Source organism: Galleria mellonella, unplaced genomic scaffold (assembly GCF_026898425.1).
Source record: "Galleria mellonella isolate WM207_F2 unplaced genomic scaffold, CSIRO_AGI_GalMel_v1 utg103, whole genome shotgun sequence".
Taxonomy (NCBI): domain Eukaryota; kingdom Metazoa; phylum Arthropoda; class Insecta; order Lepidoptera; family Pyralidae; genus Galleria; species Galleria mellonella.
In genome coordinates, this window is record NW_026441966.1 from 2,669,501 (window position 1) to 3,814,871 (window position 1,145,371).

Here is a 1,145,371-nt window from a genome sequence, read left to right on the forward strand (position 1 = left end):
GTAATATTTTTAACTACTGCTGAATCGTTGCATATTAGCAAAGTATTATATGATCAGTGGTACTAGCTTTTTTTTCTTTTTTTTAATGGGTGATAATGTAATGGTAACCCCGCCTGCGCTATCGGGATACGCTGGCGGAGCACCAGTGAAGGATGATAGGTGCAGATGAAACAGGTCAGTTGGCCCATCGTGACGAATTCAACAAGAATTGTTCACGATGGTTTCCAGGGGGAACCACGTGGAGGTCGACCTAATAGGGAATATTGTTAGCAATGGGGCAGTCAAACTCCATTGTTAACAATCCCTTCCCCCAGTGGTACTAGCTTAAGGGTTTAATATCATTCATATCATATCCTGATATGAAAATTGATTGTTTTTTTTTTTAATTAAAAACATTAGCTGTCGATAAATGGTGTTTTATTTGTTGCTGCCACTTACTTACTTACACTTACTTAATTTTATCTTATTGAGATAAAAATATAAGTAAAGATATAATATTAACGAAAGTTAAACTTAAAGAAAGTTCCAGCAAACATACATTTACAAAATTTCGTTAATATTTGGTGAGAGGTTTCGGATATTAATGCGAACGAACATACGTGACATGGAATATTTATTTAATTATTTATTTTCCACTTTATTTTATTGTACCAGTTACAAAAATAATAAATACAGTAAATTATAATAATTAAATATTTAGATATGAAAATTTTTGTCCCTAAATGGGATAAAAGTTCGAGAAATTTCTGATTCGAAATTACTCGGTTTTTTTTTCTATACCACTGAGGTGGCAAACAAGCATACGGCCCACCTGATGGTAAGTGGTTACCGTAGCCTATGAACACCTGCAATACCAGAGGTATTACGCGCGCGTTGCCGACCCTGAAGAAACCTCTTTTTACTTTTAAAGAACCCCTGTAGTCTTTAAAGAACCCTATGTTCGTGGGAGAAAACATCTACCATCTCTGTAGGATATGAGGATTATTATATTATTATTGAGACTAGTGTTTGAGTTCGCGTGTAACACTTCAGACCTCTTGGAGATTAAGGTCAAATACGCTCAAATTTAATACATAATATTACCAATCCGACTCGGCATTGCACGGGTAAATTGAATTATCTAAAATAATATATAGCTTATGTTACTCGCTGATAATATATGAGTAGTTTTCTATGGGAGAAAGAATTTTTAAAATCGCTTTAATACCTTTCGAGTTTATGTATTACAAATAAACAGAAATTTCTTTTTTATGATGTATATATATTTTTTTTATACAACTTAGTTGACGGCCCTGATGGAAATACCGTCCCTCCATCTGTTGTCATTCCTGAGGACGCAGGTGTTATTCCTCTGTACCCAGTAAATTCATGTCATATCCCACCCTTTAAACCGAAACACAGCCATGCAAACACAACTGCTTCACGGTTGAAACACGAATGGGACAGAGGTACCCGAGCAATTAACTTTTGTACAAAGTCTCCCTCTGGTAAATTAATGGTATTTATTATATATATATAGTTTATGATATATATCATTTTGAATAGTTGTTTGCAAATTTACTGCCTATGCTACAACGGCCTTGGTCTGAAGATAAAAGATATATGCTCACGACTGTAATCTTAGACGGGTTGTTATGGATGAAGATGGAGTGGCGCATCTGACTATGATAATAGTATAAAATGCTGGAGCACTGGTGCAGGATGCATTTTTAAGATTATTTTGGGTTTTATATCTAAAAGATCATATGACTATGAAAGAAAGAAAGAAATATTTTTATTTAAGTAAACTAAAATTGAAGTATTTTTGAGTACTCATTTGGAACTCAATTTTAGCCAAGGAGAACGGGCAACTCAGCTTCTTTTTTTAAAATAGATGAATAATTTTGTATTATGTATTTGTATGAATACAAACTACTGAATAGTAATCATAAAATTTGAGATATTAGCGGATACTTGTAATTAGAATAAATAAAATAAACCATATGCAGCGACAAAGCAAATTTGCCTCTTCAGTCAACGCTCATTCACGAGTATGACGAATGAACCAACAATTATTTCTTTATTGCATTTGTAATTTACATATAATGTAATGCATTTATAAATGTTGCGAGTACGTGTTAGAGTGAGTGTTAGACTGGATTCTACTATTAATGATTTCTACTATTATTAGACAAATTTCTAAATACTTTTTTGTAAATTCATTCAAATAGACGTATCATGAATACAAATATTTGTATTGTGCGGGTATCAAACCTGTGACTATCTAAAACTAAATCATTTTGTTAAATCTCTACGTCACTACAGATACTGTATTTGCTAATCATCATCATCATTCTATTAGTCTTTTTTTCTAATGGATGATAATGGAATGGTAACCACCCTGCGCGAACGGTATACGCTGGTGAGGTACCAGTGTGGGATAATAGGTAAGAATGAAAAGGTAGGTCAGTTAGCCCATCGTGATAAATTCACTTGGAATTAGAACACCATGGTTTCCAGGGGGAACCGCGAGGAGGTCGAGCTGACAAGGTATATTGCTAGCAAGGGGGATAGTAATCTCTATTATTAATAATCCCTTTTCCTCCTTATATTAGTCGTTATTTGTCCACTATTGAACCTCCCCCATAGACTGTCATAAGAAACGGCCTCGTTCCTTATAGCAGTTTACCATTGGGTGATTTTGCCAATAGTTGCCACGCCTGGCAGGCGGATTGGCAACCGCAGTTAGGCTTTTGGTGATGTTTTACCAATTGTTTGATCAATCTGTAAGTATAGTATATAGTGGACTGTACTAGACGCTTGCTGGTTGGTATAGCAATGACAAAAAGATCGTGGTGTGAAGTGAATAAGTATTTTATTGCGAGCAACTCTCGTTACATAACGGTAACATCAATTTAATACTGGGTCAATCTGGTATTCGCAATGCAAAACGGCTATATCTGTCGGTAAAGGTGTCCCTGACGGACTGACAGATTGACTTTCAGACAATCCCTATGAGGCTGGCACAGTCACTCAGGTGTACTAAAGCCTCGACAAAAAAATTATTAAAAAAAAAAACTCGTTGCAAGAAGCGGTTACAATATTCAATATAGAGCGTTGCTATTTTTGTTGCCATGTACAAAATTACATTGGTACGAACCAATATTTGCCATATATGAAAATAAAAAAACGACAATAATAACAAAGTATTTAAATAGCAAGCTCTTATTATGGCAGTGTGTTTATAATATGCGTAAGCTGCTAATTGATCAAGTACCTAAAATTGACGGGTATACTCGCGGGCAAAAGTTAGTATTACAATAAAACAACAAATTGTGCATCATATCGAAAAATGATAAGATATACGTAGGAATACGTAGATGTTACGGACTTGGCCACAGATAACGGCAACTAATCCCCATATCTTTAAATACTTACGTACTTATCGATTCCTGGAAATCAAACCTTTTATCAGTTTGAGTAGGTACATCTCCTTTTACGTTGAAAATATATAACTAGAGCTATAACTCATGGTTTGGGGGAAAGGGATTATTAGTAATGGGGTCTAATTCACCCATTTCTAGCAATAGATGATAGGGTATCAGGTCGACCTCCACGCGGTTCCCCCTGGAAACTGTCGTGGTTAATTCTAGTAGGATTCATCACGATGGACTAACTGACCTGCTTTCATTCTCACCTGTCGTCGCTCACTGGTGCCCTGCCAGCGTATTCCGATAGCGTAGGCGGAGCTACCACTCCATTATCACTCATTAAAAAAAAAAACTCATGGTTTTGGCCGTGTCATTTAGGTAAAAAGAAGAAGGTGCTCAATTCGGTTATATTTTTTTTTGTAATAAAACGATTTGGATTTTTTTTTATCTGAAAGGAATTTTTTATAAAACTTAGAATGACAAATTCAAGTTCTATAAAAAAAAAAAAAAAAAATATTTTTTTTGTAATAAAACGATTTGGATTTTTTTTTATCTGAAAGGAATTTTTTATAAAACTTAGAATGACAAACAAGCTGACGGTCCGCCTGCTGTAAAGTGGTAAAGTGGTATCCGTCGCCTATAGACATGAACAGTACCATGGACATAACACAGTATACTGTTTCGTCCATGATACTCCCCATGCGTTGCCATTCCTGAGAACTAAGATGTTATATCTCTGTACCTTGCAATTTCACTACTACATCCCACCTTTCAAACCGAAACGTAGTTATATAAGCAGTTATGCGTACATGACTATGTGTGACAGAAACACGAATAGAGCGAAGGTGACAAAGCAAAAGACTTTTGTACAAAGTCTCCTTTTTGTTGCGAAGCAAAAACTAATATGTTTACAAGACATAATATAAGACATTACTAGTACCGCATTCGAGTATTCTGACACTTGCCTATGGTTGACTGGGAGAGAATGCTTTTAGCATTAAGTCCACCATGTACACATATCGTCATAGTCGTAGAATACTGACGGATCTATATATGTAATATTTGACAGATCTGTCAGTATTCTACGACTATGACGATATTTTTACTAATGAATAAATAAATAAATAATAAGACGAGCGATTCTTCGTTCTAAATTTAAATATTTTTAATATACTTACTTAATGTATTTATGAAATTGTTATTATGAATTAAAATTAAAATTTTAAATCATTTTTATTTAAATAGATCTGTTTACAAGCGCTTTTAAACCGTTATATATTTTTTTAATATACTGCAGCGTTCGGAAAGTTGTTATCTGTTTAGATGAGCCTGCAAGAAACTCAACAATTACTCTCTTTAACAATTATGCGTATTTATTTAAATGTACTATGTCTAAAATTACATGATCCGTGCATGATCAACTAACGTCATGTCATTATACGTTGATGAATGAAATTTTTTATTAATTTTAAAATTAATTTAATCTCGATTATCATGTATATATATATATATATATATATATATATATATATATATATATATATATATATATATATATATATATATATATGTGTGTGTGTGTGTGTTTTTTTATTATAATTTGTGTGCTGTACGTCATGTAAATGAATTATCTATCTATCTATCACGCGGATGAGTTTGAGTTTACGCATTCAGCTTTTGTTGTTTATTAAGTATTTATTTATTATTAGGTATCTACTATATTAGACACTTAATGTTACTTCACATATTAAAAGTCCAGTAAATAGCTGCTTATCTAGAAATGCATATCTTCGGAACTGTTTTTAAAATACGTTTGTCAGGGAAATGAGGTGTGGCGGCTTGCTCACGGAAAATTTATTTTTTTGATTTTGATAAGGAATATTCACACACTTGACACATTTAGGTACTTAGGTATTCGATAGGCACCAAAGTGGAATCAACCATTGCAGGTATATTGAAAACATTACAGATTACCGACTATATGTTTGTTTTTTTTTTTTGTTGATTCACCATTTTTTGTATCAATCAATTAATAATTTTTGTTGATATTTTATTTTTACGAACTAACTATTACATTAACGCAGTGAATAATAGAAAGACAAAATAAATAATAGTTTAGACAATATTATAAAAAACTTTGCATCTTTGTACTTTTTTCAAAAACGTTTTTGCCATAAAATATAAAACTTTTCGTTTTCATTAACAAGAATATTATGCATGATATATATATATATATATATATATATATATAAAAAATTACATATTTTTTTTTAATTGACAATCAATTGCGACGTTGCTATACTTCGACAAGCGAAAGTTATGAATACTTTTAAATGAGTCAAGTACAACACAAACTTCTGCGTTCTACAGTATAGAGACCCTGTAAGGACAAATGTAGTGTAGGACGATCCCTCCAGCCCCACTAGATGGAGTGACGACCTGAAATTATTACAGGGAGTCAGTGGATGCAGGTGGCTCAGGACCGTTCCTTATGGCAGTCTATGAGGGAGGCCTGTCTTCAGCAGTGGACAGATAATGGCTGAGATGATGATGATGATGATGATGACATTATTAATATTAACAAAATATCTTAAAAAAACAGCAAAGTACATTGTACACTCAGTAGCAACTTAATGGTAAATCTTATGAAAAGTGGTGAACGTCGTGTAAAAATATAGCAAAATATATAGAAAATACATCAGTACCCACGTGAGGGGGAAAGGGATTGTTAGTAATTAAGACTGAGAATCCCATTGCTAGCAATATACCCGACCAGGTCGACCTTTTAACGGTTCCCCCTGGAAACTATCATGGTTAATTCCTGATGAATTCATCATTATGGGCTAACTGGCCTGTTTTCATTCTCATCTATCACCCTTCACTGGTGCTCCGCCAGCGTATCCCGTTAGCGCAGGCGGGGTTACCATACCATTTTCACCCATCAAATAAAAAGTTGCCACGTGATTAAAACAATATACATAGAATATTGTTAGCTACTTGTAAGCTACTAGTACAGCTATTTACTATTTTGAGTCATATAAAAAAATAAAAAAAACATTTTAAAAGTGATAAAAAATAGTCGCCAATTTATTTGTTAAATTTATCATTCTTATCTTTACAGATAATGATAAAGATGTAGGAACTATTGTTCACGTAGTAAACAACTAGGGGCGGGTAATATTTACGAGTAGTACCTAATATTTATATATTTTAGTTACAATATCTATATACTCTTCCAATAACGGAAAAAAAAGTTAAAAGTCCGTTATCCAAATAATAACATTGGATAACAATCTTGTGACATATTTGAAAATAGATATCCGACCGATATCGAAATGGGATGATCTTTTTTGTAAGAGAAATCTATATATAAATATTAATTTTATCCCGTAACTTTCGTTCACTATATTAATTTTATTCACCAGTTTTGGTTGTTGACATAAGTACAGATGAAATATTTACTCTATGTATCTATCTATCCTATTTAAGATCTGCGTTCTTGTCGGTGGAGCTTTTGCCACTCACTACGATTTACAGCGAGTCTTTTCACCTCTTGATACGACACGACACCAACTCCTTCCTTGATTTGCCTTGGTCTCCCTCTTCCCCTCCTTCCTTCCATCTTACCTTGTATTATAATGAAATGAATTTATTTTGCAAAAATGTAGGTAATACAGTCTACACTGCTCCGTGCAGTGCCACAAATCGAGGGTTACATGATTCAAGTTTGTTTGATCAAAATATTGTAGTTTACTGTACAGTGTTCAATAACAATAATAAAAAAGATAAAGTACATATTTTTTTTAATATCCTAAAGACTCGACTTAGTTATTATATAATATTATATTATTATATAGTGTTCATAAGTTCGTCGTGTCGTATCAAGTGTCCCAACATTTTTTCTCTTTATTTACAAATATTTACAAAAAGAATAAAAAAAAAATTATACTTTAATTATGAATTATAAATAATAATTCTGCAACGTTTACAGCAAATCGGACAACGCAATAAATAGTTTCGTATAACAATTACCCGTTGTAAGTTTTTAGCAAGAAAAAGTGGCCTATAACCATCTCCAGGAACACATTTATCTGTACACCTAAATTCATCATAATCGATTCAGCGATTTAGGCGTTAAAGTATAACAAACAAACTCACTTTCGCATTTATAATATTAGGCAGGATTCGTGTATTAAATTTCATTCCATTCAAATCCATTCAGCAGTTTTTACGTGAAATAGTAACAAATACATACACTCATACATCCCTCCTTATAAACTCTCGCAATGTCTATATACATATGTAATGGAAAATTAACAAACTCCCGTTACATATGTACATCGAATAAAAAAGATTGAAAATACAAAAAAAAATTAACATAAGTTTTAAAAACGACTCTCGCAGTATGTCAAATGGATGGTGCCCATAAAATAGATTATTGTTATGTGCACTCGTTTCGTTAAGCTTCTAAGGAGGACCCTACTTCTCCTCCCGTATATCTACACACATGGCGATCGTATTTTTAACGCGAGTACCGTATCAACATGGGTTTGAGATTAACACAGATAAGAACTTTAGTTTATAATGTTTATACCAGATAGTGTTTATTTATAGCTTCATAGATTTCAATTGAACGTAAGGTTGGCGATTGATGGCTTTTTTCTAAAAAAAAGTTTTTTTTTTTTTATACCGCAAAGGTGGCAAATAAGCATACTGCCCGTTTGATGGTAACCGGTCACTGTAGCCTATGGAACTCTGCAACACTAGGGGTGCCACGTGCGCGTTGCCGACCTTAAAGAAATTTAAATATTTCCTTTTCGAATAATTTCATATTGTAGTCAAGGGACTAATTACAAGAAATAATCATACTGAGAAAACAATTGGCGACCTTATCGCTAAAAGCGATCTCTTCCAGGCAACAGAAGAATTTCTTTAGACAACAGTGAATCAGTAAGAATTATCAATGATTCGACGCACGTTGTTCAGTTTACATTTCAAATTATTATTTTTCCCAATAACTGACTATTAAATAAAAACTGGAATGTCGGTCCACGCATTCTCAATTGTACCTCAATGTGTGCTAACCAACATACATCATTTAATTTTAATTTATTATTATATTATTTAAACCGATAGAGTATTTCTAGACATTCTAAAGATTGACTGGTAAAACTGCCTAAAACATTAAGTTCGCTATTTATACCAAATTTTATTAGTCAATATAGTTTAAATAAATAAATAATCTTATTTGTATCTATTATTATATTTTTATACGTATGAATTCCCTCAGTGAATACTTACCTTTGGAAGAATTTAAACAAATATCTACTTTAAAAGTATGTTACTGTTGACAACCCTGACATAATCTGGTGTAGTTGATGGTGTCCAGTCTAAAATTTAAAAGTGATACTGTCAGAAAAATATTTCAGTATTTTTTTGGACACAACCTAGTTCTATCGTGGTAAGCGGTCTATTTTTTTTTATTTTAATGTTAGACGAAATAATAATATGTATTTTCATGTTATGAGGGGTGCGCACGTTTTAAAACACTTTTTTTTATTTCAATTAGGAACCCAGTTTTTGGATCTCCCGTCATCTGAGAAGATATATTTTTTAATCTGATTATACGATATTATACTTTGCGATGAATTATTTGCATGTAAGTAAGCAGAATGACAGAATCACGGATACCGTCTCTCTCTGTTCTCTCGTAGCTCTCTCTGTTCTCTCGTAGCTCTCTCTGTTCTCTCGTAGCTCTCTCTGTTCTCTCGTAGCTCTCTCTGTTCTCTCGTAGCTCTCTCTGTTCTCTCGTAGCTCTCTCTGTTCTCTCGTAGCTCTCTCTGTTCTCTCGTAGCTCTCTCTGTTCTCTCGTAGCTCTCTCTGTTCTCTCGTAGCTCTCTCTGTTCTCTCGTAGCTCTCTCTGTTCTCTCGTAGCTCTCTCTGTTCTCTCGTAGCTCTCTCTGTTCTGTCGTAGCTCTCTCTGTTCTCTCGTAGCTCTCTCTGTTCTCTCGTAGCTCTCTCTGTTCTCTCGTAGCTCTCTCTGTTCTCTCGTAGCTCTCTCTGTTCTCTTTCTAGTTTTTTTTTGTTTATAATTAAAATTATAACTTACTTTAGGGTAGCGTCGCAATATCTACGAACGGAATAATATATTAGTTTTTGTATATTGTAACATAATTATTCAAATAGGAGTTATATATAAATATTACAATAACTATTTAAGGAATTGCGATTCTGAAACGACTTTCTTTAAATATAATCTCATATTTAATTTAACCTACTTCCTATCTCATACTTAATTTGATATTAAAATCGAGTAATCGAACTTATTTTTATTCGAATATTGTGGTTGTCGTTGTTAAGTACATCAGTTTTCGCGCCATTGTGGTCATTGCACCTATGGAATTGTACGGATATTTTTTTTTTATTAACGGCAGTGTTGCCACTCCCGCTATGTATTTAGTAGCTAAACTGTCCCCCAAAAGTGGTTACATTGCAAGATTTGAATGCTAAAAATGAATAATAAAAAGACGCACTTTTAAAAGGATGAAAACAGGTCCTCTCCTAATGATAATCCACCTATTTTATTTTAAAATGCTATGTATGCTAGAAATGGATCTTGTTAGGGTTCAAAAGTAATTTGAAGCAATAGGTCGGTAGCTAAATTAGGTAATTTATCTACCAATTATATTATGAATATATTTGTGGCAATTATCAGTTGTCTTAAAAATGGCTGAAGTGGCAGCAGGGACTCGCATCATACTTTACATAACCGATCAAACGAAGTATAACCTACCCGACTGTCGAAGAAAGAACGGTAATGCTTTACGGGAGCACTTTAGTCTATGGGCTTGTTCGATTTTTATAATATGGAATAGGTATTTTTATTTATTGTTTAATGTTATATTTTCTTATTTGTTCCAGATCTTTAAACCTACAATAAAACTACAATGTCTCTTGACCAGGTAATATCATGAATTCAGTTGTAACTTTAACGCTCATATAGGGTCGTTGACCCGTCGTATCAAAGGCTTGGTTAAATAAGTATTCTATACGATTTGATATTTAGCATTGTTAAAAAATTATAGACTTCTTTAAAATTATGGAATCTCTTTTTAATAAAGCATAACGGAAAGCAAAGATTTCAAAATATTATAGAACGGAGACATTCTGAGGAATTGTTTGGATTGATATCGATATAAAATTCAAATTTTTTCCTTTCCTTGACTTCTTTATTTCTAAACGGCCAGAAACGTTTAAGGAAATTTAGGTGATGCGATAATACTTATGGGCGGAGCCCCGGGAATGAGAATGAAAAGGTAGGTCAATTAGTCCATCGTGATGAATGTAAGTACCTGAAACCATCGTACTGTGAATGGAATTCAGCACGATGGCTTCCGGGGTGGGGGGGGGGACCACGGGTAGGTTGACCTGACTGAGTACATTGCTAGCAATGCGACTGGTAGTTTGCATTACTAACAGTCCTCCCCCCCCCCCCCCGTAGGTGATTGTAGGGGTCAAAACAACGTTTGCCATGTCATATAATTGTATTTTCTAACTAACTTTAAGAAAAAAATTGTCTCGGTAGCATTCATTGCCGTCATATTTGCGTCATCATTGTTGTACAGAGTAAAAAAGATTTTTATCTAAAAAAAAATAACAGCATTATGCATATTGAATGAGATAGGTTATTATGTAAATTGCGTTAACGTGAACAAACAATGGATGTAGGTATATATATTTACCTAGGATCTGTACATTATTAAATGTTATGTCACTGAAGGTACATATTATATTAGTGTCATATTTAACATGTGAGTATCGAGGGGAAGGGATTGTTAGTAATGGAGAGATTAGTCCCCATTGCTATCAATAGACCAGGTGGACCTCCACGCGGTTCCCCCTGGAAAAAATATATAAAAAGGATACCATAACAACTTTGTAAATAACAATTTTTTTTAATAGATGATGTATCCCCGTCCGTACTAACGATATACGTTGGCGGGGCACCAGTGAAGGATTTCTTTTATACAACTTAGAGTGGCAAATAACCTGATGGCCCACCTGATGGAAAGTGGTAACCGTCGCCTATAGACATGAGCAGTACCATGGACATAACAGACTATACTGTTTCGCCCATGATACCCCCAATGCGTTGCCATTCCTGAGGACTCGGATGTTATTCCTCTGTACCCTGTAAATTTACGCCATATCCCACCCTTTAAACCGAAACACAGCCATGCAAACACAACTGCTTCACGGTTGAAACACATGTAAATGTAATTAACTGACTTTTTTTAACTAACCACTGAAATACAGGCTCGGCCTAGTTCGGTGGCTAGTAGATGTAACTAGGTGTAATTTGTTATTCAATAAAGACTATTATTATTAAAAAAAGAATCATTCAAACTACTACTACATCTATTAAAGTATTTTTTAATAAATCAAAAATTTTGAAAATAATTAAATTGTATTCGATAATTAACAAATAACTGCGACGTTATGATACTTCATCTAGTTAAAGTTATTAGAGGAAGCTAGTTAAAGTTATGAACGTTCTTAATTGCCATTATAAGTTAACAGCACGGCCGTAGCTGGAGAACAGAGTATTAAGGGGGAATGCCCTACCTTTAAATGAAAGGCCCAAGAAAATTAGACAAATTCGCTGTTTCGAAGTCACTTAATTATGGCTTTTGCGCTACCAAAAAGTTCTTTTGCCCTACCTTAAATTTGGATCTAGTTAAAAGTATAGTGCATTATTTAAATTTTCTTAATAAATTTTCCAGGAATTCCAGCAGGTGTCCGAGTCGGTGAGGAACTGGAAGCCGAAGCCATCGGACAGCGAGAACCTCGCTCTCTACTCGCTGTACAAGCAGGCGACCGTCGGTGACGTCAACATTCGTATGTATCCGTAGTTTGAATGATTCTTTTTTTCATAGTCTTTATTGAATAACCATTTACACCTAGTTACATCTACTAGCTACCGAACTAGGCCGAGCCTGTATCTCAGTGGTTAGTTAAAAAAAGTTAGTTAATTACATCTACATGTGTTTCAATCGTGAAGCAGCTATGTTTGCATGGTTGTGTTTCGGTTTGAAGGGTGGGATATGGCGTGAATTTACAGGGTACAGAGGAATAACACCTGAGTCCTCAGGAATGGCAACGCATGGGGAGTATCATGGGCGAAACAGTATACTCTGTTATGTCCATGGTACTGCTCATGTTTATAGGCGACGGTTACCACTTTCCATCAGGTGGGCCGTCAGCTTGTTTGCCATTCTAAGTTGTATAAAAAAAGTATGGAAAACTGAAAATTATTTAGAATTTTGGATTCATAAAATTTCTGTCTTAATATCTTCTATAGCATAAATAGATTCTCGGCATTCATCATTTTAGTCATCATCCGGATTCTTGGTATTCCGTACTAAAAATTTTGAATTTACCCTATATAATATTTACTCCACTTTCAGCCGCGCCCAGCGGTCTCGTGGAAGGTGCGAAGTTCAAGGCGTGGACAGGACGCAAGGGTATCTCACAAGAGGATGCCAAGAAGCAATATATTGATTTGGCCAAGCAGCTACAGTCTAAATACGGCTGAGTTACTTTTGTTTAATTTAATTTTAGTGTTATCTATAGTGCACTCTCGTTTTGATCAATATTAGGTATTAATAATTAAGTATGTATAGTTTTTATGAATTTGTTTTTTATTTTTTGGTTCATTAAATATAAAATAAAATCTTTTTATTTAATTAAAATATTTTTTTTTAGTTTTTATACTTTTAATTAAGTTGTTTTTTTTTCAACTGAATGGATTTTAAAAAATCTTTCATCTATAAAAATTCATTGTCATGGATTAATACGGGCTGTATTTTATAAAAAAAAAAAAAATAAATAAATAAAGGTGTACAATGATGGGGCATCAATGCAGTAAAGTGATGAGGATGAAATCAGGTCACGTTATCATCACACCACGGGGAAACTCGTCCTCAGACGCTTAAATCTAAATCGTAACGTACAGTGCGGTTCCAAAGGAATTTTCTCTTACGAACGCTCAGGCTGTGGAATGAGCTCCCTGCTAAGGTTTCCTCTAGAGACTGCAAGTTAGGGTTCTTCAAAAAGGGTATATTAAGATTTATTCAGGGTTAGCAATGCGCACATGATACCCTTAGTGTTACAGGCGTCAATAGACTACAGTGACCATTTACCGCCAGACTGGCCGATTGCTGTTTGTCACCTTTGTGGTATAAAAAAAATCAGATGGTTAGTTCAATGATGATGGTTTCCGAGAGGGAGGGACCCTGTGGAGGTCTACATTACCATTGATGACAAAATATAACATCCATTACAAAGAATCTCTTTTGTCTTGGTAATGTACTCGTAACTCATATTTGGGTCGATTCTAAGTAGTCATTTTTCTAAACTTAGCATTAAAATTAAAATTTCAATTTGATATAATAGGAAAGTCTTTATTATAAGGATCAATGTGAATTAAATTTGTAATAGATAATACAAAATTATTATAAATTTAGTTTATTATGGTCTATAAAACAACATTTTCTTGGAACTATCGATTTAAAATAATAAAGTATGAAACAGGTTGATGATCATCGTCTTACTGACCGACTCGACCCACTTAAACTGTGTAAAGATGTTATCTTGTGCATCTTCTACCGAATTTATCACGGGGAGAGCTCTAAGGAATTGTTCGGATTGATACCTGCTGCTGATTTTCACCACCGTACAACCCGCCACAAACTAAAGTTTCATCCCAATCATCTGGACGAGTGGCGGTCTTCCACCGTGCGTTTTTCAAGGCGCTTTCTTCCACGCACAACTACTCTTTGGAATCAACTTGCAGCAGCAATATTTCTGAAACGATACGACATCATAACCTTAAAGAAAAGAGCATATTTATTTTTTAAAAGTCGGCGGCATACCTGCTATGCCTTTGGTATTATGGGTGATCATGAGCGGCGGTGGTCACTTACCATCAAGTGAGTCGCATGCCCGTTTGCCTTCTGTGTTATATATATATATATATATATATATATATATAAAAATTAAAAGGCTTAAATAAAATAAGACTAACATTTTCAGTGTTTGTCGTCTATTTTCTTATAGAAAACTACTGTTTGCTTATAAAAGTATAATAATGGTATATATTATGTACAATAATTTATTACTTATAAAACACCTGATTCAACGTACTTTTGTATCTACAAACAATGCAATGTAGTAACAGACTTTAAAAGTAGAAAGAAAGGTATTGTTAGTTCATGACCCCGATGTCACACAATGGTGACGTCACACTGACGTGAAACAGTAAAAAACATTCTGCAGCATTTATCTTTACCTACGTTCATTATTTTATGAATCCCTCTATGTACCTTGTACCATCATCATCATATCATTACCAGAGGGAGACTGTACAAAAGTTGATTGCTTGGGTGCCTCTGTCCCATTCGTGTTTCAACCGTGAAGCAGTTGTGGTTGCATGGCTGTGTTTTGGTTTGAAGGGTGGGATATGGCGTGTATTTACAGGGTACAGATGAATAACATCTGAGTCCTTAGGAATGGCAACGCATGGGGGTATCATGGGCGAAACAGTTTACTCTGTTATGTCCATGGTACTGCTCATGTCTATATGCGACGGTTACCACTTTCCATCAGGTGGGCCGTCAGCTTGTTTGCCATTCTAAGTTGTATAAAAAAAATATCAAATGTATAGATGAACTTGCATTTTTATTATGTGATCAATAAGATTGATAATTTTAATTCATTATAAGTATGCATAATGTTATCTTATCGTGTTTAATGCAATTGGGGTCAAGAATTGAGGATTTAATTATTTAACGCGTTAATAGATACCGACTGGGGGGGGGGGGGGGAAGGGATTGTTAGTAACGGAGACTTAGAATCCCATTGCTAGCAATATATCCAACGAAGTCGACCTTCTCGCGGTTACTACGCGGTTACACTTGCCTAGAGTCGGTATCAATTTTTGTTATTGGATTAAAATGGAGTGGTAATCCCGCCTGCGCTGATGGGATACGCTGACGGGGCACCAGTGAAGGGTGATCGATGAGGATGAAAACAGGCCATTTAGCCCATCATGATGAATTTATCAGGAATTAACCATGGTAGTCTCCAGGGAGAATCGCGTGGAGGTCGACCTGGTTGGGTTCATTGCTAGCAATAGGATTCTCAGTCTCCATTACTAACAATCCCTTTCCCGCAATGGGGCAGTTAAACCCCATTATTAATGACCCCATTGCTCTAACCCTCCAGTTTAGATACCAATTACTATTCGTGTTAGGGTGACGTCCTCTGGGATCAAGCGTTACTAGGCCACCTTCGTTATATACCAAAGTCTCTGACGTTACACAACTGAGTGGATTGGTTTTACTTCTTTTTTATGGGTGAAATTGGAATAGTAAACACCAGTGAGGATATAGGATAGGGGAGGATGAAACAGGTCAATTAGCCCATCGTGATGAATTTAACAAGAATTAACCATGGAATATATATTGAATTTGAAATTTTTTAAGTTTAGGCTGGGATTTGATATTTGGGCCCTCGGATCACAATTTAAACGTTGTCCAATTGTACTGTCATTGTTATTTCTAAGAAATCTAGGTTTCATCGTTTAACACCAATTATTCATGACCACGTAGTATTTACGTGTATCCCGTCATTACAGTCAGCCAGTGATGACTCACAGGCTAATAGCATGATGAAAATTAATAGATTTACTCAGACAGTAAAAGCGTGGTTTTCAGCTATTGGTTGAAAAAGTATTGAGTCATCGTTATTTTTATTGTTGGCTGAAAGAATAGATAATAGATAGGTACCTAAATAAATGTGTAATAAGTAAATATGTGTAATGTGTAATAAGTAAATGAAGCAACTTTTAGCCGACTGCTAAAGAAAATAGGGTAAGGTTTTCAACATTGGTGTTGCCATGATTATTTTCACTAGAATTATCAAATTTTGACAATAAAATTGGTACCTTTTATGACCTATACATGTAATAAGAAAGGATTTCATGAAAATCGACTTTTTACGGTGTAAATGTAAGGATGAAGGTTTGTACAAAATAATTTTTTTTTTACTGATAAGTACTAAAAATTTGTTATAAATGTTACATAAAAATAATTAAACTTTATTTCAGTATTCTTTATGATTCAACCACTAAGCGTGTTAAAAAAGAAATTATATAAAGAGAAATGTGTTGACAGATTCATCAACGCATAGTCAAAATTAATATAATACCAGGTGATATTTTCCAGGGGGAACCGCGTGAAAGTCGACCTGATTAGGTATATAGCTAGCAATGGGATTCTCAGTTTCCATCACTAACAATTCCTTCCCAAGGAAGGGATTGTTAGTAATGGGGAGGTTAGACCCCATTTCTATCAATGTACCCTATGGGATACGCTGACGGGGCACCAGTGGGCTAACTAACCTGCTTTTATCCTCACCTATCATCCCTCACTGCTGCCCCGCCAGTGTATACCGTTAGCGCAGGCGGGGTTACCATTCCATCATTTATTAAAAAAAGAAAAAAACTGCTATTGCCAACCCGTCTGTCAAATGTGGCAACTACTGTCAAAACCTTTCCAAGGAAAGGCCTATGTTCAATAGTGGACAGTTAACGGCTGATGTCATCATCGGTACTTAATCAGAATAGTAAATATTGTGTCATGCATGTCAGAAAGACGTTTATCTGCTTGATTATATACTTATCAAGTGACTTTATAATAAAATTATTATAGTGATAATGCATTTTTTAGGCTTAAGATTATGTACAATCCAAGCATTTGCCAAACTGGGGGAAATGGATAGTTAGTAATGTTTTTTTTTTTTTAAGTATATAAATAATATTTTTTCAATAATGAATAAAGAATGATACTCCATGTTGGGGCACTAGCAGCGGATGATAGATAAGGACGAAATCAGGTTAGTTGGCCAAGTAACGAATTAACCAAACAGAGTATATTTCTAGCGACGGGGTCTGCTTACCTATTATTGAAAATCTCTTTGGGGAATTGTCAGTAATTATGGTGTATTGACTAAACTGACATATACTGATAGTGCAGATGGGTTTACCATTCCATTTTTATCCTTTAAAAATACCTATCTCGTTGACCTTCATGCAGTCTTCTCTAACCCTTCTAGAAGATATCGTGTTTTATTTTCCAAAAAAAAATTATGATTACATATTAACTGATCTTATTTAAACCTAATTTATCATTTTTCACTGATGACCTGTCAGTGTATACAGATAGAGCAAGCTGGGTGAACATACCATATTTATTCCATATACAAAATCCCTTCCACCTTCATGGTGAAATCATCACTATGGGCCAACTGAACCAACTTCACCCTGTTGTAGATGTTCTGTGATATGACTCAGTCTTCATTTGGTATTACCATTACCAGAAAGTTAGTAAATATTGTTGCTATAGTTTGTCTGACGTTCATTTCTCACGTCAACTGTCTAACCTGAGTTGACCTGATGTTTGTAGTGCAGGAGTTCACGACAGACTTCCAGTGTTGTTCTAAGTGTTTGGTACATATTTTCATATGTATAAAATATGAAAATAAATACTAAGGAGGGGGTAAGGGATCTTTAGTAATGGGGCCTTAATGCCCCATTGCTAGCAATATAACTAATCAGGTCGACGTCCACGCGATTACCCCAGAAAACCATCGTTAATACTTTTTAAATTCGTCATGACGGGCCAACTGACCTGCTTTTGTCTTCACCTGGTTATCATCTCTCGCTGGTGCTCCGCTAGTGTATGCTGATAGCGCTGGTGGGGCAACCAATGCATTTTCACATATTAAAAAAAATTCTAGACAGAATGAATGAATGAATTCATTCTTCATTTTCATTCATTCATTCAGATAACAATATTTCTTTAACTGATTTCACCTATTCATAAAATAACAGATTAGTGGAGATGGTAAGAGCTGTTGAGGTTTTATTCTCTTATTAGATCCTCCTTAAATTATAAAATTTACATAATAGTTAATTAAGCATAATACGGGGTTTGTCGGGCCGAAAGCTGAAAAATATAACTTAGTCCTCAGGAATGGCAATGTCTGGAGGTTATCATGGACAAAATAATATACTCCGATGTGCGCATGGTACTGTTAATGTCTATAGGCGACGGTTACCACTTTGTAAGTGTCTTATAGTGGGCCATCAAATTGTTTGCCGTTCTAAGTAGCATAAAAAATAGATGAAATTTATATACCGTATTTTATTAGATTATTAGCTAGAGTGTCTAAAAATAAGTCTAAAACAAGTATCATGTAGTATCAAATTTTGTATGTAGATAATGCTAATAAAATCTTTATTTATTTCATAATAGACTTCATAATTTAATAGTTGTGATAGAAGAATGCATTTTTACCAATACTCTCCGTAAAAAGAGGATAGGTGGTATTAGCTATTTTTAAGATGGCTTCATATTATTATGAATGTCAAATAAGTACCTTGGTGTCAACTGTCAAGTTAAATGTCATAATTGGTTCGACACCATCAGAGTTGCCAAAGGTAATAATTCCATACAATAACTGTGTAATTACGACATTCTCAGTATTCTTTTCGTACAGAATTTACATATATTTGTTATATATAAATTCTGTATTTATATATATTTAGGATATGTATTTTATTACTGCAGAAGAGGAGATTTATATAAGTTAATGTTTTTTTTTTTTTTTTTACAACACAGGGGGCAAACGAGCATGCGGCTCACCTGATGGTAAGTGACTACCGCCGCCCATGATCACCCACAACACCAGCGGCATTGCAGGTGTGCTGCCGGCCTTTTAAAAAGGAATATACTATTTTTCTTGAAGGTTATGTTGTCGTATCGGTTCGGAAATACTCTGCTGGAAGTTGATTCCAAAGAATGGTTGTGCGTGGAAGAAAGTGCCTTGAAAAACGCTTTGGAAGACCGCCACTCGTCCAGATGATTGGGATGAAACTTTAGTTTGTGGCGGGTTGTACGGTGGTGAAAATCAGCAGCAGGTATCAATCCGAACAATTCCACAGAACACTCCCCATGATAAATTCGGTAGAAGATGCACAGAGATGCAACATCTCTGCGCAGTTTCAATGGGTCAAGTCGGACAGTAAGGCGTTGACTATCGATAATTCGAGCCGCCCGACTTTGAATCTAAAAAAAAAGTTGGTACTGTGGCGCTCCTGCCCACAGGTGAGAACAGTATTCCATATGCGGCCTGACTTGGGCTTTATATAATTTCAGGCGGTGTTCTGGCATGAAATATCGTCTCACCCTATTGAGCACTCCTAACTTTTTGGAAGCTATCTTAGCCTTCTCCTCCAGATGACCGCAAAACTGGACGTCGCAAGATATATCAACGCCCAGAATTTAGACTGACTTTTTATCTTAGGGAAGTGCCCTGAAAGTGAGGAGATACGACAAACGGTTATTTTAGTAAATGCAGACTTTTCTTTTTGGGGTTAAATTGGACAAGATTTTGTTACAGATCGAAACTTGAAACTGAAGTTTCGATTTCAGACAATGGTCTATTATCGGTATGTTTTTTTTGCATGAAGTATATAATGTATTTTTTCGTCCGCATAGCAATGAATATACTTATCTGTCATATCATTGATATGCAGAAGAAACAGAGTCGGAGATAGTACACAGCCTTGCGGGACACCAGCATTCAAAGGTTTTAAATCAGAGCATGCACCGTCGACTACGACCTTAATGCTACGTTCCTTGAGAAAACTGGCGACCCAAATTTTCAGCAACCCAAATGAAGTGTATTGAAAACTGACATATATGCCACACCCGATGCAGATGGGTTTCGCAATATCCAGACTAACTTTAAGGCCTACCTACTCTCGTTGCCACATGCCCATCGGTGTGTTAACCCTTCTAAAAGATCACCGGCCGAACGTCCTGTTTTACTTTTCCAGAAAGCCGGTGCTCTTCTATACCGGAGCATGATTAATGATCTTATTCCATAACCTTCGAGAATAAGGAAGTGATATCTATGGGCCTATAGTTAGCTTGATCTGAGCGATCTCCCTTTTTAGGGATCGGATGCACCAGAGCAGTCTTCCAAAACTTTGGGACATGCCCGATATTTAAGCCGAAATATATAAAATACCTTCCACCTTCATGGTGCGCACGTCAGCACAATTGGAGGAATACCATCAGGCCCACTCGACTTATGGATTTCGAGGGAGAAAAGTGCTCTACGCACTGAGCTATGCGTGAATTTAATGTCAGGCATAGAGCTCCTACAATGTCGAGTTTGACGCAAAGATGGATCCAAGAAGATCGGCCTTTTCTTTAGCGTTCTGGGCCAACGAGTCATTTCTCCTGTCAAAGGTGGAAAAGATGACTTACAGATTCCCTTGTGCAGCTTTGGCATGAGACCAGATAGCTCTAGTCCCAGAGGGCAAACTAGCCAATCTCTTGCCAATTCTACTAATATGCTCTGACTTCGCTGTGGCTATAACTCTTTTGAAGGACCTAGGCAGAGTTATACTTCTTTTTAAGAGCACTGGTGTTAGGGATCTTTAGTAACCTTTAGCCCAGGTTAGGAAGCACTCCTGTTTCAGACGAATGCTGTTCTACAGGAGGCGACGTCCATACCAGGGCTATTTCCCGCCGACAACAGAGTTAGAAATAAATAATTCCATTCCCTGAAGCACCACATCAGCAATGGAATCGGCAATGGCGTCGGGATCATCCAGTGTGAAGCAAACCTGCCTCCATGGGTAAGATGCGAAAAAAATCCGCATCTCATCCCAATCTGCCGACCTGTAGTACCAAATGCGACGTCTACCCGTAGAACGAGGTGGAGTCGGACTCGTAAGAGGCACTTCGCTCCGCACCAAACAGTGATCCGACGATAACAAGCGGGGCTTCGACGGAGATCACATAGTTGTCTATTGGGTGGTCAGCAGAAGGTCCAGCAGTGAAGGTGAATGGTCCAACACATCAGGGATCGCGTAAGAGCTGTGTCAGACCATAAGCCAAAGCAAAGTTTGAACAGATCTTCCCGCATAGTCGGTTGTACTTAGATTATAAAGCCATTTACATAATGGGTTAAATTCGCCAACAATCACGACTTGACGGAAGGAAAGCTCAAGCAAATATAACCATTTGGACGTGCTCAATAAGTTGGGTCGGTTTCATGTTACAAAATAATATACGCATAGATGTGGGATGGTCATTGCAATCTACGCGCAGCCATAGAATGGACGATTAGCCTTTGTAACTCCCAAGGTCTCGTGGGCCATCAACCTCTCTGACATACGCACATAACCGGCACGCGAAACAAAAAATGTGAAATTTATATACCGTATTTTATTTGATTCGTTAGCTAGAGGGTCTAAAAATGAGTCTAAACCAATGCCGGCCGCGCCGTATCATGTGGTATCAAATTTTGTATGTAGATAATGCTAATAAAATCTTTATTTATTTCATTGGTTCATAATTTAATAGTTGTGATAGAAGAATGCATTTTTACCAATTCTCTCCAGCAACATGGCTGCTGGATAGGTGGTATTAGCTTTTTTTAAGATTCCACTGCCATATTATTGAATGTGAAATAAGTACCTTGGTGTCAACTGTCAAGTTAAATGTCATAATTGGTTCGACACCATCAGAGTTGCCAAAGGTAATAATTTTCGACATTCTCAGTATTCTTTTCGTACAGAATTTATATATATTTGTTATATATAAATTCTGTATTTATATATATTTAGGATATGTATTTTATTACCGCAGAACAGGAGATTTATATAAGTAATGTACTTAAATTCATAGCAAAAAACTGAAATATCCTTCTTGAACAAAATATTCATTCAAGTTATGTGAGCCAATTTCAGATAGGTAGCGATTACATGTTACTGGACAATTTTGTATCTATATGTTCAGGAGTTTACCGGCATAAATAGATCATTACTACTGGCAACCCTGTTTACTGTAGTAAAATTAGGTAGTATTATTAGAAGCATTGTTATTTTGTATTATTTTTATTTATTTCAACCGTATATGTATAATAATTGTTAATTTGGTAGTGATCTCAGTGTGCGTGAAAATCGAAAGATTATTCACACCTTGATTAATCATTTCTGTCGTTATAACTACGTCAGTCAGGTTTCGGGTGAGATTAGTCGTCAACAAGTACTCGCGAAGTACACTAGTGATCACTATTCTTTTTTTAAAGTAAGTGCCGGCGTATTAAAAAAACGAAACTTTTAAAATATTTCTGTCTTGTTGTCTTAGCTTGTTGCATAAAGTGCATTTGTTGAGTTTCATAGTTTAGCTCATCAGGTTTTTCGAGCATTCTCAAGTTAACTTGAAACTTCTTGGATATATTGTGATAGACTCCTACGTCAAATAGTAAGCTCAAGTTGTAATTTTAATTTTAAACAATTGTATTTTTGTGTTCTAGGTTCCTTAATCCACAATACACAACATGTCTCTACAGGAGGTGAGTTATAAAATTATTATACTTAAGGAAGATTTTACTCTTAAGATTTTAAGTCCAAAGTTCATAAATATATTTTTTTAACCCATGAGGTTGGCATAGTCGTTCAAATAAACGTTATCATTTTTTTTTTTTAGTACGTTTGTTCCGTTTGGAACAGGCTAAGGTCGGAGACCATGCTGCCTAGTCTTCAAAAAGATAAACGAATTTTATTTTTCTAATCAATTATTGTCATAATCTTCAATATTTCATTTGTCAAATTTACATTTTCAAAATATCTTTTCTTGAGTTTTTTAAACCAGATAAACGTTATCAATTTTTTAAAAAAATATGTTTTAGAAACAATTTTTTAATTGTAAATTCTTAGATCACTGATAAGTATTATTTTGTTAATTGGTTTGGTTACTTAAATTTTATTGAAAAATTATGGTATAAGCTATAATAAACAACATCTTCAGATGAAGTATTGAAGAAGCCAGATATTTAGACAAAATTATTATTTCCTTATGAGCATTTTCTTATCAAACTTCAGAGTTCAGTTTTTAGTCTAGTATATCTTTAGGCACATAATTCTGATATTTTGTCTTGTGCTTTATGAAAAAGTTAATTCCAAAAAAAATATATATACTTTTAATGTAAAGTAACATTATAACTTGATGACTAGGCAGTTTATGCATTTAAGATCTTTGACTCAAAATGATTGGCAAAAAAACATCTTCACACTGAGTCACATTACTTACATGTTTACTAAAGATATCTAGATTAGTAAGATAATGAAGATTACTCTTGTTTATATATATATGTAGAATAACATATATTTTATTTATTATTCTATGAGTATTAGGAAATAGATCTATCTAGACAATATATAAATTTGTTTTTAAATAATTACAATTTACACATAAAAAATTAACACAATTATATATAATTAATATTAAAATATATGATAATAAAAACAGTGTTATAAAGATAATATATTTTAATAGATTTATTATACTGTTAATTATTATAACCTTAATAAAAAAATCCTATCACAATAATCACTTATGCTAATCCATAAAACTCCTCAACCATTTTTAATAAAATATTGTAAATATGTATTGTTTTCTCCACTCAACGAGATACAATATCAGTGTTGTATATTTTTTTTGTTGTCAGTGAGTTGTGGCCATTTTGTGTCAGTGTGGTACACATTTTTATATTTTTTTTCCATGATATTGTTGTGGAAATTTGATTTATTTTTAAGATTTTATATGTGTGTGACTGGAGCTAACAAATAAACATTATTTATTATTATCATTAATATTTTTTAAATAAGAAAATATAATCCAATAGGTAGTTGTAGAGGGTAAAACAATGTTTGCTCCTTAGCTAGTTATGCATGTATTTTATATTACAAATGATTTTGGAATGATAATTTATGGTATAATTTTTTTTATGCAACTAAGAATAAACAAATAAATTATCACATTTATAATGTTAGTTATCCTTTAATACTAAGCAACTGTTATATATTTTCTTGCGTTCTCAATAGTGTTTCAATTCAAAATTACAAAGAACTTGAGTGCTTAATCACGATCATTTATTCAGTCAACTTATGTGGAATACAAAAGTGTGAGACAAGAGATGTTATAAAAAAAATGTCAAAAATTACAATACTTGAGATCTTTTACGAAACATATGAACATTCGTAAACAATTCTTTCCTAAATTACTTATAATTTACGACAGCAGCCATTTCATTTTCATCAAATATCATAATATTTTATGAACTATATATACTAGTTGACGATATCTTGTATTAATAAAATACTAATTATAGGATTCATATGGAAGACATATTGGACTTATTAGTCATTAACTGTTCACTCTTACTCAACTGCTCACACATAAGCTTCTTTCATAAGGGAAGTGTTGCCAGTACTTGCCATGCTTGGCAGGTAGGTTAGCAACTGAGGTTAGGCTTTAGTGGTGTTTTAAGAGGGACATTACTGTCTATCCTTTAACAAATAACTTCCCTTATTCAAGTTTTACGACACCCATGAGAGAGGAAGGGGTGGTCCATTCTATGCCAGGATAATATGGCACAAGGAAGACATAGGCTGCTTTTTATTCTGATCAATCAATATATTACCCCAATTATGAGGACAATGTAGAATTAACCTTATTAATATGATCAAAGCGAAAGTTTATAATGATGGAAAGATGTTTCTTTCATGAAAAAATTACTGAACAGAATTTAATGAAATTTGGTAATGGGTCGGTTATATTCAAATTTAGCCCAAAGGATACTTTAACACATGGGACACAGCTAGTATTTCATAAAACCAAGGCTGCTTAATATATTGTGTACATAACCCAATGAGAGCTACAAAGGTGTGAATTGTCTCTTAACACACACAGGCTGCCTGTCCATGACCTTTGGACTTGTATGTGAATTCAGAATGAAGTGTATTTATAAAAACATTTTCTACATGGAACGAATCTCAGCATAATAAATTTATTAAGTAGATTATTTTATTAAAACAAATGTACATTTCTGTCTGATATTCTTAAGGTCTTATGGCCGTGTGATCCCGGCACAGAATAGGCCACCCCCTTTCATTAACGTAGGTGTCGTAAAAGACGACTAAGGAACGGCGAGGGAAGGGCAGCAGCGTCTCTCTTAAAACATCTCTAAAACCTGACAGCGGTTACCAATCCGTCTGCCAAGCGTGGTAACTAATCGCAAAACCCCCCAAAGGGGAGACTTATGTTCAGCAGTGGACGGTTAAGGGCTGATATGATGATGATGATGATTCTTAAGGCGTCTTTAATAAATAACGAATTTAATCCAAAAATAAAATGAGATAAATAAGAACTGGTCGTAATCAGTAGGTATCAGGACAAACAAAAAAGAAAAATTGAGTTCGATTTTCAAACTTTTTATTTATTTTTTGCGTCAATCAACTAATAGTGTAAGGTGTTATTTAAATTGTGCCAATAGTAATAATAGTTTTTTTTTTAATATAAAAAAAGTCCGTGTTATGATGTTCGTTCATGCTACAGTCGGTCATTTGATTTTAATAAATTTTTGTATATATATGTGTATTGTTTGTTCCAACTCGAGAGATAGTATAGGTATGACGACGATAGGTCCTCTAATCCTCCTGATTAGGGGGTAAGGGGGGGCCTCGGGGCGGACCCCTTTACCCCGTCTTCAACTCCGGGGGCACTACCCCCGGCTCACGGGAACAATGCTTCTTAACGCAGAACGTGAAGCGTGATCTTCTATTTATATTAGTTATGATTTCGATGAAAAAAAATTGATCCAGTAGATGGCGCTACGGGCCAAAATAGCGTTTGATGGGTCAACTAGTTTATTTATAATAATTTTCCTATCAATTATTACTTTTAAAACTTTTAAAATGAACAGCTAATGAAGTTGATTTTTTTTTCGTGTACAAAAGTCGATTGCTTGGGTACCTATGGAATTCCTAAATTTCCTAGGAATTCGTGTTTCTACCGTGAAGCAGTTATGTTTGCATGGCTGTGTTTCGGTTTAAACGGTGGGATATGGCGTGAATTTACAGGATACAGAGGAAATCACCTGAATCCTTAGGAATGGCAACGCATCAACGTATCATGGGCGAAACAGTATGCTCTGTTATGTCCATGGTATTGGTACTGCTCATGTCTATAGGCGACGGTTACCACTTTCCATCAGGTGGGCCGTCAGCTTGTTTGCCATTCTAAGTTGTATAAAAAAAAATTGTTCTCGTGTTTTCTAATCTCAAATATTATCTATTTACTATAGAAAATAGCGCTAGCGACAATGCCGCCAATTACCGATAACACAACAGGCCTGGCATTGAAAATGTGGGTAAACATGCCGATAATTACTGCTTAGCATGTGTAATTATAGAGCTATATTTAGAAATTACGTGAAAGTCAGAATACTTGTAAAGCACTGGAAGCGGACTACAAAAGTCGTCTGCTCGGGCACCTCTGTCTCACACGTGTTTTCCTATCGTATTTGTGTTTTTTTATAATAGGTGCGATTGGAATGTTAACCCTGCCTGAGCTATTGGTATACGCTGGATCCTGTCAAACTTTGTGTACATACATACATGGTTATGTTTTGGATTGAAAGAAAAGCAGCCAGCTTCATTGTCGTGAAGATAGTGAATTACAGGGTCCCAAACCCTGTAACTTCACTGTCTTAAAAAATCCGTCTTGGCCTGGGAGGAAAGGGATTGTTAGTAATATAAAATATAAAAAAAAAAGACATAAAAAAGTAACCGAATAAATGCATATTATTCGAAATATCATATCATATAACCTAATATTCTCGAAAATGTTTATCTACTAGGCTATGTTATTATGTAGGTATGTCGCATTTCAGCTTTTTATATAATATTACTCATATGAACAATACAATTTTCAATTTAACTTTGTACAACATTGAACTAAGAATTTACATTTTTACATGTCATTCGAAATTGACAAACAACGTTGTGTCATGCCATGTCTCAAAAACTTCAGGTCACGACTCGAATAGTTTACAGAAATCCTAACTCCCCTTATTCATAAAAATGTTAAACTTTTCATATACCTATTTTAACTATTGAACTGTTTTATATCATTCTTTTGTGCTGAATTTTAAAACCTGAATGTTTTTATTTTTAATTTAAAAAATAAATAGTAATAGGAATCAAGTGTTGTTTTTAATAACAAAACTTTTTTTTTTAAGATGTCAATTCAGTAACAGACAAGTCAATAAAAAAACTAACTACAAAGAAGGGAACTACGTGGAGGTCGACCTAATAAGGTATATTGCTAGCAATGGGGCTGTCAAACTCCATTTCCTTTTTCATCCTTTTCCCCCTCCAAACCGCCTGTTAAATGTGGCAACTACTGGCAAAATCCTCCAAAGGGGAGGCTTATGTTCAGCAGTGGACAGTTAAAGGCTGATATGATGATACTAAGAAGAATGATGATGAATCATGATGCTCGCTTATTAAGACTATCTTACGTGATAATTTAGGACATGAGGCAAAAGAATATAAAGATGGCATTGTTTTTTTGATTAGCAATTTTTGAACTTAGCGACCGCTTGTACAGCATACAACATTTTAAACCCAGTAGTAGAATCATAAAGAACGATAGTTTGAAGTAACTTGTATACAAGTCTATTTTATTATTTGAATAAAAGTGATTTTTAGTTTTATGTATGTTTTATCAATTTAATAGAAATATTAGGAATATATTTTTTTATGCAAACCAATAATAGTTAATAATCATAACACAGTCGAAGCCGAGTTGTTTTTGTTCCAAATTCTATTGTATATATATATATATATATATATATATATATATATATATATATATAATTTTAAACTCGAAAATATTACTATAAAGTAGCAATAAAATAATTCAACAGCCACAATACTAGCTTTTACGTGCGACTTTGTCCGCGTGACAGCGATATGTTTACTGACCAATACCAAATTTCATAGTGGTTAGTTTAAGCCGTTAAAACGCTCTCAGGTAACAAACAAACTCACTTTAACATTTATAATATTAGTAAAGATTCAGCACACCGGTAAAATGCTGCAATTATCTTAACCAAGAGAAATTTCTGAACGAGATTTCTGTTTAACGTTTATTGCCCTTTCTTGCTCGCTCGATAGTCGACTATATCGTAACGGGTTAGAGAAAAAAGTGGCGTAAACTATGGAAAAATCCAGTTCCGCATATAAACAACCGCTTTCACATACCGAAAACGGTAACAATTGTAAACATACAAATTTACATTTATTTCATAACGTTTAAAATATTCCGCCACTAGTTTGATGGTTTTTTTTTATACAATTTAGAATGGCAAACGAGCTGACGGCCCACCTGATGGAAAGTGGTAACCGTCGCTTATAGACATAAGCAGTACCATGGACATAACAGAGTATACTGTTTCGGCCATGATACCCCCATGCGTTGCCATTCCTGAGGACTCAGGTGTTATTCCTCTGTACCCTGTAAATTCACGCAATATCCCACCCTTCAAACCGAAACACAGCCATGCAAACACAACTGCATCACGGTAGAAACACGAATGGTATGATGAGGGACAATCTTTGGTGTACTTTTTTGTCCGTTAGGTGGTATCACGTATAGTTTTCTTTTGATATATGCTCTATTAAAAATATGCGTCTGATCTTTTTTTTTTACTCTATATAATCTGTTTTTTTTTTCACGTATAATATTACGATTTTATTTTTTTTCAATTTGCGCAGAGGTATCACACCTTAGTTATGCTACCTTCAGAAATTACCGTAACCTTGAGGTATGGCAACGCATGAAGTGTTTCATGGGCGACACAGTTGACTCTGTTATGTCCATGAATGTCCAATACAGTTCGTTAACATTTACAAGCTTTTATTTGCTGTAGTTTCAGTTTTTCTTATTAAAATTTGCTATCTATTCATCTGATGATTTTGATGGCATGCTGACGCCTTAGATGGCCATAGGAACTCGTCAACTATACATGATAGGGGGAAAGGGATTGTTAGCAATGGAGTTTGACAGCCCCATTGCTAGCAATATACCTTATTAGGTCGACCTCCACGGGGTTCCCCCTGGAAACCATCGTGAACAATTCTTGTTGAATTCGTCACGATGGGCTAACTGACCTACTTCATCCTCACCTATCATCCTTCACTGGTGCCTCGCCGGTGTATACCGATAGCACGGGTGGGGTTATCATTCCGTTATCATCCATTAAAAAAAACTATATATGATAAATGGGTCGTGTTTGGGCTCGTTTGATTTGTCTTGACAAAAATTTTATTGTAACTTTACGTGCTGTTCAGAGTTGATAATGAAGAGTAAAAGCTTGTTTTTTAAAAATAATTTTCTAAATAGACTTGTTCACCTTATAGGTGTAGGTATATAAAAAAAATTCTAAGAAATATTTTTGTTTGTATTTTTATTAAAATTAGTGTAAATTTATTGGTTAACTGAGATAAAATGGGTTATAATTTTTATTTTATTTTTTATGCAACTCAGAATGGCAAACAAGCTGACGGTCCACCTGATGGTGGGCCATCAGACACCAGGAAAGTGATGATGTAGGTAACTTTTTATTAATTGCAGTTATCTATACTTCTACTAATCTGTCTGATTATAAGGGGAAAAGGGATTGTTGGTAATGGAGATTGAGAATCCCATTGCTAGCAATATACCCAACCAGGTCGACCTCCTCGCGGTTCCCCCTGGAAACTATCATGGTTAATTCCTGATGAATTCATCATGATAAATTCATCATGATAGGTTAACTGGCCTGTTTTCATTCTCACCTATCACCCTTCACTGGTGCACCGCCAGCGTATCCTGTTAGCGCAGGCGGGGTTACCATACCATTTTTACCCATCAAAAAAAATCTGTCTGATTATAGGTACATAGGAATGATTTGATTTTTTAAATAAACTAAAAAGATACTTAACAAACTTTAAAATGTATGCGAGTAACATGGTATTTTACTTAAAAAAAAAACCAAGCGGAGCCGGGGCGGGTCGCTAGTCTGTATATAATTATGTATTTGTTTATTTCCAAATTTTATCACGGGCGAGTACTATTTTTTGCTAAATAACAGAAATACGTAAACCTGCTTCCTCGAGCACTTTTAAATATTTACTGCTCAAACTCAAATAAAAGGAAAAAAACATTTTTTTTGTTTAAAATACGTTATATTTATCTGTTTAATTGATAAGTGACTCATTATTTAAATCATCTGGTCATGGTTTTTAATGACGTTAAACTAGCTTTTACCCGCGACTTCGTTCGTGTTACTTAGATATGGTTATTGATCGGTACAAGTAATCTATGTCTTTCTCCATCCCGTATGGTATCTGTATACTGGATTTCATAGCGTTTGATTAAACCCTTAAGGTGCTATGAGATAAAAAACTAAACAAACAAACTCTCACATTTTTAATATTAGTGAGGATTTCTAAACAACTTTAAATTATTTTGAATTATCGAGGTTTTTTTTATACAACTTAGAATGGCAAACAAGCTGACGGCCCACCTGATGTAAAGTGGCAACCGTCGCCTATAGACATGAGCAGTACCATGGACATAACAGAGTATACTGTTTCGCCCATGATACCCCCATGCGTTGCCATTCCTGAGGACTCTGATGTTATTCCTCTGTACCCTGTAAATTCACGCCATATCCCCTTCAAACCGAAACGCAGCCATGCAAACACAACTGCTTCACGGTTGAAACACGAATGGGAGAGACGTACCCAAGCAATCGACTTTTGTACAGTCTCCCCCTGGTACTTTTAACTGTTATTTTAGTATATTTGTATTATTGACCAAAGCATACGATCAGAAGTAGTTTTGACTGATTTTGCTAGTCGATAGTACTTTTGATTGGTTAAGATGCAACAGATGCATAATACGTGTACTATCTAATGGAAGTTACAAAGCATGAGAGTACTATGGGAATGGAAATTAATGTAGGGCTTTTTATTGGTTTTCCAGCAATTCGACCAAGCTGCCGCTAACGTTAAGAAGCTGAAGTCCCTCCCCAGCGATAAGGATCTCCTGGAGTTGTATGCCTTGTTCAAACAGGCCACAGTGGGAGATGCGGACCCAGCCAGTGAGTTGTTTGTCTTGTCTAAATCTTATTAATTCTATATATTAAAAACTAGGGACCAAATGAAACGGAGATAATACTTTTAATATGCAATGAGAGGATTTTAGAATGGAAAACTACAGAAAAAATGAGGAGACAGCCATTAGCAAAATATATTTTTAAACAATATGTAAAAACAATATGTCAAAAAAATATATAAATTTCGAATGACAATAAGAATATAAAAATGTAGCAAAGAGTTCGCTACAATGTGTAACCTGTATGTAAAGGTAGAATACAATCTATGTACTAAATTTCATTCAAATCCGTTTAGTAGTTTTTGCGTGAAAGAGTAACAAATGTCATTCTATTCATTCATCGTTAAAAATTTATGCGACCTTATCGCTAAAAGCGATCTCTTCCGGGCAACCTTTGGATGGAGAGGAGTAAGTATAAACAGTTTGATCGGAGGCACGATGAAAATTCTATCATTTCTAAATATGAAGATGTATGAATGTAAATATATATCCCTACTCATTATTATATATTTATACTAGCTGTTCCCCGCGACTTCGTCCGCGTTTCTGTCATTTTTCGTAAAATAAGTAGCCTATCTCCTTCCTCACGGTTCAGTGGTTTTGATATAACAGACACATTTCCCTTCACTGCTCTGCTCTTATTGATCGTAGCGTGATGAAAAGTATACTATAACCTGCCCAAGAGTATGAAGAATAATTGTACCAAGTTTCGTTAAAATCCGTCGAGTAGTTTTTGTTTCTATAACGAACATACAGACAGAGAGACAAAAATTTTACTGATTGCATTTTTGGCATCAGTATCCATCACTAATCACTACCTGATAGTTACTTTGGAAATATATTTCATGTACAGAATTGACCTCTCTACAGATTTATTATAAGTATAGATAGATAGAAGATATATACACATGCATACATACATATCCACATATACATTCATATGTTTCTTTATATCGAGGTTCTCATTTCGGTTGTATATTTTTATATTTCTTACCTGTCAGTTAATAACCAATATGGATATACTTACAGATTGGTCCAATAGAAATTTTATCAAAATCATTTTAGGTTTTAACCCCTTCTTTGCATGATTTTTTTATTGATGAAATCAAAGTTCTACAATCAAAGTGATATAATTTATGTTTAAAATTAAAGGAAAAATGGTTAAAATAATAAATTTGACAGCTATGTTTTTTTTTCTGCAAAGGACATTAAAAAGTTATCCAGACACAATCAACTTCAAGTGAACTTGGTCTTTTATATAAGTTTTAGGCATTCAATGTTATGATGGAAATTTCCACCAGTATGCAAAGAAGGCTTCATTCATTTTCATTTAAGAGTTTCCTCTTGTCGGTGCAACTAATTCATGCATCTTCCTCCAGCCAGCTCTATCCCAGGCCATATCCTTTATCTCCCTATACTAAAAGATATAAAGAAATAAGAAATATATAAAGAAGGGTTAAATCAACATAAACTGGTTTTATCACAATTGAAGTCAATTTGTTTTGTGAGACAATGTTTAGTTTTAGTTATATTAGTAAGATTTCCCAGTATTCCGTAAACGAAAAGTCGCGCTTATATAAATCTTTATATCGACAGTGATAACGCCAAGTATTAATCATTATCAAATAGAGTAAACTATTTTTGTATGAAACAATATTAAAAACATTCCACTATTAATCGTGTTTGTTTATTATTATCTTCGATACGGACGTATTTTTATCTTTTATCTGTCGATATCTTAAGGTTCAGTTGTGATATTTATTTATAGTAATTTTATCTATAACTTTAGATATATAATAGATATGTTATTAGAATCACAACTTGGGCTTCTTTTTTACTATATGTTTTTGCCCCAGTTACACCTCTGTTTGGTAGAAAATCTTTGGTTGTCTGATCAATGCCTGGTCACAAAGTGGAAAGATTACCATTAATGCGGATTCTAGTTTCCATATCTAGGAATATACTCTCTTAGGTCGATGGTCCTGGGATGCGCAGCAGTGTCCTTTTTAAAATGTCATCAAAGCCAAACTGCGGTTGTGATACTCCCCAACAAATTGTCATTGGATATTTTTGTTTTTGGTGCAATAAAGAGTTAAATAAATAAATAAATGTTTCTAAATTAGCGAACAAAATTTTTTTTCTTTTATGTCAACATTATAACAGCAAGATATATTTATAAATTCTAAAGTGTATTTGGTTTCCTTCAATTGTAAGGATTAATACTTCGGTTTCTTACTTAAGTCAAGATTGAAGTCGGTTTTTTGTGCAACAAAATCTTTATTCGTTCAAGTTTCAATGCGCATATATTTCTTTGCGCATACGGGTTACCAGTCAACCGTGTACGAGTGTATTAGCCACTTATTTTTAGTGGAATACTCGATACGCCCGACATACTATTTCGTTCTATTGAACATCGCATACCGGTATAAAGACATTTAGTTCAATTTACTTATTTGTATTAAAAACTAGGTGACCCGCCAGATGTCATTCCGTCAAAAAACGTATTTTATGTCATTATTTGTTGTCGTTTCTAAATTGATTTAATTTGGACAGGCAAAGAGCATGGCTCATACAGCCGTTGGCTCATAAGTTACTATTACTTCTTTATAAATGGGGACACAATTGTTTCATCCGTAATTTATACAGATCTGCGTAGGAGTTTGAAAAATTTAAATTGGTAGTTAGGAACACTTTGTATGTGAAAAATATGTGATTTTTACGTTTTTGTAATTTCTTTTTTGCATAGATTTTCTCGGAGTTTAAAGAATAATTGAACAATAATCTCTCAGTCCGTCAGTCTCAGTGAGATAGTCCTCAATGGCAACACATGGGGGGTATTATGGGCAAAATAGTATACTCTGTTATGTCCATGGTACTGCTCATATCTATAGGCGAGGGTTACCACTTTCCATCAGGTGGGCCGTCAGCTTGTTTGACATTCTAAGCTGTATAAAAAAAAATCTCTATTACGTCAATATTAGTAGTAGACCATTCACTAGTTTTACACTTGGCAATATATTTAAAGATTTATTTTTGTTTATACCTACACCTATTATGACAAAAAAAAAAGAATTAATCGCGGGCTCGCGTGGAGGTTGATTTAACTATAATTCTAGCAATGAGGCAATTGTTAGTCCTTATTATTAACAATCCCTTGCATTTACAATTTACATATGTCCTATATAGGTAAATTTAGGGGACATTTTTTAGTTTTTGTTTACTACTTCATTATATATTTTTTCCTTTTTCCAGACAAACCCGGAATGTTAGATCTCAAGGGCAAAGCGAAGTTCGAGGCGTGGACCTCGAAGAAGGGCACATCAAAGGAGGACGCACAGAAGGCCTACATCGCCAAAGTGGAGAGCCTCGTCTCCTCAATCGGCCTCCAGTAAATAGATCTAAGTTCATCGCATAATTGTCCGACAAAGCAAACGTGAAATTACCAACAACTAATTTACAACCTTAATATCTGATCAACAAAGACAAAAATTCACTGTGCTTGTCGATGATTATATAAATTTATTTTTTTAATGAGCGGAACGCAGGGTGTTTCAGATACAATTGTCTTTGGTTGTGCTGCGTATTTGTCATATGAGAGATAGTAATTCACGATATTTGACTTTCAAATGTGAGGTTGTGTTATCTATGGCCTAGTTTGATTCTGGAATAGTCGAATGTATTCAAATGAATAACCGTCCGACTCATTAAAAATTGTCTATTTATTTATGGTATTAGGATATATTAGTTATTATTAAGTAAAAATCATCACAATTATAATGTAAGCATAACTTTTGCTATATCGTTTTTGAACACAACTTTTGGTGCTCTTACATATTTTTATTTAATATTTTGCATTTGTTTTTGTTATCAAGTTTTTTATACAATTACATGAAATAAATCTGTTGGGAAATGAAATGAGTTTATTTGTATCTATAAGTACCTAATCGCCGTGTGGTCCCGGCATAGAATAGGCCACCCCTTCGTTTCCCATGGGTGTCGTAAGAGGCGACCAAGGGAGGACGAGGAGTGGGCAGCACCGTCCCGCTTAAAATATCTTCAAAGCCTAACTGCGGTTGCCAATCCGCCTGTCAAGCGTGGCAACTACTGGCAAAACCACCCAAGGGGTAAGCTTTTGTTCAGCAGTGGAAAGTTAAAGGCCGATATGTATCAAAGCACTCCAAAAGTACAAACGATAAAAGTATTATAGTAACTTATTACAATACTATTATCAAATCGCATATTATTGGAACCTCTTTTTGGAAATTCTTTGGAAATTCTCACTAACCTGAACCCTTATATTGGGTAGGTCTGAGAATCGGCCGACATCTATTATTCATACCCCTCAATGATAAGGGTGATCCTAATTATTTATACCTAATTTTTTTTTGACAAAATTTTTTATTTCTGTTTTATTATGATTAAGCATTTAAAAATACCAAACGACTTCAAATTTTCACGCTCTTACGATCAACCCCTGTTTTTTAATCGCGATTTTTATATTCAGCAATAGGGTTTCAAGATGGCAATGGAATATAATAATTGTAGTATGAGAAATTTTCATGTACAGTTTATAATTTTTCCTTTTTTTTATCAATTTAAATTAATCGTCAAACCTCACCAGTCGGTAATTGATCAACTACCAATTGATCAGTTATATCACGGAGTAAGGATAATTTTTTTTAATTTATTATTTTATTTTTAAAGTAGTTTGCCGTTTGCTCTCGGTATACGGTATAATGGGCCACGCCTTTCCATGGATGTTGTAAGAGGCGACTAATGGAAATTAAGTCGAAGGATGGGTAGTAGCGTCCTTCAATGCTGTCCTTCAGTCCTGCTATTGCCAACTTGCCTGCCAAACGTGGCAACTTTTGGCGAAACCCTCTTATGGGGGTGGCCTTTTTTTTTATTGGATGAAAATGGTATGGTAACTCCGCCTGCGCTAACGGGATACGCTGGCGGAGCACCAGTGAAGGGTGATAGATGAAAATGACAACAGGCCAGTTAGCCCGTCATGATGATATCATTAGGAATTATTCATGATAATTTCCAGGGAGAACCGCGAGGAGGTCGACCTGGTTGGGTCGATTGCTAGCAATGGGATTCTCAGTCTCCATTATTAACAATCCCTTTTCCCCCTCTAGTGGGGGTTGTCCTACACTACGTTTGCCCGTATAGTGTCGCCACTCAAGAACCTTTCTCCCCCATCGGTTGCCGGTCCTTCGAGCTATGTGACTATCCAATTGTAACTTTGGTTATCCTTCGGGTTATGTCGGTGACTGGTTTTTTTGCGAATATCCTCCATTTATCATTCGTTAACTGTCCACTGCTGTACTGCTTCCACATAAAGGGGATATTGCCAGTAGTTGCCACGCTTAGCAAGCAGGTCTGTAACCTCAGTTGGGTTTTTGGTTGTGTTTTAAGAGAGTCACTGCTGTCCCTCCCTCAGTCATTAATTTCCCTTAGTTACCTATGGGGAAAGAAGGATTGACCTATTATATGTCGAAACCACATGGAAACTGCACTAGGTTTTCTAAATCAAGAATATTAGGGGGGAAAGTGATTGTTAGTAATGGAGATTAAGAATCCCATTGCTAGCAATATACCCAACCAGGTTGACCTCCTCGCGGTTCCCCCTGGAACCTATCATGGTTAATTTCTGATGAATTCATCATGATGGCTTGTTTTCATCCTCATCGATCACCCTTCACTGGTGCCCCGCCACTGTATCCCGTTAGCGCAGGCGGGGATACTATTAAATTTTCTACCAATAAAAATCAAGAATATTAAAATATTTTATTTATATCTATGCATATCTAGAATTTATCATTAGACTACCGAAAATGGTAAACATGGTGATTCCTACCTGAAGGAAAGTGCTTGATGACCGCCGCTTACAGGTTTCAACATAATTATGTGACAGATTTATGGTACCACCCAAGGCACCTGTATTATCTAATTAATAAACTAAAAATAAAATAAATTTAAAAATAAAATAACTCGGAGTCATTATAATTAATATAGTAGTAATTGTTAGTTTTCAATAGTAGGGAGATTGTTAGGTATGTCCTGTTAATCCCCTGTCAGATTGCTCTCGGGGTCATTTTGGAATTTATCGTGGTTGATTCCTGATGAATTTATTGCTGTCGTAGTTAATTAATTCCTGATGAACGTATTGTCATGTACTTGTCTTCATTCTCACCTGTTATCCTTCATTTGTATTTTGCTAATGTATACGGATGGCGTAGACGGGGTTATCAATTATTATTAATGGAATAGTGATGGTATCACTAATTCTAATCTTCTAAAAAAAGATTCCTGATAATGGTGGCACAAATAGTGTAGTAGGAAATCACGATCATTGAAAACCGATTATAGTATTATATATAAAATCCTTTCTTACGCAACGAAACATGTGACTTAGTGGTGGTATTTTTTTTTATGGGTGATAATGAAATTGTAACCCCACCCGCGCTATCGGTGTACACCGGCGGGGCACTAGTGAAGGATGATAGATGAGGATGAAACAGATCAGTTAGCCCATCGTGACGAATTCCACAAGAATTGTTCACGATGGTTTCCAGGGGGAACCACGTGGAGGTCGACCTAATAGGGCATATTGTTAGCAATGGGGCTGTCAAACTTCATTGCTAACAATCCCTTTCCCCCCACTTAGTGGTGGTAGCTTGTGAACGGGCCTTTTGCGAGTGGAGAATCCTTCTCAGTTTCCTTTTCTCCATCGTCTAAGTTGGTGTGCTGGATTACATTTAGTGTGATCCTATTCAGGCTTTTAAATTGGACGACGGATGTATTTGTTTACTCCTAAGAGAGACAAAAGAATAATTTTTTTAATCGAGGTAAAAATTCATGTTTAAATATGCCAATTGTCACGACACACGACGACGTATATTATAATAGGAAATACGCCGATAAATGTTCACAACAATAGTACCGGATAAATACTTATGAATATCCCAAAAGAGATTGCTCCTGAACATCATCATCATCTTCCTATCGTTATCCCAAGTTTTTTTTATATACAACTGTGTTTCGGTTTGAAGCAAGATATGACGGTCCATTGACGGAAAAGGTAACCGTCGCCTATAGACATTGAGCAGTACCATGGACATAACGTTATGTTATGGTACTGTTCATTCAAACCGAAACACAGCTTTTCATGCAAACACAACTGCTTCACGGTTGAATACAAAAATGGGACATAAATAAATAAGAGATTACAGTACAGTCATCCTCTGGTTTTTTATTATGTATGGTTTTATATTATTATTTGGGGTCGGCGTAATATGTATTTTATCCATATTGCAAAAAAGATTTGGCTTATTGTTTTACGCCTGTCTGACGTCAACTCTCTTTGGGAATGCATTTGTTTGGTTTTCGCCACTTACGGAATTAGGTATTGAGGGGAAAAAAGGAAAGGAACGTTGGAAATGCGTAAAGGAAATTGGTAAATAAGAGGAATAAGGGACCTATGTGGGGAAAAAGGGGGGACAATGCAGTTGCGGAAAGGACTGGGACACTGCAGCGGTTTGGGAGTCCGGGGTCGCATATCCGTATGCCCTTATTCTAGAATCGGATAGATTTCTAGAGAAATACATTCCTGATGCTTGACAGTCCTGAACACATTTATTTCTATTAGTCTTATTTTTTACAAATAGTAATATTCATTTTAAGGCAATAGGGTATAGGGTGAGAGCATTTTTTGTAAGTACTTAAGGAAATTAGCAGTCCCATTGCTAGCAATGAATCTTGTAAAGTCTACCTATAGCAGTTCTACTGGTAATCAACGTGATTAATTCCCAATAAATTTGCTACCTACTGGTAGCTCATCAGCGTCAATAGCGCAAACAGGTTTATCGTGTTCATACATTAATGACAAATGTAACTATTAGCTTGATTCGACTGCAATTTCGTTCACGCACGCAAAACTTGCGAACATAGTATGGCAGGTTGTGGAATTTCTGGTAGCCAAATTTCGCCAAGCCAAGTGGTGGCCAAATTTCGAGTGTTGACAGTCACATACATATTAATGGTAACGGGGATTAGAAGAATAATTCTACTTAACCAGGGATATGGACTTCAGCAAGATGACAGTTCAGTAAAACATTTTAAATTATATAATTTTCAGCAAACGCGACGTCGAGTCCACCGAAAAGCCGATGCTCCCGAAATATATATCTTTATCTTTTATAAAATTTCTGGAGACATTGATGTTTTTGAAAACTCGAAACCAAAAAGGTTCACTAAAATTAGACAGAAATGTTGCTGAAAATCATTTAAATACAAGATGATATATAATAATGGCGATCAGAAACCTTTGAAAATATATCACTCAGGTTTTGCTAGTTAGGCGTCTCGTTAGTTGACCGAATATTAAATATCGAGATTTGACGTAGAGCGAAGGTCGAAGTTAAATACATTGTTTATTGAACTAGAAAGTGGAAGGCGAGACTTTACTAGGAAAGAAGACGACAGGCCTTGTGAAAGGATAATGGGAATTAAGGGCCAGAGAACAGTTGGCAGATTATTGATACAATATTCGGATGGCATAAAATGTACTTCGAGGAAGTGGAGATTAACACAGAACTGTGATAAGTAGAGCGACCAAGCCAGGATCAAAGAGATATCGGCCAATTGTGAAACAACACAGAGCACAATAATAAGGAACCCTGTGTCCAGTTGAGGATGAATGAGCTGATAAGATATATAGAAGTATTTTGGGACTGTCACGTCCACTTGTTATTTTACGTACTTAGTTACCAATAATTACTACTTTGATAGAATCTAATCAGTGTAAGTGGACAATTAGGAGATAATTAACATTTGATTAATCGTTTCCAATCATTATAACTACGTTAGTAAAGTTTCGATTTATGTTATTACCTTCCAAGTACTCGTGTAGTGCGCTTGTGACCATTTTTCTAGTCTAAAGTAAGTGTCAGTTTATCAATCATTATCATAATTTCTGTTTTTAATTGTCCATTGTGAACTATGTTCAACAATTTATTAATAAAATTATGTAGACCTTACCTGTAGATTATTATGAGGAACAGTCTAGACTCATGTCCATACACATATTTGAGGACGTTGATCCATCTAGTGCAGATTGTCTTGCATTATGCTTGTATGGGGTTGCCATTCTGGAAGTTTATTAACTATCTGTCGTCGGTTCTTCGAATTATAAAGCCGTCCGGTTGACACTAGCTTCTTTATTCTTTGGGGTTTTTTTATGGGTGAAAATGGTATGGTAACCCCGCTTGCGCTAACGGGATACGCTGGCGGAGCACCAGTGAAGGGTGATAGATGAGAATGAAAACAGGCCAGTTAGCCCATCATGATGAATTCATCAGGATATTCTTTGGGGTTATATCGGTCACTTTGGTTCTTATATGTTCTTACACGGAACATATCTTGTATATGATTATATTGCGTAGGTTGTAATTATTAATATATTTTTTTTTCAGGTATCTTAGTCCGAATTACACAACATGTCTGTCCAGGCAGTAAGTTATAATTTGTTATATTAAATTTATTTTAACATTTTACTTATGAATAATAGTGTGTCTATGAATATAACAATGAAATATGAATATTCTGTAAGTAATAAAGATGTTGTGAGGCCCATGGTATCACTCATGCGTTGCCATTTGCCTTTTTTGCAGACTAAAGTAATATATCTAAGGTAAAATGTGGTACGGAACCATGTAATTTCACTGCCATACGCCCAGGGCTGGGTAGTATTCGAATTATTTGTAGTTAATTAAAATACGTAATTGCAACAAATACATATTTGGTATTACAATTACTTCCTAAAAATATAAGCAGTAATTCATATTTCAAATACTTGATGCTGAGATATTTTGTTGTAGGTATATTGTTCAAAATATATTTTAACATAAATACATGTAGCCTTCATTTAGGGATCTTATTATTGGATGCGTTATGCAGAAAATTATGCTCGATAGACTTAGGAAGCAAAATATCATATTCTTCTTTTTATTTTAAATTTTAAATAAAAATTTAAAATCAAAAGAAAAAATTAAAAAATAAAATTAAAATATCGTATCCTTTTTTTATACCATTGAGGTGGTAAACAAGCATACAGCCTATTTGATGATATATGGCGAGCCGTAGCCTATGAACGCCTGAAATATAATACCATGGTAAATTTTAACGCACTATAGTATTTTGCGTTGCCGATCCGTCGTGAGAAACGTCAACTGTTTTATCGACAGACCATTTTGAAGAATCGCATTCCATGCTGTAGTCTCTCGACAAGATGGGATAATCTCGACAGAGAGCTTTACAGTTCATTCCACAACCTAAAGTGTTCATTTTCTATGGAGTAATGAAACAGGCGCGTTGTACGCGACTATTTAGGCTGTAAGGTATGAATGTGAACTCCTTGTCGATGGCGAGCCGTACGAAGGTAGAAAGTGGCCGTGGGTATCATATTAAACAATTCCTCTAACACAATCCATTGTACAAACAGTAGAACACGCAAAGTGCTATATTTTATATTTGAAATATATGATTTAAAATTTTACATTGTAAATTTTAAATTTCACATTTTAAATACACACGCTATAGTATTTTGTAATTTGTATTTAAATAAAAGCTAAGTATGTATTATGCCCAGCTCTGTATATGCCACCATGGCAGTAGCTAGGATTCATCTAGGTTTAGCAGAAAGGTCAGAAACGTGCACGTGACTTATAGTCCACAGGGTACGGTAACTGTTTACAACCAGTCTGACCACATGCCTGTAAACAATCGCCGTGGAAAAGCATTCTTAATTTAAATAAATAATTTCCCGGTGATCCCAAAAGAAAGAAATTAAAGCAGAGTTTCTTCGATTTCCAGCAATTCGACCAAGCCGCCACTAACGTCAAGAAGCTGAAGTCCCTCCCCAGCGATAAGGATCTCCTGGAGTTGTACGCCCTGTACAAACAGGCCACAGTGGGAGATGCCGATCCAAGCAGTAAGTTGTTATGTTACCAGTATCTACCTATATCTACTCATATATCCAAGAGATAAATTTTTGTTTATTTTTTTATACTGCTCCACCATTTATATAAATTTCCAGAGGGGTTATAAACCCTATTGTATATGAATTATAGTAGGATTTTCTTCGCTACCCTATTTTCTTAACCCACCAAATAAAATGTACCAGTCCGTTAATGTTAAGTCTTTAACGTAAGAGGCCTGCTAAAGTAGATTGGTTATGCAAAGCAAATTATTAATTAATAAATTACTAGCCTGTTACTTCGTATCCGTGGATGTCATAAGAAAATCAGTTAAATAGGCTGATAGATTTTTATTTAGACCTTCAGGAACATATCAGGGAAAATCATATTTATTTTGTGCAGTACTTTCTGCGTGATGTTGGAATAAACATCGTCTAGTTATTTTTAACGCATAATAATGGAATGGAACCCCGCTTGCGCTAATGGTATACACTGGCGGGGTACCAGTAAGGGACGATAGGTGAGAATGACCTGCCTGGTCAGTTAGCCCATCGTTATGAATAGTACACTTGGAATTCAGCACGATGGTTTCCAAGTGGGGACCATATGGATGTCAACCTGACAGGGTATATTGACAGCAATGGGATTGATAGTCCGCATTATTAATAATCCCTTTCCCCCAACATTGTCTAGTTACAATTTTATTATATTAGTAAGATATTATTGTACTTTGTTACCTTCAAAAGGAAGGTATCAATATACTAAAGCAACAGAAGGGAAACTCGAAGGTAAACTTTATATTAAGCTTCTCATGGAATCGTACCCACGATTGGGATGTTAATAGATTGTAACGATTATGGGAAACTCAGTTATGTGTGGAGGATTTAAGAACGTGTTTTATTTGTGTGTCGAATTTCATACAAATTCGATTAGCCATTTAAAGTTGATAGAGTAATAAATATTTAAGTATCTAAACATCTTTACGAACTTTCACAATTAATATAATATTAGTTGGATATTTTTAGTGTACTTTAAATAAGAAATCGCTTATCATTATTATTTTTTAATCCTTATATCGACAAAGATAACGTCCAATTTGCAATCAATCACTGTCAAACTGAATGATTACCGTATATGTGAGTACATAGATAATTATTTAGTTTATTGAAAACATTCCATTACAAATTGGTTATCTGTGATAGGGATAGCGTACGTTTATTTACTGATATTAATGTGTAGATAGTATATAAGTTCTAGTAGGTGTATATGTGTGTGTACATAAGGATGAATTTGGAATTATTGGCATCCTTTTACGAGAGTATTATCACTCGTATTAACTATTAATATTGTGTGAATATATAGTAATATATGGTGTGAATTTACTGGGTACAGAGGAATAACACCTGAGTCCTCAGGAATGGCAACGCATGGGGGGTATCATGGGCGAAACAGTATACTCTGTTATGTCCATGGTACTGTTCATGTCTATAGGCGGCGGTTACCACTTTCCTTCAGGTGGGCCGTCAGCTTGTTTGCCATTCTAAGTTGTATAAAAAAAAAGTATTATCACCAATAAAATTAATTAATTTCTTTTAAACTTAAATGGTTTCAAAACTACAATAAGTTTAGGGCAACTTCTGCCAAATCTCCAGTTATGGAGAAGGCTTATGTTCAACAGTGGACTATCAAAGGTTGATATGATGTTAATATTAATACTAAATATTTTTATAAACGGAAATAGGTTCGAAGTGAAAAAAAAATGTCGAGTCTCTCATAGGTAGATATGTACTAATTTGACAGCGCCAAGTTTGTGTTTAAAAAAATCAAAACTTCCGCTGTTTTTGATATCTTTTTTTTCAGTCCAAGTATTTAACAATGGTTTGTTTGTTATTTTTTGACCCTCTAACAATTTAACCAATCGTAACGAATTTTAGTATATATGTATTTCTATCTTTTATCCGTGACTTCATTTGAATGACCCGGATATGTTCACTGACCAGTATAAAACTTAACCTATTCTAACCTTTTCCATCCAGTACATACCTATCCTATATATTAAATTACATAGTAATTGGTTAAGCCGTGCTTACAGAGTGATGATTCGATATTTAAATATGACGGATAAATTAGAGCAAGGCATGATGCTTACTCTAGTTTTGCTATAATTTAAATGCCTTAATTTCATAGTTTTTTTTTTTTCATTTTCTAGACAAACCCGGAATGTTAGATCTCAAGGGCAAAGCGAAGTTCGAGGCGTGGACCTCGAAGAAGGGCACATCAAAGGAGGACGCACAGAAGGCCTACATCGCCAAAGTGGAGAGCCTTATCGCCTCAATCGGCCTCCAATAAATAGATCTAAGTTCGCCGCATAATTGTTCGACAAAGCAAATGTGAAATTACCGACAACTAATTTACGATCTTAATATCTGAACAACAAAGATACAAATTCACTTTACTTGTCGATGATTATGTTCTACTCATTAAAAATTCGCTATTTATTTTTAAGTAAAGATCGTCATAATTATAAGTAAGCATTCTGTATTTGTTTTTTTATAAACTTTTATACATTATGCAATAAATCTATTGAGAAATTAAATTTGTTTGTATATGTAGTTGAGTGCTCCAAAATTGTACAACTTTATAGACAACTGATATAATTCTTGTGATTTATCATCAAATAAAGGTAACGTCCTAACCCTTCTAAACCCAAAACCACACTTTCGACGTGTTTTTGCATGAATTCATCTCGTGCATTGATAGATAACAGTTCCAGTAACAGCACACACATGGATTCTTAGAATACACACGCCCACGGTAGGTATCTCTCACACAATGGCATTTATACCAACATAATAAAAAAAATACAATCAGACTTGGCTAACTCGTGAAATTTAAAAATTCTCTTTATTTTCTGAATACACCTCGTGTGTTTTACAATTGGTAATACAAATGATTAACAACAAAACAATATTAAAAAATATGTTTTATTAGTATAAAATGATAACTGTATTAAAATGGACGTGTAATACAAAAAAATTAATTTAAATATCCAATCACGCCGCAAGCAACAGCCGGGCCCGAAGTGCCTGTCAGGGCGCTATCCTCTGTACTTGCACGGCCATAATCATCCTCGCCTTTTGATATTGCCAGAGACCTGCCAACAACAGAGCGCGGTCCCGCCAAAGATATAAGGTGATCAACAATTTTCACGTTGACGGTGGCGCCCTCCTCAGCTTTGATGTTACCAAGGTCGCCAACATGGCGGATGTGGTCGCGCGGTCCGCCGTGACGTCCCTGCATTGTTTGTAATTTATTAATTTAATGCTGATTAATTAATTAATGATGGTTGAACAGTGATTAACTTTTTTATTTATAATTATAATTTGTATTAATAATTCATATAATACTTGATTTTTGGGGAATTTTATAACTATTTAATTTGTTAAATTTTGAATCACTTCACCAATTGCAAAGTTTTTAAATTAGTACGTATTTTGTATCAATAGAAAAAAGAACTAGAGATAGGATTTAAAAAAAATATCCCCATAACAATTAAAAAAAAAAATCAGAGTCTGAGGTATCAGTTCCTTTTGGAAACGGGGTTTCTTGTCTAAAATAGTTTAGGAATCTATTTTATAATAGACAACTTAGTTATTACAGCGAATTTTTTAGGCTTCAATAAATATGTATTAGACTTGAAAATATACAATTAACAATAATATAGGTGTAATAATATAGCTGTATTAAAAGTATTTTAATCAATAATAATGGCCATGTGGTCCCGACAGAATAGATCACCCCTTTTTTTCTAGTGGGTGTTACAAGAAGCTAGAACCTCCAACGCTCAACTGCTGTTGCTAACCCGCTTGCTAAACGTGGTAACTCTTGGCAAAATCCTTCAATAGAATGAGGCCTATATTTAGTAGTGGATACTTAACGGCTATTTTGGTATGGTATAGTAAAGAAATAATAGGAGATTGACAATCTCTGTGCAACACAGGTAGACATGATGTTGCTATTCGTAAATGAGGTCTCTCGTTTGATTCTCGGTTAGAGTAATTTAGAAAATATATTTATCTAAACTTTTTTGTGTATATTTGTGTATATTTTTTTTATACAACTTAGAATGGCAAACAAGCTGACGGCCCACCTGATGGAAAGTGGTAACCGTCGCCTATAGACATGAGCAGTACCATGGACATAACAGAGTAAACTGTTTCGCCTATGATACTCCCCATGCATTGCCATTCTTGAGGACTCAGGTGTTATTCCTCTGTACCCAGTAAATTCACGCCATATCCCACTCTTCAAACCGAAACACAGCCATGCAAACACAACTGCTTCACGGTAGAAACACGAATGGGACACGGGTACCCATGCAATCGACTTTTGTACAAAGTCTCGCTCTGGTGAATATTTGTGTATGTGTAATATGTTCATATTTTTTTAATGAATTGGAAATATCAAATAAAGTGGCGACCCACTGTTCTTGTTCTCTCCTCTTATATTTTTACAATAGCAACACAGAAAATTAGTTTGATTGTACGTTACTTAGCACTATTAATGCGGCTGTTGCAAAAACCTTATTTTCGCGTAATTTTTCTAACTTACGTAATAAGCAATGAAGTGGGGCCCGATATCCTTACAGTTTTCCTTCACAGCTCCTACTTGGTGGACGTGTATACCATGAAGTCCAGCATCTAGGCCAGTGACATTGCCTTCGATGGTCACAGGACCATTTGGCACAATTTGGGTGAACACCAACTCCCCGGTCACGCCTGATCCCTCATCAGCTTGGAGGTGGACAATGGCTTGAAGGCCTGGTGCTGATCTTGGAGCCTGTGGAATAAAATCAATAATAAGTTTATAAGTTACTTATACTAGCGCCATCTATCGGATCTATTTTTCTTATCTTAAAAGTTGTCTTTCAAATTGAAACAAAAAATATACATTTCCAAAATTCCATTAAAAACTGGTTGAGCGGTTTCGGAGATATGCGTCAATGAAGATTATGACACAATATGAATGTTTGTATTGGCAGCTAGTTAGAATAGCTTGAATAGGAAAAAGAAAAATGGAGTTTTTATTTATTTCAGGTTACTATATTACCGGGGAAAAATGTTGGTACTCTTGATACGACACGACGAACTTATGAACATTATAATAGAAGGAAGGAGTTGGTGTCGTGTCGTATCAAGAGGTGAAGAGACTCGCTGTAAATCGTAGTGAGTGGCAAGAGCTCCACCGACAAGAGCGTAGCTCTTAAATAGGATAGATAGACTATATTACCATGGTTATTCATCTATTCAAATAATCAGAAAAATATATTTTTATCTACTATTTTATTATATCAATTTACAAGGTACAGAGGAATAACACCTGACTCTTCAGGAATGGCAACGCATGGGGGGTATCATGGGCGAAACAGTATACTCTGTTATGTCCATGGTACTGCTCATGTATATAGACGTCGGTTACCACTTTCCATCAGGTGGGCCGTCAGCTTGTTTGCCATTTTAACTTGTATAAAAATAAATTATTAAGTATTTAGTAGTATCTTCGACACAGACAGTTCAAGAAGTCGAAATGTTGATAGCAACGTTCTCTTTATCGCCTTAACAGACATTAAAACATTTTGGGAATAAAAAAGCAATTAACAGCCACAGTTGAAGCCGTTATTTTTTATATGGTCAGAGGATCTACCATGAAATATTTTCCGAAATTTCGGAGCCGAACAAAACAGAAATTTGATTTTAAAATTACTTATTATATACCGTTTAAAATTATTAAAAATGTTAAAATATAATTCCTTTGGACTACGATGGTAGGATTTATGACGAACGAAATGTTAAACTTCATTTACTGGGCCGATTTTGATACAAACATAAACTCGAAATTGAGCCTGAAAATTTGGAATTTAATTTCATGGTAGAACCCCAGAATGACTCTGGGGTTTGGTTTTGGGGCCCAGTTTTTTTTTTTTTTTTTACATCAAACCTTTATATTTATTCTCAAATATGACTAGTTTTTTTTAATTATAAACGGATCAGTATCAGAAGCCGAATATATATAATATTAGATCAATTTACGAGGTTATATTAATGCATTTTTAATATATTTTTTTATGATATTTAATATCATTTTTATTAGAATGTCGGCCTACCTGATGGAAAGTGGTAACCGTCGCCTATAGACATGAATAGCACCACAAACATAACAGAGTATAGTGTGTCGATACATATAAAATTGTTAATAAACTTTTACTTTTTCTAAAAACAAACCGAACAATCCAATTATATAAAAAAAAAAAAACATAAAACGCTCAAGCCGTTCTCTAGTTTATGATTTTTTTTTAACGGATGATAATGGAATGGTAACCCCACCCGCGCTATCGGTATACACCGGCGGGGCTCCAGTGAAGGATGATAGGTGAGGATGAAGTAGGTCAGTTAGCTCATCGTGACGAATTCAACAAGAATTGTTCACGATGGTTTCCAGGGGGAACCACGTGGAGGTCGACCTAATAAGGCATATTGCTAGCAATGTGGCTATCAAACTCCATTGCTAACAATCCCTTTCCCCCCTCTAGTTTATGATTTGATTTAGGTATGTTACTACATATTTCACGCTTACCTACGAACAGTACTCAATTTTTATTTAACATATATTATATAAGTAGGATAGTGTAAAAAGCCTCTTAAATAAAAAAAAAATGAAACCTGTTTGCGGCTCTTATCGAAACCTATCATTTTATAACTTAAGGAAGTAATGTATGAACGATATAAACGGAGTTAGTGGTAAAAAATACATACTAAAAAATAACGGCATGGTCGTTTACCATCAATGTTCGTGTATGTAAGTACGTACGTGCTAATTGGTATTAGTCATTTGACAGTTATTTAAGCTATTTATTCGTTAAACTACCTATAATTAGCAATCATTTTATAATAATGACTAGTTATTGCCCGCACTTCCTATGTATAGATTTTAAACTAATAAAATAGATACTTGTTCGGGTGCTGCGGCAGTAACAGCGGAAGCAATAAAGAGTTTTCTGCCATTTGCTGTAGAGACGATGGGCCCGTGGGGCCCAGATGCAAAGAATTTTTATCGGACGATCGCAGCGCGCCTCATCGAGGTTACTGGTGACCCAAGAGCTGGTAGCTACCTTGCCCAAAAGATAAGTTTGGCAATCCAATGAGGTAATGCTGCCAGTATCTTGGGTACGCTGACTCGGTGTGGTGCGTTGGGGGATTACTTATAATTAGTATTAGTATTTAAGGAATTTTATATTAACTTAATTTATTGTTGTATTGCTTTTATATAATAAGAGCTATTAACTTACAACAATGAAAAAACGTGTTTTGGTTTAAAAACATATACGTCAAAATTCTTTCTTCAAAAAAAAAATAGATACTTCTAGATGGTGTACCAAATTAAATTACTCATAAGATTTTAAGTTTATTATATTGCCAGAGGGTGACTTTGTACAAAAGTCGATTGCTTGGTTACCTCTGTCCCATTCGTGTTTCAACCGTGAAGCAGTTGTGTTTGCATGGCTGTGTTTCGGTTTGAAGGGTGGGATATAGCGTGAATTTACAGGGTACAGAGGAATAACATCTGTGTCCTCAGGAATGAAACCGCATGGGGGTATCAGGGGCGAAACAGTATACTCTGTTATGTCCATGGTACTGATCATGTCTATAGGCGATGGTTACCACTTTCCATTAGCTCAGCTTGTTTGCCATTATAAGTTGTATAAAAAAAGTGAAAATGAAATAGTAACCCCATCTGCGTTATCTGTATACACTGACGGGGTACCAGTGAAAGGTCAGTTAGCCCATCGTGACGAATTCAACGATAAATTAGTCACGATAGTTTTCCAGGAGGAACCGCGTGGAGGTCAACCTGATAGGGTATATTTATAGCAATGGGGACTAATCTCCCTTCCACCCCAGAGGGAGGCTACTGCCTATCCCTCGACGATTAAGTTATCTTAGTCGCCTCTTACGACACCCAAGGGAAAAGAAGGGATAGCCCATTCCAAGTCGGGACAACATGGCAAATAATATAATATTTTACCATAATTTATAATATACAATTCCTGTCAACGGTTGACTGGTAGATAACACCATATGACGTCCGCCATTTACACTTTTTAGGTGTTTTAAAGTTTAATAAATAAAAAAAAAAATACTTGTATATTTGTAAGTAATATTAGTATTGCTACTAGTATAGTATTATATTATCTGTGGTATTGCATAATTACTTGTCGTATTGATGACGATGTCGTATTAAAAAGAATTACGATATTTGCGGGTTCAATCACCTCCCAATACATTAATATTCATGAGTATGTCCATTCGTATTAATCTAGACATCTCATAACTGAAGTTAGTATTTTTTTTTAATTTCATAGAAAAGATAAAATCTCTGCGGCCAGGCCTAGGTCATAAAAAAGCCGAACAGCTAAATTAGTGTTCAAAATTCTCTGCCAAACCGGTATACGATACCGTTTAAATGTAAAGAAATTTTGAATGACAGATTAGATAATCTTATACCTTAAGAACAAGGAATTACATAGAAGGAGTGATAAAATTGTCAATTCATAGCAGGCTAGTGTATAGAAAATGTTATACGGCCGTATAATCCTACCAAATTCAGATACAACCTGCTTGCATACTTTCTGTATGAACTGTGTCGAATATATAATCTAGTAATGTAAAATTTGTTATTGACAAATAATTGACATATCAGTGGCGTGAATTTACTGGGTACAGAGGAATAACACCTGAGTCCTCAGGAACGGTGACGCATGGGGGGTATCATTGGCGAAACAGTATACTGTGTTATGTCCATGGTACTGCTCATGTCTATAGGCGACGGTTACCACTTTCCATCAGGTGGGCCGTCAGCTTGTTTGCCATTCTAAGTTGTATAAAAAAAAATCAAACATTTTCTATACACTAACCTACTATGAATTGAGAAAAATAGCAACTGATGGTGTATCTTTAGTCCTCTTTTTACTAATTATACATATTTGCATAAGAAGAAAGGAGACAACCATATGATTCACAGTTTTTATTTTATCATTCCTTCTATGTAATTCCTTGTTCGTAGCTTGTACCTGGCCATATGTCAATCTTTAATTGACATGACACCAGTTATCACTGGTCCTTGGCATCTTAACCATTCGCGTAATTACAAACCTTTACAAACACGCGAGCTTGGTAAATTGTTGGCATATGGCATTGATGACAAACGATGGCACGGTGTTTACTGTGATTGTTTCGCTAGACAAATTAAATTATGGTGTAAACATTTTAAATAAAAATTTTTAAATAACGAACTTAATATTTTTTTCCAGTATCTTCCGAAAGAAGCAGGTGCTTAATTCGTCTTAATTTTTATTTTCTACAAGTAAAAATTAGACGTACATAACATATTATTTAACTTATAACATAGCTATGTTATGCGATTATATTACTAATATACTCGTATATATTCTTTATTGCACTTGTAAGTTACAGTGGACTTATCTCTGACAGAGATCTCTTCCAGTCAACCCAGTACAGTAAGAAAGCATTTCGTTAGCGGGCAGCTGAAGTGCTACAACTATTAATACATAAACAAATATACAGTTAAATAAAATATTAAAATATATAATAAAATATTACATAAATATATACACTATAAATATATACAATACCTACCTACTTATATAATATATGTTAAAATAAATTAATATACTACTTACATTAGAAATTTCGTTTAATGATTTTAAGATTTGAGAGTTCAATTAGAAAAATACATAAAAAAAAATATGACTCAAGGGAAAGAAAATGTGATTTCAACCTCTTCTTGAAAGAGGTAATAGAGGGACTTTCTTGTATGTGGGAAGGGAGTTTGTTCCATAACTGGACAGTTCTATTTACAGTCGACAAAACTTAAAAGTGCGGTTGCCAATCCGCCTGCCAAGCGTGGCATCTACTGGCAAAACTTCCCAAGAGGAGGTCTATGTTAAGCAGCAAACAATTAACGGCTGAGATAATTATGTCAGTTAAATATTAATGTCACCATACCGCATGACGAGAACCTCGTGAAAGCCGAAACTGAGAAAAAGAGAAAATATCTCGACCTGGCTCACGAGGTGACCAAAATGTGGGGGGTGACGTCCACCGAAATCATTCCAATCGTTTTGTCAGTGAACGGTCTTATCCCAACCAGTCTGGAACAACATCTCAGACGGTTGGAATTCCGAGGCGGCTCACTTTAGGGAAAAGATGCAGAAAACGGTGCTCTTAGATTCTGCCCGCATTGTACGCCGGTTTCTCTCCCTGGGGCCCTGAACCCCGGCCGACTGTGCTTCTGCCGGGGGTTAGTTTGCTATCTCCTCTCCTTAAGATAAGATGTGAATTTTTTAAAATCTAAACAATAATTATAACATTGACAATAATTAAGATATTGTCAATGTAATATGTCTATAAAATATTTAGTCGTTTATGCCTGTGTATATTTGTGTTTACAATTGAAATTGTTTTTTTTTAAACAAAATATACGTGCTGTATACAGAGACAAATTATACTGCTATATTGTCTTCCTTATTCGAAGCAAGCTCACTTATACACATCACGATTCGATGATTTCTCACACCACATGACAAGTACATTCATTGATGTGATGTCATAGACCAACCCTGGCTTAGATTAACAGCTATTAATTCTAGAGGAAGCCTATTTATTTAGTCGTGACGCTCAAGCATGCTTTATCTATGATACTGCGCGGATATATTTAATTTTACGGTAAGATACGCATATAATCTATGGTAACGCCTATCTTCAGGGTCACAAGTTTAGTGAAGATATGATTGAACTGCGAACTCTATCGGTTTGTTTATAGTTACTTTTTTTTTAATATTGCAAGTTACAGGTGATTATAAAACAGTAACCTCTGACCCTGGGCAATTAATTTAAAATGATAAAAAAAAATGTTTAATTAATTTTTAAGATTTTATGAATATATTTAGGGTTCCGAATCTAATAATTACTTGAAGGTACTTTATAAATTGTACACCAGAGAGAGATTTTGTACAAAAGTCGTTTGTTTGGGTACCTCTGCCTAATTCGTGTTTCTGCCGTGCAGCAGTTGTGTTTACATGGCTGTGTTTTAGTTTAAAGAGTGGGATATGATATTGAATTTACAGGATATAGATGCATAACACCTTAGTCCCCAGGAATGGCAATACATGAGGGGTATCGTGGGCGACACAGTATAGTATGTTTTTTCCACTACTGTTGCTACTGCTTGCTACTGTTTATGTCTACAGGCGATGATTACTACTTTCCATCAGGTGGGCCGTCAGCTTGTTTGCCAGTCTAAGTTGCATAAAAAAGATTATAATTTTTTTACAACCCAGGGGGCGAACGAGCATGCGGCTCACATGATGCTAAGTGACTACCGCCGCCCATGATCATTCACAACACCAAAGGCATTGCGGATGTGCTGTCGGTCTTTTAAAAAGGAATATGCTCTTTTCTTGAAGGTTTTTTTTTTATACTACTAAGGTGGCAAGTAAGTATACGACCTATTGATGGTAAGTGGTTATCGTAGCCTATGAACACCTGCAATACCAGAGGCATTACGTGCGCATTGCCGACCCTGAAGAAACCTCTTTACCCCCCTTTTGAAGAACCCCATGCTGTAGACTCTTAGGAAAACCTCAGTTATGATGAACTGTTTGAACAAATACACCTCTAACAAAAAAAAAAAAAACGTTTAGAGCAATAAGGATAATTAAAAATGAAGCATGTACTTACAATGGCCAAATCGATTTGTTTTTCAGCACGATTACCCGACAGAGGATAAACCGGTCGGCTCAGGTCCTGAAACGTAACAATATTACAGATTACACCAAATATTCAGAGAACAAACTTTTTTTAAATACGACATAGAATAAATCAAACCCATCTGTGAAAATGGCACACTATCATGGACCTCACGTGACGCCATAGCATCTATCCTCATTATGGGAAAGGATTAGTAATGGGGTTTAAAAGTTCCACTGCCAGCAATATATCCTATCAGGTTGGTCTCAACACTGTTGCCCTTGGAAACTATCTTGGTTAATTCTTGTGAAATTCGTCACGATGGGATCACTGACCTTTTTTTTTTTTTTTTTTTTTTTTTTTTTTTTTTTTTTTTTTTTTTTTTTTTTTTTTATAGAACTTAGAATCTCAACAATCATGACCCTCACTGATGTGGTTTTTTTTAAATGGATGATAATGGTAATGTTTCGCCCACCCGCGTTGCCATTCCTGAGGACTCGGTTATTCCTCTGTACCCGTAAATTCGGGGCACCAGTGAAGCAAACACAACTGCTTCACGGTGAGGATGAAGAGGTACCCAAGCAATCGACTTTTGTACAAAGTCCCATCGTGACGAATTCAACAAGAATTATTCACGATGGTTTTTTTTTTAAATGGATGATAACGGAGGTAACCCCATAAGCGTATATTGCTAGCAATGGGGCACCAGTCAAGAATGATAGGTGAGGATGGACAGTCAGTTAGCCCATCGTGAATGATTCACGTTATGGTTATGAATAACCACGACGGGGTCGACCATTCCATTAACATCTATTAAAAAACACTCATATAGTGTCATTCCTGAGGACTACAGTTGTATGCCTCTGTACCTTGGAATTTAACTGCTATATCCCACCCTTCAAACAGAAATAGCCTCGTAGGTACAACTGCTTAGCGACAGAAACATGAGTAGAACGGAAGTACACTACTGCGGGTCTATCATGATATGAAATTTCGAATTTTCGGCCTCAATTTCGTGTCTTTGTTCGTACTGAAATCGATCTAGTGAATAAATCCTACCATAATAATCCAAAGGACTACTATACTTTAATATTTTTAAACGGTATATTTTATGTAATTTTAATATCAATTTTGTGTTTCGTTCGTCCCCGAAAGTCCCAAAAAAGATTTCATGGTAGACGGTCTGTGTAGACAACTTCTGTACAATCTTTGTTAATTAGATGGCCATGTTTATGAAAATGCCCCCTAGATGGTGTTAGTATCAAACGATTGATAATGTTATATTTTTACAAATGAATTCCATAAAAATCATCTACAGTATCTCTTCTAGAGTTCAAAGACCGAGACATGGGTTGCAAAAAGTAAATGGCCGTTCACGAAAGTTGATATTTTGTTGGAAACAGACACGGCCGGTGCACAAGTTCAACAAACCGCCGTTGCTTCGGCAAAAAGCTGCGGTTTTTTCACCATTTTACACAAATATGGTGGCTTTTATTGAAAATTCGGTTCGCGTAAACTTTCTTTGTTAATTTATTTCATAAAGTACTAACAAAATATCAATCCAAGAAGTCTAATTTATTAAAGTACTAAGTTTCTCTACAAACAATTCAATTCAATTCAATTCAATTTATTCTATAACAATATTACATTGTGTCGAATATTATAGGATTTTTATACTGTACAACTGCAAAATCACAAACATGCTACAATTTTACATATAAACAACGTCACATACAAATAATGAATTAATAATAAAATGTCAATTGATCCAGGAAGTGATTTTTAATTTATTAAGGTTTCACTAGACGTTTAATCTTGGACAATAATTGAACAATTCACTAGTTTCTTGGTATATGGAATAGAAGAAAATTTTTTACACATACAGAATGAAATCAGAAATAATTAAAAGACTGTCTGGAATGGATTGCTTAGCAATAAGACTGCTTTTTCTACTACTCTATACTTATTGAATATCCTTCAAGAATTGATGCAATAAAGTGTTAAATAAATAATTTGTATCACATATTAATTGGTGTTGATACTATAAGAGACTCAAAATATTGTACAGTTTTCAGTTGTTTTTCTTTGGAAAAAATGTTTAGAGCTACTGGTAAAAACTTTTTCATATAAGACGTTAATGATTTCATGTTTTTAATTTTTTGACCAATCAGTGAGGGATGATAGGTGAGGGCGACATTCACTAAGAATTAACTGCGGTGGTTTTTTTTGGTGGATGAAAATGGTATGGTAACCCCGCCTGCGCTAACGGGGTACGCTTGCGGAGCACCAGTGAAGGGCGATAGATGAGAATAAAAACAGGCCAGTTAGCTCATCATGATAAATTCATCAGGAATTAACCATGATAGTTTCCAGGGGGAACCCCGAGGAGGTCGACAAGGTTGGGTATATTGCTAGCAATGGGAATTTAGTCTCCATTACTAACAATCCCTTTCCCCCCTAACTACGGTGGTTACCAGGAGGAATTACGTAGAAGTCGACCTAATATTACTAACAACTCCTTCTTTCCTTGATCATCATAACGGAAATAGTGATATTCTGACTCCGACTCCTCATTACTTATAAATATATTATGTCATTGATCTGATATTGATTTTTGAGTTTATACATTATTAACAATTAAATCTTTTGTATTTATAATATTAGTATAGACTAGTATTATTAGCCCGGTATTGCATAGGGAGGTAGAATTTTCGAAAATAATACTTGGCTTATGTCATTCATTGATAATGTAGCTAGTGAAAGAATTTTATATTATCGGTTTGGTTTCCGAGTTTATTCTTAATGAACAAACAAAAAAAAAATATATATATATATATATATATATATATATATATATATATATATATATATATATATATATATATATATATATATATATATATATATATATATATATATATATATATATATCCTACAATAGAGTAATAACTATATATTCTGGGTGTGTCTATTCACGCATACATAAATAAAAAGACCGATCTGTTTTTGCAAAGCGTTTGCATGAAGACACTTATTTTATAATCAAAGCTGTGAGCGTATTTGACCTGTGTTAGTAAATTAAAAAAACAATTACGTAAGTACCTTCATACTCGTACTATATTCTTTACCTAATTATTCATTCATACGTTCAACATGCGACATTGTAAATGTTTGCAGAACCCTGTGTTAAAGAGTACAATAAAGTTTAAATACTGAGATCAATTATGGTGTATTCACGGGAATTATTATGGTATGGTATGTTTTTATACGCCATCTAGAACTAGTTGATCAGTTTTTTTATTTTGAAATCCACACGTTCTAAGTAGCGGGCAAAAAGCGAATAGAAATCAAAGTTATAGGACAAACAGTAAACGTTCTTAGCATATGTTTATGTAAAAATAAAGCTCTTTTTTTTCTGAAATAAATAAATGGATGATAGTTTATAATATTCCATTTATTGTTTTTATTGTTTGTTTTTTATTTTTTATTTTTTTTATTACGTTGTATATTAAGGGATGACGTAGAAACTATACTCATTTATTTATTTATTTAAAGGAACACCAACAGCATATTGCATTATAACATATATAACAAACATTGAATACAATACAATATTAATGCACATGCCTATTATAGGTATTTACAGCATTTACTTTAACATAGTTATACAATGCGAGAAAATGAAGTAACAATTATTATGTAACAATTATATATACTCAGTAAAATAGGGTACGTAGATATTATTCTACATAAAATGAGCGTCGATGCCCAGTGCTATATTATTTGGACCTTAAAAGTGGTGAATTCGAATCTCGCAGATAATAAAAACTGTGCGTCAATTTAATTTTCTGGCTCTTCTTTTACATCGACAATAAAAACGGCGGTAGGTTTACACACCCTACACTTTGGGCACTTTGGATTCTAATATGCTCGGCGAAATTTGGACATGTCGAATATTGTGGTGAACATGTATCACAACGGCTATAGTCGACAACTGCCCTTGATTATCTCGTCAGGGATTATAGTCGTTTGCATATATTTTTTTTTTTATTTAGTTAAAGATTAAAATTATTTTTTACTTACATATAAATAAGGTTCCATATAGACTTCGTACACGTTGCTTTGGTAATCCTCTATGGCTGGTAAAGTTTTTATAATGAGGTTCCTTCCGTATCCTGGGACTCCTTGCAAGGTCTTGCCATTCAAAACCGCTATTAGCCACAGCAACTGGCCGAAAAACACGTGAATTCGAAGGTTCATTTTTAAAAATAATTAAAGTATGTTTTTTTTTAATTAAGCAAAGGAACGCTCGTGTGCGTGTTTAGTGTACAACTCGTTGGGAATCAATGATTACAATACGGAATCTGTTCTGCTGGTGATTTTTTTTATTAATAGCTAGTGAGGCGACCACACGTTACGGTGGCTTGTCATTACTTAGTCCCGAGATGGCCAAGGCTCTGTAATTGAGACGAATGATGTAATGATAACTTAGACACGGCATTGTTTAAGTTATTGAGTGGAAGTCGATGTAGGAAGCAGGCTTATGTCTTGTGTCCACCACAGTGTAGCCTTCAATGTTATGGCTAACTGTTCATTATGAAATTTTATACGTCGTGATGGTGCATAAACTACTCAGACATAGTTACGTATGAATAAATATCCATAAAATATTTACGTGATTTTGTACCTTATTTTATCTTTTATTCGCGTATGGGGTCAGTTAAGTGGTTGCACGTCGACCCATCGGGATCTTTTGTGTTTCCCCCCTGCCTTATACCATAATTTTATAGATCCTTTGTGTATACCTTAACGTATTTAAGATAGCTGTAGCTCCCTGGTTCTGGATAAGCCGTTCTCACTAAATTCATACGTACACTTGCCAACGAATCGCAGTTGCACATCAAGAATTTAATGGATTCCTATTCCTCACTGCACAGTCTGCACAGTGTCCGAGGATAGACCCATCTTGTATAATATATGTCTTACTGGCATATGTCCAGTTTTTTTAATCTGTAAATCATATAATGTTGATATTGAAATATACTCACTCATCATAAATGGGATCAATACTATCACATGAGATTGGGGCTGTTATGGGTGAAACAGTACACTCTGTTATGTCCATGGTACTGTTCATGTCTATAGGCGACGGTTACCACTTTTCATCAGGTGGCCCGTCAGCTTGTTTGCCAGTCTAAATTGGATAAAAAACACATCAAAATTAATATTTTTAAATTATTTATTCCAAACTTATAATTTAATGTGCAAAATAAAGAAGAGAATAGAGGAAGGAGAGGAAAACAGACTATTAGTAGATTTCGTGCGTGTTTTAGTGAATTCATCCTGGTTACTGGCAGCATGAAATAACTAAAAACGAGCAGAAAGTTTGCTAACGGCTGCTGTACGAAAGGTTTGTAAATGACCTATCCCATGGGGCGAATCAAGTATCCTTACATGTTGAGAGCCTGCCATTTATACATTATCGTCATCATTCTCTCAGCCGTTAACTGTCCAGTACTGAACACAGGCCTTTCCCATGAGGGGGGATTTTTTTAATGGGTGATAATGGTATGATAACCCCGTCTGCGCTATTGGTATACACTGGCAGGGCACCAGTGAGGGATGACAGATGAAGATGAAAGTAGGTCAGTTAGCCCATCCAGGGAGAACCACGTGGAGGTCGACCTGACAGGGTATATTGCTAGTAATAGGGCTATTTGACCCCTTTACTAACAATCCCTCCCCCCCCCCCCCCCGTGAGGGGGTTTTTGCTAGTAGTTGCCACGCTTGGCAGGCAGGTTCGCAACCGAAGTTAGCATTTTGGTGATGCTTTACACATAGGACTTATAATTATTCAATGAAATTTATGAAATGTATATTTTTTTTTAATGTATCACGAGTCCGGTCCAACATTGTGTTCAGCCTTCGACAATTGATGCTTATGTACGTCTTGCTATCGAACTAACCAAGAAAGAGTTGGTCAAAATAAAATGTTTTAAATAAAACTCACGGGAAAATAGTAACGTTTATAAACCATCGTGGTTATTATATATCAGATAAAACAGTTTCCAATTTAAATAAATAAAAAAAGAAACCTGATAGACAGAATTTTTAAACCAATTAAACAATAACATTGGAAAATGGCGCGCTTTGCTTTGTTTTTTTTTTAATATGCCTAAATTCAATATACTAAATTTATGTTGGCTGAATAAATTATGAACATTTTTGTTTTTTTTTTAGTACGTTTGTTCCGTTGTGGAACAGGCTAAGGTCGGAGACCATGCTGCCTAGTCTTCAATATGATAATTTGTCTGGAATACTTTTTTGGTTCTGTTTTCCCTTAGGTTTTCTCAAAGTGTTTTCCTTGTCAATAGAGAAGGCAAAAGGACTAAGTATATACAGCCATTGACTTCAGTTAATTTCTGGTAAATTTAATCTGTTTTTGACAATTAATGCTCTATCTATATAGGTCATTTAAACTGAGCAACTTTTTTATTCTCCCATGTGGGGTTAATTAAAGGTTTTGTTAATTAAAAATATATAATATTATGTTGCTAAAGGTTTTGTTAATTAAAAATATATAATATTATGTTGCCACGTCTATCTGGTTTGTAGTTATTGATGTTAAAAAAGTCTCTAGTCAGTTGACTGAATTATTATGTTAGTGTTATTTTTTACTCGAATAAATTGCTCGCTCCTGGTTCATTATTTAATAACTATTTAAATGCAATGCACGTTATACGCTGAAGTTTTATAGTCTGCGAACCGATTTATGGTATTAAATTTTTTTACTGCTAATGTTTTTTGTTTGTTTTTCTTTGACACACAGGTACATACTTTAGATTTTTGTGGACACACCTACATCGCATAATCAATGTCTAATGACGATCGTAATTTTGTTTATTGTATTACATTATTTTTTATTGTAGTAATTGTATTACATTTTAATTATTCAATATGTATTTCTTTATCGAGATATTGAAGCTAGCTTTATTTATATCAAGAAATAATTACTACTGACATGTTACTAAAATAGTTATGAATGGAATATAAAATATAAAATATATATATAAAATATATATATATATATATATATATATATACATATATATAATGTATAATATATTTTATTTACCTATGTAATCATAATGAAATCGAAATAATTAGCATTTTTTGCTCTTATTGTATTAAATATTTTTAGCTTTGTACTACATTTTGGTGTGTTCACAACACACATATTATTAGATATTATTATATATTATATTATTATATATTATATTATTATATGATATATTATATATATTAGATTATATAGTCAAATTCTTTGTCGTGTTATACTAATTCTTGACTGAGCGCCAATTCTAAACAAATGAGAAATAAATATAATTTATAAAATACCACAGACCAAATGTAAACCTCATTTATATTTTTCTGTGAATGCTGGCCGGTAATAAAAAATTAGAGTAGAAATATTTTGACAAGTCTTGTCAAATTAGTCTAGTGTTGGTTAAGAATAGTCGTATAATTAATCGATTGTGTTGAACATAATACATTACAATTTAAATCGATTATATCTATTCAATATGAAATAACTGTTAAACTAACATAATTGAAATTGAATTGTTTACATCAATGCGGTATGAAATAATTTAATGTATTAATCGAAAGTTCCAAACAGCACTATACATTGACTATCTTTTTTAATGATGAATTAATAACATGATTGTCAAAAGAATATTGTTATATGTTTAGTAACATCTTATTTAGATGTCAAATTTCCTAAAAGTAAGTAGCTAAATAAATAAGTGGATAGTATGTATTGCATTATCCACTTGCTAGTGATAACTAATTTCAATAATTATTATTTCAGCCCTTAACCTTAAGCCTTCTCCATAAGGGTAATTTTGCCAGTAGTTGCCTCTCTTGGCCGGCAGATTGGCAACCGCAGTTAGGCTTTTACAAATGTTTTAAGAGGGACGCTGCTGTCAATCCCTTGCCATTCTTTAATCGTCTCTTACGACACCTACAGGAATGGAAGGGGTGGCCCATTCTATGTCAGGACCGACACGGCGATGTCAATAATGTCAATAATAATCTTAATTATTTTTAGACGATCTATAATATCGTTTGTAATTAATTAAGTAGATAGTATTATTGGCAATGTAACAATCGATCAATAATCGATTCCCAATAATTATGTAGTTTTACTAGCAACACTAATTCAGACTCGTCCCACTAGAATACTCACAATGATTCTATGATGACGAAATTAGGGAAGATATCTAGATAATGAATCGAGAATTTGTATACAATCATCAAGGAACACAACCTAGTACATGGTCCAGAATTACACGTATCCTAAACAGGTGGATATGGGGGATGTTGTGTTGTGGTATACCCGGTGTGCCGTGCTATTTCTGTACTTGCTGCCAGAGAATGGACGACGTTGCGTTGCAGCGTGATCGGTCGAGAATTAACCGTATGTTTCCTAAATTATTTAAAAATTAGTAGCCATTTAAACTGCCCAAGTAGAATATAATAAACAAGTTGAATATAAATTATATTTGTAGATATGCGAAGTTTTTGATAGGCATATAGGATATTGCTTTTGTAGGAAGGTGTCATGGATTGTAGATTCGCTATTGGTTTCGGTGAATAAAACAAAGAGACATAGTTTAGATGAATTCACATTTATTTTAAAGAAGAAAAGCAGAAAATGTTACTATTATAAAAATATCAAAAATTTTAGTGTTATTAACCAACAGCATATATGAAATGATATAAATGTCTATTAAAAATTTAAAGATAGGTATCCAAATATATGTTTATTAATAACTCCTACATTGAGGCTAGATAATTTAGTGTTTAACTATTTTCACTAAAGACAAAAATCAAAATGATATGTAATATTATTATTTTGAATTTTGATTTTTGAGCTGAAATCTGCAGTGTAGCTTGCATAAACTTCTATAAAGTTATTAGCAAAAGATTGCACTTTAGTAATTTTGCTAACAGCTGCCTGTCAGGCGTTATTCATAATATTTATTCTTATAACGTCTGTCGTTATGTCATTGATGGGTGCTAGAACAGAATTCTATTGAAAATCGAAACCTTACTCGATAAAGTTTTAGTTTTGTGTAAACACAATATTATCCAACCCTAAGGTTGAATTGGATTAATAGAAGACAAATCTCCACGTTCCTTTTATAAAAGTTTGTCTTATTTCCTATCAGTTTCAAAACACTCCCTTTGATATTGAGCCTGGAGATTTTTGTCGTTGATATTTCCAGTAACGTCCAGGTTTATGGTTATTTGGGGGAAAAGGCTAAGATGGAAAAGGATAAAATATAAGGAGTGTTCAGTAGAGTGAGATGGTATTTTACACGGGTAGATCGCTTGCAATTGTATTAAGCTCAAGCACAGCCACATATGGTATATCGATCTCACCTCTGGGCTGTAGCGCCACAGTACCAGCTTTTCCCATTGGACAAATTTCGACTTCGGATGGTTCGAACTATTGATGATCAGCGGTTTTATTTTTTTTAAACCTTTTTTTTCAAGAATAAAACATATTCCTTTTTAAAAGACCGACAGCACTCATGTAATTCCTCTGGTGTTGCGGATACTCATGGGCGGTATTAGTCACTTAGTAACAGGCAAGCCGCATGCTCGTTTGCCCTCTGTATTATAAAAAAAAACTCATGATATCAAACTTTATTCTGCCAAATAATTCAGACAAGGTAATAGTCCCATTTTCGTGAATAAAAAAACCGATTTGGATGCTTCTTTTTTTAGACGATTACTTATACTTTCGAGTTAAATACAAATAAAGTTTTTGTTTCTTTAAATCTTAAATTGTTATTAGAGTCGACAGCGACAGCAGATCGTATGTCGCGACCTCATCGACCGCACGCGCCGCGAAGTCGCAAGTCCACGCCTGAGATGCTGTCCGCGGTCAGGTGCGCCCTCTCACAGCTGCAAGGGGAGCCAGCGCCGCCTGTCACCAGGGCTGATGATCTACAGACCCCGGAGCCTGGTTGAGTGACCGGCCCATTCTGGTGAAGCATAATGTATTGGCGTAACTGACGACTGTATAATTTTTTATAAAAAAAATACAAATATGCCCGCGACCACATTCCCAAATGGGGTATTTAGAAGCATTTGTCGGCTGCAGCAGTTTTTATAATTGTATAGACTTCTATTATTGAACATTTTTATAACAGAAATATATTTTTATTACGAAACAGAACGATTTATTTGATAGAAACCACTTATTAGTACTTTTTCAGTTATTTATTTATTTAACTCTATTGCAAAAATAAAAATATACAATGACATTTTTTTTTATGGGTGAAAGTGGTATGGTAACCCCGCCTGCGCTAACGGTATACGCTTGCGGAGCACCAGTGAAGGGTGATAGATGAGAATGAAAACAGGCCAGTTAGCCCATCATGATGAATTCATCAGGAATTAACCATGATAGTTTCCAGGGAGAACCGCGAGGAGGTCGACCTGGTTGGGTATATAACAATCCCTTTCCTCCAGGTGTACTTGTCACGATGGGCTAACTGACCTACCTTTTTATCCTCACCTTTTCTACCTTACTGGTGCCACGCTAGTGTATTTTGTTAGCATAGGCGTTAGTTACCATTATTATTTAGGATATTCCAAATTCCTTTATCATTCATAAAAAAATTGTAAATACTCTTAAATGTGATTTTGATCAACCTACTTGTTGAGTTACCGACTAATGTAGATTCCTTGAAATATTAATTGTATTATATTAAATTTATCTCTTAAATTCACCATGTTACAATCTGTTGTGTATTTTGCGGTAAAAACAATGTATTGTTTGTGTCATCGTATCTTAATATGCACGAATAAGTGATTGCAAAAAATTTCAACAATGTAGCTTCAGTGTGTATTTTCCTGTATGAGTTTACCCTAGATACATTATTATCGCATGATGCAGTATGCCATTGTGTGTCATAGAAAAATATTGGACAAAGACCCCACCACTGTGTCGTTATAATATTTATTTACTAGCCGTATCTCGCGGTTTTGTCCGCTTAAATCGGTACACAAAGAATTCTATGTGCTGAGTTAGACTATAAACTTGTGTACTAAATTTTATTCAAATTTGTATGGTAGATTTAACGTGAGAGAGTGACAAACATGGATCCACCAATCCTTGCAAACATTCGCATTTAAAATACTAGTTGTATCTCGTAGCTTTTCTTGCTTGTTTGTACATAAAGTATGTTAAGTTATAAGTATAGTAAGTTGAGACTTTGTACAAAAGTCGATTGCTTGGGTACCTCTGTCTCATTCGTGTTTCAACCGTAAAGCAACTGTGTTTGCATGGCTGTGTTTTGGTTTGAAGGGTGGGTATGGCGTGAATTTACTGGGTACAGAGAAATAACACCTGAGTCCTCAGGAATGGCAACGCATGGGCGAGACAGTATACTCTGTTATGTCCATGGTACTGGTCATGTCTATAGGCGACGTTTACCACTTTCCATCAGGTGGACCGTCGGCTTGTTTGCCATTCTAAGTTGTATAAAAAAAAAAGTATCCTTAGTGCTAAGTTAGGATATAATGTACTCGTGTACTCGTGTACCAAATTTTGTTAGTCTGTTTAGTAGTTTTTGCATGAAAGAGTAACATTCGTCCATCCGTCTATCGTTATAACCTTTCGCATTTATTATATTAATAGGATCATTCACTTGAGATTATCACCCTTTGGTGTGTACAGTGAATGTGTGGGTGTACAGTTTTTTTCAATGGATGATAATGGAATAGTATACCCACCCGCGCTATCGTTATACACCGGCGGGGCACCAGTGAAGGATGATAGGTGAGGATGAAGCAGGCCAGTTAGCCCATCGTAACGAATTCAACAAGAATTGTTCACGATGATTTCCAGGGGAACCACGTGGAGGTTGACCTAATAAGGTATATTGCTAGCAATGGGGCTGATAAATTCCATTACTAACAATCCTTCCCCCCCCCTGGGTGTTCAGTTAGCCACGTCATATGTTTTCGCTTCTGACGTGGCTTACTACGCGAATGCTTGCTTTACTTACCCTTCGAAGCACAAAGCAAGCGACTATATTTGAATGATTTAAACATGCGATCGACTTTGGGACTCCTAGACCGCAGTTAAACGTTTTCAGAATTGCAATTGTTTATGTCTTTACTCACGTTTTAAAATTGGGTATGCAGAACTAGTTGCGAACTCAATAGGAGATTTTATTCATGAGGGCGGTTCACAGCTGTATCGCGAGCTGCACTACGCGACCAGCGCGCTCTTGTTGTCTGAGTTGTCAGTTAGCAGATAAATAATGAAAATTATCTAACTGACCCGGTTTAAATTTTCTATTAAGTCCTCAGTCATGGAAAATACTGTAAACAGATTTAATCAATCCGAGTAACGGTGACATGCTCGTCCCATATCACGTCGGATTCAAATCATCATCATCACCTATTTTCTGTCCACTATTGAACATAGAGAAACTTTGAGCATAGCCCTCTCTATAGCTCGCTGAGCAATTTGAACCTTTTGTATTCAGACAACTGTGTAGGAGCACTCTTTTCAGCACATAATCAAGAACAAAAACTGTACTAATCCATTCAAAACACATTTGGTAAATATAATAGATAGCCTAAAGGCATTTAATAACACGTAATAATAAACTTATACAAACTATATTTATATATATTTCCCCGGATATATTATTATATAAGTATAATAGACTTAAATACATATATATTTATATATATTTAACTATCACACAGTGCTTCTTATAAAATGTGCTTAAACTATATGCGTTAAAATACGAAATACATCTCTATATGCGAAATACAAGGGGAAAACCCCTGTACCCTGTAATTTCATTGCCATATCTCATCCTTTAAACCGAAACATAGCCATGCAAACAACTGCTTCACGACAGAAACACAAATGGGACGGAGGTATCCAAGCAAACGACTTTTGTATAGCTCCATTTGATATTATAGTAGCTTCACGACAGAAACACAAATGGGACGGAGGTATCCAAGCAAACAACTTTTGTATAATCGCCCTTTTATATTATAGTAGTTTTTTAAAGGAGTAAAACTAATGTTTTATTTTTAAATATTTTTTTTATAAAAATAAAATTACAACCAAACGATATATACGTATGTAGTAAAAAAGGTTATACGATATAAATATTTAATATAGTTTGTACATAATTATTTCAGATAAAAATATTATCTTGTTTCACACGTTTAAGTCGGGTTTTAGTTTTAAAATTTATTTTGAAATGGTTTTTAAAATTGCAATTCCTATCAACTTGTTTACTTTGTTTTTTTTTTTTGCACGAAGCAAATTACTGCAATAGACATAACGGCATTTTTTATTAATCGCATCCTCACAGGAAAATGAATCCGCACTGATACTATTTAAGCAATTCATCTTCTCATATATATGCAGACACTAGCCTTCTTCTACAGTTGGATACACGTGCAGGAAGTTAAAATTGTGATTAGATATTTTCCGGGAAAAAATGTAAGTACTATTTACTTTTTAGTTTAAATAAAAAAGGTAGTTTTCCACTTTATTCGTATGCACGTGTATGGTATAAGTATACTAAGCAAGTAATTACTATGTTTTATGTATGTGAGATGTAATAGGTAATTTCCTATATTGTTTTTACCTGATGCCATATTGGAAGTGTAAAATATTATGGGCCTTGTTGAGGTTTTATTAATGTTACTTTTAAAAATGGAATTTATTTATTTTCTTTATCTGTTAATTAATATTTTGTTATTAGAGAACGTCATTTTTAAATATCACTATTATTGTACTGGGAAACATATAATACATCTTTATTAAGTATTTTCTATTTTATTGTTCTATACAACGAACCCTTCATAGGCTTATAAGATTTTTAAATAAATTTTTTAATTAGGAAAAATAAAATATAAGGAAAAAAAGATTAAATTTTTTTTATCAATGCTAATATTTTAAAGAGGTAAGATCTGATTGTTTGTAATGGATAGACTTAAAAACTACTCAATCGATTTTAAAAACTCTTTCAACTATAGGAATCGGCGAGGAAGGCCGATAATATATATAGATTTATATTATTATTTTCGAAAATAATAATATAAATCGTGCGATTTTGGGCCTGTTAATAGTCTATGATATGAAAGCTATTGTATAAAGACTTGTCAATATAGAATAGTACTTACGCTTGCTAATCAGGATACAAATACAGTGAACGCTCTATATAAGCAACCTCTCTATAAGCAACATTCTTTATATTTTATTTATTCTACTCAGCTTAGTTAGTAAAAGAAATAAGTAAAAATATTTTTCCAGACGGTAAGTATTTTTATACTCCTTTTTTTCCTTTAAGCAACTTTTCCCAATAAGAAACTTTTTTTATTGAAATTTGTTCAATTGAGTTGCTTATAAATAAAATGAAATATTTATTTGCTTTAAACATACATTTGACATTATAAGGGTCATGTGACAAAACTTTTTGGCATCTGTTTAATTGCCTTAATATTGTAGGCATGCAAATCTAATTTATTGCTTAATGAAGGATACAAATTTAACTTAGTGATAATTAAGATTATAGAATAATAAAAAAAGAAAAAACAATTCTCAAACAATTATCAAGTCAAATCAATAAATGTGTGTATGTACATATTAATAATAATAAATAATATGGTCAAATAAAATTAACAATTACATTATTATTATTACATTATTATTTATATAGAGCGTTCACTGTGTAATCAACTAAAAAGAACGGTTTATAAAAATTTAGTTTGCTACCTACTAATTCTTCTTCTGTTTAACGGTTCTACGTAACAGCTGAACTAATGAGAACTTAGTACTGTGGTAACTACTACATACTACTACAGTATATACACATATTACTACAGTAGGGGTTTATTACTAAACAGCTGACTCCGTGTACAGTTTCGAGATACGTTCAGACCGGCCGCGCGACTTGAACGATTCATTTTTCAAAGTTGAATTTCTTTTAAACTTCTAGCCCGATTGCCAAGTTATAAAGTGCATAGTTTTCAGTGAGATTGGGTGAGTTTTTAATAAAAAAATTTATAATAGTCATAGATTTAACGGTTTCTCTTATAAAAAATTTAAAAATAATATTTTGTGCTACATGAAATAAATATTGCATGTAACTTTAGGTTATATACATAGAGTATCGAGTCTCAAATATGGGTAAATTTTTTGTCAGCTAATTTCCAAATTGGCTGACTCGTTTTTTTAATAATGTTTTATATAATTACACATACAATGTATCTAGACGTATCTATACTTAATTATTTAATAAATAAAATAAATTTTTGCGAATTAAAAAGCTGCAGAATTTATAAGACAAAATAAATATAGAAGTTACAAAGGAATCATTCATGTTTCTTTATCACTTTTTCACGCATTGGTGACTAAATCAATTTTCATTAAATATTGTATAAAAATAGTATACAGTCCAGAGATGAACATACGTTAATTTTTAATTTGGAAAATCAAGAACAAATAATTCTTTCATAATTTATTATTTCATTAAAAAAAAAGATATCTACTTCTTTATAAAATTTGTATAAATTTAATATGGGTATTATATTTTCGATGGAACAAAATTAGGTCATACCTAATTGACGAAGATGTCGCGAGAATATTATTTACAAAAATGATTTGAGTTTAAATTTGCAAAATAATAAATTTCGTTTTAAATTAAATTATTTAAAAACAACGGTATTAACGTTGAAACCACTATATCTCTCTCTCTCTCTATATATATATATATATATATATATATATATATATATATATATATATATATATATATATATAAACTAAAGAACAAGTTTTTATGCGATATACTAATTCGAATTCAACTACGTATTTTTATATGATGTAATACAAAGTTATTATTTGTTATATGTAATTATAATTATTAATATAATGATATAGGAAGAAGATTATTTCTAGAAATTTCCTTGCCCTATTATTAGATTGTACAAGAGGATAATAAAGTGATACATATCAACTCTCTTACAGACGAAAGAGATAAGGATTTTTTTAATAGGTTAAAATAAAATGGTAATTCTTCCTGCGCTATCGGTATACGTTGGCATTGGTGAGACACAATAGGTAAGGATGATAAAGGGTCAGTTGGCCCATCGTAACGTATTCCACAAGAATTAACCATGATAGTTTCCAGAGGGAATCGCGTGGTCTTTGTGGATGATAATGAAATGGTAACCCCATCTGCGCTATCGGTTTGCACTGGCGGGGCACAATTGAATGATTCTATGTGATGATGAAACCAAGTCAATTAGTCCATTGTGACGGATTCAGCAAGAATTAATCACGATTGTTTCCAACAAGAACCGCGTGGAGGTCGACCTGATATATACCCTATATTACTAGAAAAGGAACTGTTTTTTTTTATTGGTGAAAATGGTATGGTAACCCTGCCTGCGCTAACGGGATACGCTGGCGGAGCACCAGTGAAGGGTGATAGATGAGAATGAAAACAGGCCAATTAGCCCATCATGATGAATTCATCAGGAATTAACCATGATAGTTTCCAGGGAGAACCGCGAGGAGGTCGACCTGGTCGGGTATATTACTAGCAATGGGATTCTCAGTCTCTATTACTAACAATCCCTTTCCCCCCGAAATGGGGCTGTTAGACCCAATTACTAACAACCTTTTCCCGAAATTAGATTTGTTTGATAGAATGTTAGCAATGTATTTAATTGCAAAATTGTGCATTGAAAACTAAGTTGCCTGCGGCTTTATTTGTAGGTACATATAGTACCTACAAATAAAGCCGCAGGCATAGCTTGTTTACTTATAAAACTATGTCAAGTTGAACACGTCAGTTGATTGATTAAACAACGTACCGTCGATTATTCAGCTTAAAGTGTTGCGACATAAGATTCAATATCGAATCTACTATCTACATATTTACTACTGCAGTTACCACAATGAGCTAATTCTCACCATGCACGACAGTTTTCTTGCGAAATAATCGTTACCTGGTTTCCTTCGAGGCGATGACCCCTGGCTTTTTAAAAATGATTTATTTATAATTCCATTAATATCTGCATTGCATACATATGTTTATTTCACAAATGAAAGTTGAAATGAACAAGTTGAGAAGCGTTTTTGTAAAGCGGTAGTCTATGTAACCAGCGGTCTAACGCCTTCGGTATGTCCCGAAGGATTGTATGACAATTCGGGATACATTGCTCTGTATAAATATATCTATTGGACCACTGGATTATTTAGCATGGAAAAGAGAAGGGAAATTAAATTACGTGTGATCCCCATTACTAGGGAAGTAATGGCGACCGTATGATCCTATGCTAGCTGACTAGAAATATCATTTTCGTAAATGCAAGATGATGAATTGGAATATGTTTTTTTTTTAATAGATGAAAATGGAATGGTAACCCCGCCCGCGCTATCGGTATACACAGACGAGACACAAATGGAAGATGATAGGTGAGAATGAATGTAAGTCAGTTGGCCCATTATGATGAATTCGACAAAAATTAATCATGATGGTATCCAGGGGGGACCGCGTGGAGGTCGACCTGAGAGGGTCAATTGCTAGCAACGGGACTATTAAACCTCATTACTAACAATCCCTTTCCCCCCGAATTAGAATGTGTTGTACGATGCACGATGTTGGGGGAAAGGGATAGTTAGTTATGGGGTGTAACAAACCCATTGCTAGCGATATACGCTATTAGGTCGACGTCAATGCGGTTCTCCCTGGAAACCATATTATTTATGCTTTTGCACACATTATATTGATTTTGTACAAAAGTCAATTGCTTGGGTACTTCTGTCCCATTCGTGTTTCAACCGTGATGCAGTTGTGTTTGCATAGTTGTGTTTCGGTTTGAAGGGTGGGATATGGCGTGAATTTACTGGGTACGGAGAAAATAACATCTGAGTCCTCAGGAATAGCAACGCATGGGGGGTATCATGGGCAAAACAGTATACTCTGTTATGTCCATGGTTCTGCTCATGTCTATAGGCGACGGTTACCACTTTCCATCAGGTGGGCCGTTAGCTTGATTACAAAAAATATACACACATAAATCACATACAATACGTATATAAATAAGGTTAAGGACTTTTTGATATCAATAGGCAGTATAACCATCGTAGTTAATTGCTATGATGTGCTAACTGACCTGTTTTCATTCTCACCTGTCATCTCTCAACGGTGCCCCGCCAGCGTGCACCGATAGCACAGACAGGCTTACAGTTCTCACCAATTAAAAACCTACCTAGATATTGACTACGATTGGTGCCAGGTGTTGAGGAAAAATCTATAATGCATTCATACGTATAGCAACGTCATAATTACGGAAATAATTCCTTGGAAGCCTTGTTTATTTTTTAATGGGAAGGGATGGAATGATGACTCCACCTGCGCTAGTAGTATACACTGGGGGACACCAGTGAGGGATGATAGTTGAGGATGAAAAGGCAGATCAGTTAGCTCTCATCGTAATAAATACACTTGGAATTCAGCACGATTTCCAGGGGGGACCACGTGGAGGTCGACCTGGTATATAGCTAGCAATAGGGCCCTTAGTCTATATTATTAAATATAATGTTATTAATTTAATTTTGCCTAGTTTTTTAAGAAAATTGTCACAATATTGTACACCGCTACCGCTGACATTGATGCTCCTTTCCACTTTGGGTTTGCTGGAAGAAAACTCTATTAGAGTTGAGCTCGCCTTTTTGTACATTTGATTACCTCTGTCATATTCTTATAACTGGTGTGTACAATGAAGAATTAAATAAATAAATTAATTAATTAACAATTTCTATTCCCCCTGGAAGCCGTGTTAAGGCATGCACACATACAGCTAACAAGAATTATTATTCCGAGGCTTATATTCAGTAACTTTTTCAAAGACGCGTCTAAGGCATAAACGATAATAAAAATAAAAAATTATCAGGCTCGGTTGATCGCGGGATTTTCCCAGTACCGGATAAGTATCAACATGTATTATAAAAACCATTATATTATGTTTTATTAGAACGTTTTCCTTATTTACATTGATTGACTAGTTAGGATAAGAAGATTCATAAGGTGTCACGGAAGATATAGTTAGGTTAAATTTGTGCCCAAAAATATATAATGTGAAAGATATAATCGTTAGAGAACTAGTTTGTACTCGCGACTTCGTCCGCGTGACCAGGATTATATTTATTGTCCGTGATAAAAAACAGCCTATATCTATATATCTACATTTATATCTACATATATATAATAATATATTATGAATACGCATGTCGTGGCGGCCTTTAATTGAGGCAGAGTTTTATAACGTAACCTTATTATAATGTATTTTAAGTAGATATAAATATATGCTTTGTTGGTTGTCCTTAAATAAATAAATAAATATACTTCTTTATCCCATATAGTACGTGTACATTAAATTTCACATTGATTAGTTAAGCCGCCAACCAACTGTTGGCTAAGGCTTTATTTTTAATAAAATTAAGCGCGTCATGTTTGTATTTTTAATAATAAATGTATTTTATATCACTATTCAAGTAATCAAGCACACAATGTTGAATTGTGTAAAAGGCTACGGTTTATGATACATATACAAACTAGACATATACAAAAATAAAAAAATGCATATAAAAAAAAGTTGGGGCGTTTTTGGCAAAGCATTTGTAGAGAGGGATGCTCTATTTAAAACTTATTAATCTAATTTCATAAACAACAAAAAAAAAAAAGAAAAAAATCTTTGTACAAGTATAAAATGTTGCAATTTTAAAAAATTGAGATAAATCAATGTAACCTATCAATATACATTTTAATGGATCTGAGGAAAAAAACTAGTTGGTTTTATGACAAAAAAAATTTTACCTGCAATAGACAGATGTTAAATATATTTTATAACAAAAATATATTGATTTGGCACATAAAATTACAAATTAATATTAATGCACAGATAAAACAATGTTTTATTACTTAGACGGTCTGTGGTTAGACACTGTATAAATAGATGTGTTATAAATTATGAGAACTATGGTTTATTTCCATTCCTATAGAACTAACTCCCAGAAGTAGTATTTCCAAACAGATTTTTTTTATACAACTTAGCCACTTAACTTAGCAAACAAGCTGACGGCCCACCTGATGGAAAGTGGTAATCGTCGCCTATAGTCATGAGCAGTACCATGGACATAACAGAGTATACTGTTTCGCCCATGATACCCCCCATGCGTTGCTATTCCTGAGAACTCAAGTGTTATTCCTCTGTACCCAGTAAATTCACGCCATATCCCATCCTTCAAACCGAAACACAGCCATGCAAACACAACTGCTTCACGGTTGAAACACGAATGGGACAGAGGTACCTAAGCAATCAACTTTTGTACAAAGTCTTCCTCTGGTACGATACGACATTGATACTTTTAAGAAAAGAGCATCCTTACTTAAATGCCGGCAACACACTTATTTCTCTAATGTGGACGGCGGTAATCATTTACCTTCAGGTGAGGCCACATGCTCGTTTGCCCTTATGTTATAAAAAAAAATGTTATACTTTTTCATTGTACATTCGATTCGCTTATTTTATTCGCATTAGTTTTTAGTCACCCATGACATGTACACAATCCAATGAGCATGACTCGCACTTGACTGGTTTTTATGTTGGCAACAATGAGCAAAAAGTTGATAAGTGGCTTAGTACAACTTGGGTCGTTTGGACTGATTAATGGATAAAACCGGTCTGTACAACCAGTCTAATAAGACCCATAATATTGTAATCTCTGTCAACATTCACTATGATGATAGTCGTTTCTGGATTCATCATGAGATCATTTTATATTGGTCATTGTTACAACACTATCGTGAGTAACGTGCATATGGAACCATTCGCTATACGAAGCCGCAAAGGTGAGTCGTGTTTCTTTAATCTTTCCATAGAGTTCGTGATATATTTTTTTTTATAATTTTCAAGGCAAAGACGTTTGATTGCACATCTTTATTTTATTGTAATTTTTCAAATTGCTTACGTATACTTAAGTTTATTCAAGATATTGTATATGTATAAAAAAAAAAAACTATAGTCGGGCTTCATTTAATTAAATAATTAGATTTTATATTGCGAGTAAACATTTATGTTTTGTATTTTCGAGATTTGGATTTTACTTTAAGATTTCCTTATTATGTATATAATGTGTATGCATCTGACTTGCATATTAATAATACGTATTAACCATTTGAGTTTTTACGTATAATAATGAATTTAATAATAATAATGGCCATAATCTTGAATCTAAATTGTTATTTGTATACACAATAGGAAGTCTGCAAGATGCAGGTTTTTTTTTTTATTTTAGTAATCCAAATGATTTTTTAAAACATTAAAATGTCAATAATAAATAAATAACAATTTATTTATTATTTAGATGTAATATTTTTCCATGCATTTATGCTTGATTATTGTTTTAATTTGTCCGAATTTGTTTTTTTTTTCGTCTCTGTTTATTTAGCTTCATTTGATTGACCTTGATGGTGATTATGATTTGTGGGGTTACCTTTGAAATTAATTCCAATAGATCGATATTAGAATTGAAATGTTTTATAATCTCGAATTGCAATACTAGCGACTTCTTGGTTCTATATTATTCTGACTTATACTTACTTGTATTAGTATTGCTAAATATAAACTATGGCAAACTGTAATCTAATTTCTAATTTTTGTATCATAAATTTAGTATAAAACTGTCATTGGTAATAGATTAGATTGATATCGGATATTAGATTCAAAAGTAGACTTGTTGATGGTCGCAGATTCGATTCTTGCGCAATAATAATATTTTTTGTTCATAAGTATCTTTTTATAATAAGGTTGCTCATTTTCTTTGTTTTTTTTTTTTTTTTTATTCGGTATATAGCTCACAGATTAAGCAGAACAGATTTTTTTACAGTTACATATATTTATAATGATTTCAGGACGTTATTGTTATTTTTGTTAGTTATTGTTGTTATAGTTCGAGACTATATGCTAACGCTATATTTTTTATACAACTTAGAATGACAAACAAGCTGACGGCCCACCTGATGGAAAGTGATAACCGTCGCTTATAGACATGAGCAGTACCATGGACATAACAGAGTATACTGTTATGCCCATGATACTCCATGCGTTGCCATTCCTCGAGGACTCAGGTGTTATTCCTCTGTACCCTGAAAATTCACTGCCATATCCCACCCTTCAAACTGAAACACAGCCATGCAAACACAACTGCTTCACGAATGGGACAGAGGTGCCCAAGCAAACGATTTTTGTACAAAGTCTCCCTCTTGTATATGTTATATACCTCCGGGGCAATTAATATCCTTATTATTTATTGCCCTCCCTATTGGAGGTATTTATTATTAAATTATTTTTACAAAATTTTCTAAAAAATATACATATATGACAACACTTATTTACCTTTAAAATTATTACTCGAGAGTAAACAGATCGAAATTATTTCACTTACAGATAGTCAGAGGTCATTCAAGTTTGTTTTTAATAGATATTCGTGTTCGATTACGTACTACATAGATATAAATATAATTTGCACTATATAACTTAGCATTATTTGTAAACATGCATCAATTTGACTTTTTTTTAATAAATTTAAAAACTACGTTCTTTATTTGAATGTATTTTCTCTTAGTTTTTTTTTAACGAATGTTGGCGCCAACGTTCCTTTTTTAAATTGTTGTTCTAACCTCAAACCCTAGTACCAAAATAGTCATGCAAATGTGGTTTCAGATACATATGTTTCCTTTCGGGAACATGTATGTAAACCTTTCTGTCGTTGCTATCTTTAGAGACTACAGTACGGAACTCTTCACAGAGAGCGTAGTAAGGTTTTTTCCTAGTGTAACGCGCGCCTCACATTCATAATAATACAATATAAGTAGCTACGGTAACTGTTTACTATCAGACAGGCTGTATGTTTGGTAGCCACTTGGTAAAAAAATTGTATATAACTTGCTTATCCTTCAGGCTATGTTGCTTATTTAGATTATATAGATATAGTGTCTCCATACAAATGCTTCGAGAAAAGCGGGTCAACATTTTCATACAATTTTGCGTGATAAATACTTATGAGTGTTTCCTTTATAACGTCTATATTTATTTCGTTTTTCAATTTTTTTACATCTTTTTAATGCGTAAAAACTCATTTTATTTATTAAATAATACGCCAAGATACATTTTATGTAGTATTAAATATATAAAATACTAATAATTAAAAAAAAACGAGTCAGCTAATTTGACAATTAGCTGACAAAAAGTTGCCCCTTTTTTGAGACTCGATGCTATATCTATGGTATATTATCTAAGGTTTATATATAGGTATACTTTGTATATCAAAATAACCATGTGTGTTACAATATATAAAAAGATATAAATAGACACACACAGTTTTAAATGGACATTCCTCAATTATTTTTAGTAAATCGTGGTACTATCGGATAATTGCCTATAGTCATTACCAGTGTAACCGGTCCGGCTTATTATGTCCCAGTACAAGAATGTAAACATTGTCTTGTTTTTGTATGTTTATTTATAAAGACAACATTGTTACACATTTTTTTAATACTTATAGATACTATAAATGGAATGGGTGAATTTATTTGTATATGTATATCTTTTTATTTTTATGGGTGAAAATGGTATGGTAACCCCGCCTGCGCTAACTGTATACGCTGGCGGAGCACCAGTGAAGGGTGATAGATGAGAATGAAAACAGGCCAGTTAGTCCATCATGATGAATTCATCAGGAATTAACCAAGATAGTTTCCAGGGGGAACTGCGAGGAGGTCGACCTGGTTGGGTATATTGCTAGCAATGGGATTCTCAGTCTTCATTACTAACAATCCCTTTCCCCCATTAGATAATGTCTACAGGGCGGACTTAATGCCTGATGACATTCTCTATCAGTCAACTGTTACGCTAAACAGAGAGAGTAAATGGCGGTGCATAGATTTAAAAAAAAACCTAATGAAAATGGTATTATTGAATGTATACATATGTGTACTGTATGGGATGGAGTAAGACATAGGTTAATTAATTTATATATTTAACATATCCTTGTCGCTTTTCAACCAACTTCAAAAAAGAAGGAGGCACTCAATTCGGTTGTATTTTTTTATGTTTATTGCCTCATAATTGTTTTAGAAATTCTTTCTTTTTATCTAAAAGGATATACTCACAGACTGGCCTCATAGAAATTTCATCAAAACCAGTTCAATAGTTTAGTTAGTTTACCAGAGGGAGACTTTGTACAAAAGTCGATTCCTTGGGTACTTCTGTCCCATTCGTGTTTCAACCGTGAAGCAGCTGTGTTTGCATGGCTGTGTTTCGGTTTGAAGGGTGGGATATGGCGTGAATTTACTGGGTACAGAGGAATAACACCCGAGTCCTCAGGAATGGCAACGCACGGGGGGTATCATGGGCGAAACAGTATACTCTGTTATGTCCATGGTACTGCTCATGTCTATAGGCGACGGTTACCACTTTCCATCAGGTGGGCCGTCAGCTTGTTTGCCATTCTAAGTTGTATATAAAAAAAATATTTTAAGATCAAAATTACTGCTTTTGTCACAGTTAAAGCCGGTTTTTTGTGGGACACAATCTTTAATTATTTTATATGGGACCTTATTTCACTAGTATTAATACTAAATTACTTTAAATTACTGGGTAATTTAATAAGATATTATAATTGAGTATATAATCTTTCATTACAGATAAGCAGACATGTTCAAGCACATTATTATCCTGATCGCAACGGTCGTCGTGTCGGCGTTTGCCCATCATCTTAATGTGAGTTAAATTGGTCACGTTTACCAACAATAATGTTATAAAGAGGAAAGAGTCATTTGTTTGTTTACGAAATGTTCTATAAATACCTTCGCTCTTTTGAATATTTGTTTAATTACGTGAATTTACTGCGTACGGAGGAATAACACCTGAGTCCTCGGGAATGGCAACGCATGGGGGGTATGATGGGCGAAACAGTATACTCTGTTATGTCCATGGTGCTGCTCATGTCTATAGGCGACGGTTACCACTTTATATTTATTTATTTATTTATTCATTAGTACAAATATGTGTACATGGCGGACTTAATGCTAAAAGCATTCTCTCCCAGTCAACCATCACTTTCCATCAGGTGGGCCGTCAGCTTGTTTTTTTCCATTCTAAGTTGTATAAAAAAAATTACATGATCTATGTTTTTTTTTTTATATAATGATAATGGAATGGTAACCCCACCCGCGCTATCGGTATACACCGGCGGGCGCCAGTAAAAGATGATAGGTGAGGATCAAGCAGGCCAGTTAGCCCATCGTGACGAATTCAACAAGAATTGTTCACGATGGTTTCCAAGGGGAACCACGTGCAGGTCGACCTGATATTGCTAGCAATGGGGCTGTCAAACTCCATTGTTAGCAACCCCTTTCCCCCACATGATCTATGTTCATTTATCATCATTAATTTTTCAATGGATTGTAGCGAAATGGTAGCCCCGTCTGCACTAACGGTATACGCTGGGGGGGTACTAGTGAGGGATGATAGGTGACGTAATGTGAGAAAAGAAGGGGTGGCCTATTCTATATCGGGATCTTACGGCCACAAATAAAAAATGACTGCTCTGTATTACCAATAAACGTGACCTTCAATCAAGCACTTCACTTATATATATATTTTTCCTTTTCTTAAGCTCTGAACGATGCAAAGTAAATTTACATAGTAAGAAGTGTATACAGTCTGTTATTCTTTTTTTGGCATCTACTCACAACCATCTTAGGCTATGAATTCCGGCAATTAGAGTTTATGATTATTCTAATTTTGTTATTTATGTTGACTAAAGTTTTTGATTTTGACTAAATCATTCGAGATTACTTACAGTATTGAATTTAAAAAAAAATCTGAATTAAACTACACTGAATTGATAATCCTCATAAATGATTCTTCTGTAGATCGTAAGAGAAGATTCTGTGCAATCTGCAGTCAGTAACAACCTGTAATAATTTATAAAATAGAATGACTCTAATTGCGGTATACGCTGGTGGGGACGGTAGATGAGAATGAAACCATGGTCTGGATTCATGGTTGGTTCATAGTGACGAATTCAACAAGATTTAAGCACGATAGTTTCTAGAGGGAACCGTCTGGAAGTCGACTTGTTAGGGTACATTGCTAGTAATGGGGGTACAAATCCCCATTACTAATAATTCCTTCCCTTACCCATATATTTGCGGTCGTTACTCCATCTAGCGAAGTAAGTCGACAATCCTTCTTTCTCTAGAAACCATCGCAGTCAATTCTTAGTAAATTCGTTACGACAGGATTTGAGTAGTATTTCCTTTTTAATAAATACCTATCTATATAAGGTTTAAATACCTTTATTATTATATCAGGCATTAACTGTACAATGCCAAACATAGGCTTTCCCCATAAAGGGAGTTTTGCTAGTGACTACTAACAAAACTTTCCTTATGGACTTGCCACGCTTGGCAGATAGATTGGCAACCGCAGTTAGGCTTTTGGCGAAGTTTTAAGAGGGCCACTGCTACCCATCCCTTGCCGTCCCTTAGTCGTCTCTTACGACATCCACGGAAAAGGAATGGGTGGCTTTTTCTATGTCAGGACTACAAGGCACATAATTATTTTAACATGCTGTAATTATATTTATCAATTACGCCAGGGGGCGCCGCACGTAGCGTCAGCGAGGCTAAAGGGTGGTGACGTGGACGGTAACATCACCTTCACTCAACTGGACGACAATAAAGTCAGGGTTCAGGGCACCATCATTGGTTTGACTCCGGGACAGTACGGGTTCCACGTGCACGAGAAGGGAGACCTTAGCAATGGGTGTGCTTCCACCGGCGCACATTACAACCCTGAAAATGTGAGTATTTGAATAGTAATACTGCGAAGATGATGGGAGGGTAAAGAGGAAATTATTGATTTTTTATTTGTATTAAATAAACTCGAATTAACAGATTTTCTAAATTCTTCTGCATATAGACAGCTGTATTTCGGCAAAAAATAATATATTTACTATATATATAATATATGTATTTGGATGTAAGGTGTGTATATAATAGATAGTTTATATTTTTTTATATATTTGTAAATAATACTAGAGTATTTTATTTAATAGAATTGTTTAGTATTACATAATGGAGCTTCGACTGAAACCCAGTTTTTAGTTAAATAAGATGATTTGATCACGTTTTTACAATTTTCAATATACGAACAATGGTACTGTAATGACGAATACTTTAGAAGAGAAACAAAAATATATTGTAGGCAGTAAAGAAATAATTATAACAGCATTTGCCCCAAAATGGTATATCACAGATGTTCATTGTGCAATAATACAAAAATAATAGTAACAAGCACATAAGTTTAAACAAGATAAATATGTATTTTATTTTCAAAAAACCATGCAAAGTCAGGACTTTTTTTTTAATGGATGATACTGGAATGGTAACCCCGCCTGCGCTAACGGTATACGCTAGCGGGGCACCAGTGATAGTAGTTAGCCCATCGTGTTGAATACACTTGGAATTCAACACGATGGTTTCCAGGGGAGACCACGGGAAGGTCGACCTGTTAGGATATATTATTAGTAATGGAACTGATAATCCGCATTATTAATAATCCCTTCTCCCCCAACAAAGTCAGGACTAGTCTTTCTAACTACCATTCTTAACCTTCCTTTTATAATTAAGGTTAATTAATCAAGGTGGTTTAAAAATTCTTGACATTGGAAAACGCTACCCTCCCTAATAATTCCTCTCTAGATAATTAGTAACTGTAATTAACTTGTAACCTTAAATTATATAGATAGAGTATCAATCCTCAAAAACGGGTTCACATTTTTGTCAGCTTATTGTCAAATTAATTGACTCGTTTATCTTATCAGTGTTCTATATACTTACGCATAAAATGTATCTTGACGTATTATTTAATAAATAAAATGAGTGTTTTATTTTTTCGCAATAAAAAGATGCAGAAATTATAAGATTAAAAATAAAAAAAAATATAGACGTTATAAAGGAATCAATCATAACTATTTATTACGCAAATTTGAATAAAAATGTTCACCCATTTTTCTTGAAGAAGAAGTTTTCTATGGAAGACACTGTATGTATATAATTTAAGGCTATAACATATTCTATTGGTTACAGCAACCCCATGGCCACCCTGATGACAAAGAACGCCACGTCGGAGACCTGGGCAATGTAGAATTCGATGCCAACAATATCGCGACCATAGACTTCGTTGACAGCCTACTCTCATTGGAAGGAGATCATAACATTATCGGCAGAGCTGTGGTTCTTCACGAGAGAGCTGACGATTTCGGCAGGACCAACCACCCTGACTCCAGGAAGACTGGCAATGCTGGCGGCCGAGTCGCGTGCGGCGTCATCGGAATCCAGTCGGGAGTTTAATTTTTATTTTAAAATCATTCTTGTATTGTCATAGATAGATGGATAGATACTCTTTGTTTCTTTTAAAAGATTACAATAGTAAACTTATTATAAATACAAACAATTACAAGAAAATATTACACTGAGAAAACAACGAGTTCGTTTAAAGGCCAGCAACACAAGCACTTCTCGTGTTACAGGTGTACACGGGCAACGGCAGCCGGTTCCTATCAGGTGGACCGTCTGTTCGTTTGCCTCGCCTAATAATAAAAGACAAATTTCGATTTCACAAAAAATCCTTTATTCTACTATACTTTCTATGCGAAGATGTTAATATAGGAATGATTCTATAGTCTTTTTCTTTCTTGACTGATATAATTGTTAGCTATATTTTTTTTTTGTTATCTTATTACCCGAATTCTATGACAATACTATGTATCTTTAGTAACTTTATGATACTCTTTTAATGTACAATTAAAAATATTAATTTACAAATTTTATAGTAGGTGTTTTATATTACAAATTGTGTACTTGTCTTTCTTTACTCATTTCAAATACAGTTCAAAATGAATGTAATATCAACACATCTCAAATTATTATATTTTTTAAATTTAGAACAATCAATTTTTTCATATACTCGTATTTGCATTTGTAATTGTAAACATTCACGTATTATTAATACACACATGTAGGCATGACAGACAAATTATAAGTAATACAAATAAAAACGTGATTTTTAATAAAAGACCTTGTAAAAAATACTGTAAGTACTATTTCATTTTTACCTATCGTACTACACCAATATTCGTAGTTTAACATCTGCACTATTACGGTTGTACATGATCAAGCAACTAGTAAAGTGGGGGGGGGGGGGGGGGGGTTAGGTAATTCTAATACTATGATGACTTATCAACATCTCATTTTGTTGAACACTGATTTCTTTTTCATAAAGAAACGGTAAATTAGCCTACTATTGTGGTGTTTGCTAGCCAGCTATAAGGTATTATTTCGAGTCCTTCTTTTGGTCTAGTTTATTTGGGAATAAAAAGGAGTGATGACGCATAATTATTTCTACACCGTTACTACACGGAGATATATATTTATAATAGATATATTAAGAAAATAAAATAAAAATATAACATATCTAGAAACATCGCGTCTGTGATAATGTATGTTTAACTAAATCATTTTTTAAATAAATGACAGATTCGAAAATTAAAGCTTTAAATTCTTTAAAAGACAGTTTTGCAAATGTTATTCTTGAGAATACAAATTCTTTTACATCCTTTCGAAATATATATATATATATTGTATAGAAAATGATCTAAGACAACGTTGAAATAAGAGTTTCATTTTTAAAAGTCAACAATTTCTTAACCTAATATTTTAATTTTAGAGTTTCGTGAAGTTACTGTTTTATAGCATATAAAAACTATATTTATAATTTTAAATCTATCAGAAATTTAGTTTATATTGATCTTCTGAATAAAGTTTTTGGTGTAATATCTAATTGAAATTGCATATTTAGCGATAAATTTAGAGAGTTGGCATCTCGGAATCGACTCCAATATGTCGAAATTAGAATGTTGCATAATGCTGCAGATGGGGTTGTGTCCTGCCAAGTTGCATTCTCATACAGCTAGTATCCCACGGCTTTACTCAAGTAAATCAGTAAATACATAAAGTATCCTATGTGCTAAGTCAGCATATAACCTGCCCATGTACTAAATTTATTCAAATCCCAAAAAATTTGCGTAAAAGAGTAACAAACATCCCTTCATCTATTTAACCATCTATCCATTTTTGAAACCTTTTGCTTTTATAATAAATATTAAAGTTCAATGAAATTTGGAAAAAAATCTTTTTTAGGGATTTATTTCTTATTTGTACATTATTATCCTGTTTCAGGGATCCTGTGTACTACACATACATTTGGAGCGGTGCATCTAGAACTTCCAGCACTTTTATTATATTATTAACTTTAGTATTGTTTTTGTATTAATTATAAATTATTATTTAATTATTATTATTTTTCTTTTAAATTTATAAGTTTTCAATTAAGTTTAAATTAAAATATGGTTTGTTCACTATTTTGTATTTATTGCAAATTAATTAAGTTATTTATTTTGCTTTGTATAATATAAGAGTATGTACTTAATTATTTTTTGTTTTATTTTTGAAACACAAAACACTCTTGATTTATGTAATTAAATATCATAATAAACTGTTGAAAGGATGTGTAGGAAACGTCTATGAGTATGAAATATAAATAGGGTGAAATAGAAATAGTTCTAGTCTCGAAACTCTGTTCAGATTTCATTAAAGAAACATGTGTCGTAGAATTTTTGGTTCATCAAATTTCAGTAGTAGTAATTTTATTTTATTTTTTTTTTAAAAGGACAAATTGTTTGTAATGGATAAACTGAAAATTTGTTAATTGATTTAAAAAATTCTTTCGCTTATAGAAAAATATAGCGAACTCGTTGAATGAAGAAAAATACAGTTTTAATGTTACTACAAATACTGTATTTTCCTTTAAAAAAAACCGTGCGAATCTGGGCTGCGAGTTATAAAATTCATGCTTATTTTTTAATGGATGAAAATGGCATGGTCACCCCGCTTGTGCTATCGGTATATGCTGACGGAGCATCAGTGAGGGGCATAGGTGACGATGAAGCAGGTCAGTTGGCCTATTGTGATGAATTCACCAACAATTATACCACGATGGTTTTCAGGGGGAACCGTGTGAAAGTCGACGTTTATTTTTTTTAATGGGTGAAAATGGATTGGTATCCCCGCCCGCGCTATTGGTATACACCGACGAGGCACCAGTATGGCAAGATGATAGGTGAGAATGAATGCAGGTTAGTTGGCCCACCATGATGAATTCGACAAGAATTAAACATGATGGTTTCCAGGGGGAACCGCGTGGAGGTTAACCTGAGAGGATATATTGCCAGTAATGGGGCTATTAGACCCCATTACTAACAATCCCTTTCCCACCAGGTCGACGTATTAGTGTATATTGCTAGTAATTAATCCATTGGATCTCACTACTAACACTGTCTACAGCTCTATATAAATTATACCCAGTTACTGATTGCCGTGTAAGTTCCAGCATAGAATAGGCCACCCTTTCCTTTCCCGTGGCTGTTGTAAGGGAGCTTATGGTGAAGGGATGGGCAGCAGCGTCCCTCTTAAAACATTACGTTTTAGTTAATGGCTGAAATGATGATGATTAATAATGATAATCGTGACTTTAATATAATGTATAAGAAACAAGAATTAAATGATACCAGATATGATAACTGGTATCATTTAATTCTTGTTAAATATACTTGTTTAAGAGTATAAACTCTTCACTCACTTTATTAATTTGTATACATATCAAATCAATAATAAAGGACTTACTTTTTGTACTTTAAACATCAATTGAAATAAAATCAATTAGAATTCCAATCGAAGACAAACACACTCATGCAGTTTTAAAAATTCACGAATATCGATTATTTTGTAAAGACGTCCAGTGATTAATGCGCCATATTTAATTATAAATTATTAATAGGCCACATGTAGGTTCCCATTCTGTTATATACAAGTGTATAAACATAGAGATACGTTCATTCAATGTCATATGTTTGGCCATGTAGGGTCCAGTTGATGTATTGTGTGTATACGATTAGTGATGTCCACAACAATGGTCACTTGGAGCCGGATCAGTGCGGGCTGCGCGAAGAGTTTGCTGTTGGTATTAAATGGATTGGTCATAGTAAGTTTTTTTTTTCTTAATGGATAATAATGGATTGGTAGCCCCACCCGCGCTATCGGTATACACCGGCGGGGCACCAGTGAAGGATGATAGGTGAGGATGAAGCAGGTCAATTAGCCCATCGTGACGAATTCAACAAGAATTATTCATGACGGTTTCCAGGGGGAACCACGTGGAGGTCGACCTAATAAGGCACATTGCTAGCAATGGGGCTGTCAAACTCCATTGCTAACAATCCCTTTCCCGCCGGTCATAGTAAGTATGATTGAATTTATTAATAGTTTCATAGTATTTATTCATTTATATGCTTTTATAAAATCACTTATTTATCAGAGGGAGACTTTGTACAAAAGTCGTTTGCTTAGCCACCTCTGTCCCATTCGTGTTTCTACCGTGAAGTGGTTGTGTTTACATGGCTGTGTTTCGGTTTAAAGGGTGGCATATGGCAGTGAATTTACAGGGTACAGAGGAATAACACTCGAGTAGAGAAATGGCAACGCATGGGGGTTATCATGACCGAAACAGTTGTGTTTATGGTACTGCTCATGTCTATAGGTCAATATATATATTTTTTATGATTGTACTGTTGGTTTCGGAACGTCGTTGTCTACTGAGAAGGACCTGCAAGTAACTCAACAGTTACTACAACTAACAATAATAATAAAAAAAAAGAATAAAAAAAAAAAACGTCAACAGCTAAAATCCATTTATAAGAGATTTGATGTTATAATAAATAAGAGGGTAAATATTATAATGGTATTTTTTTTCTTCGATGGGTGATAATGGAATGGTAACTACGCCTGCGTTAACTGGATACGCTGGCGGAGCACCAGTGAAGGGTGATCGATGAGAATGAAAATAGGCCAGTTAGCCCATCATAATGAATTCATCAGGAATTAACCATAATAGTTTCCAAGGGGAACCACGAGGAGGTCGACCTGGTTAGATATATTGGTAGCAATGGGACTTTTAGTCTCCATTAGTAACAATCCCTTTCCCCCATTATAATGATATTAGAAATTGCACAAGATTTTAGCACTTTTTATATGATATTGCAGTTGGTGGCGCTAGGCGTTTTCGGGTTCGCTGTTGTCGATACCAGGTTATTAAAGCAGTATGGTGATGAACACGCATCGGGCACCTTTGTTGGTGATGTGATCATCATTGTGGCGAGCCTTATACTTGTCGCCATAGCTGTGTTTGGGTGTGTGGGTGTAATCAGGAGCAATGTTAAGATACTTTACTTGGTATGTATAATCATTAAATATGGACAATGGAGATACTCTTAATATTCATGTTCTCACTTTAGAATTCACCATTTTTTTTTGTCTTAATCACATGACATCTGGACTAATTAATTTTGTATGAAGGTTAATTATTATTTTTTAATTTGAGTAAAAATAACGAAAGCAATTCTGAGTATTCAAAAGTATAAATATCCTAAAGTATAATAAATGCGAAAGTTCATAACGACGGATTTTTTTTTATACAACTTAGAATGGCAAACAAGCTGACGGCTCACCTGATGTAAAGTACTAACCGTCGCCTATAGACATGAGCAGTACCATGGACATAACAGAGTATACTGTTTCGTCCATGATACCGAAACCCCACGGTTGAAACACGAATGGGACCAAGGTTGTACAAAGTCTCCCTCTGATGTACAAGGTTGTCTGTATTATTTCTTCTTTTCATTTAAGAGTTTCCTCTTATCGGTGCAACTAATTCATGCTTCTTCCTCCAGCCAGCTCTATCCCAGGCCATATCCTTTATCTCCCTATACGACACGACGCCTAGTGTTTCCTTTATCTGTCCCATGTAATTAATCCTCGGTCTTCATAATAATCAAAATCAATACTGATCGTATATTCCTTTGTTGCAGTATGTTGGGTTTCTATTAATTATAATGATATTGGAGTTGTTGATATTGATATTTGTAGCTGTCCAACGATATGGGTTGGAGTTTAAAGTAACAGAGTTTATAAGGGAAGACTTCTACCGGAACGTAACGGCTGATGAGAAGGAGTTACACGAGAAACACTGGGATGATTTGCAGAGCACGGCAAGTATTTGAGTATTTCAATAGAAACATGGTTCGACAAACACGAGGATTTTGATGAATCAAATAGTAAATTGGTAAAATCCCAATATTTCTTTTAGTATGAATGCTGCGGTCTGAACGGGCCTGAGGATTACGCAGCGATCAAACAACCGATCAGCATGTCGTGTTGCCCGCGCGCCTACCGTGCCAGAGCTGCGTATGCGCAGCAACAATTGTATAAGGCGTGCGTTGAGTAAGTATATATTTTATAATGGGATCAGCTATGGGCAATAGCATGTCTAGAAAATATATGCCTTTATTAAAGGGGTTACCTCCTTTTCTCCCTAAAAAAATCTTATTTATGCAAATGAGCGCATGCTGAATTGGAAACCTTTTCAGTGCAGTTGTAAAAGCTTGTGAACGTTTTTATAATTGAAAGAAAGAAATATTTTTCTGCCGCGTTTTCTTTTATCTACTGTTTTAATTTATCGTCATTAGAATTATAGTTGTGTATTATATATATTGTGTTTGTGTATGTAAGTATATGTATATATGTATGTATGTATGGGTATATTTAATTCTTATGTATATATTTATTATATCTTATGTATATATATATGTGTATTATGGGTATATTTAATCTTATAATTTATGGATGTATGCATGTAATATATGGTAACAATATTTATACATATTTTAGTAAATAAAGTCAATGCACCGCCTACTTAATTTTCTGCTTGCCTTATGGTTGATGGATGGAGAACGCCGTTAGGTGTTAAATCCGCCAAATATACACTTACTTGTACTATAAAATTGTGTACTGAAGTTTAAATAAATAAATAAATATTTATTTTGTACTAAATTTCACACATAATACCAAAAAAATATTTAACAATAAACAAAAATAAAAAGAAAATGCACTAAAACGGTGTCACGCAGCTATATGCCATGTTCTTTTGAACATGACGCTTATTTATAGTAACAACAATTTCAAATTTAATTCTCTTCTGTTTTGTAATTTATTATGTGTGTTGCTAAATTGATTAATTATGTATATCAGTTCGACCAGTTACTACAGCGAGGGTTGTGAAGACGAGATATTGAATTTAATGCGTTCAGACGCTGATTGGTTGCTCGGTGCCGCAGTACTCAGCATTTGGTTCGAGGTAAACTTCATTATTTTACAATTATGACAATGCAGCGATTTGTACAACTACATAATCTTCCGGCGATAGTAGGTTCGATTCTCGCACAGTATTGAAAGAAAGAGAGAAATATTTTTATTCAAGTAAATATTTTAATTTAAGCATTTCTGAATAGTATTTTTTTTATGATTCTACCGCCCATTTGGAATGCAATTTCAGTCAAGAAGTATGGATAAGAAAATTAGCTGTTGCTTTTCTTAAAAAAGTTTAATTAATTATATAAATTATCTGCAGTATCAGATTATAAAATTTAAAGTATGTAGAAATTAATTAAATTTAATTAGAACAAATTAATAATTTTAATTAGATGCAGTACGTTTTCTTTACTTTTCTTACTAGTCGGACAAAGTTATACAAAAAAAAAACATTCAGAACAAATCACCATTAGAATCACAAGTTTTTAATATATAATTTGAAATGGCAAACAAGCTAACGGTCCACTTGATGGGCAGTAATAACCCTCATGAATAAAAAGAAATAACATCAAAGTTATCATATATTACACTGTGACACCCATTACATACGCGGTAATCCGCGCGTGATATGAAACTTCCCTCGTATACCGCGTAGTATCGACCTGCTTTCACGAGGATGTACCTGTGTCATTTAAAATTAATTGTGATCGATCGATTCCAGGCGGCGAGTATGTTGCTTGCCATGCTGATCGCCAACCACACGAAGAATAGCGTCCAGGTGTACCGAGACACTGTCAAATATTAATATCATTAATTATTTGTGTAATAAATAGACTTACATTATATAGATAGAGAGTCGAGCCTCAGAAACTGGTCAACATTTTGTCAGCTAATTGTCAAATTAGCTAACTCGTTGTTTTTATCAGTATTTTGTATATTTACGTATAAAATGTATCTTGACGTATTATTTGATAAATAAAATGAGTGTTTACGCATTAAAAAGGTGCAGAATTTATAAGACAAAATAAATATAGAAGTTTTAAGGGAATCACTCATAACTATTCATCACGCAAAATTGTATGAAAATGTTGACCCGTTTTTCTTGAAGCATTTGTATGGAGACACTCTATCTATATAATCTAAATAAGTAACATAGCCTGAAGGATAAGCAAGTTATATACAATTTTTGTACCAAGTGGCTACCAAGCATACGGCCTGTCTGATAGTAAACAGTTACCGTAGCTACTTATATAGTAACATTATGGATGTGAGGCGCGCGTTACACTAGGAAAAAACCTTACTACGCTCTCTGTGAAGAGTCCCGTACTGTAGTCTCTAAACTATAACCTGTTCACGAAAGGAAATATATATATTTATATATAATCTAAGTATATATTAGTGTAATGTATACATTGGGGTCGACTCTGAAAGCTATTTCTCTAAATCTTTAAATTTCATAGAGATTTTTTTACTGTGAGAATTAATATGAACTAAATTTCTAATACTAGATTTAAGTAAAAAATAATATAATTTTAGCTGATGATGGCCCAAAAAATAGTTATTATATTATATCAGTCGTTAAATGTCCACATAGGTCTCCCCCAAAAGGGGGGTTTGCCAGTAATTGCCACGTTTGGTAAGCGAATTGGCTATCGCAGTTAGGCTTTGCTAATGTTTTATCAGGGACGTTGTTACCCATCTCTGGCCCATTAAGCTCCTTTAGTCGCCTCTTACGACATTCACGGGAAATTTTTGTATTAATACTTCAAATACATCTATCAAATTTAATTTTTTTGTCCTTTTGTAGCATCTTGTCATAAAAAAGTTACTGGTTTAGACGTTTCACTACAAAAATGTGACTAACATTTGTTATTATGTAAACAAAAGAAATTCGGTCTTATCAAAAATAAAAGGTATTTACTGTATTATTACTGTATAATTTAATAATTATAATTAAATAATATGATTTTCGGAGAAAATTACAAAAAGAAAACTATATTATAATGTTAATTTTCATTAAAATTAACTGTATTTACTATTATATAAATAGTGTAATAAAGTGTAGAATAAATAAATAAATAAAAATTGTAACGTCGATCAAACAATTTTTTAATTACTTAAGCGTAGTTTTTTAAAAACGGTTCAGATAAACAATATTAGATATTTTTTTTTGCAATAAGATGGCAATAAATAAATGTGTTTTTGAGGATAATTAAACATTTTATTAATAATAATTTTACAATGTAATTAAAGTCTGTATTTTGAATAATAAGTATAATAAAATCAGTTTATTTCTATTGTTTTTTTTTATTGTATCTATCTTCACGTCTTCTTTGTGGGGTAGGCAGAGAAAATTTATTGTTTTAATACTATTGCTAATTATATTTATCCGAGACTTTGTTCATATAATTTGGCATAGTAATAAACTCTTGAATGTTGATAATGTGATGTGTTAATCAAATTTCATTAAAATTAATTAAATCTTTTAAACATCAAAATGTATAAATATTCCAAAATAAAAAAAAAAATACTTAGGGCTCTATTGTGAGTTACAATATAGCTTTACAGCTATATTATGACTTACAATTACTGGTGAACGCAACTTTCAACGTGCCCATGTTTCGACGAGCATATTTTTTTTGGAATGAATATGGAATGGTAACTTTGCCTATGCGTATATATATAACATCAACTTTTTGACAATATGTAGCATCTAAGTGTCAAATTAAAAAACTTGGGGAAATACTCTCTGAAAGAATGCCTAACCTAACCTAAAAAAGAGGAGGGAAAGGGATTGTTATCAATGGAGTTTGATAGCCCCATTGCTAGCAATATGCCCTATTACGTCGCCCTCCAGGTGGTTCCCCCTGGAAACCATCGTGGTTAATTCTTGTTGAATTCGTCACGATGGGCCAACTGACCTGCTTCATCCTCACCTGTCATCCTTCACTGGGGTCCCGCCGGTGTATACTAATAGCGCGGATGGGGTTACTATTCCGTTATCACCCATTAAAAAAAAACTATTCGAAAACACCGCCTAGTTTGGATGCGGAGGAAGCTGTTGCAGTGGCAGGGTCGGAGGGTGTACGCATACATATCGACACTGTTACTCTCGATGATGTCGAGTTCGTATTCAGACGACTCAAAGCAAAATGTTCTGCGGGTTCGGATGGTATTCTTCCTTATATGATAAGAGATTGTAGTAACAAGCAAGCTGTAGATTATAAGCAAGTAAGCAAATAGGTAAATAGGCAAATAGGCAAACAGGCAAACAGGCAAATAGGCAAATAGGCAAATAGGCAAACAGGCAAATAGGCAAATAAGTAAATTAATAAAAAAATATGATGGTGCGGTACCAGTGAGCGATGATAGTTGAAGATGATATCAGGTTAATTGACCCATAATGACAATTTCGACGAAGAATTAACCAGGATGATTTACAAAGGGAACTGCGTGGAGGTCGACTTGATATAAATATACCCTATACTGCTAGAAAGTTTTTTTATTCTTACTTTCACATACAAAAATTCACTAACAGTTTTCTCCCCCCTCCCGGCGAGCATATAATAATACAATCTGGCTGAGTGTTAGCCTATTTTTTTATACGACGAAAGTGATACACAAGCATAAAGCTCGTCTAATAGTCAATGGCCACTATAGCCTATATTATAGGCCCTATAGATTTGTAACACAAGGGATATCACGTATATGTTGCCGACCTTGTAAAAACCTCAATAAATACTTTTTGAAGATCCTCATACTATAGTTTCTAGGGACTGCCACAGCCTGAGCGTTCGCGAGAGAAATTTCCTGTGAAACCACACTGTAGGTGACTATTTAGGTTTAAGCGTGTGAGCATGAATTCCCTGTCGATGGCGAGCGGTGTGATGATAAAACGTGGCTGTGGGCATCATTTCAAACAATTCCTCAGAACGTAATCTGTTACGTAAAGGTGGGAGACGTACGTTTAACAGTACCAGTTGTTGTGAATAAAAATAATGATGCACTTATAACTAATTCTACTAGTATCTATAACACAGTGCAAGTAATCACTACGGCACAACTTAATAGTCAGGATTAATTAAAGATAATAAGAGGTATCTACAGTTCTTTCATTTTGTAGAAAAAAAAAATGTATCTAATTGTAGATAAAACTACGTTTCCGTATGGTTCCGGCATATAATACTATGCCGGAACCACACGGAGAAGACGTCTTTTCCCATTGGTGTCGTAAGAGGCGACTATGTTAAGGCGAGGAATGGGCAGCAGCATCCCTCTTAAAACATCTCCGAAGCCTAACTGCAGTTGCCAATCGTGGCAACTACTGTCAAAATTCCCCTAGGGAAGGTCTATGTTCAGCAGTGGACAGTTAAAAGCGGATATGATGATGATGATGAATTTTAGATAAAAGGAAAAAAAAAGCATTTAATAAAAGACAAAAAATGTGCAAAAACGAACGTAATTAAAGATGTTCAGCGATATACCGGTGCTATATTAGAGGTACTTATAAAAATTATAGCTGTGACAAACACTGAAGCCAGTCCCTGGAGTGTGGGTACTGAACATGTGTATTCCCACGTTCCAGATATTGCGATTTGGTAATAAGCGGAGCGGATACTGTAGCAGAATTGGAAGTTATTTTTCATTTTAAGAATCGTTGAAACCTCAGTTTGTGACACAGTGGCATAGTTTGTTGATATATCAAATTCACGTTTTCGACTCTCACTGACTCTGAACCTAATTTAATATTTTCAAATTGATTAAGAACTGTTAATTTAAAAAATAAAATTTAATTAATGATAAAAAACAAAGTTATAGGAGTTGGTTTAGCATTTTAATGCTATGCAAAAATATTGAAAGCTTTAACTTTCAATATTTTTACTTTTTGTTGTAAGATATGGACAAAAAGTTATTTTTATATATATTTAAATAATTTAAATATTAAAAAAAACATAATGATAATAAAGTTATATTATCTTATTCATATAAACTTAATGAAAAAAAATCATAAGGTTCATTACTTTATAATATTTGGGGTTAGATTTAGACAGATAGATATTTATACAGAACAGAGACGTCTAAACATATTTGTATATGTTTAGACGTCTCTGTTCTGTATCTCTTGTGGGATACATTTCTAATTGTCATTTAAATGTTTGAGATATGCCAAATATCTCTAGATCACTATTATCATACAGAGATAGTGAATAGTAGCATAATTTTAAAGAAGTTACACTGCCGACCGCTGTATATTCCGCTTAGCCCAACACTAAGCACTAACCTCTAATAACCACCATCAGGACGTTAAATGCAATGATCGATACAAGCCACAAGCCTTCACTTCCGATGTCCACCGCTCCAACACCGGACATATCAGAAACGCCTGTGAACAATTTGTGAAAAAATCACCTTATAAATAAAGTGTGGTAAAGTTTGTGAGACAACATGAAGCCTAGAAGTCTCCGTTGTATGAAGTTTTTTCTCACACTTTTTAATATAATTTGTATTGTAAGTAATTATTGTTAATAATTTCTAATTTTATAAATCGATAGCATTGTTGATAGAGCGTACTGTTAGCTTATATATTATTCCAAGGCGTTATTGATTGTTTGGTATTACCTTTTGTTTGATATTATTGTACTTGATAAAGTACTTTGTTATGAAGATTTATTTTAAATCTTGAATTAAGTTACGATTGTTAAGTGTAATAAGTGTTAAAGATTAGTCAAACAAAAACTATGAATTTAAAATAAAAGGTTTTTTTTTAATATAATTAAATAAAATATAAAACAAAATCCAGCACACGTTACTCTCTGATAATTTATATATTTTTTTGTAGGTGAAAATTTTTGAAAAATTGTTTAAGAATTTTTTGAGTGTAAATCATAAAAAATAAAGAAAAAATCAAATAATTCCTCATTGTAAATTTACCAGAGGGAGATTTTGTACAAAAGTCGTTTGCTTGGTTACTTCTGCCCCATTCGTGTTTGAACCGTGAAGCAGTTGTGTTTGCATGGCTGTGTTTCGGTTTAAAGGGTATGATATGGGAAATGGCAGTGAATTTACAGGATACAAAAGAATAACATCTGAGTCCTCAGGGGAGTATCATGGGAGAAATAGTATACTCTACTACATTCATGGTACTGCTCATGTCTATAGGCGACGGTTACCACGTTCCATCAGGTGGGCCCTCAGCTCGTATGCTATTCTAAGTTGTATAAACATTTTTAATTATTTATTTTTTTTAAATTTCTAATAGTTATTCGGGTTGATACTGATGGCGATTTGCGTGATGAATCTGCGTGAAAGGAAGTCACGTCCCGAGCAGTCTGCATTGTCTAGGGGAGTGCTTTCGTTCCTCCTGACCCTCGGTTTCTGTTTGGTGGTATCAGCTATATTGGGCTGCATAGGAGCATTGAGAGAACACGTCAAAATTCTCTATGTGGTGAGTATCAGATTCTTTATATTAAGCATCTTTTTTAGAAGGAAGGTAATAGTGAAATATCAGTTATGATATTTATATACGAAATATACTCATACATATACATACATAATACTCAGAGCTTTTATCTCTACAGTATCTCTTGTAATCTTACTTTCATGCTTCTTTTGCCATGCTCACTCATACATGAGTGTTAGTGTCAGTACTCCCTAAATTATGGTAAGGCGAGCTTTACTTGATATATTTTTGTTTGCCATAATCGTAAGCAGTGTACTGTTAACGCTGTTTCCTGCTTTCACTCTCCTTTCAATATTCCCTCTCACATTTTCCATCTCTCGTAAATATAGAAACTCACTCACTTGCTCCACTTTTTCATCTTCTATCATTATCTGGCATGCCATAAAACTTTCATTCCTCTCAAAAACCTTCGTCTTCGATATACTCTGACATATAATTACCTATTCCATCAAGTGTTCCCCGCATAGAATAGGACACCAAGGCGACTAAGGGAACTTAATCGTTGAGCGATGGGCAGCAGCGACCCTCTTAAAACATCACCAAAACCTAACAGCGGTTAACAATCCGTCTACCAAATGTGGCAATTACTGGCAAAACACTTTTTTAGGGGAGGCCTATGTTTAGCAGTAGTTAACAGTCCACTGTTGTACATAGGCCTCCGCCATGTTTGGCAATTACTGGTACAACCTGAAATGATGAATGATCATATTATATATACATATTTATAATAAATATATAAGTAAAAGTAAACTTTTTTTGTTATTGATGAAAATGGTATTGTAACCGCGCCTGCGCTAACGGGATACGCTGGCGGAGCACCAGTGAAGGGTGATAGATGAGAATGAAAACAGGCTAGTTAGCCTATTATGATGAATTCATTAGGAATTAACCATGATAGTTTTCAGAGAGAACCGCGAGGAGGTCGACCTGGTTGGGTATATGGCTAGCAATGGGATTCTCATTCTCCATTACTAACAATCTCTTACCCCCCGTAAAAGTAAACTTTCTTCCTCTTTGTTCATGCGGTAGATTCAGATTTTGATTCCAATACCTCAGCTATTTTGGTCCACGGAACGATATAATCTTGTTTTATAATTTCTCGTTCGCAGCATGCAAGTTTCTTTATATTTCTGGTGTTGGTGGAAGTGATGGTGAGTGTGGGAGGGGCAGTACTCAGCGCATGGGTTGGAGGCAGCAGTGAATTGAGGCTTCAATTCTACAAGAACACCACTGTTGACGACGATTCGAACTACCAATCGTTCTGGGATAAATTGCAAATTGAGGTTAGTACATAGATAGATAGATATATAATTTATTTTCATCACTTACAGCACACAAGTAACATTAGCTATTGGTACATATTTTAAGAAATAAGACAAAATATATAAAAAAAAAAGTACATAAAAGATGTTACACAAATTTTTGTATGGCACGACAGCAAATAAAAATGGTCACAATTCAGTTTATTTCTTTGCCTTCAAAAGAGTCCATAGAGTCAGTGTTGATCGAATGACAAATACAAATAATTTTAGGTAAAGACATAAAAAATATAGATCTAGATATTTCCGGACTAAAGTCAAATGTTCTATTAACCAAGGAAATAGAGAAGAACATAGGCTAATACTGTTTATCCCGGTTAATAGGAATATCCCAGTTAATCTTATAACGAAAAACTGTACTAATATTATAACGAAAAAAGACTTGATCCTTGTATACGATGAATAAACCTAAAAACTATTCAGCCAATTTTAAACATTCTTTCACTTACAGAAAATTACATTATTATCGAGTAACATAAGATGTACATTTTCAGAAATTTTATTTACCCGTGCAAAGCCAGGTCGGATTGCTTGTAAAAACATAAACAATAGAAACATTAATTTACTATATAAATACAAAAAGGCGGCCAAATTGCTGCGTTCAGAAGTTTTAATCTTAATATCTTTTTCATTTTTGGAGAGAGCCAAGTTTGTCACTTTATGGCGATTGTGTAATATTTTGTCCGCTCCAGAACCAATGCTGTGGCGTAGATGGACCTCAAGATTACTCGATTCTCCACCGTGATATTCCACCTTCGTGCTGCCCACGAGCTCATCCTCTTCGCGAAGGCGGTGCCAGGAAGCATCTTCACGCGACCTGCTTATCTGAACGGACGTATTACCTAAAGGGTTGTGAAGAGTCACTAATGCAGAAAAAGACTTTAAAAGGGAACATTTTCATATCTTCAGGAGCGATTTTTGTGTTGTTAGAGGTTTGTAGAGAAACTTAATTTTTCAGATTTTTCTATGTGAATGGGGAGTTATACTCCCAAAATGTTCTTTAACATTTTGCTTGACTATATCGACCATATTGGCCGTGTAGTCCCGGCATAAAATAGGTAACTCCTTACTTTCCCGTGAGTTTCGTAAGAGGCGACTAAGGGAGGGCGAGGGATGGGCAACAGCGTCCCTCTTAAAACATCTCTAAAGCCTAATTGCGATTGCCAATCTGTCTGTGACAAGTACTGGCAAGGGAGAGGCTTATGTTCAGCAGTGGACGATTTAAAGCTGATATGATGGTATCGTCTATAATGTAAATAAAAATGTATGAAATGTCATGAATGAAGTTATCATATTATTGTCCTTTAATCAAATTAAACGATATGAATTTTTGACTAATTTGTTAACGGATAGATAGAGTTCTTTTCATGGTTTAATTATATATATGGTTTAATTGTAAACGTACTCGGTCCAAATTGCTGAGTGATTTGGTTACGCATCTCATCGTAGAGTTTGGGGGTTAAATTTTAAAACAAAAAAATAACAGACCAATAACAGAAAACATATAAAAATACAAACAATAAATATTTAAGTTAATGATTTAAAAAGAATATTTTCATTCCAAATAATTTATTTATTTATATTTAAAATATTAATGTATTATTTCAGATACTTTGCATTGTGCTAGCTTTCTGGATGGCAAGAACTATACGGTCGGAGCGTCGAAAGCTGCAACAGAATTTGCAAGCGCATTTCGAAAGTTAATTAGTTAATTTTTTATTAACATTTATAAGAAGATTTGATAATACTATTTAATATATAAGATAATCCGTCCATAAACTTACGGTCGGAGATAGATAGGAAATAATACTTATAGTTTATAGACGATAAATTTAAGATTCTTTTTTAAAAGAATAGTTAAGAAGAAAAAGAAGAATTTTTATTTTTATTGTTAAAATTAATTTTATTATTATTAAATGTAAATTTAAGTGAAGCACAACATATATAGAATATATTTATTTATTTATTAAACTTTAATACACATAGAAAATGTAAATGGCGGCCTTAACACCATGTGGCGTTATCTACCAGTCGACCGTAGACACAGGAATAACAGAAAATATAATTGACTGTGCAACGTGATGAACAATATTAAATTAAAACTGTAATTCAAAAATAATATACACAAAATACTCATCTTACCTATATTATATATATATTTATTTTAAATTATACATATGTATATACATATGTATATACATATGTATATACATACGTATATACATACGTATAATTTAAATAAAATCAGATGGAAAACTGCTCAGACATAAGGGAAACATCAGCATCAGTCAGAGCAGTGTCTAAAAAATATTACGACTCTATGGATTTTAAATTAAAAGGACGTACATATACTTCTTTCTTTATTTAAAAATCACTATTTAGAGATTAACATAAAAAACTTTTTTTCATGTCATAGAATAAGTATTTGCTAAATTATAAGTTACTAGGGCAGGAGAGTTCTTAGGATGGATACTTACTTTTAATTAAGAATTAATAGATTAATGAAGTCTTTACATTGTAACCAAGTTTTAAGTAGTCGATATGAATGACCTTGCTGATTTTATTGATTATAATCAAACCTTTTTTGTATTATTGCAAGCTGTGATTTCTTTCGTCTGCGTCAATTAATCAGAGTTTACATTGATTAAATCTTTTTTGATCATACTCTCTTATTGATTTCACTTCATATTGATCTCATTCTATATTGATAAGGGTTGCTTATTTTTTCAGAGTACTTATTAATCTGACCAATACTTTTATTAATTATGCTCCACATTTATTGAATGATTTATTGGCAACTTTAACTTTTTTTTCTCTTTCTCACTTTCTTTCATAACTTTTTATTCGGAGTTTATATTGATCACAGCTCCAATTTTAGTTTATCGATATATCGGAGTCCCTATTCGTCAATAGCTAAGTACTGTGATACTACATAGATTAAAGTTTTAAAAACAATGACAGCTGTGGCTACTAAGCCAATGGGACCAATTTGATGTATTCGCACTTAATATAGTCAGTGAGCTAGAATCCTTTTTGGGGATATAAATTATATTTGATTCTCGTTTTTAAATAAGCATAAATAGTAAGTAACTAGAGTGTAAGGTTTGTCTATATCTGTTTTTTAATCGACATCATTTGTGTTCGAAATAGTATTGAAATAACATTTAATTTATTCTATGTATTTGCATCGTGTTCAATGTATTGTAATGACGAGATATAATGTATTCATGTTTGACATTAAATCATTCTATAACACATTTGTATTTTATTATATATTAGTATACTTTAATTTTTACAGTTACTTGAAATATATCTGTACATACATACATATCTGTCACGCCTGTCTCCCATTAGGGTAGCTAGAAACAATGGAACGCCAAATGCTTTGATTCAAACAAAAATCTTTCGCTTCTTCCACATTCATCAATCTATATAAATATATCTGTATAACTCATATTAGGCCACTTGGCCTCTTTCTTCTTTTGTCCCTTACTTTTATTTATTTAAAAGGTTTTATTAGTTAAAACAGAACTGTTAATAGATTTATGCACCATAATAAAGGATTAAAACAAAACACTATCTTCAGCGCACCACTTCGCTCTTGATTCAACTTCCAGCAGCAGTATTCTTCCATCATGCCAATCATTACCAGGTAAGTCGCATACTCATTTGCTTTGTTATAAAAAATAAAGATAAAAAATTGAAAATTTTGTATTATAATATTTATTTATTTAATTCTTTATTTACATTATACCACCAGTTAATAAGAATATGTCAGAGATAATCAAATGTACAAAGGCGAGCTTAACTCTAATAGAGTTTTCTTCCAGCAAATCCAAAGTAGAAAGGAGCATCAGTGTCAGCGGATAGAGCAGTGTACAATATTGTGATATATGTAGGATTTTTGAACGATGATAGAGTGAAACTTACTGAATGGAACGAATGACTTAATTACGAATAGACGGGTATTAAGAAGTCGGTCACATAGCAAGCAATGCACTCAGACGAGTCATGTCAAAAAATTAAAAATATAAGGTATCCTTTTTTTATGCAACATAGAATGGCGAACAAGCTGACGGCCCACCTGATATAAAGTTGCAACTATCGTTTATAGACATGAGCAGTACCATGAACATAACATAGAGTTTCGTCCATGTTACGCCCCATGCCTTGTCATTCCCAAGGACTTAGGTGTTATTCCTCTGTACCCTGTAAAAATCAACTCTCTTTTATATTGTGAATCGATCTTCCAGCACAAAAAACCTTCGTATAGCCTCATATTTATTACACTGAATTTAAAATACTATAAACAGTATCAAAATTGTATTGTCAACATCTTTGCCTATTAAAAGATGGCGTCGTAATTTATGGCGGGAACAGCCATTTCTAGAGTTGACCACTTAAGTTATCGTGTAATTTAAATTTAAAATCGAATATTCATTTCTGGACTGCTCAAACTGCATTCTATAATTATAATGGAGAACACAGTCTATTAATATGTCAGTCGATGGTATATAGTGAGACAAGTTATTATTATTGCTTTCACTAGCTTATTTTAATCTTTTTTTTTTTTTATACATGACATAATTAATCTTAGCATGTTTTATGACAGTCAGTAAAGCATTTAAAACAAAATACGAGCAGAATAGATACTTTTTGTATATACGGTAATAAAGATTTTTATTTAATATACGTTTTATATACTGATCAGCTATTTAATTTAATGGATGATTACGGAATCTTAACTCCACCTGCGCTAACGGTATATGCTAGTGGGGCACCAGTGAGGGATGATTTGTGAAAATGAAAGCAGGTCAGTTAGCTCAATGTGATGAATATATAGTGGATAGACCATGATGTTTTCCAAGGAGAACTGCGTGGAGGTCGACCCGATAGAGTACACTACTAACTGGGATTGCTGGTGTCATTATTAACAATCCCTTCTCCCCCTTACCTGATCAGCAGACTTGTTTTGCCCATTATACCTACCTATCGAGTGGACTTGATAGGTAGCAAAAAGGATGGCAGTTTCTTGCCTGTCAAGTTGAGGCAAATAATACACATTTACAAAATTTCATTAAAATCAGTTTCAGAGATTTACATGAAAGAATATCGTGAAATATTAAGATATTACGATTAAAAAACATCAAGATTAAATACTAATTATGGTACATCAAGTATATTTTTTATATATTTTTTTTATACCACTGTGGTAGCAAACAAGCATATGGCCCACCTGATTGTAAGCGGTTACCGTAGCCTATGAACATCTGCTATACCAGAGGTATTACGCGTGCGTTGCCGACTCTAAAGAAACCTTACACCCTTACTCTTTACACCCTTTTGAAGAACCCCATGCTGTAGGCTCTTGGGAAAACCTCGTCTTAAACAATGTACAGCCCAAACGGTACCTAATAGCTAGAGAGCTGCTCACCAATGACAGATAGATGATAAATAGATGCGCAGCACAGTGTACCTAAATTTTTGGGCCAAATCGGTAAAGACAAAATCTTTTTGAACAAAATTAGGATTATCTTATAGGAGTGTCGCTCGAACATGTTCCATACAAAACATATATAACATATATTTGCCAATTTGATATTAACTAATGCAATTTTCTGGTGGACGAAGCAGAGGGTAAAAGCTAGTAGTAAAATAAATTATAGCTGGCAACATTAGAATTACTATCTAGACTCAAGCGAATGAAAGACTCTAATCTCCATGTAATCAATTTATTTAAAATATTCATAAATTTTACAATTGTATGCAACATGACATCTGTACAATTATGAAATTATGTCATTGGACGAAACTAAATAAAAATATAATAATACTTACAAATAAACAAGATCACACGATATCAATTTCAAATTAGTGTTTTTATTCACTATATTCTACTTATAGTTACTTTTGTACATAAAGGGTGGGAATAAGAAAACATTGATTACTTTATGAAAATTATATATATAATAGTTGCTTTGAAATATATTTATGGGCGCCTGAGACAAGGTGCAGGGTATACTAGCAGAATCCTGTCGGTAATAAAATGCTTGAAATGTTTGATTATTCAAACTTAAAGCATCTGAGTTGCTGTTCCAGTTTATACATATATGTATAATTTATCTAGAATTTATATTTTATTAATTAATAGTATAGTATATTAATAGTATGCAGATGCATCCTTTCTTAAGGTAGATGTTTTTTCCAAAACATTACAGTAGTAAATTTATTATAAATATATACAATTACATGAAATGTTCAAATTGAGAAAACAATGGGTGACTTTGCCCTCTAGACAAGTGGCAAGCGAATTCGTCGATGGAATCGACATCGCTAGCGAGTCCGTGCGACAGAATGAGATAGCAACGCCGGATGACTCATTCCAACTCACGGACTCGCTAGCGATGTTGATTCCATCGACGAATTCGCTTGCCACTTGTCTAGAGGCCCTTATCGCTAAAAGCGATTTCTTGCAGCCAACTTTTGGTTGAAGAAGAGTAGTTATAAATAGTTTTAAAGTAATTTTAACGGCGCCCATGAATATTCATAATTATAAAATTATTGATGGAAGAGAATCCAAATCGATTTTTATCTAATTGCCCTTCCAATTACCTGTAGTGATCTATGGTTACGTTTTATTTTTTTTCTATTATTACATGATAACAGTTTTATATATTTATTTTTTATTTATCTATAATAAATATTATAAAATTGATATATCATAATACCTGAATTAAACACATAGCGAGGATTCTGGTATTAACAATTATATTTATGATCTATTATGACTAGTAATAGGCCTATATAAAAATAACTTTGGAGTTAACAGCTGTAAAGAGCCATAAATACCAGCGTAAGTATCTCCGTGGTGGAGACGTTCTCAGCCGGATGGCTGAGTTTCGAGCTAACAAGAAAGAGGTAAGCGTTATAAAAAGTTTTTAAATTTTAACAACTTTAAATATTTATGTGATTCCATTTTTTTCTTTTTTTTTTCTTTTACATAATCGACGATGAAAAAAGAAAAAGAAAGATATTATATATAATATAATATTATATACTAATATGATATACTCATTATTTCTACTGTCAGAAATTTAAAATATTACGTATTTCTACTTTCAAATGTTTAAGATTTAATAGTTACAATTTAAGTACCATTTAAATTGTCGCAAATTGAATACAAGCCACGTAGAAAATTTTCTTTTTGAAGTGCGTATGTTCGAATTTGGGGCAGGACTTTTTTATATTTCCAAATATCCATTAAAATATTTATGATTAAGACGTATTTGATATAAATTTCATACATTAGAATTATACATATATTAAACACAGAACTACTTACTCTTCACAAATCTCCTTAATAGGCCATACTTAATCTAAGAATTCTACATAAATTATTAAAGCTTAAGTATTAATATTACAAAATGGATATTATATTAAAAGTTTAAATTATGACAAAACTAGCGATAACAAAAATGAACTACCTATTTACTGACGTATTTTACTAACAAATTAAAGTCAATTTACAGCACTGTCGGTACTAGGATGATAAAATAACAATGTAATAAAAAATAAAAAAAGTAGAAAAATAAAGAATATAAAAAAAAAATTAATAAGCGAAAATTAAGAGGTAATTATTGATGTCTCCATAATTTTTATAATTAAGAAAAAATAGACAAAGAATGGTCTATGTCTATAGCAAATCATAGATTAAGCATAGTACACAAGAGAATCATAATTTCCTATTTAAATTTATTTTATCTTTAAAATTTATTGAATTTGATCGTAACAAAATAAGCTACTAAAATGCAGAAAGTTTATACTTAACGTAAAAAAAGCTTTTTTTGCATTCGAAAAACAATATTTTTATATAACTAAATTATATATATACTTATATAAATACGTATGTACTTAACCGGGCTTTAATTAATTCTAAGTATTGGTTTTTATTTTACTAAATAGTCAATCATTCAATAGACTCATAGTAGAAAAGAATACAATAAAATGTTACTTTATTAATATTATATATATAATATACTTTATAAATTTTATACTTTATAATAAAATAACAGCACCAAATCGATATTCAGTGTTTCTTTTTTTTTAGTGAAATTATTTTATTACTTTATTATAATAATTAATAAATTAATTACTTAACCAAATTGACATGTTTGATTTATACAGCCAGCTTCATATATCGATAAGAAACATATTCATAGATTTAATTTTGAAATTGGAATTAAATATTTAATTAGATTTACAAAGTTTGTATTCTAAACAACTAAGCAATAATTAATTTTTTTTAGACAATTTAGTTAGATTTTATTATAGTATTAATGTAGCAGTTAAATTTAGTCTTATATAAATATAATAAAATTTAGTCATGTATTAAATGTCCCAATTTTTGGGATGTTTCAAAATTATACCTTAAAGTTATATTAAAAAAATATACCATACGGGTAAATATAATTTGGAAATCTAGTAGATTGTAAATTGTTCATTGATATTTGACGCTGACTGTATATGAGTACAAAATAAATTTCTAAATTTTGTAATTAAATATGGTAACTTTCAAATACAAAAGTACGTGATAAGTATTATATTTTTATTACATGTAATATTGAAAAACTATGAATAGTTCAATATCTAATATGTATAAAAAATAAGTACCCGTACGTAACCGGCGAGCGTGTATGACAAGATTGATGAATGTGGAAAAAGCGAAAGAGGTTTGTTTGAATCGAAGCATTTGGCGTTCTATTGTTTCTGCCTACCCTAATGGGAAACAGGCGTGACAGATATGTATGTATGTATGTATGTATAAAAAATGGCAAAAGTATTTTATGTTTTCTCGTAATTTTTTTTTAACTTCAATTAATTGAACACAAGGCAAAAGTATCTAGCACATACAATCTTAGAGTTGGAAAGATTTTTTTTAATTATTATATGAGAAGTTGTTTTCAATATTACAAATAATAAAAATACACTAATGATATTGACAATAAGGCAACTTGTATCATCATTACTTGTATCATAAAAATAAATTATCAATTAATTCTAACAGGTCTACCTTACAAATATGTGCATTGTAGAATGTGAATTTTAACAAAGATGCTTCAATAATCTACTGTGACTTAGTTTAAGCTGTCTCTCGGCTTTTCCCCTGCGTTTTTATGGCGTGCGCCAGCCATAACGCGAGCACTATTCCCGCCACCTGAAAAAAAATATTATCTATGAACATTTTGCAACTGACGTTTGTTGACTAAAAACAAGATGTATAACTAAATTTCTTTGACTTAATTTACCAGAGGGAGACTTTGTACAAAAGTCGTTTGCTTGGGTACCTCTGTCCCATTCGTGTTTCAACCGTAAAGCAGTTGTGTTTGCATAGCTGTGTTTCGGTTTGAAGGGTGGGATATAGCGTGAATTTACAGGGTACAGAAGAATAACATCTAAGTCCTCAGGAACCTTCGCGTTGGCAACGCATGGAGGGTGTCATGGGCGAAACAGTATACTCTGTTATGTCCATGATACTGCTCATGTTTATAGGCGACGTTTACCACTTTCCATTTGGTGGGCTGTCAGCTTGTTTGCTATTCTAAGTTGTGTAAAAAAATTTTTGAATAAAATAATTTATTTGGCATATTAAGATTGTATAGCGTATTAAGGATTAATAAGTTTAAATAAGTAGATATTATTCCTAATGTTATTTGTTAAAAAAACTTTTAGTTTTTTTAGTCCTACTCAACTTTTACAAAATTTTGTCTACAATTTATAAAATTTATCGAATATACTCAGTGTTCAGGTCAAATCTTGTTTAGAATTCCAAACATTCGTCAAATGTACTCAAATAGGTAAATTTCGTTTTAGATTCCAGACATAAAATATCGACCCTACTCATACTCTGGCTGAGTCATTCTAGACGACTTTAAAAAATTTGTTAAATAAATTTAGAACATTAACAAAAATAGCAGAACACAAGCGATGTTTCTTCTGTTCTTATAACAATGAATAACTTTTGTAACGTAATGACGTAATGATGTAATAAAATTAATTGTTAATTATTAAAAAGTATTTCGCTCGACCTATTCAACTTCCTAAATTAATTTTTTACAAGATATTGTTTATCGCATAACTAGATTTCTGATAATATCAGTGATTAAGTAATAAATTTTCACACCACGACCTTCGTTTCCAACCATTGCCCACCAATTGACTCCTATAATAAAATAGGCCGCGTGAAAAGCTATTTGACTTGTTAAAATCTGACCTAGCCCTCGTGTTTGGGTCAGATTTACTAAAAGATTGTATTGTGGCGTGCTGCGTCCGATCTTCATTACCATTTGTTATCATTTCTATACATATAATATATTATTTCCATTTTTATCTATAAGTCAGTTATAGAGACACTGTTATAAGCAATTAAAAAAAAATATTCCGCAGTTTTTCTGTGTTTATTTTTTATTTCTCTTTGAGATTGAAATAATCTCAAGTCAAGCAAATTGTTGGCTATAGCTATTAAATTACTGGACAAAATCAACTTTGGGCTAGATATAATATCGTGATATCCTGATACGCCTTAAGTATTGTTACTTCTGAAGACTAAATTGTTATGTTCCCGTACTATATAATTTCAATGCCATATTTTACCATTATAACGAAAACTCAGCATTCAACTAATACAAGCTTAGCTGATTGGCAACATAAACAAGTGTGGGGCAGAGAAAGCATTTTTGTAGTCTTTTTTTGGTAATATAAAGAATGTTACTACAAGGAAAGACTCATGCTCATAGCTGAGCATAGGTTTATTTATTTATTTATAGGATTACCAACATAAGATACAGCTAAACATTTTAGTACAATACACTGGTAGATTAAATACAGCTGGCTAGCTGGCTGAAAGAAAGATGACGATGTAAAAAGTTGTTCGAATTTCAAACAATTCAACTATTATTTGTGTATAGAGGTAAATTATTTATATTTTTTTTTTGGTTACATGTTAATAATATTCTACAAAACGAGTTTTAATAGTAAGTAAAATTAGATTCCGCCAAGCAAATGGTGTTACGACATGAAAGCGTGCTTTATGTGAGAGCCCTGAATTACGGCGCGGCTCGGCTGATTTCATCGGAAAGCCCATAATGACCAAATAACTGAATATTTAGGTCATAAAACTAAAGAAACAGTAATTACGTTATTTTTAGAACTAGAAAGAAACCTTGCGGTTCAGTTTAGTATAACAGCAGTGTGTAAAATTGTGTTTTGGTCTGAAAGGTATTGAAATTACTAGGTTTTACTTTAGTTTTAAGGAATGGTATTATTTAAAATTTATATATTTATCTACTTGTAATATATGTTTCTTTTCATCTATGTATGTTTATTATAATCATAATTTTTTTTAATTTATTTATTCTTTATTGTACATAAAAAATTACAAACATGTAATATATATTAAATAAAGATGTATAACAGGCGAGTTTAACTCTGTAAGAGTTCTCTTCCAGTAAATCCTGAGTGAAAAGGAGCGGGCAGTATGCGTACAATAATAGGAGGAAATGTTTCTATTAAGAAATAATAAATATGTTGACATATATACAAAGTAAAGGTATAATGTATACTTATACACAATAAATAATTAACTGTTATTTTCTTTACCTATCCCAATAATGTAGTACCGCGTTCGTGATTCACTGTTCCCAAAGAACCCATCCCAAAGATTGACTGGTACAGATTGCTACTAGCATTAAGTCTGCCTTTGGTACCATATTTTTTTTTTTGGTTATTAATAACCAAAAAAAATATGGTACCAAAGGTAACTTTAAAGTTATTTAAATAAATAAATGGGCTTCACTATTTTCGTTTTGTACTAAGTACAATAAGTGGTCAATGAAATTATAAATAAATAAATAAACGGCATCGAGTAAAGTGTACTAAGATACTCTGTACGGCACAGTGTAATCTGTAGTAACCATGATACTATTCTTGCCTATGGGCTACAGTTATCACTTTCCATCAGCTTATTTGCCATTCCAAGTTGCATAAAAATGTACTCAAAACTGCAAAATTGTTCATTATTACATATAAATGGTTTTTATGCTTATAGACCATGATTGATCTACTATTTAATATTTGGAGATTTAAGCCCATTTTGATTTAAGCCCATCTAACATGATATCACGAGAGGATTTGGTTTTTTTTTTTTTTTTTTTTATACAATTATTGGTTTGCATACTTGCATAACTTCAATAGACTTCTCTCGCTAAAGGCTGAATGCGTAATATTAACAGATTAATTAGTACATTTACATCAATGGATTATAAAAATCAAAGCCAATTGTGATTCGTGTACAGTGTGTTTTCAGCTAGGACTAAAACTTGGTAAATTCCTAATATCATACCTCTAAGAAACAGAAGAGGATTCCGCAAACGATGACCGTCATGCCTGCACTGTGTACGGTACTCAGCACCTTGTCTTCACACCCTTCCTTGTAGTATTTGCCAAGGGAGAGACAGTCGGAGCGCTTGATCTGGTCGTCGCGGTTTGAGTCATCAGGGGGGCAACAGCTGAACGAAGGGTTGAGACGAGGCTCTGAGGCGCCGTAGTTGTCCGGGCCGGTGATACCGCAGCATTCAAGCTGTAAGGTATATTTATTAACAGAAATCAAAAAGAAATTTAGAACGTTGTGGCAGTAGACCAAAGGATCTACCACATCGACTTATAGACTGCATAGATCGTGGCTTCGAATCTAGTCAACATCAAAAGCATTGTGTGTCAATTTAAATTGGCAACGCTAGGTGAAACAGTATACTTTGTTATTTCCATGGTACTGCTCATGTCTGTAGGCGACGGTTATCACTTTACATCAAATGGGCCGTCAGCTTGTTTGCTATTCTAAATTTGCATAAAAAGAATTTAAATTACTGATTCACGTTTCGACTTTAAGTTTGACAGTAAGTCAATTAATTCGAGTGACGGTAGTAGGTTCACCCTTGTATTAGATTTGATAGGTTGCCATGCTGAGTAAAATCAGGCAATATCTAGTTTTATATTCCCAACAACGGCAATAGTCGTTAAGAGTTTCTGATCTGAAGGATCACAGTTTAGATTTAAAAATCAAACCCTGAACTTGCAGAGAGAACTTGGCTCTATCTATTTTTCCTTGATTATATTTTATTATTTGTATTTTCATTATATGATTGATATTTCATGAGGAAAGTCTTCTAATGAATTGTACCACTATGATTACTTTTTACCAGCACACCTCATGTCATAAAATTGGAGCTTATTCAAATTTTTTAGGTGCGTGGCTCACGACCATTGTGCGTGTATCACGGTTGTTCTTCAATACACATGTGGGTTGTGGAATGGACTTCCCTCTGAGGTTTTCTTTTTTCACAGCAATATTAGGCTCTTAAAAACATGTTTACGAATTTCTGAAAGGCCAGTACCGTACGGGCAGAGTAAAGAAGTATTATTAACAAAAATAAAGAAATGCTCGCATGCATGCCTACTTTTTTTTAATTATGCCAATAATGCCTTGATAATTAATATTCCTCGTGTTATAAATGCTCAAGGACGATATATATAGCCACTTTCCATTAGGCGAAACGAAAGTTTGTTTACCAATTCAATTATAAAAAAAAATTATGAAGTTACAATTTTATTCAGACATTCAAAGGTGGAGTCATTAGCCTATTGTATTAATTTTTTAATATTTTATATTGTAAATTCAATTGTATCTATTTGATGGTGGGGTGCGTGGAAAGTAGAAAGAGTAGAAGCAGGGCACCAACTGGATAGAATGATATTTAGAACCGCTACCACGTTGTATATTCAGTCAGCGATCCATATGAACTAATAAAGGGAAACCTGGAGAGTATTCGTTGGTAGAAACATTCCTGGTAGTTGCAAACTTGGTCAGCCTTGAGGAATCGACTGAGAAGAAGATTTTGACCATGAGATTTTCCATTAATGACTTTAACAATAATGAAAGTGGCTACAACGCATTGCTTTAAATAAACTAAATATCTTACATTAGTTTGAATGCGATCCCAGAAATCCCTGTAAGTGGAGTCTTCCTCCCTGGTCGATTTGTTCTTGATAAAGGACGCCCGGAGCTGAGTTTTCAATGTGCCTTCGATCTGGGGACGTAGGGCGGCGGCCGCTATGCCAACAGATAGCTCGAGAAGTATGATGATGATGAGGCAACCCGCAAACTAGGAGACAGAAAAAATAATAAATATTATCATTCTAATTCGACTACGACTCCGGTTTCGCTGACGATTTCTTACTTCATGGAGTGACGACCTCAAATGCATTGCAGGGAGTCAGTGGATGCAGGTGGCTTAGGACCGTTCCTTATGACAGTCTATGGGGAAGGCCTATGTTCACCAGTAGACAGATAATGGCTGAGATGATGACGATGATCATCACTGTAATTATTTATGTCACCTTTACTTACGTTTTAAATTTGGGGATACCCAACAAGTTTCGCTTTACACGGCTGTAACGCGACCAGCACTAGTGCTCATGAATAAGGGCTCCTGTTGAGTTCAAAACTACTTACTATATACAGCAACTTAGGGCTCTCCTTCCACGCGCCGAAACATCCAAAGGCGGCTATCACGATGATAAGCACGCCAATAGCTATGAGGACAGCGTCCGTCTCGTGGCCTGTCGGCTCCATGCCAGCGAAGCCCTTGATCATGCCCATGTCCACGCATGCTGCAGCTATGATCACAATTCCGAAGATCTGCAACAAGAAAAATGCGCGTGAGTGATATCAAATCAAAAGATGTAAATATGTAAGCTTAGATTAATAGAATCTAGATAGACCGTATTTCTAAAAACGCTTTTACTTTATGATACTTCCAATGGAATATAAGCTATCGACTACCTGATGAAAAGTGGTAACCGTCACGAAAAGACATAAACAATACCATAGATATCGTAGAATATATTGCGATACCTATGATACAGTTTATACGTTGCCATTTATACCTCCAAACCCTGTAATTTCACTGCCATATCATACTCTCTAAATGGAAATACAGCAAGCACACCTGGCATTTTCATGTCAGAAATACGGATAGGACAGAAGTATCCACGCTAGCGATGCAGACGACTTTTTATATCTCATCTCATAATCTTTGTTTGGTTTCACAGAACACAGACTAGCTTGTTTTTGTGTGAATGAATGTGAAATATATATGAACTAAAATATTATACATATTCCTAAACATATAAAATATAATAGAAAATATTTACTGGCCACAAAACAATATCACAAGAAATAAGTACATAACTATAATTATGATGTAGTAAAACATTTAAAGCATCTGTTAATAGTTAGCCGACTTATATTTGGGGCGTTTTTTAATACACAACGTTTCATCTAAACGTATCTAGATACATATGATCTCTGTGTAGGTAATCTATTTTGGTAGCAGAGCACGACGCGCGAAGACAGCACTTTAAAATTAAATTTTATTATTATTTTGTTTTCTTTCTTTTCCATCATAATCATTCATGATGTCATACGTGTTTTCTACCGACTGGTGTTTGTGATTTTAGAAGTTGCGGCATTTTGCGGCATCGCCTATGGTAGATACACGAAGTGTCGTCACGAACAGTTCATACGAATATCTTGCAATCACAAATATGAATAGCAATCACCAACAGTCACGCTTCATAAATCACACGCACGGATTGCACAAGCTACTAATTGTATAAAATGCATACTTTACAGATTACGTCTCTTTGATTTAATATGCTTATGACATAATTTATGCTGATTCCTTTTATATCCTCCTATTCGTATTGAGAAATATATTTATTTTACTAGATACATATGCCATCGACTTCGTTAGAACGCCATTAAATATTATTGTAGGTAAATCACGGCCATATTGTTATTTTGAATAGAGGTTTTTTTTTTTTTTATATTGATGTAAAAATATTTATATATAAAACATATTTATATCTAAACAAACTTTGAGAGATATAATTTTTTTTTTATTTTTCAGGTAAGAAATAAATTGACAAGTGACAAGATACTAGTAAATGTTTGGATAGGATTTTAATACTTTATTTTACAAAGCCATTGAATTATTTGTTATTAGGTACTGTTTAAATAAACATTTAAATTAATATTTTGTTTAGAAAGTTTTGCGTAATTTAGTCGGGGAGTAAGTAGGCGATTTTCCGCCTACTTTAAATTAACAAGCACGCTAAAATAGGTACAGTTGCGAAATCAAGTAGTTAAGTCAAACATATACGAATTTAACGCCTACTTATATTTTTCTCACTTAAGCATACATTAGCCAATATATTTTTTTAATTAATGAATATAAAATGACAAATTCGCAATACTGGCGGAGTACAGTAGGAAATAATAGATAAGGATGAAGTTTTTTTTAATGGGTGAGAATGAAATGGTAACCTCGCCTGTGCTACCATTCCATTATCATCCATTAAAAAAAATCTTTCTCCCCGATAAGAATGAAGTTAGGTCAGTTGGCCCTGTGATAAAACTACCAAAACTTAACTACGATGTTTTTGAATTGATAACAACAATGCACATTTTTTTTATGGGTGAAAATGGAATGGTAACCCCGCCTGCGCTAACGGGATACGCTGGCGAAGCACCAGTGGAGGGTGATAGATGAGAATGAAAACAGGCCAGTTAGCCTATCATGATGAATTCATCAGGAATTAACTAATATAGTATCCGGGGGGAACCGCGAGGAGGTCGACCTGGTTGGGTATATTGCTAGCAATGGGATTCTTAGTCTCCATTACTAACAATCCCTTTCCCCCCACAATGCACAATTAGTAAACACTAACACATTGAAACATGGGTCAAAACGACTATAGATTTAGAGTCTCTCTGACTAGTTATGTATTTGGATCAACGTCTTAAAAAAAAGTAAACACATCTGATCACATTAAACCCATCAAAGGCACACGACCTTAACCCGATAAGGTGTTAAACGTGGAAGTCAGCAATGCCATTCGTGTGAGTGGGTGTTTTAATGATGCTTCGAGTGTGTGGGTGTAGTCTTACAAAACTAATGGGTGATAGGAAGAAATGAATACTAATTTATCATCATGATCAGCCTTTAACTGTCCAAATTATTTTATATGAATTATTCAACATTTTTTTTGGTTCCATTACAAGTATAACTACAAGTCAAATTACAAATATAAAGATTGAATTGAAGTTTTTATTATATATTAAAAGTGTTTCACTAGGGACAAATTGTGACTATTTTTGAAATAAAATGTATTATGAGAATAGTCGTTGGCTTATTGAGAGAAATAAAAATAACGAAACGAAATGCAACGACAGAGGCGGCACTAAAATACAATCATCTACACTAGTGTGCAATATACATATAGTATGTGTAATGTAAACGTGAGCATGTGTCAGTTCTAAAATTGAAACGAATTGAAGTTAAAAACATAGAAGACATTCGCGTATTCGCTTCGTGTGTTTGTTTTAATTCGTGCAATGAGATAATTTTTCCTGCCAATTCTTGTTCAAGACTATTGTAATTGTTCTAAAATATTGCATTTAAATAAAACTTATGTACCCCTTATTTATGAAAATGTCAAACGTTTCATAAAACTATTTTATAATTGAGGTATTTTTTCTCTTCCTTTTGCATTAAATTCCCAATTTGAAAGAAAGAGATTCACTTGAATAGTTAAAATAGATTTTTAGGAGGAGAAGAACTTGTGATATATCTAGATTTTTCTTTTTTTTATATAACTTAGGATAGCACACAAGATAACGGCCCACCTGATGGAAAGTGGTAACCGTCGCCTATAGACATGAGCAGTACCATGGACATAACAGAGTATACTGTTTCGCCCATCATACCCCCCATGCGTTGCCATTCCTGAGGACTCAGGTGTTATTCCTCTGTACCCTTTAAATCGGGTCTTAATACGGGTCGATTTACTTTGAATCCGTATAACTCGTTTATTAACATATTTTTTTGTTTAGTTGCACACATGAAGTTTTATGGAATAAAAATCGAATATAAATTATACCTAAAGAGAGATAAAAAAAAATCGGTAGTATTTTGGTAATGAATTATTGAGCATACTAATCCAGCATACCTATTGCCGGGGTCAAAGCCCTTCTGTGGGTGTTGGTTTATATTGTCTCCGTTTCTTTTGAAATTGGGTCACTAGGTTTTTGGGCGGCGTCCAACATTAACGAGTGCACATTTGTCCATTTGACAATTATACGACAAAATTAGGTGTGTATATAACATACATACATGTTGTATACACACCTAATTTTGTCGTATAATTGTCATACACATATCGTCATAGTCGTAGAATACTGACGGATCTTTATATGTAATCTTTGTCAGATTCGTCAGTATTCTACGACTATGACGATATATGTACGCGACATATACATATATGTATGTCTAACACATATATGTATATGTCGCGGGAAATACAGGAATACGGGAAATACACATTTGGAACATCATAAAATGCCTAGATCAGGGGTCGGCGACCTTTTGAGTCTGAAGAGTAAAAAATTACAATTTACAAATTTTTTAAAGAGCCACAAAAACTTATCTTGTTAACAATAAATAGTACTTGCATAAATAAAGTTTGGTGCCTAATCTTTGTTAATCGATTCAGAAGGATTTGGTATTTTTTTTTATAAAATAAATCATATTTACGTATGGAACTAAAGACTCGAAGTTTAACATCCAAAGAGCCGCATGTAGCTCGCGAGTCGCATAAGTCTTGCTTATTCTCTATATTGTATAAATTAAATAAAGCATATTCATTTATTAATTTATTAAAGTTTCACAAATTATTGCTCATGATTACTCACAGTAATAGGAATTATTACCATTATTCCGCGAACACAGTATTCTATTACCGGCGACGTCATCGGCTTACGTCACTCGATGCGTCATCTCAAGTCTTTTTCAATTTGTGCTTGTATTACTTAGTTAATGGCGTCATTCCTTCCAATAATAGGTAATTTTACGATGAAAAATTTATATTCTTACCCGACCGCTCTGTTCACGTAAATTTACCGCATAAAGTTTCCTATATGCTTAATTTTTTTTTTACACAACTTAGAATGGCAAACAAGCTGACGGCCCACCTGATGGAAAGTGGTAACCGTCGCCTATAAACATGAGCAGTATCATGGACATAACAGAGTATACTGTTTCGCCCATGATACCACCCATTTGTTGCCATTCCTGAGGACTCAGGTGTTATTCCTCTGTACCCTGTCAATTTACGCCATATTCGACCCTTCAAACCGAAACACAGTTATGCAAACACAACTGCTTTACGGTTGAAACACGAATTGGACAAAGGTACCCAAGCAAACGACTTTTGTAAAAAATCTCCCTCTGTTATGTTTATGTACTTTTATTTAATAATAAAAAAAAATATTAATAAGATTAGAAATAATTAATAGTAGCAGCTGACAGCCCTACATCCAAGGGACGATAAAATATAAAAATGGGGTCAACATACAAGAAACCATAATTCGTATAGGAAATGATCCGTGCTCGTGTGTGACGAAATAGTACGATAGAACGTGGGCGGGGTGTTTATGGGAACGTATGTTTGTATGGGTTTGAAATTAATGGACGATGTAAACTGTATGTACCTAGCTTACCATTACGTACACATATCCGTATTGTATCTTGTATTTTAAAGCTAATATAGTGAGCATAGATATGTTTTCGAATTTTTATTTCATACTAGCGACCCGCCCCGGCCTTGCACGGGTGTAATATCTTTGGAAATATCCATTTAACTTACATGCTGTAAGGGCAATATTGATCTATATTAAATAGACAATGTATTTAATTATAAAAAATTACTTAATTGGATAAAAATTAATGCTGTATTGCTTAAAATCATTTTGTAAATAAGCCATTTTTTTCCCATAAAATGTAAAGGATAAAAAATGGTTAGTGTGGGTTATCCTTAAGAGACAGCACCTGTGAAGGGTAATAGATGAGAATGAAAACAGGCCAGTTAGCCCATCATGATGAATTCATCAGGAATTAACCATGATAGTTTTCAGGGGGAACCGCGAGGAGGTCGACCTAGTTGGGTATATTGCTAGCAATGGAATTCTCAGCCTGCATTACTAACAATCCCTTTCCCCCTGGAAAGGGATTGTTAGTAATAAGGACTAATAGACCCATAGCTAGGAATACACCCTATCAGGTTGCCCACGCAGTTCCTCCTAGAAACTGTTGTGGTTAATTCTAGTGGAATTCGTCACGATGGGCTAAGTGACCTGCGTTTTCATCCTCACCTGTCATCGTTCACTGGTGCCCTGCCAGCGTATCCCGATAGCGCAGGCGGGTTTACCATTCCATTATCACCCATTAAAAAGCAATAGAAGCTATCCACCTCTTTACTAACAATCCTTTCCTCTTTACAACAGTACTAAGTTAGTTTAGGAATTATGTACCCAGACATCAATTTTATTTTTATAATACATGGTATACAAAAAAGACAGTACTATTTCAACGCGATCATTTTTGGTGCGATTGTTTGAAATAAACCCAAGTAGACACTTCGTATCTGATGGACTGGTGCATACGCCATTCAGCTAACAGTCAACCTTGTACGAACATCCCATTGTGATACCATTGTACATATATCACAGATACGAGCAGGCGTCGCTTCCGTAGTTAGCGAGAACATATGGTGAATTATACACTAGGTCAAGGTTTCTTAAAATTTTTACAGTCACGAATTACGTAGACCCCTGTCAAAAAACATTTTAGTTTTTTTTTTATAGGTGAAAATGGTATGGTAACCCCGCCTGCGCTAACGGGATACGCTGGCGGAGCACCAGTGAAGGGTGATAGATGAGAATGAAAACAGGCCAGTTAGCCCATCATGATGAATTCATCAGGAATTAACCATGATAGTTTCCAGGGGGAACCGCGTGGAGGTCGACCTGGTTGGGTATATTGCTAGCAATGGGATTCTCAGTCTCCATTTAGTAATGTACAATGTATGTATGAATGTACAATCCCTTTCCCCCCAAAAACATTTTAGTTAGGTCCTAAAATTTAGGAAAAAATATGGCGTTATTTTATGTAGTTTTATTATAATTACTATCTACTGATTTAATGAGAAGGACGACGACAATGTATTTCGTCGAGTTTACTAAACATTGTTCTAATAAATATTTTTTTAGTTAAGTGACCTGATGCGGACCCCTGATAAACATGCATTTACATTGTCTAAAAACATGTAAAAAATAATAATAGCCTGTTATCATGAATTCTTAATGTAACAAATTTTCTTTTATTAAAATTTTATGTTATTATTAATAATATTATTCCATGTTTTATTACATAAAACAGGTTTTATTCTTTCAAATATAGTTATCTAAATGAAATTATTAAATACATACTAAGTATGTATTATAGCAATACACAACACAAAACAAAACACATCCGGAATCGACAGACCGGAAAATAAACATATTAATACTGTATTAGCTATTTTAATAGTTAAAATAGTGATTCATTTTTTTTTATTTTAATATCAACATATTATTTTAGCTATTTTAATAGTGTAACTGTAGTAATTCAGTATTTTTTTTTAATTAAAATTTTTATTACATAACGTAAATAATTAATCAATGCTATATTGATTAACTATATACGTTAACTTTTATGACCATTTTAAAAAAAATAAACGAGTTTAAACAAGTGGATGGATTTGAATAAAAAAATATATAAATAAACAATATCGTAGATTAACACATACATTTTATCCTAAATAATGTGAGGAAAGCTACGAGATACAATTAGTACCATAATTACCAGAGGGAGACTTTGTACAAAAGTCGATTGCTAGGGTACCTCTGTCCCATTCGTGTTTCTACCGTGAAGCAGTTGTGTTTGCATGGCTGTGTTTCGGTTTGAAGGGTGGGATATGGCGTAAATTTACAGGGTACAGAGGAATAACACCTGAGTCCTCAGGAATGGCAACGCATGGGCGGTATCATGGGCGAAACAGTATACTCTGTTATGTCCATGGTACTGCTCATGTCTATAGGCGACGGTTACCACTTTCCATCAGGTGGGCAGTCAGCTTGTTTGTCATTCTAAAAAAAAATAGAATCGAGGATCTGAGGATCGACCTTCGTTATCATAGCATGTTATTTTAGTGCTAGTATGCTGGATGAAAGCACATTCAAACTTTCAGCAATTTTTTTTTACTCACCTACATCATTACGTACAATCAATGCACAGCCATTAGGGGGAAAGGGATTGTTAGTAATGGGGTCTAATAGCCCCATTACTGGCAATATACCCTCTCAGGTTGACCTCCACGCGGTTCCCCCTAAAAACCATCATGTTTAATTCTTGTCGAATTCATCATGGTGGGCTAACTGACCTGCATTCATTCTCACCTATCATCTTCCACTGGTGCCTCGTCGGTGTATACCAATAGCGCGGGCGGGGTTACCAATCCATTTTCATCCATTAAAAAAAATGCACAGCCATTTACTCTCTCTGTTTAGCGTAACGGTTGACTAATAGAGAATGTCATTAGGCATAAAGTCCACTTTGTAGACATATTTTAATGTGTGCAAAAGTATAAATAAATAAATAAAATACAAGGTTTCGTAATTTTTTTTTGTATGAATATTAAAAAGAAATGTTGATATGACATCACATCATCTGGCTATGTGAAGGTTGAGACTGGTCGTATGTGGACGACCTTGACTCATTTCACAGTTCTCTCGCCATAACAACGCGACAGCGGTTTGACTGTGTTGCGAACGGAAGGTCATCTATGGAATTATAAGGGTAATAACAATAATTTATTTGTCGTCAATTTCATTATAATCATTATTAAACAAATAAATTTAATTACTTAAATTATTAGTAGGTACCTAGTTCAATTTTAGGTTTCATTGTAAAAGACTACATAATAAAGGCGTGGCAATTATTGGCAAAGCCCTAAGGATATTTGTACATCTCGATCCTTTCCCGTCCGATCCGTTTCTGACAGATTGTACAAGAATCTCGATAGTTTACCAGAGGGAGACTTTGTACAAAAGTCGATTGCTTAGGTACCTCTGTCCCATTCATGTTTCAACCGTGAAGCAGTTGTGTTTGCATGGCTGTGTTTCGGTTTGAAGGGTGGGATATGGCGTGAATTTACTGGGTAAAGAGGAATAACACCTGAGTCCTCAGGAATGGCAACGCATGGGGGGTATCATGGGCGAAACAGTATACTCTGTTATGACCATGGTACTGTCTATAGGCGACGGTTACCACTTTCGATGGAAAGTGCAATTTATTATTATTATTTGCTATTCTAAGTTATATAAAATAGAAATATAAAATAAAACTTTAAAATATTATTATGACAATAGTTAATTTTAAACTTGTTGTCTTTTGTACGCATTGTTTACACATGATGATTAATTACACAGGATTTAACATGATGGGAAATTTGACTGATTCCTAAGTGTTTGAATGTTTTTATCGTGATCAAGACGTGGTGCAATCCACGTCAAAACGTGAGCAATAAAGAAGCAAAAATATTGCATTAAAACCCGATAGTATAATTAAAATATTATTATGAGAAGTTTAATTTTTTTTAGTTTCACTTATAAAGTACCATTACCTGCATGCTATATGTTCCAATTTGAAGGGCGAGTATGACATTGTAGATACAAAGCACCTACTGTGTTATGAGGTCTTAGTACATGAGTGAGTAGAAGCATTTTAGTGTTGTAATGGGTTATTTATGTTTACCATCGAATACAGAATACGTCGTGTTCTAAAGTACCACTTACAAATTTATAAAAAAATATATAGAGGTCTATAAACTGACACTAAAGTAACCTTTACACGTATTAAATCAAAATAATTTATTCTATACTAACGATCCGACCCGACTTCGCACAAGTAGATAGAAATTACGAAAATATATAGCCAATATTACTCTTTTTTTTATGTAACTTAGAATGGCAAACAAACTGACGGCCCAGCTGAAGGGAAATGGTAACCGTCGTCTATAGACATGAGCAGTACCATAGACAACAGAGTATACTGTTTCGCCAATTGATACCCCTCATGCGTTGCAATTCCTGAGGACTAAGGTGTTATTCATCTGTACTCTGTAAATTCACTGCCATATCCTACCCTTTAAACCGAAACACAGCTGTGCAAACACAACTGTTTCTCGGTAGAAACACGAATAGGACAGAGGTGCCTAAGCAAACGATTTTATACAAAGTTTTCCTCTGGGAAACTGATTACTATTATATTATTAATTGTACTTGCTGATTATGTAGCTTTTAATAGGTGAAAGAAGGGGGAGAAAGGGATTGTTAGTAATGGAGACTGAAAATCCCATTGCTAGCAATATACCCAACTAGGTCGACCTCCTCGCGGTTCTCCCTGGAAACTATCATGGTTAATTCCTGATGGATTCATCATGATGGGCTAATTGGCCTGTTTTCATTCTCATCTATCACCCTTCACTGGTGCTCCGCCAGCGTATCCCGTTAGCGCAGGCGGGGTTACCATACCATTTTCACCCTACAAAAAATAAATAGGTGAAAGAATTTAAAAAAAAAAGGTCCAGTAGGTTTTGTTTTTATCCATTAAAAACAAACAATCAAATCTTTCCTCTTTATGATATCAGAATAGACAGATTCAGATTTAATACACGTCTAATTAAAGATACGAACCTTGGAATAAGCGACACCGCACACAAATCTTACGAGCGTCGCTGAGCGAATTGATCTAATTGGTGCAATGTCAATCTAAAACTATGTCACATGACATCAGGATACCAGGCTATTTATAGCATTCCTTTAAATGCAGAAAAGAAGTCTTTTTTTTATCTACCTTTGATGCCGCCATCAGGGATATGAACCCATGCCTGTTCTGGGAATTTACCATTAAATGAAATTCCAAATTTTTGGACTTTATTTCATATTTTTGTTCAAACCGAAATCAGCCCAATAAATACTTTAATACCCAGGATATTAGACTGTTTATAACATTTCTTCAGAGGCAGAAAAGAAGTGTCTTTTTTTGTTTATACCTAATGACGTTATCAGGGATATGAACCCATGCCTATTCTGGGAGTTTACTATTAAATGAAATACCAAGTTTTCGGACTCAATTTCATATTTTTGTTTATACCGAAATCAGAACAATAAATACTTTAATACCCAGGATACCAGACTGTTTATAACATTTCTTCAGAGGTAGAAAAGAAGTCTTCTTTTTTTATTTATCCCTGATGACGTCATCAGGGATATGAACCGATGCCTGTTCTGGGAGTCGACAATTAAATGAAATTCCGAATTTTCACACTGAAATTTCATGTTTTTGTTCTTACAGTATATGTAAGACTCGGTAAATGGAGCTTAAAATTTTGTTCTTCATAAATCTTATAACAAAGGTTCAAAGGAATGATATTTTATTATTTTAAATATTTTTATACGGTATACATGTATTGTGTAATTTTAACATCAAATTTGTGTTTCGTTAGGCTGCGAAAAAAAAATGGGTGATATCGCAATGAATGGTCATCAATCTTCAGAAGGAATACGACCGTGTGGTCTCAGCATAGAATAGGCCACCCCTTCCTTTCACAGGTTGTCGTAAAAAGCAACTATGGGAACTTAATGGTTTAGAGATGAGCAACAGCGTCCCTCTTAAAACATCATCAAAGGCTAACTATGGTTGCCAGTCTACCTGTCAAGCTTGGCAACTACTGGCAAAACTCCCTTTATTCAGACGGTTGGGATTCCGAAGCGGCTCACTCCCGGAAAAGATGCAGAAAGCGGTGCTCTTAGATACTGCCCGCATTGTACACCGGGTTCTCTCCCTGGGGACCTGAAGCCCGGCCGATTGTGCTTCTGCCGGGGGTTAGTTGCCATCTCCTCTCTTCTCCTTAAGAGGGGAGATGAGAATTTTTGTAAAATAATAATAAAATCAACATCATGATTTCAATTGTCATCTACTGCTGAACATAGGTAACGTAACCTGCGTCCATTAGCTGCATGCATTTGAGGTTCTCGTTCCATCTAGTGGGGATCGTTCTATACTACGTTTACTAATACGAAGTCGCTACTCAAGAACTTTTTCCCTTATCAGTTGTCGGTTTATAACTCTAATATTTACTTTCAATTTGTTAACATTTTTTAAGGGGAGGGGGAAGAAATTGTTAGTAATGGAGACCGAGAATCCCATTGCTAGCAATATACCCAACCAGGTCGACCTCCTCGCGGTTCCCTCTGAAAACTATCATAGTTAATTCCTGATGAATCATGATGGGCTAACTGGCCTGTTTTCATTCTCATCTATCACCCTTCACTAGTGCTCCGCCAGTGTATCCCGTTAGCGCAGGCCGTTAGACCATACCATTTTCACCCATAAAAAAAAACATTTTTTAAGGATTACCAAAGATAACAGATCTAGGGCACTATCTTAATAAAAACTTCCAGAAACATTACCGACGCTTCTATAAATTTCATAGTACCTTTTAGATATATACATCATTAATATAGCAGTGTTGTCGCCGTAAGTCAACATTCCACTATTGAATGTGCTTTTATTCCATCAATAAAGTGTAATATGGAAGGTGGTATCGACCGATATTACAATGTCCTGACCTGATTCACTGACCGGGTCGAACTGATGGCGAGCTACGTGTTATTGTCACGTAATGAGGTACCTCTATAGTAGTTAGGTACTCATAAAAAATAAATAGATAAACAACACAAACAAAGTTATTAGTTTTACCAGAGAGAGACTTTGTACAAAAGTCGATTACTTGGGTATCTCTGTCCCATTTGTGTTTCAACCGTGAAGCAGTTGTGTTTGCATGGCTGTGTTTCGGTTTGAAGGGTGGGATATGGCGTGAATTTACTGGGTACAGAGGAATAACACCTGAGTCCTCAGGAATGGCAACGTAAGGGGGTATCATGGGCGAAACAGTATACTCTGTTATGTCCATGGTCTGTCATGTCTATAGGCGACGGTTATCACTTTCCATCAGGTGGACCGTCAGCTTGTTTGCCATTCTAAGTTGTATATAAAAAAAAAAAAAACTAAAATGGTAAAAATATACAAGGAGAACTAGAAATTATTAATTTTATTTTGAGATCGTATTCTATTAATGAAATAGATTTTTTTTAACAGTAATGTAGGTTGAAATACGACAAATAATTTACGTCATGTTAATATGGGAAGCTCGCAATTTTTCATCATTTCTCAATCAGATTTTTTTTTATTTGAGTAAACTAGTAAATTGAGTAAACTAGTCGTAAGGCCGTGTAAGTACCGGCATAGAATGGACCACCTTTTCCTACCCCGTGGGTGTCGTAAGAGATGACTAAGGTAGGGCTAGGGATGGGCAAGAGCGACCCTCTTTAAACATCTCTTAAGCCTAACTGCGGTTGCCAATCCGCCTGCTAAGCGTGGCAACTACTGGTAAAGCTCCCTCTATGGGACAGGCTTATGTCCAGCAGTGGACAGTTAATGGCTGAAATAATAAATTAGTAAGTAATTGACGAGTTTCCTGCGAGCTCTTCTCAACAGATACCAACTTTCTGAATCCTACAGTATATATATGTATGGTTTCAACTTATGTTTGTTATAGTCAAAGTTGCCTATTTTCTTGTTGCAAAGCAAAATCTAATATATACTGCTTTATCAACTATATTTACATGTAATCTCCCTTTTTTTTATACAACTTAGAATGGCAAACAAGCTGACGGCCCACCTGATGGAAAGTGGTAACCGTCGCCTATAGACATGAGCAGTACCATGGACATAACAGACTATACTGTTTCACCCATGATACCTCCCATGCGTTGCCATTCCTGAGGACTCAGATGTTATTCCTCTGTACCCTGTAAATTCACGCCATATCCCACTCTTCAAACCGAACCATAGCCATAACATAGCCAACAGTTGTAAACAGTTGTGTTTACAACTGTTTCACGGTAGAAACACGAATGGGAGAGAGGTACCCAAGCAATCGACTTTTGTACAAATTTTCCCTCTGGTAAACCTTAGAAACTTCTAGTGTTGAGTGAAAGCCTGTCATCAACTAAAGTAACTCTCAATGGCCATCCAATCAATCGTCTATTGACAATTCACACGAAAAATCACTTTTAGCTGCGTAATGTTTTGTTTGCATGTCGTCGAATTTCTTCAGAATGCACGGTAAGCTACGGCGAAGTAAGAAAACAACAAACTGGTAATACCATTTGGGTTGTCAACATTGTGTTGGATTTACTTATGTACAAACATGTGTTAATCATTTAGTAGGTATTCCAAACTGTGAATAACGTGTAAACATTTTAAAGAACATCCAAACATTTGGCATCTGTTCTCATAATTTACGTAAAATTCTTTCCGCTAAAGCTCTACTATTAGAATATGATTTTTTTTACTTCATTGCCATGATTAGCATCTGTCATTTGATTTTTTTATACCACAAAGGCGAACGGCAAGACATGCATACAGCCCATCTGATGATAAACGATCTCTGTAGCCTATAGACGCTTGCAACACAAGTGATGTCACTTGCGCGTTGACGATCCTGAAGAAACGCTTCATACGCCTTTTTAGAAGAACCCCATATTGCAGTGCTTAAGGGAAACCTCGGCAGAGAATTCATTCAACAGTCTGAGTATTCTTGGGAGAAAACTCTAAAATCGACTGTGCGACCGTTTAGGTTCCAGCGTGTGAAGATGAATTCCCTTTTGATAACTACTGATGATTCCTACTTTTATTGCTCCAATAGTTTATGCCCTAATTCAAATTAATCTACATGAAAGAACTATGTCTATCTTAAAAAAAGAAATTAGTATGTGTTTCTTTTTAAGTTATAATTAAACAAATGCTTGTAGGACAGAAATTTTACTTGAAATATGTTTTAATAATTAAATGTTGAACAAGTAACTACTTCGTGCTAATTAATGATAAGTAATTAAGTAATAGATAAATATAGTTATTGTCGATGCATAAATTAATATATATTAAATAAAATGTAACATTTGCATGGCCATTCTAAGTTGTATAAAAAAGAGATAAATATAATTGTCGATGCTCAGGTCCTAACAAAATGTAACATTTGCATGTAATTCTGTAATGGCTAAATAGGCACGAAACTTTATGTAATATAATACCACTGATACCTACCCTATTTAAAGCAAATAAATTTATTATTATTAAAATGTCTAAATAAGTCTAGCATTGTATAGTAAATGAGGCATGTAGTTGTTGTTTTATGTATTAACTCATCATCATGGGACATAAAGGTATCATCAATCAAGGGGAAAGGGATTGTTAGTAATGGTGACTGAGAATCCCATTGCTAGCAATATACCCAACCAGGTCGACCTCCTCGCGGTTCCCCCTGGAAACTATTATGGTTAATTCCTGATGAATTCATCATGATGGGCTAACTGGCATGTTTTCATTCTCATCTATCACCCTTACTTGGCTCCGCCAGCGTATTCCGTTAGCGCAGCCGTTACCATACCATTTTCACCCATAAAAAAAAAATGCAAATAAATTTATTATTATTAAAATGTCTAAATAAGTCTAGTCTTGTATAGTAAATGAGGCATGTAGTTGTTGTTTTATGTATGTACTCATCAATCAATATGAACTGACATGTTTCATTATTAGTAAAAAAAAAATTTCAAAGCTTACTAATAGACAGATAATTACGACGTCGAAAAATTATTATTTTGTTATACTTGCATAATTATTATAACTGCTTAATTATCGAACTCTTACGTAGCATAATCGATTGGTGCTGTGTATCTGTTTTTTTTTTAATGGATGATAATGAAATAGTAACCCCGCTTGCGCTAATGGTATATGCTGGCACCAGTGAAGGATGATAGGCGAGAATGAAAAGGCAGGTTAGTTAGTCCGCTGTGATGAATGCACTTGGAATTCAGTACGATGGTTTCCAGGGAGGACTACATGGAGGTCGACCTGACAGTATATATTGCTAGCAATGGGACTGGTAGTCCGTATTACTAACAATAATTTAATTTTGCCAGTAGTTACCACGTTTGACATGGGGATTGGCAACAGCAGTTTGCTTTTTGGTGATGTTTTAAAAAGGACGTTGCTGCCCATCCCTCGACCATTAAGTTTCTTACGTCTTTTCTTACGTTTTTTTTTTATACAACTTACGAGTAGAATGGCAAACAAGCTGCCGGCCACCTGATGGAAAGTGGTAACCGTCGCCTATAGACATGAGCAGTACCATAGACATAACAGAGTATACTGTCGCCCATGATACCCCCCATGCGTTGTCATTCCTGAGGACTCAGGTGTTATTTCTCTGTACCCTGTAAATTCACGCCATATCCCACCCTTCAAACCGAAACACAGCCATGTAAACACAACTGCTTTACGGTTGAAACACGAATGGATCAGAGGTACCCACCCAAGCAATCGACTTTTGTACAAAGTCTCTCTCTGGTCGCAGAAAAGGAAGGGTTGGCCCTTTCTATGCTGGAACCACACGGAAATTACCATTCTATTATCCCTTGTTGAAAAAACTTTAAAAAAAAATAATTATACAGAGACACCAGAGGGAGACTTTGTACAAAAGTCGATTGCTTGGGTACCTCTGTCCCATTCGTGTTTCAACCGTGAAGCAGTTGTGTTGGCATGACTGTGTTTCGGTTTGAAGGGTGGGATATGGCGTGAATTTACTGGGTACAGAGGAATAACACCTGAGTCCTCAGGAGTGGCAACGCATGGGGAGTATCATGGGCGAAACACTCTGTTATGTCCATGGTACTGCTCATGTTATAGGCAACGGTTACCACTTTCCATCAGGTGGGCCGTCAGCTTGTTTGCCATTCTAAGTTGCATAAAAAAAAAGACAAGAAGTAACTTATGGGGTATATTTTTATGTCTGTGTCGACAGTTCTTATTTTACGTGTTTGAAAGATTAAAAAAGCGAAGTGATACGGAAATAAGATAAGGTAATAAGAAAGGTTTTGGTTGTCTAAAAAAGCTGAAGTTATTATGTTAAATTTTAAAAAGATTAACAATTATGATTATAAAGTTACTTTATTTAATTTTTTTACTAAAATAAAAGAAAAATCTTCCTTACATTGTCATATTATATTCTACACTTAGGCACTTATAGTTTTTATCAAAATTCTAAAGCCCCAGCTGTGCCTTCCTCCTGATTAGAATTTCAAATTGTCGCTTAAGATTAAAGAACATTACCACTTCCTGACTGTTGCGATCGGACTAAATTATTTAACGTGCCTACCACATGGCTGGTAATCCTAACAATTTGAGAAGTACAACAATGTGTCTGTGGTTGGGCGAGAGTAATGTTAATTCGACTTGGTCAGATAGCGTTACGCACGATGAGTCAGAAGGCGCTTGGGAGAATGAATAATCCATTAGTACGCTCGTGTTGTTACAACTTACTGGTCACATAATATTCTGATTTAAGTTAATAGGGTTGTCACATTATTAATACACATTTACTATATTATTACTAATTTAATAATTAAAATTTTGTTTTATGTTACAGTCCTTGATATGCTTATTCTTATTTATTTATTTTTTTTATAATACAAAGGTAGCAAATGAGCATACAGCTCTTGTAATAGTAAATGGCCACTGTAGTGTATAGACGCCTGCAATACCAGGAGACACGTGCGCGTTGTCGATCTTGAAGAAACCTCAAATATACCCTTTTAAAGAACCCCATACTGTAGTTTCTAGGGAAAATCTAATATAAAATTTAGATAGTTGATAGATAAAGTTCTAGTTATGTCAAATCGAGATATCAAAGGTTAAATTTTTGAGCTTAAGAATTCCAAATGAAAGTTTGAAAGAAATATTTTTAAATAGAATAGTCGTGTAGATAAAAAACGAAAGTAAAAATTCTATTCTGATATCTCCCAACCACAGCCAATCGTTCCATATACTTGTTTACAGATTAACTTTCCACTAACAAAACTATTAGGTGGCCAATTAATGGATAATTACAGTATAAAATTTCGATGGATTGGATGTTAAATACGAGTATCAAAGTCACTGATTACCAAGTCGCGTGATTTTTCTAAATAAAGACGTTAAAAGTAATGGTTATTTGCCTGGAACTTCAAAGGGCTCGTAAAGTCGTACATTAGGCCACGTCAGAGGCCTTCGTTTCCAATGAAGACCACCTTGGATTTCTTGAAACCAGATAACGAGGGGCGTAGACTTACACGATTATCGTAGGTATTGTCTTTAAACAAAATTTTTTTTATTTTAAAAAATTTAAGCGAGTTTAAATGTGAGAAAGATCTCAATTCGCCGAGTGTTTTTGTTTTTGACACTTCTAAATCAATTTTGAGAATTATTTTTGCATTCACATGAATTTATTATTTATTTATTTCTTTCACAAAATGATAACATAATAAAATTTACAGCTATATAGGTTACAATTTAAAAACAATCTTTGTGAGAGACTGGTGTCGGTACTAGGATTACCCGTCTTACAGATCACCAGGCTCCCAAACTCAAGGACATCTATTTTACTTGATATATAAAGAGTATACAAGTTAATAAATGAAATTAGAAAAATTTTATAATCTACGTGTATGTACTAGTACGGGTCAGAGGATAAGTGAAAGGTGAGCAAGTGCGTGTGAGTAGGTGATGAATGAGTATGTGTGTGTGTGTGTGTAGCGCGTGTCCGTGTGTGTGTGTGTGTGTGTGTGTGTGTGTGTGTGTGTGTGTGTGTGTGTGTGTGTGTGTGTGTGTGTGTGTGTGTGTGCGTGCGTGCGTGCGTGCGTGCGTGCGTGCGCGTGTGCGTGCGTGTGTGTGTGCGTGCGTGTGTGTGTGCGTGCGTGCGTGTATGTGTGTGTATTTATGTATACCTAATCAAGTTATTTTATTACCACAATAAGATTTTATGAATGAATGATGACTTTATTTGTCCGAATACAGGTTATTGCATTAGAAATTTTTAATGTTGAAAACAGTATTTCTAGAATTAATCGTGTGGCGTGTAAATAATCAAGTGAGTAAAAATATCTCTCAGAAAACCAATTTTTAAGTTTCTCCATTATTTTTTAGTCAATCAAATCTCTGTATTCTATCGGTAATTTTGTATATATTTTAATTGCCATATAGTAACAGTTTTTATGTAAAAACGTCCATCTATGTCGAGGTGCCATAAGTGGTTCCTGTGCAACCATTCTCCTTAACAAACATTTTCCATGTTAACAAACTTTCGTATCTAGATTTAATAGAATAATTTAATAAGAAATCTAGATTGATTTACCCTACTAATATTATAAACATTTTAACCATAGATAGTTGCTTCTTTCACGCTTTGTAGAGCGTCCTACTAACCTTTCCAATTGGGATACAGGCGACCTGACATCTGTTTGCATTTATCTTTTATACATGAGTACCATATTAGTAATACCAGTACCAGTGGCTCCAATTTTGGTATCCCTTTACAATGTGATTTATTTATTTATCATACTTGTATGTATATGGTATGTAGGTTTTGCACCTGCTATATTTTATTATCAAAGTAAGAAAAACATGTCTAATTTGATTTCATTAAAATAGAAGGAGCTACGATTATTCGATTGATTTATCTATACTAGTCGTTAAACAGTATCTTGCTTACTTAGTTATATTATACATACTATGAAATAAATATGTGTTTCAATTTATTTCTTTCATTTTTTATATATATTAAGATTTAGATTAAGAAACAAACGGATCAGTTGTTTCTATTTTTTATCTTAAAAGACATTTTTACGATAAATCTGCCATCTGCGCCCCTTTATATTAACTTACATTTACTTTTATATTATAAACATTTATATTGCTTTGTCGATTCTGAATACCCAATTAATTGCTTTTTATTTCTCATTTTATTGATTATTACGGTTGTAATTATTTATAAGTTCTAATTTTAAATTATAAATTATGTTATGATTTTAAGTTTATATTTTAAAAGAGTGTATTAAACGAAATTATATAAAAATAGTATAGATTAATAAATAATAGTTTGATATTTTTTATTTTACAAATATTTCGAAGAAGATAAAATTAAAAAAAGATATTAATAGGCATATTTGCATTTTTTTTTCATTTGCATTTTAGTTCCAATTGACAAAAGTTTTAAAATGTTCATTGAACAACAAAATATATTTAATTATTAAATAAATATAGTATATTAAGTAAATGTCTATCAGTTGCCAACCCTATTGTTAATGTTTTGTAAACGTATTTAACTGTTTCTATAAAAAGTGACATAACGCGACCTTCACGCTGCGAGTTGTAATGGTACTCGGCAGCGTATAAAGCGAAGGCGACCATTAAAATATTTGTCGCTCTGCTATAACTTTGGATCATAAACGCCGCATAATCGATCAACCAACAGTCGCCACTGAGTCGCGATTATGATTTTAAATTATGAAGGTTTAATGCTTAGTCCGCAATTTTGTTTACATCTTAAATATTAAAACAGTGTATGTGGTAGATAGGTACTCCGCCTGTGTTATAGAAGATCAGAAATTTTATTTAAAATTGGTTCAGTTATTAAGTTTTTAAACCAAAATAACTGTTTTTACCACGATTGCAGTCGGTGTTTTTTTTTTTTTTTATGTACGAGTATTATGCGGCAACTTTTATTTAGAACTAATAATGAGTTATATTTTTTTTTCATGGGTGAAAATGGTATGGTAACCCCGCCTGCGCTAACGGGATACGCTGGCGGAGCACCAGTGAAGGGTGATAGATGAGAATGAAAACAGGCCAGTTAGCCCATCATGATGAATTCATCAGGAATTAACCAAGATAGTTTCCAGGGAGAACCGCGAGGAAGTCGACCTGGTTGGGTATATTGCTAGCAATGGGATTCTCTGTCTCCGTTACTAACAATCCCTTTCCCCCTAATGAGTTATAATTAAACATATTATTGGTACATACATACATATGCCATGACGTCCCGGCATAGAATGGTCCAGCCCTTCATTTCCTGTAGGTTTTTTTTATACAACTTAGAATGGCAAACAAGCTGACGGCCCTCCTGATGGAAAGTGGTAACCGTCGCCTATAGACATGAGCAATACCATGGGCATAACAGAGTATACTGTTTCGCCCATGATACCTCCCACGCGTTGCCATACCTGAGGATTCAGGTGTTATTCCTCTGTACCCAGTAAATTCACGCCATATCCCACCCTTCAAACCGAAACACAACTGCAACTGCGGTTGAAACACGAATGGGACAGAGGTACCCAAGCAATCGACTTTTGTACAAAGTCTCTCTCTGGTAGGTGTCGTAAGAGGCGACTAAGGGATCTGAATGGTTGAGGGATAGGCAGCAGGGTTCCACTTAAAACTTCACTAAAGCCTAACTGCGGTTGCTGACCCGCTTGTCAAGATTGACAGTAACAGGTAAAACCTCATTTATGGGAGAGGTCTATGTTCAGCAGTGGACGATGATGATGATGATGATAGTATTGGTAAAATCAGAGGTTTTAGTTTTTTAAATAAATTAAGAGAAAAAAAAATTGAGATATTACCTGTTCTCAGCTTGTACCCTGCGTTTTATTATCAGGAAACCTCATATGCATAGGAAATTTTGTACTAAAACCTTGTTTTTTATTCCCTTATTTAATTCTTATGTATTTTGCAAAAAAAAATCGTTTAATAATGGTTTACGTAGTTTCATTAATAAATCATATGATATGTCAAGCAAAGCAATGTTTTAACATACATTATAACAGAAATAGTAAATGAAAAAGAATCAGAAATTAGGAAATGGAAAAAATACAAAATGTCCAATCCGTAACCTACTTTCGTGTAAAACCACTTTACGGTATAATTATGGCTTATTTTATAGTGTTTTTATTGTAACCTTACATTAAATTTGCTTTTGATTGATCAATTGCGTGAATAGAAAACTTAGTAGTAGTATATATTAAAAAAAAAAAAAATAAGAAGTCAACATAACAAAATCACAAAAAAGCCAATAAAGTTATGACAGTTAACAGCCGCCATATTTTATTTTATTTAGCTAAAAGGCTACGTTCGGAGTTTCACTGGCTGATAGAATCCAAAATGAGCGGCCAAACTAAAATTACCACATACATATATAGTTCAAAGGCTATTTCAAGCTAGAGTAGCAGATTATGTCTTAGAATTTTGGTCTCAATTTTTGTGGGTATCCGGATTACAGGTTGTTTTAAATATAGTAAATTTAATAATATCTAAGTGATAGAAATAGACATCTTTATTTAAAGAGAAAAGGTTTTTTTTTTAAATTGTCACTTTTTTTTATTATACTGTTAGATTTGCAATGCCGTTTGTCGAGAAGAAAGGTTCTCCCAAGAGACTACAGCATGGGGTTCTTCAAAAGGGGGGTAAAGAGGTTTTCTTCAGGGTCGGCAACGCGCGCGTAATACCTCTGGTATTGCAGGTGTTCATAGGCTACGGTAACCAGTTATCATCAGGTGGGCCGTATGCTTGTTTGCCACCTCAGTGGTATAAAAAAAAAGCAGTGGGGCCGAGCCGAAGTAAAGACTAATATGAACTAATAATAGATTTAAGTCATAATTATTATAAATTTAGTTTATGGTAATCCATAAAACAGTAGGTTATTCCATAAAACACTTTTGTGAAATTATCAATTTAAATAATAATACATAGATAAATTTAGACGAAAGATGTCTCGGAATCGATCTCATTGACTCTTAAATTTGTTTATGCACATATTTTTTTTAATTATATTTTAATTAATTACCATTGAGATTACTAATATATAATTTTACTAAATGGAAAAATTTGTGAGGATATATGTGTAGCTAGATATTTGTCACTCTTTCAGAAAAAAAATCACTGAACGGATTTAAATAAAATTTGGTACATAGATAGGTTATATCCTAACTTAAAATACAGGATATTTTATAAAGTGATTCATGCTGGCGAAGCCACCACATACAGTTAGTAATAATATAACCTACCCATAATTTTTAGGTGCATATATTTTTTATTGCTATTTTTATTACTTTAGGTTTTATTGTTCTTATAATGTTTTTGCTTTTTTTTTTTTTGAACGGAAATAGGTACTATTAGGCATTATTCATGTGGCGTTTACGTGTAAATGCTAAACTGCTGTAGCGAAGTATTTTTATACTTTGTATATAAATGTATTCAAGGCTAGGTCAAATGAAATATTAATTAAATTAAAGTAAAATACTAAACCATACATGTTTTGTATTCTACATAGAGTGTGAACACGGAATGTTTTAAAATTTAAATTAATTAAAATACATACATATACTAGCTGTACCCCGTCGCTTTGTCCGTATTAAATATTATAAAAATTACATGACTCGAGATAAATATGAGGTCTGGAGTAAATATTTTCTAATAAACAAAAAAATCTCATGAATATGCAGAATATGAAAAACATTGTAAAATACTTTATTCAAATATCGACAATATATGATAGAGATTAAGGATTAGATTAATTTGAAGCTTAGAAGGATTTGTAAAAAGTCGTCTGTTTTTATTTTTAATGGATAATATTGGAATGGTAACCCCGCCTGCGCTAACAGTATGTTGGCGGGGCACCAGTGAGGAATGATAGATGAAAATGGAAAGGCAGATCTGATAGCCCACCGTGATGAATATACCTGGAATTCAGCACAATGGTTTCCAAGGGGGACCACGTGGAGGTCGACCTGACAGAGTATATTGTTAGTAAGTGGACTGGTAGTCCGCATTACTAACAATTCCTTTCCCCTAGTCGTCTGCTTAGGTATCTTTGTCCCATTCGTATTTTTGTAGTGAAGCAATTGTGTTACTTGACTGTGTTTCGGTTTGAAGGGTGGGATTTGACAATTAAAATTACAGGGTACAGAGGCATAACACCCTCAGGAATGGCAACACATGAAGGATATCATGAGCGAAACAGTATACTCTGTTATGCCCACGGTTTGCCATTCTAAGTTGCACAAAAAATGATTAGTAACTACGGCCCTAATTATAAATCGACTATTCTAATTTTAAATGTTATTGTTACATAAAGGTCAGAGACAAAAAGACCATTGACAATACAAAAGAGATACATTAATAACTGTAACAATAAGCTTTGAGATGCAGATAGTTATGTAATATGGTGTTATCGTCAGTAGCTAGCTATCAAAGCAACAAAGTTAAAATTTTATCGTTCAAATGAAATGTTTTATATATTGTACCTAGGTATATATATATACAAATGAGAATTACGAATATTTTCTAACTAAATACTGATCCGTATCCTAATATTATAAATATAAAAATAAGTTTGTTTGTTTACCTTATAGCGCCTTAACGGCTTAACCAATCATTATGAAATTTCGTATACACGTACTATACGAAACGGAGAAGGATATAGGCTACTTTTAATCCTGGTCAGTATATATCCCGGTCACGTAGACAAAGTCGTGAGTATAAATTAATTATATTATAAGCACAAAAGATTGTAAAAGTCTTGAAAAGATCGCTCTCAGCAATATGACCGCTTTACTGAACTTATACAATTGTATCGTTATGTTTATTAATTTTTTTGTTTGTTTCCTATATTGTATAATGCAAATAAAGTATGCTCATTCATCCATTCTACAGATGGATGTTTGTAAGTCTTTCACGTAAAAACTATTAAATAGTTTTGAATTAATTTTGGTACACAAATAGGCTTTTTTTTTTATACAACTTAGAATGGCGAACAAGCTAACGGCCCACCTGATGGAAAGTGGTAACCGTCGACTATAGACATAAGCAGTATCATGGACATAACAGAGTATACTGTTTCGCCCATGATACCCCCCATGCGTTGCCATTCCTGAGGACTCAGGTGTTATTCCTTTGTATCCAGTAAATTCACGCCATATCTCACCCTTCAAACCGAAACACAGTCATGCAAACACAACTGCTTCACGGTAGAAACACGAATGGGACAGAGGTGCCCAAGCAATCGACTTTTGTACAAAGTCTTCCTCTGGCTATAACCTAACTTAGCATATAGGATACTTCATCTACTGATTAACGTATGTGAAACCGCGGGGCACAGCTAGTCAGTTTATAATATTTCAAAAAAACACTTCTCAACCAAGCAAGTCGAGATACGAGACTTTATATTTTGCTTATTAATAAATGCCAAATACTTAAATATGGAGGTCAACAAGTTATACAAATAGCCTTATTATATTATATTTATCTTTAAATAGTATAAAACAATGTTACTCTAAATATCTGTCTGTTTATCCATTTCTACCTGAAAGTGGTAACCGTCGTCTATAGATACGAACAGTACAATGGACGTAACAGAGTATACTGTTTCGCTCACGGGGGCCATGCATTGCTATTCCTGAGGACTCAGGTGTTATATGTTTGTTCCTTGTAATTTCATTATCAAATCCTGTCCTTCAAACCGAAACACAGGCATGCAAACACAACTGCTGCATGGTAATAACACGAATAGGACAGAGGTGCCCAATCAGACGACTTTTTTTACAGTTTCTCTCTAGTAGAAAGGTTGTCACAGTGTATTCTCTAAGGCTTCATTGTAAAATTTTTATTTACTTTTTACCACGTGGACCCTGTCAGATATTTTATTGATATTATATTTCCATTCCAATTTGCATAAATCCTATTTAATATTATAAATGTGATAGTTTGTAAAGATATTTGGACCTTTGAACATTTGGATGTTTGTATATACGTTTGTTACTCAATTACGTATAAATCGCTAAACGAATTGCAATAAAATTTGGCACATAAGTAAGTATATATTACATGTAAAAGATAAACTGATTCACGCAAGCAAAACCGCAGGAAACAGCTAGTAAATTCTGATCCATAATTCAAATACAAACATACCAGTAAGCGATGCACCATCTATGTCAACCACTTTTATATAATTTACATATATTAAACCATAAAGATGATCTATAGCATTAAGGCGTAATAATTCCCATGATTCTGCTAACTTTGTGGGAATAATTTGCATATAGTTAATGTTTATTTTATGGTAAACACATTACGGTGAGTCATTAATTGCATAAACTTCCTATATAACTGTAATTTAAAATAATCATGTAACTTCAAATATATGTATTCAATATAGTTCATGTCGTAACTTCATTCAGGGTCAAATATGATTAAAGGCATAATAAATAATAAATAAATTTGTTTATTTTTAAATCTCTATTGTACACAAAAAAAAAAAATAAGATTTTGGTATCTATTAGTTTTTATTCTTAGAGTTTTGGTGTAAAAATTGAAAGGGTAAATTTGTTGGTTCAAGCATGTAGAATGTCAGATGAAATGTTGACAAGACAGGTATACGGTGCGAAATTGCATACGTGGAGGTATACATCTATAAATTTAGGTCTCCACTGGTATATATATTCTTTTGTATTTAAATTCTAGACTAAACTCCAGCGACCAGAGAGTTCGCTATGTGCTATCTGAAAGAGAAGCCAAGAGTCCACGGAACCTGAGTGCATACATAAGCCAGGTTGTAAAAGTGGATGAACCAAGAAATGTATAAATGGATAGAGTCTTTGGCCTATCTTGGCACTCGATTCTCTCTAACTATCCCACAAGGGATTTGTCTTTATTTGTCTATAATTCTCTCCCTTCTCACAGCTGAGAAACATACTGAAAAAATGAAATGAATGGGTTGAAAAGGAAGGGAAAGACCGAGAAATAACTACATGGGACAGATAAAGGAAACACTAGGTGTCGTGTCGTATAGGAAGGTCTATCTAGTCAGCCTTATCCCAGGTCATATCTTTGGCCTGGGATAGGGCTGGCTGGAAGAGAATGCATGAACTAGTTGTCCTGACAAGAGAAAACTCTTAAATAAGAGAGATAATTGTTAAGTTATGGTATACCATGGTAAATTCTATGTGAAATGTAGGTGTGTGTGGTTGAACGGATTTACATATTATCACTTTAATTGCTAAGACCATAAAGTACCTACTAGCATAAGAAATAGTGGTTTACATCAAGTTAGCAATGCAGGAAAAACAGGTACGTCATGAGCGCAATATGCTTTATTATGAGTATTACGGATATATGTTGGGGAAATAGAGACAAAAATTATACGAAAGAAGTCCTGTTGCTACTATATAAATTATATTTCAAATAATAATATTTGTGAAATGTTAACCAAAAAAAAAATTGCATGCAAGACCATGTTCAGTGTCAGTTTAAATTTTATTTTTTTATAGTTAAATTTATTTAATTAGTTTTATGTGTGAGTGTAAATAAAATAATACACTATATCGTGAATGAAATATGAATAAGTGTTCATCGTTTCTTTTAAACGACGTTAAAGGTATGTATTTTTAATTTAATTATAGAGAAAAAAAAAACAGAAATAACCTCTCAAAATTATAACAGCTTCACAAATGTTTGTTTTTATTACAATTTTCCATTTATATTTACTTTTATTAAAAATATAAATAAAAGAAATATTTTTACTTAATACTGATTAAAGTAAACTGCTAAACTGCAGAAATATTTTTTATTAATTAATAATTAATTTAATTATTTAAAAATAATGTAAGTACAAAATATATATGCTTACTTACATGTGCAATTAGTGTTTAAATAAATAAAATTAAATAAATATCTGAGACGAATGATGACTTCGTTCTGCCCAAGACTTCGTTTGCCATTTTGAGATAAATTTTTAATTTTAATGTATTATTTAAAAGTGACTTAATATTAAATTTTACACGTGTTTGTTTTCTTTTTTTTTTATTAAATTTGTGCGCGTTTCACCGCATTCTCACCTGATCTCAAGAGACGATAAGCTCTAAGGTGTTACACGCAAACTCAAATAATGCCTTTATTTTAGCCTTGAAAGACCCCTTAATTACGGTATATATACACATATGTATATACAAACTAGCGATTTGGCCCGGTTTCGCATATCTACATAAAATTTTCGAAAATAGCTTGTATTACTCGCTGATAATGTAGCATGTTTCATAGGTGAATGTTTTTTTTTTTTAAATCTATTAAGTAGTTAAGAATTTATTTATTATAAACAAACAATCAAATATTTCCTCTTTATATTAGTAGTGTCCTTACTAATATTGTTAACGTAAAAGTGCGTCTGTTTGTTATTTGTAAGCGTCTTAACAGCTGAACCGATTACTATGAAGCTACTATTTATCCTAGTTAGTGTACATATTTCGGTTACGCGAACGAAGACGCGGGTAATAGCTAGTAGCTATATGATGTTTTCCATCAGGATCTCAAATCTCAATTCACTATATAAAATACATCTCGTTCAGGGTAAGTCCGGTGATGTCAACGAAGTTTGAGTAACGCTAACCTCTAAGGTGGGATTTGAGACAATAGTATTGTTTTTTACAAGTACTTGTATACTTATATATTGTAATAAATTTCTGACATCTATTAACTAAATCGGCAAATGTTATTTTACCTGACCACAAACAATACTTACAAAATGTCATTATTAGTTGAGCGGTTTCGGAGATTAGCGTTAACGAATATCGTGACAAGAGATTTTATATACATAAAAGATATCACAGTAATTATTATTGCTTTTATCAAATGTTTACCTACTGCTGATATAAGGATATAATTTCCCGCTCTGTGGCCGGAAAAGTATGTGACATATTCACTTAGTCATCTTGTAAATTAAAAAAAAAAAAGATCATAGATAATGAAATTATTGTTGTAAAACACCGTTTTTTTTTCATTGTCATTCATTGTAACATCCTTTATCATCAAGTTTAACCAGGTACTGGTATTAAACATTACTTACTTGGTTTTATGTCCATAAATTACTGACCTTGAATTCATTACATAGTTAACAACTGCATTTTTCTTTATATAAGCATTTAATTTAAAAGGCGAAGTGTATAAATTTAAGTTAGGTAAATTAAATAAACCTATGAAAATATAATTGAAATATCTATCTATTATAAATAATATATTGGTGAAATTTATTAGTATTTATTCACTGAATATAGATAATAATTATTATTACACCTATTTATTAATTACTGGTATAAAACAAAAAGAAAAAAACAAAAAAATATTTATACTCACCAAAAACAACCCGTTGAAAACTACCAACAGATATTTTATACATCTCATTCCGCAGCCTTCCATTTTTGAAATTTATCAATTCCACCACAGATTACGGAAACTTTGTTTTTAAATCGTACCGAACGCGGCAACGGAACGAACTATTCGAAATTCGAATACAAACTTCATACGTTCGCGCGGCGGCGCGGCGCGTGTAGTTGTGACCGGCGGTGACGGTGGCCGAATGCGGTAACCATCAGTCTAGTCCTGTATTTAGTAGTCGAATTCGGTGGTGTGAAGTTGCGTGCTTGGGTCGAAGTCACGCACCTGTACCACCCCAAATCGCGTCGACCCCCAAATTTGATGTCATAAAATCCCGATAGAGATCATAATTAATTGGTCGCGCTGACAAGCGATCGGTTATTGGTCTTCGTGAGTAATGTAAGGCGGCTGTAGACCGATAAATGGAATTATAATAGAGACACACATTTTAATACAGGAAAAATATTGTTGCCAACGTTTATATATGATTTATGACGTTTTTTAAACGTTTTGAGTCTACACCTTCACTCTAATTTTTTTTTTTGCGAGAAGAACAAGAAAGTTCTGTGAAATAGCTCACATCCCTAGATTAGATACATAATGATATGCAAAGTAGTTAAATTAATGCTAACAGAAAATTAAAATAAATTAAAAAATATATATATATATTTTTAATCAGCCAGTGTTTAACGCACTAGTTTTATTTTTATTTTCGTATTTAAAATTAATGTTTCTATAAATAATTGGCTTAAATGTCAATTGACATTGATCTAGTGTAGATCATGGTTAAAAAAGAATCAATAAAATCGATTAAAACGTCGCAAAACACCATGTGCTTTCTGTTAAGTCGGTTAAAAATAAAAATAAATTGAAAAATTTAAATGGCTTGCAATAAATATAAATTAATAACACTTAATAGTTAAAAGAAAAAAGGCGTTTCGTCGTGGAACGAAAAATTAAATACATTTGGCAATATGACAGGTTGTCATGGAGACATGGTTTAAACCACTGTTAGGTATTTTAACCCCTAAGGGTCAACAGCATTTATACTCCACTGATTTCACAAGTTCAACGTCTTATTAACTACCTAAGTTAAATATACATTATAGCGTTAACCCAGCACTAATAAGTAGGATTTAACTAAGAATAATGTTTGAACTAGTAACGTGTCGAGTCGATCTTCTTTATATTCGAGTACTTTAGTACTCATTAAAAAAATAATCGAATATTGACACGAGTCATAGCACTAAGACCAGTATTCGAGTCATTGTATGGATATACGAGTACGATTGTTACTATTCAAGGGCTTTTCGATTGATTTAGAAGTTTATTTTTAATAAAAATTAAGATCTTCAATAATTTTATAATTTTTCGTTTGTTAATAATAATATAAGATGAACAAGCAAAAAACAAACGTCGTTTGCTTGGGTACCTCTGTCCCATTCGTGTTTCTACTGTGAAGCAGTTGTGTTTACATAGCTGTGTTTCGGTTTGAAAGATGGAATATGGCGTGAATTTACAGGGTACAGAGGAATAACATCTGAGTCCTAAGGAATGGCAATGCATGAGGGGTATCATGGGCGTAACAGAATACTCTGTTATGTCCATGGTATTGCTTATGTCTATAGGCGACGGTTACCACTTTCCATCAGGTGGGGCGTCAGCTTGTTTATCATTATAAATTGTATAAAAAAAAAAAAATATCAAGTCCAACAAGTTCTCAAATCTTTTTATCGAGTTTAGCGTATTCGAGTCTACCTGTTACATATTTGAGTCAGTATTTAAATTAGCTTAACTCGGCACATCACTAGTTTGAACACTAGTGTTGGGCTGTAAACGAATAAATTGTAGCTTTATCGTCTTTTGATACTGAAATTGACATTAAAACATGGCCAGTTTTAATGATAGGACAGGTACCTACAAAATTACAATGATACCAGCCAAAAATTAATACCTTGAAATAGATCTACAGATAAGCTACATGATAGAAAGTGTTAAATCGCAGATAATACCATAATTATCCATAATAAGTTATAATAATAATAATAACAGGGGGTGACGTCCACCGAAATCATTCCAATCGTTTTGTCGGTGAACGGTCTCATCCCAACCAGTCTGGAACAACATCTCAGACGGTTGGGATTCCGAGGCGGCTCACTCCCGGGAAAGATGCAGAAAGCGGTGCTCTTAGATTCTGCCCGCATTGTACGCCGGTTTCTCTCCCTGGGGCCCTGACCCCGGCCGACTGTGTTTCTGCCGGGGTTTTTTTTTATTGGGTGAAAATGAAATGGTAACCCCGCTTGCGCTAACGGGATACGCTGGCGGAGCACCAGTGAAGGGTGATAGATGAGAATGAAAGCAGGCCAGTTAGCCCATCATGATGATTTCATCAGAAATTAGCCACGATAGTTTCCAGGGGGAACCGCGAGGAGGTCGACCTGGTTGGGTATATTGTTATCAATCGGATTCTTAGTCTCCATTACTAACAATCCCTTTCCCCCCTCTGCCGGGGGTTAGTATGCCATCTCCTCACCTTAAGAGGAGAGATGTGAATTTTCTAGAAATTTACATAAAATAATAATAATACAGATTTTATTATTATTACAGACTAGAGACTAGTACCGAGGTTTTCCCTAGAGATTATAGTATGGGGTTCTTCAAAAAGGTTTCTTCAGGGACGGCAACGCAAACGTGACACTCCTAGTGCTACATACGTGGTGGTAGGGATTATTAGTAATGCGGGCTACCAGACCCATTGCTAGCAATATATCTTGTCAGGTCAACCTCCACGTGGTGCCCCCTGGAAAACTTCGTGGTTAAACCTAGGCGTGTTCATCGTGACCACCACCAGGGTTTCCTCGGATTGAAAGATTTTGCGAGCGGTAGTTGATATGCTTTACAAGCAGGTTAGCAATCGTGTTTTTTTTAATGGGTGGTAACGGAATGGTAACCCCGCCTGCGCTATCGGGATACCCTGGCGGAACCAGGGAGGGATGTCAGGTGAGGATGAAAAGGCAGGTCAGTTAGCCCATCGTGACGAATCCCATCAGAATTAACCTCGACGGTTTCCAGGGGAACCGCATGGAGGTCGACCTGATAGGGTTTGGTAGCAATGGGTAAATTATATCCCATTACTAACAATCCCTTTCCCCCTTGGCAATCGTGGTTAGGCTTTTTTATAAGGGACGATGCTGGTCATTCTTCTACTATTGCCTTAGTCGCCTCTTACGACATCTACTGGAAAAGTAGGGGTGGCCCATTCTATGCCAGGACAATACGGCTATATATTAGGTACAATACAATATTAAGTTAAAAAAAAATCAAATTTCTAAAAGATTCATATAATTTTTAACTGTTCTTGTTTGCTTCAGCCATTTGTATTATATTTGAATTGAAACTGTGGTAAACGGTGTTAGTGGCAAATTTACTCAATGTTTTCTTTTGTGTATTATTCTTTATTTTACCACTGTTAGTTTTCCCAAATAAATGAAAAAAAAAAAATTAAAAAAATAATAATAAAGTTCTTGGAATTTATCGTGAATCCTAATCCCTGATAAGTAACAATATTCAACAATTCGCTCAGAAATCATTTTCCACGATAACTTCACAGGGTTGTGACGCTGTTAAAAATAATGTCAAGTTTATCGCATTTAGGTTTTACTTTTGTTGCCTAAGTAATGCCGTTTAAATACTTTGGTACAACGACGTTGAACCTGACACGATTAAGCTATCGTTACTTACTGCTAACTTGAATATGTTTATAGTATATTGACATAGGTGGCATTAAACTTAAGTTTTATAACCGACTTCATATTTCATGCTATGGAAGTCAAAGGCGTTCAACTTAACCGACTTTGGAAGAAGTAACTCAATAGGATTGTACTTTCTTGTTCATTTATTAATTTATAACTAATTAATGTCTCACTGCTAGGCACTGGTCTTGTTCATAAGAGGAAGGCTACTTCTACCTGATATGAAACCCTGCAGCGTATAGGGTTTTTTAATGGGTGATAATGGAGTGGTAACCCCACCCGCGCTATTGGTATACACCGGCGGGGCACCAGTGAAGGATGATAGGTGAGGATGAAGCAAGTCAGTTAGCCCATCGTGACGAATTCAACAAGAATTGTTCACGATGGTTTCCAGGGGGGCCTACCTGGTGGTCGACCTAATAGGGCATATTGCTAGCAATAGTCAAACTCCATTGCTAACAATCCCTTTCCCCCCAGCGTATAGGGTTTTAATATTAAATTTTTTTCACCGCCATTGTAGGCGACCCACTAAGATTTCAGTTTATTTTTTTTTTATTAATTGTTTTTCTTTCCTATTTTATAGACATATTCATTTTATTTGCATATATATTTCCTTAATTATAATACATATATGTACCTATTGAATATAGTTTTTTCAATCGACTTAAAAAAGGGAGGTTTTCAAATCGGTTGTATATTTTTACGTTTGTTACGTCATAACTCTGTTAGTTCTAGAACGGATTTAGAATTTTTTTTTGATCTGAAAGGATATATGTACTTGCATAAAGCTCATAGAAACTTTAGCAACTTTAATTCAGTAGTTTAGCTTTTAAATCAAAATGGTTTTCTTTTTGTGGAATACAATTTAATAATATAAATATTAAAAAAAATACTGAGGTTATTAACTTTTATTTTGAGTTTTAGGTATTAAGGTAGTATTTAGATTTACCCGTTTCTTTTTGCCTTCAGTGCGTGTTCACAGTCAGTATCTAAAATTTTTTACTTCGAATCCATTGAAGATATATTGGGCTTTATTTCCTTGGCGGCTTTTAGTTTTAGTTTTTTTTTCCTTAAGAGATTCTAAAAGTAGAATATTTTGCGAATAACAAGGATTGATAGCAGATTATATTAGTACACCATAATATTGTACGCAGGTTATATAAATTTTAGCAAATGTCGATGTTTATTTTTATATTTTTCTAGAAATTATTTTAATTTCGTTTCCATGAAGTTTTGTCTAGACTTCAGTCTGACTTCAGTCAGTTTTATTTCCAGAGCAAAATCTTAAAATAAAAGGTAAAGATAGATTATTAATAAATGATTTATTTCATAAAGATGTATGTATATAAATACATGTAAAGGTCTATGTTTAGGAATGAACAGATAATGGTTGAAATTATGTTAATGATATGTATACATACATATACATATATACTTCGTAGACAGTAGTAAATAAAGTCCCATCATAGTCTGCTGTGTCCAGAGTACAAATATTTAAAAGAAAAACCTCACAATTTCCCAGTCAATAATTTTGTTAAGAAAAATATTTTTGTTTTTAGAACAAAATCTTACATTATCTAAGTCAAAAAACAACATTAGTTATAGTTTTGGAACCAAGCAATTAGTGTAATTGTGTGACACGTATAAAAAAAATGTATATATATTTGTCCCAGCACAATATTCAAACCCATCAATCAGGCAACGATAACATACGTCAAGATTAATGTGGAAAGAATTTAGGAAACATAACTTATGTACAAGTAAATCACCGCTTTTCCTCCGGTTCGATGGAAGGGCATCGTTCTACATAAATACGGAAATTGTTACGTCCTTTACCTTTGGCTGAATCAAAGCATTTTTATAGTCATTCAACGCAATAGACATGTCTTGCCTTAACTAGTAAAATGGAGATATATGTATATGGAAATATAAATAGCTAACGGGATTTAAATAGATGTCACGAGTCAAGATTTTACCGCCAATATGTCCTATCCTTAGATTATATAGATAGAGCATAGAGCTTAAAAAACGGGTCAACTTTTTGTCACCTAATTGTCAAAATTAGAGGGATTGTTAGTAATAGAGACTGAGAATGCCATTGCTAGCAATATACCCAACCAGGTAGACCTCCTCGCGGTTCTCCCTGGAAACTATCATGGTTAATTCCTGATGAATTCATCATGATGGGCTAACTGGCCTGTTTTCATTCTCATCTATCACCCTCCACTGGTGCTCCGCCAGCGTATCTCGTTAGCGCAGGCGGGGTTACAATACCATTTTCACAAAAAAAAAAAATTGTGAAATTAGCTGACTTTTTTTTATCAGTATTTTATATACAAGACTTACACATAAAATGTGTTTTGACGTATTATTGAATAAATAAAATGAGTATTCACGCATTAAGAAATTTAGAATTTATAAGACAAAATAAATATATAAGTTATAAAAGAATCACTCAACTATTTATCACGCAAAATTGTATGAAAAAGTTGAGCCGTTTTTCTCGAAGCATTTCTATGGAGACACTCTATCTATATAATCTAAGGTTCTACCTAAGAGCCGTGTAGGTCCCAGCATAGAATAGGCCACCCCTTCCTTTGCCGCAGGTGTCGTAAAAGGCGACTAAGGTACCTTATGGTGAAGGATTGCGCAGCAGCGTCCCTCTTAGAACATCACCAAAAAAACAAAATGCGTTTGTCATCCCGCCCGCCAAACATAGCAACTACTGGCAAAACCTCCTTACAGGGAAGGCTTATGTAAGTATGAAGGCTTATGAAAGTGGTAACCGTCGCCTATAGACATGAGCAGTACCATGGACATAACAGAGTATACTATTTCGCACATGATACCCCCCATGCATTGCCATACCTGAGGACTCAGGTGTTTGGATAATTGTTACGTGACTGAATTTATTTTTTGTAGTTCTAAGACTTTATAAGTCAACGCAAAGGAAATCGTCTTCAAAGCTGATATTATTCCAATTTAGAACATTACGTCTGACATAATTTATTTCTAACAGCGATAAGTTTAGCCTCCTTTTATATTAATTTCCTTACAAATGGATTTCCGTTTGTACTAGAAAATAGTTTTTTTTTTTATCGAGCGATGTCAAAGAGTGGAGGTTGTCGACTCTTTACTGATAATGACATCAATACATAATTATAAATGGAAGATATATAAGTTAAATTATTATAGGAGGGCTTTCTGAACGCAATGGAACCTAAAACAATTATTTTTAGAATTTTTACCTGTTTGTGCGTTTGTGCATGCTAATCTCGGAAACGGCTTAACCGAATTGAATACAGTTTTCACTAATATGTTGTGGTGGGGGGAAAGGGATTGTTAGCAATGGAGTTCGACATTGCTAGCAATATGCCCTATCAGGTCGACCTCCTCTTGGTTCCCCATGGAAACCATCGTGAACAATTCTTGTTGAATTCGTCACGATGGGCTAACTGACCTGCTTCATCCTCACCTATCATCCTTCACTGGTGCCCCGTCGGTATATACCGATAGCGCGCGTGTATATCAATAGCGTGGGTGGGGATACCATTCCATTATCACCCATTAAAAAAAATATGTTGTGGTTTATTTCACTTAACATTTAGTGTTTATTTTATTTCAATCGGTTCATAAATAAGATATCAATCTAAAGATTCACATATATGGAGATGTTACATACATGATCAGTTGAATTAGTTTAAATTTTTTTTAATTATGTGTAAAGATTATCGAAAATTCCGTCTACTCGTGTGAATCCGGGTCGGTTTCGCCCGTGATACACCCCATACGTTGCCATTCCTGAGGACTCAGGTGTTATTCCTCTGTACCCTGTAAATTCACACCATATCCCGTCCTTCAAACCGAAACACAGCCATGCAAACACAACTGCTTCACGGTTGAAACACGAATGGGACAGAGGTGCGTAAGCAATCGACTTTTTTTACAGACTCCCTCTGGTGTACAATAGTTGTCTAAATTAATAAATTATTTTAACAAATTATGAATGCTATAATGTTGTCAATCAATAATAAATAAATAAATATCAAAACATATTCATTAGTGCATAAAAGCAAAAGCATCTCTAGTATAGGTCGTCAAGCGCATTTGTTTTTTTTTTAGGGAAATATTCATGAATGATTGTTAACAAATTGCTTAATTAAGCTTAGTTTGAAGCGATTTGAATTATTTTTTACATAAATAGGTTATGTCCTCATTTAATTGTTTATTTTATTATTTATATATTTATTCACAATTTGTATTTGTTGTATTTACATTATTTTCACCGGTACCTTTCCTGCACTGGATTACCCAAATTAAATTCTTTTCTCTCTAACTACACTGGGTTGGCTGGAAGAGATCTCTTTCAGAGATAAGTCCTCCCTTGCTAACAAGTTGTTAAACTAATCGTCGTATATATTGTTTAAGTGCAATAAAGAATATATAAATACATACTTTTATTTCTTTTTTATCTTTTTTCACTATGCATTTATGTATATTGTTGTTTGTGTGCTGTAAGTAATGCAAATAAATTATTTATCTCTATCTATCTACTTTAATGATGCACACAGGCAAAGCCATGGGAAACAGCTGGACCTGTTATGTCTTTGTGAACCTCGAATTATGGGGGTGGGCATTAAACAATTCTGAGGTGGGCACGACCCCTCTGTCCCTCATCTAAATACGCCTATATTTACACGTCACAGTACCTATTGTGTATATACTGTGATGCCTCATGGTACCACTACTATTTCTGAATACTAGAGTGTTCTACCCAGTAATTTTATAGCCATATCTCACCCTACAAGCTGAAAAAGACGTTTGGCTCGCACGCAAGCACAGCTGTTTAGTTTCTAGGAAAAATAATGAAATATATATATATATATATTAATCTTCACTAATATTATAAACTAGTTGCTTATCGTGACTTCGCATATTATATTATTTTTCAGCCAACTTCAAAATAAAGGTGAATCTGAATTCAGTTGTAAACCAATACGAAAAATTCATTTTTTATCTGAATGGATATACTTATAGGCTAGTCCTATAGAAATGTTATCAAAATGCTAATGGTAATGTTACATGATAATTTGGCTGTGTGGTCCCGGCATAGAATAGGCCACCCCTTCCTTTCCCGTGGATGTCGTAAAAGCCGACTAAGAGAGGACGACGAAGGACGGGCAGCAGCGTCCCTCTTAAAAAATCTCTAAAGCCTGACTGCGGCTGCCAGTCCACCTGCCAATCGTGGCAGCTACTGGCAAAACAAAGGGGGCTTATGTTCAGAATTGACCAATTAAAGGCTGATATGATGATGATGATGACGTGATGATTGGATAAGCAGTTAAGTGCTAAAAGCCAAAGTGACAAACAATCTCATATGCACATTTATATATAATGTTAGTAAGCAAATAAAATAATTTATTTATAAATAATTTTACTTAAATTTCATGAAAAAAAAAACATAATTATCCTAAAATTATAAACAAATCCTTTGACGGGGGTAGTGTACCTAATGACTGTACAAAACTTTTGTGGACGCGTTTCCGTGTGTTATCAAGCTCGAACATGTTGTACGAAGGAGTCATTAATCACAACTCGTGTTTGTATACCGTTGCTACTGTCGCTGGCACCCGGCGTTTCTCATAATTTTACGATGTAAAAATGAATCTTATCGTCTCTGTTTCAGAGTTCATTTCTAGAATTATTACACGTTTATTATATTTAAATAGGTATCTATAACAAATTCACACTTTTCCATAGTTAGATTCCTCTTTTTGTGGGTAAAAAGAAATTGTTTATACACATAGGGAACATTTTGATAAAAAAAAAATATCGCTAGATTTATTCACAGTAAAAAAATTTTAATTCCCTCACATACTATTAGTATTAAAAATAAAAGTATATAGAAAATTCCTCTTGAAAAAAAAATATTATAAAATATTAAATTAGTTTTCATTCAAATTTGATAGAAACGTATATATTTATTTAAATATATTGTAAAAAAAACATCTAATCCAAGGGAGGGTTACGAATAAGAATTCATAAAAACCTAAAACACTATGCAAACCTATTTTAACTATTGGAGTGTTTTGATACTGTCTTTCAGATTAAAATTAGAGTTCAAAAGACAAGGACAAAACATTCCGGTAGCTAAAATAGATTTATGAGAGGTTAGACGTTGTTATTAATAAACAGGGTAAGTTTTTAACAAATAGGTATTAAAACACATATGTAAGTAACGTAACCAAAAAATTTACTTTCTCAGTTATATTTTTTGTCAAAGTCCCAGACAAAGAAGTACGGGCATTTTATACGAGTATATGTAAATTATTGCAACAAAGTCTAGTATTTAAAAAAAAATTACAATACATCTAATTAAACTTAATTCGTTATTCCTTTATTAAAAGGAACAAACTATTTCAATAGAATTTGTATTTCGTCAAACAATTGCAAAATTTCTTTGACGTGTCCTTGGTGTACACTTACATTTATGGTGTGGTGGTCACCACTATTGTGCGTGGTGTTGTGGTGTGGTAGCCATGGTAACGCACCAATGAGTGGCAACCAGTGCCATGCTTGATAGCTATGACCTAGCTCGGACTGGTCACTAGAAAAGTAATTCGAGCCAGACATGTTATTTAATTTACATAATATTTTACACTGTTACACTAATATGTTACCTCTGTCTCATTCGTGTTTCTACCGTGAAGCAATTGTGTTTGCATGGCTGTGTTTCGGTTTAAAGAGTGGGATATGGCGTGAATTTACAGGGTACAGAGGAATAACACCTGAGTCCTCAGGAATGGCAACGCATGGGAGGTATCATTGGCGAAACAGTATACTTTGTTAAAGGCCATGGTACTGCTCATGTCTATAGGCGACGGTTACCACTTTCCATCAGGTGAGCCGTCAGCTTGTTTGCCATTCTAAGTTGTATAAAAAAAAAAAAACACTGGAGGAAGAGGATTGCTCGCAAATGAGTCTAATGGCCCCATTGTTAGTAAAGCTCCCTTACAGTTTGGCCTCATATTCAGTTTCTCTAGAAACCGTCGTAGTTGTTTTATCTAAATACATGGTTCAACTGACCTGAATTTATTCTCACTTATCTTCCCTCACTGATCTCACATGAAGGAAACCAAAAAAAAAAAAAATACAACCGAATTGAGAACTTTCTTCTTTTTGAAGTCGGTTGAAAAGGTAAGAAACCGGGTATTTTTTATTATTATTTCAGCCGTTAACTGTCCATTGCTGAACATAATCCTTCCCCATAAGGGGAGTTTTGCTAGTACTTGTCACGCTTGGCAGGGTTGGAAAACCCAGTTAGGCTTTTTGAGATGTTTTAAGAGGGACGCTGCTGCCCTCGCCCTCCCTTAGTCGCTCTTACGACACTCACGGAAAAGGTAAAGGTAGCCCATTTTATGCCGGAGTACTCACGGCCATACTTGGTATATTGTGGACTAATTATTATTTTAACAAACACTAACGGCCCGTCCTGGCTTCGCACGGGTGGACATTTTTACAAAGTGGTTATTGTGACATAACGATAATAGTTGGACATATAATATCTCGAGGTTTTTTGTAGTTATTGAATTTTTCTTTAATATTGTAAGACATACTTTTGTTCTATCACCAATAGTTTCCGCAGCGCACGCGACGAAAGATATTTTATAGCATTTTTTACATCTTAAGTTACGTTACTAAAGTCTTAGTAAGGATCCCTAATCTTTTCTAGCAATAAATATAGCCTATGTTACTCAGGGTGAATGTAGCTTTCTAATGATGAAAGAATTTTTGAAATCGGCAAAGTAGTTTTTGAGTTTATTCATTACAAACATACACATAAAAATACAAATCTTTCCTCTTTATAACATTAGTGTAGATAAACACTTCTGACCACGACTGTACGCTGTCCAAAACAGAACATTACTTTGTTAGAGCCCCGACAGGCACGAATACAATCATAAATTGGTTTTGAACTCTTCGCCCTTTCATAAGGGGTTCATTTAAGAATTTGTACTGCTAAGTAAACTAATTACTTACCATAATGACAAGCAAATACATTGTTTAAGCAAATTAAATTATCTCTTTTTTTGTTATAGTGTAGGGAACACAGTATTGTTAAGAGAGAGAGAGAAAAGAAAAAATGTGTGACGTCTATATATATTTTGTTATTTTTTTTTTCATAGTGAATTATATATTACCATGCAACAATTAATTACAGCACAAAGTTATTTAGTCTATGCTACTAATTTACAAGTAGATTGATTTATGACTAAAAAATATTAAATGCAACAAGGTAGGGATTGCTTCGCAAAAAGAAAAACGTTTTGCTTTAAATCCCATTATGATCGAAGGTATTATATATATAGAAATAGATAGAAAATATTTTAAAAATTTTATTTAAAAAAACTGAGTCGTGTATTTTCCGGAAATAAAAATAGTAGTTTCATCCATCTATAATTATAAAATTTATTTAATCAAACTACATAAGGTCCAATTTGTCAATTTATAAAAATTGACTTAACCTATGTTAGTAAATGAGCGGTCATGACGCTCTTGCATTGATAACCTGTCCCACCCGATATTTTAGGATGGGACAGTCTATTTTATCAGCAATTGTCTTCAGGACACTGTTTGAGCTAACACGCACCCTATCCAATAGCGAAACAATTTGTTTGCGCCGTATTGCGCAAAAATTATCCGTACGCTCTCGTGCAAACACATGTGACGCACTACAGTGACGAGGTAGCCCCAACAGTGCCCCGAAGGCATTTTTTTTTTGTTGGGTGAAAATGGTTTGGTGACTCCGCCTGCGCTAACGGGATACGCTGGCGGAGCACCAGTGAAGGGTGATAGACGAGAATGAAAACAGGCCAGTTAGCCCATCATGATGAATTCATCAGGAATTAACCATGATAATTTCCAGGGGGAACCGCGAGGAGGTCGACCTGGTTGGGTATATTGCTAGCAATGGGATTCTCAGTCTCCATTACTAACAATCCCTTTCCCCCGAAGGCATTATTATATTGGACTCGAAGAGCATTGTAAGTTTTTTTATTATAGTTGATTCACAAGCTACTCGTGGTGAACACCTGACAAAAAGCTTTAAACAGGGTTATTTTTACTTGTTTTGTACACCTAGCAAACCTGCGGGCCAACATGTTACTTCTAACTGCCAATGCTTTTATTTCGCATTCTATGTCCAGGTCTGGTACTTGCAATAATGTGACCGAGATATTTAAAATCAAAATTTATTCTGTTATGTAATAATCGCCCACATTACAAGTTAAAATAGGTGGTAAATATATTATTTCTGAGATTTTTTTTCTACGTAACCTGGTGATGAAAACGAAACTCTAGGTTTTTTTTAGGATGTTAGGATGATATTGGAATGGTAACTCCGCCTGCGCTAATAGTACACGCTGGTGGGGCACCCATGAGAAATGATAGGTGATAATGAAAGGGCAAGTCAGTTAGCCCATCGTGATGAATACACCTTGAATTCAGCATGATGGTTTCCAGTAGGATCACATGGAGGTCGACTTGATAGGATATATTACCAGAGGGAGACTTTGTACGAAAGTCGATTGCTTGGGTACCTCTGTCCCATTCGTGTTTCTACCGTGAAGCAGGTGTGTTTGCATGGCTGTGTTTCGGTTTTTTAAAAGCTAATTTTTATTTTTAATTTGGTCCTACAGTGACACAAAATTCACAGGGTGTGGGGTTTACACGCCCTTGTGCCAGTTTTTTGTTAATATGTATTATATTTTTGTTATGAACTGATGTGGTTTCGACACGCTCTTTATACTTGACTATTAATAATTTACATGTATTTTTTAGGCATAAAATAGTAACTTTGCTTGTGCTATTGGTGTGTGCTGGCGAGCTAGATCATCATGGAAGAATCATCGTCATCATCATTATATCAGTTGATCATAGGCCTCCCCCATAAGAAAGGTTTTTGCTAGTAATTGCCACACTTGTCAGAAATTTGGGAAGTAATAGGTGATAATGAAGTCAGTAATAAAGTAAATAAAAAATAGTGATAATGAAGTAAGGAGTAAATAGGCTGAATATCATATTATTTTTTTAATGGCTGAAAATTAAGTAACGACTCTGCCTGGGGTATACATTGGCAAAACAATAGTGAGGTATAATAGGCGAGGATGAACAGGTCAGTTGGTCCGACGTGTCGAATTCAACAATAATTAACCCCAACGGTTTCTAGAGTGCTTTGCGTGGAGAGCGAGGCTATATTGCTAGCAGTGGGGCTGTTAAACCCCAAAATATTATCCTGAATATTATCAAAATATCATAAAGAGAAAACCGTGATGTGGAAATAAGCAACATAGTTCTTATTTTTATCCACGTGCTGTATTTAATAGTGGGGTGGATACTGATCTACACTAATATTATAAAGAAGAAAAATTTGTATTTTTGTGCGTATGTATGTTTGTAATTCTTTCACTATTAGAAAGCTACATTCATCCTGAATAACATAGGCTATATTTATTGCTAGAAAAGATTAGGGGTCCTTACTAAAACTTTAGTAATGTAACTCGAGGTGTAAAAAAAATGCTATAAAATATCTTTCGTCGCGTGCGCTGCGGAAACTATTGGTGATAGAACAAAAGTATGTTCTACAATATTGAAGAAAATATATTGATATTAATATATTTAATATATTAGATAAAGAGAGCAAAACACTGACATTCTGTTGTGTATTGACACAACAGAATGTCAGTGTTTTGCTCTCTTAAGGGCAAAGCAATGTGACCATTTTGTGTTACTGTAGCGCATTCACGAGAAAATGTGTAACCTCTTTTATGTACTTTTTTTTTGTTTTTTTTATATGTTTTGTTTTTTTTAAGTACTTACGAATAGCTAATGTTATAAGTGCTAAATAAGTGATGTAAATAAAGTATTACCAGAGGGAGACTTTGTACAAAAGTCGATTGCTTGCGTACCTCTGTCCGCGTGTTTCTACTGTGAAGCAGTTATGTTTGCATGGCTGTGTTTCGGTTTGGAGCCTGGGATATGGCGTAAATTTACAGGGTACAGAGGAATAACACCGGAGTCTTCAGTAATGGCAACGCATGGGGGGTATCATGGGCGAAACAGTATACTCTGTTATGTCCATGGTACTGCTCATGTCTATAGGTGATGGTTATCACTTTTCATCAGGTGAGCCGTCAGCTTGTTTGCCACTCTAAGTTGTATAAAAAATCTATCTGTCTATATGCATGTATGTATACAAATTTTCCCTTTTCCTCATATGTATAAAACTCAACTGTAAAATAATATACGTTAGTGGCTTCTTATAATGATTATTATCAATAACTTTCTTATCAAATCATATTAATATATTAAAACTTGTATGTCACATAGCTGAAATATCTCTACGCCATTCGACGCCCATTGAATACTATCCACTATTATATTGTACAAACGGTGCGTTGAAGCATTCGGCCGTGGTCGCTTTGTTAACTTGGTATACATATGCAGGACTGTCGGATGTATCGCTCATTGCTGGCCAGACTCCGAACAGCTGGACAGACATGGGGACACTTGAGTCGGCTCAGGGTAAGTCTAGATGTCTTTTAACCCTTCTTTGAATGATTTTTTTTATTGGTGAAATAAATCAAAGTGATATAATTCATGTTCAAACTTAAAGGAAAAATGGTTAAGAAATGAAATTTGACAGCTATGTTTTTTTTTCTGCAATGGACATTAAAAAGGTATCCAGACACGATCAACTTAAAGTGAACTTGTTCTTTTATATAATTTTTGGGCATTCAATGTTATGATGAAAATTTCCACCAGTATACAAAGAAGGCTTAAAATAATAAACTTTTTCCAGTACTTATAAAATTCTCAATTTATTATACCGATTAAATAGAATGTTGTTAAACGCCGTTTAGATAGGCTGTGTTTTGAATTATTTTTAGTGAAACTGCAATGTTTAATAAATCTGTTATGAATATTGAAATTATTTATCTTCTTATTTTGAGGTAAATTTTTAATGTTATATATATATATATATATATATATATATATATATATATATATATATATATATATATATATATATATATATATATATATATATATATATATATATATATATATATATATATATATATATATATTAAAAATTGACTAAAGGCCAAAATATTATATATATATATATATAATATTTTGGCCTTTTCTACCCATGTTCCTTAACAATAAAACTAAGTATACTTGTAGCGATGTCAGGGAAATTTATTTCATATACTATATAATTATTATTGCTGTTATTCCATATTTGCTTAATTATACAATAATATTATACCTACTTGTATTACAATTAGTCGTTTACCCTAAGGTTGTCTTGAGAAAATCGCTTTCAGCATGAAGTCCGCCTTACTGTACTTATACCGTATCATTTATTAATTGTCTTGCGTCTATATTGTATAATGTTAGCAAAATTAAAATAAATTAAATTAAAATACACTCATTATTCATATTACGTAATTATTTTACAATATTATTCGTGCTTTGTAGGACATATAAAAGGCACATTTGAGTTTAGAATTAAATAAATCTGTACATATTATATTAATTACGTGTTTTTTTTTATGAGTGAAAATGGTATGGTAACCCCGCCTGCGCTAACGGGATACGCTGGCGGAGCACCAGTGAAGGGTGATAGATGAGAATGAAAACAGACCAGTTAGTCCATCATGATGAATTCATCAGGAACTAACCATGATAGTTTCCAGGGAGAACCGCGAGGAGGTCGACCTGGTTGGGTATATTGCTAGCAATGGGATTCTCAGTCTCTATTATTAACAATCCCTTTCCCCCTTAATTATGTTGTTTGATGCTTTTGTACAACGTAGAAATATGGTTACATACTTAGATGGCGCCTTTTTTAAAATTCACAACTGATTCTATACAGAGCTTTATTAAAATCGTAATCATCATAAAACTTACCTCCTCAATCATAAAAACTACTAGTAAAATGTCCAACAAACCTATTTTAACTGTTACAGTATTTTGTTACTGTCTATCAAATTGAGAAATTAACGCAAAAGAAAAGGATAGATAGATAGGATACACTTCAATAGCGAAAAATATGTTTATAAGAAGTTTGACATTTTTATTAATAAGGAGGTAACAGTTTACTCATGCTATAGAATATGTTGGAACAGAAATTTCCTAAACCTAAATTTCAAAATCGAAACTTTTTTTTAATTTGATCTTCCTATATTAATTTAACAGCCGAAGCTCTTTTTAGTTAGGTTAGCATGGAGACTCAAAATGTTTTTTTTTTTCGTTTCTTGACCCGTGTTTCTATAACGTACATGTTCAGTTAAACGGGAGAAATACTCACTTAAAATACTGCTGAAAAATCCGAATTCATTTTGTGTAATTTGTACAGAGGAAGGTCCAACGGTGGTTAAAAGTAATGGTGCCGCGCAAGAAGAAGCCACACCTAAAAGCCACTTCGGAGTTCTTCATATAGGTAGCTTGAACATGAAGTCCAAGTCATGTTACGACAAATGTTTGGAGTTAACGTTTGTGATGCTGGGCGTCGTTACTATTGTGAGTATTACTCAGATAAAGATTGGTGCCAACTTTTAAACCTCACATATGACCAATAATCTAATGACGTCCGTGAATCAGAGGGAGACTTTGTACAAAAGTCGATTGCTTGGGTACCTCTGTCCCATTCGTGTAGATATTTTTTTAATACAACTTAGAATGGCAAACAAGTTGACGGCCTACCTGATGGAAAGTGATAACCGTCGCCTATAGACATAAGCAGTACCATGGACATAACAGAGTATATTGTTTCGCCCATGATACCCCCCATGCGTTGCCATTCCTGAGGACTCAGATGTTATTCCACTGTACCCTGTAAATTCATGCCATTCACGCCCTTCAATCCGAAACACAGCCATGCAAACACAACTACTTCACGGTAGAAACACGAATGGGACAGAGGTGCCCAAGCAATCGACTTTTGTACAAAGTCTCCCTCTGGTAAATCTGGTAATAGTAGTATTAGTAGTAGCTAGTTTAACAATTTGTCAGCAAGGGAGGCTTATTTATGTTTCCTCTGTCTGTTAGAATGCTGGTCGTAAAAAATATATATAAAAAAAAATAGAGAGAAGTCATTAGTTAGTTCCTTTTGTTTTCTAAACTTGAATGATTTTTAAATAATTTTATATATAGATTAAGACAATTTTTTTGCTATTTTATTATCTAAAAATCTCTTACATTCCTCAGTTCAAATGCTTCGGAGTGATCGTAGTGACAATATCGACCGCCATCGCGACCAAGTTGTACAGCAGCCAGCAATCAGGGCGGCTGGTCGCCATGATTACGGTGGCGGTGACGGCCGCCATTGCTTTGTCGGTGGTCATTTACGCCATCGTCGGGGTCTTTAGGAAGTACAAGAAGCCACTGCATGCGGTGAGTTGAGATTTCTAAATAATTTTGAAATCACAACGGAATTACTCCACAAGTCTTTAACTTCATCAGGGTTTTTTTATACAACTTAGAGTGGCAAACAAGCTGACGGTCCACCTGATGGAAAGTGGTAACCGTCGCCTATAGACATGAGCAGTAGCGTGGACATAACAGAGTATACTGTCTCGCCCATGATACCCCCCATGCGTTGCCATTCCTGAGGACTCAGGTGTTATTCCTCTGTGCCCAGTAATTTCACGCCATATCCCACCTTCAAACCGAAACACAGCCATATAAACACAGCTGCTTCACGGTAGAAACACGAATGGGATAGACGTATCCAAGCAATCGACTTTTGTACAAAGTCTCCGCGAGCTTATACAATATTCTCTTTTAAAAGAACAAGTTTTAAATTAGTCTATATTTGTGTTTCATCATTTCAGCCATTATCCGTCCACTGCTGGACATAAACCTCCCCCATAGACTGCCATAAGGAACGGTCCTGAGCCACCTGCATCCACTGACTCCCTGCAACCTATTTCAGGTCGTCACTCCATCTAGTTGGGGGTCGTCCTACACTGCGTTTACACGTACGCAGTCGCCACTCAACAAAAAAATGCTATTAATTTAAATCAAATTTGCATTAAGTTCTATCAAAGTGTATTATAATGAACATTGAATGTCTGAAAGGACGACAAAAGCTTACAAATTCGAAATTTAAATTCAATTATCTCTGAGATAAAACGTCATTGGTCATATTATTATTATTATTTCTCAAACTCGCTTAGAGATATTTTGACTATCTTCTTCGAGATAAATCAAAACAGCTGTACTGGCCAGATACATGCGGGCAGCGGCCGGCAAAAGTTGTATGGAAATCCATATCTGTCGTGTGAAGAAAAGTACTATACAAGCCTTGGCCACAACTAGGCATTGATGGACTTACGTATGTGTGCCTCGGCTACGCCTCGTCCCACATTTGCACGTTCGTCTATCAATGCCTCAGTTGCTGGCCGCTGCAGTAATGTACTATATTGATAAATCATCTGTATCTTTGTCTTTAAGTGTTATATGAAATAAAACTACGTTCCATATATAAAATTAAGTGATGACTTAATAAATACTTATAAATTATTGCAGTAAAGGAAGACATAAACGATTACAATACATATTAAAATTTAAAAACAATCACTCATAAACTAGGTTTTGTGAAATAAAGTCGGTTATAAACATTTAGTGTGGTTGCAAGTTATTATGTGTCTACTTAGTACCTACTTAATGTGCTACCTACAAAGAGAGCCTGCATAAACAACGTATTTAAAAATCCAAGTAACCACGCGATAATGCGTTAAAAAAAGATTATATGTAGTATATATCAAATTTTCAATATAACTTCATGAAAAAATAAGTAATGTTTTTTTAAATTATCATACAAATACTCTCTAAATGATATTTGGATTGAGATCGATGTTGGATTCAAGAGTTATCCTACTGTTTGTTCGTTTGTTTATTGATTATTAATATAATTTAATTGCTTTCTATTTGTATATAATTATTATTTTCTTTTGTTTGTGTTGTTTTATTTCTTTTGTTCTTGTTTTGTACGCTACTGTGTGGGCCGCATGCTTCTTCGATTAAATTATTTCTTTCTTTAAAAAAAAAAAAAATATTAGTGACAAATCGAAAACTTCAAGCAATTAATCGATTTTCAACCGACTTAAAAAAAGAATAAGGTTTTAAATTCGATTGTGTTTTTTTTATTATGTTTCCTGCTTTATAACTCCGTTATTTGTAAAATGATTTGGAAAAATCTTTTTTTTTTTATCTGAAACGGTATATTTACAGATTGGTCCAGTTTTTTTTTGATGGGTGAAAATGGAATGGTAACCCCGCCTGCGCTAATGGGATACACTGGCAGAGCACCAGTGAAGGATGATAGATGGGAATGAAAACAGGCCAGTTAGCCCATCATGATGAATTCATGAGGAATTAACCATGATAGTTTTCAGGGAGAACCGCGAGAAGGACCTGGTTGGGTATATTGCTAGCAATGGGATTCTCAATCTCCATTACTAACACTACTGATGGAAAGTGGTAACCGTCGCCTATAGACATGAGCAGTACCATAGATATAACAGAGTATACTGTTTCGCCCATGATACCCCCCATGCGTTGCCATTCCTGAGGACAGAGGTACCCAAGCAATCGACTTTTGTACAAAGTCTCCCTCTGGTAAATCAATTATTCGTTCCGCTGTCTTCAATTGGTCAAAGTAAAGCTCTCTATACAATATCTTTATTTATTTGCCACTGGATCACACTTGGTAATCGAAAGCCAAGGTTGTTCACCATTAGCCTTGCGACTACCAAGTACTAATATATTCAGGTTCAAAGTAATGCTGAGAAGCGACGGCGGCGGCGTTGGCATATCACGCGAGCACGAAACATTTAATCGAGTACAAAGCTTATAGGGAAATTAGACAAAGCGCTGTAAGGGTTGCTCTCGAATTAATTCCGACCGATCGATGCTCGTATTAGAGTTTAGAATAGTGATGTTTTATAATAAATGCAACATTAGCGACAGGAAAGGGATTGTTCGCAATGAAGTCTAACAGACACATTCAAATTTAAATGCACTTTTTTATCAAGACAGGGTCCAGGAAGTTGTTATCTGTTGAGAAGAGGCCGCGAGAAACTCAACAGTTACTCTTTTAAATCTCTATTAACTATATTGCTAGCAATATCTCCTACCAGGTTCATATACCAGAGGAAGATTTTGTACAAAAGTAGTTTACTTGGACACGTTTGTCCCATTCGTGTTTCTACCGTGAAGCAGTTGTGTTTGCATGGTTGTGTTTAGGTTTGATGGGTGGGATATGGCATGAATTTACAGGGTACAGAGGAATAACACCTGAGTCCTCAGGAATGGCAACGCATGGAGGGTATCATGGGCGAAACAGTATACTCTATTATGTCCATGGTACTGCTCATGTCTATAGACGACGGTTACCACTTTCGATCAGGTGGGCCGTCAGCTTGTTTGCCATTCTAAGTTGTATAAAAAAATCCAATATATCATATAGAAAACATGACCCCGCTCGTAATGACAATGACATATCCAACTCGAATGGGTGATATCGCAATGAATGGTCATCAATCTTCAGAAGGAATACGACCGTGTGGTCTCAGCATCGAATAGGCCACCCTTTCCTTTCCGTGGATGTCGTAAGAGGCGACTAAGGGAGGGCGAGGGATGAGCAGTAGCGTCCCTCTTAAAACGTCTCTAAAGCTCAACTCCGGTTGCCAACCCACCTGCCAAGCATGGCAACTACTGGCAAAACCTATCAAGGGGGAGGCTTATTCTCAGCAGTGGATAGTTAAAGGCATATATGATGATGAATACATATCATACATAAATACAATATACTACATAGTATAAATCAAAGTCGCTGTCGCCGTCTGTCCGTCCCTATGTATGCTTAAATCTTTAAAACTACACAACGGAATTTGAAGCGGTTTTTTAATAGATAGAATGATTCAAGAGGAAGGTTTATATGTAGAATACATGCATAATATAGTAGAGAAACACTGAAAATTTTAGAGGTTTCTAATGTGATGTGATGTAATGTGCACCCGGGTGGAGCCGGGGCGGGTCGCTAGTATGGATATAATGAATGACATATTATTTCGCAGACCACTATAGTTCTCACGATACTCGCGATTCTGCAAGCGATCATCAGCGGTGTGTCAGTGATGGTGACGACAGAGGATGAGCAGGTCTTGGACGGGTCTCTCTCCGAGTCGTTTCAACTTGCTATGGAGGACAATCCGAAACATATGAAACTGTGGGACACCACTCACCACGACGTAAGCACCTATCATGTAATCGAATTTTGGCGTTTTTCACCGACTCCAAATAAAGTTCTCAATTCGGTTGTATCTTTGTATGTCACCTTAAAACTCCGCCAATAGGTGGAGGCCTATGGTCAGCCGTGGGTAGTTAACGGCTGACAGAATGATGATTATTAGTAGGTATGTAGTTTTTACCAGAAGGAGACTTTGTACAAAAGTCGATTGCTTGGCTCGTGAAGCAATTGTGTTTGCATGGCTGTATTTCGGTTTGAAGGGTGGGATATGGCGTGAATTTACTGGGTACAGAGGAATAACAACTGAGTCCTCAGGAATGGCAACGCATGGGGGGTATCATGGGCGAAACAGTGTACTCTGTTATGTCCATGGTACTGCTCATGTCTATCGGCGACGGTTACCGCTTTCCATCAGGTGGGTCGTCAGCTTGTTTGTTATTCTAAGTTGTATATAAAAAAAAAAAAACAAATAAAATCAGTTCCATTATGCATGAAAATGGATTGAGCAAGTCAAAGATTTCGTGTTGGTATCAAAAAATCCTATTAGGTATTATTATTATAAACACAACATTTTGTGAAGATGGATGTACGTTCTTCAAGAAAAACTATTGAAGAAATTTGAATTAGACTCGGTTCACGGATAAGTTATATCCCAACTTAACATTTTTGTATGTAATTTAGAATGGCAATAAAGCTTAATTGTCAGGTGACAATTTGATGAAACGTGGTAACAATCGGGTGTAGGGGAAATGGATTGTTAGTTATGAGGTCTTATAACTCCATTGCTAGCAATATATACTCAGGTCGGTCTCCATGCGGTTTCCCCTGGAAACCATCGTGGTTAATTGATATGAAGTTCATCACGATGGTCTAACTGATCTGTTTTCAACCTCATCTAGCACCTCTCACTGGTGTTCCACCAGAGTATACCAATAACGTAGGCGGAGTTACCATTACGCCACTTACGGTCAAATTGTGATCAAACGCGATCAAATTTAATATAAAATAAAAACAATACCGTGTTACATATATTATGTTTGGCACAGTGAAGTTTAAGGTATAGTTTTTTTTGTTTATTTCAGCTTAAATGCTGCGGTCTATACGGCGCACAGGATTATAGAACAGTGCAGGCGAGTTTCTTACCACCGGAGGTGCCAATCTCCTGCTGCCCCACATATGACCCCACCAGATCCGAGCTGGTACAAGAGAGAGAACGGGAGATCTGCAAAGCTCGAAGAAGTTACTACACAACCGGCTGTAGACAACCTGTTTTGGACATGTTTAGGGAAACGTCTACAGTCGTTTTGATCGTCGTCGTAATACTTATCGTACTTGAGGTAGGTACTACTATTATTCGTGTGCAGGTGGCGCCCTCTGGTAGTAAGAGTTTACTGCCATCTTTTTATATGAGAATAAGACCACACCCCAACTTAGCAGAGGAAAGCGTTTAGATCTAGTGACCCGGGGGTAGTTGCCCCCGGAGTTACAATAGGGCAAAGAGGTTCCCCCAGAGGCCTCCACCTAACCTTCCCATTAGGAATATCAGAAGACATGAGGACTTATGACGGAGGGGAAAGGAAAGAAAAAAAATACCCTATCAGGTCGACCTCCACGTGATCCCCTCTAGATCGTCGTGTTAAATTTCAGGTGTATTCACAATGGGCTAACTGACCTGCCTTTTCATTCTCACTTACCATCTCTCACTGGTGGCCCCGCCAATGTACACTGATAGCGCGGGCGGGGTTACCATTCCATGGTACTGCTCATGTCTATAGGCGACGGTTACCACTTTCCATTAGGTGGGCCGTCAGCTTGTTTGCCATTCTAAGTTGTATAAAAAAAAAAACATTTATTGCGTAATTTTGTAAAAAAATTGTAGTGAAGCTTCTGTTCATTCCTCCATTATTCGCAAACTCCCTTAGTCGCCTCTTATAACACGCACGGATAAATAAGAGTTGCCCTATTCTATGCCGAGATGTATAGGATACAAGAGGTAAACAGAGTAAATAAATATTAATTTATTTTCTTTTTCAGATTATTCTAGCAATATTAGGAGGAATGTTATACAAAAAACAAAAGGAAAGGAGCCGAAGAAATGCTGACAATATCGAAGAACCGGCACCGAACACTTGATTTCGAGAAAGATCTTATGTACCTACCGTAAAGAAATTGTTGATGTCTGAATTTTTAAAAATGTTATAGCTTACCTATAAACTTACAAAACAATATAAAAGAAAAGGGTCAAGTGTCCGCATAATTTTTTTTTGTTGTATAAAATGAAATAGGTTGTTTTCAAATTAAATGAAAATCTTATAAATATGGACTTTAGGTTGGTGCAACTAATTAAGATTGTTTTTGGTAATATTAATAAATTATTGTAAATTATCGGTATGGTAACTTGTTACCCATTTAATTGAACAAAGTAAAATTAAATCCTTACTTGTTATATATAATAATGATTAAACCAAAATCACAACGAATTAAATAACATCTATCTATTTTTAATTAAAATAATTTGATAAATAAATTGAAATTAGACATTTATGAATGAAGTAGATATAGTTGGCGCCACTAGCGCAAAAACTAGTTAGTTTGAAGCATGGGATTTGAACAAAAAAGTGACACTTATATTTTAGTATGTATATTGAGTAATAAAAAGATACTATAGTATTATATTTAAATGTAAATCTAATTAAGCTAACAAATAATGTAATTAAATTAATATTTGACAATTGAGATCGTAGCAAGTGCAGCGCCAACTAGTGATAATCAACTGAATCTCCGTTGTAAATTTTTATCATAAGATCTAAGCGTGTGTTATACACGCTAAAGATTTTATCTTGATTGATGTTATTAAATATGCCTAATTGCCTAATTAAAGAATTGATATTATTTTTAATTCGATTAATAAAAATGATGAGACTGGCATTAGTTTTTTTAATCATTATTTTAGAGCCATCTATTAAACTTTTATGATACTATAATAAAATTTAGTTACTGCTATTCGCCACTTATAGTTATACACATAAATTAATAGATGGCGCTGTTTATATTTTATTTTAAAACCCCTATACATAATAAATTTCTAAAATTAATATCTTTGAATTTATACTGACAAAATGTAATACACACTTTGTTTTTCCATATGTTTTTTTAGTAATGTGTCTTTCATATTTACTGGTTTATATTCGAATATTACATGATACAGTATAGAGTGCCTATATTTTATGGTTTAGTATGATTTATTTTAAGAATCAATCGTATTATAAAGATTTAATATTTGTAGTAGTCATTACAATAGTATTAAAACAAATTTTATTACTATTAGACAAAAATGTCTTAATTCTCTTGTAATTATTAATTTTAACATATTTTACAGTCGCATCGATGGTTCAGTGGTAGAATGCTCGCCTGCCACGCGGGCGGCCCGGGTTCGATTCCCGGTCGATGCATTCTTTTTCTCGACATGCAATTTACTATTTTTTTCTTTTTATTGCTAATTATAACAACATAGTTTCAGATAAGAAATAATTGACTTTAGCAATAACTTCTTAATTACACCATGAGTAAAATGTTTTATACTCATTAGAATGAAAATGTTAATATTGTTCAATATTTTCGTTCTATTTATTCACAATATTAATTCAGGTACGTATTTTGTATTTATAATATAAAAAATTGTTAATAATGATTTCTCTTGAAAATGCTTCATAATAAACTCACTAGTAGAAGGTGAAGGTAGATCAGCTGTCTATGTAGGTATGGTTTCCTGGGGGACCGCGTGGAGGTCGACTTACTAGATATAGCCAGCAGTGAGACCGCTTATCCTAATCAGTAACTTACAAGATGTTACTAGATATTTCTTACACATTTTGTATAATTATTTTAATGAGATAACAATTATGTTTTTCACACATATTTTTCACCACACCTGCCCTTCTTACGCTTTCTGTGTTTACCTAATAGTTAGCTAATAGACAATGCCATATGGCATTAAGCTCGCCACTTGTACAAAGTTTTATTGTGCAATAAAGAATAAATAAATAAATAACAATCCCGAGGACAAAACTGTAGTAACTATATAGTTTTAAATATGCCATTACAGTGCCCCCAGATTACTGTCTCCACTCTATCAACGTCAGCGACTGCAGCAGCCCACCGAAACCTGTCTACTACTATTACAAGCCGGGTTCCCGCTGCGAGATCACCTTCTGGCGAGGATGCTTCACATACAACAAGTTCGACACCGAGTACGCCTGTTCACACACTTGTATCGGCCGGTTTGGATCGTACAATGATTCGGATGAGAATACTATAGTTTCCGACTATGTTTGGTACAGCGGAGTCTTTACCACTGAAAGTATGTATTACTATAATAGGCATGGATCAAGGGAGGAAAGGGATTATTAGCAATGGAGTTTGACAGCCTCATTGCTAGCAATATGCCCTATTAGGTCGACCTCCACGTGGTTCCCCCTGGAAACCATCGTGAACAATTCTTGTTGAATTCGTCACGATGGGCTAACTGACCTGCTTCATCCTCACCTATCATCCTTCACTGGTGCTCCGCCGGTGTATACCGATAGCGCGGGTGGAGTTGCCATTCCATTGTCATCTATTAAAAAAAAATTGGTATGGATAATCTCGGTATCACTCTTATATCTATACACTTTTTTATGTATTTTCCATTATTTTTGTATAAGTATTCCAAAATCTCTTTTTTTGTGTATCACTATCTAAGCCCGTTGTTTTTTGTGTGCTGTATATAATGCAAAGAAATTATATATCTATCTATGTGCATCAACATACTGACAGACAAATAGGTAAAATTTCTAAAGAATTTTTTTCTCTATTAGTGTCAAAACGAATCCAATAAACAGTAGTTAACGGGGGGAAAGGGATTGTTAGTAATGGAGACTGAGAATCCCATTGCTAGCAATATACCCAACCAGGTCGACTTCCTCGCGGTTCACCCTGGAAACTATCATGGTTAATTCCTGATGAATTCATCATGCTGGGCTAACTGGTATGTTTTCATTCTCATCTATCACCCTTCACTGGTGCTCCGCCAGCGTATCCCGTTAGCACCCGTTAACCCTGCCTGGGTTACCATACCATTATAACCCATAAAAAAAAAACAGTAGTTAACGTAACCCGGGATGGGTTTTAAAACGATTATTAATATTCATTAACAGGGTTTCTAAACTTCTTTTCGACGATATGCGCTGTCTTGTTCTTTCTAATTCGAGCGCTATCCAAATCTATTCTACCAATAGATTCGTTTCCCACTTAAGAAGTTTGCTTTGTAATGAAAATATTATGGATAGATGTTTAGTGATATCACTTACTAGAAATGGATAACTTAGCCGGTGTAGAAGAGCCACCCGTTCCTTTCCCGTGGAAGTTGTTACCAACTAACCTAAATCGAAGAGGCTACCAAGGGACTTAACAGTCGAGAGCTTGATAGCACATTTGATTGATTGATTGATTGACCTGTTAAAACATCATTAAAAATCCAACTGCGTTTGCTAATCCGCCTGCAAAACGTGGCAACTACCAGCCCCCCCCCCTTCTGAAGAGGCCTATGTTTTTTTTTAATGGATGATAATGGAATGGTAACCCCGCCTGCGCTATCGGTATACACTGGCGGGATACCAGTGAGGGATGGTTGGTGAGGATGAAAAGGCAGGTCAGTTGGCCCATCGTGACGATAAGCGATAAATTAGTCACGATGGTTTCCAGGGGAACCACGTGAAAGTCGACCTGATGGGGTACATTGATAGAAATGGGGACTAATCTCCCCATTACTAACAATCCCTTCTCCCCAGAGGCCTATCTTGTGAGTTGACAGTCAACGGTTGATACGATGGTGATGATGATATTTTTTATGGAATGCAAATGAATTGGTAACCCCACCTACGCTATCAATGTACACTGACGTGGTACTAGTAAAGGGTGATATGTGAAATCAAAGTTTTTTTTTTTATGCAACTTAGAATGGAAATCAAGCTGATGGTCCACCTGATGGAAAGTGGTAACCATCGCTTATAGACATGTGCAGTACCATGGACATAACAGAGTATACTGTTTCGTCCATGATACCCCCCATGCGTTGCCGTTCCTGAGAACTCAGGTGTTATTCCTCTGTACCCAGTAATTTCACGCCATATCCCACCCTTCAAACCGAAACACAGCCATGCAAACACAGCTGCTTCGCGGTTGAAACATGAATGGAACAGAGGTACCCAAGCAATCGACTTTTGTACAAAGTCTCCCTCTGGTAAAGTCAGATCAATTGTGCCCATCGTGATGTATTCACCTGAAATTAATCACGATAGTTTCCACGCAGAGGACTCTTCTGTGTGAAGGTCATCCTGTTACCCTATCAGGTTGTCACTTTACCAGCAATAGGGTATAATTTTTTCATGCGTGCCAATGGAATGGTAACCTCCAGCACCCGCAGGAGAAAAATGATTGGTGTCTAATGGGATCTAACAACCCCGCTGCTAGCAATATACACTAACAAGTCGACCTACACGCGGTTCAAGCTGGAAACCATCGTGGTTGATTTTTATGGAATTCGTCACGATGGGCTAGTTGATCTGTTTTCATCCTCACCCATCATCTCTCACTGGTGCCCCACCAGCGTATACCGATAACGCAAGCGAAGTATCCATTCCATTCTGACGTATTAAAAAATATTTCGTCCGCAAAGATATACGCCAGCAGGAAGGGTGAGAGATGTGGATGAACATCTGGAATTCAGCACGGTTTCCAGGAGGGGATGCGGGAAGGTCGACGTGAAAGGATATATTGCCAATAATGGGACTGATGATCTCCATTCCTAACAATTCCTACCTTCCCAATATGGTGAATATAGTTCCCCCTAACAATGCCCTTCACCCCCGAATGATGTCAAGTTTCCGAGCCTTAAACATTAAATAGGTTAATGAATATTCAGGCATTAGTGTTCGGCCTCACATTACTCGATCTTTCGTCATTGGGGCTAAAGTAGGGGACCCTGATAAAATCATTGGGTTACAGTAACGTTAACAATCACGAGTCGCCTTGAAAACTGTTTTTAAGTAACCGAATTAAATTTAAATTCGTACTTGTAATAGATTCTTTTATTCTTCAAATATTCTATTGTATGGGACGTAATACTCGCAGTTTGAAATATGAGATGTTATGTCGATTATATTAAAATATGGTGGTAGAACACCATGGTCCTTGATCCTTAAGAATGAGGAATGTTCTCCGATGTATATGGTGTTTATGTCTATAGGCGGCGGGCATGATTTTTCTTCAGGTAAGCCATCTCCTATTGAGGGGGGGATTTATTAGTAATGCGGACTACCAGCCCCATTTCTAGCAATATACCTTGCCTCCCTGAAAACCATCGTGCTGAATCCCAGGTATATTCATCACGATGGGCTAACTGATCTGCCTTTTTATTCCCATCTGTCATCTCTCAGTGGTATCTTGCCAGCGTATACCGTTAGCACGGGCAAAGTTGTCATTCCATTATCATTCATTAAAAAAACCCTAGAAGGGACTTCGTTTACCATTTTAAATCTTGAAAAAATTACAATAAACGCAGTTATTCGGATCGATAAATAGATGATTTTAATAAATGTATTCTTAGTTACCATGAATCTAATAGCTTTTTTTTTATACCACTCAGAATGGCAAATAAGCTGACGGCCCACCTGATGGAAAGTGGTAACCATCGCCTATAGACATGAGCAGTACCATGGACATAACAGAGTATACTGTTTCGCCATGATACCCCCCATGTGTTGCCATTTCTGAGGACTCAGGTGTTATTCCTCTGTACCCAGTAAATTCACGCCATATCCCAACTCTTCAAACCGAAACACAGTCATGCAAACACAACTGCTTCACGGTAGAAACACGAACGGGACCGAGGTGCCCAAGCAATCGACTTTTGTACAAAGTCTCCCTCTTGATACATGAGAATGAAAACAGGCCAGTTAGCCCATCATGATGAATTCATCAGAAATTAACCATGATAGTTTCCAGGGAGAACCGCGAGGAGGTCAAGTTGGTTGGGTATATTGCTAGCAATAGGATTCTCAGTCTCCATTACTAACAATCCCTTTCCCCCCTCTCTTGGGTATTAATATTACGAACAAGGTTTTAAAAATACGTGAAAAGTTATGTATATTTGTTATTTCTAAATTTTTTAATTAATGTTTGATTAACTAAATAATTAAATAAATAGATGTTTTCAATTCACGTGGGCAGAACCGTAGCATACAATTAGCACGAAATGCATCCTATTGTCATGGCAGTGGTCATTTACCTCCCTAAAATTGACCTCAATTTTTGTTATACTCATATAACTGATTACTGCCTGCGACTCCGTTCGTGTGGATTTTGAATTAGTCAAAATTACCACTTTGGGGGTAACGGGATTGTTAGTAATGGAGACTGAGAATCCTATTGCTAGCAATATACCCAACCAGGTCGACCTCCTCGCGGTTCCCCCTGGAAACTATCATGGTTAATTCCTGACGAATTCATCATGATGGGCTAACTGGCCTGTTTTCATTCTCATCTATCACCCTTTACTGGTGCTCCGCAAACGTATACCGTTAGCGCATGCGGGGTTACCATACCATTTTCACCCATAAAAAAAACATACTACTTTTAAACAACATACCAATATAAAATATGCAACAGATTTTAAAACCGACTTTCATGAACATAATTGTGAAAATTACATCTAATTTGGTGTAGTCACTTTTGTAATACATCAGAACAAACATAAAAAACGAACAAACAAAATTTCTAAAATATATTAATTTTATTTTATTGCTCTTATTAAGAATCATCATATAATTTTTTTCTAAATACTTCCTATGTACAGACAGAGTCTAGTCACATTTTTATTATATGTATGTAGATCAGACAGTTCACTGTCATTCATTGACAACTACATTTTAATAAATTTACATTGTGAATTAGAAACAAGTTCTACAAAACCACGAAGGTGTGAATTTACTTCTTAATTATTATTTTAACAGAACTTTGTATCATTAAATTCATCATCATATCAGCCTTTAGTTGTCCACTGCTGCTGTAGCCACGCTTGGCAGGCGGATTAGTCACCACAGTCAGGCTTTAGAGATGTTTTAAAGTGGACGCTGCTGCCCATCCCTTACTCTTCTTTATTCGGCTTTTACGACACTCACAGGATGAGAAAGGGTGGCCTATTCTATGCCGGGACCACCCGGCCAAAATGTATACATGAGACATGATTTGAAATTAAATATTTTGTTTTATCAATTTCAGAATCTGAAACGTTTGAGCAATGGATAAACGAATTAAGTAAACTATCAGAAGATAACGTAACCATTATTAATAATATTCTAGATTCGCTATCAGAAGATGATCAAGAACCAGCTATAGTAAAACTAAAATATATTAAAGCCAATATAGAAACTACAACAGAAACAACTATTACAACTTCTGAATTAATTCCAACTGAAGTTACAAATAACATCGAAATTACGACACCTAGTACCGAATCACTGACTACAAAGAGTTCTACTATTGAACCTACGACTACAGCAGAGTTAGTTGTAGAAACAACAACAGCAACACTAGCAACAACAACGGAAACTACCACTAGAACTCCTACCACAGAAACTACCACTAGAACTCCTATCACAGAAACTACCACTAGAACTCCTACCACAGAAACTACCACTAGAACTCCTACCACAGAAACTACCACTAGAACTCCTATCACAGAAACTACCACTAGAACTCCTACCACAGAAACTACCACTAGAACTCCTACCACAGAAATTTATATAGGAGATGCTCAAGAAGTTATAACAACTTAATTAATGAATCTATTATAATAATGCTACTCTAATAATGTTATCAAGAGACTTGCTTCCAAAAATTCTTTGTGCTGGTATTTAATTTTTAAAATAAATTAATAAAAGAAAATATTTTATACTGTACAAGTCAATAGGAATTTAATTAAATTCATGATAGTTGTATAAATATGTTTTATTTCTGTTGGTATAACGGGTTATATTTTTTACAATGTGCCGAAATGATGTATTCTTGTAATCATCAATTAATCAATTAGTTTGTTATTTTCTGTTTATATGAATGTCCAATATCTTAATTGTCACCGGTTATAAAGGTAAAAGGAGAAAAATAAAGGAAGTAGTTCCGACGGAGGTCCGATGATGACATCCGTGTAAAAATATTCTTTCTTCATTAATTTTGTTAATGGTAACAGAAAAATTTTACATGGTCGCCGTGTGGTCCTGACATAGATCAGTCTTCCTCTTACTTTTTTTTTAATGGATGATAATGAAATAGTCACCCCACCTGCGCTAACGGTATACACTGGCGGGGCACCAGTGAAGGGTGATAGGTGACGATGAAAGCAAGCCAGTTAGATCATTGTGACGAATTGCACTAGAATTAACCAAGATGGTTTCCAGGGGGAACCATGTGGAGGTTGACTTGATAGAGTGTATTGCTAGCAATGGGGCAGTTAGACGCCATTACTAACAATCCCTTTCCCCCCGTCTTCCTCTTACTGTCCTGTGGTTATTGTAAAAGATGATTAAGGGAATTTAATCGCCTATTTACGGGCTGCAGCGTCCCTCTTAAAACATTACCAAAGCCGAACTGCGAAGGCTACCCTGCCTGACAAGTGTAGCAACTATTGGCAAAATCCCCTTATAGGTGACGCCTATGTCCAACAGCAAGTAATTAGGGGGAAAGGGATTGTTAGCAATGAAGTTTGACAGCTCCATCGCTAGCAATATCAGGTCGACCTCCAAGTGGTTCTCCCTGGAAACCATCATGAGCAATTCTTGTTGAAATCGAAACGATGGGCTAACTGACCTGCTTCATCCTCACCTATCACCCTTCACTGATGGGGCACCAGGTGTATACCGATGGCGCGGGTGGGGTTGCCATTCCATTATCAGCCATTAAAAAAAACAGCAAGTAATTTATATATAAGTATGGTATCTTTACATGACATAATAATTAAGATTGTGTTGCACAAAAAACCGATTTAAATTTTGACAATAACCAGTTATTTTGGTTTATAAACTAAAGCACTAAATCGTATTTGATAAAATATATATGGGACCAATCTATAATATATCCTTTCGGATGAAAAAAATGAAATTTCTAAATCAGTTTACAACTGACGGGGTAATGAAGTAACAAACATAAAAAAGCACAACTGAGAACCTCCATTTTTTCAAGGCGGTTGAAAATAAACCTTCTAACAATAAGAGCAATACAATAAGAACAGAAAAGAACATCGTTACTCACATAGTCAGACTCGGTAAATAATGATAAATCGATAAGATCAATGTGATAAGAATTGATATAGGATATAGAGGTAATAGGTAATTGACACAATAATGGCGTGTGTTTGGACATATTTAGTTATCTGTGGTCGGTACATGTGGATTGTGAACAGTCGCCGTTCATGGTTGCATTTCGCAAAATAGTTCCTTTGAATGCACTTCAAATGAAAAATAAAATTGAACCTAGCGACGTAGAGAATAGTGTTCTCATATGAAAGTTTATAAAATTTTGTTAGTTTAGAGGATTTTCAACAACTGTAATTAGGCTTTAGTGATGTTTTAAGAGGGACGCTGTTGCCAATTCCTCACCCTACCTTAGTCGCCTCTTATGACTCCCACGGGAACGGAAGGGGTGGCCTATTCTATGCCGGGTCCACGCGGCCATAACGAATTTGATAATAATTAACTACGACGGTTTCCAAAAACCGCATGCAGTTGGTTCTGATAGGGTATATTATTAGCAACGGGGAAGTTAGATCCCATTACTAAAAATCCCTTTCCCCCAGGGCGTGTGAGTTACACTGTAGGAAAAGTTACCACGCGTCATTTTACATCAAGGCAAAACACCCATTTAGTAGTATTCTACTAAATGGGTTACTAAATAAATTAATTCATATCACATGCCAATACAAAAAATCTGTAGCAACAATATTAAGGATTAGTTTGTTTAATTCCACTACCATGATGGTAATAATATAAAAAGAGGAAGAGGAAGACCGAGAAATAACTATATGGGACAGATAAAGGAAACACTAGGCGTCATGTCGTATAGGGAGATAAAGGATATAGCCTGGGATAGAGCTGGCTGGAGGAAGATGCATGAATTAGTTGCACCGACAAGAGGAAACTCTTAAATGATAAAAAAAAGGTAATTATAAAATAACCAGTGATATGAACTTCCGCAAGATAACTTTAGTATAATATCTTTAATATTTACAGAAAGAACATGTGATGATATGTGATCCGTTATTGTATGTTTAGTTAAAATTATTCTCGTAGTTAAGATTCTTATAGTTAATATGCTTTGAGAAACAAGAGACTTGTACGTAGACAGTCTCATTCCATCCAATCACAGTATTTACAACAAAAATCTGAATTAAAACAATACTTTGTTTTAATTAATATATTTCGAGAAGGCAATCCAAACAAATAATGACTTTGTTATATATTGACTAATGTGTATTTTACTATAATGTTATTTGTCAATGTGAACGAACCGAATACATTATTAATTAGCATACAATCATACAGTTCAAGTTCTAATTGCACAATGGGATAACAATGAATTTAACAATAAAAAACGTCACTACGAAAGTATATAAACTTTATAAGTATCAGAAGCATATCATTTACAATCAGGCAACAACGAAGATGACCGCAGCTGACAGTCTTCGTCAGGAGGTTGAAAAGTCCGAAGAAGTTTGTGATATCCAGAGGGATATGAACAAAACAGAATTCACAGACATCCAAAATGGAAAGGACACATTATCAAACATAAATGATATAGCAAAAGAAAACGAAGTCGATCCTAAATATTTAAGCACTGATTATTCATATAAACACGAAATCGTTTGGAAAAATGCCATTGGCTTTTTAATTTTGCACTTATTTGCTGTGTGGGGTGCAGTATTAATGTTCACTGGAGGCGTTACATGGAAAACAACCCTTTGGAGTAAGTTGATTTTTTGCTAATCTATTTGCTAAGTTTCCAGTCATATTTACGTTTAAATAGTGCCAAAAATGTATATATTAGGAAAATCACTCGAAACAAGTAACCTTTTTAAAGGTGTGTTTCAGAGGTGGACAAAAAACATTTTCTATTTATCCATTTTCATCCTAAATCTCTTATTGGGTACCCAGAGTGTACCGAGGGCTAAAAGCCACTCTTTTTTTATTCATCCACTTTCACTTTGGTCTCACGAATATACATCCGAATCGCAGAATTTCGGTTACTTCTTCATACAGGTACAAAACTGTTAGTTTGATCATAACTGATTCTCTCCCTGTATTTACAATATATCCATCTACACATAATGTAACATCTGCTTTGTTAAACTGTTATTTTTTCTTGATAACTTCTTGATCGTTTCTAACTAAACCATTGTTATTCTTTCTTGCAGCGATCTTCTTAGGTTATGTTGCATCAGAGGGTGTCACAATTGGTGCACATCGATTCTACACACACAAATCTTTTAAGGCCAAGCCTCTACTTAAAGTAATATTAATAATCATGCAAACTCTAGCTGGACAGGTTTGTATTAAATTATATATCTTCTATTTTGATCGAACTTTTAGATATTTAGAGCGATTGGTTTCTAAAAAAAATTTTGTTATTTTTTTATAAAAGACACAATTTACGACTATAATACCTAATGGGGTAGTCAGAAGCATTAAGCGACTGTTGTCGTTGTGGTCAAAATATTAATTAATTAAAAACATAGGGGTGAAATTATATTTTATACTATTTTTAGTGATATTTTGTCACTTACTAGCTGTGCATATGACTTCTTTCACATGAGTGGAACTAAATTAAAATTACTAACATTAGAGCAAATAGTATCGTTTGAAAAAAACTTATTGAAATCGGTTTAGAAATAGCGAAGCTATTTATATTATAGATTATAGTCATAAGTACATACACATTATTCTTTTTCTCCTTTTCTATTTTAATATTCATAAAACATACTCGTATATATATATTTTTTAATTTAAAGAACTCCATATTTATTTGGTGTCGGGACCACCGTCTTCACCACCGGTACTCCGACACCGACGCCGACCCTCACAACTCCAAGCGAGGCTTCTTCTTTTGCCACATCGGTTGGTTGATGATGAAGAAACATCCGTACGTCATTGAATTAGGCAAGAGGATTGATATGAGCGATCTACAAGCCGATTGGATGGTCATGTTCCAGAAAAAGTAATTACAGTTTTTTTTTTTATTAATGGTGATAATGAAACGGTAATCCCACCTACACTATTGGTATTTGCTGGAGGCGTATCAGTGACGGATCATAGGTGATGATGAAGTCTGTTGATGAATTAAACACGATTCCTTCCAGAGGAATTTATTTGCAGTGTGGTTGTGACATGAAATGGGCCATTCCTTCCTTTCCCGTAGGTATCCTAAAAGGCGACTTTTTTTTTACAACACAGGGGGCAAACGAGCATGCGGCTCACCTGATGGTAAGTGACTAAGGGAATTTAATGGTCGAAGGGCTGGACAGTAGCGTCCTTCTTAAACATCATCAAAGCTAACTGGCGTTGTCAACCCGTCTGCCAAGCATGGCTTCTATTGACAAAACCTCCTTTTGTAGGGGAGACCTATGTTCAGCAGTGGACAGTAAACGGCTGAAATGATTATTATTTTCAGAGGAACCACGTGGTCGAAAATCGACCTGATTTGGTACATTACGTTATTAACAATCCTCTTAATTTTGATATTATACAAACAAGCATACGGCTCGTTCCATGAAAAACGGAATTACCGCAACCTATGGACCCCTGTAACACCAGTAGCATGGGGGGAAAGGGATTGTTAGTAATGGAGACTGAGAATTGCTATTGCTAGCAATATACCCAACCAAGTCGACCTCCTCGCGGTTTTCCCTGGAAACTATCATGGTTAATTCCTGATGAATTCATCATGATGGGCTAACTGGCCTGTATTCATTCTCATCTATCACCCTTCACTGGTGCTCCGCCAGCGTATCCTGTAAACGCAGGCGGGCTACCATACCATTATCACCCATCAAAAAAAAAAACACCAGTACCGTCACGCGTGCGTTGCCGACCCTTGAGAAAGCTTAATACGCACTTTTTGAAGAACCCCATGCTGTTGTCTCTAGGGAAAGCCTCAGTAGGAAGATTATGACCACAACCTGAGTGTGATGAATTAAAATGTAAATTTATCAATTTACTTTTCAGATATTATTATTACTTATACGTAATTTTTGCCATAATCATTCCCGTGTGGGTACCAGTACATTACTTCGGAGAGCCGCTGTTCCAATCGATTCTGACGGCTTACTTCACTCGCTATGTATCACAGTTGAATGGAACTTGGCTTGTAAATAGTGCTGCCCACTTATATGGTACAAGGCCTTATGACAAGTAAGTACAGGTTTTTTAAAATAATGAAAATTGTATGATCACCCCGCTTGTGCTACCGGTATACTCTGACAGGACACCAGTGAGAAGTGATAGGTGAGGACGAAAGCAGTTCGGTTGGCCCCTCATGTTGAATTTAACAGAACTTAACAACGATAGTTTTCAGAACCCCATGGAGGTCAACCAGTTAGGATATATTGTCATCAACCCTTTCCTAGTAAATAAATGTTAGTACACCGCAATTTTGTGTATAATTATGATATTGTTCATATATTAATTACTAGCGCCTCGCCTTAGTTCCGTATGGATTCAATATACATACAAACCTTCCAAACATGCAAGTTGCTTTGTGCAGTGACATGAGTGGGACAGAAGCATCCTTATATACATATTATACGGTCGAAAATTAGTCATTCGCAGTTTGGTTGCCGAGCGGTTGACATTCGGCTTCGAGCAGCGATCTAATAATTTGCCTGAAAATGCTTGGTTTAAATAATATAATAAATACGTGTCGCGAAACGTGCGTGGATAAAATGGCAGTCGGAAATTGAAGGCTTATATAGAAAAATCTTATAGTTTATAGTGATGGTCAATCTTCGACATCTTCGGTCCCATTAACATCTAAAAAACTTGGTAATATATATGATTTTACGTCAGTTAATAACAATATGTATGTATATAACATAAAATCATAAAAAGTTAAGTATCCCTACTCATTATGTTTAGGTTATCTAGCTAACAGCAACACCTAGAATGAATTTTACATTAATTATAATTTTAAACAGAAATCTTCAACCCGTGGAGTCCTGGTTTGTTTCCTGTATAAGCTTGGGTGAGGGATGGCATAACTACCACCACGCGTTCCCCTGGGACTATAAGGCTGCTGAGCTGTCCATGCACTTCAATCAAACGGCGAGCATCATAAGATTCATGGAGAAGATCGGCCTCGCTTACGATCTGAAAACCGCTTCCCCAGAAATGGTATTGAAATATTTTTAATTTAATCACCCTGTATATTTTGATGTCCTTCGCAGGCGCAGTAAGTATAACGTTTTGCGTAAATGAGGTCCGGATTCAGATATCGAAGCGTGGAGCAATTTAGAAAACTTTTTCCAAATTGACACGAGTTTGGCTGTTGTTCTGGGTTATGATTTTAGATGACCATTGTCTGGTAAACCATAACAGGTTATGTAGCTTGAGAACCACGCAAATAGTACGACTGCATGGTATTTATTATTATATTTTATAATAATCTCTGTAATAAAGGGATTAATTTCCAGCTTGGATTCCTATGTATTTACTGAGTAACGATACATTCTGATATTTCTATTCGCAAACACAAGAATAAAAAAGATGGATTGTTTTTGGCAAAGCATGCATTCTACGCCGTGTGGTCTCGACATAAGAAGGGCCACCTCTCTCTTTTCCGTGGGCGTCGTAAGAGGCGAATAAGAGAATTTAATAGTCGAGAGATGAGCAGCAACATTCTTCTTTAAACATCACCAAAGTCTAACTGCGGTTGCCAATCCGCCGGCTAAACCTGGCAACTACTGGCCTTTCTTATGTGGGTGGTCTATGTTCAACAGTGGAAAGTTAACAGCTGATGTGATGACGATGATGATATATATTGGGACAATCTATTAGGAGTTCATATAACAAAATTTAAAACCAAAATGTTGTACCAAAACTAATGAGTTATTTTGACAATTACAGGTGAGAAATAGAATAATAAGGACTGGGGATGGAACTCATTATGAACTTGGTGACGAGGAAAGTAGGAACGCAGTGAAAGCCAGGGGTCTCCTACATCCGTTGAACCCGAGCTACACAGTGACGTACAAAGACCCAAAAGCCACCCTCAAGATGGAGGGACTTCCTCTGTTCAACGAAAAAGATGTATTTGATGCAAATGTTTTCATAAGAAATGTAGGCAGTCGTTAAATACTTGTTAGTTCTAGATGTAGGTAGATTGTTACTTTCATACATTTATTAAATTATATATTTTTTTTATTTTGTACTTTTTTTTTTATTCTTTATTTTCGTTTACAGTGCCTGAATCAGTTAAATAGTAATAATAACTTATTATTATTAAGCATACAATAACTAACACTCATTTCGTCATAGTCGTAAAATACTGACGGATCTGACAAAGATTACATATAAAGATCCGTCAGTATTCTACGACTATGACGATTTATGGAAGCGAATTGTAGGTAAAGTAGAAGAAGCATGAAAATAATAATTTAATTATATTTTAATATTTTAATGTTTATCAAACACAAGGCATGCTGGGTTGCCTATAAATGTAAGAACAGTTAGATCTAATCTACCAGTGTATTGTATTAAAATGTTTAGCTGTATCTTGTATTGGTAATCCTATAAATAAATAAATGAGGTAAATGCTGTAAAGATTCACCAGAGGAAGACTTTGTACAAGAGTCGTTTGCTTAGGCACCTTTGTCCTATTCGTGTTTCTACTGTGAAGCAGTTGTGTCTGCATGGCTGTGTTTCGGTTTGAAGGGTGGGATATGGCATTCCATTTACAGGGTACACCTGAGTGAGGGGGGAAAGGGATTGTTAGTAATGGAGACTGAGAATCCCATTGCTAGCAATATAACCGACCAGGTCGACCTCCTCGCGGTTCTCCCTGGAAACTATCATAGTTAATTCCTGATGAATTCATCATGATGGGCTAACTGGCCTGTTTTCATTCTCATCTATCACCCTTCACTGGTGCCCAGCCAGCGTATCCCGTTAGCGCAGGCGGGGTTACCTTACCAATTTCACCCATCAAAAAATATATATATATGTTATAATAAGATATTGTGTAATACACTCAGCGTACGAAAAGAAAATTCCCTTTTTTTCATAGTCGGTAACAAAACAATGGCAGTGAGCCATTTTCGGCTATTACAATACAGGGGTTCTAACGGGCTATTAATTCGAAACGTTCCCTACATAAATTCCCCCGAAGGTCAAGGACGCGCGGGCAGGACTAGACAAGGGTTGCCCCTTTTATGATAATTTAACTGATTTTATAGAGGTTAAGTAATTTAATTTATTATCAACTATTTTTTTTAATTCCATAACTACTTAAGACTTTAGGGGAATAAGAACATCAGTTTAAATACTAAAATAGGACTATAGAAAAATCATGTATTAAAAAGTATCAAATAAGAAAAAAAATGTTATCTAAAGTTTTAAATACAAACTAATATTTATTTATTGTTTACTAGCTGTATCCCGTGTCTTCGCCTGCGAAGATCAGTATTCTACATAAATGTATGTAAGTTAAGCAAACCTACCAAATATCATTTAAAACCGGTTTAGTACTTTTTACGTGAAAGAGTAACAAATATCCATCTACCCATTCTTACACTTTCGTATTTATAATATTAAAGGGATTATAAATTATTTTTGTTCATTAAACAAATGACATACATAGTTACACATAATGTTCAGAGAATAGTCGTGGGCAATATCCAAAAAGATCTTTTATATTTACACTCCTTTCTGATCTATGGATCTATCGGATCACCAAAATTACAGGCTAATAAAATAACCTTCAAGAAAAGAGTATATTCCTTTTTAAAAGGCCGGCAGCACACCTGCAATGCCGCTGGTGTTGTGGGTGATCATGGGCGGCGGTAGTCACTTACCATCAGGTGAGCCGCATGCTCGTTAGCCGCTGTGTTGTAAATAAAAAAATAAGAAAAAAGCAAAATTATGCAACCTCTATTTCTCTATCTGAATTAATGCACAAGTTATATATTCTTAAAGTAGATATTTAAAAAAAAATAAGATTAATAAAATAAACATTAATTGAGATAAATCGATAATATCCCCTTTTTATAGCATAATGTGTTAATTTTTTTCCCCAATTTTTTTACCTATTTTCACCTGGCAATCATAGGCTGCAGCTAACAGAGAGCAAGCGGGGCGAAAGGGATTGTTAGCAATGGGGTTTGACAGCCCCAATGCTAGCAATATGCCTTATTAGGTCGTGGTTCCCCCTGGAAACCATCGTGAACAATTCTCGTTGAATTCGTCACGATGGGCTAACTGACCTACTTCATCCTCACCTATCATCCTTCACTGGTGCCTCGCCGGTGTATACCGACAGCGCGGGTGGGGTTACCATTGCATTATCATCCATTAAAAAAAAAAACTGAGAGCAAGCAACAAAAGTGTTTTGTATTATATTTTTATTCAGCTTGTTTTTCATTTAAAACAAGTTTCATTAAAAAGTTTTATACATGTAAAATTCAGCGGCGAGATCTTAGGCTCTAAAACTGTTCCAAATTTCAAATTAATTGCATAAGTAGCTGCTGAGCTATAGCATTATGTCTGACGGATGGACGTACGCTTGATTTCGCACTTTTGTACATTGTATATAAGAGTTATTTTACCTTTTTCGCACGATATTCTAAAAATCTATTACTTTATTTCTACGTAATGCCATTTTAATTGACAATTTTTTTAGACAATTTCACAACGATACAACAGGCATTATTTTTTATGACGAGTAATTACATTATTTTTTTGAAGGTAGTGGTAGCCCTATTCACATCTCGAGGGGCGGAAAGGTCAATATTTACAAATGCAAATACTGGTAATAACATACCATACATAATTACATACTGATACCATAATGTAGTATAAAATGAGTAAATTTAAATATAACAGAATATATAATAATATTCTAGTTAGGTAATGGAGTCATAATAAAAAAAGGTTTAGAAATTTTACATATTCATATATAAAAATAGGATAAAAAATTTGTATATTTGTGTAAATAATTAATGCAAAAATAATTCAAAAAACAAAATGCATCGACCGGGAATCGAACCCGGGCCGCCCGCGTGGCAGGCGAGCATTCTACCACTGAACCATCGATGCTTCAGAAATTAGTTTGAAATTAACATAAAGATTCTACAAGTGAATTAGTGGAAAAATAATTCATAAGGTGTTTTTTAAATATGTATTTAAAAATTCTATTATTTTTAAACTATATTTACAAAGATTATCTTCAAAATCTCTCGTTTAATATACATAAATTTTAAATATCAATTTCTGGTTTCCTTTGTCCCCCACAGACATTATAAAATTAAAATATTACAAAAAAAAATTAATAATAATAATAAAGAAAATAAAATTAAGAAATATAAAGATATATTTTATTTATTACAGTTAAATAATTTCTTATTTTCTCGAAAGTTCCTTATCGGTAAAAAACTTTGTTTCTTTTATTTTATAATACATTTTTAGACGACTGAATAAGGCAATTTATTCTGTGTGCCGTATGTAGTAACTAGTAACGGTACCGGTAATATGTCCATAATGTTGCTTTTGTCACTAATAATTGTCTGTAGACGACAGTTCCCACTTTCCATCACGTAGGCCATTCCTAAAGATCTATACACACGCTTCAGAGCTGACATGGCGTGATTAATGCTGTATTCATCACAAATAACATTAATAAGTATTTGTGTTAATAAATATTCTCTGCTGGAGAATGATGTCAAAGGGAAATTTATAATTTTGCCTTTTATTCATAAAAGTTAAAATCTTCTACAAATTTATTTTAACTATTACACTGTTTTGTCACTTTCTTTTTTGGAAATTAGAAACTTAGCACAAAAGAAAGAGACAAAATAGTTCAATAGCTAAAATAGATTTATGAGACGTTTGACATTTTTATGAACAAAGGGTTAAGAATGTATTTGAGTATATTGTGTAAGTGGTTGGCGAACAGAGACGAAAAAAACGTTATATAATGCCATTTAAGTACCTACAATTACTGATAAAATATCGATACAATCGTAGTCGAGTTTTACAGGATATTATTATATCACTGGTAGATCTAGTTCTCGAATTTTAAAGTATTCTTTAGAAAATAACTTAACTGAGAACGCCGATGTTACTATGATTATTATATTGACATTATTGACCATAAAATAATGAGAAATATGGATATGTGTTAGTGGGTACTAATGTGTGTGGATAGGGCTTTATTAGTTGATTTGTTTGTCATTCCAAGTGAAGTCAGAAACCAATGTTATCCAATAAGATAAGATTAAATATTATATCGATTATTAAAATTAAGTAGGCACCTATTTAATGCTTAAAAATATTGTGCCCCACAAAAACAGATTTCAATTGTGTCAAAACCAGTGATTTTGATTCAAAAACTAAACCACTGAACCGATTTTGATAAAATTTCTATATGACCAATTTGTAAGTATATCTTTTTATATAAAAAAAAATCATCCAAATCGGTTTAGAACTGACGGAGGTATGAAGTAACAAACATAAAAAAAATAGAACCAAATTGGGAACCTCTTTCTTTTTGAAATTGGCTGAAAATATGAATCGTTATGAGACAATATGAGTATGGCTGGGTTTTTCAACTAAACAGGTACGTTCAATTGAAATTATAGTTAGGCTCTTACTAGGTGAGTATATTTGAACAAATGATATTGTAAATATCTGATTAGTATTTACATTGTTCATGTGTGAAAATAGATGAAAATAGAACAAAATGCCGGTTACATGTACATACAATGTTCGGCGCAAACAAAGAAAAACATGCATAATACATACGGTGGATAGCCGTTCAATGGTGTGTACCTGCTTAACTAACCAAGTGTGTATTGATACAGGTGTAGTATAGAATTTAGATTATGTCAACATAAGGTTCGTTTACACTATAAAATACTATAGTAATATTTCAGCAATATCTGTGGAATAGTTTTGTGCTTTACTTTCAAATATAATCGCTAGATGTCGCTACCTAATATGTATGCAAAATGGAATGGCGTCAACTTAGCAGCTGATCGACCGCTTCGTGTTCTGCACCTGACGCATGACCTGCGACCGGTCGTTCGCGAAGTCGCTCGACTCGACAAGCGATTCGTTAAACGTTGTGACTCAGTCAGTCGCGGACTCGCTTTGCCGCGTGTTGACGTATCGACGAATGTATCTGTCGTCCAATCATATTTGTTTATTTATAAATCGAACTATGATTACGATTGAATGCTACGTAATGTGTTTGCTATGGAAATAATTTGAAATTAGAACATAGAGATGCGCTCAATTGTTGCGTAATCGTGAACTTCATTAGATACCTATATCTAGTTATGGAACAGTATCGATTCTAGTGATGGTACTCGAATATGGGACGTTCTCTTCTCTGTCACTGTGTCTAGGTCACGATTTGGAATGGGCTAACTTGTAGCTGTGTTATCTTATCATACACAGATCAATTATTAATGTGATTTGTTAATTTTGTTGTCAATTTTAAAAGAAAGTCAATGTAGATTATAAATATAGAAAGTGTCGCATGTGATTAAATAAGTACTAGTGTTGTGAAGTGTTATTGTAGATTTACTGAGGATACGCGTAAATAGATTGGTGTTTTGTTTTGTTTATCGTGATTATAACAGCATTGCAAACATGTTTGGCGTTTTAATGAAACGTTGGAAACCAAAAAGGTAGGCTTCTTTTACTTAAAGTAATTATGCGGATATGATTATAAGTACAATATACTAGAAGATTTGTACTTTGTAGAGATATATCTAATCAAAATCAAATGATTTATACAAATTGAAGTGAGTGAAGTTCTTCAGGATACCTTCATGGTTAATCCCTAATGAATTCAGCCATCATTGGTAGTCGGCCTGTATAGTAGCCATAGCGTAGAAGGATTATCATTCCATTATTACCTAGAAAACAGCATCACGGAGATTACAGAATATAGATCGAGGTCCGTGATAATGCTCATTCGTCGCATTTCTTGGACTAGTGTATTATATTAAGCCCCTGTTTTAGGTACGTCAATAAATATGGTCTGGCCAGCAAGTAGCAGCAAATTTTTGCTGATATCTTTTTTAGGCTTTTTTATATGACAACAGTGGTCACCCTCAAAGTTGCTACGAGGCCGCCAGTTTGACAGTAAAGAATGCCACAGCCCCCAAATATATAAAACAATTGTCTGCGTGTAACAATTATTTTATGGTTGATTATTTATTTATTATTTATATGTAGTTCTCCATATTCGTAGTTATTATAAGGAAACTGTCGCTGTTTTCCTGCTATTTCTTGTGTTATTATAGTTAACAATAATAATTTAATGTAACCAAAATCATTCTTTATGCCTACCGTGATCATGAAGGAAAGCTATAATTAATTATATGTAATTAATTGATTTTAATCATAATTATATAAATTTACAATGTCAACGTGTAGTTATTATGAAACATTACAGTACCATCTTCAAAACATCGAGTGTGAAAGTGTGTTACAGTCGGTTCGTTAAAAAATAAGATTTACTTAATATAATTTTGTCCTATAGGTTAGCCCTGTAGTCCCCGCATAGAATAAGCTACCCCTTTCTTTCCGTAAGAGGTAACTTAGGGAACTTAATGATCAAAGAATGGGGAGCAGTGCCTCTCTTAAAACATCATCAAAGCCAGCGGTTACCATTCGCCTGCCAAGTGTAGCAACTATATAAAGATTTTGATGATAGGTTAGAGAGCTTATTCCATAATCTGAGAGTCACATGGTGTCTATAGTATGGGGACGTATTCCGTGTCGTTTATGAGTAGTTATATTTGTAGATGGTCATGAGTTTCTCAGGATAATATCCGTTATATAAGCGGTTTGCATATACAAAAAATACAAAGTTTCTCTTTAGACTCATAGAGTCGACACTGCCTGTGACTTAAGATCAAAAGCGGATGAAAATCAAGCGCGAACTAATGATGCAAACATTCATCTTTATGAAAAGACAACAGTGTGAATAAGTAGATGGTCTAGTAATCCAATGTCTAGTATGGTCTAGTAGTCACAATCCACAGTAAACCCATGTGCAATATCAGTCTTTAATATAGTTTGAAATACCTATTGCTTCGTCAAATAAATAAATAAATAATAAATAATTAGATTTATTTTCTCTTCATAATTCATCACAGTGAAAGACATGCTTATATTAACTTAATCAAATTATAAATATAATTGTGAGAGGATGGTGCCTGAGATAGGTATAAGAATTTTGAATCAAGACAATTTATTGTTATGATCTACAACGGAACTAAGTGTTTGGTTAGATTCTTTCGATATTAGAGCTACTCAGTATTGATCTTCAAGATGGAATTAGTAATATTAGTCCCATCGAATGAACGACGAAATTATCAATCCATATAGTGAGCACTGAATATACTTACCAATGTATTGCCAATGTACTGCCAATGTACTGGATCGATGGCCAAAACGAGTGCTTTTTTATATCGAAATTAATAAATGTACAGAGAAATGATAAGTTTTAACGTCCGTACTATAATAGGTGCAGTAACCGATTATGGTTTTTATACATCTGTCCATTATTTGAACGTACATTATCGTACATTATTCGAATTATTCTTCTGGTAATATATAACGGGACAATTCTGTAGAAGGCATTGGTGCTAGATTCTATCGAATGTTTATGTAATCTTCGTTTGATATTATGTTACTTAAAAAAAGGTAATTAAAAAAACAACAGATATTACTTAAGTATCATTATTAGTTTTTAGATTAATTGGTACAACACTAATCGTCTAGTGTCGGCACTGATGAATGTGAATAGAGCTTAAAACGAAAACTCATCAGTCGAACAGTTCTATCTAAATTTTGCGCGGGAAAGTCAGTCAATCACTTTTTTTTTGTTTATATGTACGTATAATATGTGAAAATATATAGGTATTATTATAACACAAATGTAAACAGATATCTGATGATTTTAATTATCTTTTCAGAATAAACAGAACGTGACCAAACTCGTTAGAAGTATCGAGTTACAAATATCCATATTATATAACTTGGATATCGATACAGTTACCTTTAAAATGTAATTTAATATTTATATTGCGACGTATTCATTCTCTTTAGGGTCTTCAACCTGAGGTAAGTATTATATATTGATCTTTTAAATCTGGAGGTTGGAAATCGATCCGTAAAAAAATCAATATTAACCAAATTGGTCGCATGCGAAATTTTTTTAAAACTAATACAGTTAAACATGGCTTTTTGGCCACAACAAATAATCAATATGTTGCTCTTTTGAGAGCAAAGTAACAAGTAACTGAGTTGTGGCTATTTTGTGCTACTGTGGCATATACACGAAATAAATTTATCTTACTTTTTTTTATATATTTTCATTTTATTTTGTATTCTCTCTCTCTCTCTTTGTGCATGTTTATATGTGTTTGTTGTTATTTATATGCTGTAAACAGTACAAATAAATTGTCCATCTATTTATCCATTTAAAGAAATAGAAAAAAAAAAAACAACAGAGTAGGCGTAACACGTTATAGAGAATGGAATAAATCAACCTTCATAGTTTATTTCGATTTTTAAATCGATCTCTTAAAAATATTCGTCCGTAAGTTAGATCTTTCGATATAACAAAACGAGATTTGAAAACCCTAATGCACTTTAGGTACCTATATTGGATCCCATGTGCATGTGAGTCATCTTATGAACGAATCAAGTATAGGTACTATTCTGTGAAATTTTCAACTTCATTCCGCAACACACTTACACTTTGATTTCACTTAAATTTTCACCTCATCTAATTTTCATATTCTATAAGCCTTAGGAATGACAAATTAAGTGAAATGAGTTTTGAAAACTAAAGTGAGTTCTTAACGATGGTAGCACACTTACCCCAATATACTACGCAACTAATATAAAGTGGTATAAGACATTTTGTGTGATGATACCATATACAATATATATATATATATATATATATATATATATATATATATATATATATATATATATATATATATATATATCTCCTTTAGGGTTTTGCCAATAGTTGCTTGGGAGGCAGTTTGGCTTTAGAGATGTGTTAAAAGGAACACTACTGCCCATTCCTTGCCTTGCCTTAGTCACGTCTTACAATACCCACGGAAAAGCAATGCGTGGCTTATTCTATGCCGGGACCTCACGGCCAAAATAAGTATGATCAATGGATCATATCTCAATACTGAATAAAAGCAACTTGCGGATTTAACAGTGAAATTAGTTTTATATTTTACAGAATAAGGCTACTGGTCTCAGGTGGTCGAGAGAACGATAATGCAAGTCATATAAGCAAATTGGCATCGCGTTGCATTTGCAAAGTGGATGATGAATGAAAAAAGTTAATGTTAGTACCTAATGGAGTGGCTTAAATAAATCGTTTTCGTACGACGTACACTGCAAGTTTTATTAGTTTTTTTTTATACAACATAGAATGGCAAACAAGCTGACGGTCCACCTGATAGAAAGTGGTAACCGTCGCCTTAAGACATGAGCAGTACCATGGACATAACAGAGTACTGTTTCGCCCATGATACTCCCCATGCGTTGCCATTCCTGAGGACTCAGGTGTTATTGAATTTACAGGGTACAGAACCCTGTAAATTCACGCCATATCCCACCCTTCAAACCGAAACACAGCCATGCAAACACAGCTACTTCACGGTCGAAACACGAATGAGACAGAGGTATCCAAGCAATCGACTTTTGAAATCATAACAAATGGACCGCCCACCCGGTGGAAATGGTTAACAGTTGCCTATAGATGTTAGTCTATAAGTAATTCTTACGATTTACATGGGGTCTAACTGCCCCTTTGTTTAGGGGAGAGAATGGATTTTTAATAATGAGATTTAATAGGTCCATACCCTGTCATGTCGACCTTCACGTGGTTCGCCCTGATACCCGTCGTAATCAATTCCAAAGGGATTCGTCACGATGGGCTAACAGACCTGCCTTTTCATTTTCAAGTATCACCTTTCACTAGTGCCCCTGGAAACTCTTAGTTATTAATTATTGAATTCGTCACGATGAGCCAATTGACCTGTTTTATTCTAACCTGTCACAACTGAGGTGAAGGGATTGTTAGTAATGCGGACTACCAGTCCCATTGCTAGCAATATAGCCTGTCAGGTCGACCTCCACTTGGTTCCCCCTGGAAACTATCATGGTTAATTCTAGATGAATTCATTATGATGGGGTAACTGGCCTGTTTTCATTCTCATCCTTCATTGGTGCTTCGCCAGCATATCCCCTTAGCGCAAGCGGGGTTACAATACCATTTTCATATGGGCTTCCCCCATAGGCATTCACTGACTCCCTGCAATGCATTTAAGGTTGTCTATCCATCTAATGAGGGTCGTCCTACACTGTATCTACCTGTACGGGGTCACCTCTCAAGAACCTTTTATTCGGTTGTCGGTTCTTCGAGTTATGTGACAAAGCCATTGGCACTTCAGCTTACTTATCCTTCGGGCTATGTCGGTTATTTTAGTTCTTTTGCGGATATCTATTATACTTTATTACATATATACTTTATTTGAAGTTTATTTGCCAAAAAAAAAATATTATTATTTCAATGAAATATCACCAAATCTAGACAACATGCTGATTTTTAATTATCACAGTACGCGATAAGATATAAGCGCCATTTTTCGTCGCGTTATCGTGGCATAGATAACTCGTGTAATGACCGTTCCTGCTGTACACGCGGACGTAACTATCTACGTAATAAGGTATCCATTCATTCGACAATTGACAGTCGAAATAGGGACGTGATATTAATTTATTTTTAAAGGAATTTAAAAAGAAGGAGGTTGTATTTTCTTTTTTATGTTCGTTACCTCATAACTCTTACTTTTTAACTAACGTTTTTTTTTTATGTAAAGGATGTGTTACAGATTGGTCCCATAGAGATTTTATAAAAATCAATTCGGTAGTCTTCGTTTTAAATATGAAATAACTATTTTTGTCACAATTGAAGCCTTTTTTCTTTTTTGTGGGAAGCAATCTTTAATTATTTCTAGTACTTAATAGTTTTTTTTAAACAATTATTAGGTAAAATAGGTTATTAATTCATATATATTGGGGGGAAAGGGATTGTTAGTAATGGAGACTGAGAATCCCATTGCTAGCAATATACCCAACCAGGTCGACCTCCTTGCGGTTCTCCCTGGAAACTATCATGTTTAATTCCTGATGAATTCATCATGATGGACTAACTGGTCTATTTTCATTCTCATCTATCATCCTTCACAGGTGCTCCGCCAGCGTATCCCGTTAGCGCAGGCGGTGTTACCATACCATTTTCATACATCAAAAAAAAATCACCTATATTGTACTTTTGTGTGTACATTTTACATAATATCCAATTAGAAGACGACTTTGATCATACTTTTTTTCAATCAATAGGATCCAGACTGTATTGTTCCTATATACCTATAATTTTTTTTTTTATTTGAGTCTCTTTTTTGTGGAGTAAAAAAGTTTTTATTGTTTCGCAAAGAGTGCTTTTTACTATTGAAAGGTTTAAACGCACCTTTATGTATACATAATTACGTGATTTAGATGTAAATCACTGACACAGCATTATGCCAAATTTACACGTATAATTTAAATTTACGTATTCTTTATCATAATTCATGCAAGTAATGCTGCGTTATACTGTTAATATTTATTGTAGTATATTTAAAAAAGTGAAACAGATTTTTTTTATACATCTTAGAATGGCAAACAAGCTGACGGCCCACCTGATGGAAAGTGGTAACCGTCGTCTATAGACATGAGCAGTGCCATGGAAATAATAGAGTATACTGTTTCGTCCATGATACCCCCCATGCGTTGCCATTCCTGAGGACTCAGGTGTTACTCCTTTGTACCCAGTAAATTCACGCCATATCCCACCCTTCAAACCGAAACACAGCCATGCAAACACAACTGCTTCACGGTTGAAACACGAATGGGACAGAGGTACCCAAGCAATCGACTTTTGTACAAAGTCTCCCTTTGGTATATTTAAGTACTTAAGATAAAAAATAAATAGGTATAAATACATTTTAGACTAAGATTATAACTATTTTAAATTATCATTATGACTAATTATATGGATATTATTATTTATTCTGACAAAGTTATTAAATGGTTATTTTTGTCTTATTTAACCCGTCCGCTGCGGCTGGGTCTCCGCGACCAATCTATTCCCACTAGTGCTGCCCTCTGGCGGGCCACCTGCTGAGATTTTAATTGGAAATTGGCCCTCTCTATTTGTAATGCTCACAGCCTTGTAGGGTTTCACGCTGGGTGGTCACCCTACGTACTTTTTTGCTTGTTTTCTTTATTTAATGACTATGTGTTGTACTCTCGGTTATTATGAATATTTAAACGGTGCATAAATATTTTAATAATTCACTTCATTTTTTTTTACTGGCTGCAAAAAGACTGCATTAGTGTGTGTAACGATACGTCTTCGTCAACTATGAGCTGAGTTTTAATGAGTCTATTTTTATCGAAAGAGTTTTTTGTAATTTATTGAAATACATTAATGATTGTTTGTTTTATGGTAAAAATCCTAAATTTTGTACGTGAAATACACTGTTTTAAGAACTGAAAAGTTTTAATGCAATTTTTAAATTGTCACAATTGTCTTTTTTTTTTACGAATAAACACAGATAAAAACTTTTTGAATGTTTATTTGCTTTACATTGTTTATGGTTTACGACCAATACCTATGGGATATGGAAGTTTTTTATTTGTGTAACTTGATTGCATGTAGCTGACGTAGCCTCAGGGTAATAGGCATGTTCTCTTTGCGCAAATTGCAGTTAGTAACTTATGAACAATTTAATAAATGCCTCAATTTATAACCCTTCGTTTTAAAATAGAGGGACGATTGGTTATAGGGGACTGATAAATAACTTCGTATTTAGTTGCGTTTTTAAAGGGATATTGCTGTTTATATTGTAATTGTGAATGCATGGATGTACAGTTAGAATATATTTGAATCTTAATCATTTACCCTTAAATTATGTGGTATATTGTACAAATACTTGTTTTTTTTTTAATGATATGGGGGTATATTATATTTATACTGTAATGACCTTTGACAGAACCGAAAATTTAACTTGTGTATTAACAGCTGATATGGTATGGTATAATAATGCCATGGAGTCCCAGCATAGAATAGGCCACCGTTTTCTTTCTGGTGGATGTTTTTCGAGGCGACTAAGGTAACTTAATGGACATCAGTGTCTCTTTTAAAACATAACCAAAAGCCTAACTGCGATTACTAACACGACTGGCAAGGATGGCATCTATTAGTATATATATATATATATATATATATATATATATATATATATATATATATATATATATATATATATATATATATATATATATATATATATATATATATATATATGATTATACTACTTAATAATAATTAATTATACTACATCGTTAATTAAATTCAGAAAACTATTTAAAATTTGCGTCAATTTATTAGGAAATGCAGTCAACAAACCGTAATTAATATAGGAGCAGCCAATCGAGAGAATAACTCGTGCCTTTTACATCGTACTCGAATATACGCGAATATTCGACTCGAATAAAAGCGACTCGTGACAAACTTAAAATGGAACTAATGAAGGTGTAGTATAAAACCTTATCATGTATTGTAAAAGGTTCTAAATTGCGAAAAGAGAAGTTTAAAATTGTAGGTGTGTGCTTTTTGTCCTCTTACTAAAAACTCCATATAGTGCTGTATTATTGCTCTCCACTATCATCTCTTACGACTAATAATAATATAAAATGTGTTCAACAAAAACAAAACGACTTTAATTATGGAAAATACCAATTATTTTTATTTAACAACTAAACTATTGATTCGATTTTGGTAATAATAATATTGTATGGGACCAATTTGTAAATATATTCTTTAAGATAGAAAAAAAATTTTCAAATCGGTTTACATCTGCCGGAATTAGTGTAATAAATATAAAAAAAATACAACCGAATTGAGAACCTATTTCCTTCTAAATTGGGTTGAAAATCAAACAGAACAGTGCTCTAAGGAATCGCTAATATTTGATCAAACTCAGTGTCAATTACCTATACATCATCTACACTAATATTATAAAGATGAAAACTTTGTTCGTTTGTTTGTTTGGTTGTAATGAATAGGCTCATAAACTACTGGACCGTTTTTAAAAATTCTTTCATCATTCGAAAGCTACATTACTCACGAATAATATAGGCTAAATTTTATTTTGAAAAAAAATAGGGTTTCGTAAAATATTTGGGTTTATCGGACACAAGATGTAAAAAATCAACCAGAAAAGTTATTTATTTTGCGTACGCTGCCTAAACTATAAAAGATAGAACCATAAAATTTTCTAATTAATTGTATTGGATAAAGATTGACATTGTGAATGGGAATACGAGATTTACCTTAATAACATTGATTGCGTAAATACATAATCTCAAGGTTTGCGCGTTTAATCGAGTCGGTTATAGTTCCCGCCGCATTTACCTACAGTTTGTCTCTCACTGCGATTACGTCAGTTTTAATTTTAATCGCGTCGACCGAATAATTGATTAGTTATCTCATTGTGTAGAAATCGAACCGCGACCTGCGATGACTCAATTTTTGTTGTACAAAAACTGAACCGATTCGACAGGGTGACAAGTTGACATTATGAGAAAAAAGAAAAATAAAAACATGTTGCTACGGATTTGTCTCGTGTGAATTATTGTAATTTCACCGTATGATTCACTAAGGTCATTAACTTGGGAAAAAAAAATATTTTTTTCCGTAAAAGTGTCTGTAATGCATAATATTATTAAGTTATTGTATGCAAATAGTCATAGAAATACAATACATTTGTGTTTGTTTTTTACAAATATTCAATATATAAATTGATAAATATTTGTATTTATTAATTTTTCAATTGAAATAAAATGAATCTAATAATAATACCATATTGTAAGAAATTCTTTAAACTCTGATAATTTTATATAAGTGCCAATGGATTCCATTCTTATTTTAAATCCATAATAGCTTTATTGCTATTCAGTTTTTTTCTGTCCGCACCGCACGCGACCTCACGGGCCGCGACCCGCGGCAGGTGAAAGGTTAATTAAACGTGAAGTTTACTAATAAGTTTTATTATCACATTAAAATGTATATTCTAAAATATAAATTACTTTTATGGCTTTTTTATTGAGTCGTGAACCCCATAAACTATAGATCAAAGTATAATATTACCGTGACTTCACGCTAAATATGTAAATGTGGATTTTGACTAAGTACGCGACTAGATTTAGATATAAGAATAGAGATTATTCTTATGGTTAGTAAGTCAAAAGAAGATAAATTTTGATGACACCCAAATAAGACCTTATTAGAAAATTTATGTGATGGAACAAACGTTAACAAAAGAAATTAATTCTAGTAGCACATATCGACTTTTCACATGTTCGGCGAAAAGTCGGCATGTTATGTTACATTCCCCATGGACTCCCAACATAAGGGATTACAGCTTAGAATAAAAGGAGCTTAAATTTTTTATGTTTATTACCTCATAACTCCGTCAGCACTAAACCGATTTGAAAAATTATTTTTTTGTCTAAAAGAATATACTTACAGATTAGTTTCACAGAAATATTATCAACATCGGTTATGTAGTTTAATTTTTAGACTAAAATAACTGATTTTGTTACAATTGAAGTCGGTTTATGTAGAACATAAATTATAATCTTTAATCTTATTTATAATTTCTTTGTAACGAATGAAGAAAAAAAAATATTTTAAATTATTCCGAGAGTGACATAAAATTATTACGTAACATAGCTACTTACATATACACCTTAGTCCTCAGGAATGGCAACGGATGGGAGGTATCATGGACGAAACAGTATACTGTATTAAGTCCATGGTACTGGTCATGCCTGTAGGCGATAGTTACTACTTTCCATCAGGCGGTCCGTTAGCTTGTTTGCCATTCTAAGTTGCATAAAAAAAAAAAACAAAAAACGTGCAAAAGTAACAAGACTGTAATTCGATCTGTCTGTTTATTCCCGCGACTTTGTTCACATGTTTACTGACCAAGATAAAAAGTAGCCATCCTTTTACATCTCATATAGTACGTATATATCAAATTTCATAGCGATTGATTAAGCCGTTGAGGCGTTACAAGGCAACAAACAACCAAACTCACATTCACATCGATAATATTAGTAAGGATTATCATAATGATAACGTAACATTAAGTAATGAGTCTACATATGATTATTTTAATCACATAATTAATATTGATCGTATCTGTTTATCGATTATTTATAAAGCGATAAATATTTTAATTAGTTTATCTGTTTGTTGGATGTTAATCGTGATTAAAGGATAGATAGAGGTTTTTATATAATAATATAATTATGTGTTACATTTATTCTATATTTTACTATTAAAAATTATAAACTATTTATGTTTAATTTAATTTTTAATCAGTCGAAAGTAGTTGACGGGTTAACAACGTAAGAGATGTTCAAATTATCTTTATTCGAATAGTTTACAAGTATCTAGTAGAAGAAGAGTATGTAGAATCTGTATCGATTTAAATTAAATTTGGTGTACAGAAAGATTGTATATTAATTTTTTTTTTATACTACTAAGAATGGCAAAGAAGTTGACGGCCCACCTGATGGAAAGTGGTAACCGTCGCCTATAGACATGAGCAGTACCACGGACTTAACAGAGTATACTGTTTCCATTTGTTTGCCATTCCTGAGGACTCAGGTGTTACTCTTCTGTACCCTGTAAATTCACGCCATATGCCCTTCAAACCGAAACACAGCTATGCAAACATAATTGCTTCACGGTTGAAACACGAATGGGACGGAGGTACCTAAGCAATCGACTTTTGTACAAAATCTCCTTCTGGTAAATTTAATACATAGGATACTTTAATTGATGCAGAACAAGCCGCGGAAAGCAGCTAGTATTCATATAAATAATTGTCTTTTAATAAGAATTATTATTATTTCAGTCATTAATTGTGCACTGCTAAACATAAAACTTGGCAACTGCAGTTAAGTTTTTAGATATGTTTTAAGAAGGACGCTGCTGCCCATCTCTCTACCATTAAGTAAATTTAGTTGCCTCTTACGACACCCACGAGAAAGGAAGAGGTGGCCTATTCTATGCCGGGACCACATGACTTAGAGAATTCCTATAGATATGCTAAAAATAATATTCTAGTTGTTGTTATTAAATTATTGAAAAAAAAAATATTACGAGTATGATCATAAATTAAAAGTAATATTTATTCACTAAAATTTAATTAAAATATCAAAAGTGATTAATTAATCACAATTATATTTTATTGACGATAATAGTTCGCCAAATTCTTCGCGTGCTACCTTACTATTAATCACGGAAAAATACGTACACGATTCATGTTATTATTTTAAATAAATCTTATGTAGATGTATATGTATAAGAACGTGATAATAAGACTAAGAAATAGCCTGAGGTCGCGGAAATAAAGTTCACTAAATATATAAATAATTGATTAAATCAGCTAAATGCGAATCGATAAAGCCCGATCTAGAGATGAGACAACTGTACAAATGCAAAGGGAGAGGGGATTCTTAGTAATACAGATTAGCAATTCTATTGCTAGCAATATGCCCTATTAGGTCTGGAGGAAAAGGGATTGATAGTGATGGAGACTGAGAATTCCATTGCTAGCAATATACCAAACCAGGTCACCTCCTCGCGGTTCTCCCTGGAAACTATCATGGTTAATTCCTGATGAATTCATCATGATGGGCTAACTGGCCTGTTTTCATTCTCATCTATCACCCTTCACTGGTGCTCCGTCAGCGTATCCCGTTAGCGCAGGCGGGGTTACCATACCATTTTCACCCATCAAAAAAAAAAAACACAGGCGGAGTTACCATTCCATTATCCATTAAAAAAAACCGACCGTTTACACGACGACCGACGTTTTATGGCCTGTTTTCATTCTCATCTATCACCCTTCACTGGTGCTCCGCCAGCGTATTTTGTTAGCGCAGGCGGGGTTACCATACCATTTTCACCCATCAAAAAAGAAAAAACACAGGCGGAGTTACCATTCCATTATCCATATACCGACGTTTTATGGCCTGTTTTCATTCTCATCTAAAACCTATCTTGTTAGCGCAGGCGGGGTTACCATACCATTTTCACCCATCAAAAAAGAAAAAACACAGGCGGAGTTACCATTCCATTATCCATTAAAAAAAACCGACCGTTTACACGACGACCGACGTTTTATGGCCTGTTTTCATTCTCATCTATCACCCTTCACTGGTGCTTCGCCAGCGTATCCCGTTAGCGCAGGCGGGGTTATCAATACCATTTTCACCCATAAAAAAAACCCTATTAGGTCTACCTTCACGCGGTTCCCCCTGTAAACCATCATGATTGATTTATTGTTCAAATCGTCATGATGGTCCAACTGACTTGCTTCATCATCATCATCTATCATCCTTCATCGGTACCCCGCCAGTATAAATAGCGCAGGCGGAGTGTAATCAATTAGTGAAGATATCTCATTACATAATACATACAAATAAATATAGGCACTATAAATGAATTAAAAATAAGTCAATCGTTATATCAAACTGTCCACTGCTTATATTATGGACATAAGCCTCCCCCTTGGAGGGTTTTGTCAGTAGTAGCTTGGCAGGTGGATTGGCAATTGCAGTCAGGCCTTAGAGATGTTTTAAGAGGGACGCTGCTGCCCATCCCTCATCCTCCCTAAGTCGCCTCTTACGACACCCACGAGAAAAGAAGGGGTGGCCTGTTCTATGCCGGAACTGTACGGCTAATGTATTATCAAGTCAATAAACAATTAATATTAATAATTTATTTATTTATTTACACTTTATTACACCATTTATAAAAAAGTAAATACATTTAACTGTAATAAGAAATGATACAAAAGGCGGCCTTATCGCTAAGCAATCTCTTCCAATAGCAATAATTAATGCATATTCTACAAAATCCAAATAAAAATAAAACATAATTGTTTGTTGACTTATTTTTAAGTTTATTCAGAACTGAAAATAAATCAACACATAATTTCAATTAATAATTTATGAATATTGTATCCGATAATATTAAACTTCCTTACTTATTATATCAGGTATCAGGTGCCTTATTACAAACACAAAGAAACAAGGAAATCTCTCAGTTTCGGCCGTAGATGGTCAACGTGTGAGCTGCGGCTTATCGCACATTTAATTTTGCCTTATCGGTCGATTCCATAATCGATATAGGAAATTTTATACACTATAAACATATAATATATCGATTTATTCAACTTTGAATAAAGTGAGTTCAAATATTCAACTGTTTCTGTTTCTGTTAAAGTTTTTTTTTTTTATATATTTTAAACAACATTCTTCAGGTATATCAGCCGTAGAATCACAAAACTTTACTATCTTCCCTAGACGCGGAAAGAGCAGAATTAATGGGCATGTAATAAAGTTGACTATAAAAAAAATCTGAACAAGTTTATTTCCACTATTTATATTTTTAGTTTTTAATTAAATTTAAGTTTATATTTTCCACTTTATTGCAAAATTTATAAAATAATCAATACAGTTAATTTTTATGAGAAATACGGCCTTATAACTAAGCAATCTCTTCCAGACAACCTTTGGGTAGAAGACATAGAGAAAAAGACAAGGGTAGGTGGCGCACTAATATGATATATACAAACATATGCAAACACCCATCAATCCGCATCAGAAATATTAAAAGTCATGCTCTCAGTACCGACTAATGATGAAGCCCAAATCCACTATTCATATGCTAAGTCAACCAACAGCAAACCTTGGCATATGCGAGCGTACACCAAAAGCGCAAACGCAAGTGCTTGGGAATCCAAACTCAATACATTGTACAAAAAAAATACACATATGTACATATATATATAAACAAATATATACATAAACATACACATACTTAATAGTATACATACAGCAGGAGAGAATGAAAGTGGAAGATGAAGAGAGAATACGGGAAAATAGTATTCAAAAGGAGAAAAAGTAGAACTTAACACGTTCATTTCAATTAAAATTGGTTCTATTCTGTTACATCTAATTCTAGCCTATTCCACTCTTATTAAGAAATGATATTGAAATAAATAATTCCAAATTTAAAGCACCCTTTATATTTTAAACGATATTTTTTGAAACTCTTTTTCTGTAGTTATTTACATATCTGAGCCACCTGCACCCACTGACTCGCTGCAACGCATTTCAGGTCGTCACTCTATCTAGCAGGGGGTCGTCGTACACTGCGTTTAGTCGTTCGTGGTCGCTACTCAAAAACTTTTCTTCCTCATCGGTTGTCAATTCTTCGCGCTATGTGACCAGCCTATGGCCACTTCAGCTTGCTTATTCTTCGAGGTACGTTTTACGTAGTTACAATCCCTGTCCCCGGGAGAAAAGGGATTGTTAGTAATGGAGACTGAAAATCCCATTGCTAGCAATATAACCAACCAGATCGACCTCCTCGCGGTTCTTCCTGGAAACTATCATGGTTAATTCCTGATGAATTCATCATGATAGGCTAACTGGCCTGTTTTCATTCTCATCTATCACCCTTCACTGGTGTTCCACCAGCGTATCCCGTTGGCGTAGGCGGGGCTACCATACCATTTTCACCCATACAAAAATCCCTTTTCCCCCTGGTAGGGGGATTAGTAATAGCAGTTAAGCATTGGTTATATTTTAAGACGGATGGTATCTGATGTAAATGGACATAAATATGAATAATACATTGATGTTTATATTATCACAGTGACAGGCTATCAAACAACCATTTACCTTAACATTATGACACCTCTGTCAGTGTGAATTTGTCATTTATACATTTAATTTATGAACGTCAATTGAATTTGTAACACTACAATGCAGGTAATTAAGTCGAGATTCGTTTGGAGATGTGACGTGTCTACCTCGTTAGCACATGAACACTTGAAGTGTCACACTGCAGTGTTTTCGTACGGAGATACTTAAAGAAATATAAACATGTTGCAAACTACTTTATAGTCCAACCAAGGTTTCATATTGTAAAATGTCTTTGTAGGGATTGTTTTATTTAAAAAGTAAACTAGTCGCGTACAACGCGGTTTCAGAGATGTTTTCTCCCATGAACACTCAGGTTATGGAATGAGCTCCCTGCCGAGGTTTTCCCAAGAGACTATAGCATGGGGTTCTTCAAAAGGGGGGTAAAGAGGTTCCTTTAGGGTCGGCAACGTGCGCGTAATACCTCTGGTATTGCAGGCGTTCATAGTCTACGGTAACCGTTTACCATCAGGTGGGCCGTATGCTTGTTTGCCACCTCTGTGGTATAAAAAAAAGTAACTTCCAAAAGTGAAAGATTTCAGTCTGTCTATATATTATGCTATATCCTCACAGGATTGTCGTATAGTTCCGGCATAGAATGAGCCAATGCTTCCTTTCACGTAGGAGTCGGAAGAGGCGGCTAAGGGAACTTAATGATTGATAAACGGGTATCAGTGTCCTTCTTCAAACATGACCAAAAGCCAAACTATGGTTGCCAACCCGCCTGCCAAGCGTGGCAACTACTGGCAAATTTCTCCAATTGTAAACTGCCATAAGGAACGTGGCCATTATTTATTTATTTTGATGGGTTAAAATGGTATGGTAGCCCCGCCTGCGCTAACGGTATACGCTGGCGGAGCACCAGTGAACGGTGATAGATGAGAATGAAAACAGGCCAGTTAGCCCATCATGATGAATTCATCAGGAATTAACCATGATAGTTTCCAGGGGGAACCGCGAGGAGGTCGACCTGGTTGGGTATATTGCTAGCAATGGGATTCTCAGTCTCCATTACTAACAATCCCTTTCCCCCCATAAAATATATATTAGTTTCTTTACATCTATAGTTTGTAATAGATACTAACATGACAGTAATATCAACATAATTATGCGTACAGAACATGGGGCACATTTATCTTAAGCCTACAGTTACCTATCATCGCCTTCGGAGCACGTGACGTAGACAAATTGAGTGCCACATTAACTATAATGGCACCAAAATACATTAGTCCACCGCCCCCTTTCTAGCCCATATATACGTGGATCCCACTAAGGGATTTCACCAGATACATATGGACCAAATTATGCTGGATGAATATGAATTATGCACCTTTTTTTTGAGTCCAGAAAAAAGAAGGGATTGTTAGTAATCCGAATTAGTACTACCATTGCTAGCAATATGCCCTATTAGCACTGTACTGTTATTCGAACTCCTCGCGGTTCCTCCTGGAAACCAATGGTGATTGATTTATTATTGAATATGTTGACGATAGGTCAACTGGCTTGTTTCATCCTCACTTATCATCTCTTATTGTGTGTCTATTTAAAATTTAACGGTCAATATGTTAATGCAATAAGTAACAAAAAATAAATTAATAAATAAATAACAAATTTATTTTCAGATTTGTTTAACAATTAATTAATATGAGGATATCGTGTAACTTTCATAAAAAAAAAGTATTTTAAATATTAGTTAAGATGAATATTAGATATTTTAATTATTATTTTATTTTACCAGAGGGAGATTTTGTACAAAAGTCGATTGCTTGGGTACCTCTGTCCCATTCGTGTTTCAATCTTGACGCAGCTGTGTTTCGGTTTGAAGGGTGGGATATGGCGTGAATTTACTGGGTATAGAGGAATAACACCTGAGTCCTCAAGAATGGCAACGCATGGGGGGTATTATGGGCGAAATAATATACTCTGTTATGTCCATGGTACTGCTCATGTCTATAGGCGACGGTTACTACTTTCCATCAGGTGGACCGTCAGCTTGTCTGCCATTCTAAGTTGTATAAAATTTTTTTTATAAAATTGTTAGATATAAAATTTAAAAACTGACAAAAGGAAATGAAAACTTACATCAATTACTCATTTGATATATATAATGTTGACAACCCTACCTTTAGTGATGTAGTTCGCGCGCCGTTTCACGCCTAATATAAGCGGTCTCGCAAAATTTTTTACACAACATTAAGTTGTCAAAAACACAATTGGCCACGGCTATCCCATGCATAACGTGTCGAAATTATGCAAATACGATCTCTGACCACACACTAGTTAATAGGGCTGTCACTAATTTCAAATCAATGTAGTTGCTATGGGGGAAGGGATTGTCAGTAATGGGGAGGTTAGTCCTCGTTGTTATCAATATACCCTACCAGGTCGATCTCCACGTGGAGGTTGACTTAATAGAGCATATTGTTAGCAATGGGGCTGTTAAACTTCATTGCTAACAATCCCTCCCCTCCCCCCGTCTGAGGTGTCATTCTAGACTGGTTGGTATAAGACCGTTCACCGACAAAACGATTGGAATGATTTCGGTGGACGTCACCCCCCACATTTCGAAATATTTTCTCTTTTTCTCGGTTTCGGCTGTTATTATTATTTGTGCCACCCCACAGAAACAGTGTAGGGTAACATTGTACCGTAGGAGGGCAGTGGTGGGCATCGGAGCGCAGGACGCAACTCAACTGTGACAGACGGACGGATAGCTGGAGTTGTATGTATACAGGTGCATTACATTACCATTGGGTTTGTTTTACTTCCTGCTTTCTTTTATATCTGTCCACGTACACTAGAATCTAGAACGGTTTGTTCATTTGTAACAATTAGAGATCGTGTCCCACAAAAAGAATCGACTTCAATTATAGAAAATCCATTTATTTCGTTCTAAAAATGAAACGACTTAACCGATTTTGATAAAATTTCTAAAAGATCAGTCTGTAAGTGTATTCTATCAGTTGAAAAAAGAATTTTCCAAATCGGTTTAGATCTGACCGAGTTATGAGGTAATAAACTTACGAAAAATACAACCGCATTGAGAACTTCCCACTTTTACAAGTCGGTTAAAAATAATGAAGAATTTATTATTAACTAACTTTTACTCATTACTTCATATGATAATTTTAAAGGTAGGAAACCCAATGCTAGTGACTACGTTTAGATGGCGTATGGAGATAAAAAAAAATGCATTAGATTTTAAATTAGACCTTCAGGATTGTTCAAAATTAACCTTTTTACATATATTGACAATTGTAGTTTATTATAAAAAAAAAAATTATAAACAATTGAAAAAGAACAAAATATATATACAATACTTCAAGTCAACAGACGGCATTTTTACTTACAAATAATATAATTAAATAATAATATATATAATAACAAGAACCAGCATATTTTACAAACAAGGATTACAACTATAAAAACCGTATCCAATTTGGTGCTGAAGTTTTTGCGTGAAGTCTAAAGAAATACACAGACAGACATATAAAATTTTTAAAAATTATTGTTTTGATATCTTTTGATTTTATTGAGACTACTCATATTGATTCTTATTAATTACCCCCCCCCCCATGTACGAACATTGTTTAGTTATATTTTTATTATATTAGTAAAATAAACGGTTTTTTCTTAGTATTCGTATTGAAGTGAATCAACACACAATTACACACATCAATATTAATTCTGAATTACAATTTTTTTAAAGTACATTACATATTTTATTTTACAAAATTTAGTAAATGATAACGATAGTAGACTAGTAGACATTAAAAAATAAAGAATAATAAATATTTTATAAGACAAAATAGTACAAAAAGAGTATTCCCATACCGGGAATTGAACCCGGGCCTCCTGGGTGAGAGCCAGGTATCCTAACCACTAGACCATATGGGATGTCCATAGAATTTGTAAATTTTGTATTTAGATTAACATGAACCTTATTGAATAAAAGAAATTTAAACAGTTATATATTAACTTAGATATATTAACTATAAAGTCGATTGCTTGGGTACCTCTGTCCCATTCGTGTTTCAACCGTGAAGCAGTTGTGTTTGCATAGCAGTTTCGGTTTTAAGGGTGGGATATGGTATTACTGGGTACAGAAGATAACACCTGAGTCCTCAGGAATGGCAACACATGGGGGGTATCATGGGCGAAACAATATACTCTGTTATGTCCATGGTACTGCACATGTCTATAGGCGACGGTTATCACTTTCCATCAGGTGGACCGTCAGCTTGTTTGCCATTCTAAGTTGTAACATCATTAGATCGTTCGTCACGAATATAGTTTATGAAAAATAGCCAGTCTGCAACCCAGTGATTAACGAAGTTTATTTTTGGAAGCGTATCTAAGAGATTAAAATGTGTCACTATAGTTAATTTTAACTGACACAAGCATATATTCAGTACACTGGTGTATTTAGTTTTCTACTGACCCAGTTTACATGTAACATTAATTTTAGACTTTAATTATATAGTGATAATGCTAATTTCGTGTGCTAATCAAACTCACTGGTGTATAGGGGGAAAGGAATTGTTAATAATAGATAGATAGATAGATAGATAGATGACATTTATTACCATTTAATTACAATAGAGATAATGCTATATATGTACGTCCAGCGAGATGTACCTATAATCAAACTCACTGGTGTATTTCTCGGATGGGAGACTCAACACGCTTACCAACAAATACACTGATAACATTACAACACATACATAAAACATTACAATAAATACATAAAACATTACAACAAATACACAAAAAATTACAACCAAAACCGAGAAGAATAAACTCTGAATAAATTATCGCACTTCACAATGACAGCATCATAAAAAATAAAAAAAAGAACGAGAAGCGTCAGTTTCTCATAATGGGATGTAATAGTCCCATTGTCAACAATATAGGGTATATTCGGGTATATCAGCTCGACCTACACGCGGTCGCCCTGGAAACCATCCTGGTAAATTCTTGTTGATTTCGTCATAATGAGCTAATTGATCTGCTTTCATGAGCGTATGTATCGTCCTTCACTGGTGTCTCATCAGTACATACCAGTATCCCAGGCGGAATTACGATTTCATTATTATTCATAAAAAAAAAAATTAAATAAGCCTACTGCTATAATCGTTAAGGTCTTAGAGGGTAATCAGAGGTCAACTGTTAACCCTATAGTTTAACTAACATTCAACACATATAGTAGATACTTTTTAACCGACTTCAAAAAGAAGAGGGGTCTCAGTGCGTGTTGTATTTTTTTTCTTTGTGTTTTTGTTTGTTTTTTTTTTAATTATTAATGTTTAATGCTTTAAACCTCATAACTCTGTCAGTTGTAAACCGATTTGTAATTTTTTTTTAATCTAAAAAGATACGCTTATAGATTGTCCAAAAGTCGATTGCTTGGGTACCTCTGTCCGATTTGTGTTTCTACCGTGAAGCCGTGTTTGCATGGCTGTGTTTCGGTTTGAAGGGTGGGATATGGCGTGAATTTACAGGGTTCAGAAGAATAACATCTGAGTCCTAAGGAATGGCAACGCGTGGGGGGTATGACAGGCGAAACAGTATACTCTGTTATGTCCATGGTACTGCTCATGTCTATAGGCGACGGTTACCACTTTCCATCAGGTGGGCCGTCAGTTTGTTTGCCATTCTAAGTTGTATAAAAAAAAATTAGAATCAGTTCAGTCGTTTAGTTTTTAAATAACAACTAATTTTACCACAATTGAAGTAGGTTTTTTTTGTGAAACACAATTTTACCTAATTTGCGTGGCCAAAGACGCAGTTCTCAGTTATTACTGTGTTTACATAGGTTTGTATGAACAATGAGTGCATTGAAACTTCCAATAGATTGACCTTATTGGCTTCAATTCAGTAAATTGATACATTACGCTGTGATATGGCTAACAAGTGTGGTTTAATATTGTACATGGGGGGGAGGGATTGTTAGTAATAGTCTCCATTGCTATCAATATACTTTATCAGGTCGACCTCCACCCGGTTCTCCCTGGAAACCATCGTGACTAATTGATCGTTGAATTCGTCACAATGGGCTAACTGACCTGCCTTTGCACCTTCACCAATCATCCCTCACTGGTGCCTCGTCGGTGTATACCGATAGCGCAGACGGGGTTACTATTCCATTATCATCCATTATAATTTTTTTTATGAATATGAATATGGGGGGGGGAGGGAAGGAGTGTTAACAATAGGGTCTAACAGCCCCATTGCTACCAATATATCAGGTTGATCTCCACGCGATTTCTCCTGAAAACTGTCGTAGTTAATTATTGATGAATTCGTCGATGGTGGGCCAACTGACCTGCTTTAAAGTTACCTATCATCTATCATTGCTGCTCAGTCAACCGTCAAACCGATATCGCAGGGGGAAAGGGATTGTTAGTAATGGAGACTGAGAATCCCATTGCTAGCAATATACCCAACCAGGTCGACCTCCTCGCGGTTCCCCCTGGAAACTATCATGGTTAATTCCTGATGAATTCACCATGATGGGCTAACTGGCCTGTTTTCATTCTCATCTATCATCCTTCACTGGTGCTCCGCCAGCGTATCCCGTTAGCGCAGGCGGGGTTACCATACCATTTTCGTCCATCAAAAAAAAAAATAACTGATATATCATAAGGGATTACCATTTCATCTTCACCCATTAAAAAAGTCCATATTGTTGGTGTTTTAATACTGGCTGTTGACACTGAGATTTTTTAGAACATGTATTGTTTTTAAATTTCTTTTGTCTCAGTCTTTCCTAAAACGTGCCTTGGGTTTTTTCACTAAACTGAATATCATTCAAATTATAAATATAATTGTGAGAGACTGGTGCCTGAGATAGGTATAAGAATACCTGTGTTACATACAGGTCACCAAAATCATTATATTCACTCTGCTGTTTACATCACATATCTTACTCACTTATTTGATTAGAATTATTTTGTATAATTCCACTATCATTAATAAATACGGCAACCTGATTGCAAATTAGTCATTCGTAGTTTGGACGCCGAACGGTTAACACTAGACTCCGAGCAGTAAAAAATTTGATTTTTTTTTATACAACTTAGAATGGCAATCAAGCTGACCGCCCACCTGATGTAAAGAGGTAACCGTCGCCTATAGACATGAGCAGTACCATGGACATAACAGAGTGTACTGTTTCGCCCATGATACCCCCCATGCTTTGCCATTCCTGAGGACTCAGGTGTTATTCCTCTGTACCCAGTAAATAAGACGAGGCCCTATGTTACCACCATCAATACAAGAAAAGAAAGAAGACCATGCCTCAACTGAACAAGGGAAGAGCATGGGAAGAGTAACTCGGGGGTAGTTGCCCACTACTATCTGGTCAGTAAATATATCCAGATTATGCAGACGAAGTCGCGCGTGAAAGCTAGTACGTCATAAATGCACAAAACAGTCGAATCGAGAATCTTCATATATTCGATGTTGGTAAACAGATTTCAGACGAATTAAATTTGCAAATATATGAGGTGAACGCCAAGCGATTCCGCCAATATGACCTCATTTTAAATTAGCTGCTGATACATTAGAACAGTTATGCATATTGTCTTAAGTGCTCATATCGTTTTGTTTTTATAGTAGCTTCAAACATGTCCATTTTTAACCGACGAAAAATTGAGGAGATTTTCAAGTCAATCTATACTTTTTTTAAATTTTTTATGTATACACGTGTAACTTTTTGCATCGTAGTACGATTTGGTTTAATCCTTTTTTAATTCTATTAACTTGTGTTTTGTCGAGGAACATAGTCCGTAGTGTTTACGCCTTTTTTTCTTTGCAGAGATTGGTAACAAAAAATGTACTTTTAATTAAATTGATATTTTGGGGAAGAGAAGAATACATGCGCCATTTTAAGCTAAATTAATTAATTGGACTTATTGAATCTATATTAGCTGAACTCAAATCAGATTTTATTAACATCTGTGTAAATTATTGATACCCATTAATTTCTCTCTTCCAGTGACTAAGGAAGGGGGGGGGGATTCATTGTTAGTTATGGAGACTAAGAGTTCTATTGCTAGCAATATACCCAACCAGGTCGACCTCCCCGTGGTCGCCCCCTGGAAACCATCGTGCTGAGTTCCAAGTGTTTTCATCGCGATAGACTGACTGACCTGCCTTTTTTCATTCTCATCTATCACCCTTCACTGGTGCCTCGCCAGCGTATATCGTTAGCGCAGATGGGATTACCATTTCATTATAATCTATTAATTTTTTTTTTAATAGATATACATGAAGAAGGTATAAAGCTCTCAGAATAAAAAAAAATATTATATTAATAGATTGGATTTATTGAAGATAATTTAAAAAAAAATAAAATTTTTTTGTGTTGATACATATAAAAAGTGTTGACATTTCTGCGAATGATATGATGTGAATTTAAGGTTGTACTGTAAAAAAAAATATTAATTTACAAAAAATAGAGACTGCATCGACCGGGAATCGAACCCGGGCCGCCCGCGTGGCAGGCGAGCATTCTACCACTGAACCATCGATGCTAAATTTATTGTATCAAAAATATACATCTAATAAATTATGAATACCTTATTTAAATTATAGCAAGTTTTTTGTTTTGTTTTTTTTTTGTGGAGAAAATCTTTAAACAAAATTGTACGACTTATACTTACAATTCATATTTGTAAAATAATCAGATAAAATATATTTCATTAAAATGTGTTTAAAAAAGTTGATTGACGTAAGAGTCAATAAAGATTATTCTTATATTTAGGATGGAGAAGGAGAAAGGCTAATTTCTTTTTCTGTCACGCGAAGTCGCGTGTAAAAATTAGTATATCCTTACTAATATTATAAAAGTGACAGTGAGTTTGTTTGTTACCTTATAGCGCCTTAACGGCTTAATCAATTACTACAAATTTTTTTTTGATGGGCGAAAATGGTATGGTAACTCCGCCTGCGCTAACGGGATACGCTGGCGGAGCACCAGTGAAGGATGATAGATGAGAATGAAAACAGGCCAGTTAGTCCATCATGATGAATTCATCGGGAATTAACCATGATAGTTTCCAGGGAGAACCACAAGGAGGTCGACCTGATTGGGTATATTGCTAGCAATGGTATTCTCAGTCTCCATTACTAACAATCCCTTTTCCCCCTATTACTATGAAATTTGGTATACACGTATTATATGAGATGGAGAAGGATAAAGGTAATTTTGATCTTGGTTAGTAAACATACTCTGTCTATGTGGGGGGAAAGGGATTGTTAGTGATGAGATTTAACAGCCCCATTGCTAGCAATACACCCCATCGGGTCGACCTCCACGCGGTTCCCCCTGGAAACCATAGTGGTTAATTGTTGTTCAATTGTTTATTATGGGCCAACTGACCTGCGTTCATCCTCATTTGTCACCCTTCACTGGTATCCCGCCTGTGTATACCGATAGCGCAGGCAGGGTTACCATTCCATCTTCATCCATTAAAAAAAAATCTCTGTTTATGTGGACGAAGTCACAGGTTAAAGCTAGTAGAATTTTTTTTATTCCTTTATTAGGCAGTGAACATTTCTTACTTATACTTATTAGTAGAGTTAAAATTACTATAAATACAAAAAATTATCATGATCTTTAAGGCTATCTCATTAAGAGTGAATATTGCTTGCTTTTCCGAACAATATCAGTTGAGCAATTTAGAACCTTATATCTTATAAAATAAGATCGTACAGCACTAATTGTTTTTATCAGTAAAATACAATTCTGGGATCAATCGACCACTGAAGTGAGTCGTGATTGCTCGAAATTGGTCTTTAACGAGCCATCGTGACCGGGAATCGAACTGCGACTGGTAGTCACGGAGTAAATAACAGACACGGAGAAATAAATAAGGATATTTATATCTAGTTGTCTATATGTATGTATCTTACGCCAGATTCTTAGCGTGTATTTTAACCATTTACAAAAATGGGAAGTTCTCAATTTGTAATTTTTTTTCAACCGATTCCTTAAAGAAGGAGGTTATCAAGTCGGTTATATATATTTTTTTTATGTTTGTCACCTTATAATTCCATTAGTTGTATATCGATTTTTTTTATCTGAATAGATAAACTTACAGATTGGTCCTATAGGAATTAGATCGAAATTGGCATATCATGGACGAAACAGTATACTCTATTATGTCTATGGTAGCTGGCGGGGCACCAGTGAAGGGTGATCGATGAGGATGAAAACAGGCCAGTTAGCCCATCATGATAAATTCATCTGGAATTAATCATAATAGTTTCCAGGGGGAACCGCGAGGAGGTCGACCTGGTTGGGTATATAGCAAGCAATGGGATTCTCAGTCTCCATTGCTAACAATCCCTTTCCCCCCTATAGGCGACGGTTACCACTTTCCATCAGGTGGGCCGTCAGCTTGTTTGCCATTCTGAGTTGTATAAAAAAAAAATTACTTTAAAAAATTTTGTCACTAAACTAGGTGTAAAATTTAAAAAAAGAAGTAAGGTAAATATTTAGAAGCGACAATTTCGCTGTGCGGTTGTTTACTCTATAAACTACCGTGTTGTATTTAAAGAAATCGCAATAATAAAAAAAAAAGTAAAAAAAGTTTTTCATTAATTAAAATAGCAACAAACGGAACTATGTTTGTTTTACAAATAAAAATAATAAAATACGAGGGAGCCAGCAAGTAAGAGCTCGTAAAGTACTTACAATCCACCTCGAGGAAACCTCTTGAGTGCTAGGGTTATCGCAACACGGATTGGACTTTTGACTTCAAAAATATAATAATATTTATTTATTTATTTATTTATTTATTCATTGGTACAAATATGTGTACATGGCGGACTTAAAAGGAATAAAAAAAAATGCAAAATATTCTAAATATAAAAATAAGATTACAATACATAAACATACATATATATTATAAATAATAATCTCTCCCAGATCAAGATAAATCACCATAGGAGATAAAGTGTCAGATATAAAAATCATGGAATGCGGCAAACAACTAGTAATTACTGATATACATACATACTAAAATTACATATATAAACGAATAAATATATATAAATAACACAATATACTTACACATATATGATACATATACTATATTATACACGAAATTGAGAATAATATAAAGCACTTACTGCTCGGAAAAAAATAATAATAACAATAATAAATTCTTTATTGCGCACAATAGAGATGTATACAAGGAGTATTTATAGAAAATGTGCATATAAAAAATATATTATATAAATTTATAATATTAATAAAAATATAATATTTAAATTAACTTTGGAATCCTAAAATGTATTTATTGACATAAAACGCCGACAATTAAATCAAATTGTAAAACTGTTAAAAGCTAGTTGGTAATTAACTGTCATAAAATAATTATAAGTCAGACAAATTGCAATCGGATATCTTTATTTTACGATGGAAATAAAAAATCAACGACGAGATATTTCTGTGCCCTTAGAGAAACATCTAAGAGTTGATGATCTCGAACATTACGTTTTCCTTCCTAAACCTACTTCGTGTGACAACCCTATTTAATTCCTGCTGACATTTTCCTCGGAAGGCTTCGCGCGACCCACTTTCAGGAACGTTGAAAAATATTACTGCATTTCACGTAACACGAGTACCTACCTGGCTATACAGCTGTCATTTTAGATTATGACAAGATGGCGACTAGTGTACGAGCATAACGTATTACAATTACGAGAAAAAGAAAAGTATTTTTTATTTATTTATTTACTAACTGATGCCTGCTACTTTTTTTTTCTTATGGGTGAAAATGGTATGGTAACCCCGCCTGCGCTAACGGGATACGCTGGCGGAGCACCAGTAAAGGGAGATAGATGAGAATGAAAACAGGCCAGTTAGCCTATCATGATGAATTCATCAGGAATTAATCATGATAGTTCCCAGGGAGAACCGCGAGGAGGTCGACCTGGTTGGGTATATTGCTAGCAATAAGATTCTCAGTCTCCATTACTAACAATCCCTTCCCCCCATGCCTGCTACTTTGTCCGCGTGGTATTTGTTATTCCTGTTTAGTATGTATCGATGTATGCACCTGCCTATTTATTATGTCTGGAAATAAAACTGACCTTGTACCAGACGACTTTGAACATAAGTCGTTTGCTTGGGCATCTCTGTCCTATTCGTGTTTCTACCGTGAAACAGTTGTGTTTGCATGACATGAATTTACAGGGTACAGAGTAATAACACCTAAGTTCTCAGGAATGACAATGCATGGGGAGGGCGAAATATTATATTCTGTTATGTCCATGGTACTGCTCATATTTATAGGTGACGGTTATCACTTTCCATTAGGTGGGCCGTCAGCTTGTTTGCCATTTTAAGTTGTATAAAAAAATTTACTTTCATAGTAATTGGATAAGCCGTTAAGGCGTTATAAAGTAACAAATACACAAATGAACTCACTTTCACAATTATAATATTGACAAGTATATGTTTCTTGAAAAGTACTGGCGGTGGTAATCCCACCTGCGTTATTGGTATATGCTGGTGGAGTACCAGTGAAGGGTGATAGATGACAATGAAAGCAGGCCAGTTAGCCCATCGTATAAAATTCAACAAGAATTAATCATAGTGGTTTCCAAGGAGAAACGTGAGAAGATCGACTTAACAGGATATATAGTTACCAATGGGGCCACTAGTCCCCACTATTAACAATCCCCTTCCCCCATCTATTTTCGATCTAACATTCCTCTATTATCAAGCTATATATAATTAGACAGTCAAGAGTCACCTACAAAGTATTATTTGGACAAATTATATTATTGTATTATTATTAGTACCTTACGTTTTACTGTTTCTTTTTTTATACATACTTCGTGTCATTATGGCGTATAGGGAAGAACACTGCTTATCCTAAAGTAGAGGATTTACCTATTTAGAGAGCAGGATTTCACCTATGTTTAAAGATTATTGTTACATTTATTTTGAAATAAACTTATTATTTTCTTTTTTCCAAAAAAATCTCATCTCCCCTATTAAGGAGAGGAGATGTTAAACTAACCCCCGGCAGAAGCAGTCGGCTGGGGTTTTTTTTTTATGCAAGAAAATGGTATGGTTACCCCGCCTGCGCTATCGGTATACACTAGCGGGGTACCAGTGAGCGGTGATAGGTGAGGATGAAAAGGCAGGTCAGTTAGTCCATTGTGACGAATTCAATGATAAATTGGTCACGATAGTTTCCAGGGGGAACCGCGTGGAGGCCGACCTGATAGGGTGTATTGATAGCAATGGGGACTAAACTCCCCATTAGTAACAATCCCTTCCCCCCAGTCGGCTGGGGTTCTAGGCCTCAAGGAGAGAAACCGGCGTACAATTATTATTATATATATTGATAGCAATGGGGACTAAACTCCCCATTAGTAACAATCCCTTCCCCCCAGTCGGCTGGGGTTCAAGGCCTCAAGGAGAGAAACCGGCGTACAATTATTATTATATATTTTTATCTAAGATATTTGCTACTATTCTGTTATGGATAACAAAATCATACAATGATTGAGGCCTTCGCCCTACCCTAGGGGCTTAACTTGAATCGTGTTATCGGAAGACAGACGTGATTGGAATAACAGTTGATTGGACCCTTGTAATGTAAAGCTATGGGTACCTACATATTCCTATGAAATGTTATTTTCTGTATATTATATTGGATTATATATTTATTTATTCTTTTTTGCACAATAAAACTTTATATGTGGTGAGTTAAATGACATATGCCATTCTCTATTACCTATTAATTATTATTATTAACTATTAGGTAAAAACAGATCGTATGAAGGGTAATGATGGTGAAAGAAATGTGGTATAATTATTATATGTTAAAACAATTAACATATACAATATATATTTGATTAATACATATTAAATTATTAACTATATGAATATATATATATATTATATGTTAAAATAATTATACATATATATATATATATATATATATATATATATATATATATATATATATATATATATATATATATATATATATATATATATATATATATATATATATATATATATATATATATATATATATATATATATATATTGAGATTATCCAGATTTCTTTATAGTAATGCATGTATAAAACTAGCAATATTCTTTCTTTCTTTTCTATATAATAAATACAGTTCATAAATATTTTATATATTATATATTTATTTATTTATAAATGTATTAGTATATCCATATATATTAAAAGTAATGTTTGCTATGCTTAATATGTACTATATTTGTATTTTTTATGTATTACGTGTATGTATAATTATTTTAGTATGTTACAATAACTATGTCCCATACGTTTTCTGTTTTATCTACTCGTTAGCTGATAGAGAATCCCATATGACATTAAGCTCGCCACTTGTACAAAATTTTATAGTGCAGTAAAGAATAAATAAATAAATATAAGATGTCGCAAGAATGTTGACTTAAAGAGTCGCAGTGAGAAACACAAATAAGACACCATTATGAATTCTTTGGGAAAGTGCCTCACATAGAACTATCAAAGCGCAGGCAAGAAATGTAATAATGCAGTTGTGCTGCATTCTTCCCACTACCACTCACTGACGAGCTGAGGTTTTTACATCATTTCAAAATGGTGGATAAACTCCTAAGGAGACTGGATGTCATCTATCTACATCATATAAATATGTTATGAATAAATCTCTCTGGTATGATTAATATTGTATGATTTGTGATTATAATGAAATCCTATTTTGTAAAATCAATGTTTTATGTTCCAAATGTTCCAATTTTTTTATTTCTTTCTTTTATGCTAAAACAAATTACAAGTACTGTTGCAATAAATTGGCTGCAGCAAATTCAGCTGTTGAGTGGCAGCCATGTTGGCAAAAACAAATATGAAGTTTGTTTTTGTTTACTATTGGTGTTAGTGGTTATTTGATTAGAACTATTTTGTTTATACAATTGATTGGCTTTTTGTTAATTCTTCACGATTGAAATTGCTGGTTTATACTATTTACTTTTTGTTTGACGGCTTCTAAGCAAAGCCTAATAATTAAAAAAATAAAAAAACTCGCTAGTCTATTATTGAGAAGGAACCTTTTATTATTTTTCAGCCAAATTAAAAAAGAAGGAAATTCTCAATTGTAGATAGAGAACGCTAGACACTATTTCTTAATCTGTGCTTTCAATTCTCTATAGATATTCAATATCAATAGTACCGCATTCGAGTATTCCGACACTTCCCTATGGTTGACTGGGAGAGAATGCTTTTAACATTAAGTCCGCCATGTACACATATTTGTACTAATGAATAAATAAATAAATATCATAGGTTAAAAAAAAACTTGTCGTTAATATTAAAAGTAAATTTTACATATTTACCTGTTACCGTCTTATTTGAAATGGTGTAAGCAGCCATCTATTGTACGCATAGTATCTTTTTAGAGCAAATCATATCAGCATCTCACTTTCGCTCACGTTAATCTAACAATAAACATTATAATGTAAGTAAAAAGAGACCGCCTCGCCAAAATGTGTTTTATACATAGGACATTACACTATCTAAGTATCTATTACATTTGTAGATAAAAATCCCGCCGGCACGGTAAGTGTCGAGTCTGTGATGAGAATTTTTTTTTTAACAAAAGGATCATCGTGTACAGCTTTAGAAAGTCGTGTGTTTATTTATTTATTTATTTTTATTCAAATATGGAATGATAATTATTACTTTTTAAATTTTAATTATTTTCCTTCATAGTCATGGGAGTCTATAACAAATATAATTAAATGCGATTAGTACATTACAGTTTTTAAATTTAAAATTTATAAATATGACAGTTAACAGTTAGAAATAATCCACCTTCTTGTTCATCCGTATACATGTTCCTAAAACAAATAATTACATGTATAATGAAATTGTAATAATAAAATCTTATATTATACAGATAGAGTGTCTCCAACGAAATGGTTCGAGAAAAACGGGTCAACTTTTTCATACAATTTTGCGTGATAAAATAGTTACTAAGGATTCCTTCTATATTTATTTTGTCTTAACATTTCTGTATCTTTATAAAGCGTAAACACTTATTTTATTTATTATATAATACGTCAAAATACATTTTATGTGTAAGTATATACAATAATTATAAAAATAAACGAGCCAGCTAATTTGACAATTAGCTGACAAAAAGTTGCCCCTTTTTGGTTTTAGAGGCTCGATGCTCTATCTACGAGTATATATGATCTAAACATAAAATGTATTTAAAAAATTTATATAAGGAGTGTTAATAAGAGCAATAGAAGCCAAAATAGTACTTTTTGTCTGTCTGTAAGTTTGCGTATTTGTTTCGGTATCACGCAAAAACTACTGTGTCAAAGTGGATGCAGTTGTCTTCATAAAGGTCGTCGGAAATCTGAGGACCTACCATGAAATATTTTTCGAAATTTCGGACCCAAACGAAATAGAAATTTGATGTCAAAATTACATAATACATGCCGTTTGGAAATATTAAAAATGTTAAAATATTGTTCCTTTAGACTTTTATGAAAAGATGTATGACGAACGAAATATTAAAATCCATTTATTGGTCCGATTTTGGTATAAACAAAAACACGAAATTAAGTCCGAAATTTCGGAATTTCATTTCATGGTAGACCCGCAGATCTTTGTTACATTCCAACATTCATACATACGAAGTCATCAGCAAAAGCTAGTACAGTAACAGTTTAAAACAATATTTAGTGGTAGATAACATAATGCGATTACTTCATAGATGAAGGAAGTCATTGACTAACTGAGAGCGACGGTCCGTCAGCGCAACGTGCAATGTGCTAACACAGCGAATTATAAAAGATCAAAGGAACACATAGGGCTGTTGTGCCTCGTCTACAATCCACGTATCTATGTACTTAGATGTAGAATGAACTTTACGACGCATGAACGTTTCATAATAGTGTGTACTTGGCGCTATTCAAAGATAGCTAGTTCTAGTCGCAGTTCACAAAGGATAGTGCAGCTATAATGTATATTAAAATACAAAATTTTTGCCTCTTTCTTCTTACGTATTCACAAGTAGGAAAACCAATGAAATGGTTAACATCTAGATGGCGTATCAATATAAAATATACACTAGATTTTATGTTAGAACTTTAGAAATACAAATTTGAAAACAGCATTCAATTTGTGTAGTATTTTTTGCATGATACCGGAACAAAGTGAATAAATAGGTACCACGAGTCCTAAATACGTCGTAAGTAAAAAATCTTTAACCATTATTATCATATCAGTCTTTAGTTGCCACGCTTGGCAGGCGGATTGGCAACCGCAGTTAGGCTATGGCGATGTTTTAAAAACGACGTTGCTGTTCATCTCTCGCCTTCTCTTAGTCGCTTCTTACGACATCCACGGGAAAGAATGGGCTGACCATGTTCTATGCCGTGACCACACGGCAAAACTGCTAACGATTGTACAGAACGTCAAGAAATTAAAGAATGAATGTCAAAATGAAATAAAAGAAAGTCTTAATGTCGATGTGTAAATTATTAACAACGCCATCTAGTACCTAACTTCAAACTAAAATTTCTATATAAAAAATACATTTCCTAACTACGGAAGATCAGACAATTATTCTGAATATTACTTTTGATATCTGTTGATCTTATTAAGACACCGCGCATGAATTTTTCAAAAAATATGTCCGAAGTCGAGACATCGTATAGTTACAATATTACTATAATATATTAGTAAGATAGTACTATATCATAATACAGTAATCATAATAAAGGGTATTTACCTACGCATAAAGACTAAAAAAGTAAAAAATTCTAAAAATGCATGCTTCATTTCCTGTTAGATAAAAATACAATTTTCCAAATCGGTTTATAAATGACAGAGTTCTCTCCTTTTCCTTTTTTGAAATCGGTCGAAGACGAGTCAATACGAAACTCGACATGTATCGAGGCTGTTGTTACGGCATTATCATATCCCACTATTTTCTCCTATGCACAGTTCCACAGTGGTATGATAACTATAGGTTGTTCGCTGCATTCTAGACATTGTCCTCGGGGAACTACTACATTAATGTTGGGTTACGTATGCAATGATTGCAGTCAGCAGCAAATTATACACTGCGAAGCGAAGAATTCTTTGACAGACATAATGATCGAAGTAGAAAATCGTTAATATCTTCTTTGAACAAGTGGTTAGGCATGTGGTCCCGGCATAGAATGGGTAACCCCTTTCTTTTCTGTGGGTGTCGTTAAGGGCGACTAAAGAAATTTAATGGCCGAAGGACAGGCAGAAGCATCCCCCTCAAAACACCACCAAAGCCAAACTGCGGTTGTCAACTCGCTTGCTAAGTGTGGGTACTATTGGCAAACCTTCCAATAGGAAGTCCTGTGTCCAGCAGTGGACATAGAACATAGGATACTATGATGATGATGTTTAACAAGTAGATACCGATCGACAATGTCTTTCTCCATCATTTATTGATTTTTAAAATCCGTTGATCTCATTTCGGTTATATATCTTTATATTAGTTACCTGAGAGTTCTAACATTTAGGCACCGATTGATTTGATACATAGATACATGAGATATTAAGTTAGATCTTCGAAAACATAATCGCGAAAACTTTATCCAATTTGGTGTGAATAGTTTTTGTATGATAACGGAACAAATATACAGACAGATAGGATTTCTAAAAATGGAAGTTTTTACTTCTATTGGTCTTATTTAGATTTTCGTGATATTGGAATAAACATATATAGGTATGTTGTAAATAGCAGGATGCAGTAATAAAACATATATGTATTTAAGATATAAAATAATAAGTTTAGTGAAAAAAATACGAGACATGTCTTATAAAAATCTGACATAGAACAAACATAAAATTTTTACATTGTTCTAAAAGACCTCAGTGTCAACAGCCAGTATTAAAACTCCAACAAGGTAGACATACAAAATTTCTTTAAATAAATGTTTGGTCTTTTATTGGTTTCATTAGGATTCCTCGAATCAATTTCTTCTAAATATCTCCTATGCACGGGCATCTTCTTGCTAAGATTTTATTAAATTAGTAAGCTTTTATTCCATTCTATTCAGACATTTTTTTTTTGCTGCAGGTAAGCCGATATCTTCAAATCTCGATGCGGAATAAATTCGAGGTTAGAGGAGCTTATTCTTTGGGTAAGTGGAATCTCCAATTTTTCACTTAGGATCACGATCGTATCCGCATTACGTATTCGAGCCCCAACGGGAACGTTCCGAATACAGTTCAGGGAATAGTTCTGGCAAACCGAGGTTTTATTCAATATTCAATAGCATCGGGAGTAAAGGCTTTGGCGTCTTTCTCGCCGAGTTTGTTCGAATACTTTTGAATAAGTCTGACATTAGGTAAGTGTGCTCGCGTTTAAGTGGACTTTGATTTGTTCTCATGTTTGTTGTAGAAGTCGCTGACATATAATTTAAATAGATACGCCAACTGGAATTATTTTGCGTATCTAATCTTGCTTTATGCAAAACAAAAAACGCTTAGTTTGTTTCAGTTTCAAATTTTCAAAGAAAAGTTGACCATATTTTGTTGAACTGTCACAAGAACCCGTTTATCATTAGACAGGCTGTATGTTTTTATGCCACCTTTGTAGTATATAAAAAAAAAACACTATATTACAAATCAAATGTTTTAGACGATTAATAATGGAATTATAACCCTGCCCGCGCTATCGGTATACACTGGAGAGGCACCAGTGAGAGATGATAGGTGAGGATAAAATAGATCAGTTAGCCTATAGGCGACGGTTACCACTTTCCATCGGGTGGGCCGTCAGCTTGTTTGCCATTCTAAGTTGTATAGAAAAGAATTATAAGACAAAATATATATAAAAGTTATAGAGGAATCACTCATAACTATTTATCATGCAAAATTCTATAAAAAACTTGACGCACTTTTCTCGTACCATTTCTATGGAGACACTATCAATATCTATGGGTCTATGGTAGCACAAATAAAAATTTATTGTTTCCACTTTGAGTATTTCTGTTATAGTTTCTGTTCAAAATGAACCTTTTTTTTTACATTTACTGACAATTATAGTTTTTTTTATAAAAAAAAGAATAATTGTCAGTGTATGTATATATTTATCCATAGGTCGCTGGTTAATATCCGGCTCGAAGGACCACTAATTATGTTTGTAAAATATGCTGGTTCTTGTTATGTATATATTATTTATTAATTATATTATTGTAAGTAAAATTGACTTGAAGTATTGTATGTATATTTTGTTTTTTTTTTTCAATTGTTTTTAAATATTCTTTTTTATAAAAAAAACTATAATTGTCAGTATATGTAAAAAAAGGTTCATTTTGAACAGTTTCAACAATCAAAAATATGTGAAAATGTTGGTTTTATTTCCATTCATTTCTACTAAAATAAACTACATAAACATGTAAACGATGAAGATAACAGCAGAGATACAAAAACACTGTAATTTTCTGATAACATAATTTTGTATTCGTAACGGATTTGGGCGAATGTAGAAAAAAAAATGGGTCGGACGAAGTTGGTTGCCCGAGGGATATCTGATAATCCTGCAAACGTTACAACAAGAAGTAGGTCGCGGGGCTCATCTGTTCGAATACTTGAAGGGTGGGAAGGGTCTCAATAGGTCTCTCTTATTTTATAGAAAATTCGGTCGACCGAGTGTAAATATTTCACGTTTTATTGGGCATTGCTATTGACGTTTCTATGATTTGTTCTCAATACGTTGGGATTGAAGTGACATTTAAGATTGTCTTTGGTAGTCTTTTTTTTTTTAATATTGTTTATGATTGGTCTACTATTCTATTTGTTTATGATCTATCAATTGTCTTTCGGTTATGTAGAAGTCATACTACAAGTTCTGCTTAGTTTGAGACTAGATGGCGGTTATAATGTCTAATAGTATTTAATATTTATTTATTAATAGACAATCTTGGCATGTCTTTTTAAAAAGTTTCTAAAATTATCTTACTATGGAAAAATAAAATCGTTTTTGTGACTTTGTACAATAGTCGATTGCTTGGGTACCTCTGTCCCATTCGTGTTTCAACCGTGAAGCAGTTGTGTTTGCATGGCTGTATTTCGGTTTGAAGGGTGGGATATGGAGTGAATTTATTGGGTACAGAGGAATAAAACCTGAGTCCTCAGGAATGGCAACGCATGGGGGTATCATGGGCAAAACAGTATACTCTGTTATGTCCATGGTACTGCTCATGTCTATAGGCGACGGTTACCACTTTCCATCAGGTGAGCCGTCAGCTTGTTTGCCATTCTACAGTTGTATAAAAAAAATGTTCAACGTTTCTTTAATTTTATTCATCGTATGTATGAACGCATGGTTACTAATGAGTTTCTCTTCAACAGAGAAATAATAGACGGTAACATGTACGTGTGTACGCGTAAAAGAATCTCTGACTTCATACATAATGTATGTAAGTAATTACGTTTGCATAAAAAAAATCTGGTAAACTAGCCGAAGTCGGCGACATTGGCTGCGATCAAAAAATTGCTCATATGCATCATTGCGTAACACAACACAGTAATAACGGAACGGTTTGTTATTTATACCATAGACAAAAAGAGGACTTATTAAATTTTTTTTATTGCTCTTACGATTATTAAACTAGATTGCTCTTAATACTAAGACTGCCTTATTGTACTTATTTATTTTAGCAGTTAACTATTCACTGTTGAACTGCCTTCCCCATAAGGGGAGTTTTGCCAGTAGTTGCCACGTTTGGCAGGCGGGTTGGCAACCGCAGTATGGCTTTTACCAGATGTATTAAGTGGGGCGCTGCTGCTCATCCCTCCTCCAATAGTCCTCCTACGATAGTCACGGGAAAGGAAATGGTGGTCCATTCTATGCCGGGACGTTAAATTATATAGATAGAGTGTCTCCATACAAATGCTTCGAGAAAAGCGGGTCAACTTTTTCATACAATTTTGCGTGATAAATAGTTATGACTGATTCCTTTATAATTTTTGTATTTATTTTGTTTTATAGTATTTACATCTTTTTAATACGTAAAAACACATTTTATTCATTGAATAATTAAATATAGATACGTCAAGATGCATTGTGTGTGTAAGTATATAGAACATTGGTAAAAAATAAGTCAGCTAATTTGACATATAGCTGACAAAAAGTTGACCCGTTTTTGGGGACTCGATGCTCTATCTATATAATCTAAGGCCGGACCTACACGGCGATACAATTATACATACAATATATTTATATTTATACAATTGTAATTTTACATTTATCAATTGTTTGTTTTATTTTCTATATTGTTAATACAAATAAAGGATACTAATTTATTTATTTTTATAAGACGTCTTATTTAGTAATGTTGCTGATAAAGGCCGATCCTAAGAAATCAGCCGTTACATTTGGCATTGGTCTGATGTTAATTAAGTTGACGTCTTCGTCTATTGTTGGTTTGTCAAAATTCTATTAGGTATTAATATATCTATTTTTAAACATAATATTAAACAGATAAATTTAAAAGTAATTAAGTAGGTATTTTTTTAATTAAATTGAGGTCGTTGATACGATATACCTTATCATGTCATACATTGAACAATTTCAACACCGAATCGAATGCGTAAGGCAAATCCATTTAGCTGAACTAGCAAGATCAACCGGCCACCATGCAAAGCGGTTGACATCTAAAATTTATTAATACTAAGCAACCGGGATACACACGCACCAGCTGCATATTGCATTGCAACTGGGAGCCAGCCAGTCGCCGTGCATCGCCTGCTCGGAACGCGCGTGTGTTGCGTGCTTTAAAAATAATTCTTTTGCCCGAGTCCATTCCGGTTGCTAATTAAAAAATTGAATGACAGCTCACGTTTAGTTTACGGTGTTGGTGTTCTATTTTTAAATGCGTAGGAAAAGTTGTATTTTGCCACTTTTGTTCTGAATTTGAATATGTTTGTTTATGTGCCGCGTATGTGGTTGATTTAAATTTGGAATATTTTCTGAATATGGAACGTTGTTTTTAGTAGTGTTCAGTACATGAAGATTGAAGATTATACAGTGCTGTGAACAGGTTGAGTGTTTGTAGAGAATAGTGGATGTGAACTAGTGATGTGGATATAGCTGCTTCCCATCCAACATGTTTGGAGTATTTATTCGAAGATGGAAACCAAAAAGGTTTGTTAGAACAACTAAGTCCGATATTTGTAAAGCTCGAAGTAATTTATAATATCTACAAAATTTTACAGATACACCTACATTTATTCCTTATGACTCTATTGACAGTTTTACAGATTCGTATCGCAGTACATATTGTATCAACACGGTTTTTTAAATTACCAAAATTGGGTTTTACAAGAGTGACACTGAAGTACAAGTCTGCGTGTAAGACTTTTTTATGACATATAAACAGATTAAACTTTCTAAAGATGGTCTAATTAGACTGACTGCAACATTTTATTTCGGTAGCTGTTATCAAAACGTTATCTGACATTTAATTAGTCTCATTTAAAGATGAAAGTTGATGATAACGATAAATACTTGTATATCTGATAAATACACAATATTACAAAGCAACTCTATATTTTAGAAAATGGAGATATCACTTCTTAGTATGTTCGCCTCGCTTCTGTCCCGTTCGTGTTATTAGTGCTGCGTTTAACAGTGGTTTTTTTTCTCCAGTATGAGTAATTTCTTAATCTAATGCAACTGATTTTGCCGTCATAAACTTAATTAATACGTTTATTATGTTAGTGGGTTTACACATTGCCTCTTTTTTATTATAAGACATTCATTCTAAGTAAATAAATACTTAAAGTTGAGTGATTATTTTTTTGTCATTATTGTAAGTAAAAATGTCAGAGTTGATATGACGTTTCTAGTGAAAAAATTGGTATTTGTTTCAATAGCATTTGAAATTAGAGTATCTATTTGTTAAGTTAAAGTGACTAATAGTCCGAAGTCTAAAGGACCAACAAGGTGAAGTGGGTAACATATCTAGCTCGAAGATCCAACATCGTGATCGTGATCTCTACATGCTCTTAGGAGAGTGGCAAAGAGGATCCCGGAGTAAATTCTATTACACTAGCATCGTGACAACTCCTTCCACATCCTTATAATTTAACATTGTATAACAATTACGTAAAGAGCAATGTAAATAATGTATAGAGAGTTCATAAACACAACGTGACAGATTAATTTGAAAATGGAAACTGAGATATTGGGGCCAATTCTATGTCGCCATTCTCGCCATTATCTCTTAATATTTTAAGTTGATAATTTCGCGAAATTATTAGACCATGGTCTATCATAAACTAAAATTATAGACATAAATCTGTTAGAAAATTAGTTCATATTGCATATTTATCACGCCTATCTCCCGTTAGGATAAGCAGAAACACTAGGGCGCCAAATGCTTCTTGTCGCAATTTGACATTCCTTTGCCCTCTTTTTGCTGTATGGGGTTAGTTCATATTGGTTCTTACAATAAAGATTTTGCTGATCAAATTGAAATTTTAATTTTAGAGATCGGTTTAGAATCATAATGTCATTTCAGAATCGACCCTTTTGTTACATCTTTAAGTTTGATATTTACAATTAGGGCTAATAATTACCTAGGTTGTTACCGCGTTGTTACAAGTCGAATGCCTGCTTAGATAGCTCGAGATTACTGTCCAATTAATCTTAACATTGCATAATTGTTATGTTTATCTACTTGTTAAAAAGGAATTAGAAATGTAATTGACGATTTAAATAATATTTGTATTATATAAATTTTTTTAGCGATTTTTAAAAGAAAGACGTCGATTCATGTTATTAAATCGATTCTAAACCGATGATTATAATTATTTTTTCTTCGGTTACAGTTTCTTTATTTGAGCAAAAACCTGCTTGCTGCGTAGCAAAATCTACACATATAGACATGCGACGATTTGCGCAAAATTGCTGGAAACGATTGTATGCGTAAAGCATAGGACTGTACAAATTAGAGCAATTTGGGAGAGTCCTATATCCAGCAGTCGATTCCAGTTGGCTGATGATGATGATGATCATAATCATCATCATCATCTTCCCACTTTTATCCTAATTATAAAAAATTTGTTTAATATGTTTTTATTCACATTACCTAAGGTTTTGGCTTTTAGTTTCAGCTGATGATCAGGATATTCGTAATTAATAAGGTAACGGTGCAGAACCTTAAAGACACGAGTTCTGCTGGCATTTGTCGCCTTTTCCAATGAAGTCTCTCTTTTCATTTAAGAGTTTCCTTTTGTCGGTGCAACTAATTCATGCATCTTCTTTTAGCCAGCTCTATCCCAGGCCATATCCTTGCCCTCCCTATACGACATGACACCCAGTGTCTCCTTCATCTGTCCCATGTAGTTATTCCTCGGTCTTCCTCTTCCTCTTATGCCATCTATTTTTCCTTCCACTATGCTCTTAAAAAATCGTCATGTCGTATAAGGTGGCCCAGCATTCCAATGAAGTACGGGCAATAAATACATTTGAGTCACATCGCCGGCCAAAATTTAAAATAACCTGCATCGGAATGTGTTTAACAGGTACCGATTGTTATCTACCGTCAGACGGTCACCGTTCATTTCATGGAACGATGCGGATTGACTGCCGATATCTTTATTAGTAACTGCTGATGGGTCAAGAAAATTGTTTCTTAAAAGAGCATTACATTGAAATTATATTATTGGCTATTTTTATAAAAACTATTATGTTAATCATTAACATTATATTAAATTAATTAAGTCAAAGAATTATTTTTAACATTCTCCACAAATTACATATTAAAATATATATGTATTTAAACATTACGGATGATTTTTAAAAGAGAAAGACAGATTTTTGTTTCCCCTGTAATCATAAGAGGTTTCAACCATACAAGATTTCAATCTAACCAAAATATACTGAGAAGACGGGATTGTTAGCTATCCTATTTCTAGCAATAAACTTATTAGGTCATCATCCATGCAGTTCTCCCTAGAACTCACTTGTGTCAGTGTATATCGGTAGCGAAATCGGAGTTGCCATTCCGTTATCATTCATTAAAAAAAAACTGAATTATATCTCTTTGCTTTGATGCCTACAAAATGTACCATAGATAAATAGATACTCTTTACTGTTTCCTTCAAAAGTTTTTTTTTAATGGATGATAATGAAATGGTAACCCCACCCGCGCTATCGGTATACACGGGCGAGGCACCAGTGAAGGATGATAGCTGAAGATGAAGTAGGTCAGTTAGCCCATCGTGACGAATTCAACAAGAATTGTTCACGATGGTTTCCAGGGGGGACCACGTGGAGGTCGACCTAATAACGCATATTGCTAGCAATAAGGCTGTCAAACTCCATTACTAACAATCCCTTTCCCCCCTCCAAAAGATTACAGTAGTAAATTTATTATAAATAGATACAAACAATTTCAAGACCATATTGAATTTTGTTGCAAAAAGTAATTATTTAGCGATATTAGATAACCTAATAAACTGTTTAAGATCCAAGGTCTGGGTAGCGATATTAATACAATAAACAATTTGTAGATATGCATTTTTATGTTATTAGATATTTATAAATTGTGTTTCCACATTGTTTCTTTATTAAATTGTTAAAACAAACGGCTCATAAACAGTTTATGATAAAATCAGAAGTTGCCTAACTGTAAAAATATTTTTATTTTTTTAAATTTAGCGACAAATGTAATATAATACAGTATTTTCGTTGTTAAACATTATAGTAATTAAATATTTTGTTATAATAGTTTGTACAAAAGTCGTTTGCTTGGGCTATTCGTGTTTCTACCGTGAAACAGTTGTGTTTGCATGACATGAATTTACAGGGTACAGAGGAATAACACCGGAGTCCTCAGGAATGGCAACGCATGGGGGGCATCATGGGCGAAACGGTATACTCTGTTATGTCCATGGTACTGCTCATCTCTATAGGCGACAAATTAATCGATCGTACAGATTTGAATGATATAAAAACACCATGTCTTCATGAATGTAATATAATTATAAAAATATAGAAAAAAAAACAGAATAAATTTTGATGTCGGTTGAAAAAGAATTTTTAAAGACATGTAATGCTATCCTATCCATTGTAACAGCATTCTCTAATTTCCGCGAACGTTGCTATATTTTGTTTTATGTATTTTTTGCTGCTACAACACTTTCGCTTCATGTTCGTCACGTCACGTCCGACTATGTCAGCCAATTTGTCAAGTGTTTCAAGGTTCGATTACGTATTATAGCTGATTAAAACTGTCAATAATGTATGACAAAATATTACATATTGGTGATCATTGTTTACAAGTTATATTTATTATTATATAATTTGTTTATTGCATTTATACTCTCCAATAACACATTTATAAGGTTCTTGACCAGGTTTTCTCTAGAGACTACAGTGTGGGCTCTTCAAAAAGGGTATATTACGGTTTCAATTGCAAAGAAAATCAATTTTGTACAAAGGTTTACCACGCCTTAAGTTTTTGTTTTCTAATGAGACAAAATTAAATGGCAACTCCGTCTTTGCTATCAGTATAAGCCTTCTCTTAAACCTTACTAAGGTTAAAGTAGAGGTAATACTGATAGGTGAGAACGACGTGAGGTCAGCTCGTAACGAATTCAAGAGGAATTAACCGTGATAGCTTTAATAGGGGACCGCGTGGAGAACAGTTTGACAGAGTATATTGCTGGCAATTAAAATAATGGCAAGAAATTCCCATTGCTATTATTCCATCTCATTCCGATATACTATAAGCCAAACATACACAATAAGTCGAGCCCAATTTATAAGCGTGGTTGAGTCGGTAAACGTACTCTGGGTCGGTAACGTACATGTGACATCCCTAGTAGTTACAGGCGTCCATAGGCTACAGTAACCGTTCACCATCAGACGGGCTGTATGCTTGTTTGCTACTGTCGTGGTATAAAAAAACCAAAAAAAAAAACTTGATCAACCATTAAAACTAATGTAAATTGGACTCTCAATTGGGGCCATTGTACGTGTGAGTCGCGGCTAATACAGTCAGTCAAGCTCCACCCAAAATCATATAAGCTTCCTGGTATCTTCACAGGCCTGAAAGAGCGATCTCACTATCTTTCGCCTCAGAATTGACTCCAATATCAACTAATTTGTCAAAGTATCAAAATTCGATTATCATGTTTGTAACTCAGTCGACTGTGTCACGTTTTTATGTTACTTAAAAAACCAAACAAGCAGATCCTTTTACTTAATGGGTGAAAATGGCATGGTAACTCCTATATACGCTGGCAGGGTACCAGTAAGAAGTGATGGGTGAGGATGAAAAGGCAGGTCAGTAAGCCTATCATGACGAATTTAATGATAAATTGGTCACAATAGTTTCCAGGGGGAACCGCGTGGAAGTCGACCTGCTAGGGTACATTAATAGCAACGGGGACTAACGTTCCCATTACTAACAATCCCTAATAATAAGCAGGTCGGCAACGCGAGCGTAATATTATTATTATTATAATAATATTACGCTGGTATTGCAGGCGTTACGGTAACCGCTTACCCTGAGGTCATACGGCCCGTATGCTTATTTGTCACCTCAGTGGTATAAAAAAAAAAGATAGCTCACCAGACTGAAAGTAAATATTTGTTACTCTTTCACCCAAAAACTATTGAACGGTTTTGAATTAAATTCAGTACACGGGTATGTTATGTCGTAACTTAGCACATAGGATTCTTTAAGTAATAATTCATGCGGACGAAGCCGCGGGATACAGCTAGTATGAGATCAATTAAGAAAGTGTTTTCTACCTGAAATTACACAATACATCGCTATCTTGTGTGTCTGTCTGTCAAAACCATTTACCAGATGTTTGTGAGAAACATGTCGAAATGTCATAATTATTTTGTTAGCCACGTATCCATCATTTTAATGGTTATGATGAAATTTTGTATGGAGTTACCTTGGACCCTGTTGAAAGACATACTACATCTCATGATTTATAAGAGACGAAAAGTAACGTTTCTGAAAAACCATAAATCATACAACGTGAAATTTTATATATTTTAACCGATTTTAAAATGGGAGTTTCTCAATAAAACTGTATTTTTTTTGGGTTTAGCCTTGTCAATTCAGGTCATTCAAGCCAATCTTATTATAATACAACATTATGGGATATCCATACATCCTAGATAGAGTTTTAATCTCTTTTTATTTTGAATTTGTTAAAAAGAAAGCAGATGGTTCTTTTGTAAATTTAAAAGTACAGAAATAATCTTTTGCAAGCAATAAACTATAGATTTAGATTAATTTTTAGAAAGATATTTTTGAAATCTGATAGGTAATTTGGATATTCACAACCTTATGCCATTTACCAGAGGGAGACTTTGTATAAAAGTCGATTGCTTGGGTACCTCTGTCCCATTCGTGTTTCAACCGTGAAGCAGTTGTGTTTGCATGGCTAGGTTTCGGTTTGAAGGGTGGGATATGGTGTGAAATTACTGGGTACAGAGGAATAACACCTGAGTCCTCAGGAATGGCAACGCATGGGGGTATCATGGGCGAAACAGTATACTCTGTTATGTCCATGGTACTGCTCATGTCTATAGGCAACGGTTACCACTTTCCATCAGGTGGGTCGTCAGCTTGTTTGCCATTCTGTTGTATAAAAAAAAAAAATTATGCATCCTTATATTATTTTTATTACATATTTGTTTTACTTCATAAATTCCCGCTGTTCACATACAATATATCTTATGCATTCTTTTATACATATTAATGAATATTCAAAACCACCTGTTCTTTTTAAAAGCGAGCGGCGTCACGGATCATTATTAACTTATACCGTCGTTGTGTGGTCCCATAACGTTGCCCATAACAGACAGACACATTAACCGGCCGCAAACTTCGGTAGTATATGCCGGAATTGGTCGTATATTTTTAATTATAAAACTTCATAGAACTTCTTTCCGGTTCAAAATTTTTACGGTACCTGATGGTATTTTTACTTCTTTATTAATTAATTAATTATTAATTATTTCTATAATATTTTTAATGAGTTAGCAATTGCCCATGATACCTCCCATGCTTTGCCATTCCTGAGGACTCAGGTGTTATTCCTCTGTACCCTGTAAATTCACTGCCATATACCACTTTTCAAACCGAAACACAACAATGCAAACACAACTGCTTCACGTTAGAAACACGAATGGGACAGAGGTGCCCAACAAACGACTTTTGTACAGTCTTTTTACCTTCCTAATGCTCCTCAAATGTTGTCTAAATATTGCGTCTAAACTGCGCCCACCATGTACCCTCTTGTATAGGCATTCCGTCACCCGTATCCAATAGCGAGGACGGGATGCCTTAAATACTGTACCGCAAACCATAAAAAAATAGTCTCCCTCTGGTAAATAAACGATTAATTGATTGAACGTTTCAATTTATTACTAATTTCATTTAAAAAAAATGTTCTGTAATCATTTCAACCAAACTTGGTTTACTTTTTTTTAAAGATGTATTAAAATATATAAGTAACTAGGACAATGAATTTATTTACTATTTATTCCACCATTTAAAAATAATACGAATATGTATTTATATTACACATATAAAGTACAAAAGACGGTCTTATCACTAAAGCAATTTCTTCTAGACAACCTTTAATAATAATGTTCTATAAATTAAAAACCTAGACTATAAGTTATTCATTTTTTTTTAATTCATTACGTAATAATAATTATTAGGAAGTGTAAATAAAAATTTTGAGGCTAACCTATGTGTTCAATGACCTTTATTCACTCCTTCTTATATATAAATCACTCATAAAGTCTTTTCATACAACTTTAACTATCATCTACCGTCTACCAAATCCCACGGCGTCATACATTCATTATCTATAATGTATTATTGAATAGTAAAAATGTAGGTCAGGTGTCAGAGACCATGCATGGCATAGTGTTATATTATCGCAGTACTCCGCGAGAAAAAAAACAACAAAAATAGATTCATAAGGTTCCGTGTACGATTAAAGGAGAATAAGATATTACGCGTACAAAACTAGTCGTTTACTAAAAGACAACGCGTTATAGTCGGATTTTATCGTCACGATATAATTGGAGAGCAAAATGTACGAAAACTATTTTCAATTTATGCAACGATATTGATAACAACAGCGATATAGTGGACTTCCTAATCAATTTAAAAGTGTTTTTGAACGATTACTAACATTTATATCGTGACGATAAAATCGTATAACATTATGGCATGATACGGTAAATTATAAAAATACATACAGACGCATAAAGCTGTATTAGACCAAGTAAAATATGACCCCAGATAAGCTTAGAGGCAATCCGATGTCTAAACAATCCTCTGAATTTTTTAACATTAACATATGTAATCGGAAATGCCCCATAGACTTTTCCTGTAGCGTCAAGGAACCTATTTTTTATTTTCCTCTGAATATTTAATTTTTTGCTGATACCTAGTTATGTCTGTATGCAAGTTCCTTGTGTTAGCTTTTATGCAAAATTTATGACCTCCAATTGAAGTTGTTTTGATTGTAAATTGAGATTCATATTGTACAGTGCTCAATCAATGTAGAATAGAAAGCTAATGGGAGGATTTTGAGAAAAATAAAACATGTAGTAACAATGGAACGTGAATAGGTTACTACGACATTAATGCCCATCTCTGTAGCTACCAAATTCAATTCAAATCCATCAAACCGTACAGTAATCAACACAAAAACATCTGGATGTCTTCATAAACTTTCACATTTATAATATTAAAAAGTAAAATGAGTGAGATTATCCAAGGAATAACGAGAAAGCAACTAGACATTATGGATCCATTTACATAGTTACTGAACCATAATAAAAACAACAGGCCGTGTTTAAAGAAATCGATTTAACTCAAGCATGAGTCATGAGTTGGTAACTGACATAAAATTGACGTGCACATCAACAGTTTCAATACTGTGAAAGCTCAACATATAATGGTCTTATAGTGATGCCCTCTGCGAAAAGATAGCAGGTTAATTACGCGTTGAAAAATAACCGTTCACTATAACAGTTATTTGTTCATTTCGCGATACGCCTGTTAAAACGGTAGTTAGTGGTTTAGTGTGGATTCTAAAGTGGAGTACTTGGTTACCATGCAAGTGTCGTCTCGGTAAAGTACGGTTGACCTGTTTCATGTAATTCCAATTCGTGAAAGTTGTTGTTTTAACTGTTTTTTTTTTTTAATATCATCGTTTTATTGTTATGGAAAACGTAAAAATAAGAAGGCGCCGAGACGAATTCCGCTGTAAATTTTCGCTGGCATATTTATTTTGCTGTATTAATGGATGGTAATAGAATGGTTACCCTGCCTGCACTCTCGGGATACAATAGCGGGGCACCAGTGAGGAATGATAGGTGAAGATTTATATTCACTTGCTTCAGCAGGTCAGTTAGCCCATCGTGGTAAATTCACTAATGAATCAATCATGATAGTTTCCAGGGGGAGCCGCGAGGAGGTCGACCTGCTGGGTATATTGCTAGTAATACGGTTGCTAATCCCGTTATTAACAATCCTTTTTCTCCCTGACTGATTTATTAGGACGATAAAATAAAACTGAATTTATATCTGCAATGCCGTTGGTGTTGTGGGTGATCATGGGCGGTTGTAGTTACTTACCATCAGGTGAGCCGCATGCTCGTTTGCTCCCTGTGTTGTAAAAAAAAAACATCTGTTTAGACAATTGTGAGGAAAAAAATATAATTTTGTTGAAACATCGTAGTACTTAATGAAATTAATATGAAGCCGAGGATTTTGTATAATTTTATTTCTCGTTTTGGCGTCAAAGACATAGCATAAAAAAAAAAAGTAATAAAATTTATACATTCCAGTAGCGAAACATGAATGTAGTGTCTCTATCCAGCTTTAATTACATCATCTAAACTTGTATTCTCGTAAAACATACCATAATAATAAAGATTATAATAAAATGGCGTAACGGCCATCTTGGAAACCCGCCAAGTTGTGATGTTGACTGCATGTTTGTGACCAATATATGAAAAGCTCTTCAAATCTCACCCAATACCCCGCAACGACCTAATTTTATACGTATTCAGGGATGATAGGGAGATCATTTAAAATTGGTCACACGATCGTTCTAAATTCAAATAGCACGTGTTTCGTCCATAGAGACTTCATAGAGTTGCAACTAAGTCTCAATAGATATCGATTGTAGTCCCATTTATCGCAACAAGGAGCCGGATAAATGAGGACGCTAATGGCGAAATGGGCTTAGGAAGATTTAATACTATTTAAAGCTCGTTTAGCAATGTTTTATGCCAACACTAGTTATTTCCGGTAGCTTTTTCTGGCAGCTAACCATTTCTTTTTTGTTTATATAAGACTAACTGTATCCTGCGGCTTTGTTCGCGTGAATTAGTACATAAAGTATCCATTGTGCTAATTTAAAATATAACCTATCCTTGTACCAAAATTCATCCAAATTTGTCCAGTAGTTTTTGCGTGAAAGAGTAATAAATATCCATTCATCCTTCTGTTCATCCATCCATTTATCAATTCAATTTTCGCATTAATAGAATTTTCAATGCTGAAATATTTGTTCAAAACATGTTTCTAAAACTTTCAATTATGTATTCAAAATTCAAAAATTCAAAATTCAAAAATCATTTATTCATGTAGGACATTTTAGCCGCTTATGAACGTCAAATGTTTACATTATAATTTTATTTTTTTCCCTACCGTCCAGTTCGGTATATAGATCCAATTGAGAAGAACTGGCAAGAAACTCAATTGAATTACTTTTTTTTTTAAAGCCAGTTTATTTACAATGTAATATACATTATATAGGTGTCTATGTCTAACATTAAATGAAAATTCAGTGCATGAACAACTATTGCCATGCACACTCGTCATTCAAGTAATCGTTTAGTGAGTAATAGGCTTTGCTCAGTAAATATGATTTAACAGATGTTTTGAATTTATTTAAGGGTAATTCCAACATATCCTTTGGTATCTTATTGTAAATTTTTATACCTATTCCCATAAAAGACCTATTAACTTTTTCTAAACGATACTTGGGGACAGCAAGTTTGTCTTTAAATCTAGTATTAATATTATGAATATTGCTGTTTTTTGGAAATAAGTCAAGATTTTTATGAACATATAGAATATTTGAATATATAAATTGCAACGGTGAGATTTGCCTCTTTGAATAATGAGTGACTCTTCATCAAAACGTTTTTGTTTTATTAATATGAATATATTCATTTAATTTAATATTGTTTCAGTATCAGTATCAGTGTACTGTCTAATTTTGCTGAACTTAGTTTCGCTGCAAGGCTTTGAATTTGTGCACCCCATTGTGTTTTATTATCAATAAATTCGAGAGATTCGTCATTTTAATTTAATATTGCAATTAGTATGAAAATGAAATTTTTCTAACATTTTTAAATAGAGAGAAATTAACACATTTTGTTTTTTTAGCGTATTTACATCGTCATAATTATTAGTTTAGAGTTTCAGACGTAGCGTCGGATATAATCTTCACCAGATAGATAAGATTTTATTAAATTTAAAGCATTGTCTTTGACGCCATAAAAAGTTCACATACAAGTTTTTTTAGCAATGGTCAACGCAATCTCATGCTGTAGTTGGAATAGGTCTATAATTTACTCCAGATTTGTATATTTTACTAATTTTATTTACCTTTTTTAATGACGATAATACGCAAATTATTATACTATCCAGCTGATATTATGGATTTTTTAAAGTTAAATAATGGTTTCAGCAGCCTGTCGCCTGTTTAACCAATGTTATTAATATTTAAAGCTATTTTGCTATTTTGAAAATTAACTTTTCCAGTTTCGCTATTTATTACTTTCCAAGTGGCTTTTATTTTATCTTTAGATTTATTTATTATTTTACCTAAATAGAGAGTAGCTGTATGACAAATTTTAAATAGTTTAAATTAACACATGTCACATTATATATAATTACTAATATTACTAATTAAAGTTCGTAAAGATTAGCCCTAGACTTATAAATAACAAACTTGGCCCAGTCACAAAACTTTGATTTTACACTAGTTGAAAATGTTTTTGTTTTAAATTCACTGATAGCTTCATGTTCAATTAAATTAAAAATATGTTCACATACAAATAATATTAGGTACTATGACACTAGATATTTTAGTTCAATTTTTATTTTTAAAACGTGCCAAATTCTTTTGTGTTATTTGGCATATAGTCCCTTTGGATCCAGTAGTTTCAACGTAATGATCAATGGAAGACAGTGAAATTTTTTGGCTGGCAGAATTTCCTGCGCTAGTGGTACCAGTGAGGGATGATAAGTGATGAAGCAGGTCAGTTAGCCCATCGTGACTATTTCACCAATAATCAGTGACGATGGTCTCTAGAGGGAACCGCGAGGAGGTCGACCTAATAGGGTATGCTTTTTTAAATGGATGGATAATAGAATGGTAATAGGTGGCAATGAAAAGGCAGGTCAGTTAGCCTATCGTGATGAATTCACTTGGAATAGAACACGATTGCTTCCACGGAGAACCGCGAGGAGGTCGACCTGACAGGGTGTATTGCTAACAATGGGATTACTAATCCCCATTTTTAACAATCCATTATCCCCCCATAGGTATGTTAGACTACAGTATGGGGTTCTTCATTGCAGGGAGTCAGTGGATGCAGGTAGCTCAGGACTGTCTTTTATGACAGTCTATTGGAGAGGCTTATGTCCAGCAGTGGACGGATAATGACTGAAATGATGAAGATGATCTTTCTTCAAAAAGGGTATATTAAGGTTTCTTCAGGGTAGACAACGCGCACGTGACACCCCTAGTGTTGCAGGTATCTATAGGCTACAGTGACCGTTTACAATCAGACGGACTGTATGCTATTGCAATTGTATGCAACTGTATGCAATTTTTTTAATACCACGCAGATGGCAAACCCATCTGCGTGGTATAAAAAAAATTATTAGTAACAGGGCTACTAATCTATTTCCCTCCCTAATTACTAACAATTACTTTTCCTCCCTACCCTGTGTTAATACGAACCAGATATTGTACTAGATTTCATACAGTGGAGAGAACAAGTTATATACCATGATTCGCTCGACTAATTCTGATTGTTGTGTCATGTCTACGCACGCAAAAACCAAAATTTTGATAGATAGATAGATAGATAACCTTTATTACCAGTATTAAGAAAATTTAAAATTAAAACAATAAAACGAAAAAAAAACAATAAATTTTGCTGGTAATAGGAGTCGCTTCAGCTGTTGCTATATATGTACAGCTCCAGCGAGATGTACCTATATAGCGCTGATTTTCAGGCGGCCCCTTAACTCCTTTACCTTTAGCATGCGTGCGGGTCGCCAAAACCTATTTCTCGGATGGAAGACTCAACACGCTTATCAACAAATACATAAAACCTTACAACTAAAACTGAAAAGAACAAACTCTGAATAAATTATCGCACTTTACAATTTTATTGGGATCCGTTCAACTATTTTCTCGTAATGACGTAACAGACATCAATTCCAAAAATGGCTAATTAGTATTCCATTAGAGAAGGTGTGGTCACAGTCGTACTATTAAAACAATAAGTCCGTCTCGACGTTTAGCTGAAGTTAAACTAAGTGATTTTATAGGGTAATAGCAAAATAAGAATTTCCGGGATTCTTAAAACTATTAGACAAAAGTCTCTTTCGTACATGAAAGTGTGGATACTATATAGCTATAATAAGCCACGAAACCCGACTCTACATTTAGCTTAACTAAGCAATTTTATTAGGGTAACACCAAAATAAGATCCGGTATTCTTAAAACTATTAGAATAATGTCTCTTTCGTGCATGAAAGTGTGGATACAATACAGCTATAATAAGCCACAAAACCTAACTTAACATTTAGCTTAAGTTAACTAAACAATTTTATTAGGGTAACACCAAAATAAGATCCGGGATTCTTAAAACTATTAGACAAAAGTCTCTTTCGTACATGAAAGTGTGGATACAATATAGCTATATTAAGTCGCAGTTATGTATACAAACTATTAAAATAATTTTATTGTTGTTCGTATGAGTTTTCTTACTTTTACAAGCAATTAAAATTACAAAATTTATTACACGCACCGGGTAAAATATTTTAATCGCCGTGACACAGATAAGTCGCCTGTTTTCACATCAAAGTGTTTGTTTTACGGTTTTACTTTGGGCCGACAGCGGCGGAGTAAAACGCGGTAACTGGATATTAAGATGTATAAAATATTATACGGTCATATGTAAATCAATTTATTAAGCTAATGAATTAATTTAAATAACACTAAAATTTTTACTATATCTATTGAGAACACTTTCGTTTTCAGTTTATATTTATGATTATAATATACAGTATGTTAATTAAAATTAGAGAACATAAGAACATGGTATGATTAGTGATACATTGTACTCTTAGATATTCGGTATAAAGAGAAATAGAAATACCATCAGTAAAACACTTAACTATAGTAATTTTCAACTTAAAGTAGTAATTATATACTCAAAATCAAAGAACTTCCAATTTGGAAGTTCTTTGATTTTGAGTGGATCACTGGTACGCACCTCTTTACATTTCTGTCATTCATGTATGTGTGTATGTTTAATTTTTTTTTATACAACTTAGAATGGCAAACAAGCTGACGGCCCACCTGATGGAAAATGGTAACCGTCGCCTATAGACATGAGCAGTACCATGGGCATAACAGAGTATACTGTTACGCCCATAATACCCCCATGCGTTGCCATTCCTGAGGACTCAGATGTTATTCCTCTGTACCCAGTAAATTTACGTCATATCCCACCCTTCAAACCGAAACACAACCATGCAAACATAACTGCTTCACGGTTGAAACACGAATGGGACAGAGGTACCCAAGCAATCGACTTTTGTACAAAGTCTCCCTCTGGTTGTGTACAAGCTGTTGTACACAACTAGTTTACATATTTTGTTTTATAGTAATAGGTGGCTAACGTCGTTGGTGGCGCTATAATTATTGATATTATATTTAGATACATATGTATATATATTGTTATTGTGTCTAATGTTTGTTGACCTAAATAAAGAGAAAAAAAAAACATGTCTAGGTTACTCCATTTTTATTATTTAATAGTCGGTGTTTCTATTGTATATTAATTAAATTTACTCACACTAGTAGCTGACGTGAGGTTAGTTACCCGGTTTTAATTCAGCTCAGCAGCCTAGTTATCAACGGACGAGTTACCTAACCCACTGAAGCAATGCTAGACATAATTCAGCCTAGATATTGAGCTCATTTGCATATACCGCTTGCTAGTACTGTCTTTGATTTATAAACCGCCTATTTATTATTGCATCATAATAAATAATCTATAGTAATATCCAGCCGGTTTTGAGTGCTCGATACGAAATAATAAAATTATGCGCAAGTACTTAGAAAATATCTGTAATAAATATTTAAATATTATAACTATGTTTGTCTGAAGGGTGGGGCGGATTCTTTCAAAATACTGTAATCAATTTCTCGTCATCAACTTGTAATAATCTTTATTAATATATATAAACAATAATAAATAAATAAATAATTTTACAATTACAACTTTTTTTACATTTATTTAATACAATTTTTTTTAAATAAAATTATTTATTTATTTATTTATTCACAACTTGTGTTTGTTGTATTTACATTATTTTCACCGGTACCTTTCCTGCACTGGATTACCCAAATTAAATCATTTTCTCTCCAACTACACTGGGTTGGCTGGAAGAGATCTCTTTCAGAGATCAGTCCTCCCTTGCTAACAAGTTGTTAAACTAATCGTCGCATATATTGTTTAAGTGCAATAAAGAATATAATAATAATATAATAAACTAGATGACCCGGCGAACTTCGTTCCGCCTTACAGTCAATTCTTTAATTTTTTAGTTTTTTTATTTTATTAGGATACCTACTTAGTTTTATTTTATTTTTACTTATTCCAAATTAAGTTATATTTTTATTGACAATAGCTGTGGTATGGAGGGAAAGGGAATTTTAGTAATGGAGACTGAGAATCCCATTGCTAGCAATATACCCAACCAGGTCGACCTTCTCGCGGCTCTCCCTAGAAACTATCATGGTTAATTCCTGATGAATTCATCATGATGGGCTCACTAGCCTGTTTTCATTTTCATCTATCACTCTTCACTGGTGAGGACCAGTGAAGGATGATAGATCCGCTAGCCGCCAGCGTATCCCGTTAGCGCAGGCGGGGTTACCATTCCATTTTCACCCATAAAAAAAATAGCTGTGGTATACGCGTGAGCTGCGCGCGGTACTGGACAGTACCTGGACATTGCAACAATATTTTATTATTCTAAAATAAAAGATTTTTTCCAAAATAAACGCAGCTTAAGTTACTCCTTATTACATCAGCTACCTGCCAATAAAAGTCCCGTCAAAATCGGTCCAGCCATTTCAGAGATTAGCCGGAACAAACAGACAGACAGGCAAAAATTGTAACAAATGTTACTTTGGTGTATGTACCGCATATATATTCATATACATGTAGTAAAACGGTTATTTCAATATTACAAACAAACACTCCAATTTTATTTATATGTACATGTATAGATGTGAAAGTGAGTATTTATTATGTTATAGTGTCTTAATGGTCTTTTTTTTATACGACTTAGAATGGCAAACAAGCTGACGGCCCACCTGATGGAAAGTGGTAACCGTCGCCTATAGACATGAGCAGTACCATGGACATAACAGAGTATACTGTTTCGCCCATGATACCCCCCATGCGTTGCCATTCCTGAGGACTCAGGTGTTATTCCTCTGTACCCAGTAAATTCACGCCATATCCCACCCTTAGTAGAGAGTTCGGTAGTGACCAAACTAAAAGTATGTAAAATATGTAAGTAAAAGAAATGTTGGAAGGCAAAGAAAGAGATGGGCAGATGACATAATAAAGACAGCAGGAAAAAACTGGACAAGTAAGGACAAGAAGTGGAAAAAGATGGAGGAGGCTTTTACCCTTGGGGACCACTGAAGTGGATAAAAAGCTATAATAATAATAATAGACTAAAAGTATACATTGTCATATAAGAACTTATGATCACAAAATCTCATAAATTTACGAACTAAAAATGTTAGCTCATCAGTATTCTTGTCTTCTTCATTACATATAGAACGAAACGAGATATAGTGACACACAAGCGGCGGTCGTTAGACCTTATCCTTGACCGACATAACATAATTATATTATGACATCTATATTATGCAAGCAGTATCGAGGTATCGAATTTAGCATCTTGATAATATATGTGTACTTGTGCATGTCTGGATATCTTCCAGCGATAAATTTAAACCCGTATTTTCGGATTAGATATTTTATATAATTTATATACTGCAAGGTTTTATTTTATTTTCAATAACATACATACATATCTGTCACGCCTGTCTCATACGTATAATGCTTCCTTACGGTTGTTACCAGTGGGGGGTTATTGTCAGTAGTTGCCATGCTTGGCAAGCGGGTTCAACCGACAGCCGATGCAGAAGAAAAGTTCTTGAGTGGCGACTGGACAATATTAGGACGATCCCCAGTAGATGTAGTGATGACCTCAAATGCATTGCAGGGAGTCATTACATGCAGGTGGCTCAGGACCGTTCCTTATGGCAGTCTATGGGGGAGGCCAATGTCCAGCAGTGGACAGATAATGGCTGAAATCATGACGATGATCATGAGGAAAAGGTTTCGCTTCATACAGACCTGTTTCGCTTCCTCCTCATTCATCAATCTTTTTATACATGCTTGCCGTTTACTGGTATTTTTAATTTGGCCCCTCTTTAGCATCATTAACATTTGCATTCATTCGTGCTCGATAAATCTCTTTCCTAATTCTTCTTTCATCCGTTCTCTCCAAATGGTCAAACCAACGTAATATTCCCTTTGAGATTTTAGTGATGGTGAATCTTCGAGTGTTGGCAGTCGTACATATCGTCATAATCGTAGAATACTGACGGATCTGACAAATATTACATATATAGATCCGTCAGTATTCTACGACTATGACGATATACTAATGGTAGCGGAATTAAACAAAATAACTGTATTCAAATAACCAGTGATATGGACTTGCGCAAGTAACTTGACCTAGTTTAGTAAATAAGAGATTATGTATGTACTAAACCTAAAAATTAAATCAATCCCCATTATTCTAGTCTGCAGGAAAGATACTTATATAAATTATACAAATGGCAATAAGTCTTCAGTAACATAGGTACCAAATTTTAGAGCTTGGTACCTCGTACAGACTAGGGGTGGGTAATATATAGCAATAGGGGGAAAGGGATTGTTAGTAATGGAGACTGAGAATCCCATTGCTAGCAGTGTACCCAACCAGGTCGAACTCCTCGCGGTTCTCCCTGGAAACTATCATGGTTAATTCCTGATGAATTCATCATGATGGGCTAACTGGCCTGTCTTCATTCTCATCTATCACCCTTCACTGGTGCTCCGCCAGCGTATCCCGTTAGCGCAGGCGGGGTTACCATACCATTTTCACCCTTAAAAAATATGGATTTTTCTACATATTTTATTTAATTCTTTATTGTACACACTAGTTATAAGAAAATGACAGAGGTAATCAAATGTACAAAGGCGAGCTTAACTCTGATAGAGTTTTCTTCCAGCAAATTTTACTTACAATATCTACTCGTATATACTGGTACAATAACGAATATATTATAAGGCTGTTATAATATTTAATAATATTTATATAAATACATATATTAGATAACTTAAGCTCACTCACGTAAACAGCATTGTTCACACATAACCTTTTCTTTTTGGTCAGTAAAAATCGTTCGATTATTTATCTCGGTACAAGCCTTGGCATTGATACGTAAGTAGCTCGGCATCGAACTTGAACTCTGAGCTGCATGCCAAATCTGTAATCGATTTGGAACAACCGATTTAAACGAACAATTGTTATCGAATAGCAATGTGTTTTTATTCGATACTAATCTGTAGAATAGATTGCAATAGACACAACCCTTTCGATGTTTTGTTTTTGTGTTATTGACCACACATGACTTATGACCCAGATGAGTACAGGGATGCTAACAATCGAAGAGAGGAGATTCTTCACTCATTGACGATTTCAAAATAGTTTCTTGCCAAGTTATATCTGCTTATAGATGCGGTTCCGCGTTTTAAATCCAAATGTTTCTAATCTAATGCGTCTACGAAGCATGTTGTTATTAATAAAAGTAGTATAGTAATAGTTTTTCACCACTGTCGCCACTGTTTAAGTACTTAGGAGGCTTGCCGCATAGAGCTATGCACTTTTTTGTTTTTTTTTTTTATGCAATTTAGATAGGCAAACAAGTTGACGGCCCACCTGATGGAATGTGGTAACCGTTGCCTATACACATGAGCAGTACAATGAACATAACAGAATATACAGTTTCGCCCATGATCGCCCCATGTATTGTCATTTCTGAAGACTCTGTTATTTCTCTGTGCTTTGTAAATTCACTGCCATATCCCTCCACCCGTCCGTATATATATATATATATATATATATATATATATATATATATATATATATATATATATATATATATATATATATATATATATATATATATATATATATATACGATCGTATATACGATGAATATATATATATATATATATTACGAAAATTATAAAAAAAAACAGTAAATATAGTTAATAATACACAGATATGAAGATTGTCGCATTAAATAGCGACAGGAATAATAGTTTAAAAATTAAAAAACAATAAACAAGAGAGAGACTGTACAAAAGTCGATTGCTTTGGCACCTCTGTCCCATTCGTGTTTCTACCGTGAAGCAGTTGTTTGCATGTCTGTGTTTCGGTTTGAAGAGTGGGATATGGCGTGAATTTACAGGGTACAGAGGAATAACATCTGAGTCCTCAGGAATGGCAACGCCTGGGGGGTATCATGGGCGAAACAGTATACTCGGTTATGTCCATGGTACTGCTCATGTCTATAGGCGACAGTTACCACTTTCCATCGGGTGGGCCGTCAGCTTGTTTGCCATTCTAAGTTGTATAAAAAAACCAAATCGTTTACTGGCAAAGCGTGAGCAGTCAATAATAAGGTGGTTGTTATTAATTGATGTATTTTGTCAAAACAATGTAACTGTTTTTCTTTTGACGAAAAAAATTCAGGCATTTTTGCCTTAATGGCTGTAAAAATCGTAACACTATTGTTTGGAATCATTCCTCTTAATTATCTTAGTACGAGCCTTGGCATTGATACGCGTGTAGCTCCGCACCGAACTTGAACTGCAGGCCGCATGCCAAATCGGTACATCGATGTGGAACAATTGATTCAATCGAATAATTTTGAATCGAAATTTTTATTTGACAACGACTTGATTTATTTTGATGTTTACTATTGAAATGTGAAATGAAATTAGAAAATAGGTTATAGAAAATAGTGACCCAGTTTTGTTTACTTTTGGTAAGACGACTTGAAGCGGGGGGCTTTTTTTATGGGTGAAAATGGTATGGTAAGGCTAACGGGATACGCTGGCGGAGCACCAGTGAAGGGTGATAGATGAGAATGAAAACAGGCCAGTTAGCCCATCATGACGAATTCATCAAGAATTAACCATGATAGTTTTCAGGGAGAACCGCCCGGAGGTCGACCTGGTTGGGTATATTGCTAGCAATGGTATTCTCAGTCTCCATTACTAACAATCCCTTTCCCCCCAAAGAAGCGGGGGGCTGAAAGAATGTTTATTATGAGAAGGACCTTAAAAGAAAGAGCTATATGAAAAATAATATGCAAGGATCGAAGTTATTTGGAAAGATTCCAAATGAAATACTAAAAAAAGGCAGACAGGAAATAACAATATTTGATTGCGTTCTTTTGACCGACTTCAAAAAGTTGCAGATATATCGTCAAATTGATTTTTTCTTTCGCCGATTCTACGTCGATTTAGATATTTCTTTTTACAATAGAATCGACCAATTATGTCAAGATGGAAGTTTTTTTTTTTTTAATTTTAAATAAAATATATTCAAGGACATTTAAACGTATACATGTTTAATCTCATTGCTTTTATTACTTGTATGTGAACGAATGTACCTATAATTTTAATAAGGCCGCGCATGTCGCATAAAAATGCCGACAGAGAAAATTTACAGTACCTACTCGCTCCCGGGCGAGATAAAACTGATGAGATGTGATGTTTTTTAGTTTTAGTGACATTTTTAAATGTATTTCAGAAGGAATTCAAAAGATTTTAGATTCTTAATTTGTAATATTATGTGAATATACCGATTACGTTTCCGTTACTGAACCGGTTTTGTTAATTCTTTTTGCAATAGATAATGATTACTCCTGTGTTGAACCTATTATAGTTTTGTGAAATTAAGGTTGGTATTTATCTTTGTAAATAAAAAAAAAAACTATTTATTGCTAAGCACAATCATCTAAATATTCAATTATGCGTTCTAAATTCAAATATTTTCAATCGAATGTGTATACCATAGATTAAGAATAGTAATTTTGGTTCCAATTCTGCGGTGCATACGAAATTTTGTTATTTATCTATGTATCAGGATTGTGTATTTTTCATTATAATGGGTGATAAAAAAAAATACAGATTAAAAATTTTCAAATATAATTTTTAACAGTCAAAGTCTATACTAATATTATAAAGAGTTAATTCTAGTGAAATTTGTCACGATGGACTAACTGACCAGTTTTCATCGGCACCTATCACCCTTTACTTGTACCACCCTTTACCAGCGTAAACCGATAGAACAGGCGAGGTTACCATTCCATTATCACCCATTATAAAAAACTATTGCGTTCCTTGCTAGTTCTTCTCAACAGAAATTAACATTCCAAAGCCAGCGATAGAATAAAAAAAAATTACAATTTAAAAATACTTGTGATCAAGTTAATTTAAATATTATTTATATGCCGAACGTGTATCCTTGTCCTTTTTTGTAGCTTTTTGATTCAAATATCGAACACAAAAACGAAGTAAAATTCAAATAAGTTAGTTTATTGTCACTGGCACTCTGCGAGAGCGGGACACCCTCGCCACACTCGGCAGCTAATAAATCATATGATACACCACGTAATTGGATAGCGACCATTAAATTTATCAAAAGTATTGACAAATTATTACAACAGATATTCATTGGGTCAACGACATCGATAAAACATAAACACGACACGGGACACTGTAGCAGTGAAATAAGCTGTAACCTGCTTTTTAAGCCCCATAATTTTAATATATGTCACATTTATAACTAATAACATAAACGTAACCTCTTTGTAGCTAGCTAGCTTTTTACCCGCCACTTCGCACGCGTGGATTTAAGAAGTATGAAAACCAATGAATTAGGCCACTTTTAGATGGCGTATCAAAATAAAAGATACATCAGATTTTAAGTTACACCCACACAAATACCATTGTAAAAATTGCATCCAATTTGGCGCAGTAGTTTTTGAGTGATGCCAGAACAAACGTAGTAAACAAAATTTATAAAAAAAAAAAATATTGTTTTGGCTTCTATTGCTATTATATGTTGTTCTATTGCTATTATTATATATATTGCTATATGTCCATGGTACTGCTTATGTCTATAGACGACGGTTATCACTTTCCATCAGGTGGGCCGTCAGCTTGTTTGCCATTCTAAGTTGTATAAAAAAAATATATCTATTTGTGAAGACTCCTCATGTTCATTTTTCTTAAATATCTTGTATTTAAAATTTTATTATATAATATTAAAAGATAATTTACGGTAGAACTAGATATTTCAGAACGTTTAAATATGATTCTTTAGGTCACCGTAACGTTGTACGGTTGACAGACAAATAATAAATTACAACAGCAAGTAGGTATCTGAAACTGACATAAATTAAAAAGTTGTAAAACTAAACGGCGCTCGAACGCAACCCATATGAACTGTGTCCAATGAGTTACGTCAAAAAAAGCCGTATTGCAATCTTGTATGTCATTGGTGATAACGCGAAAGTTAAGTCGCGCGTAGGTGTGAAATATTGCGTTTGGAACTCGCTACAGTGTAATATTATTGATGATTGTGTCCCAGAACAAAAACTCGACTTCTCGATCATAACAAAACCAAAACCGGTTTTTTTTATTTTAAAAACTAAGTTTAGTTAGTAGTTACTATAGCTATTTTGATAAAATTTCTATGGGACTAATCTGTAAGTATATTTCTACAGATAAAAAAATAATTTCCCAAATTGGTTTACAATTGACGGAGTTATGAGGTAACAAACATATAAAAATATCGTCGCTATCGACGCTTCTATACTATTTTCTATACTAAAATTCTATACTATAGACTACAAAATAACTTTTGATATTCCGAATGAAAAACAGTAATGACAAATTCTATTTATTTAGCCTAAACAAATATTATTTATTTATTAATTTTTTTTTACATATTATATAATTTAAATAATTTGATTTATCGATTTAATTTGCAAGTAATTTTGACTTCAATCATTGCTAAACGAATACAATAAAGTGGCATGATTAATGACATTGCTTTTTGAAAGCGTAAAGTTTTCTACATTTTTTTTTTTTTCGTTAATATATGTATCGACAACGGTAAACGTTGTACTTTAAATAGAATTATGCGTTTCTTTTAAACAAATATAATTAATGAATCCCAACTGCAGTTCCATCAATCAAAATTGTTAATAGTTCTGTTATTGTAATAGTAACGGTGTGTACTTCTGTTGAGTTTTACTTTCAGTTAGTAAATTTGAATGAGGTTTTTTTTTATGAATGACAATGGAATTGTAACCCCGCCTGCGCTATCGGTATACACTGGCGGGGCACCAGTGAGAGATGATAGGTGAGAATGAAAAAGCGGATCAATTAGCTCATCGTGATGAATCCACTTGCAATTCATTGAAATTCAGCACGATGATTTCCAGGGGGGGCCACGTGGAGGTTGACCTTTTTGGGCATATTGCTAACAATGAGACTGGTAGTGCGCATTGTTAACACCCCCCCCCCCCCATTTGAATGAGGTTAATTGCTACCATAGAGAAAAACTACACGTGCCTTTCTCGGGGGGCCACCCTTTCCTTTCCCGTGGGTGACGTAAGAGGCGACTAAGGGAACTTAACGGTCTAGAAATAAGCATTAGCATCCGTCTTAAAATATCAAATGTCAATCTGCAGTTGTCAATCTATCTGCCAAGGGGGGAAAGGGATTATTAGTAATGTAGACTGAGAATCCCATTGCTAGCAATATACCCAACCAGGTCGACCTCCTCGCGGTTCCTCCTGGAAACTATCATGGTTAATTCCTGATGGATTCATCATGATGGGCTAATTGACCTGTTTTCATTCTCATCTATCACCCTTCACTGGTGCTCCGCCAGCGTATCCCGTTAGCGCAGGCGGGGTTACCATACCATTTTCACCCATCAAAAAAAAATCTGTGTGCCAAGCGTAGTAACTACTGACAAAATTCCCCCAATGATAAACTGCCATAAGCAATGGTCCCGTTTCTTGTGACAGTGAGACAGTGAAGCAGGCTTATGTTTAACAGTGAACAAATAACAGCTGAAATAATGATGATGATATGTCTTTTTAAGGTTCTATGTGATTTATACTCGTAAATAATAATTTTGTTTTGTTTTTTATTTAACTTTCTTTATTATTTATGTTTCTTTTTATGTTTAATTTTTTCACTAATAGTTGCAACCGAATGGATTTGTTGCAGTCGCATTTATTATTGGATCATGCTGTGTGCACATGTTGTGGCAAGTTTACCTGATCAATACATTAATGTACTTGCATGTTATAATTTAAGTTTGTATTTTTAAACTTCTGTTATGTTCGCCTAATAAATAAAATAAAATAAAATATGATTTTTTTTGTGGTGTTAATCGTGGAACGTTCTTTAATATCGTTGGCTCATTCTTACTGTGAAAGAAATAATTGAAAAATATTTTATTTGTCTTTACCAGGAAGGGTATTTTTTATACTATTAAGGTGACAAGCAAGCATACGACCCACCTGATGGTAAGCGGTTACCGTAGCCCACGAACGCCGGGAATACCAAGCTCATTATGCGCGAAGAAATCACTTTACCCCTTTTTTTGAATAACCCCATACTGTAGTTTCTTGGAAAAACTTCGCCCATGATTGTATGATTGAGGTATAATCGAAGAATATGACCTGTCCTATGCCTTATAAATCGAAAGGATTTTAATTGTAAATTTTAAGATCAATTTTTATGTCGCGTAGTTTTCGACGTGATAAAAAATATTAAAAAATATTTAGGCAAAATGCCTCACTTGAGTACAGCGACTATTCACGAGTATCGAGTATTAATAACTAGTAGATATCTGTCTTTTTCTTCTATTTCTTATACTATTTATACTATATACGTCAATCGTCAAGAATATCGTGATCGAGTTGTGAATGGAAACGTACTCCCATCATCCTAAAATACCGTGAACATTTCACGGGGTGATTTACACACGATAAACAAACTTCACAGAGTTTCGACGCAGAAATCGCGCCGTGTGTCTGTATTGCACAATGTTATATATGAACTTTACTTTTTATACGCATAATACAAAATTAGGGTTGTCACATGTCCAAATCAGTGTTTTAGCTACATGGTAAACAATGAGACAAAATAAATAATCTATACCAATAATCAAGACTCAGACTAAACTAATAGGATCAGATGGAGGGAAAGGGATTGTTAGTAATGGAGACTGAGAATCCCATTGCTAGCAATATACCCAACCAGGTCGACCTCCTCGCGGTTCTCCTTGGAAACTATCATGGTTAATTCCTGATGAATTCATCATGATGGGATAACTGACCTGTTTTCTTTCTCATCTATTACTCTTCACTAGTGCTCCGCCAGCGTGTCCCGTTAGCGCAGGCGGTATTTTTTTTTACAACACAGGGGGCAAACGAGCATGCGGCTTACCTGATGGTAAGTGACTACCGCCCATGATTACCCACAACACCAATGCATTGCAGGTGTGTTGTCGGCCATTTTAAAAAGGAATATGCTCTTTTCTTGAAGGTTATGATGTCGTATCGGTTCGGAAATACTGCTGCTGGAAGTTGATTCTATTGCACTCAATTCTCTCTGTCTATCGCACAAAGGATTTGGAAAGATGACCTGAAGACTTTGAAGATAGATAAAAAACGAGTTTACTTATATATGTATATGTATGTATGTATATTTTTCGTATATATTAGTATAACTACTTAATTTATTATTAATATAAGTAGTATTTATGTGTTATATGTGTATTACTTATGTATTATTATGTATAATTATTTCAGTATGTTGCTATAATTATGTCACATATTTTTTCACCACATCTGCCCTTCATACGCTTTCTGTGTTTACCTAATTGTTAGTTGGTAGAGAATGCCATATGGCATTAAGCTCGCCATTTGTTCAAAGTTTTATTGTGCAATAAAGAATAAATAAATAAATAATTCCTTTTTTTTTTAATTAAATAAGAGTTGTGTTTATTTTTTAAACAACTGATATATTAACCACAAATACCGGGAAGTGATAACCGCCGCTTATAGACATGAATAACACCATAAACATCATAGGATATACTGTTCCGCCCATAGCATCCTTTACACACTGTTGCTTTAAAGGATGATGTTTGATGCCAAAGATATATTATCAATGTTGCTAATTTACTTTTAGAAATGAAATATAGCATATATTTCTGTTTCATGATAGACGTAAATAAAACGCTAATATTTATTTATTTATTTTACACTTTATTGCACCAAGTAAAAAGAAAAATGACAAATGTCGTAAATATTAATGCGAAGTGATACAAAAGGCGGCCTTATAGCTAAGTAATCTTTTCCAGACAACCTTTGGGATAGAGGACTTTGTGAAAAGGACAAAGGGTAGGTGGCGCACTTTTATATAAACATATATAAACATTTATACATACATATACATACATACATACACATATATACACATACATATATTATATATACACAATCAAATATATACATAAATATACACATACTATTATCATATGTGTATATTTATCAGTAGTCCGTAAAGGATGCGTTTTTGTTAGGTAATAGTAATATCGATATTGCACCGATATCTATATATTGGGTTCCTCTGAATTATGGCAGGAAAAAGGTAGTCGCCCAATTCAATATCACCTATACCGGTCCGATATCTACATTAATTTGCTACATTTGAATTAAATATTGAATAATCGATATTTAATATATACATGTATTTTTTCATAGGTGATATTGAAATAGTAACCCCACCCCCGCTATCGGTATACGCTCATAGGGAACCAGTGAAGGATGATAGACGAGGATAAAACAGGTCAGTTAGCCCATCGTGATGAATTCAACGACAATTGTTCACGATGGTTTCCAGGGGGAACGACGTGGAGTTTGACCTGATAGGGCATATTGCTAGCAATGGGGCTGTCAAACTCCACTGCTAACAATCCCTTTCCCCCTATATACATGTATTAGGCTAATATATAGATAATTTAACTATAATACATAAATTTTGCCATGTATTACTTAACTCTAGTATTTATATAAAAAATAATATATCCGCTAATTTGATTGACAACCCTAGTTGGATCAAAATGTTTGTGAACCCTGACCATTTCTTTATTAACGTCGTAAATCGCTAGGATCTAGTATAATCTATGTCTGCATTAGCAAGAGGAAGTCCTCATTGAATGTCTTTTGGAAAGTTTTCAAATTAGTCGAGTGCAAAGTGATCATTGTGAAATAGACTATTTTTTATTAAGTTCTCTCTGCGGAAAACAAACTCATAATTTCATAGATTACCTTAACTCTCGCGAGGCATTTTATTTTTTACGACTTTGCTGGTCTAGCGGTTTCACATACCGCCTTACCTTTCAATGGTCGCGGGTTCGATTTCCGTACCATATTTATTTATTTATTTATTAAAAATAATTACAACATTATAACAGCAAAAGCCAAATTAATGTTATAAATCTAGTGTGATAACATACAAAGCTATAATAAGTGTATTTAAAATATATAAACATTTGTATTCATGAGTGTTTGTATTTGTTTGGGTATTTTTTTTATAATATTTATGTAGATGGGGCTGGAAACCATATTGTTAATTGAATGCGGTGCACCAGTGAGGGATTATAGGTGAGAATGAAAAGGCAGGTTAGTTAACCCACCGTGATAAATACACCTGGAATTCAGCACGATGATTCCCAGAGGATCACGTGGAAGTCGACCCGACATATATATTGCTAGTAATAAAATTGGTAGTCCTGGCAGTGGTAGTATTACTAAAAATCCCTTCCGCCCCTAAATTGAAATATTAGGTTGAAATGAAATGAAATTTTATTTGCCAGAAATAAATAGAATGTTGCATTTGTCAAGTTTATAATATGTCCATTAGGTCTCGCCACATCAAATGGCATGCAAATATCAACCACTGAATTTAGGGGGAATGTTAGTAATGGAGACTAAAAATCCCATTGCTAGCAATATACCTAACCAGATCGATCTCCATGCGGTTTCCCCTGGAAACTGTCATGATTAATTCTTCCTGATGAATTCATCATGATGGGCTAACTGGCCTGTTTTCATTCTCATCGATCACCCTTCAGTGGTTACCAATACATTTTCATCTAACAAAAAAAAAACACTGAATTTACATATATTTATTTAATTTTAACTACTTACTACCTTATATAATTTTAACAATACACAAAAATCACTACTGGTACCAAGTGCGCACTTTAAGAGAAATGGCATCTCAGAATTGCCTTATTGTGACACATTGTATTTTTACCACGTCACTTTACTGTGAAATGTGTTGCCAGTGGTAGTCTTTCATTGTAACGTTTTAGCTATGTTTTTGACAGCAAATTCTGTTTAATACATCACCAGCTCATATTGTTTATTTGTTGTAACGTCAATCTGCGCAGATGTGCTTACGCGCAGTAGATTTATAGATGGTTTATTTATATTTACAATTTATTATTTGTTATACTAGCTACTTCCTTCGGTATTTCTTGTTTATTTCATTTCTAGTTGCATAATAACTTTTTGCGGTCGTATGATGATTTTAAATTTACATTTTACACGGGAAATAGTACCTATATCATATTCATCATATATATATTTTTTAATGGGTGATAATAAAATGGTAACCCCGCCTGCGCTATCGGTATACGCTGGCGGGACACTAGTGAGAGATGATAGGTGAAGATGAAAGCAAGCAAACAAGAATTGTTGACGATAGTTTCCAGGGGAAACCACTTGGAAGTCGACCTAATAGAGAATATTGCTAGCAATGGGGCTGTCAAACTCCATTGCTAACAATCCCTTTCCCCCCAAGCCGCGGGATAGCTACTACTCTTAGAGTTAATATATGTACTCGTTTAACACAGCCAAAAATGTGAACTTGGCGCTCCATCCATTGCCATGGCTACCCCGAATAGAAATATTGTAAACAAAAGTTTAAAATAGTGTAATGGTGTATGCTGCATATTCTCTAATCGAGACTTTATTATGCGGTAATATACTTACATACGTTATACAAATTGTAAAGTACAGGATTGACGGATTTCTTAACCGACTTCAAAAAATTTTAAAACGTTCTCAATAATGTACAAAGGCGAGCTTAACTCTAATAAGAGATTTCTTCCAGCAAAACCTTTTCATGTAAATTGTATGTTATTTTAAAAATAAAAGTAGGCAGTCATACGATCTGCATACATTGTATAAACACATAAGATATGTATACACAAAGAATAATACAAACTACACATCATAAATTACATATACATACATATACATATATATACACATAAACTTATATAAATATACATACACATATACATAATACGGCAGCATAGTGATAAGTAATGCTCCCTTAGACGACGCTTAAACATGCCTATACTTGTCGATTCCCTTATTTCGGATGGCAGACTATTCCATAGTCGAATGGATATAACTGTAAATGAATTCCCAAAAGCCTGAGTATGATGTGGTGGAGTTTTGAGAAGTGATCGTGTCTGAGGGCGAAGTGGTTTGTCTCTTGAATATATTCATAACGCTCGCGGAGATTACAAGGAATTGAGGGATTATGCAAGATGTTGTAAAGAAGCGTATTTTGTTTTTGTTACGTTATAATCCCGTCAACTGTAAACCGATTTGGAAAATTATTTTTTTATCTGAAAGAATGTTCTTACAGAATTGTCTTAAAAAAATTTGTCAAATTAAAAATCTTTTTTTGTAGAGGAGACTTTGTACAAAAGTCGATTGCTTGGGTACCTCTGTCCAATTCGTGTTTCAACCGTGAAGCAGCGGTGTTTGCATGACTGTGTTTCGGTTTGAAGGGTGGGATATGGCGTGAATTTACTGGGTACAGAGGAATAACACCTGAGTCCTCAGGAATGGCAGCGCATGAGGGGTATCATGGGCGAAACAGTGAACCGGTCTCCTCGAACTTAGCAACCCAATTCTTAATCGTTTGGAGAGCTGGGGTGTCATCAAAGTTGTGTAAACCTTTGTGTTCTCGAAATTTACGCCTCGCAACGGTTGCCGAATTGTTGTTTTGATAAAACTCGCGCACACAAAACGCACGGTCCACTCCGGTGAAACGCTCCATCGCGACTAAATTCCCAGAAACCGAAGTTACTGCCCCCGCTTCCCCTGCACCGCTCACGCGCGCCGTTTTCGTTTAATTCAAATTTTACTTTTCTAAGGACTTTTGGGCCACCCTGTAATAGAGAACGTCATAATTAAACGATACTAAAGCCGAGTAAGGGAAATATTTCTGTTTAATGTAAATAATGAATACACAATTAAATTGATTGATATGCATTTAATAATACATTTATCATTTAATAATAAGCAAATTAGAATATATATAATATAATATTTAATTCCTACGTCCGTTTGTGACCTCAGAACTCATTAAATTTATCAGTAAAGGTCAACTTCGAACGCAATCAATGTCATTGGCGCATTAATTATGAACAATCTTGCATTATAACTACATTATTATTTCGATCTCATATCTTTAAGATTTTTTTTACGGGTTATCAGGACGACCTCCGCTTAGTTCCCCCTGGCAACAACAATGGTTAATTCTTGTGAAATATGTGACGACGGGCTAACTTGACTTCATCTATCACTGGTGCCCCGCCATTGTAGACCGATAGCACAGGCAGTGTTACCATTCCATTATCATCTGTCAACAAAAAAATTTACCAAACCATATGGCAACATTGGCGATGAATACCGCCAAACCAAAAGCTATGGAAAAACCTCTCCGATTCAGGGTACTTATCATGTAATACGCTATGGGAATTAATTTATCCGTGGAACAGATTTACGTTATGTTTTAAAAGATATGATGATAATAAATATAGCCACTACTGTATTGTGGCGATCGTCAAAAGATCTATCGGTACTTTAAAAAAGAGAGTGCATATCATAGAAAAAAAAAGTCAATTAATATTACTCCTTTATCTATGACATTATTGAGTTAGATGGCGCAGTGCTTGACCTTACATTGTGTAATCTTACGTGGACGTCATCTTATCATCGTTACGTATTAACAAAAGCTGAATAATAATTTTTATTCACTACATAAGCGGTGCGATAAATTTTTATTGCATAATAAAATCAAATCGCATTACAATTACAAAATAATCTCTTGTTTTATTTATGATAATATAAATGAGCATTATCAATTTATGTTCAGTTATATAAATAAAAAAATTTATATTGGCCAAAATTTCCATACAAAAACTGATACGATTTCCTGTTAGGCTCAAATTATCAGACCTCCTCGAAGTATTACATTCTTTAAGTGAAAGCAGTTTATTGAAAAATGAAGTCAATATTTTTTTTTTATATACAACTTAGAATGGCAAACTAGCTGACGGCCCATCTGATGGAAAGTGGTAACCGTCGCTTATAGACATGAGCAGTACCATGGACATAACAGAATATACTGTGTCGCCCATGATACCTCCCATGCGTTGCCATACCTGAGGACTCAAGTGTTATTCCTCTGTACCCAGTAAATTCACGCCATATCCCACCTTTAAAACCGAAACACAGCCATGCAAACATAACTGCTTCACGGTTGAAACACGAATGGGACAGAGATACCCAAGCAATCGACTTATGTACAAAGTCTCCCTCTGGTGTATTTTGTATAATCGATATCAGGATATCACAATGTTTTCAACTATAAAAGATAAATTATAAACCCATCATCATGATATCAGCCGTTAATCGTCCACTGTTGGACACAGGCTTCTCCCATAAACTGGGGGGCAAGGGATTGTTAGTAATGAGACTTAACAGATCTATACATACATATCTGTCACGCCTGTCTCCCATTAGGGTGGGCAGAAACAATGGAACGCCAAATGATTCGATTCAAACAGGTCCATTACTGACAATATATCTTAGCAGGTCGACTTCCACGCGATTCCCATTGGAATCTATCGTAATTAATTTTTAATGAATTCATCACGATGGACGAACTGATTTGCTTCATCTTCATCTATCATCCATCACTGGAGCTCGTTTACGTATACCGATAGACCGCAGGCGGGCTTACCATTCCATTTTTAAACATAAAAGACCCTCATAGACTGTCATAAGGAATGGTCTCGAGCTATTGTGTTTGCATGGCTGTGTTTTGGTTTGAAGGGTGGGATATGGCGCGTATATATATATATAAGTTAGACTATAGCATGAGGTTCTTCAAAAAGGGGGTAAAAAGGTTTCTTCAGGGTCGGCAACGCGCGCATAATATCCTTGGCATTGCAGGCGTTCATAGGCTACTGTAACCGCTTACCATCAGGTGGGCCGTATACTTGTTTTCTATCTCAGTGGTATAAAAGAAAACTTATCCTTATAAATTAGTTAACTTATAACAGAATAAAAAAATTCCATACAAATTTTGCGAAGATCTAAAGACACGGCGTAGGCTCTGCATCGATACAGCCGCGGGCGAGCAAATATGAGATAGGTACTAACGGATTCTAGATTGGATTTCGTGGCTTACAGCTAAATTGAATGGTACATAGCCATACATATACATACATCGATAGGACAATGTTTACAGGAACCATACACAGAGCATCTGTGTAAACAAATTAAGATGTAAGTAGAATAATTGTAATAATAAGATTCTGTCCCACAGAAAAAAAACCAACTTCAATTGTGATAAAACCAGTTTATTTATTTATTTATTCTTTATTGCACAATAAAATTTTGTACAAATGGCGAACTTAATGCCATATGGCATTCTCTACCAGCTAACCATTGGGTAAAAACAGAAAGCGTATGATGGGCAGAAGTGGTGAAAAATATGACAATTATAGTAACACATTAAGGCAATATACAATATAAAGTTATGTTGTTTTAAAAAATAACCACCATTGTGGTATAAACAAAATACTTCTAATAATAATAGTACTCTATATTCATGTATTTTTACAATATATCAATTTCAAACTGTGTAAAATATACTAGTCAAGAGCATAGTGTAATGAATAGGCTTCAACAGTAACGCCACACGTATCTATAGGTTTAAAAAAAATTGTCTATGACAACAAAAATGGACAGAAAAACAAACACAACAACTACATAATATAACACATCCCACGACACATTTTTTCACAAATAAAAAAAATCATCACGTAAATCATCGTCATTAAAATCACAGCGGCCCATTAACGGCCCACTGCTGGGCGTGTGACGTGAATAATGATCATTTATCCAGTATAACGACCAATTCATAACATGTAAACTGTATTATTTAATATAATAATAGGGCTGGACAGACGTACAGACGAAACAAGAGCGCATTACGTTTGCAATCATCGCTTATGATATTACAGCTACAATCACTTCTCTAGACTGACTGGCGCGAATGTTCGTAGCATGACTCACTAATCTTGATACTTTATTGTTAATACACTTGCCATTATTTACAAGGCCCAAACTGGATTTATATTGTCTGTATGACATGCAATAAATAACTAATAATAATTACTTCACGGTTTAAAAGAGCAACGACAACAACGAATCAACATGTCAATCACAGAAGATCAACTTGTCAAGTTATGTTTTTGTAAATAAAAGAAATTAATATTGAAATTTCTATTTGAAAGTGTGATATAAGTTGTATTTCTTTTTATACAACTTAGAATGGCAAATAAGCTGACGGTCCACCTGATGGAAAGTGGTAATCGTCGCCTTTAGACATGAGCAGTACCATGGACATAACAGAGTATACTGTTTCGCCATTTCGTATATGAAAAATTCATCAATTGTTATTTTCTTTTTTGATATTACATATTATCTTAACTTAATATTATCTTAAGTAACGCGCCATTGTACACATTTACTCTTTAATTCCTTCTCTGTGCATCTTCTACCGAATTTATCATGGGGACTGCTCTGAAGAATTGTTCGGATTGATACCTGCTGCAGATTTTCACCATCGTACAACCCGCCATAAACTAAAATTTCATCCCAACCATCTGGACGAGTGGCGGTCCTCCACCGCGCGTTTTTCAAGGCACTTTCCCCACGCACAACCACTCTTTGGAATCAACTTCCAGCAGCAGTATTTCCGAACCGATACGACAACATAACCTTCAAGAAAAGAGCATATTCCTTTTTAAAAGGCCGGCAGCACACCTGTAATGCCGTAGGTGTTGTGGGTGACCATGGGCGGCGGTAGTCACTTACCATCAGGTGAGCCGCATGCTCGTTTGCCCCCTGTGTTGTAAAAAAAAAAACCAATGAGTTACTTAGAAAAGATTGCTTAGCAATAAGACTGCCTTTTTCACTACACTATTTTTATTGAAAATCCTTTAACAAGTCCTGTAATATGGTGCAATAAAGTGTTAAATAAATAGATGAATTTTTTAATATCATTTAATACATAAATTTTGTAACCAATATCAGTCCATCAGTTTTAGTGTGTGTAAACATTTTCACAAACTCTTACATGTAAATTTATAAAAGATTCAACCTTAGATTATATAGATCGAACCTCAAAAACGGGTCAACTTTTTCTCAGCTAACTATATTTATATACAAAGTAATATGTACCCCTATTAAAAAAACATGAAAAGTATCAAAAATTGTGAGTTATATAGTCGCGATTGCGACAGTCAGCGCCCATTGAGAACGTACGTGGGTGTCTGCTGTTGTGATAGTAAATATTGCGGTTAACTGTACACGCTCTCACGCCTACATATCCGTTTGGGTGCGGGCAGGAATTGAAAATTGTGCTCGTGAATGCTAGCTTTGTTTGATTTTTTACCATCTGTGTAGTTAAAAACATTGTAATGGACATAACCGTATGAAGCTGTAAATAAAGGCAACTGGTAAGATCCTAGTGTAATGGTAATGGTTGGAAATGTTTTGATATAAAGATTTTGACATAGTTTTTAAATGACTGTTCGATGTTATTTTGGTTTTTGTTTTTTTATACAACTTAGAATGGCAAACAAGCTGACGGCTTCAAACCGAAATACAGCCATGCAAACACAACTGCTTCACGGTTGAAACACGAATGGGACAGAGGTACCCAAGTAATCGACTTTTGTACAAAGACTGGTAAATTTTTAATATACTCATTGACCTTCTCTTCTTATAGTATAAAGAACTATGATTAATATTAGAAAGAGGAAACATTTTATTGTCTGTCTATAATGGATGAATTCAAAAACTTTTCAACCGATTTAAATTTTTTTTCTATAAAATGATAAATGTAATTTTAAAATCGAATTTGAAAAATGCTAATGAACAACTTACTACTAACTTATTATTATTACTTTTTTTTATTATTGATAACGAGTTTTTATTAAAAAAAAACCGCACGTAGCCGAGCGTTGTAAGCTAGTAAGAAATAAATAACTGCACGAAGCCAAGCCCTGTAAGCTAATCAGAAATAAATACAAGGCGTATTTAATAATTTAGCAACTAGTAACTCTCACAAAATGGGTTCATTTTTTTTTCTATTGAAATATTTTGGTATAATTAAACTAAAACGTGTAAAACGAGCACAGAAAACATAATGTCCTCCTTTTACTTTCAGTCGCTGTATGAAAAACTAGGCAACAATTAATTGGGAACACGACCACGACAAAGAAAAACGAGACTAAATGTTGATTTCCTAAATTGGTCTGATCGAGAAATTAAGCACGGTTTCCGTTGTCGTGAAGTTGTATACATCTATATCCCTGCACTTGGGTAACTATTAAGGGTTTTTAATGGTTGAAAATGGTATGGTAACCCCGCCTGCGCTAACGAGGTACGCTCGCGGAGCACCAGTGAAGGGTGATAAATGAGAATGAAAACAGGCCAGTTAGCCCATCATGATGAATTCATCAGGAATTAACCATGATAGTTTCCAGGGAGAACCGCGAAGAGGTCGACCTGGTTGGGTATATTGCTAGCAATAGGATTCTCAGTCTCCATTACTAACAATCCCTTTCTCCTCAACTATTAAGGGTTAGTAATATATAGCAATATCTATGTATTGTAGTTGTAATATCTATATTATATATATTGGACCAATAATAGATATATTAGACGTTGGTTTTTTTTTTATATACAACTTAGAATGGCAAACAAGCTGACAACCCATCTGATGGAAAGTGGTAACCGTCGCCTATAAACATGAGTAGTACCATGGACATAATAGAGTATACTGTTTCCGCTCATGATACACCCCATGCGTTGCCATTCCTGAAAACTCAGGTGTTATTCCTCTGTACCCTGTAAATTCACGCCATATCTCACCCTTCAAACCGAAATACAGCCATGTAAACACAACTGCTTCGTGGTCGAAACATGAATGGGACAGAGGTACCCAAGCAATCGACTTTTGTACAAAGTCTCCCTCTGGTAGCCAATATATAATATCCAAAAGAGGAACTGGCTCATAATGAACATCGCTCATTCCGATTGGTATAAGCGAATTCTCGTCAAACTTAAAAACTCGAAAGGAGAAAGTGTTTAAAAAGAGTTTGTATATAAAGCATAACATATTGGATTCCAAAAGGTCATCAAGTTATTACATTACGCCCACACAACTAGGACTTATATTTTTGTTTCAATTGGTTTCTTTATTTCGGTGTTATCTAAGTATAACCAATATTCACTATATTAGATATTGGGTATATATATATATATATATATATATATATTGTTTGAATTAAAATGAAATATTTATTTGTTTTAAACAGACATTTAAAATAATAGGCCAGGCGACAGAATTTTTTGGAAACTGTTGCCTTAAAATTGTAGGCATGTAAATGTAATGTATTGAATAAATAAAGAGAGATATATATAGCAATAAGGTTAATAATTATAACGATTATACAAAACTAAAGATAAAAAAATATAGATATATAATAATAATATATTTATATCTCCTCACAAACAACTTAAATTTATACACATAGGTATTTAGGATAAAATAAAATTAAAATAATATGGAACTCTGCTGTGAGGAGCTGGTGTCTGCAATAGGTTAAGACCTGTAGTACAGATCACCAGGCCCCCAACTGATATGTGTTTAAATAATAAAATTAACAAAATACATTCCACTGAAATTACACATTCCAAAAATAAAAATAAAAAACAATAATTAATAGTAGGAGATAAAAAAAAAAAATAATAGTTATATGTTATCTATGTCTAGTGCTGAGTTGTGAAAGTGTAACTACTTGGATACGCTACGTGTACTACTTTATAGTCTGTGGTTTACTATAGTTTTATTTCTTCCGTGAAACATGCATAATTAATCAGTTGCCGGTCAACCCAACCGATGCAAAGTGGTAACTGACGACTATAAATATGAACAACGCTAGCTGTAACTTGTGGTTTTACCTACGTCATTTAGGATAAAAATTATCGTGTATGTTAATATAGGACATGTCTAAAGTCTGTTCAACTGTGTATACAATTTATTTAGTATATTAGTCTATAGAAGTTTATATACAAATTGGGGTGTAAAGAGGTTTCTCCAGGGTCGGCAACGCTCACGTAATACCCCTGGTATTGCAGGCGTTCATATACTACGGTAACCACATACCATCAGGTGGGCGGTATGCTTGATTGCCACATCAGTGGTATAAAAAAAATGAAGCCAAAAACTATTTGTTTGAACGTGTTAATCTCTGAAAGTACCTATTGGATTTGAAAAACTTATTTTGCATTTAATAGCTTGTTTCTTAAGTTAGGTTTTTTAACAGATGGTTCCAGTTGTGAACTCTTGATATAAATTTTGCGATGTTCAAAACTTTTATTTCGTTTGCGGAGCAAAAAACAACTTGTAAAACAAAGTAAAATCCCCTATACAAGTCTTCACATTCTATATTCAGGCATTTTTAATCTAATGTGTCGACGGAATGTAATCACAATTTTTTATGCAAAGGAAAATGCAGTTGCTTGTCTCAGTGATTGCATTCGACAATGCATTTGATTTATTACCGTAAAAAAACGCCCACATTTCTTCTTAATGACGGAATATTGATTGATACTTATCTAAGTAAATACGTAAAAGACTAGTGCGTAATCATGCACGAATTGCATGCACCATGCACCTCGTTACCATGCGATCTACACGGCCAGCTGTAATATATGCTACTATGAAATAAATTGCTTCATTCAAATGAGTTTGAATAATAATTAGTTGGGGTTTAGGTCCTGGATGCACGGGCACAGTGAAATGCAAATGCAGAGGTATAAATTTGAAATCAGATACCACTCAAGTACATGTAATAATGCATATTAATACAAACGATTTTTTTGCTTTTTTTGATGAGGGAAAAATTAGTAAAATTTATTTTTATGTGTAAGAGCCACAAATTAGCATGTGGTTCGTCTGTTTTTACCGTAAAGTAGTTGTGTTTGCATGGCTGTGTTTCGGTTTGAAGGGTGGGATATAGCAGTGAATTTACAGGGTACAGAGATATAACACCTGAATCCTCAGGAATGGCAACGCATAGAGGATATCATGAGCGAAACAGTATACTCTGTTATGTCCATGGTACTGCTCATGTCTATAGGCGACGGTTACCACTTTCCATCAGGTGGACCGTCAGCTTGTTTGTCATATATACACTACATTCACTTTTATATTTTCATATAGGAAGAATAATATAGAAAAAAAAAACAAACACAGTTTGCAAAATTAATTTAAGCAATAAGAGGTGTATATCATACATTCTCACAGTACTATTTTCCCCGCAATATTCAATGAAAAAGGGTTGCGCTCGTGATATTGCATATAGATAAAAATCGAGCGATAGTATCGCTACACTACTAACAAGACCGTGACGGCACCGGACAATCGAGTGGATGGCGAATATCGATAAAATATCGATGGTACACTTCCCAGTGCCGCAATCGACGTGTTTATTGCCTATTAATCTTAACGCCTACATACAGAAATAAACCACGCTCCGACGGTCGGTTAAGTAAATAATGTGTTTAAAAATGTCTATTTTAAGAGCACGATAATTCGTGAAGTTTGAACTATCGTGTGAAAGATTTTATTTTTTTACATTTGATCTTTTTTATACAACTGGATGGAAATGACTTATAAGTCTTTTAGAAAAACTTCGACAGGGAGCTCATTCTATAACCTGAGCATTCGTGAGACGAAACGTCTCTGAAACTGCGCTATACGTGACCATCTGGGCTGTAAGATATGGTAGTAAACTCCATGTCAGTGACGAGCTGTATGATGGTAGAAAGTGGTCGTAGACATCATGTTAAACAATTCTTCTGAGCACACTCTTTTGTACAAGAGGTAGAACACGCAGAGTGCAGCAAAATCTCTCTTAAGACTCTCTTAAGGGCTCGATACCGCGTGTAAGCTTGGGATCATAGACAATTTTCACTGCTTGTCATTGCATTGAGTCGAAGGGTTCAAGCTCGTATCTAGTTACTACCGCCCTTAAGAGACAGTGATACTTCATATGCGGCCGGATTTGCGACTCATAGAGTAATAGTCGTTGATCCGACGCAAAGTATTCTTCGCTCTATTAAGCACACCGAGTTTTTGGATTCTAGCTTTACCTTATTTTTGAGATGGCCATAGAACTGTACGTTACTAGAGATGTCTTTAGAGTCCTAAGGATCTTAATGCTTTTAGAGACGATAAGGGACGCACCCTAGAATTGTGGAGCCACAGAAAATATTTTGTTTTAATGGTGAACATGTAAACTTGTGTCTTAGCGGGGTTAAACTAGATTAAGTTTTGTCGTCCCCAATCAGCGTTTCTGGCTAGCGTTCTCTCTATTTCAAACACAAGCTCACGATTATTCTCCATGATGGAACGAGGGACATTGGTATGACCTGTACATTGAGCATCTCCAGTGCTGTCATCCGTATAATAATGAATGTCAGCAAAGGTTAACATATCATTAATATGAGAGAGCAAAGAGCCTTGTGGGATACCAGTGTTAATGCCCATTCCACGAAGTAGCAAACATCGACTACAGTTTTTATGCACCTGCTGGACTTAAAGCTAGCAATCCATTTGCATAGACTCTTGGGAAGTCCGTAGTAGGGCAATTTCGATTGAAGGGTCCTTTGTACTACATTTATACCTTATATTTGGTAATTATCTTGATTTGTTTTTATTGAAATAACATTTTAAAATAAATTTTTTAAAAACTTTATAAGAACTGTAGTTAATTAGGTCGTGTAGATGCGTGCACGACATACATCACGCAAGAGCTACTGGGAGGTGGGGTGGAGCTACAATGGGGTTGCCAATCTAAACAATAAATAAACAATTATAAACATAACAAAAAATAAAACAATTAGTCAAGTGCAGTCATTTCGAATGCACTTATTAATGTGAATATCGTAATATAAAAATATAAATATCGTTTAATAAGAGAATATTTAAATGATATGTTAAATTTATTAATTGTTATTAAGTATAAACAAAATGGATTTAGTTGAAAGCGATATAATACCGTGACACGGACGTCCTGTCTCTCTTATTGTTATTGAGGAATTCCTGTACCTGAGTTGCGGACAGAAAACAATGCAGGTAGGCTACAATGGTTTCCTTGTTTTTGCGATCGTCAAGGCTTATTGTGCAACTGTTAGTTTCTAACGTGTGGTCTCTAATTAAAAGGCGTGGAAATTAAAGGAATATTCCATCAGCCGTGTCATTGAGAGGGTAAAGTGAACAAAAAGTACGAACATTGTTGACTAATATATAGCAATATTGCACAGTATCTATATATGACTCAATATCGGATATATTTAAATATCGGTTATTCTATGTATAATATCGAAATGAAGAACCTGATCGAAATTAATATAGATGTCCGAACAGTAGGGTCGTGAAGAGAGGGGGGGGGGGGGAGTTATTGTTAGTAATAGTACATTTAAATAAATACACATAATGTTAACAAAGATTTAACTGTTGAGTTTCTTGCGAGCTCTTCTCGACATATAATATAACAACCGAACCTTGCAGTAGATTAAAAATGACGATTTAAAAATGGTTGTAAACAAGTATATTTGAATAAATATGATTTGAATTTGAATTTAATGGAGTCTAACATACCCACTGCTAGTAATATTAACCCCCCTTGCGCTATTGGTATATGTTGGCAGGGCACCAGTGAGAGACGATAGGTGAAGATGAAAGCAAAGGGCCTACCATGAAATGTTTCCGAAATTTTGGAAACATTCCGAACGAAATACAAATTTGATGCTAAAAGTACATGATACGTATCTTCAAAAATGTTAAATTTTCATTCCTTTGGACGTTCATTATTATTCCTTTTTTTTAGATTTATGACGCACAAAATGTTAAGCTTCATTTACTGGGCCCATTTCCATATTAAAAATAACACGAAATCGTTTGTCCAGGATTTCCAGGCAACTTGATTGTAAGAAATGTTGATGTTACTAATAATCCCCTCCCACGTACAGTAAACTTAAACATACAAACATGAATAGATTGAGTCATTAAACGTTATCATACACTAAGCGGGTCACACGCATACGGGCCCCGATAAAAACTAATAAATATTCAATAACGCCTCCTAAAATAGAACGCGACATATAGATTGGACCTCAGTGTTGCCAAATAAAAATAATTTGACAGCGCCATAAATTGTATGGTCTTTATCTAATTTATTGGAATAATTTGAATGAAGTGCCTTATATGTATTGATAATAAAGTTTTGTATTGTATGTAAGATGTATGGGAAGGACGTGGTCTTATTTATTTCTGTTATGAAATATCAATTGATTGTTTTTGCCTAAGGTAACATGACTTTGGTATCTACCAAGAAACTTTACGTTTCAGAGCCCAACCAAAGAACTTAACATTATAGTAATGAAAGAAATTAAGTCATAACTTTAATATAATATTTAATGTGACTTTTTAGTTTGAAGTATCAATTTTTTCGTATATACGAAATTAGAATCACATATTTCGAAATTAGAATTCGTCTTAGAACTTCAATACAATTTAAATTTTTTTTATTTGTGTCTTCTTGTCGGGCCTACTAATTCATGTATTCTCTTCCAGCCAGCTCTACTCTAGGCCATATCTTTGACTTTCCTATAGGACATGACACCTAGTGCTTCTTTTGTCTGTATATATAATATATCTGCCCCATAAAAGGAAGTAATAAAAAAATATATTAATTAACTTTACATTTGTATGCCATTTAAATATTTATACTAATCATCAATCTGGCCCGTAATATGTAGAAAATATTTAAAAATAATTTAACTTTATGTAAACGCAACAAACAAATTAAAAGGCAAAAAAAAAACCCCGCCATATTTGTGACCTAGATTATTAATAGAAATATTAATGTAACCAAAAGAATTGCATTTATCATACTCGTATATGTATCTCGGCATGCTTATCTTCCACCTTTGTGGCATAAAAAATGCAATCCTTTGGTTTTAATAAAAAACATAATTCTTCACTTTGCCAGTCGGTTGAAACTGATCTATATACACGCAGCATCCACAGGCGAAATCCGCAGAGTTGATCTCACGTGCGCAACAATAGCTTCTCGACAATGCAACCCTCCAGGACCGGACCACTCCAAACATAATAGCACCCCACACAATGACACTTCAATAAATCGATTTTTAACACAATCCTCGTGGGTAATTTTGTTGAGCATGGAAGCAGATAATAATGGTGTTTGGAAATAATAATATTATAGAAAAAGAAAGAAGGCAAGCTAACTTCGATTGGATATGATGCTAATTAGCACCACTTCAACATTTGCATAAACGCATGCGTAAATGACATGATTTAAAAGTATATTTTACAAAAAAATTACGTCAAATTTTTTTATACTACTTAGAATAGCAAACAAGCTGATGGCTTACCTGATGGAAATTGGTAACCGTCGCCTATAGACAATTGTAATAAAACTAGTTATTTCGTTCTAAAAACTAAACTACTCGAGAAATTTTTAATACAATTTCTATATCAGCCAATCTGTAAGTATAATTCCAAATCTATCTTTAGAAGTAACGGAGTTATAAAGTAACAAACATAAAAAAATACAACCGAATTGTGAATCCTCTTCTTTTTGAAGTCTGTTGTAATTAAAGACAAATCGAGTAATTAAGAAAAAGAAGATTCTTGAAGTCACTTATAAAAAGGGGTACATACATAAATAAACACGCAATCTTATATAATTACAATTCTTACGTATTGACGTTTCGTTTCTAATCGTTTATGGCGTCATCAATCAACGGACGACACTTCAGCAGACATAGTTGCGTCTGTAACAAATTGATAAATGTACTTTAATATGTCGTGATTTACTGGTGAATCTGGCACGCCAGACTGTTTCGAAATCGGCCAATCGTGTAGCTACAAAATAGACACCTATCTACTTACCTAATTTAATTTTAGCGAATGAAAATGTAGTGGTATCTCCGCTTGAGCTTGAGATTACCAGAGGGAGACTTTGTACAAAACTCGTTAGCTTGGGTACCTCTGTCCCATTTGTGTTTCAACCGTAAAGCAATTGTGTTTACATGGCTGTGTTTCGGTTTGCACGGTGGGATGTGACGTGAATTTACAGGGTACAGAGGAATAAAACCTGAGTTCTCAGGAATGGCAACGCATGGCTTGAATTTACTGGGTACGAAGGAATAACACCTGAGTCCTTAGGAATGGCAACGCATGGGGGGTATCATGGGCGAAATAGTATACTCTGTTATGTCCATGGTACTGCTCATGTCTATAGGCGGCGGTTACCACTTTCCATCAGGTGGGCCATCAGCTTGTTTGCTATTCTAAGTTGTATAAAAAAAAAATTACGATGATTCCCAGAAGGGCCTACGGGGTCGACTTGTCAACGATATATTGCTTCTAATGATATGGTCTCTCTCTTTTAAGCTACTAACTGCTTAAAGTGCACAAATTAACATATGTACACACTATATTGACTATGTTCGTTTCTGCGTCTCAAATTGACCCTGGTAATGTGGGTTAAACGAGTCGACCTTGTTTACATAGTCGACGGAAATCTACATATCGTCATAAAGTCGGGATAGTACAGGCACAGCTACAGGTGGATTCTATTTAGAATTGCAAACGGGCTGACAGCTCGCCTGAAGGAAAATGGTGACCGTCGCATAAACATGAACTGGTATATGGACACCACAGTGTTTATTATGTTGACCATAATATCTTTCATGTGTACTGTTGTGCTATTCCTGAGGACTAAAGCGTTTCCATATTTTAATAATATTTAAATAATATTTATTTACAATTAAGTTCAATCAGTAACTTATGTAGTAAGTTAGGACATGACCTACCTGTGTACCAAATTTCATTGAAACACGTACAGTAGTTTTTGCTTGAAATAGTAACAAATTTCCATCCGTCGTAACAAGTTTTTGCATTTATAATTTTTAATAGGATTTATAAGAAAACTGTAATTAGACGATATATCCATATTACGAGATATTTAGGAAATATATACGAGTATATATATTATATATATACATATATGATCAACAAAAGTCAAAATAATTTTTGACATGACGATATCCATAACTTGGAGGGGGGGATTGTTAGTAATGCAGACTATGCACACTGTGGTCCCCTCTGAAAGCCATCGTGCTGAATTCCAGGTAAATTCATCACAATGGGCTAACTGGCCTGCCTTTTTATTCTCACCTATCATCCCTTACTGGTGCTCCGCCAGGGTATACCTTTAGCGCAGGCGGGATTACCATTCCATTAACATCCATTAAAAAAAAACATCTCCATGACTCTGGTGGGCAAGTTGCTTTTAGTAAAAGTGGTCCCGGATGTGATTCCCTGTCGAGCCAATTCAGAAAATGAAATTTTCCGGATTAGCTCGGGTCTGAGTGTTCTGCATTGTGCTATCAAATGTAAATTTTTGGTTTCTCGTAAAACAGGATGTCTTAGTATGAGGGTCAGAAGACTGATGTGATGGTGTGCCATATATTCTTGTTAGATTTTTTTTTGTTTGTCTATATTTGTTCTGGTATTATGCAAAAACTGCTGCTCCAAACTTGTTGCGGTTACCATAATTGTATTCCTGGAGGTTTAACTTAATTCGATTGTATTTTTTGTGTTTATTACTTCAAAACTCTGTTATTTATAAACTAATTCGAAGAATTGTTTTTTTTTCTATGTATTTTTTAATTTTATATTTTCATAAAAATCGGTCCAATGAATAAAGTTTAAAAAATTTTGCTGCATTTGAATTTTTTTGTAAACCAAAATCTACTTTAATTTTTTGCCATGGTTTTAGCAAAAATTAGAAGTTTATGCTAAAACCATGGCATTACTCTGTCCCCTAGTTACATCTGTAGACTCACTGGGTTCATGTAACGGTGCTTGTAAAGCAACACCTAGCGGCTTGTGTTTCAGTGATACGACACTCGTCTAGCTTGCTTCCTGTTTGCTGTCCACGAGCGTTCACGGTTCGGGTTCAGTTCCCGGCGGTGAATGTTAACCATGCCATTACACAGTACCATGATTATATTACATTTTTAGCGTTATGTTGGTACATAAAAGATGTTTAGATTTCCGTTTTGCACTACTGCTGCCTACTACTTCCTATGCCACTTTCTTAGGTTGACTGGAAGAGATCTCTTTTAGAGATAATTTCACCTTTACTTACATTGCTTCTAATTGTTATTATTAGTGTATGTTTTAGCGCAATAAAGAATATTAATTCTCGATTAACGATTCCCATTTCCTAAAGGACAGGCTTAGCCTAGTGTATGAATCATTGTTTAACTTAGTGCTTATACAAACATACTTTTATAATAAATACATTTTTTTTATACAACTTAGAATAGCCAATAAGCTGACAGCCCACCTGATGGAAAGTGGTAACCGTCGCCTATAGACATGAGCAGTACCGTGGACATAACAGAGTATACTGTTTCGCCCATGATATCCCCCATGCGTTGCCATTATTATTATTATTATTTAAACTAATGCGCCATGCCATTTTACGTTTAAAAATATTTTAAATTTATAAATAATATTTTAGTTTTAAAATGTTTTCAAACCGGTTAGTAAGGTCTATTCCGTGACAAAATACTTTGCATTTCTACGTGAGATTTTCTACAATAACATTTGCCATATAGAAAATTAATAGATTTGCCTACATTACATTACCTTCAATATATGGCCAGTTAGACCAAATATGTCCGAGTGCAGCTGATTCATCGTGCCATCCTGTTCGCTGCTTTTGGTCACGACGCTGCGACCAAAGCGGATAGTAACACGAGTAGTTTGCTCAAATCCTTAGGGAGTCCCGGTTTTTCTAACATTGCCTTAATTTACTTTATCCATATACGATGTTTACATATATTAGTTATTTAAATAATATTACACAGTAAAATTTTAAATATATTTTGCGGACTTAACACCGGACAGTGTTCTCTATAAGCCAACCATTGGGCAAACCGAGAAATAAGGAGGCGGTGCAATATTGAATAGAGGAAAGATAAAAGAATACTTGATATATATATAATATATAATAATCATACACATATTAAATAAATATATCCATAAATAAATACATAAGTATTACTATATAAAACAATTAATTGTAATAGAAGAGCAAATACCAATCTATGTCTCAAACAGAGTAAATAGCTAGATTAAGTTTAAAGGGAAAGTTATTTTTCCTAGAAATTGATGCGCAATTTATGTTTAAAAGCAAGTTTGTTTTAAGGAGATTTTATGTCAAGTGGGAGTGCGTATAATATATTTATTACACTAGCTTCTACTCGCGAATTTGTCTTAGTGACTGGGCTGTCTTTCTCCATTTCATATAGTACGTGTTTACCAAACATAGTGATTTGACTCATTTTCACATTTATAATGTAAAGAATTAAGGATATATTTGATTAAACCATGAAATCACAAACTAAAATCTATAGTAGTTGGATTTGGGTTGTATCTGGCCCACTTTTTGTACAATCCAAATATCGATAGAAAAGAGAGTAAGGCTCCTACTTTTGGACATATTTCTTGCTCAATCCAATCAATTGAACACAAAAACTTTCATCCATCTAGTCCCGGCATAGAATGGGTCACCCCTTCCTTTCTCATCAATGCCGTAAGAGGCGACAAAGTGTAGGCAGCAGCGTCCCTCTTAAAATATCACCAAAACCTAGCTGTGGTTGCCAAACCGCCTGCCAAGCGTGACTATTACTGGCGAAACCCTTCTTTATGGAATAGGCCTTTGTTTAGCAGTGGACAATTAACGTCGATTACGATATGATGAATTCCAAAAACCATTTCTTATGGCAGTCTATGGTATATTATAGTTTTACATTGGTCACTGTTGTGGTGTCTCGAATAAGATACTTCAGCGATTTGTTTATTATTTCCTTTTTTTTATTTATTTATATTATTTTAAGATGTACTAAGATTAGGCAAAAATTATGTTATTGACAAATTAGGCCATTGTAACCTGGGGGCCTACCATGAAATGAAATTCCGAATTTTCGGGCTCAATTTCGTGTTTTTGTTTGTACCTAAATCGACCCAGTAAATGGAGCTTAACATTTCATTCATCATAAGTCCTATCCTAATAGTCCAGAGGAACGATATTTTAATATTTTTAATAATTTTAAACGGCATGTATTATGTAATTTTAACATCAAATTTCTATTTCGTTCGTCCCCGAAATTTCGGAAAATATTTCATGGTAAGCCCTCTTTATTATTATAAAGATTATTATAATTATTATTACGGGGCAGATCTACGTTCAGCAGTGGACTTATAATAGCTGATGTGAGGATGATGATCATGAGTTTCAAATTCAAATCTAACGTATCTTCAGTATAAAGCGATTCGCGCAAAGAATTTTTTACAACAAAATTTTCTTTATTACTTTTGATTAGACGTGTAGATATTATTTATCTATTTTCTATCTACCACTGCTGGTTACTTGAAAATTTAAGTTTACGTCATACCAATAGAGTCTATTTTTATTTAACAGTAGAATGATCGCAAGCAAACTTCAGCACGTCGACGTTCAATTAACAGTAAAGTTTACGATACGACGCTAAACACTGTACTCTCTATTGGAACTGCATCTCCTACGTACTTGCATTAAATTTACCTCCGTCTGTTGCAATTAGAATCTTGATCCCTCGGTATGCTGACACGTTACACGTAATTGGATAAATCGTATACGTAGTATGTTCGTTTGCGTTCTGCTAGTGTGGGGTACTTGTTTAATATAAAAAAAAAGTTATTTATTTAATATTTTACACGCAACAGTTAACACTGCACTTTTAACTAATTTTGAAGGTTCACTTTGATTTGCGATGCTCGAGGCCCTTGGTTTAGGGTTTTATTAAGCCTGGATAATTAATGTAACTAGTTAATTTTACTGGCCAAACCGGCAGAATCCAGGTCCGTAGTTGGCCAGTAATTTGGCTAGCTAAATTATGACTGGCTGATTTAGATTTTGTATCAGTTTATATAGGCATAATACTGCTGATTTAAATGGAAATAAATGATATTGCTATTTAGCAATACGTATGTCTACATGCTAGGGTTGCAACAGTTCGTTTGTTCGATGTAAAGTCACATGGGAAATTAATGAGCTTGAAATTTGTTGGACTGAGAAATTGAGATGATCGGAGATAATTGGTATGCAATATATGGGAATATTTGTATACAACTTAGTAATTACAGTTTCAAGGATAAAGTATACTAGCCATATACTGCGATTTCATCCAAAATTATTAAATAGCCTACTTAATAATCTACTTAAAGAAATAATAACTAAAAGAAGCAAAAGTAATTTTTCATCTCAGTTTAGTAGTTCAGTTCACATCAGACAGATCAAAGAAGGAGTTGGTGTCGTGACGTATCAAGAGGTGAAGAGACTCGTTGAAAATCGTAGTGAGTGGCAAGAGCTCCACCGATAAGAGGATAAATAAATAGGATAAGATAAGATAAGGTTTTTACCTGCATCAACAACGGAACTTAAAATTTAGATGTAACAATTTCATTAATCCAATTATATATATATTTACCATGTTTCTTGCGAGTAAATATTCTTCTCTGTTTTATTCCATCACGTACATAAAACCTGTGTAATATATTTTACAATACCCACCTTTTTAACGTCATACTCTAATGGACTTAGAGATAAATTCAAGTTCAGTTCTATGTTACACGGTCATTAAATTATGTATGGATTCATGTAAATGATAAAAGTCAGGTGTCATTAGGTAGCTGCTTGTTTGTGGTCTTGTCACATAATCATCAGATTATTAATTCTATAATTAACATATCTTTCAATGCTAGTAAACGGGTAGACGCTTGAATACTTGAATTAGTACCCTGCCAATACAGATTAATGCTGAAAGGAAATCAACACAAGGACGTCGAGTACAAAAAAGGAATAGCTTATAATATATTATTATTAGTTCTTATATTTATAGAAAGGGAACTTCTGCATCAATATTGGCTCTTGTACTTATTCTTTGGCTGGCCCTTTCAAACTTGTCAGTTTAATCGATCATTGTTTTTGGGCGTAATGAATGAATGAGAATTCTTGAGTGTTCCCTTAAAAGAATGATACAGACTATAAAGATTAATAATACGTACCAGAGGGAGACTTTGTACAAAAGTCGATTGCTTGGGTACCTCTGTCCCATTCGTGTTTTAACCGTAAAACAGTATTGTGTTTGCATGACTGTGTTTCGGTTTGAAGGGTGGGATATGGCTTGAATTTACTGGGTACGAAGGAATAACACCTGAGTCCTCAGGAATGGCAACGCATGGGGGGTATCATGGGCGAAACAGTATACTCTGTTATGTCCATGGTAATGCTCATGTCTATAGGCGACGGTTACCACTTTCCATCAGGTGAGCCGTCAGCTTGTTTGCCATTCTAAGTTGCATAAAAAAAAACGAAATGAATAACTAATAACATAGCTTTTTAAATAAGTGTTTGTTTTTATCTAGAGTTTATTCTTAATTTCTATCAGTTTTAGAATGGTCTTGGCAGTGAATTTTATCTCTTCATAAGATATAATATATATTATATTATAATATTGCTCAATTGGAGACCAAAACAAACTATGACAGTTTTATATAAGAATTTTCGATATAAATTCTAAAGTTTCCAAGTTTTAAACTGACAGATTTTCGTACCAAGTTTCAGCTTTAAAGAAGGTTTTATACCACTTCAGAGTATGATATTTCCAAATTGTTTTTTTTCATTTCATGTTATTGAATCTCATAAAACACAATATGCCTATGGTGCTCCTACAGTGCTATTCCTATAGATCTGATATCTCCATCAAACCGAATAATACTACTAGTTTTTTCTAATATAATATTTTCTACTAACACTGTGATTGTAAATGGAAATAATCCTATAAATTATATTCAATACATTTAAAACACCATAAATGTATAGGAATTGGTTAACCATTATGAACAGTGCGTTGACGTCCAGGGTGTTTATAACAAGCAACCCATAAACATTTATAGACACTGTACTGCATGGACCCATTTAGAAACAAGGTATCTGTCTACAGTTAAAGGAATGATTGGCCAGTTTCATTTCTCCGTTTGGAAACTTGGGTTTTATGGCGACTTGGATGCTTGGGTACGCGCGAGCATGTTATATCAGCTGTGTTAATTAGTCGATTGTGAAATGATGGGTTTTTATCGCCTCATTGGATGTGACTCTTTAAATTTGATGTAATGTTTTTTTCTGGTATATGAAAATGTCTGGCTCTTTTGGCCAATGTGTTTCGTAAATGTCTTGATGGATTTTGAAAAGTATGCCATCAGATTCATCTGTGAGATAGAGTTGGATACAGGTGACCGAGGTAGACTATTTTTGTATAAAGTATGACCATTTAATAATTCTGAAACATTATTTCTCTATGTTATTTTATTCCATTTTTTTTATTTTTTTTATGCTACTTAGAATGGCAAACAAGTTGACGGTCCACCTGGTGGAAAGTGGCAACCGTCACCTATAGACATGAGCAGTACCATGGACATAACAGAGTATACTGTTTCGCCCATGATACCCCCCATGTGTTGCCATTCCTGAGGACTCAGGTGTTATTCCTCTGTACCACGCTAACACTAATTCACGCTATATCCCACCCTTCAAACCGAAACACAGCTATGCAAACACAGCTGCTTCACGGTTGAAACACGAATGTGACAGAGGTACCCAAGCAATCGACTTTTGTACCCACATACCCATTTACCCACATATTGCTGGGTACGTCACATTTTTTATAAAAACAATTCGTAGATTAATTTCACTGATGCTTTATAAGAAAGTCTTCGTAGAAATTATGCAATGGTATAAGTTATGACATGTAGCGGTTAACGAAATTTTGTAAATATTATGTAGAACCTATTGTTGCCTCTATATTTGCAATTTAAGTAAATACTTCTTTATTATTATTTCAGTTCACTTTTATACATAGGCCTTATAGCTTGTGAGGATTGTTGTGAAGATAGGTAACAAGTAGTGGACAGCAACAGCAGCAGTGAATAGAACGATAGAAAGTAAACAATAGAAAGATAGATAGACAATGAAGTAGATTAAAAGCTATTTTACTATATATATATATATATATATATATATCCACTTAAGGCTGTTATTTCATCCAACGGGGTTGCCATTTGAAAACCTTTCTTCCCTTTTAGATAACTTATCTAACTATAAAATAGAATATCAAGAAAACTGATCTACTATACTGAAACAGGAAACTCTCGAGTATATGACGTAATGAAATAAATCATTAGTTATTTAACAGCCTCTTCTGGCCTCGTTCAAAGTAAAATTGTCTCGCTATTTTTAACAAATTCTGTTAAATTGTTTTTCTTAACGGTGACAAATCACTTTCAAATTAGAGAAAGTGATTAGAGAAAAAAACGAATACCGAAACGGTTCAGATTGTTTGATAATAAATTACTTCTTAGTTTAATTGAATTTTAAATAAAAAAGTGCGTAAACATTTAAGTTCCCTGATTTATAACTTTAAAGAGTTGTTTTAAATTTATTAAAAATAGATACTCTGTAAGTCAGTTTATATGGTCAGTTATTGGCTGTTTGTCTGGATGTCTGCTTGATATTGGTGAGTAAAGATTCGAGTTTTAAAATTTGAATTTCTATTCGAAGTTTAAATGCTACTTTTTTTGCTTGGATAATAAAATTGTGTTAGATATAGCCTGGATACATATAGGGATGCATACACAACAATGGGTAAACCCGGACTGAAGAAGAGAAAGAAAGAAGTCAAATCCTATTATTAATCTTAATCAAGTGTTATCATTCTTTTTTACTATATTACTAGCTTTTACCTCCATCTTCGTTCGTGTAACTGGAATATGTCTACTAAATGGGACAAAATGTAGCCTGTATCTTTCTCCATCCCATATAGGAGTTCAATTAGTCAGTTAAGACGCTATAAAGTATAATAAAAATAATTTGTTTTCGTATTTATATTAGTAGGTAAATGCTATTTAAATAAAATTATACTTTATTCCATTATATTTTTTGTATTAAGTGTTTAATATTTACGTCGTGTATATATGTTAACTGATTTTGAATTGTCATTTTTAATCGTATTTTTACTAGCTATATTCTGCGACTTTTTCCGCGTATATTTTATTTTAATTTTGTATTATAATGTAGGACATAATCTATCCGTGTACTGAGTAAATTTCGTTTGAATCCATTCAGTAGTTTATGTGAGAGTAGCAAATTTCTATCCATTCACACATCGAAAAAGAAAAAATAAAAATTTATTCAATGCTTAATTTTACATTAAAAAACACATAATAATAAAAACATTTGACAATAAACAAAAATAATGAAAAGAATAAGCACTAAGATGGTGTCACTCAGCTATACGCCATGTTCTTTCGAACATGACGCTGATTTTCAGTGGCACCAATTTATTAGAGACAGAGAGAGAGAGCACCACTTAAAATCAAACAATAAAATATATAAATATATTGAACTGAGATGATAATGACAAATAGTGTGCAACTATTTTTAACTTTATTTTTATAAGACCTAGGAGAAACGTGATGCATTCATAGCTAGATGTGAATGCAAAGAATGTAGTAGTTTAATTATTTCATAATTTCATTCAAAACGCCACCGTTATTGGCTTGTACCAGCTGTCGTGTTGTATGACAGTAACGTGATGCGTGAGATAATGTGCATACATATACAAACTGCACGTCCGTCCGTGTCCGAGTAATAAAGACATGACAGTGCTTGCACGTGGGTATATGCAGTTATGGCTTTATGTTTGTATGGGAATACTGACCAGTGAAATTGGTGAAAATTGAATGGTAACCCTGCCTGCGCCATCGGTATAAACTGGTGTGGCACGAATTAGAGATGATAAATTAGGTTGAAAGCAAGTAAGTTAGTCCATTGTGACATCGTGAAGCAGTTGTGTTTGCATGGCTGTGTTTCGGTTTGAAGGGTGAGATATGGCGTGAATTTACTAGGTACAGAGGAATAACACCTGAGTTCTTAGGAATGGCAACGCATGGGGGGTATCATGGGCGAAACAGTATACTCTGTTATGTCCATGGTACTGCTCATGTCTATAGGCGACGGTTACCACTTTCCGTCAGGTGGGACATCAGCTTGTTTGCCATTCTAAGTTGTATAAAAAAAAAAAATCCACTACAATTAACCACGATGGTTTCCAAGGGGAACTGCATAGAAGTCGATTTGATACCATAGGTTGTAGTAACCGTTTACCATCAGACGGGTTGTATGCTTCTTTGCCAACATCATGGTATAAAATAAAAATTAAACTGCCAAAACGATTTTGATAAACTTTGTACAAAAGTTGTTTGTTTTGTTTGTTACCTTATAACGTCTTAACCCTTCTTTGCATGATTTTTTTTATGGGTGAAATATATCAAGGTGATATATCAAAAATAAATAATAAATTTGATTTTTTTTTTAGTACGTTTGTTCCGTTGTGGAACAGGCTAAGGTCGGAGACCATGCTGCCTAATAAATTTGACTTATATAAAAAATAAATTTGACAGTTATGTTTTTTTTCTGTAATGGACATTTAAATGGTATAGACACGATAAAATTAAAGTAAAATTGTTCTTTAATATAAATTTTTGACATTCAATATTATGATGGAAATTTAAGCATACGAAAGCATACGAGCATATAAGCTAATTTTTATCCCGGTCAATAAGTAGCGGACAAAACCTAATAACTCAGTAATAATATCCTTGTATAAACAAGGAAAAGGGTGGAAAATAATGGACGTACGCTACCAAACTACCAGAACGAGGTCACGCACGATAAGCGAAATGTTTATACTGATAACGTGTTTTGTCTATGCTCCAACTACTAGTACAGAGTTGCATTATCTATGGTACCAGCATACCATTTTCAAGTGACTTGAAAAAAAAATTTGATTCGATTTTTTTTGTTTATTGCCTCATTATCAGTTAAAAAACAATTTGGATATTTTCTTTTTTTTATATACTAATAGATTGATCGCATAGAATTTTTTTAAATGCAATTTAGAATCTTCTAAAGAGGCAATGGTGTAATACTACACAGCCATAGACAGTTGTGCTTCTGACGTCATTCTGGAGTTGGAATGAATGGTGTTAATGACACCGTGACACGAACGTTGTCTATCTAATTACGTTATAGTCCATTTCAACAGAATTTATTGAAATTATAAACAAAAGAATAATAGACCCGACCATAATATAGTATATCAATAAATAAATCAGTTAATCGATTAAATGTTTCGATTTGTTACTAATTTTATTTCATCATCATCATGTATTTTTTTAATAGATGATAATGGAATGGTTGCCCCACCTGCGCTAACGGTATACACTGGTGGGGCACCAGGTGAGAATGAAAGGGCAAGTCAGAGTTAGCCCATCGTGATGAAAACACCAGGAATTCTACGTGGCGGTTTCCAGGGGGAACCACGTGGATGTCGACCTTATTGCTAACAATGGGACTGTTAGTCTGCATTACTAATAATCCCTTCCCCCCATCATCATCAATTATCCAATGCTGAACATAGCCTCCTCCTATTAGGATGATTTGCCAGTAGTTGCCACATATAGCAGGCGGGTTGGCAGCCGCAGTTAGGCTTTAATGATGTTTAAAGAGGGACGTTTCTGTCCATTCCTCGACTATTAAATTCCCTTAGTCACCTTTTACGACATCCACGGGAAAAGAATAGGCCACCCCGCCTATTCTATGCCAAGACCACATGGCCAATTTAATTTAAAACATTTTCCAATTCAATATCCAATAAATTAAATATTTCATAGCTGGATAAGTTGTGTTTAAAAATAGAACAATTTATCGATATTGCACTATACATCATGCCATTGAGCGTTTCCGCGTACTTACAGAGATTAAGTTTATAATTATGTTCATGCATTAAAAATATAAAAGAATGGAATTTACAATAAAATAATATTCGATAATTTTCGATTCCCATATTAAATATTTTTAATATGGAATATAAACTTTATATTAATGTAATAAAAAAGAATTTTGAATACGTGCAATATTATATATGAATATTAATTTTTAATTTTTTTTATACTACTTAGAATGGCAAACAAGCTGACGGCTCACCTGATGGAAAGTGGTAACCATCGCCTATAGACATGAGCAGTACCATGGACATAACAGAGTATACTGTTTCGCCCATGATACCCCCCATGCGTTGCCATTCCTGAGGACTCAGATGTTATTCCTCTGTACCTGAATGGGACAGAGGTACCCAAGAAATCGACTTTTGTACAAAGTCTCCCTCTGGTAAATGAATACCACTTCAGATTGTAAACTGGATACAGCTGACTCCTATTAAGAGACCATTATGCTTTTTGTGAATAATAAAAACTACGAAATCTATCAGATCGTGGCATCTCACGTGTAAGGGCCTCTTAATAAATCGCGGGTACATAGTACGCTACATTAATTTGTTTTTTATTCGTCAGTACCTTAAAAAATATCAATAAAAAGTGTAAAAAACCGGCCGGCCAGGCGCCACTGGTGCGGTCAAATTAAAAAAAAAAGACACTAAGACATATAATGTGATTACTTATCCCAAGTAACAGAAACCGGTATACCGTCGGACACTTTAATAACTTGTGTCCAATGCGGGTAATGTGTTATGACAACACGTCAGTCGAGTCGCGGACGTGTTACTATTTAGTATGTTTACAAACGTGTGTTCGAATAGAGACGTCAACGTACCGCAGCGACATCTGACAGTTGTCATGAAAATAAATATTGAGAATCTTTCAATAAAATTATCATTTGTAATGTAAGGTGGGTATATATATATATATAAGTATTAGTAATTGGATTGGATTTAATGAGAATCATGATATCAGCCTTTAACTGTCCACTGCTGAACAGAAGCCTCCCCCTTGGGGAGTTATTCCAGTAGTTGCCGCACTTGGCAAGCCTTATTGTCAATTGTAGTTAGGTTTTGATGATGTTTTACAAGTAACGCTGCTGCCAATTTAATGGGAACAATCTATATTAATATGTGAACATTTGAAATACGATTTTTGCTTACCTTAATATCTGGACCACTCAAACGAATTTAATATAATATTTTTAATGTTGGCTGACACTTCTACGGTTTTACCAATCGTAACCGCTGGACATTTTGCCGATCAATCATTATGTTCTGGTCACACAGACAAAGTCGCGAGTACAGCTTGTTCAATATAATTTTCGACGCGACATCAAAAATTTTATTTAAAACGCTTGTCAGATAGAGCGTCAGTACTATATATGGCGTATACTATTGAATGCAGACGTATCCTACAAATAATAGAATTGCTTTTAATACTTAATAGACTAATCCGGGACATTTTGTCAATTGGTATTGTGGTTTTGTGGTAAATATAATTTGTTTTACTTTTGTTTCAGGTAAATTCAAATCCAATCAGTGGCAGAGACAACGGTTTATGAATGTGATACGTTGATACAGTCTAAGATCAGTGAAAAGTCAGTTAAACATTACATTATACGTAATCATCATATTAGCCTTTAACTGTCCACTGCTGAACATAAGCTTTCACCGGGAGGGGGGGGGGGGGGGGAGATTTGATTGCCAATAGTTATCATGCTTGGTTGATGAATTGATAACCGCAGTTAGGCTTTAGAGACGTTTTAAGAGAGACGCTGCTGCCCATCCCTCGCCCTCCCTTAGTTGCCTCATACGACACCCATGGGAAAGGAAGGGGTGGCCTATTCTATGCCGGGACCACACTGCCATTACACGGAATATTACATTAGAATACACTAACTTAAAAGAATAACTACAAAGGCTATCAATCAGTTGAGTGTAATAAAACATACTCATTACCTGACAACGTTTATCAATTTACTGATGCATAACACACGTCTACATAATTCGTTATTGCTGTCTAATAAACTAGAAATTAATATTCCTTGCCAATTTGCAAACAAGAAAATTAATATTTCTCGCCAGTTTGCTTACATTGTTGCTGTGTGTGACATGGAATCTCGTTTTAATCATAGCAACGTCCTGGGACCGTCCGCTTTCGCTTACTCGCTTGGTCACCCTACAATGAGTCATACGTGTCTTACGGCTAATTTGTAGTGCCGGCGCTTGTTTGCCGACATCCTGATCTTGAGGCCTATTTCCATATGATCGGATTATACATGGACGTTACAAGTAATAGAAGAGGCATACCTTTAAATAGAATTCTTCGAAACTATCGTAGTTCTGATCTATCACGGATTAATAAGCTCACGGCTATTTGCGCAAGATACACATCGGAGTCGATCCCCTAGTGTTGTTCTCTAAGTTTATAAAATTAAAGAATAATATATATAATATAAAATATATATATATATATAAAATAATATATATATATATATATATATATATATATATATATATATATATATATATATATATATATATATATATATATATATATATATATATATTAAGCGCGCAAAAAGAATAGTCGTGTTGTGAATCTCTTCCTTTTTTAAATTAGTTGAAAAACTAAAATTTTATTTATCACTCAGCAAAATAAACTAAATATTTTTAATTCAAAATTATCAAACATTTGACATACAAACTTTATAATGACAATTACAAACAGCAAAAACGAATTAGCCATATAAGTATAGCCGTTTTCACTCAAGTGATGCGCTTAGCGCATACATATATTCGGCTATTGAGTTTTTTTATATACATTTATCAAGAAACAATAAAAAAAATAGTTAACTGTGATTGTAGGAAGAGTTCGGAATAAGAGTAACAGCTTTATCTTGTTGTATTTGTCAGCAGAATTTTATTTTTAACTAAAATTAATACAGACATACGTACAGATGCCAAACAGGCGCGCAGAGAAGAGAGGGAGGCACAGATAGAACAGCCCGTGTTCACTACAGATTAAACATATACATAGGTAAATTATTATTATATACTAACAAAAATAAACATTGAAAATTTCCCGCCAATAATGCAATGTTTTGACAGATGTCAGTGGCAACTGTCATTTCAGGTCATTACACTTTGTTATCGCAATCAACATGTGTGTTACACGTACGAACAACAAACGTAGATAATGTTCATTTGCAGATCGATAGCGAATTGTCAACTATTAGTTAAATACTATTTTAACTAACAATAATAATTCTATTTTTTTTTCTAACTCACGAGGGATACCATAGACAATAGTATTTTCTATAATATTCATGGTGCTGGTGAATGTTAGCACTTCCTATCAGGTGGCTTGTTTGCCATTATAAATATTATTAAAAAAGCAACTTTTACATATTAATCTTTTTAAAGGTTATTTTTTGCATAATATTTTTATTAAATAATATTTACGTAAAATATTTTATTATATTTATAATAAATTATTTGTTTATTTATTTACTCTTTGTTGCACTATGTATAAAGTGTAATACAAATATGTATTATATTATGAAGTACAAAAGGCGGTATTATCATTAAAAATTATTATTATATTATTATTTAAAAATATATTTTTAGTGATAATACTTACGTATTTAATCAATTGTCTTTAAAGTCCGCAGGGTCATTAATTTTTTCCACTTGAATAAATGTCTTTTCAGGCCCGCATCTCTAAAGTCGTTTGCATAGTAACACTGTTTAATTTTAAGCGTTCAATTGTGGAAGTTGGGTCTTTTAGATGCTAATGAGAATATATTTAAGACTAAAGTAAATAATTTCACCATAAAAACGTTCAAACGAAATCCTTTTCAATGACAAAATGCCAAAAGAATGCATGAATGAAATATTAAGATAAAAAAAGTAAAATTAATTTCAATTTCGAACGCGGATAAAGATTTAATTTTCCAAATATTTACTGGTTTGACTTAAACAAATAAAGATTGTGTCCCAAAAGAAAATCAACTTCAATTTTTTTAAAGTGCAACACTAGAGAACGGTTGAAACGATTTGGTTTTAGGAAAAAAAAATTAAATTGAAATTTGAACACAACAACATAATAATATGCTATCATCGTATTTAAAAAAAAATGTTAAATTATTAGCTACTCACATTTACAGGTTTAACTTTTTTTTTAAACTATGAAAAATCAGTGCCCGTCCAACGGTTTTTTTTTATATTAGAATTTAAATAGTAAATTTCGAATAGTGTTTTTTTTTTAAATCTCTATGTAATAACAAGTAATAATTATTGAGATTCTGATGACCTTAAAGTTTTCCTGATTTCGCTTGTGCTTTCTTCTCCGCAAGGTCATTAAACTGTTCTTATTATTGGTCCTAGTGATGTGCACAGTCAGCCTTATTCGAGTACAGACTCGAATACGTTTAAGTTCTCAATATCTATAAATTGAATTTATGGTATTTGAATAAAGTGTTTGAGAGTTTATGAATCCGAATGTTTATTATAAGTTTTTCCGTTCCTATTTCAGTATTTAATTAATGTTTTTCTTCATTTATTAATGAAAAAGTAGTAGATTACTCAAAATTTTTTTTTAAAGTTTATTTATTAATTTATTTATTCATTGAAAATATGTGTACATGGCGGACTTAATGCTAAAAGCATTCTCTTTAAATAAGTGTCAGAATAGTTAATGCGGTACTACTAATTATTGATATACATACTTTTTTTAAATTACATATATAAACGAATAAATATATATAAATAACAAATATACTTACACATATATGACATATACTATATTATACACGAAATTGAGAATAATATAAAGTACTTACTGCTCGGATAAAAATTAAAAGTGTGCGTTAACGCTTTTTTTGAAAGACGGTTTAGTCGGTAGTCTCTTAATGGCATCAGGAAGCGCGTTCCAGAGTCGTGAAGAATATAGGAGAAAAGAGTTTAAGCGTAACCAGTACTGAGAAAGGATAATTGGAGAGTATTATTGGAACGAAGGTTACGTTCGTGAGTTTCAAAAAGATAATGGAATTTATTTAAGTAGTTAGGAGACTGGGGGTTTCGAAGAATATGTAAATACAAATGTTCTAACGTTTCTGCGTTGACGAATGGAAAGCCACTTGAGCTGAGACCGATATAAAGAAATGTGATCGAAGAAAGTTAACCTTGAATTCAATTGAACAAGTACTTTTTTTTGATAAAAAATTCGAATATCAGTGCGAGTGGAAACTAGAGTGCTTATCCGAGTTCTCAGACTCGAGCGGGGATTCGATTTCGATTTTTGAACGTTTGCCAAAATGCGTGAGTACTAAAAAAAAGTCGACTTGCCATATCACTAAACGGTCCCCGACGAAGGTGACAAATGACCTCTTTAAGGCGAAGTTGAGTTAAAGTTTATAACCTTAACATTGTGTATGACCAATTTATGGTAATATTGTGCTAATTAAGAATTTGTTTCGAAAAATACCACATTTCAACACCAACACGGGAGAAATATTGTCGAATGCAAAATTAAATTATCAAAATTGATTATAAATTTGTTCAAATATTTATTATTTTTTTAGTACACATATGTGTAGTGTGGCTATTTGGTTACGGCATATAATAGGTCACCCCTTCCTTTCCCATCGGTGTTTTAAGAGAGGGCGAGGGATGGGCTGGAGCGTCCTTTTAAAACATCTCCAAAGGCTAACTGTGGTTGCCAATTCGACTGCCAACAGTTGGCAAGAAAGGGGGAGGGCAGGAATGGCAATGCGTTAGTATCGCGGGTGAAACAGTATGTCCCATAAACGACAGTTACCACTTTCCATCAGGTGGACCGTCAGCTAGTTTTACCTAATATCATTCTAAAAGTAGACAATTCTTACATTATACGACTAAGTTGTTTTGAAACCTATCAAATCCTGTATTCTAGCTCTTGTACTATGATGTTTTTTTTTTAGTCCAAACCTAATTTTTAACAAAGACAATTTGAATTTAGAATGTCTATAAACAAAGGCTGTAAATCTTCACACAGCCTTGAACACTACCTGTTGTTCATATCCATTTTTCTAAAACAGGACTACCGGTTACCTTATAAGGCATGTTGCTGGACTCACTCGCCGGGGACGTGTAGGTCAGGGAACTATGACTTGTTCTTAAATAACGTGTCGTAAATAAATATCTTTATAGATATTGATGGGAATTATTTGTTTATCTTTATATAATTATAATCCTTACTAATAAACATATTATAAACGTGGAAGTTTGTTTCTTTGTTTTTTTTATACCACGGAGACGGCAAACAAGCATACGGCCCACCTGATGGTAAGTGGTTACCGTAGCCTATGAACACCTGCAATACTAGAGGTATTACGCGTGCGTTGCCAACCCTGAAGAAACCTCTTTACCCCCCTTTTGAAGAACCCCATGCTGTAGTCTCTTGGGAAAACCTCGGCAGGGAGCTCATTCCACAACCGGAGTGTTCGTGGGAGGTTGTTACTGTTGTTGTTGGAGGTGTGTTGTTTGTTACCTCTTGCTGCCTCAAGGGCTTAACCTATCATTATGAAGGTTAGGGAAGGTTCTTAGTATATCAGTTCAATTGCTAGCAATAGCTAGTATACCCTGTCAAGTCGACCTCTACGTGGTTCCCCCTGAAAACCATCGTGCTTAATTGCAGATGTATTTCATCACGATGGGCAAACTGACCTGCCTTTTCATTCTCACCTATCATCCATTGCTAGCAATATAACTTGTCAGGTCGTTTGTTTTCCTCCTCCTCACGGTTCCCCCTGGAAACTATCGCGTTCTATTCCATGTGAATTCATCACGATAGGATAACTGACCTGCTTTCATCCTCATCTTACATCACTCACTGGTGCCCCGTCGGTGTATACTGATAACGTGGCGAGGTTACCATTCCTTTATCATTCATTAAAAAAAACGCAGTTCGACTTTGGGCATCACCGCCCCTTTTAAAACATATTTTAAGAGGGGCGCTGCTGCCCTCCCTCGCCTTCCCTTAGTCGCTTCTCATATCTACCGAAAGGAAGGGGTGGCCTACTCTATGCCTAGACCACACGGGAAAAAACATACAAAAACTCAAATTATTTCGTTATATTAGTGTATATATTAGTAAGATTAGTATAATTTCTATAATTCAAACGTTCCCTAGAGAACGGTCTAAACCATACAATCATACAACTGTACATTTCACAGGCTGCTGTGCTCTCATTAATTATTCCGTACACTGTCTGTATGTGAGTTCAATTAACGTACGTTGCACTAAATCAGATCTATAGATCGTTAGTGCATGATTAACGTTCGTGAGAATGCGCGCGCGCTACCCTGGGAAACGTGGCGCGTTTCGTGTTTCAGTTATTGAGAGATGAGATTGTTTGTACGTGCGCAAATGCAGTTGATGTCGAGGTATAATCTCTTTTAATACTATGAATGAATGAATATATATATAGCAATATTATATATATTTATTTATATATGTGTTTATTATATGTATATATTTATTTATTTAAGGTATTGTATGGATGTTTATAAGCTAATTAAAAATGGAATGAATATATCGTTTTCCTAACATTTTTTTGCTATGCTCCTATTGTATCGTACAAGTGAATGATGAAAAGCATATACTATAACCTGCCCAGGAGTATGAAGAATAATTGTACCAAGTTTCGTTATAATCCGTCGAGTAGTTTTTGTTTCTACAATGAGCATACAGACAGATAAAAATTTTATATATATATATATATATATATATATATATATATATATATATATATTTCATGTACAGAATTGTACTAAGTTTCGTTATAATCCGTCAAGTAGTTTTTGTTTCGATAATGAACATACAGACAGACAGACAAAAATTTTACTGATTGCATTTTTGGCATTAGTATCGATCACTAATCACCCCCTGATAGTTATTTTAGAAATATATTTCATGTACAGAATTGACCTCTACAGATTTATTATAAGTATAGATAGATGAAATATTGATTAAAAAAAATTTATTCATAAAAATGTACTATGCAACACATAGTACATTCTTCTGAACCAATTTTATTTTATATTTTTATAAATTTTATTTATACGTTATTCAGGGTCATTCCTAATTATTATTATAGTCTATAAAGGAAGCCCTATTGCTTTTGAAGTGGACAATGGACGGCGGAAATGACGATGATGTCATCAAACGTCCAAAATCGTAATAGCCTTTAAATAGTAATAGAAAGAGTTCAATGATTTCGTTGTGTAAACTTAGCATTAAAATTTTGACCATATTTATATTATTTATTACATCTACTGAGTGAGCCTTACAGTCTTCCAATACGCTCAACCAGGAAAGCATGAGTACAATAGCATATAAAAAAGGAATATTACACAAAAATACCAAAAATAATATAAAAAGATTTAACTGAAACAAAAAACGTCTGAACACAAATACTCTGTGGTCACTCGACAAAACCCCAGCAAGTTGGAGGCAAATACATCTAATTGCGGATACTGGCTCAAAATATCATTGAGCAGTTTCAATGCAAGAGATAGGGGAGCCTGCTTAGCGAACTCTGTTCTTCGCAATGGAACATCGAATAAGTGCCATCGACGTGCTCGCACGTAGTTACTGGGCGCTCCTATTGATATTGATTCCAGTACAGTTTGGTTACATTTTTCCCCACGCACTAATTTTAACACATACTTAATTAAATTTAGTTTTCGTCTCACTTCAAGTGTATTATTGCATGAATATATTTTTCCATACATTGCCCTCATGTTTATCAAGGGGTTTTATTACATGATGATGATGGTATCAGCCATTATTGTCCTCTGCTCGTGGAGATCGACCTGACAGTGTATATTGCTAGCCAAAGGACTAGTCGTCCACGTTACTAACAATCATACTTCCCCCAACATGAAATTTGGTATACGCGTGTTATATGGCATGGAGAAAACTATAAACTAATTTTTATTTCGATCTGTAAATTTGTACATCACAGTATATCACAATAACACCTGAGTCCTCAGGAATGACAACGTATGGGGAGTATCATGGGCGAAACAGTATACTCTGTTATGTCCATGGTACTGCTTATGTCTATAGGCGACGGTTACCACTTTCCATCAGGTGGGCCGTCAGCTTGTTTGCCATTCTAAGTTGTATATAAAAAAAAAGTCTCGTGGACGAAGTCGCGGGTAGAAACTAGTAATTGATAATTGTACAATGCAAATGGTTATGAACGGTTACAATATCGTGCAAGCAATCGCGGCTACCGGAGAATTCTAAGGCTAGTGAATAGTGTAGTGGCCATACCGAGACTAATTGTGAATTGCATACTAACATACCTTAAGATTCAAATTTGAACTCAATTTTACTAGTAATAAAGTAGATTATAAATGTCGTGAAAAGGAGAAGCGATATGCTACGCTAGTTCGGGCTTAGGTATAGAAACAATGTTAGATGGAAGAAGGACAAAATAGATATACATCTCTCTTTTTTTAATGGGTGATAATAGCATGATTGAAGGTATACTCTGATGGGGCACCAGTGAAAGATGACAGATGCGAATGAAAATCAGTCAGCCCATCCTGACGAAATTAAGTCTACTTCTAACCACGATAGTTTTCAGGGGGAAACTCGTGGAGGTCGACCTAATAGGGTATATTACTAATAATGGTATATTCATTACTAACGATCTCTTTCCCCAACAGGTATATATTATACAATGAGAAAGTGGACGGAATCAGGTATCAGAGGCGAACATTGACCTTATGATATTATTTCATTATATAAGCCGTTGCCTATCCATTGCTGAACATATGTCTTCCTCATAAGTGAGGTGTAGCCAGTAGTTGCCACGCTTGACAGGCGATTTGGCAACCGCAGTTAGGCTTTTGTTGAAGCTCTTATTAAGACGCTGCTATCCATCCTTTTAGTTTCCTTAGTCGCCTCTTACGACACCCACGAGAAAGGAAAGGTAGCCCATTCTACGCTGGACATTAATGAATCGAGGAATCAGGAATACATCTAGAAATCCGAATTTTCCGGTACAAATCGGACCTGTCACGATTCTCGATTCGGTTTTTTTTATGTGAACGCAAATTTATCCTTAACAGCTATTTTCATCATCTACCTTTACCCATTTCGCGAAATATTTTCATAGTTGTTAGCAACCTCTGTGGTGCAAATTTTATAATGTTGTATACTCATTTCCCCATAAATAATAATTAGCTTAACCAAATGTCTATATAGTTTGAAATTTATTTCAGATATATTTATTCTAAATAATTTAATTTAAGGTCAACTTAGTAATATGCTACGAATCGTCAAGGATCAAGTGATTCTAGGGATTAAATCATGTTTTTTTTTATAAATATTAGTTGTTGATAATAGACGTGTGAACTAGGAGTGGGTAAAATATAGCAATGTTCAGTATATTATAATTACAATATGTATATAATGGTCCAATAACAAATATGCTATAAGTCTGTTAACCAAAAATAGTATATTACTGCAGCGACCAGCAACTGAGGCATTGATGGACGAACGTGCAAATGTGGGCCGAGGCGTAGCCGAGGCGCACATACGTGAGTCCATTAATGCCTAGTTGTGGCCAAGGCTTGTATAGTACTTTAAAAGTAAGTTCAGTGACGAATAACGAACAATAATAAATTTTCAAGCGCCATAATATTCCTTTGTTTTTTTTTCAATAAACAGCTTTCTATTTGCGAGCCAGTTCGAAATTTAAATAAAACCTTGTATTAGTTACCTCCTTGGTAGCCATGTTTCGAAGTAAAAGGTTATTCCATTTTTAAATTACAGGACAGATGAGTTTACATAGTAATTTATCTGGCCGCAAAAAACGACAGATATGGATTTTCATACAACTTTTGCCGGCCGCTGCTTGCATGTATCTGGCCAGTACGGCAGTTTTGATTTATCTCGAAGAAGATTGTCAAAATAATGCTCACATTTCCAAGCATGTTTGAGAAAATAATATTGGAACATACATTTAACATATGATACGGGTGATATCGAAATGAGTGATGTCCTTTTTTCGCCAATAATCTCTAGAGGTACGCAATATATAGATATTGGATCGATATTCACTTTACCCGTACCTGGACTGTGAACAGGCTATGACCATTAGTTGCTCCATAGAGCAGTTTCATTTCTAAATGTAGGTAGGTGGTTGTGATTTACTGCAATCTGTGACCAATCGCAAGAAATGCCGAATGGCAGCCGTGCACTGCTTACGGGCGGATAATGCGACAAAAAAAAGAAATCTTATCCGCACCGCCTGAATGAAATGCACATTTTATTGCATTTATTAGAACAATGGAATCGTTGGAATAAACAAAAAACTTGATGCGTTGCATTTATTTTTGTGTTCTCTTTTTACAATTCCACTTTTTTTGTATATATATACTAGCTTTTACCAGTGAATCGCTCTCGGTGGTCCGCATGACCGGGATATATTGGCGTGAATTTACTGGGTACAGAGGAATAACACCTGAGTCCTCTGGAATGGCAACGCATGGGGGGTATCATGGGCGAGACAATATACTCTGTTATGTCCATGGTACTGCTCATGTCTATAGGCAACGATTACCACTTTCCGTCAGGTGGACCGTCAGCTTGTTTGCCATTCTGTTGTATAAAAAAAAGATCAGGACAGATATCAGTAGTCTATATCCTCCACCATCCTAAACTGTACCTAAATACCAAACTTCATGATAGACATGGGTAACTCAAAGATTTTTCTTGCGCAAGTAAGTAACTCAGGCGCACCTTACTACACTGGATCATTAAGTTAACATAAAATTGCGTCATGGCGAACGGGATAACTTCTATCGTTGTACGCCTTGTTTTGTTATGCGCCACAAAATGGGTGACGAAAAAATACTTAATATTTTACTGCATTTACATATCGTCATAGTCGTAGAATACTGACGGATCTTTATATGTAATATTCGTCAAACCCGTCAGTATTCTACAACTATGACGATATATACGTAATATCTATACAATTTATAAATATCACCCGCTTTTCTGCAAGTCCAAAATCTAATTCAGTTTTCTCCAATAATAGTGTATTGTGACCCCCCACTAGATTGAGTGATGACCTTAAATGCATTGCAGGAAGTCAGTGGATGCAGGTGGTTTAGGACCATTCCTTATGGCAGTCTGTGGGGGAGGAATATGGCCAGCTGTAAATAATGGCTGAGATAACATAGCAGTTTTTTAAATGGATGATAATGGAATGGTAACCCCGTCTACGCTATAGGTAGGTATTATAAAATATTGATTTATCAAAAATGCATAAAAAACTATTAATATTAAAACGTTAATAGTTTTTTATGCACATTTTAATAGCAAATAAGCTGACAGCCCGCCTGGTGGTGATTGTTATCACCATTTATAGGAGTAGTACCACGTAAGCAGTACCATGGACGTCACAAAATATACTGTGACGCCTATGGTATTCTTCATACGTTACCAATTAACGTCTAGGCTTAAGATTGTGCTCGTATCTTTAAGAGAGACATGGAAGGTTAGAAAGATTTTTTTATTAATTTTTATTTAGGGAAGTTTGCCCCATGCGTTGCCATTCCTGAGGACTTAGGTGTTAATTCTCTATACCCTGTAAATTGACGCCATATCCCACCCTTCAAAACGAAACACAGCTATGCAAACACAACTGCTTTATGGTTGAAACACGAATGGAACAGAGGTGCCCAAGTAAACGACTTTTGCACAAAATCTCTCTCTGGTAAACTAACTATAATCCTCTAGTTAGACTTACATTTCTTTTTTTTCTCTTCACCTGTTTATTATGTTTATATTATAATTTAATATTTTTAATTCTGCATGTACATAATACTAGTTCTTATATGTTGGAGGGAATTGGCTTACAAGACACAGGTTACTCTAATTTGTAATCCAGGGCAAAACATATGTAACAGTGCAACAAGTGTATTTGTGAATAAAGGATTTACTTACTTGTTAAATGTTAGTCATAATGTATATATAATTGCTTGTTTATTTGCTGTATTATCAGAAACCAATATAGGTCAATGACCTTCTCCTCGGTTTCAGTCTGTACTAAAATTATAAAGAGGAAACATTTGATTATTTGCAATGGATAAAACACAAACTATTCAACCCATTTTAAAAATTCTTTCTCCTATAGAAAACTACATTATTAGAGAGTAACATAAGTTATCGAAAATTCTATCTATCCGTGCGAAACCGGGCCGGATCGCTAGTTGTTTAATGATACTATTTACTAACATACGAAATACATATTAAAATAATTTTAAATTAGATTGAAAAAAAGAACAATATTATTATTTATTTATTATTTTTGTGTATACTACTCGATATTTTTGACAATTTGAAATGATTATCTTCCTACCTTTATCCCAATTATTATTTGGGGTCGGCGTAATATAGTTTTATCCATAATTACTATAGGATTTGGCTTATAGTTTTACGACCGGCCACCTGCCTGACGTCAATCCTCTTTTTTTAATAACAATTAAAATTAGTATTTGCGAATGTTTTTAAAATTTTAACTTCAAAATATATGACATTCTAAATTCGTCTATTTCATTACTCTTCTGTTATGCAACGCTATCTAGGTTTTTTTATGTATATATATTTTTATCGAAAAAAGCCAATTTAGGTTGTATTTTTAATGTTTATTTTTTAATTAAAGTACAATACAGGTTCCATAATCAAATATTATAAATGTGTATGTTTGTAAAAATATTTGGATGGTTGTATGTTTGTATGCTTAATCACGCCTAAACAACTGAACGCAATTGAAAGGAATATTTTGCAAAGATAGGTTATTTGTTAACTTAACACGTGATTCTTTAAATACTAATGAAAGCGAGCAAAGCGGCGAGAAATAGCTAGGATTCAATATTTTTTCAACAAAACAATTTTCACTGTCCAACAACAAAATACCGAAGGCAATCGAAAAGAAAAATAGACTTGCAAAACTGCAAATTGTTCATCCTAGAGGTGCCTCGTCCGTGGTGGTTGTAGAACTTGATTTGCTGGTCGCGTCGAGTCGCAGCAGGGCGTCACAGTATCGAATGACTGGCTATTTAAAAACTTGAAATAATGGATTGATAAGGATTGGACGCGCAACGATTGTTATCTCGGTAGATAATTATAATGTTTGCGGTTTTTTGATTGAGTTTTTTTTTTTTTATTAAAGTGCAACTTACTAATGTAGGCGAAATCAGAAAAAGTGTCTTTTATTTCTCTTATATTTGTCTAACTTGACTAACTAAGATGGCCTCGTTTGGCTAGTTGCTAATTAGTTTATATATATATATATATATATATATATATATATATATATATATATATATATATATATATATATATATAATATATTATATATATATTAACTTCGTTAGTTGTAAACCGATTTGGAAAATTCTTTTTTGATTAGAAAGGATATACTTACAGATTTGTCCTATAAGAAAATTTATAAAAAAAATTATTTTTGTATTAAAATAAATGGTTTTGCTATAATTCAAGTAGGTTTTCGTCTATTGAAAACATTTTAATTATTTTAACTAGCAATTTAATTGCTTCATTTCAGACAAAACCAAGCAGTATCTAAAAGTATGAATAAATATATACCGGTCTCATGTAATAAGTGTAACACGATAAAAAGCCTTAGAGTTATATCGATCGATTACACCGATGCATCGATACGATAACGACTCGATATCGGGGGACAGTTGTGTTGACAATGGAGCAATCGGATGTTGACCCGACACATGATTTGTGGAGTCGCTCCGACCGTTCACAACAATTTATATGACAGATGTATTGTGCGAGTTTTTGTTTTCGCGTGCGCCGACGCATCCGATGATGTAAAAAGCCGATAAAACCTGAATTACGCGATGGGTTTATTGAATTGAATTATTTTAAAGGTGCTTTTGTGTTATTCGATGACTTCCGCTGGATTGGAGCCAGCCGCGAGGAATGCCGTTGGTACAAATGACAAAGTAATAATTGTTACATAAAAACCAACTTCCATCGTGGCAAAATCAGATACTTTTATTTAATGAATCCAATTGTTGTTAAAATTAATTTAATATAATATTATAAAGAGGAAAGATTTGTATTTTTGTGTGTATGTTTGTAATGAATAAACTCAAAAACTACTTTGCCGATTTCAAAAATTATTTCACCATTAGAAAGATACATTCACCCTGAGTAACATAGGCTATATTTATTGCTGGAAAAGATTAGGGGTCCTTACTAAAACTTTAGTAACGTAACTCAAGGTGTAAAACAATGCTATAAAATATATTTCGTCGCGTGCGCTGCGGAAACTGTTGGTGACAGAACAGAAGTATGTTCTTACAATATACGTATAGTATGTTCTACAACACCCACAGGAAAGAAAGGGGTGGCTTATTCTATGCCGGGACCACAAGACAATTGCCTAATCATAATAATAATAATAAATTCTTTATTGCGCACAATAGAAACGTATATGGTACAAGGAGTATTTATACAGAATGTGCATATACAAAAGGCGGCCTTATTGCTAAAAGCAATCTCTAGTTAATCATGTCTAGTCTAATCTAATCTAGTCTAGTCTCTATTAGTTAATCATGCTAGTTATTACCAGAGGGACTTTGTACAAAAGTCGATTGCTTGGGTACCTCTGTCCCATTCGTGTTTCAACCGTGAAGCAGTTGTGTTTGCATGTCTGTGTTTCGGTTTGAAGGGTGGGATATGGCGTGAATTTACTGGGTACCGAGGAATAACACCTGAGTCCTCAGGAATGGCAACGCATGGGGGTATCATGGGCGAAATAGCATACTCTGTTATGTCCATGATACTGCTCATGTCCATCAGATGGGCCGTCAGCTTGTTTACCATTCTAAGTTGTATAAAAGGAAAAAAAAAAAAGATTATTATATGAAATGTTTTATTTATATATATATATATTTTTTAAATAAATCTGTATTGCTAAATGTTAATTAATTATATATTTTGTTTCAGGTAATAAAACAGAATGTTTCCTGGTCGATTCGTATGCTGCGTCGCGGTCGTTTCCGAAGTGTACGCCATTGGTAACTTATTTATTGATTTCTTTAATCTAAAATGTCAAACATTTATCGTGATTTACTGTAAACTTGTCAGCCGTACGCAATTTAGTTTTAAATGTTGATAAGAATTGATTTATTCAGTCTAGACTGAGATTGGAAGGTAAGACAGTCTACGTACTTACACTTTTAATTACTGTGAATGCTGTTGTGTTTTAATTTAATTATAGATAAGCAAGCACATGACTCAACTAGGCTTATGCCCAAAAAATGGTCGCAGATTCTGTCACAATGAGGAAGAAACGTCGCAGCAGTTAATTTGTAACTGTAGCCCCCTCATACAAAAACAATATATCTCCTTTGGAAAATACACTTTATATCCCGAGAAGATATAAAATATCGCTACAAAAGCGTCTTAAAAATCCTATCAGTGATAGGAATTAGCAGCTAACTTTAAAAAAAGGCGAGCACAAAAAATCATGGAAAGGTCGCAGTGTCACAGATTTTTCTGCCTGAAAAAGTCCGTCTTATATATCCATTATCGTCAATAATAGATATACTATATTACTGTTATTATAAAGTATGGTTTTATTTACTTAACGGATGCTTATGTTTTACGCTGTGTATGACTATATACGGCTAGTATGTAGTGAATGTGTAATATGTATTGAATTTTGTAAAAACCTGTTGTTATCCAAAATAAACTAAATAAATAAATACTAAAATACTAAGTTGTGAAAAATAAGGTGACTTCACGCATCATAAACCAAAATGGCCACGCATAGTCCCATTCGTGTTTCTACCGTGAAGCAGTTGTGTTTGCATGGCTGTCTTTCGGTTTGAAGGGTGGAATATGGCGTGAATTAACAGGGTACAGAGGAAAAACACCTGAGTCCTCAGTAATGGCAACGCATGGGGGGTATCATGGGCGAAACAGTATACTCTGTTATGTTCATGGTACTGCTCATGTCTATAGGCGACGGTTACCACTTTCCATCAGGTGGGCCGTCAGCTTGTTTACCATTCTAAGTTGTATAAAAAAAATGCATCATTCATATTTATTACTCGTTCAGCAGCAGATATCTGAAATAAACTTTGCAATAATTATATTTGTTATTATTTATACTAGGTCACGTCAACTTTTACCTTATTAAGGGAACAATATTATTAAGTCAGTCAACTTCCTATTACTACATTAGACTAAGTAACTATTGTTATAAATTCTAATATAATATGACCGGGAGGAAATGGATTGTTAGTAATGGAGACTGAGGATCCCATTGCTAGCAATATACCCAACCAGGTCGACCACCTCGCGGTTTCCCCTGGAAACTATCATGGTTAATTCCTAATGAATTCATCATGATGGGCTAACTAGCCTGTTTTCATTCTCATCTATCACCCTTCACTGGTGCACCGCCAGCGTATCTCGATAGCGCAGGCGGAGTTATCATAACATTTTCACACATCAAAAAAAATAAAAAATAATATGACCCGACTTTCAAACACTAAAAAGGAATATTATTTATGGATATCATATAGATTGGTACCATAAAGCCTATAAATTCACAATGACTGGGTCTCGATGTGTGAAACTTTTGTGCATGGAACAAAGAATAAAAACAAAGGCAGACAGGAAACACTCGTGAAATATGTTAAGGGAAACACGCAGTGCATGGAGATTGCGGTTCGATAAACGATTGTCAGAATTTGCGTATTTTAAATTAATTTTATATTTATTCTTCCAATACAATAATATTGGAAAAATACTAAATATTCATCTGTTTATACTAATTGATATTATTATGTTAAACGACAGGCTTGGTGATGTTTTAAAAGAAGATTTTGTCATCCCTCGATCATTAAGTTCCTTTAGTCGCTTTTTTGACATCCATGGTAAAGGAAGGGGTAACCCATTTTATGCCGGGACCACACGGCGAGTATTAGAGGTATTCTCATATAATCCTATTATTAGAAAAGGAAATAAGTCTTCAGGAAGTGCTATAAATAAATGTCGAAAGTGTAATGGGAAGTTTAATAAATTTGCGTGTACGATGTGCAAAAGTTGAATACGCAATATATTTTGGCGTATTTGGCATTCCACGTAGTTGGCATTAAGCGTGCGTAGAATTATGTATAGCCTCGCGTTCTGTGCGAGGGTCTGAGGGTTTATGTTGCAAGATTGTCAATATCTGTATTAGTATTGCCGGTTGAAATTGTCAGTTAATCAAATAATTTTAATCGACTTTGAGGAGGTTCCCAATCTGACTCTATATTCAAGAGATTTGCGTTCTCTATTCGACAGTAGGAGTTTTTTGGGCGGATTAGATTTGATAATTATTTTTACAATGTCCCTGTTGGTTCTTTAATAATTTTACGCCTTTGGGTCGTGTTTGTTTAAAAAAGCATTACAAATTTCAAAGCTATTTAAAAATTCTTATTTTTGCTTTTTAAATTGAAATATTTTCAATCTTATATTTTTATGAAACCTCTAGTCATTCATCTGTGTTTTGTCATGAATTGTTTTTGTTTTTACTTTTTTATTGAACATATTTTTTCCTATTTTCTTGTTATATTACAACAGACCTTTAATAGTTCTTAGCCAATTTATTTATACAGTTAATCTTAAAATCACTAAAGCTTCTTACATGTATATCTAAGACATCTTTGTGCATTTTCGTCAAAATACGAGTTCATCCATTATAATTATATCAAAGAAAGTAACGAACATCAGTGATTTAACACAAGCCTTTCACATTTAGTATATTTATGGAACACTTAGGATACATTACGTATCTACGATGTCGTGGGAACTAACATGTAAATGATTAAATATTCAAATTGCGTACCGTCGGTACAAAAGTGAACAAGAGTGATACATCTATAATCACTTTCACGTATCGTTCAATATTATGAGGTTAAAAGAGATAGCTTGACTGTTTTGATTGAGAAGGGATCCGATATCATTAATGCTTGTCACGAATAATTAATTAAAATGAATATTGGGTAAGGTGTAAATGAAATCATAAAAAGAAAAGAGAATGTAGATGTAGCTTTCGCGCGATGTAACTGTTCATCACATTTAGCAGAACTTCTTTTTTCGAGTCACTGTCGATTGCTTCATTATATTCTCCTTGGTGGAAGATTTTAAAATTAGTGAAATCATCCTGTTTATATTTTTCGATATTTCCGGCCTAGTTTCACAGACCTACATCGCGAGGGGACAGTCTAATGTCATTCAGTTGTCTGGTTAGCTATCCGATAATTTTAATATTTCGTTTCTTTTATGGATTTCTATCTTACGACTATTATATTATCTATAACAAAATAATATTAAACTTTTAATAAATACGGTTTGAAAAACGGAGAAAAAGGAATCACTCGAAGTGACAAAGAATGAAGACGGTTTCAAAGGTATGTAAGATATTTTGAATAGGTCAACCGTTAGATAAAATGCGCCATAGTGCATGATTATAGCATCAATGTAAACGAAAATGGACTATATAACTAGGCTACTTGATTGAGCTCCAGACGCTATATTTCGAAAGACAGAGAATCTAGAAACGGACAATGCAAAACAATTAGTGAGCAATGTTGAGAAATCCAAACAAAACCATTTACAATTAGCTCGCTAGAAAAAACTAATTGACTTTCACAAATCAACAAACATTTCCGAAACAGTTGCTACCGCACACAAACAAAAGAGTTCCGTTAATTGAAGCAAAAGCTCGCAATGTGCGAGCAAAAAATCTGCAGGAAGTCTTGCAGGTGTGCGGTGTCGGTTTGTCCAGAGTCAGAGACAACGACTCGACGACATTACAAGTAGTGGTGAAAAACTGGAAATACCACTTGGCTTTCGACAATTGAGTTTTTGCTAGAAATCCCTTTTGGAGAAACGAAGATAATATTTGCTTTGGTGCCTTGGTAAAAGAAATATCAAAAATTGTTTCTTTTATTGGAATGCTATTTAAAAAGATTTTGTTTTAAATGTCATATTTTCAATATATTAAATTCGTAAGAGTTATTTTGTCGGCACTGTTTTTAAAGGTTTTTATATTTATTTTAGTTACTATTATAATTAAATTGTGTTCCACAAAAAAGAAGCCGACTTCAATTGTTAACTCAACCAGCTATTGTGATGTTATATTTAAAAATTAAGCTACTAAACCGGATTTGATAAAACTTCTATGGAACTAATTTGTAAGTATGTACATTCTTTCAAATGAAAAAGAATTTTCGAAATCGGTTTACAACAGAAGATGTTATTATGAAACAAACATTAAAAAAAAACAATCATCGAATTGACGTCCTCCTTGTTTCGATAAATACCAACCGACTTGAAGTCGGTTGGTATTTGTAAACTCTTAAAAACTTTAGGATAAAACTGTTTATTAACAAAAGTAAGGCCTTCAGCACCTTTTTTGAGTACTGCGGTCGAATTTCTATTTCCATATGCGGCACATTGATTCGTTATGTAATTTTTTCTTTTGTTATTGTAATTATTGACTTATGCCCAATAATAATACTCAAAATCATCGTACATGATTCATTACCCATAATTAAAATTTGCTGTAAGAACATAATTCGTGCAATCATTTAATTACCGTCTATAGAAACATTTATAACATTTACCGGCTGGAGCAGGTGTTGATCACGTCCTCCCCCTATCGTAATTACAACTCTACTGTCATGTCAACCGTTGAACAGGCGTTCGATTTATTTCGAATTTGGAACAAAAAACCGACCAATCAGCAACCAGCTGCAGCTGGCTCGTGCTCCGGCACATGTTTATAGATTTTTTTGTACACTTTTTTATAAGTTACATTTACTTCCTCACAATCGCTTATCAGATGTTCTTCTTCACTTACTCTGTGTGGTGCCTATACCATCGGTTCGACTATACTTTTAACCAAATTAGAAAAAGGAGCTTTGTTTAATTTGGTTATATTTTTCATGTTTGTTACCTAATAACTCTGTCTTACATCGCATATTTTAAAATTCGCAAAGGGAATCAACACCTATAGGGTATTTCCCGTTGACCTAGAATTATGAAATTTGGCAAGAAACATAGTAAAGGAAAAAAATCCGAAAACTGTAAATTTATAGTTACATCACAAAAAACATAGACTTGACGATTTTGTACGAAACCCTCATTGCGCGAGTCCGACTCGCAGATGACCGGCCTTTTTTAATTTATAAACTACCTAGAGGTATATAATTAGTAACATATCTTTTTAATAAGATTTCCCGTCGCTTCTAGCCGATTTTAAGGGCAACAGGTGGATAGCGGGCTCGTGAATTAATTGTTACAAATGTATAACGGTTGATACAACTTATTAACAGTTCTGTCCGTTTATAAAGCTATTTAAATGTTACGCCGCTTGTAACGTGGGTGGGTTGAGTTTGAGTCAGGTGCACATAAAATGTAGCATTATCAGTTATTTTATGACTTCAATTTAATATAATTGTATTTAAATGTAATTATAAATCAGTGGAAGTGTGTACACGTAATTTTATGTTAAATATACATATATTGATGTACGGTTTCGACATAGAATGGGCCTTTCCTTTCCGGTAGGTGTCGCAAGAGGTGACTATGTGAACTTAGTCGTCAGGGGATGGATAGCATAGAATAGGGAGAGTTTGTACAAAAGTCGATTGCTTGGGTACCTCTGTCCCATTCATGTTTCAACCGTGAAGCAGTTGTGTTTGCATGGCTTTCGGTTTGAAGGGTGGGATATGGCGTGAATTTACTGGGTACAGAGGAATAACACCTAAGTCCTCAGGAACGGCAACGCATGGGGGGTATCATGGGCGAAATAGTATACTCTGTTATGTCAATGGTACTGCTCATGTCTATAGGCGACGGTTACCATTTTCCATCAGGTGGGCCGTCAGCTTGTTTGCCATTCTAAATTGTATATAAAAAAAGGCCACCCCTTCCTTTCACGTGGCTGTCGTAAGAGGTGACTAAGAGAGCGCGAGGGATGGGCAGCAGCGCCCTTAAAACATTAACAGACACTGATTGCGGTTGCCAATCCGTCTGCCAAGCGCCTGGCAACTACTGGCAAAATCCAGTAAGGGGGGAGGCTTATGTTTAACAGTGGACAGTTAAAGGCTGATATGAATATGATGATATTTAAATAAATAGAAACAAATAAATAGAAAAACAAAAACATGATATGCACTCATACAGCTGAATCACACTATGTTGTATGGTAAATAAACATACGATGTTGATACGACTGTCTGATGGGAAACGTTCAGCGTAGTCTATAGACGTCTGCGACACCAGGAATGTCAGGTACGTGTTGCCAACTCTAACAAACACAAATGTATAAACTTCCTAAACAAAAGACCGATCGGTTTTATATTTCACACGTCATTATAAAAAAGGACGAAAATATAGTTGACTCCCACAAACCAATTCTACTATCGGATCGTAGTTATGAAAGCAAAAGAAAATAGCTTCGCCTAATAGATGCATAGCAGCATTCTGTCTCGGGGGTAATAACAATAACGAACGTTGTACCGACTCCTTAGACAATACTGTGAGAGATATTGGCTATAGAGACAAACTGGAATGGCCTGCCAAGCGCACTTGCCAATGAAATACAAACACGTGATTGCGACGTCTTGGTGAAGTAATTACAATGATTGAAAATAATCTGGCACGGGTTTTAGACAAAGTACAATAAATAATTCGTTGTTGGATTATTCTGGTTTGATATTGATTTATGTCCATAAAGAGGATGAGTCAAGGAAATTGTTCACCACGTCGATTGAGAGTCATTTCTCTGGATTGACAATCGAAACTGAGACGTTACTATTAGAAGTTTCTTAGACCGTAAATTACTAAATCATGATGAATCATATTCAGAGCCTAGTTCTTTTACTTTTAAATTGTTTAACTGTCCACTGCTATACATAAGCCGCGGTAGGTTGCCAAACCGCAATCAGGGCTTGTTGTTGATATTTTAAAAGGGACGCTGCTGACCATCCCCTGCCCTCCCTTAATCGACTCTTGACACCAACGGGAAAGGAAGGGGTGTCCTATTCGCACGGCCAAAATTGATGATTAATTTCGTCTTATTCTCATGCGACGATTTTTATTATACCAAAACAAAAGCACCATGCGTTTATTATGCGATATAATATATCATTATTATCTTTCAAACCAAGTCGTTTTTGCACTATCCTATTGATTATTAAGACTGATAGCTTTATTTTTCCAATTTTTAGAGCTTGTATTTTAATCACATGCCTATCTCTTGTTACACGTTAATTAAATCCGTGATACAATTTCAATGACTGGATAATATTGTAACAGATGCTAAAGGAAAAAAAAGTGTTGTCCTCCTCTCTTTCAGTTTCTGTGCCCAACAGGGTCCATAATTGAAATTGAAATGTTACCTACTAATTACATTTTGGAATGCAATAAGAAATAAATAAATCTTATAGATATAAGTTAAATAAAAAGAAATTATGTCACATCTAGATTATAAGTATACCGCGGTAGGTTCGTCTCGGCACGCACTTGACCTGCCCTGACTTGGACCCTTAAGCACGCACATAATGTATGCACAGCCTAGTGTTCATAGATCACACCGGTGAGGGACAAGTTAATAATACCGCTCGATTCCGGGTTCGGTGCTCGGTGCACGACACGCCGGCAATTTGACGTTTTCAATTCGTTCAACTTGGAATAAATAACCTGAAAGAAGGAAACGTTTACAATGGACAGGATAAGGAGTCGTTAGATCTCAGTTTTCTCTGTTTACTTCATAAGGGATTTGGATTAAAGTAAAGAAGTAGACGAAAGAAACCTCATGTGTAAATAGAAAAGTTGCTGGAAACTTCTTTGAGCATTTGTTGTAATGTTTCATTAAAAGTAAGATAGAGTTTAAGTTCTGCATAGCAAGTATTTCTTGTGAGAATGGATAACGTTTTTGCAACACCTTTGAAAGTGTCTGATACAGAAAAAACATTTCTGATGCCTAGCACCTAGGGGCTAATGAGAGTTGGCATTACATCCCTAATCGATTGTTTAATATCCTAGTGATTTATTTCATTTACTATCTGAGCTACCACAGTGTATTTAGATAAGCATAGATTAAACTTTATCTAAAACATCTGTCTATGCTCTACAAATTGGAGACACTTAAAGAACATTCAAAAACACTTGTATCCAGGTCAATATCCTTTCCAGGTTACGATCTGAGACATGAATATTCATAGGGATTTCTCGAGTCGTGCATATTGTATCGTGATTTGAAAAATCGATTCATCTCGACGGACGTTCACGATCGAAAAAAGTATATTCCTCGCAGAATTGAAATGTCAAGCGATTGTATCTCGATTTATTTGGTTCCTGGAATGTCGACCTTTTATTGAGAATGAAATAATATTAACTGTTCTGTTAAAACATTAAACTGGTTTTATTTATTGCTAGATATTGGCTGTGACTTTGTCCCCTTGGAGTGTATGATTTGTAGGGTTCTCTATATAATGGAACTTTAACAATTTTAGTCTCTTGAAGTTTAATTTCTATTTTAATGATATTTTACAGGATAATGTAAAATACTCGAGAAAGCACTCCAATTAACCTATGGTGTGGTTGAAGATCAATTTTTTTAAAAGGTACACGCTCTAATTTGTCTTTTGTAACCGTTTAAAATTTGTTATTAAAATTAAACAGGATAAGAGGCTAATTATTTTATTATAACTTGTGTGTATACACCTTGTAGGAGTACAAACCTCCTTCTGAGGTTGTTAAAAGTTAAATATATATCGATAATACAACATTTCTGGCGACGATGATGGGATACGAACCCATGCGTTAATATACGATAATACAGTACACCTAGACACATAAAGCTGAATAACTCTCATTTAAAAAATAATGTTTTTTTTTTAACTAGGGAAGGGGCAGGCATCCGTCTAATGGTAAACGGTTACTATAACCTATGGACACCTGTAACACTAGGGGTATCACGTGCGCATCGGTGATACTGAAAAAACCTGAAGAAACCTCAATTCATTATTTAAACAAGAAAAAAAAATACAAGTAAATATTATTCTTTACAGAAGACCCCGAATAAATTAACAGGATATCTCATTAATTTCACCGAGGTCTTTTTGTAGTGAACCCATTCAATCTTTCAACTTTATGTGAAAATAGAAAAAAAAACCGCAACTTCCTAGAATCCGTTCTGTTTTCGTTTACAAAAATAAATCAAACTCATTCGAACGGACGTCGAAGCGCGCGATAAGCGACCAAATTTTCGCTGAAGAGCTCAAGCATAGGGGAAGCATGGAGTAAGAATAATGCTGGATTTATGCAACCCCGAAGCATCTCGACAAAATTATGAACGACGTGTGCGCGATCGCAAAGAATTTAAACTGCATTTTTTGTAGACGCGACACATCGATCAATAATAACTAGGTTACCTACATTAGAAATATAAGTAAATTCATTTTATTCAAAATATAATAATAATTATCGTTTATGCGAGCGGATATAAAATCACTACATAGTATAAAATAAAGTCGCTTCTCGTCTGTCTGTCCCTATGTATGCTTAAAACTTTAAAAGTACGCAATAGATAGTGATTCAAGAGGAAGGTTTATATGTATAACATATGCATAATATAGTAGAGAAACACTAATAATTTTAGAGGTTTCTAATGTGATGTAATATGCACCCGTGCGAAGCCGGGGCGGTTCGCTAGTTATTTATAAAAGAGATCACTTCCAGTCGATATATAGTTAATGGCATAGGAAATAGTGAGTTGGTAACAGTAGTGCAAGATAGTGTTAAAAAGAAATAAATTTGGAACATTAGATTTCTCATATTTGACCTAGATGTGACAAGAATGAATATAACTAACAACAATATTCTTTATATTTTTTTTTATACAACTTAGAATGGCAAACAAGCTAACAACCCACATGATGGAAAGTGGTAACCGTCGCTTATAGACATTAGCAGTACCATGAACATAACAGAGTATACTGTTTCGCCCATGATACCCCCCATGCGTTGCCATTCCTGAGGACTCATGTGTTATTCCTCTGTACCCAGTAAATTCACGCCTTCAAACCGAAACACAGCCACATATTGATCACTTTGTAATGAAAAATATTTATTATATTGTCTGATTCAAATATAATCATTCTAACATCTTTATGAAGCATTGTCGTCGTTTATTGACGATTGAAGACGTTTTTTAACCGTCTTCAAAAAAGAAGGAGGGGGCTCTGAATACGGTTGCATTATTTATATTTATTACCTCACAACTCCCTCAGTTATAAACCGAATAAAAAAATATATTTTTTAAAATATATTATTTTCTATCAACTTAAAAAAAAAAGGTTTTCAATTTATTTAATTGTTTTTTATGTTTGTTATCGCATAAATTCCGTCAGTTCTTTTATAATAGATTTGGAAAAATTATCTTTTATCTGAAATGACTTACTTACAAATTGGCCTCAAAACAATTTTCACAAAATAGATTCAATAGTTTACTTTTTAAATCCAAATAACTGATTTTGCTACAATTGAAATGGGTATTTTATGAAACACAATTTAATTATTTGTGGAGCAAAATTCAGTTGTTAGAGAGTAAAATGGACACGTCTTTAGTTATCTACTTATTTATAAAACCAGTGTCACATCTGCACACGGACCTGCATTTTTTCAGTTCGTTGTTTGGAGCTTGGGACATTGCTTTCCTCTTTATTTTTAGTACTGTTTGATAATTTTAAACTAATGTACTCTGATCTTGTGTGCTTTATTATACTTTTATACTAATATACTTGTTTCTTAAAGCAGCTTTATTTACTCCATTTTAAGGTCGTAGGATGATGATATTGCTCGAAGGAATAAATATAAGAAATGTAACTATACTGAAGATGCCTCGTTTAAAGATGAAACATGTGTCGCAAAACGTGCGTGGACGAAATGTCGATCGGAAATTGAGGGCAAATATGGAAGGTTGTAGAATTTCTGGTAATAATAATAGTGGTCATTCTTCAAATGTTGGCAGTCGCACGCATACTAATGGTAGCGGGATTAAACAAAATAATTCTAATGAACTAACAAGTGATATGGATTCTACAAAATATTAAATAACACGTAGTTCAGTAAAAGGTAATAAATATAATTATGACTAATAGTTCTTAATGGGGTAGTTAGAGGTATTTGTCGACTGTTGACATTGTGGTGAACGTAACATATTTCGTCGATCACGTTATTATGTTAGGCCAATTTTTTTATGCAACTTAGCTGACGGCACACCTGATAGAAAGCGGTAACCGTTTATAGACATGAGCAGTACTATGGACATAACATAATATACTGTTTCGCCCATGATACCTACCGTACGTTGCCATTCCTGAGTACTCAGGTGTTATTCCTCTGTACCCTGTAAATTCATTGTCATATTCCATCCTTCAAACCGAAACGCAGACATGCAAACAATTGCTTTACCGTAGAAACACGAATGGGATAAAGGTGTCCAAGCAAACGACTTTTGTACAATGTCTCTGTTGCTATGTCTGGTGTTATGGTCAGCCCTATGACTAGCCTACCATCGTTTGATTATTTAGATTTTGTTATCGGTGTTCTCCCTCATTGGAGAGCTAGTCGGAAATTTTAATTATCACATTTTTGATGCCAGGCAGATTTGAACTCTATAGCTCTCCTATATAAGTAGGGGCATCATACCACTGGGGCATAATACGCTCATAAGAGGAAGATTTTAATTCGAGTTATCCTTCTTTGTTCTTTTATACTTAGTCTCCTATCCTTTGTTTTTTAATTGTATTTTACAACATGAAAATAAAGTGGTGACATGTTTTATTCCTACTTCGTCACCCAAGAAAGATAGGCGTTGAACAGCCTCGAAATCTAGAAAATGCTATCTGAAATTTATGAGCGCTCAAGCCCTTTCAAGCCATCTTTTATTTTATCTTTATGCTTCAATAGGTACCTATAAATTATGCGACACGGCTAATGCATTTTTTATCAGCGGTTAAGGGTTAACATTGAGATAGGGTGAATGCGTTTACGCAGTGTTTGTAGTTATAAATCTTTATTATAATAAGGACTAGGTATCTTTAGTGTCACTTAGGACGTAGGTAAATGATGATCATTGATTCTGCCAACAAAATTATTCTTTGCACTTGTAAAATAGGTTTTTTATTTGTTGGATGAAAATGGATTGGTAACCCCGCCCGCGCTAACGCGATACACTGGCGGGACACCAGTGAAGGGAGATAGATGACAATAAAAACAGGCCAGTTAGCCTATCATGATGAATTCATCATGAAAAATCAATCATGATACTTACCAGGGGGAACCGCGTGGAGGTCGACCTGGTTAGGTATATTGCTAGCAATGGGATTTTTAGTCTCCATTACTAACAATCCCTTTCCCCCCTTGTGAAATAGGTTTGCGTTATTTTTAATGAATGATAATGGAATAGTAACCCCATCTGCTATATCGGTATACGCTGGCGAGGTACTAGTGAGTGGTGAGAGGTAAGGATGAAACCAAGTTGGATTGCGTTTCTAATAGTATTGTGATAGATTCAACAAAAAGTAATCACGATGGTTTCCAGAGGGAAAGCCGTGGAAGTCGACGTTGCAGGGTATGTTGCAAGCAATGGCGATTAACGTCCCTCATAAAAACAATCCCTCTCCTCTTTAGGTGTACCTATATGGTTTTAAACCCGCATTAACGGTATACGCTCGCGGGGCACCAGTAAGGGATGATAGGTGAGAATGTAAAGGCATATCAGTTAAACCATCGTAATGAATACACTTGGAATTCAGCACGATGGTTTTCAGGGGGAACCACGTGGAGGTCGACCTGACTGAGTATATTGCTAGCAATAGGACAAGTAGTTCGCATTACTGGCAATCCCTTCCCGCCCAGATGCGCATGGTAGCATGAGATGAAAATGGAATGGCCCCCGTTTGCGGATGAAATAGTAATCCCGCCTGCGTTGCTGGTATACGTAGGCGGAGTACCAGTGAGTGATGATAGATGAAGATTAAAAAGACACGACCGAATTGATAACCCCCTTTTTTTTAAGTCCAATGAAAACAATATCTTTTAGTATATATGTTACGGTAAAACCCTATACATTGGTCAATCTTAGGTTTTACCAACATGAGTTGGTAAATGTAAGAATTTTATAAAAAAAAAAGATAATTTTTAGGGCAGATATAACCTTACCTACTTTTCTGGCCGTAACTACGAACACCAGGCCACAGATAATATAATACTATACCAGGCCATAAACATGTTGTAATCATATCAATGGCATAAGGTATATCTTGCAGGTTTTACCCTAATAAATTAATTCGAAGAAAATAACTTTCATCAGGTAAGTTAATTTTGTATAGATTTTAATGGTACGTAGACCGCATACAATGTAATAACCTTTGTTCACGTTTCAAACACTATGTAGAGTAGTAAACCATTTTATAACCTGAGATAAACTCCGTTAGTTACTTGTCATTACACCGAAGAGTGGTTTATGCTTGTAAAAGCTTCCTTTACTGGCAGATACTTTGTAGTGGTTGTGTGTGAATTTTGTCAACTCTACAGGTTGGTTAATACCAATTAATTATAATTAATTGAATTTTGTTCTACAGAAAAGTCGACTTTAATTAAACATTATGTATGTACGTAAAAATATGAATCTTTTTAAAAATAACAGTGACATACATAATTTCAATACAAGAAATAAAAACAAATTGAAAGTTCCTTGTTATCGCCTTAGAAAAGTCAGTACATCTTTCATGGGGAACTGTATACGTTTTTATAATAAACTTCCAGATGACGTTTTACATTTAAATGAAAGAAAATTTAAGACATATATAAAAAGGACTCTCTGTACAAAAGCATATTATAAATTAAATGACTATCTAAATAACAAAACTGCATGGATTTGAATTTTGTTGTATTAATGTGAATTGTATTGTAAATGTAATTATTGTAATTTTTCTTAAATCAATATTATTTTATATAGTAATTATTATAATTATAAATTGACGTAACATAAGAATCTGTAACAGATGTATATGAATAAAGATGATTGATTGATTGAATTGTTGAAAATCTAATTATTTAAACTACTGAATCGATTTGTAATAAAAATTTCTATGAGACCAATGTTTAACTAGTATATCCTTTTAGATAAAAAAAAAACGCAATTTTAAGTTGAAATATAGATAGATACTCTTATTGTCTCCTTCAAAAGATTATAGTAGTAAACTTATTGTAAGTACAAACGATTACAAGAAATGATCATAGTGAGAAAACAAAATAATAAACAGCCTTATTGCTAAAAGCAATCTCTTCCAGGTGACCTTTGGATGGAGAGGAGTAATTTTACTTTAGTATTATTACAATATAATAGTTTGATCGGACGCATAATGAAAATTCTTTCATAAAAATATATAAATATATATCTACTTATATAAACATAAAACACAAAGCTATGAAATTATTATATATCTGAAGAAATAAGTATGCTAACCAAACAAATAAACAAATTAAGAAAGTGACATCTTGTTCAGATAAAAATCCTTAATTTTTGTTTTAAAACTTAACAGACGTTGTATATTTTATATGGAAACTGGCAAACTATTCCATATAATTATATTGTCAAATGGCAAAGATACTTTGTTTTATGTGGTTTTCATTGCTAATATTGTATATATACGAGTACATAACTAAATTTAATTCACCTTATAATAACAAAAGGGTAGTGTTCGACCGAAACAGGTTTTACAGCCGAAACCAAAACCGAAGTTTCGGCCTTGGTCTCAGTTTTGGCCGAAACCGAAACTTACTGAAACATATTTACAATTTTTCTTCTATACTAAAATCTAGTGTATTTTTTACACAATTATTTACACAAACACAATACACATATTTAAAGGGTAATCATAAATACTAATTAAAGTATGTAACAAATATGTCATATACATATGTTTAATGTAAAAACATGTTAAAATTATAACTTGGCAGTAAACTTAAAAAAAAACTTTCTGTTAAACATACACACACAAAGTTTCGGCGCGGCCGAAATTTTGGTAAATTTTGTGGCCGAAACTAGCCGAAACCGAAACCGAAAGTTCGGTCGGACACTAACAAAAGGCATCTTTATTGTAAACATTGCACTTAAAAACTGTTGTTTTTGGAACCACATTAACTTAAAAAATCACATTTGTAATACAAAACCGTGACACAGAACTCCGGAAGATGGTTCATCTTTCGTCGTGAACGTGTTACGGCCCATATGCGTTAACTATTGTTGTAGTTACACTTAACAGCAGTCGGTGTTTATAAAGCATAAAATGTTCAAGTGAGTTCCGCAAATTTAAAAGCGTTTAAACCATAGTAACTATGTGGTGGCCAGATGTAAATTTGGATTTTTACTCAAAAACGAATTATTTTTTCTCGAAATCAATATGGTTTTCAAGACTTTCACACAATCACAATGTTGTATTATTGTTTACTAGGTTTCGCCATAAATTGAACGACGACAAAAAGGGACTATTCCTTCTGTTTCTACTTTTAGTTTATTCACTCTCTCTTTCTCTTATTCCATGTTTTACTGTATTGATATACTCCTATCTATACTGTGTACTAGTACCAAATCTGTCCAATAATTATCCTAATTTATTGCCAACAAAAACCAAATGTTTATTTAAAATAATTATATGACATATTTTTCAATATGAGAAAAAGGCAGATAATTAGATAGATTTGAAAATATTTTGAACGCGCAAAAAATGCATTTTCGTTATCTTAAATTATTAACATCTAACTCTAACATTTTACTTTTCGGTAACTCGATCCAATGCGACCCAAATCTCATAGTTATCTGTACCGAATTTGTTCCCAATTAGACCACGTATTAAAGCACAATAAACACAGTCGAATTGAGAATCTCCTCCTTCAGAAGTCAGTTGAGAAAACAATTAGTTCAATACAAGTGTGAATAAAGTGCGATTTTATTTGTAGACGTGACTAAACGAGGGTTCCAAGAAAGACGTATAAATAGGAGCACTTGTTGCCTCATTGGCTGCTACAGAATGTTTCATTATAATTACATAGATTAATAGATACGTATGTACAAGTATGAGTACAATTGTGCACCTATTTCTTAGAAAAATCACTTTCCCTTTAAGCTTCTCCTGCTGGCTACTCTGTTTGAGTCATAGATTACTATATGCTCTTCTATTGCAGATGTTTTATTTGTTTTATATAGTAATATTATTAGTATTTATGTATTTATTTATGTATGTATATATTTATTTATTTAATATATTATGTGTATGTTTATATTATATGAATTTATCAATTATTGCTTTATTTTTCCTCTATTCAAAAATGAACTGCCTACGTATTTCTCGGTTTGCTCAATGGTTGACTGGTAGAGAACACCGTCCGGTGTTAAGTCCGCCAAATGTACAAATTTTACTGTGCATTAAAGTTTAAATAAATAAATAAAATCGAAATACCATTCAAACAGAAGGAGACTTTGTATGAAAGGCTTGGGTGAAGCAGCCTGGTGTTTGCCTATGTAAGTTACATAAAAAATCATTTAAGGGATTATTGTACCAATAAAATTACATGGTATTCTCAAAGGAACATGTGTCGCTTTTTATTTTACCGTCATCTTCAGGTGAAAGGTTTTAATGATTAGTCAGGTGAGGTTGATCATTAAAACCTTTTGTAAAGTCGGTTAAAAACTGTCTCTCTTATCCAAATGAAGACATTAAATAGGTACTGATTACTGGTGGAGTGCAGTATGCACTGCACTCGTTGAATACTGAATGCGACCTTTACACAATACCGGTGGATCAGACTGCGTGACTGTTACTTTGGCCACAGATTATAAAAAAATATTATTTCCTATTATTAACTGCCTATATATTTATTCATTTATTTAAATGTTAATGCACAGTAAAATTCTATGTACATGTGGTGGACCTAACTCCGGACGGAGTTCTCTACCTGTCAATGTGTACGTAATTTTTTAATAGAGAAAAAAAATCATTACTTGATAAATTCATATTATATATATATATAACTTCTTAGAAATAGGTGGAAGTATAATTATAAAAGGAAGTGGATTAACGATGGAAACTTAACACGGTCAAGAACATTATGTTTGAGAAAATGAGAGAGAGAGAGAGAAAAAACGGTATGATTGCATTCAGAGATAAGTTATGAATTATGTAGCAAGACCTGTAATAAGGATGGATGTATTTTGGGTAATAAATTCTCTTTGCCTGTCATGATAAATTAAATTTAGTTTATAATTTCCTTTGGATGGGTTTGGGTTTTTATTTATATTGTAAATGTTTATTCTATTTTTATTAATTATATTTATTATTTATGAATACCCAAGACAGAGCGTTCTGGCGTCGGTGTGCAAGAAGACGACCCCAAATAGTACTGGGAATGAAAGCTTTTTTTAATGGATGATAATGAAATAACCACCCTCTGCCTGCGCTAACGGTGTACGCTGGGGGGAAAGGGATTATTAGTAATTAGGTCTAATAGCCACATTGCTAGTAATATATCCTGTAAGGTCGACCTCCACGCGGTTCGCCCTGGAAACCATCATGATTAATTCTTGTCGAATTCATCATGGTGGCCCAACTGACCTGCATTCATTCTCACCTACCGTCTTCCACTGGTGGCCCGCCAGTGTATACCAATAGCGCGGGTGGGGAAACTATTTCATTTTCACCCATTTAAAAAAAAACGGTATACGCTGGCGGGGCACCAGTGAGGGATGATAGGTGACGATGAAATCAAGTCAGCACAATACGAATTGCATTAGAATTAATTACGATGATTTCCAGGGCGAACCACGTGGAGGGCGACCTGATAGAGTGTATTGCTAGTAACGAGACAGTTAGATCCCATTACTGACAATCCCTTTCCCTTGGAATTAAAGGTTGGAAAAAGAAAAGTTAATATCTATAATAACTTAAATTCCTTTAATAAATAATTGCTCAAATAAAGTGGTAAAAAGGATCTATTTAAGTATACAAAGTAAATAAATAAAGATTTTTTTTTATAATATTGACATTCTGCGACTTCGAAATCTATGTCGGTTGCGTGAATTGGCTTGTAGGTCATTCGCCGACCCTGCATCTTAGTCGCATCGATTGTGTGCTAATGTTTGATACGTTCCGCATTTATGTGTACGTATGTATGTCCTGCGGTTACATATGGCGACTTCATTATTTATGATGGCGTCGATCCAACTGCAACGGGTTATGATTTAGTTTTATTTGTGATAGCGACATGGATTCTTCATTTGGTATTATCATTGAGTAAATAAATATTATTAAAGGTTTCTTTAATTAAAAGTAACAGAAGCTCCTGTGAGATTTTATATCTTTTAGCGATATTTATTTATTTATTTATTTATTCATTACTACATATATGTGTATATGTGTGACTTTATGCTAAAAACATTCTCTCCCAATCAACCATAGGGAAGTGTCAGAATACTCGAATGCGGTACTAGTAATTTTTGTTTTATACAACTTAGAAATACAAAGTAGTAACCGTCGCCTGTAGACATGAGCAGTACCATGGACATACCAGAGTATACTGTTTCGCCCATGATACCACCCATGCGTTGCCATTCCTAAGAACTCAGGTGTTATTCCTCTGTACCCAGTAAATTCACGCCATATCCCACCCTTCAAACCGAAACACAGCCATGCAAACACAACTGCTTCACGGTTGAAACACAAATGGGATAGAGGTACCCAAGCAATCGACTTTTGTACAAAGTCTCCCTTATTGATATACATACATACTAAAGTAATTTTATATAAACAAATATATGTAAATAACAAATAAATTTACACATATTTAAAATATACTATATTGTACACGAAAATGAGAATAATGCTGTTATTAAATTAAGTTAATAATGTACTTACTGCTCGGATAAAGTATATAAAAGTGAACATGAATATTTTATATAAATATAAATAATGAATGGAGCACTTATTTATACATACCATAGTATTATATTATCTATGCTGTACCATACCATAATAGCTGATAACTGTCCACTGATGAATATAGGCCTCGCCCTATTGGGGGGTTTTACCAGTAGTTACTACGCTTGACAGGCGAGTTGGCAACCGTAGTTGGGCTCTGCTGATGTTTTAAGAAGGACGCTGCTGCCCATCCCATGTTTTCACAAAACATTTCAGTTAAATTAAATGTAGAAATGTGATCCTCATAAAATGTATAAACGTTGCGTTCCGAATGCATTTCAATTGCATGCGGTGATAAAAAAAAAAAAACCTGATAAAAAGACATTTCAAACATGTTTAAATCTAAACTTGCTTGAATAGAAAATATTTCTTTCTGTCTTTTTTTTTTTTTACAGAGTTTTTAAATAACCGTCTCATTTTTTAAACTTTTTAAACGTTTCAAAACACTTTGAGAATATTAAAAAAGTACTTGTTTATATAAATGTTTCATATTTATCTCTTACTATTTCATTTTTACCCTTCACCTTTTAATTATCGACGCGCAATATAATACCCATGTGAAATTAAAATTAGTATAATTTTTTTTATAAATTATATTTATCCGAATCCTACTTACTACCTACAGTTTACAATTAATAAATCGTCATAGTCGTAGAATACTGACGGATCTGACAATGATTACATATAAAGATCCGTCAGTATTCTACGACTATGACGAAATGATAGATTCACATTTAGCTTACATCTTTTAGCTATCAAAGAAGACTAATATCGTATAATTACTACCATTAAAAACAATCGGCTTTATTCAAAGCTCAACCAAAATAGATGTACTTCACAAAATTAATTTAATCCTAAAGCAAAGGCTTCCCCAATTAACCTTCATTACATTAATCGCATACCGAGCACTGTTCATTTATAAAAGAAATTATCCTCTTATGCACTCATATTATTAAAAATAACATTCAATACACCTTAATTGCATTTAGGTGCATTGAACTGCACACAGCGCAATTAGTCAGCGCAGTTCGCTTACAAACGCTCGTGTTCTACTCAGATACCGTGGTTAACATCGCAATTAAACTATGCTTGGATGGAAGTGTCTTGATATTTATAAACATTGTTATTCTTTAAAGGACATATTTACCTATTTAAATTATATATATATATATATATATATATATATATATATATATATATATATATATATATATATATATATATATATATATATTTACCAGAGGGAGATTTTGTATACAAATTGTCTACTTGAGTACTTTTGTCTTATTCGTGTTTTTGCAAAACTTTTGTTTACATAGCTGTGTTTTGGTTTCAAGGGTTGGATATAGTAATGAAATTGTACAAAGGCATAGCACTTCAGTTCCTAGAATATGACAACATATCATGCGCAACGTAGTATGCTGTGTTATGTTCATAGTACTTACTGTTCATGTCTATAGATAACGGTTACTACTTTTCTGCAGGTGGACCGTCAGCTTGTTTGCTATTCTAATTAACATAAATAAATGGGATTATAATGTAGTCTGCCATCTAGTGGCTGCGGCCATTTTAAAAGATGTAATTTATCTTTTATTTGATACATAAGTTGACAAAATATACACAATCCGCCATCTTGTGATGGCATCCATTTTGAATACATTATACTTCATATTGAGTATTGCAAACTTGTATTGTTACCAGAACTAAAGGTATATACAAAAGTTCAGAAAAATCAGTTCGGAGGAACTAGTTCTAATTTAGCTTCAAAGATTTGACATAAACAAATTAACGTAACAGTTTATAAATAAAAAAAAAATAGAACACTCTCAAATCGCTTGATTCTTTTAGTAGTGATATTAGTTTACATTCAGCAGTTGTAACGAAAACCATGATAATGTTATATGATTAAGTTGTAACTTAAATTGTGAATTGATATTATTATTATTTTTCGTGTTGATATGTTTTATATTTGTACTATTAATATATATAAGGTTTACTGCCGTATTAGTTCTATTTTCTTTGCCAGCGTATTTGTTCTCAGTGCCGACCCTGAACTCGAAGTGATCTTACAATCTTACCGGTAGCAATTACAAATTATATAATGTTATTGGCATTGCTTAGTGCATAGTTATTTGGTAGCAATAATCAACATATTATGTTTGTACCTTCATGCCAAATTAATTACAGAGTAGACAGAGAGAACCGAATGCCAAAATTATCATATCCATAAGGATACAACATATAGGATAAGGGTAAGGACACATAAGATATCTCTTGTTGTATTTACTTAAGGTAGTTAGTAACTAAATAAAATTGGATACAAGATGATACCATTAGATGGTATTTGAATTGAGAGTTGTGGTTATTGTTGAATATTTTGTAATTAAAGATACTTTAAAGCAAAATTTCTAAATCGGCGGGTAGTTTTATTATTTTTTTTTACCGATACAGTTATGATTTATTATCATTTTTATTCTTATTCCCTTGTATGTACATTACAAGAGTAACTTTAAAAAAAAACATACAAGCAAACAACATTGTGTTGAATTGAATTGAAATCTTAAATACTAAACTTAGTCGTTTTAAACATAGTCTTTTTTTTTAATATAACGTCTGTTTATAATGTAATGGACTACATAAAACTTAATTTGAGAAGAGTTTGTGGTCAATATTACCGTAGCTGACTGAAAAGAGTTGATACTTGAAGTTATTTCAAGATCATAATAATCTCTTAATATGTGTAATTTTGCATTTAGGAACACAAAATTTTTTTTTAACTTTCGAACGCTCGAGTCGTAATGTAATCCAAAGTAATGTAATCAAATCACATTACTTGTAAATTAACTAGTATCTTATATATATAGATTGCGTGTACTGTTTCTCTGAAATCTTAAAAGAAGATCTTACATTTTTATAGAAGTAAGTTGTTGAAAAAATAAGTACGAATAATTATGCAGTATAAAATTCATACGTGCATGTTTAATTGAACTAACACACAATGCATTTACATTTTACATTCTGTAAAGTTTCCACAAACGTATGTATGCACGAATTTCTTCTGACGCGGCATTTCGGCGCCATTGCTATGTAAACAAACAGAATGTCATCGTTAGTATCAAATTTAAATCTTTGTTAAAATGTAAAACATTTTGAATTATTTAGCTCAGATGAGAGAAAGTTCATTAGATTAGTTCGTGCTTATCTTTGACAATAATCCATTGTTAAATGCGGGTGAAAGTACCTTTTGAATGATCGTTTAAGATAGATTCGACTATATTTGTGGTCTTTTTAAAATGTTTAACAAAGACTGTTGTAATCTATAATATGCGGTCTATGGTCAGCTATGGTAATCTTTTATGTCCATCACAACTATTCAGTTTATCTAAAGATAAACTAATAAGTCAATGAATAATATTTAAATAGGATAATCGATTATACTTTCACAATGGTTATCGGATCGAAAGTATGTTTATTTAATATTATTTTATAATATTCCAATGAAAAATACTTCATTATTAATATTGTAAATATCTGTTCTATGTCATCGTTTCAGCTATTAACTGATCACTGCTGAACATAAGCCTGCCCTAAACTCCCCCTTTTGCCAGTAGTTGCCACTCTTGGCAGGCGGGATGGCAACCGCAGTTAGGTTTTTAGAGATATTTTAAGATAGACGCTGCTACACATCTCTTTACTATTAAGTTTAAAGCAAAAGAAAGAACGAAGAAAGGGTGGCTTATTCTATCAAGGAACCAAACGGTGACACATTTTGTACAAAATCTTACTTTTACATTTTGTATCTATTCTTCGCTATCCATGAAGTAAGATACAGTGCTTATTTGACAATAATTTGTAAGAAGTGATAAATATCATCAGATTTTACTACTTTCTCAACTTTTATGAAGATGGCGCCATTTAATGTCTAGAATTTCTAGACTGTCTTCGTTTTGCACGAAGACCTTTGACGTAACTTATCGGACGATAACTTTGTTTTTTTTTTACACACAACTCTTTTCTTGAAGTTTATGTTGTCGTATCGGTTCGGAAATACTGCTGCTGGAAGTTGATTCCAAAGAATGGTTGTGCGTGGAAGAAAGTGCCTTGAAAAACGCATTTCGAAGTACATCCATTGTTAGTTCTGTTTTTAATTCTGTGTTTTCTCGCAATAAAAATAATATAATTAATTTTCTAGTATCAACACTATTCAGTCCTAGTAAATAGGATATGGTTAACCGCGAAATTATTTTTACACAGCAGCACGCCTAATCGCATCGGTTCATTTCCGCCGAAGTTGGCCAATGCTCGTGTAAACATATGATTTTAATGACGTTTTTTATCTGATGCCCATTGAAATTATCTAATGACATCATTTTTATCCCTGACACCGAAGCTTTGTTGAACATTTATTATTTGTTGATTATGTTTATTAAGTAATAGAGGAGCGATATTATTTGATCTTTATTTTTTGTTTTGATAAAGTGGGTCAAGAGCATTCGTAATTCAAAATATTATTTAAAAAAAATTTGGTGTCATTTTTATTTTTGCTTGGTGACCTCTGTGGTACAGTGATATACAAAAATTAATGAATGAATGAAAACTCTTTATAGTTTCCTTCAAAGAATTATATAGATTATAAAGATTAATAATATGGTTACAGGTTCAAATCTCGGTTGGATCAATTTCGGTTTTAATTTATATATTATGGGGTCAGCCCAAAGAAGTTAATTGCCTGATAGTGTGACACTTATTATCACTCAGATTACCTAACCCAAGCTTGATGGAGGGAAAGGGATTGTTAGCAATGGAGTTTGACAGCCCCATTGCTAGCAATATGTCCTATTAGGTCGACCTCCACGTGGTTCCCAATGGAAACCATCGTGGTTACTTCTCGTGGAATTCTTCACGATGGGTTAACTGACCTGCTTTCATCATCCTCACTTATCATCCTTCACTGGTACCCCGCCAGCGTATACCATAAGCGCAGGCTGGGTTACCATTTCATTGTCATTAATAATGAGGGTAAAAATTAAAATGCAGGTTAGTTAGCCCACCGTAATGAATACACTTGGAATTCAACACAATAGTTCCCAGGGGGGACCACGTGGAGGTCGACCTGACGGTATATTGCTAGCAATGAGGCTGGTAGTCTGCATTACTAACAATAATTTCCCCCAAGTAATTTATTGTGACATTTTAATATTTTGATTTAATTCTACGGTTGAGAGTGATACGTAATGCCTTAACTAATCAGAAATCTTAGATAAAAACCTTTTATATTAAGATTGTTACCCAAAACAATAATATAACAAAAACAGATATATTTTTTAACTCTCTCTAAAAGTGTCCAATTCTTACTTACTCTAAATTTTGATCTTCAACACCGATATACCATTTTCCAGTATTAAGTTCCGCGTCTAAAGTTATATCCAAACTCGGTGCTCGCCTGAGTCTGAAATTGCAAAGTGCTGCTTAAAATAGTCTAACCTAGATAGAATGAATCATGCTAACTCGATTGTGATTTATAGCCAGACTTCTGGAATTTGTGTTGGCAAGTTCCTGAACTGCTCATGTGTTTTGAAGTCGATTGATAACGGCTTTGCTTCGCAGAAGTTACTATTAGCTAATCGATTGATAGCAGAAAGAGATATTGTACAAAATTTGTTTGCTTGTATACTTTTGTACTATTCGATTCTCTGCTGAGGAAAAGGGATTGTTATTAAAGGAGTAAAGACATAAAATGGGCCAGCCTTTCCTTTCCCTTGGGTATCGTAAGGGGCGACTAATGGAACTTAAAGATCGAGGGATGGGCAGCAGCGTCCCTCTTAAAATATCATCAAAGCTTAACTGCGGTTGCTAATTCGCTTGCCAAGCGTGGCCACTACTGGCAAAACTCCTCAAGGAGGCTTATGTTCAGTAGTGGACAATTAAAGACTGGTATGATGATGATGATGTAATTATTATAAAACATATAGCAGACGAAAAAATTTTTTATAAAAAATATATTTCTATAAAAAAATTAATCTTAATAAATCTCTTTGTTCACTTGCAGTATGCTAAAATGAATTTTATTTTAATATCAATAGTTATAGAAACGATCAATAAGTATTGCATTGATGTTAGAAATATTACGTAAAGAGCATCAAAAGACATCAAAAACTTCATTTACAGTTAAGGCCAAAAAATGACCTTATGGGCTTTGTAAATTGTACAAGAGCCGATGCTAAAGGAATCGTGACTGACATATCGTGATTGAGGCCTCATTGTGAAAACCAAGTAATCAAAATTTTGATACAGCCTATTTGTATGTGGGGGGCAAAAGGATTGTTAGTAACGTGGTTTAATTGCCCCTGTTGACCTCAACGTGATATCCCCTGGAAACCAGCGTGGGTGATAATTGTTGAGTTCGTCATGATGGGATAACTGACCTACTTCAGGGAGAAAGGGATTGTTGGTAATTGTCGCATTGCTAACTGAGTGATCCCCCTGGAAACCATCGTGTTAAATTCCACGTGTATTCATCATGATGGGCTAACCGACCTTTCTTTATCATTCTTACCTATTAACCTTCAAGAAAAAAGCATATTCTTTTTTAAAACACATGGCAGTACACCTGCAATGCCATTGGTGTTGTAGGTAATCATGGGCGGCGGTAGTCACTTATCATCAGAGGAGCCGCATGTTCGTTTGCCCCCCGTGTTATATAAAAAAAGAAAAATCCCTTACTGGTGCCCCACTAGGTAGGATTATCATTTAGTAAAAAAAAACTGTCTTACCTCCTCACCTATCATCCCAATATATCACACCAATATATACAATTTTTTTTGCAATGTTTTCAAATCTCTATAAAGTACTTTTTTTTTTTTATACAACTTAGAATGGCAAACAAGCTGACGGTCCACCTGATGGAAAGTGGTAACCGTCGCCTATAAACATAAGCAGTACCATGGATGTAACAGAGTATACTCGTTTCGTTGTTCCCATGATACCCCCCATGCGTTGCCATTCCTGAGGACTCAGGTGTTATTCCTCTATACCCAGTAAATTCACGCCATATCCCACCCTTCAAACCGAAACACAGCCATGCAAACACAGCTGCTTCACGGTTGAAACACGAATGGGACAGAGTTACCCAAGCAATCGACTTTTGTACAAAGGTTCTCTCTGGTAACGCATGCTTATTATTAAAATCTTGCCTCTAATGTGAAAATTGTGATAGAATCTGAGCGCCACCGATTAACGGAGCTTGTTGGCGATGATTATCGTCATCATGTCATTACCATTAAGCTGTTATGCCGTCGAGGGTGCGGGCAGACATTTGTGGTAGCTGATGATTAATGCAGTTATTTTTAGACGAACTGGCTAGCTTGCATATATTCCGGTTCTGTGTAAATGGTTGACATTGGTGTTGAGATTATTTTTATGTTTTATTTCCATTAAATGGCGCTGCAGGTTGTGAATAAGGCGAAGGAATTTTGCATTACGTCTATATTTGCTGTCATTTTTTAAAATTGCTACCTTTCAAACTGTTGCTGGCAGCAAAGGAATTTTGCATTACAGTATATTATTTTTGAGTTTTATTGTCATTAAATAACGTCGGAGACTGTTAATAAGGCGAAGGAATTTTGCATGACATCTATATTTGCTGTTGTTTTTTTTTTTTAATCAATTTGTTATATCGCAAGCTGTGAGGCAGAGAGATTTTGCATCACAGTTTTGTTTGCTATCATTTTTCAACCGGCTTCAAAAGAAGATAGTTTTTAATTCAGTGGTATTTTTTTATGTTTGTAACCTCATAATACCATTAACCACCATGTGTGTCCCGACTTCCTTCTCCATGGATGTCGTAAGAGGCGACTAAGGGAACTTATGGTTGAGAGATGGACAGCAGCTTCCCTCTTCAAACATCTCTAAAAGCCTAACTGCGGTTGCCAACCCACCTGCTAAGCATGGCAACTACTAGCAAAACTCCCTTTATGGACAAGGCCTATGTTCTGCAGCGGACAGTTAACGGCTGAAATACTAAGGCCATCAATTATAAACTGTTTAGGATTTTTTTTTTCTTTTTTATCTTACAAACTGGTTCCATAGAAATTTTATTATAATCACTTCAATAAACTACTTTTTATATCAAAGTGACTAGTTTAGCAACAAATGATGTCGGTTTTTTTTCGAACACAATCTCTTAAAATTACAAACTGATTTATTTGTACAATTATTCGTCCAATTTGTATTGTACAAAAGAATATTGTGCCAATAATGTGTGTTAATGTTGTTTCCTTGTTATAAATTGTTTTTGTTATTAACATTTTTCATTTATTTATGTTGACATATTTGGCGCCTTTCCGCTTGTAACCGATCGAGATTAATTCCATCATATTTAAAAGATAATGAAGTATAATTAATTTGAGTAATTTATTTTTTTACAGGTAAACAGAAAGCAGTGGACGGGCCGCGAGTATTTTGAACAGAATATATATTTAAAATTATTATCTTATACTTTTAAGTTTCAGATGTATATGTAACTAGCGATTAATAGAATAGAATCCGAAACAATTATCTTTAGAATTTGTGTCTGTTTGTCTGTATGTTTGTGCACGCTAATCTCAGAAACGGCTTAATCAATTTAAATGCGGTTTTCACTAATGCGTTGCGGTTAACTTCACTTAACATTGTTTGTTTTATTTCAATCGATTTATAAATAAAAAAAAAAAGTTATATCAATCTAAAGAATCACATATAAGAACACTATAAAATAACCGATCAGTTGAATTGGCTCGAACTTTATGATGGTATTAAGTGCGTAATTATTATTTAAGTATATAATACAATATAGGACCGGATTCATGAAGAGTTTCAATGGGAATGACATATATAAGTTAATATACTTATATAATTAAAGATATATATGAATAGGAAGCGTTTCGACACATTCCTCCGCGCGGCACCTCAATTTGGCGCCCCTTTGATGTCACTCGTGACTGCTTTATCTATCACCCGTGGTACCGGGCTACCACTAAAGCTTCTGACTTCTTCGGTCTTACTATAAAAAAAGTTAGACTTGCAATTGACGAGTGTTGAACAAGCGTTTAGACAATGTTGCTACAAAACACATGCTTTAGATATTAAACGATCGACCGATGGAACGCATGTTTAAATATAAACACATGCAAGATGCAGTTTTGTAATATTTTTTTTCTTTTTAATATGTATTGAATACCTGTCTATCACAAGTTTATTTATTTTTTTGTTGAAACCCTTATTTAAAATGTTTTTAAATTAAAATTTTGTACTTGTTTGTTCTTTTATAATACAAATGTTTATTTTGAAAACTGAAACAAGCAGGCGTAACGCTGAAAATCATTAATATCTCAGTTGCTTCTTACAAAATCTTTTTGATTAAAATATATTATAGAATACGCGGAAGTGGCAACAGTATCCTCAACATATTTGTAAATAAATTTTAGATAGTCCTTTCGTGTGAATACTCGCAGAGAGGACTAGATAAATTTTTAGTAATTAGGTATTAACATAGTTTTTAAGTACACGTACTAGCAAATGTGGACCAAAATTGTCTAAAATATATAAATAAGTATTTACAACTCCATTTAGTAATACAATTTGTATGTAAATTTCATAAGTATATAGGCTATTCATACATACGCCTACATAATTATTATATAATATATTTATAATAAACACAAACATACATACATACATAATTTATACTTATCATATAAATAAATAAATATATACATTTATATTATAGGCTACTCATACATACGTACAAGTAAATAGAGTTGAATGGGCTGAATAATGATTGAAATGATTTAACAAATATAATTAAATGACCTGTTTCTACTACAGCCCATTTATTTTACTAGTTCGTAAATAATTTCACCTAAACGAAAATAACCTAGAAAAAGGAAACAATTATACAGTAATAATTTCCTACATTGTACTGTACATAGTTACATTCGTACAACTAATAAACGAAATAGACGGTAATTAACTGGCCCATGTAACAAAGAGGTTAAATAATTATTCCAACTAAACAACACACAAGAGAACAATTATTTTTTGTAATAAATACAAGTAACTTTCATTGTCAACGTTAATTATTTTCGAGTCCGCATATTACGTGGTCGAACGTTGCACGTCAAAAAGAAACAAAGTGACGTGAAGTGACGAAAATATTGCCGTGAAAACCGAGGCGGCTTTAACGATCCGTGTGTGTTTAACAAATGTAAAATGTATTGCTATTAGTATAAAGTTTAATTTTGATTGAATGCAGTTGTAGATGCGATGTTTAGTGAAATTAGTCGTGATGCTTCCTTCCCGTTCAGAGACGTATATAGAAGTGGACTAAATAAAGTTTAAAAACAAACTATCTCGGATGATGTTCATAATGTTGTCTTGTTCATCTATGATGAACTGTTTTGAGCGAACAATTTTAAATTATTTATTATTTACTTGGAATATACGGGTGAGATTTGTGTTTTAAATTTGAGGGGATTTTTAAAACATTGAGTTGACAAATAAGCATTCGGTTCAACAGATGGTAAGCGGTTACCGTAGCCTTAGAACACTTGTAATATCAGGAGCATTATGTGCACATTGTCGATTTTGAAGAAAGTTCTTTACCCCAATTTTGAATAACCCATGCTGTAGTCTCTTGGAAAAACCATGACAGGGAGCACATTTCATAACCTGAGTTTACGAGGGAGGCAACATCTCTGAACCCGTACTGTATGCGACCATCCACCCTCTTAGTTATAAGAGTCTTGACTCCCTGTTAGTGACTCAGGACTTTTATATATTGGAGTTTCTAATGAGACAGAAAATACCGTATTGTGGTCACGACATGAAGAATGAACCTCTAGTTAATCGTCTAAGGCAAGACAAAAAAGTGCCTGGATGAGGTGGAATTTTTAAACTAATGAACCTGCGGAAGAAGTTTAGTTCTAGTACCACTCTTCAGAGTGGCTGCTTAATAAATTAAAAGAACATTATGGCGTCCAACCTCCGAAAGAAATGCAATTTAAAGAAGAAAAAGAATAGGATGAAAATGGAATGGCAACACCTTCGCTATCGGTATGATGATATCAACCACTGACCATTGCTGTACATAGGCATCGAATTTAATCTCTAACGAATTTACGAGTATTTTGCGAATATCTAACCTTCAAAGTTAATCATTCCAAAATATAAAAAGTGGTTATTGTGACATAACGATAATAGTTGGACATATAATATCGCAAAGTTTTTTGTAGTTATTGATATTTTCTTCAATATTGTAGAACATATTTTTGTTCTATCACCAATAGTTTCCGCAGCGCACGCGACACATTATTACATCTGGAATCAATAGGTTATATATGGAATAATTAACACTATATAATAATATTTACACTATATTACAGACTCCCAATTTGGTATACAAATTGGGAGTCTGTAATTGACTAATATATAGACAATATTATGCTTATTTTTGGAGGGTAGGTTAAATTAAATAGAAAAAAAAATCTATGGAGATATTTATTTCATACGTCGCACCACTGGAATGGCGAAGTACTATGAAAATGGAGGATTAATCCCCATTACTAAGAATTGTCACATTTAATTAGATTTCTATTAGTTCAAATCCGTTCTTGTCAGATTTAATTTGATTTTTTAATTCAAATCCGTTCTCAATAGTTCAAGAAAATAACTTGAACGTTAAGATATTTACGAGTTACGAATGAAACTGCTAGCTCGTTTTGAACTTCGAGAGTCATTTGGATGCAAAATGTCTTACAAACGAGAATTCCCGTTTCAGATAAACCATAATGTGTATAATGGCGGGATTCGCGACCGACTTCGTGTTGGATGTATTTTACGAACATTTAACCACGGTGATGACATCCGTCATTTGCAATGCAAATGAACAGTTTATCCTTTTTCTTCTTCTTTTATTTTATGAAATGGTCACGTCAAAAATCGATTATTAATTGTATCAAAGATTTTGTGAATCCTTGTTCTTACAACATATAGAAAAGGGCACTAACTCCTGAAACACAGGGTTTTTCATACCTACCTGGGGAGTTAGGGACTTCAAACTATATATATACAAAGAGTGAAATAAAGATTATTTATTTATTATATTATTATTATCTTAGAATTGTACAAGATTTTTAGATTTGGTACGTCAGTAAATTTTAGGTGTTACCAGTAAATGTTAGGATTTACTAACAGTAAATGTTAATGTATTTATAAAAAAGATCATGTTTGGGGCCTTCACCAAACCATAACCTCACATAACCTACCCTTCTGATTTGATCTACTACCACTTACTAAACAGATCTTAATATTTTTTTTAAGTTTACTACGTTTCTAATATATTAAATACACAATCGGAACTTAATTCGTCGGCAATAAAAAAGTAAGTACGTAGGTACTATTTACCTGTAAAAATTTTTCATCGCGTTAAACTCCCGATAGTGTATTTAAATAAGTTTAAAAAATGCGAATGTTAAAAATTAACTGCGTCTCTGATGTTAGTACAAAAAAATAGATTAACCCTAATATGGGTTTTTACAATAACCGACAATATAAGTTTGCTTTTTACGTCTTAGCACTTTAATATATTAACCAATCGTGCATCTGTCCACACGAACAAAGTAACGTGTAAAAATAAATAAATAAAATTATATCCGAACCATAAACCATATCTAGCGCTCTAAATATTATTTATTTGCTGTTGTAGCAATATCACAAATTAGATAAAATATATATTTAACTAACCATAGATAGATTACTCACTAGTTACTACACCGTATACCAAAAGTGACAGCTTAATTTATCGCGCAAATTAACTTTTAATAAATGGGAAATGTCATTTGGCGGTCCACTTGATGCTTTTACAGCGACGTTCGTTTAGCGATCGAGTCTTTGATGTTAACTGGAGATAAATTGACTGTTGGTAATTAATATTATGTTGATTTATAAGCGTAATGATTAAAGTAGCCAATAGGCCTACAAATTGCTCTGCCATTTCCTTGGTGCCACTACCATTCTGTGTTTTTAGTTCAGTGCCTACTAGTCATAGATAAAAGGTTTTTAAGAGATTACTTTTATAAAGAATAAGGCAAAGGTATAAATTCATACAGACTATTTTTTTTTATTCTGCTTTATAAGTAACTGGCTAAGAACTAGCGAGTAGGTAAATCATGTCCATTTCTGATATAATAGATACTTCATGCAATTAGAAGAAATACTTTCCCTTTTAATTTCAGTTAAATTTTATATAATAAGTAATTACGTAAGTATAAGTACGTAAGTATAAGTAAAGTAGGCAACGTAATATAATAATAAGGGGGGAAAGGGATTGTTAGTAATGGAGACTGAGAATCCTATTGCTAGCAATATACCCAACCAGGTCGACCTCCTCGCAGTTCCCCCTGGAAACTATTATGGTTAATTCCTGATGAATTCATCATGATGGGCTAACTGGCCTGTTTCCATTCTCATCTATCACCCTCCACTGGTGCTCCGCCAGCGTATCACATTAGCGCAGGTGGGGCTACTATACCATTTTCATCCATCAAAAAAAAAATAACAAAACAGGTTCGGAAGTACCATTTCTCTAACTCTTAATATTTTTATTTAATAATTTCACGAAATTACTATTTTATGAACTACCATAAACTAAAATTATAACAATATTGATTTAAATCTATTAGCAAATTAATTCATATTGGTCCTTACAGTAAATATTTTGTTGTGATATCAAATTGAAATTTTAAATTTAGACATAGGTTTGAAGAAATTGCCCTTCAGATGGCCTAATGTCTATTACTTATTACCATTATTTATTAGTCGGTTTTATTATTGTAGATTAATTATAGTCCATATAGTCTACCGCCTGTACAATGGATTGTGCTTAGAGGAATTGTTCAATATGATGCCCACAACCACTTTCTACCATCGTACGGCTCGCCATCGCCAGGGAGTTCATCCTCATGTCCTACAGCCTCAATGGTCGCGTACTGCGCGGTTTCAGAGATGTTTCCTTCTACGAACACTCAGGTTGTGGAATGAGCTCCCTGCCGAGGTTTTCCCAAGAGACTACAGCATGGGGTTCTTCAAAAGGGGGTAAAGAGGTTTCTTCAGGGTCGGCAACGCGCGTAATACCTCTGGTATTGCAGGTGTTCATAGGCTACGGTAACCATTTACCATCAGGTGGGCCGTATGCTTGTTTGCCACCTCAGTGGTATAAAAAAAGTCCAACAATTACTCACACCAAGGCTTACAAATTCCTTACCAAAATTATTACTAAAGAAAAGAAATAATTATTCTCAAAAAATATCAGCAAGCTAAATATTTTTCTTCCTTTGAAAAACATAACTTTGATGGTAACTTTAGAATTATACCTTTAGTTTTCCGTTGACGCCGTATTATTACAACTGTGTTAAATGAAGTAAGGGCATTGACCGTCCGCAAAGTAACATAATAACAAAGTAGAATAATAGATAAATCTATTATTTTCATTAGATATTTATAGGTAAATATTAAGTACTTTACAATAGTGTCTTCAGACAATGAATAGTAGGTACATAGAATAACAGGTGGTCTATTATCAATGTCCTGGATTCTCCTACCAAGGCGCCCTATTTTAAACTAATAATTTATTATTACTTGTAATATTTCAAAGTATTCAAGTAGTTTTGTACAATACGTAATACTAATCATATTTTAATACGATTCCTGATACCAACCAAATCTATTATTTATTTATTATTATAATATAATATATATAAAAAAATATTATTTATTATTAAGATATATGTATATAAGAAACAGTATACTCTGTTATGTCCATGGTACTGCTCATGTGTATAGGCGACGGTTACCACTCCATCACGTGGGCCGTCAGCTCGTTTGCCATTCTAAGTTGTACAAAAAAAAAGATACGTTCCATATCTTTCAAAGTAACTCAAAATCTTTATGAATGAAAATAATATTATTATTAAAATTATGGACTTTCTACTGGAATGTTTATTTTATTTGGAAAACAAATAGTATAATTATTTAAAAAAAAAAGTTCACAATAAGCAACCAGCAGTCAAGCAAGTATAATATTATTCAAGGGAAAACAAAATGTAAATAGTTACTTAAATTATATTTATTTATTTAACTCTTTATTGCACCAGAAACATAAAAATATACAATAACAATTAAATAATTTAGGTGAAATACGGTAGCAAAATTACAAATTAAAATACACATAAAGGTACAAAAGGCGTTCTTATCGGTGGGACAATCTCTTAAAGACAATCTTTGGTTAAAGAACATATAGAAGTGGGTAGGTGGCTGAAGAGTGAATTAATAATTTTTACATAACTTTGTTCATTTATTTAATTTTTTATCGCATTAGAAATATAAAAATATACAATAATAATTGAATAATTAAATTGAAATACAGTAGCGTAAATTACAAATTAAAATATATAACATAAAGGTACAAAAGGTGATCTTATCACTAGGGCATCTCTTACAGAAAAGCTTTGATTAAAGAATAAGTTTTTATAACTACAGTAGTTTTCGTATGTATAGAGATATTTGCAGCTTTATAGGGATCTACGGATAACTCTGTGGTCGGGATGTATCCATATAAATTTGTCATAAATCGGAAAACGACACGTCACTACCTGGACTCGACAGTTTTAGGGCTTCCAGGGATAACATTGTAAGCCGACACTTTCTCAATATGAAAAGGGTTTGTTAGTACAAACTATATACTTATGTAAATAAATAAAATGCAAACGTTATCGCCTTAGATTTAGACTATTTATTTATTTACTTTCATTGCATACGAGTATATATATATATATATATATATGATCATATCGTCATAGTCGTAGAATACTGACGGATCTGACAAATATTACATATAAAGATCCGTCAGTATTCTACGACTATGACGATATCAGCCGTCCGTCAACTGTTCACTTTTAAACATAATAAAGCAAAGAAAGGAGAAAAAAAAAACAGTCGCTTACACATACATATATGTGAAAGCAACTCTGTTTTTTCCTTTTATTGCTTTTTTGGCATTTTAATAGGTTGTGAACGTAATGAAATTTGTCATAATTACCAACATTTGGCATAGAGAAGAACTAAAGGCTACTTTGTATTGTAGTCACACAGAGGAAGTCGCGGGCACAGCTGGTGCTTATAAAATCTAAGAGCGTTTATCCAGCCAATACAAAAAAAGTCACTGTACCAACTGATAACGAGCGATAAGAGAGGACACAGTAGCTTATTTTAACAATGATTATACAGTGTAAACTATGAGAAATGCCTTAAGATTAAGGGTGATGTTACTTTTATTTATGATCACGATTATATTCCTTAGGGGGATAGTCAGTTACTATTAGTAATTAATTTTTGTAGGCATTTTTATACATTTAAAATCAAAATGGAGATTGAATGTTTTTGATGGATTTCTAGTATAGCAAACTTCTTTATGGGGCAGGCCTATATTTAGCAGCAAATAGCAAACGGTTGATATAATAATTAAATTATAAATAGAAGCAATAAGAACTGCATTGGTCCCTTGCACTAATGGGTACTATCGCGAACCCTAGTTATAAAATGTTATAATTTAATGCCATTAGTGCAAAAATCTGGCATTCGAGAGTGCTCGCCGCCATCGCATGGAAGTGCTCAAGATTTAATTCGAGCTAAGCTAACGAGTTAACGAAAACCGCGTAAGGTTCAGGCCGCCCAAGGAATGTGCGCTGGCGGTCCGTCGCAGCCGCGCGGGCGATCGTCCTTCAGCGCACGTTACAAGGAGCGTAGCCAAACAACGAGCGCGTGACGTCACGTGCTCAAGACCTTCTAACTTGAGCTAGTGATCTATGAACAGTTGTGGCATCACACTAAAGAATACACTTCCGAAGTACATTGGTTGTCGCTCTGTATATATACCAAGCAACTTTAAAAATACTGTTAGCGCGTTTTAGGATTGTATATCATTCTCTTCAAAATATTTTTTATAATTATAACTATCACATATATAATTATGAAATACGTTGTATTATTAATTTATACATGTTACTGTATTTTATTTGCTATAAATTAATAATAATTATAATATTAAAATAACAGAAAATAATAACTTGATCTGACTACGCCATCTATTGGAAAACTTGATTAATTGTAATTCAATTTCAAGCGGTGTATTATAGCGACAAGAAGCGGTCTTCGAGTATTATTCTAATAATTACGTTACAACTTTTATTCTAATTTATTTTTTTATATGCAACTTATATATCTGAATATATATATATTACAAAAATATCGGTAAAATCAGTAGGTGTAAATGTGAACGATTCCTTCTACAGACTGGTATATACTGCCATCTGTGTGAGAGTTCTATTGAACTTTTTGTTAACATTATTTTTATGCCTTGTTTCAGAACATCAAACAATGAACGAGATGAAAGCCCTTGTACAGATGGCAATGTTTCTCCTGAACCACCCGATCGTCCCCCTGGGAAAGTACGACAAATACACCCAGAAGATAAAACTCAAGTGCTCGCATATGATTCCTCCTATCGCAGAAAAAGTAAACCTACTACTCTAGCGCTACAGGAAAATCATTACAATCATTTAGCGAATACAAATGTGGCAATGACGCCTTATCCACTGACACCAAATATTTGTGTTGAAGGAGGAAAGATTGAGTTCATAAAATCGCCACCGAGTAGCGCTAGGAACAGTGTGGCGCTAGTGTCGCCACCTCAAACGCCACTGTCAGCGAGGCGCGGTTCGCGTGAGAAACGAGAAGCTCGAATTTATGACGAGCCAACCGAGAAGTTCGATGGTGATAAGGTAGGTGGCGCTAATTTTATTTGATTAATTTTATATTTGCTAAAATATACAGTACAATGTAACAATGAATTTTTATTTCAAACAAAATTTAAAGGTAAAAAGGTAAAATTAATATTAAACAATTACGATATTAAAATCGATAATTTTAGTTATGTATGAATAAGTATATTCTACTATTTTAATTTGCTTTTAAAATAAATTATTTGTGAACCTATATTTTCGAATATTATTACACTTATTATTAAAAAAAAAGTGTATTTATTGTACTGAAGAGAAAGTATGTGTCGTCCTTTAAATAAAACATTAAAAAACAAACAATTAAAAAACCGAAACCGACGGATACGAGGATATCTTTTTTTGGAATAAGTTAAAAAATAATATTCAAACAAAACTGACGAAAAAGAAAATTCCGTTTAAAACTTCGAGGTCTTTGTGTTGCATTTCAATTTCGTCGAATTGAAAAAAGTTAAGGGACCACGGTGACCCTTGTCAAAAATATTCCACGAATTGTTTTTCGTTTATATAAACTTTTGTTTCAAACCTACTTGTATATAGTTACAAATCTATGTACAAAAGTTTCACATTTTGCATGTTTATCTAATGTTTTAAGTAATTCATCCATAAATACGTAACAAGTATAAGTATTATGCTTTTCAAAAAGAAAACAACAATTTAAAGAATTATTAAAATCGGTAACGGTGAAATGAAAATAAATTATATTATATTTAATTATGTATATATATATATATATATATATATATATATATATATATATATATATATATATATATATATATTATATTTACTTATGTAAAAGCATATATATATATATATATATATATATATATATATATATATATATATATATATATATATATATATATATATATATATATATATACCTTGTACTATGTAGTGGTACAGATACAGGTTGTTCCTTTTATCAAAAATTTAAAAATATTTTTTAGTTATTTGTTATAAGGAATTAGTTACTTTAATAATATACTGTATGCATATATATTAAATATAAACAATAGTCACACATCGTATGATACTTGTTCTCCACATAGGGACGCGAAGTATTGTATCAAATATTTTCTTTTTTACAAAACAATATTTAGAAATTATAGGAGGAGATCCAGTAAGTAATTGAACTCATGGGCCTTAATGCCTCTTTAGTTGTCCTTAAATTGTTTTTAGATCCGTATTCGCCCTTCATAAGATTGCCTCAGTAAAGCTTTAGGGATATATTCTATGATGGAGTGAGTTTAAAGTACTTATGTTTAATATTAAGAAAGTTCACTCAGATAATCGTTTTTAGTAGAAACCCTTAAGACTACCCTGGATTACTTACCACGTAGGTGTTCCATGTACTTCCCACACATCAGTTCTCCGAAGAAATCGTTAAACTGTATTTGCTGAAGACAGTTTTTTCGGATGAGAACCTCAGATCCCAGCGAAAGACAGATACCATACATAAATTTATTGTAAAGGTATAATTTCTTTTAAATGATAACAATAACATTTTTACCTTTTTATAATAACTTTTCAAGTGTAGCGTTTCTTTTTTATACTACTTAGAATGGCAAACAAGCTGACGGCCCACCTGATGACAAGTGGTAATCGTCGCCTATACACATGAGCAGTACCACGGACATAACAGAGTATACTGTTTCGCCCATGATACCCCCCATCCGTTGCCATTCCTGAGGACTCAGGTGTTATTCTTCTGTACCCAGTAAATTCACGCCATATCCCACCCTTCAAACCGAAACACAGCCATGCAAACACAACTGCGTCACGGTTGAATTGGTTGATCCCATAGAACTTTTATCAAAATAGATTCCATTAGTTTAGTTTTTAAATGGAAATAACTGGTTTTAACACAACTGAAGTCGTTTTTTTTGTGAAATACCCGTACAATCTTTATAAAGTAGTGTGTAAGTAAGTAAGTGTTTTATATTATTCTCAATTTCGTGTATAATATAGTATATATCATATATGTGTAAGTATATTTGTTATTCATATATTTCGTCTATGTATGTAATTTTAGTATGTATGTATATCAATAATTAGTAGTACCGCATTCGAGTATTTTAACACTTCCCTATGGTTGACTGGGAGAGAATGCTTTTAGCATTAAGTCCGCCGTGTACACATATTTGTACTAATGAATAAATAAATAAATAAAATAAAATCTTAAATTATTAATTAATATAATTATACTTGTCTAGTCTTCTAATAAGTTCTCAACAAGCAGGTTATAAAAGCTAACCTTATCGCCACAGATGATGCAAGTTCGCATATCCCTAAAGAGGCACGTACTCACATTGAAAGTGACTGCAGTTCAGACATGCAAATTGTAGTACGTTTTATGAATTAATTGTTCAGTTTGTAAAAGTGCTTTAAAAGTAACTTAATAATAAATTATATCTTAAATTTGTTATTAAATAACATTTATTGAGTGCAATTTAAAATGTATGATTTAATATTAATATGGTCATAAGGCCATATTAAAATTATTTACGTAAAATAGTCTTACTAAATAATTATTAATTTGAAGGTGAGTTTGTTTCTTACATCTTGGCCTAATAACGAGTAAGTACAAGTAATCATGTATTTTATTATACATTGTAGGAGACAAAAATAGCATAATAAAATAATTTACATAAAAACGAAAGTAAATTAATACCTGTTTTCAAACAGAAAATTTTAAAATTAATTTTTCAAGTGAAGATTATCCAGATCTTTAACAAATTACTATAACATACTCGAGAGTTGTTAAAAAATGGGTTGCTACAGTATAGGCGAACTAATAAACGTGAAATAAAGAAAATTAAAAGTGTGCGACCAAATCAACTTCTACTTATATATAATTAACTGCTAATAAAAAAAAGCGTTCAAAGATAAAAGGATTGACAACCGCTTCGCGTGACCTTCTAGCTAAAATAAATACCCGGGTTCCTCAGTTCATACCACGCCGGCATACACAGACCAACAGTGTATGCCGGCTGCAAACCCAGTGACCCGGAGGTCGTCGACTCCGTAGTAGAAGCCGGGGTAATGGAGTACTCGGTTTGAAGGGTGGGATATGGCGTGAATTTACTGGGTACAGAGAATAACACCTGAGTCCTCAGGAATGGCAACGCATGGGGGGTATCATGGGCGAAACAGTATACTCTGTTATGTTCATGGTACAGCTTATGTCTATAGGCGACGGTTACCACTTTCCATTAGGTGGGCCGTCAGCTTGTTTGTCATTCGTAAGTTGTGTAAAAAAAACCTATACATTAAGATTAACAAGAATATAATTATATTTACTCTCTATCTACAATTTTAATTTTTCAATAAATATTTTTATTCTCTTCAAAAACATTACCGCAAATACTATTTTTAATCTATGATATGATTACATTGGACTAAGTTATGGTTATGGGCCATAGATTAAGCATAAGAACTGCAGTCTTTCTATCCTTAGAAATGAAATGAAATGAAATGAAATGAAATGAAATGAAAAGAAATGAAATTTATTTGCTAGAAACATTGTAGAAAAGGTGTTGCATTTGTGAAGTTTATAAGATGTCCATTATGTTTCGCCACATCAAATGGCATGCAAATATTAATTATTGAATTTATCCATTTTCTATTTTATACAGGTACATCATATATTTAATTTTCAATTACATATACAATAAATCACTATTAGTACGAAGTGTCACTTTGGTCATGCATTACAAACAGTCAATAAAGCTACTACAAATAATAAAATAATAAAAATGTCAAATAAAATTAAAATTACAATTTAAATTTCAACTAAGTCAATGTCACAGCATTTATATTTTACAAAAACTCATTAATATTGTAAAAATTATTTTCTATTAACCATGTTTTCAATTTTAATTTAAAATAATTTAATGGCAATTCTCTTATTTTTTTTGGTATCCTATTATAAATTCGAATAGCCATTACACCGCAATTTTGTTGATGCAGCGTTGACTTACAGGTGGGTAGTTTCAGTTTTGTGGGGTCTCTGGGTGTGAATTTATTATATTCTGTCATTGTTGTAAATAAATACAAATGTTTTTTTACAAATATTCCCACCTCATAAATATACATTGAGGTAAGTGTCAAAAGCTTTAATTTTTTAAATAGAGGTTTACAAGATTCTGTTGGACCAACACCACAAATCGCTCTTACACATTTCTTTTGCGCGATAAAAACTTTTCTTACTAATACGGAATTTCCCCATAGTAGAAGTCCGTATCTCAATATCGATCCTACATAACCGTGGTAAGCGGTAAGGACTGTGGTTTCATTGGCTTCTCTTTTTAACCTTCTTAGAGCATACACAAAACTGTTTATACGCTTCCTTACATTATTTGTATGTCCTTTCCAATTACAATTTTGGTCCAATATAAAGCCTAGAAACTTTATTTCTTTACATTCGGTTACAATTTCATTATCACATGTTATAAAAATGTTTATTGGTTTCATGGAATAATTCAAGAATTGCATATACTTAGTCTTAGATATATTGACACTTAAATCGTTGTGTTGCAACCAGTTTACTATGTCTCTTATTGTGTTCTTTATAGTAATTTCATAGTCAGATTTTATTCTTTCATTTTCAGGAATAATAACTGATAAATCGTCGGCAAATAAAACACATTGATATTTAGTTATATCTGGCAAGTCATTTATATATAGGAGGAATAATAGAGGTCCTAGTATACTTCCTTGTGGGACTCCCGATAGGTTACAATGATAATTAGACTTAAAAGACTTGTTTGTGTTTGTATTATCAATTTTATTTATAAGTACACATTGTTTTCTGTTTGAGATGAAGCTTGATATCCATTTCAGAGTAGGACCTCTAATCCCATATCTTTCGCACTTATTTAATAATATAGTATGATTTAAATTGTCAAAGGCCTTAGTCATGTCAAAAAATATTCCTGTTACTCTCTTTTTATTGTCAATATAATGTGTCAAATTACGAATAACAGAAAATGCAGCTAATGTTGTCGATTTATTGTTCCTTTTTAATTATATTAAATTTATTAATAAATTTATTCAGTCTAATATGCATCAATCTTTCAAATACCTTTGAAAATACTGAGTTTAATGTAATGGGTCTATAATTGTTTAATTTGGTTTTATCGTCTTTTTTATCCTTGTGCGATACGGGGATGAGCCTTATTCTTAGGCGATGAATAAGATTAATATGTGACACGTGCCAAAAATACATGGCATGTGAAAGATTAAAAACAATATTGCAGTAAATTTAGTTCTGCTTCTTCTTTGTGAATACATTTCAAAATGGAATTTAATAAAATTGATCACCAAACAAACTTGTTTTATAGATGTCACAGTGTTTTGGTAGAAGGAATGAATTCAATGTCTTATCTAATGTGGCTGTTGGAGGAACATTATCAGTGTGTTTTTCTTGTTCTTATTGCAATGTTTTTCTTCTTAGTTCTGCTAGATTTTAAGGAGAGAAAACTAAGAAGCTGTACCATATCTAAAGACTCTAGTGTAAAAATAATTTTGGAAGAAAAATTTTGAGATAGTTAAGACAAATATATTGTGATTTCGTTCGAAAAGGTTAGAGATTTTAATAATAAAAATAAAAAAAAAAACAGATTAAAATGATTAAACTACTGTAAATACGACTATTATTAAAAATATATTTTATGCAACTAGGAATGGCAAATAAGTTGGCGACCTATTTAATGAAAAATGGCAACTATCGCCTATAGGCTTAAGTGTTACCTTAACCCTTGTGACACTCATAAACTTAGTATAACTACATGCTAAGTGACAGACATGGTACCCCAGTTACATGGACTAAGGCATTTTGTCTCCATACCCTGGATTTCGGGGAGAAAAGGGATTGTTAGTAATGAGGATTAACAACCATATTACTAGCCATATAGCCTACTACAGATCGACCTCCTCGCGGTTCCCCCTGGAAACCGTCGTGATTGTTTCATTCGTGAATTTGTCGTGATGGTTTGACTGATCTGCTTTATCTTCACTTCACTGGTTTGTCCTCACTGGTGCCCCGCCAGTGTATACCAATAGCGCAGGCGGGGTTGCCATTCTATTATTATCCATAAAAAAATAACATGTGATTTCATTATCGAATCGTTTGAGCGTTCATAATTTTAACTTATCGAAGTATTAATATATGGAAATTAATGTTTGTTAATTAGAAAAATATATATATACACGCTTTTCAAATCTGACTGATTATTTAAAAAGTGCTTTGCTAGCGAACTAAAACGCTTATCGTGCAACAATATTCTTATTAAGCTGTCACGTTAGTATTTTGAATTAAATTTGAACAATTCCGAAGCAAAATATGAAATATATTGGTTCAGAATTTTTGAACAGGTGTAAAGTTTTTAGTTGTAATTTTTTTTTATACAACTTAGAATGGCAAACAAGCTGACGGCCCACCTGATGGAAAGTGGTAACCGTCGCCTATAGACATGAGCAGTACCATGGACATAACAGAGTACGAGTATACTGTTTCGCTCATGATACCCCCCATGCGTTGCCATTCCTGAGGACTCAGGTGTTATTCCTCTGTACCCAGTAAATTCACGCCATATCCCACCCTTCAAACCGAAACACTGTCATACAAACACAACTGCTTCACGGTTGAAACACGAATGGGACGGAGGTGCCCAAGCAATAGACTTTTGTACAAAGTCTCCCTCTGGTTAATTTAAATACAACGTATTGTGTTATTGTCTAAATAATTATTGATGACCTTATACACTCATCAACATTGCGCTTTAAATCGCTAACAGAACATGGGAAGTATCCTGGGCGAAACAGTATACTCTGTTATGTCCATGGTACTGCTCATGTCTATAGGCGACGGTTACCACTTTCCATCAGGTGGGCCGTCAGCTTGTTTGCCATTCTAAGGTGGAAAAAAAAAACCTTCACAAATTACATGTTAGAAATATTGATATACGTATGTTAAAATATTTTTAAAAATTGACAGATAATTGCGACATTGCGACGTTGTAAAGTTACGAATGGTCTTAAACCGAAACAAGGTCAGGCAAGCAAACTGCTTGGCGATAGAAACACGAGTAGAAGGATGTTAGAGGTATCTATTTCTTTATCATGTTTAATTCTTATAAATAGTAAATAGTCTATGATTTTTAGGGTTCCGTAGGGTCTAAAGGAAAAAAAAAACGTAATCCTTATAGACGTCAAGACCCTTTTTCTTAGGAACACGTGGAGGTATCAAGTTGTAATTGATACCATATACCCAGTGCTGCAGTATCTTAAAGCAGTAAAAAAAATAAGGTTCTAAATCGACGCAATCAAAAGATATGACCGTTTATGTTCTATTTACATTACATATTGACATTCGCAAAAGGAATTAAAACCTATAGGGTGCTTCCCGTTGACCTACGATTATGAAATTTGGCAAGATGCTATGTTATATAGCATAAATAAAGGAAAAAATCTAAAATCTGTAAATTTGTAGTTATTTCACAAAAAATTTATCATTTTGTACGGAACCCTCGTTATGCGAATTCGACTCGCACTTGACCGGCTTTTTGTATAGAAATTATATAAATTTATTGATTACTAGCGAGTAGCTGGATAAAAAATATAAATATTTTATATTAGCTTTAATAGGCAAATCTTTAACACTTCAGTTGAATATCGATTCATTTACAATCCAACTTATTATGGTTAATAATGGTCCTCAGGAATGGCAATGCATGGGGGGTATCATGGGCGAAACAGCATACTCTGTTATGTCCATGGTACTGCTCATGTCTATAGGCGACGGTTACCACTTTCCATCAGGTAGGCCGTCAGCTTGTTTGCCATTCTAAGTTGTATAAAATAAAAAAAAAAAAATTTAGTAGTTTGTAATTCTGAATTGGCCATAGATTAGGAATAATGGAATTCTTCAAGAGGTCGGCTGTCAAAGACCAACTAGATGGCGCCACTTGTTTGTTACTTTAATAAAAAGAAAAACTAAAGGTCTATAGTATAGAAATTCCAAAGTATCCAAGTATAGCACGCGCTATGCATCCAGATTAGACCGCCAGACGGCACTTTAGTGTCTGGTGTCTAGGGCGGACAATTAATATTAATAAAGGCATCATTATAAGTCCAGACACTGTAAGGACACTATATTATCGGAAACTGCAGACCGATTTGCATAGATATATAGTAAAGTAGCAAACCCCGAAGTTTCCACTGTATGGATTTGATATCTCTACACTGTAACACGGTGTCAGGGGGTTACGCTAGATTTGTAGCTCTGTTCGAATACTGCAACTCCTTTAAGTTATCTAACTGAACAAATTTTAACGAATTCCTTACTTAATTTTATTGTTAAATGTTTCTTAAGTGCCGTTCTTACTTCTTTGTTCTTGCGTAGTTAGATCGAAAGAGTTCAACTAGTTTCGTGATCAATTCGTGAGCCATAATCATGAGCGGCTGTGACGTGAATGCGAGTCTATCTCTTCTCAACGGATAACAACTTTCCGTACTCTGCTGTAGATTAAAAAAAAAATGGCGATTTAAAAGTGCTTGTAAAAATGTCTATATGAATAAAGATGATTTAAATAAATAAATAGTTTTATGAAATTATTAAATTAAAATATTAGGTTAAGATATAGGTTCAGGGATACGGCGCCTCAGAGTCGGTCCCAATATATCACAGCTTACCATAGATATAAACTGTTTACCCCTAAAGTGCAGGCGAAATAACATATGGCCCACTTAAGCTAATGTCATCCGAAATGGGACACCACGGTCTGTCTCGAGCGCTCTAATGGTGGTTTGTCATTACCTGCTTTATGGTGTATATGTCGCAAACGGGAATCCGAATGGTATCATAAAGATAAACATAGGTACTGTACAATGATATCCTTCTATTTCGTTTCTATAATTATGGTTTAGCTACAATTATGACAGCAATGTTAGCATATTGATAGAATGAATGAGTATACTTTATTTGCATTATACAATATAGGAAATAAGCAAGACAGTTTACAAACACAACGATACAATTGTATAAGTACAGTAAGGCGGTCTTATTGCTGAGGGCAATCTTTTCAAGATGTTAACACATGAAAACTTTTTTGTTACGTATAATAATTTGAATTTCATAAAAAATAAATAACTGATTCTTTTTCTAGCTGTCAACAAGTTTTTTATTTCATAAAATTTAAAATATTAAAATAAAGCAAAATACAGCTAGAACACTAACACAAGACAATCTTAAGGTAATGAACTAATTGTTGTACAAGCAGGTATGATAGTGCTGTATAATTAATAAAGCATCTTTTGCAAATTATATTATTATAAATTTAAATTATTATAAATTATCCCATGGGAACAATATCGAGAAAAAATTGTTCAGTGTGTATTTCTTAATAATCTGTGACTAAATATTCATTCTGTAAGTCAGTGTTGTTCAAAGTTTATGTCAAAGAGTGCAAGGTGATGCAATTTCACCGGTTATTAACTGATTTTAATGCATTTCTTTTTACTCGTAAAACATAATTTTTACATGAGTAGATGATTGAATAAAGATTATGTCCACAAAGGAAACCGACTTTAACTGTAACAAAAATAGTTAATTTAATTAAAAAAGTAAACTATTGAACCGATTGTGTTTAAAATTGTATGAAACCAATCTGTATGTATATCTTTTAAGCAAAAAAGATAATTTTCCAAGTCGATTTAGAGCTGACGGATTTATGAGGTAACAAACATAAAAAATAATGTATTTGAATTGAGAATCTCTTTCTTTTTTTAAGTCGGTTGAAAATTATTTTAATCAGCCAGTAAAATGGGCTGTATTTTGTTTAAAAAGGCCGTGAGATGCCAAAGTGAATTACTAGTTATTTATATCGTTGTTCAAATTAAAATTGGTTGAACATTTAAATCGATTCTACAATACCAAAAGCCAGCAACGTCTCATCCACGCACACATTTAATCCGAACATTGTTCTCAAAGTTTTACTGCAGTGGAACACTATCTCAGTTTCTTGGCAGTATTCCACATTGCGCAATAAAGTTGCCTATCGCGACTTCTATTCATTTGACTGGATTCCGGTTCCGTTGTAGAACAAGTCACTAGAAGTGTAGTAACATAAGTGCAAGTTACATGCGCATAACATGTATCGGTGGTTAATAGTTGGGCAGATTGCATATGTTCGCTTTGCCGAATTCTTGTGTTGTTTATGAATTATTTAAAAAAGGCACTGTTTTATCAATTTGAATGTATTTTTTCTTTATTCTTTAGTGTACATAAATATAATGTTAAGAAAAATTTATTTTAAACATAATGTACAAGGGAGAACTTATCTCTAATAAGAGATTTCTTCCAGCAAACCTTTTCAAGTGAATTTAATGATATTTAAAAATAAAAATAAAATAATTTTTGTACGTTATACATATACGCGATATATTTATACGCGACGTATTCGCCTTTCTCCAAATAGTCTTTATCCAAATAGGCTTGTTTGAAAAGAATTTGTGTGAAACTTGACAGTTACTCTTTAAAATCTCTGTTAATATTATGTGAGGCTACAGAATGGGGTTCTTCAAAATCGGCGTATTAAGGTTAATTCAGAGTCGGCAACGCGCATGTAACTTAGTGTTACAGGTGTCTATAGGCTACAGTGACCGTTTACCATTAGACGGGCTGTATGCTTGTTTGCCTCTTTCGTGGTATAAAAAAATATGTATTTATTCAAAAGTACTATGTCTAAAATTACATGGTCATTAAAAAGCCCGTGTATAATCGAATAAATGCACTATATTAAAAGGATTTTTATGCTACTAATAGCAGAATTATTTAATTGGATTCAGTTTCCACTGTAGAACAAGTCATTAGATTTACAGCAACAGAAGTGTAAGTTACATGCTCGTAACATGTAATAGTGGTTAACAGTTAGCCGAAAATGCATATTAATGTTAGTTAGATTAATGCACCATATTGAAAGGATTTCTATGCTACTAATAGTAGAATTATTTAATTGGATTCAGTTTCCACTGCAGAATAAGTCACTAGATTTACAGCAACAGAAGTACAAGTTATATGCTCGTAACATGTAACAGTGTTTAGTAGTTGGCCGAAAATGCACATTGGTGTTAGTGTTGCAATATTTTTATGTTGTTAAGTGAAAATGCGTTGTCTTTTCCTATTTGAACACATGTAAAATGTAAATGATTATTGAAAGGATTGATTGATCCTAGTAATACTAAAAGTAGTAACAAATTATGAGTAAATTTTTTTGATAACCAATGTCGTTAATTCGTCATACCTTCTTTTATTAAAGGAAAAAGGATTGATAGTACCGGGATCAAATAGCCCCATTTCTATAGCAATACAACCTGTCACTGGCCGACCTCCACGCGGTCCCCCCTACAAATTGTCGTCCTTAATTCTTGACTTTTTCCTCACAATTGTCGCAACTGACATGATTTCAGCCTTTCCTATTCTTCACAGCAATCCAGTCATTTATAATTCCGCCAGTTTACATTATCCTATTTTTATATTAATAAAAAACACAATATACTTTGTTATTGGCAATAAATATTTATAAAATCAGTATTTCCCAACACAATTTATATTAAAAACGGATTTATCTAATCTGAGGGACAAAGCAAATAAAAGTTAACTACCCATAATCAATAAATGCATAAAATATCACGGCGCCGAGCTATAACGTATTCATGAATTTTTTTATGGTACCTCACAACCAGTTTACACTGACCTCCGGCGTATCACCGATCTATCACCAATTGTTTATAGAATTGGCAATTGAACAGTTAGGCCGGCTCATCTAATAGTGGTTGATGGTGAATGATATTGTATATTCACCAAATAATCATTTAATATTTATGTACTAGACTGAAGAAGAAGAATTATCTGGGAAAAGATGGACAGATAAGAACAGCGTGGCGACATTTTAGTTAAAATGGTCCTTGTTAAGAAGGCCTTTCAAAAAAGAAGAATGTTCTTGAAGTTGATTTTTTCTGTATTATAGTAAAATTAGTCTTTTTTTTATACAACTTAGAATGACAAACAAGCTGACGGTCCACCTGATGGAAAGTGGTAACCGTCGCCTATAGACAGGAGCAGTAGCATGGACATAACAGAGACTGTTTCGCCCATGATACCCCCCATGCGTTGCCATTCCTGAGGACTCAGGTGTTATTCCTCTGTACCCAGTAAATTCACGCCTTATCCCACCCTTCTAACACAGCCATGCAAACACAATTGCTTCACGGTTGAAACAGGAATGGAACAGAGGTACCCGAGCAATCGACTTTTGTACAATGTCTCCCTCTGGTAGTCGTGGCAATATTAACATGGGACCAACGTGGGAGCATATTCCCATCTATCCAGCTATGCTCAGTGTTTTTTGCCTGATACTCGTAGAATTCGAAATGAGGGTATTCGCAAAAGAACCAAAGTACCCTACATAGCCCGAAGCATAAGCAAGCTGAAGTGACAGTGGACTGGTCACATAGCTCGTAGAATGGACAACAGATGAAGAAGCAAGGTTCTCGAATGGCGACCCTGTACAGGCAAATGCAGTATAATACGACATCTCCACTAGATAGAGTGACGACCTCAAATTCCCATCAGTTCTGAAAAAAATTAAAAATTTGGGGATATATTGTATATGTATAACACAGTCCTCAGGAATGATATGGTATTTCTACTCTTCATGTCTACAGGCGACGAGTACCAGTTTCCATCAGGTATCTTGTTTGCAATTGATAAGCCTCCATAAAAAGTCACAAAAAATACAAGTGAATCTAGAATCTCTCCCTTTTTTATGGCTTAAAAACAATATCTCCGTCCTACAAAAATCGACAGCAGCGTTGTCACCTCTCCGCCATCATGTATGTGGAAGCTTTGATGGATTTCGTCTGCTTTTTTATATGCAAATGTAATCAATCACGCGGATAACTGTCATTTAACAGATTGCCTTCGCCCTTGATGTTTGCGCACTTTGTCATACGCTCTGATTAAAGTATAGATTTGGTATGCGCGGTTTTTGATAATCGATGGTAGATAATAATTTTATAACGACAGCGGCGGTGATAAGGTATAAAATTTATTGGCAGGTGCAATTGTGGCCATTTATCAGTTTGTGGTTTTGTTTGAGTTGATCTTTTTCATCATTTAAATATAATAAATGTATTTTTTTTTTATTGGATGAAAATGGTATGGCAACCCCACCTGCGCTAACGGGATACGCTGGTGGAGCACCAGTAAAGGGTGATAGATGAGAATGAAAACAGGCCAGTTAGCCTATCATGATGAATTCATCAGGAATTAACCATGATAGTATCCAGGGGGAACCGCGAGGAGGTGGACCTGATTGGGTATATTGCTAGCAATGGGATTCTCAATCTCCATTACTAACAATCCCTTTCCCCCCTAATAAATGTATTTATTGTCACTTAATAAATACGGAACAATAGTTACAAGGTTTTTTTATGGATGATAATGGAATGGTTACCCCGCCAGCGCTAACGGTATACGCTGGGAGGGATAGGGATTGTTAATAATGAGATCCAACAGACCTATTACTAGACATATACCCTAACAGGTCGTGAAGCCATCGTGATTATTGTTTGATGAATTCATCACGATGCGCCAACTGATCTGCTTTATCTTCACCTATCATACCTCACTAGTACCCCGCCAGCGTATCCCGATAGCGCAGGCGAGGTTACTATTCCATTTTCATCCATTAAAATAAAAACTTGTAACTATAAAATGATATACGCTGGCGGGGCACCAGTGAGGAATGATAAGTAGATAATGAAAAAGTAGGTCAGTAGTCATCGTAATGAATACATCTCTAATTTAGCACGATGGTTTCCAGGGAGAATCGCGTGGAGTCGACATGACAGGGTAAATTGTTAGCAATGGGACGGGTAGTCCTAATCCCTTTCCCCCTTGTTACAAGATTAGAAGAATATATGTTATACTCGTATGACAATACATTATGAAGTGCCTTTATGCCTTGTAATAGGTACAAAGTCTGATTTTGTGGGACTCATATGCGTTTAGCGCTGACTTGACCCACTGAAACTGCGCAGAGATGCTGCATCTCTGTGCATCTTCTACCGAAGTTATCATGGGGAGTGTTCTAAGGAATTGTTTGGATTGATACCTGCTGCTGATTTTCACCACCGTACAACCCGCCACAAACTAAAGTTTCATCCCAATCATCTGGACGAGTGGCGGTCTTTCACCGTGCGTTTTTTTCAAGGCACTTTCTTCCACGCACAACCATTTTTTGGAATTAACTTCCAGCAGCAGTATTTCCGAACTGATACGATAATATAACCTTCAAGAAAAGAGTATATTCCTTTTTAAAAGGCCGGCAGCACACCTGCAATTCCGCTGGTGTTGTGGGTGGTCATGGGCGGCGGTAGTCACTTACCATCAGGTGAGCCGCATGCTCATTTGCTCCCTGTGTTGTAAAAAAAATGTCAATTTGCCCTACATGAGGTCTACAGTCTTTGTTTACTATTGAATGTAAGCCTCTTTCAGTAAAGTAAAAGTACAGCGTATACCGATAGGTATACGCTGGTGAGGCACCAGTGGGAGATGATGGGTGAGGACAAAAGCAGATCGGTTAGTCCATCATGACGAATTTCACAAGAATTAACCACGATGGTTTACAGGGAAACCGAGTGAATGTTGATGCCTTCATATCTGTCACGCCCGTCTCCCTGTTCTGTTTTTCAAATTAAGAATTTAGCACCAAAGAATGAGATAAAACAGTTCAATAACTAGAATGGTTTATGAGAGGTTTGACATTTTTATAAATGAGGGAGTATGCCACTATATCCTGTAAATTCATTACATACCACATCCTATCCTGTGAATCGAAATAGCAAACTAGATGGATTTCATATTTGAAAAAAGAACTATCAATAAAAATTGGCGAAAATATTACATAATTAATGCTAGTGTTTCATTAATTTATACTGTTGTTTCATATAATTTTATAGAAAATATGGATGAAATGATTGAAATTCATCATTAGTTATTTCACAACAATACCCAGTTTGTCTATAATACTATTACTTAAATACGTATTGTGATATGGTTGCATTTTTTGGCGGGATAGTTTTTAGCGATACCGAGTTTACGGCATGCTACCCTCACACCGTCAGTGATATACGTGGTGCATCTGCAGCGCCATCTGTTGTATTGTACGGTAATTAATTCAGTTATGGCGCCGAGTTGGCGGGAAGCCAATGTGTCGATTATTTCTGATACACCAATTTGAAATATTCGTTAAATTTATTGGAAATATTCAGAGCGCAGAAAATTGTTTCATTTAAAAATTCATAGCATGAATTTTTAAATGAAACAATTTTCTGCGCTTTTATTTAAAGTTTCTTTTTGTATTGATATGAATTGCTCGTTATCGTATACATAAAAAGATCTATAATTATGTTTGCCTGCCCTTTATTGTAATAAATATTCAATCATTTTTATAAATTCTCATTTTTTATAACTTTAATAGCATACCAGAGGAAGACTGTACAAAAGTCGTTTGCTTGGGTACCTCTGTCCCATTCCTGTTTCAACCTCAACCCCATTCGTGTTTCAAAACTCAATTTCACATTGGGGGGAAAGGTATTGTTAGTAATGAAGACTTAGAATCCCATTGCTAGCAATATACCTAACCAGGTCGACTTCCACGCGGTTCTTCCTATAAACTACCATTGTTAATTCCTGATGAATTAATCGTGATGGGCTAATTGGCCTGTTTTCATTCTCATCTATCACCCTTCACTAGTGCCCCGCCAGCGTATACCGTTAGCACAGGCGGGATTACCATTCCATTTTCACCTATAAAAAAAAAACTCACTTTCACATTTATAATACAGGGTCATAAAAATTGAAGTAACTTCTTATAATATATAGATAGGTATCAAATACATGCAAAAACTCAATTCTCGTGTTCGGCAGATCATCGCCCCATTGCTACGACTACAACCCAATTTGAGTAATGGAAAAACAAATTTTGCAAATGGACGCCGCCCTTTGATGCCGTGTTTGATGCGTTGCTTGTAATCCGTTTGTCCGTCTGTACGCTGCGAGATTAGTGTGTGGATGTCATAATTAGAGTAGACTATTCGCGGAAAAGTGTTGTATTTTTTTGTTATATGATATTGTTGCCGAATTCTACGAAGTTCATTCCGTGCAATAGATGCTCATTTGTATATATTCTAAACGAATTTATCATGGGGAGTGTTCTAAGGAATTGTTCGGATTGATACCTGCTGCTGATTTTCGCCACCGTACAACCCGCCATAAACTAAAGATTCATCCCGACCATCTGGACGAGTGGCGGTCTTCCACCGTGCGTTTTTCAAGGCACTTTCTTCCATTCACAACCACTCGTTGGAATCAACTTCCAGCAGCAGTATTTCCGAACCGATACAACATCATAACCTTCAAGAAAAGAGCATATTCCTTTTTAAAAGGCCGGCAGCACACCTGCAATGCCGTTAGTGTTGTGGGTGATCATGGACGAGAGAGTTACTTATCATCGGGTGAGCCGCATGCTCGTTTGCTCGTTTGTTTCGTGTATTGTAAAAAAAAAAATATTATTAAGAAGTAGTTTCTTATATATGAGATTTATGTATGACATAGGGAGTTTTGTACAAAAGTCGTCCGTTTGACCTTTGTCACACTCATATTTTGTCGCTAAACAGATGTATTTACATTGCTGTGTTGTGATTTAAAGTTTTTATTTTTTTATTTTTATTAAGGATAAAAATGAAATGACGACATATGGTATTGAAATTACAAGGTTTTTTTTATACAACTTAAATTGGCAAACAAGCTGACGGCCCACCTGATGGAAAGTGGTAGCCGTCGCCTATAGACATGAACAGTATTATAGACATAACAGAGTATACTGTTTCGCCCATGATACCCTCCATTCGTTGCCATTCCTGAGGACTCAGGTGTTATTTCTCTGTACCCTGTAAATTCACTGCCATATCCCACTGTTCAAACCGAAACACGACCATGTACTTATAAAAGCATACTCATCTAAACATACCAAATCAAAATACACAATATCAGGTCTAACTTTTAACTTCTACAGATAAATATAAAATAATCTTTTTCGTTTATTTTTTTATATTTGTTAACTCATAACTTCGTCACGTTTAAGTAGAAACTTACAGATTAGTTTCATAGAAATTTTATCAAAATTCGCTCAGTAGTTTAGTTTTTAAATCATCATAACTGGTTTTTTCACAATTGAAGTTAGTTTTTTTATGAGACATAATCTTTAATTCTTTATCTATGGTATACGTACTTAGAGACGTAATCTAATTTTGATAGTTTGAATGTAATGTCTGTTCCATTATCCATAGACAATAATACAGTATTTCGCTGTTTGCTACGTAAGTTGAACAAAACGAGCATTCATTTATATGGGACATAAAACTGAACGTGCACAGAGTAATGAGTGGCCCAAATTCTTGAAGGCAATAATATTAATACATACACATTATAAAGTCTGTATAGCTTAGTACATTATTGATGTAAACAGCTGAATAGAGTTGAAAATTTATAGAACAAATTAAAAAAAATACATGTTCTAAAAACATCAATGTAAACAGCCAGTATTAAAACTTTTAAAGTATTACTGTTATTATATTTTAAAGCTTGTTCAAATTGAAGTATTTAGCGTGATATTATTTCTGCCTACTCTTATATGAGACACGTAACATACCTTTAATAATGTATAAAATAATTGTTCATCTCCTTTTTTTTATCAATGTATTGCCATCGTCATTATTTTTACGAAAATTTTTGCCAGAATCATAAAAAGGCTTGTAATTTCCTCAAAGTAATTGAATTTCAATAAGAATAAGTAATTGTTTCTCTTATATTGTATAAACATACACAATTTTATATTATATATAATTGTGTATATTTATCCTTTTGTTTCCCGTGGGTGTCGTAAGAGGCCAGTAAGGGAACAGAATAGACAGCAGCGTCCCTCTTAGAATATCACCAGAACCTAACTGCAGTTGCTAAGTCGCCTGCTAAGAATGGCAACTACTATTGGCTCCAGGAAACAGGAAAACCAGGGTCAAGACTGTCCATTATGGCCAGTCTACGGGTGAGACCTATGTTCAGCATTGGACAGTTAATTGCTAAGATTATAATGATTCAGAGGAATGGTATTCCCTAAGAAAAAAAAATTTGCGTCGGCGGTGTTACCATATCATCTACAACTACTAAAAAATAAAACAAACCATCAACGTAATAGGATATTGATTTAATAAGTTAACATTACAGTCTGTTGGCAAGATAAATACGCTATATTTTACTATATACTGTGGCAAATTAGAGCGTAGGTTTTTATAGTCTATTGTTTTAGTATTTTACCAAACAGTTTCTAGTTGATCACCCACTTCTAATCCATTACAACTGACATTTATTACCATAGTCTAGACTTGGGAGTTCCTAAACTTTCAAGATCATGGAACGCCCATCTTACCTTAGCTTTTGTTTTATATTATATATATATATAATATTTTGTTATATATTATATTAAAGACACTGTAATTAAATAAGAACATAAACTTTTCTTAGAAATATTTTTTAAAACGAAACACTTTATTCTTTACTTTAATGAAATTGTTTTACTGTATAAATAATTTCGCGGAATCCTAGTGAACTTTTTTCTACGGAACCGCAAGGTTCCCCAGAACATACTTTAGAAATCGCTGGTCTAGACAGCAGTAATTAACAATTTGCAAAACTACGCCATTACTATGTAGGTTTTTTTCAGTTCAATTTACTTTATCTCTTAAAAGTCTTTATTAAACTTGTATAAATAAATAAATAAAATATTATACTGGATTGAAATAAATTAATGTTGATAGATGCAGAATTAAATTAACATGAATTTTTAGCGGGAAAGTGAATTTAAGAAATTAATTTGGAAAAATCTGTCCATATGATAAATGAAAATTAAAATTCAATATTATTTATTAGTAAGCAATATTCTTTTTATTGACAAATTAGGAATTTGGGGAAAAATTAGGACGAATCTACATCCATTTTTTACAATGTGACCAATCTGAAAAGATATTACCAGAGGAAGACTTTGTACAAAAGTCGATTGCTTGGGTACCTCTGTCCCATTTGTGTTTCTACCGTGAAGCAGTTGTATTTGCATGGCTGTGTTTCGGTTTGAAGGGTGGGATTCGGCGTGAATTTACTGGGTACAGAGGAATAACATCTGAGTCCTCAGGAATGGCAACGCATGGGGGGTATCATGGACGAAACAGTATATTCTGTTATGTCCATGGTACAGCTCATGTCTATAGGCGACAGTTACCACTTTCCACCAGGTGGGCCGTCAGCTTGTTTGCCATTCTAAGTTGTATAAAAAAAAATATCCTTTCAGATAAAAAGAAAGGATATTTTTCTAATCGAAAAAAAAATTAAATCGGTTTATAAATGATGGAGTTATGAGGTAATAAATATAAGAAAACAAATGGTCAAATTAAGAACCTCTCAATTTTGAAATCGGTTGAAAAGCAAATAAGACCCTTGCTAACAAGTTGTTAAACTAATCGTTGTATCTTTTATTTAAGTGTAATAAAGAATATATAAAATCTTTTATTTATTTTTTTTAACAATATCCAATGTCTCTGTATATTGTGATGTACCTACACATACATTAATTGCCCGATGTTTTCGTAGACAAGTCGTTCTGTTAGTACGGTGCATGCGCGTCTCTCAATTGGACCATTTCAATTGGTGATAAAACGATATTCCTCCCATGTATGTATGTAGTGCTATCAATATAGTTCATTGGTGATACTGTGAAATGTATAATAAATACACTTATGCTTATCATAACGGTCACAATGGGAATTATTATAAGGTAAATGTTATTTGTTTTTACACCGATGGCTCGCTTTTGATTGTTTAATATTACAGTTTTGGGGGGAAAGGGATTGTTAGTAATGGAGACTGAGAATCCCATTGCTAGCAATATACTCAACCAGGTCGACCTCCTCGCGGTCCCCCCTGGAAACTATCATGGTTAATTCCTGATGAATTCATCATGATGGGCTAACTGACCTGTTTTCTTTCTCATATATCACCCTTCACTGGTGCTCCGCCAGCGTATCCCGTTAGCGCAGGCGGGGTTATCATACCATATTCACCCATAAAAAAAATATTACAATTTATTTATTTATTCTTTATTGCACGATAAAACTTTGTACAAGTGGCGAGCTTAACGCCATATGGCATTTTCTACCAGCTAACAATTAGGTAAAAACGGAAAGAGTATGAAGGTTAGATGTGGTGAAAAATATGTGACATAATTATAGCAACATACTGAAATAATTATACATAATAATATATAAGAAATACACATATAACATATAAAAACTATAATAAACATTATGTTATTATATATAGGCAACATTATGTTATTAAATATGGTAAACCTGTAACTAGAGCTGGTTTAGTTGACTCAACAAATAATTAAAAAGTCTTCTTTTAAAAATATGCTTATTGGGATGTTTACCATCTTTATAATATTAGTTGTTGCCCATGGCTTGGAACGCGGGATATCGTGTGGGAAACACGACATCCCGCGTACTTAAATTTGAAACTTTCAACTAATTTTGCTCAGCGAATGCTTGTTTTATAAAATAAACCTATGTTTCAAATTTCGACTTATTTTGTCTACTGCCCACTTTGAGAATAAAATATTTTTTAGCGTCCCCATGTTTTCACCTACTTAAAAACCACTATTACTTCAAGATCAACAAATCTTAAATAACCATATATGTATGGTTATATTGTGCTATGTAATTTTTATTAATATTTATTTTTGAAAATTGAAACAATAATTTCACAGGAAAATCTTTGTTTTTTTATTAAAAAAAAAACCATAGTCTCGTTTTTTAATTAGAAAAATGTCTATACTAAGAAACTCTTTATTTTATGTTATTATACAACATAAATAGAATGAATGAATGAAAACTTTTCCCTGTTTTCTTCAAAGAATGATACAGATTACGAGTATAAAGATTAAAAATATATACAAGGAAAAATGTACAATACAATTATTATACAAAAAACATGTTTGTTTTTTTATACAACATAGACATGGCAAACAAGCTGACAGCCCACGTGATGGAAAGTGGTAATCGTCGCCTATAGACATGAGCAGTACCATGGATATAACAGAGTATACTGTTTTGCCCATAATACCTCCCATGTGTTGCTATTCCTGATAATAATACTAATATACATGTTTTTTTTTTTTTGTATAATAATTGTCTAAAACTCGTACCTTTGGATTCTATGTTTTCTTTTTCTGGAGATTCGATTTTAATTTTGACATAATTACTATGGATTTATTCCGAAAGTATTAAAAAGGAATCACGCAAAACTTTTTTTTTTATCTTAAAGGAACAATGATACACGTAAACACGCACATAAGAATTTTCCTCGAATATCTCTTCCTTTTTTCAAGTCGGTCAAAACGAATAGTAAATTTCAAAATAGTTCATTATTTTTAGCCTTCTATTGAATAATTATTATAGTAACATTATTGTTATCAATGGACATGAACCATGTACTATACCGTACGCACACATTCTCACAACTTGTGAACGAACACAACAATTTTCTTGTTCTTAGTAGGAAATGTGTAGTTTTTTCATCTAAATGTTACTGACGACCGTCGACCCTACTACATAAAGGTCTGTACACACCAAGAACATTCACCTGTAACGCAACAGTTCAAAACGAAGCTTACCAGTGAGTACGTTCAGACGAATATTGTGCGCTCCCTTTGTAATGATATAACATCGAACGTTGCAACAGTTAGGACGGCAGTGCATACTACTTGTAATGTAACATGCAACATAAGATGTAACAAATATTTAAGGTAGAAACTCTATGATGTACACTCGAAATATTTATGTTAAATTCGCTTTTTCATTCTATTGATAAGTTATCATCTCCGGTTCTTCAATGCCCTGGGTTGGTAGAAAGAATTATTTCTATATATAATTCTATAATATAATTTTAGGATTATAATCCTCGAGGAGGGCCGCTTTATGAAAATATAATTTAATTCTATTTTATATTAATAATAAAAGAAGGCGGTTAATCAGCCATCTTCTCTTCTTAAGAGGGGTGGTGTACATTTTTGTAAAAATTTAATATGTAATAAAAACAATATCCTCATAGTCGTAGAATACTGATGGATCTGACCAATATTAAATATATATATATATATATATATATATATATATATATATATATATCGCCCTCCCTTAGTCGCACCTTTCGACACCCAAGCGAAATGAAAGGATTGCCTATTCTATGCCGAGACCAGACGGCGTTTTACACTATAGGTAAACTTATATATTTTCTCTTATATAAATTTATATAGGTTTTTTATTAGTTACATTACGCGAACATATTTCCATTCGATATGCGCCTTAATGCATGGCCATGTTACGTCCATTTAATGAATTGATATCATTGTTGTACAAATGATCTTGATTACTACGTCGACCGTTTCATAATATTGTTCTACTGTAGGTACATTATTTCTGTATAGTATGTATATTACAATTTCTTCTTTCTTACGTATTGTGAGAAGGGTAATGAACATGTTTTTGGATTTATTAACGTATTCTAACAGCATATTACAAGCAATAATAACTTGTTCGTATTTTATCCGAAAAACCACAGAGCAGGAAGCTACAGATACTCATTTTTTTTTAATTGTGGCTCTATTTTCGATATAAAAAAACACACAAGATACATAGTCAGAGATTTTATATAGAGTATATAGAATTAGGATATAAATTCATAATTGTTTATAAGGCTGTATGTACAAGAGCGCAAAGCTGCAGGCAAACTGTAAAGCAGTTTCGCGTCACTAAGATATTGTCTGTGTAACTGTTTACTTAAAATAAATAAATAAATAATAAATAAAATATTTGCCATCACCTCTCCTTAAGAAGGGAGATGTGAATTTTGTAAAAATTTAAAAATTAAATAAATCGATTTGGTTATCAGAACTGATATAGATAGGCACTTTCACATTATAAATTTTAATGAAATCCGTTCAAGTTTTTTAAAATTAACAGGTTTGACCCTGTTTGAAGTACTTTTTTTTTGTATTTATAAATGACAGTATTATTAGGTAAATAACACACATATAAAAAAAATAGAACCAAATTGAGAAAATTCCCACTTTTTCTGAAGTCGTTTGAAAATCTGTTATTAAATGTTCAGTGACATTTGTAGCCGTACGTGCTAAAAATTTTCTTACAAAATTTCTAAAAATATAACGTCTAGACACGTTTCAAGCTTACAGGGAACAATGAAGATCACTCAGGTCCTATTCTGTGATAAATATGCTTAATCGTACAGCTCGCCATCAACAGGGAGTTCACTCCCATAACGTTTAAATGGTCGCCTACAGCACTGTTTCAGAGATGTTTGAATGAGTTCCATGCCGAAGCTTTTTCAAGAGACTACAGCATGGGGTTTTTAAAAAAAGGGGTAATAGGTTTCTTAAGGGTCGGCAATGCGTGCGTAATACCCCTGGTATTGTAGGCGTTCATAGGCTATGGTGACCTCTTACTATCAGGTGGGCTGTATCTTGTCTGCCACCTCAATGGTATAAAAAAATATATACATTTCTTTTAAATTTAATTCGGCTCACTTTTCACAGTAATTTCCTAGGAGAATGTATACTCGTATCTAAGGATTTTTTATCACTGTCACAGGTATACCGTGGCATATTTTATTTCACTTTATCCTCCAATATGGCGGCATTTTCCCCAATACTATGGGACATGACCCGTTACCGCTTCCGAAGGGTTCAGAATCCATCAATCAGCGCGACGTCCTTAGTACATAAAGGGCCAAAGGGCTGTTTACACCAAAATAAATTGATACAAAGGAGAGACAAAGAAACCCTTCGCTTAATTCCATCTTCTATTTGTAGAAATGAAAATTTATTTCCTATTATATTGTTCAATTCAATTATTTTGATGGTGAAAATGTATCTGTTGATTTATAGCGATGATTTTTATTTATTTATTTATTCATTAAAAATAATTATAACATTATAACAGCAAAGCCAAATCAATGTTATAAACCTAGTGTGCTAACATACAAAGTTATAATAAATGTATTTAATCCGACTCTAGATATTTGTGAGCCGCTTCTAATATCTTTAGCAGGCTATTCCTCGACCATTAACTTTCTTTAATCACCTCTTACGACACCCACGTGAAAGGAAGGCCCACCGAAGAAGAAGAATGGCCCAGAGAAGAATGGCCCACTATTCTATGCCTGGATCACACAGCGCTTAATAATACAAACATATAGTATTTAATGATACATATATCTAATATAAATTCTTCAAAAGGGGGGAAAGAGGTTTCTTCAGGGTCAGCAACGCACGCGTAATGCCTCTGGTAATGCAGGTGTTCATAGGCTACGGTAACCATTTACTATCAGGTGGGCGGTATGCTTGTTTGCTACATCAGTGGTATAAAAAAAATGAACCCAAAAATTATTTGTTTGAACGTGTTAATCTCTGAAAGTACCTATTGGATTTGAAAAACTTATATTGCATTTAATAGCTTAATAGCCACCTCAGTGGTATAAAAAAAAAGATATAAATATTTTAAAATATCAATAATTGAATGGGTCGTTGTACGTGAAAGTTTAATATAGCTTTGAATAGAACTATTTAAAATTTCTTATTTGTATTTAAGTATAATACGGTTTGCTTGCACTTCAATGTTAAAATAACTGCAGTTAGTAGCCACTTTAGAACTGTTTCAACACTTGCCGCGTTCGCTTTTATTGCTATTCAGCTAACGGCAAACCTTTTAACTTGGCAAATCGAATTTTAATGGAAATGGGACTTAATATACGTAAAGTATTTTAAAAATACCAAAGTGCTCGCAAACAGCGTAATCGTGTATTGAATAATGTTTATTTAACGTTTATTTTATTTTTAAACTAGTTTTTATAACTTATATTATAAATTATTATTATTAAACTAGTTATTTTAGCAGTTATTTTTACTAGTTATTTTTTACTAGTTACTTTTAAACTAGCTATTTTATATGTATTTAATTATAACTAGTTTTTGGCTTTATTCGCGTGATTGGTATATCTTGTTTTAATGAAATAATAAGTCTACGTCTTTCTCTATCCCATACAGTAAGTATGTACCAAATTATGACGATTATTAAGTACTGTAGGCATATAAATTATTAAATAAGAAATCTTGATATTTAAAAAAAAATTTCAATTAGTCACAGAAAGGAAATATTTTCTTGTCAATATTATGTTAAAGTGATTTTGTTTGTTTGTTACCTCTTAGCGTATTAACGGGTTAACGGCTAACATACTACATATATGGGATGGAGAAAATCATAGGTTACATTTTGTCCTGGCCACGTGAACGAAGTTGCGAGTAAATACTAGTAAATATTGAAATTAAATCCCTAACTTAAAAAAACACATTAAAATCGTTCCACAATTTATAATGATTTAATGTTTATATTACATTTGATATATTATATCTAGCTAATTTAATGCCCCCGACGTAATTGTTTAATAAAATTTCAAAACGGTTTTCGGAATCTGAGGCTACAAAAATTTATTTACTCAACTAGGGGGAGAAATTGTCAGTAATACAGACTACCAGTCCCATTGCTAGCTATAATCCCTGTCAGATGGACCTCTACGCGGTTCCCCCTGGAAATCATCGTGCTAAAATCCACGTGTATTCATCACGATAGCTTAACTGATCTGCTTTTCCATTCTCATTTATCATCTTTCACTGGTGACACGCACTTAACATCCATTAAAAAAAAAAAAAAAAACTAGTGGACTCCATAACTCCAACATTTCGATATAACTTTACAAAGTTCAGAATAGGGGTCCCTATTTAATATAATAAAGTAGGGTGTATATAAGTGACCCGTGTCAACGGACAATTTCATCAAAACAGTACTATATCCAGGTACGTGCAATCGACGGGAGTCGTTCTAATCTCGCACGTTAATTATCATCCCGATCTCCGGGGGTTGATGAAGTACCCCTACACGTTAGATTAGCCATTGTCCGCTAATGATGGATGAAAGAGGGTGTGTTCAAGTTATGGTCCAATGGTGAAAGTTAGAGGCGGAAGCGATCTGTTCAAATCGGTGACTCTAAAACGACTCACCTTAGTAAATCTCGATTTTCTTATGGACTTTTGTCTTAATAGAAATAGAAATTAGAATATCTAAAAGAAAGAGTTACTCAAATAGTGATATAATATATCTCGCAGCGTACGGTTCATGAAATGTTATAAATAAAAGTAAGTTTAATATGAGGGGGATAGAATGGGAGAGAAAAAGATTAGGTGACTAATGAAGTGAAAACATTATAACTTATAACAACGTAATAAAATAAATAAGGGTATGGGGTCATCACGGCAGAAAACCTTATCTACTGCAAAAAATAGTCAGTCAGAATGGAGTTGAAATTGACGAAGATGTCACGTATAAAATACACTTATTCTTTTTTGTATTAAAAAAGAATAAGTGTATTTTATTGCTTGAATGTATAGGAATGTATAAAATGTATAGGAATGATTATATTCGGTTATAAGTGTCTTATATTTATCGAAATATTCATGTTTAATATCTCGTTGGCATACCTTTTAATGGAGGTTCAAAATCATTGAAACATTTTTTTTTTATTTTATTAAGAATCAGTTTTTTGGAGAAACTATTATTTATTAATCTGTATGTACTTTGTATGTAGTTTACAAATCGATGGCAGATGAATAAAAAGTGACATCTTTGATCACGATTTGAAGCTATGATAATTAATAAATAGCTTTTCGCTTATCACTGTATTCCGCTATACGCTTATAACTTAAACCACATCCACACGTCCGTTAAGGTTTCACGGGGCCTCAGTTTAATTCGTTCGGGTTAATCTCGCGTCATTGTCCACGGAATGCTTCGCCCGGGAATAGAACGGGTCATGGTTCACGGTGCATATTGTCAACAATTCATACGATGTTAAGAGATTTCATTTGTACGTCCTATGTTGTTTATTAGAAATGTATTTTGATGAGTTTCGGTTGGCGTTGGCGTTAATAGACAATGGGAAATTAATTTGGTTAAGGAGGTGGAGAAAGGAGAAGGTTGTGAGAATTATACTTTTATTTTTATACAACTTAGAATGGCAAACAAGCTGACTGCCCACCTGATGGAAAATGGTAACCGTCGCCTATAGACATGAGTAGTACCATGGACATAACAGAGTATACTGTTTCGCCCATGATACCCCCATGCGTTGCCATTCCTGAGGACTCATATATATACATAATATTGTTTGTTTTGTTGAATTGTTCAATATGATGCTTACAGCCACTTTCTATCACTGTGCAGCTCGTCATCGACAGGAAATTCACCCCCATATTAATTATTTAAAAATATATTTTTAATAGAAATAAAGTACGGCTCCAAGTTTTTTAAACTGGAGTGTAGATAATATATTCAAAGACTATATTTAGGTGTTTATGTATTAAAAAAATCAAGGGACAATACAAAGCCTTCGTTCACGTAGACAAATGGTTGTGAAGACAATGCGGCGTCGACGGATTCGAACCTTGATACAATTGCACAATAGAACACTTTGCGATTGTTGCGGGGACGGACGGAAGCAACAGGACGATCTGGTGTGATCGTACATATTTGGATGCGTTTAAATTAAATTGAGGAGAAAACATCGCGGCTTTCATCATCATCATTTTAATGTCATCACCGTCATCATACTTTAATGTAACAACGACTGTATTCTCTTACGCGTATTTTAGTTGAGTTTTCTCGACAAGAATACATGAATTACTTGAGAATTTAATGTATAAACCCAAACACAAGTCTGAGAGCTTAAAATAGTACTAAAATTCTTATATTTTTTTTTTATTATTTGCCTTGTAATTAAATAAAAAAAAATATCTGTAAATGTCTTTAAATAATATTATAATAATCAATAAGATAATCCATAAGACCGTGTGGTCCCGGCATAGTAGAGGCCACCCCTTCTTTTCTCGTGGGTGTCGTAAGAGGCTACTAAAGGAAGGCGAGGGTAGGCAGCAGCGTCCCTCTTAAAACTTCCCTAAGGCCCAACTGCGGTTGCCAAACAGCCTGCCAAGCGTGGCAACTAGTGGCAGTGCTACCCATCTCTCCACCATAAGATCCCTTATTCGCCTCTTACGACACCCAGGGGAAAGAAGGGGTGGCCTATTCTGTGCCGGGACCACACAGCTCATATCAATTTTATATAATTTTTTTTTGGGGTGAACGTTCCCAAGAACTATTTTGTAGTTAATAGTAAATATTAAAAAAAAATTTTTTTTTCGATTATATAAGAACTCAAAAACAAACAATGTATTTGTTTAGACAATGTACGTACACGGAATGAAGCGATTCTTTCGAGTTGACATCTCGACAAGGGAACGAATTTATCGAGTGGGTGAAAAATGATACAGGCGCGGCGACATCGCGACCCTCGTGACAGGTGGGGAGGGATGTACCCAGAAATGCTTCTACACAATCCAATGTTTCATTAAACTAATAACATTATTTTTTTTTGTTATTTTATCCAACTTAAGACGAATAATTCGACGGCCCATCTGATAAAAAGGGATAACTGTTGGCTATAGACATCTCAGTATTATACTGTGACGCCAATTCCATTCATGTATTGACATTCTTTTTTTTTAGAATGGCAAACAAGCTGACGGCTTTCCTGATGGAAAGTGATAACCGTCGCCTATAGACATGAGCAGTACCATGAACATAACAGTACACATACATACTGTTTCGTCCATTATACCCCCCATGCGTTGTCATTCCTGAGGACTTAGGTGTTATTCCTCTGTGTAAAGGTGTAAATTCACGCCATATCCCACCCTTCAAACCGAAACACAGCCAGGCAAACACAACTGCTTCACGGTAGAAACACGAATGGGACAGATGTACCCAAACAATCGACTTTTGTACAAAGTCTCTCTCTGGTGGTTCCTGACGACTATAGAGTATTTCCATACTTTTTGATTCCTTATTTGAATGTAGGTATTTTATTTTAATGGGTGAGGATGGAAAGGTAACCACGACTGTATTATACACTGGCGGAGCACCAGTGAGAAGTGATAGGTGAGGATGAAATTTTTTGTGACCAATCTGTGAATTGATGAATTGTGACGAATTCCACAAGAATTAATCACGATGGTTTCTAGTGGATACCGCGTGGAGGTCGGTTTGATAGAGTACCTATATTGGTAGCAATGGCGCTGTTAGATTTCATTACTAACAAGTACCGGGGGCCATTTCTTCTTATCGGGATAATAATAAGTCTCTGAATTTGGACCAAATAATACATATTTACAAAGTTTTATTAAAATCAATTGAGCTGTTTCGGAGATTAGCGTGAACAAACATCGTAACACGAGATATTTTTATAATATTAAGATAAAGAAAATAATTTGAAATTGTGTTCTAAAAAAAAAGACTTCAATTGTAGGAAAATTTGTTAGTTTGTTTTCGAAATTAAACTTCTAAACCGATTTTGATAACATTTTTATGAAACCAATCTGTAAGATTATCTTTTTTTTACAATAAGAATTTTAAAATTAGAATGTTCCTAATCCGGTCATAACTGACAGAGTTATGAGGTAACAAATATAAAAAAAAAAAATATAATCTAATTGAGAAACTCTAATTTTGAAGTCGGTCGAAAACAAAGTCGCTGTCGCCGTCTGTCCGTCCCTATATATGCTTAAATCTTTAAAACTACACAACGGATTTTGAAGCGGTTTTTTTATATAGATAGAGTGATTCAAGAGGAAGGTTTATATGTATAATACATGCATAATATAGTAGAGGAACACTGATAATTTTAGAGGTTTCTAATGTGGTGTCGTAATGTAATGGAGGACCGGCGGCGCTATTTAGTATCAGCATTGCACCCGTGCGAAGCCGGGCCGGGTCGCTAGTATATTATAAAACAAAATATTAGTACGTAGCAGCCCCTCAATTAGCTCCCATCGTTTTTCCCATGTAGGTAATAGTGTCGTTTGCTTGGAGATACTATCTTGATGGATCGTTCGCAAAACATTCCTCCTGTCTCCCGCATTAGGTCTCGCTAATGACTTACAGCGACTGACGTGAGACCCTCAAACGGTTCTAATACGTAAATATAGTATGTAGTAGGTAACATATTTCTGTGGGGGAGAAGGATTGTTAGTAATGGGGACATTAATCCCCATTACTAGCAATATACCCTATCAAGTCGACCTCCACGCGGTTCCCCCTGGAAACTATCGTGATTAATTATTGTCAAATTCGTAGTAATGGGCCAACTGACCTGACTTCATCCTCGCCTATCATTCTGTAGTTGCTAACCTATCTGCCAAGTGTAGCAACTACTGGTAAAACCCCCCTTGTGGGGGAGGCTATATCCAGCAGTGGTCAGTTAACGGCTGATAACAATCACTATTATCCTAGTTAGCATAAAAACGTATAGTAGTCAACGTGTTAAGTACATCTACACTAATATTATAAAGAGGAAAGATTTGTATTTTTTGTATGTTTATGTATGTATGTTTATAATGAATAAACTCAAAAACTACTTTGCCGATTTCAAAAATTCTTTCACCATTAGAAAGCTACATTCACCCTGAGTAACATAGGCTATATTTATTGCTAGAATAGATCAAGGATCCTTACTAAAACTTTAGTAACGTAACTCGAGGTGTAAAAAAATGTTATAAAATATCTTCCGTCGCGTGCGCTGCGGAAACTATTGGTGATAGAACAAAAGTATGTTCTACAATAATGAAGAAAGTATCAATTACTATAAAAAACTTCGCGACACTATATTTCCAACTATTATCATTATGTCACAATAACCACTTTTTAAAATGTTGTAAAAATGTGCCCGTGCGAAGCCGGGACCGGCCGCTAGTTATATATAATGAGGAAAGCTCAAAACTTTTTGAAAAACATTCAATTTATTTGGTACAAAACTTTCTTCAAATGTATTAACGATTTCAATTTATAAAAAATAACAATTAAGTGTCAACACCTGATTAAATTATTTCTTAATTATCCAACAATGATGTAGGTACATGATAATTTAAAGGGTGATAAAAGCGACTAGAATTCTCATGTATCAATTTTCAATAACGGAACCCATTAATTTATCCATCATTCCGAAAGATTTCACTCCCTCCTTAGACACCATATAGATAGCTATTATTTGTAAAGCAAGCGCAGTGGCGCCAGAGATGGTATCATAGTATAATAGATGCAGAAATGCAGTCACGTCTTTCCTTTATTACCTATTAGCTACCTGCTCTGAGAAGATATCTCACGAATTCAATTCATCCCTGAACATTTATTTTCTTATACTCGTAAAGAAATAAACTAGTAGCACTATTAAAAAGTGGAAAGATTTGGTTATTTGTTCGTAGTGGATAAACTGAAAAACTACACAACCGATTTTAATAATTCTTTCACCTATAAAAAGCTATTGTATCGGCGAGTATCATGGACTTTATATCATTTATATTATCAATACATGTGTTTTAGTGGTGAGATCTAAGTAAAAAATAATTGCATCATATAAATTAGTAGATATACAATTATCAGTACTACTAAAAAACCTATGTTAATTTCTGTATGCATGTATATAATAATACGAATACTGTTTCCTACAGGACAGGCTCAGCCTAGTGTAGGAATCTATGATAAATTCTGTGCTTATTCAAACATACATTGTTAAATAAATATATCTTTATCTTATCTATATATTATTTTCGAAAATTCTGTCTATCTGTGCGAACCTCGACCGGAACCGAATAATGGCAAAAGGATGAAATTAAAGGTGATTGCCGTATCTTTATAAAACGAAGAAATCCTTCATGCTATAAAATATTATTATTTATTTATTTATTACATCCACTGGGTGAGCTTTACAGTCTTCAAATACGCTCACCCAGGAAAGCATGAGTACAATAACATATATAAAGATTTAACTCAAACAAAAAACGTTTATTATATCAGCCGTTAATTGTCCACTAATGGACATAGTCCTCCTCTAAATGTTAGGCTTTACCAGTAGTTGATTCGCTTGACGGGCGGGTCTTTTTTTTATAGGTGATAATGAAACAGTAACCACCACGGCGGGGAACCAGTGAAAGATGATAGGTGAGGATGAAACAAGTCAGTTAGCCCATCGTGACGAATTCAACGATGGTTTTAGGCCTGATGGTGATGTTTTAAGAATGGTTTATCCAAATTTCGATTTTCAGTTATTTAATGACGGCAAAAGAAATATATACCTAAACAACTAACAAGAATTACGTACAAATGTTAAGTGACAATACACGTATCACTTAATCTTTGTCAATATAGTCGGCGTATCTCTTTGTTCTTATTCATTGAAATTTACAAAATCCGTTACCATATTTTGTCGCCTTTATTCTATTATGCATAGAGTATATTTTCCTTTATTTCAATGGAATAGGGCTAGTTCATAATATCGCTTGAAATGTCGCCCTTTGTTAATGATGCGTTAGTAGGAAACACGGGTCATATTATTTATGGGTGTTCAACGAATGATAATGTTTTCAGTTCCGTCCAAAACTCTATTGCTCAGAATAAATTCTATCCGGAATACTTTTAAACATTTTTTTTTTTATTCAAATTGGGTTGAATAATTTTTTTTTCGACTATGTAATCGAAACCTCTGACTGGTTACAACAGATAATACAATTATTATGTCTATCTTCTGATTTGTACTTTATCATGTTGTATTTTAATTGGATTTTCTAATTGTCTTTGTATATTTTTATATATTGGGTGCAATAAAAAGTTGAATAAGTAAATAGTAGGATCGTTTTAGGTAGTTATTGAACTACTTTAATATAAAGTTGTCACTGATATCATAGAATATTTTTAAGAGGTTAATTAAGGGGTATACTTTTTCGTTTTTTTTCTTATGTTTTTTTTTTAATAATTATCATCTGCGAGAGTCCGTAATTTGTCCATGTTTTTTTAGAAAGTGATTCATGTTAAACCCTTAATTTATTTATAAATTTTATATCCGTTCATAATTATTTATAAATTCTACCTTTTCTTGTATTAAAATAAATACAAAATTAACATTTAGGTACCAATCAATAAAAAGGCGAGAAAAAGAAACCTTCTAAATAACCAAATAATATTCTACGCATTCTTTATCTACTTAGAATGGGAAACAACCGAATTCTAAATCACACATTTCCCCCTGAATGACACTGAACAAATGACGTCACTTCCGCTTAGCTTTGTACTCCACTGCCTCATTTCCCTTAGTTAAATTTAGACTAGTTTAATAGAGATTATTGTCTGTTTAAACACTTGCAATTTTTTTTTAAACATCAAGGGGATTTAAATTTGTTTATTAGTAAATTAGATATTTCTTACTATGTTAGGTAATAGGATCTCAAGTGGTTCCTGTGCAAAACTGTATTATGTGTTTCAGGTTTTAAAATGTTTATTTTACTAAACTAAGAGTTGTTTTGTATAGAAAAATGTGTCATGTATAACACTAAAATCAAAATAAATAAGGAAAAGAATTATGGAGAGATTTTTAGATATAAAAAAAATAATATGTATTTGAAGCTTCAGAAAACTATTATTAATCTGTAATTATTTTTATTCATAATTATCATAAACCTCTCTTGTATTTTTTACTTTTATTTTTTCTTAATGCACATCCAACATCTTTGTTCTTGTTATAAAAATTGAAAAACATTTATACTTCCTTTTGGACAAATTTTTAAATTTAATATTTCCTTTTTACAGGAGCTTCTGGAGAAGCGGATTAAACATTTGGAAGCACAATTGGAAGAAGAGAAAAGAAGAACTCAGAAGGAGAAAATGGCTGTAACCAAATTGCAGAATAAATTGATTAAGGTAAGATTGTAAGGCAAAATAATAAATAACTTCATTGTATTTTAAACTTCGATGCATAAATAGACATATTTATTTATGATGCAAATATTATGAAAAAAAGGAAATATTATAGGTCAAATATGAGGAATTGTAAAAATAGGATTTAATAAAATTGATTTAAATTTGGCTAAAATATCGCACACATGTAAACGCACACAAGGACGCAAGGATGCACGCACGCACGCACGCAAGCACGCACGCACGCACGCACGCATGCACGCACACGCGCGCGCGCTCGCGCGCTCACACGCACATACACAACATACAAATTGAATTTTTCTTTTAAAAATCACTGGAGTGTCGTTTTTATTGATATACTGCCGAATTTGATAGCGAGAATTGTATTTTTTTTTAAATCTGGTTTCCCTTCTTTCTATAAGTCGATAAATATTTAACTAACGTAAAAATGATATTATATTTCAATTATCGTATAGAATTAATAACAAATTAATTTAAATAAACACAATAGCTTGAAAGCCTTGTAAGGATGAGGTTGATTGAATTTTTCACCCCTCAGACGTGAGGGCGCTATCATTTGCCATTGTTAAATATTAACCCTTAAGATTGAGACAATTATGTTAAGACTTCCGCCAGTCTATCAGATGAGAGCTTATTGTTTCTATGGATACCTGGTTGGTGGTGTTAAGGCGAAGTCGTCGACTTAGACTGAAAACTTATTACAACATAACAAATGCTTTATTGCACGCAAAATAGAATTAGAATATTGATACAGAATGTGCAATTATAAAAGGCGACCTTATCGCTAAAAGTTATCTTACAGTCTGTAAGAGATTATTTTTATATTTTAAGTTAATATTGATAAAATTAACAAAATTTTTATGCAACTTGAAATGGTTAGCAAGCTAACGATTCACCTCATAGAAAGTGATAGTCATTGAAAAGATATTTTATCATCAACTCCATAAATGAGTTTTTTTGAACGTTACGACGTTTTCGCTAACTGGGAATCCATATTGGCGTTTGATTTTATTTATTAATCGTATCACCACATAATTTGTTTACTTCTATGCATTTGTTTTTTGTTTATATAACCGATTCTGCTACTTAATTATGCCTATATTATGATATGTTATTATGTACTATAAATGTAATAATAAGTACCTATTTATGTTGTTTTTAAAATTATAAATATAATGAATAATGAAACAATAAAATGTGGCGCTTGTTAACACCTACATTGTATGTTGGGTACTTTGCCTTAAGTGCCGACACTTGTCAATATTTGGCTTCTATTAATTAAGCTGTTCCCCTACCGCCGAATCGTTTCAGGAATCATACACACCTTGATCAAAGAAAAATGTAATTCAGATACGATACTTTACTATATTTCATTAATTTTTTTATTGTAAAACTTATAAAGAGAAAAGATTTGATATTTTGTATGTTTTGTAATGGATAAACTCGAAACTTCTTAACTAATTAAAAAAAATTCTTTCACCTATAGATAGCTACAACAAGTAATATAGTTTGCATTTTTTTTTGTGTAAAGAAAAACGCACTGCGAAGCCGAAGCAAATCGCTAGTTTTTTGATAAATAAGAGCCATCTGTTAATAGTTTTAGTACTTATAATAAAAAAAAATCTATTATAAATCCAAGTTGTGGTCAATTAAATAGTAATTTTGTAAAATATTAGATTAAGAGATAAGTTTAGATAAATAATTGATTCTGGAACATGATTCGCTATTTTTTTTTTAATTGGCTATCAAAATTAAATTATTTTTTTGATTGTAATAAATCAATCCGGGTCATCTAGACTCTCCTAGGTAGATTTTTTTTAATGGATGAAAATGGAATGGTAACCACGCCTGCGCTGTCGGAATACGATGGTGGGGCACCAGTGAGGTATGATAGGTGACGATGAAACAGGTCAATTGGCCCATCGTGATGAATTCATAAAAAAAATCACGATGGTTTCCAGGGGCAACCGCGTGGAGGTCAACCTGTTAGGGTATACTGCTAGTAATAGGTGTGTTGGATCTCATTACTAACAATCCCTGTCCCCTCTTCTAGGTGGGTTAGGTGGGGGCCTTGAAGCGGACCCCTTTGCCTCGGCTTCAACTCGGGGGGGGGGGGGGGGGGGCGACAACCTCTGGGTCATTGGCTCTGAGCTCTCTCCTTGTTTGAGTGAGGCGTAGTCTTCTCTTCTTTCTATTGTAGTGGCGTGTGACCTACATATGAAATTTGGATGAAGCTCTGTATAGTTTAGGTCTAGATGGCGTTGTGTTGGACTTATGTCCAATGGTATTTATTATTTTAAAATTGTCTTTTCTATTTACCAATTCTTAATCTATGTTCAATACGTACGTACTGATTGTTCAATTAAAAGGATTTGTAATATTCAGCGGGAAACATTTTTTTGCGTCGCCGCCGTTTTGCGCTCCGTTGGAAATAAAGGGAATCGGCTATTTTTAATGTCATAGTACTTAATTAAACTTTGAATACAGTATACTGGGATTCGAGTCATAAAATATTATGGTATTTTTTAGCAAATTTCAGAGTTTCTGTGTAAAATTAAAGGTTACAATTATACGCTATATCTGTAACTTATTTTATTAATACTAATACTAATTGTTTATAATAGATTTTTTTTTATACAACTTAGAATGGCAAGCAAGCTGACGGCCCACCTGATGGAAAGTGGTAACCGTCGCCTTTAAACATGAGCAGTATCATGGACATAACAGAGTATATTGTTACGCCCATGATACCCCCATGCGTTGCCATTCCTGAGGACTCAGATGTCTTGATTTCAGATGATGATGATTTCTCTGTACCCAGTAAATTCACGCCATATCCTTCAAACTGAAACACAGCCACGCAAACACAACTACTATACGGTTGAAACACGAATGGGACAGAGATACCCAAGCAAACGATTTTTGTACAAAGTCTCCCAGGTGGGTTGTCAGCTTATTTGCCATTCTAAGTTGTATAAAAAAAGGAATGTAAAGACATCGTATAGTTACAATTTTATAATATAAGTAAGATGTATCTACAGTATACAGTTTAATGTAGACAGATATAGACAGATCGAGTGACATAAATAGACATAAACATTACCAGAACAGTAATCAAAAACCTTTCTGTCTGGCTTTAGAGGCCAGTCCGTTGGGAACATAAATTCTGATTGCCTGCGTGAAGTTGATCGAGCGATATTTTAGGGTTCCTTCGTAAAAAGACTAAAAAGGTAACTGTATTTTGAAATTGCACTGATTCGGTCTATTTGCATGTATTTTACGTCTATTTTCAACCGACTTAAAAAAAAGGAGGCGGTTTTTTTAAGGCAAAAATTTCTTTGGGACTAATCTGAAAGTATATCCTTTCAAATAAAAAAAAATCTATATCAGTTTATAAATAACGGAATTATAAATAACCAGAGGGAGACTTTGTACAAAAGTCGATTGCTTGGATACCTCTGTCCCATTCGTGTTTCAACCGTGAAGCAGTTGTGTTTGTATGGCTGTTTCGGTTTGAAGGGTGGGATATGGCGTGAATTTACTGGGTGCGGAGGAATAACACCTGAGTCCTCAGGAATGGCAACGCATGGGGGTTGTCATGGGCGAAACAGTATACTCTGTTATGTCCATGGTACTGCTCATGTCTATAGGCGACGGTTACCACTTTCCATCAGGTAGGCCGTCAGCTTGTTTGCCATTCTAAGTTATATAAAAAAAAATTTCGAAGTAACAAACATAAAAATACAGCTGAATCGAGAACTACATTCTTTTTGAAGACAATTGAAAATTATCTTATGTGTACTATTGTTTTCGTTTTATATAAAACCTATCTACAATTCATGCTATTGGCGTTATTTTTTTTTAACTACGGAACACTTGAATTGGGAATCCGGAACGCGTTTTTTTTTTATTTAATCTGTCTACACGTCTGTCGATTATTACGGCTTTGGGAGCTAACATTTGTTTGCGTTCTTTCGATTCGGTAACGGTTTGTTGTTAGTTGAATGGAACTGTGTTTTTGAATAAACTGGCTTTTACACGCGACTTCGTCCGTGCGACCGGTATGTTTGTTTCTTTGGGACTACAGATAACTTTAACCGCGGGATATCGTTAAGGTAACACACAGGATCTATGAAATGATGGTATAAGGCAGGAAGAAGCACGAAAGATTTCGTTGAGTGGACGTGCAACGGCTTAGCTGACACCATATGTGAATATAAAATAAAATAAGACCGGCATATGTTTACTAACCAGAATAAAGAAGAGTAATACTTCTTCGTAAAGTACGTGTATATTAAATTTCACAGTAAGTGGTTAAGCCTCTAAGGTACTATAAGGTAAGGAACAAACTCACTTTCACATTTATAACATTCAGCATCATCATCGTATCAGCCTTTAACTGCCCACTGTTTCATATAAGCCTCCCCCTTGGAGGGTTTTGCCAGTAGTTGTCACGCTTAGCAGGCAGATTGGCTACCACAGTCAGGCGTTAGAGATGTTTTAAGAAAGACGCTGCTGCCCATCCCTCGTCGTCCTTAGTCGGATCTTACGACATCCACAGGAAAGGAAAGTGTGGCCTATTCTATGCCGGGATCACATGGCGATATTTGTAACATTAATAAGGATTTATAGTATTTTTATAAGAATTTCTAAAAGAACAAGATCCTGAAATTGTTTAGTTAAAAATTTTGAATTTGGAACTCCTTTAAAGATTCATTTAAAAATTATCATAATATTATAAATATTATAGTGAATGAATAACTATGAAATTTGGTCTACACATACCATATCGGATGGAGAGGGATAGGTTACTTTTTATCCTGGTCAATGAACATATCCCGGTCACGCAATGTCACTAGTAAAAGCTAGTAAAGCTATATTTTTATAGACAGCTAAAATTCAAACATAGATGGACAACAAACCGAAGCAGATGTTTGCCGAGACGTCCGGACCCCGGGGCAGTTGCAACTGCAATAAACACTTCCGAAGTCTCAACTTAAAGTTGGTAGTGTACTACTCGTAAATACTGGTCAATGTGAGCAGTAATAGGTTATAAGTCTTTATATGTATTTTACTGAACTGGGTTTTATCTTACCGAAGTTCATATTACTGATTATTTAATTAGAATTATTTTGTTTAATTCCGCTACCGTTAGTATGCGTGTGACTGCTAACACTCTAGTTCGTATTTTTAATCATGTCTCTTTGGTAAGTGTCATTAGTAGAATAATCTCATAAGATAGTTATTTGATTAGACTTATTTTGCTTAATTCCGCTACCTATAATTATAATATATAATTAGTATGTGTTAACACTCGAAGGTTGAGCACTATTACGAGTATTATTGAGCAATATTCGAGTGTTGGCAGTCACACACATACTAATAGTAGCGGAATTAAACAAAATAATTCTAGTGGAATAACCAGCGGGTCTACCATGAAATGAAATTCCGAAATTTCGGACTCAATTTCGTGTTTTTGTTTATACCAAAATCGGATCAATAAATGGAATTTAACATTTCGTTTATCATACATCCTATCATAAATGTCCAAAAGAACAATATTTTAACATTTTTAATATTCCCAAACGGCATGTATTATGTGATTTTAACATGAAATTTGTGTTTCGTTTGGCACCGATGTTTCGGAAAACACTTCATGGTAGGCCCTCAGTTTTGTTTATACGATATCATTCATCACGCGTGCTGCAATGATATATACTTTTATTAACCAACTTCAAAAAAGGAGGTTTTCAATTCGGTTGTATTATTTTATATTTGTTACCTCATAACTCGATCAGTTACGGATCCGATTTTTGTGTGTGGATATACTTACTCATAGATAGACATTTCATCAAAATCATTTTATCAAAAAGATTCAGTGGTTTTTAAATCAAATTGCCATAATTGAACTCTATTTTTTTTTGTGTAAATTTGAACACAATTTTAATCATGTTGGTAATTTATTCTGGAGTAAAACATAGTGTGTTTATTTCTGTATTGTTATCTAGTTTATTATTATTATTACTATCCATCGTGCCTCCCACCAAATTGTTTATAATTACTCCTCTCCATCCAAAGGTTGCCTGGAAGAGATCGCTCTTAGCGATAAGGTCGCCCATTGTTTTCTCATTGTGATTATTTCTTGTAATTATTTACATTTATAATAAGTTTACTATTGTAATCTTTTGGAAGAAACAAGAGTATCTATCTATCTATCTATTGTTAACTTTATCGACAATTAAATTTTTAATGAACAATTTTCAATTGCAATTAAAATCTTATACAATGCTCATTACTCGTGCATATCCCTCATTGAAACTCATCAATCAATTAGTCAAGCATCTGCGATTCAAGTTCCTCGGACGTACAGACAGTATGCTTATTTCGCGTAACTGCTATCAATAAATACCAATTAAAGTTCCGAACCGGTCGGCAGTTACAATGTCGGTGTCGCGTAACTCGAATTCTAGACTTTTGCCACTCTTATTTTTATCGAATGGTGAAATCAAATGATCGTACAATGTTTCGAGCTATTTTGGAATCTACAGTCTGTAATCAGTAAACACTGGAATCATCAACATTGATAGGTATTTATCTACTGGAATAGTACTCTGGAAGAATTAAACTTACCTTTTATGCATTTTCAACCGACTTAAAAAAATTAGGTTCTTAATGCAATTGTATTTTTTTATGTTTATACCTTCATAACTCCATCAGTTGTAAAACTCTATTTGGAAATTCTATTTTTGTCTGAAATATTATATTTACAGATTGGTCTTGTAGAAATTTTATCAAAATCGGTTCAGTAGTTTTCAAATCAAAATAATTGGATTTGCTACAATTTTTTTAATGTTGTTTTGGTGGAATATAATTTTTTTTAACTACTCTGTATGCATTAACGTGTATAAAAGTATTTAAAACTAGCATTTTGGTCGTTGCTTCGTACGCGTAGATTTTAGAGTTGGAAAACTAATGAAAAATACCACTAGATGGCGTATCAAGACAAAACATATTTTTATTTGGATTTTAAGTCAGACCTTCAAGTATACAACTGTGACAATCTATTCGCACTTAATTTGGTGCAGTAATTTTTGCGTAATGCAGGAACAAACGTATTCTTTGTCATCAATCTACAAACAAAATTTCTAAAATATATTGTTTTGGCTTCTATTGGTCTTATTAAAGTCCCTTATATATATTTTAAATATTTTACATGGACACACATTATCTAGTTACAATTTTATTACAAGTATCAGTAAGATATTTAAAAATTTAAATGTATGTTATAAAAATTTTAAGTAATGAGTTCAAAATTTTACTATGACGTATTTCCTTTGTCATATATTAAGTTATGTAGTCGATGCAAATTATTAGAAATTAAAAATACTCTTTTTTTAGCATTCCTATTTGATAATTTAAAAATCAAAGTAACATTCCACTAACCTCCCAGCTCTTTGGTATTACAACAAACGTGGTAACAAATCGCTAAGGAAACAAACTAATGAATCAATCCTGATCTTAATTAACCGCGGAACCGGGTGGTATGCGCGCGCGCCGCTCAAAGGCAGACGCGCGCCGGTATGTGCGTGACCGATGCAATTAGGTGGTCCTTCGAGCCGGATGTTTCACGTTACTCGCTTAATATCCGTATTAAATATCGAAATGTTGCATATATCTCTTAATTAATAAGTTATAAAATACTTTAAACTTGAAGTCTTAAGGTTCATTATTGATTGATTACGTTTTATTGAAAGGTAAAAGTGGAAAGGTTGAAAATTGCAAATTCTGTTACAGCAAATCATATTCTTTGCTCTAGAGATATGGTTGAAAATTGTGCAATGATTAGTTAATACACCTTTCTTGGATGACGTCCAGGATGCCATTCCTCACCTAAATATTTGCAAATTCATCTGTTTTGTTTGTATGTACGTGACACCTGTGTGCATTAATCACAGTTCTTTGATGATTGTATACGTTAAGACAATTATGATAACTTACCTTAACATTATGTAATAAACATAAATAATGTAATAACTGGAAATGGAGGCTGATATATTGCTTGAAATTTATTAATTACTGAAATGATTTCGTTAAATGTAATCTTTGACACGAGAGATATACCTTTCTTTCTTCAGTCTTTAAGAATGGCAACCCATTGGAGTTATCGTGGGTATTTCAGTATATTGTATATTCATATATTGTACGTATATTTCTATATGTATTTTAAAAAACGAATAGAGTTTCGTGCCTCCGGTCAAATTATTTGTAATTACCCTTCCCCAACCAAAGGTTGCATAGAAGAGATCATTCTTAGTGATAAAACCGCCCATTGTTTGCTCAATGTAATCTTTCCTTGTAACTGATTGTATTTTTTAATAAGGTTACCAATGTTATCTTTTGGAGGAAACAATAAAAATATTTATCTATCTCTTATGCATATTCGTAATATTGCAGTATGACGCCATAGTTACCGTGAAAAGGCTATTAGTTCCACCAGACAAGATCGTGATCAATTGCAGTACCCTTTAATAGTAAAAAAAAAAAAAAATTGTTTGTTAACTTATTTCCATTTTCAAAAAACAAACATTTGCAAAAAATAATAAAACCTGTTTGAAATAGGTGAAGATATCGTGTAGTTATTTCATTGTAAACAGATATTTTTTACCAATAGTGTAGTTATAAAATCCCTTAATTTAGGGCAAGACTTTCCCTTTCTTGGCATCTTTTGTCGCCTGTATAACGAATTGTGTTCTGAAGAACTTTTCAATATAATACCAACAGCCACCTTCCACTATCGTACCGCGCGCTATCTGTAGGGATTCTATCTTCACACGTTAGAAACTAGAATGGTCACAAACTGTTTCAAAGGAGCTTCCTCCCGCGAACACTCAAGTCGTGGAATGATCTTTCTGCTAAAGTTTATCCTAGAAACTACAGCTTGGGGTTCTTCAATGGGACACGTGTCATCCCTGGTGTTACAGGCGCTTATTGACTACGCTAACTCTGTTTACTATCAGAAATTCTTTAGGGTCGGCAACGCGCGTGTAATGCTACTGGTACTGCAGGTATTCATAGGCTACGACAACCATTTACTATCGGGCGGGCCGTATGCTTGTTTGTCACCTCAGAGGTATAAAAAAAAACAAATTTAATAATGGTTGAAGTCACTGACCGTAATATAAAATTTGAAATTATTGAAATAATATAAAATTAATTACTATTCTTTTTATTTACTAGCTATTGCCCGCGACTTCGTCCATGTGGCCAGGATATGTTCACTGACATCGAATAAAACAACCACTTTTTTTTAGTAGGAATGAGAGGTAACTTTAATAAGTTTTCTTAAAGGGTAAATCATTAAAATATATATGAAAATCTAAATAACGACATTTAACAACGCCATCTAGTAGTTGATTACAAAACTAAAATTTCTATATACATAAAAACCATTTCTTAAACAGTTATAGTAAGGATTACGTTACTTAAACATAATCCTGAAACAACAATTATCCGATGCAATAACCATAATATATCCCAACTAATCAAACTTAGAAGATTCAATTACACATCTTGCCATCAGATGACCCGCCCTTACCGACAAGATCTTTATGTGTTTGTCCCTTCTGTGCCGTATACACACTGGGCTAAATTAACGACACTGTTTTTTTGCGTGAATGAATGAAAAATATATATTGTTTAGCTCAAAGAAAGTTATAAATAGACAAGAGAAAAATGATGTAAGTTACTAAAACCTACTTTCTTTTTTGTAATTAAAAATATTTTAGGTACTAATTATTTTATCTTACAGACTTAAATAAAAGTGCATTATTACAATAAGAATTTATTGATTAAGAATTTTTTTGTTAGGAATTTGACGGACTTATGAGGTAGCCGACATAAAAAGCAAATACGACGGAATTAAGAAAATATATTATTTTTTTGAAGAAAATATAATTGATATATAATACTTTACTATTTAATATTCGACCGAAAATAACATTTATGGTCGAAACTGATACCGAATTTTTGTTTCTATTTTAGTTTCGGTACCAAGACCGATACCAAAACTTTCTCTACAATTTCGTCAAGAACAATACTTAAAATGTAATATTTAGAACCTTTCTTTTGAAGTTTGCTTACATGGAAATGCAGTAATTTCTCTGCGTTTGTTCAACCCAGTGCGTATTAAGATATGTTGTCACTTGTAATCTTAGGCACGTTTCCTCTTGCCTTGTAATTGTTTCTTACTTGTACGAGACATTAAATATTATGATGGGCTTCGAATACAAACGTTGTTATTGCTCTGTTACATACGGCTAATTAAAACTTAACTGTCATATGAAAGGATCTGTTTTAAATTTTATACATTATCATAGAATATACATATGTGTATAAACATAGGTTGGGCATGGGTTTCTAGGATATTAGTTTATTAGAAATATGGCAGTTTAGTATAACTCCAGGTAAGAGAAAATGTAAATATATAAGAAACTAGAATTTCTTCTGCTTTCATTAAGTTGAATTATCTAATAATTAAATTTAATTAAATTTTTAGTTTCGTTTTAACTTAATTAATTATAATAATAATTATAATAATTTAAATTATTTTTTATTGAAATGAATTAAATGAAATATTAATATACTTCTGAAGCAAAAGACAGTAATACAAATCAGTGCATGAACCAATGTTTAGCGGTTTAAAAAAACCGAAAAATTTGTATCTGGATAGTGTTTTCCGGCGTACATTCTTTTTCATGAGCTTATCAAAAATGCCTTAAAAGGCGATCTCATGTACTGATAGATGAATAGTTAAAATATATAATAATAATATAAATGTATCAATCTAGTTACACAAATAAAGTTTCATGTATCTAAAAATAATATGGAATAAATTAATTTATTTCATAATTTAATGTACGCTTTAGACGCTTAATATTAGTAGGCCCACCTGATGGAAAGTGGTAACCGTCGCCTATACACATGAGCAGTACAATGGACATAACAGAGTATACTGTTTCGCTCATGATACTCCCCATGCGTTCCCATTCTTGAGGACTCGGGTGTTATTCCTCTATACCCTGTAAATTCACATCATATCCCACCCTTCAAACCGAAACACAACCATGCAAACACAACTGCTTCACGGTTGAAACACGAATGGGACAGAGGTACCCAAGCAAACGACTTTTGTACAGTCTCCCTGTTATATACAACAAGTCCCTCTTCAATATCTGTGCTTTAAGCTTGATATATAATATGACTATTAATAGAACGTCCTGCAAATGGCCGTCATATTTCACGGCAAATATCGGTCATTATACCGGACATATGGACGTCATCATGGTGACCACCTTATAGCAATAAGATTCCTATGATTGAGTATGACTAGTATATAAACTTGGATCGTACAAGTATGTTTTGCTTTGCAAAAGAGAATAGCGTCTTCAATCATAATAAAAAACTAAATTATGTGAACTATTTAGAGTTTTTTTTGTCATATTATATCAAATTGAGATTTTGGTACTAAAGATCCTTGCAATCTATTTAAAAATGCAGCTTGCAGATCAAACTTGGGCCGCGAATCATCTATCGTCCGCATAACACGTCTGTATAATGATATTGTAAAAATCAAGCCTGAACTTGATATTCACATCGATTGTCACTCTGTGTTTATGGCTAAATTAAAATGTTGATGTACCTCGCCATTGCATTATATTTATTTATAATTTAAAATAATTACATTTCAATTTCCATTATTTATATTCTATTATTATTCATATTGTTAATATTTTTACTTATTTAATAGCATTTAATAATTTAATTCTATTTTAATGTTTATCAAACACAAGGCATGCTGTGGTTGCCTATAAATGTAAGAACAGTTAGATTTAATCTACCAGTGTATTGTAGATAGATAGATAGATAGATAGGCAATTTATTTACATTACTTACAGCACACAAATACAATAAAAAAAAACATACACTTAATACACAGCAAAAGAGACAAAAGAATAAAAATAAAAAAAGCACAAATAAAAAAAAAAAAAACAAATACAAACACAAAATACATAATCTAACAATCTTCTTTGTTACCATTCCTTCATGCGTGTGCCATAGTAACACAAAATGGTCACAGCTCAGTTTATTGCTTTGCCCTTAAAGGAGCAAAACACTGTACTAAAATGTTTAGCTGTATGTTGGTAATCCTATAAATAAATAAATAAAAACAAAACACTATGGCTCAATTAGGCTTATTAGACATAAAGTATAAATATAAGTATTATTATTAAATGTTTAATCGTTCTGTTAATTTTATAAATATGACAGTTTGTATTGATGGACAGATGAATATTTGTCTTAATAAACTCTTACACGCAGAACTACTGAACAGATTTAAATGAAATTTGGTACATGGATAGGTTATATGGAATACTTTACATATTGATATTTCACATTGATGATGTCGGACAATATTGCTAGTATTTTATGTTATCTGATATTATTAATATTTTCGACAATTGTGAATGTATGTAAGTAAAATATATAAAGTTTGGCTTTTGAATTTTTTTTTTATTTTTTTTTATACAACTTAAAATGACAAACAAACTGACGGCCCACCTGATGGAAAGTGGTAACCGTCACCTATAGACATGAGCAGTACCATGGAAATAACAGATTATACTGTTTCGCTCATGATACCCCCCATGCGTTGCCATTCCTCAGGACTCAGGTGTTATTCCTCCGTACCCAGTAAATTCACGCCATATCCCACCCTTCAAACCGAAACACAGCCATGCAAACACAACTGCTTTGCGGTTGAAACACGAATGGGACAGAGGTACCCAGCCAATCGACTTTTGTACAAAGTCTCTCTCTGGTAAGTAATTATTATTATAATAATATAATAATAATTTCTACGTATAATATATAATTTAATTATATTAATTCCAAGTTTTACATTTACATTTAGATTAAATACAAAATATTAATATTAAAATAACGGAGAAATATTTTCTCAAGTGAAATGTATTCTGAAACCACGCTTTCGTATTCAAAGCGTGAAGATGCAAATGGGGTGCATACGATTCTGCCAACAGTTACTACGTCTGTCGTAGTGCTAAAAAGATTACATTAAAATGCTAGTTTTATATAAAAACAAGCTTTACTCTCGACTTTGTTTACGTCAGAATGATGTATTTTATTATATTCTGTCATTGAACCTTAAGTTGTGTAAGCACTATTGTTTTTTCTGTTCTTTCTACGATAACGTTGTAAATTTTTTTCACCACCGTACAACCCGCCACAGACTAAAGTTTCATCCCAACCATCTGGACGAGTGGCGGTCTTCCACCGTGCGTTTTTCAAGGCACTTTCTTCCACGCACAACCGTTCTTTGGAATCAACTTCCAGCAGCAGTATTTCCGAACCGATATGACAACATAACCTTCAAGAAAAGAGTATATTCTTTTTTAAAAGGCCGGCAGCACACCTGCAATGCGGTTGGTGTTGTGGGTGATCATGGGCGGCGGTAGTCACTTACCATCAGGTGAGCCGCATGCTCGTTTGCCCCCTGTGTTGTAAAAAAAAAAATATTTACAAATGTCATAAATGTTATAAATGTGAGTTTGTTTGTTTGTTACCTAATGTCATAAATGTGAGTTTGTTTGTTTGTTACCTCTTGGCCTTTAATTACTACACCAATCACTATGAAATTTAGTATATAGGTTGGAGAAGGGCATAGGCAACTTTTATTCTGGTCAGTGAATATATTCAGATCAATCGGACAAAGTCGCGGGTAAAAGCGAGTTTCAAATAATTTTACTGGCTCTTATGTTTTATTACAGAGAAAATCACAAAAACACATAATTCATTCGACTATTGGACCTATTTTGTTTTTTTATTTTTTGCTAAAAAAATCGTATGTACTTGTATATATGTCGATTAAAAAATAGAAATGTCCAAATTGTTTCAGCAACATCGACGAAATCGGGTAACGTACACAAAAAAAGTATGCACGAATTGAGAACTTCCTTCTTTTGGCCGCTTAAAAATAGTGAAACACAAAAAGCAGTTCAAAGTACAAAAACTGTGCTTCCCAGAACCGAGGCAACAGGTGTAAGCAACGCCGCGCAATAACGCCTATATTTGTTGGTTCTACACTTAACGAGATAACTTTGATGTTACAGGAATAGAATGATACAGACGGACTGTCGAATTTTATTGTTATATGGCGTTTGTATGCACAAAAGATCCTCTGATCTCTAAAAACAAGGTAGCAAAAATTGAATTTACCAGAGTTTCTTTATTTTTAAGGGATATTTCAAAAAAGGAGATATCTCAATGTTTTAGTTTTCAACCAACTTCAAAAAAAGGAGATTCACATTTCCCTGGTTTTTTTTTTTATATTTATTACCTCATATGTTTTATGATTTGCCGTGATAATTTGCCTAATAAATTTGCCGTGTGGTCCTGGTATAGAATAGGCCACCCCTTCCTTTCCGGTGGGTGTCGTAATAATCGACTAAGGAAGGGCGAGGGATGGACAGCAGCGTTCCTCTTAAAACATCTCGAAAATTTAACTGCGGTTGCCAACACTCCTGCCAAGCGTGGCAAGTACTGACAAATCCCCTCAAGGAAGCTTATGTTCAGCAGTGAATAGTTAAAATCTGATATGATAATGAAGAATTTTATGAATAAGACGATCAGATGTTACTGCAAATAGGTAGATATAGACAGATAGATACTCTTTATTGTTTCCTCCAAAAGATTACAATAGTAAACTTATTATAAATATAAGCAACTACAAGAAATAATCACAATGAGAAAACAATGGGCGGCCTTATCGCTAAGAGCGATCTCTTCCAGGCCTTTTGATGGAGAGGAGTAATTATAAACAATTTGGTGGGAGGCACGATGAAAAATTTTGTTAATTCTAAGTATTTGCAAATGTTTATTTTCAAAAAACAAAACAAGTTATTCGACTCTGATGGTACATTGTATGTTGTAATGATTGGAAACTGAAAATTGTATGTCCGTATCTTCGGATCCGATAGGAAACGTCCACGTTGAGACGGGTCTGACATAACAATTTACGATAAAGTTTTTCAACAACTATTGTTTGTTTACTTATTTGAAACTTTTGTTTAGATACTTCTTCGAATCTTCGGATATTTTTTATATTCACTTTATTTATGTTATTAAATTAATTTACCTTTATAATTGTTTACTGATTCACTATCTGTTGATAATTCTATTAACTTTTCATTTACTATGGTTTCGATCGTAAAAATCTTTATGTTCCTGTGGAATTTTCTAGAAATGCTTTCTTCATCATCATCATCATCCTGATATCAACCATTATCTGTCCACTGCTGGATATAGGTATCCCCCATGGACTGCCGTTAGGAGCGGTCCTAAACTTGCATTTACTTACTTCTTAAAAAAATATTTCTTATTAAGTAATATTATTAAAATACTAGCGACCCGTCCCGACTTCGCACGGGTGGACATTTTTACATTTTAAAAAGTGGCCATTAAGACTGCACACGCGACGGAAGCTTAAAAATGAAGTAACTTATCCCATTTTACCAATATTTCCCTTCACTGCTCTGCTCCTTTTGATCGTAGCGTGATGAAAAGTATACTATAACCTGTCCGGGAGTATGAAGAATAATTGTACCAAGTTCCGTTAAAATCCGTCGAGTAGTTTTTGTTTCTAAAACGAACATACAGACAGACAGACAGTCAGACAAAAATTTTACTGATTGCATTTTTGGCATCAGTATCGATCATTAATCACCTCCTGATAGTTACTTTGGAAATATATTTCATGTACAGAATTGACCTCTCTACAGATTTATTATAAGTATAGATGAATGTATTTCTAATAATTATTAAGTGGATATTTTATTAACGAATAAACAAACAATCTCATTTTAATATTTATAGTACTAGTTGTTTCCCGTGGCTTTGTTCATGTGTATTAGTATATTAAATATCGTATACATTAAGTTAATGTATAACAAACCCAAGCACCAAATTTTATTTAAATCCATTCAGCTGTTAATTTATAATTGACTGAAAAAACATCTAAACTGCCAAAAATCTTTGCCAATAATCACTTTAATAATATTCATAGGATTAGAAAGGATTAATAGGAAAATATTTACGAACGCATTTTAAAACGTGACAGTCTAAAAGCGTGTAATGTCTATTACTTCCAGCAATAAGCAAATAAGATATTAATTAATGCGAAACATTTTCTTTCAACTCCCAACAAGTTTCCTTTCAAAACTTGAATGTACCTTCGGAAGCGTTAAGCAAATATATTTAATTATAATACATCTTCTGCTTTTACAATAAAGTTTATATTCCAATTTCAAAAGCAGAAGATTATTAAAAGGGGCGCTTGAAAATTATTAGACATGTCCCGTCATTGAAATCAAAACATTAAGAATTTCGCAAAGTTTCTGTAACTTTAACTTACGTTATAACGTAGTATCTGACATTTTTAGACAAGTTTAAAATGGAAAAAGTTTTCAATTCGCCTGGATTTCTGCATTTTATAACGTAATTTTTTTATCATGTATTTTAAGTAGATATAAATGTATGCTTTGTTGGTTGTCCTTAAATAAATAAATAAATATCGGTTTCGAATAGTGCATAGTAGTGGAGAAAATTAAGGTTTAATGTAAACGAATACATTATAAATTCAGTGATATTTAAATGTTACATACCAATTCCTTTATCTTGGCCAAATGTACGGAACACCTAATAGTTATATATATATATATATATATATATATATATATATATATATATATATATTATGACCGCCGTCGTGGAGGGTTCCGTATAGCAGCATTTGGAGACGTAATCTTTTTTCATTACGGTTTATTGTAGATATGTACTTTTATGCCTGTTGGTACGAAACTTAAAGTAAATGTTAAATTACTTTGTATAAATATATATAAAGTTCCGAATTCGATTCATGATCACTTTTCCGAGTTGATGGACTAGACAAGTGCTTTTAAATAGTATTGTAAACTAGTGATCCAACGTGACTTCGTACGGGTAAATCGAATTTTTGAAAAAATAATATGTAGCGTATATTACTCGCTATAATATAGTTTTCTATAGGTGAAAGAATTTTTAAAATCGTTTGAGTAGTTTATGAGTTTATGGTGCTGGCGAAGGATGCTGCGAATTTCCTGGACAGCACGAAAATATCTATCCCGGTGTAAATCTGAATATAAAATAGGCTCTCAACAGTCTGTTATCGGAGGATTCTCGGATACTTCGGTTATATTGCTCGTCGACAGTCCTTCAATTTGGACAAGCTAATAGTTGTAAGCAAGATAGAGAGAAAAAGACCACGCGGACTATCACCTAGTCGATGGTCGGATCAAGTAACCGTCGTTACGGGACTATCAATAGCAGCTGCTCTGCGAGAGGCTGAAGACTGTGTGAAATGGACACGACCTTCAGTAATGAAGTGGTCGAAGAGAGAGAGTTAAAGCATCTTTTGCATTTTTTATGATGCATCTGTGGCTACATTTCGTTCAAACGGAATGTGTTTGGACTGAATCGATTAACAAACATCTAATATTATTAAAAAAAATTACACATCTCTTAAAAGAGATCTTTTGAAGAATGGTAACATTGACAGAATAACAGTGTGGTGATTAATAAAAGAGCGCAAATGATAATGCCAACATTTTTGCCCTTTTCCGCCATTTAAAATGATACATAATCTCGCAGATTGCATTTCAATCAAATTGAAATCCGTTGATAGATTTAGGTGACGGATTACCATGGAATTCAATGGGTAATGACTTGCTTTCGATTTCACTCAATGTAGGAGTAGATACGAATTTAATTTAAGATTTTGATTCATTTTCAATCGACTTCAAAACAAGAAAAGGTTCTAAATTCGATTACATTTTTTATGCTTGTTACCTCATAACTCTATAAGTTATTAACCGATTTGGAAAGTTCTTTTATTTATTTATCTAAAAGGTTATATTTTCATATTGGTTCCATAGAAATTTTATCAAGATTTGTTTAGTTCTTAAATGAAAATAATTGATTTAGACCCACAATTGAAGTTGTTTTTTTTTATTATAAAATTGGCGACCTCAATCGTAACAAAATTAATATAAAACAAACACTTGCCAAAGATACCGTGTAATAAACAGATATACAAGCGAATTAAGGTGGCAAACAAGCATATGACTCACCTGGTGGTAAGTGATTACGTAGCGTATGAACGCCTGCGATATTAGGAGCATTACGCGCGTGCATTAGACTACTTTAAAGAAGCCGACTTTAAAGAATCCTCGAATAGGAGGAGGAGGGAAGCAAATATTAATAATGTGGACAACCAGGCCCATTGCTAACAATACACGTTATCAGATCGCTTCCCTCTAGTACCCCTGGAGACCATCGTTCTAAATTTCAGGTATATTCATCATGATACTGAACTGGCTTACTATTTCATTCTCATTTATCATCCCTCGCTGGTGCTAAGCCAGCATGTACCGTTAGTGCAGACGGGGCTACCATTCCATTATCATCCGTTAAAAAACCTGTAAAAGTAATTATTAAAAATATAATTATTTAATAGTTTTTCAACGGAGGAGTCAAAACAGAGCAATGTCATTTGAATTGTCAAGTAACATAACATGTACTGTGTTTCGGTTTGAAGGGTGGGATATGGAGTGAATTTACTGGGTACAGAGGAATAATACCTGAGTCCTCAGGAATGGCAACACATGGGGGGTATCATGGACGAAACAGTCAGCAGTAGCATGGACATACTCTGTTATGTCCATGCTACTGCTCATGTCTATAGACGACAGTTACCACTTTCCATCAGGTGGACCGTCAGCTTGTTTGCCATTCTAAGTTGTAAATAAAAAAAATTAAGTTTGGAACATTCCAAAAATGTTGGATTACTCTAAAACTGCATAATAATCCACTTTATAAGCACTATTTTAAGAGTTTTACTAAAATATTTGTTATGTTGCGAAAGTCCACATCACTGGTTATTTAATTAGAATTATTTTGTTTAATTCCGCTACCATTAGTGTTGGCAGTCACACACATACTAATGGTAGCGGAATTAAACAAAATAATTCTAATCCAATAATCATCCTAAAACATTATTTTACTAATAACACTTACCAAAGAAATATGATCAAAAAACAACAAAATATGTAAAGATCCTTTACTATGTCTATGACTTCATCATCATCATCGTTTCAGCCATTATCAGTCCACTGCTGGATATAAACCTCCCCCATACACTGCCATAAAGAACGGTCATGAGCCACCTTCATCCACTGACACCCCGCAATGCATTTCAAGTCATCATAGGCGTTGGCTATGGCTTAATACACTATAATAGTATAACTTTTTAATTCATTATAGGTCGCAGAATTCTTTTTTATGCTGTTTTCTTAGCTATATGTTTTATTAATAATACGATTACGATTGTAATATTTAATTAAAGTTGTCTAATGATTCTGATACAGTATTATGTCAGAATAACGGTGGAGATTGTCCCTACGAATGGCTACATGGACATATATATTACGATACAACCACCGAAGTACTGGGACGTTATTATGTCTGCACTGGGGTTGGGAATATGACCAATTAGTTTCTTTATGTATACAGGCTATTTACCGCAGTTTTTGTCATTCGAACCTGTTATTTCTTGTGGAAATTTCAAGAAATAGTTACTTATTTCAAGAAATAGTCATAAAAGCAATCTTTGTTCTAAAAACAAACAGTGGGTTATTAGATCAGTTAGCAATATTTATGACAGAATAAATTAAATTAGAATTAATTAAGCAAGAAATAATTTGAAATAAAAGGAAATCCCGATCATCCCTTCGTTTTCCTTGGATGTCGCAGGAAGCAACTAAGGAAACTTAATAGTTGAGGAATGGGTAGCAGCGTCTCTCTTAAAACATCATCAAATGCCTAACTACCAATGTTAAACTGCTCGCCAAGCGTGGCAACTTTTGGAGTCGCATCTTTAAAATGACTAAGAAATGTCATCTTTATAGTTTCAGAGATCAACGTAGTATCTGGTATTATTATCTACACATAAACATTAACATCTTGTTGTTTTTTTTTTACAACACGGGGGCAAACGAGCATGCGGCTCACCTGATGGTAAAAGACTACCGCCGCGAGTGTTGTTGTAATCGTATAAAGAAAAGTTAAGCCACGTACGTGTCAAATCTTTAATTATTTCTGAAACTCTAAAGGGATGTCAAACTTTCATCATTTTAGAATCGCATCTATAAAATGACTAAGGGATGACGTCCTTAGAGAGTCACCAAGACTGTAAGGACGGCCTTCCTTAGTCCAATAGACCAATCAGAGACAAGGGACGACGTCACAGTCTTTACTAGGACATTGCTCAGACTTTTACGGTACTGTTGTAGTCCATATATAAAGGTTATCCTCTCGCCGTTTGTAATCGCATAAAAACCAGGTTAAGCCACGCACGTGTCGTATCTTTTATTCAGCCGAAGGGCTCCCCCGGTGGTCCCCTTAATTAAGGGCGTCGCGTTGTATCCACGTGTTTTAATCAAACACATTATTATACATGCGATACCATGGTTTAAATTAGCGTTGTGATGTTGCCAGCATTCGAAATATGGAGGTGATTTGGTTTAGAAATGGTGTACTATCACAGCAGATGAGTTTCGCTCGTTTATACATTTTTTTTTTATTAAATAGGTTTTGCCCACAATTTCTTACGTTTGGAAAATAGACAAATATTTCTAGATAACGAACCAAGATAAAGTACTCCAGATTTTAAGTTGGATTCATGAACACAACTGTGAAAACCGCATTCAATTTGGTGCAGTACTGTTCGCGTGATGTCGGAACAAATATACAGATAGACAGAAAGATCAACAGATAGACAAAAATTCCAAAAATAATTGTTTTGGCTTCTATTGGTCTTTTTAAGATCTGTAAATTTACTGCAATATCCCACCCTTCAAACCGTAACACAGTAATGCAAACACAACTACATCTGTATATTAAAAAACTCGTAATACGGCCCGGCTTCACACTTTTATATTTTTCAAAAATTTTCGAAAAGATTTTTAAAATCGAATATAAATCGAAGATTTTTAAAATAAAATAGAATTTGTAAAATCGATTGAGTATTTGCATTTATCCATTGCAAATTAAAAATTAAATTAAATTTGAAATATTATTTGTATTGTAATATACGAGACAAGAGAGGAAAGGGATTCTTAGTAATGGAGACTGAGAATCCCATTGCTAGCAATATACCCAATCAGGTCGACCTCCTCGCGGTTCTCCCTGGAAACTATCATGGCTGATATCAATTCCTGATGAATTCGTCGTGATGGGCCAACTGACCTGTTTTCATTCTCATCTATCACCTTTCACTGGTGCTCCGCCAGCGTATCCCGTTAGCGCAGGCGGGGTTACCATACCATTTTCACCCATCAAAAAAAAATATACGAGACAGGGATTAATACGATCATTTTGGATTAATTATTGTGTCGTGATAATTTAGGTAAATTATATATCATAGCTTACTTAAATGATCGCATCGATTCCCATCTTTTAAAAATCATAAAACATGCAAAGCGAAAGTCTATGTAAATTACTACTATGTTTTTAATAATAATTAATTCCATATGTATTTACTAGTAATTTACCTTTAATATTGTATGTAAATATTTTTATGCATCTAAATTTGTCAAGCAGACGGCGCGGTCCCATCTGAGGTCCGGTGAATGACCGCTCAAGCGTTTAGGGGTGGCTTGACATGAGCTCTAAAATGGTGTCTCAACTATAATCACTTACTAAAACATGACATTGTTCAGGTATTGCACAACTGCTTCACGGTTGAAACACGAATGGGACAGAGGTACCCAAGCAATCGACTTTTGTACAAAGTCTCCCTCTGGTGAATGATTAATTGAACTGAATATACAAATTAGACATAGATATGTCCAAATAACAATAATAACGTAAACACATAAGATCAAAATAGGAGTGAAAAAAATTAATTAATAACTAAAACAATGATAAAAACAATTATCTAAACCGTTTCAAAATTGATGAACAAACTCGTATAACGTGCCACAAACACCAGAAATAAATACTCAGTCAAATTGCTACACTCCATCTTTTGAAGGTTATAGTAAAAGCGCCATTTTAGGGCTCCATAGGGCGTGTAATCCCTGTATTAATTTATATCGCTTACTTACCTCCTGTTTGTGGTCAGTTGTACCAGGTGCGAATAATGCTTCTACAAATGGCCCTGCCACCAGCGGAATGACAAGTGAGGCACAGGTAGACGCGGATTGGGCTGCATTTAAATTAATTCATCATTACAACCCATTAATGTCTCACTGTTAAGAATGGGTCACTTTAAAACAAAGCGATATTAGCCTCCCGTTTTTTTTTTTAATATTTTATTGGATGAAAATGGAATGGTAAGCCTGCCTGCGCTAACGGGATACGCTGGCGGGGCACCAGTGAAGGGTTATCGATGAGAATGAAAACAGGCCAGATAGCCCATCATGATGAATTCATCTGGAATTAATCATTATAGTTTCCAGGGGGAACCACGAGGAGGTCGACCTGGTTGGGTATATTGCTAGCAATGGGATTCTTAGTCTCCTTTACTAACAATCCCTTTCCCCCCGTTAGCCTCCTGTTATACCCAACCGGTTTCGTATAAGCATTCATTTTGACGTTTTTATTCTTGAAGTATTATGCTTTGTTCTCTTATTAGCTTTTTAAGACGGATTTTGGATGATATCGAAACAAATTGTATTATTATTATTAATTATTTCTTCGTTAGTAAATTAATTTTTTTTATAGAACTTAGAATGGCAAACAAGCTGACGGCCCACCTGGTGGAAAGTGATAACCGTCGCCTATAGACATGAGCAGTACCATGGACATAACAGAGTATACTGTTTCGCCCATGATACCCTCCATGCGTTGCCATTCCTGAGGACTCAGGTGTTATTCCTCCGTACCCAGTAAATTCACGCCATATCCCACCCTTCAAACCGAAATGCACAGCCATGCAAACACAACTGCTTTACGGTTGAAACACGAATGCGACAGAGGTACCCAAGCAATCGATTTTTGTACAAAGTCTCCCTCTGGTATATATTGTTTTCAAAGATAAATGAATTCATGCTCTTGACATGTTCAATGAATAGATAATTGCTGATATATGATAGCAATAGTGATAGTAATTCTTGTGGTATTTATAACGGTGATGAGCCAACTTGTCTGCTTTCGTCCTTACTTACCTATATATCTTATTAATGCCCTGCCAGCGTATACCGATAGCGCAGACGGTATTACCATTCTATTTTTATCCATTAAAAGAATCACATATTTAACAGAGCTTGTACTATTAATGGACACTAGACAACTTTGCGTGCGTTTTTCAAGGCACTTTCTCCCACGCACAACCACTCTTTGGAATCAACTTCCAGCAGCAGTATTTCCGAACCGATACGACAACATAACCTTCAAGAAAAAAGCATATTCCTTTTTAAAAGACCGGCAGCACACCTGCAATGCCGTTAATGTTGTGGGTGATCATGGGCGGCAGTAGTCACTTACCATCAGGTGAGCCGCATGCTCGTTTGCCCCCTGTGTTGTAAAAAAAAAACTGTTAGATATACTTTGAATAGTTTCTTTTATCTTCTATACTTATAATAAATCTGTAGAGAGGTCAATTCTGTACATGAAATATATTTCCAAAGTAACTATCAGGGGGTGATTAGTGATCGATACTGATGCCAAAAATGCAATCAGTAAAATTTTTGTCTGTCTGTATGTTCGTTATAGAAACAAAAACTACTCGACGGATTTTAACGAAACTTAGTACCATTATTCTTCATACTCCTGGGCAGGTTATAGTATACTTTTCATCACGCTACGATCAATAGGAGCAGAGCAGTGAAGGGAAATATTGGTAAAATGGGATAAGTTACTTCATTCCTTCCTTCCGTCGAGCTTCCGTCGAGTGTGCAGCCTTGATGGCCACTTTTTAAAATGTAAAAATGTCCACCCGTGCGACGCCTGGACGGGCCGCTAGTTAAACATATATGTATATATAAAACGTAAAGGCAGTGTGCCCCACTCCAACAATGGATGGATACAATTTAGTAAACAATTGGATTTAGTAAGAGTCCATTTATAAAATACAAAATCGTTTGGTTTGGAAAGGGCTGCAAGCACAGGCTGCATATCATAATCACGCTGCTCAGCCATGAGGATACGATAAAGAAGACGTAAGTACAAATGTTTGAATTCCTTGAGGACTGAACTCGTGACCATTGGAAGATTAAGCGGTGTATTAAACCACTATACCATCGAGGTGGTCATATTATAAATATTTAATGTTCTTTGTTTTTTAATGGGTGATGATGGAATGGTAACCCCGCCTGCGCTATTGGTATACACTGGCGGGGTACCAGTCAGTGATGATAGGTGAGGATGAAAAGACATGTTAGCAAATCGTGATGAATACACTTGGAATTCGGCACGATGGTTTCCAAGGAGGGCTACGTGGAGGTCGACCTGATTGGGTATATTGCTAGCAAAAGGGCCCTTAGTCTCTATTATTAACAATCCCTCCCCCCACCTCCCTCCCAATAATTAATGTTAATAAATAATAAAGCATAATATCAAGATATAATTTTATTGTTGCCTCCAGCCATTTCGGTTATAACATTAGTATAGCATAGCGCTTTAAGTAGCGCTAACTTACCATTTGAACGTTAAACGATAGCTTCATATTTTAAGTCATAATTACAACATTAGGATCGTTATTGTATGTAAGGACATTTGCGTTAACAGAAGTGTTTTGTATAACGTTTTCGGGTTTGGTACAATGAGAAGCGCCAGCGATCAAATTTTTATAAAACGAATAAGTTTCTTATATTTTATATTAATTTCTCGTGTTAGATTTTATGTACTAAGAGTTTAATATAGGTAATAGACTAGAGATATATATTTTTTATGTTGATTTTTTTAAAATATATCTGGGCAACGGAAATTGAAAAAATTTACTATATTTGTCGTTTCCAATAAATTGTTTGACTTGAGATATTTTTATTCTTTTTTATATATTTAGAGTGACAGTATTCAGATATATCTAAACGACGAAGAGACTTGAAAGGAATGTAGTACACAAATGTACCACGAAAAGTACTCACTGTGTAAGTAATGAATCCTGGATGAAGGAACTTTTCGTCACAACTTACGCTGCAAAAAAATATAGTTGTTGTTTATTATAAATATAGACTCGCTGTAAGCCTATCGCTTGTTACCTTTTCGAGCACATTATAGGCAGAATTAAATCTGCGGCAACGCTCGTACGGCACGGGACATTAAAATTGTAGGAACATTAAAATGCCATACAGATTCGGGCGCTAACGGAAGCTCCCGCTTTTGTGCCGTACGTACTAGGGATTTTGTAAAATTGTATTTTACTTTGTTCGTAATTATTTATGTATTTTCAACAGAATTGAAAAAGGAGGAAGTTCCCAATTGGGGTATTTTTTGTATATATTATATGTTTATTTTATATTTACGTTTATGCATCACATTGGGGATTTTGTAACAAAAATCGTCTGTATGGGGTATGTGTGATGTTTTTGGCGTAAAACAACTGCAGTTACATGGTTTAGGTTTTGATTTAAAGAGTTTATGAAGTCACAAGGTATAGAGATATAATATCTTAGTTTACAGGTATGTCAACACTTGAGAAGTACTAAGCTAGAGAGGAATAGCAATATACTCTGTGATGTCTATAGTACTGTTCAAGATTATTGGTGATGATTACCATTTTCCATTAGATGGGCCGTTAGCTTGTATGCCATTCTGAGTTTCATAAGAAAGTTATATCATATCTTTGTCAATGTTATTAATTTTTGTGAATTTTCATGATGCTTTTTGGAATCCATAGAGTTTACCCATTTGGTCCCATGCTAATTTTGTCTTGATTGGCATAAATTAATTAGCGAAATTAATTATTTATTTTTATATTCATTTATAGTGTTTCAGAATAGATTTTGAAGCTATTTTTAACATTAACCTGTTGTATTTTTAGGCCCTATCATTGTTTTCATTTTATTATGTAGACTATTCTTTATATATATATTTGTTGAAGGTTGGTTATAAACGTATTTTAAACATCCTGTGTATGCATGTATATATTACTGTATAGTTAAACATGTATACTAGTATTAAATGATTTCCTTTAATGAATACTCTTTATTAGATAAAATGTTTAAGGAAATATAATCCTTATGACTATCTAATAAGGATGGTATTTCAACACGAATGATGAAAATTCGTCAGGTGAGCGACAGAGGTAATAAAATGACACTAACCCTTAACGATTACTCGAAGTTTTATTCGATGATATAAATTGGAACATTCTGTACACAAATAATAGGGTACCTACAAACAAAGTTACAATATAAAGTAAAAAACTGACTCTTAAGTTGAAAATAAATGATACTAATTAGTGTGCTGTACAAAAAATGTAGAAAAAAAAAACACGCAATATCATAATTTCTAATCCTAATTTTGAATATATATTTTCTGGTCGAATTCCGATACTTCCCTGTTATTAAAGGGTTTTTTTTATTCAACTTAGAATGGGAAACAAGCTGACGGCCTACCTGATGGAAAATGGTAACCGTCGCGTATAGACATAAGCAGTATCATGGACATAACAGAGTATACTGTTTCGCCCATGATACATGCGTTGCCATTCCTGAGGACTCAGGTGTCATTCCTCCGTATATAATTATGTATTGTTTTAGCTCTTTGTTTGCCTTAAATAAATAAATAAATAAAATAAATAACCTCCCCCCCCCTTATACTTTCGTATTAAACATAATATTAATATATTCATAATTAAAATAACTATATTTATTATTTCCTAATAGAAACAACTGTACTGTCTCCTTCTATTATTGTACGCACACTGCTCGCTGGTAATTAATGCTCCTTTCCACTCAGGGTTTGCTGGAAGAGAACTCTTACAGAGTTAAGCTCACCTGTTGTACATCTTTATTTAATATATATGTTTGTATTTTTTTGTGTACAATAAAGAATAAATAAATAAATAAACTATAATTCTTTTTCAGAACAAAATCTTAAATTTAATGGATCTGATATTTAATATATGATAACAAACAGATACTCGTTCATTCGTATCACTGATTCCGTTTTCCCGTTTGCAAAATATTAATCGCAATAACTTTGCAATATTGACCAATAACTCGGGAATATCGGAACTATCTCAGAACAGTTTATCCCTGATACACCTGACAGTTTGCTAGATACCCCGGGTCAGACAGACAGACTGGACAACTTGTGCATTACGACGGCCTAAGTAGTTTCTGACTGGTTTCAAATAGTTTAATGCCTTCGGTTTCAAATGGGACTGAAGCTGTAAACGTACTTCGCGTTACAAGTCATAAGATATTAGAGGAGTTTACTCTATTTAGGGTCCTATACTAATCTAATTTATAATAAATATACCATGAAATATATATATATATATATATATATATATATATATATATATATATATATATATATATATATATATATATATATATATATATATATATATATATATATATATATATATAATCTTCGTAAATGTAAATTACTATTTTTCTCTTAACTCTTTCTTTTTATATTTAAAATATTGTAAATGATAACAGCATTGCAAAAGATGTGTTTTTTTCTCAATATTTCACTTAATTAAACTGGTAAGGTAATTCTGTTATTGTACATCTATACTATTATAAAGAGAAAAGATTTATTTGTGGAGGACAAATTTAAAAACTATTCAGTTGATTTTAAAAATTCTTTTACTTTTAGAAAGTTATATTATTAAATAGTGACATAGGCTATATATTATTTTCGGAAGTCCTATCTACACGTGCCAAATCGAGCCGGATTAGTAGTTAACAATATTATTAAAAATTTATAATTTTAAAATGAAATCTAACGTAGTAACTTGAAATCTATCATAGCAATAGTAAGTCAACATAATTAAATGAAACTAATAAATATATCCATCTTGGTTATTACGGTCACTTTAATCTATTTATTCGAACGACAATCGGAAAATACGAACCTAATTTTGAACTTAAAATTTTTCTTTTTATGTAATTACAGTGTCCGATTCCCCTAATCATTCAATGCTCAGGTTACATCTATGCCATTTGTGGTTGATAACGCTAGAATAGGAGTTGTCACTTGTCAATAAGTACGTATATACTTATCACAACTTGTCAAATTGGATTTGAGGAAATCAGTCAATAAATCCAACTTGTATTCAAATGTGGCATCGTTCATTAGCTACTTTGCCATTATAATAATTATTAAAGGAACTGAGATTAATACGTTAAAAATACTAAAAATAAATATAAATTACAATTTCTGTTACCCATCACCGCTCTCCGCCTATGACTTCGACCGCCTCGACCAGTTTGCGTCCGCTTCTTTAGAGGCGTTTGACGTTATTTGTAACTTGTCACTTCAATACTTCGCGCTGGCTGTTCTCCACTTGTTTTTCTTATTTGTCAAGTACAAATTCCTCTGTGGGTAAGCAAATTACTTGTATCTAATACTTATATAAATGCGATGATGTCTTGTTTGTGTTTATATTTTTTTTTATTTATCCATTTAAAGTAAAATTGTTTTTTTTTCATATTGCTATGTATGGCGATTTATTACGAGTATTACTATTATTATATTAGCCGTTAACAGCCCACTGCTGAAGAAAGGCCTCTTCCATATGGAAAGTTTACTTAAATTATATGTAAATCACATATATTAATGAAAATCTATCATCATCGTCATTATTTTCATATCAGCCTTTAACTGTCCACTGATCATAAGCCTCCCCCTTGGGGAGGGGGGGTGCCGGTAGTTGCCACGCTTGACAGGCGGGTTGGCAATCGCAGTTAGACTTTGGTGATGCTAAAAGAGGAACGCAGCTGCCCATCCCTCGACCATTTTGTTCCTTTAGTCGCCTATTACGACATCCACGGGAAAGGAACGTGTGGCCTATTCTATGCCAGGGCCACTCGTCGATAAACGAACAAATTTGATAGTTCGTCGAAAACTTTCTTTTTTTATACTTAAAGAATTTGTTAATATTGGTTTTTGGTTCAAATGTCATAAATTATTGGTTGAGAGAAATTCTATTTTCAAATTATTACAAGCGTTCCGAATTAGCAATTTAACATATACAAATATTTTTCTTTATTGATCGCTTCCCAAAAATAAATTAGTAATTTTCCTAACGTTATTATCTAATTTACGAAAAAAAAAACAATGAAATGTTTAACGTCATTTTCAATTTTAATTTTTATTATCATTTCTGTCACGTGTTTTGTTAATAATTATTGTAATAAATAGTTCAATTTATTGCGCAATAAATAACATTTTACCGCGTACATGTCAAAACATCAAAACAGCGATTGTGCAAAGTTAGTTGCGGCGAAACTCACACAGCGACAGCGGTAATTAAACCGCGAATATTTAACGTGTACAGCGGCGGGAACAAGTTGTGAACTCATTAAGTGGAGTGTCATACACACGTTCGCTGCACCACTGTTTGTTTTACGTACTGTGTTGGTGCTATTGGGATTTTTGGATAGAAACTAATTTCTACCTTCGACTTCGTCCGTGTTTTGTTTTTCAATGAGTTACATCAATCAATACATGTAATAAAATCGTAACTGGTCGCTGGTACATGGAAGACATATAAAAAAAATATTAAATCCCCCACTGACTTTATGAACGCAATAGAATCTAAAACAATGATTTTTAAAATGTTTATCTGTTTGTCTATACGTTTGTGTGCAAATCTCAGAAACGACTTAACCAATTTGAATACTGTTTTCACTAGTACGTTGTAGTTTGCTCTAATTAACATTTAGTATGTGTTTTATTTCAATCGGTTTATAAATAAAAATGTTATATCAATCTAAAAAATCACATATAAAATAATCGTTCAGTTGAATTGACTGAAACTTTATGAAGATATTAGATACGTAATTATCATTTAAGTATAATAAGTGCTTTATTGTATATATATATATATATATATATATATATATATATATATATATATATATATATATATATATATATATATATATATATATATATATATGATGAGCGTGATTGAAAAGATGAATGTAAAAGAAGCGAAAGAGGTTTGTTTGAACCTGTTGGCATTTGGCGTTCCATTGTTTCTACTACCCTAATGTGAGACAGGCGTGACAAATATGTAACATATGTATAGCATTTTCTCTCAGTATGTAATGTATATAAACTATTTTTATACAATAAAGGGCCTTCACCCTTACAAGAACTATGATTCAGCAGCCCTTTTCCACGAAAAGAGCTATACAGAACAATTTACATGATATACGGCCAAATAATGCTTGATTCACGTTTATTATATTTATATACTGGTATATATATATATATATATATATATATATATATATATATATATATATATATATAACATTTTGTTTGTGTATGTTCGTGTGGTCCCGGCATAGAATAGGCCACCCTTTCTTTTCTTGTTAGTGTCATAAGAGGTGACTAAAGGAACTTACCGGTAGAGGGATGGGCAGTAGCGTCCCTCTTAAAACATCAGTTAAAACCAAACTGCGGTTGCCAACCTGCGTGCCAAGCGTGGCAACTACTGGCAAAACTCCTCTTATGGGAAAGGTTCAGCGGTGGACAGTTAACGGTTGAAATAACTAGGTGAGAATGCTTTTAGCATTAAGTCTACCTTATACACATATATGTACTAATGAAAAAATAAATACATGTATATATTATGTAATACATTATTTTTTGGAGAGATAAAGTATTGATTTTCTAATTTAAAAGGGTAAATCTATCCTAAAATCGACAAGGATTTCTTTTCTAATTAATTTAACACTATTTTATTAACATTACATAAATGATTGATTGATACTGAGTAAGGGTTGAGCACAAGAAGCGGTCTTATTTCGAAGTAATCACTTTCAGATATCCTTTGGGTATAAAGTATTACTGTAAGAAAAGATTGAAGGCACGTTCATGTATTATTTATACTAAACATACGTAGATAAATATTATATACTTAGAGAATATACATTTATAAATATCTTCATTATATCATTATTAGTTGATATTTCACAAATTTTTATTATAAATTATAAAAAAATCAGAGAAATATATAACCTTCTTTATTTATTGGGAGATCGTTTATCAAGAATCTTATTCTATGCTTAAAGCTTCAATTGGTTATCAACTTTAGGTAATCAATCAGCAATATTGAAAACTTCTCAATTTTTTTTTTTAATTAACAGGTAAATGCTACGTTATTACACTTTGGTAAACTTCTGTATGTTGTATCAGGTATTAACTGTCCGCTACCGAATACAGTTTCCCCCATACGAGGGGTTTAGTAGTTGCCACGTTTGACAAGCGGATTAGCAACCGCAGTTAGGTTTTAGATATATTTCAAGAGGGACCTTGCAGCCCCTCCTTCGCCTTCTCTTAGGTGCCTCTTACAATACCCAAGGGAAAGGAAGGGGTGGTCTATTGTATCCAAAGTAATGTAGTGGGGTGGCCAAAGTATCTGTATGAATCTACAAAATTTTCTCGTTGTTTAATGAATGATAATGGAATGGTAACCCCGCCTGCACTAACGGTATACGCTGGTGAGGCACCAGTAAGGGATGATAGGTAAAAATGAAAAGGTAGATCAGTTAGCTCATGTGTTTTTTTTAATGGGTGATAATGGAATGGTAATCCCAACCACGCCACCGGCATACACCGGCGGGGCACCAGTGAAGGTAGATAGGTGAGGATGAAAAAGGTCAGTTAGCCCATCGTGACGCATTCAACAAGAATTATTCACGATGGTTTCCAGGGGGAACCACGTGGAAGTCCACCTAATAGGGCATACTGCTAGCAATGAGGCTGTCAAACTCCATTGCTAACAATCCCTTTCCCCCCTAGTCCATGTGTTGTATAGATCTAGATTTCAGCACGATGGTTTCCAGGGGTGACCAAGTGGAGGTCGATCTGACAGAGTATATTGCTAGTAATGGGACTGGTAGTGCGCATTACTAGCAATCTCTAAGACCGACAATGATTTCAAAATATTTATTCGTTTTCCCGCCTTTCAGTGCCGTAAGGATAAAACTTTCACTGCACGCCACGGAGTTTTGCGGTGCAAGTTCTAGATCGGAACGCGTCTGAGCTGTGTGGTGGTGTATAGGACTTTGTTCCTTTCAGATATTGAACTAGAATGGCAACAATAAAATCTATAGAAATGTCCCCTAACAGTTTCGCAGTTGAAAAGTATCCGATATAGAAATAAAAGAGTAAATTTTTGTACTGTTAATACCTTATGTTCTGCCCACAGACGATGTTTGAAAAATACTTTAAGGCCTAAACAGATGATGAAAGAGAGAGAGAGAGAGAGGTAAATTATCTCTTCTTATGTTCCTCTCATTTTTCAAGACTTATAAGCATGTACAAGAGCCCTAAATTTTTATAGACTAAAAACGAAACCTTTAAAATTGCTAAAACTTTTTTTAATTTTTTTTTATTTATTTTTTTACAACACAGGGGGCAAACGAGCATGCGCCTTACCTAATGGTAAGTGACTACCGCCGCCTATGAGCACCCACAACACCAACGGCATTGCAGGTGTGCTGCCGGCCTTTTAAAAAAAATTTGCTAGGAAAAATCAACTTCTTCTATTACTGGGTCTGCGCCTATCTAACACTGCCTTTCAGAAATAATCTGCCCCTTTCCTTAACTTTCAAAATACATCTATTATTAAAGTAAAAATTAATACGCTGTGTACCCACCTTGTTAACGAGTTTACCAAGTCATTGTTTATTAACAATACGGAACCTAAACTGAAAGGTGTGCATATTAACGCTCGTGGTGGGGCGGCCTATTACTAGTGATACGACAAAGTCGACATTATAGCTATTAAAATTAAAGTTTTGCATACTGAGTCGATATTTTGAATTTATTTATTTAAAGTAATGCAGATACATAATTTTATCATCATCATCTTCTAATCTTATCCCAATTATTATTTGGGGTCGGCGTAATAAGTTATATTTATTTATTGAAACTTTAATTAATGCACATTAAAATTCTATGTACATTTGGCGGACTTAACACCGGACGGTTTTCGTAACAAAGTTTTTTCTTTCATTCTCCAGGTATATAATATGACTGTATAAATTAAAAAAAAATATATACATTCGCCACGTAGATAAATATATTACAAGAAATATTTTTAAAATATTCAAATGTTGAAAATATTATTCAGTATTCACATGATGGTAAATAGCCACGGAAGTCATAAACGCTTGCAATATCAAGCCATGAAAATTTTGATTTCCATCCATGTCCCTGGGGACATGGAACTACTGGTAGTTTCACTGCCAAATAAAATTTAAAGCCAGAACCGAAAGGTATAAAATAAATACGATTATGTAAACATTCAACATGAATTTAAGATCAAGTTTATAATCATAATTAAATTGTGTTTCACAAAAAAAACCCACTGCAATTGTAGGAAGACCAGTTATTTCGATTTAAAAATTAAACTGCTGAATCGATTTTGATAAAATTTCTATGCGACTAATCTGTAAGCATATCCCTTCATATATGTAAAGAATTTTCCAAATTGGTTTACAACTGATGGAATTATCAGGTAAATGAACGTAAAAAAATACAACCGAATTGAGAATCTCTTTAGAAATTGATTGATAAAACAAATTTATCCCAAAAATGACATGTATTTTTATTTGTATATTTAAGCACGTACGAGTATGTCTTATTACTAATGTAATATAATTTAAATTTGCCAATTGGGCTACAGGCAAGTTATTTCAAGCTGTATAAAAAGTCGAGACTAATGTGATTTTATCGATATTTTATAATTACATATTCGCATCACTACTGGGCACATTTATTCGTAATGTGACGTTGACAGCGAAATTGGGCTTTGATGTAAGCGCGCGTTCGTTGGTTACTTTCGTGCGAAGGGTGCAAACTTGTACATGTACACCTCACTATTATGAATAATTTCATATTGCAACAATTTTGTACCTATAGAGAGGGAAGAACAGCCGTGTAGGTCCCGGCATAGAATAGGCCACCCCTTCCTTTCCCATGGGTGTCGTAAGAGGCGACTGAGAGAGCTTATGGTGGAGGGATGGGTAGGAGCGTCCCTCTTTAAACACCACTAAAAGTCAAACTGCGGTTGCCAAGCGTGACAACTACTGGCAAACCTCTTCTTATGAAGAAGTCTATGTTAGCAGAGGATAGTTAACGATTGATGCAACAAGGGGGGAGGGATTGTTAGTAATGGAGTCTAGCTTTTTTTTATGCAACTTAGAATAGAAAACAAGCTGACGACCTACCTTATAGAAAGTGGTAACTGTCGCCTATACATATGAACAGTACCATGAATATAACAGAGTATACCGTTTCGCCCATGATAGGGGTTTCGCATGAGGGGTCATGCGTTGCCATTCCAAAGGACTCAGGTGTTATTCCTCTGTACCCTATAATCTCACTGCCATATCCCACCCTTTAAACCGATATGCAGTCATGCAAACACAACTACTTCACAGTAGAAACACGAATGGGACAGAGGTGTCCTAGCAATCGACTTTTGTACAAAGTCACCCTGCATCATCCACGATGATGCTTTCTTTCATTCTCACCTATGCTATCTTCTACTGGTCCATCAGGTCCTCCTTCTTGCAGTCCTACATGGAAACCATCATATTTAATTTCAGGTGAATCGATCACAATGGACTAACTGATCTGCCTTTTCATCCTCAGTAATCATCTCTCACTGGTGCCCCGCCATCTTATACCATAAGCGCAGTGGAGTTACCATTCCATTATCACCCTTTAATAAAAATGTACCTACATTTAAGATTAGGTATTTCAAGCCAGATAAAATCCGGACAGAAGATAGATTAAATATTTAAAGGAAATCCCAAGAGTCGTGATGAAATCAAATAATTTATTTGCCTAGTACAGTATTACAAAAGGGCTTACCATAGTATAGCATTTGTCCAATGAGTTCAGCCATATACAGACATGCACATTTATATATATTAACTGTCGAATTTTATGCAGTTAGATAGATAGATAGATAGATCCTCCAAAAGATTACAATAGTAAACTTATTATAAATATAAATAATTACAAAAAATAATCACAATGAGAAAACAATGGGCGACCTTATCGCTAAGAGCGATCTCTTCCAGGCAACCTTTGGATGGAGAAGAGTAATTATAAACAATTTGGTAGGAGGCAGTTATTAATTAAACTAAATTAAAAAAAAAAACTCGATAATAACAATTTGTTAATATTATAATAAATTGTAGATATTCAGTTATTTTTTGTGTATAAAAGGATTGATAGATGGTTTGTTTGATATACTCTCATGCAGAAAAGCACAAATTTAAATGAAATTTGATACATAGGTAGGTTATATCCTAATTTAGGGTACTTTATGTATTAATTCAACGGATGAAGTCGCGGGGCAAAGTTATATAAAAATAAAAATAACTGATGAAAATTGTAAGCTGTCTCGACAGACAGTACCACGAAACCCATGGAATATACTGTGACAACCTTGATGTCTTTTATAGGTTGTCATTACTGGTAAAAAAGTTACATACATACCTTGTCATGCCCATATACGATAAGACTTCCAACTTTACCGATCGTAACTAAGGGAATTTTCACACTCCGAACTTTCCACGGAAGCGTGTCAAATAATGCATAATTGATAAGCGCGGAGTCGAACTCACTACCCTCATCTCTCACGGCTGAGTAATGGTGCGGAAGAGATATGACGATGTTAAGCAATGGACCCCAGGCGTCATCAATAAATAAGTTTTCTTTGTTCAAAAATAGCGTGAAAGAATTTGAATTCTAACGCGATTGAAATAAGAGTTATTCAATATTAACATTATGTGTTCTAAAGATATTTGTTTTTTGTTTCAGGTATCGATATTTTGGCTATTATTCTGGTATGTCTAATATTATAGTAATTAATCATAATGCCAAAAGAATCTGAACCTTGTGTCTATCAAGATATGTACTCGTATTTATCTATCACTAGAAATTTATGAGTAGCGTGCACAATTGCTTTTTTTTTTTAATTTAAAACAAGATGGATGCGAATCTTAGTTGTTTATACTTAAGGGTTATTGTACACATAAAATCATCTCATACTATGCCATATTAGCCGTTAACTGGCCACTGCTGAACATAAGCCTTCCCCATAAGAGGAATGAGAGGGGGTTCTGGCAACCACTATAGTTGCCATACTTGGTAGGCTTTGATGATGTTTTAAGAAGGACATTGCTACTACATCCTTCGATCATAGTTTGCTTAATCGCTTCTTACGATATCCACGCGAAAAGAAAGGGTGGCCCATTCTATGCAGAGACCAGATGAAAAACTCGTCCCACTGAGGCTCAAAACCGACTTGAAGAAATGAAGACTGAGTTGAGAAAAACGAATCATACTTTTTTTTATACAAGTTAGAATGGCAAACAAGCTGACAGCCCACCTGATGGAAAGTGGTAACCGTCGCCTATAGACATGAGCAGTACCATGGACATAACAGAGTATGTTTCGCACATGATACCCCCCATGCGTTGCCATTCCTGAGGACTCAGATGTTATTCCTCTGTACCCTGTAAATTCACGACATGTCCCACCCTTCAAACCGAAATACAGCCATGCAAACACAACTGCTTCACGGTAGAAACACGAATGGGACAGAGGTACCAAAGCAATCGACTTTTATACAAAGTCTCTCTCTGATAATTGTTGCTGCATACACAAAAAGTAAGAGGCGACTAAGGGAGGGCGTAAGACGGGCAGCAGTCTCTATTAAAACATCTCGAAAGCCTAATTGCGGTTGCCAATCCACCTGCCAAGCGTGTCAACTACTGGCAAAACTCCTCAAAAGGGAGGCTTATGTTCAGCAGTGGACGATGATGATGATGACACCAAAAGTTCATTCTTTATCTGAAATGTATATGATCTAAGTTTCCAGAAAACTCGACAAATGTCTAGATTTTATAACAAACCATTCCGAGTTTATCTAGAATTTAAATTACTTCATGTCACTACGATATAGAACGTCGCGTTTGCACTTTAAATATTTCATCACTTGCTCCCGGAAACTGGGCTGTGAATATTTAAGCCACGAATTCAATATGGTACTAGATGGAAATCAAGAACCAACGTTGAGCTCGCGCGTTGTGTAACAACTAGTGACAGTTAAAAGAAAATAAAATAAAGAGTTAATGAAACAACATGTACGAATTTCTGGCCGTGTGGTCCCGGCATAGAATAAGCTACCCCCTTTTCTTTTCCATGGCTGTCGTAAGAGGTGAATTTAATGGTAAAGGAATGGGAAGTAGTGTCCCTTTTAAAACATCATTAAACTCCTAACTACAGTTGCCAAACTGCCTGCCAATCGTGGTAACTACTGGCAAAACTCTCCTTATGGGATAAGCTTTTGTTCAGCAACGGACAGTTAATGGCCAATGTAATAACCAGTAATAAGGACTTCCATATAATAACACATAATTCAATATCATGTTTGGTGTAAGGTATGTTAAATTCGAATGTGTTTTGGATTCGCTTTTCATATTTATAATATACTAGCAGCCCGGTACGTGCTTCGCTACGTATAAAGTGAAATAATAAAAAAAAATTAACATCAAATTATTTTTTTATACAATTTAGAATGGCAAACAAGCTGACGGCCCACCTGATGGAAAGTGGTAACCGTCGCCTATAGACATCAGCAGTACCATGGACATAACAGAGTATACTGTTTCGCCCATGATACCCCCCATGCGTTGCCATTCCCGAGGACTCGGGTTTTATTCCTTTGTACCCAGTAAATTTACGCCATATCCCACCCTTCAAACCGAAACACAGCCATGCAAGCACAACTGCTTCACGGTAGAAACACGAATGGGACAGAGGTACCCAAGCAATCGACTTTTGTACAAAGTCTCCCTCTGGTAAATTTATTCAAACAAAAAAATATTTTATTAATTGCTAGCTATTTGTAAATGACCGCATGAATGACATAACAACATGCTTGTACTGTCAACACTGTAAAAAGTTACAATTTGACAGCACAATCCCCATCTTAAAAAAAGTTTGAACTTGACACAAAAATCTCTATTAACAAAATGACCCGCCATTTATTGAATTCATTTGTTACAATAAATGTGATAAATGAAGAACCGCTCGACCGATTTTGTGCAAACTTCACATAAACCATTTACTAAATAGTCCGAACAAAGCTTTAACATTTGATTTGGATAGGTGAGCCCGTTCTTAAGTTATAAAATTACAACGAAAAGTGGCATTAATTTTTATATATGCAGATATTGATTGAACCCAGACTTCATATATTCCTAAAATACCTGCTTCTACATTTTGACGCAGCAAATTTAGATTCCTCATATATTAAATCGATTATTATCGCCAATAAAGGAATTATTCGATAATTTAACCCATCAGAGGACGTTCCGCCAACATTAATAGCCGCACACGCCGTACAACTCGGAAACGTTCAGGGCGCCGCCCAAACCTCCACTTCCGGTCACAGGACTTCCGGTGCGAGAGGCTTTTGTAAGCTACAGTTAAAATTACTATCTTGAAAGGGTTGAATATGAATGCGGAGCAATTTAGCAATTAGAATGAATATACGCAGCGAACATAGGAGAATAATTCACTCTACTATTAGTGTCCCCTGGATTTAAATTTTGCAACGTTTCATGAAAATATTAAGAGCTGAAGTTTATATGAAAAGGATAACCATTGGAATTGCTGATTGATTCAATATTTTTATTGTTAATTAAAAAAAAATAGTATGGCAATGATGGAGAGTGGTAGCTATCGTTTATAAACAAACCTCTCGTTGTAATTCTTGATAAATAAGGTATCACAGCTCTGGATTCTGTAATTTCACTATTAAACGGGTGTAATTATTTATCTAGAATTGAATGTAGGTGATGTATATATATATAAATAAAATTGAAGTGTCTGTTTGTAATATTGAAATAACCGTTTGTCTGTCTGTCTGTTTGTTCCGGCTAATATCTAAAATGGCTGGACTGATTTTGACGGGATTTTTATTGGCAAGTAGCTGATGTGATAAGGAGTAACTTAGATTACGTTTATTTTAGAAAAAATCTTTTATTTTAGCAAAACAAAGTAATGTTGCAATGTCCAAGTACTGTCCAGTACCGCGCGCAGTTAGGCGGAACGAAGTTCGCCCGGTCAGCTAGTATAATAATAAAAATGAATATCAAAACCAGTTCGAAATTCTCGAAGATGTCACGTAAAATAAAAAAAAAAAATGAAACTATTCCTTTTTTAAAGTCAGAACATAAGTAATAATTCGTTATTATATGTATTATAATAAAGTACTGGCACCTAACTACAACTATAAATACGAAAGTTTCAAGATGTATGCATTAGGCATAGATAATATCAGTACTGCTCAAATATCTATATATTGGATATAGAAAGCAACATAGTGCACCATAATATGTCTCCGTTAAACACACAAGGAGTCGCCGGGTCGGCGCCAACCGCCAATCTCCGGGAGTGCCTTCGAAAGTAATTGATGATTTAAAAACTGCGCACAATATTGTGCTCACTCTTGATTTTGAATTATTACGATACTAGCTATATATCGTGACTTTACCCACATGAATTAAGATAAAATTATTTATATCAAACGACTTCAAGAAAGGAGATATTCAATGCGGTATTTTTTTTTTTTTATAAGTTTGTTACCGATTTGAAAAATTCGTATTTTATCTGGAAGTATATACTTTCAAATTAGTTTTATAGAAATTTTATCAAATTCGGTTTAGTATTTTAGTTCATATATCAAAGTAATTGATATAATAATTGTTTCTGTCGGTTGTGATTAAGTTGCAGACATTTAAATAGATTTATTTTATAATCCCTCATATTTGTATTTTTTTGTGTTTATACCTACATGATAGATAGATAGATAATATATAGCATAAAAAAAAACAAAAGACATAAATGCACAGTGAAAAAAGATAAAAAAAGATACATTTTTTTAATACCACTGAGGTGGCAAACAAGCATACGGCCCACCTGATGATAAATGGTTACAGTAGCCTATGAACGCCTGCAATACCAGAGGTATTACGCGTGCGTTGCCGACCCTGAAGAAACCTCTTTACCCCCCTTTTGAAAAACCCATGCTGTAGTCTCTTGGGAAAACCTCGGCAGGGAGCTCATTCCACAACATGAGTGTTCGAGGGAGGAAGCATGTACAAAAAAAAAAAAATAAATAAAAACAAAATGCATAAAATCAGTAACAATTTTTTCCCTTCATGCGTGTGCCACAGTAACACAAAATGGTCACGACTCAGCTTATTGTTTTGCCATAAAAAGATTAATAAAATCTATATTAAATCTAGAGTCGGCTAGTTTATTGGACCTTTTTATTGGCACTCTTTGTTCCTTCATCACCATCGTCATCATTTTGGGAGACTTTATACAAAAGACGTTTGCTTGGGTACCTCTGTCACATTCGTGTTTCAACCGTGAAGCAGTTGTGTTTGCATGGCTGTGTTTCGGTTTGAAGGGTGGGATATGGCGTGAATTTACTGGGTACAGAGGTATAACACCTGAGTCCTCAGGAATGGCGACGCATGGGGTGTATCATGGGCGAAACAGAATACTCTGTTATGTCCATGATACTGCTCATGTCTATAGGCGACGGTTACCACTTTCCATCAGGTGGGCTGTCAGCTTGTTTGCCATTCTAAGTTGTATAAAAAAATCGTCATACCGGCGGCTGTCTATTGCTATACATAAGCATGCCCCGTAAAATACATTTTGCCAATAGTTGTCACGCTTGGGACTTAGGCTTTGGTGATGCTTTAAAAGAAACGCTACTGGTCATCACTCGATCATTAAATTCTCTTAGTCGTCTCTTACAGCACTCATGGGAAAGAAAGCGAAAACGCTTTGTTTTATTTAGATAATTTAAATATTTTAATTTTTTTTTAAATTTTTTATACAACTTAGAATGACAAACAAGCTAACGACTCACCTGATGGAGAGTGGTAACCGTCGCCTACAGACATGAGCAGTACCATGGACATAACAGAGACCATGGTACTGCACATATACTGTTTCGCTCATATATCTACCCTATGCGTTGCCATTCCTCTGTACTTTGTAAATTCACTGCCATATACCACCCTTCAAACTGAAACGCATTTGCGTAAATACAACTACTTCACGGTGGGGGGAAAGGGATTGTTAGTAATGGGGTCAAATAGCCCTATTATTAGCAATGTACCCTGTCAGGTCGACCTCCACGTGGTTCCCCCTGGAAACCATCGTGACTAATTCTAGTTTAATTCGTCAGTATGAGCTAACTGACCTACTTTCATCTTCATCTGTCATCCCTCACTGGTACCCCGCTAGTGTATACCAATACAGGGTTGCCATACCATTATCACCCATTAAAAAAAAATCTACTTCACGGTTGAAACAAGAATGGGGCAGAGGTACCCAAGCAAACGACTTTTGTACAAAGTCTCCCTCTGGTAATAATAATGTTTAATCTAACTATGGCTATAATTGCTGTGTTTTAGTATATTTTATTGTCGTTCACCCTGTCGTCGACACTGCCATGCACATATGCTGTCTAGACATATTGCGAATGATTAGCACTTGTGTACACACTCGACTGATGCTTGCGTTTATTAAATTTATACCGCAGGTAGCTAGACTACACGAAAACTTTGGCATATTTATCTGTCTCACATATTATTCTTTTCAAATATCAGTATAGGTACCTTAATCTATTTTTCGCTCAAAGGGTACCCTAAAGTAGAGATTTTTTTATTGTTGGAACTTTGTACAAAAGTCGACTGCTTGGGTACCTCTGTCCCATTCGTGTTTCTACCGTGTAGCAGTTGTGTTTGCATGGCTGTGTTTCGGTTTGAAGGGTGGGATATGGCGTGAATTTACAGGGTACATAGGAATAACACCTGAGTCCTCAGGAATGGCAACGCATGGGGGGTATCATGGGCGAAACAGTATACTCTGTTATGTCCATGGTACTGCTCATGTGTATAGGCGACTGTTACCACTTTACATCAGGTGGGCCGTCAGCTTGTTTGCCATTCTAAGTTGTATAAAAAAAAAGAGAAATAAATAAAATAATACCGATATAATCGACTGCTTCAATACCATGTATTTGAACAACACTATTGATTAGGGAGGAAAGGGATTGTTGGTAATGAGATTAAACAATCTCATTGCTAGCAATACATTCTATAAGGTCGACCTCCACGCGGTTCTTCCTGGAAACCATAGTGGTTAATTCTTGTTTAATTGGCTACTATAGGCAAACTGACCTCCCTTCGTCCTCACCTGTTACCCTTCAATAGTACTTAACATTCCATCTTCACCCATAAACAAAAAAACACTATTGATTACTCTAATTTAATCGATGCTGATGTATATCGCAATAGATTATATACGATTATTAGGCAACACTACCATATAATCAAATAATATTTAACCGTTATAATAACAGTAATAATATTTAATTGTTTAATTTAACACCACATCAAACTACGAAAGCAATCACGAAGGACTGAATCGTATCAAAAATTATATATAAATTACTATATTGACTGTCGCTTGATTACATTTGTCGATACTAACATTAAATGCGAGTAAGCAACATTCGATAATAGGGATCGAGTCAGAAATCCCTAAATTATAGCATTGTCTCCGCCTTCTTCAATCATGGCCGGAGCGGTGGCGCCTCACAGCCTCGGTCTAGGCCCATTTTTTATGCACCCCATGGACGCATCCACAGCTTGATCCCGAGTTACCGAGCCAAATTGCTATTTTATGAAACATGAAAGCGCTATGGAAAATTGGAAGTCAATTTTCTATTTACACGCACTGTGTTTTAAAGTTTTTTTTTTATTTATTTATTAATGCCTACATGTGTTACAGTTATCGGTACGATGAAGGGTTGTATTACCTCTCCCAATAATATAATATCAATAATATCTTTTAATTATAAGCGTTTATCACCAACCATTTATTAAATTTTATCATACCAAATAAAAACAATGACTTCAGTTTCAATAAATTAATAATTAAAGCCAACCTGAAAGTAATCCGTTTTTATCCTATTAATATTAACGATGAATGGATAAATGGATGAATAAATGGATGGATGCTTGTGACTACGGATTTCGATGAAATTTGGTACACGGATAGGTTATATCCTAACTTAGCACATAGGATACTTTATGTATTGATTTTTGCGGGCAAAGCCGCTGGATTCAGCGAGTTAAAAATATAATAAAAGAAATTTAAATAAATAATCGTTAAAATCGATTGTCAAATAGCAAAGATAAAGTATCTTTATATATTATGTGATTTTCATTGCTAATATACATACATATATATATATATATATATATATATATATATATATATATATATATATATATATATATATATATATATATATATATTTCATTGCTATATACTTAAGTAGTAACTATCGCCTATAGACATAAACAGTATCATAGACACAAGAATATACTATGTCGCCTATGATACTCATACGTTGCTAATCCTGAGGACTAAAGTGTTATATTTAATAATATGATAAAATACTGTATATATCGTGCTTAAATATTTTTTTATTACAATAATTGATACTTAAGGAAGATTTATTGATTAAGAGGTTGGGTATATTATTCAAAATTTTTAATTTTGACATTTTTTTTTTTATATAACTTAGAATGTCAAACAAGCTGACGGTCCACCTGATGGAAAGTGGTAACCGTCGCCTATAGACATGAGCAGTACCATGGACATAACAGAGTATACTATTTCGCCCATGATACCCCTCATGCATTGCCATTCCTGAGGACTCAGGTGTTATTCCTCTGTACCCAATAATTTCACGCTATATCCCACCCTTCAAACTGAAACACAACCATTCAAACACAACTGCTTCACGATTGAAACATGAATTGGACAGAGGTACCCAAGCAATCGACTTTCGTACAAAGTCTCCCTCTGGTGAACATGACATGACATGGTGACATGTACTTGTGCTACATATACAACCTACAATACAGACACAATCTTTTCTAAACATATTTTATTGTTTACTTTTATAAAACCTCTTCTTTTTCATTATCGCATTTGTTGCGTTTTCTAACTTTGTAACATTATTTGTAATGTTAATATTCTCCATTAGTATACATACCTGCATTTTAATAGCGCCTTATTAGAGTGAAACTCTTCTGTAACGCTTTCCTGGACCTCGCGCTATAACGTCCCGGAAAGACGGCAATAAAACCATTGTCAAAGGCACCATTCAGATTTAAATTGCTCGCAATTTAAATATACTTTTGCGGAAAGGAGTGCCCTCTAAATTTTCATAATGTAGACGCTGTTTAAGTCGCTGACATATTAAGGTGTTATTAAAGTTGCTAAGTTCTGTTCTAACAAGTATAACTCGTATGTTTATTGCTCCACAAAAAAATAATAAATACAGAAATAAATGATGAAAGATTTCTTAAATAAATTTACATTGTAAATTTATCGTAAAAAGAACTATAAAAATCGGTTCAAAATTGTCTAGATAATCGCGTTACATATTTGCAAAAAAAAATGTAAATAAATTCAAAATCTTCTTTAAAGTCGTTTAAAATTAGGTTGTTATTGACTCGAAAGAAAGAGAAGCACATAATATTTTAAGGAAAATTATAATATTATAATAATATAATAATCATTTACTAATCATTGATGAACCTTTTAAGGAAATAAAACACATTTTTTTCCAAAGAGATACGAATAATTTAACTGAACGGTTTTGAACTAAATTTGCTACATACATATATCAAATCCTGAATTAATACATCAGGTAACTTATCTTAATACACATGAGCGAAGCCGCAGACGGCAGCTAGCAGTATACATGTAAGTATGGTTTAAAAATCCATGAAAAATGATGGGAGCGTCACAGCCATGATGAAATATAGCGGCGGGTGCATTTCCGCCGCACGTGCCCGCGCGTTGATAATGGTCTCACCTTGCATTTTATAGCTTTTGCATTTTCATTGCATTTTAGTTTATGCCATTTTGCTGTCGGCATTCCTGAACACTGCTATGTTTAACAGTGGACTATGCAGGAGCTTACAACTGGTAATAATATGATGATTTGTTTTTGTACAAAATATCTATAAATATATAAAATGAGTCGTGCTGCTGGATCTGCTTATGGATATGGTGGCTTTAGTTGTTAGTTGTTAAGCATTTAATAATAGTTGTAAGCTATATATATTTCTCCGTACTTATTGTTATACATGTATCAATATATGCTGTGTTTGCCTATAAAAAATTGTTACACTTAGTTCTAAGCTCCATAATTGTATATATATTTACATTATTTTGTGGAAACAATTGTTGGTAAACCTAAATAAATAAATAAATGATGCTGATAATAATGATATCATTTTCAAGGTTGACTAGAAGAAATCCTTTTAAGGCAGCCTTCCCCAAAATGGGTGATAACGCCCCCTTGTAGGCGCTGCAGGCCTAAAGGGGGGCGGTAAGAGACCCAGAAAAAAATGGAGGCGTTGTGTAAAGGCTTGGGGGCGATTTCTTGATCATGAAGCAATAGTGGTTTTTAAGTAGGTGAAAAAATGGGGAAACTAAAAAATAATTTATTCTCAAAGTGGGCAGTAGACAAAATAGGTTTGGGAACCCCTGCTTTAAGGGGTAAGCGATAAGTCCGCCTGTGTACATTTTTGTTATAACCTAATTTTTTTTTTATACAACTGACGGTCCCCCTGATGGAAAGTGGTAACCGTCGCCTATAAACATGAGCAGTACCATGGACATAACAGAGTACATTGTTTCGCCGATGATACTCCCCATGCGTTGCCATTCCTGAGGACTCAGGTGTTATTCCTCTGTACCCTGTAAATTCACGCCATATCCTACCCTTCAAACCGAAACACAGCCATGCAAACACAGCTGTTTCACGGTTGAAATACGAATGGCACAGAGGTACCCAAGCAATTGACTTTTGTACAAATATCTATATTATAAGTGAATATACAAAAGCATCTAAATAAATAAATATTTCATAAATAATCAACCATCTAATTATAATATACAATCGTTTAAATACATTTATGTGACGTGCGCTACCATCCTCACAGTTTACACCCTTTTAAAGTGAATTTACCCATACCTATGATCTTATATGTATAATGTGTATACCAAAACACATTTCCCCTCTTCATGTCAATCATGACGTAGTACCATTCAAATAAATCCTCAAAACGTTCGTGTACCTACGTTGAATTTTTTGACAAGGGATGGGTGGGTTCGTCTAAAACAGACAGGTCTTGTGCAAATTAAATGGAAGCACTTTCTACATTTTAAACGATTTAAGTAATCAAAAACATATATTTTTAATATTTTTCTGTTGCAATCTTAAATTTTATAACTCTGGTAGTTATGAGAATCGACGTGGTGATAAATTTAGTAATTAATTAAATAAAAAAAAACTACTGAGAAATAGTATCAGATTATTATTATTTATTTATTCTTTTCTATTATTTTAGGAAATAATAAAAAACCTGTGCAATGGAGAGTTATTAAAATAAATTATGAATATAAATTTAGAATTATCAACTCAACAATTTTGGACGATTTCCAATTTAATTATTTTAAGAGTCTTTGATCTTTTACCAGGAATTAAAGGTATTTATTTTATTAATTAAGCCATGTAACTAATTTCACTAATAATACTAAATAATTAAGTGTAAAATAGGATATAAATCTAAAATATTTTAAAGGAATTAGGTTAATTCAATTAATTATATCCTGTAATATACATATAGTTGTGATTTTCATGAACTTACTATGTTTGTCGATTCCAACAATTGTTTTAACTTTACCCCAAAGACAAACAGTTGTTTGCTAGCTGTGTTTCGGTTTGAACGGTGGGATATGGCCTGAATTTACAGGGTACACAGGAATAACACCTGAGTCTTCAGGAATGGCAACGCATGGGGGTATCATGGGCGAAACAGTGTACTCTGTTATGTCCATAGTACATACATAGTCTCATGTCTATAGGCGACGGTTACCACTTTCCATCAGGTGGGCCGTCAGCTTGTTTGTCATTCTAAGTTATATAAAAAAAAAACTTCTACGGACGAGACGAGGACGAATACGGTACTTTACGTCGCAGTGTCTCGCTTCCCTCTTAAAACATCACCAAAACCAAACTGCGATTGCTGATCCGCCTGCCAAGTATGGCAACTACTGGCAAAACATGCCAAGAGGAAGGAGGACTATGTTCAGCAGTAGATAGTTAACGGCCCGAATACTATGTATATGATGATATACATAGTATTTGGGATGGAAAAGCCAAAATAACCTTTATTTTATCTCAATCAGTCGACATATCCCGGTCACTCCTTAGAAGTCAAAGGTAAAGATAAATATGTGTATACAAATACGAAAACTACGTGAAAAATAATCTACTTATTTTGTCAAAAATAAGACAAACGTTTTTGTTATAACTTTCCTCTGGGAAGTGAAAGTAAACTAATACGACGCCAGCGTGTCTGCAACGGAAACGTTGCGGTCCGCAAAACAAATCAATACCGATTCAAGGTTATAACGCGATATTGTTTTATGGGCCATTTTATCTGAACTCACTCTGTAGGTCGTTGGCTTTTTAAGCCACTTCCAAAACAAGGACATTCTGGATTCTCAGTTCGTCTGATGTTTTTGTGGCTATGTACGGGAGGCAAAATGCTAGGCCATCTTATACGACATGACGATTTTTAAAAGAGCATGCTATAAGGAGGAATAGAGGGCAAAAGAGGAAGGAGAAGACCAAAAAATAACTAAATGGGACAGATAAAAAAAACACTAGGTGTCATGTCATAGAGGGAGGTCAAAGGCCTGGAATACAGCTGGTTCGAGGAGAATGCATGAATTAGTTGCACTGACAAGAAACTCTTAAATGAAAAAGAGACATGTATACATCGCCAATAACGCGATATTGTTTTATTGTTTATTTTATGTGATCTTACCTGTGAGTCGTTTTTTCAACCGAATTCAAAGAAGGTCGTCCACCTTCTTCTCGATTCGGTTATATTTTTTATGTTTGTTACCTAATAATTCCATCATTTATAAACTGACTTAGATAATGATAAAATGAATGATTTAAAAATTATTCTTTTATCTGAAAGAATGTACATTCAGATTAGTTCCATAAAAAAATATCGAAATCGGTTTGGTAGTTTAGTTTTTAAATCATAATAACTACTTTTATTGCAATCGAAGCCCACGAAATTGTTTATTTAACTCGATAGGAATGCTTATTCATGAGCGCGGTTCGTGGTCGTGCAGTGCTGCTTGTGAAACAACTATGAACTGCGTTCATGAATAAGGACTTCAATTTGTTCAAAACTGATAGGGTATCCTCGAATTGAAAACATGAGTAAAGCCGACATGAAAAATTACAATTAAATGAGAATAGTCGCAAAAGTCTTGTAGTGACCAAAATAGGCCAAAAACGGTAAGGTTCGAGGAATCTAGAACTAGTAGAGATACGAAGCCTTGAAATAACAATCTTGTTCTTTGGGGAAGATCTAAAATATCGGACGAAAAATAGATCTTAATATCCACAACTTGGTTCAAGTCACCGTTATTTATTCCACATTCTACGCATTTAACACACCGATTCATAGAGAATTTCTTGGCCATAAGCCATTATAATAGTAATGTCAACAACCCCAAGGGTACCTATTTGGTCGACCTTCACCCTAGCTAAACGACTGTTCCACAGCAGCCAGCGTGGGAGGTTTTTGGCAGCTTTCTTTTCAGACTCTGTAGATGGAAACGCATGTATTGTAATTTGTTATAGAAGATTATTTATGTCATGCTGTTAAGGCATTTGTGAACGTTTCACATCACAATATGATTCGCTCCAGTATTCTTTTGCAGTGGAACTTTCAGGCCGTATGGAACTTTTTTCCTTTTTCTTCAATGACAATCGTTCTTCTTACAACTATTTCTGCCAACGTCCTGTACTCATATAAAAGTTGGATACGTAAATAATAATGTAATGACTGTTGCACGTCAGTAATGACAAAATGTGTGAAAACATTGTAATACTACCATATGACCTTATTGTACTACATTTTTAGCAATAAAATTCATTCATTTATTCATTCATATATTTCTCTGACGACCTTCAAAGCGCAATAATGGGCTCTTTGCTTTCTGTAAATGAGGTTCCCGGTTTAATTTCCTGTTGGGCTAATTTACGAAGAGAACTTTATTTAATTCTGGGTGTTCTGGATTATGCCCCAAGATGTTCGTTGCCTTGCCTTACCAGCTTTAGTACCAGGCAATTGGTGTGTATTGTATGACACTAATTATTTACTATTATTATTTTATTCGTATTGAGAAATTTATATATAAGCAACTGTTAATGGCAAAGAAATTTAATGAGCATTTAACGAATAATGACAACCGCTGCCTGCAAATAAAAATATTACTATGGACTTAATAGACTAAATACACGATTCTGCTTGTGGTAACTCTTGTATATTTTATTAAAGTAGATTTTTTTTTGATGGCTGAAAATGGTATGATAATCCCGCCTGCGCTAACGGGATACGCTGGCGGAGCACTTGTGAAGGGTGATAGATGAGAATGAAAACAGGTCAACTGACCTCATGAATTCATCATGATGGGCTAACTAGCCCATCATGATGAATTCATCAGGAATTAAGCATAATAGTTTCTAAGGAGAACCGCGAGGAGGTCAAGCTGGTTGGGTATATTGCTAGCAATAGGATTCTCAGTCTCCATTACTAACAATCCCTTTCCCCTCTATTGAAGTAGGTTATCTTGCGAAAGTCTATATGACTGGTAAAAAAATTACTGGTCAAAATGACAGTCCGATATTAATGACTAATATGGAAGGTTATGGAACTTCTGATTATAGTAGTGATGGTCAATCTTTGAGTGTTGACAGTCACACACATACAAATGATAGCGGAATTAAACAAAATAATTCTAATCAAATAACCTCAAAATTTTTTTATTACAAAAAAGGTTTGCACTTGATCCAACCTTATGTTTACCTTATGGTAAATGATAGTAAGATCTAGGCTGTATAAATGTCCGTACTATTTATAGGGTATATGAAATTATACCTCTGCATTCTAAATTTAAATTTCATTCAAACAGTAACATAATCATGTAAGTAAAATTGCAAAAATACAGACAAAACAAGATCCTTTTTATGTCACTTAAAATAGCTATTTAATGGTTTAAAGTTCTGACAGATTAAAATAAATATCCTAGATATCATGCTATATGATGCAAAGCTATAACTAAAGGAATTTCACTTTATAAAGGACTTTTTTTGTTTTTTGTTATCCAGAGTCGCATTTAATAAAAAATATAGAGAGAAACCAACAAAACTTGTCCAGCAGTTTTCAAATAAATAATGGGAAACTATGAAGTTTGTGGAACAGACAGTGGGGGGGCAGGTGTAACTTCTAACGAAGGTCCATAACGCATTTGAGGCTTCGCAATTCTAGTACCGCCGCTGCGCGCTACGACGGGTCAATTTAGTGGCATCGAGTATAGTAAAATTATGGATATCGCATATATTTGTAACTAGATATACTCCACAGCTTTGCTTACGTAAATAAATATATAAAGTATTCTATGTGCTAAGTAAGGATATAACCTATCCGTGTACTAAATTTCATTGAAATTTCTTCAGTAGTTTTTGCGTGAAAGAACAACAAACATCCATTCATTCATCCATTGTCACAAACTTTCGAATATGTTTAAAGATTCTTGAGAATAATAATTCTTATGTCAGAGTACTGGCTTTTTCCGACTTCAAAAAGAAAGACGTTCTTAATTCGATTCTACTTTTTATGTTTGTTACCTCCACAACTCCTTCAGTTAACCGATCCGTTAACCGTCAACCGAGTTGGAAAATTCTTTTTTTATCTAAAAGAATTTACTTACAGTGTATCGCGTATCCCATAGTAATTTTATCAAAGTCGGTTTAGTCATAGTTTAGTTTATAAATCAAAATAATTGGTTTTGCCACAATTAAAGTTTTTTTTTTGTAGAATACCAATTATGGGCGAAACAGTATACTCTGTTATGTCCATGGTACTGCTCATGTCTATAGGCGACGGTTACCACTTTCCATCAGGTGGGCCGTCAGCTTGTTTGCTATTCTAAGTTGTATAAAAAAAAAACAATATAAACTATCGAGGTCTATTCTTAACGAATTCTTCTCGATGAACTAAATCACCTGCTTCCATCTTCACCTACTATCCCTCACTAGTACCTCTTAGACGTATACCGATAGCGTAGGCGGAGTTATCTTTTCATAACAGTATATCAGTGTTTTACTTTTTTGAGGGTAAAACAATAAACTGAGTTGTGACAATTTATTAATAAGGAATATATTTCGTTTTTCAAGGCACTTTCTTCCACGTAGAACCATTCTTTGGAATCAACTTCCAGCAGCAGTATTTCCGAACCGATACGACAACATAACCTTCAAAAAAGAGTATATTCCTTTTTAAATGGCCGGCAGCACACCTGCAATGCCACTGGTGTTGTGGGTGATCATGGGCGGCGGTAGACACTTACCATCAGGTGAGCCGCATGCTCATTTGCCCCCTGTGTTGTAAAAAAATATTTTCTTTTTGTATATGCATTCCTTTGTTTATTTTTTTCTACTATGTATGTCTGTTGTTATATGTGTGCTGTAAGTAATGCAAATAAATTATCTATCAATCTATCTCTCCATTATTATATATTTAAAAAAATACCGTATCCAATTCTTCGCAACTCTTACACCCAACTCCCTCCTCGTGCCACGGAAGCATTGATTGACGCGTCGCCGATAAACAAGCCCGCCGCGCGGCGCCGCTTTGTTTGGTCCCGTCACTCGTGACGGCCGGTTATAAACGTGGGGGGAGGGGGATATTTTAGTGATGTGACATTTTGTGCATTGAGATTGAGGTACACTAGTCCTATTACGTTTGACACGTTGTGTATACAACTCGCAATCCGACCACACTTCAGGCGTATGGTGCTTTGAAATAAATTTTCAATAAAGATTAGACTTTGTGTGTGGCATCTATCAGAGGGAGATTTTGTACAGAAATCGTGTGTCTCTCTGTCTGATTTGGATTTTTGTAGTTAGTTAGTGCTTGCATGACTATGTTTCAACTTTGAAGGTATATGACATATAATCGTGAAGTTACAAAATTTCTATGGTGAAGTAACATATTAGTCCGGAGAGAAATGGATTGTTAGTAATAGGGTCTAAAAGTTCCATTGTTAGCGTTTTACCACATCAGATCGAATTTCACGCAGTAAGAACTATAGTGGTAAATTATTGTTAAATTCATCACGAGGGGCCAACTGACCTGCTTTCATCCTCACCTATCATCTTTCACTGGTACCCTGCCAGCGAATACTGTGATAGCGCATGGTGGAGTTAGCATTCTCTGCCGTTAAAAAAAGAAATCATATTAGTTTATCTAATAAAATCATATAAAGGATACGATGACGTCACAGTGTATTCTGTGATGTCCGTTCCGCTGTTCTTGTTGAAAGATGATTAATTCAAACAATAGATGAGAAGACACATCTTAACGATCCACTATCACATTGATGTCTCCCCCGTAAGTGGAGGCTACACCTTACTTTCCGGTAGATGTCGTAAAAGGCAACTAAAGGAACTTAATAGTAACCTTCACTTAGTTGGTAGTTAGGAATAATTTTAGTAAATTAATTTCAAAATTGAATTGACAGAAACATTTAGCAGTCTTAAGTATATATATATATATGAAATATATAGTACGTATAATACACGTTAATCAAATATATTAAAGACAACTGAAGGAAAGATTTCTATCCGAAAATTGTTGCTTATATTTATGAGTATCAGTGAAATTGATGGTGCCACTACATCATAGCAAATGGCGGCGGTGTACCCACCAGTAAATCACAACACCCTCTCTGTCCGTGTCAGATAAAAATAACGCATTGTTTTCAAGCGGAAAGTTTCAGCAGCACTGTCCTATATGGTAGAATAACAGATATCTGATTTTTCTCGTTTCCCACAATTGGGCGATTTGAAAATCGAACTTGAACACAATCTGTATCAATCTGAAGAAACGAAGAGAAAATATGCTCAGGGCACTATTTTTTAATGTAGTAATTAGTGTTGTTTAGAGATGTGTAATATCCGATATCTATATATCGAGTTCGTCTAGACATTGGTGACCATCCATTGCGATATCGTCCATACCAGTAGAGTATCTATATATATTATGAACGGATTTTATCTTTTCGATATTATATTTTATATAACCGATAGTTAATATATCTGTTATTGGGCCATTATATGTTAATATTAGTACAATATATCGTCATAGTCGTAGAATACTGACGGATCTTTATATGCAATCTTTGTCAGATCCGTCAGTATTCTACGACTGTGACGATATAGATAATGCTCTATATTACCCACTGTTAAGATCCGATATTATATCTTAACATAAAATATTTTTTATTCTAAAACCATAAACTAACAATGTAAATTTTGTATATGGAAACACTGATTAATGTAGCATTGCAACACGGCGATCTGTTTCCGCGCTCTTCCTCCATCGACTTTCGTACTGTACACTGTGAATTTCTCATCTTTGTGGAATAAATTAATTAACTAAAACAATTTTACCGGAGGGAGATTTTGTAGAAAAGTCGAATGCTTGGGTACCTCTGTCCCATTCGTGTTTCTACCGTGATGCAGTTATGTTTGCATGGCTATGTTTCGGTTTGAAAGGTAGGATATGGCGTGAATTTACTGGGTACAGAGGAATAACACCTGAATCCTCAGGAATGGCAACGCATGGGGTATCATGGGCGAAACAGTATACTCTGTTATGTCCATGGTACTGCTTATGTCTATAGGCAACGGTTACCACTTTCCATCAGGTGGGCCGTCAGCTTGTTTGCCATTTAAAGTAGTATAAAAAAAAATTCAGCGCATTTGGATTCCAACACCCACCTTTAGTTATTTAACCTCTATTACAGTTATTGCGAATGTTATAGTCAATATACCTAATATACTTTAATACGTAAATTTAACAACATAGACATAACCAACTATAGTTACAAATATATGAAAAGTAATGTAAATATATTATATGTGTATTTCTTATGTATTATATATAATCATTTCAGTATATTACCATAATTAGGTCGCATATTTTTCACAACAATTGCCCTTCATATACTCTGTTTTTACCTAATAGTTAACTGGTTGAGAACGCCATTATGGCATTAAGCTCGCTACTTGTACAAAGTTTTATTGTGCAATAAAAAATAAATAATAGAATAAAAATTTATATAAATAGGTAAATTGTTTTGTATGTGTTAGCCAGTACTGCCCTTAAACGCTTTCTGTTTTTACCTAATGGCTGGTAAAGAATGCCATACGATTTAAGCCCGCCATTTGTACAAATTTTATTGTGCCCACATTTCACCGACCATGTTAGAAACTATAGTTGCATGGAGCAAGGCCGCTTAGATTCATATCATTTGTTATCAATGTTTTCTAGCACTAGAGAGTTAGTCGAAAAATAATAATATATATTTTTTTAATGCGTTCTATATCTAATGTATGTTCACATGACGTTTGTAATATTAGTAACAAGACTCCAATAGTCCCCCAACGCACCATCGAGACAGCGTACTCAAGATACTGGCAACATCTGCGTAATTATCTAATATTCTAATTAATATTAATTTTTCTATTAAAATCCTAAATCTATACTAATATTAGAGTAATACAGCAGAAGAGTTTGTTTGTTTAAAAGTACTAAGCTCTGGGACCACCGTACTGATACTAAAACTTAAGCAATATATGGAAATAAAGCAAATACAATTTGCTTACTTATTTCTTGAGCAAGGTTATAAGTTATTCAACATGAAAATACGACCATAGACAGAACCGTAGGATATAGCTGGTTACATTACAATAAGAAGATATTAATTACCCACATTTTACTAGTTAACAATATCCCTCTTTATCATTTTATTTCCTTCTTCCTGAAACAATGGTTTAATTTTCTTCCAATTTTTTCCATCTAAGGTCTAGAACCTGCTGAACATACCAGAAAAATTCACAAAAAATACATGTAACACATTATCTTTTAAATATTCACATATTTTAAGCATTTTACACACGAGCAGGTCGTTCACTAGTCTAGACGCTGATTTTTGGCAGTCAAGGCTACTACAATGTATACAAGGGTTATTAGTGACTTTAAATGTACACTCAGTTACATATTAAGATATTATCGATAAGGAAAATGTAGCACATTAAAAATAATTTAATATTTTAACTAACAAGTAAACAAAAATCTGTGTTCATTCTTGAATTTTGAAGATTTGTATACATCCAACAAGGGGTTAAGTACTTTTGATTAAAAAAGAATCATTAAAACAGCATGGGGTTCTTCAAAAGGGGGTAAAGAGGTTTCTTCAGAGTCGGCAACGCACGCGTTATACCTCTGGTATTGCAGGTGTTCATATGCTACGGTAACCACTTACCATCAGGTGTATGATTGTTTGCCACCTCAGTGGTATTAAAAAAAAAATTAAATATACTCGTTCAAGCTGGGTATCACTTGGGCATCGCTCTAAACTAGATGTAATAATAAGGGGTCATTTTCCTCCCCGTCTGTCATTGATACTTCTAGTTATGTGACAGATTCGTGTCAGTGGTAGCGGAAAGGATCGTTAGTAATAGAGAAATCAGCCTTTATAACTAGCAATGCACGCCGTCGGGTCGGCCACCACGCGCTTCTTCTAAAAACCATTGTATTTAATGCTTAGTAGATTCATCACTATGGGCCAATTGACATAACTTCATAATCTATGACTATTCACTGGTACCTCCGTTAAAATACATTGATAGAACAGGCGGGGTTACAATTTTATTTACACTCCATCAAAAAAGGCTCAAGGCAATGACCTTTTCTGCATAAACAAGTGTTTACATATTATTTTCCGTGACTGTACCGATAAACAAGCTTCCTAAGAGAGCAATACCCTCGATGTTGGTGCTTGTCCAAATCACGGACAACCGGATACCATACCGCGACTATATATAGTGAATTTTGAGTAGCGTTACATTTGATTTTCTTGTTTCATATTGCGGTATCTATTTGGCAGACGCACAATGAATCTTGATTTATATTAATATCTTTTTCTTATTTTCATATTGTATAAAGAAACTCCCTATTGTATCCCTCTCCAGAGGGAGACTTTGTACAAAAGTCGATTGCTTGGGTACCTCTGTCCCATTCGTGTTTCTACCGTGAAGCAGTTGTGTTTGCATGGCTGTGTTTTGATTTGAAGGGTGGGATATGGCGTGAATTTACTGGGTACAGAGGAATAACACCTGAGTCCTCAGGAATAGCAATGCATGGGGTGTATCATGGGCGAAACAGTATACTCTGTTATGTCCATGGTACTGCTCATGTCTATAGGCGACGGTTACCACTTCCATCAAGTGGGCCCCATTCTATGCCGGGACCATAAGTTGGATATATACAATGAGATAACAGAGCGCCGTCATCCGGTTACGTTTAGTGTCCCGCCAGTAAGAACTAACCTACTTCAGCACGCTCCCTTAACTCACGCAGTACGGTTATTAAATAATATTATAAACGTCACTGATATTCTTAGTAGTAGCCTGCTAAAGATATTAGAAGCGGCTCACAAATATCTAGAGTCGGGTTAAATACATTTATTATAACTTTGTATGTTAGCACACTAGGTTTATAACATTGATTTGGCTTTTGCTATTATAATGTTATAATTATTATTAATAAATAAATAAAAATAAATAAACAAACACAAAAAAATACAACAGAATGGAGAACCATCTCTCTCTCTCTTCTTTTTCAAGTCGGTTTAATAATGTCATTAGTGAAACACTCCTTAAAACGATGTTAATTCCATCCTGTATAAGGTAAAACTAATAAATTCAATCTGCATTCAAATAATTATTTAATACATATAAGAGACATAAAATTATATTGTTCACAAGTAAACCTAACTGTTAATATTGCAGTTAAATATTTTAATTAAAACCAGCACATTCAGCGTATCATAAAACATACCCCAAATGAAGAGATGTTAAATTTTAACAGCCCCGTAAATCCAGGTATGAGCATCGATTTCCGCGTAACTTAGGTGACACCGTAAAATCTGTTCAACATGCCCCTGGAGGGTTTTATGGGATATTTTATATTTTACGATAACACTCCCATAAGAAACTCATCGTATCGACGGTCAGTACGTGAAAATGTGCACTTTGATGAAATATTCAAGCTTACAGCTTTATGTCGATCAAAATGCCTGAACAAAATACCTTAGTAGGTAATACTCGTAAAATGAAAAAAGATACTCACTTTTTTTATTCCACCGAGGTGGCAAATAAGCATACGGCCCGCCTAATGGTAAGCGGCTACCGTAGCCTATAAACGACTGCAATTTCAGTTGCCAACCCTAAAGAAACCTCTATACCACTTTTTTGAAGAACACCATGTTGTAGTCTCTTGGAAAAACCTCGCAAGGAACTTATTCCATAACCTGAGCGTTGGTGGGAAAAAACATCTTTGAAGGACCCTTGTTTAATATAATATACACCTACACACATAAAAGATTTTGTACCACAAAAAAAAAAGCACTGACTTCATGGCAAAACAAATTATTTTAATTTAAAAACTAAACTACTATATTGATTTTGATAAAATTTCTGTGGGACCAAACTGAAAGTATGTCTCCATTCAGATAAAAGAAAATCATAAATCGGTTTATAAATGACTGAGTTATGAGGTAATAAATAAAAAAAAAAAAATACAACGGAATTGACAATCTCCTCCTTTGATAAATACACCTGGAATTTGTCATGATGGTTTCCAAGGGGGACCGCGGGGAGGTCGACCTGACAGGGTGTATACTAACAATGGAATCGGCAGTCCGCATTACTAATAATCCCTTCCCCCTTGTTGCACGTATTAATAATATATAGATAATCGGTATTTCGAGATTTGACGAAGGTATTTTATTAGAAATTGAGTTATTTACTAATTGCTATTTATAATTACAAACAATACATACTACGGGTAGTTCATGCGGGTAACCCTTCAGTAACCGCGGGGGTATTTCCAGCCCGCCGCACTCGGTTTAGGAAACAAACACGGTATTAATTCCATGGGTATTATTGGCCAAGAATTAAGCGGTCTGGTGTAGACGGCTTAATGAAACGAGATGAGATATGAGGCTTAAATATCGGCTGTGGATGTTTTATTAGACAAACGGTTGGTACGAATTAGCTCTATATAGATATGTGTTTAGTGATTAATTTTCAATAGCAATTACAAGTTTGTTCACGTGTTAATGTTTCCAAAGGCCTGGCCACTTAAACAAGTTCTCAGACCAGAGCTTTTAACCAGAAGGAGACTTTGTACAAAAGTCGATTGCTTGGGTACCTCTGCCCCATTCGTGTTTCAACCGTGAAGCAGCTGTGTTTGTATGGCTGTGTACATTTACTGGGTATAGAGGAATAACACCTGAGTCCTCAGGAATGGCAACGCATGGGGGGTATCATGGGTGAAACAGTATACTCTGTTATGTCCATGGTACTGCTCATGTCCATAGGCGACGGTTACCACTCTCCATCAGGTGGACCGTCAGCTTGTTTGCCATTCTAAGTTGTATAAAACAAAACAGACATGTTTTTACGAAGTTTTGCTGGTATCCTGATTTTGGTGGACATAAGACAGTTCTGAGGTGAGCACATCCCAACTCTAAATACGTTTATGACCAAGTGCTTATGTTATTTCTGCATATCTGTGTCACACAGACGAAGTCGCTAGTAAAAGCTAGTATATAATATATAGATTGATATTTATGAACCTTATTTTTCTTTTTTCAGGTAAGCATTTTTGGTGAATTAAACCTTACATGTAAGTTTTAGTATTAATATCACAGATTTGTCTACCCTATTGGGAGAATGTGGTTGCCAGGCGGGTGGGGGGGTTGTTAGTAATGCAAACTACCAGTCCTATTGTTAGCAACATACTCTATCAGGTCGATCTCCATATGGATCCCAGGGGAACCTGGAAACCATCGTGCTGGGTTGCAAGTGTGTTCATCACGATGGCTTAACCGACTTGCCTAATTATTCTCATCTATCATCCCTTACTGGTGGCCCACCAGCGTATACCGTTACCAACACGTGTGCCAAGCATGTCAACAAGTGGCACTAACCCCCCCCCCCCCCCCCCAATAAGGGAAGGCCTATGTTCAACAGTGGACAATAGACGACTAATATTTTGGTAAGCATGTATAGTAAGCATATACCTGTATATATTCACGACAACAAAGCTTATACCCGGCTTTACATTCCTATATTTGTCACTCTATTGTTCCCAAAACTTTCAGCATTCCGCAGCAATAGATTCAACACGAGACTTAATTCTAAGTGGGTATTAATTCCGCTATATATCAAACGAGATAGTTTCTTCGGGTCTTAACTACCCTCTCCGCGTGCAAAGGGTTGAATTAGATTCATTTTCGATCCAACGGATGTATTCAGTAATGATTTATTTATTATCTTCCTTTTGAAGAGACTACAGAGGAAAATTGATTGGTAATTTACGAGCCCGTTTTGAAAACGGTTCAACTAACAGAGGGAGACTTTAAGGAAAGTCGGTTGCTTGGATACCTCTGTTCCATTCGTGTTTCTGTTCTGAAGCAGTTGTGTTTGCATGGCTGTGTTTCAGTTTGAAGGGTGAATATGGCAATGAGATTACAGGTTACAGGGACATTACATCTTAGTCCTCATGAATAGCAACGCAGGATGGGTATCATGGGCGACACAGTATACTCTGTTATGTCCAGGTATTGTTCATGTCTATTCGACGGTTATCACTTTCCATCAGGTAGGCTATCGGCTTGATTGACATTCTAAGTTACATAAAAAACTGATCGTATTACTGAAGTATTTTTACATTCTCTCTTTCTAATACTGTTTTTAAGTCTTGTTACTAACTAATATAAGTATAAATTCTGGTCCAAAATGAAAAAAAAAATGGAATATAAATAGTTCTATTATAAAGTATAAGCAAGCCAAAATGGCAATTGGCTGGTTACATAGCTCGAAGATATCTGCAAAAGAACCAAAATAACCGATATAGCCTAAAGGATCAGCAAGCTGAAGTGGCAATGGGCTGGTAACGTAGCTCGAAGAACCGACAACCGATGGGGAAGAAAGGTTCTTGAGTGGCGACCATGTAAGGGTAAACGAAGTGTAGGATAACCCCCCACTAGATGGAGTGACGACCTGAAATGCGTTGCAGGGAGTCCGTGGATGCAGGTGGCTCAGGACCGTTCTTTGTGGCAGTTTGTGGGGGAGGCTTTTGTTTAATAAATAAATAATTATATCTTTTATCACTTACGCGACTGTTAAAAAGCCAACCAAGTATTAATACGGTGAAGTGGTAAAAAGTAATAACAAACACACATGCCTACAAAGTACCAACGCAATGAAAACGCCATATTTTCCCATACAAAGTGACCGATAAGCATCGAAGCCGTAGCACGAAAGCGCAATCAAATAACCATTTTATTGGTAACGATTTATTTCGTTTATTCCACACAGAAGTGAAGTTTGGCAGAAATAAAAATCGTCCATAAACAAACACATTTTATGGAAGATCGATTGCCCGTAAGTTTATGGTTGATTCATAGAATTACATATATTATGATAGGTACCTGTTGTATTTTATCTCTTTAGCCGATTTCAAAAAAGGAGTGCCAAGCCTAAAGAGAACATGAGCAGTAATATCTAGTAAAAATATGTAAGAGCTTAAATTGCAAATGAAACATAATTCAAATGAATGAATGAAAACTCTTTATTGTTCTCTTCAAAGAATAATACAGATTATAAAATAAAAACAATATAGACACAAACAAACTTAATAATATACATAAATTTAGGATAATGAAGTAACAATGGACGACCTTATCGCTAAATAGCGATCTATTCTAGGCAACCTTAGTATGGAGAAGAATAATAAAAATTGTGTCCGGTCAAGGCGTAACGGAAAAATAATGAAATCCAGAAATATTTTTGTTTGTGCTTAATATATTTCTTATTATATATATTATTATATATATTTCTAGCCGATAGATTTGTATAATTTCACAATTGCTTACTGCTTGATCTTATATGTATAGATGCTTTATTATATATATATATATATATATATATATATATATATATATATATATATATATATATATATATATATATATATATATATATATATATATATATATATATATATATAATATAACGCATCAATGATCACTGATTTCAAATAGATTATGTTTATTAGTTTAAAAGTCTAATATCAGTTCATGTGTCGCTTTTTGGTTTTTGTTTTTTATATTATATTAGAATTATTTTCATTATTCTGATTTTTTTATATTATATTATTACAGTTATCATCATCAGCCTCTATCTATCCACTGCTGAATATAGGTCTTCCGTAATGCTTTCCAATATGTGGGATCCTTCGCTTTTCGCCCCGAGTACCACACGGTCCTCATTGGAAATTTATGCCCATAAGTCACCATGCTGATCAAGTGGGTTGGTTACTGGAATTTATGAAAGAATTTTTGGAAGGATGGATGGATGGATTTGGAGTTTAGGTGACGGGATACTGATGCCACTATGTGGGAGGATGCGGGATACGATAGCGACAGCTGTGGCCTCCGGGAACGCGTACCCGTATTTATCGGAAGGATGAACCCACTGAAGAATAATTATAACTATGGGAAATTGGGCTTTAAATTAATAACACAAGCTCTCCAATATTATTTTATCTTAGTCTTTTCTACTGTGCTACTAGGAAGTCAATGCAAGTCTGCTCTCCAGCGCATAGAAGTATCGCTCGAAAAGAAGTGGGGCGGTGACGTAGGAAAGTGAAAGTTAAATACATGAGTCATTCAATATCAGTCTTTAGTCAAATGAGAGATTAATATTTGCACATTAATTTAAATAATATCAACAATAACAGTATAACATTCAACATCAATGCATTGAAATTTTTAACAAACTGTAACTAATGTTATTAATTTTGTTCTCAAATTTTATAGTGAAATTTTAAAAGTGAAGTATTGTATAATTGCATAAGTATTTGTTGATTCTTGCATATTTTTATTGTATCCCACTAATATCATGTTAAAATAATTTAATCGTACAAATTTGTATAAATTTAGATATTTAGATTTTTGTATGTTTGCTATATTTGATTGGTGTACTTGATTGGTATACTTGATTAACGCAGAGAATTCCTAAATTATGCGAACACATCTAGCTACAGGTAATTTATTGAGTTACTCAAGTTTTTACTTTTTCTGCATCTTAATAAAATTACTCATAGTAAAAGTTAAGCGTGAATCTTTAAAACTTCACTTGATTTGCAATGTCTTATTTGTCGCTTCTCTAGTATTATTTTTCGCTACCACAAAATTATTTTGGATACACGTCACATTAATTTTTTACCACTTCTACTTTTTCTTCTTGATTAAATTTCTTGTAAATTTCATAAAACAACCTTAGATTTCCCCGAGGACTCGCAAGAGTCTCATCGTTCGCTGTGTCATTGCGTTTGTATTGTAAGTTCTTAACGTCTAACATCATAATAACTCTTCCACGTCCTACTATTGGTACTCTTATATTATAATTAATCCTTTATAGAGGAGACTATGTTCAGCAGTGGAGTCAACGGCTGATACAACATTATAATTAAAAGTTGTTTTGATTAAAAAACTAAACTACTATACTGATTTTAATAAAATTTGTCTGGAACCAATACGTAAATACTTTCAAGTTATTAAACAACAAATTGTTACTTCAAAAACAAAATCTTATTAAAAAATACCTATACATTTACTTTATGCTCTTCCACTTATAACATCATAACATATTATATTCTTACTTTGTCTGCAGACAAGATGACTTCAATTGCCAGTATTAACTTACAAGAGTCGAGCATTATTCTAATTCATTATTCGATACCATTTACTTCATATTGCATTGATCAAAATGCGTGCATTACCCTCCATCCCTCGGATATTTCAGTTGATTCACCATGATAATGATGATTGATCATCACTTTCCCCCAGTAATTATCACTTTATTGACTATTAAAGACCCCTCTCTTGTATTTAAAATAGCTATTAAAATAGTTGTTTAGTTTTAAAAGTACGTGACATGGGAATGATTAATGGGATAACTAACATCAGAGTTAATTTTGGATTAACTTAGGAATTGACATATTGTATTTTTTTTTTCGCTTATAAGATAAGCTACTCCATTTGTGAAAAAAATTATATAGGCACTATAATCACATTCGATAATATTTTACGGAACTAGATATTATTTTGCGGATATCAGTATTATTGGTTAGTTGGTTAGAATTATTTTGTTTAATTCTGCTACCATTAGTATGCGACTGCTGACATTCGAAGATTGACTCCTATTTTTATTACTAGAAATTCTACAATCTTTCATATTAGTCATCAATTTCCAACCGCTATTTAGTCCAGGCACGTTTTGTGACACATATTTTACAATATTGTCAGATGCAAAAATATAGCTAATTTCCTATTTTAATAATTTAGAACTGGAAATCAGATTTATGTTTGTATATATATTAATCAAATTCCCTTTGAATTCTTTTGCTCCAAAAACCTAACCTAAAATAGTGTTGTTCTTTTTTCACACAAACATTCATACAAATTTTTTTTTACCTATAATCCTTATTTCAAAGACACAACAATCATTTTCGCTTGCAAGTATCTCAAATTTAAGTTGGTTTCCTGTAATTTTAGCTCGGTATGCGTGGTCATGGGCACCTCCATCACTCGTTATCTGAGAACCCGGGCACTGGTCTATCGTCAAAAGGCAGGCTGAAATGTTGATAAGATCACGACCTAACAAGAATCTAAGAAAAGTCATAAAATATTGTTAACGCATAAAAAAGTCAATAGGATTGTGTATAACTGCATTGAATCCTTTGTCATTAAATTTAATGGTACTTTTTGCCTTTACATAGATTTAATCAACAGAAACAATTCAACAATCCACAATTTTCTTTTTTATTTTAAATTAAGATATCTTGTACTCGATAATTTTACTGGGGTATTTCGTATTTCAAACTGAATTGCCTTTGCTGCGATAATCGCTTGATGGCTGCATCATGAGTGGAATATACTCAAGCAGACGATTTTTGTACATAGTTTCACACGATAGAAATGTGTTATAATTTGAAATAACCTTGATTTTCGATATTTTAAAGATTTGAAATTCTTTCTTAGGAGTTCTTTGTGGGTTTTCAGTTGCAAAAGTATTAATCGCATTAAATGTTTTTGGTAGTACATTTAATTAATCTTATTAATATTATAAAACTGTAACTAGACAAAGTCTGTACATGGGAGATATTGAAGAAAAATTAAAAGTGATTTTAGTTCTTACTAATTGCTCTTGCAATAGAAGTCAAAACAATAATACTTTTTTTTATATTTATCTACTGGTTTGTTTATTCCTGGATCACGCAAAAACTACTGCGACAATTACTATGCGGTTTTTACAATGTATTCCTAAAAGTCTAACATAAAAACTGCTATATATTTTATCGTAATGTCCCAGTTAGAAGTAGTTTATTTCATTGTTTTCCATGTTTAAAATTCCCTTTTTCCAAATTCACGTGTACGAAGTAGCGATCAAAAAGCTAGTTATTCAGAAAATAAACCTTCTTGTTCTGTACTTGAATTTTTTGAACTAATTAATAAGATTAATAATTTACTACTTCGATACAGTAATATTTTACTATTTTATGAATTTACAGTATTATATGTTCTATATCTTAAAAAGATTGAATCGAAAATCAATAAATCTCTTCTCGATAAATGTTATTTTAGTTACAGTTCATCATACATTTACGCACTTTGTTATTTTGATTTTTGAATTTCAATCGATTGACGTCAATTTGAATATATTCGACGTAAATCTAGTTCTAGGAGTGGCAGTTTTATCTTTATCTACACTACTATTGGATACTATCTAGTTAGAAAATATATAATATGTCAATGTTTGTATGATCTTTGAAAGATTATCCAAAATGATAATATACTGATAAGAACCATATTTTATTTTGATTTTAAATTGTTCTTAGTACAGTGATTGCTCGAACAATGACAGTTTCACTAGAATATTCAAATTCTTCTATAAGCAGAAAAAAATTAAGAAATTATGCAAGAAAGGCATGCAGTACGAAAACATTGAAAAAACGTGTACCAATCACTGAATGGCTACCCAAATATAGTTGGTCTTTCCTCATTCAAGATATATTAGCAGGAACAACAGTTGGACTCACAGCCATATCTCAAGGCATAGCATACGCAGTCATCGCTGGTTTATCACCGGAATATGGGCTCTATGCATCATTAACAGCTGGCTTTGTTTACATCATATTTGGAAGTTGTAAATATGTTACAGTGGGACCGACAGCAATTGTTTCAGCCATGACGGGTAAATACGTGGCAGGTTACTCACCAGACTTTGCAATTTTAGCAGCGTTCTTGTCTGGTATATTAATATTATTGATGGGTATTTTCAATCTTGGCTTCTTAGTGGAATTTATATCAAAGCCAGTGATTAAAGGATTTACTACAGCTGCAGCTCTTCAAGTTATCTCATCACAACTCAAGTCTTTATTTGGACTCACTGGTGCATCTGGAAATTATTTTGCAGAATCTGTGTACAATTTTGTGGTCAACATCAGGACCGCTACTCTTTGGGATCCAGTGCTGGGTATTATTACTGTTATCATTCTCATAATATTGAAGAAAGTTGGTGCAGATTGTAAACGTACTGATGACTTATTGAAACAAATAAGATGGTTTGTTTCACTTGCTCGAAATGCAGTAGTTGTAATTGTTGGAATGGTTGTGGCCTACATTATAAAAAGGACAACAGACAATGAGCCTTTGGCTTTAGTTGGCGATATTGATGGTGGATTACCTACGATTGGATATCCACCATTCAACACAGTAGTTGGTAACGAAACATATTCATTTTTAGATATGCTACAAACTTTAGGTCCAAAATCGATTAGTCTGCCTTTGGTTATAGTTCTCGAATCAGTGGCTATAGCAAAAGCTTTTTCTGAAGATGGACGAGTAGATGCTACTCAAGAAATGATTTCTCTTGGACTTTGTAATATTATTGGATCATTTGCAAAAAGCATGCCAATAACAGGAGCGTTCTCTCGAGCGGCCTTAAATTATGCATCTGGAGTTCAAACACAAGCTGGAGGTGTCACTAATTGTATACTTATAATCGTAGCACTTACATTATTGACTTCTACATTTTATTATATACCAAAAGCAACTCTATCTGGTTTAATAATTGTAGCTTTGTGGACTATGGTCGATTATGAAATATTTATTAAACTCTGGAAAGCTAGCAAAAGAGAATTCATTCTTGCTTTAATAACTGTAATTGTATGCTTATGTGTAGGTTTAGAGTACGGAATCGTTACAGGTGTCACAGTTGAAGCATTGATGTTATTGTTTAGTCAATCAAGACCATCAATTGAAGTAAATACATTAAGGCATGCCACAGGAGAGATAATTGTTATACCTTTACCAGAAGTAGTATCATACTGTGCTGCTGAACATCTAAGAAGGTTACTCTTAAAAGTTCCTCTAAAATCAAACACCGATTGTACAACTGTCATTGATGGAGCTAATCTCAGAAGTATGGATTCTACTGTAGCTGCAAATATATTATCTGTAATTGAAGATTATGAGAAGAAAGGACGTCGTATTTGGCTTTTAAATTTTAATTGTAATGTAGAAAAATTGTGTCTTGTTCTTAATAGTAATATATCTGACAAATTTGTCAATGTGCCAAATGTACTAGACTTAGTTATACCATTTCATAAAGTGTAAAAATTGACGTTTAACACTTAAGATTAAGATTGTCATGAGATAAAACAGAAAATATAAATGTGTTCTTTACTTATTTGTTTTGTAGAAATTCCTACAAGAATAGGAGATAATACTTTTTGTATATATGAAAAACCAGTGATATGTAATTTTAATATTACAAATGTTTCCTATAATTTTGTAGTTACTATTTTAAAACAGTGATCTGATAACCAAATATAATAGTTTATAGTTCCACGTTAATTTTGTACAAACTTTATGAAACCAAACAAATGTGTTAAAATATTATAAATATAATACTTTTATTATTAATTTTCTTTTTTTTCATGTTTAGTACCTTATGTTAGTTCTCTATTAGTTAGTAAGATTTCCATTATAAATAATCATTGAAAACGAATTTGTTAATAAAGTTTTTGTAAATATGTTTATTTATTTCGCTAATTTGAGGGAATCTAAAAAATTTGAAAAAATACAAATAAAAAAAAATTAATATAGCATGGTATTCAATATAAAAATTAAATAAGTTTATGCAATCATTATATATATCAGTATACATTTAATAATATTTTATGTATAAATAAAATTAGACAATAAAAAGTCGACTACATAAATACATAACAAATTCATCCATAATTTTCTTTACTGTATTGATTTGTTAGACATACACACTGATACTATAATAAAAAATTCTGTCTGTCTATCCTATTTAAGAGCTGCACTCTTGTTGATAAAGCTCTTGCCACTCACTACGATTCTCAGCGAGTCTCTTCACCTCATGAATAAAATTTTATATAGAAAAAAATTAAATATTGAATAAATTCCTCTCTTTAATAAAAAAATATCATGAATTAATTATAACTATGGTATTTGCATATAGACGGAGTCTTTAACCGAAGTGTGTTACCAGTGATGACCTATGAAACCAAAACATGGTCCTGCACGGTTGAATGCAAAAGCTTTAAATTACTCGGTGAGCTGTAGGGAGAGCCATGCTAGAAATTTCTTTGCGTGATAGAATCTGAAATGAGGATATCCGCAAAAGAACCAAAGTGACCAATATAGTCGGAAGAATAAGCAAGTTGAAGAGACAATGGGCTAGTCACGTAGCTCGAAGAACCGACAACCGATAAAGAAGAAAGATTATCCCTTACGGACAAACGCGGTGGATGACCCCATTAGATGAAGTGATGACTTCAAATGCATTGCAGGAACTCAGTGAATGCAGGTGGCTCAGGATGTTTGCTTATGACAGCCTATGGAGGAAGTTTATATTCAGCAGTGGACACATAATGGCTGATAATGATGATGATGGTAATTGTAACTATAATTATATTGTAGACACTTAAAATTACGTTAGAAAGTTTTTTTTTTTATACAACTTAGAATGGCAAACAAGCTGACGGCCCACCTGATGGAAAGTGGTAACCGTCGCCTATAGACATGAACAGTACCATGGACATAACAGAGTATACTGTTTTGCCCATGATACCCCCCATGCGTTGCCATTCCTGAGGACTCAGGTGTTATTCCTCTGTACCCAGTAAATTCACGCCATATCCCACCCTTCAAACCGAAACACAGCCATGCAAACACAACTGCTTCACGGTTGAAACATGAATGGGACAGAGGTACCCAAGCAATCGACTTTTGTACAAAGTCTCCCTCTGGTAAAAGTAAAGGTAAAAGTTAAAAGTTGGTAAAGGTAAAAGTTAACAGATGTTACAGTGATAGTAAATATAATACTAATTATTATAAATAAAAAAATAAATAATGAAGCCCTCGCAATGACTCCTCTTCTTATGTGTCCAGTTTTATCTGTTTGTCTTCATGCCAATAGCATTGGTATAAAATAAGGATGTAAATAATTCTTCATAAATGTTGATATAATTGATATAATATTAACTGTTATCGGTCAAGTCAACAGATCTATTGATAATTTGAAAAGATAGAAAACAATTGAAGTACATGATTATAGACACTCAAAACTATGTACAATAAACAGATTGACTGTATGTCCATTCATTTTTAATTTAGAGCTAAGGCAAATTCTTAAATATTTTTCTGTTATAATAATAAATGTTGTCTACCTCAACAAGTCTGATAATTTTCATATACGAATTCTAAATAGTGCAACGTTTAATTTTTTTAAGTTACATTTTTTGTTCAGTAACTGATAACTTCAATTAAAACTTGACGAAACTCATTAGAAAAATACTTTATAAATGATAAAAATAATATTACAACAGAAACCTTAAGCATAACTTGTATTCGGTCTAGATTATCAAATATGATAAGAACTGATATTGTTGAGTAACTTACTAGTTAGTCTTATTCTTTGAGATGAATTGAGTGAGCGTGTGTTGGAATAATGACACTTTTAAACGAATATCAAAATAGTACGTCGTTGAGAAAAAGATTTAAAAACTATACCAAAAATACCTGTAGCACGAAATTATTAAAGAAACGACTGCCAATTATTAAATGGCTTCCGAAATACAGCATACCTTTTTTTATTCAAGATATAATAGCAGGAATAACAGTTGGACTCACAGCAATTCCTCAAGGTATAGCATATGCAGTTGTAGCTGGACTCTCACCAGAATATGGACTTTATGCATCACTAACATCTGGATTTGTTTACATAATTTTTGGTAGTTGCAAGGATGTGACAGTTGGACCTACAGCGATAGTTTCAGCTCTAGTTGCAAAGTATGTGGCAGGTTACTCATCAGATTTTGCGATTCTGGCGGCATTCTTATCTGGTGTGCTTATCTTATTGATGGGTATTTTCAATCTCGGTTTTTTAGTAGAATTTATATCAATGCCCGTGATAAAAGGATTTACTATTGCTGGTGCTCTTCAAATTGCCTCATCGCAACTGAAGTCATTCTTTGCTCTAGCTGGTTCATCAGGAAATTATTTTGCAGAATCTGTCTACAATTTTGCTATAAATATTAAGACTGCAAGACTTTGGGATCCCATACTTGCTACAGTTACAATCATCATGCTCATACTATTACAAAAACTTGGTGTAGGCTGCAAACGTACTGATGGCTTATTGAAACAAATAAGATGGTTTACATCGCTTGGTCGAAATGCTGTGGTTGTTATTATTGGGATGTGCGTGGCATATGTTATAAAGATAACGACAGACAGTGAGCCTTTAGCTTTAGTTGGTGAGATTGGTAATGGTTTGCCTAATATTGGACTTCCGCCATTTAATACAATAGTTGGCAATGAAACTTATTTATTTTCTGATATGCTGCAAGTACTAGGTCCGCAATCAATTGTTCTGCCTTTAGTTATAATTTTAGAATCTGTGGCTATATCAAAAGCCTTTGCTGAAGGGGGTAAAGTAGATGCCACTCAAGAAATGATTGCCCTTGGACTTTGTAATATTATTGGATCATTTGCTCGAAGTATGCCAATAACAGGATCATTTACTCGTACAGCTCTAAATTATGCATCTGGAGTTCAAACGCAGGCTGGTGGTGTCACAAAATGCCTGCTTATAATTGTGGCACTTACTTTTTTGACTTCCACATTTTACTATATACCTAAAGCATCACTAGCAGGTTTGATAATAGTGGCGATGTTTTCGATGATCGATTATGAGATATTTCCTAAACTTTGGAAAGCCAGCAAAAGAGAGTTTTTTCTTTTATTAATCACAATAATTGTGTGCTTATGTGCAGGTTTAGAATACGGAATTGTTACAGGTGTTGTAACTGAAGCATTAATGTTATTATTTAACCGATCTAGGCCAGTAATAGGAGTGCATACATTAAAACATGATACAGGAGATATAACTCTTATTTCTTTACCAGAAGTTATATCGTATTGTGCTGCTGAGCATCTAAGAAGATTACTCTTCAAGGTTTCTTTAAAATTTGATATTAATTGTGTAACAGTTATTGATGGAACTAATCTCAGAAGTATGGACTCTACTGTAGCCACAAATATATTATCCGTGATCGAGGATTATCAAAAAAGAGGACGATGTGTTTGGCTCTTGAATTTTAATTGCAATGTGCAGAAACTGTGTACTGTTATTAATGGAAATATAGCTGATAAATTTGTTAGTGCTCCAAATGCGCTAGATTTAGCTGTTGCATTTCATAAAAGAGTTTAAAGGTTAACATTTATTCCATAATAATTATATTTATACTGATTTATAAGTATGTTACAAGAATTTATAAATAATAATAAATTGCTCGAGTACAATTAGAAATCTCTAATAACAAATTGTTATTACATTATGTGATGCTGTATGTAAGAATTAAAAAGATTTCTAACATAATACACTTTTTCATTGAAATGGATCAGAAATCCTACTGATATTAAAATATGGAAAGGCTATATGTCTCATTTTACATGTACTCTGTCGTTTACACACATTCTTGCTTCCCAATTAATAAAGTTAAATCTAATATGTCTATGAAACACATGGTTTTTTATGCAACATAGAATGGCAAACAAGATGACGGCCCACCTGATGGAAAGTGGTAACCGTCGTCTATAGACATGAGCAGTACCATGGACATAACAGGGTATACTGTTTCGCCCATGATACCATGCGTTGCCATTTCTAAGGACTAAGGCGTTGCTCCTCTGTACCTCCTTCACTGCCATATCCCACCCTTCAAACCGAAACACAGCCATGCAAACACAACTGCTTCACGATAGAAACACGAATGGGACAGAGGTGCCCAAGCAAACAACTTTTGTACACAGTCTTCCTCTGGTTTATATTAGTTTTTAAAATAAGAATAGTAAATAGATAAATTAGGAATATTACTAGGCAATATTAGTATTTTTTTACAATTTAAGTAGTCGCTTTTCTAAACATTTACTTCTTATTTCATGTAATATTTCAATTTTGTATTCCATAATACGTTTTCGAATACGACAAATATGATATAAGCTGATGCAAGCATTCTATAATCGATCCAAGGGACAAAGGCGTCGCATAAAGCTAGTGGATTGGGAGCCCCTCAAATATTTCTATTCTATTGCTCAGTTGATCGCGTCAAAGAGGGGTGTCAAACAGATTCCTGAAATTTATTAACGTGAATCAGCACTTCTGAAACTGGCAGATTTATGATTTTATCCTAATAAGTGTTATGGGAGGAGAGGCGACGTTTAGGGTAAACATTGTGCGCGTAATGTGTACAGTTTTCAATCGACTTTAAAATGGAATGAAGTTCTCAATACGGTTGTATTTTTATGTTTGTTACTTCGTTGTCACCACATCGTCGTCATCAACATCGTCATTATTTTAATTGTAAGGATATACTTTCAGATTGATCCCATAGAAATTTAGCTAATTTCGGTTGAGAAGTTTAGTTTTTAAATAAAAATAACTTATTTTCTTAAATTATTTATTAATATTTATATTTTTAACTTGGTTTTTGCAATGTTACATTACAGAATACTCTGAGCTGTTGCTTATGCGTCATATTCATTTCATAAATATTGCAGTTACATGCTCTAAACTATCTCCTACACGTTCTTCATAGTAAATTTCCCCAAGCTGTACCTGATACGAGATTGCAAACAGGAAAATTGTTTCCGCATAATAAGACATGCTTCATGATAAAATGTCTGCATTAGTTCCGGTACTGTAACCGAGAAAGTACTCTCTACGTCTCCAGTCCAAAATTCATCTTCGCAAATATTACTACCTAACTGCTTTTAATATTTATGTCACATGAAATATATCCTTATGATATACTGCATTGAGTCTCTTTTATATATGATTTTATTGAAACGAATGTGTAATTTCTGTTTATAATTGTATTTGAAATTCATGGCATAATTTGTAATACGAGTATACATATACAAGAGTGAAACTAAAAATATGTTTATAAAATTTTATCTAAATCAATTCAGTGATTAAATGGGGTTCTTCAAATAGGGTATTTTAAAGTTTCTTCAGGGTTAGCAATACCTATGTGATACATGACCGTTTACCATTAGACAGGTTATATGCTTATTTGCCACCTTTCTGATATAAAAATGGGTGAAAAATTGTAAAACTATTTCAAATAGTTCTCTTTCTGGCTTCGATTATTTAATACTACTCGATGTCCAATCAAAGCAAATTTCGCCTCGCTTAGAAACTGAGTTCTTATTTCATTTTTGTTTTGTTTCTATACAAAAAATATAAAAAAAAAACTGCGCTGTATCATGATATTCATATCATTTAAGTACGCAGTTTGATGTTTTTACTCATATTAAAATCAGACACAATTAAATCAAAACAAAAAATAAAGCTGAAAACAATTGTGGGAAGTAAATAAATAACTACAAAAAAAGATACAAAATGACCAAGACAACTAAGAAAATTTTACATATAAAAACATTGTTATATATATGTTACATATAAAAAAATATCTAAGAAGACGAAGTTTGCAGGAATCATATTTTAACAATTCATAGTTTGCTCGGTAAAATGTGTGCGTGTATTTTGCCACAATCCCTACAGTCGACAAACCGTTTTACCTGATTTGGGTTTACAATTATGAACACAATGTTTTTTAATCGATGTAATTTTTATATAAATAATTAGTATACCACAAGGTATCTTTTGAAAGAAATATAAGATCTAATAATGCAACAAGATCGACCTTTTACAATTTTACTTTATGTAAATAATGTTCAAATAAGTCCTACTCATTTTAAGCGTTGAATTTAGAAGACTTACCGATAAACACTTTAATATTCGTAGAGTTACGATTACCCAAAAGTAAATAAGCCATTTTGTTTTATAGCGTCATGCAATTGGATTGGTCACGAAATATCGTTTTCAGATTTGCGTGTCGCAACAGCTTGATTTCTGCCTTAATCCATTTTTAACTTTATCTTGTACGAAGCTATGGCAATGACATATCAAATCACATGGAAATAATGGTTCAATGAACACAGTTGTTGTCCCTCCAATCCAACCAAACATGAACTCCCTCCTATGCACAAATTTCTAAAAATCTGCACATCAGAACCGGCTTTTCAGAGATCAAGTTACATCAGTCGCTCTAGTGGGAGCGAAGATACTACCCTGAACCTTTTTTGTGTGAAATTTCAAGCTTCTGAATAGAGAATAGTTTCCAGATGATCACCTCCAGCGCTACGTACTGATTTGTTGTGAGGAAATACGCCATTGTAATATATTGAAGCCTTTGTAATATTCGACTATTTTAGTGAATTTTATTTAGGCTCTTCATCATCATCATAATTTTTTAATAATCACTTATATTTTTTACCATATTAAATCATTTCACGTCTATCGATATTATTTTAATTTATTCCTAATTCAATTACATTAAAGGACAACGTGCTAACCTGAATCTTTATATAGTTATTGCACTAATAGACAAAAATAAATTTGAAAACATTTAGAACAGATACAGATAAAATTCTTTGGATAATAAAAAAGCCTTCTCATGTCTTTCTGTATTACAAAAAGAAAACTAGTCTGTTTCTAATAATAATAAGACAACTTATAATAGAAATATTTAGAAGATAAATAACCTATAGTCAACTGCAAATGTTATAAAAACATTATCTTAAAAAGAAGATGCACATGGCATGAAGCCAGAATTGCTTACTGTACTACAACGAACTGTATGCATCTCAATGAAGAATGGACCAGCCCTCGTGTCTCAGCAAATTATGATTAATATCTAAAGGAAATAGCTTTATCAAACTATAATTTTCACGAGTCATTAAAATTTCACATCTCAATAGGCACGTTTCTCTATCCATTAATCCAAGCTTCACGTTAAACGCCGCTTTAATTGGGGTCACATCTAAAACAAACCCAAGTAGGCATGTATTAATATTAACACTACCTCACGATATTTCAAACCAACCCAACGTGCCCTTATCTTGTATCCTTATCTTAACATCTTTAAGATTCAAATTTCCATGTGCAAAATTTACATACATTTGTAACTTTCAAACTCACACATCCAATTCACAGAGACATCTGTTTTCATTCTTATACCTTCAGTAATAGAGTTGGTGTTTGTATAATTTTGTTATGTGTAAGGTGGTCGTATTAAGGGTCTGTTGGCCCTTGTCAAGTGAACTCTGTTCCAGACAGAGGTAATGAAATACCTAGCAAATGAGCCGTAAGTTGCCAATAGCAACCTTTCACGTCACTCATTTCATACTGTTCCTGACTGGATGTGGGCCGGTTGAAATATGTACCTACCTATTAGTTTGCAAATAGTTTTCATTTTGACGCTATTTGTATTTTGAGTGGTTTAAAATTTGATGCATTGCAGTTATAATCTGATACTCGTGACTTCATCTCCCTGGAATGATGATTATTACTATGAGTGTTTTAATACCCACAAAAATGTAAATAATTCTACAGTCGCATAAAAAGTACGTAATTAAAATATAACCATAAACACTGGGTAAACGAGATAATATGTAAGCCAATATCCTCTTTTTGTCGTTTGCTTAGATACCTGTATCCCATTCGTGTTTCTACCGTGAAACAGTTGTGTTTGCATGGCTATGTTTCAGTTTAAAGTGTGGAATATGGCAGTGAATTTACAGGGTACAGAAGAATAACACCTGAGTCCTCAGGAATGGCAACACATAGCAACACATCATGGGCGATAGTATACTCTGTTATGTCCATGGTACTGCTAATGTCTATAGACGATGGGTACCACTTTCCATTAGATAGTACCGTCAGCTTGTTTGCCATTCTAAGTTGCATAAATAAATTGTATCGAAGCCAATCTCCAGTACCAGGACGTGAATGTATTGCTGTGACGAAGATAGTCATAATATTTTACATCAATACTGTAACGCTTCAGTAATTTGTTAACAAACTAATTAGTATTCGTAACGTCGTAAACTTTTTAGATGTATAAGTAAAACTAAATGCTTTTGGAACAGCGCAAGTTGATTCGCCGAGTGATAGACGAGCCAACTTTGATACGCTACGCTTTGTCTACAAAGTTGCCCCGGCCTTTGTGACCTCCATTACAAAGGGATAAAAGTTCGGCCCTGTTAATATTTCACACGAGAGTAAGATTAACAAGAAAAAAGTGGAACATGTTCTTTCATAATGACACGTAATTATTTCTTTCTTTTCTGTTGCACATGATCATATTTCTTTGAGAAATACTTATATTCTTTGTCATTAAAAATGACATATATTAAAGTCACAGACTACGTAATCTATCTTCTAGATATATAAAAATCAATTACTGTTCATTAATCTCGCTGAAACGCAAAATTTGTCCGATTAAAATTTTTTTTTGTCTTATTCGATGGTAATGCAGAGGTAGTATAAAAAAACAGTTTTGAAAAAGTGCTACGTTGCAATTGAAAAATTGTAAAATTAGAAATACATAACTTTGTACGGGAATCGCTATTTCGTATTACTTTACAAAATTTATCATGCAACTTAGAATAGCAAACAAGCTGACGGCCCACCTGATGGAAAGCGGTAACCATTGCCTACAGATATGAGCAGTACCATGGACATAACAGAGTATACTGTTTCACCCATAATATTCCCCATGCATTGCCATTCCTGAGGACTCGGGTGTTATTCCTCTGTACCTTGTAAATTCACTGCCATATCCCACCCTTGTTTTATAAGATAGAGATTTAATGAGATCATCCGTCCACTGCTGAACATAGGCCTTCCCCATTCACTGCCATAAGAAATGGCCCTGTCCTGATCCACTTGCACTCTGACTCCTTGCAGTAAACTGTGATAATTTACCTGAATTATTTTAACGTTTTGACCACTTACTTACTTAAACTAAATTAGACTGACTGTAGTCTACTCGTGACCACGGCTGGAAGATAATTTTTATTTTATATATAAGAAAGGCTGCATTTTATAATTCCAATTAAGACTATATATATATATATATATTTATTATATATATATATATATATATATATATATATATATATATATATATATATATATATATATATATATATATATATATATATATATATTATAATAGAAGTATCAACAAAGACGTAAAAAAAATAGTGATCTCAATGATCTTATTACTAGATACAAATACAAAGTTGCTATTTCGATGTATCGTTTAGAAAAAAATAATAGGCCATTAAATGTAATAAGAGACCGAAGACCATTTTGGTCGACCTTTTAATAAATTTAAAATTAGTAGTACACACTAAACGATTACTTCAATGACAAATGTGCATGGTGTTAGTCGATCAGGCACAGCCTTTTTAACGATCATATAATTTTAAACATAGTATATTTAAATAAACACACATAATGTTAACAGAGATTTAAACGACTAACTGTTTAGTTCCTTGCGGGCTCTTCTCAACAGATAACAACTTTCCGAATCTTCATTCATAAAAATATGTCGATTTAAAAGTGCTTGTAAACAAATCTACCAGAGGGAGACTTTGAACAAAAGTAGTTTACTTGGGTACCTCTGTCCCATTCGTGTTTCAACCGTAAAGCAGTTGTATTTGCATGACTGTGTTTTAGTTTGAAGAGTGGGATATGGCGTGAATTTACAGGGTACAGAGAAGTAACACCTGAGTCCTCAGGAATTGCAACGCATGGGGAGTATCATGGGCGAAACAGTATACTCTGTTATGTCCATGGTACTGCTCATGTCTATAGGTGACGGTTACCATTTTCCATCAGGTGGGCTGTCAGCTTGTTTGCCATTCTAAGTTGTATAAAAAAATCTATTTGAATAAATGATTTGAATTTGAAGTCCCTATTTCATCAAATATCGATCGAAAATAATGTATTGTTTTTAAATATTCACAGAGCAATAAGTGGTGTATCTTAAACGGTGTTTAATGACCTATGAGGAACATAAAGTGGGACTTCCGCCATGAAAGCCTACAAGAGTTTACTTTCTGTTTTATTCGATCGGGAAGGAGCGGAATTGCTTTTTCATTGCCACCACCAAATTTCCTTGTTATTACTATGAATATATAAAGAGGGGATTTTTTCTTCGATTTAAACATTTACTTTTATAATGACGATACTCTTGGTTCTATTTATTTTATAATATACTTCAATCTTAAATTATATAGATAGTGTTACCATAGGGAGACTTTGTACAAAAGTCGATTGCTTGGGTATCTCTGTCCTATTCGTGTTTCTACCGTGAAGCACTTGTGTTTGCATGGCTTTATTTCGGTTTGAAGGATGGGATATGGCGTGAATTTACAGGGTACAGAGGAATAACACCTGAGTCCTCAGGAATGGCAACGCATGGGGGGTATCAGGGACGAAACAGTATACTCTGTTATGTCCATGGTACTGCTCATGTCTATAGGCGACGGTTACCACTTTCCATCAGGTGGGCCGTCAGCTTGTTTGCCATTCTAAGTTGTATAAAAAAAAAAGTATCTCCATAAAAATGCTTTGAGAAAAACGGATTAACTTTTTATACAATTTTGCGTAATAATTATGTAGTTATGAGTGATTCCTTTATAATTTCTATATGTATTTTGTTTTATAAATTCTACACCTATTTAATGCGTCAACACTCATTCTATTTATTAAATAATACATTTTGTGCGTAAGTATATAGAACACTGGTAAAAAAAACGAGTCAGTTAATATATTTTTATACCCCCATATTATTTTATCTTAAATATCTTCTCTATGTATTTAAAATTTTATTTATTTATTTACACTTAATTGTACCATTTATAAAAATAATAAATGAATAAAAAAATTAATGGAAATTGATATAAAAGGCGGCCTTATCGCTAAGCGATCTCTTCCAGACAACCTTATTATATAAGACAAGAATAACACTTTATTGTATTGATACTGAAAGAAAAGTACGTAAAGAAATAATAGAGTAGTACATGATTAGTAGATTATTTCCTTAAAAGGATATGGATTTCGATTACGTATTGCGTTGAATTCTATAATCCATGATATAAATGGATTATCTCTTACGTTTCATCTACCGCAAACGGAGTGTTATTCTGAAAAATGTTTCCCATCAAACTGGTACATTAATAACGCCTTTGTTTACTTACTATTTTCCATTTTTTCTCCCTTCTCCTACAACAATTTATGTCGACATTTTTAACCTTTGACAAGGAGGCGACTGCTCGTGCTGTGTGCATGGATAGTGATGGAAATTTTATGATGTTTTTATAGCTTTTACGGGGAGCGTCTTCGAGGTACGACGGTTTTGTTAAAAATCGTTTTGAATATAAATGAGCGGTGCCGTGTAGGTGACGATGGTAATCTTTATACGCTTTTTATGTTTACTTAACTATGATATAAATTTACCTGATGGTTAACCAACAACAAATATTTTTCATACTATTGGCGTTTAGGTTTTTTGTCTGCAGTATTGAGAGTAATTTAAATTCTAATGAGAAAATCGATGACAAGGCTATCTGACGGAATCTTCTTTCATTACTTAAAGTAAAAAATTAAGTAGTTTATAACTAACAGTTATCTGAAGATGTTGTTACATTAAAATAAGTACATAATATCCCTACATTATAAAACACGTTTAAATTAAAAGAACAATAAAAGAATAACAAACAAAATGGTTCCCGAATTTAGTTTTTTGTGTAGTTGAAAGAACAAATAAGATTATTTTAAAATATATTTCAATATTATAATTATTTTAAAATAATATTATATTTTTTTTTAAATTGTTACACTAAACAATCATTCAACATTTTATTGAACAAACATTAATAGCCAAAAATACTATTGCACTGTGAGCATCCTTTTTTTTATTTATAAAAATTTGCGGTGGAAAATACAAGTAAAATCCACCCTTAATAATACTTAATGGAACGTTTAAAATATATATGAAACATGAAAAGAATTTTATTATTAAACATAGCGGTAGTAATTTTAAAACGTTATAAATCGTCTGGCTCGTAAACATTGGCTAGTCGAAATATTACCTGAAGATTCTTGTTTCGTGTTCCCTCCCTTACTACTTTAACATGAAGATACCTCTTTTAATTTATAATTAATATTTCTATTTATGTATAGTTAAATAATTCATTATTTAAAAAAATACTGTAAGTACCAGAGGGAGACTTTGTACAAAAGTCGATTGCTTGGGTACTTCTGTCCCATTCGTGTTTCAACCGTGAAGCAGTTGTGTTTGCATGGCTGTGTTTCGGTTTGAAGGGTAGGATATGCCGTGAATTTACTAGGTACAGAGGAATAACACCTGAGTCCTCAGGAATGGCAACGCATGGGGGGTATCATGGGCGAAACAGTATACTCTGTTATGTCCACGATACTGCTCATGTCTATAGGCGACGGTTACCACTTTCCATCAGGTGGGCCGTCAGCTTGTTTGCCATTCTAAGTTGTATAAAAAAATAGTTCAAATCAATTTATACCTCATGACGTATGTTTGAAATTGATGAGTACTGTTAAATACTAAATAATAATGCCATAATGAATAATAAATAATAATGATTATTAAAACTATAATATAAATGCTAGTTATTATTATAATCCATTCGCCGTGTGGTCCCGGTATAGAATAGGACACCCCTTTTTTCCCGTGGGTGTCGTAAAAGGCGACTAAGGGAACTTAATAGTCGAAAAATGGGCAGATACATTCATTTTAAAACATCACCAAAACCTAACTGTGGTTGCCAACCCTGCCAAGCGTAGCAATTAATGGCAAAACCCTCCCATAGCGATTAATATGCAGATGATTGTCATCCACTATTGTTATTTTTATTTCTTTTATTTAGAATAGAGATCATTGACATTTGGCATTCTCTATTTCGTATAGAACTTTCCTTAAAGCGTGAAACTCTTATTGTAGAAACAAAAATAATGGTATAATAAATAGGGACTTACCAAAATTCTCACAAAAATGGGATAAAGCGGATTCTAAACTCTTCTTCGGAAACCACGAGTAGATAATAGCTGTTAGATATTATATCTCTCTATTCAGCCCACATTAACCCATTGCTAGTCATAGGGTTCCTTTTTGTCGCTTCATTTATAATGATTTTGTGCTAACTTTATCCACTGCCTCCCCGCTATCCGCACTATGTCAATCGACCATCAGAATAGTGGTTTATTTTTTTTATGCAACGGCGCATCTGATGGAAAGTGGTAAACGTCGCCTATAGACATAAGCAGTCACATTTATCGACTGTCCTCTGTCTCTGTCTTAGACACCATACTGTCACTGTTTTAGTCCACTGTCCAACCTTCTTTCTAGTCACGTATCCGTTTTTTATATTCATATTTCGCTTTATTTTATATCATTTCATACAGTTTCTAATATAACAATAGTTTTTATCGCTAAAAATTTCGAAAGCCCACATTATATTTCAATGTAATAACTACTGGTTAAAGCCGCTCATGACTAAGGGTCCGGAATTGGTTCTAAAACCAATTGAGCTTTCTCGGTCTAATTACACGTAAGTTAAACTGGTAGTTATTACATTAAAATACAACAATAGTTTGTCATTCCAATTTTAATCTTTCCATTCGTTTTAACAACTAAGTTCATCAACTATCGTTTAATGGTTATACTTGGGTAGTTGTCAAGTTTCGTTTTACGTGACTTCGGTGCAAATGGTACGGTAACTGAGCATTCCGAGGGTTCTCTATAACAAATCATGCGGACGGTGATTTTCACGTGTGCGAGATAAATAGACATACACGAGGTACGATTTAAAGTATACGTGCTTCGTCATACTCTTGTTATGGCCGGTAGATATTTACTGAACGTATTTAAAATTAGTATTGCCAATTTTAAAAAGGTTTCTTTTAAATTGCTCTATTTTTTGTGGGTAATAGTGATTCTTTTTAAAATTCCGTATGTAAAGAAAGTGGTGCTGGAGAAGGATGGAGAAAATTAGCTGGAGGGATCGAATTAGCAATGAGGAGGTCCTGCTTAGAGTTAAGGAAAAAAGACAAATTATTAGAACTATTGAGGACAGAAGGGGAAAAATGTTGGGACACTTGATACGACACGACGAACTTATGAACATTATAATAGAAGATAAGATAGAAGGAAGGAGGGGGAGAGGGAGACCGAGACATAGTTACATCAGGCAGATCAAGGAAGGAGTTGGTGTCGTGTCGTATCAAGAGGTGAAGAGACTCGCTGAAAATCGTAGTGAGTGGCAAGAGCTCCACCGGAAAGAGCGCAGCTCTTAAATAGAATAGATGTAAAGAAAGAACAAAATCCTTATTGTATCACTTTGTTGTCCGGCCATGTGTCTGTTTGTCGAGACTCTTTTCTCAGGAATGTGTAGTAGTATCAAGTTAAAGTTAATATGAAAAACTGAAGTCTGCAATCCCTTAAAGCTGTAAAAAATATTTCTTAGTCAACGCAAAGCAAGAGATACGATCGTTTATAGCGTAGCGTATATTTTGGCTTTTGCAAAAGAATCAGAACCTATAGAAGAAATGTCACGGGAAGCACCCGTAGATCTAGAATCATAAAATTTTGCAAAGCTTTTTTGTACAGCTCCAGTAAGGGTAATCCGAAAACTGTAAAAACCAACCTACCTCTATTCGGTGCTCTCAATCTCTCGCTAGCTTCAAAACCTCTGTTAAAGCCCATTATCTCTCCCTTTAAGTAAGTAACTATTTTTCCATGTTCTATCTTCATCTTCCAGTGTCACTCTCTCCTGTTGTATGTGTACTTTTAAGTTTGTGTATGTTTATGTATCACAGAGAGCTATATATATATATAAGCATATATATGTATATATCTTTGTATATATTTGTTTATATATAATAGTGCGCCACCTACCCTTTTTTTTCTTTCCTTTCTCAACGTTCTCTACCCAAAGGTTGTCTGGAAGAGATTGCTTAGCGATAAGACCACCTTTTGTATCATTTCTTATTACAGTTAAATGTATTTACTATTTTATAAATGGTGCAATAAAGTGTAAATAAATAAATAAACTTGTAGTTACATCATAAAAATAAACATTTCTTTTGCATTTTTTTTTATTAGAATTTATACGGAAAATATCAGTGCGCGAGTCCGACTCGCACTTGTAGGTTTTTTAAACAGAACTATTTTTTTATACTACTTGGAATAGTAAAACAAGCTCACAAAAAATCGCTTATAGATAAAAATAACAGGCGTTATAAAGTACTCTGAAAAGTAAAGAATTTTTTTTTTTTAATATTTTATTCTCTGTGTTTTAATATAGTAGAAATAACATCATTAAGCTTTAAATTATTATATCTATTTTATTACGTATTTCTATTATTAACCCATATTGTTTTACAAGAGAGAGACTTTGTACAAAATTCGTTTGCTTGAACACTTCGATCCCATTCGTGTTTCTACTGTGATTGTATTGTGTTTGCATGGCTGTGTTTCGGTTTGAACGGTGGGATATGGACGTGAATTTACAGGATACAGAGGAATAACACCTGAGTCCTTAGGAATGGCAACGCATGGGGGGTATCATAGGCGAAACAGTATATTCTGTTATGTCCATGGTACTACTCATATCTATAGGCGACGGTTACCACTTTCCATCAGGTGGGCCGTCAGCTTGTTTGCCAATTTAAGTCGCATAAAAAAAACTACTACTGGGCAAAGGTTTCCCCCGGATGGAATCCCATCGTCAACAACCTAAGGCTAAGCTTTAAAAATGTTTTAAATTGATAGTTCTGTCTGGCTATTATTACTCAGTATTATGATCAATATTTCACATGAAAAACGCATCCATTATGGAGTCTTGCCTGTACAGAATACACTGAAGGCCCGGGCGTTGCCCGTCTGCCTCATATAATAGGGCGTTCCTCGATTTGTATAGAGGCATAGAGGCATCAGTGTGCGTTGTGCGGACCCCCGCATTCTTGTCTCTGCTTCAGTCTAGACTTGATTGCAATTTTATATTAAACATCGATTGGGATTAGAAACTACTAGTTTTTGTTCGCGGCTTTGTCCCTATAATAGAGATATATTGATTAACTGCAATAAAAAGCAATGTGTTCTTCTCCATCCCAAATATTATGTATATAGCAGTGTTTAATCGGACAACGTTTGATTTTGGTCCAGGAATGTAAATATTAAATCCACGTTGTTTTATAAAATAGGAGGCAAAAGAGCATACGACTCACCTGATGTTAAGTGACTACCGCATGTTCATTGGCACCGGAAACATCAGAGAAAAATGCAGGTGTGTTGTTGTTGTATAAATTTTAAAGTCTTTAGTCTTCAGGAATAAGGGGTGTTATGACTGACAAAGTATACTCTGTTATATGTTCAAAGACTGTGTGTACTCGTACTGTTCACGTCTATAGGTGACGATTACCACTTTCCATTAGATGGGTCGTCAGCGTGTTTGCCATAAAAGAAAATAAATGTTCCAACCTCCATTTCAGTCAGCTGAATGTATTATGTAATTATTTATAGCAGCTTCAAGTTCAGCGAATATCACCGGGCCAAGGTCTACCTATATCGATTTCGCGGAGGCTAGGTATGAGGTGAATCGATAAGATGTAAATAGTTCGCTTCTGACGATGCTATAATCGAGTACTCGAATACGAAATACGACAAGAGTTTATTTTTCATACATTAGATTAACATACACCTTTGATTTTAAGTTAGATGTTAAGGAACACAACTGTGAAAGCCTCTTTAAATTTGGTGCCATAGTTTTTACTAGATGCCGGAACAAACATCATCAAGTGACAATTTTATTGTATTAGAAAGATAGCAAATAACTATATCTGCCATTAACATCCAAACCGGCGGTATTCCACCGTGCGTTTTTCAAGGCACTTTCTTCCACGCACAACCACTCTTTGGAGTCAACATCCAGCAGCAGTATTTCCGAACCGATACGTCAACATAACCTTCAGGAAAAGAACATATTCCTTTTTTAAAAGACCGGCAGCATACCTGCAATGTCGTTGTTGTTGTAAGTGATCATGGACGAGGGAATCACTTATCATCAGGTGAGCCGCATCTACGTTTGCCCCTCTGTTTTTTTTTATTCTACTTAGAATGGCAAACAAGCTAACGGCCCACCTGATGAAAGTGGTAATCGTCGCCTATAGACATGAGCAGTGCCATGGACATAACAGAATATACTGTTTCGCCTATAATACCCCCCATGCGTTGCCATTCTTGAGGACTCGAGTGTTATTCCTCTGTACCCTGTAAAAAAATAACTATTTAGTTATTAAATTTAGTTCCTAGTAATTATATCCATTGATTACTTCCTCACGTTGTATGCTTTGTACGAATTGAGAACAAAAGAAAAAAATCATAATTATTTCTGCTTCCCCTATCCACTTGAGCTACGGTACGCATTATCTATTTTTAGACATTCCCAGGCCAAACGTACGGAGTACGTAGCGGTGTATGCGTAGTGTTATTTGAAACTCACAATGTTACTAAGATTTCACTTTCACGGAACACAGCTTCTGAAATAACTCCCCTGTTGTTTTATTTAAAACGTGCCAGTCCTTATATTTTTTTTAATGGGTGAAAATGGCATGGCAACCCCGCCTGTACTATCGGTATATACGCTAGTGTATACCGTGGTGGGGGATACATAAGGGGGGTTTGCCAGTAGTTGCCACACTTGGCAGGCGGATTGGCAACCGCAGTTAGACCTTTGGGGATGTTTTAAGATTTATACCATTTAAAACTGTGTCCCATTGACTTGACTATTTCATTGGAAATAAAATATTCAGAAGTTTGCTCTGACGTCACGGCAAAATTAGCACTAAATTGAATACGGTTTTCACAGTTATGCTCCTGAAGGTCTAACTTATTATTTATTTATTATTATATGGCATTCATGTACATAATATAGAGTTGTTACAATGTTCTTATGATAAGTACATGAAACCCTGTTTGGGTGTAGCAAAATTATATTGATAGGTATATAAACATGCATTAATGTCAGTTTAGATTTTTTTTTTTATACAATTTAGAATGGCAAACAAGCTGATGGCGCACCTGATGGAAAGTGGTAACCGTCGCCTATAGACATGAGCAGTGCCATGGACATAACAGAGTATACTGTTTCGCCCATGATACCCCCCATGCGTTGCCATTCCTGAGGACTCAGGTGTTATTCCTCTGTACCCTGTAAATTCACATCATATCACACCCTTCAAACCGAAACACAGCCATGCAAACACGGTTGAAGCACGAATGGGACAGAGGTACCCAAGCAATCGACTTTTGTACAAAGTCTCCCTCTGGTAGTGTCAGATTATATTTAATTATTTTACATACATTTGCTCGTTTTTAATTAGAATATTCATGCAATAAATATCATAAAAATAATTTGGAGTCAGTCTAGTTATTTAGGTATATAATGTTTATGTTAATCTGATTAATTATTAAAACCTGTTTCGTTTTGGTACTCCATCAAAAGTGATCATTTCATTGTTTTTCCTATTTCTAAAATCCACGCATACGATGTAACTGACAAAAAGCTATTCTTGCACAAAAAAAAAAACAATTGAAATTGTGAACGAACTCGTCACGAGTTCGTAACCTTAGTAGCACCTTCTCGAATGTGTAAATGTCACCAGATGACACTACGTCAGTACAGTGACAGTGTAAATTGAACTCACTACCCATCCCTCTTCTCATATCGTTTCGAATATTGTTTAATTAGAGGGGACACATAAGTACAAAAGCTAAATTTGTGAACGTTTATTTTCCCTTTGTGAGTCTTGATGATTATTAATGATTATATGTTTACAGTTCTGTAATTTGGTTAATTAATAGTGGCTTGGCGGTATATCGGTTTTAAGGAACTATATGCTGTGTGTGTGCCGGCATAGAATGGGCGCTGCCACTTGCTTTCCCGTGGGTGTCGTAAGAGGTGACTGAGGGAGGGCGAGAGATGGGCAGCAGCCTATTAAACATCTCTTAGAGCCTAACTGTGGTTGTCAATTCACTTGCCAAGCGTGGCAACTACTGGCAAAACTGGCCTACTGGCTACTTCCCCTTATGAGGAAGGCTTATGTTCAGCAGTGGACAGTTAACGGCTGAAATAAATGGAAGTATAAAAAAATAGTGCTTATTAAGTGACTTTCAATTTTTTTTATAATTGGCGTCAGTGGGGAATGATAACAATCTGTATTTATGTTACTGTATTTCATTTGAATTATTCACTTGTCATTGTATATTTTTATTTATGGTGCAATAAAGAGTTAAATAAATAAAATAAATAAATAACTGACAATGAAGTCTTCATACGTGTGAGTTGTGGATGTAGTTACCTACTTTTAAAAGACGTATCAAGATGAAACATATATCAGTTTTTCAAATTTGTTTTAGCATATATTGCTCTTATTATAATCTATATATATATATATGTGTGTGTGTGAGTGCGCGTGCGTGCGTGCGTGCTTGTGCGTGTGCGTGCGTGCGTGCGTGCATGCGTGTGTGTGTGTGTGTGTGTATGTGTAACAAAAAATGAATATCTCCAGTCTAATCATTATAAGTTTCATAAACACATTATATTTTAATGCAATAACTACCAGTTTAACTTACGTGTAATTAGTTTAAGAAAGCTCGACTAGTTTCTGGAGCAATTCAATACCCTTAGTCATGAGCGACTGTGACGCGAGCGCGAGCCACACTATTTACAATGCGAGCTTTCTAAAACATACAAATTAAATTCGTAGTTATATTAACGTCTAGTTGTAATTGTATAATAGGTATTAGTAAGATTTGTCAATTACAATTTGACGTCACCTCATTCACTTATGATCGCTCCTAACAAAGCTGTAAAATGTTCTTCCCCTAAACATTTCTATTTCGACGAATAGTTGACTCCCTCGGCTAGTAAGCTACGTTTGATGGATCGGCTGTTTTACTACCACTGTAATGAGGGCGGCTATCGTGCTGAGTTTATCTGCAACTGAGATGCCTGATGGATGCTGTGGACGATTACGCGCGCGTTTTCGTTAGCGCCAATAACAAATAAGTGAAAGAAAATATTTTTTCTTCAAGTCAATTTAGTTTTGAGTTTATTTGAATAGTTATTTTTAGGATTCCGTACCTCAAAAGGAAAAAACGATCCCTTATTGGATCACTTCCTTGATCGTCTGTCCGTGTATCAAGACCCTTTTTCTTAAGAACGCGTGGAGGTAACAAGTTGAAATTATTATCATATACATAGGTCTGCAATCTCTTATAGCAACGAAAAAATTGAGCTTTTAAATCGACGCATTAAAAAAATACGACCGTTTATGTTCCATTTATATCGCATATTTTGACATTTGCAAAGGGACTCAAAACCTATAGGGTACTGCCCGTTGATCTAGAATCATGAAATGTGACAAAAAGCAATGCTATATATAGCACAAGCAAAGGAAATCCGAAAACCGTAAATTTGTAGATATTTCACAAAAAATAAACTTGATGATTACGGAACCCTCGTTACTTCGAGTCCGACTCGCACTTGACCGGCTTTTTTATGAATATATCGGTATTTCAGAATGCAATTTCTACTGAGAAGAATGGACAAGAAACTCAGCTGTTCTTTTTATTATACAAATGTTGAGTTTACAAAAAAAACTATGTAAACGAATTTATCATGGGGAGTGCTCTGAAGAATTGTTCGGATTGATACCTGCTGCTGATTTTCACCATCGTACAATCCGCCATAAACTAAAATTTTATCCCAACCATCTGGACGAGTGGCGGTCCTCTACCGTGCGTTTTTCAAGGCACATTCTCCCACGCACAATCACTCTTTGTAATCAACTTCCAGCAGCAGTATTTCCGAACCGATACGACAACATAACCTTCAAAAAAAGAGCATATTCCTTTTTAAAACGCCGGCAGCACACCTGCAATGTCGTAGGCGTTGTGGGTGACCATGGGCGGCGGTAGTCGCTTACCGTCAGGTGAGCCGTATGCTCGTCTGCCCCCTGTGTCGTAAAAAAAAACTTCGTACTGATTAAAACTACAATCAATCACAGTGTTCTCGAACAGACCAATCCTTACTAGCAGGGTTCGTAACAACCATGTTTTGTCTCGTTCTATCACGTGCGAACGAAAGAGGTTTGCTTTATCGAGTGTACAAATTCGCTCGTGATTCGTCTCCATCGATTAATCTCAGCGTAACTTGTGCGGCTATTGCAGACTTGAAGTGTTTAAATGTTCACGACATTACTAGAAATAATAATAAGTACGGAATGTTCCTATCCAGTTTTAAATAACAACCAGAGGGAGATTTTTTACAAAAGTCATTTGCTTGGCCACCTACGAGTATGTATTCTTGTTTCTACCGTGAAGCAGTTGTGTTTGCATGGCTGTGTTTCGGTTTAAAGTTTGGGATATGGCAGTGAATTTACAGATTACAGAGGAATAACACCTGAGTCCTCAGGAATGGCAACGCATAGGCGGTATCATGGGCGAAACAGTATACTTTGTTATGTCCATGGTACTGCTCATGTCTATAGGCGACGGTTACCCCTTTCCATCAGATGGGCCGTCATTATAAGTATGTTGTTTGCCATTATAAGTTGCATAAAAAAAATTTAACCAACTTCAAAAAGATTGACTAGTAGGTTGTATTTTTTTTTATATTTGTTACCTGTTGTTATTTTCAAACAAGAGAGAAATACTAGTCTGTTAATGTAATAACTATCATATTCACTTACGTGTATTTTAGTTGGGAAAGTTCGACTAGTTTCGGGACCATCGAGAACCCTTGATCATGAGTGGTTGTAATACGCTCGTATCGGTAATTATTACATTAAAATATAATGTGTACTTACGAAACTTAACAATAATTAAGATTATGTTCAATTGTAGCAAAACCAGTTATTTTAATTTAAAAACTAAATTACGGCATCGATTTTGATAAAATTTTTATGGAACCAATCTGTAAGTATATTTTTTCAGATAAAAAAATAATTTTCCAAATCGATTTACAACTGATGAAGTTATGAGGTAACAAATATACAACCAAATTAAGAACTCCTTTTTAAAGTCGGTTAAATAATTCATACAACGCTGCTAAATATAATCCCTTTAAATAGTTGTACTTACATAAAAATAATACACACATATGTGACGCAAACATTACTGTGTACGTAACACGTGTCCACATTACATACAGTTATGTACGGGGATGTGTTTGTCTGTCCGCCGCGGGGGTCCCACGGTGCTGGCCTATTTCTGTCCTACACTGTTGCAGCTGTTGTCATCCCATTCATTCATGATAGGTGATAAAGTTGAATGATTTACATGACATATTGTCTCATTATTTACATTCATTAAGTCTCATTTGCCTTTTGTACTTTTTAATTTACAAAACCCACTTGAATAATTTTGGCATTATGTGGAACACGGAAATAATCTTAAAGTTGAGTTACAAATTGACGTTAATAAAAATAATGCATTCGGTAGAACAGAATGCATTCTGAACTTTCGTTTTTAGATAAAAAAAAAACTTTGTTTTGTTGGTTTTGTCAGGTCATTATCATATCAGCCTTTAACTGTCTACTGTTGGACATAAACCTCTCCCTTGGGGGGTTTTACCAGTAGTTGCTACGCTTGGCAGGCGGATTGGCAACTGCACTTGGGCTTTTGAGATGTATTAAGAGGGACGCTGTTGCCCATTCCTCGCCCTCCCTTAGTCGACTTACTACACCTACGGGAAAAAAAGGAGTGGCTTATTTTACACCGGGACCACGCGGTTAATCTCTAATTATGGCTATTGAAATATTTTGCCAGTTTCTTTTGCACTAATTTATCAATTCAATTCATTCAATGAAAGAGTGACAAATCACTTCAATGGTTTAGCCATTTGTTTATAGGATTTTTATGGTGGAAAGTCTAGAAAGCTGAATTTAGATCGAAGAAAATTGATTATATATATATATATATATATATATATATATATATATATATATATATATATATATATATATATATATATATATATATATAATATTATGTATAACTTAGTATCTATATAATAGTGCGCCACCCACCCTTTTTTTCTTTTTCTCAATGTCCTGTACTCAAAGGTTGTTTGGAAGAGATTGCTTAGCTAGCTTAGATATTGCTGTCTTTTATATCACTTCCCATTAATATTTACTGTATTTATTAATTTTTACTTGATACAATAAAATGTAAAATAAACAAACAAATGAATAAGAGAAGATTATTGAAAATTTTAAATTAAAAGGTAAACACGACACTATGCTTGCAAATCGCTTACAACAATTAGTGCTATGTAACCTTATAATTTTCAGTTATAATAATAAAATCCGATATTAGCTGTATTTGTAAGTGATTTAGCATGAAAGTTATTTTGTAAGAGAGATCTTTGTATTAAATAAAATACAATAAGCAGACTTTATTTTATTTTATAAATATTTCTCAATTTGTCAATACAAGTCTTTTATTAGAAACAGATATGAATATAAATTAACATGTTTTTTTTTTTTATTTTCAGGTACATAAATTAATACCAGAACAAAGTTTTAAAGTCCGTATTCTCTTGTGTAAGTAAAGACCGTTTACTGAAATTATCTACTATATTTGAAAAATGTATGTAGAAAGTAACAAGGGAATAAATATCTTCATAAGCAATAATGTACATATATATATGTCCAAATAAACGTTATACATACTACATATGATATACATGTGTATGTATGATTAATGAGCACTATTTCAAGTGATGCAAAATACAATAGGAAAAATAAAATTCACTTAGTGGTCATTCCCGTGTGGTCCCGGCATAGAATGGGCTACACCTTCCTTTCCCGTAGGTGTCGTAAAAGTTGATAAGGGAAGTTAATGGCCGAGGGATGGGCAGCAGAGTCCCTCTTTAGTCATCGTTAAGGCTACAACTACTGGCAAAACCCCTTCTGAGGAGGCCTATGTCCAACAGTTAACTGATACGATGATGATGGCATGTGATCAGATTTAAGTTTACATATCGGTCATAAAGAAGGGTCAATAGTGTAAACATTTACTATTATTATTATTTTTTTAAACAACTCGGAATGGCAAACAAACTGACGGCTCACCTGATGGAAAGTGGTAACCGTCGCCTATAGACATGAGCAGTACCACGGACATAACAGAGTATACTGTTTCGCCCGTAACACCCCCCATGCGTTGCCATTCCTGGGGTCTTAGATGTTATTCCTCTGTACCCAGTAAATTCACGCCATATCCCACCCTTCAAACCGAAACACAGCCGTGCAAACACAACTGCTTCACGGTTGAAACACGAATGGGACAGAGGTACCTAAGCAATCAACTTTTGTACAAAGTTTCAAAAAGTGTGTCTTTTACCAAGATGATTGTTCCAATGATCCAACTAGAAGATCAGCCAGAATCTAATTTACATAAGTGTTTAACTATAATACTATGAAGATCTCATGTATCTTACAATCAAGTGTTCAAATATCTCTTTATTTATCATAAATGAAACTGTAAACTCAGAATTTAGGTCTACGAAAATGTCAAAATGGCTGTCAAGTTATTTCTCCGTGAAATAGCATCGAAGTAATCCATTAACCCCTCAAACGTCGACAGTCAACCGAAATGTCAATCGCGTGTGTCAATATTTTGACAGATCGGTATCAAGTAGATATTTTTGAGGGAAAATTTAAATTGCAATTTTTAATGTTCTTAAAAATATTATGCTATTATAAAACTATAAAAGAGATTATTTTTTAACTGGTTTTTACCGACGACTTTCTTCATTTTAGGCATGTTTTTTTATACCACGAAAGTGACCAACAGGCATGCAGCCTATCTAGTGGTAAACGATCACTGTAGCCTGTGAACGCCTGTAATACTAGGGGTGACACGTACGCGTTGCCGACTCTGAAGAAACATAAATACACCCTTTTGGAAAAAAAAAGAAAACGGCGGCAATGCCGTTGCTATTGTGGGTTCTCATGGGTGTCGGTAGTCACCATCAGATGAGCCGCATGCTCGTTTGCCCCTTTGTTGTAAAAAAACCCTATACTGTAGTCTATAGGACAAATCTCGGCAGATAGCTCATTCCACAGCCTGAGCGTTCGCAGGAAAAAACTCCTTCAAAACCGCACTGTAGGGGATCATTTAGGTCCTGGCGGTGTTCTAGATATAATAGAGGTACGTTTTGGCTCCACGTAGGTAGATATTTTTTTTTGTATGCAACTAAGAATGGCAAACAAGCTGAATATAATTTTGAAAACGTATTTCTTTTTATTTTTGTATATACATAGAACCTTGTCTGCTCTGTATGTACTAATTATTAGGAGAAACTTTGTTGGGTCCTAAATATCTATTGTGTATATTTTTTCTGTTAAATGCACTTTTTTCCAAATAAAATAAAACCGAAAAAATTGTCTATGTTATTTGTTGATAGTGTAGCTTTCTAGAGGTGACAGTTTTTTTTTTATTTGTTAAATTTGCGTATTTTTTGAGTTTATTCATTATAAACAAACCAACAAATCTTTCCTCTTCAGAATTTTTGTATGAATATACTAAATTTCATAATAAGTCGATCTATTAAGGTGCAAAATGGTAACGAAACAAACGCATTTTTTAATTTATAATAATTAGTAATAATAGTAATAAGATGGATTTAAACGGGTATATTTTATACAGATTTTTGTGAGTACAGAAAATAATGGATCGCGTTGGAGGAATTAAAAGTAGCTTAGACTTGTTTTATTTTGTTGGGTTCATTGACATTTTGTTTGGATTGTGTAGTGGAGTCCTTACATTTCGTTGTTTCTACACAATAAAACTTAAGCGCTCAATTCCAGAATAATCTTCGGAATGATGATGATTACAGACGTGTCGTTTTTATTTTCTTTACAAGGACCAGCAACTTAAGATAATACGTAAGATAGCGACTTTATATGTATTAATTAACATCCGGCGGATCGTATGCTTGATTGCTACCCTTGTTACCAAAATCTGTAGAGGTTTATTCAGAAAAAAAGGTAAGGAGATTTTTGTAGGATCGACAAAGTATTGTAGACGTTTATAGGCTACGGTAATCGCTTACCATCAGGTGGGCCGTATGCTTGTTTGCCACCTCAGTGGTATAAAAATAAACTGTACTTTTGATTAACATTTCACTGTAATCAAAATTTGCGTCCTTGAAACAACAGTCTAAGTTGATTATAAAAGGGAAAGTGTTTAGAATGGAACAGTTATATAAAAGATTATACATTGCACATACAATTATACATACTTACATACATAGGATTTAGAAATTTAATTTACTATTTTGTTATAATATTTCACTTAATAATTTTTTTATACAACTTAGAATGGCAAACAAGCTGACGGCCCACCTGAAAGAAAGTGGTAACCGTCGCTTATAGATATAAGCAGTACCATGGACATAACAGAGTATACTGTTTCGCCCGTGATACCCCCCATGCGTTACCATTCCTGAGGACTCAGGTGTTATTCCTCTGTACCCTGTAAATTCACACTATATCCCATCCTTCAAACCGAAACGCAGCCATGCAAACACAACTGCTTCACAGTAAAAACACGAATGGGATATTAACTTATTAACCTTAAAATTATAGCTGGAGATGTCCATGCATCTATGATGGGGCATCTCGTCAGGACAATGACTAATATCAAAATAATCATTCCCTGGTTCGTTGCGGTCCTAACTGGATGCCTCTAAGGAATATGGTATAATAAATTATAACGTTCTTTACTAAAGTAATTTTAAGTCTGTTACTAACAAAACGGATCTTGTATCTGATATTAAATACATTTGAATTTGAATATTATAAAAAAAGTTTTAACGTCCAAAATTGTAATTTATATATAAAAGAGCGTAAATGCAATTAAGATAAGAGAAACAAAAGATATCGAAATCGCATTTGAATTATTTTATCGATATTACTGTAATGTTACTTGGACCTAACGTGAAAAACGAGCGGCATGGCGAGAAAATTCAATATTTAAACGGCCAGTAAAAACCGTTATCCTTTCGATTATTTAGTGCACCATTCTATTATGTTATCGCAAAACCGTAATAATTTACCCCTCTTAGGGACACAACAAAGAGGCCAAATAAGTTGCGCCCTCAGAACGTCGAAATAAGGGAGTGCGCGGGTGCAGTGAAATTCCCGGACATTCAGTAAGGGGTCGGCATCAAAACGGTTAGGACGTGCGCTCGGCTCGGAGCGCTGGCACAGCGCAGGTTGGATCGTGTGTATTAAAGACGCTTCATAAAAAGAGAAAAAAAGAAGACATAATTCAAATTTAGAACATGATATTCGACTGTTCTTTATAGTGATTTTAAAGTGACCTTGTCTAAGCTCAAATAGGGTCGGACTGTTTACAAATATAGACGTTGTGTTGTCATCCGCGCAGCATTTTAGTGTTAAGTAACAGTGATTGGGAATATACGTCACGTGTTTATCTTATCAAATCGCATGTGTCTTCTTCTTGAGAGGAACGATAACAAGGAGTAAAAATTATTTTGTATCAATTTTTCAAGGTGATTGTATTTTTTATGCTTTTATATTATTTTATTTACTTCGTCTCCTTATTTCGTTTCGTTTTTATTGTTTTTATACAAGTAATACATTGCATTTACTCTACATCGTCCCAGACCACCCACACGTATTGAAATTGAATGAATGTTCCCGCATGAATTGAAATGATAATTACTTCGATCGCAGAGTAATGAAAATGTCGCCTGTGGCCCTTTTAATAATTAATTTTGCGAACATGTTACTGTAATAGGTTTTATAATGAAAATTTATCAGTTTTTTTCCCCAATAAAAGTATATATTTGTACTACATTAGCAGTAATTAAGTAAATGTTTACAAGAAGGTAAATTTGGCAAGCAATTGTATTGATGGACTACATTGCCAACATCTGTACTTTAAAATAGAAAAATGAATTAATGAATAAAAATTCTTTATTATTATCTTCAAAGAAATATTTTAAATTTTTGAAGTAACTATTGATTTTTGCATTTAAATGAATTTTATTTTTCGAATAAAGTCGCATTTGGTACGAACGCCTTTTTACATTGTTTTTAAACAACAGATTAACGTACCTTCCTATTGATTAATAGTTTCACATCAGCTGTAACCAGCTGTTTTTTCTTTTTAATTTACATTTATCTCTCTTGCAAACACTAATCTGTATGTATCAAGACACGTATCTGTTCGCGGAGGGCCACAACCCTTCGTTTAATGTATTTAAAACTTACCCACTATCGATCGCAAAGAACTGCACCGTATGAATAGCCATACTTTATTGTAATGACGACCACACAACGATTGGAACAGGCAACGAATTTATACCTTGCTACCAACAAATAAGGGCTACAATCGATCGTCAAAACTAACAGATGGTAAAGTAATGTTCGTACAAATTTATTGTAACTCGAATATTCAATGCAGTGATGCGTTTCACGAACGTGTACCAACTTTTACTAGCTCAAGTCATTCAGATACTCTTATTTGTAACTAATATTATTTTTTAGCCTTATTTGATTTAATTTTCTTTTTTTTTTTTAATTTATTTCGTTTTGTTTTGAAAGGATTTATATAGATTAATTTATGAATAAATATTTTAAATTTAGAATATATAATTAATTCATAATACATAGTTTTCGTGTTCTTAAACTAGCATTATAATTTTATTTTAAACAATTATGAAATCATTTTACAACGATATTATTTTTTATCATAAATTTTATTTTTATAAAAATATATAAAAAATATAATGTAAATATAAACCCATGTCCTGCAAACTTAGAATGCTTGTGCATAAAGTCATCGTGTATTTTACCTACTGATGACTCACTGGTTTTACTGTTGCACCCCTGTTTACTTTTTCATACGCCATAGTCAGTATTACTGATAAATATATATTATACTTCCCCAATTTTATATAAGTTACATATATATTTATTTATAAAGTTTAACTTGTTTTTATATAATCTAATTTATTTATATTTATAAATATACAAACTATAGTATTTTATTACATTTTTTTCTACATGATGACTGTCTCAATTTATGGGTTTAATATACTTTAATAGAACATGAAAATTTGTACCAAAAGAAAAATATTAGCCAAAAAGTACTAAGAAAATATTTTTAAAAATTTATTCCCTCAAGGGATTGAATAGGGGATAAAAGTTCGTATGGAACCTGTCGATAAGAAATCTCATGAAGCATATGGCTTATTCTATTAATAATTTATTACATGCATACTATTACAGGCCCGCAGCTTCGCCTATCTAAGGGGATATGTCTATTGATCATGAATCCATGATATGAGCACATTTTAGAATTTATGAAAAATAGTTAACAATCTATACTAAATTTCATGACAATTGGTTTACTTTAAAAGCAAATAAATAGTTATAACGGTCAATTTTCACATTTATAATGTTATTGGCTACATCTAGTGGTTTTTCCCGCGTAATTTACAATATAATGTACCTATTCCATAGTTTTATCTAAGATATGATTTATCTGTGTATCAAATTTCATTCAAATCTGTTGTATGATTTAGTTGTAACCATCTAGATATCTTTATAAACTTTTACATTTACAATATCACTGAAAAATAGGGTATTATTAAAAGAAATTAAATATACAGAGTAATATTAGGTATTCTGTGATAGTATTGTAGTATTTGTATACCCAGTGACCTGTTCCTTGATTCATAAACGAGTTAACCCACGACACCGTGGGCGAACAAGACCTATTGAGACGATCCCTACCTTTTTGGGCTGATTTCGTAAACTGCATTTATATTAAAGATTTGAATATTTAATTTATTGGTTCCTAAAGTGCACGGTGTTCTATTTTCAAATTTATATGTTGGTAACATTGACAAATACTAAAAAAAAGACTATTCAATTGCCCTTAATATTAATACGTAATTAATTTAATTTATCAACATTTATTTTATATTTAGACATTTGGAAAGTATTTTAAGAATTCTTAATTCTCTAATTTATATTTTAGTTTTAATAATTTATAATTATTTATTAATATTTTTCTTATAGTTATTTCTTTATGCTAATTGTTTTAGTTATAAATACGTTATTTGAAAAAATTATAAAAAATACATATTTCTATTTCAGCTCTTCCGTGAGTGGATTGTACCAAAGTGGCTCTTAATAGACTAAAATTTTACAAACTTTACCTAACAGTTAAATTTGTGATAGTGAGGCTTATCGTATGACTTGTGTCCTTAAATTGTGCCAAATATATGAACAAACGCAACGTGACTGATTGAACTTTATGTGTGTAACAACAGAATTCAAATTCGAATAGAAGTTGTTGGGGAGGCCTGGCATTAATGGCTACGGATGGGCACCAACCTATCTAAATTGAACAAGACCAGAGTCTCCGGTGTTAATCATGTTAGTATGACTTTGGAATACTGTTATGTTTTTATTTAATTTTATTATTGGCCACAATAGCCCGATTTTTGCATATTCTTGATTCGATTTTCAAATTTTCTACACAATATTTTAACTATAGAACACAGAACACTGTTCTTTTTCAAATAGCGCGCGAAAATTTGTTTATCGAATCAAAAATCGGGGAAAAGGAAATATGCTTAAACAGTTTAATGTTTTTTTTTTTTGCTTATGTTGTGTGTTTTTGTGTCCATGCCATAGGGTAGCGTTAAATGTAACCGTTTAAAACCGGTAACTGGTTAATCAATACCAGTGACAATTACCATACGAAAATAGCTAAACCTTCGTTACCGCTCAATAATCCCGCCCAAGATATATAAATTTAAAAGATAATATATTGCACGAATTTCCACTTTGCTGATACATAAACCATTAAAAAGGGAGTTATTTTCACCACAAACAGCTTGTAAATCAGAGTTATTTGTCGAGGAAAATATTTTTTTCTGCCGTACGTCATTTGTGGTATGATACATTACTATGACATATACATGTAATATTGCAACTTGGACTTTTTCTTGTTGAACAAGTTTCGAAGATATATAATAATTAATGATATAGTAAAATTATTTGAAAGTATTAAAAAATACGCAGATATCGGAATAAATATATATTTATAAAATATTATGTAACACAGTCCTGTTTTGTTTTAATATACTTAAATTTAAAAATATATAAGTAATCCTTTTTAATATCATAAATGCGTAAGTTTGTTACGATAGATTGATGGATGGATGGTGGATTTATGTATGGATGTTTGTTACTCTTTCACTCAAAAACTACTGAACGGATTTGAATGAAAGATATACGGGTAGATTATATCCTAATTTAGCGCATATACTTTATGTACTGATTTACGCGGGCAGAGCCGCAAGATAAAACTAGTATGTAATAAAATACGAGATAACTAACTCCTCCTTATAATAAAATACGTTGCATCATACCAAACAAAAATCTTTCTTTTGTTTTATTTCAAGTATTCCATGCTATTTTTAAATAGAATAATCGAGTAACACAAAATATTGTAATTTTTTTTTCTTTTATCCCAATAATTAAAATATAAAAGTTGGCATCCTTAAATAGACCTTACGTAATATATCTAGAAACAGTTTCTCGAATGGCAAAATTATGTAGCACTTATGGCTCGAAATAAAAACATTAGTGACAAGCAAGCACCATCGCCGCCGCCATTACGCCATAACTCAGTTAGCGTACACAATGTGCAAGCAAAAACTGTAGACAGGGAAATATGTAACCATTATACAAACTTTATGGAGAATCTTTCTCTTATACAACCATATAATGTATATATTATACGTATGGATTTAATTTGACACTGAAATTGAAGCCTAGTTCTAACAATTTTAATAATTAAATTAAATAGTAAAAATCAGTAATAAATAAAAAAAAATAAGTGTTATTTAAGAAAGAGAAACACTAAAAAATAACTACATTCTTTCTCTCAAGTATATATTTTGTAATTTTTTTTTTTTTTATATTTTTACACAATTTTATTCTTAAACACGTTTGAAAATGTTACTGGCTGGTTAGAAATAAGCGCATGTAGCGCTCTATTTTCTGTATCAATTTTTAGCCTTTAATTGTACATATATCTTATTTTTTTTTTCGATATGAATATATATCATAAGTATAATACCATAATGTAATATGAAATAAGCGTACAATGAATCACCCCAAGCTGTCGAAGTCAACAAAATTATCGCCCTAACCCAATAGGTACCGGGCGTACTTGCACAATCGTTCATCATTACGCACACCGGGCAATTTGCGATATTGGCGCGTCATCGTGTCATCGCATCAGAACATCAGATGTGCGTTGATCATACATCATGCACTTCATTTGTCATGATCAATCTGCACGTGCCCGTTGACGGATTGCGTGACGCGGTACGATTCCTTCGGTGTTATTAGACCGCAACTTTTTTTTTTTAAGAATGACGAATGTTAGAATTCAATTATGGAACACGGAATTCTTTATTCGAATATTCGTTTTATTTTAAAATTACTTAACACAAGTTGTTACAGACGTTCTATATAGTACCTAAAATTTTATTTTATCGTCGTAACGACGATCTCGTTCCTGTAGATTTTAATTAAGAGTTACAATTTCAAGAGGTGAAAATATAGAGGTGTCGGAAATGTAAATTATTTAATATTTATTTAAACCATCCAATGTTGTTAATGTACAGACATAAAGTATTATATTGTTGTATTTAGTTTAAAGTATTTAACTAGCAATGTTATTATAGTTGATATGAAACACGATCATGAGTTACTACTATATAATACAGTCTGTCAGACTGTGGCTTCGCAGTTCACAGACTTTCTTGACGAGTCACCATTCCTGAGTCCCTTAATTTGTTATTTCTCTTCTATCAGTGATTGAATTTGCTTTTAAATTAGAGTAACGATAACTTTTAAATTATTGCTTCATGGTCGTAATCAGTAAAACGGGAACAGACACGAATAGGCATTTTTATCTATTCATGTATTACTTAAATAGGCAATTAAAATAAATTAAGAAATACCAGAGATTTAGTACAAAAATAGAATTTGCTATGATGAAATTTTTCTATGTGTACGTGTCTCATTCGAGATCCTTTGTAGAGGTACATAGTTTAATTACTTCTAGCAGACAAAGAAAATTTTGAAAACAGTTAGTTACATGTCGATAACATTCTCGGTTCTGATCTAACACTGGTAAACACTCGATACAATCATAAAAAATGTTTACTCGTTCCGTCTGTGTCTCAACAAACAAGATAAAAACAGTGGCGCCAACCTGCCGACCAACAGACGAACCGCGACGACGTCCGGAATACGCGGGAAAATTCAATATCCGAATGCGAGATATTCGATTACTCGTGTCCCTATTCAGACAGACTTCCTTGAGTAAACTGGGTTTTAAAAATCTTATTATGGCCGTTGGAAGATGTGGACATATTTCTATAACTGTATTCTTTGTGACCGACTTCGAAAATAGTAATAAATCTATGTACTAGGTATAAAGCACCTTTGCAATTCTTTTGGTGTTACGGATGCTCATGAGCGGCATTGTATTTTATTACTATTTACTACTTGCATGCAATGTTACAGATTATTTGTCAAACGTTTATACTAAATTTTATATTCTGGTACATTTTACATTTTTTTTGTACAGCTAGCTGTTCCGCGCGACTTCATCCGTGTTTCCGTCGTTTTTCGTAAAATAAGTAGCCTATGTCCTTCCTCACGGTTCAGTAGTTTGGATGTAATAGACACACTTCCCTTCACTGCTCTGCTCCTATTGATCGTAGCGTGATGAAAAGTATACTGATGAAAAGTATAACCTGCCCAGGAGTATGAAGAATAATTGTACCAAGTTTCGTTAAAATCCGTCGAGTAGTTTTTGTTTCTATAACGAACATACAGACAGACAGACAAAAAATTTACTAATTGCATTTTTGGCATCAGTATCGATCACTTATCACCCCCTGATAGTTATTTTAGAAATATATTTCATGTACAGAATTGACCTCTACAGACTTATTATAAGTACAGATAAATCTTATTTCACTATCAATAATGACTAATCACATTACATTGAGGCTGGTGTGTCCAAATAAGATAAAACCCCCTATTAATTATAATAATAAAAAGAAATATAAATGCACAAAAATTTCTGATAGGTATTCTTAAAAAGTTTAATATTTTTTTCTCAACTGCCAGCTCTCTTGGCTTTCGTTACGTGTGCGCGTTGCCTGCATTACTCAATTGACTTTTTAGCTAGTGTCCATTAAATTTACGTACTTGTTTTATTTAGAGCGTAACACAATCTCGTTGAGACGACCGTGACTGGGAACATTTGGTATACTGGCGTTTATACTCATGTTACTTCTTTTTTTAGTTTAAGTAATAAAACCATTTTAGTGACTTGTGTTCGAATAGAAATTAAATTATATTTAGAATTAATATTTTCGTTTCCTTTCTTTTATTTTCTTTTTAATGACATATTAATGCATTTAAAATTAAAATTTATTTTTATTTGAATTAATACTGGCTGAAAAAACATGAGGTATCTAGTTGAAAGATGTCGATTTTTTTTTATAAACTGTCGTTTTATCTATCTATTAATTTTTTTTTTTTTGCTTAACTTGTATCGGGAATCCGATTTCCTACTAATATAAACATAAAAATGTTAGAAAAGATATTTTGATGTTTGTCACTTGACGTTATTTATTGATTTTTTATATTGTCACTGACAATTATGAAATAATAACTTTTAAGACTTAAGACAGTAATGGTACAACCATTACTGTATGCAACATTGTCGATATCGATAATTTGAATAAATTTAGAATCTTTTACCACCTAAATGATGATTAAATACTCGAACCATATCCTAGTTCCCTTACTTGAACAGAACTAAATATTTTACGCTACATCACGACCGTCTTTATTGACGGAAGTGACAACCCTATACCGAAGTATCATATGCCACATCTAATTGGTAATAGAAAACGTGAGCTAGTGCCGGCAGATCAGAGTGTTACGCATCCAATAAAACGTCAGGGCTTATCAATGACGTCACGCTTGTATTAGGCTTGTCACGTTAATTTTATTACTAGTTGCTATCCGTAGCTTTGACCTTAAGTCAAATGTTTTCTCTTGCTGGTCCTTGTCACCTTAATTGGATTCGAAACGATTCAATATTGGAAAAAAAAAACACTATTAATAGTCTTAAAAAAAGAGAAAAGAATTCTTTTTTTCAATTTTAGTACCAGGTATGATATAAGGTTATATTTAGCATTTTGCTTTTCTTGCTTATGTCATCTTGTTTGTTTTTTTTTCATCTTTAAGTCCATATTTCGGATTTCAATATCGATATTGGTATTTTGGGTAAAGGCTTATCTATCGTACAGCACTATAAATATTTATTTATTATTTATTGATACTTCTTGAAGAATGGTTGCATAGATTTATTTCCAGTTTCGTCAATATAAAGGCAGTGCCGACTCTTAAATAATTGTGATTACTTGTAAGAGTTTGTAGATGTGTTAGATGCTTTTATATAAATATAAATACCACTAGACGGCGCTTTGATCAGATACTGTCGATCATGTATTCGTATGTATTTGCGCAAACAGACTGCGATCGCCACATCGCTAATATTGATTTACTGTTGGATTTATAGCCGCTACTGTATAAACCGTGCGGATTTAATACGAATGATTCTTGGTATTGCGGAAGAGATTGTGATGTGTTTCTTTAATGTAATATGTTATAGTCGTTTGTATTTGACCGTCTGTGTAAAAGTTACTTATAAATATTAATTTATTTGAGCTTTTTAATAAGGTATTGCAAAAATGGTACTTAACAAAATTTTTTTTATACTACTTAGAATGGCAAACAAGCTGACGGCCTACCTGATGGAAAGTGGTAACCGTCGCCTATAGACATGAGCAGTACCATGGACATAACAGAGTAGACTGTTTCGCCCATGATATCCCCCATGCGTTGCCATTCCTGAGGACTCAGTTGTTATTCCTCTGTACCCTGTAAATTCACGCCTCCCATTAGGGGGGTTCTACCCCGGAAAATATTTGCTGGATAGTAGGCCCTCAAGTTGTCCGGAATAAAATGTAGCCTTGCCAAAAGTCAGACAATCAGTGGTCCGGAATAAGCATCATACCTATAATAAGAATAATAATTGCTAAAATGAGAATCGCTATCACGCTCTTTAACTTTTGATAAGAAAGAGATGGCACTTACAGAAGAAAAAATGTATTATCCTTCTTCATTCTAAGTACTACGTGTGTAATAAATTCAATGATAATTATATTAAGTGTCGAATGGTAACAAACAAACTCACTTTCATATTTATAATATTAGTATGGATTATTATCCGGATATATATAGATAAATAGCATCACCAGACGGAGTCTGTAATTATCTTATCCAATCACTAAGAAGACGTGATCAGATATGTCTTGTTTTGAAGTATTTTTGTACATAAGATGTCTAACAAATAGATACAGTATCGTGCTGAAATAGTGATGAAGTGAAAAGGAACGTTCTCTAGAGGTTATTTGATAAATGTAAAAAAAAACTTTATTTATTTATACTTTATTGTACGCAAAAATTATATTAATTTATTTTAAATACAAATATACAGCTGCTGTATGGTTAATGCTATATAGCTATATCTTTAAGATTTCAAGATTTATTTATTTGTAAAACATGCGTATAAATACATGCAGATGTTGACAATATAATAACGTTCGACATGTTTAGCCTGTACGGCATACAAAAATATGTGGTTACACAGATAGTTCACATTATACATCAAGTCATTTTATACCATTAATAATAAAATTTTTGTTTAAATAAATAAAAAAACTTTATTTATTTATTTATACTTTTAGTCCGCCTGCTGTACCAATCTTTTTTTATAATGTAGTCAATAAATAATAAATAAAAAAAATTGCACTTAGTTGCAACAATAAAGTTTTCGGTTACAGAAGAATTCTACTTTGCCATTATTTTGTGGAATTCTAAAAAATAAGAAGTATATAACAATAGTTTCTATTGACGTCAGGAGCCACAAAAACCGTCTCCCCATTGCCTTCATTGACCAGCCATTGCTATAACAATACTATTAGAAAAAAGTCTGTCGGAAAAATCAAATAGAGTTGACGCCATTTCGATGTCCAGTAAGGTGCGTTTTTTATTTAATTCTGCAAACCCACCCTTGTTTTAGTGGGGTGGATGGTACTCCGGCCCATGTGATAAACGCTGAGCGATTCTGATATCAATAGTAAAATAAATAATTAAAAAAGGATTATTGAAAGCAAAATTAATTAATTAATATTTATTTGAGAAAATAAATTAATAAAAAAATTTACAGCAAAATTTCATAACAAAATTTTTAATTAATTTGTTTTCTAGTTTTATGTATTTATCACTGTCTATATATATATATATATATATATATATATATATATATATATATATATATATATATATATATATATATATATATAAACTTCTATGTTTTTCATATTATATATCAAAATTTTCGCATGTAGATGATTATTTGACTATTTTGAGTACATAATTCAAAATAATAATATTATAATATTCACATATAAAATAAATTACTAATTTAAAATTAAATAATAATAGAAATTATTAAAAATAAACTGTTAGTTATAATTTGTTGTAATAAATGTTGTTTCGTTTCTATCCATGTAATAAAAAATATTACCAAAAAAAAACCCAATGTAAATAATTATATAATTTTATATGAACAGTTAAATTAATTTTTTTGTGTAATGTAACATACATTATCTTCACGCCACCACTATCTTCAAACACTTTCTGTTTTTACTTAATTAATGGTTAGCTTCTAGAGAATGTCATACGGTATTAAGCTCGCCATTTATACAAATTTTATTGTGCAATAAAGAATAAATAAATAAAGAAATAAATAAATATATTAAAATTTATCAATAACACCGATATAATGATATAAATGTATTACAACTATAACATTCTTCCCAATTTTTAATGAAACTGATAGTTTTTTTTTATACCACTGACGTAGCAAACAAGCATACGGCCCACCTGATGGTAAGCGGTTACCATAGCCTATGAACGCCTGCAATACCAGAGGTATTACGCGCGCGTTGACGACCCTGAAGAACCCTCTTTACCTATATTGATGGTTGTATTAATTTGTCGCTTCAGCGTGTCATTTGGACCATTTTACAACTGGAGGGTAGTGGAAATCAATACTCGACAACTGTCGGTTTGAAATGTTTACGTGAAAATTATTGAATCACCCTGGGCTGGGGTACTCATTTATTGGACTCACAAAAATAAATTTTTTGGTAAATTATGTAAAGATGTATTAAAATATTACGTTCCTTTTAACCGATTTCAAAAAAGATGTTCTCAATTAGACTGTGTTTTGTATTATTATTTTGTCCTAGTTTCTACAAGGATGTGTTGATTGACCGGGGCAATTAGTAGCCTAGTTGACCTTCTCCATCTTCTATGGTATGTTTATACCAATTTTCATGACGATTGGTTGAGCCGTTAAGGCGCTAAGAGGTAACAAACAAACAAACTCATTTACATATTTATATTATTAGTAAGTATGTATGTTACTATTAGACCTTCAGTGAGAATATCTAACAGCTTTTTATATTCTATTTACGCCACCAGTGTAAGAAATTTCATTTAAATCCGTTCAATAGTTTTTGTGTGAAAGAGTAACAAATATCGATCCGTCCATCGTTACAAACTTTCTCATTTAAAATATTAATGTAATGTTACGACATTATGAACCAATTTTGAATTCCTACTCATTGTAGGCGAAAGGACTACAAGCTGTTATCATATATATAGACTATAATGTCTTCATACTAAACATATATATATATATATATATATATATATATATATATATATATATAATGTATTCAATATTTGTTGTAACGGAACGTATAATGAACGAGTATGCATGAGTGAGTAAGATTGACAGATAGAAAAGAGCAGATTCATTCTTGCTACGGTGTTCTAGGTAGATGGTTAGCGGTGATATATTTTGGAATAATTTTAAGAAAAGTTTTAAATACATAGTAATACAGAGCAACTATACTAAACCAGAGGGAGACTTTGTACAAAAGTCGATTGCTTGGGTACCTCTGTCCCATTCGAGTTTCTACCGTGCAGCAGTTGTGTTTGCATGGCTGTGTTTCGGTTTGAAGGGTGGGATATGGCGTGAATTTATTGGGTACAGAGGAATAACATCTGAGTCCTCAGGAATGGCAACGCATGGGGAGTATCATGGGCGAAACAGTATACTCTGTTATGTCCATGGTACTGCTCATGTCTATAGGCGACGGTTACCAGTTTCCATCAGGTCGGCCGTCAGCTTGTTTGCCATTCTAAGATGTATAAAAATATATATATATATATATAAGAAAAAAGAAATAAACAAACGAAATCTGACAATTCAAGTCATAAACTTTTTTTTTAATATATAATAATAACGTAAAAAAAAACATAAAGGTGAGTCGTACACACTTATCCTGTTTTAATATAATATTTTTAATTGCATGCATTAACTCTTGTGTTAGTCTGACTTCACTTGGTACTCATTTTAATGTTACGAATATCAAATTTTTCAAGCCTTAAAATATTAAACTATTTTTAATTTCTTACGGTCCACAATGCGTACGTGACATCCGTACTGTTGTAGCCTGTGTTCTTGTTTGCCTCCTTCGTTATATAAAAAAAAAAAACTTCAGACTCAGGAGCGATAAACCCTAAAGAGACTCATGGGTTTAGCAATATAATATTTTCTATGTTGCCATATAATGTTCTAGTTCTATTTCACTACTCATCAAATATGGCAGCTAGTTTCATAACCGCTCAAAGGGATATGAAAATTAGAACAGAACTCTACGAAAACGAAGCAAAACTTCATAGTAATTTGTTCATTGTTTCGAACGTTTTAAGTACTGAATAAATAAAGAGCAACGGAACGTGCACAAAACTTCAAATCGCCGCTTCCATTTCAATTTCTTCGTTTCACCAATGCCTTATTATATTTCCATTTACTTAGCAACATTTCATATTTACTCCATGAATTTTACATTGAATATTGAGACTAAATAGCAACGTTTTAAGGTTGAGAGTTGGTGATACGTATAGCGGTTTCTAATTATTGTTACGACGCCGAATATCTCAAGCGAATGCTGGCGTAGTATCGTATAACATTTATTATGTTCGAAATTATTAAAATGTTGTTTTGAAGGAAATAGAAAGGCATAGATGAATTATGTAAAAAGTGACAGATATTCGGGAGGCGTTTTAAACTTTTTTTTATACAACTTAGAATGGCAAACAAGCTAACGGCCCACCTGATGGAAAGTGGTAACCGTCGCCTATAGACATGAGCAGTACCATGGACGTAACAGAGTATACAGTTTCGCCCATGATACCTCCCATACGTTGCCATTCCTGAGGACTCAGGAGTTATTCCTTTGTACCCAGTAAACTCACGCCATATCCCACCCTTCAAACTGAAACACAGCCATGCAAACACAACTGATTTACGGTTGAAACACGAATGGGACAGAGGTACCCATGCAATTGACTTTTGTACAAAGTCTCCCTCTGGTAATATTTTAAAACAGTCATTTCACTCCGATGGCTACCATTAACCAAGTATGCTGACTGCATCGATAATGTTCGAATCGTAGATATACACTTTAAAAGAAAGCAGTTATAAATCAAAGCGGTTATGAGTCAGCACGGAAGCCAAAAGCAATAGCAACCCTTTTATCTTACATGGTGTCGCGATCAGAATCAATATAAATCTTCACGCTATGCTCGGAGAGGGGTGACCGCGGTGGACAACCATAAAACTGTCACCGATATATCTAACGGAGACGCAGATAAGTGGTCAAATACGTTAATATATTAATGTTATTATATTCGTCCTGTGTTAGTGAAATATACTGCATTTGTTGGATTTTCTAGCTTGACTGACAAGAGGTCTAGATAAAAAAAAATTGTGTAATTTGACTTCAGTGATATAAAATTTAATAGTTTATAACTCTACCACACGATTGCCCTCTGCATGAGCGTATAATTATTTTAAATAATACACAACTCAGACTTTTTTTTTAATAAAGAGTAAAAGAATAATCATATTTGTTTTTTTTTATTATCATCGATATAAAAAGAATCCCAAAATTCACATTTCTAAAACTATCGTTACAATCTTTATTATATGACAAAATTATTGCTAAATAATTAACATTGTTTTCCACATAAAAATACCTTACTTTAATTGTGGAAAAATGAGTTATTTTTATTAATCTACGAAACCGATTTTGATAGAAAATTCTGTGAGACTAATCTGTATCAACTAATATCCTTTTAGATAAAAAAAAAAAAGAATTTTCCAAGTCAGTTTACAACCGAATCGAGAACCTTCTTTGTTTTGAAGTCTTTTGAAAAAAGAATTACTCGTATATTTTAAGCAAAAAGTACTTGTATTTACTTCTTTAAACAACTTGGCATTCTCAACCTATCCCTCTCACCGCAAGACACTCAATGCAAATACAATCAGCAGATAAAAACCATCTGAAATAAATCGTCAATTAGTTAAACCAAACAGAACGCCATTGTCTCAGATACTCGTTAAAAACATCCATCGAACCGTAAGTCTCCCAGTTTGCTTGTTTAAGCCACTCAAACCACGGATTATGTACAGGTAGCAAAAACTTATTTGTTAATATTTAAAATATTATATTCGTTGTATTTTAAAGTAGTCAGAAAAAGATAATAAAAAATTTATAATTATTTAAAATTTGTTTATAACACAAAAAATAATATAATTCATACAAAGTAATCTTAATATATAATAATATTTTATATATTTAAATATATTATTAAAAAACTTTAATTATGTAATTTTTTTTTATATAAATGTTTTTAACATTAATTCAATCATTTAAAAAATCTTATTCGAAATTTTTTTAAGCATAATCGTATTAACAATTTTGTTTATTTATTTATATGTAAATTTGAATTAATTATATATAATAAAATATGAGAATATATTTCAAAATTATAAACTACTAGCTTTTACTGGCGACTTCGTCCGCGTGACCGGTATATGTTTATTGACTAGTTAAAAAGTAGCTTATATCCATCCCATATAATACGTGTATATCAAATTTTACAATGTTTGATCAAACTTAACGCTGTAATTAGGCGCTGTAATTTAACAAACAAACTCACTTTCACATTTATAATATTACTTAGGATCCAACAAAAGATAATTTATTTTCATGATTATTTATATTGAACTGATCCTTTTATATTTTTTATTTTTAATTTTATTGTTAAACGTTTTATATGCACATATAAAGTACAACTCTATACTTAAATTTGATTTAATTAATTGAAATCAAATCAAATTGTATTTAATTTTGTCAGTAATTATTTTTTTTAATTTTAAACACTATTAATTGTGTATTAATTTAATTTATTTTGATTTTGTTTATTAACCTATCAATATTTAACCTAAAAGGTTCGTTGCAAGACGCTTTTCATCGAGATACTCGTAAATGCAAGAACCCTATAAATTACTAGACAAAAAAATGTAATTTCCCCTAAATTTTACCTCTGACAATGCCTTAATATTCTATTTTACCATAAAATAATATGATTTACCGACAACATCGCTATTACGGCATTACTAACATTATATATTTGTTTGTGAAAACACGACAAATGCATTATGCACATAATAATTGTGTTCGGCATTGTAATTTGCTGACGCTACCAATCCCGCGGGATTATAACCCCAGGTCTCCCTGCATCTTAGTAAATAGTGTTCTCTTGTCCTCTTCCCTACGATGCCCGGATTAAGTTAGTTAGTGAATAAATAAGCGAAAAAACTAACTTAACTACGTTTTTTTCTTTTTATACAACTTAGAATGGCATACAAGCTGACAGCCTACCTGATGGAAAATGGTAATCATCGCCTATAGATATGAGCAGTACCATGGACATAACAGAGTATACTGTTTCGCCCACGATACCCCCCATGTGTTGCCATTCCTGAGGGTTCAGGTATTATTCCTCTGTACCTTGTAAATTCACGCTATATCTCACCCTTCATACCAAAACACAGCCATGCAAACACAACTGCTTTAAGGTTCAAATACGAATGGGACAGAGGTACCCAAGCAATCGACTTTTGTACAAAATCTCCCTTTATTTAATTTAATATTGCAACTGTAGACTTACGACTTTGTAATGCATAAAAAATTAATTGTTTTATATTATTAGTATAAAAGAATAAAAATAATCAAAGAATAGGCCATCCCTTCCTATCCCGTGGTTGTCGTTAGAGCCGACCAAGGGAGGGCGAGGAATGGGCAAACATTAAACCATTTTTTAAAACATTTCTTAAAACACCTCTTAAAACATTTCTAAAGCCTAACTGCGGTCGCCAAATCGCTTGCCAAACGTGGCAACTATTGGCAACCCCCCCCCCCCCTTATGGCGGAACCCTATGTTCAGTAATGTACTACTAACGGCTTATACAACGACGATTTTATCTTTCTTTATCAAAGCAGTGCCTTTTAACGTAAATTCCCACGAGAATGAGAAATAATATAAGCGAGTCGGTTTCAATTACAAGCCAATGATAATCGATGACCATTTTGTACCAACTTGGAATTTGCGAAATGAAAATTCGGCTGAGAATACTCGAAGCGGACAGCGTCGACGTTTCCTTTATCCCGACGGGTTCAAATTCCTCAATAATTAGACCTCCGTTGATTCGGCCAAGAGTCAAAGCGATGTGGCGTGTTCTGCCCGGTCGTCCGTGTAAATTGGTGCCCGGGTATATACGGATGTTCCTTTCTCGTCCTCCGGTATTCCAGTTGTCCCGGACAATGTAAATTGTTACGCAACTGTTTTGGGTAATTTACGGTATGTACCTAGTGTGGTTTTTTGACAAGTTTATTTTTACATAAAAGAGGCAAGTTCTCGATTCGACATTTTTTGTGTGTACATTTTTTTTTAATTAACGATAATGGAATGGTTTCCCCACCTGCGCTAACGGTATACACTGGCGGGGCATCAGTGAGGGGTGATAGGGGAGAATGAAAAGGCATGTCATTTAGCCCATTTTGATGAAAACACCAGGAATTCAGCATGATGGTTTCCAGGGGGGACCACGTGGAGATCGACCTTATTGCTAGCAATGGGACTGATAGTCTGCATAACTAACAATCTCTTCTTCCCTTTGTATGTACATTGTAAACAAATTTTGCGGTATGAGAGAGATATTTACCATGCTAGCTAAGTGACTCAGTATAGGATTTTGTTTCGAGTTTTTCTTTTTTTCACTAGTTTATTATGCTTTGTTATTTTTTTTTTATACCACGAAGGTGGCGAACAAGCATATATCCCGCCTGATGGTAAACAGTTACTGTAGCCTGTGGAAGCTTCCAACACTAAGAGTGTCACGTGCACATTACCGACCCTGAAGTAACCTTAATATACGATTTTTGAAGAACTCCATACTGTTGGGCGATGGATGGGCAGCAGCGTCCCTCTTAAAACATCTCGAAAGCCTGATTGCCGTCTGCCAAGCGTGGTAGCTACTGGCAAACCCCCCGCCCCAAGGGGAAGGCTTATGTTCAACAGTGGACAGTTAAAGGCTGATATGGTAATGATGACGACACTGTAGTGAAAACCTCGGCTAGGAGCTCATTCTACAGTCTCAGTGTTCGTAGGAGAAAATTTCTTTAATTCTCTTATCGTCTCTTACAAATTTTTGCTATTAAAGAAAGTTTTTCACTTTCTTGTATTACTACAAAGATTTAATTAACGCGATTTACGCTCTAAAATTATGGAGATTAAATAATAATTTAATTAAATTTACTCATTACTCAAGATTTTGGCTTTTAGTTTTATAGCCGCCTGTCTGATGTTATATGGATAAAAACATATTACGGCGACCTCAAAATTAATATACTTATAATCTTGCAAGATGTTGATAATTAAATTAACTTATTAATTAAGTATATTTAATTAAGGTACCATTAGCTTTAATTAATAATTCGGCCGTATCGTAACTTGTGTATTTAGAAATTTACCGGAGTTGATTTCATTTGAGTAAGTTAAATTCCCTCAGGGCTTTCTGTAAGGATATTTTTAATAAAAAATCTTATCTGTAAAGCATCAAATATTGGATTACAGTAAGCAGATTACTAACTGAGGGTCTCGGATTCGTTGCAGGACATAGTAATTGTTTATTGAATTATTTATATCAATAATCCTAGTTGGGGAATCTCTGAAAGGTTTTAATAATAACGCCGTGTTTGATTTGGAGGGTAGAATGACGCATTTTTGGGGTTGCCAGGATTATATGAGATAGTGATTGTAATTAGGAGAATTTATTATTTACGCAGCTGATCATAATAGTGCCTATAATTTTAGATTTCTCTTCACATATTTTTCATCGTCATTTTTCACATAACTTTATCTCTCTATCTATTTAATAGCTGCGCTCTTGTCGGTGGAGCTCTTGCCACTCACTCGATTTTCAGCGAGTCTCTTCACCTCTTGATACGACAAGACACCAACTCCTTCCTTGATCTGCCTGATGTAACTATGCCTTGGTCTCCCTCTCCCCCTCCTTCCTTCTATCTTACCTTCTATTATAATATTCATAAGTTCGTCGTGTCGTATCAAGTGTCCCAACATTTTTCCCCTTCTGTCCTCAATAGTTCTAATAATTTGTCTTTTTTCCTTAACCCTAACATAAATTTATAATAGTGATAAAAATAGTATTGTACTAATACGAATGAAACTCTTTATTAAAAATAAAAAAAAAAAAAACAATCAAATATGTCGTACAATACCCACAAAAAACATGTCTTTGACTAAAAAAAATTTTATCTGAGATATTACATAATACGACGATCGTGTGGCGCAGCAGTAAGTACATTGTTTCCCATAACAAGATCCTAGGTTCATTTAGAGAAAATTTAAATTCAATTAATCAAACACATTTAATTTGCAAAATTTTCTAAATTGGCGCTAGTCTGGGTGTTCTGAGTGGAGCTTCCAGTATTCGTTACCTGGTTACTCGTAATATGCCTCGTAATATGCTTAAGGACCAAGCGATTGGTTTGATTGTGTAGCACTTTTTCATAAGATCATCAAGTAGGAGGAAACAATAAAGAGTATCTATCTATATATCTATTTATCATCATTAAAAATATTTAGTTTACGTTCTTTATACAAATAGAACTACAGTCTCTCAAAGTAAGTCTGTCCGTTACGCCTTCAGGACTAAATCGTAGAACCAATTTTACTAAATTTTGGTATAAAGATAGATAAGACTTTGGAAAAGAAAATAAACTACTCGAAGTACTAATCCTGCGCAAACGAAGTAGCGGGCACTAGCTAGTAATGTTATAACACACAAAAATCATCCCTAATTTTTAAATATGTTGAAAATTTGACCCTCTTACATGACTGGTACAACTATCCCATTCTCCCCTCGTCATAACTGGGGCTCCCGATGACGTCATAGTCCAAACAATGACTCGCGATTGGCCGAAACGACGCCACGTGACCGGCACGCGGCAACTCTTTTGCCAGCAAATTAGACAGCGCCCCCACAGTATTGCAAATATGCCATTCAATGTCAGCTATTTGCTATTGAGAAATAGCAATTTGCATTTTTCAAATTCAGTGCACATACGAAATTGGCCGTAATCAGAACGTTTTAGGAACGCGAATCTTTTGCTTTTGATGTTATAAAATAGAATGGGAGTAATTCAAATAAACTTAACTATAAGTATTTTGAATGGTCATTTTTAATAACTCCGCCATGGCCAATGCCAATATTGAATTATAGCTTTATTATTTATTTACGTTTAACTGTAAGAAGGGTGACAATAAAAATTTTATAACTTGAAGTCATCATTATTGGTATATAGTTACCATTATATTGACATGTAGTAACTAATTTATAATGTTAACTATAATTCATTTGTAATTTTATTTTTATTTTATAATTTAAATCTTATTGTTATTATTTATTTTATTAATTTCAAAATTATAATGTAAATATTGTCTTGCCATTGTGTGACGAAAACTGTTATATTGGTTAATAAAGAAATATAAATATGAACATGGGTTTCAGTATGCTGTTATTTGCTGGAAAAAAAAAAAGCAAAAGAATATTTGACAGCCAAATGTACTATACGTTATATGACTATTATAATGAAAAATATCAATATTAGACACAATATCATTTAACAATTGGCTTATTATTATTTTTATTATTATTATTGACATTGTTTTTATTGTTATATGTTATTATTAAACAAAAACATACTTTAATTTTATATTGTACATGCCGATATGGTAGAATGTGGAATAATGGACATGTAAAAAATATTTTCATGTAATGTATTTATCCATATTCGTGCAATAAATGATTTGATTTGAAAAAAGAGACTTAAAAGATTTGTTTTTTTTTTTTAAATTATCAAACTTGAAAATATATACTTATTCCTTCCTATAGAGTAATAATTCCTTCTGTGGTGTAAATGGTATTAAGTGGTGGTATAACTGTCAAGGATAGCTAAGATGCGAGTTCAAATCTTGTCGATTTGACTTTCAGATAATTATTTATAGATATATTTTCAGATAAAGTTTTTTCCTGATACGTGTACAAAAAGTGTGGAAGACAAAATATAATAAAAAAAAAAAACATAAATTTTACAAATATTTCTGTTTATCCTCGTTATGGGGGGAGCGATTTAATCTCAAACAGAAACAAACAGCACGAGTTAACAGTCGAGGTACAGTCAACAAAATAGTAGCGAGCAAACTGTTGTACGGAGCTATTTTCGATATTGGACAAATATTTGGTGACACTATTTATATGCTTGCACACCCTCGTGTTACACCCCGCTACTCATTTTAATACCTAACGCCTAAACAAACTGTTGGTGCCTAAGTTGTCAATAAGGGATGTTTGGAAAGAAATTACGGAGGGGATTTTTTTAGAGCAAAATCGACAAGCTCGTCTTTTGGAATGGGGTGATAAGTAAATTCTTGCAAACAAAACATCAAAGCAGGTTGGTATAGATTTGTTTGCTATTGTCAGTTGTATAAAAAAGAATGTTTGCTTATAAAATAATTTAGTAAAACTCGGTTGGCTGATCAACCTCAAACGAAATAAATAAATAAAGAATAAGTAAATAATAAACAATGGATTTTCTGAAATATTATATGTTAAAAAAAAGTTTATTGTAGTGCCTTTATTTTAGTGTGTGGCAACATTATACTATTTTCTGCATTTTTTGTATTTATATTTATCTATATATAATAAATATGAAAATGTTTGTTTGTTACCTTGTAACGTCTGAATAGCTCGACCAATTACTATGACATTTGGTATACGCGTACTGTATATGGTTATAGGCTACTTTTTACTCCGATTACTGAGCATTTCCTGGTCACGTGAATGAAATCGCGGGTTAAAGTTAGTATTTTCGTAAAAAGTGGTAAGCCACGAGTTATAGTCGCTAACTGTAAGCCTCTGTCTCGTCCAAAAAGTACCTTACTTTGTATCACATAATAAAATATTTTTTATTTTCATTTAATCTAAGGTATGATAAGTTTGGGTTATTTATACTGCTCATGTCTATAGGCGACAATTACCACCTTCCATCAGGTGGACTGTTAGCTTATTTGCCATTCTAAGTTGCATAAAAAAACTTAAGTCTTTCCACCATTTGCGCTTATTTGCATTACAAACATCTTTAAAAACTCTCAAGTTTATAATTTCATTTCTCATTCTAAATATCAGAGCCGAAACAAAAAAAAAATTGTTAAAAATAACAAAACGTAAGCCTCACTCGACTGACTGAGGACGACGTTGATTGATCACTCCGCTTAAATAGACACGTTGTATATTAAGAAAATATAATAGAAGCTCGAGAAAGTGACTTTATTCGGACGTAATTTATATTTTTGAAGATTATTATGTTCAATCTATATCATTATGATGAATCTCCCATCGAGAAATTTCATTTATTTTTTGAAATAATCGTTGATTAACTCGTACATGGAGATTTTGTACAAAAGTCGTTTGCGTGGCTACCATTGTCTCGCTGGTATTTCTGCTGTGAAGCAGCTATATTAGTACAAATATATTTTGGTTGAAATTTACAGAATATAGTGAGTGATTACCATCGTTCATCAACGTAACTCGCAACATCAGAGGACTTGTAGATGTGTTGTTGACGCCTTTTATCGTTATTATTATTTCGTCTCTATTCCTAGTCCTTTCCGCATTCACTCCCATTCTGGTCATATCGTCTTTCACACAATCCATCCATGTCTTTTTAGGTCTTCCTCTGCTCTTATAGCCCTTATAGCCTTTTAAGAAGAAATATGCTCATTTATTGAAGGTTTCAATGTCGTATCTCTTCGAGAATACTTCTGCTGGGAATTGATTCCATACTTTGGTCGATATCTCTATACCCTGTAGTTTTACTGTCCTATCCCATCCCTCAAATCCAAAACAGTCATGCAAACACACGATTCTGATCGAGTTTACACGAGTGAAGCCACGGGATATTGTAAGACATTTTGACGTCAATTACATTCAAACTAACATCTTTTAATAAAGATCTTAGTCGGAATAGTGTGTCACTAGGCCACGGCGTTTTTTAGGATTTCGTATCTCAATAGGAAAAATTAAACTCTTATACGATCACTTTTTTGGCCATCATTTTCTCCATCTGTCAAGACTTTTTTTCTTAGGTAATAATACCTCTACGCGTATTAAGTAGAGGTATTCATTTAGCTTAAGCTAAAATTAATTTCAAATACTCATATTAGCAATCCTTTAAAACTGTGAAATAATCAAACTTCTAAGTCAACGAAATCAAAAGATACATCCTTTTATGACGTATATTTTGTCTTTTGCATTATAATTTAAACCTACAGGTATTTTTCATTGATTTAGAATCATGAAATTTGACAAGAAGCAATGTTGTAGAGAATGAGGGAAATTAAGAAAAAAATCTTTATTATAATTTGTACGGAATTCTCGATGCGCGAGTCCGACTCGCACTTAACCAGGTTTTTTTTAATTAACGAAAAATGCAGTTTTCGATCTGTTAATATCAATTTGTTAATATTTACATTAATACAACTTCGATCTCTAATAATCCTAACAAAACCAGTATCTCCAGTTCCTCATTCCACCAGATATAGCTGCATTGACTTTGTCATTTGCCGTGGCGGCTCGTTGATTGATCACCGCCCCAGAAATGAGCTTTAAATTACTCGCTTCCGTCACAAATACAGATGTTTCAGCTCGAATTTGCTGTTTGTCTGAATTTCAACTGTGTTGTGACTATGCGAACTTTGTCATAAAAATATAGTATTGAGTAACCGTATAGTAATTTAGTATTTATATAATAATTTAGTACTTATATAATCATTTAGTATTTATATAAAAGGCTCCACCTACCGTTTGTCTTTTTCGCAATGTCCTCTATCCAAAGATTGTTTGGGAGAGATTGCTTAGCGATAAGGCCGCCTTTTGTATCCCTTATCGTATTTACTGTATTTATTATTATTTTTTACTTAGTGTTATAAAGTGTGAAGTAATTAGTACAGAGGGAGAGTTTATACAAAAGTCATTTGCTTGGGCACCTCTGTCCCATTCGTGTTTCTACCGTAAAGCAGTTATGTTTGCATAGCTGTGTTTTGGTTTGAAGGGTGGGATTTGGCAGTGAATTTACTAGGTACAGAGGAATACCACCTGAGTCTTTAGGAATCGCAACGCATTGGTGGTACCATGGGCGAAACAGTATACTCTGTTATGTCCATGGTACTGCTCATGTTTTGTAGGCGACGGTTGCCACTTTCCATCCGGCTTGTTTGTATTCTAAGTTGCATAAAAAAAAAACTGCTTTTTTATCCTCCTTATATGGGGTTGAATCTCTTTTATGGTACGTAATATTATTCGTGGTTTCATATACAAATAAACTATTATTATCATTATAATATTTACGTGCGTACAGGAAATGTACTCAATACTATCTTTGTACTGAAATCCTATTTTATAACCTCTTTCAGCAGTCTACTGAAGCTCGTAAAGTTTATTTAGCTGATGAGATAGTGTCGTTAAATTTATCAGGATGTAAAAAAAGTATTGACATGAATTTAGTAAGAGTGATATTATTATACATGGTGTGTTATTTTTTTATTTATGGTTTGTTAAATTTGTTTATAAATATTTAGTGTTTGATTTGTGTGCAGAATGTTCTATGAGTAACATTTTAGATCACTGCTAGAGTACTTTGTAATAATAATTCAAAAAGGATTCACCAGAAGGAGACTTTGTACAAAAGTCGATTGCTTGGGTACCTCTGTTCCATTTGTATTTCAACCGTGAAGCAGTTGTGTTTGCATGGCTGTGCATGTGTGTTTCGGTTTGAAGAGTGGGATATGGCGTGAATTTACAAGGTACAGGGGAATAACACCTGAGTCTTCAGGAATTGCAACGCATGGGGCATTACATATCATGGGTGAAACAGTATACTCTGTTATGTCCATGGTACTGCTCATGTCTATAGGCGACGGTTACCATTTTCCATCAGGTGAACCGTCAGCTTGTTTGCCATTCTAAGTTGTATAATAAAAAAAGATATTAAAAATTGTTTAATTATATTTGAAAATTGACAGACAGAGACAGAAAAAACATTGTTTCGAACCTTTATATAAAGTAATCATAAGTATTATCCAATCTCTATATATTTGGTCTATATGTCCTCTAAACATTGATAGCAGAAAAAGGTCATTACTGATTTCAATATCACCCATATCAGTCGTATTTAAAATTAACCTTTTTACATACGATGACATTTGTAATTTTTTTATAAAAAAGAAAAGTTTATAAACAATTGAAAAAGAACAAAATACATAATAGACTTCAAGTCAACAGACGGCAATTTTATTTATAATTAATATAATATAAATAATAATATATAATAACAAGAACCAGCACATTTTATAAACAAGTCGGATATGTATATTGATTTCGATCGAGTTCTTAATTTTGATGTTATATATTGGATAATCGATATTTTATATATTCGTTTCTGAGCCAATATATAGATATTATAACTACTATTTATTCATAACTTTCAAAATTACAAGTTCAGTTTCAATTAATTATGTCATACCCATTGCAAGTTTGTTATATTTTATTCTAATTTCGATAATATAACCCACCATAATATAGGTCACCCCTTTCTTTCCTGTGAATGTCGTAATAGGCGACTAAGTGAGGGCGAGGGATGGTAGCAGCAGCGTACCTCTTAAAACATCTCTAAAGCCTAACTGCGGTTACCAATCTGCCTGCCAAACGTGGCAACTACTGGCAAAACCCCCCAAAGGGATTATGTACAGAAGGTAAAAGCTGCTATTTGTTATATACCCTTAGTATAAAGCTTTTAAAACTATTATTTTTAAAATTTATGTTCATCTTTTAACTATGTCTAATACATATGTATAACGAGAATTTTATGAATTCACTATGTTTATTATTTCCAACAATTGTTTCGACTACATCCAGAAGTCTTCTTTATAGGACGTACGGCGCTTAAAAGTAGCAATGACTGTGATTAATAGTATAAACTATTAACGTAAACGCGCCTATCTTCTATTTGGTTTGCTTTGTCAATCAATTCTAGCAGTTCCATCTTCGTCCATTTGAATGTTTAACCAAAATAATACAACCCATCTTTAGAATACCGCCCACCGTCAGTCAAAAATATGTTTCGTTTGTCTGTCTCTCAAACGGTGATCTGTCACCGTATACGAAAGGAAACGTACTGAAATAAACGCGACAAGTTCTATATGTAAAAACTTAATTAAGGCCAACAGATCTCCTTACGGATCGTTTAAAAAGATTTCTTTTAGATATTTCTCATGTATTTTCGTGGTGGTAACCCTAATATGAGAATTGTTTTATTACTGATATAATTAAAATGCAACAATAATCCAAATTTCGAAAAAGTTTTAATTTTTTTTATGCAACTTAGAATGGCAAACAAGTTGGCACACCTGATGGAAAGTGGTAACCGTCGCCTATAGACATGAGCAGTAGGTACCATGGATATAACAGAGTATACTGTTTCGCCCATGATACTCCCCATGCGTTGCCATTCCTGAGGATTTAGGTGTTATTCTTCTGTACCCTGTAAATTCACGCCATATCCCACCCTTCAAACCGAAATACAGCCATGCAAACACAACTGCTTCACGGTAAAAACACGAATGGGACAGAGGTGTCCAAGCAAACGACTTTTGAACAAAGTCTCCCTCTAATTTCCAACATAACAAGATCGTGTTCTATAAAAAAAAACTGACTTCATTTGTCACAAAACTAGTCATTTTGATTTATAAACAACTTTTTTTAAACCTAATTTTATAAAATTTCTACGATACCAATCTGTAAGTATATCCTTTTAGATAACAAAGATAAATTTTCCAAATCGATTTATAAGTGACGGAGATATAACAAACATAAAATAAATACAAGCGAATTTAGAGCTTCCTTTTCGGAGTCGGTTGAAAATGAATAATGACCAATTATTTCATTATTTTTATGTTCCAGTCGCGTAATTACTTACGAATTAAGACTTTAAAAACAATTTGAATTAACGGAATCGTGTATCGACAAATATGCTTCGCATAAACTGGATTTCGCTCTGAAAAATAATAAATTAATATAAGATTATATATAATACTTGAGTAAATTCTATTGATTACAAAAAGACTTATCAAAATCGGTTCAAATTTGCCGAAAATATCGCGTTGCGTATACAGAAAAAATACAGGCAAATTAAAAATCTCTTCTAAAAAATGAACTTTAATATTGTCGGAATAATTAAATAACAAATAATTTCAAAATATAAGAACGAATATAAAAGCAAATTCAGAGAAATGGATAATTTAAGAAGCTTCCACTTTCTGAAGTAACTTGAAAAATCTAATGACAAATATCTATAATGAGCGCTACATAAAGTGGTTACTCATAGCCGGTAAACGTATTTTCGTAACTAATTTGTGTCTGAAATAGCAGCCCCGGGTAGTAAGTTGTGAGAAATTATTTTTGGTGAAGTTACTGCCCGTAGTGTGTTACACTACGCCATAGATCATATGCATCTAGATGGAGTGTCGTATGTGTTTCTACCGTGAAGCAGTTGTGTTTGCATGGCTGTGTTTCGGTTTGAAGGGTGGGATATGGCGTGAATTTACAGGGTACAGAAGAATAACAACTAAGTCCTCAGGAATGGCAACGCATGGGGAGTATCATGGGCTAAAGAGTATACTCTGTTATGTCCATGGTACTGCTCATGTCTGTAGACGACGGTTACCACTTTCCATCAGGTGTGCCGTCAGCTTGTTTGCGTTCGAAAAAACGCGATTTGATCAAGTGATTTTTTCAATATCTTTTTATCAGAAGTACTAAATTCATTACGATTGAACACTTCTGACAATTTTTTTTTCAATATTTTTAATATTATTCTTATACCTGTTACCCATACCATATTAGCCGTTAACAGTCCACTGTTGAATAGAGGCCTCTCACATAAGCGAGGCTTTGCCAGTAGTTCCCATGCTTGGTAGGCGATTTAGCAATCGCAGTCAGGCCCTGGTGATATACTAAGAGAGACGCTGCTGTCCCACCCTCGAACATTAACTTCCCTTAGTTGCTTCTTACGACACCCATGGGAAAAAAGAGGTGGTCCGTACTATGCCGGGAACACACGGCAAAATTTGTTAAGATATAGTACCCATAACCTCCCCCATAGTTTAGGGGGGAAAGGGATTGTTAGTAATAGAGACTGAGAATCCCATTGCTAGCAATATACCCGACCAGGTCAACCTCCTCGCGGTTCTCCCTGGAAACTATTATGGTTAATTCCTGATGAATTCATCATGATGGGCTAACTAGCCTGTTTTCATTCTCATCTATCACCCTTCACTGGTCCTCTGTCAGCGTATCCCGTTAGCGTAGGCGGGGTTACCATACCATTTTCACCCATCAAAAAAAAACCTCCCCCATAGATAGTCGGTTAAAAACAGATCTATAATTGAACTAAGAAATGGAAAATGAAAAAAACTTATGACCATAAACAAAATAGATTTAGGAGATCGTTATAAGATACGAGTACTGTTCTTTACCTGAGACATTCGATACTGTTACTCCTGAGAGGTGACCTTTCTAAAGCCACCTTCAGTATACACAAAGGCCTCTGACGTAACTTTCCACACAATAGCATTGCATGCCCTTCAAAGCACGAAACAAGTTAGTTAGAAAATGTTTAAGCTGGGGATCGATTTTAGGATCTCCATATTGTAATAATAATAATAATTCTTTATTTGGAACAAAAACATTGGTTACAATATTATTGAAAAACGATGATATCCGCAGAAGTATAAAACTGTGTCGCGAATATCAACGCCCTCCTCCTCATTACAGGATTCCAAAACAGACATTTAAAACGTATGGTAGCTAGTTACATCAACGAAGACATTTTGTCATATCCAGCAACCAACTACAATACTAATAAACTACAATAATTTAAAATATTAATAATTTAAATACAGTAGCCACCATACCTGTTAACTTAAAAAAAGTGCGTGTGCGTAAATGTGTGTGTGTGTGTGTGTGTGTGTGTGTGTGTGTGTGTATGTGTGAATGTGTATGAGTTTGTGTATCTATGCAGGTGTGAAAAAAGTTATAAATTTATTCGTAATCATTATTAGTTACGTTATTAGTAATCAAGCGATGTCCAACTGAGCTCTTACCTCACATATGATATCCAAGGTTTATTGATTAAAATTTATTAATGGATGATAATGGAATGGTAATCTCGCCTGCGCTAACGGTATACGCTGGCGGAGCACTAGCGAGAATAATATTCGCAAGTAAGAATGAAAAGGCCCATCGTAATACACTTGGAATTCTGCATGATGGATTCTAGGGGGACCACGAGGAGGTCGACCTGATAGGGTGGGTATATTGTTAGTAATAAACCCCATCTCTCCTATTGATTACATTACCAGCAATAATCTACCTAAAGTACCAAACAATGGAAGTATTTTTTAAGTCTAAATTTTAACGTATTCACCGGTCTATCGGGGCCAAATGAGCTGGAGCCAGCAGATACGGCCAAGACTAATTTTCAATTAAAACTTCATCAAACTTAAGCTACCGGCAAAGTTGCAAGTTTTGGTGCAAGTTACTACCTCTCGTCCATTGTACTTTAAGGAAGATAAAATATTTAAGGATTAAAAAGAAAGAAGAAAAAGACAGATCAATATACATGTAATAATAATAGTAATGGCGTAAATTTACTGGGTACAGAGGAATAACACCTGAGTCCTCAGGAATGGCAACGCATGGGAGGTATCATGGGCGAAACAGTATACTCTGTTATGTTAAGTACTATTCATATCAATAGGCGACGGTTACCACTTTCCATCAGGTGGGCCGTCAGCTTGTTTGCCAATCTAAGTAGTATAAAAAAAAAAAAAAAAAAATGTAGATGGAGTGCCGTTTCAAAAAACGCCCCATTATCAATTTTATGAAAACTTGGCTGACGCATTAGTTTTTATATCGTACGAAATACGTACAAAATATATACGAAGTGATATAATATTGTTAATAATAATATTTATAATCTCCCATATTAATATAACACAAAGCAAATAATTAGAACAAGTAAGTATGAAACTACAGTGTTGAATAAATGAATAAATAATTAGAATAAATATAAACAAATAAAAGTTTACAGATTACAAGATTGTAATTGTAATTATTTATGTCGGCGTTACTCACTTTTTAATTATTCATCAATTACAACATTCACAAAATTATATAACGCGCGAAAAGCGCGCCAATTTTTAAAGAAGCAAATTCAATATGGCCGCTATATATAGTTACATTTCTAATCCGCTCAGAGAAAATACAAACTTTCCTTTTACTAAAAATACTTTTTTATTAATTTTTTAATTTTATAAATTCATACTTCATATTTGATTAAAAGTCTGTAACTTGCACCACAATATAGATAACCATCTTTGCCAGCAAACTAAATCGCAGGTAACTGCGGCTTCTGGCTTCTGTTTATCTACGTAATAAATAATGAGTATGTACTAACTAACCAAGTATGGCCGCCATGGAATTACCAGATCGATCACATGAAGTGACTGATAATAAATTAATTGATATTTTACAGACTATTATAGGAAATTAACTAGACTGTCCTTCTTATTTTTTATAACAACAAAAATCGCACAAAACGTTCGCGAACGATTGCTAATTGTCAGAAGATGGCATTATGCCATGCACGACTTCTTCCTAATCGCTGAATTAGTTTAATACACATCTATGCGTTAAACAGCATCATTGTTATTTAGTGGCAGCAAAAATGGTAGTTTTAATTCCTAAATCGTTCGTAAGAGGCAGTGCAATCGTTCGCTCGTTAAATGCTTATGGGTAATACAAAATAATGTAAATAATGTCGATTGTTGCAAATGTTCGCTTTTATAAAGATTCACCTCCCTCATTTAGATAGATACTTTTTCTTTCCTCCAAAAGATTACAATAGTAAACTTATTATAAATATAAACAATTACAAGAAATAATCACAATGAGAAAACAATGGAAGACCTTATCGCTAAAAGCGATCTCTTCACCTCTCTCATTTAGTATAGTGCCTGTAGTCCTAAGCTTCCTGCATCCAGTACTACTTTTGTAACGAATCAGGTATCTATAATATTAATTCATGTTTTTTTTTTCAATTCATATGCTGTCACCCGATAGAATCCTTTTATTTTACGCCTACCCTCAACTGGTAATCCAATATTTAATACTTATCTGCATCCTTTCTAAAACCATTTATATTTTAAGATTTCATGCAACACGTGCAACTGACAGATCGGACTAGCCAGATTGTAATGCGTCACTTTCATTTCATCTGTGCTAGAAAGGGATAATCGATTGGCTATCATCAACAGGAGGGTTCATGTCGACGCATGTGACGTCACAAGTGGACCGTGCCTACGAAATTGGATTTTTATCCGATCCCGCGATAAAGCACGTTGCCATCATCTGGGAAAGCTGTGTGGATTTTTTCTTATATAGATAAATATAAGTTAAACTGAACTCTGAATTGATTTATTTTTTTCTTAAATAATAAATATTTTTCTATGTATACTATAAGGTAAAAAAGTTTTATTTTAATTGACTGTCGTAATAAAGTTGACGACCCATCGAAAAAGAAGAGAAACAAATGGGCATCGCAAAAATTGTGTTGCTCATTACTTCTCTCATTCCAGAACATTATGTAATTGCTTTATTATAAATTTAAGCTTTGTGATATGCGGAGCGAGAAGCGGAACGACTAACCCTAACGTATCACGACAAATACGACGGAATGTCATCTACACCACGTCAATTATTCTTTATATGATTTTCGTGTACTTTGTTTTTATACGCCAGAGTCGTGGTGGAGCAGTTAATATCTCTGTACAGAGACTACTAACTAACTTACCCTTCGTTGATTCCATGCTTTTTTGACGTCTATTATATTTTCTCTCACAATTTGTCCGCAGCGCGAGGGTGCGGCGCGCAGCGATGCGGAGCGTGAGCGGCGCGCGCGCGGTGACTGGGAGGCGCGTGCGCGCGCAGCTGAGGCCGACGCGGCGCGGCTTGCCGGGAAGCTGCACGCGGCACAACGAGAAATCGCCAGGTAAGATTCATTCGTAGATTATAAATTCATTATTATGTTTTAGATATTGGACCTCTAATTAGACCTGAATGCTTGAGCTGGATAGTCATATCACAGCACCATTTAGACTGAAGTTAAGCGGAATTTGTACTATCGGTACTAGACAACCTTTCTTTTCTAGATTACCAAATCACTGCTGATGATCATAATCCATGGTATATTGTTTTGCATTGCTTGATGCCAAATTTTACCATCTTGTGCCAAATTCATGACATCTTTAATCGACACCTGTTAAAAATTATAAATGATGATATCTTTGTTGTTGCTACATAAGTTTTTGAAGTCGATAACGAAAACTTCAAAAAGAACAATTTATTTTAAAATTAAATTTAATAAAATATAACAATTTACAATTAAAATAATGACTAAGTACTCCTGATCGAGGTATTCAATACAGAATAATTAAGTAAAATATTAATAAGAAATAAGTGTTACCGTGGTTCGATGTTCGCGGAATCGATGCAGGTGGCATTCGCTTGCACCGTTTTCCTGAATCACCTGTTGGGCGGTCCGCTAATATGTCACAATGACATTGCAATTAGTTGACGGTTTCCAAATATTGTCTAATTTATAGCAGACTTAATGAATGATAAACAACTCGTGAATACAGTTTTTGTTTTGCGTGTGGATTAAACTCGCAGTCACAGAATGATAAGATGGCGTATTAAATCGCTATTCGCTACTCAATGTAGACTAACAACTTACCTTCACAACAAAGTTTTTCCTTTCAATATTTCAACACCATAGTTCCATCTTCGACCACATCGTCATTTCCTATCAGTTGAGATGATAGTTTTCAAGTACAAGGTTATGTAGTTTATTAATGTACCCCGATGTTACCCGGATGGAGTCAAAGTAAATCTAGTATCAAACATTTTGGCCGAATTGTATTATTATTTCAATGTATTGAGAGATCTTTAACTAGTGCGTGTTGCTATTTATGACTTATGGAATCGAAACATTGCCTACACGATTGCCCGTATGCAAAAGCTTCAAAAAGCTCAGCAGGCTATGGAAATGCTATGCTCGGAATCTCTTTGCGTGATAGAATCCGAAATGAGGATATCCGCAAAAGAACATAAACCAACATAGCCTGAAGGATCAGCAAGCTGTAGTGGCAGTGGGCTGGTCACATAGCTTGAACCCATAACCGATGGGGAAGAAAGATTCTTGAGGAGTGATCCTGTATGGGCAAACGTAGTACAGGACGACTCCCTCACCCACTAGATGGAGTGACGACCTCAAATGCATTGCAGGGAGTCAGTGTATGCAGGTGGCTCAGGACTGTTCTTTATGGCAGTCTATGGGGGAGGCTTATATCCAGCAGTGGACGGATAATGGCTGAAAATAATGATTGAGAGATCACAAGTACGTTTATAAAGGGCAGTATTTAAATTGATAGCAGCTGTTTTGGTTGTTAATCAAATTTCTCTTCCACGATCCTGTTATTGTACGTATTCATTTTGTTACGTATTTTGTTTTTCATTTTGTCATAATGAAAATTATTAATTATTATTGACTCAACGTATATTTAGCTTTATTGCTACGAGTACGGGCTGGCTGCCAAGTATCTTGTAGAATGTACAAATAATTAATTTTGATTACATGTTAAAAACCGCCGAACAATGGAACAGGTGTTTAGTATTATAGACTTCTGCAGTTCGATGGGTATCGTAATGAAAATTATTATTATTATTATATTTTATGTTGAGAAAGGAATCCACACATATGTTAATATATGTTAATATGGCAACTTTATTAGTCTATGTTGGATATACATAGAGCAATGCTCTCTAGTCTGGTCTGGTAATTGATACGGTGTCTGTAATACGTTTTGTAACTTTAAATAATAATAAAATTATATATAAGAGTTTAAACTATAAACATTAATTACTCTGCAAATTTTTTTTTATACCACTGAGGTGGCAAACAAGCATATGGCCCACCTGATGGTAAGTGGTTACCATAGCCTATGAACACCTGCAATACCAGAGGTTTTACGCGCGCGTTGCCGACCCTGAAGAAACCTCTTTACCCCCCTTTTGAAGAACCCCATGCTATAGTCTCTTGGGAAAACCTCGGCAGGGAGCTCGTTCCACAACCTGAGTGTTCGTGGGAGGAAACATCTCTGAAACCGCGCAGTACGCGACCATTGAGGCTGTAGGACATGAGGATGAACTCCCTGACGATGGCGAGCAGTACGATGGTAGAAAGTGGCTCCTAAATTACTTCAAAATATTTTTTTATTTCACCATCGGATTACCTATTTTGTTTATTTATATAGGTACTAGTTTATACCTGTGACTGTATTGATTGAACAAAATAAAAATTTAATAACTTTATGTTGAAACTATAAAGCGTCAAGAGGTAACAAAGAGACATACGCATTTTTATATTTATAAAGCTACATTAGTAAATATGTTATTTAAAAAAAAACAGCTCTTTAACTACACTTTAACTCGTGCACTTAGGTTTACTAGAATATTACTCTTTTAGTAAATTAAGTTAAAAGTATAACAAGGTAAAAAGATAAGAAAACCAGTTATTTTGATTTCAAAACCTACTAAACCGATTTTGATAAAATATTTATAGGGCCAAACTGTAAGTATATCCTTTAATAAAAAAATAGAGTAATAAACAAAAATAAATAGAACCAAATCAAGAATCTCCTTCTCTTTAAAGCCATTTGCAAATAGTGATACGAGGACAGAATAACAAAAGCAAATTTCTTAATTTGACAAGCTTTGACTATTATATAAATCTAACTAATAATTAGATAAACGTTTTCCACTAACTCATTAATAACTTGGGATGTAAATCACATAACGTCAACCCGTACAGATTCGAAATTTAATATTTGAAACGGAACAGAGATCCGCGGGTAGATAACAGAACGGTTACTCAGTTCGGTAATTAACGAACTTCGCGTTCCATTTTCGAATTTACGGCAGCGGTGTAATCGCTACGATGTCATTGGCCAGCGATAAGCGATCGTCCGATTGGCCGATGGGCCGTAACTTCGAATTTCGAACTCCACGGGATTTACGGTTCGAGGACCGTTATGGATTTGACCCAATTTGCCCGGGCCTCGATTGAAAATTGGATTTTTTCGCCTATTCGCACCGTCTATTTATTGGATGTAAGGTGCTTTATTGATATTAATCTCTCTTAAGTTGGGAAGGTTCTGAAGGATGATATGGGATGATGAGGATACTACGTACTTCTATTCCGTACGTGTTCTATAATCGAATGATTTTTAAGGTAAATGCTTAGTTTACTGTTTATCTACTTACCTAACTGTTCTCAGAAAGATATAATTAGATTGGCTTCCGACTAAAAATCTGGTATTAATAAATTTGTCTTTCCTAGATACAAAACTGCATCACACGTTTCTATACATTACGTAGTCCGTTATAACCCATAATCTAATGCGGTACTCTCCAAAATATTACTTTATTATTTCCGTCGAAATAGCTTACTCAGCACAATAATGGGGTACATTTAGCCGGCGAACCGTGAACATCCGAACGGATCCAGTGTCAATCACACACCGTTGTGAGAGCGGACGCATCTGGCTCGGCCTGGCATACAGCAGTTTTAGGGTTCCGTTTGAAATAAAAAGAAAAACACTATATTATGAGAAACATCGTAATTCTTTCGTTGGACATTGATGCTATATACTTAATATCCCATTTTGGTAATTCTCTTTGTAAAGCTTAGGATATATTCTCACCTTGATGCCTTATTCACTTTATTATAATTGGAAACGCTGTTTTGAAAAACTAATTCTTTGTTCGTGTATTTCTTTTTATAATATGAGTAATAATTAATTCTGGTGAGTTTTGTCTTCTTTCGCTAAATAATGTTAATAAATAACTTTTTTTTATAATATGTTCGCCACAACAGTATCAGTCGACTGTATCTGATTATCCTATAAATATTACACACTAGTTAATTTAATATTTTTTTATCACCATCATGTCTTCGGCCATTATCCGTCCACTGCTGGACATAGGCCTCTCCCATAGACTGCTATAAGAAACTGTACCACCTGCATCCACTGACTGCATTGCAGGGAATGCATTAAAGATCCTCTCTCCATCTAGTGGGGTGTCGTCCTACTAAATATTTTTTTTTTTAATTTCAATATTATTCAAATAGTTTATTTCGAATTGTATGTATTATTTACCAAAATCACGTAAGTGAAATGTTTTGAAATTATGCAAGTACTTATATAAGGAACCACAAATTTTAGAACGTTGCACGCTTAGCAATATTTTATGAAGTTTTTAGGCGGGCAAAGGAAAACCAAATCCAATTCGTCAAAATATTTCCGGGGGCGAGATAAACCGATTATTGCGGTCTAAAAAACACTGATACTGTTTACTGTTTTTGTTTTCGAAATTCTCACCGATGTTACGAGGGTCGAGTTTGTAATTTCGACTTTATCGGGAATAATTTAAGGATTTTTTTCCACTAATACTTATTGTCCTGTGAAATAGTCGTAATTGTTTAATTTGAACTTGGCTTGTTCTATTACAATTACAGGTATGTTTATTTCGAAGATTGTCACTTTATTTGACATAAATGTACATACATTATTTAAGAAGTCGATCAGTTTTTTTATGTCGATCATTTGTTATAATATACCAAACAAAATCATTATATATATTTAAAAAAAGGATGCTGATTAATTCACTGTATCACTGAATTTAGAATTTTATAATTTTGCAAATAGGATCTTTATATGTCGTAAAAGGAAAGATTTTTTTAAATTCAGATTCTAAGGAGATTAAATTTACAAAATGTACGCATATGAAATCGCGGGCAAAAGATAGTAAAATATAATAAGACTTGTATATTAAATGTAACATTAGCATGTAATCGTTCTAAAAGTAAACAAATTATATAAAAAATAAAAAATAACAATCGTCTATATCTTAGAGAAAATAATGTATTCAAAAAGATACAGGTCAATAGTATGACCTCATTCTTTGAAATCGATTAATAATACAGTCGACAACCTACATATACATATAATAGCCATATAAAAATTAAAAATAAAATATTATTTTAAAATTTAGTGAACTACTTAGTATAAAAAACACAAACATAGCTTTTTGTCTGCACCCCTTGCCCTTGGCCTGTAACGTCTTAAATTAAAAAAAAAAATCCCCAACGCCAGCATGACTACCTCTTTCAGTTTAAGACAATAAATTATCAAATCTCCAGACATTACAGCGTCTGTACGCAGATCACGTGTCGCGCCGTGCGGTAGGCTCGGGCACTCCGCACTGCGCGTTTGAAGGGCGCTTACCTTATTTGTATGGGCGTTGCAAACAAAATCGATTTATAAAGAGAGGCTAGATATGAAAGTGAGAGGAACTGCGTCAGGGTTTGTTTTGTTTTAGTGTAAGTTGACCTATATGAAGGCATAAGAACTGTATGCAAGAATATGCGGGATAGTTAATAATTAAAATTTCTGGTATGTGTTTACTGGTAGGGTATAGGCTCCATATATCTTTCTAACCACAACTTCTTTATTTAATTCCATATATAACAATTCCACTTGTCTATATGTACTAATATTATAAAAAGGAAACATTTGATTATTTGTTTGTTCGTTTATAATAGATAAATTTAGAAACTTTTCAACTGATTTTAAAAATTCCTTATTCCTTATAAAAAATCCAGATTATCAGCGAGTGAAAGGTCGGTGGACCGCTTTTTAGGTCAAAGGGTCCGAATTTGTCGTCAAAATGTATTAAAATTAAAAGGCAAATTAGTCATCAAAATTATGTCCGTCTTCTCATCGGTCTTTTTTCTAAGTCCTTTTTTTTGTCCCAAGCTGTCAGTTTTAATTGTAGAATGTCTTAGCGGCCAGCCATAAAACCAGTCAAAGAGGTCGCAACAGCGAGTAACAAAGGTTGTAAATTATTTTTAAAAATTCTATCTAGATATCTAGTTTAGAATAAATCCAAAGACGAAATAATATATAGATAGGGTTATAAAAAACAAAGGTTAGTTTTTTAAGCTAGTATTTTTCTCTTAACTTTGTCCGCGTGGCTGGGATAAAAGTAGTTTACGTCTTGCATCTCAAAATTACTTGGATTCTATATTTTACGACGATTAACTTAGCCATTAAACGGTCAAAAGGTAGCAAACGCCTATTCACTCACATTTATAATATTTGATAAATTAATAAGGATTACTAACATAAATATCGTATGATATGTAAATTACTATTGTTATTCCACTATAACTTCTTCATAAAAAAAAAAAAAAAACACGCACTTAACTTGATAAGATACCTCGAATTGCATTGGCGTCGGTCGCGGCGCTTTTTCAATAACAGGATCGAAATACATAAAATATGATGTACAGAAAAACATCACACAAGTGTATAAAGTTAGTGTGTAACTCTATCGATACGAGTACAATCGAGTATCGATTGTGGATCGTGTTACACTCGGCCGATCGGCACGCGCGCCCGTAAACATTCCACGTCGCGTCATCAATATTCATAATGCCTAATCGTGAATCGATTCGTGGCTGATATCGAATAAGATTTGTTGGTAGTGTTCGAGATATGCATACGTAGCAAGAGTTTGGCCAGAGAATTGCGTATCGAATCGCAGTAACATCAAAAAGTCTTAATGTCTTTAACCCTTCTTTGCATAATGGTGGAAATTTCAATCATAACATTAAATGCCCAAAAATTATATAAAAGAACAAGTTCTCTTTAAGTTGATCATGTCTGGATACATATTTAATGTCCATTGCAGAAAAAAAAAAACATAGCTGTCAAATTTATTTTTTTAACCATTTTTCCTTTAATTTTGAACCTTGATTTATTTCATCAATAAAAAAATCATGCAAAGAAGAGTTGTTTTGAAATAAAAACGACGTTTAATTTCTGTCAGATTGGACTAATTCAACTTCGATTGTCTGAAACAATCAATAAATCGAGTTAGATTTATCTAGGCAACAAAAAATATCAGTATAGCGCTAGTATTCTATTTTAGTATTGATTTTTTTTTCTTTTTTATTAAGGACTCGCCATTTAAAAAAAAAAGATTTAAAATAAATACATGAAATTGTGTTACAATTGAGAGGGTGACTGCGAGTTTACAGTTAGTAAATTCACAATTACAAAGTTTTTTCATTTTATTTTTAATAAAATTTAATTGTGAGCAACAATAATGTTAATATTCACTCCCATAATTTATTTAAATTAGTATATTTCGTCTATTTAAACTCATATCTATGTTTTAACAGGCAAAAATTACGCCAAAGATAATCCCTGTCTTCGTACACCCTAAAGATAAAAATAAATAAAAAGAAACAATAAATCCATTTATTCAATAACAAATAGTGGATGCCGCATCAGATCCTGTACTATACAAACATACCAACATAACCATGAACTTCGATAAGCGGGCCGCCATCCCCGACCTAATCCAGGGCTGTCTATTTACGGTCCCCTTTGGTCGTAAAACTTATAAATAATAAACGGGCGCCTCAACGCTGGATCGCACCACTCGGATGCAACGTTCAGATATCACAGTGATAAGGGAGCGCGTTTCTTTTATACTTCCATATTCAAAATCGTTAGCGAATTGAAAAATCCTATATTGGAAATTGTAATGTAAATGAAAAGCCTATCTGGTAACTCTGAATCAAACGCTGGATCGTGACGATTCTATATGCCAATAACTAGTGACTAGTATTGCTGTATATTTTTTTCAATGACGTCACAAGATTTAAATATTCCTTAATAGTATTAACCCGTTTAGCGTAAATATTCCGCGTAGCCGGATTTTATATTATATATAATATTATATATATTTTATAATAGTAAATATTCCAGCCACGCGGAATATTGGCACAGACCGGGCTATAAAATGACCTATGTCCTTCTCCATAACAGAATTATAGTAGATGTATACAAAATTTCGTAGTGATTGGTTAAGACACTAAGAGGTAACAAACAAACAAACAAACTCACTTTCACTTTTCTAATGACAGGTAAGGATTTGTTCCAAGCTGTATTCCCAACTTATCTGGGAATGGATTCCATTGCTAACAATATACCATCAGTTCGACCTCAGGTATTACACAATGGCTTCCAGGGCAACCTAGAAACCTGTGTTGGTCAATATCTGGTGAACTCTTCACTATGGATCAGTTGAACCATTTTATGTTACTATGGCACACGCATGAAGGAAGGGAAAGAATGGAGACTGTTAGTTTATATATTTTGTTTTTTTTTTTTGTTTTGTGCTTTTTTATTTTCATTCTTTTATCTCTTTTATTGTGTATTATGTGTATGTTTTTATTTTTTTTATTGTAATTTGTGTGCTGTAAGTAATGTAAATAAATTATCTATCTATCTATCTATCATCCCGTCATCGTAAATCGATAGTTCAAGTGAGGTGCTAATTTGATCATCATTTTTTAAAAACTCAACTGTTTCTCAGACAAGCAAAATTAATAATTAAAAAAAAGTTCCACAGAAAATATTTTCTTTAAAGAGATTAAAATAGGAACGCCATGTTAAAATATTAATCCATCCTCTTTTAACTCAAAAAAAGTTTAATAGTTATTTTCAAAGCCTTAAATAGATGATGTAACAAAATTAAAGTATAAAAAAAGTACATAAGTACTTCTTACGTTACGTATACTTCCAAACAGCTTAACTTATGAAGTGGTGTGTATTAAATTTCTCCACAAGTTCTCTATCACCCCATTCCTTCATTAATGGCTGCACATGCCGACGTAGTCTCTAAAAATTTAGTGAGTATTACAAAGGATGTTTTGATTGATAAAATATTTAAGCAGCTGTCTTATTAGGAGACGAGACGCCTCGTGGGCGCTCGACTAAAAATAATAAGACACCCGATCTTTACCTTGTAATGCCCCTTCACCATTCCCCCGGCCCTAAAAGCGTGACGGTTTCTAATACCACGAAGTGTTTATAGATAATCAAATTCATGTGTTAGAATTTTTATCTATACCAGCCCTTCGTAATAGTAATTTCACTTTGTTAATACTAAACGGACATTTAATATTGTTCGAGTTAATACATGTATACTAATTGTTCCAGTTTAGAATGTAACATACATTCCAAACTTGTTTCTAGATTTAAATAAACTTTGATCTGATTCTAATATTTGTATTAATTAATTTTATATTAAATTAAATAATCTAAGAAAGACAATTTTCCCTCCTTGAAAAACAATATGGTTATCGAAATTAGTGCTGGGATGTTACTCTGAGTCGGTGGAAACCGATTAGTGATGCGCCTTTTTTAGTATTGTTTTATAAATACAAGCTGACGACACACTCGTGCCCAACAGTGAGATGTAAATTAAATCATAACTAAGTTAGTATGTATGTCTTTTTAAATATGCTAAACTCTGTCATATTTGATATGTATTACTTGTGTGTACAATAAAAAAAAAAATAAGAACAATGGTATTAAACGTGTATCCTTAAGATGTTATTATAGTTGCCTATGTTACTGAAAAAGTAGAACAAAACTAATGTGCTAAAAGTTAGTAAAGAATGTCAAGAACCTGCCTATTTAACGGTCAATAAAGTTCAACAGAAATGACGAAGATCTAAAAATCTTATGAAAAAACTATACTTATTAGTATTTATTTAACACTATAAATTTTCCAAAACGCATTTGTTTGCTTGTTGAAAGATTGTCTTCTCTGATAAACCGACAAAATTCAGATGTCACTGGAACTTGATATGAGTGCGTAATGATGACCACCCCAGTAATGGAGTTCTGTAATTGTGTGTTTTATTTGAAAACCGATCCCGAGGACTTGAAATATGGCACCCTTGTTATTTTTTTGTTTGAAAATAATTTTAGTAATTCTAAACTTTGAAACACTTTGATGCACGAACGGGAAGTATAATGATGTTGCAATTTTCTTCAAAAAGAAAATTGTTATTTTCTTCTTTTTTATAAAAAAACTGTACTAGTAATTTGTACTGCATTGCTTGTCTTGTACAAAGAAAACAATACAAATTGCTGCTGTGATTATTTATTAATTTATTTATTTTTTATTTATAACTTTAATTCATAAATATATAAATAAGAGCACAAAGGTATAACTTGATACTGATACCTTGCGTTCCCTACTAGTCAACTATGAAGCTAACACAAATAACAAAGATAGGATATTTTTATATTAAAGAAAAGATTGCTTTAGACTACTGTAGGCGATGTACTACGATGTAAATTTTTTTTTATTATGTTTTGTTTTACTGTTTTTACCTATATACATGTTTTACATATTTATAAGACATAGATGTACACATCTAGTTATTACAAATATATATCTAACACTGAGGGTACGCATGCTACTTAAGTATAGATTTACCTGCTTCTTTTTGGTTTCAGTGGGTGCTCTGTCAGTGCGTAGTTAGTATTTCAAAATCGGTTTTTTATTTCGCATCCGTTATAAGTAAAATATACTTGTAAAGGTACTTTAGAATAAGATCCGTTATATTGAGCCGCTTATATAAAAAATGTGAACATATCACAGTAAATATTATATACTAGGAAAAAACTACAAATGGCATAAAGTTTTAAGAAAAGAGCTTATTCCTTTTTAAAAGGCCGACAGCACACCTGCTATGCCTCTAGTGTTACGGTTGATCATGGGCGGCGACGCTCACTTACCGTCAGGTGAGCCGCATGCTCGTTTGCCCCCTTTTTGTTTATAAAAAAACAAAAAGTTTTCATGTCTGTCATACTCGTGTCTTTATTGCTAGAAGGACAGAATATTGTAGTAAAATTGCTAATCATGTAAAGTATTGCAGTTTGTAAGTATGGCAACTCACTTGTATGAGTCCTATGGGCCTCCGAATTCTACTATTAATTATAATCTATATAATAAACTTTCATTTTTCTTTTGATTGTTTTTTATCATAATTTCATTGAACCCATAAATTGTTGTTTCTCTAAAATTATGGGCTCCATTGTAATTTTTGTTTTTGTATTTGTTTTTGTATTTGTTTGTTCTCTGTTTCATATTGTTTCACTAAACATGTAAAACAACAACATATGGAAGAGGGCACTAACTCCTGAAACACAGGTTTTTTCATACCTACCTCGGGAGTTAGAAACTTCAAACTATATTGTAATAAAGAGTGAAATAAAGATTATTTATTATATTTATTATTTATTGTATTCATCTTCTTTTTTCTCTTCTTACTTCTTATATATAGACGTTCTTACCAAAATATTAACAATATTATTCTATACAGCCTGAAACAACACCCTACTATTATAGTGATAAACTTCGAATATAATGGTTCCGTATAATTTAACTATACCTCGAGGTATAATCACCATTACGTTATTAGATAAAGATCTATAATGACGTACGCATAAAACACTTACGCGTGATCAGTTTGGTTAAGCGATAGAGGCCTATAAACTGTATTAATAACGGCCCCGTGTTACCATAATGCTTGACAGTTCATACAAAACATTTTTTATAAGGTAAACATGTTTGTAACTAGCCCTTATTCGTGACTTGGTACAGATATTGTGAGAAATATTGATTGTGCTCTGGAAACTCTTATTTATGTCAGATATTTTTTTAATATTTTTTATTTACAGTGTTTTATCTTTTAAGGATATGCCAGCTTCAATATACGCTAACCTTAATATGCCAGATGTATTTTTTTAATTATTTTTATTTATAAGCTTTTATCCTATAATATCAAACCCATCATACCCTAACTTTAATATGCCGTAACTTTTTTTTTTTATACAACTTAGAATGGCAGACAAGCTGACGGCCCACCTGATGTAAAGTGGTAACCGTCGCCTATAGACATGAGCAGTACCACGGACATAACAGAGTATACTGTTTCGCCCATGATACCCTCCCATGCGTTGCCATTCCTGAGGACTCGGGTGTTATTCCTCTGTACCCAGTAAATTCACGCCAATACAGGTGAAAAAATGTTTAAGATTGATTAAGTATTTTTGAAGTTTAGTTTTTACAAACAAAACATCAAATGTTTCTTATTTAAAATATTAATTTATACAACATAAAATAATCTAGTTTCTATTATAATCTTTTGGAGGAAACAATAAAGAGTATTTATCTATCTAGTTTGTCAACCATGTAAAAGGTATGACTGTGTGAAAGAAAATTATAGAAAAAAAAATGTTTCGTACTCATAATTTTAATATTTTAATGTAATAACTATCGGTTTAACTTACGAGTACTTACGTTACGAAATTTGATTCTCGCGTCACAGTCCCTCATGACTAAGGGACAGGAATTGATTCCAAAACTAATTGAGTTTTTTCGATCTAATTACATGTAAGTTAAATCGATATTTATTACATTAAAATATAATGTGTGTTTATGAAACTCCTAACAATAATAATTTGAATATATCCCTAAAAATAGTCAATTTATTAATTTAATTAAAATTTTAGAACGAACAATCCCAACACAATATGTTTTGCTTACAGTTTGCAACACCTTTAATTCCTATGAATTTAGTACTGTCAAAAGCCCTATGTTTGGAAACTGTTTAGTTGAGAGGACGTGGTGGTAGCGAACAGGGAGGGGGAAGGATTCACTCGCTACTAGCGACTGTAGCTCTTTTGTTAACCCCTGTTTTGTGTCATTTACACTTGCAGTAAACGTGACTTTAAAAACTTAAAATTATAAATTTTTAATAATATTTTTAAACGACTCCAAGAAATTGTATAGGTTCTTTTCGCCTGTATTTTTTTTTTTTTTTTTTGTTACCCGATAGCTTTACTAATTTGGAATTGATTTTGACACTTTTTTATTATATTTTAATCTTCTGTGATCTCAATAACTTTTCCACTCTTTTGATTCGATGAATTACTAGTATTTTTTTTTTTTTTATATATTTGAATAACTAACATTAAATACATACTCATAAATATATCGAAACAAAATTTTGCTGTATTTATTTGTATTATTAAGCTAATAAAAAGACTTTACAATACTTTACATAACAATACAATGCCAAAGGGAGACTTTGTACAAAAGTTGATTGTTTGGGTACCTCTGTCCCATTCGTGTTACAACCATGAAGCAGTTGTGTTTGCATGGCTGTGTTTCGGTTTGAAAGGTGGGATATGGCGTGAATTTACAGGGTACAGAGGATTAACATCTGAGTCTTAGAGATGGCAACGCATGGGGGGTGTCATAGGCGAAACAGTATACTCTGTTATGTCCATGGTACTGCTCATGTCTATAGGCGACGATTACCATTTTTCATCAGGTGGGCCGTCAGCTTGTTTGCCATTCTAAGTTGTATAAAAAAAAAACTTTTATCATAATGAATTAGGCAAGTCGATATCGTGAGGGATGGATTTATACTTAAAATTATTTACTAAACTTATTATTTTAGTAAATAATTTTGAGTATAAATCACATACACAAAATCAAACACAATTATAATAATAATATTTTTATATGTAATATTTTTTTATTATGTTTAATGAACGTGTCATAATAAATCTAAGTTGTATAAAAAAAAAATAGAAAGCGTATGAGATAAATATGGAACTCTCTTCCACTGCATATTCGTGAAAGTCAATCGCTGAATATATTCAAGAGCAGATTAAAAGAGCATCTTCTGTCCTCATAAACTTATTATGTCTATGTATGTATATGTACCTATTTTTTTGTATGTAAAGAGATATTTTATGTCTATGTATATATGTATATGTATTATTGTATACAGATATGTATTTATTTTGATTTTAATTGTATGAGTTATTTATATAGTCAACATATTTCATATGTTTTAATAGAAACATCAATAATGTTTCCTTCTATTATTGTACGCATACTGTCCGCTAATAAATAATTAATGCTCCTTTCCAATCAGGGTTTGCTGGAAGAGAACTCTTACAGAGTTAAGCTCGCCTATTGTACACCTTTATTTTATATATATTATATGTAATTTTTTTTGTGTACAATAAAGAATAAATAAATAAATAAAAATAAATATTTTTAAGTAATATAGGTAGAATATCTCAAAGTAGAAAATTGCTTAGTAAAGTATATTCTTTACTGAATAATTTTCTAGAACAATTCCAAAACTCCGCGGCGTGTAAACGCACCGCCCTCACTAGCAACACTTGTCAATGAAAATTAAACCGAACAGTCCCTCATCTTTGTCGCATCCCACTACCTTTTCACTTGTAAAACATACACGTCACCATTTTCAACCTTAACACAATGCAATAGGATTCTCGTGTCGTGCAAAGATAGCTTTATGTATAAAATACCGTTGGTGGTGTGTACACATAGTACTTTCATTTCTGCAGCTCAAACACGGCTCGCAATTAGCTCTCGCCATGAAGGAATGCTTGTTCAGAGATTTGTTTTCGTATTTTCTTAGTTATGATATGTGTGGTAGTCTAATTGGATCTCGCGACAGCGGTTAGAGTAATTAGTTGTTAGTTTGTATGTATGTATTATGGCGTGAGGAACACTTTCATGTGTTTAACAGGAAAAATGCCTTTTTATACTGGCAGAAATCGGATTTTTTTTATACAACTTAGAATGGCAAACAAGCTGACGGCCCACCTGATGGAAAGTGGTAACCGTTGCCTATAGACATGAGCAGTACCATGGACATAACAGAGTATACTGTTTTGCCCATGATACCCCCATGCGTTGCCATTTCTGAGGACTCAGGTGTTATTCCTCCGTACCCAGTAAATTCACGCCATATCCCACTCTTCAAACCGAAACACAGTCAGGCAAACACAACTGCTTCACGGTTGAAACATGAATGGGACGAAGGTACCCAAGCAAACGACTTTTGTACAAAGTCTCCCTCTGGTAAATAGCTGTCACAAAAGAAAAAAAGAAACATTATTAACAGGATTGATTATTTTATTTAATAGTGCTTGGTAGAATTTTGAATTTATAGGCATTAATATTTTTAATCAATAGAGTACTAGTTGTGTTTCGCAGCGCAGCCTGCATGAATCAGTCGGTATATAAAGTACTTTACTCATCACATAAATACCTTAAATGCATTGCAGGGAATCAGTAAATGCAGGTGGCTCAGGACCATTCCTTTTGGCAGTCTATGGGAGAGGCCTTTATTCAGCAGTGGAGAGTAGACTATATGATGATAATGATGATGAATAATCTTATAACGCTCAAATAATTCGATATTATATTAAAAATACACCTGTATTACCTATTGTGATCCAATATGGCCACAGAATACGAGTAGGTACTTACTTATTATTTAAAGGTTGACGCTTAGAAAAGATAAAGATTTGTAGAAACCTTATTTTCACTGTTCGTAGAGGGAAGAGTGCAGGAGCAAATAGCACCGGGCGTGGCGAGATAAATCTTATAGACGGATGCACCTTGGCAACTTTACTATTGGAACTCGCCTCAAACTCGAATTGATTTCGATGTGAAAACGATAATAGTACTGAGGTTACCGGTACTGTTCATACGGGAATACTTTATTATGCAATTAATTTACAATTTCCATTCGTTAATCGTCTGTCTCTCTCTCACTTTATTTGTCGATATAATAAAATTAATTATTTCAAATTATGGTAATGTTATTTATATACTTTTTGGTAACGTTTTTAGGACATTTTTAGATATTTAGCTTGACTATAAAAATAATGACTACGGTAGATCCTTGTTCCCCTGCCTTTACTAAACTGTTTTTATAGATTTTATATTTTATGAATTGGAACTGATCTGTTTACATCACAATAAAATCTCTCGTTCTCATGGAAATTTTGGGTATAAAATAAGCCGCCAATAGTACATAGTGATAATGTATAATCTATTTTAATAAATTTAATGAAAAGGTAACCAAGATTTGTTGAAATTATAACAGAATCATTGTAATGAAATAAATAAAACACTTTATTTATGCATATAATGGATTATGTCCATTATATGCATAAATAAAGTGTTTTATGGAAAGTGATCTTATGGACAGATCAGTTATTCGTTTCTTTACGTCATTGAATATTAAGTTATATTAAAGCTCTACCTCTGTATTGGCGAAGAAGAACTTTTAGAAAATTATAAATAATTTGAAATATTATTTTTACCCAATAAAAAAAGACATAGTTTTATAGTATTGTGTAATATAATTTCGATATCAAATCTAGAACCAGTAGTAAAACAGTACATAAAGAGTAGGGTAAACACTATAAACATCCCCAATTTTACAAACTCCTAGGGAGAGGCCGCATTTGCATACAATACAGGCACTTTTACAATTTAAATTTAAACGGATTTAAATAAAAAATGTATTTAAATTTTAAATAACTACCGTGTTACTAATTGCTCTGTTTTTTTTTTATGGGGTGTGGTAAGGAATGCTTCATTTTACTGATACCGATATGCATTTTTATCTATTTCTGTCAGAAAGTGCCTCAAATTTTGAGTAGAAAACTTATGTCCTATGTCCATGTCCATTATGTCTTATGTCCATGGTACAGTTCATGTCTATAGGTGACGGTGACCACTTTCCATCAGGTGGACCGTCAGCTGGCAGTTGCATAGAGAAACTTAACTACGATTAAATGGCTGGATAATTTTGAATAAAATATCATGAATGCTGTATTAACAATGTGAAATAAATTCGATACTTTTCTCTGTATATTTCATCTCCCTTTGTATATAAATGTATTTTAACTATATATATATGTATATTAACACTATCATATACATAGGATAAATTCATCAAAATATTATTTAGAATTTGGTAGATTGATCTGCTTTTCAGCTAATTATGCCAAAGACCAGAGGGAGACTTTGTACAAAAGTCGATTGCTTGGATACCTCTGTCCCATTCGTGTTTCAACCATAAAGCAGTTGTGTTTACATGGCTGTGTTTCGGTTTGAAGGGTGGGATATGGCGTGAATAACACCTGAGTCCTTAGGAACGGCAACGCATGGGGTGTATCATGGGCGAAACAGTATACTCTGTTATGTCCATGGTACTGCTCATGTCTATAGGCGACGATTACCACTTTCCATCAGGTGGGCCGTCAGTTTGTTTGCCATTCTAAGTTGTATAAAAAACAAGACATATAAAAAATCATTTTTGAATAGTCATTTTTTTGATAAATCTACCGCTCAGTTCAGAATGCAATTTCTGCTGAGAAGAACGAACAAGAAACACAGCTGTTGCTGTACCATTTACCTGCAGTTTTCGTCGTGTTAAAGTCCCGATCGAGCTGAACTGAAGCACAGTTCACAAATAATATCGTATTTTTACAATCGTTTAGCTTTTTATTAAAATGCCAACAGATTATTAAGTGTTTAGTCATTTTACAAATTACATAAAATTCAGTGCTGAAATAACATGTATAAATCCCTATAGGATTTCTACCATGACCCTCACCAGACTGATATATAGTCGTATTCCACCCTCGCTATTTGTATGCAGTCACGGACGCAACCTACGCTTCTGTTCTTATAGATTTTAAGATAAGACCACCTTTTTTACTTCATAAGTGTAATATATATTTATGAAAATAGTAAATAATTCCGATTGTCCCTTGTGTTGTAGTGATGGTTTCCATTGTGCTGTGTCAAGCAAATTGTGATACATCATTGCAAATTTGGATTCAATTCTTGATTGGACAATTGAAAAAAATAATTCTAAATTATATAAAACAAAACTTTTTCGCCCATGATTACCCCCCCCCCTCAATGTTGTCGTTCCTGAAAAAAGAAAAAACTACCGAGCAAGTACATCTCTGATTATTAATTTCAATCCATTGGAAGCCTATAAGAGAGCAGCTGTTACCCGATAAATCGACACTTCGAGATATTGCCTTCATACGCAATCGGCTGAAAAATATAGTACAAAACAAAATATCAAATTGCGTTTTAATATATATTTTACTATATATTCATGTTCTGTTACGTTTTATTGTAATATATATATATATATATATATATATATATATATATATATATATATACATACATTAATTACTTGCTGTATTCTGCGACTATACCTATATAACTCAGTACATAAAGTGTCCTATATGCCAAGTTAGGATATAACCTACGTGTGTACCAAATTTCATTCAAATTTGTTTAGTAGTTTTTGCGTGAAAGAGTGCAATACATTCATCTAATCATCATTATAAACTTTCATATTTATTAAATTAATAGAGTAAAAGTATTTGTGATTTCATTAATAATAGGTATATATTATAGATACCTACTAGTTTCTTTCCCATAAAACACACACATTCTAATTAAATCTATTTTAATTGTAAAGTGTTACTTTTTTCGTATTTTACAGAAAATAAATGTCTAGACTAATTGTATCATCATTAACATACCAGCTGTTAACTCTTCACTGCTAAAAATAGGCCCCCTCATAAGGGGGTTTATCTAATAGACGCTATGCTAGATAGGCAGGTTGGTAACCGCAGCTAGGCTTTTGTAATGTTTTAAAAGGTACGCCGAAGCCCATCCCTCGACCTTTAAGTTCACTTATTTGCTTCATTCGACACCCACATGATAGAAGGGGATAGCCTATTCTATGCCAGAACCACACACCAAGAAATATAGTACTTTTTTTTTTAAATTACATTTAAAATCTCTACTAAAAATATTCAACACTATTAATCAAGCCATATTGGAAGGAAAGGGATTGTTAGTAATGGAGTTTGACAGCCCCATTGCTAGCAATATGCCCTATTAGGTCAACCTCCACGTGGTTCCCCCTGGAAACCATCGTGAACAATTCTTGTTGAATTCATCACGATGGGCTAGTTGACCTGCTTTATCCTCACCTATCATCCCTCACTGGTGCCCCGTCGGTGTATACCATTAGCACGGGTGGGGTTACCATTCCATTATTAACCATAAAAAAAAAGTCAAGCCATATTCTAAAAAAAAAAAAAAAAAAAAAAAAAACATTTTCGCCAAAAACTAATTTGTATTTCGAACGACGCTAAGTACACACGTTCATTAAAAGTAAACAAAAAACTGTAATGTACACAGAAGTCTTGGCATCTCGTCTCTCTCGAGTGGCGGCTAAGAGCGACATCTCTAGTGCTTCTAGATGTGGATTGCGCTGTCTTGAAGCACGATGTGTGCTGAGTGGCAACACATCCTGCTTTATATATTGTAGTACTGTCTGGGATAATGAGAAAGGGAATGTTAGTGAAAGACAAATGATTTGTAAGCGACTGCAAAAAGCGGAAACTTTTATTGAGAACATACACATACAAAAATAAATTAATATCCTATTACACACACATACAAGTATTTGTTTAATGTGTCATAATGGAATGGCAACTACACCTGCGCTATCGGTATAATCTTGATCATAATCTGTTATAATTTCACGATGGTTTTCAGGGGGAAACCACGACCCGACAAGGTATATTGCTAGCAATAGGATGTCAAACCCCGTTACTAGCAATTCCTTTTCCCTCCACATACGAATATTAGAATTAATGTAGTAAAATATGCGGGCTTAAGACACTTTTACTTTGTTTTTTTTTTATTTCACTCAATAATTATTTGAATATGATTTTCATACATATAAAATTTAAATATTTCTATATATGAGTATGTTACATGATATCTTCGCCAATTATGGACCGATTTTGATAATATTTTTAGCAATCTTTGCTTTGCTGTCGTCTTGGTCTCATATTAATGTTATGATAATTATTTGTTTTCCCCCATAAGGGTTTTTTTTTTATACCACTGAGGTGGCAAACAAGCATACGGGCACACCTGATGGTAAGTGGTTACCGTAGCCTTTGAACACCTGCAATACCAGAGGCATTACGCGTGCGTTGCCGACCCTGAAGAACCCAGTAGTTACCAAGTTTGGCAGGTGGGTTGGCAATCGCAGTTTGGTTTTTGGTGAAATTTTACTTACTATATTCTCTAAAAATACTAACTAATGTTCTGAATTATAATAAAAAGGTAAAATTGTCGAAATATCTAATTCTAGTAATCAACGTCATCGTTACATCCGAAATTCTTGATGCTTAGTCCACAAATTGATTTCCCTCCAAGTTACTTACTATTCTCTTCGAAAAAGGTGTCGCAAAATAAACCAATAAAGCTTGTTCACTTAATCTCCCTTTAGGTTTGTCCCGGAGAGGTCTTAGTTTGGACCAAGTACGTATTACATTAGATAAGTCGTATTTGGACGGATTTTTGTGGAGAAGCACTTGGTATCACTCTTTATCTTCTATACGATAGAATTGATTTATTTAGATTAATCCTTTTATATTGATTTCGGAAGTTATCTTTATGCGTTATTTTGTTACTCTATTTTAATTATTATATTCCAGATAAAAAGGTCCAAAGTAACGTCTGCGACTCAAATAAGACGTCAATTTTAATTCATAAAAGGTTTAGGTTATTTTCTGTGACTGAAAATCGACGTCAATATGACGAATAAAATTGCTACTTGCGATTACTATTAGTATGTAACAGTAAATAGTAAAATATATATAAAAAAATAACAAATACCAAATCGAAAGTGTCGAGTCGAGAGAAAATATAAAAAATATCTAATTAATATTTACCAAATGTATATAAATAAAAAAAAAACTACAAAAAAGAGCATTTTAAACCATCTGGTATAAATAAAATATAAAGTTTAGTTCTGCAAATAATCAATATATATTTTTACTAATCTTCTAAAAAAGTATATAACTTATATAAAAGTATAAATACAGAGTTTCATATTTATGGCAAATATTCGACTTCACTCACCGCTTTGTTTATTATAATATTTTTTTTTTTGTAATTTAAATTCGGAACATTTTTAAGTTTAACATTTAATAATCAAAATTAGAATCTTGGGTTTTTATTACATCAAAGCTTATTATAACATTTATTTTCACTACACAGACAGAAAAATATTAATTTAATAAAACACGCACCATAAATCATCCATCAAAAAGTCTACTCTCATAAGCATAGACAATTTAAACACTGCGATATTCATCACGGCGATTTTCCTTATCTGTCGCCTCGGAGAAGGAATGAGTGAATGATAATGAGAAGCAAGAATGAAAGGCACGGGAGGCAAGAATAATATTGTGACGGGTCGGATGCCGGCATGCTTTTACGTGACATTCTATTGGGGTAGTGTGCCCTTTGCGACATTTTCTTTATATTTTCCTCATCACTATTATGCCGTTCTAAAATATTATTCAAACTGTTAAGCATTTTGCTGTAAGACTGTTTCTTAGCATTTATATTTAAGATAGCATGTTTAAGGATATATTGAGTAGACATTATTTTATGTGTCTATCGTTTTAGATCTCACCATTAATTTACACCAGGTAAAATTTTGGCCAAACACACTTTAATTTATATTAAAATTAATAAAAAGGAAAGATTTGATTTTTTGTATGTTTTTTAATTATTTATTTGATCTTTAATGCATAGAGTAAATGTATTTATGTGAACCTAACACCAGTGATGTTCTCTACTAGTCATGTATTCCGTAAACAGAATAATAGGTACGGGGTGCATTCATGTATTGAGGAAACATAAAGTAATATTTAATATATTCATATATTCTAAACATATAATTAGACTAATATAAACATATACAAAATATTTAAAAATAAATATTTTTGTATGTTTCTAATGGATAAAAACTACTCAACCGATTTTAATAATTCTTTTTTCTATAGAACATTATCAACAAGTGCTAATGGGCTATCAACCAAGATATAAAAATTTACAAATATTATCTAAGCATAACACCAAGACAAGAAGAGTAAAGACTCACTCCTAACACCTCTCTCTTTATTGTTACCCACATTGAAAAGGGCCATAAGTACAAAAAACAATTTTTACAAACAATGTCTTGTGGTACACCTTCCATAATTTGTTCCCAATCTTATTACAATAAACATAACCAGAGACGCCGCAAAATCATAACTATATTTCTTTTATAAATAAACATGGCAACATCCATGCATAAAACAATCCGATACCTTGACATAAGGGAATGCACCCTCCAAGACGAAATCAGGGTGCATACCCCTCACCAAAAGATATATGATTTTAATAATCGCCAAGATTACAGTTAGAAGGGACCGTGAGGATTCAGGATTCTTTCAAGTGTCCCTCTGAGAGTCCTGTCGGATCTGAGAAATCGTCCCCGAAGCTATTTCATTTGGGAGGCCCTCTTGATATATGCCAGCCTATGTTGTCGTAAGGGCCTTTTTTAGACACGGAATTTCATTTATTACACTGCAATACAAGACCTCTTAGTCCCTTGTTCAGATTTCAAGTGTCCTGTAGTACAGACTTGTGTTGTATTACTTTAATAAGCCTCCACACAGATACATGATCCTTGAGTATGGCTATCCTTGTGTCCTTTATTACAGTTTTATCATGAAGCATCATCGAGCTAAGGTATAAATTACCATTCTATGTGTGCAAAAAGACTAGATACTGATGAAAATTAAATAACTCTACCAATATCTTTAGAAGAATGCTTTTATATTATTTTATGTACACATATATGAATGTACTAATGAATAAATAAATAAGTAAGTCGATCTTCGAAGTTCAAAGTTCTAAAAAAAAGAGAAAAAAAATTTTGTAACATTTATAAAGGTTATTGGTGATTTTCAATAAATTAATTTTTCCAAATTTCTGTCTAAATTCGGTGTAGGTTTTTGGTTTCGAGCCTTCAGAAAAGTTGATGTCTCTAGAAACTTATCCTTTCCTTCTATGTGCGAAAAATAGAAGGAATATCTATTCTGAAAAAAATTTATTTTCTTAGGACTTAAAGTACAACTTGCTGAACATCACCCATTTTTGTCAAACTCAACTTAAAATAATTCAGTGAATTTCTAAATAAAAATGTTTATTTAGTGCTATGTAACTTCTATAATTGCTTCTCTACAGTAAATATGACATATTGTCATTAAACTAGAACATGCCGCCATAATTCATAATTTTGCGCGCCAAAATTAACGACAGACGTTAATCTTCCGCCACGTGAACAAATCAAAATGGCGTCGACGGCGCGACGGTATGGCATCAAAAACCACGCGAGTGACAAGGCATTATTGAAACTGCACCGGGTGCAGTGGTTTCTTAATAAACGATGCTAGAGAAATTATTACTCTGAGCGTCAGACTAAGTTTAATTTTCATGACAGGTGCTTATAATCACAATTTGATTTGTTTTGTTTAAGTTCTTTTTCATGTGTCTAAAAGGAAAAGATATTTCTGTCATGTTATAAGACGATTGTTCTAAACTATCTAATCTAAAGGACTTGCATACATCAACAAAATAATTTCTTCAATATTTACTTTTAGTATGATAAACCTTGTGAAATATAAAATTTTTAGTCTAAAATCTATATAAACTTACATACTTATTATTAGTATAAAATGAAGCTACGCCGAAGGAATGAACAGCAAAAATAAAACTAAAAGGAAACTTTTCAGTTGTTGCAATTTTTTCCATAGTCTCACTTTATCTCATTAAAATACCACTGTGGTAGTTTCTTTGTACGAATGGCAACACTTTGTCAAGTGCAAAATGGACGGCGACGAGTCTAATTAAATGTCGTCTAGCTACAAACCTTCGTTAATCTAGTTTTCCGTTGTGGCTTTATTACAGTTTCTCGACTTTATCTACATATATTTAAATGCTATAATTTCAGTATAAAAACATAAGTTACAGATATAGTATTTATTGAAAAAGTAAATAATCGACTAACAATTTTTAAAATACAACTATATAAGATAATCATTATCTTGACAATGATGTCGGTATTATATGACTATATTTCTATTATCTTTTATCACACTGATAGAGGACTTCAGAGAGCGATTAGTGTAACATAGAGAAAGATAAAACATTATATACAATTATTTGAACTATAAATTCTTTGGATGAAAATAATTATAGGTATATAATAAATCAAAATTCCTTTTAATACAACAGCCGTCTAGACAAAATAAAAAGAAAATATATAATATGTGCTTTGTAGTATGAAATATATTTTATTACTACCTAATTTATGATAGCATGAAATATGGCTGGATTCTAGCATCAAAACAAAGGTGGGGTGTTATGAAATTAGTACGATGAGGGAACAAGACAAATGAATTGTTTTAGGGAACAAATACTGCCGTTTCATTATTTTTATTTTGAACTTTAATATGATAGCAATAAGAACTTCCAGAAGCCTGTGTTTGAGCTAAGTAGAAACGATGGTAGTTGTTGCCAGATTAAAAATATAAAATCTTCCACTGGAACAATGAACACGTCGCCAAGTTTTGTTCGTTCTTTCTAATGAAATATTTGTTTTACAACACAGCATATTTTTATTTCTTCTCATATGAAGCTTCAGTTACAGTTAGTTTTATATTAACTTCTAAGTAAATAAAATGATAGCAAAAATAGATTATTTACAAAGCTTGAGTTCGAAAGAATAACATTTTTTTTTTACAGAAAACTAATAAGTTTTTACAGCGATTACAAAATAGGTATTGAAAAAAAATATTTAGTCAGTACCAATATTAATAACGTCATATTACTTCATTACTAAAACCGCATGACACAATAAGAACTATTAAATCCAACCATTTGCGGTCCTTTATAGTTCACCCACAAAAACCGTTCGTAGTGAACTTTGTTAACTCTACTCAGTACCCGAATAGCCCGGGGTGATGTAGAACGCAAAAACTGCATAGGGTGGATAATTTGTCACACAAGGGCAACGGAGGGTTGGTACTTAAATCGAAGATACCGAGTTACGATTGTTTCGCCTAGACGTTGTTCATTGTGCTTCATTAAATTAATCATATTTCGTATTTTTTTATTTTTTTTTTATTTTACAAGCGGCGCTCTAATAGGCGACTAGGGATATATAAAGCGTTTAATGAAAATGAAAAAAAAAATATATATATATAAAACTATCTACCAGGCCTTTTTCTAAGAGAAAAAACCTATGCTCAGTAAGATTACACGTTTCTGTTATTAAATTCATGTACGAATACATTATGGTTACAAAACTTTTTTTCTTAAAGAATGCCTTCGCCTTTTGCCAAGATAAAAAAATCACAGGAACTCATATTAATTTATTGATATTTTTGAAAAATATTATTTCCATATAAAACGAATATGGTATAGCTTAATTCTTTTTGATTATTTATAATAATAATGAAGGTATAAAACCTTTGACAATTTCCCCCTACTTTAAAAAATTACAAAAGAAAAAAGCAATGAACATGTACTCGTAGTAGCTATATTATTTTGCTTCAGACTACCAGTAGAGTATAGGGTTGCCAAATGCCGCATAATTCAATCTCCTTAATTAATTGTAAAGACTAAACCAATCAAAAACCCAGTGGTAGTATTTATGAAGTTGAAAATCTTTTTTCAAGGAACATAATTAAAATTAAGGTAAAGTTTAAGGAACAAGAAGGTACAAAAAATATTTTCAGTTGTCATATTTCTGTTAACTTACGCAATTTGATTTAAGCCACTGCAAAATTTTTACTATCAAAATCTCAGTGGCTGAGATGATGATGGTAATGATGATGATGAAAGTCCCAATCAAGTTATATTACTCTTAGTATGAAGTTGTAAGTAAGAAAGTACATATAAGTTGTTTTATTAAACTCCGTTACTATTTAAATTATTTCCTTTCCTATATTATGATATTAATAAGTAGGATACTAATAAATAAATGAACATGCATTTTATAAAGTTACAAAGTTAATACATTTAATTAGGTACTTCGTATACCACAATACAATTTTTTACATTTTTCTTCTTATTCTTATATTTTTATTCTAGAATTTTTTAAATTAAAAAAATTACTTAGCGTAAAAAATATCTCCCTCAAATAAGTTGACAACCCTAGAAGTGCAATGCGCGTGGGAGGCGAAAGTGCAAACGGAAGTGCGCGCCCGAACGGCGGTTTGTTTTAATGCAATTGTCATGCAAATGCCTTGAATTAATCGGCTCCGTTTAGTCGGAGTTTGCAAGTTTTACGATCTTTATTGCTGTCGGTGTAATTGTAAAATTAAATGGAAAATCTGAACTTCTATCATATCTTAATAATGGACTAGCTGTTTGCGTGAATCCGTTTTTCTATCGGAATTTTCTTGGGAAATATAACATTTATTGATTACCTAAAATAAGTAGCTATGGGAGACAGGCGTGTGTATATAAGTATGTATCGACATATATAATATATGGTTGGCAACGCGCGGGTGACATCCTTGGTGTTACAGGGGTCCATTGGCTACATTAACTGCGTTTACCATGAGGCGGGACGTATGCTTGTTTACCAGCATAGTAGTAAAAACTTTATCACTTCCTAATATATAATATTAAAAATGATTTTGTTTGAAAAAAATTCTATGAATGAAAGGATGGAAATCGTTGTTTTATATATTTTGCTTTTATTTGTTGCTTTTTTGTTTTTCATTCTTTTATCTCTTTCTACTGTGCATGTCTGTATTATGTATATGTTTGTATTATTATTTCTGTGCTGTAAGTAATGCAAATAATTTATCTATCTATGGAATTATTCTAAAAGTATAGTCTTTTAAATTTAAAAAGGATTTTTCAAATTGGTTCATAAATGATGGATTTATGAGGTAACAAACTTTTAAAATACAACCGAACCAAGAACCTCCTTTTTTAAAACAATTAAAAAGATTACTAAGATCAGTTTAGTTATAACAAAAATATCTTACTACGTAATATGTAGTAGTTTATTCTACACAATTCTATCAGGTAATGAAAATGTGTTAAATTACACACAATTACGAGATAAAAACCGCGCGAAAAAAAAGGCGCGTAAACAGTTCGTAATGCACCGTATATAATTCAAACACTAGTTCAATAGCGACCTACAAATTTAATAACATTGAAATGCACGTACCTCTAGGCGACAAGCGAACAAAAAAGTCCTATCCAATTAGTCTCTTTATTTGAAATATCACTTTCCATATCCCCGTATGCATAGCCCTCTGGCCGTTTGATTAACGTCCATATTTATCATGGCAACCCTACGTTAAATTAAAAAAGTAATAGAGATCGTGAGGTGATTGTGCCTATTTTTAAAGGTAATAATGGGCCCTAATGGTAGGATATTTCATTTGATCTGTTATATTAATCATAGTTGCAACCTGTTAATTCCAAATTCGTATTCATGTTTTTATATCTGTTTTAAGCAAAGGCATCTGCTTTACTATGCCATAACAGCCATAACATAACTGCCGTAAAGCAGATGTATTTGCATGGCTGTGTTTCGGTTTGAAGAGTGGGATATGGCGTGAATTTACAGAGGAATAACATCTGAGTCCTCAGGAATGACAACGCATAGGGGGTATCATGGGCAAAACAGTATACTCTGTTATGTACATGTTACTGCGGGGTACCATGGACATAACAGAGTGGGCTGTTTGCCATTCTAAGTTGTATAAAAAAAAACATTTTTAATCTTTATAAAAATACAAAGTCGACATATACCCAGATAAGCATGACCAGATATTCATATATAAGGTCTTTTGGACATTGGTGGCTGTAAATGATCTTCATACATTTCGATATCGCCCATGCCAAAACCCCCCAAGGGGGAGGCTTATGTTCAGCAGTGGACAATTAAGGGGCTGATATGATGATGATGATGATTATATCATATCAGCCGTTAATATACAGTTAATAATAAGTCATAGATATTAGTATATATCACCAACTTTTACACACAGATAACCGAATCTCGAATCTAGTCTCCTTCACTCTTAACATTACTGTTTACTTTAAGTCTAAAATATGTTTAATATTAATAAGTTAATAATATTTGTTTTAATCTAACATAATAAAATGTGTGTATACTAAATTTTATGCAAACCCATTTAACTATACAACAATTATCCAAACTTCTTTATCAGATCGATCTTTACAGAAATCACCACATAAATAACTGATGATTTCTTTACGTCTATCGTATCAAATGGATCTGACTTCGTCATCACGTATTTTCTCTCAATGGTAGTATATATCTCAAATAAAAGAGAACAATTATGAGAGTCTTCTAATAATTTTTAATAATTAAACAAACTACTGTTTTGCCCATTTTATTCTTTAATTACTTAAAGAAAAAAAAACATAATATCACATTTACTTAGTTAATTGTACATTACTTAGATAATGTACAAGCAGTTAATCAAATGAAAGGATATAAAATCTTATCTTACTATTGTTATGAATATTTTCACTGATCTACGTCAACACTGACGATAGGGTGACCACACCCCGCGGCAGGTGTTCTCAACAGCGGCCCGTATTGCTGTTTATTACCGTCATATTTCAGGGCCCCCGAAAAGACGGCCCGCTTGATTTGCATTTGACAACGAGTCGGTAATAAAAGACCCCAGCAAAGAACCGAAAGGAAGTATAGGAAATGTGGACAATAAATTTTGTAAACATTTGATTTTGACAGGCATTTTTAATTTGTTGCTAGTTAAAGATGGCAATATCGATGTTAATTCTGATATTGTAAGGCTTTTTAAGCGTAAGACATATATAACAATGATGGAATGATGAAATGGTACCTTAAAGTCTGACAAAGCAGTTTATTACCTTAAAACTAATTATTGATATGTACACTAAGTGATGATAATTATAAATAAATTAAATACTTCTATTGATGGTATTTATAGTATTTATTATTGAGATATGGGCTTTATCAGGCAGAAAAACCTGTAACACTGCGACCTTACCATGACCTTATCTGCCCGCCCTTTTTTAAAGTTCATTGCTAATTCCTATCAATCGGAGGACAAGGTCTACTAATGAGATCTGACAAGATCATTGCTAACAATATATCCTAACAGGTCGACCTCCACGGTTTCTCCTGGAAACCATCGTTCATTCAACCATTGATGAGTTCATTACGATGGGCCAATCATCCTTATCTATCACACCTCACTGGTACCCCGCCAGCGTATACCGATAGCGCAGGCTGATTTACCATTCCATTTTCATCGACTAAACAACTCCTATCAGTGATAAGAATTTACATTTTTTATTGATGATAATGCTATGATGTCATTCATCAATCATTTCACATGTGATATTTTGGTCACATGTGAAATGATTGATGACCACAAACTGATTTGTGACAATTGATTTACTACAATAATTGTTTACCACGTGTTGTAACGTACTGACCGCGGGAAATGTGCGGTGCATTAAACTGGACCATACAGAAATCTATATATCTTCATGCCAAGTCCTTTGCGGGATAAACAGAGAGAACCTCTGTCCTTACGTATCTTGCTTTATGGACTTTTATAATTCGTCTCATGCATGTGCCTGGCGCATACTTCCGGAAACTCTTGACTCTTAACTCAGAATACGATCCATCTGCTCATAATATATTAGTTTAGATTTTCTCCAGTCTAAGTTTACATTGTATATCTGGTTTGTTAATCTTTCTTCTGTCAATCTTTCCATGTACCCGAACGACTGTACCCTTCTCATTTTTTAACATAAACTCTTTCATACTATTTAATGTTACTAATACAATAGACATTACCTAATTACAAATTTCAGTATTCTATTTCACCAATACTTTCAAAAGATTTCTATTTCGATCTGTAGATTTCCACCTGCTTCTTAGGGAAATTTAGTTTTAAAATACTGGACTACACGAGACTTTTTTTTATACAAGTTAGAATGGCAAACAAGCTGATGGCCCACCTGATGGAAAGTGGTAACCATCGCCTATAGACATGAGCAGTACCATGGACCTAATACAGTATACTGTTTCGCCCATGATACCCCCCATGCGTTGCCATTCCTGAGAACTCAAGTGTTATTCCTCTGTACCCTGTAAATTCACGCCATATCCCATCCTTCAAACCGAAACACAGCCATGCAAACACAACTGCTTCACGGTAGAAACACGAATGGGACAGAGGTACTATCACTATCGCTGGATTATAATCGATGTAATGTAACCCTTGCATTACATCCCTTATATAGTCATAATTTCTCTACATAGAGTAAGTTATAATTTTTGACAAAGTCCACGCAAACCAAGTTGCGGGCAAAGGATTCTACCATGTCTACCATGAAATGTTTACCAAAATTTTGGGACCGACCGAAATACAAATTTGATATTAAAATTATATAATACATACCATTTGAAAATATAAAAAATGTTAAAATATCGTTCGATTGAACTTTTATGGTAGGATTTATGACAAAGAAAATTTTAAGCTGGCATTTACTGAGCCGATTTTGGTATGAACGAAAATACGAAATAACGTTCGAAAATTCTGTATTTCAATCCGTGGTATACCCCCAGATAGTTATGTAGTTCGTAATAATTCAGAACAGTAAATGTCAAGTCGTAATATCCTTACAATTACGGCGTCTCGTCGTTAAGGGCCGACCACTGACAATTCAAACGGTGACGGCCACCCGTGGAGTCAATTTGCCACTTAAACGCTCAATGGACGGCCCTTCCTGATCGCATTTCCTCTTATTATCAATATGTTATTGGGGTCTTAAGTTAGTTTACTTCTATTGAAAGTACTGTTGATTAGTTAAACCAAATACCGTTTGGTAATTACCAAATATGTACAAACCACCTTTTAAATGTATTCATTGAAATGGTTTGTATTTAGTAATTCCTTTTATCCGAAATATTAATAACTAATTTTTGTCCATAACTTCATCCACATAATCGAGTTATATTCACATATAGGAAGATATAGTAGCCTATGCTCTCCATACTTTATAGTACGTGTATGTATTAAATTTCGATATTTTTTTTTAATGGATGATAATGGAATGATAACCCCACCCCACCTGTGCTTACGGTATGCGCTGGCGAGCCGTCAGTGAGGGATGGTAAGTGATGATAAAAAGTCAGTTAGCTTATGATGATGAATACACCTAGAATTCAGCATGATGGGTATATTGGTAGCAATGGGACTGGTGGTTCTCAATACTAACAGTCCTTTCCCCTCCCCTCAATATGTAGTAGTGAAGTACCTCAAAAGTGGTATTTAAGCTGTTGAGGCGCTAAAAAGCAATAATTGTCATATTTATAAGTTTATTTTTATAATCTTATGGAGGAAACAATAGAGAGTATCTATCTATGTAATTATGCAAAAAATATTCATCTCTTATGAACATTTTAAGTATTATAACTGTTCTGCATAACTAACTAGCTTCATTTGGCTAATATTAATGTATTATATAAAACATAGCAATTGAAAAGTTTTTGAAGTCAGGTAAAAACATCGATAGGATGGCGATACTGATGATGAGTTATTTAATCAATTCATGATTTAAGCGGATTAATTTCACGTCTAAATGATTTGCAAAATACACTAGATTTGCAACGAGTACGCGCACTTCGATTGCTCGCGGCTAGGTATGGCAATGCGAAATCATGATTACTGCGAAACGTGCAATTTTAAACGTTCCACCTGCGGTTTTATAGTCGAAATTTATTTAATAATACCATATTTAAATACAATATCACTGTGATCAATCCTCGTTTGTAACACTCAAAATTGGCACTGAATTCAAAATTAATGCTGCGTCGTTGACTGCGGGGAATCGCAAATGAATATCGTTTATATTGAGGTTAATGACGATCGATCAATTCATTTGAATATTCTATTTTATTTTACAAAATCATATTTGTAATTGTTACTATTGTAATCTTTTCCAGGAAACAATAAAGAGTATCTATCTATCTATCAGAGACAATGAAAGTAGAATGTTAATGTAATATTACATGTATTCCGTGGCTTTATTCCCGTAAATCGTTATATAAAATATTCAATTTGCTAAGTTTAAAGTATATAAATATAATATAAGTATAATATAGTATAAAATAAGTATAAATATAAATAAAAAAGGCTTTTTAAAAGGCCGGCAGCACTTCTTCAATGCCTCTAATGTTGCGGGTGCTCATGGACGGCGGTAGTCATTTATCATCAGGTGAGCCCCAAGCCATTCCGCCTGCCAAGCGTGGCAACTACTGATATGATAATCATGATGATGATTATAAAAATATTGCAAAGAAGAGACAGAAGATGTTTAGATATTGTCATAGTGAACGCGGATAAAGCCGTAAGCTACAGTTAATAGATAATAAATGATTTAATATTACCTACAGATTAATTAATTCGATACTTTTATTCTGTCTGCTTAACCTCTCATCTGTGTCGCATTTTGTATCGCGCCCGCTCAGCAGACATACAGATAATAATGTCATATATAATATATGTCTGTTTTGTCTAAACTAGCTTGGCGATAAGCTTAAATTATTGTAAACAAACCACCTCTTGTCCCTGACGCCAAGAATATACGTAAAACTAATGAAATATGAGACCCACTTAAGTGTCAATTCAAGAGGGACTTTTTTGGTCCATGTTTATAAACAAGTGCTGTATAAAAAAATGTATTGGAACAAAAGCCATTTTATTTTTATTTTATCAAGTATATAATATTGTACAAAAAACATATAATTTTACATCCAGCAAGGTCTTAGTTTTTTAATAATTGAAAAATAAAAGGTAAGTTAGGTGACCGCATTTTATTTCTCATAGAACAGTTACAATGCAATTCAAAGTCGAGTGTAGTATAAGAAATTACATAAAGAAATCTAGTTAGAATATAAACTTAATCTGAATTTTGTATAACTCTGATTAGATTTCTAGAAAATCAGGTTTTTAAATACGCTTTTATTCAAATACGCTAAAAATACCTAGTCTGTGTAAAGTCCGCTCACGGGACGCCATAGATCATGTAAAATGGTGGATTTTCCACCATTTTGCATGACACAGTTGAAAGGTTAACGAGAAATAATAATTTAAAATTAATTTACTTTTAATATAATTAATTAATATAAATATATTGAAGTAGCTTATCGCTATTTTATAGTATATGAAAAATTTTTTTTTATTATAAAGACATGTTTTTAATTATTACTTTTTTATTTTCAGGTAAACCGATCTAAATCATATTACTGTTAATATCTATGGCAACAATAGAGTATTTTATTGCATAATTGGGTAAGTATAAATTTTATACATTAATGAAGCTTATAATAAATAAATTATGTTCTTTAATTTATATTCAGTCACTATAAATTTGTAAATATATCCTGAACTATAATGCATTAAAGTGTAAAAGTGGTAAATAATTTCAGAGCCCACCTGATAAAGTAATAACTTTTTTTAATACGTGAATATGAAATAGTGATCCCACCCTGCGCTATCGGTATACACTGGCGAAGCACCAGTGAGAGATGATAGCTGAGGATGAAGCAGTCCAGTTGGTCTATCGTGATGAATTCAACAATTACTAACCACGATAGCTTTCAAAGGGACACCGCGTAGAGGCCGACATGATAGGGTGTATTGCTAGCAATGGAGCAGTTAGACCTCATTATAATCAGCCCCCAGTGGTAACTGTTTCCTATGGGCATACAGTACCGTAGGCATTATTTAATATAAGTAACTCCCATAGTATCCGTCATGTATTGCCATTCCACAAGACTGGGATTGTATGCCTTCATATCCTGTAATTTTACTTAATCGCCGTGTGGTCCCAGCATAATATGGGCCACATTTTTCTTCCTCGTGGGTGTTATAAGAGGCGACTAACGGAACTTAATTGTCGTGGGATGGGCAGCAGCGTCCTTTTTAAAACATCACCAAAGGCTAACTGCGCTTGCCAACTCGCCTGCCAAGCGTTGTAAGTACTGGCAAAACCCTCCCTTGTGGGGAAGACCTATTCTTTATTTTACACAAAATATAATGTTAACCACAATTCATTTTAAACATAATGTACAAAGGCGAGCTTATCTCTAATAAGACATTTCTTCCAGCAACACCTTTTCATGTAAATTGGATGTTATTTTAAAAAATAATAATAGGCAATCATACGATCTGCGTATATTGTATAAACACATTTATAAGATATGTATACACAAAAAATAATACAAACTACACATATACATATATACCAGAGGGAGACTTTGTACAAAAGTCGATTGCTTGGGTACCTCTGTCCCATTCGTGTTTCAACCATGAAGTAGTTGCGTTTGCATGGCTGTGTTTCGGTTTGAAGGGTGGGATATGGCGTGAATTTACTGGGTACAGAGGAATAACACCTGAGTCCTCAGGAATGGCAACGATAATTATTTATATTTTGGAAATATATTTCATGTACAGAATTAACCTCTCTACAGATTTATTATAAGTATAGATGTCCAAGTTAAACATTATCAAATTGTTAGCGCGTAGATACTGAAACTTATCGTTTTCAAGCTAAACTTTTTAATAGCAAAATACAGGGCAACTTGAAAAGTGTTCCTTCCCGTCTAGACTTTTCAGGTGTCCGCTATTGAAAAGCGAGAGTTTCAGTAACCCGCGCTGGGTTACACTTGGCGAACTTCGCTTCAACTGATCGTTATTTCACGAAATATCCTGTTTATTGTTCATTCCTCTCCACCTGATATTATCTTATGTTAATGAGTGGAAGTTACGAAAAGGCACCCACTTTTCAGCGTCCATTTGTTATTGTTTAGCTAATTGTTATGTTAAATTTACAATACAATTAAATTTGGCAAAACCCCTCTCATTTTATATTGTCGAAGGAAGTTTTGTTTTGTCTTTGTAAACAATAGAATTTTGATTCCGCAAATCCGGACCGTGATGGTTGATATTTTAATTAAGATAATGCGTACATTTTAAAATTATTTATCTATATGAATATTATTATTAATAACCATTTTTATTAATGAAAACGTAAAATCACGTTTAAGTGTATTTTTAAGTAAAGCAAAAAGGGAGGTAAAGAGGTTTCTTCAGGGTCGGCAACGCGCGCGTAATACCTCTGGTATTGCAGGTGTTTATAGGCTACGGTAACCACTTACCATCGAAGGGAAAGGGATTGTTATCAATGGAGTTTGACAGCCCCATTACTTGCAATATACCCTATTAGGTCGACCTCCACATGGTTCCCCCTAGCGAGCGAATAAATATGATTTGATTTGATTTGATTTGAAAACCATCGTGAACAATTCTTGTTGAATTCGTCATGATAGGCTAACTGACCTGCTTCATCTTCACTTATCATCTTTCACTGGTGCCCCGCCGGTGTATACCGATAGCGCGGGTGGGGTTACCATTCCATTATCACCCACTAAAAAAAAACACCATCAGTTAGCCGTATGTTTGTTTGCCACCTCAGTGGTATAAAAAAAATCCGAAAACAAGATTTTCAATTCAAATGTATACTTTTTTTGTATATTTACACGATCTTGTTGCTAATTATAATTTGAATATATATACTGTCCTAGTCGTCCAAAAATCCTTCTATACTAGCAGGGTTTACATTAAATTTCTACTAGAATAAATTCTATTATTTATTATTGAAAAATGGGCTTTTTCAGGCAGAAAACCCTGTGACACTACCTTTCTACGATCATTTGTGCTCCCCATTTTTAAAGCTCCCTGCTAATTCCTATCAATGATAAGAATTTTAAGATGTTCTTTGTAGCCCTTTGTTTGTATGTTGTTTATCTCCCAAATATATATATTATATTTTCCAAAGAAGATATATTGTTTATGTATGAGTGAGTTACAACCACAAATTAAATGCTAAGGTGTTTCTTCCTCATTACGACTAAATCTGCAAACACTTTTAAATTTTTTACGCTTAATTAATTACGCTTATTATAACAATAAGCGTAATTAATTAAGAATTGGTGAAAATATCGTGTAACATATATTCATGTACAAAAGTACCTCTTTTTTTAAGTCAGTTAAATATTCAAATTGTTTTAAATTCTGTTTAGTGGACTATTCATAATTAGTTTTTAGTAAACAGGTGTGTATCGTGTGGGCTAAACGGGAGGGCTTCCACTCAATCTGCATACGATAATCGGAGGGACGCGCGGGGCGACATCTGTCGCGAATCTGCATAACTTTGAGTTTCACACAATTTGAGTCGTGCCCGTGCAAGCGCCGGCCCTTTGAATTTATATATCTTTTTGGGATTTGTACAGTACGATTCAAAAATAAATCTTATAAATTTTATTACAATATGAAGTGAGTATAATAATGTCACCATTTATTTTTCTTCTAAAGATATCATGAGAGATTCGTACATTTCTTACCATTAGGTGAGCCACATGCTTGTGTACTCGCTATGTTATAAAAAAGGTGATTAAAGTAAAATATTATGACAGTCCTACATACCGTGGGTGGAGGAAACCACCAACAAATGCATTCTTAAAGAGGGTTGACGTCAGGCAGGTGGTCGGTCGTAAAACAAAAACTAATTTTTTTTTTGTAATATGGATAAAATCATATTACGTCAACCCCAAATGATCGGGATAAGGGTAGGAAGATGATGACTATGACAGTGCAAGAGAAGAAATAGAAGAAAAGACGGGCTTTTTCAGGCATAAAAACCTGTGAAACTGCGACCTTTCCATGCTCTTTTGTACTCGACCTTTTTTAAAGTTCTCTGCTAATTCCTGTCATTGATAAGATGTTCTTTTGTAGCGACGTTTTTTATCTTCTCAGAATATAAAGTGTCTTTTCCAAAGGAGATATATCGTTTATGTATGAGTGGGCTACTTACAGATGCTTAAAAACATAAATAGATGTAAATAAATAAATAAAATTTGAAGACTGGTTTATATTAATAACTGATATAGTTAAAAAAGGATCACGCTTTATATAAAAACGGCGTACGAGGACGACTCGCCCCCTATTATTATGAGTTTTCCCGAATTTTCCCTCAGGTTTTCATTAGGGGGGTGCGTTTTAGTGACTTATGCAAACAAAGGGAAAGGGTGCAAATGATAACAAGCTGCAAGCTGCAGCCGGTTGGTGCTGTTTTTATTGAAATTTGTTTGTTTGCTTGTTGTTAGATTGTTAATCGTAAATGTCGTTTAAATATTTAAACGGTGTTTGAAATTAAATAGAAATATATATAGAAAAATATTTAATGTCGCAAACTTAAACTCGTTAGCAGGTTAGAATTATTTTCAATTAGCTTAAAAAAGAAGAAGGTGCTTAACTCGGTTGTATTATATCTTTCATGTTTATTATCTCATAACTTCGTCAGTTCTAACCGATTTGGAAAATTATTTTTCCAAATCGATTTAGATCCCAGTAGTACGAACCTCGAACGAACCTGGTCGACCTGATGAGCTAATTTCCTAAAATTCCTGCTAAATCCCATTCCCTCGCAGCCTGAAATTAAGATATATATATATATATATATATATATATATATATATATATATATATATATATATATATATATATATATATATAAAAGGCCGGCAGCACACCTGCAATGCCGTTGGTGTTGTGGGTAATCATAGGCGGCGGTAGTCACTTACCATCAGGTGAGCTGCATGCTCGTTTCCCCCCTGTGATGTAAAAAAAGAAGTAACGACCCTTGCTCAGCAGTGGGATAGTAAGTGACACATTATATTTTTACTCAGTCCTTAAATTCATATTTGAATACAATATATAAAGATACATATGACTCATCAAAATAAACTTATTTAACCGACTATGAATAAGTTAGGGGCAAACTCGCATCTCAAGTTATATGCAGGTAAGTTTGTTCATTATTTATTCACGCGTGCGTAAAAGACCCCACCCTTAATTTGGGTAATTATTTGGCGAGGGAATCCGCTGTTTAAATATTGAAAAGTCCGTTTGAAGTCGAAACTTTGGTTATCGTGTTTGTTTGAAGAAAACACATCTTTCAGTGCAGGTGGAGTTGCAGCTAATGCGCGAATCTTCGTTCTTTATCCTCTAATTTTTGCCTAACTTTTTGCTTATAAACTTGTATATGTATATTGTTGAATACTATAAACTAGTTTGTATTTTAGTACATGCTTTTTTTATCCGCAAAAAGTAAGGATTCTGTGCAATTTTATTTATCAAATTTATTTACCAAATTTTCTCTCCTCTCTCTCCCTCTCTTCCTTTCTTTTCATTACTTTATATTATGTTTTGTTCTATTAGTGTTTTATTCACCTCAAGAACATTAATGCATAGCATTAATAAAAGCATAATGTTCTAGATTATTCTATATCGTTCTAATTGTCATTCATATGATATACTTGTTTGTGTACTAATTTTGTATGCGATTTTATTCTATATATTTCTATATGTATAGATTTTATTCGCCAATTAAAACTTTATAGTAGTTACTGGCAAATAATTAGCGCTAACCTTAATAACTTGTAACAGAATTAGAGTTTTGAAAACAAGAATACGTAAAAGTAATTGAATATGGAAATTAAATATCTTAAATCTATTACTAGCCGTTTCCAACGACTTTGAATGCTTGAAATAAAATACTATGCTAAATCACTTAACCAACATGGTAATACTTGAATTTGTTACAGTATGGAGAGAACAAACTGACGACCCACCACCACCAGTAGCAATAATCACCAGTATTTATGCATGTTAATCAAAGTCCTATAATCTACTCTTTTTTAAGTCTTCAACCCTATCACATATCAAATAAATATTTTATCAGCCCGAAAAAGACAAATAAGGGACGTTTGTACCCACCTCCAGGTAAACGGTTTTACCAACACCCGAAATTGAATATTTAGCTTTGAACAAAACGGAAATTTCCATTCGAACGGCATCACGTGTGCCACTTCAAACACTCTTAATGTTCGTACCGTATTAGGTTCAAAATAAACACGTCCTCAACCCTTCAATGGGCATCGGGTACGAAATGCGCCGATTTCACGGTTCTATACCTTTGATATTGACGGCTAATTATAGAAGGTGAACATATATAAAATTCTCATTTGACAAGAAAAGACTTTTTATTATTCCATATTCGATTGCCTTAAAAAAGGAACAGGTTGTCAATTTATTATTTGTCATTTCTTTTGTGCGTGTGCGTGTGTATAATCGTGTGCTTATGCGTGTGCATATATGTGCGTGTGTGTGAGTGTGTGCGTGCATGCGTGCGTTTGTATGTGTGTGAAACATACAGCGATAGCTTCGTTTTATATTGGATGATTTTTATGAGTCAAGTGTTTATTCCTGTATTTTTTTATACTAACTTTTTCTAAGATTCACAGCATAAAAATATTAATAAAAACCTATATGGTGACAAAAAGATTTTCCGGAAAAAGAAGATATTTAATTTTATATTGAAAAATACAGAATTCAATCTTGTGATCGCAGACAATCGTTCAAATCGATCATTAATTACATTAAATTGTATTATGAAATTAAATAAAGAGAGATTGTATAATAAAAATTACGAGATCTATACAATAAAGTACAGGTAATATTTAAATATGATTCACGTTTAACATATTAAATCCCTTATAAAGACAAGTGACTTTGATATTTATGGGTCGACCCTCCTTAACTTCCGTATCATTAACAAGCGTTATTTACTATCAAAATAGAATTTACTCGTGTTTACACAGTGAAGTTATGTGTTCTACATTCTGTACACATCCGACGTAATCTTAATCTCCGTACCTGAACAAACTAAAGATATCGCTCTAATATAACGCCATTGTGTTCTTTGTTCGAGTTGGGTCTATAGTACCCTATTAGCATTTAAGGGTTATCGCCTTTGTAGAGCTTAGCTAAATCGATTTGTGGCCGAAGTTCAAATGAATTTCAGCTTATATGCCATCAATACTTTTAACTCTTAAAAGGAAGTGATTGCAAGTTACAAGCGGAAGCGTATTTCATTTTGTCACTGTTTCTTGAACCGATATAAAAAACTTTTTGAGTACATTCGTTTATTACATTATTTCGTATACTCCTGAGAGCGATACTAGTTGATGGACAGGAATAACTATAATACTACGGACAATACATAATACTGTATTCGACCAAAACTACTTTTGTTTACACTATACAAATAGTGGTAATCTTTTACCACACGTAAGTGTAAGAATTTGCCCTTTTGTACTGTAAAAAAAACTAAAATACGTGTGTATTATGTACCTAACAGAATATTAACTTGGCAAAGAATTTTGTCTCCGTGTGTGCCCCATAGGATGGGCCACCCCTTTCTTTCGCGTTGGTGTCGTAAGAGGCGACTAAGGGGGAGCGAAGAATCGGCAGCAACGTCCCTCTTAAAACATCTTTAAAAGCCTAACTGCGGCTGCCAACTTGCCTGCCAGGCGTGGTAACTACTGCAAAACTTCCCTTATAGGGAAGGCTTATGTCCAACAGTGGACTGTTAACGGCTGAATTAAATACTTTTCTAATGTATGGACAGTCTGTTCTAATATTATTAATAATGACAAGTTATGAAGATATTTTGATAGTTGTTTCTTAGTGATTTTTAAATAACTAAGCGGATTTGAATGAAATTTGACATATACATATATATTCTAACTTAATACATAGAGTACTTTATAGTATGAAATAGCTATTGTATTAGTTTAAATAAAGCCTACTTATTACTACTTGGTAATAGTTTTTCCATTTTGCAAATACTCCATGGAAAGACACACGATTAGCTATTGTTTCGGTTCCGAAACAATTTCTCTTCGACCGCATTGAGATTTTTACTGCTTTAAAACATGTTTCTGTAACAATAGATTAAGCGCTACCTTCAAGTTACACTGATGGTTACTTTAATACCCCATTATGCACACCATTGTTCAGTCTTGCCCTGATTGTTTACAAGTCCAATACTTTGCACGCGCAAAATTAAAGCTATGTTTTATTTCGTCCGCCATCTTTACTGTACACTTTTAACGATTTTAGAATAATTAACAGTATTATTTAAATTGATCTTTTATATTATTATTTTGTTAGGATTATTATTCTTATCTATTAAAAATGTTTATTTATTTTTCTTTTTTTACTTTACACTAGATAACATTCACATTATAGAAATACAATAGCAGCTAATAATATTAATGATGAATAGGTCAACCTATCTGCTTTATATTTTTTTCTTTATTAAACAGGTTATTGTCATAATATGAATGTTAAAATAAAGCTTAATAATACTTCGTGATTGTTAGCCCTTGATGAAACATCTTCTTCCACAATTTTTTTAATGAATATCCTACCGTTTTCTCCGTTTAAAACATTTTAAAAGGTATACATATTTACATTTATTTTCTGCATGTTTTTTTTTATACAACTTAGAATGGCAAACAAGCTGACGGCCCACCTGATGGAAAGTGGTAACCGTTGCCTATAGACATGAGCAGTACCATGGACATAACAGAGTATACTGTTTCGCCCATGATACCCCCCATGCGTTGCCATTCCTGAGGACTCATGTGTTATTCCTCTGTACCCAGTAAATTCACGCTATATCCCACCTTTCAAACCGAAACACAGTCATGCAAACACAACTGCTTCACGGTTGAAACACGAATGGGACAGAGGTACCCAAGCAATCGGCTTTTGTACAAAGTCTCCCTCTGGTAACATTATTATATTAACTTTCTAAGTGTTCTTCAATTAACTCCAGAGTAATTCAAGTAAATAAAGATACAAACATACAAAATATACAGTCGAATATAAATATCGTTATAAGTCATAAATTTAAAATAGCTACGCTAACAAAAGGGGAAAGGGATTGTTAGCAGATTGGATTTTGACAGCCCCATTGCTAGCAATATGCCTTATTAGGTCAACCTCCACGTGGTACCCCCTGGAAACCATCGTGAACAATTCTTGTTGAATTCGTCGCAATGGGCTAACTGACCTGTTTCATCCTCACCTATCATCCTTCACTCACTCCTACATCCGCCGATGTATACCGATAGCACGAGTGGGGTTACCATTTTCACCCATCAAAAATAAAACACCCCTCAAAGGCGAAGACTGGTCAGTAGTGGACAGTAAATGTCTGATATAATGATGCTACTTAGACTGAAATGTTTTTAGTGTCTCTTTATATATATGCTTCTTCTAATAGATAAAAGATATTGTTTCTGTTTAAAATACAAGCAGTAGTATCAGGAGAGCCTCAGGTGTCAACAGACGTCGCACCGGCGCTATGTCATCGCCCCTTGATAATAAATCTAACCTCAGGTGTATACTTGCTTGCTGCATCGTTACTTCACATACCTACGTTATATCCTTGCTTTTATTTAGTTCCTTGGATATTTACTATCTTTGTTTGTTGAAGTCACAATTTTGCTTTTTATTCTTCTTTAATTATTACCGTAATATAAAATCTATTTACGTCCTTTATTTGGAGTCTAATCTAGCACTACATATATTTATATAAATATAGTCAAGGAAGATATTGCCTTTTTTTATACAACTTAGAATAGCAAACAAAACTGAAGCAGTTGTGTTTGCATGGCTGTGTTTCAGTTTGAAAGGATATGGCAGTGAATTTGCAGGGTACAGAGGAATAACACCCGAGTCCTTAGGACAGACAACGCATGGGCGAAATAGTATACTCTTGTTATGGCCATGGTGCTGCTCATCTCTATAGGCGACGGTTACCACTTTCCATCAGGTGGGCCGTCAGCTTGTTTGCCATTCTAAGTTGCATAAAAATAAAATTGCAATATTATGTTTATGAACAGATTACAAAATATATCTTAATTGCAGAAGCCTAATAAAAAATTTCACCTTTACAACAAATTTTGCTATTGCATCCTCGAAATTGGCTTTTTAATAGCATTCCAGTTTATTACAGCAAAACGCTGCGAATAGTTGCTTTCAAAGTGAAATGTGAATTTACCAGGATGCAGGTCCGTGGGGGCATTCAGAATTCGCGTTGAAACTTTTATTTAAATTACAGTAAAAATATTATGCTTTCTAATATATATGCGATTATTTGTAAATATGTATTAACGTCAAATAGAGTTAAGTATAAAAGCAATGTGTTGGTATTTCTTTTCGTCTCTGTATATCGAATTGGTAATTAGGCGATTACAGCAAAATAGACCAGTAAAAGAAAAATTTAAAATAATTGTATTTTTTTTAAACCGCCATCTTGTATCTCTACACATCCTAAAGGTTGACTGGTAGAGAAAGCCTATAGTATTAAGTCCGCCTTTTGCACCACATTTTATTAGTAAGTAAAGTTTAAATTATAATATAAAATATCAGAATTCTATACTAAGCCACCTAGTCATTATGCTTAGATTGTTTTGAACAATTGAATAATAATCGATTGATTTTGACTTTTTTTTTATTAAAAAACTAACATCTATTTTTGTCTCATAATTTTAAATACCTAATTAAATTCGGATTGGAGTAATTTTTATTAAATAAATAATAACTTTATTTGTTTGAATACAGATTGTTATTATTTAATGTAAAAACAATATCTCTATAGTTGAATATGGAGTGTGGCGTGTAAATATTTAATTTGAAAGTTGTCCTTAAAATTTTACATTAAAATAGTCTTCAAAGGAGTAAAAATAATTCTCAAAAAGCCAATTTTATATCAGAATATCAATTTCGTATTATCTCATAAGTTCAAATGAATCCACATACTAATAGATGTACCTTACGTAGAAATTACAAAAATAGTATGTAAATGGATTTTCCAAAACTTGGCCTGAGCGTCATATTACCAAATTCCATGTTTGTTTACTCTATTCTTGGCGGCATAAAATCTAACTTGGGCCGTGTTAATGGGCGCGGTGAAGTCTGGAGGGTTCCAGGATTTATGGTCGCTCCTAGTTGTGGTCCAATGTATAAAAAAGAGCGGGCTATGACCTGCGTTGCCAGACGCATACATTTATGAATATATTTTATACGTTTAATTGTTTTAAACATCAAACTATTACTATAATGCTGTCGTTTTACATAAATATATTTTGCACTAATTAGATATATATACTAGTATTTGTAAAACGCTTACTTTTCATAACGTGGACATATTGATTGACAAGAATTTTTTTTTATTTTTTGCAACTTAGAAAGGCAATGAAGCTGACAGCACACCTGGTTGAAAGTGGTAGCCGTCGCCTATAGACATGAGCAGTACCGTCGACATTCCCATTTCTGAGGACTCAAGTGTTATTCCTCTGTATCCTGTAAAAAGCCAGTCATGCAAATATAACTGCGTCACGGTAGAAAAATTATACATACATACATACATACATATCTGTCACGCCTGTCTCCCATTAGGGTAGGCAGAAACAACGGAACGCCAAATGCTTCGATTCAAACAAACCTCTTTCGCTTCTTCCACATTCATTAATCTTTTCATACACGCTCGCCGGTTACGGGTACTTTTAATTTGGCCCTTCTTTAGCACGTCGCCTACTTGGTCAACATACGTCCGTCTAGGGCGGCCCCTACTGACATCTCCATTCATTCTTGCTCGATAAATCTCTTAAGTAATTCTTTTTTCATCCATCCTCTCCAAATGACCAAACCAACGCAACATTCCTTTTTGTCTTAAAAATTATCTTAAAAAAAATATCTCTATATCAAATTTCCAAAAGATTAGTGAAGCCGTTATGGCGTTATAAAATATTTAACAAATATACCAGCATTTTTTACATTGAAAATATTACATTGTATTATAAAATCTTTATTATACATAATACACATTGGGCACATTAAAAGATTTAATATACAATAGCGGACTTATCCCATAGAGGGATCTCTTACAGTCAACCTCTGAGAAGCTGAAAGAAAGAATGTTCAAGGGTAAAAACTGTACAGTACCTTATGCATTTTCGAAATCTATGAATTTATTTATTACATTTAAAACGCATACTTAACACACTAAGTAGTCCAAAGTCACCATTACATCGTAAACATATATCCAACGGCACATCGTATCGTTATTATACTCGTATTAATCGCGCCTCTTATGTATTAGACCATACCCAATCTATGACCCTAGAGTTCCTTTGGCGGCAGTATAAAATGCACCTGCTATACGCAGTGGGCGATGTGATTGCTCCGTATAATTGAATTACACACTGAAAGATATACGGTTTCATTAACTTAGATTCCGTTTTATGGGCTGGACAAATGTGATTTGACTATTTAAAACAAGAAATTAAGATATCATATATGCCCATATCACATTATAGTTATATCCAATAAATTTAACTTTATGACGCCATTACGCTGATTTAATGAAATAAGTACATATTCGTCACGCTTGTCTGTCAGCTATATTAGACTATTAAAATAATTATTGTGTTAAAAGGAAGTTTAAAAAAAGAGGTTCAAGTCGCCTGTATTTCCTTTTTATATGTTCTAAACATTTTTTTTTTATTAATAAGATAACCAAATAATTCATTAACCATACATAAAGATTACCCCTGTATTAGTATTATTTATTTTGTAACAATTAAAGCAGTTTTTTGCAGAACTTTGCAACTTTTTTTGCATTCTTCTATCATTGACACGTCATTTCGTGTTCTAAATTCAAATCTTGTAAATCTAATTCTAAAAGAAGAAAATCTTTAATCTATTTTGCCAGTTTAATTTATTTTTGTCATCGATCAGTGCGTTGTTTATTTCTTTTTTTTTTTTCCAAATAAGAATATTGAAATTACCAGTTAATATTATTTTTGTCATGATTGAAACTTCAGTTTTTTTTTTTTTTTTTTTTATAAAACGTTTAATGTGTACGGACATCATCTGTTTATGTAATACCTTGTTCTTAGTGTATAACTGATAACCATGGAGTCGCCAGTTTTATACAAAGCGTATATTTAAATTTATTCCTACTATCCTCTACCATACTAATCAACAACGTGCTCCTAACAAACATAATTATTCCAACATTGTCTACCGAATCACACAGTATTTGCTCAAGCGACAACGTACAATCAGAACTAGTTTGACTTGACCCCTCTCGTCACTTCACACACACTCGACAGTTCAAAATTAAGCTCAACCCTTCATTAGGAAGGCTCCAAGTAAAATGGTGATCCACCTGGCAGATATTTGAACAAATATTTGCGCCACGAATTTAACGTTGGTGCAGCTTGTTAAAATTAACCTTTGCTGATTCGACAAGATATAATTGGCCTTACTCAATAAGGGGGTGAAATTTAGGTTTATAATTATTTCTGTATTTAATAAATAATCCGTCAAATTAAAGAGCTGTGTTTGTGTGTGTATATATTTATGAATGCATACATTATAACTCTTATAGATAATATTAGAAAACATTTTTCTTTTAATAATGGAATGGTAACCCCGCTTGCGCTATCGGTATATGCTGGCAGGGAAACAATGGGAGATGACAAATATGGATGAAAACAAGTCAGTAAGTAAATCCTGGCGAATTCAATTCAATTTAACCACAATGGTTTCCAGAGGGGTTTGCGTAGAGTTCGTCCTTATATGGTACATTGCTGTTAATGGGACTATTTGACGTCATGACTTTGACTTTTGATGACCTTCCCCCCAGATCACTTGTCAGAAAAGTTTTTATGATAAATACCTAACCGATTTCATCATTGGTATGGCATTTTTAAAGTTTAACTTTTACAGTATATCCTGTGCAACCATTTGAAGTACATGTGATACTAAACACCTGATGCTACACAGTTACCGTAGCTTATGAACGCCTGCAAAACGAGGGGTAATATGTGCGTGTAGCCGACCCTAAAGAAACCTCTTTACCCCTTTTCTTGAAGAATTCCATATTGTGGTCTCTCTGGAAATTAAAATCAATAAACAGTGTGAAGTAAGAACGGCGATTGTGTCATAGTAACAGACATATTAAACTATACTCGACTCTCTGTAAAGTGCAAAATTACGGCTGCATTTCTGAACTCGCCTCAACGCTGGCACATCCAGACAGAGTAACAAGCGAACTCTACAAATTGGCTCAGCGCCGACGCGGCTCTGCTAAGCGAATTTGACGCTAATTGTGTTTGACAGAGCATGGCGGACGAGTGCATTGTCGTGTGCACTGACAATTTGCATCCGTAGGTCGTGTCGTGTTTGCCTTACTTTGTTGGAATATTACTTTTTATGATGAGTTCTTACGTGCTTATGAGATAAGTTTCAAGTCATTATATTTTAAAAAATATGCACGGGTACTCTGTGTTACTCGTGGAGTTTTATAACGAAGTAGTAGGTAACTTAGCAGGCCCTTAATATCTTAAGGATAATAGAATAAAAATATTTTACTTGTAAATAAAGTATATTTGTGGTTTTAATTCTACCATCAAGTTAGCCACAGCGGAGAGACCTTCGTACAGATGTGAAAATTTGTAAAATGGATTTGAACAAAATTTGGCACTCGAATAAGTTATATCCCAACTTAACATAAGAATACTTTATATTCTAATTCAGGGGTCAATGCCACGAAATACATCTAGTCATAGATAGAACAATAGTAGCTATCTTTTTCTATTTTTATAGCGTAATTTGGCAATATTTCTAAACCGATACGATATCGTAACCTTTAAGAAAAGAGCATACTCCTTTTTAAAAGGTTAGCAGTACACCTGCATTGTCTCTGGTGTTGCGCGTGCTCATGGGCGGCGGTATTCGTTTACCATCAGGTGAGCCGCGTGCTCGTTTGTATCTGTGTATTAAAAAAAATGTGACTTAAAAAAATTTAAGGTCAAATAAGGGACGCCACAATTTCCCGAGTATATTTTAGTTCTTATTTGTTCTAGTAGTAATAAAAGTATAATTACATACATATTTTTGAAAATAAATTTATCAATTACTTATTAATTAAAAAATATAAACCATCTATAATATTAAATGTTTACGAGCTAAAACTTTATTTAGTGATAATTGATTAGTTGAGCCGTTAAACGCTAAATAAATGAACTAGCAACTTACGTTTATAACAAATTTATAAGCAATATAGTGACTAATTTACATTATTTTCTAATATAATTTCAGAGTATTACAATTATACATTTAAAAATAAATCATTTGAAAATAACAGTAACGCGTATTTTCCGCGCATTCCCGCCGCGCGCCGTGACAGCGCCCCCCCAATCGCGTATTCCCATCACGACGTCCAAGCACCGTGATTTCCACCGCCGAGTAAATAACACTTTCCGAAACAGCCGCTTAAACGCACCGATTGTTTGTGTAACTTATACCAGGCAGGTTATCGGATACAAAATGGATCGTTCGAAAACACGTCCTCGTGATTTTTACGTTCCGTTTCACGACAATCACTGAAGTTAATTTGTTTTTTTTTATTTTTGTTATTTTTCTTAAGTATGTGTACATACATATAATTATTATTATTTGTATATTACGTAGTTCAAGCAACGTAATTTTGAGTAAACTATTGAGTAAAAAAAACTTTCTGAAGCAACAATTTAAACGCGCCGATTGTTTGTGTAATACAAAATGGATCTTTTTAAAACGCGTTCTCGTGATTTTTACGTTCCATTTTACGATATTTAAAGTTAACTTCTTTTCTTCAAAATATACATATACTCAAACAAAATTCATTGTATTTTTTGTTAATGATTATATTAACAAAAATACAATTATAATGTATACATTGTTATTATAATTTGTATATTTATTAAAAATTCTTAGGGTAATTTTACTGGTATTATTAATGTGACAGATTATAAAGAGATTTGGACTTTTAAATGTTTGTTAAGTACTAATTTTTCTTAATTCATGCAAGCAATATTGCAGGTTATTAATACTAATAAAATTTTATGTCCAAATTCAGTTTTGAAAATTTGAATAATTAACCTGTATGATACCAACATAATAGAGGTAAATATAACTGTTGTTTTAAAATAACGTGCAACATAGACAAGAAAGTTTCCCCCCAATAAAAGCTTGCCTCTTACATTGATCTACCAAGACAGACTTCCTAGACAGGCAGGGCGTGGCCTGTATAGTAAAATTATATAGAACCAGTACTTAGCTGTCCTCTGTCAATCTATTCAGCTCCAGAGGCACTCACGATATGGTGATTAGGTATTAAGTTAAACACAACGTCCGTAGGGCTTCAATTCGAAATAATTCGTGATTGTTCTCATTTGGTTTAGGTTGATATGACTATAGAGAACTTTAAAAACTACTCACAAGACTACGATGTGGAACTCCTTTCAGTTGGCAAAGAAGTTATAATCATACAGCCATATTAAATAACCATAATATCTTTTATTCAAATTTTCTATTTCCTATGTATATCCTATTTTTTATGTATTAATAATATTATAATCTTTACTTTAACTGCTAATACTGATCAATTTAGCCGTTCAAATCACTTTCAAAGCTTTATTTACATTTGTCTTATCTGTGCAATCAATTTTTATGTTTATTATTAATAAAAGTATCCAAAAGATACGGAAATCCTTATTATTCCCTATCCTTATCCTGTCCTTATTCTATCCTTATAGTTTTATGTAATGTATACTTTAAATCTTTTTCTATACTAATGAAACACAATAATAACAAATACGTTTTTAACTCAACCGTCAATGCGATACTTAAATAAAACACTATCGTTATAAAAGAATTAAAAAGAAAAAATAAATTGCAACGAAACTTCTTTAAACGAATAAAACACGACTGCTGGCTGTTTTTCTTAAAAAAAAAGTAAAGGTGAACTGTCATCCACGCAATATCTAGTCGTGTCACGTGCCCGCAAGAGATTACGCGGCGCGCCCGATTGGAGAGGACCACGCACGGACGACCGCCATTTTAATTTGCAACTGCCGAAAACTGTTGCCTTTGAAATTGTAGGCCAGTAACTGGTTAACAAGGGACGACTGAATAAAATACACATATTTTTTGAGTTTGTAGTAATAAATAAAGGATTAATTCCGCGCGAAAAGAGAAATGTAATAAATAAAAACGACTGGACCTATCTACACAACGCCATCTAATGGGAAATGAAGTAGAGTTTATAATATGATTATAATTAATTATTAATTAAAATACTACAAACATAATAAAAAATCTTTATACACGTATATATTGATTCGAATACACTAATTAATAACTTATAATAAATAGGGAGATGCTTAATTTAAGTGCATTCCTCTCCATCTGGCTGTATTATATATAGGCCATATTCTTACCCTCTCTATACGATATGTGTACACCATGATACCAAGCCTTTCTTTTCATTGTCCTATGTAGTTATTTGTCGATTTCCCTTTCTTCTTTTACCTTGCATATATTTTTATGAAGTCGTGATGTCATATAAGTACATCATTTTGCCTCTTCTAATTTCTAAAGTGCATTCAAATTAGTTTCAATTAAGACTAAAATCAACTGCTATGCTATTAAAAATATGATCATTTTAAAACACCACGCAGCGTCGTGTTTGATGTCCATTTATAAACTGTAGACACCTAATTTAGATCATGGTGATATATTTGATTCAAAAGTTAATGGTTTTCGAAAACTTTACCCCAATGCCCATAAAAATGTCGCTTTTTAATGTATTACGTACGGAGGGTAAGTATCATATAATTGTAAAATTAGAGGCAAATTTAAATGAGTATGATCGTGGTGAAATCTAGATTGTTTTGATAATAGCTAATTAAAGTGACCACAACTCAGCTGTTGGTAAGCGGATAGTTTGGTCCAAATATGAAAATTGCTATGCCAGTAATAAATATATGGTGATGGCCAACTTGATCGCCTGAGTTTTATTGAAGAAAAAGAAAATTACGCGAGCGAGAGAGAATTCCATATCCAAATATTTTTAAAGAAATTAATGTAATAAAATATCTGGCCACTAGAACATACCAGCTATTTTCATCGTTTCGTTCATGCAGACTCATTATTTCTCGAACTATATCTTTATAGTACTGGTATATCACGCAGCTTTCTATTATAAAAAGATTTTTTAAATACTAAATACTATGTTCAGCAGTGGATGGAAGACGGCTGATATGGTGATGATGTACCAAATTCCATTTAAATCCGTTCAGTAGATTTTACGTGAATAGAGTTTAAGAGGTCGATGGTTATGAAATAAAACTCGTGTCATTATAGGGGAATCCAACACATATATTAAGTATTCTGTATTGAGTATTCTGACACTTCCCTATGGTTGACTGGGAGAGAATGCTTTTAGCATTAAGTCCGCCATGTATACATATTTGTACTAATGAATAAATAAATAAATAAATTAACAGTTCCATAACTTTGCAATTAAAATACATTTGTATAAAAGCGACTTAACAAATTATACGTCTTTACTGGTCACTGCTCAATCAACAACTGTCGACTGTTGGTCGTTACTTCTAGTTTTTATGTTGACTATTTTTGGCGGGTAAATAATTATTCCGGAAATGACAAATCATCATTTTGAAGTTTAATCAAATCAGCAACGGTGGCACTTGACAACAGTTATGTTATGATACAATTATAATAAAATATTGGTATACTAAATGTAAAGATGCTAACATGAGTAACATACATCCATCTATCCGTCCACCTTAACAACCTTCATTCAATTTCATTAACAAAACAAGAAACTGAAGACATATTTTTTTAATCTAAGCCCATCATAAGGCTCCCCTTACATAGAACATCGCGTGACAATATTAATAATAGCCGTTCAAATATGGGTGTGTTCAAATCTAAGAGACTATCCATCATTGTTCATTGTTATTCATGTTCACGAGGATAACATTAAGTTAAATCACCCTATATTTGGTTAACATTATCATGACATGATGATGAACATGTTAATAACATAAAATCTGTCACTATAAAAACATCACAGAACTGATTAAATGGTAGGCAGGGTTGCCAGGTGTGATTTTTTATTTTTTCCTCAAATCTGAACTATTTCCGTCACTTTTACCAAATCACAAAATTATATCGATCTTCTCTTCATTTTGCCTTACCTATGCGGTAATACAACGACAAAGTATCCATCTTTCTTCAATAATTTCAAATTAAATTCAATAAAAAGAAAAATTTTTACCCAACAGTGCGAAAAAAATATCTAAATGACAACATTTCTAAAAACAGTACCATTGTATGCCATACACAGAAATATATATATATATATATACTACTTGGAACTATTAAAATGGTAAGATTGACTGCACAAAAGTCGCTTATTCATTATTTTTCTGCACATTTCTTTTTGCGTATTCCCTTTGTATGGAAATTCATTACTAATATGCGCACTGTAAATAAATAGAAATGTAGGAATAAACTATATTTGTTAGTAATAAATAAATAAGTCGTAAAAAAGCTTCGTCTTAGAAAAATATTTGAAATTTTAAAATTGTTATAATTGCATATTGACTAGACTTATTCATGATTTTTCTCAATACAGATTTATATTAAGTCATTTATTGACTTAAAACTGGTAATAAGCCATCGCTGATCAGTTAGTCGAAGAAAATATTTTATTGGTCATCCCGGCTTTTTTACGGGTAAATAGAAAAATAATTATAATAAAATATTATAATAAATTAGTATTTTTTATTAACTTTAATAAACAAATGTTTGATACCTTGGGTTACATTATTGTAGTAAAATAATATATGAGAAAACTATGTCACTATATATATATATATATATTCACTTTTCAATACCGCCTATTTCTCGGTTTGCTCAATGGTTGACTGGTAGAGAACACCGGTGTTAAGTCCGCCAAATGTACATAGAATTTTACTTTGTATCGAAGTTTAAATAAATAAATAAAAAAATATAGAAATGTATCCATTCGGACTTTATCCATTACAAATAAACAAAGAAACAATAATTTTTTTCCTCTCTATAATAATAATATAAATGGATAGATAATAGATAGACTTTTAATAACTACCAGTTTAACTTAAATGAGATTAAAACGAATATCCTCAACTACTTTCGGGATCTATTCGTGATTTATAGTCATGAGCGGTTGTGACGCGAGTTATTACATTAAAATATATGTGCTTACGAAACTTAACAATAGATTAGTTTTGACACGTTAAGCACTGGAAATCATCATGATTACTTCCTGATGAATTTGTCACTTCTTCCTCACCTATACCAAATTTCAAATGTTTCGTTTACCCGTAAGAAAATTGCTTAGCTATAAAAATAGAGGTACCATTTATTCTCCCGGTGTAATGATGGCAATTATTCGACGCGAGCCGCGACATCAATTTGTCGCAGCAAATTTGCCGCACGTAGCCTTTCCCTGCTATTATCGTGGACTTAGTTTATATTTCTTTTGCCATTTTGTCCATTTCCCTCAGTTCTCACGAAATGTTGAACTCATTTTTAACACCTTTTTAAAACAATTAGATTCAACACTGTCACTCAACGTTTAGTGAGAACATATACACCTAAAAATTATACCATCTGCTTCTGAAGCTAAGATCCCTTGAGTTATAAGAAATCAGGCAGCCAACATCCAAGGAACAACCCAGAAAATTAAAAAAAAAAAACAAAAATTCCTATCCAAATGAAAATCTAACGCTCCTGATGTAGAAAATGACAAATTCAACATGACGACTAAAAGTTTAGGCATTTTCCACTAAGAACTTTGTTGTTTTTGATTAGGCAGTATTGATTCTTTTTAGTCCGACTGAATTATATTTTAGATTTTATTTAAAGGCTCTCAAGATTCAGAATTATACAGACCGAATTTGTGTTACACAGTGCAATGCAAAGTTCGATTGAGTATTGTTCGGATTCAAACAGTCGAATTTGTAATTTCAATTTCGGAATATATTCTCAATCTCCCTAGGTCAGAAAGCAACATGAAACAAAAATTAAGCTTGTGGAATAAAAAGTTACAGTTATGAACCTAAAAACCATATACCATAAGCAGTAATTTCATTTTTTATTACAACCCATAAACATATTGTGTTTCCCGCCAATAACTTTTTCGTCTGTCAAAGTGAAATACTGCTGTTTACCTGAGGCTGTGTCTCAAATTACAACATAACTCCTGGTTTGCCAGATCGTAAATCAAATTATGCCATACATACTGATTTATGTTAACATTGAGCCAAATTAATGAAGTACATTTCATCATAAATCTTTGACTTCTTTGTTTTCAAAGTTAACAATCAGCAAGATCAAGTGGCAAAGGAACTTCACAAAACTTAAAAATCTAGCATTATAGCCCTCAATAATGACATTACATGACCAATATCATGCTAGTTACTAGCATATTTTACAAGAGACTTGAATTAACATGATCACCTACGTTAATTATCATCATCATCACCAGCTAATGGCTATTCACTGCTGAACATAGCCTTCTCGCATAAAGGGGTTTATGCCAGTAGTTGCAAAGCTTGGCAGGTGGATTAGCAACTGCAGTTAGCATTTGTTGATAAATTTAAACGGACGCTGCTGCCCATCCCTCGCCCTTCCTTAGTTGCCTCTTACGACACCCACGGGAAGAGAAGGGGTGGCCTATTCTATGCCGGGACCACACTAGATTACACCGGCTGTGGTTACGAGTAGACGAAACATCTTATAGTAGTAGTTTACCTAAATGATCACTTGTTTATTTTTATACCACTGAGGTGGCAAACAAGCATATGGCTCACCTGACGGTAAGCGGTTACCGTAGCCTCTGAACGTTTGCAATACCAGGGGTAAAACGCTCGCGTTGACGATCCTGAAGAAACCTCTTTACCCCCCTTTTGAAGAACCTCATGCGGTAGTCTCTTAGGAAAATTTGTTGGAAAACGTTAATTCCTATCTTTTATAAAACATAAAACATGCAGCAGGAAATTCTAAAAGTGAATGTTATAGTATATTTTCTAATACCCATGGATCTATTGCGATAGTTACCAGAGAGAGACTTTGTATAAAAGTCGATGAATTTACAGGGTACAGAGGAATAACATCAGAGTCCTCAGGAATAGCAACGCATGGGGGGTATCATGGGTGAAACAGTATACTCTGTTATGTCCATGGTACTGCTCATGTCTATAGGCGATGGTTACCACTTTCCATCAGGTGGGCCATCAGTTGTTTGCCATTCTAAGTCGTATAAAAAAAAATTGCTATTTCTCATCAGGTAGGCCGTCAGCTTGTTTATACTCGTAAGTTGCCTAAACAATCTGAGGGAGGTGAAAGGATGTCAACTCCGACGAACAAACAAAAATAAAAAAATATTATAAAGCAAGAATTTATCGAAACTTCAACTAAACGGATATGTTATTAATTACATTATATGATAGTATATATTAATATGTTGTTCATAAACGAAAATGGATTAAAGGAAATTTTTTTGCTATTATATATACATTTATATTTAGTGCTATTGCAACATCAAAGCAATCCCTATTACGTAAACATTAAAGTCAATGAACTTATAAGGAATACGAAAATTTACCTGCCAACAATCGATGCTGAAACCTTGACTAAGACTCAATTCAATTTATCGAACAAATTCCTTCCTTATGTTAACAATATAAAGTCTATATTTCGAAGTAAGGCAATCACACAAGATTTTCAAAGTACACCTAAGACTTACAAGGGCTTATTCAGCTTACACGAACAAGTTCAGAAGGTTAATGAATACATAGTACCGAAGATTCGTATGCGTACCAATTAACGGAACATGTACTAGCAGAAGGCGGCCTGATGTGTAACGAAGTATTAAATAAATTTATTTGTTTATTCTTTATTAACAACAATACAAAAAAATGTTTAGTACAAGAGGTGAATTTAATTCTATGTAATATTCTTTACCGGTAAACTTTTAAAAAATAAAAATGTATTGATTCTTTGAAAATCATTAAAAACATACTCGGCACAGGAAGTAGTGAGTAAGCAGCAATAGTATTTACAGTATTCATTTATTCTTTAGTGCATGTATGTATACAAGGCGAATTTGATGCTAAAAGTCTTCTCTCCCAATCAACTTTAGGGAAGTGTCTGAATACACGAATGCGGTACTATTGATAATTGATATATATACATACTAAAATTTAATTTATATATATATATATATATATATATATATATAAACACATAAATGTATATAAATATACTTACATATATTCGAGATATTCTATATTGTACACAAAAATGAGAGAAGTAGTACTTACTGCTCAGCATAAATAATAAAAGTGAGCATATGTTAAATGTATAACGTTAGTAAGGATTAATAGTTTTCATATATATATATATATATATATATATATATATATATATATATATATATATATATATATATATATATATATATATATATATATATATATATATATATATATATATATATATATATATATATATATATATATATATATAAACTTTTTATACTATAAAATACAATAACCGTACATTAGCTATACAGTCACATATCAATCAAAGCTACGTCAATCAGAGAACTAAACTTGAAAATTGCCAAATTGAAATCAAGTGTCAAAGCGGACCTGCACAAGCTGGATATATCCGGTGAAAACTAGTTACAACTGACATCACGTCCGTGTTTAAACTGACTTTAACTAACACCGTTACTATTCAGGCGTTGACGCTCTCAATTAGTACAATTTTAATACGAATTGGAAAGAATTTTAGCGAAATACCTGACCATGTTCCTCAGTATTTATTACGACTGAACTGTCCTTTTTAATTACAGATCTGCAACGCAACTTGCAGTTTTCTTTGAACAAAAAGATCCAGACGTTGGATTGCAATTGAGATTAATTTATTCCTTAATTGCAATCAATTACGTTCCCTGTCAATTTTCTAATTATTTTGCCTATATATATATATATATATATATATATATATATAAGTGTATAATAAGTATAATAAGATAAGTGTAAGTTTATTATAAATATGAAGTAGTGTACCTAATATTAGGCATTGATATTTAAATGTCATCAATAAATGTAAATTGTAAGTAAGAGAGGGATGGGCAGCAGCGCCCCTCTTAAAATATCTGTAAAGCCTAACTGCGGTTGCCAATACGCCTGCCAAGCGTGGCAACTACTGGCAAAACCTTTCTTATGGAGAAGGCCTATTTTCAGGAGTGGACAGTTGACTGACATGATGATAATAACTGTAGACTATTATTTAATGCAATAAAATATATATATGTACACATATAGACGTTATATTATATTTATAGACATTACGATACAATCACGGACAAAACCGCGAGACACAGCTAGTCATATATAAATGTACCTAAGTATTATTTCTATTTGTTTTTTTATTATTAGATAAATATTGTTCTGTTTTTTGTTACAGGTATGCAGCATACAATATAATTTAACAACACTTCAAACAAATAATACCAGTAAGTCGTAACAATTAAAACAGCAGTGCAATTTATAATCTCGTAACATTGATATCTAATGATTGAAACTAGTTACTTATTATATATTATATGTATATATATATATATATATAATATATATATATATATATATATATATATATATATATATATATATATATATATATATATATATATATATATATATATATATATATATATATATATATATATATATATATATATATATATATATATATATATATTCTATAATACCAAATATACTGGCCCAATAACAAATATGTTAAAAGTCTGTTATCCAAGAACTAATACATATTCGAAAATAGATATCCGATTGATATGAGCGATATTAAAATAAGTTTTTTCCACCATCAATGTCCAGAGAAACCCGATATACCATACAGTATCGGATCGGTATTTTATTTATTTATATGTAGTTATATGAAATTATAATGAATTCAGACAGAAATTAATTGAGAGTATATTATGATTTTTAAATGTTAACAATTTACAACATACAAACATGCTTACATGCAACATAACGTATCATGGCATCAAAAACATATAAATTAGGTTGATACAAATTAATTGAGAGAATATTATGATGTATATATTTAAATATTAACAATTTACAACATACAAACATGCTTACATGCAGCATAACGTATCATGGCATCAAAAACATATAAATTAGGTTGATACAAATGAATTGAGAGAATATTATGATGTATATATTTAAATATTAACAATTTACAACATACAAACATGCTTACATGCAACATAACGTATTATGGCATCAAGAACATATAAATTAAGTTGGTACAACTTTCTATCGATATAAAATATCTGCAGATAGATATTGGGAACATCTAACGTAGACGTTTCCTCACCGGACCTTATAAAATCCAGCTCTGCAGTTAACTGAAGAGGCGAACCGTCAAATGCCGTAACCACACCTAGATTAATGCCCCCATTACTGGCAGGGCAAAATAAATATTTTTCTATAAGGGATTTTTGCACGCGGATAACCGTTATCATTTATCATGCACCATAATCATCATCTATTATTTTGAGTAGTGTACATAAAATTCAAAATTCAAAATTCAAAAATCATTTATTCATGTAGGACATTTTAGCCACTTATGAACGTCAAATTTTTACATTATAATTTTATATTTTCCCTACCGTCCAGTTCGGTATATAGATCCAATTGAGAAGAACTGGCAAGAAACTCAATTGAATTACTTTTTTTTTTTTTTTTTAAAGCCAGTTTATTTACAATGTATATTTATATAGGTGTCTATGTCTAACATTAAATGAAAATTCAGTGCATGAACAACTATTGCCATGCACACTCGTCATTCAAGTAATCGTTTAGTGAGTAATAGGCTTTGCTCAGTAAATATGATTTAACAGATGTTTTGAATTTATTTAAGGGTAATTCCAACCTCTCCTTTGGTATCTTATTGTAAATTTTTATACCTATTCCCATAAAAGACCTATTAACTTTTTCTAAACGATACTTGGGGACAGCAAGTTTGTCTTTAAATCTAGTATTAATATTATGAATATTGCTGTTTTTTGGAAATAAGTCAAGATTTTTATGAACATATAGAATATTTGAATATATAAATTGAGAAGCAACGGTGAGAATATTTGCCTCTTTGAATTTCTCTCTTAATGAGTCACGACTCTTCATACAGTAGATCGCTCGAACGGCACGTTTTTGTAATATGAATATATTCTTAATATCTGCCGCTTTTCCCCATAGTAATATTCCATAAGAGAGTAAACTATGAAAATAACTAAAATAGACTAATCTAGCAGTATCAGTATCAGTGTACTGTCTAACTTTACGCACGGCAAAAGCTGCTGAACTTAGTTTCGCTGCAAGGCTTTGAATTTGTGCACCCCATTGTGTTTTATTATCTAGTGTGAGAAAGACAGTAGATTCTATAAATTCGAGAGATTCGTCATTTAATTTAATATTGCAATTAGTATTAAAACTTTTAGATAGAGAGAAATTAACACATTTTGTTTTTTTAGCGTTTAACATAAGATTGTTAGTTGTAAACCAGTGCAGGAGACGCCGCAAAGCACTATTTACATCGTCATAATTATTAGTCATTCTATTAACTTTAAAAATCAATGAAGTATCGTCTGCAAACAATACTATGCCGCATCTATCCTGCATGGCATATGGGAGATCATTAATGTAAACTAGGAATAAAAATGGACCGAGAATAGATCCTTGAGGTACACCCATTTGCACAAGTGACCCGTCAGACGTAGCGTTGCTAATCTTCACTTTCTGTATTCTATCAGATAGATAAGATTTTATTAAATTTAAAGCATTGTCTTTGACGCCATAAAAAGCAAGTTTTTTTAGCAATGTATTATGATCAACGCAATCAAAAGCCTTAGAAAGGTCACAAAAAACACCTATCACATCCATTTTAGTTTCCCATGCAGCAAATACGTGTCTAAGCAACTCTGCACCTGCGTCTGTAGTTGAACGACCTTTGGAAAAACCGAATTGACTATTGTGGATTAAATTATTTAAATTGAAATAACTGACAAGTTGCATAAGGATTATTTTTTCAAAAATTTTACTGAGTGCTGGGAGTATGGATATAGGTCTATAATTTATTGGGTCACTCCTATCTCCAGATTTAAAAAGCGGTATGATTTTACTAATTTTCATTATGTTAGGAAATTTACCTTCATCTATACATTTATTGAAAATAAAAGCAAGAGAGGGCGCAATAATTTCCATTATACTATCCAGTATTTTAACAGATATACCCCATAGATCCTCTGTTTTTTATTATTAAGTTGTTTGAATATTTTCATTATTTCTACTGATGATGTATGTCTAAAGTTAAATACAGCTGATGACTTGCTAACATTGTCTGTTAGTAAAGTTTCAGCAGCAGACGGGGAAGATTTTAGAGCCTGTGTCGTAATTAATGGAATATTAGTAAAATAAGATTCGAATGTATGCGCGACCTCTGTGTCGGAATTTACCAATTTGTTATTAATATTTAAAGCTATTTTGCTGTTTTGAAAATTAACTTTTCCAGTTTCGCTATTTATTACTTTCCAAGTGGCTTTTATTTTATCTTTAGATTTAGTTATTATTTTACCTAAATAGAGAGACTTAGCTGTATGACAAACCTTTTTAAATATTTTCGAATAAGATTTTACATGTTCATGAAATAAGGGATCGGATATATAGCCTCGTTTTTCGTAAAGTTCGTAAAGATTAGCCCTAGACTTATAAATACCAAACGTGGCCCAGTCACAAAACTTTGATTTTACACTAGATGAAAATGTTTTTGTTTTAAATTCACTGCTAGCTTCATGTTCAATTAAATTAAAAATATGTTCACATACAATGTCCGGGTCATATTGAGGTACTATGACACTAGATATTTTATGTTCAATTTTATTTTTAAAACGTGCCAAATTCTTTTGTGTTATTTGTCTGCATGTAATTGTTTGAGTCCCTTTGGATCCCTTAGTTTCAATTATAACTTTTTGTCCGTAATGATCAGATCCAAGACAGTCGAAATTCATTTTCACCTTTACTTCACAATTACAAAAAACATTATCTATACAAGTGGCAGAATTTCCTGCGACCCTAGTGGGTTCTAAAAAAAGATTGTGCAAATTAAATGATTTAAATAAGTTAATCAATCTTAAGCTTATTGAGCATTCCGATAATAAATCAACATTAAAATCGCCACATACAAATAATGTTTTATTCCTCCGTGCGACTCGTCTCAATGCTTCCTCCATAGCCAGTTCAAAAGAATCAAAACAAGCCGTTGGCGGACGATAAACGCAAATTATTATACAAGTAACTAATTCTACGCAAGATAGTTCAATTGTTTGCTCAATAGAAATATTTACAATGTCTTGACGGTTTTTATATTCTACATCATTTTTTAAAATAATAATTGACCCGCCATGAATGGCATTGTTCCTAGCAAAAAAACTAGCTATATTATAATGTTCAAAAGGACAAATTATTTCATATTGTTTAAGCCAATGTTCTGTCAGACATAACACCCGTACATTGTTAGATTCTAAGAAAAGACTTAATTCTAATTCTTTGCTGGAGAAGCCACGAATATTTTGATGAATAATGACCATATCCTGTGGCTTAACCAATGTCGTAGATGTTAGTTTAAATTAACACATGTCACATTATTAGTATAATTACTAATATTACTAATTAAACCCGTTATACTACTTATAATGGGATCATAAATGTTATACGCTAGTAAACTAGCAATAGTCTTTTTTTGTTTTTTAGGAAGATAAAAATTACCTCCCGTCATATAATAATTTGTAACAAATTTGTTACTTTCAAAATAAAATATATCATTACAATGATATGTCATCGAATAAATTAAATTATTTATACTATAAATGAACTTATTCTGTTCATTAGTCAAGGATTGAGAGTAGGGAAATGCGCATAATAATATTTTACCTATACCAAGCTCCACTATATTATATAATGATTTTATTAAATTAACTATATCAGATTTACGCATATGCAAACAATTCCCTAACGCTATTACTAGGGTCGTGTGAATATCATATTTTTCATTTACTATATTTTTTATAATCTTATATATACCTGATAGACGTATATAAAGAATATTACTGCAAAACGTGTAATTGCAAAAGACAGTCCTGTTGCTAAAATCTCTTACAATCTGATAGAAAATAGCTAATATGTCAATTAGCTGACAAAAAGTTTTTTTTTTATACAACTTAGAATGGCAAACAAGCTGACTGCCCACCTGATGGAAAGTAGTAACCGTCGCCTATAGACATGAGCAGTACCATGGACATAACAGAGTATACTGTTTCGCCCATGATACTCCCCATGCGTTGCCATTCCTGAGGACTCAGGTGTTATTCCTCTGTACCCAGTAAATTCAAAAAAAGTAAAATCATGACAAAAAGTTCACTCGTTTTTAATGCTCGATGCTCTATGATGACGATATGGATATTATCCATTCTTTACTCCTATATCCGTCGAACTTTTTCATAAATATTTTTTTACCCATAAATCAAAGAAAACAAGTTTCGTTATACATATTATTCTACGAAAACATCATAAACCACAAAAAAAAGTCCTCGAACTAAACAGGAATATTGTTAATGAAGCATTCCAATTCAAATGTTAATACTTTCGTAACTTCACAAAGAAATGTTAAATAACAGGTCCATATTATACATTCTGTCATCGAGCATTATTTTGAACCTTATTTCCTTATAATAAAGTTTAATAATGTGATGGAAGAATAACGTTGCAAAATACAGGGAATGGAGTAAGGAGTAGCTGCCGATTGTGAAAATTTAAATCAGTTTAGGCAACTTTCGGATTATGACAGCGCGAAGCCCCCAAGCCGGCGGTTTGGCGCCATCTCAATGCAAATTGGCTGGGCTCAGCCTAGCCGGGACCCGAATTTGGGTTTGGCTGTTTATAGATTTAGTAAATCCATGGGAATCCCTCAGGGTATATATACTTTTCGAACCGCTGCTAAATAGATTGCCTCTGTATATTTTATAAAATACTAATATATATGTATGTATATACCGATTAAGATTTTGGAAATATTTATTGTTAATAAGGAAAAACAATGTTTACATAAGCAATTACATTATGTTCAGAAAATTAAAAAAAAAATGTATGTTACAGAGAAAATGAATAAAACATTATGTTCTCTTTATAATCTTATCCTTTTTTCAAATCTTTTAATATTAATATAATTATTATTCTTAGTTCGTCGCACGAACTACTCAATTCCTGTCCGTCTGAGATTGCAAAAGGGTTCTTAAGTCCTGTTTTAAGGAGTTTACCAACGTCTTGAACTGCTAAGTGTCTTCGCTCCATAGTTTTGTCTTGCAGCTGACTTATTGTCTTATAGCGGCTGAACTTGTATAACTACGTCTTGGGGACTTTAGTTATCCACGCCTGTTGGTTTCCAGTTAAAATCTAACAGGAACTTCTTAAGTGATGCAATTTCCATACATACGAGTGCATTTGTATCTTTCATTCAGACAAATTTACTTTAGTCTTTAGTGTACTAATTACTATAAAATAGTAATAATTGTCTTAAAAAAATAGATACGAATACAAGAGTACAACCTTTTTTCCCATTAAGATCTTCCAACGCGGCTTTACAAAGAGCAATAAAGTAGATAGCATATCATGTTGCTAAGAACAAACAACTATGTATATAGTTCGCGCCGTGTTGAAACTCATAGTTTCGTGCTATATAATGGTAACTGTCACCGGCAGAAGCTAAAAGCTGAATAAACATATTCCTTCGTCTCCCTTATTTATTTTTAACGTTCTCTAGTCCCTGTGGTTGTGGATTTATAACGAAATCTTTGCTGTCACGAGCAGAAAAGGCGAATTATTTTTCTCTTCTCTCAAATCGGTTTTGTTTACCAACGTTCCAGTATTCGGATTTTAGAGCGCAATGTTTTGAGTGATTTTATTGGGAACTGGTAACGTTAAACAACGTCATTGATAGCCTATATATTAGGAGTGGATAATATCTAATATCCATATATTGAGTTCGTCTAGACATCGATGACCACCCATTGCAATATCGTTCATATCAGTCGGATATATATATATATTCATTATGAGCGGATTCTTCTTTTCGGTATTATATATTAGATAACTGATAATTAATGTATCTGTTATTGGGCCAATACATGTATAGATATTGTAACTATAATATATAAATATTTTTTATACAACTTAGAATGGCAAACAAGCTGACGGCCCACCAGTTGGAAAGTGGTTACCGTCGCCTATAGACATGAGCAGTTCCATGGACATAACAGTGTATACTGTTTCGCCCATGAAACCCTTCATGTGTTGCCATTCCTGTGGACTCAGGTGTTATTCCTCTGTACCCTGTAAATTCACGCCATACTCCACCCTTCAAACCGAAACACAGCCATGCAAACACAACTGTTTCACGGTTGAAACACGAATGGGACAGAGGTGCCCAAGCAATGGACTTTTGTAAAAAGTCTCCCTATATTACCCACCCTAACTATAGATGATAGATATACAGTTACTAATAGCCCCTATAATAATTAGAAAATTATGTTTACTTTTTTATTTTGTATGCTTTTCACTGTACAGGTATTTATTATTGGACAATGTATATTCTTGAAAGAATTTGTTTTTTTTTGTACCGTCTTATCACTTGATTTGCTAGTTTTTTGAGGTTGTGAGCTGTTCAATATCACAGCAATAGGCGGGTGCAACCGCTGAGCACAACTAGTTTTTTTTTTTTTTTTTATAAACACAAAATAAATTGACAAAGGTAGCACACGTACATTCAAGAATCCGTAACATACATAAGTTCATAAAAGTTAATTTACTACTTTACGACTTAAAACTGTCAAGAGATAGCGCCTCTAGTTCTTTAATATATTATTATAACGTTTCTAACAATATTTTACGGGATACACGAGTTTATCGTTTTTAATTTTTTTTATTGGCAAAAAACTAATGTTGCCCATTACGCAACTAACAAACAGGAAACGAGACGGAATCTTCAAAAGTAATGGTAAGGATAGGTTTAGTAATAGTTACGGTTATTATTGCAGCCTTCACAAAAGAATAGTGCATTACTGCAGCGGCCAGCAACTGAGACATTGATGGACGAACGTGCAAATGTGGGCCGAGGCGTAGCTGAGGCACACATACATGAGTCCATCAATGCCTAGTTGTGGCCAAGGCTTGTATAATACTTTACTCAAACAATGCGCGGAAATCAAAAACACAATTTTACTTTTTAAGTTCAATAACGAATAACTAACAATAATTATTTTTCACGTGTCATAATGTTCCTTTGTTTTTTTTTTCAATAAACAGCTTTCTATTTGTAAGCCAGTTCGAAATTTAAATAAAACCTTGTATTAGTTACCTCCTTGGTAGCTATGTTTTGAAATAAAAAGTCATTCCATTTTTAAATTACAGGACAGATATGAGTTTACATAGTAATTTATCACAAAACACGACAGATATGGATTTTCATACAACTTTTGCTGGCCACTACCCGCATGTATCTGGCCAGTATGGCAATTTTGATTTCGTTTCAATTTTGAATCTCGAAAAAGATTGTCAAAATAATGCTCACATTTCCAAGCATGTTTGGGAAAATTATATAAGTGTCACTTCTACCACAGATAAAAGAATAAGACTTCTTTTTCTATGTTTCTACCCAGTCTATTATGGTTATGCTATAATGGAATACGCAGTCTGTATAACACGAGATTAATAATTGATCCGTCAGTTCGCACTTCCCACGCATCAGCGGGCACCAATAAACGTATTCTGTTAAGTTACCCCCCTGTTTACACTGTCGACATGTTTGGGCTAATATGTACCGTACACCATGTAATTCGTTTGACTTTACACTAAGTTGAAACTGTACGGACAATAACCGTCCACTAATATTAAAGTTGGTTTAATTATTTACCGCTTTCTACCTCGATGGTGTAAAAGAAAAGATTAGACCATCTATGGTTTGGTTACCTTTTAATAGCTTAATACGTTGTTACTATATTTATTTTGAAACAAAATTGACATGGAACTGTTATGAAACTAAATCCCTATCTAATATAAAAAGAACTTTCAGAATTAGTCAGACTTAGTTACATTGATGAAATTGGAATTGAATTATTTAATTATTGAAATCTTTATGAATATTTAAGGTTCTACGCCCTCCTCGCTTCTAATTGCTGCGCCCTACAGGGTCTACAATGTACTATATCAATTACTAACATCTTTTATAATAATATTGTAGAATGCAATAAATAAATTGAATTGAATTGAATTGTCGAAGATATCTATCACATAAAATAAATACATACAAAATATAATACAGATGAATTGAAAACATGCTTATTTTTTAATAATTCCCAAAAACTTTAAAAATGGCACCAGAAACAGGTAAAAAAAATTAAAATATTTTTTTTTTCTGATTATTATTTTTCTTCGTTACAATCGTATATAGTATTATTACAAGGCTTAAAATTTTTATGATATACAATACCTACTCGATCGTACATAGTACTATCCATCAATCCATGTCCAATAAATCAACAATGATCATTAATGCACTGTCAGTTCCAGACGTGCTCACACTAGCTGTGATAATAATCTCCCATTGATACGCGTTTACTGATCCAATAGGTCTACATTAGACATACCTATATTTTACCAGAGGGAGACTTTATACTTAAGTCGTTTGCTTGGGTACCTTTGTCCCATTCGTGTTTCTACCGTGAAGCATCTATGCTTACATATCTATGTTTCGGTTTAAAGGGACGTTCAAGTATTAAGTAACGCAATTTTTGAATTTTTTTTAGCGCCCACCCCCCCATTCGTCGTAACATTTTTCTGTGCGTAGATTTCGTTGATTTTGACATAACCTTTTTATCAACTCAAATCATACGACTGTTTATCGATTTTTTTTTTACAATATCGAAGCTATTTCTTTGTAAATCGATAATTTATTTTGACTCACGAATTCTCAATATTTTTTTGTCATTCTCTATGTACTAATAACACATATATTTACATACATATCAGCGTAAATTACCAATTTGCCGTCACAGTTGACGTTAAATATAAAATACCAATTTCAATACATTATAGGTGGTTACCACAAAGAAACTCTGCGTGATATTTTCGACCTCACTTAACTTATATTCACAATTTTCCTACACAACCGCCTCTTCTGCGGATAAAGAGATCTCATCCACTGATCGGTCGTACTCTCTAGATGAGATCTCTGAAGGGTCTACTCAGCTTCAAAAGATGTTATTTCTTATGTAAAGCAAAAATTTATTCTTATTTTTCGCCTATTCATTTTTTGAGAAATAGATAGATAGATAGATAATTTATTTACATTACTTACAGCACACAAATTACAATAAAAAAAAAACATACACATAATACACAGTAAAAGAGATAAAAGAATGAAAATAAAAAAGCACAAATAAAAAAAAAACAAAATATATAAACTAACAATCTCCTTTCTTTCCCTTCCTTCATGCGTGTGCCATAGTAACACAAAATGGCCACAACTCAGTTTATTGCTTAATTATAATTCTTCATTCAATTAAATGAGATTTGTTTTAGATTAAATTAAATAGTGCATTAATCATAATTATATCTCCGTACCATAACAATTCGATGATATTACGTGTACCACTGTTTTTATTATAGAAAGAAAAAAAATATCAATTAATACGGACCTTACAGAATGTCATAAATTAAAGCTAGTAAGGTATTAAATAAAAAAAAAATATTGTGAATATTTTTATTAATAATTTGAATCTATTTCAAAATCAAGACTAAATAAGCTGAGTTTTAAATAGATGTTTTTGTTTACTTAACAGATATTGAAATTTGTATCTAATAAATAATATTCGAGTAATAATAAATAAATAGGAAAATAGTTTAGATCTGTGGTTTGATTCTGAAATAAATGGTGAAATAACCATTTCTATAAAAATTTACATACGTGACTAGATATAGGGACACTTAGTCCCTACATCTAGCCGTGTAAGTCCCGGCATAGAATAGGCCATCCCTTCCTTTCCCGTGGGTATCGTAAGAGACGACTAAGAGCGCTTATGTTAGAGGGATGTGTAGCAGCGTCCATCTTAAAACATCTCCAAAGGCCTAACTGCGGTTGCCAACCCTCCCGCCAAGCGGGATACTATGTTCAGCAGTGGACAGTTACCGGTTGATACAAGGTCTATAGTTCTAGTAAGTAAATTAAATCATTATAAACATGTGGTACTTTTTCACAACATTCGCCACAAATATTAGAGAAGTCTCTCTAGAGGTTTTCCATTTTTTTCCAAATGCCTTTACGTTGTAAACGTTAGGGTTATCTTAATCTTGTACTTCGGCAGCGCGTTCGAGCCGCGTGCATAAATGTCGCTGTATCAGCTGCGTTCATTACACTTGGCATACTGCACAAGTTATAAACTCATGACGAAGTCTATTTTTTATCTTGTAACTTCAAAAACCTATATCCCAGTAGGTATTCGTATATGCCTATAAGCTAAGCTCGATATTATTAAAGGTTATTTTATAATTTATAATTCTAAAATATATAATTTAGAATTTAAAGCTATAAAATAACCTACGTGGGAACTACTGACAAAACCCCCCAAGGGAGAGGCTTATGTTCAGCAGTGGACAGTTAAAGGCTGATATGATGACGATGATGACTAAACTAAAGAGTTATTTTGTAGAAAATAACTTGTTAATAAATTAGTTATTTTAAAGTAATAGCTAAATATGGCTATAAATATATGTATTGTTGGGGGATTTTGACCGTAGTTGCCACGCTTTGAAGGCGAGTTGACAGCCGCAATTAGGTTTTGGAGATGTTTTAAAAGGGACGCTGCTGCCCATCCCTCGCCTTCCCTGAGTCGCCTCTTACGACACCCACGGGAAAGAAAGAGATAGACTATTCTATGCCAGGTCCACACCGCATTTAGTTTAGTAATTATAAGTAATATGATCTTTATGTAAATGGACTGAGTCACAACTAGTCTACAAAGTTTGCTTTTAGTGTTTAATTAACATTTTCACCATCCTCGATAAACAAGCAATGTACTTCTATACTCATATTACCCGCGACAGCTTTAAACTTAGACCAAACTCTGCAGAATTAACCTATGGAAGTAGGTCACGCTCACATACCCTGTTATCATTACCATTAACCGTATCATGTGAAGGAGTACCATCGACTCGACGAACCCTCGGCGCGCATGATATTTGAACCCCCAACCTTAGCTGAGCACGATTATCAAAACATAGAGGTTACATGAAACTAGAAGAAATGGCTGCTTTAATTAAAAAAAAAAAAAAGCATAAATCTTAAACAAATATAAATAAAATATTAATGAAACGATTGAGCCGACTGACTTAATTACTGACGTAATGATGTTTTTTTTTTTTTATACAACTTAGAATGGCAAACAAGCTGACGGCCCACCTGATGGAAAGTGGTAACCGTCGCCTATAGACATGAGCAGTACCATGGACATAACAGAGTATACTGTTTCGCCCATGATACCCCCCATGCGTTGCCATTCCTGAGGACTCAGATGTTATTCCTCTGTACCCAGTAAATTCACGCCATATCCCATCCTTCAAACCGAAACACAGCCATGCAAACACAACTGCTTCACGGTTGTAACACGAATGGCACAGAGGTACCCAAGCAATCGACTTTTGTACAAAGTATGTCTTGTGTACAATAAGAAATAAAGAATAAAGAAAGAAGAAAGTCTCCCTCGGGTAATGTATACATATTAGTTCATAATTTAAACACAAATTTATTTATACTGTGATCTGAAGATATATTTAGCCAAAAATTGCGAAGAGTACAGAATAACAAGTAATTAAAAAATTAAAGTAATTGTCCATACTTGCGAGTTTTGCTCACGTAACATTACATAGTATCGCAAAAAACTTAAGTGAAGTAACTTAATCAATTAAACATAAATAAGTCCGGCAGCACATCTGCTATGCAGTTGATACTGTGGGTGATCATGGGCGGCGGTAGTCACTTACCATCAAGTGAGCCGCATGCTCGTTTGCCCCCTGTGTTGGAAAAAAAAATATTTACAAATGTTCATATTTTTAAATTAATCTGTCTTCCACTAGAACTGACTCTGCTCAACGGTCTCATGAGCCAGTATTTGGACTTGGATATATTTAGTTGTAAGCTTGTCGAGTTTCGCAAAATGGCAATAAATTATTTAGAAAGTGTCCAATAAATAAATGTTATTATATTTGCATATCTTGTGATTGCTAAGGGAGCAAATTGGGAAACTGTTGAGCTCGCTTAGTTGGTAAATATAAATAAATAAATAATATAATCGTATGTTATGTCAATAAAACTTACTAGTGTAATTACGGCCTAATGTAAACATATATAAATAATCTCTCAACCGACTTTAAAAAAAAGGAGGTTCGCAACTCGTTTGCATTTTTCTATTTATTTATTTATTTATTTATTTATTGGAAAACCAACAGCTTACAATTTATAGCTTAAAACAACAACAAATTATCCATATAAAAGGCCAATAACAGGTTTTCACTGACTTAGCGATATAAATTTGTCGTGGCTAGAGTAATTATAAAATTTAGAAGGAAATAAAAATAAAAAACTACACTATAGTATATCATAACAATAGTTACTAGATTGTGTGTGTGTGTGTGTGTGTGTGTGTGTGTGTGTGTGTGTGTGTGTGTGTGTGTGTGTGTGTGTGTGTGTGTGTGTGTATGTGTGAGCTCTTTAAATCTCTTTAAATGTGTATATGTATATATATGTTTCAATGGAAATGACAAAATAAAATTAGAGGTTTTGAAGAAATATTTCAGAAAGTTTTTTTTTATAAGTTTGTTTTGAAGAGTATGTAAAGAGATCCACTTCTTTAAAAAACTTATTATAAATTGACATTATACGTGCAAATATAGAGTTTCTACCATAATTTGTATTAAAAAAGGGTATTGAAAATAACGGTGTTCCACGCACACGACGGCGAGGAACATAGAATGTGATGGAGTTAAGGATGCGTGGACTTTTCTTTTCTTATATTTGTTACTCCACAACTCCATCAGTTCTGAATTGATTTGAAATTTTTTTTTTTTCTGAACGGATATACTTACAGATTGGTTTTTTATAAAAGTTATCAAAATCGCTCCAGTAGTTTAGTCTTAAATCAAAATTACTGATTTTTGTCACAATTGAAGTCGCTTTTTCTTTTATGAAACATTATCTTTTATAAAATATTTACACTGAACAAAAAGTAGAGAAAATACTATTATATTTCTCTCGTTTACTTTAAATTTAAAGATAAGTACTTCAAACAATACTGCAGACGGTAATATAAACAATGCTTTTACGCTCTAAACATATTCTGCACATTTACTGGCCATAACTGAACTATATTGGATCCCCATTCTAATTAATTAAATAAACATTATTTAAGATAATAAGGGTCGAATATAATAATAACTAATTAGCCCCAAGGACTGACTGCAACAAAGTGAAGCCTCCCAATCCCAAACAAACAGAGTTAATCTGACTTAACTTTCAGCATTATCTACAGTTTTGCAGGTTTGCAAAAACGCCGTCCACCCCGGCTACGTGACTTTGCATGATAATGCCCAGAGATCACAGCGTGCGCTTTTTCCTATAATTATTTCGTTAGGATTTTTAATCTGTTACAATTCAATCATGACTTTTTTTTTATTTTAAAAGATTTTACAAGGTATTCGGTAGATCTATTGTGAGTTTTACGCTATATCTTCGTCAATTCTGGACCGATTTTTATAATTCTTGTTGCAATCAATAGAGTTTTTTCCCATTTTTGTTGCATAATAATTTGTAATGATTTAAAACATTCTTTACGAGATTAATATCTTGTTTGTTGGGTAAAAAAATCTTCTAGAATCCAATGTGTTTGCAAAATATCATAAAGGTAAAGGTAAAACACCATAGGCCTCTGAAATGGTAACACATGAACGGAGCCTTGGGCATCTTCTATGATTTATGTCTATATTTCCATCAGATGGGCCATTAGCTTATTTGCCATTTTAAAGAGGGAGACTTTGTACAAAATTTGATTACTTGGCTCTGTCCTATTCTTGTTTCAACCGTGAAGCAGTTGTGTTTGTATGGCTGTGTTTCGGTTTGAAGGGCGTGAATTTACTGGGTACAGAGGAATAACATCTGAGTCCTCAGGAATGGCAACGCATGGAGGGTATCATAGGCGAAACAGTTATGTCCATGGTACTGCTCATGTCTATAGGCGACGGTTACCACTTTCCATCAGGTGGGCCGTCAGCTTGTTTGCCATTCTAAGTTGTATAAAAAAAAATTACATAAAAAATTCATGAATATGAAACATTTAAATCTCTATTTATATATAACAATAAATAATGTTTATAATTACAAAATTAAAAATTACAGAAAACTTGTTCTATTACCATTCGGAAACACATACTTTTATTAAATTTATGTAAATTAGTGTTCATTTTATTTGTGTACATATTGTTAATCTTTACAATTTGTATCATTCTTTGAAAGGAACAATAAAGAGTTTTCATTCATTCATTCCCGTAGGTTTACAATAATGCTAAATACATCGAGGCTGAGTACTACAGTACTAAATAAATTTAACAACCAAACACTTGGGTCCCGACAAAAAGCTTAAATCAAAACAATGAATTATTAATTAATCTTTTGCGCCACAATTTATGGAGGTATGTGACCCCGCATATATTTACCATAAAGTACTCTTTGCGAACTCTTTCATCCCTTTATGAGATTATCTTATTATTCTCTGAAGATAAATATATTTCGACCGCACTTAAAACAGTTTGAAAAACAGTTTTTAAACAACAAAATTGTACAATTGATTATTAATTTAAAAGAAAGTACGTCACACACGCTTGCTGACAATTATATCTGCTTATTCAAATAAGATTTATTGTGCCTACATAAAAAAAAAAAAAACAGTAAACCAAGAAAAAATAACAAAATACACACATGTTCTTGACCTTTGCAAAAATTCTAGAGACTCCACTTTGAATTTTGTTGACTTAAATTTAAACTGTCAACTAATTCGCTAATGATAAAAAATAATATTAGCAAATGAAATCAATTTGTTTATAAGAGTTATGTATTCTTATGGCAATGGTTTCCCTCTGCCATGTTGTATTCTAGTGCTCAGCGAGATATTGACATACCAAGTATTATGTTCACCACAGTAGTTGTATTAGACGTAAAATTTTTTTTTATACCAATGTGGTGGCTCACAAGAATACGGCCCACCTAATGGTAAATGGTTACCGTAGCCTATGAACACCTGCAATACCAGAGGTATTACGCGTGTGATGCCGACCCTAAAGAAACCTCTTTACCCCCTTTTGAAGAACCCCATGCTGTAGTCTCTTGGGAAAACCTCGGCAGGGACTGACTGTGAGGAAAATATATTGTTAATAATGATGCCTAATAGCTTAATTTCTAGCAATACGGGGTATATATAAGGTCGACCTCCACGTGGTTTCCTCTATCAACTATCACAGCATTATTTTTGTCGAATTTATTACGGTGAGCCAACTGGCTTGCTTCCATCCCCATTGTTGAACATAACCTCTCTCATAAGGGAGGTTTTTCCAGTAGTTGCCACGCTTGGCGGGCGGATTTGCAACCACAGTTTGGCTTTTAATGATATTTTAAGAGGGATGATGCTGCCCATCCCTCTACCATAAGCTCCCTTAGTCGCCTCTTACTACACAAACGCGAAAAGAAATATGTATTTAAATTACAATGTTTTATGTATTTCTTACTCCTGAATGTATCGCCTATCAGCAAACACCTGTACTAATTCTGGTATTAATAGTATTTCAGTGTAAGTTATTGAGACAATTTTGTTCCGCGACGCGACGTAAGTACAGTCGGCCTCGTAAATCGGTCTCGTCGTCGCGCAGGTCGTTGCTCCTATCTCTGGAGAGATAAAGCCCGTACGCCCGCACACGTGATTTAAGCTCTGGTGAGGCCCAAAATATATCTTTTCTAACAATTGCTATAAGAGAATTACGTTACGAGTTGGTGAATGAAAAGTAAATAATGAATATTATGTATAGTAGTTTTAGATAGATACCTAATGAGATAGGGTTTAACTGAATTTTTGGTTCCATGATTGCCAGCATTTCATCTTTCATGACATCTTTTATAGAACTTCTTAGTAAGAATACCCTTTTAGGTTACAATAACCAATTATTAGATAGATAGGTAGATAGATAATTTATTTGCATTACTTACAGCACACAAATTACAATACAAACATACACATAATACACAGTAAAAGAAGTAAAAAAAATGAAAAACAAAAAAACTATAAAAATACTATCAGGTGGATCATATGTTTGATTACCATATTAAAAGACTGAAGTTGTACCTAAACTCGATCTTAACGAAAAAAATTATGCATACTGCAAATGTTTTATTCTTAATTCTTCTGTGATAATTAACAGAAATAAATATCGGTAACAAAAACAAATGAAACTTTATAAAATAATAATTACTAATCTAACAGTATACAATACCATTTTAATTAGACAATAAATAGTCACATATCCAAAGGACGACCACCTTCATCATCAACTTCATCATCATCACTGCTAAACAAAAGCCTTCCCTATAAGGGGAGTTTTGCCAGCAGTTGCCACGCTTGGCAGGCGGGTTGGCAACTACAGTAAGGTTTATAAACATGTTTTAAGAGGGATGCTGCTGCCCTTTGCCATTAAGTTCCCTAAGTCGCCACTTACGACACCCATGGGAAAGAAAAAGGTGGCCTATTCTATGCCGGGACCACACAGTATTACAGTAAAGTTTTTTTTTTTTTTTAATTTATACAACTTAGAATGCTAAACAAGCTGACGGCCCACCTGATGGAAAGTGGTAACCGTCGCCTATAGACATGAGCAGTACCATGGACATAACAGAGTATACTGTTTCGCCCATAATACACCCCATGCGTTGCCATTCCTGAGGACTCAGGTGTTATTCCTCTGTACCCTGTAAATTCACGCCATATCCCACCCTTCAAACCGAAACACAGCTATGCAAACACAACTGTTTCACGGTAGAAACACGAATGGGACAAAGGTACCCAAGCAATCGACTTTTGTACAAAGTCTCCCTTTGCTTAACACTATTGATCACTAACATATATAAAGTGTCATCACAAACATTAGGTAAATCGCTCCAAACATATCCCCAAAGTTACAATTTACAGACACCACCCACATAAGTCCCATATAACTTTATAGATATCAAGGAAACGACAGTACACTACTTTTCTGAACTGGCTCCGTAAAAAACGGCGCCCCATAAGAAATTTTTCTCCATCCAATAAACATAAACACAATTTTTGCTCTTCTCAGCTGATATCGCGGTGTGAGGGAGAAGGACGATGACCTCTGTATGTGTGAATGAGATGGGTGCATCATAATTTTACTGATGACTGTACGGTTAGATGTACTCGCTTACGAGTAGAAAAATGGTGTTTTATACATTCAGGTTTTGTGAATTATATACTTTCATATGTGAAGTTTCAGTTTTGTTTTACAGGCAAGCGCTGTGTAGATCTTAATAACTAAAAAATGTCTGTTCATGGGAGATATTTAAGTTTTTTTTTTTTTATTTATTAGATTAATAAAGAGTAACATATTAAAATTTAACTTAAAATGGATTATATTGTAACCTATATATATGGTAACCCCACCTGCGCTAACAGGATACGAGCACCAGTGAAGGGTAATAGATGAGAATGAAAACAGGCCAGTTAGCCCATCATGATGAATTCATCAGGAATTAACCATGATAGTTTCCAGGGGGAACCGCGAGGAGGTCGAGCTGGTTGGGTATATTGCTAGCAATGGGATTCTCAGTCCCCATTAAGAACAATCCCTCTTCTCCCCCCCCCCCCCCCTCCAACTACAATGTTAGCCACATTACTAAATTATAGGTACATTTATGTAAAAAAATTATGATGTGTCATGAAATCACTTTCACTGTTTTTACTATCATCATTAATATTATCAGCTACAAAATATTTTGTAAAATAAAGTCGATATAATTTAATAAAAAGCAATAGAAGACAAAACAATGACATTTAGAAATTTTGTCTATTTGTGTGTTCCGGCATCACGCAAAAACTACTGCACCAAAGTGAATGCAGTTTTGATAGTAAAATTCATACGCCATCTACAAACGGCCTATTTCATTGGTTTTCCTACTTCTGAAACCTACACAAAGTAACGGGTAAAATGCTAGTACACAATATTTGTTATGCAATTTAAAATTACAAATAAGCTAATAGGCTTGAAAAAATGGAGTAGGTAACCGTCGCTTATAGACTTTAATAGCATCTTGACTATTACAGACTACTTTATAAGCACACTTTATAATATTTTGTCATTAGTATTTAAAAAAAAATACCATAAATATTAAAATTTTGCACGCCATTGTTTTGGCAAAACGTGCCTGTTCATAACATATTATTACTACCATCTGTACGAATTTTCCCAAAAGATCACATCTCCCCTCTTAAGAGGAGAAGATGGCAAACTTATTATTATATAGTGACGCTGTCAGTAAAATTACAAAAAAATCATGAACATTATCCTATTACTTCTTTCAAGAGAGGTTCTTGAAATCACATTTTCTCTCCCTTGAGTAATATTTTTTTTTTGTATTTTTTTAATTGAACTGTCAAATCTGAAAATCATTAAACGAAATTTCTAATGTATGTAGTATATTCATTTATTTTAACATTTATTATATAAGTAGGTAGGTATTATATGTATTTATAGTGTATGTATTTATGTAATATTTTATTATATATTTTAATATTTTATTTAACTGTATATTTGTTTATGTATTAATAGTTGTAGCACTTCAGCTGCCCGCTAACGATATGCTTTCTTACTGTATTGGGTTGACTGGAAGAGATCTCTGTCAGAGATAAGTCCACCCTTGCTTACAACATGTAAAAATACATTATTTTATATGTATCTTACAAGTGTCTTTTTGTTTTATACATATCAGTTAATAAATTATATTATATAATATGAAATTACTATTTATAAATTCTTAGTATTAAAGATAAGAACTAAGGATTTTAAGGGATAGAATTGTCATCGTGCTTCCTATCAAACTGTTTATAATTACATCTCTCCATCCAAAGGTTGCCTGGAAGAGATTGCTTTAGCGATAAGCCAATCCGTTGTTTTCTCACTGTAATAATTTCTTTTAATTGTTTATATTTATAATAAATTTACTATAGTAATCTTTTAGAGAAAACAATAAAGAGTATCTATCTAACCATCTAAGCAAGAATTTTTAGAAATTCTTTCATTGAATCCTTTTATATATAGCCGAGGGAAACAGTCACAGAAACAGTTTCAAATTTCACTTCAAAATACTTTTTTAACATAACAACATATTTACGAAATATATATTTTTGTTATTAAATATTGTAATAACCGTTTTCCTGAAAACGCGTTTAATTTCCGACACAAACTCGTTCTTACCCGTGAACGTCTCAGACAATTTACGCCGAAGAAACTTCCAGACGTTTCTCTAGTAACTTTAAATATACATACTTCCCGTGTAACTATGCTGGGAACAGAGATAAAATGTGTAGAGTGGACTAGACGAAGAGTAAAATTGTAAATGACAAAAGTAATGTTTCAATTTTATATAAAAATTTTATGAAGTTTTATTTTATAATTATTGTGAAATAGGCTTTATTCAGGATTTATACATGATGCCATATTCATTCAATTGATTTTTTTATGCAACTTAGAATGGCAAACAAGCTAACGGCCCACCTGATGGAAAGTGGTAACTGTCGCTTATAGACATGAGTAGTACCATGGACATAACAGAGTATACTGTTTCGCCCATGATAAATGCGTTGCCATTCCTTCTCCATTCTATATAGTAAGTGTATAACAAATTTCATAGTTATTAATTAAGCCGTAAAGATAATGACAAATAACAAACAAACAAACTTTGACATTTATAATATTAGTAAATATATCACTTGTACATTCTTATGAACTTTAATAAAATAATATATAATTTGCAAGTAGTAAATTATACTTCTCTCAATTTTAATGTCAGTAAATATGTATAGAAATTTTAATATAAAAATTGCTACAAACAATTTTGTGTATTTTGTTTTTTTTTTTTATTAAAAATATAATTTTAATCTCATATTAATTCCCATTCTAATTCTGTCTAAATTGAATTAGTTTTTTTTTTTTTTTTATTGAACATATAATATTAAATGGGGTTCTAGAAAAATGGTATATTAAGATTTCGTCAGAGTCAGCAACGCGTACTTGACTCACCTAGTAATGCAGGCGTCCATAGGCTACAGTAACCGTTTACCATCATAGGCGAAACAGTACACTCTGTTATGTCCATGGTACTACTCATGTCTATAGGCGACGGTTACCACTTTCCATCAGGTGCACCGTCAGCTTGTTTGCCATTCTAAGTTGTATAAAAAAAAAATCAGGGCTGTATGCCAGGGCTATTTGCTATTTTCTTTGTATATATATATTTTTTTTATTATTTTAATCAGTTTCTGTATTCAATTCGTCTGGGTGGCTGTGAATGTAAAAATATTAATCAGGAATATCTGAGCGGAGCCAGTTCTCGCGTCGCACTCTCGCTTTTATTCACTTATATTTTTTCTTTTTTCTCTCTTTAGACTACGAAAGGATATATTAATATGGAAAACTCTCATTCACTTTATTCAATAAGAATATTCGAACTGAAGTAATTTATTCTGATGAATTTTACTGTAACAGAACATTTACAAATTGGAAATTTGTTTCTGGTTTAAAGCGTTCATACAATGAAATAGGAACATATATATATATATATATATATATATATATATATATATATATATATATATATATATATATATATATATATATATATATATATATATATATTAGCCAAATTTAACATAATACAACATTGTCCACGAAATCAAGCGGTGAAGTTATTTAATAAGCTGCCTAAGGAATTAAAGTCACTGAATGATTTAAATATCTTTAGGACAAAAATGAAGTCATTACTGCTAGAAAGGTGTCTGTACTCAATTGACGAATTAATTATAGTAAATTTGAATATATATATTGTTTATGTTAAGAGATGACTAAGTGACTGTAATATTTGTTTTATGCTTAATTTAATTTATATTTTATGTACTGTATGAAATTATTGTATCTACTATGACATTCAAATACAAATTTTTGTTTATGAATAAATAAAATAAAAAATAATTATAAATGAATGTATAAAATCATATAAATAAGTAAATAAAGTTACTTATACTATTCATTTATTTATTCATTTATTCATTTATTTACTATAGTACTACTTAAATTGTAACTTCAGAAGTCTTTGTTCATTGAATTGATAATATAAGTTTAAAATTAATGCTAAATATAAATAATTTATAAAAGCAAATAAATTACATAATTATATTACTTCATAATTTATTTTTCTCAGCATATCAAAAAAAAACTTAAAAATTTAAACATTCTGTTCTCTGAAAAAGTCTGATGATTCAGTCACCAGAGGGAGACTTTGTACAAAAGTCGATTGCTTGGGTACCTTTGTCCCATTCGTGTTTCTACCGTGAAGCAGTTGTGTTTACATGGCTGTGTTTCGGTTTGAAGGGTGGGATATGGCGTGAATTTACTAGGTACAGAGGAATAACACCTAAGTCCTCAGGAATGGCAACGCGTGGGGGGTATCATGGGCGAAACAGTATACTCTGTCATGTCCATGGTAGTACTCATGTCTATAGGCGACGGTTACCACTTTCCATCAGGTGGGCCGTCAGCTTGTTTGCCATTGTAAGTTGTATAAAAAAAAAAGTCAGGAATAAACATTCTGAAATTTGAATTACGAAATCCATTTTGATCCGTGAACGTTAGATAATATCGGGATCGTAAAGAGTAAAACCACAGGGTAAAACTAGTGTCACCATAAAAACATGTTCCGATCGCGTCATTTAAAAAACAATACATTCATGAACCGTGAACGCTGACATTTCAGTAACAATGTGCTGAAGCGACGCGCCGGCCGCCGCTGAAAGCTGAATGCGTGCGTTCCTCGGCCTTCCCCTAATTCGATGATTCCAATTTTATTGTCTATGCCTCCGGTGTCGATGAATAAAACGTCGGCTTTATTTTCAGTAATGGAATTCGGCTTTACTTAAGGGTATGTTATTTACACTTTTTTTGTGAGGGCATCTCCTTACTTTTATTGTGTACTGAGTTAAATAGAATACTGTATGAGGAATACTAGTTTTTAATAGAATAATGCAGACTACCAGTCTCATAGCAATATGCCCAAAAAGGTCGTACTCCACGTGGTCCTCCCTGGAAACCATCGTGCTGAACTTCAAGTGAATTCATCACGATGGGCTAATTGACCTGTTTTTTCATTCTCACCTGTCATTTCACTGGTGCCCTGCTAGTGTATACCGAAAGCACAGGCAGGGTTACCTATCCATTAAAAAAAAGTACCTAGCCTATTTGGGTTATTCATACAAAAAGAGACTACAGCATGGGGTTCTTCAAAAGGGGGTAAAGAGATTTCTTCAGGATCGGCAACGCACACGTAACACCTCTGGTATTGCAGGTGTTCATAGGCTACGGTAACCACTTACCATCAGGTGGTCTGTATACTTTATGTCACCTCAGTGGTATAAAAAAAAATATAATAAGGGACCAATATGAGAATAAATACAAATAATTGCAAAAGTAATTATGTAAGTAACAATCGTTTAAAAACCGACGATGTAATTATGTAACATAGCCAAAAGCAAAGTACGTGTGAATTAAAAATTACCTCCTCCCAAAAAGAAACGAATGTTACCGAATCGAATGGCTCTCAATTTCGCAGCTCACGAATAGAAAGCCACAGCTATCGGCAACAGTTCCGATCGACTGCCTTTTAATACTCTTTCAGTCTAGAGTTTAGACTTTCAGCGTAATGAAACGCTTCATAGCGCTTTTATTTCGTAGCAAAATCAAAAAAAGACATGTTTAAGGCTTTCATATCTTATAAAGTTCTTATTTTTTTTTTCATCCGCGTAAAAAAAAATCTATATTCTTCTCCATTCCATATAATACACGTATAACATATTTTCATAGATAGATAAATAGATAGATACTCTTTATTGTTTTCTCCAAAAGATTACAATAGTAAACTTATTATAAATATAAACAATTACAAGAAATAATCATAATGAGAAAAAAATCGCTAAAAGCGAAAAGCGATGGGAGGAATGATTATAAACAGTTTGATCGGAGGCACGATGAAATTCTATTATATATATATATATATATATATATATATATATATATATATATATATATATATATATATATATATATATACACGTTCATAATGATTAGTTGAGCCGTTAAGGTACTAAAAGGTAACTAGATAGAAGCAACAGCTGAGTTTTTTGTCCTAAAAAATATTTATTTACTATTACTATAGGTGAGTAATATCAAGCAATACCTATATATTGTAATTACAATATCTTTATGTTGATTTAATAATTGATATAGTAAATATCGCTTATCCAATATATAACATTCGATCGAATAGATATCCGACTAGTATCGGCGATATCTAGATGGGTCAAGCCATTTCTTCGCCATCAATGTCTAATGGAACTAAACATATAACGATATTTGATTCCTCTGATAATAGCGATACCTATATTACCCATGTCTGGAGGGAACAAACAAACATTTATAATATTAGTAAGGGTTACGTATCTTTCACATTAGGTTTTATTAAAAAAATAGCGATTTCAATCGTTATAAAATTTTAAATGAATAAAAGGATAAAACGCTTTTACGAACGAGAAAATATATCTCAGACATATTTAATTTAAAACATTTTAATTCGTATAACTGACTCTTATATCTACTATTAGATTTGCTTCGATATAAACACGACTTTACTGGACGTTCCACAAAATATATATGGAGGAAAAAATTATTTCTTAATCAAGAGAATTTCCGATGAAATCCCATAATATGCACATAAAAAATGCAGTCGAATTGAGATTGTTTTTATGCTAGTAAAATGGCAGACAAGCATACGGCTCCTGATGGTAAACGATTACCGTAGCCTATGAACGCCTGCAATACCAGGGGCATTAATGCACGCGTTGAGTCAACTGCAAGAAAGAGAAGAGGTTGAGAGAAACTAAGATTTTTGAAGTCGTTTAAAAAGTACGCATAATTTACCTTCAAATTTGTTTTCAACATTAGCAAAAAGAATAAAACAATACACAAAAATAAAATCTAAATATGTTTCCAGTAGAAACATATTTGTGATCCTCAAAACAAATAACCCAAACTGCTATCAGACAACGGCCATTCACGTGAAAAATCCCCCAACCACAGCGTCTGTGTTCCAACCTCCTTTGTGGAGCTTTGCTGCCAAATTGAAAGCGCGATCCGCAAACGCTGTCTTTGTGCCCGCAAATAAACGAACAGCCTTGAAAATGGCCAGAAAATGGCATCGCAGTTTAATACGGAGACAGGAAAATGGGCTGAAGAGATTGTTATTTCAGCTTTAGAGTATTGAATGACCAATTAATTGAAGTTATCGCATGACGCCTGGTTGAAATTTGAAAGTGCAAGGTTCGAGTAATAAGTATATAATAGATCGCATCGCCAATTGGTATTTTACATTTTTTTATAGAACTTAGAATGACAAACCCCATTACTATATTATTATAATTCATGGTATTACATTAAAAGAAACAGTGTGATTAGAGAGAAACTGACTGAAAGACATGTCTGACAAAAATGCCAAAAGGAATATTGCGTTGGTTTGGTCATTTCATTATTATAATTATTTGTATTGAATTTACTCATACACTAACTTCGGGATTAGCCCACTAGTTAAATACATATAGTTAGATTGCTGTAATACAGTGTAACTAACGATAGTTTTTTATGAAAAGATAGATGAATGTGAAAGAAGCCTACCTGAGTTTGTTTGAAAATTTGGCGTTCCATTGTTTCTGCCTATAGACATGAGCAGTGACAATTCCTATTTACCCAGTATAATTCATCATATCAGTCGTTATCAGTCAACTGCTGAACATAGGCCTCCCCTATAAACTGCCATAAGGAACGTTCATCGGAAGTAAGTCACCTGCATTATTATAATTATTTGTATCGAATTTACTTATACACTAACTTCGGGGTTGGCCCACTATTTAAATACATATAGTTAGTTTGCTGTACCCTCTCTCCTAGTCTCCCTCTGGTATTATTATACATTACATTTTTATTTAAATTTACAATACTATACTACATTTATATTATTATTAGCAACATCTTGTATACATCGTAACATTACATTCACATTATTCGTTATTTTGAATTACACACTGTTCACATTCTAAAATCAAATTACACAACAGTATTTGTAACTGAAATTGTTTAAAAATTTTTCAACAAATTATTACAGTATTTGTTAACTTGTAAGTACTGTCTTAATTTTGCCGATAGTATGCTTTAATGCCCTATCTTCTATCTATCTATCCATTTAAGAGCTGCGCTCTTGTCGGTGGAGCTCTTGCCCTATCTTATACCTTTAAAAATATAATTTGAATTTGGAAATCCTTTTGTAATGACTCTTTAATGTTACACGTTAGTATGTCAAATTTAATTACATTATATTCACATTATTATACATATTGGTCACGCATTAAAATCAAATTACACAACAGTATCGATTACTGAAACTGATTTGAAGCACTCATTGAACGTTGTTGATGCAATCCTTCAGAGCTCCACTATGACACCAGTAAATACTGTCTACCTGTAATTGAATTCCCGGTCTAAATAAGGGAATGTACTACATCTACGTGTAATGTACTCTCTGCAAACACATTGACAAAGTTATAACTTCAGTATTATTACGAGTATAAAATATTTACAATGCGTTTTAGATTTTCAATAAAAAAAGTACTTTTTATTTTATTTTTGGATTGTTACAATCCTATAAATATATTTGTAATGATAAAAGATTTTAAAAATATTTGAATGTTTGCTCATTTAGAGTACTTGGCACTTACTAAAATTTTCGGCGAAAGGTGAAGAGAATCGATGAAAATCGTAGTAAGTGGCAAGAGTTTTACCGACAAGAGCTCAGCTCTGAAATAGGAATGTATAAATGGATGTTTGTAATTCAGTGGCACTTAAACAGCTGTTGTATTTGACTTACATTTAATACAGGGATAGACCATAACCTAGACTAAAAGACATAGAACATCCTAATTCAAACTAACAAATCTATAGGTATACGAAATCAAACGATGCCTGTACATTACTGTTATATTAGTGATTTATGAACACTGGCGTTTCAATTATACTCGTGGATTATTATTGCACACGTTGGAACGCTGAATAAGCTGTTTGCATAATATTCAACTAGCATTTAAATAAACACAATTAACTACTTTTTAAATTAAAATATTTAACTAAAAAAAATTACAAGAGGATATTTTTATTATTTTTTATCTTATAACAAGCTTTTTTATGTAAAAAAATAGTAGAATTTTTTATGCAACTTAGAATAGCAAACAAGCCGACGGCCCACCTGATGGAAAGTGGCAACCGTCGCCTATAGACACGAGCAGTACCATGAACATAACAGAATATACTGTTTCGCCCATGATACTCCCTATGCGTTGCCATTCCTGAGGGCTCAGGTGTTTTTCCTCTGTACCCTGTTAATTCACTGCCATATCCCACCCTTCAAACCGAAACACAGCTATGCAAACATAACTGCTTCAAGGTAGAAACACGAATGGTACAGAGGTACCCAAGCAAACGATTTTTGTACAAAGTCTCCCTCTGGTAAATATTCTGTATCTAGGATATAGTTTGATTCTGTATTAAATATCAAAACATGAATAATATAATCATATTTAATTCAAAATTACATACTACGTAGTTTATTTATTATGTAGTGCACGATTTATTGTCACAAGTACAGACTATACTGTCGATAGCGTCGTCTATGTATCATTACTCTGTACCATCGTGTCATTGTGCCTCGACAGCAATTTCCTAGCGTCTCCCCTACCAAGCATATAGCATGCACCACAACGGGCTCGAGACACATGTAAATTCAGCAAGTTGACTACACAAACACCCTGTGATATTCGCACGTACATTTGTATTTGTCGTACTGTAGTGACCGCATAGGTAACACATACTAACACTCCTGCAACAGACTCGTGTAGCTGCAGGCTACCCTGTATAACTGATTAATTAGTTCCGCTATTCGATATTTCAGACACAGAGAGGGACTATGTACAAAACTCGTCTGCTTGGATATCTCTGTCCCTATTGTGTTTCTGCCGAGAAACAGTTGCTTGCATGGTTATGTTTCGGTTTTAAGGATGAGATATGACAATGAATTTACAGGGTAGCTTAGGAATGGCAATGCATGAAAGGTTTCATGGGTGATACAATATACTGTATCATGTCCATAATATTGTCATTATCTTTAGGTGACAATTATCATATTCCATCAGATGGGCCGTCAGCTTGCTTGCCATTCTAAATTGTGTAAAAAATAGGCTTGAATTTTGTTAAAATTATTACTAGATTTTACTGACAACTTCTGTGTGATCAGAATATGTTATTTGGTTCCAATAAAAATAACCTACATTCTTCTCCACCATATATATCGTAGTACGTGTATATCTAAGGTTTACAACTGACGGAGTTATGAAGTAACAAACATAAAAAATCTACAACCGAATTGAGAACTTCCTTTTTTTGAAGTCGGTTGAAAAGAAGAAAGTTCTCCACCACAAAAGTATACATATAAAGGTAATAAAAAGCAAATGGGACCGTTAACTGGCGACGACAAAGTTACGAGGTCAGGGGTGACCGTACAGTTCCGTAAATCTGTCGGGGAGACCACCGTCCGTACTGATAAGATTGTGCTGGGATCCCCACATATATAACATATCTATACATAGCTATATTTATTGTTTATTATTGAGGTAAATCTGCATAACAATACTATCATTCATATTGAATTTAAATATTGCTTTTACTGCTAAAAACATAAATTTAAACTAATTTAAAACTAACTCAACCTTGCTATACAGCAGAATGTTTATGTCAATACCTATTATTTGAGAACGAAATGTAAAGTACCACACACAAGTCCAAAAGGTTTAAGTGGTACTAAAAATTCATAAGTTTTTTTTTTATGTATTTGCATGATAGTTAAGTAAATAAAATTATAAATAAATAATAATAATAAAATATATTTGGCGATTCCCGAAAGAAGGTTATCAGTTTTTAAACCAATTTGGATAATTTTTTTTTTAAATCCATAGAGTTTATTTCTCTGTTAGTCGATTGAAGCTACGATTTTTCTTTGCAGATCCAAAAAAACTGTGTGTTGTGAATCAAAGTCAATACGCGTATATAGCCTTGCAAATAGGTATATAATTCTGCGTTATATAATATTTATTTATTTATTAAATAGGATCCTTATGTTGCGGGACAATTATTTCAAGATCTTCGTTTTTATAATTTATATTTTTATTCGGAAACGTCAACAATAATACAAACAAAAGATCCATCAAAAAAAAAAATGGCGCGGCAGCATATGATACATAATCTTGTACTATATTAAAAAATATATAAATTAAAAAAGAATTGAATTTACGTTTAATGTTGCAAACAATAAAAAATGTGAAATTTAGTGAGGCATGTATATATGTATGTTATTTACGAAAAACTGAACGGATCAAGTTTCATTTATATACACATGAGTTTATATTAGAGCTTATAGGATAATTTATATACTAATTTACACAGACGAAGCCGCAGGCTGGTTTTATATAAAAAAAATAGATACTTTTTATTGTTTCAATTATTTATTTATTGTTCCAAAAGATTACAATAGTAAACTTATTATAGATAAGAAATTATCCCACAGGAAAAACAATTTTTCGAGACTTTTAAGAAATTTGGCGAGACTGTTTCTCTTGGCGTTTCGAGGATTTCCCTGGCTACTGCTGACTACAGCATGGGGTTCTTCAAAAAGGGCGTATTAAGGTTTCTTAAGAGTTGACAATGCGCGCGTGACATCGCTCGTGATACAGGCGTCCATAGGCTACGGTAACCTCATTCACCAACAGACAACACGTATGCTTATTTAACATAGTAGTATAAAAAAAACAATGGACGGCCTTATCGCTAAAAGCGATCTCTTCCAAGCCAATTTCCAATGTGTTATTGAAACATGTCGTCGTTCATAGGTGTATGTGTTCACGATTGAAGTCTTTCTTTTGGGAAATGAAATGTACTTGCAGCCAGTTAATTCCATGAGAATAAAACCTCTTAACCAACGGTCGGGTAACGACAGACCAAAGCACCGGGGGCAGATTAGCAGCGCCTCCCCCGGGGACGGTTCCGCACGATCGCACCGTTTATCGGATATCGCTTTACCAGGAAACCAAAAAAAATGTGTACCTATTTTATCTAAAAGATCTATTACGGGACCAAGATACAGTCTTTGGAACCTTGGATTGCTATAAAAATCACCATGAAGTGAGTTTTAGCATATGCCAATATAGATATGCCAGTTTAAACGTAATAAAACTAAATGAAAGGATAAGTATAATATATATGTATATACATATTTACATATATATACATATATGTATATGTATATATATGTATATATATATATATATATATATATATCATCATCATCATCTTATCAGCGTTTAACTGTCCACTGCTAAACATAAGCCTCCTCCTTGAGGGGTTTTGCCAAGAGTTGCCACGCTTGGCAGGCAAATTAGCAACCGCAGTCAGGCTTCAGAGAAGACGCTATTGCCCATCCCTCGCCCTCCCTTATTTCCGCCCACCCACGGGAAAGGAAGGAGTGGCCTATTCTATGCCGGGACCACACTGAGAAATTGTTTGCTATATATTTTCATCAAATTTTGTTAAAAAAATTGTAAACTGATTATAAAGTTTACAATTTTTTTTTATTATTTACGGAAATAAATTGTCATTTATAGATGACTTAGAAAAATAATGCCTATATATGGATTCGATTTAATAGGTAACAAATGGGAAATAATCGAAATGGGAAAGTAACGACTGCTCATGCATTATCCTTAGACATAGAAGCCAGACGCGCTGGCGAGTTCGATAACATGTTGCATCTAATTGTACCGTCCGCAAATACATTCGATTCACAGCAAAACGAAATAAAATAATACGTATCAAATTTATAAATTCCAATTACTGAAGTAAATGTGCCTCCTAAGCAACTAATCTCATCTGAGAACTAACATCTGAAATAAATTTTGTATTAATGTAATAATTACCGGATTACCTTACGTGTAGTTATATCGAGAAAACTCGACTAGTTTCGGAACCAATTCGGGACCCTTAATTATGACCGCTCATGATTAAATATAATGCATGCTTATGAATCTTTTAACAATAAAATTACTAAATTATATATTTTTTTAATTATAACAACTATTAACCTTTGATTGTTTTATGTTTTTTTACTCGCTGATGATCTAGTAATTTATATATGTAAAAGAATTTTTAAAATCGATTGAAAAGTTTTTAAATTTATCCATTACAAACCAATAATCAAATTATTCTTTTTTATAATATTGATATAGATAATAATAAATGTGTGCAGAACGCACCTTTTTAGAGAATATTTTTAAATTTTATATTTTTATTTTGTTTTTTGATATCTGACAATGTCATCATTCGTTATTATATTTTTCTCTACCACTAGCAGCGACCGTCTTATTATTTCGTAAAATATACAGTCCTTTTTCAAGAGCATATCTCTCGTTAAAAAAATATGTATTAAAAATAATCAACCGCACATTTTGTCTGACGCTACGAGTCTCGTCGTTACATTGCAATTTCCCATTTCCAGTCATATACAGGCTGATCCAGCCGCCAGCCGGGATTGCTTCCTTATCTGAAATCAATTTTTGAATTATATCAAATCGACTATTGGAATGTATGCTTCAGAAGACGTACATAATGTCTATCTGCTAATAAAATCCTATTGGAAATTCTCTCAAGGATATTTCCACAGCTCCAATATGGCGTTTGAAGGAAGTGTGATAAGACAGATATATTATTAGACAAGTATATTTATTTTTTTATTATTGAAAAAAGTAAATAAAATCTTTTTGTTGAAAAATACATTGAACACTAAATGGATGAAGTAAGAAATGTAAGGATAGAGATCTTTAGTATTTCTTATCTCTGCAAAAGACATATGGATAACTAGATACATGAGGTACTTTATCTAAGTAATCAATATAAGTTATGTGGAATTTTCAAAGAATTCTTTTACTTATTACGTACTTGTTTATTATGATTAAGGGCTCAAAGTTTTGGTTATACCTATAAGTAACAAAAGATACAAGGCAATAAAAATATTAAAGAATAAGAAAGATGGATACAAAAAAAAAAAATGTGAAATCATTAATAATCGAACAAGATTCGTTTATATAATCGTATATTTACCTAAAGATTAACATTTTTTAATGTTTCCATATAAAAAAAACTTCAAGTTAACGTATTTAATATGAGACTATCGTTTATATATATCTTTTTATATATATTTTTTGTATTTCAATCGACAATTATTACAAACTATTTTAAATTAATAAAAAAACTATCGCGTACCAAACAAAAAATGCAAATTACCCACCTTTTGAATATTGCTAAAAATATACATACACATAAAACTTTACAGTTTCGGTTTCCCTTCGACCTACTTAAAATTTGCCGTAGCATGTGTATCAGTGGGACAATAAAAAGTATACACAATAAGTGCTCCGAATTCGGCGTTTATGGCTCAACTTTTTATTGGTGTCGTTTAAAGCTGACTATAAAGTTTGGAGTACTGTAAATCAGGCTTTTCATGAAGAGTGATGGCTGACGAAAAAAGAGCGGGACCCAATATCGTGCCCTGTGAGACGACTGGGTTAGTAATATAGATGATTACATTGAAAGGAAGTTTAGACAAGTTTTGTAATTACATTTTATTTTGATTTATTAATACACTAGCCCTAAATCACGGCTCTACTCGTGTAAATTAGAATAAAGAGTAATTAGTGCGCAAAGACGTTTCATACACAATCACGTTTGAAACATTAAAAGAATTTGAATAAAATTGGCTAAATGAACATCAACACAAGTACTATTTATGTTATTTATATATATGTATACGATGTAGTTAGTATTGTACGAGAATTAAAGTTATTTGGATCTTTGCTACTCAAACACGCTTAACCGGTAAAACGATGTAATTCAAAACTTGATAGGAATAAGGACCATAATGGATTACTTTGAATTAAAACATAGTACACAGAAAAAAACAACTTCAGTCGTTGCAAAATTAATACGGGGCAAACACGACAGTCTACTATTAAATGCGTAGAGAATTACCTAAATTACGTAAACAAAAAAAAATGAGAAATAACGAAAGTTGAATTAAGATTTTCCTTCCTTTGAAATTGTTTAAAGAGAAAGAAAGAGAGAGAGAGAGTGCTGTGAAATAGTAGAAAAAACTATCTACATTACGAAATGTAGTGGCTGCGTTGTATTCATATCGTTTACCAACCCGAAACCAGCTGTTCAGTAGTGTTGCGTAAAATTCGTTGGATATCAATTATTAATCGATAATTATAATAATCGATTATACTCGTATATAATTAAAACTGATTACATGAAATATCTACTCAAGGTTAGAATAAATATTTACTTAAAAAAAATACTATTGATTTTTTTAACTATTTTTATTTTCGACACATTATTTCATTAAACTAGTGAAATTGTATAAAAGTACATAACAATTTATCAATCGGTTTGAAATGAATTGTGAACATTTTTGAATAATATTTTTATGGTTTTACTTCCTAGCTTTTATTAATATATTTAGACTAATTCAAATGGATTAATAATAATATAGTTGATAATAAAATAATCGATTAATTCATAATCGATTATATTATTGCAAGGCAACACTAGTGTCCGGGGTCCGACGTCACGTAGCGTCCGGCGCGTGCTTCCCCCATCTTACTTGGAGGAAATGAATTAATTCGCGCACTCACACTGATTTATTGCTACGTGTGATACGTACTGTGGTTTTATTGGATTTTTTTAAGCGTTTTTATTTTGTTTGCGGGTAGAGATTTATTGCGAAGGAACCAAATTTGTCGCGTTTCGGACGTGATTTCAACGCACCTTCGCATGACTGGACATCCGTGTTCTTGTTCCCGTTTGGAGAAAAAAAAAAAAAAGTGTTGTAGAATGAGTTACGTAAACGTTAAGATTTTTTTTTAAATAGAATTTGTTGATTTGACAAAATTTTAAGTTTTTTTTTTGAGAATTAAACAAAAAATATTGAATTTGACAAAGTCACAAAATTACATTAGTGCAATATTTATTTTATAACAACTGGAGTTGCCGTTTTTAACCGACTTCAAAATGGACGAGGTTCTCAATTTTTTTTATGTTTGGTTATCTCATAACTCCGTTAGTTGTAAACTGATTTGGAAAATTCTTTTTTATCTGAATAAGTAAACTTACTGAGTAATATATGTACATTATGGTAGCCCTAAAACCCTGGGGGGAAGGGAATGTTAGTAATGCGAGCTATCAGTTTCATTGCTAGCAATATATCCTGTCAGGTCGATATCCACGCGGTTCCCCCTGGAAACCATCGTGGCTAATTCTAATTGAATTCGTCAGGATGGGCTAACTGGCCTGTTTTCATTCTCATCGATTACCCTTCACTGGTGCTCCGCCAGCGTATCCCGTTAGCGCAGGCGGAGTTACCATTCCATTTTCACCCATCAAAAAAAAACCCTAAAAATTGGCCTGTTTTTAGCGAAGCATTTGTATGGAGACAATCCCATCTATATAATCTAAGCATCAGGTAGGCCTTCAATCTGTTTACCTTTTTAAGTTAAATAAAAAAAAAACTATAATGACATTCCTAACGATGGAAGTTTATGGAGTAATAATACGCAAGAAACGTTAATTAAAAGTATTTTATGTTACGTATATTAACACTCCTAATATTTGGTAATGAAATATAATAATGTGTCACCAACTATTATATGATATGTAGCTTGCGACAGACAGACAGGAAAATGTACCCGTTAAGTGCAAATTAACTGTTTACGCACTCCGCCTTACTAATTGCTACGACGGGGCGTAGTCTCGCACATTATATTAATTAAAATATATTTACATGCATAAATATAATATTTTATATTAATTTTTCCTGCCATTTGCTGTAAAGACCATTGGGCTCGTGGAGTCCAGATGCAAAGCATTTTTATTGGACGATCGCAACGCGCTTCTTCGAAGTTACTGGTGACCCAAGAGCTGATAGCTACTTTGTGGAAAAGATAAGTTTGGCAATCCAAAGAGGTAATGCTACCAGTATCTTAGGTACGCTGCCTCGATGTGGTGCGTTGGAAGACTATTTATAATTAGTTTTTAGTGTTATTATTTAAAAGATTGGATAATAATTAATGATTTAATTCCTTTATTTATGTACAGTTATAATTGATTTTTTTTTAATGTTGTAAATATTCAAATTTGTAAAAATATGTTTCAACATTTTTTTTGTTACTTAAATAAAGAAAAAAATATATTTGTTAATTATTCAAGTAGGTACAATTGCTTGCTTTCCTGGGTGAGCGTACTGGAAGACTGTAAGGCTCACCCAGTGGATGTAATAAATAAATTTATAATAAAGAAATAAAAAAAAAAAAACAACATTTTTTTATACCACTGAGGTATCAAACTATGTACTATAAACGCCTGCAATACCAGGGACATTACACGCGTTGCCGAATCTGAAAAAACCTCTTGACCCTTTTTTGAAGAACCCCATTTATAAATGACAGAATTTCATCGTGCTTTCGACCAAACTGTTTAAAATTACTCCTCTCCATTCAAAGGTTGCCTGGAAGAAATCGCTTTTAGCGATAAGGTCGCCCATTGTTTTCTCACTGGTCATTTCTTGATTCCATAATAAGTTTACTATTGTAATCTTTTGGAGGAAACAGTAAAGAAAATCTATCTATCTATTATTACTATGTTATATCGAGTTACTAAAAATTTAAGCCAGTTCATAAACAGTTCATCCCAGCTCCAGAGTCGGACAATACTGAATTATTCTAAAACAGCTAATATAATTTAAACTGACAACCCTATTCGCGCACTCCATTCGCAGCGTGCTTGTAGCGGTTTCAATTACAAACTTCACGGGCTCTAGTTATTTCGTAATTATCATGGGAAGTGCTTCCAGACTAGAGTTTAATTCTAGCCAGCTGGCTGTAACGAGGCTTTAATTTCCTGCTTAGCCGATTTGAACTTTTTATGTATAGATAATAGAGATCAAATTTAATATTGTTCAATCGGCTAAGTCTTGGATTTAGTTTTTTTTTCTATTAATATATATCAGACTTGACTAGAATGAAGATCTACTGTTTACCGACGAAACTCTGTGTGATCTACCAATAATACTACCACTACCAACATAGTTTAGTAAACAATTATGTAGTATTTTTTTATTTCCTGAGTCCTCAGGAATGGCCACGCATAGGATGTATCATGGGAGAAACAGTATACTCTGTTATGTCCGTCGTACTGCTCGTATCTATGGGCGATAGTTGCCATTTTCCATTAGGTGGGCCGTTTGTTTGCCATTTTAAGTTACATATAAAGAAAATATTAGCAAAACATTATATTTTTTGCCTTGCCACCATATCGATTGGACTCATAGTCGCGATCGACCAGTTGACCACCCTTGGTATATTTCAACTGTCTCACCTGATAAGAAGTAGGATATCCCATCAACGCGAGCGTTGTTATATTCTATGAATCGTTACTGTTTTTGTTTAATAATTAAATATTTAACCATGTTAAGCCATTAGCAAAATCCACTTCAACGGTAGGATGTTTTAGACCGTCATTCCATATTAATTAATACCACTAGAATTACGCAAGCATGACTAATTAATACGCATCCACTTAAATTCGATTCCCAAAACCAAAATTCCACCAAAACCTGTTCAAATGAAGCTCCACCATCATTCAGGCATAATGCTAATGCTACTTATTTATTGACGGTGATCCATTACCCCACAACCAGCTTTATAGAACCGTCTGAATTGGTCATTTCCTTTAATTCTGGGATCTCGTAACACTGGGTATACTAAATTCAAAGACCATTGTGTAAAGATATCTAATGTACTGCACTGTAATCTTGGGGAGGGGTCTTAACAAAATGGTCGTAGGAGCTTCAAATAAGCTTCGTTGAAGTGGTCATGTCTCCCGAACGACCACCGTAACATGATCTTCCCTGCCATTCCCGATAAGTTATTTTACTTGCAATAGAAGGACACACTTCGACTAAGTTGGGTCTTCTTAAATTGGTATCTTGAAGTGCTCTCAAGAAAGGGCGAGTCTAACCGCAGCTTCGCTCGGTGTCTTATCATGCTTATATGTACCTACTTATTGTTTTAGGTATCAAAAGTATATTATATTGATACATTTAGCTTTAATTTATTCTTAAAAATACTCGGTTAAAAAAAATTCAAAGAGGAAGTATTTATTGTTTGTTTATGGTGAATAAACTCAAAAAATACTTTATAAAAATTCTCTCATTTATAGAAAGCTACGTTATATGGGCGAAAACGGAACTGGTCGTTAAAGTAAAATAAAAGTAAATAATAAGTGAAATAAAAGCAAGAACATTACAATTACAATCGTATTAATCAACAATCGATTAGATGTGTCTTAGAAATGTAACCGTATGTGTAATAATTGTGGTATTAATTTTTAACTTAAGTATATGTAATTAAATTGAGGAAGCTCGACTAGTTTCGGAATCATTTCGTGATCCTTATTCATGAGCAATTGTAAATAATAGTGTGTAGTATTTTGCACTGCGAGCAGTTTTTTGCACACAGTAAGAAACAATAATATCAATCGTTTGTGTCTACAATGTATATATATATATATATATATATATATATATATTTTTTTTTTTTTTCTTTGTTGATTATTATAATAGTAAAATTAAAATTTAATTATTTTCTTTAAAATATTATTTTTTTCTTTGGCTTGTTTTTTTTAGTAGTTGTTTATTACCTTTCCATAATATATAATTGTTGCTGTCCACTGCTTGTTTTCCTATGTTCACATTAACTCTCACAATGGTCAAAAAATTTACATGGAACCAAAACTGTTGTAAACTTTATCAATTATAAAAAACAGTCATAGATGTTTCAGAATTGGTAATAAAAAAACGCTTGTAGTAGTTATATATATAACTAGCGACCGGCCCCGGCTTCGCACGGGTGCACATTACATTATATCACGTCAGAGACCTCTTAAATTATCAGTGTTTCTCTACTATATTATGCATTTATTATACATATAAACCTTCCTCTTGAATCACTCTATCTATTAAAAAAACCGCATCAAAATCCGTTGCGTAGTTTTAAAGACCTAAGCATACATAGGGACAGACAGACGGGAAGCGATTTTGTTTTATACTATGTAGTGAAGAGGAATTGATATCTCTCCGTTAGTAAGTTACTTACGACATACTATTCACTCTCTATCTTCCACTAAAAGGAAAATATTAACTAAACAAAAGTATTATCTCTCCTTGCCCCTCTTTTAATATCACATAAGAACTCTAGTAATCAACAATATTCATATACCCATAAACTGTACCGTGTACCTAAGTACCAAAACAAGGAAACCATTTTTCCTCTATAAAATGCTGTAAACACTCCCTCCTTATATCTACTGGCCCGTGAATTACACGATGTACTTAAGACCATCCGGGATGATCTCCCGTCCGATAGACAGGAATGAGAGCTGCCTCTTAAGATTCTACTTAGGGCCCCCGCGACTTAAGTCGGGGTCATTAAAGTCCCTTTATGTACACCAAACTTATATAGGAGGCATCTAAGCAATTTGTTGAAGACATTATTCAAGTACACATAGTGGAAAAAGTGCAATATTACCTTTTTATACCTTATTTTTCCAAAGAATATAAAATAGTGTTTTATAAGCGACTTCAAAATAAATTTTTCAAATCATATTTTCTATCTATTGATAGTTAGTTCTTTTATTTACTTTCTTTTGTCTGTTTACTTTTGGTCCTATATTATTTTTTATATATTATTTCATTTATTTATCATTAACTACTATAATAATGTAATATAAAATGTAGCGTAATACATGTATACAAATTTCATGCTGATAGTTTAAGCTATTAAGGTGTTATAAGGTAACAAACAAACTGACTGTCACATCAATAATATTTTAAAAGATAGTGATATTATTCTCTTAAAAACTTATTTTGAATTAAAGTACGTATTACAGACAAAAGAAATACATTGAAAAGAAAAGTTAATTACATTTAATCACAAAGTAGAAAATGCATTAACAGCAACTATGCAACTGACATTACTAGTAAACACGCTACAACAATCCGTTGCAGTTTCAGCGAATATACGCGCCTCCGCCATTAATTTAATCTCCAAAACATTCGCAAATAAAATCTTGTTTTCTGTAATTCCGTGTCCGAGGCACTCACTTTTTAGGGAACACATATCACGAGCAAAATTAACTCTATTCAGAATGTAAAAGAATTAAAAAAATCAGGGCGTCCTTTTAACGGGGGCGAGGCGAATCAAATTAAGTTTTTTTACCCTCGACTTGTCGGGTACATATGTCGCTCGGTAACAATGTTCTAACTCAGTTGGACAAATTAAATCTTCCCCGTGAATTGCTTGGCCGTTTTGATATTGTGGTCTCAGTTTTGTTTTGCGACAAAGCTTTTTTTACATTGTCTACATTAATATTATAAAGAGGTAAAGTTTGTGAGTTAGCCATGTAGGTCCTGGCATAAACTAGGCTAGCTATCCCTTCCCCGTGGGTGTCGTAAGAAGCAACACAGGGAAAGGATGGACAGTAGCGTCCCTCTTAAAACATCACCAAAATTCAAACTGCGATTGGAGCTTATGGTGGAAGGATGGACAGATACAAAAACAATAAAGTTTGTGAGTTTGGATGTTAGGGGTAAACTTCGATTTTGAAAATTCTTTCATTGTTAGAAAGGTATATTATTCCTGAGTGTTACAGCGTACTTTTTATTTTCGTAAAAATATGTATTTTAAATAATTAATCACAATAAATGTAACTGATCTGCCAGGAATGGCACGTATCTTGCCAAGTTATGTCCATGGGCATAGGCGACGGTTACCACTGCAGCATCCCCCTCATCGGGGACGGTTACGTTTAACAGCGGACAGATTGAATTGCATTTCATTTCAATAGCCAAATAAAACATAGTGTGTACAGACAAAAAAATAAAAAAAATAATGGAATTGGTCTTATTAAAATCCATCATTCAAAACGACATCCATTATAACGATACACAAGTACTATGTGTGTATGTTATATTTGTAAATATACAAAAATCCATATAAAATTGCGAAGTCAAACGTTTCAATAGCCAAATTCTTGTTCCAAAATACATTCTCTAGAGCATTCTCGAAAGAATTTTATGCATCGAAAAAATACGAAAGACGAAACACGCACCAATGTATTTTTATATATATTCTTAGAGATTTAAGGTCGACTTCCATTTAAAAGAAACAAGTTGTTGAAGTTACACAATGAAGTTTTTTCTTCGTCTGCCAACTGGCAGATGCATCGCACAGACTTGAATATCTTAGCATGTAGAATGTTCTAGATTTACACGCAAAAAAAAATACGTAATTGTAATATGTCGATTCTCGTAAAATTTTATGATATTAATAAAAATATTCATAATAATAAATTAATAAGAAAATTGTAACATTCCTATAGCATTAAGTTGCGTTTTCTACAACATTTAATTGGTCAATAAACTTTAAATAAATAATTATTTTTATTTATTTAACCTTTTTATTATACCAAAAATATACAAATATACAATAACAAACAATTCAAGTATTACAAACGTACATTAGCATAAAATACAGATTATATATACATAAAGATACAAAAAGCACTATTATCGCTAGTGCTATCTTCACAGACAATCTTTAAATAAATAAATTCATAATAATAAAGTAAATATTCCTATACAAATTGCGCAGTCACGCAGTCCTGTGCTGGTCCAAAATAAGAGACACTTGTACTATGTGTATTAAAATTTCACATATTAAAACTATTTTACAAATGCAGATATATATAGGTATATACTAAATGTCCACAAATGAATACAAATGTTTGTATTGAGTATGAGGCGAATCCTCAACCATATATATATATATATATATATATATATATATATATATATATATATATATATATATATATATATATATATATATATATATATATATCGGGTGTTGGCAGTCACACACGTACTAACGGTAGCGGACTTAAACAAAATAATTCTAACCAAATAACCAGTAATATGTTTCTTTTAACGCGCCACCTACCTACTTATGCTTTAATTCCTTCTACCTAAAGATGGTCTGGAAGAGCGTGCTTAGCAATAAGACCGGTTTTTGTACTACACTATACCTACTGAAAATTGTTCAACAAATCCTGTTATGTTGGTGCAATAAAGTGTTAAATAAATAAATAAATAATATCACTGTATCGTAGACAGCAGGAAACAAAAGAGCCACAAAACAAAATTACCATTTTCAGACGTCGATATCATTTCCTCTTATGCCTGTATCAGAAAAATTTCACTCCACCGCCCCTGGCGAAGAATTTCTTACTATCAAAAAAAAAAAACTGGCGGTTCGGCAAAAACGCCGCGATGGGAACAAGGGGGCCCATAAAGCCCCCTATCTGCGAAGTTTGACATGTAACGCATATTATGGGAATTAGATAACTCTAATATTGTGAAAGTCAGCATACTCGCCTCCGGCTATGGTGTACAGTCAGCTTCATATAGGTAGACTTAAAAGCGACAAGGATGATAATACATATGTAATCCTAAGAAAGGTGAAATCAGTTTTATTTTTGTGTAAAATTTAAAAAAAATTTCGCTAGTAATAATTAAAGAATTAATAAATTATATAAAGATTTAACATTTTCAATACTACTCGTATATTGGTAAATATATTTTCATATCAGCTTTTAACTATCCACTGCTGAACATATGTAAGCCTCCCCCTTGGGGGTTTTAGCCAGTAGTTACCGCTTGGCAGACAGATTGGCAACCGCAGTTAGGCTTTGGAGATGTTTTAAGAGGGACGCTGATGCTAATCCTTCGCCCTTCCTTAATCGCCTTATACGACATCCATGGAAAAGGGGGAGGTGGCCGGGACCACACAATGGATATATTAAAATTAATAAAAACAGGTATGCTATAATAAAATAAAAACATATATATAAAATCACAATAATGTCCATACCTATATATCATTTTATATATATATATATATATATATATATATATATATATATATATATATATATATATATATATATATAATTTATGATTTATGAGATTAACTGTACTGTACCAACTTTGTCGATTTTATTTCCTCTTTTATAATAACTGGCGAGGAAACAACAAACTGCCGGAGGTATTTGCTCGTTAGTGTAATTATTGTTTAACATATTGTTACGAGAGAGTGTGTGTGTGCATTATATTACTTCCTAGCTATATCCCGCAGCTCCGCCTGCGTGAATAAGTATATGAAATGCCCTATGTGCTAAATTTGGTTGTAACCTATCCGTGTACCAAATTTAATTTAAATCGGTTTAATAGTTTTTATGTGAAAGTGTAACAAACATCCATCCATCCATCATTACAAACTTTCGCATTTATAATATTAATGGGATAATTTTTTTTTATACAACTTACAAACAAGCTAACGGCCCACCTGATGGAAAGTGGTAAATGTCGCCTATAGACATGAGCAGTAACATGGACATAACAGAGTATACTGTTTCGCCCATGATACCCCCCATGCGTTGTCATTTCTGAGGACTCAGGTGTTATTCCTCTGTACCCAGTAAATTCACGCCATATCCCACCCTTCAAACCGAAACACAGCCATGCAAACACAGCTACTTCAAGGTTGAAACACGAATGGGACTTAGGTACCAAAGCAATCGACTTTTGTACAAAATAAAGGATACTTGTATCGAATACAAGTAAAAATAAAAGGGCCAAGGTCTTTTAGGCCTTTTAAGCCGAATTACAAAGCCGGGTTCTCAGAAAATGAAATTTCTTCGATTAAGCAATATCTGAAATATTCCTTAAATTATTTTATTGTTTCTTTAATTAATTTATTTTTTAGTTGCATTAATTATTTTTTTATAACCTTACTAATATGTATTATGAATATGACAATGAATTTGTCTGTTTGTTTTACGTGTTAGCGCTTGAATAGCTTATCCAATTACTATGAAATTTGGTATACACATACAATATAGTAAATAATAAGCAAATTCATTTAAGATGTCTAACTGCAACTTTTTTGATATTTATCAAAAAATCTTATATTATTTTTCTTGTTACAGGTAATTAATCCAAGAGACTACAGCATGGGGTTCTTCAAAAGGGGGGTAAAGAGGTTTCTTCAGGGTTGGCGCGTAATACCTCTGGTATTGCAGGCATTTCATAGGCTACGTTAACCGCTTACCATCAGGTGGGCCGTATACTTGTTTGCCATCTCAGTGGTATAAAAAAAAAAGTATTTTTTAGATTTGGTAAGTACTAATTATGCGTTTTCATTATAAAATGCTTAAACGACAGATATTTTAATTATTTCTAATACATTTGACGATTGCAATCGTCATTGTTTTGGCGTCAAAATGACGCCGTTCAACTGAATAACCATGAGATTAAACAGTTAGGGTTGGCAATTACAACTTGTTACTTTCTACTAATATTATTTGAAAAAAATGTATGGACAGTCTCGATTCTAAGTTAAACTGATATAAAACTCGATATAAATGAAATTACTATAATAACGCTTCAAAATTTTTTTTTGTTTTGTAGTTTTTACAAAACATCAAAACAAGCTATAACTTTTTGAAAATATATAATTATGTCTATAAAAAATGTAAGTTGCTTTGTGAGACCACAATTAAATCCTTAGAGTCGAATAGTTTACGTATTAGTAACTAATTAATGTTGTTAGTAACTAATTAATTCATCTAAATATCCACATTATGTAATATGAATTTATAAGTGACATTAATAATTATTGTATTGTAAAATATTTTTAGAACATTTTTTGATAATGTTTTTGGCACAATGTATATTGTTATAAAATAAATAAATGCAAAACCTTAAAACATTATTTAAAGGTAAAAGATTTCGTTAAGATCACTATCAACTGGTCGTAGGAGCCCTAAGAGGACCTAAGAGGAGAATTAAGGAACATTGGATTGGAAATAATTGTTTCCATATCTATCTTGTGTTTTGATTTATTTAAATAATGAAATTCACGATTACTTTATATGTACATTATATATACTTGTATTAAAAAAAATACTTCAATTAATATTTAACAACTTGGAGCAGTCCATGTTGTATAAAATTTTGTTTAAGTTGAAGTTTTCTTCTTATTAAAAAGATAAATATTTTTCGATTAGTTGGCAACCCTAGTAGCGTTCTGCCTTCGTTATCACAATTCCGCGCGGTTGGCGCCGCCTATGGTGCTCTGCGACGTTTTTATTTGGCAATACCTATTTATTTCGCTGCATTTTTATTTACTTCCGCTAGTCTGTCTGCCCCTTCTACATTACGCTGTGTCATAACATCTAAGTACATTTTTTAAACTGTTTTATCTATATTAAAAAAAAACAACGAAGTTATTTTTATGCGATTTGAAAAGTAGATATCTATTTTGTTGACTGTATTTATATAATAAATACATATTTTTAATATTTTTAGCAATTTTGAACAGATTTAAATGCTTCTTTTTGTTGTCGATAGGTTTTATTTCCGTATTGGTTGCCATATTAAATTTGAATAAATTCTGACTCAAACAGCTGATTTTTAAAGAACAAAATACTACCTTACAAGTTAGTAATTTGCTTTTAAAAAAATCAGCTGTGTTAGAGCATTATCATAGTGATAGGTGAGTAGCAGTAGTCTACCAGAGGGAGACTTTGTACAAAAGTCAGTTCCTTGGGTACCTCTGTCCCATTCGTGTTTCAACCGTGAAGCAGTTGTGTTTGCATGGCTGTGTTTCGGTTTGAAGGGTGGGATATGGCGTGAATTTACAGGGTACAGAGGAATAACACCTGAATCCTCAGGAACGGCAACGCATGGGGGTATCATGGGCGAAACAGTATACTCTATTATGTCCATGTTACTGCTCATTTCTATAGACGACGGTTACCACTTTCCATCAGGTGGGCAGTCAGCTTGTTTGCCATTCTAAGTTGTATATAAAAAAAGTACGACTCGTAATATGCTCTGAGTAGCAATGATGCAATTATGCCATGTCCCATGGAACATATATGCCATGAAAAAGAAAATATTATTTTTAATTAAATACACTTTGATAATTCATACCAGTATAGAGCTATATCAGGCAAGAATAAAACATATGTTGGAGTAATTAAATTCTGGGCTACATGAAACATTTGCATATGAAAACGGCCTTCCGGTCCCGCGAGTGATATTATGACATGCCGACAAAATGCAGGTTAGTTCTGCAATTATACTGACAATTAATTAGCCTTAATATTTCGAGTGTCAGCTGTAATTGTACATGATTGCTATCCAAAATATTGCACGTAAATTATATTTTAATTAGGTCAGACGCTTTCGTGATTATTTGCCATCTTTTTTAACTTCAAACAGGAGGTTCCAATTCAATTGTATTTTTTTTTTTGTTTACTTATAACTCTGCCGGTTATAAACCAATTTTGTTTTTTTTTTTTTACTTACAGATTGGTCGTACACAAATTTTATTAAAATCACTAGTTTTATTTTTAAATTAATATAACTAACTGGGTTTATCACAATTGAAGTTGTTTTTTTTTTTTTTATGTAGAATAAATCGTTCTTTATTTATGACTAGCGGCCCGTCCGGACGTCGCACGGGTGGACATTTTTACATTTTAAAAAGTGGCCATTAAGGCTGCACACGCGACGGAAGCTTAAAAATAGAGTAACTTCTCCCGTTTTCCCAACATTTCCCTTCACTGTTCTGCTCCTATTGATCGTAGCGTGATGAAAAATGTACTATAACCTGCCCAGGAGTGTGAAGAATAATTGTACCAAGTTTCGTTAAAATCTGTCAAGTAGTTTTTGTTTCTATAACGAACATACAGACAGACAGCCAAAAATTTTACTGATTGCATTTTTGGCATCAGTACCAATCACTAATCACCCCCTGATAGTTATTTTGGAAATATATTTCATGTACAGAATTGAACTCTCTACAGATTTATTATAAGTATAGATTTATATTTATAATAATACAGAGACAAAAAATTATATCATGTAATTGATAGTAAATACGTATAGATAAACAACGAACTTCCATCAGAAGTCACAACAAAACAAAGTTAATGTACGAATGATAATAACATAATAATTCTTATTGTAGTACACTTTCTTATTTCTGTAACGTTATTCCTTACATTTCTTCGCCTGTCCATACTTATCGCATGGAGCCTTCTGGTACACATTCACACCATTAATGAATACCTCCATAACTCACATTATCTAAGGCGGACTTACTTGCACTTTTGTGGGTCCTTATTGTGCTTAATATCTGTGCCAGTCCAGTCTACTCCATTAACCTCGAAAGCAAAAGGTGGAGATATGAATATATATATACATACCAGAGGGAGACTTTGTACAAAAGTCGATTGCTTGGGTAACTCTGTCTCATTCGTGTTTCAACCGTCAAGCAGTTGTGTTTGCATGGCTGTCTTTCGGTTTGAAAGACAGGATATGGCTTGAATTTACAGGGTACAGAGGAATAACATCTGAGTCCACAGGAATGGCAACGCATGGGGGATGTCATGAGCGAAACAGTATACTCTATTATGTCCATGGTACTGCTCATGTCTATAGGCGACGGTTACCACTTTCCCTCAGGTGGGCCGTCAACTTGTTTCCCATTCTAAGTTGTATAAAAAAAAATATGTGTTCGACAATTGAATCTATTCAAGAAAAAGACTTATTTTGACAATTCTTACTAATATTATAAAATTGTGAACGAGAATTCGTTTGTTTCTTACGACTTAGCATCTTAACATATCAATCAATCACTATGAGATTTGATATACACCTCCTATACGGGACGGAGAAGGATATAAGTTGCTTTTTATCCCGGTCACGCGGACAAAGTCGCGGGCAAAAGCTAGTATTGATATAAAAAGAAACAACACATGAGTGAAAATGGTCTTTCTATTTATAATGGATTTTTAAAATCGGTTATGTATTTTTTATTCATTTTAATCAAAAAACTCATAGCCATCTTTTTTTATAATATTATTTGTAAACTGTTTTCCGCAACTTCGATCACGTATATCAGTATATAAAATATCCTATGTCATAAGTTAGGATATAACCCAGCTATATACAAAGTTTCCTACAATTCCGTTTAAGCGTAATTAAGTAACAGACACAAACATCCTAATATCTGCACAAACTTTCACATTTACAACCGCACTAAGCGAATTGAGCGATCACTGCTCTAATATACAATAAAATATGTAAATGAATAATATATTACATAGCTCATATGTAATATATCACTCATGAGCACGAGTCTTCAACAAGAGCGTCAAACATCACACTCGATTAATCAGGCTCTTTTTATTTTTAGAATTCGAATTTACAACATTTTTAAGTCCCTTTTTCACAATACAGTTTTACCAATCAAGAAAAGACAGTCTACGTTTTACTGGCCATAAAAATAAAAAAGAATAAAAAGACCTAAAGGCAAGCGTACACGCGTATATAAAAATACGTGTTCTAAAAACAAAATGGTACAGTGACTGGCCAGAAAAACGTTTGGTAACGACCGCGGGGGTGCGAATCAACTGACGCGCCATTAACTTGATGAAGAAAGTATTTTATTACCCAACTTGGCTCGACCGACTCTAATTACTTCCAAAGCAAGTTCCGAACGCGCTTCGATAATAAAAAGAACGCCTATAAAGCGTTAACGCAGTGATTTAAATTCACTATAGTTAATACGATTAAAAGCCATTCATTGATATTTTTACTGTCACATTCAATAAAGGTAGGTACAAAAAATCGTTCTAAAAACCAAAAAACTAAAAAAAAAACGGTCATTTGCATAGTGCACAGAATAAGTAGTCACTACATCATTTAATTTTCTGTACTGTCCTTACAAAATTAGAAAATGAATCTATGCAACCATTTATCTATGCAACCATTGTTCTACGCATTCATATATCATTACGATAAAATAAAAGAACTTAATAGTATCGTGCAACTATTTATAATACATAAGTATCTGTTCAAAACATCATTATCGATAGAAATCATAAAAGAACTATTGAATAACATAAATGTACATTGTTGTGTAAAATGTTTAGTGATTAAACTGGTTGCATAGATTTCATACAAATGAATTGTTTATATTTTTGTATAACTGCATTACTGTCTAAATGAACACTCAAATGAACAATGTGATAAGAAATATCTATTTTTTTGCAAAAATAACAAATCGTTAGTTACCGGTATTTTTTTTTAATGGTTGAAAATGGAATGGTAATCCCGCCTGCGCTAACGGGATACGCTGGCGCGGCACTAGTGAAGGGTGATCGATGAAAATGAAAACAGGCCAGTTAGCCCATCACGATGAATTCATGAATCATCAGGAATTAACCATGATACTTATCAGGGGGAACCGCGAGGAGGTCGACCTGATTGAGTATATTATTAGCAATGGGATTCTTAGTCTCCATTACTAACAATCCTTTTCCCCCACAAAATTAGCAGTATTAACAATATCTGGTACTAACAATATCGAGATAGAATACAATTCTGTTTACACTCTGTGACTTTTCTATTTTTTCTTTTTAGTAGAGTATTATTTGATAAACACCCTTGCTATATAAATAACATAACCTTGTTTAGATCAATTCACATGTCTATAATTCTGTTCGTATTTATATCTCCATTTCTATTTGTTAGTCTCTTATTTTTTGTGCAAGTGAAACGGAACGTAACGAGAGCGAGCACTCCGTATCGATTCTTTATTATCCGAATTCAGTCACCGAAAATCACTTTACCTGAATTCACACGTAACACGTGCTATTTCCTATCGGCCGCCAACTCGCCACCCTCACGCGCCGTCCGTTTCCGGAAGACAATGGCTGGCCCTCCCGTATCCGATCGACGGTTTCCGAACACTTCCATTTCATTGATTTCAAATGCAGAACCGAATGTAGATTTGTTTTCAAAACAGAACATCACTACGTTCTAGATATCTGCAGTTTGAAAAAAAAAACTGTTTTAATTGATTGTAGTCGAATTGTCTATGGTACGCCTAAAGATCATATACCATTAGATAGAGTATCTTTATATATTATATTTAATTAGTATAAAATAGTAGATATCTAAGTAATAAAAACGAAAGATATGATTTCTTTTTTATATTTGTTTTAAAATTTCAAATTTTCTCACCTATAGAAAACTGCATAATCAGTTATATTTTATTAAAAAAAAAAACCGTACAAAGCCAACGCGGCCAGCTAGTTAAACATAATATGCCATGACTGCCTATTCGAATGCCGTTTCAACCAAATCACTGCCCCGTCGCGGAAGTCAGAAAACAAATTTATGTGCATATTGAAACGCTATTAGAAACTTGGCATTTTGCCTCAATCTGAATAAAACGCATTTTTATTTTTTATCTGCGCCAAAAGCCGTTCAGCCAAGTTTTCTTTTCAATCTGTTTCTTGTTTTAATCAAGCATTTCTATCAGAAGTTACAAAATAACTTTCCGTATTTTTTTTTTTTGCTATAAAGATAATTTATTGTTATCCGAACTTTTTTTAATTAATTATTGTATACTTATTCTTGTATTACATAGGCTTTTCTGTTTGTGGCAAATATTAGGCACTTTTTACTTATTGTATCTGATATACAAGTCAATTCAAGTACATAGTAATGGCGCAAAACGTAATGGCGCGAGTTATTTGTGAACAAAACAAATTTCATTTTTTAAATGCAATACTATAAATCTGTTACTAATATTTCGTATAAGAATTGGTAGAAAAAAACATATATATATATATATATATATATATATATATATATATATATATATAGCTTTGTATACATATACAGTTTTCCCAAATTACATTCCTTGCAAATTTACACTATATGCATACTAGTGTAATTGATTTTTTGATCTCACCTCTGTGATTAGATGTTGCCAGATAGGGTATTTTTCGCAATTTTGGGTACAAGAAATTCTGTTCGTGAAATTTTAAGAAATTAATTTCTTAAAGAAATCTTTGAAGAAAAGTGAAATGGACTTGGAGAAAAATCTCTTTTTTTTTGGACTTTTGGTTAATACAATAAAATAGTTTTGGTACAGGTATATAAATACAATAAAATGTATAAATGAAAGTAGCAAAACAAAGGATAGAATAAGAGGAGAAGAGGATAGGATAAATTAAAAATAGAATCAGAGGGAATGGTTTTTTTTTCGTCGCTCATTTTATGACACATGGCAAAACGTAGTAAAAAATCGATACAAGTTTGTGATTAGGTAAAAGTCCTAGAAATCGTATCGAAGAAAAAACTATTCGATATTTAGGTAAATATCAAATTTTACATCTGGCAATCCTGCCGTGATTGCATTTCCAGTCTGTCTGTACGTGAGCACGTTATACTACATCTACAGTTAAAACTTTCTAGCTATTGTAACATTTTCTATGGTAATTACCGATTTACTTTAAAGATACCTGTAATCTGCACTGCAGGGATTCTATTAAAATAATGTTGTTTCAACACATTTATCTGTATTGTGCTCTTGTGCGGCATGTACCTATGTGGGAGAATGCCTCCGCAGTGGCGGGCTCTGTCGCAAATTCCCGACATTACTGCAGACTAAGATGTTCGACTGCGAACAATTTAAGTTGGATTCTACGGATTATTCGCGCGAAACATTGAACGGATTAGATGCGGCAACCCCACTTTTAGAATTTTAAAGAATATTTGATGCGATATTATGACCTAAATGGTCACCCAGCGGACTCTGATACCTTTCATACCCTTACTAATATTGTGAATATAAAAGAATTTATTTGTCTGTTACCTTTTGGCACCTTAACATTACAAGCAATCTTCATGAAATTTATTTGACATATTTGTTTTTTTTTTACAACAAAGGTGGCAAACAAGCATATAGCCCGTCTGATGGTAAATGGTCACAGTCTACTATTTGCTACTTTATGAAAAACCCCATACTGTAGTGTAGTGTCTCTAGGGAAAATCTCGGCAGGGCATATTTTCTATCTATTTTTTCTATTCTAAACGGTACATTTAGGATAGAAAAATATATAACATTTGGTATATACGTACCATTTAGGATTGTCTACCATTAATTTCAATAAAAACATATCCTAATCATATAGATGGAGTCACGGTTAAAAGCTAAGACTTTAAAAATACGAACTCGCTGGTTAAAACGCAGATCAAGGAGTTTGATTGTGGAGCAATTTCAACTTGATGCCACCACGTACGAGTACGTTGTCTCGGATTATGCGCGCGGATTGCGGGATGAGATCAGACGCGGATAATTCATTCCAAAGATGCTGTTTACGTAATACGAAATTTAATAGCTATTGTTATTCTAAATAGAATAGTAAATGTTTATAATATAATCCAATCATTGTAATATTTTTTTAATTATTTAGAAATAAAATTGTGCCGAGAAATGAAACAAAAATTTTATGTGAAACAGCGTATATACCTACCCCCAAGTTCAAACTTTTCTAAAATAACAACAAGTTGACTGGAAGTAGTTTCTATTTGAGATATTTATTATTAAGCTGAGTTCTCCTGTATATCTACTACTGTGTATTTCTTTTGCTTCTAATTTCTCCTTCTCATAAAAAAATTTTAACAAACAACCCAACTTAACTACCTCGATATTTGTATATAAATACCTTTATTTATTTTTACTTTTATACATATTAAAATATGTCCACAGGGTAGACCTAATGCCTGATGGCATTTTCTCAGTTAACCATTACGCTAAATAGAGAGTAAATGTCGGTACATTGAACTAATAAAATCAATTTGTAAATATAATAAATATTTTGATAAATAACAATATTAATGCATTTTCATGTAATAATAACTGGTTTAATTTGCGTGGAGTCGCGCTCGCGTCATAGCCGCTCGTGTTCCCGAAACAAGTCGAGTTTTCTCGATCTAATTACACATAAATGAAACCGATAGTTATTAAAAATATATGTGCTTACGAAACTTTTAACAATAAAAACTTTAATACAATTTTAAAATGACTGAACACACATAGAATATCACATACAGTACAATACATATATATTTTATTTATATGTATATATATATATATATATATATATATATATATATATATATATATATATATATATATATATATATATATATATATATATATAAAAATATATATATATATATATAAAAATAACTACAAGTAATATGTATATATAATATAATAAATATTTAAGTGACTGACTGCCAACACTCAAAAATTGATAGTGGCGGTCAATCTCCGAGTGTTGGCAGTCACAAGCCAATGGTAGCGGAATTAAACACAATAACTAACATATAATCAAATAGTCAATTATTTCCTATCTCTATTGTGAGTCATCTCAGAACCTCTAAGTAATCTCAATTAACAAGCTATGGTGAACAAATCTTAGGAAATAACACTGTATAATCCAGATTAACTCCAGACTACCATAATAAATAACAGAAACGCTAAAGATCTCGTTACCCGGCCGAGGGGTCTCCCACATTACTCATTCCCGGGGAAACATTCCAGAAATCCTGTGCCGACCCAGAAAAATGTCGACACTATTTGACCTACTTCGTCTAAGGCAACACTCCCCGCCCCCCTTCTCAATACTAACGCATTATTTTAAGGCGCGCCCAAATTTGTAACTACTTTAATCGGGCCAAACTGTGTTATGCCACCAACGATTTAAGAGACAAATTCGTGTGGCAGTGAGAAATTTAATTTACGAATTTATCTAGTGAATGATCATGCGAGTGTAAACTTTATAGACTGTGCGAGTAAATGACTTTTTGGCGTCACACAAGCCAGTGTTTACGTGGCAGCGAGTTTATTGCGCCACTTTGGCTGTAAACAACGAATAAATGCAGTTTGTTTTGCTGTCGTCAGAATAGTTGAAAATTAATTAGGTGACTTAATATTAAGTATTTTATAATTTTATAATAGGCTGTATATGTTGGGTGCCCAAACCATAAAAACTGTTTATGCCTAATTGCGTTATTATAAAAAAAAATGGCGGGAAACTATCGAGTAATTATATCACAATATTTTTTAAAGTGAATGTTATACTAATAAATGGGTGACATTTAAAAAAATATTTCTTCATAAATATATATTTTTATTTTTATTTTTATATTACCCTTATATATATATATATATATATATATATATATATATATATATATATATATATAATGGTTATTACCCTTATATATTCTACAGTTTTCTTTCAACTTCTCAAAAGTTGACTGTAAGAGATCCCTTCATGGAATATGTCCGCCATTTTATATTAAATGTAATGTATGTATTTCAGTATTCAATGTGAATTATGTACAATAAAGATTTTACAATACAATAAAATATATAATACATATGATTGTCTGTGACAAAATCACGGAAATCTTACTACTAAATTTCTAAAGGTTGAATTTACCAAATACTCGACAGCCTGGTATAGTAGTTGAGACCATATAAATACAAAGTAATTGCTGAATGTATGGAAATTTATTATTTCATAACGACTGCACTATTTGAAACTATTTGAAAAATCGTACGTAAAAGTGGAAAATTTGTGCTAAAAATCTTAAAATAATTAAAGATTGTGTCGCGCAAAAAAAAACCAATTTCAGTTGTGATAAAACCAGTTATTTTAATCTAATACTAAACTAAACCGATTTTGATTATATTTCTATGGAACCGATTAGTAAGTATATCCTTTCAGATAAAAAAAATTCAAATCGATTTAAAACTGACAAAGTTATAAGGTAACAAACATAAAAAAAAAAGAATTAATAAACTCCTTCTTTTTGAAGTCGATTGAAAATGAATGATTATGAAAGATTTGGTCTCATTTCCCTCATTCGTATAACCGTGCGATGCCAAGACAGGCAGCCAGATATTTATATAATAATATTGTCGTATGTTACGTTACCAACAACTAAATTGAAAATATGTATTTTATTTAATTCGTGTTCTATAAGTAGATTTTGCTTCGAAACAAGCAGACCCCACAAAAAAAAGACAATTTTGTTTGTCATATAAATTATACGGATCCAACGCGAAAAAATCCTATAACAAATTTTCAAAATCAACTACGAAATAAAGATAGTCAAGTCACTACATCACAAAAAAAATATAAACTAATTAACCTCTTGTACTTAATTTATTTATATTTATTGTAAAAATATTGCTTAATCGCGTTTGAAAGCCGTTTGAAGAGTTAGTTGAAATTTTGACAATTTAAATCGGCATACTAATCCAATACCTCCTCAATCCTCTGAGTGAACAACGATAAAACTGTCCTAAACTAGAAAAGGCGTGAATATAAGGAAAACGTGAAACGGACGCAGAATAAAAAATCGGCTCACTAAGTGAATATAGGTCCGCATTTAGGCGCGTTTAATGAGGCCCCCTAGAATTAGACGCCGTCAGCGCCCATCATAAATTGTCGCCGTTTCCTACTGCCCGGGGGTGAAGGGCGGGGGATTGGGGATAAATCTAGGGTTGTCCAATTGTTGTATAGTTTTTTTCATGTTGAAAATAAATTATGGTTTCTTTTCTTGTAAATTAATTTTAATTAATATAGCTAATTATCTATGCAATGTAATACAATAATTAATATTATCTGTGGTAATTGTCATAATTAATTAATATGTTAGCAATATTCTTTATAAATGTTGTCTGTATAGTTACTTCCTCGAAAATCATTTTCGTTTCATGAATTTTTTTTAATATTAATTAACCATCATGATGTTTACTTTTATTTTGACACTATTAAAGGATTCATTTATTAATTATTTAGTGACTAATTATTGTTAAAATTATTTAAGAATATTTATGTAATATGCATCCAAATGTTTTTCCAAAACTTTGACATGTACAATTTTAGTAAGATTGAAAATGATTTTGTGTTGTGCAATTTAAAATTGCATAATTCAAAATTACAAATGCAGTGTACGATGACCCCTCTTCCAGCTAGATGAAGTAATGACCTCAAATGCATTGCAGGAAGTCAGTGGACTCAGGACCGTTCTTTATGGCAGTCTATGGAGGAGACCTATGTTCAGCAGTGAACGGATAATGGCAGAGATGCTGATGATGATGATGAATTTTAAATCGATAATTTCTGTCTTGTTAAAAAAAAAATAACCGAGTGCCAACCCTAAACAAGACAAAAGGGTCCGGTAAAAAGTCGTAGAAAGTCGCAACGAGGTTTAAAGACCCATCGGTGCTTCTTTAGCCGATCTCCTTGATTGCGAAGTCCCGGAGATTCCGAAATAAAAACGCATCCCTTTCCTTTCCAATTGGTTCAGAATCGGTTTGTTTATTGATCAAGAATGTATTCAAGAAGAATGACGTTTCTTAAAGGATTTCCTTCTAAGAATTCATATGCTAATATGGTTTCTTACTCAACACATTTTCCTTATTAGAATTCCCTTAAAGTTTTCCAAGATAATAACACTGTTGTTTTATTGTTTAAAATATTATAACAATTACAGTAATCAAAGTGAGAAAACAATAGGCAACCTTATCACTGGAAGCGATCTTTTCCAGACAACGTTTAGATGTAGAGGAATATTTATAAACATATCATGGTTGTACAATCACAAATCTCTTACAAATTTGTTTTACTATTTAAAATTAATTAAAAACAAATATCAATATAACTTTACAAATTTCGACATAAATAATAAATCTGTACAAATCGTTAAATTATTTGTACATTTGTACATTAAAACACATTAATATAAATCGTCGGATCCATTTTGCTCAAAGCTTTCACAAACTACTTATACCCCATTTGGAGTTACATTATATTCATACAAAAACATCGCGCGCTCGCATCAGAATCACTGAGCACCGCTCATCCTTTCATCTCGCTTCGTTATATTTAAATCAGTGCAATAAGTGCTGGAGCCAAATCCTGGCCTGACCCATTTCCTCCCAATCCTGGTAATGCCGCCCGACGCATTTCCCATAATCGTGGGGTCCCTGTGTCAGCGATTTAATAGAATTAAATATATTTAAACGTCTTTAATCTGAAAAGCATAAAAACATATATTTCATAATGTAAATTCATTATAATTCATATTTGTTTCATTGTCTTCATCGAAAGATATTTTTATTATTTACTAGTTTTTATCAGCAACTTATAATTTTAGTTTATAATATTAAAATGTGTTTTTAACTATATTTATGATCTTATAAATATAGCCAATAACATAATAAATTATATAACTGTCTACTTAGCGTGTGAGTTATTTCGTATAAGAGGTATGGATTTTTGTATTAATAACGTGACCAGGATATATTGATTGACAGAGATTATTATGACTAGTTTCCTTCTCCATCTCATATAGCACATTTATACAAAATTTCATGACATGGTTAAACCCTTAAGGAGTTATGTTATTACAAACAAAATCAGTTTCACTTTAAAAATAATAAGGAAATATGGAAATAAAAATTGTGCAAATCAAATAAATCGCATAAAGTAATATGCCAAACAGAAACATGACACACTAATGGAAGACTACATTACATTTGCTATAATGTAAAAAGAACAGCGTGCATTTATGATTAATAGAAGTGCCCACTTATGAATGTTATATTTATATATATATATATATATATATATATATATATATATATATATATATATATATATATATATATATATATATATATATATATATATATATATAAACTGAGAGAGAGACTGATATAAACTAGCTCAGGTTGCAAGAATTTATAGGATACATTTCTCGTTTCGAAACATCGTAAAGATCATTAGCTCCTTAATGATGCAAAAATAGTAAATCGCTATCCGCTCACGCCATGCTATAAAGACACCGCACCTCTTTACATCCGAAGGGTAATACCCGTCTCCGCGCTTCAAAAAAAAAAATAATAACACTTTGCATAAGCATTTTTCGTCGCTTCTCAAGCAAACTGGCACTTTTTACATTCAAATGTGCCAAAGTGAGTGACTAACGGTTTAAGTAGAAATAGGTTAAATGCCTTACTTCGAGCGGGGCGTGGTCTTATTGACAATAACCAATGTGATAAAGTTACCATGAGAATAGCTTAGTTACCTGGAATGTTTATTTGGAAAGAAGAAAACATGTTTGTCCATTTACAAGATCTAATTTATTGTTATTGTTACTGCTTACTTTTAGCAAGTACTACATAAAGATTTTTCTAGATATTTTAATACTTACTAGTCGTATTTATAACACGACACGACACCATAATACCGTCATGATAATGATAATGAGTTATTCGCTGTTTGGGCGTCAAACGGTTAACACTAAGCTCCGAACAGCGGTCTATTAATTTGTCTGAAAATAGGCATCTTATCCTTTAGAGATTAAATATATGTCGCAAAACGTGCGTGGACTAAACAGTGGTCGGAGATTAATAGCTAATATGGAAGTTTGTAGAACTGATAATAATAATAGTAGTGAATCTTCGAGTGTTGGCAGTATACATACTAATGGTAGCGGAATTAAACAAAATAATTCTAACAGATTAACAAATAATATGACACGATAAGATGCTTCTAAATTTCCGTGTACATCCATAATATTATCTTGCCGTAAACATCCACGATATCATAACAAAAAACATCTCCATACATTTGCGTATATTTTGCCCTTCTTGATATATAGTAACGATAATATCGTACGATATCGTATCGTGCTACGGTAAATAAAAATAATACTCTTTAGCAACCTGATTTGAGAATGATATATAACCGACTGTAAAACCTAATGTTCTAAGTGGGCCTAGTTTTATTATTGGATCTTAGCACTGTAACAATACAACAAAATAAGAAAAAAAGTTCTGCACACAACCGCGTAATCACAAAGCACTGTTTTATGTGGCACAAGTAAACAGACATTCACTTTCGTTAGATGAGCAATTTCATGAATAAACATAATAAAAGATGGCGGAAGGTCGCTGGCTCTTCCGCGCACTGATTTACTGCCATCCGCGCGCTAGGCTGTCGCTTTTATACAGTATGGTCTAAGTTATGGACGCCAGTGACGCTAGGTTCATAATTTTCAGTGTTTGCTTGCCCTTAAATACATCACAGTTTGATGGGGGGAAAGGGATTGTTAGTAATGGAAACTGAAAATCCCATTGCTAGCAATATACCCAACCAGGTCGACCTTCTCGTGGTTCCCCCTGGAAACTATCATAATTAATTCCAGATGAATTCATCATGATGGGCTAACCGGCCTGTTTTCATTCTCATCGATCACCTTTCACTGGTGCCCCGCCAGCGTATCCCGTTAGCGCAGGCGGGTTACCATTCCATTTTCATCCAATAAAAAAAAATATATTCAACCAATAAAAAAGACCAAAGCATCTTCAAAATTTTTCTAAATTGTGTACTTTACATACATATATATATATATATATATATATATATATATATAATATATATATATATATATAGAATCGTTGTGTTTGTAAATTGTCTTGTTTATTTCCTATATTGTATAATGCAAATAAAGTATACTCATTCATTATAAAAACTTCCGCTATCTCCACCGCTACCTCTTCCGCTACCGCTCACTCACTTAAACCCTCCACTCCTACATACTTACGCCGAACTGTAACTGAAAGTACTAGCTATACGTGTATGTACTTACAATTCGTTCCGAACTCATTGTTCAAATGGTAGTCCTTTACACTACATCATTCCTGAAACGGAGCGCCCATTCTGAGCTTCCACAATTCTAGATACTTTCATGAATATGTTTTATTTTCTTTAGTACATCTGCACTTAACTTTCGTACGTAGTATACTACTATTAAAGTTAGTTTCTATTTTTATATCTCATCTAACTAATATATATTACAGTTGGGGTAGGTAATAAATATGTAGCAATATCTATATATTTCAGATACAATATCTATATACAGATCCAATAAAAATCTATTGTCCAAAAAATAATATCGGATAACACACTTAATATATTCGAAAATAAATCTCCGAACGATATGAGTGATATCAAAATGGGTGTTAATTTTTATAATTATATAAAATCATCATCATAATAATAAAAATTGCACACATTTTTTTTAAAGATTATATAAATTAATTTTCAATAGATGGCTTTATTCACATATTGGACCTGTATTCGTTTTATTACTGTTCATACTGCTGTTTTTGAAAACTATAATTATACATCTATACTTATAATAAATCTGTAGAGAGGTCAATTCTGTACATGAAATGTATTTACAAAATAACTATCAGGGGTTGATTAGTGATCGATACTAATACCAAAAATGCAATCAGTAAAATTTTTATCTGTCTGTATGTTCATTATAGAAACAAAAACTACTCGACGGATTTTAACGAAACTTGGTACAATTATTCTTCATACTCCTGGGCAGGTTATAGGTATACTTTTCACCACGCTACGATCAATAGGAGCAGAGCAGTGAAGGGAAATGTTGGGAAAACGGGAGAAGTTACTCCGTTTTTAAGCTTCCGTCGCGTGTGCAGCCTTAATGGCCACTTTTTAAAATGTAAAAATGTTCACCCATGCAAAGCTGGGACGGGCTGCTAGTATAATAATATGTATATACCTTTATTGTATTCTTAAAACACATTGCCTTGCTATTTTTACATGTATGTCTCTGAACTTGATTGGCAAGCTTGTAAATAAAAAGCAAACAGTTAAAAGTTCACTTGCTTCATGAACAGTTCCATCAACAGTTAATGACCATGAATATTAATGTGCAATACGATCAAGGAAACTCGCTAGACCCAAATTATCGGGCATTAGAACCAAAATACAAAACAACAAGCCTAATTTACATAATTGAGTTAACTCTCACTCGTGGCGTATTGAAGCTACACTCCCTTCTAATTGAATCAGACCATCTTATAAAATATTCATGTGATATGATAATCTGTCTAGCTCCCCGGCTACCCTATGAACGGATTATAGTTGACGTATTCATAGTTTAGGCAAATTGTGGAGTTTAGTGTGTATGAGCAATAATTCAGCTGATGGGAGTCCGCCCTCTATAGAAATGGAATAAATGCGAAATAGGACGTCTCTCGTTTTTTAAAGCGATGACAATAGATTTCCATTTTGTTTATATTTTCAATCGTCTTCAAAAAGACGGTAGTTCTCAATTTGGTTGTATTTTTTTTTTATGTTTCTTACCTCATAACTCCGACAGTTCTGTAAGCTTAATTAACGATTTCGTAATATTAAAAAAAAAAACACGGTATCTTCACCGATTCTGAATCAATTTAGATAACTCTTTTGCAATCTATTTCCTGATACTAGAGAATTTATTGGTCAAGGGATGGACAGCAGTCTCTCATAAAACACCACCAAAGTCTAACTGCAGTTGCCAACCCTACTGCCTAAACCCCCCTTTATGGGAGAGACCTATATTCAGCAGTGGACAGTTAACGACTTATATGGAATCTATTTACTGACGATTAAGATAGATAGATACTCTTTATTGTTTTCTCCAAAAGATTACAATAGTAAGCTTATTCTAGATATAAACACTTACAAGAAATAATTACAATGAGAAAACAATGCGCGACCTTATCGCTAAAAGCGATGTCTTCCAGGCAACCTTTGGATGGAGAAGAGTAATTATAAACGTTAAGCACAAATTCCAAATTTCTTTCGAAATTGAATTATTTTAAATCTAGCCGTCTTCAATACACCCCACATACTCTTTTTTTTGTTGCAGTCCGGCCGTAGTACCTTCTTAATGCTTCTCAAATATTGCGTCTAAATAGCGCCCACCATGTACCCTCTTGTATAGGCATTCCGTCACCCGTATTCAATAGCGAGGACGGGATGCCTTAAATACTGTACCGCAAACCATATAAAAAAAAATAAAAAAAAGTGTGTTTATTCATAATTCAAGTCCTTGTTTTTATTTTGTGAAATCGTATGTATTTTTGTATATATAGGTCGTAATATTTCCTTCATAATATTCGCAAACACCCCCTCGTCAGATACCGTTTTAATATTTCCCTTTTCCAATTGTTCCTCCATTCCATCATATTGCATTCTCAAGCAAATATGAGACGCTAAGTAGCTTACCCTCTTTGAGAATTTAAAATGTTCAAACAAAAATATATCCATCAAAAGTAACCGTCAACGCGACACCACACTTTAAATTCGTTACCCCGCATTTTCTTGTTCATGGAACGTAATCTTGTTAGATGGAAACTTATTTCATAAAGACAAGAGGGAAAACTGGAGTAGGAATTAAAAGAAACGAACAGTGAGTTTTGTGAGCACGGCGTACAAAAAAATTATTAATGGTCTTTGTAGTAATGGAGATCGTAACTGCTTTGTAGGTTTAACAATTACTCGGCGCCGCTTCGGAACGAAACTTCCCGGGTTTATTGTTAAAAAGTTGATTTTAATGTTTCGATTTTTTTTTTCCTTTTGGCGTCTTTCCGTTCTTATTAAAACTTATATACAAGGTTGATTTATTGTTAAATATATCATGGCATAAATGTAAATGAATACAGCTAGGTACTTTAGAGATTTTTATGTTTTAAAAAATATTTAATTAGATGCCGATTACATTCCGATAGAATTTACAGAAGTTAATTTTAAACTCTTGCGTTGTTTACACTTATTTTAAATTGACGATCGGGACTTAACGCAACACGAATACAAGTAAATAGTACTTACATTTACATACATGATTTTTACTCTTTCTGCGCAAACTGCCAGGAGAAGACGTCTTGAACTTCAGTTCTGGCGTGACCACAACTTGGTACAACCCACGTCAAAACGTCAGCAGTAAAAATCAAGTATTATATATATATACTATTTATGTGTAACCGCCTCACGTTAAGATCCTATCATGGTTTTAAAATAAAGTTTACAGAATTGTCAAAAGTAATATTTTCGAAAATATTTGGTGTTGAAAATTTACTATTAACCCTTTGAGTACCGACGAGCGCAATCATCCTCGTGCGCATTGCAACTAAAAATGCCACGAGCGTCATAGCGCTCGTGAAATCAGTCGCTGTTTAGCTTGCTGTAAAAAAAATATTAAAATTGGATAACTTTTGGAGGAGATACAGTTTTTTTAGAGACAAGGGTAAATGACATCAACACGACAAAGATTTCTTTGGCATTTTTAAGTAGATATGAGTAAAAATCAATGGCACTAAAAGGGTCAAAAAAGCTTATAAAACATCAATATGTTTATGTTTTAAGAAGAACATGCTTGGTTTTTAAATGTTATCATCATCATCAATCAGCCGTTAACTGTCCACTGCTGAACATAGGCCTCCCCAACAAAAGGGATTTTACCAGTAGTTGTTACGCTTAGCAGGCGGATGTAACGAACATTGGTAACCAATCCCCCTGCTAAGCCTATCTGCTATATATATAAGCAGATAGGCTTTAGTGGTGTTTTAAGAGGAACTCTGCTGATCATGTGAACTGCGAACTGTAAACTGTAAGACACAGGAATGTAAGAACCAATGGAGATAAAAAAAGATGTCCAAAATGTATATGTGCCAACCTGAAATGGGATAATTCGAACACCTCAGTCAGACGTAACATCATGAATCAGATATTTACTCCCGGTTATTATGTCAACGCTTGGGCCTCGCCAATGTAAACTGATAACACAAGGGGGGAAAGGGATTGTTAGTAATGGAGACTAAAAATTCCATTGCTAGCAATATACCTAACCAGGTCGACCTCCACGTGGTTCCCCCTGGAAACTATTATTTTTAATTCTTCATGATGAATTCATCATGATAGGCTAACTGGCCTGTTTTCATTCTTATCGATCACCCTTCACTGGTGCTCCGCCAGCGTATCCCGTTAGCGCAAGCGGGGTTACCATACCATTTTCACCCAACAAAAAAAAACTGATAACACACACGGGATAACCATCTCATTTTCATTTATCAAAAAGAAATACTAAATAATATCAAATAGTTAAAAATCTCACAAAAAATCTTTAAATGTGATAGAACCATCTATTTTGGTCTAAATTAAACCAATGTGTAAGTATATCCTTTCAGATAAAATAAGTTTTTATTATTTATTGTTATTGTATTTTCCAAATCAGTTTAGAACTAACGAAGTTATGAGGTAACAAACAGAACACGAAGAAAAATACAACCGAATTAAGAACCTCTTTCTTTTTAAAGTCGGTTGAAAATTTTTTAAATATTAAAACAAGACTAATTTTATCTCAATATTTCTGTGAAATGCAACGGAGCGCTGTCAAAAATGCAACACAAGAAACAGACTTCCCGTCCCCCGTTGTGCTCTCGAAAACAAATTTAATAACATCGCAAGATGCTAGATATAATCGAATTTCATACCTCCGGATCTTGTTTGAGAAAATTAAAAAAATATGGCCCCCGTCGTCACGGGCCGAACGTCAACGCAATTTTGTCTTAATCTGTATTATAAAGAAACCAAGTTCGCTGCCGTAATAAAATTCTCGCCTGTACGTGTACAAAGGAAAAGATTTCCAATATAACATTCTTACGTAGTCTCTTCTCATTCCACCTTTTCTAGTTTACACTTTTTAATGTTACATTATTTTCACATACCAGAGGGACCTCTGTCCCATTCGTGTTTCAACCGTAAAGCAGTTGTGTTTGCATGGCTGTGTTTCGGTTTGAAGGGTGGGATATGGCATGAATTTACTGGGTACAGAAGAATAACACCTGAGTCCTCAGAAATGGCAACGCATGGGCGAAACAGTATATTCTGTTATGTCCATGGTACTGCTCATGTCTGTAGGTTACCACTTTCCATCAGGTGGGCCATCCAGCTTATTTGCCATTCTAAGTTGTATAAAAAAAAACATACGAGTAACATTATTGACCGCTCCATAGCATTAATTTAAATTCTTCTCTATACAAGCATTTCGTTTATGGAACTCACTCCCTAATGAGTAGGAATATATATTTACATTATTACATGTTACATCTCCATATTTAGAAATAATAGGATCTTGACCTTGCCTCTAGTCAAACTGTTTATAAATATTCCTCTCATTCAAAGGTAGCCTGGAATGATTCGCTTTTAGCGATAAGGTCGCCCATTGTTTTCTTATTGTGATTATTTCTTGTAATTGTTTATATCTAGAATAAGTTTACTATTGTAATCTTTTGGGGGAGACAATAAAGAGTATCTATCTATCTATCCCTACCGCTATGCTGTGAGCTCAATCTCTGTCAATTTAAAAAAACTTAGTTAAATACCACTGTCTATTCTTATAATCGATTAGTCTTCTTTCATGCCTATCAGAATTACTTGTGATGTATTAATATTAAATATAAGTATTTATGTATGTATATAAAAGTGTTTATTTACATATATTTGGCTTCACATTTGCTTTTTTTAACGCGCCACCTACCCATTCATTTTGTAATGCCTTCTATCCAAAGATTGTCTCGAAGAGATTGTGCGTTTGATATTTTAAATTATCTTATATATTTTGTTTTTCTATTGTCGAATTCTGGAAATACTTCTTATACGGACTATTTATAATTTCTTATATTCTTATATATATATATATATATATATATATATATATATATATATATATATATATATATATATATATATATTGGAAAGAAAAAGAAAATAAACAGAAAATAAACTACTTTTGTCTGAAGCAAAAAGTAGTAAACAGGAGATTTATTAAAATACGGTTAAAAATTTTACTTAGAAAACTAAATTTTGTACATATATAGTTGACAATTATACAAGTCAAATACAAAAAATATGTTGATATCTCCATTAGCGTTTATTTGGCAGTATTCATTTCTATAAGATTTTATGTAATAAATAAGAATCTAACCTAACATTCGACAAATGTTTTTCTCCGTCACTTCATTTGTTTTAAAGCCATGAAATTAAATTTACAATGTGAAAAGGCATGGAAACATACCAATTTGTACAGACATATAAACACGTCATTTGACGTTACAGCCCAGTTCGTGATCCTTTGGGTCGAATGTCCTTCGGGTGTTTTTACTCGGTCGAACGCTTCGCTGTTTACTTAGGGCCACATTGCAGGATATTGCTCGCCTCCAGGCGTGCCATCCTTCGAATATAATACGAGAAATTAGCCGTGAAGGATGCTTGATTTAAGCGCTTCTAGTTTAAAATGTTATTGGTCAATAAAACAAAGAATCTGAGATAAAGTTAGGATAAACTAAACGCTAATAATATAAACGATTAAAATATGAAAGTGAGTTTGTTTTGTTTGTTACCTATTAGCGCCTTCACGGTACTAATTTTCATGAAATTTTGCATACATATATTTCAAATGTAAAAGGGCATTGGTTACTTTTAACCCCGGTCAGTTAGTTAATTCTATTCACACAAATGGATAGACATATTAAGCAGTGTCACCTAATGCAACGCAACTGGGGGGAAAGGGATTGTTAGCAATGGAGTTTGACAGCCCCATTGCTAGCAATATGGGCATATTAGGTCGACCTCCACGTGGTTCCCCCTGAAAACCATCGTGAACAATTCTTGTTGAATTCGTCACTCGGGCTAACTGACCTGTTTCTTCCTCACCTGTCATCCTTCACTGGTGCCCCGCCGGTGTATACCGATAGCACGGGTGGGGTTACCATTCCATTATCATCCATTAAAAAAAATGCAACGCAAATTAATAAGAGCTTATGTTTTTCAACCGGTGGGATATGGCGTGAATTTACTAGGTACAGAGGAATAACATCTGAGTTCTCAGGAATAGCAACGTATAGGGGGTATTATGGGCGAAACAGTATATGTTATGTCCATGGTACTGCTCATGTCTATAGGCGACGGTTACCACTTTTCACCAGGTGGGCCGTCAACTTGTTTACCACTCTAAGTCGTATAAAAAATATATACTACTCATATTTGTAACAGACTCTTGTCTTAAATGTTTCTCTATTTCTTGTTTTTCTTATAGCGTATACGTGGGTAATGAGATATGGCTTATATCTTATTATCCACTTATAAGAATATTACAATACCTCCATCGACACATATCAGTCTATATACCGGTTTATTATTGTGATATTTAAGAAAACCGGTTAGCAAACCCTTTACGAATTACATATCCGTGAAATCACATCTTATCGAATAAGATATACAAATATAAAAGACATTCGTCCGTCTGTATCAAAGGGCCGGTCCTATGCACACAACTCTGCGAGCCATTTAATTGGGTTCGAATGTTTGTTTGTACACCCGTAACTCTGAAACGTGGATTATTATAGTACTGTATTTGCCTGACCCTTGTAGGGTTTGCTCAGTTCTTGCTTACAGACAAATTCTGTTTGTAATTAATATTAAACCAAGCCATCGGATTATTTTAAACCGTAACGCAATTATTTGGTCAGAAATCATTAAAATTCAGTGGACAGAGTAACTAATAAAACTATTTTGTTTTATGAGAAAGAGCACTCACAATTTATTCTCGTTTAGTTTATGTTTCCAGTTACCTCTGGATTCCTTTGTTTTTGAATGTAAGAAGTAAATTTTGATCTGCAAAAAACAATGACTTTGTTCGTGACAATGAATTTGAATTTAGAAGACGAAATAGTGAGCCTAAAAAGCCTATAATGATTTATAGGTTTCTTTAGGTTTTGCCCCACAACAAATAGGATTCTGCTCTGCAGAGAAAAGCAATTTTTTCTATCGTCTTAAAATAATTACACAACCAAAACGGAAATAGAACACACACAAACAAGCAGATTTAGTTTATTAACAATAGCAAAACTGGATATTTTTATTTATAAATCAAACTCCTAAACTGATTTTAATGTAATTTCTATGAACTAATCTAAAAGTATATCCTTTCGAATATAAAGAAAATTACTTAATTTTCCAAATCGGTTTATAAATGACGGAGTTCTAAAGTAAATACTATAAAAAAATAGAAATCGAATCGAATATTCTTTCTTGAAATCGATTAAAAATACAGATGAATTGAAAACTTTTTCCTTTTGGAAGTTGCTTGAATATTAATCACTTCTACGTGTTGTTTGTGTTTTACTCACTATAAATTTAATTCTAACTCTTGTATTGACATTTATTTAAATTTATTGGTTGAATAGAAGTTAGTTTAGCAACAAGTTACTGCTATAATTCTACAGTTTGACATATTATCGGCAATTCGTATCGACTATCCGACTATTACAGATTCCGATTTAAAATATTAAAATTTGATTAATATGCCGAATATTATGAATTGTTTTGTACCCCATTTATCTTATTATAGAATTAAAAAAGAACATTTTAGAAATATTAGGTTTGAAATGAAATACCGTGTGGTCCTGGCATAGAATAGCCCGTGGGTGTCGTAAAAGGCGACTAAGGGAGGACCAAGGATGACCAGCAGCGTTCCTCTTTATCTCTTCTCTAAATAATAGCATCTCCAAAGTCTAACTGCGGTTGCCAATCTGCCTGCCAAACGTGACAACTACGGGCAAAACCCCCCTAAAAAGGAAACTTATGTCCAGCAGTGGACAGTTGAAGACTGGTATGATGATGATGATGATAATGAAAAAGAAATACTATTCAGCTTATTTTATTTTGCAAATTTTTACTGATATCAATCGCGAAGGATAATTTCAGAAAATTGCCATGCTATTGGATATCGAGGATCCGGCCAGTATATAGTAGCCAGAATTGTCTATTAATTTATCTAATGTACAAAAATCACACGTCACATTCCTTTAAAAATTACTCGACAAATTTTTATGAAACATTGTATATATATTTGATAGGTATGAGAATAGGTCGTAAATTATATTTAATACTGCTAAGTTACTAGGGTGTCTCTATTCCTAATTTATATGGCAGAACACCGAGTTAGCTAGTATTAAAAGAAAATCTAATCGAAGAAAATCACTAGTAAATAGTAGTTTACCAGAAGGACTTTGTACAAACGTCGTTTGCTTGGGTACCTCTGTTCCATTTGTGTTTCAACCGTAAAGCAGTTCTGTTTACATGGCTGTGTTTCGGTTTGAAGGGTGGGATATGGCGTGAATTTACAGGATACAGAGGAATAACACCTGAGTCCTCAGGAATGGCAACGCATGGAGGGTATTATGTGTGAAACAGTATACTCAGTTATGTCCATGGTACTGCTCATGTCTATAGGCGACGGTTACCACTTTCCATCGTGTGTGCCGTCAGCTTGTTTGCCATTCTAAGTTGTATAAAAAAAAAATAGTAATTGCTGGATAGACATTATTCTATATACTTATTTCAAATGCAATGCACATAGAAACTTAGATAAAAGCACAAGTTACTGTCCCTATAAAAGCAAATTTAACGACTGAAACTGTTTTATAGTTATAACCGTCCACGGAATATAAACGTTGCGGTCTCACTGCTCAGAATGTATTTGCGTTCGCTATAAAGTTGAAATAACCACGAATATGGTAAAAATATCTATATACAAACATACTAAAATTCTAGCGTTATTTCTCTATTTCCTTTTACATATTACGTATATACAGATGTAGAGGATTTGAGTCCACACGGAAATACACTCGGTCGTAGGAAATGGCGGAATCCAGAAGTAGTCTCGCTAAATGGCTTATATGTCGCGACTGTTTAAACATTCCTTCCTTAGGGATTTCGTTAACGAAATCGTTTAGAAAAGAACAAATATATAATACAGATTAGAATTGTTTAAAAGTTAAGAATTATATGAAATTATAATATTAATAAGTAATTAGTTATACACTGCCGGTCAAAAATTTGGCACCACTAATAAAAATTGGTAATAAAAAGTAATCCGTACACCTGCATATTCTATTGTTTATAAAGATTGCCTAAAATCTTATTCTTTTGTATATTAGTCAAAAAAGGGCAGTAAATTTGCAACAATGTTTGCATTATTTTCAAACTTTCCAATGTTATATATATATATATATATATATATATATATATATATATATATATATATATATATATATATATATATATATATATATATATATATATATATATATATATATATATATATATATATAATATGAAACACCATCATATATTATAAAGTTAATATATATTTGAATTAAGAATCATACGTTAGGAATTAACGTAAGATTCTGAATTCAAATTTATTTTATGCGTAAATACACAAATAATCATGAAGTCCTGATTTTAATTTTTAAATCAGTTGAAATATGTTAATATGTTAAAACTGTAAACATTTTTACTTTAATGACTTGAATCTAACATAATATACTCATATATATATATTATACAACTTAGAATGTCAAACAAGCTGACGGCCCACCTGATGGAAAGTGGTAACCGTCGCCTATAGACATGAGCAATACTATGGACATAAAAGAGTATACCGTTTCGCCCATGATACCCCCATGCGTTGCTATTCCTGAGGACTCAGGTGTTATTCCTCTGTACCCTGTAAATTCGTAATAAATATCGGTATTATTCAAATATAAAAACCAAAAAGACCAAGTAATTAAATTTATACTCCTGTTTACCGGTATTAATATACATTAAGATCAAAGAATTAAATTAATATTTACCGATATTATCAGAATGGACATTAAGAAATATATATAAATAAATTTATATTTACCGGTACTGGTACCGATAAAGATCAAATAATTAAATTCTTTATCCAATATTTAAGATGCTTTCAAATAAAAATGCTTTGAAGAGGCGAATTAAAGAAGCTTCGTCTCCCCCATACAAATATGGGGCATAATTACCTGCCTAATATGATATAATAGGAGGGGTAGACCCCCCTTAACAAGGGACGTTAAATTAGGATGTATGATTTTTTTAATTAGCTGTAAATGGCTCGATTCAGCTTTCGAAGGTGAATTTTGTAGAATTATTGTGAAAATCTCTATTATTGTTTTTTTTTTCTTTTTTATTTGCAATAGGTAAATGTTTATGTTTGCTTGTCCTAAATCTCTTAGTAAAACGAACTATCTAAAATCCACGAATTTTCTCTCTCGTATTGGGATAAAAGTGTCCTATTTGTTATTCGTAACTCGTTAGAATATGAACTATCTGCGTAGAATAGATAGATACTCTTTATTGTTTCCTCCAAACAAATGCAATAGTAATTTTTTTGTAATTACAAGCAATGATCACGGTGAGAAAACAATGGGCGGTCTTATTGATAAAAGCGATACCTTCCAGGCAACCTTTTGATGCAGAAGTGTGTAAGTTTGATAGGCTGCACAATGGAAACTCTGTAATTTTTAAATACTGTGTATTAAATTTCATTCAAATCTATTCATGTAAATCTGAGTAACAATTATCCAAATACCTAAATTTAATTTTACATACTCTTACATTGTAATAATATGAATAGGAAGTGGAAAGGACAATTATTTTGTTCGTTATACGACTAAACTAATTTTTATAAAATTTGGTATTAATACTAGAAATAGCAGAGGCAAAATGCTGGGCCAACTTATACGACATGACGATTTTTTTAAGAGCATAATAGAAGGAAAGATAGAGGGCAAAAGAGGAAGAGGAAGACCGAGGATTAACTACATGGGACAGATAAAGGAAACACTAGGCGTCATGTCGTATAGGGAGATAAAGGATATGCCCTGGGATAGAGCTGGCTGGAGGAAGATGCATGAATTAGTTGCACCGACAAGAGGAAACTCTTAAATGAAAATGAACTAGAAATAGCATATTCACTAAGTATTTTCTTAACCCACTTAAAAAAAGGAAAAGTTCTTAATTCGATTATATATATATATGTTTATTACCACATAACTTAGTGATTTATAACAGATTTGAAAAATTCTTTTTTTATTTAACCAGATTATCAACATAGCCGTTAATTGTTCAGTACTGAACATAAGCATTCCCCAATCTGACAGGATATCAATTCATTAGTCCCATATTTTAATTGGTCTCATAGAAATTTTATCAAAATCGGTTCAGTTGTTTAGTTTTAAAATCAAAGTAACTGATTTTGTTATAATTGAAGTCGGTTTTTTATGGAATAAAATCTTGATTAAAAATCAAACTCAAAACAAAAAGGTAGTGAAATGTAATTAAATTTTTATAATAAGCAAAAACATAAAATTTAGTATAAATACCAAATAATACCAAATAAATATACGTGTACATTTTGATATAATGTAATATCTATGTTATAAGTGAATGTACAAATATCAAGAATAGAAAAGAATGAAGTGTCGTTCATTGTCATTACAAGTTGTACATATCAGAACAGCTATATCGAATAAGAGGGATTCGTTCGCGTCACTGCAAAATCGAATCTAACTGGATTCAACGCAATAACAACGTTAAGGACGTATTACGGGGCGCAGTTGCTTCTGAATTGTGCAATCAGTGATTTAATGCTGTAAGGAAGGACTATTTTTATAATTTTTATAAGAATGACAAGTTAAAATTAATATAATTCACTGTGTTGTGACTTCTTGATGGAACCTCATTGTATTGATTACATAATATTATCATTGTCATAGTTTATCTTAACGATCCCATTAATTTTCAATTCTATAAATAATAAACCATATAACGCAAAAGTCTAAAAGTTATTTTTTTTATGCAACTTAGAAATGCAACAAAACTGACGATCCACCTGATGGAATGTGGTAACCGTCGCCTATAGACATGAGCAATACCATGGACATAACAGAGTATACTGTTACATAATATCCCCCCTGCATTGCCATTCCTGAGAACTTAGGTGTTATTCCTCTGTACCCTGTAAATTCTCTGCCATATTCCACCCTTCAAACCGCAACACAGCCATGCAAACACAACTGCTTCACGGTAGAAACAAGAATGGGACAGAGATGCCCAAGCAAACGACTTTTGTACAAAGTCTTCCTCTGGTAAAATGTAAAAAACTTCTATTAAATTCTAATGTTTTTTTTTTTTTATTTATTAAAAACAATAAAAGCAATAGAACTAAGTACGTGTATTTTAACTAGCAATTCGATTCGGCTTTGAATAAGTTAATAGAATCTTTATAAGTAATATATAGGCTATGTTAATCTGTAATAATATTTCTATATTTATTTTATATATATTTTAAAATCGATTTAGTATTTTTTAGTTTGTTCATTACAAACAAACAAATAATCAAATATTTTCTATTTATAATATTAGTACAGTTAATATCAGATAATCGACATCTTAATAACAGCATCTTGAGTTTGAAACCATTCTTCTATAAAAATGAACCCAATACGCTATAATACCCATGAGTCCATGGACCCACGGTACTGCTAATGCATTACCATTCCTAAGGACTAAGGCTGTTATGTCTCCGTACCTATTAATTTCACTTCCAAATCCCTCCAAACCCTTTAGTTATTCAGGCCCGCAAGACACAACATAACTAGAAGTAACCACACATACAATTTTAGCCCAAAGCATCTCTACGATTTATTTTAATAAGTTAATTTGACTTTAAAACTATATGCAACTAAATCCAATATTTTTATATAATGCTAAATAGTATTGTATTGTATTGTAAAGTCTTTATTGCACATAATTCAAATTGAGTACTGATAAATGATTTAATATACAATGGCGGACTTATCCCATAAAGGGATCATTTACAGTCAACCTTTGAGAAGCTAAAAGAAAACTAGAATGTATAAGGGTAATAACCGTACAATTAAAGATAAACTAAATAATACCCAGTAAAAAAAATTGAATATATAATAAAATAAAAACAGCTCTATATACCTACATATGTAAATAATAAAAGTACATGAATAATAATATAACATTAATACATAAATAAATAAAATCTTACACACAGAAATACATATATATACATACATACACACATACACATATAAACACATACAAACATAAACACATATACACATAAATTTTTATATAGTATAGTTATTACTTTATTTTAAGTATGTGTCTATTATACAAAAAAGGAAATAACATACTCTCGTCTTAAAAGTTTGTTCATTATAAAAGAAGGAACGAAAAAGAATTAATTTAATAGAAATCTACATATAAATGAGACATTTAAGTCCCTTATAATAATTCAGTTTGCATTATCTTCCACTCATTTTATTTTCCTAACTCATCCGAACCATTTTGCGTTTGGCGTATTTGTAAAAATCACGTTTTGTAATTCACCACGCATCACACGAGAAAGGGTTGAGTAATTATGACAGACAGACCGACAGAAAGGGTGTAACTAATTAGTTAATTGGCTTCTAAACGTCACTCAATTTAATTAATGTAAACATTCGCCATACATTTTCACCTCTATATTAAACATTATATACGGGCCATGCCCACGACTGGAATATTATTGATTAGTTGATATAAAGAGAACTGGTATACTAGAGGGAGACTTTGTACAAAAGTCGATTGCTTGGGTACCTGTCCCATTCGTGTTTCAACCGTGAAGCAGTTGTGTTTGCATAGCTGTGTTTCAGTTTGAAGAATGGGATATGGCGTGAATTTACTGGGTACAGAGGAATAACACCTGAGTCCTCGTGAATGGCAACCCATGGGGGGTATCATGGGCGAAACAGTATTGTGTGTGTACTGTTATGTCCATGGTACTGCTCATGTCTATAGGCGACGGTTACTACTTTCCATCAGGTGGGCCGTCAGCTTGTTTGCCATTTTAAGTTGTATAAAAAAAAACTTATATGTATACTGTGTATGAATATGATTGAGTTAACTATATGTATGACTAGCCATATAGTCCTGGCATAGAATAAGCCACTCCTTCCTTTCGTTTCCGTGGGTGTCGTAAGAGGCGCCACATGGAGGGCAAAGAATAGGCAGCAGCGTCCCTCTTAAAACATCACGTATTTATTGAATATACATACTAGTATTAAGGTTGAACCTTTCATATATCCAGTTACAAAAATAATTGTCTCACAGCTAAATTCTTTTCCTACCACTGTAATAAACGCAAAAACTGTGAGGATGTATGGATGTTTGTTCCCCAATTACGCTTAAGCGGCTGAACAGATTTGAATACAATTTGATACCCGAGTAGGTTATATCATAAGTCCTAACTCAACACATCGAATACTTTAAATACTGATACCGAGCAAAGCCGCGAGAAGCGGCCAGTAATTTATATTTTCAAATATTTGCAACGCCACAAAGTTATAAAATCTTTCCGCAAGTATTTGTAAATCAATCCGTTTTAATGCCTCCTTTACTTTTTGGAGCCGACATAGTTCGAGTCCCGAACATTCTTAGGAAACAACCCTAATTCCCTAAACAAAGCATGAATATTGAAACAGGATTAAATGAGGTACTAATCTCTCGGGGCAAGATTCGGCTAACGATGCAAGCCGTCGCAAATAAAATGTGGTTTCGGAAAGCAAATAATTGGTATTCTAAAACGAGTTAATAGTCTTTAAAATATTTAGTGTACAATGATTTTTTAAACTTTCAAAGGGAGCAGATTCTCAAATCGACTCTGTTTTTATATAATCTATAAATATAATCGTCAATTCTGAAATGAGTTTGATATTTCTTTTGCAATTAAAGTACTGGTTTTTGTTGGTTGTTGCGAATAAGATGCAGTTTTTTTTTTCTCAGCCCAAATTTTTTATTATTATGTATTAGCATATTATGCATTGTTACTTATATTTTGTACTAAGCACATCTCGCAGTTTTATCCGCGTGAATCACTCACTATAGCACTGTTCCAAAGTATACTGATATATTTAAACACAAGAGACTAGCTCCCAAATGTGGACAAGGATGAAATAACGTATTTTTATAGAGTATGTTTCTTAATATTTTCCTACAACAATTTGCACTAATTTTAATTTAATTTTACAACACACTTGGTTTTTCTTAAATCTATGTCTTTCACTCTGTAATTCATACTCGCTTTTTGTCTAATTTCATTGTACACATCATTCTGTCATTCAATTCTTACATATCATTTCCTATATTTTTAATTAAGATGTAACCTATTCTTGTGCCAAATTTCATTCAGATCAGTTCAGTAATTTTGGCGTGAAGAAGAAGAATGAAAAAGAAGAAAGAAAAAGATAAATTTCTTTGAATACTATTGAGCTACTCCTTCTCATCAGATAACTTGTCGAAACTACAATAGAATAACAAAACATTGCTATTTGAATGAGCTTTTGTATAAACCTACCTTAATACAGCTTATTTTGAACTCGAGTATAGAATCTATAAATAATTTAAGACTCAAATACGATACAACAAGTTCTATAATACGAAATAACAGATCAAAAACTCCTTAAGTAAACAGCAATCTTAATATTTAGGCAAAATGCAAAATTTATATCTCGTCAAATGGCTTAATGGCAAAATAAACTGAATTTTAAGATGGGAAAACTTGGCGGACGGAAATTATTTTCCCATGAGAGCCCAAATTGGGGGACTGTAATTTTTTTCGACAAGAACGCAGACTCTTTTATAATTTAATAAGGATGCTTTTCGATACTTTATTAACTTTAAATGGATGAAATGGTTCGTTAAACGAGACTTCGGGGAAATGAAATTCTCATTTTCTACATTGTACTGGGATTGGCATATAAATTATTATGTATTTGAAATTCGAACATAAGTAGATTCTTAATTTGATTTTAGCGAGATAATAGTTTCAAACAGATTAATTTTTACGCAAGTATTTCTAGTCTATATGCCAGTAGTAATCAAGATAAATTGGTTGTTGAAAGTGGAATATATATCGCCTTTTTGTTTGTAAGTCATTTCTATTACATCATTATTCCTTTAATACAAATAAAGTAACAAGATTGAAAGGAAAACCTGTAACGAAATCAATATTCGAATATTAAGTGAAAAAGTCATTGACCGTTAGCGAGAAATTTGTCCAGTCTATATTGAGCTCCCACGAATTTCTCTCTCCACAATAGTGCTGCTCCTGTCGACAATTTCTTACTATATTAAGGATCAACTAATACTGGACGCGTCACCTGTAACAGTTATTATAATTTTGATTGCCTTTCGCTTGATTTCACTCAAATATCCAATGATTCGCTGTTCGCAGGCGATGAAAGGATACCGGAAATTAAATTTTCCAAGCTTTACTAAATATATAAATGGAAATAATTTTGTATAAATTTGGAAAACATAAATCTAAATTAAAATCAAATTGGTTGTGGTCAAATGCCGTAAATAACTGTTTTCTATTTTAAAACATCTAATCAAATAACAAAAACAAAATTTGAAATAGAAAGAAAATATATTTGTCAGAACGTTAATTTAGAGATAAAAACAGTTTTATTTTTATTAATCAATTTTATATTATAGTATTAATATTATAATATGTAAATATGTTAGATATTTATAGTTTTATTCATAAAGACGTCAAACTTCTCATAAACTTATTTATAGGTATTGAACTATTTTGTCTCTTTCTTTTGCCCTAAATTCCCAATTTGAAAGAAAGTGACAAAACAGTGTAATAGTAAAAATAGGTTTGTAGAAGGTTTTAGTTTTGAATTGTTATTATGTTAGTATGAATAAGGGCGTTGGCCGATTGTTACTCAATCATACTGAGCAGAAAGAATTTGATATAAATTTGGTATACGAATGGACCATTGATAGAAATCTTGATTAGAAAAATTGCAAATTTTTATCACAATTCATGCGAGAAAAGCTACAGAATTTAGTTATATAACTATAAATACTCATTTTGCCCTCAAATTAAGATCTCTCAGTTTGAAAGACCAACCAATGAATATATTATAATAACTAAAGCATCCAATCTTTGTATACAAAAACGTCGTCTCGGTATATCGACATATTGGGTGATTTTGTAATTTCGCAACGCATTTATTTTTCTTTTAAATCTACTTTAATAACAAGGAGCATCTCAATTCGGTCGTATTTTTTTTTATTATTATGTTTGTTACCTCATAATTCTGTCAGTTCTAAACTGATAAGGAAAATGCTTTTTAAATATGACAGGATATACTCATAGATTGATCCCATAGAAATATTATAAAAGTCAGTTCAATAGTTTAGATTTTAGATCAAAATACCAGAATTTATAATAGTTTTTAGATATAAAAACTAGTTTAATCACAATTAAAGTCGGATTATTTTTAAAGCACATTCTTTAATTATGAGAACAATAATAATAGTGTTGTATATTTGTATGTATTTATGCATGTATATGTATGTATATGTATATTTGTATGTGTATATATGTATAAATTTGGATATATGTGTTTACTTATGTATGTGTATATGATTATGCTGTCACAGATATTTATTTTACACATAGATAATATTTGTACTATACTTATTGAAAATTGTTTAACAAATCCTGTTATTTTAGTGCAATAAAGTGTTAAATAAATAAAATAAATAAATGTTCTTATTTATTGTCAAATTTAATTATATTCTTCAATTTTTAAAAACAATGTCTCAATATGTTTTAATTAATCTCGACGATTTAATTGTTTCAGGTACGTTACTAAAACTAAAGTTCTAATCTCCTGACGGCTGTAGCAGCGATGTGAAGAACAGAATTAAATTGGTAAAGATATACCTATAAAACAAGTAACTCAACAAACCCATTATTATATACATATATTTATATTCATTTAAAAATGTCCAAGCATTTAAGTGTTATTGAATACCAAATACCCAAACATCTTTACAAACTCTCACAATAATAATATTAGAAATATCAATAATTCAATAAATTAAAACAATTAAGTTGCACAACACTCATAATACACCCTTGGGTGCCCTTATGAAATGTAGAATTTGATATATAAACTGCTCAACTTACTGTAATTTTGATATAGATCCTTCATCTTAACTTGGACGGGATTTATTGGCCGGCACGGACGCCATGATTAAATACAAACTCCCACCCTTAGCCCCATCGACCCTTAGCAAATAGGCTGTAAGAAATTATCTCCCCCCTACTTGTAGAAGTCTTGTAATTAAGCTTCTTGACTTCTAGACGCGGAGTTGTTTGAAATTGTTTAACTTGTCGAGATTTGGACAAAAAACAATGTACGCGCATTGTTTATTGTTGTCCCGTTTTAAATTGTATTGTTTCAACTTTATAACTAGACGTAATTAAATTTATCTTTAAGATAAAGTTATATAAAGATACAGTAGTGACGGTGATGCTTTGATTTACTTTTTTTTCTAATTAAAAAAGGGTTTGAGACAAATTCTCCTTTTTCGAAGTTAGGATGAATTTATTTCTGTATATTTTACAACATATAAAATATGCAAAACCATACAATTTTTCGAAGATATCATCGAGTTTATCATCAATTATAGTCGATTTAATCTGGTTTTAAATATATTTTTAATTGAAGAAACTAATTCTTTTCAAGGTAACATATGTACATACGTCACGCCTGTCTCCCATTAGGACAGGCAAAAACAATGGAACACCAAATGCTTTGATTCAAACTGATCTCCTTCGCTTCCTCTACATTCATTTCCTCATATTTTTCCTATATATATTATAATTAATAACAACAATTCTTTTCTTATTACTATTTCTTTTTGTAATTTATTCTATAATTATAATAATTCAATATAAAAAAAAATTGCCTACATTACACATTATTCATGACAGAGATATCCATCGTATATACAATGTATATACCAAATTTCATAGTGATTGGTTAAGCGGTTAAAGTACCAAGAGATAACAAACAAATTTATTTTTACATTTATAATGTATTAGTAAGGATATCGGTGTTAGTAAGGACTTAATATGGTTGAAGAATGGGCAGCAGCGTCCCTATAAAGTCTAACTTTGCTAGCAATATAGCCAACCAAGTCGACCTCCACGTGGAAACTATCGTGCTACCTGCCTTTTCATCGTCACCTGTCATTCCTCACTGGTGCGTATAATGTTGACGCTAGCAGGGTAGCCATTTCATTGTCATCCATTGAAAAAACTGTGGTTGTCAGCCCGCCTGCCAAGCGTGGCAACTACTAAAAAAACCTTACGGGGAAAATTAGGGGGAGGTTTACGTTAAGCAGTGGATAGTTCACGGCTGATATGATGATGATGATGATGATGATGAAGGATATCGCTTTATATCATTAAAATATTAAATTAAAACTATTAATTTTTTTTTAATACAATATAAACAAAATCTTTATTCATGTTTACGTTAGTCCCTTTTAAATCGTGAAAAAGACAGACCATTTAATATTAAACGTAATAACTTCAGCAAACATCCGTTTCAACCCTTTATAACGCTTTTTTTCAACCCCCAAACGTCACTGGCAAATCTTAAGCTTCCGCAACGACGAAATTAAAAATAATACCGCCCTTGAGCGCTGTAAAGCACTTTCTTCGGTCCTTTATGTAGTTAATCAGTTGAAATATTTAATTACTGGGACTAATGCTGTAACTGTCAGTGTACGCTTAACCCTTTGGGTGGTACAAGTTATAAAAAACATGACTATTTTACCCTTTACTAACTTCCAAATAGGAGAAGGTTCTCGATTCGTTTGTAATATTTTGTTAGATTGTGATTTTTATAAAAAAAAAAAAAAAAAACAATATAATATTTGTGAATTTTATAACTTTTATATGTACTATGTAGTACACTTTTTCAATAAGGGATCATACTGATTTTGACTTAGTTCAAGTTGTCTTTAATAAATATATTTATTATTAAATATGGCATTTTCCGTATTATTTCTGACAAAATTCTTAAAAGTACATATATTCGAATTTATTTTAAAAAGTTAATACTATGTTACTTATCGGAAATTGAAGAGCGTTAAGTTTCCAAAAAAAAAATGGCAAGACGCAACCAGATGTTATGTCAAAAATCTAATCGCTAACTTTCATCTTGTAACTTGTGCCCCACCATAATTCACAGGAGCCTCAATATTTCATTTAATACAGGAGACTGGGCGTACTCCAGCCCTTCTTTATTAGAGGTACCAATTTGTATGTTTTTTTTTTTAATCTTAAGCTATATTGAGATGCCCCTTTTAGTTGGGGTGTGATTTAATTAAATCCCGATATTTAAATTGGATTCAAAACCAATTTTCTGGTTGCACTTGAAGGGTTTTAAAGTGATTATTATATTATAAACTCCTTTTTATTTTTTTATCGTGCACCCTGGCAAGCTTAGCTTCTTCATATAAATATGATTGTGGGATTATTTTTTTATTTATTTCGGCTATACGCTGATCACCCTATTAGTTTATACAAATACATAATTTAGTTTATAATTATGTTATCCGGTTCGAAGGATTACTTATTAAAGAAAATAAGTCTTTGATATAATTTATATACATATATAATATTTTCGTCTCAGTTTATAAAAAAGTAGTTATTTATCTTTTAGTTGTGTTAGTAGAATTCTTCGTTATTAGACCTATGGGAACAATCCGTAATATGTGTATTATGAGGTAATTACATTATATCATCATATATTACTCATATTTTATTTATTTATGTTTGTGTAATGTATAAATTTACACTAATAATTAAATAAAACTACACAATTTTCTCCTAAATCAATAGTGCACAACGAGCAATTTACACATGCTGAGCTGTTTGGATGTACAGCTTCGAATAAGAAGCTATGGCTATATATATATGAAATAAAAGGAACTTATTTAATAATATATGTATTATTATTCTATTATCCTTATTAGTAATAGGTACTCTACTAATATAAGTCCCGTCTAACCGTAACTAACTCAATAATACGTGATTACTCTAGCACAAATCGCTTTAAGCGAAGCTACCTACTGTAACTTGTATATAAGCAGTTTAAGCGAATTACCGCTTACAAAGTTGCAGATAGGGAGCATCAAGCGACTCTGTCTTAACTTGATGTATTATGTTAATTAGAGTAGCGGGGACGCGATTTTTCTCCTCTTATCGCTGTCACTTAAACCGCTCGACGCTTGTGACTTGCGACTTTTATTCGACTATTGATAAATGAGTCGCGACTAAATTTAAAATACGAAGAATTAAAAATAATTTGATTATAATTAAAAAGTTTTTTATGGTTCAGTTTTTTTTTTTCAACAATATTACAAAACAAAAATTATTTACAAAACCGACTTTAATTGTGGCAAAATCGTTAAAACCATTTCGCCATTTGCCATTTTGTGGTAAACCACAATATAGGCTGGTGCGGTGGAACACAATCCAATCAATCCAAAATATATCATAATTAAATATAATTGTAACAATTATTATGATTAATTTTCTCAGCTTTCTTTTTTCCAAAAGTTATTGGGACGGGTTGTCTAAGAAAACCGGCAAATTAGCCGAGAATGAAGTATATATAACTTTGTACAAAAGTCGATTGCTTGGGTACCTCTATCCCATTCGTGTTTCAACCGTGAAGCAGCTGTGTTTGCATGGCTGTGTTTTGGTTTGAAGGATGGGATATGGCGTGAATTTACTGGGTACAGAGGAATAACATCTGAGTCCTCAGGAATGGCAACGCATGGGGGGTATCATGGGCGAAACAGGATACTCTGTTATGTCCATGGTACCGCTCATGTCTATAGGCGACGGTTACCACTTTCCATCAGGTGGACCGTCAGCTTGTTTGCCATTCTAAGTTGTATAAAAAAAAATGTGAAAAGCAAAATTATTTTTAATATCAATATATAATTTTAAATTATTATTTCATTATAATTAATTGAGCTAAGTTATTATCTAATAAGTACAAAGTAATGTGTAAGCCTACAAAAGAAGATGTAAGCTTTCAGTTACCTTATTTCTTGTCTCATTTCTTATCTGTAATTAATTTTAACTACAATATAATCAGTTTTAATGTATGTAGTCTTCAAATAATACCGCGCCTACAAGTCAATTTCTGAAATCGAAAATAACAAAGCGTCTAAAAGGTTCGGAAAGCATAAATATGAAGGTTGGCGTGCCAATCCACCCTTAGTGGTCGGTAAGGGAAGGAGGCAGCTATATCCCAAACGAGTTTTATAAGTTAATCACTACCTTTGAAGTTTGACGAATGGGGGATCATTTATCGGTTCACTCACGATATACAGTGCTACATTTCGGGAAACACAGTATGAACATTAATGTTTGAGAACATAAATGGATTTGAAGGTACAGCTTTGTGCGTGTTCTACAGAAATCAGGTTAGATTATGGAAATATAGAAATAAAATTATACATTATTTAATTAGAAATATCAAAATTTTTGGATGAGGTCAAGGGTCGAGGGATGGGCAGCAGCATCCCTTTTAAAACATCAATTGCTAACTGCTGTTGCCAACCCTCCTACCAAGCGTGGCAACTACTTCTCTGTTTCTTCTTTGGATAGTTAACGTTTAATATGATGATTACAAATTATAAATTATATAATATTTTAAAAACATTATTACAATATTATGAAAACAAAATAATATATTAAAAGTAAATGAAAATATCATATTTGATTAGATTCTAATTATTTTTCCTTCCGTTAGACCGCATTCAAACTCAGGCGGCTCGAATTATTGATAGCCAGCGCCTTACTGTCGGACTCGACCCACTGAAACTAAGTAGGTAGGTAGAAGATGCACAGAGATGCAACATCTCTGTGCACCTTCTACCGAATTTATCATGGGGAGTTTTCTGAGGAATTGTTCGGATTGATACCTGCTGCTGATTTTCACCACCGTACAACCCGCCACAAACTAAAGTTTCATCCCAATCATCTGGACGAGTGGCGGTCTTCCGCCGTGCGTTTTTCAAGGCACTTTCTTCCACGCACAACCATTCTTTGTAATGAACTTCCAGCAGCAGTGTTTCCGAACCGATATGACAACATAACCTTCAAGAAAGAGTATATTCCTTTTTAAAAGGCCGGCAGCACACCTGCAATGCTGCTGGTGTTGTGGGTGATCATGGGCGGCGGTAGTCACTTACCATCAGCTGAGTCGCATGCTCATTTGCCTCCTATGTTGTAAAAAAATCACGTATTAATTATTGAAATATAATTATTATATAATCATTTCTAAAAAAAATATTGTATAAAATATTAATGTATTAAACTTATAAAAGACCGAAAGATTATGCAGTTGTATAAAGAAGAACCTGTAGTTCTTTGTAATTCTCTCATAAAATTCTATGCGACACCAAACGTGACGTTCCGTTTTACGATCGGGCGTTGATCGTCCAAAAATAGTTTATTCCGTGACGGTTACCAAATGAAAGTGACATAAAAAGGAACGCATAATAACATCAAACGTAACTCACGGGATTGACTCATAAAGGTTTTACATAAATATCAATGTGGGGTCTAGTTTATGGCGTTACCACGTTGAGACAGTTTTGTCTTGACTTTTTGACGCGTTTGTTATTACAGATGTTTTGTATGATGTGGTAGGAAGTACAGTTAATATTGTGGTAAACATAGTGTTTTATTTTTTTAATATTCTGTGTTTACTGTTTTTTTTTTTTTTAATATGTCTTCTATTTACTTTTTAACTGACATAATATTTTTGACTACGAATTTTAATAATTCTTTCTCGAAATGTTTGATAAGCGCATTTATAAGTAAACTAGCAACCCGCCCCAGCTTCGCACGGGTGCAGTGCTGATACTAAATAGCGCCGCCAACCCCACATTACATTAAAAACCTCTTAAATTATCAGTGTTTCTCTACTATATTATGCATGTATTAAACATACAAAACTTCCTCTTGTATAGCTCTATCTGTTAAAAAAACCGCATCGAAATGGTATTAGTTGTTACCCTTGCGTAGTTTTAAAGATCTAAGCATACATAGGAACAGACAGACGGAAATTTGTTTTATACTATATAATAACAGTATTTTTGTATATCAATAAATAGCATATATTTGCCTATTCATCCGCTAGAACAGAGACCTCGCCTTTACGGAGCTGTGAGGATATTGTAGAGGATTTATATTCGCATAAAATATAAAGAAAAATGCGCTATCAACATTCACTATTGCGCTTTGGAATCTCCGAAGTGTTTTTGTAAATAATAATAGTTTCAGATATAGATGTTCATATAGAGAGATGCGGTCAAAATTTACTGTTTTTTTTATAGTTAGATATAGAAATGTAATGGTGAACAATTAATAGGTTCTTTTAACTTATAATATCAACTATTTAAATTTGTCGTGTGGACTTTGAACTTTGTGTGTGATTTTGAACTTACAAATATATTATATATATATATATATATATTAGTCATTATCGTCATCATATCAGCCGTTAACTCCCTACTGTCAGCACTACATAGGCGAGCCCCATAAGAGGAGCTTTACCAATAGCTGCCACATTTGGCAGACGGTTAGGCAACTGCAGATTTTAGTGATATTTTAAGAAAGACATTGCTGTCAATTCCTCGACCATTAAGTTCCATTAATCGCCTCTTAAGAAAAAGGGTGGTCCATTCTATGCCGGGACCACACAGCGTTAACGCGGAATGGAAAACACGAGCGTTTATTAAGGGACTTGTAGATAAAAAAATAACACAAAATGCTTATATTTCTAAAAATATATATATTCATAGATTTTTACTAAAATTTTGTCTGATTGGAGAATTAAGTACTAATCAAAAAGGCGAATGAAGAATTATTTATTTGTTTAAATAATTTTATTGACCAAAAAAAATGTGGCACTAAAGGCGGGCTTATCATCATCATCATCATCATCATCATCATCATATCAGCTATCTACTGTCCACTGCTGAACTGGGGATTTAGCCAGTAATTGCCACGCTTGGCAACCTTGCTGCTTGACAAGGCAGATTGGCAACCGCAGTAATTTTAGGTGATATTTTTGAAAGAATGAAAAAATACTTATTTTAAACAAATCTTATATTTTACGTTTAAGGAAAACCATAAAATGTTGCATTTTGCACATATCAATTGTACGGAATGTAAAAAAAATATCCTTTACGTTCCATTAAAGAGATAGTCATACAATATGTATAGAGGATAAATTAACCAAATCGTTACATTAAAAAATACAGTCGAATGTAAAAACTCTTCCTTTTCTAAGTCGGCTAAAAAGGCTATTTTCCAGTTGTAAGAACACAAACGAACGCATATTTCAAATTTCTCAAAAACGACCCTTAATTTTGAATAGAGGACTGCGTCTGTATTTGCATATGTTCCTTAATGTGGCACGTAAGGCGTGATTCACATGTTAAACATTTTACGGCCGCGCTTTCAGCGTGGCCATTTTTAAATTTTCCATCTTGCATTTTATAAAAATCAACTTTAAAACAACAGGACAAAGCACATATTCGTTTGTATCGCAACAATTGCTGATTTATGTAGGCCACACGCTTGATAACGACGAGGTTTTATGACGTCATCAAAACGTTTAAACCTGTGACGTTGCTTCGCTTATTTTGCTCCCAAAGTTGGCAAAATTAAACACTGTACGGATATCAAACTGGTATCTCATTCGATTCACTACCTTATGCCAGTGAATTAAAGATTTCAAATTGATAAGCTGATTGTAATACGGAAAATGTTTAAAAACCTTGTTTTATGTACTTTTTACGTGGTACCGAACCGTTGGTATGATGTCAAGATTATTTCATTTCTGCAATATATACTTACCCTTACCTTATCTGAGTGCGTTATAAAAACAGCAAAAACTCATTTTATTGGAGATCATTATTATATATTATTATTGTTATTATTTTATATGATTCGACATAATCCGTTAAGTTTTCTTTTTTTATGCAATTTAAATTGGCAAACAAACTGACGGCCCACCTGATGAAAAGTGTATACTGTGACATAACAGAGTATACTGTTTCGCCCATAATACTTCCCATGCGTTGCCATTCCTGAGGACTCAGGTGTTATTCCTCTGTACCCTGTAAATTCACTCTGTAAGTTTCAAAAATACCATATATTGATGGATGAAATCGTCATTAAAGTTTACTTATACATACCTACATATCTATCACGGCTATCTCCTATTAGGGTAGGCAGAAACAATACAATGCCAAATGCTTCGATTCAATTAGATTTCTTTCGCTTTCTCTGCATTCACCAATTTTTTCATACACGCTCGCCGGTTACGAGTACTTTTAATTTGGCCTTCCTTCAGTACGTTTGTGCTTATATAGAAAATTTACACTTCAGACATACTATAAGACCTGCATATCCATATTTTAAAAACAAACGTGAGCATATTTAACATATTTGAGAACGTTGAAACTAATAATTCTGTTAATCTGATTTAAAAAGACTTTCTCTTACAGCCGTAAATTAAAATGTGAACCTATGTGAACCCAAATGTAACCCTATGTCCTAATTTATTCGTTAGACAACTCTTTAATTATGAGTAATTATATATAATTAGTTAGTAGGCTAATGAGGTAATAGTAATTAATAGATAACTCATCTATCTAATCTAATTATAAATAAAATCAAATATTACTGATTTCTTTCATTACCTTTTTTTATGCAACTTAGAATGGCAAACAAGCTGATCTAAAATGGTAAGAGTCGCCTATGAACATAAATAGTAATATGGACATAACAGAGTATACTGTGTTGCCCATAATACCCCCCATGGGTTGCCATAGTAACATCCAGAATTATAATCACGAGCGTACATATTATTTATTTAAATAAATACATTTCTATTTTTATATTTAAAGTATTTTATAAAAAAAATATCTTTACAAATAACAGTCTCATTTTAAATCTCATTTAACAATTTTAAATTCATTCCCAATAACTGAAACTTGGAGTGGCCGACAAAATGAATAAAAATAATAAAAAATAAATTAAAATATTTCCAATAACTTGTTACGTGTCATTCACACACGTACGATGTTATGTACATATATGTACATCTAACGAACACAAGTTCCACGTCAAAATAATATATTGGTGTGGAAATAAACGTCTCACCTGTCGCAGGGGAGCTTTTATACAATTTTGCGCATTCCAACAGAGAAAACGAGTATTTGTGAGTGATGCACGGATGTGATAAACAATGGATATGTCTCTATCAGTTAATATTACACATACATAATTGCCAGACTTGTCTGTGTATTGGAGTAGGCAAAAATAATAAGATTTTTAAGGTTATGTAAAATCTATTTGTATTATTATTAAAATAGGTTTATACTACATTAGTAAAATTATAAAACCTTGACACACGAGAATGGATGTCGTCTCCTAATTTTTAAGATTTCATTAATTAATTTTAAAATATTCTAAACGTCATATAATAGAAATGTTGTTGGTGTACGAAAATTTATATTTCGATTTATTTTCTACAATATTTTACAAAATAAATTATTTTGAATACAGAAATAAATATCACTTTTTGCAACAACAAATTCAATGAATCCATTAACCGCAGTATGAACACACAATGAATCAGGTCATTACTGTAAGAAGTTTCACAAATCCACAGCTCTTAATAACACAACTTACATACTAAGTCTCTTATGAATACAGCCAATAATGTATTTTATTTATACAAACGAAAAATTATTACGCAAATTTATTTAAAACTACATTTTTGTCTGTCACAATTATGCCTTCAATTTAGTGCAATAGTTTTCTCGCGATGCCGGAACAAACATACAAACAGGCAGACAAAATTTCAAGAAACATTTGTTATAACTTCTGTTAGTCTTATTAATATCCCTCGCATCCATTTTTCTTTAATATCACTCATATACAGACATCATCTAGTTACAATTTTGTTATATTAGTAAGATAATGTAATATATTTTTTCCACTTTACATTTTTTTCATAAATGTATTTTATTCAAGAACGAAATCGATAACTGAGCAAACCCCAATACAATGCCGCATCCACATAAACTTACATCCACAACACTTATACCTGTACACATTCCCACGTTATTGAACGCAGTGATATATTATCAGACGAGGGGAATATGCTGCACATGTGAACCCGCCTTAATGATGAGCGCTTACATGATTGGCAGGAAATATGACCGTAAATTGATCTCTATGGGAATGACATGCTATATCAACTACTACCACTAGTATATATACCTAAGATTTTACATTTTGCAACGCGAAGTTGAGCCCTATATGAATCGTGTCTAAGTCCTGTTTCAGTTGTAATAATTATATTCCTAAAAAAAGTAATTTACTTATGTGTTATATGTATATGTTATATGTTAATGTGCTACGACGTAGCACATGTTACGATGTGTAGACTGCTACGATGTAGAGGTCTACGACTGTAATTGGTAAGTGAGCTTGAAACTTAACATTACTCGTAAGTAAGTACATATTAAGAATCCTGTTTTTTTTTTATTTGATTGAGTTAGAAATAAACCTCTTAATAGAATAAGTGCGAAAATTTATAACAATAGATAGATGGTTGTTAGTCACTCTTTTACGCAAAAATTACTGAACGGATTTGAATGAAATGTGGTATACGGATAGACCATATCCTTACTTAGAATGTAGGCTACTTTATGTACTTATTCACGTAAGAAAAGAAGATCTGTTTGTATTCGTAAGTTTGGTGTCTGATTTTGGTCTATTATTTTAATATTTACCTGAAAAAAATAAAAACATTTGTGATTACTAAACAAAAATAAATGAACAAAATCTTAACTATAAAACGCAAGACTGTATTATAGGAGCAGTCTCGATGTAGACAAATCGCATCAAGTACCTGATGGACAGGCGATGATAAATGAAGGTGCCTGAGGAAAACGATGCCGAGGTAGGAGCTGGGAGAGGGGGGGAGGGGGAGCAATTTACATAAACGACGCGTAATACCTCCGCCCGGTGCATTAACCGGTAAGACGTTGATGCTGATCTAATCCGTTCGACGGGCTGCGAGTTCGAATCTCGTTAGTTTAAACATGAACCTTTGTCCATAATAATTTAAGATTTTAGTCCTCAAAAAAAATTCATCTTGAATAACTATATAAATTAGTTTCAAATTCACTTCGAATTTAACTATGTCGAATGCAAACAAAACTAGAAATTGGTTCTTTAACGATTTTTTTTTATACAACTTAGAATAACAAACAAACAAACGGCCCACCTGATGGAAAGTGGTAACCGTCGCCTATAGACATGAGCAGTGCCATGGACATAACAGAGTATACTGTTTTGCCCATGATACTCCCCATGCGTTGCCATTCCTGAGGACATAGGTGTTATTCCTCTGTACCCTGTAAATTCACGCCAATATCCCACCCTTCAAACCGAAACACAGCCATGCAAACACAACTGCTTCACGGTAGAATCACGAATAGGACAGAGGTACCCAAACAACCGACTTTTGTACAACCTCCTCGAATAACTATATAGCTAATAATAATCATCATATCCTATCCACCACCTTCCTTTCCCATGGGTGTCTTAAGAGATGACTAAATTAATGTTCGTGGGATTTTTTTTAATGTATAATAATGGAATAGTTACCTCACCTGTACTAACGGTATACGCTGACGGGGAACCAGTGAGGGATGATAGGTGAAAATGAAAATGCAGGTCAGTTAGCTCAACGTGATGATTACGTATGGAATTCAGCTCGATAGTTTCCAGAGAGGACCACGTGGAGGTTGACCTGACAGGGTATATTCCTAGCAATAGGCCTGGTCCTCGTCTGCAATACAACCAACCCTCCCCCCTTCCCCAATTGTCGTGAGATGTGCAGCAGCGTCTTCTTAAAATATCCACAAAGCCTAACTGCAGTTGCCAACCCGCCTGCTAAGCGTGACAACTACTGGCAAAACCCCTCTTATGGGAGAAATCTGTGTTGAACAGTGGACGGTCCAAGACTTATATAATAATATATATAATGTATCATTTATTGTCATATATTTATAGTCATTTACCAAGAGGACAGCGTTCATTCACCCACATTGTAAACTAAGATTCATTTCCCCAACATAATACTCCATTCATGGGATTCACAATTTTCATTTGAAAAGCGCAGGCGAACCCGTCGAGCCTCGCTAATCTCAGTCCCATTCCCTATTGTATCACAAACAAATGGAAGGCATCCGTTCTCCAAGAATAGAATAGAGTTTCTTACATGTTTAATAATTATTTTCATAAGAGAAGATAAAACTCGTCTTCTTAGTTGCTCCTGTGTCAACCATGTTTTTGCCACGTAGCGTATGTTTGGATTTAACAGGCTTTACTAATATAGGCTAATTCAGTGTTGGCCAATACAGTATCACTCCAGTATTTGTCCGGGTTCTCTAGATATTGATGGTTAAAAACAGTGTCTTTATACCAGTCAGATCACTTTCATTTATTTCTGTGGATGCAGGTAGCTCAGAGCTGTTGCTTATAGCAATCTATAGAGGAGGTTTATGTCCAGCAGTGGACAGATAATAGCCGAGTTCATATTGATGATATAACATCGAAATGAGTATAGTTATCCGACTTATGCATGCAGGTGGCTCAGGACCGTTCCTTATTGTAGTCTATGGAGGGGGCCTATGTCCAACAGTGGACGGATAATGGCTGAGATGATGATAATGATATAACATCGAAATGAGTGTAGTTATCCGACTTATGCATGCAGGTGGCTCAGGACCGTTCCTTATTGTAGTCTATGGAGGGGGCCTATGTCCAACAGTGGACGGATAATGGCTGAGATGATGATAATGATATAACATCGAAATGAGTATAGTTATCCGACTTATGCATGCAGGTGGCTCAGGACCGTTCCTTATTGTAGTCTATGGAGGGGGCCTATGTCCAACAGTGGACGGATAATGGCTGAGATGATGATAATGATATAACATCGAAATGAGTGTAGTTATCCGACTTATGCATGCAGGTGGCTCAGGACCGTTCCTTATTGTAGTCTATGGAGGGGGCCTATGTCCAACAGTGGACGGATAATGGCTGAGATGATGATAATGATATAACATCGAAATGAGTGTAGTTATCCGACTTATGCATGCAGGTGGCTCAGGACCGTTCCTTATTGTAGTCTATGGAGGGGGCCTATGTCCAACAGTGGACGGATAATGGCTGAGATGATGATAATGATATAACATCGAAATGAGTGTAGTTATCCGACTTATGCATGCAGGTGGCTCAGGACCGTTCCTTATTGTAGTCTATGGAGGGGGCCTATGTCCAACAGTGGACGGATAATGGCTGAGATGATGATAATGATATAACATCGAAATGAGTGTAGTTATCCGACTTATGCATGCAGGTGGCTCAGGACCGTTCCTTATTGTAGTCTATGGAGGGGGCCTATGTCCAACAGTGGACGGATAATGGCTGAGATGATGATAATGATATAACATCGAAATGAGTGTAGTTATCCGACTTATGCATGCAGGTGGCTCAGGACCGTTCCTTATTGTAGTCTATGGAGGGGGCCTATGTCCAACAGTGGACGGATAATGGCTGAGATGATGATAATGATATAACATCGAAATGAGTGTAGTTATCCGACTTATGCATGCAGGTGGCTCAGGACCGTTCCTTATTGTAGTCTATGGAGGGGGCCTATGTCCAACAGTGGACGGATAATGGCTGAGATGATGATAATGATATAACATCGAAATGAGTGTAGTTATCCGACTTATGCATGCAGGTGGCTCAGGACCGTTCCTTATTGTAGTCTATGGAGGGGGCCTATGTCCAACAGTGGACGGATAATGGCTGAGATGATGATAATGATATAACATCGAAATGAGTGTAGTTATCCGACTTATGCATGCAGGTGGCTCAGGACCGTTCCTTATTGTAGTCTATGGAGGGGGCCTATGTCCAACAGTGGACGGATAATGGCTGAGATGATGATAATGATATAACATCGAAATGAGTGTAGTTATCCGACTTATGCATGCAGGTGGCTCAGGACCGTTCCTTATTGTAGTCTATGGAGGGGGCCTATGTCCAACAGTGGACGGATAATGGCTGAGATGATGATAATGATATAACATCGAAATGAGTGTAGTTATCCGACTTATGCATGCAGGTGGCTCAGGACCGTTCCTTATTGTAGTCTATGGAGGGGGCCTATGTCCAACAGTGGACGGATAATGGCTGAGATGATGATAATGATATAACATCGAAATGAGTGTAGTTATCCGACTTATGCATGCAGGTGGCTCAGGACCGTTCCTTATTGTAGTCTATGGAGGGGGCCTATGTCCAACAGTGGACGGATAATGGCTGAGATGATGATAATGATATAACATCGAAATGAGTGTAGTTATCCGACTTATGCATGCAGGTGGCTCAGGACCGTTCCTTATTGTAGTCTATGGAGGGGGCCTATGTCCAACAGTGGACGGATAATGGCTGAGATGATGATAATGATATAACATCGAAATGAGTGTAGTTATCCGACTTATGCATGCAGGTGGCTCAGGACCGTTCCTTATTGTAGTCTATGGAGGGGGCCTATGTCCAACAGTGGACGGATAATGGCTGAGATGATGATAATGATATAACATCGAAATGAGTGTAGTTATCCGACTTATGCATGCAGGTGGCTCAGGACCGTTCCTTATTGTAGTCTATGGAGGGGGCCTATGTCCAACAGTGGACGGATAATGGCTGAGATGATGATAATGATATAACATCGAAATGAGTGTAGTTATCCGACTTATGCATGCAGGTGGCTCAGGACCGTTCCTTATTGTAGTCTATGGAGGGGGCCTATGTCCAACAGTGGACGGATAATGGCTGAGATGATGATAATGATATAACATCGAAATGAGTGTAGTTATCCGACTTATGCATGCAGGTGGCTCAGGACCGTTCCTTATTGTAGTCTATGGAGGGGGCCTATGTCCAACAGTGGACGGATAATGGCTGAGATGATGATAATGATATAACATCAGAATGAGTGTAGTTATCCGACTGATGCATGCAGGTGGCTCAGGACCGTTCCTTATGGCAGTCTATGGAGGAGGCCTATGTCCAACAGTGGACAGATATTGGCTGAGATGATGATAATGATATAACATCGAAATGAGTGTAGTTATCCGACTTATGCATGCAGGTGGCTCAGGACCGTTCCTTATTGTAGTCTATGGAGGAGGCCTATGTCCAACAGTGGACGGATAATGGCTGAGATGATGATGATCCACTACTATGGTTTGAGGGGATATGCCAATGAAATTACAGAGTACGCATTCAGGTACATAACAACTTAGTTTTTTGTAATGGCAACAGCTGAAGAGACCCATAAGCGTCACAATATTTTTTTTTAGTATTTACAGCTTGGTTGCAGAATTTTTAAGCCATGTCGTATTTTCCATAACTTTACGAAGCACACTTATTTATATTTACAATCGTAGGTATCAATTCAAGCTTCTTGAGTATATTTGTAATATATAGTTTTTGTATAGGGGTAAATAACACTTGTTATATTTTAAAATGTTATTCAACTGAGGAATTATTTGGCCAATAACCATTTAATTTATGTGTATATTTTAATCTGTATTTATGTTACTGTATTTCACTTGAATTATTCGTTTATCATTGTATATTTTTATTTACGGTGCAATAAAGAGTTAAATAAATCAATAAAAATAATTCGATGGCGAGTAGGGGTAAGTACTATATAACAAAATATACATATTTTAGTTACAATATGTATATATTGACCCAAAAACGATAATGTTAAGTGTTTGCTATCCAATATTTAATGTCGAAATAAATATAGACATCCGACCGGTACCGCCGATATATAAATGGGTAATAACTTTTTTCTCGCCATCAATGTACAAAAGAACTCAATATACGTATAGATATTGGAACAATACCAATATTACCCATACATACTGGTATTATTCTGCTATATCCAGGTACTGTACATGTCTATATTGGTGTATGGTAAGCCACGTCAAACGCTTTCGTGTACAATGAAACATATGAATCAATTTTAGCACCAGAGGACGCCACCTTTATAATGGAAACGAACATTATACATCTACTTAATTACTTACTATAAAAATCGTACAAAGTGCGTGACCTAAATTTTATTAAATAATATAAATAACATATAATGTAACACAGTACATACTGTCGTGTAGGAATTTTATCCACGTTTATACATAAAGCGAACTATACCATTTCTAAACTAAGCATGACTCTTTGTAATCAAATCCCTCAAGACGCAATTTTCGTGCGAGTTTCATTTAATATTCCCACATTTGAAATAACGACTACATTTATGTTGATTTAAACGCGCCAATTCCTTAATAAAGAGCGTAGAAAGTACCATTTCATCCAACTACCTATCATTAAATCCGAATGCTTACCAGAACAAAGCTCCACGTGTGACAAATGCAAAGAATTTCTACAGTAATGTCTCATTTGTTTAATCGTTATTACACGCGTGCTCGCTCCAGCCAAAATCCTTCGAGAACTTTCTTACAAAATGGCCTCTTTAATTCCCGCCAAATAAGACTCGGTAATAAAGCATATTACGAAAGGTGAGACGTGTTCCAAAATTTAATAAGGGAACGACTAATCTCGTTAGTGCGCCAGTTCGAGGCAACAATAAAGTTGAACGCTTAGATTTATGACATATAGATGGAGTGTCTCCTTAGAAATGCTTCGTGAAAAACGACCTGTTTTTTAAGTACCTGAACGTTTTTAAACGTACCTGATTTTTTAAGACGTACTTTTAGAATAATGTTACAAAATTGTAATAAACTTTGATTTTTTTTACTATTAACTTTTATCACACAGACTGTTTTTGTTTATTTACAAATTTATACCAGCGACAGTACACATAACCAGGATATATTGATTAATTTTAAAAAGTAATCTATGTTCTTTTTTGTGAAGAAAATATACAAAAAAAAAACTTATTTTCACAATTTATTATATTATATTTATGTACACTATATTATTTCTTACAGACTTTGATAGGTAGACTATAAAAAATAATGCATCTGTTAATATTTTCATAATTTTTTTGAGGCGTTTTTTTAATACTCGCTCCATCTAATATAATATGATCCATAAAATTTTACAATGAATATTACAATACAAAACTGAACCTAAAAACACCTTATGTTATGACTTAAACTTGATTACAACAATTTATTGTTGTAATGTTTTTATTTCTACCTTGACCCATATTGTTATCTTGATTATGATTACTGGTATTTCGAGTGTTGCGTTGAAAAGGTCGGAAATGTGAAATAAAATTATTGATTATGGAACATATGTAGATCATTATATATATATATATATATATATATATATATATATATATATATATATATATATATATATATATATATATATATTATTTAATAAAATTTAATAAAATCTTGAGAGATATTTAAAATAGACCCCCTCATGTCAATCTTTTACTAAGGTTTACAAACAAAACAATAATTTTTAAAATTATTTCTGTGTGTCTGTATTTTTATTCCAGTATTACGCAAAAATTACATGCACCAAATTGGCTGCGGTTTTCATCGATGTTTCCCAGAAAATCTGATCTATATTTCAGTAACGGACTAAAAGCTAGTTTTTTATTATCTTAATACAAAGACCATATAAAACAAATGGCTTATTTTTTAAAGAGCTTTACGACTTTGAAGTTTCCTTTTCAGCTCATCTTAAGACAAATAACTTAAATGATAGTAACAGGATTTAATCGTTGTTAAAAAATATTTGCAATTACGAGTAGTACCATTTAAATAGTCAACTCCAATCTATTTCCATGAATAGATTTCGATTCTGAACCCATCTGAATCAAGGTCCATAAATCACGGTGACCTCTTAACCAGTCACATAACTCAATTGAACGTTTATGGAAATGGTCTGAGTGGAATTCTGTGTATACCGAGCTAATAGTTTCGTCTGATAATTAATTCTCGTGTAAGTATTTCTCAATATTAGGTAACATTCAATACACTTAAATATTATTTAACATGTCATGTAACAGAAAATAACGATTTGACCAATAGATCCTTAGCATAGCCCTTTAAGGAATAAAAAAAAAAGTAATGAAAAACGGTTGGTAATCAAGTCTTCAATATTTATAACGTTAAATCACATACAATTTGGACATCTTTAAAGAAATGTTATTATTAAAAAAAGACATATTTAGAAGTTTTTCTTTAAAGGATCTGCAATGCGGACGTTTAAAAAAATATGTCATATCCATACGTTTAAACTTAAATTAAGGAATTATGTCAATAAATACCCGGACAAATTAGAACTTCCTACCAGATAACTGGTAATAATATACTTTGCTACTAATAGAAATAGAATACCCGTGTGAAAGGACTGTCCCTCACGATCTTCTCTAGTCTCGTTTAGACAGAAAATTATGATAGCAATAAACATTTCTGTCAGGGTGGCACCATAATAAATTAGCCACAAATTCGTAGGCCACTAGCTATTTACGTCTGTAGGGTTATTACTGAGGCCGTTACAGAACTAATCGGGCGATTTCGGCGGTCCGAAGTGGCCGATATTGGACCGATTTGGCGACAGATGCTAACAATCGAGTACAGGTGGAAATGGTGGAATTATGCTTTATAGCTTACATTTATAGGTTGGACTACTACTTGAGATTAACGTTACATACAAGTGTCATACACTGTGCGCTATTGTATTTCCTTCAAAGGTTGTAATATTAATGCTATTATACTAGTGTGGGAGACTCAAAAATACATTTTTCAAGCGACTTCAAAAAGAAGGAGGTGTAGCTTTTTATGTTTGTCGCCTCATAAGTTCATCATTCTAAACCGATTTGGAAAATTCTTTTTTAACTGAAAAGGTACACTTTGGTCCTATAGATTTTATTTATTTTATCAAAATCGATTCAGTAGTTTAGTTTTTAAATTTAAATAACTGATTTTGTTTCAATTGAAATCGGTTTTTTTTTTTTTGTTGAACACAATTTTTAATTAATTTTCTTAATAAATGACCTAATTTCAGAATTCGACAATGAGTGAATCGTATTCAAACCAAAGGAATAAAATTGTATGGATTTCGGAAGTTTGAAACTACTTACTATAAAGCATCTCAAGATGCACCAGGTTGTAATTTAAACCTTCAAAAAAATAACTGTGAAAACCGCATTAAGTTTGTTTATATTCTATTGATTTTATTAAGATTATTCATATAATTTTTTCTTGAATATATGTCTTTCAGTTATAATTTTATTATATTAATAAAGTATAAGTATCAAAATAAATCGAAACCATAGCTTAATCATGGAATTTTCCACCATCAAATAGCAACATTCAGTAAATTATAAACATGTTTATGAAATAAATGTTTATATTTTACTCTATGTTAATGAAACGCTAGAAAATAAACTAAAACAAAAGAATACATTCAAAAGATTATTAAACTCTCAAACACACAAAGGGTTATAAAGACTCATTCAGAACCAATCCGTCTCTAGACTCGCCTTTAAAAGTCATTGTTAGCGCCTTTAACTGACGCAAGGGGAGACCGAGTTACGAAGACCTCCCTTCCTGTGCTATTTTATATGTTATAAATTATAGAACGTACTAAAAAATTTTAAACTAAATATTACATAAATTATTATAAATTAGCAATAAGACCGCCTTTTGTACTACACTATACTTATTGAAAATTGTTCAACAAATCCTGTTATGTTGGTGCAATAAAGTGTTAAATAAATAAATAATAATAAATGTTAAAATTTTGGTTAAAAAGAGACGGACCGACAATTTCTTAATAGTAACTAAACAGATTTTGTAATATTATTAAAAAGTTCAGTGAATTTATTTCTATTCTACTATATTAATTTACATTATTGATTTATGCTAGCGAAATGATAAAAAATAAGTGTGGACGAAGTCAGGCCAATTAATCTAATATATTCACCAGGAATTACCTACGATGGTTTCCATAGGGCTCTTTGGCGTATGAAGATCGACCTGACGTTACTACTATTGCTAACAATAGGACTAACTATCATTTTATTTTAAATCAAATACTTTATTTGCAGATATTTGCAGGCACAGTATTACTCACTAAAGGGCTTATTAATATAGCAAAAGTCCAATGTATTCAGTCCGTAGACAGGCATGGAAATTTACACATTTTAACTGGCAAATTTAAAGCTATTATTAAAACAATCAAATTTAACAAAATACTTTATGTACTAGACTAGAATAGTACTAGTAGGTTTATATATTAGATACTAATAATAAGTACTTACTATTCTAAATTATCTGTAAGCCAGAACTTTACCAAGATCAAAGTATCAAGACGATCTACCTATGTATCAAATTTCAATCAAAAACATTCAGCCGTTTATACTGTATTGCACTACATAGTATAAAACAAAGTCGCTTCCCGTCTGTCTGTTTCTATGTATGCTTAGATCTTTAAAACTAGGCAACGGATTTTGATGCATTTTTTTTAATAGATAGACTGACTAACTAATATATACATGCATAATATAGTAGGGAAACATTGATAATTTTAAAGGTTTCTAATGTGCAAAGCCGGGGCGGGTCGCTAGTTTATTCATATTCTCGTATTTATAAAATAATCAACATAAGATACAGCGAAGCATTTCAATACATTTAGAGGCAACTACAGTACGCTTTGTCTCTGAAAAACATTATTTGTCAATGCTTAAGCATAATAAGTAATATTAAAAAATGTTTACAAAGTTTTTATGTTAAAATCGTAGTGATAAGGTATCCAAGTTGAGAAATATATACTTAAGTTCCTTATAAAGTTCATTAAGAGCCTTTATGAAAGGTCTAGTCAACTTTGTCATTCAATAACCTTTGTGTATTGATGGGTAAATTAAGTATAGTTGGCCCATAGATTTAAGAAAATATAATATGAAAGGAAAAAATAAAAAAGCAGTATACTCTGTTATGTCCATGGTACTGCTCATGTCTATAGGCGACGGTTACCACATTCCATCAGGTGGGCCGTCAGCTTGTTTGCCATTCTAAGTTGTATAAAAAAAAAATACACTCTTTATCAACTTATACATGATCTTTTCTATTTAAATAAAAAATAATAATACATTTCCTTATAAATTAACCTTAATATTATATCTAATATCTAAAACATTAAAATAAAAAAAAAAGCTGTCAGAATTTGTAACGTTAGTTGCTTGAAGATTAAATAAAAAAATACTCAATGCCTAATTCAATCGAACAAATGACAAAGTAACATCAGAGTACCAATACTATGAAAAAAATACATTCAAAAATTTTAAAATCCTACCTTTCAATTTTTACTCACATTTTCACGTCTAATTTAATTCACAATTAAACGTAATAATCCTTATAGGGGGGAAAGGGATTGTTAGTAATGGAGACTAAGAATCCCATTGCTAGCAATATACCCAACCAGGTCGATCTTCTCGCGGTTCCCCCTGGAAACAATCATGGTTAATTCCTAATGAATTCATCATGATGGGCTAACTGGCCTGTTTTCATTCTCATCTATCGCCCTTCACTGGTGCTCCGCCAGCGTATCCCGTTAGCGCAGGCGGGGTTACCATTCCATTTTCACCCATAAAAAAATCCTTATATATAATTGTAATTATAAATAGAAAAGTTAGTTTGTTTATTTCATCTTGGTGCCTTAAAGGCTCACCCAATCATCATGAAATTTTGCACACACTTAGCACTTGGGATATATAAGGACTTAGGCTACTGTTTATCGAGATAAATCAATTTATTCCAGTTGTTTGAGCAAAATCACGGGCATAGACTAGTATCCATATAAAATACATGTTTTAAATGTGACTACAGTTTCAGAAGCTGTAAAACACTTATCCGTTACATCAATTTCCGAGAGGCAAGTCAGCGGCCTGGAGTATCGAGGGCAAACGTTGCAAAGCTTGGCTATAATGGAGCTCAAATTACAAGCGATAGCGAGTAAATGTCTATACTAATGATTATTTTAAAATATTAAATCGAATACTATAGACAGAGATATAATTAAATCATAATATCATTTGCGTAAAACTTTAAAATTCTTTTTATTTGGATGGTATTTTTAATGAATAAATAAATTACTACCCCGCCTACACTAACGGTATACGCTGGCGAGGCCCTAGTGAGAGATAATAGGTGAGAATGAAAAGCAGATCAGTTAGCCCATCGTAATGAATACACCTGGAATTCAGCATGGCGGTTTCCAGACAGGGTACAATGCTAGCAATGGGACTAGTAGTTCGCATTACTAACAACCCCTCCCACTTCCCTTATTTGGGTGGTTATTACATTTTAAGTCTGCCATATTTTTGTCACACACACTATTCATTAAAATCCATGTAGATCTGTTTAGACTAAACGTTGCATCATTTAATATTTTGTACCATAAAAATACCATAAAATACTACATAAAGCATAGCTGTATGAACACAATTCCTTTGGCATTGCTAGAAGATAGCGAAAAAAAAAATTCTCTCTCTTGCCCGCTGTCGCTATTGCTTGAGCGACCAAGCTTGCTTCGAGGGCGGCGGCACACAGTGCGAAAGCCTCTAAAAGCGTCCTCCACACGGGAAAATGGGCTTACACCACTTATTGTTCTATTGTGCAGTTCATTGTTCTGGAAAAATTCCAGTTTTTTGCCTCGGCCGTTGTTATCGTAGCTTTCAAGACCGCCATCTCAGGTAACCTAGAAACATTCAGGTTACTGAACTGAGCATAATTTTGTAAGAATATATGTGTATAAGAAAATCATTTTAATTATTATTATGCAATTAAAAATATTATAAAAATCATTCATTAACAACAAATAATTATATACCAATTAAAATACAAAATAATTACATATTAATTAAAAATAATTACAATTCTATTAAAAATACAAATGAAATAAAAAGAATTTAAATTGAAAACATTGAATTTTAAAAAGAATATTAATAATACTAATTAGTTAAAAATAACTTTTCTTCATTTAAAATTAATGAAAAGTGAAATTAAAATAATTAAAATAATTTGCTGTGAGGTTTCGACATAGAATGGGCCACCTCTACACAACATGATTCTATACGAATAACCAGTGATATGGACTTCTGCGAGACAACACGTAGTTCAGTAAAATACAGTAATATTACATATATTATATAACTGCATTTTAATGAAAGGAAGATATGGCCTATTCTCTGCCGTGTGGTCCCGGCATAGAATAAGCCATCCCTTCCTTTCCCGTGGGTGTCGTAAAAAATTACAAAGAGAACTTAATGGCCGATGGGTCAGCGTCCCTCTTAAAACATCACCAACGCCTAACTGCGTTTTCCAACCCGCCAACTACTGACAAAACCCCCTTTTGTGAAGTAGGCCTATGCACATAATACGAGATAGCCTTTAGCATTGAACAATTAACGCCTGATATGATGATTAATTAAAAATAATTACAAATTAATCATTCCAACCTTCGTCATCGTTCCTCTTCTTCTTCGTTTCGATATAGTGTACCGTTACACGTGGATAAGTTTCACCTTGACACAAATCGTTCACACAAAGCCCTTGTTTAATAAAGTCGGCTGTTTGCCAAGTAGACACCACTCGACAAGCGTAAATTAATCCATCACGTTAACCTGCTGTTGACGTAGCAAATAGGCAAGTTCTTTCTGAAACACGTTAATTGCGTTTCAAGAAACTTACATTCAATTCGTAGCTTAGTGCTAACTTGTCTTAGCGTAATAATGCATCATTTACAAAAAAAAAAATATATTCTAAAATATTTATCTTTACATTAAAAATTGAAACTTTCAAGAAAAGGAATAAATATCCTTCTTTTTTTAAAAGGCCGGCACATTCAATTCGAACCTTAGTACTATTAACTTGTCTTAGGGTAGGTAATTATTAAACATTTTTACAAAAAATTAAATATTCTAAAAAAAATATCTTTATACTAAAAGGCTGACGACACACCTGCGATTTCTCTGATGTATGGAGTGTTTATCAGCATTAATCACTAACCATCAAGTGGGACGCAAGGTCTTTTATGTTATTAAAAAAAAATCTAAATTGATGAATATATCGCGTAACACAATTAATTACAGTACACAGTAACTTTTTTAAATATCTTATAAAATAAACTTTTAACGTTTGTGTAATAGTATAGTAACAAATGCCCTTAAAACATCCAAACATTTTTACAAATTTCCACATTTGTATTAAATAAAGTCTATTTTATTGTGAAAAGTGTTGCCAGCCCGTGATAAGAGTAATTCATCAAAAACATTGACGGCATGAAATCTTTCAGTAGGTTGTATAAACCTGGGCCCCGTTTATAATCTGTGGAACGTGACCCCTGACCTGTGACCTCTCGTTATCGCCGCTGGGGCCTGCCGTGCCCTAATTGGGTGTCATGAAAGAATAAATGCACGGCTATATGAACTTTAGTACTACGAAACTTAAGAAATTATTATTCAGAATGTATATAAATGACTATTGAACTCATTACAACAATAGTAGCTAGTCATCATCTTTTTTTATTTTATTTATTTATATGTTACTTATATTTTAAATCTATCACGTTGTGTTTTACATATATATATATATCTCAACCCGCCTGTCTGGCTGTGTTTCGGTTTGAAGGGTGGGATATGGCAGTGAATTTACAGGGTACAGAGGATTAACACCTGAGTCTTCAGAAATGGCGACGCATGGGAGGTATTATGGGCGAAACAGTATACTAATATTTATTTAATTTGCTATTTTCTTAAATCTATGAACCGCCACTTGCTCTCTCTGTTTGGCGTGATGGTTGACTGGTGGAGAATGCCATCAGGCATAAGTCCTCCCTGTAGACATTTTTCAGTGGATACAAAAGTATAAATAAATAAATATTTTTAACGTGCTAAGTCCCGATAGTGTATTTAAATATGTGTAAATAACTCGAAAATTAAAAATAACTAGAACTAACTATTACTGCATATTTATTTAAGCGGATACAACATGCGCTTATGTTTATTTAACTCGCCCAATAATCTCCTTGGAAGGATCCCGGGAAACCCTTATAATCTTGTAGGTAGCCCTGTTAGGGTGTGCATTTTTAATAATATTAGTACGTAAAGTGGGTCACAGCACACCTGTGACTTACTTACACGAGTCGTTGTGTTCGTTGTTTCGGTCGCCATAAGCTTTGAGAGTAACTCGCGAAATCACCTTTGTATTTTCACAAGAGAACGAAAATAATTTTGCTTCTTTTAAGGATGATTTATAGAAAAAGTATGTAAAGAGCGGCTCCTTATTAAGAATCAATTTTTAGTAATATTATCTCAATTTTTGTGGTATTCAAAAGAAAGCGGGTTTTTATTTATGCAACTTAGAATGGCAAACAAGCTGACGGCCCACCTGATGGAAAGTGGTGACCGTCGCCTATAGACATGAGCAGTACCATGGACATAACAAAGTATACTGTTTTGCCCGTGATACGCCCCCCATGCGTTGCTATTCCTGAGGACTCAGGTGTTATTCCTCTGAACCCAGTAAATTCACGCCATATCCCACCCATCAAACCGAAACACAGCCATGCAAACACAACTGCTTTGCAGTTGAAACACGAATGGGACAGAGGTACCCAAGCAATCGACTTTTATACAAAGTCTCCCTTTGGTGAATTAATCGAATAAATCGTTATCGTTAGCAAAATTATGAAATAGAATAAGATAGCAACGTTTAATGTCTCCCTCCAACTCGCTAGTAACAACTAGTTCTATTTAAACATTCGCTTGCTACATATTTTTCTATGGGGCTATATTCAAGACTTTGTATTTGTCAAATACTGAACATAGGCCTCTCCCATAGGCTGCCATACACATAAGGAAAGATCCTGAACGTTGAGGTCGTTTCACCATTTACTCGAGGGAGGGGAGAGAGGAGGGGGAGGTGGTCGTCTTATACTGCGTTGGTACTGCTCATGTCTATAGGCGACGGTTACCACTTTCCATCAAGTGGGCCGTCACCTTGTTTGCCATTCTAAGTTGTATAAAAAAAAATTCGCTTACAACTTACCTAGGGGACCTGTTGTAATAACACAACGAAACTTTAGCATCACAATTATAGTTACGACGCTTCAAAGCCTTTTTCATATCACCGACTTCAATTAAAATGTACTCATTTTTACCTTACAATTTTGTACAAAATTTTTTCACGAATTTTTTCTACAACGTCGACTTCCTTGAAACACATAATCGTCGTTGTTAGCCCTATAGAAGCATATCTCGTGAAGCGTTCCATACAAACGGCTGCGTAACGTTAAATTATGCGAGCCAACATGTTTGTACAAGGTTCATTTGTGTTGTTGCCGGTTATTTTATAAACCCACACCTTCCGTGTAAAAATGATGAACAACGCTGTGTATTTTGCACGTTCGCTCGCTTTAAACAAATGAGTTTACGCCTTGCCGCACGATCACAATGAATTTTAATGAGTCAATCTAGCTTTTTACATAATATACAATGGTTGTATGGTGCGTGTAATACTAGTTATATCCCGCAACTTTACTCGTATTAATCAACGATCTTCGATCTCAGTACCTTAACAGTTTAATTGATTTTCGTGAAAATTGACGTGCACGTAATACTTGAGGTTGGGAAGGACATAGAATATATTTACTATGATCACGCGGAACCAAAGCTTGTAATCTTACCAGAGGGAGACTTTGTACAAAAGTCGAACCTCTGTCCCATTCGTGTTTCAATGAAGCAGTTGTGTTTGCATAGCTGTGTTTCGGTTTGAAGGGTGGGATATGGCCTATATGGTCTATAGGCGACGGTTACCACTTTCCATCAGGTGGGCCATCAGCTTGTTTGCCATTCTAAGTTCTATAAAAAAAAAAAAAATATACAGTATGTAGACCAAATTTTATACAAACACTGCTGATTAACGCATGATCAGTCAAATGAATAAACGAATGAAAACTTTATTGTTCTCGTCGAAGAAGTATGCATATTGTAAGCTGACCTTTATGTTCACAAAAAACAAGAATTAATTTAATGTATTAAAAAAACCTTATGATCCCCCGTAAGAGGTTTTATGGCCTATATTCAGCAGTGGACAATTAATGCCTGATATAACAATAAAAAATATTTTAAACCATGTATACGATTAAAAAGGTATTACGCATTCTCAAAAATATTATACCTACTCACTTGCAAACATAAAATTTATGAACTTGTTCTATGTATAATATAATAAATTATTAAAAATATGAATACCTTTTAGCCAATTTTACATGATAATCCTTTGCATTTATACAGAAGCAATAAACTGAGTTGTGGCCATTTTGTATTGCTATGGCACACTCACAAACGAAAGTTGCATTTGGTTTTATGTATTTTTTTGCCATTTATGTTATCTCGCTTTTTTTGTGTATGTTGTAACTTGTGTGCTGTAAGTAATGCAAATAAAATTATCTATCTATCTATCTATCTATACATATGTATATATATTTATCTATTTACTTATTTACGTATTTATTTATATATTTATTCACAATTTATGTTTGTTATATTTACATTATTTTTATCGGTACCAAATTAAATTATATATATATATATATATATATATATATATATATATATATATATATATATATATATATATATATATATATATATATATATATATATATATATATATATATATATATATATATATATACACATAAGTAAATACAAAAACGTTGCGCCTAATTAAAAAATTTCGTTCCGCACCACCGGAACAACGTATCCGACGTATCTGTACTTGAAAAATAAGCCCTTCAAAAATTCTCCCCCGCGTTTGCACAAATGCACAAACGCTACGTAATTATTTAGAGATCATGCAAACATCCGTTCGCGTTCTGAGGCACAATGAGCTATCGTTTTGTAATTAATACCCGCACGAATAAAAAAGGCATTTGCAACAATAAAACGCATGTTTATGCACTATGCGTGCATTATATTATTTATTTTATTTGTTGAAATTATATGTGTAATTTTGTTCCGTAAAGAGCGTGTTCATACACTGATTACAGTGTAATCTCGGCATAGAATGGACCACCCAATCCTTTCCCGTGGGTGTTTTTTTTTTAATGGGTGATAATGGTATGGTAACCCCGTCTGCGCTATCGGTATACACTGGGCACCAGTGATAGATGATTGATGAGGATAAAAGAAGGTCAGTTAGTCCATCGTGACGAATTGCACTAGAATTAACCACAATGGTTTCCAGGGGGAACCACGTGGAGGTCGACCTGATAAGGTGTATTGCTAGCAAAAGGGGATAGACCCCATTACTAACAATCCCTTTTTCTCCCTTCCTGTGGGTGTTGTAAGAGGCGACTAAGAAAACTTAGTGGTCGAGGCATGGGCAGCAGCGTACCTTTTAGAACATCATCAAAGTCAATTGCCATTACTGGCAAAACTCCCCTTTTGGGGAGTCGTATGTTCAGCGGTATGACAGCAGACGTCTGATATGGTGAAGATGATGATATACCGATAAATATGGATACGTTTCGTTTCGCAGTTCTTCGCCGTATATACTATAGACAGTCCCGAAATTAAGACGAATCTAACAATATCCTATTGCGGGATTTTTGGCAGTAGTTGCCGCGCTTGGCGAATTGACAACTGCAGTTAGATGTTTGGTGATGTTTTAAGACTTTAAGATCCTTATAGCAGTGTATAGGGAGGTCTATATTCAGTAGTGGAGAGACAACGGTTGATTTGACGATAATAATGTTTTGTTAACAACCCTCCCCCCCCCCTTTTATTTCTTAAAATTAATCTATCAAATTGTTAAATCTAGAATCATCAGTATCAAAAAAAGAAAAAACTTGTAGTATTTAATCTTTCGATGTCAAAAATTGTATATTAATGACTTCTGTTGTAAGTTTATTTATTTATTGAATTATATATAGTATAATATGTACACATACACCCTCACAAGTACACATATATGTGTATTTGAGTGGGTGTATGTGTATGTGTAAATCTTTTTGTATGTATAGATACGTGTAAATGTGTTTGTGTATACGTGGATTATTTTACAAAAATAATTATTATAGTTTTATACGCCTATAAATATCAATACTCCGGACCGTTCACACCACATAACACTAACGTATACTGGTTCAGGTTTTAATAGCTAAGATTTACGAGCGCGCTCATCTGGTCAAGGGTTCAGCGCCGTGGCAATTTGTCGCCGTAGGGGCCACAACGCGTCGCCATGTTTGAATTTGGAGGGAAAATAAATCTAAAAAATCAACTCGTAGAGATTTATCTTGTTTTGATATCTTTTTTGTATGTACTCTCATCGTAAGGAAAATAGTATCTTATCTTAGGAATATAATAAAATCGTAACTTAATAAATCCAATAGATGCCAAAACAACATTTTTAGAGACTTTATCTATTTGTATATTTGATCTGACATCATGCAAAAATTGCTACACCAAATTGGATGCGGTTTTCACAGTTATATTCCTTTAGGAAATTGAAATTAGACCTTTAGGTCTAACTTCAAATTAGGTATATATTTTATCTTGATTGATTTAAAAGTTTGCTTGTTTTAGTTTGTAACGTAAATGAAAAGTAAAGACTTAATTATAGGATAAAGAGTTCTTAAGAAAAGAATGAGTACAATGCGAACTTATCCCATAAAAACGGTTTCTTTCAGTCAACAAAAGTGGAGACAAAAAAATAGCTAATTGGAAAAAAAAATTAAAAAATAATAGGTCTTACAATACGAGCACAGCGCTGATACTGGACATATAAAAGTGATATACTTGTATTTAATTAGATTTCCTACTGATGAAATCCACGCATACATACAAAGTAGCGAGTAATAATAAATAAAAATTACTTGTAATATAAAAATATATTACCTACATTTGGTGACTACAGATATCTCATCCAAAACTTTTTACATTGTGAGTATATCAAACAAACTAACAACCCAACTGATAGATAGATATATAAATAGACTCCACATTTCTTTCAAAATCCTTTAATTATCTATAATGAATATTAAAAAAAATAGCACAATCTATCCAACAATTTATCCATAGTAATTTATGCGTTTATCACTGAATAGTTTGAGCATTTACTTTATATTTATATAGATTCTATATACCAGAGGGAGACTTTGTACAAAAGTCGATTGCTTGGGTACCTCTGTTCCATACGTGTTTCAACCGTGAAGCAGCTATGTTTGCATGGCTGTGTTTCGGCTTGAAGAGTGGGATATGGCGTGAATTTACTGGGTACAGAGGAATAACACCTGAGTCCTCAGGAATGACAACGCATGGGGGGTATCATGGGCGAAACAGTATACTCTGTTATGTCCATGGCAAATTGTATAAAAAAAAAATATCTATATCAAAAAACATTAATTTTACAACTCTTTATGAAAGAAATCTAAGAATCTTCGAAACTGATGCGTATGTATAAAACAGACCAAATTGAAAACTTTTCGCAATTGTTATTTGTTTCTTAACTGTACTTTTTTGCTTTTTATTTTCCAATAAAACTAAAAGTTGTCCAATTGAACATTATTTTAACTTAATAACCAATGCAAACTTAACACACGTCGATCAAAAATAGAAACAAACCCACCCCCCCAACTCGATCGATACTGACGTGACTGGAAGCAGTAAAAACACTGTATAAAAAAGCCTGTGTAGGAAAAAAACAAAACATTAAATTACAGTGTAATAAGGCCGCCGAAACTCAGGGTGATCGACCCCCGTAATAACGGATACGTTTCCTAGATATGCCAAGTGGGAAATTCGCGAAAGGTTGCACCGACCGCCGAAATTAATGGTGTTGCCGTTACAATTTGCTGTTACACACTTTTCGGGTGTTTTGTCTATTATTTTTTATAACTTTTGGGAAAATTTTATAAATTGTTAATATTGAAATATATGTGATATTTTGTAGTGATTTATGTGAAATAGATACGTATATGTTGAGCTGTGAATAAAATTAATCTGAATTATTTCATTTTATAATCATGCACGTATTCGTAATTTTTTTTTACTTCTTTTTTTTATGACCGTCTAAAGTATTATACCGATCATAAATAAAAATAACACAGTTTAGAGAATCAAATGTCTAATTTTTACTGATATTATATTTAAATATGTATAAAAATATGTTTGTCAACCTACTTCAAAAGGGGGGAAAGGGATTGTTAGTGATAGAGACTGATAATCCCATTGCTAGCAATACACCCAACCAGTGCGACCTCCTCGCGGTTCCCCCTGGAAAATATCATGGTTAATTCCTGATGAATTCATCATGATGGGCTAACTGGCCTGTTTTCATTCTCACCTATCACCCTTCACTGGTGCTCCGCCAGCGTATCCCGTTAGCGCGGGTGGGTTTACCATACCATTTTCACCCATCAAAAAAAAAACGACTTCAAAAAGAAGGTTCTTAATTCAGTTGTATTTTTTTTTAATGTTTGTTACTCGTACCTTGTAAGGCCTTCAGTTCGGAACCGACGACTCTTTTATTACCTGAAAGGATATACTTATAGGTTACATAGAAATTTTATCAAAATTGGTTGAGTAGTTTAGTTTTAAATCTAAATGATTGGTTATGACACAATTAAAGTTTTTTTTTCTTTTTATTAAAACATTTCTATTGTTCTTTTAGTATCTCTTGACGTATTTGCCATAGAGAAAGACAGCTTTTTATTCTAGTTCGCATCAAACAAAATCGATTTTGATTTAAATAAAAAAAAAAATATATAAAAAATTTTAATGCAATCAATTTGTAAGTCAGAATTATATATTCTAATCAAAAGTCTTATCTGAATCGTATTGAAAAGGGGAAGAAATGAAGATGGCGATCGACTCATTCTAGTCAAATTTATTGAAAATTCCATTGGAATAATTTATAAATCTTCCATACTACCGGAAGCCTCATAATTATATTTTTTATACTGCACTGTATTAACTGACTACTTTATTTTTTTTTCCTTTTTTATTTCTTACGCGTCATCAGCTTATAATTTTACTGCTTATTCACACTTTATTTTACATAGTTAAATTAATATGTTCAAATTACGGATCCTAAAAAAATTGGTTTTCAAAGAGGAATATTTCAATTCAGTGTCACATTGTATAGTGTACCCGATATATATTTATATATTTGAGTATATTTCTTTTTTATATACAACTTTGAATGGCAAACAAGCTGACGGCCCACCTGATGGAAAGTGGTAACCGTCGCCTATAGACATGAGCTATATACCATGGACATAACAGAGTATACTGTTTCGCCCATGATACCCCCCATGCGTTGCCATTCCTGAGGACTCAGGTGTTATTCCTCTGTACCCAGTAAATTCACGCCATATTCCACCCTTCAAACCGAAACACAGCCATGCAAACACAACTGCTTCATGGTTGAAACACGAATGGGACAGAGGTACCCAAGCAATCGACTTTTGTACAAAGTCTCTGTCTTTGTCAAAGTCTGGCAAAACTACTGAAAAACACCCTTATGGAAGTGGCCTACGTTCAGCAGCGAGTCAACAAGTAATATAATAAAAAATACAAATCTTATTACATTTGTTAATAACTTAATCCGGTCTCTTGGCGGTGTATTAATAATTAGTAATTAAAAGAGGGAGAAATGATTATATACCACCGGTTTCTGTTCCCAAAATGATCTTGTAAGCCAGCGAAAAAGTCCTTTTGATGAACGAATTAAGCCTAAGATGAGACTCCGGTCTCTTTAATAGGAGGGATTAAGTAATAATGCCTAGTTTCGTGGAAAAATGGTTTTATTAACAAAATTCTGTTAGTAACTAAAATTATCTGTTTTTTTTATACCACTGTGGTGGCAAACAAGCATACGGTCCACCTGATGGTAAGCGGTTACCGTAGCCTATGAACGCCTGCAATACCAGAAGTATTACGTGCGCGTTGCTGACCCTGAAGAAACCTTTTTACCCCCCTTTTGAAGAACCCCGTGTATCGTTATGTGGTATAGAATAGAATGTATATAATGTATGTAATGTACTCCCGGTATAGAATGGGCCACCGTTTCCTTTACCATGGGTGTTATAGGTGATTAAGGGAATTTAATGATCAAGAGATAAACAGCGTTCCTCTTAAAACAACATTACAAAACCTTACCATGGTTGCTAAGCGTAGCAACTACTGGCAAAATCTCCCAAGTGAATGGTCTATGTTTTTTGATATGATGATGATGATGATGATTATCTGTATAAAACAAAATTTTTCAAAGTTTACATAATAATAAGTAAATATAGAGTTGTTTTTAATGGGTGATAATGGTATGGTAACCCCACCCGCGCTAACGGTATACACCGGCGGGGCACCAGTGAACGATGATAGGTGAGGACAAAGCAGGTCAGTTAGCACATCGTGACGAATTCAATAAGAATTGTTCACGATGGTTTCCAGGGGGAACCACGCGGAGGTCGACCTAATAGGGCATATTGCTAACAATGGGGCTGTCAAACTCCATTGCTAACAATCCCTTTCCCCCCAGTAAATATAGAGTAGGTAGTAATTAAAGTTATAGGCTTCCCTATAGGGCGGGTTTTGCCAGTAGTTGCAACGCTTGGATTAATGGATGGATGCATGTATGTTTCTTAATATTGTTTCACATAAACATTACTCAACAAAGAATGCAAATTGGTACACAGCTAACTTATATTCAAATTTAGTACATAGGATACTTTATGTACTGATAAAGCTAATAAGTTTTATAGAAATAAGTTTTTAATAAAAAAAAATCAATGGTAAACTCACAACTCAACATAGCAAGTACGAAAAGCTGCGGATGTCAGTCACTAATGAAGTGGCTGAGAATGAGTGCACTCCACTACTTGCCGTCTTCTTCTAATACGCAGATTGTAAAATAGGGTTGTCACTTAAATATTTTTTAATTATCAGTTTATCTGTTTATCCATGTATTAATTACAAAATAACGAAGACCGTTTTAGATAGATTCAGTTGACAATGTACCAGACATCTTGTGATATTGTGTGGTATATGACACAAATAAATTTATTCTTTAATTAAATTATATTATAATTGAGAAAAAATTCTGACTTCGCGATATAAAATACAAACCGTTTAACTTTATTTATATCTTTCTTTAAAAGTAGGTATTTTATTTACATTCTTGATAATCTTTTTAGTCGTTAATCGGCTATTATTATTATTATTTAATTAATATTAATATGATATTTAAAATGTGAACGATTGTAAAAAATATTTTATATGTATATATTTATTAATCAATTACACTTACAGAATTAAGAATTAAATAACTTATAGAACCAACGCCCACATTAACGTAGGTTAATTAATTATTTGCGTAGATAAAACCGCAGTACATAGCTAGTATATTAATAAATGTTTAATAATAGTATCGGATTATTTTAACTTTGAAATTTCGAAAAAATAATATCAATTTTTAGACGCAAATTATCAATTGACAACCCTAGGCATCTATCTCGCTCCAGCTCAGAAAATGCAAATCCGCGTCTAGAGATTACTCTGGTTTGATCCATCTGCATAATGAAGTGCCGCTGGATGCTCTTTCCGGGTGTTTTCGCTTGACAGTAACCCATTCTTCACTATTCAAAGAAATATCCTTGCGTTCAGATGGCAAAAAAAGCTACTTAGTTTACGAAATAAGTCTGTTACTTTTTAGCGTCTTGACGGCTGATCCAATCACTATGAAATTTGGTTTACGTGTTCTATATGGACTGGAAAAGGATCTTATCTTATTAACTTATCTCAGTCAGTTACTATATCCCGGTTACACAAAAGAAAACTGAAAGCTACTAATAAACTTGACTTGCTCGTCTGAAGTAGAAGTCAAGTCTCCTGTACCGATATACGAGTATATGACATTATTTATATAGCTGAATTAAATAAGATTATGTATATAAGGTTATAAGGACGTACATAATTATTACTCTGTTCAAATTATACAGAAACTAGTGATCCAGCCCGGCTTTGCTCAGGTAGATAAAATTTTTGAAAATAATATATTTTTTATTATACAACTTAGAATGGCATACAAGCTGACGGTCCACCTGATGGAAAGTGGTAACCGTCGCCTATAGACATGAACAATACCATGGGCATAACTATGTATAGTATATAATATATGTATATTATTCGCTGATAATGTAGCTTTCTCCTATGAGAAAGATTTTTTTTAAATCAATTCAGTATTTTTTGCGTTAATCATTACAAACAAGAAATAAAATATTTTCTTTTTATAACATTAGTATAAACGAAAAATATTAAAATATCACCCCGATAGCCCTGTGAAGTTATTCTAAACTTGTACAGTATTTGATAGTTACATTAACTTCAACGAGAGCGCCCCCAAGTCAAACTACGGGAAATATCGTTAAACCTACTACGTACTAAACCCCCACTAAAATCCTTAACGGCACCAATGTTCGAAGTAAGTGAAACTGACACTACGAGCTATCTGCTATGCACGTCACGCGCTCCCCCGGCAGTGTACCGTACACTGAAGTTAACTGATGGATTATCTTGCACATAAGTTATCTTACTGATAAAATACGGAAGTGTGTATTTTGAGAGTGACAAGCGTAGTGTTTAACTTTTTTTTTTATACAACTTAGAATGGCAAACAAGCTAACGGCCCACCTGATGGAAAGTGGTAACCATCGCCTATAGACATGAGCAGTACCATGGACATAACAGAGTATACTGTTTCGCCCATGATACCCCCCATGCATTGCCATACCTGAGGACTCAGGTGTTATTCCTCTGTACCCAGTAAATTCACGCCATATCCCACCCTTCAAACCGAAACACAGCCATGCAAACACAACTGCTTCACGGTAGAAATACGAATGGAACAGAGGTACCCAAGCAATCGACTTTTGTACAAAGTCTCCCTCTGGTAACTGATATCTTAAAAAAAAATCTAATAGTTTCTAATTTTAAGTTAACATTAACTTTGTCTAAATTAATCAGTTTTGTATAATATTATAATTTCTGATACCGTCAAGTGTGTTAGACATCGATTCAAATGGATCTTAATATTCGTAAAGATCGTGGATTCCACCACGTTGTGGTCACGAGGATAGTGTATTTAAATAACAGATACACTTATAAGAAGACAAAGCACCCAAATCAGAGACAGTGATCCTATCTTACTAATAAATATAATAATATATATTGTATATTGTATTTCTTTATCATCATGATGTTCTCCATTAAGAAAAACAATGTTAGGAGCCAACTCGCCTGTACCCAGATTATGTAGGATTCTGAATGCTCACAGCGATCAAATTGACATCAATTTTGGACCCATCAACAGCAGATAGCTTATTGAGGAAAATCTTAGACATAAGTTCTTAATCTACTTATTATTCAGATAATCTTATTGTCATTGTTAATAATTTATTAAATATTATAATAGTGCATGTGGTGTTCGCCTGTAAAAGACTTTTACATTAGGCAAAATTATTTTTTGTATTATTAAGTTGCATGTAAAATGTAAAAGTTGTATGTGAACCTTATTAAATAAAAATAAAAAAAAATAAATAAAATTTGGCACACACGTGGATGGATTAAGAGCTGATTTGATTGATCTTAATGTTTTACATCAGGCAGAATGTATGATTTAATGACAGCAGCGTAATATATGCTCGTTACCTTTACGTACCGTGCACATTTTCGTGATCTTTTTTTAGCAAACTAAGAGGCATTTATTTATTTATTATTAATTAAATATCGTGTACAAGGAGGATGGAAATGCTAAAAACGTTCTCTCCCAATTAGCATTAGGAAATAGTCAAATGAAGCCCTAGAATTAATTCATACACACATGTGTTTACAACTAGCTTTTTGTCCGCTACTTCGTACGGGTTGATATCAGAAGGAAACCCAATTAAATATAGCATTTGTAGATGGCATATCAAGACAAAACATATATACATATATATAAACTACCACTTTTTAAGTTAGACTTTCAGGAAAACAACTCTGAAAACTCCATTCAATTTGATGTAGTATTTTTTATTTGATGCCGGAACAAATATACAGGCAGAAAGACAAAATTTATAAAATATTATGTTTTGGCATTTATTGATTTTATTAAATCCACTCATTTTTCTTCAATATCTTCCATGTATAGAAATCGTTATACTCATAGTTACAATTTTATTATTTTTATTTACGCTAATATGTATTGACCATCTCTGTCTTTTTGTTTCAGAATGGAGGAGACAGTGCGATCGTTGTTGCAGTACAAGACCCGCGTGGAAACTCTGAAGCAGGAGAAGGCATCGCTGTCTTCCGCACTGGAGGTAGGTCTATTTATTATCTAGCTACTGTGCCCGCAACGTAAAATTTTCGTTTTCCGTTGGATACTGGTGGTCTACCATGAAATGAAATTCCGAAATTTCGGGCTCAATTTCGTGTTTTTGTTCGTATCGAAATAGACCCAGTAAATGGAGCTTAGCATTTCGTTCATAATAAATCCTATTCTAATAGTCCAAAGGAACGATATTTTAACATTTTTAATAATTTTAAACAGCATGTAAATTATGTAAATTTAACATCAAATTTCTGTTTCGTTCATCCCCGAAATTTCGGAAAATACTTCATGGTAGGCCCTCTGTTTATTTTCAACAATATCGCATCCATACAAACGTTATTAAATTCTCTTTCTTATACACTGAACATTTTCTAAAAATTCTATTTATAAATTATTTTCTTCTGTAATCGAAGTCCAATATAAAATGATACTTGTACATAATTATATTTATCAAATACATATAAGACACCGTGGGTCAACATTGTTGGACTTATATAGAAGCCGAATGCAAATATTCAGAGTATTTCATTATATAGTCCGGTATTGTTCTCCCCCAGTTGGGTTTGTTTGTCTGAAAATCTTTATCATACGATTCACAAAGTATATATTGCTTACTTATAAAAGATGTTGTATACAAGGGAGGACTTATATATGATATGTTCACTCAATCGCAGTCTTTCCATTGTATTTACCTGCTACTGGCGGAGGAAAATAGGGAAGGAAGATTTTTTTTTGTTTTTTTTTATACAACTTAGAATGGCAAACATGCTGACGGCCCACTTGATGAAAAGTGGTAACCGTCGCCTATAGACATGAGCAGTACCATGGATACAATAGAGTATACTGTTTAGCCAATGATACCCCCCATGCGTTGCCACTCCTGAGGACTCAGGTGTTATTCCTCTGTACCCAGTAATTTCACGCCATATCCCACCCTTCAAACCGAAATACAGCCATGCAAACACAACTGCTTTACGGTTGAAACACGAATGGGACAGAGGTACCCAAGCAACTGACTTTTACTACTACTATTGTTAGATATGAGACTACAGCATAGATTTCTTCAGAACTGAGTAAAGAAGTTTTTTTAATAGATGATAATAAAATGGTAACTCCGCCTATACTAACGGTATGTACTAGCTATTCCCGCTCACTGGTACCTTACCAGTGAGCGGGAATAGGTGAAAATAAAAAGGCAGTTCAGTCAGCCCTTCGTGATGAATAAACCTAGAATTCAGCACGATGGTTTCCAGGGGGAACCACGTGGAAGTTGACCTGACAGGTTATACTGCTAGAATTAGCCCGAGTTACTAACAAATGGGATAAAGAATTTTCTTTAAAATCGACAACAAAACATAATGCTCCTAGTATTGCAGGCGCCCATAGGCAACTGTAACAGCTTACCATTGGGTGGGCCGTGTGCTTATTTACTTTATATATATTTATTTAGTGTTATAAAAAAGGGACTATCGGCCTTATTGCGTGATATTACTGGGTACAGAGGAATAACACCTGAGTCCTCAGGAATGGCAACTCATGGGAGGTATCATGGGCGAAACAGTATACTCTGTTATGTCCATGGTACTGCTCATGTCTGTAGGCGACGGTAACCACTTTCCATCAGGTGGACCGTCAGCTTGTTTGCCATTTCAAGTTGTATAAAAAAAATAGTAACATACACTATGAGTCTTACCTCCCCGCATTCCTTGAAACCATAGTGGTTAATTCTTGATTAATTAGTCAACTAACCTGACTCCATTCTTACCTATCAAACCTCATTAGTACCCCGCCAGTATACATCTATAGTACAGACCGGGTCGCCATTCCGTTATCATCTATTAAAAAAAAAAGCTGTGTATAATATGTAATAGGTTTATTAAAGAAAGAAAAAAATTAGAGGGATGTTCTATCAAAAATCATTGAAAAATAAATAGACTATTTATAACAAGTATATTACTGTCAAATTTCCTTGGCAACGGCTAAGCTCGCCTTATTTAGTTTTATAATTAACTAGCTTTTATCCGCGACTTCGTTCGCGTGACCGGGATATTTTTATTGACAAGGATAAAAGTATATCCGTCTCCATCCCATATAGTACGTGTATACCAAACTTCATAGATAATAAACAAATAAACTCACTTTCACATTTACAATATTAATAAGAATAAATAGATATAACAAATATAAATAATAAATTTTTAATCTTAAAAATATAATTATTAATGATACATTTCATTCTATGATCGCGGTCCCCTCGACGGGACGTTATCTCCAAATTTGAATGGCGAATCAGAATTTTGATTTTTCCATTTCCCATCACTTTTTGAATGATATCCGTACCACGGCTCTCTATTGTGTTGCGCACCCCTATTTTTAATATCTGCTATTGGAATTTTTACATTGTCAGCGGTTTCCACGTCGAAAATTTGGTAGAAATGTAAAAAACCTCCTTTTTTCATAACTCCACAAAATTTTCCCGATATCGACTATAAATGAGTCTAATATTTTCATTTTATACCCTTCTACTCTAAACACAAAGTCGAAATTAATTTCTCAGCTACTCCACAACAAAGTAACCATTACACGTTAGACAAATAAGTATCCTCTAAGAAATTACATACAATGTATTTTGGACGTTAATGTTTATTGCCCCCAACATGGTGGACTATAATAAGTACACTTTGTTCGTAAGTACCACTTATAGCAAGAAAGCCCCCGCCACTAATTACGCAAAAACATTCTCATCCCCATTCAAACATGCTGTACCGTTCATAATCCCTCAAAGAACGTCCAGTATCAGCCGTCCAAACTAATAGGAGCCCCCCAATACAGTGGAAGGCGGTAGAAAATAAAGGAGATCGGATGATGTGCTTTAAAATGACACAGATCAAAATATATCGGTCTGGACGCGGTGCTTTCCTAAATTAATTCCTCTATCTGCGAGGGCAGCTATAATCCAAAAATGATCGCCTCTACCAACCGCCTCGATAAATGCTTTTTAATGTCGCTAAAGGACCGGACAAATTTAGGAGCGAATCTGTATCAATAATAGTTTATCTAGTAATGGTTTGATGGCAGTCCAAAATCTATTTCATTCAATATGTAATTAGCTGAATTTGTTTTTTTACGATTTTAAAAATTTCTGAAATACAATACAACAACAGTCTGAACTAAAATCTATAGATACTGTGATAATTATAGATCAATTTAAAAATAAAATATTTTACTAAATTTTAAATAATTATCCACTTTAATGATCTAAAAATTTCTTTTAAACTTTATTTTTCAATTACTAATTTAAACTATAGAACCATTTAATAAGGTGCTTATATTATACGATAAATTATCATAAAAATATTTTTAATAACAAATATTCGATGTACATCATCAGATTCTGGAAAATATATAAATAAATAAATACAGGGTTACATTTTTTATTAATACAATTAAACGAGCCCAAACATGACTGATTTATCATGCACAGTTTACAAAATTACATCTATGGCCACCTTCCGTTTTCATCATTAGATCAGCTGGATGGTACTATAATATTATTGTATTGTTACCGAACTTACATAAATATGCCAAATTTTAGCACATTCGGACGTCAACAAGTGGTTAAAAAATTTATTGCTTTTAAAAGGAAGGACTTTAATATATATCTACAATATAAATATATATATATATATACAAGATAGATAGGTAAGTGTTTATAAACGAGCAGGGTTCAGTAATAAGACATAAGATCCTCCACAGTAGATTGTCGACCCTCGTAATAACTCCCAAATGACGGACTGACAGCGCGCTGATAGTTTAATATGATATAATGTTTGCACTGTATGTACTTGTGTATGTATGTGTGTATAGTAAGATCACCCCCTGTATAATCAAGATGTCAAATTTGTCCTGACAAATCAGGAATTTTGTACACTTATTGAAATAGAAACTTTATCCTGAGGCTTTGACAGCTGAAACCCATACCTAAAATAAACTATATGCTAAGTTAGGATGTAACCTACTGAAATACAAAATTTTATTAAAATCCGTTCAGTAGTTTTTACGTGAAGAAGTAACAAATATCCATACATACAATTTTTGTAATATTACCTAATTGAATGCTAATAGAACTAAATCTAATAACACTTGAGTCATCTTAAATACTAGGTGAAATCAAAGTCGTTAGCAAATATGTATTAAATAAAAATCTAAACATATTAAAAAGAAATTTCATGACTTAAAAAGAATAAATCTTTTAAATCCTACCTACTAACTTTAAGCTTTTTACATAGATTAACGTATGTATTAGTATGGGAGGCTCAAAGTTTTGTTATTTTTAAAATTTTTTAATTACAAAATTTCTGTTCTTATATATTTTTAACATAGAAAAATTCAAAGAAAAAAAGAAGGATGGAAAAGAGAAAAACTATTTAAATTTGTATAACAGTTACAATACAAAAAAAAAACATTATATACTTAAACTAGCGGCCCGGTACGTGTTTCGCTACGTATAAAGTGAAATAATAAAAAAAAATTAACATGAATTTATAATGAATATATGAATAAACAATATTTTTTGTTTTTTTCATTTTGAGCATGTATTAATAAACGGCTGGCGGTACAAACACAAAGCAATAATTATCGCCGATAATTTGTTTTAATCGAAGCACGTTCAAAATGAAATGACCGCATGAATGACATAACAACATGCTTGTACTGTCAGCACTGAAAAAGTTTCAATTTGACAGCACAATCCCCATCTTAAAAAAAGTTTGAACTTGACACAAAAATCTCCATTAACAAAATGATCCGCCATTTATTGAATTAATTTGTTACAAAAAATGTGATAAAAGAACCGCTCGACCGATTTTGTGCAAACTTCACATAAACTATCTACTAAATAGTCCGAACAAAGCCTAAACATTTGGTTTGGATATGTGAGCCCGTTCTTGAGTTTTAAAATTACAACGAAATATGGCATTAATTTTATATATATATATATATATATATATATATATATATATATATATATATATATATATATATATATATATATATATATATATATATATAGATAAAAAGAAAATACAAAAATAAGCTTACAGCTAAGTATCTAGGCATTTATACCTAATGCCTATAAATGCTAGACACTTAGCTGAGTGGTGATCATTCTTCTCTTTCTTCTTATTCTTTCATGTTCCATTGGGAATATTATACTATTTCACTAGTAGAATATTTCACTTTAAAAAGTTTGCATGTATGTATATATGTATATAATATCTACATATGAAACCTCTTCAAATATGGTTTTGTTGTAAAATAGCCACCATTTACAAAAAAAGCCCCACAAGTGTTGCTTCATAGTCATATACATATGACATCACTCGAGGCCCTTTAATGCCTACTTCTACATTACAATACGAAAAATACTTGGAACTGTAATAAAAGTCGTACAAACCGTTACAAACACACATACAGGGTTCCGTATGTATTCAAAAATTTTTTGTTGTATGGCCTAAGTGAAAAGCGTTTTGCTAGCGAATGAATTGATAAAAAAGTAGGTTTTCAAGACTGTTAATTCAGTTGACCCCGTAATTAAAATAGCTTAAAGAATTTTGTAAAAAAAACATACCATCTTTTATCTTGATTTTGCAACACATAATTAATTAAAGCAAGTCAGTCAAGATCAGTCTTCGTTTTTTTTATAGACATATCCAAATGACTGAATTGTAATCGTAATTTGTTATAAATTGTAAATACGTAAAATTCATTCATCATCATCATTTCAGCCATTATCTGTCCACTGCTAAACATAAGCCTCCCCCATAGACTGTTATAAGGAACGGTCCTGAGCCACCTGCATCCACTGACTTCCTGCAAAGCATTTCAGATCGTCACTTCCTCTAGTGGGGGATCGTCTTAAACTGCGTTTGCCCATACGGAGTCGCCACTCAAGAACTTTTCTTCCGTAAAATTCATTATAACCTAAAATTTCAAATATAATTATTATTTTGCTGTTGGTGCAATATAATTTATTTACCAGATCCATTTACTTTATATTCTTAAAATATTAACGTACCTACGTGTATATTTCCATAATGAAATACATTTTTAATTTGTATTTAGTATATAATTCACAATAATATTTTCTTTATAACCGTGATTTCAACAATTTCACAAACAAACGAAGTATAAGTTGATCGCTTACTCTTTTTACATGAACCAAATCAACTCACACAAACGCAACCAATGTAAGTACATTAAAATGGCGGAAAGCGGGAAATCGGCTATGCACAATAGCTGGGGTTTCCCGGTTTAAAAGGCGCCCCCCGCGTCCCTCTTAACAATAATTCAGCTTCACCCTTCCGAAGTGCAAGGGCGCAGTTACGAGGGCAGGTTTATAGGGATGGCTCGACGGACAGTATAATCGATAAATGCCAATCGTTTAAATTAGAGATCTATTTTTTGCAAAAAAAAATAAATAACTAATGTAAAAGAGGCTGAAATTTAAAGAACCATAGACAATAAATATAGATAGAAATGCCATTTACATCATCCACATAAAAACACAGAGAGAAGGAGAAATACATAAAACAGAAAGAAAGAGAGAAAAGCCAGAGGCGAGGCTGTTATTAAATATTCGTATTTAGTACATTATTATTAATATTAACCTAAAAATAAATAAATTAACAAGCCTATCTATGAAGAGACTAGACTATACAACACCGGAAATCCTAATTTGGGATCTAAAACAACTCTTAAATAAAACGCTTTTGTCGAAATTTGCTTACTTTATGGTATTGTTTTATGGTAGCTTATGTTAAATATCTTATGTCTGATAATTATAAATTTAAAGGTTATAAATTTATTGTTAAATACACAAATTTAAACTTTTTAAACTCGGTATCGCATCACTAGTGCACCGGTCATAGCTGGGGTGCATCGTTTTATCAGCGCCCCCTGCCGGCCGCGCATGTCAAATTTACACTCACACACTAATTGTGTTTGCTTGTTATTCGGTTATATTATTTGTAAACTGGCCTCACGTGATATGGTCGAATGAATATATTATATCGAAATACAACCTCATTTATTTAATAACCCGAGCGCAATAATAATATTAAGAATGGCAGTGAATTTACAGGGTACAGAGGAATAACATCTGAGTCCACAGGAATGGCAACGTCTGGTGGATACCATGGGCGAAATAGTATACTCTATTATGTCCATGGTACTGCTCATGTCTATACGCGACGGTTACCAGTCTGTATCAGGTGGGCCGTCGGTTTGTTTGCCATTCTAAGTTGCATAAAAAATGAAAGTTCACCTACTGTAAACTACCAAATGTACACAATGTATAAAATATCATACTTTTCAACTGATTTCAAAAAGAGAAAGTTCCCATTTCGACGATATTTTTTGATTAATTTTAGTATCTTCAATATTTCTGATTGGATTTTTGTTAAGAAGAAATTTCAATTTAGCTGTGTTTTCAATCGACTTCATAAAGAAGACAGTTCTCAATTCACTTTTTTTTTATGTTTGTTACCTCATAACACTGTCAACTCCAAATCAATAAAAAAAATGTTGTCTGAGAATATATACTTACAGATTGGTTTAATAGAAATTTTATAAAAAGCGATTTGGTAGTTTTTAAATTAAAATAACTAATTTTACTACAATAGAAGTCAATTTTTTTGTTGTTTTTATAGGACACAATCTTTAATTATAAAGTATAATATTCCGTAATAATAGATAGATATATCAATGAAAAATAATTAAATGTATTTATGTATTCAGCCCGGAGACTTTTGCATTAAAAATCCCTTACCATCAAAAAAATTATCAGCTTATTTGTTATTCTTAATAATAAAAAATATGGACTTGAAATATATGGACTATAAATAGTTTGTGTATATCTTTTTTAATAGTTCTAGTTATATTATTTAGAAAGAAAAATATTTACTTGGCGTATACCAATAACAGTTATAACATAAACAATTATAAACTTAAAAAAAATAAGTTTATTTATTTATTTATATATTTATAGGATTACCAACATAAGATACAGCTAAACATTTCAATTCAAGTTTTAATACAGTACAAGTTTATACCTAATTAGGAATTATTATATATACGTTCACACATATTGCCTAAATGCAGATTTTTTTGTGAAACCAATGGGAGTGATAGATGGCGCTAGTGTAATATATACGATTATATAGTGTACTGTCAAAATTATCTCATTCATATTAATAAAAAAAAAAACAAAACCATCGTACAATCCGCCATAAACTAAAATTTCATCACCATCTGGACGAGTGGCGGTGCACCACCGTGCGTTTTTCGAGGCACTTTCTTCCATGCACAATCACTCGTTGGAATCAACTTCCAGCAGCAGTATTTCCGAATATATACGACAACATAACCTTCAAGAAAAGAGCATATTCCCTTTTAAAAAGCCGACAGCACACCTGCAATGCAGTTGGTGTTGTGGTGATCATGGGTGGTAGTAGTCACTTACCATCAGGTGAGCTGTGTGCTCGTTTGCCCCCTGTGTTGTAAAAAAAATGTTTTTTTTTTTTATAAATAATAATAGAAAAATCCTTGAAAGAAACAAAAGTCAACCTGTAATATACTTTATAAAGCTTTCAGCATAAACATTCTGAAATCCACTGTTAGGCATTTTAGCATTGCTTATTTTCCTATTTATTATTCAGCGCAGCGCAGCGTAGTCAATTCGCGAAGTTAATATGGCGAATGGACTCCAATTTGGTCGGATACGGGTAGATCAAGAATAGTAATAAGTAGTCATCATGCGCGTTTCCATTGATATCGGATAAAAAGTTCCATAAAATAGCGATTCTCAAAATTCGCTGCAAAAAACTTTCACCATAGACAATGAAATTAACGCAGTAATTTTTTTTTTAATCTACGTAAAATTTTTATTGTTCAAAACAGATTATTGTGCTCAAATTATTTCTCGGTGTCTATCTGTTTATTTATTCATTCTTTTTCTACCACATTACAAATAAATGTCTAATACGAAAGACGGATATAATGCTATATAATACGAGTAGTATTCTCTTCCAGTCAAACTTTGACAGAATATAGTAATATAATTTGTCTATAATCAGTATCTATGATTTCAATCCAAAAATTTTTAATTAGAAATCACTAACCTCCAAATGAGACATCAGCTTATTTGTTGCTCTCAATAAAAAATAATAATACTGGTGCTTTTTTCCAATAGACTAAAAGAAGTAAATGCATATTTATTTAATACTACCAAACTATCTTTTTCTTTTAATCTTTGTTATTTTAGTTTCTCTACTTTTTGTAACTCGATAAAAACATCCTATATACCTTCCGTTATTTCTTTTTATAATTATTTTACTAATGCTACTGCAGTCTTAATTTACTTTTACTTATAATTTGAAAATTTGCCAAATAATAAAACTCTAAAAATTCCCGTTAATCAATTGTCTATTTATACTTTCTTTTCACAATTTTTTTTTTAATAATTGTAAACTCGTGTCGTGCTATCCAGTGGACACAAGTTAATTGGTTTCGTTACATCTAGGCGCGGATGCGGTGTAGCAATTAGGGAGACGCGACCGCTCCCCGCCCGCGATACTGGCGCAATGAAACCTCACTGTAAAATGCAACGATTTTCAACCATTTTAATTCTACCTACTTCAACTTTCAATTATATATTTTTCTGAAATATTCTATTATTTTGGGCATGCGGTCCCAACATGAAATAAACTAGCTCTTCCGTACCTGTGGGTGCCGTAAGAGGCGACTAAAGGACCTTAATGGTAGAGGGATGAGCAGCAGCGTCCCTCTTAAAATATCTCTAAAAACCTAACTGCTGTTGCCAACTCGCCTGCCAAGCGTGGCAACTACTGGCAAACTCCCCTTATAGGGAAGACTTATATTAAGCAGTGGACGGCTGAAGTGCTGATTATATTATTTTTGCCAATGATTGCTAACCCGCTTACTAGGCATGGCAACTACTAGTAAAGCCCTCCCCCCTCCATAGGGTCTAGGTTCAGCAGTGGACAGTAACAGCTGACATGAAGATGATATTGTTTTTACCTTTGTTTAACTTACAATGATAAAAAAAGCTAATGAACCATCTGATGGAGTGATTATTGAAGGCCTACAAACTTGCCAGCACTTTGGACATGAATGCATTTTGACACTTATTACTTACACTCAAATGACATGCGGGATAGTCCTTCCATTACTTCCTTCAAGAGAAGACTGAAATCACACCTTTTAATCAATTGTACATGATAATTCTATGCACTTATACATATGTATTTATATTTATCTATTTACTTATTTACGTATTTATTTACATATTTATACACAATAGTCTTTGTTGTATTTACATTATTTTCACCGGTACCTTTCCTGCACTGGATTACCCAAATTAAATTATTTACTCTCTAACTACACTGGGTTGGCTGGAAGAGATCTCTTTCAGAGATAAGCCCTCCCTTGCTAACAAGTTGTTAAACTAATCGTCGCATATATTGTTTAAGTGCAATAAAGAACATAATAATAATTATAATTCCTTAAAACTATAATATTATACAACGTACCTTACAATTTTATACGTATAATATACCTTTCTAATTGAAAATAATCATACCAGCACGATTGCTTGGTGGAGAGCTTAGTACTAGAAAGGAAACTGCAACAGCAGTATCTATGCAAAATATTTGTGTTCATTACATAATTGTTCCGAAAAAAGAAATGTATTGTTTTTAATATTGTTCGTATATCCATTGCTGTTGTTCACATTGCGCTGGGACACTCACAGCATCAGCTGAGCCGGTTCCTTTTACCGAGCGTGGGACACTTTTTGTATATGTTATTTATATTTTGTGTGTAATTGTATGGCAATAAATGTTTCTATTCTATTCTATTCTTTAATAACAGTGTTCTATTAATTAATTAGAGGATATATATGAAGGCATATTTATAACCAATAGGTTCTTTTCTTTGTCATGTTATTTATTAATTAGTAATGTTGTATTTTGTTATTATTCACTTATTTTTAATCTTCTTTTTTTGTAAATCAAAATCTATAATTATCAATTCCTATGAAAACTCATTTTGAAAAGATGTATGTTTACTCTTATTTACACAGGACTTGTTGAATATCTTTGATAAACCTATGTCCTTTTGTATCTTAAATACTATATAAATGCCAAATTTCTAAGACAATTAGTTGAGAGAGACCAATACGCCACAAGGTAACGACCAAACAGTAATTTTTAACCGACTTCAAATAGAAGGAGGTTTTCAATTCGGTTGTATTTTTTTTTTATGTTTGTTATCCCATAACTCCATCAGTTCTAAACCGATTTGTAGAATTATTTTTTTTTTATCTGAAGGAATACTTATAGATTGGTTCCATAAAATTTTTATTATAATCAATTTAGTTTTTAAATCAAAATGACGGATTTTTTCACAATTGAACGGTCTTTTTGTTGAACAGAATTTTTAATTATATTTCAGTAACAATAAAAGTAAATTGGCTTCACTTTCACTTTTTTAATTTTTTATTTCTATGTTACAGTATGGCTGTACCTTTTATATGACCCTCACTCTATAATCTACGTATCTATAAACGAGTGAATGCGAAAGATGAAAAAAAAAGCCATATTAGCTCAACTTTGGAAAGGCAGCCGATACGTCAGACCTCCCCAACATTTTGTGACGCGTGACCGAACAAAGCTAATGATGTCTACGCTGCAGGCCATGATTAATGGTGCACCGCGCGGTTTAATTCTTGTTATTACCGTAAATGTAATCACATTGCTGAAAGGGCGAAGTTGTCAACGACCCCCGAAACAATGACCATTTTTGCTTTAATCTCCTTGAAGTTAACTTGTAATAGGTATGCATTTGACACCATTAATCTTATGAGAAAGCAGCTTTCTGATGTGGAGTAAATGTATGTTATGGTGAATATATTTAATTTACATAATTACACCGTAGAAATGCATTATAGACATCGGATTTCTGGGCACTAAATATAATTTATCATTTTTAAAATAAAGTTAGTAAATCTGTAGGGTCGAGTCAGCAAAATACAAGAAGAAAGTAATTAAATGAGAGATAACAGTAAAAAATTAACTGTATTTACTATATCTTGACACATATATCTTAATTATCCATAGAGCTATAATATAAAAAATATATGAAAATACCTTAGAGCCTAGATGGTCGCGTACAGCGCGATACCACTTTCCATCAGTCAGCTTGTTTGTCATTCTTTCCACTATATTTTCAACATATATCTTATTTATCTAGAGCTATAATATAAAAAATATATGAAAATACCTTAGAGCCTAGATGGTCACGTACGTCGAGGTTTTTACAAAAACTACAGCATGGAGTTCTTCAAGAACAAATAAAGTATCTTCAGGGTCGGTAATGCGCGCGTATTGCCTTTAATATAGTCGACGTTCATAGGCTAGGTAACCGCTTGCCATCAGGTAAATTGTATGCTGTTTGCCACCTCAGTACTATAAAAAAAATGATTTAATCAAAACCAGCTGAACGTAGCGAACAAGACTAGATTTAAAAAATATAGTAACAATGTTGCTATATAAAAATTTATTCTCCGTATGGAACAAAATCCGTAACGTTGATTCATTCAATAAGTATTGTTTTAAACACCCACTGCTAAAAGAGGAATGTTTGCCATTCACCCTATATTTATTGGTTAAATTAGTTCTTAAACAGTTGATCGTACTTAAATTCCTATCTTATAAAATCAATGTAAAGTCATCCTTAATATTTTTAGACTACCAACTTCCACAGCACTTTATTTCGTTAAGGTTCTCCTTCGTGCAGGACTGGGACTGCCGACAAATGATAGAAGAGATAATGGGATATATTTTATAACTGTGGTCTACAGACACTACTATTTGCGATTCCTCAGACCATTCTGAAAAGATTAATTTAAAAACTCTTGGTTAAATATTACATTTAGAACATAGAGTTTAAACTCAAATGTGTTATACAAGCACATAGGTTTATTCAAGACGAACAAGATCCGACAAAACAGGGTTATTTTCGTCATGGTAACTAAAATATGCTATTTATATAAGTATACCTATTAAATAATTTAAGACTTTGTTCCTCGTAAAACTGACTTTAATTACATTACTAATAAGTTGGTAAAAAGTCAATTACAAAATAATAATCAAAATCGGATAACAATTAGCTAATATATCGTGTTTATATTTATAATCAACCGTTAAGGTTTTGCAAGTAGTTGCCACGCTTGTCAGGCAGGTTGGCAACCGCAACTAGGCTTTGGTGATATTTTAAGAGGGACGCTGCTGCCCATCCCTCGGCCATAAGCTCCCTTAGTCGCCTCTTACGACACCCACGGAAAAGGATGCCAGTATCTACACGGCTAATATGAAAATACCTACTAAATAATTTAAGATTTTGTTTTATGTAAAAAGTAGCTGTATTCACAATAAAATTAATATGCTACTTGTAATTTAGTAAAAAAACCTTTCAATTACAAAATATTAATTAAAATTTAATAACAATTAGCAAATATATTGCGTTTCTATTTATTATTATATGAATCAAGAATCCATCATATCATCAGCAACCCTTTAACTATCAACTTCTGAACATAAGCCTCCCCCTGGGTTTACCAGTAGTTGCCACGCTTGGCAGGCGGATTGGCAACCGCAGTTAGGTTTTAGAAGTGTATTTAAAGGGACGCTCCTGATTAGTCGACTCTTACTACCCCCGGCCAATAGAAGAATTAATATGTACTAATAGAAAACTTCCTTCTTTTTGAAATTAATTGATAACAACTGTTCCGTGTTAGTAAATACTGTAAACAAATAACCAACATTTGCATAAAGGTTAGATTTATAATAACAGTTACCTATAACGGCTACCGGCTAATGGCAACGTCGACAGAGCGTTAAATTAATTGTGCCCGCGACTGATACAATAAATCAATTTCGTCTGCACTCGTAATAGTTAAACAAATGGACGTCAATAAAGTTATAAAAAACCCAACTGTCAAATAAGTTTATAGGATAAAACAGGAATAAAAGCTGCCATATTTATTTTGCTCTACGACCAACAGGTTTACTGTCTTTTTTTATCAGTGATAATGAAATGGTAACCCCACCTGCGCTATCGGTATACACCGGCGGGGCACCAGTGAAGGATGATAGATGAGGATGAAGCAGGTCATTTAGCCCATCGTGATGAATTCAACAAGAATTGTTCACGGTGATTTCCAGGGGGAACCACGTGAAGGTCGACCTAATAGGGCGTATTGGTAGCAATGGGGCTGTCAAATTCCATTGCTAACAATCCCTTTCCCCCTCAAGTCTACTGTTGAATCTAATATCACCATCAATCAAATGAATTACCAATGACAATTTTGTTAATTCATAAAACAGCAATTTAGAATTAGGTTATAATTGAGGTCGGATTACAATAGTTTGCATTGGCAAATTTTTTTTTATGCAACTTAGTACGGCAAACAAGCTGACGGCCCTGATGGAAAATGATAACCGTCGCCTAAGCATGAGCGGTACCATGGACAAAACAGAATATACTTTTTCTCCCATGATATCCCCTATGCGTTGTCATTCCTGAGGACTCAGGTGTTATATCTCTGTACCCTATAAATTCGCTGTAATTGTAAGTTACACTAATATGAATTTATCAAAACAATAAGAAACCGTTATGTCGCTAGTATTGCAATTCGAGAGTGTGAGACGTCTCAATTTCAATATCGGTTTATTGGAATTTATTTTCACACAATGAAGAGTAATGTAACGATATCACGTTTATTAAGATGTATCTAATTATTTTAGACTGTACTTTACGCCAAAAACCTAAATATATAATATTCATATGTGGTATTTGGCTCTTTAGTATCAAGAGAGTAAAATATATAAGACTATATTTTTTTTTACTTTTTTGCAAGATATTGTCTTTTAAATCTTTAACTACGTACCTTATTCAAAGTTACTTGAAATGTCTATAAACTTAATTTGCTCGAGCAAATGAAGTTTTGTAATTAAACAAAATAAAAGTTACCCGAAATAATCTCGGAACGCGAAATAAATGGGTGTCTGAGTGATTTAATGTTATAAATACCGTCTCGTTTCCTGTCGTTTGATGGAAAAGCAATTTGGGTTTCAGCTTAATTAGCTTATCGTACAACATCTGTGGTTTCTGTAAATGTAAAATATAAATTAAATCAACTAAATTGAACCAAGGGAGTTGCGATCGGATCAACGAGATCTTACAAATAATTTTATGTCAAAACATACTTTATCTCGCTGCGTTTGCATGACAAGCCTAATTAAAATGTTTGATTGAAAGAAGCGTTTAGGTTTAGCCAACATCATAGTATGTATTTTGTTGTAAAAGGTTACAATTAACTTTTTAACCAAAAATAAATTCAGTATTTTTACATATTTATCAACCATTAGAGACGTGGGGGGAAAGGGATTATCAGTAATGAGACTAGAGGCCCCATTGCTAACATATACCTTATCAGGTCGACCTCCACACGATTCCCCGTGGAAACTATCTTGATTGTTTTTTTTACGAATTTATCACTATAGGCCGGATCGGCTTTCATCCTCACCTATCATCCCTCACTGGTGCCCCGCCAGTGTATACCTTTAGCGCAGGCAGGGTTACTATTCCATTATCGTTCATTTAAAAAAATATTAAAATATATTAACTAATAATAACTATTTCATTATTACCATTGTACATTATATCTAATAAAACAACTTTGAAATTGTGTTCCGCAAAATAGACAAACTAAAATTGTGACAAAACCAGTTTTTTTTTTTTTTTATTTTATTTTATTTCTAAACTACTGAACCGTTTTAATCAGAAGTAAACAAATGTAAAAAAAAAATTAAAGTCTTATTAATTAAGACTTATTAATTTGCTTTAATGTTTTACTCGATATAACTGCAAATACACATAGCACAGGCAGTCTAGTACTGGCACAACAATGATGAATTTTGTTTCGCTAAAAAAAAGACACGTAACCAATGAACAATTGAATTGCACCCTTTGACGCCGTATCAAACCGCGTGTTGTTTCAGACAGACCCACAAACAGATCCATACTCTTTGTGTCTCACCCTAGTTGATGACTAATGAATATCTCGAAAGAACATTTTTAAATTTACGGTTTATATAAACCTTATCGTTACTCGCCATAAGGATCAAATTGGGTTTTGCAGAGGCCATTCAAAATTGCTACTTCTCATCCCAATCAAACTTTAGAAGACCCCTGATGTTGAAAGCAGGTACCTTATTGCGGTATTTCCATGCCAACAAGGTGGAAATCCTTACAGGTCAATTTATAGTGGTTTGTTTATTTTTCGTAGTGACAGTGGGCGGTCTGTTAATTAAGAGTGCGAATGATAGGCCCTATTCATTTTTTTTAGAGGGTATTGTGGCTTGAAGGCTCCATCCATCAAACAGCTTGGGACGTGTCGAATGACTTTGTAAGATCTTTACGTGACGATGGATCATTTGTTTTAAACTGTGATTTATTAACATCGACTTTACAAAGATACAAGATATTTATAAGTTCATTTTAAGAGGATTCTTACCGAAAAAAAATTTAGATTTTTTCCTCCATCATGTTCATACAGAAACTTATCAACGTGTTAGAAATATTGAAAATTGTTGTATTGTTTATGAATTGTTTATTATCTTCATCATATCATCCGTTAACTGTCCACTGCTGAACATATGCCTCCCCATATTGGGAGTTTTGCTAGTACTTCCCGCACTTGGCAAGTAGGTCGACATCCGCAGTTAGAGTTTGGTGATGTTTAAAGACGGATATTTCTGCCCATCCCTTGACAATTAAGGACTCCTTACTCGCTTTTTACAACATCCACGATAAAGAAAGATATGGCCTACTCTATAGCGGGACACACGGCTTTTTTTATGACAAATTGTTGATTATAATTGTCAGAAATTCCAAAGTTGCCACACTTCGGAAAACTTTGATATGAGCTCTCTTAATATTATTTATTAAAAGACTACACGCGTATACTCTATTTGATAATAGCTGGGTATAATAAAAAGGATTTTCAAAACTCGTTAAATTCTTAAATTCGGTTTTTTCTACAGGCGTCAGCAGCTCACTATCAAAGTCAACTGTCAGTGTTAAGTGCGGAGAACGATCGTCTTCGCGGGCAACTGTCGGCTCTGTCGGCTGGGCTGGGCGGCGGGGAACACGAGCGACGGCTCGACGATGTCGCGCAACAAGTCGTGCGGGCCCTGCTCTCGCAGAAGGTATACCTTGTTTACTAAATTAATGGTGACCTTGATAAGGTTCGATCAAGTTCAATTTAAAATGGTATAGTTACCATGCTATTGAATTATGTTCCTGGAATTCCAACCTTATTGACTTAATCTGCTTTAGATAGTGGTTTCTGTGAATTCTGTGTTTGTCACAGGTAAATGAGGATCAGCCTCCCCTAGAAATGTTTTATTACTATTTTTAGGAGAATAAACAAGATTCTAAACGCTGCTGCCTTGTCCTGTATCGTGTATAAGATAGTGAAAACGTAAAAAGGAGAAGTTGATAGGAAGACGGTTAAGTCATTGTTTACTACAGAAATAATTTCTTATTGAAATAATGTACTTATATATCGATTTTAATACGCTACAAAAAATCTTTCAATTTTCACTTATATTAAAATGAGAATTCTCTGTTTAAAATCCAACACAAATCTACAGAGGACCGCGAAATATCTATATCTCTTAATCCGGTCGAAGCTAAGATGCATCCCGGAAATTGTTTTCTCATAATTATGGCAGCCCGTTTGCCGCGCCCTATGGATTATGTGGTGCTACATTCGCGCATAAATCCTGTGAAATGGGACACTTCGGCCTTAGCTGGCACCGTAATAATTTTACCGTATCCCTGGACCACTGTAATCTGGTATAATCTGGCCGATAACGCGACCGTTTGTGTTTAAATCCAGTCCGCCTGCGGTCGCCATGTTGTTTTAGTTTTCCCGCCAATTTGGCGAGCATAAATGGCGCCATACTTTTATTTGAATGTAAAACTATTTCAATTTCCAACGTTAATGTCATTTGTCTAGTAAGTGTCTATATAATCCAATAATTCACAATAGAATTTTGCAGGTAGCTATTAGTTGTGGTGAACATACATGTACCTATGCGTTTGTCTCACGTTTCAATTAAATTATGCCTCCGCCTATATCCACGATGTATATAATATCAAGTGTCGAAATTTGCTCTGCGAAATTACACATTAATACTCTAATAATCTTACGAACTGTCTTTTATCATCGTGTGACACCCCACGTCTGTAATTACTCCTTTAGTTGTGGCGATGACATACGCACGTGCTATAGATATTTTACGTATATTTTGTTTCTTTGAACATCAATCATATTCGCAGTGTGCCTTCTGACGCTAATTACTGACTATCTAAAGCCTTAAATAAAAATAGATAGATAGATAATTTTAACTACATTATTGTAAAAAAATCGATTTATTTTAAAAAACCAACTTTACTTTTGAGTAAAACAAAAAAATATATGTGTATCATTTATTTACTTTATTTCTCGTATCATTTTAGGAAAGTGTTCAACCAATGGAAGTAAATATTTTTATATACAAATAAATAAGAGCCCAAATACGATAGAAAGTTTTAATCCTCTTAACACTACGCATCCAACCGTCTTGTTTCATATTTGAATTGTGTATACATATTTTATTTAAAATTTAGAGAAATTCTAATTCAAACTAAAAAAAATTCGCTCATAAAAATTCAAAAATTAAATATACAAGGTACTTAAAATCTACACATAAACAAATATTTAAAAGCCAAAATATGTTTCAAATTTCAGACTAATTAATATCTATCTAGATAAATTAAAAGGATAAATTAATTGTATTTATAAAACGAATTTCGGGACTTCTTACTACCTAAAACTTGGTGAAATATTTTAATAAACATGATTCTGTCCCCACGAAATTCGGCGCAATGTCCAAAAGTTGGCAACACTGAAAGCAATGTCTTGCTATCCGCTATCCTATTCCCCACCCTACTTGTAATTACGGCCCGTCAATTACCTCACTCGAATTTAATTTAACTAATGAAGCATAATTAAAATATACGCGCCTATATTCAAGACAACTGACGAGCTATATCCAAATAGGGGAACTTTTTCGGCTGTGTTACTTCCTAATTTGAATTTCAGCGTATCCAATTTAATTGCTGAAAGTATGGCCCGAAATGAGTTTTCCACAGTTTAATGGTTCAACTGCAAATTAGTTTGTTATTCAGTTTTTTATCGAATTTAAAATAACTTATATTTCCTGAGAATATATGTTTACTTCCATTTTTTTTTTTATTGAATATATAATGGATGCTGTAACTAAAAGTCATTTTTATTTTATTTATAGCTGAGATGATACAAAAAAATAATACCTAAATACTATTTATACTTAAAAATTGCCTAATCTAATCGTCATTGGATCTCCAGACCTATATTGAAATTAAAATCAGCTGTAAAAATACAATACACAAAAATATATTGTAGGTAAAGCAATTTAAATCTATAATACATCTTTGTTTGGAACCTGTAGTACACAGCAAGAATTTCCAAATATTACGCGTGCGCTTCAATTAATTTCCTCAAAAATAATACGAAAAACTTAAATTTCTCTAATGGGCGATGAATAACATAATAACAGTCTGTTTTAAAAGTTTTATTTCAATTGCAAAATAAACAAAAATGTCTTTTTTTTAATTTACAGAGCGTACGCGAAGAGTTGGGATGCGCCCGCGCAAGGGTACGCGAGCTCGAAGCGCAAAATCGAGCGCTGAGTGCCCTCCTGGTGCGGCAGCTACGCCCGCAGCCGCGGCCCTCGCCCGCCACCCCCCTCACACCACATACACCTCACACGCCAAAAGACTTGCAAGGTAGAAATAGTCGATTATGTCTGCACATTAATAAAACACAAACATATAACAAACAATACAACAACCTAAAAAAATTTTTTTTTTTTATACAACTTAGAATGGCAAACAAGCTGACGGCCCACCTGATGGAAAGTGGTAACCATCGCCTATAGACATGAGCAGTACCATGGACATAACAGAGTATACTGTTTCGCCCATGATACCCCCCATACGTTGCCATTCCTGAGGACTCAGATGTTATTCCTCTGTACCCAGTAAATTCACGCCATATCCCACTCTTCAAAACGAAACACAGTCATTCAACTACACACACATCACATTTGCTTCACGGTAGAAACACAAATGGGACAGAGGTACTCAAGCAATCGACTTTTGTACAAAGTCTCCTTCTGAATTATATTTTATTATTTTTTTAATTATAAACCAAATAAAAGAAAATAAATAAATAAATTTATAAATAGTGTGACTATTTGCAAATTTACATTGACAGCAAAAAAATACATTATAACAAAATAAACTATTTGTAATAACTTCCGGCTACTATATAAAACAAATTGAACATATAAATAGACAATAATATTATAATTAATAATCTATAACATTTAAATTAAATTTAAATCACAATTTAAAATAAAGACATAAACATACCATATCTACACCACTATGAGTGTAGATATGTAGATATACATATGTAGATATGTGTATCCCGATAGCCACGCACTTTGGCTCAAAAAATTTCAGAATCATAGTAGATAGTGAAAAAAACCCATCAAGAATAATTCTAGAATAGTTAATTTTAAACTTTCGCGTTATTTACACATATTTTTAAATACACAATCGGGATTTAACGCGATGGAAAAGATTGTACAGGTAAATAGTACCAGCATACCTGCTTCTTTATTGTCAACGTTCTGACGTGGATTACACCACGTCGTGATCACAACCAGCCATCTAATCAAAAACCAAATAGGGCTTGTTCTACCGGTATTAATCAATTGATACAGACATTTACTTCCAAGTTCTAAATTTAAATAATTATTCATAGTGCTCTTCATGTCTATAGGCAATTACAATTTTCCAATCACATGAATCGTCAGATTATTTGCCATTATAATTTGCAGAAAGAATTCAGTTATCAATTTCTAATTCCGTTATTAATGCACGTATTTAAAATTAATTATAATAATTACATTTCAGTACACCTTGTTGACGTCGGTTCCTGCGGGTCTCTGGTCTCATTCCGGGACTCCCCACCACCAGCCCCGCCGGTGCCGCACCCACATCCGTTAAGTCAAGACGACAAGCGACGGCATCAAATCCTTGCCGATATTTGGACTGAGCTTAAGGTAAGGTACACCTAAGAATAAATTTATCTAAATTAATTAAAAATTAAATTATTTAATTAAATAAAAAAAAAAGTATATTAAACGTAAATTTCCATATTTATTAATTTAAACACCTTTATTGACCAAATAAAAAACTGTACAAAAGGCAAACCTAATGCATTCTCTACAAATCAATCTTTGAGAACGCAGTACTTTATGAATAGGAGAGCTAATTATAATCTACGTATACTTAATAATATATCTACGTATCTATTAAGTAATAAACGTAACATAATTATAATAACATAAGATATTGATTATAAAATACATATATAAGTATAAAGGAAAAATAATATAAATATATACATATCAAACGGTATTCTTTCAGGGCCTAGAAGTGACTCCAGCTAATTTAGCCCGTGCGTTGTCAGCAGTAGATCCTACTCTGTGGGCTGCTCCAGCGAGACCAGCAACACTAAGCCTCAGTATGCCACAGCCTAGCACTGATCCGGTTCGAGGTGAGTAATCGTTTAATTTTATTCTTTACTAGCTTGCCCGCAACTTCATATTCTTGGTTGTTAGAATAGACTAGTTCTTCTATACACCATCTAATATTAAGATAAAATACCAGATTTTATGTTCGGCTGTCCAAACTGATGTAGTAATGATGTTGGAACAAACATACAAAAATTCTAAATATTATTGTTTTTGCGTCTATTGCTAGAGCAATAGAATAGTTTATTAGAATTAACACCCCTCATAAATTTTTTTTTAAATGTCTCTATTTACAGAGATCGTTCAGCTTCACTTTTAGTATATTAAAAAGAGATGATATTAAACTAATTAGCTCACAAATAAATTATTGCTCCTTCCAGGCGCCAATGGCGAAAAAGTAACTGAAGAAGAAAGTGGCGAGCAGTGTGAAGCAGGTGCAGAGTCTCCAGAAAGTGGTGCGAAAGATGAAGGATACTCAACTATGTCTAGCGATGTACAAGCCGATGCTTCTAGGCAGAGTGACCACGCTGCTGATCGCGCCTTACCAGATTTAAATGAAGCGTCTGATGAAACTGATAATCAAACTATCGTCTCCATAAATCCCAGGGAATCTCGTCGACATGCCAGACTTTTAGCAACAGATGCAGATTATATTTATTTTCCAATAGGTGTAACTTTTGCGGGAGTCAGGGGCAGCTATCCCCCGTCACGTCCAGTCTTGCCGTTTCAACATGTCGTTCGAAGTTTCTCAGATTCCCATCTTTGCCTAAAACTCTTGGCAGGGACTACATGCCCCACAAGCTGTCTTGATAGTCCGTCGCCTAGCTCTGGAGTGTTAGTATTAGACCTGAAACCTGCACCCGAAAGACCACTAAGACGAGTTGCAATAGCTTCAACTACGAGTTCTGAAAGAGTTTCCTGGGGAAGTACTGTAGATGAACGAGCCGATGGTTCGCAATATGATGCGGATTATGTTCAACATTGGCTAGAATTGGATGACGCCAGATCAGCATTACAGCAGAGACATCGTGACTTAGCTGATTTAGAATATGATAGAGCAGAATTGGAAGACTGGAGCCTATCTTTGTCATGCGAAGATCTCAGAGACAGACAATCCCCATTTGCTGAAATTACTACTCCGGGACAAATATCGCTCTCAACATTACCTAGCATAAGAGAAGATGATGCTTTAGAGTTAGAAGAAGATGTAGGTGATTGCTTATGGAATGATTGTGGGTTTGCGACTATAGAAATTGATGATTGTAGAATAGGAGATGACCCCGAAACATCAGACAAACGCTGGGAGAGTACCGGAACACATTCACCGGGTGGATCTTGGTCTAGTGCTTCCGATGCACCCGATAAGAGATCAAGTACAGCGTTGAGTGAAGACGGTGACTGTGCCAATATTGGTGTAGATTTTACAAGAGATTTTTATCGTCTCGTTAAATACGAGAGCACTAAAAGTTTAGCATCAAACTCATCAAGAGGTTTGCCGGCCCAAGAGATTATACCTGTTACAAATCATTTGAGAGTTCACGATGTTCAGGCCATGGCACTTCAAGATCGTGAACAAGCCATTCAGAATGTTCTTCATTTCATTGCAGAGCAACAAAAGTATTGTCGCGACAGAGAAGAATCTGACTCAATGTCTTCACGGCCCGTATCTGAAATACGTGAATTGCCACCCCCGTATGCCGCTGCTGACTTTGACGATGACTCTGTCGGTCCCCGTAGTGAAGTATCGGAGGACAGACAAAGACCAGATTCTTTTGGTAGTTTTTCTGAGAATGACTCTTGCGATGTTTCTAATGACCGACAAAAAATTGCACCTTGTGACATTGTTTCCGAGCCAAAGTCAACTCCAAAATTTATAGAACGAGAAGAACCGTATGCGGAATCTGGAGATTACTACGATGGATTATCACGAATAGAAAACGGAGAAAACGAAATTGATGAGCATCATATTTTAAAGGTGCAAAGAAAGAATGAAATAAATAAAAGTATAGATATAGAGGAGGAGCCTGTGGCCCAAATAAAAGATGATAGGTGTGATCATGAATCTAGTCGGAACCTGGACCACAGTTCAGCATTGAAAGAAAATACAGTAAATATAAAGTTAAATATGCAAAGCCCAGTCGCCGAGAGGGTAGATGGCGGAACTTGTTTAACAAAATCATCAAGTTTCACTTTCCCAACTGGAGAAACTGAGATTTCTCTAGTAGAAGAGGTATTGAGTGCTTGCAGAAGAAGCACAGGAACTTTAGTTACTGTTCCAGAAGAAGAGGAAAGTTCATCGCCAGAAACGAGTTCACCTCAAATGACTGAATCAAATACTACAAGCACTTCTACTGCCGAAACTGTGATAGTAAGTAATAAGAATGATGCAACTCAGAAAGAAGTAAAATTTAAAAGCGAGAAAAGTCGCATACCGACCCTTCTGGGAGCTAAAAGACCTCCATCTTCGCCAAATAGAACTAGATCCAAAATACCAGTGGCAGAGAAACTCAAACCAGGAACTACTAATCCCACTCCAGTTCCTGAACCAATTATTGTGAAGCAGGATCACACACTAAGTTTCCATGAAGCTGCTACTTCTAAAGACGTCATAGAAGAACTAAATAGGTAATTTATTATTTTACTATATTAAAAAAGTAAATATATATATATTGTAACAGTATAAATTATTATATGTATAATAATAATATTTGATTTGGTTTTTAGAATGATACGTCAAAATGACACCTCTACCACGAGTGAAGTCAGGACAGAAGATAGAAAAGAAAAAACGCATACTCAAAAAGACGGCGCTTTATGGGCACCCACAGGATGGGTACATGTTGAAAAAGATATAGATTTCAGCGATCCTAAGGTAAATTACAAATTGAACCTACTCAATTTTTCTATTCTCTCCGTATTATAAAAGGAACATACAATGTAGTCCATATTTTTTACTATTGACAAAAATCTCCCATTCGTGTTTCTGCCATGAACACACGCTATGTTTGCATGATTGTGTTTCAGTTTAAAAAGAGAAACATGATAGTAAAATTACAGAGTACAGAAACATAATACCTCAGTCATAGTTTAATATTCTAAGTCTCACAAAAATCTACTAAAACGTGATTTGGACAAACATCATTCTACCGACCGAATAGGCCTCACAAATTTATGATAAAATTTATCAGCTCTCTAACAATACAAATACGAAATGGTTTTGAATTTAAATCATACTGTAATATTAACAAGTGATAGAAAAATTCAAATCGATATCCCCGTACGTTTCAGGCGCGTGCAAACCTGCTGGATGTGATGTTAGCATCAAGTGACTCGTCTCCTTCGTCCTGCGGCTCCTCCCCAGCAGAACCACCGCCACCTTACTCTAGGCTCCACCGCCTCCACAGATCTAGGAGACAGAAAACTGGTAAGTTGAACTGTTGATGTATTCAACTAAATGTGATGTAACGAAATCAATTTAGGAAGCATCCATTCATTATGCACTGCTATCTACTATAGCCTGTATATAAAGTTTAATGAATTTACAAATAAACGATTAATTAATAAGGCCATAAGACTATCTACTGATACCCAATAATAGTGCCAATCAAAAACTTATTAATTGATTTAATATTTCCATTTCTTACTATATTTTATTTCTGTGATAATTTCAACAAAACTAGATTATTTTGTCATCAAATTCTATTGAAACAAACTATACCCCTACCATCCGTTTGAACTGTTCATGCAGAAAGCCACATTACCAGATATGTCCATAAGAGTTGCATAATTTTTGCATAACTAACTAGCAATACAATGCATTCAGCAATGGACATTTATGACTGAAATGTTAATCTGTATATTGGAACCTGAGAGATGGATGCTTTTTAATAATGATACAGAAGTTTCCGTTAGATTTACTATTACTGTGTTGCACAATTTCTAGGTAATTATTTTTTGTAAGCTATTTGTACGCTATTTATTAATAGATAGGTCAAAAAATTTATCAAAACGCTTAAAAACAATTTATGTTTTGTTGTTAATTTGATGGATTATAATTTTTTGGCCTTTCTTCATATCACCCAATCAAGAAATCAAATTGTCATTCATTCTAAAGGATTTCATTTGACAAACTGTGACCTTGTGTAAATCTATAGATATTATTAAGTTAAGCTAACATAACTTTGTTGATTGGATTAGCCATAAGTTCTTGTACTAGCATATGATAATTTCATACAAAGGCTTTTGTAACTAATATTTAAGATTATTTTGATGGTGGTATGAGGGCACGAAAGATATTTGTTTCTTTATTTTGCTTGTTTTCTGTGTATTCAGCGTTAAATGTATAAAGTTGCATATACTTGCAGTAGACTGTAAGAATCAATTTTAAATGTGAACTATTCAGCGTAACGAACATTTAGTGATCCAATACCTTTTATACATGTCCCGAACATTACAATTTGAGACGCATTGTTATATCCAGACGTACCGGAAAAAGGACTGGTTGGAAAGAGTTATTTAGACAATGGTTGTGAACCCGTAATAAGAATGAATCTAATTATTGGAGTTCCATTAAGTTTACAAATTTCAAGGCAATAATAATTATTAGCAAATTTTAAACCTAATAGATACATTGAACGCTGAATTTGTCTATGTCTGTCATGTAACACCATGTCATGCCATGTTTGTCTCGTCACGTTCAGCCACGTCACTCGTTTCCGCTCTCAGTCACACGCACCATCTCGCTCTCTCGCCTCATTTCGAGTAGATGTCATGTAAACGCCGCTCCGCAGGACATGTCTCTTGTTTATTGCACTGTTCTTTATTCTTGTAAAATTTTAATATTTTGACATTTTTTTAATATTTCGACTCCCCATTTCGAAGTGATGCTAAATTAAATATTATGGGATTAACCAGGTTCTTTTTCAAATAACCAATGTGTCTAAATATTCAATAAAAGGAATATGATAATTATATTTTGAATGTAGGCGTCGATTGAATAATTAGTTGATTTTCAACTCGTGCGATTTCTAATTTCGGTGAATTTTTAGGTTTTGAGTCTACATATAAGTTGATGTCTTCAGAAAAATTGTTGAAAATCACCCATTTGTCAATATCCTAATGCAATCGTAACTATAATGCGCCAAAATCATCGCGATGACATCAAAATCCTATTGCCGAGCCTAAAATTGTTGAATGTGAGTATTTTGCTATAGTAATGCGATGCAATTAGGACGGATATCTATAGAAAACACCATTACTTGTTATTTTTTCGCCATCGCCTACATTCAAAGCTCATGTAGTTCGACTCTAACAACCTGGTGATCCCATGTAACAACCTAAGCGGAGCGGTGCGGTGGAGTTGCGCGTGAGCCGTGTGGGAAGGGCCGGGGCGGGGCGGGGCGGGGGCGCGGCTGCTCACGCTGTTCGTCTCGTCCAGAGGGCGGCGGTCGCCACTGTCGCCAGTAGTGACTAACGTGGCGTTTGCGCAGCGGCCGCTCTACGCAGCCGAGGACTCGGCGTGCTGAGGTTCCCGCGCGGTCGTCGGCCCTCCATCCTCGGCCGGGAGGGCTTCTTCGTCCGCTACGGCGACCGGGAGCGCGCCGCCGTAGCCACATTCGACTTCCTAGACGACCTCTCTGGCGGCTCCTCGCCGGAGAACACCAAAGACTGTACCTAAATTAGCAATAAACGCATCCCAAATATTATATTTTTCTATGTCACTCGTTTGTGATAGTTATGGTGAGTGGCAGTCGGAGTGCACGCGCTCCCCCGGTAGTGTTTGCTTTCGCGTAGCCCGTGTATCGACGGTGAGCCTAATAATTTATAGTGTGGCATTGTCTCGTCGATGGCTGCACGGTCCACAGGGCTGCAGCTTGCTGGAGGTGTCCCTCTTCTGAGCCTGTACACAAATTTAATGGCAAACCTCTCTATTTCTACAAACGTTAACGCTTTGTAAATAAACATGTCTAGCGTCTCATTTTCGCGGACAAGGTTGGTAGACAGATTGTTTGAAAGTTACTTTCTAAAACGTTAACGATTGTAGGTAGCAAGAGAAAAGTTAGAATCCAATGCATACTTTTCAAACTATCATGGTGTAGTTATCGTAGTCCTTTCACTTTGAAACTAATCAAACTATGACGAGGCACATAGTTATAAATCGATTTATAAAATTCTTTATAGATTTCTTTAGTAGGTGTGGGAGAAAGGGAATATACACAAATGGCATTGATGCGCTGTTTTTGTATAAATTTTACTAAGCAATGTTCAGATTTCCAAATTTACAAATAACGATAAATTGAACAAACATCCCAATGTTGTGATTTGCGCTTGAAACAATGCTAGCTTCCTACAAATGAAACAGCTTTGTAAAGCAATAGAAATAGGGTTGATTACTTCATGCGATGTCTAGCTTACGCTTCGAACCAATAACTGACAACTTAGGTAAGAAGACGAAATAACTACTGACTAAGTAAATGAAAGCTGCGGCCTCGAAGTAATGTGATATTTTTGTATATACTGTAAGTCCCACTTATTTTCATATACATTTAAATGGATTCCTTTTTAACCGAACGAAGCGTTACTGTTGGGTCTAGAACGAGTTCTGTTTCAGAGTCTGTAACATCTTTAAGTTGAGCGGTCGTGCGACAAAGTTATGTTTGCATCTCTTTCGCTCTGCATATAACGAAATAAGAAGAAACGAGAACGCATTATTTAGTCGCACGACCGCTACTTACTAATCATATACTAGGTACTTATGTAAATATTGACAATTACGAATAATTAACGAGTTAGTTACTACACTTATTAATTATAAAGAATAATGAACTATAACAATCGGTTAACATTATAGGAGATCCATTAAATCGAAGGGTACTAAACTATGTTAAGTGTATATAATAATTATGACGTCATTGAATGCTATTTATTGAATTGTATCGTTTGCGAGGTGTCGATCATTTGTGTATACTTTGGTACATATCATGAACTTCTATTATTTCTTAAGGCAACCATCCTGTATTTTTATGAAGTGACTTATGTAACAATTGAGAAATACTCGGTCCTACAGAAAACTGCTTATCTAAACAGCGTTTAAAAAAACTCTATTTAAGTAATTAAACATTGTTTATTCAGTGTAATAATGTTTATTTATATGTGTCAAAATATATAGATTATTATAAAAAAAATATATATTACTTTAAACACTTTTTATTTTTAATAACATAAACATGCTTTTGTATATTCCTAAAGAGATATTAGACGGACTTTTGTAGTAAGGCATCTAAACATGTATTAAATACATGTCTATTGCAACTTTTAACTTTTTTTGTGGTAAAACGGATTATGTTCATTCCATCATACCTCCTAATTAACAACTTGTTATTTTAAAACCTTTTTTTAAAATATGTATCATATAACTATAATGTAATACAAAATTACAAACAAGCCTTTGCATTTAAGTTATGCATATGGATATTTTATTTTAAATTCCAACTTATACATATATGTCTAATAAAACCTATCTTTAATAAAAATATATTCCACTTTATTTATACCTACAATTGGATAACACATATTTCTTTTTTGTTACATAAGTCGGAATCACAAGTAGGTATTAGGTAGAAGAGATAATGCAAGTTTAAAAATTAAATCTATATCCAGAGATATAGAGAATACCTTCTAATTCTATACTAAAGCCAATATTTTGCATGACGAGTTTTTACATACGATTGCGTTATCTTTTCACCTTATATCTACGGTCGAAGTAGCTTTTTGGATTACTTTGCAAATGTTGGTTGGACGCGGTTATAAACCTAAACGGTACATTGTAAACTTATAATGTAGTTTTATATAATGGCGGAACCAAAGCAGTTTGAACGCACGATTTTGCCTCCACTTGTTACGCTGCGACACTAATGTTTATTGCCCAAATAATTTTATTCCCAACTCTTTTTTTTTAAACTGTAATGATTGAAGACAATAAAGGAAGATTTATACTTATTATTAATGAATATAATGAAGTGACGGCACGAACGATATCTAAAATATTAAACATAGTATAAGCTAATAATAGCCATGTATTTGTCTTTTAGAAGCTGAATAGTAACTGAGAAAACACCCCTTCCTAGCCACGTTCGGATACACGCACTAGTGAATGATTTTCTTATCGTCAAAACGACAAATTATGTCCGTCCAAAACCGAATTCGTAATCTTAAGTTGAATAATGCTTCTACTACTGCAATAATTAATAAGGAGACATAATAATTTTACTGTAAAAACAACTTGTACATAGATATACATTATCCATTTCTGTTAAATTAACTATTAAAAACTGCGTTCCTTAGTTTTCCTGCCTGTCAATTACGGACTACTGTGTATCCGAGCGTGTTTTATTTTAATGAACTTTTAAAACGTTTGTATACATTTGAAAATGAATTTTTGAATAAGAAAAAACAAAACAGTGTTAATGTAATGTGGAATGTTAAAATGTAAATTTATCATAATGTGGACAGTATTTTGTTATATAGATACATACTTATTTCATCAATACAAAATCAGCATGCTATCATTTCTCGTAAAGATATTGTAAACATTGTATTAATGATTAATGATCATAGAATTCAAAGGTACTGTGATTGGTAACTACCGCTGGTTTTGGAGCACAAAAAAAAATGTCGAAAATAAAAGTTTATAAATGTATTGGGTGCATTTTGTTAGTACATTCTAACCTAAGACATAGTAATACATGAGATAGGTAGGTACTTTCAGCAGTACAAAATGTGTAGAGTAACAATATAATTATCTACTATTACAGATGGGTTCAATAAATGATTCCGTTCCCAAATTAAATTTTGTTTAATTTTTATACCCTCCCCTATCTAGACTTCAGTGTGTCATTGACATTTTTACGTATCTGTCATCCACATTAAAAATATCTTCGTCCTGGGTCTGATTCCTGGTGGAACCAATTTAGTTTAATAATTTAATAAGGTATAAATGAGTTTTTTTTTTATATATATAACACAGGGGGCAAACGAGCATGCGGCTCGCCTGATGGTAAGTGACTACCGCCACCCATAAGCACCCACAACACGAGAGACATTGCAGGTGTGCTGCCGGCTTTTTAAAAAGTTTATATTCTTGAAAGTTACGATGTCATATCGGTTCGGAAAAACTGCTGCTGAAAGTTGATATCAAAGCGTAGTTCTGCGTGGAAGAAAGTGCCTTGAAAAATTCACGGTGGAAGACCGCCACTCGTCCAGATGGTTGGGATGGAACTTTAGTTTGTGGCGGGTTGTACGGTGGTGAAAATCAGTAGCAGGTATCAATTCAAACAATTCCTCGGAATATTCCTCATGGTATATTCGACATAAGATGCGTAATTCATTATTTGTATAAAATGTATCAACAATACTAAAAAATATAGTTAAATGTGATACATCTTTATTGAATAAGATATAAATCAACTATCTACATAACATGCAATAATTAATTCTGTTTTATGTAATACTCTCCGCACAATCCACAAAAACAGGCACATATTCTTGAGATCTGAAAACGATCGAAGTAATGAAGTATTAAATTAAATCTGAAGTATTAAAATGTCTAAAAAATAGGTAAATATGTTAGTTCTAATACACACAAAAACTTTTGTTAATTTACACACGTTACGACAGCTTATTAAAACCTAAAACAAAAACAGCATACATAGATAGACGTCAGTAATCATTTTGATCACTGCTGATAACACGCCTCCACCATACCTACACTACTCTTAAAAAAGGGTCCTGAGCCAATTAGATAATTAAAAAAAAAACTGGCGGGAAACAGTTGTCAAAAATACTCTTTTCTATTTCAGTATTTTTTTTTCTCAATAGTATATTATTGTTTTATAGTTAAGTAATAAATAATAAGTCATTTGTAGTTAAAATACTATTTTTAATTGTAGTAAGTTGTTAGGAGTTTGGACCTATACAGAAGATGATAACAAACAAAAACTCTATTATAAACCGTGTATTTTCACCTAAGATTATATAGGTAGAACCTCGAGCCTCAAAAATGGATCAACTTTTTATCAGCTAATTGTCAAATTAGCTGACACGTTTTTTCATGTGTTCTATATACTTACGCATACAACGCATATTGACGTACTATTTAATACATAAAATGAGTATTTACGCATTAAAAAATGTAGAAATTATAAAACAAAATAAATATAGAAGTTATAAAAGAATCACTCATAACTATTTATCATGCAAAATTGTATGAAAAAGTTGACCCGCTTTTTTCGAAACATTTGTATGAGGACACTCTATCTATATAATATAAGATTGTAGCATGTAATTTTAGGCATTTTATTATGACCGCAATACATTTTTCGGCAATAAATATTCATAAAACAAAACCAAGACATTTAAAGTGTCCTTCGTGGAGGATAGAGGGAGCTGTACAAAAATCGTCAATATAAGCAACTTTGCCCCACTCCTGTTTCTGCCGTGAAGCAGCTATGTTCCAGTTAGAAAGATAGTAACACTATAGCCCTTGGTAATTGTAACTCATGAATAATGTAAGGGCCACAGTGTACTCTTGTCATGTCCATGGCACTATTAATGTCTGAAACGAAGGTTACTTAATCGTACAGTCCATCAGGTAGACCAAATTATACACCATCATGTCCATGGTAATAGTTAACTTGTCGTTACAAGATTCATAAAAAAAATTACAATATTTCTGTAACTATGGCACTCTTCTCGAGGTCAACTATTAGAATGTAAGATATGTGCCCGCATCATACAATCTATTCATACAAACGATAACACGAATGATAGTCTATACTTATTAACATGTATGTCTATACTTAGTAACATATATTTACTAAGATCATCGACAAAGTTCATTCGTTTGTCCATTATTTTTACTGTATACTCATAATTTTGCAGCTGAATCAATTTGGATGAAAATTGGCACAATTGCTTAATACTGAAAGCTGCATATAACAAAGCAACATGCCATTAAAAATTATTCACAAATCCGAATAAAACAAACCCATAAGTATTGCACTAACAGTAAAATTTAACATCTTTCCCAATGAACGAATGGTTAACACTAGGCTCCAAACAGCGAATTTGCCTGAAGATGTTTCGGTGAAACACGAGTCGCAAAACGTGCTTGAACAAAATGGCAGTTGGAGATTGATGGCTAGTATCGAACTTCTGGTAGTAATAGTGGTGGTCAATCTTTGAGTGTTGGCAGCCATACACATACTAATGGTAGAAGAAATAAAATAATTCTAATCAATCAGTGAACTGTGACTTCCTAGTTCAGTAAAAAATCTTTTTCAAAGAATAGAGAAAGACAAAAAACTTTTAATCTCCTATACTAAGGACAGTGCAGCTGATCTATATATTTTTACCTGTTTTTTAGGGAAAAATGTCCAGTTTTATTAGTAAAACACTCTCTAACTCGACACTTTGGTGTTGAGTGCAACATTTTTACCCATATAGTAGTAATAATGAAACACAATAAGACATGTAGAACATTTATTAAAATTTTAAATACTTAAATAATTTTGTCATGGCCGTTATTTAGACCTCAAATAAATAATTCAAAATCACAGATGTGTAGATTTACAAAACAAAAAAAAATAGTTTTCATAGCATACAATTCTAGAACAAACTTGATCGTAAAGTGAGTCAATATAATTACCGATACATCGAATACCACTAAAACAATAATTATGGCCAATTGGAAATTTATCAAAAACATTTACTATTTCAATTAGTGTTTTGATAAGATAACGACTACAATGAATATAAACGTACCAATAATTTAAGAACAATTAATTGTTCTTAATATTATAATCAAATAACCCACAATGGAATGATATAATGAGGTTCCCAACGTACATACAAGTATAGGTCGTCAACTTTGTACGCAGTATTCTATAGCAAAGCGCAGGGCGCGGGAGCAACAAGTAACGCGTTTGTGAAGTGTGAAAAATATAACGAGAGAGTAGAATACAGCCGAATGCGTGTTCTTTATTCTACCCTCCTCCCTCCGCGTTTAGTAGAAGCGACGCGTTCAAAGTTGAAAAACTATATGGTAGTTACGTTAATAACAACAAAAAATACAATACCCAATAATGGTAACCCAACAACCCAAACATTATTTTCTTTTCAGTTTTCAGCAATAGGCTAATCATAGACAAAGCTATTATTATCTCATCTGCTTTTACGACGCAATGCGGGTATTTTTACGGTTTGTGGATCCCCAATCCGAAGTCCCTTGCCCTCAGAAGTGGTACGCGTAAAGAATGAATAATATACTTATATATCAGAGATTAATAATACCCCATCAGTTCAGTTAATCCGTCAGCTTATATTATCTCCTGGTTCAAAGTTTACATTAGCTATTTTTACTTCTCTGACTCAAACTCGCATTTCTGTTTCAAAGAGAAGCAGGTAACGCTATAGAGACCGACCCTGACGAGTTCACAAAAGTGCAATCGTGTATGGGGCACGATGAAAGTAGACGTGTGCCTGAACCGAAAATTATAAAGTAGTTTAAAAATCCCAGACAAGTGTACTCTCATTATTGAACGTTAATTTGCTGTATGACTTCTTATACTATGATACTTTGTAAAGTACAGTTCGCCTTAAATATTTGGAACAAAATTACAAATAGCGAAGTTTACACAGTCGTCGTTTCAAGTTATTACATCTCTGCGTCGACACACACACCATACACCTACGATACATAATTAACGTGTTACTTAAACGGAAAGTTTTATAAATTATAAAACTCATTGCTAAATCCGCGTACGAGTCAATCAAATTTCCATAATATATGGGTGTAAATTGCCATACATTCCAACTATAGTAATTCATGTGAGGATCTAACTAATTCAGAGACAGATATGGAAAACAATAATAAAAAATGAGAAGCTGTATAAAACAAAATAAAAAAATCATTTATTCGCAGTAACAATTTCATGTTGCGTTAAAAACTGGGGATATATTTAAAATATTTGCTGCATGTTGTGACTCCAACGATTTACAACTAATAATACTCAAAATTCTACATAATAAAATTTGTGACACAAAAAATTTAGGAGTACTTTCATTCATAAATCGTCATTATGAAACGCATCTTTATATTCCTTAATATAAAAACACTATTGGAATAACGTTGCAAAATTCACGCTATAAGTTACATTGAATAACGTTATTTTCATAATTAAATTAATAACAGTAATAATTAACGCATACTTTCCCAATTAGATTTCCTTATCCAAATTCAGATCCAGTTAGGCAACCGAATACAAGCAGGTGGTCTACCATAAAATGAAATTCCGAAATTTCGGGCTCAATATCGTATTTTTGTGCGTATCAAAATCGACCCAGTAAATGGAGCTTAACATTTCGTTCATCATAAATCCTATCCTAATAGTCCAAAGGAATGATATTTTAACATTTTTAATAATTTTAAATAGCATGTATTATGTATTTTTAACATCAAATTTCTGTTTCGTTCGTCCCCGAAAATTCGGAAAATACTTCATGGTAGGCCCTCAGTTCATACAAAATAATGTGCATGGCACATATATTATATAATTATTTACGCTTTCCGAACGGAAATCTGAATTCCCGATAAAGAATCATAATCAAGAAACTGTGCGAAATCGTCCAACATAATCCAGTATGGATTAAAATTGTATAGTATACATTATCAAAGATAACTTACAATCTTATTAATTTTATCTCCAATATTCAAAGATAATGCAATTATTATCCTTTACGTAAAATTTCGTTGATGTAACTGTTACTAGAGTTTTAACTTTATTCAAAGCGCTATAAGGTTGTATACATAAAAGAATAAAACATTAAAACACCTCGTTAATTGTCTGATACTTGTTTTGCTAAAGACAGCAGCCACTCTAGACAAGTGCCAAATGAATCTATCTTCTTATATTTCTTACTATTTCTCATATGAGTACTAAAACAATGATTTACAACTAGTATTTCTTTTTTCATCTAAATAGCGTAATGCTCAATATAGACCAGCTTAGCATCCTCGAAAGAGCTGGCCACTACAACGAACCTAGGTAGGCAGGAGTTGAAGTGACAGCAGTGAAGTTAACAAGCATGTTAAAGGCCTCTTAAAGGCCAGTACAACAGAGGAAGAACGAGTTAGAATGCCGATATTCTGGATTAGTTGTAAAATATTAATCATATTATCTAGCAGCTATCGGTAAATGGAGGCAGATATTATTTCATTTGATACTCGTCGTTTCTTAATGACGGTCAATAGCAATAATATGTAAAGTCTAAAAAGTAAATACTTGACAAAATTACATTACTAGTAAGTAATTCCTAACATGACCATATTAACACTAATGTGTTACTGTAACGAGTATTTACATATTATTGCAGATGACTGTACATAATCAAAATTATGACAAAATTATTCCCGTCAAAAATCATACAAACGTTATGAGGAACAGCTCCTTAACTAGGGTAAAAAAACATCAACATAAAACATTACTGACAAAATATAAAATATACAAAAACCAATGTATAAACAGGTAGGTAAAACACCTACTAATATATTTTAAAAACGGTCAAACCGATCGTCAATCACTGAATTGATTTATTGTGGTCAGGTAACCAATAGCAACTAATGCCGATTATTTCCCATGATAAAACATAAAATATTGAATACACCAAGAACATTGGCGCTATAATGTAACAGTTGAGGAAATCAGCATTATATCTATACATTTATATATGTATTTATCACAATACGGAATACTCATGAAATTACTGTATACGTAGTACACGCGACGTGTATTATGTACATATAACCATCCATCGGACGCCTTTATAGTTAATCATAGCACGGTATGCTATCATACGATTTTATCGTCACAGTATAAAAGGTAACCAAAATATACAGTGTGAAATTGAAGTCATTAATTTCCTTGGAGAGTTAAGTTAATAAAACTGATATGACATTTCTGCCAAAGAATCGCATCGCATGGGCTATGTTTGTATAGAAGTCTCAAAATTATTTGTCGAATTTCAATCTCTTTCTTCGAAAAAATTATTCGATATCACCGGGAGCAAGACCCTTAAAAGGACCGCAGATGTATTAAATTTCACCTGTACACAAATTACATGGAGATGATAAAATAAAATTTTCGTATACACCTAAAATATCGTGATACCGTTGACGTCCACGATATAATCGCGGTAATTAAACGCATCTCTATACAACTGATGGTCTACCATGAAATGTTTTTCGAAATTTCGGAGCCAAACGAAACAGAAATTTTATGTTAAAATTACATAATACATGCCGTTTGGAAATATTAAAAATGTTAAAATATTGTTCTTTTGGACTTTCATGATAGGATGTATGACGAACGAAATGTTACGCTCCATTTATTGGTACGATTTTGATATAAACAAAAACACGAAATTGTGTCCGAAATTTCGGAATTTCATTTCATGGTAGACCCGCTGAAGACATTTTGCTGACGTGTGACGATTAAACCGTAACGATAAAATCATATCGCGTCGTACTACCATAAATTGTAAAATCACATAATGGTTATATAGTTATTATCAAACAAAAATGTACTGTTGCATCATTTTATACATAATACATAGCTACAAATATACTCTGAAGATTGACTAAAACAGAATGGCCGTGTCACAAATGCCCCAGACTTGCCAATTTCCAGCTTGAACTGGTTTTGATAAGATTCAAATGAGTTTTTGGAACCTGGCCAGTTACAATTGAGTTCAGTTCAAACGTATGTTCTTGACAATAGCAATAACCTTGATACTAAAATTATACGCCACACAACAAAAAGGAAGTATAAAAAATGTATAATATATTAAAAAAATAAAATAATAAAATTAAAAACAAATAAAAATATATAATTCTGGTATTGTATAATTCAGGAAGGATGTCTAATCTATTGTAATATCTTCAATTAATTTCAGGTCCAAATTGTAACTAAACACGTAAGAGATAATTTGTATAATCCAATACAAAATGTTATGCAAACATCGTAACAAATAATAACCAAAATTATACACGGAAATTAAAACTAATTTTGCGTGTAGAAAGTCTATTAAAACGAGCATATAGCAATCTAAATATACATAAATTATTTATCTTTCTTTAAGATTCTTAACATTTCTTAAGCTGCAAAAGAAAAATTTACATACAATCGTAACAGATTATTTTGTGATTTTTATTAAATTAAGACAATTTCAAATTATTATTATACACACACGTCATTTATACATATATAAAATTTAGATGCATAACTATTCAGTATTCAAATCCAGTTATCAGCACTCCTAAACATAATTTACAAAAAAAATATGGGATAATCTCTTCCGTTATCTATTTACATGTCCTGGGTGTAAAAATATAAAACCTAAACACATAAAATAGAAGTTGTTACCATCTTATACCTCGAATACACTACGTAGGTACTCATTAAAATGATATCAGGAATCTACATAGCTTTGCCATCAGATTCTTAAGTAAAAAGTACCTTTTAAGATCAATTTTATACTTACGATCTTATGCTACTGGTGCAAGGCAGAGCCAAATAACGATAGGTTTCGAATAATATGTGTCTGCAAGTTATTTTTCAAAGTCACAAGTAGAATTCAATTGTTCAAATACATAAAACATTCAACTCATATTTAAATTCCAAATTTCAACAATTTGATTCTTTTTTAAATTGTCATGTTCAAGGCAAAGGTCACTTTCATCAAGTGTTTTCTACTACTAAGTTTACTAACAAAAAGTTACGTGTACGAAATTCTAAAATATAAATACTTATGTACAAGTATTATTTTATAACTTAAAAAAAAAATACTTAATCGAATTAGTAATTTCCCACTGGTGAACATTATTTCATCGCATTATGCTTTAACTGCATATGTTGTTTCAAAAATATTAAAAAGAATGCAAGAGACATGAGTAAAAATATAAAGAAAAGATGCCATGTGAGGACTTGTGATATTAAAAAACGCATTGACGTAATATGTTTTTCACAATTGCGTACAATAAGCGTTTCGTTTGTACATATGTTACACAACTAGTTACATTGTTCTATACGACGATGATGGCAAATTACTTCAATTGTTGGATATATAATACATAATAATTATCATTAATATATACCGAGTCAAGATATCCGTTTACTTTAATCTCTAAACTCAACTGATTTTAATAAAATTTTACAAAATATAATTTACCTATATTGTTTGTAATGAATTCGATATGGGGTAAAACAACATTCGCCATATCAGCTATTTTACTGTAGTAAATTTTTGTTACCCATAAAATATGGCCAATAAATATTTTTCCTCTTTGTTTTCATTCAAGAAACTGGTTAGCACGCTGCCTTCTGATTTAAACACCTGGAAATTACTAGGTACTGTGACTACAACTGCCAGTGATAGGCATTAATAAGTTTGAGCAAATTTAATATTGCAAGCGTTCGTGGGCTACGGTGAACCTAACATTTTGCTTTATTACCTCGTTAGAAAAAAAATTATTGAAACACGAACAGTCCACAATCGATCGAATACAGATGTTCATACAACGAGGTAGCGATAAAACTATTGATTTTACAACAATGACAAATTAAAAATTCTTTTAAGCGCTGTTACTATTTGTTACATTGTCCATTTAGAATTTTGGATTTGACTACCACACACACACAAACACCTATATTTTTTTTCGAATTTTCATATTTAATTTAAACCGATTAACGTAAAATCATTCACCTATAAGTTACCCCACATCGGAGTTTTAAAATAATTATATTTTATTCATTATTATATAATAATAAATACATTTTAAAATGTCACACGTGTATAAGCAAATTAAAATTTAATTATAATTGTTTAAAGATTATGCAATTTGTTAACACATAAAATTTAGGTTTATCTTATCTCTTATTACTTTATACAATATTTAGCTTTGCCTTGCACTATATTATAAATTAAGCTCAACACTCACTGGATTTCAATAAATATTAAGTCTTGTGATGATCTGGAATGTTGGCGTAAATGGTATTTGAGGTTTTATATCGATTTACTATACCATATGATCACGAATCGCTAAATTAAAATGCGGTTATATTAAGATTTTTTTTTTTAATTAAATTACTCGTACTTTTCGACTTTATCATAAATATTACAAATATATACGTGTACAAGGTGTTTAAAGAGATCGAATTACACGAATCATAATAGAGATTTCTTTGTATAATCTGCCGATGTTAATATACTAGTCCGTTAATATTACGCCTTGAGCGCGAGAGATCTATTAAATTCGGCGGATTATGTAAACCTAACTCTATTATGACTCGTGTAAATGGACTACAAAGGCGAAATTGAGCTAAATTTTAATTAAATAATCTATAATATTAATGTATTATGATTAAAATTAAGTAACAGATATTCCGTTACATTTCAGCGCTCATTTCTCCTTCGTATTGACCTTTGACATTGCTTTACAAAGTGATTAATTTTGGATTCTTTTTAGACTTTTCGAATAAGTTTTTTTTTTATTTTTTATCCGAAATTAAATAATAATATTGCAATTTCTTCTTTTGTTGTATTTCTCCTTTTATTTTATATATAAAAACATGATTTTATTGAAATTGTTGTTGTTATGCGTCAAATAACCATATTTCTTTCTTTCTAATACAACTACTGTTTTTAATTGATTTTTTTTAAGTATCACCCTGTATATTTAATTATAGACCCTATATTCTCCTACATTATGACCTAAACTATAACCAATTTACGCCAACATAATTAAATAAATATCTAAATTTAACTTCCTAATCTTGGTTTCGATCCGCCTGATGTACACTGTCCGGTCTTCACGTTGACTTTTTTATTAGAGTCCTTCATTTCTTTCCCGCCAAATATATTTTGCTTCGGCTCCGACTCTTTATTTGCACTGTGTAAAAAAATATCAGTCTGTATTTTTCTGTCAATTAAAATTGTACAATGCAAAATCATGCTGATAAGCGTAGTATATACAGATAGACAGGAAGCGAATTTGAAAATGGAAACACGTATAAACAATACGACCTCCACATATATCACAATAATTAATGTTGATCCCCATTGATCTCCTTAATTTTCTTCCCGCCAAATTTTCGATTAACATATTGTTCATGCAATATTTATCTACACTATTTAGAGAGATACAAATTTGTAATATTTTTACTATGAAATAGGATTTCGCCATGCAACATCATGCTGTTATATGCAATATAGAAGCACAGAGTACTTATGTACAGAATGTGTAGTAACCTTTTCATGCAGCGACTAATCTGGAGAGTGATAACCACAACATGAATAAACAAGTACATTTTTGTTCCACAGATTAAAAAACACGACTGCCCTATTAAAAACTAAATAATCGTATTTAAAAAAAATACAATCAATGTCACTTGGGTCATAATATAAGGATAGTAACAATATCTTTTACATCCAAATTAATTAGGTATATAGAAATAATATTCATTTCTTCATATACATTACATTTCTTTTAAGCAACCGAGTTATAAGTAGCACCTGATAGTGCTCAGCAAGGCTCAGGTAAATCTATGAAATAATAATGTAAATAATTATTCGCATTATTGAAAAGGGTGAACGATAAATGAAAAAAAATAGAGAATAGAATAGTCAAAATGCTGGGCCACCTTATACGACATGACGATTTCTTAAAGAGCATAGTAGAAGGAAAAATAGTGGGCAAAAAACATGGGACATATAGAAGAAACACTAGGTGTCATGTCGTATAGGGAGGTCATGGATATAGGCTGGCTGGAATAAGGTGCATGAATTAGTTGCACTGACAAGAAGAAACACCTTAATAAAAAGTAAAAAAGAGAAATGTCTACAGGCAACGCGGTTACCACTTTCTAGATTGACCACAGGCCAATGCTTGCTTTCTACAGCAGAAATATAGACAGACAATAAGAAAAATTAAAAGTGAAATAAATAATGTCCTCTAAATTTAATAGGACTGATTCTGAGATAACATTTTTTTAAACTTATGTTTTAAATTAATTTTAATTGTAATAATTATGGGTGATTATTATTTTATGGACTATCAGAAACTAAATTTATAATAATTGAACTTAAATCTAGGCATTGGTAATATGGATACCGTTCCAATATCTATATGTTGGGTTCCTCTGTACACAGATGGCGGTAAAAAGGTCATCGTCCGTTTCAATATCGCCCATATAGTCGGATATCAATTTTCGAATATGTTAAAAGTCTGTTATTTGAATAACAGACTTTTAACATATTCGTTATTGGACCAATATATATTGTAAATAAAATATATAGATATTACAATAGTTGTGACCATTTTGTATTACTGTGGCACATGCATGAGGGAAAAAAATTTTTACTAATTTTATGCATTCTGATTTTGTTTTTTTTTTTATTTTTTGTACATGTATCTTTATCTTTTTTCACTTTGCATTTGTGTCTGTTGCTGTGTCTGTGCTGTAAGTGATGCAAATAAAATATCTATCTATCTATTACCCATCCCTACTTAAATCTATTCAAAATGCAATACATATTGGTCCATAGCATAAAGATTTGACAGTAATATTAAATAGAAATTTTAATTTTAAAGACAGGATTAGAGAAATGGTGTCTTAGATCCGACCACAATATCACTATCATAAATGTTGATTCTTGTTGATCCTAAACGTCTTACTTCTTAATAATAAAATTTTAACTAGGCGACCTGTGTACATGGGAGATATTTAAGAAAATTAATATGAAGGGTCTTAATAAGACTAATAGATGCTAAAACAGTAATTTTTAGAAATTTTGTCTATCTATATATTTATTTTGACATTACCAAATTAAGTTTACATTTGAGACGCCATCTAGAAGTCATTTATTTCATTGGTGTTCCTAGTTCGGAAAGCTATGCGTACAAAGTAGCGTGCAGAAAGCTATTACATGCTAATTTCAAATTTACACAAAGTTATATGGTGGGATATACTTTTTCGACATAAAAAAGTATTTACTCTGCAGAATCTAGTAGTTTGACAACAAGTCTTCAAAATCCGCCTTTAACGTGCGAAGCATATACAGGAAAAAAAACTTAAAAAAAATTTATGCAGGCAAATTTTTTATGTAGGCATTATTTTTATCCTATTAAAGTGTTATCTTTAATATTAAAAAAATACATTGATAAAAGTAATTAAAAAGGGGCGTTAATATATAGATGAAACTGTAACCGACTCTATCTATGGGCATGTGCACTTATCCTAAACACCTGCATAGTATTTTAAAAAAAATATTATGATAATTACTGAATTGTTTACTACGAATTGTGTATTTATTATTAGATCACATAAGCTTTCTTTCTTTTTGACGCAAAAACTTTTTGATACACGGATAGAGCATAAGGTACTTTATGCACCTACTAATTCATGCGATCGAAGCCGAAATATATAACTAGTGCATTAATAATTAGGATATGATAATTAGGAGAAAGAGCTAATAAATAGTTTTTTTTTTTTCAAGTTATATTTATATAGGTACATTATTTTTTCTACATGTGACCGTCACATTTTGGAAATTTTCAACATAGTTTGTGACTTGAAATAGTTTACGAAACCTTAATTTATACCTGAAAATATGTTATAAAAATTCTTGATTGTCAAATCTAATATTTACTATTAATGACGTCACGATTTTATATTGCTGCGAAAAACATCCCATACTATGAACCAATTTTAATGTTTCATTCTTTAATAAAAAAAACATTGGTCATACAAAATTATAGGGTTAAATTCGAATAATTCCAAATTACTTATTTAGAAGTCGCCTGAACTAAGTCATAAGTAAATAAGGCGAAGATTTACTTAACATTACACATCTTGTTACTTTGTTAATTGTTATAATATCACACTTGTAAATAAACGTAAATGCATATGAGTAAGTCACTGATAGATAACACAATCAAGAGCAAATAAATATACACTTTAATACTTAGAATTCAATTAATTCATAGGCACATTTGCTCTATTATATCTTTGGTTAGATAAGGAAAGAATACGACATGACAACATTTAGAAGGCATTTATACTTTATACTAGATAATTCTGTTTATGTTTTCTTGGATATAAAGTTTTTTTTTTTTTTTTTAATGGATGATAATGGAATGATCACCCTGTTTGCGCCAACGGTATACGCTACCGGGGCTCCTGAGGGATAACAGGTGAGAATGAAAAGGCAAGTCAATTAGCTCATATTGATGAATACACCTGGAATTCAGCACGATGGTTTCCAAGGGGGACCACGTGGAGGTCAACCTGACAAGGTATTTTGCTAGCAATGGCACTAGTAGCCTGCATTACTAACTCTCTGCAATGCATTTGAGGCCGTCACTCCATCTAATGGAGGATCATCCTTAACTGCGTACGCTCGTACAGGGGAAAGGGATTGTTAGTAATGGAGACTGAGAATCCCAGTGCTAGCAATATACCCAACCAGGTCGATCTCCTCGCGGTTCCATCTGGAAACTATCATGGTTAATTCCTGATGAATTCATCATGATGGGCTAACTGATCTGGTGCTCCGCCAGCGTATTTCGTTAGCGCAGGCGGGGTTATTATTCCATTTTCACCCATCAAAAAAAAGTCCTCTCCATAGCTCGCTGAGTAATTTGAAGCTTCCTCATAAGGGCAACCGTGTAGGACTATATATTGGTTCCAAAGGTTCGTCTTCAAACGTTGAGGTATTTTGGATGAGACGAAATGTAATAGTTTTCCGATTATATAATATAAATTATAGAATCCGAAACGAGGATACCGCAAAAGAACCAAAATAACCGACATAGCCCGAAGGATAAACAAGCTGAAGTAGCAATGGGCTAGTCACATAGCTCGATGAACCGACAACCGATGGGGAAAAAAGAGAAAAAAGGTGACTGCGTACGGGTAAACGCAGTGTAGGACAACAAGATGGAGTGACGATCTGACATACAATGCAGGAGTCAGTCAGAGCAGTGGATGCAGATGGCTCAGGACCGTTCTTTATGGCAATCTAGGGGGGAAGCTTATGTCCAGCAGTGGACGGATAATGGCTGAAATAACCGAATGAATGAATAATAATAATAATAAACAGATATTAATATTATTATTAGCGCAAAAATTACTAAAAATATGCAAACACATAACACAGAGTTGGCACGGAAAATCCATAAGGAAAATGTTTCAATTCATTAGCAATTTTAAATACATTTTGGCTGCGATTTTAGCGTATTATTATCGTACCGGTGACATACACGATTACGTCTTTATCCCACACAGTTCACGTGCTAATTATTTTTAATGGAAATTAATAGCTATATAAAAGCAACTATTATTTCTAACCAGCCAGTAATGTTTGTTGTCAAACATGCCAAAGAGTTCCAAATTTTTAAATATAATGCTAACAAGCACACCAAATATATTTTTCGTGGCAGAAAAAAAAACAACTGTGTCAATAACGTATAAATTAAATTGTAAATATTTGAATTTAGAACACGGTATAATGTGATAACGATAACTTTTGCTTCGCAGCTTCACTCCGCAAAGAAAAACAGCAACTTTAATCATCACAAAAGTAAAAACAAACAAACCGCATCGATTACTAAAATAATTATAGAAGTTTATCCTTATTCTATTAGTATATCCTACGGTTTTTTTTTTTTTCTTTTTTATTAGTAACTGATTGGAGGGACGAAGTAAAATACTACTTAAATTAATTTTTTTTTAGTAATGAAAAGAGATGGTCTGGACTAGTAAAATAAGGAACCTATAATAAGAAGCATCTGTTTCTATCCCAATACAAAAACAGTTCAACTAACCTATTCAAAAATAACAACGCTATATCGAAACACTGATACAACATAGAAGACTGTACTAGAGCAGATAGAACAACTGCTGTCTCTTTCTAACACAAGTTAACTCCATTAGCTAGATACGAGAAGAGAATGTTTTAGGTAGAGAACATGTCTAACATGAAATGAAAATCCAAGTTTTCAGGCTCAATTTCTTGTTTTCGTTCATACCGAAATCGGCCCAGTGAATGAAGTATAACATTATGTTTTTCATGAATCCTACCATAAAAGTCAAAAAGAATAATATTTTAACATTTTTAATATTTTCAAATGGTATGTATTATGTAATTTAAAAATCAATTTTGTGATTCGTTCGACACTGAAATTTCGAAAAACATTTCATGGTAGACCCTCAGTTGCTATCTGTATCTGACACAGGTTAACACCATATGCTAGATACGAAAAGAGCATATTCCGTGTTTTAACTAAACACGTCCTAACTGGACGATGCGGTCGTTTGTGAATTGCGGTCGGTTCTCCCTGGAAACTATCATGGTTCATTCCTGATGAATTCATCATGATGGGCTAACTAGCCTGTTTTCATTCTCATATATTACCCTTCACTGGTGCTCCGCCAGCGTATCCCGTTAGCACAGGCGGGGTTACCATACCATTTTCACCCATAAAAAAAAACACTTATTACGGTTTCATTGGCACAATTCCGAATTGTTATTTCTTAAAACCTGTTATATTTGACTGTTATGTTGACACGCCTCATCTCTAAAAGTGAGGCAATTTCCGAACAATCCTGAGTAAATAATACAAAATACAGGTACAAATAATATTGCATCATGCTGATGCTCTCGTCAGTCGCGGGAGGCTGACTCACGTCACACTCGCCGCCCACTCATCACAACCACGTACGTGCCACAAAAAACGTACTTCGTCTATTGACTACCTTACTTGTCCTTTGCTGTTTTAACAAACGTTGTCATAGTAATTAAAGATTGTATCCCACAAAAAAAACGATTTCAATTGTGATAAAATCAATTTTAATCTAAAAACTAATCCGATTTTGATAAAATTTTATGCGAACAATCACTAAGTATATCCTTTGATATAAAAAAAAGAATTTTCCAAATTTATTTAGAATTGACAGAGGTATGAGGTAATAAACATAAATAAAATTTAAAATCGAATTTAGAATCTTTCTTTTTGAAGTCGGTCGGTAAAAACCTATGGGTTTATTTTCTGTAACGGTCATTATTAATTTTACTCTTATTGTTACTTTTTAACACCGCAAGAGCCTGACTCACGTGCAACATTTCCCCAATCAAGTCAACCACGTACGTGCCACAACAAACGTACTCCGTGTAATAATTGTAACTTTCCTGCCTGTTATTTCTTGTTATTGGGAGAGGTGATTATAGTAAAGGGGACAAAAGTCCCCACTGCTAATTAACAATACACCTTATCAAATCAATATTCCCGCAGTCCCCCTGAAAATCGTCATGGTTAAATCTTAGAATTCATCTCGGTTGGCCACCTAACCTTTCGAGAGAACTCAACTACTATTCCATTATAGAAAATGTTAAACTTAACATGCGTACATTTTGCCGAGCATAAAAAAACCAATTCGACAAAGAACAATCCTACTTTCGTCACTGAAATAAAATTACAAATAATAATTATAAATTTGACAAATAATAACACTTGGTAGATTCTATTTTAATAAAAAGTTCATCGTGGAAAAATAATACTTATCAATCACGTATTTCCACTCGGTAATTCTTAGTACACAGTAGTAGTAGTTACACAAATTACCTAGTTACATACATATATTTTATTATCTAATTCTGTAACCTACTAATTTTACTATAACTATAAACGCGAAAGTTTATGAGGAGATATAATAATAATAATAAAGTAATTTATTTTCTTCACAATACCAGTAGTACATCTTATTATTATCAATGTAAGTTAATACAAGAGATTTATTTTTGAAGGTTACATAAGTTTTTTTTTCTGATGGGTGAAAATAGTATGGTAACCCCGCCTGCGCTAACGGGATACGCTACCGGAGCACCAGTAAAGGGTGATAGATGAGAATGAAAACAGGCCAGTTAGTCCATCATAATGAATTCATCAGGAATTAACCATGATAATTTCCAGGGAAAACCGCGAGGAGGTCGACCTGGTTGGGTATATTGCTAGCAATGGGATTCTCAGTCTCCATTACTAACAATCCCTTTCCCCCCTAAGCTAATGTATTGTGAAGATAACTGGTGTCTGAAATTGGATAAACCTATGTTACAAATCACCAGGTCCTCACTCCGCGGTGTTGGCACTATTATACAATTTGCTCTGAATGGATGTTTATTTTTTTTTTCACGCAAAAACTATCAAATGAATTTGAATGAAATTTAGTACTTCATACACGGGCAAAGTTGCAAAAACCAGCGAATTTAACACATACATAAAATTTTAAGATTCACAATTTTTAGAATAAAAGACAGCAATATCAATCATGACAGAATTAATATGAAATTAACACGTGAGCGAACTATGTATATTGGTTATAAAAAGAATTATAAAAATTGGGTTATAAATTTACGAGTTAACCACGACAGCTTTCAGTGCGACCATGAGGAGTGTGACAAAGGAGCCACTAGACTCCATTACAAACAGTTGTATTTAAATATCTTATGCTCCTTTACATATATATTAACTCTTTGATTGATATTAAGGATGTTTAGCCTGTGTTTTTAAATTTATTAATTATCTACATTGTAATTCAATTTTTGTTAATTATATGTGGTAGCTACTAATTAGCTCATTATTGTCATGTATAGTTAATTATTAAGTTATTACAGCTGTAAGCTTCCTTTAAAATTAATAAATAAATAAATAATAAACTTTATATGAGACAGATAATGTTGTAAACAATGCAGCAATGTAAAGGTTAAACAAAAATTTTGTAATAAACCAACAAAACATTTTTCTCCTCTAAAGAATAATTCATATGTGGTACTGGCCATTTAGAGATTTAAACTAATATTCATATTGTTATGAAGAAAAATAAACAGATAATATAAGTGCACAATAAAATATACCTTAGTGTTATGAGAATAGGGAATAGAATAGTTTCTCCTAATAATATAATAATCTTGTATGGTTAGAGAGACCATATAAAACAATTGCACCTACAAACTCGCTTCACCCACTTGTTGTAATATAAATAGTCCTTTAGTTTTAAGGCAACTAGCTACTATCTATCTCTTTTTTTTTTCATATTAACATCTACCACAGCAGGGCTGTTTTTATATCTATCTAACATACAATATTTTATTCATCAAATTAGAATGGACACCATATACTAAAATATTATTTCTCTCCTAATATGTGACCAAGTGTGAGTGCTCCTAATACTAATTATACTAATTTAATTGTATTTAACTAGTTATTAGTTAATAAATTAAAGCAACATCCAAAGCAGTGTACATGCACCTCATACCAAGACAGAATATTCAAATCTTACCTGAGCATTATCCTGAAGTTCTCCAATTCCCTTATACTATTTGATAGTCTAGCGAATGCATTAAACAATGCCACTATCTCAGTTCTTTGCAATCGTTGCGATTTGTGCCTCAGTGGCAGCTTGCCTTGCTCTGGATCCCCATCAGAACTGTCCCATCTACCCGAAAATAAAATCTTGAGGGCTGTTCCTAGACCTTGAGTTTGCAGCTTACCCCAAAGTTTACATTTATCACATCCAACACAGTCCATTATTCTTGATATATTCCAAAAATGTTCACGGAACTCATTTTTAAGTGTTGCTGCTTGACTACCTCCGTTGAACATTGATGACTCATTGAAATGATCTGGGAAGGTGTAAATGACCCCGAGCATATTACGTATTGCATGCCGGGTCTCTTCATCCTCTATAGGATTACCAGTAAAATACTCCTCCCTCTCTAAATAGGGTCCGGCTTTTGCTAGAGCTCTCATTTCTAATAAATATACAAAATACAGATTTTTAAGCCAATTTGGACCTTCCCCAAATGTCTGAGATGGGTCAAAACGACGCTGAAACTCTTCCAAATTCGGTCCCCACTCTCCCTCAGGTGGTGCAGCAAATCCAACTGTCTTTTCTGACAGCAAATATTTAGAACATAAATGAATATTAATGCTTGTATGCAAACCTGACACAGCCCTGTAGAAAACTCTCTTCTCTAAACACATATTGCTTAAATCTGAACTCAAAACATAAGGGAATGACTCATAAGGGTTCAATTTAGGACGAAAGCAATTTTCCTGGTATATGCTCCGCCAGATTCTGTGCGCTGATGACCCTTTATAGCCAGTGTAACGTTCGGGGTTCAAAGATAAATCAACATATTCAGCATCAACATTTCTGTCATCATTTTCACAAAAATTTTCAAGAGCATCATCATATGCTTTCCACTTTGCAATTTCATATTGACTAGCTGCACTTATAGTCATATTAAGGTAACTCAAATCAGGATCATGATCAGCATCAGAGCCACATTCGGACTGAGCTTCCTTGGTGTACTTTGTGGCTGGAGTCTCGTCGATATGGTCATTATCATAACCATTCGCGTATCCAGGCACACTTTCTTTAGAACATTTTTTTATATGACAGTATTTCATAGCGCACCTACTGTCATCCGCCCAAAATGGGCATTCCTTCTTTAAATTTACTTTGTAGAAACGGAAATAATCCTTACTCACTAAGCTCTGGATGCGAGGAAAGATCTTTACATTGTTGAAGTAGTCAATCGTGTCGACACTGCAAGAACAGTCGCCTAGGGCTCCGTGAAGCGCTTCGAAGCATACATTACTGTTGCAAGGCTTCCATTCATACAGCTCTGTGTCGTAACCGACCGCCTGAACTATCGCAAGAGCGAAAATTATAAACACAACACAATATTTCTTATAAGCCATTTCAGTAGCATCTGTGCGCATCGCATTTAGTATTTATCGGATAAAGTTTGTAATTCGTAAAGTCCACACACTGCACATTTAGAATATACTATAGTATCGACGGTTGTCAACGAAGTGAAAGTATTTTTTATCACACGAATACGAACAAGTTATAGGTAATAAAACGACGTACTAAAACAAACGTACATACTATAATACAATCCATTCCGTCTGGTTTTTTTTTTTTTTTTTTTAGTACGTTTGTTCCGTTTGGAACAGGCTAAGGTCGGAGACCATGCTGCCTAGTCTTCAAAAAGATAAATTGTCTGGAATAACCATTCCGTCTGGTCCGCTGACTGTCAAAAATGACATTTGTCAGTAGTCCTGTCAAAGGTCAGTTTTGTAAGACCGCAGCTAAGATCCTTAATCTATGGTTCAGTCCATCAATCATAGGTAGATAAAGTCATAAATGTTGCAATATCGGAGCCTTAAATAAATCACTTTTAATAGTGTTATCTACAATATTTTATACACACACACACATATATATATATATATATATATATATATATATATATATATATATATATATATATATATATATATATATATATATATATATATATATATATATATATATATATATATATAATATATAATTCTCGTGTCGCGGTGTTTGTCACCAAACTCCTTCGAAACGGCTTTACCGATTTTTATGAAATTTTGTGTGAATATTGGGTAGGTCTGAGAATCGACCAACATCTATTTTTCATGCCCCTCAATGATACAGGTGACCCACCCCTAAATAACTTTTTTTTATTTTTTCCACAAAAAAAATTATTTTTATTTTATTATGATTTAGCATTGAAAAATACATACAAATTCAAAGCTTTTACGATCAACTGTTCCCTGTTTTTAATCGCAATTTTTATATGCCGCAATAGGTTGCAAATTAACAATCGAATATAATAATTGTAGTAGGACACAGTTTTATGTATAGTTCTCGAAATAATGTATATGGTAAAACAACGTTTACCGAGTCAACTAGTCTAATATATAAAATTCTCGTGTCGCTGTGTTTGTTACCAAACTCCTCCGAAACGGTTAGACCGATTTTTATAAATTTTGTATGCATATTGGGTAGAATTTTTATGTTTTAAGTTTCGTAAGTATACATTTTTTATGCAACTTAAAATAGTAAACAAACTGACGTAACTTATCAATACAAACTGATCAGAACTCTAAAAAATTGTCTGATATGTATATTAAATTTAAGAGTAGGCTCGCTGATGGAAAGTGGTAACGGTCGCCTTTAAACATAAATAGTAGCATGGACATAAGAGACTACATTGTATCTTGAGTATATGTAATTGCTTGTATTCTGACACAAAATGTGCCTGTTCCACATTGTACCTACTGTGTTCCAATGAAATGCATGGTTTTTATAAGGGATTTTAGAATTATTTATATATTCTAGTTTGGTAGTTAGCCACTTTGTAACTTATTATGAGTTTAACCCTCCTGGAAAGATGGCAAATGTATCGATAGATACGTTTGCGTTATCACGCACAGATTTGATAACAAGACGCCAGACGTTACTGTGTCATCCGGGAGAAAAGGATTGTTAGTAATGAGATCTAACAGGCCCATTACTAGCAATATACCCTAACAGGTCGACCTCCACGCGGTTTTCCTTAGAAACTATCGTTGTTAATTTTTGACGAGTTCATTACAATGGGCCGACTGACCTGCTTCTTCCTCACTGATCATCTCACACTGGTGCTCTGCCAGCGTATAACGATAGCGTAAGCGGGGTTACCATTTTCATCCATTACAAAAAACTGTGGTATCCTATTTCATATACAAGGCAGCGACGTCTATCAATAAATCTATCTACCTATCTATCAATAAATTCTTTACCACTTGTCTAAATGGCTGGCGATATGATGCAAAAATGAAAATCGTTGCTTCTCAATTTTCCCTGTCCAACCTGCAGCGACCTAACATGAACATAAAAATAACAACTTATATACACTAAAATAAAACAATTATATATAGAAAATGTTTTATTCGATATAATATAATAAACCATTCACATATGAAGCAATTCAGTTGAAAATGCAGAGATTCAAAATCATGAGATAGACATTTGTTCCCCATAAATATATGCTAAATCGTTTACTGATTACTATTTACATAATATATGAGAAACACTTAATAAATCACATATAGAAATGCACTACAATATTAATAGTTCAATATAATTTGTAAAATGGACGTATAATAGTCATACAACATTCGATTTATGAAAATACTTTAGACTTCTGTTTTGTAACATTAAGTATAAACATTCCTTAACTAACTTAACATTATTTAGAAAAAAAAAATTAAACTTTTTTTTTTATTAATAAATTGTAACAAAGGTGTGAATTGGGTACTACCTATCTAGATTGATTTGAAAATTATAATAACGCTAATAGTTTATTAAATAATTAATTACATAAAAATTATGGTCTTTTGCCATCCAAAGATCGTATCACCGTTGAATTGATACGAGTGGATAAATATGATGGGAAATATCGATCATCAATTGTGACCACTAAAAAGGCACGTTTAATTTGCGTTTAATCGAATCGTCAATTTTCGTTATTGGATCTCGTTTGTGATGATAAGGGAATATGAAACTTAATTACATACTATGTACAACAATTTTTTGTTGACACAATAAATCTTTACGTATAATTCTAAATATTAAAAACATTTGGACAGATTATGTAAATTAATGGAAAACAATAAGTCCAAACAGTACGTCGACGCCTATAGAATAATAAAAATATGAAGAATAAAAACATACATTGCGTTCACAAAAACAGCAATCGTTATGAAAAATCGCACATTTATTTGTGTACCATAGCACGCGTACCAAGGCGACCTAAATACTCTAAACACCAGAGGGCGCCACCCTCACGCGAGTATTAGCACGCTTTTATGAGAATAGCCAGGATTTGTCTCAAAACAAATAATCGAACTTTAGAAAAACATAGTTATAAAGGAAGAATTTCTGTATGGTCAATTACTAAATAGACGTTAATCTATTTAGGTACCTATCTATTTAAACAAAACGCAAAATAAACCTACTTAGGTACATTCAGTCGTGGTGTAATGTATGGGATTGTGGATGGCTATAAATCACACCTTATACTGGCTACGCTCATGTGCGCATGTTATACATTTTTAATATACAGTATAAGTATAATTAATATTATACACTAAAATCTTAACTATACTTACATGTAAAGTATACATGAAAAATACGTTTCCAAATTAATAATGTACAAGAATAATAGAATTTAAAATTGAATTTCCGGCATATTAAATGGTACGAAACATTATTAATAAAAAGCTACAATCATTTTATTTTTATTATTTTTAGATGTACACTTTCTTGTATTGGCACTTTACGGTATAACGGATTCACAAACATTTTCGTGAATGTACAATATTCCATAGTGAATAACTAGTTTAATTTCATCAATGAACATATTTTTTTTACGAACATAGCAAAAATTTAAATTTAGAAAATTTTTACTTACATTTCTATCATATTCTAATTTTAAATTTTTGTAAACATAACTTTTGAATTCTATTTTTAAATCATATTAGTTTTTATTAAAACTTAATTTCAAAAGGTGGGGTCGGCACAGAAATGAAATTTCTGTTATCTCGTTACTTGACAGGCTATAAGAAAATATTGTACGTAAATAGATATCTTCGTTTGTAAACTTAGTTCATTCGAGTGTTGGTCGTATAGGCGTCAATTTAGGCGTACCTGAAAATAGTAATTATTAAATCAATATTATGCTATATTTACGTTTATTTATAATACAAAAATACAATCCCTATACTGGTACCATATAAAAATAATCACAGCCAAAATAAAAATAAAAAGTCACAAAACAAATAAACCCATAAAATTATTATTTACAATTGACATGCATCAATTAACAGTTAAGTACTTGTAAACTTCAGTAACTTTACAAAAATAATGAGGTTAAATGAAATAATTATAATGATTAATTAAACAAAAAAAATATTTTGGAACTAAATAGTGATTACTTACTGAATAACTGAAATTTTATACTCATAAATGAAGTACTTTTACTATAAGTTAATATAACTTATTAAAAAAAAATTTAAATACGCACCTATTAATTATAAATATACAAATAAAAAATAATACTTTTACTAGGAACTCTAATGTTATACCACGGAGTTTCTTTATGTGCGATAAAATTTTAATTAGTTTCATGAAACCATAGACGTAATATAACTTACTCAAATCAAACAGACTTGATCTCATGTATTAATCGATATGGTTGCTCCTTAAAATAAGTAGGTTATATTGTTTTCAAACGAAGACTTATTCTTTCATTATATCTTGAGTACGAATAAGTAAAACCTACTTATATCATTAATAAACATATTATTATATATATTTTTAATTTAAAGAATTTTCAACAACAATCATAGACAACTCTATCGGTCATTAGATTTTAGCGCCAAATTCGTTTTGGTGTATTATGGATTGACTAGTTATTTCAACCGTAGGCGGTAGGTTATCTTCGAAACTCAACTAGTTTGATAGAACTGTAAATAATAAGTATAATTCAATACCTATTGAATAAAAAAATACTTACTTGCTTCATTAACAAAAACATAATTAACTAAGGCAATGATTAGTACTTCGTACTTATTTTCTTTTGTCTATGGTGTAGTTTTTACTATTAATATTAGCACAGAATATCTGGGTACACGTATTAGTTCCGCAGTTTTGAGGATTATGTGCACATAATTTGTACCTGATAGTAACATATCCTTAAAAGTATCAATATAAAAAAAAATACCGTAGTGATAAAATTAATATGGGATCACATGGGTGTAATCCTTGTCTATTGCAAAAATAATTAGTAACAGTCAGAAAAAAATGTACAAAGGATTTTAGAAACCCTTTTTTTAAGTATTTTATAAAAGTTACCCAATAATAGGGTAAATTATGTTAGTTATTAGTACTACAGTTTTTTTTTACAAGTCAACATTCATGCCATGCATAGTTCGTGAGAAGTGCAGTTTTAATGTTAGTGCAATTATTCTTTACTATATCTATTTCATTATTTACTAGTGCATTATTTACATTTCACTCATTGTATCCATTTATAGAGTAAACAAAAAACTAAAATGTTTAAAAAGTTACAACGCCTGGGCGAATAAAATGCTAACGGGGTGAATGTGTAGAGTGAAGAAAACAACATTTTTATACACATATTTATTGGATACAAATTAACTGAGGTTTATAAATCATCGACATATAGTGCCTTGTACTTTAATGAGCGTAGTTGTTTATTTGGCACACGAAAATATTAAATTATTTCCAACATTAATTACTTCACAAAATCAGAGTTCACAAATTAATCACACGTTGTGCAAAAAGCAATCATTTTAGCACAAAATACTTTATTTTTATGTGGATGTCAATATTACACGAGTATAGTTCTATATAAAACATTTATAAAATATAATCAGATCAATAAATAGACTTATATATTCTACCAAATTATACTCACAAGTTACATATTTATCACAATAGCAAAAAGAGATTGGTATATAAAATATATTTTGAAAAATAGTCGTGACTATTATGGTGCATTAAGCACGAGATTCTGTGATGGTATTCGATGTTTAAATTCAATATTTCATAGACCTAAACATTATAATATGCAGATAACTCGGCATTACAATTAAGATCTACATCACGCGACATAAATAAGCCACAACTATTAATATATAAATAGGTATACGTAATTATGTCGCTCTTAGAGATTCTATAATATATTAAAATGTTATTACACCGATTTATTATTACAACTAACACGCAGAACACACATCTATTTCGTTTATTAAGGCGTATTTATTGTATAATATATAATTTATATAAAATTGTGGCAATGTAGAACATTTTGTTATTTTGTTCTAATTTTAAATTATTTACCATATCTATTGACAATTATTGCCATTTGAATTAATTATTAAATTCTTAATTTGGACAGAAACTTCTGAATACAAAAATATGAATCAACAATTCTCAAGTATCGTTAACGTTATCAAATCCTTTTGCAAAATCACTCGTAAAAACTAACCCGTTCTTTATAAAAATAAAAAATACAAAATGTGTTTCAGCTATTGAAGTGTTTTCTCTTTTTAAGGCAACTTCTTAATATATATATAAAAAAAAGAGACAAAACACATCAATAATTAATAGTTTTTACAAATTAGATGGCAACACTATCAAACTACCACTTTGTATGACAGATCACTTTGTTAATTTCGCACAAGTTGTTAGTGAAGCATTAAATTCCCAACAAGGATCAGTCGTAAAGAATCTGTGAATTTCAGGCGAATAGATCTTATACAACTAATCTTCTGAAAGCAAATTTAATTTAATTTATTAATATTTATTAAATATAAGACATTTAAAGGGCTTCCAAGCTAAGAATTGTAACACCGCAACTCCCTTTCAAAATTAAATGAGCTCATACTGTGAATTTTCCGAGAGTGTTTTTCGTATTTTCTCTAATCTGTTATCTTGGCAGAAACAAAAATTACTAGGAATATTGGAGTCAGTATTTTGCACAACTATTTGCGCAATGTGTAGTCATCTTTATAAATTATTTACATTTTATAGAGTTATAAAAAAAAGGGGCTATAAAAATTAGCTGTATAGATACGCCCTGAATAAGGGTCGTAACCACGTAACAATTCTGCTTCTTAGACCTAATTTCAGTATACATGCAATAAGCCATTATATTACTATCATGGACGTACCCAAGGGAGGGGGGCAAGGGAAGGCAGCTATCCCTCCCCTTTTTGCCCAAATTGCATGCCTTACAATATTATAAGTTTTGAAAAAAGTACCGCGCAGTAAGCAAGAGCTGCAAATCTGACTCCCCCCTCCCCCTCAACTCGGAGATAAAAGTTGAGTACGCCCATGATTACTATAAAGAATTTTCAATATGCATTTGCGTGATAGGGTAATTGCGGGAAATACTGATATACCCTTTTTGTTACAATAAAAGCACACACCTTCGACATTTATTGTTAAGCGTATATTTACTTATATTATTAATACTCATTTAGCAAACAAGCTCCGTTTATCATTAAATTTATATAATATAAATGAAATAAAGTAGTAAATAGTAGGTAAGTAACAGATGTTAAATCTAAACCAGTCAGAGATATAAATCTAAATAGATGTGACAATCGTACTTTGGATGTAAATTTTATACCCAAAATTGATAAACAATAGAAAAAATAGATAGAACAATAGGTAATTTATTCAGGAAAATTTTCAATTCTCAATTCTTACCTATAATAAAATTACTCTTTAAAATACTAAAGGGAACTGACAAAACAGCTCTAAAAGTAGCATTTTCGGAATGGTTTAGCATGAGAAAGGATTTGCTCTCATCAAACAACTTTTGTTACGTCAAGAAGTTAATATACTTGCGTCTATTTGCGACTACAGAAACCGATAACACGGTGCAAATACTATGTTAAAAAAAAATTATGAAAACTGCTACTTTTTAATCTGAGAAAGAAAAAACATCTAAGTAGAATAAGGCATAATACCTCTATTAATCAAATCATACGAAACAATTTTAAAATCATTATGCAATATAAACTGAAAGGGAACATTATTTATATTGTATACCTACATAACGAACGGAGCTTACTTGCTTTATGAAATACACAGTGAAGCGTTAACCGTATGCCCCTTGGAATGCTTGCCACACATAAACAAGGGCTTGTGTAAATATAACTAGTTACAAAGAAAGCTAAAAGTATAACAATGTAGGTCGGAATACATTCCACTTGATCAATACATGAATAGACAACTAACATTTGGCGCAACCCAGAAAAACTTGCCGATTATTACGAAAATAATATTTTTTTTATTACTTTTGTACTTGGAATTGCCGCTCCTTTAGAAAAAAAAAAAACTAAAGAAAAAAAAATTGAAAAATACTTATTTTTTAAATTATAGATTAAATAAGACAGTTACTTTTTTTTATAAAGGTGCAAATTATATTCTGTATAGAAGCAAGTGGAATTCCAATAATAAAAAAAAAATAAAAAAGAAACAACCAGCCATGCATTGGAACATAGCCTCGTAGATTAGTCGGTAAGAAGAACCAAAAAAAAAATTGTGTTCATAGGTACCAGTTTTAATGTACAAAATATTAGTAGCGTGACCTTCTGTCCATGTTTCTTATGGAATTGGCGAGACACAGCGCGAACAGGGCACCGACCACCTGAAAATAAAATAATACATAAAAATAATACATAATAATAATATGTTCACAACGGTAATAAGAGAATCAAACAGGGTAATAAGAGAGCATATTGTTACTTTTTTTTTTTATATTATTCTTACATTTTAAAACCCTAATTGTTTACAAAAAAAAAAAGAAAAAACAGTAAGTTAAGTAGTCTTTGGATTGCAATAAACAGTTATTGCAATCCAAAGACCAAAGTCAAAATTTTTTTTTTATTTTGTTGTCTATTTTACTGTTTTATTTTCTAACCATTAAATTAATTAAAATAATTTTTCTTTAATAGTTTAATGTTTTTTTTTTTTGTCTTTTCATTAATATCTTTTTCATTTTTATAAATTTTGTAAGTACCCATTATATTTTAATGTAATAATTACTGCATTATTATTTTGTTGAGTTTTGTTTTTTATTGATTAATTTGTTGACAAAGCTCGATTACTTTCCGGCCCATCCAAGTAAAGTACACATAAATTAATCCAGTAATTATTACATTAAATTTTCTTTTTCTATTCTTTTCTTTCAATCTTTTTTTTTTCATTCATATTTTTTTAATAGTAATAATCACCAACAGAACACTTACCTCAACGCAAGCTACACCGATAGCGAACCCAGCGATGGGCTTGTTCCATCTCTCATACAGATCAGCTACTTTGGCCGAGCAGCCGCCGTTGGCGTTGGCGATTGTGCATCCAATAGCGTTGCTGACGAGTGTGTCCTTCTTGCAGCAGGATTGTGGTAAGTTGACAGCGCCGTAGTCGCCACTACCGTTGCTACCGCAGCATTGCAACTGGAAACAAACAAAACTGAACGTTAAACATGTTTCAATACGACACAAAATAGAATAAACTTTCTTACAGCACTAATGTTTTTTTGTACTTAAAATGGCAAACAAGTTAATAGCCCTATTTGATGGAAAGTCGTAACCGTCATTTATAGACATGAACAGCACCATGAAATAAATGATACCCATGAAATACCTCATGCGTTGCTATTCCTGAGGACTAAGATCTTACGTCTCCATACCCTGCAATTTCATCACCCACCCTTCAAATCGAAACAGAGCCATGCGAATCATAGGTGTTTCACGCAGAAATACGGATAGGACAGAGGACGTCGCTACAAAGGCGAAGTTACGGCCCGCCTATTTGTTAGTAGGTCTTTTTACCAAACATGTGAAGGTGAGCGAGACGCACGGTCTCCCTAGAATGACAATTGGTTGGAAAGCCTATCTCTTAAAAAGACGCGATCTATCAGCGCGCGAAATTAGATATTATTTATGAATCCATACGTTGGTTCTATGTTTTCTTAATTATACTAAAACAGCACTCAAATTCTCATGTGTGCCCTTCTGGTTATGGGGTTTTTTTCCTTTTAACCTTATCTATATATTTATATAAGGTTCCTTCTTTTAACCTTATTTTCATGTCTAAATAAAACAGGATGCTGAGTGAGTGAGTAACTGACCCCATATCAGGGGGGAAAGGGATTGTTAGTAATGTAGACTGAGAATCCCATTGCTAGCAATATACCCAACCAGGTCGCCTCCTCGCGGTTCCCCCTGGAAACTATCATGGTTAATTCCTGATGAATTCATCATGATGGGCTAACTGGCCTGTTTTCATTCTCATCTATCACCCTTCACTGGTGCTCCGTCAGCGTATCCCGTTAGCGCAGGCGGAGTTACCAATACCATTTTCACCCATAAAAAAAAAAACTGACCCCATATCAACGGACAGCTGAAACCGCTGAATCTAGAATCTTGAAATTTTGCAGAGAGGTACTTTATATAACGCAGTGAACACCTAAAGGGATAAAACGGGGCTTGAAAAATTGTATACAACTTCGTGACTTTAGAAATGAAACTTTAGATTTAGGCTCATGGTTCAAAACAAAAATTGCGAGATTTAGAATGTGGTATTCGATTTCCTTCACGCGAACGAAGTCGCGGGCAGAAACTAGTATCTTAATATATTTGTTCTTATCACCTGATCAACTTAGATAATTGAATAATTTGATCTATAAAATGACTATGAATGTAGTTATGGGTGATCGATGGCACACCGTCATTAGTAGTTAGTGTTTGTTACCTGTTCCTGAAGATTCTTGAAGACCTCGTCGGATGCTGTGTCGATGCTTCGTTTCTCCCAGAGCTTCTGCACGCTGATGACCAGTCCTTCCTTGATGTTGTTACCGTATGTGAAGAGTAAAATCGCGAGGACAACTTGCAATATGATAATCACCAACAGGAAGATGGCATACTGCGAATAAATAAATATATATGTTTACTATTAATATCAATAAGACTAGAAAAGAACCTTTACAAGAATAATTTCGCTGCATTTTTAATACTCTATTGTACAACATTATAATTTTTTTTTATTCTTTAAAAGGTTATTAAATAATATTATAAACATCATTGATATTTTTAGTAGTAGCCTGCCAAAGATATTAGATGCGGCTCAGACATTTCTGGAGTCATGAAAGAACTCGTTAATTTGCCAGCTCAAGATATCGTCGTGAAATTTGATTTTTTTTTTGAGTAAAAATTAGTTGATAAAAAAAACATAACAATATATAACCTACCGTCACGACCATGCAGTGGCTTTCCCGAATGGCGCCGCAGCATCCGAAGAAGGCAATCACAAACATAACAGCGCCAATAACAATGAACACCCACGGCGCAACCGTCAGGTGGCTCTTGAGCTCATCCTTCACCGCGCTCCAGTTGAGCAGGAATGCTACGCCCACGCCGATTATGGCCAGACCCAGCAACTGTGGACAAGAAAAAAGAATAATTTAAAATCTGTTACTATAGGGTTGTCAACGGACACGTGACAATACCGGTGTTTTTTTTTTAATGGATGATAATGGAACGAATGGTAACCCCACCTGCGCTATTAAAGGAGATATATGCTGGGAGGGCACGAGTCTGTAAGACCCCATTAGTAACAACCCCCCTCCCTCCCCCTCATTGGTAACATTAGCCTATCAAGACTCAAACCAATCTTCACTATCCCCCTAAAAATCATAGTGGTTAAGATCTGGTGAATTCGTCAGGATTAGCCAACTGACTTGACTTCAACTTCATCTAGCATCATTCATCGATGCAATGCCAGTGTTTACCGATAGCTCTGGCTGAGTTATCATTCCATTATCGTCTATAAAAAAACATCGAAAAAATACCAGAAATTTCAGTACACTAGGCGAGAATACTATTACAGCATTAAATCCGTCTTCAATGGGGGGAAAGGGATTGTTAGTAATGGCGACTGAGAATCCCATTGCTAGCAATATACCCAACCAGGTCGACCTCCTCGCGGTTCCCCCTGGAAACTATCATGATTAATTCCAGATGAATTCATCATGATGGTTTAACTGGCCTGTTTTCATTCTCATCTATCACCATTTACAGGTGCTCCGCCAGCGTATCCCGTTAGCGCAGGCGGGGCTACCATTCCATTTTCATCCAATAAAAAAAAAGTCAGTCTTCAGTATCTTTATAAATGTGGTCAATAGAAAACAAAAAAATGCAATCCAGTCCAAATAAAGAGTAATGTGAGTTGAATAAAGATTTATGTTACAAATAAAGACTGCGTTCACTTTTACAACGATTAGTTTGTATTTGTTTTCTTGGCAATCTAAGTTTCCGTAACGACTGGAATAATAAAAGACTTCACTAAGAATCTACGTATAATGAGGCCGATTCTGAGACGCCATTTCCCTAAATCTAATATTTCGAAACTTATATCATCATATCAGCCTTTAATTGTCAATGCAATGTATATATCCCTTGGGATATATATATATATATATATATATATATATATATATATATATATATATATATATATATATATATATATATATATATATATATATATATATATATATATATATATATGCCGACATTTCAACGTGGATTGCATCACGTTGTGGTCACGACAGGACTCAATAATAATAATAAGATTTATTTTCTCTTCACAATTCATCACAGTGAAATACAATGAGACATGCTTATATTAAATTAATCAAATTATGAATTATAATAATAACAGGACAGAAGTAAAAAAGAAGCATGTATGTAGGTACTATATACCTGTAAAGGCTTTTTCATCGCGTTAAGTCCCGATTGTGTAGTTAAAATACATGCTAATATTTGTTTAAAGGATAGGTTATATTCTAACTTAGAACATGTGTTATGTCCATGATCTATCTATCTATCTACCTATTTTTAAATAATGTGTTATCTCAGAATCAGATTGAAGAATAAAATCAATTACACACACACATACACATTGCTTTTTTACGAGACATACAAACGTGCATGCATTATATATATATATATATATATATATATATATATATATATATATATATATATATATATATATATATATATATATATATATACACATATTATTTATAGTATCGTGTGTAAGCCAAATATACCATAATATATACATCATACAAATGCGAAAGCGTACAAAGACTCGGTCTGGCAAATGTGTTTATGTTCATCGTTGCAGAACGTGGTAAATACAGTAAATACAGGCATGGTTTAAATATGTGTACAACTTTATATAATACAATACACAATATATTTAAAGCACGAGTACAATGCTCTCGTAACTATTTGTATTATATATGTGATAGAACGAAACGAATTCTACAATGATGAATGAAATGCATTCCACCATTGTCTGTATTTTAGCGCCTGTGTATCACTAAAGTTGAAAATCAATCGACTTTTCAATAATATTGTAATTCTACCTACAAATTAGTTATTTAAAGACTCAAAATACTGGTATAATTTTAATTAGTTATATAGTTATCGAATATGGGTAAAACTTTACTCACTACTTTACCACAATTTCAACCGTGAAGCAGCTGTGTTTGCATGGCTGTGTTTCGGTTTGAAGGGTAGGATATGGCGTGAATTTACTGGGTACAGAGTAATAACACCTGAGTCCTCAGGAATGGCAACGCATGGGGGGTATTATGGGCGCAACAGTATACTCTGTTATGTCCATGATACTGCTCATGTCCATAGGCGACGGTTACCACTTTCCATCAGGTGGATCGTCAGCTTGTTTGCCATTCTAAGTTATATAAAAAAAAAGTTTCCGTCGTTTTCGTAAAATAAGTAGCCTATGTCCTTCCTCGCGGTTCAGTTGTTTTGATGTAACAGACACATTTCCCTTAACTGCTCTGCTCCTATTGATCGTAGCGTGATGAAAAGTATACTATAACCTGCCCAGGAGTATGAAGAATATTTGTACCAAGTTTCGTTAAAATCCGTCGAGTAGTTTTTGTTTCTATAACAAATACACAGACAGACAGACAAAAATTTTACTGATTGCACTTTTGGCATCAGTATCGATCACTAATCACCCCCTGATAGTTATTTTGGAAATATATTTCATGTACAGAATTGACCTCTCTACAGATTTATTAAGGTATAGTTAAGGTTAAAAAATAAATTTACAGAAGTCACCTCAGAATCGGTCCCAATGTTTGTACATGGGAGATATTAAGAAAATAAATATGAGGACTCTTAAAAAGGACAATAGATTTTTTCAGAAGTTTTGTCTGTCCGTCTCTATGTTTATTCTGGCATCACGTAAAAAGTACTGCACCAAATTGAATGCGATTTTTACATTTGTATTCCTAAAGGGCTAACTTAAAAACTGATATATGTTCTAACTTGATGCACCATCTAAAAGTTATTTATTTCATTTATTTTTCTATTTCTGAAATCTACGCATACCAAGTAGCGGGAAAAAAGCTAGTATCCAATAAAAATATAAGTAAACATTCAGAATACAAACAGATCAATTACTTTAGAAAGTTGCTCTTTCTGTTTGTTGAAGCACTTGTGTTAAATAGTGCTAAGTGAATTTTTAAGAGGGTGATAAAAGCCGTTATGTTTGTATTCACTCGACGAATGATAACACTATCACGAAGTTTAAACATGTATTTGGATCAATGGGCCACCCGAAAAGCACTTTATGGTGTCTAAGTACTGTCAACACGCATCAAAATATTTTAGGTACTCACATACTTTTTTGGTAGATTTTTATCTATGATACTACTATTAATTAAAGCCACAGATAAAATATGGTACCTACATCACAATCATTACCACAACCAGACAACCACGACATTTTACGTTCACATTTATTTTAATTGTTCCTATTATTATTTCTTTAATATAAAATGCTAGCTACAAATGCAAAAGTTTCGTAAGGATGAATGGAATGAAATGAAAAAAAAAAAGAGTAAATGAATGTTTGTTACTCTGAAACTACTGACCGGAGGGTCTATCATGAAATAAAATTCCAAATTTTCGAACTCAATTTCATATTGCGTGGATTTCCACGCAAGTATTCTAGGTACCCTACCAGCTGGCAATGATCTCAAAGAAATTTTTTATCTTTAAATAATGTTTTAAGTACTAGTTCTTTATATTTATAGCACGTAGATGTTAGATGTGTATATAATATATAGACTATATTTTTACATATTTGTATTATAATATATATAAAATTTTGTGTATAATTAATATATATCAATAATTTATTTCATGTTAAATTTCATACAAAAATCGGCTCAATAAGTGGAGCTTAACATTTCGTTCATCATAAGTTCTATCATAATAGTCCAATGGAACACTATTTTAACATTAAGTTTGTATTTCAGTGACAATTTTATTATCATATACATATAACCTCAACATGAATATATACACGTGTGATCCCGGCATAGAATGGACCACCCTTTCCTTTCCCGTAGATGCTGTAAAAAGCGACTATAGCAACTTAAAAGTTAAATTATGGGCAACAGTACCCCTCTTAAAACATCATCTTACGGCGGTTGCCAATCCGCCTGCCAAGCGTGACAAGTACTGGTAAAACCGCCTTATGGGATATATATATATATATATATATATATATATATATATATATATATATATATATATATATATATATATATATATATATATATATATATATATATATATATATATATAATGTATGATTTATTGTCATAACTTATTTATAGTCATTTACCAAGAGATGCAGCGTTCGTTCACCTACATTATAAACTAAGATTCATTTCCCCAACATTCATTCATGGGATTCATAATTTTCATTTGAAAAGCGCAGGCGAACCCGTCGAGCCTCGCTAATCTCAGTCCTATTCCCTACTGTATCAAAAAAAAATAGAAGGCATCCGTTCTTCAAGAATAGAATAGAGTTTCTTACATGTTTACCATAATAATTATTTTCATAAGACCATGAGGAGATAAAACTCGCCTTCTTAGGTGCCTCTGTGTCGACCATGCCTTTGACGGGTAGCCATGTTTCGGTTTAACAGAGTTAGCTAATATCAGTATCAATATTCATATGATACACGAATAAAATTTTGTTTAAATGTTTGCTTCTTAAATACGCTTAAACAGATTTGATACACAAATAAACCATACCCCGAATAGCGATATTAGCTTCTCTTAATCTTAATTTACTCAAGCAAATAATAATAATAATTTATTTACCAGAAACATAGATAATATGATGTTACAGTTTGTTTCTTAATATTCAGTATGTTTCGCCAAATTTAATAGCATACAAATGTTTATAAGTATTATCCATCAAACATAATATATCCGTTACATTATAATTTTAATATAATTAACATTGATTAACATTCTAATATTAAATTATTTAAAATTAACATTTATATAAATACATGTGTCAATATATTTAAATCCAGAACAAGTCCAAAATAAAAATCCCAGAATATAATCTCCAGATTACAATAAAACCACATTAAAAAACAAAAAATTAAAAACATTAAAAAGCTAAAAATACTGGACTGAGATCAGATTCATAACCACAAGCACGGCCCACTTATATTATGTAAACCATTTACTGTTACCCGTATTTATTATGTAACGATTTGTTAACACTTCAATACAATACTTAAATAAATTTTGTATGAGTGGCTTTCTTATTGGCGTTATGTAACAAACAATACATTTACGCACTCATACATGCAATAATCGAAACAAAAAGTTCGACGTAATCTGAAACCTTAATTTATTTCTCAAACTTCATATATGTATATGTAGGTGCTAATTTATTGTCTTTCACTTTCTCCATAGATAAACGAGTCTACATTTATCGAATGTCTATGTAACTTATTGTATTATGTTCTTATACGACTAAGATGACAAACAACCTTACGGCCCACTTGATGGTAAGCGATTACCATAGTTTACAAACGCCTACAATACCAGGGGTTTAACGCGCGACATTGCCGATCCTAAAGAAACTTCTTTACCCCCTTTTGAAGAACTCTATGTTGTAGTCTCTTTGAAAAACTTCGACAGGGAGCTCATTCCATAACCTGAGCTTTCATGGGAGAAAACATTATTACCATTGTATTAGATTAAGCTATAACAAATTAAGATAAAGCTATTGGTAATTATTCGCAAGGGATTTATGTTATATTTACAGAATAAAAATCAATAAAAGAAACAAACTAATACCTTTAAAAAAAATTTTCGGCCATTATTAATTACAATTGAGACATTAGCTCCGAACCGTTTTCAAAAATATCAGCAGTTACGGCGTCAAATCTCACATTTAAATAAAAATAAAATACTATTTAAGACAAAAAGATACAATGTCGTTGCCTTTGAAAAACTAACAAAACCGGTATAAATAATCGAATACCTAATTAAGATAACAGGATGAGGTCAGGCCGAAAGATAATTGCGTTGTTATGATGTATTCACGGCTATTTTTATCAGCCACGCCAGAAATTATGATGAATTTGTAGTTTACCAACAAGAACAGTAATTATCGATCGATACAAATAGTTATACTTAATTACAAACATCAAGAACATTAAAAAAATTCCAACTTTAAATGAAACCACTCAAATATATTTATTTATTTATATTTAATTGTACACATTAGTAACACATAACAAATATGAAAGAGGTAAGCATCTGCAGAAAAGCGAGATTAACTCTAAAAGTATATATAATATCATTATTTCATACATACATACATACATATCTATCACGCCTGACTCCCATTAGGGTAGGCAGAAACAACGGAACGCCAAATGCTTCGATTCAAACAAACCTCTTTCGCTTCTTCCACATTCATCAATCTTTTCATACGCGCTCGCCGGTTACGGGTACTTTTAATTTGGCCCTTCAGCACGTCGCCTATTTGATCAACATACGTCCGTCTAGGGTGGCCCCTATTAACATCTCCATTTATTCTTGCTCGATAAATCTCTTTCGTAATTCATTATTTAATTACATAGTATAAAACAAAGTCGCTTTTTTTTATACAACTTAGAATGGTAAACAAGCTGACGGCCCACCTGATGGAAAGTGGTAACCGTCGCCTATAGACATGAGCAGTACCATGGACATAACAGAGTATACTGTTTCGCCCATGATACCCCTCATGCGTTGCCATTCCTGAGGACTCAGGTGTTTTTCATCTGTACCCTGTAAATTCGCGCCATATCCCACCCTTCAAACCGAAACACAATCATGCAAACACAACTGCTTCACGGTTGAAACACGAATGGGACAGAGGTACCCAAGCAAACGACTTTTGTATAAAGTCTCCCTCTGGTCTCGCTTCTCGTCTGTCTGTCCCTATGTATGCTAAGATCTTTAAAACTACGCAACAGATTTTGATGCAGTTTTTTTTAATAGATATAGTGACTCAAGAGGAAGGTTTATACGTATAGTACATGCGTAATATAGTAGAGAAACACTGATAACTTTAGAGGTTACTAATGTGATGTGATACTAATGATAATGTGTACCCGCACGAAGCCGGAGCGGATCGCTAGTATATGTATATATAATAGTTTTGTCTTAGGAAATATGACCAAAGGGACTAGAAACTTTTGTTAAAAAAATATATATAAAAATACAACACAAAAATATATAAGAATCGAATTGATAATTATTAATAGTTCTCCCCTTTTCGAAGTCGGTTAAAAAAACGTTCTACTGACCTCAAATTTAAATGTTATTCTTCTCGCAATAGGCATAATAACAAAATGATAAAAAGTACAGCAATCACTTGTGATGGAAATGATTCAAACAAAATACGCTAGGTACAAGATTTCCTGTACCCAAATGTAATGTGAGATTTGATTATACAAGCAAAATACCAACACTAATTGCGGAAACATTATGTTTAAACGTGTCTTTAAACCTTAGTAATGAACTTAGTAAATAAGATAATAAAAAAAATTAGGTAAATAAAGGCCATAAAATCATACTGTTATTGTAAACGCGAAAATTTGTAATGTTTTTAATGAAATTTGATACACAGACAGGTTATATCGTAACTTAACACATAGAACACTTTGTATGTTGAAGCACGCGAGCAAAACCACGGAAAAGAGCTTATACTAAATTAATTCCTGAACTAATTGATAAAAGTTATTAATAAAAACGTCAAAAACCTATTTTAGCTATTGAAGTATTTTGTCGATTACTTTTGCACTAATTTCTCAATTTGAAAGACAGAGACAAAACACTAATAATTAAAATAGGTTTGTAGAACGTTTTAATTTTTATGAATAACGAGGTAATATTATAAAGGGCAAAGATTAGATTTTTTGTATGTAATTGATAAAGTAAAAAAAAAAACTAACGAATTTAAAAAAAAATCTTACCTCTACAGAAAAGTATATCATCAGCGAGTAGCATAGGCTATATATAATTTAAAATATATCCCTACGATATATGTATATCCCTATGTAACCCAAAGTATGCTTATAAAAGCTAATATAAAATAATGAATCTATCTAAAAACAAACAAACATACAAAAGAAAATCAAATCTTTTCCCATCATAATATTAGTATAGATTTCTTTATGGTCTGGTAAATATATAATATTTATTAAATATATATTATATATAATATATTATTAAATATATAATATTTAATAATGGCGGTAGGAGAAAAACACGTACACATTGTGCTCTTATTATAAAAGTGTAATTAATTAATTTAAATTATTAAAGTTATATATTTTTTCATTAAAATACATCCAATAAAGTAATTCTATACGCACAAGTGTTATCTGCAAGTTAATGCACTAATATACTTTAGTTTGTTGCAACTCCTGCCATTCACACTATATTTCACAACTGGACACTATGGCAAATCTTGAAGATGTGCTGGAGACTCAACACAACATTGAAGCCAGTTTATTGAAAAGGCTGAACGAGTTCGAGGCCAGGCTCAATACTACAACGCCACAAACGAGCAGTTCACAAACAAGTTTGGCCGATGAATTCAGGAACTTCAAATCTGATGTTCTGTCTATCTTGTTGTTGATGCGTCGGCAGATCTTTATGATTACTAAGTCGATAGATGCTATAGAGACTAGACATCGTAGAAAGAATTTGTTAATGAACGGTGTACCAGAAAATGTAAGTAATCTTCTAGACTTTGTTTCACAGACTTTGAGAGAGAAACTTGGATTGGCTAGTATGGTACCAGAAAAGCTCCTTGCATGTCACCGTATTGGTCAACCTTCAAGGGACAAGGAACGACCGGTTCTTCTTCGTTTCTCTGAAATATCCCTTAAAAATGCTGTGTGGGATAAGAAAACCTCCTTTAAGGGTACACCGTTTAGTGTCTCTGAATTTCTGACGAAGCAACGTCAGACTGTCTTTATACAAGCACGTAAGCGGTTTGGTCAACGACGGTGTTGGACAATGGGTGGAAATATTGTCGTCATGTTGAAGGATGGTACGAAGCGACGCCTGTACTCCGAACAGGATTTGGCCGAGTTGGCTAAATCAGAAGATGATACGCAGGCAATCCCATCTTCTGCCTCTGGAGTAGCATCGTCATCCCCCGCTCAGCACACAAAATCGAAACGGACGGCCAGGGGAAAGAAGTAAACAAACTTTTAATTGTAATAACCATCCCCACTGCTTTGTGTACTCATGTATATTAATATTTATATCTATCCTTAAGTTTACTAATTGGCAGAGAATTCTTTATTACTCTTTTTACTAAATTTTTCTACACTGAAGTATTTTTATTTCATTGTGCGACTATACTGCATTTTAATTTTTATATTACTTGTACTGACGGTATCAATCGTTCACAATATCAAATATCAATAATTTATTAGAGGGTAGTTATTATTCTTATATATTTTTTTTTTAGCTTTGGATTCCTGCCTTTTTGTATTTGCGTTTTGTTTTTTCAAGTTGTTTCTTGTTCTCTTTCTGTCAACCAGCAGGATTAGCAATCGTTTACGTATAAACTAGATATTTATTATAATTTTGTTACAGTATCAAATTAATTAATTTATATTATATTTTATTCTAATTATTATACTTATATTTACGTATATTTATTATTATGTCAGATGATGAATTATATTATTCTGCACGTGAGTTTAATCTTTTCTCTAGTGATAGCAATAGCAATGATAGTTTTCAGGAACCTGAAACATTAGGCAACTCATTAAAGACTATTACTGATGCGTCTATTCACTCCTTCAACTCCTGCCACATAAATGCACAAAGTGTACCAGCGCATTTCTCTGATTTCTTGGATACTTTCACCTCTTCCGCTTTTGATTCTGTCCTTATTTCTGAAAGCTGGTTTAAGCCATCTCTATCCTCTGTGTCTTATGCTCTTCCGGGATACATATTGATACGTAATGATCGCACTGGTAAGGCGGGTGGAGGTGTAGCAATTTATCTGCGTAGTTATATTCCATATAAAGTTGTTGCATTATCACCTTCGCTTTATTCGGGCTCCGCAGAATACATCTTTTTAGAAATCTCAGTTAAAGGTACCAAAGCCATTCTTGGAGTCGTTTATTGTCCTCCTTCCATTGATTTCTACACTCAACTCGAGTCTGTCTTAGAATCTTTCTGTTCGGATTACACACATCACATAATCATGGGTGACTTTAACACTGATCTTATGAAAAATACAAGTCAGTCTCAAAAACTCTTTAATATAACTAAGTCAGTAAATTTATCTATTCTGCCTCTTGAGCCTACTCATTGTAACTTGTCGTCACAAGATACTTGGCTTGACTTAATTTTAACATCTTCTACTGATAAGGTCATAAAATTTGGTCAATTACCAGCACCCGGATTTTCACGACATGACCTTATATATATTTTGTATAAGCTAAAACCACCTAGAGCCAAGCCTGCAACAATGTGGATACGCAGCTACATTAGTATAGACCGCGATAAGTTAAAAGAAGATGCTAGCAACATTGACTTTACCCCCATGTTTACGGCAAGTACAGTAGATGTGAAAATCTCAGAATTAAATAAAGCTATTCTGAAATTGTATGATGCCCACGCCCCACTCAAACCAGTAAGAATAAAACGACCACCAGCACCGTGGATCAGTAAGGGAGTCCGCATGGCGATGACTCGCCGTGATAAGGCTTTTCGTACTTTTAAGCGTAATAGATGTGACGTGAATTGGGACACTTACAAAAAAGCGCGTAATCTCTGTAATCGAATGGTAAGAACAGCCAAACAAAATTATTTTCACGACAGTGTTACAAATTCCTCCACGGCTGATATTTGGAAGTTTCTTCGATCTCTTGGCATAGGCAAATGTCCTGTTTCGTCTCACGTGCCCTTATTTACACCTGATGAATTTAATGATCACTTTTCCTCAACCAGTGTTTTTAATCCCTCTGTTAAATCAGCCACAATCACTAAAATTACGTCTTTACCCATTATTAATAAAAATTCTTTTTCCTTTTCATCTGTATCTGAAGATGAGATTCGTAAAATTACCTCATCAATCAAGTCCAAGGCTGTTGGCTGTGATAATGTAAGCTGGCAAATGGTCACTGATATCCTTGACGTAATTCTCCCTGCCATAACCCACATTATCAATTTTTCCTTTTCTTCAGGGAGTTTCCCTCATCTTTGGCGAAAAGCTTTTGTCATACCTCTTCCTAAAGTTTCCACACCACAACAGTTAAGTCAATTTAGACCGATTTCAATTCTACCTTTCCTTTCCAAAGTCCTTGAAGCTGTGGCACATAAGCAAGTATCCTCCTTTATCTTTGCAAATAATATCCTTACTCCTTTTCAATCCGGTTTTCGCCCTGGACATAGTACTACTACTGCCCTACTCAAAGTTACTGAAGATATCCGTTCAGGCATGGAGAATAGGTTGGTCACCATTCTTATTTTAATAGACTTTTCCAATGCTTTTAACATGGTAGATCACAATATCTTACTTGCGATCCTTAATCATCATAATTTTTCGCCTTCTGCCTTGGACTGGTTCACGTCTTATCTTCGTGGACGACAACAAGCTGTCCGTATAGATCGTGAGCTGTCTGACTGGAAAGGTCTTTCATCAGGTGTTCCTCAAGGTGGCATCTTATCCCCTTTAATGTTTTCAATATTTATTAATCTTCTTTCCACGATAATTGATTGTTCTTACCATCTATATGCAGATGATTTACAAATGTATGTACAGACAACTGTCGAAGATATAAATTCAGCTGTTGCACAGTTGAACGATGAACTACAAAAAATCAGTGTTTGGTCTCATGAATTTGGCATCCCAGTAAATCCAAGAAAGTGCCAAGCAATAATCGTTGGTAGCTCGAGACAGTTGGAAAAGATCAATTATAACTCTCTCTTACCTGTAACATACAATAATTCGATTATTACTTACTGTACGAGCGTTAAAAATCTTGGCCTTTATATTGATTCGAAATTGAGCTGGACCAAACAAATTGCTGAGATTAGTCGTTCAGTCGTAGCCACACTTCAGTACATTAACCGTTTTAAGCACTTTTTTCCTATTAAAACTAAAATTACACTTATTCAAACACTTATTCTCCCCATTATTGATTATGCTGATGTGTGTTATCCTGATCTTAACGAAGATCTTCTTAATAAATTAGATCGTCTAATCAATAGTTCTATTCGTTTCATCTTCTGTCTGCGTAAATATGATCACATATCTTCGTACAGATCTCAGTTAAAATGGCTCCCTATACGCCAACGCAGACAGTTGAGGTTGCTTTGCAACATTTTCTCTCTTCTTATTAGTCCCTTATCACCAGAATACTTGAAATGTAGATTCAAATATCTCTGTGATTCTCATACACGCGAACTTCGTTCTAACGACTCTCTTGTTCTCTCTATTCCTCTACATCGTTCTGCTTTTGTTTCCAATTCCTTTACTCTTGAGGCCTCACGACTCTGGAATGCGCTACCCATGGACATAAGACAAATTTCTAACAAATTTATTTTTAAGAGAAAAGTCTACGAATATCTTTGGAAAAAACTGTGAAAGCAGTTCACCTTCATCATCATCACTTTGATCTCTATCGTTGTTTATTTGTGTTATCGTATATAATCTATAAGTAGGTATATTTATATATGTATATTTATATTTGTATATATGTATTTTTATTACATATTTGTATATTTATGTAATATTTGTTTAATGTATTCATGTATGTATATTTATATAATCTCTATTGTATGTGTTGTAATTTTTTTTTCACCGCATATTAAAATTTCTGTTTAGCCAAAGGTTGACTGGGAGAGAATGCTATATAGTATTAAGTCCGCCTTTTGTACCAGACATTTTTTTTTTTTGTAATGTGGTCAATAAAGCATAAATAAATAAATAAATAAAGATAATATAATTTTTTTTTATTTTTCTCCTAAATTTCATATACCAGAGACAATTGCAGTAAACCTGTTAACGAGTAAATTACAATTTTACTCATAACCCACACTAATTCAATCAATTACGGTCAATCGGGGTTAATTGTGGTAGAGGCGAAGCTGAACTGGAAGAAATTACGGTAAATTTTCATAGGGCGGCCAAATTAACGTTTTCTTTGTTCGTCACGCTATGTAAGAAGTGCAGAGTGGAAATCATTATAACACTCCGCTACTTATCATCTTAACGCGAGCAAAGCCGCAGGATACAACTAGTAGGATATAACCGAATACGCAAATGTATAATGCTACGACTATTTTTTTATGTGAGTTAGAATGGCAAACAAGCTGACGGCCCACCTGATGGAAAGTGGTAACCGTCGCTTATAGACAAGAGCAGTAGCATGAACATAACAGAGTATACTGTTTCGCACATGATACCCCCCATGCGTTGCCATTCCTGAGGACTCAGGTGTTATTCCTCTGTACCCTGTAAATTCACTATTACTGACTATTCATCATATCATGCGTTAACTGTCCACTGCCGTCTCCTTGGGGGTTTTGCCAGTAGTTGCCACGCTTGGCAGACGGATTGACAACTGCAGTAAGGCTTTGGTGATGTTTTAAGAGGGACGCTATCCCATTAAGTTCCCTTAGTTGCCTCTTACGACACCCACGGGAAAGAAAACGATGGCCTATTCAATGCTAAGACCACACGCCAAATATTACTACTGTTATAAACACAAAAATTTGTGAGAATGGATTGGTGATTGTTACTCAAAAACTATTGAACAGGTGGTCTACCATGAAATGAAATTCCGAATTTTCGGACTCAATTTCGTGCTTTGTTCGTACCGAAATCGACATAGTAAATAAAGCTTAACATTTCGTTCATCATAAATCATATCGTAATAGTTCAGAGGAACGATATTTTAACATTTTTGATAATTTTAAACGACATGTATTATGCAATTCAATTCAATATCAAATTTCTGTTTCGTTCGTCCCCGAAATTTCGAAAAATATTTCATGGTAGACCCTCAGATTCAAATTAAATTCCGTACATAGATAGATTATAACCCCAACTTAGAATATAGGTAAGTTTAGGCGAATTCGTGGGATACTGCTAGACCTTACTAAATATGAAAGTGAGTTTGTTGGTTTATCACCATTCGGTTCCTTAATAGTCATCAATCATTATTTTTTTATGGGAAAAGACGACAAACGAGCATGCGGTTTACTTGATGGTACGTGATTACCACAGCTCATAAACACTAACGACACCAGGAGTATCGCAAATGCGTCGTCGACCTTTTAAAAACGTGTAAATTCTTTTTTCAAGCTACCCATGAAAACTGATGAAAAAAAAACTGATGGATTTATGAGATAACAAACATATATATATTCTTTATTGCACTTGTAAGTAACATATAAAATAATGTATTTATAAATGTTGTGAGCAAGGGTGGACTTATCTCTAACAGAGATCTCTTCCAGTCAACCCAGTACAGTAAGAAAGCATTTCGTTAGCGGGCAGCTGAAGTACTACAGCTATTAATACATAAACAAATATACAGTTAAATAATATTATAATATATAGTTAAATAAAATATTACATAAATACATACACTATATAAATACACATAGTACCTACCTACTTACATAATAAAATACAACCGAATTGAGAAGCTACTTCTTTTTGAAGCCGGTTGGAAATACCTAAACTTTACGCGTGTGCCAATTTCTAATAAAAACATTCTTTCAAAACTTCGCAAACACTACATTTGTAAAAGCAGTACACTCAAGTTGGTTGAGTTTTTTTTTTTTTTATGAATGATAATGGAATGATCTCCCCGCTTGCGCTAACGGTATACGCTGACGGGGCACCAGTGAGGGATGACAGGTGAGGATGAAAAGAGAGGAAAATAAGCCCATTGTGACGAATTCCACTAGAATTAACCACGAAAGTTTCTAAGGGGAACTGCGTGGAAATCGACCTGATAGCAATGGGTCAGTTAAACCCCATTACTAACAATCCCTTTCTCTCAATATAATATATTCATGTACCAGATTTCATTCAAACCCCTTCGGTAGTTTTCACTTGGAATTGAACGCGATGGTTTCCAGGGAGTAACCGCGAGGAGGTCGATCTGGCACAGTGTATTGCTAGTGGTGGGGCTACTAATCCCCATTATTAACAATTCTTTCTCCCCCCATGATGGATGAGTTAAGGTAATTAAGGTGCAGGGTGAACGCACCAGCCAACAAACCGTCTTTATCGCGACCTTGTTTTGTATCATGTTAAACCATTAGCATACAGTTAGGGTGACCAAGTGACCAGGGAAACTGGGACTGCATGTTTATTTACCTAATTTTAGGTGAACATATCTTTAAAAAAAACATAGTCAACCTTTTATATAAACATTATTTTCAATATTCACATAATTTAACTTATTCTATGCAAATAAATGTTGTACTATATATTGCCGATCAAACTGTTTAAAATTACTCCTCTCCAAAGGTTGCCTGGAAAAAATCGCTTTTAGGTTTTAAGGTCGCCCATTGTTTTCTCATTGTGATTATTTCTTGTAATTTTCTGTATCTATAATAAGTTTACTATTGTAATATTTTAGAGGAATTAAAGAATATCTATTATCTATCTATCTATATTTAGCTAGTGACAATTTTAAGTATAGCTTTTGTACATATCTATGAATACTTAAGGTACAACCTTAGGTATGTAGTCTTTGAGATTTGTTTTTGTAATTTATATTCTTTGTCGTGTTTCTCTGCTGTTTTAAATTTGTAATAAAGATATGTTCGTACAACAAAATGGTTATAGAACATCAGTTATTATCATAACCTTATATTTTTACTTTTTTTATTGTGCATCTAATAATAGTCATTAATATATAATGTTATCCCGGAAATGTACTGGAAATTATTAACCTAAATCTGGTAACCCTACACAAATCCGACATATTGGGCACAAGTTTGCACAATACTTGCACAGTTAGAGAGGCTAATCCTACGCAGTATTGCGCAATTTACAAGCTACATACATTGACAACGGAGCTTCGCAGCCGTGCCCACTTACGTACGACCTGTTTTCAGTACTAGTAAATACACCTATTATCCCTTATTCATATGCCAGTTCCCCGTCAATGGTATCAGATGTAGACTTCCTTGTTGTATCTATTTACTAACTTACCATATAATTATTCCTTAGATGATAAAAAAGGATCTGTAATTAACAACCAACGGTTTGTTTAAGCGCATTCACAGCATCCACTATTTAGAATATCATGTATTTTTAACCGATTACAAATAAAGTAACTTCTCAGTAAACCGATTCTCTTAATACGTTCGTTGATGTTGAACGGTCATTCACTCTTTCGTTCAAGTACCTTCAAAAATTGAGTCGCTCGCTACAATGCGGTTTCTGTTTTCGCTACAAATCTTAGGCACAAATATATGCCATGGATAATAACCCTTTCCATATGAACAAAGTTGATTTTTTTATACTATTTGTTCCATTTTATTGTTGGAACTATCCAATATTCTAAATATTGATCTTTTTTTTGTTTTTCACTATTTGTTTGTGAATTGAATTTCAAACGCCTTACTTTTTCATTTCTCTACTGTATTTTATTTTGTCAATTTTGTAATTGAAAATATTCGATTTGTCGAGAACGAAGTCATTTTTTATAAATAATTAAAAATTATCTTTATTGGTATTTGTCAAAAAGCGAAATTAAATTTTGAAGTAATTGTGTCTTCAAAAACAACTTTTACTTTACTCTGTACAATAAAATACATTTTATTTATAACTTATGATTTACAAAATAATATTTCATATACTGTATTAAACAATAATACCGTCGATATCAGATATTGTTCCATTTTCCACTGTTCGGTTTTCCATATTTAAATAAGGAAAATTAGAAACCACACTTTACACACTACAGGAATTTGTAATTTATACATACATACATATCTGTCACGCCTGTCTCCCATTAGGGTAGGCAGAAACAATGGAACGCCAAATGCTTCGATTCAAACAAACCTCTTTCGCTTCTTCCACATTCATCAATCTTGTCATACACGCTCGTCGGTTACGGGTACTTTTAATTTGGCCCTTCTTCAGCACGTCGCCTATTTGGTCGACATATGTCCGTCTAGGGCGGCCCCTACCGACATCTCCATTCATTCTTGCTCGATAAATCTCTTTCGTAATTCTTCTTTCATCCATCCTCTCCAAATGACCAAACCAACGCAACATGTTGCGTTGTAATTTATCTTGTATATTATATATTAATACAGTTTAAATTACAATTCCCTCTAGTGTCTATTAATAAATATTAATTGTTAACAAATTTCTATTATTAATTATTGACAAATAAATAATTATGGAGGAAAACGTTTGCCGAATCTCGTATACTGTTTTATTCATATTACATCAACGAAACAATGACATTACATCTACCATGAATACTAGCCCTTTGACCTTTCTGTTGAGACCCTTTCTTTAGCCGAATTCTTACCAGTTCAGTCAGGGTTACCTACCATACAATTTCGAACTTTCCAAGTCCATATAAAAGCGGGGGAAAGTGATAGTTAGTAATGGAGACTAAAAATCCCATTGCTAGCAATATACCCAACCAGGTCGACCTCCTCGTGGTTCCCCCTGGAAACTATCATGGTTAATTCCTGATGAATTCATCATGATGGGCTAACTGGCCTGTTTTCATCCTCATCTATCACCCTTCACTGGTGCTCCGCCAGCGTATCCCGTTAGCGCAGGCGGGATTACCATTCCATTTTTATTCACCAAAAAAAAAGTCCATATTAAAGAGTTATTATACTGATTTGATAGTATAAGCTAAAGCACAATATAAATAATAACAAAACACATTTTAAATAATGGACACTTCTTCAATATGAGCGCACAGTAAGTTGGTAATGAGTGATGAAGATTAGTAAAGGGTAGGAGGGTAGGGATTAGTAAAGTAATAAAGGCTAGCGCAACTTTATTATTTTAGTAAGCAAATTATAGTAACTCACTCTGTTACTGAGTCAAACTTAAAATAAGGTACATTCAAAACTTACAAGACACAGTATAACAAAAGCACTGCAGGTTCAAATATCAACAAAAAATCAGCACATTAAATTCCATTACCTAAATTGTGGATTTATCTATCCACACAACTTTAGATTATAAAAAAAAAATTGAAAAGAAATTGTAACATAAAACGTGAATAATTTAGTTTATTTTTTTTTTCTTTTGAAATAAACAATATTAAACTATTTTAAAACACTAAGTTTGAAAATAACAATCAATTCGCTTACAATTGTCGAACATATCGCGTAACAAACAAACAAAAAATCCATTCGAATTGAGGACCCCATGCTTTTTATATCCATTTAAATATATTCTATGTATTATTATAAAGGCTTGTTTTTCTACTCACGATTTTTGGAAAGAATGTTAAATTGTAATAGTAGAACGTCTTTGAACGCTTCATCCTGTATTTTTTTATAAGGGAGACTTTGTACAAAAGTCGATTGCTTGGGTACCTCTGTCTCATTCGTGTTTCAACCGTGAAGCAGTTGTGTTTGCATGGCTGTGTTTCGGTTTAAAGGGTGGGATATGGCGTGAATTTACAGGGTACAAAGGAATAACACCTGAGTCCTCAGGAATGGTAACGCATGGGGGGTATAATGGGCGAAACAGTATACAATGTTATGTCCATGGTACTGCTCATGTCTATAGGCGACGGTTATCACTTTACATCAGGTGGGCCGTCAGCTTGTTTGCCATTCTAAGTTGTATAAAAAATAAATGTGGCAAATCAAGTACGTATTTCAGTACCGTAACCCACAATGATAGCCCTAGCCTCAATCCATTACATTTGTAAAGTAGGGACGGTAATCTAGCTGGGGGCAGGCTCAAGGCTGTCTAGTTTCCTAGCTAAGCGCTGACATAGTCACTAATACGCGTAACACGTACCAAACTAATATACAGCGACCTAAATAAATTCGCATTCACATACCTACTCAATGCTCGAAGAGTTTGCGACTATCTTCTATTTTTAACCGATTTCAAAACAATGGTTCAAAAAATAAGGTTTCAATTCAGAATTTTGTTTTAACGTCTATTATACCTCATAACTCTGTCAGTCTTAAACCTATTTGGAAAATACTTTTTTTTATCTGAAAGGATATATGTACATATGTAAGTACATATATTCTTTCAGATTAAAAAAAGTATAAAAGTAAGTATAGATTGGTCCTATAGAAATTTTATCAAAATCGGTTCAGTGGTTTAGTTTTTAAGTCAAAATACGTGTTTTTTTTTTTATTATAATGCATTTTTAAGATGAAGGAAAATAATATTACAAAGGTAAGTAATAGAATGGTTATGGCATCGCAGCAAAAGTTTTGAATGAGGATTTAAAGAACGGGCTGCAGATACGGAAAGAAATTAATGCTAGGAATAGAACGAATGGAGTGACGGGAAAGCTATTATTGTTAAAGCCAGAAGGTACAAGCTGGTCATTTAAAATTCTTTATTATTGCATATGTGAATAAGAATTAAAGTAGAATAAAATGCAGTCTTAATATTTTGGGTTGTGTCCTCAGATCAGATGTTTGTTGACTGGTTGTTTTCTCACAATACATTGGTTATTGTATTGGTAAGATTTTACAGCTTTTTTTTTTATTTTAAATCAAACGAAGATGATGCAGGTGATTAATACTAATTAAGTGGAGGTCGGCCTGACAGGGTATATTGCTAGCAATGCTAGTCACTTTGAGTTTGCTGGAAGAGAAGTCTTTTAGAGTTAAGCTTGGCTTTGCTTTCCAATATCATATTTCTTTATGTTTTATTAGTGTAAAAAATTAAATATAAATAAATAAATAAAATTTAAATAAAACCTTTTTTGTGGATCAGTACAAGTGTTTTCTAATAATATCGATATTCATACAAAATTACCATTAATATATATGATTTGTATTTATGGGAATATCTTATATACACTTAAAAATGTGTTATCTACCCATAGTACATGCTTTGCTTAGTTCAGAACTAGATGGCGTACTATCCATGGGTATTTCTTATTTAGTACACGGCGAAAAATAGCCAAAAATAATACTAATTTCACGCCACTCACATAATCTTCGCCCATATTACCGTAGAACATAAAAAGCGGTTTGAAAATAGAACTGTCGATTGCAACATACGTCCACCACCACTCCAGGTGTCCACAAATTGTGAGTTACATAACAGGTCGACGACCCCGCGACAATGGCGGCCACGTCATGGGAGGTGGGGGAGTCATAGACAAAGAGCGTTTGAACTATGAAGGCACGGTTGTGCACGCACTGTGAACTATGTTTATAGTTATAGATTATTTTAAAAACATCAATATTGCACCCACTTGAACAAATAGTGACTGAATGTAACATGTATGAATAATTAAAAATTTTATTAAGTGATTTTCGACCTGAGGAGAGTTGAATCTTTTATTAATTTACATGTAACAGTTTGTGAAAATGTTTACTTAAACTAAAACTTAAGGACCAATATTGATTACTAAATTTAATTATACGAAAAGTCATTTATTTATTTAATACTTTATTGCACCAATATTACAGTTCTTGTTGAAGGATTTTCAATAAGCATAGTGTAGTACAAAAAGCAGTTTTATTGCTAAGCAATCTCTTCCAGACAACCTTTGAGTAGAAGGAATTAATGAACAGGTGGTGCGTTAAAAAAACATTTGATTTACATATAACTTTATTCCAGTAATACTCTCAATAATTTATAATGAAAGTTCAATACGTATACGAAGCTTCGTTTAAGCTAACTGAAACAGTTTCTTTGTTCTTCAACGACAAAGGGATTTGGTTAAAAACTTTGGCCAACACAGTAGATATTTTTTTGTTAAGATTAATTCTAGTAATACAATGGCATTGCATATTATAATTGCAACAAAGTGTAAATAATGAACGTTTACTAATTGAAAAATTATTTATTTAAAATGCAGAAATTTTAATTTCGAGATGAAATAAAGTTGAAAGTTAATCATAAATAATTACTTATTAATATAAAGTATTACTTTATTTTTCCTCTATAAAATAATCCACCGTCTACTTGTTAGTCGGTTTGCCTAAAGGTTAACTGATAGAGTCACTGATCACTGTCACTGACACAGTCCAATGTACATAGAATTTCACTATGCAATAAAGTTTAAATAAAATAAATAAATATCTGTTATTGTTAAAGACATTTTTTTTAAGAAAATAAATAAAAAATACAATTAATATTCATATACTAAAATAACGTTTCTTTCTTGCCTTATTCTAAGAAACTGTTATAAATATTTGGCAACATCCATTAATGTTTACGTTTACAGACGAGGATTTTCCCATGCATCGTTTGGTTTATGTCTTGATAGAGTTGAATGCCGGCTAAGTACTATACAATGAAATAATTTGTTAGTATTACGTATGAAAAATTAATAAAAAATTGTATTTATTCGTTTATCTTTCAAAAAATTAAAGCGACAACAAAAAATTTTCGTTTTTTATTTCCGTATATGTTAATACTTTTTTAAAAAATTAATTTCGAATCTATATATTTAATTGGCTACGTTAACAAGAACTAATCACACAAATATTAATACTTGTATTTTAATCTCAATAGAACAGTCATGTATCCTGTACATATAAATTACTGGAATTGTACTCGAGTAAACAACATAAATAAAAAATATAATTAACCTGTAACATAGCAATGATATGATGTATTGTCGTGTATGCCATAGAATGGGCCACCCCTTCCATTGCCGTGAATGTCGTAAGAGCCCACTAACGGGGGACGAAAGATGGACAACAGCGTCCCTCTTAAAACATTCTCAAAAGCTTAACTGCGGTAGCCAACCCGCCTGCCAAGCGTAACAACTATTGGCAAAACTCCTTTTATGGGGAAAGGCTTATGTCCAGCAGTGGACAGTTAACGGCTGAAATAATAATAATAAATAATATAAGCAATGATAATAATAGGATAAAAGGACAAATAATAATTAATAAATTAATTGTACAAATTATGTCCATACACATAATATTTCATGTGAAGTATTTAACAACAATTGTTATTGCATTAAGTATACGTAATAATATGGTAAATATTAAAAATATGCTGCCAAGTAATATTCATCACATAATATAGCCATTATAAGTCTAATATATTTAAAATGAGACAAATATAACGGTACCATCACTTACAACTGTTTTCTTTTTTTGCAGTAATGTAGGTACTTATATTAACACAAAAAAAGACATCATCATGAATCATCTATGAATGCCGAGATATTCTGTAGATCTGCATTAGTTCCAGTACCTGTTGCCAGTGTTGACCTACGGAACCGAAACATGGTCCTACCGGGGGGAAAAAGATTGTTAGTAATAGAGACTAAGAATCCCATTGCTAGCAATATACCCAACCAGGTCGACCTCCTCGCGGTTTCCCCTGGAAACTATCATGGTTAATTCCTGATGAATTCATCATGATGGGCTAACAACTGGCCTGTTTTCATTCTCATCGATCACCCTTCACTGGTGCTCCGCCAGTGTATCTCGTTAGCGCAGACGGGACTACCATACCATTTTCACCCATAAAAAAAAACATGGTCCTACGCGGTTGCCCGTATGCAAAAGCTTGAAGTTACTTAGCGAGCTATGGAGAGGGCTAAGCTTAGTTTCTTTGCGTGACAAACAGTCAGCAGTAGTATGACTTGACTTTGTCAGGTCTACTTTCGCGCAGTTCCCCGGAAACAATCGTGCTTAGTCCCGAATGAATTCATCACGATGGGCTAACTGACCTGTCTTTTCATCCTCACCTATCATCTCTCAGTGCCCCGTCAGCATATACTATTAGCGTAGGCAGGGTTACAATTCCATTATCATCCATTTACAAATAAAAACCAATATCACTACCAAAATTATGCAACATAGACGTACATACTAAAGCCATAATGATACTTTCCTTTATTGAAGCCTGTATGTGGATAATATTTGTGTCGGAGCGACACGGCCCCCGGTCGTGAACAATTTATGACCAAATAAGAGACGTTAAGGGCTGGTATTTGCATAAAATTCGGTCACGTGGACACCCAGTGGGTGTAATATAGGTACCCCGGCGCCAGTCAAGCGTCTCTTTAAATAATGTCATATCGCCTTTAATAATTAGAGCGAGACTTATGCCTTATACACAGTAGAGAACTTTATGTTTCACCAATTTGTTTGTTAATATTTGGACGCCTATTAAATTTAGAGTGGACAAAATGGATGGGGTTTATTCGTACATTATTTATCGGTCTATTTAATACAAATTGAATTATTAATATCAAGAATTTAAATACTTAATTTTAAGAATTCAATTCAATGTATATTCTCTTTTTAACAAGGGTTCAAATAAGAATGTAAAGTCGCTAAAGATTTCAAAAAATTATTTTAATTATTGGAATATTTGGTTTTTAAATTTCGAATTAAATTTGTTGGAAAGAAATAAACAGAAGCACAGAGCACACTTGAATTTAAAATAGAATTATTCAAGGATTTGAATGGTTCAAATTTTTATGTAAGTATATAATATATAACTAAATAAGTATATAGTTAGTATTTTATATCAGCTAAACAATACCGGAAGGATCTACACGATACGAAAATAAAGTGACAAGTGACAACCCTAATTGGTTAAGCGAGGCGTGGTGGACAAGGCCGATGAAATTGTTAACGGGGACATGCAGTTAATGAGTTAATTAACACGGTCAAGTAAATAAAAGGTTAAAACAATAGATTATATTCTTCCCAATTTTTAAACAATAATCCATATTTGTTTTATGTTGATAATTGCAACGGTATTTTATAAACATCAATAAGAAAATAATATTAGCAAACATTTTTAATAGCAACCCTGAAATTGGGGATTTTAAAACGTCGACTATCGAGTTGTTGGAAGATTCACCTTTTTCATCGTGATATATACTTTACTACTAAGTATTTTACTACTAGTACATTTTAAAAGGGACGCTGTTGCCCATCCGTCGACCGTTAAGCTCCCTTAGTACGACACCCTTAAAACATCTCTAACACCCTACTGCAATTGCCAACATACCTATCAAGCATTACAACTACTGGCAAAAAACCCCAATAGGACAAGGTTTAGGTTCAACAGTGGACAGTTAGTGGCTTATATGATGATGACGATATTTTGAGAACAAAATCATATACCCGAAACAGCATTGACTCTTCCGAGTACTACCTATTAACAAATTCTTAGTAGACTTAAAAAAATAGGCATTTAATACTATTGTACTTTTTTTTAAATGTTACGCGATACATTCGTATAATATAAACCAATTTTAATGTTTCCTTTTCTAAATCATAAGTACTTATTCTATGGATGCTGAAAACTGTCTGTTGTCGGAGTAGTACAACTTCTTTTTTTCGTTTATAAAAAGATAAAGTATTTACTTTCAGGATAAATTTCATTTTTTCACTACCAACTTAGTATTAGAAAAATTTTCTAAAATGATTTATTTTCCGATTTCAAATATTTGCAGTTTAGTGAATTTTTAATTCCTACCTGGTTTCACCATTATTAACGAAATTCAAAAAGAAAGAGGCGGTTGTATTTTTTTTTATTTTTTACCGATTTGGAATACAGTAACAAACAACTACTTGTAACAGATTGATCCCATTTTGAAATTGTAACAAACATTTTTTTGTTAACAACACAGGGGGCAAACGAGCATGTGGCTCACCTGATGGTAAGTGACTACCGCCGCCCATGGTCACCCACAACACCTACGGCATTGCAGGTGTGCTGCCGACCTTTTAAAAAGGAATATGCTCTTTTCTTAAAGGTTATGTTATCATTATAAACATAGTATAACAAACATAGTAAACATAAACATTTAAGTAGTTAAAGTTTTAAAATAATTGATTTTGTCATAATAAGTCGGTTTTTTGTGGAACACAACCTTAAATTATAACTAACAATGGTCTATTTACGATAATTAATCTATAGATTATTTAACGATTTTGTACAATAGATCCGGTTCGTAGCGGTTACGAAATGGGTTATTATTAAAGAGCCTATTGGTACATTTACAAATTTCGGCGAGGTCATATTACATACAACATCCTGCACTGCATGTTCCTCACCTCGAGTTTTGTTGATGTTTCCACTATGTTTCTTTATAAACAATCGTATATTTTTAAGAGAATTCAAAAAGGAGTATAGACGAAATTAAAGATTCCTAAAAAAAAAAACGACTTCAACTGTATTGTTACAGTTATTTTGATCTAACAACAAAACTATTGATAGAATTTTTATGGGACCAATCAGTAAGTATATCCTTTCAGATAAATAAAATATGGTTCAAAAGGTGGACTTAATACTATAAATATTCTCTACCAGTCACCTTTGGATGTACAAAGATACTACTCGTCATACATATAATTTACTGGGTACAGAGGAATAACACCTGAGTCCTCAGGAATGGCAACGCATGGGGGGGTATCATGGGCGAAACAGTATACTCTGTTATGTCCATGGTACTGCTCATGTCTATAGGCGACGGTTACCACTTTCCATCAGGTGGGCCGTCAGCTTGCTTGCCATTCTAAGTTGTATAAAAAAAAATATATATAAATGAATATAAACTTTAAATCCCTAATAAATCACATAAACTCTTATCTTACTAAAGCTTAGAGCCAAGAATTAACACACAACATAAATGCAGTTGCGACATCTATTTCAATTCACATCTGTGTTTAAGCTGGTGGTTGGTATATGGATGTACATATGTCCGTTAATATGAACAGGCGCCTACTAGACGCTCCAGCCGGAGCCGATGATGTCACATTTGGTTCGGTCACGTGCACCAGATATTCGAATAGCTTGGAACAGGTATTTGGTATTATTGATATGCATTATTTATTTATTTGTTTATTGTCCTTGTTAAGGACACGTAAGTTTAATAATAATTATATGTAACATTATTTCTTTGTTTTGTTTTTATTAATAACGTAATATATATGTAAATAGCTAATCAAATCTTTACTAAATGTGATAATATAAAATAATAATAATGACTGTGCTTCTGCTGAGGTTTAGAGTGCCATCTCCCCTCCTTAAGAGGGGAAATTTGAATGTGAATTTTGTTTAAAAAAAAATCTTCAATTGAGCATAAAAGAGATGTATATGAGGAATACCGCATAGCCTAAAAGTAGATTGGTGGAGAATGTTTACAACATTAAGTCCACCTTTTGTACCACGTTTTATTGATTTAAAAAAAAGTTTAAATAAATGACAGAATGTGCAAATATAAAATGTATTTTTTTTTGTAAACCAATACGAAAATGTACTAGTATCAGTTAAAAAAGAAACCGTAACAATATTATAAAAGGCCAATCATGAAATTTGAAAAAAAAACATTTAATTTGCTTGGGATCCTGTATTATATCCCTGTAAAGCGGACGAAGTCACGGGCAAAAACTAATTACCCATAAAATTCGGTTCGAAAGATATCGCGAAACATATGTACAAGAAATACAGACGATTTGAGAACCTCCACCTCTCTCAATCACTTAAAATACTCGACTGCGATCGTGCCCCCACATGTTTTGTTGAATCACAGGATATCCTAGCTCGAGGGGCGCGCAATTGATGGGACAGGTAATGCGCGCGATAAACCGCCTTTTGTATCATTTCTTATTACAGTTAAATGTGTTTACTATTCTATAAATGGTGCAATAAAGTGTACATAATAATAATAATAATATTTTTTGATCCAGATAGTCTGCTCTGTGTATGTTCTATTTTACTTTTCAATACAGGTACAGAATTAATAGAAAGTTATAGATTTGGTTTACCATTCATCATTATCATATCAGCGGTTAACTTGCTAAATTCCACCGTGTGTTTTTCAAGACACTTTCTTCCACGCACTTATTCTTTGGAATCAACTTCCAGCAGCAGTATTTCCGAACCGATACCATAACCTTCAAGAAAAGAGTATATTCCTTTTTAAAAGACCGGCAGCACACCTGCAATGCCGCTGGTGTTGTGGGTGATCATGGGCGGCGGTAATCACTTACCATCAGGTGAGCCGCATGCTCGTTTGCCCCCTGTGTTGTAAAAAATAAAATAGGCCTCCTCTTGGAAGATTTTGCCAATAATCGCCACGCTTGGCAGACGGGTTGCCAACAGGGCCATGTGCTTGTATTACGTAACAAATAATAAAGCGAAAATATTTATTCATAAGTTTCACTTTCAATAACGTGGAAGATCCTTTTTGGGAAGGCTACCCGCCATATAGGTGGCATCGCTGTGTTTTAGCCGTAGGTGTTAACGGAAATATAAGTGTTCTGCATTTAAATTGTCTGCCGTCACCTTGGTAACGTAAGCAAATACTTATATGAGCAACCTTAGCATAACTCATGGAACGGGTGACATCACAAGGATAAAATATGAGAAAATAACATCGAAACCTTGAGCATAGTTGAGCATTCTCCTTGGCAATAAGGATGTCTCCTTGACCCACTTGCGAAACTCGTGAAATAAATTTCATTTCAGCGTCGCGACCTTATTTAATAGCAGAATAAAAATACAAGTTTTGTGACCTTCATTACATCAACGCATTAATGTCCATTTCTGATGCCAATCTAGCAGCTACCATAAAAAGTTTGTACGTTTCAGAGGCAAATGAAACAAGAACGAGATGTTGAAATCACGAAACAAAAGCAATCGTAATTTCAGTCAAATCGTTATTGCTCCTCTAATAAAACTACTCCAATCGTCACTAAATAGCTTTGTATAAAACCACGGGAATAAACCCTATCGATAGTAAAAAGAATAAATAAAATCGGCCATAATACAATGGATTAATAACTTGTTCTATTTAAAAAATCGGTTAGAAATTATATAAATCTATCATTTTTAGACTTTAAAGTAATATTTATGACGGGCTAGCTTTTGCCGCGGCTTCTCTCGCTTCCATACCTACTTCAACCTCTTTATAGCCTACGTTACTCAGGGATAATGTAGCATTCTAATGGTTAAAGAATTTGTGAAGTCGGTCCAGTACTTTTTAAATTTATTCGTTACAAACATACAACAATACAAGCGTTTTCTCTTTATAATATTATAGTGTAGATTAAGTTTTTGAGTCAATTTCGATATAAAAAGAATTTCAGATTTACTTTTCATAGTAGAACCAGACATGTGTTTTATAGTAATACACTGCCGAGTCCTTAAATCTAATATCTTACATCGTCAAAGAACAATCATGAAGTCCCCTCCATAAACGGGAGGGCAAGGGCACCCATCCGGTAGTTACGTTGCATTCCAGTTTACCACAAAACAGTCCCATCCATCGTTTACTATCGTCGAGTTGTGTGTCATTAGCATCACAGCTTACCAATTCTTCAAACTATGTAGTTACCACCGGAAGTCTACAAATGTCAGGACATAACTACATTTCTGTATTAATCTATACTAATAATATTATAAAGAGGAAAGATTTGATTGTTTGTACAAGATAAACTCAAAAACTACTCAAACGATTTAAAAAATGTTTTCCCCTATAAAAGGCAATATTATCAGCGAGTAACATAGGCTATAAATTATTCTTAAAAATTACTCGATTACTGTAACTTACAGTGGATAGTAAGAACATAAATCTTCCATCCATGCGTATAATTGTGAAAATCCGACATATCCCCTTCATCCATTCATGACTTAAATTAATGTTATCTATATATTAATATGGGAAGCAAAAAATTTATACCTTTTTACGAAAATTACGCGGATGGAGATGTATAAAATTTCACACACTTATAATTTATATAGAGAAGGAGTGCAAAATGCTATTTTTTTTTAATTATGTCTAAGAAATACATTAAATCAATAAAAAAAAAACATTACACACACTGCCATGTATTTGATACACACACGCATATATACTCTTTTGTTTATCATTAAAGTCTGTGGTCAAATTAAGAAGAGATTAATATTGTTTGTCTTTAATATTATTTGTCTATAGTCTTACTGAATGTCAAACATAACCATAATAAATTCATTTATTACAATATATTTTACGGTCGAATTTCGACCACTGAGCTACCATTAGTTAATAATATTACGTACATAATACGGACAGTATAGTCTTTCTATAAAATTGAATTCTATCGATTGACACATAACCAAACATATATATTTAATATTTGTATTTGTGTGTATTGTGATTGAATGTCTGTATTGTACTTTTCTTTATTTGCGCAAACCAATTTTGTACTTTTATAAAAATAAGAAACGTGTTATTAGCCTTAATATTTTAAATACTAGTCTGTAAATATTAACTGTAACGCCGTTGGTTTCTAATAAATAAATAGGTGTAAATAGATTAGATGTAAATTTTTGACACCAAATTAGGTACAATAGACCCCAATTGACTCCGGTCAAATTTAAATTCGGAATTTCCAAATAAAATTTATATCAAAAAATATTTACAGAACTGACAAAAAAATCATTACTGGCAGTCGACCATAACCGGGAATCCTTGGATTTCTAATTAACTCCTATCAAACTAAATTAAAATACTAAAAAGCGTATGCAAGTAGTACATTATAGATTTGTTTTTAATCATAAAAAAGGACAGGAAACGGTTTCAACAATTCATTAATTATTCAATGAAATACACCTGTTGACTCGCTAGTTACTGAGGGCGGGAAAAGAAGGGAAAAGGTAGTTTAGTCACGCGAGCACTTTGACGGGTCTGTCTGTGAGTAGAATTTAACCAATGATTTATTTACATATTAATAATAAATAACAGATTAGATACATAATTTTAAAAGTTTATATATGTCGGTATTAACAGTTACTTTTAATGGTATTCTATGTTTAATTTTAACTAAGTATTATTGAGTTTTATCTTTAGCTGTATGGGGTTTAACTTTGACCATTTTATAGTTTTCTTTCAGCTTCTCAATGTTTAACCGTAAGAGATCGCTCTATGAGATAAACCCGCCATTGTAAATTAAACTTATAAAGTTTGGAGGGAAAGGGATTGTTAGTAATGGAGACTAAAAATCCCATTGCTAGCAATATACCCAACCAGGTCGACCTCCTCGTGGTTCCCCCTGTAAACTATCATGGTTAATTTCTGATGAATTCATCATGATTAGCTAACTGGCCTGTTTTCATTCTCATAGATCACCCTTCACTGGTGCTCCGCCAGCGTATCCCGTTAGCGCAGGCGGGGTTACCATTCCATTTTTATCCGTCAATTAAAAAAAAAAACTTATAAAGTTTTAATGTGTTAAAAGTTAATAAAGTTATTAACTTTTAAAATGTCCAATGTAAATGATGTACAGCAAAAATTTTACAATACAATACTTCAGCAATAAAAATATATAATTCAAATATGATGTCAGGCGAGTTTATCTAACTAGTTAACTACAACCTACGTGATGGTGACTACAAGCGTGACCGAGAAATAACATATTCCGGGTATTCCCCTCTGTCTTATGGGAACTGTGGTACTCGTATTATGCCTTCACACTTGGATATACACGTACACATAACTTTGCTGGTGTTTTGTTACCTTAATCAATTTTAAGCGACTTCAAAAAAGTTGAACTTTTTTATGTTTGTTACCTTACAATTCCGTCAGTTCTAAACCGACGTGGAAAATTCGTTTTTTATCTGAAAGGATATATGTATTTACAAAATTGTCCCGTAGAAATTTTATCGAAATCGGAACAGTAGTTTATTTTTAGATCAAAATTGAAGTCGATTTTGACACAATTGAAGTCGGTCTTTTTGTGGGGCACAATCATTATGGCAAATAAAAGAAATGATGACTCATTATATTCTTTACTCCATCGCGTATCATGAAATAACAAAAACAAATTTAGTTGTACCTATTACGTAAACAGCTACAAATTCGTTTAATAACCGGAAATTAGCCTAATTTTTCAATTACGAAGCTTTTAAAATAATGAACGCATTATGAAACAGGTATAACGCATTTACTAACACCCTAAATATGTCACTAACATGTACACTCACCCCAAAACAGCACCCTTGGTGGACCTTCAAAACAATTTGCAAGGTTTTAATGCAAAAGTCAGCTACGTGTGCTTCTCCGTAATTACCTTTAGGAGGGGGGAGGGGATTGTTAGTAATGTGGGCAACCAGTCCTATTGCTAAGCAATATACCCTGCCAGATCGGCCTCCACGTGGGCCCTCCTTGAAACCATCATGATGGAATCTTATATAAATTTTTCTTAAATATCCATATACAGATTTGGTCTAGTTACATCCTTAGAAGTTTTGAAAAACTTCTTACGTCACTTACGTTATACAAGACATATAAAAAAAAAACAAAAATCTCTATGCAATATTGTCTCTCAAGTACTAATAATTTAAGCTGTATGCTGCCGTATGTAATTATGTATCATGTCAATATTTATTTTTCTATTATATTTTGTTTCGATATGAAGTGCAGAGCACTTACTAATGTCAATAGGATTAACTTACACAATATTTGATAAATCCATACTTATAAATGTAAAAATGAGTTTGTTACCTCATTCATACTCTAACGGCGGCTGCGGCTGCCACGTTTTTGTAGTGCATCCACAATGTTTGCAGCGGCATGGACAGATGACTTCTATGCCATCAGACGCAAACGGATCGCATCTCTTTTATACCGATTGCGTGGCAGCAGTAACAGCATTCTGAGGGCATTATGTAATAAATACGATAGCCCGATCCTCTCATTGTGGGTCAAAATTATTATAGGGGCCATAAAATGAATTTTGTATTTTTTTTTTTCTACTAACATAGTTTAAGTCAATTGTTACTAACAAGAATGGATCTTTGTAATCTATAAATAAAGAAATATTATTATTATTATTATTAACCAATTTGGTATACATGTATTATATGGGATGGAAAAGAACATAGGCTTTTGACCGGTCAGTGAACATATCCCGGTAATAAAATTCTTTAGTTCTGACACGTCACATTACGTTACATTTAATTTGAACAACCATCTGGTTGAAAGATTGCCGAGTGATATATTTGTGTGCTACATTAACCCTTAAATATCTGAAGTTTCAAATTTGATACCAGGGTTATAAATCGCATTGGGCGCCTATAATGGATTTTATTTTAATATTTGGCTGTTTACATGTTACCAAATGTTTTTTTCAAAATAAATATATAAAAATATCGTTTTGATTTTTATACTATTTTTCCCCATTAGTAAACATAATAATGGGTACACTTATATATTTTTTAATTTGATTTAAAAAATCAGGCTTTTAAAGTAATACACTATTGGAGCAAAAACGCGTTTTTTTTTTTAAAAAAAACAAAGGCGATCCGAGTCATGGAAAACGCTTCAATAAATGCTGCAACCACCCGAATATAGTACTGTGATGCAACAAGATTGCAATAGATGATGTATGTTTATAAAAGCTATAAACGTTAACCAAATTCCCGAGAGCTTAGTCATTTACGATTACACTCAATAAGATACACAGATCCTATATATTTTTATAAAAGATGATATTTAAGACTTTTCTTAATTATTCGTAAAGGAATTTACTTTCTCTTTCTCTCGTTAAACGTAAAAAATGCATGTCTGTATACAAACTAAATGCTTACATTGAACGAATACAAAATTATTAAAAACTTTTTATAATACTGTATTCTGCAAATGATTTGATGAAGAAAGATAGATAGAAAGATACTCTTTATTGTTTCCTCCAAAAGATTACAATAGTAAACTTATTATAAATATAAACAATTACAAGAAATAATCACAATGAGAAAACAATGGGCGATCTTATCGCTAAGAGCGATCTCTTCCAGGCAACCTTTGGATGGAGAGGAAAAATTATAAACAATTTGGTGGGAGGCACGATGAAAAATTTTGTTAGTTCTAAAGTTAAACTATTTTTTTTTAGTTTACATTCAAAGTTGACAACGCGCCCGTTACACCTCTGGTATTACGTAACCATTTACTACTCACACGGGTTGTATGCATGTTCTTTAAACTTATGGTATAAAATTCCTAGAGATTTAACAATGTAATACGCCTCTAAGATGTACATGACTCTATGTATTCTATACTGTAATATATCCTACATAACTTCGTCTTTAAATATGTTCAACAAAAGATGTTTGAAATATAAAAGGGAAGTTTTTGCCTTCTTCGTAACTTCGATGTATGTTGATGACCAAACAATACAATGGCACATGGAATGGCCTTGTGTACCTTCTGTAAACGTTTAACGTATTTCGCATGGCAGATATTATTATGCAAACATTGTTTTATTTCAATACGTGTTCAGGGTTGCCATGTGCTAAATCCTGAGAGAATTTTTATGATTGTATTCCGGTCTCTGGGCATTACCGTATATTAACATAACTGACTCTAATAATAGTTAGTATATTCTATTTTAGGGTTCACTATACGAGTACACAAAATTTATAAAAACTTGATTTTTTGTTAATGTTAAAGAGGCGATGCAATGGCAGACGGTCCACCTGATGGATAGAGGCTACCGTTCCAATGAATATTTGCAACACGAAAGAAGTTGCTTGTGCGTTGCCGGCCTTTTAAATGTTTGTAAACATGTTTTTTGAAATTCTCCATTTTATATTGTCAAGGGAAACCTGAAGACGAGAATTCGTTCCACAGCCTAGATGTACGAGGTTGAAATGAACATAATAAGCCATGTACCCAAAAAATAAGGGTGAACTCCAGCTCTATGGCGAGAAGTACGATGCTAAAAGGATGATAAGATTGTAATCAGCCCTTTTAAAATATATGGTTTAAAGGAACCGATCCCCATAAATTAATCCTTACTAATATAAATTTAAAAGCGAATTTAGTTTGTTATAGTTGTCTTATAGTCTTAACGGCTCAAATGACCACTATGAAATTTGGTATACACGTTCTATACTCGTATAGGATAGAGAAGGGCTACTTTTTAATCAAATCAGTAAACATATCCCGGTTACGCGGACGAAGTCACGGGTAAAAGTTAGTTATACAATAACTTGGTTATTAGCTGTAATATATTATATACAAATACGACCGATATCATTATCATCCGTGACTTCTTTGAAATAAACAACATTTATTTATATAAACTTAACACCACAAACAGGAAATGTAAGACAAAGTATTATATACTATTGTGTTAGTAGCATCCCACGTCTTTGTATAGGCGGTATCTCATTTGTTAATTTATCTGTGCACCAAATTTAATTGAAATGGGCCTAAATGATAGTAAAACAATTTTTTTTTTTTTGGTAGTCATCAATGTCCAACAAAACTACAAAATATATAGATATCGGATATTACTCATCTATAATTCAAATATCCTTTCAATTTTCCTTAGTAATATTAAAAAGAGGGCGGATTGGCAACCACAGGTTTTGTTAAAATTTTAAGAGGGACGCTGCTGTCCATTTCTCGATCTTCCTACGACACTCTCGGAAAAAGGAGTGGCCCGTTCTATGTCGGGACTATACGACTAATTATAAGTAATTATTAAAATTACATTAAAATGGGAGTAAAGAACCATCGTTATGCGAGTTTTATTTGTACTACATATTTCCTTACTTTATTAGGTTTATTATAACATAAGAACTTATTAATATTTTTAATGTCCCACTGAAAAAAGCCGAAAACAAAGACCCGAATAATAAAGATCACTTGACCTGCTCTCCAACGTTCTTAAGAAATTTTCGAGGAAACCAGGACTACAAGGCAACTACGTGATGAACGGTCTCGTATCGACCGGTGCCTGTAAACGATTAGCTGGTTGGCCTCGTGCCCAGTTTACGAATAATACTAGTCATTTGGAATATTTAAATTTAAAATGTAAACAGGGCGAGAACTAGTGACTAGGTGCTTGGCATTTCGCACGTTTGTGCATGATCAGAGGTGAAAGAACTCTAGTTGTATATTCCCGGCCGTTATTTATTCATCTTTTAACTAATTCACGATAGATTATAAACAAAGTCTCGTAAGCCAGAAAAGTAACAGTCCCGGGAAAACCTAGTACTGGCTTCATTTTACTTTATTTCTCACAGAGAGTGTAATTAAAGGGAATAAAAGTAGACTTCACGACTCAAAACTCGTGACAAAGGGACCCAGAAACGGTCAAGCAGCCTGAGTCAAGCATGTACTTTAGTACTTTTAACATAGAGAGAGAGAGCTGCTTTTAAAGACAGATCTTTTTTTCATAATATCCTGGCCTTTAACTGTCCACTGCTGAACATAAGTCTCGCCCTTGGGGGATTTTGCCTTACAATAAATAAGATCTTTTATTACAAATGATAAAAGATGCATACTTGACCAAGTCGCTTAATCATCTACAGAATATTATACGGAGTCAAAGCATCATGGTTATTACTATTGATACATGAATCCCTCCCCGTAAAAGGAGGGCATTGACCTACTATTACTACGCTGCCTAAACAATTTATAAATAGACTTTATTTTGTTTTCCTGTGACTTTATTAGTATCGTGTACCTTGTTATCATATCAGCCGTTACCTGTCCACTGCTGAATATAAGTCTCCTCAATTGGCGGGGGTTTGCCAATATTTGCCAAGCTTGGCACGCGGGTTAACAACCGCAGTTAGGTTTTTGTAATATTTTAAAAGGAACGCTGCTACCCACCCTTCGTCTATAAAGTTCCCTTAGTCGCCACTTATGGGAAAGGGAGGGGTGGCCCATTCTATGATTGGACTGCAGAGTTCATTAGTATATTGTAGTGTATTTCTCTAGTTGCCCCTTAATCACGCCATACGAGGATACAATACACATTCTTTCATCATAACACCAAGAGTATGATAAATATGCGATTACTTTATTTTATACTATTTCCTCTATCATCTTTTTCTTATATTTTATGCTTCTACTAAGTTTTTACTGTTATCTTTTCAATGAAGAAATAAAATTATTTACTTTAAACATATGTCACAGCAATGAAAAGATAATGGCTGAAATGATATGTCACAAGAGAAAATAGCCAACCCTAGAGATGGCCTCGTGCTCTTTACATGCTAGTGAAAGACAACCCTTTGTTATATAATAAAACTGGTCAAGTACGAATCGAACAATTTTGTAGCCACAACGCGCAATCGTCGATGCTACTCACAATTACTTCTGTCATATTTTTGGTAAACTATTTATAAACAAACTGTAGTAAACAGTTGCATAAATTATTAATAAAGATTGCTTTTTTGATTCCCACAAAAAAAATACTTCGATTATGACAAAAAGAGTTATTATGATTTAAAAAGTAAACTATTAAATCGATTTTGTTAAAATGTCTATGGAACCAATCTGTGAGTATATCCTTATAGATAAAAAAAGAATTTTCCAAGTCGCTTTACAACGAACGAAGTTATGACGTAACAAAAAAAAAAATTGTAAATTATGAATAATCACAATACAATATTTAAATAATATACATATGTTACAAGTTTCATCAGCCGATTTTAAAGTAGAGATTTGTCATTTCGACTGTTTATTTACATTATTACGAATATGTGTTAAAACAATATTTATTCTGTAATTATATATAACGTCTTGTGACAGACATTCACGAGAAAAATAAATAACTATGTACTATATAGTGAGCCTACAGTCAGTTTCGTTTAAGATCATATATTACATGCGCTATGCGCATTATGACACTTGTGACTTGTGTAGGTTTACAATGAAGTAAGTACTAATAATCACCGATGATGTCATTAGTTTGTCGGTAGTGTTTAGGGTTGCCACCTTTACAATATTTTAAAATGTTATTATTGTGACATAACGATAATAGTTGGACATAATTGGTTATTGATATTTTCTTCAATATTGTAGAACATACTTTTGTTCTATCACCAATAGTTTTCGCAACGCACGCGACAAAAGATATTTTATAGCATTTTTTTTACACCTTGAGTTACGTTACTAAAGTTTTAGTAATGAACCCTAATCTTAACCTATGTTACTCAGGGTGAATGTAGCTTTCTAATGGTGTAAGAATTTTTGAAATCGGCAAAGTAGTTTTTGAGTTTATTCATTACAAACATACAGACACAAATACAAATCTTGCCTCTTTATAATATTAGTGTAGAAGTGTAGATAACTTAGTCAGTTTCGATCCGATTTGGAAAATTCTTTTTTTGTATGAAAGGTTATACTTAGTTCAGTTAGTATTTAAATAAAAATAACTGATTTTGTTACTATTAAGGTCGGATTTTTTATGTAAAGTCAATTTTAGTCAATTGCTTGGGCACCTCTGTCCCATTCGTGTTTCAACCGTGAAGCAGTTGTGTTTGCATGGCTGTGTTTCGGTTTGAAGGGTGGGATATGGCGTGCATTTTCAGGGTACAGAGGAATAACACCTGAGTCCTCAGGAATGGAACGCATGGGGGGTATCATGGGCGAAACCGTATACTCTGTTATGTCCATAGTACTGCTCATGTCTATAGGCGACGGTTACCACTTTCCATCAGGTGGGCCGTCAGCTTGTTTGCCATTCTAAGTTGTATAAAAAAAAAATGTAACAATTTTAATTATTGCAAATATCAAAATACAAGATTTCATGATTATTATATTAGATATTTAGTTTAATTTTTAGTATTTTTTTTTGTCACTTGATTTTACACCAAAGTGACTCGTTTCTTTTGCAAAACTCAATTATTCTGGGATATATTTTACATTAATTAAAAAAAGCCATTGTAATTTCTCATTAACGGTTTGATTATGAGTATAAACTGCAATAATACTGAGAAATATTTATATTAAGACAAGTTAAATTATAAAATAAATAATATATATTTAATATTGACGATATACTTTTTTATCATCAAAGAAGCACGCCATTAGCACAAGTGGGAACCCTTACAGTGTTAGTCAGGAGATATTATACAATAGCATGACCAAAATGCCTACACGACTAAAAGCAATACACATGTATTATATGTACTATACTTATTGATATTCGAAATACAAATACGCTTATCTTAAACACCTGAGGGCCTACCATGAAATGTTTTTCGAAATTTCGGAGCCAAAACGAAACACAAATTAAAAGTTAAAATTACATAATACATGCCGATTGGAAATATTAAAAATGTTAAAATATTGTTCTTTTGGACTTTTATGATAGGATGTATAATGAACGAAATGTTAAACTCCATTTATTTGTCCGATTTTGGTATAAACAAAAACACGAAATTGAGTCCGAAATTTCGGAATTTCATTTCATGGTAGACCCGCTGTATAGATGTCTTTGCCTAGATTAACGACAAGTGTGTCTATGGCAATACCTAACGGATGGGAGGAAAGGGATTGTTAGTAATGGAGACTAAAAATCCCATTGATAGCAAAATACCCAATCAGGTCGACCTCCTCACGTTTCTCCCTGGAAACTATCATGGTTAATTCCTGATGAATTCATCATGTTGGGCTAACTGGCCTGTTTTCATTCTCATCTATCACTCTTCACTGGTGCTCCGCCAGCGTATCCCGTCAGCGCAGGCGGGGTTACCATTCCATTTTCACCCATCATAAAAAAAAACCTAACGGATGAAGGACCATAATTAGTCAATGACTAGTTACCAGTACTAGTGCTGTCCTTGTACATTTTTTTTTAGAAAACAAGGGGCAAATAAACTTAAAGCTCGCCTCTAGCTAACTACTATTATTACTAGTGAAAACTGTCGTGTAAAACGTGTATATTATTCCAGACTATTTCATTACTTTTGGGATCATTGACGACCCTTAGTTATGGAAGCAGGAGTTCGTGATAGACAATAGATCCGATTTTTCATGCTCTCCTGTCATTTTACTGCCAACATAAATCAATAAGAGGCAGTGTTACCATTCAATTTTCGTTCATTAAAAATAGAGTTGGATCAATCAATGATGTTGGGGGGAAAAGGGATTGTTAGTAATGGAGACTGAGAATCCCATTGCTAGCAATATACCCAACCAAGTCGACCTCCTCACGTTTCTCCCTGGAAACTATCATGGTTAATTCCTGATGAATTCATTATGATGGGCTAACTGGCCTGTTTTCATTCTCATCGATCACCCTTCACTGGTGCTCCGCCAGCATATCCCGTTAGCGCGGGCGGGGTTACCACACCATTTTCACCCATAAAAAAATCAATGATATTAGTGACATGCCATTTATAATTACCATTAGATAACGACCTTATAATTTTGTGACCAATTGCATCGCGTGAATACAGTTATTTCATAAATACAAATGAACGAAAATACCTATATGTACATTATATGTTTATTTAATGGGTGGTAATTATCAATCCATTATAAAGAATGGTAAACCCATATACAGGTATACACTGGCGGAACTCCAGTAAGAGGTGATAGGTAAGGCTCAAATAGGTCATTTGGCGTATAGTGATGAATTTATAAAAAATTTGCCAAGATAATTTCTAGAGGGAACCGCGTGGAGGTCGACCTGATATGATATATTAAGTTTACCATTTCATTATTCCTTTATAAAACTTTAGCATACAAAGTAATAGAATCTAATAACATTTCCTATACTAGGTAAAATATAAAAATATTACTATATCATGAACTACATACTTAAATAAATAGGTAATGTAACAAAATTCTGAATCAAATACAATTTCACTGTAAAATCTAACTAAATATTATTCTTATTAATTTATAAATATTAATAAGATAGATGCTACTCTTTCACGCTAAAACTACTAAACGGATTTGAACGAAATCTGGTACACAGGAATACTTACACACACGAGCAATGCCACGGGAATGTTAATATTAGTGATAGAATAATAATATTTCAGAATGTACCATAGTGAATTTAAATACGTAAATAATTACCAAATCTATATTATCAATCATCTGGCAACTCTGGTAGTTTTCTGGCACAAAGGTCAGCTTCAGTGAGGTCATACTATAATCACTGAACCGATAAAATATATACCTACTTACTTTGGAAAAAAATTGAGTCTCTTCATTATTTTTTTTTTTGTTTCATATCGCCTCTCTTTTTAAATTTATTTAGTACCTAAAGTATTTACGTACATATAAGCTTGAGCACAGTTAAGTGCACACATTTAGATTCTATTATCAAAATGGTGAAAGCGATAGTAAGAAATGGGAATTAGTATTTATTACTAGCAATAAATGCTGTCATCGACCTCCTCGCAGTCCACCTTGGGAACCATCGTACTTAAATCCAAGTGACTAACTGGTATACCTTTTCATAGTCACTTATCAGCCCTCATTAATGCTCCGCCAGGATATACCGTTAGCATACAAATACTAAAATACGTTAACTTAAATAATAAAATACGTTAAATAATAAAATACGTTAAATAATAAAATACGTTACCATTCCATTTTTCATCCATAAAAAAAGTGTTACCAATATAGGTAGGTAAGGCAAAATTTGAAAGACAACTCCCCTTTAATTTCGTGATGTCTGTCTCAATGTTTGAACATATTAGTAAATATATAACTGCCTATGTCACACAAAATTATGACTTATAAATAGATAACTGAAGTTCAATCTGTAAAAACCAGATAAAAATTACTATTTACCTACCTAGATTATTATAATAAAAACACTAAATGACAAAAAGTTGATTTTATTCATGTACTAATAACTTATAAGCAATGATCTAAAAACCTTGCAACAGCTATGCACGAATACCTAACAAAATACTATTGTAGCATTTCTTTTTTTTTTTCGAACTCAACGGTAAAGAAGAATAATGTAATAAGTAAGAAACTACCTGAGCAAGTTCGTTTTTATATAAGTGCACTTCTCTCGAGACACTACAGGAGGGAACAATTTCAATAGATTTTTTTTAAAGCATGTAACATTTATTGAATAGTTACAAATGATAGGTAGGTACCTATGTAAGTACTTACATTACCAGAAAGCACCTTTCCGTTTATGAGTAGCCGTATGTGTGGTAGCTTGTGTGGGGAGGATAATACGTAGCAGTGTGTTAATTTTTTTTTGACAGCTGTTTTCGACAGGCGTAAGTCACTGTTCCATGCAGCTTATTCTTTAGTTTTTAGCAGTGCATTAACTAGTTTTATTGGAATGGCAACTGGCAATAGGTAGTATTTTGAATTAATATGTAATAATTAGTGAAGATTTAGGAATTCTACATAGGATCCGTATGAATATGAAATTTATTCTATCCATGTGCCATTGTTTGACAAAGTGATACAGAATATCCTTATAACGATGTTTCGTTAAAAATGATGTCATTCAGTTGCTCATTGGAGCAGAATAACAAAATAAACGCGTCTTTTTTCGAATAAACAAACCAGTTTGAGTTTTTTAAGTCAGCTTGTGACCGGCCACGTAGGGCAACCGTTTCACCGTCCGCTGACCACCGCGAGGCACCACCGCGGGCGTCTACCGTAACCTTTCATACCCGAACCGGTTCCAGACGCCCCGAGTCTGGCTAGGAATAACAACATAAACTCACCGCCACAACCAGGTTGAAGAAAAATAGCACATATTTCACAAAACTCGTTCCACATCCCATTGTGAATGCACTGAGTCACAATTAATTCACAAGTTGTCACACGCGGGTTTACTTGTTTATTTCGTTGGCGGAGCGACGTAAACTAACAGCGTTGGAGTATTACAACCGACTAGTTAGAAAATTGAAAGAGGGGATCGCGTTGGTGACGCGTCCCCCCCCGCGCCCCACGGGTTACGAGACTCATGACCCCCTCATTCACCTTTACAAAACGACCGATCCGCTCGCACTTGTTAATACGTATATATTTATCTCGTTCTAAACTAAGATTTCATCTCACTTCACTTTATTACGCTACAACTACGTACGAGTCTCGCTCGGGTGTTTTCAAGAATTGGATATTTGGTATTTTGTTTAGTTTAATATGCAAACTAAAGTTATTTAAGCTTTCGTTCCTTAACACAAAATGTCATTATTTGTATCTATCTGATTTCTTAGGTTTTTATTATGATTTTAATATCTTCTAACTTCTAGATGTCTCACATTCATAATACCTATCACTTATCTAAAATATAAGTGATTTTATATTAATATCAAGCCGGGGCGGGGCGGCTTCCCACCATTTTTTTTTAATAATAATACAGGCCATATTACTCGCTAATAAAGTAGCTTTCTATAGATAAGTGAAAGAATTATTAAAAAGTTAAGGATTTTTTTTTATTTATCCGTTACAAACATCGTACTTAAGTTTCAATTAGATGAAATAAAGAGGTTTATATATTAGGTCTTTTTACCATAGATAAGTATTATTGTCATTATAGCAATATGCAGGCTTTCCCAGTGATCTTTAGGTTATTTATATGTAGGCAAAAATAGGCGAAAATTTCATCCATATTAAATGAATGAATAAAAACTCTTTATTGTTCTTTTAAAAAAAATATACAGATTATAAAAAGTAACAATATGTACACAAACAAAATAAATAATTACATAAAAGCAAGACAAAAAGACAACAATTTAACAAAATATTACTCCAATAATTTAGTTCTAAAAATTGAAGATGAAAATCTTAGGGTATAATTTAAACAGAAGGTAAAGAAATTAGGTATTTTACCTATCTACATAATAAGGATTTTTGCATTATAGATATTTAATAAATCCGAATGCGGTAGGACTAATGAAATAAAAAAAAATATTGTTAATAAATTCTTCTAATAAATATATATGTAGTATAAATGAACTCAGATTTTTTTTTTAACTTACATGTCACCATAAGAATCTAGAATATTAAGATAATATCAGTTACCTGTCTTCTCTCTTCTTTGTGTTGCCAGCCATTAATAACAGTTGCTAGTGATTAAGTGATGTTAAACGAAAATTTATTTAAAAAAATATAATAATATGTAGTTAATTATGATAACCATAAGATTAATAAATGTCTGTACTTTGTCTCTACGTCTGGTTGGTAACAGGATTTATCAAACAAACCCTCTACAGGCAGCATGGTATCCGACCTTAGCCTGATCCACAACGGAACAAACGTAGTAAAAAAAAAACAAACCTTCTACTAGATCATCATCATCAGTCATTAACTGTTCACTACTGAATATAGGCCTCCCCCTTGGACTGCCATAAAGAACGGTCCTAAGCCACCTGAATCCACTGATTCCCTGCAATGCATTTAAGTTCGTCACTCCATCTAGTAGTGGGTCGTAAGCTCTACTAGATATTAACTAATAACTATTTGATGGGGAGGGAGAAGGATTACTAGTAATGAGGGTTTTAATCTCCTATACCCTGTCAGGTCGACCTCCACGCGGTTTCCCTGGAAACGATCGTGATTGATTATTGTCAAATTCGTCGCGATGGGCCAAGTAACCTAACTTCATCTTCACCTATTATCCCTCACTGGTGCCCCACCAATGTATACAAACACAAACAGGGTTAAAATTCCATTATCATCCATTAAAAAAAAAACTATTTTTTTTTTCTGATGGGTGAAAATGGTATGGTACCCCGCCTGCGCTAACGGGATACGCTAGCGGAGCACCAGTGAAGGGTGATAGATGAGAATGAAAACAGGCCAGTTAGCCCATCATGATGAATTCATCAGGAATTTAACATGATAGTTTCCAGGGAGAACCGCGAGGTAGTCGACCTGGTTGAGTATATTACTAGCAATGGGATTCTCAGTCTCCATTACTAACAATCCCTTTCCCCCTCAAAAAAATAACTATTAGTACTCAAAGCAGGTGTTTACTTTCGATATTACACCTGCAAAAAGTAGTCTCCGTGCTTGGACCATAAAACAACATAAGGAGAAAGTCTGCACTACGAGTACAGCTCGCACAATGCCCCGTGTCCACTTTCCAATCGGTGTCCGCCATGCCCTTTATGTAGGTGCTACAAATAAAATCACTTTTATAAAGACATTACGACAGCATGGTCCTCCAAGTAGTTGCTCTGGAAACCGTCATAGTTAATAATCATTGAATTGGTCACGAAGATTCAACTGACCTGCTTTCATTCTCACCTATTATCCTTCATTTGTAAGTCGTGGGTGACGTTTAATAAATAGACGTAATCTACAAGGATATAAATTTAATTTTCCCAAAAAATCGAATTTCAACCATAATAAAATTTACAACAACATCAAATATGTTTAATTCATTTTTGTTTAAAACAAATCAATAAATGTTTATATTGTTTATTATAGTGCTAGTACTCTGCATACTGTGTTTTATCACAAATTTTCCATTCTGGTTACATGACGCGCTGGTATCATGCATCATCCATATAAGTTATTAATGCATTGGATACAAAACAATGCAATTAGTCACCTCTTTATAAATGTTCGTTTGCCCAGGAAATCCAAGAAATGTGTAATGAGTGATGATGGTATGGTAACCCCGCCCGCGCAGTGGGAAAAGCGGTTGTTAGTAATGGGGATTACCAATCCAATTGCTAGCAATAAACTCTATCAGGTCGACCTCCTCGCGGTTCCCACTGGAAACCATCTTGATCGGTTTATTGTTGAATTTTTTCTGTTTCATCCTCATCTATCATCCTTTACTGGTGCCCCGTCGTTGTATACCGATAGCGCGGGTGGGGTTACTATTTCATTATCACCCATAAAAAAAAATTCACAATGGTGGTACACCAGCGTATACCGATGACGTAATCGGGATTACCAATCTATTTTTTTTTTTAAATTCACAAATCACTAGACGCCTGCCATTTGTGTTCTAAGTAGGTACTTCAATTCAATTGTACTAAGCGGAAAATTGCGAAGACCTCACGGTTTCCGGCCACTGCAAGGTTAGTTTTTACTTTTAAGCAATATCTCTATGTTTGTTTATTGGCTAATGTAATTGCTAAACAGGAAAAATATCATGTTAGGTCAAAATGAATGATATAAAAAGAATATCATAATGTTGAATCCGTAACAGATCGACAAGAACAAATAATAATAATCATTCTTATTACAGACTACAATTTGGTCCATTTTTTTATGGGTGAAGATGGTATGGTAACCCCGCCCGCACTAACAGGATACGCTGGCGGAACACCAGTGAAGGGTGATCGATGAGAATGAAAACAGGCCAGTTAGCCCATCATGATGAATTCATCAGGAATTAACCATGATAGTTTCCAGGGGGAACTGCAAGGAGGTCGACCTGTTTGGGTATATTGCTAGCAATGGGATTCTCAGTATCCATTACTAACAATCCCTTTCCCCCCAATTTGGTCCATTCTGTTAGTAACAATTTCCTTACAAACTATGTTAGTAAAAAGTGAACATACAACTGAAGTAATTCACTCCGATGCAACCCAGCCATCTAGATTGGCCTCCGAATGAAATGCTTACCTAATTATTAGTTGTATCCTAATTTACTATTACTTTCAGAATGCTATTGGTGCTTGTTCTAACTCTGTGTAGCTATGATGCAGTTCTCTTTCTCCTTACAGCATAGTAATTATCTACGCGAGATTGAGCAAACATGCTAGAAGCGCTACTGAAGCGAGCTAACCCTAACAGCAAGTGAGAAAGGGATTGTTAATAATGGAGACTAAGGACCCCATTGCTAACAATATACCTAAACAAGTTGACCTCCACGTGGTCCCCCTGGAAACCACCGTGCTGAATTCCAAGTGTATTCAACACGATGGGCTAACTGACCTGTCTTTTCATTCTCACCTATCATCACTTACTGGTGCCCCGCCAGCGTATACCGATAGCGCAGACGGTGTTACTATTCCATCATCACCCATTAATAAAAAAAACCGAACAGAGTATGGAAGCATGTATGTATTACTATTACCAACTGAACTACCTTAGTATTGTTTATCTAACCCAAACAATCAGCTCACAGTCCGATAGTTAACGAAAATAACAAAGAAGTTAACTCAGGGCGCGGCAATGGGGTCAACGGATAACCGTACAATGGTTTTCTATGTGTTAAAAACTATTGTGGTCGAAATAGGAGCACCTGACAACTGGAGTATGGCAATTATGGCGTCGAGTGAACAGCCGATGAGTTGATATTTTTAACCGACTTCAAAGAATGATTTCGTTTTGAAGTCATTTACGCTATCGGCACTATCGATATACTCTAACGGGAATGTGGTAAGGATGAAATAAAGTTAGTTGGCAAGGAATTATAGGCATCTATAACACCACAATTACCATTCTCCGTAATCTAGGTAATTAGTTCTAGAACATAAATAAAAAATGCTTAAAGTTTACTTGAATTACTTTACGCACCGGAGTGCGAAGCGAAATGTCTGACAAAGACTACCGAATGAAGTTGAAACAATTGTCGGAAACTGCAAAGCACGGCGAGTTCATGAATTTGGCGTTATATATGTATGTAGACATTGGTTCAGAATAAACGAAAAATACAGTTGAAATGAGAAACTTCCTTTGTTTTCTTGTAGGTTGTAAAATGGTTTTGGCTTTACAACTTAATTTCGACATTACCAGAAATATCGATCGTACCTAGAAAAGCCTACTTACTATACAAACAGCGAGCCAGTATAGTATTTTCCATGAATATTTAATACCCGGCCAAAAATCACTACATTTTACTGCCGATAATTATCCTCGTAATGATAAATTGACAATTTATCACAGTCCATTTTTAGCCACAACTCTAAGCGACAAAGAACCTAAAAAATCACGTATAAATCGTTCAGTAAGTAAGTGATGTAATTACTATGACGTCAAATTAAAGATTTTTTTAATAGATGATAATGAAATGGTAACCCTGCTTGCGCTAACGGTATACGCTAGCGGAGCACAAGTGAGGGATGATAGGTAAGAATGAAAAGGCAGGTCAGTTAGTGGTCAATACGCCTGGAATTCAGCACGATGGTTTCCAGGGAGGCCACGTGGAGGACTACCTGGCAGGGTATATTACTAGCAATGAGACTGATAGTCCGCATTACTAACAATCCCTCCCCCCTCCCCTTAAACAAAAGAATTGTATCTCATATAACAACACCATATTATTTTGTCTTAGTGTTAGATTGTTAGGGATTTTTAAAAGTACCTAGTATGAATTCAACACAGATTTACGTTACTACTGCACCTATTATAGGAAGGTAGTTTCGTTAACTGAGACTTCTGAGACGTATTAATATAAACGTAAACGTGAACTACTTAACGTAAAACTTCGTGAAAATCTATTCTCTCTCTCTCGTATTTAGGTATATTTAATAATGAACAAAAATAACAAAGATGTTAAACATTTTATGATATTCTTAAATATTAAACTACTCTCATATAAATCATCATCATATCAGCCGTTCTCTATCCACTGCTGAACGTAAGCCTTCTCCATAGACTGCCATAAGGAACGGTCCTGAGCCACCTGCATCCGCTGCAATGCACTTGAGGTCGACTCTCCATCTAGTAGAGGGTCGTTTAATGGAGTCGTCACTCAAGAACCTTTCTTCCTTATCGATTGTCAGTTCTTCGAACTATGTGACCAGTCCACTACCACTTTAACTAATATAAAAGTAAATAAAAAATAAAAATTGTATCTGTAACTGATGGCAATATTATTTATATATGTAATTGGAACCCTAGTAAGTACTTTTTTTTTAAATGGATGATAGTGGAATGGTAACCCCACCCGTGCTATCGGTATACACCGGCGGGGCACCAGTGAAGGATGATAGGTGACGATGAAGTAGGTCAGTTAGCCCATCGTGACGAATTCAACAAGAATTGTTCACGATGGTTTCCAGGGGGAACCACGTGGAGGTCGACCTAATAAGGTATATTGCTAGCAATGGGACTATCAAACTCCATTGCTAACGATCCTTTTCCCCCTTAACCCCCCCTAGTAAGTACTGTATGTTTCTTCTTTTATAATGCCCACATGAAAATCAATGATTTCAATTTGTTTACATTATGGACCTTTCTGAAATGAATTTTCAACCGACTTAAAAAATAAGGAGGTTCTCAATTATATTATATATATTTTTTTTCTGTTTTCTTTTTATGTTTGTTACCTTATAACTCCGCCAGTTTTATACCAATTTAGAAAAATCTTTTTTTTTTATCTGAAATGATATACTTACAGATTGGTTCCATAGAAATTTTATCAAAGTCCGTTCAGAAGCTTAGATCAAAAAAATTGGTTTGTCATGATCATTGAAATCGTTTTTCTTTTTTTGTGGGACGCGATATTTAATTATTAACTTTTATCCTGAGATTTGTAATTTTTTTTCGTAGAGATAAATTGTATTTCTTTGAGATAATATATATGTTAAACCATTGAACTGAAAAATTTTGTTTCTTCTGTCCGAAACGTAAACTATGACGTCAGAGCTGAAGAATTTTACACATAAAACAATACTATTGTTTAGTCTCGGAGTGTGACCGTTAGTGATTCTTGTAACCGACTCTTGGCACATGAATAATGATGGATACATACTTACAACAAATGGAATGAATATAAGAGAATTATACTCGTATATTATATTATTCGTCATTGATATCTCGTCAGTGTAAGGCATTTTCATTTTTATTCATTAAAAACATACTTCGATCAAAAACCTGCATGTTATCATAAAGTACATGCAATTAACGTACTATTTGATTTATCTATACGTGCCAATAAATAGAACGTGCATTTGCGTATAGTTTCATATCGAACTGCATATAGTATTTGAGCGTCAATATCAGATTCTAAATGATCATATTTCAACATGATTGATAAATGATTATTTCTGTCAGTTGCCGTACCGACACGTACGTGTCTCTCTCTCTCTCTCTCTCTTTTTGTATGTGTATGTGTGTGTATGTGTGTGTGTGTACTACGGTTTTGTAGGTTTAGTTCGTTAAAAACATATACGTAGATGTGAAATAATATTGTATTCCATTTTCATTTAAAAAAAAAAACCTAAATTTAACAATTACAGTTACTTATTAAAGTGTATTAACACTTAAACTTTAATACACCTAGATGTAAATGGCGGACTTAACACCAGTGAGACTTTACCAGAGGGACACTTTGTACAAAAGTCGTTTGCTTGGGTACCTCTGTCCCATTCGTGTTTCAACCGTAAAGCAGTTGTGTTTGCATGACTGTGTTTCGGTTTGAAGGGTATATATAGAGTATGTATAGGGATATGGCGTGAATTTACAGGGTACAGAGGAATAACACCTGAGTCCTCAGGAATGGCAACGCATGGGTGAAAATGGATGAAACAGTGTACTCTGTTATGTCCATGGCACTGCTCATGTCTATAGGCGACGGTTACCACTTTCCATCAGGTGGGCCATCAGCTTGTATGCCATTCTAAGTTGTATAAAAAAATAATATGTGGCTTTATGTACCATACGACCGTAGACAGGAATAACAGAAGAATGTTTTCCACAAATAAAAACGAATTCAGTTGTAACAAAACCAGTTATTTTGATTTAAAAGTTAAACTACTGGACCAATTTTGATAAAAATTCTTTAGGATCAATTTGTAAGATTCAGATAAAAAATATTCCAAATCGGTTTACAACTGACAGAGTTATGAGGTAACAACCATGAAAAAAATACAAACGTCCCTCTTTTTAAAATCGGTTGAAAGTATAATTTTAGTATGTTAGTAGCCAGAAGAAAGTATTTATTTATTTAACTCTTTATTGCACTCAATACATAAACATATATAATGACAATTAGAATATTCATTTAAAATACAGTATAACAAAGTACACATCAAAATATAGATATAAAAGGCGGTTTTATCGGTAGAGCAATTTCTTAGAAAACAACCTTATTATAGTGTTGTATTAGTTATTTTTGAAAATCTAAATTTATACCTCATCGTCATCATATCAGCCGTTAATTAAACATAGATCTCCCACTTGGGGAAATTTGCCAGTAGTTGTCATGCTTGGCATGCAGATTGGCAACTGCAGTCAGTCTTTAGTGATGTTTTAAGAGGGACGTTACTGCCTGTCCTTCGACTATTAAGTTCCCTTACTCACCTTTGACGACTTCCATTGGAAAGAATGTCCATTCCATGCCGGAACCACACGGCAAATTAATCCCTATATGGTGATAAATGAAATAATGAAATAAATTTATATTATACCGAAATGGATGAAATTAAGTACGCAAACTCTTTATTCAAATAGACTTACAAGTAACTTACAAGCACTTAAATCGGCATTTTTATTAATGTAGGGTTCGGAAAATTGTTATCTGCTGAGAAGAATACGATAGAAAGTCAACAGTTACTGTTTTAAATCTCTATTAATATTATGTGTAATGTTAAAAATTGTTAAAAATGTTATTGTGTGTAATGTTAAAAATTTGACCAACACACAGTTTAGGAGAAGATTGTTTGACTACTTAATTGACGGTTGTTTCTATTCTGTGAAAGACTTTTTGGATAGATGTAATTTGTGATACTTGACATTGTAAGAGCTTATAAGTGATTGTAATTTGAAGTAATTGGTTTTGTTGATGTTAATTTGACTTATTTTGGATATTATAAAAAAAAAACATTTACACACCGAAATGGTAAATATTGCTGAACAACTACTTAACAATAACTTAAGATCTGCTTCACCAATATTTTGTAAATAAATTATTATTATTATTATTGTGTATTTATTTAAACTGCTCATTAAGAAGCCTGTGTATGATCAAAACTTTAGAACAGCAAGCAACAAAAATATTCTCTATGCTACATTTTGAGGCCACAGCAGGAGCTCAGTAACCCAAAGTCTGCTCTACTTAAACCGAACATTCTTATATAAATTATAATAAATAACACAGCTTCGTTTACAACCGGTTCGTTTTGAACTGCCGCTGTGCCTTATCGCTAGACACTCTTTGAAAGAGGCCATTTGTGTGTAGCTTATGATGTAGTGTAGTAAATTTTATTGCCAAGAAAAGACGATAACAAGTAGGAAAGAAAAAATGTAATACGAACGCCTGCTTCCTATACAAACTTGTTTAACTTCCTTTCGTCTTGATAAGTTATTAAATATAGGTATAAAAATTCGGATCTCTCCATTGGTTCTCGTGATCAGTGTTGCCAAATTCGATATTTAATTTGTACACAAATTTCAAATATTTTTTTCTCCAAATTGATACGATTTTCTCAACTTTTACCCAACCACAAACTTGTGTCGGTTTTCACTACATTTTACCATGTAACCACTACGCGAACGACGAAGAAAAACGCCATTAATTCTCTCTAATTTCATCACCTCCTGTTGCTACTTTCATTAGTATATTGTAAGGATCTTTATATACTGCTATATGGTTTATAGATATCAAATTTAACAACATGATTTCTTTCCAAAAATTTCTCCAATACTTTAATTTCTCCAACAATTTCGCAAACTCAGAAGTATTCACTCAAAATTGCGAAAAAAATTTCCCAGTCTAGCAATTCTGTTTATCATACGGCTCGTTATTTATTATTTTCTAAGTTTCTGTGTGTACCGTAGAAAGAAATACTAAATGCCTTAATAAGGTATTTAACAATGTGTCCCTACTCTTCTTCGTCCCAAAAATGTCGTAAGAGGCGACCAAAGGAACAAAATTACATTGCAAAGTAAAAAAAACTTTAAACTCCCGAGTTTTCTAGAAGAGTCAAACTCGCTTGGTATAGGTATATCTTTTTTCAAGTTCAGAATCTATGTAATTAGTGCATATAAAACAAATAAAATACATCATTGTTTTTGTCAAGAATTGGTCCGCATATTAATATACCAACCAGGATAAGTTATCTGTGAAACGTCTGCATCAAAAATCATGAATCTAACGCTAGAAAATTTACATTGCATTCATAATTAAACTAGCGGAGCGTTAATACCACATTGACTTCACTGTGGTGTGGTCATGAGTTGATCCTGACGTCATTGAACGTAAACGAATGCAGAAACCCGTCATTAATTATTTCTCGTAATGCCTTGAGTCATACAGGCGAATCATGCTACGGTAAGACTAAATAAGTTCACTTGTTTACTTACTGTGACGTATAATAATATATCAGTATTCATTATTATTATTACTATATAGGATAAAAATAAAATGGTTAATGTAGTACCAGTGAATGGTGATTGACGAGAATGAAGTTAGATCAGTGGGCTCATCATGATTGTAAATAAATAAATAAATTATGGTTTCCAGGAGAAACTGAGTAGAGGTCGACTTGATAGGTATCATCAACATCATCATTTCAGCTATTATCCGTCCACTGCTGGACATAAGACTTACCCATAGACTGCCGTAAAGAACGGTCCAGAGCCACCTGCATCTGCTGACTTCCTGCAATGCATTTCAGGTCGTCACTTCATCTGATAGGTGTGTTACTAGGAAAGTATCTATTAAACCTTATTAGGCATTAAAAATCCCTCCCTTCCCACCAGTATTCATTATTTTATTAAGTATCACAAAATATCCGAGATTGCCATTAAAGACTATATAATAATAGAGTTTTCCAAAAAAAAGGTATAGGGGGAAGTCCCCTAAGCCCGGACGGCTCCTAAAGCCGGACATAGTTTAAATCGGAGCGAAGAAGCGCGCCAATTTGTTGCTTTTGCCACGGTTAGAAAGGTTCTCTCAAGTGAAGTTCGAGGGAGGGAGAGCCAATAGTCAGTACTGACTGGTTCGTCGTAAAACTTGGTCCAAATTTTGAGGTTAGTAAAAATTTTGTTTGAAGTAACTTTTTGGGATCTGTAAACAGTATTTAAAGTATGGAATAATATTCTTTATTATTAATAATTATTGCTATTGTTCTAATCTGACATATATCATGCATTTTTTATGATTCATAAATACACAATTTAAGTAAAAATTTTTCTTGTATGTACCTGAGGGTCCTTGAGTTCGGACACTCTCAAAGTTCCCTAATACCGGATAGTTTTATAGCAAGTTTGTTTTTGTTATAGTTATTATTTTGCTGCTAAAGTTCAGCATCAGACTTTAACAGCTGAAGTGAACATTTGCAATGACGCTTATACGGGTACACCCGGAGATCTGTCTCAGAAGCCTTTCGACGTCAATGAAAAGAAGAATATTGATACACAACCGACAATAAGCAAAGCAATTCTCACTGTAATTCATCAGCTATCACCAGTCTCAAGCACTGCAGCAAAGAGAGTCGTGAGTCAACGACGAAAAGCTGAGAAAAGTCAGATTTTAACATCCTCCCCCTACAAAAATGCGCGCATTGAAAACAAGGCAACAAAGGCTAAACCTCCTGTAGTTAAAATGCAACAACTGAAAGGCAAGAAAACTAACGACCCGACTAAAAATATTGATAGCTTGAAGTTTGCAGTCAGTGGGCTCATGAAGCGTGTACTGATGTTGAAGAGGGTTCAGTTAGCTACATTTGTGATTTTTGCAAATTGTACAATCAAAGTTTTGTGATTCTATAAAAACGTTCCTGATTATGACCAAAGTTTATTAGAATTACGATTAGTTTTTTTTATTAACAGTTGATTTATTCTATTATAATAATGTTTAAGTTTGAAAATGAACGAAAAATTGTCTGTCCGGCATTAGGGGACCTTTTTGGACACGTCCTTTTTTCTATGTTGTTCCTTAGTATTTACCACATTTAAAGTAACATTTAAGACTGCTGATATATCTGAATTGATTAGGTATATAGTTAAGAGCTTATTAAAGTGAAATAAATAAATTAGACTATTACGCGATTTTTTTTATTTTTGTTATTCCTTAAGTGTCCGGTTCTGGGGGACCTTCCCCTACTTATTCGATGCTTGATATCAGCAATTACTGTTTTTGAACATGTATTTAAACTAATGAACATACTGTGCTTGTCGTTTCCGACAATTGTTTCGACTTCATCCGGAAGTCTTCTTCAGGGTGAGTACAGTGTTTAGGTCGTAGCGTCTCGCCTCGCTGCAACATAAGCACCGTAACGACAAGCACAGCATGTTTGTCAAATTCCCGATATCCAGTATCATATTATTATACTAAAAGTGAATATAAGTTTTAAAGGTATGTTTTCTTGCAGGTTGACATGACAACGCGTACATGACATTTCTAGTATGGGGGGAAAGGGATTGTTAGTAATGGGGTCTAACTGACCCATTGCTTGCAATACACCTTATCAGGTCGACCTACATGCGGTTCCCCCTGGAAACCGTCATGGTTGATTCTAGTGGAATTCGTCACAATGGGCTAACTGACCTGCTTTCATCGTCACTTATCATCTCTCATTGGTGTCTCTCCAGCGTATACCGATAGCGCGAGCTAGGTTACTATTCTATTATTACCCATTAAAAAAAAGACATATCTAGTATAACAAAGGCTATATATGATACAGTAACGATTTACCATCTGATGGGCTATTAAACTTGTCTACTATTACTGTGATATTTATAAAAATATGTATACATAAAGAGTCTCTTATTATATTTCTTTTTTCGTGCTTGTTAGATTATACTAGCATTGCCGTTTCCAAAACTAGGCGTATTATGTCAAAAAATGAGCTAAATTACTCTTGAAGCTTAAATTCAATAATGTATGTGTCGTTACTTTACGTCAGAAATGGTCAAGACGTCAACCTAAAATAAAATTTCACTCATTTCCCCTCCGTTTTCAAGAATCCGTGTCCAATACAGAGCTGACATATACACTTAGGTCCTAACAGCATTCTGTATAAATACCAAAATTCCCTCAATAGTTAGTTACGTACCATTCTCTTCACTAAAGTCAGGAGGTTCGTCGCCCGTCACAAATAGCGAGAACGAAACTTCCAAAACTCGTTGTAATATTGAACATAAAAAAAGCCCTAAAATTGCACAAAAATACTTTATATTCTTTATTGCACTTAAACAATATATGCGACGATTAGTTTAACAACTTGTTAGCAAGGGAGGACTGATCTCTGAAAGAGATCTCTTCCAGCCAACCCAGTGTAGTTTAGAGAGAAAATAAATTAATTTGGGTAATCCAGTGCAGGAAAGATACCGGTGAAAATAATGTAAATACAACAAACACAAATTGTGAATAAATATATAAATAATAAAATACGTAAATAAGTAAATAGATAAATAAATATTATTTATTGGTTTGTGACGCTAGCAATCACCACGACTTGGTGCAGTGATGTCAAGAGGATATTGGATGATCCTTATTCTCAAAAGCCTCTTGGTGCTATAAATTGCCCTAGGACTGAATAACTTATTATGACGCAACATGCCAGTAACTTTGGACGTTCGACCGTAGCCACATTTGGCAGATTGCGTTTGAGAGAGGACGTCACGTCTGTATTCGTCATTATCTTTCGGAATCTGAATCATCGTTTAAAATTATGGAATTACAACATTTCTTATTACGTGTTTATAGATCCGTCTAAACACCTATAGATATTTTTAATATTTTCACGTTTGTTTCTATATTTCAATATGCACAATCTACAAATTCTTACATGAAATGAAATTTATTGCGATGAATGTGGTAAGTTTAGGTACTAGCATAGTATATATATATATATATATGTCCTGATATCTGAAATAGCGTTTTTTTTCAATGGGTGATAATGATATGGTAACCCCGTCTGCGCTATCGGTATACAATGGCGGGGCACCAGTGATAGATGACTAATGAGGATGAAAGCAGGTCAGTTACCCCATCCTGACGAATTCAATTAGAGTTAGCTACGATGGTTTCCAGGGGGGACCACGTGGAGGTCGACCTGACAAGGTATATTACTAGTAATGAGACTATTTGACCCCCATTACTAACAATCCCTTTCCCCCTCTGAAATAGCGTTAACTGTGTATCAGGAATCAGTTCCTCCTGTATACACAAATCAATTATCAAATGATCCCACAAACAAGGACAGATATAGGGGGGAAAGGAATTGTTAGTAATGAGGTGTGATTTCCCTATAACTAGCAATATACCCTATCAGGTCGACCTCCACGCGGTTCCTCCTGGAAACTATTGTGATTAATTCCAGTGGAATGCATCACTATTCGCTAACTAACCTGCTTTTTCATCCTCACCTATCACACCTCACTGGTGCCCCGCCAGCGTATACCGATAGCGCAGGTCATAGTTACACATTAAAAAAACAACAAGGGCAGATAATATATTATACATTAAGTTACATTATTATTTTGTGCAAAAATATACCATATCAATGTACGATATGACATATTTTTACACAAAAAAAATAAATATCGTTATATTTAATTATTTATATCAATCATATAATTTCGATCATTTGATTTCTTTAGACTAATTTTTTCATCATTGTCTACACGTACAGATCCACTTTAAGTATTAAATGTGTTTCATTTCAAAACCCAGGTAACGTTAAAATCAAAATTTCAAACCTACATTTCATGATAAACCCTCTATTTACTGAACCGGTTTCCCTGTTTTATACTATTCACTGCATTATGGAGATTTATTCTTAAATGCATTTTGCAATTTTGACTCAACTGGATCTTTTGTACACGTTGCTTTAATACTTTTTTTATGATGTCTCACGGTTTAAAATAAGTGCAGCAATCTGGTTTTATTGAATTGGCGAATAACATATGTGAATAAAATGACTCGAAGTGTTTCATTGATTCCAATTTCTCGTCGCAGGTGAGCTACTTGTAATTTGCTGTGAAACGTCCCGTCAGCCGTGATAGGAGTCTTCCCCTGACAAGTTTTGCCTGTTCTCTGCCCCGCTGTAGATCAATTTGTCCCATCCTGTGATCTTGATACCAATATTGTTACGTATTTCTATAGTTTAAGGCCATTAAAAGCATTAATATCGAAAATATAACATGGAGCATTTGAAAAGACGTGCCTACAAACATTTAAAAGGTCGACAACGCACAAACAACTCCTCTGGTATTGCAAGTGTTCTTGAGCGACGGTAGCCGTTTTTCATCAGGTAGAACGTATGCTCGTTTACCTTCCTAACAATTAAAAAAAAATTTAATTATTTGTTCTAATGTTTTAATTATTTATTTATTTAAACTCATTTTTCGCCATCTATTATCTAGTAATGTCAATATTCTTCTTAACTCTATAATATTCTTCTAACTTCCAGCAGCAATATTTCCAAACCGATACGACAACATAACCTTCAAGAAAAGAGTATATTTCTTTTTAAAAGGCCGGCAGCACACCTGCAATGCCGCTGGTGTTGTGGGTGATCATGGGCGGTGGTAGTCACTTACCATCAGATGAGCCGCATGCTCATTTGCCCCCTGTGTTGTAAAAAAAAAATCTACTCGACAATAGAAGGATTTAAAAAAAATAACAAATAAAGCTATGTCAGTAAAATAAATGACAGCTTTGACAGCTGTCATTAGTTCGATGACAAGCGAATTGCTATTACTTATTATTATCGATGTTTTTCATGAATTGTTTCGCATTATTTTGTAGTAGACAAAGTATGTATTGGATTATGGTATTGTTAAAGTATTTTTTTAATGGATGATAATGGAATAGTAACCCCGCCTGCGCTAACGGTATACGCTGGCGGGGCACCAGTGAGGGATGACAGGTGAGAATGAAAAGGCAGGTCAGTTAGCCCATCGTAATGAATACATCTGGAATTCAGCATGATGGATGGTTTCCAGAGAGGACCACATGGAGGTCGACCTGACAGGATATATTGCTGGCAGTGGGACTGGTAACCCGCATTACTAACAATCCCTCCCTATTGGTAAAGTATTAAAGTTGTAAATAGTCTCTGCGCATTTAACTTCTGACCCCTTTAAAATGAGAAATATATATAGCTTCCAAGCTTTAGAATTACATAATATTAGAATTAACATAACTCAAATGTAATATAGAAACCATTTTCTCTTCAAGTGACCTACGCCCTTCAGCACAAACAAATAGGAAGTCATAACAGCAGTCGATCGTAAGTACAGTTCGCCAAACAAGCAGTAATCCATGGACTTTATTGCTCTAGTCATAAGGTCCAAAATTATTTGTATTCGCTACTTTTAGCTTGTACTTTAGCTATAATGAATCTAAGCACTCATTGTTCCAATCCCAAGTGGCTGAGTCATCAATCCAATACTTTCCAGACGATTATGCCAATTTGCACTTTTCGCACTTGACATAAAGCTCGCTTACAAGTTACAAATTAACCACAAAGCATGACGAATTACGTATGTAATGTATACTTAATTAATTATTCATAATGTGATACCGACATAATCGGAGTATAAAAAGTTTTCAACTGAATAATAAACAAGGAATCAAAACTCGTTATACCTATATATATATATATATATATATATATATATATATATATATATATATATATATATATATATATATTTTATGCAACTTAGAATGTACACATTTTTTTAATGGGTGAAAACACGGGTGGGGCACCAGCTAGGGGTTGATAAGTGAGAATGAAAGTGCAGGTCAGTTAGTCCTTCGTGATGAATATATGTGCCTGGAATTCAGCACGATGGTTTTTAAGGGGTACCACGTTTACCTGACAGGGTATATTGCTAGTAGAGAGTATTGAGACTGGTAGTTCATATTACTAAAAAACTCTTCCCCCTCTCCTCCCTTCCCGATGGTTACTAGTTACATTATCTAGAAAGAAAGGAAATATCACTAGGAGCCTACGCTTACAGTGGCAACGATTTGATAATATAATCTAGCTATTTTCGAAACTGCCTCAAATAAATTAATTGATCTACACACAAATTGCCTTTTATATTCGGCAGGATAATCCGTCCAACAGCAGCACATTCCCGTGATTCCTCGGTAACACAATATCTCTGAAAAATTAAATGTCGCTGCTAATACAATATCCGTCTCGTTTATTTATGAGACAACAAAAGGAGATAGCAATACGAAGTAATCCGACTGCACTAGATACACTATCCGTGCTGGGTACATTGCTTTAATGAGAGAGATATTAGGCGACATCCTCTGTTCCACAGGGGCCAGCCAATTATTATGTTATGAACTCGTCTTTCAATGTCAGTGCGTGATCTCTGGAACGGTATTTTTATTAAATAAATCTAAAAGTTTAATTACACTTGAAAAAATACTTATTGTAACTATTTAATGTTTCCTAATGTATGAAAAAGGCAGAAAACACTTTACTAATAATCTCTTCTCCCCTTTTTCATAGATTCGAACCCTTTTTTCATATGTCGACCTCCATGCGGTTCCTCCTAAAATTCATCTTGTTTATTTCTTATGAACTTCGTTACGCGAGTGAGCTAAATTATGAATTATTTTTTTACGTTAGTCTGCATGTTTACACAAACAGCTGTATCAGCAGAAGTTATAACTAGATACTTATTTATTAAAATAAATTAATCAATACAATGTAAATTAATTGCCTCCTTAAGATAATTTCTCTTGAGTACTTACGAGTACATCAACATAGTTGCATTACAAAATAAAACATAGTATTTATTTGTTATAAACCAAAGGACGTATATAGTTGTATATTAGGTAGGTATCAATTACATTTGACCATGAACAAAATTACAAAATTGCACGAGCCCTAGTCAGTAACCGGTTGTATACATATCAACAAAAACTTTGTGGAATGACACTTATTATATCTAAATAAAACTAGGTAGGTAACTCTTAAAACATTATTTTTACTAGTTGTATACCTCAGCTTTGTCTTCGTCAATCAATACATAAGATATCCTATCTGCTAAATTGGAATATAACATATTCGTGTACCAAATATCATTCAAATCCGTTCGGTAGTTTTTGCGTGAAACTCTAATAAACATTCGTTCGTCTATCTATCCATCCTTAAAAACATTTGCAACTATAATATAAATAGGAAAACGACAATATATATCAAAAACATTTTTACAATTGATGGAAAGCTTTCCTCGCAAACACGGGAAGCATCTATCTACTATAGACAAGAACTAGCCTTAATCTATGACCATAGTCCAAATAACCTGTGTCGGGTTTTTAATAAGTAATTATGGGAATGGTAATCCCACCTGCGAGAGACGATAAGCAAGAATGAAGTTAGGTAAGTTGACCCGTTATGACTAATACAATGTAAATTAACGACAATGGTTTCCAAACGACTGCATGGAGCTACATTGCTAGCAATAGGACCGCTGGACTCCAATACTAACAATTTCTTTCCCACCCACGTGTGTTGGGTTTTTTTTGATGGGTGAAAATGGTATGGTAACCCCGCCTGCGCTAAAGGGATACGCTGGCGGAGCACCAGTGAAGGGTGATAGATGAGAATGAAAACAGGCGCCAGTTAGCCATCATGATGAATTCATCAGGAATTAACCACGATAGTTTCCAGGGAGAACCGCGAGGAGGTCGACCTGGTTGGGTATATTGCTAGCAATGGGATTCTCATTCTCCATTACTAACAATCCCTTTCCCCCCACCTGTGTTGGCTTAGCTGGTAATCAATATAAGGAAATTTACATTTCATAAGTAAACTGGAATATAGTCTCGGGATCCCCCGTCTGCAGTGTGGCGTTCCGACGAGCTATAAAGATCGGATGATGTCATCGGCGCGGCACAAGCGCATTTCCAATACATCACAAGGTCGCAACTCGAAGCGTTACATTGCACCTTCTTGCGATAGTTTGCTCTGATTTCCTATTAAAATGATTAAACCAATAAAAACTCTTTACAACAAAAATTGTCTACAAAAATAATCTTTTATGCAACTTAGAATGGCAAACAAGCTGACGGCCCACCTGATGGAAAGTGGTAACCGTATAGACATGAGCAGTACCATGTACACTACAGAGTATACTGTTTCGCCCATGATACCCCCCATGCGTTGCCATTTCTGAGGACTAAGGTGTTATTCCTCTATACCATGTAAACTCACTGCTATATCCCACCCTTCAAACTGAAATACGACCATGCCAGAGTAAATCACCATGCAAACACAACTGCTTCACGATAGAAACACGAACGAGACAGAGGTGCCCAAGCAAACGACTTTTGTACAAAGTCTCCCCCTGGTGGTCATAATTAATAAGTACGGTTATATTTTGGTTTACAGGGAAAATATTAATGTAATTACAGGGTACGGAAACATAACATCATGGCCTTATTTAGATCGAGTGTCTCCATAGAAAAGTTTCGAGAAAAACGGGTCAACTTTTTCATACAATTTTGCGTAATGAATAGTTATGAGTGATTCCTTTATAACTTCTATATTTATTTTGTCTTATAAATTTTGCATCTTTTTTAATGCGTAAACACTCATTTTATGAGTGAATATATAGAATACTGTTAAAAAAGAGAGCTAATTTGATAATTAGCTGACAAAAACTTGACCCGTTTTTGAGGCTTGATTCTCTATCTATATAATCCAAGATCATGACCTTCAGAAATGGCAAAGTATGAAGATTACCATCACAATGTATTCAGTGATGTCATGGTGCTGTTCGTGTTTATAGGCAACGATTACCACAATCCGTCCGGTTGACCGTCGGCTCGTTTGTCATTTTATAGTCGTATAAAAAATAGCTTAACACACTACTATCCGGCCAGCCTCATGCTTGTTTACTATTTACATAAGTCACAACTAGTTAACTACGAGTAAGTTAAATATAACATTTCAATGATTACCTTGTCATTGTCCTGTTTATTTGCAATACAAATGAGATTATAAATATTATCAATTGAACTCACTGTAACATGTCTAAAAATAGCTAGAACAAAACGCAGTATCATTGCCATCATAACTTACAAATTGCTCGTACCTCATAAGTGACAAGATCATCCTTAACTGTGTACAGTAAATACGTGCGACCTCGACTTTAGGCATGATTCAACTAAACGCAAGCTAACTGCCGTAGATAAACTGTTCAAGGTAAAGGCCGCTTCTTCGCTTCTAATCAGTCATAGGGAAACATTATTTCTAGGACAAAAGGAACGGATTTTTAGTTATAATGATTATTGCTAGCAGCATAATGGAACCATAATAAAATACGATCAAATGGTAGCTAAAAAAGTTATTTATTTATTGTTTACATATATTCAACGTATTCTACAAATAAAATTTCATAATTATTTCACGTACATTTTTTTTTATACAACTTAGAATGGCAAACAAGCTGACGGCCCACCTGATGGAAAGTGGTAACCGTCGCCTATAGACATGAGCAGTACCCTGGACATAACAGAGTATACTGTTTCGTCTATGATACCCCCCATGCGTTGCCATTCCTGAGGACTCAGATATTATTCCTCTGTACCTAGTAAATTCACGCCATATCCCACCCTTCAAACCGAAACACAGTCATGCAAACACAACTGCTTCGCGGTTGAAACACGAATGGGACAGAGGTACCCAAGCAATCGACTTTTGTACAAAGTCTCCTCATATGTTTTCATTTACTGAATACATTAAAAAAAAACATTAGGTGTATAAATAAGTTAATAAATTAATAATATAATTGTATTTTGTGTCAATCAACATGTATTATTCTCACTATGAAATATATAGCAAACTACATATAAATATACAGCAAACTTTACAAGTCATATTTTAAATACAAATACACAACCATATGAGTGAGGGGAAAGGGGTTGTTAGCAATTGAGTTTGACAGCCCTATTGCTAGCAATATGCCCTGTTAGGTCGACCTTCACGTGGTTCCAACCTGGATACCATCGTGAACAATTCTTGTTGAATTCGTCACGATGGGCTAGCTGACCTGCTTCATCCTCATCTATCATCCTTCACTGGTGCCCCGCCGGTGTATACCGATATCGCGGTTACCATTTATAGGGTATAATATAATGGGGTTACCATTCCATTATCACCCATTAAAAAAACCATGAGTGAGAAATAATAGGTTCTTTATTATTGTTATGATCAAGGTCCGATCCGGGCAATTGCCCATAAAGGCAATAATGAGGAGCGGCAAAATTGAGACTGAATGATATTCTTATAATTACTGGCATAGGCTTGCGTATTTGAAGGAAACAAATAATTTGTATTTAGAAATTGTAAGATACTATTATTATTATACATACACTAAAAAGTTTGCTACAAAAAAAAAAGCAACTTCAATCGGAACAAAATTTGTATTGAGCTAACACGTAAATCCAATTGTAAAAAAATCATCAAAATTAAGACAAAATTAGTGAAGATGTCGCGTAATATACAAAAAAAACAATCGATTTGTAAAGTTTTATTTTTTTTTTAAGTCGGTTAACAACGGGATCGTCGTGTTACAAATAAAAATAAACATAATCACAATTTGGGATACATTCGTATTAATTATTAAGTATTTCAGTTTACATTTAAAACTAGCAGTGAACACTCCAAATCTTACAACATGTAATGTAATATAATGTAATATTAGTAATATAATGTAATGTTACATATAATTCAGTTCACTGTACCATCGCCATCACCCTGTTATTATCCCGTTATTAGCGACGCATTATGTTAATTATACGGGGCCCGGTTTAGGGCATCGAGCGGGCAAAATTAATCCACTGCGTTTACTCGCAGTCGAAATGGACTTTGTCGTATGGTCCCGGCATAGAATAGGCCACTCCTTCTCTTGTCATGGGTGCCGTAAGAAGCGACTAAGGGAACTTAACTTTTCAAACATCTCCAAGGCCTAACTGCGGTTGCTAATCCGCCTGCCAAGCATGGCAACTACTGGCAAAACTCCCCAATAAAGAGAGACCTATATTCAACAGTGGACATTTAACGGCTGAAATAGTATGATAAACATGGACATTAATTATAAAAGAAGGCAAATATTTCTTTTTGCCAAGAGCGGCAATGTACCTAGATAGGACCCTGTAGGTATGGACAATATCGGTACCGCTTCGATGTCTTATTGATTTCTTTTGGACATTAATGGCGGCAAAAAGGTCATCACCCATTTTGATTTCACTCATATCAGTCGAATGAGATCATTCGATATATTCAGTTCGATCAAGTTACTTGTTTTGTATTATATATTCCATAACTGATATTTAATATATCCATTATTGGGAATATAATATACGATATTACAACTACAATATATGGATATTTCTAAACATAAAACATCCCTAGGACCCTGTTTCAAATTTTCGATTCATAACATTACAAGAATGATACAAAAATAATTTACATCGATGACTGAAAAATATTTCCAATTATTATCTTTATAATTTTGACTCTAAAAATTTATTAATTATTTATTATTTTGTTATTAATATAAAATGTAAGATATATGTATATATTATCATAGAGTAACATTCACACAAATTACATTCGCATTTATTTACTAAATTATTTCAAAATAGTAGGTAAGTATTGGTATATTACTTGTATAATAAAGTAATAAATAATGTTTATTAACAATTTGTGCGTGGTAAATGCATGGTTACTCCTTCTACTTTTCACTAAAGACTACAGGCATTTCTTGCAAAAAGCATACATACATACATACATTCCTGTCACGCCTGTCTCCCATTACGGTAGGCAGAAACAAAAAGCATGTGAAAAATATATTTCATGTTTTACAGGTTGCAGTCACAGCAACTGACGAGTTATAATTATGTTTACTACACGCTGTTTACATAAAAAAAAAAAACTAATCAGTTGCCCCTAGTTTTTCTTAAATTTCTATTCCTCTTGGTTTATATAATGGAGATCAAACAACAAACAATAGGTACACTTAATTACTCAAACAAAACTTTCTGCCATTTATGCAGAAAGAAGTAATAGTAATTAGCAGTGATTGATGAACCTCTATGCTTTTGTAAAGGGGAAAGCTGTATGCATCGCAATACTTCGCGTCTTGCACGGTATTGCAACGAAATTTCAAACCCAATATGAAAGGACAGCATTGCTTAACGCTCTCCATATGGTCCAACTGGTGGAATTAAATGGAATATTGAAAATGAACCCAAAATAAATATTATATAATCTTACATTATCAATGCTCACACCAACTTACAGCAATGACTAAACTAAACTAATATTTGAGGTAAAGCATAGATTTTCTAACGTTGCATCACATAAAAACACTGGATCAATTACAGTCATGTTTGTTATGTTTTAAAGGATAAAGTCAGACTTATAAAGTCTACAGATACCTTGCCATTCCGGAAAACTGATAGTCCGGAAATAACAAGGTAATAAGATAAGAACACGGTTTGGCGGGTCTCCTTTGAGAACGAAATATCACTGAATAGCCGTTGAAGGCTTTATTTAAAGTTAGCGTCACATTCGTCGTATCTTTAGTTTCCACATCTTTATCCCTTATTTTATATACTTTTTCCCAATCACAAATTTATATTAGTTTCCAACATGTTTTGTCATGGAACAACTATGAGAACGACAGCAAAAAAGCATATTTTATTGTATTTAATATATATACCCTTAGCAGTTTACAATTACGAAAACTATCTAAAAAACATTACCCATATTTTTCCAACCCCATTTCATTTTTCTCCTAGAATATCATTTCTTCAGAATTTCAGAAAGGGATTTTTATCCAAAATTATGGAAGAATACTCAATCTGGCAATGCTAATCCGGCCACCGATCTTTAGTCACCGAAATTATACGACTGAATGTACGCTAAATGTGACGTTAGACTAAATTACTGGATTTGATTCACATCTATCCTAATATCACTAGTACTTTGGCAAAGTGGGCGCCGGCGCTGATGGAGACGCCAATAAAGAATCATCGGCGGCTGCATAAGTACCCTCTCTCAGAGTAGTCGAGTGCCTTAGAGACATCTTCCGCTTTTCTCGAATGGCGTGTGCTAAGAAGAACGTGCAGAAGATTCCTGTGCTCTGTAACAATAGAAATATTATTTACTATCTGTATCTCGCGGTTTTTCCCACGTGAATCAACACATAAAGTATCCTACGTGCAAAGTTACTTAACCTATCCGTATACCAAATTTAATTCAAATCCGTTCAGTAGTTTTTGCTTGAAAAGTAACAAATATCCATCCATTAATTGTTACAAACTTTCGCATTTATAATATTAATAGGCTATTTATTGTATTAACGTCTCAATGCTAAATGCAAAGTGCTATTAGTAATACTTATACTGTAGTGCAAGTCTCTGCCAATAATAGGAAGATGTATATCAAATTCTAGCCTAAGCCTATATATTTACAAATTCAAGTTTGAATAATTTAATTCGCTTCGTGCATCGGAGAGCACGTAAAATCGTCGTCCAGTAAACCGTGTCAAAGGCCTTCGTATAGAACGAAGGTAACTTAAACGTAGTAGTCTATGACATTTTCAAACGCTCCACTGTATGATTAGGTCGGAAATTTTGATTCAACACTTGGCCGCCAAACGAAGGCCCATAAAAGGGCTGGAATTGTTATTATAAATTGTAATTACTGCAATTTGTGTTATCATTGTTGGTTTTGATTGCTAACATGCAATTAGAGTGTTGTTGCCATTTAAATTATTATTTACTATAAGTTTCCTGGTATATAAACTAATTAACTGAGGCTATTGGTTTTATTCAAATTCCGTCGCAGCGAACAAAATGCTTTATGTTACCACTGAAACTGTATTTACTGGAATTTTGGTTTCGAATTCGTTAAAGTATTCTCCAAATAAGCTATTTCCGTTTAACCGTTTTTTTTTAATGGATAATAATGAAATAGTTATACCCGCCTGTATTATCGACATATACTAGCGGGACTCCAGTCGATAGGTGAACTTTTTTTTATTCCTTAAGGGCTCAAAACTTTTCTCCTATCGTATCCTGAACTGTTTTCTCAGATAACGTTTTATTTACTTTGCTTATTTACGGAAAGAAAGGAATTAATGAGCATCAATAATTTACAGAGATCTTAAAAATTTTCTGATTTAGATTCAGCCAATATAGATTGAATAAGATCATTAATTCATTTAATTAGGAGACAAATGGTGCATAATTTATTCTCTTTCCATTGAGTTTATACGATACTCTAAAAATATATATTGCACATTATCAATGGTATCGCAAATTTGAAAATGGGGTAACCAGACCTTCCCATCAGATTTTGATGGATAATGTACGGAACGAAGTAGCCCATGTCTCCAACATATGGCACCTCGAGGGTATATCACCTGGTTTTTGGTGGGACACCCCCGCCTTACGGGGGGATTCCCGCAGTACCCATTCATCTCCCACAAGGTGTATGGGTCTATAAATAAAGCATAAAGCATTTTCCAGATATTAAATAAAAAGGTCAATCCACCCACCGCCACGAATTCCAAAAGAATTAATCATTATTTTATCTAATTGGTGATGGTTTCCAGGGGAACCGCGTGAATATCGACCTAATAAGGTATATTGCTAACGATGGGACTGTTAGATTAAATTGCTAACAATTCCTTTCCTCTCTATCCGAATTATTGCAAATATAAAATTAAGAATTATTATCATGGCCAATTCTAATCTCACTTTTCTGCGCACATTTAGCAAATCATCATTCATAGACAAGAAAGGTATAGAAAAAAAAAAAACCACTCGCGCTAAATACCAAGTTTATCAACAATCTAAATTTATGGTCGTTGACCATAGCTAGTTCCTGTGCCCATTGCTTGGCCATAATTTGTGACCCACCACGCCTCCTCTTTTGTATGAAGCAGAGTTTTTGTAAGGGTCATTAAATAGTTTTGATAGGTCTGGCCACAGTGATGTGTAAGTTGGTTTTACTTTCTAAAGTTGCGTAATGCAAACAGTTAGGATCGAGTTGATAAGTATACACTATTAGCTATTTGAATAAGCTTCAAAGTACGCTTTTGATTAGTACACTCTAAAATAAAGGGCGGAGCAAACTAAAGATATTGCCAGAGGGAGACTTTGTACAAAAGTCAATTGCTTGGGTACCTCTGTCCCATTCGTGTTTCAACCGCGAAAGCAGTTGTGTTTACATGGCTGTGTTTCGGTTTGAAGGGTGGGATATGGCGTGAATTTACTGGGTACAGAGGAAGAACACCCGAGTCCTCAGGAATGGCAACGTATGGGGGGGGGGGGGGGGGTATCATAGGCGAAACAGTATACTCTGTTATGTCCATGGTACTGCTCATGTCTATAGGCGACGGTTACCACTTTCCATCAAGTGGGCCGTCAGCTTGTTTGCCATTCTAAGTTGTATAAAAATAAATATTGAAGTATATAGTCATTTATCTGACGGCCAGATCAGACATTAATGAATAACAGTCACACGCATTGTGGGTTATTTTCTATGCAACCCAACTGTTCCATTTTGAAATTTGCATGGAATCATTCTGATTTCTGATTTACTGCAAGATTTTCGACAAAGAAAAATTATACAAATCGATTAGGAAATACGAACGACGTCAGACTAAAACATTGTACTTTTATAATATTAGTAAGGATTATATGGATTATTTTGATAAATTTTAGAAAATATAACAACGATATTGTTGTTTTAGCTTAGTAACATAAAACAATTTAACATAACAGCAGCAGCTGGCTATCTAATTATAATTCACAATTGGTTTTTACGGTGCCTGTTCTATTTCAAACACAATAAATATAATCTTGCATAATTGTAGTAAAAAACTGTTAAAAAAAAGCTATTATCTATATATATATATATATATATATATATATATATATATATATATATATATATATATATATATATATATATATATATATATATATATAATAATTAAGTAAGATCATAATAACGGTAGAGGAAGATCGGATAGGTCTAATTCTTTTCATGGACCTTTTATGGATTTTTTTTTTATACCACTGAGGTGGCAAACAAGCATACGGCCCACCTGATGGTAAGCGGTCACCGTAGCCTATGAACGCCTACAATACCAGAGGTATTACGCGCGCGTTGCCGACCCTGAAGAAACCTCTTTACCACCCTTTTGAAGAACCCCATGCTGTAGTCTCTTGGGAAAACCTCGGCAGGGAGCTCATTCCACAACCTGAGTGTTCGTGGGAGGAAACATCTCATTACTTATATATTTACCAGCAGACTGAAACACAAATACTCTACTATATGTCAGCATTATAATCAAATAATAGTTCTACGAAATACCTAAAAATGTTTTTCTTGTCTTGTCATGAGCAGAGCATTTAAAAATAGATGTTACGTACGTATGTACCGGATTTTAGTATTATAATAGCAATTTTTACACTAGTTTGATAATGACTCTCAGCTATTAAGAGGTAATGAGTGTACTTTAACTGTTCATAATGTAGGGAAAGAACTAATACAAGTGAGTTTAAGAGTTGCGCTAATTAATATAATTGTTGATGTTCATGACCGAGTGCTTTGAACTTTTAGTTTTTGTAAATAAGAAGATCTCTTGTCGTCATTTCAGACCCTGGTATCGATTCTGTGGCAGAATTTTCTAAAATTGACTTTAAAATTACAATTTTAATTTGATAGTTTAGCAAAACTCCCAGACATAAAACTAATTTAGGATTGCATGCCCCTATCTCGAGGTTAATCAATACGTACAATTCCTGTAACGAGTCCCTGAATCTTGATATTTTTTTTGATGGGTAAAAAAAAAAATGGTATGGTAACCCCGCCTGCGCTAACGGGATTCGCTGGCGGAGCACCAGTGAAGGGTGATAGATTAGAATGAAAACAGGCCAGTTAGCACCTCATGATGAATTCATCAGGAATTAACCATGATAGTTTCTAGGGAGAACCGCAAGGAGGTCGACCTGGTTATATATTGCTAGCAATGGGATTCTCAGTCTCCATTACTAACAATCCCTTTCTCCCCTCTTGATATATTTCACAACCATCCCAAGTCATTCAAGAATAAAATTCTAAAAATCCTCCCATAATGCTTATCATAATTTTCATAACTAATAATTCTGATTCTGTGTACACTGTTTTAATTATTCTTTGTTTTAAGTATTCTTGTATTATCACTTATATGTTTTTCTTATTGTTTTGTTGATGTTCTTTATCATCATTAATGTGTAATCGATCTTTGTGTAAATGTTGTGTGAATTTGTAATTGGTGTAAATGCAAGTTGCAAGCCCTGTACATCAATTAAAATAAATGTCTGGGTTTGCACTGTTGATATACCTTTATGTTTAAATATGAGAGATCTTATCTCTCATATTATCATTGTTTTATTATATATTTTTAATATCTATTATTTTATCTATTTATACAACTTAACAAATAGATATCAAAACAATATTATTTTAGAATATTTAGATAAATGTTCGTATGTTTGTTCTGGTATCACGCAAAAACTACTACACCAAATTGGACGTGGTTTATTGTATTCCTGAAGGTCTAACTTATGGTATATGTACATCTGATGTATGTTTTATCTTTTGAATTTATTAGATTAAAAACCAGAAGGAGACTTTGTACAAAAGTCGATTGCTTGGGTACCTCTGTCCCATTCGTAATTCAACCATGAAGCAGTTGTGTTTGCATGGCTATGTTTTGGTTTGAATAGTAAGGATATAGCAGTGAATTTACAGGGTACAGAGGAATAACACCTGCGACCTCAGGAATGGCAACGCATGGGGGGTATCATGGGCGAAACAGTATACTCTGTTATGTCCATGGTACTGCTCATGTCTATAGGCGACGGTTACCACTTTCCATCAGGTGGATCGTTAGCTTGTTTACCATTCCAAATAGTATGAAAAACATATATAATTAAATATTTCCATCTCTATAGTTCACGGACAGATGTAAAGTTTCCTCATATGTGTAACTCTGAAAAAACCCTGTCACCTACAATATGCTACACATATATTTTAAATGCACAATCGGGACTTAACGCGATGTAAAAGCTGTACCAGCTTCTTTATTGTCGACGTTAATACTACACATACACAATATTTCAGTTAAAAGTTATGTGGATACGCAGAACAGGAGCTAAACTCTAATTTTATTAACTGTACTCATAAAACTTATGGTTTTGCTCCGCAAAACAAAACTGATGTGATCACATGATAATGTTTTCAATAATAATAACAGTGACCTCTCTAGAGTAAACCGTATGAACTGTAAAAAAGATTATTAAAGCCGGTTTAGAATTAGCAAAAATATATAGTATAGTTTAAGCATCTTTTTTTAAAAACCCCTAAAAACAACAGCTCTCCACAGCTATATCTCTCTAAATTAAAATTGAAGAATAAAAAATCATGCATACTCGCATGTATGTAAAAATAAAGTATAAAAAGTCCTTATTTTCCTTTTCTGAGGGCAAAGTAATAAACTGAGTTGTGACCATTTTATGTTATTGTGACACACTCACGAAAGGGAAAATTATATTTTTTCTTTTATGTTTTTTTTATTTATACATGTATTGTTTATCTCTATTTTTTGTGTGTTTTATTTAAGTGTTTTTAGTGTAATATATATGTATGTCTGTTGTTATTTGTGTATTGTAAGTAATGCATATAAATTACATATCTATCTTAGTTTATAATTTAACACCATTTAAAATATCTCATTTAAAGAGTCAAGGACAACATTGGATGAACATAGCCACTCTTCAATATAAATTAATTTGAAATATTAATTACGTAGATGTTATTTTAAATCCCTAATGGTACCAATACGCCCTGTGGCCTTCCATCTACGTGACACAAGTAGTTTAATTAAAATTCAACTGACAAAACATTGTTGCATTGTTGTATGTAGTGTGGAGGTCAACATGACTAATGGGGATTAAAAATAACGTCATATATTAATTTAATACAGTAAATACAATAATACACTGGTGTAATAATAATTAATAATAAATGTATAACACACTTATGCATCTAATTTATATGTATGTATGTGTAATCTTTAATTCAAGCCAACATTGTTTTACTGCTATAAAAATTTTCCTATATAAGAAATAAATAACCTTCTATTACAAAGTCGGTCATATGGTCGTTTATTGTACTTTAATTCGAGTTTACCTACTCTTTTTTCTTGTGCCTTGTACTTTTTCCACAATATCCCGGAAATAAAAAGATGTACGAATTACAGTAAAATGCCTATCAGGTCGACTTCCAGATGATTTCTCCTAGAAAATAACGTGAATTTGTTACGATGAGCCACCTAACCTGCTTTATCCTCACCTATCATGTCCCACCGGTGCCCTATCAGCGTATACCGATAGCATAGGCTGAATTACTAGTTCCATTATCATCCATTGATAAAAATACAGGGGCAATAATCTGTTCAAATATATAAATAAATAAACTAAATCAAACAAAATAAATAGAAATAATATTACAAATCTACTATTTCTTCTTAATATTTCTATTGGAATACTCTAACATTATCGCCATACAGAATATTTGATATAAGAGGCATAATACATGTCCCATTCCTTCAAGACTGGAAAAGCACGTGTGAAGCCAAAGGCTGTTCTGAGGAATTATTTGAAATGATACCCACAGCCACATTTTATCATCACACCACTAGCCATCGACAGGGAATTCATCCTCTCATGTTTGTACCTAAATGGTCACGTAGGTACAGTGCGATTTTAAAGAAATTTTCTTCAACGAACGCTCAAGCTGTGGAACGAGCTCCCTGCGGAGGTTTCCCCTAAAGACTACAGTATGGGATTTTCCAAAAAGGGCATATTAAGGTTTCTCCAGGGGCGGCAACGCGCACGTGACACTCTTAGTGTTTTTTTTTAATGGGTGATGATGGAATAGTAAACCCGCCTACGCTATCGGTATACATTGGCGGGGCACCAGTGAGTGATGATAGGTGAGGATGAAAGGACAGGACAGAAAAGACAGTTAGCCCATCGTGATGAATACACTTGGGGTTCAGCATGATGGTTTCCAGGAGGGACCACGTGGAAGTCGACCTAGTTGGGTATATTGCTAGCAATGGGGTCCTTAGTCTCCATTATTAACAATTAACCCCCCCAACCCTTAGTGTTGTAGACGTCCATAGGCTGTATGACTGTATGTCACTTTCGTCGTATAAAAAATAGGCATAAGCAACACTTATCTGATATCGACCATAAATTAAAATATAAAAATTGGACCATATCCGTTTGGATATAACCGAATTTTTTAACAACTTATCTGGCCAAATAAGATGGTGTCCGCACCGCAACGTTCTTATCAGACTTGTACTATGACTCGTGCGCGTACATGCGTGACGGACAATGACATAAGCAGTGAGCTGAACGTTGTTGTATCTTACTCAAAGATCTGGCTAAACTAGCTAACATGATCAACATTTTGAGTTTCACTCATGGTAGACTCGACAGGCAGATATACAGTTTTCTTAATTTTTATAGTAATTGAATTAATATTCATGTTCATATTATTAATAAATATTATTAATATAATAAGCAAACTGAAGTGGCAATGGGACGGTCATTGATTCGAAGAACCGACAACCAATGAGGAAGAAAGTTTCTTAAGTGGCAATCCCATACAGGCAAACGCAGTGTAAGACGACTCCCGCTAGATGAAGCGACGATCTCAAATACATTGCAGGGAGGTAGTATCCTGAGCCAAATGTTTCTTATGGCGGTCTTTTGAGGATGCTTACATTCAGCAGTGGACAGTTAACGGCTGATATTATGACGACAAATAAACATTTCTGTTTACGAAAACAAAAGCAGAAAACAAAAATTCAGCAATGACTTAAAGGAAAAATCAGAAATATACATATAGATAAAATTTTTAACGTTACTCAGAAGAAAATGCTCGATCACTCTTTAAATCCGATTATTTTATACTATTGGACGCACCTTATGCTTTAGCCTTCCCCTATCCCCCATCCCATTTCGTATCCATAAGTAAAGTTATTGCATAACGCTCATGAAGTTTTTTGAAATTAAATCCGCTTATAAGCATACTTTTCCATGATTTCTTACTTGGCAATGAATATATATTTAGATACCGAACAAGAGTAGAAAACCACATGTACACCATATAGACATCATCATCATCATATCAGCCGTAAACTATCCACTGCTTAACATAGGCATTCCCTCATAAGGGGGTTTTTGCCAATAGTTACCACGTTTGACAAGCAAATTGGCAAAAGCAGTACACTTTTACGATGTTTTACTTGAGACGCTGCTGCCCATCCCTCGACATTAAGTAAAACCATATAGACATGTGGGTGTCGTAAGAGGCACTTAATCCAGGAATGGGCAACAGCGTCCCTCTTTAAGAATCACCGAAACCTAAATGTAGTTTCCTTCCCGCTTACCAAGCGTGGAACTACTGACAAAACCCCTCAATAGAGGCGGCTTAAGTTCAACAGTGGACAATTTATGGCTGATATGGATAGATATATCAGCCTGTAGCAAGATCCTTTCATAACAATTGGTATTGCAACTCAGTTGCCACTGTCATTCAGGGGTCTATTCAACAAACCTGCAATATAGACGCAGTTAGCGCTGTCATCGCTACAAGCAGTAACTGCTGTCTCGTGTAATCGTGCACCGGCTTCCCGCAGCCGCGCTGGTACAGCGCTGAACAGTCAGACGTGTACGGCTTGTGAAGTTCATCCAACGGACCTTGGCCACAGCATGAAAGGGGCACGCGACCTGACGACGTATAGTCATTTGGACCGTTCACACCGCAGCATTCGAACTGAAAATTAAGACATTTAATTTATTACAAAATATACCTGAGCCAGTAGAAAGTACTGTCTAATCTAATGTCCACTGCTGAACATAATCCTTTTCCAGAAATGGAGTTTTACTAGTAGTTGCCCAGTTTAATATAAATATTTAAAAATAAAAAACATTCAATAGTCAATTTTCATTGAGTTTTCAAAGCCTTAAGCGAGTAGAAGTATTGGTCTTAGAAGCATGGAGTATATAGGTAAATTTCCTATGGAAAAGCTTACGACGATAGGCTCATGTGCCAGCTTCATACTATCTTTATAATACATATTAAATAAATAGTCCAATATTTTATATGTAGAATATTTTTGTTCAATCCAGTATCAGAACTCAATTCGGTTTGGGTTCAAATCTACGGGAACTCCAACTCCATTCGAACTCCAACCAAGAATAGAAATCATTGGCAATCTTCGAAGGGAATGTTCTACCAGCCACACTGAACACTTTCACCAAAAAATACCATGGGTCGATTAAAGACAAAAAAATTAAATCTCTCTCCCACACAAATATGAGGCATTTAGCTGCACTGCAATGAAAACAGCATAGAAACTGTTGCAATCAGAGAGCGAAACCTTCAAACTTATTCTTTATACCGTTACCACGTATATAGTATTACTCCATGGTAACAATGAGTAAAACATTTGGTACTTACATTTACATTACAGAGTCATACAAGTCATCATAATTCTACAGTGATAGAGTATTTATTTAATCTTTGTTCTACTATAAACATAATAAATATACAATTGGCAAACTTAATGCCTTACGGAATTCACTACCAACGAGCATTTAGAAAAAGAGAAAGCGACTGATGGTCATTGATAAAAAAAAAAGGAAAGTACATAGTATTCAATACTCTATCTACATATATTTTTATATATGTAGATTTTTTTTATACAACGTGAATTTACTAGGTACAGAGGAATAACACCCGAGTCCTCAGGAATGGCAACGCGTGGGGTGTATCATAGGCGAAACAGTATACTCTATTATGTCCATGGTACTGCTTATAATATAAGCGACGGTTACCACTTTCCATCAGGTGAGCTGTCAGTTTGTTTGGCATTCTAAGTTGGATAAAAATGTAGATAATGAGAAGAACAATACCCTATCACTAGTAAAATTACTACGGTAACTTAATCCTACTTTGAATATATAGATATAAACGTACCCTGACATGTATCCTATCCCATCTGATCGCATCAGCCGAGTTCGGATCCTTCGCCGCTGCAGTTTGCGCGAAATAGCTCGTCATGGTAGTTTTGATATCTATTTCGGTGTTGTCCCAAACTACCATTGCCCACACAAAGCAGGAGAATTCTATTACCACCACGATGATTATGAGCAGACCAGTCTGAAAATTGAAACGAAATGACGTTGGTAAAGTCGGATTTTAAATATTTTTTTTCGAAGTTATTTAAAGATTTAAATTATTAGCAGGTTGAACTTAAATTTTTAACTTGAATTTAAATTAATGGTAGTATACCTGCCGATAACTTGATTAAATGGTATTCGAATTCACATCTCTTTACTATCCAAGTTAAATGTATTCTTAATTACAAGTACAAAAAGAATAGGCATTCTTTCTATTAATCTTATTATTCTTATTCTTATTATTTTTCTATTAATGGATAAAATACTATAATAATATTATAAAGAGGAAAGATTTTATTGTTTGTTCGTAATGGATAAACTCAAAAATTTTAAAATTGATTTTAAAAATGCATTCTCCTATAGAAAGCTACATTATAAGCAAGTAACATAGGCTATATATTATTTAAAAAAATGTAAAGTAAAATAAAAAAATAAAAAAAAATTACAATAATGTAACAAAAGATATTAGAAATATGTCTATAAAATGTAATATAAAATACTAATTAATCTTTCTATTTATCTAAAACCGAATCCGGGGCAGATCGCAAGTTTTTAATAACTAAATAATTATTGATAACTGATTAATGTTTTTTGACTATTTTTAATGACTTCTGGTTTTTTGATTGACGGGTTACGCCTCAAATTAACAATGTCTAGTTTTTCCTACTTTAATCAAACATTAACTGTTCTTTTATTATTTAATTACAACCTACAATTTGTTGATATACGTGAGAATAGATGCTGGGAAAAAGTTTTTACACATATACAAAAATTATAAGATTAAAAAGAAAAACAAAATACGTAATTACGACAAAGTTATAAATTATTTACGTCATCGTAGTTTCAATAGAACAATGACGAAATATCCAAATTTGTTTCCTTTTCACAGTTCAAAAACACTTACAATCATTTCTGAGAAACAAAATATATAAAACAATGATAACAGGCACAATGATTCGGGGCGTACAGACGTGTTAGTCATTCTTATGACCACTCAAGGGAATTGTATGAATACCAAGCAAGGTTGTATTTCTTCATAAAGCAAGTATGATTACGTAAAAAATTATAATTAAAATTTATTCGCTAGTAATAATTTAACAATATAAATAAGTGTAATTTTAATTTCAAATGCTTTATGGAACCAATCTTAGGAACCCATATTGCAAAGAATGATGCTATGATTAAAAAAAATTAAAAGTCGATTTAGTTTTTTTTCTTATCCAGAATTAGCAAAGACATCGTGTAATATATATATACAAAAAGAATATGAATGCTGAAAACCTAGTAGTTTTTTTTTTTTTTAATTAATAGTCTTTTATAAGCAGCGTTGCAAAGACAATGATTGTATCGGATCATCTCTGTGATATAAAATTCATTATCGGCGACTACGATAGGTAGATAACTAATTAATATTTTTTTTTTTTTACTTCAAAATAATCGCTAAAAGTTTTTTTTTTTATTAATGTAATTAATTGTAAAAATAATGATTAATTTATAATAATAATATCTTTATAAACATCGATAGTAAAATTATCAAAATAATTCATACTTTGTCAGTGATATTAATAACTGATTTTATTATTATTTAATTATACTGATTTTCCTCTTCCAAATTCAAATAATATGAAAATAGCATATCTCCATAGATTATAGCTAATTAAATAGATACTTACTATTATAACGTGGATTTGATGCATCGATTTGGTCGTCCTCCAGCCTATCCAAGCTATAGAACATGTAATGATGGCCATCATAAGGAGCAATATAGAAGGATATTCCACATTCACTCCTATAAAGTGACGATATAGGAAAAGCCGGTACAGTAGAAAGCCGCTGACTCCAAACAGTACAACTGCTGACATCTGTTGGAAAAACAACGCAACTTTAAGAGAAAAGTATTGATTAACCGACCAGATGAAAATGCGCTCGAATTTTTACGTTTTCCAAACAAGAAAATGTCATTCTCTCATTCTTTCCTATTATAATAACCTATATAGCTACAAGCACAGTCAACTTTTTATGTGTGGTCATCTAAAATTTATTTCTTTATACTTGAACGTTCAATGCACTCGTTTTTTAGAAACCTGTGATCATTACAATGTAACTAATAATCAAATTAGTTTAATCACTAAAAAATATCTTTAACATTGATAAATTAATAAAAAAAATAATCACTTTAATTTTATATTCCGCGGGAAAGTGTTATGAAAGAGTTGTTATGACAACGGAGTTGGGACGCGATCAAAATATATTTGAAACAGAGAAAGTATACTCACTGCGAATAAAACATTGAATGTTAACACTATATATTTCCAGCAATTCGACGATATGGCCATTGTTGCGTTGTTCCGTGCTCACATATCCGTGTTCTTGTTAGAAACGAGAATCAAAACAAAGGAACGGGCTGTGGTCGCTGCTCACTCGTTGGGTTCCACTACAGAGAATGTTTTGTGTGTATGTCGTCTCGTTCGACCGCGTAAGTCTTCGACACGGTGATGCAATGTAACAATCGCGGCACAAAATTAAACATTCGGCATATAATTTTATCTATAGATGAGCCTACAGTTTATCGCTTATCTTTGTTTTTAAGAAATGACTCAATTTCATAAGTACCAATGGTCAGGTGTTACGAACAAGATATTTATATATAATTGGCTAAAATGTATTGTTTCGTTCTTGATATTATCAGCTTATCAACATTATCATTGACTGTGTTCTATGTTGATATACATTATATATATAGTTACGATGTAAAACAATCTAACCTACTTATGATTAGCAATGTACTGTGAGTACTATCCTCTGATGCACTGAACATGTGTGGTATATTTATAGGACGGTGACACTTCTATTTTTGTGGTACAGGTTCGCTTCGTTATTGGTTCTTAGCAACTAAATACTAAGCTAAAACTAAAACACACTCAAGAATAGCTTGAAAAAAAAAATATTACATACATACATACATACCTATCTGTCACGCCTGTCTCCCATTAGGGTAGGCAGAAACAATGGAACGCCAAATGCTTTAAAAAAAATTATTCTATTTTAATAAATTCAATCTTGGCATTACCATCATTTCCGTATAGTGAATTTACATGTTTTATTATTACTATAGTTTGTTCAATGACACTAAACGAATAAACAACCAAGGTTTTTTTTGAAATTGTCACAGAAACCCTCTTTATATTAAATTAGTTGACAAACTGAAACATTCAATCATTAATCAATTTTGACTTGTACTGTTATTGAACATCAGTGAACTGTTTCGTCCTTGTAATATTTTCTCCATGTCGTCCCGCCATAGAATGGACCACCTCTTTCTTTCCCATGGGTGTCGTAAAAGGCGATTAAAGAAACTTAATGGTCGAGGAATAGGCAGCAACGTTCGTATTAAAACATCACCAAAGCCTAACTACAATTGCCTACCCGCCTGCCAAGCGTGGCAACTACTGGCAAAACCCCCTTACAGGGAAGACTTATGTTCAACAGTAGATAGTGTGTTTTAGGGTCAGGTCAATTTCTCATTTATTCACATTTTTATTGAGTTCTATTGAAACCACCATATCGCTTGTTTGCCATTCTAAGTTGTATAAAAAAAAAAATAGCAAAAAAAAGCATTCCACCACTGATTCTCTTATGATTCAAGTAAAAGCATTATTTATCTTAAATATATGGATCTTATTCTAGGCTGCAAGAATATCTAGGTCACTTATTTACTATATACTATTCTAGCAATCCGGTTTTTCTTCGCACAGGTATATATAATTTTCGAAATAATCTACAACCTATATTACTTGCCATAATGTAACTCTATAGGTGAAAGAATTTTAATTTGTTGAGTAGTTTTTAAGTTGTATCTATTACGAATAAACAAACGGCTACCTTCAGGGAGTTTACCCCATACCTTTGAGTCTAGATGGTCGCATATAGCGCGGATTCAGAGATGTTTCCTTCCACAAACGCTCAAATTCATTACTTTCTACATTGGTTATTAAAATTACCCCTAATATCGTTTATTCATTACCTCTCATGTATAAAAATCGACTAGTTACATTTTTATTATATTATTAAGATTAATAAGATAAAATAATATGTTTTTTAAACTTAAATTTATTACATTTTTATGTGTATGCCTGACGAAGATGTGATAAGGATTGATACATTTTACTCTGTTGCTAATATTATCTGGCTGAGGGAATGAAACCAGATAATGTTATATTTGTACAATAAATAAACAATTAATACATGGGAAAGCCCAGTGGCATTAAATTTTATACAAAATTTCCTGAAATGAACCAGGTATTTCTTTTCTACCGTTCAACAGGCTAATAAATAATTACTAAGTCAATGCTATTCAAATTAATTAAAAAAAATCTTTATTTAAAAGAAATTCATTTCAAATTAATAATATTCACAGAAACATACATTTTTTACTAGCAAATCTGGCAAAGTTTCTAATTTAACAATCTTCATAACTTTATTAACTTCTTCTTGTATATCTGAACTGAGTGGGCCTACTTGTTTCGCTGTCCGTAACATGGTCTTCGCTTTATCCAAATTTCTTTGGTACATTGCTAATAAAGCCAAAACTGCCCAACCATCAGCTAGCAATGGTTCAAATTTGACAGCGGCTGAAGCCCAGCGTTCTGATAAACTTTCTTCACCAAGTTTCATATAAATTCGACTTATAATCAATGCTGAATGAGCACTCGGAGCTATTTTATGAGCGCGAGCAGCTCGTTGGAGTGATGTTTCAAGATTCGTCTTGAACATTCCAACAGATGCTCGTAAAAGAACAGCGGGACACTGCTCTCCGCCTGCTTTTTCTGTCTCATTTAACGCGCTTTCACATTCATCATCCCAACCTCGTATACAAGTTAAACATGAAAGATGTATCTGGGACATAATAGCGCTAGGACCGAATCTTTTCACTCCTTCTTTTATTACCTCTAGTGCCTCCTTTAGTTCACGTCTTAAAAGAAGAGAAGCCGCTCGTATATAGTACAGATCAGGGGTAATTTTTGTTGTCAGTCCAAGTCGAGAGCCCCGTGTCGCACAACCTAACTCAAAACACTGCAAAATCTGTTCGCTGAATGCAAAGCAACGTAAACAAAGAAAAAAAGCTGCTGCAACCAGCAGAGAATTATGTGATGCTACCACGGCTGGTATCCAGAAAACTTCTTTTTCTCCGCTAATTTCTAGCCACTGCTGGAGAAATACCTTCCATTCTTTTGGCAGCTCATATGATTTCCTCATTTTCTTTATAGCTACAAAAGCAGCATAGGGATTTTCATTGAAATGATATAAGGCGTGTAATGCTGCCCATCCAATAGCATTTGTGATGCCTTCAGAATAATCACCTTTTACAGCAATTCTAAAAGCTGCAGCCGCAATATCAGCGGCCTCAGGACCTTTAGCAAATTCCTGAGCTCCGAAGATCCATAATAAGAATCGATTTCTTGGTTGACTACTTAAAGCTTCGAGAATATAATTTCGAGCATCTGTGTCATTTCTTTCCTCTAAACACCTTAGAGCCTTTGAAAGTAAAGACCTGGGGTGAGATCTAACTACTTTTAAACTATTTTCTAAGTGTTTACCTGCAATTCTGCTATCACCTGCTAATCGACATCTTGCTGCAGCTACACGCGCAGGAAGTCGCAACGGAAGAGACTTCGGCGCAAATGATGATGTCACGGCACGTCTACATGCGGCGTGTTGACCTGTCACTATATCTTGCCAGTCAATATATGAACAGTCCCCTGGAGGAAATTGTTTAAGCATTGCTCTTACTCGCATCAATAGACGATTAGCTGCGGTCCTTTTAATACCTTGGTTCATGGATACTGCACTTTTACATGCTAAGTCGCTTAATTCTTTATGAACGGCTAATGCACCGCATTCATTACGTACTCGTCTTACATCGACCACAGTATCTTCAGGTAATGAATTCGATTCTAACTCATTAACAGGTACTGAAGAACCTTCGAGAGATGGAAACCCAATTGTTTCGAATAGACATGCAATTTTGGAATTTGGTGTAAGCGGTTCTGTTAAGTCAAATCTAAGAACAATATACGCGTTATGGCCAAATACATCAGTAACAATATCTGTTTCACGAACACTAACTTTGGCACTAGTGGGCGGTAATTCTAATAATGGACGAACATTGCCTGGAAGATTATTTTCATTAAAAAATAGTAATTTAGCACTAACTGTAACACCGTATTGACCTGGTTCTAGTAATACTCCTGCGTCAATAAACCCCATATAGCGACCACGAACATCTACTTTCCCAAAACGAGGTACGCCAGCTATTTCAAAGAGAAATGGCGTAGATAATCTCTGGCGTAACAGGGAAGGATTTACAAGAACGCGTTTCATAGCATTCCAATAAACAGAATTGCATTGTTCGTTATTCAACAACTTCAAATCAGAAGGAATAAATTTATCTTCATTTGGAACATTAATAACCGTATTGGCTGCTTGACCGCTATTGCTTGATGATGCCCACATGATTTTCGTAGCAGCAGAATTGCTCAAAGACATGCCAAAATTAACAGCTAATTGATCTAAAATGCCATCTAAACTAATAGCTGATACATAAACAGTACCTTCACTAGCTGGAGGAAGACAATGTGCAGATATCATCGTAAGCATCAACGGAACTTTTGAAATATTTTCTACAGTACCTTTAGCCCTTAGATGAACTTGAACTTTGCAACTTGTATTTAGTCCTGATGTTATACAAGCCATTGATACAGTAATGAATATTTCTTTCTCTCCTAACATCAAAGGAAACAAATCCACTGTAGCTCCTGCTCGGTTGTCTAAATTTAACAAAGGATCTGGATCTTTACCTCCCTTCCCACTAGCAGTACGAAGCAAAAGAATAAGAGGTTTGTCCGCACCATCTGTTGAAAATAAGGATCTTTAAGATCTATAAAATTACTATCCGTTTCAAAAACTAATCCGTCGCCCCATTTTCCATCTAAAACAGTATGACCATCATATATTGCTAGGAAAGACCAATCTCCTGGACCTGGACCATCTCCTTTCAAAGTTAAAGTGAGGCTGACACTTTTAGGAGAAGCGTAAAAATCTTCAGACTTTTTATATATACTTGACAAATTTTCTAATGTCGTTGGTGTCTTGTGGCTTTTTTTTATATCTTTAAGAGGCATTTTTCTGTTTAATCAATTACAAAATTGATCTATTTAAACACAATTATAGGTACCAGGTATAATAAGCACATTAGCGTTGTCAATTTAACGTGATCATAAAATAAGAATAGTTCCCCCTCCACCCCTCCCCCATGTGAATCCTTAACAGCATAGATTAAAGATAGTATCTTAATAATAGCATATATATCTGTAATAACAGTAGTTAAATATCAACAACGGTGCTGCCTCTGCAGAGTAATTTAAAAACTAAACTTACTATTCTGAATTAGTTTTAACTTTTATTGAGATTAACTCTATTTATTACAGATAAATGCATTATTAGTCCATCTGAAATTACGTCTAATACCAATAAAAATGCAATATTGACACGTAATTAAAATATTTTCCTCATTTACTCCATAGAATAAGAATAGAACTCTTTTATAACTGTATGGTGTAGTTCCTTCGCCTTTCCCCTTTTTGCTACGTAGAACGAAACATAACATGACGTTGACATTATTTGACAATATTTGGCGCATAGCTGTTGTTCTTGTTTTGAAAATTAATCTAATTGTAATTTGTTGAAAAAGTTCTTTAAAAACATGCTCTAAAATGTATACTTTACTTCATGGTTTTTACAAATATTTGATTCAGAAAGATGAATATTGTGTATTAATTCTAGGACTTGACAATGCAGGCAAAACGGTGAAAATATTCTTTGTAAACATGTTGATGACCAAATTACAATACAATATTTATGCATTAAAAAAATAAGTTCAATGTCTAAATTTCAGACTTATTTGGAGGCGGCGAAAACAAAATTTACAAAGAAATATAAGGCGATGAACCCTAATAGAATAACTACGACCGTTGGACTTAATATAGGCAAAATAGATGTTGACGGAGTCTTACTAAATTTCTGGGATCTAGGTGGACAACAAGAGCTGCAATCACTGTGGGACAAAGTAGAGTATACAAAATAAAAATCATCGTCAGAATTTTGATCGTATCTTGAAGACAACATTATTTCCTTGTAGATAAAAGTCAGCTAATAGTATTCTACCGTCTACCCATTAACATCTCAGTACTTACCACCTATTCCTTATAAAAGGAAGATATTATGTGAAGCAAAATAAAAGATAGCCTATGTTTTAATCTACAATATACTGTATATAGTAAATTTCATTAAAAATAACCATTTGAGAATCATTGTATTAACTTTTTTGCAAATTTTTATGATACTAGTAGTATGAGAATGTAAATATTTGTAAAAAAAAAAAGTGTATATTTGTTACTCAAGTACTTTTACAGAGCTTATCAGATTAATTTCGGATTATTACGCATAAAGACTATATTCTGTATTAAAGGGTTTTATCTATCTTAATTTACTTGAGTAGACTTTCAGTCTACTAGTATTTTATACTTTTTTTATAACCCAAAAGTGGTAAACAAGCCAATATAACCTGTCTAATAGTAAAAAGTCACTATAACCTAAAGAAGTCTGCAACATCAGCTATATCACATGCTCATTGTTAACCATCAATAAACCTTAATAACCACATTAAGGTCTAAATCCACCAAGACTCGGATCCCATTGATATGGTAATGAAATTACAGAGTACAGTTGTATAACATTTTTTTATACAACTTAAAATGGCAAACAAACTGACAGCCCACCTGATGGAAAGTGGTCACCTTTAGATATGAGCAGTACCATGGACATTACAGAGTATACTGTATAACATCTTAGTCCTCAGTAAGGGGTATCATGAGACACTATATACTCTATTATGTACATGTCTATAGATAGCACTTACCACTTTTAATCAAATAGGCCAGTTTGTTTGGTATTCTAAGTTGCATAAAAAAGTATCAATCTATCAGAAGGTAAAATTTATCATGAAAGAAACCTAAATTTAGGATTCCTACATGTAGAATTAACCAGTTTAAAAAATCGTTATTACAGTAGTGATTTTTTTTGCAGTATTATGCAGAGTGTCATGCAGTTATTTACATTGTTGATTCATCAGACAGAGATAGAGTTTCAGAGTCTAAAGAAACATTTGGTAAGAATATTTTGCCTTCTGTTTTATTTTAACATTTACATAAAACATATTATTTTGCAAGTGCCTATTGGAAATTACTTGTATTCACCTTCATTATCCTTGAGGTGTTTCCTTTAAATGAGGTCCAATATGTTTGTATTTCACTTTTTATCTAACATTTTTTACTCAATAATATTTGAATAAAATTTAATACAAAAATGGATCATTTCCTTAGATACTTACATAAAATACTGTACTAACGAACAGTTTGTAATTTTTGGTACTATGCTCATAATTTTAAATTTATTATGTATCTCTCTAATTAAAATAAGAATCATTTTAAATTATAAATATAACTAAATACAATTTAAAAAAGAATGTATTGTATTTTTTGTATTTATAAAAATAATGTTCATTAAAATAATTTACGCAATCTGTAAATAAGATAATTTACATAAATTTATTTAATATATTATGTGTCTGCCTACCTCCAATAAAGGTAGGTGTGAGACATGTACGAATATAAATTTACAAAACAGATTCAAAACTGTCAGATCAATCATATAATGTTTCAGACAGGATGATAGCATCTGAACACCTCTCTGGAGTCCCACTGCTGGTGCTGGCCAATAAACAGGACATTCCGGACTGCATGGGTGTACACACAGTCAAGCCAATCTTCAACCAGAATGCTCACCTTATCGGTGCAAGAGATATCATGTTAATGGCTACATCTGCTTTAAATGGGTATATTATTATAACTATATTGGATATTTCATATTTTAAATTTAATTAATTAACCACCAATAACTCCTTACATGTATAAAATTTTACAATGGTTAGAAAACATCCTAGTTTTGAAATTTTTCCAAATTTAACAAAACTATAAAAATTGTGTCCCATAGAAAAAAAAAACTGACTTCAATTGTGACGAAACTAGTTATTTAATGTAAATTACTGAACCAGTTTTGATAAAATTTCTATGAGATAGATTATATAAAAAATGAAATTTATATATATATATATATATATATATATATATATATATATATATATATATATATATATATATATATATATATATATATATATATATATATATATATATATATATATATATATATATATATATATTCTTTATTGCACTTGTAAATTACATTGTTAATGCATTTATAAATATTGTGAGCAAGGGCACTTATCTCTGACAGAGATCTCTTCCAGTCAACCCAATGTAGTTAGAAAACATGTTGCTAGCGGGCAGCTGAAGTGCTACAACTATTAATATTTAGTGTACATAAACAAATATACAGTTAAATAAAATATTAAGATACATAATAAAATATTACATAAATACATATACTATAAATAAATATGATATCTACCTACTTATACAATGGGTGTTAAAATAAATGAATATACTACCTACAATAGAAATTTAGTTAAATGATTTTAAGATTTGACAGTTCAATTATAAAAATAAATAAATTTATCTTAGATAAAAAATTAATTTTTAATTTTTTTTTTTATTCAAATAGAATGGCAAATAAGCTGACGGCCCACCCAATGGAAAGTGGTAACCGTCGCCTATAGACATGAGCAGTACCATGGACATAACAGAGTATACATTTTAGATAAAAAATGTTTCACCCATGATACCCCCATGTGTTGTCATTCCTGAGAACTCAGGTTTTATTCCTCTGTTAATTTAGAAGCGATGGAATTATGAGGGAACAAACAAAAAAAAAATACAACCAAATTGAGAACCTCCTTGTTTTTGAAATTGATTGAAAAAATAAATTAACTGGTTTTAATATTAATAAAATATAAACAATATTGTTAGAACAAATCAGTAGAGTGTAAATAACATGAAAGACAAAAATTGAAAATTACAATTTTTACTCATTACATCCTATAAATTACTTGTCCACTTATCTAGTTGTACCATAATAAATATTCTAGATCTGACACTCCAGTGAATTCAGTATTAATAAGAAAGAATGCATTCTGCTTGTTTTGTCTTGTGAATAAAATAATCTCATTAAATTTCAATTAAGATTTATCTATTTTTATTGTAATAACAGATTCACCTTGCCTTAGATTATAGACATTTATTATTAAATTATGTATTTTTCGTCGTAGTTCAGGTTCTTTATAATCATTACTTTATTTCGTCTATCTGTAGAACATTTAAATATTAATTTCTATTTTTCTCTCAATATACAATATAACACTAGATAAAAATAAATCCAATCCGCTATAAATCACAACCAAATCCAAACAATTACTTAAACTGATTTGACGATCAGCTAATAAACTGTATATATTTAATGAACCCTTTAATCAGTGCTTAATCTGTAACTAAGAATAAGAATGCATTTAAAATAATTATCGAACTATAATTTAAAATATCTACCTATATTCCTATCTGTCGTAACTTTGTCAAGTTACCAATACGTTTATGACGATGGCGTCAATCATACGGTCCGGCTGATGGTAATGGTTCGGTTACCATAAATAGGTTATGGTAACCAAACCGGTCGCGTGTAAAATCAGCAGTGTCACATACTTGCTATAAAAACTCGACTACGATTAATACTAATTAGCTTTGTAATTTCGCAATAGAAATAATTCTTTTAATGACTCAATAACGTCAGTAATATAAATGAAATATTTAATTTCAGAGACGGTGTGGATGAAGGCATTCGGTGGTTAGTGGATTGTATAAAAAGAAACAGCGTCGATAGACCGCCGCGAAACCACGAAGACAACTTATAGCTGACGGTTCCTGCTAGAAGCACGTATCGTACACTAATACTATGAATAATAATGAGTTTTCCTATTTAGATAATGATGTGACTCGGCCCATTGTTTGTACATACAGTATTGACATTTAAAAATAAAACATTACACGAACTGTGTGTTGCTGTCCTTTTTTACTGATAAATAATACCTTTTGATAAGAGATACGCAATTACTGGATATTCGAGGTGGTGCCTGCACCTGATAAAACACTTCTGATAACAGTACAGTTTGTAACGTCGTGCAATGCTGTGGCTTCAGTGTGGAATGTTTTTGTGAACATTATTTAGTTTTTGTGTAAAGCCTTATCATGGCTTATCCGATGTATGAAGTCGATTGGAGTGTTTTACCTCCAGAACAAAACAGAAGGTAGGTAGTAAATTACTGATGCATGAATTATCAATAAAGTATTTGTTTTATAGTATTTATTGATACAATTGGTTTGATTATTATTAAATTAATACAATTTTATTGAGTAAAGAAAAGCGGATATTTCGAAAGGTAAAACTTTAACGTGTAGGTAGTCCGTTCGGAAATTTAACTCATTTTATAGTGATCAAAACACTGACTTAAAATCCAATTTTCGTCTATGAAATGATAATTAGATAGCAAATATTTTTGTTATAATTTAAATTTTATTTGTTGATTAATATATATAGATTATTCATAGAAGAGACATGAAAAGATAAGAATTTGACTAAAATTTAGCAAACGTCACACAAAACTCGTCGGCCATGTTGAATTTCCTGCAACGCACCACGGAAATGTCAGCTGGCCGCTGTCGTATTATTTCTTTATAAATTTATGTGCTGTGATAAAATATCTACTGGAATATTTTTCTGTGATACGTCAACTAATACGAAATTACACAAATATAATGTATCAGTTTGAATATGAAGTGAAAATATGACAGAAGTCATTAAGAGGTGGTGTGAGATTTCTCTTCAATTTCTATGGTTTATGACTAAATAAAATGCCTTTGGACCTTATTAAACAATCATAAATTATTCTTTAGTTTTTTCTGTTATGATTTAAGAGTGATACAGTGGTAAATACTTAATCTTTTAAGTGATTTTGTTCAATGGTTTTTTACCCTTTTGCACCTGCCTCAATCAAGAACGTTTACCTGTAATCAAAGGAACATTGGATTTCATTAAAAAGGATTATTTTAAGTGGACAAGATGAACGGCTCCGAATCCGGGTAAAATTTTCCTGTATTACTTCATTAAAATAAGTTATAAACAAACTTCTTTGACTATTGAAAAGTATTGCATTTTTATTTCAGTAATAAATAGTACAACCTATTGATGCACTTACCATAAAAATCTTAAGAGTATAACGTATTCAATTAGTAATTGTGTTAACAATAATAATTATATTAGTACAATTACTGTTTAATAAGTATACACATGTTTATATCAACTTATTAAGTACTTGACATCCTTTTTGGAAACTAAAGTTGATTGACTTGTTTTTTTTTTTTTAATAATAATTATATCTTAAAAACTGTTGATTCTTTAGTAATATTTTTTCAACAAATTCTAATTCAACCTATGTTTAAAATTTTACTTGTGTTTTTTTGTAACAGATGTCTATGTTTTATAATTTTTCCTAAACCTTTGTTATATAATATGTAGAAATGCAAAATATAATTTAGCACATTAGTATGTATAAGTATATTGAGCAACACATTAATAATAGTTAATGTTGTAATGATGTAACTAAACTATATTAAACTTTATGGTTTTGAGCAAAGGAATAGCTTGAGTTATGCCATGTTATAAACTGTAATGTGCTATTAAAATATATTAATGAATAAATTATATGAAATCTAAATCTAATACAAGTATCCAAGTTGCTATCTATATCTTTATCTTAAGTGTTGCCTTTTATCAACATTAGATTATTCTCTCTGAATACAATATTTTATATAAAATAATAATGTACATCACAATAAACTTAATTTAAAAATAATCTTAATATAAATCTTTTTTCTTACTTGCCTTTTTTAGTAAAAAAATTAGCATATTTTAACTGAAATAACAATAAAATGAACAAGTTGCTGCAAATAGGTTTTGTGTTAAATGATTATTTTTTATAACATCCATTTTAGTTTGAATTACTAATTTAAGACAAGAAAAAGTATATGACTTACCTCTGTTGTCATAGCACATTATTCTTTTGGGTTTAATGTTAAGATGAATATCTTAGTTAGTATATTAGTTTAACACCATACACTTGAGGAAATTGATTTAGTTTTACTGTTAACACCTTATGTGACATCACATCAATGATCAAGTAATAGATAAGTTGTTTGAATAGGTATATAAAGTTTTTATATATTGTCTTTTTATGATCATACTGATTCTCAGTGTGAAAAACAATATTAATATTTCTTTTCTGATATTCATTCCATATGTTATATTTAATATACAATATGAATATTGATACTAATGAATATTTGAACTAGGTATTTCTATTTTTTTGTGCAAAATTATTATAACTAGTTTTTACTTATGCCTTTGTCTGCAAACCCAGGATAAAAAGTAGTCTGTCATTCCTCATTTCCAATAATATGTGTATAACAAATTTTATAACAGTTGGTTGGATCAAACTCACTTTCTTATATTTTATAATAGTAATAATTCTGAAGTAAGTATATACTTAAAGATATCCCTATGTACTTCAGAATTACTTAATTAATATTTACTTTTTATTTAATTTATAGTTATTTCATTATATTACCCATATTGAATGACTGACCACTAGACAAATGGCAATCAAAATTTACCTGTACATAAATTTTAATTACAATGTATACATGAGGAATAATAAGACATTGACTGTTTCTATCTCATTCTGTCTCATGAATGTGGTTACAATGATGTATCAATAGATTTATTTGCTACTTAGATAAGAGATAGAGCTGTAAAATATCTGATAAATAAGATACAAAATATTAATGTCCCGTTATGACCAAATATGGAATGTTAATTGGTTATACAATGACCTCTTTGGTTTTAAGTTTGGTTGGTATTGAAAATAAATTACCATAGATAGCAAGGTCTGCACACATGTTCTTACATTGAAAACTTATCTTACAAATAGCCAATTTTTTTATAAATATCTTTAAAAGTTAATATTGTTTTAACAAACTGTAACTCGTAAATATTATCTTCCATGCCTTTTTTACCTTTCTAGACTGAACTGAAAGTAGTTTAATAAATAACAGTAGCTATAGATATTGTCATTTATAAAAATATAATTATAGTATTATGATAATTTACAACATTTATTCAGGTTATTTTTGTATTAAAGTATTTTCAGCTAAACAGAAATGTCTCTTTGAAAGTGTCATCTTTATTTTCATTCCAACTCAGGCTGTCTCTTTGACTAAGTCCTGGTTTTGAAGGGATAACAAATGATTGAAACTACAGAATATGAAGGCATTCCACCTTAATAATGATAAGATATAAGGGATACCACAGATACCACAGATGACAGTATATTCTGTAACATCCATGGTACTCTTAATGTCTATAGGTGATAATTACCACACTTTTTTTTTATGGGTGATAATGAGATGCTTTCCTTGCTTGTCTTATTGGTATATGCTATGGGGTGCCAATGAGAGATGACATGTGAGGATAATATCAGGTCAGTTGGCCCTTAGGGCCTATTAATTCAACAAGAATTAACCATGATGGTTTCTGAGGAGAACCATGCGGAAATTGATATGGTCATGTTCCTAGCAATGGAGCTTCTAGATCCCCATTACTAACAATCCATTTCCCTCCATCATAGGGATTAGAACTATTACAAGGATTGACAATTGGTGATGGTTGCTAAATATTTTATGTAAATGAAGATTTAATAATTTATCGCAGCATGGTACAATAGGACACAATTTTATCCTATGAATACCATAGACAACTCCTTAGCATCCAACTAGAGCAAAAGGATTAAAAAAATCATTTATACATACTTCAATCGCAATACCTTACGCTTTGTTTCTTTAAAGGAAAAGGATTGCTAGTAATGGAGTTCTAGCATCCCAATTGTCAGTAATGCACCCTAACAGATCGACCTCCACGCGGTTCCCCCTGGAAACCACCCTGGTTCATTTTTGTGAAATTCGTCAGAATGGGCCTACTAACCTGTTTCACCCTCACCTATTATCTCTCACTGGTACTCTGTCAGCGTATACCGATAGCGCAAGCAGGGTTACCATTACATTATTACCTATTAAAAAAAAATGAGTATTTAAACTCATTAGAAATGTGATGAATGATTAATGAATTCCTTTTAAATGGTGATAATTCTTTGCAGGTTCAACCCGGCTTTTAACATTGCCACAATAAAACAGGTGGTAAATGAGGCTATTGAAAGAGGTAAGAAACATATTGTCTATTATATTTACATACCTAGTTGAGAGTATACGTACCGCGCACCAGGCGACTTTTATATTCTGTCAAAATTCAAACATAAATAATTTTGCTTATCATTCAATGATAATATAAAAAAGTTTTTTAATGTACTAAAACTTTAATCGTATAATATGATTCATATTAAACTATCGCTTGTATTTTAAAATTTAATATAAAAAATATTTCATAAGTTCAAAAACGAATTACGAAGTAGCCACCCAAAATTACAAATGTAGGTATATGTGATATGATTTAAAACGAAAATAATTTAGAAATATTCAAAATTGATTTTGAAAATTGACAGACACTTAATTCAGACGTTGCCACACTGGTACGAAACCACTTGATAGTAATTATCAACTTCGCACTTCACGCTGACTGAATATTTAGTAGCCTTATAATTTTAACGGTTCGCCACTTATTCATATGTTAAAAATTGGTTTCAAACATCCTTATTTAGGGGTTTATTTTACCAATCATTTATATATATAGGTTTGCGGAAAGTACGTATAAAAGTTTTTTAAAAATTTTATTTTATATTATCAGGTAAATCAATTTTATCCCCTTCAAATAAAGAATGCACTTGTGCCAAAAGACTTGAAAGATGTGACGTAGCTTTTTTTATTCATAAACTATTTGGTTTTTGGGAACAAGAAGAAGTCACACGGGGCCAAATCCGGCGAATTGTGTCCTTGTGAGATCTTACTCGCGATTTACAGACTCTGAGCACATCGAAGAATTTTCCATCAACTGTCTGGCCTGGAGGGAGTTTGATGGACAAGAACATCGAAAAAAACAATCAACATTAATAATTTCCATCTAACTCTCTCGAGGTAATTGAAAATGCCGTTAACAAGCATCCAGCCATATTTTGCAATATAGCGACGTATCGTATAGTAAAAGACAGATGTGACCTTTTTTTTCACTATTCAAGCGTTGTGTCCTTGTGAGATCTTACCCGATTTACAGACTCCAAAGATCATGAGTTCGAGATTAATAATTTCCATCTAACAATATATAGCGACGTATCGAGTGTTTCCGCAACAACAATATTAATTCTCTGTATCAGATATTTCTGATGTACATATTTATTAATTCAACATATTGAAAAACTTTTAAATAACTAATATATTGGTTGATCTAAATATGATCGTATATTTATAAACCCCTTAATTATAGGTTTAGTCTAATTATGTATATGAATTTATTACCTAGCTATTATGACACATATTTATGCTTTAGATATTAAACTTAACTACATTAGAAAGTGACTAATAAAAATGTTAAGTCTTCTTTTTTAAACTGCTTGAAAATATGAATACATGCTTAAAAGACATGCAAAAACTGCTTAAAATATTTCTCTAAATAGTTTCCACCTGCTAACAGTATGTCATTTTTTCTTCTATGTAATTGATTAGTCTAAATTTACTCTGAAACTAGCCTTCCGTAAAGCAAATGAATCTCAATTCTTAAATACGGTGAATGATACTCCAAACTGAGGGAATTTAACATTTGAATCAAGAAAGGTGAACGTAATACAAGTATAATAAGAAATTTCACACATTCAATTTATATTTGTAAATGAAAATGCAATACCAATACCAATGAGAAACGATAGGTGAAGACGAAGTCAGATCGCTTGTACCATTGTAACGGGTTAACGACGTAAGATATATCTAGCAGGATACATTGCTAGCATTAAGGTTATTCCTACTTACTAACAGTAGTTAGTAATACTAATAAATTTACTAATAATTCTTTCCCCCATATAACCTATATTAAAATACAGAGCAAACTACAATTACTACACTTACACTCGGCTTTGTCTTTCTTTGCCAGTTGGATTAAAAAGAATAGTTTTTGTATTTATTCACAAGTTTGTCCCTTAGTTGTTGTAAATATTTATATTTGTATAGCAAATCTGTATGCAAATAGTAGCACTGTATAGTAACAATAAAACATCTATAATTTTTCGACCTAACCGCTTAGCTTTAAGTAGCCGCACTCAACAAATGCACTGATCTATGCTTTCTATGTGTGTGTGCCGTCCGTAAACAGTCGCGCCGGTTTCAGTGCGTATGCCCACACCCACCCGTCTCCGGGACCTCATCAGACAGATTAGAGCAGCCAGAACTGCTGCCGAAGAGAGAAGTGTCGTGAACAAAGAGTGCGCGTACATACGGTCCACGTTCAGAGAAGAAGACAGCGTTTGGAGGTGAGTTCAAAGAATATTTTCTATACATTCTTTTTTTTTAATGGATGAATGGAATGGTAGTAAAACTGAAAGCCCGCCTGCGCTAAAGGTAAAAATATACACTGGCGGGGCACCAGTGAAGGTATATATATATATATATATATATATATATATATATATATATATATATATATATATATATATATATATATATATATATATGATAGGTGAGAATGAAAAAGCAGGTCAGTTAGCTCATCGTGATTAATATACCTGGAATTTAGTACAATCGTTTTCAAGGGGGACCATGTGGATGTCGACCTGACAGGGTATATTGCTAGCAGTGGGACTGGTAACCCGCATTACTAACTCTACCATGCATACGTTATGGTAAAACTGAAAGCTATAGTTCAACTATAGTATTTCTAGTTTTGTTGTTGATGAAACTAAACATAACAACTTTCGCTGAGGAACATGAGTAAAAATATACAAATAATTTTTAATACAATGGTAATACTTTTGTTATCGCTAGTTGGCGTTGTGTATATATATATATATATATATACACAACATTTTTAATATACCACCACTAAGTTCCAACACTTAGAAAAAACAGAAATTATGTACAAAACTACTTTTGTAATAATCTTCTCGAAGGAGCAACAATATGAAAATAAAAAGGCATTAGAGAGATCCCAAGAAACATTGGTCTCGATGCTTTTTTTTGTTATTATTACTTTTAATAAATACCATATTTTATAAGAATTTTTTATTTTTTTTTATTTCCTACATTTGAAACTCATTAATTAAAAAACATACTTAAAAAAAATACTTAATATATCGCTCCGGTACGGGCGATATTGAAATGAGTGATAACTTTTTTTGCTATCAAAATCTCGAGGAATCCAATAAATCTCAAATCTCATTGACATCGAAATATATAGTAACAATATAAAAATAATAATATTAGTTCATGCACCCATTACAGAGAAAAAAACGGTTGCATTTACTTATTATCAATACAAATATGCATTTGCGGTTTCTCTAAAGGCCACACCCCAATCCAAGGCCTCGTTCAGACCATCGACCTTCTATATAATTTAATTATTATTCCTTTACAAAACAAGTTGGGCAAAGGTGTCTCTCTACTGTTTCCACTTACAATTATTAGCTTAGATAGGTGTGCCATAGACTCGGTCAAGTACATTTAATAATTTTGATATCTAATAATAAACATGTAATAGATATTGAGAACCGAATGTAAAGTATCACACACAAGCCCAAGAGGTTTAAGTGGTACTAAAAATCCAATTTTTTTTAATGTATTTATGTATGATAATTAAATAAAAAAAAAAAAAAAACCTGTATCTTCGATTCTGACCGCCTAAATTAATATATAAAGTACCCTGTATGTTCATCTTTAATATAGCCTATCTATGTTCTACATTTCGTTTAAATCCGTTCAGCCAAAGCGTGTTTAAATAACAAACATTACAATCACTAAACTCAAACATCTTTTACAAACTGTTACATTTATAATATTGCCACAAAATATATCTTAAATACACTATTTACAGTAAATTATGATTAGTATTTAAATACTAATACAGTAACCTGGACGAAACAGTATACTCTGTTATGTCCATGGTACTGTTTATGTCTATAGACGACGGTTACCAATTTTTATCAGGTGGGCTGTCAGCTTATTTGTAATGTTTTCACGTGACCTACAAATCGTGAAAAAGTGATATAAGCATGACACTGTCCATGTTCGTTCTAATTTCATTGTTTGCCACTAACTAATCAATGTACGGCTGCAAAAAGCTTGATCAATCAAGCAGATCATAGCGTCATAAGGTCGTTTTAGACAAGTATAGAGATTTTTTCTCTGATACGAGGTATTTTTTATACAATTAAAAACGGTGAACAAGAAAAGTGATTACCTGATGAAAAGTGACAAGTGCAATAACCGTCGCCTATTGACAAGAACAACACCATGGGCTTCAATGTACGCTATGACATTCTATCAGCTGATTAGTTGATTGGAATTGTTTTGTTTCTTCTGTTGTTGAATTCTGTCACTATTAGTATGCATGCGACTGGCAACACTCAAAGATTTACTACTAAAATTATTACCAAAAGTTCTACAACCTTCCATCAATCAATCTCCGACCGTTAATCAGTCCACACACATTTTGCGACACGTATTTCACCTTTAAACGAGGCATCTTTAGGCAAATTAATAGATCGCTGCTCGGAGCCTTGTGTTAACAGCTCGGTGCCCAAATTGCGAAAAAAAAAACTAAATTAGCATCTAGTTCAATAAAAAACAGAAGGCATATAAAAGTGGTTTGTTATTATAACGTCACTAACGTTGCTTTTCCATATTCTATCAGCAATGGAAATCAAATCTATCTATCTATCTATAATTTACAAGAGATAAGGAAAAAACCTAATGTTATAATATAATATTCCACTCAAGTCGTGATCACTACAACAACGTACATATTCACAATATTTATGAATACGTTCGTTCAATATATACATAATTAATTCGAAATCATGAACAGATCCCTTTATAAGATTGTACCACCAATTAAACTGAGTATTTCTCCCAAAGAAAGCGAGTCTAAAACAACTAAAAATTCAAAGAATATCTGTAAAGTTTTCCATTACAAACTTGAATGTTATACACGCGATATTACGGAAATCCAAAATTTTTTGTCAATGCCTCGTAATGAGCATTATCACTATGATATTTCACATTGTAACATTTGAATCGACTATCATCACAAAACTATAAATAAGCCTGTATATATTATTGGGAGATTTTCTTGCCATTTTATTTGTTAATATAAATATATATTTGTTTTTACATGTCCAGACTGTTATCATCATCATATCAGCCGTGATCACTGCTGAACATAGCCCTTCCCCATAAGGGAGGTTTTGCCAGTTTTAAATTAATTATGTCAAATTATATTGTGAAATTCTTCTCTTTAAACCTGAATGACACACACACGATCATGTTTGCTTTCACTTAGAAATAGTCACACATGTGTTAACAGTGTACAAAAACATTTTGCTAAACTATAAAACAATTTCATTTGTCATCATGAAAATAATAGCCTACTGAATTATTGGCTAGTGGCCAGGCAGCCTGGTATAGGGTTTTATTTCGCTTTTTCCTTTAGCAGTTGTGCATTCAGAACAATATGTTTATATACATCTAGAACTATAAAGGAATAATACTAATGTGAGGTCACCATGCATTGTCACTCTGTCTCCATACAGACAGAAACAATATGTGATTATTTAATATTATAATTGTACTCCATAGTCGGTAGTTAAATATTTTTCATATAGACTGATTCTGGAATGTATATATCCTTCTGTATATTTATTTAATGAATGAAAATGGAATTGTAACCTCGCTTGCGCTATTGATGCACGCTGGCGGGGCTCCAGTAATGGATGATTGATGAAAATGAAGCAGATGAGTGGACCCATTTGATGAATTCATCAAAAAATAACCACGATGGTTTCCAGAGGGGATTTGCGTGGAGGTTGACCTGTTAGGGTATATTGCTAGTAATGGGACTGTTAGATCTCATTCCTAACAATCCCTCCTTCCTCCTTCCTTTCTGTATATTTAGACTTATGTTCCTTAACGAAAGTTCTTCAGTTCGACTAATACTATCGCTGGATTTTTACTTGTTATTACTCTTTTTTTGTTTGCTATACTTATTACATATATTACGTGGCATCATATAAGTTCTCTTATGTCAGCGGTGGCCGATTTAACTAGACCCAACATCTACTATTTACTGACGAAACCCTGTGCCATCTACCAGTTACATACTTCTTGAAATCTCAAATGAATAAACATAATTTGCACGATTATGTAGTATTGTAGTATTTTTTCATTTTACTAAGAAGGAAAACATAAAACTGAAATTATTCTTAGTAACTACTTCTTTTCTCTTATTTTTTTTGCCTTGCCATGATCGACTGGACTAAGAGTCGCAATCGACCGGTTGGCCACCCCTGTCTTATATCAACTATACGCACAGGTGGCCAACCAAACGGTACCCACCTGGTAAAAATGTCTTTTATGTGTGTAGCCTTCTGCCAATATAAACTGACTAATGCACCATTTATTTTTAATTGTACAATAGCATTATTTATTTGTATGATACTCATTGACGAAGAGTGGACAAAATAGATATACAATCAACAACAAGGGTAGTGCAATACTTATGTTATTATTCATGTTAAAGATGGCATATATTATAGGGTACAAGGGTATAATACATAGTCCTCAGAATTGGCAACGCGCAAATTACAAAGCCAAGCAGTCAAATGTTTAAACAGTAGCAAGTCTCTGATTAAACAGAAATTAATGTTGTTATCGCTCTACAGATGTCGCAACATAGCAAAACTCCTGTACATCCACATGCTGGGGTACCCGGCGCACTTTGGACAGTTGGAGTGTCTCAAGTTGATCGCGAGTCCGAGGTTCACGGACAAACGGGTCGGCTACTTGGGCGCCATGCTGCTACTTGACGAGCGTCAGGATGTCCACCTTCTCATCACTAACTGTTTGAAAAAGTGAGTATAAACTTTTTAACATGAGAGACATTTCTAAATTCTTCATTATTATGTTAGGCGTTAATTGTCCTCTGCTGAACACAGGCCTCCCCCTTTTGGGGCTTGGTCAGTAGTTGCCACGCTTGGCAGGCGGATTGGTAACCGCAGTTAGGCTTTGGTGATGTTTTAAGAAGGATGCTGCTGCCTTTCCTTAGTTGCCTCTTACGACACCTACGAGAAAGGAAGAGGTGGCCATTCTATGCCGCCACTACACGGCAAAATTCTCCACATTTGTTGCTATGTTTGCTGTCATTTACATCTCCAATTCAGAACCCATTTTGATTAATCTTTTTGCAATCTGTAATTTATTCTCTTGTTGATTCTATATCAATTTTGTGATGATAGAACCCGTCTTTTTTGCAGAACAAATTTCTAGTTACTGTAAAACAAAATTTGCTTGTAAATAATAAGATAACTTAACGTTCTAATTTCAAATATTTTCTTGTGTTGTATACAAACTTGTACCAAATTTACCTTAAATTTGGTACATAGACAAAATGTTCACAGACTATGGAACGTAGGTCTTATAAAAATTTAAAACAACATTACATAGTTCCGGAGCAGCGAACTGAACGCCTATAACTGCTATAATCCGGGCGTGACCCGCTCCGGAACAAAAGATGGGAGCTACCTTTATTTATTTCAAAAGCCGTAAATGCCATTGTGCCAGCTGGATCGAGCCTGCGGAACGGTCCGTGCAAAGTTTATAAAAGAATTCATACTTCCATACCGTCCTTGCTATTATAAACTAATTGTAATTCGTCTCTTTGCCAATATAAATTGGAATGAAAAGTTCCCCATATGTTGCAGGGTATGACCCATATATATGTACTCGTATAGATAGGAGGATATATGATTTATTTACATTACTTACAGTACACAAATAACAACAGACATAGATATACACAAAAAGAAATAGAGGTAAAGAATATATGTACAAAAAAAAAAAAAAACAAACAAAATACTTAAAAAAAGGAACAGAATTTTTCATTTCGTGCGTGTGCCACAGTAAGACGATATGGTCACAACTCATTGCTTTGTCATCGAAAGAGATATTTTTTTTAAATAAATGATTATGGAATGGTAACCCCGCCTGTACTGTCGGTATATATATTCAACACGATGGTTTCCAGGGAATACCACGTGAAGGTCGTCCTGATATTTTGTTAGCAATGGAACTGGTAGTCCGTATTACTAACAATTCATCCTCCCATTATGATATTTGTAAAACAAAAGTGATATATGTGCCAAAGAAGTTTTGTCTTGACAAAATCGCGGACACAGCTAGTAATATAGTATATTATGTTCACGTACTGGCCACTAATAATTTTGTAAAATACTGGCCGGTAATAATTTGTCCTATTTAATATACTACAACTACCTTGAGGGGAAATCCATAAGCATGTCCAGTTATTTTTTACTGCTACGTGACTGATTTCTGTTGGCATTTTCCATATGTACTTTCTTCCTCTTTAACCCTAAAGAGGAGGATGTTATTAAAAAAAAATTGTTTTAATCTAACTTATAAAAAAAAAATAGCAAATTTTTGCTTCTAGATCCACTCCTCTACGTATTCTACATCACCAGATTAGTTTATATTTGTCAGTTAGTCTTGATTTCAAGGATATACATAATTTTCGGTTTTTATAAAATTTGAATTTTTTTTTTTTTAATTTATATTGTGATAATGCTTATTTTTACAATCGAAATGTTTTGTTCCCGTTTCGGTCCCATACAGTATTTTATGGAACGAAATGTTCTTAAGTCTGTAGTAAACAGATGAACGGCCCGTTTCATGAATAATACAAGGCGCTGTAAACGTAAAATGTTAACATAAATTAACCGATAAACTCGGATACTTGGCATATTTATCGGCGCTCCTTCGCAATTAGCGAGTCGCTGACTTCGATGTTTCGAATACGGTTCGTAGATATTACAACATGCCGGTGTAGTAAGGTAGACTTATTTTGGGCTGCACGTTAGCAGCTAAGAGCGCTTGTGCACATTACGTAACATATGTTCATAATGTTCATTTAAAATTACTGCAACAAATCGGAACCGGCCTTAAATAATATCTTAAATAAGCCTTAAATAGTATCTACATGGCACCGTTGTGCATATGTCCTTCTGTGGTATAAGTTCTTAAATACCATACCAACAACGCTAACGTGCCTTTTGACTCATTTTTGACAACGCCCAGTGTCTGCTTTAACTACAAATAATGGAGCCGATTTTAAGATGTCATTTGTCTAAAGTCATGTCCAATCCTTATATTTCAATTTGATCATTCCACGAAATTACTGTTTTATGATAGTGGCAATGTGTTAGTCACATAGCTTGAAGAACTGACAACTAGGCAAAAAGTTCTACTACTTATTAGTTTTAAAACGAAAATCGATTAACGACCGGATGTTTTATATACACATTAAATCGAAAATATTTGTATTTATTTATTACAAACTTTGATCAACCAGTTTGTATGCGTGACCAGAATATATATATATATATATATATATATATATATATATGTACATCATATTTCATAACGATTCTGTTAAAACATTGGGACGAGAGGTAACAAATAAACTAACTTACACATTTATAATACATTTTTTTTATCCAACTTAGAATGACAAACAAGATGACGGTCCACCTGATGGAAAGTAGTAACCGTCGCCTATAGACATGAGCAATACCATGGACATAACAGAGTATACTGTTTCGCCCATGATACCCCCCATGCGTTGTCATTCCTTTATAATAAATAATTAAGATATAAATAAGGAAGTATTCGGACGGTTCTTCCATTTAAAATTTATGGAGTATTCCCTACTTCCTTTCATGACCTTGGTGGTTAGCGGTTTAACTTAGTACAAGCTTTATATTAGTTTGTGCCCAGATGGCTCTGTGAGATATGTCCAACGCTGTTTGTCTATTGATTAAGTAACCCCAGTATATTATAAACTATCATTGCAACAATATGGTAAACAACAAGCAAATATATATATATATATATATATATATATATATATATATATGCAACCTAGAATGGCAAACAAGCTGACGGCCCACCTGATGGAAAGTGGTAACTATCGCCTATAGACATGAGCAGTACCATGGACATAACAGAGTATACTTTTTCGCCCATGATACCACCCATGCGGTGCCATTCCTAAGGATTCTGGTGTTATTCATCTGTACCCTGTAAATTCACTGCCATATCCCATCCTTCAAACTGAAACACAACCATGCAAACACAACTGCTTCACGGTAGAAACACAAATGGGGCAGAGGCGCCCAAGCAAACGACTTTTGTACAAGATCTCCCTCTGGTGTGTGTGTATGTGTATGTATATACATACATATACATACCTATAAATATAATGTATAATATACAATAGCCTGTGATATTTTTTGCGATAAGTATATGTACGTTTTAAATCATATCAATTTTGTTTGAACTGATTGTGAATATTTAACCAAATATTTGGTTGTTTATTTATTAAGATAACACACACACACACACTACAATTGAATTGAATTTAGTTTTAAAAATAAAAATAATAATGAGAACATTGTCTGCAGACAATTATGTATTTAAATAACAAGGCCGTAAGTCTGATTTTAATTCAATCCGTTTCACTGATATTCAGTAAGGGCTCAGATACTCGTACAACAAACAAATCGTAAATTCGTATGAGCCGTTTATATTTTAACAAAGATCGTATTTGCGTATTCGCAAATCGTAAAAAATTACGAATACATCCAATAATTCAAATCTTTATCAGGATACATCTTCGGGATTATATTGCATTATATTGTTACTTTATAATGTGAGTAATAACCACGTCTTTTTACGGATCATTATTAATAACAAGTTATTGTTTATTTATTTATTAGCTTTTTTTACATTAACTTATAAATATTAATTTATAACAAAATGTACACAGAACGGACTTATCCCTTAAAGGGATTTCTTCCAGTCAAATTTGAGAAGCTGGGAGGAAAGTACCTGTAGGATAATTAATGACGGATGTATATATGCAAGCTTTAGAAACATTAACAAATAGTTTATCCGCAACTTCATCTACATGACCGGAATTATTATTATTTCAGCCGTTATCTGTCCACTGCTGAACATACGCCTTCCTCATAAGTTTCATAAGGCAGGCGGGTTTGCAACCGCAGTTAGGCTTTTAGAGATGTTTAAAGAGCTGCCCGTCTCTAGCCCTCCCTTAGTCGACCCTTACGACACCCACGGGAAAGGAAGGACCTATTTTATGCCGGGACCATACGGTGATTATGTATCTGGGGGGAAAGGATTGTTAGCAATGGAGTTTGACAGCCCCATTGCTAGCAATATGTCTTATTAGGTCGACCTCCACGTAGTTTAATAAAGTAAATAGATTCATTCAGATCATTCAAAGTAATAGGTTTTTTTTAATAATTGAAATATTTTTTTGTACACACATATATATATATATATATATATATATATATATATATATATATATATATATATATATATATATATATATATATATATATATATATATATATAAGATATTTCGAGAATAATAAATAATTTTAAAGTCTCAAAACTTTCCTCATTTTTCCGGTACAAAATTGCTACATTATTTTTTATTTCTTACACAGTGACCTCAACAGCAACACTCAATTCGTGGTCGGACTGGCGCTATGCACTCTAGGAGCTATAGCCTCGCCCGAAATGGCGCGGGACTTGGCCTCAGAGGTGGAGAGACTCATCAAGTCCCCGAACGCCTATATCAAGAAGAAGGCTGCTCTATGCGCCTTCCGAATCATAAGAAGAGTTCCTGATCTCATGGAGATGTTCTTACCAGCTACAAGAAGCTTGTTGACTGAGAAAAATCACGGTGAGTATTTCACACTTTATGTATATCATCATTATATGGTTTTGTGTACTGTGCACTTTTGAACATAAGCCTACCCCATAAGGGGGGTTTGCCAGTAGTTGCCAAGCTTGGCAGGCAGATTGACATTATTGACTATATTATTGACCGTACTTTGGTTTTTAGTGATGTTTTAAGAGAGGCACTGCTGCCCATCCCTTGCCCAGTAAGTTTCCTTAGTCACCTACTACGACGACACCCACGGAAAAGGAAGGGGGTCACTTTATGGCTTTTATGATTTCCTGGTAAATTTTCGGTTATTAAATACCAAAAAACACCGGGGAGAAAGGGATTGTTAGTAATAGAGACTGAGAATACCATTGCTAGCAATATACCCAACCAGGTCGACCTCCTCGCGGTTCCCCCTGGTAACTATCATGGTTAATTCCTGATGAATTCATCATGATGGGCTACCTGGCCTGTTTTCATTTTCATCTATCACCCTTCACTGGTGCTCCGCCAGCGTATCCCGTTAGCACAGGCGGGGTTACCATACCATTTTCACCCATCAAAAAAATACCAAATGACACCAAATATTTGTCTTCTTTTACCTAAACAGATTTGAATAAATAATTTGTCAACACAATAACATGTTATAACTAACAATTTTATGTAACCATTCTCCGTTCATTTCAAGGCACCATTATAATAATTAAGACCGGTAATTGTATGCCAACATTTCTATAATAATGCGTGTGTTAGTGTTTTGACCTACACGTTGCGTGACGCAGTCATTTCTAACATGTAACCAAGTTCGCTCGCCGTCAATTACTTTATAAGTTTCTACGATAATATATGTAAATCGTTCAAGACCTCAATAGCAAATGTATAGACTTGTTGTCTGTTATTATTCTTTATTCTTTATTGTACACAAAACATACTGGTAATTACAATTCATTATAAACATAATGTACAAAGGCGAGCTTATCTCTAATAAGAGATTTCTTCCAGCAAAACCTTTCCATGTTAATGTGTTATTTATGTAATATAATATATATTTAACAATTAAATATAGATACATCAAGATACATTATGTGTGTAAGTATATAGAACATCGATAAAAAAAACAAGTTAGCTAATTTGACAATTAGCTGACAAAAAGTCGACCCGTTTTTAAGACTCGACGCACTAACTCCGTCAACAAACATAAAAAATACAAATGAATTAAAAACTTTGTCCTTTTTTGAATTCGATAGAAAAAAAATTAAATCAGACATTGCACTGACTAGCATACTTTTTTAACTGAACTGGTAAATGGCTTTCTAGCGTCTAACTACATCTCTGTACAGAAATAGATAAGGTGTCACTTATCGAAGCGAAGTAACTGGAATCTCTGTATATTATGAACAGCAAAGAGACAAGATAACGTTGGCTGCATTATTTAAATTTTATCCTATCCTATTTACCTATTTTCAACTGAAAGAAATCGTCAATTAGTTTTTTTTTCTAAATCAATTTGGAAAATTCTTCTTTTATCTGAAAAGATTTATTGACACCATAGAAATTTTATCAAAATCGTTTCAGTACATTAATTTTTATATCAAAATAACTGGATTTATCACAATTGAAGTTTATTTAATACAAAATTTTACTATTATGGAGCAAAATTCACTTCCTATCTGGAAGTAAATAATATCTTTTGACTTTCTTTTATCTATATCAACCTTCTACCTGCTGACCTACAAAATATCTAGTATATATTTATTTAATGCTAATTAATAACTATTAAATTATATATATATATATATATATATATATATATATATATATATATATATATATATATATATATATAATAACCAACCAACATTATATATATATATATATATATATATATATATATATATATATATATATATATATATATATTTTACTCGCTGATACATGATGATTATTATTTAGTTGTACAGGTGAAAAATTTATTAAAATTAGTTTAAGTATATTTTAAGTTTCCCATTACAAACAAGAAATTAATCGCCTTGAACGTCATACCTCTTATAAACATATTTTAGCTGTTCTGTCTCTTTCTTTTGTGCTAAATTGTTAGTCTCTTCATAATATTAATTGAAATCAGTATAAGTTCTGTACATTAAAATATAAATACGAATTATTTTATACGACAATATTGGCTTATCTATAACGTTGAAAAACGCTACTACGAGTATCAGATAAAGGTTTTACCTTTTTGCCCTCACGGAGTAATAAAATGTCAAATGTTATCACTTAAGAAGGTAGTATTAATTAATAAACCGGTATCAACTTGATATCAAAATTCATCAGAGGTCAAAGCCGATACAGTAAAAAAATGCTTTAGATATATAGGTATAATTATACCTCGTACTGTATACCCAAACTGTTCATCAAGTTAAAAATGAATTTTGTACGAAGTATCTAAGGTATATAATGCAACATGAACCAGTTCTTATAGATTGAACCTTTCGTTTCAACCGAATATAGTGGATTCCAAATTCAAAAAAGATTCTAAATTAAAAAAATGTTTATCGTGTAATTTTTTTAATAAGAGTAAATACTTTATAACTAAAAATTCACGCGGTGAATGTCACAATGGAAAAAAATACTTATTCATAAGATTGTTTCACAAAAAAACCGACTTCAATTGTGGTGAAACCAGTTATTTTGATTTCAAAACCAAATTACTGAACCAATTATGATAAAATGTCTATGCAAACAATCTATAAGTATATCCTTTCAGATAAAAAAGATTTTTCCAAATTGGTTTATAACTGATGAAGTTATGATGTAACAAACATAAAAAAATACAACCTAATTGTGAACCGTGTGAAAAGAGGGATCTTTTTAAAGCCTGTTGAGAAAAGAATTCTAAATTCGAAAAATATTGTCTACGTATATCTTTTATAATTATTATTTTTAATCTGTATTCCATATTCAAACTTAACAACACTAAATACACAGTCGAAATTATCTATGTTGTGTCAACAGGTGTCCTTATCACCGGCGTGACGCTCATCACCGAGATGTGTGAAAACAGTCCCGACACACTAAATCACTTCAAAAAGGTGAGTACTCCATCGTTTTACAGTACAAAAACTATCTCTACTTCATAAGTGTTACGGTTTAATTTGGTGTACACGAATTTCTAGGTTATTGTATAATCGAATTGATTGTGTATGATAAGAGTACTGTAATAACTAATATAAAAGTCGTCGTGTACATAGACTACACAATACGTATTATAATTATAAATGTACATACATGCACATGTTTCTTTTTTCAAATATACAATACTAATTTGCTTATAAATTTTGTAACGATGGCTGAATGTATGTTTGTTAGCCTTTCACGCAAAAACTACTGAACTGATTTGCATGAAATTTAATACACGAATAGGTTATATTCTAACTTAGCAAGAATACTGATTCACGCGGGTGAAACCAAAGAGTATAGCTAAATAATTGTAAATTCCGAAGGATCTGTGAGTGATTTTAGAGTTTACGCGAAAATAAACTAGAAAAAAAATTTATACCTTTTTTAAAAATCAACGAAAAAACCTTTAGCTGTACAGTTTTTACCGTACCAAGTATCAAATAATGACAATATTTTTATAGAATAAATAAAGTCGCGTAAAATAAAATTACTTAAAAAAAAAAACTTTTTGGCTGCTATACAATTATTTTAAATAGATATGTGTTTAGGAATAAGTATTTAAATTTTTAAATTTAAATTCAAATATAAAACTTAAAACTATTTGTCGGTTTATACTCCTTTTATTATAATATGATGCTGATAATGCAAAACCCTGAACAGTAAAAAAAATATTAAGATGTATTAGAGGATTATAAACTATAAAATTAAAAAAAGTGCTTCGTAAGTTACTAAGAGCTAACTTACAATGATAAAAAATGTTTCTTAAAAAGTATCAGTTATGATTACTGAATAGGCTTAACGTCAAAACCTCTTACCGTCCATTTACGGGAAAAACCTTCGAAATGTCAACTGTCACCCGCACTACTCTATAATGCAATTAGTATACCTAATAACGACGTTGGGGAAGGGATTGTTCATTGAATAATGTGGACTACCAATCCCATTGCTAGCAATATACCCTATCTGATAGATATCCAAGTAGTCTCCCCTGGATACCATCATGCTGAATTCCAAATGTAAAGCGATGAGCTAACTGACCTGCCTTTTCATTCTCACCTATCATCCGTCACTATTACTCCGCCAACGTTAGGGGGGAAAAGGGATTGTTAGTAACGGGGTCAAAATAGCCCTATTACTAGCAATACACCCTGTCAGGTCGACTTCCAAGTGGTTCCCCCTGGAAACCATCGTGACTAATTCTAGTTTGGAATTAGTCACGATGGATCAAGATGGGCTAACTGACCTACTTTCATCTTCATCTGACATCCCTCACTGGTGCCCCGCCAGTGTATACCAACAGCGCAGACGGGGTTACCATACCATTGTCACCCATTAAAAAAAACCCCCCGCCAACGAAGGCGGGGTTACCATTCCATTATCATCCATTAGAAAAAAAAATAACATCGTGACCGCGAACAACCATGACTCATATTTTAATACATGTAAATGTATCGCATGTCCGAGCAGATTCAAATTAAACATCTTGATAAGGTTACCATCGATCAGTCGGCCAATCGGTCGATGAACTCGTCGGCGTACCGGTTACATTTCGGCTTTACATTAGAACGTTTATAGTTAGAAATTTTTGTTCAGTACATATGTATAATATTACTGTGTAAATGTAATTTGTAAGGCATTTATAATTATGAATCTATATTAGTATATAGTTATGTGAAATAAATACCTAAGTTAATTTAAAAATATTTACCGTATACGCATGAAAAAGGATGAAGTTGCTTCCTTCAGTTGAGTGTCGAATCCATATATTACGTATTAGAACACACACGTTCCATTAACATTTTAGTTTATATTATAAAACTAGTGATCCGACCCGGCATCGCACGGTTTTACAATTTTCAGTTACTTCAGTTATGGCATAACTAGTTATATTCATCTAAAAATTTAAGTACTAAACCGATTTTGATAAAATTTCTACAATTGTCCCCTTATAGATAAAAACAGAATTTTCTAAAACGATTTATAACCGACGATGTTACGAGGTAAAAACATAAAACAAATTACGACCAAATTGACAACCTTGTTATTTTTGAAGTTATTTTAAAATAATATATAACCTATGCTACTCGCTGATAATGTAGCTTTCTATTGGTAAAAGAATTTTTAAAATCGTTCTTGTGCTTTTTGAGTATATCCATTACAAACAATCAAGTACATAGGGTACCATAGGGTACAAAGGAATAATACCTGAGTCCTAAGGAATGGCTACGCATGGGGGAATTCATGGACAAAACAGTATACTCTGTTATGTCCATGGTACTGCTCATGTCTATAGGCGACGGTTACCATTTTCCATTAGGTGGACCGTCAGCTTGTTTGCCATTCTACGTTGCATAAAAAAAAATCAAATCTTTCCTGTTTACAATATTAGTTATACATGTTAGTGCGTTTGAACAGTCTCGCCTGATGTTAAATGATGACGTGGCATAAGATGCACGAATAATAGCTTAATAAATAGATATATAATTTATTTGCATTACTTACAGCACATAATAAAAATAACAACAGACATACACAGTAAAAGGAGTTAAAAGAATGCATATACAAAAAAAAAGCAAAATATTATAAAACAAGTAACAATTTTTTCTTTCACGACTCAATTTATTATTTTGCCCTCAAAAAAAACAAACCACTGATATTCTATTGTGGCCAAGTCGCGAAATTCTTTTAATAAAAATAATAAAAGAAAATATATGAATAAAATACATTGTGTGTGTCCATTACATTTGTTACCATTTAATACAATGTATATAAATAAATAACAAATACCATTAGAGGAGCGATAATCAGAGGTCACTTTCTGTCACATTCAAGCATTCTGGCGATAAATATTTCCGCTACATACCTATTAGGTATGCTGTTTTTTTATTTATTAATTAAAAACATTTTAAGAACTTTTTTTAAATATATGTTACGCACACTCAATGTTTATCTACTCTACCTTTGAAAGACGACCTCATAAAGAAACGGAAAATACAAACGCCGGGAGAAAATCCCATTTCCTGGCTGTTCGAATGAGAAATGAAAAGCAAAGCGCTTTGTGTGACTTGATCAATTATGAAGGAAGTCTTTTCTGCAGTATTTTTTATGTAAATTTTATGAACAATGTATATAGGTTTGATCATAAAATGTACATACATCCGTTAACCTTTTTAGCTAGTTAAACAATCGTTAACCATCCACTGTTGAACATAAGCCTTCCCCCTAAGGGGAGTTTTGCTACTAGTTGTCACGCTTAGCAGGCGGGTTGTCAACCGCCGTTAGGCTTTTAGTGGTGTTTTAAGAGGGACGCTTCTGCCTGTCCCTCTACCATAAATTGCCTTGTACATCCTAATGAAAAGAAATTTGTTTATTTGTTTGTTACATTATAGCATTTTAACTAATTACTATGAAATTTGGGATTAAGAAAAATATAGGCTACTTTTTATTTCGGTTAGTGATTATATCTGAGTCCTGAGTCCTCAGGAATGGCAACGCATGAGCGGTATCATTGGCGAAACAGTATACTCTGTTATGTCCACGGTACTGCACATGTCTATAGGCGACGGTTACCAATTTCCATCAGGTGGACCGTCAGCTTGCTTGCCATTCTAAGTTACATAAAAAAAATCTCAGTCACGCGGACGAAGTCCAGGTAAAAGTTACTTATAAAACAATGGCTAGTTTATATAAAACCATAAACAATAGACTTAAACGACCGATTGTCTGTTATCGTTGTATGTTTACATTTCCAATCGAACATAAATGATTAATATTTTTTGTTTAATTAATAAGTCGTATCAACATTGCTATTGAATAATTTATATTTTGTTTATTTATACATGGCATATTTAGCAAACAATTATGGGAAGTCAATTTTTTTTATCGAATTTAAAAGGGTAAATGTGATGTTCTCATTAAAGCTTAAACTGCAAGTCTCGTGCTCCAGGCCACTCCTCTGGGTGACGTTCGGGCGGGTGGTCGTGAGAGTCGCATTGTGACATATTAATGTTTATTTTTTACACCTACCTACCATACCAGGAGTCATTCAAAAGCAGGCAAAAAAGTAATGACAAATTATCGATATAAATATCTTTCTAGGTGTCTGTTTGTTGTTCACTTCGTGCACTGTTATTTCAATAAAAAAGATATGACAAAATTGTTTACTTAAAATGCCGAATATAAAAAATAAATAATACATACATAAAATTATACTTGACATAAAATTTTTTAATCCTTTAATATTATAATTTTATATATTTACATTAGATACATATCAGATGTCTTAAAAGATATCTAATTCCAACGATGTTATTCATGAAACTGAACATATTTAACTACTTTTTGCAAGGAATAAGATTGAAATAATAATACTTAATATAAACCGTGTATTTCATCAAATATCTACCCGCTTTTTTGTTATTCACAAATTGCATAAAGAAAAATAAAACAAAAAATGTCTCTCGAAAAGTTCAATCGTGAATGGTATCGTTGGATTTCCGATAGTTTACCCTTATCTTTATACTTACATATAAAAAAAAATGTCCCAAAAACTAATTATTTGTTTGTGTTGTCCCGTAGGAGAGCGGACAGCGCGAGGTAATCACATACCGCTGATCCAAGCACTTTGATTATATGCAGCCTGTTAACATCTCGCATTGTTTATCTAAATACGTTGTTTCAATGCTAAAATTAATAGTGTAGGCCTTTTTAGTTCCACTTCTGTCAGGATTGGCAACATCACAGTATCTTGCCAGTATAAATTTGTAATCAAATATTATTTTAATCTTGGAAATTAGTCATAATTTTAACTAATTTTGTTTGTCACTAAATAATAGTATATTTACTTATCAAGTGATTATCATGAAGTCAGTATAAATTTTTTGCCAGTCACTGTTTTTAATTGGATAAATTTCTAACCAGAATATCTATAATAACGCCTTAATAAATTATCACAACTTGAAACTTTGTTTAAATTAATTAATGTAATCCAAACTTGTTACAAAAGTCTAGACAACACTTTATAAAAAAAAAAATATTTAAAAGTTTTTAAGCATAAGAAATCTCAGCTTCTTTGACTGGATACAATTTTATTTAGTGAACAGTTTTAATTAAAAACTTCGCATTAAACTTTAAAAAGGCACAGCTAGTATTTCAAGTATCTGACTGAGACACTTAAATATAAAACCTATTGATTTTCTGTCCGTGCACGATGTCAACAGACTGCAAACGAGCATGAATGTAATGTAATGTGTTGGTTATACATATATAATGGTATTTATGTATAAAATATTGGAGTTATTTTTACAACTATCTCGTATACATAATATATTTATAAAAAAAATATATATACTTAACAAAAATTGACAATAATGTAGCTAAAATATTAATTTCTAATAATTATTGTTTAATATATTATGTGTACGAGATTTTATGGTAATATATTTTCGGGGAGGAATGCAAACTCAGACTTTATTCATCATCTGAGTAGTCATAGATGATTTTACTCGTATTTAGCGTGAAATAGCACTTTGAGTACATACAAAATTCATAGGTAGATAGTTCTTCTAAGTATCATTTCTCCAAACTTCACTCAAACTAACAATTTACTATTACTACGATCGATCCACGAGGTTGAATAAGCACAAATCTGTGACTAATCCACAAGGGGGTTGCAAGCAGTTTTATTTCACTTTATTTCCATTTTTGTTTTCTTTATTTTTTATTAAAAAAAAATCATGTAATCGCTGTTGTATTCTTGTCTGGTATATCGCCTCATAGGTTCATATAAGAAGTATCTAGACAGTAAATTGAAATGCATATGTGCCTGAGGTAATTAATTGTATTGTTGAAACTATTATATTTCCTCTATTATTTTTCTTTTGGCTTTGCAAATATATTTTGTGTGCATTTGGGCGACGTTCAAGCGAATTAGTAATTTATTGTGACGCTTTAATGACACATTTTGATTGTAGATCGTTCCTAACCTGGTGAGAATATTGAAGAATTTAATACTGGCCGGCTATTCGCCAGAGCATGACGTCAGCGGTGTCTCGGATCCTTTTCTTCAGGTAACAAGTGTTGCAGTACTTTTGAATATTACTAGAGTGTAGTTAGAAGCCCCATTGTTTGCTCGGACTAGTTAGCCAGTACTGATTAATGAGGTTAAACAAAACTCATGCTAGAAACACACTCGATATAATCATTGCGTCAAATATTCTTTTATTTTGCTTTATCTCAAATTATGCAGAGCTTAGACCAAATAACTGGTAAACAATATTTAAATATGTTTTTGTAACTACATACATATAATATACCTCCAGACAAATACAAACACGCATGATCCAATAACATTTGTTAAGAGTAATGGTATGCGCTCATTTCTAACCACATCTCTAACGTGTGTTGTCAAACATGGCGAAAATTTCGTTTATAAATATTTAAAAAATATATAATGTCCATACTGCAATTGATAGGGTTTCCTCCCGTGCTGGTCTATGCTCTGTTGTTTTATTCTACGGTCCTATTTTTTTTTTTTTTTTTTTTAAATAATTAAAGACAGTAATAAAATGTCTATGATAATATGAATCTTAAGTCGATAATATTAAATTCTCAATTTCAGGTGAAAATCCTCCGCCTCCTCAGAATATTGGGCAAGAACGACGCGGAAGCGTCAGAAGCCATGAACGACATCCTCGCACAGGTCGCCACCAACACGGAGACGAGCAAAAACGTTGGCAACACGATATTATACGAAACTGTACTTTCCATTATGGACATTAAGTCTGAAAGTAGCCTGCGAGTGCTGGCCATCAATATCCTAGGTCGCTTCCTGCTAAACAACGACAAGAATATACGTTATGTGGCGCTGAACACACTGCTACGGACGGTGCACGTCGATACATCGGCCGTGCAGAGGCATAGGACCACGATATTGGAATGTCTTAAGGTAAATAGGTATTTAAATGCAGGATTAATCATTAAATGTATACAAAGCTAAAAGCAGGAGCAGCAGTTCTAAATCTCATAATTATCATCATCTCAGCCAATATCCGTCCACTGCTGATCATAGGCCTCCCCTATAGACTGCCATAAGAAACGGTCCTGAGCCACCTGCATCCACTACCTTCCTGTAATGCATCAATGCAATGCTCCCTCCAATCTCAAAATAATTGTATACTATTTTGTTTTATTTATTTATTTATCTACAAGATACTCTTGAGGTGAGAGGTAAGAATGAAAAGGCAGATCAATTAGTCCACCGCAATAAATACACCTGAAATTCAATACAATGGTTACCAGGTGGGATCACGTGGAGAATCAAGGTAACAAAACCAATCCTTCCCTGCCTTTTCATTCTCGCCTATCATCACCCAATGGTATTCCGCCAGTATATACCGTTAGAGGAATGGAAATGGCAACCATCATTCCATTATCACGCAATGAAAAAAAGAATGAATCCATACTAGGATTTCCACTTTTATCAATTTTGTCACAAAGTCAATTTTTTTTTAAAGCAAAATTTTATATTATTATACCTATCTACCGCCAGGACCCAGACGTGTCGATCCGGCGGCGGGCAATGGAGCTCTCGTTCGCCCTGGTCAACGGCCAGAACATCCGCAGCATGATGAAGGAGCTGCTCACGTTCCTGGAGAGGTCGGACCCCGAGTTCAAGGCGCACTGCTCCAGCGCTATGGTGTTGGCCGCGGAACGATACGCCCCCTCCAACAAATGGCATCTAGATACGCTGTTCCGGGTGTTCTTGAAGGTATTTATAGTTTTTTTTTTTTACACTGCTGGAAAAACCAACAAATCGACGATTTATTTGATGGAAAATAGTTCTGTATATTAACAATGAATATGTAGCAGAATTTCTTTTATATTTGATAAGTATCTTCTAAAAGTAGGAAATCATCGATTCGTCTCTATTTTCGTAAGCATGTTACCCGATTTTAATAATTCTTTTTACAATTAATAGGGTTTCATCATTTCAGCTTTTAATGCTTGAGTTAATTCATTATTTAATATCTCCGAAATTTGTTGTTAAAAAAATTTGTGCTAAGCTTTTCTGACTTTTCATTTACCACTTTTTACTGCATGATACGAAAACATTACAATAAGAAAAATATTATAATTATTACTTGGTGGTTTGTATACCTATAACTGCGGAAACAAATTTCGGAGATATTAAGAAATTAATTTATTACGCCGGTCACAGTGACCGGTCCGCGGTTCGAGTGTTAACTGTTGCACATAAACCTTCCCCATAAGGAGAGTTTTGTCAGTAGTTGCCACGCTTGGAAGGTTTTTTTTTTTTACAACACAGGGGGCAAACGAGCATGCGGCTCACCTGATGGTAAGTGACTACCGCCGCCCATGGTCACCCACAACACCTACGGCATTGCAGGTGTGCTGCCGGCCTTTTAAAAAGGAATATGCTCTTTTCTTGAAGGTTATGTTGTCGTATCGGTTCGGAAATACTGCTGCTGGAAGTTGATTCCAAAGAGTGGTTGTGCGTGGAAGAAAGTGCCTTGAAAAACGCACGGTGGAGGACCGCCACTCGTCCAGATGGTTGGGATGAAATTTTAGTTTATGACGGGTTGTACGATGGTGAAAATCTGCAGCAGGTATCAATCCGAACAATTCTTCAGAGCACTCCCCATGATAAATTCGGTAGAAGATGCACAGAGATGCAACATCTCTACGCAGTTTCAGTGGGTCGAGCCGGACAGTAAGACGCCGATCGTCAACAATTCGAGCTGCCCGACTTTGAATGCGGTCTAACGGAAGGAGTTGGTACTGTGGCGCTCCTGCCCACAGGTGAGAACAGTATTCCATGTGTGGCCTCACTTGAGCTTTATACAGTTTCAGGCGGTTTTCTGGCGTGAAATACCGTCTCACCCTATTGAGCACCCCCAACTTTTTGGAAGCTATCTTAGCTTTTTCCTCCAGATGACCGCAAAACTGGACGTCGCTAGATATATCGACGCCAAGAATCCCCAGACTCGACTTATTATCAAGGGAAGTGCCCTGAAAGTGAGGTGATACGACAAACGGTGTCTTTTTTGCGGTGAACGCGCAGACTTGTGTCTTCTTAGGGTTAAAGTGAACAAGATTGCGTTCACCCCAGATCGAAACTTTATCGAGTGAAGTTTCGATTTCAGACACAAGTCTGTTCCGGAGCTCATCGGTATGTGCCCGCGAGATCTTTGCATGACCGGTGTATAATGCATCTCCTGTACTGTCGTCAGCATAACAATGAATATCACTGATCTGTAACATATCATTGATATGCAGAAGAAACAGTGTCGGAGATAGTACATAGCCTTGCGGGACACCAGCATTCACAGGTTTTAAGTCAGAGCATGCTCCGTCGACTACGACCTTAATGCTACGTTCCTTAAGAAAGCTGGCGACCCAACTGCACAATCTCGCAGGCAACCCAGGTGGGTTAACAACCGCAGTTAGACTTTTATAGATGTCTTAAGAAGGACGCTGCTACCTATCCGTCTACCATTGTGGTAGACCTATTTTATACCGGGGCCACACGGACAATCGATAGGGTTTACTCCAGTGTTATTCCCATAATATTTTTGTGAGCACTAAAGCCTGAGTTTTTTTTTTTTTTATAAAATAGATTTGCAAATGTGCAAAATAAATACTATTATACATTTTAACATATCAAAAACTCACTATAATTAGATAGATATATAATTAGTTAATTTCATAAAAATTCAAATCACAAAATTGTTAATAATTTTAGAATTTTTAATACATATACCATTATTGGAATTGTTTATACGAAGATGTAGTAATTTTAAGATTATGTTCCCGAGTATACCTAACTGTATGGTTCGCGTTGTCCACAGGCGGGTAACTACCTACGAGACGACACGGTGTCGTCGACTATCCAGATCGTGTCATCCGCGCCGATGGAACGGCAGGCGTACGCCAGCATGCGTCTGTGGACGGCGCTCGAACGATCCGCGATCTCCGGGGATGCCACTGAGAAGCAACCACTTGTGCAGGTAACAAAAATAGTGTATTATTATTAAACAAAATTCAAATTAAGAAGGTTTGCGGTATAGTATTTAAGGCATCCCGTTCTCGCTATTGGATACGGGAAACTAAGAAGGAGAGATGGCAAATTAAATCCCGGCAGAAGCATAGTCGACCAGTGTTCCGAATCCCAGGTAGTGAAACCGACGTACTATGTGGACAGTATCTTTATCTTATCTATAAAAAACTCGTGCCACGGTATTTTTTATGTACATTTAATAGGTATGAAAATAGATCGTAAAGTATGTTTCATACTGCTAGGTGATTAAGGTGTCCCTAGCCAGAAAAAAATATTTATATGGCAGTACAAAATTTGCCGAATCATCTACTGTACATATATATTATAATCCTAAATACTAATACAAGATAAATAATATTTTTTTACGTTTAAGTCCTGCTATTACGAAGTAAAACTTCTCCGCACGTATTAAAGTACATAATTGAAGTCGCTTTTTATTACGGAGCGAGAGATGTTAAAAAGTCCAATTTGACAGGTGGCCGCGTGGACGATTGGCGAGTACGGTGATTTATTGGTGTCGGAGGCTAGCAACGCTATATCGATGGTCGACGAAGACGGCTTTGGTGAGTGCTCGTCATTATTTAAAAAGAATAATACACAAATATATTGTTTGATTCAGGAATATTTAAATAAAAGACATAAATAAAGTAGAAAGTAGGAAAAGGACGGCGTTTATTGTAGAAGTGTACAGAAGAACATAAGCAATCGTAACAAAAAAATGTTGACTTGTGTGAAATTTGAGTATTTATTTTTTTAGTTTTTATTTTTTTAATAAAGTTAATTTATGAATGATCGCAAACGTACATTATGCTTCAAAAAGATTGTCTCAAGTTTATAGCAACTTTATTTATTTATTATTATTTGACAAAAAAAAAACACAAAGTTACAAATACAAAATACAATGGGCCCCACACTAGGCGAACCTGTATCGTGGGCACCCGACAAAGATTAACAAATCACAATATTATAATATAAAGTACATAGCTATATATAACTGTGAACCTATTTTAATGATTCTTTTTATTTTCAATAGACCCATTAAATAAAAAAAAAGAATCATTGACATTGAAATCATTTATTAACATTGGCAAAATGGCAGTTTTTTTTATTTTGTCGTATGCACTGTAGTGGGTCATTTTATGGGTTTTTAAAAATAACTAGCTCTTATGTTACAGATGATTTCACTCGTCCATCCGAGGAGTATGTGATCGACATATACCAGAAGCTGCTGTGGTCCACCCAGCTCTCCATCACCACCAAGGAGTATTTACTGTTATCATTGGCGAAGCTCTCGACTAGATTCACCACGCAGCCCAGCCAAGAGTAAGTATAGTCATTCTTTTGAATTTTTTTTTAAATATATGAAATTGGCAATTTTATACATGATTACGATTTACGTTAGCAGCGTGTCAGTGAGAGATGATAGAAAACAAAAAAGTCAGATCCGCTGGTCCCTTGTGACTATCTCATTCTCTTTGCCAGGAAATCTCTGCCTAACCCCTCATTATTATTATTATTTTACACTTTATTGCACCAAGTAAAAAGAGAAATAACAAATATAGTAAATATTAATGAGAAGTGATACAAAAGGCGGCCTTATCGCTAAGCAATCTCTTCCAGACAACCTTTGGGTAGAGGACATTGAGAAAAAGACAAAGGGTAGGTGGCGCACTATTATATAAATATTATCATATACAAACATAATATAAATATTATCACATACATACATACACATACATATATAATATATACACAATTAAATATAACATACACATACTTAACAGCACACACATACAACAGAAAAAAAAAAATTACAAAAGAAAACGAAGAGAGAACACAGGAAAATAGTACCCCTCATCATTTCAGCCATTATCCATCGACTGCTGGACATAGACCTCTCCTATAGACTACCATAAGGAACGGTCCTGAGCCTCCTGCAACCACTGACTCCCTACAATGCATAGACCCATATAGATATATAATTTATATGATCGCTTTCTTTTCTTTTTCAGCAAAATCCGCGTGATTATAGATACATTCGGATCTCATATCCACATAGAGTTGCAACAGAGAGGGGTAGAACTTTCACAATTGTACAGGTATGTACATTTTTCATACATGAATGAATTTTTTTATCAATGTATCTTCTTCTTCAAGTGATTTCAAGCAGTTGTGTTTGCGTGGCTGTTTCGGTTTGAAGGATGGGATATGGCAGTCAATTTACAGGGTACAGAGGAATAACACCTGAGTCCTCAGGAATGGCAATGCATGGGGGTTTTGTTTTTTTGATGTGTGAAAATTGTATGGTAACCCCGCTTGCGCTAACGGTATACGCTTGCGGAGCACCAGTGAAGGGTGACAGATGAGAATGAAAACAGACCACTTAGCCCATCATGATGAATTCATCAGGAATTAACCATGATAGTTTCCAAGGAGAACCGTGAGGAGGTTGAATTGGTTGGGTATATTGCTAGCAATGGGATTCTCAGTCTCCATTACTAACAATCCCTTTCCCCCCTATGATTACATATTTACTTATTACATTATACCTATGTATCTATGAGTACATACAATATTTCATTGACTACCTACCCCTATTTTATAAGCTTTAACTTGAACAGTTATTAACGATTCAAAACAGAAATGTTGTCGCAAGTGTGATTTTCTAGTTACAGAACATAGATGTATGTGTAATTGTCTGTGACTTGTAAAAAAATATGGCTGTATGCTTTACAGGCAACACGCACACCTTCGGCCCGCTCTGCTGGAGCGCATGCCGGCGTTGGAGGCTCCCGGGCCGGCGGGACGCGATGACGACCAAGAGCCGCCCAGCAGCCCCACCAGCCTTCCTGCCAGCCCCACCCGTCCGCTGCCTGACCAGGTAATGTCTCCCGTCTCACTAGCTTGCCCCTTGAAGAGTACTGGCTGGTATGCCACGCTTGACCTAACAGCCTGATGGCCGACCAGGTCATTGTCTACTGGTCAGGGGATTGTTAGTATTGTAATCTAGCATCGCCATTGTCAGCAATGTTGTATCAGGGGGAGAGACTGTTAGTTATGGGGACTAGCTGTTTTATTGCTAGCAATGTACCCTGATCGACCTCTTCGCAGCCTCCCTGGACACGATCATACTAAATTCCAGGTTGAATTCATCACGCTGGGTTAAGTGATCTGCCTTTTCTCACTTATCACTCTTTCCCTCACTAGTAATTCGCCGGCCTACACCGTTCGTGCAAACGGAGCTACCAAACTATTACATTCATTTCATTTTAAATCTAATAATATAAAAGAGGAAAAAATAAGATTTCTGTTCTCGATATAAGTATTGAATATAGAAGTCATGATAAACTATAATCATGAGTTCTAAAATTCTAAATTAAAATTGGAGTAAATTATTATAATGTAACAATTATCGTGTACTTTCAGGACGCGCTGTTAGATCTCATCATAGGCTCGGACTCGTTGACGAACGGCGACGTGGAACACCAGCCCACACAAGCAGCGCCCACAAACAACAATACTAGTAGCAATGTATGTATATTTTATTATATATATTATATGTAAACATTTACAAAATTTTTAATTTCTAAAGTACACATATTGTATTGTAAGAACACCTGGATTAGCTTCGGGACCATCCTGTATCTTTAGTCCTGAGTGTCCGTGCAACGAATGCGAGCCTGAAACTAGCCGAGCATCCTTGACTAAAATACACTTAATCCGGCTGTTCTTACATTGAAATATATATGTTTTTTTTATACAATTTAGAAAGGCAAACAAGCTGACGGCCCACATGATGGAAAGTGGTAACCGTCGCCTATAAACATGAGCAGTACCATGGACATAACAGAGTATACTGTTTCGCCCATGATACCCCCCATGCGTTGCCATTCCTGAGGATACAGGTGTTATTCCTCTGTACTCAGTAAATTCACGCCATATCCTACCCTTCAAACCGAAACACAGCCATGCAAACAACTGCTTCACGGTTGAAACACAAATGGGGCAGAGGCAAGACAAGCAATTGACTTTTATACAAAGTCTTTTTTACCCGCTACCTAATTACCAAGATACATTTATTGACCGGAATAATAAGTATATATCCTTTTCCATCCCATATCGAGTAGTACCAAATATACCAAATTTCATACTGTTTGGTAAAGCCCTTAATGTGCTATATGGTATCAAACAAACAAACGCATTTTTACATTTATAATATTAGTAATGCTTGTTAATAATACAAACAGATTATGGATTTTGGTGTGAAATATTATTATTCCCCAGGACATCCTGGACCTGCTGAGCGGACTGGACCTATCGTCGCCTGCGCCCGCGCCGGCGGTCAGCGTGGCCAACAACAACGCGGCGCCGCCCGCGCCCGCCAGCCTGCTGCTCGACGGACTCTTCACCGCGCACCAGTCGGAACAGATTGCACAAGGTACCGCACCACGCTGACTTGTTAATCAATCAATAAATTACTTTATTTGCTGAATTTTTTTTGATGGGTGAAAATGGTATGGTAACCCCGCCTGCGCTAACGGGATACGCTGGCGGAGCACCAGTGAAGGGTGATAGATGAGAATGAAAACAGGCCAGTTAGCCCATCATGATGAATTCATCAGGAATTAACCATGATAGTTTCCAGGGGGAACCGCGAGGAGGTCGGCCTGATTGGGTATATTGCTAGCAATGGGGTTCTCAGTCTCCATTACTAACAATTCCTTCCCCCCCCCCCCCATTTGCTGAATATTAGTATTACCAAGATGGTACTGTTTTTTTTTTAATGGATGATAGTGGAATGGTAACCCTGCCTGCACTTATGGTATACGCTGGCAGAAACACGTTAGAATATATTGTTAGCAATGGGACTAATAATCCTCATTAGTAACAACCCCCCCCCCCTTGGTGGTACTATTATACCCAAGCAGTGTAGGGCTTGGAAGTCCACCCACCATAGTCAGCAATTTTGCTCCTCTTGTTTTTAAATTAGTTAAATCTGTTCTGAGCCTTCAAAGTGAACGGTAGCCTAAGGACATACGCGACGAATTGTCCTAAGTTTCCTTATTAATTAATAAATTGTCGCGAGTGTAAACAGTTTTTTTTTTTTTTTTTAATAAAGACCTGTTTAAGGAAATCCGTATAACAATATGTAAGTGATAAATTTTAGTCCCTTTATATTCTGCCCTGTATTGGCGTGCAAATTATTTTAACAATATGTATTTGTAAAAATTACATATATAATAAATGGTAAGTTGTTTACATAGAATAGGCCACGCCTTCCTTACCCGTGGATGTTGTAAAAGCCAACTAACCGAAGGCGAGAGATGAACAGCAGCGTCTCTCTTAAAACATCTCTAAATGTTGACTGTGGCTGCCAATCCGTCTGTTAAGTTTAGCAACTACTGGCAAAACCCCCAAGAGGAAACCTTATGGTCAACAGTGGACAGTTAAAGGCTAATATGATGATTAAATGATGGTGAAGTTATTTACAAATATAGCGTTTATATTTGGCCTTTGTTTCTATCATTCAGATATGTATCTATTTATGTACTTTTTTCACAAATCATCACAATATAACACTCTTGTTGGTAGCAGAACTGCCGTCCGTAGTGGCCCTGGACAAGAACGGGCTACGGATCACGCTGGATGTGCAGCGGGCGGCCGGCGGCGACGCGGCGCTGACGATGCGTGCCTCCAACTCTACCGCCTCCACGCTCACTGATTTCCTGTTCCAGGCTGCCGTGCCGAGGGTGTGTATCCAGGAAGCAATCAAAATAAGGACTGACTGTCATTGTTTTCTTTTTTTTTTTTTTCATTTATTTGGGTAAATTAACAATAACAAAATAAAGAATAATAGATGATATCAATTAAAGAAAACATTGAGTAAATTTGCCACAACACCGTTTATCACAGATTCAATTCAAATATAATACAAATAGTCTAAAAGCAAACAAGAACAGTTAAAATATATGTGAAGTTTATAAAGATTCAGGGTCCATCAGATCCTCTACCTGAACAAGTTTTAGGTTTACTAGATTTCGCCTAATTCTGAAATTTCAGACCCCATATTACATTATGGGATTTTTAATGGGTAAAAGATATTACTCAACCAAAACTCTAAGAGAAAACAGCATGTAACAAAAATGAAAGGAAAATGTTACTAAACTGTAATATTTGTTTGTCAATTCCAGACTTTCCGATTAGATATGATGTCACCTTCAGCCACCGTGCTGCCGCCACAGGGAGAGATTACGCAGGTGTTAAAAGTTAACAATCCCACAAGGGTAAGTTATGATAATTGTTTTATATAAAGCTTATTATATTGTCCCATTCATTATGAATCAAAGAATATGTATACGCTTCATAATCTAAATCACATAATTGGACTACACTTGTGTGACAGTTTACGAGGCTCTCGCGCCATTGTTTTTTACTTGTTAATTTTTTATCTTGTTTATGGTCGTATTGCTTTCATCTTTTTTGCACTGTCATGTCTACGTTAATAAGGACAACTAACAATTTTATGCATCGTTATAATTTTACAAATAAATGATCCCAAATTAATCAGGAAAGGATTTTTTTTTTTTTCTAAATCGAAATATACTCTTGAAATATATTTACTGAAATATTTTTGCTTATTTCTTTTAGTAATTAAGCTGAGTAGAATAAAAATATATAAAGAATGTTGCTTATATAGAGCGTTCACTGTAATATGTATTATTTTTATATATATCCGGATTTTTTTCCATGACAAATATACGATGTACATTCATATTTACATCATGTTTGCAGTCAGCGCTTCGGCTACGGATACGCGTGTCCTACAACGTGGACGGCAACCCAGTGTTGGAGCAAGCAGAGGTCAACAACTTCCCCGCGGACCTGTTCAACTGACGAGTGGCCAACCCTCCCGGCTACTGCCTGTAGCCACGCGACCATCTGTCAATCTAACAGTACTGAACAGTGGCTAACACTCACCGCAACGATACTTCACTGGCTGTGTACTGACCACAATCGTATTAATCTTAAACCGGAATGGAATATCACTCACGGTCATTTTTCTATTTGACGGTAAATGTGTAGAAACCGGTACTGTTTCGATTTTATTATCCAGACTTGTGACAAAGGCCTAGAACACACGACGCAACTTATCAAAGAGCAGTACTAATTTTTAAGTTTTACACGCGACGCGCAATAGCAACTAGTTTAAAATAAATAGTTGATTAGTTGTATTGTGAAATCTTCTTATAAAAACACCATCTGAATTTCACTTACACTCTTATATACATAACTATTGTCAACTAAAACTGGTATTATTGCAAGAGTGTTTCATTTAGATCGCTCTATGTGTCCATATAGCAATAGTTTTAACCTAGTTACTTAAAAGGGGTTTTATTAAAACAAAAATTGTGTTCCACAAAATCTAAAAAGAACTATAACATTAATCGTTGCAATTTAATGGATATGGGAGTAAACTATCGATTTTATAAAAAAAACCATAGTCGTATTCATGGAGTGGGGGGAGGGGAGATATGCAGATCGACTCACTAAACCTGTCTCTAAAACAAAAATTTTTTGCAAAATCTTTATTGTAAGGACCAATATGAACTAATTTTCCAATAGGTTTCAGTTACAACTATTATGATTTTAGTTTATAGATGGTTCGTAAAACAATAGATTCGTGAAATTATCAAATTAAAAGACACCTCAGAATCGGTCCCATTGTCTAACATACTCGAAGCAAAAAATACAGGCAAATTGTTAGTTTATTTTTAAGTTTCTTAATAACAAATTTTGTCTTTTTCTTAGTGTGTTCTGGGACTAAATCGCGTAAGAATTACTTGACATTGAATGATCGTCGTTTTCCTTTGCCTGATCATGAAGACTGACGCTCGGTTCCATGTATTATTCAAACAGCAATAAATCTCACGTGCGCCATCTGTTGAGATAATTAATATATAACCGGCACAGGTTAGAGATTTGTAAACATTCCAATTGTTTTAGATTTGTTTCTACTAAAATATTACACATTATTAAATTAGGCTTACTGTTGTGGAATATTAAATATATTGTACCTGACCATAAAAATAAAAAAACGAAATTTTAAATACAATAGTATTTTAATTATGGTATTATAAGGCAAACTGTGACATGGCCAGTATTTTTAATTTGGAAACTTGGCAACAAATTTGTAATATAATTCTCCAAACGGTTTACAATTTTTCAAGAAAAAAAAAGTATCCGAGAGCCTAATGGAAGCAAGTGGTTGACAAGTGTGTTATTCTAAATTTGAGTAAACTGGTTGTGATTGATAGAAAAAGCATTTAACAGTAGTTAAATTCCAGATAAAGTTTAAATACTGTAGTACATAATAGAATATTCATAGTTGACTGATAGAGAACGCTGTTGTGTTGTGCATTGAAATTTAATAAACGAAATATAAAAAAAAAATCACACAATGTCATGACAGTAGACAATTATCATAACGTATTTTTTATTTTTCTGGTCAGTAAAAGCAATCTAGCGGGCATATTTGTAGCGTTAGTTAAATCTCGTATTATTTTTTAAAATAAATTCTATTATTTATATTTCAAATAATAATGTAATTATATTCAAATCTTGGAACACCTATCGAAATATCATATTACGAACTCCGTTATATTTTTTTTTTCAAATACATAGCTTTAACGTACTTTCTTTCAATTTACTTATCAATGTGGCCTTTTACTAAATAACAGGAAGAATAAACGAAGAAATGAACACAATAAATCTCCATGATATATCGGTCGGGTTTTAGAATTGCATATTTGTAAGGTAAATCATGAAATTTCATGTCGTGTTGCTTGTATATAAATTGAGAGTGTGAATGTAACATACGATGTATAGGAAGGTGTAAAGGGCCTGTATGGAATGTACTTAATATACTATAATAGAATCACCATTATGATATAATCTATGTGTGATAAATCTGTTTTTATTTTATACCTGGCATATTTTGTTAACGATTCTGGTGTGTCTTTTGTTTGTTATTTAGGTATGAAGGCAGAACTTTTTAGGAATGTCAATGCATGAGAAGTACTATTGGTGTCACAGTGTATTCTGTTATAACCATAATATAATGTTGATTAATGACTGTTGTATAATTTCTTTCCATGTGGTTTGCCATTCCATAGCGAATAAAAAGAAATTAAATAATGAATTTAATATATTTAAAAATATTTCTATTACTAAATTACTTATATTATTAAATTACTAAATTTGCCAAGTATAAAAAAACAGGTTGTAGTAATATGTGTCGAAGGATTCCTTGTTGTATAAACTCCTCAGTTGGAAGTATAGATGTCTGCCATTTATTGCTTATAATCGTATGTGATATTTAGTAAGCAACTCACTTTTTTTTTCATATTACATATGTGATTCATATCTTCAACTTGACAGTAAACTATTTATCTATGGTAGTGTTCCTAGTGTTCTCTAGCTAGGTACATGATTTTTACTTTACTGTATATAAACTTCGAATTGCTGACAGCTCACATACGACTAGTATTGACTTGAATGGCAGGACGTATTTTAATTTATTAATCAAATCATTTCAATATAATTCTAGTTTTATAGTAAACATTATTCCCTATGCATTTGGTTAAGAGTAGATATTTATAAATGAATTCTTGACGACTACGATCGTCAGATACGTAGCTTATGATTTTTTAAGTCATCATAAATTTTTTTATATTCACAACATCTGTAAATAAATTCTATTATACAAGTGTATGCTAACATTTTTACTCCCATTTTGATGTCTAAGACATTTTAACATGTAGGACTTAATTTTGTTATTATTTCGCTCTATTTATGTTTAGGTTAACACTAACCAGCACATTTCTAAGAAAATATAATAATAGACGTAAATTAGATACAATTGGAAACCACAGATGGAATAGATAGTCGCACTGCTCCCTGCACTTACTTTCTTTTTATATATATAACTGTGAAAGCAGCATTCATATAATCATGAAAATATAAATATATATACATAATTTATATAAAGAGAGCTTGGCGAGATATATAATAATTTGGTGCTTGTTTTATCATAAAATATCTGATTAAATAGAAGGCCCTCCACAATGTGAGATGTTATGATTTTGTGTATAACTAAAGCTATGTGAAAGATGTACATAATGATTATAATGATTTTATGTAAATTGGTTAATAAATATTTGAAAATGTTTATATAATCAATTGATTGTTTTATTTCAATCGTATAAAACATAAAAAAATCGGGTCATAGACATTTAAACCTGTCGAAAAGAGGTCACAATTACGGAAACACTCTCTTGAATCAGATGTATGTACAAAGTCAAGTGGACAATCTAAAAGATGCATTTAACAACACACTTTATGGCTACTCTGTAAATACTCCATGATTATAATGTCAAAGAAACCTCAACTAGTCTAGAAAACAATATATTAAAAAAATAAGGCGCTAGAAATAAAATGTTTTAAATGAGTTACCATTATATTTATTAGCTTACATGTTTATATGAAATTCTCAATTTCTTAACAAAATGAAAAATAGTTTAATTACTCAATCATAGGTGTGGCAGGCGCTGGTCGGCCACTGACGCTGTTAAATAAGCGATCCTTGATCATTTGTGCCATTAAGCCATGGATCACTTCTATAGTTGTTTTGCAGGCATCCTTTGTAGCTTTTCCTAGTTTGTCTTCTGTACGTTTCTCATGAGGATCAGCACCAGCAACTATGAAACAGCCACGACCTGATGATAATAATATTCTTTCAACAAGCAATAACAGTTGTCAAAAGAATTATACAATCAGTTTCAATTATATTTCTAGGAAAATAAATCTCAAGAGAACCTCCGAGCTATTAATGGATCCCCTTTAGTACTCATTAACATTTTTATGAAGTGGCTCTTTACAACAAACCCACTTAATATTGACAATGTAATAACAGGTTGGACAAGATGATATTACCAAAGCAAAATATATAAACTCACCCAATGAGACTTCACTCTGCTCCAATTTATCGGAGAGATCAAAAATCTGCCCTGTTGTGTAATCGGCATTTGTAATAAGACTAGAACTGCTCAAAGTGTTCACCCAGTATTTGTTCCATAGAGAATCCAATAACCTCCTATCTAACGATGATTTAAAATAGGACACTTCAAGAGAATAGTATTGTTTGCAATGGACACCAAAATCTTCAATTTTGTTTAAAGGTATAGTTTGATATTCTGAGGGTTCCTCATTAGCTGGTTTGTAACCCTGAAATATCCAATACATTTCATTAGCACATTTTTTTATTTTCACCTATCAGTGAAAAAGTCATAACAGTAGTAAATAAATATGGAACCAAATTCTAAACAAGGAATCTAAATATTTATTAAATACATAATATTAAAAATTAACAATTTACTCACTTTAGGGTATGTTCTAAAAGCGCCCAAACACACTTTTCCAGCGGAGATAGTCCTAACAGGATCAATGACAATAGCTACAAATGGCTCCTGAAAGTTCTGGTTAAGCATTTGTGTGGAGACATCAATTCCAGAGAGCCAGCACCCATAACCGGGATGGCTGTGATACCAACCAATTGCATTCTCATGTCGACCAACCTGCCAAGTACAAATAGTGATAACTAGATGTTACTTCTTTCTTCAAAAATATTTGTTTTATTATATACTAGCGACCTGCCCTGGCTTTGCATGATTCCAATGCTGAACCCACACTTATCTCTAAGAGATAGACATATACCATCGTGGACTTTTTATTGACCTTTTTATGGTGTACAATACTGTAGTACATTATTTTGATTTATCTCATGAGGTTCAGCCATCGTTTGCAATGTAAGTGCAAAAAAATGTGTTTATTTATGACAACACATTAAATACCTTTAAATTTGTCAGTGTTCCTCTACTATATTATGCATGTATTATATAAACCTTCCTCTTGAATCACTCTATCTATTAAAAAACCGGTTCAAAATCTGTTGTGTAGTTTAAACATTTAAGCATACATAGGGACAGACAGATAGCGACTTTGTTTTATACTATGCAGTGATAAGAAACTAAGCAATGAAAATCTGGGAAGACAATAAAATTTGACTCAAAATATTGTTTCAAAACAATTAAATGTAAGAGGAATCCTTTCATCTTAAAAGGTTATTTTTATCTTAATCTAAACAAAAGTATAGTTTTCAATCTTGCTATCTTTTTTTATAATATTATAGTGACAAACCAGCATATAGCCCATCTAATGGTAAACAGGGTTACCATAGCTTATTGACGCCTGTTACACCAGGGTATTATATGCACATTGCAGACTCTTAAGAAACTTCATATGCTCTTTTTGAAGAACCCCATGCTGTAGCCTCAAGGGAAATCTTCATTCATCCTCACATATATATAGACAAAGATTCTGTGTATTTGTTCCAACATCATGCAAAACTAGTACATCAAATTGAACGCAACTTTCACACTTATGTTTCTGAAGATATGACTTAACATATGGTATATGTTTTGTCATGATATGCTATCTAGAAATGGTTTCATAATCAAAATGCACATAATCTGTATGGTATTGGAGATAAAACCTAATTTGAAATAATTTTAATATTGATCCAACCATTTCTTAGAACATAAAAATTACGGTCAATGAATTCCTAGATTAATTAAGACATAGGGCAATTTAAAAGACTAATTAAATACCTGTTTTGCTGCTTCTATGTAAGCTGTCATATATTCATAAGCTTGTGCTTGTGCATTCACCCGTGTTTCTGTCCCTTCTACAGGCAAGGCAAAGGAATCCATTACAATCATAGTATTTGCATCTACTTTCCCTGAAAATTAAAATAATTGTTTGACATAAAAAGTACTGTCATTAAATGTGATAATTTAATCTTCCTAATATTTACATACCCAGCAAAAGTCCCATAACTTCAAGAGTACCTCCGGAACGAGCGTGCATTACCATTTTTAGTAAAGCTAATGCAGAAATTTTAATATCCTTAAAAAAATGTGGACTGAAACAAACATTTTTAATGAATTCGCATAAACATTTAATGATAAAGGTTGTGTGAATTAATAAGTTTTAAACAGAAATACTAACTCTTTCTCCCATGGTTTTGCCGTGAGGATGTCTTGTTGTTGTTTTTTATCATAGCGGTAAATATCATCGACGCTCGAAACAGTTTCAATATTATTTGCCATTACCCATGTCTTTTGAGCTATCGTCGACTGTGAATCCGCACTAGTGGACGCCATGCTGAAAACACAATATGAATTTATATAAAAACTTTGGTAATGAGCGTATTATTTTCGTGTATTAAGTAATTTACTTTGTAATCCTTGAGTCTACTATTTATTTCATTTAGATAAAATTAATTAAAGACTAATTTTTCTGACTTGAAAAACCTGGATATGAAAATAAAAATTATATGACAGTTCATTCACATTCACAAACAAAAATAGTCATTCGTATGTCAGTCAGGCAATATCACAATCTCAATCTGTCAATATTGACTGTTGCTTAGATAGTGTAGATCCAGAATACGTACCTATTTTATTTTCCTAATCAATGGTGGTTTTTTTTGCATGATGGTGGGACACCAGTGAGAAATGATAAATAAGTATAAAAAGACAGGTCAATTAGACCATCTTGATGAATTGAATGAATCACTGGAATTCAAAGCGATGGTTTCCAAGGGGGACCACGTGGAAGTCGACCAGATAGAGTATATTGCTAGCAATGGAACTGGTAGTCCACATTACTAATAATCCCTTCCCTACAAATAATGGTGGTAAAAGTATCTATTATTTTCTCAAGTCAATTTTCTTAAGTTTTCTTCCAACTTTTCATTGGAAATAAAAGACTAAACTTGACAAAAAAGGCTGGGTGTTTTATTTTATTAATACAACATATTTTAAATTTACAATACTTAGCTGTCAATCATAGTTTACAAACTGTTAGAGATACTTCTTCAGTTCATATTTTATACTAACTGTATTCCGTCGCTTCGCCCACGTGAATCAATACAAACAGGATCCTAAATGTTAAATTAGGATATACTTAACTTATCGGTGTACCAAATTTCATTCAAATCCATTTTATAGTTTTTGCATATTTTATTACAAATTTTCGCATTTACAATATTAATAGAATATAAAGGAGTCTGTAGATGTAGTAGACAGCAAGATTAGATTTAATTTGCTGGCATATCACTCATGGACTTATAAATTAAAATGTCTAGAATACAGATGAAAACCAAATAATCGACGAGAGCAAAGTAAATAAACTATTGTACATTACATAACATAGGTTCTTATGGACTATACCAACAACAAATAATGAATTATCAGCTATGGGAAAGAACACGTGCAAAGTATATACACGTACCTAATGTAGATTTGTGAGTAATCATAAATTATTTCGAGATTTTGTCCCTCGTACTGATGTATTTGTATTTCTTTATTTTATTGACTTTTTACAACCTTACAACATTCTGTAGATCAAAACTCTCACCACTCAGAGGCTTATAGAAGGTTTCGTTAAGTGATAGTAATAGTAGATAGATCTATTATATTTTTATTTTTGTTGGTTTCCAGAGTGGACCAAGTGGAAGTCGACCTTATAGAGTATATTTCCCCCGGTATATTATATTACCTTGTCCTGTATTAAAATGTCTTCATATTGCAGTTACACTATTTACTTCATATTGCAATTGCACCTAAATAATAGCAGTCGGGGGAAAAAAGGATTGTTAGTAATGGAGACTAAACATCCCATTGCTAGCAATATACCTAACCAGGTCGACCTCCACGCGGTTCCCCCTGGAAACTGTCATGATTAATTCTTCATGATGAATTCATCATGATAGGTTACTGTTACGGTTAACTGGCCTATTTTCATTCTCATCGATCACCCTTCACTGGTGATCCGCCAGCGTATCCCGTTAGCGCAGGCGGGGTTAATGTATTGAGAGTTCTTTTCCAGGGGAGACTGGCCTCTAAAAAGAGTTTGTATGTACTTTAAGAAATGTAAACTAACCCACAACTAAAAACTTCGCTTATGATCTTAGAGTGGGACAATTCGGGGGTGGGTACGGACCGCCCGGTCCTTGCTTTAAATACGCCTACGATAGTAGTATTTATTGATCGATTCGTACAGCTACTTACTTATGTACTAGATAATTCTATAGTAATTTTTAAACTAATTGCTAAATATATATATGTTATAAAAAATTAAAATGTTGGCATATGACTTTATGATATTTTACAATAAAGGTGAAGATTTGCATCATCCTAATACTCTGTACACTTCCGTTATATCTCTATTGCGTAAAACTTTAATTTTATGAATAAATTTTTGTTACTCATTAGTTTCTTTTTCTACTCGTGAGTTCGTAATTCACTGACAGTAGTATGACTGTTTACCTTCGAATGAATTTCATATATACACCTTAGTTGTAGACATACCTAAGATAAAATTAACAAAGGGCATGACCGCATACGAAATCATTTCAAATATTGCATCATGTTATGCCGGCGCCGGCTCTTTTTCATATTATCAATGACTAATTGTTTACGTTATGTATTTACTACGAAATAAACTAAAAATAGTCGATGTTCTCTGATCCTGATTAATTATTTTATTATCTCGTTATTATGAATCTATAATTATTACTGATTGATATTTATATATAGGTTTAAAAAAAAAACACTAGGCATTTATATTATTGTAGTAACTGCATATAAAAAAAAAAAAGCTAATAATCTTTGATATCCAAAAAATATAAAATACCTAATATAATAATACAAATTTATCGGTATAGAAAGGAATTTCAACCTAATCAATGTATTATTTAATTTAATCGTCGCATAACGTCATTATTAAGTTATGACAAATTGATTTTCCCGCCATATTCGAAGTAAAAAAGATGTGACGCCAATGGGATATCCTGTTTTAACTTACTAAAATAATACAGCTAACTCTGTCTAACAGATAAGGAGAACAATCCGCCCATCGTATCGATCCACCAATCAGAACGCACCACATACACCGTTCGAAAAATGTATGAAACCCCTTTAATACGCAAGTTGTGCTCGATAATGTACGACGCAATCGTTTGTTATTCACTCGCGGAAATATATCGCAGTAAAGTGCTCTAGCAAATGGTGGATACGGGAAATCAAAATTAGCATGCGAGCGTCAAGACGTTAAATACTGTGTTTCACCTGGTGTGTGGAGTGTTTATTTGTGTTTTGAAGTATTATCTCGGATATCACAATGAGTGCACCGATCATTATCACTGTCCCAAATAACTACCTGGCGGTGGAGGAGATGGACTCCGATGTTGTAGTCGACGTCACCTCTGCTCCACCGTCTAGGAAGCGACGGCTGGATCATCTAACATGGGAGGAGAAGATGCAAAGAAAGTGAGTCATGACAAGCTTGTTGATTCTGTAGACAATAACGGGACCAGAGCTCAAATTATATTGGTTATCGCGGCGCTAATTTGGTTATTCAACGTTCATTGACCCATAGGTACGGCTTAGTATTCAATCACAATAAAATGTTATTAAAATTTTGTCCATTGCAACTAATAAAAATTGAGCTCTTTAAATAGTTTATAAAAATATCACTTGGCTTTCATCTATAATTGAGTTCAATACTGTTAGTAATGTTTTATTAGGTATGTGCCTATTAAAATGACGCATCACTGATGCCACGGATGCTGTGACTTCCATTATCGTCAAATTGTAATTTACTGCTGCATTAAAATATTAAAGTACTTGTAATTTTTATTTATACAAGTAACATGTATTTTGTAGAATATCATCGTTATTCAATGATAATTATAAGGAAAAATACTCAATAAAAGCATAAATTATTTAAACAGGAAATTAAAGAATCGCGTGGCAGCACAAACATCGCGCGACAGGAAAAAGGCCAAAATGGACGAGATGGAACATCGCCTACAGGAGTTCATGGAGGCGAACAAACGATTGACCAGCGAGGTGGAGAGTTTGAAGGCGTTGAACGAGCGTTTGCTCAGCGAGAACGCTGCGTTACGCAGCGAGGCGGCGGCGCGGACCGTCGCGGGGGCCCCAGGACCGGCAGAGTCTCCTCAGCAGAAGGACGGGCCCCCGCCGGCGATCCGCGCGGCGCGCATGCTGCTGACGATGTTGCTCCTCTCGCAGACATCCTCGCGCACCTCGACTCTGAAGAGTACCTCGATAGCCTCCATCAACTTGCAGACTCCTTATTACAAGAAATTGGCGCAAGTGTTGCAGGAGCGGCTGAACATGTAAGTGCTCTTCAAAGATGTACAGATCTTTACTTCACCTTCCCTTAAAAAAATAAATTTAATCAGCCTTGATTAGATTTATTTAGAAGCCTTACCATCATAGAAAGTGTAAATATATAATATCACCACATAGGATCACTCAATAAAAAATTGTTTTCAAAATCCGAAATTGTAGATTTCTTAAAATAAATCATTATAGATTTCTCTCAGGTTCAAAATGTTTGTTTCCAGAACAAAACGTCATAAACTATCTACAAATAACATTACTTTTATCGAATGCTTTTAAAATTTGAATGTAATCAAACTTTTTTCTTCAACTCAGGTCTCAGACAGGAAAACTGGAGAGTGCCCTGAAGGAGCTCAAGTGGTGGGGACCGCAGCAGAACACCTGGAATCCGGTGAAGGTGCAGTCGTAGACATCAAACATGATGTAGACAGAATACTGTCCCAGCACTCTTATGCTCATCCCTACGCACCCGACATTGTCGTAACAGAGCCTAAAGAAATTGTACAAATAAAGCAAGAAAATGAGAACGACAAAGGAGACATATTCTATGCTAGTTTCGATGAAGCCAATGACTGCATCACCGTCGAAGTGCCATGCGAAGACCAAGTGGAGGAAGTGGCACCTATACACGTGGATACAGAGTTCAAATTGGCCACAGATGAATTTAAATTGGAGAATGAAATGAAAATGTTGTCACCGATGAGCTTGTCGCCTAGCTCGGCGGACGTGAACTTCTTAGGACTATCTCCGGCACACACAAGTCTTAGTTCTGATTTGGGTTATGAATCATTGGCCTCACCGCTTAGTGAACCAGAATCGTTAGACCTGTCAGAATTTTGGTGCGAATCATTTTCAGAACTGTTTCCCGGATTAGCGTAGGGGACTTTCTGAATTCTTTTTCACCAAAGACTGATTAGGCCTAAGTGTTATTGAATCTATTATAGACAATTAAGTTGTACAGTTTATTTAGGTTAAGTTAATTTTATATGTCAGTAGGAATGTGCATAATAATGAATTCACATTGATTTAATTAAACAGTGTTCTGTCGATACATGTCTTTTCTTTCATAATCAATTCCAGTCACCAGATAAACTCCAGATAAATTTAGATAACGCAAAGTATAGAATTTGCGTTATCTATACAGAGAAAAACCTGTGTTTTTTTTTATCTATAGTAGACGTGATTGATGTGTTCTATATTTTGCCATTGTGGCTAATTCCTAGTGAGCCAAAATCCTTAGTTCCTCTCCTGTCCTTCATTGGAATAACTCGATAACAGAAATCAATTAAGCAGGCGGTGTTATATTTCCTTTTTACAGTTTTACATGTATAAAAGATTTAAACCATAATGGAGTGTGTATTATTTATACTAAGTACATATAATATGATTGCATAAGCGTGGTTAATGTTAGGCATAACAGATTTCCCCGAGTCGATAACACGAATGGTTATCGGAGAATTATGCTTATTCATGTTATCGCAAATTAAAACTATTCAGTGAATCCCAAACATGATAAGTTAACAATCATCGGTGTACAAAAGCGATATAGAACATTCTACAAAATCCATGTTATCTACATACGAGTATACCTACCTATAATTTTTTTTTTAATGATATAATGGAATGGTAACCCCGCCTGCACTATCGGTATACGCTGCAGTAGCACCAGTAAAGGATGATAGGTGACAATGAAAGTAGGTCAGTTAGCCCATCGTGACGAATTCCACTAGAATAAACCACGATGGTTTCCAGGGGGAACTGCGTGGAGGTCGACCTGGTGGGGTATATTGCTAGCAATGGGTCAGTTAGACCCATACGAGTAGCTACATATGTATTTGAAAATTAAATAAAAATAAATTTAAAATGCTTCGAAAGATTATTAACTTTTTATTATATATTATAAGTAGTCTAAGTATATAGGTATGTGTGGACCGAATAAGACATACTTACATACTTTGAAAGTTAATTAAAAATCGATTTGAAATATTACCTACAAATGAATATTGACTAAAATTACTACTTGGGTATTGCAAAGCATTTATGTGGTATGTAAGTAAGAATATTGTATTAATAAAAAAAAGTGATAATAAAAGTGGTTCAAGAGGACAATAAACTATAGGACTAACTGTAGGAGCCGGGGGGGAAAGGGATTGTTAGTAATGGAGACTGAGAATCCCATTGCTAGCAATATACCCAACCAGGTGGACCTCCTCGCGGTTCTCCCTGGAAACTATCATGGTTGATTCCTAATGAATTCATCATGATGGGCTAACTGGCCTGTTTTCATTCTCATCTATCACCCTTCACTGCCCCACCAGCGTATCCCGTTAGCGCAGGCGGGGTTACCACACCATTTTCACCCATCAAAAAAAAAACCTGTAGGAGCCGAATTCAACTGATTAGGGGGAAAGGGATTGTTAGTAATGCGAACTACCAGTCCCGTTACTAGCAATATACCTTGTCAGGTCGACCTCCACGTGATTCCCCTGGAAACCATCGTGCTAAATTCCAGATGTATTTATTAAGATGGGCTTACTGACCTGCTTATTTATTCTCACTTATCATCCCTCACTGGTGCCCCGCCAGTGTATACCGTTAGCGCAGGCGGGGTTACCATTCCATTATCATACATTAAAAAAAAAACTATAGGAGCCATATGGGAACCCAAATGCATTTTTTTTTATTTTACACACCGTATTTATTTTCCGGAAGGCGGAGGAGGGGGAGGTGGTTAAAATAGGTGTATATGTACTTTCTGACCTGTTTTTACATAAAGCCGCAAGCTCCGCCCCTTATTCGGGGATGGGCACAAGACAATTCTAAAGATTTTTTTGTCGGAGCGCGAGTTCCTTCTAAAAAGGACGTCCTTGGTTAGTTTCTTTAACAATTCCATGACAAATCCGGCCTTGACTATACAATATTCATTATTATAGGAAATAAAATTTTTAAACATACAACAGAACTTCAAATGGTTGGGTGGTTGAAATATTAAAACTTCCATATAAAAAAACATTAAATATATTTGTTAAAATATTACAGATTCAATAAAATCATGTCTCTTACAGATTAAATACATAATTTACTGGCTATCTACCATCATTTTGACTCGCGGTTAATGTAACCCACACTCCCACACTGTTTCAACGTGTTATCAAGCCAACCAAGCGATAATGACAACTGTTCACGACCAATTGAACAAATAATAAATCCAATGAAATGTAATAACAATATAATAGCTCTCTGCCATACGAAATATACGTAGACACTCTTATCTACGTAGTTTATTTAAACAATATTATAATATTATTTATTTAAAACGTGTTGGTGGATATTTACATAATGAATGTCAACTATTCAGAATTAAATTCTTACATATTTTAATGTAATAACTACCGGTTTAATTTACGTATAATTAGGAGAAAGCTCGACTAGTTTCGTGACCAAGTCGTGATTCTTAATCATGAGCGGCTGTGACACGAGCGCCAGTCTGACTGCGTGCCTCGGCCTGTTGAACGCGAGCAGATTCAATTAATATCTTATATTGGCGAATATGCATTATACAGAAAGAATATTTAATTTGTTATACAGTATAAACATTATTTTAAGAGTTTTTATATGTATAATAAATAAATAAATAAAAAAGTGCAATAGATAGACTTTTTTATACCACAAATATGGCAAACAAGCACACAGACCGTCTGATGGGAAACGATCACTGTAGCCTATGGACTCCTACAACATTAAAGGTGTCATGTACGCGTTGCAGACCCTGAAGAAACCCTAATAAGAATTCAGTGTTTTGTACATTATAAATTTAATATTCGACCGTGAACAGTTGTCAGTGGTAAACGTCATTGTTTCACGAAATAAACACCTACTTTGTTTGCCCTTGGACTAAAAATAAAATTAAACTTAACGACATAAATTTTAAGGTTCTATTTAAAAACATCACAAAGTGTTCATTGAATATTGAACTTTAATAATTTTATTTTTAGTACAATTTTATCTTTTCGTGAAACGCACCTAACTGCCCAATAAACTTTGGCACACCTAACGAGCAGACTGCAAGCGATAACTACAACTAATTGGAGTAATAATATTTATATAACAACGTAGCAAATAACTGTACAGCGGGAATAATTAATCTAATGGAAGAATACATTTCAACTTAACCATTAAATTGTGAGACTGAACGAAGCATATCGTATATTAAGAAATTTAAAATCAAACGGTCCATTTAGTGATAATAACGAGAATTTGTAATAACGAGAATTCGTAATAACGAGAACTCGTGATAACAATGGTAATAATTAACGTTCCATCAGCATTTATTAAGCAATATAGATAGATAGATAGATAGATACTCTTTATTGTTTCCTTCAAAAACTTACAATAGTAAACTTATTATAGATACAAACAATTACAAGAAATAATCACAGCGACAAAACAATGTATGCACAATTTCCGTCAGACATTCAAAGGTTGACTGGAAAAAAACCTTTTTGGGTAATAAGTCCGCCATTGTACTCATTCTTTTCTCAAGAACTTTGTATCCTATAATTTAACACTTTACTGTACAACAGTGTTACAAACAAACAAACAAATAATATGCTGTTTCAACTAATAGTAGTTTCATGTATTACTAGTCGACTGAAAATGCATCTAGCGATTGTTAATCAATCAGTAAACATTCACAGTACACTAAGTAAGACGAGTACCATCGAAATTAAGAATTTACAAACAATTGCTACAAATAGTCTGTTAGATTAATTTTAAATTTGCGTTTACTTTGTAATGTCCATTTAATTTTAACTTTCTCATATTCGATGAAATACACACAAAACACTTGTATTTGTCACATAATATAATGGGGGTTTTTTATTCTAATATATATATATATATATATATATATATATATATATATATATATATATATATATATATATATATATATTATCTTTAACCATTACTAACTAGCATCCGACTTCACTAATTACTCATAGATATTGGAAATATTGTGAACATGTTTTATCATACATAATTGTATACATAAAAATATGAAACATAATTCCGAACTTTCGGGTCGAACTTTTATATGTAAGAAGGCTCAATTTAAATCGATTTTTCATTTTCAACATTTTTTCATTATATCTTCTAAAAATATTTTATACATACATACAGTATTCTGTATGGATTGTGTATGTTTGTTCCAGCATTATGCAAAATTAGTACACCAAATTGAATGGTCATCCATTTTAAACAATAGGAGAGCATTTTGTCAAAATCTCACCAAATATTACATCGACTTTTTAATATATTTTTTTTTATACAATTTAGAATGGCAAACAAGCTGACGGCACACACGATGGAAAGTGATAACCGTCGCCTATAGACATGAGCAGTACCATCGACATAACAGAGTACACTGTTTCGCCCATGATACCCCTCATGCGTTGCCATTCCTGAGGACTCAGATGTTATTCCTCTGTACCCTGTAAATTCACGCCATATCCCACCCTTCAAACCGAAACAGCCATGCAAACACAACGCTTTACGGTTGAAACACGAATGGGACAGAGGTACCCAAGCAATCGACTTTTGTACAAAGTCTCCCTCTAGTGAGTCATCTCCTTTAATTCCATTGAAATAAGCAAATGAACTGAAATATATTAACATATCGAGTACATTTAATAATATAAATCTCAAGCAAGGAGATTTATCAAATATTATTAATTCTCACAGAGGTAGTGGTTTGGAGATACACTTTTTTAAAAACCACCTCACCTAAATAATCAGCACCCACTTCGTATTTCGATCCCGAAATATCAGAAAAAAATTCTTGGTAGTTTAAAAGATAGTCTTATTAGGAAATTTGAGATAATTTTCATAGTAGGTACGCAGCCAAATAAATAGAGTGAACTAATCGCTGTTTCGATTACAAATTAACGGAGGCTCCCAGACGATAACAATAATGACTTCACAACATTACCTTATAATACACAAACATAATGATTTTAGAAATCTTACTAACAACTCTTATTAGCTACATTTTAATTGTCTGCGACACTTATTACTAATTGCACATCACGTAATTTCCCGAGAGACGTCCAGAATCTCGACATCTAATTTTAGAACAATTTTAGTACAAACATTGTAAATTAGTCCATCACATGCACTAGTTAGACATATTAAGTCACAGATAACTATGGTATCTCTAAACCTCCCGAAGGCCTACGTGACAAATCTTAATTGTACATTAATTTGTATGGCTTAAAATTTGTATCGTTCGATTCAATTTTGTTAAATACAGACACTCTTATTCTTTATTACGTCAATGAAGAAGTGTCAATTTTAAAAAGGCATTGATTGGATTTGCCGTAGAAACTTTTTATTTTACATTAGTCTATCTATATTTCTAGAATTTTATAAAACATAAAAAAAATATGACATTACATAAAAAAAAAAAACAGATAAACTTGATTTAAATATTTTTTTTGCAATGAAATCATCATGATGTATCCATAAACAAATTAATGCAAAATAATGCAATACAAGAGGATTTTCCAATAAAATCAATAATGCAATACAGTTTGTTTATTCATTTGATTAATGCTGATATAACAGAAAAATATAATGCATTGATGCATTTGCCAACTCATAGATCCAAATATAAGTACATTTTACTTGATTAAACACTCAAATGGTCACGAGATATGGAAATCCATTTATCAAATTAACAGGTAATTATCCGATGGAGTTGGTTTAGTTAACCGTCCAATCACTATTTATAATTTTTGTTTTAAACAAAAGCTATTGGTAGATTTTTTTTTAATCTATGAATAATATAAATCATATATTCTTTTTAATAAATGATAGCTTGAAAGATAACGCAACCATAAATTATTGTTTTCAACGAAGAGATTAGTACAGAACGGACTCTGATTACATATTTGATAACGAATAATCAAGTATTACGTAAGAAAAACTTACGGTAAGCAACAAAAATCAATTAACCTCAAAAACATCCTTAACAAGATTAACAGCAAAGTTTCGTCAACATACGTTTTGTAAATCAAAACAGGATGAATGGCTAGACGTTTTGAAAATTTTATATTTTTTTTATTTCATATCGACTTTTGGTGCTAACCGTACAGAGAAGAAATACAAGAAATTGATTTATCTACATATCAATATTAAAGTAAACATGATAAAGGCCATTTGTATTATTAAATTGTGCCAGTTACATTGCAGATGTGTGCAATTTGTTATAAAATTAAAAAAATATACCATATATTTATCATACATTTTAAAATAAGCCTGCTTTATTAAAAAAAAAATTAGGCTGCCTTCAATTTTGCGTAAAATTCTAAAAAAAGAACTATAAATTCAAATGGGCCGTAAATTCATATAGATTAGGCATATCGTATTATTTTTATACACTAACATTCAGTGTACAATTAAATACTGATACTAATTTCGATATTTATCAATCGATCGATTGTTAAACAGCGCCATCTTTTGTCAAAACAATATATTACTGATCGTTTTATCCAAACAGCTTGTCAAAGCAAGCGTGGCAGTACGGTTTGTCATTTTGTTCCTTGAAAGTGCCTTTGTTGAGTTGCCTGAGGCAAAATGCGCATACAAAATGTTCAGGGTGGAACTTCCTGAACATAGCTGTGATGCAGCGGCCGGCGATGGGTTTGTGGCAGCCGGCGCAGAGCGAGCCGCGCTTGCCGTGATAATGTGTCTCGCAGTAGGGCTGTCCCTCGTGTTCGAAAAATGATCCACCGTGGAATGGCTCGCGGCATTCCTGAAAAAGAATTTTTTTTTTAAAAAAAAACAGATATTGGTTTCGCCACCCCGTCACATTGTTGAATTTTATAACCAAACACCCACGGCGACGCCTCTTACAAGTCTGGCAGGTAGTGGTCTAGCTTTCGTATTGCAATATACCCTGTTTTTTTTTTTTTAATGAATGATAATGGTATGGTAATCCCACCTGTGCTAACGGTATACGCCGGCGGAACTTCAGTGAGGGATGATAGGTGAGAATGAAAAAGCAGCTCAGTTAGATCATCGTGATCAATTCATCTGGAATTCAGCACGATGGTTTCCAGGGGGAACTGCGTGGAGGTCGACCTGATAGTGCACATTACCAGCAATGGAGCTGTCAAACTCCATTGCTAACAATCCCTTCCCCCCCCCCCCCCAGCAATGGGACTGGTAGCCCGCATTACTTACTAACAAGCCCTTCCCCCCAGTATACCATGTTAGGTCGATCTCTTCGCGCCCCCCTCTGGAAACTATCATTCTTAGCTAACTGACCTGGCTTATCAACATCGATCAATTATCTCTTACTGGTGCCCCGCCAGCGTATACCGTTAGCGTGGGCGGGTTCGTATTCCATTATCACCTATTAAAAAAAAATAGTCCACTCGTTTGTCAACCTAAATACAAATCTATAATTATTATTACTTTATTTTTCATGTCCCTTACGGTGCGTAGCGTAGGCAGAGAGAGAGAGAGAGAGAGAGAGATATATCGAGTACCAAACATCTCTATCCTTACTTTATCCATTTTATATCTATCATACATATTTACTATCTGTTGCTTTATCCATTTACATATATAAGTAAAATTAAATTGAGATAATTTGTGTCTTTATGTATGTGTATGAAATATAAATACATGTATAATGTATATGTATAGACATGGATGTGTATATATATATATGTAATATTTATTACAGTTATTGATTCCTGACTGTAATGCACTATGGAATAAAATAGATTTAGATTATTATCCACTAGAAGCGCTGCTTTTCATCATATATGTTTGTAGAATTAAACTAATCAACTTGTACGCATTTTACAATAGAAAAACTATATTTACAAATGTTCTCTGGATTTCAACAAAATGTTGCAGTGAGTTTATAATTCATCGCGTGACAACATTGTATTTATAGTGCATAGTGATTTAAAAATAACATTTAACCCGTGTCCCATAAACAAAGCGGCTGATTTACGGCAGCCGGTGTGGCTGCAGACGCGTGCGACGTCATCCTACGGCTATTAATAGCGATCGAGTTCGGGAGTCGCGCGGGAAACCCTATACGCCTAGCACTTGACCTCGTTTACGTTTTGGTTACGTTTTTTACAGTTGTCCTTCATGGAAACACAACAATGGACTGATAAAAGGTCAATGCCACCGTTCACGGTGACCTTGACAGGTGCCCACCGCCCGACAAGATGACCCTGTAGGCGGTTCTGTTTTGTCATTTTTATATATTATTTTTTGGTTTGTTATTTTTTTTTCTTTTATTTTTGTTCTCTTTATTATAAATCTTAGCATTACAATAACATTACAAAAATATATTACATACATTATATCTATTAAGTTGTCTATACTATAGAGGTCGTATTATGTGTGTTTGTGTTGTTTTGTGTGTTGAAATAACATCCGTGTGTGTTGTGTACGCATTTCATTCCTTGGCCGTGTCATTCGGCGAGCATTGCTGTAAAAGAAAATTGGGGAGGGCATCCATTTTAGAGGGGGGGCTGATGTATCATTCCTTATTCATCTTCATCTACTCCAACGCATTTTGGGCATACCGGTTTTCCTTCCATGGCATAGAATGATTTGCCTTTGACGGGGTTTTGGCAGTCCTGTGATCGAAACCTCAAGTTAGATAGGGCGATACGATTGCTCAAAGATTAAGATCAATAGTAATCTATTGAGCATTTGGCAGAAGGTACTTTACCTGGCGTAGACGCTTTCCTAGATAAAAATTTTGGAGCTTAAATCAAACCTTTCGCGGGTATTACTTCAGCCATCGGAAGTAAAGGGAGTCCTGTAAAAATTTCATACTGACCTTGCATACGAAGCAATCTGGATGCCATTGTGTGTTGAGCGCGGATATGTAATTCTCCATAATGGGCTTATTGCAGCCACCGCATTTTGGCGCGAACATGTCGAAGTAGTCAGCGCGGCAGTAAGGCTTCCCGTCCCTCTCGTGGAAGCCATCTTCGCCGAACTGTTGACCGCACTGAGCGCAGAAGAAATGCTCTGTGTGCCATGTTTTCTCCAAAGCCGTCACACATTTCTGAAACAGAAAATGTACTTTGTCTTATAAATGTACTTGTAAGAACATAAAATCTGAAATGATCCACTGAATATTTTCAAAAACTAACATCAAGGATAGGACCGTTGCAGTATGCGCATCTCGGCGAGAACAGGTTGTGGTAGTCCGGTTCGCAATAAGGTCTGCCTTCGCGTTCGAAGAAATTTCTTGTGCCCAACTCTTGGTTGCAGTGAGCGCAAGTGAAGTGCTCAGGGTGCCACGTGCGGCCCAAAGCGGTGATGACCTGCACCAAAAAACCGTATTATTATCATCACTCGCTTCAAAAAGTAACACTAAAGGAGCAGTTCCGATTTTCACTTCAATCCAATAACTATCGTCGGATGATGTGGAACCCTAATTCCTGCTCCAAACACGATCCAATAACCACCTGTCCGACGATGGGCTTTTCGCACGCATTGCAGCATCCCTTCTGGGGGGTTTGTACTCCTTGGCGGCTCATGTCTGCCCGGAGGGATCCGAGCATATGCTCGAGAGAGGCGGATTCGGGTTGCCGCGGGCTACTGCGGTAGTGTTCTTGCCACGCGCGTTTCTCCCGATACACGTGAGTTCCGCCTTCTCCTCCTGCGCCGCTTACCTGAAAATTAGAAAGAAATTTATAAAACTGATGTTTCTATTGCTTTGCCGTCACCAATTTTGACGAAAGAGCAATAACATAAACTGGGAAGTACTCCACTTTGGATCTTTGACTCGAGTCGAAGACCAGAACGATTCAAGGCAAAGATCGCAAATTGAAGCCTAACGTACAGAAGGTAACACCGTCCGCCCGTGGTGGACTGAAGCGAATGCGGTCCGAGTGAAATGTTTGACTAAGTACTCTAATATTATAAGCTCGCGGCCCCACCACGCCTGTGATGTAACGCTCCGAACTATCTTTAGATATGGGTGTTACCACGGGTGCGAGAGGGACGACGGTACCGCTGGAGTGATGCCTGTTTGCGTGGCTGGAAATAGCCATGGACCAAGAAAGGAGACTTGTAAATATTATAATAAACGGAAAATGCTGTGGTGCAGTGTGCCGAGTGGCCGTGACAGCTGCCGTCCGATATTGGCCCATAGGGCGCCCGATGACTCAGATCAGGTTAGGGCACCACGATCTGCGAATCGTAAAATCGAATAAGCTGCTCGGACCGCTGGATTATGAATACAACCGTTTATTTAGTAAATACGGTTTTATGAATGAAGAAACACTTTAATGTAGATGTATGAGTGTGAAATTCAGGTTTTATGTTGATAATATTATCAAGACATTCGTCTGCTTGGCAAAGCGCTTTAGCCTTTATATGTTTGGAATAAAATTCTGTTTCCACTATATTTCAACTTTTCTCTTTACACCAGCTAATTTGGCAGCTGGACGAGCTGTCTGGGAGGCTCAAAATTTCTTATCCTTTATTTACTCATTTTTTTTCGAAAAAAAATTTTACTAAGACTAAAATATAAAAATTATGATGATAATGATTATTTTGATTGGATCCTGTATACATATACTGTATGCAGACACACAATTACATATATTTTGAGACCTTTTCTCAAAGGAATCTAGGTAAGGATTTTGACTTCTAAACATCAAATTTAGAAGTCAAAATCCTATAATCCTTTTAATCGGCTAAACATCAATTTGGAGTTTTCATATGAAATTGTTAAATAAAGTGTAGAGAAGTAAGAAAATATTATTGTTGCTTACAGTTATTTTTGTTGTTTTAAATAGTATTTTGTTACTGAAAGGACAGGCCAAGGTTAGCTTTTATAACATTACAGTAAATAAAAAAAAATGTATTTAAGTCTCACTTTGAAGTCAGAGAGCGATGCCATTAGATCATCGAGCTCCTTAGTGGCGCTGGAGGCGTGATAGTGGTGGCGGTGGGGCGCCACCGTCGTCGGGGGTTGCTGCTGCGCCTGCGCAGGCTCCACCACGGTCTCTTGGACGGTAACCGTCACCTGCTTGGTGCCTGGCCGTGGAAGCGTGCCGGACGATGGTGGAATTGGCGATGTTGATGAGCGACTGTTAAATAAGAAACGTACTGTTATTATATATATTTTTAAAGGATGATAATGAAATGGCATTACTGCTTGCGCTAACGGTACACGCTGGCGTAGCACCAGTGACGGATATGTAAGAAAAAAAAGTAGGTCAATTAGTCCATCATGATGAATACGCCTGGAATTCAGCACGACAGTTTCTAAGGGGGACCACGTGGAGGTCGACCTGATAGGGTATATTATTGGCAATGGGACTAACTATCTATACTATACCAACAATCCTTTCCCCCTCTATTGTTATTATATTAGGTCAATATTAGGAAATCTCCTTCTAGATATGTATATTTTTATAAAACTTTGTTAACGTATTCTTTTTATTTAAGCGGTGTGCAATTATTTATAAAGAAAGAAAAATATAAAATATTAATATAAGTGTTCCTACACAAACAATACACTACATAAAATACAATTCCTACAGGCACTTTAATCACAACAAAAATAATAAGGGATCAATACAGAAGTGTATCCTGTCAGTGACAAAAATATTATCTATGATAAAATATCATTCTAGCGTGATTATTAAACTATATCCGTGTGGCAAAGTGTGCCACGTTACATGAAATGAGGTCGCGGGTTCAATTCGCGGCCAGACAAAGTGACTTAACGCACTTTTAGTATTGGCAACTATTTTTATCCGATTATTAAAGAAAGGAGGTTAATGGTTTTTGGGTGTTCATATATAATTAGTAGAAGGGATTATATAAAAGCATATAAGATAAATATATAAAGCAAATAAATATTTCATATCAATTAGTTTCATTTCCGTTTCACGGCCGTGTGGTCCCGGCATAGAATAGGCCACCCCTTCCTTTACCGTGGATGTCGTAAGAGGCGACTAAGGAGGGCGAGAGATGGGCAGCAACGTCTCTCTTAAAACATCTGTAAAGCCTAACTGCGGTTGCCAGTCTGCCTGCCAAGCGTGGCCACTGCTGGCAAAACCACCTAAGATGGATACTTATGTTCCGCAGTGGACACTTAAAGGCTGATGATGATGAATTTCATTTAATAAAAATAAGCTATATACAGAAATTGTGTTTATCGTTTTAACCGAGTGTTCCTATTTTTTTTTTTGATGGGTGGTCTTACAGATCACCAGGCTCCCAAACTCAAGGACATCTATTTTACTTGATCTATAAAGGTAAGAGTATACAAGTTAATAAATGAAATTATAATATTAGTGAGTATAAATATATATGTATGTTGTATTTATTACGAGACAATGTTTATAAACATACCTTTCCTAAACAACCGATGGCAATTAATATAAGTAACACTTTAATCCAACCTACTATTCTTGTATGCCAAATTACATTTATTAATGTCTAACAAATCTTTGTTCCTACATAAAGTTCATGCCCTAATGTAATAAATATACACGCAATAAATCTTGACTGATAAATTAAATAAGGTCATAACTCCAATAATTTCAAAACATATCTATACTTATAATAAATCTGTAGAGAGGTCAATTCTGTGCATGAAATATATTTCCAAAATAACTATCAGGGGGGTGATTAGTGATCGATACTGATGCCAAAAATGCAATCAGTAAAATTTTTGTCTGTCTATCTGTATATTCGTTATAGAAACAAAAACTACTCGACAGATTTTAACGAAACTTGGTACAATTATTCTTCATACTCCTGGGCAGGTATACTTTTCATCACGCTACGATCAATAGGAGCAGAGCAGTGAAGGGAAATGTTAGGAAAACGAGAGAAATTACTCCATTTTTAAGCTTCCGTCGCGTTGCACACGCCTTAGTAGCCATTTTTTTAAATATAAAAATGTCCACCTGTGCGAAGCCGGGACGGGCCGCTAGTATTAAATATATATTCCACTGCTGGGTTCCATCATTACACCAGCCTTCACAGCTGAACATAAGCCTCCCCCTTGGGAGGTTATGATTTTTTTTATGAACACAATTTTAAATTATATCATCAAGTATAAACTTCTTATAGTTATCTTTCGTCACAATCTTTTGTCTAGTTTCAGCATAGATGTATTTAAAGGGGCCTAGGTGGACCATGCCCACTTCAGATGTGTCCGATGATCAACGCCATGATATGAATGGAGCTTTTGCCTATGTGCAAAGATAGGTGTGATGTGTAAGAGATGTATAATGTCTTTTTTAAAGGCCATATCTGAGTTTAACGTAATTTATATTGAATTTTCGCCAAAATTATATACGTAAAATTAAACATATTTTAGTTTCGACTAACATTTAAAAATTTTATTTTATAATTTGAAAACATAAACAACGTTATTTACATAAAATCTCGTAAGGTAGTTACGCCCTATTATCCCTCGATAGAGAAACACAGATTGCATCTGAAAAGTGCTGGCAGGTGCATGAGTAGTTCGCGAACTAACACTAATTACAGGGCGGAAACATGCGCAAACGGCGCCGGGCTATGCCAAGAACAATTATACGGCGTACTGTGTACTCAACATTGTTCATAACTTTTGACTGTAACGGATGGATTGATTTACTTATATTTATTATAGAAATTATATATATATTTTACTGCATTTGTAAAAAAAGATACAGCGATTAGTTTAACAACTTGTTAGCAAGGGTGGGTCTATCTGTGTGAGAGAGAGAGAGATTTTCCAGTCAATGCAATGCAATGGGAAAGAAAATGATTAGGGGATAATCTAGTACAGGAAAGTTGCGTACAAAATAATTATTTGTCTAGGTTTATACGTGAAGTTTTTCATTCAACTGAGAATACAATTAAATTTAAGACTTATTTTTATGACACAGAGTTCAATTTTGACAAAATTACTAACACAAGAGTAGATGATATTAATGATGTTGATTGTAGACACTTAATGGAATTTAAAAGCTTATGATGATTGTATAAAAATACTTGTACTATTCTATATTTTAATAGTACGAAAGTAGACAATTGCGATTAAAAACGAACCGTGAAAATATTTATTTATTAAACTTTAATACACGTAGAAAGTGTAAACGGCGGACTTACCACCACATGGCGTTATCTACCAGTCGACCGTAGACAGGAATAACAGAAAATATAAATGACGGTGCAACGTATAAAAACGCAAAAAGAAAAGTTTAATTGACAACTTTCTCCATTTTGAAATCTGTTACAAATAAGTCAATTATCATTATTTATGCCAATCATTTACTGTAACTCGTGAACATAAGTCTACCACATGGACTACCAAAAAAGTGAGATTATATTAAGTTATAACTATTATTATTATTTCAGTCGTTAATTTGTTTTACCGTTTTGCCAGTAATGACACGCTTAGCAGGCAAGTTGGTAACCGCAGTTAGGCCTTTAAATACGCTGCCCATCCCTCGCCCTCCCTTAGTCGCCTCTTACGACACCCACGGGAAAGAAAGGGGTGGCCCTTTCTGTGCCGGGGTACACACGGTATTACTCTGTAGTTAGATACAAGTCGTAGCTAACTATAGAGTAATGAAGTTCCTTTACATTGGTAACAATGACGTTGGATTGACGCAAGGCCGTTCATAATGATGTCAGCCCGCCCTGTAGATTGTAAGTACATGAAAAGATATTTATTATCTGTAACGTCGTATCTCCTGAATATAGGCGTCTAAAAATAATAACGGAAATTGTGAAAGAAAGAAAATAAGTATTGCAAAAAAAATCTATTGATGTTGGAGATTTTTGGCACATGGTGGAATTTAGAATTTATTTGGAAGTCATAAAGATGAAATTAATGAAATCATTGGTAATAAATTATAATTAATGAATAATTAAAAAAAAAAATAGATTGACCACATATTTAGTACTAAATATAAGGGCAAGTAACATGTACATATTTATTTAAAAAATAATAGATATATTTTTATATTTAAGGATAGTTATAGATTATGGGAATAACAAAATGGCGGCTTCAAGAAACTCGAAGCTTAAAAATAAAACAAATTATATTGAGAAAAGTAATCAAACCCTATACTTTCATTTAAAAAATATTATATTGCAAACTAGATCATCCTATACCAATTTAAACATTTCTGCTTGCCCTTATTTATTTTTTTTAAGAAAAAAAAGCGCGCCAGTTTTTGGTGTTGCAAGTAATATAATAACTATAATATGCGGTAGACGAATTGCGTAACTTTATTTACGGTGTATGATACACGAAATATTGACAACAACTTTTATGTTCTTGCGAAAAAAATTGGATTTTTGTCTAAGTGTTTGTAGAAAGATGCTCTATCTATGTCATTAATCTAAGGATGCCACCAATTTTTTATCAACACAGATCAATAAATAATGTCATCATCGTGTGCGTTACCTAGAAAATATTACGATAATACTTAGTCACAATATTATTTTCAATCCGGAGTGAAAAGATTTATACCGTTGTATTCAAAGTAGCAAGCCGAAAAGTGTATTTTGCTCGGCGTGTTGATCAGTTTGCACTGAAGTTACTTTGAGAATCATGTTATATTTAAGCGACTTTCAAATATTTAAAGATTGTATGCCACAAAAAAATTTACTTCAAACGTGACAAAACCAGTTATTTTGATCTAAAAATTAAACTTCTGAATTGATTTTGATAACATTTTTATGGGAGTAATTTATAAGTATAGCGTTTCAGATAAAAAAAAAAAAAAACTAATTTTCCACATCGGTTTAGAACCGACAGAGTTATGAGGTAACAAACAAAAAATTAATACAACCGAATTGAGAATTTTTTGAAGCCAGTTGAAAATAGGTTTTAAAATTAACTATTTTTTGTGTGTCCATTACGCGATATATTTGCTAATTCTGAATCGAACTGATAATTCGCAAACAGTAGAATTTATTCTAGTGTAAAGCAGAATTTACTAATAAAAATGTACTACTAAATCATATTTAATCTACAGTATTGTATTTGAAATGTTGTGTCAATATTTTATCAGAGAGAGATTTTGTGCAAAAATTATCTGTCCTATTCGTATTTTTGCCGCCAAATCTGTCCTACTGGTTGTTTTAAGTAAGATATGTTAGTGAAATTACAATGTATGGAGGTTAAACATTTTAACGAATGGCAACACAAGAGTTTACCTGTCTGTTTTGAAATGAAATACTTATGTGTGAAAGACACAAATAGACCACAATTTTAAATTACATGGGTGATTTTTTATCCTAATTCACATGAGATATAGCCAGTTCGAAATAAGGCAACAATCACAAAACCAGTATCGCAAGCTTAGATTACATACATGGTTTTTAAAGAAATGCTTCACTAAAAACAGATAATTTTTTTATCCATGTTAGGGTTACCATAATTTACTTCTCAGTATATGGGCGAAATTAAATTTTATGGTTAAATTGAAAAATAAAATTATGTAAATTTGACTGAAAATGGCCGTCATTTTAATTAATATAACGTTACTAATTATTTTTATTAATTTGTTACCAATACGAACATATGTATATTTATATAATATCCCAAGAAATAGTTTCCAATTAAAAAAAAAATCGTCTTGGTCTGGGAAATTTTAGTCGAATTACTTGCAACATTGAATAAATGGCGCATTTGGTCTTGATTTAAAAAAAATATGCGTCAAATTGAGTCAGCCAAATATCAATTCAGCTGACTAAATTTATAATTTATGTTACTGTATTTCACTTGAATTGTTTAACTGTCATTTATTTATTTTTAAGTTTCTGCAATAAAGGGTTAAATAAATAATTATTAACAGGTTTTTCACATTCATGCTCTATATATATAATCTAAGATCGCAACGTATAGTGGGAAGTCTTACAGGCACCGTAAACCGTGGCAACAGCACCCATAGGCGATTATTACAAATAAACTAACAACATAACTGACGTCGCTATCTATTTGCGGACGCGCACAAAAATACGGCGTTTCACACGGCCCGCGCGGCCCACGGCGCCGTGAGTACGGGCCGGTCACGCCAAAATATCTTTATTGACCACCCTAATTTATGATTTGCATTAGAAACGTGTGTACTTGTTTAGCGAGCGATCGGTTGATATTTTATTCGCGAATAAAATCCTTCTTTGTCCTTACTATTTATATACGCTTGCGAGATAAGCAGAGGGAATCAAGTGCTAAAGACTTAAAATCATAACATACATTCTTACTTCTTGTAGTTTCATAACTTTTACCAGAGGGAGACTTTGTATAAAAGTCGTTTGATTAAGTACTACTGTTCCATTCGTATTTCCACCGAAAAGCAGTTGTTTGCATGGCTGTTTCGATTTGAAGGGTGGCAGTGATTTTACAGGGTGCAAATGTTGTCTGCATGCTTATCTTTGTCCCATCCGTGTTTCGTGAAACAGCTGTGTTAGCATGCCTGTATTTCAAATTGCCGTGCAGTTATAGAATAGGCCACCACTTCTCTTCCTGTGAGTGTCGTATGAAGCGACTAAGAGAACCTGATAATCAAGGGATGTCAGCAGCGTCCCTCTCCATAGCCTATCATCTGCGGTTGCCAACCCAAAGTCATTAGTTGCCATGCTTGCCTGCCAAGCGTGGCAACTACTGACAAAACTCCCCTTTATGGGAAAGGCTGACACAACAACAACATGGTATGGTATTTCAATTTGGAGACTGGGAAAGGAGATAGCAGAGAAATTATAAAGACGTAACAACGTAATAAAATACAATAGGCTTCAAAGCATATTCTAGATATCTAAGGTACGGTTCATATCTACAGATGACGGTCATCATTTTCTATTAGATGAGCCGTCCAGCTAGGTTGCCATTGTATTATAAAAAAAAAAATATGTACTATCCTTAATCTATGAATAATATAAGTCCTGTTTGTCTCTGGATCTACTATGGAGGCCAACTAGTTTATGTGTTTATTAATCTATGGACACTAAATAAATCTAATTATGTAGTCTATATGTATATATTCTTGAGGATTTACCCTATTATTTTAATACATATATTAATATCCAAACAATAGTTGTTTACAATATAATAATGTGATTAATATAAATAACAAATTATTATTACATAAAATATTATATTAACAAATAAACAACGAGCAAGTGATATGGAATAAAATATTTATATTTTAATTTGTTATTATATGTATATAATGAATATTTTGTATATTTTAGTTAATTTTTAACTTAAATATCTAAATAAAATACCATAATAAATTGTGTAAATTAAAAAATATTTTATACTGACTGATTTAGCATTGACATATTTGCTGTATAAAATATTATTTGTTTTAAATCAGTGAAGAAAAATAAAATACTTTGTGAAGTTGGTAAAAATAAATGTACATGGTTAATGGGGAAATAGCCGCAACCTCGCCACTTGACATTGGGCCTGTCATCAAGGTGGATCATCACCCGTTTTAATGATCCGTGTTATTATTAAAACATTAAGTAAATAATTAACAACCTTGGTTGGTTTGCGTAAATGAGGTACCGAGTTCGAGTCCCGGTCGGGTCAATTTAAAAAACGAACATTTCTGAATTAGCTCGCATTTATGCATTCTAAGTTGTACTTGTAGACGTTTCTTACTTGACTTCTCATAATAAAGAGCATTCTAGCTTAATAATAAACAGGCGATTAGTATATAAAAAAAAGAATTTTATCGTCAAACAATGCACTGATATAAAACGTGATAAAATGTATATGCAGCCAAAAAATCATAATCTGATTAGAATTACCGAAGATATCACGTAACACGCCTATTTAGATTGTGTTCTACAAAAAAAAAAAACTGACTTCAGTAGTAGCAAAATTAGTTACTTTGTTTATAAAAAAATGGTTATTTGAAAATGCTTTTTACAATTTGAATGAATCCTTTGCTTCTTGAAATTTTTTTTATATTGACATTATAAATAATTAAATTAATATAAAAAGATCATAATATGTATGCATGTAAATTTATTATTGACGATTGACGTGTTTTATTCTATTTTTAACTTTGATGACGACTTTATTGTAAAACTGCAAAATAATGTTATGTAGCTAATTGTATTGTACGCCCGATTTTTTTTTTTTATACAACTTAGAATGGCAAACAGGCTGACGGCTTGGCTGGTGTAGGCTGACTGATGTATGGGTAAGCTGTGTCAATTTCCTTTAAGACGTTGATAAAATCTTACGAATAATTATAATGCTCACAATAAATATTTATTCTATTCTATTTAAAAACCAAACTTCTGAATTTATTTTATTAAAATTTCTATGGCACCGATCTGAAAGTATATCCCTTCAGATAAAGAAAAATAATAATAACCTATGTAACACCTTAGTCCTCAGGAATGGCAACGAATGGGCGGTATCATGGGCGAAACATTATACTCTGTTATGTCCACAGTACTGCTCATGTCTGTAGGCGACGGTAACCACTTTCCAGGTGGGCCGTCAGCTTGTTTGCCATTCTAAGCTGCATAAAAAATCCAATACGGTATAAATAACGATATTACGTACACAACATAAAAAAAATCCGAATTGAAAACTTGATCCTTTTGTGAAGTCAAAACACAAAACGATATGTGTGTACGCAAAATTTTTGTTACATTTCATATTGAATTACATCTCTTGTTTTGAAATCAACCGTGGCTTTTGCACACTTAGAAATTCAACACAATAATGTGTTACGGAAGTGTCATTAGGAATCGTTGCCAACAACTGGAAACCGGTGCTGACAAGACAACACGAACATCTATTTCTGATGTTTATTTGATTTAATGTAATAACAAAATCATAGGCGTATTTAGACGGCGACCAGATGGACTGTGCTCACCCCAGGATGCGAGCAAAGCTTTACGAAGATATCATATAGCATATCTGAGAGTACATATGAGTCGGGACCCTCTACTCCAGGAAAAAACAATTTTAGATGTGCTAATATGAACAAAACAAGCATTTTGTGAATATTTACCTAGTAGGGGGGAGAAGGGATTGTTAGTAATGGAGATTAGAAATCCCATTGCTAGCAATATACCCTGTCAGATCGACCTCCACGCGGTTCATTATGGAAACCATCGTGATTGATTTATCGAGCAAGAATAAATGGAGATATCGGTAGGGGCCCGCCTTAGAAGGACGTACTGAAGGGCCAAATTAAAAATACTCGTAACCGGCGAACGTGTTGAATAGATTGATGAATGTGGAAGAAGCGAAAAAGGTTTGTTTCAATCTAAGCATTTGGCGTTCCATTGTTTCTGCCTACTCTAATGGGAGACAGGCGTGACAGATATGTATGTATGTATAAACAAAATAGATAATCTACACCCATATGGGGGGAAGGGATTGTTAGTAATGGAGACTGAGAATCCCGTTGCTAGCAATATACCCAACCAGGTCGACCTCCTCGCGGTTCCCCCTGGAAACTATCATGGTTAATTCCTGATGGATTCATCATGATGGGCTAACTGGCCTGTTTTCATTCTCATCTATCACCCTTCACTGGTGCTCCGCCAGCGTATCGCGTAGCGCAGGCGGGGTTACTATATCATTTTCACCTATCAAAAAAAAAAATATGTATAATATTTATTCTGTGACTGAAGTGATTGTTTGAACAACGTAATCAACTTTATTACTGTGTTTGTTGATACTGATTCGGTAAGTTTGTATTACGAACTACTCAACTGCTCAACATAGCATTTTATATTGACTTCTGTTTGTTACTCTCTCACGGCTGAAATATTATAGCGATTTAGATTTTTAAACAGAATGTTGGTAAATGGCGGTTGAGCACAATTATGCAGTCGATTAGTGTTCACGGAAAGTTGTTGACGTACGCAGCATCAGAGGCGTCACTCACGCGTTAACCATGTTTGTGTAATGAAAATATTGTGAATATCTACCCAGTAGGGGAGAAAGGGGATTGTTAGAAATGGGGTTAGTAACCCTATTACAAGTAAAATACCCCATCAGGTTTGTAATTTGTGAAAATGGTATGGTAATCCCGCCTGCGCTAACGGGATACGCTGGCGGAGCACCAGTGAAGGGTGATTGATGAGAATGAAAACAGGCCAGTTAGCCCATCATGATGAATTCATCAAGAATTAACCATGATAGTTTCCAGGGAGAACCGCGAGGAGGTTTACCTGGTTGGGTATATTGCTAGCAATGGGATTTTCAGTCTCCATTACTAACAATCCCTTTCCCCCCTATCTCATCAGGTTATGACAATGTAACGTATACAGCTGCATTTCGATAAAAAAATGACACATGTACCTAATAACAGGACTTTTGTACAAAGTCTCATCAGAGTGACACTTTCCAATGTGATCTTGAAGTGTGATGAGCTGTTATAATGATGATGAAGCAGTAGATATGTACTGATACTCACCCATTAGGTATGTCTGTGCTAAGCTGATCGAGGAGCGAGTCCACGGTCGGCCGGGACGATGCCGGACTAGTGGCGCCATTAGTGCGTGCATATCCATCTGTCAATGGAAAAATTAATACATAATTTAAAAGTGCATAGCGTAAAGGTAAATTTAATTTAAAGTCGCTTGCTTGGGTACCTCTGTCCCATTCGTGTTTTAATCGTAAAGCAGTTGTGTTTGCATTGCTATGTTTAGGTTTGAAGGGTGTAATATGGCGTGAATTTACTGGGTACAGAGGAATAACACCTGAGTCCTCAGGAATGGCAACACATGGGGGATATCATGGGCGAAACAGTATACTCTGTTATGTCCATGGTACTGCTCATGTCTATAGGCGACGGTTACCACTTTCCATCAGGTGGGCCGTCAGCTTGTTTGCCATTCTAAGTTTTATAAAAAAAAAAGGTGCTACGCAAAAGGATACACATAAATTAAAAACAGTATTATTAATTAACTAATCTATGTTGACCTAAGCGAATTGACATATCGTTCCTGTCGTCAGTAACGATCGCATATAAAGTAGGCATGAGTAATATGTATATCGATTCGATATCTATATATTGGGTTCCTCTGGACACAGATGGCGGGAAAAAGGTCATCATCCATTTCGATATCGCCCATATCGGCTGTGATATCTATTTTGAATACGTAAAAAGTCTGTTAGCCAATATAATTTTTTGACATTTATCATATTTTTTTAACATATTCGTTATTGTACCAGTATATAGGTATTGTAATTTGAATATACAGGTATTGATACACATCACCCACCTCTAATATAAAGATATAATATTTTTTCAAGCATTTTTAATAGGTTTTTCAATTAAACTTTTCAAAAACTATTAATATCAATTTGATCTATCCATTTTCAAGTGGTGCGCTTACCAAGAAATAGAATTTAATTTTTATTTATACAAATAACTGATATCGTCAATAATATCATTATCTTATATCAAATACTTTCTTTCAAATTATACAATTGTTATAACAACATTGTCAATTTACAAATGGCCGCTACGAGTATATCGTGAGTTTGTAAAGGTCGTTGGCATCTATTTGTAGTCATTTCGATTATGATCCGCAAATAAAGTGACCACGATTTATTATGGAATTAAGACATGTTCGAGAATAAAAACGCTAAGAACAAAAAAGAAGAAAGGACAGGAAAAGGAAGGCTAAGAAATTAAAAAAGCCAAAAAAAAGATAGGTGTCATTTCCTGTAGGGAAGTCGAGAACATAGTATGGGATACAGCTCATTGAAGAAAGTTACAAAATTTACGAGAAAAGGAATTTCTTAAAGTGCGAAGGAAGAATAAAAACCGATAGTTATTAATATTATCGTTTAATTTTGAACATTCACGATATTTTTGTGGTGGTAAGAAAGAACTTTTACTTCTACTAGATACTTTACTTATACATCCTTACCAATATTCTAGATGTGAAAGTCAGTTTCTTTTTTTACCTCTTAACATCCTAATGGCTCTATCAATACACTATCGAATTAATGGAGGTATACGAATACACATCGAAGTTAATGGTCGAGGGATAGGCAGCAGCGTCCCTCTTAAGACATTACCAAAGTCTTACTGCGAATGCCAAGCCGCCAGCCAAGCATGGTAGCTACAAGCAAAACCCTTATGGGGGAGGCCTATGTTCAGCAGTGAAAACTTAACGACTGATTTGATGATACAAGTACATATACTAAAGAGGATGACGAAGTAGCGTATCTACTTTTTGTTCTAAGCAATGAACATATTCCGGCCACACGTACGAAGTCGTGGCTAAAAGCTAGTACAATAAAAATACATCAATAAAATACAAATGTTTATCAACAACATGTATTCTAAGAAATGCACAAGTTGGTACGTTCTTCCTAGTACCAATACTCACTAAGGCATAGGACGAGATGAGAATTATAAATGACGAATTATAAAAGACCGTATGAAGACAGTGATATAACTGGAATTTTAATAAACAATAAGTATAATTTTTTTTTATACAACTTAGAATGGCAAACAAGCTGACGGCCCACCTGATGGAAAGTGGTAACCATCGCCTATAGACATGAGCAGTACCATGGACATAACAGAGTATACTGTTTCGCCCATGATACCCCCCATGTGTTGCCATTCCTGAGGACTCAGGTGTTATTCCTCTGTACCCAGTAAATTTACGCCATATCCCACCCTTCAAACCGAAACAAAGCCATGCAGACACAACTGCTTCACGGTTGAAACACGAATGGGACAGAGGTACCCAAGCAATCGACTTTTGTACAAAGTCTCCCTCTGGTCATCATCATAACATCATAACACCATAAAATCATAACTGGTCGCTGTCTGTACATGGAGGATATATAAGAAAAACTATTATAGTGGGGCTATATAAACGCAATAGAACCTAAAACAATTATTTTTAGAATTTTGTCTGTTTGTCTGTACGTTTGTGCACGCTAATCTCAGAAATGGATTTGAATGCGGTGTTCACTAATGCGTTGCGGTTTGCTCCACTTACCATTCAGTGTTTGTTTTATTTCAATCGGTTCGTAAATAAAAAAAAATATATTAATCTAAAGAATCACATATAAAATGCTATAAAACGATAGACCAACGGATATTTTACTCTTTCACTGTCAAAAACTACTTAGAAGAGATTCGGTACACGGGATTATATCCACGCGAGTAAAATCGCGGGATACAGCTAGTTCTACTCGTATTATATTACCGCCGTATGTCCTTGCATAGAATAGGCCACCCCTTCCTTTCATGTGGGTGTCTTAAAAGCCGACTAAGGGTAGGGCAAGGGATGGGCAGCAGCGTCCCTCTTAAAACATAACTGCGGTCGCGGTCTAAGTGTGACAACTACTGGCAAAACTCCCCTTATGGGGAAGGCTTATTCAGAAATGGACAGTTAATGGCTGAAATAATAATAATAATATATAATCTTATTATTTATTTATATTTATATATACATATATCGTCATAGTCGTAGAATACTGATGGATCTATGTATGTAATATTTGTCAGATCCGTCATATATATGTGTAACGGAAAGTCTTCTACAGGAAGCGTACGGTATTTTGTGTCACAACGTCTCTACTAAAACATGGTCTCGTACTATATTCATTAACAGTGTTTACGAACGTACTAACTTCATGTCATCTGTATTGTTTACTATATCATGTTTTTAAATAGAAATTACAGTACTTCCTTGGAAAAAGCGTTGTAAATTATAATTATAAATAAACTTACTTAATTCATGTGCCAAATAAATAACTGGATGGGACTATTAATTTGTTTAATTGGCACGGAGACAGATATTTACATTTGCCCATAACACATGGCGGGTGTAAAAGCATTTCGGAAATATTTTACTAAAATAATGTAAAGAGTACTCGTAACACTTTCAGTTACTTTCTATTATGCATTCGACGTTAACGTGTGAAATATGATCATTTAAAAGTTTCATTAATTTAAAAAACCACAGCACTTAATTTTTTTTTATACCATGAAGATGGCCTACGTACATATCTCATAATAAACTAGGAGTGTAAAATGACTCTGAAAAACCTTAATACACCTTTTTTGAAAAATTCCATATTGGAGTGTGTAAGGAATAATCTCGGCAGAGAGCTTATTCTGCTTTTTTTTATGAATCCTATCTGTAATCTTTAGGGAAAACTTCGGCAGGGAACTCATTCCACATTTTTTTTTAATGGGTGATAATAGAATGGTAATCCCGCTTGCACTATCGGTATATACTGGCGGGGCTCCAGTGATAGATGACAAATGAGGATGACCCATAATGACGAATTCATAAACAATTAATCAAGATGGTTTCCAGGGGAAACCACATGGAGGTCGACCTGAAGAGGGTATTGATAGCAATGAGGCTGTTAAAATACTGACAAACACTTAGGAACAAGTTTTCAATGATTGTATTTCATAATGAATGAATGACTTCATAGCATGATGAAGGTCTTACCTAGCAGAGGAATATTAATAGGCTGTTACTTTAAACAGATATCAATCTATAGAGCCAAATTTGTTACATCCACTAATTAGGACTGCAGCCAAACACAAATGAGGTTTGTTCATATTTCAGACGTGGAGAATTAGGAGTCGAACAGGTGGCGTATAGACAGGGCTGTGCTTTTTAATAAATGTATTTTAATTTAAAAAATATTTTAAAACAATTGAACGGTTAACAAGGAGTTTTCCTCTAGTGATCTGTACGGTTTTAGAGTAAGAAACACGAGTATTTGACCCCAGTCTACCGAATCACTGCAGTTTCAAACAAATATTACTTCCACAACTGTAGTGTCCTTTTTCTTCCTTTTTTACCAATCTCATTTATTCACTCTAAACGCCTTCCTTTTTCCTCGACCCTTTCCTCCATACCGGAATCCTCCAAACCGCCATTCCGACGGATACCACCAACAAATAGATTTCCAAGGAGACAAACGGTCGGTCGTAGAACAAACATCCAAAACTTCGAGTGATATGATTAAAAACATATTAGGCCGAAAATAAATAATCAGAATAAGGGCAGGAAGATGATAAATGATTAACAAGCATACCAGATGGTAAGCTTTCACCGTTGCTTTCAGGATAGGAGGTGTTTACGTGTGCGATTTATATATAATATATGAAATGAGGATCGCCAATAAACAAAACTAGCACTTTAGATCAGTAGGGTTCACAATATTCATTATGACTCCCACGCCCAAGAGTGGTACTTTCTTGCATTGTTATTTGTGAAGACTAAGATATTATGCTTATGTACTCTGTAATTTTACATTCTTAAACTTAAAACAAAGCCATATATGTACAGCTATTGAGCGACAGAATCTCGAGTGCAACTTCAAATATGAATTTAAAAATATACTCAATAAAAAGTATTTAAGGTTGGAGCAGGGTTGTCATAAATAACAGGTTTTGTAACATCAAAAAAGTAGTTCAGTAGTGGCATGCTTAGTTTTAGTATAAATTGAGATAATTGCGGCATTTGCCTCTGTCTGTATTTAAATTGAGCGTATATAACTTTACTTTTGTATTACTTTACTTTTCCTCTATTCAATATTGTTGACTGGCAAAGAACACCGTTCGGTGTTAAGTCCGTCAAATGTGCATAGAATTTTATTGTGCATTAGGGTTTAAATAAATTAGACCTTTAGTACGAGTACAAAGTCTCCAAAGTGGTTTGAATTTTGTGGCAGCCCTAGGCGAATTGACAGCTAAATTCCAACCGCGGTCTATTGTGAAACCAAGAATTGTCAATGATGTAAACACGTGCTTCAATACTGTAGTGGAGGATTAGTTTAATGAAAAATTATGGGCAAACATACATTCTAACCGGGTAACAGATGAAAGTGGACTTGAGTAGGCGGATCTAGATTCATAGAGCAAATTGTACAAATTCTTTTAATTTTTATTAGTGTTTGATACATAAATAAATAATAAAATAGTCGGGCAACCCTGAAGTCGATATAGCATGCATACGTATACCAGCTTCCATTGGGATAGGTAGAGACAATACAACGCCAACTGGCAGTACAAAGTAACTGATCTGAATTCGTTTTCACCTAACATCCCTTATTACATTTCCACTTACAATAAAACAAAAATAGAGCATTTAAAGTACCTGGCCAATTCATGTTTATTTACGAACACTGTAATGAATTAAAAACCTTCTTATCGCATTTTATCAGACAAGTTTCGTACGTGTATTTTCAATATGGATTCGTGGATTGATGAGTCGATTTAACTACAGTACATATGAGTATTACAGATAAGTGTAAAACATATTTATTAATATACAAATTTTGATGTGTACATCAATTTGTATGAAATATAACGTTGTTGAATATACTATGTCCAATGTCAGACGTGTAAATACGCATGTCACAGCCGTTGCCAGGCGTCGTTAACATATCCACAATTTAAGTATATTGAAGATGTACTATGTAATCATTAGTTGAATGTTGAATACAAACGAAACAATTAAATCAATCCTATTAATATAATAAATGCAAAAGTTTATAAAAATAGATGGATGTTTGTTACTCTTTCACGCAATAACTACTGAACAGATTTGAATGAAATTCAGTAGACAGGTAGGTTATATTCTAACATAGCATATAGAATACTTTATATACTGATTTACGCGAGAGAAACTGCGGGATACAGCTAGTAATAATTCAATTAGACTAGGCATATTACACAGCGCCATTTGGTTTCAAACTATAGAAGTCATTAATTTTTTTAGTACACAAATATTATTTATAGAAAATATCTAGACCAGTATCAATAGTGTAGTTATGAATAGAAATGTTTGCATAATGCGGGTATTGAACCTGCGCCCAACGAATGATAAGGTGGTGCAGTAGACCAGCAGGGCCATGAAAAAAATATTTCGAAAGAAACGTAGATTTTAGAATTAGCGTGAAAACAGATCGGAAGAACACGATCTTACAGTTCACTTGGTAGATCTACATAAATGCTGTAGAATTTGGATCGACGGATGTTGTTAATAAAAATATTTAGTTGCGCGTGCGCACAGTTGCAGTAATACGTATCTCAGAGACACAAATAATAAATCATTGTAAATTATTTAATATTATAACTTCGGGGTAATAATAACAACATAGTTTCTGGGTAAAATTATTGAAGAAAATAAAGTATTCACTTTTTATTACACATTCGTTTCCATACATAACTGTATAATTTATACGTTGTACAATACTTCTATAATTGATTACAGAAACACAAACATTAAATATATTTGTGTAGTCTAAGAATATTGAAAAAGGCAATGTCCTGTTAAAAATAAAAGATTTTTTATAATCTTAATAATGGTATACATTAAAAAAAATAAACTAAAAGCAAATAGAAAATATACTATAGTTTCATGGACAAGAAAATATCTACTAACACGTAAGATGGTGCCCTTTGATGCAGAGACTTTCTAAACCATCTTCGTTGTACATTGGTATAGATCTTGGGATCTTTGACGTGATTAATCAGACGCTGACTATACGTACATTAAACAAAAAACAAATGACAATAATTTTAATTTTGATTTTAAAAATTTATAGTAAATACAATACTTATTATAGATATTACTAGAGAGAAAATTTGTACAAAAATCGTCTGATAGGAAACCTCTATGCTACTGGTGTTTCTGACGCCAAGCATCTGTGCTTGTCCTGTAAAGGGCAGGATCATCATATTAGCCGTTAACTGTCCACAGCTGAACATAGGCTTCCCACTATTGAGAGAGTTTTACTAGTACTTGCCATACTTGGCAGGTGGATTGACAACCGCAGTATAAATTTTATGATGTTTTAAGAGGGACGTTGCTGCCCATCTCTCGTCCATTAAGTTCTCTAAGTCGCCTGTTACGACACCCACGAGAAAAGAAGGAGGTGGCACATTCTATACCGAGACTACACGGCCATAGGCAAAGGGCGGTATACAGCAGTAAAATTACATACAGAATACGATTTCAATTCTCAGTAATGACAACGTATGAGGAATTATAAGCTAACGATTTTAATCTTCAGCAATGACAACGTATGAGGAATTAAAAGCTAACGATTTCAATCTTCAGTAATGACAACGTAAGACGAATTAAAAGGTAACGATTTCAATCCTCAGTAATGACAACGTAAGAAGAATTAAAAGCTAACGATTTCAATTCTCAGTAATGACAACGTATGAGGAATTATAAGCTAACGATTTCAATCCTCAGTAATGACAACGTAAGAGGAATTAAAAGCTAACGATTTCAATCCTTAGTAATGACAACGTAAGAAGAATTAAAAGCTAACGATTTCAATTCTCAGTAATGACAATGTAAGAGAAATTAAAAGTTAACGATTTCTGTCCTTTGTAATGTGGCAACGTATAAGGAATTAAAAGCTAACGATTTCAATCCTCAGTAAAGACAACGTAAGAGGAATTAAAAGTTAAAAAGTTAAAGATTTCTGTCCTTTGTAATGTGGCAACGTTTTAAAAGCAACGGAATTAAAAGCTAGTGCGTTTTGTAATTAATCTGTCACCGTTTTTAAGAAAAATATAGTTATAATTGCGTTTCGGTAACCAAACAAACATAATGTGTAGGCACCTATTTACGAGGATGATCTATTTCAGTGAGGTCGAGGGAAATCGTGGCCTTGCCAACACTAACATTTGCCGATTAGTTACCATCACGGCGAACACGCTATTTATCATAATATGAGGTCTGCTTTTGTAAAATAAACACAGTTTATTTTACTAAACTATATATTTATTTATTTTACCTAGTGAAAATTAGGTTACAGGTTAATTTGACCTTAATTATATATAGGACAAAATCAAGGACACGGGATGACACGTGCACGGGCAACACACCTACTCGTAATAATGAACGAATAAAATTCATCATAAACATTGCATTTGTATTTTTACAGTACTCGCGACCATAATAGACGATAAAAATAAGAACAATTTGGTTGATTGTTTTATTTGTTTTGTTCGCTGTTTGTCAAGTTTTTAAACTACGTCATGGAAACATGACGTCAAAGTACAGACAGGAGGTCAAATAGAATTTTTTTTTTTACAACACAGGGGGCAAACGAGCGTGCGGCTCACCTGATGGTAAGTGACTACCGCCGCCCATGGTCACCCACAACACCTAAGGCATTGCAGGTATGCTGCCGGCCTTTTAAAAAGGAATATGCTCTTTTCTTGAAGGTTATGTTGTCGTATCGGTTCGGAAATACTGCTGTTGGAGGTTGATTCCAAAGAGTGGTTGTGCGTGGGAGAAAGTGCCTTGAAAAACGCACGGTGGAGGACCGCCACTTGTCCAGATGGTTGGGATGAAATTTTAGTTTATGGCGGGTTGTACGATGGTGAAAATCTGCAGCAGGTATCAATCCGACCATTCTTCAGAAATAATAATAATCAGTTTCTTAATATCTAAAGTAGTAGAATAAAATCACAAACATTTTTAATAAAAGTGACGAGAGACTTGAGATAGTCCGTTCTCACTACAGATCATTAGTCTAGGGACTATGGAACACAATAATAATAATATCACATTAATATATATTTGCATTTATTAAAATATGTACCTATTTGATGCGATGAAGTTTCATCATGAAGTGACGAACAGTGATACAGTAACAAGAAAGTGAATTAGTAGATGCAATGATTACTCAGAAATACGTCTCTATTTCCCATTTTTGCATTGTTTACAAATCTGTGTGAATATTTGTGAAACTATTTATATCGAATATTAACTGTTACATTCAAATGTATGTGCTTGTTTATAATCGTAATACACTTGTATTATAAATTTTACTCATAACTTGTCAGGGCACGATATAATTACGCATTTAACGCGAACAAAGGCAGTTACTTCCGAGTCCCTTTTTAAGGGTTCCACGCACCAAAACAGTACAAAGAATGGAAGAAAGAACCCTTTGGTGCGACTTTGTTTGTCAGTCCGTCTGTTTCAGCGCTATATTTTAGCAACTGCTAACGCTATTTATTTGGTATAGTTTTACATATTTTAGGCCCCCACATATTGTAATGGAAATATGTAACTGAAAAAATATTTTTATTTTCTAAAATTACAAAACTAACTTACTTGTCCAACAGAAGGGTTTCCTTCTTAACACCCGCTTCATCGTTCCTCTGTTGGGGGCGGGTCTTCCCACAAGAGATTATGCCCACTGTTATTTTTTTACTTTACAGACACAGTACTCTAGTTACGAGACCAATTTGAAATTTGTTCATTCTCTGTTCAGTCAGGATTAGGATGCCTTTAAGAAAGAGACTTTGTACAAAAGTCGATTGCTTGGGTACCTCTGTCCCATTCGTGCGATTTGGCTGTGTTTGTGAATTTCTGGGTACAGAGGAATAACACCTGAATCTGTATCAGGGCTATATTTTAGAAAGTGCTAAGGCGACGGTTACCACTGTTTATTAATAATATAGTTTTACATAGTTAGTAGACATAACTGTTTACAAACGTATTTCGGCTCGAGCTTAACGACTCAACTCACTCGCACACATTGTAATGGAAAATGATAATGGGGAAAAAATATTTTTATTTTCTACTGCAGAGACAGTGGTTGCATGTGGCTCAGGACCATTCCTTATGGCAGTCTATGTGGGAGGCTTATGTCCAGCAGTGGACGAATAATGGCTGAAATTATGATAATGAATCAAAGCGGCTGGAACCGAAATCACATCGAATAGACGACTTTTTAATTTTTACAACAGAGGAGGCAAACGAGCATGCGGCTCACCTGATGGTAAGTGACTACCGCCGCCCATGATCACCCACAACACCAGCGGCATTGCAGTTGTGCTGCCGTCGAATATAACGTAAGGTGACGTTTTTTTGACGTCTCATTTAATTTCGATTGTGTCAAAGTCATTTCGCTGGTTTCGAGTACGGATTACAATATGCATAATATGGCCACTTGCCGAGTGTACGCGACTGAATTTCGTTTTTTTACGCACATAACGATTTAATTTACTGCCAACAATATAATTGCCATAGTGTATCACAATCTGTAATTAGTCGCTAAATGGTTATTTTTTTGCGGATCTCTAAAAAGTTGTACACGTAATTCAATTTAAATTCGTTCGTATAATTTCGGTAAACTAAGATTTATTCACTCACCAGTCCTTTCATTGTACGTCGATGTTTTTTCCCCATAGTTGCCGTATCTGGCGTTGCTGAGATCATCGAGTAGGGTGTCCAACTCGGACATGTTGCCGCGGCCGCCGGTCGTCCGACCATACCCGGCAGACTGTCCGGCGTTGTACCCGGGCGATCCGGCATTATATCCGGGCGACTGGCTGCCATAATTGGATTGAGAGCCGGTGTATTTCACGGGAATCACTTTTTCATGGACACCACTCGTGTTCTGGTAGGTGGGCTGAGGACAAAGAAATAAATATATATTTTTTATCCAATCATCAGCATCATCATATCAGCCATAAACTGTCCGCTGCTGAACATAGGTCTCCCTTTGGGAGGAGGTCCACGCTTGGCAAGAGAGTTGGCAACTACAGTTAGGCTTTGATGATGTTTTAAGAGGCTTTAATATAAAATAATATATCCTATAGCTAAGATTATTTTACTTAATGTCCGTTCTATTTTCAGAGAGATCAATAAAAGATTTAACAAATCGAAACTAAAATTTGGAAATTGGAACCAACACATGTTCACAGTTTATGGATTTATTTTCATTCTAACAGACTCAAGTCTTGTTAGCCAGATTTACACTATTGAAGTCTAGACATTTACAAGGATTTACTGAAGCCAATTACACGAATCTATTTTTAATGCAAGTGATGTCTGTAGAGGCGATAGCTATATTTACCTAGTAAGTAAATATGTAGTTTTATTGATCATCTTTCAATCCTGGTTTAAAATCACCAAATAATTAGAATAAAAATGCATTTCAACTGTGAGATGATGCAATAAAGGACATAACGCTACGGATCCCTTTGGTCTTCTGAAAGCTTAGATTATAAACCTCTAGACAGTCTCTACATAGACACATTAATAAAAACATTTCACTATCAGACGAGGCGTATGCTTGTTTGCCCCCTTCATAATATTAAAAAAAGGTCAACTTTTTTTTTCATGTGTATGTTAACATATATATTAATTACTAAGTAGTACAAATTTATATAACAATGTAAATTACAGGAAAAATAATGTTACATAATATTAATTTTAATGATCGTCCTTCAATTGTAACAATATTTTTAGCTTCAGTGATTATAGTTGATAAAATTGTGACATCTATTGGACACAGCGTCGTAACTTTATTGGATAGATTCCTGCCAGCATTGTTTTTAATGACTGTAACTAGATGGCGTTGCTATTCAATATTTATATATAAACCGAAATATATCTTTATAATTAATCACATTACATGCGTCGAAAAGAAAAATAAAACTAAAAACAAATTTAAAACACTTTGCTATTAAAAAATTCATATTATATTTTATCCCATCCAGAATTAGTTAAAAAACAAAGAAACAAATTCATATATGAATATGTAATTTCAAAATTTTTCAGAAGAACCAAAACGGGAAAAAATACTAGAAATTAACTGAAGATAACACGGCTGTATAGACGTAGTCCTTTTGCATTCCCTATTGATGAGGAAAACAGAATGAAAAAGAAAAGAAAAATTTACATTATAATATGTATTTATTTAAGTAGGTACCAGATAGTCCTCGTTATCACACCTATAATGAACCGTCCAAGAACAAAATATGTATTATCACATATATTTCTTATCGTGTACAGATATCTCACGTAATTAACGTATGTAATTCTTATTATCAATTTACATATTGCAACTGGAGACGCTTGTTAAATTGTATAGGTATAATGTAATTCCAAGATCAAACTAAAACCGCCACAACTAAACCTTGCCCTACAATTCACACAAACAGCACGGGTACGTTCTACGTACAGTGAACAAATAATAATTGATGGTCGAGATTACAATTTACCTCATAGAAAATGACAATACTGATAAACAGCAGATAGTGGAGTTGCATTTTTGAATATTTGAAACGAAACATCTGATGATCATTCAACGAGAATGATAAGTTTTTTACATTACTACATTAATTATTTACTGCGCATGAGCATAGGAGTAAGGAATAACGGATATATATTCTTATGGGACGGATCTATTCTCATCATATTCAAGAAGCATAAATTAGCTCCCCTTCTTTTCTCGGGTATGTTGTAAGAGAGGCGATTAAGTGAATTGAACGGTCGAGGGATGGGTAGCAGCATCCCTCTTAAAACACCACCAAAACCTTACTGCGGTTAACAACCCGTCTGCCAGGGGGAAGGACTATATATCCAACCAGATCGACCTCCACGCAGTCTTCCCTGGAAACTATCGTGATTAATTCCTGATGAATTCACCATGATGGGCTAACTGACCTGCGTTTATTCTCATCTATCATCTATCACTGGTGCCCCACCAGCATATTCCGTTAGCGCAGACGGGGTTGCTGTTCAATTTTCAACATAAAAAGACCCGTCTGCGAAGCATGGTATCTTTTGGAAATCTTTATGGAGGAGGTCTATGTTCAGCAGTGGACAGTTAATAGTTAATGGCTAATACAATAATAATAATAAATGGGTTAGGCATACTTATTACCCATATTTCTGCTCAAGTGATTTTGTATAACGATTCTTTTCGATTTTTCCTTATTTTGTAATTTTTTCTTTATTACCTCCTATATTGAGAATAATAAAATGAGAAGATAAATTGTATTCTTATTCACAAGTGTCGCAACGAAAGGGAAATAAATTATTAAATAATTAAATAGCTCCTTCAAGTATGTCGTTAAATTATTTGCGACGGCCTCAAAAGGGAAGCGAGGCAATGTAAAATATTGTCAACTGCTAAAACGTATTTACTAAAGGGAAAAGCAAAAGCGTATGATAATTATTAATTTGATTATAAAGGTATAAAGGCATCATATAGTTTAGATATGTAATTAGTAACCCTTGGTGATAATCCTTAGTAATATTATGAATGTGATAGAGACTTTGTTGCTAGGAATATACGCTGTTCCTCTTGGAAACCATCGTGGTTAATTCTAATGTACTAATTCGTTACAATGGACTAAATGACCTTTCTTTCTTCGTCACCTATCATCCTTCACTGCCTAGTATCCTTCTAGCGTATACCGTTAGAGCAGACGGAGCGACCATTCCATTATCATCCATTAAAAAAACATCCATGTGTGTAAGAGAAGGATATAAGGCTACTTTTTATCCTGGTCGGTAAACATATCCGGTAACTTGGAGGAAGTCGCTGTTAAAAGTTAGTTCGAATATATATTTAAAATAAAAAACAATCTTCTACAAGTTTTAGAACCGTGGATATGTGTTATTTATATTTAAAGAGAAGTAAGTAATGTTAAATGTGAAATAAAAGAGGGAGACTTTGTACAAAAGTCGATTGCTTGGGTACCTCTGTCTCATTCGTGCTTCAACCGTGAAGCAGTTGTGTTCGCATGGCTGTGTTTCGGTTTGTAGGGTGGGATATGGCGTGAATTTACTAGGTACAGAGGAATAACACCTGAGTCCTCACGGATGGCAACGCATGGGGGGTATCATGGACGAAACAGTATACTCTGTTATGTCCATGGTACCGCTCAAGTCTATAGGCGACGGTTATCACTTTCCATCAAGTGGGCCGTCAGATTGTTTGCCATTCTAAGTTGTATAAAAAAAAATTCGTAGTCGAAATTTGATAATAATAAAACATTTCTATTACAATAGTTGAAGTTTAACTATAAATAGCAAATTAGTAATCAACTGATAAATGTCCATGTCAATTAAATAAACAAACGAGTGAATGTGAAGACTTCATGAAAGACAACTGATTAAAGAGGTCAATGACAACGTCGGCGCAAGACTAATACATCTATCTAGTTCAAGTAAATTTACAATAAGACAGATGCCAGACAAATTGTATTAGCTTGAAATATTTATTGAATTAAACTGAACAATATAAACAAAGGTGATGTTGTGATGATGAGTCTTTAATATTTTAAATATTTTACTAAACTAGGTGTTATTTTGCGGAAATACTTATCACTAAATAGTTTATTGGGGGGAAAGGGATTGTTACTGATGGAGACTGAGAATCCCATTGCTAGCAATATACCCAACCAGGTCGACCTCCTCGCGGTTCTCCCTGGAAACTATCATGGTTAATTCCTGATGAATTCATCATGATGGGTTAACTGGCCTGTTTTTATTCTCATCTTCTCTATCACCCCTCACTGGTGCTCCGCCAGCGTATCCCATTAGCGCAGGCGGGGTTACCATTCCATTTTCACCCATAAAAAAAAAAATAGTTTATTAGAATTATTTTGTTTAATTCCGCTACCATTAGTATGAGTACGACTGTTAACACTCGAAGATTGGCTACATTTATTATTACCAGAAGTTCTATGACCTTCCATATTAGCTATCAATCTCCGACTGTCATCATTTTGCGGCACGTGTTTTATCTTTAAACAAGGCATCTAATGATCAAACGGTTAACACTAATCTGTAGGCAGTGATCTATTAATTTGCCTGAAGATGCCTCGTTTAGAGGTGAAACGCAAAACCTGCGTGGACGGAATGGTAGTCGGATATTGGCGGCTAATATGGAAGGTTGTACAACTTCTAGCAATAATAATAACAGTCAATCTTCAAGCGTTGACTGTCGCACTCATATTCTAATCTACTAACCGGTTATTCTATATATTTTGTTTTTAATATTTCCTCATATACCTATGGTACACTACACTGGTAAAGCAGTGTGATCTAACGTCATGAAATTGCATATGTATATATGCATGCATATAGCTACGCAGTATTTGGAATAGAAAAGGAAATATCTGCTTTTAATCCCAAACAATCAAATATGTTTTAATTCACGTTTTACGCGGATAAAGTCACGGGTATAGCAACCATACAAATAAAAAAAAATTATACTTAACAAAATTCTTTCTTTTCCGATTTTTTTCTTTATAATTTGTTTTCAAATATCTAATTAATAAAAGTTTAATTATATACATAATATTTAGTTTACAAATTAAATATTTTATTATTATTAAATTCCAAAATGTTAGTGATAATTTATATTGCGGATAATACAATGAAGTGAATGAATTTTAAAAAATGACACAGGATGCCATGTTCTCTAAATTTTCTAGAAATACGATCCTATGCATTAAAGATACGGAAGTTTAAACAGATATGCCAAAGTTAAGGCTTTTGGGCACTTGGTCACAAACTTTAAACTGACATTGACTTAGTGAGTAACCAAATCGGTCGATACATTTTCTGATGTCACAATTGCGTTTATTGACGTTGTTAAATAGCGTAAATATACTCTGATATATTAACGACTTATTTATACTAATGAAATTAATGAATCATCAATTTGAGCGTTCATAACACGCATTACAACAATAGTAGTGACAAAAAGGTACTTAAAAATAATGGCGTCCGTAGTTCTAAAAGGATAAATAAAGGATGGCTTTAAAAAACCTACAAATCTGATTGCCTATTCCTCCTAAACACATAGGATATACTAATATTTAGTAGATTAGCTTTGTTCTTTACATTGCCCTGGGAGAAATCCGAAAGACAACACAATTACGAAAGTGTGTATATGAAGAACTTACTGAAGAAGGTTTAATATAATCCGAGCTGATATTCCTCGATCCATTAATGGAACCGTATCCGGTCGAAGTAGGCGAACTGAGACTACCGCCTGGCGAGCTCAGTCGTCCTGGAGAGCCCCTGCCGCCTGGTGAACTAGTCCTGCCAGGGGAAGTGGTACGCCCACCCGGAGACCCGGTACGACCGCCTGGGCTGCCCACACGACCGCCAGGATGGATGGAGTTCTGCAGGTCAGCAAGTAGGGCATCTGTAATGAAGGAAACAGTTACGGTTACTAACGTACATCGAGTCATATATGGATCTCGGGTGTGGTTCAAAGGTGTAAATAAAAAGAATTCATTATCTTAGTAATAATAAATTTTATTTTGGACTTTTTGGTCCATTAAAATTTATTCGTTACAATATTCTTAAAGCTATTATATTATATATTATATTATTTTATATTTTTTTAAAATAACTCTCACTACAAATTTTAAATTATTTTTGCTTGCTTCAAATTTATTCATAAGATTTCAGACTAGGAATGATGAAAAAACTGATGACCCACCAGATATAAATTGGTCAACGTCGTAGAAAGGCATAAAGAGCAGCAATGGACATAAAGAGACCCCATTTTTTTTTTTCTTATACAAGGAGTTCCTAGACTTACTCCCGCGATCTAATAGCATTTGACAGAACGATGTATGATAGGTCAGCTAGTTAGAATATAATTAATCAACCGAAGAACTGACACCAATATCACAAGATTGCGAACAAAAACCACAAATGCAACGTGATGGTTCACAATATTACAATTGTTTCTGTCTGAGTTTACTCAATGACATCATGTTTGTTAAATGTGCCATTTTAATTGGCTGCAATAGAGGCGACGCCACTTCATGTCGGTATCATTAAATAAGACTTGTATTAATTTAAAGTAAACTACATCAAAATATCCATTAATGAAACTTGAAAGAGATGAAAATAAAACTTCTATTGACTTATCGCCTATCGCACAAACATACATATCCTCACGTTCACAATTCCAAGAAAGCATAGATATAGGCTGATCTCATTGATTTTGCTTTGTATATTCTATACAGGATTGAGCATGAGGTTGAGGCCAATTCTAAAATGTATTTCTTTAAAACTCAAATAAAGCGTACAAGAACGAAGATAAATATTTTTAAAATGAACTTAGGGCAATTATAATTCAGAATAGGTCCCGTAATTTTAACGGCCTTATTCATAACAATCTATTTATCTGATATATAAATAGATCTATGGGGAACATTTTGAAGAGCATCAATTCATTATGGTAAATATTCAATTACAAAAGGTATCTACAAAAATTATGACGCAATACAAAAAAAAAACTAAGTTTTTATGTTGAAAAAACGAAAGACTTATATAATATAGAGAGTAAATATATTTACGTAACGCCCCATAAGGGATAGACAAATTGGTACTCGAATTAGAAATGTCAATATTTCAAGTCTAAATATAACAGTAAGCGTAAGAAGTGAAGGATTATAATTAATATCCTCATTGCTACTTAAAATATATCCAACAGAATAAAGAGAAAGAGAGAGAGAAAGAGATAATGGAGGTTCCCAGACTAGATACATTTCATACTTTACCTATAACTCTCTAAATCCTATAGTGTTAACATCAGCGAACAAAACATTGCCCATTTAAACTAGTTTAAGATCATTCAATAAAACTTTATTCATATTATCCGAATCTTATTTAGTATTGACGTCCTTGAACACGTTTGCCTAAACTAGTTTCCTTTTTGGGAGGGTTCGTTGACACCCACACTGGTGCACATCCAGGTAACAAAATAACAAGAATCAAAATTAAATACAAATGATTAATCATTACCAAATTCCTCATACGCAACTTACACAACCTCTTATCGGACATCAACTTTGTTGACATATTACAACTTTTCAACAATGATAAGAAAATTTGCTCAAAAGACACTGTGCTCCATAGGATGAGATAAAATGGATTTCATTTTAACAACGAAAGAGGGCATTGTCTGTATAATAAGTACTCTAGACATAATGAAGTACCCGATTATATTAAAAGTAACAAAGATGAATCACTTAAACAACTTAAATGTAAAACGAATGGCATTGAAAATATTAATACCAAAAGAAAAGAAAGCAAGGGCATAATAATAATACCTAGTCCCTCAACAGCTTCATATACTTCTTCGTAATCCGACTGTTGACGTTTGCTTGAATTATTTGGTGTTTTCAATATCTTGCCGTAAATATCATCGTTCACTTTATAATGAGTTCTCGATAGTCTTGACATATTTACTTTAAATGAAAAATCACTTGTCTGTTATCCAAAATCGTTGAGTATTCAAGAACGTCCGCGAGAGAGACTAACCTCGAGCAATTCGCGAGAAACGCCGTAAAAAAAACAAGTCTCACTCAAGGGCGGAGGAAGGGATTCTAAATTTAAATATATTTTATATCCTTTGAACAGGAAAGGCGCGCGCGGCGCTCTTATGGACTAATACAGTACTGATTCGCCTGTGGCAAGCGCACATAGCAAAAATCGCGCACAACTCAACGCATTATTCACATAAATATTTGTAATTCTTAAAACGTATTGGCGTTGAAGCGCTTAATGTACTTACACAGCATAAATAAACAATTTACACCAATTACTATGCGTATACAAATAAAACGTGAAATTGTCGGATTTTAAAAAGATCTGAATGCATATTATATACTTATATACCCCAGTTATATAACATTCTGATTATTTAAATAAAATAATACAAGTATAAACGCATTACACTGAATATGACAAGAAATATTAAACAGCGCTTAAATCGCTTTCTTCAGAGGAACATCCTAAGCGTCATCCGATGACGGCGAAGTTAAGGAATTTGTCTTGCTTGCTTTCTCATTCGCGTTCAATTACGAAATTAAGTTAAACGCTCACAGAGACTTTGGTATTTAATAGATGGAAGCAGCGCTTTTTGTTTAACGAACAATTTTATTATTCATTAATGAAATTGTCCGTTTAGCAAAAAAGCGCTGCTCCACGGGTGGCGCCTCAATACTGCATCTGCATTATACGTATATAGTGATCGTTTGTTATATGTAATTTGTCTATTTTGCTCTACCATTAAGTATCGCAATGTCACAATTATGTGTTAATAAAAACAATTGAAGAGGATTTAATGTTTCTGATTGATTATTTATAATGTGAACTAAATCATAGAATATATAGCATACTTTATTATTATATACATAAAGCATCGAGTCTTTAAAACGAGTCAACTTTTTATCAGCTAATTGTCAAATTTGCTGACTTGTTTTTTTGTGTGTTCTATATACTTACGCATACGATGTATCTTGACATATTATTTAATAAATAAAATGAGTATTTACATATTAAAAAGATACAGAAATTATAAGATAAAATAAATATAAAAGTTATAAAGGAATCACTCATAATTATTTATAACGCAAAATTGTATAAAAAAGTTGACTTGCTTTTCTCGAAGCATTTGTATGGAGATACTCTATCTATATAATCTAAGATTGCATATAAGTCCACCGTTACAATATTTGTACCTACTTCATATTTTGCTTTGAAAAGTTTCAAATTCTTTTTTGCCATCAAAATTCAAATGTTTAGTGACAGCTTATTTAGTATATTATAGTATGATTAACATTTTAGTTCATAGGCAGCAACATAAACATTTTTTTTAATATATATATATATATATATATATATATATATATATATATATATATATATATATATATATATATATTCTTTATTGCACTAAAACATACAGTAACAACAATAAGTTAATATATATTTGAAAGATACAATATTAATACATATATATAAATATAAACCTAAATGTTAAATACATGGCCCGTCAAAAATATTGAAAGTTCCTTAACTGTTTTTGAAAATTGACAGATAATAGGGAAGTTACCAAACTTTGTCAAATTAAATTTAAAAACGCTCTTAAATTCATCATCATGATGCCTGATGTCACATACATCAGGTAGTAAATATCACAGGTATACAATTTTTCCAAATTGTTTTTGGTATCTTTGTTTAAACCACTAATACAAGGTTAATATTGCTTTAACATAGTGAAAACTATTTCAATGAGTGTTTTTATTTCAAGCTTAAATATATATTTAACATTTTCTTTTATTCCTAATATAATTTCGATACGATTTGTAGTAAATTAATGATTTCTTATAAAAAACATATAAGACGCCTGCCGATTGTATGTCAGCAATATCACAGCGCAGTGACTAATTAATTTGTTTATTATGGCAGGAGTTGAATACTAAACGGAGTCAAGGTTGAAAATCCGAGAAACAATAACACCTAATTATAATGACCATGATTGCTCGTAAACTATATTACCTTTTACCTATGCAGTTAATAATAATTGTTACGAATTATTTTTTTAGATTCTCTTATATCCGGTTTTGCATTATTTCTAATAATTCGCTGTGTAATGATTGGAAACGCAATTAGAATAATAAAAAGTAGTGGCGAGACTTCACAAGACTATGATATCGTAAGAGATGATTAGGGGAACACAGTATAGCAAACAATGGACGCTGGAACCTTACATAATAATACGATAATTTTCCTAAATTTTATATAAGTATACTGGATTTTTTTTATAAGATGAAAATGGAATGGTAACCTCGCCTGCGCTAACGGAATACGCTGACGGGGCACCAGTGAAGGGTGATCGATAGAGCTAGTGAAGGGTGATCGATGGGGCTGAAAACAAGCCAGTTAGCCCATCATGATGAATTCATCAGGAAGTAATCATGATAGTTTCCAGAGGAAACCGCGAGGAGAGGTTGACCTGGTTGGGTATATTGCTAGCAATGGGATTCTCAGTCTCCATTACTAACAATCCCTTTCCCCCCAGTATACTGGATTAGGGGGCGAAACATTTTTTTTTTCTACAGGGAGTGATGGCCTTGAAAAGATTGGGTATATATGATAATAGAAGGCGGTGCCAATTTCATGACGTTTGTACGTGTCATTGAGGCGCCGAGGGGTAACAAATAAACTCACTTTCACATAGATAACATGAATATTAGGTTATCCTAATATGCGTATACAAGAAAGAAAGAAATCAGTAAATAACATCTTATAAGGAAACAATTAGAAACATCTAGTATTCCAAATTTATTTTTAGAAAAACTATTAATAGGATTTGCTATCAGCGGTGGGGGAAAATACTAAAATAAATGCTAGTAAAATTAGACAATAAATTATGTTGTTAGGACGTGAGTGATATGTAAACTGGATGTTTTATTAATGCTTTATAAACTAAGCATAAAAAAGAAGTTCTATGTCTCCAATTGTTTCTTTTTTTTTTTACTAGTTTATTTTCAAAAATGAAAAAAAAAAACATTAGGTTTTGCGCTTTTTATATAAGTAGGGATTTTACTAGCATAACAAGATTATTAGATTAAAAAAAAATTACAAATTTTCAATTGTTAATTTTGGATGGATATCCATTGGAGCGATAGCTCTAACAATGGTCTCGGTATTACATATAAGGTGCGGGTTCAATTCCTGTTCCCTTCGAAATTGTTCAATCAGTAAATAATTATTCGAATATTCATTACTTTAATAACATTTCAATTTTTAAATGCTCTTAGAAGTAATGAGTAAAATTACCTACTGGCTAGAATTACTGGTAAGTGGTGACTGTAAACAATACATTACTGCAATATTTTGCGGTTAGAGCCAGCAAGGTTATCTGTGAGGTGACACTTCGCTCCAATGATACGCAATAATTACTTCTGTAGTTGAACTCAGTTCAAATACATACTTAGAAATTGATCGAGCAAATTATAAAATAGCCTAATTATATATTGTTATCTAAGGATTAACTAAAACTGTGTTTCTGGCACACTTTTTTTAATATCGCAACGTTATCAATCTTACTAAATACGAGTAGTATCAGAAAACATAAAATAAGACCATGAGATTTCACATACACCCTTTTTTTCTATCTGAGGAATAAGACTAACAATCTCTAAAGCTAACATGTATGTATGAGACGAGCTGTAAGAGAATTGGCTTGCCCCAAAAGTGAGCTGACATGAAAATAGATAAATGGGCCTCTTTTCATGACCTTTTTGCTATTCTAAACGGATTTTACGATTCTATTTTTAACATAATCAACATAGGTGGGTAACCTTGTACCTGTTGAAATGGCTGGGAATCAAACGTTTTTAACTTCCCCATAGTCTTCGTTGTCAACATTTATTTTACGATACAATGAATACAGTATCATTTATCTAAAACATTAAGTAAACTGAAATTATCTAAGCTATAATTAAACAGTTTTTTTTTCAGTATTTCATCGCATATGCTTCGGTGAGAAGGTCTGGAGCATAAGAATTGAAATGTGACGGAAAGCTATGAAGGAAACTACTAACAAAATTAATCGCCATTAAATAACAAATAAACATTTTTTAGCCTTTTGTATCATTTCTTATTACAGTTAAATATATTTACTATTTTATAAATGGTGCAATAAAGTGTAAATAAATAAATAAACATTAAGAATACAAGTAGACATAGAATACAGAGCGCCTCTTTGTAAGATTAAAAATCTAAATGCTGCCCATATTACATTAAGCTTATTATCAAACAAAAAGCATTACACTACCATTACACTTGATTACGTAACATTTGTTTACGGACTGCTCTGGCAAATGCTCCACTAACACGAAACCAATATAGCGCAAGGCCACACAATAAAAACCACTTGACTCATATGAGGATCACAACTCCTGACGCTACTTACCAAGGTATGCGCTGAAGTCCGTGAAGTACCTTCTCCAATCAGTGGAGCTCAGCTCCGGAGGATTCGAAGGTCCCCTTTCAGCACTGTATTTACGTTCTAGAACAGGTGAGAACGACACCGTTTTGGGGGATGCGGAGCGCGTGCGCACGGACGCCATCCCTCACACACTGGGGTATAAAAGGCGCAGCGGGTCAAATTCGCGGGCAGTCGTGGTTGTACCACGGCTGGGTGAAGACTGGTTATTTTCGGAGACGTGAGTTATCTGCGGCGCGAGCGACGCCGGGTGATAGCGCGGTCACACTGGGGCAAGCGGCTGAGTTACGCGACGTGCTATTCCCGTCAGGTGGTCATTTCCGCTGTTGTTTCCCAATAGATCGCGAACTGACTTCATTAACCTCATTACGCACATTGTGACAGTTGTAGGAAAAAATAAGACGCAGGTGTTCGACGTATGATCAAGTAGTAGTAGTCTGCATCTTAGATAACTCTAAAAATAACTGAGATTGTGAGGTGCGTACCACAACCAGCGTTCACGGTCAAAGATTTTAAACAAATCACATTTCCTCATTTACCAAAGTGGTTATTGAATGCAAATTTACTCAATTCACACTATCGATTAGTTACTAAATTAATGCGATTTATCTTACCTATTAACAATATAGGAGATAATCAATGGTTAAGTCGAGAGCTTAAAATAGAAAATACTGCGGCTATCTGATTGGCATATTGTTAGCTTATAAGATATTGTATGTACGAGGTTTGTCCGGAAAGTACGTATAAAAGTTTTTTAAAAATTTTATTTTACAATTATTCAGGTAAATCAATTTTATCCCCTTCAAAGTACTCCCCCTGTGACATAATGCACTTGTGCCAACGCCGTTTCCACTGTGAGAAGGCTCCTTGAAAGTCCTCTGGTTGTAGGTTTCTCAGCTGCCCCGTCGTAGCTTTTTTTATCTCATTTATGTCCCCCAAATGCCGCCCCCGAAGTACCAATTTGGTTTTTGGGAACAAGAAGAAGTCACACGGGGCCAAATCCGGCGAATATCACCGTAATGGAATTTTTACTCAAAAACTCACGGACAACAAGAGAGGTGTGGGCAGGGGCATTGTCGTGGTGAAGAATCCAACGCCCCTCTCGCGCCAATTCTGGACGAACTCGTGCCACACGAGCTTTGAGCACATCGACGTAGAATTTTCCATCAACTGTCTGGCCTGGAGGGACGAATTCTTGATGGACAATCCCCCGAACATCGAAAAAAACAATCAACTTGAACGCTTTCTCGGCCCTCTCTGAATCTTTTTAGCCACTTGTGGACGGTTGGTTCCTTCACAGCATCATCCCCATAAACTGTTCTGAGATCGGCAAAAATTTCACGGCCATTCTTGCCGAGTTTCGAGAGAAACTTGATTACGACGCGCTGCTCTTCAACGGAAGCGGGCTCCATGCCGACGGGGTTTCGTTAAGAGGTAACTTCACAGATGGCGTGACAAGCCAGTTCGCACCGCACGGCGGTCAGACCAGAACTGAAGCATTGTTAGGGACATAAGGAAGGGGTCCTGTGCTTACCTGGCCTCCCCACTCCTCTTTCTCGCATTCCAGAACACTTTTATACGAACTTTCCGGACAGACCTCGTAGTGTGGTCCCGACATAGAAAGACATAATATGATGAAAATGTTGTATGCAGGCGACGCCAGTATATTTATATTTCGTCGATTTAGTTAATTAGTTTTTATAGGAATGTAGAAATTATTTTTTAAACTATTTTAAATAGCAATCAAATTGGCAACCTATCTTCGTCACAATAAATCATTAATATAGCAATGGGTTTTTTGAGTCTACCCTCTCAAGAGGAAGATGTTAGCATAAGAATATAATATTTACTTAGTTTATTTATTCTAAGCCACTTGATCTATAGTTTTGTCATGAGATTCCCTATTTTTGGACTAATACATTAATTACTAGTTCTTACCCGCGACTTTGGGTCCCAGGTGACTGGGACATGACCACTGATAAAAAGTAGTCTATGTCTTTCTTCATCCCATATAGTACTTGTATTACAAAATTTTATAGTGGGGGGAAGGGATTGTTAGTAATGCGGATTGGATTACCAGTCTCATTACTAGCAATATACCCTTATCAGGTCAACTTCCACATGGTCCTCCCTAGAAACCATTGTGTTGAAATTCAGGTGTAATAGTCACGATGGACTAACTGATCTGGCCTTTCATTCTTACCTATCATCCCTCACTCGTATACTGTTAACGCAGGCATTATTGCTTCATTATGATCCATTAAAAAAGACCAAGAGGTATGAAACAAACAAACATTCGCATTTATGATATTCATAAGAATTATTTTCCTAATCGTCTCTTCTGGGGGGAAAGAGATTGTTAGTAATGGAGATTGAGAATCCCATTGTTAACAATATACCCAACCAGATCAACCTACCCGCGTTTCCCCCTGAAAACTATCATGGTTAATTCCTGATGGATTCATCATGATGGACTAACTGGCCTGTTTTCATTCTCATCTATCACCCTTCACTGATGCTCCGCCAGCGTATCCCGTTAGCGCAGGCGGGATTACCATTCCATTTTCACCCATAAAAAAAAAATCGTCATGCCCCGATATAAAGATGAAAAGTAATGATGACTCATTGTATTCTTTCGGCCCACCTGATGGAAAACGGTGATCGACGTAACCGTAGCCTACACACATTAGGAACGCTACAACCATCACATTCACTATGACGCACGTGACACAACTAGTGCGTTGCCAAGGCTACAAAGGTGGTAAGAATATGAATGGTTATTGACGCCGTGTACATTATTGTTGGCAATCGAGACATCGCGTACGGATAGCAGAGCAAGAAACAATGGCGACCCTGTCGTCGGGCCCCAGTGATGGCGAGATGTTCAAATTACAGCAACAATGATGTTGTAGCGTCCCTTTTATAACATTATAAATAACGTTATGTGTATGTAAATACACTAGAGACAAAAATTAAGGGATATACAGAAAAAAAAATCCAAATTTTTGGGTAATTTTCAACGAGCTATTTTTTAGACTGCTGTCTTACTGCCGGCATTAGTATTACCCAAAACGTACCACGAAAAAAAAAATTTATTTTTAAATTTCTTAAAAATCAATCTCTTTGAACGATCTTTATACCAAATTTTTAGTAATTGGTTAAGCCATTAAAACGCTACAAGATCACATTCACATTTAGAACATTAGAATAAATCGTAATTGGGTATTATTTGAGCAGGAAGAAGAACCTTTTAAGACAGATCACTTTTAAATTCGGGATCGAGACTACCCGAATGCGAAAGTTTAAAATGGTGTCGTTAATTCTACTGTTAGTAAAAAATACTTCATTATCATCATCATTATATCAACCGTTGACTGTTAACTGCTTAATATAGGCCATCTCCATAAGGAAAGTTTTGCCAGTAGTTGCCAAATTGGCAGGTGGATTAGCAACCGCAGTTGAGCTTTGGCGATGTTTTAAGAGGAACGCTGCTGCCTATCCCTGGACTATTAGGTTCCCTTATTCGTTTCTTACGACACCCACTGGTAAGGAAGGGATGGCCCATTCTATGCAAACAAAACAAAACAAATTACATAAACCAAGTGTTAATGATGTATAGAACCCACACATGTTAATAAACATGTTGGACCAAACGTTGGGCCAGACACCTGCCCGTCCGTTACATAAGCGGCGCGGGCGTGGGCGGGCGGCGCCCTACAGCCCAACTAGTTGTATTATTATATAGTCGCGCGGTTTTAAAAAATAGCCTATTTGTTGACAGGCATTCTCATTTTGATTTTTACTTTTCTATGGTTAAATTTAGTGTAAACGTAATTATTCTGATGTATTTATATATGTATGATTCACCATCCAAACGTATGTAAGTATATATTTTTTATATAATGGAAATGTAAGATTTTTGCGCATACTGGTAACGGAAGGCAGACTAAGGCAGACTACCAGTCCTATTGCTAGCAATATACCCTGTTTCGTCGACCTCCACGTGGCACTGCGTTATGGTTTATTGTGGGGAAAAAACCAAAGTTTGTTATTGACCCACACCGGTTTACTACTGATTCGTTTTTCTCTTATGTATAAATAAAACAGAGTATCCAATGATTTTAGAAAATTGAGTTATATATAACTAGTGTTTACCCTCGTCTTCGTCCGCGTGACCACGACCGCATAAACCTTTATAACCGCATAAAACCCATGTATCTTTTAAGGATAAAAAAGCCTACATTGGCTTTTTACATACGAGTACTATTACATTTAATTATTTTATTACATTTAATTACAGGGTACAGAGGCATAACATCTTAGTCCTCAGGAATGATAATGCATGAAGGGTATCATGGACAACTATCTACTGTGTTCTGTCTAATATTTCATCAGTTGAGTCGTTTGTTTGCTATTCTAAGTTGCATGAAAAAAAGCAAAAAAAATATGTTGCAGTTTTTCTATCTACACTTACTAACATCACTTGTAATATATTTATATATATATATATATATATATATATATATATATATATATATATATATATATAACGTTGATATCATATGGTCATTGATTTTTTATTGATTAAAGAAAAACCTAGCTACGTCTTATATATAAGTAGTTAAATTGTACAAAATGTTTTTAAACTATCGGTACAGGTAGCATTATTATACAATAAATAATATAAATTATGTTTTCCTTTGTTCTACATTCCTATTCTTGACATTGGCCGTAGGTGGTGCTCATCTAGGTGGGTGAAGCACGACTAGGGTTGTCAACTACAGTATAATAACTCTTATTGGTTTATTATTTAAAGTTTTGTATATTATTAATAATTTATTTTTATGTCTTTGACGTTGTATATGTTGCAACGGCGTTAAAGTACTTTAAAAATAATGAATAGGTACAAATATAGCGAACAATAAATATTATATACGTTAGTACTGTACATACTTGTAAATTTATATAAATACAATAAAGTAGGGAAAAATGTATGGATGTAGAAACACAGGATCAAAATACAGAGTAGGCTTACTTAGAGCCAAGATTGATACTTATAATATTACAAAATATATTAATATACATTTATATATATATATATATATGTATATATATATATATATATATATATATATGTATATATATATATATGAGTGCGAAATGTTCATTACCTATCCCACGCCATCAAATCTAGTCCAATGGTTCCCTAAATTACTAAAATCTATTCAGCAATTTGGATAATTTTTTTAAAGATAAAGTATGGTTTGTTTTACTCAAAAACAGTTGCCAACCCTAAACATGACAGAAGGTCACTACGGTGCTTGGTAGCTAAAATAGTAAACGATATCTGCGTAATCTAAATCCGTTTCTAATATACAAAAATCGGATAGAAGCGTATCAGAGAGAAGCTCATATGGTTCCGTAGCTGTTTTTAAGGGTTTTACCTTGATTATGTTTAATTTTTAATATGAAGTGGCGAAATAATTTTGTACGTGATATTTATTAAAATACAAAATTCCGATTAATTTTTGACAAATATAAAATTCTTATGAAACTCGTCATCAGCACTTGACTTAAAAAAAGATACAAGAATTATTATAGCCATATATATAGAGCCAATGGTTCTAAGAACATAAACAAACAAACATTAACAACAGAGTTCTTTTGAAATAAAGTCACTGTATTTATACATATATACATACATACAGCCTTATTTAATTATTAGTTAATATCATCTACAATACCTACTAATATCACAAACGCGAAAGTGAGTTTGTCTGTCTTCTTATAGCGCCTTAACAGCTTAACTAATAACACAACACTATACAAACAATGACAACAATAACCTAACACTAGGAAATTTTGTATACTATGTGGAGGTTATAGGCTACTTTTTATCCCGGCCAGTAAACATATCCCAGTCACGCGGACGAAGTCACAAGTAAAAACTAGTGCTTAATAAATATTTACTTTTACCTACCAATTATTCATACAGATCGATGACGCAATCCATGTATTAAACACATAAAACTCAGCACCGCTTTTGTGTGCCAGCACTAAGACAAAATAGATCCCAAATGACATTGAAGGCATGGCAAATATTATATTGATTACGTACCGGAAAGCAGATGGCACTCAAGTCACAGTTCAATACACGAATAAAATACCAAACGCTAATTTAACTATAATTAAATATACACAGACAATGTCGCAATATCTGTTCACAACGAGGTTATATACCAATTACGACATTACAAATAGGTTTTTAAAATGCAAAATTACAAGGGTTATGTTGATTATACCTTAGCATTGTCAACATTTAAACATATTTAAACTACACTCCTCGCAAAAATTAAGGGAACATAAAAATTTTTGAAAGATTTTTTTCAATGAAAATTTTCAGAGGTGAATAGGAAAATAATACAGTGAAAAAAAACATGATGTTCAGCTTCAAAAATCCATATTGTCTGATATCGAACTTTGAATAAAATCCTTTTATCTTTAGAATGTTAATTTTCTTGATTTTTTTCGATTTTTTTTTTGATAATGGAAGATGGATTTTTTTATATATTTTCAATTGGTAAACTTGGTTCCTAAAAGAGCATATACGATAATCCTATAAATATAAGATAAGCGTTTTTTTTTGTCATTACTGGATTGCAAAAGCAAAACAAGCTACCAGCTACCTATTTAGAAATTCTGAACTCAATGAATCACAAGGTGATGATGATTTTGATTTGGAACACCAGATTTTTTTTATATATTAACGAAGATTTTTTTTTTAATGTTTCTAAACTTGGTTCCTAAAAGAGCAAATACGATAATCCTATAAATATAAGATAAGCGTTTTTTTTTGTCATTACTGGATTGCAAAAGTAAAACAAGCTACCAGCTACCTATTTAGAAATTCTGAACTCAATGAATCACAAGGTGATGATGATTTTGATTTGGAACACCAGTATTATTAACGCAATGTTTCTATTGCTGCCCGAGCTATGAGCAATGTACATTTAGAAGCATGCTTATTATATAAGTCAGTTGTTATTGTATACATGAATGTATTCAGTGATATATTTCAAAACTTCTTGTTTGACAAGTATACAAAAATTATTCCTATGCTCAACGGCATAGTAAAACCAAACTGACGCAATGATACGATAAGGTACAGCTTCTACATGCCTTGGCAGAATCTATGACGAAGAAAATAAAAAGTAACTATATAAAAATAGGTGTAATATATATCCAATACAATAAAGAACGAGTGAAGAGATTTAGCACACGATGAAAGAAATTAAAGAAGATCCATATCCAGCATAAGACAGATACGTGCTGTGATAACGATGACGTATTAAAATACGATTAAAAATTACGTATTTTAACTTTTCAGCACCATGCTGCATACCGCACTATCCACTCGACGAAACCCAATTCTAAAATAGAAACTGGAAGTGACAAAACAACAATATACTTTAGAGTTAAAATTTTACGGGCTACAAACAAAAGGTCTTTGGAGATATTGTCTGAGACAACACGGAACGTTAATAAACCGTGGACCACAGCATTCACGCAACTGTTGGAGAACAAAAAATGTTTTGCTTTAGACGCAAAATTTCTAAGGGAAACGTTGCAACATCGCTGGGTCGTGTCGAGTTGTGTCGTTAAGACCTCGCTGTTAACTGCAATGCCTTTTTGCAAATGTGCGTTGTTAAATATGTTATGGTTAATAACTCTTACACATTACGCTTGCGAATTGTTTGTATATATGGTATTGATGGAGCGTCTTTGAAGTTTGTTAGAAGCTCATAAATAAAGCCCTTTGCACTCCGGTGCAAAGAGCTCGCACTCGGTTTTTGTTTCACGTGCATGAGAAATACCGGAGAAAGCTGTGCCATGGTACCTATATTCTTGGTTTGTTTATGACATTTATAGCCTGAAAGCTGGTGAGAATTTTTAGGAGCCATTAAAGAACGCAGAAAGTTTGTATGTTTCTAGCGTATGGGAAAGTAAATTTGCCAGCTTTTTATTTTGAACACATCACTGATTTTCCTTATCCGGATTATCATTGTCTTTTTAATGAGTTTCATTTACGTGAACAAAATCATTAGCCACTAATTCTAGCAGTTATTTAAAATTCATAATTTTATTACCCTAAATTATCTATAGCATTATCACGATTTGGAAAATCGTGTTAATGCCATAATGTACCAGTATTAATTAAGATAAAATCCTCATTTACCGCCGCCCATGATCACCCACGATACCAACAGCATTGCAGATATGCTGCCGGCCTTTTAAAAAGGAATATGCTCTTTTTTTAAGGTTATGTTGTCGTACCGGTTCGGAAATACTACTGCTGTAATTGATTCCAAAGAGTGGTTGTGCGTGGAAGAAAGTGCCTTGGGAAATGCACTTTATTAATAAAGCTGTAGTTACATCTACGTAAAAAAAACTTAGTACATAGTTACACATCTCAGCATTGAATTAACAATAATCATTCAACTTTAATCATCATAACCAATCAACCATTTCGACCATACATTGTCTACTACTGACTGTAAGCTAGTCACCCTTACAATAATAATTCCATTAGATTAAAGAAATAATCCAATACCTAAGCACAATAATCTCATAATAGGATTATCTGCCCACATCTACGAACCAACTCTAACATAATGGCCGCCTCTAATTAATCATAGTTTCAAGTTTTCTCTACAATTTAGATTGACGTATCTTATTGATATTTATTGTTTTCTATTTTGTAACTACAATAATCAGAAAGGATATTGTTATTTATTGGGTACTTTATTGCTACGTATTCACAAAACATGAACCACATTGTTAAATTTATACTAGTTTAATATCATACTATATTGTTATAAATGTGAAAGCAACTCTCTTTGACAATCTGTCTGCTTTGTTTCCGGAGGTAGACGTTGAGTGGATTTTGATAATATGAATTATTTTCTTAAATCCTGGGGAAGTCTAGAAAGCCAGATAGAGTACGTAGTGTAGAATTGCCCGGATAAATCTTATAACGGCATGCGAAAATATGAGATTTGGTATTTATAAGATTTATTTATTTATTCATTAGTACATTTATGTGTACATGGCAGACTTAATACTAAAAGCATTCTCTACCAATCAACCTTAGGAAACTGTCAAAATACTCGAATGCGATATACGTACATACAAGTAATATTGATATACATACATACAAAAATTTACATATATAAACAAATAAATATCAATGAATAACAAATAAACTTACACATATATAAGATATACCACATTATACACGAAGATGAGAATAATATAATAGTACATACTGCTCGGATAAAACATAAAAGTGAGGTTAAATGTTTTTTTAAACGGTTTATTTTATTATCATACATTATTGTAAAAAATTGCTAGTAATCCTATTTCCTATTATCACAGTGATATTATAAATTGTAAAAATATGTGGGTTTTTGTTACTCAATCACACTTAAACAGTTGAAAGGGGTTTAAAGATAATTTGGTATACAGATGGATTATAACTTAGAATAATATCTATCGTAATTAACGCGAGTAAATCCATAACTTATAGTATGATAACAATTTGCATCATTCCATTAAAAATTTTTAACGGCACACTTAAAAATGTACCAAAATTATCATTATAAGGATATGTCAAGATAATAACTTGAAAATTCAAGTTCTAAGTATATACTTAGTGTAATTTTATATTTTATCATATTTTCTCTAAGCCCATATCGATACATTTAAACTCATTATAAAATATTATTTCTCCTCACGTCGAGTTGAGTACGCGTATGTGAAATAATATGGGGTGACATGTTCAATGTTCATCGCACGACATGGTGTATGAGTGTATCGACCACCATACATATTTCATGAGTTCCCGATATAGAACAAATTACATGTCAACACAACACAAGCATCTATTACTTTAATGATAATTCTATAAAAGTCGTAGGCAGGTATTATCTATGAAAGAACTGGAGGAATGAAATTGTTGAGAGTTTATTTGATTATTCCTGTCGAGGTTTTCCCTAGAGACTACAGTATGGGGTTCTTTAAAAGGGGGTATATTAAGGTTTCTTTGGGGTCGGCAACGTGCAAGTGACACCCCAAATACTGCAGGTATCCATAGGCTACAGTGACCGTTTACCATCAGACGGGCTGTATGCTTGCTTGCTACCTTTGTGGTATAAGAAAATTGTCACTGATGACTCGTTATAGGGCCCTACAATTATTTATACAAACATTTTACCCTACATAAAACACTTCAATTTGAAAATTTATCATATTCACACTCAAAAACAAATTTTTAATCATTGCCTAAAATTTCTAAAACTTTGTATTTTAATTTTAGCTATTTAACTACCTAAATAGAGGCCTAATGAATGTGACCAATTTTATGTCCGGTTGGCAAATTTCAATATAATATATTACAAAACAAAACTATATTTGATCAATTAGTGCCTATAAATTTTAACTTTCAAAGCGTATTAAGTGAAGAACTTTAAATAAAGCCACGAAACCCTAATAATCAGTACCTGATATGCTTTTAGTAATTATATTTTGTTTTATTATTTTTATGGTTTTACTAGAAATCTTCTAGTTAGTTAATGGTGCACCGAAGTACCAAAGATATAGTATACCCGGAAACCAAACAATGTGTAACACGATGATAACTCGTTAATTTTGAGAGTCACCAATTTAAATAGATCTCGTTTTAATTGACGTGCAATTACAATTTACAGGGTTTGCCGCCCCAGACCTAGTTACATTTGCGGCTCTACGTAGTGTAGACAGTGTATTGGCCCTGTTTTATTTATAGGCTATTAACACCGATGCCTCTCGGCGCCAACATTGGCTTCATGTTCTTTTGATTGACTGTTGACATTTAGTGACGCCAGTATTTCATTATGTAGCGACAAGCTAAACACTAAGAACATCGCACTCAAATATTAATCATACAAAAAAAAATCTGTTATCAAATCAACTCGGAGAGAAAAACGTTACCAAATAATATTTGTAAACAAACGTCTTCGAAGTCACAGACGACGGATATAACATAATCAAACGTTAATACCTTTAAAGTAATTAATGAATTATTCATACTTGTTTACGTAATTAATTACTCTTATTTAATACCACCAAAAGAAATCACGTAAATAAGCCGCCCACAGTGTGCTGCGTTAACGAACACAAATTGGGAGATTGGTTTCGCATCCGTACGAAACTACTTGACGCGTACCATACAAAATGGATTCACAACGATGTCGCACTAAATCACTATCTAAATCGTATTTATTTCGAAATTGTATCGAGTCGGGATCGAGAATCGGCACGCGCGCTTGCAGCGGTTTGGTCGGATGGATGTCGTCGCGGCGACTGACAGCCTGGCGGCAACAGCAGTGGGACGACTCTAATGACCATCGTCTTTGTGGTGAGGAATTGCGCATTTAATGGGGACGTGTAGGCGGTAATAGTAACGAGCAGCATACAGGGCAGCGGACTGGTGTCTAGCGGGTCGGATGGTTCTGAGAAGCCTCCGCGGATGGGAATGCAGGACGCGGTCGACCACCTGTGGAATGCTGACCATTTGCATCAACGACAGTTCCTGAGTATAATATGTTTGCAGAAAGTAATGTAGAACTTTGTAGATTATATCATTTTACAACACCTTATGAAACTTAACAATCCTATTTTCAGATAAAAAAAATAATTTATTATTAAAGTTATACTTAATTGTTATTAACAGAGAATTTGATTATATGTATATTATTTAATAAACAAAATTATAGTTAGTATTAAAGGAAACATTTGCTATTTTTAAATCATAATGAACAATCTAAATTGCATTTACAAATTATAGACAAATTGAGTGAGAATGATAGAAAAAAAAAGGAACTAAATCTATCAACCGCAAGATCTGGGCAAGGAGACCAAAACAACAAAGAGAGCTAATGACGATGACGAATAACAAACCGTAACGAAACGCGTGGCCATTGCCGTCCTCCTGCTCATCAACCATGACGCCAAAACATAAGGTAATGTTATACCAAAGGTACCAGAACGGGTCACTAGTCGTATATTTGTTAATTTTTTTAGAATTACCAACATTAATTACAATGATATTTTGGTAAAGCTGTTACATTGCAATATAGGTATATTACAAATATTGCACTAATAATTATTGGTAAACATCGCATGCACAAAAGAGGAAAATAAAACAGGTATAAAAATATAAACCAAACACACTCAAAGGTAAAATAAGAAAAAAATAGTCACTTGACAATCTGATTTGTAAAGACAACAATCTTATAGCATCTAGGACTATTGACACTTGTAATTTGGATAACAAGTAGCAACGAAAACGGGCCAGACCAATAAAATGAACATCTGTTGATTATAAATAAGGGAATCCAACACTGGTGTACCATTTACACATATTAGTAAAAAGCATTTTAGAACTAAGTAACATAATTTCTTAAAGGATGGGTATTTAATATCACCATGGTATTCAAGCAACCACACTACTAACCAAGGATACTCAATCTCTAAACAAACTTAGACAATTATATTTTTTAAATGAGTCCGTTGAAGAGCTATAATATTGAATAAGGAGGTATCATTACGCTGTGAAAAGCATCAAATATCATAATAATTTTATTATACCATCGGGTTAAGCAGAGTTAAAAATAAAAAGATATTAACCTTTTTTATTTGCCTATTGAGTCAATTTTCTATTACAGTGAAACTCAACTTATTACATTTATTATTTTACAAATTTTACTACCAAATTGATGAACCAAATAGTGGATACCTCAACCTGCATTTAATATAAAAAGCTGATGGAAGTTTTACTCGCCTAATTCAAATGATTCACAAAGGTAGATATAATTGCTAGGACTTCTTAGCTGTGGACGTAGCCCAATATTCTCATAACGTAATAATTAGGTATTATCTACACTTAATTACACTATTTGCTTCCGGGTCGTTCATTTCAGTGGGCGAACACTATTTTTGGTAACTTGTATTATACTTATGGTGCCTGGCTCCACTAACCGGCATGTGGTCGATAGTCGACGCGAGTATATACAATGCCGTTAAAAACATTAGATTAAAAAGTAACCTAAGTTATTAAAGTGATAAAAGTACTATTTTCTAAAAAACTTTAAAATCCTTCGGTGTTTTTTTTTTCAATATTAATAGTTCTTGTGTAAGTTTTTTAATCTATTCTCCGGAACCGAATAGGTTTATTAATAGAAATAGCTATAAATGCAAATAGGCAAGTGTCATTTAAATCCAATAAAATACTGTATCAAAAAGCACTAATTCGTTAAAAGCATCATGTCATAAATGGGTTTATAATAAAGATACGGCGAGACACAACCATCGTTAAAATGTAAACAAAATGTTGGAGCACTTTGAAGAAATAGATTTCTGGCTTAAAGACCAAAGCCTCTTGATCAATTATTTATTTCTTTCAATTATGTAATATCATCCTCAAAACAATACAATTTTTTAGTCTTCACAATAGATCCTTCTTCAAGGTTAGATTTCAAGACTGGTAATCTTAAAAGGAATATAATCTAAGGAATATGCACATAACTGCTCAAACGATCTATTGTTCCTTCCTTCTTTTTCTGAATACGCTAACAGTTCAGTATTACCGCTGTAATATTACATTTATTTCATTACAGCTAGAAAATCAGATTCAACTTGCTACCAAAGCAATGAGACGACAGATGTGGCATCTGTTTCGTTCCTTTTCATACGTAAATGGTAGAAGTAATCGAACAATTTACAGTCGCTGTTCCTTTCTGTAGAAAACTATTTTACAAACTATGCAGACGTCTATGATACCGTCCATGATTACCATCGAAGACAATCGTAGAGAAGTGCTTCTTTGCAAATTTTTTAATGTTAAAAACGCATGGTTTTTTTTTTCGATAAATTGATTGCTTTTAATTGACTGGCAAAACCTTGAACAGTGTATAAGATCCATTAATAAACGACAACCAAACAGGGCTCATAGTCGTTAAATTGACCGTCTTTGTTCTATTCATCGTCTGACAACGTGACATATATCGCTAACGCGAGACAAAGTTTTTATGGGCAATTGTTTGTTTTTTACAAAATCGGTTCAGCTGTCCACCGAATAAGATTAGATATAATTGTTAAATGGAGACGTTGGTAAAAAACTAACACTGATATGAATAAAAACGGTAAATATATATTATGTTTAATAATTTGTAACATCGTAAGTCAGCAACGGAGTTATTTCCACTCGCTTTTTCCTACTGACTAAAATTGTTATAATACGAAGCAGTAATGAAAAAAAATAACATAAATAATTCGGTTCGAATACATGAATGTATTCATTTCAATTCGGCAATCATTTTTTTATACCATTGATAAACAAGCGTACTGCCCATCTGATGGTAAGCAATTACTGTAGCATATGAAACCTCTTTACTCCTTTTTTCAAGAACCCTATGTCATAGACAAAGTAGATAATAATAAATACTAACAAAATTCAAATAACAAAATGTGTAATAACTAACAATAACATTAATTTTGTTTAAACAACGTACAAGTGTGTCCAATAAACCAAATATAGACAAATCTGGGACAACGAGAGGTGGAATACTAGTGTTTCTAAGAGTTTAGGACAAGTGAAAAGAGAATTACGAATTTGAAAAGAAACGCAATCTACACTAATATTATAGAGAGGAAAGATTTGATTGTTTATAATGGACATACTAAAAAATAACTGAAACAATTTAAAAAAATCTTACACCTATAGAAAGCTATATTAAAGCTTCATTATTAGAGTTTTTTTTATACCACTGAGGTGGCAAACAAGCATACGGCCCACCTGATGGTAAGCGGTTACCGTAGCCTATGAACGCCTGCAATATCAGAGATATTACGCGCGCGTTGCCGACCCTGAAGAAACTTCTTTACCCCCTTTTGAAGAACCCCATGCTGTAGTCTCTTGGGAAAACCTCGGCAGGGAGCTCATTCCATAACCTGAGATGTTCGTGAGAGAAAACATCTCTAAAACTGCGTTGTATGCGACCATTTAGGCTGTAGAGTATGAGGGTGAACTCCCTGTCGATGGCGAGCCGTACAATGATAGAAAGTGGCCGTAGGCATCATATTGAGTAACATAGTCTGTATATTATAACTTACGGCCCGTTAATGGAAAGCGATGACTTATTTTAACAGATTTTACCGCGACATCTCTTTCGTCACTCGCTACTTTTAAGAATATATAGTAGTATCTCGAAACAAAACTCGTTATTTCACTGTTCAAATCAAAACACAACAATATTGCTAAATATATGGTAAATGTAACATAGTGTCAAATCGACCAAAAGCAACTACTAACTATTTACTGACTGGTGATGAGTAAACTCGTCATTGCACTAGCGCGTAGGTGCATCCTTCTACCACGACAGGCAACACCGTTTGGATTACAAAGCGTTCATGACCAAATAATTACTTATTTTTGTATTTACGTTTTTATCACAATTTTAGTTTAATTCTAAAGATTTCAACCATGACGGAATTCCAGATCAGCAAAGTGCTAATAAAATCTTAAACCGCTCGTCATTTGTAACTTGGACCAAACATGACAAGTACTATTTTCCCGCATAGGAATCGGTACCGACGCGGTCCATACTTGGAGAGACAGTAGAGGCACATCGTCAACTCGGCACGAATGTCAGTTATTACTTATCAAAGGGCCCCCTGCCGCTGGGAAGCATTATATGTTACTGTCTATTACTACAGCGGATAATTAAATAGGTACTTATTTAATTGTACGGTACTCAGTGCGTTCGAATTTAGTTGTTTTTTCAATTCACCATGAAGGCAGGCAAAGGCAGCTAGACCATACAACCAATTGTTCGATGTTTGAATTTGGTTTGAACCATGTGTTTATATACGAAAAAAGTATATAAGCTGATAAGACGTATTAAATGTACCCATAGTACATTTGGCTTAGTTTGGGCTCAGCTTAGTTTGGGACTAGATGGCGTTGTGCACTTTGTTCAATAATTCTTATTTATTAAATGAATGAAAATATACAAAAAATGGATTTAGAAAGATGTCTTACTAATTATATACAAAATTAGTAATATAATTTGAAAAAAAAAAAAGAATTTTTCATACATCTGTTACCTGGAATTACGTATAGATAGAGATATGTAGGTAATCTATACGTATAACGCTGTATAGAATATTTTTAATACATAAGAATATTAATATGACAATGAATTTGAAATAGCAAACAAGCTGACAGCTAATGAGAAATGACGAGGGGGGAGGGGATTGTTGGTAATGCGGATTATCAGTAGTTGCTAGCAATATACCCTATCAGGTCGACCTCCACGTTGTTCTCCCTGGAAATCATCGTGCTGAATTCCAGACGTATTTATCACGATGGCCTAACTGACCTGCCTTTTTATTCTCACCTATCATCCTTCACTGGCACACCACCAGTATATGCCGTTAGCGCAGGCGGGGTTACCATTCCATTATCATCCATCAGAAAAAATGGGAAATGATAATTATCGAGGCGCTGACAGATACAAATACCATGGACATAACAGAATGTGATGCCCATATTATTGTAGTATTGTACTATAAAATGCTTTGGCATTTTTAGATACTACAATGGTTATTTATGTCTTCTTACCTTTTAATTTTCATGGCATAATACATCTATTCAATTATAAAACTACATCTCTACAAACCAACACCTATCAAAAATGTAACAGATTTAGGTATGTAATTCAAATTTTGTAACACTTTCCAAAGACATATCTTCACTACAGATTCCTTGCAGAGTAGGGTGGCAACAGAGACTCGACTTTCTACTCTTATCTTACTTCGGAAAATTTAACATTTCGCCTGTTTCACTTATAACAATAGAACATTTAAAGCAATATTACTTTAATTAGAATATTAATGACGCTCTTAACTTGAACGTGTTTGCTAATTTGAGATTTTTTAATGTCGATATAAATTTATATCACGCGCTATTAATTTTAATACAAATCTGTCTAAAGGATCGTCTCGACAACATAACAAACGGATGGATGGATTTCTGTTCTTTATTAGTAAGAATATTGTTGTTTAAAACATATCATAAACCAACAATAGCCAGAAAACAGAAGTATATCCAATTTTGGATCCGTTCAGATATGTTAGCTTCAACCGGATAAGGCACCGAATCCATATGGAGCCCACATAATACCCTATTAAGCGATCACCAATGAAATGAAACGTATTATTAACATAATAGCTATCGTAAATCCACGGAAATTTCTATATCTTTTAGTTACTCACCAGTCATTTTAGGATTTGTTCGCACAAATATAGAAAACTGTTTGAAACACGTTCCTAAGCGGGAATCACAGCAAAACTGAGTGGTTATTCCAGAATGTTGTATTGGAATGTGCGCCCGACATATGTTTCTTATTGAGTCCAGATCACTAGTAGGTACCTATTGGGAAACGATTCCCTGTGCACTCGTTATTTCTAAGAAATGCACTTTTTTAAATTAATAATTTAAAAGTGTTTCCATCAAGAAAAATTCCCGTTATGTTATAAATATAATAACGTTACACTGCACAACTTCTATACAACGATATAATTAGTCATAAAAAACCGTGCAGTTTTGAGAAATATCGCAAAACGTGTATGAAAATTTCAATGACATATTATGTTGTAAGGAATTCGATCTAACTTTTACAAGGCTCAGAGTAACACTGACGCCAAAAAGATTCGAGGTTCAAGGACTGAAGTGAAGTGACATTGGCGATTTCCCTAGACGTGGGCGGGCGGGTGCGAATGCAGCGGTTAATGCACCCGTGACGTCATAGTGTGCAATCCAGACATCGATCGAATTTAGGGGATGAGGTTGATGGATGTTGTTAGGGGATGGAGTAAGATAGTTCCAGTAAACTTCTTCATTATATTTTTATGCCTTTAAGTACTACCATACTTCTAGCTTAGTGTTAAATTTTGAAGAGAAGGTGCTCAGAGAGAAATCAGATAGAAAGATTTTATATACAACTATTTAATATTTTAAAATATACTAAATATATTATCAACGCCCTCTACCGTACGACTACAAGATTTACAGACAGTCACAGAAGCGATCGGGAAGGCAGATGGCGTTCAATTTGTGTTGCAAGAACAAATCAATAGATGGCATTATACAAATATTAAAAGGTAAGAGAATAAATAACTACGAGATTTATTTCAAACTTTTAAATAAAACAGTAATGTTTTTCAGAAATAAATATGTTAGTATGTATTTATTGTGTCCGAACTTTTGAGGTGAAACATTGCGAACTTAAAGACGGCTTTTAATGAATAGGGTATCGTTAGAATCTTATTAATTGTGAGAATCCTTCATCCTACACGAGAAAATAAAATAAATATGACATCCGTAAACTGTTAATTGCAATATATACCTAATTTAGCTTAAAAAAGCCGGGATTTTGTAACTTTTTTATATTCTTTGTCTGTAACCGTTGGTTCTGGATAAGTAATTAAAACATTTAGTTGATACTGAACATGATAATGTAAAAACATCTAGTAAATTGATATTTAAAAAAGACAATTTTAAATACGTGATGCATAGAGTTGTATTTTATTTAACTTTTTAAATTCGTCTTCTCTTCGTCCAAATTGGTCTCAGGGAAATCAAAATTACAGAAGATTTATTAAACAAACATACGAATAAGAGGAAATACTTACATTTAAACTATTAAGATAATTATTTTGATATATATATTTTTAGTATAAGATTACACAGCCTTGATAAACTTCCTAAACAAACAAGTGATACAATATTAGGGAAAATATTTATAGAAAAGTGTAGAGTGTCTGACATTATGACATATTACGTTTTTTACAATTCTAATAATACGTGAGCATTAGTTACGACAAAAATAAAGGTTAGAGTGGAAAAGTATTTGGCTTCAGAGTGAATTTTAATGAGGTCGTTCACCGAATTAGAGCAACATTTTTACAACTCGACTTGATGATATCAGTAATTTGAAATGATTATATAATTTTATTCATATAATTATATTATATTGTGTAATCTCGGCACAGAATGGACCACCTCTTCCTTTGCCGTGGGTGTCGTAAGGGGCGACTCAGGGAAATTAATAGTCGAGGGATGGGCAGCAGCGTTCCTTTTAAAACTTTACCAAAGCCTAACAGCGGTTGCCATCCCCAAGCATGGTAACTACTGGCAAAACCACCCAATAGGAGGAAGTCTGTGTTCAGTAGTGGACAGTTAATGGCTAACGGGGTTGGGATAGGACATAACTCTAGAAACATCAGAGATGTTTCTAGAATTATGTCCTATCCCAACAAGTTGTTTTCCTTACATCTGACAAGTTGTTTTCCTGCTACTTCGCACCAATTAATTAAACCACATTTAGAAGGTGTATCAATAAATCATATACCAGGTTTTAAACTAGACCTTCAGGAATACATCTGTGAAAACAGCATCCAATTTGGTGTAGTAGTTTTACGTGATGCCGGAACAAAGATACAGGCTAACAAACAAAAAAAAAACTGTCAGAAAAACAGACACATAGATAAGATAGACAGAATGTTTTAGCTTCTATTGCTCTTTTTAAGACCCCTGCTATTAATTTTTCTTAAATATCTTCCATGATTTTGGCCGTGTGTTCCCAGCAGCCGACTAAGGGAGGGCGAAGGATGGACAGCAACGTCAATGGCACTGCGGTTGCCAATCCGCCTGCCAAGAGTGGCAACTACTGGCACAAGGGGGAGGCTTATGTTCAACAGTGGACAGTTAAAAGCTGATATGATGATCTCCCATAAACAGACAGACGGTGTTTGTTTATGGAAATTGCAATTTTATGATATTAATAAGATATCAAACTAGATAGAACCAAAAAACCGTGTTTGCAATCTAAGCTTTACAGTCTATGAGGGATTGAAGTGGGGCAGTGAAGCCTTCGCGTGCGAAATTCAGATTAATACCGGTAATAAGAGGCCAAGGCTACACGGACGGCCACTGAAAGCATACGTCTATTATACGAATTAAATTCTGACGACTAGGTGTTTTTATATAGATTAATGACTTGTTAATGGTAACAAACTAACCGTTAAGCCATTTATTATACAGCTATTATGTAAAGTTAATAATATTAGGAGGGTGTTAGAATGATTTAGGGGGCGTTCAAGTATTACGTAATGCAATTTAGGACTCTTGTTAAATGTAAAAATACCGTAAGGGGGTCGGGGGAGTGTCGAGCAACGCGATACGTAATATTGTAGTTTTTTAATTTAAATAAAATTACCACTTTCCATCAGGTGGGCCGTCAGCTTGTTTGCCATTCTAAGTTGTATAAAAAAATCTTTAAAAACCTATAAATACTAATAAAATCACGTAGAAGTAAATTCTAATACATAATTTCTGGAATTACTGGACTGATTCCGAAAATTCTTTCACTAATCAATACTACATTATCTTCGAGTAACATTTTATGTTCCACGGCTCGGGCAAAGCCGTGGGAAATGACTACTGACATATATTCAAAAAACAAGAGATACAATCCCGGAAGTTTGTGTAACTATGTTACGTTTATCTTGACATTCTTCCGTTGAATTCTCTACGTTCAGGCATCGTGTGCATATTACGATAAATTAATGGGGCACTTCAACTCATAATGTGAATGATAAATAAAACTAAAACACTTTTGTGTGTGTGAGTGCCAATCAGACAAAAAATATTGGACATGTTTTGATTAAACTTTTTAATTGGTAATAATTTACAAGACGGGTATAAATATATTTTGGTACAGATGATATAACTGTCATGATAATATATTCCATAATATTGTTATGATTATGTTTTTTTTGATGGGTGAAAATGGTATGGTAACCCCGCCTGCGCTAACGGGATACGCTGGCGGAGCACCAGTGAAGGGTGATAGATGAGAATGAAAACAGGCCAGTTAGCCCATCATAATGAATTCATCAGGAATTAACCATGATAGTTTCCAGGGGGAACCGCGAGGAGGTCGACCTGGTTATATTGCTAGCAATGGGATTCTCAGTCTCCATTACTAACAATTCCTTTCCCCCCGTTATGATTATGTTAGTCCGTACAATCCCAGTATAAAATAGGCCATTCCTTACTTTCTTGTGGTTGTCGTAAGAGGCGACTAAAGGAACTTAATGTTAGAAGGATAGGCAGTAGCGTCTCGCTTAAAACATCTCCAAATACCTAACTGCGGTTGCCAAACCGTCTGCCAAGCGTGCCAACTACTGGCAAAACTCCCCTTATAGGGAAGGCTTATATTCAGCAGTGGACAGTAAACGGCTGAAATGATGATGATAATGATTGTTATGATTGGTTTTAAAATTTAATAGTTGCCAAATATAATAATTTTTAGGCTGAAAATCAGAACATACTAATCTACAACAAATGAATACTCTTATGAAGAATGATACGATTTTTTTTATTTTATTCGGTAGAAATTAACAAATGCTCCTAACAACTCTATTAGGTCTTACAGTTGTTAGCATTTTATTCCAACCGACTTTAAAAAGAAGGAGATTCTCAATTCGGTTGTATTTTTTTTTTTGTTTGTTACCTCATAATTCCGGAAGTAAACCGATTTGGATTTTTTTTATCTGAATATATTCACATATTGGTCGCTTAGAAATTTAAATAAAAATAACTAGTTTATTTATAATTCTAGTTGGTTTTTTTTTTTTTGTGAACGAAAGAAAGAAATATTTTTATTTAAGTAAACGTAGATTAAATCATTTTTAAAATAGTAATTTTTTCATTACAGCCCATTCAGAATGCAATTTCAGTCAAGAAGAACGGGCAAGAAACTCAGCTGTTGCTTTTTTTTTCAAAAAGTATAACTATAAAAATGAAAAACTGTACCCTTATAAAACTATAATATTAGTTAAGAAACTACAGTTATATTTTTTACGAATAAATCTCATTTCATTTCATAAATAATAAATTTGTGTGAATACAAACTACTTAGCAGCGTCAGATCATAAAATTTAAAATATATAGTATATAATTAAAACAAAACATTAAAACAATTGTGGAACACAATTTTAATTATTTATTAGAGAAGAACCTCGTTTCTAATCCACGTTAGATCTTCCACTCCCATACTTGTACTATTGGATTACCAATACGGCTACATTCATCGTGTGGCCATTCACCAAATTACCTATTCACATCTCCCTTATAGATCTGCTTACGCACTTGCAATTAAATAAATTAATAAAGAAATCCTCTATCCATAGAGACCCAAATATAAACAGTTTTAATACAATGTTATGAAAAGGTAACTAAATGAAATTACCTAGTAACAAACCGAAACATCCAATCGATTAACCGATTTTTAATTTGTACTTCTATTACATATCATCGAACTGTGTTTATGGTGAAATTAAATTCTATTGAAATTTATTTTTTAATATAACTCGATTTAAATATTTACGGCGTACGTGATCCAAGTGAATCGAATCGGAACCGGATGGAAGGGCTCGTACCTTAAGGAGGCGAATGTAAGTACTTTATAGTTTTTGTACCGTTAATTTTAATAGCAGACAGTTAAACAAAGATGACACTTTATATTCAATTAGTGATCTATCCTGATGGTTGGTTAAATTGATATATTTTTTTTTATTTTAGACTTCTTTATTTATTATTATTATTTATTTATTACTATTTATTCTTTTTTCCCATTGTCAATATTTTTTTTAATTTTATTTGAGTATAATAATTTTCATGAGGTAATATATAAATTACTATTTTAATAATAATAATAATTTATTTACCAGAAACATAGTTACATAAGATGTTACAATTTGTTTTTTAATGTTCCATATGTTTCGCCATATTCAATTAAATTCATAATAAATTTAAATTCTATTATAAATATATTATATACTACAATAGCGTCACGCGACAAATAACAAATCACAGAATTGAATATTAAAATATTAAACTCATATATACGAGGTTTGTCCGGAAAGTACGTACGAGTATAAAAGTTTTTTAAAAATTTTATTTTACAATTATTCAGGTAAAATATTAAACTGTTATGCATGTTTCCACTGTGATGAAATCACACTTGCTTTTTTTATCTCATTTACAAATGCCGCCCCCGAAGTACCAATTTGGTTTTTGGGAACAAGAAGAAGTCACACGGGGCCAAATCCGGCGAATAGGGGGGGTGTTCGGTCACCGTAATGGAATTTTTACTCAAAAACTCACGGAACGATCTTGGCGCAAATTTTTTTCATTTGAAGTTCGTTTCTTAGAATTTCGTGGACCACGGTTTTGCCCAAATTAAGCTCTTCAGCCACCTGTCTGACCATTAAACGACGGTCCCCATTAACACAAAAACGTTTTCGTCGGAATGTGAAGTGGAAGGACGTCCTGAACGTGGGTCAAAAAAAATGGTTTTCACAGCATCATCCCCATAAAAAATTAGTTTCGAGAGAAAGATTACGACGCGCTGCTCTTCAAATCCATGCCGACGGGGTTTCTAACTTCACAGATGGCGTTCGCACCGCACGGCGGTCAGACCAGAACTGAAGCATTGTTAGGGACATAAGGAAGGGGTCCTGCGCTTACCTGGCCTCCCCACTCCTCTTTCTCGCATTCCAGAACACTTTTATACGAAAAATACGATATGGACTAGTGGCTTATTTTGAAATTTCGAGCATCACTGTTTAACCCCTAGAAAGCAAAAAAATCAAAAATTTATATTAAAATAAAATTATAAGTAGATCAATAATATCTAATTGTTCGTAACGCATTAGTGAGGAAACCTAAAAAATGATATGCTGATTTTGTCCAAGAGAAATATAAAATTTTAATAAAACAGTTCACGAATACACAGAATGCATTCAGAACACGGAATCCTCGTATCTGAATTAATAATTTTTAATGACATTTCTATCGTATTTCTTGTCAAAGAATTATTAATGCGTGGGAAAATATAAGAGAAAGTCTAATTAACTGTGACTAATGTTAATTTACATAAAGTAGCGTGCATCTGCAGCTCGAAATAAAAAATATGGCAGCCATTGTTAGACACACTCAATATCCTAGGTACAATTTCATAAAATACATTATCACACGCTTTCCACGCGTCTACAATGTCAGGAAACTATTGATGTTTTTAGTACAATCACAAAATAATTATAATTCCGTGTGGTCCCGGCGTAGAATGGGCCACCCCTTCCTTTTACGTGGGTGTCGTAAGAGGCGACTAAGGGAATTTAACGGTCGAGGGGTGAGCAGCAGCGTCTCACTTAAAACGTCATCAAAATCAAACAACTATTGCCACCCCGCTTGCCAAGCGTAGCAACTATAGGCAAACCCCCGCAAGGTGGAGATGTATGCTCAGCAACAAACAGTTAACGGCTGATTTAATGATGATGAATTATAATTATAATTTAAACAGTACGATGCGAATTCAAGATAAAAAAAAAATTAAGAAAACTGCGCAAAAAGGGTGTAATTGTTTTGGTTGGTTTGATATTATGTATGTGATTTTATATATGTATACGAGTTCCTTTATTCCACCAGAACATTTGAATACATAAAAAGATTTAGATTTAAGGGATATCAATAGAATCCTTACATCACTCCGAATGACACTCACTTTACGTAGCTTTTTGAAAATAGTTTTCTGGCAGTCGTGTTTTTTTTTAATTTACGGAACAAAATGTAATTGCTATTATAACAAAATGTAATAGTTATTAACTAAATTTTATTTTACTGTTCTTTCTTTGTTACGGTTATTCGCTAATGAGCATTAAAAACGCTTGTATCGAATTTTATAATATGCATTTGTGATGTTTTTAATATACTATATATATTTATACTTATTTACTATACAATTAATTTGATAACAAAATAAATAGTCCCAGACCAAGACACTGTCTATCCATTAACAAAGACTAGTGTTGCCAGACTGCAGCATCATTAAAAATTTCATTAATAAAATTAATTCTTTGTAAGCATAAATAAGAAAATAAAAGCATTTTTATAGTTCACACAATTCGATTGTAAATCAAATACAATCAAATGAATATCACTAAATGATACAAATTAACGAAGTTACTATTGGCGGCGATCCAATCTAATCCAATATAGTTGCACAAATTAAATACGAACTATTTGATGTCATTGACCGGTCTGTTTTGAAAAGATATCTAATATTCTCTTGAATTTGTTGCGAAATGTTTTACTAATAACAGGTAAAGTAACTTTTGCTGACAAAAATATATAGAAACATTCTCAATCATAAAAAATAATCGGAATTTAACCATACCGTACGTGCGAATTTCGAATGAAACTCGAAAATTCGAGTATTCCATCTGATTTAATCCACTTGCCAGTGCTGTATTATATGATTTTTAATTTTACGCCTGAAATCGCTTACTATAACCATGCCTAATTTCAAATTTTTACGTGGTGTAGTTTCCTAGAACAGCGCTTGTAAATAAACATACATAATGGTGATCATATTCGTTACGTTACTGGCAACTTGGTTACGGAATAAAATATATACTTTTTTTTTTTTTTTAAATAAACCGCGTTTTTGTAAAAGATCGACGCGTGGATGACTAATATATACCTACGTGTAGGTTTAATGCTTTTTACCTGACGACACAAGCAGGATTATTTTAATGGATGATAATGGAATGACAGCCCCGCCCTCTCCAACGGTATATACTGAAGGGGGCACCAGTGAGAGATGACAAGTGTGAATAAAAGGGTTAGCCAGTTAGCCGATCGTGATGAATACACCTGGATTTCAGCACGATAGTTTCCAGGGGAGACCACGTCGAAATGATAAGGTATATTGCTAGCAATGGGACTAATAGTCCGCATTACTAACAATCCTTCCCCCGGATGTACAGTATACTGTGAACTATCGACTTTCGACAAATTACGAGTATATAAAATTTTGAGGATTATCTTAGTTTCTCGAAAAGGTTGAGACTTTGAAACGAGAAGCCAAAGCCGAAACATCCATTGTTTCAATGTGTCAGTAGAATGAATGACAGCGTAGACAGCTGTTATTAGTTCGACGTCAATCGGATTTATATTTTAAAATATTATTACGGTTTGCCATAGATTATTGTTATTGATGTTTATAGTTAATAATTAAAAAAAAAACCGACTTCAATTGTGGCAAAACCAAAGATTTTAATTTAAAAACTAAACTACTGAACTGATTTTGATAAAGTTTCTATGGGACCAAATCTATTTATAATTGCCGTGCCGTGTGTTTTCGGTATAGAATAGATAGATAGATAATTTATTTACATTACTTACAGCACACAAATTACAATAAAAAAAAACATACACATAATACACAGCAAAAGAGACAAAAGAATAAAAATAAAAAAGCCCAAATAAAAAAAAAAAACACAAAAACAAAATATATAAACTAACAATCTCCTTTCTTACCCTTCCTTCATGCGTGTGCCATAGTAACACAAAATGGTCACAGCTTAGTTTATTGCTTTGCCCTTAAAAGAGCAAAACACTGATATTCTGCTGTGGCGAATAGGTCACGCCTATCTTTCCTGTGGGTGTCGTAAGAAGCGATAGGAGGAAGAAAGGCAAGAGATGAGCAGTAGCGACCTTCTTAAAACATCTCTAAAGCCAACTACTGGCAAACACCCTCAAGGGGAAGGCTTATATTCAGCAGTGGATAATTAAAAGCTGATATGATGATTTATAACTGACGGAGTTATGAGATAACAAATATAAAAAAAATATAACCGAATTGAGAACCTATATCTTTTTTTTTTCTGAAGACGATTTTCAAAGTATTGAATTGTTCTATAGTTATATAAGCATTAAAGTTTATGAATCCTCCCTGAGCGCTTTACTTCTGATTTTTAAATACACATAATTTATTGTGTTCTGAATTTTATTTCTGCAAATTTCTGTGCCAATAACAAATTCATTCGCATGGGTAGATTCTTAGATTCACATACCTTGTTTTACCTTGTAACATAGTAACAACCAATTTAGCAACTATATTTTAAAATTTCTTTAAATTTATTACATGGAAACAAAAATAGTGGATATCTTTGGATATTTTGTATCGTAACAACGGATGTAAACACGATTAATGAGACAGACGTCTTTGAAACAGACGTTTGAAAACAGAATGTGGCACGTTCTTGGACCATTGAAATTGGAGAGTCCACAATTAAGGGCACTGTAAGAAATCCAACAACTATGTTTCGATCGCCTTTACGTAGGGTTCCTTATATATTATATACTCTTAAAATAACAAAAATTTAGTTGAAATTTATATTTTAAATTGTATGTAATAGCAATAAAATTATTTCTAATAAACATTTCTAGTTTAAAAAAAAATTTAAATAGAAACTGTTTTGAAATAAAATAGGTTTATAAATACAATATAAAAGCGCTTTTAAATCGTATTTTTTTTATCATGTTTTACTGTAATTTCAGAAAGATGTTAACTAATGGCGTTTAGTCAGGCTCGTGCTTGTGTCACAGCCGTTCATGACTAAAGGTCCTGGATGGTCTAAAAACTAGTCGAGCTTTCTCGATTACAATACACATAAGTTAAACCGGTAGCTATCAAATTAAAATATAATGTGTACTTACGAAACTTTTAACAATAAAATTACATTAAAAAATATGTTATCTGTCGAGAAGAAACTACAAGAAATTCAACAGCTACTAACTTTTTAAATCTTTATTTACCTAATTCGCATTTATTCCAGTGAATTCAACATTTTAAATTCCGTGCATGATCAAGTAGAGCGATCGATTGATATTACCAAGCACGTTTATCTTCGAAGTGAAAATACCTGAACATGCGTAAATTTTTTAAATACTCGGCTAAAAAATTTAACGCTTTCTTAAAAAAAAAAATTAAATTAATCGATTTGTTTTTCACTCTATTGTTTTTACACCATTATATTGTTTAGTATAAAGATAAATAAATTATAATTTAAAGAATAAAACAAAAAAAAAAATTAACTGTATACCTTTATAACGTAAAATCTCCATCTTATACACGTATATCCACGGAATCTGTCACTGTAATGTAATATTTATTTAATTTAACAAATTTTATATATCTCTCTCTCTCTTCCAGTAATACAACAACTGTGTGAATACTTGTTAATATGACTTAAACCTCTATAAAACTGAACTCACTATTAGAATGATTAACTATAATGAAATAAGGTATAATTCATCATCATTTTCCTGTCCTTATTCCAATTATATGGGGTCCACGTAATATGAGGTATGTTAATATATGCCCATAAATGTATTATGACTTATTTCAATTTATGGAAGTGTAACTAAATATTACTTAATTTAAAAACCAGTAAAAGTACATACAAACAAGGAAAATATGCGTAGTAATAACTAATATAATTGTATAGCGTCTAACGGAGAATAATTCAAAATCCATGAATTGTATAAAAAAAGAACAATTTCCCCCAAGGATAGATTTTTAGAAGTATATTTTTTCAGATAAAAAAGATAGATTTTTAGGATAATTATTTTTTATCTGAAAAGATATACTTACAGATTGGTCCCATACAAATTTTATCAAAATCGGTTCAGTAGTTTAATTTTTAAATCAAAATAACTGATTTTGCCACAACTGAAATCTTTTTTAATATAATCTTAATTCGACAATTGTGTCGATTTCATCTGGAAATCTTCAGGGTGAGTACGGTAGTTACGTCGCAGCGTGTGAATATATTGTCCCTCTTATTATGGCATTAAAAATGATAAAAATACCTATGTTATTCCAGAATATGAAATAAAAAATTTGAATTTAGAACATGGAGAATGTACGATATCCCGTTAACGGTTTAATTTCTCAATGATATTGCCGACTCTCTTTTCAGAGAACTAGATATTAGTCAAAGTAACTGTTAGATAAAAATGAATATTGCTGTATTAATAGTTGCTGTGTTAACCAAATATGGCCGTGAATCAACCGATGTTTTTGAACCAAATGATTCACTATGAGCTAAGTGCTTAATATAGAGATGTCCATAACAAAGGTAGGTCAGTGTTCTAATATTTTAACGCAAAAATCAATAAAATAATTTGCAACGTTTTCCTTGCTAAATTATTGAATATATTCGGAGAATAAATCTTCTAATATTATAGGTGAAAGGGAGTTTATTTGTTCTGCCTACAGGAGATACGCGTGACGTGTGCGTGTGCGTGTGCGTGTGCGTGCGCGTGCGCGTGTGCGTGTGCATGTGTGTGTGTATTGTATATTCTTTTTATAGGGGCTAGTCAAAGTGACCACACCCCACCTGATGGCAAGCAGGTAATGTGGTACAAACGTGAAGGTCGCCATCCCAGCAATTTATATTTTATTTTGAAAGCCTACAAACTGTTTCACGGCCGCTTAAATGCCACAGGATCATAGATAGGAGAAAACACGTAACCAGGAAGAGAAATCCAGAGTTTAATAACTCTACAAAGGTATGAATATTTGGAATGAAGAAGTATCGTGAACAAAATTGCGAGTAATATGACATTGTCACTGTTAATATTTTGATATGATAATGCTATTAATTTTTGTGTACTAGTAATTTATAGCGACACCAACTACTATAAATTAAAATAAACATTTAGTGATTATTGCTCTTACATAATTTTACCCACTGCCCATTTCCCTTGAGACGAAGGTGATGTCAAATCCGTACAGAGTACCGGAGAGCCTTAATGAAGCGCCTTATATGGTGGGCGGTCGCTTTCCTCCGGGCGCCGGTCGGATCGACCTTCCGCGGGGTCATGAGTCATCGTCAGAGACCTGTCTCTCAAACAAAAGGTGAACTGGGTGAATTACATTCGTTTCACAGATTCGGATAATTTTCTTGTCACGCGGATTTGTGTATTTCTTCTGTGGTTTCGTTTCGAGTGAAATTAAAACAGTATGGAATTTCCGTGGGTTCTTTATTGTTGATTTTTTCATTGTATTAAATTTCATGGTAAAAGTCATTTTTGGCTTTTTTTACTCCATTAGATTTCTTAACAGTCATTTTGACAATCTATAGAATTTTTGGTTAAATTAATTGAGTCCCGTTGGATTAAAAAATAATCATTAAAATCGATATTTTTCCTTATTCGATACTAATTCTATTTTTGATGCCAGTTCTTCATCTTCTTCTTCATCTAGTGTTGTTATATAATACTACGACTGTAATCGATAGTTTATATGTTAGAAATTGAAGTATTTCTTTGTATATTCTGTATATTATTCTATAAACATATAGAATAAATATAGTAAGAATGTATATATATTTAAACGGTATGTAATTAATTAAATACAAGTTTCTAAGCCCTTCACATCGACCAATCAGAACTATTGGTTGCAAAACGTTAACGGCAACCAATTTTGGTATGATTTATACATAGTAATGAGTATTAATGAGTTTATTTAGCATAAATATTTATATTATAATAATAGGAATTCTCAATGGTCCTGCCACATGGCGGAATCATGAGTGGCATACGTGGTATGGCCAGTATTCGAATAAATATATCAGGCGATATTTATTTGCAATTCATTAGTGAAAAATCCCACGGTAATTTAGAATATAATTTATATTTTATATTTTTGTATATTTGCTTTTTAATTTCTTTCTTTTTATCAATACGAAGTTTGATTTATACATCTATTATTATATTTATCCATCCGTATTTGCTGTTGTAAACTTAATTTTTATTAAAAAAAAAAAGGAACAGTTGTTTCTTTCCCGTTCTTCTCAGCTAAGATTTATAAAAAAAATTAACTATTCAAAAATACTTATTATTAACTTTATTTGAATAAAACATATATTATAATTTTTATTACTTTTTATTATCAAAAGATAACAAATTCCTTAGTCTCAAAGAAATTGAACAAAAATGTACACAATATTATATTTATCAGTCATAATATTTTAAATTTCATAATTAATTAATAACCTTCAATTGTATTTCTTTTGGAATACAGTCCAAAATAAAAAGACAAAACACTTCGATAACTAAAATAAATCAATTTGTAAGTTGACAATTTTATGAATAACATTTAGCAAGTCACTTGATAAATGTTTGTTTGTAGAGTGATTACAAAATGATGTAACTTAATTTGATAAGCGTAAGTACAAATTAAATGATCCAAATATATGGTATGTCTGTAGCTGGTATTGAAACGTATTACCACAATTAATTGAAAATTAAATAACTGCATAAACCAATATCATATCATTATCAGCCTTTAACTGTCCACTGCTGAACATAAGCCTTCCCCTTGGGGGTTTTGCCAGTAAATGCCACGCTTGGTAGGCAGATTGGCAACCGTAGTCAGGCTTTAGAGATGTTTTTAAGAGGGACGCTGCTGCCCATCCCTCGCCCTTTGTCGGCTCTTACGACACCCACGGGATAGGAAGGGGTGGCCTATTCTATGCCAGGACCACACAGCCATAAATAAACGAATATACTGATAAAAAATAGATAATGTAAAAATATCAGCCTAACTTTACCAGAGGGAGACTTTGTACAAAAGTCGTATGCTTGGATACCTCTGCTCCATTCGGGTTTCTATCGTGAAGCAGTTGTGTTTGCATGGCTGTGTTTCGGTTTGAAGGGTGGGATATGGCAATGAATTTACAGGGTACAGAGGAATAACACCTAAGTTATCAGGAATGGCAACGCATAGAGGATATCATGGGCGAAACAGTACTCTGTTATATCCATAGTAGAGCACATGTCTATAGACGACAGTAACCACTTTCCATCAGATGGGCCGTCAGCTTTTTTGTTATTCAATGTTGCATAAAAAAATCCCTAATTGTAACGATTGTAATAAAAAAAGTGCTCCAATCAATCTCTTCGCAACCTTTGATAGAGACAATACAAAATCTATTTAAATATATAATCTTTAATATGAATATAAACTCATATTGAATATAATTTATCGTCATAATTATGTTCATTTGATAAACTTTAGACTCGGATTACGAGATAACGTTTTCTCTAGTAATATTTTCCAAGACGGCTAAGACATTTCGAGATTTTTGCCAGATACGACAATTTTACAACCTAACAAACAGGTTTATTTTTTACACTTTTTATTACCTTTAAATCTCCTCGAGATGTGTGTGTTTATTTATAAGAAACAGGGTGTGATAATTTACGATATTATTGTTCATTCGCTCCGTGCCGTACGTGTGTATGAACAATTAGAAAAATAAATTACTGGTAGTTAGTTAATTTTGAACTATGTTTCAACGTGCAATCCACGTCGAAACGTCGGACGGCAATAAAGGAGCAGGTATGTAGGTACTATTTACCTGCAAAAATCTTTCATCGCGTTAAGTTCTAATAGTGTATTTAAAATAAGTTAATGGTAACTTAGTTTGTCTGGAATTAATTTTTTTCTTCTATTAGAGTTTTTTTTTTTGTATAAATGTAAATTTGATTATTTTTTTTTAAATATAATATTATATTATCGTTAAATGTTTCGTAAGCACACATTATATTTTAATGTAATAATTACCGCTCATGACTAAGGGTCACGAACTGATTCCGAAACTAGTTGAGATTTTTTTGATCTAATTATACGTATGTAAAACCGGTAGTTATAACATTAAAATTTAATATTAATTATTGAAAAAATATTTCCGATTACGTCCGCATTGTTAAGTGTCATTTAAATCATAAATAAAAATCTAAATAAAGTATTTAGTTATCGCGTAACGGAAAAAAAATTTAAATTCTTAAATTTTGACGTGTTTTAATTACAAACTGCTAACGATGATTAATATAAAAATGACTTTAACTGAATTTCACACATTATTATATATACACAATTTACTGAATCGAAAATTTTCTAAATTGACCTAACCGGGAATCGAATCCGGGACCTCATCTAGGCAAACCAACGTGTCCGCCGCTGCACCACAGAGGTCAACATTATAGGAGATAGAGTATAAAATAAAAACACTGTAAACAAAACGACCATATGTCTGTACAGGACAATCAAGTATTATAATTTGACATTGTATAATACGGACGTTGTCATGCGGCCGTGTAAAGGTCGGATTTATATATTCAATGTAATTTAAAGCGACTCAGCGACACGGCGCGATCCTGTCTTGTTTTTCATTGAAAACTGGTTTTCCGATATGCGTAATTTTACATTTGCGAATTTGCTATTATTCTTTTCAATATTACAAATAAAAAATTACCTCTTAGTGACTTTAATGGTACAATTACCATTAAATTTGGCATACAGATAGTGTAGGATGCAAATAAATATACACTTTTTTTACCTCCATTACGCGAACGAAGTCGGGCAAAGCTAGTATGACATAAGAGCGTAATAAACTGGCCATTTACATTATAAGTAATTAAGATTGTGTTCTATTAAAAAAAAAAAACTACTTTAATTGTAGTAAAACCAGTTATTTTGATTTAAAAACTAAAGTATTGGACCGATTTTGATTTAATTTCTATGGGACCAATCTGTAAGAATATATATTTTGTAAGTACTTACTATATCTTTTTTTATCGTCTCAGATAAAAAAAAAATCCAAATTGGTTTATAACTGACGGGGTTATGAAGTAATAAATATAAAAAAAAAGGGAAAAAACATATAACCGAAATAATAACCTCCTTCTTTTTAATGTTGGTTGGAAACTATATTTATTTATTAAACTTTAATTCACGTAAAAAATGTAAATGGCGGACTTAACACCATATGGCGTTATCTACCAGTCGATCGTAGACAGGAATAAAAGAAACTATAATTGACGGCGCAACGTAATGAATGGAATATTATATTGTAAAATTTAGTTCTTCTGTCTGTCTGTCTGTCTGTCACAACAGTATATCTTAACGGTGTTGTTCTTTTCAAAAAGAATAACAAATACCAACCAAACAATTGCAAAAATTTAAAAAATATTTTATATTATTTTTTATAAAGAAAAGAACATTGCATTAAAATAATAGGAAAACTTTTTTTTTAATTAAAAAAGAAAATAATTTAGTTTTAATTGTACCTAACTGTTAATAATATAGCTGAACGCCACCTACCTACACACACACACACACATTTCTATTAATTAAAGAACATTTTTAAGGGGATTGGTTTTTTACGATCTATTATGGGGTTGAGTCGTGAATGTATTTCGTCATGCTATCTAAATAATAAAATCGTAAAAATTTACGAGTTCATGCATAGAATAATTTTTGGAGACGTCCTGCTGCTTAAAAACAGGGATGGTTCTAATGGTAAGAAGAAACATAATTTTAGTTTCTTAAAACTGAATAAGTTTCCTCTAGGGGCTAGTACGAAACCTATTAAAAATAAAAATAAAAAATCATTTAGTTACTACGCGGTCACTTTTTTTTTATACAACTTACAATGGCAAACAAGCTGACGGCTCACCTGATGGAAAGTGGTAATCGTCGCCTATAGACATGAGCAGTACCATGGACATAACAGAGTATACTGTTTCGCCTATGATACCCCCCATGCGTTGCCATTCCTGAGGACTCAAATGTTATTTCTCTGTACCCTGTAAATTCATGTCATATCCCACCCTTCAAACCGAAACACAGCCATGCAAACACAACTGTTTCACGGTAGAAACACGAATGGGACAAAGGTACCAAAGCAATCGACTTTTGTACAAAATCTCCGTCTGGTAAATCACGTGATCAATTTCTTGTGGAATGTTTAAAAAATTCATTCAGATTTCGACTATATTTCTTGGGTAAAGTCGTTCAGTTTCATAAATACAATCACTATGTAGATTTTGGCTGGATAAGTATATCCGTTACGACTAACCTGCATATCGTTGATACAGATTTTTATTATATGCAACAGTGTTTACTACTGTACATTATGGAACATCTGTTACGTCGTGTGCAACGTAGTACGACCTTGTATATGTTCCATACATGAAGTGGTGACACCATCAACACACACACAAACGTATCCTTCAACTATAAAACACTATTACATAATCATAAATAATTAACTATGCTAGAGATCTGTGGTAAAACAAATCGAAATAAATACACGAGTAAACAAGATAATGCAGCAAAAAGTTGCATATTTGAAAATTAAATAAAATTAGTTTTTTATTCCTTGACAGCAGAAACACGCTTGAGAAAGGTATACACATGCAGCGATCTCCATATGTGTACCTTTCCCTCGTTTCTGTCAGTGTCCATCTGACATATCATCATCACCATGTCAGCCTTCAACCGTGCACTGCCGAACACAAACCTCCCCGTTGAGGGGTTTTGCCAATAGTTGCCACGCTTGGTAGGCGGATTGACAACCGCAGTCAGGTTTTGTATTGTTTTAAGCTGACCATCCTTCTCCTTCCGTTAGTCGATTCTAACAACGCCCACGAAAAAGGACATATACTACACAATAATTTAAAACACGTCGAGTTTTTAAAAATATGCCATCAATGCATTAATTTTCCAGTTGACTTTATGAACCCTAAAAACTCCACCTAACTAATAAACATTAAAACAAAAACTAGCCATCATAATGAAATTATATTATTTAATAACCATTTAAAGTATTTTGGAATACTATTATTTATAATTTAATGGACCATAAAATTAAACCAATAGATTTTACAAAGAAGTAGAAATAATGTTTAAATACCCATATTTGTTTATAAGCATTATTAACAGGGAAGATCTATGGTCAGCAGTGGACAGTTAACGGCTGATGTAATAATAATAATAATAAAAATAATAATTGGTATATTGATTTGAAACAATATTCTTTAGAAAAGTAAATAATAAAACAACAAACATATGTAAACTTAAAACTATGTAAAGGAAGAGGTTGCAAAACTGAACGTCGGAGGAACTACTCGTATAAAACTGTACAATAAATTTCAGTCTCCAAACGCGTTGAAAAGGCTAAACCTTTGGAACTCACATTACAAATAGATATTAATAAATATAATAGTATATAGTATAATATTTAAAAAAAAATTGATAAAATATAATACTTATATTAGGGGGGAGAACGGATTGTTAGTAATGGGGATTAGTAGTCCCATTGCTAGCAATATACTCTATCAGGTCGACCTCCTCTTGGTTCCCCCTGGAAACCTATGTGATTGCTTTATTGTTAGATTCATCACAGTGGACTTACTGACCTGCTTTATTCTCACCTATCATCCCTCACTGGTGCCCCGCCAGTGTATACCGATAGCGCAGGCGGAGTTACCATTCAATTATCATGCATTAAAAATATCCTTATATTAAAAGATTCATAATATATTGCTTTATTACATAGTTATCATGTTTGTCAACAGCACACATTAATATATGTCAAACTATACTAGAACTAAATTACTAATACTGAATGGTACGATGTCTCAGGTAAATACCTATAGTTTATACAAATTTCTCATTGAGAATAGACTATAAAGCAGTTAATGAGACAGTAAAAGCCAGAATACTATTTGGTCCCCACCCACGAGGCCTTCCAGGAATAGAAGCGGCCGTCATAAAAGAAGCACAGAAACAAAACCGCAAACTCGACTAACTCATACTAATGAAACCGAATTAACATGTTGAACAACAATTGCTATGACTACACACAATTAATAGCACTTAAAACATGTTTCAAGTTTTACGGAATATCAAACGAACACAACTTTCGGCAAATACAAGTCGATTCGGAGATATTTCAAATGTGTTGACACATTAAGACAGAGCTCACACTAAACACTCCAAAAATAACAAGCTGGCATCCATCGTGTGAATTACAAAAGAGTTGTGCGGACACACAACTAACAGTAACACTTCACGTAATCAAGTTTGTAAATAAACACGCAACGAAAACACCGAAATCTGCGATGCACTCGAACGCATCTAATGAAAACAATTTAACTAAATAGATAAAAATAAATAGAAGCTAGCGTAGGCAATGGCAGTCACCAGATTCTAGATCGTAATGAACTCGATGAGTTTGTAAACAAACACACGCGGCTCCACATAGCTAATGTTTATTGAATCAATTGGGGGGATAATAAATAAAATAATAAATAATAAATTAATACTCACAGCCCGGCGATATTCCGTTCTCCTTCATAGCGCAGCGGAATGGGTAATAAGTGCCTGGTAGCACCTTGCCGTACATTGTCCGATCCATCTTCGACCAATCGTGAGGCTGTTTATTAGAAATAAAACACCCACCAGGTCCACACTGTTCAAAGCACCATAATCACCACCTACACATCAAATGAGTAAACAGCGACCTACGCGACGCGAAAATGCAGTAATCACCTGCAATTACTACGAGTACAAAGGTACGAGACTGGAGTACCTGAATATAAATGCACAATTACCATACGCTTTTATTAACATCAAGGATATAAAGTTGATACGTTTACGATTGGTATTCGGTGGCGGTCATATCGCTGATTTTGTTCGGTTATCGGCAAAAATAGTGATAAGTGATAAAGATAAGGCATAGAGGCCGAGGGCGAGGTCACGCGCGACGTCTACGCGTCTCTGCTACGAGTAGAGTATTCGTCAACGCGTCCCAGTCACAACTAAAGTCTAGTGGTAATACGCCAACGGCACCGGCGCCGACGCACGCCACTCCAGCCTCACCGGCTGGAGATTATTTATACTCAACAAGCGGCTTAACAAAATGCATTCGTCAAAACCTATTGTTCCGGCGTCAACTGATTTATGAGCTAACTGCACGCTTAATTTTCTAATTAGCTTTAATTATGGAAATTACAGAACTTTTTCTCCGCCAATTGCTATAATGGTTTGACTTGAGGATTAAACGATGTGTCAGCATAAAAATTAGGTTTACCATTGGATCAAAAGAAATTTAAAGTTGACCAATAAAATTATCATCAGAGGAATACTTTAAATATTTCGACCGATGAATTCGTGTAAATAAGTAACATAGGGAAGGGATCAGTCACATTTTTAGACTGTGAATTCTAATTTAGCTGCCGAGTACCGCCAAATTCTATGGCTCCCACAGCATCCGGCCGCGACCCGATGCTCCCGAGTATCTCTTGACATAAAACTTCCGGCTCATCATTTTCAATCCATCTCGTCTCAGATTTACGATTGTCATTAGAAAGAAAAGTAGCGGGCCACGCTTTGATCTATCGCTTAGATGACGGGTTTCTAGTGAACTTCACAATTTTATCATCATAGGCTACTGGTATTACGGTCATTAATTATTTTATTTCAATTTCTAGTAAATCTGTTGTCATATGATATTTAGATGCACCACATCTGGTTATAATTATCAATGGACAGATAAATTTAAATAGTGATTTGTCGTTACACACTGTTGTAGCATCAACAGTGAATAATTAAATATAATATATAGAAAAAGGAACCTCAATTTTAACTTATTACTATGTGATCATTCCTAAAGCAACATTTAATTATAACTGTCCAAATCTTGGGAAAAACTCCCATCTTTAGAAATTTAACTAATCAGATTTTTTTAGATATAAAATATCTCGTTCATCTGTTTAAACATGAAAACAAGAATCTGGTACTTTCTAATTCCAATAAGAACAGTTAGGCGATATTCAATTACAAATTCGGTATTTAGTGCTCATTAAAGAGCAAGTTCCAATTGCTCGATGTGCGTTTACAATCGCCAACAGTGCCATTGTTCCTGGCCTGGCCCCGGTCAGATCTCTAATAAGGAAGTAAATATTTGAACTGGTCTCGCTAACTCACCCACTTACATAGACACGAGGGTGTAGCGGGCAGAAGACTTGTATTGATAAAGTACACATGTTTTGCATATTACAAAGACCATCTTTGTTATGAAATTTCTAATATTAAAATAGACATCGTATGGTTACTGAGTAAGGATTTCTGTTTTAGTTATTTTTTTGTTTTTAGGACGTGGTTAAAGACTAGAAATTATTAAGAAAACTAAAAACAGTTTATACACCAACTAACTAACCGAGCAAATCCATCTTTTGCCTCCAATCATCATCTATTGAATCTATTTTTTTATCGAGATAGTAATTACCCTACCTCTCTAGTTGGAGCAAATAATACACAGTTGCAAATCACATTAAAATCGGTTTAGCAGTTTCGAAGATTAATGTAAACATGACACTTGGACTCAGAATAAAATCCTGCAACAAACGACCTCGTCAGAGTCCTTACTGAACGAGGAGAAATAGAGACCAACAATGGATTATTATTATGTTTTATCCTTACTTTATAAACTTAAATGTAAATCGGTAACATCTTCAGAATTATAGTATTTGTCATAAAAGTTATATTGAAATTCAAGGATAGGTATTTCACGTATTATGAAATCGTGTGTAGACGTAGTAGACTTTGTTCTTGACAAATATTCGAAATTTATTTGAGATAATCAGTATAAAAATAAAATCTCAGTACGGGGGTCCGTCTAAAAAAAATATAGACCTAATCCAGCCACACTAGATCGATTGTGTAGATTGAATCTATGCCTTGATTTCAATAATTATTTGGCGACAACAAGTAGCACATACGACTTCACGAAACCTCCGAATTTTCTTTCAAGATAATAAACATTATTCGGTACAGTCTTATTCTGAGAATTTAGTAACGACGACGTACGGCGTAACTTTAATCGTGCGTTTCATTTGTTGAGATGATCATAAGAAATTATATTCATTACTTGTTCATCGATGAACGGAGAAATAAAAAAAATGTCTATCAATCTTTCCATTTTCCAAATAAATGCATAGAAAAACGAAATAAACGTTAGTAGTGAAGATTCTAATTTCTAATATAAATACTATTTAGTACTATCATCTCAAGTAATAATAAAAACCACACGAATTTGCCAATTACCTGACTCTTAAAATATACCTTGTTACGAGAAACCGGACAACAAACATATAGCACTACAACCCTGATCACCTGAGCATGATATCTAAAATCATCCTGACCAAGAATCGAATCCGGGATAGACAAAGCAATGACCCTATTGCGCTGTGGATGCCGTCATACTATGATGACACGAGTAGTATGTGGTTGTAATGTAACGATAAAGGTCTATACGTCGTGGGACGCTTGAAACCGCGCCAAGAGCAATCAGGTCCAATAGTCAAGGGTGAAATTATAAGCAACATCAATAGCCGAACGATATTGAATGTTTATAAACATAATATTTTATTAGAGAGCAATAAATAAAACCGACAAGGTTAATTTGAAGAAATTGCATCTATAAAATACGCACTGTATCTTAATAAAGTTAGCAGATTGATACCGCGTTTGCGTGCTGGTATATTTTTTTTTTTAATTGTACAGATCTTTTTTTTTTTTATTTAATTAAATATTCACATTATTCACTATTATTTCTGTGAACACACGTGTCTACACGGCGGACGCGTACGACTGACGGTTGTTGGGGACGCGATACGCAACTCATCGGCTGGCCCGTGGCCCGTGACGTGATAATGACATCACCGATCGTCATAAAACCAAAGCGATAGCACGAATAATTCCTTTTACGATGTTAGAAGTAGGTTAAGCAACAAAATATCAATGGTAACCATACCACAGGGACACTTTATATAAAAGTCATCTGCTTGAATACTTCCTGTCCGTGTTCCGCTTCGAAGGGTGGAATATGGCAGTGACATTACAGATTTTTTTAATGGATGACGATGGAATGGTAATCCCTACTGCGCTATCGGTATACCTTGACAAGGTGCTAGTGAGGGATGATGGTGAGGATAAAAACAGGTCAGCCTATCATGACAAATTCAAGAAATAACCAAAATATTTTCCATGGGGAACCGCGTGGAAGTCAACCTGATAGTGCTTTCTGTGATATCCATGATACTGTTTAAGTCTATAGGTAATGGTTATCAATTTGTTGTTGCCATCACCTTGTATGACCTTTTATATTGCACAAAAAAGTAATTAAAAAAAAGGTACTTAACTTCATACTTAAGTACCCTCTTTTTCTTAAATTAATATTGATTATAATTAATTAAACCTTAATAAGGTGTTAATGGTTTTTTCTTACGTCACTTTTAATTTCATCGGAATCAACATTAAACAATTGTTAAATCTGATTCTGTTATCAACAACTTCTAGTATAGTTCTAGTGTAACGAGTATATACTCGTTGGCATGGATTTTTGACAATTGTACCTCGGCCTATTTACTCTACTTATCTAGAGAAAGACCGAATTTAATTTTTTCATTTCCAGTTAATTTAGAAATTGGCTTTGAAGCTTTAACTTCGATACAATGTTAACGAATATCAAAAAGTTACCTTCGGTCGAAAACTAATATCATCTTGTTTATTCATATGATCCAATCGTCCTAGATATATCATATGTTAATTTTTTTCTGTTAGTTATGTATCTGCCAATTTCCGAAGCTAAAGCATAGAAATGCTCAAATAGGTCAGTTAATCATCTAAATATGGCCGTCACTCGATGTCGTTTGACCTCGTTGATCCACATAGGGCAACGAGCACAGATGAAAGTTAAAGCGCTTCTTTTGAACTTTCATTGACTTAAAATAACATTTGCTCCATCTCTATGAACATTACGGTAGGCGTGTCACTGTCCCCACGTATTACGAAATTAAAAACACAGCACGTTAGATAATTTGGTTAATTAAGTTAAAAGAGTGGGGACGAAACTAAAAACACGCCATGACACAGCGGTTCGTGGACATTTACGTGTTGATGAGGTTTTCTATTTGTAATGTAAACGAAAATTGGGGTAACATATTAGACGTAATATGAAGATAATAAATAACGACAGCTCGTATTTTAAATACACTATGAAAAATTTGTAGTAAATTGTACCTACGTTCCTTCTGCCTCTTTATTGCCGACATTTCTAGTATTAACCTGCAAATTTTTCGTCGCGCTAAGTCCTGATAGTGTATTAAAAAATGTGTAGATTCCCAGAATTCCACCTGATAGAACATTGCTAGCAACTTTCTTCAGGGTCGGCAACGCACGCGTCTGGTATTGCAGGTATTCATAGGCTACGGTAACCACTTACCATCAGGTGGGCCGTATGCTTGTTTGCCACCTCAGTGGTATAAAAAAAAAGTTAGGTAGTAAATTTCCATTACTAACAATACCTTCTAGCCCTACACAATATTGCTTACTTATATAGTATGTACAACAAACAATCGAATCTTTTCTCTATATATTAATATATAGATTAGTATAGATTATCAAAAATTAATAGATCCACTGATGACTTTATTTACTGATACCATAGATTAACCTATTTTATCATAATAAGTGAGAATTAAGGCAATCATCATCCTCTCAGGCAAGGTAAAGTAAAATTTTAACATTTATTATATTTCAACCTCTTCGAACATCATTTCAGGTTGTATTCTTATAGAAAATTGATGTTACAGGAATAATAATTTGCTTTTGTGGGTCTGGTCACTTTTATGATACTTCCTACTTCTGATTCTTATTTTAAATGAAGAAAACTTACATTAATCTTATGCTCTCATAACGTAAACAATTTGTCTGAACAATAACGAGCATTCCTATTTAAGATATCTGAACACGTCGCGTTCTACACATCTTTTGACTGTGATAAATTAATCTGATGCATCTATAACGTGTTATATCTAAAAATACAGTAACATTTAAATTCTAACAAATGCCGATCATTCATTCGAGTGGCTTAAGACCATCGGTATGTGGACGCTGGGTTGTGTCAGCGAGGGTGCGCTTATGTGGAGTGACAGTTGGTTTGAAATGGCTGGAATTTTTTGTGAGAAGAATTTGATTAACATTAGTATTTTTAACACACCATCAATCAGTGGTATATGAGTTACGCGAGCTGAGACTAATCATGATTCCAAAAAGTATGATTAATTAAAATTTATGTTGATCGAAAATAAAAAAAACAAATTACGTCATGGGATGCCACTTATTTTTATTTAAGAATGTCGAATTAGTTGACTGATAATAGTCTGTCCTTAGATAGAGTCTTAAAAACGGGGCAACTTTTTTTTATACCACTGAGGTGGCAAACAAGCATACGGCCCACCTTTTGTTAGCTAATTGTCAAATTAGCTGACTCGTTTTTTTATCAATGTTCTATATACTTACGCATACAATGTATCTTGACATATTATTTAATAAATAAAATGATTATTTACGCATTAAACAGATACAAATATTATAAAATAAAATAAATATAGAAGTTATAAATAAATCACTTATAATTATTTATCAAGTAAAATTATATGAAAAAGTTGATCCGCTTTTTTCGAAGCATATGTATTGAGACACTTTATCTAATAATTTAAGAGTTTATCATAGTAAAAATGAATCAAATCGTAGCTTCATATTTGTAACGAAAAATAAACAAAACTATTGATATCAATTCAGCAATTAAGCAGGCTTCTACACACGATCATTGACAAAAGAAACAAAACACCTTATTGGTCAACATGACCCTAAGTCATAATTCATGGTGCTTCATGTCAAAAAGATTTGATACTTCATGCTAAAAGGATAAATATCAATTTGCAACTACCAGATTTATGATCAATATCGAAAGCTTCGTATATTGGATCGGGACGTACGCGTAGATAAAATAACTTGCTCCAACATCTGCTCACTAATGATTTATTTACTCGGACTGTATGCCTTTCACGCGTAAGCAAATATGACGGGGAAAGCTTATTGGAGTCACACAGAGTGGATTGAATGGAATGGAATATTATTGTGCAATAAGTCTGTATTAAGCACATCCTAATGTTTTCAATGGTACTAAAACATGTAAAAAAAAAACACGACAGAAATTATCTTATTGGCGATGTTTCAGTACAAAGATAAAATAAAATCAATTACTCAATGGATGATGTTGTTAAGCAACACTAAGCCAAAAATAAATGTATAGTATGTAATATATGTATAATTGTGTAAATGTGTGGTCTCAGCGTAGAATGAGCCACCCCTTCCTTGTCCGTGGGTGTCGTAAGAGGCAACTAAGGGAACTTAATGGTTGGGGGATGAGCAGCAGCGTCCATCTTCATCACAACACATCACAAACATCACTAAAGCCTAACTCCTGTTGCTAAACCACCTCCCAATCGTGGCAACTTCTAGGGAAACCCTCCTTATGGGGGAGGCCTATGTTTAGCAGTGGACAGTTAATAGATGATGGGAATGAGACAAGTATACACCAAAACAATAATTTTTCGATATTTAAGTTCTGATTTAAAATCTGGTGTATATTTTACCATTATATCCCACCAAAAAGACGAAAAGGAATGTAAGGGAATGTAATGGGTTTCTATCTAATCTATTTTACATAGCTGTACTCTTAGAGAATACCTAGAAGGATAGCGGGGATTCGACGCCCTTTCGGAATAAAGGGCACCGAATCACTGAATGTTGATATCCGGCACTGGCCTACTTTACGCCGATGCGTAAACGGTTATAATGGCCCTTGATACGTCCCTGTTGTGACGGTGATTAATGACTCTTATCGAGGTCGATTCCCTACCTTCAAATGCCTTCAATCATATAATAGCTTGCAGCACTCCTATTTTCGACATTATGGCCGCGTCATACAACTTGCAAAAAAAAGTTATAAATTTGCTATAGATACTTTAGTCAGATTAAATAAATAAATAAGATCTGATATTTTATATTTGATGATACTTAGAATGGCCTACAAGAAAATAACCCACATGCAAGTTTGGAGAAAGGCATTGTTAGTAATGCGGACTACAAATCCCATTGCTAGCAATATACCCTTTCAGGTCGACCTCCACGTGGTCCCCCCTGGAAACCATCGTGCTGAATCGCAGGTGTATTCATCACGATGGGCTAACTGACATGCCTTTTCATTCCCATCTGTCCTTCACTGGTGCCCCGCCAGTGTACACCGTTAGCGCGGGCGGGGTTACCATCACATTTTCATCCATTAAAAAAACGCACCTGCAGGCTTCTTGAATCTAATATCGATATCAATCCAATCTAATGTCAATCATAATTTTGTATTACACTCATGAAATAACAATTAGGAATTAAAATTGGGATCTGTTGGCAATAGTTTGCATTGTCAAGTTGCACTAATTAGCAACAATATGCAACCATTATATCGCTAGTATTACAATTCGAAAGTATGAAACGTTTCAATTCCAATATTGATCTATTGAAATTTATTTCAAGAGTAACCCCACTGTTATAAGATGTTAACCATCGCATATAGACATCACAGAATATGCTGTGTTGCCCATACTCCCTTATGCATTGCCATTCCCGAGGACAAGTGTTATGCCTGCCATATGTCACTCTCCAAATTGAAACACAGTCATACAAGCACAGCTATTTTATGGCAGAAAAACAAGTGGGACATATGTATTATTTATTAATACAATCTTGCACTGGTAAATTATAAAATAATAATGACATTATGTTATTAAAATTAATAGAAAGCTATAAAGTACGACGACACATTACGTATGATACATTCGATTAAACATTAATTCCAAACTATTTGAATTAAAAGAATGTTAAATTCGAAACACGGTCTGAATTCTAATATTCTTTATTCAAATCGTGTGTCAAACTGTCGACAAGTAAATTACACAGCAGCAAGAAGGATATTCGCAAAAAAAAAAGAGACAAATAGTCGAGTCATGAATTTTAGTGATATATTTACGGTATAACTATTCAATGTAGGTATATATAGTCTGTAGCAATACGAGTTAATAAGAATGTAAATAAAGAAATAATTGATCCCACCATAAAACCGTCTGCTGATGTCCAATAATAGACCAAATATCACATCAAAAGTAGGTTGCTTGGGTACCTCTGTCCCATTCGTGTTTCTACCGTGAAGCAGTTGTATTTGCATGGCTGTATTTCGATTTGAAGGGTGGGATATGGCGTGAATTTACAGGGTATAGAGGAATAATACCTGAGTCCTCAGGAATGGCAACGCATAGGGGGTATCATGGACGAAACAGTATACTCTGTTATGTCCATGGTACTGCTCATGTCTATAGGCGACGGTTACCACTTTCCATCAGGTGCGCCGTCAGATTGTTTGCCATTCTAAGTTGTATAAAAAAAAATCATCATCATCATAGCTGTTAACTTTCCATTGCTGAACATAAATCTCCCCTATAAGGGGAGAGTTTGCCAGTAATTGTCACGCTTGGAAGGTGGGTTGGCAACTCACAATTAGGATTTGCAGATGTTTTAAGAGGGACGATATGCTGTCCATCTCTCGACCACTAAGTTCCCTCTAACACCACCCACAGGAAAGGAGGGGGTGGCCTGTTCTATGCCGGGATCATACGGCGAGTAAGTAATGGATTAATTATGTTAATAGTGTTATAAGTGTTTCTCTAATAGTATCTGTTAATTAAATGTTTTGATTAATTACTAATATCATTTAGGGAATAATTATGACGTTTTATAATTTCAACAAAACTTTGCTACGTATTTATCAAGTTGTATTGAAACAAACTGTACAGACTCTGTTCAGTCTCTATTTGCAAGTTGCTAAACTGCGCAACACGCAGTATTTATGGTAACGCAATGAGTATGACGCCAACATAAGTACCCATCAACTTGTTAATCAATACAGATTGTTATCACATTTATGGTCAGCTGCCTTGTATCATAATATATCTATGCAAAAAAAAAAACAGTTTTTGATGAAAAACAACGTGGGACATTTGAAATTTCTTGTTAAAATAATTTAAAGTTAACATTGAATTTCTTAGCATCATATAATATTTGGTACGTAATATATTACGAAATAATAGAAGTGACAGGAACGAATTAGATGGATGTTGTTGTGAATTGAAATGGCTGGAACATGATGGAGGAGGCTTTTACCCAAGGAAGACCATACACCAAAAAACAACAAAAAAAATTCGTAAATACTGAAAAAATCTATAAAGTATGGAAAACTATAATAATAATGTTACTAACGTACGTTATATTACTAATATAACGTACGTATAAACTTACTAATATAATAAAAATGCAACTAGACGATGTCTGTACATGGGAGGTATTTAAAAAAAAGCCGGTCAAGTGCGAGTCGGTCGGGCAACGTCCGTAGAATTCCGTACAAAATTGTCAAGTTTAAAAAAAAAGTTTTCGTGAAATAATTACAAATTTACGGTTTTCAGACTTTTTCCTTTACTTGTGATACATGACATTGCTTCTTATCACATTTCATGATTCTAAGTCAACGGGAAGTACCCTATAGGTTTTGATTCCTATTGCGAATGTTAAAATATGCAATATAAATGGACCATAAACAGCGGTATTTATTTTTTCAATGCTTTAAGTGATTGCAGACCTGAGTATATATCTAATATCAATTTGATACTTCCACGCGTTCCTAAGAAACAGGAGATAGACGGATAGACGGATAGACGGATGGACGGACGGACGAACAACGAAGTGATAAACGTTCCGTTTTTTCCTTTGGAGGTATGGAACAGAGACATCTCTGTCAACACGCGAATAACATAACTGGAATGTCAATTGACGACTAATGCACAGCTCGATAGCTGAACAAATATATCAGGCAAACAGTACGATTATACGTTTGATTGCAACTTAACAGTACTTAATCTATTAGATGTCGTGAGCGTGAAACACTTCTTATGACTGACTATAAAAAACGAAGCTTCTCAATTCATAATTATTATGAATGTATAGAAAAACTAACTATTACCTGCGATTTCGTTTATGTGACCTGATAAATGGTGATTCACCAGGACAAATAGTAGCCTAAGATGTTTTTCTCCATTCTAAATAATAAATAGATTATATCAGCCGTTAACTATTTACTGTTGAACATAGGCCTCCCCCTATGCCAGTAGTTGCCAGGGTTGGCAATCGCAGTTAGGCTTTGGTGATGTTTTAAGAGGGACATTGCTGCTCATCCTCCGACCTTTCCTTAGTCGCGTCTTACAATATACATGTGACATGGACAATGAAAAAGTAGGTCAGTTAACCCATTGTGATGAATACATCCCCAGGTTTACAGAGGGAACTGTGTGGAGGTCGACCTGACAGGGTATATTGCTAGCATCGGGACTGGTAGCCCGCATTACTAACAATCCCTTCCCCCCATAGTTATACACCACCATCCTCTATATTTAGTCAGAATAGGCAAATGTCCTTCTGAGATAATATCTAAAGGTTATAATGATGATTACAATATGATAATTACTGATAATTACTATGAGTTATACTAGCAGCAGCATGATGGGCCAGATCATAGGGTTCCCTAAAATATGGTTGAGCGCAATGATGGCTGGTTCATCTGTCATACTCATGAATAGATGTCGCTTGTAGGGTGTGGTCATGTTTATTTGTTTACTTTTCATTTAGGGATACATATAAATAGAACTTAATTCTAATTATAGTCATAGTACCCATGCAAATGTAAAATTGTCTTGTATGTATATATATATATATATATATTGTATTTAAAAACAGTAAGTATTGAGTTTCTTGCAGGTTTTTCTTAGTAGATAACACAAGCCAAAACCAGCTGAGCAATCATAAAAAACTGACAATTCAAAAGAGCTTGTATGAATAAAGACTATTCTATTCTATTATATTTAGATTTACATTTTATCTCTTTTAAAGAGTATAAGATACAAACATGAACTGTGTACATAATTATGTTCTAAATAGTTATCAAGGGACCTCTGCAGTAATAGTACAAAATAGAAAAAAAAAAGTGTGCTATAAGCAGTAATCACAGTTTAAAATATTAAAGAGAATAAAGAGAATTAGCAAAGAATAATATATTTTATGTTACAATCAACAACCATATTTGAACATCTAGTTACCATAGCGACCTAAACACAGATATATAACTACACTGATTTAAGATCACTAGACGTGCCACATACTGGAAGTGCTTCCATAACATTCCCTCTCCTTTTTCAAGCCAAACTCATTATATAGCTTTATTAGCATTGGCTTGTAAACAGGCTTCGTAAGAATATCAGCAAGCTGTTTTTCAGTTGATACTTCTTCTATAGTGACTTCTATTTCACATACACAGTGTCTTACATAGAAGTGTATCGGCTTTATATGTTTTGCTTTATGGTGTAGTTCATATGATGGATTATGTACTAATTTGATTGTAGAGTCAATGCGTAGAGTAGGCATATTAAGATTCATTTTTAATTTTAAATAGTCATTTGCATTGTAATCCTTTTCTGTTCTTTAGCAAATCTGTCATTTTCAATGTCTCATTCTCATATAATGAATTTATTTCTTTATTCATTGCCTCAATCCACTTATCCTTTTCAGGACTGTTTAAGACTTTTTGGTATAAAGATGACTCAGAAACAGATATAGCCTTATTAATAACTTCCTCAAAATTGAATCTCTCAGGAGGTTTAATCTGGCTACGATCACGAAGCTGTCGCCCCATCGTTGCCTCTATTTCATTTTCATCCCTTTCATTATCTTCTTTTAACGATTCAATATTTTCATCCCTACCATTTGTCTCTATATATGAATTTAAATGAGAATCATCATCAGTTCCACAATTTGCAGAAGGTATTGGTAGTACATATGTTGTATTTCCTACTGGCTCTACATTAGGTTTTTCTGGAGGTTTGTCAATCATGCGTTTTTCTAGTAAAGATTTCTCATCAAATACTACATCACGTGATCTCATCAATTTCAGATTTTTCACATCGTAAACGCGATATCCTTCATCTCCATCATACCCAATAAGTATTCCTTTCTCGGCTTTACTCTCTAACTTTCTCAATCTTTTCTGTTTTGGGATATGTACATAGCAATTGCATCCTATAATTCTGAGATGATTTATTTTTGGCTTTTTATTATACCATAGCTCATGCGGTGACTTTCCATCTACTGGAGTTGGTCCCGTTCTATTGAGTATATAGACTGCAGCTTTAGATATTTCAGCCCATAAACCTTTTGGTATCTCATTATGAGCATGCATAAGTGCTCTTGACATCTCCACAATTGTACGATTCTCTCTTTCAGCAGAACCATTTTGTTCAGGAGTATATGGCATTGTCAACATTTGCTTTATTCCAAATTCTTTCAAAGTATTACGTACCTGTTCGTTATCAAATTCTCCTCCATTATCGCTCAACAACCCTTGAATAACGTGTCCAGAAGTATAAACTTCAGCTAGAAATTCCTTCAAGCGAGCGTGTACTTCTGACTTGTATTTCAAAAAGTAGATCCAACGATATTTTGAGTATTGATCTTTAAACAGAACATAAAATTTTGAAATTGAATAAGAAAATGGTCCACAAACGTCTGTGACAATTAGCTCTCCAGGTTTGGTAGCTTTAGGTCTTTCTCCGAACTTCTTTCTGTGGCTCTTGCCGAAGATACAGCCTTCACAAATGTCAGCAGAACTGGAATCTAGCCTTATTCCAAGCTCTTTTTGTATTAATTTAGCTACATGACGACAATTTTGGTGCTCTAAACGTTCATGATACAGCTGAAGATTCTGTAGCGTCGATAACTGGTTTGCTTCATTTTTAGGCATTAATAGTTTTACATTTAATTTATATAAACTACCATGCTCCTCACGATTTCCAACTAAAATCACTTTACCATTATTCTTCATACAACATGATCGAGCAGTTGATTGAAAAAGACTATTTTTAAGCACATCTTGCGCAGCTAGTACAGAGAACAAGTTTCGTTGTATACTTGGTACATACCATACATTAGTCAATGTTATCAACTGTTTTTGTCCATTTATATTAGCTTCAAGTTGGATAGAACCTTTGCCAATGGCTTCAATTCCGTCCCCGTTAGCAGTCGTAATTGTATGAGGATCATGAAAGTACTCGAAAGACTGAAATACATCTCTCCTATTAGTTACGTGACTTGTCGCGCCGTTATCTACGTACCATGATTCTTTATGAAGATTTTTATCATTGCAAGCTAGAGCTAGACCTGTCGACATTACTGCATTCGTAGATTGCTTTTGAGGTTTTGGAGGTCTACCATCCGCAATCCACTTTTTACATGACCTGACTTTGTGAAACCCTTCTCCACAATAGTTGCATTTGAACTTTTTCTTCTTACTTTGCTTCTCATTACGTTTCTCACCTCGTACCATAAGAAGTTCATTGCTACTTTCACCTTCATCTATATTTTTCTTTAAAGACTTTTCATATGCGCACAGCTGAGTAGTCAAGTTCTCTATCGTATGATCATTCACTGACATCAAGGCCCAACTAGATTTGAAATTGAAGTACTCCTCAGGAAGTGAATCCATAATTTTACATATCAACAACATCTCTGGTAGTTCGGTTTTGCCCTGTTTCATTAAGATCAGATTTACTTCATGCCATAAATTCTTTGCTGTAGTCAAGTGTGTCCCCATATCGTGAGTAGGATCAAGCTTGTATCCAAAGAATTGCATGCAGACATCATAAAAGCGATCTTGTGATACTCTTTCATAAAGCCGGTTCAGTTCATCCCAAGCTTCTTTAGCTGTAGTAAAACGCATAACTTTGGCGAGCATTTTCTCTGTCATATTGGTGGTGAGTAGTAAAAATGCAGTGCTATTGATTCGCTCATAAGTATCGTACTCTGCTTTATAAGTCGATATAGCTCCCGGTGTGGCAGTGGTACTTGGATGTGTTGGCTTTGTGAGTGTCCCTTGAACCGCTTCCAAGGCTCCGGCGTGTGTTCTCAACAGCATTAACACTTGAAATTTCCAAGTGGTCCAGTTAGTTCCGTCGAACGGTCGAATGTCGAGTTTTACATTTGTAGACATGTTTACACTCTCTCCGAACCTTTGTTCTTTACAAACTATCTATTTACCGAGGTCGCGAACGCTCTGCTACCATATTAAAGAGAATAAAGAGAAATAGAGAAGAATAATATATTTTATGTTACAATCAACAACCATATTTGAACATCTAGTTACCATAGCGACCTAAACACAGATATATAACTACACTGATTTAAGATCACTAGACGTGCCACATACTGGAAGTGCTTCCATAACATAAAACTTGTACCTACAACAAATAATCTTGAAGTTTGAAAACCGTATTATATAAGAACTATAATTGTATAATCTTCCAATCTAAATGTACTGTTACACCTTCAGCATAAGCAAATCATATGGAAGTTTTGCATATAAATTTCATATATGTAGCAAACGTAAAACCAAATTATTTTATAGCATATGTTTGGACACTTATTATTGTAATAAAATTTTTACTAAGAAAAAAAGACTTAAGCTACTGTGCTGTTTCTAGGAAATATGTAGTAACTGGTTTGCTTTCAGATAACCTGAGTACATTTATGAGTACATATACATTTAGAGTACATATATATTTAGCATGACTCCATCATTTGTGTCAGATCAGATCAGAAGTCCTAGGTAACTAGGAATAAACAAGATGCTTAAGAAAATTAATGTAAGTACATGTGATTCAACCAATAAATTAATTATTATTCACCGGTCTTAAAGGCATGTATCAATGACTCATAGCCATACTGAATCAAAATCTAAGCACCTATATCTGTTTATTTATACTACCTAAATTATATCCCATATTAGTTTTTAAAATATAGAATTTTCAATAATACATGCTATCTGTTACATTCATACAATTCTATAGAATATTGTTCTCTATATCAATATTTAAGTATCTTAGGATTATCAGGAAGCTAAGTTACGAAGGTTTTATTGCAAAAATATACCACTGTTAACCATCGAATTACAATTTTTTACTACAAATACCCTTATATAATTTATATGTTACGAAGGTGGGTGAAATTTCAGGTTGATATTTTAATAAAACACGTCATTGCAATCAGAACAAGCCAAACAGGTTATGATAACAGAAAAAAAAACTTACCTAAATCGTCCATGGCAAGATTTAAAAGCTTTTTCTCCTCGAATTATTAATGTCACCTTATAAAACTCAAGATTAATTTTCTAGAAAATTACACAAACAATTTGAAAATCGAATAAACCGCTAATTATATTACAAGTAACAACAAAATAAATATTAACCCCAATCTGAATTATAGAAGGGTACAAAATAATGAAGGAACTGTCAACGTTCTGTTGTCAGCTGTCAACTGTCACCATCTCATTGAAATTTAAGGACCAAAGCTGTAAAATAGATTAAGAATAGTAAGTACTTATAAAATAGTACATTACACTGCCACACCTGTACCTACCTACTTATATAAAAAATATGCACACGATTATAGGTATTTTTTTGTGGTACAACATAGTCCATTCTTGATAAACGTAGATGAATTCTTAAATGTCATTCAAAACACGTGCAAAAGTTTTTAATTTCTGAACTTTACTCTTGTTCATATTGATCATTTCCTCACTTATTTTTTAATCTTCGTCTTGATAAGTTACCAATGTAATAATTCCAAATTTTAGGGAAAAAATAATTGGATTTTTAGGACACAAGTAATTTGGACCATAATTAAGATTAATATTAATTATTAGGAATAATACGCTTTTTGTTAGTTCTTTAATATGTTACAAGTATCTAGAAATAAGCATAATATCTGGTATGGGCTTAACTCCTTAGAAAAGAAATATCGTATCGCATCCCAGAGATAATGACTACCCTTACTTTATATTATTACTGTCTATTGTTCTTATGTACCTAAATAATTTTAATGAGTATAGTAGCAAATTACGATTGGGTAAATATTTGTAATTTATGGCAACAAAATCGTGGCTGTCAAGTGTCATTGTCGTAACCCCGTTTACTGTGTTTTCTTGTGTAAATTTTACGCCCATATTCATATTCTTCTAATCTGCTATAATAGAAAAAAATCAGAAGATGACTAGTTCAGGTGAACAGTTAACATTAGCAAGAGATATCAAACGGGCTATTGAGCTACTGGAAAAATTACAGCAAAGTGGCGAGGTACCTGCTACGAAACTGGCAGCGCTGCAAAAAGTATTACAAAGTGACTTTCTGAATGCAGTGAGAGAGGTTTATGAACATGTATACGAGACTGTCGATATACAGGGCTCCGCTGACATTCGGGCGTCAGCTACTGCCAAAGCGACAGTGGCTGCTTTTGCTGCGGCTGAAGGTCACGCTCATCCTAGAGTCGTAGAGCTGCCAAAGACAGAGGAAGGTCTAGGCTTTAATGTGATGGGAGGCAAAGAACAAAATTCACCCATCTATATATCTAGAATTATTCCTGGAGGTGTGGCTGATCGTCATGGTGGATTAAAGAGAGGAGACCAGCTGCTTTCTGTTAATGGAGTGTCAGTGGAAGGAGAGAATCACGAAAAAGCAGTGGAGTTATTAAAGCAAGCTGTGGGATCAGTAAAGCTTGTAGTTCGGTACACTCCTAAGGTTCTAGAAGAGATGGAAATGAGATTTGACAAGCAGCGCACAGGACGGCGACGCCAAAACTACAACTAAGATTTTGTATGTTCCATACAGTCAAACTGTGTTCAGTTCATGAATGATATTTTATGAGAATGTTATGTTTAAAGTGCCTGGCTGAGAGTTGTAGTGAAATATTTTGATTTGTTCCATGTTTTTGGGAAATGACCTAATTATTGATATTTTATCTTGAATTTTATGTGGGAATTACACATTTGACAAAACATGCCAAGAGGTCACAACTACAAATCAGTATGTTACTTAATCTTAATACCCACATATATCCTTGAGGCTTGTGATAAATGCCAAATGTGTAAATCTAGCATAAAACTTAACAGTCAACATTATATAGGTAATGTTGTATATTATAAAGATTAATTATGATCAAAGATTAATTATGTTGAACATTTATCATGATATTTATTAAAAGAATAAACACCAAAGTCATAATGACAGTTTGTTATTATTATGCTATAACTGCATAATTGAATAGTGGTTGGTAATGTAGTTGCATTGCTGCAGTACTGTACACCTTGCAAATAGTTGTACAAATCTATATATATCAATATGTAACCTCCAGTTATCTAAAAATAAGATTTTTGTCGGTACGAATAGACCTTTGTATTATATCTTGAGAAAAGTGGAGGTTAAAAGACCTTAATTTCATATATGAAACTGACAACCATGAAAAACACAAGAAGATATATGGTTCTACATCTTACTAGTACACCATTATTATTATTATACTAGCAACTTGTAGTAAGCAAAAAACAGCCTTGTGCATTATTCATCATATTGTTCAAACCTTTGGTGGTGGTTGCTATTTTCCATCAGGTGAGCCATCACCTTATTAAAACTGTCAACATGCAGTTACAATTTTCATATTAAATATAAGTTCTAAATTTTAAAGATAAATATAACAATTCTATAAGCATGTATTATACCTGTTGAATAAATGTAATATCCTTTTCATGGTGACAGCTTGAAGGACATGCATACTTACTATTAAGCTACAATATATAAAATGTATGTTTTAAGTACGTATATGATGTGTGAGTGAATGCACTTTGGCTCTAAAACTAGTCTTCTAGACAAATGTGTAATCATAGAAAAAATAGATTCCACAATTTTATTTTTGGCATCATATCAGCCTTTAACTGTCTACAGTTGAACTCCTTGGAGGGTTTTAGTAATAGTTGCCACACTTGGTAGGAGGAATGGCAACCGCAGTTTGGCTTTAGAGATATTTTAAGAGGGATGCTGTTGCCCATTCCTCGCCCTCCCTTAATTGCCTCTTACAACACACACGGCAAAGGGGTGACCTATTCTATGCAGGGACCATACAGCACAACTTATATGAAAACTACTAAATGACTATGATAACAAATTATTTGCTTGTTTTACAAATATGGCCTGTGATGTAACAGATTCTCTAAGTTTTTACCAGGAACTATTAAAATTTAGTCAAAGTCAATTAGACTATATATCACTCGATATGAAATTTGTGGCATCTATTTGTGTGTATCAAAGGGTCTTTTCCAGTTAGAAAGTATGTTAGTAAAAATTGGCATCACTTAATTTTAAAAGTCAGTAGCTATACCTGATTGCACACAGGAATTTCTGTAACATTTAATTTGCAGATTGGCATTTAGTACTTCAGGGTTCTAAGGGTTACATTGGCTTTACTTAATATGTTTTTTTTTTTATTTTGCTATCACAGATTAGTTATGATTGTTATACTATTTTGGTATTTATTTCTTAATAAATAAAGTTTGAATTCAAGTAATGAAGGAGAGCTGATGTTAATATAATTAGGTGTTCAACTACAAAAAGATAACAGTTTAGATAGCTACTTGTATTTTATGCACTTCTATTTTATAGAGCTCATAATATTCACTTCTATAGGAATAATTAATGAAGGAGATCTCTTTTAAAACTTTAATAATATGATTAGAAATGTACCTTATTCACATTCGATATTTATTTGTAATGCAATATGTCAGTATTCTAGATTAAAAAATAAAATAAATTATATGGTATATACATGTTTATTATTATTTACAACAATTATCGAGATACATACACTACCAAGAGTCAAAACTTCCAAATTTATAATTGGAATCTTTTTTAGGTTTCTTGGCTGGTACTTCTTCTATTTTTTTACTGCTTGTTGACATTTCTTGTAAATTTAAATACTTTCCAACGCCATCCCTGAATACTTTGAGAGGCTGTTTAGTTGCTTTCTTAGGTTTTATGCCAGGCCCATCTGCTTCAGCCTGTCTTTTCAATTCTTCTGCTCTTTCTTTAGCCAGCTGTAAAATAAACAATCATTTACATAGCTGTATTTAAAAATACTTCATCCTTACTAATATTATTATGTGAAAGTGAGGTTGTTTGTTACCTCTTATTACTTTAATGGCATGGGACAGAGAAGAACATAGGTTACTTCTTATCCCTGTCAGTGAATATATCTCAGTTACAGGAACGAAGTTGTAAGTAAAAGCTAACAATTATTGTTACAGTACCTATAAAAATAAAAAAATATCTTGTACTTAATAACTTTAAAGGAGTAACTATGGAGTTTCTTGCCGGTTCTTCTCAACAGATAACAACATTCCAGACAGCAAAAGAATTATAAAGATATGTCTATTTGAATAAAAATTATTTCTATTCTAATTCCATACATTATCTATGTATTATGTGTAAAAAGATTGTATCTAATGCTTAGAAAAATTTCAGTATTTTATTTCTTTTTAATAATATGGATCATGTATTTTTTGTCTATGTTATATGTGAACCAATTTCGAGTTGGTCCTATGTCACTTTGATCTTAGCTAAAAGGCCGAGAAGCGATAAAGTTATTCCTATGTCAGGTCTATACTACTCATAATTTATCAAAATTAAAATCAGCGCGAATATTTTATAATTGTAGAATTTTCATTTTTCTTTACTGTAATAGATAGTCATTTACCTGCTCCTCTGCTTCACTGAATGGGTCCACAAATACTTGTGCTACTTCAATAATAATGTCGTGAATCGGTCTGTCCTTATTATCCACCCCTATTTGCTCTATAACATTCAATGTGTCCACTCCCCCAACCATTTTGCCAAATATAGTATGTTTGCCATCCAGCTGTTTGCAGGAACGAAATGTTATAAAGCTGAAAACAGAGTTTTACAAACTTTTAAAATAAAGTCACAAAGAATTATCTTATGTAAGAAGTATCTTATGAGTGTATTAAATATATTCTCACTCTGTTACCACTTTTCATTCTTAGAGTATTGTAAGAAACCACTATAGGTAGAACTCTTGTACTGTGTTGTTACATTACACCAGTGTAAAAAATGAAAATCCTTACTTATAATATGCAATATAATATATGTGAAATGAATTTGTTTGTTACCTCTTAGCATCTCAATGGTTTAACCAATCTCTATTAAAAGCTTATGTATACATATAATATGGGATGGAAAAGGGCATAGATGACTTTATCCTGGTCAGGCAGACAACATCGTGGGTGAAAGCTATGCATTACCCAGCAGTGTTTTTTTAATAGATTATAATGGAATGGTAACCCTGCTGGCGTTAACGATATATGCTGCTGGCAAGACACCAGTGAGGGATGATAGATGAGAATGAAAAAGACCCGTCACAATGGGCTACCTGACCTGACTTGGGTTGACTGACTGACTTGGGATTCAGAACGATGGTTTCCAGGGGGAGGATAAGGGGGAGGTCAACCTTGTTAGATATATTGCTAGCAATAACGCCCTTAATCTCCAATACTAACAATCCCTTCCCCCCCCCCCCCCACACTGGGTTGTTAAGGCAGCATTTTCTCAAAATAAATCTAATGATTCAATGAAATCCATGTTGCAATGATGCACTGCCGACTAAAGCCAGTCTGCATTTTTAAAGAATATACTTACAACTGAGACCCATTCGTGTTAGGCCCAGAATTGGCCATTGATAGTACTCCGCGGCCAGTGTGATGTAGATTTGGTCTGAATTCATCCTCAAATGGTTTTTTCCAGATTGATTCGCCTCCTACTCCTGTGCCAGTAGGGTCGCCACCTTGTATCTGAAATATAATATTGATGTTGAAAAAACTATAAGAAATCTAAATACGAGAGAATATAATTATAAAGATAAAAAACCACATTTTGAGTGCAAAACAAAAAAAAAGGGAAATGATGATAGGCATTCTTATGCGTATCATGAGTAAGCGATCAGTGAAAGAGAAAAGTATACTGAGCCAATCTTATATAATGAGCGAAAAGTGAGACAATAAAAATAATTTTCAATGTAAATCGAGAAATGAGAAAATATTGTTTTGAAAAATGTATGTCTCACTGAAGTCTGACACAACAAATACTGTTTAATAATTACCATGAAATTCCTTATCAATCTGTGGAACTTTGTGCCATTATAGTATCCATTATGGCAGTGCTTTATAAAATTGTCACACGCTTTTGGAGTGACGTCACAATAGAGCTCAAAGTTTAGTGGACCCATATTCGTCACAAGCCTTACATATCCTGCAATAACAAAAAAACTTTCGACATTTTTTTTTATACCACAGAGGTGGCAAACAAGCAAACAGCCCGTCTGACGGTAAATAGTCCCTATAGCCATTGCCCATTGTGTGTAAACCAATAAAAATAAAAAGGCACAAACGCCTCATGGCTGGAATTCAAATTGACCATAGAATGATGATTTTAATTGACGTAGATTCTTCATTAACGGAAACTGTTGTTTTATATATTTTACTTTCTGTCTTTTTTTTACTTTTTGTTGCTTTTTTTTCATTATTTTATCTCTTTTACTGTGTATTATGTGTATGTATTGTATTGTAATTTGTGTGCTGTAAGTAATGCAAATAAATTATTTCTCTATCTAACAGGGCATACATCTTCTGCTAATATGCATGCACTCTACTTATGGTTACATAAACAATAAAATGATAAAACGTCAAAGAAAAAGATGCGTTATAACTTTGATCAGACCAGTTATATTTACAATTAGTCTACAAGACTGAGCAAACGTGTTGTTTGCAATTAACAACAAGAGAGAGTATGCTCTACCACGAGAGCATTTAATAACTTTATTTAGGCCCTATCACTTAAAATCTATATGTTATATCATTGAAACCTTATTGAGATGTAATAATAATAATTAGTAAGAGCATTTCTTCAATGCACCTACAACTGTGCGACTGGTTGAATGACAGTGGAACGTGTCATACCTTTTTTCTTAACTCTCTGATATTTGACCTCGTCTTCACAAATTATTGCAGCCTCGTGGACCGTCTCTGGAACCATAGCAGTGGAAGTAAAGCTGGCAGCAACCATTCCGGTAGAGTAATGTGCAGCATTGAACTGGTCTGCTACCTATGCAACAATATAACATAAATGATGATAATATAAGCCATTAACAGTCAACTGCTGAAAATAGGACAAATAATTCTTTAAAAACATATCAACGAGTATGATTCCATTAACAAATATTCCATTTCTTGTGCCTAAAATGTGGTGGGTGGGGAAAATTTTAAACTTCTATAAAATATATTTTGTCTTGACTTATATTTAATCATAAAATGTGATTTAAAATGGAAGATTAAAAGAGTTTGCAAATAAGTCTATTTAAAAAAGATTATTTCAATTCTATTCTACCTTAGACAAGACAAAAAAGTAATATAAAGTCATGAACTCAAAATCCTCATTATTTTACATATTTACTTGATTTATAGACTATTATTTTGATGAAAAATATACGCCATGATTATTTATAAAATAATGCTAATTAAGAAAAACAAGAATTGTAAAATAAATCTTTCTGAACTTCAATAATTTTGAAAACAAAAAAAAAATTCACTTAGATTGACATACATACTTTAGTATAGATACTGCAACTGCAATCATTTCTTGGGGTTGAAAAAAAAAAAACAAAATATATTTGTTATTTTGTTTTTATTAACCCATATATATATTAGCATATTCGTTTTTAGTGTGGGAGAGTATAGCAAAGCTATTAATCAATAAATAGTAGCTTTAGTAATATAGACACAAAGTAAATATTTCAGTAGTGGCAAGCTTAACTTTCAAATAAAATTACTTGTGTATTCTTATTATGTTATATATCTTTGGGTTTATTTAATATTGCATACCTCTTTTTTATTTTCCTGTTTTTCTGGTGCTTTGTACTCTTTCTCCAGTTCTCTCAAGATGTCTTTAGTTTCAGCCGATACTGTTTTCAATCTGGCATGAGGATCTTTTTTCATTGCAATTTCCTCTGTAAAAAATAGAAATTATATTAATAAACTGCCATGTGGCTCTGTTTTATATTTATGCATAATTAATGTGTATAATAAAGTATTAAATAAATAAACCATAAGGGTATTCTGTAAAATCTATAGGCAGTGCATTTTACTTCAGCTGAATCACTTGTTATTTATTGTTGTTGTTAATATTTTAATATAAATTGTATAAAAAATTATAGATTTCATTATCATACCTTCGGTTTCAACTCTCAAATTATTCTTGACATGATGAAACTTGGAAATATTGAATTTGTCCAAATTATTTGGGTCCTGTATTGTGATGATATCACTTCTGGCAAATGAAACATCAGTAATAAGGTCCTTCCAATTCTTTCCTTTGACATTAAGTTGCTCAACAGCTTCATAAGAAAATACATTGCCAGTTGTACGAATTGCAACAATATGAGAGTTTTTGGTGAAGGGTTTAAATAAAACGGGACAATGGTAATCATCTTGTGCATTCTTGAAGAAGTTTAATTTGATCAATGATTTTATGTCAAATTTCTGGAACAAAGTAAAGGTTTTAAATAAATTAAAAAACATAAAAATTATCTGTCATCAGATATGATTATAAAAACAATGCCCATCTAAAATACATATAACAATTTACTAACAAATCAATACTAGATCAAACCACTGAAACAATATTGTATAAACATATTCCTCTCTAATTAAGATGTGTTTTGTTTTTACTTACACTTTACATTTAATAAGCTATAATTTTTTTTTTTATACTGTAAAAACTGCAAACAAGTATACAGTCATTGTAGCCTACAGATGCCTGTAACACTAGTATTATCATCAGCTTTTAACTCTTCACTGCTGAACATAAGCCTCCCCCTATGGGGGTTTTATCAGTAGTTGCCATACTTGATGGGCATATTGGAATCCGCAGTTAGGCTTTGAATATGTTTTTCGAGGAACACTGCTGCCCATCTCTCACCCTCCCTTAGTCACCTCTTATGACATCCACATTAAAAAAGGGTAAAAATACATTGTAGGGAGTCAGTGGATGCAGGTGTCTCAGGATCATTCTTTATGAATCTAAAGGGGAGGCCAGTGTTCAGCAGTGGACAGATAATGGCAGATATGATGATGACTACATTCATCCAATTCTATTACTAATATTGTTGAACTATTCATGTGCGCAACAATGTTCAAAGGTTTTGAAATCTACAGATATTCATGAACTTTGGATGCAAAATGTACATTGGTAACATTATTGTAAAAAAAAATTGTAGACCTATTGTTAATCACTCACTTTACCCGTCACAGGATTCACTTTAAATTTCTTCACAAATTCAATAATAGCTTGCAGTTCGAAAATGTTTCCGTCAGCATCACAGTAGGGATCGTCGAACGGCTGCAGGCACAAGCAACAATGATCAAATGGAAGCCGCTTGAAAGTCGTATCTTCTTCTACGGAGGTGCCAGATCTTTTACCTCCATACAGAGTAGTCCATTCCGTGTACGTTATGTACCTAAAATATGTGAAAAGCACAGTTTCGTGATTACGTTTACTAACATAAATATTTATTTATATATGAACAATAACAAATAACTGAGTCATACATTTTATCCTTTTGGTGCTGTCTTTTACCCATTTTCTCTTGCTTTGATTAGATATAGTTGGAAAAAAATTGAAAACAGTAAAATTCGAAGACTGTTATTATTATAAACTAACACGCTTATTCTTTCACTTTAAAAATAATCTTCTTTAATTTATTCTATATTATTGAATATATCTCAAACAAAATTCAAAAAGTAACATTGAATACTTAAAAGAAATAAATAATAGAGATCAATTAAAGAATTAATTGACATTTAGTGACTGTGTCAGAATAAAATTTTTTTTTTTTTAGTACGTTTGTTCCGTTTGGAACAGGCTAAGGTCGGAGACCATGCTGCCTAGTCTTCAAAAAGATAATTTGTCTGGAATTTTATTTTTCTAATGTCGCTTCAATTATTGTCATAATCTTCAATATTTCATTTGTCAAATCCGGTAAGTACATTTTCATAAATATCTTTTCTTGAGTTTTCTTAAACCAGTGGATTTATCAAATTAAAAATAAATAATTATAAAAAATCATTGTCTTGCAATTCAATAAAAGTATTCTTATAGCTCCTTGAATGTTGTAGTAATATAAGTGAAAATAGCTTTGAAACAAGAAGGAAATCTTAAGAGAAGCGGGATTGAGTGCGGGATATTTTCGGGTTTTTTGAAGATAATCCTAAGTTCGTCAAACATAATGTGTCTTTGAATGACAAATTCAGAGCAATCAAAAAAAAAAAGGTGATGTAGAGATTGGGCTGTATTTGAGTTACACCATGTGCATGATGGGGAAGCGATCATGCCCATTCGGTGCAGGTGTTCGTTGAAATGTCCGTGGCCGATTCGTAATCTACAAATATTGGTGTAAAATTTTCTGTTTGTGTCCTTTCCTTTGCAGAACCACGGTTTTCCAATACGCCAATTAATTTTGCGGTACCATTTGCCTTTAGTCTGTAATATTTGAGTCCAATGCTCCTCCCATTTAGTTGTAACGATTTTATGTATTCCAATACTACAATCTGAGTAACAAAGGGGTAAATCTTGAACACGAGCAGCACTTGAATTAATAATTTTAGCCAAAGTGTCTACTTGTTCATTCCCAAACACTCCAATATGTGAAGGGGTCCAGATGAAGATAATATCTTTTCCATATATAGTACAGAGATGATAATATTTATTACGAATTTCTTGAATTAAGTAGTTTGATGATGAAATGAATGTGTTATTTTTTAATGCCATAAGAACACTCATACTATCTGTAATTATAATCCATTTCGAATATAGTACCTGTTTTTCTATGTATTCTAATGCTAAAAATATAGCTTTTGCTTCTGCTGTGTAAATACTAGCCAAAGTTGAAATTTTATAACCGTGACCAAATCTATTTGACAAATCGTAAAAAGCCACTGAAGTGCTAAGTGCATTTTTGGAACCATCTGTATATATCTGCCTGTAGTCAATAAATTCTGATAAAGTCTCATACATATCGTGCTTTTCTTTTATGTCTTTACGTATAACAATTTTGATCTTACAGAACTTACTCTCATAAAGGCCATTATAACAAGGAAGTATCTTACTACTATAGATGTTATATTCATCTCGTAAATTCAAATCATTGACAATAGTTTTATTCAAAAACATAGAAATGGGGCAATTTAATAATTTGAGTATGAGTGGGTTATTGGAAACTGAAAAAACTTTGAAGAGAAATTTGAGTTTTAGGTATTCGAAACGAAGAAGGATAGGAGGCAAATTACATTCTACTTGCATTGAGATAATTGGAGAAGTATACATAGCACCTAAAATAAGTCTTAAATTCATATTTTGAATTTTTTCGAGTTTTTCTACTAATTTATGTTCTGAGGCATAACAAAAGAAAGCGTAATCAAAATTACTTCTAACAAGAGATTTGTAAAGTAAAAGGATAATTTTAGGATCAGCTCCCCAGTTACGACCAATTACAGATCTTATTATATTAGTGGCTCTTAAAGCACGATCTACTAAGCAATCAACGTATAGATCCCATTTTAAATTTTGATGAAAAATTACCCCCAGAAATTTAACGCTACAGTCTGTTGGAAGAGTTTGATTATTATATATAATATTCATTAATGGAACATATTTATGAACTTGATGAAAAACAACTACTTTACTTTTGGTTAAACTAATATCGAGGGAAAGAAGAGAAAAATATTTCTCAAGTCTTTTTAATGACTCATTTAACACTAATTGCATATCAATAATATTCTTTCCTTTTATATAAATTAATAAATCATCGGCAAATTGCAAGTTGTTCACACTGTTTCCTAAAATTGAATTAAGTTTATAGATATATAAAATATATAGTAGCGGGCTTAGAATACCACCTTGACATACTCCTTTAGAGCTTAACCTAGGTCCTATTAATTTACTATTTACTTTAACATACACTTCTCTATTACTAAGAAAATTATAAATCCATTCGATAAGTTTCATTGGAAGAAATGAGGATAAAATCGAAGATAGAACTGTTAAATTTACATTGTTAAAAGCTCCTACGACATCTAAAAAAACAGATAGAACATATTCATCGTTATTCAAAGCAGTACTAAGGTCGACATAGAAGTTCGCTAAACTTTCGCGCGCTGAATATCCACGGCGAAAACCAAATTGATTCGATGGTAATATACTATTACTTTCAATAAAGAACTCTAAACGCTGTTTAATTAATTGTTCGAATAATTTGCCTGCACAGGACGTCAATGTTATAGGTCTATAGGAGTCGAAATTTGTAGGATCTTTACCGGGTTTAATTACTGGAATCAAACAATCCATTTTCCATTCTGGTGGGATAATACAGTCCTTCCATAAATCGTTAAAAATTTGTAAGAGTTTAGTAAGGTTTATTTTATTCAGCAATCGAAACATATTGTATGTTAAGCGATCAAGGCCACTAGCTGTATCTTTTCTAGATTTTACTGCACTGGATATTTCATCAATTGAGAATGGGTCAGTGAGAAATTTTGGGCATGAATTAACAGAATTAAACTGTTTGTCATCAAAAGATGAGTGTACAAAATCAGGAGTATATTTGCGTAAAAAATCATTGACCCATGATATATCTTTAAAATGATTTTGACGATGTTTTGAATTTAGTTTTCTCATATTTTGCCAAACAGTGGAAATTGGTGTTAATCTATTAAATTTGGAACAAAATTCCTGCCACCCCTGTTGTCTTACTTGCTTAATTACTAACTTTTTAACAGCTTGAACTCTTTTAAAATTTATGTAATTATCGAGAGTTGGATTTTGTTTAAACCTAAGGTAAGCCGCTTTACTATCATTGACAGCTGTCGCACACCTGTTATTCCACCAAGGTACTGCAATATGTTTGTGCCTCTTTGAAGTATTTGCACCGCTATTTGATAAGTTCCTACGTGGAACGGAACGTTCCACAGCTGTCAAAATAATTTTACAGAACCTATTGTAATTGTTTAAGGGTTCATTGACATCATACTCGAAATCCAAAAGTAATTGATTAACAGTTTCAGAATAAAGATCCCAATTAACGAGACGTAGGTTTATACGATTTAACAAAAGTTTATTAACTTCATCTATAGGAGCATGTTGTTCACCTGACGGAGTTGATGAAGAGTTCTTTGTGTTTATTTTAGTAAAAGTCGGCAGGTGATAACTTCCTAACGGATCATCATGAACCGACCACTCGCATTTTAATGATATGGATGGGGATACCATAGTTAAATCAAGGCCATTGGGTCTCCAAATATGAGAGCCAACAGTAGTAACTTGCTTATCATTTAATAGTACCAAATTACATTCATCTAAACAATCAAGAATGTCTTTACCTCTTGTATTAGTGGAGGTACAACCCCACATAGTATGATGTGCATTTAAATCTCCAGATATAATAGTGGGTTTAGGAAGAGACTCCAAAAAGAACTTAAATTTGGCTTTAGTAAAACTAGGTGTACTATTGGTAGGACAGTAAATACTGGCAACTGAATACCAAGAATTATTAACTTCAATACTAATAGCTATAGTTTGCAAAGAATTGTCGAAAAAAGAGTGAAGTTTTTTATATCTAATACTATTATGTATAATAATCGCTACTCCATTGTGGTTATTACCACAATCATTTCGTTCTATACAATAATCTTTAATTTTTAATTTGTAATGTGGTTTTAGCCAAGTTTCTGAGATGAGAGCAATGTGAATATGATGTTCATTTAAAAATTGTGTAAAAATAAGTCGATTGCTCAGTAGGCTCTGAGTGTTCCACTGTATAATAGTTAATTGGTCTCGATTGAATTTTGTGAAATAGGTGTATTACCAAAAGTATCATATAACACATTCAAAACACTTTTAGTGTTAATAGATGTGTTCTTTGTGTTATGTAGTGAAATAAGTTTGATTATGCTTTCTATTAAAAGTGATAAACTCTTGTTATCAGAATTTAGAATTGAAATTAGGTCTACATTTTTTTTAGGTTTGTTACCCAGTTTAGGAAATATTTCAGTGCTAAGTATATCTCCAAAAGAAGCAGGTCTGAATTTAGATCTATTTTCAGCAATTTTCTTTTGTTTAACAGGGCATTGCGGTGATACACTTGTGTGATTTCCATTGCAGTGTACACAAATAGCGTTTTCCATTCCAGTTGTACAAGTTTTATAATTATGCTCACCTTTGCAGATGCTGCAACGCTCAGAATTCTTACAGAATTTAGCTAAATGTCCATACCTCAAGCACCGGTAGCATTGTTTAACTGGTGGTATATATGGAGTGACATTGTGGCGCCAACCTCCAATATCCAGATATTCAGGTAATACAGATGCAGCAAAAGTAATTGTCACGGTTAGAGTTGGCTGTAACACATATCCATGAGTCAAGGTATTTTTTCTTAAAATTCTTTTAATAGCAATAATTTTCTTAGAACTCGATATCATAGTATATATTTTTTTATTAGATATATTTGTAGGTACATTTCTAATAACGCCTGTAACTTCTGTTGAAGAAGCAGGAATACTGGCCTTAAAATGGTAGTCATTTAAAAAAGTTTTATTATTTAAAAAAGCATTGGCTAAGTCTGGCTTTTGAAAGTATACTCCGATTTTGAATTTATTTATAGATCTAAGATAAGTTACCCCTTTATTAAATCGTTTTAAACAGGAGGAGAGTGAGAGCAAGTCTCTGGATCCAATGGTTTTCTGACTATCTGAGGATTCTACAAAGACAACAAATTCTGTCCCAGGGGATTCCTCGGGATATCTTCTAATATAATCTGTGACGTAGTAAGGTTTATACTTATCGGCCTTATCAATTTCAGATTCTGAGTCAGTAGAAGTATCTTCCGAATATATATCCTTGTCATTACAAGGTTCATGGTCTACATCACCTGAATCGTCATCTTTTTTTTCCTTTTTCTACAACTGCGCTTCCCCATGAATGCTAATTATATTACTGTCGCTGAATTTAGTGAAAATATAATATTTTATTCAATAATAAGAATTGATAGAGATAGTTTTAATAAATTAATAAAAAAAAATTTAAAAAACCCGCTTGTTCTTATTCGAGTTTCCCGCCTTTTTTCTCAGAATAAATGTGAATCACAGGGAAAAACAAAGCTTTCTGCCACAGAGCAAGTAATGTGTTATTTAAGAATAAGGAATTACATAGAAGGAATGATAAAAACTGTAAATTATATGATTACTTCCTTTCTTCTTACGCAAATATAATTAGTAAAAAGAAGACGAAAGATATATCATCATTTGCTATTTTTGTAAATTCATAGTAGGCTAGTATATGAAAATGTTATGTGGCCATATACCCCTACCAAATTCAGATACAACCTGCATGCATACTTTCTACATAAATTATATCGAATATATAATCTAGTAATGTAAAATTTGTCATTGACAATTAATCGACATTATTAAACATTTCTATACTAGTTTATAGCCTGCTATGAATTGAAAAATATAGCACTTCATGGTGTATCATTCGTGTATATGGATCACTTAAAACTGCTAGCTCCTAGCGTTGAACGCCTCACAGAGCTGTTAAATATCGTAAACGATTATAGCAGTTTTGTTAGAATGGAGCTCGGAATAGAAAGACGAGGGTATGCATAAAGAGGTCATAGAATGTGAAAAAGGATTCACCTCTTTTTCTCTAGCTAAAGAAGACTGGCAAAAATTCGAAGTCTAAGGTATATCTCAGCGTATGGAAAGAGAAGAAGTTGTAAGGAAGATTTTTCAAAGCTCTTCACGGGCCGTACCCGTATCTCTTCGAAGAAACCAAGAATTTTTTCTGTGCTATACAGGTCCAGATGGTTAAGACGAACAATTACCAAAAACATATTCTGAAGGATAGCACTGAAGACATCTGTCGGGCATGTCGCCATCCCGGGGAGTCACTCAGGCTTTCGGGTTGGTCAGCTCTTGCTAACACTGAATACTTGCACAGACACAACCAGGTAGCCAAAATACTCCATCAAGAATTAGCTCTCAAGTACGGCCTCGCAAATGAGAAGTTGCTGTACTATAAGTACGAGCCGCAGCCAGCTTTCAAAGCGGCAACGTCAGGCTCTGTTGGGACCGATCCATTATCACGGACAAGACAGTTCCTGCTAACAAACCTGATATTGTGGCGATGGATCGGGCACTCTCAAGGGTGTTTTTGGTGGATGTCACCATATCGTATGACGAGAATCTTGTGAAAGCCGAAACCAAGAAGAAGAGAAGATTTGAATTGAAATTGATTCACTAAGTGACCGAGATGTAGGGGGTTACATCCACCAAATCATCCCAATCGTTCTGTCGGTAAATGGGCTTATCCCAACCAGTCTGGAACAACACCTCAGACGGTTGTGGTTCCGAGGTGACTCACTCTCGGGAAAGATGCAGAAGTGCTCTTAGATACTGCCCTGAAAACCCGGCCGACTATACTTCTATCGAGGGTTAGTTTGCCATCTTCTCTTCTTAAGAGGGGAGATGGGAATTAAAATAATAATAATAACTTTATTGTATAATCATAACTGTAACAAACTCAGCACTGAATATTACAGTAAAAATAAGTACAACTTCATTTGTATATTTTGATCACCTTATACATCTGTGTCTGAACTAGATTATAAAACCTGTATCTTAGACAGTGATACAATAACAACAAAACAGAAATTGGAACAGAAATCATCGGAATTTGAAAGAAAAATACAGAAATTAATAACTGAAAAAAAAAGATGTTAACATAAATGAAAACGATTGCAATGATAATGTTGAAAGTCAGATCAATATGGAAAATAATAACGAAATTGAAGATAAAATAATAATATTTTAAATGAAAATACACCAGGAATAAATGAAAATAATGAAAATTAACCAGAGGTGAATAATGAGAATAGAAAAAGATGAATTCACAATGGGTTAACTGACCTATTTAAATTTAAAGGCCGGCAGCACACCTGCAATGCCCCTGTTGTTGTGGGTGTTCATGGGCGGCGGTAGTCACTTACCATCAAGTGAGCCGCATGCTCGTTTGCCCCCTGTGTTGTAAAAAAAAAACCTATCTTTTCACTCTTTCCTATCATCCCTCTTTGGTACAACGCAGGAGGGAGTACTATTCATTATTATCGATTAAAAAAACTTTATTAGGAATATTTAGATCTTAGATGAAAACGTGTAAATAGCGCTTAAAAGAATCCGTCTGTACATTGCAATTGAAATGGCAACATTAAAGGCAACTTTTTTTTTTATTAAAAAAAAAGTTGAAAAATGTCCGAAAGTGGTTGTGTACAATTTCGTGAATTTCTTCTTTTCTAGAAATTTAAATATAGTTTCATATTAATTTAAACTTTCAATACAATTACATTTTGACATAGTTCTCCTTATAGATAAATTTATTAAAATAATTTATTCTATATTTTCATTTCCAACGTGTGTGCATTCTTTTAAAATCAGTAGGTGGTTGTTTGTGTGTTGGTGAGGGTGATGGACAAATGTATGAAATGTGCTAGTAGAAGTGGCTTGAAACATTGAAATTCGCCGGTATACTGCAAAATAGCAAGTCAAACATTTAATAAGGTATATTTTATCCCTAAAACTTAATATCAGACGGTTTTTATATTTTTACCATGGAAAAGTAACAGGCTACCTATTTGCGCTTTCCAGTGCGGATGCGGAGCACGTAATGAGAAGTTTGAGTTGATAACTTAGCTCAATATTTGTACATAATCTGGACGAATTTATTTATATTCTATCTATCGCGTGTTTGGAGAAGTCTATTTCTTGAATTGGGTCACTGGTGTAGCGAAAAATTGTAAATTATCGGATAACGCCAGCCCACAAGATGGCCGACTGTTATTCGTAAGGTACAAATAAATCTTTTTCCATTACTTTTCTCAATGTTACATTGATATAACTTCATTATCACGTACTCTTAGAATTAAACAATAGTTGCTTCATTTACTTTTGCCGATTAGTGTCCTGAATTAAGCGTCAATCAAAGTCTTTGTTCCTAAATTCTTCGTTTCTCAAATAAAAAAAAAATGCAGTTCACCTTTTGTACTTTTGATGTTGTTTGCATTGTTCATAATATTTTTTATAAGGTGTATTTCAAGCTGTAGATTCTGCAAATGTGCTGTCTCTTTAATACATTGTGAATTAAAACTTTGCGTAATTATTTTCACGTGCAAACGTTAATGTGCATCTTTTCTTTCAATATAGTGTTTCAGCATGTGCATACATTGTTTTTTGGCTTATTATTAAAATAATGTTTTCATTTTTGTTGTATCATCCTTTTTGTTGACGTTAATATAATTTGCCATTTAGTTTAGCAGAGTGAGTCCTTTATTACTTTTAGATAATGTCCGGTGCATCTGGTTCATCAGGAAGTGGCACGGGACGCGGCCGAGGCGGTGCGGGCTCGAGTGGAGCTATATCTGATAATAAACCAGACTCAAAAGAGAACAAACCCAATCCCAAAATGTCTAAGGCACTCGGCACATCGGCTAAGAGAATTCAAAAGGAACTAGCAGAAATCACTCTAGATCCACCACCCAATTGCAGTGCAGGTCCCAAAGGGGATAATCTGTATGAATGGGTGTCCACTATACTGGGACCACCCGGTTCAGTATATGAAGGTGGCGTATTCTTTCTCGACATCCATTTCTCACCAGAGTATCCGTTTAAGCCTCCTAAGGTACGTAATTATTTAATTGTATATACTATTACAACATCATTAACACTTAAACTACTACACTACTATTAAAGAAATAATTTTCATATTTATTGTAGGTTCATTGTTTTCACCTTCACCTTTCATATTCATTATTCTCATTGTCTAATAGTTCATACAATTATTTTATGCAGTTATATCCTTTACTTTAATCCTTAATTACTGATGTAACAAACAACACACATTATAAAAGTGTGTGTTGTTTGTTATCCTTTGGTGCCCTAATAATTTTATAAATTTTTTATGGGTTTTGGAATGGAGTAGGACATAGGCTGCTTGTGTTTAGGTTCATCATTTTATCCCTATAAAAAAATTCTTGGTTATTCTGTTTGAGCTTACTACTCTAATACAGTTAATTATTTGATATAGTAATAAATTATGTATTTGTGAATATATGTATATTGTTTATGTTTATATTAGTCTATATGTTAAGGCTTAGTTTGTTTCCTTAATTCTTCAATGCACCACTATTGCATATATGCACTATTGTTTTCTGTTTGTCCCATCATTGACTGGTAGATAACATCATCTGGTGTTAAGTCCACCAAATATACTATAAATTTAATGTATTCACACTATGCATTAAGGTTTAAAAAATAATATAAAATAGTGAAATGGCATGTGTTCTTATACCAACATTGACCAACAACACTACAAAATCTAACTTGTTGTGTACCTTTTAAATAAATGCTACATTTTTATTCTAGTTTAGGTTTACTGAATAGGGAAATAGAAATATTTTTTTAATTTAGCATTTTAAAGAAAATGACAAGTATAAAAAAGTGGACATTAAATAAAATTTCCAAGAACATAAATGATTTATTTTAATCATGATTTATCAAGTTTATTTTAACTTTTTACATAAAATTGAAAAGTTAAATAAATAAAATAAAATGTTTAATCATTTTAATCAAGAATTTTTCTTCTTTTTTTTTTTGCTTGTTTTTTATAATCACTTTCAATGATGTCGGAGTTTCCAGCGGTAGTCTGCTAACATTGTTATATTCTACCGGTACTGGTATCTCTTTTCCATTGTCAATATGTCGTGGTATCATTCACTATTCTCACCACTTATATAATCACAGTTAGTAGAAACCAATTATGATGAGACAGAAGGAAACAAGTTTTTAGGGACAAATTGCATCCCAGCAGTTAATACTTTTGTAGGAGATTGTTTTTGCTTCAATATAATTTTTGCTTCTCCTTTTATCCAGAAAACCATGACCAACTACTTAAATACTCCAGGCCTCTTTTCTTAGCTCTGTAAAACAGAATTAAAGTTTTCAGAATTTCTTTAACTTGAGGGCTTGAAATTTACCTGGCACCTATTTTTTTAAGCTGACCCACCTGTTTAAACATTTAAGCATTGACAAAATTTTTCAATAGTCCCAATTTAAAATGTAAAGATAATAGAATTTTTTGGGAGTTTGCTAGAAGAAGATGACATTATTTCTCTAGAATACAAATTGGTCTTAGATCTTTCTTTATGTAATGTAAAGATCTATCCCAACTACCCCACATTTGTTTTAACACATATGCAGCAAAAATTGTCTATTCTATGCTGGGACCACTGGGTATTTTGTACCCGTACCTTTATCCATGTACACATACAATTCATGTTAATTATATACTAGTTAACATCAATTGTGTACTCATTGATAAATGTTCCTTGAAACTATATAAAAAAAAAATGATTTACAGAATTTCTTTATTTCTGTTCATATACAGAATTACATACAATTTTAAATTTGTAATATTTCTCTATTAATAATAACTTCAGTTATAAGTAACTGAAATGAGTATCTTTATAAGCAACAGTTTATAGCATAGTCTACACACATATTATTTTTTTAATAAATAAATGAATTAAAATTAATGCAGAGAGTATTTATTCATTAATTAATTTTGTTAATAGACACACTATTGTTAATACAGCTTTTGATAGAGTTTGTACTTAAAGGTTTTTTAATTTATGTTTTGATGTTTCAGGTGACATTCCGAACTAGGATATACCATTGTAATATCAACAGCCAGGGAGTGATATGTCTAGATATTCTCAAAGATAATTGGTCCCCGGCATTGACTATATCTAAGGTCCTATTATCCATATGTTCATTGCTAACTGACTGTAATCCAGGTAAGCCTCATTTAGTTTGTTCCTTTTTTAATTCAGTCTCCATAGATAAAGTAAATATAAAAAACTATAATATTAATATTGATTTTATTTCTAGATAAGAAAAAGTATATGTATGTATTTCTACTTGAGATATTTTTTAGATATGTAAGGGGATTAGGGCTTTTATGGATTTGATTAACAGAATTAATAGTGATATAGCTCACACAATATCCTACAGGGGGTTTTTTAATTGATGAAAATGGAATGGTAACCCCGCCTGTGCGATTGGTATATGCAGGCGGGGCATTAGTGAAAGATGGTAAGTGACGATGAAAGCAGTTTTGCTAGTTCATCGTGCCGAATTTCACGAAAATGAATCACGATGGTTTCTAGAGGGAAATGAGTGGAGTTTGACATAATATGGAGAGTATGATAATGGAATGGTAACCCCGCCTACACTAACAGTATATGCAGTACACATATATAACAGTATATTATATTTAATTATCCTATTGTGATGAATATACTTGGAATTCAGCACGATGGTTTCCAGGGGGACCACCTGGTTGGGTATATTGCTAGCAATAGGGCCCTTAGTTTCCATTACTAACAATCCCTTTCCCCAGGGATATATATAGGGAATATACCCTATATTGCTAGCATTGGAACTATTAGCTATAATTCTTCCCCTCCAATAGAGTCCCATTACTAAACATTCCATGTTACTATTACTGAATGGGCTGAAAACCAGCACTGTGCAGCTGTACACATTCCACTGGGACACTCGCAGCATCAGCTGAGCCAGTTCCTTTTGCCTAGTATGATACACTTCTTATATATGTAATATTTTTGTATTTTCTTTTGTAATTGTGTTTTTCCAGCAAAAAATGTTTTCTATCCTTTCTATTCTATTACAATCTCATGTCGCAATAAATTTCATTCATTCATTCACTCTTTTGATAGTTTAATTATTATAGTGCTGTATTGGGGGAGAGGGTTGTTAGTAAAAAGGACTATTGTAGTCAATTCCTATTGAATTCTTCATAATGTGCTAACTTCCTTCAATGGAACCTCGCCTACATAAACCAAAGGCATAAGTGGGATTACCATCCTATTTTTATCTAAAATAATATTGTATTAAAGAAAAAAAAAAACAGACTTCAACGGACAAAAATTTTCATTTTGATAGAGTAATAAGGTAACAAACATATAAAAAAAGAATACAAACTATTTTAAAACCTTTTAAAATTTGTTTGAAAAATATTGTTATTTATATAGGCTGTTATTGGTAATTTCAAATGGTGCAAAAAATCTACATTTCTTCATGTTTTTCATAATCCTTGCTCTTGACTTGTTACTAACTTATGCTTCCTTTTGGTTTGCAGCGGATCCGCTAGTGGGCAGTATTGCAACACAATACATGCAGAATAGAGAGGAGCACGATCGCATCGCGCGCCTGTGGACCAAGCGTTATGCGACATGATTGCACTACCCCCCATTTCCGCAGCGGAACAACTTAAAAGTATCATACTCAATACCATTCTGTTCTAAATCCATCCTGTTCACGTAAATGTAAGCTTATAATGTTATCAAAATATCCAATCATTAATATGCACCATTTGCGCCATATTCTTTGAGTCAACAAATATTTTATATCCAAATTTGTCTGAAAAAGGTATTGAAAAATTTAACTTCACACAACTCGGTTCTATACATCGATCTGGGAACTGACTGTCCGCTAACTGACGACTTTCATTTTTGTTGATAGTTCAAATTTTTCAATATGCTACATCATGAACCCAAATATGCAGAGGATATACAATTTATTTTAAAATGAACACAAATTGTATGTGAATATGCCGCAAATAGTGCACGTTGTTTATAACGGCTTATTAATATTTAGTTGCGATTAATGTGATGTCAACATGCTTGGGAAGGTCTGATGTGTATAACTTTAAGGGACATAATGATTTTATTTGTTATGAATGATTGCCTGTTAATTTTATAGCTGTTTCAAATGCAGCGACAATCCCATTGTAGTTCAAAAGTGAATTTGGTAATGACTAGTCATGGTTCTTGTTCCATTCTGCTAGTAATTGTAAGATAATACTTTTGGATATGTATACTAGAATTATTACTGAATTTATTTTTGTTTAATGGGTCGTGACTTTACTAATGATTTATGAATTGTAGATTTAAACAATGAAAATTGAGTCAATTTTGCCGCAGAAACGCGATGATCTCAAACACTTGCAACTAATTGTAAAAAAGGTTACGTATCGATCGTGAATAGAGATCTACTTATTAATTTAATAATAAATTGCATTATCTATACATTACGTTTTTGATTTTAGGAACTGGATTAAAATTGACTTTCCTTTGTTAGAAAAATTATTATGGGTTTATTTTAGCATTTTCCATGCCATTATAACTTTTAAGGATACCATATTTGTGTCTATCATAGATATTTATTATAATTGTCTATGACATATATTTACCACACATGGTAATGTTGCTAGTGTATTGGGTGCCTTGCCTCTATGCAGCATGCAATGAAATATATTAATTTGTAAATTATATTAATATCAACAATAACAAATTATAATTTACAATTGATATCAATTTCTACATAAATTCAAAACATCTATTTAATGTTATTTTTTACAAAATACATAAAGGGTAAAGTGAGTCAGTTTGTTAACTCTTTCTTTCTTTTTTCTTTTCTTTTGCTGTAAACTGCCAACAGGGTTGAAAGATGAAAATTTTAGATTTTTATCCAAACGTGAAATTCTTCAAATCAATATGATTTCTAGAACTTTTCCCCTGAATGATGAAAAACAAAGGTTATTTTTTGTGGTTTTAATTTGTTTCGGTTATATAATGTAAGAAAGACTGTTTTCCGCACTTAGCCTCTCATTTGGGCCGTTGTGCGTTTCGGTTATATATCTTCAGTCATATATTGTACTGTAGTTACAGTTACTGTATAGAGATATATTAGATATATATTTCTCTATAGAGTTTACAAGTTACATATGATATTTACATATTACTCAAAATTTCCAAAAAAAATTTTCACTTTTCTTCAATAAAGTTAGAGAATTTATTTAAAAAACAATACCCAATCTGGCAAGCTTCCTATCAGTGCATAGTATGTCTTTCAATATTTCCCAATAATCTTATTTGACTACATGAGTAAGGTGCTCTCTTCATATCCCATAAGGGACCTTAGTCAGTCCCATTTTTTATAATTTTAATACCGAAATATAAGTTTAAAGACTAGTAATGATTAAATGTTTTAATCTAATATCTGAAGAAAAAACATATTTACACATATTTTTTTTTATTTAATAACTATAACAGTTTTAAATGTATCATTTAAATCAATATGAATTAGTAATTGATTTTTAGAAAGTAACTTGTATAAATTATTTTAGAATAACAAAATTGTAGGTACATATAATTTTATTTTCTTACGACGTACATTTTATTCTTCATTCAACATGCAATGCTGTTCCCTTACCTAAGCCTTATTGTATGAAAAAAATTGTAGATTTTCTACTTTTTGTCCATTTAATTTAAGACTTAGATAGTCAAATTATTTGAATCTTTAGTTTTGCCATTGAAACTTTTGTTCGCATATAAGTGCAATTAATATTGAGATTTTTAAAGATTCGACGCAATCTAGAACACTATTTTAAAAATTAAATTGTACCTACATAATAAGGTCGAGGATAAAAAACCTATTTATTTTTTATAGTAAAGGGCTTGTGGATATGTTACTAAGATGTGATCATGCTAGGTATCGATGTGAATCGTTCCAATAAACTCGTAATAATCATATACCGTCAAGTGATTTGACAATACTGTGTGAGGCCGTTCAATGTTCCGAAAGATTGTTTACAAAACTGACATATCAATTGCATCTAAAATCGTCGGCGATGGAATTGTAATATGCAAAGATGGTGAATAAGTAATGCAACTGCAACCACTATTTACGCCGTGAACACGTGCCAAATGTACCGGGCACACTTGGCCTCTGCTCCAATCTAACGTTATTCGATCTTTTTCTATATTCCGTTTAGATTGTAAACAGTTATTAGATATAAGTTATTTTATTGTCTAGGTATTGTATAATGTATGTCTTAACCTTAGTAATAAATAGTATTAGCATTGTAATGATTTTAGCGAAAAGTGTATGTCGCGCGTATATGAATGTTTTGGTGATATCGCAACGGCGATGTTGATTATATATTTTTAATTGACGAATTTGGTGATTTCATTAGTGGTGCTGTGAGGTTCAGATGCTTGCGACATACAGATAGACGAATACTGCGACTGTATTCCGGACTGGGCATATTTGTCATTGTGATTTTAATAATTATTTTTTACAACTGTGTTGCTTGCATAAGACAACAATCGTATTTAACGCGACTGAATGTTCCTTGACTCGATGTATAAACTCTGACCCCTTGTAATCATCCTTTGTTACAATTTATATCATGGTATAAAATAGGAGAATAAAAATGTGTGTAACTAGGACACTGAACGCTGTTTTATTGTATTCTGACCACAGAGATAAGTAGACGAGAACGAATTATTTACATACATACATACATATCTGTCACGCCTGTCTCCGATTAGGGTAGGCAGAAACAATGGAACGCCAAATGCTTCGATTCAAACAAACCTCTTTCGCTTCTTCCACATTCATCAAACTTTTCATACACGCTCGCCGGTTACGGGTACTTAACGACTATTTAATGTTAACGAATTGTTTAATGGTAAATAAAGTATTAAATTCACTTGGTATATCGACTTAGATGCAGTAGCCTAAGCAACGAGAAGACGAGTACACCCCTGGCAACAGGATGAGATGAATAGGAATTTCATCATGAAATATTTCCTATTAAGACCTGATATATTGTGGTCTATTCTGTGGCGCCACATCTCTAAATCATCTCTTAGCTAATATTTTAATTTGATAATTTCTCGAAATTGTTGTTTCATGGACCATCATAAAAAAAAAAATATAATAATTTTGACCTAAATCTATTAAAAATTTAAATCCTATTAGTCCTTTTGATATCAAATTTTAATTTTGAAGACGGAGTCTAAAAAAATGGCACTTTAGAATCAGCACTATTTTTGAACTTTTTCACTTCTGTATTATTAAAATTTTATGTAGGAATCTGCATACGAGTTCATTCAAAGTTTAGCTCTCTAATCCAAAGTGGTTCATTTAATATAATTAATTGACACGAAAAATAATAGATATCTATTGAAAACCACCCTGTATTATTGTTAATTAAAAAACGAATGCTAGATAATGTGAATTTTTATTATAAATAGTAGTATACATTTCTAGAAACACTATAAAACACTGATCTAAGTTTATAATATGAAAGAGATATAAAAGAAATATATTTGTAGAGATACAATAGTAATAAATAACGGTTGTAACACCGATAATATTTAACTTACATATTACTACAATGAAATATCCATTCAAACGGACTTTTGTTCGATTAATACAAAGATGTAGGTAACACAAAATTAATACAGATTGATTTTGGCATTTGGAAATAATCTATTTGGAAAATCAGTCTTACACTGAGCACTCGTGTTTTTCATGTGAAAAATGTCAAATACCGTGCACTGTGCTTGTTCACACCAATAATTATATCCACTAATTTTAATTTCCACACTGCTTTTGCTGGTGATGTAGGAAATATTTGATCAATGTATTCGAGGTATTAAAAAATAAGTTTAGAGAGATCTATTTTAAATAACGCACATAAAATAATCAGATAAAAGAACTAAAAAATAAATCTCCATTTGCAACAATAAGCTACATATACACATAGATTGAACTTATAAGTTTTACAAATCACATGTTTCAAAAATATAATTTTATCTTATAGACTAACTTCTACAGACATTGAGATTGGTTGCATTTGTTCCAAATTATACTGTTTCGTACTGGCTGCGGATCGAACGGGCGAGGCAACAAGCGAATATGACGCCCAGAAGCTGAAAAAAAAATAATTGACATATAGACTAACGTTGACTAGATTCGAACTCACGACCTTTGCGGGTAATAGTTTGTGTCGTATACTATTTTGATTACGTCATGGTCATTCTTTTATTTTATGCTATTTTTCTACAACTTAGAATGACAAACAAGCTAACTATTCACCTGAGGGAAAGTGGTAATCGTCGCCTATACACATGAGCAATACCTTTTTCTATTTACATTTTATTTATTTATTCATTTTAAATACTTGGTTGTTTTAAGAGGGACGCTGCTGCCCATTCCTCGACTATTAAGTTCCCTTAGTCTTGTCCTTGCGACACTCACGGGAAAGAAAGGGGGTGGCCTATTCTACGTGGCAACGACATATCTATATACATTTTCGTTATACACGATTTATATTTATTGCTGGACATGATTCGGTTCCTGACCGCAGCTGGTATAACCTGATTGAAATGTCGAGGTAGCTCTAGGTCGTGATAATTACCTAAATGGTCGCATTAAATACTCTTACACTACAAGAAAAATCTAATTTGAAGACATATATTGTACATAGGATATTAAAAAAAAAAAAATAGGATCTTAATAAGAGCAAGTGAAGCTAAACAATTATTTTTAGAATTTTTGTCTGGTCTATGTTTGTTCCAGCATCAAACAAAAATTACTGGAGCAGATTGGATGCGGTTCTCGCAGTTCTTGAGCGTCCAATTTAAAAACTGGTGTGTAACTCTTGATGAATCATCAAGAAGTTGAAAGGTTGCCTACTTCCAAAATTTACGTGTAGGAAGTTGTGGGCAAAAACTGGTGTAAACCAATAAATAATTTTCTTACCTGTACAATAGCTATGCCTATACCAACGCCGCCGAGGACCGCAGCTATTTCTTGCAAATGCGAGACAACTTCAGCGAGGCAACCTTTATTGTGCAGGGTAGGAGAGTTGATGCTACATTCGGCCGGGGTACCGTTAGTTATCACTTGGCCATCACAGCATGTGTTTGGTATCGGCAGCTTGTTGTTTTCCCAGTCATTCGGTCCATTGATGCCGCAGCATTTCAACTGGAAGTAAACATTTATGATTATGGCTAGTGGCCACTGTAGAAGTCGCATAATAAATAAAGAACACATATATTTGTGTTTATGAATGCATAATATAAGAATTGTTTTACATTGGGCAATTTATATAGATTTATGTATAGATTGAAAAAACATTTTTGAGAGAGAGAGAGAGGATGTATATGTGCATACCAGTTGTCTCTATTACTTATTAAAATGAATAATTAGTAAAATAAAAAATCTAAACAATTTTTCATTTCATTACTAGCAAATTATATGGTCGGGCCTAATATTAGTTTATATTAATTTACAGTAAGATCTTTTGAAATAGATCATAGATAGTTGAAATAAATGAACGCCAATCTCACTTTTACATAGGTTTATAGCACATGATGTGCTTCAAATATAACTTTTAAATTTTATATATGAAATTTAAGACATACGTCGGTCTGGATGATATCGAAGGTGCGCTGCACGTCGGGATTTGTCGGGTAGTCCTTGATTGTGTCGTTCAGGTGGCGCAAGATGCTGTTCTCCAAGTCCTTGTGCTTCACGTAGCCCGCGATGCCGACTCCCAGCTCGGCCAGGAAGATAATCAGCAAGAACACCGAGAACTGGAACACGATGGAAAAATGATTAAGTTTGAGAGTAGAATATTGTAATGGGGACACTAGTCACCATTACTAGTAATATAAACTTAGTAAAATATAGCCTATCAGGTCGACTTTAAGGCAGTCTACTTCGGAAAACATCGTGGTTAATTTCTAATTTTCATTTAGTGAATTCCCCACGATAGACTAACTGGCATGACTTCATCCTCACCTGATAATAAGTGCTCCGCTAGCATAGGCAGAGTTCCAATTTCATTTTCATGCATTAAAAAAAAACCTAGACTACGCCATTGGTATACGCTATAGCAATATATCGTCATAGTCGTAGAATAGTGACGGATCTTTGTATGTAATCTTCGTAAGATCCGTCAGTATTTTACGACTATGACGATATATACACCAACTTGGTTGAATCTTGTGAAATTCGTCACGATGCTATTATCATTCGCACCTATCATCCTCTCACTGGTGCCCTATCCTACCAGCGTGTACCGATAGCGCAAGCGGGATTACAAATCCACTATCGTCCATTAAAATACACTAATAATACAGGTCATGCTTGAGTATATTTTATCAGCTAAATTCAATAACAGGCGCCGAGAAAGCTTCTTATAAACGTATTTCCTTATTCTCCACTTATCGTACGTGGACAACAGTTACAAATTAAATGGACAGGAAGTGTCCATTTAGCGTCCGTGCAGCCGGCGCGTGTCAAAGGTCATAGCTTGTGACTTCACCACAACTTGAGTAATTGCCATTTCTGTTATGACACCAATTACTCTAATTCCAGAATTCCAGCGCTTCGAAATTGCTCCACGTATCTTTATATAGATTAAACAGTTTTAAAGATTTTTTCGACATTTATATAAATAAAAATCAATTGCAAAATGTATGTAAGCAAATATTTTTTTATTTAATTTAGATTGTCACAAACAAGTTGACGGTCCATCTGATGGAAAGTGGTAGCTGTAGCCTATACAAACATGAATAGTACCATGGACATAACAGGGTATACTGTGTCGCCCATAACACCCCTCATGCGCTGCCATTTCTGAGAACTAACTTTTATTTACCATTCTTTATTTATATATAATACATTCTTTATTTATATACTTTTTTTTTATTTTGTAATTTCGCCTGCGCTGTTGGTATGTACTCGTATACACTGGTGGAGCCCCAGTAAGAGATGATCGGTGAGGATGTAAGCAGGTCAGTTGGCTCACTGTGACGTATTCCACAAAAATTAACCAGGAAAGTATTTGGATAGACAGATGGGGCTATTGGTTCTCATCAAACCAACAAACAATCCTTTTACCCTCTGGCATACATGTAATACATATTCGGTTGAAAAAGGAACTTCGTTTACCCGAATGAATCTATATATCCCGGGCATGTAAACGGAATCGCGGGGAAAAACTAGTGATATTATATTTAAAAGAAAATCAGGCCCTGGATGTTTATTATTGTGACCGAAACAGAAGTACAAAAATTGTTGGGACGTGATTTTCTCGCATACCGAGTGTTTATATTCACCACTATGTTTTCGATTGTTCTAAATATAAGAGCTAATTTTAGTGTGGGTCGATATCCCCATGACATAAATGGATGGCCCAATTGGGTCGAGATCTTTATAGCTGGCTACGGAGAAACAAGAGTTAATTAACTTGATGTTGTTGATATCTTTGATCATATAATTAACTAGATTACATAGAGTATCTCAATCCAAGGCTTTGCCGAAAACGTGTCAACTTTTTTATTTTTTACTAGCTGTATCCCGTAACTCCGGGTACGTGAATTAGTACATAACGTATTCTATGTACTAAGTTAGATTATTACCTATCTGTGTACTTATTTTCATTCAAATCCGTTCAGTAATATTTGCTTGAAAGAGTAACAAATATTCATTTATTTAAAGTTTATTGAACAATAAAATGTGATACAAAAAGCGGGCTTATTGATATAGATATTTTCTACTAGTCAATCTTTAGCATGTGTAGAGATACTTGATGGAAAAATGTTTTAGATGGTAATTACATATATATATAGATATTCATAAAACAGATAATTTTAAACTGTCGCATTGTTTACACATATTTTAAATACACAATCGAGACCACGTGACCACGACGTGGTGCAATCCACGTCGAAACGTCGGCAATAAAGAAGCAGGTACGTAGGAGCTATTTACCTGTAAAAGCTTTTACATCGCGTTAGCTCCCGATTATGCCATTAGCTGCCACACTTGGCAGGCGAATTGGCAACCGCAGCTAGTTTTTGGTGATGCTTCAAGAGGGACGTTGCTGTTTATACCTCGACCGTTAAGTTCCCTTAGTCGTTTACGACACCCACGGGAAAAAAGGAATGGTTCATTCTATGCCGGGACCACATGGCAATTTCTGTGTATATTAATATATTTGTTATTTATACATTTACTTATGTATCTACGTTAATTGTAGTATGTACGTATATCAATAAATAACAGTACGGCATTCGAGTATTCTAACACTTCTCTAAGATTGACTAGGAGGGATTAAGTCCGTTTTGTACAGATATTTTGTAACAAAGAATAAATAAATAAAAATACCTAAGACAATGGAAGAAAGTACGAGAAGCGCTATCACAGTACATTCTGCGATGTATATTTATATGAGATGATTAGGTGGCGATTACCACTTGCCATCAGACGGTAACATAAAAACATGTCTTTTGTATGAACTAACAAGCTACACAATCGATTTCTTTATACATCAACTTTGGGAACAATAAGTTACAAACAGGTAGTGACACTGTGATTAAACGCTGCTAGCGGTCAATGACGTCATCGTTTTATTTTTATCGCGGTAACTATACAACAAAGGAAACTCATTCTCTTGTTAAAATTCGCATATTGTTTTTGTCCTAGGCTCAAATATTTGTCTAAAGACTAGTTTTTACTGGTGACTTCATCCGTGTGACCGGGGTAAATAGTAATCTATGGGGGGGAAAGGGATTGTTAGTAAAATGATCTAGTTGACCCATTGTCAGCAATACATCCTATCACCGATTCGTCGTCATTGTAAATAATGCGAACTATCAGTCCACGTGGCCCTCTTGGAAATCATCGTGCTGAATTCCAGGTGTACGATGGGCTGATCTGCCTTTTCATCCTCGCCTACCATCCCTCACTGTTGCCACGCCAGCGCATACCTTTAGCGCAGGTGGAGTTACAATCATATTATTATCTATTAAAAAAAAAAAATAGTCTATGGGAGGAAAGAGATTTTCAGTAATAGGGTCTAACGGGCTCATTCGTAGCATACAGTGTATACAAAATTTCATATTCAGTTAAGCCGTTAAAACGCCAGGGCTAAGAGGTGACAAACAAACTCACTTTCACATTTATAATACACTAGCGACCGCCCCCGGCTTCACACGAGTGCAATGCTGATACTAAATATACCTACCTACTACAGAATGTTTATCTATAATATTATGCATGTATTATACTTATAAACCTTCCTCTTGAATCACTCTATCTATTAAAAAACCGCTTCAAAATCTGTTGCGTAGTTTTAAAGCTCATAGGGACGGACAGACAGCGACAGCGACTTTGTTTTATACTATATAGTGATATTAGTAAGGATACAAGACACGTCATATTAGATACAGTCAGTATTTGTACATACATTTATAGCTGAAGTGTTCTTGGAAATAATCGACATATTGACAAACAATATGACGTCCAATCTGTAGTCAAATACGCAGCTCGACGCTTAGGCAAATGTGTCCTTCAAACAACGTCCCTCTTACAACATCAGTAGAGCCTAATATCAGTTGGCAATTCGTCTGCCAAGCATGGCCATTACTGGCAAAACTCCTCCTTATGGGGGGGGGGGGGGGGTCTATTTTCAACAGTGGACAATTAACGGCTGATGTAATAATGATGAAATAAAAAAAGATACATTCGAATTGAGAACCACCTTTTTTTTAAAATTGGTTGAAAATTAAATATTAACCCTTTTAGTGCCATTGATTTTTACTCATATCTACTTAAAAATGCCAAAGAAATCTTTGTCGTGTTGATGTCATTTACCCTTATCTCTAAAAAAAAAAAAAACTATCTCCTCCAAAAATTATCCAATTTTAATATTTTTTTTACAGCAAGCTAAACAGCGACTAATTTCACGAGCGCTATGATGCTCGTGGCACTTTTAGTTGCAATGCGCACGAGCGTGATAGCCCTCGTCGGCACTCACAGGGTTAAGAGAAACAAAATGGCTTTTTTGTATTTAGGTATACATATAGTTAAGTCAGGGTATAATTGATATTACTATCAATTTCGAATTATGTTTATTTGAGAGACTTTATATGTAACCTTTTGATCCTATCGATTACTATAATAAAAACAGTTATTCTTTTGGCTATTACCTACCCAAAATGAGAAAGGAGGTTCTAAATTTAAACATGTGAAGTTTTTGTTTCTTTTTTTTTGGAGCAAAATGTATCTGTTTGGATATTTAAAAACTTATCACCATATCAGCCATTAACTGTTCACTGTTGAACATAGATTTCCATTATATAGGGGGTTTTACCGGCAGTCAACACGCTTGGCAACCGCAGTAAAGCTTTTAGTGATATTTTAATAGGGACGCTGCTGCCCATCCCTCGACTATTAAGTTCCTTTTGTCGCCTCTTATGACAACCATGGAAAGAAAGGGGTGGTCCATCCTATGCCGGAACAACACGACAAATTGGATATTTAGATATTATATAACTTTTTTGTTTTCTTTTCATTATCTGTATGTTTATAAGAGATGGCTGTTTGCTTTAAAATTGCTCCGATTATAACGGATTTTGTTTAAAAAAAAAAACCTCAATCTTGGTAAAACCAGTTCTTGATTGATTGATTTCAAAACTGTGAAAGTAGTGTTTATCCTTACTATTATTATAAATGTGAAAGTTTGTTTTTACTTTGTGACGTCATAACTTCTTAACTAATCACTATAAAAGTTGGTATAAAGGTATATATATATGAGATGGAGAGGGACATGTTACTTTTTAACCTAGTAGGTAAGTAAACATATTCCGGTCACGCGGTCCAAACCGCGGTTAAAAGTTAGATATATAAAAAACCAAATGAAATAGATAATTTATGAATGACACGAACGTCTATTTAATATTATAATGCACGCAATCAGGTTACAAGCACTGTAGAAATAGATGTCGCAAAGTATATGAACTCGTGATAACGGGTGAAAACACGTTATCTAGAACATAACAAATATGGTTTTGTATTAGTTAAGTAGTTTGTGCTCGTCAGAGATATCGATGTTTGGTCACCTGTTTGTTATTGTAGTTTCGACACGCCAATTTGAATTTTATGGACAGTATTATTGTAGTGGAAATGTGCTTATTATTTTCTGTTCAAATACGAGTTTACGTTGAACAAGTATTACGTATTGGGGAAGGGGTTTTTAGGAGCAGGGACTAGCGGCCCCACTGCCAGCAATATGCCATTACATAAGTCGACCTCCACGCGGTCTCTTCTGGAAACCATCGTGGTTAATTCTTGGTCAATTTTTCATTCGCAAATCATTCAAAAGTTACATTTAAACATGTCCCTAATAGCCATGTAATCGTTCGGGAAATGATAAAGAAATTGGACTTGGACAGCTGGTTTTTCCTTACACTGTGGTCATTAGTCATCCTTCATTAAGGAGGTAGGGAGCAAAAAACGTTGCCGGGTCAAATAGTTTATAATAATAAATGTCATTACTTTACGCAGTGAACACATAAATACATATTATATTAAATGCAATATACACGGGACAGTTTGCAAGGTCATTATACATGATTGATAAGTAAGTGCTGACAATTTAAATAACTACTCTGTTTATAATAAATGCTGCATTGCTCTTTGAATATATCTAACTTTCTTAATTCGTATGCATTTCTTTTGTATGTTACGCGACATCTTTTATTAGAATAATTCATATTGCAAATCATAGGGTTGACCCCCGTGATGATTTCGTAACGTTTTTCTTTGCATTGTAAAATTCTGTTAGCTTTTGAAAAATTTTTTTTATAGCGACAAGATTCTACGTTCTAAATTCAAGGTATTTTATATAAAAATTAATTATTTCTATTTTTAAGTTTTTTTTCTCATGGGCGTCCACTTCCTTAAGGTATAGGTAGGTAGAAATCCCTTTTATGGGAACAGTCCATAATTGTACTCATTCCTTTCTTAATTCCTTTCAAGCTGACGGCCCACCTGATGGAAAATGGTAACCGTCGCCTATAGATATGAGCAGTACCATGGACATAACAGAGTATACTGTTTCGAAGTGTTACAAACTAAAATTTCAGCCCCATTCCATGGTATAGATATACATATTAGCATTATAATAAATTTTAATTAGGAATAAGGTTTTTTTTTTTAATTTGATTATTACACTAAGCTATGAAAATAAAATTTTCATTTTAGGGATTTCGAGAATGATGCCAAAAAATCAACTCGATTGGGATACATAACTACCATATATTGTCGCAATTTGGGCGACACTAGGCTCCAAGCAGTCGTCTATTAATGTTTAAACGTGAAATACGTGTCGCAAAAAGTGCGTAGATGAAATGGCAGTCAGAGTTGATGGCTGCTAATATAGAAGGTCGTAGAACTTCTTCGAGTGTTGGCAGTGGCACACATACATTAGTACCATTAGGCAGAGGAATTAAACAAAATAATTGTAATCAAATAACCAATAATATGGAATTCCGCAAAATTACAATTTTTATAAAGATTGTAGTCGATTTTTTCTCGTTAAAACATATATGGAATATATACTATACTAGTATATTATACTTGTACTTACCGTGATGATCATGCAATGATTCTCCTTGACGGCACCGCAGCACCCGAAGAAGGCAACCACAAAGACAATGATGCCCACTATTATCATCACAACAGGCGCCGAGGTGTAAAAGTTCTCATCTGTCAGGTCGATGTACGGTGAGGAATTCACTTCCGCCTTGATGCCCACTATGAGAATGATCAAGCCAGTGATCTGGAAGAAAAGTGGATTTCATTGGCGTATTTAGGATTATTTTCTAGGAAGGGGGAAAATTATTAATAATTAACATCTAATATGTTAAACCAATTTCAATTTACAAAGAGATATTTAATTTTTTTTTAACTACCTACTTATATATAATTTAAATAAAAAGCCGGTCAGCTGCGGATTAAACTCACATGCCGAGGATTTCGTAAATAAATATATAAATATGAGAAATAATTATCTTTATTTTGCATTTCTCATACGAACTAGACCCAGATTATTAAATAAGTTTGTTTTTTGATAATTATTAAAAAACTGTGCTAGTTAAAAACATTGTTTTATTTTTCCTGTAATATTAACATATACCTTTATAAAATATAATTATTTAACTTTATAAACTATAAAATTAACGTTATCAATCATAACTACAAAACTACGCAGTATAAAAGTAAATAAAAATCAATTTTAAAATGTACATATGAAGCCCATTCATATAATAATCCACTTGGACAATTAGCTTTATTTTGAAATTTTCTGTTTCACTGCCCCCCCCCCCCCCCCACCCCCTCGGACCCTTTAGCAAAGATATTAATTTTTTTACAATTATAGTCGCGTTCTTATATAAGGGTTCCTTTGCTCCTTTTTAGTATAGAACCCTAAAAACCGAACTTTTATTACATTAATAATAATTAAGACTAACTTCTGCAAATTCACACGAAGTCACGGACTCCGTACGTGTTAATTTTGATTTCTCGACAAAAATATTCAAATCGATAATTTACATAGTTTCATCTTTTTTTTTATACCACTGAGATGGCAAAAAAGCATACGGACCACTTGATGGTAAGCGATTACCGTAGTTTATGAACACCTGTAATAACTACGGGCATTGTGTGTGCGTTGCCGACCCTGAAGAAACCTCTTAACCCTCTTTTTTTAAGAACCTCATTCCATAACCTGAGTGTTCGTGGGAGGAAACATGTGAAGACAAACCCAAGAAATAGTGTTCTAGATAGTGTATCAATGTTAAATATTAGAACACTTAATTTTATGTTCAATCTTCTATAATATAACTAATAGCATTCAATTTGGTATATACAATAAGCTTACAAACAGAAAGTCAGACAAAAACTGTAAAACATATTCTATTGACTAGTATTATTCTTATTATGGCTCTAACTGATATAAAAATCACCTATGCCCTTCTTCATCGCAATTACAAAATAATTATTTTAAAAGGCTCAACTAATATACTAATCTAATGCCAAGATGTAATAAAAACTAAATACAACCAAATTCAGAACTTAATTCTTTTAAAGTCAGTTTAATAATGAGTTTATTTTATTGTTGCTCCCTTGAGCAATCAATGCACAATTCAAAATTCAAAAATCATTTATTCATGTAGGACATTTTAGCCGCTTATGAACGTCAAATTTTTACATTATAATTTTATATTTACCCTACCGTCCAGTTTATATAGATCCAATTGAGAAGAACTGGCAAGAAACTCAATTGAATTTTTTTTTTAAAGCCAGTTTATTTACAATGTATATTTATATAGGTGTCTATGTCTAACATTAAATGAAAATTCAGTGCATGAACAACTATTGCCATGCACACTCGTCATTCAAGTAATCGTTTAGTGAGTAATAGGCTTTGCTCAGTAAATATGATTTAACAGATGTTTTGAATTTATTTAAGGGTAATTCCAACATATCCTTTGGTATCTTATTGTAAATTTTTATATATATTCCCATAAAAGACCTATTAACTTTTTTAAACGATACTTGGGGACAGCAAGTTTGTTTTAAATCTAGTTAATTAATATATGAATATTGATTTTTTTGAAATAAGTCAAGATTTTTATGAACATATAGAATATTTGAATATATAAATTGAGAAGCAACGGTGAGAATATTTGCCTCTTTGAATTTCTCTCTTAATGAGTCACGACTCTTCATACAGTAGATCAAACACGTTTTTGTAATATGAATATATTCTTAATATCTGCCGCTTTTCCCCATAGTAATATTCCATAAAAGAGTAAACTATGAAAATAACTAAAATACTATAGCAGTATCAGTATCAGTGTACTGTTAAACGCACGGCAAAAGCTGCTGAACTTAGTTTCGCTGCAAGGCTTTGAATTTGTGCACCCCATTGTGTTTTATTATCTAGTGTGATTCCTAGAAAGACAGTAGATTCTATAAATTCGAGAGATTCGTCATTTAATTTAATATTGCAATTAGTATTAAAACTTTTAGATAGAGAGAAATTAACACATTTTGTTTTTTTAGCAATCATGGCACAGTCAATTGTCTTGAAAAAATATTATTTGGTTGGAAGGACATAGGCTATTTTTTATCCTAGTAATCAAACCACACATTTATTTTTAAATAGTATAAAACAAAGGTATTGTCTATGTTTCAGTTTACTTCTTTTCTACTATGCAACAGGTTTTGGTAACTGTTTTATAATGTTTGTACAATTTATTACAATTAACTGCAATAGTTAATCACACCCCAAGCAAAGCTAGTGTTGGTTGCTAGCAAATTATATATGTATGCTAATTACATACATATAATTAAGAACTTATGGCATTTTTGATATCGCTAGTTAATTAATATATTAAAATGATTTTAATGAGGATAAAATTTATAGTTATATTAATTTTAAACCAGTTTATAGTTAGCACAAAACAGAATTCTTAACTCGTAAGTGTGAAGTGAATAAAAACACTTTAAAAAAATATAAAATTATTTAAATTCAAATTAAGAATATGTATCATTATCAATAAAAATATATCAGTACACATAAAATTTAAAATAGCAAAAACAAATTCAATGACAAATATAATGACACAAGATTTAAAAAACATTAATGACAAATATAAATAGATAAGTATGGGTATTACAAATACTTGTGTAAAATATTTGTATGAGTCATATTTAACTGTAACATGGTAATGATAAAGCATATGTGTAATATTCTAGATAGGTAATCTTTTATAGGTAGTTAGGTAGGAAATAGCCACATACCTACCCACAGATATTTTTTTTTTATTTCTTATCTTTTAAGTGTCCTAGTTGGGTTTATCTAAAAAATATTTCTAGATTTCTTTCTACTTATGCAGATGTCTACTATATTAAGAGTAAATATGATGATGGAGTTTAAGAGTATAAAATATTTTTTAATTATTTGTCATAATTAGAAACATAAAGTACAAGTAGGTACTTATGAAGTTCCTAATATGAGTCAAGCACTAGTAGCATGGCAACTGCTACAAAGCCAAACACTCAACAGGTTAAAGCTGTACAAATTATTTAAACAAATTCAAATTTAGAATTATGAAGTACCTACCTATAAATAAAGAATATTTTTTTATTTATGATATTTCTAATAAAGACTAATTTGATATTTAGCAGGTATTCTCTTTAGAAGTTGTGAAAATATGTATGTATGATTCACGGTTTTCAAATGTCGAGACAAGACTGTATACTACAGAGACATCAAAATAAATTGTGTATTGTGCTTACCGCAAATAGAAGGTTGAAAAGGAAAAGAAGATATTTTACACAAGACATTCCACCGCCCAGAGCCATTGTTAATATTTTTTCTCGTATTTAACCTAAATACAAATATTACGACCTGAAACAACAAATAAAATTTAGTTTCCTACTTTGTAAACTGCGTTGAATCGATTTGCGTTGCACAAACAGATGGGGAAAATGTTTCTAGAAATGGTGTAGATTTTAGTAGACAAAAAAAGAGTTATATATTAAATAAATTTTGCAAAATAATTATCTAGAATTCAAAACTTACCCAATAAACGTAAGTACACAAACAATAGGTTTCTCTACTTCCAAATGTTTATTTATTTAGTAATCACTCGATAAAAGCTAGCGCGCGTTCTGTTAGCACGAATCGAAAGTTAAGAATAAAAAAAATATATATAGTGTTGCCAGGACATAAAAGCTAAAAGTTACAATTTAGTTACATTATTTAATGTCGTCATTAACACCTAGCGTTGTACTTACAAAAACACTTGCTAACAAAAACTATATATGTATTACTACTGAAAAATATATATAAAAAGATTTTACATGTTTTAAGACAGTGTATGTTAAGATTGTGGATTGTAAAAATAAAAAAAAAAAAATATAAAATACGCTTACGGTACAAAAGAAACTATTGTTAAAATTTTCAATTGCATCTGCATCTTAGTCTATGAATTAATATAACAGGTGTGGTACTTAAAATATTTTTACTAATTAGGTAAGTTATTTATAATGGATCTACTAATATTATAATATAAAGTAATATAATAAGCATTTTCTCTATGATGTAGATATATGTTAACTTTCAATGTTATGCCAAAACTAATGAAATTATGATATATTTTTTTTATAAAAGACAAAAGATTTCAGAAATTCAATTTTACAATACAGAGGCTATTTAAATTACTGAATGTAGGCATTATGATGTTATATTAATAATATTATTAATAATTTTTACAATGTCGTCTGGAATTTTTGGATAAATGAAACAATTTTATAATAGTTTTAATAATTTATTTACATCTTCGTTTGTTACAGATTACGCTATATTCATAAAATTTTATTAGTAAGAAATTTAAACGAATAGCAACATTATTTTACAACTCGAGGAGGGGGGGGGGGGAGTAATGACAGACGACGAGCATAGACAATGGTTTCGACTTTGACCAAGAAACAAGTATTCAGTATGTCGTCGAAGAATAAGTATTATTATGTAGATAAAATTGGAATACAATATTTGCAACCAACATAAATATAAATATAACAATTTTAAAATTATGGAAATATTTATAATGTGGTATTGTTAAAAATATCGATATTGATAGATATTATCACAGACATTATTATATGCCTGTAGATATAAAATATTAAGCTACTTCATGCAGTATTTTTTTCAATTTGAGTAACTAATTGCATAGATTTTTTACAAATATAGTTTGTACAAAGAGACACGGACTAAAGCAGCATAGGTAGACAGGTATAATTTAAAAAAATGGCGCGCTCATTAATTCATAAATTTTAAAAATTACATTTTATATAGTACCTAACAAATATTTAAAAATTAACATTAGCAGTTATTTAAGAAAGTTGATTTCAAACTAGTGAGGGATGATAGGTGAAAATGAAGGGTCAGGTCAGTTAGTCCATCGTGATGAATATATCTGGAATTCAGCATGATGGTTTCCAGGGGTGACCACGTGGACGTCGACCTGGCAGGGTATATTGCCAGGAATGGGATTGGTAGTCCGCATTACTAACAATCCTTTCCCCTTCGATCCAAATAGGCTATAGACATAGTGATTACTTGTTCTGTGGGATATGTGGGCGGCATACATTTTGAGCGATGCCTCTTGTGGAAAAAAATTGGTTTAAATTATTGAACTTTGAAAAAAATAGATATTTATGAGATTCCTCAAACCACGAAACCGTGGGAATGGGTCCATATTGTCCACATTCTACGTCACTTAAGCCTATATGTTCTGAAGGCTACTTGTTCAAAATAAGATTTTTAACTTAAGTAAATACCTATAATAATTTAATTATTAATTTTAATTATATTAAATTTTTATACATAAAGTGTATTTCTTATTCAAATATACCTATAATGGTAATTATATTTTTTATATAATTTATATCTATATTACTATTAATTACATTTATTTAGATATAATAATTGTCGTGTAATACAATCAATATGAAACAAAAGTTTTTGTTTGTCAGAAATATTGATTTTTCTAATCTAACATGTTTATTTAGATCGCGTTTATAGTCTTTTTTAACATTTCGATAAAATCGAAGAGATATCCACGAAGCTGTCTAGATAAACTGTGATATTGAATGATAAAAGAATCATCTCAGATTCATTTCCAGTTTGCTATATAATTTTATTTGTATATGACGGATATTACTAGGTACGAAAATGAAAATCAAAGTTCCTAAATTTTTTAAATCAGTGAGATATTCGTTAGCAGCTATAAATGGCTTATTTTTGGTACGTTATAACATTATTTATATTTTTAAGAACATTTATTTTAAGTTTAAATTTAGTGATAGTACGTAACTAATTGTGGAATTGAATAATTTTCCTATTTAAAACGCTTTACATATAAATCGCGTAATCACGTGATCGATTTAGTATAAAAGTCATAAAAAAATTTATAGGTCCATGTAAAAGTTGTTGATTTTCACGAATCTTTGTCCACGCCTCATTTCAATATCTAGGGAAGGGTCTCGGACTTTTCCTCTGGCAGGTTTAGCGCAGTTTATATAATATTATCATTGGTTTTTATTGTTACTTTCAATTAATAATTTATACTTTAATCCCGCGGCTTCACCCACGTGAATCGATACATAAAGTATCTTATGTGTTAAGTTAGGATAAAAGTAGCTTTGTAGTTTTTGTAGTTATAAAAGAGTAACAGACATCCATTTATCCATTGTTTTAAAATTTTGCATTCATAATATCAATAATGGGAGACAGGCGTCACAGATATGTGTGTATGTATGTATGTAATATACATGAAATCAATTTTTAATTTTTAAACAGTGATTTCATGACTGCACAGCATTGTAAACGGTCATTTTTGCATTCTTTCTCCTTCAAAATGCAGAAGAAGATTGTTAGTGATGCCACCTGGCGGCCTTATTGTTAGGAGTATACATCAGGTAGACTTCCTCGTGCTTCCTCATGAATTCAATAAGAATTATTTATCGTAGTTAATTTGTGTCGAATTCGTTCCAATGGGCTAACTGACCTGCTTTCATCATCATTGCTTCATATCTCATCCCTTACTGGTACCCCGTAAGCGTATTCCGATAGTCCAGGTGGGACTTTGAGGGTCTTAAATTTGATTATGCTTAGGTATCTATGTTTTTTGTTAACAGCTAACCGGGATTCTTATGCTGCTTGTCGGGGTGACGATTTTGGTACAATACCTGAATTACGAGTTGCTAATTACGAAGAAATTCTTCACATTACCACGGTTCGCCATAGGCATTGGAGTGATCATATTATTGGTGTCAGTTCTCGGCTTCTACGGCGCTATATCGGAGGGCTTTTATTATATAGCAGCGGTTAGTTCAAATTAGACATATTTGTGGTACTATTCCTTAAACTTATGTTTAAAATTACAATTTAATAGTTTAAGAAAAAAATTAAAAATTAGGTACATCTCTACTCAAAGTTTGCTGGAAGAGACTCTTACAGATTTAAACTCGACTACAATCTTTATGCACAATAGACTATAAAAAAATAAATTATTAAATTTGAGCGCGTTTGACTTTAATCTCACCTGATATTAAGTAATGATGAGTGTCTAAAATGTAAAGTAGTTTTAATATAATTCTCCAAAAAAAAAAAAAAAAAAATGGTTCCATAGAATAACAATTTCGGTGTAATAATAAAAAAAAAATATGAAATCTTAATTTTAATGACGTGAGTATTTTAGAGAGAATAGGTTCGATTCTGAGCTGCCAATTCCTAAACCAATCTAAAATTAAAACTTCGATTTAATATCACGGCAAAATTTTTAATCTAAGAAACAATATTGTTGTTATGTTAAAATTATTATAAATTTAGTTTATGAGAGTCTTCAGAAACAGTAATTTCACAAAACTATCATTTTAAACTATTAGATTAAAAGAAAAATAGTTTAGAAAAATAGCGCCTCAGAATCGACTTCAATATCAACTAATTTGTCAAAGTATCAAGATTCGATGGTCATGTATGTGACTCTTTTTTTATGTTATTTAAAATATGAAACAAGTAGATGAAAAACAAACAAAAAAAAAATTATCAATCTTGATTAAAAATGGCAACAGTCTAAAAAAAAAAGATAGAGCAATTTAACCTATATATAAAATATGTAGGTTAAGAAATAACTTTAAAGAAATGGAGCTTTAAAATTTACTCCAATGGAGAAGCATACTGCCAATTTATTTCGTTCGTGGTGCCGCTGTGTTATAATGTAAACAACTTCTTATACTTATTTATATTTTGTCAATATTCGAGGGAGACTGTACAGAAGTCGTTTGCTTGGCTATCTTTGTCACATTCATGTTTCTACTGTGAAACAGTTGATTTTGCGTGGCTGTGTAACGATTTGAAGAGTGGGATATGGCAGTGAATTTATGGGGTACAGAGATATAAGACCTTGGTCTTCAGTAATAGCAACGCATGGGGGGTATCATGAGTGAAACAGTATACTCTATTTAAACAAAAATAAGATTAATAGTTTTCTCCAGAGCATGCGTCAATAGGTTGTGGACTCAGGTAATAAATTTATAACGGTTACAATAATTGGGCGGGACGTATGCTTGGTTACCACCTTTATGGATGCTGTTATTATAAAGATGATAACATTGTTTGTATGATTCATAATATTGCGATAACGTGTGCATTTCAAGATACAAGGTAATAATGTACTCGTATGATCAGGCGCGGTTTTTATATTTATGAAAAACTACTCTTAAAAGGAAAATCATGTCGCTGGCTTTAAACCATAGGGGCGAATATGTAAAAATTATTTTCAATATATTTATATGGGGGGAAGGGATTGTTAGTTATGGGGAGTTTAGTCCCCATTGCTATCAATATACCCTATCAGGTCGTCTTCCACGCGGTTCCCCCTGGAAACTATCGTGACCAATTTATCATTGAATTCGTCGCAATGGGCTAACTGACCTGCCTTTTCATCCTCACCTATCACCGCTCACTGGTACCCCGCTAGTATATACCAATAGCGCAGGCGGGGCAACCATGCCATTTTCACGAATAAAAAAAAATATTTATATGTATGTAATTGTATATTTACCCCCCGAAACGACATGACCGATATGACATTTAAACTATGAGGTAGGCACCGAACTAAACTAATTTGCTTTGTTTTCTTTTTTTGCGATCAAAATATCTAAATTATTTCAATAATATTTATGGATGGATTATGTGTGTTTACTTGACATATAGAATCAGCAAAGCGCACGTGACATCCCTGGTGTTACAACCATCCATAAGCAAGGGGAAAGGGATTGTTAGCAATAGAGTTTATCAGCCTCATTGCTAGCAACATGCTTTATTAGGTCGACCTCCACGTGGTTCCCCCTGGAAACCATCGTGAACAATTCTTGTTGAATTCGTCACGATGGGCTAACTGACCTGCTTCATCCTTACCTATCATTCTTCACTGGTGCCCCGCCGGTGTATACCGACAGCGCGGGTGGGGTTACCATTCCATTATCACCCATTAAGAAAAAAAAAACCATCCATAAGCTACGGTAATTCCGTTTACTATAAGACAGGTCTTATGCTTGTTTGCCGCTATAGTTGTAAAAAAGTATTTTTTTAAGTAATTCACGTGTGTAATTAAACTGTGGGTTACAGTTATTTTATAACATTTTAAAATATGCATGGTATTGTTTCAGTATGTGATCTTATTGATAGTCGTGTTAATTTTTGAGATGTCCATCGTTATAGCCAGTTATGGCCTAAAAAATAATGCCGTCTCCGAGATACGGACGACAATGGAGGAGACTCGTCAGCTCTATGGTTCCCGAAAGGAGATTACCGTCTTATGGGATGAATTGCAAATGAATGTGAGTAATTAAAATTTAATAAGTATATATTTTAAGAAAGGTTCTTGAGTGGCGACCCTGTAAGGGCAAACGCATTTTAGAACAATCTGCCACTAGATGGAGAGATGACATCAAATGCTTGGCAGGGAATCAGTAGATGCAGGTGAATCAGGACCATTCCTTATAGCAGTCTATGGGGAGGGCCTATATTCAGCCATGGACAAATAATAGCTGAGATGATGAAGTATTTTGCCAGCACCGCCGGTCCTGCATTAGATTTAGGTCCATTTTCAACACATACACTAAACAAACCTTTCATTTAAATGATATCATTAGTTAAATACAATTGCTCTTAAGAAAAATAATATAAATTATACATATTATATCTGACAAAACAACATAATAATGAAGATTATACAATTATATAATAACATTACTATTTTACTTTTAATTTTGAATAAAAGAAAAACATATAAAAAATGGAATAAGAGTTTCATAATGGTACTTTTATATATGATATTTACAATTTTAAATGAGAATGAGAGAGAAAAAGCCCTCCTGATGGCAAGTGGTAATCGTTGTCTTGCCAATAGACAGAAACAGGTACCATGGATTTCACACAGCACACTATGATCTGCATGGTACCCCTCATTCTTGTCAACTACACTATTACGTATTTTAAATAAACAATACCGATATATTTAAGTTTTATTAACTTGGATTGCACCATGTCGTGATTACGACACGGTCACGACAAAAATATATTTATTTATTTATTTAACTCTTTATTGCACCATAAATAAAAATATACAATGACAAGTCAATAATTCAAGTGAAATACAGTAACATAAATACAGATTGAAATATACACATAAAGGTACAAAAGGCGGTCTTATCGCTAGGGCAATCTCTTACAGATAACCTTTAGTTAAAGGAGAACAGATAGAAAAGGGCAGGTGGCGCAAGAGTGAATTAATAATTTTCGCGCATAAAATACAAAAAAATGTAATGCACAAAAATATCAAATACATATAATTTATTAAACTAATATAATTCAAGAACAGGAATGTTTAAAATTAATTACGGTGTTATACGTTACGTCCTCTGTAATTTCACATCTCAGTTTGGAAATTAAGACAGCCATGAATGTATAATTGTTTTATGGCAGGAATTCGATTGGGATAGAAGTACCCAAGCAGAGGACTTTTGTATGAACTATTCCTATGGTCCATGTAGTCCTGGCATAGAAAAAGCCACTCATTCTTTTCCCCTGGGTGTCGTAAGAGGCGATTTAGAGAAATTAATAGTCAAGAGATGAACAGCAGCATCCCTCTTAAAACACCACCAAAACCTCTCTGCGGTTGCCAAAACCGCCTGCCAAGCATGGCAACTACTGGCAAAACCCCCCAAAAGGAGGCGCCTAACGGCTGATATTGATGATGTGTATGGTATTCTTCTCGCCGTGTATCCCGGCATAGAATAGGCCACCCCTTCCTTTTCCGTGGGTGTGATAAGAGGCGACTAAGCGAGGATAAGGGATGGGCAGTAGTGCCTCTCTTAATACATCTCTAAGAACCTAACTACGGTTGCCAACATGCCTGCCAAGCGTGGCAACTACAGGCAATACTCCCAATAGGAGGAGTTCTAACGGTTGATTTCTTTGGCATTCTTTACAGTACGAATGTTGCGGCGTGACCGGTCGTCATGACTGGATATCCAATCAGATACCGGTGAGCTGCTGCCACATAGACTATGGAACTGTGTCCCCATTCGAGTGTGGCCTAGCCAACGCATACAGCACTGGCTGCGCTGCCGCTCTCGGACAGTGGCTCAGTTATAAGGCACATGTCCTGGCCATCATTTCGCTGCTTGTCACCTGTTTACAGGTTTGTTGTCTTTATTTTTTATTTATGGTTTTTCAACATTCTGACGGCCCACTTGGTGGAAATCGATAATCATCACTTACAGACAAGAGCAGTATGGTTGTTGTAAAATGCACTATGGTCATGGTTAGCATCATGTGTTGCCATTTCTGAGGATGAAGGTGCTGTGACTTCGTAATTTTACCGCCATATCCTACCTTTCGAATTTTGAACTGAAACGCAAGCGTATTTGCCTCACGGAAGAAACATAAATGGGTCAGAGGTACTTAAGCGGATGATTTTTATACAAAAGCCTCTTATAATAAATTATACTATAATGACAGTATAAATACCAGAATTTTACCAGAGGGAGACTTTGTACAAAAATCTTTTGCTTGGGTATCTCTGTCCCATTCGTGTTTCAACCGTAAAGCAGTTGTGTTTGCATGGCTGTGTTTCGATTTGAAGGGTGGGATATGGCGTTAATTTACTGGGTACAGAGGAATAACACCTGAGTCCTCAGGAATGGCAACGCATGGGGGGTATGATGGGCGAAACAGTATACTCTGTTATATTCATGGTATTGCTCATGTTTATAGGCGACGGTTACCACTTTCCATTAGGTGGGCCGTCAGCTTGTTTGCCATACTAAGTTGTATATAAAAAATATTAGTACTATATAGACTAGAGTAGAATGGAGTCTAGCGTAGAGTAAACCGGAGTCGAGTCAACCCGAGTGGTAGTAGATCGAAGCGGAGCGAAGCAGAGTGGAGTAGAATCTCAGAATAGAGTTTCAGAGTAGAGTAGAGAGAATTAGAAATAAAAATAGTCTTTATTCAAATATATTTCTTTATAAAGCTGTACGAGTCGCTAGAAACGTTACCGTTAAGCATGTCGTTTGCATGACCAGGATAAACAGTAGGTTATATCTATTCCCAACACAAACATTTCTTTATGGCTATTTTTCATACCGTGTCGAATTTTTTTTTTGATGGGTGAAAATGATATAGTAACTCCGCCTGCGCTAACAGGATACGCTGGCGGAGCACCGGTGAAGGGTGATAGAGGAGAATGAAAACAGCGGGTCTACCATGAAATGAAATTCCGAAATTTCGGACTCAATTTTGTGTTTTTGTTTATACCAGAATATAATCGGACCAATAAATGGAGTTTAACATTTCGTTCGTCATAAATCTTATCATAAAAGTCCAAAGGAATAATATTTTAATATTTTTAATATTTCCAAACGGCATGTATTATGTAATTTTAACATCAAATTTCTGTTTCGTTTATCTCCGAAATTTCGGAAAACATTTCATGGTAGGCCCTCAGGTCAGTTAGCCCATCATGAAGAATTCATCAGAAATTAACCATGATAGTTTCCAGGAAGAACCGCGAGGAGGACGACTTGGTCGGGTATATTGCTAGCAATGGGATTCTCAGTCTCCATCACTAACAATCCCTTTCCCCCCTATTAGGTCTAAGTTACATTAACTAACAATAAAATACTAAATGTTTACAAATGTTATAATTGTGAGAGTGTTTCTTACCTCATAGCGCATTAACGGCTTAATTAGTTACTGTGACATTATTTTTAGAAAATTCAATTTATGTAGGTATATCCCGGTCACGTGAGCGAAATCGCGGGTAAAAGCTAGTATAATTATAATATTAGCAAATTTATTTGATTGTTGTTTCAGGTATTAATAACAGCAGCTGCTGGATGGCTCGCATATAGATCTAAGTTCTCAGAGGTCCAATTGGAGTCATAAAATATGTAATATATGTACATAATAGCTGGATAAGTAGCAATAAATAAATACTTAAGGCGTATAATAAGTTGACCGTTTATTTAAAGATTTCATAATGAGATATTTATAAGTGACGGACGTATTTATCGATTGAAACTTTTTTTTTACAACGCGCATAAAAAAGAACAGAACGCCGGATGTTGCTGTCTCGTTCTATCTTAGCATATGATATCGTCACTTGTGTATGCTATTGGACCTTCGTAAGTTTAGAAAAACAACAAAATTTGGAATTAACTTTACTGGATGTGTAATCAATATTGAGGCTCAACATTTTTTAATATTTTTCAAACCAAAAGAATATACTAAATATTCTTTTCTTTTTTCGGTAAACTGAAATTAGTATTTGTTTGTGTAATAAAATTAATTTTTATTCATTAATAAATTCATTGTTATTTCATTACAACATTGTAAGATTTTTTCACTAGATGTTAACAAAAATATTTTATGAATAAATGAGTTTAAATATGTATATAGTAATATATTTACTGCTCTTTTCAACTAAATACCAATTTTCGGGTTCCGCGACCAAATCGTATAAACGGAATTCTTATTTATTCGTCTTTTATATATCTTGCTGTCTGTCTGTTTGTTTGGTCCTATGTCGTCATGTAACTGAATATTAATTATTCATAACATTAAATAGTTGGTAATAAATTGCAAAAAAAAAAAAAGATATAATCCATAGAGGTCCTTGATTACGTTTATCTATGATTAAGACTGTTTAATATGTCAAACACTCGGATAAAAAATTATTTATAGCCCAAAGATTAGGGCCCCACTCTAAGCTTCAAGACTGTCAATATCTGTAATCTTTTTACTTGGCTGTGTGGTCCCAGCATAGAATAGGCCACCCCTTCCTTTCCCGTGGATGTCGTAAAAGGCAACTGAGGGAGGGCGAGGGATGGACAGCAGCGTCCCTCCTAAAACACCTCTAAGGCCTAACTGCGGTTGCTAATCTGCCTGCCAAGCGTGGCAACTACTAGTAAACACCAAAGGGTGAAGCTTATGTTCAGCAGTGGACAGTTAAACGCTGATATGATGATGATGATGATGAATTTCCATTTTTTGCCATGTGGTCTTGGTAAGTTAAAGTATTAACGCTCTCCATAAATATTACAATAGACAATTATTTTGGTTTTTTACAAATAATTGTCTATAAGATAAAAGAAAATTCCTTTGATCGATACGCAATTTATGTAATACGTAAATAATATTAAAAAGTACTTATCGGTAATTGATTTGTAAAAAGATAGACTTTGTACAAAAATCGTTTGCTGCCCACCTCTATTCCATTCGTGTTTCTATCATGAAGCAGTTGTGTTTGCATGGCTGTTTCGGTTTTGAAGGGAGGAGGGGGATATGGTAGTGATTTTACAGGGTACAGAGGAATAACACCTAAGTTCTCAGGAATGGCAACGCATGGCGGGTATCATGAACGAGACGGTATGCTCTGTTATGTCCATGGTACTGCTCATGTCTATAGGCGAAGGTTGCCACTTTCCATCAGGTGTGCCGTCAGCTTGTTTGCCATTCTAAGTTGTATAAAAAAACTTAGATGTCTCATGATGATGAATCATACCATCATAATCTGTAATCATTTACGTATATTACTAACAAAAGAAATAAAATAGATAAATATTTATTAATAAATCGTATTTACAAATTAAATATTGGTAAATAAATGATCTAATAGATTGTTTAAAAAACGTTTGTAGAAATAAAAAGGATCTAATTGACCGACATTCTGCTTTGAATTTTTTTAACAGATAAATATGTAATCATAACCCTGCCTGACCTATCAGTATACACTGACGGGAAATCACCGTGTAATTATAGAATAGGATGAATTCAGGTCAGTTGAACCAACATAACAAATTAATCATGATGCTTTTTAGAAGAGACCGCGTGGAGGTCGACTGACATATTGGCTACGTGGGCGCTAATCCCGTCAATGAAAATTCCATTCTCTCGCGACATTGGTAGCAATAGGTTTCAGCGTTTCTATTACTGACATTGTCCTCTTTCTGTTTTGAATATTACAAATAATTTTTATTGTAACAAGTGTACTGTTATCATAATTTTCATATTATTGCCTATCACTGTATTATAAAGGAGCCCTGGGCGAGATAACACATTTGTTTTCTTATCAAGATTAATGTATAGTGATAAAAATATCTGTAGCTGAAACAAAGCGGCGCAGTGCCCGTCAGTGTGTAACGTGTGATTAGAACAAATTATTGAACGTTCAAAATGTTGTCTAAAATATTTGGTACAGTGAAATATTTGTTATTGATTACAAATTTCCTTTTCTTGGTAAGTTTAACGTGTAAAATGGCATCAAATGTGAAGATGTTAAAGTTATAATTTGTCAATGGTGTTATTGAAAACGATTTCATGTGACTGGATTTCAGATAACGGGTATAATAGTATTGTCTGTGGGCAGTTCTGTACAGTCAGCTTATAATGGATACCATCAGTTTCTATCAGACAGATTTTTCTCATTACCCGCCTTTTGCATAGCAACTGGCGTCATTATAATACTGATTGGTTTTATCGGCTTCTATGGAGCTTACACGGAAAATCACAGAGTCATTCTCGCGGTGAGTGTTATTCCACTTTCCTACTTTCTAATAAATATTGCGATTATGAAAATTTGTAAGATATTTTGTTTTACTCAATGAAATGGTAACCCCGCCTGCGCTATTGATATACGCTGTCGGGTTACCTGTGAGTAATGATGGGTAAGGATGAAAGTAGGTCAAGTGAATGAAATTAGGTAACATTCTCCCATAGGGACGAATTAGTTTCTCATAATGATTTCCAGCAATAGGACACATTTCATTTAATAATGCTTCTATATTTTAAATTAGTCGTATGGTCCTGGCATAGAATGATCCATCCCTTTCTGTCCTGAGTGTCGTAATAGGCGACTAAGAGGATTTAATGGTAGAGAGATGGCCAGCAGCGTTTCTCCTAAAACATCACCAAAGTCTAACTGCGGTTGCTAATCCACCTGCCAAACATGGTAATTACAAACAAAACCGCCCAAGAAGGAGGCTTATGTCCAGCAGTGGACAATTAAAGGCTGATATGAAGAGGATGATTCTAAATTTGGCTCAGGACCATTCCTTGTGGCAGGCTATGGAAGACGCCTGTAATCAGCAATGATCTGATCTTAATTCTCCCATCTCGCTCATCATATCACAAATATTCATATAGTCCATCTATCTTATTTTGGTTTCACAACATTCCCTTATTCATCTACTATAAAAATCCTTATTGGTATATTTACATGGTCCTCATTACCTCTTAACATGTCTTGTTCATCTGTCCTGAATAATCATCTTTCTCTCACCTCAAAACAGTTTTTCAGATTTTCTAATTTTCAATATGTTAATTGTTAATTAGCTAGTTTTTAAGTAAAGTAACAACATACCATAGTTTGGGAGTAGGGGGAGTTGGGAGGAGAGATTTCGTTTATATTTCTAAAAATCTGATATTAGATCCAAGTCTCAATTTACCTAAGTAATTCATTTCTCAACAATTTTTATAATTCGAAGTTAAAATTGTTAGTCAATTCAATACAATAACAATATTTGAAAAAAAAAAAATCGTCTGAAATTAATGCTGAGTATTTAGAGAGATTAAATATAGAGAAAAGCTTGATCACTAAAATTAACTCACTACTATTAACTCACTACTATTAAGAGGGGTTCTTTAAATGAAATTATTCTTTGATCGCTAGGTTTTTAAACCAAATCATGTATTCTTTTAAGTTTACAAAATAATAAAGGAGGATATACTTAATAGAGTATCAGTTCTTCCTCTTTGCAGTAGGCGTCAAGAAATCGAGTGACGAATGTGATTAAGCAATGAGACAATTATGAGTAACTAATTGAATTTTGATGTTGAGCAGGTATTATATGGAGTATTGTAGGCACGAAATTTGGAATATAATGATTTAAGGCATTAATGATTATGACATATTCGAAGCGATGATCATCATTATTATATTAGGCTATCGGTTTTTAACTAACACAATTAAAAAAACAATCAAACTGAATGAAAGTAGGAAAATCAAGTAATACGGTAATTATGACTTACATAATTTACAACCTAGACGCTTGACTATGTTTACTTATATACTTTATAATGTATCGTTTTGGAAAATTTCCATAATTTCGTGTCATTTTAATATATACCTGTCTATTTACTTATACTGATATTCTTGTACTGGATTTGAGTATACTCAATATGTATGGAAGAAGTGGCATCATCATTTAAATTTACCTCTAAAATTAATATTTCAATATGATGGTTTCGCGATAGTACCTACTATTTTATGTATCATTAGAAACTAAATTTATTTATCTTTGCATTCGAGTATTCTGACACTTCCCTATGGTTGACTGGGAGAGAATGCTTTTAGCATTAAGTCCTCTATGTACACATATTTGTCCTAATGAATAAATAAATAAATTTATAATAATTTTGACTTAAATACATTAGGAATTTAGTTCATATTGGTTCCTAGAATAAAGATTTTGCTGTGACACTGATTTGAAATTCGATCTTAGATTATGAAAGAAAAGTTTCAATAAAGGTTTGATTTAATTTCTAATTTCTAATTAATAATTAATATTATTCGAATTTTAAAAGCACGACCGGCGATCTATTTTTATCGTAACGTTGAATATCAGTTCCATTTTACTGAGACTCTCTATAAGTAGTAAAGGATATACCATACAATGAATGTACCTGCCATAGTATGTATTGCGACATGAAATACCATGAATTATGTGATCCATTTCATAGAAAATTCAAACACGGACGGTGTCTACCCTGCTATTAATGAGCTGACGATAATTTTGGCTGTCATGATGCAATACGTGACTGTCTCTAGTCATAATAGAGTTTAAAATAATCGAATTTAAATTTTAACCGGTTGTAGTAAGATATACATTTATACACAGTCTTGCGCGCAGAATGTTTATAGTTCATTACACGACAGCATATTTTTAGGGCTTTGGCTTTTTTATAACGTACGGTCTGAAGGAGATTAGATGGCGCGTAATACCTTATGTATTTCAGATGTTATTAATATTATTTTTTTTTTTGTTAATAGAATGACATTTGAATGGGGTATAAAATTTACTATATGTATGAAGTCCATGTTCCGAAGTTAGGTAAATTTAGTTCAGTAATTTCGAAAATGTTCCCGCTGTTTACAACTGTTTGCAACGGTAATTGTACATTTTTATTTTGAAAATTAAAAAAAGAATTTGAAGTCGTCTATTCTATTTTTCTTGTTTAGAAATTAATTTTTTTTTGTATAATTTTTTTATGATGTTTTTTTTTTGCGAATTTGAAAAAGATCCTTTATCATAATTCCATTATGTTTTTATAAATTAGATCAATTTCGATAACAACGTAAACGAAGTCATGGGCATAGTATATTTTTAATACTATCTAAATTGCTCGATTGAATTTTTATTTATTTATAAGATGTATAATACAATAGGATATGTACTAAATATATATGAAATATACCTTTCTGTATACTGCATAAAAATTACGAAGCAAAGGAAAAACTGCTTGTAGACATGATTTTGCGTTTCAAATAATTTTTTTTTTAAATGTAACGAACCAAACTATGCATCAGCGGTACGGTAGGTGTGTTCGAGATTTACTTAGCTACTCATATTTTACTTTGTAGAGCAAAACCATAATAATAAATAATAGTCTGTAGCTCTTATTATTATGACAAAAGAAAGTTTTAGGTATATATGAGATATCATCTTCATCGTCATATCAGCTCTGAACCGTCCACTGCTGAACATAGCTGGTTTTGCCAGTAGTTGCCACGCTTGGCAGGTGGATTGGCAACTATTTATATGAAATATGCTGATAGGAAATACCATTTCTAAAATTACTTGAAAGAGGGGGTGAGGGATTGTGAGGAATGGGATTTAAAGCGCCATCGCTAACAATATATCTTCTCAGGTCAATCACCACATGGTACCTCTAGAAACCATCGTAGTTGATTCCTGTTGCATTTACTTTGATGGGCTAACTGACTTGCTTTCATCCTCACTTATCATCTGTCACTAGTGCCCCACTAGAGTCTCACGATGGGCCAATTCTCTTGCTTTCATCTTCACCTATCATCCCCCACTGGTGCTCCGCTAGAGTATAGCTATAGCGCAGACGTGGATACCATTCTATTATTCAACCATTAAAAAAAAATAGTATATAATTGTTTTAACATCGACAACCCTCTTTACTTCGATGGTCAATTAAAAAAAAATCATTATTAATTTCCAGTACGTGTTTGCGATGATCCTGATGTTTGTGTTCCAACTGTCAACGTGCATAGCTGGTTATACACTGCGCAGCAGCACTGTAGCACTCGTGCAACAACAGTTACACAATACCATGCAATTGTACAAAGACGATTTTGTAGTGCAACAAGTCTGGGACGAAGTTCAGTACGATGTAAGTTACCGTATCACATTTTTTTATACTATGAATGCGAAAATGAAAAAAGTCTAAGCAAGACATACAAACTTCAATTTTACAATGTGTTTTCGCATTAAATTCTTAGTATTTTCTTATTTATATTATTTTTAATGCTTCTTTTAATATTAAACAACAATTGTTTTTTTTTATATATTTTTTTTTAATAATCTTAATTAACAATAATTACGAGTAGGTACTGTATGTACGTAGTATAAAGTAAGGAAAAAAGTCTAAGCAAGACATACTATTTCAAATTATTTCCAATTGCCGCAGGATAACATTAACAGTCTCATCGATATTATGAATAATCGGTGCCAATAAGTTTTCCATAACAGAGGAGGCCACACTTTGGGTTAATTTATGCAATTTTTGTACAACCATTTAATTTTAAGTTTAATTGATTAGGCACCTTACTTTATACTACGTACATACAGTACTTACTCGTAATTATTGTTAATTAAGATTATTAAAAAAAATATATATATAAAAAAAAAACAATTGTTGTTTAATATCAAAAAAGCATTTAAAAAATAATATAAATAAGAAAATACTAAGAATTTAATGCGAAAACACATTGTAAAATTGAAGTTTGTATCTGTTGCTTAGACTTTTTTGACGTGTGCATTATAAGAATAAGTCTCTCAGCAGAATTAACTCTCCCGTGAATTCTAAGTTTTTTTTTTATTGGAATAGTAACTATATATATACTGAGGTGTCAAATAAGTTATAAATAAGACGTGATAAAATGCTTAATATTGTAGTTCTCTTTTATCACGTCTTCCTCAGTAGGAAAACATAAAGACTATCAATGGCAGAATTGTAAAAACATAAGACAATAGAAATTCAGTATAAAAATGTAAAAGGCGTATTATGATGGCCAATAATACGCCACATAAGCATAAGCGGTCGTGGGAGGAAACATCTATGAATGAAACCGCGCTGTACGCGCATCCAGGCCTTAAAGTATGCGGGTGAACTATTTGTTGGTAGCTTTTGTTACATTTGTAGTATATTATTCACAGAGTTCTTTTTTATTACTGTAAAAAAATTAAGTAATTTTTACTGGTAATAATTAAAAAATTACGAATAATAATAACCACAAATGATTAACCTCCTCATTTTTGGTTAAATCCAAGTGAATTCATCAAGATGAACCGACTGACCTGCCTTTTCATCTTCACCTATCATTCTTCACAGGTACTCCTTTGGCATATACCGTTACCGTCTATTATAAAAAAAAAATCGAGGCCTAAATATTATTGTATTGCATTCAGATATATTTTAGGAAGTTCAGTAAATCGATCATGAATTGCTTCTTTAGAGTATAATCCCATATCATTGTTTATATTTAAAAAAATTTGTGTTCCTTAGTTTTCATGTTGTGGGGTAACCAACGCCAGTGACTGGTTAGGGCCACTGGATACAGCAACTGAAGGTAGTTTGCCTCTGAGCTGTTGTCCTCACGAGATTGGTTCAGTGGGGACTGCCACATGCACGATTAATACTTCAACTGTATATAAAAATGGATGCTCGGATGCTTTTGGAAATTGGGTGAAAGAGCATGCGGGCTCTATAGGGGTGGCTGGAGTGTTTTTGGTACTTATTCAGGTAAGATGTTACGTCACTTTTATATAATTGTGTTGGTACAGTTTTAATTTTGTATTTACTGTATGTTACCTACATACAGTAAATACAAAATACAAATTACTATAAAGTATTCTAATGTAGGCTAAGCACTCTTGGCATTTATATGTATTATTAATGTAATATTTAAAAAAAAAGGTATAAAAAAATTCAAACTTATTAGATGAAAAGCGGTAGAGTGATTTTCAGCAAGCGCGACGGCTAACTAACTTCAACTTCGATAAACCCTCCAACGTCTTTTTAACTTAGAAACTAACTAAACTTAACTAAAGAAGAAATACATTTAAAAAAAAATTTTTTTTTGAGCTATCAACTTTCTTTAAGACTCGAAACCAAAAGTAATCAGCCGGTAAATAGAGCCATGACCGCTATAGTACTGCTCAAGCGTTGCTGTTCTTAAGAACTAAGATGTTAGACCTACGTATCCCATAATTAGAAATTTTTATCAAATTTTTCCATAAATCACTTTGACTTCAGATCTATAATGATACTAGCATAGTATTCTATTATAATTTATGATACTTAATATTGCATAATACAGAAAAGGTATCTAGCTGCAGAGTAATAGAAATCAGGAATTTAGAAACTCGTTAATGAATAAAATGTTTCATTAAAATTTTTTACCTGTCATGAATTTTTTTTCAAAATTTGAAACCACCGTGAATAAAAACTTGATTTTTTTTACTACTATAGTGGCAAACAAGCATATGCCTTGTCTATGGTAGTCTATGTATGAATGTAACATCAAAGACCTCGTGTATGGATGCATGTAACATCAAAGATGCCATGCGCGCGTCGTCGATCCTTAAGAAACGTGCCCTGCAGTTTCTAGGAAAAACCTCGGCAGAAAAATCATTCCAAAACCTGAAACCGCATTGTGCGTGGCCATTCACACCTTGTTAAAATAATACAAGAAGAACAATGCTCCTAAAATGATATAATTTCACTGCATGTGTTGTGAAATCTTGAAGGAGTTTCATTATGTTTGTTATATGATGTTATTTGAAAATTAAATATTTTAAACTGTATTTAGTTTTACTGTTTTATTTTTTGTAAAATAATCATAATTCACAATTTACAATAAAATTTATTTCGGTTGTTCGAGCACTTTATGACAGTGCTTTTGACGAGGCTTCACCCTCTGTCTACGGATCTGATTCGATATAAACGTTTCATCGTACGCATGAAATTCGAGTTCGAAATTCGAAATTAGGTTTCATGGTACACCCACTAGTCAACTGCTATATTATGATATAATTAACATGATGTCTTATGATTTTTTTATGTTTTCTTTTAGGCATTAGTGGTAGGTGCGGCACTCTGGATGGCCAAGGTATCTCGGGAGGAGCAGTCGGCGTATCCTTAAGGTCCAAGAGATGTTGACAGTCAAGTTAGCTCGTTGATCGATTAGTAAGCCGGCGGTTGAGAACAGTACGCGATAGATTTTGAATTTAAAGAATGAGTGTTGTACATATGTTTTAAATATTAATTACGTATAAATGTTACACAATTGTTTAAGTTAATTACAGTTAAAATAAAATTATAGAATAATATTGTATTATCTTTATATATTTCAGTAGACCAATATATATTACCCATACGTGATAGAGTACTTCAAAGGTTGTCGTCATTTCTTCAAATTGTAAAAGTCAGTATTTTCATAACACAGCATTAGCTACAAAATTGCTTCAGCGGTGTTTACTTTTTGAAAACTAAAAGGTAAAAATTTCGCATTTCTAGAATAAAGTGTATTGTTGTGTTATATTTCGTAAGTAATATTATTTATTAAGAACAAATTTAAGTATAAATCTATATAAATAAATATCAATAGGCCAATGTATGACCTCAATATTTATTTATATTACAATGACAAAGTTTTTGTGAAACATAATATTCAAACATTTCGTTTGACGAATATCTTGTCCTTGTACAGAAAAGAGAAAAAAATTAGTTAAAAGTCTTCAAAAAGCGAGCGAGTGAAAAGGAAAATTTGGTTTCATTTTTTCATTAGTACATCCATGCGAAGCAAAGAAGGGAAACTAGTAAAAAATAAATATAAGTAAATGCTACCTATCTAGTACGATTTAGTATTATTTCAACAGTAATGTAATGAACTAGTACCTCAGGCTAAATCGAAATTATTTATTGATTTACTTAAGAATAAATTGCTTACTTCACTCACAGTTTTCCAAGACGTGTAATCATTCACTATAGATTCACGTTACAATACGACATCATAACCTTCAAGAAAAGAGCATATTCCTTTTTAAAAAAGGCTGGCAGCACACCTGCAATGCTTTTGATGTTGTGGGTGATCATGGATGGCGATAGTCACTTACCATCAGGTGAGCCACATGTTCCTTTGCCCCTATGTTGTAAAAAAAAAAGTTGAATGGCGGCGCAGTCGAAGGTACCAGCATTAAGTAGCAACGGCATGTAGGTACATCCATGTGGGTTCCAGTGATAGTAACTGATCCAAGCCTCAGGGTTGGGTCCGAGGTTTATATAAATAGTGGACTACCTAATACATTACAGCGATGATTATTTGTATACTATATAATATACTATGTGTGTGTGCATGTGAGCGTGTGTGAATGTGTGCGTGTGTGCGTGTGCGCGTGTGCGTGTGTGTGCATGTGCATGTTGTGTGCTTGTGCAGTGCGTGCGAGCGCGTGTGTGTGTGTGTGTGTGTGTGTGTGAGAGAGAGTGTGTATCTGTAAATTTACTAACGTTAGTTTTAAGAATATTGGGACTAATAAATATTAAAGGACCAATGATCCCTGTATATAATAAGGTGGCCTATTCTATACAAGGATCACACGGCAAATCTGGTATGTCCTTATTTAAATTATAATGACAAAAATATTTTTTTCTCCCATTGATAGGAGATATCCATTTTGTAGGTGAGATTTCTTTCGAAATTGGTTCAATGTGTTCTTTTTTTTATTGTAGCAATTTATAATCAATCTTACTGTTAAATTATCTTTCGTTTAGTTTTGAAGATTATAAATACTATATAAAAAGTCTTATGCAGTTTCTAATATAAAAATTATGTTATTGTTTAATCTATGTCGAACTGATAACAGTTTTTTTTTTCATTACCTGCACGAATAGAAGACAAAAGTAGAATATTGTCATCTGCATCTGATTTTTTTAATACGTGATAACGGAATGGTGACCCTGCTTGCGCTTTCGGTTTACGCTGGTGGGGCAACCACTGACAGATGATAGGCGAGGATGAAAGCGTACAGTTAAACCATCGTAACGAAACCCACATAAATTAACTGTGATGGTTTCCAGGGGGAACCGCGTGGAGATCTAGGTATATTGCTAGCAATGGAGTTGAATGGAGGCTTTTTCCCATTACAACGAGGGTTGCAGTGGATAAAGAATGACTGAAAACATAATGATAATGTCAATGTATTGGTGATGAGTATAAAGTAATGGTTATCCCCAGGGGGAAAGGGATTGTTAGTAATGGAGACTGAGAATCCTATTGCTAGCAATATACCCAACCAGGTCGACCTCCTCGCGGTTCTCCCTGGAAACTATCATGGTTAATTCCTGGTGAATTCATCATGATGGGCTAACTGGCCTATTTTCATTCTCATCTATCACCCTTCACTGGTGCTCCACCAGCGAAGGGTGACTATTTCACCCAGCAAAAAAAAAATGGTTATCCTCATCTGGTCTAGACATCAGACTAGTGACTATATAATATTGTCTCTCAAAGAATATTCGACATAACGCTTATTGACTGATTCGTCATACTCATTTTATGTTTATTCCGTACCTTTTTTAAATATATTGAAAATTAAATTTTATCTATTGATAGCAGCAAATACAAGGAAGAGCGAATTGTATGACACATATTTACATTAACGATTTATTGGTTTACAATTACCATTCGTTTTTAAATCTTATTATCAGAGTCATAGGATCTCCAATGTTGCCAGTTACACTAGTCGGCAAACGTTAAAATATGACGTACCGCAACATTCAACTACGTAGAACTAGTTAATTGGCTGTACACTGAAAGAAAAATGTTCTATCAACTATGGTTAGTTCACTGGTACAGCGCGAATAGTTATGTTGTTAGTGGTGTTTCCTATGTAAAAAATCGTCCTTCGCACGGTCTAATAGTCTCTAATTGCGCCGAATACTCGCTACAATAGTAGTAGGTAGAGAATTAGTTTGTGTTATACTTACCTGTGTATAAATAGTATCTGTATCAAAAGTGCCAATTTCATAGAATCCCTGATAACTTATCAGGCTGATAAGCGGGACGTTACCTGTAAATACGCTTCTAGATACAGTACGTTATCGAACGTTGTGTGTTCAAGTACTTTTACAGAGGTATTTTTTTTTTACCTAAGCAACCAGTAAAATGACGCACAGAAACAGAGACGTCGGAATGAACTGCATTAAATATATGCTATTGTGTATAACAGCTATTTTCGTGGTAAGTTAATTTTTCAATAGTTACGTTGAAATTAATTGCTTGTCCATCAAGCTTATCAATGCTTTGTGTGTCATAAATTTGTTATGAGATTACCTACTTTATTAGTATGTCGCAAAGGTGGTTGTCATAAAATTTTATACATATATAAGTAATCTTAACAATGTAAAAATTTTATGTCGTAATTAAAATCATGTATATATGAGGTGATGCCTGCGACTTTGTCCGCGTGGTATTTATTATTCCTGTTTAGTATGTATCGGTGTATGTACCTGCCTATTTATTTGGGAATGCTGGACCAAAATTAACAAATGAAGCGTCGTTCTCACTTTTTGCCTTAGGTCAAAACGTTTTTACTTAAGTAGGTTGTGTACTAAGCTGTACAAGTTACTATAGTTTTTAACTATCCCACGGGAACTCTTTAATTGTCCGTGGTTAAAAGTATCTAAAATGTTAATCGAGAATGGAAGGTGCCACCATGCAAAACTTAATTTTAATCGGTTCAACAGTTTCGAATCTTAGCCCGTACAAACAGACAAACAGATAGAAAAACAAAAAATCTAATCTGGATGTGTTCTGTTTTACTTCTAACACCTTCCTGACTCGGTTTTTAGTGTTTTATTCTATGTACAGACATTCGACCTCTACAGTTTTATTATATGTATACATAGATTGTCTACATTGAGCTAATACATAGATATATACCTAGGTAGGTAATGTCTCATATTTTATAATTATTGTTCATTGTAACGTCACAAATTGGAAAGTCAGTTTATAATAACCCGTGCATCTGAAATTAATTCTCAAGGCGATTCAATTGAGCGTGTGACGTCAGTAAATGTCTATATCTATTTAATATGTTGTCGAAACAATATTACCGTTTGTTGCGATATAATGATTATAAAATATGACGCATAATGCCTTCCAGCTCTAAAACAAGGGGCCTGTAGATAGAGAAACAAGTCAAAGAATATTTGAAAACACAGTCTAGAAAAAATCGTTAAAATTTAATTTCGTAGTCTATCGAACCCGGTATCTCACCTATACGAATCGATGTGACTGTTTAACACTGTGCCAATAGGGGAAAGGGGAGGAAGGGGATTGTTGGCAATTAGATTTAGCGGCCTCTTTGTTAACTAACTTTGTCCATCTTCACGTGCTCCTTTCTAAAAACCACCACGGTTAATCCTGGTGGATTCGTCACGATGAGATCAAATTGACCTTACTCCATTCTCTCCAATCATCACTCACTGTATTATTTTTATCCATGTGAAAAGGAGTTTGTTTATTTGTTATTTATAAGCGTTTTAACTGCTGAACTGATTTCTATGAAATTTGGTATACACGTATTATATGGCATGGAGAAAGAGATAGGCTACTATTTTATTTCGCTCAATGAACATATTCAGATCAGGTGGACGAAGTCGTGTGTTAAAGCTAGTTTTATTATAAAATTGGACAACCACATATCAACAACCACACTGTAAACACCCTGCTTGTGCAATACCACAGATAATATAATACTATACTGGGAAATACAAAATATAGAAAATAACATAGAGGCACTCTGTAAATTACCAGGAACAGGCAACACTAAATACAAAGTTATTTATCAGTAGATATGAAAAAAAAAAAAAAAAAACGGTTCGACTATACGAGATAAGAAGTATTGATCAAATTGTACGATGTGATAATTTATCCAACTCTAGTTTGATATACGAATAGATAGCCCAAATTGTAAGTATATATTATGAAAGGCAGGAATGCATATAAAGATAATTTCGAATAGGTACATATAGGCATTTACAATGCACAAGCTACAATGTGAATGCGAACAAACTGGAATATACTCGTACTAATATAGACTCAAATAGAAAGAGAATCAATATAGAAAATATCCTTCATGTTGAATTAGGATATCGCCTATTTGTGTAACTTTTCGCTTTCTATCTTTTTATCAATGCAAAATTTGTTACAGTTGTTTTATCCATTTTGTTGTAAACTTAACTTTTATTTGAAAAAACTAGTAGTGTTTCTTGTCCGTTTCTCTCGGCTGCAATTGTATTCCGAACTAGGCGGTAGTTTAATGAAAAATGACTATTAAAAAATGTTTATTTATTTATAGTAAAATATGATTATAAAAATATTATTAAGTTTACTTGAATAAAATTCTTTATTATTATCAAATTTCATTTAAATCTGTTTGGCTATTTAAACGTGCTTAAGTAACAGACATAAAAATGTCATTAAGAATTTCACATTTATCATTTTATATTGATAGGCTAATGAGTCATTATAATGTAAAATAGTTGTTATATTTAAATCGATTATGACGGATCTTTTTTAAATCGTAAACGTTAAATTTTAAGGTGGATACGAAATGACAATTATCAATAAGTTTCATTACGATTGAATTCACCTTTTGACGGTGCAAAACTGTCTTTATTAATAAAATAATAAACAATCAAATCATTATATCTATCAAATTAATCATGTTTTGAATAAGCATGACGTAAAATTTGCGTCAACAATAATGACATATCCTGAATTTTTGCCGTTTCTTTGATATGATTTTGGATAATTATTAGGTATTATAATATATTTCATTAAGGTTGACAATGAATATTGACGGTCAATACTAGTGATTGTTAGCGTTTTGTGGGACTCTGAACACGTGTTGGTATTACCAATTAACACTTACTTTTCATTTCATTTCTTTACGCCTTAAAAAGATATTTATTTACATTTTGTTTCTTTCCGTGCAAATAAATTGTATTTGTAATCGAAATCGTTTGTATCTTAGTTACGAAGTGTTTGAAATAAAAAAAAAAAAATAACTGAGTTTTGACAATGAAACATGAGTTGGAAAATAACACAATAATTTTAGAGTTCTTACACTAGTACACAGTCGGGTAGGTTCTGGCGTAGAATAGGCCACCTCTTCCTTTCCCGTGGATATTGTAAGACGCTTATGAAAGAGGGATGGGTCCCTCTTAAAACATCACCAAATGCCAAACTGCGATGGCCAACCCGCCTGCCCAGCGTGGCAATTATTGACAAAACCCCATTTATGGGGAAGGCTATATTCAGGAGTGGATTATGGGGTGATACAACAACACTAGTATGATTTATTGAACTGTTAAGTTTGTATTGGAAATTTTTCAGTTTCACTGATTAAATATTCTTATACAGATATTATATATGGAATGTAGTACTATATTTAACTCAGATTTTTTTTTATACCATAAAGGTGGCAAATAAGCATATAGCCCATCTGATGGTAAATGGTCACTGTAGCCTATAGATGCCAGCAACACTAGGGGCGACACGTGCACGTTGCCGACCTAGAAGAAACTCTAATATTTTGAGTAACCCCATACTGTAGTCTTTAGGGAAAACCTTGGCAGCTCATCCATAGCCTGAGCGTTCATGGGAGAAAAGTTCTCTGAAATTGCGCTGTACGTGACCATTTAGGCTCAAGTGTGTGAGAATGAATTTCTGTCGATGGCGAGCGGTGCGATGATAAAAGGTGGCTGTAGGCATTTCAAACAATTCCTCAGGATACAATCAGAATAGATTCATCATCAAAATAGAGAATAAGAGAATAGAATGTATCATTTCATAATATCCTTGACTGTGCAAAATCAATACTAACGAGTACATATACCATAGGTATTGCATCAATTAATTAATACACGTCGACTTTGTGTTGTGAAGTTATTACCACATTTTAATTATAGTTCTAGGCATTATGATCGATATTGGTAAATGCCCTTTTGTTGATATTTGTGGAAGAGACTTTTGTTTAAGTATAAACAAAAGTCTTTTTGACAAATATAAACAAAAGGGCTTTGTATATATATATATATAATTACTATGTAACATATAAATATATCTGTCACTCCTGTTCCCCATTTTACGGTAGACAGAATTAATGGAACGCCAAATGCTTCGATTCAAACAAGCCTCAACACAACTATGTAGCGATACTGCAAAATAAAATAGCGAATGAAATTAGACATAAATTAATGAATGCGTATTTACTTTTTATATAAATTATATTAATTATAGAGATAAAAAAAAATACTAAATAAAACGGTCGTTTGTCGACGAATTGCTGATAGTATTTGATTAATTTTTATTTTAACAAGCAATTATTTTTGCTTATTGCACTTAGATGTCCATTTCTTCAAATTTCACTCGGCATGCATCTCACATGTACACACACACACACACACACACACACACACACACATTACACCAAACAATTATTTTTAATTGATTCAATCATAAATAATTAGCGTAATGGAAATAAAATGAGAGAGAGTAGTTCTTTAAAAAAGGCGTAAATGTCTTCTCAGATATGCCTTTGTGTAGCTTCATTTGCATTTTGGAATAGTGCATTCATCTCCTCTGTTAAATACACCTATAAATTTAACATTTATGATTGCTTGTCGTTTTTTTAGCTAACGTCCGCGCTGATTATATCTGTGGGCACGACGATATACGCCATCTACCACGATGTCTCCTTCTTCCTGGATGACCACTTCTTCTCGCCGGCCATGTTCGTCATCGTCATTGGCATCATTATGCTGTTCGTATCGCTGTTTGGCTGCATCGGTGCATTGAAGGAGAGCACCTGCTTAGTCAACATTGTAAGTACACACTTCATATTTTCTTTTTATTACCAGTAACATTATAAAAAAAAAAAAAAACATTCCCCTAACCGTCATAAACTAAAGGCCTTTAACATTAGTTTTTCCGTACAATTCCTTCCACGCACTATTACATTACGGAATCAACTCCCAATAGTAGTATTCTCGAACAGATATGATATTAAAATATTAAAAATATATATATTACATGTTAAAAGACTGGCAGCATACCTGCAAAAATTGAGTTTTTACGGCTCTTATTTTTTTTTAAGCTAACATCCCATCAGATAAATAGTTGTAAGCGTAGGCTATAGACATAAACAGTACCATAGCCATCACGGAATATACTGTGACACCCATTGAGCATCATGAATGGTGGTAGTCACTTACCATCACGTGAGTCATGTTCATGCAAACATGCACATATTAGTCCCCCTTATTCATAAAAAGTTCAAACCTTTCATAAACCTATTTTAGCTATAGAATTGTTTGTCTCTTTCTCTGTTGCTAAATGATGAGTTTGAATGAATGTGACAAAACAGTGTAATAGTTAAAATAGATTTACAATAAAGGCCTTCTACAAGAAGGCTTCACTTTTATGAATAAGAGTGTAAGTATATTACTGGCATTCTACAAGAAAAATAACTCGAATGATTTCTCAAGAACTTTGACGTAATAGTAGGTAAACATAAAGAATGTGACGTAGCAACCGTCGGATCATCTACCGCAAGGTTAATCCTTCAAAGAGATTATCTTCATTATATTTTAATGCAATAATTACTGGCTTAGCTTATGTGTGTTTTAGTCTAGAAAACTTGACTAAAATAAGTTACATATTATATAGTTATTACATTAAAATATAATGTGTACTTACGAAATATTTAACAATAAAATTATCTTCATTATTCTCATTTAAGATATTTCTCATACATTTATATATATATTTATGGGTGATAATGGAATGGTAATCCTACCCGTGCTATCGGTATACACCAGTGAAAGTTGATAGGTGAGGATGAAGTTGGTCAGTTAGCCCATCGTGACGAATTCAACAAGAATTGTTCATGATGGTTTCCAGGGGGGAACCAAGTGGAGGTCGACCTGATAGGGGATATTGCTAGCAATGGGGCTGCTAACATGCTATTTGCCATTGCTAACAACTCCTTTTCCCCCTACATTTATATACTAAAGTAAGTATACTAGGTGGAGATATATTTTGTTAAAATATTACTACTAATATTACTCCTATAAATAAATGTATACCATATAAGCTGAAATATATTAGAATTCAGTAAATGTAAAGAGGTCCCGTACGATCCCCCGTATTTTATTTTCTGACCATCCTTCTCTTACTTATATTCGCATATTGTTTTTCCTAGTTCGCAGTAATTCTCAGCATCGTACTGATTCTGGAGCTGGCAGCAGCGATCGCTGCGTACAGCCTCCGTGCGCAGATCAGCGAGATGCTTCACGACAAACTAACCCTCACGATGCCGTTCTATTACAACAACATTGAAGTTCAGGACTCATTCGACTTCATCCAGAGCAGGGTAAGTAGAAATATAATAATAATGAGTGCCGTACAATCACAAGAATCGATTAGTCTTCAAGCTGGGATGGCTGTGTTATGTGGATTCAGGCGACGAACATCTGGAGGCAATTATATTAATATTAATTTTGACACTACATTTTTTTTATACAACTCAGAATGGCAAACAAGCTGACAGCCTACCTGATGGAAAGTGGTAACCGTCGCCTATAGACATGAGCAGTACCATGGACATAACAGAGTATACTGTTTCGCCCATGATACCCCCATGCCTTGCCATTCCTGAGGACTCAGGTGTTATTCCTAAGCTGACGGATCACCTGATGGAAATGGTAACCATCGTCTATCTATCATGAACAGCATTATGGACATACATATTTATAATAAATTGTAAATATATGTTTGCCCCTAGTATACCATAACCTGTTATCATTCCTGAAGGCGAAGCTGTTATGCCTCAATACTCAGTAATTTTACTGCTATCTCCCAACTTTGAAACTGGGGAGAAAGGGGTTGTTAATATTATATAGTAATGGGATCGAACAGTTTCATTACTAGCAATGTACCCTATCAGATCGACCTCCATGCGGTTCCCCCTGGAAACCATCGTAGTTATTTCTCACGGAATTATTTACGATGGGCTAACTGACCTGCTTTCACCCTTATCTATCACCTTTCACTGGTGCCCTGCCAGCGTATACTGATAGTGCAGGCGGGGTTACCATTTCATTTTCACTTATTAAAAAAAAACTTTGAAACCGAAACAAAGCCATAAAAACGCAACTGTTTCACGACAGAAACATCTATAGGACAGAGTTATCCATGCAATGACTTGTATCCTTTGGTAAAAAAAAGTCTCTGGTAAGAGAACCCGTGTATAATTATGGATTCAAAAGTTCCTAATTAATTAAACGATCGTAAAACTAGTTTCCTTAAACAAGAGGTAAATAACCTATTGATACACGTTATCGCTATCGCCCGCATGAAATAGAATGAGACAGTACGTTCGACGTTTTATTTTTTTTCATTAGTACGCTAATGAAAACATATTTAGCGATAGAGCGGTCCTCCTTCAAGTAATATTTTACACGCTAATGTTAGCAAAATGAGTTATAGTTATAATATATGAAACCTGTATAGAATACTTAATAATGTATCTTATCAAGTCGACCTCCTCGTGATCCTCTTATGAGAGCATTGTGTCTGTAATTATCCAGGTTGATTCGGTACGATGGTTTTTTTAACGGATAATAATGGAATGGTAACTCCGTCTGCGCTATCGATATACACTGGCGGGGCACCAGTGAGGGATGATAGGTGAGGATGAAGAGGCAGGTCAGTTAGTCCATCGTGACGAATTCAGTGATAAACTAGTTACGATGATTTCTAGGAGGAACCGCGTGGAGGTTGACCTGCTAGGGAATATTGACAGCGATGAGGACTAACTTCCTCATTGATAACAATTCCTTCCCCTTCCCCCCAGTACGGTGGAATAACTCAGTTTAGCCTAACTGCCTATCTATATGTTCACCTATCATTGCTTACTATGGCGTTTATCATTAGCACGGGTGGGTTGGCCATTCATTAGCATTATTTCATTTTCATCCATTAAAAAAATTTTACACATATGTTTATGCAAATGTTAAACTCAATATTATTTGAGTATCACTAATTTCTAAATACCTAAACTGTTGGGCAGATGAACTGTTGCGGTGTGAACAGTTACCTCGACTGGGGCGAGGTGGAACCTCCAACAGGCGTGTCTGGTATCAGCATCGACAACATAACCGTCCCCAATTCCTGCTGCGCCGCATCTCGCATCGAGGTCATTGGAGATATGGAGGTTGATGAGTGCACAAAATTATATGCAAACGGATGCCTGCCCAGAGTCTTCTACTTGGTGTACCAAAGTGCCGGTCTCTTGGGAGCTGGAGCTATGACTATTGCTTTTATCCAGGTAGGTGTTATTGATAACATTTTTAGTATTAATGTAATGATATTTAATAATAATAATAATATAAGCCTTTATTAAAGAAGTAACATAATAAACAATTCAATGTAATTAATATTCAATCAGTAACTGTTCTGTCACCCCTCTCTTGTCCAAAGACAAAGGTCTCCTCCGGAGTCTTCCATTCTATTCTGTTTTTGGCTATCATTGTCCAAAATACTACTGCTTATATATCTGTAACCTATCGTGTAATAATGTAGTGATATTTAAGAATAAAAAAAGTAAAAATGTTTTATGATGTACGAACACAAAAAATAGTTAATCAACTTAGAATTTATTTTCACCTATATTATTGGCAAATAACATCGGCAAAAACTCACTAACCGCTGTGGTTTCTGCCCTTTGTCGCGTAGGATTAAATATAAGAAAGAAGCGCTTAAGAATAGTGTGTTACATTTCCATTAAGACAGCCAGAAACCTTCACATAGCTTAATTGTAAAATTGATATTTGTAAATATAATAAAATTTGCGAACTAAGAAATAAAGATCGAATTGAAGTTTTACCCATTTTCATGTATTTTTATCGGGCAATTGTTCTAGTTGTAACTAATAATAGTTTGGTTTCTAATACATGCTGCCTGTTAGATTTGTAGGTAATAAAATAGATAATTTGTAATATCTACTCGAAATATAATCATAAGCATTTTTTCTGCCCTGCAATTGGGTATAATTTTACAATTTCTATTCTATTTCGTTGATCATGGATTCATTTTTTTTGTTAAAATAATCCTATAGTTAATTAATGTTCAATTAACCTTCATTATATAACATTTTCAGATCATTGGCATCGTGTTCTCCTTCTCGTTGGCCAGATCTATCCGAAGAGCGAAATCTGAACGTCAACGCAGACTCTGGGAGATTCAGGAACGGGTACTAAATAATGAACAGTCCTCGAAGTTGGGTCACGAAAAAATTGTTCCTGTGGTCTACATCCCATTCCATGGACAAACAACTGCATAAAATAGAATATATTAAATATATATTTCATACTAATTTATGGAATGATGTTAGAAATTGATACTGTCAATAAGACAATGTTACCTACTTAAATATAAAAATAAATAGTAAATGAATTTAAAAATAATAAATACAACATGATAAAAAACTAAAAACAAGAACAAAATGTATACGATGGATTTTTATATATGAAAGAAAATGCAATGATTTTTATATAGATATAATAATAATTTTAATGCAAACAAAGTCTTGATTCAAGATGCAATCAGTATTAATTTTCTAGCGATGTATTGTACATTTGTTGAAGGTAACCATAAATTCTGTTAGCTCTAAAATTTTTTTTAATAACTTGATGATTTCAATCTAAAAGCAATAAACACAAGCTACTTGATAATAATTTAGGTGAAAATAGCTACGTTAATTCTATCGAGTTATTCGGCAATAATGTTTGAATATTTGGGTTTGTAAGTACTATTCTTAATTTTTGAAAAAAACTAAATAAGTAGGTAATTTTAAGGGAAAATATCGTTTAACAGTGCAACAAATTTTTGTATGTTTTAAAATTTTAATATCTTTTACTAAAAATAAAGAAACATATTGTAAATATTGGTACAATAAAGTGTTATTTAAAAATAATAATTATGTATATCCATACCAGATCCCTTGCGGGATAAGCAGAGAGTACCTCATATACATCTTTTATTTCATCCACTTTCATAACTGGTCGCATGCATACATATTGGTATTCAAGACTCCTGACTTTTTATTTAGACAGCATAAGATTTATCTATCTAACGACAATATTTCACTCCAGGGTTTCCTCTTTTTAGAATCTTTATACTCGTACATTTCACTTTTACGTGGTATTTATAATATGCAATTTCGTATTTCAACATTCTTTCATCGGATATACTTACAAACTACTTTGCCTTCTCTCATTTTTACAAACAATCTCAGTTAGATTGTAAAAGTTCTCAAAAATATTTAATAATAATTCAAATTCTTTTACGTTTGAAACTTTTATAAAATTAAATAAATGATAAAATAGAGTTTCTATATTATTATGATAAAATAGTATGAAACCAACCTTGTATTTATCCCATACTATTTTATAAGCTTCTAGATCCTTTTATAAAAAAAAAAAATATTAAAATTGGTTCGCAATTGGTGAAACGCATGATACTCGTATACGCAAGGATTTACACTTTTCAAATACATATATCCGAGTACCTTAATCTCTTTGAACTTGGATACTTTTTTAAAAAATATATATATGTAAGGTATTAAATACACACTACGGAAAAAATAAGAAAAGTATTGATAAGGTCAAATAAGGAAAATAAGCTTGTATAAATTTCTAAATCCAATTTTAGAATTGGCATATTATTGAAACAGGTGTTACGTTTATTTATATGAATATGTAGTTTAATCAAATTAAAAATTATTCTTCCATAAATTTCCATGAAAATAATATGTTAGTTCTGATAGTGAATCATTAGGCACAGTGATAAGATAGGCGGCTCAAGATAACACGAATGAATCAATGTCACACCTAAATATTGTTTGACGGTAAAACAGTGAATGAATGTACTTTTTTTATTATAATATCAATATGTTGCTGAAAATGGATGGATGGTGGTTCAGGATCATAGGCGTATTTTGGGGGGATTAGGGGGATAGGGCAATGAATGATTACAATAATGATTATTATATAAAAAGGTATTTTACACAAAAGTCTGCATGGGCAAATTAGTACTTTTGTCCCAATAATAATTTGTCAACTGAACTACCTTCTCCCTCTTATCGGTATCTCCTCTTATGACCGCTTATCACTCACGACAGAAAATACATAAAATTGAAGAAAGTATCTATGTTTTGTTGAAACACCTCACCTATTCAGTAGGATTTTATTATTTGCGATTATATTATAATCGCTGTGTAGTCCCAGTACAGAATTAGCCATCTCTTAGTAGATATCGTCAGAGGCGACTAAGTGATTGAGTGCTGGGTTTTTTTTAGTGCATGATAATGGAATGATAACCCCGCCTGCACTAACGGTATACGCTGGCGGAGCATCAGTGATGGATGATAGGTGAGAATGAAAATGCATGTCAGCCCATCGTGATGAATACGCTTGGTATTCAGCACGGTGGTTTCCAGGGGAGACCACGGGGAGGTCGACCTGGCAGGGTATATTGCTAGCAATGGGACTGGTAGTCCCCATTACTAACAATCCCTCCCCCCTTGAGTGCTGGGTTAGCAGCGTCCTTCTTTAAACATGACCAAAGCCTAACTGTAGTTGCCAATCTGTTTGGAAAGTGCGCTAACTAAAGGCAAAACCACCGAAAAGGGGAAGGCCTATGTTCAACAGTGGACAATTAATGTCTAAAAGTGGAATATATTATAATATTATTCAGGTTAATAACAAATTACTTTTAACATTATTGTTTGTTTTTAATGGGTGATAATGGAATGGTATTTTCACCCCTCCCACGATATTGGTATACACCGGCGGGGCAACAGTGAAGGATGATAGGTGAGTATGAAGCAGGTCAGTTAGCCCATCGTGACGAATTCAACAAGAATTGTTCACGATGGTTTCCAGGGAGAACCACGTGGAGGTCGACCTGATAGGGCATATTGCTAGCAATGTCGAACTCCATTGCTAACAATCCCTTTCCCCCCATTATTGAGTGTTTGGAGTAGGTATTTATATCCAATACATTACAGGTACATATCTTCACTGTGAAGATAAAGGCAAGACAATAGAAGCGACCAAGGCGATTGAAATGAATAGCAAACTAAATACCTACCTATTCGCTTGAATAGATAAAACTGTCATTAAGAGGATAATATACTCATATTATCGTTTATGAACCTTCTATGACCGTAAAAACGAAACAGCATGCTTCTTATTTCGATGCATACCTACTTACGTACGTAATTTGAAAACCATATTGTGGTAAAGAGACTTATTACGTTTTATTATAAATACATAAAATCATTTGACTTTTACTAAAGGCAAGTAAGACTTTATGCCTGTTACACTAATGTATGTACGTACTACCTTTTACCCGCAACTTTGTTCGTGTGATTGGAATGTGTTCAGTAACTGACATGAAAGTAATCTATATCCTTCTCTATCTCATATAGTAGATGTGTACCAAATTTCATAGTTATTGGATCAGCCGTTAAGGTGATAAGAGTTAAGAAACAAACAAGCAAATTTTTATTTATTTTTCTATTTTTATATTTATTTTCACTTTCACATTTATAATATAAGTAAGAATTTAATGTATCTATGACGTTTATCAGCTAAGAATACAGACCAGAGATGATTTTACTCCATAGATAGACTAGGTAAGTATATTAGAAATACAACTTTAACTGGCTTAGTAGGTAAATGGATAAATTTTATTGATTTAGATATCGTACTGATAATCTTTCAATAACGTGCTATAAATAATTATGGAAGGGAAGAAAACATTCTAAATATATATATGTTCTACCTATATGAAGCCGCAGAGCCGTGTTTAGACAAAGTTAACTACATTTCTAGTTTTGGGGGAAAGGGATTGTTAGTAATGGAGACTGAGAATCCCATTGCTAGCAATATACTCAACCAGGTCGACCTCCTCGCGGTTCCCCCTGGAAACTATCGTGGTTAATTCCTGATGAATTCATCGTGATGGGCTAACTGACCTGTTTTCATTCTTATCGATCACCCTTTACTGGTGCTCCGCCAGCGTATCCCGTTAACGAAGGCGGGGTTACCATACCATTTTCACCCATAAAAAAAAAGCTACATTTCTAGTAGGGGCCGCTTAGAGATTGACCTAAGAGAAGATATTACTAGCAATGGGACTAGTTGATTCCATTGTTACCAATTCAATTGTTAAAAATACCTAACATTCAATTTTAAAGTGGTTAAAGTTGAATTTAAGGTATTTTGGGATTAACTTGGAATATTCTTTTTAATGGATGATAACGGTATGAGAGCCCCGGATACATTATGGGTAAGTATGAAATGCTTATCCCGCCTATGCTTTCGGTAAACGCTGGTGGAGCACCAGTGAGAGATGATAGGTAAAGATGAAAGCAGGAAAATTAGCCTATCGTGACAAATTCTACAAGAATTAACCACGATGGTTTCGAGGGGAAATCGCGTGGAGGTCGACTTGATAAGGCACCTATCAATGAGGCTGTTATACTCTTTTACTAACAATTTCTTTCCCCCAGTCCGGATATTTTTTTTTCTTTTTTTTGATGGATGAAAATGACCCCGCCTGTGCTAACGGGATACGCTGGCGGAGCACCAGTGAAGGGTGATCGATGAGAATGAAAACAGGCCAGTTAGCCCATAATGATGAATTCATCAGGAATTAACCATTATAGTTTCCAGGGGGAACCGCGAGGAGGTCGATCTGGTTGGGTATATTGCTAGCAATAGGATTCTCAGTCTCCATTACTAACAATCCCTTTCCCCCCAGTCCGGAAATTAGGTGCCTTTTAGTAATTTTGACAAATCGGGGGGGGGGGGGTGAGAAAATGTTTCTATCTAGTCATCCAGTCTTTCAGGTCGGCTTTTGCGCAGTTTTGTAACCTACAGTGGTTGATTTGTTTTGAATTGGCCCAGATGGGTTAACTGACCTGTCTTCATTCTTATAATTTTATCCAGAATTGGCACCCCGTCATTGTTTTGTACCGCCGGCATAGACGGATGCACCGCAAAAATAACGTCATATATTTTATAAAGAGACACGTAATTTCGTGCGCAAAATGAACCTCGATAATATACCTATCTATCTAATTATACTTTGATGAATAATAATTAAGAATAACAGTGTCTTTATACAGAAAACTCGCTGCGACTGCGGTAAACATTCGTTATCAGATTCATACATTATCTCTTGATAGTGGCCTATTCTAGATAGAAATTTTCAATTATATTATACGTTTCAGAACGTGTTAGGTGCTTGCTACTGATTGTTGTTTACAAAATGACGTCTCCAATACCAAACAGTCGAATAATGAAGTTTACAAAAACGGAAACGGAATATAATATGAAATCTATAAGATTTCTGTTGCTGACCATAACAACGATGTTCATTGTAAGTAATAAAGTATATATATTTATTTTGGGTTTAGTTTGTGTAGGTACTTTGCAAGTTACATTTGAGTACGTCGTTAGCAATTCAGTAACCTTCTATTGCTGGATATAGGTTTTCCTCTATAAGAGCCATATCCTTATAGTTTATTAATTTTATTCAACTTAGAATGACAAACATGCTGACGGCCCACCTGATGGAAAGTGGTAATCGTCGCCTATAGCCACCATAGAGACTTTTTTACCCATGATACCTCTCATGCATTGCCGTTCCTGAGGACTAAGGTGTATGTAAAAGGTTTTATTTTTCTTTTCTTATTTACCTATATATTATTTATCTTACCATTGCTTTTTTTATTATCGTACTTGGTTCCCTCAATTGCCACTTACGACGTCCTGGAGATTAAAATGAGTAATAATACGTTGGTTGTAATTTTTATGGCAGCCTATTCAAAACATTGTATATATACTTTACCTATAATATTTATTTTACATGACGAATATCTACTGGCATAGATAGGGCTACATGTACTGTCCTTAATCTATGCCCGTTGACGTAGATAGAAGAGATTACAAATTAATTTAGCCCTTGTAAATTCATTGACTCATTGATACTATAAAAAAAAAAAATTATACACTTCTGTAAAAAAGCAAAATTCCACCAAGTTTGATAATCACAACTATTAATGCATTATTGATTCGTCTTCAATGTTTCAGTAATATATTTTTCCCTGCTGAATACATCTGTAGTTTGCTATAGGTTCTGACTTCAGAGCTTATACCTATCGTTCAGAGATTATACCTATCGTTTCCCTGAATATATTTAAGGCAGTTGCTCATTTAATTCTACTTCAAGAGTCTTCTCTTAAAGTAGAAATAAATAAGTAACTAAATATAAAAATCTGACTTGATCCTTAGTTAATCCTTCAACTAATTCCTCGCGCAGATGAGTGTTATTCCACTATCATCCATAAAAAACAAATAGGTAGGTGAATTTGAGGATTATCGTTATCATACTATGGCTGAAGGTGGGGGGGGGGGGGAGTAATGGTGGAGATTGTTAATAAAACAAATTACCAGTCCTATTGACAACAATATATCCCGTCAGGTCGACCTTCACGTGGTCCACTCTTAAAAACTGTCGTGGTAAATTGCAGGTATTTAATACAATGGGCTAACTGACCTGCCTTTTCATTCGCACCTTTCATCCATCACTGGTGCTCCGCCAGCGTATAACGTTAGCACAGGCGGGGCTACCATTCTATTATTATCCATTAAAGGCTATGACTGAAGTACACGTATATGTTAACATAGATACTACTTGTTGTTTTCCTCCTGGATTCTAATATAAATAAGTTCGACACAATCATAACAATAGACTGCCCTTCAAGTAAGATTACTATGAATCATGAGAAGCTAGGCGACCAACATCAGGGAACATCATCCGGAATTATATTATATATATTACAGAAAAAAAAATGTTTCTTCAATCGATCCCAACGAGAATTGAATCGGAGACCTTATTTCCATACTGCAGTGTATCTACCACTGCACCATGGTAATGAAAATGCTATCTTCCCAAGGAAATATTCAGATTACCCGTATTATTGTAGTCTTATAATTTTTCAAGAAATGTATTATCTGAAATATACTCGTACATGTGCCTTTGTTAGATTTTAAAATTCTGTATCAGTAGTTGAGCGCTGAAATACTCAGTAATTTAGGCTCCTCTATATGTATGCAGAATCGCAGATACATTTCTACGTATATATTCAAGTACCTACTATCGTGGATAAAAGTTGTATTGATTAGATATATCTAAAATCTTTTGTCCAATAGCATGACAATGTAAATAAATACGAATCTTATACAAAAATATCTTTATGTTAATTCCCTAACGACATTAGCTGAGAACCGAGTGCCAAAGATCTGTATCCTCCTTCCATACTCACATTATATTACATTTCATAACTCGATTTATGCATGTATGATGATTTTTTTATACTACTGAGAATTATAAACAAGCTGACGGCCCACCTGATGGAAAACGGTAACTGTCGTCTATAGACATGAACAATACCAGGGACATAACAGAGTTTACTGTTTCGCCTATAATACTCCCCATGCGTTGCCATTTCTGAAGACTCAGGCGTTATTCCTCTGTACCCTGTAAATTCACGCCATATCCCACCCTTCAAACCGAAACAGCCATGTAGTCTTGACTCCATGCACAGTTGGGAATAAATTTACAGCCGTCACTCGGATGAATTTGGTTCGTGAATTATATTTTTACGTTACCGGAGAAATAGTCGGTTTATTTAAATGATACTTAATGTTGTTAGTTTTGCCCAGATTCAAAAGGTATTTACTATTCGAAATAGTCTGCGTGACTAAAACCTTCTACAAACATGAGTAAACTAACCAAAGACGCAAAAAGGTAACAAACACCCAGTTTCTTATTCATAACATTAGCACAGTATAATAGGAATTTTTAAGGACTTTACTGTTTTTTTTTTTTCAGATCATCGGAGGCCTAATGATAGTGCTCGGTATTTCGGTATATAGTCACTACCACAGCTTCTCTTACTTCTACGAGAGCACAATGAGTGGCAGATTCATCACACCCTCAGTGCTGAGCGTGTTTCTTGGTCTGGTGCTTTTGCTTGTTACATGTTTTGGCTTCTGTGGCAGTTTGAAGCAAAGCACTTGTATGGTTAATTTTGTAAGTAAATTTAGATTTTTATGAGTACAATAATATAGCCTAATTATTGAATTTTAAATTATTTAAATATTTGATAAACTTATGTAGAAATATTAAATAGATGTATTATCCGTATGGCTTTGGCATAAAATGGGCTACTTTTTCCTTTCCCCTAACTATGGTTGTCAACTCGTTTACCAAGTGTGGCAACTACTGGCAAACCCCTCTAAGGGGGAGGCCTATGTACATAAATAGCATATCTTCGCATTGTTTAATGTAAAATCTAAAGTAAATATCCACAGTGTAGACAGTTACTTTGTCTCTACAGTTACTGGAAATATAATGAAAGAAAGTCATATTTTACAGAAAATGTTGAATGTGGAAGAGAGAGGTGAAGGGACGATCTCCTTGGCCGTCCCACATTGGCGTATTTAGGTATATTTTCTAACGAACCGACACCCTTGTAAAAGGCGTATAAATACTCTCAGAATCTCATTTTTGTGATGTTTCGCTTGCATCCTGGGACTGGTACCATTTATTTTTTAGAATTGGCTGTTCGTTAGTCTAAATACCTCTATGCCAAGGAATAAAAGGATGGACTGTACGAAAGTCGATTACGGATGTCTTGGATACCATATAAAAGAAGTGTGACTAATCGTATACTTAATTGCCAATGTTATATTTTTATTTTCAGTACGCACTGTTACTTGGTTTCATCCTATTAATTAAGTTGATCATCGTCATTCTGGCATTCACAATAGATGCAGAGACAATGATGAATTACATATATTTCCCAATAGATTATTATGAAGCCGACATTGAAATTCAAGCTGAAATAAATAGTTTACAAACGACGGTAAGTTATGGAGATAAAGTATTTTCAACTTATTTTGTTGCTATACTTACATAATGCCGTGTGGTTCCCGGTATAGAATGGGCCACCCCTTCCTTTCCCGTGGGTATCATAAAGAGGCGACTGAAAGAACTTAATGGTTAAGGAATAGGCAGCAGCGTCCCTCTTAAAACATCACCATGAACCTAACTGCGGTTGACAACCCGCCTGCCATGCGTGGCAATTACTAGCAAAACCCCCTTATGGGAGAGGCTTATATTCAGCAATAGACAACTAATATGATACCTTTACAATAATAAGCGCTTCATAATCACACCAACTTAACAGTCGAAAGATAGGCAGTAGCGTCCTTCTTAAAATATCTATAAGTCTAAATACGATTGCCAACACACCTGCCCAGCATGGAAACTGCTGGCAATCTCTCCTTATGGGGGAAGCCTGTGTTCAGCAGCGAACAGTTAACGGCTGTTATGATGATGAATCACACCTATTGCCTATTCCTCAAGTGTTACATTGTCTAGTGTCTTATAAGACATCCTGTGTTAAATAACGCACATTAGCGTATTCAATATTATTTTTCCTAAAAAAAATCTCTGAAAAGGGGGCTTGGTCCGTTAAAAAAGACATATTACTTAGATATGTCTTTTGCACTTAGTTAAAACTCCACTTGCAACCTGGGATGGGCACAAGACAATTTTGCGGTGGGCACGACTTTCCATCTCTGGCAACAAATCAGTTGTAGCACAAACCAAAACACCAAGACCCGAGCTAATGCAAAAGAGTTCATTTCCTGTATTGGCCTGATTGGGAGTCGAATCCGGACCTTTTTTTATGTACAAAAAATGCTCTTATCACAAATATGGCACATTATATTAATGTGATAAATTTTTTTTTAGCTAAACTGTTGCGGTAGCAGTTCTTACCTTGATTACGCTGGTATGGAACTATCTGGTAACGAAACGGTTATGTACAAAAGTAGTACTGAAAACGAAATCATCTTCATGGATATTCCAAAAAGTTGTTGTATTATTGCGGACGGTAACATGTGTTTGAGGGTGCGATCGATAGGCTGCAAGAGGGCGCTGATCGGTGCTTTGGTACAGAACGCCAGCGTGCTGGGTGTTTTGGGTGTCTCAGTAATGTTCATAATGGTATGTTTATTTTTATGAATGCAAATATGGAATTGTAGTCTTGCTTGTGGTATAGTAGTTACGCTGGTGTGTGCCAGTGAGGGATAAGTGAGGACGAAGTTAGGTCAGTTGGTCCATCGGGGTGAATTCACCAAGAATAAATGCACAGTTTCCAAGGAGAATTACGTAAAGACCAGCTTAAAAGAACATATATTAATTACTTCAATACGCTAAAATCTTCTCTTACACAGACCAATAGAAACAAATGGTAATAAGTACTGCCTTTTAGCCATGTAGGTTCTGGCATAGAATGGGCCACCTCTTTCTTTTCCGTAGGTATCGTAAGAGGCGAAGGGACGGGCAGCAGCGTTCCTCTTAAAACATCACCAAAAATCAAATCAAACTGCGGTTGCCAATCCGCTTGCCAAGCGTGGTAACTACTGGCAATATTCTTTATGGGGAAGGCTATGTTCAGCATTGGACAGTAACAACTGATACAACAACAATTGCCTTTTACTTAACGGCTAGGTTAATGTAGTAAAATCCCATTCGTGTTTCAACCGTAAAGCAGTTGTGTTTGCATGGCTGTGTTTCGGTTTGAAGGGTGGAATATGGTGTAAATTTACAGGGTACGGAGGAATAACACCTGAGTCCTCAGGAAGTGCAACGCATGGGGGGTATAAGGGGCGAAACAGTATACTCTGTTATGTCCATGGTACTGCTCATGTCTATAGGCGACGGTTACCACTTTCCGTCAGGTAGGCCGTCAGTTTGTTTGCCATTCTAAGTTGTATAAAAAAAAGTTTATTGATATTAAACCAGACGGGGTTTCTAATTGTCTTACTGATAATATAATAAAACTGTATCAAGATGACGTCTGTACATGGGAGATAATTAAGAAAAATTGATATGACGGGATTTAATAAGATCAATAACAGTCAATACAAATTTTAGAAATTTTGTCTGTCTGTTCGTATATTTGTTTCGGCATCACGCAAAGATTACTGCGCCTAATTGGATACGATTTTCACAGTTATGTTCTTGAAGGTCGAATTTAAAATGTGGTATATATTTTATTTTGATATGCCATTAGAAATAGACTATCTAATTGGTTTTTCTACTTTAGAAATCCACATAGCTAACGTACTACGTTTATAATGTAAGGAAAATTTACGTAATAAATTTCCACGTGGTCCCGGCATAAAATGGGCCACCCTGTCAAACGTGGTAACTACTGGCAAAATCCTCCCTTATGGAGGCGTCCCATCAGCAGTGGACAGTTGATGGTCTTGTTAATTCTTTTTTAAATACAATTTTTTTAAAGAACTTAGAATCGAAATATAGCTGAATCAATTAAGCTCTATTGCACTTTATTTAGGGCTAAAAATTTACACGTAATATCTTGCATGTAAGACACGAAGTAGCAGTATTTATTACATTAATTCATATCTATAGACATTATGTAACGGGAAATATCTAATTAACTGTCAAATTGTGTTTATATTTGCAGTTACTTGGAATAGTGTTTGCGTTGCTGTTGGCACGGTCCATTAGAAAATACAAAAGTGAGAAAATCATGTTACAGTGGAAAATAAGGGAGCAAATAATTATGGCTCGCGAGAAAGAACTCCAGAAGACAGATGACAACCAAACTATGTATATCACTGCACCGGAGTCTAGTGTGGCTTAATGTTTTAACTAATTTTAGTTCTTTTTAAGTAGAATTCCGTCTATAAATCCTCTCTACGTGTCACAGCTGTTACAAAGTTGAGGTACTGTGTAACTTTTTTATGAGGGGATCTCAAAACAATGTTACATACGAAGATATATAGAACAAATGTCGTCTTGTAATTATATTGTGATATCAATGTATTGTACTATTATGATTTATCATAATTAAAAGAGAATATATATTGTTAAATATATTTCATTGCTCTTCATTATTGTATCTATTTTACCCCCACTTATTAATATATGTATCTATGTATCAACTCATACAAAAAATGTGGCAAGTAATGAATCCACAGCTTAGTTTGTATGACTAGGATATGTTATTACCGGATATTATTATTCACTGGATTAAAGGTAGCCTATATTCTTCTCCATCCCATATAGAATATGTATACAAAATTTCATAGTGATTAGTTAAGCTGTTAAGATACTAAGAGGTAACAAATAAACAAAACCCTCACTTCCACATTTATAATATTTGTATAAGCATTGACACAAATACATTAAGAAGTTAGTAATTTAGAATTATTTCCTTCAATTCTGCTACCATTAGTATGTGTATGACTGCCAACATTTCAAGTTTAACTATTATTATCAGTAGATTTACAAGCTTCTATATTAGTCATCAACCTCTGACCGTTATTCAATCCATGCATATGTTGCATTTTGATATGTGTTTCATCTCTCAAGGCATCTTCAAACAAATTGATAGATCGTTGATCGGATCCTACTGTTGTTCATTCTGTAACTAGACTGCTAATTAATAAACCATAATAACACCTAGTTTAGTAAAATATTTAGAAGTACTTTTAATAAAGAATTTAATTTTCTCTAAGCACAGTTGGCATATCGATCTTTGTGATCCCAAAATAATTTTGCCTTCTCTCTAATTTCATCACCAATGTCTTTGTGCTGTCCATGCTTAAGGTAGGGTGGTGTGAATTCTCGATAAGCCAAGCACACTCTGCGAGATGTTATGTCTTCACGGATCACACAATGTTCCCAGTGATATCTTGGTTCTCCATATAGAACTAAAAGTGATCTCCTGAAAAGAAGTTATTTATATATTAATATGTGAGTCCTAAAATTATTTTTTACTAACCAATTGCCACAGCTTTACTAGTGTGAATAATTGATAGTTAAGATACAACTTATTCATGTATCAAATTATGTTCAAATTTGTTCAGTAATTTAAACATGATTGAATAACAAAGATACAAACATTTTTACAAAGTTTTACTATTTACACATTACATTATTTAAAAAAAATGAAAATAATTCATTTGTTACTTGGTAATTACTACCATGCAATTTAGCACTCATCTAAAAATTTTGCTGAATTATTTAATGGTCCCTTACATATTTTGGTATAAACTAACAAATCAATTTGGTGTTTATGCCAATGCTATGTGAAACATCATAAAACAATTCTTTTCTTTTTGTTAATATTACTTGTTAAAAAAATTGAAATAATATACCCACCTAGGCATAGGTATCCTTACTATAACATCTCTTTCTCTGGTTGGTTTATTAGCTTCCAGGGCTGTTTCCTCTATTCCATTCGTGATAATTCCATCAGTACTAACAATAGGTGGATACTGTTTTGCACATAGAAGGTTGTATTTATTGATATCTCCATAGTATCGAGTCATTGTCAGCACAGAGTCTGATAAACAGTTTACAGTAACAATCCGTTCACCCCATATCCAACAGTCATCTATATGGGGGTCTATTGATGCTCCCTTAGCAGGGTTATATTCAAGAGAACATTGCTCGATTACTTCATAACCTTTCAAAAGAACCACAGACTCGAATCTTTGTTGTAGGAATTTAGAAAACTCTGGAAAACCATCAAAGCTGCCAGCAACAATTTTTTTCTTTTTAAAATTAGTTTTTGGACCAAAGTTCTGTTTTCGCCGACCACTTTGTGATATATCCCATGGCACTTCATCTATATTCTTCATTAAAAACCTTTCTTCTTCTTCGCTGATAAAGTCCATTTGTATATAAACACCAGGGAATTCAATACTATCTCCTTCATGGTCAGGGTGTTGTTTGTATATATTCATGTCCCAACCTTTCCATGCTTTATTGCAAAACGGGCAATACACATATCCTATGTTTTTGTCGAATTCTAGCTGTAGTTTTAAATTTTCAGCACCGTATTCAGTTTCACATATTAAACATGTTCTACAACCTTTGCAACCACATGGACGTGGTTTTGTCATGATTCGTTATTATTATAAGCACTAAATTACTAGTAAATACACACAAATAAAACGGAACCTGCTAGGAAATCGTGATCGCTATCTGAAATAATAGAAGTTCAAAATTTCTGAAATTCACCAAATTTACAAAACAGTGAATGTTATTATGTCATACGTTATACGTCAATGTCAAAGTATAACCAAGCAATGGTATGCATTGTCAATTATTGGCCCTGTAAACGATCATGTCTGTAGTTTTGTGTTACTATCTCAAATATTTAAATATATTTTATACTTTAGCTTGTTCTTAGTAATTTAGAATGGTAATATATTTTTTTAATATTATTATTTAATATTAATATTAAAAAATATATTATATAATAGTCTTTCAATTATGAAACATTTTATTTTTGTCATATACTAGAATACTAAGTCAAAACTTGTTTCTGGGAAGAGATATTATCGGGTTTTACGATCATTGGATTTTTTAAAATAAATAACTAGGTTGCTATTATATGCATATATCATATGATACCTTCACGCATCATGGAGCAGAACATTCTGTTGTGCCCATGGTTAAGGTATTGCGAAGTTTCAGTGTGTTTCTTGGTGTTGCGGTGGTATAGGTATATGTTATGGTGTACTTGTATATAGTCGTTGGTTACCACTTTCCACCAGTGATGCCCATTGTGTTATTTATGACAGTTATCTACTCAATTGTTTTTAATAAGTGGTCGTAGTTTTTTTTATATACAGATAGCAAACAAACATGGGATTACCAGGCGAGAAGTCATCGCCGCCCATGAGCACTCGCAATACCGGAGAAATTATAAGCGTGCTGGCAAACTTGTAAAAATGAGTATACTCTTTTGTTGAAAGTTATGATGTCGTATTTATTCGGAAATAGGTAATACTGCTGCTGGAAGTTAATTCCAAAGCGTGATTGTGCATAGAGGGAAAAAAATAAAAAAAAAACGCACAGTGGTAAGCCACCACAAATTAAAGTTTTACTAATCATCTAGCCTAACCATATATACAGAGAGTTAGGATGGAATTTTAGTTTGTGGCGGGTTATACGATGGTGAAATTCAGCAGCGACAATTCAATTCCTCAGAATAATCCCAAAAATTTTAGGTAAATTACATCAAACATACAAAGTTAAATAAATAAAACACTTATATAATAATATGAATTCAAAACTTTATTTATGACATCAGTTAATGAGACAAAATATATTGATCCCCGAATCAACTATTTGTTTAATTTTCATGAATTTTAATTTATAAATATTTAGGTAGTATATCTAATAGACGTGCTTATATTATTGATCATTCTTTATTTAAATAAAATAGGTACATAATCAAAAACAAATTAAACAACAAATATTTACAATGAAATAGGTACATTGGACTAGAACATGTAATCAAGTAATTAAACCTTATCACTACGTACCTAACTTTGAGGGCTGTAGTGTTGTATTTTATAGTATAGCAGTGCCTTACTATTGTAAGGTCTCAGATTCAACTTTTGGTGTACGATCTACCAAAGATCATAGGCGTATTAAAAAAGTGGGCCAGATGGGCTGTGCCCACTCCGGAATCGTCTGGTGTCCACCTTAGGATCAGGGGCGGAATTTTCAGTTATGAAAAATAACTCTGTAATATTTCATACCGAAATGATATCGAATTATTTAACAATAATTGTGATCAAGATATGTACCTACCTGTTATATTTTACAAAAAAAAATGTAATGACTAAATAGGTTTTTATCCAGTGCAACTCAATATAGTTTAGTTTTATATAGATATCTATACATATATATTTCTCTTCAACAACACAATATTTACTGCATTGTTTACTCTCTTTCGTTAGCATTAAATCGTTTTTTGCAAAACAATATAACATTTTGTAATCATTATATTTATTATGTATATAAGTATGTTGTGTATAATTGTGCAATATTTACTTTATTGAATTACGGCCATTATTTTACTTACCTAACTACTTCATTGGTTACTACAGCTACGTAAAAATGTGATAAAATGTAAAAAGTGTTACATTATGTAGTGTTGAACTGATAACATAGTAATTTATCACTAATAATAACAATAGTAGTGAAATGTTTAAATTTGATAGTATAAATGTCACAATATTCTGTGATTCCCATCGTTTCAATTCAACATCTTTTAAGAGTGTTCTGCTAGAGCAGGTAAACACTTTTTCTCCTTCAAAAAAGCCATGAGTCAAAAAACGACGTAGTTCAAAATTTTAAGTTGTTTTTTTTTTGACTCGTGTCTTTTTAAAAAGGAGTTCAGTTTCAAACGGATTTCGATTTCAAACTAAAGTTGTGACAATTTAAAAAAAATCATGTCTCAGGTTCTTTATATAAAAAATATATGGATGGGATGTTTATTACATTATTAGGGCTTCGTTAAAAATGAAAAATATATCTAGGTTTAAAAAAAAATATAGCGAAAGCTTAATATTACGATCGTTATAAAAACAGTAATTTTCGTGGCCAGCCACATTACGAAACAAACACAAATATATACGAATTTATGGTAAATACTAATTGTCTACAGTTTTGTGCATTTATTATTTATTTATTATATTTTATTACTTACATAATACATATATTTAAATATTAATTAAAAATGTATCCGTGAAAATTTTACATGGAAGTTAAATAAATACGCCTTTACTAAAGTTTATGGTTGTATCGAAAAAAATTCTTTTGTTCAAATACAACTCAACACGCTACGACTAAGTAAAAATAGTTGATTAAAATTTTTATTAATAAAAAAAAACAGTATCTCCGTCTATTTAAAATTTAAACACCGTGATTAAATCTGTCTGATTTTATAATATTATGTTTTATTCAGAATAGATAATTATTACAAATCAGCACCAAATACGCACATCACATATCCATACCCTATTAATAAGGCCAATATTGCAATTTAAGTAAATAATCCAATAGTTAATAATAATAATATATATATTTTAATGTAATAACTACTGGTTTATTTCACGTGCAATTTGGTCGCGTGCACGAGCCTGACTGAACTTCAGTCACGGCCTTTTAACTCTAAAGGACCCAAATGGTTCCGAAACTAGTCGAGCTTTCTCGACCCAAACTGCACGTAAATTAAACCGGTAATTATTACATTAAAATGTAATATATATTCACGAAACATTTAACAATATAATAATAGTTTATTATGTTTCAGCGTGATCTACATATAAATTTATTAATGCGATTAATTATGGCAGTGAGTAATATAGGTACTTTGATTAATACCTATCTTCAATTCAACAGTAAATTTCACTTTCTCGAGATCAAATTGGTGACTTATTTTTAAGGGATTTGTGTATACAACATTACATAGATGTATCCTGAAATATTATATTTTGTCTCTTTCTTTGAATAAACAATAGAGACTGTTGCATTGGTGTATAGTCATGTCCGTGTTCTATTTAATATGTGTGTGTGTGTGTCTATATCATCACTTAGAAGTCGTGAGTAATATTAAGGTGGAGTTAGATCTAGACTAACCGAGCGAATGTTCGTTTATCTTCCACAATATTTGTTTATGCTTTAGTTGCAATACAATGGAGTGATTATAAACCCTTTGGATGTAAACTGATGGCCCAATAATGAAAAGTAGCAGCCGTCGTCTATAGACATCATAGAACACCTGTCCATGGTACTCTAAATGCACTTCTTGCTTTTTACTGTAATCCTAAGAACGTAAGGATGTTCCAATATCATCGGTGTAAACTTACCTATATGCTACTTCTTTTTCTGTGCTCTTGCTCTAGTCTAACTCCAACTTTATGCGATTAATTCAGTACATTACCAATCGATACGTAATCGATACTTTCAATCGAGCTCCTCGAAGTCGAGCACCCTGAAGGTAGAGCGGGGGTGGAGCGCGGGCGGCGGCGGGGAGGGTGTGGGGGGCGCCACCACGACGGCTGGCGGGCGCAGTCCCGTCGCCTCCTGATGCTAGTCGTCCACCAGCTCCCACAGCATCAGCGCGGCGTCCTGGCCCCCGGCGCTCACCATGCACCGGTCGTTAAACAAGAACCGAGCGCAGTACAGAGCACCGCTGTACACTTTTGTTTCGTTGTACTCAGCTTTCGGACTGGCGCAGGGATATCTGGAATTTTTATATATAATTTTAGCATGTGGACATTTTTATTGCGTACTCCAAGAAAACCGTCTTGTTTCTTTTTAAAAAAAATACAGTCGAATATAGAACCTTTTTCCTTCTTTTTAGTAGGTTAAAAAGGAAAATCAAGTTAGTGGGGAAGGCACTTGGTTGCTAGTAACGGACTAGGTTTCTCATTGCTAGCAATATACCCTATCAGGGTCAGATTGACCTCCATACAGTCACCAGAAACTATCGTGGTTAAATTTAGTTGAATTGACTATGACGGATCAAATGACCTGAATTCAAAATTACATGTCATCACTCATTGGTGTCCCGCGAGCGTATTTCGTTAACGTAGTCGAAAAAAAAACAATCAGGGCTTCCAAGAGTGTGTGTCTTATACAAGTAAGTGTATATGAATTTGCAGCAACAACTTACGCGGATGGTGGAAAAAAAGATATATTTTTTTTATGGATGATAATGGAATAGTAACCTCACCTGCGCTCTCGGTATACACCGGCGAGGCACCAGTGAAGGATGATAGGTGAGGATGAAGCAGGTCGGTTAGCCCATCGTGACGAATTCAACAAGAATTGTTCACGATGGTTTACAGGGGGAACCACATGGAGGTCGACCTAATAAGGCATATTGCTAGCAATGAGGCTGTCAAACTCCATTGCTAACAATCCCTTCCCCCCCCCCCCCTCCAAAAAAAAGAAGATATTATGATCTTCTTATTAGTATCATATTTTGACGACAATGTCGTATTCACAAAGGTATTTATTTTTTGTCCTGTTTCTAATGCTGTCGGCTGCAGATGGATTTGAAAGTTCATAAGGGCAAGTGAGTGGAGTGTTACTTCAATCCAGTCTATTCATGCTTATTTTCTAAAGTCGGTACTATATCCGAATTAAAGTACGTAATTATCTTACTGACCTGAACAAGCGCAAGTATCCATCGGTGTCGCCACTAATTAGCAAATCGTGGGCGGCTGACCGACTTGCGGTCGATATCAATGTTGTCATTGGATAGAATCGGTTATTCCACATTCCTGCAGGAAAGAGGGAACATTAAAAATACCTACTTAGAAAGGATATTTCCTAACTTGTATGCTTTCGATTATAATGGCAAAATCATCCTAATATTTCTCATTAGACTATTATCCGATGTCTTTATACATATGTATCGAGAAATTAATGAAGTCACTGTGTTTTTGTCGCTTCCAACAATTGTTTCGACTTCATGTCAATTCCTCGCACTATGCGAGGCCAGACGCAAAGCGCCAAACGCCCTATAGATTATATTGTGTAATACCTACCTGACACAAGGAATCCAACAGTGGAATTGTAGGTAGACCATTTAACATCCTTCATCGCTATAGGGCTCTTTTCTGGCGATAAAGCCTTGATATCCCCTGTAAGAGTATTAAAAAGGATCTAACGTTAAAAATTACGTAAGAATAAAAATATTTTTTAATCAAGTAAACATAGGCCTTTTGAATTATGTTTTTTTTTTATAATGATAGTTTAGACGAATTGTGCTTGACTGAGGTCTGAATCTAGAAATCCCAAGTTCCAATCACAAAGTCTGGGATTATTGAATTTTTCAAATTCATATTTGGATTATTTAAAATACTTCTGAAAGCACGTAAAACTGTCGTATTATTATTATTTTTGTGTATCCCATTGTTCAGTAAGTCTCTTTAGAGACCTCGTAAAACTGAGGCGGTTTAAAACCTTTAACCAGAGGGAGATTTTCTACAAAAGTCGATTGCTTAGGTACCTCTGTCCCATTCGTGTTTCAACCGTGAAGCAGTTGTGTTTGCATGACTGTGTTTCGGTTTGAAGGGTGGGATATGGCGTGAATTTACTGGGTACAGAATGGAATAACACCTGAGTCCTCAGGAATGGCAACGCATGGGAGGTATCATGGGCGAAACAGTATACTCTGTTATGTCCATGGTACTGCTCATGTCTATAGGCGACGGTTACCACTTTCCATCAGGTGGGCCGTCAGCTTGTTTGCCATTCTAAGTTGTATAAAAAACTATTGGGACAAAGGGAGGTTTTGTAAAAAGTCGTCTCCTTTGAGTACTTCTATTCCACTCCTTGAGGAGCTTCGCTTGTGTAACTGTGTGTATTATGAGGGGCTTGACGTATATCATAGTAAGTGACGTATATATACAGTTATTACTATGGTGTTGCTTATATCAAGAAGCGACGGGTTCATTTTTTATCAAACGTGCCGTCAGTTTCATTTCCATTCTAAATTATGTAAAAAGAAACTGATGTTATTAGCCATGTGGAATACAGGCCACATATATTATTTATAGCTATATATTATTATTTACAAAATTCGAAATTGACACGCATATCTATTGTTTCCTTTTGGCTTTCCTTTACGGCCCTAGTCTTGTAAGTTCCTTTGACTATTATATACATATTTCCAATTTCCATTCTTGGTTTCCTTTGTCGCCCACAAGCCAGAAAGCGCTTATGAGGATTGGCACTGTTATTAGAGATACGATACTATGCAGGTCACTAGTTACTACTTTCCATCAGAGGGGCCGTCAGCTTGTTTGTCAATTTAAGTATCATAAAAAAGTTGAGTACTTACAAAATGCCAAATCATAATCAGCCGTAACTGTTTGTAAGTAATTTCCGTCCAAGCTCCAGTCGAGTTGCACAAGCGGCTGCGCACCTCGGATTTTATTCGATTTCTTATAAGAGAAACCGTCTCGCGACACGCGGAATAAGTATATGCTGCCATTTTGTGATCCAATAGCTAGAGTGTCGCCGGCTGAAATTAATATCTTTTTTTAGAAAAAACAAATTGGCAACTAACACCTTACACCAACAAAGTACTTTAACTTTTTCTATAATATCAGTATACAAAATATATTTAAAAAACATGTACCAAAACGATTGTACCTTAATTCTTTCTATTGTATAATATAAATAAAAAAATAAAGAAGTGTTTTCCAAAAAAAAAAGAATCTTAACTTAAATAAAAACATTTTCTTATCATTAAACCTTTTCCACACATAAAATAGAATACACACAAAAATACATCAATTTAAGAAGTTCTTTTATTTAAAGTTTACTAAAAATTTATTAACTATTAAGATACATATAGATATATGTATTTTAAAACTGATTCACATTCTAAGAAGACTCGGTCTGGTATGGAATAGAAGGTGATGGTTCAAATAGTTCACGCAGTTCTAAGGACTGTGAAGATTTCATAGCGCTTCGGATAATAATTTGGGATCTTTGTGCCTAATTATTGGCACTTTGTTAATAAACGTACTTCTATCTTCACGACTCAGCATTTATGTACCTCTCATGTATCATGTAACATCTATACGAGTTATTTGTTTGCCAGTGAGAAATGAGCGCCATTTAGGTTCCGGCATAGAAATTGGATTCTCTTTTGCGCGCTTAGCCTCTCATTTGGGTCGTTGTGCGTAAGATTCCGGCATAGAATAGGCCACCCCTTCCTTTCCCGTGGGTGTCGTAAGAGGCGACAATGGGAGCTTATGGTATAAGGATGGGCAGCAGTGTCCCTCTTAAAACATCACCAAAGCTAAACTGCGGTTGCCAACCCTCCTGCCAAGCGTGGTAACTTTTGGCAAACCCCCTATTATAGAGGAGGGGGGGCTATGTACAGCAATGGATAGTTAACTGGCTATAAACTGGCTGATACAACAATAACAAGAAATGATTACCTGAGTTATACTGCAACGTATTGAGCGGGGAGCCGCACACCCTGAGCGTGGCGACGTGTGCGCCCGCGTCCGCGTTGAGCACGACCAGGTGGCCCTCCGTGCTGCCCGCGGCCAGCGCGCCGCCGCCCGGGTGCCACGCCAGCGACACGCATTCGTAACCCACCTGGTACACATAAATAACCTATAGCTTATTTTTTTTTATACTACTTAGAATGGCAAACAAGCTAACGGCCCACCTGACGGAAACTGGTAACCGTCGCCTATACACATGAGCAGTACCATGGACATAACAGAGTATACTGTTTCGCCCATGAAACCCCCATGCGTTGCCATTCCTGAGGACTCAGGTGTTATTTCTCTGTACCCAGTAAATTCACGCCATATCCCACCCTTCAAACCGAAACACAGTCATGCAAACACAACTGCTTCACGGTTGAAACACGAATGGGACAGAGGTACCCAAGCAATCGACTTTTGTACAAAGTCTCCCTCTGGTAAATTAGATTATATAGATAGAGTATCGAGCCTCAAAAACGGGTCAAGTTTTAGTCAGTTAATTGTCAAATTTGCTAATTCGTTTAAGTTATCATAAATATTTTACTAAATTAGGTATTATTTTCCGAAAGTCTTTATTAGTGAAATTAATTGTAATTGACTAATATGTAAGGTCGTGAAAATTCTACTGATAAAAATAAAAGGCAATCTTCAAATGCGAGCAGTCGAATAAATACTAATGATAGTGGAATTAAACAAAATAATTATAATCGACTAATTAGCTCAAAAAACATTCTATAAATGAAATAAATAGTAACGATCAATTCGTTCATTCAATTAATTAATCGATTTTTGTCTTACACTACTACTGTTGGTCATCAGTCCGCTGATGTCCAACATTAGCCATCAGTCTTACCTGTGTAGCGAATACTAGCTTGTGACCTTTCCATAGAGCAATATTTTTGTCATGGCCGGCTGTGGCAAACATCTCGTCATCAGGATGTACAGCGAGTCCGATCAGTTGCTTGTAGTGTCCGAATAGTACCTAAAATCGAATTAATTCGATTAACAGGGACTGATTTGATTAAATTTGTTATAATGAATTGTTAATAACGAATAGATGTTAAATTGGAGTGATGATTAAAGTTGGTTAATTACGATTTATTCGAAATGATTAATGTAAATATTTATCATTTCGAATTTATCTTGTCTATTTTTTTTTTTTTACGCAAAGTTCTTTGTGGGTTAGGTAGAGAGAACCGAGCGCCAAAGGTCCCTTTCCTTTCATACATACATCACTAAGTTTCTGCACTCTCATCTTTTGTACAACGCCCGTTCGGGAAGTTTTCGATTACTCCTTCAGAATGTTCAATTTACATTAAAAAAAAAAAACAAATGATAACTAATAATAACAGATCCGTCCATCAGTGATTTTGCACGATCCGTGAAAGTACATTATTAATATAACCATAGAAATTGAAAGGTCATTGCACTGATTTGTTAAAATTCACGATCCATCAATGTGAGAATGCTTACATGTATTCATTCAATTACAATACATACCTGATTGAATCGCCTTTGTAGAGATCCTTCCATTATGTTATTTCTAGTGGTACCTACATACAAATTGCCATCGTTACGTCCCGGTCTTTGAGGATAAATACTCCGAACACCACCAGCAGACTCCGGCAGCTGAAACATTTTTATAGGTAATTATGGAATGGTAATTTCGCCTACGGTATTAGTATGTGCTAGCGGGATATCAATGAGCGATGGTAAGGAAGGATAAAATCAGATGAGTTGTTAGCATATCGTGATGAATTCACCAGAAATAAACCACGACGGTTTTCAGAGGGAATTTAATGGACTATATCTAACAAAAAGTATCCACTTCTAAAAACCCCATTCAACCAATTGAAATATGTTTAATTACAAATACTGCCTTTCGTAGTATATATATATATATATATATATATATATATATATATATATATATATATATATATATATATATATATATATATATATATATATATATATATAATACATAATTTACATGTAATAATCAGGATAAACTTGTTAATCTTATCAAAGTAATATTTTTTATTTAATTATTCTTAATTATTTATTATATAATAGAATTAGTCAAATCACTTTTATAAATTTTTAAACAACGAACTATAAAATGTAATTAAAACTCTGGACATACTTTAGTTTCTGTTATCCTTTTGTAGTTTTGAAGAGAGTCCCAAGCGGCGATCTTTCTATCTTTCTCACCTCCCGATATTAATGTGCCTTCAGAGAGCATTACCAGTGAACTGATTCCTTTTATGTGTGCCTGAAATATAATAAATTGCACAATATTATTTTGTAACATAACATACATGGTAATAACTATATTTTTATAATAAAAATAAGATTCTAAGCATACAGATTTTAATGATATTGCATTCTTATATTTTAACAACCTATTTTAAATATTACACTGTTTTGTCACTTTCGTTTAAATTAGGAATTAGATGTAAAAGAAACAGGCAAAACAGTTCAATAGCTAAAATAGGTTTATGGGAGGTTTAGCGTTTTTAAGAATAAGGGAGTAAGATCCTACTGCTGAATTCTGCATTTCTGCACTGGATATTGTAAAGAATGATTAAGAGAAACAAAACAAAGAAGTCCAGAAGAGTTCAAAATAAGACTGTATGGTAAGCAGCTATAGGGTTTTATTTGGCTTACAGAAAGAGACCAGTGCCGAACAATGGCACGTTAATGGGCTAACACATAAAGAAGTTAAGTCACATTTACGTCTAATCAAATTGCTTAATTTACATGAAACAAATACGATACGAACCTCAAATTCCATTCGTACAAAGTAAGCACCATCACTATCTACGCTGTAAATAGTTATGAACCCGTCACTATCAGCTGTTACAACGTCGCCATCTTGTTCAAATTGTAGCGCTGTTACGTGTGTGCGGGATGGCTAAAAATTAAAAATATTAGTTGAACCTTTGCAATCTAATTATTTAAATATGTGTTAAAAATAATATAACTCACATCTTTTTATAATTTTTTTTCAATAAGTTGACAGATTATACACCCAAAAAGATGCATATTTGTAATAACTTACAGGTTTGATGATGTCTGTTCTTTCAAAGAATCCGTCTTTTCTGCGATTCCAAAAAGTAAGGTGACCTTTGCCATGTGTGATTAATAAATTGTCATCTAATGGGTGGAAAGCAGCTCCGGTTAATTCTTCTTGTAGAGTCTGAAATACGAAGATTTATAAGAATGAAAGTTTTTCTACATAAACTTAAAAATAGAGATACTAGACGATAACTCATGTACAAAGTTTTTATCTGATTAGTCTAATGATTGTATAGTTCGTGTATTGTTATCCAATAGCGTGAATATTAAATAATTGATTCTGCAATTTTAGAAGTAATGTAAGGCGTAGATAAAAAATAATTATGTAGCCACAAATGTAGTTTGTAGCGTCGTAGCGGCGGCGTAGCGCAGATCGTAGAACCTGCGTAGCGAGTACACTGAAATTCTGCACTGCAGTTGCAGTTCTTTTTAACCGATTTCAAAAAAGGAGGTTTTTATATTCCATTGTATTTTTTTTACTAATTACAGGAAGAGTGCATCAATTATATTTGTTTGTATTAAACGTTAATGAATTATTTCTAGAAGATTAGAATATTATTTAAGTTATTTAAACATTCATGTAACCGCATGGGTTTTCTGACAAGTTGGAAAATTAATTTTGAGATTTCGACTATGTTCTTTATTCATACCTAACCTACTCTACATAAATTACTTATATATACATATATAATGTATATAAAAGCGCAAAAAATGTATATTTTCTAAATATTCTACGGTCACATTTATTCATTAACCTTTTAAAAAAATATAGGCATTATAAATACATTAAAAATTACTTAACTTGTGAACCTAAAATAATAATAAAAACTCTTTATAAAGTTTTGTAATATACTTAAGAATTATGTCAGGGCAGAACCACTAGTAACAGCTGGGGGGAGGTAATAGATGATTGAAACCATGAATGTCAGGTTGGCCTCTACGCGGTCCCCCGGAATTGATCGTGGTCAATTCGTGATGAATTCGTTACAATGATTCCAAAGATCTGCTTTCAAAAAAGAAACGTGCAAAGCGTGTGTGAACAAAATGGCAATTGGAGATTGACGGTTAATATGGAAGGTTGTGGAACATCTGGTAGTAATATTGGTGGGCAATCCTGAGAGGCAGCAGTTACACATATAGTAATAGCAGTGGAATTAAACAAAATATTTTTAATTAAATAACCAGATATCTGCTTTCATTCTCATCTATGATTACTAACTACTACCCGCAAGCGTATATCGACAGTGATGGCGAACCATTTTATTATCGCCCATTAAAAAGGAACTAACAATAGCTAGTATAGTTATATTTACACTATTTTTAAAGATTAATAATTTAATTATAATAAGGGCTGGAAATATTCGTGTTTGCTATCAAGTGACGCGAATAATAAAACGTAGCAATACACGGCGAACAAGAGGAGAAGGAGGTAGCGACACGATACGCGACCTCGGGCGACGTGTCGCGTGACCGATAACACCAATTCTCGACAAATATAAAGATTAATTTCAAAATGCCAAGAAACTTTTGTAAACTGCTGCATTTAGATTAGTGTAATATTTGCAACACCTATTCTACATGAGAAATATTAATTTAGCGTTTCTTATTTAGTTAAAGAGGTATGTTTTTATAATAATCTGTAGAAAGTATAGGGATCAAACTGCATTTGAATTATAATTCTGATTTATTTATAATTTTACAGATATAGACAGCACAATGTATAACGCTTTAGATTTGAAGGGCGGAAATCCGGTGACAGTGTTGCCATATTTACAGTGATGTTTCCCTATAGACATATTCTGTTAAAATTGTTTATTTGTTAATTATATATTTAGATGAACTACAAGTTTTGGATCTTAACAGAAAGTATTTAGTAATTTATTTGAAAGTATTTAAGTAATTGTCATGGATGGTAATAGATCATTGGGAAAAGAGCATTTTTTAAGGCCAATAACACACGTGAAATTCCTCCGGTGTTGCGGGTCTTCATGGGCGGCAGTAGTCATTTATCATGCCCGTTTACCCCCCATGTTATAAAAAAAGGAACGGTAACCCTGGCGGGGTACCATTGAAAGGTGGTAGGTAACAATGAAATCAGGTCAGTTGGTTCAACATGACAAATTTATTAGGAATTAACTATGATAGTTTCCAGGGCCGGACTGCGTCGTGGTAGACTCGACAGTATACATTCAAATTAAAAATATTTATTTATTCTCCACAATGCTGTAGGTATGAACAAACTATTTACTTAAGAATTCATTGCCAGCAGTCTGGCTGCTAGAATCCATTACTAACAATATATAATAAAGTAAGCAAACAAATTGTATTATAATTTCCTTGTTGGTGTGGTATAAAACACTATATAACCTAATAAACTCTATGCAATGCGTGTAGCACTCAGGCAGAAGTACAATTTATTCCCAATTCGTGTGATTTCACTGTTTTCTTGGCTAGATTGAGCGTACTAAGTATAATTGTATGATATTAAAACAACTATTATACAATAATAATATGTTAATAATAAAAAAATCTTTGAAATTGGTGTTGAATAAAAAATAAATTACGTTTAAACATACACTACTGGTAAACGGGGTGCCACGCAACGATAAAAATATATTATTAACACAACTATCATAAGATCTAAGTGCTGATTTACACGATCAAATATAATCCTTATACCAATTTGTTAAAGATTGTTTTTTAACAATTGCCTTCTCGTGATACAGCTTTTTGTTCCGCGCAGCAAGGGGCGTGCCTATTGATGGAGGACTGGGTGTGTTGAGGTCGGACCGTTGAACTCGTAACCAATACCATTTTGTTGTATTTATTGTTTATTAACACTTTGCTGGCCGGTGACGAGTTAACCCGTCTTTTCATATCCAAACTTTGTTTACTGGTGACGAGTAAACTTGTCATTACTTGATGTAGGTAGGTACGTCCTCCTACCACGACAGCCAAGACAATTTGGATTACAAAGCGTTCATGACCAAAAAATGCTTTTTTTTGTATTTAGGTTTTTATCACAATTTTAGTTTAAATCCAAAGATTTCATCCATAACGGAATTTCCGGTTAGCCAAAAGAAAACAAACACACTAAACAACACTTAAAATGTAACACTTTAAATGTCATTTTTTTATTGGTAAGTTTCAACAACACACTGAAAAAATATATAGCAAAATTTTGCTTACTATTTACCAAAAAAAAAGGGGATGGATTCCAATGAACTAAGAGTTTATTATATGTATTGAATACTAGGTTTCGTACGAAAATTTGATTTATTTTTTATTAACTCTCTAATTCAGGTTAGGTTTTTTTTCAGTGTATACATAGAACGAATCAGTCTATAAACAGCGATTTACTAACATTAGATTTCTTAAAATTCCTACATTAAATAAAAGATTATAAGTATTTTATAATAAATAAATGACTATGGATAATTCTGTAATTATTATAGTCAATATGAAAATAAATTATGCAAATATAAATGCAATGTAATAAAAAAATCATATTATTTTTTAATCCTGCGATCCAATTCAGTAACAATTTAGACGTGAGCTGTTAGAAAGCCAGGTCAATAACACACATAATAAGTTTCTGTAGTTTTACCATATTTGTATGTTTCTTTTTTTTAAATTTTAAATGATAATTTGGCATTTGCATATCTTGTTGTCATAATACACTAAATAATGTTCCTGCAACCTTGTGAATGTAGACAGGGCTATATATATAAGTACATTTAATATTTAATCAACTACACAGTTTGAAGTGGAGATAACGAAAATAAAAGTAGAATAAATAATGTACTTTATTATAGAATATGTAATATGTAAATTGACCTCAATGGTGCAGCAGTTTAATATACTGCCTTACATTCATTACCATGATTGCGGGTTCGATCACAGTACATTAAAAATATTTTGTATTTTTATATATGTATGACTATTTGTATTGTTCTAACTAAGTTATACGTAATAAACAAATGTACGTACAAAAGAAATACAGTGTTTAAGTATGAATAGTACCTATAAAACAAGTTTTGCTTAGTTTGGTACCAGATGTGGATGTGGGATATAGTAAGAAATTTGAGGGCTGTGTATTTGACAATAGACAGGTGCAATTATAATTTTTATTTAAAGAATTCAGTTTTGGTACAAATCTAAGAATTCCTTCTATATAATTCCTTGTTCTTAGGGACATATAGAGAAGGTAAAGAATAGTAACATATAAAGATATAAGATAATAACGACGGACTTAAATCTGTGTGGAGTTAAGTCCGTCATTTACACTATCTAGGTGTATAAAAGTTTATTAAATAAATAAAATAAACAGTATAGGAATAATAATGAATGTACTAGAACTCACCGCAACTTTGCCCAGCAGATGCCCCCATTGCCACTGCCACACAGAGAGTATGCTTTCTCTGCCGGCGTCCACAGCTAATACGTAACTACCGCCATTCTGTGCAAAAAAGTATTGTCGTCAGATGTTTTATCGCGGATTTTCCACTGCATAAAAAATTCTGTACATGCGATGCGGAACATTCACCATTTAAGCAATGGGTATAAATTAAAATGCTTACGACTATAATCCCTAAAGGAGCACTCAGAGACATTTATCGATTGTTTTTTTCATTGTGGAGTGTTTTTGACATGCCCGCAACTCATCAACTATGTCAGTATTCTTATGTCACTCGGATTAATTTGATTTGTAGAAACAAAGTTATTAATATTTTCCATTACCAGAGAGTTATTCAAAATTAAAAATTGATATACAAAGTTTTTATTGTCGGTCAAATTCAAGTTTTTATTATTAAGTATTCTTTTCGAGTAAGTAAACTACTAAGTGAACCACAATCCGCCATCTTGAGACGCCGACGGCCATTTTGAAAATGTAACAATTATGAACACTTGATTATTGTATTATCAAAACTAAAGGGGCAGGTAAAATTTCAGTTCAATCGGGTAACAAGATGTAGTTCTAATTTAGCTTACAAGATTTGATCTAAATAAATAAACCAATTATTTTATTATACCATTTCATTGTAAGTTAATAAAAGCTTGTAATAATGAATGTACCAGTTGTGAGAACGCAACCGCCGCAACGCCGGCCTCGAATTCGGCCATGCCGAACACGTGCAGTGTCTGCAGCGTGTCCGTGCTCCAGATTCGGACATGGGCCTGGGCACGGCGCCCGCGCCCTGCCCGCTGCCCGCTCGCTACCAGTTCGCGGGACGGGTGCAGTTCCATACTGCATGTGGAATACATATACATACATACGTGTTCGAAAAGTGAAAGAACTCGATATTCGATTCTAAACATAATAGTGGGATACATTTTGTACATATACCCATTATCTATTAGATAAACATAATATTTTTTAAATTTGCAGTCCTGCAAAAGGAATTCAAGGCAAAATTGCATCTTAGACAAGTAAAATAGTGATGTTTATATTCTTGTTTCTTTTTCTCATGCGAGTGTTATTCGATACATATCTAGGTATCCATAAATAACGTTGTGATTACTTGATTTGTGGGTATTTAAATATTTCCTCAATAACAATTGCGCGCCAAAACGAAATGTCATTCTATAGTGACAAAAAACTTTATATTCCAAATTTAAACTTTTTTAAAATAAAAATATGTACGCAAATTTGTATTGTTCATAAACATATTGTCGAGTATTAAAAATGAATTTGAGATTAGAGAAATAAATATAGATTATTAATAATCTCCTATCCGATAAACAAACATATAAGATTACCACTGTATATCCTCGGTGTGTCCAGTGTAGTGTCTCTGCGATTCTTCGTCCCTGTCGTACATAACCGCAACAGCTGCGACGTAATATAGCAATTCGCCGGTCGGCAGTACCCACAAGTTGCGACGGCTGTCCGCGCCACGGTATCCATATCTATAAAAATTGTCAACCATAGTCATGGTTCTATACATAATCTATGACTAAAATTACTTTAACGAAATTGAAAGTATTGTTTCAGATTCTAAATTTAAAATTAAAGAGTAATTTCAAAATCGCTAAAACCAACACATATTTTGCTAATTTTCAGATGTGTTTCCAAAAATAAAAGTATTGGTAAAATTATTTATTTATAATTCGTCATTTACATCTTCTAAGTGTATTAAAATTTAATATATAAACGTCAATATTATACTTACACCCAGTCAAGTTGCATTTTCTTCTCCGGTGGTGAGTTGTCGATAGGTGCGTGGTGGATAGGTGGATAGAAGGTGCGTCGGAGGCCACGGATTGTGACACGGATGGGCTCCTCCTTCAGCACTTCCAGTAGGGTATAGTCTGTTGAAGATACTATTACATAAACAGTAACTAATTGCATATGACATAAAATTATTGTAACTATAATTGTAAGAAAGATTTTTAAATACAGGTTGTTATTATTATTAATTGATTACGACAAAGATAATTAATTGGAACGATATATTTAAAAAGTATATTTAAGATTCATGTGGTTTAAAATACAAGTAGATTTTACTCTACAAACAAAAAAAAAAAAACACTAACTTCAATCGTAGCAAAACTGACTAATTATTTGGACTTAAAAAGCAAACTGAACCAATAATAACATAATATGGCCGATATTTATCTTGTGCGATAGTGGATTGAACCTGCGATCCACAACATTGCACGATGTATACATATAGGTTCAATTTGCGTTTATGAATAAGCGAGTATATATCTGGGTGCTTTCAGTGAGGATATTGGGTTCGTGGGTAAAATAATATATAAATAGGTACCTGAATTACGAACAATTTCCCCTTCAGGTGCATAAAGTACTCTGGGTCGACTTTTGCTACGGGCGCGTCTACCGCGCATGTCCTCCGACGCCGGGGCAGCTGCTACGTTCGCTCTAGATCGGGATCTACGGATAAATGTCTCAAATAATACTATATTACACATAATTAAATTGCAAATATGGCATATGGCTGGAGAGTAGGCTGGACAGACGATGAGTTTAAGTATAGTATTATCTCTACAGTCTTCCTAAATCGCGGGGGAAAATAGTAAAGTAATACGGCATCGGGGCCGCATTACTAACAAAGGTTAGTGTTCTGTCTGCACATAGATGTAATATATAATAGGTTACGATGTTATAATAAGCTAAACTGTGATTGCCAATCCGCCTTTTTTATGCAATTTAAAATGCCTATGTACTTTGTAAATTCACTGTCAAGGGTGGGATATCATCCTTCAAAACCGACACACAGTCATGCAAAAACACCTGCACCTCTGTCCCATTCGTATTTCTACCGTGAAGGTAGAAATACGAATGGGACAGAGGTGCCTAAGCGAACGACTTTTGTACAAAGTCTCCCTCTAATGATTTGATTGCCACACGTGGGCAATTGGAAAACCATGGAGTATTTTTTTTTTGTTTTAAATCATTGTTACCTTCTGATCGGCGATTCGATTGGCAGTATTGGGGCACTGACTCCAGGGGTGAGTGCTGGAGCCACTATCACGGATCCCAAATAAAATGTCTCCACATCGGCGAATTCATTCCTTAATTGCGAGAAACTCCTCACCTGTTAAAGTAATAATTAATTATTTCAATTATTATGATTTACTTTTCAACCAACTTAAAAAAGGAGGTTCTCAATTTTATTGTATTGTTTTATATTTGTTATAATTATCATGTAACAAATAAAAAAAAAATCATTAACAAATTTAAAAAAAATTAAAAAAAAAACATTCGAAGAACCTCCTTATTTAAATTAGTGGAAAATTCAAATAAATTATAATCTATAAGGTATAAAAGTAAACACTTACCTCTTGTCCTGTTATCGTGTACATTCTTTTTGCGCCACTCATTTTCAATACTTGTCCTAAATCTTCCAATACTTCTTCGAAGGGTTGTGTTGTGCGTAGATTCAACAGTACACGGCACTGCAATATACTTATGTACAATATTTTGGAAACTAAACTAATTACATATTCTCTTTCTCACAACAATAGTTTTGGAACGAGAATGGTAATAATGCTCCGATATATCTACAAGCATATATGTATATCTAGTATATACAAGATATTCTTCGAGTTTTTTCCTCCTCAAAGTTCTTCGAGGCTATGATATTATGTAGCCAAAGAGTCATTGATATTTATGAAAAAAAAAATTACCATAAAGTGAGATCTGAAATCTGTGTATAAAAAACAGATCCGAACTTATGACTTTTGATTCTGATAACTCGGTGTTGAATATAACTAAGTTATACCATTCTAAAAGATAAAAATATAGAAACTACACTTTTATTAATATTTTCTACGAAAAGAAATGTTTTTTTATATCGCAAACATAGAAATTTAGGTGAATTGAAAATCTCCTCCCTTAGAAAATGATATAAATATGTTAATAGATAGCTTTTATGTTTTATGAGCTAATATTTGCATGACCTCAACAAATTTCTGTGTGAGTTACTTTGGCAATCGAAAGTCGGCGTCGATGTTTATTCCAAGGCCCTTGCATTGAAAGACCTATTAGGTACAATGAACAGTTTTACCTAGATTACTACTATTTTCGTTGTGGCGTTTAGGTAAACTTTTAAGAATTAATTAAGTATAATTTCTAAATTCCAAATTGTTTTAAATAACTAATGGGCAATGACGGTTTACGGGTTTCTCATTATGTTCATCCAGGTTCATCCATATATCATTCAGAGGTAATTGACATGTCTATAAAATCTATAAAGATTAAAATTTTAAAATTTCTATTGTTTTATAAAAAAAAATTAAGACTCCAATAATTACTTACTAGAAACAAAATACTTATTTTTACAGATTAATAAAGTTATAAAAAAGAAATAGGTTGTCAATTTTGAAATAGATTAATTTAAAAAAATAAAATTGCTGTTCGAATTTCAAATTACATGTTCTTGATTCGTCTCAAATCAGTTGCACCTTACTTGGGTCATGTTAGGTCACGGCTGAGTGTAGCGTTTTCAATATGTATATCTAGCAGTTAAATGGGAGGGGTTTCTACCCCATATCATTTCGTAATCATAGTGCGGCAATGAATTCGCATTTATGGATATTATAACCTAGAATTATGATAAGAGAATACATTTTATGTGAATTGATTGCTGAAAAAGTAAGGCCAAAAATTACACTATACTATTATGATTCTATACAACCCAGTTACATTCACAACTGAGGGGACATAGTTACTTACCATAAATATTTTTATAGGTATATAGGTATTGTACAAAGTGTACAATTTTTTTTTATTTATGTTAAACACATACATTTTTACAATATAGCCTATTTTCTATCGTGTTATGCTTATGCGTACTTTTACTGTTCAGTAATTATTTAATAAATAATAACTTTATGCGAGATCTTTTACAATTTTTGCAACTAGCAATATAATTAAAAAAAAATAATGGATTATTCATCGGAACGGAAAAAAATGGCGGAAACTTAGTTAAAATTGAAGAGTTGTAGTTTGAGTATACATAAATACGCGATAAGACAACGCGTAATTGTTACTTATATTGTGGTGTGTTTTGAAATTTACGTGTAAATAATTATAATTTTCGACTTACAAGCCTCTTTTATACATGATGCTGGCAGAAATAGTCGTAAAAATGGCCGCGAATTACCATTGAGGAAGACAGGAAGAAGAATAATCATCTGTCTAGATACTAGTGAGGATATATAACTACAACAGAGATGTTCGTGTATGTTATATATATATATATGTTGTATATAGCAGACAGTCTAGATATTTTTGTCACGAGAGGTCGCCACTGACCGATTAGTATTAGTAATACCAATAGAAATATAGAGATTTATAACAGTAACCTGTATAGAGTGGTCCATGTTGTTGATAATCCTGATGACACGTCCGCTGGCGGGTTTGCCACCACCCGGTGGTGGCGCATCAGACTCGGCCACCGACTGCTTCCGAGTACCAGCCCGGGACCATCCCCCGCCTGTTCCACTCACTACTCCCGATGTTCCTCCGTACCACATGCCGTTTTTCTTTCCGTAACTCGCAGCCTAGTGGAAGTAATATTTGTTGATTAGATGTATATTGTGTTTAAACGCTATTTTTTTTTTAATAAAAGAATGAAGGAATAAATAATGTTAATTTTTTCACGATTTTAAATGATGAAATCATGACTTATCTGGGTCTTAGAGATATGGTCTCAGCATCATCATTTATATCAACGTAGATAAATCATCATTATCATTTCAACCATTATCTGTCCACTGCTGGGCATAGGCGACATATATAGATAAATATTCTTTATTAATTAATCTAAAAGTGTTCATCAAAATACTTACCTAAAACAAAAATTACAAGAAATAGAAAACAAAAAACAAAACACTTTCAAACAACCTCAGGATGAAGAGAATTTTATTAGTTAAAATATATAATTAAGCCACGTATTCACTGAAATGTTTGTTAGGATACAGTTTCGGAAACATCACGTAAATGTTTCTAAAAACAATGTTTCAGAAATAATGCCGTCTACATGAATAATAGTTCGGAATATCTCACCCGAGGAAGTATGCTGTTGTACACTACATACATTTACCACTTTTTTAAAAAACTTAGAATGGCAAACAAGCTGACGACCCACCTGATGGAAAATGGTAACCGTCGTCTATAAAAATGAACAAAATCATAGATATAACAGAGTATACTGTTTCGCCCATGATATGCCCCATGTGTTGTCATTCCTGATACCTTGTAAATACACTGCTATATGCTACTCTTCTAACCAAACATGCAATACAGCCATGCAAACACGACTGCTTTACGGTAGAAACATGAATGGGACAGAGGTACCCAAGCAAACGACGTTTTTACAAAGCCTCTGGTAACAAAATACTTAGTCTAAATGATCCATACCCACACTACACCACCGTTAATTGATTATTAACTAGTGTAACGTGCGTCTACAATCGCATGCAATTGTTACGAAGGCAAGCTGTTTCTCTTGATTTCTATTGCCAATAAGGGCCACAGAAACACCGTAACAAATTAAGCTGTAACAAAAACATGTTAACTTGTTTCAAAAACACGTCGTTTCTGTAACAGTGTTTTTAAACAATTGAGTCTCAGTGAATACATATGTCCAATATATTTATTTTCGAATTTACTTGTATCTTAACACATTAAAGACGGGAGTACTACGATTTATCTCGACTGCAGCTTAAAGGCTCCCGCCTTTGACTGTAGTTTAAAGGTGGGAGTCGTAGTACTACGATTTATCTCGACTGTAGTTTAAAGGCGGGAGTCGTAGTACTACGATTTATCTCGACTGTAGTTTAAAGGCGGGAGTCGTAGTACTACGATTTATCTCGACGGTAGTTTAAAGGTGGGAGTCGTAGTACTACGATTTATCTCGACTGTAGTTTAAAGGCGGGAGTCGTAGTACTACGATTTATCTCGACTGTAGCTTAAAGATGGGAGTCGTAGTACTACGATTTATCTCGACTGTAGCTTAAAGGTGGGAGTCGTAGTACTACGATTTATCTCGACTGTAGCATAAAGGCGGGAGTCGTAGTACTACGATTTATCTCGACTGTAGCTTAAAGGTGGGAGTCGTAGTACTACGATTTATCTCGACTGTAGCATAAAGGCGGGAGTCGTAGTACTACGATTTATTCGATTGTAATTTAAAGGCGGAAGTCGTAGTAATACGAATTATCTCGACTACAGGTTAACCAGCTGACTGTGATTGACGAGTATACTCGTCATGGAGAAGTGGCAAAATCGCCGCGTTACCTAGCATACTTTCGTCAAGATCCCCCACCTGTAATGTGTTAATATTATTGTGTTAATATTGTTTGCGTTATAAAAAAAGTGACAACACAGTAAAGACCCAAAACTAAATTAAACTATAATCACTGAAATAATAAACTATATATATATATATATATATATATATATATATATATATATATATATATATATATATATAATTATATAATATAATTTATAATTATATAGCTAGTATAATTTATCATTTAACATAGCTAAATCTATGTTAGTTCTAGGTAAACCTTGATATATATTTTATAGTGAAGGCGTTTAAATAGGCTGAAATATGTGCCAGATACAATAGAACACATATAGGCGTGCAATGTGGTGCCCCTGACACAAATTCGCTAGTTTGATGAATGTGCATATAAAATTTACAAAGCTTCGATTTGCAGTCAATTCAAATTTATTTAATTTAATTCTAAAAATGCTGCATTTATTTCCAAACTTCCTAATTAAATAATTTCTGTATATTTAAAGGAAAAAATAATAATATCTAGAAGCAACATCTACGCGCTTTCGGTTCTTTCAACATAATTTTAGTGTATCATCTCAAATAGGCTCAATTTGTAATGACTTTAATTTAAAATCTCGTTATGGAAAAGACAAAAAAAAAATTACATTATTTCTCGAAATGTAGTAGTTTTCAATTTCACTCTATTTTTTTACTAACCTCAAATAATAATAAATCTTATATATTTCGGTATATTGAATGTTTATACTCCATAATCAATACTTACATTAAAAATATCTATTATAAATATCTATACATTTCATTTCATTTCCTTTTGTTTAACCAGAGGTGTGATAAGAACATACATATTTCTCACTTATTTACAAATTACAATGTATTTTTAATATTTTATGTAACCATTTATTTCTAAAACTATACAAAAAAATTGTGCATGTAAACAGGTATTTAAGTTAATTGCAATTGAAAAAAACAACGGTCACAGTTTTACTTCTTACTATGTCATATGTAAATTGCTGAACACATTCCCTTTGAATTCGCGCCGTGTGTCGACCACGTTAAGTAGTGAGTTTTTAGTTCTACTCGGAATTTTATAGGTTTACGAGGGGAAATTAGTTGGGTTCCGTACAGTAAAGATCGTAAAGAATTCTAGCAAATGCACCGTTTAACCCAGTCTAGCTATCATGATGAAAGTTGATTTATTATTATTTCGAAGTCTTTTTTTTCTTTTTAAAATATATTTTATTTTATAGAATTATTTAAAAATATTTAATGACTTTTGCTGGTACTTAGTATATAACCAACATCTTCATCATTTTGAATAAAACCTGGTTTTATCAAATTTATGCAACCAGTTCTTTAAATTTGAAAAATTTTCACTATAAATTACCAATCGATATCGATAATTTCAATCGAAGCATATTATAAATAGTCGACCAACACTAAGGATTTTATTAAAGTGAAGTGCCAGTTCTTCAATCACGTAGTGATTACTTACTAATTAATAATACTTTTATATTACAATTTGTTATTATTATTTTCATAAAATTTTCAAACTGTTTTAGAGATACTCATTCAGTACACACTTTCAATAACTCACCATTACAGTAACTCTCAAATCTTCAGCACTTTTATTAATGTATCTAATACTTATTCGCGGTATTTTGGCAATATTGTCGAGTGAACAGGCGCCTCGTTTGGCGACTACTAGACCACTGCTCGTGTAAACAAAGCAAAGTCCAAATTATTCCAAAGTCCTTGGCCGGTGGTACTGACCGTCTGCCAAGGACACCTCTTATCGCCTCAAGACTGTGCGTGCAATTACTATGCCCCACCCAAACTAATAGACCTTCGTATCCCTCGCTGACGGTAACTTTTGCGTTAACGTTAAGTTTTCTATAAGGGCCTGGTTACAATGGCTGAACATACGTTTATCCACGTGCGGCCGAGCGAATGTACGCCGCTTCGCTAGCGAGGTCAAGTCTCAAATTGCTGCATAGCAAGTTGTACTGCGGTGTTTTTGAAATTAATATGTCTGAAAATGTTGGTCATTTTGTCGTTTAGTTACTATCAAATTGTTGCCGTAACACAGTAATAGGAAATTTGCTTAATTTTTGTACAGCGAAAGCCGGTAAATTTTATTCGTAATAAAATATTTTAAGCAACTTGAAATTGTACAAGAGTTCCGATTTTTTTTTACCTGTAAGTTTAATTTACCCAATATATTATATAATAATAAATAAATAAGATAGCAATTTTTTTTATTTGACATTTAAACAAAAAAAAAATCACATTTATAATTGATAGAACCTGAACAAACATAGGTATTTAATGTTAATTATAAGCATTCTTTTGGAAAATAAATGAATGCCATATTTTTTAAATATAATTTAAGATTGTTTGCCTCAAAAAAAAAAAACTAACTTCAATCATCATATAATCAGTTATTTTGATTTAAAACTAAACTAATAAACCGATTGTGATAAAATTTTTATTAGACCAATCTGAATGTATATATTTTTTCATATAAAAAAATTATATTCCAAATGGGGTTATAATAGATGAAATTTAGAACTAACAAACAAAAAAAACACCATCGAGATGAAAATTCTTCTCTTTTTTTAAAGTTGGTTGAAAATGAAGTTCGAAATGATAAAAATGACAATAAATACATTGAAGTTTGTTATACTCATAGAAAAAAAAGAAGATATTAATCCTGAACTAAATTTGAGGGTAACATAAAAATTTTATCGTTTTTTTTTTATAAACAAACAAACGTATGGTGACTTTTTAACAAATACCATATTAGCATACCGTATGAAAGACAAATTTACATATTACAATTTAACACAACTTCCCATTAATATATAACTAGTCTATCTGTACGCAACATTTCGATATTAGGTCAGCACACGCGAAACATATGAATATTCACTAGTAAAAACATCAAGTTACATAATTGAATGTAAACACTTAGCCCATTAGATTATACTTACTTTAAATTTGTATTCGTAAGTCATTAATCGCGAGGTCAGATATACTGTATTAATTGTATTTTTTTAGGTCATTTCATGTAATTTAGTACAAAGCAATTAGTTCCTTACGACAAATTATTTTTGTATTGTAACGGCCGTTAACTGTTTACTGCTGAACATATAACCCACGGGGGGTTTACTAGTAGTTTCACCAGAGGGAGACTTTGTACAAAAGTCGATTGCTTGGGTACCTCTGTCCCATTCGTGTTTCAACCGTGAAGCAGTTATGTTTGCATGGCTGTGTTTCGGTTTGAAGGGTGCGATATGGCGTGAATTTGCGTGACACCCACGGGAAAGGAAGAAATGGCCTATTCTATGCCGGGTTCTATATGGTTACAACAAATAATATTAATTACAAATTGATAAAAAAAAATCGGTTTAAATGTTAAGTTTATGTATTTATAGAATTTTGGCGATTTTTTTTTTATACAACTTAGAATGGCAAATAAGCTGACAACCCACCTGGTGGAAAGCGGTAACCGTCACCTATAGACATGAGCAGTATCATGGACATAACAGAGTATACTGTTTCGCCCGTGATACCCCCCATGCGTTGCCATTCCTGAGGACTCAGGTGTTATTCCTCTGTACCCAGTAAATTCACGCTATATCGCACCCTTCAAACCGAAAAACAGCCATGCAAACACAACTGCTTCACGGTAGAAACACGAATGGGACAGAGGTACCCAAGCAATCGACTTTTGAACAAAATCTCCCTCTGGTATAATAGATTAAATTTATATTTTTGCGGGTTATAATTTATTTTTAGATAAATTTTAAATTTGATTCACTTATTGTTTTAAATACATTTATTATACCATACTTGTAATATCAATTTGCTTTTTGCTTTGATGTTATTGAACTGAGTTATTTTGTTTTTGTTATATTTACATACGAGTATATATTCACTGAATTAATCTTGCTTTTATTTGTAAATTAATAAACTAAGAGAAAAGAAGAGCTAAATATTCGTATGTTCTATTATATTATAGAGCTTATATATTTTATATGGCTATTCCTGGTCCCGTCCCATCTTAAACCACATTATTGCTTTCGATTAGCTAAGATTGTGATCAATCGTGGGACCTTTTTAATAGTAAAAAAAAAATAATAATAAAATAATAAATTCGAAACTATAGTTCATAAATGAAAAATTCTCTAAACAAATAAGAATGCTATTTTATAATTTGGAAAGCGGACATCTTTTAGAGCAAATATTCACCACACGTGCTTATGTAACATAACAAATAATGTTATATTCCATGATTATTTTCACAGTAATGTTTTTTTAATTAATAAATGGTAATGGAATTGTAACGCCGCCTGCGTATACGATATACGCTGGCGAGGCACTAGTAAGGGGTGATAGGTGAGAATGAAAAGGCAGGTCAGTTAACGTATTGTGATGAATACGCCTGGAATTCAGCACAATAGCGTCTAGGGGGAATACATGGAGGTCCACCTGAAAGGGTATATTGCTACCAATGGAACAGGTTGTCCGCATTGCTAACAATCTCTTCCCCCCTTCACAGTAATACTACATTTCAGCATATCATATTCCTCGGTGTAATATTCGTTGTCAAGCTGTTATATTACGAAACATTTCATTAAAAATATTTAATAAATTCTCCTTCCTATTCGTATGTAATCAGTATGCGATACTCACAATTGTTTGAGGTGTGTAAACTGGTAGGGACACGACGATAAACGGTGAATCCTCGTCGCTGTCCAGCATTGAAGAGTCAGCTGCCTGGAGCCAACGCAGCCGGCTCGGTCGCCACACTTTGACGACTTTTATAGGACACACGTATCAACGCACTTTCAGTTTTTGTTCTTACGTCCGTACAATTATTCGAACTTATATCTTCTATTTAGGTCTTAATGTTGGATATCTATAAAAATATTTTGGGGTACTAATTAATTTGTGGAAATGTTTTTTCATATTTTTTTTTATATTTTAAATACACGAATAGATGCCGCAAATTTTCTAATTTATACCACTATTTTCTTACAGTATCAAGATTTTATCCAGACTATGATCTACAAGATTTCATCCAAAATTTGGACTAAAAGGAATAAAAGAACTAGATTATTGTATAAACTCTACAATTTTTTATAACACCAAACAACAGATGGAGTACATGTCTACTAGTAATAAGTATCAGAGTTTCATGCACATTTTTTTAATCGACCTAAAAAAGAAGGAGGTCTCCAATTAGACTATATGTACGGTATTAGCATATGATAACTTCGCGAACTTTGAACCAGTTTTGATAACGTTTGTCTCAATCGAATGCCACTTTCGTCAGTAAGGATACCGGAAGAATTTGATTTTTTTTTGGAAAAAGTTTTACCATAAACTGTGAGAAGTGCGTATTATTAAAGTATTGTAAATGTCACGAGCGTTCACTGGCTCGAGTCAAGTTCAAGTACCTACCAACTGACATGGCGCAATCTTCGTGCTGGCATGCAGTTAAGTTTTGCATAACGCGACAATCGTTTTGCATACAGTGACGTCTTTCCGGGCCTCCTATCCGATCAGACGGCGATTTACATAAATCCCATGTGGAGATTATGTGATTTGCGTTGAAAGTGTGCGAAACGTGTCATTCGATAAATGAGGCTTTGTTTTGACAGAAAATGCAAGTACTTAGAGACGGCGAAGTAAAAATGAGTACCTATCATAGACGTCACGGTATATTTCGGTTATTACTTCATTTGCCATAAAAGATATCAAAAAGTGAAATATATATATATATATCTATATATATATTCTTTATGGCACTAAAACATACAGTAACAACAATAAGTTAATAACAATGTTAGCAAAGGCGAACTTATCTCTAAAAGAGATTTCTTCCAGTCAACCTAACGCAGTGGCATAGGAAGTAGTGAGTGGGCAGTAGTAGTGCAAGACAGAAATTTAAATAAATATTTACAATAATGAAAATATTAATCTTAATTTATTTATTTTATAACTGATTCGCCAATAAATATTGCACTCTGTCCGTACGCTCTACGTATCATTTAGACTCTGTTATTATATGCAGTGGTGTTATTATACTATACATTATTTATTAAATTTCAAGCTTACGTTTGTTAAATTAATGCACGTTAATTATTTATTAATTTATTGTTTACTAAACCACTTAAAACTATACATATATAATATATGTATATATTTATTGATTTAATATATTAGGTGTATGTCTATATTACTCTAATTATGTTTATGTTATATGAATATATCAAGTATTGCTTTATTTCTTTATTTATTTCTCAGTTTGCACAATGGTGGATTGGTAGAGAACACAAGTCGCTGTCGCTGTCGCTGTCGCTGTCTGTCCGTCCTTATATATGCTTAAATCTTTAAAACTACATATCGGATATTGAAACGGTTTTTTTTAATAGATAGAGTGATTCAACAGGAAGGTTTATATGTATAAAACATGCATAATATAGTAGAGAAACACTGATAATTTTAGATGTTTCTAATGTGATGTGATGTAATGTGCAACCGTGCGAAGCCGGGGCGGGTCGCTAGTATCTAATAAAAAACGCCCATGTCATTAAATAAATATTAATGTTAATAAACATTAAGTTTAGGTAAATGTAACATTTTTAGAAAAAACCTAGCATTAGGAAATGTTTATGCAAAAACCCCTTGAAACAACTTTTCTTCCATGACGTGAGTTTTAAGTGTATTTTTATTAATTAGATTCATTATATTAAAAAATATGAAATATATTTTGACGTTTGTTAAATTACGCCTAAACGGTTAAACAGATTTGAATTAAATTTGATACATATGCCACTTTGTCTTATGTCACGAGAAATAACTGGTTTAAAATAAATATACTCAAGAGTATGTCTAAAGTAGGTCGTGTTATGAACATAGAAGATTGAATCATGTACACGCACGCCGTCACGGAATATTAGAAAAAAATCTGCTATTTACATTAATTATGACTTACGGGTATTAAATCAAGGTTTATCATGGATATGCATAAAAGTACTCGCCTATACGTAGTAAATTTAAAATGACTTTCTTTTATTTTTTCATGCAGCTTGGAACAGAAAATGAGTCTTGATGTATCGTAGTAAATGTCCTTTTATATATAATAATTTTTATTTATGTAACTTATTTATTTGCTTTATGTCCACAATAGGACAATCTAATTCATTGCTCTAAAAATATATATCTATGTTAAATCAGTTACTTTTTATTAATATATAGACAAACTAGTTTTTACCCGCGACTTTGACCGCATGACCGAGATGTGTTTGCTGTCCGGGACAAAAAGTAGGCTATAGCCTTCTTCATCCCCTATAGTACGTGTGTACTACCATAAATTTTATAGTTATTAGTTAAGCTGTTAAGGTACTATAAAGTATCAAACAAATTCACTTTCGAATTTTTATTAACAGTAAAGGTTAGCAAGTAAAGTTTGTAAGTAGCGAATTTATTGAACTCTTGAACAGGTGACCTATAATTCCATAATGATTGGTTAAGTCGTTAAAATGCTAAAAGGTAACAAACAAACTCACTTTCACAATTATAACATTAACTATTATTATTATAAAAGCTATCTATAGATTTGTTTTATATTAAACCTGATAATGCCAATAATTTTATATGTGTTTACGTATACTTTAATTAAGATACCAAAGTACCAGAAAAAAAATAATAAATAAATGTTAATAAACGTCTAATAAAATCCTTATAATATATTGACTATTAAGTATTACATTTAATAGGCGGCATCCAGATTTTGAGATTAGAGTTGACGTATAAACTTGGCTACTTACGAGTATTATTATTTATTTAATTTGTTTACCTGTTTTCAAGTAAATTTGTGTTGTAATATTAATTTAATTTAATTTTTATTTTATATTATTAATTTTATATTACAAATTATCTTAAACTCACACAGAAACTTGACCATTAAAATTGTAAACACAATCACTATGAGATAATCGGAATGGTTTAAACTTCCGATGTTTTAATTTCCAATCGTAAAAATTAAAATGTCACCAATGTTATCAAGAGAATAATTTCGAAATTAAATAATATGATATTTGATTTGTTTTCTTTTGAAGTATTGCGATGAGCACAGCGTTTAGGAAAGGAACGTCGTTGTTCTGAGACTGCATACATGGTACTAGACCACCATTGCAACAGCTGATTAATTTTCACCGACAAAACAAAAGCTCGGCTGCTACATCACGATATGACGTAACAGCATGCGCGCGATACTCGAGAGCAAACTCTAAGTTAACGTGATAGGGTTTTCAATGAAATCTCAGAGGTATCCGTATACCACGGTTGGATGTTGCAGACTATTCGAATTTTATACGCCGGTGTGGCAAGGTGGAGGTGGGGCCGGGGGCGCCAAGGTCACTCTCCGTGGAATCCACGCAGGCCACGAAACGAACATTCGGAACCCATAGGTCGATATATACTGAACCATGCTTTGCAGAACACAATTAAGACCCTTTATAGGTCTTACGTAAAATTATTGCCTCTTTGGTCACGATCTCGCGGCGGTCACACGCGAACTGATAAGGTTAATTTTGGAGCACGCATGAAACGCTAAATAAAATAACGACAAAAAGGGCTGAACCTTGATCCATTTAGTTGTGATTTCTTGTGTAATAACTACCAATTATGACGTTATGGTCGTCACAATTGGAAGTTTAATGAAATTGTAATGCTAAAAGTGTGTCAAAGTAACATGTTATAGATACAAAGGTTTCTTAGCAGAAAATATACGATACATAGGTAAATATCGTGTGTCCTAGATTTATATGTTAGTACTTATTTATTTCTAGATCTAGTACAACAATAACATGTCTAGACTTATTTACATATTTTATCGTAATACTGTCACGAAATTTCATACAATCTCAAAAATATTACAAATTTTAGTTCATGATATTATTTAAATATATCACATTATATGTTTAAATAAACAAATATATTAGGTTCTTAGCTTTTACCTAAGACTTTGTCCGCGTAACCAAGATATGTTTATTGTCCGGGATAATGACAAAAAAGTAGTTTATGTCCTTTTCCATCTCATATAATATGTGTATACTAAATTTCATAGTGATTAGTCAAACCGATAAGGCGATATAAGGTAACAAACAAACTCACTTTCACATTTATAATATTAGTAAAGGTTAACAAGTAAAGTTTATAAGTAGCAAATTTATTGAACTCTTGAACAGGTGACTTATAACCCTATTTTCGACAAGATGGCTAATTTAACAATGTTCTCGATACGTCCAAGCCCGAGCCGTGATCACGAACCACGTTTACGAAATAAATGTGCACTAAAATACACTTTCCGCTATTGCAAACACCCCATTAAAGTACAGGCAGGTATGTAATTTAATATTTTACAACTAAGTATATAATAAAAATCTCGTGTCACGGTGTTTGTGGGAGAACTCCTCCAAAACGGTTGGACTGATTTTTATGAAATTCTTAATGTACATTTGGTAGGTATGAAAATACGTATTAAACTACATTTCATACCGCTGGGTGATTAGAACATTGCTATTTGGAAACATTTATTTATATGCCAGAACAACGATTGCCGGGTCAACTAGTATTAGTATAAAATTATTTTGACATATGTTTTTATGCAATTTAGTAAAACAAACAAGATGAAAAACGGTACTCGCCGTTATATAAACGTAAATGTAATTTATTATCATATTTTTTTAAAAACGTATAAACTATGTAGCATCATAGTATATTCTGTGACGTCTGTAATACTGTTTCTATATCTAAAAGCAATAAATAGGTAACTCACATTTGTATAAACATGCTAATAATAATTTACCTGCCATACATAATCGATACAACGATTTTAATTAAAAAATAAAAAGCACAGGTAAAGAAAAAAATAAGAACAAAATAAAAGATAAACCCGGTATCAACCTACACATAACTATGATCTAAGCACGTAACATATGTACAAAATTGCTCGCGAATTAAGTTAAATGAAAAAACAATTTTAAAAATTATTTCCTCTTAATACCTTTACAATAAAATTAAAAAAAATATGTGTCAACAAGTATTCATTAGCTTGGTCTAAATATTTATAAGGTTACGTTTGTAAAATATAAAAAAAAAAATAGGCCAACAACAATTCATTAGCTTGGTCTAAATATTTCTAAGGCTACGTTTGTAAAATAGATTTTTTGCCAAATTAAGCGGCAATTTCCAACGTGACTGTACAGTGCCGCGCCCAAGTCGTTAAGACGCCGCATATTGTATTAACGTTATGATGACTTCCGTGATATGTACAATGTATGTTTTCATTTTATATTGTACTGTATTACCTAATTATTAAAGTATAAATTATTCTAACACTAATAGATATATAGATAATAAAAGTACTATGATGAAAATAAATTTAAACTAATGTTTCATACAAATAAATTGAATAATTGAAATTGATTATATATTATACTATATATATAATCAATTTCAATAGTCAACTGTAGTAGTCGTAACAATCAATTACGATTGTCAATTTTGCATGATTGACAATTACCACTCATTGTTTACAAATGCAGTAGCTGAAGACATTGTTATTCGCGGTTACAATATTTAAGACAATTGATAGACTGATTAAACCGACATAGCCCGAACGATAAGCAAGTTAAAGTGGCAATGGGCTCGAAGCTCGAAGAATCGACATCCGATGGGGAAGAAAGGTTCTTGAGTGGCGACCACGTTCGGGTAAACGCAGTGCAGGACGACCCCCACTAGATAGAGTGACGACCTTAAATGCGTTGCGGGGCGTCAGTGGATGCAGGTGGTTCAGGACTGTTCTTTAAGGTGGTCTATGGAGGAGGCTTATGTCCAGCAATGGACGGATAATGGCTGAAAAGATGACGATAGACTAATTGTAGATGAAATTAACTGAGAGTTTTATGACAATAAAATACAGATAATAAAAAAAAAACTTAACTATATCTGCATTAACCTAATATTGATGTTCCTTTCCACTTTGGATTTGCTGGAAGAGAACTCTTTTAGAGTTGAGCACGCCTTTGTACAATTGCTTACCTCTGTCATATTTTTTTTATGTATTATTAGTATGTTTGAAGTGTGGGTTATGGCGTGGATTTACTGGGTACGGAGGAATAACACCTGAGTCCTCAGGAATGGCAACGCATGGGGGGTATCATGGGCGAAACAATATACTCTGTTATGTCCATGGTACTGCTCATGTCTATAGGCGACCAATTTTACATCAGATAGACCGTCAGCTTGTTTGCCTTTCTAAGTTGTATAAAAAAAATATACAAGAAAGTATAAATAAATGAAATAAATATAAACTGAAATTGAATAATAAAAATCTTTAATAATATTATGTATGAATATTAATAATATTATATATGTATAATGTGGAAGTAAGTTTGTTTGTATCCTCTTAACACCTTAACAACTCAACAAATCACTATGAAGTTTAGTTTAGTATGCATGTACTATATGGGATGGCGAAGTATATCTATTTTTTCCAGGTCAGTGAACATAATCCCGTCACGTGAACGAAGTAACTGCTAAAAGCTAGTTATAAATAAATCAGCGAGCATAAGAAATATCACAGAAAGGTGAGAAAATTGTCGTGAGGATATTTATATACTGGGTTGCAAACATTTTGTTTATTGTTTTGCCATCGCCAGTTCTAACCAGCTGTTCGACTTTATAGAAAATGTAATCTAGGTGATTGTTTTGCGTTTATTGTTTTGCCATCGATTCGTTAAGAAGAAGATTTATAAGATTAATTTCTCTTTATTTATTTTCTTATTAACAAAATGAAATGTGTACTATTTTTGCTTATACTCGTATATGTGTATGTATGAATTAAATTCTTTGTAAATAAATAATAATATAAATTAGTAATTCTATAATCCTAGACAAATTACGTAATGACAGCTAATCATAACTTAAGAGGAGCATGTATTTTATTATATGATGAAAGACATACGTACTTAAATATTTTTTATGTATTCCAATTTATATAATTAAGTATGTATATCAATTATTTTAATTATAATTTATTTTATAATGAAACTTTTTACTTTCCACTGAGATACATCAAAGTTGTTATAAATTAAAATTAAAAAAAATATGCTTTTACTTTTTAATAATATTATTTTTAAATTTTTATTTAATTATTTTGTATTACTAACAAAACATTGACTGTAGTCTGAAATAAAATTTATTTAATTCAAAATAATTTTCGAATTATTTTTTTTTAATTCAAACAAAGTAGCAATTGTTGAGATAATTGAATTAATGTTCCAGATTTAGTATTAACAAATTGTATTCTAATCAGTTTGATTGGCATCTTTCTGGTCGAATCGCAAACCATGGCAATCGCGTGAGACTAGCCCACATAAAATAAAACATAATTTATTATTTTACATAATGGTCACTCGCAACAGTGACTGTTCCTATTTAAATATTATTCATTTATTCAATCCTTATCGATAAATGTGCTGACAGCTTGTTTTTCTAGCACATCTATTAGGCACAAAGGAAATTGCGCAAAAAATATGCTAAGAGGCATAATGGAGTGCCTTTTAAACTGATAGTCTGTATTTTTAATGTGATTTCAAATCTTTATATACTACTTACTGTATCCCGGGATTTTACCTGCGTGAATCAGTATATAAAAAATCCTATGTGCTATGTATTATTATGTACAGATATGTTTATATTTTGATTGTAAGTACATAAGTTGCTTCGTATTTAGGTAATCATATTTATTATTTCTTAATAGAAACAACCATACTATTTTCACAGTTTATTGCACGCACACTGCCCGCTGGTAATTAATGCACCTTTCCACTCAGGATTTGCTGTAAGAGAACTCTTACAGAGTTAAGCTCGACTGTTGTACATCTATATTCAAAATAAATTATAACAATGTAATAAACTACCCATGTACTAAATTTCATTCAAAGTTTTACGTAATCAATATCTATGCGTCTATCCATCGTTACAAACTTTTGCGTTTGTCATATTAATTTTATATATTATATTCATATAGAGTAATAAATTAATGTATAAAAAAAATGGTGGTAACTTATTTTTGTAAACTAATATTACAAAAGGAAAGATTTGACTTTTTGTTTGTAACTGTATGTAATAATAAATTCGCTGTGTGGTCCCCGCATAGATAGAATAGGCCACTCCTTCCTTCTCCGTGGGTGTCGTAAGATTCGACTAAGGAGGAGCGAGAATTAGGGAGTAGGGTTTCTCTTAAAACATCTCTAAAAGCCTAAAGCTGGTTGCCAACCTGCCTGCCAAGCGTGGCAACTAATGGCAAAACTCCCCTAATGGGGAAGACTTATGATCTGCAGTGGTCAGTGAATATTTTCAACGGTTGAAATAATAATAAATTTTTGTTGGTAAAAGTTGTTTCACTTATAAAAAACTATATTATTAGCGTGTACATATGTTTTAATAAAAAAACTATGCAAATAGGATTGTATTGTTAGTGTGTGATGTATTCGTTTATTTTGACAAAAAGTAAAACTTATAATTACGATTACGTTCTAACATGTCTAATTGTATCGGTGAAAAAAAAAAAAAAATAATAAAATTATTTTTATATTGCACTATAAATCTTGAGTCTTAAGGCAATAAAGCGAATGAAAAGCTGTTAAAGCTAATAGGTATAATTCGCAAGCATTCGCGCCTAAGATTTATCGCGAACTTAAAACTGGCCAGTGAAAGGTTATGGGAGCGTTAATCCATTGTAACCGTCCGCTCGCCTTGTGCGCATATTAAGTGCAAGGCAGTGCATTGCCCCCGCAGTGTCGTTGTCGGCTAAACATTAAAGCTTTATAGTATTGCATAACGTTTTAGTTCCAATACTAAATAAAATTGTTCATATATTAATAATAATTTGAAATGATAACTACTGTTTTTTAGTTTCTTGTAGATTCATCTCAACAGATGACTTCGTATGTACAGTAGAATCATAATAAACAGGGACAGTTTAAAAGAGGTTTTACGTAATTCTGTTTATAAAATACATCTTTTAAAGGCAAGTTAAAGTTTTATAGTACTGAACAGAGTCAGATATTCGGACTGTATTTTTAAAATATAACACAAGAAAGAGATTAGAATTAAAAGGTATTTTTAAATTTCTTTGCATTAGATACCGTTTGGCGTGTTAAAAATACCTTACTTCTAACTCTAAATTAACCTTTGTCTTTCTCTTAATGTCCTCTACCCAAATGTTGACTAGAAAAGATTGCTTAGCAATAAGGCCGCCTTTTGTATCACTTCTCATTAATATTTACTGTAAATATTATTTTTTACTTGGTGCAATAAATTGTAAAATAAATAAATAAATTCTAAAATTTTAAATACAGTCTCTAGGTTTATTTTCTGTATAATTCCTCAATACAGGAGAACAAAGAGTTTTAAAATGATTCCAAAGATTTAAAGCTATGGCTTATTGCAGCCACTTACGACCTGTTGTTATTTATCACAATAATATAATTAATAATAATAATTGATTATATTGTTTTACTTCAATTTATTTTTAATATAATAATTGCCGTGTGCTCTCGGAATAGAATGGGCCACCACTTTCATTCCTGTGGGTGTTGTAACCGGCGACTAAGAAAATTTAATAGCCGAGGGATAGACAGAAGCATCCTTCTTCTGTCAAAACATCCAAGCCTAACTCTGAGTGCCAACCGCCTGCTTAGTGTGGCAACTACTTGCAAAACCCCTCTTTTGTCGCAAATCTATGATCAGCAGTGATCAGGTAACGGTTGTTATGATGATGATGATTTATAATATTATTAAGGATTATTCATAGAATTCTTTGACAGTTATTTAAAATGAGTTTCTCTTTCTTGAAAGTTATAACAATAAAGGCTTACCTACAAGTTTCCGTTAATGCGTGCTAACAATACAGCAAACAGACGTCTTGTGTTGTTTGACCGAACTCTTAATACATTCTAATTGCTTTTCTAATTTCCTCCTCAAAAATTACAGTATTTAGCGGCAACGTTGTTTTCTTGCAATTACCCTTATCGATATGGGGAAAACAAAATGTGTTTTTTTTTCTATGTAATCAAAATGCAAATATTCGAGACGGTGCGTGGTGTGGTCGGTAGCCGGTGGCCGGTGGCCGGTTGCTTATCCTGCGACCCACATCTGGGCAAGGCCGCGACCTCGTCGCAACTCCATTTCGTACGAACGCGACGTTTTAGTTGTGTATGCGACGACACATTAGCGATATTTTATTATACAGTCTAAAATATTGGGTCGTTTAATTTAATTTATGCAGATCCTTTAACCATTGTGGAAGCGAAAGATTGTGAGGTTGGATTGATATTTGTTATTATTTTACACAAAAACTACTGAACGGGTATGAACGAATATTGTTACACGGATAGGATAACTAATAACTAACATACAGAATATTTTATATATTGATTCACTTGGCTAACTGTGGAATATAGTTAGTTAAGAATAAAGCATATTGGCGCAAATGTAGTGAAAGGCGATTTCATTCTGACGATTCATGCGACGAACTCAAATTTGTTGTACGGAGTCAATGGACAATGCAACATAATCCAGTAATGATGTCTTAAAAATGATCTTTGTTGAGATTATATAAATGATGATGATGATGATGCCGTAGATAAAAAGGAAATCTATAGATATAAATTACTAGATTTTTTAGTTATGAGTTTTTACTATTTTCTATTTTTCAATCGATTTAAAAAAGAAGGAGGTACTTGATTCGGTTGTATATTTTTTATGTTTGTTACTATTATGAGGTCATAATTTCGTCAGTTATGACCGGATTTGAAAAATTCTTTTTTATATGAAAGGATGTACTTTCAGATTGGTTCCATAGTCGGTCTAGTAATATAGTTTTTAAATGAAAATAACTGATTTTGTTATAATTGAATTGGGTTTTTTGTGGAACATAATATTAAATTGTTATACGATATAACAATATAGGTATTATAACAGATAAATTATATTTTTTAATATTTAACGATCTTGTTGCTGAAGCGGTTTAATACATTTCTGATACAGTGGTATTGGGGATCGATCTCTGCATAGTAAAACATATGTCTACTCATATAAGTATGGAAGTCCTGTACCTTTCAGTAATATTTACAGACTTTCTTAGTACGGGACTAGATAAGGTTATGTGATTAGTTCAGAGGTATTTATTTCTTATTATTTTATTTATATACAGGTATATTTTGCACATTTTTAATGTAAATTAACAAATAAATATGTATGTTTATACATATAATTAGAATTGATATAAATAGTTGTCACATAAGTGGTGAATTTTGAACTACTTTGTTAACGGTGAAAATAGATTTTTCTTAGTAATTACGTTTCAATAATAATTATTAGTAATAATAATAATATGTGAAATCATTGAAAACATTTAGTGAAAATTTTATATCAAAGTGCAAGGTCAAATATATACAAATTACGACCAAAAAAGTGCACATGTTTCAACTTTTTTAGCTTTAAATTACCTTAAAAGTCTTGTATGAGGAGACGACGTACGAAGCTCCGTCCTCAAGTTCCTCGAGCCTGTACTTCCTGTCACCATCCATCCCAAATATGAACCTGGCACCTCTCGGCAACTCCAACCTCTCCGACAACCTGTCCAACAGCGCATCCATTGACGCCAAGTCTCTGCCAGGTTTGAACCGGAATTCCACGCCTGGGTGGAAAGGATCCCCATTCCGGTAGAAAGTGACACGCCGCGCTTTCCAATAATTAAGATTAGCGTAACGACTGGTCGGTTCTGGTCTATTTGGGCGCACTGTCGCTTCAGACCCCTCTGAGATATCATCAGGCCTCTGCGGCGGGGAGGCTGGTCGGGACGGTCGCCAATCACCCGGTTCTCTCTCCTCGTCTGAAGGCGGGTGAGGGTCGGGCTCGGCGGCAGGGGTCGGTTCTGGCGCTGGCGGCGGCTCAGCTGCAGCCTGTGGACGATTTCGCGAATGTAGGCGCGGCCGGGATTGCAAACGGCGCGACATCGCTCGCTACGACCCGCCCGCCGACTGGTCGCCGCGCTCCCCTCAGCTCACCTCTGCCTCTCATTTCAATCAACTGATACACACTTGTCTATATACACTACACAGATATAGCGCGTTTCATTCATGAAACTTACAATTCATGCCCACGTGTGATTGATTGACAGTGGGGCTAGAAGGTCATTGGTTATGTATCTTTGTTGATATGTTTTTTAGCTATTAACATGTGTAAAGTGGTAAAGAGTAGGATACGAATCAGAATATCAAGCTACTTTTACTAAAAAAGATATATTCACGGTTGTAACCACAGATGGGGTAGTCAGAAGCATGTTTCAAGCATTTATTTATTGCCATTGTAGTAAATACATCACTCGACATGCTTAGCCTTTCAAAAGTTAAATGTTGGGATAATGAACTACAACATAACTGATCAAATGTCTCTGACTACCCTTTTTTAAATTGCAATCGTAAATATATTTATTCCATAAATTTCTCCTGTCTATTAGTCAAACCCGTGTTTTAAATATGCTCATATATTTTATATGCAATATATATTTTTTAAAGGCTACTTATTTTATATATGTTAGTCGAATTAATTTTCGAAATTGTAAAACTGAATTCTATGACAATTATTTTTGAATATATTTTTTAACTAATAAATATTTAAGAAACTTGCATATTATTATACATATATTTAAAAACTGTTAAACTCAATAAATGACAGACGAATTAAGACGCGAGCAAACTGAGTAAAATTGCTACAACACAAAAATATCAGAAGATAATAGTATATATAATTGATAATACCGAAAAGCTGCGATAAACGAATGATTTAAGTATTGGCGACTGTGAAGTCATCGTTATGCGGCGAACCGGTCGCTTCGTTCGATAGTCTGTAGATAAAATAAATACACGAGTGCCACGACCCTTGGTCAGTGACTAAATAATACTAGTCACGACCTCGTGTTTGCCGAGTATTGTGATTCAGGTGTTTGTCATAGAAAATTATGATACATTATAACCTTGGAAGGAATTCTGAACTTATACTGTTAACTAATTATTTATGATTCATATCAAAATTGTACTATAGAATATTGTGGAGATTTTTCTTTAATTTTAATATTACTTACTACAGATATTTTAGCTATAGATCTTATACATTTTTTTACATTTCAAATACGTGTATAATATATTTAATATAATTTTATAAATATAATTTTTCACGAGTAAAACTGGTGATAGAGTTTGACTATCCTGTTTATATGTACATGTATAAATAGTTACTCAAATGAACTAGAATTAATTATGTTATTAGTGCACTCATCAAGTATTTTAAAAATGTATGTAATAAATATTATTGTTAGATAGATTTCAAGTCAAAAACAAAACAAATAATTTTGTCAACTTAAACAATACGGCAAATGCCATAAAAATTGTCCTTCTGTTTTATTAATATCATTTTTGTTAATATAATTTATTTTAGTAATTAACAACATAATATAAATGAAAAATTCATGTAAAACATTAAATATGTAAAAATATATGGAAATTGATTGAAAAATAAATTCAAATAACAGTTATTTTTTTTAAACATCAATAATTTCTTTAAACTGGTTAGATTATGACTAATTTAATAGATATGGAATAAGTCTATTTAAAAAATACGCCTATATACGACTCTATTATAAAATATTTTATTAAAAAAAAAAACTTACCACAGCCGCAGCGGCCATCGTAGCTTAGTTATGAACTATCAGCTCACACTACGCTCAGAAGCATCACAATTATACACGAAAACTTGTCAGTGCGTTTAATTATCTGTAAACGAATTGTATATAACCGAATTGTAAGTAGAATAGAGCGGGTGGATATCGCGGGACGCGGGAAAAGCAACGCGGCGCCAAACGCCGGACCTCCGACGCTATAAGTCACAGTGCACGTTTCCGGTCGCTTTTATACCTGTCGTATACTATTTGACACAGTTTCGTACAATCGAAATTATTGTACGATATTGTGGTGTGTACGAAAATTGTCCGGGATGGGTGTAGATTGTTTTTTTTTGTGTTGTCGTGGAAGCGTTTCGCCGCTCGTCCGGTTATGTTTTGTGAACGGAACCGAGTGACGGGCGACGGCGGCGTGGCGGGGCGGCGGCCACCGCACCCGGCTGCGTCACGATGGACCTACTACTTTCTCCTGCTTAATTAAAGTTACATTTCGAGTCTCGAATTAGTAATTTGTTCATGATTAAGCCGTAATTTTGTTAGTTGTTTTGCGTTAATATAAAAGTTTCGTAGTCACCGCTACGCCGTAGACTCGTAGACTTAAACATCATTCATAACCAATAAGTGATTAAATTTATTGATATCACTCTCTTGAAATCAAAACTTTGACGCAGATTTTTTTTTTATATTAAATGAAGTATTTGTTTTAATATTAAATTAATGTATCATAATCGTATCGTCCGTTAATTGTTCACTGCTAAACACAATAGGCCTACTCTACACATAAGAGGGATCTTGCCAGTAGTTGCCCCTGATTGTTACCGTATTTTTGAGTACAATCTATATAAATAAAAATCAATAGCTGAATGACTGAAAGCGCATTGCTTCAGAATGCTTACACTTATTCGGCTTTGTTTTTGTTATATTTTTAATTGTCAATACAAGGTTTTTATGAAAGAAAATATTTAAAAAATTGTACAGAAAAGTGAAAAATTAATATCTAAAATATATAAAAAGTGTGTGAATAAGTAAAATGGAAAATAGTATGTAAATAAAAAAAAATTGGCAGTAAATTTAGTCTTATTTTCTTCATTAGTATATTCATGCGAAGCCAAGGCAAACAGCTACTTAAGAATATTTATATTCATAAATACTTCTAAAAGTATAGGTACAGTTAATCCTTAATGCTTTGAGTGGACTTTCCACCTCCACGTATTTATTCCTTCGGCCGCTAGCTACAGCCAACAGCAAGTCTGCATATACCTGCCGTATCTATGTAGGTTAGTTACCATTACGTTTTTTCAACATTCTACTTAAGCGGATATTCGACTGTGTTTTATGAGCCCCAATTACCTACTCCCCACTTTATAGATGCTTTATTAATTATAATAATTCTATAAGAAATATTGATCTGTTTATTATGTAAAAAGTTATCGGGGAAATATTTTATGACCCTTGTAAAGAACAAATAAATTTTGTTCTACAAAACAATCAGCGACTTAATTATTGAAAAAAAAAATTTGGTTAGTAGTCGCACTATTTTAATTATAACATATTACATCATCATGAAAGTAAATTCTTGATCCTTTTGAATAAAAAAACTTATTAAAAACGGTTCACAATTAGAAAATAGAAATACATATAGAATGGTACTAAAAATTTATTCGAATCGAGAACGAGAGGTTTTGTTATAAGTTTTTTTTCATGCACTTTAGAATGGCAAACAAGCTGACGGCCCACCTGATGGAAAGTGGTAATCGTCGCCTACAGACATGAGCAGCACCACGGACATAACATACTGTTTCGCTCATGACACCTCCATGCGTTGCCATTCCTGAGGACTCAGGTGTTATTCCTCTGTACTCTGTAAATTCACTGCCATATCCTACCCTTCAAACCGAAACACAGCCATGCAAACACAACTGCTTCATGGTAGAAACACGAATGGGACAGAGTAGAGACCTAAGCAAACGACTTTTAAAAGATAAAGATTAAAAAAGAACATTTTGCTCCAAGACGAGCAGTTTTTTGTCCCGCATACCAAATAGGAGATTACATTATAATAAATTTAATATACGAGTAAACTTTATCAGATACAACTAAGTGGATTTAGAATTGGCCGCAAAAATAAAACTGAGATGAATTAGGAACCTCATTTTTTGGTATAAAAATGTTAAAGACTAGTTTTTATCCGCGACTGGGTTCGCGTGACTAGAATATGTCCAGTAACTGGAATTAAAAACAGGCAATTTTCTAATGATCCCATATAGTACCTATATACTACTTATTCATATTTCATAGCGCCAAAAGGTAATACACAAACGAACTTACTTTTACATTTGTAATATTAGTCAAAATTAATGGACGAATGCTGATATTGAACTAACAATTTTGAAAATAAATAAATCAAAATATCGAAAGCATTGTGTCAAAGTTACAACACAAATTGGCCCTCAACCTTTGTTATCGGGTAGGATCGAAAATCGCATTTCATTCATAAGTTATGTCAAGTTTTACTCATTTTAAAGCGACTTTTAGAACGAGAAGGTTGTATTTCACATTCATTGTATTGTATATACATTTGTATTTTTTATAAAACACATGATTTCTTGTTCACAATTCAAAAACTACGAAATGACTCAATACTCATCGGTGTATTTATTACAAGTGACTTGTATTTCTATATCTATTTATTTTTTAATAAATAAAATGCTTCTAAATTGCATATAGTAACTACAAAATTAAGCCAACACAATTTACATTGATAAATTATATACTAATCCTTCAAAAAGTTTACATACACGGTGTTCATGTCTATAGTTACTATTTTTTATCAGTTGAGCTGTAAGCTATCTACTTCCAGATAATATTGTATATCATAAAATAACAACTTCAAATCTGGCAAAACCAGTTATTTTGATTACAAAACTAAACTACTGAACCGATTCTGTTAATTTTTTTTTTATAACAAATCTGTAAGTATATACTTTTAGATAAAAAAAGAATTTTCCAAATCGGTTTACAACCGACGTAATTGGGGGGAAAGGAATTGCTAGTAATGGAGATTGAGAATCCCATTGCTAGCAATATACCCAACCAGGTCAACCTCCTCGCGGTTTTCCCTGGAAACTATCATGGTTAATTCTTGATGAATTCATCATGATGGGCTAACTGGCCTGTTTTCATTCTCATCTATCACCCTTCACTGGTGCTCCGCCAGCGTACCCCGTTAGCGCGGGTTTACCATACCAGTTTCACCCATCAAAAAAAGACCGACATAATTATGAGCTAATAAACATAAAAAATGCAACCGATTTACGAATCTACTTCTTTTTGGAGTCAATTAAAAAGTATCACGTTTGCTAAGGCTCTTAGTGCATAACAATTATTTAAGGAAGCTAATTAGACTCAATTTTTGTTCCTTTCGTTTAATAACTTGACATTCAAGAAAGTTTGATCGGCGACCAGTTTTCCAGTTAAAACATTATCGTATTGGTCTTTACATTGCGGCCAGTAATTACACGGCTATTTTGCACTATTAACCGTAAACACATAACTTTCTTAAACAACATAATGAACGCTCCGACATTTGCAGCTTTTCAAAATTTACATAAACAATTGAAGTAATATATGGGTATGTTAACATTATAGGGAACTGCGAAATACCTAAGTAGGTCTTTCGCAGTCTCTTTGATATGTTAATTTTCGACTGGTTTAGTTAGTTTAATTGTAAACTTTTGGATCTACAAATTGGAATAGTAAGCCATCAAGACTGTCTATTGCTTCGAAATAAACAGATTTTTACTCCGCATGGACAAACGGGGATTGTCTACGATTCTTTTGCATTCGATAAGGGTTTATGTGATAAGACACAAGATACGGGAGTATATCTTTATTGCTGGGGGGGGGGGATTGTTAGTAATTTGGACTACTAATCCCATTGCTAGCAATATACCTTGCCAGGTCGACCTCCCCGTGGTACCCCTGGAAACCATCCTGCTGAATACCAAGTGTATTCATCACGATGGGCTAACTGACATGCATTTTCATTCTCACCTGTTTTCATTCTCTGATGCTCCGCCAGCGTATACCGTTAGCGCAGGCGGGGTTATCATTCTATTATCATCCACCAAAAAAAAATCTTTATTGCTGGTAAAAAGAATAACCTATTAAAATTTGCTCAGAATTGGAGATATTAGAAATAATAAAAAAAATGCATATTTTTATTATCATTATATTTGCTGTCAACTGTCTATTGCTGAACATAAGCCTCCCCCTTGGGGGGTTTTGTGTAGGGTTTTGAGTAGTTGCCACATTTAGTTGGCAACTGCAATTAGGCTTTGGTAACATTTTAAAAGGTACGTTACTGCCTACTCCTCGAACATTAAGTCCCCTTAGTCGCCTCTTACGATACCTATATATACAGATACAGCTAATAATAACATTTTTAGTAATATTATAATATTTAATATAATAGTATACGTATTTGTATTTAACTCGAATTATGACACGATTATTATAAGTAAAAATATCCGGAACCTAGAAATATCGATTTACGTCTTACTTCGAGTTACTGTATTACTGTATAGCGTGAAATCAACGCATAATATGTGTGCAAGGACATTTTACCTATAAATATCATAATAGTTCCCTTTACGTACCATACCTTAGATGGTAGTAGTGGAGAACATGCAACGAAACATAAGAAAGAAATATCGATAATATATCTATGCTATTTTTTGTATACTTGTTGCAACTGATATTTTATGTTTAAGAAATTTAAAGTTTGCTTCTGCAGTTTACTTTAGAAAACAAAATAGTTAGTTTTTTTTTGTAGAAAATAATCTTAATTATTTATTTTGTCGTGCACTATATATTTTTTATGTAACTTAGAATGGCAATCAAGCTGACGGTCCACCTGATGGAAAGTGGTAACCGTTGCCTATAGACATGAGCAATACCATGGGCATAACAGAGTATACTGTTTCGCCCATGATACCCCCCATACGTTGTCATTTCTGAAGATTCAGGGATTTAGGAATCAAATGACGATGGACATAAATCTACTACATATATACATGTATTTTATTTGGAATTATTACTTTTATTTAAAGTCTTTCTGCTTATAGTATTTGCGGCAAAGCTGCCGTGTCACCATTCACTAATTCTTCACTTTTTTCGCTAGGCATATAGCCTATTAAATTATAAATAGGTGCTTGTTAGGTTATTAGCTAACATTAATTTATACTATACTTGACCTAAATAACTATTGGCGCGCAAACTTGTTAGAAATAATTAAATAATAATATATTTTATATCTTTGGTCTGTTCTGATTAAACGTAATAAAAAATCAAACAAATAAAGGATTGAACAGGGCATAAAACGGTCTGCTGATTTCCAATATCAATACAAGTCAGAAATCATTTAAATTATTGCAAGTTTATTATGATTTCATTTAGAGAATGTTACTGTGGTAATTTCAACAAATAAATTCACTGTATACTCTATTATATCCATGATATTGTTCATTGCATTTATGTCTATGGGTCACGGTTACCACTTTCCATCGGGTGGGCCGACAGCTTGTTTGCCATTGTAAGCTGCATAAAAAACTTGACTTTCCATTAAATTCTATTAAAATATATATTAAAATATTTATAGCCAGAAAAAATAGAACCATTATATATAATAAGTATCTCATATTAGGCAAAAGGAGCTAGCTCGGCTGAAACTGTGAGTACCACAGTGGGATGTGTACAGCTGCATAGCGCTAGTTTTCAGCTAATCCCACACTTAACAAAATGTAAGTAAACAATATATATTGGCTATAATATTAGTGATCCATTCTGCCTTCGCACGATTTTTTATACGATAGATGACTCTAAGTCTGAAGATAAATAATTATAATCAATCTCCAACTTTATCAATATACCAGTTTAATGCGTTTAAAAACTCTAATTAAACACCATACAATATAAGTCGTTAACTGTCCACTGCCGAATCCTCTCCCCTGGGGAGGTTTTGTCAGTAGTTGCCATGCTTAGCAGGCGGATTAGGATTGTTAGGCTTTGGTGATATTTAAATAAAAGAACTAAATAAACGGTAACAATTAACAAATGCCTCTGCTTAAGAATTATAGTCGGGAGAATATTTATTTTTATTTTATTTTTAAACAACAATAAATTAATTGAGTCTCTATGGTCGTTCATTACAAAACGTTTGTTAATTTTACTTAGAAATTAATTCATTCGTTGCGTAATAAACATAGTTGTCCTACTTTTATATGTTATCTTGATCTTACCTAACAGCAAATCGTGATCCTGGAAGGCTTTATAACGATTACATCTTGTAATTTTGTGACTAAGGAATTTTCAGAATCACGCAATGTATGTATATAGGCAATTACGTCACTGTATGTGGGCTTTACACGTATACAAAGTACATGTATCGAGTAACTATGGTAGGCAATGTTGAAAACTCAATCGGAAAATGCTTGACTATGGTTCTGGGATCCCAAATCGAATCCTATCTTTGAGCTCCTAATGTAAATTCATCTTTGAATCATTTAATATATCATACAGGTATATTAAATTTTGTTCCAAAAATAAAAATATCGGCTTCAATTCTAGCAGTTCTTTGATTTAAAAACTACTAAATAGACTTTGATAAAATTTAAATGACTTGGAAAGTTATTTACCCTTTCAGATAAATAATATTCCAAATCGGATTGTAAAGAGATGTGATGATAAGGTCAAAAATGAAGCCCAGAGGTCCTACATAGTACAAAAGTCATCAGACTAATCAGTCCCGTCCCTTAAGCTGCTATATTGTTATGTCGTCTTTTATGATGAATGATATTAATTAAATTGTTTTTTTTACAAAAAAAAAACGAACTTCAATTGTGGCAAAGCTTGTTTTTTTTTTTTATTTATTTAAAAACTAAAGTACTGCACTGAATTTGACAAAATTTTTATGGGACCAATTTGTAAGTATATCCTTTCACTATATCCTGTATTCCTAAGTTATGTGGTAACATACATAAACATTAAAAAATACAACTGTATTGAGAATCTCGACTCTTTTTGAAGTCGATTGAAAAGAATAAATCGAGACGAGAAGATGTGGTAAAACATTGCATTTGTTTTGTGACGCTTACAATGGCAAAAAAGCTGGCGACCCACCTGATGGAAAGTGGTAATCGTCGCCTACAGACACGAACAGTACCATGGATATTACAAAATATATAACATAATACAGACTAGAATTGTATATCTACTTTTATTCTTACTTATAGACCAGTCTTTTGGGTTTGCTAATAAAAAATAATAATATAATATTAACACAGAAGATGTATGTGTGCTGCTTTGGTGTTACCTACATTCGTCAAAGCCGAAAAAAGTAAGTACCCCATCTTTACTACTTACATACTTTGTATAACTTATTAAAGGTAAAAAATATATAACATATTCAAGTTTGTCAACGTAAAGTACCTATATTGTTGTATAAGATGTCAAAAATATGAATCCGAAAAAAATGACAAAACCACGAACGCAGATCTTATCCAATTTTCTGATTGCATTGCGTGCTACGATACGACCGAGGTACAAATAGAAATGATTAAGATTTCACGAATTATAATTCAGATTTGGCCTCTTTAACCGTTTTCCTTCCTACGTCCTTGGTTCGCGTCAAATCCGGAATTAGCGGGACATTTACTCAAACAGTAATAAATAACATATCAAATTAGATTGTTCAGTGATAAGAAATGGTTTTTATGAAGGCCAACACGCATCAAGAGATATTTAAGCACTTTAAAAAATGATTTTTGTTTGTATCTTTATTAAGTTATATCTTCACCTATTCTTAACATTTTTTTTTTGTTGGATGAAAATGGATTGGTAAGCCCGCCCGCGCTAACGGGATACGCTGGCGGAGCACCAGTGAAAGGTGATCGATGAGAATGAAAACAGGCCAGTTAGCCCATCGTGATGAATTCATCAGGAATTAACCATGATAGTTTCCAGGGAGAACCGTGAGGAGGTCGACTTGGTTGGGTTTATTGCTAGCAATAGGATTCTCAGTCTCCATTACTATCAATCCCTTTCCCCCCATTCTTAACATATTTGTAATATTATTTATATATAAGCGATAGAGTTTATTTCTGTGTGAGTACCATAATTATTTTGTAAATAATTTCATATTGTTGTCTTTTTTTATAATTTCATTAATATTATAGTAAAATTAACTTTTTAAACGTATAAGAATGTCTGCATTCAACAGAAATAAGAATACTGAGATGTATTCGTAAGATAGCAAATTAGAAAAACATAAGAAATAAATATTACGAGGCAGACTGAAAATAATGCCTGTAACAACTAAAATGAAAATGTAAGAAAAAAATATAAGAATAACGATTAATGCAGATTATTATTTTGTAATCTTCAGACAGTATGTTGCTATTTTAACAAAGAAAGATGACAATTGTTGAATATTATGTAATAAAAATATTGATGTATTATAAAGTTAGATATAATATATGCAGAGAAATAGAAAATTTAGATAGATGATCTATGCGAAGAAAAAAATTCTTTGTGATGTAACAAGCGAGATGAATAATGATGATAATCAAAATGGAAAGTCGTGCGGACAAAAATCGTAAAACAGTTTACCAGTTAATTTTAACATGTTACTTTTACAGTTCATTTTAACTAAACAAAGTTAAAATTGTCAGTTTTAATAAATCTTCTTTGCTTCACTTTGTGATGATCTGACAAACTTAAATATACTTTTCTTTATTTGTAAGAAGAGGGAAGAAAATTAAAATGGTTTAAACTTAGCTACGTTCACGATTATACAACTATGTAGATAGGGGCGTATGTCATCAAATACCAATAACGGAAGCTCATTTCTTTCTAATGTGTCAATCGAAAACCTACCTATATACCCAGTATTAAGGTTGACATTTTAAATATAGTAAAAGTCCGTGGTATTGTATTACCAGTGACACGACTGTCATAATATTGCGCATCCGGTTGATGATTGGTAGATAGCAGGAGGCGAGAGAGTGCCGCCCAACTGTGGCCCGCCCAGTGAAGACCAGTTGCTAGGATACTAAACAGGGAAAAATTTCTTCATCTACATTGACATATGTATATGCCTACTAATTACTCGTATCGTTACTTAGGTACATATTTATTTACCTGTCAGTATAATAACAGAAGATTATTTTTACAACTTTCAATGGAGAAACTTTTCTATTATAATTGTATTTTTTGTGTTTTTTTTTTGATGGGTGAAAATGGTATGATAACTCCGCCTGCGCTAACGGTATACACTGGCGGAGCACCAGTGAAGGGTGATAGATGAGAATGAAAACAGGCCAGTTAGCCTATCATGATTAATTCATCAGAAATTAACCATGATAGTTTCCAGGGAGAACCGCGAGGAGGTCGACCTGGTTGGGTATATTGCTAGCAATGGGATTCTCAGTCTCCATTACTAACAATCCCTTTCTCCCCTATTTTTTGTGTTTATCTATACTTTTTGTATGTGTAGGTATCATACCATATCAATTACTATCTACTTTTGAAGATAGTCCTTCCCCTTTGGGGGCTTTGCTTATGTCGGGACCACATGGCAAACTAGCATAACGTATCTCCAATTAAACTAAAATTACTTCTCTCCATGAAAAAAACCTGGCAGAGATCATTTTTAGCAATAATACAGCCAGCCCATTATTTTCTTTGAACAAATAGACCATACGTTAGATTCTTTTAATTTTTGTCTCTCTTAAATTTTTTCCTATACCTAATCTCTGAGAATAAAATATAAAGAGTACCTCTTTTATCTTACCCCAGTTTTTATTTAAATACAAAATTGTATAATAACATAACCCATATCTAAATCTACATAATTACTCATGAATTAGGTATGCTAGACGAACCGGCTCAAGGGTAAAAGAAAAGCTGGATATTTGAGTAAGTACCTAAGTGACCCGGAATCCGTTTAATACGAATCGAATCAACATTTACCTACGAATGTTTTATATTGAGTTTACAAACAATTTACATTAGTATGTGCTAATCTGATTATTTATGCCTGTAAGAAACCTAGGTATAGGGCAAATTACACAAAACTGGGTTAGATACTAAAAATCCAATTCGAGAATAATTAATCTTAATCTATAAGAACTGAGTCTACTGAATCAATAATAATTTCCAAAGTCTGAGAATCCCATTGCTAGCAATATACCCAACCAGGTCGACCTCCTCGCGGTTCCCCCTGGAAACTATCATGGTTAATTCCTGATGAATTCATCATGATGGGCTAACTGGCCTGTTTTCATTCTCATCTATCGCCCTTCACTGGTGCTCCGCCAGCGTATCCCGTTAGCGCAGGCAGGCAGGGGTACCCATACCATTTTCACCCTCCAAAAAAAAAATTTCCAAAGTTTTCAGGTAAATAGAGATGTAATAGACATGAAAGGGTTTGTTAGTAATGGGTTCTAAAAGTCCCATTGCTAGCAATATCAGGTCAAACTCTACGCGGTTCGCCCTGGAAATCTTCGTGGTTAATTCTAGCTAAATTCTTCACGATGGGCCGCCTGACCTGCCTTCATCCTCATCTGCCATCTATCACTGGTGCCTTGCCAGCGTATATCAATAACGTAAGTGGGGTTATCATTTCATTTTAACACATTAAAAAAATACCGCATGAATATCGAAACAGCAATCCTATTTACTTGAAATACCGTCGTTTTAATTCCCAAAAATATATTTAAATATTTTAAAGTGTTACAGTAGAATTAAAAAAGAACATAAAACAAGATGGCTTTTTCTATATTGTCAACCGCTATATTCACTCGGTATAATAAAAATAAGGACACACGACAATTCGTGACAAAGTGGCGTGCGAACGGCTACTAGCGATTTATCTATTATCTGAAGCTTGTACAATGGGAATAGAGTTCAAATTTAATTTTCCCCTTGTTATTACGTTATATGTGTTTAGCTATTTCGTAGAAACAATGGCTAGACGACTAGAAATGGCGTTTATGATATTCGCCCTACTTAATGACAGGGATTTATGGAGTATGTTTGTAAGAGATTTTTGCTACAAGACTTGTAAATCGTCTAGCAAAAATAATAGTTTTTTTTTTTTTTAAATCCTTACTAATGTAATAAATGTTAAAGTAAAATTGTTTTTTGATGCCTTTTACCGCTTGTACTTTCTCCAATCAGTATAAAATTTGGTATTCATGTACTATAAGGGATGGAATAGCATATAGGCTACTTTTTATCCTGGTTAATAAACACTCCAGTTATACGGATGAAATCGCGGATAAAGTACTATTTTTAACCGACTTCAAAAAGGAGAAAGTTCTCATTTCGGTTGTATTCTTTTATGTTTGTTACCTCATAACTCCGTCATTTATATTCTTTTTTTTTATCTGAAAGGATAGGTATCTACACTTTGAAATCGGTATCATAGAAATTTTATCAAAATCACTATAACATTTTTTATATTAAAATGAGTAGTTTTACCATAATAGAAGTGGTTTTTTTTTTCTGTGGAATAAAATCTTAAATTATATAAGTCAAGGACAAAACTATTAACTACCATCAACAGAACTCTTTAAAAACGTAGTGGTCTAGATCTAGTGATATATTCTAGATTTTAATATAGATATTTACTAATCACTTTTTGACTCATTTTTAATTAATAAAAAATAGATTTGTAAACCCGTCGGCGCTATTGGTTTACGGGGTACCAGTAAAGGAAAGAAGAAAGAGGATGAAGTTAGGTATTTTTTTAATGGATGATAATGGAATAGTAACCCCGCCTGCATTATCGGTATACACTGGTGGGACACCAGTGAGGGATATTATGTGAGGATGAAGCAAGTCTGTTAGCCCATCGTGAAAAATTCAACGAAAAATCAATCACAATGGTTTCCAGGGGGAACTGCAAGGAAATCGATTTGATAGTTTATTACTAGCAAGGGAATTGCCTATTACTAACAATCCCATCTCCTCCCAGTTAGGTCAATTGGGGCGAGAACTTCTGGATACCAGCTTAATTTTCTTGATTTGGTACAGATGTACCAAATCAAGTAAAAATTATTGACAATCCTAGACGGTATAGAGCTTCTTGATTTAAGACAACACTTTGCTTCTTCTACTGCCTGTATAAGGAATTGTATTCAGAAGAGCTCTTCAACATGATACCTACAGACATTTTTTACCATCGGCAGGGAATCCATCCTCACACCCTAGAACCAGAATGGTCACAAACCGTGTGGTTTCAGAGAAGATTTCTCCCGCGACCATTTAGGTTTTTGAAATGGTCTTCCTGCCGACATTTTTCCTAGACTACTGTGGGATTCTTAAAAAACGGCGTATCAAGGTTTCTAAAGATTCGGCAAAGTACGCGTGATATCTCTATTGTTATAGGGCTCCATAGGTTAGGATATCCCCGTTTACTATCAGGTGGGCCGTATACTTATTTTTCATCATAAAAACTGGCTCATCGTAACGAACTTACCAGATGGACTTGACTGGGTATTTCGATAGCAATAAAACAGCTAGTAATTATTAATTAGAATTATTCATTTCAGGATAAATCCGTGACGATTATATTACCTCTAGATGGTAAACTATGAACATCACAGTATATATTGTGCCGCTCATGCATGTACTATGGTTATGCTTCTTATGTGAAAAGTGGCACTATCAGATCGAAGCCTTCAGATCAAAACAACGAATACTCACAGCTACCTCATGGCTAAACACAGAGCAACAATCCATCTAGTACCAGCCACTTATAGACCTAAACTCATTGTTTAGGTATCATGAAAATTAATTGGAATAGAATTGTACATTATAATACAAGTAAACAAAATAAATATATGTTTCTGATACAGAATTTATTATCTACTGAAAAAGTATAAAAACACAATTAACTCAATTCAATTTCATGATCAACATGTTTCTTCTTTTTTTTCTTTTTAGGTAAGCCATTTTCCTCAACTTGTACATTTTGTGTTTCACTAAGTTCATCTTCACGATGTTTTGATTTCTTTTTCTTCTTTCTCTTGCATTGTAGTTCCTCTGATTGTTCTGCTAATTGCTCTTCTGGTTTCGATACTTCATGATCATCTTCGTTAATTTTACGTTTTTTCTTTTTTTTCGACTGTTTTTCGTTAGATTTATCCAAAACCTCTGTAGGATCATCTGGCAAATTATTCTCTTCATTAAAATGGTTATTTTCGTTTGATTCCGTTCCTCCAATAATTGTTTCTTCTCGATTTTTATGTTTGCTCTTCTTCTTTTTCTTTTTAATCACAATATCTTGTGTCATTGCCTCTTCTGATGTTTCTTTCATGCTATTTTGATTATTTTCTTCCTTTTTCTTTTTACCTATTTTATTTGGCAGATTCTCATCTACTTTATTTTCGTCCACTTCAACGGATTCAGATTTCAACCCCTTTTCCATATCTTTTTCGTCCCTATCTAATACAGCTAAAAAGAATCCAATAGTCAAGTCTGAATCGGGTCTTGCATACAAACATCTAGTGCCCATACTGCCATACATTCCAGATCCTATATTATTCCAATTGCCTTTCAATAATTCTTTAACATCTTGGACCCGCCACTTAGCTCGGGAAGTTTTCACCACATTAGTTATCACCCTCTCGTTCTCTTCGGGAAATAATGAACAAGTACTGTAAACTATTCTTTTAGCTTTTGGGAACGCATTCATAGCGTGCTTTAGAAACTTTTCTTGTAACGATGTTAATTTAGACAATCTCGTGGCGTCGATGTAATTATGAACGCAAAGTTCCATACCTGAAATTGTAAATTAAATTTTAAATTAAAAAATCCTACTTGTTTTTTAGATTAACCTATAAGCTATGTTCTTAATTTACGAGCGTAAACCCGCGGGCTAAAACAAGTACTTTAATAAACAGATTGTCATTAGTTTTAATTGCTTGTATGTTAGTATAGGATACATGAGGCTGATTGTTACCCTTATGCAAATCGCTGATGAAGAGCATCGCTACCAACACGTGCCAATATATTAACATAAGGTTCTAGTGCCCTCAATCGGTAAATTGCCGATTGAATAGAAAATTATTCACTAAATTTTAATTATACTAAAATACTGAATATATACATTTAGACATCGTGATCTACTGAAACAAGCACTTTGATACTTATATCAGTCGGATTTACCCAGTGTTAATTATGAATATTAATTAATTAAATAATTTTATTTTGTAAACCCCCTTTTTTAATATAATTAAACTATATTAATAATAATTAAACTTTATTAATATATATTTTTTTGTGTTCACTGGCTGCAACTATCGTAATTCGATATAAAACAATAGCTTGCTTACCAAAATAAATACTAAGCCCATAAACTGTCAAAAAGCGATTTTTCCTGAGAATAACAATGTAACCCTCTTCAAAGCTAAAGCGAATAGATTGATTATTTAATTATTTGAATTTTATTGCACCAATTACAAATATAAGGATAATAGTAAAGAATTGAGGTGACCTTAACCAAAAGGTGGCCATATCTGATCTAGACAACATTTGAGTAGAGGACATTGAGAGAAAAAATAATTTTTAATAATAGTTTAATTGAAAAAATAAACTGCAAGTGTGTGTGTAGTGTAATGATCACGTGAGACAGTAGTCTCGTCAAGTCAGATTGTCGTCAAATGCAATTCTAAAATAAGGGGATCCTTTGATAATAAAATAAGACAGGTTATTTTTACTTTAAAATTTACTACAAAATATTTACCAGAGCCGGAACAGCTTGGATCCAGCAGTATATATTCCACATCGTCCATCTCTCCTCGTTTTATTTCTAATGAGTCTTTATGTATTGTTTCCACACATTTCGAGTGAGTTTTCTCAACAAAGTCACATAAGGTCTTGTATCTTTTTTCGTTTCTTTCAACTGCATATATTTTGCCCTAAAATTGAAAATACGACTTTTTAAAATTATATGACTATTCTAAATTGTCGAAGCAGTGATAGAGCAAGAATCTATCACTACTTCATTCATCTCTAGAGTATTATAAAAAGCGACTAATGACATAAATGTATGTATGTATATCCATTCAGACATCAAGGTTTTAGTACCAAACTAAGAAGTTTGCATTATGGCAAACGGGATTCTAGTCCCCATTACTAACAGCATTTGTCCCTGGAGTCACCACAGAAAAGAATGTAGAATGTCATATTGTTAGTATGGCTCTGATGCGTACAACACAATAATATGATTCTGACTTAAAGCTACCTCAAAACCGACCTCATTCCTCATATAAGCGGCGAGTTGGGTAGTCTTCATGCCTGGTGCAGCGCACATGTCCAGCACCACGCTTCCTGTGGGCGGGGCCAACAAATGGACTGCTAATGCTGTGGCCTGTAAAAATTGTTTGATCATGTTATTAATTTAATAAAATAACTTCACGACGATGTCTATACACGGGAAATATAAAAAAATAAAAATATGAGGGTTCTTATAAGGCCTATAGATGTCAAAACATGTTATTAGATTTTTTGTCCGTATATTTGTACCGGCATCACGCAAAAACTACTGCACCAAATTGGATGCGATTTTCACAGTTGTGTTGAATTGAAGTTGTTGGTGAATGTTTCTACTTGGTATGCTATCTAAAAGTGACCTATTTCATTGGTTTTCCTATTTGTGAAATCCAGACGTACGAAGTTAAGTGAAAAAAGATAGTTATTAATAGGAATAAATAAATAAAAACAGCTATATTCGTAAATGCTATTCTCTAAAAACGCTCAATGGATTTTAATAAAATTTTGTAAATGTAATAATAAACATTCGCTCCAACTTTAAAGGTATGAAAGTTTTTATTTTGATACAAGTATCGAGTAACCTATTCGATTATCAATCCATAAAAAAGATAAATATTAATTAACAAACCTTATCCTGTAGAATAATTTTGTTCTCTAAATACAGTTCATGCTCGTGCAACTTGGTGCCTGATGGGAACACGAAAACCGTCTTCACATGGTAATCTTGAGTAAAATCATATTCAGTAAGGCTCTGTATCTGCTTGAGATAGTCGTCGTAGGCGCCGGACGTGCATCTGATAAAGCGGTAACCTTCGTCTTGGAATGCTCGAATGGCATCTGAGGTTGTCAATAGATTCGTGTTAATTCGCACATACCGAGGTCTGCGGACAACTACAAAAAAAAAATTGGAAAGGATGAGTAAATTGCTCATCTATGCAATAGTCAAGTAAAGATTAGGCCGCCACTTTAAGTTAGCATCAACTATGTAGATTATATAATGGCCTGGAGCATTGTGGTAGGAGCAAACTATGGTCTTGTAATGAATAAGTGGTAATTAAAAGTTAAGTGTAATCATAGATTCTTTTACCCTTAAGATTTAACATTTTTCTTATATTATGAAGATCTATCAGAGGAAAATTTAAATACATCTATGTGTGTACCTCTATCACTCTCACTTCTGGTGTGAAGGATAGCTTGCATACTTTGAAGAGCAGGTTACATTAAAACCAATTTTTATACAATTTAAAATAGTAAACAAATATCTTTTTCATGATTTAACTTCTCAGTCTATTTTTAAAACAGATAAGGATCATCAGGATAAAAGTGCTAGGATTTTAGATGGTTTTTCAAAATCAAAGTTATTTATATTTTCAAAGATAATTATATATTGCACTTTGCATTATTCATTTATTGCATATTCTAATATTCAGTAATGACTATATTTAGTACTAGAGCCCCATCCTGGCATCACACGGGTGGACATTTTTACATTTTAAAAAGTGGCCATTTAAGCTTAAAAATGGAGTAACTTCTCCCGTTTTACAACATTTCCCTTCACTACTCTGCTCCTGTTGATCATAGCGTGATGTAAAGTATACTAAAACCTCCTCAGGAGTATGAAGAATAATTGTACCAAGTTTCATTAAAATCCGTGGAGTAGTTTCTGTTTCTATAACGAACATAAAGACAAAAATTTTACTGATTGCATTTTTAGCATCAGTATTGATCACTAATCACTCCCTGATAGTTATTTTGGAAATATATTTCATGTACAGAATTGACCTCTCTACAGATTTATTATGAGTATAGATCGACTTGTAAAAAAACAGGAAAGTTCATACATGAACATACATGATCAAGAAAATATAATAACAGACTTATTTCATAACATGTATTATGTACATAAAGTATTTATTATATTCTGTTCATTTATATGGGCATCACAAGGAAATTGCTGGACCACTAATTAAACTTTTTCATGTTTAAAATAGTCTAATGAAGTTTTTCCATTACATGAAAACAATAATACCTGTTGAATAAATTAGTGCTTAATATAAAAGTAAATATTAAACTAAAAATAAAACAACTACCCATTTACAGTTTTAATTTTATTTCTCTGTCTATAATTTAAACAATATGGAATCAAACATGTGTGTAGAAGAGCAGTTCGTTATTGATAATCATATTTTAAAATTATTGTAGTTATATTACATTAGTAACATAAATGGAATGTGTGTAAACCAAGCATTTTATGTATTAGTCTTGTTTTACATTCAAATCACTCTTTGAACTATCAGATGTAGGGAGGGGTGTGTATGAATGTTGATCAATTTCATTTCCATGTTCATCATACTCCTTCTCATGGTAAGCTTTATATGCGTAAACACATATTATTAAATTCACAACAAGCACTGCAGCCACAACTGACCACACTGTCACTACATAGGCATTAACTGGATAATATTCACTTAATATGTGTCTGACACCAAAAAATGCAACAAATGGCAATGTAAACATAGCAACACTGTAGAGAAACAGGTTCGCCAGTACAAACACAGCCCTCTGTGTATGCTGAGGTATCAATGGACCTTCATTATTATCAGCCATTATAGATGATTAATATGTGATGAATTTATATCTGAAAAAGAAACAAAATAATTACCTTCAGTCTTCAAGTCATCTTGATGGTCAGTAGCATATTTCTCAAATTGATCTTTATAAGAAAGTACTGTTTGCTCAGGTTTGCTTTTCCCTGGTAGTGTCTTTTTGCCGAATAAGAGTTCTGCAGTGAGGACCTTCGCCAACCATGGATCTAAACGAGATTCATTTTCTAATATGCTACAACTATTAAATATTTTATCTATGTCGGCTGCATGTTTTATTGTTTCTGTTATTAGAGCATACAGCACGTTGGTCCTCTGCAAATATTATGATTCACTTATACATAAAAGATGAATAGTGTAAGGTAAAATTTACGATAATAAAAACCGAAAAAAATATTTATTTAGCTAAGATATAAAACTAATCATTCATATTTTCTTATTAAATACTTACAAAATGACGGAGTTTATCGTCGTACAATAAACTTTTTACACTGCCTCCTTCAGTAGAAACTTTTTTAAAAATGTTCGCTGCAACCTTGTAATGTCTCGGTACCTTTATTGAATGTTCAAACATTTTATTTTACTAACTTTAAATTAAAACAGGTCAATACTCTATTATAAGAGCATGGTTTTCTATTTTTCTCTAAATTATGCCATTTTTTTTATTAAAAGCTGTCACGAGACTCACGAGATAAGTGTCAGAGAAATGTCAACTTATCATGTCAAAGTTTTCAAGTTATAGATAAAGAATATTTTTTTCTGTGTGTGATAATCTGAAATCTTTTGCGATAATGAAATAATAACTCCACCTGAGCTATGGATATAAGCTGACGAGGAACCAAAGAGGAATGATAAGTGAAGTATGAAAGTAGTTCAGTTAATCCATCGAGGCAAATTTAACAAAAAATAACCACGATAATTTTTAGGGTGAAACGTGTGGACATCAACAATGTAATGTAATGTAATGTAAGAAAGACTCTGTTTTCCGCACTTAGCCTCTCATTTGGGCCGTTGTGCGTGTGAGTCGTGGCTAGTACAGCCAACCTAGCTCCGCCCAGAAGCGCAGAAGCTTCCTGGGTTCTTCACAGGCTTCACGGAGCGACCTCACCGTTCCGAGGATTTCTAAACGTTGATGGGCCACAGCCTCACATTCCAGGATTACGTGAGCAGCCGTTTCTTCAGCGTCGAAACAGCCTCGACATAGAGGGCTGTCTGTGGCTCCTATTGTGTATAAATGTTTGTTTAATGGACAATGACCCGTTATTGTCCCTATCATTATTTATTTTTATTTCAACAACATAGGACATCAACAATTAATTCATAACAACATTATTAACAATCTCTTCTCCCAAGATTAACTAGTAGATACTGCCACTACCCATTTACATTTTAGGTAGAAATATTTGACGCCATGTTACATCTCCATGAATGGCCAATATCATATGCATACAAAATTTAAATTTTTAACATTTAAAAAATTTTGGAATAGAATTCTTTAGTCCTTATTTTTAGGAGCTCTCATTAAGAAATATAATAACATAGCTAAGTGCTTTGTTTGTAAACTAAAATATATTCATAAAATACATTGCATATAAATCTATTACTAAAAACTTTGCACCTACTTTATACTGTGTTTGGGGGGTTTTCAAATATATTTTTACTATCAAAACCCAAATTTCAGTGACGGATTTTTAAAAATATTATTGCATTATTTAACATTTTAGTTTAGTAATAGAGAATTTTTAAGTAATTAAAAATTACTAAATTATTTCTGATAATTGACAAATAATTGTGACTTTAAAGAGAAGTGAAAAAAAAATTAAAAGTCAAGTAATATTTCAAAATATGAATATTCTATAATTAATATTATACCTATTGTCAATTAGTATGTATCTATTATCGATTCCACAATTGTATATAAAATTTTGTGACCTCAATTAATGTCAATAATCGATTGATTCTGAACGATTATAAACCAACACAATTGTCGAGTCAATGTCATATTGTCGAAATAATCTATGGTTGAATTGAAGTGTCGAATTGCTGAGCATCGTTTGAAAAGTCGGCCAAGTCAAAGGAATTATTCGCTACTAGAAAGACTCGATATCGCTGAGATTTTTACCATAAACAAAAATTAGTTTCTCGCAAGTAATCTCAAATTTATTACCCGTCTACAGTATTTCAATAATTTTTAATATTTAATGAAACGATAATTAAACAAATTATGTAAACGCTATGAGAAGGTATACTATAACATATCAATGTGTTTCTACTTAATGTTGTTTGTGTATTAACGTTGACAGTTTTCAAATGGCGATTTGCCCCTCGTAAATACCAGGAAATGCTATGATTCAACGTTGCGGCGTTTGTAATAACATCATATAGTGATTTCCTTACATTATTTTCAGTTGTATGTAGCGGCTTTGTCGCCAATTCGTTATGAACTCGGGTTATCAGTGAAAGGTCATCTTAAAATGTTGTGAGGGTATGTTCATGTGATCTAAGAGAGTAAACCAAAACGATGGTTCCTGCACCGAGCTGCCCGTCCACTTGGGACTACTGGACGACATCGCCGTCCGACTACGTGGAGCTGACATGCCTCCTGCCAAATACTATTTACATTCCTCTGAGAGTCAGTTGGGATGCTACTCTTCAGGATGTGAAAGAGGTTAGTTATCTCGCCGATCAGATGGTATGAGTCATGAACGACAGCCACACATTGTTTCGTTTGCTTTTGCAAAGTAGGTCAAACTGTCTATTGAGTTGTTTAGATAGAGATTTCAGTTTTAGAAAGTAGACCATAAGTAATGTTCTATTGTATATTTTTTTTGTAAACAAATTCTGTATGCATTTTATTGGATCAGTATAATATACATTTGGAGAATAAAATCTAGGTGAAGTGACATTTCACAGACAATTTCAAGCAGATTACTATACATAAATATATATATATATAGATCTCATAACTTAAGCCTATCTATTTTTGCATTACAATGCATATCATCTTTCAGTAATATTCAAATAAGTTCTAATTTTTTAAATATGGAATCATGTAACAGACATCTAAACATCTTTTTATCTTTACGACTTTCTATTTAGATATAATAATAATATTGTTTTCTATCAAAGCGATAAATATACCTTAACAACACATTTCACAATTTTATATATAGTATATAGGATGTATCCTTCTTTTCTATGATATATTCGACCTTTGATCATTAGTACAATAATATGATTCATTAGTTGTTTACAATATGTTCATACCCTAATAGCAAAATTTTAACTTTGATCTAAATCTTGATGATGTTATTGTAAAGCTTTGGTGATCGTACTTTAAAAATCTATTATTTAATGTTTAATATTAATTGTACATTTTTCATTGTGTACCAAAATAGGAGTTATGGGAGAAGGCGGCACATTATCCCTTATTTGGGGTGATGCATGAAATGTCAGGTTATGTGTTCCAATTTGTCAACTCCCTGGCAGTTCTTGAGGAGGTGGATGATGAGAACAAAAGGCTGCGAGATATCAAACCAGTATGTGGAGTGCTTATGATCATAAAGAGGTCTGTGAAACCAGGAGAATATCTGCTGAACACACAAATAAGCCATTTAATTGGAAAAGGTGATAAGATATATTGTTGTTTATTTTTTAAATTAAATTAATGTAAAAATGAGTAATTTAGACATTAAATACAGTAATACTCGTTAATGTGAAGTATCTATATTTGATTAATTTCATCAATTTATAGAATATCTATTAAAATTGTTTTAATTTACTATTGTACTAAATTCTGTTATATATAATTATCAGCAAAATGCATTTTTATGTATCAAGTTTTTGTTAAAAAACAGTATTAGATTATTTTCTTTCTTAATTGGTACCAACATTATACAACTTTTTTTTTATACCACTGAGGTGGCAAACAAGCATACGGCCCACCTGATGGTAAGCGGTTACTGTAGCCTATGAACGTCTGCAATACCAGAGGTATTACGCGAGCGTTGCCGACCCTAAAGAAACCTCTTTACCCCCCTTTTGAAGAACTGCATTAATTACAACTACATTACACATTGTACACCTTAGACAGAAAAAATATCTTTTGGAAACATTTTAATATATAGATATAAAAATATCCCTATGTAGTGACTGTTGTCTGAATATTAATATGATGACATCCATGTATGCCATTTAAGTAATGTAGTAAATATTTAAACCTGGCACAGAAAAGGCCACTCCTTGCTTTCCTATAACTATCATAAGAAGTAGCTAAAGGAACATAATGGTAGAAGGATGGGCAGCAGCACCCTTCTTGAAACATTGCTAAAGCCTACTGCTAGTACTGGCAAAACTCCTCAAGGGGGAGCCTTATGTTCAGCAGTGGATGGTTAAAGGCTGATATGATGATGACGATTATGTTGACTGATATTGTATATTCTGTACATAATTTTAATAAAGGTTATTCTTCATTCATTCTTTTTTATAGGTTTAAACGAATTTGATAGTCTAAGAAGTAATGAAGTGAATGATTTTCGGACACAAATGCACAATTTAGCTGAAGAGAGTTTATTAAGACGAATGAAAAGTGATTGGCAAGAGAAACTGCGGTATCACTACCCGCCAAGACTGGCTGATCAGCCTATACCTACCACACTCAAGAATCAACTCAATAGAAATAGTTTTATGCTTGTCACTAGATTTGCTAATTCTGAGGTGAGTACTGTAATTAATAACACTAGATTTTTTTTTTTTCAGTAAATCTAATTGTAAACATTTTGTAATATTTTTTATAATTCTTTTGCCTATATTGTAATGTTGATATTCTATTGTTTTATTGTGCCATATCAGTACTTATTTCTATTTCTTCCCTAAAAAAGTGAAATAAAAAATGTGTATTTTAATTTAATTTTATTATATTGAAACTATATGTTTTATAGTAAAAATTCAATAAAAATGGCAAATAAAAAATTTTCATTCTAGATTCTTTTCAAATATATGCATATATGCAAATGCATTTTGAGAGTGTATTTGTTACTTTGTAATTATATAAACTTTCATACTATATTTAGAAATCAAGTAAATAAATTATTTACTTGATTTCTGTAATTATCAGACAATATATCATATTATACATTGTGTTGACTGAGTAAATATATAGTGATTATATTGCCTGGTCATCATAGTAATAATAGAAGAGAGTACTGATTATTTTACTGTGTTGTTGTGATGATAATGATGATGATGATAAAAGGAAATTGTCCATATGGTTGAACTAGTGTTCATCTACAACTTCAAATTTATGACTGGGACATATTGTTTGACCGTGATAAAATATAGCCTTTTTCATCTTAAAGACTATCTTATTTATAAAAATTAAAACCTACAAATCTACTACACTGTTTTGTCATTTTGAAAAATTTTAAAAATTTAGGATTTAGTGTAAAGTAATAGACAAAACGGTTCAATAGCTAAAATAGGTATATGAATGAGAGGTTTGACGTTTTTAAGAATAAGGAGTTATAAATCAAATATTACGTCTTTTGCTTGTATTGTTAATGCGATAAGAAGTAACAAACATGCAAACACACATTTATTTAAAGCGTCAAATTAGAAATATGTCATTAAACAAGAACTTTATTGTTTGAATGACTTTTACAAGTAATATTGTATTTATCAATGATAAAAATTAATCATTGGCATTAAATTCTTCTTCATTGGGCTCCTCTTCAATATCTTCTTCATCTATCTCACCTTCTTCCAACCACTGCATCATCAGTTCTTTAGCTTCATCCCTGAAAGTATGAAATTAATAGTCAGTCGTTTGTTTCCTATTTGCTTTATTATAATAAAGGTGACATTATTAAAAAAAAGCCGTGCGTCTGTCCGTCCATCAGTCAAGATCCTTTTTATAAGAAACGCGTGGAGGTATCAACTTGATATTAATATATACTCAAGATTGCAATCTCTTAAAGTAGTGAAAAAATCAAGCTTTTAAATCGACGCAATCAAAGATACGGCCGTTTGTATCTCATATTTTAACACTCGCAAAGGGAATCAAAATCTATGGGGTACTTTCCGTTGTCCTAAAAACCTAGAATCACGAAATTTGCCAAGCAGTAATGCCATGCAGCACAAGTAAAGAAAAAAATATAAGAAATAAATTAACTTGATGATTTTGTATGGAACCCTCGTTGTGCGAGTCTGACTTGCTCTTAAGCTACTTTTTTTAAAATAGATATCAGATTACAACGAAAATGTATACAGGAGGACTTATTATTATTTTTTTTAATAGATGAAAATGGAATAGTAACCGTGCTTGCGTTATTGGTTCCCGCTGGCGGGGTACCAGTGGGAGAAGGTGAAGAAAAGTCATGTCATTTCGTTAGGAACTAACTATAGATACAAAGACAACCGCTTAGAAGTCGACGAATAACACTTTATGATATATTTATTGCTGCTCCCTATACCTATATCTTTTAAGTTTTCATTTTTAACAGTTCGTTTCCCTTCTACTTTAAATTACCCATCTTTTCAACAAAAAAAAAAAAAAAAAGAATCTAAAACACTATGGTATCTATTTTAAATACTGAGTAAATTAAAAAAATAAAAATATTTGCCGTACCTACATTTAAAATTAAACGCCATAATGGTATTATATACACAATTGTTGTTGTTGTTATTGAATGTTCATGATGACGTCAGCACGATGAATAGGCAAACCTTATTACAGATTTCACCATACTGATATAAGTTGTTGTCACACAGCTACTATAGCATTAGGTAAATACTTTGGTAGTTCGTCACGAACAAATTTATAGACGTGGCGTAAAAACTATTCGGACGTGCTAGCAATAATTTTGTTTGTTACAACAATTATTTTATTTATTTATTTATATTTTTCCACACATTATAATATGTCTACAGGGCGTACTGAATGCCTGATGGCATTCTCTACTAGTCAACCGTTACGTTAAACAAAGAGAGTAAAAGGCATAGATTTAAAAAAAAATGTAATTGAAATAAATATTTTGTGAGATAACAACAATTTAAGATAAATAAACATACAAACATATAGAATAATATACTTAAAAAATATACATTATAAATCACATACAATACATATATAAATAACTATATATAGTACATATTAAATTAATATATAAATCGTAACTAATTATATATGTTATTATGTCCCGGCATAGAATGGGCCACCCCTTTCTCGTGAGTGTTGTAAGAGGCGACTAAGGGAAGGTAAGGGATGGGCAGCATCCTCAAAGGCCTAGTTGCGGTAGCCAACCCGCCTGCCAGCGTAGCAACTACTGGCAGAACTCCCCTTTTGGGGAAGGCTTATGTCCAGCAGTGGACTTTTAACGGCTAAAATAATAATAATATGCAATAATATTACATTAGCGATATACAATTGGCACAGCACAGCACGACACCATTTTATCGTCGCACTGAGAATTTCATTGCTAGCAATATACCCAACCAGATCGACCTCCTCGCGGTTCTCCCAGAAAACTACCATGGTTAATTTCTGATGAATTCATCATGTGGGCTAACTGGCCTGTTTTCATTCTCATCTATCACCCTTCACTGGTGCTCCGCCAACGTATCCCGTAAGCGCAGGCGGGGTTACCATACCATTTTCACCCATCAAAAAAAAATCCCTCACTGGGCACCGCCAACGTATACCGTTAGCGCAAGAGGGGTTATCATTCCATTATGATCTATTAAAAAAATATCCAATATTAGTATAAATCGATTATTGATTAACTGATTAAAAGTATTGATTTGTTTATTTGATATTAGTAGACTGTCTTATGGCCGAGTCAATTATTCGTAGTTTACATAAATCAATAAATTGTATTGAAACAGGCGTTAACGCTGTTAATAAGGTAAACATTACCTCTCCTCAGCCGTAACAACGCCTTTATTGATCCTCTTGAGCCTTGGTAACGCGGCCAGTATTTCGATTCTTATTTCCATGTCTTCCTCCTCGTTGCCCACTTCAGCATTTTCTTCCCCAGTGCCTCCCATATAAGGGCACCCTTTCATCACTAATGTGTCCAGGGCTGTCAATACCTGTAATAATTTTCCTTCAATGTATTCATTGACTTTTCTTTGAGCTTTATATTGCTTAACCATAGTCGTTGTCTTTAAATTAGGGATGTATACGCTTATGGCTACACCCCATGGTATATATACCTGTATAGAACACACAAATTATATGTTATGGTATGGGATGAGTATGATTGGTATGGTAAGGGTAATGACTTTAGGAATGTCTTGCATTTATAGTAATAACGTAGTCAATGGGAAATTTAACTTATTTTATTTATATTATTTTACTAAAGTCGATACAAGGTTATACATAGTATTTGCTAAACTGCGAAGAAGATTGTTGGCAAGATAAAACGCAAAACAAAAAAACGCAGACGGTTACTATTTCTTTTTCATCTATGTATGCTTGTTTTCTACATCAAAAGAATTTTTATTCTGTATTATTAAATTATTAGAAATATACAGCAATTAAACCCGTTCTATTCGCTTACCTTCAATTTCTTAACTTGTTTCAATGAAGCAACTTTACAATTTCTCAGATTCACGTATTGCAATTTTGTTAGACATGCATCAAAACCATTAAGAGACTTTATAGGATTGTATCGAACATGTAATATTCTCAAATTGACCAGCCTCTCCAAGCCGACCAAACTAGTTATTTTATTTCCAGCCAAATACAGGCTATCTAATTTGGGAAAATCAAAATCAGCAATATCTTTAATTAAATTGTATCGAAAATCGAGACATTTTATATTTTGCATACGATGTTCGAAATACACTCTCTCTATCTTGTTATATCCGACCTCTAAGGTCGATAATTCAGGCTGGTAGACGTCGTGAACAGATGATATGAAGTTGTGATTCATAATGATCACTTGTAGATATTTCATTTTCTTAAGAGCTGCTGAGTATAGTACATTTTTGTCAGCTTGTATCAGAACCAGAAACGGTAACTCTGTGAGCACTTGTAGCGCGTCCAAGTCTAGAGAATTGTTAGAAACATCAACGAATTGTAAATGTTTAAAGCTTTTTATACCCGATAAGTCTGTTAATTTCATTCCTGAACAGTTCGCTTTCAAGTAAGTGTAACTGTAACAATATCGTATTTATGACTATTTAATTAGAATTTTTTTGTTTAATTCTGTTATGATAAGTATGTGTGTGACTGCCAACACGAGATTGATCACCACTATTGCTAAAAGCAGTCCTTTAGGAGAGCCGAGTCCTTACGTGTATTTGATTTTTTTTATATACCACTGAGGTGGCAATCAAGCATACGACCCACCTAATACTAAGCGGTTGGGGGGAAAGGGATTGTTAGTAATAGAGATTAAAAATCCCATTGCTAGCAATATACCCAACCAGGTCGACCTCCTTGCGGTTCTCCCTCGAAACTATCATGGTTAATTCTTAATGAATTCATCGTGATGGGCTAACTGGCCTGTTTTCATTGTCATCGATCACCCTTCACTGGTGCCCCGCCAGCGTATCCCATTAGCGCAGGCGGGGTTACCATTCCATTATCACCCATAAAAAAAAAGTACTAAGCGGTTGATGGGCGTTCAATTTGTTTCTACTTGTATGTGTATGGTTATCACTATATATGAGTACAAAAGTATCTGTTTCTAAAGTTAGTAGGTATATCCTTTGTCGTGTGAGATTAAACATAAAACATCCCACATAACCCCTTAACAATCAGACCCGAACCAATTTAGAAAAGTTCCTTTTTCTAAATTTACCTTACAGAGAAAGGAAACTTAGGCCGTATTTTAGTAAAGGAATATGTTCACGACGTAGCCACAGAGATCGTTAACTATTACAAGAACTAAATATCAGTTTTATACATTTATAACCAATTATTATAATTGGACATTAGTAATTTATTGGTTGTAAGTTTTTAAAATCAAGTAAACGGAGTGTAGGATGACCCCATTAGATGGAGTGACGACCTCAAATGCATTGCAGGGAGTCAGTGAAGGCAGGTGGTTCAGGATCGTTTCTTATGGCAGTCTATGGGAGAGACCTATGTCCAGCAGTGGACGGATAATGGCTTAAATGATGATGAAGTTTTTAAAGATCGTCACATTCATATTTTAATAATATTCCTTACAATGTTAATATTGAAAACTATTATAGTAAAACAAAATTTCTATATTTACAATGAAGCTTTATAATTTTCTATGACTACAATGTGTTGATAAATATATAAGAGGGTGAACTTGCCCATCTCCTTCCGCTGTCTTCCCTAGCATACTGAGTCTAGAAATCACTTCGAACTTGTCCAGCTTCCTTACTTTGTATTCGATGTTTTTTTCTTTAACAACCACCATTTCCATTTCGCTCGACGGCTCTTCTGCCATCGTCTCTTCCTGCTCCTCCTCATCGTCTTTCTGCAGATTGAAATGTGATTTCAGCATTATTTAATTTTATCGATATGCAAAATAACTTCGGAGCCAAACTGACAATAAGTTTGCTGTATTTTTTCTCAGTTGTCAAAGTGGCGTAAAACAAAAAGGTTTTACGTGTATTTTCTATTTGTTCCTTTTTTAAATAAATATTTTTGTTTATTTATTCTTTATCTTATATCTTATTCAATAAAGAATAAATTATTAATAAACTAAATATTGGTACAAAAGGCGGACATTTGCCAGTAGTTGCCACTCTTTACAGGTAGGTTAGCAACTGCACTTAGTCTTTGGAGATGTTTTAAGAGAGCTTTTGCTCATTCCTCGACCATTGAGCTCCCTTAGTCGGCTCTTAAGAACTCTATGGTAGAAGTTGGGGTGGTCCATTCTATTCCAGGATCACACGGCTACCTACTTGTATGTTGTTCACTTGTACGTTGCATATTAATAAAGATTCGAAGGAAAATATACGGCAATGTTTTGTTGTAAAGTTGTTTTGTGCATCTAATAAATGAATGTATTTTATTAAAAGCAATAAATGTGAAATATGATGGGACTATCATATTCAAACTTTGTCGTAATTTTAATTGTGTTCAGAATCATTGATCGTAGTTGTAATTGTTTTTTTTTTTCAGTTTTCATCATCTCTTTGCGTACCATTCACACAAACACCGCAGCAGCACATTGAGATCATTCTCAGAAAGCAAGCGAAGTCACTGAACATACGCGGCGAGCATCCACACAATTATGTTTTGAAAGTGTGCGGCCGCGAGGAGTATCTATTCGGGGATTACCCGCTCATACAGTTCAAATACGTCCAGGAGATGCTGTCTCGGGACTCCGTGCCCCAAGTCATGACTGTCAGTGTGGACAAATTGAGATTTTTAAGTAAGTAACCTTCAAGAAAAGAGCGTATTTTTAAAATCCCGACAGCATACCTACAATTTCTCCGGTTTTGTTCATAAGAGGCGGTAGTCAGTTATTATCAGGTGATCCGCATGCTTGTTTGTACCCTGTGTTATAAAACAAAATGCAGTTTGCTAGAGAATGTTGGCGTTCACTTCCTTTATCTGATCTGCTTCGTAAGACGTAGACCTGAAGTGAAGAAGTTATATAAATGAAATTTTCTGAATTATTTGTCATTAAAAGTACTCGTTTAAGAACTGCGCAGACGATCAGTATTTTCATCACTTCATAATAGAATTTTTATAATTGCATGCTGTAGCATTGTAGTGCCGATATATCTATACAGTTGATGGTATACTTAATGTATTTTGATACTCAATGATCATAATCGAATCATATTTTTTTTTTGTTTTTTTTTTTTTTATAAAATGTAAATATTTGCATGTCTACATCGCTTAAGGCAATTAAACAGGTGCTAAAATAGTACGACGTTGCTTTTGTAATAATTTTAAGACTATTTAATACAAATAAACTAATTTAATTTCAATTGTCCTACAAAAATGTTGACCTTATATTTTTAATCGGCTTCAGAAAGAGGGAGGGTAACTCCGTCTGTTATAAACCGATATAACAAATCCTGTTTTATTTGAAAGGATTTACGGATTGGTCTCATATTAATGTTATCAAAATCGGTTTACTAGTTTAGTTTTTAAATCAAAATAAAGGCTGTCATAAGTCGATTTTTTTGTAAATCATTAATATTATGTATCAAAATTATCATTTGTTCAAATGTATTTTATAAAATTATTATTTTACAGATGCCGACCCCCAGCAGTACTATATACGTGAACAGAGGCGGCAGACCGCTGACTCGAATACAATGAAAAGACGTAAGAATGAACTCTCCTGGGATATAGACAAGTTATACTCTTGCATGGTACTGAGTGTTGGCGGATTGAACGTGGACCCTAATCGTGTTGTTGAGGTGAGCATCTGTTTGAACTACTATCACAGTGTAACTAATAGCACTTTTCCAGTATCATTGAAACCTTAAAAAAGGAGCATATTTCGTCATAAAAGCTCAGCAATACATCTGCAATCTCTCTGAAATTGCGAGTGCCTACGGACAGTGGTAATTACTTATCATCAGTTAAGCCTCATGCTCGTTTGCCCCCTCGTGTCATAAAAAAATCTCGAGTTTACCTCGCCTCTCTTGTCTGTGATTTCAAAATTCGAAAAAAGAATGCACTGTAATTCATTCATATTCATACATTTGCGTGGGTACATACGTCATTTCGCGTCGTATCTTAACATACATCTTGTATAAATAGTATAGACAGTCTATTGCATTGACGTCACTGTATTTGTGATTCCAAAATTCGAAAAAGTACTGCACCTTGTGTTTACATATTGCGTGTGTACTTGTGTCACTTCGCGTAAATATGTATCTTTGTGTGTATATAAATATAATATAATATTATTCTGTTGAATAAATGATTATTCTACTCTTTTTCTGAGGGTTTACTATGAAATTACTTTCCAAATTTTTAGACTCATTTTCATGTTTTTGTTCATACCGAAATCGGCCTGATAAATGGAGCTTAACATTTTGTTCGAAATAAATCCTACCATAAAAGTCTAAATGAATGATATTTTAAAATTTTTAATATTTTAAACGTCATGTATCATGTACTTTTTATATTAAATTTTTCTGTACTGTTCGGTTCCAAAATTTCGGAAAACATTTCATGGTAGACCCTTAGTTATTTTTGTATGAAAAGTCCGCGGTGTGCTATATTGCAGTGTAAAAAACTCTTTCATTAATTTATGAATTAATTATAAAAGAATAATGTAATAAAAAATCTAATATTTTGATTACACTTAGTAATCAAAATATTAGATTTTGTATAAGTATTTTATTAGTAGCATATCGTCATAGTCGTAGAATACTGACGGATCTGATAAATATTACATATATAGATCCGTCAGTATTCTACGACTATGACGATATGTTGCCGTGCAATTGCCAAGTCATTATAATTATTATAGAAATAAAGATGTCGAATGTTGATACAGTCTTTCATAGACAGTAACTTGACAGACTTGTTTTACATAAAATTTCACAATTTTTTTGTAGTATCTACTTTACGAGGCTTGGAGTTTTTTGACATTTTATGGTTTAGATGGGTATAGTTTAGTGATATCCCAAAATAAGTGATTATATTTCACCTACAAAAACGTGTTCTGTCAATAGGTAATTTGTCAAGCTGGCGTATTTCACGGCGGTAAGCCTTTATGCGAGGCGCAGAAGACTCGAGCGGCGGCGGTGTCGTCGGAGGGCGTTGCGCAGTGGCAGCAGGAACTCAAGTTCCCGCTCAAGGTCTACAACATACCGAGAATGGCGAGACTATGCTTTGGGATATATGAAATTGAAATTAATAAGACTAAGAATAAGAAGAAGGGGAAGGACTCCGGCAAGGTGTGTATACAGTTGGCCTTTCTGAATGGTGATAATCCATTTATTCGTTTGTCCCGTGTGTTCTCGGCATAGAACAGACCACGGAAAAGGAAGGGGCGGCCTAAGAGAATAGAATAGTCCTTTTTATAACATCTCTAAAAGTCTAACTACGGTTGCCAATCCGCCTGCCAAGCGTGGCAACTACTGGAAAACCTCTTCTAATGAGGAAGGTTTATGTTCAGCAGTGGACAGTGAACGGTTGAAATGATGACGATGATTTATTTATTTGAATCCAAAGTAGATTCAATTTTATTCGACGGTATGCGGGTAGAGTGTTACGTTCTCCGCAACAGCAATAGTTGTAGTTTATTTAGAATAACAAATACGCTGATGTCCCACCTCCTGGTGGTGGTGGTGGGGGGGTTGTTAGTAATGGGGTCTGGTGGAAAGTGATAACCAGCACCTATAGCCATAAATGGACATCACAAGATAGGTACACTTACTTATATGGTACACCACGCTTTTCAGAGGTGTAAAGTATAATAACTTTACTGACTTTACACCACAGTTGTTTGGCAGAAACATATGTGGGACAGATGTGCCCATGCAGATAGTTTTTCAACCAACTTCATAAAGAAGGAAGTTCTCGATTCAGTTGTATTTAATTTATGTTTGTCACTACATAACTCTATCGGTTATAAACCGATTTCCTTTTTTTATTTGAAATGATGCACTTACAGATTCATCTCATAAAAATTTTACCAATATCGATTCAGTAGTTTAATTTTGTAAACTAATAGGTTTTGCCACAATTGAAGTCTTTTTTATGTAAATCACCTTCAAAATTATATACAAAAAGTTTAATAAATATTTTAGGACTCAATAAACCGGCTGGCGTGGGCGAACACAATGATATTCGACTACAAGGATCAACTGAGGACGGATAAAGTGTCATTTTTCATGTCAACTCACGTGGCGGATGAAACGCAGGGCGACGATCAGCTGCTGCATCCCCTGGGGACAGTGTTCTCCAATTCGAATACAGACTCGTGTAGCGCCGTTTTACATGTGCAGTTCTCAAAGTATGTTTTTGACCTGTTATATTATTATCTATTTAATCTTACTTCCTACAAATATTATATGAAACACTAGCTTTTTGTCTGCTACTTCGTACACATGGATTTCAAAAATAGGAAATTCAATTAAATATAATAGACCACATCTAGGTGACGTATTACAAAATAATACATGTACCAGAGGGCCTATCAAATTTCGGGAACGAACGAAATAGAAATTCGATGTTAAAATTACATAATACATGCTGCTTAAAATTATTAAAAATATTAAAATATCGTTCCTCTGTACTATTAGAATAGGATTTATGATAAACGAAACGTTAAGCTCCATTTACTGGGTCGATTTAGGTACGAACAAAAACACAAAATTGAGTCCGAAAATTCGGAATTTCATTTCATGGTAGGCCCCCAGATTGTAAGTTAAACAAACAAGCTTGAGTGGTAAACAGTTACCGTAGCCTATGAACGCCTGCAATGTCAGGGACATTATGCCCGCGTTACCGAACCTGAAGAAATCTCTTTCCCAGGGGGTTGTTAGTATCGTGGACTGCCAGTCCCATTGCTAGCAATATAACCTGGTCAAGTCGACCTTCACATGGTTTCCTCTTGAAACCGTTGTGCTGAATTGTGCATCATGATGGCCTAACTGACCTGCCTTTTCATTCTTCCCTATTATCCCTCACTGGGCTCCGCCAGCGTATACCTTTGGCACAGGCGGGGTTACCATTGTTGCCGATCCTGAAGAAACCTCTTTACCCCCTTTTTGAAGAATTTGAAATCTTTTTAATTAGTAACATTTATTTTCAGTTATGATTGCCAATATCCTATTGTATTCCCGAAACAAGAAATGGTAAAAGCTTATGCGGAGCGCATTGAGAATGGGTCACCCGAAGTGATGTCGCGCCTTAAGAGAGATTTCGAGAAGCTTCGAGCGACCGCCGAAAAGGATCCCATGTATGAAATGCACGAGCAAGACAAGAAGAATATATGGGCGTTGAGGTCAGTACTCTTATAATAGGGGTAATAGGGGTAAATATTCGAATTCAAATAATTTACTGCAAAAATATGGATACATACATTAGGTGAACATGTTTTTTTTTATAAGTCCATTATTCCACATTCTACCATGTCGGCATCTATCTAAAAGGTACTATAGTATTTTAAAATGTGTAACCTTAAATTCTGGAATTCTTAACTATAACCTTCAGGGGGGGGAAAGGGATTGTTAGTAATGGAGACTAAAAATCCCATTGCTAGCAATATACCCAACCAGGTCGACCTCCTCGTTGTTCCCCCTGAAAACTATCATGGTTAATTCCTGATGAATTCATCATGATGGGCTAACTGGCCTGTTTTCATTCTCATCTATCACCCTTCACTGGTGCTCCGCCAGCGTATCTCGTTAGCGCAGGCGGGGTTACCATACCATTTTCATCCACCAAAAAAAAAAAAAACTATAACCTTCATATTGTAGCCAGCAATAATAGAATATATAATGGCTATAATCCTTTGTACTTAAGTTTAGTTTCTCTAGTTTCTGTGTTTTGGTTTGAAGGGTGGGATATGGCGTGAATTTACTGGGTACGGAGGAATAACACCCGAGTCCTCAGGAATGGCAACGCATGGGGAGTATCATGGGTGAAACAGTATACTCTGTTATGTCCATGGTACTGCTCATGTCTACAGGCGACGGTTACCAGTTTCCATCAGATGGGCCGTCAGCTTGTTTGCCATTCTAAGTTGAATAAAAAAAAATACTTCGCATATACATAGTTTCATCACACTAACCCAGTGTAAACGACCTATTATCCTTGTAGAAACGACTTCCGCTCACTGGCCCCGTGGTTGCTGCCGCGCCTGCTGTGCTGCGTGGAGTGGGGCGAGCGGGCGGAGGCGGCGGCGGTGGCGCGGCTGCTGGACGACTGGCCCATCTCGCTGCCGGTCGAGTCCGCGCTCGAGTTACTCGACTACGCGTACGCGGACGCCACCGTCCGGAGCTTCGCTGTTCGGTGTCTGCAGAAGATCAGGTATTTATCAGAGGAAATATGTACAAAAGTTTTTTAATGGGTGATAATGGAATGGTAACTCCACCCGCGCTATCGGTATACACCGGCGGGGCACCAGTGAAGGATGATAGGTGAGGATGATGACGTTATACAAGCGGTAGAATACAAAGGAAGGCAAAGATACAAAATATTGTTTACTAATAAAAAGTATTTCATTTGCAGTGACGAAGACCTCCTGTTATATCTATTACAACTGGTTCAGGCGTTGAAACACGAGCCCTACCTCATGTGCGATTTGTCGGTGTTTTTATTACAACGCGCGTTTAAAAACATGATCATTGGTCACTATCTCTTCTGGCATTTAAGGTGAGTTTTAATTATGTAAACATATATTTTAAAAACACTATCGTGATTGAATCAGCGATGAAAAATTTGCAGGTAAATTATACCTACATATGTACTTCTCTGTTGCTGACGTTTCGACGTGGACTGCACCACGACGAAATTTTTCATCGCGTTAAGTCTCGGTAGTGTATTTAAAATATGTGTAAACAACGCGAAAGTTTAAAATTAATTATGTAGGCATAGTTTCTATCATCGTTATTATTCTAGCCGAGATAAGTTGTTCTTCATGAACTATAAAAAAACTATGTATGGGTGCAGATGTCTTTAAAATGTTTGGTCGGATATTGTCAATTAAAACATTTTGATATGATTTTTATTCTAATATTTTCTCTCTTTTAGACGCATGAAATGTTGCCTTCCTAACGTAATCTCTAGATCAGTATTAATAAATGACTAGCTGCATCCCGCGGCTCTGCTCGCAATTAAATCATAAAGTCATGCTAAGTTAGGATATAACCAATCCATTTACCAAATTTCATTTTAGTAGTTTTTTTGTGAAAGCGTAACAAACATATATCGTTCCTTCCATTGTTGCAAACTATCGTATTTATTACATTAATAATATTTTTTTTCTTTACAGAGTTAGGTTATAAAAATTTCACTTTAAAGCCGTCCATACTTTACCTTACAGGTAAAGTCAGATGGCGCACTGTCTTGTTATTTTTATGATTTAGTGTGTAATGTGACAGTATCCAACTTTTCTTACCTTCTATTGATTCTTTAAATGTTTTGGACATTTTCTTTTTTGATTTTTTGTTGCATGTCTAATCATAATAAATGTCCAGATCGGAGATGCACATGCCGTCGGTGTCGGTGCGGTTTGGTCTACTGTTGGAGGCGTACTGCCGCGGCTGCCAAGACCACATCAGTATTCTGCTGCGGCAAATCGCATGTCTCGACAAACTCAAGTGTACGTAGTTAGACATACATACATACATACACACACGCACGCACGCACGCACGCACACACCTGCACTTACACAGGATAACACTACACTCACCAGGTGATCCATGACTGTTACGCCTACATAAATTATATCCTACATACAAAATATGCCATTAGAGCTTTACTTTATTATTTTTAGTGTCTTCTTAGTATACAGAGTTCAAACTGCTCAGACACAAAGGTTGTATAGTAACTTATCACTAACCTGCTTATAGGCCTAGTTAATCATAAGTTTGCTTTACAACTAATTACTACTCTAACCTCTTTATTCATAAAAAATGTCAAATGTCTCATAAACCGCTATTGAACTGTTTCGTCTCTACCTTTTGTGCTAAATTCCCAACTGAAAAGAAAATATACACTACTTTCTTTTAAATATATAATATAATAGTTAAAATAAGTTTGCAGGTTTTATTTATTTATTTAAATACCCTTATTTAAAAATAAAATAAAATAAAATAAAAATAGCCTTTATTCCTGAATTACAGATTTTTTTTTTTAAATTGTAAATATGTATAAATAATGTTGACATCAGCAACATCTTATTTTTCAGGTTGTTCTAGAACATAGGCCTCCTCCATATTTCTCCATTGGTAACGATTCTTTGCAGCTTGTCTCCAGCCTTTGGGCAAATCATCCTCCCATCTTCTTATTGGCCTACCTCGGTTTCTTTTTCCATCACGTGGATACCACTCAATTAAATCTTGGGTCCATTTATTTTTTGATGACCTCATGATATGCCCAGTCCATCGCCATTTGAGCTTTTTTATTTTAAGAGTCACATCTGTAATGCCAGTTCGTTTTCGAATATCAGTGAGTCGCTGTTTGTCCTTTAATCTGATGCCAAGTATACTTCTTTCCATACCTTGCTGACATACTTTTAATTTCTGTATAGTTTGTTTTGTTAAAGCCCATGTTTGACAGCCGTATGTCAGCACTGGCAGGATGCAACTGTTATAAACTTTTTTCTTGTCAGATACTGGTATTGACTTATTTTTCATTATTTCTTTTAGTGACCAATAACGAGACCAACTGTTATTTATTCTTTTCTGTATCTCTTTAAGCATTTGTTGTTTAGGTGAGATAATTTGACCCAGATATGTATACTCTTCTACATATTCAAGCTCTTGATCGTCCACTACAAGTTTAATTTTTTTGCTGTTTGTCATTGCTTTTGTCTTGGTGATGTTTATACTCAGTCCCACTTTTTTACTTTCCGTAGTAAGTTCTTGGAGCATTTTTTGTAAAATCTTGTAACTGTCTGCAAACAACACCAAGTCGTCAGCAAACCTTAGATGTGTTAAATTAATTCCGTTGATATTTATTCCATAATACTCCCAATCCAAGTTTCTGAATATGCTTTCTAAAACAGCTGAGAAAAGTTTAGGCGACAAAGGGTCTCCCTGTCTCACACCTTTCTGAATTTTGAATTCTTCCCCCACTGTTTCGAGCTGAATTTTTGCAGTACTATGTTCATATATTTGTTTAATTATTCGGATATATTTTTTATTTATGCCTTGTTTGTATAGTGTCTCATAAATGGAACCATGAAGTAAAGAGTCGAATGCTTTATTATAGTCTACAAATACAATGTAATATGATTTTCCATATTCGTTGTACTTCTCTATCAATTGCTTTACTACATGTATATGGTCTACTGTAGAGAAATCGCTACGAAATCCAGCTTGTTCCCTAGGTTGCTGTTCATCAAGGCATATAGTAAGTCATGTTAGAAGGACTTTGGAGAATATTTTATATATATTAGACATTAAACTGATAGGTCTATAGTTATCGATTTTATCTTTGTCTCCTTTCTTATGTAACAAGACAATTGTAGATTTAGACCATTGGATCGGAATCACTTCACTTGATAGGATTTCATTGAATAGTTCTGTCAACGGTTGGATTATAATTTCCATTGTAGCTTTCAGTGTCTCGTTACTTATTTTGTCATCCCCAGGTGCTTTGTCTTTTTTTTTTTGAGTCAGAATAGCTTTTCGTACTTCACTTTCAAGAATACTAGGAATGGAGTCTTCATCAATTCCTTCCGACTTTTCTTTTTTGTTGTTGTAATAGTTTTTATTTTCATATAGATTTCGATAAAATTCTGTTGCAATTCTTGACATTTGTAGCCTTTTTGTTGTGTTGTGTAGTTTACCAAGTGTATCTTTGGACTTTATATTACACATCCAAGTGTTATGGTCTTTTAGTTGTTTAAAAGCTTTTTTAACTCCACCTGATTTCTCAATTTCTCCTGTTATTATTCTTTGTCTTATGGATTTTTTGTATTTTCTTATACTTACAAGAATTCTTTTGCTAAGATTTTCTATTTCTTTCTATTTGTAAATAATAGTTTCCGTTCTTTTATTAACTTTCTGGCTTCTTCTCCTACTTTATCTTTTTTTATTTTTACTGGAAGACATTCTTTTTGTATATTTTTTAAACATCTCTCAATAACATTGTACTTATCTTGCAGCGATTTATTTCGTTTAGTGTCGAGTAATTCTTTTCGATATTTATGTAATTGATCTTCTGGTATATGCAATAGTTTCGTATTTGTGTGCTTATTTATATGTTTACATATTCTTTTAATACTGTTTGTAGTGATAGTGCCTCGCACCATTCTGTGGTTTGTATTAAAGTTAAATTTGTTTATTACCTCAATGTTATTAAAGTTATGTACTATATTTGTTAATATAAAATCAATTTCATTTCTCCTTCTACCATCTGGTGAAATCCAAGTCCATTTCCTTTTCTCTTTCTTCTTATAAATACTGTTCATTATTTTCAAATTATGCTCCAATGCAAAGTCTACTAGTCTTTGTCCATTGTTATTTCTTTTTCCATAACTGTATTTCCCTATAATATTGTTTTCGCCATTCTGTTGTATCCCTATTTGACTGTTAAAATCGCCAATTATTACTTTCTTCTTGTGAGTTTCTTCCATAGTTTCTTGTAGAGATATATAAAAAGAATTCTTGTCTTCATCTGTTGCTTGTTCAGTGGGCGCATATACTTGGATAATGGAGCAGGTATTCTTATGACCGGGTAGTTTAATGTTTAATATCGCTATTCTATCTGATTTTCCTATAAATTCTTCTATATTCTCTTTTAAATATTTTTTTATTATGAATCCAACACCATACATTCCTTGTTTCTCGCCTTTGTAGTAGAATATGTAATTTTGATATTCTCTGATTTCTTCTCCCATGCGTCTTATTTCACTCAAGCCTAATATATCCCAACATATATCTTCTAAAGCTTCTTGTAGTTCTATTAATCTGTCTTCTGTCCGTAGAGTTCTGGTATTGAGTGTTGCTATATATATTTTAGTTTGTTTGTCAGATTTTATTAACATACTATGTTTAAGTTGTCGTTTCCTTGGATGTATTTTACTTATTTTCTGTTCATTTTCTGGAGGGTGGTGGTCTAATGTCCCACGGTGACCAGCCGGGTTGGGACTTATTTTAATTGTTGTGGTAGTATAATTTGTTAAATCTTGGTTGCTTTTCCTGTTGCCGATGTCTGTTAATTGTTATTGATTACTTCCGTTTTAAATACCCTTATTTACCAAAAGAAAATTAAGTACAAAAGGCGGACTTAATGCTAGTAGCATTCTCTACCAGTCAATCTTTGGAATGAACAGTAAATCACGAACGCAGTACTTCATTATTCAGTTTAAGTTTTTATGAATAAAAAATTTACCTCTTCTATAGGTTATTATAATCATTTATTGGGTAACTGTATGCTTGCTTGATATATAAAACTTATGTAATTATTTTTCATCAGGGGTGAGCCAGAATGTCCGCAAGAAGAAGGAAATATCAAAAGCGCGGGCAGCGCTGCAGCAGAATTTGCAACAGACGCATTGCATCGAAACGCTCTGCGACTTCGTATCGCCACTTAACCCGAGCTACCGCTGCAAACGGATACAGTGAGTAAAGTAGCACATGCACTTCTCTTGTTCATCATTTTCTTGTTATGGTTCCTATAATTAATTATCTTATATCGTCATAGTCGTAGAATACTGACGGATCTGACAAAGATTACATATAAAGATCCGTCAATATTCTACGACTATGACGATATATATTTTTCAAGGCCAGAGTGATTTTCTTTAATTGGTGATAATAGTATGGTAACCCTGCCTGCGCTGTCAGTATACATTGGCGGGTCACCAGTAAAACATGACAGATGAGGATGAAAGCAGGTCAGTTAGCCCATCCTGACAAATTTAACTAGAATGAAACTAGAATTACGATGGTTTCCTGGGGGAACCATGTGGAGGTCGATCAGATAGAGTATATTGCTAGTAATAGGGCTATTAGACCCCATTACTAACAATTCCTTTCACTCAGGTCAGAGTGATTGGGTATTATTTAAATTTGCATATATAGCACTTCCTAGTGCTAGCAGAAAAGCAAATGATAACACAAGATGACAAATATAAAATATACTAATTATATTCCGCGGTTTTTACTTAAATAAATCAAGATTAAATTATGTGTTAATCTAGGATTGCGGTGTGGCCCCTATAATGGGCCACCGCTTCCTTTCTCGTAGATATTATAAGAGGCGTCTTAGGGAATTAATGGTCGAGGAATAGGCAATAGCATCCCTATTAAAACATCACTAAACCCTAACTGCGATTGTCAACCCGCCTACCAAACATGACAAGTACTGGCAAAACCTCCTTTATGAGATAGACCTATGTTTAGCAGTGGTTAATAGCTGATGTGATGATGATGAAGTTAAGATATGATCTGTTTGATTTCATTCATATACGTTCAACTGTTCAAGTGTGATTGTATAACAAATATCCAAATGTCTGTACATGTTTTACGCTACCAGATCAGTTACTATTGTTAATATTATTTATATTAGTAAGATTTCTCCTTAATTTTTTGGGAACAGTATTTTTTTTTTAATTCCGTAATGTTATTGGATTTCGGATTGCCACACTCATACTCATATTCTTTATAAAAACGTCAAACTTCCCATAAATTTATTTTAACTATTAAAGTGTTTTTCTTTTTCCTTATAAATTTATTGAGATAGCAATCCACATATTTGTTAATATGGCAACTTTATTACTCTATGTTTGATGTATGTAATATAAATAGGACTATATTTTCCGCGTTTAGCCTGTCATTTGTGCCGTTGTGCGTATATGTTTGATGTATATAGAGCAATACACTCTACTAGTCATGTCTGGTAATGGAAAGAAAAAATATGGTATCTGCAACATAATTTGTAAGTTTAACTACATATAAAAATTTATTGCTCTGCTAATTTTCTTCAAAATAATATTATTTGAAAGAGAGTAGAAACATTAAAAGTAGATTTGCAGCGAAATTTAGTTTTTTTTTAATAGGGGGTGAAATTATATACAATAGACAATTGTATATTAACAGGCCGGAGAAATGCCGCGTTATGGACAGCAAGATGCGCCCTCTGATGGTGGACTTCGAGAATAGTGACCCGTTCGGCTCAGATATCCGGATCATACTGAAGATCGGCGACGACCTTCGTCAGGATATGTTCACATTGCAAATGCTCAGGATAATGGACAGGCTGTGGAAGAGTCACGGTTATGACTTTAGGTAACTGACGCACAATGATTTTTTTATACCACAACGGTGACAAACAAGCATATAGCCTGCCTGATGGCAAATAGTCACTGTAGCCTATGGACACTAGCAACACTAGGTGTATCACGTGCGCGTTGCCGTTCCTCAAGAAACCTTAATATGGCCTTATTGAAGAACCTTATACTGTAATCTCTGGGGACTTATTCAGCTGACCGTTCGCGTGAGAAAATTTGAAACCGCAGTGACCATTTATTTGGTATAAAAGAGTATATACAACTCGATAAGTGACAAATAAATAAAATGATGAATACCTTTGATGCATGCGTAAAAAACAATACACCATATGTTGCTGTCTCTTTCTATCTCATATATATTGTCTATTTATTGAAATAACCAGGAAACTATGTGTTATTAGTAATCAGACAAATATCTGGAAACAAAAGCCCTAATACTTGGTTTTATTTGATTGAATTATTTCAATTATATCTATACATTTTTGGCGTGAATTTACTGGGTACGGAGGAATAATACCTGAGTCCTCAGGAATGGCAACGCATGGAGGGTATCATGGGCGAAACAGTATACTCTGTTCTGTTCATGGTACTGCTCATATCTATAGGCGACGGTTACTACTTTCCATTAGGTGGGCCGTTAGCTTATTTGCCATTCTAAGTTGTATAAAAAAAAAATATATATTTTTTTTTCAATCAGACAAACCTCTATTGTTTTTGTTATGCTTATTTGTTAATTTATTTTATATTATAATGAAAATAAATAACTTCATTTACACCAAGTTTTCAGAAAATTTCGCAAAAAAAAATTTTTTTTTTTCAGGTTAAGTCCATACAATTGTATTTCAATGGAGAACGAAGTGGGTATGATCGAGGTGGTGGAGGACGCGGAAACGGTTGCTAATATACAAAAACAACCTGCCATGTTCCAAGCCGCCTCCACAATGTACAAAGGGACTTTGCTACGTAAGTTTATTGATTTACTATACTATTAGGGGGATTGATTCTAAAATGTCATTCAATGTTGATTAATTTCTCTTTCACCTTTTATTTCATTTTATTTATATCAAATATAATATATTTGTATACTCTTATGTAATTATTTTAATGTTATAGTAAAAACATTTATAAAAAATACACCTGTGTATATTATAAGCAATAGCCATGTGGTCTCGGCATAGAATAGGCCCCCCATAATACCCCTTCCTTTCCCTTAGGTGACGTAAGAGCCGACCAAAGGAGGACGAGGGATGGGCAGCAGCGTCTCTCTTAAAACATCTCTTAAGCCTGACTGCGGTTGCCAATCCACCTGCCAAGCGTGGCAACTACTGGCTCTATTCCCCCCAAAAGGAAGGCTTATGTTCAGCAGTGGACAGTTAAAGGCTGATATGATGATGATTTCTGGCAATGTGATTGCTATTTCCTGTTGCTAACAATACCTTCTCCGATTTGCTAGTACAAAATAACAAGTAGTGTATTGCTATGTGGAACTGCAGGTCTACTTTAATGTCATTGTATTTGTATCCCTCAGAATGGCTAAAGAAGCAGACAGAGGACGAGTGCGGGCGTCCCAACGAGGCGGCGTTCAACAAAGCAGTGGACGAGTTCACAATGAGCTGCGCCGGCTACTGTGTCGCCACCTACGTCCTCGGTATCGCGGACCGACACCCGGACAATATTATGGTTAAGAAAAGTGGACAGGTTTGTCCTTCATGATTCTATTTTATACCTTAATTTCAAATCCTATATTAATTATTTATTGTTATAAAAGGCCAAGTTTTGATCATCAATATTACTAGATGAAAGATAGATCAAAGCTAGAAAAATGGCCAAGCGGAGCAAAGTGGATTATATCACAATTACCAGAGGGAGACTTTGTACAAAAGTCGATTGCTTCGGTACCTCTGTCCCATTCGTGTTTCAACCGTGAAGCAGTTGTGTTTGCATAGCTGTGTTTCGGTTTTAAGGGTGGGATATGGCGTGAATTTACTGGGTACAGAGGAATAACACCTGAGTCCTCAGGAATGGCAACGCATGGGGGTATCAATTGCGAAACAGTATACTCTGTTATGTCCATGGTACTGCTCATGTCTATAGGCGACGGTTACCACTTTCCATCAGGTGGGCCGTTAGCTTGTTTGCCATTCTAAGTTATATAAAAAAAAAATATACATTTAATAAGGGATAGAGAGAATATGGTTCATTTGCACTGTACATATGTTTAGACATAAATTAGATAGGTTGGTTCTTTTTTATTTCGTGAAATATTATAATTTTATTGTTACGCACAACGGCCCAAATGAGAGGCTAAGCACGGAAAATTAGAGTCTTTCTCACATAATTTTATTGTTATTATATGAAAAAAAATTACCGTATGGTACCGGCATAGAATAGGCCACCTCTTCCTTTCTCGTAAATGTCGTAAAAAGCGAATAAGGGAACTTAATGGTAAAGAGATGGGCAACAGTATCCCTTTTAAAATATCTCCAAGGCCTAACTGCAGTTGGCAACCCGCTTGCCAAGGTTGGCAAGTACTGACAAAACTCTCGTTGGACGAAGATCTATGTTCAACAGTGGATAATTAACAGCTATATATGAAGAAATTACATCTTATGTTTAAGTAGATCAGTGTTAATACATCAAGAATGGTTAAAAGTTTTATCCTTTTGAAGTGTTATAATTCTAATAAAATTGTTACCGTAAAGCTATTTATGAAGTGTTTTATATGTAATTATCATTCTCGGTCGCGTACAGACTTGGGCGAGAGAACTAAGTTATTTGTCTCAAGTACGCGTATGATTTTCTCATTCTAAAAATTTCAAAATTATTAGAAATGTAAACTTTAAGTGATTCTTCTTTTTCCAACCAGCTATTCCACATAGACTTCGGTCATTTCCTCGGCCACTTCAAACAGAAGTATGGGTTTAAGCGCGAACGTGTGCCGTTCGTTCTTACGCACGATTTTATACACGTGATCAACAAGGGGCAGCGGGGCTCGGGCGATAATGAGCCCATCGACTTTAAGATATTCAAAGAGCACTGTGATACGGTTAGTATATTCTTTTTATAAATAAAATATATTTTTATAAATAAAATTCGTTTTTTCCAAATACAAATATTCAAACTTATAAAATATATATATATATATATATATATATATATATATATATATATATATATATATATATATATATATATATATATATATATATATATATATATATATATATATATATATATATATATATATATATATATATATATATATATGTTTGATAGTAAACGGTTATCCTAGCCTGTGGAACCCATGCAACACTAGATGTTATGTGCGCGTTACCGACTCTGAAGAAACCTAAATATATCCTTTTTGAAGAACCCACATTGTTTTGTAAAGTTCATACAAAACAGTTATCATCACATTATTTATTAATAAACAATATTGTCATTTATTATTTATATTAATATTATATATTGTTATTTGTTTCACTACAGGCATTCAGAATACTCCGAAAGCATGGCCACCTCATCTTGTCTCTCTTCTCGATGATGATCTCTACCGGCCTTCGGGAGCTGAGCTCCGAGAAGGACTTGCAGTACCTTAGAGAAACTCTCGTGAGTAAAGTGTGAAAATGTACATTTACTACTGTGTACACATATATAAAAATATTTTAAAGTTACAGGAAAATATATTGAGCAATATTTTTTTGTTTTGTTCAATCATTTACTGAAATTTTCTGTTTCTTTTTTTTTGTTAAAATATGTTTGATAAGTAATTAATGCAACATTAAAAATATTATATGAATTACAGTAGTTTTTCCATGTAGTCCCGACATAGAATGAGCTATATCTTCCTTTCCTGTGTGTATTGTGAGAGGCAACTAAGAGAACATATAGGTCGAGGTGTGGGCATCAGCATCCCTCTTAAAACATCTCCAAAAGCCTAATGTGGATGTCAACTACACAACAACAACTGCCTTGACAGTTAACGACTCATATGATATTTTATTTTATTTTATTAGTTTTAATAAAAATAATAATAATAAATTTCCAATTTTCTAAAGTAAACAATTTATTTTTAACAAAATGGAACAAAACAATTGACACTATCTAGGACACAGACATATTTACCCCAATATCCTCTACTATTCGGACAAAATATTTTCTTAATAAATCCATCAATATATTTTTAATAAATCAGCAAGGACAACAGCGATAAGTGTTATAATACTAATCTGTTACACAGGTAATGGATTTATCCGAGGAGAAAGCCATGGAGCACTTCAGGTCGAAGTTCAGCGAGGCGATGAAGAACTCATGGACGACATCGCTCAACTGGGCGTTCCATAATATCGACAAAAACAACTGACAGCGGCCGGTGAGCCGGCGGCTCAAGCGGCAGCCGCCGAAACATGCCCCACAGACGTTGTAAAACGAGCCTTACCGCTTACACCGTTACGTTCATTTCCCAACGACGCACGCTTGGTGAAATGAACGGCTAGTGATGTACGTACCAGTGCTAAAGAGGTAACAGTCTGATTAGCTCATTTGTGCTGTCTACAACGGGATTCGACTTAGGTTGTCGTGCACTAAAGGTACTAACTATAGAAATGTTTTGTGCATTTCGTTGGTTTCTTTAATCGTGCAATAAAATGTTTATTGTATTAGTTCCTAAATATATGGTGAATAGTAATAGTCCATGTCAATACATTTATTATATTGCCGACATGCAGGTTATTATGTATATGATGGAGTTATCAAAAGGGGAGTTTCAATAACAGAATAGAGACCAACAATAATAAGAGTTTGAGTTTTTGCAGAATATATTATTTGTTTTAATGCCATCTATCGGTTATTAGCACAAACACTATATGCGTACTATATTAATGGCTCTTTTGTGAATTCTACAATAACCCTAATCAACTGATAGATCATTTATTATTTGCACCAAATATATATACATATCTTTATGTACTTGTGCATCCAATCAATAGCTTGATATTATTTTGTTCTCAACTCTATTATATTTTCTTTGGTTCCTTATTATTGATTCTCTCCTAATATTTTGTAGTTTGTAAATAGCATTTTAACAATTAAGTCTTTAGAGCACGATTTCATAAGGTCGAAAATTGAATGGTATCGATGTACGCGCTAAGATTAATAATGGAACGACGGCTCCCGCCGCGATGGGCTCGGCTAGTCTTGTGAGGATAAGTGTTTTTTATAAGAGTGGTCCCGTTCACTCGATTCTCTCATTAGGTTTAATTTTACACTGCCAAAAATATCAATTAAATGATAAGATACAAAGTTATAAGCTCAACATGTCGTTAGTATAAGCACTGATCGAAACATCAAAATATAGATTTCGAAGTTTGAGCCGACAAAATACTTACATTACTTATTTTAAAAATGGGTAAATTAATTTCCTTTAATTTCATATTTAATTGTGCGTTGTTGTATTATAATAATCTGTAAATATTTATATTTTATTTATTTGTACATTCTATATATTAAAATGTTAGCTACTTACATAAGTCAATTTATTATCATTACGACTATCAGTTAGTTATAAAATATTTCAAACATACTAACAAATGTTATAAATCTAGGCTTATTTTACAAAATATGTGTATTAAAATTTGCAATGAATAATAATTTTTAATACATTTTTTATTACCTCTGCAATACATTGTAGTCACTATTTGCGAGTTCTGTATACAAAATTATCTATTTTTCTAATATTAAAAATTTGCTAATAGGTCCTCTATTTTTTGAGATCAATAAAAAGTAGTACTACTCATTCTGAGTCTCTGTAAGTCCTGTTACAATTTCCTAGGTGATTGAATTAAAAAGGTCAATTGACACTATATTTTCCTAAGTTATCTGTTTTATACACATATTAAAAAAAAAAAAATTGTGAGCGGGACGAGCTTGCTAAGACTGATAGTTATGGATATAAGGAATATGATATCAAGGGAAATGTGTGCTCTCGCGGCGGGATTAATAGCTGTATACATTGTGGTCTTTGTTACGTTTTCCTATGAAATAAAAAAAAAAAAAAACACGAACCGAGCGAATTAAATTTGAATTTTTTATTAATCTAAACAACCACCCTAGAGTATGTACAGCTATAATTTGAGAGATAAAACTATTTCCTGTGAAACGTAACAAAGGTAATGTTAATTATTATATAACCATAGAAATAATACAGGGCCCTTCATTATTTTACTAGCGACCCATAATTGTCGTAATTAATATATCAATGCCGAAAATCATGTGGCTAGTAATAATGCATACGCGCTTTAACGAAGTGACGTCACGGAGTCGCAGTGACGTCACACAACGATCGTCGCTTCACTCACACAATCATTGCATCAAAGGGTCCACAGTTGGTACGTAAGGTTGGCGGCGGCTGATTTGGCTGTGATATAGACATGCTGCGTATGCGCATGTTAGGTAGTTGAGAAATTCTAATTTTAATTGTTACGAAATTTATTATTATTATTATTGTTTCGATGAAATCCTTTTGTTGTTAATTTTTTTACTGCTTAGATGAAACGGAAATTTTCGGTAAACGGTAGAGGTACATGACAAGCTTAAATTAATATTAATTTTATATCTATTATAAAAGAAAGCGAAAAAAAAAATTGTGAGGACTGGACAAAATATAATTTTCATCTCCGATCGCTAGTTTTCATCTTCGCGAAGTGAAGTTGCCTTTATTTTTATAAAAAGCGTAGAAAACGAAATTACGCATCGTCATTGCTGAAACAATGGGCGTATAGTTTCTGTGTGAGCTGTGAGACAGATTAAAACATATCACACAGCGCCATCTACTCCCAAACTACGCGGTTGATTATTCTGTTTTCTACTTCTGTAAAAATAAGTATTAACCTCCGATGTTGCCAACATAATAATAAATACCCTTTTAAATGGGCTACTTCTTGCCATAATGTCAATAATACCAACCGTATAAAACGGTCTTTACATTTTCGCAATGTCTTTAATCGAATATTTCAGTCTTTGCAGATTAAAATTTTACAAATGATTTCAAGTGACGCCTTTAGGCCCAAAGAAACTAAATGTTTTATAATGTATATTTAAAGCGATTTTAGATTAAGAATTCGGAAATGAATGGTTTTTAGTGTAAAGTAATTTTTAAGTGTCATCTGTATATTATAGATGTGATTATGGTGGGTGAAAAAATGGTTGGTTATATAGGAAGAGCCGCCGCCGCCATACGCTTTGAGTAAACATGAAAGAACTTAGCTAATTTTTAATATACCCCTTAAGGTTAATATACGCTTTATATTTTCACCGCGCATTGAATATTTTTGCGCTTTTTCTTCTCTGCAGTGTGCGGTATAATTTTATATAATGTTGTATTGGGGTGCAGTCGATTTTGAGGCAACATTCTTTTTCTTATTCTTTTTTATCTTTGGAATTAACAATTTAATTACGTCTAGTAATCTGTTAGGATAGACTACCTAAGAAGTATATGTAATATAATTATATATATATATATATATATATATTACATATACATATATATGAATAAATTCTAAGAATAAATATTTCGCCGTTTTTAGGATCGAGATGACACTTTATAATCGAGTCTATTATTTATACTTCTTAATATCTATGCATATTTTAATATTGGCTATTATTTACTGTTGTTTGAGCCAATTAAATATATACACTGCAGAAAAAAAAATGAAACAATTCTCATACTACAGATTTGTGTAGGAAAAAATGCGCGGTGAAAATTTCCAATCCGTATATGCCCTTCTAAAATTACGCTACTTGCTGATAAATGACATACTAATTTGACATTTAATGTCAAATCTTTACAAGATGGCTTTACACGTTCGTTAGCAACCGAATATATTTATTTAGCGTTTGTATTTGTAAGGGGTTTACATTTAATTAGATTTATTTATGCAAAGTATGATTCAGAAGGGGTCAATGTAATTCAACCGTTCGACGTCGGATAGTGATGTTATCCAGTGAATATCCGTTACAAATTACCCTTACACAGGGTGTTACATATCACAATGGTTGCCAAATCATCTAATGGAGTAACGGATGAGTTACATTGCTGGCAACCCTATATTATGTTGTGTACGACAGAGTTTTATTTGGGAAAGGATAGAGTAGTCGAATCGTGAGGCGAATAGGCTCAATGCTGAATTAAATATAATAATATTAAGTAGATAATATGTGCTCACCTATTTGACTACGTCTGAAATAAGGTTTGATTGATCATAAGAAAGACGGTCGAGGTATAATAATTTTGTTACACTAGCATATATCGTCATTTTAGCCGTTAACTGACCACTGCTGAGTATAAGCTTTCCCCATAAGGAGAGTTTTGTTAATAGTTGTCACACTTGGCAAGCGGATTGGTAACTGCAGTTAGGTTTTGGAGATGTTTTAAGAGGAACGCTGCGGCTCATCCCTCGCCGTTCCTTAGTCGCCTCTTACGACACCCACGGGAAAGAAAGGGGTGGCCTATTCTCTAAAAGCCTAACTTCGGTTGCCAACCCGCCTGCAAAGCGTTGCAACTACTGGCAAAACTCCCCTTATGGGGAAGTCTTATGTCCAGCAGTGGACAGTTAACGGCTGAAATAATAATAATAATACAGTGGATTAATTTAACAAATATCGATTCGACTATCTCTATCCTTCAATGTAATATTTATAATAGTTTTAGCAGTATTATAACGTTTATTATCAGAGTAAATATTGTTTTAAGTTATTCTTCATGCTACCTCATGGTGTCGTGTGAACAATACCAGATAATTTATCCTCATTTCGCGTGTCCGCTTTCTAATTATTTCTATCAACAAATAGCTAGTTATCGACCGGTTAGATAAACTTAGTCGATGTAAACTCAACGGTAAATTCTAGTGAAATATACATAGGTACATAGTGTCGATTAATATGAAACATTTGAATGAATATGCCTTATGATATTTTAGCGTTAAGTTGTTGCTACAGCAGTTGTGGATAGATAGGTAAATTTTATGCTAGCTGGTTTAGTGCTGATGCTTTGCCGTAAAATCGAATGCCAGCCATATATTGGTGTGTTTGCGGTAGGCTGTGGCTTGTTTCGTCGATTTTGGTTTTTTGATTTCATCAATATACTCTAAACTGACTTCAAAAAAGAAGGATGTTCTAAATTCGTTGGATTTTTTTTTATATATTTATCACCTCATAACTCCGTGAGCCATATACTAAATTGGGAAGTTCTTTTTCTAACTGAACGGATATATTTTCTAATTGGTCTCCTAGAAATTTTAACAAAATCTGTTCTGTATTTTATTTTTTAAATCAAAATACCTGGTTTAGCTCCTATTGAAGTAATTTTTTTTAACACAATCTTAAAATATTTATTATTTTTTTAAACCCATCTACATACACATAATACATAAATACTAAATTTTAATATATATTTTAATATATATATATATATATATATATATATATATATATATATATATATATATTAATAAGTATTATGGGATCAATGAATTTAATTGAAAGATTGTTTTTTCTTTTTAATCAAAAGCCAAATTGACGTAATAGCCGCAGCTCCCAATCATTTTATTAAGTTATACATCAATTAATATCAATATTTTAATGACTAGTCTACTAAGTAATCCATTTGTAGACGCAAGGCATTCGCCGAACGTTAATGTAGTCACGTTTCTAATATATTTGTTTTCACTAAACTCTTCTCATGCAACGATATATTTATACCAATAATAAAGTAGTCGATTTTGAAATATTTATTTATTAATTAATATACCTACATTGGTTTTTAAATATATTCGTGGCACAACAGCAAACAAAATAGAAAGAAATTAAAATGACAATTGCATATTTAAGTGATCATCTTGAAAAAAAAAAACAAGTAACTATCTAAAATAAAGAAAAATATCAAACATTTTATATTGACGCTTTGTGCATAGATTTATTCGTGTCTTTCACATATATTTCAACATTGATTTTAAATTAATTTATTCAAATATTGTTGTCAAGATGAATCGATTCTGACATGTTGAAATTCAAGTACATCGTTGCGCAATATTAGTTCCAATGTCACTACCTAATATCTGTCACAATTAATGTTCTATATATTAAATAAGTGCATACTAAACAATATTCAAAAGACAGTAACAATACCTCTATTATGTTAGACATATCACTCGTTCAATAGAATAAGTTAGATTGCCAAACATCGGGAATCGCAGAATTGTTTTTAGCTATATTTGAATCGATAAGAAATGGCCATCTTGTATGAGTATATTTTTTGGATTCTAACCTTCAATCTTGGTTATGATTAGATAATCCGAAATTAGTTTTCCCTGAAATTTGAGTAGGATAAAATTTGACGGGACTTTATTTACGGCTGGACCGATTTGGCTGTTTTTTTTTTTTAACGCTCGTTTTAACAGATTTAATTAATGCCATTTAGGAGAAAGTATCTGGAATTTGTACAGGATAATCAATGTTTGTAGAGACATCAAATATAGTTTAAACATATTCTGTGAATTCGCTATTTAGTATACCATTCAGAAAATGAAAAGGCGATGAAAATATTTTATTGAGGTAATGTAATTGCCAATATCGGCAACTAATTCTACAAATGTGGTTTAGTTTGCTACAGTCCATGAAAAACTGTAGATATTGTTTGTTATTTATATTGTTTGCTTTATACATTACACTCTATTTATCGGAAGAGCTGAATATTTTTTTCCAAAAAAAAAAAAAAATAGGGATTGGAAATTGAAAAAAAATTGTGCATCATATATTAACATAGCATATATCAAATTAGTATCGAAAGGTCATGAATTTTTGTCATATTTTTAACCGATTTTTAAAAAATAGGTGGTTCTCTATTCGGTTTTATTTTTTAGGTTTGTTATTTCTAACTCCGTTAGTTTTAAATTGATTTGGAAAATTCTTTTTTTTTATCTCAAAAGTTATACTTACAGATTGATCCCATAGAAGTTTGGTCAAAATCGGTTCGGTAGTTTAAACTTTAGATCAAAATAACTATTTTTGTTACAATCAAAGACTGTTTTTTGTGAGACACAATCTTTAATTATTGATCCATGAGTCTTGCGGAAAAATAGTATACCCAGTATAAAACTCCCAAAAAATGTGATAATGGTTACGATTTCACCCTTACAATAATAATAATATTATATAATAGTAATATAATGTACCTACAGAGCAATATTGAGTTACTAAGCTATCTCGTAAGTAATACGAACATACCGCTTTGTGGTTGTGGTCTCGCTTATTAGATCGGATAATTCAGGTCATCTGCCAATAGATCCTTTATGCGTACGACGCACTATTAATTACTACGTCCTTAGTTTGTGAATAATTTAAGATTTTCTACCACAAAAAAGAAATCGACTTGAACCTTTTTTAATATCTTTTCTTGAAGGTTATGCTGTCGTTCCGAACCGATACGACAACATAACCTTCAAGAAAAAAACATATTCCCTTTTTTAAAAGGCCGGCAGCACACCTGCAATGCCGTTGGTGTTGTGGGTGACCATAGTCGGCGATAGTCACTTACCATCAGGTGAGCCGCATGATCGTTTGCCCCCTGTGTTGTAAAAAGAAACTACTGTGACTATACCAGTTGTTGTTTTAAAAACTAAACCAATGAACCGATTTTTGATAAAAAAATTATTACGTAACTATCTTTCAGAGAAAGAAAGGTTTAAATGATGGAATTATAACGTAACAAACCATAAAAAAAAAAAACTGAATTGAGAAGCCATTCTTTTTTTAAAGTCGATTGAAAAATATAAATTTATAGTGAAAGTTGTTACTTGAAATAAACTAAAGTGGATTTTAAACTAATGGATTTTAAAGTTCCAGAAAAAAATATTATAAATGTACAATGTACATGTCGCTCTTACCACTCTTTGGAGTCAAATTCCAGCAGCAGTATTTCCGAACCGATACGTCATCATAACCTTCCAGAAAAGAGCATATTTCTTTTTAAAAGGCCGGCAGCACACCTGCAATGCCACTGGTGTTGCAGGTGATCATAGGCAGCGGTTGTCACTTACCATCAGGCGAACCGCATGCTCGTTTGCCCCTCTGTGTTTAACCTTTTGCACTCCGTTGTCGCCGTATTTGCGACATTAAAATGCTAACATTAAAAACACTGTCGCGGCTTCGGCGACACGCTTGTTTTACTGACTCAGCGTTTTAAGACTTAGGTAAACGAAACCGTGTTTACCCTATAGTGTTTATGATATGCTTATAAAGTTTACATTATAATAAATTATTGTCAAGTTAATGAGTTACTGGTATCCTCTATGAGTTACTAGGCTGGAGTGCAAAGGATTAAAAAGGAAACTTGTTAAAATTTATCGAACAATATCTACAGCCAATGCACACTGCCAACAGTAAACAGTAGACTGATCGTCATAGCATATGAATTAACTGCAATAGAATGATATTATACGATATACTTTAAAACATATTATTTTCATGTTGTGAGACGTTTAAATATTAATATAGTTCAGAAATGTTCGGTTAAAGTTTTGACATATGAGCGGATAATCTTTTGATCCTTACCGACTTTTGTGTCAAAACACCGACCGTGGAATTAGGGCATAAGGTCGTTAATTTCCAGTCGTGTAACTACATTTTAAATGATCTATAAGGAACTGCACAATTGTGAATATAACTTTTAACTACATTTGTGTCGTATAGTCCTTCAATACTTCCATAGTAAAAAACTTCCGTCGTAGTCCGAACAATATTTTAACATAAACTGTCGTATAGTAACGGAATTAGTTAACGATTCTATATACAGTTAAAAGGCTATCGTTTGATTACTGCCAATTGAATGGATCTATGGTCGTCCGTTGGACAGGAAATGCTTGATTACATTAAAAGAAACGATTATACCAGCTACATTTGAAACGAAATTATTAATCTGCCGGTAAATTACCGTAGATTCATAGCATCTAGATGGAGTGTTTCTCTATAAACTGTTCGCCAAAAACAGTTGTAACTTTTTTTTATTGTGCGAGTGAATTTGTATCATAAATCACACATATACGCGATTTGCCAATGTGTGCGTGAGTTTAGGGACATTTGTTGAGTCTTGACTCTCCATATGATGAATATATGGTTATGACATCTTATTTCTCAATATCTCTGCTAGATTTCTAATACTATACTCTGATTGCACTTAGTTAGTCTTTAATTCCTTATAGACAGTTCTCAGACAAGGGTTGGCAACTATTTTTGACACTACGATATCAAAAACAGTGTAAAATTTTGTCTGCAACGCTGTAAGTTACGCGACAACGTATCAATAAACATAGATAGATTTCTTTGTTAATTCACTCATCTACATCAAATAATATTTCTGCCTGACAGTTTCACCATATACCCAGCTATACCACCGAGCCTAAATCAAATGCACTCGGATTTTAAGAGATTCCTAGACGGCCGAACGGCTTGAATAAAGCGCATAGATTTTGCAGCTTGTGAAATTTGTTAAATTAAGCAGTTTCATTAGTATGTTAAACTGTCGAAATTTATATTTTTTTATTTAGAGAGGTGGTAAAGAAAGAATAAAACTTGTTTATTTACACAGATATTTATTATTTTATATTATTTTTCAGATCTATTTTTTTAATTCGCCGCCTACCTATTTATTCTTTAATTCCATCTACCCAAAGGTTGTTTGGAAGAGATTGCTTAGCAATAAGACCGCCTTTCGTATTACACTATACTTATCGAAAATTCTTTAACAAGTCGTGTAATTTTGATGCAATAAAGTGTTAAATATATAAATAAAAAGTTGGAAGTTTCTATCCTTTAGTCTCATAAACGAAGTTGCAAATATGTATTTGTGAATAAATTCTTTTACCACTTGTTTTGGTGGAACGAACTTTCTATTAATTTGTTAGTCTAGATATTACTAGAAGTTTTTTTATTAGCATCACATTAAAATAGTGAGCCAAGCATCTTAGCCTAGATTCAAACATTATCAAGCATTATGTAAATTTTATCTTGTTTTAGGCTTGTTTAAAATCCAAGTGCTTGATTCAAGCTGCTTTACGGTCTCGGGTCCTATCCATAGAGCTATCAATATTTCATATTTTTAACAATAAGATCTGATCTAATATATACGGGTACGCCGTTTCTTTGTGTTCATTTAAATACTGAAAATAGGTAACACGTATCTTATTAATAATAAAAAATGGCGCATAGCTCATTTATTATCACTACTATATAGCAAAAATATCTACAATATTCATTAAAATAATTATAATCTAGACCATACACTGTTAGTGGATTAATAAATAACAAGCTCATAAGATTACTTACTTAAAATGCTTCCTATGTAGTGCTAAATTCTGATACAATGTAACTAGTGTATTGTTATTATAACGTCGATTTAGATAGGTACATTACATCCGATCCGTTCATTGTAAATATATTTTTATTTATATTATTGTATAATTAAGATTTGTTTATTCAGTTTATAAATGTTATTGTGTTACTCTGCGGCGTATATTAATAATATTACATCATTATTATATATAGGTACGATATTATCAAAAATAATTATGGGGAATTGGATTATATGGATAATTTATGTGATTTTTTATGTCGACAAATCGACCGAAACTAACATTATGCTATAATGAGATTACAATACAAATAATATTATGCTTAGCTTTCGTATGGATCGTATCTATGTATATTACAAGATGATTATGTTAGATCAATCAAAAGAGGGGTTTCAATGAATGCCGTTTCATAGAGGCGTCACGGAATAAATAACCAAATAATATTATAATTGAATGAATAATGTAACTACGTTAATAATATAATTGTGAAATAGCATAA

General features: G+C 33.5%; 38 protein-coding genes, 2 long non-coding RNA genes and 4 other non-coding genes across 71 annotated transcripts; 26 read left to right on the forward strand and 18 right to left on the reverse strand.

The window, feature by feature from the left end:
- The first annotated feature begins 8,760 nt into the window (after positions 1-8,760).
- LOC113514092 (putative acyl-CoA-binding protein) lies at positions 8,761-13,162 on the forward strand. 2 transcript variants are annotated; one of them, XM_026898083.3, is made up of 4 exons: positions 8,761-8,871; positions 10,332-10,372; positions 12,194-12,308; positions 12,878-13,162. In XM_026898083.3, exons 2-4 carry the CDS (start codon positions 10,358-10,360, stop codon positions 13,003-13,005), a joined length of 258 nt encoding a protein of 85 aa, XP_026753884.2. In that variant the 5' UTR covers positions 8,761-8,871; positions 10,332-10,357; the 3' UTR covers positions 13,006-13,162. The 2 variants fall into 2 exon arrangements, with proteins under 2 accessions (XP_026753884.2, XP_052754974.1); XM_052899014.1 differs by lacking the exon at positions 8,761-8,871 and adding an exon at positions 8,999-9,069.
- A 9,232-nt stretch (positions 13,163-22,394) lies between these two features.
- Positions 22,395-35,476, forward strand: LOC113515269 (acyl-CoA-binding protein homolog). The gene is made up of 4 exons (XM_052898480.1): positions 22,395-22,639; positions 22,869-22,907; positions 31,430-31,547; positions 34,814-35,476. The coding sequence occupies exons 2-4, from the start codon at positions 22,893-22,895 to the stop codon at positions 34,951-34,953; spliced, it is 273 nt and encodes a 90-aa protein (XP_052754440.1). The 5' UTR covers positions 22,395-22,639; positions 22,869-22,892; the 3' UTR covers positions 34,954-35,476.
- A 4,911-nt stretch (positions 35,477-40,387) lies between these two features.
- LOC113513791 (acyl-CoA-binding protein homolog) lies at positions 40,388-45,139 on the forward strand. Its single transcript, XM_026897773.2, has 4 exons — positions 40,388-40,507; positions 41,041-41,079; positions 42,440-42,557; positions 44,753-45,139. The coding sequence occupies exons 2-4, from the start codon at positions 41,065-41,067 to the stop codon at positions 44,890-44,892; spliced, it is 273 nt and encodes a 90-aa protein (XP_026753574.1). The 5' UTR covers positions 40,388-40,507; positions 41,041-41,064; the 3' UTR covers positions 44,893-45,139.
- A 369-nt stretch (positions 45,140-45,508) lies between these two features.
- LOC113513789 (superoxide dismutase [Cu-Zn]-like) lies at positions 45,509-58,819 on the reverse strand. Its single transcript, XM_052898192.1, has 4 exons — positions 58,452-58,819; positions 54,360-54,425; positions 47,155-47,382; positions 45,509-45,837 (listed from the first exon to the last, which is right to left on the reverse strand). Exons 1-4 carry the CDS (start codon positions 58,626-58,628, stop codon positions 45,580-45,582), a joined length of 729 nt encoding a protein of 242 aa, XP_052754152.1. The 5' UTR covers positions 58,629-58,819; the 3' UTR covers positions 45,509-45,579.
- Positions 58,820-62,609: 3,790 nt separating this feature from the next.
- Positions 62,610-64,623, forward strand: LOC113510982 (uncharacterized). The gene is made up of 2 exons (XM_026894915.3): positions 62,610-62,847; positions 64,234-64,623. Exons 1-2 carry the CDS (start codon positions 62,658-62,660, stop codon positions 64,407-64,409), a joined length of 366 nt encoding a protein of 121 aa, XP_026750716.2. The 5' UTR covers positions 62,610-62,657; the 3' UTR covers positions 64,410-64,623.
- A 3,195-nt stretch (positions 64,624-67,818) lies between these two features.
- LOC113520242 (superoxide dismutase [Cu-Zn]-like) lies at positions 67,819-85,055 on the forward strand. 3 transcript variants are annotated; one of them, XM_052898293.1, is made up of 5 exons: positions 67,819-67,920; positions 79,202-79,277; positions 81,163-81,366; positions 82,655-82,905; positions 84,806-85,055. In XM_052898293.1, the coding sequence occupies exons 2-5, from the start codon at positions 79,212-79,214 to the stop codon at positions 84,897-84,899; spliced, it is 615 nt and encodes a 204-aa protein (XP_052754253.1). In that variant the 5' UTR covers positions 67,819-67,920; positions 79,202-79,211; the 3' UTR covers positions 84,900-85,055. The 3 variants fall into 3 exon arrangements, with proteins under 3 accessions (XP_052754253.1, XP_052754271.1, XP_052754196.1); XM_052898311.1 differs by lacking the exon at positions 67,819-67,920 and adding an exon at positions 69,355-69,465; XM_052898236.1 differs by lacking the exon at positions 67,819-67,920 and adding an exon at positions 75,266-75,346.
- Positions 85,056-86,510: 1,455 nt separating this feature from the next.
- LOC113520147 (23 kDa integral membrane protein-like) lies at positions 86,511-91,924 on the forward strand. The gene is made up of 6 exons (XM_026905444.3): positions 86,511-86,666; positions 87,725-87,913; positions 88,549-88,728; positions 88,827-88,960; positions 89,768-89,873; positions 90,549-91,924. The coding sequence occupies exons 1-6, from the start codon at positions 86,583-86,585 to the stop codon at positions 90,630-90,632; spliced, it is 777 nt and encodes a 258-aa protein (XP_026761245.3). The 5' UTR covers positions 86,511-86,582; the 3' UTR covers positions 90,633-91,924.
- Positions 91,925-95,158: 3,234 nt separating this feature from the next.
- On the forward strand, positions 95,159-100,861 carry LOC113519359 (23 kDa integral membrane protein-like). The gene is made up of 5 exons (XM_026904419.3): positions 95,159-95,335; positions 96,087-96,272; positions 97,397-97,570; positions 98,299-98,538; positions 99,215-100,861. The coding sequence occupies exons 1-5, from the start codon at positions 95,273-95,275 to the stop codon at positions 99,308-99,310; spliced, it is 759 nt and encodes a 252-aa protein (XP_026760220.2). The 5' UTR covers positions 95,159-95,272; the 3' UTR covers positions 99,311-100,861.
- Positions 100,862-103,322: 2,461 nt separating this feature from the next.
- LOC113519360 (23 kDa integral membrane protein-like) lies at positions 103,323-141,016 on the reverse strand. Its single transcript, XM_026904420.3, has 5 exons — positions 140,779-141,016; positions 112,173-112,358; positions 111,640-111,822; positions 110,004-110,240; positions 103,323-106,820 (listed from the first exon to the last, which is right to left on the reverse strand). The coding sequence occupies exons 1-5, from the start codon at positions 140,839-140,841 to the stop codon at positions 106,746-106,748; spliced, it is 744 nt and encodes a 247-aa protein (XP_026760221.3). The 5' UTR covers positions 140,842-141,016; the 3' UTR covers positions 103,323-106,745.
- LOC116413396 (uncharacterized) lies at positions 138,800-166,020 on the forward strand. The gene is made up of 7 exons (XM_052897904.1): positions 138,800-139,027; positions 156,057-156,134; positions 157,978-158,141; positions 158,829-159,014; positions 162,704-162,877; positions 163,959-164,213; positions 164,911-166,020. The coding sequence occupies exons 1-7, from the start codon at positions 138,988-138,990 to the stop codon at positions 165,007-165,009; spliced, it is 996 nt and encodes a 331-aa protein (XP_052753864.1). The 5' UTR covers positions 138,800-138,987; the 3' UTR covers positions 165,010-166,020.
- A 237-nt stretch (positions 166,021-166,257) lies between these two features.
- On the forward strand, positions 166,258-166,328 carry Trnag-gcc (transfer RNA glycine (anticodon GCC)). Its single transcript has one exon. It is a non-coding gene; the product is annotated as a tRNA-Gly (tRNA).
- A 101-nt stretch (positions 166,329-166,429) lies between these two features.
- On the forward strand, positions 166,430-172,867 carry LOC116413417 (uncharacterized). The gene is made up of 3 exons (XM_031912567.2): positions 166,430-166,524; positions 166,982-167,236; positions 172,195-172,867. The coding sequence occupies exons 1-3, from the start codon at positions 166,467-166,469 to the stop codon at positions 172,749-172,751; spliced, it is 870 nt and encodes a 289-aa protein (XP_031768427.2). The 5' UTR covers positions 166,430-166,466; the 3' UTR covers positions 172,752-172,867.
- A 2,750-nt stretch (positions 172,868-175,617) lies between these two features.
- LOC113517442 (acyl-CoA Delta-9 desaturase-like) lies at positions 175,618-180,380 on the forward strand. Its single transcript, XM_026902106.3, has 6 exons — positions 175,618-175,929; positions 176,378-176,508; positions 176,972-177,177; positions 178,185-178,370; positions 179,153-179,348; positions 180,081-180,380. The coding sequence occupies exons 1-6, from the start codon at positions 175,629-175,631 to the stop codon at positions 180,306-180,308; spliced, it is 1,248 nt and encodes a 415-aa protein (XP_026757907.2). The 5' UTR covers positions 175,618-175,628; the 3' UTR covers positions 180,309-180,380.
- Positions 180,381-183,195: 2,815 nt separating this feature from the next.
- Trnag-gcc (transfer RNA glycine (anticodon GCC)) lies at positions 183,196-183,266 on the reverse strand. The gene has a single exon. It is a non-coding gene; the product is annotated as a tRNA-Gly (tRNA).
- A 2,051-nt stretch (positions 183,267-185,317) lies between these two features.
- LOC113517440 (uncharacterized) lies at positions 185,318-698,193 on the forward strand. Of its 8 annotated transcripts, none has more exons than XM_052903325.1 (13): positions 185,318-185,860; positions 332,856-333,270; positions 367,279-367,389; positions 494,528-494,664; positions 667,405-667,495; positions 684,693-684,857; positions 687,360-687,525; positions 688,723-688,871; positions 689,239-689,368; positions 689,726-691,970; positions 692,070-692,217; positions 692,634-692,769; positions 694,835-698,193. In XM_052903325.1, exons 1-13 carry the CDS (start codon positions 185,823-185,825, stop codon positions 695,020-695,022), a joined length of 4,119 nt encoding a protein of 1,372 aa, XP_052759285.1. In that variant the 5' UTR covers positions 185,318-185,822; the 3' UTR covers positions 695,023-698,193. The 8 variants fall into 8 exon arrangements, with proteins under 8 accessions (XP_052759285.1, XP_052759407.1, XP_052759371.1 ...); XM_052903447.1 differs by having other exon boundaries at positions 694,783-694,977; XM_052903411.1 differs by lacking the exon at positions 694,835-698,193 and adding an exon at positions 694,046-694,736.
- Trnae-cuc (transfer RNA glutamic acid (anticodon CUC)) lies at positions 204,942-205,013 on the reverse strand. Its single transcript has one exon. It is a non-coding gene; the product is annotated as a tRNA-Glu (tRNA).
- Positions 209,583-209,653, reverse strand: Trnag-gcc (transfer RNA glycine (anticodon GCC)). The gene has a single exon. It is a non-coding gene; the product is annotated as a tRNA-Gly (tRNA).
- Positions 432,752-434,894, forward strand: LOC116413416 (sodium-independent sulfate anion transporter-like). The gene has a single exon (XM_052891727.1). The coding sequence runs from the start codon at positions 433,072-433,074 to the stop codon at positions 434,830-434,832; it is 1,761 nt and encodes a 586-aa protein (XP_052747687.1). The 5' UTR covers positions 432,752-433,071; the 3' UTR covers positions 434,833-434,894.
- On the forward strand, positions 437,145-439,197 carry LOC116413415 (sodium-independent sulfate anion transporter-like). Its single transcript, XM_052891675.1, has one exon. It carries the CDS (start codon positions 437,198-437,200, stop codon positions 438,959-438,961), a length of 1,764 nt encoding a protein of 587 aa, XP_052747635.1. The 5' UTR covers positions 437,145-437,197; the 3' UTR covers positions 438,962-439,197.
- A 492-nt stretch (positions 698,194-698,685) lies between the features above and the next one.
- On the reverse strand, positions 698,686-718,426 carry LOC113522116 (ero1-like protein). Of its 2 annotated transcripts, none has more exons than XM_052891868.1 (2): positions 716,795-718,426; positions 698,686-698,895 (listed from the first exon to the last, which is right to left on the reverse strand). In XM_052891868.1, the coding sequence occupies exons 1-2, from the start codon at positions 718,240-718,242 to the stop codon at positions 698,844-698,846; spliced, it is 1,500 nt and encodes a 499-aa protein (XP_052747828.1). In that variant the 5' UTR covers positions 718,243-718,426; the 3' UTR covers positions 698,686-698,843. The 2 variants fall into 2 exon arrangements, with proteins under 2 accessions (XP_052747828.1, XP_052747774.1); XM_052891814.1 differs by lacking the exon at positions 698,686-698,895 and adding an exon at positions 707,229-708,348.
- A 1,822-nt stretch (positions 718,427-720,248) lies between these two features.
- Positions 720,249-771,132, reverse strand: LOC113517439 (CD63 antigen-like). 2 transcript variants are annotated; one of them, XM_052897917.1, is made up of 6 exons: positions 770,951-771,132; positions 729,171-729,359; positions 728,675-728,845; positions 727,168-727,374; positions 726,508-726,566; positions 720,249-722,029 (listed from the first exon to the last, which is right to left on the reverse strand). In XM_052897917.1, exons 1-6 carry the CDS (start codon positions 771,008-771,010, stop codon positions 722,020-722,022), a joined length of 696 nt encoding a protein of 231 aa, XP_052753877.1. In that variant the 5' UTR covers positions 771,011-771,132; the 3' UTR covers positions 720,249-722,019. The 2 variants fall into 2 exon arrangements, with proteins under 2 accessions (XP_052753877.1, XP_052749845.1); XM_052893885.1 differs by having other exon boundaries at positions 720,249-722,025; positions 726,471-726,566.
- A 20,261-nt stretch (positions 771,133-791,393) lies between these two features.
- Positions 791,394-807,990, reverse strand: LOC113517559 (23 kDa integral membrane protein-like). Its single transcript, XM_052899692.1, has 5 exons — positions 807,666-807,990; positions 807,063-807,251; positions 805,187-805,369; positions 803,762-803,980; positions 791,394-795,212 (listed from the first exon to the last, which is right to left on the reverse strand). Exons 1-5 carry the CDS (start codon positions 807,723-807,725, stop codon positions 795,048-795,050), a joined length of 816 nt encoding a protein of 271 aa, XP_052755652.1. The 5' UTR covers positions 807,726-807,990; the 3' UTR covers positions 791,394-795,047.
- Positions 807,991-809,765: 1,775 nt separating this feature from the next.
- On the reverse strand, positions 809,766-812,669 carry LOC113517438 (uncharacterized). Its single transcript, XM_026902101.3, is given in 2 exon segments — positions 809,766-812,297; positions 812,300-812,669. Coding segments are annotated over 2 exon segments (2,778 nt in total). The 5' UTR covers positions 812,571-812,669; the 3' UTR covers positions 809,766-809,790.
- Positions 812,670-813,059: 390 nt separating this feature from the next.
- LOC113517512 (ADP-ribosylation factor-related protein 1) lies at positions 813,060-817,512 on the forward strand. Its single transcript, XM_026902201.3, has 5 exons — positions 813,060-813,254; positions 813,344-813,514; positions 814,534-814,615; positions 815,170-815,341; positions 817,276-817,512. The coding sequence occupies exons 1-5, from the start codon at positions 813,162-813,164 to the stop codon at positions 817,367-817,369; spliced, it is 612 nt and encodes a 203-aa protein (XP_026758002.1). The 5' UTR covers positions 813,060-813,161; the 3' UTR covers positions 817,370-817,512.
- Positions 817,513-817,566: 54 nt separating this feature from the next.
- Positions 817,567-857,038, forward strand: LOC113517437 (AP-1 complex subunit gamma-1). 5 transcript variants are annotated; one of them, XM_052899190.1, is made up of 19 exons: positions 817,567-817,762; positions 821,723-821,784; positions 823,894-824,035; positions 828,437-828,625; positions 833,321-833,559; positions 836,557-836,633; positions 842,694-842,789; positions 843,341-843,667; positions 844,271-844,489; positions 846,591-846,749; positions 847,275-847,362; positions 847,975-848,122; positions 848,812-848,898; positions 849,536-849,680; positions 850,226-850,330; positions 851,084-851,237; positions 852,392-852,549; positions 852,991-853,083; positions 853,592-857,038. In XM_052899190.1, the coding sequence occupies exons 1-19, from the start codon at positions 817,704-817,706 to the stop codon at positions 853,691-853,693; spliced, it is 2,649 nt and encodes an 882-aa protein (XP_052755150.1). In that variant the 5' UTR covers positions 817,567-817,703; the 3' UTR covers positions 853,694-857,038. The 5 variants fall into 5 exon arrangements, with proteins under 5 accessions (XP_052755150.1, XP_052755064.1, XP_052755111.1 ...); XM_052899104.1 differs by having other exon boundaries at positions 817,569-817,762; positions 823,879-824,035; XM_052899151.1 differs by having other exon boundaries at positions 817,574-817,762; positions 823,879-824,035; positions 852,395-852,549.
- A 258-nt stretch (positions 857,039-857,296) lies between these two features.
- LOC113517511 (COP9 signalosome complex subunit 5) lies at positions 857,297-860,306 on the reverse strand. Of its 2 annotated transcripts, none has more exons than XM_026902200.2 (7): positions 860,154-860,306; positions 859,925-860,080; positions 859,735-859,838; positions 859,525-859,655; positions 858,238-858,432; positions 857,815-858,082; positions 857,297-857,556 (listed from the first exon to the last, which is right to left on the reverse strand). In XM_026902200.2, the coding sequence occupies exons 2-7, from the start codon at positions 860,077-860,079 to the stop codon at positions 857,381-857,383; spliced, it is 1,029 nt and encodes a 342-aa protein (XP_026758001.1). In that variant the 5' UTR covers position 860,080; positions 860,154-860,306; the 3' UTR covers positions 857,297-857,380. The 2 variants fall into 2 exon arrangements, with proteins under 2 accessions (XP_026758001.1, XP_026758000.1); XM_026902199.3 differs by having other exon boundaries at positions 857,297-857,574.
- Positions 860,307-862,892: 2,586 nt separating this feature from the next.
- Positions 862,893-864,701, forward strand: LOC113517517 (X-box-binding protein 1). The gene is made up of 3 exons (XM_026902205.3): positions 862,893-863,250; positions 863,715-864,122; positions 864,445-864,701. The coding sequence occupies exons 1-3, from the start codon at positions 863,102-863,104 to the stop codon at positions 864,536-864,538; spliced, it is 651 nt and encodes a 216-aa protein (XP_026758006.2). The 5' UTR covers positions 862,893-863,101; the 3' UTR covers positions 864,539-864,701.
- A 2,430-nt stretch (positions 864,702-867,131) lies between these two features.
- On the reverse strand, positions 867,132-962,918 carry LOC113517496 (leupaxin). 5 transcript variants are annotated; one of them, XM_052899396.1, is made up of 9 exons: positions 962,745-962,918; positions 902,877-903,121; positions 897,319-897,577; positions 886,602-886,698; positions 876,059-876,272; positions 874,641-874,847; positions 874,323-874,496; positions 874,004-874,234; positions 867,132-871,942 (listed from the first exon to the last, which is right to left on the reverse strand). In XM_052899396.1, the coding sequence occupies exons 1-9, from the start codon at positions 962,755-962,757 to the stop codon at positions 871,676-871,678; spliced, it is 1,707 nt and encodes a 568-aa protein (XP_052755356.1). In that variant the 5' UTR covers positions 962,758-962,918; the 3' UTR covers positions 867,132-871,675. The 5 variants fall into 5 exon arrangements, with proteins under 5 accessions (XP_052755356.1, XP_052755321.1, XP_052755276.1 ...); XM_052899361.1 differs by lacking the exon at positions 962,745-962,918 and adding an exon at positions 946,933-947,403; XM_052899316.1 differs by lacking the exon at positions 962,745-962,918 and adding an exon at positions 909,701-909,957.
- On the forward strand, positions 908,957-909,374 carry LOC128201851 (uncharacterized). Its single transcript, XR_008253470.1, has 2 exons — positions 908,957-909,077; positions 909,247-909,374. It is a non-coding gene; the product is annotated as an uncharacterized LOC128201851 (long non-coding RNA).
- Positions 962,919-963,585: 667 nt separating the features above from the next.
- On the forward strand, positions 963,586-964,713 carry LOC113517498 (protein lin-7 homolog C). The gene has a single exon (XM_031912443.2). The coding sequence runs from the start codon at positions 963,702-963,704 to the stop codon at positions 964,296-964,298; it is 597 nt and encodes a 198-aa protein (XP_031768303.1). The 5' UTR covers positions 963,586-963,701; the 3' UTR covers positions 964,299-964,713.
- Positions 964,714-966,291: 1,578 nt separating this feature from the next.
- Positions 966,292-972,428, reverse strand: LOC113517499 (RING-type E3 ubiquitin-protein ligase PPIL2). Its single transcript, XM_052899520.1, has 9 exons — positions 972,155-972,428; positions 971,844-972,063; positions 970,777-971,086; positions 970,430-970,554; positions 969,509-969,653; positions 968,653-968,801; positions 968,193-968,344; positions 967,234-967,423; positions 966,292-966,574 (listed from the first exon to the last, which is right to left on the reverse strand). The coding sequence occupies exons 1-9, from the start codon at positions 972,184-972,186 to the stop codon at positions 966,347-966,349; spliced, it is 1,551 nt and encodes a 516-aa protein (XP_052755480.1). The 5' UTR covers positions 972,187-972,428; the 3' UTR covers positions 966,292-966,346.
- A 7,445-nt stretch (positions 972,429-979,873) lies between these two features.
- LOC113517653 (ubiquitin-conjugating enzyme E2-24 kDa) lies at positions 979,874-988,027 on the forward strand. Of its 4 annotated transcripts, none has more exons than XM_026902407.3 (5): positions 979,874-980,212; positions 980,300-980,499; positions 980,991-981,329; positions 983,355-983,502; positions 984,867-988,027. In XM_026902407.3, exons 3-5 carry the CDS (start codon positions 980,994-980,996, stop codon positions 984,962-984,964), a joined length of 582 nt encoding a protein of 193 aa, XP_026758208.1. In that variant the 5' UTR covers positions 979,874-980,212; positions 980,300-980,499; positions 980,991-980,993; the 3' UTR covers positions 984,965-988,027. The 4 variants fall into 4 exon arrangements, with proteins under 4 accessions (XP_026758208.1, XP_026758209.1, XP_026758210.1 ...); XM_026902409.3 differs by having other exon boundaries at positions 979,875-980,212; positions 981,019-981,329; XM_026902408.3 differs by lacking the exon at positions 980,300-980,499.
- Positions 988,028-988,798: 771 nt separating this feature from the next.
- On the reverse strand, positions 988,799-1,002,178 carry LOC113517289 (CD63 antigen). Its single transcript, XM_026901934.3, has 6 exons — positions 1,002,030-1,002,178; positions 1,001,744-1,001,855; positions 998,025-998,216; positions 991,009-991,179; positions 990,344-990,568; positions 988,799-989,511 (listed from the first exon to the last, which is right to left on the reverse strand). The coding sequence occupies exons 2-6, from the start codon at positions 1,001,807-1,001,809 to the stop codon at positions 989,446-989,448; spliced, it is 720 nt and encodes a 239-aa protein (XP_026757735.1). The 5' UTR covers positions 1,001,810-1,001,855; positions 1,002,030-1,002,178; the 3' UTR covers positions 988,799-989,445.
- Positions 995,415-998,171, forward strand: LOC128201844 (uncharacterized). Its single transcript, XR_008253461.1, has 2 exons — positions 995,415-996,225; positions 997,640-998,171. It is a non-coding gene; the product is annotated as an uncharacterized LOC128201844 (long non-coding RNA).
- Positions 1,002,179-1,004,096: 1,918 nt separating the features above from the next.
- On the forward strand, positions 1,004,097-1,011,975 carry LOC113517433 (leukocyte surface antigen CD53-like). Its single transcript, XM_052900334.1, has 5 exons — positions 1,004,097-1,004,255; positions 1,005,149-1,005,337; positions 1,007,684-1,007,854; positions 1,009,510-1,009,719; positions 1,011,396-1,011,975. Exons 1-5 carry the CDS (start codon positions 1,004,184-1,004,186, stop codon positions 1,011,465-1,011,467), a joined length of 714 nt encoding a protein of 237 aa, XP_052756294.1. The 5' UTR covers positions 1,004,097-1,004,183; the 3' UTR covers positions 1,011,468-1,011,975.
- A 1,682-nt stretch (positions 1,011,976-1,013,657) lies between these two features.
- LOC113517337 (CD63 antigen-like) lies at positions 1,013,658-1,021,222 on the forward strand. The gene is made up of 5 exons (XM_026901992.3): positions 1,013,658-1,013,819; positions 1,013,918-1,014,106; positions 1,017,831-1,018,001; positions 1,019,397-1,019,633; positions 1,020,967-1,021,222. The coding sequence occupies exons 1-5, from the start codon at positions 1,013,757-1,013,759 to the stop codon at positions 1,021,033-1,021,035; spliced, it is 729 nt and encodes a 242-aa protein (XP_026757793.1). The 5' UTR covers positions 1,013,658-1,013,756; the 3' UTR covers positions 1,021,036-1,021,222.
- A 2,531-nt stretch (positions 1,021,223-1,023,753) lies between these two features.
- On the forward strand, positions 1,023,754-1,033,939 carry LOC113517713 (CD63 antigen-like). Its single transcript, XM_052900203.1, has 5 exons — positions 1,023,754-1,024,131; positions 1,028,595-1,028,783; positions 1,030,163-1,030,333; positions 1,032,032-1,032,289; positions 1,033,121-1,033,939. Exons 1-5 carry the CDS (start codon positions 1,024,057-1,024,059, stop codon positions 1,033,301-1,033,303), a joined length of 876 nt encoding a protein of 291 aa, XP_052756163.1. The 5' UTR covers positions 1,023,754-1,024,056; the 3' UTR covers positions 1,033,304-1,033,939.
- Positions 1,033,940-1,035,370: 1,431 nt separating this feature from the next.
- Positions 1,035,371-1,045,031, forward strand: LOC113517514 (23 kDa integral membrane protein-like). Its single transcript, XM_026902203.3, has 6 exons — positions 1,035,371-1,035,392; positions 1,038,263-1,038,411; positions 1,040,929-1,041,129; positions 1,041,803-1,041,964; positions 1,042,858-1,043,112; positions 1,044,602-1,045,031. Exons 1-6 carry the CDS (start codon positions 1,035,386-1,035,388, stop codon positions 1,044,779-1,044,781), a joined length of 954 nt encoding a protein of 317 aa, XP_026758004.2. The 5' UTR covers positions 1,035,371-1,035,385; the 3' UTR covers positions 1,044,782-1,045,031.
- A 248-nt stretch (positions 1,045,032-1,045,279) lies between these two features.
- Positions 1,045,280-1,047,192, reverse strand: LOC113517290 (alpha-ketoglutarate-dependent dioxygenase alkB homolog 4). Its single transcript, XM_026901935.3, has 2 exons — positions 1,046,305-1,047,192; positions 1,045,280-1,045,867 (listed from the first exon to the last, which is right to left on the reverse strand). The coding sequence occupies exons 1-2, from the start codon at positions 1,047,048-1,047,050 to the stop codon at positions 1,045,654-1,045,656; spliced, it is 960 nt and encodes a 319-aa protein (XP_026757736.2). The 5' UTR covers positions 1,047,051-1,047,192; the 3' UTR covers positions 1,045,280-1,045,653.
- An 856-nt stretch (positions 1,047,193-1,048,048) lies between these two features.
- On the reverse strand, positions 1,048,049-1,090,039 carry LOC113517432 (echinoderm microtubule-associated protein-like CG42247). 4 transcript variants are annotated; one of them, XM_052898941.1, is made up of 20 exons: positions 1,088,646-1,090,039; positions 1,086,424-1,086,879; positions 1,067,883-1,068,080; positions 1,065,855-1,065,971; positions 1,065,477-1,065,610; positions 1,064,822-1,064,946; positions 1,064,225-1,064,375; positions 1,063,812-1,063,961; positions 1,063,128-1,063,299; positions 1,062,415-1,062,510; positions 1,058,035-1,058,172; positions 1,057,756-1,057,887; positions 1,057,117-1,057,245; positions 1,056,471-1,056,599; positions 1,055,824-1,055,952; positions 1,054,914-1,055,076; positions 1,053,803-1,053,985; positions 1,052,505-1,052,600; positions 1,052,123-1,052,237; positions 1,048,049-1,051,192 (listed from the first exon to the last, which is right to left on the reverse strand). In XM_052898941.1, the coding sequence occupies exons 1-20, from the start codon at positions 1,088,661-1,088,663 to the stop codon at positions 1,051,039-1,051,041; spliced, it is 2,985 nt and encodes a 994-aa protein (XP_052754901.1). In that variant the 5' UTR covers positions 1,088,664-1,090,039; the 3' UTR covers positions 1,048,049-1,051,038. The 4 variants fall into 4 exon arrangements, with proteins under 4 accessions (XP_052754901.1, XP_052754825.1, XP_052754877.1 ...); XM_052898865.1 differs by lacking the exon at positions 1,088,646-1,090,039 and having other exon boundaries at positions 1,086,424-1,087,370; XM_052898917.1 differs by lacking the exon at positions 1,088,646-1,090,039 and having other exon boundaries at positions 1,048,050-1,051,192; positions 1,064,225-1,064,363; positions 1,086,424-1,087,368.
- Positions 1,090,040-1,101,556: 11,517 nt separating this feature from the next.
- On the reverse strand, positions 1,101,557-1,107,312 carry LOC113513805 (28S rRNA (cytosine-C(5))-methyltransferase). Its single transcript, XM_052897774.1, has 6 exons — positions 1,107,048-1,107,312; positions 1,106,656-1,106,911; positions 1,104,622-1,104,884; positions 1,103,977-1,104,090; positions 1,103,464-1,103,638; positions 1,101,557-1,102,499 (listed from the first exon to the last, which is right to left on the reverse strand). The coding sequence occupies exons 1-6, from the start codon at positions 1,107,168-1,107,170 to the stop codon at positions 1,101,610-1,101,612; spliced, it is 1,821 nt and encodes a 606-aa protein (XP_052753734.1). The 5' UTR covers positions 1,107,171-1,107,312; the 3' UTR covers positions 1,101,557-1,101,609.
- Positions 1,106,087-1,106,629, reverse strand: LOC128201289 (uncharacterized). The gene has a single exon (XM_052897826.1). It carries the CDS (start codon positions 1,106,598-1,106,600, stop codon positions 1,106,250-1,106,252), a length of 351 nt encoding a protein of 116 aa, XP_052753786.1. The 5' UTR covers positions 1,106,601-1,106,629; the 3' UTR covers positions 1,106,087-1,106,249.
- Positions 1,107,313-1,108,633: 1,321 nt separating the features above from the next.
- On the forward strand, positions 1,108,634-1,139,911 carry LOC113519518 (phosphatidylinositol 4,5-bisphosphate 3-kinase catalytic subunit delta isoform). The gene is made up of 19 exons (XM_052899057.1): positions 1,108,634-1,108,839; positions 1,109,005-1,109,264; positions 1,109,995-1,110,223; positions 1,111,086-1,111,312; positions 1,117,704-1,117,956; positions 1,118,793-1,118,959; positions 1,120,229-1,120,453; positions 1,121,309-1,121,514; positions 1,122,316-1,122,507; positions 1,123,326-1,123,535; positions 1,123,737-1,123,880; positions 1,124,705-1,124,829; positions 1,128,655-1,128,799; positions 1,130,280-1,130,468; positions 1,131,291-1,131,433; positions 1,131,999-1,132,168; positions 1,133,337-1,133,516; positions 1,133,960-1,134,079; positions 1,134,711-1,139,911. The coding sequence occupies exons 2-19, from the start codon at positions 1,109,118-1,109,120 to the stop codon at positions 1,134,831-1,134,833; spliced, it is 3,195 nt and encodes a 1,064-aa protein (XP_052755017.1). The 5' UTR covers positions 1,108,634-1,108,839; positions 1,109,005-1,109,117; the 3' UTR covers positions 1,134,834-1,139,911.
- On the reverse strand, positions 1,112,223-1,117,189 carry LOC113522059 (leucine-rich repeat-containing protein 23-like). The gene is made up of 4 exons (XM_031912541.2): positions 1,116,887-1,117,189; positions 1,115,155-1,115,752; positions 1,114,509-1,114,684; positions 1,112,223-1,112,391 (listed from the first exon to the last, which is right to left on the reverse strand). The coding sequence occupies exons 1-4, from the start codon at positions 1,117,078-1,117,080 to the stop codon at positions 1,112,286-1,112,288; spliced, it is 1,074 nt and encodes a 357-aa protein (XP_031768401.2). The 5' UTR covers positions 1,117,081-1,117,189; the 3' UTR covers positions 1,112,223-1,112,285.
- Positions 1,139,912-1,145,371: the final 5,460 nt, after the last annotated feature.

Coding starts and splice junctions, on each gene's coding strand:
- LOC113514092 (XM_026898083.3), top strand. Junction 12,309..12,877: donor CGTCGGTGACGTCAACATTC/GTATGTATCCGT, acceptor CTCCACTTTCAG/CCGCGCCCAGCGGTCTCGTG.
- LOC113515269 (XM_052898480.1), top strand. Junction 31,548..34,813: donor GGGAGATGCGGACCCAGCCA/GTGAGTTGTTTG, acceptor TCCTTTTTCCAG/ACAAACCCGGAATGTTAGAT.
- LOC113513791 (XM_026897773.2), top strand. Junction 42,558..44,752: donor GGGAGATGCCGATCCAAGCA/GTAAGTTGTTAT, acceptor TTCATTTTCTAG/ACAAACCCGGAATGTTAGAT.
- LOC113513789 (XM_052898192.1), bottom strand. CDS start 58,628: ATGAACCTTCGAATTCACGTGTTTTTCGGCCAGTTGCTGTGGCTAATA. Junction 54,426..58,451: donor ATATGGAACCTTATTTATAT/GTAAGTAAAAAA, acceptor GTTACGTTTCAG/GACCTGAGCCGACCGGTTTA. Junction 47,383..54,359: donor AACAAATCGATTTGGCCATT/GTAAGTACATGC, acceptor TTTATTCCACAG/GCTCCAAGATCAGCACCAGG.
- LOC113510982 (XM_026894915.3), top strand. CDS start 62,658: ATGAATCGAGAATTTGTATACAATCATCAAGGAACACAACCTAGTACA. Junction 62,848..64,233: donor TGATCGGTCGAGAATTAACC/GTATGTTTCCTA, acceptor AATTGTTATTAG/AGTCGACAGCGACAGCAGAT.
- LOC113520242 (XM_052898293.1), top strand. CDS start 79,212: ATGTTCAAGCACATTATTATCCTGATCGCAACGGTCGTCGTGTCGGCG. Junction 79,278..81,162: donor CGTTTGCCCATCATCTTAAT/GTGAGTTAAATT, acceptor CAATTACGCCAG/GGGGCGCCGCACGTAGCGTC. Junction 81,367..82,654: donor CACATTACAACCCTGAAAAT/GTGAGTATTTGA, acceptor TATTGGTTACAG/CAACCCCATGGCCACCCTGA.
- LOC113520147 (XM_026905444.3), top strand. CDS start 86,583: ATGTCCACAACAATGGTCACTTGGAGCCGGATCAGTGCGGGCTGCGCG. Junction 88,729..88,826: donor GGGATGATTTGCAGAGCACG/GCAAGTATTTGA, acceptor TATTTCTTTTAG/TATGAATGCTGCGGTCTGAA. Junction 89,874..90,548: donor TACTCAGCATTTGGTTCGAG/GTAAACTTCATT, acceptor GATCGATTCCAG/GCGGCGAGTATGTTGCTTGC.
- LOC113519359 (XM_026904419.3), top strand. CDS start 95,273: ATGAAGCCTAGAAGTCTCCGTTGTATGAAGTTTTTTCTCACACTTTTT. Junction 97,571..98,298: donor GGGATAAATTGCAAATTGAG/GTTAGTACATAG, acceptor TGTCCGCTCCAG/AACCAATGCTGTGGCGTAGA. Junction 98,539..99,214: donor CGATTTTTGTGTTGTTAGAG/GTTTGTAGAGAA, acceptor GTATTATTTCAG/ATACTTTGCATTGTGCTAGC.
- LOC116413396 (XM_052897904.1), top strand. CDS start 138,988: ATGAATAAGTGTTCATCGTTTCTTTTAAACGACGTTAAAG. Junction 139,028..156,056: donor TCTTTTAAACGACGTTAAAG/GTATGTATTTTT, acceptor ATACATATGCAG/GACTGTCGGATGTATCGCTC. Junction 164,214..164,910: donor TAATACTTATCGTACTTGAG/GTAGGTACTACT, acceptor TTTCTTTTTCAG/ATTATTCTAGCAATATTAGG.
- LOC113519360 (XM_026904420.3), bottom strand. CDS start 140,841: ATGGAAGGCTGCGGAATGAGATGTATAAAATATCTGTTGGTAGTTTTC. Junction 111,823..112,172: donor GCCCTAAGTTGCTGTATATA/GTAAGTAGTTTT, acceptor TCTGTCTCCTAG/TTTGCGGGTTGCCTCATCAT. Junction 106,821..110,003: donor TCCTCTTCTGTTTCTTAGAG/GTATGATATTAG, acceptor ATTTTTTTTCAG/GTGGCGGGAATAGTGCTCGC.
- LOC116413417 (XM_031912567.2), top strand. CDS start 166,467: ATGAAAATGTTAATATTGTTCAATATTTTCGTTCTATTTATTCACAAT. Junction 166,525..166,981: donor TATTCACAATATTAATTCAG/GTACGTATTTTG, acceptor ATGCCATTACAG/TGCCCCCAGATTACTGTCTC. Junction 167,237..172,194: donor CGGAGTCTTTACCACTGAAA/GTATGTATTACT, acceptor TATCAATTTCAG/AATCTGAAACGTTTGAGCAA.
- LOC113517442 (XM_026902106.3), top strand. CDS start 175,629: ATGACCGCAGCTGACAGTCTTCGTCAGGAGGTTGAAAAGTCCGAAGAA. Junction 176,509..176,971: donor TGCAAACTCTAGCTGGACAG/GTTTGTATTAAA, acceptor TTTAATTTAAAG/AACTCCATATTTATTTGGTG. Junction 178,371..179,152: donor GGTACAAGGCCTTATGACAA/GTAAGTACAGGT, acceptor AATTTTAAACAG/AAATCTTCAACCCGTGGAGT.
- LOC113517440 (XM_052903325.1), top strand. CDS start 185,823: ATGTTTGGCGTTTTAATGAAACGTTGGAAACCAAAAAG. Junction 333,271..367,278: donor AGAAGTTCGATGGTGATAAG/GTAGGTGGCGCT, acceptor TCCTTTTTACAG/GAGCTTCTGGAGAAGCGGAT. Junction 367,390..494,527: donor TGCAGAATAAATTGATTAAG/GTAAGATTGTAA, acceptor ATTTGTCCGCAG/CGCGAGGGTGCGGCGCGCAG.
- LOC116413416 (XM_052891727.1), top strand. CDS start 433,072: ATGACAGTTTCACTAGAATATTCAAATTCTTCTATAAGCAGAAAAAAA.
- LOC116413415 (XM_052891675.1), top strand. CDS start 437,198: ATGACACTTTTAAACGAATATCAAAATAGTACGTCGTTGAGAAAAAGA.
- LOC113522116 (XM_052891814.1), bottom strand. CDS start 718,242: ATGCGCACAGATGCTACTGAAATGGCTTATAAGAAATATTGTGTTGTG. Junction 708,349..716,794: donor AACTTCAGGATAATGCTCAG/GTAAGATTTGAA, acceptor TTTTTTACACAG/TGCAAATAAAGAGTCGGAGC.
- LOC113517439 (XM_052893885.1), bottom strand. CDS start 771,010: ATGGGATGTGGAACGAGTTTTGTGAAATATGTGCTATTTTTCTTCAAC. Junction 728,846..729,170: donor GCCACTGCATGGTCGTGACG/GTAGGTTATATA, acceptor ATTTATTCGCAG/TATGCCATCTTCCTGTTGGT. Junction 727,375..728,674: donor TCAAGAATCTTCAGGAACAG/GTAACAAACACT, acceptor GTTTGTTTCCAG/TTGCAATGCTGCGGTAGCAA.
- LOC113517559 (XM_052899692.1), bottom strand. CDS start 807,725: ATGGCCATATCGTCGAATTGCTGGAAATATATAGTGTTAACATTCAAT. Junction 807,252..807,665: donor CATTCAATGTTTTATTCGCA/GTGAGTATACTT, acceptor TTTTTCCAACAG/ATGTCAGCAGTTGTACTGTT. Junction 795,213..803,761: donor TAACTGCGTCTATATTGCAG/GTTTGTTGAATA, acceptor CTATTGTTACAG/AGCACAGGAATCTTCTGCAC.
- LOC113517512 (XM_026902201.3), top strand. CDS start 813,162: ATGTATACTTTACTTCATGGTTTTTACAAATATTTGATTCAGAAAGAT. Junction 813,255..813,343: donor TTGACAATGCAGGCAAAACG/GTGAAAATATTC, acceptor TCTAAATTTCAG/ACTTATTTGGAGGCGGCGAA. Junction 814,616..815,169: donor AGAGTCTAAAGAAACATTTG/GTAAGAATATTT, acceptor ATAATGTTTCAG/ACAGGATGATAGCATCTGAA.
- LOC113517437 (XM_052899104.1), top strand. CDS start 817,704: ATGGCTTATCCGATGTATGAAGTCGATTGGAGTGTTTTACCTCCAGAA. Junction 824,036..828,436: donor GAAGAAGACAGCGTTTGGAG/GTGAGTTCAAAG, acceptor ATCGCTCTACAG/ATGTCGCAACATAGCAAAAC. Junction 833,560..836,556: donor GTTGACTGAGAAAAATCACG/GTGAGTATTTCA, acceptor TTGTGTCAACAG/GTGTCCTTATCACCGGCGTG.
- LOC113517511 (XM_026902199.3), bottom strand. CDS start 860,079: ATGGCGTCCACTAGTGCGGATTCACAGTCGACGATAGCTCAAAAGACA. Junction 859,839..859,924: donor GCAAAACCATGGGAGAAAGA/GTTAGTATTTCT, acceptor TGTTTGTTTCAG/TCCACATTTTTTTAAGGATA. Junction 857,575..857,814: donor GCAGAGTGAAGTCTCATTGG/GTGAGTTTATAT, acceptor TATTATCATCAG/GTCGTGGCTGTTTCATAGTT.
- LOC113517517 (XM_026902205.3), top strand. CDS start 863,102: ATGAGTGCACCGATCATTATCACTGTCCCAAATAACTACCTGGCGGTG. Junction 863,251..863,714: donor GAGGAGAAGATGCAAAGAAA/GTGAGTCATGAC, acceptor TTATTTAAACAG/GAAATTAAAGAATCGCGTGG. Junction 864,123..864,444: donor TTGCAGGAGCGGCTGAACAT/GTAAGTGCTCTT, acceptor TCTTCAACTCAG/GTCTCAGACAGGAAAACTGG.
- LOC113517496 (XM_052899316.1), bottom strand. CDS start 909,857: ATGGCGTCCGTGCGCACGCGCTCCGCATCCCCCAAAACGGTGTCGTTC. Junction 903,122..909,700: donor GGACTTCAGCGCATACCTTG/GTAAGTAGCGTC, acceptor CCTTCATTACAG/ATGCCCTACTTGCTGACCTG. Junction 874,848..876,058: donor CATCGCTCTCTGACTTCAAA/GTGAGACTTAAA, acceptor TCTAATTTTCAG/GTAAGCGGCGCAGGAGGAGA.
- LOC113517498 (XM_031912443.2), top strand. CDS start 963,702: ATGACTAGTTCAGGTGAACAGTTAACATTAGCAAGAGATATCAAACGG.
- LOC113517499 (XM_052899520.1), bottom strand. CDS start 972,186: ATGGGTAAAAGACAGCACCAAAAGGATAAAAT. Junction 969,654..970,429: donor AACAGGAAAATAAAAAAGAG/GTATGCAATATT, acceptor ATTGTTGCATAG/GTAGCAGACCAGTTCAATGC. Junction 966,575..967,233: donor TCAGTGAAGCAGAGGAGCAG/GTAAATGACTAT, acceptor TTTATTTTACAG/CTGGCTAAAGAAAGAGCAGA.
- LOC113517653 (XM_026902407.3), top strand. CDS start 980,994: ATGTCCGGTGCATCTGGTTCATCAGGAAGTGGCACGGGACGCGGCCGA. Junction 981,330..983,354: donor ATCCGTTTAAGCCTCCTAAG/GTACGTAATTAT, acceptor TTGATGTTTCAG/GTGACATTCCGAACTAGGAT. Junction 983,503..984,866: donor GCTAACTGACTGTAATCCAG/GTAAGCCTCATT, acceptor TTTGGTTTGCAG/CGGATCCGCTAGTGGGCAGT.
- LOC113517289 (XM_026901934.3), bottom strand. CDS start 1,001,809: ATGGCTCTGGGCGGTGGAATGTCTTGTGTAAAATATCTTCTTTTCCTT. Junction 991,180..998,024: donor ATCATTGCATGATCATCACG/GTAAGTACAAGT, acceptor ATCGTGTTCCAG/TTCTCGGTGTTCTTGCTGAT. Junction 989,512..990,343: donor TAGGCATAGCTATTGTACAG/GTAAGAAAATTA, acceptor TTTTTTTTTCAG/CTTCTGGGCGTCATATTCGC.
- LOC113517433 (XM_052900334.1), top strand. CDS start 1,004,184: ATGAAAATCAAAGTTCCTAAATTTTTTAAATCAGTGAGATATTCGTTA. Junction 1,005,338..1,007,683: donor GCTTTTATTATATAGCAGCG/GTTAGTTCAAAT, acceptor GTATTGTTTCAG/TATGTGATCTTATTGATAGT. Junction 1,009,720..1,011,395: donor TGCTTGTCACCTGTTTACAG/GTTTGTTGTCTT, acceptor TTGTTGTTTCAG/GTATTAATAACAGCAGCTGC.
- LOC113517337 (XM_026901992.3), top strand. CDS start 1,013,757: ATGTTGTCTAAAATATTTGGTACAGTGAAATATTTGTTATTGATTACA. Junction 1,013,820..1,013,917: donor TTACAAATTTCCTTTTCTTG/GTAAGTTTAACG, acceptor ACTGGATTTCAG/ATAACGGGTATAATAGTATT. Junction 1,019,634..1,020,966: donor TGTTTTTGGTACTTATTCAG/GTAAGATGTTAC, acceptor GTTTTCTTTTAG/GCATTAGTGGTAGGTGCGGC.
- LOC113517713 (XM_052900203.1), top strand. CDS start 1,024,057: ATGACGCACAGAAACAGAGACGTCGGAATGAACTGCATTAAATATATG. Junction 1,028,784..1,030,162: donor GCACCTGCTTAGTCAACATT/GTAAGTACACAC, acceptor TGTTTTTCCTAG/TTCGCAGTAATTCTCAGCAT. Junction 1,032,290..1,033,120: donor TGACTATTGCTTTTATCCAG/GTAGGTGTTATT, acceptor TAACATTTTCAG/ATCATTGGCATCGTGTTCTC.
- LOC113517514 (XM_026902203.3), top strand. Junction 1,038,412..1,040,928: donor CCATAACAACGATGTTCATT/GTAAGTAATAAA, acceptor TTTTTTTTTCAG/ATCATCGGAGGCCTAATGAT. Junction 1,041,965..1,042,857: donor TAAATAGTTTACAAACGACG/GTAAGTTATGGA, acceptor ATTTTTTTTTAG/CTAAACTGTTGCGGTAGCAG.
- LOC113517290 (XM_026901935.3), bottom strand. CDS start 1,047,050: ATGACAAAACCACGTCCATGTGGTTGCAAAGGTTGTAGAACATGTTTA. Junction 1,045,868..1,046,304: donor GTAAGGATACCTATGCCTAG/GTGGGTATATTA, acceptor ACTTCTTTTCAG/GAGATCACTTTTAGTTCTAT.
- LOC113517432 (XM_052898865.1), bottom strand. CDS start 1,086,933: ATGTCGCGCCGTTTGCAATCCCGGCCGCGCCTACATTCGCGAAATCGT. Junction 1,068,081..1,086,423: donor CCTCATACAAGACTTTTAAG/GTAATTTAAAGC, acceptor TACTTCCACTAG/GCTGCGAGTTACGGAAAGAA. Junction 1,065,611..1,065,854: donor ACACGATAACAGGACAAGAG/GTAAGTGTTTAC, acceptor TTACTTTAACAG/GTGAGGAGTTTCTCGCAATT.
- LOC128201289 (XM_052897826.1), bottom strand. CDS start 1,106,600: ATGGCTGATAATAATGAAGGTCCATTGATACCTCAGCATACACAGAGG.
- LOC113513805 (XM_052897774.1), bottom strand. CDS start 1,107,170: ATGTTTGAACATTCAATAAAGGTACCGAGACATTACAAGGTTGCAGCG. Junction 1,104,885..1,106,655: donor AGATGACTTGAAGACTGAAG/GTAATTATTTTG, acceptor TTTTTTTTGTAG/TTGTCCGCAGACCTCGGTAT. Junction 1,104,091..1,104,621: donor AAATTATTCTACAGGATAAG/GTTTGTTAATTA, acceptor CAATTTTTACAG/GCCACAGCATTAGCAGTCCA.
- LOC113519518 (XM_052899057.1), top strand. CDS start 1,109,118: ATGGTTCCTGCACCGAGCTGCCCGTCCACTTGGGACTACTGGACGACA. Junction 1,110,224..1,111,085: donor AAGCCATTTAATTGGAAAAG/GTGATAAGATAT, acceptor TCTTTTTTATAG/GTTTAAACGAATTTGATAGT. Junction 1,128,800..1,130,279: donor TACCGCTGCAAACGGATACA/GTGAGTAAAGTA, acceptor GTATATTAACAG/GCCGGAGAAATGCCGCGTTA.
- LOC113522059 (XM_031912541.2), bottom strand. CDS start 1,117,080: ATGCTGAAATCACATTTCAATCTGCAGAAAGACGATGAGGAGGAGCAG. Junction 1,115,753..1,116,886: donor AAGACAGCGGAAGGAGATGG/GCAAGTTCACCC, acceptor ATATTGTTACAG/TTACACTTACTTGAAAGCGA. Junction 1,114,685..1,115,154: donor AACAAGTTAAGAAATTGAAG/GTAAGCGAATAG, acceptor AAATTATTACAG/GTATTGACAGCCCTGGACAC.